This window comes from Ammospiza caudacuta, chromosome 7, assembly GCF_027887145.1.
Source record: "Ammospiza caudacuta isolate bAmmCau1 chromosome 7, bAmmCau1.pri, whole genome shotgun sequence".
NCBI classification, from domain to species: domain Eukaryota; kingdom Metazoa; phylum Chordata; class Aves; order Passeriformes; family Passerellidae; genus Ammospiza; species Ammospiza caudacuta.
This window is the reverse complement of record NC_080599.1, coordinates 1,595,851-2,744,977: the sequence shown is the minus strand read 5'-3', so window position 1 is coordinate 2,744,977 and position 1,149,127 is coordinate 1,595,851. Positions and strand designations below refer to the sequence as shown.

Below are 1,149,127 nucleotides of genomic sequence, written 5' to 3'. Positions count from 1 at the left end.
ATGGGGATTTTTGGGGAGGAAAATCTGAGGGAAATTTGGGAGAATTTGGGGCAAAATTGGGGAAATTTGGGAGAATTTGGGGGAAATTGGGGAAAAATTTCGGGGAATTTGGGAGATTTTGGAGGAATTTGAGGGCAATTTTGGGAAGAAAATGGGGAATTTGTGGGGTAAATTTGGGGGGAAAATTTGGGGGATTTTGGGGGAAATTTTGGGGATTTTTGGGGGCAAAATTGGGAAAATGGAAAAAATTGGGGAGAATTTGGGGGATTTTTTTTTTTAATGAGGAGTTTGAGAAATTTGAAGATATTTGAAGAAATTTGGGGCAATTTTGAGGAATTTGGGGCAATTTGGAGTAAAATGGGAAAATTTATGGATTTTGGGGAAAATTGGGGGAAATGGGAAAATTGGGGGAATTTTGGGAAAAAAACTGGGAGAATTTTGGGGGAATTTGGAGGGAAATGGGAAAATTGGGTGAAATTTGGAAAAATTTGGTAATTTTGGACAAATTTTGGGCAGAAATTGAGGGAAAATTGGGAGAATTTGGAGGGAAATGGGGAAAATTTGGGAATTTTTGGGGAAATTTTGGGGAAAATTGAAAAATTTGGAACTTTTGGGTGGAATTTTGGGGGAAAATGGGAAAAATGGGGGAATTTTGGGGAAGAATGGGGGAAATTTGGAGGGAAAGGGGGAAAATTTATGAAGTTTAGAAAATTTGGGGGAGAAATGGGGGAAATTTGGGGATTTTGGGGAATTTTAGGGGAAATTTGGGGGGAATTTGGGAAATTTGGGTATTTTTTTGGGAATTTGAGAGGGAAATTTGGGGAATTTTTTTTTTAATTTGGGGGAAAATGGGAAAATTGGGAAAAATGGGAGGGGAACTGGGACCAAACTGGTCCAAAGTGGTCTAAACTGGTTTAAACTGGGATCAAATTAGTCCAAACTGGTCCAAACTGGTTCCAGTTGCCCTCAGGCCGTGAAGGGGGTGGGGCCATAGGGGTGACGTCATTGGGGCGGGGCTGGAAGGAACCATTGGGGTTTGGGGTCCCAAATTTGGGGTTCAAGGGGGGATTTTGAGGTCCCGATTTTGGGGAATTTTGGGGGTTTGTGAGATACCAAATTTGGGGGAATTTTTGGATTTTGGCACCTCAAATTTGGGCAATTTTGGGATTTTGGGGAGTCCCAAATTTGGGGATTTTGTGGGGTCCCGGGGAGGTTTGGGGGTTTCAAATTTTGGGGGTCCCAAGAGGATTTTGGGGTCCCAAATTTGGGGTTCCAGGCAGTTTTTGGTGGGGGATTTTGGGGGTATTTGGGGTTTTGGGGTCCCAATTTTGGGGCGATTTTGGGGGGTCCGGGGGATGCCAAATTTGGGGTTCGGGGGGGTTTTGGGGGGTTCCAAATTTGGGGGTTTTGGGGTGTCCCAAAGGGGGATTTGGGCTCCCAAATTTTGGGGTTTTTGGGGTTCCCAGCGGGTCCTGAATTTGGGGGATTTTGGGGTTTTGTGGTCGCAAATTCGGGGATTTTGGGGTGGAGGGGTCTCAGTTTTGGGGGGATTTTGGGGGCGTTTAGGAAGTCCCAAATCTGGGGGATTTTTGGGGTCCCGGGGGGGCTTGGAATTCCCAGTTTCAGGGGATTTTGGGGTCCCAAATTTGGGTATTTTGGGGAATTTTGGGGTCCCAAATTTGGGGGAATTTTTGAGTTTTGGGGCCTGAAATTTAGGGGATTTTGGGTTTTTGGGGGGTCCCAAATTGGGGAAAGTTTGGGGGTTTTGAGTTCCAAAATTTGGGGGATTTTGGGGGGTCCTGGGGAGGATTTGGGGCCCAAATTTGGGGGATTTGGGGGATTTTGGGGTCCCAAATTTGGGGGATTTTGGGGGATCCCGGGGTGGTTTTGGGGGTCCCAAATTCGGGGATTTTAAAGGGTCCCAAAGGGGATTTTGGGGTCCGAAATTTGGGGAATTTTGGGGTGTTGGGGGGTCCCAAATTTGGGGCAATTTTGTGTTTTGGGGTCCCAAATTTGGGGAATCTTTAGGGGGTCCCAGGGAGGATTTGGGCCCTAAATTTGGGGTTTTTGGGTCCCAAATTTGGGGGATTTTGGGGTTTTTGGGGTCCCAAATTTGGGGTTGAAGGAGAGGTTTTAGGGTCCCAATTTTGGGGAATTTTGGGAGTCCCAGGAGGGTTTTGGGGATTTCTAATTTTGGGGCATTTTTGGGGGTTCCAGGGGGAATTTAAAGCCCCAAATTTGGGGGATTTGGGGGGTATTGGGGAAATTTGAGAGTTCCCAATTTTAGGGGATTTTGGGGTCCCAGATTTGGGCAATTATGGGGGGTCCCCAGGGGGTTTGGGGCTCCCATATTCGGGGATTTTGGGGGCTTTGGGATTCCCAAATTTGGGGCATTTTTGGGGATATTGGGGTGCCCAATTTGGGGTTCAAGGGGGGATTTTGGGGGGTCCCGGGGGTGTTTTGTGGTCCCAAATTTGGGGATTTTTGCTTTTTGGGGAGATCCAAAATTTGGGATTTGGGGGTTTTGGGGTCCCAAGTTCTGGGGATTTTGGGGGATCCAAATGTGGGGAAATTTTGGGTGCCAAATGTGGGGGATTTTTGGGGTTTTGGGGTCCCAAATTTGGCAGAATTTGGGGGTCCCAGGAGGGTTTTGGGGGGGTCCCAATTTTGGGGATTTTTGGAGTTTTTGGGGTCCCAAATTTGGGGGATTTTGGGGGATCCCAAATTTGGGGCATTTTGGGTTTTTGGGGGGATTCCAAATCTGGGGGATTTTGGGGTCCCAAATTTGGTGTTCAAAGAGGGGATTTGGGGTCCAAGATTTGGGGGGATTTGGGGTTTTGGGGTCCCAATTTTGGGGAATTTTGGGGTCTGAAATTTGGGGGATTTTGGGGTTTTGGGGTCCCAAATTTGGGGGATTTTGGGATTTTTGGGTCTCAAATTTGGGGATTTTGGGGGGTCGTAGGGGGCTTTTGGGGGGTCCCAAATCTGAGAGATTTGGGGGTTTTGGGGTCACAAAGTTTAAAAGATATCCCCCAAAAGGTCGGAAAATATAACCCAAAAAATAACCCAAAAATCTCAAGAAAAAGTAAAAAAAAGATCAAAACAATTGCCAATAATACCCCAAAATATCCGAAAAAATCCCCAAAAAATTGAAATAAAATATCCCCCAAAAATACGAAACTATAACCCCCAAAAAATCGGAACATATAACCTAAAAAAATCCCCAAAAAATAACCCAGAAAAATCTCAAAAAAATCGAGAAAAATACCCCAAAATATCCCAAAAGAATCCCAAAAATGTTTTTAAATCCCCTAAAAAAATTGGAAAATATAACCCAAAAAATCCCCCCCCAAAATAACCCAGAAAAATATTAAAAAATATTGCAAAAATACCCAAAATATCCTAAAAAATCCCCAAAAAATTAAAATAAAAAATCCCCCAAAAAAGTGAAATTATAACCCCCAAAAAATCGGAAAATATAACCAAAAAAATCTCAAAAAATAACCCAGAAAAATCTAAAAAAAACCCCCAAAAAATGGAGAAAAATACCCCAAAATCTCCTAAAAAGTCCCAAAAAATTAATATCGAATACACCCCAAAAAAGGGGAAATATAACCCCAAAAAATTCCCCAAAATGTCTTAAATAATCCAAAAAACAATCCGAAAAAATTCCAAAAAAATCCCCAAAATATAAAAAAAAAACTAAAAAATTCCCCAAAATTCCCCTCAAAATTCCAAAAAATAACTTTTAAAATCCCCGCCAAAACCTCAAAAGAATCCCAGAAAATAACCCAAAAGTTCTTTCAAAATCTCCCCCAAAAATAAAAAAAGAAATCCCAGAAAATCCCCTCAAAAATTCGCCAACAAATTCCCCAAAATATTAAATAAAAAATCTGGAAAAAATCCACAAAAAATCCCCCGAAATTCCTGGGAAATTAAAAACAATCTCCCCAAAAAATCCTAAAAATTTCCCAAAAATCGCTCAAAAATTCCCCCAAAATCCCCCAAAAAATCCAAAAAGTTTCACAAAAAACCCCAAATTTGGGGCTCCAACTCCCATTAAAAATCTAGAAAAATTCCCCTGAAAACCCCAAAAATTACAAAAAAAAAAATTAAAAATTAACCCTGAAAACTTCCCCAAAATGCCCAGAAAATTAAGAATTTAAAAATCAAAAAATTCTCACAAAACCCACAAAATACCCAAAAAATCCTAAATACAACCAAACAAAAAACGCCCAAAACCCACAAAAAATGCCCAAAAATCTCCACCAAAAACTCAAAAAAAACCCCAAAAATACAAAAAATCCCCTAAAACAGTGCAGAAAAAAAACCCAAAAACCCCAAAAAATTTAAAATAAAGAAAACCCCAAAGAACCCAAAGCCCCCTCAAAAAAAACCCCTAAAATAGCCTCCAAAAAATCCCCTAAAATAAACAGAAAAAAAACCCTAAAAGCTCCTGAAAAACACCTTTAAAAGGCCTTAAAAAAAGCCAAGCAAACCCCAAAAACGACCCAAAAACCTCAAAAATAATCCTAAAAAGAAACAGAAAAGAACCCTCTATAACACCTGGAAAAGTCCTAAAAAACCACAAAAACCCTAAAAAAAAAAAAAAAAAAAAAAAAAACCAAAAACCTCAAAAAACCCTAAAAAATAAATGGAAAAAACCCTGAAAAACCCCGCAAAAAATCCTAAAAAACCAATGGAAAAAAACTCTAAAAACCACCTTGAAAAGACCTAAAAAAACCCACCAAAAAAACCCCAAAAACCCCTAAAAATCGGAAAAGAAACCTAAAAAATGCCATAAAAGGCCTAAAAACAACCCCAATAACGCCTCATAAAAACCTTAAAAAACCCTAAAAATACCCCAAAACCCTCAAAAAAATCCTAAAAAAAAAAAAAAAGAAAAGAAGAAAAAAAACCCTAAAAAACCCTAAAAAGTCCTAAAAAAACCTAAAAAACCCTAAAAACAAATAGAAAAAAAAACCTAAAAAAGGGGATTTGGGGCTGAATTCAGGGACTCTGGAGCCGATTTTGGGGCTGATTTTGGGATTTTAGAGCTGATTTTGGGGCTGATTTTAGGGCTAAACCTGGAGGATTTGTGGCCAAATTTTGGTGATTTTGAGGCCGATTTTGGGGCTGATTTTGGGGATTTCAGAGCCAATTTTGGGGTCAAATTTGGGGCCAAACGTGGGGATTTTGGGGATGAATTCAGGGACTTTGGAGATGATTTTGGGGCCAAATTTTGGTATTTTTGGGGACCAATTTGGGGCTGATTTTGGGGCTGAATTTGGAGACAAACTTGGGGGTTTTGGGGCCAAATTTGGGGATTTTGGGACCCAATTTTGGGGATTTTCGAGCAGAATTTGGGGCCGGCTTTTGGGGTGGAATTTGAGGATTTTAGACCCAAATTTTGGGGTTTTGGGACAGACTCTTGGGGATTTTGGAGCCAAATTTTGGGGATTTTAGAGCCAAATTTGGGGATTTTGGAGTCAAATATTGGGCTGATTTGGGGGATGTTAGAGCGGATTTTGGGGGTTATTTTGGGATTTTAGAGCTGATTTTGAGGCTGATTTTGGGGATTTTAGAGCCAATTTTGGGGCTGATTTTGGGGGTTTTAGAGCCAATTTTGGGGCTGATTTTAGGGCTAAACCTGGAGAATTTGTGGTCAAATTTTGGGGATTTTGGGACCAGATTTTGGGGCCAAACTTGGGGATTTGGGGGCCAAATTTGGGGCCAATTTTGGGGCTGAATTTGGGAACAAACTTGGGGATTTTGGGATATTTTAGGATGGATTTGGGACATTTTAGGTTATTTTGGGATATTTTAGGGATATTTTAGGATGGATTTTGGATAATTTAAGATGGATTTGGGACATTTTAAGGATATTTTGAAAATATGTTAGGAAGGATTAAGGATATTTTAGGGTGGATTTTGGGGACTTTAGGATAATTTTGAATATTTTTGGCTCCTTCTATGGGGCGCTCTCTTCTCAGCGGCCGAGTGATCCACTCCCATTCTGTCATCCATTGCAGGACCCTGGGCACTGACTTGCTTGTCTCCACCTTTGCAGACGATGTCAATAATGCTTCCTGTAAGTCCATTGATTTAACCAGGTACCAGTCCAGCGTCTCTTTTTCCACGGGCAGCCTAATGGTGGCAGGTTCTTGACCGTCCACTTCAGTAACTCGGAGACGGCCTTTTTTGATCAACGCAGCCAATTGTTCGATTTTTGAGAATATTGTTCTTTTATGTTGTAGTGGTGGTGAAAGCCATTCCAATACCCGTATCTCCCCCGTTTTGTTTTCGCATTGGGAGAGAGCGCCAAGCAGGTGACAAGGGCTATTCCAAATGGTGAGGTCAATAGGGCAATCTAGCTGTCGACAGGACACATATCCTTGTTGTACACAATTACTGATTTGCTGTAGGGCGGTATGCTGTTCCTTCGTGAGGCACACAGGGGTAGAGGGATCAGTGCCCTTTAACAAGGGTCGTAGGGTCTCCAACAAGTGATTTGGTACTCCCACAATGGGTTTTAGCCACTGTAAGTCTCCTAGTAACTTTTGAGCATTATGTAAAGTCTTAATGTCCAAGTGCAGTTCTAATTTTTGGGGTACCACTGTTTGGTCCATTAGAGTCCATCCCAAATACTTCCATGGTTTCGTGGTTTGAATTTTCTCTGTGGCAATAACAAGTGAAGATGCTGCAAGAGTGTCTCTGATGCTGTCAACCTGTAAAGGGGAAAATGGCTGTTGCTGTGCAAACAAAATATCATCCATGTAATGATATATTATGGTAGCTGGCCACTGCTGACGCAATGGCTGTAATGCAGCATCAACATAAAGCTGGCACAACGTGGGGGAATTGTGCATGCCCTGCGGCAATGACGTCCACTCAAATCTTTTGTCTGGTTCCCCAAGATTTATTGCTGGTAGGGTAAAGGCAAACCCCTTCATGTCATCGGGATGCAAGCCAATAGTGAAAAAACAATCCTTTAAGTCGATGATTAGAAGTGGCCAATCTTGTGGGATCAGGGCTGGATTCGGAAGACCAGGCTGCAAGGCCCCCATCGGTTCCATCTGGTCATTCACAGCTCGTAGATCGTGTACCAGGCAGTATTTTCCTGATTTCTTCTCAATCACAAAAATGGGCGTGTTCCATGGACTCGTTGAGAGTCGTAAATGTCCTTGCTCGTATTGTTCCTTCACCAATTCATGGGCATGCATAAGACTCTCCCCTTTCAAGGGCCATTGCTTAACCATCACCGATGTATCTGTTTTCCAGGTGAGTGGAATGGGGAAAGTCCAAGCAATGGCAATTACCCCAAAGGGTGGTGATTGGTCAACGCCACCCCCAGCTGTGTTAAAATGTCCCTGCCTATGAGGCAAGAGACTGTAGGGGGCAACCGAACAACTGAAAACACAACAGATACCTGCTGCCCATTAATGCACACTGACACAGGCGGTGATCTGCTTGCCAAGGTAAGTCCTCCTACTCCTGTGAGCATGTTTGTTGATGGGAGCAGGGACCAATGCTGTGGCCATGCTTCTGGCGATATGATGATGGTGTCTGCTCCTGTATCCAATAGTCCATAAAGGGTTATACTCTGATGTCCATGGGTGATCTCATCTCTCTGTTTTGGCCTCTCCTGTAGATCTACAGTCAGGACTGTAATGCCGGTGGAGCCAAAACCCTTTCCATCACGCTTCTGTCCAGTAAGCGATGGAATACCCGATGTCATCCGTGGTAATGGTACCAATTGAGCAACGCGTTGACCTTTTGTTATCTTTAGTGGTGGATAAGGGGTGTAAGCCATGATTTGTATTTCTCCTGTATAGTCTGCATCTATGACCCCTGGCAATACAAATAGTCCCAACATGGATGTCGAGGAGCGTCCTAGTAATAATGCTCCACATTTTTGTCCTTGTAGCATGAGAGGACCGTTTACTCCAGTTGGTATCCTTTCAGGCCGGTTCGTCATTAACTTGACATCTACTGCTGCTGATATGTCCAAGCCGAGGCTCCCTGCTGTTGCTGGCTGCAGACAGGAGGTGGCGCTGATGTCACGGCGGCAACTTGTGTCTGGGCGCGGCCGGCAATCGTGCTCCGCCGCCCGTTTCCCGATCGGCGCCGGCAAGCCGTGGTGTTTTGGGAGCTGGATTGGCAGTTTTGGCACCACACACCAGTCGCTCTGCATTCTCGGCGCATGTGTCCCCCATTGCCGCATCGGTAGCACATGAGGTGTGATCTCGAGCCTCCCTGCGTGACTGCCATTGGGCCGTTTTGGAGAGGAGCAAGAGCAGCTAACACCTGATTTTCAGTGGATTCTGCTTGCTTTTGCAGCCCTAATCCTAATTCCTTTAAGGCATCTACTAAAAATGCCTGTGAGGCTGTTGGCTGTAATGCCATTCACTCTAGTGCTTCCTCAATGGTCCAATTTGCTCACAGAGTGGCTAGCACCCTTTGCGTGGCCAGATAGCTATTTTGTAAGGTGCACTGCTTTAATATTGCCCCCTTCATGTAATCTGCGACTCCCGCCTGGTCTATGGCCGCAGCTGCTTTGTCAATAAAACTCCCAAATGATTCCTCTCTGCCTTGTTTTATGCCCATGTACGCCGACAGCCCTCCTGGCTCTTTAACCCTCTCTACAGCAGCACATACCAACCACATGGCTTCTCTAAGCTTATCTGCTCCTGATATCATCTGTGCCTCCGTGCGCAAATATGCCCCTAAGCCCATGAGCTCATCTATCATCACTCCATGCAGCGGATCCCCCTGAGCTCGCTGTGTCGCAACCGACTCATAAACCAAGGCTTGCCAATGCGCATTAAACAACAATTGCTGATGCTGAGTAAATATTAACCGTACTATTCCCGTCAAATCATTTGGGCACACAATCTACATATTAAAGAGATAATCCAGCATCTGCCTAACAGGTTCGCTTTTTACACCAAACTGACTAACTGTGGACCACAACTGGGATAACAACTTCCAGTCTAAAGGGGTATACTCCGCCAGATCCTGTGTGTGGTTCCCCTGAGCATCCTACTGTGGCATGGATGTAACCGGACAGGCAAGAGCAGAAGCGGCCTCCATAGCATCACCATCTCCCATTTGCATTGCCTCTTTTGCCAGAGTAGCCCAAGCCTCCCTCCTCTGTTTAGCCATCTCCTCCCACAGGTCACTGAGTGCCCCGGGATAGGATCTGAATCTCCGAGAGTTCTGCGCTGTTGGCGCTTCTGCACAGGCCATTCGGGTGAGGGAGGCAACAGGCTCAGCTCGCCCTCTCTGCGGGGGGGCGGCGGGCTTAGCTCGCTCTCTCTGCCATCCTCCAACTCGTCCTCCTCCTCCGACAGAGGACGTGCAGATGGCCCCCCTACGCCTGTAACAAGATCCTCCATACCACACTGTTGTGAACCCTTTGGTATTAACACCTTGTTTACCGAAGTGGCAAGAGGATCGTCCTCACAACCATACCCTATATTTCTCTTATGAGCTTCTGTCGCCTTTTCTGCTGCCTTGCGCTCAGAGACATGTTGAAGCAGTGTATTGTGCACCACCCGCCATAGCTTGCCCAATTTCTTTGCTGTCTTATCATCTTCTAACACCGCTTCCCACAGTATATCCCCAAATTTTCTCCATTCCACGAGCTTATGGACCGTATGTGGGTTAAGGAAAACCCCCTTATCACAGCCATAGGCTAACTGTGCCCTGGTAGCTCCTTTTTTAGATCTATCCCCTTTACTCCTCGCCTTTCTAAATACGCGGTGAAAAGATCATATGCTGCTTGCCTATCCATACCGATTTGTATACGTCAGCACTGTTGCGGCTTTCCAGGCTCCAGCAGACACGTCTGGCCCAAGTCACCGATGTGAACTTCGAGGGTGCTTCAAAATTCTGGCACCATTCCGGCAGCGATCAGAAACCAACTCCAACTTCCCTCGACCATGGCGTGCCCTCCCCCGTTTTCTTTTTCAGCAAGACACGGAGGCAGATGTCGGGGTCACCATTTTTTGAAAGAAGGAGACCAGGATACTGGATGGTCATCAACAGGTCTAATTTATTGATTGATTTGGCAACCTAAATACAGTACATAATGAGCATCATACATATTGCAAAAGCTGAGCTCAGGGTTGGCTATTCAGCTACATGTCAACCCCGCCTAATTTAGCCTTTAGCTACATTCCTGTGGTTAGCAAGAATAGCAACTTCTGCATTCCACATCCCGTTCTTGTATAACTTCAGCATCTTCTTTGTGAACAAGGACACCCTGCCCGCAAAAGGGCCTCTGCCCTAGTTAGGACATCTTTACCAAATTGATTCGGCTGTGTCCCCTCCCCTTGAGCCACTCTTTGACAAAACTCTCCACAGGATTCCACCTCCAAAATTCTCTATATCCAAGGGTTGCTCCCAGGTAAATCTGTCAGTACCATCAAGTCTGGCTGGCCTCTGGTGGATGCCCCTGCAACACTGGGGTTGGGTTCTTTCCTTGGGAAAGAAGGAAGATCCCTGGGACACTGTGGGGACCTCATGGAACCAAGGGGATCATTGTGGCACCACTGGAGCCCATGGAACCAAGGGGCCATGGTGACACATCAAAGCTTCATGGAACCCAGAGACCATTATGACTCTGTGGGGCCTGATGGAACCATGGAGACCATTGTGACCCTTCAGGGCCTTGTGTCACCAAGGGGGCATTATGACACCTCAAGTCCTCATGGAAGCAAGGGACCACTGGGACACTGTGGGGCCCCATGGAACCAAGGGAACATGGAGCAGGTCTGGCTGCAAGCACTGAGCCCGGCCGGGGTCACGGAACCATCTGCAGGCCCTGGGTGAGATATGAACTTTTTCAGTGCTTCCATCCTCCCTCGAGTGAGAGAAAAGGACAAAGTGCAGGCACATAGAGGAGTAACATGAAGACACCGAGGGCAACGAAGAGGAAGTTGAGTCCCAGATGGGAGGGATGAGGAGATGTCCTGATCTTGGGGCTGCAATCCTCTAGTAAAACTATGGAGAAGGATATAACTGATACATCAGACTCTCTTTTTCCCTGTATCACATTGAAAATTTGGGGAGATGACTTGTTCAGCAAAGGCCTGCATGCTAAAGTTGCAAATGTCAAAGTAGCTGTGATCCCATGAGAAGTTTGAACATGGAAAAAGTATAGCATGATGAGATCCTGTGCCTTCACAAGGAGAATAAAAAGATGTCCTCAGAGATGAAGATGATTTCAGAAATAGATGAGGAGAACCTTTGCTCTTACACAGCTCATCTTTTAACTAATACTCCATAAGTTGATATGGCCCATAAACAAAACTGTAAAAGAGCTTTGAACATCTGGGAGGGATGTCACAGTTGCAGATTTTTCTGGGCAGTTGCTATTCATGGAAATTGAGAGCAACAAGAGAAGTGTCTCTTCTGGAAAAGTCTCCATAGCATGAAAGAGAGACTCTTCTCCTTAAGAGAACTCAAGAAAGACTATTCTAGTTGGGGTAAACTGACTGAAAATTCTAGGTTTGTCTCTTTATATTGTCAGTAAAAAAGAAAAGGTTGTAGGGAGAGGAGAAGTTTTCTGAAAGTTGTGTTCATATTACTCTGTAAGTTTTCTGTGCTGTCTAGGTGGCCTGGAAAGGCCCAGGGATGGCCTTGAAGAGCCCGGCGCTTCAAAGGACGAGGAGAGACTTCTGATCTTGTTTCGGTCTCGGTGTTTATTAATTGTTTATCTAAAAGATTTTCTTTCAGCCCGACAGAGGTCTGCACAGCAAGTCAGCCATGGGCACACTCCCGAAGCCCCCGGGCGGTCACTTATCTTTATACCCGAAGTTACGTGTACAATATTTATAATTTTTCCCCAATACCTTCTACCCTTATTAACCGGTGCACTTTTAGTGATAACCAATCCCAAAGTGCCACCATCACCACAGAAGATGGAGGCCAAGAAAAAGAAGAAGAAGAACAGGACACGCCCCAATTCCTCCATCTTACTTCTTTAGACCCCCCTGTACCAAAATCCTAAATCCTGTGTTTTACACTCTAATTAACTTATCCCTTCACCATACACCCAGTGAAACCTTCCCAGTCCTCATACAGGCGTCGTCTCCTGTGTCGGATCAAAGTCCAGCCACCAGACACTTCTGGCAACATTCCAGGACTCCCGAGCCCCCCAAGGGTGTTCTCGGCCACTCTGCACCTCCATCCTGAGGTGCTGAGATCCCACATCTCCCCCTTCTGTTTGCACCAAGAAAACCTCTTTTGCTACCCGATTCATAGCACGTTTTAAACATACGAAGATGCATGGGACGACAAGTATGAGGACTAGGAAAACTATTAAAACATAGAACCCTACTCTTAAAATTCCTCTCCAAATGGGAGAGATGTCAAAGAAGTCTACCAGCTGATCGATCCATGATCCTGTGATCTCGCCAAGTTTATTTATGCTGTCCTTTATATTTTTGATACTTTCATGAATTGACCTTGAATGATCTGAGAGATTCATGCAGCACATCCCTTCAAACTCTTCACACCCATGTCCATGAGCGAGCAATAGATAATCGATCGCCGCTCTGTTTTGAAGAGTTGCCTGCCTTATACCACTGATGTCTTTTAACATTTCATCCAATGCGACAGACACAGACCGTGCATGTTTGCTCAACCAACAACCCATGCGGTCGATTTGAGTCAAGGCTACCCCTGATGCTGTTTGAGGTGAGAAAATTGCTGTAGCAATACTTGCTTTCTTGTCCCAAAAAAATATTTTATCATTGCAATCTGCCGCATATTGTTCTATTGATCTTTTTTTCTGCGTTTTTTCTCCCTTAACATGTTCAAATCAGGCGATAGTATTGAAATTTCCCCAATGCTGCATGGACCTCCCGTGGCATTAGCAGGAATGCCGTGCCAAATTCTGTCTCCACAAATTAAAAACAAGCCCCGTGGCAATTGCACTGGGACTTGGACCGATCCTTTGGTAGTTTTCTCTGTACATTTACACCATGCTGACGCATTCTTATAGAATTCATGAATGGGAGTCAAATCGACAGTTTTTGCCTTTGTGACATTCGGAGCCTCAAACTGCATGCAGAGTTCCATTGTCATGGACCCAAAAATCTCCAATTCCTGAGGTTCTGTAGAAGCCACAGGAAGTAGACGTGTCCAAGCACACCACTCTTTCACAGGATCTTTAATGACCTGTGAAATGTTAACTGCGGAGTGCCCTGGAACTGGCCATTCGTCCATTGGCAATCCAACCATGCATGCTGAAAATGGTTTTCCTGGCCTCGAATGTGTCAGGCAAATACTATCTAAATTTGCTGCCTGAGCTAAAGTCTCCCATACATTTTGCCTTGGTTGAGTAATAGGTAAATTACCCCCATTGCTTACTGCAATGAATGAAAAGATGATGCACATAAGCATCATGAAACCCATAATTCCGTTTCTGCGTGAAATCATTATTCTGTTTTACATTCAAGACCCTAGAGAAGATTCCCCCAAAGTCTTTATCTTCTCTTTATTTTTCTTCTGAATCGTTCTGTGCAGTCTGAGTCTCGACTTCCGTTTGAGTACTCGTTTCTTTGTTTCTTGGATCAACGTTCTCGTGTTCTCACGTCCGGAATGGCTTCAAGTGCCGCGCCGACACCCACATCAGACCTCGATCTGTGGAGATACAAGCGAAACCCTTGCCCCAAGTGATTAGCTTGAAAGGACCTTCTATTTGTCCTGTCTCTGGGTTTCTGATCAAAACTAAAGGATTTTCCTTTAGCTTTGCCTGTGTGCTGTTTAAAAAATGTCTCACGATTGGTGGATTAGGTTCTGAGGATGAGCTATTTAGGAAATTCAACACATACAGCGCCTTATTTAATTTCATGTGAGGTGTTGCCTCTGGCTCACCCCTTCTCTGTCTGTCCAGAAGGGATTTCAGGGTGTGATGTGTTCTTTCAATGATTGCCTGACCTGTGGGTGAATGAGGAATACCAAACGTATGTCTGACACCCCACCTCTTCAGGAATCTGTCAAGCACCCTGCCTGTATACGTTGGCCCATTATCTGTTTTTATCTCCTGAGGCACACCTAACGCTGCAAATGCTTGCAGGAAATGTCGGCAAGCATGGTCGGCCGTTTCCCCTGCATGTGCTGAAGCAAAGACTGCCCCTGAGAATGTATCTACAGAAACATGAACATTTTTGAGCCTCCCAAAAGATGGATATTTTGTGACATCAGCCTGCCACAACTGAAGACTTTGCAGCCCCCGCGGATTGATGGCTCCGGTAGAGGAAGGTGGCTGCACAAGCTGGCAGTCTGGACAGGCACTAATGATTTCCCTCACCTGACTCTTTGTGAGGTGAAAGGATTCCATTAGCCCCTGCGCATTCTGGTGAAAGAACGCATGACTTAATCTTGCCTGCTCAAAAATGTCCGGCAGTGTTTGCGAAATGGGCATCGTCAACCTGTCCGCCCGAGCATTCCCTTCCGCTAAAAACCCCGGAAGTGTTGTGTGCGCTCTAAATGTGTGTGGTAAAATACTTTCTTTCCCTGCTCTCTAGCAGTATTTTCAAGCTTGTCAGATATGAGTATAAAACCTCATTACTGACTTCTTTCAAGAGCGAACCTTCCAATCTCCTGACCACACCCGCAACATATGCGGAGTCTGTCACCAGATTGAGAGGTTGTTCAAACAACTGAAATGCTCGGACAACGGCCGCCAACTCCACAATTTGTGGAGAGCCCTGAACCATCCTCACATCAGATTCCCAATCCCCTGTCGTTGAGTCTCTCCACGTGATCACTGACTTGTGTGTTTTTCCTGAGCCATCCGTGAACACTGTGATCCCGTCCAAAGGCTCTTCACTTATTTTTGGTTTTGCTCTATAGCATATCTGCGATTGCAGTATTCTATGTCGCGGAAAGTGGACTGTACAAGTTCCTGGGAACGCCAACAACGTGATTAACAGGTCTTTCGATTGTTGCATTGCCCAATCGAAATAGTCTCGCTTCAAAGGTAGTCTGATGACTGAGAATTCTCTTCCTGCCATCGTCAGCAACCTTGTTCTCGCCTTTATGATGATTTGTGCTGCCATTTCTAAATCTGTAAGAATTGTTTTTGCGGGCCTGTGTGGTAGGAAAATCCACTCTATGATTATCAAAGAGTCCTTTTGCGATTCGTCCCATTGGAAGATCAAACCATGGAACTGTGTTTTCTTCCCCAGCACTGCCAACTGAAAAGGCAACGTTGGAACAAATCGATGTGTCTGCCTTTTCTGTATCGCGTCTGCGACTCTCTCCAACTCCTTTTTCGCTTCTGGCGTGAGTGTCCTGGGAGACCGGATGTCTGTGTCTCCTCTCAAAAGATCGAGCAGCGCTGGGATGTTGCTGTTCGTGATTCCCAAGACTGGCCTCATCCAGTTGATTTCTCCTAAAAGCTGTTGCAGATCATGCAAATTGCTGACCTTGGTGCTGATCTCCATTTTTTGAGGTTTTATTGTTCTTTCTGAAATTTTCCACCCTAGATATTTCCAAGGTGCAACCTCTTGAATCTTTGAAATGCTGATTTCCAGACCTGCCTTTTGCACCTCTGCAATCACACAGTCACGAGCTTCTTGCAGCTCCTGCCGTGTTGATGCTGCAATGAGCAAATCATCCATGTAATGAATGATTTTCACCTTCGGAAATTTCTTCTGCGCTGGTGCCAAAGCTCGTGCCACGTACCATTGACAGATCATCGGAGAATTTTTTAGACCTTGCGGAAGAACGACCCAATGGTACCGCTGCAGAGGCGTTTCCCTGTTGATACTCAGAACTGAAAAGGCAAATCTCGGAGCATCATCTGGATGGAGTGGAATACTGAAAAAACAATCCTTGAGGTCAATGACCACAAGCTGCCAATCTCTGGGAATCATTGAGACAGATGGAAGTCCCAACTGAAGGGGTCCCATGTCTTCTATGACTTCATTGATCTTCCTGAGAGCATGTAACAATCTCCATTTGCCCGATAGTTTTTTCTTGATGACAAACACTGGAGAATTCCAAGGGCTGTCCGTTGGCTTGATGTGTCCCTTTCGCAATTGTTCTTGGACCAGGTCTTTCAAAGCACTCAATTTTCTTCGCTCAAGGGGCCACTGATCCACCCAAACTGGATCATCGGTTTTCCATGTCAGCTTCAGTGGCGAGTGCTGCAGTGACCCCTATTAAAAATCCACCTCGATCTTTGTGCCCCATTGTGCCAAAAGGTCCCGACCCCAGACTGGGATCGGCTTTTGGACAACAAAAGGACGAATGATCGCCGTCTTGTCTCCTGGTCCTGTGACAACGACAGAATTCTCACTTTGCAGACACAGAGATGCTCCCCCTATGCCTGAGAGAGAGCCCAATGGCGCGACCAAGCTCCAACTGCATGGCCAAAAGATGTACGATATTACCGTTACATCTGCCCCTGTGTCGAGCATACCTCTGATCGTTATTGTTCTGTCCCCATATGTCAATTGGCATGTGAGCGTGGGTCGGTCTCGACCTATGTGTTTCACCCATGTTGTATGTACTTCAACATGTCCTTTCATAGGGAAACCTTCTTCGTCGAAGATTGACATGACCTCTCCAACTGCGTGCGGTGGCAATGCGAAAGCTCTCGCAACCACAGTGTTTCTGGTACAGTCAATGGTGGACGAAGCGCTCTTGCCAAAACTGTTAATTCTGTATTTTTGTCCGCTGAGATGACTGTTGGATAGACAATAAGTCCAAGAATACTGCATTTATCTTGAATTATCAAGAAATCTTGTTTCTTACATGAGTCCCCGCGGATACCCGTTGGTATCTCCGCATGACTTTCATCTAAAAAGCATGCTAGTCTTGAAGCCGCCAGTGCACACTGTGCCCCTGGTGGGAGGAGGTCTGGGTCACTGTGGAACCGACTGAGGGTTTTGCTGAGGGCATCTGCTTGTCGCTCGCTGATGATTGCCCTGTCTGCTCTTGTGACACCGCCAGTACTTGTGTCTGAGCGCGCTGGCTTAGGGGTGCACTGCGCTTCCTGTTTCCCGGATGCGGTAACGGATTTCCATCCACGTCTGTCCGGGAATAACATTCTTTTGCTGAATGTCTGCCTCTTCCGCACCGCGCACAAACTGGCCTTTCCGCCTTCTGTGCTGGCACTGGCGTATGTGTCCGTGGACAATTCCTTTTCATGTGGCCAAACTCCCCACATTTGTAGCACTGTCCTCTCGGGGGATTGTTCTTTTTCTGCATCGTCGCAAGAACTTTGTTGATGTTCTCGTCCTGCTGTTGCAGTATTTTTTTTAACATCTTCTCCAGTGTCTTGTTCTCTGTTTGCCTTTCTGAATGTCCCTTTAACTGTTCTTCCCATTCCTCTCTTAATTCACTCTTCACGATCGATGCTGAGGTGTTCCCACCTTGCTGCATGCCTCCACCATCTCTGCCAAGGATGGCCGTCCTTGCATGGTGCTAATGACCCGTTGACAATCCGGGTTGGCATTGCCAAAAGCTAAACTCTTCAAGAGAGGCCTCTTCGCTTCTTCTTTCGTCACTTGTCGATCCACGGCTTGCGTGAGTCGATCGATGAATGACATGAATGGCTCTGTGGGACCTTGCCTGATGCAAGAGAACGGGACTTCTGGAGCTCCTGTTGGTGTAATTTGCATGATTGCCAATCGCGCTGCTTCTTTGATGTCACTCAACACTCTTCATGGAAGCCGCACTGCTTGCTCCCCTGGGTTGTCATCTGGAGGATCTCCTGCTAACTGCCCTTCTGTGAGGTTCGCGTTTGAGCCCACCTTGATATCTGTTCCGCAATTCAGCAAGATATTTTCTCCACCTTTTTTCCCAGAAAAGACTTTGCGTGTCAGTAAGAATCATTGCCACAATACATCGAATGTCATATGGTGTGAGGTCGTATGTAGTGAATGTCCCTCTTAATAGCTGTTTGAAGTATTGTGAATTCAGCCCAAAAGTTTGAGCCGCCTTCCCCAAGTCTTTAAGTGTCTCGTTACCCATCCTTTCCCACCTTGGGTTCTACCCCTGGGCATCATATGTCACTGGCATTGTCAAATCTCCTGATCCTGGAAATAAATGCTTTTCCTTTGCTAATGCTTTTCTAATTTGTTTCCAGTCCATCGTCTTCACTGGCTCTTGAAATTCTTCTTCTTGAGTTTCCATTGGGATTTGCATGAACAATGGTGCTGTGGATGTCATTGGTGATTCATTGTGCCTCATTTCTCACCTTGAGGTTTTTGGCCTCGCTCCTAAATCCGAAAAGGAAACTCGAGGATCCCATTGATATTTCTTTTTCGCTGCATCAACTGAATGCAAGAAGCTTTTTGCTGCTTCTGCTGCTGACAACATCCATGTCGGAACACCTTCCGATGCTGTGATACTAATGACATCTTCTCCTTGTAGCTGTTCTTCATCTGAGCTTTCATCATCTTCATGAAATCCCGAAGTCGATGGATAATCCCTTTGTTGTGTTAATATTGTTTTCTTTAAAGTGCTTTTCTTTTTATATAATGTTGGAAAAAATTGCTGCATTGTTGCAGTCTCGCCACGAGATGGCGCTGTGGCTCCGCCGAACCGGTCCGGCATGTCGTGCACTTCTGTCCTCCTGCCACTAGGTGGCGCTGTCACCGGCCTCCCCAGCTCGGATGACGGAATGAGCTCGACTGCCCCGGTTCCTCTTCCGGTCGGCTGCCGTGTCGGCGATCTCACTTGAGACCGTGTTTGCTTGGCTTTTAATTCAACTGAAAATGGAGCTTGAACACCAGAACGTCTCCCTTGAAGGGAAGGGACTGGGACTCCGAGGGTTTCATCCGAAGGTATAAACTCTGGGGAGGGTGTGGTGCCGGGGGACGTAGAGTCCCGAGCACGGCCCCTCCTCGCCCGAGACGTCACAGGGGATCGGGCCCGCCCCCGCCTGCGCTCTACTCTCTGCGCATGCGTGCTCTCCGAGCCGCTCCCTGTCTCTCCCGAGCTGACATCACTCTCCCCCCCTTGTTCCACCTCCGAGGTCTCCTCCCCTCGGTCTGTCCCTGACTCTGTCTCCTCCCCCTCTGACGTTGTGTCCCTGGCTCCCCCTGCCGGTATGTACAGCCCGCCCCCCGCCGGGCCCCGGGTCCTCTCCAAAATCCAAGCGGACCTCCGCACCGGGTCTGACGTCACAATCACGCGCCTCCCGCGTCTCACTACGGTGGCCCTTTGGGGCTGCGCAATTTCCCCCATTTCGCCGCCCGTGTTTACCGCCTCCGCGCTGGTTTGTGACTCTCCCCCCCGGTTCTTGCGAGTTTTACCCGCCGCATGCGTCTCCGCTACCCTGCCGGCCGGGGCAGCCGCCGCCCCTGGCGCTGTGCTGACAAAAGCCGCGTCTGCACTCGTATCTCCCTTCTCTGTCTCTTCACCCCCTCTCCCTGCTTGCTCCGCTGCTGCTGCGCCGTGCCCCCGGCGAGGAAGCGCCCCCCCCCCAATCCCTTCTCTCCCCCCTTCACCCCCCCTTCCGATCCTGACTCCCCTGTACTCTCCGGAGTTTCAGGACGCTTTAGGAGCTTCCTGGGGTTTCTGGGTTTTGGGACCGGGGCTTTAATATTATTTCCTGCTCTCTTTCCTCGAGAGCCCTTTCTGTCGACGGAAGGAGACCCAGACATCAATTTGATCATCACAGGCCCAATTTTATTGATCAGTACGGCGGGTTAAATACAGTTCATAATGAGCTTCATACATATTGCAAAAGTTGAGCTCAGGATTGGTCAGTTACATATCAGCACCTACGCCTACTTCTGCATTCCTATGGTTCTACTTTTGATACTTTTCACATATTCTCAGGATATATTCAGGACTAATCTCTACTCCCTCTCCTCATGTTGCAGCAAGGTCACTGCTGACCTTTCCTTTTAGCTTGCTGACTGCTGGCTTTTCTCCTTCAGCTTAACCAGCGGCATTATTTCAGTGTGGCCTTTCTCAGCTAACAAATTATTAATAATACTCTCCACATTTCCCCCGTTTTCTTCTTGCGCAATGAGATTAGTTTGCCATGTTTTTACTATTGTACGGCTGACCATGTTTTGAATACAGTTAAAGATACAAGGCAAAATAAGCAAAAACAGTAAAATTACACCCAGCAGGCCTATAGCATAGATCACAAGGTTCCTCAGCCATGGTCCAAGTCCTAAGCCTTTAAGCCATTCGTCAATTCCTAAACCATCTTCTTCCTTAAGTTTGTGAAGTCCCTGTTGCAGTTCTTTTATCTTAGTGTGAATGGACACCGAATGATCAGACAGATTCATGCAACACATTCCCTCGAACTCTTCACATCCATGCCCTTGTGCTAAGAGCAAAAAATCTACAGCAGCTCTATTCTGCAAAACAGCATGGTTAAAACTTTGCACATCTGCAGTTAACATGTCTAGAATTTGTCATGTCTTGTTCAGCTCATCCCTTGCCCAGCATCCTAATTGTTTTGCTAAATTTATGGCTTTATTGGCAGATCCTCCTGGCAAGATAGTTGAAACCCACCACCTGTTTGAATGTGCCCCAAAACCGTGGATCTCCTATCTTGCTGCAGTCTAAGTCATGTATGCTACGTTTTTTCCTGTTTGAATTTTGACTCAGCTGCATTAGCAAGGACACATTAGGGTGAAACAGTGACAATTTTCCCAAAAAGCAGGGTCCACCCTGTGGTTTAGCTGGTATACAATTCCACACCCTGTCTCCACAAATCAAAAATATTCCTGTGGGTAATTTCATTGGTGCTGTGATATTTGTGCTGTTACATTGATAAAAGTCTGTTTCTTCAACCCAATACAACCAATTCAATGGTGGTGATCGCAAAGCCTCTTCAGCTTTTTTACTACATGAGGCTAACAGCTCAAGGTCTTTCTTTAACACAAGGTGTATCTTATTTCGTAACCGTAGTTCTTGTTCGTTATCCTCCTCAACAACTATATCTTCCCGAGGGTCCCACAACTGTAAAAGTGTTCTAATCATAGAAAATTAATTAGCAATCACTGATACCCTTATTCAAATGAGACCCTTCCCTTTTTGCCTTCTTTTTCTTATCTGTCTTTAATCTTGCTGCTCCTGATTTCACTGATCCTGCCACTTGCAAACTCAATTTTTGCAACTTGTCAATGCAGCAATCTAATGCTCTATCAGGATCCCCTTTGAAGGGTCCTACAATTGAATGCTGTGTTAAAGGCACTAATTTCCTACACCTTATAGAAACTATACGTGATTTACTTTGAACCTTAATTCTATTCACAATACATTGTACTTCCCATCGATTATAAGCAAGAATTTTCTGTTCAGGAGACTGATAAAGATTTAAAGCTATATATGCATTTTGCCCTGTTTGTCTCCTTAATTCATCTTGCCAGCTTTTACCCCACGTGTGCTCGTGTTCACAAGTATGACACCACAAATCCCACAATAGTGATTGTTCTATCCAAAAAGTTCTTTCACAACCCCCACAACGTAGAGCTATCCAGGCAGCACAATGTGGATTGTGACAGTCAATGCAATGTAATTTCGCTGGATTTGTTAAGCGAAAAGTTGATAATGAGTCAATAAAACCAATCAACTCCTGGGCTGTCCGATAATGACGTGTCAGTGCTCTGTCCACCGCTTCCGAGTACCCCTTCAATTGTAACAGTAGTGGTCGTAGGACTAGAAGCAGTTTCTTCCCCAGTCGCTCCCTGTCCTCCTCCGTAAGGTGATCCACCAGAGGCTGCATCAAAAACAGGTTTAGTCCACTTAGCAGGCACCCACAAAGGTCCTGGTGGTGAGGAAACACAAAGATACCCCCGACCCCAATATAATACTTTTGCAGGTTTTTCCCATAATCCTGTACTCGGGTTCTTATACTTAACCCAGACCTCTGTTTCCTTAGTATTTTCCTGACCTGACCTCGGATGATGTTTCATTGCAGGAGGGGTATCATCTTCCCCAAAAATGCATAAATGGTTAATCACATACAAAACCTTAGCCAAACATGCTTGTGGATCTGCCAAATCTTGATGTTTTTCAATATACTGCTTAAGGGTACCGTTTGCTCTTTCCACTATTGCCTGTCCAGTAGGAGAGTGTGGAATACCTGTCACGTGCTTAACAGACCACTGATTCAAAAATTTCCGAACCCTAGCACTTACATAAGCTGGACCATTATCGGTTTTGATACTCTTTGGAACTCCCATAACAGCGAAACAACTTAACAGGTGTCTGATAACATGAATAGCTTTTTCTCCTGCCTGAGCCGTAGCCCATATGTAATGACTATATGTATCTATGGTGACGTGCACATGCTTGACTTTACCAAATCTAGCTATGTGTGTAACATCCATTTGCCATTTCTCATTTATTTCTAAACCTCGAGGATTAACCCCGATGCCTAGACCTATCCCACCATTATGATAACTACATGTTGGAAATGCTCTGACAATGGCCTTGGCTTCTGACAAACTCAGCTCAAAGTGTTTTGCTAAACCTCTTGCATTTTGATGATATCTACTATGTGCTTCTCTGGCCAATGTGTGCTTGTCAATAGGACAAGAATTATCAATGGGTAGAGTAACCAATTTATCTGCACGTTCATTCCCTTCTCCTAAACCTTCAGACCACTTATGACTCCTAATATGAATCACAGAATATGCTGCATTTCTTTCTCGTAAAGCCTTCCTTAACTGTATCAGTAACTCATACAATCGTTTATTATTCACTTCCTTAATTGCTGCTTCCTCTATTCGTTTGGCTACTCCTGCAACATACATAGAGTCTGTGACCACATTTAAAGGTTCCTGTAAGTTGGACACCGCCCATACTACTGCTAGCAATTCCAAAGTTTGTAAGCTATCTGCAGGGTCTGCTGTGAGGAGTTGATGCTTCCATTGTCCTTTTTCTTGCCAGGTAACAGCAGCACGCCTTGATTTCTTTCCTGCATCCGTAAAAGCTGTAATAGCTCCTTCTATGGGGTTTTCTTCTCTCAAAGGTCGAGTGATCCAGTTCCATTCTGTCATCCATTGCAAAACTCTAGGCACTAATTTACTAGTCTCTACTTTAGCAGGTGACATCAATAATGCTTCTTGTAAATTCTTTGAATTAATCAAGTACCAGTCCAAGGTTTCCTTTTCCATAGGCAATCTAATAGTAGCAGGTTCTCTACCATCCACTTCAAGAATTCTGAGACGCCCCTTTTTGATTAATGCAGCCAATTGTTCAATTTTTGAAGATATTGTTTTCTTATGCTGTAGTGGTGGTGATAACCATTCCAACACCCGTATCTCCCCCGTTTTCTTTTGGAACTGAGAGAGAGCACCAAGCAAGTGGCAAGGGCTATTCCAGATAGTAAGGTCAATGGGGTGGTCGAGTTGTCAACGAGACACATACCCTTGCTGTACACAGTTACTAATTTGCTGCAAGGCAAGATGATGCTCCTTTGTCAGGTGTATAGGAGTAGTAGGGTCCACGCCTCTTAACAAAGGCCGTAGGGTTTCTAATAAATGATTTGGTATTCCCACAATAGGCTTCAGCCACTGTAAGTCTCCCAGCAACTTCTGTGCATCATGTAGAGTTTTAATGTCCAATTGTAATTCCAATTTTTGTGGTATTATTATTTGATCCGTCAGAGTCCATCCCAAATATTTCCAGGGCTTTGTAGTCTGAATTTTCTCTGCAGCAATAACAAGTGAATATGCAAGGGCTTGTGGATAAACGTAGGTGTCCCTTTTGTATATTGTTCCTGTACCAATTCATGGGCATGCATAAGACTCTCCCCTTTTAATGGCCATTGCTTAACCATCACCGGTGTATCCGTTTTCCAGGTGAGTGGAATGGGGAAAGTCCAAGCAATGGCAATTACCCCAAAGGATGCTGATTAGTTAACACCACTCCCAATTGTGTTAAAATGTCCCTTCCAATTAAGCAGGAAACTGTAGGAGGCAGTTGAACAATTGAAAACACAGCAGATATTTGTTGATTCTCAATACACACAGACAAAGATGGCGATCTGCTTGCCAATGTAAATCCTCCCACTCCTGTGAGCATGTTTGATGAAGGAAATAGAGGCCAATGTTGTGGCCATGCTTCTGGAGAAATGATGCTAGTATCTGCTCCTGTATCCAATAATCCATAAAGGGTTATGCTTTGATGCCCATAAGTAATTTCATCTTTTTGCTTTGGTCTATTTTGTAAATCCACAGTTAAAAGTGTAACACCAGTAGAACCAAAACCTTTTTCATCCCGTGTTTGTCCAGTAAATGATTGTATTCCTGATGTCATTTGTGACAGTGGTACCAATTATGCAATGCGTTGTCCCTTTGTAATTTTAATCGGAGGATAAAGGTTGTAAGCCATGATTTGTATTTCCCTTGTAAAGTCCGCATCGATAACACCAGGCAAAACAAATAATCCCAACATAGTTGTAGAAGAACGTTCCAGCAATAATGCTCCACATGTTTGTCCATTTAATATAAGAGGGCCCTTTACTCCAGTGGGTATCCTCTCAGGCCGGTTTGTCATTAGTGTGACGTCTACTGCTGCTGCTAAGTCCAAGCCGAGGCTCCCTGTTGTTGCGGGTTGCAGACAGGAGGTAGCAACGATGTTATGGCAGCAGCTGGTGTCTCTGATGTCACGGCGGCAACTTGTGTCTGTCCCTCATTGCCGCATCGGTAACACTTGATGAATGGTCTCGAGCCTCCTTACATGACTGCCAGTGAGCCGCTTCGGAGAGGAGCAAGAGCAGCTAACACCTGATTTTGAGTAGACTATGCTTTTGCAACCCTAATCCTAATTCCTTTAAGGCTTCTACTATAAATGCCTGTGAAGCTGTTGGCATTAATGCCATTCACTCTAATGCTTCCTCAATAGCCCAATTTGCCCCTAAAGTAGCTAACACTCTTTGGGTTGCTGGATTGCTATTTTGCAAGGCACACTGCTTCAATAGCGCCCTGCAACACCAGCCCGATCTATAGCAGTAGCTGTTCTATCGATAAAATTTCCAAATGATTCTTCTCTACCTTGTTTAATGCCCATATAAACCGGTAACCCTCCTGGCTCTTTAACCATGTCTATTGCAGCACGCACTAACCACATAGACTCTCTAAGTTTATCTGCTCCGGATATCATCTGTGCCTCTGTACGCAAATATGCCTCTAAGCCCATCAGCTCCTTTACTGTTACTCCATGTAATGGGTCATGTGCATTAAGCAATAACTGCTGATGCTGAGTGAATATCAACCAAACTATTCCTCTTAAATCATTAGGACATAAAACCTGAGTATTAAAAAGATAATCTAGCATTTGCCTAACAGGTTCACTTTTTACTCCAAACTGACTAACCGTAGAACATAGCTGAGTTAACAGCTTCCAATCTAAGGGAGTATATTCCGCTATATTATGCGTAAGGTTCCCCTGTGCATCATACTGTGGTGTGTATGTGACCGGACATGCAAGACTAGAAGCTATTTCCACCGCTTCACCATCCCCCATTTGTATTACTTCTTTCGCCAAAGCAGCCCAAGCTTCCCTCCTCTGTTTAGCCATCTCCCCCCATGGATCACGGTGTGCCCCTGGGATGGGATCTGACTCTTTAAGGGTGCTATGCTGCTGGCGCTTCAGTGCAGACACCGAGGTTTCGCACGGGGAAGGCAGTGAAGCAGAGGCTGGCTCGTGCGGGGGAAGAAGGGGAAGCAGCCGCCCCGCTGGAACTGACAGTGAAACCGGAGCCGGCTCGAGCGGAGCCGGCCTGCGGGGGGCAATCAGCTCCCCCGCTGGAGCCAGCTCGGGCGGGGGAATGGGCCCCCCCCACCGAATCTGTAACCGAAGCCGGCTCACTGGGGGGAAGCGGTGGAGGCAAGGCTGGCAGCGGAGGCGAAGCTGGCTTGCTCCCACCCCCACCATCCGACTCGCCCTCCCCCTCTGACAGGAAAGGTGCAGACGGTTCCACTGCGCCTATAGGAAAATCCTCCACACCACTTTGATGGGGACCCTTAGGCATAAGTATCTTAGTTACAGAACGTGCCAGGGGATCATCCTCACGACCATACCCTATATTCCTCTTATGAGCTTCTGTCGCCCTTTCTGCTGCCTTTCTCTCAGATACCTGCTGAAGTAACGTGTTATACACCACCCGCCATAACTTTCCTAATTTCTTTGCTGACTTCTCATCATCTAACACTGTATCCCACAGTATTTCCCCAAACTTCTTCTACTCTGCTAGCTCATGAACTGTATGAGGATTAGAAAAGATACCCTTAGCATGGCCATAGGCTAATAACCCTGGTAACTCCTTTTTTAAATCTATCCCTTTTATTCCTCGCCTCTCTAAATATGGGGCGAATAAATCATATGCCGCTTGCCTATCCATACCTATTAATCAGCGCGCGCTGTTGCAGCTCTCCAGGCTCCGGCGGACACGTATTGGCTTAAGTCACCGTTGTGAACCTTAAGGGTGCTTCAAATTCCGGCACCGTCCCGGCTGCAAGGACCCAAACCCAATTTCCTCGACTGTGGCGTAATCCCTTTTCCTTTTAATCCGAGAAAAAGGGCAGAGATTCGGTTATGCCCGCATTCTCCACCATTTGTCGACGGAAGGAGACCCAGACATCAATTTGATCATCACAGGCCCAATTTTATTGATCAGTACGGCGGGTTAAATACAGTTCATAATGAGCTTCATACATATTGCAAAAGTTGAGCTCAGGATTGGTCAGTTACATATCAGCACCTACGCCTACTTCTGCATTCCTATGGTTCTACTTTTGATACTTTTCACATATTCTCAGGATATATTCAGGACTAATCTCTACTCCCTCTCCTCATGTTGCAGCAAGGTCACTGCTGACCTTTCCTTTTAGCTTGCTGACTGCTGGCTTTTCTCCTTCAGCTTAACCAGCGGCATTATTTCAGTGTGGCCTTTCTCAGCTAACCAATTATTAATAATACTCTCTCTCTGTCTCTTCACCCCCGCTCCCCACTTGCTCCGCCGCTGCCGCGCCGTGCCCCCGGCGAGGAAGCGCCCCCCCCGATCCCTTCTCTCCCCCTTCACCCCCCCTTCCGATCCTGACTCCCCTGTACTCTCCGGAGTTTCAGGACGCTTTAGGAGCTTCCTGGGGTTTCTGGGTTTTGGGACGGGGGACTTTAATATTATTTCCTGCTCTCTTTCCTCGAGAGCCCTTTCCCCCTGGCTTCTTGAGGCCAGAGCTAATTTTTTCCCAGAGCTTTGCTCCCCCTCTCTTTCCGAGGGTGCCGCAACTTTTCGTTGCTCTTCCAGTCTTTTCGACTGCTCTGATATGCCTTCCAGCATTATCCTTCCGGCGAGAGCAGCTTTCACGCTGTCTCGTCCTTTTTTGTTGCTAAGAAATATAAGTGCCTATTAATTTCCTGCCAAAACCCCACTTCGAATAGCAGGCATGTTTCGGCCAGTGGGTAATTAAGCCTTGCCCACAACAATAGCTGTTTTAATTCTTTTTTTGGGATCCCTTCTGTATATGCTTCAGCCACACCTTGTAAGGCGGACAAAATTTCCCTCTGCTCCTGGGAGAGTGTAGACCCCATATTCTTATTTTTTGACCTTCTCACCGAATCTGTCGTCAGAGCTCTCCGAAGGCTCCTGATCTCCGCCCAGCAGGTCACAGGAAAAGGATCCAGAGGCGCCTTCCGGTTCCGATCCGGGCTGCTCTGCTATGAACTGTCTTCGGCAGAAGCTGAGAGATGTAATTCTCAGTGACTGCTGGTTTTTTTGCAGACTCTTCTGGCCATTTTTTTTTTCTTCTTTCTTCTTTTCCTTTTTTCTTCAGGCTTCTCTCCTCATTAGTTGCCCTCTCGGCTCTTCAGCTCTTCAGCTCTTCAGGGCTGATCCCCCCCCGAAAGGGGTGGTGGGGGGTGCCCACGCAGCGAACGCCACTTGTAAGTTTTCTGTGCTGTCTAGGTGGCCTGGAAAGGCCCAGGGATGGCCTTGAAGAGCCCGGCGCTTCAAAGGACGAGGAGAGACTTCTGATCTTGTCTCGGTCTCGGTGTTTATTAATTGTTTATCTAAAAGATTTTCTTTCAGCCCGACAGAGGTCTGCACAGCAAGCCAGCCATGGGCACACTGCAAGCCCCTGGGGCGGTCACTTATCTTTATACCCGAAGTTACGTGTACAATATTTATAATTTTTCCCCAATACCTTCTACCCTTATTAACCGGTGCACTTTTAGTAATAACCAATCCCAAAGTGCCACCATCACCACAGAAGATGGAGGCCAAGAAGAAGAAGAAGAAGAACAGGACACGCCCCAATTCCTCCATCTTACTTCTTTAGACCCCCCTGTACCAAAATCCTAAACCCTGTGTTTTACACTCTAACTAACTTATCCCTTCACCATACACCCAGTGAAACCTTCCCAGTCCTCATACAGGCGTCGTCTCCTGTGTCGGATCAAAGTCCAGCCACCAGACACTTCTGGCAACATTCCAGGACTCCTGAGCCCCCCAAGGGTGTTCTCGGCCACTCTGCACCTCCATCCTGAGGTGCTGAGATCCCACATTGCTCTTTCTTTTAGTTGCTATTAATGAACTTTTCCTTATACACTCTTAAAGTTTGAGCCTGATTTGCCGTTCTCCTAATCTTATCACACAGGAGGAAATGAGTAAGTATATTCTAGTGAGTGCACTGGTAATTAGCCAACACTGAAGCCACCACAATAATTGCTGCATTCTCCAAGAAATCTCAAATTGTTGAACCAAAATCACTACAGAAATATTTCTGATGAACTGCACTAGAGCAGAGGGAAATCAAGGCAGAGCCATGGTTTGTCAGGACTTGTTTGATCCTAATGAGCCCTGTGGTGCATTTGGAGCTGAGCCCTGGAACCTCAGGGTCTGAGAGGAGATTGCAGAAACATTTCTAGGAGTCAAAGTCAGAAGAAAACCCCCAAGTGTCTCAAATCATGGATGCATCCCACTGAGGTCAATCCCCTAGACAGGCTCCTCGTGGACTCCTTGGAGGAGAGATCTGGAGGCCAGGATGGCACAAAAACTTCTCAGAGATTCAGTGTGGAAAGGAAAATCCAGAGTACCTTAAAAATCTTGAGTATCTCAAAGTATTAATGAGCCCCACTACATGTAAGTGCAAAGCTCTCAAGGGACTCGTTAAAGCAGATAATTAGGGCCATGATTGCAGAAACCTCTCTTAGAGTCTGTATCAAAAGGGAAACAACAAGTACCTTAAAATAACTGAAGTACCTTGAAGCATTAATGAGCCCACTGAATGTTGTTACTGACAAAGGCTCTCCAGGGACTCATTACAGCAAATAATTGGAGGCCATGATTGCCCAAATCTCTCAGAGACTCAAAGGCAAAAGTCAAACCCAAAGTCCTTTGAAAAACCTGCAGTCCCTACAGGGAGAATTAAGGAGCCCCCAAGGGCATTCCTGAGTAAGGCTCCCCAGGGACTCCTTCCAGCAGATCCTTGAGGCCTCTGGGATGTGGGCTAGGGGGGGATGCTGAGGGCAGGACAAGGGGCTGACAGTGCCCAGCCTGGCTGGGGCTGTGCCAGGAGGCCCCCAGGGCCTCAGGAAAACGTGTCTCCTAAAAGCCCTTGGTGGCACAGACCCTTCTGTGCCCCAGGGCACCAAGACTTGGCTTCTTTTTGTCCCCACCTGTCATCACTGCCTCCAGTTCTCTGCTCTGCTTGGGGCCTGGGGACACTTTCTCTCTCGTGTCCCTCAGTAGCACCCATTAAAAGTCCAAGAAATTTTTGAGTTGGATTCTGACTTGGAGTTCTGGAGAGGTTTCTTCAGCTCCCTCTCAGGGACTCATGTTCCGCGCCTGAACACAAAGCCCCAGAGGCTCATTAAAGTCTTTGTGCTGTGTCTGTGCTGCTGAACTGGGCTGGGCTCCTGGCACAGAGGCAGCTCCTGGTAACCAAGAAGAGCTTCAAAAGCACATTTCTCTTGATGAGTAGCTCTTCTGCCAGTCCAGCAGGTCTGGGGCACTGCCTGCAGCCACTCCGGGCACAGCACAGAGGCACAGAGAGCTTCAATCAGTCAGGGCTGGGAAGGTGCTGAGAAGTGCCTGGGGCAGAATCACTGCCAGCCCTTGGAACAGGAACCTCTGGCTGCAGGACAATGCAGCTGCAGCTCCTGGAGCCATCTCCTAAAGCTGGAACATCCCAGTGCCTACAGACTCTGTGAGTACAACTCTGAGTATTTCTGGTGCAGGGGAGGTGAAATGCTCATGAAACTCTGATATGCTGAGGGGTTCTAATCAGTCATAGAATATTTCCAAGTCAAGAATTTTAACAAAAATGAGAAAATTTCCTAAGACATTGAAATCAGTTTCCTGCTTTTGGAGAATGGCAGGGAGGGGGGATAAATATTAAAGGTAGGTTATGAATTATTAATTATGAATTTTGACAAGTGTCTGAGACATCTGAACTGTTACTTTTGGTGATTGTAGGGTCACAGGAGATCCCTAATGTGCATTCAGTCACTCTGCCCATGGACAGTAGCAGCATCACCTTTGCTGGAGCCAACAGACTCAGTCTGTGCTGTCGTTTCTCCCAGCTGAAAACAGAACCTGCCCCCAGCCAGTGCCCTGCAAACAGGCAGGGTTCTGTCAGGCCAAGGAGAGTGCACAGAGATTTGGGGTCTGCGAGTGTTGGCAGGGAGAGATCAGGCACAGGGAAACACCTGCAGGAGGAAAATCTGCAGGAAGCAGAGGGAAGATCAGGCAAGGAGAGAAAACAATATCCAGCAATGCTGTGGCAGGGAGAGTTTAGAGATGCCCACAGGACCCCCTCCAGTGCAGCCCCTCCCTCTGAACAAGCCCCCTCCCTCCTGTGCCCCCAGCCAAGCCTCTGCTCTCAGGGCTGGGGCTCCAAGGCGTGCAGCCCCTCCTGTGCAGGCAGAGCTGCAGCAGAGCCGTGGGGCAGCTCTGCAGCCCCGGGCCCAGTTCCCTCTGCAGAGCACAGGGCTGGGAGCAGCTGCCTGGCCCTGGAGGCTCTGGCAGTGTGCACAGCTGGCTCAGGGTGACGCTGTCCCCACTGCCCGACTCTGGGCAATGCTGTCAGTGCAGCCAGGGAAGGAGCTGCATCTCCCTTCATCCAATGCCATCATAAGGACACTTGGAAGTGTCCCTGAGATTTCAGTCCAAGCTGGGAGCTCCAATCCAGGGTGCAAACCTGTCCTAGAGCATCTCTAAGATTGATGAGGAGATTCAGAGGTGTTCTGACACTGAAAATGCTGCTGGGTTGGAGAAATGAGCAATATGAGATTTTGGCTTCAAATGTGGAGCTGGGCTGTGTTGGATCCATCTGCTCTCACCAGGACCTGGTGACATTATAGGGGAATCATTGGAATGTGACACGCCTCCACCTGAGAAAGGTTAAAGCCCAGAGAAACTCTGAACAGGTCAGAATGAGAGACCATCTACCCTCACTTTCCATTCATCACTTTGCCTCACAGAATGCACTCTGTTTCTCTGGGGGCAGCAGAAATTCTGAGGCTTTCTGATATCCAAGAACAGCAGCAGAGAAAGGGAGAAGCTTTTTAAGAGAACCTCAGAACGCCAAAAAAAGAAAAAAAACAGAGTGTGTGTGTCTATTCCAGAGGAGGGTATATGGGAAACGGCTTTTATTTTGGTGACAGGTATCTCCTCTAAATCTTTGCTGTCCTTTCTTCATGAACAGGTCCCCGTGCCCAGCCCCAGCAAATGTCCAACAGCAGCTCCATCAGGCATTTCCTCCTCCTGGCATTGGCAGACACGCAGCAGCTGCAGCTCCTGCACTTCTGCTTCTTGCTGGGCATCTCCCTGCCTGCCCTCCTGGGCAATGGCCTCATCATCAGCGCCGTAGCCTGCAGCCACCACCTGCACACGCCCATGATCTTCTTCCTGCTCAACCTGGCCCTCGGCGACCTCGGCATGATCTGCACCACTGTCCCCAAAGCCATGCACAATTCCCTCTGGTACACCAGGGACATCTCCTACACAGGATGTGCTGCCCAAGTCTTTCTGTTTTTTTTTTTCTTGCAACAGAGATTTGCCTCCTGACCATCATGTCCTATGACCGCTACGTTTCCATCTGCAAACCCCTGCACTACGGGACCCTCCTGGGCAGTAGAGCTTGTGCCCACATGGCAGCAGCTGCCTGGGCCAGTGCCTTTCTCAATGCTCTGCTGCACACAGCCAATACATTTTCCCTGCCCCTGTGCCGTGGCAATGCCCTGGGCCAGTCCTTCTGTGAAATCCCACAGATCCTCAAACTCTCCTGCTCCAAACCCTACCTCAGGGAACTTGGAGTTTCTGTTTTCACTGCCTCTTTAGCTTTTGGTTGTTTTGTGTTCATTTTTTTCTGCTATGTGCAGATCTTCAGGGTTGTGCTGAGGATCCCCTCTGAGCAGGGACGGCACAAAGCCTTTTCCACCTGCCTCCCTCACCTGGCCGTGGTCTCTCTTTTCTATAGCACTGGCACATTTGCCTACCTGAAGCCCCCATCCATCTCCTCCCCATCCCTGGATCTGGCCCTGTCAGTTCTGCACTCAGTGGTGCCTCCAGCCCTGAACCCCCTCATCTACAGCCTGAGGAACCAGGAGCTCAAGGCTGCAGTGTGGAGACTGAGGACTGGATGGTTTCAGGAACATTAACTGCTGGCCAGTATTTGCAAATCACTTGTAATAAAAGTAACCTTTAATACTTCTTGTTAGTTCCATTTTGGAGATTCTTTGTCCTTGTTTAAAATTTTAAATATTTTCTACAAAGTGATGTCATTGTTTCTGCCAACTTGGTGTTGCCAGTGCTGCTGCCGTGGCCCTGCCCCGCTGCCCTGGTGGCCCTGGTATTGCTGCAGGGCCTGAGTGCTCTCAGGGCTGGGCACAACCTTGGGGGTGGCAGTGCCGGGGCTGCTGCAGGGACAGGCCTGGGCACTGCTGGGGCAGCGCTGACGCCCCAGCGCTGACGCCTCAGCCCAGGCTCTGGGGGCTCCAGGCTCCTTGCCCATGCTCTCTCAAGAACATGGCCAGGCCAATGCTCAGCACAGAAAACCCCCGTGAGCAGCCCCAGGCTGACCGTGGGCAGCCCCAGGCTGGGGGCAAACAGCAAGGCTGGGGCTCTGCAAGGGCCCTGGGGCAGACGGGAAGGAGCAGCAGAGCAGGGGCTGATCCATTCCCAGTGCGCTGCACAGCCCAGGGCAGTGTCCCAGAGCGTCCTCATGGAGCTGCCAGCAACATCCACCCTCTGCAGCCCTGGCCTCTCCCCCAGCTCACACAGGTGCCCCATCCTTGCAGGCACACACACGGCAGCACTGGCTCAGCAGCCCCTGTTTGCATTGCACACTGCAGGGGGAACACCACCATGCTGTTGCTGTGGGGACATGAACCTGAGGGAGCACAAATGCCATCAGCCCCTGGGGCCAGCAAGGGCTGGGGGACACCAGGGAAACCACTCAGCTTTGTCCTGGCCACTGCAGTCAGCCAGAAAGTTTGTTCCCATCATCTGGGTGTTTCCTGTCCCACTGCAGACGCTGTTGCTCAGAGCCAGGGCAGCCTGGCAGCCCTCCCCAAACTGCCCTCAGCATTTCCTTGGCTTCACTTTCCTTTACTTTCTTTACTCTTTGCCTTCTTTACTCTTCCTGCTACAAATTTCTTTGCTTTCTTTATGCTTCCTGCTACACATTTCTTCTTATTTCCCACCCCTGTCCCCTCCCCTGCAGACAGCCCATCCCTGTGTGCCCTTTCCTCTCTGTCTTCACTCCCCATTGCAGTTCCTGACTTGGCACCATGGGAACGTCCCTTGGGCAGCAGGATCATCCTACAAGTGCTGCAGGAATTGTCTGCATGCTCCTGCAGTGCCTGGTGCTTCTCCCTTGCCAGAGGCACCCCAGGCCAGGGGGGCACATCTGGGCTGCTGTGTCTGGCTCTGGGGCTCCCTGTTCTGGGCAATGAGGAGGAGCTGCAGAGGCTCTGCAGGACTGACAGGATGGGCTTTGGGGCTGGCAGGAGAAGCTGAGGGACCTGGGCTGCTGGAGCTGCTGAAGAGGAGGTCCAGGGCTCCTCCTGCAACTGCTCCAAGGGTGTTTCCAGAAAATCACAGAAGCAGAAATGTTGGATAAGACCTGGGAGATCATCAAGTCCAACCTGTGCCGTGACGCTGCCTTTTCTCCCCTGAGCCTCCTCTTCTCCAGGGTAAACAACTGCAGGTCCCTCAGCTGCTCTTCACAGGAGTTGGTAGCTTGTGTTCCAGACCCCTTCCCAGCCTTGTTGTCCTTCTCTGGACACGCTCCAGCCCCTCCATAGCCTTCCTATATTGGGGGGCCCACGACTGGACACAGCACTCGAGGTGCTGCCCAAGCAGTGCTGAGCACAGGGGAACAATCACTGCCCTGCTCCTGCTGGCCACACCATTCCTGAGCCAGGCCAGGAGCCATTGGCCTTCTGGGCCCCCTAGGCACACTGTTGGCCCATGCCCAGCCTGCTGTCCATCAGTTCCTGCAGGTCACTTTCTCCCTGGCTGCTGTCCAGCCACTCTGTCCCCAGCCTGTAGCACTGCAGGGGTTGTTGTGGCCAACATGCAGGGCCCAGCACTTGGACTTGTTAAACCTCACCTTGTTGGATTTGGGCCCTGGATCCAGCCTTTCCTGTGCAGAGCCCTCCTACCCTCCAGCAGATCCACACTCACACCCAGCTTGGTGTCATCTGCCAATTTGCTGATGCTGGACTCAGTCCCCGCATGCAGATCATCAATGCAGATATTGAAATCCACACTGGCTGGCTCTGATCCCTCGGCCATCCTGTGGGTGCCCTGTGATGGCACTCCAGGTGATCTGTTCCATAACCTTGCCAGGCACCCAGGTCAGGCTGACACGCCTGGAGTTCCGCAGATCCTCCTTCCAGCCCTTCTTGGGGATGGGCTCACACTAGCACCTCCAGTCCTCTGGGCCCTCCCTGCTGAGCCAGCACTGATGGGAAATGATGGAGAGCAGCTTGGGAGCTCATCCACCAGCTCCCACATCCCCCTGGGACGGATCCCAACTGATCCCACACACCTGTGAGCATCTGAGTGGCTCAGCAGGTCACCAACTGCTCCCTCCTGGATTACAGGGGGCTGTTCTGCTCCCTGTGCCCATCCACCAGCTCAGCAGAGCACTTGTCCTGAGGACAGCCTGTCCTAATATCGAAAATTGAGAGAAACAAGATGTTAAGTAGCTCTGCCTTCTCCTTATCTTTAGTTTCTATATTCCCCACTGCATCCAATAAAAAGTAGAGGTTCTCCTTATCCCATATTTTGCTATTAATTTAATTGTGGAAACATTGTCTATTTTTTTTTCACAGAAGTGGTCAGGTTAAACTCTAATTGAGCTTTCACCTCTAAACTTTTTTTCTGCACGACTTCCCAACATACTGAAACATTTCCTAAGCTGCTTGACCTTCGGTCCAAAGTTGATGCACCTCTTGTTACCCTTGAGTTCCCACAAAATCTCCATGGCCAGCCAGGCCAGTCATTTTCCTCACTAGCTCATCTTTTGCCACACTGGGACAGGCTGCTCCTTTCCCCTTAAGATTACTTCCTTGAAATGTGTCCATCCTTCCTGGACCCCTTTGTTTTTAAGGGATGTTTTCCTTAAAAAAAATCAGTGCCTGATTCTGTACTCCCCAAATCTACATCCTAAATAGGCCAAAGCCTGCCCTTCCTAATTCCAGTGTAGAAGTTTTGTTGCTGTCCTTCCTTCTTTCACAGAACATTGAAAACTTGATTATTTCATGGTCACTGTGCTCCAGGCAACCTCCGAGCCCCACATCTGCCACCAGCCCTTCTCTGTTTGTGAACAGCAGCAGACAGAGCTTTCCTTGGCAGTGGGAGTGCTACCAAAAATTCGTTGAAACAGAAAACTCCTTAACGCCAATGTAGCATTAAGAAGCAGCATTCTTTATTTGGCCAGGTGCACAGGGGAGAGCTCCTCCCAAAGCCCTGCATGCTGACCACAGGAAAGTTTCTGTCTATTTTCTGTATTTTGCACACATATTCATTGATTTTCCTGGACTAAACATATTTTGATAATCGTTTCCCAAAATCATTAACATATTTCCCCTCCCCTTAACTCATGTGTTCTCCTGTCCTGGGGGTCTCTCTGGTGGTCCCTGGTGGTCATGGACCCCAGTGTTCCAGTGGGCCTGGCTGAGCTGGCAGGACACTGAGGCTGGTGAACTTGCTGTTCCCCTTCTCACAAAATGGGCATTGTGTGGTTTCCATACGCCTGGGGTTTTGGAGAACAAGCTCCAGGTGTCAGCTCACCTGGTGTAGACAATTTATCATCTGGTAGCATGAGGTCACAGAGTGGGCTATGACATCACAGAGTGCAGTATGTAAGGTTATTGAGCAGGTATGACATCACAGACATCATCACAGAGCCGACTGTGACACCATGACACCACAGGGCAGAGATCTGACATCACAGAGCAGAATATGACATCACAGAGTTGGCTGTGATATCAGAGACCAGTTGTGTGACATTAGGTAATGGGCTGTGACATCACAGAGCAGTCTGTGACATCCCAGAGGGGCAGTGTGACATCCCAGCAGGGCTCTGTCAGGTCACTGGGTTGGTCACTCCGCCCCAGCTCCCCCTCACAGTTTCTCCCAACAAGTCCAATGCTGTTCATGCCCAGCAGGGTCCTCCGGGATCCCCCCGGCCCAGCTGGAGCCACAGCCTCCACCAAAGGATGTTCCACAGGATCCACCCCAGAGCCTGACAGGTGACAAGGGGCCAGGGCTGTGTGACCAGGACATCAAGGACAGGGATTATCCAGTGACTGTGGCCTGGTTTTGCTTCCCAAAGGCAGGAAAGATGTCTGGCAGCTGGAGCAGGGTCTGGGAAGGGCCTCCAAGGTGGGGCTGGAGCCCTTGGGCTGTGAGCAGAGGCTGAGGGAGCTGGGCTGGTGCAGCCTGTAGCATGGAAGGCTGAGGGGCTCCTCATCCCAGCCTGGCAGTGCCAGCGAGGAGGGGATGGAGAACACAGAGCCAGGCTCTTCACCAGGGGGCTGGGGGGAGACAAAAGCCAATCGGTCGAAGAGGAAAGGAGAGATCAGCCAGGACAGGAGGAGATGAAATGAGTCAGGCTGGTTTCAGCATTTCCACAACACCAAAAGCAGCCTGACTTCCGTTCTCCATCTACCACTGACAGCTTTCCAAATCAGGAATTGTTGGAGCTGTTTTGCACCACACCAGGATGCGCATCCCGATGCAAGAACTGAATTGTGCTTTTATCTATAATAAAACCATGTTTGTCTGAAAGTAATTTTAGTATGGAAATCACCTGTGGATGGCAGAATCATCAGACACTGCTGGGATGTTGCCCCTAGCTCAGGGAAGAGCGTGATTGTTGTTAAACTGTGTCCTGTTCCACTATGGTCTGTTGGCCATGAATTGAAACTTTCTGTGCCTCTGAGTCTCATCACTTCCTGACCCCCAAAGGACACAAACCTGATGAGTTGTGGCTCCCATCCCAGCGGTGGCACTTGCATCTCCATCCATCCCCAGAGCAGAGCTCCCTTGTCCCACAAAGTCCCTGGCAAAGGAGGGATGAAGGAAACAGGACAGGCTGTGGGGATGAGGTGCAAGGCAGAGCCAGGGAGAAGTATGGCTTTTGCATCTGATTTAGCTGTGCCTTCCCTTGGCTTTGTTGGCTGACAACAAATGAACATCCCTCTGTCGAGAGAAGGAGACCCGGACACCAGATGGTTCATCACAGGTCCAGTTTATTGAAGAAAGCATCAAACACTTATACAGCAAATAATAAGCTCATGAATATTCTGTAAGCCAAGCAATCTATTGGTTAAACTATACCAATAACTCATCCACATTCCTTTGGGCCTACGTTCTCGACTTCTCACGTCTCGCTGTCCATTTCTTTATCATACTTCGCTAGGCCCAAGGACACCTTATCTTGCAGGTGCAAGATTTGGAATTAATCACGGTCTTGTACTTTATCATTTTCTAGTCAGCTACATTCCCAACAGACACCCTGCCTGCAAAAAGGCCTCTGCCCTAGTTAGGACATCTTTACCAAATTAATTCGGCTGTGTCCTCTCTCCTCAAGCCACTCTTTGACAAAACTCTCCACATCCCTCTGTGTCTCGGGCAGCTCCTTCTCCAAGGACAGCTGGTGAGAGTTGGAACCAAGGAGCTGAAAGCTGCAGGTGCAGCCTGGGCTGGAGGGAGCTCAGATTTGCACAAGGCTGCTCTGAGTGCCAGGGCTCGGATGGGGGAAATGGTGGGGTGGGGGTAGGAACAGAGTCTGATTGATGGTCTGATATAAAGGGTCTTGATTTTCATATCTATTCAAACTGCATGAGGAGGTACTTGGATTCGGTGTCAATTGGAGATTGCACATATCAATGAATTAACAGGAAAACAAAACTAAACTGGACCTAAAAAATCTTTTCTCACTGTCTTTTTAAATATCATGTCTTTGAATACACTTCTGAGATCTTCTTAACTCCAAATTATTAGGAAACTGAAATCAAATGATTCCCAGAGGCTTGGCTTGTTAAGGTGTTCTGAATGTCAATGAGTCCTGGACCACTGAATTCCTGCACTCAAGAGCTGAAGGCCAAACAAGCCTCTGGAGCAGGAAAATTCAGCAGCAGCCTCCAAGGTGCTGAGGATGTCAGCAGCCCCCACTGAGGCCATCCCTGCCCAGAGACCGTGGGGGAATGGGCAGACAAGGAGAGCGTCCCTGGGGCTGGGGCAGCACAACTCAGAGGCAGCAGCGGCTCCAGCTGGGAAATGGAGTGTGGAATGTGGCTGGGAAATCCCTGCCTGGGCTGTGCCAAGCAGGACACACAAGCCCTGACTCCCATCCCCAGATTACTCTCCCAAGGAGACATTTAAAAGGAATTACAATTGTTTGTTTCCACTGAGTTGGACTCCTTGGAAAATACCAACAAGAGGTTCTCAGGCACTCAAAACAACCAAACAGCCTTTACTGGGAACTTTAGAAAATCAGAGAAACTTTGGCAGAAGGTTTATTATGACATTGTAGTGGTTTTGATTTGTTAATTTAAGATTTTTCTAATTGTGAGATTTCCTAATTATTGTATTGATGAGTGTGGTGGGTTTTAGTGTCATTTAATTCTTTATGTATTTATTTCGTTGTGAGATTGGATTACGAGAAAGGTAAAGTATGCTGAAAAATTTAAAAGGGTTTAAAGGAAAATTTTATTAAAAATAAATTTAACAGCAAAAGGTAGTAAGAATTAAAATAAACTCTCTTGATCACTTTTTTATTCTCTACAACTTTTTCTTTTTACTGACAATGTAAAGAATGTAAACTTAAAATTTCTACTTAATTTACTGTTTGCAGAATACTCTTTTTTTTAGTTTAATTCTAAAATGTTGTAAAGATGAGTTGTTTAAAGGTAACAGTTTTTATTATTTACTTCTAAAATTTTTTTTTATCTTTGGGAATAGAGGTCTTCTCTTGGGGATACTGGATTACTTTTTTCCCTTGCTTAATCATCTGATGAAACTACAGTTATTTTAACATTTGTTTACTTTAGTATGGAAGTTTTTGTTTGATATTATTTTGAATTCTTGTTTTTAGTTTTATGTGTAATAAAAAAAAGAGTTTTTTCTTTAGAGTTTATAAGAGGGTTTTAGTTTTAAGATTAGGGTATTTTTTTCTTCTTTTTTATTTGAGTGTTAATTTCTTCTTTACTGATTTTCATAATTTAATATTTATTTTTATATGCTTGTATTTTGGGGTTTTCTTATACTTGATGGAGGATTGAAGTATTGAAAGGACTAATACCTCACCTGCCAGTAACTTATGGTGGAAGTTGTGTTTAAACTCTGTTAGGATTGGTTTTATGGTTTGTTTTTGGGTTTTTTTGTGTTTAATTTTAGTTGTAGGGGTATTTTGTATGGGTTGCAGGTAGTAGAGGTTTATGATTTGAAAGGTGTTGGGGGAAGGGGACTTGATAGTAAGATTTTAATAGGTGTGGCTACCTTTGTTGTGGTTAGGGTTTTGTAGAACCTTTCTTTTTCCTGTTTGGTAGTTGTTGGGGTTTAGTTTGGTTAGAATGGGGCCAATGGGGGGGCAGCCTGGGGGGTTGGGGGGAAGGGGCTCAGGCCACGGCAGGGTTAGTTTGGTTTGGTTGAGATGGGAGCCAGGGCCAGGCCCCGCTGCTTTTTTATTGACTAGAAAAGAAAGAGGAGGTTCCTGGGTTTTTTCCTCTTTAACAAATGTGTTTCCCAGAGCATGTTCAGTATCTTAGTAGTTTAACAGATTGTCAGTTGCACAAAATATTTTGAATTGCTTTTAAAACTTCTTCTCATGTCAAACTATGACAGACTTTCAATCAAAAAAAAAACACTTCTCAAAGCATTGACTTGGCCCATTCAACTTCACAAACTCTAAGCCTGTTCAATTCAATGTAATTCAAAATTTGCAGGAGCACAGAAACAGAAGACTCAGAAAGAGAGAAAGAAAAAAAAGATATAGAGAGGCACACACAGAGCTACCAGCTCCTGGATTTCAGTGGTGTTCAGATGGAAATTCCAAAAAGAGGTAGGGTCAAGATGTGTGCTTGTCTTGTGGTCAGCCTTCAATATCCCTTGGTCTTCATGAGCCCTTCCCCCAGGTGGGCCTTGGGCTCATTTGGTCCCTCAGGAGCTGGGCTGGGGGCTGCAGAGGTGGCCGTGGAGCATTGTCTGTGCTGTGCCAGGGACAACAGCCTGCAGGGACAGAAACGCAGGGCAGGGACACCGTGGGACAGCCTGGGCTGCACAGGGAACAGGGATGGGCAGCAGCTGCAAGACAGCCCTGACAGAGCCAACATGGGCAGCACTTTGGCCATGGCTGCTGGGCCTGGGCCTGAGGCAGGAGAAGGAGACAAGTGACCCTTGCAGGGCTGGGGCCTCATTGACTCCTTGTCCCTGCTCAGCAGCCTGGCAGGGGCCGCCCCATGCTCCTGCCCTTGCCATTGCACATCCCCACATGCCAGTGCCCATCCCGGAAAGAGCCCTGAGCAAGGAGGGAGGGACAGGATCTGCCTGGCCAGGGGCTGGGGCTCAGGCCTTGGCCCTTTGCATTCCTGAAACACATCCAGCTTTGCTCAGCACCAGAGACACCTTTGCCTTGTTTGTCCCCAGCTGCCATCACTGCCTCCAGTGTTCTGCTCTCCCTGGAACCTGGGGACACTTTCCCAGTCATGTCCCTGACAGCAATCTCTTCAAAGTGCAAGAAACTTCAGCATTTCAAAGTAACTGAGTTCTTGAGTGTTTTGTGACATCACTGAGGGAATTTTGACATCACAAAGCTGGCTGTGACATCACAGAGTAGGATGTGAGGCAATAGAGCTGACTCTGCCATCATAAAGTGTTAATCTGTGGCATCAAATATTGGTTTGTGACATCACCAGATGGGTATGCAACATCAGAGATCAGGCTGTGACCTCACAGAAAAGACAGTGACATCACATGGTGACTTTATGACATCACAGTGTCGTCTGTTACATCACAGAGATGGCTGTATCACATCACAGGGTGACGTCTCAGATGACTGTGTGACATCACAGGAAGGCTGTGTGACATCACAGGCTGTTGTATGACATCACAGAGGGTGTGTTCCATCAGAGATGGCTGTGTGACAGCACATGGGACTGTGTGACATCACAGGGGTCTTGTGTGAGGTCCCTGGGTAGGTCACTCTGCCCCGGCCCCCCTCACAGTTCCCCCCAGAGCAGTCCAACCCTGCTTGTGCACATCGGGGTCCCCTGTCCCCCCGGGTCCCCCCTCCCCCGGCCCTGCAGCCTCCCCCAGAGGATGTTCCACAAGATCGACCCCAGAGCCTGACACGAGGATGGGAGGCTGGCGCCCTGGGGGTGGGACAGGGGGACAGGGACCCCCTGGCAGCGTCCCAGTGTTCCCCAGGGCCAGAGCCTGGGCCAGGGCTCCTTCACCCTGTTATAAACGAGGGCTTGAGAGCGCTGAAAAAATCCCCGGCAAGGGAGCAGCAAAAACCAGATTTAATATTTAAGGACAGCAGCACAAAGTTCCTTGGCAAGAGTCACTTTGCTCCTGACTGGACACTTCAGGCACACCAAGGAAACAAAGCAACAACAACACCTAACATAAACCAGGCAATAAAGCCAGAATTTAACAGAGAACTGTCCCTCTGTGTGTGTGTGAGACACAACGACAATGAGGGCAAGGATAAAAGGAATATGGTCCAAAACCTAAACAGAGCTCAAACTTAACAGGACTTAACTTATTCCTAACTTTACCTGATCTTTTCTACTTCAAAATTTAGCAAAAGTGCAGCACTTAACAATATTTAACCCAAAATAAAACCTATTACTTAGAAATTAACAGAGGAATAACACTTAACAATCCTTAACTTAGCTAATAACTTAAACTTAACAACTTACAAACAGTACAACTCTTAGGAGCATTTAACTTAGTTTAGACCTTGTGACTTAACCTTACTTACTGATATCTGGATATCTGACTGACTCAGCTGTCCAAGGCACTCCAACCCCTCAGAGAGCAGCATTTCTGCCACATTTCCCCAGCACAGGCACTCCTGTGTGCACACAGACACAAAGAGTCAGTGCAAGGCACTGTGTGAAATTCCCCTGAGGGCAGGAAATGCTCCCTGTGGATCTTTGGCATCTCCCCAGTGGGTGAAGGGTTGAGCCTGGAGGAGTGGCGAGATCGGCCCAGGCTCTGTGGTTGCTCAGGATCCCCGAGTGCAGCAAACGGGAGAGTTCCCGGCTGGGAGAGGCCCCACTCAGAGGGAGTGGCTGGCCCAGGAGAGCTCCAAGGGCTCCTTTTGGAGCGCTGTGTGCAGAGCCCCAAGAGAGGGGCTTCAGTCCCAGCAATGGTTCATCCTGGCCGCACTTGGCATCAACAGCTTCCTTTGGCAGGGTGAGAACAGGGATGTTGTGCCACTGAGGGAACAGAAACAGTTCCCAGGGCTGCTCCTACACAAAGCAGGAGCTGTTTGGGCAGCAGCAGTGCCTGGAGCAGACAGTGTTTGTGATGAGCTGCAGAGGAGCTGAGCCCAGGGGCTGCTGGCCAAGGCCGAGCCCCAAGGAGCATTTCTCAGCTGGCAGGGCGGCCTGAGAAGGGGAGGGGGGAATGCAGCAGCGCAGGGCCCATGGAACCAAGGGATCATTGTGACACGGTGGGGCCCTGTGAGATCAAGGGACCATTGTGACACTCTGGGGTCTCATGGGACCAAGGGGGACGTACCGACATTGTGTGGCTCCATGGAATGTAGGGATCATTGTGACACTGTGAGGCCTCATGGAACTATGGAGACCATTGTGACACTTTGGAATGTCATGGTAATAAGGGGCTGTTGAGACACTGCAAGACCCCATGGAGCCAAAGGTACATTGTGACATCTCAAGGCCTCATGGAACCATGGAGACATCACTAAGAGACTTCACAGCCGCATGGTACAAAGGGGCCATTGTGACACTGAGGGGACTCAGGGAGTAATGGAGACCATTGTGACACTGTGAGGCCCCATGGAATAAGCAAACCATTGTGACACTGTGGGGCCTCATGGAACCAGTCATAAAATTGTGACCCTGGGGGTCCCCACAGAACCAAGAGGACCACTGTGATACTGTGGGGCCTTGTGAAACCAAGAGGCCTTTGTGACACTGCAGGACTGCACGGAACCAAAGGTCTCTTGTGACACAGAGGGGCTTCCTGTCATCAATGGTCCTTTGTGACACTGTGGAGCCAAAGGAGATCATTGTAACACTGCAAACCTCCAGGGTCCAAAGGTCCATTGTGACATTGCAGGCCTAATGTAACAGAGGAGCTGCATGACATTGTGGGGCCTGGGGCACAACAGAGACACCGTGACACTGCAAGGCCTCATGGAACCAAGGTGTCATTGTGACACTATAGGGCACCATAAAACTAAGGGAATGTGGAACAGGTCTGTCTGGTTTGGCCTCCTGGGCCCCCTCACTGGTCCAGCTGACCATGGCATGTTGAGGGTCTCTTCTCATCTGCTACTGAAACACTGGGGCTCTGTGCTTTCCTTGCTATGGAAAAGATCTGTCCTTGTCCTCCAGGCACCCATGGCCAGAATTGGGATTTCACCTCCAACATTGCCTTTTGTGAGAGACTGGAGGACACTGTTGGCTCAAAACATTTCATGTGTGGGGGATGAAAAGGCAGGTCCAGCCCTGTAGCCCCAATTCCCCCAGAGCCTTTATCCCAGCCCAGCAGTGGCTGCCAGTCCCTGGCACAGCACAGGCAATGCTCCACAGCCACCTCTGCAGCCCCAGCCCAGCTCTTGAGGGACCAAATGAGCCCAAGGCCCACCTGGAGGAAGGGCCCAGGGAGACCAAGGGGTATTTAAGGCTGACCACAAGGCAAGCACACCTCTGGATCCTAACTCCTCTTGGAATTTCCATCTGAACACTGCTGGAATCCAGGAGTTGGTAGCTGTGTGTACTTCCCTGTATCTTTTTTGGCTTTCTTGATTTCTATGTCTTTTTCTTCAGTTTTTGTGCTCCTGCAAATTTTGATTAACAATAAATTGAACAGACTTAGAGTTTGTGAGGTTGAATGGGCCAAGTCAGCACTTTGAGAAGTGTTTTTTGTTGACTGTCTGTCATCGTTTGACATGAGAAGAATTTTAAAAAGTAATACAAAATTTTTGTGTAACTGACAATTATTAAACCACTAAGATACTGAACACGCCTCTGTGAAACACAAATGTTAAAGATGAAAAAGCCCTGGAACCTCCTCTTTCTTTTCCAGTCAACAAAGAAGCAGCAAGCCCCAGCCTCCATTTCAACCAAACCAAACCAAACCAAACCAAACCAAACCAAACCAAACCAAACCAAACCAAACCAAACCAAGCAACCCTGCCATGGGCTGAGCCCCTTCCCTCCTCCCCAGGCTGCCCCGCTCCCCATCAGCTCCATTCTAACCAAACCAAACTCCAACAACTACCAAACAGGAAAACAAAAGAGGCTACAAAACCCCAACCAGAACAAAGCCAGGCACAGCTATTAAAATCTTACCACCAAGTCCCCTCCCCTCAAAACAACTAAAACACAAACCCCTACAACCTACAACCTGTAAAAAATAACCCAACAACTAAAATTAAACACAAAAAACCACCAAAACTATCAATAAAAGCAATTCTAACATAACCCAACCACAATTTCCACCAGAAGTTACTGGCAGGTCAGGTGTTAACCCTTTCTATACTTCAATCCTCTCTCAAGTAAAAGGAAAAGATAATACAAGCATTTCAAAAAGCAACATAAAATCATGAAAGTCAATAGAGGAGAAATGAACTCCCCCCCAAAAAAAATGAAGAAAAAATACCTTAATCTTAAAACTAAAATCCTCTTATAAACTATAAAGAAAAAACTCTTTTTCATTATAACACATAAAACTAATAAGATATAAAAAATTGAAATTAATATAATACAAAAACCTCCATACTGAAATAAACAAATGTTAAAATAACTGTAATTTCATCAAAAGTTCATACAGAAATTAAAATGTAATCCAGTACCGCCAAGAGAAGATCTCTATTCCCAGAGATAAAAAAAAAATTAAAATTATATAAAAAAGATTATTACCTTTAAAGAATGAATCTTTAAAACAATACCCCATAAGTCAACATGGCTCTTCAACAAGCTGTAAAAAAGCTTCTGGCAATAAAAACAACTTCACAGTGTTTTGTTTGCGCAATTATCCCATCATAAAAAAACCAAACAATATTAACAGTAGTAGCAATTTTAATTGAATAGTTAAAATTAAAAAAAAATAAAATTGGATACAATATAATTTGATTAAAATAAGGGGTAATTTGGTTCCAATAATAGCGCATAAGCAAAGGATAACCGCGGAGTACGGCGGACAGGGTTTTGGGACCCTTGCGACATCACGTACAAGCTTGCCAAGTGAAAATCACCCCTGATATGCCATGTGCCAATGCCATCTCCTCCTATTTTCCGTTTGTCATATCTCTATCTCCACCTTCATTACCACCTTTACCATGCATGCGCCACCACTCGGTTTGGTGGTCGCACAAGTCTCAGGGGGTCGTCACTGATGAAGGCCCTGTAGTCTTCTTCGTTGTCCTTTAGTTCACCTTTGGGTTACACATGCGCATCAAGCCAGTACAATGTAAGCCAAGACTAACATATCACTGAATCTACATATCAAGGCAATAAATCCCTTATAATTAGCATTTTCTAGGACCCAACCAGATTTTGCTTCCTTTCTGCTCATTTTTAGCAACTGTATCTTCAGCTTCTTTCCTCTTGTCCCTGTGAACATCTGCCGGGAGAGGGGGGTGGTGGGGCCCCTCCTCTCCCCCTCTTCTTTGGCATTACTACTTTTAAACTGTTTCATTATTCCCATATATTAATTACTGTATCAATATTGATTACTGTTTCAATTTTTATCAGCACGAATCATACCTATTAATCACAACAATGACGAAGTCCTCCAGACCACTGTTATCCATGACAAAATTAATAACCACAAAACCGCTATTTTTTCCTCTTGTAAAAGAATCTCCATAACCTTAAAGAGAAAAACTTCTCTCCCAAAGTAAACTAAAACAGGACTATTTCAAAAATAGTAAATAACTAGAAATTTTAGGTTTCGTTTCTTTACATTGCCAGTAAAAATAATGTTGTAAAAAACAGGTGTTCTAAGAGTTTATTTTAATTCTTACAACCTTTTTCCTTTTAGTTACTTTTAATAAAATTTTCTTCCTACCCTTTAAATATTTTAAGCCTACTGTACCTTTCTCGCACTCCTATCTCACAACAAAATAAGTACATAAATAATTAATTGACAGTAAAACCCACCACATTCATCAATACATTAATTAAGAAATCTCAAGATAAGAAAAATCTTGAATTAACAAACCAAAACCACAACAGTGTCATAATAAACCTTTTGCCAAAGTTTCTCTGATTTTCTAAAGTTGCCAGCAAATTCTGTTTTGTTGTTTTGAGCTCCTGAGAATCGCTTGCTGGTATTTCTCCAGTGAGTCGAACTCAGAGTACACAAGCAATTGTAACTCCTTTTAATGTCTCCTTGGGAGAGTTGTTTGGGGAATGGGAGTCAGGGCTTGTGTGTCCTGCTTGGCACAGCCCAGGCAGGGCTTTCCCAGTTACATTCCACACTCCATTTCCCAGCTGGAGCCGCTGGTGCCTCTGAGTTGTGCTGTCCCAGCCCCAGGGACGCTCTCCTTGTCTGCCCATTCCCCCATGGTCTCTGGGCAAGGATGGCCTCAGCGGGGGCTGCTGACATCCTCAGCAACTTGGAGGCTGCTGCTGAATTTTCCTGCTCCAGAGGCTTGTTCAGCCTTCAGCTCCTGAGTGCAGGAATTCAGTGTCCCAGGGCTCATTAACATTCAGAACAGCTGAACAAGCCAAGCCTTTGGGAATAATTTGATTTTAATTTTCAAATCTTTTGTGGTTAATTAGATGAATTCCAAGAGTCTATTCAAGTTGAATAGATTCTATTTAAAAAGACAGTGAGAAAAGATTACTTAGGCCAAATTTAGGAGTTTTTTCCCTGTCAATTTATTGATACGTGCTATCTCCAGCTGACACTGAATCCAAGGACCTCCTCATGCAGTTTGAATAGATATGATAGTCAAGACCCTTCATGGCTGACAATCAATCAGACTCTGTTCCTACCCCCACCCCACCATTTCCCCCATCCAAGCCCTGGCACTCAGAGCAGCCTTGTGCAAATCTGAGCTCCCTCCAGCCCAGGCTGCACCTGCAGCTTTCAGCTCCTTGGTTCCAACTCCCACCTGCTTTCCTTGGAGAAGGAGCTGCCCGAGACACAGAGGGCTGTTCATTTATTGTCAGCCAAACAAAGCCAAGGGAAGGCACAGCTCCATCAAATGCAGAGGTCATTCCTCTGCTGGATATTGAATCCACTTTCCACAGCAGACAGTCTTGGAGCAGTGGAAAACACCTGTGCCCAGCACAGATCTCAAGGTCCCCCCATACCCTCCCTGCCTAGATTCTGCCCAGATTTTCTCTTTGCACACACAAGTCACAGGCTGAAGTCAGGAGCTCCCTCCATGCCCAGAGGGAGGAAAAAAATGAAAGGGGATGAAGATTTCTCCTGTGCAGAGCCCCTGCAGTGGAAACCACAACTTATCAGGTTTGTGTCATTTGGGCTCAGGAACTGGTGACATTCAGAGGCACAGAAGGGTTTCTTGCCAAAAAACACAATTTGAACAGAATACAGTTTAACATTGCAGCAAACAGAGTTCTCCATGATGTCCCAGCAGAATCTGACATGTCCACCATCCCCAAGGGATTTCTGTACAGGAACAGTTTTAGACAAAGACATAAGAAAAGGCAGTTCTGTGATAGATATAAACACAATAAAGATGTTGATTATTGATATATTTATTTGCACTTCAGAATGATTGGGCAACTTCCTGCAGCTCAAAGCATGAAGCCAGTCAGTTGAGAGGCATGACCAGAGAGCATCTGGATGAGGAAATCTGGGAGCAATGGGAAGCATAAATATCTAGCTCGTCTAGTGAAGAGATGTCCTTGGACGTGGCCATTTCAATAGGAGAGCTTGAAACCCCAATTGGAAAAGATAGATTTATATAATAGAATGGATACTGGTGACACCAGTAGAAAGCAAGATCAGTATTTCTTCTCCTGCCATCTGTACACATCCAGGAAAACCCTGTTCCTGGTAGGAAAACTTTGCCATTTCTTAACAGTACTCAAATGACCCAGATGATAAAGTTTTGCCTGTATATGATGAAACTAACGGGTATTAAAACCTGTGCCCCTTTCCAGGCAGACATCAGCTGTGTGCCCGTGAAAAGGCAGGGCCACTTGTACCCTGAGGTACCCAGCTGGGATTGCATCTCTCCAAGAGCACCTGAGGGAGAGCAGAGCACCTTGCAAGCTTCAGGGCCCTGACAGCCCCACAGGGCTCCTGTCCCATCAACATCTGCTCTGCTCCAGTCTGAAACAGGGTCCAGCATGGTGACGGGATCATCAGAGAGCTGAGGTGTGTGCTGGAATTTAATGCCCTCCCCATCCCTCAGCAGCCCTGCATTTCCCCCCTGCAGCCTTGGTCTCCAGCACAGCCATGGAGGCTCTTTGGGCTCTGGACTGTTCCTGCAGTCCCCAAGGGCAGCTGAGCTCTGCCTTTGGCACAGTCAGGCCTGGCCAGCGCAGGCCATGCTCAGCAATTGCTTGTGTGTGCCTGGCCTTGCTGTCAGCCCCGGCAGCGGCTGCGTGGCCCCTTTGTGGCCCTGTGCTGGCCCAGCCATGGTGGCCCAGTCCCTGCGCAGGCCCAACCCAGGCCAGGAGCATTGCGGCTGGGAACGGCCCCTGTGCCGTGGTGCCCACAGCAGCCTTGGGGCTCTGTGCCCCATGGCCTCCCTGCTGGGCAGCCTCTGCCAGCTCCTGCAGAGCCCCTGGCACCTGTGGGGCTGCAAAGACAGCCCTGCCCCGGGCTCTGCCGGCCTCTGGGCCAGCAGAGAGGCAGCCAGGGCTGGCCACGGCCGGGAACAGGCCCTGAGCCCCGCAGGAGGATGGAGCTGGGCCACAGCCAAACTCAGCCAAGGCCATAGCTGGGCTCAGCAACCAGGGCTGCCAAGGGCTGGGAACAGAGGCTGGCACTGACAAATGTCCTGGGCCCCCTCCCTGCTCTGTCCATGCCACCCAGGGCACAGAGCAGCCTCCTCTCTGGGCCACATGCCTGTTTGCAATGCCTTGCACAGGCGCTGGCCCTGCCCCACAAGGCCTGGCCTGAGTCCTGCCCCTGCACGCTCAGCCAGGCTGAGATGGACACTGATGGTTTCTGGGCCAGGCTCTCAGAGCCCAGCCCAGCTCCCTGCAAGCTCTGCCAGCTGCCCTGAGCTCTGGGCAGCACTAAGGGCCTCTCCCCAGCCCAGCCCAGCCGGCTCTGGCCCCACAGCTCTGCTCAGGCCAGGCTGCTCTGGGCACTGCCCCATGGCCTCTGCCCCTGGCAAGGGCACAGCAGCAGCTGCAGCTGCCACAGGACTCAGCCCCAGCCATGGGGGAAGGTGCTGGGCCAAGGCCAAAGGAGGCTCCCTGGCTGCCCTGCTCCCCTCTGCCTGAGGTGCTGAGGGCTCTGCAGCCCCTGCTGCCATCCCATCTGCCCAGGGCAGCACAAGAGCCCCGGCCTTGGGGCCCTCAAGAGCTGCTCCTGCTCCAGGCCAAGGGCCCATGCCAAAGCTGGGACAGACACAAAGCTGTGCTCATTTCTGTTCATTGCTGCTCTGATGGGGATGGATCCTCAGCCACATGCAGGTTGCTAATGAATTTACTTACTCCAGAGGTTTCTTCTTTCTGGACCTCTTCATTCAGTTCAGGAATTCAGTGAGAAAAGCTCATAAACATTAGTGCAAAAACAGCCAAAAAAGAAAAGCCCCTGAGAATAATTCTAAGTTTTAAATTCTTCTGTGCCTATTTAGAGAGATTTCTGAAGTTTATTGAAAGTGAATATACTACATCAAAAAAAATGAAGAAAGAATTTTTTTGTCCTGTTTTCTTTTCTGGTTTATAGATTGATACCAGCAATGTCAAATTGATGTTGATCCTCTGAACCTTCTAATGCAGACTGAATAAATATGAAAATCAAGACCCTTCATGGCTGACAATCAATCAGACTTTGTCCCTACCCCATCCCCACCAGTTCCCTCATCCGTCCCCCGGAATTTAGAGAAGCTGATGAATGGAGTCACATCCAGAGGTGTCCCCAGGGCTCAGAATTGTGGCCCGGTCAGTGAAATCTATTTATTGCTGATCTGGATGAGGCCATCGAGGGCACCCTCAGTCAGTTCCCAGGTGAGCCCAAGCTGGGAGGGAGTGTGGCTGTGCTGGAGGGCAGGAAGCTCTGCAAAGGGATCTGCCAGGCTGGAGCCATGGGCCCACGACAATGGGATGAGGTTCACCAAGGCCAAGGGCCAGGTCCTGCCCTGGGCTCACAACGTGGTTCTGTGATAGATATAAATATAATTAAATTCTTGTATCAGGATGCTCAACCTGGAGTGGGGGCAAAATAGCTCAAACAATTTGTGATTTGGAAAGCTGCCATTGGTGGATGGAGAAGGGAGGTCAGGCTGCTCTTGGTGTTGAGGAAATGCTAAAACCAGCCTGACTCATTTCATCTCCTCCTGTCCTGGCTGATCTCCCCTCTTTCCCCTTCTACCCATTGGCTTTTGTCTCCCACCAGGCCCCGCTATGAAGAGCCTGGCTCTGTGTTCTCCATCCCCTCCTGGCTGGCACTGCCAGGTTGGCATGAGGAGCCCCTCAGCCTTCCCTGCTCCAGGCTGCACCAGCCCAGCTCCCTCAGCCTCTGCTCACAGCCCAAGGGCTCCAGCCCCACCTTGGAGGCTCTTCCCAGACCCTGCTCCAGCTGCCAGACATCTTTCCTGCCCTGGGGAACCAAAACCAGGCCACAGTGACCTGGCTAACCCACGTCCTTGATGTCCTGGTCACACAGCCCTGGCCCCTTGTCCCCATGTCAGGTTCTGGGGTGGATCCTGTGGAACATCCTTTGGTGGAGGCTGTGGCTCCAGGTGGGCCGGGGGGATCCCGGGGGACAGGGACCCTGCTGGGGTGAGGGGGAGCTGGGGTGGAGTGACCAACCCAGTGACCTGACACAGCCCTGCTGGGATGTCACACAGTCCCACTGGGATGTCACAGCCTGCTCTGTGATGTCACAGCCCATTGTCTAATGTCACACAACTGGTCTCTGATATCACAGCCAACTCTGTGATGTCATATTCTGCTCTGTGATGTCAGATCTCTGCCCTGTGGTCTCACAGTCTGCTCTGTGATGCTGTCTATGATGTCAAACCTGCTCAATAACCTTACATACTGCACTCTGTGATGTCATAGCCCACTTTGTGACCTCATGCTACCAGAGAATAAATTTGTCTACACCAGGTGAGCTGACACCTGGAGCTTGTTCTCCAAAATTCCAGGCCTATGGAAGCCACACAATGCCCATTGTGTGAGAAGGGGAACAGCAAGTTCACCAGCCTCAGTGTCCTGCTAGGTCTGCCAGGCCCCTGGGAACACTGGGGTCCATGACCACCAGGGACCACCAGAGAGCCCCCCAAGGACAGAAGAATGCATGCAAAAGGGGAGGGGAAATGTGTTAATGATTTTGGGGAAATTATATCATATGTATGTTTAGTCCGGGACAATCAATGAACATATGTGCAAAATATGGAATATAAACAGAAACTTTCCTGTACTCAGCCTGCAGGGCTTTAGGAGGAGCTATTTCCCATGCCTCCAGCTGAATAAAGAATGCTGCTTCTTAATGGTCCATTGCGGTTAAGGAGTTTTCTTTTTTACCAAATTTTTGGTAACACTCCCACTGCCAAGGAAAGCTCTGTCTGCTGCTGTTCACAAACAGAGAAGGGCTGGTGGCAGATGTGGGGCTCAGAGGTTGCCTGGAGTACAGTGACCATGAAATAATCAAGTTTTCAATGTTCTGGGAAAGAAGGAGGGGCAGCAACAAAACTTCTACACTGGAATTAGGAAGGGCAGACTTTGGCCTATTTAGGATGCAGATTTGGGGAGTACCAAATCAGGTCCTGATTATTTAAAGGGAAATAGCCTTAAAAACAAAGGGGTCCAGGAAGGATGGACACATTTCAAGGAAGTAATACTAAGGGGGAAAGAGCAGCCTGTCCCAGTATGGCAAAAGATGAGCTAGAGAGGAAAATGACTGGCCTGGCTGCCCATGGAGCTTTTGTGCAAACTCAATGGAAAAAAGGAGGTGCATAAATTTTTGACAGAAAGCCAAGCAACTTAGGAAGTGTTTAAGGATGTTGTTTGGTTATGCAGAAAGAAAAGTTGAGAGATGAAAGATCACTTAGAGATTAACCTGGCCACTTCTGCAAAAAATAATAGAAAATGTTTCTATAAAACAACTTCATAGCAAAACACGGGATAAGGAGAACCTCTCCTTTTTATTGGATGCAGTGGGAATATAGTAACTAGAGATAAAGAAAAGGCGGAGATACTTAACAGCTTGTTTGTCTCAATTTTCGATATTAGGACAGGCTGTCCTCAGGACAAGTGTTTTCCTGAGCTGGTAGATGGGCACAGGGAGCAGAACAGCCTCCTGTTCTCTAATCCAGAAGGAAGCAGCTGGTGACCTACTGAGCCACTCAGATGTTCACAGGTGTGTGGGGTCAGATGGGATCCATCCTAGGAGGATGAGGAAGCTGTGGATGAGCTCCCCAAGCTGCTCTCCATCATTTCCCATCAGTGCTGGCTCAGCAGGGAGGGCCCAGAGGACTGGAGGTGCCAGTGTGAGCCCATCCCCAAGAAGGGCTGGAAGGAGGAGCTGGGGAACTCCAGGCCTGTCAGCCTGACCTGGGTGCCCAGCAAGGTTATGGAACAGATCACCTTGAGTGCCATCACAGGGCACCCATGGGATGGTCGAGGGATCAGAGCCAGCCAGCGTGGATTTAGGGGTGGCAGGTCCTGCCTGACCAACCTGATCTCCTTTAATGACCTGGTGACTCACCTGTGGATGCAGGACAGTCTGTGGATACTGTGTTCCTGGACTTCAAAGCCTTTAAAACCATGAGCCACCGAATTGCCTGGAAAAGCTGCAGCCCATGGCTTGGGCAGGTTCTCTCCTTGCTGAGAGATTTAAGAGCTGGCTGGAGGCTGGGCCCAGAGAGTGGTGGGGATGGTGGTGCACCCAGCTGGTGTCCAGGCACTGGTGGTGTCCCCCAGGGATCTGTGCTGGGCCCAGTCCTGTTTAATATCTTCACTGATGATCTGGCTGAGGGGATTGAGTCCACCATTCACAAATTGCAGATGGCACCAAGCTGGGTGTGAGTGTGGATCTGCTGGAGGGCAGGACAAGAAGACACAGCCTTAAGCTGCACCAGGGGAGGCCCAGGCTGGGCAGTAGAAAGAAATTCTTCACAGAAAGGGGGAGTGGGCATTGGAATGGGCTGGCCGGGGGGGGAGGTGGCAGAGTCACTGTCCCTCTCCAGTCGCACTTAGTGCCATGATCTGGGTGACAAGGCAGTATTAGGGTATTGGTTGGACTTGATCATCTCAAAGGTCTTTTCCAGCCTATTTGATTCTGTCATTCTGTGATGATTGGGACACTCTGGGGCCATCGTGACACTGCAGGGCCTCGTGGAACTAAGAGGACCATGGTGACACCATGCAGCCCCATAGAACTAGGGGTACACTGTGATGCTTTGGAGCCAAATGGACCCAGGGAGTGCATCGTGACACTCTGGGTCCTCATGGAACCACAGAGACCATTGTGACACTGCAGGGCCTTGTGTAACCAAGGGGTTTCACCATTTTGGCACTGCAAAACCAAGGAGACCATTGGGAGACTCCAGGGCCCAGTAGAACAAGGGGACATTGTGACACTGCCAGATCCTGTGTAACCAATGGGTCACTGTGACACAATGGGGCCTCAAGGAATCTGGAAGAACGTTGTGACACTGTGTGGCCTTGTGGAAACAAGGGCCCACTGCAGCACCAACGAGGTGGAACTGCAGCACCAACGAGCACATTATGACACAGTGAAGTCCCACAGAACCAAGGGGTCAACTGCCAAATTTTGGGGCCTTATGGAACCAAGGAGACCAGTGTGACAGTGCAGGGCCATGTGTAACCAAGAGGCCATTGTGACACTGAGGGGCCCCATGGAACAAAGGACAGATGACTTTTCAGATGACACCAAACTGGATGTGAGTGTTGATCTCCTGGAGGGCAGGAGGGCTCTGCTCAGGGCCCTGGACAGGCTGGATCCAGGGCCATAATCCAACAAGGTGAGGTTAAACAAGTCCCAGTGCCGGGTCCTGCAATTTGGCCACAACCCCTGCAGTGCTACAGGCTGGGGACAGAGTGGCTGGAGAGCAGCCAGGCAGAAAGGGACCTGCAGGGACTGATGGACAGCAGGCTGGACATGAGGCAGCAGTGTGCCCAGGTCGGCAAGAAGGCCAATGGCTCCTGGCCTGGCTCAGGATTGGTGTGGCAAGCAGGAGCAGAGCTGCTGTACTCAGCACAGATCTGTCCCCAGCTCTGCACACAGACATTGCTGCTGCAGCTCCACAGAAGGCAACAAAAGGGCATGTCTACAGAAAACTCTGCTGGGACATCCTTTAGTTCTATTAAAGCCACCCACAGCGCAGCTCCTATTGACACAGTCAGTGGCTCCAGGGAAGGTGGAGAAAAACAAAATGAGAAATGGCAGAAACAATGGTTTTATATTATGGACAATACTGAAAAACTAAAACACGGGGAAAAAAGAGCAAAGCCAAAAGAACTATCAAAGATTATTTATATTACAAATTATTTATATTATGAATTAATTATATTACTTGGCCTGTCTCTGCTGCAGCCCTGGCACTGCCACCCCCAGGGCTGTGCCCGGCCCCGAGAGCACTCAGGCCCTGCAGCAACACCAGGGCCACCAGGGCAGCTGGGCAGGGCCATGGCAGCAGCACTGGCAACACCAAGTGCTGCTTCTGCTGCTGGGCACAGCTGCTGGGCCGGCACTGATCTGCCCCAGCTCTGCACACAGACATTGCTGCTGCAGCTCCAGAGAAGGCAACAAAAGGGCATCTCTGCAGAAATCTTTGCTGGGAGATTTTTTAGTTCATTTAAAGCCACCAAGAGTGCAGCCCCTCATTGACAGAGTCTGTGGCTACAGGGAAAGTGGAGAGAAACAAAATGAGAAATGGCACAAGGAATGGCTTTACTTCATTGACAATATGAGAAAATTAAAACAAAGAAAACAGATCTCCAAAATGAAACCAACAAGAAGTATCAAAAATGCGTTTTATTACAAGTGATTTGCAGAAATTGACCAACAGTTTAATGTTTCTGTAACTATCCAGTCATCAGTCTCCACATGTCAGTCTTGAGCTCCTTGTTCCTCAGGCTGTAGATGAGGGGGTTCAGGGCTGGAGGCACCACCGAGTACAGAACTGACAGGGCCAGATCCAGGGATGGGGAGAACATGGAGGGGGGCTTCAGGTAAGCAAATGCTGAAGTGCTGACAAACAGGGAAACCACAGCCAAGTGAGGGAGGCAGGTGGAAAAGGCTTTGTGTCTTCCCTGCTCAGACGGGATCCTCAGCACAGCCCTGAAAATCTGTAAATAGGTAACAACAATAAACACAAAACAGCCAAATACCAAACAGACACTAACTGCAATGATCTCAAGTTCCCTGAGGTAGGATTTGGAGCAGGAGAGCTTGAGGATCTGTGGGATTTCACAGAAGAACTGGCCCAGGGCATTGCCATGGCACAGGGGTAGGGAAAATGTATTGGCTGTGTGCAGCAGAGCATTGAGAAAGGCACTGGCCCAGGCAGCTGCTGCCATGTGGGCACAAGCTCTGCTGCCCAGGAGGGTCCCGTAGTGCAGGGGTTTGCAGATGGACACGTAGCGGTCGTAGCACATGATGGTCAGGAGGAAATACTCTGCTGACATGAAGAACATAAAGAAAAAGAGCTGAGCAGCACATCCAGTGTAGGAGATGTTCCTGGTGTCCCAGAGGGAATTGTGCATGGCTTTGGGGACAGTGGTGCAGATGGAGCCCAGGTCGCTGAGGGCCAGGTTGAGCAGGAAGAAGAACATGGGCGTGTGCAGGTGGTGGCCGCAGGCTACGGCGCTGATGATGAGGCCATTGCCCAGGAGGGCAGCCAGGGAGATGCCCAGCAAGAGGCAGAAGTGCAGGAGCTGCAGCTGCTGCGTGTCTGCCAATGCCAGCAGGAGGAAGTGCCTGATGGAGGTGTTGTTGGACATTTGCTGGGGCTGCACATGGGGACCTGTTCATGGAGAAAGGACAGTGACAAGTCAGGTGTCGCAGACATTTTTTTCACAGAAATCCTTTCTTTCAGATTTCTGCGTCTTCTGGAAGGCAGAGGCCTCAGAAGAGAATGTAAACAATTGTTATCAGCTGCTGTGGCATGCAATAGGATGCACCTATTTTGATTGGTGATTGGTTCATGTTCCCATGTTTTTAATTAAGGGCCAATCACAAGTGCAAGCTAGGGACAGAGTCCCTGGACACAACTTTGTTATAGATTCTTTCTTTCTATTCTTAGCTAGGAGCCTCTGCAACTTCTCTCTTTATTCTATTTAGTATAGTCATAATGTATTATATATCATATATCAATAAATCCAGCCTTCTGATCAAGAAACAAGATTTTCATCTTTCTCTCACCCCCAGCGACCCACTCAGGACCCTGTAATAGTCAGGAGAATCTGCTCTGAACCAAACCTGGGCCATTCCCTATAGCCTGTCCCACTGGCACTCACAGACCCTTGTTCCTGCTCTGGAAAACCTTCACCCAGGTCCCTGCCTGAGCTCCAGTTTTGCTGGCTGAGTGTGCCAGGAGACGCCGGGCCTGTGCATGGGGGCCCTCAAGGAGCCATCCCTGCCCTACTGTCCTGGGTTTGTGGCCATGTGGCAGAGGGGCAAGGATGGATATTCAGGATTTGACAGGGGAATTGCTTCTAATGCAGACAGGCTCAATAGCATCTGCATTCCAAGTTTTTAGGGCATGGATAGCAGGAGCTGGTTTAAGGAATTGTTTTCCTACCCATACATCATTCCTAGCTCTCTGAGGTCAGAAATCCCCAGCATTCCCGCTGCACTCAGAGTTTGCCACTTAGAGATGAGAGAGGCAAAGGATTCCCTGTGGCTCAGGGAAGATGAGGGGCTGGATGGGCTGGTTCCCAGCTGCTCTGGCTTTGCGCCTTTGGCTGAAATCAGAGCACAATCACACTCCTGGGTCACCCTGGGATAAACCAGACCCTGCCCAGAGCAGAGGGATCCCTGAATGTCTCACCCTCCCTAAAGGTCTCTAGGCAAGGTCTCAGCACCCCCTTGTGCCAAGGACACTCACAGCTCCCTGGGCAAACCCAGCAGCATTTCCTCAGCTCTGGCAGCTCTGCCCTTCCCCGTGGGACATTCAGGGAACTCCCAGAGGCTCTGGCACAGATTTGCACCCAGGAGGGCAGCTCAGAGCTTGGAAGGGCACAGCAAGGAGATCCCCGGCTGGGCCCATGATGGGATCTCAGGGAGGGGCTCAGCTCATTCCCCTTTCCCATGGACTGCTTTGCCCACAGCCCCACAGGTGCCAGGGAAGCTTGGACACCCCATTCCCATGGACAGCCCTGCCTGGCAGGAATGCCAAGGGCAGTGCCTGACTCAGCTGCTGCAAATGCCAGAGCCTCCCTGAGAGCAGCAGATAACAGTGACAATATCAGGGCAGGGCAGAACCAAGAGAAGATGTTGTGGTGCTGTGCCTGAGAGGGCAGGGCAGAGACAGCCGGGCACCCAGGACAGTGTTCCCCTGTCCAGCTGTGCCTGGCACCTCCCACACACCAACAGCGCCCTCCTGCCCCCAGCACTGCTCTCTTCAGCCCCCTCTCCTTCCCTGAGCATCTCCCTGGGCCAGGACATTCCCTCCTGAGAGGAGCCTTGTCCCTGCCCGTGCTCACAGAGCCCATCCCAGCCTGTGTGCCCTGTCTGGGCCCTACAGAAACCTGCCTGTGTGCAGGGCCCTGGCTGGGGCAGGCTCTGTGTGCAGCTGGGCGAGGGCAGCTCAGGAGAGCCCTGCTGGGCCCTGCAGAGGTGATGCTGCTGCTGTCCAGGGCTGAGGAGTGGCTGAGGGCCTTTGGGAGGCTGCCAGCAGAGAGACTGACCACCCAAAGTTACAGTTCTGGAGTCTGTGTAAATGTTCAACCATTCCTTTGATGATCCTGTGTGTCCCTTTCAACTCAGAATGTCCTGGGATTCTGGGATTACAATTCCTGTTCTGCTTCTCTCATCCCCCTGTTGTCTATAATCCAAAGAGAAAAAAAACAACCTTGCAGCAGTGTTAGAACAGTAAAAACGGGACATTAATTGGAAGCTTCCAGGTGTCCCAGTCAGGATGGGACTCATCCACCTCCTGATTTCAACAATTTATTAAGGTTGGTTAATTAGGATATTTAACAGGAAACTCCAAAAGCAGATTCAGTTTCCCTAGTTACACACCCCTGGGTCAACCCATTGGAGTAGGTCCAAAGGCTTCTTTGCCTTCACTTTTTATAATGACTGCTCATATTCTGCTCATTCTCAAAACCCAAAATGCTCCTATATGTCCAGTTCCTAGAAGACTATATAGTATTTCAGGACTATATAAAAGAATAGGACTATACAGCATTTTAGGAATATATTTAGACAGTCAGGTTATTAAGAGAAAGGTAAGGAAACATACTAGATTTAATTCAGAATTAAAGCTATATAAGAATATAATAGTGGTTTAATACAGTTAAGAGCTTAATAGAGTTAAGTAAGGATTACAGTATTGTAAATATATAATAGTAATTTAGAGAGCTACGAATATATAAAAATGTAAAAAGTACAAAAAACTTTTTGTCACCACCCCAACATTCCCATCTTTCTCTAAGTAGGAAATTGAAACACTCTCAGGAAAGCTCCTGACCTTTACAGCAATCCCTGGCTTACCTTCTTTGGGAAGTGTCCTCCGGAGCTGTGCCCAGGCAGGTCTGGAGCTGGGAGCAGCCCTGCCCCACCCAGCCCCTCTCAGCAGCAGCCCCTGCCCTGCACTGGGAGCAGCTCCCCGGGCCAGCTGAGAGCTGTCCCGGGCAGGCAGCAGAGTCCCTGCCCCAGCACAGCACTCTGGGCTGCAGGACCCTGCTCTGCAGGACAGCCCTGGGCACCCCTGGCTGCAGCCCCGGCTGCTCAGCCCTGCAGCAGAGCCTGGCAACAGGAGCTGCCTTGGGCTGTGCCTGGGCTGGGGCAGCAGGGAAAGCCAGCCCTGCCCTAGGGCCACAGCCCTGCCCTGGAGCAGCTCTGAGAGTCCTCCTGAAAGGTCCTAAAAGCTGTGGGATGTGCCAGCTCCAGGAAATTCCTGCAGGAATGGCAGCTCCTCTTCCCAAAGCCAGGGAATGACTGTTTCAAACCTGGGCTCATTTCTGCTCTAGTGAGCCCTGAGTGAGCTCTGCTCTGTGCTCCCAGCCCAGGCTGAGTTTAACCCCTCTGTGCCCCTGCGCTGTGCCTGGGGTGGCTGCAGGCAGTGCCCCAGCCCTGCTGGGCTGTGCACAGGAGCTGCTCCTGGGCAGAGCTGTCTCTCTGCTGCGCTGCCCTTGCCAGGAGCTGCCTCTGTGCCGGGAGCCTCTCTGCAGGTTTTTCAAAGGACTTTGTGTTTGGCGTTTAACTTGGAGTCTCTGGGAGGTTTGTGCAATCATGGCCTCCAACTATCCGCTGTAATTAGTCCCTGGAGAGGCTTTGTCGGTAACAACACTCATTGGGGCTCATTAATACTTCAGGGTACTTTAGTTTTTTCAAGGTATTTGGTGTTTCCCTTTTGATACAGGCTCTGTGAGAGCTTTGTACAATCATGGCCCCAATTATCTGCTTTAACGAGTCCCTTGAGAGCTTTGTACTGACACCCAGTAGTGCTCATTAATACTTTGAGATACTCAAGGTTTTTAAGGTACTTTGGATTTTCCTTTCTACATTGAGTCTCTGAGAAGATTTCATGCCATCCTGGCGTCCAATACTCTCCTCCAAGGAGTCATGAGGAGCCTGTGTTGGGGATGGACCTCAGAGGGACACATTCATGCCTCAAGACACTTTGGGTTTTTTGTCCGTCTTTCACTTGTGGAAAGGTTTGTGCAATCTCCTCTCAGGCCCTGAGGTTTCAGGGCTCAGCTCCAAATGCACCATGGGGCTCATTATGATCAAGTACATGCTTACAAACCATGGTTTTGCTTTGATTTCCCTCTACTGTAGTGCAGCTCACTAGGAAGTTCTTTTTCTATTGTTACAGAGAAATATTTCAAATAGCTTCCAATAAACCCATATTCCTGTTTTAAGGGTGTATGGTTCTCTTTAGAGAAAAAATGATAGCAGCATTCTGTGACTGATGGACCCAGGGGCTTTCCTAAGGAGGTCTGGCCTGCTCTGAGAAGCTGTGTCTTGAGATCTGACTCAGTGTGGAGAGCCTTGCTCCACATTTCCAAACCCATCCTGTCTCTCCTCACTCACGTGGGGTCAGCTTATCTTGGAGAACTTGCTGCACTCAAAGTGGGGTTTTTCTTCTTTTATTTTAGTAATCTAAAACTCCTAAGCTCCCTGTTGAAAACAGACACCCTCCTCAAGTGTGTGCCAAGCCCAAGCTGCCACCAAGACCACTCCAGACCTGCCCTGGGCCAGCTGTGAGGATGTGTGGAGGCTCAGAGCCCTGCCATCAGAGTCTCAATCCCCTAGACATGGAGGACTGGTTCCAGATAAGAGGAATAGGCTTTCAGGTTAGGGTGAGATGCTTTCTTCTCCCATTGATCTTTGCAGACACATGATTCATGTCACATTATGTTACCCCATTGGCCCATTGGCCTAATTATCCTAGTTCAACTCCTATTGCCCACGTTTGTTTAGCCCTAGAATGTTCTCCCTCTGTCCCTCCACTGGCCCTAGTTTGCTGCATTCCTCCACCCTTGTTTCCTATTGGCTGACCTGAGCTCTGACCCCTCCTCTGCACCATTTTCCCCCATATCCATTGGACTCTGACTCTCAGCTCCACCCTCACTACCCCATATAACACCCTGTTCCCTCAGCCTACACCCTGTCTTCATCCCTGGACCCTGTTCAGCTGTGTACCCTGTTCCTGTACCAATAAACCCAGTTTGCAGGAGATCATATGAAAACCCATCCTGCCTGTTCTGTCAGCTTTCTAAGATAGCAGTGAGCTTTGGGCTCATGAGTGCTGGATGCTACAAGGGCCTCAGTAGAGCAATGATGCTACACATGGCACCCAAACAGGGACATGATTTGTTAAGGTCCCCGGTAGCATCTCCAGCAGTGATCCTGCCAGCCAGATGTCACTGGAAGCTGTACCCCTTCAGGTCAACCACAACGCTGAAATGAGACTTGAGTTTTATTGAATCTCACTGAAGAAGAAGTCAACAATCCCCTCAACATCTGTGGGACCAGCTTTGCTGACAGCCCCACAGGCCCCACTTTGTCTGAAGATTGTGCCTGTGAGACTGAGAGTGAGTGACTGAGGGGCAGAGAGCTCCCAGGGGTTTGGGCTTTTGATTTTCTGTTCCTGTGGATGGGCATTTCCTCTTTCATTGGGTGCAGCTATGGAAAATAATCAGTTCCAAGCTGCAAAGGATGTTTTTGTTAAGTTTTGGAGAGTTTTAAATTTAGAGGGGAGTTAATTTTCTGAGGGGAGTTTAAAAGGTATTGTTCATGGTTATTTGAGGAGTTTCCTGATATCTCTGTTGATTCTATCTATCAGTTACTGTTTTGGGATGCTGTTGAGAAAAAGCTTTATATTTTACAAACACAAGGGGTTTTAAAAGTTGGGAAATTGTATCTGTTGTTTCATTCAATTTATGGGATCATGTAACGAGTTCATGGTTCCAACCCATTGTCCTGGTTTATTCAATCCTCCCACCACGTTCCCGAACCCATGTTCCCTGAGAACAGGATGGGAGATGGAGCCCGCCCTTTGGCACAGACAAGCCATCTGCTACCTGTCATCTCCCCTCCTTTTCTGTCCTCTCCTCAGGGTGGTAGTGTTAGCGTTCAAAAACACATAATCACGGAGCGATTATATGCGGTGCTTTTTATTAAGAGCTCTGGGAATCGGGGTATATTCAACCCAAATCTGACTCCAACCATACATCTGAAATGATCATGTTTTATACTCTATCGTTACATAACTTTCATGTTAATTATTAAACTTATATTGTTCTATTGTATACATAAATTTAGCCCCTCTCTGAATTTCCAACATAGTTTCTCACTATTCTTCTTATGGTTATATAATAATTACATTTAATTACTAAACAATCATCACATCTAACAATTATATAATTTATCATACTGCTTGTGCAGGTGCAGTTGGTCTGGGAAAGCACAAAGCCTAACATTTTAGATTCTATCTTTAACTTTTTCCAGGGTTCCACTATCAGTAGTGGCCATGCTGCCCTGACATTCCTTCATCTCCTGATCCTAATCCCCCTTCCTATAAATCACAAGATGGCAATGCTCCTGTTTGAGAGACCAGCATTTTAGATTCCCTTCGGCCTTCATCCCCATTTCCTGCCTTTGCTCCACGTACCTCCCCTGTGACAGGCCCCACCTTGATGTTGAGTTCCGACCCTGGAACTGGACATGGGACCAACTGGAAGGAAGCCATTTTGGCTACCAAAGGCCTTCAACGCAGTGTGTTGCCAGTTGGCTGAATGCCCTACGCCCCTCCCAGCAGACCTGCTTCCTCTACAGAGGAAGAGAGCGATAGCTTATCTGAGAGTGAGGATGAGCCCAAGCATTCTTGGCAGAGGATGCAGAGAAAAGCTGCAAAGGAGGGGGACTGGGAGGTGGTAACCAAGATTCAGGTGGCACCTGGGCAGTATAAGCGGGGGCCAAAACCTAAATCTATTCCCTACAGATTCCCATTTAGGTTTTGGCCCCTGCTTATACTGCACAGGTGCCATCTGAATCTTGGATTCTCTACCTCCATAGGGAAATTAAGGACTTAGTTAATGCTGCAAAGGACTATGGGAGGAGTTCTCCCTATTTTAAGAATTTGCTGGATGCACCATTTACTGCCCACACGATGGTACCATAAAATTTAATAGAGTGTATAAAAATTATATTGTCACCTGCTGAGTTTATTTTGTGGAAACAACTTTGGATAAATAAATTTAATGAATTGCCAAAAAGTTATGTTGAGGAAGAACGGTGACAACACCTCACAATGGACCGCGTTACCAGGGAAGGAGACTATACTAGACTGCAATATCAGGCTGAAGTCCTCCCCTGGTCAATACTGGAAGATCTCAAAGGGGCTGCATGGTGTACCCTCCTTCACCTGACACTTCTACATCCAAATTGACTTCACTGACATTTGCCAGGGCCCGGATGAGAGCTACATCAAGTTTTTCGATCACCTTAATAAAGTGCTGGAAAAACAGGTAGATGATCAAAAGGTCTGGGATTATCTTATTAGCAAATTAGCTTTCTGTAATGCCATTATTGAGTGCAGAAAGGTTCTGGACACCCTCCGCCTTGTCCATGAGCCGACCATCGCTCAGATGGTTGATGCTTGCATTTGCCCAGTGGTCTCAGGCCATGACTCCAGCTTAGCCAAGGCCACAGGCCAGGGTGCAATGGAAGCACTGGTTGCAGCAAATGTGCTTCCCCACAATACAGAATGTAATAAAGGCAGTGGAAACTGTTAAAACTGCGAGAAAACTGGACATATAGCAAGACTGTAAATACAAGACTAACAACCGTTCTCATTTTTCACCCAGCCCTCAGTCCTAGAGCCATTGCCCAAACTGTTCCTGAAGCCAACAGCACTACCAGACCTCGGGAAACTCCCAGCAGAGCTCAAAATGACCTCAAATATGAAGTTATTCCATCCCACCTGTGGTGGTTTGACCAGGAAGAAGTGGGAATTCTGGGATGTTGTGGTCAAACCAATGGGTGCTTGGATTTTAATATTGGCACCTGGGGTAGCCAGTGGGTTTTAGGACACATCTCCGAGAACACACAGGGGTTAAAAGCAGAGCTTCGGCGCTGGGAGGCTCTCTTGGGACTTCGAGGGACGGAGGTCGGAGCTCTCCCCCGTTCAGCCGCTGCCGCTGGGCGGGGGAGGGGCGGCCATGCGGTAGGCCTGGGCCTGGACAGACATGGGAGTGAGGAGGCCCTGGAGGATGGAAGGGTGGAGGAAGAGCCCCAAGAGACATCGGACAGCCTTTCCCCCCCCCCCCCCCCCCCCCCGGAGACAGATAGAGAGAGAGAGAGTGCAGTCTGTGTCGTTACCTTGAAATTCAGTAAAAAATTCAGTAAATATGTGCTGGCAGCAGACAGCCCAGCTGAGGAGATGGGGGGGGGGGGGTGCAGCCAGGAGTCCAGCCGCCTGGAGGAGTTTTTAACCCCTTTTGGACAATGAAAACCCTACAGAACATTAACCCTTCCTAGACGTGTGATAAGAGTGGAGAAGGACGAAGGAAATGAACGAGTGATGGAGGTCTGGACCAGAGAGAGAGAGAGTGAGAGATGTTGAAAGAATGGAGAAGATGGAGTGGCATTTTATGCTGGACTCTTTTGTGTAGCCATGGACAGAGCTATGTTTCCGTGAGATACAGAGACTGAGTCCAGGGGGAGAAATGTCCCAGTGCCAGAGAAGATTCAGTGTGGGTACCCCTCGGCCCCAGGGGGTATATAAAATATGGGGGGGATAGATGTCCCAAAGGTGAGAAGGTGAGATACTGTGCTTTTCTGGAACTGGACAAAGCATCCTTAAAAAAAGACAACCCTGGAAACAGCCCTGATCCCTGTTGGGTGGTGAGAGCACCGGAACAAGGACGGAAGAGGCCACCATGACACATGGAAGGACTCCTCTCCTCTTGGGGAGCTGAAAATCTGAGCAATCTGAAGGGTGGTGTTGGACCTAGAATTGGTGATTTTGGAGGATGTATTGTATTGGGAATTTAGGGGGGAGGAGGGGGGAGAGCGTTTTTTGTGAGGTTTTCATTTTCCTCGTGGTTTTTTTTCCCCTTTTTTTTTTCTTTTGTGTGTAGTTTAGTAATTGTTTGTGTGTAGCTTAGTTAATAAAATTTTCTTTATGTTTAAGTTTGGAGCCTGCTTTGCTTATTCCTGGTCACATCTCACAGCAGACACCGGAGAGAAGGTGTACCCATGGGGGCTCTGGCTTTGCCAGGCCCAAACCATAACACCACCCTTCCATCAGTGATAGATGTCCTAGGTTACAATGTAAAGATGTATTCTATTCCAATCCTCAAGAGCTGTTGAAAGCAGGAAGGGCATTATTTTTTCCTTATCTCCTGTAAATGGGCCAATCAATGCCTTGCCATGTGACTCAGAGATAACTCCCTCTGGGAGCCATTTCTTGACCCACCCCATGACTTATAGAATGATTTTAGCTCATTGTGAGATGCTCCGCCTAGTGGGGAGGAGCTAAGCATCCCCACCCGGATATAATCTGGGATTTGGGACAAAACAAGCTGCCTTTCCATTGGATTTCCCAGGGAACAGCTGCCATTTCCATTGGATCTTCAGAGGAAGACTACACCCTACTACAGGATCACTACTCCAACATAACCACATCTGCCACTCCAGGAGGACTGCAGCCACCATTCCAACTGGACTGCTAACAACACCCTGACCAACAGGGTGTCAAGTTGTATTCTGACTTTATCAATGATTTTCTTTTGTATTATTGAATGCATTTTCTTTTTTTTTTTTTCTTTTCCTAATAAATTGTAATTCTGACTTGGAGTCTCTCACTGGTTTTGCTTTTAAACCAGAAAAAATGGAAAAGCCTGAGCAGATTTCCTGAACAACAAACCCAACTCGGGAGCCACCTGCTCAGTCCAGGCTACCTGGAATGGTGTCACCTTTCTACGAGGGACAGTGTGAGGAGAAATGATCTCTGGGAGCAGAATTCTCTGAGTCTTGCAGCTGAATTCTCTGTCCCTGTCCTTTCCCTGGATCTCTGTTGCAGATGGAAGCTGCTGGTGCCACCGTCACCATTAACATCTCTCTTGAATGCAAACAGATGTTCCCAGTTTTATTAAGCAGGATTTACTCAATGTTTCTACAAAACTTCTGTATTCCTCATGGAATGAAGGGACCATTTTGACACTAAGACAGTGACATGGAAGCAAGGAGTCAATTGTGACCCTGGGGTCCCATGGAACCAAGGGCCCATAGTGACACAGCAGGGCCATGTGGATCCAGTGGTCCATTGTGACACTGTGGATCCAAGGAGACCATGGAGACACTCCCGGAACCTCATGGAACCAAGGAGTCCATGGTGTCCCAGTGGGGCTGCATGGGGCCAATGGTCCATGGTGACACTGCCCATCCAAGGAAGCCATTGTGGCACTGTGGAAGCTCATGGAGAGAGGGATGACATTGTGACACTGAAGAACTTCATGGCACCAAATATCCATGGTGACACAGCAGGGCATCATGGGAACCAAGGAACCTCTGTTTGCAGTATGGACACTCATGGAACCAGGGGCTGTTGTGGCACTGCAGAACCAACAGAGCTGCTGGACCTTGTCCCCTGGCCCTGCACAGCTCCTTGGGAGGCACAGGAGGAGCAGCACCCTGGGAGCCTCGGGAATGCCCCTCTGGGATCCATGGAACACACTCCCAGGGGCTGGTATTCCAGTTCCCAGCCAGGAAAAGATGTTCCTGCCCTCAAAGGCAAAGCTCTTAAGAAGGAGCCAAAAGCCAAGTGCAGCAAGATCTTACAATGACATTTCACTGCCAGCTTTCATAACTTCACCCATGGTTGTTGTAGCTCATGGATTGGGAAGTAAATCAGGGCAGGATCTTTGGTGGGAGCTGCCCTGGGTTAAGGGAGACACTGAGAGAGAAACAGAGCAGGCAAAGAGAGGCAGGAGAGAAAGGAGGACACCAATACAATCAGCTGAGAAGATGGCACTCTGAAAACAGAACTGGAACTGATGGAAAATGAATGGGACAGAAATCGATAGTTCTGAAAGTTTTATTTACTATCAAAATAGATCACACACACCCAGACTTACACAATCCCAATCCCACACCCTCAAATTTCGATCTCACTTGTCCCAATCTCCTTCCAACACCATCTCACCCTGGAGATTGTGGAATCAACTAGATATGGCATGGGACTGAGTTTTTCTGAGGTGGGAACAAGGCAATTTGACATGAATTGAGCCATTTTGGGGTAAAATTGAGGTGTTTTCAGTGGGATTGAATAATTTTGAGGTGACAGACCAATTTATCTTGAATTCTGGAGTGCAAGGATATGGAGAATACTTCCTGAAATCCCCCAAGAACACACAAATCTTCCAGAATACGTTCCCAAACCATAAATTCCACCTCAAACACCTGTTAAATAGTAGGATTTTAGATATCCTTGATCAATTACTTTCTTTTTTGTCATATTTCAGGTGTTTTTAAGTGATAAAGAAAAATCAGAAGAAAATTAGGGCCAAACCAAAAGGATAACCAGCCAGGTGTCCTCCCAACATGGATCACAGGAAATGTGGGTCACCAGGCCTCTGACCAATGTGGATCCTCCCATGGGGGATGAAGCTGGAGCGGTGCACGAAGCTCTTCGGCAGTTGGAGCACTTGCAGGACTTCCCTTACCGGCACCTCCATTGGTGTCTGGTCAAGTCAGAGCTGCCAAAGAAACTCTTCCCACACTGGGGACACTCGTAGGGCCTCTCCCCAGTGTGGATGCGCCGGTGCGTGACGGGGATGGAGTTGTCCTTGAAGCCCTTCCCACAGTCAGGGCAGCAGAAGGGCCTCCCTCAGTGTGAATCCACTGGTGGCCGAGGAGATTGGAGCTGGTCTGAAACCTCTTCTGACACTCGGGACACTCATAGGGCCTCTCCCCAGTGTGGATTATTTGGTTGATGATCAGCTGGGACCTACGACTGAAGCTCTCCTCACATTCCCCATACTTGTAGGGAGGGCATTCCCTGGTGTGGATCCTCTGGTGGCAGCTAAGGCTGAAGCCCCAGCTGAAGCTCATCTCACATTCCCCACACTCACAGGGCCTCTCCCCAGTGTGGATACGCTGGTGCATGATGAGGTGGAGGTTTTGCTAGATACTCTTCCCGCAGTCAGGGCAGCGGAAGGGCCTCTCCTCTGTGGGAATATGCTGGTGGCTGAGGAGGTGGGACCTAATGTGAAAACTCTTCTGACACTGGGGACACTCATAGGGCCTCTCCCTAGTGTGGATGCATTGGTGGGTCATGAGGGTGGATCTGTAGCTGAAGCTCTTCCCACATTCCCCATACTCATAGGGCCATTCCCCGGTGTGGATCCTCTGGTGGCTGATCAGGGTGCTGCTCTGCCTGAAGTTTTTCCCACACTCCAAGAACTTGTAGGGCTTCTCCCCATCATGAATCTGCTCATGGACCACCAGCTCCAAACTCTGTCTGAAGCTCTGTCCACCTTCCTGGCTCAGGGTGGGTCTTTCCTTCTCAGCCACCCTGGGCTGGCTTTGAAGCCCATCCTCCTGCAGGATCTCTGGGGATTTTCCTCCCCATTGGAATTCTGCACTGTGGAGTCACTCAAAATGACATTTTCAATGAGGTTCTGTGGGATCTCAGCACCTCAGGATGGAGGTGCAGAGTGGCCGAGATCACCCTTGGGGGGCTCGGGAGTCCTGGAATGATGCCAGAAGTGTCTGGTGGCTGGACTTTGATCCTACACAGGAGACGACACCTGTATGAGGATGGGAGGATTTCACTGGGTGAATGGTGAAGGGATAAGTTAATTAGAGTGTAAAACACAGGATTTAGGATTTTGGTACAGGGGGGTCTAAAGAAGTAAGATGGAGGAATTGGGGCGTGTCCTGTTCTTCTTCTTCTTGGCCTCCATCTTCTGTGGTGATGTTGGCACTTTGGGATTGGTTATTACTAGAAGTGCACTGGTTAATAAGGGTAAAAGGTATTGGGGAAAAATTATAAATACTGTATACGTAACTTCAAGTATAAAGATAAGTGACCGCCCCGGGGGCTCTCAGTATGCCCATGGCTGACATGCTGTGCAGACCTCTGTTGGGCCGGGAGAAAATCTTTTAGATAAACAATTAATAAACACCGAGACCGAGAAAAGATCAGAAGTCTCTTCTTGTCCTTTGAAGCGCCGGACTGTCCAATGCCACCCTGGGCCTTTCCAGGCCACCTAAACAGCCAAGAAAACAACAAGGTTCTGTCATGGAGATTTTTCCTCCACTGTCTCTGAGCTTTGGCTTAAACTCTGTCCACCTTCCTGGCACAGGGTGGTCTTTCATCCTCAGAGCACCCTGGGCTGTGTTTGCAGCCCTTCCTCCTGTTCTACCTCAGAGGCTTTTCCTCCCTGCTGGATTCCAGACCGTGGAGCTGCTCAAAATGGCCTTTTCTACCATGTCCTGCCATAGGGATTTGTCCTCCCTCCTCAGCTCCTTGTCTGGGGGAGGAAGGACAAGGAGAGGATGTGATTTCCCTCCGTGCCAGAGGGAAGGAGAAGGAGATCCCCTCAGTGCATCCCCAGCAGGACGTCACTGGCACCAGGGTTGTCCTGCAGCCGGGGGCCATGCTGGGCTGGGAGATGGAGCGGGAGAGAAGGGGAAAGGGGCACTGACTTTCTCCTCACCTGCCTGGGGGTCCTGGGGGATTCTCATTTTCCTTGCAGCATTGTGTTCCATCTGGTGAAGGTTTGGGGATGGGAAATTCTGTTGTGGGAGGAAAATAAGGGATAAGCACATTGAATTTTGTACTGGTTTGAAGGCAGACCTGGGGGAGAGTCTAAACCAAAACTGCAATGATACACAAACTGCAGTGAGGTGTATCTGGCCTGGGAGGTCAGTGTCTGGCTAGCAGAGGGTAGGCCGACACCCAGCTGCAATCCAAAGCGAGCACCCCTCAGCATCTGAGGGCCTCGGGCTGTGCTCACCTGCGGACTGGTCTCGCTGCACACACGATGGCAAATAAGGAGCTGGACTCTCGATGGGGTCAAGTCAGGTTTAATATGAAGCCCAAGACGACAACCAGGGAGACACCAGGAATGAAAGGTGGAACAAGGTTATAAAGGGAGTGGGTGTTTCAGGGAGGGGTTTACACAGAACCAATAGGGAAGGGTGAAGAGATGAACTTAACATAACGGGCATGAGGGAAAACCCAATCAATACAAAGTAAGGGAGGGGCCCCGGGACTACAGCCAATCATAACCCCCCTAGGGAAGAAGATTCTGGCAAAATAGGAGGAGTGGGGGTGATTGACTGGGCCTAGGGAGGAGAAACAAATGTACATATAAGGGTATTAGGGGGAGGAGGAATTATATAACTAAAAGGACTGACAACCCCAGTGGCAGGAGTTGCCATGGGAACAACATAATAGACAGTCGAGAAAAACAGGGAGGGCAGAACCATTATCAAATGGGCGGGGAGCAATACAGAAAATAGGGGAGCAAACAAATAAACTTAACACACTACAACAAGAAACAGTGCCTTAAACTGACAGAGTCAGGATATAATCTGACAAACTGTTAGTCAGGGTGGTGGCAGCAGTACCAATAAATGGTGGCTGCAGTCCTGTTGGAGTGATGAACGCGATTTTGTCAAAGCAGGGATCCTGTAGAAGCATCTGTTCTTCCTCTGAAGGTCCCGTGATGGTTATGGAGCTCTTGTCCTCTGGGAATCCAGTAGGCAAGCTGCTCCTGGTGTTGAAAGACTCAGCTTATATCCAGGTAGGAATGCTTGGATCCCCCCACCCCGGGCGGAGCATCCCACAATGGGATGATGGAATTTTATCAGTCCTGCAGTGACAATCAATGGCCCATTCACAGGAGATATCTCCCCTGGAGGGCGTTATCAGGGCTGAGTCATGGAAGAGATAAAGAACAATGCCTCACCTGTTTATAGCAGTTGATGAAGATGGGGATTGAAAACATGCATTTGGTTACATCTTACATTGCAGCCTGAAACAGTGGGGTAATCCCTGCTCAGGGGGTGAACATCACCCCCCTTACCAGAACTGGCTCAGGTGTAAAACCCCTACCCTGGGAAGGCTACACCCACAGGGGACAATGTCACACTTAGCCTGCTTCAGGGGAGGTCTCTGTCCCTGTCACTCCCTTGCTCTTCCCCCCTTTTCTCTTTCCATCTCTCTGTCTACCTCACATTTACTGTTCAATAAAATCCACTTTCGGTTTGGTCTTGTTAGCACCTTAATTGGGGCAGAGGCATCTTTCTAAGAATTTTCTTAACCAAATTGTGACATTATTTTGGCCAGTGAGTTCGGGGCACTGTTGTCTGACCCCAAGTGCCTTTGACAACAACATGGCTCCCTCCTCTGAGGAGGTTTTGGTTCTCTCTGGAGGAACTTTAAGAAACTTTGACACAGCTTCCTCAGAGAGACTTATGGGAGAACTGATGAGGAAAATGGCTGTTGTAGGTGGCCAGTGAAAAAGAAAATATTTTGTTGTCTTTCCTTGAAAACTTTACTAAAATCACTGCAGGAAAGGGATCATGTGATACAAGCGAGACTGACAAGGTTCATTCCCTCCAAGGTGAGGAACACAAGGGGCTGCTGGAAGTCCCACAAGAAGCCCAGCTCAAGTAGCTAAATTCCCAAATAACTCTTGAGTTCACACCCTTGGGGGCTTTGCCAAATGTGAGAGTCATTATTCTCTTCGTCCCTGTCACCTTTGTGACAGCTACACAGAATTCTCCTTCCTTTTAATAATTTGTATTGGGCCAAATTTGCACTTTTCTTTAACTGAAACCTGCAAGCAGCTGAGTTGGAGCTGTGCAAGAATTGATCTGACTTGTAATTGACACAGAATTACTTCTATTTTCAGTGTAATCATGTTTGGGATTTGTTTGCATTTACATCATATATGACTTGTGGGAAAATCAAATATTCATCAAGTGATTTATGCAGAGTAAAGTTTGATTGCTGCCAAGTTTATTTTGCCCAGTGCCCAGGGGATTCTCAAGGATCTCCGTGCCTCTCGCACTGGGGGATTCTTGGGAAGACTTTGGGGGGGTTGTCCCTGTCCCTGTCACTCCAGGCCATTCCCCAGGGGTGTCCCTGTCCCTGTCACCCCAGACCATTCCCCAGGGGTCCCCCATCATTCTCACCCCAGGGAATGCCTGGGGGGTCTCCCTCCCTCTCATCCTCCTGTCAGGGGGTGCTCGGGGCAATCTCTGCCCCTCTCAGGGGATGCTCGGGGGTCTCTGTCCCCTTGCCCTGGGGGATACTCGAGGGGTCTCCATCCCTCTGGCCTCAGGCAATGCCTGTGCAGGGCTGGGGACCAGGGGCTCTGTGTCCCTCTCACCACTGAGGGCTGGGGGGGCTCTCCGACCTTCTCACACCTGGGGAGGCTGGGGGGGTCTCTGTCCCTCTCAGCCCTGGTGTGACTGCACCCAAACATCATCGGGGTCAGAGGGACAGAGACACCCCCAAACCCCCAGAAGGGCTGAGCCTGGGATTTGGTTTGGGACTGAGGATTTAGGAAGGGACTGGAATTAGGGCTGGGGTTGGAGTTGGGGCTGAGATTTGGATTCGAGCTGGGATTGAGGTTAAGGCGAGACATGGGATTGGCTTTAGGGCTGGGATTTGGTCTGGGGCTAGTCGAGTCTGGGACGGGGATGAGGTTAAATACAGAACTGTGAGTGTGTCTCAACGTGGAGTGAGATTGAGACCAGGATCAGGGTCAGGTTTTGGACTGAGATCACCCAGAGCTGGACAGGGGGGATGTTACTGCAGGATGTCCCTGGCATCGTCCCAGCCCTCCTCAGGCACCTCCAAACATGGGGGGCAGCTGGGTGCTCCAAGATCCAGGTGCTCCCACACTGCCCCTCAATACCAGGTGAACATTCCCTAGGGCAGCCCTGACTCTGACCCTTGGGGCTGTGGGATCAGCCCTCACGTCCCTGTGGGAGTATCTAGAGGCAGGGCGAGAGATTTCTGCCCCCCCTCTTCCCTGTGGAAGGATGACGCCCAGCTGCCCTTTTCTTCTGGTGCATTCTCCTCTCCTTCAGCATGGATATCCAGCGACAGGAGTGGAGGGAACGGCTGCAGCTGAGTCGGGGCAGGCTCAGGTTGGATGTCAGGAAAAGGTTTTTGCCCAGAGGCTGCTGGGGCCCTGCCCAGGCTCCCCAGGGAAGGGTCCCAGCTTCAGGGCTCTCTGAGCTCCAGCAGCGTTTGGACAGCACTGCCAGGCCCAGGCTGGCATTGTTGGGGTGTCCTGTGCAGGGCCAGCAGTTGGACTGGAGGACCCTGATGGGTCCCTCCCAGCTCAGCCAATTCTGTGGTTCTGGGATCCCATGAGCCTGGGGATGGGGCTGCCAATGGTTGCCATGGCAATGGGCTGTGGCTGCAGGCCTGAGCTGGTGTCCATGGCAACCACCCTTGGCATGGGGTCTCCATGGAGCTGCTGAGGGACTGAGCCTAGCAACAGGGGGCTGGTGATGGTTGCCATGAAACTGACCATAGCAATAGGGGGCTGGTGATGGTTGCCATGGAAATTGACCATAGCAACAGGGGGGCTGGTGATCATTGCCTGCTAAGGATCAGATTTGTCACAGGACCTCAGAGGGGTTCCATGGGGACTTTCCAAGAGTCTCCAGGCTGTTCCACAGCTGGAATGTCACAGGCAGAGACAGGGGCTCCATGGACACCTCCCAGAGCTTTCTGGGGATGGTAAAGAGCCCTGTGGTCAGAGGCAGTGACAGCCATTCCATGGTGACATCCCAGGGGACCTTGGGCTGCAAAGGCACCAATCTGTCACAGGCACTCACTGGGGCTCTACGGTGACATCCCAGGAGTTCCCAGGCTGCCAAAGAGCCAGGATGTCCCAGACACTCACAGGGTTCCTGTCATGGGCACAGTGAGACCTTCAGGCAAAATCTATTAGGGAAACTCCTGTTGGGTCACAACATGCAGAAAGGATTCCCAATAGCCCCCACAGATGCCCAAACGTCACCATTGAATCAGAGATGACACAGACTCAGATCAGAAGGCTAAGGGCTAAAAGCCACCTGTATTTTCAATCCTCTTCTTTTATACCTCGGTTTGCTACAGGTGGACCTCACTGGTCCTTTAAACACATTTCACATGATTGACCAATTAAGACAACATCCTTCAGTAAACAACATTATGGAAAAACAACCTTTTATAAATATTGTCATGGTTCCAATTATTGATGTTTGTTTTATGCTGGGCCTTTCTGGGGGCTCTCTGGATGTGGGAAACCCTCCTGTAGCAATTTTGTGCCAGGTAAAAGAAGATACATAAGACTTTTTTGGTCTTCGGCTTCCTGTTTATTGTTATCTTCTCTAAAGTTTTGCATGCTGTGCATACCAGGCTCAGCATCCTGGACAAACACCTCAAAATGGCTCCAAAATATATGATTTCAAGGTCTTTTAAAGTTGTCTCACCCAATTAACTCTTAAAACGTACATTATTTCTACTTATCGACCAATAACTCATCTCTTGACTGTCCACATAAGCTCTGCACTGTGCTTCCCTTGACCAATCACCCTCTGCCACAAATACTGCAGAAAATGGAGTAGATGAAGAAGAAGACAGGGACTACATCCAAATTCCTCCATCTTTCTTCCTATCTACATCATATTAAAAATCCCAAAATCTAAATTTCGCACCCAAAAGGAAAATGCTATACTACCCTCTAATCTATTTCACACTTCGGTAAATTCTAATCTGTCTCAAAGTTCTGGAAGTCCTCTCCATGGGCGAAGATTAAAGGCAGTGTTTCTCTGGTGGTCAGAATGCCTCAGAGCAGACACAGAAATATTCCCTGTGCCCTGGATTCCCACATATTTAACCTAAAAACCTTTAACCCTCAACATGTGAAGTTACCAAAAATGTTCCAGGTAAGTAGGATTAGAAGGAGAAGAAATAGAGAACAACAGAAAGACAGAAGATCCAGAGAAAGACACACACATACATACCAGCTGCTGGGGTTACAGCATCGCTAACAGACAAACCCCAGGAGAAGGCAGGATCCAGATCATGGGCTGGCCTCGTGCTCTGGCTTTTAACCCCCTGGGCCTTCATGGGCCTGCCCCTGGGGTGGGACTGCCAGGTGCTTGTCCAATCAGAGCCAGGGTAGCACCAGATGCGAGTGTGTGATAGACTGACAGCTCAGCCAATCAGAGAGGGGTTAGCACAGCATTTGCTATGTGATTGACAGCTCTGCCAGGCCAGGGCTGGGGCAGGGTTCTGTCCCACCACAAACCAAGTCCTGACCCTCCCCTGGCCCCTGGCCCTACACGGGCATTCCGAGCATCCCAAGGTGTCTCAGGACATCGATCCCATCCAGCCTCTGACAGCGACCATGGTGACACTACGGAACCTCATGGAACCATGGGTCAGTTGTGACAAAGGAGGTCCAAGGAAATTATTTTGAGACTGTGGAATCCAGGAATCATAAAATCAAGGAGACCATTGTGCAAATAATGGGCCCTATGGAAGCAAGGATCAACGATCAAACTGAGATTTGATTGTGATTGATTTAAATAGAAACAAGGAGCCATTGTTTCACAGCGAGGCTGCATGGGGCCAACGGACCCTTGTGACTCTGTTGGGGCTCATGAAACCAAGAAGCCATTGTGACATTGCCAGACCTCATGGAATCAAGGAGAATATTGTGACAGTGTTAGGACCCATGAAGTCAATGGAAAATGGAACAGGTCTGCCTGGTTTGGACTCCTGGGGACTGTCTGACAGGTCCCACTGAATTTGACATGTCAAGGGGCACTTCCCATCTGACCGTGAAGCACTGGGGCTCTGTGCTTTTAGTCATATGTGAAAGAACTGTCATTCTTGTCTAGGCACCTATGGCCAAAATGGGAATTCTGCATCTAAAATTCTCTATATCCAAGGGTTACTCCCAGACAAAATCTGCCCATACAGTCAAGTCTGGCTAGACTTGGCCTCTGGTGACTGCCTCTCATCTGCCCCAGCATCACTGGGGCTCAATTGTTTCGTTCCTGTGGAGACCATTGTGACACTGCGGAGCATTGTGGAACCAATAGGCCATGGTAACACTGCAGGCCCTTGTGGAACCTGTAACACTGTAGGAACCTGTGGAACCAAGGGAAACATTGTGACACTGTGGATACCATGGATCCAAGGGGCCACTGTGACACTGTGGGGCCTTGTGGAACCAAGGACATCTTTTTGGCTCTGTTGGGCCGCATGGTCCCAAGGGGCCAGTGTGAAGCAGCAGGGCTTTGTGGAACCAAGAGGCCATTGCTGCATTTCAGGGCCTTGTGGAGCCAAAGGGCCATTGTGATCCTGGAGGGCACTGTGGATCTATGGAGAGCATTGTGGCATTGCAAGGCCCCGTGGAATCATGGAGAGTATTGTGACCCTGCGGGGCCTTATGGAAGTAAGGGGCCATTGTGACACTATGGGAAGTGTTGGAACCAAGGGAATCAAACATGCACTACTGGACCCCAATGGAACCAAGGGGCCATTGGACACAGTGAGGCTTCATAGAACCAACAGACCATTACGACACTGTGGGGCCTTGTGGAACCATGGAGACCATTAGGATACTTAAGGACTTTTGTAAGGGGCCATCATGACACCTGAGGAAGTCATGGAAGCAAGAGAACCATTGTGACACTGCAGGGCCCTGTGGAACCAAGGCAACATGAAATAGGTATGGCTACCTTGGTCTCCCAGGGGTCACCTGACAGATCTGGCAGAGCAGAACTTGGAATGTGGAAAGCCACTCCCATCTGCCCCTGAAACACTGGGGCTTTTGGCTTTTCTTTTTATGGAAAAGAACTGTTCATTTTTTCCAAGCATCCATTGACAAAATTAGGATTCCACCTCGAAATTTCTGTGTATCCAAGGATTGCTCCCAGACAAAAGTTGCATGGACAGAAAAGTCTGACTGGCCTTTGACTCCTGAGGGGCAGCACTCACCTGTTTTCCAAGCACTGCAAAGGGCTTTCTGCTTTTCTTTTTATGAAAAAAAGACCCCATCACTTTTGTCCAGGTACAAATGTTTTAAGTTAGGACTCCACATTCATCATTTCAAATATCCAAGGGTTGCTCCAAGCAAACCTGCCAGGACAGACAGGTCAGGCTTGCCTTGACCTCTGGTGGTTGCTGTTCATCAGCTCCTGAAACATGAGGGTTCCGTGGTTTCCTTCCTAATGAGACCAATGTGACACTTGGGAGACTTGTGAAATGAAGGTGCCATTGTGACACTGCAGAGCACCATGGATTCAAGGGACCATTGTGACACTGTGGGGCCTCATGGAACCAAGGACATCATTGTGGCTCTGTTGGGCTGCATGGTCCCAAGGGGCCATGCAAAGTAGTGGTGTGGGAGTTAGCCCAGCTGTAACTCAGTGTCAGCCAGATTTTACACGGAAAGAACTGGGCATTAGTGTCAAGCCCTGGGAATCATTAGTTTAACTTAGGTGAGCTTGAGAATTTCCCCATAAGCCTTTAGTGTTGTTATGCTAGCTTGTCCAAGTTCTATTCCCCTATTGGTTACTTGTTTCCCCTATACGTTTATTGTTCTAGAGTGTTCTACCCCGAAGTGTATATGCTGTTGCTTCCCCTTTGTCTCGGGTCTTTAGATTCTGCACCTTGTACCGTGCTTGACTTCTCCCTGTTTATTGTTTCTCACTCTGTTACTAAAATTCTTTTTGGGCAACTGCATCAAACCTGCTCCTTTTAATTTTCACCACCCTTGCCCTGAAGTCAGGGAACCAGAGAGGTTTGTCATAGCCACCTTCACTGTGACTTTTGGTGTCCAAACAGGGACCATGACATTTAGGGCTCCCTGTGTCAGTCACGTCAGCTGGGGTTAGCTGATGGATAGGCCAGTGCCCCCTGGGATTTTGGATTGTGCTGAGCCCAGTGGATTCATCGTTGCTTCAAGAGACCTTATCCAGGATCTGCAGGGACAACGATGGTTTCACCTGCATAGGATTGCAGGTGGGTTTGGGGACATGCAAGACATTTCTTGCCTATTTTGCCCCTGTGTTTTTACAATATGCACCCATGTCCCATAACTGATTTTGGGTGTTCCGGTGGCCCTCTCACATAAGGCAGAACAGGAGAAAAATGGGCAGCCAGATGTCCAAAGTAGAAAGGAGCGAATAGGGATGCTTTAATTCTCACTGATCATGACATAATATTTTCAAAGAACGAATTGAAATCAATCATGAGGTGGATCGTTAAAAATTTTCCAGACACCTCTCCTGATGAAATCCATACCACTGAATTTTGGGACTCAGAGGGAGTTAAATTGTGCAACGTTTTGATCAAAAGGGACCACATTGCACCCCACATTCTCTCCATCTTTCACACCATCCTTGAGACTCTTCACCAGAAAGCAGTGTGTCAAAAACTCAATGCGTTGGTCACTCCTAACTTGGGACCTCCCCTCAAACCTGCCTTTCTCAGACTTTCCACGATGGTCCAAAATGGCAATGCCAGGCTATCTTGGAGCATCATGCCCTGGAGACTCAAAATGGAAGGAGCCTGAATGTGGCTTGGGATCCCAATCACCCTCCCTCCATCTTGCTTCCTCCACTTCCTGCTAACACGACCTTGTCTTCCGCCCTGAAAGAATCTCCAGACTCCACCCCTAAAACTGCGGGTAATGCTGCCACTGTGAATCATCCTCTCCACCCTGGGCCATGCCTCGAGTTAAGTAAGAAGTCTGGCAAATAGCCTTGAAACTCCTTATTGCCCCGTTATGAAAGAAGGGGACAGACTCCCATGTGTCAGCCATTGGTTTACGAGGAAATCAAGGATCTGTGTAGGGCAGATATAGACCATAGAAGGGACTTACTTGTTTTAATGGCTTAATGAGGGCCATGTTTACAGCACATGTCTTACCTCCCTATGATTTAAAATGTATTAGAACCATGTTGTTGTCACCTAGAGAATATACCCTGTAGGAAAGTGGATGGAAGGGTTTACTAAATCAATTAATAGCAGACTATGCTAATAATGAGGGAAGGGCGGAATTGACAATCAACCATCTAGCTGGAGAAGGACAACACAGCCTACCAGATGATCAAGCAGCAGGTATCCCCAGAGAAGTATTTGATGATATCAAAGAGATGGCTTTGAAACATTTAATCCAGGTATTGGATGGTAGCATCCCAAATTTGGACTACCTTGGGTGGCTGCAGCTAAACCTTTAGGACAATTAGACCATCTTGGGTGCCTGTTAAGTAAGCAAACCAATGCTACTCCCTCACATTGAGTGGCCTGCTCTAAGACAGCGAGACCATCAGATATGCCACCTCTCAGAACAGTGATAGAGTTTTTACTCGGGGCACATGGGCATGGCTGTGTAGACTCTGAGGGCATGTGTTGCATGAACCTCTCCAGCCACAGCAAGTCAATCCACAAGAGCATTCAGGTACTGAAGGAAGGGTTCAAGAAGCTTCAAGTGGAAAACAAAGACTGCTTCAATAAACTCTTCCAATCCAAGGGACTAAAGGGTTGGATGATGTCTAGCTAAAACAGGACATTTAATTTTCTTAATTGTTGTTGTATTGTTAATTGCCTCATGTTTGTTTAGATGCTTTTAGAAAGTCTTACAAAATTCTTACAGTTCCATCTTTGTTGTAAAACAGAAAGTTGGAAGATACGCAGCACAGGATCCTCATGGACTCCTTGGAAGAGAGAACTGGAGGTGAGGATGGCACAAAAACCTTTCAGAGACTCAGTGTGGGAAGGAAAGTTCTTAAAAGTACTTAAAAGTATTCTTAAATCCATAAAATACCTTAAAACCTTGAGAACCTCAAAGTATTAATGAGCCCCCCTGTGTGTAAGTACAGAGCTCTCAAGGGACTCGTTAAAGCAGATAACTGGGGCCACGATTGCACAAACCTCTCACAGAGTCTGTATCCAAAGGGAAACACCAAGTACCTTAAAATAACTGAAGTACCTTGAAGCATTAATGAACCCCACTGAGTGTTGTTACTGAGAAAGCCTCTCCAGGGACTAATTACAGCAGATAATTGGAGGCCATGATGGCACAAGCCTCTCAGAGACTCCAACTCAAAAGCCAAACCCAAAGGCCTTTGAAAAATCTGCAGTCCCTGCAGGGAGAACTCAGGAGCCCCCAAGGGCCATTCCTGAGTAAGGCTCCCCAGGGACTCCTTCCAGCAGATCCTTGAGGCCACTGGGATGTGGGCTGGGGGGGAATTCTGAGGGCAGGACAAGGGGCTGACAGTGCCCAGCCTGGCTGGGGCTGTGCCAGGAGGCCCCAGGGCCTCAGGACAAGGTGCACAGACCCTGCTGCTGTGCTTCAGGGAAGCAAGACTTGGCTTCTCTTTGTCCCCACCTGTCAGCACTGCCTCCAGTTCTCTGCTCTGCCTGTATTGTTAATTGTCCCATGTTTGTTTGGATGCTTTTAGAAAGTCTTACAAAATTCTTTCAGTTCCATCTTTGTTGTAAAACAGAAGGGGGAAGATACCAACACAGGCTCCTCATGGGCACCTTGGACAACAGAACTGGAGGCCAGGATGGCACAAAAACCTCTCAGACACTCAATTTTGGAAGGAAATTCCTTAAAAGTACCTACAAGTATACTTAAATCCATAAAGTACATTAAAAACCTTGAGTATCTCAAAGTATTAATGAGCCCTTCTAAGTTTCAGTACAAAGCTCTCCAGGGACTCATTAAAGCAGATAATTGGGGCCATGATGGCACAAACCTTTCACACAGTGTGTATCAAAAGGGAAACACCAAGTACCTTAAAATAACTGAAGTACCCTGCAGTATTAATGAGCCCCACTGAGTGTTGTTACTGAGAAAGCCTCTCCAGGGAGTAATTACTGCAGAAAATTGGAGGCCATGATTGCACAAACCTCTCAGAGACTCCAAGGCAAAAGCCAAACCCAAAGTCCTTTGAAAAACTCTGTGAGCATGAAGGAGCCCCCAGGGCCATTCCTGAGCAAGGCTCCCCAGGGACTCCTTCCAGCAGATCCTTGAGGCCACTGGGATGTGGTCTAGGGGGGGATGCTGATGGCAGGACAAGGGGCTGACAGTGCCCAGCCTGGCTGGGGCTGTTCCAGGAGCCCCCAGGGCCTCAGGACAAGGTGTCTCCTCACAGCCCTTGGTGGCACAGACCCTGCTGCTGTGCCCCAGGGCACCAAGTCTTGGCTTCTCTTTGTCCCCACCTGCCATCACTGTCTCTAGTTCTCTGCTCTGCCTGGGGCCTGGGGCCACTTTCTCTGTCCTGTCCCTCAGTGGGACCCATTAAATGTCCAAGAAATTTTGGAGTTGGATTCTGACTTGGAGTTCTGGAGAGGTTTCCTCAGCTCCCTCTCAGGGACTGATGTTCAGGGCCTGAGCACAATGCCCCAGAGGCTCATTAAAGTCCTTGTGCTGTATCTGTGCTGCTGAGCTGGGCTGGGCTCCTGGCACAGAGGCAGCTCCTGGTAACCAAGAAGAGCTTCAAAAGCACATTTCTCTTGATGAGCAGCTCTTCTGGCAGCCCAGCAGGGCTGGGGCACTGCCTGCAGCCACCCTGGGCACAGCACAGAGGCACAGAGAGCTTCAATCAGTCAGGGCTGGGAAGGTGCTGAGAAGTGCCTGGGGCAGAATCAATGCCAGCCCTTGGCACAGGAACCTCTGGCTGCAGGACAATGCAGCTGCAGCTCCTGGAGTGATCTCCTAAAGCTGGAATATCCCAATGCCTACAGACTCTGTGAGTACATTCTCTGATTGTCTCTTGTGCAGAGCAGCCAGGAGTGCCCAGGGCTGTCCTGCAGATCAGGGTCCTGCAGCCCAGGGTGCTGTGCTGGGGCAGGGACTCTGCTGCCTGCCAGGGACAGCTCTCAGCCAGCCCTGGCAGCTGCTCCCAGCACTGGGGGACAAGATCTGGGTGGGAGGAGACAGCTGGTAAGGGTTGGAAGTGTTCTCCTTGTGGTGGTGAGGATGCTGCATTGTTCAGGTATGCTCCCAGCATGACATATACCTGCAGAACATTTCCAAGTGGATTATACAGGGAGCATAGCAAGGTAGGGGCTGTAGAAAAGGGAAAATCCTGCTTTTATATTCTACTGCCCTGGGTTGCCAGGATGGGAAATTGCAGATATATTAATCTCACAGTTCAGGTTGAGAAAGATAAATAATATTTATCTCATACTGGTTAATAAACCAGGCAGTGACAGAAATACCGTAGCGCCCCTCAAAGGCAGCATCAGTGTCTCTTTCCTCTGATGGTACCATCAGAGCCTGCAGAGCCAGAGCTGCCCCTTGGCAGTGCCAGAGCTGGGAGGGGTCTGCAGGGCAGAGCTGAGCCCCCAGAGCTGGGCTGGGCTCTGGCAGCACTGGCAGAGGGCACAGGGAAGCAGCACAGGGCACAGGGAAGCAGCTGCTGGCAGGGACAGCTCCAGGCAGCAGAGCCCTGGGCAGGCAGAGGGGGGAAAGTGCCCACAGGCTGTGCTGGGATATGTAAAGTCCTCTCCAAACCCAACTATTCCATGGTTACTTTTGTTACAGATCCCCATGCCAAGACACAGCAAATGTCCAACAGCAGCTCCATCAGCCACTTCCTCCTGCTGGCATTGGCAGACACACGGCAGCTGCAGCTCCTGCACTTCTGCCTCTTGCTGGGTATCTCCCTGGCTGCCATCCTGGGCAACAGCCTCATCATCAGCGCCGTAGCCTGCGGCCACCACCTGCACACACCCATGTTCTTCTTCTTGCTCAACCTGGCCCTCAGCGACCTGGGCTCCATCTGCAGCACTGTCCCCAAAGCCATGCACAATTCCCTCTGGGACACCAGGAACATCTCCTACTCAGGATGTGCTGCACAGCTCTTTTTCTTTGTGTTCTTCATCTCAGCACAGTTTTGCCTCCTGACCATCATGTGCTACGACCGCTACGTGTCCATCTGCAAACCCCTGCACTACGGGACCCTCCTGGGCAGCAGAGCTTGTGCCCACATGGCAGCAGCTGCCTGGGCCAGTGCCTTTCTCAATGCCCTCATGCACACGGCCAATACATTTTCCCTGCCCCTGTGCCATGGCAATGCCCTGGGCCAGTTCTTCTGTGAAATCCCACAGATCCTCAAGCTCTCCTGCTACAAATCCTACCTCAGGGAACTTGGGCTCATTGCATTTAGTTTCTGTTTGGTATTTGGTTGTTTTGTGTTCATTGTTTTCTCCTATGTGCAGATCTTCAGGGCTGTGCTGAGGATCCCCTCGAAGCAGGGACGGTACAAAGCTTTTTCCACCTGCCTCCCTCACTTGGCTGTTGTTTCCCTCTTTGTCAGCACTTCAGCATTTGCTTACCTGAAGCCCCCCTCCATGTCCTCCCCATCCCTGGATCTGGCAGTGTCAGTTCTGTACTCAGTGATGCCTCCAGCCCTGAACCCCCTCATCTACAGCCTGAGGAACCAGGAGCTCAAGGCTGCAGTGTGGACACTGATGACTGGATGGTTTCAGGAACATTTAACTGTTGGTCAATTTCTGCAAATCACTTGTAATAAAACTCATTTTTGATACTTCTTGTTGGTTTCATTTTGGAGATCTGTTTCCTTTGTTTTAATATTTTCATATGGTCAACAAAGTAAAGCCATTCCTTGTGCCATTTCTCATTTTGTTTCTCTCCACTTTCCCTGTGGCCACAGACTGTGTCAATGAGGGGCTGCACTGTTGGTGGCTTTAAATGAACTAAAGGATCTCCCAACAAAGTTTTCTGAAGAGATGCCCTTTTGTTGCCTTCTCTGGAGCTGCAGCAGCAATGTCTGTGTGCAGAGCTGGGGGCAGATCAGTGCTGGCCCAGCAGCTGTGCCCAGCAGCAGCAGCACTTGGTGTTGCCAGTGCTGCTGCCGTGGCCCTGCCCCACTGCCCTGGTGGCCCTGGTGTTGCTGCAGGGCCTGAGTGCTCTCGGGGCCGGGCACAGTCCTGGGGGTGGCAGTGCCGGGGCTGCAGCAGGGACAGGCCAAGTAATATAATTATTTCATAATATAAATAATTTGTAATATAAATAATTTTTGATAGGTCTTTTGGCTTTGTTCTTTTTTTCCCCTGTGTTTTAGTTTTTCAATATTGTCCATAAAATAAAAGCATTGTTTTTCCATGTCTCATTTTTTTTTCTCCACCTTCCCTCGAGCCACCGATTGTGTCAATGAGGAGCTGCTCTGTTGGTGGCTTTAATAGAACTAAAGGATCTCCCAGCAGAGTTTTCTGCAGAGATGCCCTTTTGTTGCCTTCTGTGGAGCTGCAGCAGCAATGTCTGTGTGCAGAGCTGGGGACAGATTAATGCTGAGTACAGCAGCCCTGCTCCTGCTGGCCGCACCATTCCTGATCCAGGCCAGGAGCCATTTGCCTTGTTGGCCACCTTGGCACACTGCTGCCTCATGTCCAGCTTGCTGTCCATCAGTCCCTGCAGGTCCCTTTCTGCCTGGCTGCTGTCCAGCCACTCTGTCCCCAGCCTGTAGAGCTGCAGGGGTTGTTGTGGCCAAAGTGCAGGACCCAGCACTTGGTCTTGTTCAACCTCACCTTGTTTGATTTGGGCCCTGGATCCAGCCTGTCCAGAGCCCTGTGCAGAGCCCTCCTACCCTCCAGCAGATCAACACTCACATCCAGCTTGGTGTAATCTGCAAAGATGTCCTTGGTTCCATGGGGCCCCTCATTGTCACAATGGCCTCTTGATTATCCCAGGCCCTGCACTGTAACACTGGTCTCCTTGGATCCATGAGACCATGCAGAGAAACAATGGTCTCCTTGGTTCCATGGCGGTCCAAAATGTGACAATGGACTCCTTGGTTCCATGGGGCTTCACAGTGTCACAATGTTCTCATTGGTGTTGCAATTTCACAGTGGCCCCTTGGTTCAATGGGGCCCCAGAGTGTCACAATGGTCCCATGGTCACATGAGGTCCCACGCTGTCACCATGGTCTCTGTGGTTCTACAACTCAGTGTCGCAATGGACTCCTTGTTTCCACGAGGCCACACAGTGTCACAACGTTCTTGCAGATTCCTTGAGGCTCCATCGTGTCACAGTGGCCCCTTGGTTGCATGAGGCCCTGCAGTGTCACAATGTCCCCTTGGTTCTGCTGGGCTTTGGAGTCCACCAATGCTCTCTTTGGTTTTGCAGTGTCAAAATGGTGAAACTCCTTGGCTACACAAGGCCCTGCAGTATCACAATGGTCTCTGTGGTTCCATGAGGACCCAGAGTGTCACAATGCACTCCCTGGTTCCATTTGGCCCTACAGCACCACAGTGGACCCCTGGTTCTGTGGGGCTGCACGGTGTCACCATGGTCCTATTAGTTCCACAAGGCCCTGCAGTGTCACAATGGCCCCAGTGTCCCCCAGTCATCACAGAATGACAGAATCAAATAGGCTGGAAAAGACCTTTGGGATCATTCAATCCAACCAATGCCATAATACTGCCTTGTCACCCAGACCATGCCACTAAGTGCCACTGGAGAGGGACAGTGACTCTGCCACCCCCTCCCCGGCCAGCCCATTCCAATGCCCACTCACCCTTTCTGTGAAGAACTTCTTATTGCCCAGCCTGAACCTCCCCAGGTGCAGCTTAAGGTTGTGTCTTCTTTACCTGCCCTCCAGCAGATCCACACTCACACCCAGCTTGGTGTCATCTGCAATTTGTGCACGGTGGACTCGATCCCCTCACCCAGATCATCAGTGAAGATATTAAACAGGACTGGGCCCAGCACAGATCCCTGGGGGACACCACCAGTGCCTGGATACCAGCTGGGTGCAGCACCATCCCCACCACTCTCTGGGCTCAGCCTCCAGCCAGCTCTTAAATCTCCCAGCGAGGACGGAACCTGCCCAAGCCGTGGGCTGCAGCTTTTCCAGGGAATGCTGTCAGAGATAGAGTCAAAGGCTCTGCTGGAGTCCAGATAGACACATCCACAGCCTTTCCTTCATCCACAGGTGGGTCAGCTGGTCATAAAAGGAGACCAGGTTGGTCAGGCAGGACCTGCCACCCCTAAATCCACTCTGGCTGGCTCTGATCCCTTGGCCATCCTGTGGGTGCCCTGGGATGACACTCAGGGTGATCTGTTCCATAACCTTGCCGGGCACCCAAGTCAGGCTGACAGTCCTGGAGTTGCCCAGATCCTCCTTCCAGCCCTGCTTGGGGATGGGCTCACATTGGCACCTCCAGTCCTCTGGGACCTCCCTGCTGAGCCAGGACTGACGCTAAATGATGGAGAGCAGCTTGGGGAACTCATCCACCGCTCCCTCATCCCCCTGGGATGGATCCCATCCAATCCCCATACCTGTGAGCATCTGAGTTGCTCAGCAGGTCACCAACTGCTTCCTCCTGGATTACAGGGGGGCTGTTCTGCTCCCTGTGCCCATTTACCAGCTCAGGAGAACACTTGTCCTGAGGACAACCTGTCCTAATATTGAAAATTGAGATAAACAAGGTGTTAAGTAGATCAGCCTTTACCTCATCTTTAGTTACTATCTTCTCCACTGTATGCAATAAAGAGTAGAGGTTCTCCTTATCCCATTGTTTGCTATTAATTTATTTATAGAAATATTTTCTATTATTTTTCACGGAAGTGTCCTACTTAAACTCTAATTTAGCTTTCACATCAAAACTTTTCTTTCTGCATGACCTTACGAAATCCTTAAACAATTCCTAGGTTGCCTGACTTTCTATCTAAAGGTGATGCTCACTCTTTTTTCCCCTGACTTCCCACAAAAGCTCCATGGGCAGCAGCCATGCCAGTCATTTTCCTTACCAGCTCATCTTTTGCCACACTGGGACAGGCAGCTCCTTCCCCCTTAAGATTACTTTCTTGAAATGTGCCCATCCTTCCTGGACCCCTTTGTTTTTAAGGGCTGTTTCTCTTAAAAAAATCATGACCTGATTTGGTACTCCCCAAATCTGCATCCTAAACAGGCCAAAGTCTGCCCTTCCTAATTCCAGTGTGGAAGTTTTGTTCCCGCCTCTCCTTCTTTCACAGAACTTGATTATTTCATGGTCACTGTGCCCCAGGCAGCCTCTGAGCTCCACATCTGCCACCAGCCCTTCTCTGTTTGTGAACAGCAGCAGACTGAGCTTTCCTTGGGAGCGGGAGTGTTACCAAAAATTCAGTAAACCAGAAAACTCCTTAACACCAATGTAGCATAAAGAAGCAGCATTCTTTATTCAGCTGGATGCACGGGGATAGCTTCTTCCAAAGCCATGCATGCTGAGTACAGGAAAGTTTCTGTTTATATTCTGTATCTTGCACACATATTCTTTGATTGTCCTGGACTAAACACACATATGATAATCATTTCCCCAAAATCATCCTCTCCCCTTTACCCATGTATTCTTCTGTCCTGGGGGTCTCTGGTGGTCCCTGGTGCTCATTAACCCCAATGTTCCAGTGGGCCTGGCTGAGCTGGCAGGACACTCAGGATGGTGAATTTCCAGTTCCCCTTCTCACACAATCGGCATTGTGTAGTTTCCACAGGCCTGGGGTTTTGGAGAACAAGCCCCAGGCGTCAGCTCACCTGGTGGAGACAATTGATCATCTGGTAACATGAGGTCACAGAGTGGGCTATGACATCACAGAGTGGGTTATGTGAGGTCATCAAAAATCCATTATAGACTGCCTCTGTGACATCACAGGACAGGTATCTGACATTCCAGAGCAGACTGACATAACAGAGTTGGTTGTGACATCACAGAGGGGCTGTGTGACATCCCAGCAGGCTGTGTCAGGTCACTGGGTTGGTCACTCTGCCCCAGCTCCCCCTCTCAGTTTCTCCCAACAAGTCCAATGCTGTTCATGCCCAGCAGGGTCCCCCGGGATCCCCCCGGCCCACCTGGAGCCACAGCCTCCACCAAAGGATGTTCCACAGGATCCACCCCAGAGCCTGACATGGGGACAAGGGGCCAGGGCTGTGTGACCAGGACATCAAGGATGGGGATTATCCAGGTCACTGGGGCCTGGTTTGGGTTCCCCAGGGCAGGAAAGATGTCTGGCAGCTGGAGCAGGGTCTGGGAAGGGCCTCCAAGGTGGGGCTGGAGCCCCTGGGCTGTGAGCAGAGGCTGATGGAGCTGGACTTGTCCAGCCCGGAGCAGGGAAGGCTGAGGGGCTCCTCATCCCAGCCTGGCAGTGCCAGCAAGGAGGGGATGGAGAACACAGAGCCAGGCTCTTCACCAGGGGGCCTGGTGGGAGAGAAAACCCAATTGGTGGAAGGAGAAAGAGGGTAGACCAGCCAGGACAGGAGGGCCCTGCCAGATGAGAAATGCTCCTTGGGCCTTGGCCTTAGCCAACAGCCCCTGGCCTCAGCTCCCCTGCAGCTCATCACAAACACTGTCTGCTCCAGGCACTGCTGCTGCCCAACCAGCCCCTGGTTTCTGTAGGAGCAGCCCTGGGAACTGTTTTTGTTCCCTCAGCGGCACAACATCCCTGTTCTCACACTGCCAAAGAAAGCTGCTGATGCCAAGTGCAGCCAGGATGAACCATTGCTGGGACTGAAGCCCCTCTCTTGGGGCCCCGCAAACAGCGCTCCAAAAGGAGCCCTTGGAGCTCTCCTGGCCCAGCCACTCCCTCTGAGTGGGGCCTCTCCCAGGTGGGAACTCTCCCGTTTGCTGCACTCGGGGATCCTGAACAACGACGGAGCCTGGGCCGATCCCCCCACTCCTCCAGGCTCAACCCTTCACCCGCTGGGGGGATGCCAAAGGACCCACAGTGAGCATTTCCTGCCCTCAGGGGAATTGCTCACAGGTGCCTTGCACCGACACTTTGTGTGCACACAGGACTGCCTGTGCTGGGGAAATGTGGCAGAAATGCTGCTCTCTGAGGGGTTTGAGTGCCTTGGATAGCTGAGTCTGTCAGGCCTGTAAGTGAAGTTTAAGCCACGAAGTCTAAGCTAACTGAAATGTTTCTAAGAATTGTTTTTTTTCCTAAGTCATTAAGTTTAATATTAGGTCTAAGGTAAGATGGCTATTGTTATGTGATATTCCACTGTTAAATCATGAAATCATAGGATATAAGTGAGGTTAAATACTGTTAAGTGCTGTTCTTTTGCTAAATTATGAAGTTGAAGGTATCAGTTAAGGTTAAGATATAAGTCAAGTCCTGTAAATTTGAACTCTGTTCAGCTCTTTGGCCATATTCCTTTTATCCTTGCCCTCAATGTCCTTGTGTCACACACACACACAGGGACAGTTCTCAGTTCATTTCGGATTTGATTGCCTGGATTTGGTTTGGTTTTGTTGTTCCTTTGTTTCCTTGGTGTGCCTGAAGTGTCCAGTCAGGAGCAGAGTGACTCTTGCCAAGGAACTTTGTGCTGCTGTCCCTTAATATTCAATCTGGTTTTGGCTGATCCCTTGCCAGGGGTTTTTCAGCGCTCTCAAGGCCTCGTTCGTAACAGGGTGAAGGAGCCCTGGCCCAGGCTCTGGCCCTGGGGGACATGGGGACACTGCCAGGGGGTCCCTGTCCCCCTGTGCCACCCCCATGGCCCCGGCCCCCCGTCCCCGTGTCAGGCTCTTGGGTCAATCTCGTGGAACATCCTCTGGGGGAGGCTGCGGGGCCGGGGGGACCTGGGGGGACAGGGGACCCCGCTGTGCACGGGCAGGGTTGGACTGCTCTGGGGGAGCTGTGAGGGGGCTGGGGCAGAGTGACCTCCCCAGTGCCTTCACACAATCCCTGTGATGTCACACAGCCATCTGTGATGTCACACAGCCCCTCTGATGTCACATAGCCACATGTGATGTCACACAGCACCCTTGTGATATCACAGAGCCAACTCTGGGATGTTAGCCTGGAATGTCAGGCAGTTGCACTGTGATGTCACAAAAGACTCTGTCATGTCAGAAAGCCACAATGTGATGTCAGAATCTGGTCTGTGATGTCACAGCCTGCTCTATGATGTTACACAGCCACCCAGCGATGTCACAACCCATTCTCTCATGTCACAGAGCCACCCTCTATGATGGCAGGATCTCCTCTATGGCCACACACCCTACTCTATGATGTCACAGAAGCTGTGTGACAGCACAACTCCCTCAGTGATGTCACAAAACCCTCTCTGTGATGTCATTCTGTTATGAGTAGAGAAGTTTCCCATTTTATTAAAAGGTTGCCGAGTTCACAGGTTGGGCCAGTTGCTGCCAGGGTGGAGTTCTAACTGTTTGTTGTTGTAATCACCTGTTGTTAATAGTTTTTTTTTTAACTACCTGTTGTTGATGGTTGGGAATTCCCCTTTTTGTCAAGTGGCACCCTGCTGCTTCCTGGAGGATGGCACCCGGGATGGTGAAGAGGAGGGGTGTCCTGGGTTGACTATATGATGCTTTTATCCCCAGTCGTCTCATTCTGTTTATGTTGAATAATAATAAGTTTTGTACCTTTAAGAGTGTTCCAGAGAGTGAAGGGGGGGAGAGAAGAAGCGCGCAGTTTGTTTTCAGACACTGCACTCACTTCTCCACATTCCTGCTCCTTGACTTTGTTGTCTGCGGACAGACAGCGGGATAGAGCTCTTCTTTTGCTTTTTAGTTAGTGTTAGCTAGCTGAGGCAAAGAGGTTCCCTGGACTGTTTTTTTTTTTCCTTTTTCTTTGGACCTCTTGAAACTGCTCTGGCCTGAACACCCAGGAGAGCACCAGCAGCTTCACCTGTGGCCCACCGGGCCGGGCCTGGCCTGCGACAATTCCAGCACCGGAGGGACTGATCAGAGACTGAGTGAGCTGTTGCTTGAACCCGGGGTTTTCTCAGTTTGTCATCTCTTTTAGAGTGGCAAGGGGTCTCATTGTTTGATATTGTTTTGGTCTTACTGTTTAATAAACAATACGTTTTTTTCCACCTTTCTCCAAGGAGGTATTTTTTCCTCCTGGACCAGTTGGGGGGAGGGGCCAATTGGATCTGCTTTTCCCACCAGAGCTCTTTTGGGGGATTCTTCCCCAAAGTTGCTCTAAACCTGGACAAGGGGATAATCAAGTTGCCATGCAAACGACATCAGGGTTAGCATGCAAATGAGAAATTATTGGTCATTGGTTCTAAGTAATACAATTCCCTTCATTCATTCATTAATATCCATTAGCTATTTATTTATTCCTCTTAATGGTAACTAGTAATATTTGAGTGATTTTGTCATCTTTTTTATCATGTTTTTCTCAGAAAGGGTCAAGGGAGGCACTTTGGGGTCCCTGGTGACATTTCTGGGGATCATTTGGGACAGTTTTGAGTCTGGGGAGAGAATTCAGAGAGAACTTGAGGGTCTGGAGGACACCTGGGGGAGCCGGGTGGGCACTTGGTGGGGCTCTCAGGGATTCTGAGGGACAGTTCTTGGTCGGAGCAGCACTTGGGGGTCCAGGGTGGCCGTTGGAGGACAGGGAGGGGAATTTGGGGCCCTTCGGGGTCCGGGCGGGCCCTTGGGGGGCTCTGACGGGGATCTCTGGGGCGCGGGGGTGATGGCAGTTGTAAGCGCGGGTCTAATGCAGTTTAACGGGGCCGCGCAGCATCACGGGAGTTCGAGACGCAGCTGCAATGGCTCTCAATGGAAGCGCGGGGCATGACGGGAGATGAAGTCCCGGCTGGAACAGTGCTGGACATACGCCGCAGAGCATGATGGGAGCCGTAGTCCCGGAAGTGGCTCCAACGCTTTGTTAGGGGTCCGGGAAGGCTCTTCGGGGAGACTCCTGCGTCTGAGCCGCGACTTGAGATCCTCGGGGGAACGTAAAGGTTTGAGAGAAGTTGTGAGGAGTTCGAGGACCTCTAACAAGGCTCTTTAGGGTGCGGGGCAAGGCAGTACTTTTAGGCACAGGACTTGTCATGAGGGGCTCTGCGGGGAAGGAGAGGAGATGAATTCCCAGAAGTGGCTGTATCGGGCATCTGTGGGGTCGGGAGCACTGAGGGGATCTAGGGACACTTTTCGGAGGTCCTGAAAGGCACTGAGGGGGCACTGAGGAATCCTGGAGGGTCTGGAGTATACTTAAGGGACAAAGGGGAGGCGGATCCTGGATGTTCTGTGGAGCGCGGGGCATGACGGGCGTTGTAGTCTCGGCTCCAATGGGGCTCAATTGGGCCGCGGAGCATGACGGGAGTTGTGGCTACCGTAGGCACCGGCCCCGAGTCTCCGATCTCTGGCGCTGATTGGCTTCGGGTGGTGATGGGCAGGAGTCTCGGCAATTGGGATGTGGCAAACGCGGGAACAGCCCATTAAACTTCTTCCCTCCCTCCAAGTACAGCCCAGTCTCTCCCAGTATACCTGAGTTTATTCCCAGTCCCTTCCAGTTTCCCCCCAGTGTCATGCACAGGATGCCCCACTGTCCCCAGTCTTCCCCGCAATGGCCCCAGTGTCCTCAGTTTGCACCTGTATCCCCTAGTATCACTCGCAGTATGTCCCAGTCCTCCCCAGTGTCACTCCCAGTGTGTCCCGGTGTCTCCCACAGCGCTCCCAGTGTTCCCCAGTATGTCCCAGTCCTCCCCAGTGTTTCCAAGGACAGTTTCATTTCTCACGGTGGCCGTGGCAGCCAAACCCAGCAGTGGGGTCAGTGCAGTGCCCATGGCCACAGCCCCTTGCAGGGGCCCAGTGCAGCTTGGGCTGATGATCCACCCTCACAGCTGGCCCAGGGCAGCTCTGCAGTGCCTTTGGTGGCACCTGGGGCTGGCACACACCTGAGCACTGTGTCTGTTTGCACTGGGGAAACTCAGGAGTTTCAGATTGCTTCAAAAAGCCCCCAAAAGTGAAAACCCCACTTAGGCTGGGTGCAGCCAGCTCTGCAAGCACAGCAGGGCCCAGGGCAGTGAGGACAGACAGGATGGGGCTGGGCAATGTGGAGCAAGGTTGTCCACACTGGGTCAGAGCTCCAAGCACAGCTCCTGTGAGCAGGCCAGAGCTGCTGAGGAGAGACCCTGGGTCAATATCAATCACAGAATGCTGCAACCACCTCTGCTCTAAAGAGAAATTTAATAAAAGACACCCTTTAAAATAGGAATGTATATTTTATTACTGCTCTCTGAAATCATTCTCCATAACTGGACTAGGAAAAGTTAAATCACCCTCTCAGGGCTTTGCTGTTGTTTACATCAGACTCAGTCCTTGAGAGTGTCTTGAAAAAACTTCTCAAGAACTCAAAGGTAAATTTAGACTCCAAATTTTCTTGATGTTTTAATGGCTCCCACTGAGGGACACGACTGCCTGCCTCTGCCTGCCCACACACAGGCTCCTGCTGGGGGACATGCTGCACCACAGCCCTGCCCTGGCAGGGAAATTCCTTTCTGTTTGTGTTCTGTCTGGCTCTCCCTATCTGCCCTTTGCATTAATTATTTCTCCCTCTGTCTGTTTTCTTTTATGCCAAAAGGATCCACCATCTCTGAAACCTCCCTTCAATCCCTCCCAGGTCTCCTCTGCTGTCCTCAGTCTCCACTCCACTGAGCACAGAGCTGATTTGTCCCTGTACATGAATTTGCCATTTCAGAGGGTGTCATTTATTCAGGCCTGAGCTCTAGTGAGGGATAACTCCCAACTTCACATGGACATGTAATTCTACCAGCGTGTTGCTTCTATACAGTCACTAAATGTGAATTAAAATTTATCCATTTCCATAAAACCCACCCCAAGTTCCCAGATTCAGTCCTTGTTTTCTCTATCCCTGCACCCTTGAGCTAGATGTCTTCATCTTCTCTTCCAACCATCCTTGCTGGGAAAGCAGCCCCTGCATGCCTTGTTCCTGCGCTGAAAGTTCACAGGCAGGGTAAAAATGGAATGAACCCTTTTGGTATCACCCCCAGGCTCTGTGTGGGCAGGCAGAGGCAGGCAGGAGGCAGAGCTGTCAGCAAAGGAAGGGCCCAGCCAGGTGGGGCAGCCGGGGGATGCCGACAGCCTGCAGGGACAGAGGCACAGGGCAGGGACACCGTGGGACAGCCTGGGCTGCACAGGGCACAGGGATGGGCAGCAGCTGCCAGACAGCCCTGCCAGAGCCAACTTGGGCAGCACTTTGGCCATGGCTGCTGGGCCTGGGCCTGAGGCAGCAGCAGGAGACAAGTGACCCTTGCAGGGCCGGGGCCTCATTGCCTCCTTGTCCCTGCTCAGCAGCCTGGCAGGGGCCACCCCATGCTCCTGTCCCTGGCATTGCACATGCCCACATGCCAGTGCCCATCCCGGGAAGAGCCCTGAGCAAGGAGGGAGGGACAGGATCTGCCTGGCCAGGCCCTGGGGCTCAGGTCTTGGCCCTTTGCGTTCCTCAAACACATCCAGGTGTGCTCAGCACCAGAGACACCTTGGCCTTGCTTGTCTTCAGCTGTCATCACTGCCTCCAGTGTTCTGCTCTAACTGGAACCTGGGGACATTTTTCCAGTCGTGTCTCTCAGTGGGACCCATTAAAAGTTCAAGAAAATTTGGAGTCTAAATTTAACTTTGTGTTCTTGAGAAGTTTTTTCAAAACACTCTCAAGGACTGAGTCTGAAGTAAACAACAGCAAAGCCCTGAGAGGGTCATTAAAGTGTTCCTAGTCCAGTCATGGAGAAAGATTTCAAAGAGCAGTAATAAAATACACATTCCTATTTTAAAGGGTGTCTTTTATTAAATTTCTCTTTAGAGCAGAGGTGATTGCAGCATTCTGTGATTGACATTGAGCCAGGGTCTCTCCTCAGCAGCTCTGGCCTGCTCACAGAAGCTGTGCTTGGAGCTCTGACCCAGTGTGGACAACCTTGCTCCACATTGCCCAGCCCCATCCTGTCTGTCCTCACTGCCCTGGGCCCTGCTGTGCTTGCAGAGCTGGCTGCACCCAGCCTGAGAGGGGTTTTCCCTTTTTGTACTTTTTGCAGCAATATCAAACCGCTGAGTTTCCCCAGTGCAAACAGACACAGTGCTCAGGTGTGTGCCAGCCCCAGGTGCCACCAAAGGCACTGCAGAGCTGCCCTGGGCCAGCTGTGAGGGTGGATCATCAGCCCAAGCTGCACTGGGCCCCTGCAAGGGGCTGTGGCCATGGGCACTGCACTGACCCCACTGCTGGGTTTGGCTGCCACGGCCACCGTGAGAAAGGAAACTGTCCTTGGAAGCACTGGGGATGACTGGGACATACTGGGGAAAACTGGGAACCCTGTGGGAGACACTGGGACACACTGAGAGTGACACTGGGGCAAACTGGGACATACTGGAGACACTGGGGCCATTGCGGGGAAGACTGGGGACACTGGGGCATCCTGTGGATGACACTGGAGGGAACTGGAAGGGACTGGGAATAAACTCAGGGTTATTGGGAGGGACGGGGCTGCACTGGGAGGGACTGGAGGGGCACTGAGATTGTACTGGCCTTTACTTGGGATGAACTGAGCTGTACTGGGGTTGTACTGGTCTGTACTTGGGATGAACTGGGCTGTAATGGGAGGGACTGGACAGGTTGAAGGGGCCGTTCCCGCCTTTGCCACATCCCATTTGCCGAGACTCCCGCCCGTCATCTCTCGAAGCCAATCAGCGCCAGAGATAGGAGACTCGGGGACGGTGCCTATGGTAGCCACAACTCCCGTCATGCTCCGCGGCCCAATTGAGCCCCATTGGAGCCGGGACTACAACGCCCGTCATGCCCTGCGCTCCACAGAACATCCAGGATCCGCCGCCTCTTTGTCCCTTAAGTATCCCCCAGACCCTCCAGGATCCCTCAGTGCCCCCTCAGCGCCCATTCGGGACCCCCAAAAAAGCCTCCTCGGATCCCGTCAGTGTTCCCGACCCCACAGATGCCCGATACAGCCACTTCTGGGAATTCATCTCCTCTCCACCCACGCGGCCCGAGCCCCTCAGAACACAGTCCTGCGCCTAAAACTCCTGCCGTGCCCCGCACCCTAAAGAGCCTTGTTAGAGGTCCTCGAACTCCTCGCAAGTTCTTTTGAACCGCTTACGTTTCCCCCAGGATCTCAAGTCGCGGCTCGGACGCAGGAGTCTCCCCGAAGAGCCTTCCCGGACCCCTAACAAAGCATTGGAGCCACTTCCGGGACTACGGCTCCCATCATGCTCTGCGGGGTATGTCCAGCCCTGTTCCAGCCGGGACTTCATCTCCCGTCATGCCCCGCGCCCCACTGAGAGCCATTGCAGCTGCGTCTGAACTCCCGTGATGCTCCGCGGCCCTGTTTAACCGTATTAGACCGTCGCCTACAACTCCCATCAACCCTTGCGCCCCAGAGATCCCAGTCAGAGCCCCCCAAGGGCCCACCCGGACCCTGAAGGGCCCCAAATTCCCCTCCCTGACCTCCAAGGGCCACCCTGGATCCCCGGGTGCTGCTCTGGACCCCGAACTGTCCCTCAGAATCCCTGAGTGCACCTCCAAGTACCCACCTGGCTCCTGCAAGTGTCCCCCAGACCCTCAAGTTCTCTCTGAATTCCCTCCCAGACCCTGAACTGCCCCAAATGATCCCCAGAAATGTCTCCATGGACCCCAAAGTGGCCTTTTTTACTCTGTCTGTGAAAATGATAAAAAAGATGACAAAAGGATTTAAAATGGTTGTAATTAGCATAAAGAAGAAATCGAGAGCCGCACAGGACAGTGAATTAATGAAGGTGGTATGTTTGTCCAATTATCCCATCATTAAAAAAAACCAAACAATATTAAAAGTAGTAACAATTTTAATGAAATAATTAAGATGAAAAATATAAAATTGGATACAATATAATTCGATTAAAATAAGGGATAACTTGGTTCCAAAATTAGCGCATAAGCAAAAACTACCGCGGGCTATGGAGGGCAGGGTTCAATGACCTTTGCCACTTCATGTACAAGCTTGCCAAGTAAAAGTAACCCCTATATGTCATGTGTCAATGCCATCTCCTCCTATTTTCGGTTCGTCACTTTTCTGTCTCCGCCTTCATTACCACCTTTACCACGCTTGTGCCACCACTCGGTTTGGTGGTCGCACAAGTCTTTGGGGGTCGTCACTGATGAAGGCCCTGTAGTCTTCTTCGTTGTCCTTTAATTCACCTTTGGGTTACACATGCGCACCAAGCCAGTACAATGTAAGCCAAGACTAACATATCACTGTGTTTACATATCAAAGCAATAAGTCCCTTATAATTAGCATTTTCTTGGACCCAACCAGGTTCTTGGTCATTTTTAGCAACTGTATCTTCAGCTTCTTTCCTGTGGTCCTTGAGAACATCTGCTGAGAAGGGGGGGTGGGTGGAACCCCTCCTTTCCCTCTCTTCTTTGGCATTACAACTTTTAACTATTACTGTTTTATTATTCTCAAATATTAATTATTGTATCAATATTGATTACTGTTTCAATTTCTATCAGCACGAATCATACCTATTTATCACAAAGGGAATCATGTTACTTAGAACCAGTGACCAATAAATTTTTTGCTTTCTAAAATGGTATGGGTTTTTTATTAAAAACATTCAAATTTGGTAATACAAATTTAGAATAATAATACTATAAATAAGAAAAATAATTATAATTTTATTAATTCAGTTAATTTTCTTTTAAGGGGAGATGAATAATTATTTTTATGTTTTGCAATGTCAGTCTGTAAGAGACGGTCCAAAGATCCCTCATCGGCCTCACAGCCGCTGTCAAGGACGGAGATTAAAGCTCTCCCCAAGGACTGACACTGAGACCCTTCAAATTCTAACCCAGGAGTGCTGGCCTGACCAGAGCTGGATGTCTGCCATGGGAAGCAGGAGGTTTCCCATAGGAACCAGTCCTGAAACAACGGGCCCCACTCACTGCTGGCACCGATTTGTGCTGTTCAGAACTGGACTGTCTGTACCTGTTCCCAATGGATTTATTCTCCACTGTTCCCTCCATGTGCCATCCTGGTCCCCTCCTGGCAGTAGATAATAAAAGAGCCCTGAGTTAACCAAAGGCTTTGAGACTCTCCCCGATATGACCAGACGGATCTATTGGCTGGACCACAAAGATTTAATCTCTCTGTTGGCAGCTATTTCCCCCCCCTTTTCTCTGTCTCTCTATCCTTTATCCCAATTCTAATCCTTGTGCTGCATCTGCTGTGGGCACTCAATAAAAGGTGTATTTGTTTTGGTTAATACTGAAAGTCCCCTGCTGTGTGTCTTTGCACCCTGAGATCAGTGAAACGAACCATTGTGACCCCCCTTGTACCAGGGGATGGTGACACGGCCTGATGGGGTTGCTGCCCACCGCATGTGAACGTGATCTTCTTGGTGGGGACTGCACTGGCTCATCTGCTCTTGCTTTCTGGTCTGCCTATCCCAGAATTACCTTTGCTCCCTGCTTTTCTTATATTGTGGTTCTCTGTAGTTCCTTCAATAGTCAGCCCTTCTTAAGTTCTCTCTTGGAATAGGGGATCATCACCTCCCCATCATAGTGAGTGCATTCGAATGCACTTGAATGCATTTTGCCTGCATTCCAAATATGGTCCCTGTTTTCAATTTACTGGGGAATCTCTGTTTGTATTTTCTGCCTCTGTCGAGGCTGGGATTGAAGGTACTTGAGATGATATTTGTTGTTCAGATTCAGGTGGTTTTTGTTTCTTATCAGTGACACAGCCTCACAACCATGAGTTCTGCAGCCTTTCATCTAAGGCACAGAATGTCTCCCGGTCTCTTGTTACAAGGCCTGGATGCTACCAAGGAGACCATGGTGATACTGGGGATCCAAGGAGACCATGGTGACACCATGGACACTCATGGAACCATGGGCATTGTGACACAGCAGGGCTTCATGGAACCAAGGAGTCAGTTGTGACACTGAAGAACTTCAGGGAACCAAGAGTCTCTTGTGACACAGGGGGTACTCATGAAGCCATGGAGACCATTTTGAAACTTCAAGGCCTGATGGAACCAAAGGGTCACTCTGTCACTTCTGAGCCTTGGAAGCAAAGAGACCACAGTGACACAGTGGGGCTCTGTGGAAGCAAGGGGCCGTGGTGACAGTGTGGAGTGTCATTGAACCAACTGTCCACGGTGACACTGCAGGGCCTGATGGAATCATGGACACCATTGTGACACTACAGGGTGTCATGGAAGCAAGGGGCCATTGTCACACTGTGGGGCCTCTTGGGATCCAAGGGCACTTGGAATACCATGGAAATTATGGCAAGTGTGGCACCATGAAACCAAGGAGACCATTGTGACCCTACAGGACCCCATGGAACTAAGGATTCATGGAACAGTGCAGGACACATGGAACTGAGAGGCCATTGTGAAGCTGAAGGACCAAAAGAGCCCATTGTGACACTGTGGGCCCCCATGGATCCAAAGGTCCATTTTGACATTGCAGGGCCTCATGGAATCCTGGAGACCACTGTGAAACTTTGGGGCCTTGTTGAATGAAGTGGCCCTGCAGGGCCTGATGGAACCAATGAGACCCCATAGAACCAAGGGTCCATTGTGACCCTGTGGTACCAAGGTGTTGTGGCTTGACCCAGGCCAAATGCCAGGCATCCATGGGGGCTGCTCACTCACTCCCCTCTGCAGCTGGACAAAGAGAATTTAATAAAGGGTTCATGGGTTGAGATAAGGATTGGGCAAGATCACTCATCAAATACTGTCCTGGGAAAAACAGGCTTAGCTTAGAGATGTGAAATTCATTTATTGCTAACAAAATCAGAGCAAGGAAAGGGGAAATAAAATAAGCCCCTCACCTCCCTCCTTACTGCTCTACCTCCCACCCCAGCAGTGCAGGGAGACAGGGAATGGGGGTTATGGTCAGTTCATCACCCATGGCTTCTGGCCCTGCTCAGGGAGAGGAGTGGTTCCCCTGCTGCACTGTGGGTCCCTCCCAAGGGAGACAGTTCTGCAGGAGCTTCTCCCATGTGAGTCCATTTCAGGGGCAGCAGCCCTCTGCAAACTGCTGCAGTGTGAGTCCATGCCAGAGACAACAGTCCTTCCCAAACTGCTGCAGCATGGGTCACTCTTCCAGGGGGTGCATTCCTCCAGGAACAGGCTGCTCCAGCCTGGGAGCAGGGCCCCTCTCTCCATGGCTCTCCTGCAAGGTGCCTGGGTCTCCAGTGCCTGGAGCACCTCCTGCCTCTCCTTCTGCACCGACCTGGATGTCTGCAGAGTTGTTCTTCTCACATGTTCTCCCTCTGCTCTCCTCTGACTGGAGTTAAAACTGCGCCACAATCTCTATTTTGATTTCTTTTTCAATCTGTTATCGCAGAGGCATTGCCACCATTTGTAACTGTCCCAGCCTTTGCCAGCAGCAGGTCCATCTTTGAAGCCACCAGGAATTGGTTGTGCCAGACATGGTGGAAGCTTCCAGCAGCTTCTCACAGGAGCCATCCCTGTGCCCCCTTGTGAAATACAAAGCTGTGTTTCATGTCAGGTACATACAGGCAACGTTTGTATTTGTGATTGTGGTATGTGTGGAAACTGACCATGGGACAGTTATAAAGACGAATTCTAACAATTACTGAGGAAAGTAAAGCATGGAAGAAGGCCTTTGAACCTATCTTTTGTTCATAATTAACCTTTATAAGTCTTAAGTTGATTTAGGAGCATTTGAATTAAAGTTTTAAGGATGTTACTCTTTGACATTAACTTTCTTCTTGTAGCTAAGCCTGAAAGAGTTTTGCAATAATAACCTTTTGAAGTATAATTTTAGAATATTGCTTGTAGTAAGGATCTTTGAAACTATAGCTTTATAATATATATAAAGGAAACATGCTTATCTCATGCCTTAACAAAACAGTGAAAAGCAGCTTAAGAAAGGAAGATGAACATCAACTCAAGATTTATAGTTTTGACCAAGGGAAGCTCGACATCATTGTTATGAGATTTATAGTCTCTGCAATAAAAGGTGGATCCACATCTGGAATCTGGACCACACCATCTGGGAGACTTCTTCCTTCTTTCAGAAACCGAACCACCACCATATGGGGACACTCCTTTCTGGGATATATCTTGATAAAAACTAATTCACAATAGGTATAGAATTGGGATGTAAAAATTTGGAATAGAAACTGCTGATGAGTAAAAATTCGGAATTGGAACTGCTGAGAAAGCTGATGCGTACCCCTATAAATACCTGTGAGCCTCAACTATCGGTGTGCAGTTGGAGAGAAAACTTCCCCCACTGTACCCAGTGCTGTATTGCTCATAATTTAGCATATTAATTAATAAATTAATTTCTGCTTGAATATTGGCCTAGTCAAGCTTCTTATTTATAACACAGTGCCCAGAGGATGCTTGAGGGGTCCCTGTACCTCATGCCCTGGGAATGCTTCGGAGCGGCTGGAGGGGTTGTTCCTGTCCCTGTCAGCCCAGGCCATTCCCCAGGGGGTCTCCATCATTTTCATCCAGGGAATGCCTGGGGGGTCTCCCTTCCTCTCATCCCTGTGCCAGGGGGTGCTCAGGGCAGTCTCTGTCCCTCTCAGCCCAGGGGATGCTCGGGGGTCTCTGTCCCCTTGCCCTGGGGGATGCTCAGGGGGTCTCCATCCCTCTGGCCTCAGGCAATGCCTATGCAGGGCTGGGGACCAGGGGCTCTGTGTCCCTCTCACCACTGAGGGTGCTCGGGGCTGGGGGGCTCTCCCACCTTCTCACACCTGGGGAGGCCGGGGGGTCTCTGTCCCTCTCAGCTCTGCTGTGACCTCACCCAAACATCATTGGGGTCAGAGGGACAGAGACACCCCCGAACCCCCAGAAGGGCTGAACCTGGGATTTGGTTTGGGGCTGAGGGTTTAGGAAGGGGCTGGAATTGGGGCTGGGGTTGGAGTTGGGGCTGAGATTTGGATTAGAGCTGGGACTGGGGTAAGGCTAGACATGGGATTGGCTTTAGGGCTGGGGTTGGGATTGGGTCTGGGGCTAGACGAGTTTGGGACTGGGATGAGATTAAATACAGAACTGTGAGTGTGTCTCAACATGGTCTGAGATTGAGACCAGGATCAGGGTCAGGTTTGGGACTGAGTTCACCCAGAGTGGGACAGGGGGGATATCACAGTGGGAAGGTTTGGGGAAAATCCTGGTTTGGGGAAAAAAAAGGTGTGAATGCCTTGTGTTGGGGATTCCTCCCACCGAAGTGCATCTCTAGAAGTCACCTGATGTCCAAAAATCAAGAGTGAATCAAAAAACCCACCCGGAGTTTCCCATTTCCGGTCTCATCATTCTCAGGTTCTGGTTAGTCCCCCATCTCAGGGCTGGTGGGGATCCCATGGGTCCTGGGGATGCCCCCTCTTCAGGGCTGCTTAGGGATTCTGGGGGATTTTGGGGTCCTGCTCTCCAGCCTCCCCTCAATCCAGCCACTTGGGGCTCCCCCCACTTCCCACCACCCTGTCCTGGTTTAAAGCAAATTTGGGAGAAAATCCCCAAAAGGGGTTTCTCTAGACAGGAGATTCAAGCAGATTCTTCCCTGGCTGATTCAGAAAAATATTTCCTTGGAGAAAATTGCAAAAAATCTCTTTATTTAGCAGGCAAAGCATTCACCAACAAAACAAATGAACAATATCAAACAATAAAACCTCTTGCTTCTCCAAAAGAGATGACAAACTCACAAAGTCCTTCCATGGGCAGTAGCTGGGCTCACTCAGTGTCTTATCAGTCTCTTATCAGTCCCTGCAGCACTGGAAATGCCCAGCCCAGGCCCAGCCTGGTGGGCCACAGGTGCGAGGTGCTGGTGGTGTTCTGGGTGTTCCATTTCAAGCAATTTTAAACTGCACCAAAGAAAAAGAAAAACAACAGTTGGGGGAACTTCTCTGCCTCAGAGAGCTAAAAATTAACTAAAAGCAAAGGAGAGCTCTGTCCGCCCTCTTTCCATCCAGGAGCTGGCATGTGGAGGATGAGTGCAGTATCTGAAAACAAACTGCTGATTCTTCCTCCTCCCCTTCACTCTCAGAACCAGCCTTAAAGGTGCAGAACTCATTTCTGGGCTAAACAGACCGATGGGGGTACGAGCATCATGAAGTCACCCCAGGGCATGCCCCTGTCAGGGTCAGGAGGTCCTGTCCCTGCCTCATCTCCACGCTGCCGGGGGTCTCCCCAGCTCCGGTATCGCCCCTTCCCCTCTCCCCACCCCGGGGATCCTTTGTTCCACAGCCCCACTTCTCACGGGGATCCCCAAAACCAATGTCCCGCCCCATCGGTACTGGGCCATCCCCACGTGGCCCCCCCAGGACCCTCCCAAGGGGCGATCATGGCTCCTCTCCCCCAGAAAAAGCTCCTCTTGGGGAGCCCGGAGATATCCGGGGCTCGAGTCCAGGATCTGCCGGCTCCGAACACTGTCCAAAAAAATCCTCCTGGAGACCCCTGGCTGGAGTTATTTGGGAATTTAGCTGCTTGAGCTGGGCTTCTTGTGGGACTTTCAGAAGCCTTGTGTTCCTCAGCGGGGGGTGAATGAACCTTTTCAGTCTCGCTGGTATCATTTGCTCCCTTTCCTCCAGTGATTTTAACAAACTTCTCAAGAAAGGACAACAAAATTTTCTTTACACATGGCACCCACAACAGCCATTTTCCTCATCAGTTCTCCCATAAGTTCCCCAGGAGGAAGGAGGGACTGTGTCCAAGTTTTCAAGACTTCTTCCAGAAAGAACCACAACCTCCTCAGTGGAGCGAACCATGCTGTTGTCAAAGGCACTTGGGGTCAGAGAACAGTGCTCTGAACTCACTGTGCCAAAATAATGTCACAGTCTGGTTAAGAAAATTGTTACAGAGATGCCTTTGCCCCAATTAAGGTGCTAACGAAACCAAATCCAAAGTGTACTTTATTGAACAGTAAATATGAGGTAGAGAGAGATCTGGAAAGAAAGAGAAAAGAGGAGGACAGTGTCCTGGGTTGACTATAAGATGCTTTTATCCCCAATCATCTCATTCTGTTTCTGTTGTATAATACATTTTGCACCTTTAAGAGTGTTCCAGAGAGTGAAGGGTGGGGGAGAGAAGAAGCGCACAGTTTGTTTTCAGACACTGCACTCCACTCCCCCACATTCCTCCTCCTGGACTGTTATTGTCTGCGGATGGGCAGACAGTGAGACAGAGCTCTTCTTTTGCTTTTTAGTTAGTGTTAGCTAGCTGAGGCAAAGAAGTTCCCTGGACTGTTTTTTTTCCCTTTTCTTTGGACCTCTTGAAACTGCTCTGGACTGAACACCCAGGAGAGCACCGGCAGCTGCACCTGTGGTCCACCGGGCCGGGCCTGGCCTGTGGCAATTCCAGCACCGGAGGGACTGATCAGAGACTGAGTGAGCTGAGCTTCAACCCGGGGTTTTCTCAGTTTGTCATCTCTTTTGGAGTGGCAAGGGGTCTCATTGTTTGATATTGTTTTGGTTTTATTTTTTAATAAGCAGGTTTTTTCCACCTTTCTCCAAGGAGGTATTTTTTCCTCCCGGGCCAGTTGGGGGGAGGGGCCAATTGGATCTGCTTTTCCCACCGGAGCTCCTTTGGGGGCTTCTTCCCCAGATTTGCTCTAAACCTGGACAAATACATGAATTGGCGCCCAACGCGTGGCTGGAAAAGGTGGAAAAAAGCTCTATTAATTGTGTGTTTTTTGTTGTTAAAGCAGTTAGTAGCCATGCTGCTTGAACCCCTGATGTCTCTGGGGGTGAAAGCCTTCATGGGGCTCTGGGCTATAGACCTTTTTGAGGTTCCATTCTGGTCACTAGGATTATTGTCCATAACAAGTAATTTTTTACGGTAGAGGGGTACGGATTGGAATAGCTGTTGTGCTGGCCTTGGTGATAATGATTTATAAAGCATTTACAAAGATACTGGCGTCTGTTTACGATATGTATGGTTTGTGGTTTCTTCATCCTACCCTTCATCCCAATTCCAGTAGTACGTTTTGGGAATTTATTAGTAATTACACTCAGTCTGCTAGAGGTGGAGCCAAGAATGAGACTTTCCAACCTTCCTTTTCCTTCTTCTCCTTTGGATAGGTTATGTCACTTTTTGAGAATGTTCAGTTTCCCCTGAATGTTAAAGAGACCATCTTTCTGGTATTTAATCTGGTAAGCTTCCTCTATATGGTCTGCAGCTTCTCTAGAATGAGGGCTGAGATATCCAGAGGAGCTGGTGAGACCCCTGACCCAGAAGTAGATGCAGGCGTGAAAAATCCTGAGTAGTGTGGACAGTGGGAAAATATAGGCCAAACCCTGAAAGAATTTTCTGAACCTGTAGACTGGGATTTTCCACGGGAACAAATTCAGAATGCAGCAGAAGTGGGGAAATACCTAAAAGAGAAGTGCCATGATGATTCTAAGGAGAAAAGGCTCATTGCAATAAGCTGGGCCCTGGCCTATGCTTATCGCACTTTGTTCGATAGTGTAGGGGAGCAGACAGAGGCAGGGGGGGCAGGGAGATAAATCAGCTATCCCAGTCACTCAAGCTGTAGCCAACAGCCCAGGCTCGAAGCCAGCAGCCAAGTCAGATAGTGAGCCTAAGCCAGCATCTAAACCCATGGCTGTTGCTACCAGTACTAGAAGTGGGAAATGGACGGAAAAAACTAATCGACCAGTGGATGATGATGATGATGGTGATACAGGAGAAGGAACCTCGATGTCTCCTGACATAAAATCAGGAGTCCAAGCAGCAGGTGCAAGAACAGATGCAAATATTGAGTCCTTTTCCCTGAAGGACCTTTGTGGCTTACGGAAGGATTACACCCGACGACCTGATGAATCCATAATTAGTTGGTTAGTCCATCTCTGGGATACTGCGGGCAAGGCTACAATTCTGGTTGGCACTGAAGTGAGGCATTTGGGATCCCTGTCATATGATCTTGTCATCAACCAAGGAATGATGAGCGGGGGCTAACACTCACAGCCTCTGGGCAGGGGTCATAGAAAGTATTGCACAAAGATATCTGTGTGCAGATGATCTTTATATGCAGCAAACACAATGGAAGACCATAGAACAAGGGATCCAAAGCCTGAGAGAAATGGCAGTGGCAGAGATTGTCTTCTCAGATGACGTAACAACTAGGAATCCAGACTTAGTACCATGCACATCTGTGATGTGGTGGAAACTTGTGTGCCAAGAAATGGGTCACATGAATATGCTTCTGCCTTAGCCATAATGAAGTGGGATGAGAGGGATGAGACTGTGCTGGATATGGCAAGGAAGCTCCGAGCATATGCAGATGCTGTACATGGCCCGACACATGCCAGAATCGCAGCGGTGGAAACACGTCTGCAGAACTTAGAGGGTAAGATAGAGGAGAATCATAAGAAGCTCAGAGAGGAGATTAAAGAAGACCTTCTCCAAATCTCAGCAGTACAGATAAGAGGTTCTGGTATCCAAGGCAGATGTTCCCCAGATGGCAAGAGAAGGTACACCCCATGAGCTGAGCTGTGGTTCTTCCTGTGTGATTGCAGAGAAGACATGAGAAGGTGGGATGGAAAAACTACTGCTATTCTGGCACCACGGGTGCGTGAACTGAAGGAAGTCACCAGGAGGAAAGCAGCTCCAGTTGCCTGTAGCCGAACTGCCAGGTATGATGATGATGACATGTCTGATCCCACTGAAGGAACATCCAAGATATATGCCCAGGGAAAGAAGGATAACCAGGCTTAGAGGGGCCCTGCCTCTAGCCAAATAGAGGCCAGGGAAAATCGTGTTTTCTGGTCTTTGTGGATTCGTTGGCCTGGCACATCGGAACCATAAGAGTACAAAGCTTTGGTTGATACTGGTGCGCAATGCACATTAATCCCATCAAGACATGTGGGGACAGAATCTCTTTCTATTGCTGGTGTGACAGGGGGATCACAGGATTTTAGTTTGGTGGAAGCTGATGGGAGCCTGACTGGGTTTCATTATCACCTTAATTGGGGCAGAGGAATCTCTCTAACAATTTTCCTAACCCGACTAACCAGACTGTGAAATTATTTTGGCACAGTGAGTTTAGGCACTGTTCTCTGACCCTAAGTGCCTTTGACAACAGCATGGTTCCCTCCTCTGAGGAGGTTGTGGCTGTCTCTGGAGGAACTCTTGGAAACTGGGCTACAGCTTCCTCTGAGTGACTTATGGGAGAACTGATAAGGAAAATCGTCGTTGTGGGTCCGGAGTGTAAAGAAAATATTTTGTTGTCCTTCCTTGAAAAGTTTTTTAAAATCACAGGAGGAAAGAAAGTAATGGTTACCAGTGAGACTGACAAGGTTCATTCACCCCACACTGAGGAACACAAGGCTGCTAAAAGTCCTACAAGAAGCCCAGCTGAAGTAGCCAAATTCCTAAATAACTCCCGAATTCCCAGGCTTGAATTCTTTGCAAAATGTAAGAACCATTATTGTCTTCATCCCTCTCGCCTTTGTGACAGCTACAAAGAGTTTCCTTTCCTTTTAATGATATCTGTATTGGGCGGAATTAACACTTTTATCAGAATGTGCTAGCAGCTGAGCTGGAGCTGTGCAGGAACCAGTGGAACTTGGAATTCCCACAAAATTGCTTGTACTGTCAGTTCATTAATATTTTTTTGCATTTTACTCACATGTGACTTGTGGGAAAATCAAATATTCATCAAAGTGATTTATACAGAATCAAGTTTTATTTCTGCTAAATTTATTTTGTCCAGTGCCCAGAGGATTCTCAAGGGGGCTCTGTGCCTCTTGCACTGGGGGATGCTTGGGAGGGGGTTTTCCTGTCCCTGTCACCCCAGGCCATTCCCCAGGGGAGTCTCCATCATTTCCACCCAGGAAATGCCTGGGGGGTCTCCCTACCTCTCACCCCTTTGCCAGGGGGTGCTTGGGGCAGTCTCTGTCCCTCTCAGCCCAGGGAATGCTTGGGGCTCTCTGTCCCCTCGCCCTGGGGGATACTTGGGGGGGGATCCCTTGGGATCTCCATCCCTCTGGCCTCAGGGAATGTCTGTGCAGGACTGGGGACCAGGGGCTCTGTGTCCCTCTCACCGCTGAGGGTGCTCGGGGCTGGGGGGGCTCTCCCACCTTCTCACACCAGGGGACGCCAGCGGGGTCTCTGTCCCTCTCAGCCCTGCTGTGACCCCACCCAAACATCATCGGGGTCAGAGGGACAGAGACACCCCCGAACCCCCAGAAGGGCTGAACCTGGGATTTGGTTTGGGGCTGAGGATTTAGGAAGGGGCTGGAATTGGGGCTGGGTTGGAGTTGGGGTTGAGATTTGGATTAGAGCTGGGATTGGGGTTAAGGCTAGACATGGGATTAACTTTAGGGCTGGGGTTGGGATAGATGAGTTTGGGACTGGGATGAGATTAAATACAGAACTGTGAGTGTGTCTAAACATGGAGTGAGACTGAGACCAGGATTGGGGTCAGGTTTGGGATTGAGCTCACCCAGAGAGGGACAGGGGGGATGTCACAGTGGGAAGGTTTGGGGAAAATCCTGGTTTGGGGAAAAACAAGGTGTGAATGCCTTGGGCTGTGGACTCCTCCAACCCATGTCCATTTCTAGAAGACACCTGATGTCCAAAAATCAAGAGTGAATAAAAAAAAGCCACCAGGAGTTTCCCATTTCCAGTCATCCCTCTTGGGTTATGGTTAGTCCCCCATCTCAGGGCTGGTGGAGATTCCATCGGTCCTTGGGATCCCTCCTCTCCAGGCTCCTGCTTTTGGATTCTGGGAGGTTCTGGGGTCCCAAGGTCCCCCTCTCCAGCCTCCCCTCAATCCAGCCACTTGGGGTTCCCTCTTCTTTCCACCACCCTGTCCTGGTTTAGGACAAATTTGGTTGAAACCCTCCAAAAGGAGTTTCCTCTAGAATGCCGATTCAGCAGCCCCACCCTCAGCCAGTCCGGGAAAATATTTCCTTAGAGAAAAGTGGAAAAAAACTTTATTTTACAGGCAAAGCATTCACCAGCACAAAAATGGAACAATATTAAGCAATAAAACTTCCTGCTGCTCCAAAATAGATGACAAACTCAGAAAGTCCCTCCTTTGGTTGTAGCTCCGCACACTCAGCGTCTTATCAGTGCCTTATCAGTGGCTTATCAGTCTCTTATCAGTCTATTATCAGTCTCTTATCAGTCTGTCCAGCGCTGGAAATGCCTAGGCCCAGGCTTATCCCGGTGGGCCTCAGGGAAGAGCTGCTGGTGGTATTCTGGTTGTTCAGTCCAGAGCAGGTTTAAACAGCTCCAAAGAAAAAGAAAAATCAAAGTCCAGGGAACTTCTCTGCCTCAGAGACCTAAAAACTGATTAAAAGCAAAGGAGAACCCTGTCCTGCTGTCTGTCCATCCAGAAGCCAGAATGTGGAGGACTGAGTGCAGTTTCTGAAAACAAACTGCAGCTTCTTCCTCCTCCCTTTGGCTCTCAGAACCAGCCTTAAAGGCACAGAACTCATTTCTGGGCTAAATAAACTGATGGGGGTACGAGCACTATGAAGTCACCCCAGGACACCCCTGTCAGGGTCAGGGGGTCCCGTCCCCGCCTCATCTCCACGCTGCCGGGGGTCCCCCAGCTCCGGTATCGCCCCTTCCCCTCTCCCCGCCCCGGGGGTCCCCCCGTTCCACAGCCCCGGCTCTCACGGGGATCCCCAAAACCAATATCCCACTCCGTTGGTACCTGGCCATCTCCACGTGGCCCCCCCGGGACCCTCCTGAGGGGCGATCGCAGCTCCTCTGCCCCTGAAAAAGCTCCTCTTAGGGAGCCTGGAGGTATCCGGGGCTGGAGTCCGGGATCTGCCAGCTCCAAACACTCCTCAAAAGAATCCTCCCAGAGACCCCTGGCTGGAGTTATTTGGGAATTTAGCTACTTGAGCTGGGCTTCTTGTAGGACTTTTAGCAGCCTTGTGTTCTTCACGTTGGAGTGAATGAACCTTTTCAGTCTCGCTGGTATCATTTGCTCCCTTTCCTCCAGTGATTTTAACAAACTTTTCAAGGAAGGACAACAAAATATTTTTTTTACAATCCAGACACACAACAGCCATTTTCCTCATCAGTTCTTCCATAAGTGACTCAGAGGAAGCTGCGTCCATGTTCCAAGACTTCTTCCAGAGAGAACCACAACCTCCTCAGAGGAGGGAACCATGCTGTTGTCAAAGGCACCTGGGGTCAGACAACAGTGCCCTGAACTCACTGCATAAAAATAATGTCTCAATCTGGTTAAGAAAATTACTAGAGAGATGCCTCTTCCCGAATTAAGGTGCTAATGAGACCAAATCCAAGGTGGATTTTATTGAACAGTAAATGTGATGTAGAGAGAGTTAAAAGAAAGAGGAAAGCAGGGCATAGCAAGGGAGTGACAGAGACAGAGACCTCCCCTGAAGCAGGCTAAGTGTGACATTGTCCCCTGTGTGTGTGCCCTTCCCAGGGTGGGGGTTTTGCACCTGAGCCAGTTTGGGTAAGGGGGGTGGTGTTCACCCCCTGAGCAAGGATTACCCCACTGTTTCAGGTTGCAATGCAAGCTGTAACCAAATGCATGTTTTCAATCACCATCTCCATAAACTGTTATAAACAGGTGGGGCAATGTTCTTTATCTCTTCCACGACTCAGCCCTGATAACGCCCTCCAGGGGAGATATCTTCTGTGAATGGGCCATTGAGTGTCACTGCAGGACTGATAAAATTCCATTATCCCATTGTGAGATGCTCTGCTCAGGGGGAGGATCCAAGCATTCCTACCTGGATATAAGTGGAGACTCCACACCATGAGCAGCTTGCCTACTGGATTCCCAGAGGACAAGAGCTCCACAACCAGAACTGGACCTTCAGAGAAAGGCCAGATACTTCTATAGGATCACTGCTCTGACAGAACCACGTTCACCTCTCCCACAGGACTGCAGCCACCATTTAATAGGACTGAAGCCACCAACCTTATCTACAGGGTGTCAGGTTATATCCTGACTGTCAGTTTAAGGCAGTTTTTCGGTATCATTGCCTTGATCTTAATTTTCTTATCAAATTGTAATTCTGGCTTAGACCCTTCCCCAGGTTTGCCTTCAAACCAGTAAAAAAACAATGTGCTCATCTGCTGTTTTCTGCCAAAAACAGGATTTCCCATTCCCAAACCATTGCCATGTGGAAGAGGAGGCTGTGAGGAAAATGAGGATGCCCCAGGACACCCAGGAAGGTGAGGAGGAATTCAGTGCCCCTTTCCCCCTCTCTCCTCTTCCCCCTGCTCCATCTCCCAGCCCAGCACAGCCCCTGGCTGCAGGACAAACCTGCTGCCAACACCATCCTACCGGGCTTGCACTGGGGGGATCTCCTTCCCCTTTCCTCTGGCACGGAGGCAAATCCCATCTTCTCCTTGTCTTTCCTCCCCCAGACAAGAAGCTGAGGATGGAGACCAGGGAGGAAAAATCCCCGTGGAAGAACCTGGAGGAAGAGGCCATTATGAGGGACTCCAGGGCACAGGTATTCAACGGGGAGGAAAATCCCCAGAGGTCCCACAGGAGGAGGGGCTGCAAACCCAGCCCAGTGTGCTCTGAGTAGGAAAGACCCAGCCTGAGCCAGGAAGGTGGACAGAGCTTCAGCCAGAGCTCAGAGCTGGTGGTCCATGAGCAGGTTAAGGATGGGGAGAATCCCCACAAGTTCTTGGAGTGTGGGAAGAGCTTCAGGCAGAGCAGCACCCTGATCAGCCACCAACGCATCCACACCGGGGAATGGGCCTATGAGTGTGGAGAGTATGGGAAGGGCTTCAGCTACAGGTCAGAACTCATCAGGCACCCACGCATCCACTCTGGGGAGAGGCCCTATGAGTGTCCCCAGTGTCAGAAGAGGTTTCGGACCAGCTCCAGTCTCCTCCAGCACCAGCAGATTCACAGAGAGGAGAGGCTCTTCCCCTGCCCTGAGTGTGGGAAGGGCTTCAAGCACAACTCCCACTTCATCAGGCACTGGCCCATCCACACTGGGGAGAGGCCCTACAAGTGCCCCTCCTGTGGGAAGAGGTGTCAGAGCAGCTCTAATCTTCTCCTGCATGAGTGCATTCACACAGAGGAGACGCCCTTCCGCTGCCCCAACTGCGGGAAGGGCTTCAAGGAAAGTCCACCCTCATCACCCACCAGCGCATCCACACTGGGGAAAGGGCCTATGAGTGTACCCAGTGGGAAGAGCTTCACCCAGAGCTCTCACTTGACCAGTCACCAATGGAGGCACCACTAAGGGAAGGCCTCCAATGCCCCAAGTGCAGGAGGATTTTGTGCACTGCCCCAACTCCAATAATTTGAGTATCCACGTTGGGAAGAGCCCTGATGATCCATGTTCCCCATGATCCATGCTGGGAAGACACCTGTCTCTTTTCCTGCCCTTGCCAAAGACATGATGTGGGATGGAAAAAACATGAAGGTCTGGCCATGGCCCTGTAATTACATTCACTCCCACCTCAGGTCATTGCCAGGGGCAGGTAATGGACTCTCTCTGTCCCTGAGGAGAAGGTTGTCCCTTCAAGGCAGGGAAAATACATCACCAGGAAGAGCCTGTTATTGATGTATTAGTTTTCCCTGTAAACAGTTTTATTTATCCCTTCTGTTATCAATATCATTTCTGTTTTTGTTTGTTCCTTATCTTGTTGCTGTTCCCAATAAATTGTTCTTATCCCAGCCTGGGATCTTTGCCTTCTGTTCTTTCCATGGGAGGCAGGAGGGCAGAGAGGGCAGCGCGGTTTTAGCAGGAGCAGGAAATTGGGGAATCCCATTCCTGAACCCCAGCCCGTGGAAACCGAGCATCCCAGCTGGTCCCAGCCCTGGTGGCCATGGCAACAGCCTTGGGAGTGTGTCCCTGGCTGGGGCTGTGGGAACCTCTTCCCTCTGATGCCCAGGGACAGGAGTGGAGGGAACGGCTGCTGCTGAGTCAGGGCAGACTCAGGTTGGATGTCAGGAAAAAGATTTGCCCAGAGGCTGCTGGGGCCCTGCCCAGGCTTCCCAGGGAAGGGTCCCAGCTCTAGGGCTCTCTGAGTTCCAGCAGCATTTGGACAGCGCTGCGAGGCCCAGGCTGGCATTGTTGGGGTGTCCTTTGCAGGGCCAGCAGTTGGACTGGAGGATCCTGATGGGTCCCTCCCAGCTCAGCCAATTCTTTGGTTCTGGGATCCCATGAGCCTGGGGATGGGACTGCCAATGGTTGCCATGGCAACGGGCTCTGGCTGCAGGCTTGAGCTGGTGTCCATGGCAACCACTCCGGCATGGGGTCTCCATGGAGCTGCCATGGGATTGACCATTGCAACAGGAGGCTGGTGATGGTTGCCATGGAAACTGACCATAGCAACAGGGGCCTGGTGATGGTTATCTGCTAAGGACCAGATTTGTCACAGGCCCTCAGAGGGGTTCCGTGGGGACATTCCAAGAGTCTCCAGGCTGTTCCAGAGCTGGAATGTCCCAGGCACAGACAGGGGCTCCATGGAGACCTCCCAGGGCTTTCTGAGGGTGGTAAAGGGCCCTGTGGTCAGAGGCAGTCACAGCCATTCCATGGTGACATCCCAGGGGACCTTGGGCTGCAAAGGCACAGATCTGTCACAGGCACTCATGGGGGTCCACGGTGACATCTCAGGAGTGCCCAGGCTGCCAAAGAGCCGGGATGTCCCAGACACTCACAGGGGTTCCTGTCATGGGCAGAGTGGGAGCTTCAGGAAAAAGCTTTATTTCTTTATTGGAGAAACTCATGAGGTGCATGAAGGTGCATGAGGTGCATGAGGTGCATGAGGTGCATGAGGTGCAGAAAGTACACCCAACAGCCACCATGGATCCTCAAACCCTTGCAGGGCTCCTAGACTACTAAAATTCCTTCTAAGAGAGGAGCCTGGGAACAGCTGGATCCAATCCCAGCCCAAGAATTTATCAAAGGTCAATGTGTAAAGGATTGGAGAGGTGGAATTGAACTTTACCCCAATTTGTCCCACAGGATTAATGATGGAATACCAGATATATTTATATAAATACATCTCTGATTGATTCTGATCATGATCGGACAGAAAGATTTTAACCCGGGTTATTTACTCCACAGTTCAGGAGCTTTATCAATTATTAAAATATAGTGCTCTAGGAAGCAATTTTGAAGTCAATAGATTGGTCTATGACATTAGAGAGTTTGTTGTGGAAGTCACTGAGCAGCTACAGCATCATAGAGGGTATTCTGTGACATCACAGAGCAGGCTGTGGCACCATGGCATGGCTGGATGACATCATAGAGCTGACTGTGAGGTTCAAAGTATGTGCTGTGACATTAAAGAATGCCAGTATGACATCACAGAAAAGGTCTTGTGACATCACTGAGGGGTTTGTGACATCACAAAGCTGTCTGTGACATCATAGTGTGAGGCAACAGAGCAGTCTCTGCCATCATCGAGGGTGGCTCTGTGACATCAGAGAGTGGGTTGTGACATCACTGGGTGGCTGTGTAACATCATAGAGCAGGTTGTGACATCACAGAGACCTCTGTGACATCACAAAGCAGATGTAGCACATCATAGGGTGACATCTCATAGTTAGCTGTGTGAGATCACAGGGGCTGTGTGACAACCCAGAGTGGGCTGTGACATCACTGGTGGCTGTGTGACATTGCAAAAGAGCTGTGTGGCATCATAGGGGCTGTGACATCACAGGAGCAGTGTGACAACACAGGGGCTGTGTGAGGTCCCTGGGGAGGTCACTCTGCCCCGGTCCCCTCACAGCTCCCCCCAGAGCAGTCCAACCCTGCTCGTGCACAGCAGGGTCCCCTGTCCCCCCGGGTCCCCCCGCCCCCGGCCCCGCAGCCTCCCCCAGAGGATGTTCCACGAGATCGACCCCAGAGCCTGACACGGGGCCGGGGGGCCGGGGCCCTGGGGGTGGCACAGGGGGACAGGGACCCCCCGGCAGCGTCCCCGTGTCCCCCAGGGCCAGAGCCTGGGCCAGGGCTCCTTCACCCTATTACCAGCAAGGGCTTGAGAGCGCTGAAAAAATCCCCAGCAAGGGATCAGCAAAAACCAGATTTAATATTAAGGGACAGCAGCACAAAGTTCTTTGGCAAGAGTCACTCTGCTCCTGACTGGACACTTCAGGCACACCAAAGAATCAAAGCAGCAACAAAACCAAACAGAATCCAGGCAATCAAACCAGAAATGAGCTGAGAACTGTACCAGTGTGTGTGAGACACAAGGACAGTGAGGGCAAGGATAAAATGAATAAAGAAATAAAAGCTTGACAAAGGTCAAACTTAACAGGACTTCACTGATACCTTAACCTTAACTGATACCTTCAACTTCACAATTTAGGAAAAGAACAGCACTTAACAGAATTTAACCTCACTTACAATCAATGACTTAAGGATTTATTAGTGGAATAACATTAAACAATATTCAACTTAGCTTATAACATAGTAAACTTTGCAAAAAAAAAAACCTCATAACTTATTTGTCATGATGTAACCTTACTTACAGGCCTGACTGACTCAGCTATCCAAGGCACTCCAAGCCCTCAGAGAGCAGCATTTCTGCCACATTTCCCTAGTACAGGCACTCCCATGTACACACAGACACAAAGAGTCAGTGCAAGACACCTGTAAGAAATTCCCCTGAGGGCAGGCAATGCTCACTGTGGATCCTTTGGCATCTCCCCAGCAAAGGGCAAACGGTTGAGCCTGGAGGATTGGGGGGATCAGCCCAGGCTCCATCATTGTTCAGGATCCCCGAGTGCAGCAAACGGGAGAGTTCCCAGCTGGGAGAGGCCCCACTCAGAGGGAGTTGCTGGCCCAGGAGAGCTCCAAGGGCTCTTTTTGGAGTGCTGTGTGCAGGGCCCCAAGAGAGGGGCTTCAGTCCCAGCAATGGCTCATCCTGGCCGCAATTGGCATCAACAGCTTTCTTTGGCAGTGTGAGAACAGGAATGTTGTGCCACTGAGGGAACAAAAACAGTTCCCAGGGCTGCTCCTACAGAAACCAGGAGCTGGTTGGGCAGCAGCAGTGCCTGGAGCAGACAATGTTTGTGATGAGCTGCAGAGGAGCTGAGTCCAGGGGCTGTTGGCCAAGGCTGAGGCCCAAGGAGCATTTCTCAGCTGGCAGGGCGGCCTGAGAAGGGGAGGGGGGAATGCAGCAGCACAGGGCCCATGGAACCAAGGGACCATTGTGACACTGTGGGGCTCTGTGAGACCAAGGGATCGTTGTGACACTGTGGGGCCCTGTGACACCAAGGGACCATTGTTATACTCTGGAGCCCTGTGAGACCATGGGACTATCTTGACACTGTGGGGCCCTGTGAGACCAAGGGACCATTGTGACACTGTGGGGCCTCATGGAATCATGGAGAACACTGTGACATTGCTGGGCCTCATGGAACCAAGGGGATCGTGCTGATTCTCTGTGGCTCTATGGAATGTAGGGATCATTGTGATATAGCAAGACCCCATGGAGCCAAAGGTCCATTGTGACATTGAAGTCCTTATGTAATCATGGAGAGGCCATTGTGACACTTCACAGCCTCATGAAACCAAGGGGCCATTGTGACACTCTGGGGCACCATGGAGCCAAGAAGATCATTGTTACACTGAGGGGACTCATGGAATCATGGAGATCATTGTGACACTATGAGGATCCATGGAATAAGCAAAGCATTGTGAAAACTGTGAGGCCTCATGGAACCAGTGAGACCATTGTGACCCTGGGGGTCACCACAGAACCAAGAGGACTATTTTCATACTATGGGGCCTGGTGAAACCAAGAGGCCTTTGTGACACTGCAGGGATGCATGGAGGCAAAGGTCCATTGTGACATTGTAGGTCCTCCTGTTATCAATGGACCATTGTGAGACTGTGGAGACAAAATGAGACCATTGTGACACTGCAAACCTCCAGGGTCTAAAGGTCCATTGTGACATTGCAGGGCTCATGGAACAGAGGAGTCCTGTGACATTGTGGGGCCTGGGGAACCATGGAGACCATTGTGACACTGCAAGGCCTCATGGAATCAGTGGGACCATTGTGAAACCTGGGAGCCACTGTGACACTGTGGGATCCCATCGAACAAGGGGTCCATTGTGATGTTTCAGGTCTTCTTGTAATCAAGGAGCCGTTGTGGCAGTGTGGAGCCCCACAGAACCAAGGCACTATTGTGACACTTCAGGGCCCCATAAAAACAAAGGAATACAGTACAGGTCTGGCTGGTTTGACCTCCCAAGAGGTCAGGCTAACCTTGGCATGTTGAGGGTCTCATCCACTATTGAAACAGTGGTGCTCCGTTCTTTCCTTCCTATGGAAAAGATCTGACATTCTGCTCCAGGCACGTATGGCCAGAATTGGAGTTTCACCTCCAAATTTCCTTATATCCAGGAGTTGTTCCCATAGGAATATTGCCAGGACAAGTCTGGATGGCAGTGGTTTCATGAGGGTCACCTCTCATCTGTTCCCAAAACACTTGGCAAGATGTCGAAGGAGGGAGACCAGGACACCAGATGGTCATCAACAGGTCCCCTTTATTGAAGAAAGCATCAAACACTTATACAGAAAGTAATAAGCTTATGAATATTCTGTAAGCCAAGCGATCTATTGGGTAAACTATACCATCAACTCTTCCTCATTCCTTTGGGCCTACTTTCTCTATTTCTTACGTCTCTCTGTCCACTCGTTATCATACTCAGCTAGGCCCAAGGACACGCTATCTTGCAGGTGCAGGACTTGGAATTAGCCACGGCCTTGTACTTTTCCATTCTCTAGTCGGCTAAATTCCCAACAGACACCCTGCCTGCAAAAAGGGCCTCTGCCCTAGTTAGGACAACTTTACCAAATTGATTCGGCTGTGTCCCCTCTCCTCAAACCACTCTTTGACAAAACTCTCCACACTTCCCCCGTTTTGTTCTTGGGCAAGGAGGCTAGTCTGCCAGGTTCTTTCTATCATTTGGCTGATCATGTTTTGAATACAATTAAAGATACAAGGCAAAATAAGCAAAAGCATCAAAATCACACCCAGTATCCCTATAGCATATGTCCAAAGTTTCTCAGCCACAGTCCAAGTCCTAAGCTTTTAAGCCATTTGTCGATTCCTAAACCCTCTTCTTCTTTAAGATTGTGAAGTCCCTGCTATAATTCTTTTATCTTCACATGAATAGATACAGAGTGATCGGACAAATTCATGCAACACATTCCCTCAAACTCTTCACATCCATGACCTTGTGCTAAAAGCAAAAAATCTATAGCGGCTCTATTTTGCAAAACAGCATGATTTAACACTTTGCACATCTGCGGTTAGCTTATCTAAAATTTGTGACATCTTGTTTAGCTCATCTTTGGCCCAGCATCCCAATTGCTTTGCTAAGTTCATAGCTTTATTTGCAGCTCCTCCTGGCAAGATAGTTGAAACTATCACTTGCTTTAACTCACTCCAAAACTGTGGGTCTCCTATCTGGCTGCAGTCTAAGTCATGCAGGCTGTGTCTCTTCCTGCTTGAATTTTGACTCAATTGCATTAATAAAGACACATTGGGGTGAAACAATGACAATTTTCCCAAATAGCAAGGTCCACCCTGTGGCCTGGCTGGTATACCATTCCAAGCTCTGTCTCCACAAATTAAAAATATCCCTGTGGGTAATTTCATCAGTGCCATGATGTTAGTGCCGTTACATTGGCTATAAAGCTGCTGAGACACTGTACCCAAATTCAGGGATGAATCTAGGGTAGCCCATGTTCCTCTATGCTGATTTAAATTCTGGGGATCTAAGGGATCGAAACTGAACCATCCACCATTTGAGGTGTTAGTCATACTGGCGTTTGCACTTCCGAAGAGATCCAACTCCTTTGGAGGAGAGTACAAAGTAGTATTAAGTGATAAGATTATTAAGCATTGGCGGTAACTGTCACTTTGACTTGTAGTGTACCCTTGTTGTGTGGGTAACCTAATGTTTGTCATATTCTGCATGCATACAGTTTGGTTATCAATCAGACTGCAAAATTCCTGAGGAGACCACACTGGAAGACCCACCAAGCATGTTCAAAATGGGTTAGTAACCCCTCCAAGGCTAAGACAAAGAGATGATTGGTTAGTTTGATTAGCAAGCGTTATCCATATGTTATCTCTTGGCTGATTAAAGCGCGTTACTCCTACTGCCCCATCTGTCACAGCACTGAGCAGTATAACAAAAATAAGCCTCATTTTTCTGTTTTTTTCTTGCTTTCTTTTTCTTATCTGTCTTTAACCTCATCGATCCTAACTCTTGCAATCTCCATCTCTGTAGGGCCTCGATGCAGGAGTCCAATGCCTGATCGGGATCTCCTCTGATGGGTCCTACAACCGAATGCTGTGTTAAAGGCACCAATTTTCTACACCTAGCAGAAGCTATGTATGACTTACTTTGAGCTTTAACTCTTTTCACAATATACTGTACCTCCCACTGGTAATAGGCCAAGATTTTCTGCTCGGGAGACTCATAAAGATTTAAAGCTAGAGCTGTACCTAGTCCCGTCTGTCTCCTTAGCTCCCTTTGCCAGTCTTCCCCCCATGTGTAGTCATGCTTGCAGGTGTTAGACCATAAACCCCAGATCCCGGACTGTTCTAACCAAAAGGTTTTACCACAACCCCCACAATACAAGCTACCCACGCAGCACAACAGGGGCTGCGACACTCAAGGCAGCACTCCCTCGCTAGTCCTTTTATGTGGAAGGTCGATAGTGCTTCAACAGTGTCAATCAGCTCCCTGGCCGTCCGGTAGCAGCGTGTCACTGCTCTGTCCAGTGCTTTCGAGTGTCCCTTCAGCTGCAGCAATAAGGGTTGTAAAATCAGCAGCAGCTTCTTCTTCAGGCACTCCTTGTCCCCCTCCTTAAGGTTGTTCACCAGATGCTGCATTAAAGACAGGTTTAGTCCACTTGGCAGACACCCACAAAGGCCCTGTTGGTGAGGAAACACAAAGATATCCCCAACCCCAATATAGCACTTTTGTGAGTTTTTCCCATATCCCTGTGCTTGGGTTCTTCACCCAGACCTCTGTTTCCTTAATAGTTTCCTGACCTGATCTCAGGTGATGTTTAACTGCAGGGGGGGGCATCGTCCTCCCCAAAAATACATAAATGATTGATCACATACAAAACCTTAGCCAGGCATGCTTGTGGGTCCTTTAAATCCTGGTGTTTGTCAATATATTGTTTGAGGGTACCATTTGCTCTTTCTACTATCGCCTGTCCTGTGGGGGAATGCGGAATACCTGTCACATGCTTGACAGACCATTGGTCCAAAAACTTTCGGACTCTAGCACTTGTGTAAGCCAGACCATTATCCGTTTTGATACCTTGTGGGACTCCCATAACAGCAAAGCAACTCAATAAATGCCTGATCACATGTATCGCTTTCTGTCCTCCCTGAGCTGTAGCCCATATATAATGGCTATATGTATCTATCGTAACATGCACATACTTAAGCCTGCCAAACCTAGCTACATGCGTGACATCCATTTACCATTTCTCATTCATTTCTAAACCTCGAGGATTAACTCCGCAGCCCAGACCTATTCCCCCATTATGATAACTGCATATTGGACATGCCCTGACAATGGCCTTAGCTTCTGATAAGTCCAAATCAAAGTTCCTCGCCAACCCTTTTGCATTTTGATGATATCTACTATGGGCTTCTCTTGCCAATGTATGCTTATCAACAGGACAAGAGTTATCAATGGGTAAGGTAACCAACTTCTCTGCACGTTCATTCCCTTCCCCCAGACCTTCAGACCACTTATGACTCCTCATATGGATTACAGAATACACTGCACTTCTATCCCGGAGAGCTTTCCTTAATTGAACCAGTAACTCATACACCTGTTTGTTATTCACTTCCTTAATTGCTGCTCCTTCTATACGTCTGGCTACTCCAGCGACATACATGGAGTCTGTGACCACATTCAAGGGCTCATGCAGGTTAGACATTGCCCATACTACTGCTAACAATCCTAAGGTTTGTAGGCTGTCTGCAGGGTCTGCTGTAAGAAGTTGATGCTTCCATTGTCCTTTTTCTTGGCAAGTGACAGCAGCACGTCTCGATTTCTTCCCTGCGTCTGTGAAGTCTGTGGTGGCTCCTTCTATGGGGCACCCTCTTCTCAGTGGCTGAGTGATCCAGTCCCATTCTGCCATCCATTGCAGGACCCTGGGCACTAACTTGCTTGTCTCCACCTTTGCAGATGATGTCAATAATGCTTCCTGTAAGTCCATTGAATTAACCAGGTACCAGTCCAGCGTCTCTTTTTCCATGGGTAACCTAATGGTGGCAGGTTCTCGACCGTCCACTTCTAATTCTGAGACGGCCTTTTTTTAATCAATGCAGCCAAGTGTTCAATTTTTGAAAATATTGTTCTTTTATGTTGTAATGGTGGTGACAGCCATTCCAATACCTGTATCTCCCCCGTTTTGTTCTCGTATTGGGAGACAGGGCCAAGCAGGCGACAAGGGCTATTCCAAATGGTGAGGTCAATAGGGCAATCTAGTTGTCGACGAGACACATATCCTTGTTGTACACAATTACTGATTTGCTGCAAGGCAAGATGGTGTTCCTTCATGAGGCACACAGGGGTAGTGGGGTCAGTGCCCTTTAACAAGGGTCGCAGGGTTTCCAACAAGCGATTTGGTATTCCCACAATGGGTTTAAGCCACTGTAAGTCTCCTAGCAACTTTTGAGCATCATGTAAAGTCTTAATGTCCAAGTGCAGTTCTAATTTTTGGGGTACCACTGTTTGGTCCATTAGAGTCCATCCCAAATACTTCCATGGTTTCGTGGTCTGAATTTTCTCTGTGGCAATAACAAGTGAAGACGCTGCAAGAGTGTCTCTGATGCTGTCAACCTGTAAAGGGGAAAATGGCTGTTGCTGCACAAACAAGATGTTATCCATGTAATGATATATTATGGTAGCTGGCCACTGCTGATGTAATGGCTGTAATGCAGTGTCAACATAAAGCTGGCACAATGTGGGGGAGTTCCACATGCCCTGCGGCAATGTCGTCCATTCAAACCTTTTGTCTGGTTCCCCACGATTTATTGCTGGTAGGGTAAAGGCAAACTTCTTCGTATCATCGGGATGCAGCCCAATAGTGAAAAAACAATCCTTTAAATCAATAATTAGAAGTGGCCAATCTTGTGGGATCATGGCTGGATTCGGAAGACTAGGCTGCAAGGCCCCCATCAGTTCCATCTGGTCATTCACAGCTCGTAGATCATGTACCAGGCGGTATTTCCCTGACTTCTTCTTGATCACAAAAATAGGCGTGTTCCACGGACTCGTTGAGAGTCGTAAATGTCCTTGCTCGTATTGTTCCTTCACCAATTCATGGGCATGCATAAGACTCTCCCCTTTCAAGGGCCATTGCTTAACCATCACCAGTGTGTCTGTTTTCCAGGTGAGTGGAATGGGGAAAGTCCAAGCAATGGCAATTACCCCAAAGGGTGGTGATTGGTCAACACCACCCCCAGCTGTGTTAAAACATCCCTGCCTATCAGGCAAGAGACTGTAGGGGGCAACTGAACGACTGAGAACACAATGGACACTTGTTGCCCATCAATGCACACCGACATAGGCGGTGTTTTGCTTGCCAAAGTAAGTCCTCCTACTCCTGTGAGCATATTAGTTGATGGGAGCAGGGGCCAATGCTGTGACCATGCTTCTGGCGATATAATGCTGGTGTCTGCTCCCGTATCCAATAATCCATAAAGGGTTATGCTCTGATGTCCATGGGTAATCTCAACTCTTTGTTTTTGCCTCTCTTGTAGATCTACAGTCAGGAGTGTAACACCGGTAGAGCCAAAACCCTTTCCATCAAGCTTCTGTCCAGTAAGGGATGGAAAACCCGATGTCATCTGCGGTAGCGGTACCAATTGTGCAACGCGTTGACCTTTTGTTATTTTAACCGGGGGATAAGGGGTGTAATGATTTGCATTTCTCCGGTATAGTCCGCATCTATGACCCTAGGCAATACAAATAGTCCCAGCATGGATGTCGAGGAACGTCCTAATAATAATGCTCCACATTTTTGTCCTTGTAGCATGAGAGGACCGTTTACTCCAGCTGGTATCCTTTCAGGCCGGTTCGTCATTAAAGTGACGTCTACTGCGGCTGCTATGTCCAAGCCGAGGCTCCCTGCTGTTGCTGGCTGCAGACAGGAGGTGGTGCTGATGTCACGGCGGCAATTTGTGTCTGGGCGCCGCCACTGAACGTGCTCCGCCGACCGTTTGCCGATCAGCGCTGGCAAGCCGTAGTGTTGTGGGAGCTGGATTGGCAGATTTGGCACCACACGCCGGCCGCTCTACATTCTCGGCGCGTGTGTCCCCCATTGCCGCATTGGTAACATTTGGGGTATGTTCTCAAGCCTCCCTGCGTGACTGCCATTGAGCTGTTTCGGAGAGGAGCAAGAGCAGCTAACACTTGATTTTGAGTGGATTCTGCTTGCTTTTGCAGCCCTAATCCTAATTCCTTTAAGGCACCCACTAAGAATGCTTGTGAGGCTGTTGACTGTAATGCCATTTGCTCTAGCACTTCCTCAATGGTCCAATTTGCTCCCTGAGTGGCTAGCACCCTTTGCGTGGCTAGATGGCTATTCTGTAATACACACTGCTTCAATAACGCCCCCTTCATGTATTTTGCAACTCCCGCCTGGTCTATAGCTGCAGCTCCTTTGTCAATAAAACTCCCAAACGATTCCTCTCTACCTTGTTTTATGGCCATGTACGCCGGCAGCCCTCCTGGCTCTTTAACCCTGTCTATTGCAGCACGTACCAACCGCATGGCTTCTACAAGCTTATCCGCTCCTGATATCAACTGGGCCCCCGTGCGCAAATATGCCCCTAAGCCCATGAGCTCATCCACTGTCACTCCATGCAGTGGGTCCCCCTGAGCTCGCTGTGTCGCAACCGACTCATTAGCCAAGGCTTGCCAATGCGCATTAAACAACAACTTCTGATCCTGAGTAAATATTAACCGCACTATTCCCCTCAAATCATTCGGGCACAAAATATGCATATTAAAGAGATAATCCAGCATCTGCCTAACAGGTTTGCTTTTCACACCGAACTGACTAACTGTGGATCACAACTGAGATAACAACTTCCAATCTAAAGGAGTATACTCTGCCAGATTCTGTGTCTGATTCCCCTGAGCATCATACTGTGGCGTGTGTGTAACTGGACAGGCAAGAGCAGAAGCGGCTTCCATTGTCTCATCATCCCCCACTTGCATTGCCTCTTTTGCCAGAGTAGCCCAAGCCTCTCTCCTCTGTTTAGCCATCTCCCCCCATAGGTCACTGAGTGCCTCTGGGATAGGATCTGAATCTCTGAGAGCTTTGCACTGTTGGCGCTTCTGTGCAGGCCGTTCGGGTGGGGGAGGCAGCAGGCTCGGCTCACTCTCTCTGCGGGGGGTGGCGGGCTTAGCTCGTGTTCCCTGCAGGGGGAGCGGCAGGCTCAGCTCGCGTTCCCTATGCGGGGGCGGCGGGCTCTGCTAGCGTTCCCCGCGATCCACCAACTCGTCCTTCTCCTCCGACAGAGGAGGTGCAGACGGCCCCCCCGCGCCTGTAACAAGATCCTCCATACCACACTGTTGTGAACCCATCAGTATTAACACCTTGTTTACCGAAGGAGAGGATTGTCCTCATGACCATACCCTACATTCCTCTTATGAGCTTCTGTCGCCCTTTCTGCCGCCTTACGCTCAGAAACATGTTGAAGCAGTGTATTGTGTACTACTCGCCATAGCTTGCCCAATTTCTTTGCTGTCTTATCAGCTTCTAACACCGCTTCCCATAGTATATCCCCAAATTTTCTCCATTCCGCAAGTTCATGAACCGTATGTGGATTAAGGAAAGCCCCCTTAGCATAGCCATAGGCTAACAACCCTGGTAGCTCCTTTTTTAAATCTATCCCCTTTACTTCTTGCCTTTCTAAATAAGCGGCAAAAAGATCATATGCTGCTTGCCTATCCATACCTATTCGTGAGCATGCTCTTTGCAGCTTTCCAGGCTCCGGCAGCACGTATGGCTTGAGTCACCGATGTGAACCCCAAGGGTGCTTCAAAATTCCAGCACCGTCCCGGTTGCAAACAGGACCCAACTCCAACTTCCTTGACCGTGGCGCGTCCTCCTCCTTTTTCTTTTAGTGTGAGACGAGGGGGTCAGCGTTTGGGGTCACCATTTATTGAAGGAAGGAGACCAGGACACCAGATAGTTCATCACAGGTTCAATTTATTGATTAGTTCAGCAACTTAAATACAGTGTCTAATGAGTCTCATACATATTGCAAAAGCTGAGCTCAGGATTGGCTATTCAGCTACATGTCAGCCTCGTCTAATCTAGCCTTTTAGTTACAGTCCTGTGGTAAGCAAGCACAGCAGCTTCTGTATTCTTCTTATCCACAAGGACACTCTAGCCTTGAAGAGGCCTCTGCTCTAGCTAAGACTTCTTTACCAAATTGAATTAGCTGTGTCCCCTTTCCTCAAGCCACTCTGCTACAAAACTCTCCACAGCCCACATCCCCTTGCTGGAAGGGTGCTGGGGAAAGATGAGAACTGGATGAGTCACGCCTGGGAGAGGTTTGCCTCACTAGCTCAGGCTCTTGTTTCCTTTTTCCCCTCTTCAGAGAAATTCACTGTTTAGCCATCCACTTTTGTTCCACGGTTGCATTCTACCTGCTCGCCCTGCTCGGCAAAGAGATGCCATACTGGGATTTCCCTGCCCTGGCATTCCTTGTGGAGGTGAGCCTCAAGGCCAGCGCTGCCTGGCTGAGCTGCCTCCCAGCCCTCTGCCCACTCGCAGCCACAGCTGCCAGGACAGTGCCTGTGCCCTGTGCTGCTGCCTGGGCCCGGCCCTGTGCGCTGCTGGGCTCCTGCCAGCCGGCTCCCCTGTCACTGCCCTGTGCCTTTCAGGTCCTCGAGTGCCTGGACTTGAGCGAATGCAGTGACAGCGTTCTGGAGATCCTGGCACAGAACCTGCAGAGCGAGCACATGGCCAGGCGTTACTTAGCAATCCGAGGCCTCGTAGTGCTGGGCAAGAATCCCTTGATGGTGAGAAGGGGGCAGTGGTTGAAGCTGTGCAGGTAGCATGGGGCTGGGCAAAGCAGTTGCTTGGCCTTGCCTGGGCTTTGGCCGCTGGGGCAGCTGCTCCCAGCTCTCCTGCCTCCCGCTTCAGCTACCCCAGAGCTTTGAGACAGGCCTTTGGCCTCTGGGCCCTGCGGCAGCAGGGCGGCCTTTCACAAACTTGTGTTCCGCACAAGCTGAAAAAATGCAGAGCCTGACTGAAAGTCTTGTGGAGCTCCTGGAGGAAAATGACAACGACATGATCAGGATGAGCATTCTTCTACTCAGATATTTCCTCCTGGATAATGGTGCCCCAATAGCCACCCCCATCACCCTGCAGCTGGCTGAGGTGCTCCTGCCACTCTTTGACAGCGTAAGGCTCTGTGCCCACAGCCACGGCCACTGGCTGCTGCCGGGACAGTTGGTGCCCTGTGCAGATGCAGGCCTGTGCCCTGGGGGGCCCGAAGCAGCTGATGCTCAGGTCTTTTGCCCTTTCCTTTCATCCAGGATGATATCCAGGTGCAGCTGAGCTGCATGGCTGTCTTTCAAGAGATGCTGGACCTGTGAACAGAAGAGGGAAGAAAGGCCCTCAAGTCCCACGTGCACCAGAGCCTGCTCCCTCTCTACTTCCACTGCCACAATGAGAATCAGATTGTTGCTGAGGTGAGCACTTGTGGCCAGCTGCTGTCCCCCTGGCAGGGGCTTGGGCTGCCTCCTGCCCTGGCACCTTGTGAACTGCAGCCTCCTCCAGCCTGTGCCATTGGGATGTTTTCCTGTGCCCTGGACTGTGGGGCCATCTGTGCATCTCTGCTGCTCTCCAGGCCTCCCGGGAAACGCTGCATTCCTCAGCCAGATTCCTGAAGAGGAGGGATATCGAACAAATGCTACACTTGGATCAGAGCTTTGGCGAATGCCTGGTAAGAGAAGCCAAGAACCCCCAGCCTCAGCATGGCCAAGGTCCCTGGGGGCGGTGCTCAGCGTGCGGGGCTGGAAGCTGTGCCCGCTGCTGCAGCCAGAGGCCGGGCGGGCGGGCTCTTCTCCAGGCTCCCGTGGGCCAGAGCCAGTTGCCCATGGAACCCCGGCCCGGCCTGGCTGCAGGGCGGCACCACGGTTCCCTGGGCAGCAGCCGGCCCTCTGCCCCCTGCCCCTGGGAATCCTTGGCCAGCGGCTGCTGGCCGCGCCTCAGGGCTGTGCGGGCAGGGGAGGCCGGCACTGGGTGCAGACAGCGCCCGACCCAGGGGCTCAGCCCGTGCCAACCCTTCCCTCCTGCCGCTCTCTGCAGCTGGCAGAGGACAGGAACCGAGCAGCCGAGCACCTGCACCGGGCCCTGCGCTACCTGCAGAGCCCACAGGAGTCCCTGCGAGAGGCGGCCGTCAGGTTCATGGGTGAGCCACGAGCCCGGGCTCCTTCCCCAGCCCGCCGCAGCTCGGCCCTGGCCCCGCCTGCTGCCCCAGCAGTGCCAGCCGGGCCCAGCACCGTGCAGCCCCGCCTGGCCTGGGCCTTGCTGCTGCCGCCCTCTGGCAGCCGTGCCCTGGGGCGACAGCGAGTGGCAAGGGCTGGGCTGAGCCCTGCCAGGCCAGCAGCCCGTGTGGCCACAGCGCCGGCAGCGCCACTGGCAGGGAGCTGTGCCGCTGTAGCCGTGACAGGCTCTATGTTCACAGGCATGGCCGGGCAGCACCTGAGGGGGCAGCAGAGAGCTCCAGCTGATCTGCAGTGGTGAGTGAGGGCAGCGGGCTGACCCAGGGGCTGGAGGGGGCAGCTGCAAGCCCTCCAGCGGCTGCAGAGGGCTCTGCTCCGGTGAGATTTCAGGGCCACGTGTGCCATTTGTGGCCAGCACCTTCAGGCTGATCCCCTTGCTCCCTGCTCCCTGTGGGCCATGGCAAGAGCCAGCTGGAATGGCCCTGGCAGGGGGCTCTCCTCGGCTTCCTGCACATGCGGGATCTGACCTTGCCTCTGTTCCTCTCTCTTGCAGCCCTTGAAGAAATGCCATATGACACCAGTCCTGCAATCAGAGATGCTGCCATTGAATCATGTATAGTTCTCCGGGCTGTACAGAGAGCTCCCTACTCCCCATGGCGCAGGCTGCGAGATCGATTCCGCAGCGCATGGGGGAAACGGCCTCGTCTGTGCGGCACTTCCTTGCTGTTCTGCTGGAGCTCCCCAGAGAGGTGATCTGAAAGACTGTCTGCTGGGGCCATTTGAGCCAGCAGAAATTTTCTCTTTCTTCTTCAAGATTTTTGTAGTTTTATTTTCGTTGGTTTTGAGTATGTAAATATAGAATATCTTTCAATAGACAGAGTCCCAGGATCTTTCTTTTCCTGCACCAGGTCTAGAAGGCATAGGGGAAGAGGGGGGAAAGGGTGCTTGTGCACAGCCAGCTGCCCAGGCATGCAGTGTCGCAGGGAAAATGGCCAGAAGCCCCTTGGCCTTTGGTGGTTCTGCTGAAGCCTTTGTGCTGCCCACAGAGCGGCTGGGCAGGGGCCAGAGCCACGGGGATCCCTGCCAGAATGATGCCTGGAGGTGGCCACAAGTCCTGTGCCAGGCAGGAAGGGCCATCGTGTCCTCCTGCCAGGGTGCTGCTGGCTGCCTTACTGAGGGCTCCCAGGTGCCTCTGGATGGGGCTGCTCTGGAGCTGCTGTGGGGCTGTGGCGCTGCTGCCGGGAAGCTTGGCCAGGCTGGGGGAGACCCTGAGGGGCTGAGGCACTGCTAATCCTTGAGCAATTAGCTGTCAGAGGCCACAAGCAGCCCCCTTGCAGCTGCCTTGATCCTGACAGCCGGCTGCTCTTGTGCTTCCAGGTCGGTGGCCCGTTGGAGGGACCCCCTGGAATCAGGCGTGGAACCTTGGTCCTGGCCTTTCAGGGCTCTGAGGCCAGCTGTTGTGGGGCTGGGCGTGTGCCCTCCCTGTGCTCCAGACTGCAGCCTCCCACCCCTCAGCCTTAGGCATTGAGCTCCACTGCCTGATTGCCAAGTCTTGCTCCTGTTGCTGTGGGGGAGGCCGAGCTCTGTGGCTTTAGCCCCATGGAGCCAGAAGAGCAGCAGCTTTGAGCCCACAGGGGCCACAGAAAGGCCCTCTTGGACCACGGGCATTCCTGTCCTTCCCAGGCCAGGGACACATGAGAGTGCAGTGGGCACCTTCAGAGTGCCATGCTGGCTTTGCACTGGGCCACCTTCCTGTGCTGTGCACAGCTGGCTCTTTGCTTTGCTGCTCTCGGCCCTGTGTCGTCGTACTCCTTTGGCTGCCTGCAGCCAGGGGTAGCCCTATCAGGAGGGTGAAAGGCCCCGTCTCCAACATCTCAAGGGGGAAATGGAGCTCTCCCGGCCCTCAGCCCACGCTGTAAGCAGAGCAGAGCCTTTTCCCCAGCCCCGATGGCTTTCTGCCTGCTTCTGGCCCCTGGCCACCATGACCCACTGCACTCGCTCTGAGTCACCTACAGCATGGCTGGTGCCTCTTGATTTGATGACCCTGGGATGTGAGGCTCAGTGAGGGAAAGGTGGCTGTCCCAATGCTGAGGGCACACGTGGCTCACTGAGCAGACTTGAGGCTTCCCCAGCAGCTTGCAGGTGCCTTATGTGTCATGTTACAGTGCTTGTGCTCCTGCCTCTTCCTGTCCCTCTTCTCACCCTCACCCAACCTGCACCCTCTGACCTACCTTCAATAAATCCTGTTGGATCAGACACGGTGTCAAGAGCCCTCCTTCGGCTGCCGGTTGAGCGCACATTACAACCTCCGGGCATGAGAGCAAGGTGGGCTGGGGGAGCTGGTCTCTCAGACCAAGAGGGAACGGCTCTCCACAGCACCTGCCCATGGATCTTCCCCGCACCAAATAAAATCATCTCCAAGCTTAGCTAGTAAGCTAGTAAGGTATAACTCATTAATTGTCTGGAAATCTGGCACTAGTCTCTAAGTTCCATTAGGTTTCTTTATTGCTAATCTAGCAGTATTAAATTTTGACTCCCATTCTTCCAATAGTCCTGATGTCAGGAATTTATTGATTGTTGGCTCTATTCCTTTCCTAGCTTCTAATCTTCAAGGGTATTGCTTTCTAAATACTGGCCTAACTCTTGTCTGTAGCTCAATTTTCATAGGGTCTGCTTGTTTTGATTTTCCTGGGCTATGAGTATCCCATACTCTTGGGTACACCTGATTCAATACTTGCTCTAAATAGTTCTTCTTGTTTGTTGGTCTTCTGTCAATTGTCAGTCCTACTGCTAAAACTGCTCATTTGTCTTCAGGTACCTTCTATTTAGGTTTTCTTTTTCTAAACAGAAGTGTTGCTGCCAAATTTTCAAGCAAATCCCTGCATAGAACAGATTTGGGTGAGTTGGGTAAATAAAGAAACTGATGTATTCCCAGTTTCTTCTTGATTTTACATTGAAGTGGTTTCAGGAAGAAAACTTTTTCTGGCTGGCCTATAGTGGCTCCTATTGCTTGAGATAGTTTTCACTTTTGGGTATCAGTGTTTGATTCAAGAGTGAAAACGTGTCTCCACAATTTCTTAAAAATTCAACTTCTTTATCATTCTTTAGCTGTATTTTAACCGGTGGCCTGCTAGGGTAAGAATTGCCAGTCTCAGTCATTTCTTATCGTCTAGAGTGGCTGCAAGAGTTTTGTGTACTTTGTCTGCTAACTCTGGGCACTGGAGTTATTTCCAGAGTCCTGATTTCTTACAAGATGCACATTGATTTGGCCCCAGCTTGGTCTGTGGCTGCTTTGAACCTCCTCTGCCTCTGATATTGTTGCCCCTGCCTCTGCTTCATCCAGAGGCATCCCACGTCCTCTCCCTGGTGCTGATCCAGAGCTGCCACCACGGCTGCAGGGAGCTCTTTTCCTTTTTCTCTCTCTTGATTATCATCCACTTTCTATGCTTTTCTCATTCATGCCTTTAAGTCTCTCTTGACAGGCTCTTTCAGTTTCTCAAGTTTCTGCCTGACGTCTGGGCTAGATTGCCCTGACATCAGGGAAACGCACTGCTGCTTTCCCATATCCGAGCAGGGATCCAGGGCTGTGCCTTTACGTGCAGCTGCTCACAGCCTGTCCACAAAGTCAGTGGGTGACTCGTGCTGTCCCTGTGTAACGTTATCTCTTACTGACCAAGTTATTGCTTTTGGAATGGCATTTTTTAATTCCAATGTGACTATGTCCTGGTATCTGGTTAACATTGCACAGCTGCCTGCATTGTTCGCGTCCCACAAAGGGCTTACAATAGGACACAGCTGGTCCACTGTACCTTGTAAGGCTCCACTAGCAATTTGTCCGTGCACACATGCTCTGGCTACCTTGATCACCAACTCTTCTGCTGGTTTTGTTAGCTCTGTCAACATTAAATCAGTATCACCTCAGTCTGGCTCTTGATTCTTGACTATGAACTCCAATCTTTTTGCTACTTTGCTAGGGTTTTCTCTATCCATTGTAACTTTTCCCCACCAACTGTTCAGGTCACTAGTAGAAAAGCAGATGTTCACCCTCATGGCTTCTCCTGGGAAACTCAACACTTCCCTTAAGGGGGTGACTAAAGGCAAAGCTTTCTTGGTTTTATTCCTTGGGTTGCTTGTCACTGGGGGTCTCTGAAATTGTCCCCTCACTTGGGGACAATTATTCATCTCATCCTCACTGCCATTTGGCTTTCATTCAGGGGGCGGAGTGGTTGCCTGAGGGGGAGTGTACCTGAGCTGGCCTGGACTAACTCGGCTCTAAGTTTTGGACACCTAGAACACAATCTTCCTGGTGCATTGGAGCCAATTTCAAACATCTCTGCCCTATGCTGAATGCTGAACGACATCTCTTTCTTTTCTGCCTCTTATCTGTTTCCAAAGTAAGGACTAAAGGTCCTGTGGGGCCAAATCAAAGCCACATTCTTTCTGACACTCAGGTTTATTCTTCAGTATTACAGTGACCTGATGAGGTCTTCAGGGTTGAGAGAAGTGGACGAGAATCTTGGTTGATGATCAGAAGGCTGGATTTATTGATATATGATATATAATACATTATAACTTTACTAAAAGATAAGGAGAGACGTTGCAGAGGCTGCTGAGCTAAGAATAGAATAGGAAAGAATGAATAACAAAGTTCTGTGTCCAGCAGAAAGCAAGGACAAACTCTCCTTGTGAGTGGTTAGCAAATCCAAACACTCACAGAAGCCCAATCACCGCTGCACCTGTTACATTCCACACCAGCCGATAACAATTGTTTACATTCTTCTTCTGGGACCTCAGCTTCCCAGAAGATGAACAAATCCCAAAGAAAGGATTTCTATGAAAAAATGTCTGCAACATTCTTCAGGGTAAAAAAACATGTCTGCACATATCACAGGATCTCATTTTTCTTCTTGTCTTAAAAATAACATCAACTGTAACAGTGTATTGTAAAGTTCCATTAGGGGGTGACTTCTCACCACTTTCTAATGGATACCAAGCCTACCACTGGGAAGAGTATTTCATCCGATTACCTTTCCTTGAAAAATTACCCTCTGGGATTCCTCCCAAATCTTTCTCATCTGCTAAATTACATTCTAGTGGACTCTTTTTAATACCATCTTTACTTCTTGTGTTATTCATTCTTCATGCTATCTAAATTTCCAAACTTGTCAGGATGTATTAGTACTTCTCTTTTCCTTCCCTTTGTCCCCTGTAGACTACACTTAACACACACAGGCTGTCTCTGAGTCATCCAGCACCAATGTTTTCTTTATAGTCTTAAAAATCAATGAAAACAAAAGCATTCCATGTGTGGTAAATAGGTATGATTCATGCTGATAAAATTTTAAAAGTAATCAATATTGATACAGCAATTTATATTTGGAAGTAATAAAACATTTAAAAGTTGTAATGCCAAAAAAGAAAGAGATAGGAGGGGTTCCACCCCCACTCCTTGGAGATGTTCAAGGAGAAGAGATAAAAGCAAGAGATAATAGTTACTAAAAATTAACAAAAAGAAGGGAAAATCTGATTGGGTCCCAAGAAAATGCCAGCTATAAGAGATTTATTGCTTTGATGCTTAAATGCAGTAATATGTTAGTTTTGGCTTACCTTGTACTGGCTTGGTGCTCTTGTGTAACCCAAAGGTGAATTAAAGTGCATAGAGGAACAGAAGAGGCCTTCATCAGTGACGACCTCCAAGGACTTGTGAGACCATCAAAACAAGTGGTGGAGCATGCACGGTAAAGGTGGTGATGAGGGCGGAGGTAGAGGTGTGATGAAATGAAAATGGGAGGAGTTGACATCGATACATGGCATATAAGGGGTAATCTTCACTTGGCAAGCTCCTATGTAAGGTGTCAAGGGTCCAAGAGCCCTGCACTCTGAACCCCGTGGTTATCTTTTTCTTACGGGCTATTATTGGAATGAAATTATCTCTTATTTTTAGTCCAATTTGATTGTTAATATTTCAAGTGTATCCAATTTTATATATTTTCTAAACTATTCAATTAAAATTGCTGCTACCTCTAATATTGTTTGGTTTTTTGATGATGGGATAATTGGGCAAATATAACAATATGGAAAAACAGGCCTGGGAGCCTCCCTCACGACTGCTTACCACACAGCTCATCTTTGAGACGGGTGCTTCACCTTTTATACCTCTGGGGGTTGCATCAGCAAACCCTGGCCCCTCCCAAAGTCTGTCAGTCAACTCTTCTTTGCCGTTTATTGGTGGAGATTGCTTTCCGGCAACTTGATTGGTGCGTCAGGTATTGTCATGCTGTGCCCTCCAGTAGCAACGAGCTTTTTCATTCTCAGCTGCCCTGTAGGAGGGGCACACGTACACGCCTTCCTTTTACCTGTCCTAAATAACACAGGCTGTCCGGTGGCGACAATACAGAGGATGGGGAAAGGGGACTGTGAGGAGAACAGAGGACATCTAAACAATAAACTACAATAACATAACTATACATCAATAAAATTCTCTTAATATTCACACAATATTAATTCCTTAATTGTTAGAGCAAATCATCTCATTATTCATCTATAACAATTTTTATTTTTATTTTTACATTTTCCTATTCCTACTCCCATATCTTTACCTGAGAGCCCCTTAATTCCAAAATTTTAATAATTCAGAGGGAAGGGGTTTATATTTTCCATTTCCAGAGAAGCTCCTTCCTTCCTTAACAGACACCTGTCTTTCAAACCAAGATAGAGCCCCAAAAATCCTGCAAATCCCACAAAGATTTGCACAAAAACCTGACTGGGTTCCTCCTTCCTGAGCCAAACAGGGCAGACGTGTGTCGCAGACATTTCTCCACAGAAATTCTTTCTTTCAGATTTCTGTGTCTTCTGGAGGCCAGAGGCCTCGGAAGACAAGGTAAACAATTATTATCAGATGCTGTGGAATGTAACAGGAGTTTCCTGATTGGCTCATTTTCTATGTTTATAATTAAGGGCCAATCACAAAGTGCAAGCCAGGGGACTGAGTCCTTGGCCACAGCTTTGTTGTAGATTCTTTCTATCTATTCCTAGCCTAGCCTAGCTGCTCTGCAAACCTCTCCCTTTATTCTATTAGTATAGTAATAATGTATTATATATAATATCTTAACAAATCCAGCCTTCTGATCAAAATGCAAGACTCACCGTCTCTCTCTCACCAGCTGCAACCCACTCAGGTGCGGTAATAGACCTGAACAAACAAAAACCATTTCTCCTGGTTTAATGAAAAAGCTGCATTTTGGGTCCCATAAGAGGGACAAGGGTCCTGTGCCCCCTGGTACTGGGGGAGGGAATGGGGAGCTCCTGGGGCTACTGGGAGCACTGGAACGGGGAGCTCTGGGCAGCCCCATATGGGACCTCCACACTCGTGGCCACACCCCCATGGCACGGTGGGCACCCACGGGAGCTGGGGGGCGGACACACAGTGGGAGATGCCCTCAGGCAGGGATCCCCAGTGCCCCCGGTGCCCCCAGTGTCACAGCATGTTCTCGTAGATGTCACTGGAGTCCTGCTGTTGCCCATGGGGTCCTGGCAGCTCTGCATTGGTCACCTGGGAGGATGTAGCACAGGAGAGCACTGCAAGAGACACCGGTTGGGGGAACTTGGATGGGAGGTGACACCCCTAGGGTGACATGTCCCTGTCCCCCCACCTGTACTCACCCCCTGCCTTCTTCTTTCGCACGACCTGGCTGTACAGCAGCTCCCCTGCCTTTGGAGGGACCGAGGGCACTTGCAGGATAAGGGGGTCTCTGCAAGGATAAGGGGGTCTCTGTGGGGGTGTAGGGGGTCATAATGAACATAAAATAGGGGTTCAGGGGTGGACCCAGCCCACTCACCTTTCCTGCTGTTTCCTGAGGGCTGCAAAGGAAAGTGGGGAGGGGTGACTGTGGAGTCCTAAGGGCCCCTGACACCGCTGAGACCTCCGACTGCCCCTGGGTGCCTCGTGCATCCCTGAAGCCCCTAATGAGCCTTGAATCACCCACCGAATCCACTGAGCCCCCAAACTCCTCCAAACCCCTGACAGAATGCCCAATGTCCCTGCACGACCCTGCAGGACCTCCCCAAATTCCCCAGGACCCCCAGGTGAGATCACTAGGCATTCAGCTTCACCCAAGTCAGGAGCTGTTGATGCTGCCTTCTGGACCTCAAACTCTGTGGGGGTTTCACCCCAATCCCTGGGACCCCCATTCCCCCTCATTGTCACCCACCCAGGTGGTGCCACCAGTGCCAGCCCCTGATGACAGCCAGGAGCAGAAGTAGGAACAGGAGGGACCCGCCGACCCCTGCGGCCACTGCTGGGGACAGAGAGAGACACATCAGGGTCACCCAGAACCCCGGGGGTCCTGCACCCCCCATGTGACTCTGTGTGACCCTACCTGTGTCCTGTTCCTGTGTTGTCACCTCCAGGGCCAGCTCAGGGCTGAGTGCCTGGTGCCCGTCCTGTCCCAGCTGGTTGGTGGCTGTGCACTGGTAGGTGCCTGAATGTCCCACATCGACAGCCCTGAGCTCCAGGAGGGGACCTTGGGCCACCTCCTGCCCATTGTGTTGCCAGGTGAAGGTGACAGGGGCTGAGCCCACCTACACCGAGCAGCACAGGGTCACAGGGTCACCTGCACACACCCGCTGTGACAGGGGACTGAGGGTGATGGTGGCATTGGCCACGGGCACTGTGAGGAGACAAACAGGGCTGGCACCTGGTGAGGTGGATGGCAGTGCCATGGTGGGGTCACCCCCAGCCTGACGGTCCCGCTCACAAAGGACAGTGACATTCAGGGGGACACTCACAGCCATGCTGTCCCTGCACTGGCAGTGGCCACTGCCCTTGTCCCTAGTGTGGTGCAGCTCCAGGCAGGGCCAGTGCCAAGCGGTGCCCCTGAGCCCTCCTGGGTACCAGGAAATGGACAGACGACCTCTCCCTGTGGCCACCGTGCAGCTCAGCACAAGGCTGCACTGACAGGGACACCGTCAAGGGCAGAACCCCTACGGGAGGGGGTGACACCAGGGACATTGAGGGACTTGGGGGCAGGTCAGGGAGGGGCAGGGAGATCCCAGTGAGGGAGAGGAGAGGAGGTGCAGAGCTGGGGCAGGGGAGGCTTGGATAGGTACCCCAAGGAAGGATGGGGAGTTTAATGAGGGGACACATGGAGCAGGAGATGGGAGGACCCCAGTGCAGATATGGAGACCCAGAGAGGGTATTGTGGGACTTGGAGACTGTGGGGAAACAGCAGAGGGGTGGGGTTGACTCAGAGACGGGTGAATGGACCCAGTGAGGGATGGGGGGAACGGGGCAGTAATGGAGGTACCCAGGCAGGGGGCCCAAGGAGGCTGTGGGGGCTCCCTGTGCCCATCTCTGCATTCACTGGGCACCGTGACACGGAGCAGGGCACTGCTCTTCTGCACGGCCCCCACCTCGGAGCGCACCTGGCAGCTGTAATTCCCTGAGTGGGAGACCCCCACGGCAGGCACCAGCAGCTGCGGGGACCCCTGTGGGCCCCCCAGCACCTGCCCATCCCAGTAGAACATGTGCAGGAGGGGGGCTCAGGGCCCCAGGGGCTGGGAGTGCTGAGGCAGCTGAGAGTCAGGGGGGACCCCTCGGTGGGCTCAGAGGGACCGTCCAGCACCGGCACTGAGAAGAGCTCTGGAAAGGAGAGGGGAGGGAGATTTGTGAGCCCAAGTCACTAGGGAGGGGCTGTGGGGGGGATTGGAGTGGCAGCTGTGGGGTGCTCACCGTGCTCTGTCACTGTCACTGATTCTGACTTCTCCCATCCCCATGATAGCCTGGATTTCACCATGCTCCCACAGCTGTAGCGGCCGCTGTGTTGCAGATGCAGAGGGGACAGGGACAGCTCGGTCCCATTGCAGAGCTCCTGCAGTTTCTTCTCCTCATGGTAGAAGGACACTCAGCTGACCGGGTTGTCCTGCCAGCACCGGCAGCGCAGTGTCACCGTGTCCCCCTCCAGCAGTGCCCGCACTGGCACCTGCAGCACCAATGGGGCTGTGGGACACAGGGGTCCTGTTACACCTGGCGGGTCCCAATGCCACCACGAACCCGTATTGGCTCACACACAGCACACCAGGGATCTCCAATTCCATAAACAGGGTCTGCCAGCACTGGGATGCTCTGGGATGTCCCCAGAGCAGGGGACAGGCTCTGGTCACACAGGAGGTGACCCATGGAGCTGAGCCCACCCAGAGCCCCAGGGTCACTGCGGGTGCCAGGATGGGGACACCCAAATCCTCCTCACCATCTAAGACTGTCACGGTGGGGCTGAGCCCAGTGCTGAGTCTCTCACATGTGTAGTTGCCTCTCTCAGTGACAGTGAGGTGGTTGTGTCCCCCCTGCCTCCAGCGCCGCCCGTTCTTGTACCAGGTGGTGACACCAGTGGTCCCCAAGTCCTGGCAGGTCAGTGTCACCCGGTCCCACAGCACCGCCGGCCTCCAGGGGGTCTCCATGAGGAGTTGGGTGGTCTGGGCACATGTGGGTGACAGAGGACACCAGCCTGCCAAGGCCAGCATGGGGCTGGGGACAGCAGGGTGGGGCCATGGCATCCCCCAGGACTCACCAGTGAGGCTGAGGGTCTGGGCTGGAAGGGAGAAGGGACAGGGATGGGTTGGGGTGGCACAATGGGGACAGTTGTGTACGTGGGGAATGGGTCATAGAGGCTGCCCCTGAACTATCCCCATGGTGACATTGGTGTGGCACAGATGTCTGGATGGGGACACTGTGCTAGCACAGGTCTCCCCTGCCAGCCCCATGGCCTCTGTCTCCATGGCCCATCCACATTGTGCTTGTCTTCTTTTCCCTGTCCCTGCATCCCTGCATCCCTGCATCCCTGTGTCCCTGTCCCCACAGCTGCCCCAGCCCCAGGATGCCTCTCCCCACATTCCTATCCGTCCAGTCCTGTTCACCCTCTCCTGTCCCCACGGCCACCCCATGACCCCGGTGACTTCAAGCTCTGGCTCTTCTGGCATTGGGAACCTCAGGGAGCCCTACAGCTCCCCTCTGCCCCCTCCCCACCACTCTGCCTCACCAGCGACCATCCCCGGGGTACTACCAGCCCGGCCCGTGCCCGGGGCACTCACCCCACAGGAGTAGCGCCACCTCCCCGGCCATCCTGGTGTCCCCAGCCATGTGCACTGGCTGTCACTCGCTGCTGTGGCCACCGCTCCCCTGGCTGGTGGCTCTTCAGATGAAGGGGAAGGAAGCGAGGTCATGTCCATCCCCATGTGCTGGTGGCACCTGGTGGGGGCAGGGTGGCCACAAGCTGGGGACAGGCTGTGGGCAGTGTGGGGACATGCTGGGGACAAGGAGGTTGCTAGGTCGGTGGGACATGGGCTTCCCAGGAGCAGGGGGGCTCAGGGGGTTTGGGGAGCCAGGGATGGGTGTGCAGGGGAATGGTGGGTGCAGGGAATGGGGGTCCAGGTAATGGGTCCATGGGGAATTGGGGTCCTGAGGACGAGGAGCTCTGCTGTGAGAGTCTTAGATGGTGAGGGGGGTTTGGGTGTACCCAGCCTGGCACACACAGGGACCCCGAGGGCTCTGAGTGTGCTCCGCTCAAGGGGTCACCTCCTGTGTGACCAGAGCCTGTCCCCTGCTCTGGGGACATCCCAGAGCATCTCAGTGTGGGGGGATCCCCATGTTGGATCTGGGTGCTCTGGGTGTGACCCAATGGGGGTCCTGGTGCCATCAGTTGTGACAGGACCCCTCTGTCCCCCAGACTCGCTGGTGCTGCAGGTGCCATTGGGGGTGCTGCTGGAGGGGGACACGGTGACACTGCGCTGCCGGTGCTGGCAGGACATGTCGGTCACTGGAGTGCGATTCTACTGTGGGAACAAAGAGGTGGAGAGGTCCCTCAATGGGACTTAGGTGTTGCTGTCCCCTCTGCAGCTGAACCACAGCAGCCACTACAGCTGCAGGGGCTTGGTGGATTCTGAAATGTCACCATGTGCACAGTCGGAACCAGTGACAGTGACAGTGCACGGTGAGCACCCCCATGGCTAGAACTTCAATCTCCTGACATCCCCAAAGCCACTTCCCAATGCACTAAGAGTCACAGTCCTCACCTTCCCTCTCCTTCCCAGAGCTCTTCTCGGTGCCGGTGCTGGAGGGTCCCCCAGAGCCCACCCTGGGGTCCCCCCTGACTCTCAGCTGCCTCAGCACCCCCAGCCCCCTGCGGCCCCGAGCCCCCTCCTGCACATGTTCCACCAGGACGGGCAGGTGGTGGGGGGCCTGCAGGGGTCCCTGCAGCTGCTGGTGCCTGCCGTGGGGGTCTCCCACTCAGGGAATTACAGCTGCCAGGTGCGCTCCGAGGTGGGGGCCATGCAGAAGAGCAGTGCCCTGCTCCGTGTCATGGTGCCCAGTGAATGCAGAGATGGGCACAGGCTCAACACCCACATTAGGGGCACTGAGTGGGCAAGGGGTGAGTACAGGGGGAGAACAGGGACACGTCACCCACGAGTGTCACCCCCATCCAGGTCTCCGGTGTCATTCTCCGTGCCCCCATGGGTGTCCCTCAGCCCTGCCCCACCTCAGGATCCACAAGTGACTAACGCAGAGCTGTCGGGACCCTACGAGGGACAGCAGGAACCCCGTGACTACGATGATGTGCTGTGACACTGGGGTGCACTGGGGGTGCTGGGTTTATTGATTCACCTCAGGGGTCTCTTTTTCCTCTTCACAGCACCCCACAGGGCTCCTCATTCCCCCCCCCCCCCCCCCCCCAGTGCTGGGGAAGCACACGACGTTTCTCCCTCTTATTGTATCCAAAATGCAGTTTTTGGTCAAACTGCGTGAAAAACAAGGTTCACTCTTTAAATTTTGTAAAAGTTTAATAAGGAATAAAAGGGACAGTAAACAGCATGCTGGGTGCTTGGCAACTGCCAGAGGCACATGGATAACTACAGCAATTCTCCTTACATACCCTTTCATTGTAGTGGTTAAATATATACTCAGGAGGGCTATACATATTCAAACAATCTTTCCAGTTTATGTATTCTGGGAATTCTTTTGCTTGGTTTGACCCTTCATTCATTTTGATCAAGTACATGCCATACTGCAGATTAAATTTACATATTTTATGTCCTCACAAGGTCTCCCTGTTCTGTGGTTTGACAGTTCTTGATAACTGAAGGGTCAGTGGTCCTCTTTGCATTCTGTCTTTTGATGTTTATTTATTTGCTACTTTTCAATGTGTTCTTCTCATTCAGATGAGATACTCCACCAGTGCATTAAACAAACATTGTCTATTTCACAAAATTATCTGAGTTATTCTCACCATTGTCACTTAGTTACACAAATAAAGGCATTAGCTACTTACACAACAGATAATGTTGTAATACACAGCACATCATCTCTATCTTGATCTTTTGGGAGAGCCTAAACTATAATGTATTTATCACACTAAAATATATATTCTACACAGGGATTAGGGTAAAAAGGCTGAAAAATTGTAGTGTATCAAAAGCAGTTAAAAAGTGATTACAAACAGTATTATATCAAAATAATTTGGAAAAACCAATATAATAGTGAAAGCCAATGACTACAAAGTTATTCATAACAGGGGGGAGGTATATTGAAGGGTTTATTTGACTTATCCTTTTCCTGCTCTGATTTTGACAGCAATAAATTCAATTCATATCTCTAATTCCAAGGCAGTTTTACCTGTGACAGTATTTGATGAGTGATCTCTCCCGGTCCTTGTCTCAATCCAGGAACCTTTTGCTCAATTTTCTCTCCCCAACCAGGTATGGAGGGCAGTGAGAGAGCAGCTGTGGTGGGTGCAGGGCATCTGGCCACCGTCCATCTACGGCAAGGCAGGGAGGAGGAGGAGGGTCCAGGTCAGGTTGTTGAGCAGATTGCTGTGGGATTTGCAGTAGTTTTGTGGTTCTCTCAGTCCCTTACCAAGAGGAACAAATGAACAATTGCTGCATTTCTGGACTGGTTCCCTCACAGCTGCCCCTGCAGGGTGGGTTTCCAGCCAGCCCTGCTCTGAAAACCACCAAAGGCCCTCACAGAGCCACTGCTTGGGCTCCCTTTGTGGTTTGTTCTTCTTGCAGGGCTGAGCAAACCACAGGCAGTTCTTTTTCCCCCATAGAATTCTCACCTCTGCAGCAGCTCCACACACCCAGAGCCCCTCAGAATCTGTCTGCGGTGACCCCTGGGCCACCAGCACCTGGTGGGGTCTGTGTTAGGCTCTGGGTCACCCCAAAATCTGAGGCACTCAGGGAAGGAGCTGGGACCTATGGGTCCGCCCAGCCACTGCCTGTCCCTGGCACTCCCTTTCTGCTGGAAATCAAATCATGAGTACCCCATTTCTTATCTCCCCACTCTCCCAGGGACCCATATCCCAGTACTGACATTCCCCAAGATATCCATGTCCCAGGACCCCTCCTTCCCAAGGAACCCTCTCCTACTCATTCCATCCCCTGAAATCATCCTTTCCCCAGGACCTTGATTTTCCCAGGACCTCCCATTCCCACGGGAACTCCCAATCCCCAAGCATCCCCATCCCATGACCCCACATCCCTGGAGCCCATGTTCCTCTGGGACTCTCATCCCTGAGCCCCTGAGGCATGGGACCCCCATTCCCATGGCAACACCATCCTCAGTGACTCCTCCTCCTCAGCACCCCCATTCCCAGGGACGCCAATTCCCCAGGGACCTTCCATTCCTCTGGACACTCATTCCTGGGACCCCAAACCCTCTGAGCCCCACACTCCTGGGAACCCCATGTGCCACTGTGTCACACCCAGCATTGTCCTCATCCTGTCCCCACCCTGCCCACAGCCTGTGCTCAGCTTGTGGCCACCCTGCCCCACCAAGGGCCACCTACACATAACGTGACCTTGCTTCCTTCCCCTTTGCCCAAAGAGCCACCACCCAGGAGACAGCCACCGCTGGCAGTTGTGACAGCCAGTCCACGTGGCTGGGGACACCGGGATGGCCGGGAAGGTGGTGCTGCTCCTCTGAGGTGAGTGCCCCGGGCACGGGCCTGAAGTGCCAGGGATGGGGAGGGAGGGGGCACAGGAAGCCTGCCAGGTCCCCTGAGGTCCCCAATGCCAGCAGTTCCAGTCCATGTTACCCACAGTGGACCTGAGTGGGAACGGGTATGGAGGGTGGCTTTGGGGACCGGAACAGGAGCAGGAATTTGGGGATGGGGATGTGGGGACAGGAATGTGGGTGCTGGCACCTTTGGGCTCAGGTAGCTCTGGGCATAGGGACAAGGGAACTGGGATGCAGGGACTGGAGGGGACAAGAACAGTGATGATGTGGCCATGGGGATGGGATCATGAACTGGTGGGGGTGACCTGGGCCAGCATGGGCTGTGTCGGTGGTGTCCTCATGCCAAGGGTGTCCAAACTGTCCCCATGTTCTGCCTCAGCCCAGGGTGGCCTCGGTGTCCCTGTTCCCAAGGCATCTGTGCCACAGGGATGTGATGCATGGGTGCCTGTGACACAGACATCTCCCCCTGCCTCTCCAAATCTTTTGGTGGCCATACCCATGCACTTACCCACAAGAACTGCTCTTCCCACGGGGAGAGTTTGGGGACAATCCTCACACCCTGTACCCCTGTGTCTCTGTTCCCACACTGCCACCCTGTCCCTTCTCCCTTCCAGCCCAGACCCTCGGCCTCACTGGTGAGTCCTCAGGAGATGCCATGGCCCCACCCTGCTGTCCCCAGCCCTGCAATGGCCCTGGCAGGCTGGTGTCCCCTGTCACCCACAGGTGCCCAGACCACCCAGCTCCTGGTGGAGCCCCCTGGAGGCCGGTGGTGCCGTGGGACCGGGTGACACTGACCTGCCAGGGCTCGGGGACTGCTGGTGCCACCACGAGGTACAAGGACAGGCAGCACTGTTGGCAGGGACACAGCACTGTCCGTGTCACCAAGAGTGGCATCTACACGTTTGACAGACCCGGCAGTGGGCTCAGCCCCACCGTGAGACTCCTAGACGGTGAGGAGGATTTGGGTGTCCCCAGCCTGGCAGCTGCGGGGACCTCGAGGGCTCTGGGTGGGCTTTGCTCCATGGGTCACCTCCTGTGTGACCAGAGCCTGTCCCCTGCTCTGGGGACATTCCAAAGTACCCAGTGTTGGTGGAACTTGTGTTGGAATCGGGGAGCCCTGTGCACAGGGTGTGACCAGACGGCGGTGTGCCAGTGCTCTCCCCCAGACTGGCTGGTGCTGCAGGTGCTGGCACAGGTACTACTGGAGGGGGACACAGTGACACTGTGCTACCAGGGCTGACGGGACAGCATGGTCACCTTGGTGTCCTTCTACCAAGAGGAGACAGAACTGGGGAGGCTCCGTGGTGGCACCGAGCTGTCCCTGTCCCCTCTGCAGCTGCACCACAGTGGCCACTACAGGTGCAGGCGCTGGGTGGGATCCTGGGCGTGGCAGGATTCAGTGCCAGTGCCAGTGCACGGTGAGCACCCTACAGCCCCCCCACCCAACACCCCCACAGGCCCTCCCCAAAGACTCGGGCTCTCAAATCCCCCTCCCCTCTCCTTCCCAGAGCTCTTCTCGGTGCCGGTGCTGGAGGGTCCCCCAGAGCCCACCGTAGGGTCCCCCCTGACTCTCAGCTGCCTCAGCACCCCCAGCCCCTGCGGCCCCGAGCCCCCCTCCTGCACGTGTTCAACCGGGACAGGCAGGTGGTGGGGGGCCCGCATGGGTCCCCGCAGTTGCTGGTGCCCGCCATGGGGGGCTTGTCCTCGAGGAATTATAGATGTGAGGTGCGTCCCGAGGGCGGGACCATGAGGAACAGCAGCGCCCGGCTCCGGGTCACGGTGCGCAGTGAGTGTGGGGATGGGCACGGGGAGCCCCCAGAGACCCCCCCTGATCCCCTGGTTGGGCACCTCCATGTCCCCCAGAAACCTTTCTTGGGTCCCTCTACCTCTGCCCTGGGTCCTCTCACTCCTCCGTGATGTGACCCCATCCCCAACATCCCCCACAACACCCATCACCCTGTCCCTATCCCCCCCACACATGCTGCCCTCCCTGTGCCCTCAGCCCTGTCTGTGTCCCCGCAGTGCCTGTGGACAATGCCACCATCACCCCCAGTGTCCTGGAGGTGACACCACCAGAGACAGGGACACACAGCGACACAGGTGGGGTCACACAGGGTCACCAGGGAGTGCAGGACCCTTGGGGTGATGGGTGACCCTGATGTGTCCCCCTCTGTTTGTTGCAGTGGCTGCAGGCGTCAGTGGGGCCCTTTTGTTCCTGCTCCTGCTTGTGGGTGTCATGGTGGCCTGGCACTGGTGGCACCGTGTGGGTGGGTGACAATGAGAGGACAGGGGTCGTGGAGAGGGGTGGGAAGGCCCCCAGAGAAGGGGGGCCCTGGGGCAGCACCCACAGCCCCTGACTTGGGCAGGGCTCAGCCCCCAGTGGCCATGGCTCAGAACCCTGGAAGCTGTTGGAGGGTCCTGCAGGGATGTTGGGGGTTCTTTCAGGGGTCCCCCTCCCTGCCGCGCTCGGGGTTCTGGGGCCTCAGGGTGTTGGTGCAAGTGGGGTGGTTCAGGGATACTGGGGGGGCCTGGGGAGAATTGTGTGTCTGGTGGTGGTTCAGCATTGCCAAGGGTAGATGGGGGACCCTGGGTCTCCAAGGTCACCCCTCCAGTTTTCCTTTGCAGATGCCAGGAAGCACCAGGAAAGGTGAGTGCAGCCTCCAGCCATGATACACCTTTTACTCAAACCCCCAGCACCTCCCATCCCCTTCCACACACCCCCTTATTCCCACAGAGCCCCCCGAGACCCCCTGGCACCCCCAGTGGAGGATCCTCAGGCGATGTACATGGAGCTGCAAAGGCAACCGTGGGAACCCAGTGACATCTATGACAATCTACACCAAAAGTTGTGATGCTCTGGGAAGCAGGAGGCACTGGGTGACACTGGGGGTGCTCCCTCCATGGCTCCTGTGGTTGCCCATCCTTCCAAGGGAGGTGGTCATGGCCCAGGGGGAGGCTACACAGGGCACCCTATGCTCCCCATTTCCTCTCCCAGTACCCTTAAGGGCTCCCCCATCCCTTTGCTGGTTCCTGCAGGGGTTCCGCAGCCCCATCCAAGTGCCCAAGTACCCTCAGGGACTGCCCCATTCTCTCCTCACAGTGCTTGCAGTACACCCAGGGCTTCCCCATTCCCCCTCCCACTACCCCTGTCCTATCCCACTGTAAAAGGTGGAGTCGGGGAGGATTCTTGCTGAAAGGTTTCTTAGATGAAAATGAAGAACAAAAGTGGCAATATTATATCTGAGAACTGTCTTTTGATAAAGGAGGATAAGCATTCGTACCGAAGGGGGAGAGAAGGGAGTAGAACGGGAAAAGGATAGAGAAAGAAACAGAAGACAGGGAAAGCATTACCACAAGGAGCCCGGGCACTCTGTGGGCATCAGCTCGGCAGATGGAGTGTGTGTGCTGCAAGCCAGGGCGAGCCCACATGGCGTTTATGAGTGGCTGGGCATGATTTCCAAGGATGGCACCTGCGTGTCACTGGCATGGGCAAGCAATGGCTGCAGGCTGGCTGCTGCGGGCTGGCTGCGGGCTGGTGCTGCCGCACTGATGGCTCTGGGCTGGCTGCGGGGGCTGGGGCTGCAGTGGGCAGGTGCAGCAGGCTCGGTGCTGTGGGCAGCATGGGAAACATGGCAGAGGAGGCGGGTGGGTGCAGGCAGCATCTGCTCCATCAGGGAAAGCAATGAAGGAATGTCCAGGATGAGCAGGACTGAGCTGCCTCGGGGAAGCAGCTAAGCAGGGAAGAACGGATACGGAGAGGGAAGAAGGACCAGAGAGGAAAAGGCAGCGGGGAAGTATTGGTGATATTTTTTTCCAATGTCCGGGAGAGATGATGCGTCTGACTCCATCCTATCAGAAGGCTAATAAATTACTTTATTGTACTATATTAATCTATATTATATTACATTACATCTAAACTGAATCTGCCAAGCACTTAACTTCACTCCACTGCACACAATCTGATAACTTTCAGCCGACAGTCCCCACAAACACACACACACCTGGATTCAACTGGTCAGTGAATCAAAACACAGTGAATCAAAACACCAGAATCCAATGACAAATTCCCTTCAGGTAAATAATCTTCCACAATGCATTCCATTTGTGAACAACACAGGAGCAGTAAATGAGAATTGTTTGGATCATTCTTTGCTTCTCCCAGGTTCAGAGAATGTGAATCCCATGGGGAGGAGGGCGAATCTGACCCTCCGAGCAAGCCCCTGATCTCTCCAAGAAACCCAAAGCAAAACGCTCCTGTTGTGTCACAGTTTGATGCTTTTATTTGCAAAGAGTCCTTCCAGAGCCCGATTTTCCCGGGCATTTTTTCCCAGGCATCTGTCCCACCAGCCAGTAGGGGTCTCTCTCAGCCCAATCACTGCAGCTTTTTCTCCCGATTCTCTGTTGTTTGAAGCCTCAGCAGGGACAGGGTTCCCAGCACATGAACAACCCACAGAGTCATTTTTCACCTCATGAGTAACATATGTTGAGACATAAATGCAAATCAGATTTGTTCCTCTTAACCCCTATGTGCTTAGTAGCTCTGCAATGGGTCCTCCTCCTGGTGCACCCATTAAAGTGGCTTACTGGTGCCTGTCCCAGTTCCAAGGGGGCACAGGACCTGGTTCCCTGCTCCTGGGACAAAAATGCAGCTCTTTGGTTAAACTGGCGGAAATGGTGTTTCTTTGTTCAGCTCTATCAAGGAAGCTGAACAAGGTGGGAACCTCCCTTGCAATGGAAAATACGACCCCCTTCTCCCTGAACTATTATAACTTTGAAATTACAGGGCTTTTAGGCAAAGATGTGGGAACAGGAATAGCAGTTCTTCACTGGTATATATGGTGAGAAATAAGTTAATGGAAGTTGACTTTCGCTGGATATTATACGAATTGATATTACATTATTATTATATTGTTGATTAAATATTGTGATGTTGTTGGGACAGTGATGTGTATTGTGGAGTGGCTGATGTTGTTGGGGTGGCCATCCAAGGGTGGGGCCCAGCCATGGCCTAGCCCCACTGCACAGGGATGGCCATTGCCCAGCCCTGCTCTGGCCAGCCCCAGGTGGCAGCCAGCACCTGAGGGTCCCCCCCGACCCCTTGGCTTTGATTCTGGCAGCTTTAGGGCTGGATGGGAAATTGAGGAGAGCCATTCCCAGCAGCATTCCAGGAGCAACTTCCTCTGATAAATCCCTTTTTTTGGGAACGTGGAAGGGGTTTCACCCGGAGAAGGAGGTTGTTGCATTTCCCACTACAGGATGGAAGAGCCTCTTTTTCCTTCATTCCATGGGAAATTACCATGTGAAAAGCTTTGGATTCAATGGGTGGAAGCTGGAGGTTGGATTTCTCATGGAATTCCTCTCCCACCCCTTTTCCAGGGAGCTGGGAAGAAACTCCCCAGCTCAGTGCAACATTCCCTGGATATAATGGAGGCAGTGTGGAAAACATCTCATCCACCAGCTGGGCCGGGATCTGGAATTCTTCTATTGGGAAAAACAGAGCTGTTGGCAAAGGCTGGGAGATTCTGGAATCTGGCAATCTTCCACTGAGAAGAGCAGAGCTGCTGGCAAAGTGCGAGGATGAAGCAGAATTCCCATCAGGCCAACATGGATAAGCAAGGGCCCCATGACACGAAAAACATTCCGGGGTTCCTGTTCTGACAGGGATTGAGTCATTTTCCACCAGGATTTGGGAAAATTCCCGTGACTTGGGGTCTGTCAGGGGAATTCACTATGAGGAACTGGGCAAGGAGCATCCTGGAGATGGAGACCCCTGGGTTACAGATGGGGTGCATGAAGGATCCGAGAAATTCCAGAGGAAAGGGAAGGAGAGGGGAGCGAAAAGAGGGGGAAAAGGGGTGGAAAAGGGGAGGAAAAGGGGAGGAAAAGGGGAAAAGGGCAAAGAAAAGAATGGGAAATCAGCTGGTGATCAAAGGGATTTAGCTCCCACTTCCAATCAATTTCTTAAATTTTCTAAGGTTAAAGACCCCTCAAAGCCTCTGGACAAGGAAATTCCCACTGCCTGTTCCTGGGGTGAATTCCCAGCAGCGCCTTTGGTGAGCAGAACACTGGAAATGCGCCGAGCCAGCAGCTCCCACTGCAGTGCAGAGACCTTTCCAAGGCAGAGCTGGCTTCTCCCATCCCATAAAATGGAAATTGAGCCCACGGAGAGAGAGACAGTCCAACGTCCTGAGGGAAAAGCCTTTGGCCTCACCCATGAATGTTGGAAAGATGCTGATTCTGGAGTTTATTCCATCAAAACCTGACACCTTCCCAGTGCTGCGCCTGTTCCAGAGGTTTCCCTGCAGCAGGAATGAGTCTGGTGGGATCCAGGATGCCCCAGCCCTGCCCACCCCACCTAAATCCGGCCATTTTCCCACTCAGTGTCAGGGATAAATCCCTTTTTCCTCCATTCTGTCCTTCCTCAAACAGCTCCAGAGCTTCTCTTCCTGGTGGATTGGTGATGATCGACATTCTGGGCGTTGCTCAACAGCTCAATTAGCTCCCATTGTCTGTCCCTGCACATTCCAGACCATTCCAGAGCCTGGGAAGGCACAGGGAGGAGCTGGATGCTGGATCTGGGAGGGAAGGATGGAAAAAGGACCTGGAGCATCCGTTGGTGTTGGATAAGGATGGGAAAGAGTGGGCTTTTCATGGAAAACACACTTGGATGGGTGATCTCCAGGGTTTTCCAGGATAGGGATTGTTGGGCAGGATGAAACAAGAAAGCCTTTTAAATATGACTGCCTAGCAAAAGATTTTGAGAGTATAGAAGAGAGATTGAAACGAAAGCAATCTTTGAGATACCTTAGTTGTGACCAGTTGAATGTAATCCCCCCTGGAGGGAACAATTCCCTCTGCAAGCAGGCAGACCTAAGATTCAGAGCAGGCCTTGCAGCTTGGCAGATAAGGCCCAAAGAAGAAGATTTAGGGTTTAACACGTAAACTTAGTATGGTAATGTAGTGATTCTTATAGGTTGTGTGGAAATGTTATAAGATATGCATGCTGTAGTAGATTGGTTAATGAGAATCTGCATATTCAACACTGAAGACGATTTATTGTGTTGTAACGGGAGCTTCGCTCTCTTTTTGCTCTCTTTTTGCCCTCTTTTTGTGCTCTCTTATCTCTCTTCTTCCTTATCTCTTTGCCCGCTCTCGCGCTCCTCTTCGCGCCCTTTTCTTTGTCTCTTTGTCTTCCCTCTGCACTCCTTCACCCCCTCCTTTTACATGCTCTCTGCGCTTAAACTTTTGTCTTTAACTCTCTTACACTTTAGGCCTCTTTTCTCTTGGCCCTGCTCCGAGCTGCGGCTGGCAGCTCGCAACAGGGCCCTTCACCCATGCCCTTTGTAATAAACCGATAGTTTCATGACTTGGCTTCAAAGAGATCTCGTTTCCGTCCATCCCTACCGTGCGTGACCCCCATTGCCTACATACTGGCGCTCCAACGTGGTCAAAAGGCCAGCTCAGCTTTTCTACCTGTGGGAGACTTCATGCACAGTAACTAAAGACCAGTTATAGCCCCCCTAAAGGTGTTGTGAGCATAGCATACTGTTGCAGAGCAGCGAGAAAGCCGGAGCTCTTAAAATTGTGCTGAGGCAAACCCCTAGCACAGGCAGTCGCTACGACTCCCTGGGGTCTCGGAGGAAACTGCCTTGGGGTCCTCGAGCCTGGCTGGCCACTGCAGAGCGGTGGCTGCCTGGAGCTCTCGGAGGACCGTGGCCGCAGCACCGGACACGCTGCCAAGCAGCGCCGACCGGAGCTCTGAGGAGAGAGCCTGCTGCGAGCCATGAGCTCGAGCGATCGCGTTGCAAAGCAGCGCCCACTCTGGAGCTATGAGTGCAGATCGGGAAGGTATCTGCAAGGTCCAGAGCACGGAAAGCCGTTGCCAAGAAACGCCCAAAGCCGGCGCTCCAAGAGGGACCTGAGTGCAGCGTCCTGAGCACCGAACCGGAGAGCCTTGCCAGCCCGAGACGGAGCTCTGAGAGAGGACACTGCTTCTGTGACACCGAGGTTCGTAACCCCCTGGTCTAAAAATGGGTCAAACTCATTCTGCCCACGACAGAGATCTCTATAAGCAACTAAAGCATTTATTAAGTTTTATGCCAAGTCAATTACTGAAACAGGAGTTAAAAAATCTCTTAGAATGGACTTTAATTAATTTCCCAAATGCTGACCATTCAGCCATCTTTACCAGAGACTTATGGGACACAGTTGGAGTTAGACTTTTTAATAGTATATCTCGGCGGGATATGTCTGCCGCAGAGTTAGTCCCAGCTTGTAGAGTGCTGGTTGAGCTTTTTGCCGCACGGGAGATGCAGACAGCAGCTGCCCCACCGAGCCTTGCCCCCGCTCCGAGTTCGCCCCTTGCCACGGCGAGTCCAGTACAGGGCACGACCCCCCTCCCCCCACTGGAATCCGCGACCCCTGTGCCAGCGGCGCCGCTCACCCCTGCTGCCCCTCCCTTGTGGTCCCGACATCTGTCCCCCCAGCCCCAGCCCCCGCGATGGAATCCGTGACCCCTATGCCCACGGTGCTGCTCGCCACTCCCGCCCCTACCCCCTCCCCCGTGGTGCCGACATCCATCCCCCCGACCCCAGCCCCCCCACCGGATCCCGCAGCCCCTTCCATGGCCCCTCCCGCTGTCCCTGCCCTTGCTATCCCATTGATTCCTGCTGCCGCTTTCCCGGCCCCTGGTTTCGCCCTCCTGGCGGCCCTGCCCCCCAATCCCGCCTCTGCCAGCCCGCCCGCCAGCGTCGCCGCGGCCCAATCCCCCCCTGCCCACACGGGAGCCGCTCCCCCTGCGGTGCCCGCGAGTGCGGCCGCTCCCCCCATCCGTCCCACCCCCACCGTCCCGGCGCCGGCCCAAGCCCCGTCCGCGTCTGTCACTGCCACCTTGCCGTCCCCAGCGCCCCATCTGCGGCATGCAGCACACCCTGACCTGCCCACGGGCCCTGCAGCTCGGCAGGGGCTCGCGGGAGAACCCGCCCCTGCCGGCGTTTCGGCGCAACCCCCCGGTCCCGGCATGGGACCGCTTACGCTGGGACCGGGGCGTTCCAGCCCCCCAGGCCACCCCGTGCCGGCGCCGTGCCGCCTGGACAGGGGGCCGCAGCCTTTCCGGCCCCTGCCCGCTGGGGCGGCCGCCACTCCAGCCCAGCTTACGAGCCCGCAGCAGCTGCATGCCACGGGGGAGCCGCTGCCCCCCCCGCGGCGGGCTCCTGCCATCTCCACGCATCTTCCCTTGTCTCTCGCCACCCCGGAATCATCCCCTGCTGCCGAGGCTGCCCCGCCGCCACCCATGGTCGCTCCCCTGTGGCCACCGCTAGCTGCCGTGGCCCCGGGCCGAGCTGTGCCCCCGCTGCAGCACCCTCCTGTTCCCGAGCTGCTGGATGGCGCAGCTCCGCCGCCTCCTGCGACCGCGGACGTTCCTTCGCTCCCTCCTGCGAGTGCAGCCATGGCCCCGGCTCCAGTTTCTGTGGGCCCCCAACCCCCCGCGGTCCCCAGACCGCCTGACATGCCGAACGCCATTACTATTTCCCATGCTAACCTAGCAGCGCAGACCACACATGCGCAGTTGTTACAACTCCCGCGCCAGCCATATCTGTCCACGCCGCCACCAGATCTACCCACGGCACTACATCAGCGTGAATCTGAAGCACCTTGGATGTATCCTTCCGCGTCTCTCCCTCTGCCGGAGCCTGAGGACGCAGGCACAGCCACATCCCTGAGAGATCCCGCCGCAGCGCGCCACCCTACACATCCGATGCCGAATATGCCTCCACTGCCACATCCTGCACCTCTGCCCCCTGCAATGAGGAGGGGGAGGGTGGAATATGACAGCTCCTTTAATAAATCCAGGACAGCCAGAGAACTATTTTGCCCCAGCAAATGTCAACCCTATGATTCCAGCCCAAAAGAATTTCGAAAAATAACTGTTCCCAAATAGCTCCAAAGTCCCCCCAGTGTTTGGGACTGATTTCTCAACCCAAAATGAATTTACATTAAACCCTGTAAATTCACCAGCATTAATCCAAAAATTTGAAAACTCACAAAATTATTTTGATAATTTTCAATTGACAGACTGACATGAAGTCAGATGCCAGATTTGCAAAGAAGAAAACTTAAACCCTTTAGCCATGCCTGTGCTATTCAGCCAGCAAGCCAGTGGTCCCAGAACATGGGCGGCTATCCCACCTCATGAGATTAAAGAATTGTAAAAAGCAATAAGGGATAGTGGTATCTGCTCCCCATATTTTAAGCAGCTGCTGAAAAGTACCCTGGAAGGGCATACACTCACACCAAATGATTGTAAAAATCTTGCTAGTATAATTCTCACAGACTCACAATATATGCTATGGGAACTCAAATGGAAAAGATTGCTTACAGGGGTACTAGCCACTTATAGACAAAGTACTGATGCAGACCTTCGTATCCTTGTCATGTCTAAGTTGACTGGTGACCCTCCTGATGATCAGAATGATAATCAAGTGAATTTACCCAGAACAGCGTTAGATGACATTAAGAAGATGGCTCGGAGAGCCTTTTTGCAAATTCAGCCTGCAGGAAGTTTTGAAAAAGCCTATAATCTGATTAGCCAAGAGCCGTCTGAACCATTTACCACATTTGTGGACCGGGTAATACAAGCAGCAGAAAGACAATGTGGTGATGATATAGCTCATCCAGTAATGATATGGGACATTATTGAAAATAATGCCAATGCAGAATGTAAAAGAGTCATCAGAGCCCTAGGAAAAGAAAAACCCACAGTGCCTGAAATGATTGATGCCTGTAACAAAATTGGGAGTCCACAGCAAGTGGCAACTATCCAGGCAAATGAACTTGGAAAAACTCTAGGAGAAAAAATTGAAAGGGCTCTTAAAGCTCAAACAGCAAAAGCAGAAGCACAAGACCAAAAACGTACTGAAATCCTAGCTGCCTCGCATCTCAACTCCAAGCAACAAGGCAACACTATGGCTGTTATGCAAGCTGCTATAACTTCAGAACCTTGCTACTTCTGTAAACAGCCTGGCCATATTAGGAGGAATTGCCCAGAAATCAGAAGGGGTGCACAAGCGCTGGGTTACCGTTCTGCCGGCAGGAGAGGAAATCATCCCACCTGGCAGTATTGTTCTGGATATGACATGAGTGGAAGACACAGTCCAAAAAACTTCAAGGGGAAAGCACAGTGCTATCGCGTGATGAAACAAGTAGTGGCGCCTCAAACACCCAAAGTGGGATTTACCAATACGCCGACTCAAATGCACTTTGCTTCATTGCCAGCACAATCCCAAGTAATGACCCAGGCCTACTACCCCCAGGGTCCTGGTGCACTTTGGCAACCTCCAAGCCAACAATCTTTTTAAAGGATGAGGGGTATGACTGTATTTCAACAGCGGTCACTGGGACTTCTCAAAATAGACAAGACTTTTTAGTTGTCGGTAAAGAAAGGAATAGCATCCTGGGACTGCTTGTATTGCCTTGTGTAATATCTGTTAACTGCAATGAAGAATTACTAGTGCTAGCCAAGGCCTACCGTCCTCCAGTGCATATTCCATCTAGCACCCCTATAGCTATCGCTATAGCACTGCCCATGGGGACTGTAGATCAAATGCCACCACGCTGTTTACCAATTGCTCCTGAAAATCCTGAAGTTCTGTGGGTTCAACATATAAGTCAACAGTGACCAGTGCTAACTTGTGAGTTGTCAAATAGTGGAGTTCATGTTAGTATCAAAGGGATGATTGATAGAGGAGCAGATGTTTCCGTGATCTCTTTTTATCATTGGCCAACAAATTGGAAATTAATAACTCCCCCAGGTACTCTCACAGGCATCGGAGGTGTCACTCCATGTTTGCAAAGTGAATCTGTAATCAGTATTACAGGACCTCAAGGGAAGAAAGCATGGATCCGTCCCTGTGTAGTGCAGAAACCCATCACAGTGTGGGGGAGAGACTTGCTTTCTGAATGGGGAGCCAAAATTGAACTGGATTTTTTGTAAGGGCTACTAAAGCACTCAGCCCTTTAAAATTGACCTGGAAAACTGACACCCCTGTCTGGGTCAGCCAGTGGCCCCTGCCAGATGATAAGCTGAGTGCTCTTAAAACACTTGTGGCTGAACAACTGCAAAAAGGCCACATTACACCCTCTGACAGTCCTTGGAACTCACCTGTGTTTGTAATACATAAGAAAACCTCTGACACTTGGCGATTGTTACATGGTCTCAGAAAGATCAATGCAGTGATTGAGGATATGGGCCCTCTCCAACCTGGCCTGCCCAACCTTTCCATGATCCCAAGATATTGGCCACTTGTAATAATTGATCTAAAAGACTGTTTCTTCAACATCCCCCTGCACCCAGATGATGCTCCTCGTTTTGCTTTCTCCGTTCCAGTACAAACTTGCAAGAGCCACTTCAAAGGTATCATTGGCTTGTTTTGCCCCAGGGCATGAAAAACTTGCCGACTATTTGTCAATATTTTGTAGCCCATGCATTGTCCCCAGTTCGTGAGCAATTCCTGCAATCAGTTATTCTCCACTACATGGATGATCTGCTCATCGCAGCACCAACACAGAAACAAATGGAAGAGACTCGTAACAGTGTTATCGCTGAAATCAAAAAGGCTAGACTGGTGATCTCCAAATCAAAAATACAAGAGACTGCTCCCTGGAAATATTTGGGTTGGAAAATAAGAGAACAGTCTATTCTACCACAGAAGATACAAATCCAGACTGATGTTCACACTTTGCAGGATTTACAACAGCTTTTAGGGGAAATTAATTGGGTTAGGTCTGTGTTAGGTATCACTGCTGATGAACTTGCTCCACTTTTTGATTTGCTGAGAGGAGACAATGACATTAAATCCCCTAGATCTCTCACTCCTGAAGCCTGCAAGGCCTTAGAAAAAATTACTGATGCTCTGCAGAACAGGCAGGCACATCGCTGTATTCCTGATCAACCCTTTTTCCTTGCAGTTTTAGGAGAAAAGATGAGACTGTGCAGTCTCATTTTTCAATGGGATTCCTCCCAAAAAGATCCGTTGTTAATAATTGAATGGGTTTTCCTTCCTTACAGGTCGCCAAAGACAATCCTCACATCTTTAGAAATGATGTCTCAAATCATCATCAAAAGCAGGGCAAGGCTTCTTTTAATAGCAGGTCACGAATTTGCAATTATTTATTTGCCCATGAAGCAGAACTATTTTGATTGGGCAATGCAAAAATCAGAGGATTTGCTGTACACCTTGCTCACTTTCCCAGGCGCTTGCTCTATTCATTATCTGGCACACAAAATAATCAAAGCTATGTTATGCTACAAAGAGAAACCCCTCATCAGTGAAGAGCCTTTAGATGCAGTCACTGTCTTCCCTGATGGGTCAGGGCAAACACGCAATTCAGTAGTTACATGGTAGAATAAAGATACCAAAGTCTGGGAACAGGATGTTCAAAAAGTTGAAGGTTCTCCTCAGATTGTTGAATTGGCTGCAGATTGTAAGAGCATTTCAGCTCTTCCCAGAACCCTTCAACCTAATCACTGATTTTGCATATGTTGCTAATATTATTAAGAGAATTGAAGAATCTGTTTTAAAGGATGGGAACAACGACAAGTTGTGTCTTTGGCTTACCTGTCTTTATCAAATCCTATCACACAGAACTAATCCTTATTTTATTTCTCACATTAGATCTCACTCTGGTCTTCCAGGATTCATGGCAGAGGGGAATGCACGAGCCAATGCATTGGCATCAGCAACATCTGATGAGGAAGATGCAACAGGCATTGAAAATTCTAATTCGGTGCTTGCTGCAACCACCTTGCCCAACACTATTGAACAGGCCAAACTGAGTCATGCATTTTTTCACCAAAATGCACAGGCAATCAAACGAGATTTTCACCTTACTTTAGAGCAAGCACAAAATATTTTACGAGCTTGCCCAGATTGTCAGCTTGTTCAACCTGTCCCCTCTTCAGAAGCCACCAACCCACGAGGGTTGGAGAGCTTGCAGAAACGGCAGACAGATGTTACTAAGTACCCCTCTTTTGTGAAACTTAAAAATATCCATGTCTCTGTTGATACGTTCTCAAATGCAATTTTTGCTTCTGTACATACAGGAGAAACGGCTATGCATGTCTGCCAGCATTTTTCACAAGCTTTTTCCTACCTGGGTGTCCCCCAGGAAGTTAAAACTGATAATGGTCCTTCATATGTTTCACAAGAATTAGCTGCGTTTTTAAATGACTGGGGTGTTCGTCATACATTTGGCATTCCCTACTCCCCCACAAGTCAGGGAATGACAGTAAGAACACTAACTCTAACTCAAGAGAACTCAACCTCTAAAACGCATTTTAGATCAACAAAAAGGAGGAGGAGTCCAGGCTACACCTCAAAGGAGGTTGAATAAGGCTTTGTATGTTTACAATTTTTTGAATAGCTCTGCAGAAGAGCCTGATCTCCCCATTTACAGGCACTTCTTGAACAACAAAAAGGCAAAACTGAAAGAGCACCCCCCAGTTTTGATTAAAAATTTAGATTCAGGACAAGTAGAAGGACCACACAATCTTATAACATGGGGAAAGGGATTTGCGTGTGTTTCCACAGGTGGAGGGCTCAAGTGGGTTCCAGCGAAGAACGTGAAGCCCTACCATGCATCGAAGCCTGCTGATGCCCCCACATCAGCCAGAGACTCCGCAAGGGGAAACCAGGAAGCAAGCACCCAGACCTGAACTGCGCAGAGTCATCAGGAGAAAATGATCTGCCGGAAACAGCTCAAGAAAAGAATGGAGTTTTATCATTTGTGCAAATGCATGTTGCTTTTATTCTTTTGTTTTAGTTTTTGTAGTGAAGCTTTACCTGTAAATCAACCAAAGACAAATGTCTGGGTTGCTTTAGCCAGGTCTGCAGGCTCCGATACCATCTGTCTATCTGACACAAGCCCTGACAAACCTTTCTTAACCTGTCTAGTTGGAGTACCTTTCCCAGAAGGTTTTGATAATGTTACATTTGAGAAATATTGGCCATATGATGATCATCATGTATCTCCAACTCCCAGCCAGAAACACCAAACTTATATTGATAATTCTAAAGTTGATAAATCTGACCTCCAAGAGCTAGAAATCCTAGGCTCATTAACTATGGGTACCTGTTATTTCTTTCATTTCCTAGGAGAAGATGGCCCTCGCTTAAATGTTACCCCGCATCACCCAGCTTATAGCAATATGACTTCTTGATGTAATCAAACCAAGTTTCTTACGTATGATGAACCTCATGCAGATCATCTTAACAAACTTCCAATTCGATTCCCTAGAGGAATCTGGCTCATCTGTGGTGACAGGGCCTGGCAAGGTATACCCTCAAAAATAGATGGAGGCCCTTGTGTCTTGGGACAACTTACGATAATTGATCCCAGTGTCAAAGAGGTAGTCAGAAGGAAAAACAGAAAGATTAGGTCCTCCTGGGGACATCAATATGAAAGCAACTGTGATAGTGATTTTCACCCATGGAACTCTGGAAAGTCAATTGTTGCAAGCATTTTTCTATCTCTGTGGGGTACCTCAACTGCACTGACACAATTAAACAAGTTAGGGTGTTGGCTCAGCAAAGAGGTAAATGCCACCTCTATTGCAATCAGTGATTTGCTGACACATGAAGAAGCGGTTAGACATGCCACTTTACAAAACAGAGCTGCCACTGATTTTCTTTTACTATCACATGGGCATGGTTGTGAAGATTTTGAAGGATTATGTTCTATGAACTTATCTGATCACTCTGTTTCCATTCATAAACAGCTACAAAACCTGAAGGATTTGGCTAATCAAATTACAGTAGATGACTCATCTTGGCTGGACAGTTTGTTTGAGGATTGGAGCTTTGCACCTTGGCTAAAGGAACTCTGTAAAATAGGCTTGATTATTCTAGTAGTAATAACTGTAGTTTTACTAGCACTAGTACTCTGTATACTTCAGTGTGTGCAAAGAATTACAAGTAAGACAGTGTCTAATATTTTAGCTGTTCATCGAAACGGGGGAGATGTTGGGGAGGATGAAACAAGAAAGCCTTATAAATATGACTGCCTGGCAAAAGATTTTGAGAGTATAGAAACTATAAGAGAGATTGAAATGAAAGCAACCTTTGAGATACCTTAGTTGCTGAAAAACAATGATGTGACCAGCTGAATGTGATCCCCCCTGGAGGAAACAATTCCCCCTGCAAGCAGGCAGGCCTAAGAGTCAGAGCAGGCCTTGCAGCTTGGCAGATGGGGCCCAAAGAATAAGATTTAGGGTTTAAAATGTAAACGTAGTCTGGTAATGTAGTGATTCTTATAGGTTGTATGGAAATGTTATAGGATATGCATGCTGTAGCAGATTGGTTAATGAGAATCTGAATATTAACACTGAAGATGATTTATTGTATTGTAACGGGAACTTCGCTCTCTTTTCGCGCTCTCTTATCTCTCTTCTCGCTTATCTCTCTTCGCTTTGTCTCGCTCTAGCGCTCTTCTTCACGCCCTTTTCTCTCTTTGTCTCTTTGTCTTCTCCTCTGCACTTCTTCACCCCCTCTTTTCTACATGCTCTCCACTCTTAAACCATTGCCTTTAACTCTCTTACACTTTAAGCCTCTCTTCTCTCGGGCCTGCTCCGAGCTGCGGCTGGCAGCTCGCAGCAGGGCCCTTCACCCACGCCCTTTGCAATAAACTGCAAGTTGTATGACTTGGCTTCAAAGCGATGTTTTCTCCGTCCATCCCAACCATGCAACCCCCCCAGCAGCTCCTACACGAAATGGTGTCTTGTTTCCTGGAACTCCTGCTCTGGAGCGAAAACCCAAAAAACCACCTGGAGCTCACGCCTGTGGCCCACTGAGGCCTACAACACATTTTCTAGCCAGGGAAGGAGTGATTGGAACCAAGCTGAAAAGGACTCTCTCTCTCTCTGAATTTGCCATCTCTTCAGAACAACGAGAGGCTCCATTGTTTAATATTATTCATTTTTCTGAATGCTTTGCTTATTGAATAACCTTTTTTTTCCACTTTTCTCAAAAGAAATTTTTGTCTCCCAAACCAGGTAGGGGAGGGACCATTTCGATCTGCTTTCTAAAAGAGGGCCTTCAGAAATCTCCTCCCTAAATTTGCCCTAAACCAAAACATGTACTCAGCAAGACTTTTCTTCTGCCTAGATAGCCTATTGATATATCACCAAAGAGTGAGCAGAGAAAAAAAAATCCACTTTTGGATGTCTCTTGGATTCTTAATCTATTTATGAGCCTGAAACACTACAGCTCTTTGCATCATGGAAATTTCAAAAGATCCTGAAACAACATTTTTCCTCTTCCTGTGTCTGTTCTAAACCCAAAGTTTTCCTTTCCATGAATATTTTTAACCAGTAAGAGCCTTTTTAGGCTTTTTCTTACATCTCCCCTTTGTCAGGGAAGACAGAAGAATTCCTGTCACTCAGGAACTGAGTGCATCTGTAAAGAGCATGTGGGTCAAACCCTGCTGTCTTGGGAATGCTGATCTGTAAAACTGATGCTGTCTGGACCCAAAACATTGGGCTCCTGTTACAAGCCATGTCCCTGCCCAGCTGCCCAGCAGGGCTGTGGGGATATGGGGGTGGCAGAGCAAGTGCCAAGGCCAGCAGGGAGCTGGGATGGGGCAGAGCCAGGGAAGGGCTCTCCCACAGCCCATGGAATGTTTGGGATTTGGACTCTGCAGCTGTCAACGGCTCTTTGGCCTTGGGGTTTGGACCTTGCAGAGGCCAATGGCACTTTGATATTGGGCTATTGGCCCTGCAAAGGCCAACAGCCCTTGGACATCAGGGTTTGGGCAACAAAGGCCAACAACCCTTGGACATCAAGGTTTGGACCAGCAAAGGCCAACAACTCCAGGACATCAGGGTTTAGACCCAGCCAAGGCCAATGGCCTTTGGATATTGACTTTTAGCCTTGCTAGTGCCGACATCCCCCAGATACTGGCATTTGCCATGGCCCACGTTGCTCATGCCAACAGGCAGATGGAGACCCAACGGGTGAGAAAGCTGCTGCTCTCCCTGTGCCAAGCCCAATGGGGGCTGTGTGGGCCTGGACCGTCCCACAGGGGAAGGTTTCCTTGGGAAATAACAAGGGAGTCACAGTTGGCTGCTCCAGAGCTGGTGACAGCTTTGGTCCTGGCTCTGGGGACAAGCCTGGGAGGGAGCAGGGAGAGCTCCTGGCTTGGAAGGGCGACTCCCTCAGGGCCAGCCCTGCCCTGCACTCTGAGTGGGCTCTCACCTGTGCTCCTCCAGGAACCTCGAGGGCTCAGAATGAGCCAGCAGTTCACTTCCCAAACACCTTCTCACCAGTTACTCTCCCCAAGAGCCCCTGAGGTGAGTATAACTGTGCTGAGCTGGCTCAGAACCCTTTTGCAATGGCATTGAGGGAAGGCAAGTGCAGGAAGCCTGGAAGAGAGAAGTTTCCCTGTCATGGGTCTCCTGCTCGGAAGAGGTACTTGTGTCTCTGTGCCCTGTTTTTCCCCAGAGGAGACTTCTCTCCTCCATTGGCTCCACAAGGTCTGTGACAGTAACACTGCAGAATGGAGTAGGAAGACCTCGGAGGGCCCTATTTAATTTCAGTGTAACCCCAGGAATAAATGCACTAAGCACAAACCGTGCTCAATGCATAAGCAGATTTTGTATATTTAGCTGAATTTTGGAACTGGTTCTCCATGAATGGACACTCATTCTTGTTGGGATCAGAAGAGATGTCTCAGGGGTTCTTTGGAATAGGAGGAGAATTCCTGACTAACAGCTGGGTGTGGGCTTTCAGGTGCCTTTAGACAGCAGGGACAGCATGGCCAGTTCCCGTGTCTGCACTGACAGTTCCCAGCATGCAGACTCTGGGAACATCCCCCCAACCCCAAGGTCCGCTGATGCACAGCATTCCTTTGGGTTGGCTTGGGAAGCACTGGCAAGGAGACAAGGCGCAACTCATGTGAGAATTTCTGCTTGTCCTCCCCGCTAGCCACAGGCTCAGCTGCTGAGTCCTCACTCAGCTCAACACCTTTCCGTTCACTCAGCCACCTGAAGTCCTTTCTTTCTCCCTTGGCACTTGTGGTCCTGCACTGCCTTGCTGGTGTCCCCAGCTCTGTCTTCTACTGCTTTTGTGTCCTTCATGTCCACCCCCTCAGCACAGCTTTTGCCTTCAGGGAAGCTGTCTCTCTCCCTGCTGCTTTTCCCAGCTCCATGGAGCCATCTTCCCTGCTCCCTATTGGTCATTTGTGCTCTTTTCCTGCCTGTTCCTGTCCCTGAGAGAAGAGCTTTCTGCCACAAAGGACTCAAACAATTTCCTGCTAGTAGGCATCAAAGAGGAGATTAATCTCCTCCTTGAGCAGAGGGAGGGTGTGCAAAAGCAGGTGAGTGAAACAGCAGTGGCACTGCAGTCATCCACCAGGTGTTCTGTGCCCTTCTTACCTTTCCATGGCAGAGCAGCAGCTTAGGGGGTGACCCCTGGGGCTGCCTCATGCTGTGGGCTCCATGGCAGCTGCTCTGAAGGACACTTAGGGCTCTGCTGAATCTCCGCTGCTGCCCTGGACAGCAGGGTTAGTCCTCTGGGCTCCTAACCAGCAACCATCAACATGGATTTCTGCTGGCTTCTTCCTGCTAGCCTTGCTTTTGAGGTGCTTTTCCACATACCCCGGTGACCCAATGAGAGTTGGAAACAAGTTGTCCATATTCATTGTGAATATGGCCCTTTCAGGACAGGGACAAATGGAAGTTGTCCTTTGCCTTTCCTCACAGTGCCTGCTGTGGCTGACAGGGACAGGCTGTAGCCTCTGACTGCTTTGTTCTGTTTGACTGGAGGTGGGAGAGTTGAGATCTCAGCTGGCAGCCTCCAGAAAATACCAGGAACTGCCCGTCCACAAAGCTCAGCAGGATGGGAGTGAGGCCCTAGAGAGGGAAAAAGCCAGGTAAATGAAAGCCTGTGGGACCCTGCATTGTGCGAATGGATTCCCTCTTTCTGATCTTTGCATCTGCCAGCATTTCCTAAGTGGTAGAATTCTGAACTGTCCATGCAGATGTGTTTCATTCTCTGGATGTTGCACTTCATCTCTTTTGAGCTTACAGTTACAATTTTTCTGAAGACAAAGGCTTTGGGAGTAGCTCTTTCCCTCTAGAGGAGTGTTCTGTTGCTAGGTCAGTGTCTTAACCCTGCCCAAGCTGCAGTGTGAGGAGCTGGATACTCCATCAGCTCCACCTTTGGTCTGGTAACTTCAACCCTTTGGGAGCTGGATCAGCCTGGCATCCTGATTCCTTTGCTTGGCAGAACAATCTTAAACCAACGATTTTTGATCTAAGCCAGGTTCCCCTCTGAGGAACCCGAGGGACACGAATGTCTCTCATGGCCATCTGCTGCCCTGTTCCACAGGCCACTCTGGAAGAGAAGGAACTGAGCCTCAGAAGCCTGGAAGAAAACAACCTGGCCTGGATGAAACAGGTGTCTCAGCTTCATTCTGCTCTTCACCAGGGCGAGCAGCTCCTCTCAGAGCGCATAGGAGAGCTGCAGGAGCTCAACATCCAGGTAACCCGTGAACTGGCCCCCTCTTCTCCAGGGACACACAACACCACCTTCAGCTTCAGCTTGGAAGTCCCAACTGCTTCCCTCTCCCAGTAGCATCGCATGCTGCCATGTTCTGCCTGGGGCTGCTGCTGCACCTGGGGGCCAAGGCTGGCTCTGGTGTCTGTGGATGCAGCTCTCTTCACAGAGAGCTGCAGGCACAACTTTCCCAAAGACTTTTCTTGGGGAAGGCAGTGAGAAGCTCAGAGAAGAAGAGAAAACAATTCTTATCTCTAATCACTGCTCCTGTTGCTTGGCACATGTGGAATGTGTTATGGAGATTGTTTACCAAGCATGATTTGTTAATTGGACACCAGTGAGGGTTGTTTGGATTGATTGGCCAATTGGGTAAAAGCTGTGTCGTGGCTGTCTCCAGACAGTCACAGGTTTTTCTATAGTATCGTATCTTTTTAGTATAGTTTTAATATAGTATTAGTGTAATATAACCTAGCTTAATGAAGCATTTTTTCAGCCTTCTGAAATCATGGTGTCAGAGCACACAATTCCCTACATTGGGGGCTCCCTTCATCAATACAGTGTCTCCTGATGAAGTTTTGCCCTGTTCTCTCCTAGGTCCTAGCAGGAACTCTCAGAGGAGAAGCAAGAGCAGACTCCTTCGGAGCCCCTCCCTCCTTCTGTTAGCATTGTTGTCCCAGGCGGAGTTTGTGCCTGGGCTGGGCACTGAGCAATGTGGGGACACAGGTGTGGTTATGGCAGGCTGGGGAGGGCTCTTCCAGCACAGCCAGTTCATCTGGTGTTTAGAGCTGCCCCCGCCCAAGGATGCCCCTTGCCTCCCTTTCTCTGTTTTGACTTTGTCTCTATTGGAATCCTCGGCTTTGCCCCTTCTCTGCCCAGTGTGGTTTTTGCTTGAAGTTGTTTCTCCTTCGTTCCTCACCCTCCTGCCCACTCTGCTGCCCCAAGAGCACTCCTGCCCCTGAGGCTGTGTGTATCCCTGCTCCAGATCCGCCCCCTGCAGGAAGCAGTGCAGGAGAAGGATGCTGCCCAGGCAACTTGAGAGGAGCAGCTGCTGCAGGAGCTGGAGGAGTCCCGAGCAGGCGAGCGGTGCTTGAGGGACTCAGTGCAGCTGCTGGAGGCTGAGATCTCTGAGCTGCGTTTGAGGCTCCGCAGCTCAGAGGACAGAGCAGAGGCCTTGGCCACACAGTGCCAGCAGGCCAGTGGTGCCCACTGCGAAGCTCAGTCCCAGCTGGATAAACTGCTCTTGCTTGTCCACCACATGACCAGGGACAGCAGCCACTCGGTCACTTGGAGCTCAGGCAAGCGTGGCAGGCTGGGCTAGCACGTGTGCAGGGCAGGGGAATTGACGAGGGGCTCAGGGTCACCCTGGCATGACAGGCTCAGCCTTTCAGTTTAGGCTGACTCCAGCCCTGGGAAGTCCTGGCAGCTTGACATCCCTGCAGAGCCACAAGTCTATGTTTGTACAGGGAGAAATAATCAGCACCAAAAGGGAAAAGGGCCCGAGTCCTGTCAGGCCACAGGGCCCGTGCAGTCGTCCTTGGGGCAGTGCTGCCATCATTGGTCATCAAATTAATGGCAGCCTGTGACACAGCTCCTGCTGCAAGGGGAGCTCTAGGACAGTGACAAAGGCACTGCCACCATCTGGCTAGAAAGAGGCCCTGTTTGTTGGAGACCCTGGGATTAAATCCTGAACCAGAATATCTTCTCTTTTCAGAAAAGGGTCATGATGTGAGCCTAACTGCTTCTCAGGCCAGTGATGTCCCCACAGAGCTCATGGTGGACAGAGTGGTAGCAGCCCTGCAAAACCACCTGGAGCATTCCCGGAAAGAGCTGGTAATGTGTGCCCAGTGCACCCAGAAATCCTGTCCTGCTGCTGGGCAAGCAGAGTGACAATGCCAGGCTGGGTGGCAGCCCCTGTAGGGGGGTTGGCTCACTGCTGGGGGGAAAGAGGATCCAATCACATCTGCCCCTTCTGCCCAGCTGCCCTCTCCCACCTGGGCTATTTCTGCCTTAGTGTTTGTAGCCTTGGTCTCCTGCCAGCAGTGGCCCTGCGAGGTGATTCTGCTCCTCTTGCCTCTTCCAGAATGATGTGAGGAAAAAGATTCAGGCCTTGAAGCTGCAGCTGAGCACGACGCAGGCTCAGAGGGACTATTTCAGTGCCCGCAATCAGGAGCTGCAGAAACAGCTAGCCAAAAGCTAGGAAGGTATAGCTTCTCCTCTCCCACCCACTGCCCCATCCTGTCTCACCAGAGGGGATCTCTGATGCCACGTAGAGCAAAACTGCAGTGCCCAGAGATGGGAGAGAAGAAAAACTATCAGCAGGAGACTTCTCAATAGCAGTTCCAGGGAAAGTTTCTTTATGGAGACAGATCCTGTGGCTGGCAGCGCATGTGGCTGTGCTGTGAGTGATCACTTGCAGAGGTGGTGCCTTTCCAGTGCTGTGTCTCTGCCAAGGAGCTGTAGCTGGATGCCTGGGCTTGATTCCTCCAAACTCCAGGCCATCCCAGAGTCTCCAGGCTTGTGGCCTCTCTGTAGCAGGGCTGGATGGGCTCTTCTCCACTCCTCTCTGTCTGACTGAACACTCTGCACAAGCCTAAAAGCAAACACACTTTCATATTCCCCTAAACCTTGCTCTTTTCATGCTTTTTTTTTTCCCTCTGCCCTGAAGTTTCCCTCATTTCTGTCAGCTTTGGAAGGCCTTTGTGGGCTTAGGGCCTGGCAACCACAGCCTGGCAGAGATGCAGGATGCACATCAGTTTGCCCTTGCTTTGCTTTTCCCCTTCTCCCCCTTCCCTGGTGCAGTGATGTGGAGGGCAGAACACAAGAACTCTAAAGAAAATGTGCTGAAGGAAGAGGCCACTGCAAGAAAGGAAGAGGCTGTGAGTCTTCATCAGGAGGTGGAGTCTCTGCAGAGCAAAGTGGAGAACACGGAGAAGGAAAGAAAGGATGTGCTGGTAAGAATGGGAGATGCCAGGAAGGGCCATTTCTTTGCTGTTTTGGGTCCTTCTCTTGCCATATCTAAGGCACACCTTTCTCCATTTTAACTTTTCTTATTGCATTATTCTGAATAAGGAGGAAAAGAAGTCATAGTTGTGTCAAACCCAGGTAGGCCTGAGGCTGCTGATTTTCCTGCCTGCTGGAGCTTTCTGCCCTTGAAGCTGTAGTTCTCAGTGTCCACACTCGCAGCTCTATTCGTCCCCAAAGGAACACCTGAGCAGGGCTCCAAGAGGTCAGGGAAGGGCAGAAAGGAACCTGGGACAGGCTGAGGGAGCTGGGAAAGATGCATCAGCAAGGGGGTCCCAGGAAAGATCTTCAGCATGCCGAGAGGCCGGGAGAGAGGGGCTGCCCGTGCCTGCCCCTGCGGCAGGTGGTCAGGTCTGGTATGAAAAGCAAACAGAGGGGGAATCATTGACTCTTTTTCTCCCTTTTGGAGTATGAACCGGACAGTCTGCAGGCAAATAAAGAAGAACTGGAGTGTCAGATCAAACTTCTGGAAGAATCAGTCACAGCCTCTGAAACGCAAGCAAATACAGCCATAGACAGGAATAGTTCCCTTCAAGAAGAACTCCAGATTGTAACGTCCATCTTTCAAATTAAAAAGGAAAAACTCAAAACACAGGAAAAGCAAATGGAGATGCTCCAGCAAGAAGCAGCAGACATGCAGGGGCATCTCACTTGCATGACTGCTGACCTGTCAGAGCAGGAGAGGGAAATCCAGTCGTACCAGAAGCAGATGAGAATGCTGGAAAAGAAGGATTTAATGCACACAACTACCTTGAAAAGGAAGGAACTAAGCCAAATGAGAAGGGAAGCTGAGAGAGAAGCCATGAGGGAAGAGCTGGAGTGTGTGGCTGCTGCTTTGAAGCAGAGAGAAAATGGAGAACTGAAATGGAGAAAGAAGGCTCAAGCCCTGAGTGCTGCCCTTGCCAAGAGTGAAATCTCCAAAGGGACTCTAAGGAAAAAATTAACCATCCTGCAGAGAACAGCTCCCGGCAGGGACACGGACTGGCCTTTTGTGCCGGTAGGCACTGGCACTGATCTTCAGTCCAATCAAATGTCCCTGAGGGATTCCAGTGCTGTTTCTCATCAAGAGGTGGGAATATACATCCCTGTCAGCCCATGGCCTGCTTGGGCAAAGCAGTCAGGACTGCAGCAGGCAGTCTTGTCTGGCTGACTGACTCCAGCCAGGGACCACTGGCCTGTGGGAAGGATTCCTGGCACACCCAAAATGACTGACACAGCTCTGGAGCTTGCTGTTCAAATCAGCTCTGGTCCAAAAGCTCGGCATGGGGAGCTGCTTCTGCCGTGCCTAGGCAAGGGTAGGCAACATGTAGGGGTTTGGATTTGGTGTGGAAAGGAACGGAGCAGCTGACCCCAGTGATGGACTAAGCTGAGCAGAGTTTTGTACCGAGGGCTGAACAGCAGCTGCACTGCTGGTGCTCAGAGGATGTTTCCAGAGATGGAGAGTTCTGAGGGACAGCTTTCCTGATGCTTTAAAAGAATGGAATCATCTCCTCTCTGAATACACAGCAGGCTGCTGGAGCAGCAGGGAAGCAGCTGTCACGGCACCCAAGGAAAGGTCTGGAATGTGTGCTGGGTCTGGCTGCATCATCAGAACAGAACACAGAGAGGAGGGAGCTCAACGCTGTGCCAGCAGGAAACTTGGGCAGGTAAAATGGGCTTTCACTGCCTCTGCAAAGCCTCAGGCTCCTTTGGAACAGGACACATTTCCCCAGGCAGTGCTTTGGAGTCTTCTGCTTGTTTCCTTCCTTCTCCTTCTCCTCACTGTGGGCACACACTTGTATTTTCTCTCTCTTGAGGCACCTCATGGCCTTCACAAATGCACCTTCACTCCAGTGCCCAGACACACACTTGACTCTCTTCCAGAGCCCACAAGTCCTTTTATACCCTCAGTGTTCTCTGGTGCAGTTCAGGTTTGTTGAAGAGACATCTCCTTGCCTTGTCATCCAGAGATCTTTTTGTTCCATGTGGCCCTTCCTCCCACCCTCTGTGCAGGTGGAACATCAATGGAGGAGCCAGAAGGGACGTTGTAGGCATCAGGAGAGGGAGAATTTGCTCCCAATGCTTGGGGCTTCCAAGGAGCTCAAGTAGAAGAGTTCTTCAGTGCCTTGGGTGAGCAGCAGCCCTCCTGCTGAGGCACAGCCTATGGAAAAGGGCTCAGTGCCCTGAGCTCTGTTCAGGGGCAGTCTGGGAGCCTCTTCCTTCTCCTTGTACAAGGACAAAGTGTTTGTCAGGGCTGGAGTTGGGGGCTGTGTCTGCCCTGACAGCCGGTACTGTGGGGTGCAGATGCTCCTGGAGTATGGGCTGGGCTGAGCTGGGCCTTGTGCCTCTTTCAGGTGTGCCTGCCACAGTTGCAGCTGGTCCAAGACCAACAGCACTGGCAGGATGACAAGGTGAACTGTGCAGGCACCAGCCAGGAGCTATCCTGTTCCTTAGCAACTGCCAGCCATTATTTTGTAATAAAGAGTTTTTGCAGGAAAAGATTAGTTTCAATTTTTCACTGGCAGAACGAGGCTCTTGTGAGCTGTTGTGCAATCTCCCCGCTTGAGGCCGGGGCTGTCCCTGAGATAAGAATGGGAATTTGAGGTGTTACCAAACTGTTTCTGGTCCAAGAGCTCCTGCTGGGACCAGAGAGAATAGGGGAAAACCTCATCAGGAGACACCAGAGCCAGCCTTGGCCCCAGGGTGCAGCAGCACTGTGTCCCCAGGCAGAACACAGCAGCAGTGGATGCTGCTGGGAGAGAGAAGCAGTTGGGACCTCCAAGCTGAAGCTGAAGGTGGTGTTGTGTGTCCCTGGAGAAGAGGATGACACAGGTTACCTGGGTGCACAGGTTACCTGGGTGTTGAACTCCTGCAGTTCTGTGCTCTGAGTGGAGCTGCTCAGCCTGCTGAGGAGCAGAACAAAGCTGAGATGCCTGATTGATCTGGCACAGTGTCCCTCCAGCTGTTGAGGGTGCTGGAGCTCCAAAGCACCCACTCATGGGACCGATGGGCTGCTGGGACACTGTGGGGTCTTGTGGAAGAAAGGGGCCATAGTGACACAGCAGGGCCTCATGGGAAAAAAGGTCCCCTGTAACACTGCAGAACCTGTGTCACCCATTGTGACACGGTGGGGCCTTGTGGAACCAAGGGTCTGTTTTAACACAGCAGGGCTGCATGGAACCCATGGGGCACTGTGATCCTGTGGGGCCCAGGAGACCCTGCTGTGGAACTGCATGGAACCAAGGGGCTGTTGTAACACAGTGGAGCTTTTTCAAACCAAGGAGATCATTGTGGATGGAGATAAAGTCCCAGTGGGATATGTCAGTGGTGTGTTAAGGAAGACAGTGTGGATCAATTCTCAAGTACAGACAAACCCATTCATAGGATTTTCGTTGCTCAGGGACCATATAACACATGATGGATAATGCAAAGAGATAGAACAACACAATGTGTACCTCAGCGTCCTGGTTTAGGACAGATTAGGGGAAATCTCCAAAAGGGAGCCCCCCAAAACAAAACAAACCTCCAACCACCCCTCCCCCAATACCGGGTTCGGGAAGGAATTTCTCAGAGGAGCAAAGTGGAAAACAAAACCTATTTATTTACAAGTAACAAAAGAACACTCCCCAACACAAGAAAAGAAAAGAAACCAGGCTGTGTTGTGAAGGGCACTGAGCTTCTCTTGCAAACTCCGGGTGTCCTGGACGTCTCAGGTCAGGTCCGGAGCCGGTCCAGTATCTTCAGGGGAGGGTAAGAAAGAGGGAACAAAAGAAAAGGAAACAAACAGCGCAAAAAGCAGAAAGCAAGCAAGCAAGCGGCTAGCCAAGCCAAGCAGCCAAAAGCCAAAAGTGAAAGTGCCCGGTCACACTCCCTCCTCTCTTCCCCGCCCCGCCGCAGCAAGACAGCTGGGGGGGTGGAAGAGAGAAAAGGCACAGCTGCCAGACACAACACATGATATTGGGATAAAGGCTGTCACCCCACGACACTCCACCCCTTATCCCATATCGTGAACATACAATAAAAAACTTTCATTTCACTTACTCACACCTTTGACACTTATGCATTCCTCTAATCTTACTTGCTCAGACCTTTGACACTTACAGTTTCCTTCTGTCTCACATTCAACAAACAATGACATTCATATATGAGTCTCATCCCACAATCAGGTCTCCCTGAGGTACACACCGTGTTGTTCCATCTTTCTGCATTATCCACCATGTATAACCTGGTCCTTGAGCAAAGACAATCCCACAGATGGGTTTGTCTGTACTCAAGGCAGGGTTGATCCATACTGTCTTTCCCAACAAACCTCTGACATGGGCCACTGCGGCTTTATCCCCATCTACTATATTAAGGAGCTCAGACTGAGCAGGACCCGCTCGGTTGGTGGAACCTCGAGTGTTAACTAACCAGGTAGCCTTTGCCAAATGCTGCTCCCAGTTTTTTAAAGACCCCCCCCACCCAATGCTGTTAAGGTGGTTTTTAACAATCCATTGTACCTTTCCACTTTCCCTGCAGCTGGTGCATGATAGGGGATATGGTATACCCACTTGATGCCATGTTCCCTAGCCCAAGTATTAATAAGATTGTTTTTAAAATTAGTCCCATTATCCGACTCAATTCTCTCGGGAGTACCGTGCCTCCAAAGGACCTGCTTTTCAAGGCTCAAGATAGTGTTACGGGCTGTACCATGAGACACAGGGTAGGTTTCCAACCATCCCGTGGTGGCTTCTACCATGGTTAGTACATAGCGCTTGCCTTGGCGGGTTTGAGGCAGTGTGATGTAATCAATCTGCCAGGCCTCCCTGTATTTGTACTTAGACCACCGCCCCCCATACCAGAGGGGCTTCACCCGCTTGGCCTGCTTGATGGCAGCGCATGTTTCACAGTCACGAATAACCTGAGAGATACTGTCCATGGTTAGATCCACCCCTCGGTCTCGTGCCCACTTATAGGTGGCATCTCTACCCTGGTGGCCTGAGGCATCATGGGCCCATCGTGCTAAGAATAACTCTCCCTTATGCTCCCAGTCGAGATCTATCTTCAACTCCCCTATCTTTGCAGCCTGATGGACTTGCTGGTTGTTTTGCTGCTCTTCATTAGCTCTACTTCTGGGGACATGGGTATCTACATGGCGAACCTTCACAGGTAACTTCTCTACCCGAGTAGCGATATCTTTCCACTCTTCCGCAGCCCAAATTGGCTTTCCTCTGCGCTGCCAGTTGGCCTCTTTCCATCTCTTCAGCCATCCCCATAGAGCGTTGGCTGCCATCCAAGAATCTGTATACAAATAGAGCCTTGGCCACTTCTCTCTCTCTGCAATACCTAGGGCCAGTTGAATAGCTTTGATTTCACCAAATTGACTGGATTCACCCTCTCCTTCAGTAGCCTCTGCCACCCGTCGAGTGGGACTCCATACAGCTGCTTTCCATCTCCGTTTCATCCCTATGACGCAACAAGAACCATCAGTGAATAGAGCGTAATGTGTTTCTTCTATTGGCAACTGATTGTATGGCGGAGCTTCCTCAACCCGGGTCACTGGCTCTTGTTCCTCATCCGCGACACTAAAGCTTTCACCTTCGGGCCAATTTGTAATTATTTCCAGAATCCCAGGGCAATTTAACTTCCCAATTCGAGCGCGCTGCGTAATGAGGGCAATCCACTTACTCCAAGTAGCATTGGTGGCATGGTGGGTAGAGGGAACCTTTCCTCTGAACATCCATCCCAGCACCGGTAGTCGGGGTGCCAGAAGGAGTTGTGCCTCTGTACCAATCACCTCCGAGGCGGCTTGGACTCCTTCACAGGCGGCCAAGATTTCCTTCTCTGTTGGAGTATAGTGTTCTTCAGACCCCCTGTAGCTCCGACTCCAAAATCCCAATGGTCGGCCTCGGGTCTCGCCAGGTAGCTTTTGCCAAAGGCTCCAGGACAGACCATGGCTCCCAGCTGCAGAGTAGAGCACGTTCTTCACATCTGGTCCCGTCCTGACTGGACCAAGGGCTACAGCATGAGCGATCTCCTGCTTCATCTGGACGAAAGCTTGCTGCTGCTCAGGGCCCCAGTGGAAGTCGTTCTTCTTGCGGGTAACCAGATAAAGGGGTCTCACAATCTGACTATACTCAGGGATATGCATCCTCCAGAAACCTATAGCACCTAAGAAAGCTTGTGTTTCCTTTTTATCAGTTGGTGGGGACATAGCAGTGATTTGGTTAATAACATCCGCAGGAATCTGACGCCATCCATCTTGCCACTTCACCCCCAAGAACTGAATTTCTCGGGCAGGTCCCTTGACTTTGCTCTTCTTAATGGCAAATCCGGCTTCCAGGAGAATATGAATTATCTTCTCTCCTTTCTCGAACACTTCTATTGCCGTGTTCCCCCAAACAATGATGTCATCAATATATTGTAAATGTTCTGGAGCCTCACCCTCTTCTAGTGCAGCCTGGATCAGTCCATGACAGATGGTAGGACTGTGTTTCCACCCCTGGGGCAGTCGGTTCCAGGTATACTGCACTCCCCTCCATGTAAAAGCAAACTGAGGCCTGCATTCTGCTGCCAGAGGGATGGAGAAAAACGCGTTAGCAATATCGATGGTCGCGTACCACTTTGCTGCCTTGGACTCCAGCTCGTACTGCAGTTTCAGTATGTCCGGTACAGCCGCACTCAGTGGTGGAGTCACTTCATTCAAGGCACGATAGTCCACAGTCAATCTCCATTCTCCATCAGATTTTCGCACAGGCCAGATAGGGCTGTTAAAGGGTGAGGAGTGGGTTTTACTGACCACCCCCTGGCTCTCCAGCTCTCGGATCATCTTGTGGATGGGGATCACGGCATCTTGATTCATCCAGTACTGCCTGCGGTGCACTGTTGAGGTGGCAATTGGCACTCGTTGCTCCTCTACTTTCAAGAGTCCTACTGCAGATGGGTTCTCTGATAGTCCAGACAAGGTATTCAATTGTTTAATACCCTCTATCTCCACTGCAGCTATTCCAAAAGCCCACCTGAATCCCTTGGGATCTTTGTAATAGCCATTCCAGAGGAAGTCTATGCCCAAAATACACGGAGCCTCTGGACCAGTCAAAATCGGATGTTCCTGCCACTCCTTCCCAGTCAAGCTCACCTCAGCTTCCAACAAAGTCAACTGTTGTGATCCCCCGTCACTCCAGCAATGGAAACAGGTTCTGTCCCCACGTGTTCCGATGGCATTAAGGTGATCCAGTGTCAACCAATGCTTCATAGTCTTGTGGCTCTGATGTGCCAGGCCATCTGATCCACACCTTCCAAAAAACTCAGTTTTCCCGTGCCTCTTCCTGGCTGGAGGCAGGGCCCCTCTAAGCCAGATTGTCCTTCTTTCCTTGGGCATATGCCTTAGAAGTTCCTTCAAGGGGATCGGACATGTCATCATCATCATCATACTTAACATCTCGGCTACGAGCGACCGGAGCTGCTATCTTTTTGGTGATACCTCCTCTTTTCTTCAGATCACGCACCTGTTTTGCCAAAGCAGCGGTGGGTTTTCCATCCCATCTCCTCATGTCTTCTCCAGACTCATGCAGAAGAACCCATAACTCAGCCCGTGGGATGTACCTTCTCTCCCCATCAAAGGAGCACCAGCGTTGGATACCAGGGCCTCTAATTTGTACAGCTGAGATTTGAATAAGGTCCTCCTTAATCTCTTCCTGGAGTTTCTTATGATTCTCCTCTATTTTGTCCTCTAGTTTCTGCAGTCGGGTTTCCACCGCTGCAATTCTGGCATGAATTGGGCCATGCACAGCATCTGCATATGCTCGAAGCTTCTTTGCCATATCGAGCACAGTCTCATATGTATCATCCAGCTTCATTATTGCTAGGGCAGAAGCGTATTCAGGTGGCCCAAGTCGCACAAGTTTCCTCCACATTACAGGCGTGCATGGTACCAGGTCCGGATTCCTAGTTGTTGTATCATCTGAGAAAATGAGCTCTGCCACCGCCATCTCTCTCAGGCGTTGGATCCCCTGTTCTATGGTCTTCCACCGTGTCTGCTGTATATAGAGATCATCCGCACACAGGTATCGTTCTGCTACGCTTCTTAGGACCCGCTCCCAGAGGCTGTGAGGGTTAGCCCCCCTCATCATACCTTGATCGATGACAGGATCATGTGACAGGGATCCCAAATGCCTCGCTTCGTCAGGTTGTCATCTGTAATCCTTTCTTAGGCCTCTGAGGTCCTTCAGAGAAAAGGAGTCAATATTAGCTCCAGATTCTGTGCCCCTTGATGTGGCCTCTGATTTTGGTGAGGGTCCTTCTCCTGCATCATCATCCTCATCATCCTCCACCTTTCGATCGGTCTTGCCTTTACACTTTCCACCTCTTGTATTAGCTGCAACAGCCATGGGTTGGGGCCTATTGTCTGATGCAGCTGCTAGCCTGGAGCCTGGGAGGTTAGCTGCAGCCTGGGTCACTGGGATAGTAACTAACTTATCTCCCTGTTCCCTTTCTGCTATCTGCTGGTCCACAGTATCTAGCAGAGTATGGTAAACAAACGCCAAGGCCCAGCTCACTGCAGTAACCCTTTCTTCCTTAGTATTACCGTGGCACTTCTCCCTCAAATACTTTGCCACCTCGACTGGGTTCTGAATTTGATCAGATGGAAAGTCCCAGTCTATAGGATCAGAAAATTCCTTTAAAGTCTGGCCCATATCCTCCCATTTCCCACTCTAGTCAAGATTTTTCCTGCTTTGTTTTACTCCTGAATCAGGAGTGTCTCTAACCCCTCTAGAAATCTCAGCTTTCATTTTATATACACTCCAGACAGTATAGAAAAGGCTTAATAAATTAAATGCCAGAAAGATGGTTTCTTTTAAACTCAGGGGAAATTCAGTATTTTCTAATAGAGATGTCAACAGTTTGGAGGAGAAGAAGGAAGACAAAGGCTGAAAAGCCCCTTCCCCTTCTTCTTCCCAAACAAACTGAGTACACAGCCATAACAACAATCCATACATTCCTGAAACAAAGTCCAGCATTTTTATCCGACACATCATCACACAGAGGACCAGCACAATGACTATTCTGGTTAGTGCCCCCTGCTTACAAAAGCTACTTATTAGGGAAAACACCAGAGCTATTTTTGGGTAAGGAAATAACCCTAGGGACCACAAAAGTATTAAAACTTCAAAAACCCCTAGGGACCAGAAATACCGGCAAGCTTCCACTCCAAATGACATTATGAATTACCAATATGCCCACAAAACAACCAAAACCAAAATATTATTGTTATAGGGTTTTTTTTCCACTGTCTTTGGCCTCCGTTTCCCGGCCAACGCACCAAAAAATATACTGTCCTGGTTTAGGACAGATTAGGGGAAATCTCCAAAAGGGAGCCCCCCAAAACAAAACAAACCTCCAACCACCCCTCCCCCAATACCGGGTTCGGGAAGGAATTTCTCAGAGGAGCAAAGTGGAAAACAAAACCTATTTATTTACAAGTAACAAAAGAACACTCCCCAACACAAGAAAAGAAAAGAAACCAGGCTGTGTTGTGAAGGGCACTGAGCTTCTCTTGCAAACTCCGGGTGTCCTGGACGTCTCAGGTCAGGTCCGGAGCCGGTCCAGTATCTTCAGGGGAGGGTAAGAAAGAGGGAACAAAAGAAAAGGAAACAAACAGCGCAAAAAGCAGAAAGCAAGCAAGCAAGCGGCTAGCCAAGCCAAGCAGCCAAAAGCCAAAAGTGAAAGTGCCCGGTCACACTCCCTCCTCTCTTCCCCGCCCCGCCGCAGCAAGACGGCTGGGGGGGTGGAAGAGAGAAAAGGCACAGCTGCCAGACACAACACACGATATTGGGATAAAGGCTGTCACCCCACGACACTCAGGGAGATCTGATTGTGGCGTGAAAATTGTAGGAAAGACATTTTTGTGCTGTTCTTGTGAGCCAGTGAAGGCTTCCTGAAGATAAGGAAAGCCTTGTATCTCTTTCAAGGAAGGTACCAAGGCTATTCCATGACAACGTGAAGAAAGAGATAAAGTCAAAAGATATGGACTTTAGTCAACTTACAGAGTGACGTGGCTCCTTTTCACCTACTGAGAATTTTGTTTCTTTTTCATGACCAGTGGGCAGTGTATGTGTTTGTTAAGCAAATGTAAATATCCTGTGAAACTATAAAGGCAACATGTTGCTTTAATAAATAGCCTATACAGCCTTCTGATCTGAGTCCTAGTGCCTGCGCCATGTCGTGCTCTATAGCAACATAAAATCATATGCAAATATCACTGTTTGCTGGGTGTTACTGCCATTGTCTATACATTAAATCACACAGATGCGAAATAGAAGGAAATGTGCAAGTGTTGAAGGTCTGAGCAAGTGAAGGATGGAGTTTTGAGTGAGTAAAATGAAAGTGGGGAATCCCACAGTTCTGTAGTCAGGGGCCTGGGTTCAGTTGTCCAGAGTGGGGACGCACTGGGGACATGATGGGTATTGCTTGTAATTTGTTAAAGAAAATCAAGCATATGTAATGGACATAACCATCAGATATGAGCAGCACAACAATTCCCTATAAAAGACAGCAGACAAAAAAGTCAAGAAATATGAACACCTCTAGAGTGAGATATAAGAAGCGACCAATGCCACAGATATAAAAATCATTGGATTCCCATAGGAGTGAGGGGAAAGTGGTACTCTGGAAACTGTGCTCCTAAGGGCTCTGGGTCTCTCCAAGATGAGGCAGGAAAAGACCTCCCAGATCTTAGCATCCAGAGCGTTCTTTTCCTCTGTGGAAATCATCCACGTTTGTGAACAAAGCTTGTCAGGTTGTTTAGTGAGTCCCTGGAGCATGGGCATAGATGGTGGGAATGACACGATTCTTCCTGATGTAGCATAGTGCCCCCTCTTTGAGACAAAATTTTCTGACCTTGACTGAGGTGGATGGGCCACCTTAACCCGCAGTTCAGACACTCAATCCTCATATGACTCAGAGGGATGGTCCACCTTTATTTAACCTGGAAAAGGGACATATATGTAGGTATATATGTCCCTTAAATAGCCAAATGCCTTGTCATCTAATTAGTGACTGTTATGGTTTGGGCCTGGCAAAGTCAGAGCCCCCATGAGTACACCTCCTCCCTGAGGTCTGCTGTGAGATGTGACCAGGAATAAGCAAAGCAGGCTCCAACTTAAAGAAAAAGGAAAAAAAACTTTATTAACTAAACTACAGAAGACTAAACTACAAAAGAAAAAGGAAAAAAAAAACACAAGGAAAATGAAAACTACACAGAAACACTTCCCCCTCCTCCTCCAGATCCCAGTACAATTCATTTCCCAAAATTATCCACACTCGGTCTGGCACCACCCTTTAGAAAATCAAATCTTCAGCTCATGAAGAGTAGACGGAGTCCTTCCTTGTACCACGGACTTCTTGCCGCAATTAGCACTGCCCAGAGTTCTGCTATTTTGTGACATCTCCTTTCCATGCCAAGGTGCTCTCACCACCAGGCATGGGATGGGGCAGAGGCCTGCTTTCAGGGTGGACCTTTTTAAGGATGCCTCGTCTCGTTCCAAGCAGAGCACAGTTTCACCTCTGGGACCTTTGTCTCCCCCATTTCTTCTATACCCCCTGGGGCCGAGGAGTCTCAACACCAAACTCTCCTGGCTCCGAGCCTCCACTTCCCCCTGCAATGCAGCCTCTGTATCACCAGGAAACAGTCCATGGATCTACAACAAAAGAGTCCAGCAAAGTTGCCACTCCATCTTCCCCCATTCCTTCAACATCTCTCTTTCTCTTTGCCAGACCCCCTTACTGGCCTGTTTCTTCCTTCATCTTCCACTGCCGGCACATGATATCAAGTTTCAAGGTAACAGCACAGGCTGCATTCTCTCCGTCTCCAAAAAAAGGGGGGGGGGGGGGGAATAAACAGGTCGCTCGATGCTCCCCCCCCTTCCACCGAATCCGGGCCTACCGTAGATGGGCCACGTGGCTTTCCCCTCCCCCAGCCCAGCCAGCAACTGGAGGCCCAACCCTTCACGCCAGAAATCCCAAGAGGGCTCTGGAGGACAAGAGCCCTGCTTTTAACTCCTTGGGTTTGTAGTCTCAAGAGGTGGATACAATACCCCACTGGTCAAACCAGGTGCTCATCTTAAAATCCGACCACCCATTGGTGACTACAGCAAAAACCACATATCCCAGATGTCCCATTTCCGGTCAAACCACGACAGTGACAAGTATGAATGGACGAACGAGATTCCCACTACCCCTACCTGCTATCCAGCCCAACCACAGCCAACAGGCTTGGTGGAATCAGCAGGGAAGGAAGAACCTATGCAGCTTGCCTTTGGTGTGGCACTGTGAGGAGACATGAGTGTTGTCTTCTGATACAAGGCAAGGCGACCTGGTTTCGAGGAACAGCACAGCGACCCAACCTCACCAGGGTCGCTCGGGCCAAAGAGCATGCAGACACCAATGTGGTAGACGGTCAAAGGCCTTTATCATCTCATCTCGTGGGGTTTTATAGTCTAAGGGGCTTCTCTACATCAGAGGGGGTCTGCAGTACTATCTATGGTTAGTAAGGAGTGGAAAGTTACCAGGAGTGGAAAGTTACTAGCATTACTATCGTTAGAGGGGCTACATTCCTAGTTACATTCCTAGGGTGATCTCTTATCTCAAGGGATTAGGGGAAAAGGAGTCCTGCCGCTTTCCGTCACATCACGTGATCTTCTGATTGTCTGTCCCTATCTACCACATCTCCCCCCTCCTTTTTCACAAATGAATGAGGTAGTCATATACATAGGCACTGAAATGAGGTATAAGGTTGTAGTTCGACAAGGGAAAGGGGTTTGGTAAACCTGAGTAAGTTTTTGCCAGGCAAGTTTAGAAAACCTTGTGACTGGCAGTGTTCCCTGGTTGAATTCACAGCATTTGTTGCCGGCCTATGAACAGGATGTTGGCCCGTTCTAGGCGGGTCTGAACAAACGAGACTAGCCTGTTCAGCAGGCATGGTCCGAAGGTAACTGCTAAAAGTAGCATTGCCAATGGACCTATTAGGGTAGAAATTAGGGTGGTCAGCAATGGTGATTGTTTGAACGAGGACTCGAACCAACCTTGTTGGGCTTCCCTGTCTTTCTGTCTTTGAGCCAGTCTGTTTCGGAGTTCCGCCAGGGAGTCTCTAATGACTCCCGTGTGGTCCGCGTAGAAGCAGCACTCCTCTTTCAAGGCGGCACACAGGCCTCCTTGCTGCATGAACAGGAGGTCCAGTCCTCGCCTGTTCTGGAGGACCACTTCTGAGAGTGAGGAGACTGACTTCTCTAGAAAGGAAATGGATTTCTCGATCCTTTGCAGGTCGTCATCGATGGTCATTGCAGCTGGGACAGTCCTTGGTGTTGGGTCGCTAGGGCTGAGACACCTGTTGCCGTTCCTGCTGCTCCTAGGCCTAGCAGCATTGCGATAGTTATACCTGTTATTACTTCTCTTTTGTGGAGCCGGCTAGGTTCCTCAAAAAGGTGGTACACTTCTTCGTCTGAGTGGCACAGAACCCTAGGGACAATCAGAACTTGGACACAAAAGTCATTAGAGTCATTGAATTTGGCAAGGAACACACAGGGACTCACTCCAGATCACTGGCAAACCCACATCCCAGATGCGGATGGGACTAACCACTTATTGTCTTTCCTGTCGGGCTTGACAACTTTGGTGCAGACGTTGCCTTTCCGCCTAGCTAGGGTTGTATTGTCAAAGCATCTGCCCTGGCCTGTGACTTGACTCAGGGTGATTCCTTTACGGGGGGTATCCCATCTGCACTGGTGAGGGGCATCGGCTGTGGAGTAACTGAAGGGAGTATTTAAAGCGACTCCTTCGTAAAAGGGGGGTTTAACATCGTAACAAAGCCAGCAGGATTTGGTTAGGTTAGGGTTAGATTCGTTCAGGGATAGAAAGGTAGCTTCTAACATGCGAAGGACTGGGTCTGAGCAGCCTATCTGAAAGGCTTCCGCATGGCCAGTCGGGATATTGGTGACCTTTGTGGGCAAGGCTTTGGGGTAGGTTGTGTTTCTCCCTTTCTGTGCACTTTTAATCACTTCGTTGGGTCCGACCGCTCGGGGTGCCGATGGTTGGAGCCTGATAATTCGCACATTCACCCTCTCTTTCAACCCTTGAAGGACTACTGTCCACGTTCTGCCTATGGCCCAACTAGGGTGATCTGGCTGCAAAACCGTCATGTTATAGCCAGTGCATTTCCAAATTTTAGGGATTTTATAGCGGTTTTGACAGAAACTTCCCTGGAGGAAGACGGGTGTTTTGCAGCCGGTGGGTGCCCAGGTGAACTGTAGGAATTTGTTGGGCTCTTGTGGCTCCGACCCAGACCCCGATGGTCTGGCATCTGTAACAATGGTTTCACAGCTCCAGTGCCCACAATATCCCCACCCTGGGTGACTGCAGTAGCTTTTTCCTGGGTTTGAAGCTGGGCACCAATAGGATAGGTACATGTGCGTGGCGTGTGGGGAATAGGGGTCTACCTTTGGTAGTCCTGGAAACAGGTCAGTAATGTGGAGCACGAAGGATGGGGCGTTCGGTGTGGTGATTTCTTTGAGCACCTTGTCACTACTAAGGTGTCGCATGACCCACCTGAATGGCCGATGGGGGTAGTGGTCTGGGCTGACCTGCCCTCTGGCGACAAGCCCCAACAGCAAAATCACACAGAAACACCATTGATGCTTGGGTCTCACCCGTGCAGGTCTCTCGGGCGCTGCCTGGCGGCTTGGTGGTCTGTCACTTTCCTCTGGAATGGGGATGTACGCATCACAAGGACGCCCCAAGACATGTCCTGTAAACAGAAACTCGCAGCTCTTGTCAGTCTCATTCTGCTCAATGTGAAGGTCGGGCTTGATTGATTTAAGTGGACACCACCTGATTTTGCCGTCCTTTTTGACAGCTGCGTACCCTTGCCCCATGAACATCAGCCTCCAGCCCCGTTCCCATTCGCCTAGCTCATTTCTAATTACAACCTGCGGGCCCTCCTCTAGCGCTCGGATGGCCCAGTGTTTTTGAACGGGACTGTTTGTTTCATCTCCCCTAGGGAATTGATTCAGTGCTAGCAAAGCGGTTGCCAGTATACGCACCTGATCTCCTGGGGGAATGGAACTGGCAAAGCCCTCTGCTTTCGCCAACACTTCTAGCTTGGTTTTCAGGGTCTGATTTGCTCTCTCAACTATGGCCTGCCCGGTACTGTTATACGGGATACCTTGCACTAATGTGATGCCCCATTTTGAGGCGAATTCTTGCACTGGTTTGGAGGTGAAATTGGAACCGTTGTCAGTTTTGATCTGCTTGGGGATACCAAGCCAAGCCATGGCTGTCAGCCAGTGCTGAATTGTGGCCTTGGAGTTAGTTTTGGAGTGCTGTGTGGCTATGATCGTTCTGCTATAAGTGTCCACTGTCACTGCAAGCCATGCTTGGGGCTTCAGCAGTTGACACAAGGTGAAGTCCGACTGCCAGATCTCTGAAGGGTTGAGACCTCTCGGGTTGACCCCACAGGTCCATAGGGGTGACTTCTGGCAATGAGGGCAGGTGGCTTACCACATGTTTCGCGTCCACTGTCGGGATTCCACATCTCTTCGCCAGTGCTTTGGCTCCGATGTGGAGCGACTCGTGCAGTTGACAAGCTTCCTGCAACGTCCATACACCTTTTCCTGTGGTGTCCACTTTGTCGTTGCCGATCTGGAAGTAACCTTTGACTGGGTTGTGGCTGTTGATGTGAATGACTGACACGGTGCCCTGTCACAAGGAGAGTGCTTCTTCCAGCATTAGGGCTGCTGCAGATGTTGACACACCTGGTCCTGCCATGGCTAGGCAGAGCCTTGCCACGAATATAGAGTCCGTTACAATGTTGAGGTGTTCATCTTGGAAGAGTCCGCACGCCAAGACCACTGCTGCTGCCTCCAGTTGTTGCACGGACAGTGTGGGGTCACATGCTTTGACGCAATGCCATTGTTCTCCTGCCTGCCACACTGCTGTTGCAGTTGAAGTCGTGGAGGAAGCATCTGTGAAGACCGTTGGTCCTGGCTGCGGTCGGTCCATGATCTTTGGCGGCATGTCCATGTTGACAATGGTCAGCAGCTGAGTCCAGGGTGGTCTGGCGGTGTAGGAGATTTCTCCTCCGAAACAGGTGAGAGCAAGGGCTAGGTGCTCTGATATTGTGGCTGACTCCATGGTCGGCTGCTTGCGGAAGGGAAGGTGGATTCTTGTCAGCTCTGTTCCTAGGTGTTTCAAGGTGAGTTTCCTGCCTTTCATTATGAGGTTAGCGATGCATTCGATTCCCGGGTAAAATGGATGAGCAGGTCTTCCTAGGACCACCCATTGGATTGGTTGGGACTTTTTGGAAGGTCCTTGGGCCAGTGCTCCCACTCCCCCCTTCGGTGTAAAGTGGACGTATAGGTCCAGGGGCATGGCTGGGTTCCACCTGGCAAGTGTGCCAGCGGACATCTGGCTTTTGATGAAGTCGAGGGAGCTCGTTGCTTGCGGTGTCAGCTCCTTGGGTTCCCAGGGGTGCTTTCCTTTCAGGAGGTCATATAGAGGGTCCATGACCTCAGGAGGAATTAGGACAATGTTGCGAAGCCACTGCAGTGATCCCACCAGGCGTTGCACGTCATGGAGTGTCTTGATGTCTCGACGGACCTTCACCTTGGGGGGGGGTCACATAGGAGCTTGTGATCCCCACTCCCAAGAAGGTCACACAGGGTCCTCTCTTGATCTTTGCGCTCGCGATCTCAAAGCCGTTGGCCTGAAGGGTTTCCGTGATTGTGGACACCAGGTGACCTACTTGGCTTGCCGATGGTGCAGCGACTAGGATGTCGTCCATGTATTGAATGATGGTCGAAGTGGGGTAGGAGTGTCAGACTGGCATTAGTGCTTTGTCCATGGTGATTTGGCATATAGTCAGGCTGTCTACTAGGCCTTGTGGCAATACTCTCCATTGAAAGCGGAGGTTGGGCCACTCACTGTTTGGAAACACAATGGAAAAGGCGAATCGTTCTCTGTCCTCAGGGTGCAGGGGTATCGAAAAGAAACAGTCTTTGATGTCCAGCACTGCGCATGGCTGCCCTGCGGGGATGGCTGAGTTCATGGGTAGCAGTATCTGAACTGGACCCATGAGTTGGATTGTCTTGTTCACTTCTCTCAGGTCGTGGATGAGGCGATAACCTTCTCCAGACCTTTTGGGGATCACAAATACAGGGGTGTTACATAGGCTGATGGAGGGTTCTATGTGAACCTTTTGCAGTTCGTGGTCGACCAGTTCCAGCAAGGCTGCTGCTTGAGGCTCTGACAGGGGCCACTGCTCGACCCATACGGGGTCTGATGATTTCCAGGTCAATTTGACTGGCAGCGGAGGGTGTACAGCAGTGGCCCTCATGATAAATTTGTAATCCTGACTCCTAACATAGCAAGGACATCCCTTCCTATCAGGGGTGGAGAATTTTGCAAAATGTAGGGGTAGATTGCTACTGTCTCTTCTGGTCCCTTTTTCGTGTGAAGTGTTATAGCCACCAGCTGGGTACTTTTCCATGCCCGGGACTGCCCTCCCACTCTGTTCACTGGTGGTACTTCTTTGAATTGCCAATGTCCGGGCCAATACGCTGGGGGAAAAATCATGCAGTCTGATCCCGTGTTCGCCCAAAACTGAAACCCTATGATGTGTGGATCTTGACTGCCATAAAGGTGGCATGTCCCCCACACCATCAGGGGCTCCTTCCCTATTTTCATGGCCAGGGCCACCCAGGGGTCCCCCTCTGGGGCATCCCCTGCTGGTCCTGTGGCACCGGTGCGGCTTGTGGCGGTGGGGGGTGCGCAAGTATTACTGGCAGTGCTGCACAACTCTGCCATTGCGCTGCTGGCGGGGTTGCGGAACTGACTGCTCCCTGTGGGGGCATGGGGTATGAGGGTCCCCTGCCCCACTGGGGGTTGCTGTATCTGGGCTGCTTCATATTCCAGGTGGGAGGAGGCTGGATACGGCCTGGCTGCCCCCTCCCTCTCCCGTTTCCCTGAGGTCTGGATCTGCATTCTTTAGCTAAATGCCCCTTCCTTCCACATACCCAGCATGGTCCCCTAAGTCCCCCCTGGCATGGTGGAGCAGCTGCTGATAGGCGTCTTGGCTGGGGGCAGTTTATTGCCAAGTGTCCTGCCTGGCCACACTTAAGGCATGCCATTACACTGGCTATTGCAGTGTGGACTGCTGCTTGGATGGGAGCTAGATGTTCTTCCTTTGCAACGTGTCTGATCATGGCAGCTCTATTAGACTCCTGCGGCAGTGACCTTAAAATGTCCTTGGTGGCTGAGTTGCATTGCTGGCATAGGCATTCTGCCAGCACAGGACCCTTCGCCTCTGAGGGTAATGCAGAGGAATCTAATGCTGCCTGAAGACGGTCCACAAACTGAGTGAAGCTCTCACTCTCACTCTGTTTTATGGAGGACCATGGAGAGGGTTTGGCTATTACTTTGGAAGCAACACGGATGGCTTCTCGAGCAGCACGGGTTGTTGTCATAACCTCATGGGCCCACAAGCCCTCAGCCTGTGCCTGAGGGGTGATCATAGTGGGGTCTGTTCCCATTAGCCTCTGTATGCTGGAGCCGTGCAGTGGATGGTCAGCTCCCGTTACCAAGGCTAGCTGCTTTATACAGTTGTCCTCCCACTCCTGTTTAAAAACAATCATCCCTGCCCCATCGAAAATCATCCTGCACGTCTGCTTAATATCAAAAGGTAGCATGTCATCCCCTCCAAAAATGCCATCAATGAGTGTGGAAACCATGGCAGAATTAATTCCCTTGTCTGCAATCGCTTTAATAATTGCCTGTACATCTTTCGGATTTACTGGGGAATAGGTTCTTTGGTTTCCACCTGCCCCCCCCACACGGACCGGGAACACCAGTGTGGCAGACGGAGCCCACTCCGTGCACGCTATTTTTATTTTCCGTCAGTCTGTAAGTCGGGTTCAGTCTTTCTCTGATAACCCCTTCACCCACGCGGGAGCGCTGTGGCTAGTGACCTTATATGCCGCTGCTCTCTTTCTGTTAAAACTAGAATCTGAGTCGGAATCCTCTGATCCCCTCTCGAGCTCAGGCCTTGAGTCAGAGTCCGAGCCGGAAGTCGACTGGCCAGACGTTTCCAGGCTGCTCTGCCATTTCCTCGGGCTCCGACCCCGCCCCTTCCTGCGGGGGTCAAGCCGTCCCCTCTCCCTGGGGTCCCCCCACCTCCTGCTGGGGGAGGTCCTTGCCCTATAAGGACCTAATTTGAATTGAGCACTCTGATTGGTCTTACGCTCCTCCGCAGGGGCCGCCCCTTCTCCCTGCTCGCCCGCGCATGCGTTGTTAAGCAGGCTGACTGCATTTCCGCCCTCCGCATCTTCCTTTCCGCCCTGAACACGCTGTTCGGCACCATTTTCAAATGCATAGGGTGGCGGGGCATTTTTATTGAGCCCTACAGCGTCCAACAATACGGCCGCGTTCCACACCTCCTCCGTGAGCCCCTGCCAAAACGCCCGTGCGTGCTCCCCCCCTACAATGGTAAGTCTGCTCGCTGAGGGGGTTCCGGCAATCACGCCTCCGCGCACTCGCCTGGGTCAAAATCCTCCACGGTTTGCGTTGCCGCGCCCACCCCCAAATGCGGCATGGCTAATAAACAAGTTCACGCAGCTTTCCAGGTTTCTTGCTCTTGTCGAGCGTTTTGCAGAGCCTGGATAACTCTGCCCCACGATTTTAGGGCTTTCCCTGAGCCTGATGACATGGCTTCCTCGGCCAGAGCCTTTGTACAATTATCCTAAACCCCCAGATGGAGGATATCCACTGGGCTTTCTATAGCCCCAAGCTTAATCAGTCTCGTTAATGCAAGACATAGATCTTTAAGCTTACAATCAATACCCCATTGTGCATGCATCTGAGTTACAACCTTCGCTATGGCCTCCATGGTCCACGCTGGTCCGGGGGCGTCCCCCCCTGCTGCAGGTGGTCCTGCCGCTGAAGCCACCGTGCTCTGTCCAGGTGAATTCCTGTTACCCGAGCTTCTTCCTGGGTGTCGGCACCAGTTGTTGCCTTCTGATACAAGGCAAGGCGACCTGGTTTCGAGGAACAGCACGGCGACCCAACCTCACCAGGGTCGCTCGGGCCAAAGAGCACGCAGACACCAATGTGGTAGACGGTCAAAGGCCTTTATCATCTCATCTCGTGGGGTTTTATAGTCTAAGGGGCTTCTCTACGTCAGAGGGGGTCTGCAGTACCATCTACGGTTGTAAGGAGTGGAAAGTTACCAGGAGTGGAAAGTTACTAGCATTACTATCGTTAGGGGGCTACACATTCCTAGGGTGATCTCTTATCTCAAGGGATTAGGGGAAAAGGAGTCCTGCCGCTTTCCGTCACATCGCGTGATCTTCTGATCGCCTGTCCCTATCTACCACACATGAGAGGTGTAAAAAAAGTGGGAGGCCAGACAAGGCACCATGCATGGGTGACTGAGCTCCACATGGTCCACCTGGGTGCTAGGGCACACGCACGGTGCTGACTCCAGACGTGCACCGAGCCCTTCCCATGGATCGCCTTAGTTGTGGCTGGTACCACCTCCCACCCCCTCTTCCCCCACTCCTTGCTGTGGCCAGCACCCCAGCAACATCTGTTGCTCCGGTCATTGTGGTCACCACATGCTCTGACTCTGTCAGTTCCTGCCAGCAGGGTTCCTGTGTCATGTGGTGTGTGGCCAGCATGCACACATGGCCACAAGTGGCACCAACTGAGCAGTTTGCCCATGAGAGGGCCCCTGAGGGTCCCCAGGCTGGTGCCTGATGCAGCCAGTGCCTAGCAAATGGCTTAGAATTGGTGGACAGCAGGGGACTGTAAAATTACAACAAAGCATCATGAACGCATGAGGCAGGTGTTGACACAATGTGATTTGAGCCCAATGCGCTGAATGCCAAAGTGAAGAAATAAAATTACTCTCTTAAAAGTGGGAGAGTCATTGTTTTTTTAACATAGGGCATAGTTACTAACTGGGCACAGCTGTGGAAGTCACACTTCCTCGTGGCCATGATGGATACCCTTTGTGGTAACTAAGTCATTTTCTGCCCCAGTGTGAGAGGGCGAAAATCTGTCCTCATCATTGGACTTGCCACCCAGCAGTAGTTTCATGATCTTGTTGAAACAAAATTATTGGCACGGTTATTTTGCTGTCACCCAGGGCCTTGCCCATGGGCTTGAGTTGGACACAGTTGGCAGTTTGGCAGAGGGACAGTTGCTGACTTTTACTGCCCTCACTTGGATGTGAGCTGTCGTTATTCCTCCAGTTATTGCAATTGTGCAATCAATGGTTTTGGGATTAATGTCAACAGCCACTCAGACTGACCCCTTGGATTTGAGGGTCAGATGTGCCGAAGTTCCATCTTTACCCTCTGTGCCCAGGGAAGAGGGCTTCAATCGGGTACATTCGGGATTTTTAAACTCCAGAGTTGCTTGTGTGTTTGGAGTCCACCTGGGAGTTTTTTGGGAGGGTTTGGCAGAGCTTCCTGAGCCATATGAGATCTCTCCTTTTTGGCTGGCTCAGGATAATTCTGAGTGTGCAGCCAGAGGCAGTGAAGATACTAAAACACCTGAGGCTCTTCCCAGGACCAGTGAGGGCAGAACACTGGTCAGGACTCCTGTTGTGTCTGTCCCTGACAAAAATCCATCTTGTCCATGCTGTGCTACCCGATTTACTCGGATGTTTGGGCTGATTGACCATCTTAAGAGGTCCCACAGGCAGAAAATTATCATCTTTAAATGCTCAAAATGTGGTAAACAAAATCTTTAATACCACAGTATTGCTTGTCACGTCCCATGATGCAAAGGGATGGTGCAGGTGGCTCCAATGGGTCTGTGAGGTGTGCCAAGGAGGTTTTTCTACCAAGACTGGCCTGGGCCAGCATAAGAGGTTAATGCATCCTCTTGTGAGAAATTTGGAATGTATTGTTGCCTCCCATCCCAAGGACTCATTAGCAAGGGAAGCCCACAAGAAGGTATGGACTGAGGAGGGGGAGGAGGCTCTTCTGGTGCAATTGGTGTAGAGGTTTGCCGGTAGCAGAAATATAACCAGTTAACTGCGGAGCATATTCCATTTAAGACGGCAAAGCAGATCAGTGATAAGAGGTGCCTTCTGGGGAGAGGTCCCTCAAAGGAAGTTTGATCCAGACCAGAAGGAGGTGTGGGGAAAGAAAATCATTCCAAGTCTGCTAGATTGCCAAAAGAGAGACAATTGAAGCTCCAGTATATGATGCCATCAAGACGGGGTTATCAGCAGGCAGATTCACCAGGTATCAGGAGGCCTTTGAGAAAATTTTGGATGGGCAAAATCCACAAGCGATGATGAATGATGTTTTTGAGGAGTTTCGTGGTAGCCTGAGTGGGCTTGGCTACAGTACAAAGGCAACCAGGGGTCAGAAGTCACAAACATTCCACAGAGAGCATCAAAAGTGAAAACTAGTTGGATGCGAAAAAGAGCTATAAGAAGAGGGAAATCTCTTTAATTTAAGATGTTGTTTCAGTTGCATAGGAGGAGGCTGGCACAGATTATTTTGGATAGGATGCAAGCCCTGCAGTGCCAAGTACCTTCAGGTGTTGACCATGTGTCATTTAGGTCTAGATGGGAAACATCTGCTGATTTTGGCGGCTTTGAAAATTTTCCTCCATGTGCAAGGGCTGATAACATTGTGTTTTGGGTCTTGATTACTGAGAAAGAAATTGAGAAGAATGTGAATGAGATGTGTAAAACCTCCACTCCTGGGCCGGATGGGATTACTTTGGGTCATCTTGTTAAAAGAGACCCTAAGTTTTCTGTGTTGATGGAGATCTTCAACCTCTGGCTAGTTACTGGTTCTGCTCCAGATGCCCTGTGGGACTGACAGACAGTTTTGATTCTCAAGTCTACCAATGTGGACAGACATGGTGACATCAGTAACTGGAGGCCTATCACCATTGGCTCAACAGTGATTAGGCTGTTCTCCAGGATTGCTACAGCAAGGATGACCTGGGCATGTCCCTTCAGCCCTCAACAATGGGGCTTTATTTGCACTTCTAGTTTGTTTGTACAACTCACAGCAAGTTGAAAACCTTGTTGCAATTGAGAGCTAATGTCTACCCCAAAAGAGAGTTCCTGGCCAGGGGTAGGCATGATAACTGCATTAGATCATGCAGACATTGCGGCGCTGATTACAAGACAACAGCCCATATGATTGGGAACTGCCCAATCATTCAAAACACCAGGATTAAAAGACATAATTCCATCTGTGAGACTCTCAGCTGTGAAGCTAAGAGAGAGGATTGGACTGTGTTCTAGGAACCACGTATAAGGGACAATGCAAATGAACTGTGTAAGCCTGATTTGATCTTTGTGAAGGCGAATAAGGCATTAGTGGTTAACATGACAGTTAGTTATGAGCACAGTAACTGCTCATTGAGGCATGTCACTGAAGAGAAGGCCAAGAAATATCAGCACCTTCTTACACAGATTCAAGACCTTACAAACACAGTAGATATTGAGTTGTGCGTTTTCTCACAGAAGCACGGGGAAAGTGGCATGATGAAAACTCTGAGTTGATATTGGCCCTAGGTCTCTCTAAAATGAAGCTAGGGAAGATTGCTCAGGCCCTACCACCCAGAGCGCTTCTCTCTTCTGTTGATATTGTACATATGTTTGTGAACAAAGTCCATTCCATTGTACCTGTTAAATAAAGTATGCCTGACTTTGCTGTTGACATCGCTTGGACAGTGGGCCGACATTGAATTAATATGTTGCTTTTGTTCATACTGTGTTGCCCACTGTTCATATTTGGATCTCAAATTCCAATTTGGATTAGGTGGGCAGGCCACCTTCACTTAACCTGGAAAAGAAACATAATTTTATATATTTATTAAGTAGCCAAATGCCTTGTCATCTAACTAGTGATGCACATGAATGGATGAATTATGACTCTGTTAAGACAGAGAGTTGCTAACTGGGCTTGGGTGCAGAGGTCACACCTCCACGTGGTCCTGCCAGGTGCTCCTGAGGGTAACAGAGTCTACCTCTGCCCCAGTGTGGGAGCATAGGATGCTCCTGCCCTACCAAGTGACCTGACCACCCACTCGGTAGTATCCACTCTGGTTAAACGAACTCATGCAACTCGTAACTCTCTTGCCAGTGGAGCATGAGACATGAGCCACCAGGCCCTCTAGCCATGGGGATGGTGACGCTGGGTAAAATCCGCCAGTGCTTGGGGGCTAGTGGTGTCACACCTTGAAATGAGGTATGCCTCGCCTATCAGAGCCACTTGGCTGCCCTCTGTGTTTTGAGGGGAACATTTGTCGGTCAAGCAACCGTGCGATTGAGCTATGACCCTCTGATTAAATCTGTGGTTATATGTTGGATGTTCCTTGTCTATGTGGGGCAAGCCTGGACCTGCTGTCACCTAGGGGCTCCATGCTGGTCACAATCCAGTGGCATCCAGCAGTGGAGACGTGGCCTGGTACCAGACCCCACCGAGCGCTTGGCTGTAGCCTGGGCTGTCAGAAAAGGCATATGCATTCATGCTATATAGGGCCATGTCTCTGGTAGTGCAGGTTATACTCGAGTCCGTGACGGGCCAGAGTCCTCTTGTGGGACATCTTGTTTGCCACATGCCGCATGGTGTTCCTCATGACGATGTCCATTTACCATCTAATATTTTGGATGAAATTACCAATTTTGACCCAGGTAGATAGGTCACTTTAACTTAACCCAAAAAAGGCGCATATCTCTTGATGTGCCCAGAAAATGAGGGCATAGTTACTAACTAGACTTAGCTGCAGAAGTCACACCTCCTCATGGCCCCACCACGTTAGTTACTTAGTAGTAACAAAGTTGGCTTCCACCCCGGTGCGAGAGTGTAATAGCTACCCCTCCCTATTGCTTGGACTTGTCACCTAGCAGTAGTTTCATGATCCTGCTGAAACAAATTATTGGCACAGTTATCCTGCAGTTGCCCAGAACTTTGTCCATGGGCTTAAGCTGGACACAGGTAGGAGCTTGACCTGAGGGCCAGCTGCCAACTCCAACTACCCTCACTTGAATTCTCATTTGTTGTTTGCCTGATCTTCACGATGGTTCAGTCAATGACTTTGCAGTACATGTCAACGGCCACTGAAACTGACCCATTAGATCTGAGGATCAGATTGGCTGATGATGTTCCATCATCCCCCCCTGTGTTGGAAGGTGAGGGTTAAATCTGGTATGTTTGGAGTTTCTAAACTCCACTTTTGGTCATGAGGTTGGAATCCGCCTGGGAAGCGTCTGCGAGGGTCTGGCCAAGTTTCCTGAGCCATATGAGACCTTGCCATCCTGGCCTGCTCAGGATGATGAATTTGAGTGTGATCAAAGACATACTGAAGAGTCTAAAACACCTGAGGCTCTCCCCAGGACCCATGAGGGTGGGAGACCAGTCAGAGGTCCTTTAGTGTTTGTCCATGCTGTTCTACCCGTTTGAACCAGATACTGGGGCTGACTGACCATCTAAATTAATTAAGGGGAAGGCCAACAAGGCTGACATCCTACTGGAAGTCTGTTAACATCCACTCAACAAGGAAGAAGAGGTAGACAACTTATTCTATAAACAGCTAGAGAATGTTTCAAGATCATCAGCTCTTGTTCTTGTAGGCCACTTCAACTTGCCAGACACCTGCTGGGAACTTAACACAGCAGAAAAAAGCAGATGCAGAAATTTGCAGTGTGTGTGGAGTACAACTTCTTGTTGCAGTTGGTGGATGAGCCCACCAGGAGAGGGACTAGGTTAGATCTGTAGTTTGCAAATAGAGATGGGCTGGTGGGAGATGCGGTGGTTGGAGGCCGCTTGGGGCCTCATGAAATTACAGAATTCTTGATATTTGGTGAAATCAGGAGGAGCATCAATAAGACTTTTACATTGGACTTCTGGAGGGCAGAATTTGGCCTATTTAGAAGACTTATTCAGAGACTTCCATGGGAAGCAGCCCTTAAAAACAAAGGAGTTCAGGAAAGATAGGCGTGCTTCAAAACAGAGATCTTGAAGGCACAGGAACAGACTGTCCATGTGCCCAAAGACGAGTCAACGAAGCAAACATTCAGCCTGCATGGGCAAGGAGGTTTGGGAGGAACTTAGGAATAAAAAAGAGGATGTATCATCTCTGGAAGGAGGGTCAGGTCTCTCAGGAAGTATTTAAGGGGGCTGCTAAAGCATGTAGGAAAAAAATTAGGGAGACAAAAGCTCAGTTTGAACTTTAAGTGGTGACTTCTGTTAAAGATAATAAAAATGTTTTTGCAAATATATTAATGGTAAAAGGAAGGGGAAGAGAAACTTTTGTGCTTTATTAGAGGTGGGAGGGAACTTAGTCACTTCAGATGAGGAGAAGGCAGAGGTGCTTAATGCCTTCTTTGCCTCAGTTTTTAGTGGGAAGACACCTTGCTTTCAGGAAAACTGTCCTCTTGAGTTGGTTGATGGTTTCAGGGAGCAGAATGATCCACCTGTCATCCAAGAGGAGGCAGTAAGAGAATTGCTGAGCCTCTTGGATATTCATAAATCCATGGGACCAGAGGGCATCTAACCCAGGGCGATGAAGGAACTGGTAGATGAGCTTGTGAAGCCGCTCTTCATTATTTACCAACAGTTCTGGCTCACTGGTGAGGTTCCAGATGACTGGAAGCTGGCCAATGTGACACCCATTCAGAACAAGGGTAGGAAGGAGGATCCTGATAATTATAGACCAGTCAGTCTGACATCAGTACAAGGTAAGGCTATGGAACAGTTTATACTAAGTGTCATCATACAGAACTAACAGGATGGCCAGGGTATCAGACCCAGCCAGCACAGGTTTAGGAGGAGTAAATCGTGTTTGACAAAGCTGGTCTCCTTTTATGAAAGAGTGACCTGCCTGGTGCATGCAGGAAAAGCTGCGGATTTTGTCTATTTAGACTTCAGCAAGGCCTTTGGCACTATCTCCCACAGCACACTCCTGGAGAAGCTGCAGCCCAGGGCTGGGACAGGAGCACTCTGTGCTGGGCTCAGAGCTGGCTGGATGCGCCCAGAGAGTGGTGGTGAATGGTGCTGCATCCAGCTGGCAGCCAGGCACCAGAGCTGTCCCTCAGGGGTCTGTACTGGGGCCAGTTCTGTTCAATATCTTTATTGATGACATGGATGAGGGTGTTAAGTCTACCATTAGCCAGTTAGAAGATGACACTAAGGGGGGAGTGTGTGTCAAGCTATTGGAAGGTGGGAGGGCCGTGCAAAGAGACCTGGAATGGTTGGATGGATGGGCAGAGTCCAAGAAAGTGATGTTTAACCAGTCCAAGTGCCAAGTCCTGCATTTTGGCCACAATAACCCCCCTACAATGTTCCAAGCTGGGCACGGTGTGGCTGGACAGTGCTCAGGCAGAAAGGGCCCTGGGGGTGCTGGTGACAGCCGGCTGAACATAAGCCAGCAGTGTGCCCTGGTGGCCAAGAAGGCCAATGGCATCCTGGCCTGGGTCAGGAATGGTGTGGCCAGCAGGAGCAGGGAGCTCATTCTGCCCCTGTACTGGGCACTGCTAAGACTGCAGCTTGAGTGCTGTGTCCAGTTCTGGGCCCTCAGTTTAGGAAGAACATTGAGATGCTGGAGCACATCCAGAGAAGGGCAACAAGGCTGGTGAGGGGTTTGGAACAGAAGCCCTGTGAAGAACGACTGAGGGAGATGGGGTTGTTTAGCCTGGAGAAAAAGGAGACTCAGAGGTGACCTTACCACTCTCACCAGCTACCTGAAAAGGTAGTTGTAGTCATGTAGGCGTTGGCCTCTTTCTCCAAGCAACAACTCACAGAATGGGAGGACACAGTCTCAAGATGCACCAAGGGAAATTTAGGTTGGACAAAATTTAGGTTGGTTACAAAAAGTTTTTTCCTGAAAGAGTGATAAAGTACTGGAGTTGTCTGCCCAGGGAGGTGGTAGAGTCACCATCTCTGGATATGTTTAAAAATTACTGGATGTAGCACTCAGTGCCGTGGATTTAGTTGAGGTAGTGTTAGGGTATGGGTTGGACTTCATGATCATAAAAGTCTCTTCCAACCTAGTGATTCTGTCTGCGAAAGTATTGTTGGAATCACCAGCCAATGATGTCCAGATATAAAGTGAAACAAATTTAAGGTAAGAGCTGCATGGCTTCTGTCCAAAAACCTGGCCCACAGGTTTGTACTGGGCAAAGACCATCAAGTGGTCAGGGGCTCCACTAGCAATCTAATACTTCCTCTCCTTAATTTGCGACAAACTAAAATTCTAGACCTGCAAAATGGGGCCGTTGGTACGCTTATTCCAGGTATCAACCTGCACCCAGGCAAGCCTTTCTGACTGGGTAGACCTGGGATCCAGAAATTTGAAATTAGACCCCTTGTACACCTGTTGTCTGCAAATTTACCATCTGCCCCCTTAGATTTGGTGGAAAATGAAATCAAACTGGTGACATAGGAATTTTATAACTAGGGAGTGTTTGAAACGAATGAATGTGTTCACTTGTCCACAGGTTGGGAAAATTTGACCAGGCTGCCAGAGGTGTATGAACATCTTACACCTCATCGAAGTGTAGGAAAAGACAGCTGTCTCCAGAGGACCAATGAGCTGTTGGTACTTAACCACAGGGAAAAAAGTGGTGAGCATGAGAGAGAAAGCACAATGGAAACATCACCTCCTCAGCTGGAGAACAACATGCTGGCAATATCTCCACCCACACCAGGAACCATGTTAATCAGATGCATTAGGGCATTCCAACAGTGATGATTTCTGACAAAAATCCACCATGTCCGGGCTGTGGAACCCGTATGGACTGTGTGTTGGGCTTAACTGAACACCTGAAAAGAGCCTACAGCAAAAGGAGGATTTGTTTTCGATCTGCTAAGCACAGGAGGAAAAACAGTAACTATCACAGTATTGCATGTCATCTTCTAAATGCAGGACAATGGCTGAAATAGCTGCAACTGGGTAGTGGATGTGCGAGCCATGGGGATGGTACTTACAAACAAAAATCAGTCTGGAACAACACAAAAGATTGGTACATCCAATTGTCAGAAATCGGGAGAGGATTGTTGCTTCCGATGCAAAGGAGACCTCCACCTGCTTGAGGAGCTCACAAAAGGTGTTGGACCAAGGAGGAAAAACATCTACTGATCAGGTTAGAAGCTCTGTTTCAGAGAAACAAAAACATCCATAAACTCATAACCGAACACATTCCATCCAAGACAGCAAAGCAAATTCCTGACAAAAGGAGACTGTTGCCCAGAGAACCAGCGGTGGGTATGAAAACAGAACCTGGCATGAGTCATTGTCCAGAAAATCAGGAGGAACAGCTGGGGAACATCAACTAGCAAAAGGAGAGGTAGCTCAGGCCCATTATCAGAGAACTCCTGGTGAATGGCTTTCAGCTGGAAAACTCAACCCCTTCCCGAGGGCATTCAAGCAGTTACTTAATGGCCAGGAGATGACATCACTGGTCAATGAGTCAGTGCAGGACTGCTTCTGATGCCTGCACATGGTAAGCCAGATAAGAACAGATAAGAACAAAATAGGGACCCAAGAAAGAAACTTGAGGTCCCCAGAAGTGGATCATGAAGAGAGCAATCAAGAGAGGTAATTAGCTGTGCTTCTAGTACCTATTCCATCTAAATAGCGGGAAATAAGCCAAGATTATTCTGGATGATGTTGAATGTTTGTCCAGGGACATTCCACCCAGCAAAGTTTATTCAGAAGTTAAAGCCTGATGGAAAACACTAAGAGCCTTGGGAATTTCCAAATTAAAGGGAAAGCCAACAACTGCACTTTCAGGGACTTAATTACAGCTAAAGAAATTGAGAAGAATGTGTGAGAAATCAGCCAAAACTCAGCTCCTGGTCCAGATGCCATCACCCTAAAGGACATCAAGAAGATGGATGATCCCTGAATTCTCCTGGATCATGGAGATATTCAACCTTTGGTTAACATCAGGTAAAATCCCAGGTATGGTGAGGGGATGCAGGACTGTTAATGCCAAGGTCAACCAAATCAGAACATTTAAAGGACATTAATAACTGGAGACCCATCAAGATTGGTTCTGTCTTGTTACAACTGTTCTCCAGAATAACGACAGCAAGGCTGACTAAGGTATGCCCCCTCAATCCAAGCCAAAGAGGCTTTATAAGAGCAGGGGGATGCTCTGAGAAATTGATACTCCTGCAAACAATAATTTGACCTGCCAAAAGAGAACACAGACTGCTGGGTGTCGTACTTGTGGACACCGCTAAGGCTTTTGACACCGTGAACCACCAGCACATTTTCTACATGGTCTGCAGCAAAGGGAAGTGGACTCCCATGTAGTTAGCTTGGTGAGTAATACGGATGAGAATATATATCATCATGTTAAAACCTCTTCAGAAAACTGACACTCCAAAAAAACATTCATCATCCCCAGACTAATGTACTTGGCAGACCACATGGATGCAAAATTAGGGCTCCTTGAATCCCCTGACCTACAGATTCGATCAACTGTCAAGAAATGGCTACACTTAACACCATGCATGTGTAATGTCAAAATGCATCACACAAACATGGTGTTAAGTGTAGCCAAGGATGGAGGTTTGGGTATCACGAAGTTGATGGGACTCAATCCAAGTACACAGGCTTGAAAATTACATGGACTTGTCCAATGTTTGGATGATGCCTTAAGATTGATCCTGAAAGAAGAATGCTTAGGTCAAGTATGTAGGAAATTATGGATGAGAGCTGCAGGAGATCAAGAAAAGATCCTGTCAATATGGAAGCCTAAACCTAGATAGAACTGCTGGATGGTGCTGGTGATGATACAATGTCAGAATGGAAAGCAGCTACTCCAAAAACTCAGTATCCACAAGCATGTAACTGGAGGAAACAGGAACTTAAGAAATGGAAACAGCTGGTATCCCAAGGCTGTGCTATTACAGACTTTAAGAAGGATAACATCAGCAATTTCTAGATCTCAAGATACAGAGGCACACCTCACAGAAAACTAGTAACAGCACTGTAGCTGTGGGCCAATGTCTACACAAGGAAATTCCTGGCAAGAGGAAGATAAGATCAATGCGTCAAAAGCTGCAGACACTGCAAGCCTGAAAATGAAACATGCTCCCACATCATTAGAAACTGTCCAATAACACAAAAGGCTAGGATTAAAAGACACAACTACATCTGTGACATATTAATCAACAAAGCTAAAAAGGACACTGCTTCAAGAACCACATTGTGAGGGAACACAACAGTGAACTACATAGCAGATCTGATCTTTGTAAGAGAAAAACAGGCATTCTGGTGGATGTGACAATTGGATATGAATGCACTGACACATCGTTACAAGAAGATGTAACCCAAAAGGTGAGTTTTGCACAGCCTGGTTTTTGGCAGCAGGGGGGCCACAAAGATGGCTCCTGTAGGAAGCTGCTGAAAGTGTTGACCATGTCCAGCAGAGATAATCCTTAATGGCTCGGAGGAGGGACATGCTCCTGGCCAAAACTGGGCCAATGAGAGAGGCTGGGAATGCCTCTGTGATGACATATCATGACAAGAGAGAAATCAAAACAAAGTCACAGGTTTTTGCATCTAGTTAAAGAAGAGAAGGAGGTAAGAACATGCGAGGGAATACAAGGTCAGTGGAGAAGGAGGGGGAGGTGGTGCTCCAGGCTCCAGAGCCAAGACTCCTCTGTAGGCCTACCAAAACCCCTGTCTGTGTGGATTCCATGGCCTGGCACATCAGATCCACAGAACTACAAAGCTTTAGTAGATACCAGTGCACAGTGTACACTGACGCCACCAAGGCACAAGAGTGCAGAACCTATTGGATCTCTGGAGTGACAGGGGGATGCCAGGAGTTGTCTGTAATAGAGACTGAGGTGAGCTTAACAGGAGACAGATGGCAAAAGCACCCCACTGTGACTGGCCCAGAGGCCCCGTGTATCCTAGGCATCAACTACCTCAGGAAAAGGTACTTCAAGATTTGAAAGGGTGTCAATGGGCTTTTGGTGTAGCTACAGTGAATGCAGAGAAGATCAAACAGTTATCCACCCTGCCTGGCCTCTCAGAAGATCCCTTCATTGTAGGATTGCTGCAGGTGCAAGACCTGTAAGTACCAATTGCTACCAGGACAGTGCACTGGTGGCAGTATCACACAAACCAAGACTCTGTAACTCCTATCCAAGAACTAACTCGACAACTGGAGAGCCAAGGAGTAATCAGCAGAACCTGCTCACCCTTCAACAGACCCATCATGGCCAGTGAGGTGTTACAGTACAAGCTGGCTTGTACTGGGCAATTAATTTGGCTATAAGTAAGAAACTCAGCTTGGTTCCATAAACAAGTCCCTGGCTGAGCTATGATTCTCCACTGAGGAGGATCAAAACAATGGACCAATAGGTAAGGCCGTCAAAATTGCAATAGCTCAGATAGACCTAGACTGAGAAAGAAAGGGTGAGCTATTTACAGCCCAATGGGCCCATGAAACATCAGGGCATCTTGGAAGGGATGCAACACATAGATGGGGTCTTGATCAAGGGGTGGATCTGACCATGGAGTCCATCAGTGTGAAACAATGCACTGCCATCAAGCAAGCCACACGAGTGAAGCATCTTTGGAGTGGAGGGCAGTGGCTGGGTTTCCAGAATGGTGAAGCCTGGCAAACTGATTACATTGGGTCATTGCCACCAACATGCCAAGGCAAGAGTTATATCCTCATCAGGACAGAGACTACAACTGGCTGGCTGGAAACATACCCAGTAAACCATCCCACTGCCCAAAACAATTTCAGGTCTTGAAAGACGCATTTTGTGGTGACATGGAACCCCAGCTAGAATTCAGTCAGGCAGTAGGACTCATTTTCACAACAATCTTACAAACTCCTGGGCAAAGATGCATGGCTCTAAGTGGATATATCACATTCCCTACCACCCACAGGCCTCTGGGAAGATTAAAAGATAAAATGGGCTGCTAAAAACTATGTTCAGGGTATTAGGTAATGAGACATGGAAGCACTGGGATGCAAACTTGGCAGAAGCCACTTGGCTAGTCAATACTAGGGGATCTGCTTACCACCCTGGTCCCACCTAAACCAAGCCCTTAGACACTGTGGAAGGAGACAAGGTTCCTGCATTACACATAGGGAAGTGGCTGGGGAAGCCAGTGTGGATTTCTTCCTCCATGGGAAAAGGCAAACCCATTTGTGGGATCGTCTTTGCCCGAGGACCTGGGTGTACTTGGTGGGTGATTCGGGAGGATGGGGAGACCTGGTGTGTACTTCAAGGAGATTTAACCCTGGAGTAAGAATAACCTACAGCATAAGTTGTATGTTACGGGAGGCAAAGTAGCAGGAGGGAAGAATGGACATGGAAGAATGAATTTTGGCAAGGAGCAAGAAAAAGATTATGATGAACAGAGACGATGCCAGTGCCCAATAGTACACCATCAGGTGTACTATTTCTCCTGTCCTGACCTCACCCTCTGGTGGAATGGAGATCATCGGGAAGGATATGAAAGGACAGGTGATAGTAGCTAATAAAATGTATGTCTGGTATAGAGAAGGCTTAAGGATTCCAGCAATGAGAGTATATAGACTATATGGGATCCAAGCATGACACAAATTGTACGGAATTGGGGTGGAGATTGTACGGGGTCTGACCAAGGTCAAGATCACTGGCCTTACAGTGCCGTGCTTTGCACTGGCAGCTGGATGGGTGTTGATAACAGACCAGTGTTTTGGCTACTGCCGAGCAGCGCTGCCCCTCTGACATTCCTTCCCCCACCAAAGGGGATGGGAGTGGGCAAGATCCTGGGAGGGGACACAACCAGTCCAGCTGGCCCAAATTAGCCAAAAGGATATTCCATACCACATGATATCAGCTCAGGAGAGAGAGATCCTAAGCTAAGGGAGGGAGAAGGAAGGGGGGTACTTGTGAGTTTTCAACATCTGCTGTCCAGAGGAACTCTTACGTGTGCTGAATGCCTGCTTCCCAGGAAGTGTCCAAACATCACTGCTGATGGGAAGTAGAGACTGACTTTTTATTCTCTTTGGCTGCTGCAAGCACAAATCTCTGCTTATTTCTTTCTTTTACTGTAATAAAACGGCCTTAGTTCACCCTGCTGGTTTTGCTCCATCTTATTCTCTGCCCTGTCCCATTGGGAAAGGGAGTGACAGACCGACTGAGTGCACACTTGCCACCCAGCCAGGGTCAACCCAACACAGTCAGGAAATATCAACATCTTCCCGAACAAATACAGGACCTCACCAATGCAGCATGTATCAGGTTTGCAGACTTTCCCACTGGACTTTCCCAAGTGGTTCTATGGAAACAGTGAGCTCCTACAGGACCTACGTCTCTCCAAAAGAAGGCAGGGGAAGACTGCTGTGCTGCTGGTCTCCAAAATGCTCTTTACCTCAGTAGATATTGTTCAGATGTTTGGAAGCAAGGCTAGCTTGGCTGCGTAGAGTTATTATCGTTTATGCAAATTTTAAAAAACCACAAAAAGTTAAAAGCTGGATGGCACATAAGGACAGTGGGAAAAGACACAATTCTTCCAAGGATGCAGCATTGTGTTTCACCCACATTGGAGGCTAAATTCTACTGATTTGGACCAAGGTGGATGGGACACCGATACTTAACCCAGAAAAAGAACATATAAAAATAAATGCTCAATAAATAGCCAAATGCCTCATCATCTAATTAGTGACGTGAATAAATAAATGAATGAACAAGATTCCCACAGTCCCTACCTACTCTCCAGTGAAACCACAGCCAAGGGAACAGGTTTAGCAGAATCAGCGGGGGAAGAAGACCTTGTTGAGCCTGGTGCACTCTCAACAGTGTGGGATGACCCCCTGCTGGCGTCTCAGCTGCCAGTGAAATAGCACTACTCTGATCGTTTTGGTGAGCAGACCTGGTCTCCCGGGTAGAGGAGGGAAGGCCTCCCATGCTGGCAGCAGGCAGACCATGTCTGAGACCCCAGTGGGTAGACCTGGCCTTCCGTGCCCAGACTCAGCATGCTGGGGACACAGGGTACACCTGGTCCCCTTCTCCAGTGGGGTGACACAGCCTCCCATCCCAGCGGAGGGCAGACCTGCTCCCTGTGACAGGACTTGGCCAGTGGGGACACGAGTGTTTCCCAGGCCTGGGTTCGGGTGCTGTCTCTGATGACTCAGTGCCTGAGCAGCTCCCACTGAGCCCTGCCACACGTTCCTCCCCCCACCCTCACCTCCCTGAACCACCACCACCGCTCTCCACTCCCTGGTGATATCAGAGTTGTCTCCAGCCTGCTCGGAAGGAGAGAGATCACAAACAGGCACAGGACATCCACGGTGACATCCCAGAGCTCTTTCATCTTCCAAAGACTTGCAAGGTCACAGGCAGTCACTGGTGTCCATGAGGACAACAGAGGTGTCTTGACATGCTAAGGGACCCATTTGGCACAGGCACTCGCTGAGGTTCTGTGGTGACATCCCAGAGGTCTCCAAGCTCCTAAAGAACACTGAGGTCATGTCCAATCCCAAGGGCTCCATGGGGACATCCCAGGAGTCCCCTGTTTGCTAAACTGCACTGACCTCACACGCTTCACAGGGTCTCAGTGGCAACATCCCGAGTGTCTCCATGCTGCTAAAGAGCTGTAATGTCACAGGCACTCACAGGCTCTGCAGTGACATTCCAATGTCTCCAAGGTTGCAAAAGAACCATAAGGTCACACGCTGTTAGAGGAACTCCACAGGGACATCCCAGAGGGCTCCAGGCTGCTAAAGAAGTGCTCTGTCACAGCCACTCAGAGGGGCTCCATTGTGACAAGCCAATGGCCGCTGTGCTCCTAAAGAGCAGTCAGGTCACAGGCAATGACAGCAGCCCTGTGCTGACATCCCCTGTGTTTCTGCACTGCTAAAGAACTCTGATGTCACCCGCACTGACAATGGTTCCACAGTGACATCCCAGGTTTCTCTAAACTGCTAAAGAGCACTCAGCTCAAAGGTCCTCCTAAGGCTTCCATCCTCACATCCTAGAGGGATCCAGGTTTCTAAAGAGCCCTGAGCTCACTTGCACTCACACGGCTTCCATGGTGACATTGCAGGGTTCTCTGGGCCTTCTAGGAAGCCAGGAGGTCACTGGCAGAGACAGGCACTCCATGCTCACATTCTAGAAGACTGGGCTGCTAAAGAGACGGCAGGAGCAGTCACAGGCCCTCCGTGGTGACACCCCAAGGCTCTTCAATCTTCGTCCTCTCTCAGTCACCCTCAGCCCCACCACTGCCCCTCCCCTGCGCCTCCCCACGCCCCACCGCTCCCGGGGAGGGAAGGAGGGAGGGAGCCTTTAGGAGCCGCCGGGCTTCCTGACCCGGCCCCGTCCCCAGACTGGCAGCAGCGAGAGATCTCTCAGCCCGGGGCTTGCGTCTCTAACACCGCCGTGCCCCCACCCCGTCTCCCGCCTTCGTTTCTGAATCGCTCCCTCGACCCGCTGCGCTCCTGCTCGGCCCCGCCGCGGGTGAAGGAGAAGCGGGAGAGCCGTGGGACAAACGCCATAAAAAAAGACTCCGAGCGACCCACCCAAAAGTCTCCTTGGCCAAGACACCGCGCAGCCGCCGGCAGCACCCGCAGCCCGTGCCCAGCCTGGTCCGTGTCCGGCTCCCCTGCCTGCCCCACACGCTCGCTGCCCCGCGCAGCCGCCTCCTCTCCGGCCGCCGCCAGCCGCGCCTGAGGGCGCGGGCGGCGGCGGGAAAAGCCTTTCCCGTGGTGCTCCGCGCCACCGCCCGGCCGAGCGGGGACGGCCCTGAGGAGCGGCGCGGGGAGCGACGTGACAACCTCTCCCAGCGAAAAGGGAGAAAAGGAATCGAAAGGAAAACGCGGCGTGGGGGCGGTGGGAAAGGGAAACGAACAATTACCGCACTCCCCTCTGCACTCCTGCCCGTACCCGCACCTCCGCCTGCCGCGCCGAAAAATAAAACAGCCCGGCATGGCAACACAGAATTCCCTCAGAGCGCAGAAGCGAAGCCGAAAGCCGCCAAGGACGCCCGGCCCCGCGATCTGGCGGCGGGCGGGGCCCTCGGGCCGGGCCGGTGGCTGCGGGCCGGGCTGTGCCGCGTCGCCACGCTCCCCTCAGCCGGGCCGTGTGCGGGACTGGGCGGGCTCGGGGGGCAGCGGGGCCCCGAGGGGCGGCGCAGGCGGAGCGAGGGGAGGCGGCTCGCTGGGAGCGCGGCGGGGAGAACAGAAAAAAAAAAAAAATCTTAAAAAAAATACTGCGGTAGGGCGTGATGGTGAAAATAAAGGAGTACGATTTAGGGGTCTGGTAGCTCTCCGGATCAAAGGAGCTGTCCAGCGTCCAGTGCGAGCCGCCTGCTGCCAGTTTCCTGAGGGCCCAGAGGTGGCCACTTTTGCCCCCACTTTCCTTCCCACGATTGCAAAGCAAGATCACACCATGCAGCTCAGATTCAGTCATCAGCACTTATCAAATATCCCTGTCACCGCCTTCCATCGGGCAGAAAACCAGTTTAACATGTTTTATGTTCATACTGTCACTTATGTCCACCTGGGTCGTGCAAGTCGAGAGGGGAGAAAGAGGCCAAGAGTCACGTGAGAGGCCACATAGGCTCAGATAACACCTGTAATTTTTACTGTCTTCCACTGCCAGCTCATCTGGGAAAGCCTGGGAGTTTCAGCAAGGCTGAGGCAAGTAATTCCCTGCCAATTTGTGGCACACACACTGGATGATAATGAATATGAGGAGACAATACTTCTCAAAGTAATTTTAAATCTGTGATGCTAAATATCCCCCCCCCCCCCTCCCTTTCAGGCCTCACCGTAATCTATCTGAGATATGCTGGTTGGGCCTTGGCCTTGACGAACCCTACCTGGGCTGAGCTGCTCTGGAGCTTCTCAGAAACACTGTGTACTCCCATGAACTGCTATGTTTTACTGTGCTTCTGGTTTTGTTGTTGTTGAATAGACTTTGAAATTTGTTTTTGCCCAAATGGCATCACATTCTAATTCTCACACTTTGAAAGAAAGCTGCTGATGGAAAGTTGGGGCCAGGATGAAAGCTTGTTGTGATAAAGGCCATCCCTCTAAGCAGGGGTGCCCAAGGAGCCCCTTGGAGCTGTGCGGGGCCACAGCAGCCGTGAGCAGCAAAGTCCCTGTGAGTGGGGCCTCTGCCAGCCGGGAGCTCTCCTGTTTGCTGCCCTCAGGGCATCCCTGCAGATGGAACAATCTCACTGAAACTCCCCTAAAACTGCTCCGGTGGGGACCCTGTGGGGACAAGAATGTCACTGGGGACCCCCAACACCCACACACCCCCCATCCACTCTGATGGGGATCCTGCAGGGACAGGAGTGTCACCAGGACAACCCAGACACCCACCCACCCCTCCTTCCACCTGGAAGGTGGTTGTAATCAGCTGGGGGCTGGTGTCTTCTCCCAGGCAAACACTGACAGAAGGAGAGGACACAGTCTTAAGCTGTGCCAGGGGAAGTTTAAGCTGGACATTAGGAAAAAATTCTTTACTGAGTGATTGGGCATTGGCAGGGGGTACCCAGGGGGGTGGTAGAATCACCGCACCTGGAGGTGTATAAAAAAAGACTGGATGTGGCACTCAGTGCCAGGGTTTAGTTGATAAGGTGGTATTGGGTTACAGGTTGGACTTGATGATCCCAAAGGTCTTTTCCTCTTTTCCAACCCAGTTAGTTCTATGATTCTGTGAACTTTGGTGCTACTGCGACTTTTCCTCTCCTGGAGGAGCCTCTTCCACAACAGCCCCTGGAGGAGGGAACACAGACAGCTCTGCGTCACCCCCGAGGCCCTTGGAGGGGGTGGGATCAGGGGTAGGGGGTGCCCACGTTGAGATTGATGAACTGGGAGGTTAGGGGGCAGTCTCTTTTTAGGCCTTCTCGCAGCCCCCCAGGAGGTCCTCCCATCTCGGTCTGGGAGGGACCAGAGTCAGCACACGTAGTACGCCCAGACCACCCCTCTTTCCCTGGGAAACATCCCCCAAAGGTGCCAGATCCTGCTGGTATCTGGTGCAGCCAAGCTTTGGGTAGGCAAAGGGGAGCTCAGGGGGGCAAAGGAGAAGGGACAGAGGGGTTTATCCTGCTCCTGGTTCAGTGCCCAGTGCTAATGCCCAGTGCCAGTGTCCAGCCTCAGTGGCCATCCCTGCTGTCCAGTCCAACTGTCCAGTGCCCAGTGTCAATGCCCAGTGCCAGTGTCCAGCCTCAGTGGCCATCCCTGCTGTCCAGTGCCCAGTGTCAATGCCCAGTACTGGTGGCCAGTCCCACTGCCCAGCCTCAGTGTCCAGCCCCACTCCTCAGCCCCAGTCCCAGTTCCCAGCCTCATTTCCCAGGCCTGGTACCATGATGCCACTGATCTAGGACAGTGCCCACCCCAGTCCCAGATGGGTGCCAGCCCTGCTGCCAGCCCCAATACCACGTGTGTGCAGATGCGTGCCAGTGTCACCCCCCATCCTGGGGGGCACAGGACAGCCACCAGTGGGCCCTGGGCCAGGCAAAGCCACACCGATCCTGGAGGAAGCTGATCCCTTTAACCCAGGGATCAGCTGGTGCAGCAGCAAGAAGGAAGCAGTGATGGGGACAGTGATGGAGATGGTGGGAGTGACAGAACAAGGCAGCCATGCACAGCTTGGTGTGGGGCCTGGGGCACGGCATGGGGCATGGTGTGAAGTATGGCGGTGGGACACAGCACAGGACACATGGCACAGGGCATGCTGTGGGTAGGAACATGACCCTGGAGCACGGCACAGGACACAGGACATGGAACATGGCTGGAGAGCACAGGGACATGGGAATGACTGTGGAGCGTGGCATGGGACACAGAGCACGGGACATGGGACATGGCATGGGACATGACCATGGAGGACAACACAGGGTTCAGTCAGTCCCAGCATCATCACCCCAAACCTCCTCCCACCAACCCCACTGGGACAGCCACCCCAAGCCCTGTGGACACCAGTGTCACCTGGAAGCTGGGCCAGCTCTGGATCTCCTGGAAGAGGGCATTGCCAGGGCAGTTGGTGGGGCTGAGCTGGCCACACAGGATGAAGTCTGGCTGGACACAGCCAGAGGCTGGAGATCATCCTGCATCAGGGCCAGAGTGTTGGGGTCCAGCAGTGTGGCCAAGAAGTCCTGGGAGATGCCAGTGCTGAAGCCCTTGGTATTGTAGTCCTTGGTGTGGGCACTGACCCAGTGCCACCCCCGACCCTCGTACAGGTACCCATCCGAGCCCACCACGAAGCTACAAGGACCTGACAGTCGGGACCCAGTGGCGGGAACCATGGGGGCATAGTGGTGGGGACTGCAAAGGGACAGGGATGGGGACCATGGGGAGCAAAAGGGACCACACAGAGTGATAGGTACCATGGTGGGACTGTGTTAGGGACAGTAGGGGGGACAGTGGTGGGGACTTACAAGGGAAAAGTGATGGGAACCTTGGAGGGCAACAGGTCCTTCAGGTGGTGACAGGGCCCACCAGGGTACAATGACAGCTCCCTTGGGGGTGCCAACTCCCTCAGAGGGTGCCAGCTCCCTACAGCCAATGTTGTCCCAACTGTGGGTATCCTGGTGGAAGCTCTGCATGTCCCTCATGGCATGGGAACAGGTGCAGCAGCTCTAGCGTGGCTCTAGGGTGTGGTGCAGGAACATGGAGCCCAGCAGGAGCCACAGCAATTACAGGGTGCCCCAGTAGGGACCAGCCCCCACATGCAGTGGGACAAGGGGCTCCACGTATCCCTTAAGCCCTTAGGAACACGTCAGAGTCCATGTGGGGACGAGGGGCTCAGTGAGTCCTTGGAGACATGGCAGAGTCCATGTGGAGACAAGGAGCTTGATAGGTCTTTGGGGACACATGAGAACATCTGAGGGACCCTCAGCCTGGGTGTGGGAGGGTTCTCCTGGGAGTTACTGAGGAGATGGGAAGGGGCTACTCAGGGTGTCCATTGGTGGGGACATGAGGGGGCCAGTGTCCAAGGGACACAACAGTGTTGGCCATGGGGACATGGTGGTGGCCACCTGTGAAGGTCCGCCCGAAATGAACGGGTGACGAATGATTTTTGGGTGCAAAAATAACCAATACAAGGCACAGGGGTTTTGCAGTAACAAATCAACAAGGTGCAATTTTATTGATTATAACCACAGCTAAATATGCGTTTGGTTAAGGGATCCGGGGAAGAGAAGGGTAAGACAAGGAAAAAAGGAAGGAAAGGAGGTTAGGGAATGGGGTATAGCTACCAAAACGTGATGTCTTCAGGGTCCCGCCGCCGAAACTTGCCGGTACACGTCTTGGGGAGATCTCAAAGGACAGTCAGACCGAACCCCAATATATATACTGTTCTTGGTTCGGGGAACGTGACTGAAATTAAGTTTCCATGGAGGGGAGAAGTCCATTGTTTTCATGGCCGAATGCTCACATGTACGTTAAGTTTTCCCCCTCCCTGATTTGGGAGGGAGTGCAGTCCCAGTCTCTGGAAGGAGGTTGCCAGGGGGGTGCCATGGGGGTGACAATAGGGTGCTAGAGGGGTTCTTGGTTCCTTGATGAGGGGATTCTCATCTCAGTTGGTCTGTCACGGTGGTTGAAGACAGGCAAGAGGGGTTTTCTCATGGAGCGGGGGGGAGCCACCCCAGAGCTCAGTCCAGCCAGCTCAGGAGTTTGGAAGAAAGTCCAGTTCAATTGTCCAGAAAAGGGCAGCATGCCCCCTTCGAGTACAGCATGGCGTGTTCTGCAAACATCACTTGTGAACACACTAGATAAGCAGGAGACTTTCTTTCCCAACCGGCTCAGCAGTTTTAACCCTTCGGTAGTCTTTTCTCATGACAATTGTGAGGCAAAAAATGAGGGATTTTCGGATGGACTTCTACACAACCCCGTGACTCACGATTGTCTTGAGGAATCTTCATCAGCAGAGCTCTAGAGTGTCTTCGAAACTCGTTGCACGTCGGTAGCATAACCCCAGAAATGTAGGGATGACAGGGGAGAGGGGATAAAAGGGGAAGAGAAGGAAAAGAAAGAGGGAAAAGGGGAACCAATAAACATAAACATAATTAATATTGATCATCATAACAACTTCACACGTGGTTATTTGTTATAACAATTTCAAAAAATTATGATTAATTTTAACAATTTCAAAAAATATTCATCAATTAAAGCAATATCATTTGTTTAACAATTTCAAAATGAATAAAACAAATCACAAATAATCAAAATAAACAAATCATAATATAATCATCATCTTTTAAAATTATTTTCTAAAAATTAAAGTAACTTTTCTGTAAATCATACTTGATATTTAAAAAGTTGTTCTAAGGCACATATGCTTGATTCATAACTGTTTCGTATTAAGTGTTCTGGGGACATCTATTGTATCGAGTACATCAGCTAAGCGGTGTGCATTGACTACACTTGACAATCTCTTAAGCTTTTTCATCATTCTCCAATTCAAAATGAATAGGGCTGCTGACAAGATATAGCCAAGCGTAACTAGGATCAAAAGAACAACAATTGGATGGCACACACTGTTCAGAACACCTGTGGCAGTAGGTGACCACCCAAAAAGAGTATCCCACCACCTATGCTCAGCATCCTGCTTTACCCTCTCCATAACCCGGTGTATTTGTTTCACGTTGTGATGAACAGTCACCAGCGTCTTCTGTCCGCTCTCCTTGATTTTCTTGAGGATGTCAATCAGGTCTTGATGGAGCAATAGTTGTCTCACGAGGGTGAGGTTCATTCCGATAGGAGTGGGCATCAGCTTCTGGATCAGTGTGTAGTTGGACTGCAGTAGGTGGTGAGAAGTGACTGGAGCTTCATAAGAGAAATCGCATCCTACTATCTTAGTAAAGTTACAAGCACAAAAATTTGAATGATTCTTTGCATCTACCACAACATCTTCTACAAAGACAGAATCACATGTCGTTCTAAAGCATGCACAGCCATTGCCTATGTATATAAGAACTGTCTGGGTATCCTCATGTGGACGAATCTCGAAATGACAGATGTTCTGCTCTGTGTCCAAACAGATATCCTGAGCTACAATTGCATTGCTTTCACAGATAAACCCTTGCTGTTCTCGGACAATACAAGTTTCCAGGTTAACAGTTTGCCATTTGTCATCGACCTGACGGGCCCATCCCCTATGTTCAGTAGGATAGGGAACAGCTCCGTCATGGTTTAATCTTAATGCAATAACAGGGAAGACCAAATGTACAGAGGCATTGCATATGGTTAGGACAAAAGCAGTGGCTGTGTTTGAAATGGGATCATAGGTAAAGTTCACCAGGTTCCACCAGGATTGGAATTCTCTTTCCAATTCAGTGGCACTGTCCCAAATTATTTTCCGAATTTCTGTGGGGAAGGTGCCTTCCTCGCCCTCTCTTATGATTGCAGCAGAGACAGATTGCATCCACAATTGTGCCTGGATACAGCTGAGGGCTAAGGAAACATTGTTCTGTGTAGCACTAAGTGCATCAATTACCAATTTGTGATCATCCACATTCACTCTTTCCCAATTTGGTAATATGCTTGATAGCAGCCACTGGTGTGTTCACAAAAGCCAATAAGAATGACTGCAGTAGTTGCTGTAATTTGGTCAAATCTCTAATTGTGACAGCCAATTTATTCAAGTTCAATAATTTACATGTTATGTATAATATCATCACCTGGTGTTACTGTAAGGGGAAGGGAAAACATTATTTCTGTTGTCCATCACTAGTATTATCATGGTTTATCAGGTCTTCATGTCCCTCGGAGTTCACCTGAAAAAGTAAACAAAACAGACTCTGCCACAAAGAGGCAGAAAAGGTTAGAACAATGGAATTGTCAGAGAGATTTTGAACAGCAGTGGTACTTCCCCTACAGCAGCATGGGGTCCACCAAAAACAGGTTGTCCAGGGTAATGCCCTGGGTTCTTGAAATCATCTGCTCCCTGTAGTGAAGGAATTGTGCTTGGAGCTGTCTGGCAAAAAGCAGTGATTTTGGAACACTCATTTAGCCCCCATCTATAGTAAGAGGTATGAGAAGTCCATTTAATCTTTTCACCTTCTGCCCTATCCTGCACACTTTTGACAGTAAAGTGAGAAACATTACCAGATTGAATTTCCTGTGGGTTTAGGAAAATCCCAAACCATCCCTGCATTGCTTTAACAGTATTATCTCCTGTAGCTCTTTTAAAAGCATCAGCCTGGAGCAACCCAAATATAAACATAGCACAGGACTTGGTGTTAATACAGACAAGAAAGTAATTCTGTCCCTCACTTTGGAAAATACTCCAAACAGTTAAAAGTTCCCCAACCTGGGCATTGTCCTGTTCCTCTCTGTTAGCAGAAGTGGGGGAGAGAGGAGGGGTTGCTCTAGTCACAGAGGCAGGTTTATTTTGGCTGCTGCCCAAGCTCCCAGTTTCTTGGATTGCCCAGTTCTCCTCCACCTCTCTGGGAGCCAAGCCAACCACAAACACCCCTTCCCAGGAAGTGTACCTTTTCTTTTCATGAATCAATTGCAGGCAGCCGGCTTTGTGAATGTTTTCCAGGAGTTGGTCAAGGGTACCAACCAAAGGGTCTCTCCTTTCCAAGGGGTTAAGCCCCCCTGTCCAATGAGCTGTGTGCTGATTTAGGGACCATGGGATGCGTCTGTCTGCTGTTGTTAGGAACACCCCATGTCTCCAGCACCTGCCGGCTCCTTGTTCTGACAAAAGAATCTGATCTCCCCCAGTGAGAGACACTTGACAAATGTGTTCTGTTTCAGATTTTTGGGGGAGAAGTCTGTACTGCTTTGCAAGTTTTGTTAATGCAGTAGCAGTGCACGGGATTTCTTTAGTGGTTTTGTGCGGGCTAAAATCTTCATTATTGATATAGTTGCATTCTGTTTTAATTAGAGGTTTTATGTTGTTACAGCAGTGTTTCCCGCAATTTTTCATTAGGGTTAATTCTGTTTGAGAACAATTTTGACTAGTGTGAGGAGTTTCTTTCTCCTCTGTTTCTTTTGAGGAATCAGAGTTCTGTGAATTTTTAACATGTTCCTCTCTCAGGGCAGTCCGTAACAAGTTATTTACATTTCTTTCTATTATGTGAAGGTCTGCCCGAAATGAATGGGTGACGAATGATTTTTGGGTGCAAAAATAACCAACACAAGGCACAGGGGTTTTGCAGATTTTATTGATTATAACCACAGCTAAATATGCGTTTGGTTAAGGGATCCGGGGAAGAGAAGGGTAAGACAAGAAAAAAGGAAGGAAAGGAGGTCAGGGAATGGGGTATAGCTACCAAAACGTGATGTCTTCGGGGTCCCGCCGCCGAAACTCGCCGGTACATGTCTTGGGGAGATCTCAAAGGACAGTCAGACCGAACCCCAATATATATACTGTTCTTGGTTCGGGGAACGTGACTGAAATTAAGTTTCCATGGAGGGGAGAAGTCCATTGTTTTCATGGCCGAATGCTCACATGTACGTTAAGTTTTCCCCCTCCCTGATTTGGGAGGGAGTGCAGTCCCAGTCTCTGGACGGAGGTTGCCAGGGGGGTGCCATGGGGGTGACAATAGGGTGCCAGAGGGGTTCTTGGTTCCTTGATGAGGGGATTCTCATCTCAGTTGGTCTGTCACGGTGGTTGAAGACAGGCAAGAGGGGTCTTCTCATGGAGCGGGGGGGAGCCACCCCAGAGCTCAGTCCAGCCAGCTCAGGAGTTTGGAAGAAAGTCCAGTTCAATTGTCCAGAAAAGGGCAGCATGCCCCCTTCGAGTACAGCATGGCGTGTTCTGCAAACATCACTTGTGAACACACTAGATAAGCAGGAGACTTTCTTTCCCAACCGGCTCAGCAGTTTTAACCCTTCGGTAGTCTTTTCTCATGACAATTGTGAGGCAAAAAATGAGGGATTTTCGGATGGACTTCTACACCACCTAGGGACACCCACTCAGAGACCACCACCCAGGGGAGAGAGTGGTGGCCATCCAGGGGACAGAATTGTGTCCATACAGAGGACACGGTGGTGGTCATCAAGGAAAAACCGTGGTGTCCCCCCAGGCAGCATAGTGGTGGCCATCCACAGGACATGGTGGTGACCACCCAGGGGACAAAATGGTGCCCACCCAGGAGACCCAAAGATGTCCCACCACACCAAGCCACCTGTCCCTACCATCATCTCTCAGTGCCCACCCATGAGAGTGACCCCACCCCACTGACCTAGGGTCCCCTCTCACTCCTTCCTACCCCATTTGTGCAGTGACAACCCCCACTTGTGTGGTGACAAGCCCCCTTTGTGTGGTAACAACTCCTGTCTAGGGGGTGATAACCCCCACTTGTGTGGTGACAACCCCGTTTAGGGGTGACATCCCCTGCCTATACCCATATAGCACTCATTTAACTCCTGTGACACCCAACAGGCCAAGACCTCCACCTACTGTGTCCTCACATCCCTAAGGGGCTGCCAGGTGTGTGACAGCACCCACAGCATCCCCAAAACCTTCTTTTGCCTCCTTCTCCTGCTGTCCTGGCCACACCAGCACCCCAAAATTCCGGTGCCCTAACTGCTGGGGTGGGCGGGGGGGTGGTCTCCCCATTTCCAAGCCATTGCTGGTCCTGTAGTAGCCCTGGAGCAGCTTGGCCAGCACCAAGTCGTGCACCCAGGACCACCCCATCCATGGCCCTGATGACCTCAGCATCGGGGCCAGGGGATGGGAGGCCCTGCAAGGTGTAATTTTAGTTTTCCACGTCTTCTCAGCAGCTGCTGGGTTCCAGCATGGTCCCAGTGTTGTCACCTGGAAAGATGCTCCCAAAGCCTCCAGTGATGGTGACAGTAAAGAGAGGATCAGCAGGGGGTTGAGGCTGGGGAGGGGTCGCCCAAGTTGTCTAGACATCAGCCGGATCTGGGTGCTGGCAAAGAGGGGACTGAGGGCCACCATGGAGCTGTTGGGGGCCAGCATAGCCCCATAGTCCAGGGTTGCAGTGTCACAGCGCAGGAGCTCAGTCAGGAGCTGCCACTGCCCAGGAGTGAGACCCAGGAGGGGGTCCCAGGGGTGCTCACCCAGCCCTGCGTGGCATTCCAAGATTGACCCTCAGCCCCTGCCCCAGTGCCGGGGCGGTGGTAGGGGACCTGCCCCGGCCCAGGGACTCGAGGGTGTCCATGATGTCAGTCACAGAGAACACATGGCATGCGGGACACCCTCGGGGACATGCGGGTGGGCAGGGAGCGGGCGCATGTGGGGGGAAGGGTGGGGACACGGTTGAGATGGGGAAGGCACCCAAAAATGCATCAAAAGCAAGGGGAGGGCAGCCAAAATTAAGAGGAAGGACCAAAATCCGAAGAATGCATCTAAAACTGGGGAAAGGACCCTAAACAGAGGGGAAAGACCCAAAAGAAGGGGAAAGAACCCAAAATGGGGTTAAAGGACCCTAGAGAGGGGGAAAGGACCCAAACCAAGGAGAAAAGACACAAAACTAGAGATCAAAGTGTTGTTGGTGCTGTGGGGTGTCATGGGGTGTCCCTATCTGTGCCGGGACAGGTACAGACGCTCAGTGCAACGAACAGACACGGGAACATGCTACGGGAAACGGGGACACCCTGCAGGACACGTGAATATCCTGAAGGACACGGCCCCGGGACCTCGGGGACTTTGGTCCCACTGGGGGCGGGGGGTAGGGGACACACAGAGAGGGACAGAGACACACAAAAAGGAATAGGGGCACACGGGGGAGATGGGGATGGGGATATTCCGAGGGGACAGGGACACACGACCGTGGATAGGGACACGTGCAGAGGGATAGGGACACACGGGTGGGGGACAGTGATTCACAGAATGAAGGGGGGACAGGGACACACACAGGGAGAAGGGAACACGATGCCACCAGGATACACATGTGGGGACATTGCCATCAGGACATGTCAGCACAAGTCACCAGGACATGTCAGAGGACGCTGCCACCAGAATGTGTATTAGGACAAAAGGCGGATCCGGTGACACCCAGCGCTGCACCACGTGACCCCGCAGGTGACACCGCCCACACCCGACCCTTGCCCTGTCCCCTGCCTGTCCCCAGGAGCGGTTCCATGGCGGTGGCCACGGCGCTAGGTTCCCTGGGTGCGGTGGCCCTGGGCACCTTCGTGGTGGCCCTGCTGCTGCGGTGGCTCTGGGATGCGCTGGTGGCTGTCACCCGATTCCGAGCCACTTGTCGCCAGCTGAACAAGTTTCCCATCCCGCCCTGGCGTAATTGGTTGCTGGGACACACCGGCATGGTGAGAGGACAGGGGGTGACACCTGCGGGGACAGGGTGGAGGCACCTGCAAAGGAACAATTGGGTGGTGGCACCTGTGAGGGGACCGAAGGAATGGGGTGGTGGCACTTGGGGAGATGGTGAGGACGGTGTGGGGGCACCTGCAAGGGGAAAGTGAGGACAGGGTGTTGGCACCTGCAAGAGGAAAGTGGGGCAGACACAAGTGTCCCCAAGGCTGACAGTGTCCTGAGGACACACATGTCCCTGAGCCTATCTGTGCCCCCAATGGCACACATGTCCTGTTGTCCCCAGGGCCAGAGCACAGAGGAAGGCCTACAGCAGGTGGACACCTTGGTGGCCCAGTACTGTCATGGCTGCCTCTGGTGGGGACTTCCCTGGCTGCCTGTGCTGCGCCTCTTCCACCCCAGCACCCTCCGGCCAATCCTCAGTGCCTCAGGTAGGACATGGGACATCAGACGGGTCCCCAGGGCCACCCATGGGGGTCACCGCACCTGGCACAGAGACCTGGCAGTGCCCAGGCAGTGGCCACCAACCCAAGCCCACAGGTCCCCAGAGATGTCACCATTGGCAGGCCAAATGCCGCCCCATAGTGGCCACCAACCTGTCCTTGAGGTTCCCCAAGGCCACCCAAACATGTCACCATGTTCAGCCTCTGGTTGTCCCCCAACCCTCATCCTTTGGTGGCCATGGGTGCTGGGAGAAGGTCCCCACCTGATGGTTAATGGGTGCAGACAGGGTGGGGCCACCCCCAGTGTCCCCACGCAAGGAACCTGAAGGCACCCCAGTGAATCCCTGCCCACCCCATCCTTGTATCCTGCAGCTTTCGTGGCCCCCAAGGACAAAATTTTCTACGGCTTCCTCAAGCCCTGGCTGGGTGAGTGGGGGAGGTTAGGATGGGGACAGCACCCTGGGGTGCTCCATGAATGGAGTTGGGTGTCACAGGGGTGGGGAGAGCACCCCTGGGTGGCCCCCCAGGATGGATCCTGGTGTGTCGCATGGGACAGGGGCGGTGGAGGACAGGGACATCATCCTTGGGTGTCCCCAGATGGATCTGTGTGTGTCACAGGGGACAGGGGTGGTGAGGGACAGGGACAACCCCCTGAGTGCCCTCAGCGGACCCCGGTGTTCCCTCCTCAGGAGAGGGGCTGCTGCTGAGTGATGGGCAGCGCTGGGCGCGGCACCGGCGACTCCTGATGCCCGCCTTCCATGGGGATGTGCTCCGGAATTACCTGGGAATCTTCAACCAGAGCACCCGCGTGCTGCTCGTGAGAGATCCCAGATGGGCATGAGTCTCCACCTGCACCCCAAATCCTGAGTGCTGCACCCCAAATTCTGACCTGCATCCCAAACCCTGAGTCCTGCACCCAAAATTCTGTCCTGCACCCACTGCTGCATCCTGAGTCCTGTCCTGTACCTAAATTCTGTACTGTCCCATACCCCAAACCCAAAGCTGCCCCCAAACCTCAACTCCATCCCTCATTCATCACCACATTCCTGTTCTACACCCTCTCCCCAACTCCTCCCCCTCTCCCACCCCTGTCCCACCCCCCAATTTATCCCCTGGCCCCTGTCCCCTGTCCCTGATTCCCTCCCCAACCCAGCCCTTCCCTGCAGGCCAAGTGGGCGGCAGCAGCAGAGGCAGCTGGTGGGGGGCCAGTGGAGTTGGAGGTGCTGCAGCCCCTGAGCCTCCTCACCCTGGACACACTCCAGAAGTGCATCTTCAGCCACGAGAGCCACTGCCAGGAGTGAGTGTCGCCTGTCCCCACTGACCATCCTAGAGTGCCCTGGTGACCCTACCATTGTCCCTGCTGGCCATCCTGGTGGCTGTGCTGGCCCTGCCATGGTCCCCACTGGCCATCCTGTCCAATCACTCTCCCTGTTGATCATTCTAGTGGCCCCAATGGTCCTGCTATCATCCATGCTGGTGGCCACAGTGTCCCCCCATTGTCCCTGGTACAGGCAGCCCAGTGAGTACATCCAGGCCATCCTGGAGCTGAGCTCGTTGGTGGTCCGGCGCCAATTCCAGCCACTTCTCCACCCCTGGTGGCTCTACAGCCTCTCCTCTGATGGCCGGCGCTTTGCCCGTGCCTGTGCCACTGTCCACGCCTTCACTGCTGATGTGGTGCAGCGCCGGCGCCAGGCACTCGCCTGCCTGGGCCACCAGGCCTGGCTGGATGGCCACCAGGGACGCAGCAGGGACTTCATCGACCTCCTGCTGCTCACCAAGGTGGGGCTGGGGTGGTGGCCATGGGGACATGGAAGTGGTCAAGAGGGTGTTGGTGGCCATGGAAGGGTTGGCCATAGAGGCCAGCAGGATGCTGGTGGCCATGGGGGGCTTGGGCATAGACTGGTGGCCACAGGAGAACAGTGGTGGCCATGGGCAGCATTGACCATAGAGCTAGTGGCCAGTGGGATGGTGGTGCCATAGGGTGGTGGCCATGGATGGGATTTGGCCCCAGGTGGCCCACAGACTGGTGGCCCCAGTGGCCCATGGCTCATCTTGCCTCTGCAGGACGAGAATGGCCACACCCTGTCGGATGAGGACATCGCGGCTGAGGCTGACACCTTCATGTTTGAGGGTAAGCACGAGCTCCCAGGTGCCATTGGGGAGGAGCCACTCCAGTGTCCCCTCACTCACCCAGTGTCCCCACAGGCCATGACACCACGGCCAGTGGCCTGGCATGGCTCTTCTACAACCTGGCCAGCCATCCTGAGCACCAGGAGCGATGCCGCCAGGAGGTACAGGAGCTCCTGGCTGGCCGGGACACTGCAGACATTGAATGGTGAGATGTCCCCAGGGCCACCCCGGTCATGTGGCTTGGGAGCATGGTGCCACCCCTGCTTGTCCCCAGGGAGGATCTGTCCCAGCTGCCCTTCATCACCATGTGCATCAAGGAGAGCCTGCGGCTGCACCCTCCTGTCACTGCTGTGTCCCGGCGCTGCACCGAGGACATCCCCCTGCGCGATGGCCGTGTCATCCCCAAGGGTATGGCATGGCCAGGGTGCCCTCAGTGTCACCACCCACCCTCATCTGCTGTCCCTAAAGTGGCCATTCCCATCCCACCAGGGGTCATCTGCCTGATGAGCATCTACGGGACCCACCACAACCCAGACCTCTGGCCCGAGCCTGAGGTAGGGCCACGCTCTGAGGTGTCCCTGTCACCATGGTGGTGACAGCTGTGTTCCCTCGGTGTGACTGTGTCAGTGTCACCCCAGGTGTTCAATCCTCTGAGGTTCAGTCCGGAGAACAGCAAGGAACGGTCTCCGTCATCCTTCATCCCCTTCTCTGCTGGGCCCAGGTATGTGCTGGAGTGGGGACAGGAGTGTCCCCAAGTGTCACCCCTGTCCCTGGCTGGGTTCACAGTGGGGTGACAGTGACAGTGGGGATGTGGTGGCAGGAACTGCATCGGGCAGAGCTTTGCCATGGCTGAGATGAAGGTGGTAGTGGCATTGACACTGTCCCGGTTCATGCTGCGGAGAGACAACGCGAGGCCGCCCCCACGCCGCAAGCCCGAGCTGATCCTGCGTGCCGAGGACGGGCTCTGGCTGCTGCTGGAGCCACTGGTGGGAGGGCCTGAATGACAAAGGTCACCAGGACATGGGGACATCCTGTAAGGCAGGTGTCACAGCCAGGGGAGGAGCAGGGAATAAATGGTAGCATGAAAGGGACAGTATCATGGTGGTGGTGGGGATGTGTTGTCCTTGGCCATGGGACACTCCATCGCATGGACATGTCAACCCATGGACTTGTCCTCTAGGCCACTTGTGTCGCCATCCATGGCCATGTCCCCATGCCCTCATCCATGGCCATATAGCCCCATGTCACCATCTCTATCTGTGACAACCCCCCTCCATGCCCTATATCGCCATCCACAGCCATGTCCGCACCCATGTCCTTGTCGCTGTCCCCATCCCTACCATGTCCCCCCAATGTCACTATCCATGTCTTAGCTGAATGTCTTTATTTTACCCCAATGTTTGGGTGAAGGGATGAAGAAAAATGAAGGAAAATCAAAGCCAAAATAAAAGGATTTACATGTCCATGCTGCTGAGTATCCGTGTGCCTGGGCGGGTAGAAAGGACCTTTTCTAGAGGGATTTCCACTCCATTGTCTCCAAAATCCTGGGTTTTTTGCCCCAGTCCATCACCATCTGGATGTGGAAGATGCCTGTGGGCCAGAGAGAATTACAATCATGGAATGATTCAGGTTGGAAAAGACCTCCAACACAATCCAGTATTCCTTGATGCCACTCAAAGAAATGATAGGATGCAAAAGGTGAGACTTTTTTGGGGTTGAAAGTAAAAAACTGTGCTGTCCACTATGAAATTCTGATGTCTGTTTGCATCCTCATTGATTTTTCTCTGGCTGTGTCGAAGTGCTCAAGGGGAGCCAGGAGGATGTGGAGACCACCAGCCAGGTGTCTTCCCAACATGGATCACCAGGACCATGGATGACCAAGTCTCTGCACAGCGAGGGTCACTGTGGACCATCCAATGGTGGTCCTCCAATAGCAGATGGAGTTGAAGCAGCACTCAAAGCTCTTCCTGCACACAGGGCACTTGTAGGGCATCCCTTACTGCTGTCTCTCTTGGTGTTGGGTCACGGCAGAGTTCTGGGAGAAGCTCTTCCCACACTTGGGAGGCTGTCAGGGCCTCTCCCCCATGTGGATCCGCCAGTGGGTGAGGAGGGTGGAGTTTTTCTTAAAGCCCTTCCTGCAGTCAGGGCAGCAGAACGGCCTCTATTCTGTGTGAATCTGCTGATGCTTGAGGAGACGGTATCGACTCTGAAACCTCTCCTCACACTCAGAACACTCATAGGGCCTCTCCCCAGCGTGGATCCTCTGGTGGGCAATCAGGTTGGAGTTCTGGCTGAAGCATTTCCCACATTCTGAGCACGTGTAGGGGCATTCCCCAGTGTGCACTGTCTGGTGGATGATCAGGTCAGAGCTGTCACGGAAGCCCTTCCCACATTCCCCACACACAAAGGGTCGTATCCCAGTGTGGATCATCTGGTGGCGGTTCAGATGGCAGCTCTTCCTGAAGCCTTTCCCACATTCTCCACATTTATAGGGCCGTTCATCAGCGTGGATCCTCTGGTGGAGTTTCAGGCTGGAGCTGATCCTGAAGCTCTTCCCACATTCCCCACACTCGTGGGGCCGTTCCCCGGTGTGGATCCGCTGGTGGGCAATCAGGTGGGAGCTGACGTTGAAGCTCTGTCCACACTCCCCACACTGATAGGGTCGTTCCCCGGTGTGAATCCTCTGGTGGACCATCAGGTCAGAGGTGTCTCTGAAGCTCTTCCCACATTTCCCACATTCATAGGGCCTTTCTCCAGTGTGGATCTTCTGGTGGCGGTACAGGTGGGAGCTGATCCTGAAGCTCTTCCCACATTCCCCACACTCGTGGGGCCGTTCCCCAGTGTGCATCCTCTGGTGGATGAGCAGGTTGTAACTCCTGCGGAAACTCTTCCCACATTCCAAGCACTGGTGGGGCTTCTTGCCATCATCAAGCTGCTCATTGACCACCACTTTAGAGCTCTGGCCAGATCTCTGGCTGCTTTCCAGGCACAGGCTGGGTCTTTCCACCTCAGAGCATCCTGAGCTGGGTTTGCAGCCCCTCCTCGTGCGGCATCTCCGGGGCTTTTCCTCCCCATTGGCTTCCTGCGCCGTGGAGCCACTCAAAACGGCCTCTGCCACCAGGTTCTGCCGCGGGCATTTGTCCTCCCTGCTCTCCATGCTCAGCTCCTGCTCTGGGGGAGGAAGGACAAGGACACGATGGGATTTGCCTCCGTGCCACAGGCAAGGGCAAGGAGATCCCCCCAGGGCTGTGCTGCAGCTGGGGCCGTGCTGGGCTGGGAGAAGGAGAAGCACAGAGGGGAAAGGGGCACTGACTTCCTCCTCACCTGCCAGGCTGTCCCAAGGCATCTTCCTCTTCCTTGCAGACTTCTCCTCTATCCAGATAAGGTTTGGAAATGCGCAGTCCTAATTTGGGGGGAAAACAAGATGTGAGTGCATTGCCTTCGGAGGTCCCACTGGCCAAGTCCATCTCTAGAAGTCACCGGGTGTCTGGTGGCCAGAAATACCTCCAAAAAGCAAGAAGTCCAAAAACCTCTCCCAGGAGTTCCCTATTTCCAGTGTCCTCACTTTGGGGTTAAGGAGGTCCCTCTTCTCAGAGCTGCTGGGGGGCCGTGGGTCCTGGGCATTCTCCCTCCCCTGGGTTCTGCTTACACAGGCTGAGGGGTCTTTTGGGGGTCCCAGGGATGAATTTATGATGCTCGTATCCCCATTTGTCTGAAATAAATTTTGCATCTTTATAGCACTGGTTCCGAGAACAAAGAGGGAGGAAGAAGAAGCATGGAGTTTGTTTTCAGAACCCCTTTCACTCCTCCACATTCCTGCTCTTCTGCTGTCTGCAGATAGACAGACAGCAGGGCAGAGCCCTCCTTTGCTTTTGGTTAGTTTTAGCTAGCGGAGGAAGAGAAGTTCCCTGGACTGTGGTTTTTGGTTTTCCTTTTCTTTGGACCTGTCTAAACCTGCTCTGGACTGAACACCGAGAAGAGCACCAGGTGCTCACACCCGAGCCCCACTGGGGCTGGGCCGTGGCATTTCCAGCACCAGAGAGACTGAGCAAGCCAAACTACAGCCCACGGAGGGACTTCGTGAGTTTGTCATCTCTTTTGGAGCAGCAAGAGGTTGTATTGTTGAATATTGTTCATTTTTGGGGCTGGTGAGTGCTTTGCCTGTTAAAGAAAGTTTTTCCACTTCTCTCCAAGGAAATCTTTTTCCAGAACCAGATTGAGAGAGGGGCCACTTGAATTTGCTCTTCTAGAGGAAACACCTTTAGAGGTTTTTCTCCCAAAATTGCCCTAAACCAGGAAATTGGCGTGGGCTTTGAAGGTCCCGCTGGCCAAGTCCATTTCTAGAAGTCACTGAGTGCCTGGTGGCCAGAAAAACTTCCAAAAATCAAGAAGGAGAAAAAAAAAAAACCCTCTCCCAGGCGTTCCCTGTTCCCAGTGTCCTTATTTGGGGTTTGGGGGTCCCTCTTCTCAGAGCTGCTGGGGGCCCGTGGGTCCTGGGCATCCCCCCTCTCCCGGGTCCTGCTCAGGCATGCTGAGGGTCTTTTGGGGATCTCGGGGCTCATCCTCTCCTCATTCGAACGTGGCTCCCAGGTGTTCCAGGGTGCCCTTTCTCCAGCATCCCTGCACTCCAGGCACTCAGCGCTTCCCCTGCTCCCCGACAATACTTTCAGGGTCGGGGAGCCCTGCCCCACTCTTCTCCCGGCTCCACCACCCATCCAGCCTGCCGGAGCTCCCCCGGCTCTGCCATCGCCCCTCTCCCCACGCCGGGGCTCCCCCCTTTCATCCCCCGGCTCTCCCGGGGATCCCTAAAACCCGTGTCGTGTCCCGCCCCGCCGGCACCGGGCGACCTCCACGTGGGCCCCGCAAAATCCCCCCAGGGCCATTTACTGCTCAGCTCTGCACTCCTGCGAGATCCAAAAATATCTCCTCATCAAATAAATACAAAATACCTCTCCCAGCGACACCGAAATATATTTGGGACTCGACTCCGGAATCGGCAGGGCCTAAACCACAGCAAAATCCCCTTCTCCCCGCCAAAATAACCCTCCCGGAGCTGCCACGATCGACTCGGGGCGAGCTTCCCCTCGGCGCTCACCTGCGGGATGCGGAGCAATGCGATGCTGCCGGGCCCAGCCGAGCTGCGGGCTCGCCGTGGAACCCCGCAATGCTCCCTCCACTGCTGCCGCCCCTGCTCGGACTGCTCGCCTTCGTGCTCCTCCTGTTCGTGCTCCTCCTGTTCGTGCTCCTCCCCTTCCCGTCTCCCTCCCCATCCTCCCGCTCCTCCTCCGCTCCCGCCCCGGACCTTCCTTTCGCACCGCCTCTGTCCCACGGCCGCAGCAGCCTCGGCTCTGGGGCAGGGGGAGGAATACCCAGAGCTCCCAGCGTTGGGCAGGGGGCTTGGGACTCCCCAGTGCAGATCCGCCCGTCCCGTCCCCCTCCCCCCGAGCCAAAATTCCGTTCCCGGGGCTCGGTAGATACGAGCGGTGGCGCAGGTGGGGTGGAAGTGGGGAGCGCTGGGCGCTGCGGCTCTGCCCGGGAACTGCGGAGTCACCGCTAAGGAAATCGGTCAGAGTTCCTCTGGAATTCCTCTGCCTGGAACTAAGGAGAGGCCCTGACAGCGTCCTGAGTGTGGGAAGGGCTTCTCCCAGAACTCCACCGGGACCCGACGCCAAGGGAGGCAGCACCAAGGGAATCCCTGCCGGTGCCCCCGGTGCGGGAAGAGCTTCGTGCTCTTCGAGCTCCAGCTCTATCTCCCATGGGAGGATCCGCGCTGGATAACCCACAGTGACTCTCATTGGACAGAGACTCTGCGATCCGTGGTCCTGGTGATCACGGATCACCGAGGAGCCGAGCCCCCGCCCATCGCTGAGGGCTCCTGGGGGTTTCTCCCCCTGCCCCAGAGCCGGTGCTGCAGCGGCCGTGGGACAGAGGCGGTGCGAAAGGAGGGTCCGGGGCGGGAGCGGAGGAGAAGCGGGAGGAAGGGGAGGAGCAAAAACAGGAGGAGCACGACTGGGAACAGGCTGAACAGGAGCGGCAGCAGTGGAGGGAGCATTGCGGGGTTCCACGGCGAGCCCGCAGCTCGGCTGGGCCCGGCAGCATCGCATTGCCCCGCATCCCGCAGGTGAGCGCCGAGGGGAAGCTCGCCCCGAGCCGATCGTGGCAGCTCCGGGAGGGTTATTTTGGCGGGGAGAAGGGGATTTTGCTGTGGTTTAGGCCCTGCCGATTCCGGAGTCGAGTCCCAAATATATTTCGGTGTCGCTGGGAGAGGTATTTTGTATTTATTTGATGAGGAGATATTTTTGGATCTCGCAGGAGTGCAGAGCTGAGCAGTAAATGGCCCTGGGGGGATTTTGCAGGGCCCACGTAGCGATCGCCCGGTGCCGGCGGGGCGGGACACGACACGGGTTTTGGGGATCCCCGGGAGAGCCGGGGGATGAAAGGGGGGAGCCCCGGCGTGGGGAGAGGGGCGATGGCAGAGCCGGGGGAGCTCCGGCAGGCTGGATGGGTGGTGGAGCCGGGAGAAGAGTGGGGCAGGGCTCCCCGACCCTGAAAGTATTGTCGGGGAGCAGGGGAAGCGCTGAGTGCCTGGAGTGCAGGGATGCTGGAGAAAGGGCACCCTGGAACACTTGGGAGCCACGTTTGAATTGATATAAAATTTCAATAGCCAATCCGAATTTTACTTCTATACCTTTTATTTTAAAGCAAGCAAGCAAGCAGCGCTGGGTGGCCGGGGAGTCGCTGCTCCGCTCATGGCACGCACCACTTAAAAGTTTGGTAAAGTATATATACTGTTTTTAAACCCACAAAGCATTTTCTAATATGCTTGGTTAGTCCAAATCAGCAAATAACAATAAGCTAGGATCAGGCATTTCATAATCTTTCCAGGTGGTCGTTGATTCCTATCCTTCTTGTGTTCGTCTGGAGGGAGACCTTGCACTGGTGTCTGCTACATGATTTTGTCAAGTGCATCAAGCTTTTTATTATACATAACTATTTAATTGCTTTGTTGCAATATCTCTTAGCTTTACCCCAACTTCCTCCGTTTTATTCGAAGTATCAGTCGTCTTGCTACCTCATCTCTTTTACTCTACTACACTTCTTTGATTTTGATGCTTTATTTGGCTATTTGGTCAGAAAGTTTCACAACTTTTCTTTGTGTCTATTTTGGACACAGCAGATAGAAGCATTTGCTGATTCCATTGCCAATTGACACAAATCACAAAAACATTTTTCACAATCCTTCCCCTTTGTGTTATTGATTCATGTCTTTGCTTCAAATTGAGCTAATACTTTTTGGGTTGCAGTTTTTCGGTTCTGCTTTGCCTTGACTATCATAAGGGAGTGAGTTTCTTCTCCCGTGGTTGTTATTTTAGGGTTTATGGGCGTTGCTGAAATCTGCATTCCCTGGATCACTGAGTATATTAGCCTAATAAAGCATGGAACCATACATGGTATAAACAATACACCTAATGCAGAACAAAGCAACATGAACCCTCATTTTTCCACCAGGCTCCTTCAAACAAATTATTCCACCAATTGCCAGTTAATATGGAATTCCATTTTTGCACTGGAACACGCGCAACTTGTTTAATTTTGCCTGCCAAATTTGTAATAGCTTCTCCATTATCATCAGTCTCTAAACAGCACTCAGACGTACTAAATTTTCCACAAAATGCCCTTCTTCAGCTAATAAATAATCTAGGACTAGCCTATTCTGATATACTGCCACTCTGGTCTGGGTTAGTTGTCTAGCTACAAGCTTCAGTGCCTCTGATGTTTGATTAGAAGTAATTTCTACAATGGCCTGTAATCTAATGATTCGGTTAAGCATATACATAGGGATTTTATAACCCCAGCTGCCGTCCTGAGCCCAGGAGGCAGGATTGTAGTAATCTGTGATCTGTTGGGAAGTCCATTCTTCATTTCTCTAGGTCTGTTTTCCTCCTATTTCAGTTTGTTTTCTTCTGCGCAGAGTTTCATAAAGAGGTAGTCCTGAACATTCACCTTTGCTCTTTGGTAGCAAAAAGAATGCAGGTTGTATAATTCCAACTGTACAGGTACCTCTCCACCTCTTTGATATTCATTATACGCCCTTTTACCAGTGATCCAAAATAATCCATTTGAAGCTGTCCAATTTGCAGCCATCTAACCCAGATTTTCCCAATATCCCCTAAGATCTTTTACCTCATCAAAAGGATTAGCATGTGTTACACTTTTCCAGAAAACAGTACCCTTGGTACAGTTGATAGACCAATAACCTGTTGGTGGTTTCGGCCACCATGTTGTAAAAGTGGAGTTGGTGGTATATATTATCTTGCAGTGCATTTGTCCTACGTTTGTAATAAAATTGGTTCCTTTCCTAGAAATACAAATTTGATCTACTACTTCATGACTCAGTGTTTACCCGTCCGGTTGAATTTCATTAAATCTTTGTGTCCTGTTCCATAATATAAACTGATCAGGCCCAACCCCTTCTCCTCTCCATGCCATTGCTCGGTCATTTAGGATCCCCATAAACCCAACAGTTAGTCACATTTAATTCCTTAACTACTTTTTGCATCAGATCAATACACAAATTTTTTTCCTAACATAGGGAGGTCCCCATCACTGAGTCTTTTCTGTATTTTTTTATACAGGTCACTTCCTGCTCTTGTTCTTTTTTGTTTTGAATATCCCCTAAATTCTTTGTGACTTTTTTCACTAATTCTTCCTTGAATTTATCTTGTACTCCCCCTTTATCTGAGTATCCCCACATTCCACCTTTGGTAAAACAGAGGAATGGTTCTCCTCGGGGACAAAATTGGTAGTTTCGAGGTGACCATCCTCCCATTCCTGAATTTGTTGCTATCCAGTAACTCTTTTCTCCTATTGTACAGGTTTCAAGTTTTCCTGGCTCATAACATTGTGCATTAATATGAGTGTTTGGTGCAAACGCTCGGGCTGTGGTCCGGCCATACTTTACATTTTGGTAGCCCTTCAAGCAGGGACTGGTTATCCCATCCTGTGGAAGACTCAGCAGTACCAGAAGGCCCCACAGTTTTATTATCCCTCTTCCTTCTCTGCCTACTGGGGTGCTCCCAGCAGTGAGGGATATCATCTTCTCGGCAGCAAGGATATTCTTCATGGGTTCTGTATGAGCTTTCCTGGGTTTTGTGCCATTTCTTAAATACTTCCCAGTTTTTTGCTTTGACTGGCTCAGATCTGCAAGGGACTCAATTACGTTTGAGATGCTCAATCTTTTTATTATTTGCCTCACTTGATTGTCCCTGTCTTAATCCATATTTCCACAACATCCGCCACTCATAAGAATCTAGTTCTAATGTTCCTTCCTCTATTCTCTTTTTTTTTACAATATATTCAGTTAAAATCTGTTCAGTTCAATGTGTTTACACTCTGGACACAATCCACTTGGAGGATAACCCCTGCGACAATGATAATACCACCTCTCCTTACAATAGTTTCATTCAGTGCTTCCAAAGGATAGCAATTACAATCCTGTTCAGTACAGGTTATTGTATCTTCCAGCATCTCTTGAGAATATGGCATCCCGTATAACGCCTTACACGGGGAGATCCCATGCTCTGAGTTTGGCATTGTTCGAATATTTAACAATGCCAATGGTAAGCACTTAATTCAAGATAGTTTTGTTTCAATCATTAGTTTTGCTAGCTGATGCTTTAGGGCCTGGTTCATTCTTTCTACTCTCCCCAAACTGTGAGGTTGCCAAGGGGTATATTATTCCCAAGAGACCCCTAGAGCTTTCATTACTTCTTTTAACACTTTTGAGGTAAAGTGGGAACCCTGATCCAAATCAATCACTCCAGTCATCCCAAATCGTGGAATTATTTCTTCTAAACTAATCTTTGTAACAAAATGTGCTGTTGTTTGTGTCACCGGGTAGGTCTCTATCCAATGAGTTAATTGGTCTACTATTACTAACAAATACTTATCTCTTCCCGCTTTCAGTAATTTGGTAAAATCCGCTTGTATCTTTTCAAAAGGCCTATATGCAGTTTTTTCTGCCTCCCTGTGGGGTCTGTCTAGATGTCTTCTTGGTAATTTTCTGGCGAATAATGCATCCTTGCGTCTTCTATTTTGCTATATCAAATATTCCTAGACACCCTAAAAACTTTAACAAGTGGTCACTTAGTGCTTGTGTTCCCCAATGAGTTCATTAGTGTAACTGGTGAATTATTCTTTTAACATAACTTTTAGATAGCATTTCTCTACCATCTGGTAAAATCACTTATCCTCTTCTAGCTTAGCCCCTAGCTTCTCCATCTCTTCTATTTCCTTTGAGATATAGCATTTTTGATACTTTGTATCATCTTCACGTTTATTCAAATTATTTAAGAACACAGCTAAGCATACTGCTGCCCTTTGTGCTTCTGCATCAGCCAAATTATTCCCATGAGTCCGATAATCTGTTCCCCTCTGGTGTCCTCTTACATGGACAACAGTTGTCCCTGATGGACCCCTCAAAGCTTCTAATACTCTTACTCTTATGGAAACAATTGGATTACTTATTTCTATCTTAATGGGTCCAATCTTGAACTTTCCTATTATGGTGCCACACTTTGGGATTAATTTTCTCTTCCTCTTGTGACGTTAGGGTACTGCCCCCCCCCAGCAGTTAGGGCACCGGAATTTTGGGGTGCTGGTGTGGCCAGGACAGCAGGAGAAGGAGGCAAAAGAAGGTTTTGGGGATGCTGTGGGTGCTGTCACACACCTGGCAGCCCCTTAGGGATGTGAGGACACAGTAGGTGGAGGTCTTGGCCTGTTGGGTGTCACAGGAGTTAAATGAGTGCTATATGGGTATAGGCAGGGGATGTCACCCCTAAATGGGGTTGTCACCACACAAGTGGGGGTTGTCACTGCACAAATGGGGTAGGAAGGAGTGAGAGGGGACCCTAGGTCAGTGGGGTGGGGTCACTCTCATGGGTGGGCACTGAGAGATGATGGTAGGGACAGGTGGCTTGGTGTGGTGGGACATCTTTGGGTCTCCTGGGTGGGCACCATTTTGTCCCCTGGGTGGTCACCACCATGTCCTGTGGATGGCCACCACTATGCTGCCTGGGGGGACACCACGGTTTTTCCTTGATGACCACCACCGTGTCCTCTGTATGGACACAATTCTGTACCCTGGATGGCCACCACTCTCTCCCCTGGGTGGTGGTCTCTGAGTGGGTGTCCCTAGGTGGCCACCACCATGTCCCCATGGCCAACACTATTGTGTCCCTTGGACACTGGCCCCCTCATGTCCCCGCCAATGGACACCCTGAGTAGCCCCTTCCCATCTCCTCAGTAACCCCCAGGAGAACCCTCCCACACCCAGGCTGAGGGTCCCTCAGATGTTCTCATGTGTCCCCAAAGACCTATCAAGCTCCTTGTCTCCACATGGACTCTGCCATGTCTCCAAGGACTCACTGAGCCCCTCGTCCCCACATGGACTCTGACGTGTTCCTAAGGGCTTAAGGGATACGTGGAGCCCCTTGTCCCACTGCATGTGGGGGCTGGTCCCTACTGGGGCACCCTGTAATTGCTGTGGCTCCTGCTGGGCTCCATGTTCCTGCACCACACCCTAGAGCCACGCTAGAGCTGCTGCACCTGTTCCCATGCCATGAGGGACATGCAGAGCTTCCACCAGGATACCCACAGTTGGGACAACATTGGCTGTAGGGAGCTGGCACCCTCTGAGGGAGTTGGCACCCCCAAGGGAGCTGTCATTGTACCCTGGTGGGCCCTGTCACCACCTGAAGGACCTGTTGCCCTCCAAGGTCCCCATCACTTTTCCCTTGTAAGTCCCCACCACTGTCCCCCCTACTGTCCCTATCACTGTCCCACCATGGTACCTATCACTCTCTGTGGTCCCTTTTGCTCCCCATGGTCCCCATCCCTGTCCCTTTGCAGTTCCCGCCACTGGGTCCCGACTGTCAGGTCCTTGTAGCTTCGTGGTGGGCTCGGATGGGTACCTGTACGAGGGTCGGGGGTGGCACTGGGTCAGTGCCCACACCAAGGACTACAATACCAAGGGCTTCAGCACTGGCATCTCCCAGGACTTCTTGGCCACACTGCTGGACCCCAACACTCTGGCCCTGATGCAGGATGAACTCCAGCCTCTGGCTGTGTCCAGCCAGACTTCATCCTGTGTGGCCAGCTCAGCCCCACCAACTGCCCTGGCAATGCCCTCTTCCAGGAGATCCAGAGCTGGCCCAGCTTCCAGGTGACACTGGTGTCCACAGGGCTTGGGGTGGCTGTCCCAGTGGGGTTGGTGGGAGGAGGTTTGGGGTGATGATGCTGGGACTGACTGAACCCTGTGTTGTCCTCCATGGTCATGTCCCATGCCATGTCCCATGTCCCGTGCTCTGTGTCCCATGCCACGCTCCACAGTCATTCCCATGTCCCTGTGCTCTCCAGCCATGTTCCATGTCCTGTGTCCTGTGCCGTGCTCCAGGGTCATGTTCCTACCCACAGCATGCCCTGTGCCATGTGTCCTGTGCTGTGTCCCACCGCCATACTTCACACCATGCCCCATGCCGTGCCCCAGGCCCCACACCAAGCTGTGCATGGCTGCCTTGTTCTGTCACTCCCACCATCTCCATCACTGTCCCCATCACTGCTTCCTTCTTGCTGCTGCACCAGCTGATCCCTGGGTTAAAGGGATCAGCTTCCTCCAGGATCGGTGTGGCTTTGCCTGGCCCAGGGCCCACTGGTGGCTGTCCTGTGCCCCCCAGGATGGGGGGTGACACTGGCACGCATCTGCACACACGTGGTATTGGGGCTGGCAGCAGGGCTGGCACCCATCTGGGACTGGGGTGGGCACTGTCCTAGATCAGTGGCATCATGGTACCAGGCCTGGGAAATGAGGCTGGGAACTGGGACTGGGGCTGAGGAGTGGGGCTGGACACTGAGGCTGGGCAGTGGGACTGGCCACCAGTACTGGGCATTGACACTGGGCACTGGACAGCAGGGATGGCCACTGAGGCTGGACACTGGCACTGGGCATTGACACTGGGCACTGGACAGTTGGACTGGACAGCAGGGATGGCCACTGAGGCTGGACACTGGCACTGGGCATTAGCACTGGGCACTGAACCAGGAGCAGGATAAACCCCTCTGTCCCTTCTCCTTTGCCCCCCTGAGCTCCCCTTTGCCTACCCAAAGCTTGGCTGCACCAGATACCAGCAGGATCTGGCACCTTTGGGGGATGTTTCCCAGGGAAAGAGGGGTGGTCTGGGCGTACTACGTGTGCTGACTCTGGTCCCTCCCAGACCGAGATGGGAGGACCTCCTGGGGGGCTGCGAGAAGGCCTAAAAAGAGACTGCCCCCTAACCTCCCAGTTCATCAATCTCAACGTGGGCACCCCCTACCCCTGATCCCACCCCCTCCAAGGGCCTCGGGGGTGACGCAGAGCTGTCTGTGTTCCCTCCTCCAGGGGCTGTTGTGGAAGAGGCTCCTCCAGGAGAGGAAAAGTCGCAGTAGCACCAAAGTTCACAGAATCATAGAACTAACTGGGTTGGAAAAGAGGAAAAGACCTTTGGGATCATCAAGTCCAACCTGTAACCCAATACCACCTTATCAACTAAACCCTGGCACTGAGTGCCACATCCAGTCTTTTTTTATACACCTCCAGGTGCGGTGATTCTACCACCCCCCTGGGTACCCCCTGCCAATGCCCAATCACTCAGTAAAGAATTTTTTCCTAATGTCCAGCTTAAACTTCCCCTGGCACAGCTTAAGACTGTGTCCTCTCCTTCTGTCAGTGTTTGCCTGGGAGAAGACACCAGCCCCCAGCTGATTACAACCACCTTCCAGGTGGAAGGAGGGGTGGGTGGGTGTCTGGGTTGTCCTGGTGACACTCCTGTCCCTGCAGGATCCCCATCAGAGTGGATGGGGGGTGTGTGGGTGTTGGGGGTCCCCAGTGACATTCTTGTCCCCACAGGGTCCCCACCGGAGCAGTTTTAGGGGAGTTTCAGTGAGATTGTTCCATCTGCAGGGATGCCCTGAGGGCAGCAAACAGGAGAGCTCCCGGCTGGCAGAGGCCCCACTCACAGGGACTTTGCTGCTCACGGCTGCTGTGGCCCCGCACAGCTCCAAGGGGCTCCTTGGGCACCCCTGCTTAGAGGGATGGCCTTTATCACAAGCTTTCATCCTGGCCCCAACTTTCCATCAGCAGCTTTCTTTCAAAGTGTGAGAATTAGAATGTGATGCCATTTGGGCAAAAACAAATTTCAAAGTCTATTCAACAACAACAAAACCAGAAGCACAGTAAAACATAGCAGTTCATGGGAGTACACAGTGTTTCTGAGAAGCTCCAGAGCAGCTCAGCCCAGGTAGGGTTCGTCAAGGCCAAGGCCCAACCAGCATATCTCAGATAGATTACGGTGAGGCCTGAAAGGGAGGGGGGGGGGGGGATATTTAGCATCACAGATTTAAAATTACTTTGAGAAGTATTGTCTCCTCATATTCATTATCATCCAGTGTGTGTGCCACAAATTGGCAGGGAATTACTTGCCTCAGCCTTGCTGAAACTCCCAGGCTTTCCCAGATGAGCTGGCAGTGGAAGACAGTAAAAATTACAGGTGTTATCTGAGCCTATGTGGCCTCTCACGTGACTCTTGGCCTCTTTCTCCCCTCTCGACTTGCACGACCCAGGTGGACATAAGTGACAGTATGAACATAAAACATGTTAAACTGGTTTTCTGCCCGATGGAAGGCGGTGACAGGGATATTTGATAAGTGCTGATGACTGAATCTGAGCTGCATGGTGTGATCTTGCTTTGCAATCGTGGGAAGGAAAGTGGGGGCAAAAGTGGCCACCTCTGGGCCCTCAGGAAACTGGCAGCAGGCGGCTCGCACTGGACGCTGGACAGCTCCTTTGATCCGGAGAGCTACCAGACCCCTAAATCGTACTCCTTTATTTTCACCATCACGCCCTACCGCAGTATTTTTTTTAAGATTTTTTTTTTTTTTCTGTTCTCCCCGCCGCGCTCCCAGCGAGCCGCCTCCCCTCGCTCCGCCTGCGCCGCCCCTCGGGGCCCCGCTGCCCCCCGAGCCCGCCCAGTCCCGCACACGGCCCGGCTGAGGGGAGCGTGGCGACGCGGCACAGCCCGGCCCGCAGCCACCGGCCCGGCCCGAGGGCCCCGCCCGCCGCCAGATCGCGGGGCCGGGCGTCCTTGGCGGCTTTCGGCTTCGCTTCTGCGCTCTGAGGGAATTCTGTGTTGCCATGCCGGGCTGTTTTATTTTTCGGCGCGGCAGGCGGAGGTGCGGGTACGGGCAGGAGTGCAGAGGGGAGTGCGGTAATTGTTCGTTTCCCTTTCCCACCGCCCCCACGCCGCGTTTTCCTTTCGATTCCTTTTCTCCCTTTTCGCTGGGAGAGGTTGTCACGTCGCTCCCCGCGCCGCTCCTCAGGGCCGTCCCCGCTCGGCCGGGCGGTGGCGCGGAGCACCACGGGAAAGGCTTTTCCCGCCGCCGCCCGCGCCCTCAGGCGCGGCTGGCGGCGGCCGGAGAGGAGGCGGCTGCGCGGGGCAGCGAGCGTGTGGGGCAGGCAGGGGAGCCGGACACGGACCAGGCTGGGCACGGGCTGCGGGTGCTGCCGGCGGCTGCGCGGTGTCTTGGCCAAGGAGACTTTTGGGTGGGTCGCTCGGAGTCTTTTTTTATGGCGTTTGTCCCACGGCTCTCCCGCTTCTCCTTCACCCGCGGCGGGGCCGAGCAGGAGCGCAGCGGGTCGAGGGAGCGATTCAGAAACGAAGGCGGGAGACGGGGTGGGGGCACGGCGGTGTTAGAGACGCAAGCCCCGGGCTGAGAGATCTCTCGCTGCTGCCAGTCTGGGGACGGGGCCGGGTCAGGAAGCCCGGCGGCTCCTAAAGGCTCCCTCCCTCCTTCCCTCCCCGGGAGCGGTGGGGCGTGGGGAGGCGCAGGGGAGGGGCAGTGGTGGGGCTGAGGGTGACTGAGAGAGGACGAAGATTGAAGAGCCTTGGGGTGTCACCACGGAGGGCCTGTGACTGCTCCTGCCGTCTCTTTAGCAGCCCAGTCTTCTAGAATGTGAGCATGGAGTGCCTGTCTCTGCCAGTGACCTCCTGGCTTCCTAGAAGGCCCAGAGAACCCTGCAATGTCACCATGGAAGCCGTGTGAGTGCAAGTGAGCTCAGGGCTCTTTAGAAACCTGGATCCCTCTAGGATGTGAGGATGGAAGCCTTAGGAGGACCTTTGAGCTGAGTGCTCTTTAGCAGTTTAGAGAAACCTGGGATGTCACTGTGGAACCATTGTCAGTGCGGGTGACATCAGAGTTCTTTAGCAGTGCAGAAACACAGGGGATGTCAGCACAGGGCTGCTGTCATTGCCTGTGACCTGACTGCTCTTTAGGAGCACAGCGGCCATTGGCTTGTCACAATGGAGCCCCTCTGAGTGGCTGTGACAGAGCACTTCTTTAGCAGCCTGGAGCCCTCTGGGATGTCCCTGTGGAGTTCCTCTAACAGCGTGTGACCTTATGGTTCTTTTGCAACCTTGGAGACATTGGAATGTCACTGCAGAGCCTGTGAGTGCCTGTGACATTACAGCTCTTTAGCAGCATGGAGACACTCGGGATGTTGCCACTGAGACCCTGTGAAGCGTGTGAGGTCAGTGCAGTTTAGCAAACAGGGGACTCCTGGGATGTCCCCATGGAGCCCTTGGGATTGGACATGACCTCAGTGTTCTTTAGGAGCTTGGAGACCTCTGGGATGTCACCACAGAACCTCAGCGAGTGCCTGTGCCAAATGGGTCCCTTAGCATGTCAAGACACCTCTGTTGTCCTCATGGACACCAGTGACTGCCTGTGACCTTGCAAGTCTTTGGAAGATGAAAGAGCTCTGGGATGTCACCGTGGATGTCCTGTGCCTGTTTGTGATCTCTCTCCTTCCGAGCAGGCTGGAGACAACTCTGATATCACCAGGGAGTGGAGAGCGGTGGTGGTGGTTCAGGGAGGTGAGGGTGGGGGGAGGAACGTGTGGCAGGGCTCAGTGGGAGCTGCTCAGGCACTGAGTCATCAGAGACAGCACCCGAACCCAGGCCTGGGAAACACTCGTGTCCCCACTGGCCAAGTCCTGTCACAGGGAGCAGGTCTGCCCTCCGCTGGGATGGGAGGCTGTGTCACCCCACTGGAGAAGGGGACCAGGTGTACCCTGTGTCCCCAGCATGCTGAGTCTGGGCACGGAAGGCCAGGTCTACCCACTGGGGTCTCAGACATGGTCTGCCTGCTGCCAGCATGGGAGGCCTTCCCTCCTCTACCCGGGAGACCAGGTCTGCTCACCAAAACGATCAGAGTAGTGCTATTTCACTGGCAGCTGAGACGCCAGCAGGGGGTCATCCCACACTGTTGAGAGTGCACCAGGCTCAACAAGGTCTTCTTCCCCCGCTGATTCTGCTAAACCTGTTCCCTTGGCTGTGGTTTCACTGGAGAGTAGGTAGGGACTGTGGGAATCTTGTTCATTCATTTATTTATTCACGTCACTAATTAGATGATGAGGCATTTGGCTATTTATTGAGCATTTATTTTTATATGTTCTTTTTCTGGGTTAAGTATCGGTGTCCCATCCACCTTGGTCCAAATCAGTAGAATTTAGCCTCCAATGTGGGTGAAACACAATGCTGCATCCTTGGAAGAATTGTGTCTTTTCCCACTGTCCTTATGTGCCATCCAGCTTTTAACTTTTTGTGGTTTTTTAAAATTTGCATAAACGATAATAACTCTACGCAGCCAAGCTAGCCTTGCTTCCAAACATCTGAACAATATCTACTGAGGTAAAGAGCATTTTGGAGACCAGCAGCACAGCAGTCTTCCCCTGCCTTCTTTTGGAGAGACGTAGGTCCTGTAGGAGCTCACTGTTTCCATAGAACCACTTGGGAAAGTCCAGTGGGAAAGTCTGCAAACCTGATACATGCTGCATTGGTGAGGTCCTGTATTTGTTCGGGAAGATGTTGATATTTCCTGACTGTGTTGGGTTGACCCTGGCTGGGTGGCAAGTGTGCACTCAGTCGGTCTGTCACTCCCTTTCCCAATGGGACAGGGCAGAGAATAAGATGGAGCAAAACCAGCAGGGTGAACTAAGGCCGTTTTATTACAGTAAAAGAAAGAAATAAGCAGAGATTTGTGCTTGCAGCAGCCAAAGAGAATAAAAAGTCAGTCTCTACTTCCCATCAGCAGTGATGTTTGGACACTTCCTGGGAAGCAGGCATTCAGCACACGTAAGAGTTCCTCTGGACAGCAGATGTTGAAAACTCACAAGTACCCCCCTTCCTTCTCCCTCCCTTAGCTTAGGATCTCTCTCTCCTGAGCTGATATCATGTGGTATGGAATATCCTTTTGGCTAATTTGGGCCAGCTGGACTGGTTGTGTCCCCTCCCAGGATCTTGCCCACTCCCATCCCCTTTGGTGGGGGAAGGAATGTCAGAGGGGCAGCGCTGCTCGGCAGTAGCCAAAACACTGGTCTGTTATCAACACCCATCCAGCTGCCAGTGCAAAGCACGGCACTGTAAGGCCAGTGATCTTGACCTTGGTCAGACCCCGTACAATCTCCACCCCAATTCCGTACAATTTGTGTCATGCTTGGATCCCATATAGTCTATATACTCTCATTGCTGGAATCCTTAAGCCTTCTCTATACCAGACATACATTTTATTAGCTACTATCACCTGTCCTTTCATATCCTTCCCGATGATCTCCATTTCACCGGAGAGTGAGGTCAGGACAGGAGAAATAGTACACCTGATGGTGTACTATTGGGCACTGGCATCGTCTCTGTTCATCATAATCTTTTTCTTGCTCCTTGCCAAAATTCATTCTTCCATGTCCATTCTTCCCTCCTGCTACTTTGCCTCCCGTAACATACAACTTATGCTGTAGGTTATTCTTACTCCAGGGTTAAATCTCCTTGAAGTACACACCAGGTCTCCCCATCCTCCCGAATCACCCACCAAGTACACCCAGGTCCTCGGGCAAAGACGATCCCACAAATGGGTTTGCCTTTTCCCATGGAGGAAGAAATCCACACTGGCTTCCCCAGCCACTTCCCTATGTGTAATGCAGGAACCTTGTCTCCTTCCACAGTGTCTAAGGGCTTGGTTTAGGTGGGACCAGGGTGGTAAGCAGATCCCCTAGTATTGACTAGCCAAGTGGCTTCTGCCAAGTTTGCATCCCAGTGCTTCCATGTCTCATTACCTAATACCCTGAACATAGTTTTTAGCAGCCCATTTTATCTTTTAATCTTCCCAGAGGCCTGTGGGTGGTAGGGAATGTGATATATCCACTTAGAGCCATGCATCTTTGCCCAGGAGTTTGTAAGATTGTTGTGAAAATGAGTCCTACTGCCTGACTGAATTCTAGCTGGGGTTCCATGTCACCACAAAATGCGTCTTTCAAGACCTGAAATTGTTTTGGGCAGTGGGATGGTTTACTGGGTATGTTTCCAGCCAGCCAGTTGTAGTCTCTGTCCTGATGAGGATATAACTCTTGCCTTGGCATGTTGGTGGCAATGACCCAATGTAATCAGTTTGCCAGGCTTCACCATTCTGGAAACCCAGCCACTGCCCTCCACTCCAAAGATGCTTCACTCGTGTGGCTTGCTTGATGGCAGTGCATTGTTTCACACTGATGGACTCCATGGTCAGATCCACCCCTTGATCAAGACCCCATCTATGTGTTGCATCCCTTCCAAGATGCCCTGATGTTTCATGGGCCCATTGGGCTGTAAATAGCTCACCCTTTCTTTCTCAGTCTAGGTCTATCTGAGCTATTGCAATTTTGACGGCCTTACCTATTGGTCCATTGTTTTGATCCTCCTCAGTGGAGAATCATAGCTCAGCCAGGGACTTGTTTATGGAACCAAGCTGAGTTTCTTACTTATAGCCAAATTAATTGCCCAGTACAAGCCAGCTTGTACTGTAACACCTCACTGGCCATGATGGGTCTGTTGAAGGGTGAGCAGGTTCTGCTGATTACTCCTTGGCTCTCCAGTTGTCGAGTTAGTTCTTGGATAGGAGTTACAGAGTCTTGGTTTGTGTGATACTGCCACCAGTGCACTGTCCTGGTAGCAATTGGTACTTACAGGTCTTGCACCTGCAGCAATCCTACAATGAAGGGATCTTCTGAGAGGCCAGGCAGGGTGGATAACTGTTTGATCTTCTCTGCATTCACTGTAGCTACACCAAAAGCCCATTGACACCCTTTCAAATCTTGAAGTACCTTTTCCTGAGGTAGTTGATGCCTAGGATACACGGGGCCTCTGGGCCAGTCACAGTGGGGTGCTTTTGCCATCTGTCTCCTGTTAAGCTCACCTCAGTCTCTATTACAGACAACTCCTGGCATCCCCCTGTCACTCCAGAGATCCAATAGGTTCTGCACTCTTGTGCCTTGGTGGCGTCAGTGTACACTGTGCACTGGTATCTACTAAAGCTTTGTAGTTCTGTGGATCTGATGTGCCAGGCCATGGAATCCACACAGACAGGGGTTTTGGTAGGCCTACAGAGGAGTCTTGGCTCTGGAGCCTGGAGCACCACCTCCCCCTCCTTCTCCACTGACCTTGTATTCCCTCGCATGTTCTTACCTCCTTCTCTTCTTTAACTAGATGCAAAAACCTGTGACTTTGTTTTGATTTCTCTCTTGTCATGATATGTCATCACAGAGGCATTCCCAGCCTCTCTCATTGGCCCAGTTTTGGCCAGGAGCATGTCCCTCCTCCGAGCCATTAAGGATTATCTCTGCTGGACATGGTCAACACTTTCAGCAGCTTCCTACAGGAGCCATCTTTGTGGCCCCCCTGCTGCCAAAAACCAGGCTGTGCAAAACTCACCTTTTGGGTTACATCTTCTTGTAACGATGTGTCAGTGCATTCATATCCAATTGTCACATCCACCAGAATGCCTGTTTTTCTCTTACAAAGATCAGATCTGCTATGTAGTTCACTGTTGTGTTCCCTCACAATGTGGTTCTTGAAGCAGTGTCCTTTTTAGCTTTGTTGATTAATATGTCACAGATGTAGTTTTGTCTTTTAATCCTAGCCTTTTGTGTTGTTAGACAGTTTCTAATGATGTGGGAGCATGTTTCATTTTCAGGCTTGCAGTGTCTGCAGCTTTTGACGCATTGATCTTATCTTCCTCTTGCCAGGAATTTCCTTGTGTAGACATTGGCCCACAGCTGCAGTGCTGTTACTAGTTTTCTGTGAGGTGTGCCTCTGTATCTCGAGATCTAGAAATTGCTGATGTTATCCTTCTTAAAGTCTGTAATAGCACAGCCTTGGGATACCAGCTGTTTCCATTTCTTAAGTTCCTGTTTCCTCCAGTTACATGCTTGTAGGTACTGAGTTTTTGGAGTAGCTGCTTTCCATTCTGATGTTGTATCATCACCAGCACCATCCAGCAGTTCTATCTAGGTTTAGGCTTCCATATTGACAGGATCTTTTCTTGATCTCCTGCAGCTCTCATCCATAATTTCCTACATACTTGACCTAAGCATTCTTCTTTCAGGATCAATCTTAAGGCATCATCCGAACATTGGACAAGTCCATGTAATTTTCAAGCCTGTGTACTTGGATTGAGTCCCATCAACTTCGTGATACCCAAACCTCCATCCTTGGCTACACTTAACACCATGTTTGTGTGATGCATTTTGACATTACACATGCATGGTGTTAAGTGTAGCCATTCCTTGATAGTTGATCGAATCTGTAGGTCAGGGGATTCAAGGAGCCCTGATTTTGCATCCATGTGGTCTGCCAAGTACATTAGTCTGGGGATGATGAATGTTTTTTTGGAGTGTCAGTTTTCTGAAGAGGTTTTAACATGATGATATATATTCTCATCCGTATTACTCACCAAGCTAACTACATGGGAGTCCACTTCCCTTTGCTGCAGACCATGTAGAAAATGTGCTGGTGGTTCACGGTGTCAAAAGCCTTAGCGGTGTCCACAAGTACGACACCCAGCAGTCTGTGTTCTCTTTTGGCAGGTCAAATTATTGTTTGCAGGAGTATCAATTTCTCAGAGCATCCCCCTGCTCTTATAAAGCCTCTTTGGCTTGGATTGAGGGGGCATACCTTAGTCTGCCTTGCTGTCGTTATTCTGGAGAACAGTTGTAACAAGACAGAACCAATCTTGATGGGTCTCCAGTTATTAATGTCCTTTAAATGTTCTGATTTGGTTGACCTTGGCATTAACAGTCCTGCATCCCCTCACCATACCTAGGATTTTACCTGATGTTAACCAAAGGTTGAATATCTCCATGATCCAGGAGAATTCAGGGATCATCCATCTTCTTGATGTCCTTTAGGGTGATGGCATCTGGACCAGGAGCTGAGTTTTGGCTGATTTCTCACACATTCTTCTCAATTTCTTTAGCTGTAATTAAGTCCCTGAAAGTGCAGTTGTTGGCTTTCCCTTTAATTTGGAAATTCCCAAGGCTCTTAGTGTTTTCCATCAGGCTTTAACTTCTGAATAAACTTTGCTGGGTGGAATGCCACTGGACAAACATTCAACATCATCCAGAATAATTTACCCTATTTAGATGGAATAGGTGCTAGAAGCACAGCTAATTAACTCTCTTGATTGCTTTCTTCATGATCCACTTCTGGTGACCTCAAGTTTCTTTCTTGGGTCCCTATTTTGTTCTTATCTGTGGTTGATGTTCTTATCTGGCTTACCATGTGCAGGCATCAGAAGCAGTCCTGCACTGACTCATTGACCAGTGATGTCATCCCCTGGCCATTAAGTAACTGCTTGAATGCCCTCGGGAAGGGGTTGAGTTTCCCAGCTGAAAGCCATTCACCAGGAGTTCTCTGATAATGGGCCTGAGCTACCCCTCCTTTTGCTAGTTGATGTTCCCCAGCTGTTCCTCCTGATTTTCTGGACAATGACTCATGCCAGGTTCTGTTTTCATACCCACCGCTGGTTCTCTGGGGAACAGTCTCCTTTTGTCAGGAATTTGCTTTGCTGTCTTGGATGGAATGTGTTCAGCTATGAGTTTATGGATGTTTTTGTTTCTCTGAAACAGAGCTTCTAACCTGATCAGTAGATGTTCTTCCTCCTTGGTCCAACACCTTTTGTGAGCTCCTCAAGCAGGTGGAGGTCTCCTTTGCATCGGAAGCAACAATCCTCTCCCGATTTCTGACAATTGGATGTACCAATCTTTTGTGTTGTTCCAGACTGATTTTTGTTTGTAAGTACCATCCCCATGGCTCGCACATCCACTACCCAGTTGCAGCTATTTCAGCCATTGTCCTGCATTTAGAAGATGACATGCAATACTGTGATAGTTACTGTTTTTCCTCCTGTGCTTAGCAGATCGAAAACAAATCCTCCTTTTGCTGTAGGCTCTTTTCAGGTGTTCAGTTAAGCCCAACACACAGTCCATACAGGTTCCACAGCCTGGACATGGTGGATTTTTGTCAGAAATCATCACTGTTGGAATGCCCTAAGGCATCTGATTAACATGTTCCTGGCATGGGTGGGGATATTGCCAGCATGTTGTTCTCCAGCTGAGGAGGCGATGTTTCCATTGTGCTTTCTCTCTCATGCTCACCACTTTTTTCCCTGTGGTTAAGTACCAACAGCTCATTGGTCCTCTGGAGACAGCTGTCTTTTCCCACACTTCGATGATGTGTAAGATGTTCATGCACCTCTGGCAGCCTGGTCAAATTCTCCCAACTTGTGGACAAGTGAACACATTCATTCATTTCAAACACTCCCTAGTTATAAAATTCCTATGTCACCAGTTTGATTTCATTTTCCACCAAATCTAAGGGGGCAGATGGTAAATTTGCAGACAACAGGTGTACAAGGGGTCTAATTTCAAATTTCTGGATCCCAGGTCTACCCAGTCAGAAAGGCTGGCCTGGGTGCAGGTTGATTCCTGGAATAAGCGTACCAACGGCCCCATTTTACAGATCTAGAATTTTAGTTTGTCGCAAATTAAGGAGAGGAAGTATTAGATTGCTAGTGGAGCCCCTGACCACTTGATGATCTTTGCCCAGTACAAACCCATGGGCCAGGTTTTGGGACAGAAGCTATGCAGCTCTTACCTTAAATTTGTTTCACTTTATATCTGGACGTCATTGGCTGGTGATTCCAAAAATACTTTCACAGACAGAATCACTAGGTTGGAAGAGACTTTTAGGATAATGAAGTCCAACCCGTGCCCTAACACTACCTCAACTAAATCCACGGCACTGAGTGCTACATCCAGTCATTTTTAAACATATCCAGAGATGGTGACTCCACCACCTCCCTGGGCAGACAACTCCAGTACTTTATCACTCTTTCAGGAAAAAACTTTTTGTACCCAACCTAAATTTTGTCCAACCTAAATTTCCCTTGGTGCATCTTGAGACTGTGTCCTCCCATTCTGTGAGTTGTTGCTTGGAGAAAGAGACCAACTCCCACATGACTACAACCACCTTGTCAGGTAGCTGGTGAGAGTGGTAAGGTCACCTCTGAGTCTCCTTTTTCTCCAGGCTAAACAACCCCATCTCCCTCAGTCGTTCCTCACAGGGCTTGTGTTCCAAACCCCTCACCAGCCTTGTTGCCCTCCTCTGGATGTGCTCAAGCGTCTCAATGTTCTTCCTAAACTGAGGGCCCAGAACTGGACACAGCACTCAAGCTGCAGTCTTAGCAGTGCCCAGTACAGGGGCAGAATGAGCTCCCTGCTCCTGCTGGCCACACCATTCCTGACCCAGGCCAGGAGCCATTGGCCTTCTTGGCCACCAGGGCACACTGCTGGCTCATGTTCAACTGGCTGTCATCAGCACCCCCAGGGCCCTTTCTGCCTGAGCACTGTCCAGCCACACCGTCCCCAGCTTGGAACATTGTAGGGGGGTTATTGTGGCCAAAATGCAGGACTTGGCACTTGGACTGGTTAAACATCACTTTCTTGGACTCTGCCCATCCATCCAACCATTCCAGGTCTCTTTGCACGGCCCTCCCACCTTCCAATAGCTTGACACACACTCCCCCCTTAGTGTCATCTTCTAACTGGCTAATGGTAGACTTAACACCCTCATCCATGTCATCAATAAAGATATTGAACAGAACTGGCCCCAGTACGGACCCCTGAGGGACAGCTCTGGTGCCTGGCTGCCAGCTGGATGCAGCACCATTCACCACCACTCTCTGGGCCCATCCAGCCAGCTCTGAGCCCAGCACAGAGTGCTCCTGTCCCAGCCGTGGGCAACAGCTTTTCCAGGAGCGTGCTGTGGGAATGTCTCAGTTTTAAAAGACAGGTGTCTGCTGAGGAAAGCAGGAGCCTCTCTTGAAATGGAAAATGCAAACCCCCCTCTCTCTGAATTACTATATTTTTGAATTTAAAGGACTCTCAGGCAAAGATATGGCAATAGGAATAACAGCTGTTTATTAGGAAAAATAAAAATAAAAATGCAGTAATACAAAACAACACTGCCAGAGCCAGAATACGACCTGACACCCTCTTGGGTCACAGTATTGGTAGCAGTCCTATTAAATGGTGGCTGCAGTCCTCCTGAAGTGACAGATGTGGTTCTGTTGGAGCAGTGATCCTGTAGAAGGGTGTAGTTTTCCTCTGAAGATCCAGTGGTAGTGTAGATGGGCCTGGTCTTCCTCTGGGAATCCAGTGGAAAAGGCTGCCTGTTGTGTTCCAAATTTCAGATTATATCCAGATAGGAATTCTTGGCTCCTCCTCCTGGGCAGAGCATCTCCCAATGGGATGATGTAATTTTTATCAGTCATGCAGTGAGACTCTGTGGCCCATTAACAGAAGATACCTCCCTGGGGGGAGGATTGGGTCGGGAAGAGATAAAGAAAACTGCCTCACCTGATTTTAGCAGGTGGCCCATTAACAGAGAATATCCCTTCCAGAGTTATGAGAGATGGGTCTGGAAGAGATAAAGAACACTGGCTCACCTGATTTCAACCGATGATGATAGAAAAATACTTCTGGTTACATCTTGCATTTCAGCCTAAGACACTCCGGGACACCAGGGATATCTCCTAAGGGAAATGGGCTGCTCAGGTAATTTTCCTCTTCCTCTGCCTTGGAGCAGAATATTCTCTTCTCCCCATCATGACCTATGTCTGCTCTGTCTCCATCTGCAAAGCCTTGTGGTCACTCTGGTACCCTCCTGGGCAGCAGAGCTTGTGCCCACATAGCAGCAGCTGCCTGGGCCAGTGGGTTTCTCTCTGCTCTGCTGCTCATAGCCAGGACATTTTCCCTGCCCCTCTGCCAGGGCAATGCCCTGTGCCAGTTCTGCTGTGAGGCTTCCCCAGGGCAGTGCCAGCGGCAGCGGCTCCCTCAATGGAGTAACTGGAGGCAGAGAAACCCAGCAAGCCCTTGGTTAGCATCTGTGACAGCCGGTCTCCTTGCTCACTCTCAAACTGGTCCTAGTCCAACCAGAGCTGGGCAGAGCAGTTCTCATTAGGTCTGGGCACCAGAGTGTTGCCACCCTCACATCTCTGGGTATTGCTGCAGCCGCACCTGGCTCAGGGACTGGGCAGACCTTGCAGCCGGCCAGTACCACCCTCCCGAGCTGCACACAGCTGGGCCCCAAGGAACATCCGGATCAAGTAGACCTGGCATCCTTCTTCCACCCCAGACATGGGGAAACCCCAGAGTCCCTTTCCACCACAGAACTGGGTAGACCCAGCAGCCCCATCCAACCCAGAAACCAAATTTCAACATCAAAAAATATATTTTTGACAAAAATAAACTGTTTTAGTTTTTTTTTTTTAAATAGACGCATTTCTACATTGAAGAAAGAAACTCCTTCGGAAATACATTTTTTAAACTGTTTTTGGATCGGACCCACAACACCACAGTGGTGATCACAGCCAGCATCTGCTCTTGGCTCTGCCTGCACACCCACCCATCCACCCACTCAAATTGCCACCACCAGACCCCACACAACCCACAGCAAACAACCTGGGTGGGGGGATGGTGTAGGGGCAGCAGAGCCTGGCATGAAGTGACCAGAACCTAGGCCGAGCTCCCCTGCACACCGGGAGAGAGCAGGAGAGCGGAAATCCAGACACAAGCACAAACGCACGGAGGGAGACATAGAGACATAAATACAGAACACAGCTTTGCTGACAGGGTTTTTTATTATTCAGGGGAAATGGCCCTGGGCTCAGAGGGATCCTCCAGGATCGATCATCTCCTCTTGCCACCGGAGGAGGACAGGACACAGATGTCAGCACCACTTAGAATCCTAAAACACAAAGCCCAAAACGTCACCCTTCTGTTTCCATTGGGATGTGAGAGGGCCCACTCCTGTCCCTACAGGCACAGCTCACCTCCTCATGGGTCAGGCGGGTCCTGCTGCCCCAGAAAACAACACCCCTGCTTCAATACCTAACACAGAGTGGACTGGGAATAAAGACAGCGTTAGAGACACACTCAGGGCATAGGCCTGGACTGGGTGGCAGGGGAGAGCAGGGGGCCTTGGGGAAGGGGCTGTGGCAGCAATGGGGTGCAGGAGCCGCTGTGCTGCTGCCCAGAAGAACTGGGCTCCTGGCCATGAGCCACAGCTGGGGCAGGGGTGTGCCCTGGCTCATCCAGGGGGTCCTGGGGTGACAGGGATGGAATGCAGCAGGGCCCTGGGCAAAGGCTTCACTGGGGAGGAGCCCTGGGGGAGGGCATTGTCTGGGCTGTCAGGAGGGGTGCACTGGGCTGTGCTGGGACAGACTGGGATGGCCTGGGCTGTGGTGGCCATGCAAGGGGAGGGTCTGACACCGGCAGAACTCGTGGTACCCACCAGAGGCGTCTCCAGGACCACAACATTGTCTAAATCCAACTGCAGAGAGACCAGGAGATGTCCCCAGTGCCAGCAAGGGATGGGGGGAACCCTCTGCCCCCCAGTTCCCTGAGGGGATGCCCTCCAATGCCAGCAGACCACTCACCTCCCAGAGATCATCTTGGGTTCCTTCCAGGAGTGCCTGGAAAGGAGAACAAAGGCTGGGTCTGAACTGGACCTCGTGGCACTGTGGGGGGACATGGGTGCAGGGAGAAGGGTGCGGGCAGAGGGATGGGAATTCAGGGCCTCCAAGGAGATCTGTTTGAGGTGGGGGGAGATCCAGAGACACTGATCTGGGGTCACTTGAGGGCTCAGAGGACAGGGCTGGGAGTGTGGAAGGAGCAGGGTGTGAGGTACAGGGGAGGAGAAAGGAATTGAGGTGTAGGGACATGGGAGTGCAAGGGAGGGGCTTGGTGGGGACAGAAGAATGAGGATGGGTGGGGACAAAACCAACAGTACTGGGAGATGGTGTGGGAGTGGAGGGTGAGTCAGGGAATTTACAGGGGGACCCCTCTGCAGTGGCCAGGAAGAAAGACAAAGGATTGAGGGGGGACATGGAAGGAAAGGCCTCAGGAAGGGTCAGTGGGAGGGCAGCTGGGGACCCTGAATGGGACACAGAGGAGGGACCAAAAGGGTGGGATGGGAGGCCAGAAAGGGCAGGATGTGGCGACAGCATTTGGCTGGTGCCTCACCTTGGCCTGTGCCGGGGGGCACAGCAGGATGGAGAAGAGCAGGGCCACGCTGAGCACAGCCACCTTCATCTTCCTCTGGCTCTGGGCAGCGCTGCCTGAGGCTCCAGCAGGTGAGGAGCACCTTTATCCCTGCCGGGACTCCTCCCTGCACCCTCCCTGCCAGCCCCCAGGCCAAAGCCCGGCTTGGCACAGCCCCAGCCCTGGCCACAAGCCCAGCCCTGGCACAGAGTCCATCCCACCCACCTGTGGCACGGATCCAGCCCTCTTGCCTGGCATCCCTCCAGCTTCCTGCACAGGGCAGCTGCCGCTGGAAGGGCCCGGGCACCTGTGGGGCTAAGGGGGGCAGCCAGGGAGCCAAAGGCACCTGGGGACCCTGTGAAGACAACCCCCAGTCCAACACAATCCATCCTCCAACAGCCCCAGTGCCAGATCCCCCATCTCCTGCTGCCCCTCCCCTCCCAGAGCTTTCCCTGTGGGACACCCCAGAGCGGAGCCCGGCCCCAAACCCAACATGTGGGAGAACAAGGGGAACAAGGGACGTGTGATCAGGTGGCTGATTGGCATCTCAGACACCGCAGACACTGGGGAGCACTGGGCAATGCTGATCACCTGCAGACAAGGCTGAGGGCTGGGGAATGGCTCAGCAGTGACAATTCCCACATCCACACAACTCGATATCCCTTTCCCCGCAGATGCCAAACCCGACCAAGCTCCATGCCCAGAGCACTGTCCAGAGGGGAATATGCCCTGCCCTGCCCCTCATCCGTTCACACCTGCAGCCACGGAGCCCTCCCAGAGCACCTGGGTCATGGCCCTGGCTCTGGGCCCAGGCCAGCACTGGCCCTGAGCAGGATGTGCCCATCCCAGGGACATGGGGAAGTGGGCACCTGTCCCCAGGCAGCCACTCGGAGCTAATTGGGGTAACAGAGGTGCCCTGTGAGGAGGAGGGGTGTTGGTGCCCTGCCAGCATCTCTGACAAGCCCTGTTTACCCAAGCCCTGAGGCACCAGGAGGACATTCAGACATCTTGGGCTTCCAGGAAGGAAAATCCACAGTGAGGTGGTTCCTGAGAACTGTCCAAGGCTGTGATTCCTGTTTGACATTCCGGGGCATTAGTGAAGGGTTCTGCACCTCTCTTTTTCCAGGGACATTTTCGATCCATGGAATGGAATTGAGGATGTGTCCACGGGATTCTAATTGCAGAATAATGGCCAAGGTGAGATCCAGACCTCCTTGGAGATCAGTGCCAGTCAGGGGGGTGGCTCTGGACAGCCACTGACCATGTGCCACCAGCCCAGGCAGAAGGAGCTGGACAAGCTCAGAGGGTCCCAGTGTAGGCAGATTGGCCCTGCAGCTTCAGGGACCCCATGGGAATGTCCCTGCCCCCCTCAGGGCTGTGCATGAGCTGTGCAGAGTCTCTCCCTCCAGCTCTCAGCAGCATTTCAGCAATGAGCTTTTTCCCCTCTTTGACTGACTGGTGCTTTTGCACAAACAATTTACATCGGGGTCCTCGGCACAGGAAAGGCTCAGACTTCATGGAGCAGCGCCAGAGCAGGCTGAGATGCTCCAAAGGGTTGGAGCACCTCTGTGACAGAGACAGGCTGGGGGAGTTGAGGTGGTTCAGTCTAGATCAGAAAAGGCCATGGAAAGACCCAGTTCAGACCTTGCAGGACTTCAAGGAACCTCCCAAGAAATGTGGGGAGAATTGTTTTAGTAGGGCTTGTCTCACTGGGGAAGGGGAAATGGTTTTAAAGCAGAAGAGAATAAGTTCAGACTGGAGATAAGGTAGAAATCTTTGATGCTGTGGTGGTGAAACACTGGCACAGGTTTCCCAGGCACCTGGTGGATGCCTCATCCTTGGAAATATTCCCGGTTGGATGGGCTCTGAGCAGCAGGATGGTGCAAAAGATGTCTCTGCTCCCACCCCACAGGAGGCCCTGTGGTGTCAGCTTCCAGCATGGTCGGTGTCTCTTGTAGGATTCGATTCCCCAGGAGAGCAGAGGGAACACACAGAAGCACAGATGGCAGGAACATCCTCCCATGGAGGTGGGAATATTCTGGATCCACAGGCTCAGGCTGCACTGTTTTGTGTCTGTAGATGGACACCAGTGTCAGAAGAGACTGAGAACCAGGAGGCCCCACAGTGTCTCTGAGTTCCCTTGGTTCCGGGAGGCCACACAGAGTCCCAAGGTGTGGCAGTAAGTTCCTTTGTTATGAAACTGTGCTGTTATAAAAAAAAGTAGTTTGTTCCAGTTGCCCCCCATGCATGTTGGTTTGTCCCAGAGATCCCATCCCCCTGTCCATCTCCCTCAAGAGCTCCCCCTAATTCCAGATCCTTCCCTGCCACTGAGGGAAACCCTGCCCTCCTCCCTTGTCCATTACAGAAACCCCACCTTTCTCTCTAGAAACTTCTGTGTCCATCTTGTATCCCTCGAATGCCAATTGCTATGCTCAGTCCACTCTCCTCCCCTGTTGTTCCCCACTGGCTGCCATAATGTGTGCCCTGCCCTGTGCTCCTCCCCAGGTTTCTGCCATTGCTTCTGGTTTGCATCCTCCCCATGTTCCCTGTCCCGTACTGAAGCTATTGGAACCCTGGATTTGCTGTCACTTGTCCCTGCACCCTCTCAGAGATTAAATCCTCTTGGGAACCTGCACAAGTGATCTCTCTCTTTCCTTGGCTCTGGGTTTCTCAGCTCAGGACAACATCAGTGGCTGCACAGAGCAGCTGCTGCTTCTGGGAGAGAGCGGCCCTGCTTGTACCACCAGCCAAACCGGCCCCAAGGGCAGACAGGGAGTGGCCACTCCTGGCACAGGCCAGGAGACAGGGCTGGCTGCAGACATCTCCGAGTGGCCGCCGTGTTACCAGGGCCCCTTTGGCTCCATGAGGCCCCACAGACTCCCAGGGTCCCTTTGGCTCCATGAGGCCCCACAGACTCCCAGGGTCCCTTTGGCTCCATGAGGCCCCACTGAATTCCAGGGCCCCTTTGGCTCCATGAGGCCCCACTGAATTCCAGGGCCCCTTTGGCTCCATGAGGCCCCACAGAATCCCAGGGCCCCTTTGGCTCCATGAGGCCCCACAGACTCCCAGGGTCCCTTTGGCTCCATGAGGCCCCACTGAATTCCAGGGCCCCTTTGGCTCCATGAGGCCCCACTGAATTCCAGGGCCCCTTTGGCTCCATGAGGCCCCACAGAATCCCAGGGCCCCTTTGGCTGTACGAGGCCCCACAGAATTCCAGGGCCCCTTTGGCTCCGTGAGGCCCCACAGAATCCCAGGGCCCCTTTGGCTCCATGAGGCCTCACAATGTCACAAGGACCCCTGGACACCACAAGGCCCTGAGGTATCCCAGTGGATCCTTGGTTCCAACTGGCCTTGCTTTGTCACAAGGGCCTCTGGATTCCCTGAGACCCCACAGTGTCACAGTGTCCCCTTGTTTCCACAAGCCACAGGGTCACAATGAACATCTTTAGGCACCAGAGTGTCACAGCATCCCCTTAGTTCCATGAACTCCACAGTGTCACAATGTCCCCTTGGTGCCACTTAGTCCTGCAGTGTCACAATGGTTCCTGGGAACCATGAGGCCCTGAGGGATCACAGTGGATGGTTCCATGAGGCCCCACAGGTTGGCATCTCCTCTTGGTTCCACAAGGGCCCATGGCCACAAAGGGGCTTCTGGATTCTACAAGGGCCCAGAGTGTAACAGAGCCCCTGTGATCCCATGAGTCCCGGCAGTGTCACCATGTCCCCATGAGTCCCTGCAGTGTCACAATGTCCCCATGAATCCTAGCAGTGTCACAATGTCCCCAGGAGGCTCTGCAGTGTCACAGAGGAGCAGCACTGGAGTGGGCACAGCCCCAGGGGAGGTTTGGCAGCGTTCCCCTCTCTGTGACACCACAGCGGTGGCAGCCACAATGCTCCCCACTCTGTGACACTACAGGTGTGGCAGTACTATGTCCCGTCTCTGTGACACCACAAGGGTGGCAGCCCCAAAATTCCACTCTTTATGACCCCACAGCAATGGCTGCCCCAACATTCCCTTCTCTGTCACACCAGAGCAGTAGCAGCACCAACATTCCCCTCTCTGTGACACCATAGTGGTGGGAATCCTGACCGTCCCCTCTCTGTGACACTTCAGTTAGGGCAGCCCTAAGTCCCTTATCTGTGACACCACAGCTGTGACACCCCCAGTCCCCCCTCTCTGTGACACCAGAGGTGGCACCCCCAGCATTCCCCTCTGTCTGACACCAACACAGTGGCAAACCAAAGATTCCCCTCTCTATGAGAAAGCAGTGGTGGCAGCCCCAACATTCCAACATCACATCGGTGGCAGCCCCAACGTTCCCCTGTCTATGACAACACAGAAGTAGCAGCCCCAACATTCCCCTCTCTGTGACACTGCAGCAGTAGCAGCCCCAGTGTTCCCCAGGCTGTGACACTGCAGCGGTGGCAGCCCAAAATTTCTCTCAGTGACACCATTGCTTTGGCAGCCCCAGTGTCCCCCTCTCTGTGGCACCGCAGTGGTGGAAGCCCCCAAGTTCCCCTCTCTATGACACTGCAGGAGTGGCTGTCTAAAGTTCTACTTTCTATGACAGCACCACAGTGGCAGTTCCAACATTCCCCTCTTTGTGATATTTCAACATTTGCAGACGCAGTGTTGCCCTGTCAGTGACACCACAGTGGTGGCAACCTCAGTGTTCCCCTCTCTGTGACATGACAGCGGTGGCATTACCAGTGTCCCCTTGTTTATGACACCAAAGCGATTGCAACCCCTGTGTTCCTCCGTCTGTGACACCACAGAGGTGGCACCCCCAGCGTTCTCCTGTCAATGACAGCATTGCAGGGGCAGGCCCAACCTTCCCCTCTCTATGACACTGCAGGGATGGCAGCCCCAAATGTTCTCCTGTTTGTGACACCACTGCGGTGGCAGCCCCAGTGTTCCCTTCCATGACAGCACAGCAGCAGCTGCCCCAACCTTCCCCTCTCTGTGACCCCACAGCCCTGGCAGCCCCAGTGTTCCCCTCTCTGTGACACCACAGCTGTGGCAGTCCTGTTTTCCCGGTCTCTGTGACACCACAGCTGTGGCAGTCCTGTTTTCCCGGTCTCTGTGACACCACAGCTTTGGCAGTCCCGTTGTCCCAGTCTCTGTGAGACCACAGTGGTTGCTGCCCAAACGTTCCCCTCTCTGTGACACTGCAGCTGTGGCAGCAGCACTTGAACAGAAGCAGCAGCTGTGGAACAACAGGGGAGCAGGGGAGGAGCAGAGACAGAGCTCTGGAACAGCGGGGGATGAGCAGTGGTAGAGCAGTGTTGGAGCAGTGGTGGAGCAATGGTGGACGAGCAGAGGAAGTGTGCTGGAACATCCCCAGAGCAGCAGTGGAGCAGCTTTTGAGGAGCAATGGAGTGACCATGGAAAAGGTGGAACAGTGGTGGCACAGGAAACACAGCCATGAACAGTGGTGGCACATTGGTGACACAGTGGTAGCACATACGTGGCACACTGGTGGCATTTTGGTGGCAAATTGGAGACATGTTGGTGGCACACTGGTGGAACTTTGGTGGCATATTTGAGACATGTTGGTGGCACGGTGGCACACTGGTGGCACACTGGTGCACATTAGTAGCACATTGGTGGCACATTGGAGGCATGTTGGTGACATGTTGGTGGCATGTTGGTGGCACGTTTGTGGCATGTTGGTGGCACAGGCCCCACAGCCATGGAGCAGCGCCGGAGATGCCGAAGCTGCGGGACACGGAGCAGCTCCAAGCGCTGTGTCCTGCAGGAGCCGGCCCCTCACACCAGAGCAATCCCATCAGGCTGACCCAGAGCGGGGGCAGCAGCAGGAATTGCTGCTGGGCTCTGGAAGACATGGATGGAGAACACTTAATGGTGCCCTGGGGGTTTGATCCTGCTCATTGTGGCCTCTTTAGTGATGCTGGGACAGTTCCAGTCCACCTGAAGTCATGAACTCAGGAGATACTCAGGACAAAAGCAATCAACTGCCTTCTTTACTGCAGGGAAACACAGCTTGGGAGAAGTTTAATGATTCCTGATTTAGGAACCAAACTGGGTCAGTTATTGGCCTGTGGTTTGTTCTAGTCCAGGGAGCAATTTCCAAAGTGCTGCGCTTTGGCATTAAAACTGAGCAACGTGCCTCATCACCTGGATATTGCACTTGGAGTACAGAGCTATTTGTGGTTGTTATGATTGAGAAAATCACTGGAATTCTTTTCTCGATTTCACTCTTTCTTCTTCTCTCTGGGATGAAGCCTCCAACACTCCCTGCAGGTCTGCTTTCCAGAATCTGCTCCTCTGGAGTTGGGATGGGACAAATGAGCAGTGGGAAGAGGGAGGAAAATGAACCATTCAAACTGCAAACTTTATTTTTGTAACCTCTGGGTTTCAGTGTTTAGAAGCCGGCATTGATAGTTTTCTCTGACCAAATCCCTCATTTCTCACTTTTGCCCTGGCAGAAAACCTTCCTTTGGCCCCATTTAGGAACTGACCCTTGGAAACACCTCACTGAAGATGCTTTTTTGGTTGGTTTTGCTAACAGATGACAAGAAAATCAATGCAAAGGGAGGGATGAGGGAGAGGGCAGAAACAATTCCTTTCTTTTGTCTTCCTGGTGGAAAATCTCCTGTGGAGCTTGTGCTGCAGCCGGAGATGGCCAAGGCCAAGGGCTGAGGGAAGCAATTCAGCTGAGGCAGCTGAGACATCTCTTCCCTGGTTTGCAGCCCTGGGGCTGGCAGGGGACACAGCTGCCCCCCATGCACCCCACACCCCCTGGAATGGGGGATTCTTCCTGCCTCTGCCAGATGCTCCTTCTCTATCCCTGGCCTGGGTGCTCCTGGTCTGAGCTCCCTGCCATGGTCACTGCTGGGGGTGGGGAGCAGGAGGGAGGAGTTCAGCACCAACCTGGGAGGTGCCAGCGGGGTCAGAGATGTGTGGAGATGACAGTGACAGAGTGACAGGATGTGCAGATGGACACAGGGACAAGAAACACCTCTGGGGGAAACTTGCCTCTTTGAGATTTAGGGAAATTTCCTTTGGGACACACACATGGACACAGACACACAAACACAGAGTGTAGCTTTGCTGAAAGGATTTATTTCTCATTTGAGGAAAAAGGCCCAGGGCTCACAGGGGATCAGGTGATTTCTCCAGAGGTGATCATCTCCTCATGCAACTGGAGGGGGACAGGACATGGTTTTCACCAACAGTTCCTAAGACAGAGAGCCCAAAATGTGATCCCCTGTATCCCCTGGGACAGGTGAGGGGCCGTGTGCCCACCCCTGTTTCTGGAGGGTGAAAAGAATTGACGTCTGGATAAACCCAGGACAGGATTTGGCCCCTCAGATCCACAGGGTTCCCAGACCCCCTAAGCCCTGGGATGCTCCAAAACTGGCCTAAGAAATGCCCCCAGGGGGACTGTGGGGTTCCCAGAGCTGCCCAAGTGCAAGGAAAGACTTGGGGTCTGCTTGGAGCAGCACCCCCAAGAAACAATCAGTGAAAGCTCCTTTCTGTCCCTCTGCTGGCCCCAAACTCTGCCCACCCAGGACACCCCAGGGTCCCCACAGGATCATGTGGGAGCCAAAGGAGCACCAAGTGATGCTCACCTATCCATGGAGAGCGGCAGCCAGGCGCTTCTGCCGCAGGAGAGCCCGCAGCTCTTTAGCCACAGGGGGCTGGGGACAAAGGCAGCATTAGAGACACACTGGGGGCACCGGGCTGCACTGGGAGGCAGGGGAGAGCAGGGGGGCCTTGGGGAAGGGGCTGTGGCAGCAGTGGGGTGCAGGAGCTGCTGTGCTGCCGCCCAGAAGCACTGGGCTCCTGGCCAAGAGCCACAGCTGGGGCAGGGGTGTGCCCTGGCTCATCCAGGGGGTCCTGGGGTGACAGGGATGGAATGCAGCAGGGCCCTGGGCAAAGGCTTCACTGGGGAGGAGCCCTGGGGGAGGGCATTGTCTGGGCTGTCAGGAGGGGTGCACTGGGCTGTGCTGGGACAGACTGGGATGGCCTGGGCTGTGGTGGCCATGCAAGGGGAGGGTCTGACACCGGCAGAACTCGTGGTACCCACCAGAGGCGTCTCCAGGACCACAACATTGTCTAAATCCAACTGCAGAGAGACCAGGAGACCTTGCTGGTCACTGGGATGTCCCCAGTGCCAGCAAGGGATGGAGGGGACACCACTTCCCCCCAGTTCGCTGAGGGGATGCCCTCCAATGCCAGCAGCCCACTCACCTCCCGCAGATCATCTTGGGTTCCTTCCAGGAGTGCCTGGAAAGGAGAACAAAGGCTGGGTCTGAACTGGACCTCGTGGGGCTGGAGTGACACACAGGTGCAGGGAGCAGGGCGCAGGCAGAGGGATGGGAATTCAGGGCTTCCAAGGAGATCTGTTTGAGGTGGGGGGAGACCCAGAGACACTGATCTGGGGTCAATTGAGGGCCCAGGGGACAGGGCTGTGGGTGTGGAAGGAGCAGGGTGTGAGGTACAGGGTAGGAGAAAGGAATTGAGGTGTAGGGACATGGGAGTGCAAGGGAGGGGCTTGGTGGGGACAAAAAAAACGAGGATGGGTGGGGACAGTGGGAGGGCAGCTGGGGACCCTGAATGGGACACAGAGGAGGGACCAAAAGGGTGGGATGGGAGGCCAGAAAGGGCAGGATGTGGGGACAGCGTTTGGCTGGTGCCTCACCTTGGCCTGTGCTGGCGGGCACAGCAGGATGGAGAAGAGCAGGGCCACGCTGAGCACAGCCACCTTCATCTTCCTCTGGCTCTGGGCAGCGCTGCCTGAGGCTGCAGCAGGTGAGGAGCACCTTTATCCCTGCTGGGACTCCTCCCTGCACCCTCCCTGCCAGCCCCCAGGCCAAAGCCCGGCTTGGCACAGCCCCAGCCCTGGCCACAAGCCCAGCCCTGGCACAGAGTCCATCCCACCCACCTGTGGCACGGATCCAGCCCCCTTGCCCGGCATCCCTCCAGCTTCCTGCACAGGGCAGCTGCCCCTGGAAGGGCCCAGGCACCTTGGGGGCCAAGGGGGGCAGCCAGGGAGCCAAAGGCACCTGGGGACCCTGTGAGGACAACCCCCAGTCCAACACAATCCATCCTCCAACAGCCCCCAGTGCCAGATCCCCCATCTCCTGCTGCCCCTCCCCTCCCAGAGCTTTCCCTGTGGGACACCCCAGAGCAGAGCCCGGCCCCAAACCCAACATTGTGGGAGAACAAGGGGAACAAGGGACGTGTGATCAGGTGGCTGATTGGCATCTCAGACACCGCAGACACTGGGGAGCACTGGGCAATGCTGATCACCTGCAGACAAGGCTGAGGGCTGGGGAATGGCTCAGCAGTGACAATTCCCACATCCACACAACTCGATATCCCTTTCCCTGCAGATGCCAAACCCAACCAAGCTCCATGCCCAGAGCACTGTCCAGAGGGGAATATGCCCTGCCCTGCCCCTCATCCTGTCACACCTGCAGCCACGGAGCCCTCCCAGAGCACCTGGGTCATGGCCCTGGCTCTGGGTCCAGGCCAGCACTGGCCCTGAGCAGGATGTGCCCATCCCAGGGCACATGGGGAAGTGGGCACCTGTCCCCAGGCAGCCACTCGGAGCTAACTGGGGTAACAGAGGTGCCCTGTGAGGAGGAGGGGTGTTGGTGCCCTGCCAGCATCTCTGACAAGCCCTGTTTACCCAAGCCCTGAGGCACCAGGAGGACGTTCTGACATCTTGGGCTTTCCAGAAGGAAAATCCACAGTGAAGTGGTTCCTGAGGGCTGTCCAAAGCCGTGATTCCTGTTTGACATTCCAGGGCATTAGTGAAGGATTCTGCACATCTCTTTCCCCAGGCACAATGTGGATCCATCAGAGAAGTGTTATGACTCAGGTGGAAAAACATTTCAGGCCACTGCCCTGACTGTTTGCTCTGGAACTCACCCAAGGAGGCGCAGGGCCCAAGGGGGAAGATTTTCCTTGCGGGTTTTGCTGCTTTGTGCCCTTGGAGGAGAGATCAGAGTGTCCTCCTAGGGGATTCTTGACCAGATGGACAAGAGCTGTGACACCTTGGAGAGAAATTGAGGCTAAGTTCACCTTTGAGAGAAACTGAGGAAGTGTCTGCAGGACCCTAAATAGCGAATGAATGGATGAAAGAGATTCTCACTGTCCTGACCCACTATCCAGCAAAACCACAGCCAAGGGAAGAGGCCTGGTGGAATCAGGGGGGAAGCAGACCTTGTTGAGCCTGGCGCACACTGGGCAGTGTGGGGTGATCCCCTGCTGGTGTCCCAGCTGTCAGTGCAATACCACTGCTCTGGTGGACTAGATCCTTAAGAAACAAAAGAAGTGATCAAGCTCAGGGGAGGAGGGGATTTGGTCACACTTCTCTTCTCTGGGAGTTTCTTTCCGAGGGGGGACATTCCATGAGAATTGGGATGCGGTAAAGGACAGGGCTGAGGACAGCTGCTCCCTCTTTCTCTGGGCTTTGGATGAGGACGCTGGGAGCTGCTGCTTGGGAAAAGGAATTGGTTGCTGCGGGTGGCCAGAGCAGCTTCCCCAGGCAGGTGCTGTCAGGTGCCTGCAGCACCGAAAGCGTCTCCACTTGGGGCTGCCTTGACAACTCCCCCAGCCCAGCAGACCCTGAGCCCGGATGGTGCAATCAAAGCTTCACCAGAGGGACGAGAGGACTCCTCACATAGCAGATCCAGCCGGGTTTATTAAGGGAATATCTAAGGGTCCAGTGAAGTGAGGGTGAAGAGGGAAACAGGAACAAACAGGAACTCAACATGTGTCAAAGGGAACCAGAGGCGAAGAGCCAGGAGCCGGGCTGGGGCCAGGGTATATTACTGGAGGAAGGCAGGAGGGGTCAGGGTACAAATTATCCAATGGGGAAGGGAGCCAGGGGTGGAGTTAAGGTGGGGTGACACGGGACGCACCAATGGGGGGGGGCAGAGTGGGAGGGGTCTCTAAGGGATAGCCAATGGAGGAACGGGGAGTACAGAACTTTCTGGAACTGGGGGACGAACAGCAGTCGATTGACAACAGCACATTAACATTAACAAGCAAAGAACCATGGGGAATTGTGGCAGTCTCTCACCTTAACTTAAACAGTGGTGTCCTCCCATGGCATTCCAGGTTCCTCTTCTCCATGGCTGTCTCCAACATCTCCCTCTTTTTTATTTATTAAATAAACATTTCCCAGTGTTTTGTCAATTATTTTCTTAAAACACATCAGTGCTGCTGAAACGATAACAGCTATAAGAAGGACCCACAATAAACTTTTAAGAATGGGGGCCACCCCCCACAGGAACAATCCTCTGCATGAGCTTTTTGTCCATCATGTCCACAACTTTTTTTTCAGTAAGAAGAGTCTTCATTTGCTCTTGCATTGGTTTGATGTTGGCCTGGATCAATGTGCTTTTCGATAGCAGGTTAAAACAACAAAGCCCTTTGAAATCTTCACAACCATGGCCATGGGAGAGCAGCAGGAAGGCGATGGCTGCTCTGTTCTGAAGGGTGGCATGTCTGGTGGTTTCCTCGTCCGCTAGAAGGTCTGATAAGGCAGCGGACGTAGCATTGGTCTGCTTACTAAGCCAGCACTCCAGGTGAAAAAGCTCACCGAGGGCCTTCGCAGCTGCAACCCATGGTAGAAAGATGGAAACAATGATGGTGGCAGCAGCTGTTAAGGTATTTTGGGGTGTCCTGGGAGTGGCCATCTGGTCCTCAAGTGAATCAGTTATCGACTGTTCGAGCACTGATAGAAACATGAATGTTCAAGTTAGTTGTCACTGTAATTTTCTTCATTTTGTCCCTATGGAAGGGAGGGCGAGGGATTGGCAATTGGGGTGGGTGGAGACAGTTGCCTTGGCTTGGTCTCTGGAAATCTTAAATTGACGTACTAAAGCTGGAGCATTCTTATGGAAGAATGCATGGCTTAGACAAGCCTGTTGAAAGACATGTGGTGCAGCAGGGTAAATGTGGGTGGCACTTGCTGCCATTGCTAACAAGTCTGCTCTCCGGTTGCCCTCAGTGATGTATCTTGGCAGCTCTGTGTGCGACCGGACGTGCAGGATGTGATAAGGTTGCTCTCTGTTGGAGATGAACCAAATTAATTCAGAGAGCAAGGTGTATAATTTTTTATTTTGGACTTTCTTGAGCAGGGCACGCTCTGCCTGCTCTGCTATCCCGGTGACAAATGCAGAATCTGTGATTAAATTGAAGGGTTGTTGGAATGTTCAAAATGCTCTCACTGCTGCAGTAAGTTCTGCAGTCTGGGGGGAACCTTCAACAACCCGGATATCAGACTCCTCCTTCTGAGTGTGCGGGTCCCTCCAGTGAACACTGACTTGTGAGAATTGCCTGAACCGTCAATGAACTCTGTGATAGCATTTTTGAGTGGAGTTTTACTTTTATATGATTTTGGGGACAAATGCAGTGAATCTTTACAAAGTCTGTGTTTAGGATAATGAATGGAAATTTTTCTGGGATAGCTGTCTAATGAAATTTGCGGGTGTTCATTTCTTTGTAATAGAGAATCCAATTGTTCCAAAGTATAAAAGAGATTAAATGCACACCAGATCGCAAGCTGTGAGGGTCCAGAGGTGATGTTGGCCTTTAATAATAAGTTTGGCTCTAAGTTCTGGTGGGGTGGTAACTGTTTTATGTGGTTGGTGCGGCAGAAAAAGCCACTCGATGATGATGAGTGGGTTTTTTGCAGTATCATCCGACTGAAAGAGCAATGCATGGGAGTTTGGGCACTTACCAAAAATACCGAGGCTGAGGGGAAGGGACCAGTCTGTCCGATGTGCCTGGTGGTGTTTGATGGCGTTGGTGACTCTCTCCAAAGCCTCACAGGCTTCTGGTCTTAACGAGCGTGGGGAAGCCAGGTTGCCGTCTCCTCGTAGAAGGTTGAAGAGTGGTGTCAGTTCTTCTGTGGTGAGGCCCAGGAGAGGTCAGATGCACGTGATGACTGCACAGCTGCACAGCTGTTGCATGTCTCTTAATGTGTGGGCGTGCTCGTTGATGGATAGAGTTTGAGGCACCATGGTCCTTCGTGTGAATAAAAACCCGAGGTGCTTCCATGGGCTCAATAGCTGGATTTTTTCCTGAGCTATCTGAAACCCCGCACTTTCGACAGCTGCGACACTCTTGGAAAGTGCTGCGTCTAAGTGAGACTTGGTGGAAGCACAGATTTGTACATCGTCCATATAATGTAGGTGTGAGACTCTGTCCAAAGTTTCTCTCATCTGCCTCACGGTCGTCATTGGGGACCACTGAAGAAAAGACCCGTGTCTGAGGTTTCTGGCCCTGTTGGAGAAAGTTACATGCCAAGGGCCCCGAGACCTGAGCACAGCTCCCGGTATTGCTAAGCTATTGTTCACAGGTATGTTTGCTGTATGCTACACTGAACCCAATGAAAGGAAGAAGGGGGCACCTTGCCTTTGTGCAACAATAGCCTTGGAAGTTGTCCCACCTCTCGACCTGGCTGGACTTCTGAGTTTTGGGTGGTCCCCACAGAAAACCCCTCACTTGTCTTACAACGGCCGTGACAGACAGACTGAGATGTAAGAAGCCTCTCCATCAAAGACCGAGACATGAAATCCCTACGTGAAAAGGCCCCCCACACTCTTTCCAAGGACTGGGACTGAGGGCCCCTAACCTGGGTGAGGTGTGTGGGGGAGGCAAGCTGACCAAAGGAAGATGGATGTTTCAGGTGCGAGCAGTGGACCAAGAAGATAATGGCTCTCGCCCACTGCTGAGAACATGGACTGTGTGTACCCTTCTCTAAATACCACTTTTTCCCCCCAAAATACAATAGACTACCTTTGATTCAGTTTCAAGTTTTACCCCTTCCCCCATCAAAAAAAAGAGTATAATAAGAGTTTGGATGAACTGCAACCCTGAGATCTCCCCAGACGTGACCTGGTGAACTCCATTGGCTGGACATTGAAGGACTTTGCCGTTCTATGTTTGGTAGCTTTGTACCTTCCTTTCTCTTCCTCCCTCGTTTTCTCTTTTCCCCAATTCCTCCCCAATGCATTTTGTTGTGGTTATTCAATAATGGTACATTTGTTTTGATTATCATTGCAACCCCCTGTACCGTGTCGGTGTTTTTTGCACTCTGAGATCAACCCATGAACCATCACGAAACCCGTTCATAAGGATGGATCGTGACAGTTGCATACATAATATATAAACCTTCTATCAAGCCTTAAAAATTCTCTACAAATTCATTTCCAACATTACTGGGTCTGGCACTGCCAAGATCTGGTGCTTGCTGCCACCACCAGTGCCCAGATCTGGAAATTCCCTTGTTCTGGCAGAGCCAAATCCAGCAATTTTCTGGTAAAGAAAGCCAAAATCTGGCAATTTCCCACTGCCGGCACCAGCAATGCCAAGATCTGGTGTTTGCTGCCACTGCCCATACCCCAATCTGGACATTTCTCGGTTCCAACACAGCCCAAGTGCACCAATTTTTTGGAAAAAGAAGACAAAAGGCAGCAATTTCCTGGTGCCAAGACTGTCACCACCCAGACCTGGTGTTTGATGGCACCGCCCATGCCCAGATCTGGATATTTCCCTGTGCCACCACAGCCCAAGTGCAGTAATTTGCTGGCAAAGAAAGCCCAAACCAGGCAAATACCTGGTGCCTACACTACTCTGATCTCATGTTTGCTGACACCGCCAGTGCCCACATCCGGAATTTTTCAGATGCCTGCACAGCATAATTCCAGCAGTTTGCTGACACGGAAAGTTCACATTTGGCAATTTTCTGGTGCCTGCACATTCCCCACCCAGATCTGGTGTGTGCTGGCACTGCCAGTGCCCAGATCTGGCAATTTCCTCGTGCCAGCAAAACCCAAATGCAGCGGTTTTCTGCAAAGAAAGCCAAAACCAGGCACCACCCAGATCTGCTGTGCTGGGGTTGGTTTAAAAGAAGAGGGAGACCTCAGCTTAAGGCCATGGGAAAACCCTCTTTAGTTGGGGTGAGCAGGAGTTCCCGCCCATGATCTCCTCGTTCAGTTATGCAGATTGTCACTGGCAAGTTCTAAGTTCTCTTTGCTACCATTGGTTACATTTTACTGCAAAAATTGTAATATTCTTAATCCTTCCTTCCTCTTGGATCTTTCCCTCAGATCCCAACTTAACCTCTTGTGAAGGTCCGCCCAAAATGAACGGGTGACGGATGATTTTTTCGTGCAAAAAATAACCAACAAAGGCACAGGGATTTTGCAGTAACAAATCAACAAATTGCAATTTTATTGATGATAACCACAGCTGAATATGCGTTTGGTTAGGGAACCTGGGGAAGAGAAGGGTAGGACAAGGGAAAAAGGGAGGAAAGTTGGTTAGGGAAGGGGTATAGCTACCAAAACGTGATGTCTTCGGGGTCCCGCCGCCGAAACTCGCTGGTGCACACTTTGGGGAGATCTAAACAAACAGTCGAAGTGAACCCCAAATATACTGTTCTTGGTTGGGGGAAGGGTGGCTGAAATTAGGTTTCCATGGAGGGGAAAAGAATAGGAACAGGAGGAGGGGGAGAGGTTATTCCATTGTTTTCATGGCCGAATGCTCGCAGGTACGTTTACTCTGGGCAGGTTTCTCCCCCTCCCCAAGTTGGGAAGGAGTACAGTCCCAGTCTCTGGAAGGAGGTTGCCATGGGGGTGCCAAGGAGGTACCATGGGGGTGCCAGTAGGGTGCCAGGGGGGTTCCTTGTCTTGTCTTGGTTCCTTGATGAGGGGATTCGCATCTCTGTTTGTCTGTCACAGTGGTTGAAGGCAGACAAGAGGGGTCTTCTCTTGGAGGGGGGAGCCACCCCAGAGATCAGTCCAGCCAAGTCAGGAGGTAGAGAGCCATTGTTCAGAAAAGGGCAGCATGCCCCTTTGAGTTCAGCATGGCATGTTCTGCAAACACCACCTGTGAACACACTGAATAAGCATGAGACTTTCTTTCCCAACTGGCTTAACAGTTTTTTATCATGACAATTGTGAGGCAAAAATGAAGGATTTTTGGATGGACTTCCAAACCCCTCCCCATATATAAATGTATAAATATCCCTGCTAGACCCTGGACCCATGCTTTTTTCTGCTTCACTCTCCATACCGTGCACGCCGTCCTGTTTGTTGTGTTTGCCTTCATTAAAGTTCTCTTTCCAGAGCACCAGATGAAAGCAGTCTCTGTCTGTAAAGTGGCCAGAGCCGGTTCTCAGGGAAACCACTGGTCACCAGTCCGGATGAGGACCAGAAGGTTTCACTGGTGTTTGCGGGCACTGCCAGTGCCCAGATCTGGAAACGTCCCTGTTCTGGCACAGCCCAAGTGCAGCAATTTCCTGGCACAGAAATCCAAAACCCGGCAACTTTCTGCTACTGGCTCTGGCACCGCCCACATCTTGTGTTTGCTACGCCAGTGCCCAGATTTGGAAATTTCCTGGTGCCAGCAGAGCCCAAATCCGGCAGATTTCTGTCGCTGGCAATGACACCACCCAGATCTGGTGTTTGCTGGCAGCCAGTGCCCAGATCTGAAAACTTCCTGGTGCTGGCACAGCCCAAGTCCAGTGATTTGCTGGCACAGAAAAGTCCAGGCATAGCCATGGAGCAGAGAGCCCCGAGAGTGCCCAAGCTGCTCTGGCTGGAGGAGGAGGAGGAGGAAGAAGGCCCTGGAGCTGCCCCAGCACAGGAGACTGAGGAGGTGGTGCCGTTGAATCCACCGCAGGAGGGTGAGTGGCAGGGTGAGTGGCAGGCTGGAGCCTGCAGCCAACTTGGCCCCACACCATGCCATGCCATGCCATGCCATGCCATGCCATGCCATGCCATGCCATGCCATGCCATGCCATGCCATGCCATGCCATTCCCTGGGGAAATGCCCATGGACAGGACAGAAAAGAGGCTGGGCAGATACCCCACAATGGCCGTGCTCCATCCCCTGGGGCATCACGGGGCTCTCCCTTCCTGGGAGCACAGGGTTGGCCTGTGTTCTCCAGCCTCTCCCACAGCCCCTCAGCTCTGGCTGCACTCGCTCTTTGCCAGATGCAGCCAAGGACCGGACTCAAGAGCAGGAATCCAGCCGTGGCCTCTTCCGCAGAGCAGCGCAGGTACCTGCGGCCATCCCCACCTGGGCCGGGCCTGCTGGCACTGCTCGGCCGGGCCCGCGCTTGGAGCAGGCCATGGAAGGTCCCTCTCTTCCAGCCCTTCCTTCTGCTGCAGACACTGCGGAGGCTCCTGCGCCTTGGCCGCACAAAGACCGGCGGCACCGGCACTGAGGGCACGGCCCAGCCCGACTCCAGGCCCGGCCACCTGCGGGCAGAGCCTGCTGCCAGCTCAGCATCCTCAGAGCTCGCAGCAGCCTCTGAGCAGGACAGGGCCCAGGGCAGGGCGAAGGCTGGCATGGCCCTCACTGAGGGCATGGCCACCATCCACACCCAGGCTCAGGGCAGGCTAGACACTCAGGCCATGCCCACACTGACCGGGACTCCTGTACCCACTCTGGAGGTTTTCCAGAAGGGTGCTGCTCCTCCACAGCAGGTAAGCAGCCTGGGGCCAGGGCTGAAGGCCTCCCAGGATCATGTGGCCCCTAAAGCTACATCTGCTGGACCCCCTCAGCCTTTGAGGCCATCACAGTGGCTGGGAAGGCAAGCACTTCTTGGGGGAAGCTGGGCAAGTTGCTCCCTTGGACAGCACTCCAAGTCTTCCCCATGCCGCCTCCTCCAGGTGCAAGCCACGGTCAGGGACATTCTCCAGAGACTGGTGTCCTGTGTCACCATGGACGCCGGGCTGCAAATGGAGATTCTGAGCCTGACGGAGGAACACCCTGCTCAAGTGGTGATGAGCCTCCTATGCTGTGCCCCAACGTTTGACAGGTATGGAGCATAAGTGCCTCAAGAGCTCACCGGCTCCTAGGGCCCCATGCCTTGTCCAGCAGGCTCTGCCAGACAGGCAGAGAGCTGTGGGAGCCTCGGGCCCTTCTGTTTCCTGAGGCTCTGCCATGCTCCCTCCCTGCCCCTCAGGGCACCGGGGCTCTGTCCCCCGGCCCCATGCAGCTGCACGGGGCACGGTGCTGACGCACAGCTCTGGTCCCACAGAGCTGCCGCGCTGATGTGGAAAGCCATGGACATGTCCGGAGTGTCCGCCCAGGAGGTGCTTCCAGCACTGCTCTCTGCCATGGAGGAGCAGCCACCCTACGGCAGCTTCTCCTGCAGGCACAACGAGGCCGTCCTTGCCCTGGCTGTGAGTTTCTGGAGCTTTCCTTTGCTCGCCCTCTCAGTCACCTCTCTAGCAGCTCTCCCTGCTCTCCCCAGCCTGGGCTGAGAGCTGGCCTAGGGGCAGGCTCAAGGGCAGCAGGCTGCGTACTCCCACTGCGTCTCCACTCGGGCCCTGCCTCATGGACACCTCGGCACTGATCACTGCCTTGGGGTAGGCAAGTGCTGCTTGTCTTGCCAAAGGGCTGCTTTGTCTCTTGCAGGAAACTCTGGTGCTGTGGAGGATTGCCCCCATGTGCGAGTGGCACTGCGCCATTCTGCTTCATTCTCCCCAACTGTTTGTGTCTCTGTTCTTGCAAATTGTCACTGCCACAGAGCAGATGCCAGGGGACATTGAAATCTGGAGATTCTGGAGAGCGTGCCGGGAGGAGCACGGCCTTCCCGGCCACCCCCACAGGTGCCAGTCACCCTGTCCTTCCCACGCCCTCGTGGCCAGGGCCAGCGCTCCCAGAGTGACCTGGCCTTTGCTCGGCACACAGGTTTGCAGTGCAGACCATGAGGACTCTGCTCTCCCGACTGGGCTTTGGCAAGAATCTGCTGGCTCTGGAGCACAAGCAGCTCTGGGGCACCCTGCTCTGTGCTGACACCCAGCACTATGCAGCAGGTCTGCTGGCCAGGGGGGATCCCCTACTCCTGCCACCACCGCCAGCATTTGTGCCCCCTGCCCAGAGTGCCCCACACAGTCCCTGGGGCTATAAGCGAGAGGGCCTTGTCAGCGAGGGAGGGCCGAGCAGACTGGGAAAGGCTGGGAGAGGAGGATGCCCAGCAGCAGCCGCCTCCCAAGGGGCCCATGTGTCCTTGCAGAGTGCTGGGGAAAGATCAGACCTCTGTGAGACCCTGCCTGGGAGAGGTCTGCCCACCCGGCTCAGGGCCTTGGTGCCTTTTTCCCCTGGCAGGGAGATGCGCTGTGGCTTGAGCCCCTTGTGTGCCCACATGGCCTCACACCTGCTCAGCCTGCTCGTCGGGAAGCAGCCCCGCTGGCATCTGCCTGCCCTGGCCTTCTTTGTGGCGATGAGCCTGATGGCCAGCGCTGCCTGGCTGAGCTGCCTCCCAGCTCTCTGGCCTCTCGTAGCTGCAGCCGCCTGGGACGGTGCCCGCGCCCTGTGCTGCTGCCTGTGCCCAACCCTGTGTGGCTCCGGGCTCCTGCCAGCTGACTCCTCTGGCACTGCCCTCCTGTGCCTGACACTCACCTCCTGGAGTGTCTGGACCTGAGCAAACACGGTCCCAGTGCCCTGCTGGTGGTATCCTGGCACCTGCCCAGCCAGTGCAGGGACAGGCTGTGCCTGGCACTCAGAGGCCTCGTGGTGCTCAGCAAGGAGCCCTCGCTGGTGAGAACGGGGCAGTGGCTGAAGCCACGCTGGCAGTGTGGGGCTGGGCAACGCAGACCTCTGGGCTTGGCTGGGCTTTGGCAGCAGAGGCAGCTGCTCCCAGCTCTCCTGCCTCCTGCTTCAGCTATCCCAGTGCCCCAAGCAGCTGTTAGTGCTGCGGCCGTTCACAGCTTCACAGCACAGCCTGGTCTTACACACAGGGAGGAGGAATACGCGGCCTGTATCAACACCTGGTGCAGCAGCTGGCTGATCCAGATGCAGAGGTGGTCCAGATGAGCCTCTGTGTGCTCACACGTATGCTCCAGGACAAAGACCTCCTGCTACCCAGCGTCACCGCCCTGAAGCTGGCTGAGTCCCTCCTGCCACACTTTGAGAACTGTGCTCTGTAAGGCTCTGTGCCCCCAGCCAAGGGCACTGGACATTGCCTGGAAACTTTGTGCTCTGTGCAGTTCTGAGCCTTTGCCCCAGTGGGCCCAGAGTAGTTGGTGCTTAGGACTTTTCCTTTCCTTCCAGGACAACAGCCATGTGCAGCTGCTCTCCATTCAGCTCTTCTGCAAGGTGATGGAGCTGGTAGTGGAAGAGGGGGAAGAGCTTCTCACAACAATCGTGAACCAGAGCCTGCTCCCTCTATTCTTGCGCTGACACAATGAGAACCTGCATGTGGCCGAGGTGAGGTTTTGTGCGATGCTGCCGCATCCCTGGCAGGGGGCTCAGCCGCCTCCTGCCCTGGCACCTGCCGGACTCCAGCCTCCCCTGGCCGTGGCGCAGGGACACAGGTCCTGTGCCCTGGGCTCTGGTACCACCTGCAGCTCTCTGCCGCTCTCCAGGCCTCTTTCCAAGCCCTGCTTTGTGCGGCACACTTCCTGAGGAGGAGGGACCTTGAAGAACTGTTGACAAAGGCGCGGCGGATTAAGTTCGCTGAGAGCCTGGTAAGGACAGCCCAGGAGCCCGAGCCCTGCCCCTGGAGCTCGGTGTGGGGGCCTGGCAGCTGTGTGCCTGCCCAGCGCCGCAGCCGGGCCCGCCAGCCTGCTCCCCCCACGCTACTCCCTGCCCTGGGCCGTGCGGGCCGGCCCGGCCGGTGCTGGGCGCAGGGAGCGCCCGGCCGAGGGGCAGAGCCCGCGCCGAGCCTTCTGTGTCGGTGCTCCCCGCAGCTGCTGCAGGACGAGAGCCGAGTGGCCGAGCACCTGCGCTGGGCCCTGCCGCACCTGCAGAGCCCACAGAGGCCCCTGCGAGAGGTGGCCGTCAGGTCCATGGGTGAGCCAGCAGCCCCGCGCCACTACCTGCCCCCGGCCCGGCTGCTGCCCCAGCTACAGTGAGAGCCGCGTCCGGGCCACTGCAGCCGGCTGGGATGGCCCTGGCAGGAGGCTTTCCTTGCATTCCCTCAATCTGGCCTCTGACCTTGGCTCTGTTCCTCTCTCTTCCAGCTCTTCAAGCCCTGAAAGAAGAGGAAAGTCCATCGTGCATGAGCAAACTTCTTCAGATGACCTTTGAAAGAAGATCTTCAGGACTTTGTCTGATGGATCAGATGTACCAGTGTCCATCAGCGATTTCCAGTGCCCATTGAGAATGGGACCGCCTGCAAAGCAGGATGGACCAGCTGGAGCTCCAGGCACAGCTCTGGCTGCTCACAGCTGAGCCTGTGCGAAGCTCCAGGAGCTCCTGCCATCTCTCTCCCTGTTGGCAGCTCTCTCCCTGCAGCCCTCAGGCCCTGCCCATCCCCTTTTTCTGCCTCTCAGCTCACCCCTTTGCTTCGTTTTTCTCTTAATAAACTGTTTGGGTTTTTCACTTTACCCACGTCTCTGTGGAGCTGAAGCAGTGCAAAACCTGAGCCCGGGGACACGCAGGGCCCTGCTGCCATTCCCCTCCGCGCTGTGTTCCGTGCACAGACAGAGAGGAACAAGGGCAGCTCAGGCTGCAAAGGTGCCTGTCCTGCTGCTCCAGCTGCACAGCACCATGGAGTTAAAGGTCGTGCTGAGCACGCTGAAGGGAGCAAGGACCCTGGGTTTTAGAAGAGCCAGCTCAAGTATGCTGTGAACCCAGCTGTGCGGGATTCCATGGCAAGCATCCACTGAGGGCAAAGGAGCTTGCAATGCCGGAAGGTTTCACAAAGAGGTTCCTGAAAGAACAGCAGTGCTCCATCCCTACACAGGGACAGGAAGAAGGCAGAAGCAGAGACCGTCATGGCCTAACAGTGAGCTCTGGGTGTGCCTAAAAGCAAATGGAGCAGCAGCAGCAGCAGCAGCAGCAGGGAGTGGCTGAGACTGGGAGGCGCGACCGTCCCAGTGGCTGCAGCACTGTCAGTCAGTGCCTGCAGGCTCGGTGTGGTTCTGGCATCTCTGGTCTCCCCACAATGAGGAATGGCAGCCCCTGCCTCAGGCCCAGTCAGAAATGCAACCAAGTGAGACCAGAGGGAGGAGACCCTTCCCACCTCTCTTGGGCAGGGCTGCAAAAGAGCTGCTGCGTCTTCCTGCCCCTCTGTTTTGGCTGTGCTTAGCCCAGAGCCGACCAGCTTGTGCTCTGCTGTCCCAGGAGCGTTCTGGGCGGGCAGGAGAAGGGCTGCGAGCACGGCACAGCGTCCTGCAAGGGGCTCACCAGAGCCTCCTGCGGGAACAGGCTGTGGGGTGCGGAGGTTCTGGTACCTCACACCATAACCAATATGATCTAGTGAAGCCAAATTTATTATCCTTTAAAAGAGTATATTTAAAATAAATCTCTGCTGTCCACGCGTCTCTACCTAATACATGATTGGTTAATCCTAGGTGTTCACGCATCTAAAATAGAATGCTGATTGGATCATCTAATTTTTTACGCATCTTGCTGGGGTTGTCTGGCCTACCCATGGCTCACTTTCCCAAGCTTGCTGACAAACGTGCTGAGTCCCGATGACTCTTCTTCTTGTGTCTTTTTCCAAGACATACCGAGCCCAATTCTGAATATGTCCATAATTCATTCTTTGTGAACGTGTTCATTGTCCATTATTACAAGCAGGCTGGATTGTGCATCGTCTGAATATGGCCACTCTCTTGCAAAAACTCCTCCATTCTGTCTCTGAGCCAGCATTTGAGCCGGTTAAACAAAATCCTCCCTCTCACACTGTAAAGAATGTGGAATTAGAGTTGGAATGTGACCCCAAAATAGAAGCAGCTAAGCAACTAAAGTAGAAAAAACTTAGTCCAGAAGCTATTGTAGAAGGGACTTTTCTCTCCAATGATGTAGAAGCTTTTCCTGTAGTAACTAATGCTGCAAGTAGAGTTTGAAAACCTTTCGATTGGAAGATTTTAGAAAAGATGAGAGCTGCAATTTCACAATTTGGTTGAAAATGCCAACTTGCACAGTGACTTCTGCAGTATATTTTTCCATCTAACACATCCAGCTGATGTGCATACCCTAATAAGACTTAGAATGCCACCCCATCAGCAGGTGATGTTTCATAAAAGCTGGGAGGAAAAGTGTGCTCAAGAAGCTGTTAAGACCTAGAGTGCAGGGTGATCCTCTGTATGGTTCAACAGCACAACAGTTACTTGGCAAGGGGCCCTGGACTACTGCCACTGCCCAGGCTAGGAGCATTGATCAAGTCTTACAGATGAGCCAACAACTAGCATGTAATGCATTTCTTGCACTTCCAGATAAGTTACACACTATGTCTTTTACACAGATTTGTCAAAGAAAGAATGAAGACTTTGATAAATTTGTAGACAAATTGCATGAAGCTATCTATAATCATTCTGATTTAGATTCAGACACAAAGATACAATTGGATGGACTTTGGGATCATTACTCCATTCCAAATGGCTTTCCCTTCAGTCACAAGAGGCTTCCATCTCTTCCAAAAATTGCCTGCTGAAACTCTTCTGCTCCCTTGCAAATCAGTTCACTACTCCAGCATAACCCTTGAAGCATGGACAGATGACTCTTCAACTAATTATAGTTAAAAAGAAGGGTATTTATTGCAGCCCTGGTCACCTGTGAACTAGTTTCCAAAGACACGTGCAAGGAGTTGCAGACTCCTGCTCTCTATTTCTACAGAAAAGGTTTTACATTAGGTTTCTAAGGACCCATAATACATAATTATTCCCTGCCTGCTTCACATTTTTATCAGCTGAATATCTATTACAGCTGCGCAATTGTATTCCCTTAACTGGGTTGGTGGGATTTTGAAATGAGGGAGTGGTTGTATGGGAGGAAGAAAGCAGTCTTCCTCATGGTGAACTCTTCCCTCATGGCCAGTTGACAAGACCTTTGGACCTGCTTCTCATGGTCCAAGTCTCTCCTAACTGTTCAATTATTCTTAAGGCAAGGTCTTTCTATGGTCTCAGCTTCTTCAAATTTGCTTCCTCTATCCCTGTCACTCCTAGCTTTATGTTCCTAATATATTTGGTACTCTTTAACTAAGGGACATGATTGCTGCTAGCTGTATTACTAACTTAGCTTCTTACCTCATTTTAAAATCTTAACTAAAATATGCAATCTTCTACTATCCCAATTCTATTCCCAGCTGGACCCTCGACTCATCCTCAATTTTCAATTATCCTCATTACATTTTCAGCTAACCCCTTGACTCACCTCAGGCACATCCCCGACTGCCTCTCTCCCAGCAGCTTAGAGCTGCATTGCACAGCGCTTGCTGTGCACCACAGAGAACAAAGCAGACTGCCTAGTGGACCTGAATATTTCTGCCAAACACTCTGCATCTCACACCTTTGCTCTGGCTCAGTGCAGAACTGCAGGGTTGCAGGCGCTTCCTCCCAGAGCTGCGTGAGGCGCTGGCTCCTGCAGATGGGCCCTGCCAAGCTGTCCCTGCCTCACGCTGACCTCGCTTCCCTGGCACAAGTGCCGGGCCTGAAGGAGCTGCCCTGTGCTCCAGCCAGCCAAGCAGCCCGGCTCCCTGCCCCGGTGCCCAGAGTGCTGCACACACTGCTGGCCTTTGCCAGGAGTTGCAGGGCAGCCGGCAGAAGAGGAGGAATCCTCAGCCAGCCCAGCAGCCCACAGCTGCCCTTGGCCTTTCTCTGCTCCTGGGCACACTCCAGATGGCCATGGCCTCCAGGCCGGGCTGTGCCCAGCACGGCTGCGCTTCCCCTCGGCAGCAGCCAGCTGCCACCTGGGCTCTGAGAGCAGAGGATTCGCCCGCTCCCAGCAAGAGGCACCCAGGGCCCGGCTGCTGCCTCTTGCAGCTCCAAGGGCCTCCTTCCAGCCTGCCTCTGCCGGGGCTCAGGCTGCTCCAGCCTCTGCCGGGGCTCTGCAGGGGCTCCAGCCCGGGCAAGGCCGGGCCCGCTCTCCCCTCACAGGCGCTGACAGCTCTGCGCCACAGGAGACCTTCCCGAGCACCCTCTCTGATCTTTCTGCTTTCTCACTTGAGCAAGGCTCTCCTCCAGCCAAAGAGATTATTGCATTTAGGGATACAAATCCAAGTGGCAGGAACCCCATTGCTCTCCAGTCACAGCTGAAGGCCTGCATCTGCACAGGGTGTTTGGGCTGCCTCATTCTTCCTTTGGTTTTGCCTTCAAATGCCATTGCCCTTTCTGCCTCAACTAGAAATACCACAGCTGCGCCATAACCAGCCAGTGGGTCATTTTCCAAAGGTAGTGCTGTCTGGAGAGGATGAATGAAGAAGAGCCCTCCTCACTTATGAAACCATACAAAAAAAGTCATATGTGTGACTTAACACCAATAAAAAACAATTGGTAATTCAGAAGGAAATGTTGAATTTTCTGAAGGGGTCAGAAGGAGGAGAATCTTCCAAGTGAGTTGATGTTTCAGAAACTTTATTAATTACAACTCTAATCTATAATTCTATGCTTCAAATCTCTTTAGCAACCCTACTCTACAATCCTACTCTAAATTGGTAACAGAGATAACATCTTGACATGATTGCTATGTTCTCGTCTCCCAGGGTTAGGGTTAGGGTTAGGCTTAGACTTAGGCTTAGGCTTAGGTTTAGGCTTAGGCTTAGCTTTAGGTTTAGGCTTAGGCTTAGGCTTAGATTTAGGTTCAGGTTTGGGTTTAGGTTTAGGCTTTGGCTTAGGCTTAGGGTTGGGGTTAGGGAAAGGGTAAGGGAAAGGGTAAGGGATAGAGATAGGGATAGGGTTAGGGTTTGGGTTAGCATTTAAGGTTAGGGTTAGGTTTTAGGTTTAAAGTTTAGGGTTAGGGTTATTCGTCTTCTTCACTAAGTTGATGACTTGTGCCAGGATGAATGGTGGCTTGGCTGAAGTTACAAATGGATGCTGTCCACCGGAAAAAAAAATACAACAAAGAACAGTGAACCATTACTTTCCAAGCTCATTGCTTCAGGGACTCAATCAGGATACATCAAGTTCCTGGAAAGACCCAGAAAGAGGAGCAATGGGACCATCTGCTCCCCAGTCATCCCCAGTGTGCAAGACCTTGCCATCACAGGCAAACCTGGCCCAGAATCCCACTCATCTGTTTATTGTGATGTCTTCATCATGCTGGGATTTTTGCCCTGCCAGTGATCTAGAAATGGTGCTTTCTTTCCCTGGGTTTTCTTCCTTTCAGGAAACTCCAATGACTCACATAGGTCCCTGCCTTTGAAAGACAGGCACTGTGCTGATTCCCACAGGGACAGAAAGCAGTGTCTGCCTTTCCATGCCCTGCCCGTCATGTGCTGGATGGCAACTTCCTAACCAGCAGGGCCAGCCCAGTGGCACTGGGCCCTGCAGTTCCCTCTCTGCCACACAACCTGGCAGTAACCCTGGCACAGTTCCCGTCTGCTTGAGCATGCCAGGCAGCAGATGGGGCTGGGACAAGTCCCTCCCGGCTGTCCCTGTTTGCGTGGCAGAAACCTCTGAGGGTGGGCTGGGGGGCACCAACCAGGGCCCCTCAGAGGCTCACAGTGAGCCCCCCACAGCCCCTCCTGCCCACAGCCAAATCTCTGACCCCTAGGCTGGGACTGGCTTCCTTGGGTTCCTCCACCACCATTTCATGTCTCTGTACCCTGCATTGCTCTACTTCAATTCTTTTGCCATTAGATAAAACTGAACACTCCACCAAATCACAAAAGAAGGCAACAGACATAGTCAGAGGACAGAGCACCTCTCCTCACAGGAAATGCAGAGGGAGCTGGAGTTATTTAGTTCATGAAGGACAGGCCCCGGGGAGACTTTATTGCCACTTTCCAAGACTTCAGAGTGGCTTTGAAGCAAGTGGGGGACATCTTTTTTAACAGGGCCAGTTACAATAGGATATGGACAAATATTTTTAAACACTAAGGACATCTAATCAGAGTAGGTCTAAGGAAGAACTTGTTTACTCAGAGCATGGTGCCACCCTGGCACAGCTTGCTCCAAGAGCTTGTAGGAGCCCCATCCGTGCAACCATTCCGGTCCCAGTGGCAAAGGGCTCTGAGCAACCCGATCTCTTTAAAGATGTCCCTGCTCATTGCAGGACACTTGCACCAGAGGACATTTACAGGGCCCTGCCAGCCCAGCCCAGTCTAGGATTCCTCACCATTTTCATTTGAAGAGCAGCAAGAGTGGAGGTGAGGAGGAAGGGGGTTCATCTGCTGCCTTGTGCTTGAGTGGAGGAGGAGCCCATCCCTCAGAGCCTGTTTCACCTGCAGCCCCTTCACATTTTACCTGCAGGAGCTCCTTGGCAGACCAGCGCTGCTCCTCGTCTGTCTGCAGGCAGCAGCTCAGGAAGTCACGCAGCAAAGCCGAGAGGAGCTTGGGCTGCCGCAGCTGTGGAGTCCCTACTGTGGCTATCAGGTATGTAGCCTGGAGAAAAAGGAGACACCAGGTTCCACCTCCTGCTTTCACATCTCTAAGGCTCTCCCAGCTCCCTTTGTTTAACCTCTGTTCTTCAGTGGCAGTTTCTGCCCTGGCACAGACCCAGAGATGACTTTACTTTACCAACCAAAAACCCAAACCCCGATGCAGCCACAGCTTTTCCACCATCCTGCAGATCTTGCCTTGGCAGCTGATTTCATTGCCTGACCTAGTTAGTGGGAACTACATCAGCAAAAGGACATTTGCTTCTCTGAGGATTCATGCCAGCTTGAGATGGTTTTTGGAAGAGGGACTTTGCTATACTAACTGATTTCAAGGGTTAGTACATGAAAGGCATCTCTGCAGTGCTTGTTGGTCCTTTAAGCGCACGTGCCCTAGAACAAAACTCATCAAGCTTTTTGTGCTGTTCTTGAAAACAATGGGAATTGGAAGAAAAGAAAGGAAATCCATCAGTTAATAGCCAGGTAGGGAAACAAACATTTACAATCTCCTCTTCATCACAGACACATTAAGATGCCTGCACAAATGTATTGGGATGAAAATGCCTGCTTGGGCACACAGGAGCCACCTGCAGCTCTGTCTCTCAGCAGTCTGAAAATTTCAGCTTCCCATTTCTGCAGCAAAAGAAAAATTGTCTAGGTCAGAAGAAGGAGAGGTTCCATCCATATGGACACCCTCTAGTCATTTGGCTGCTCAAGTCAATGCATTAATGGTAGGCCCATGCCAGAAAGTGCCAGGAAAAAACCAGGAGGTTTTGGCAGGCTCTCCACATCACCAGGCTCTGGCTTGTGACGTGCAGAATGTTGCTTGGGCTAGGAGAGAAACACGGTCACTGACTGTTTCAGCAGCACTGCACAAGAAGCAGAAGAGACTCTGTGCATTACACCCTCATGCCCATGTTTCCCAGTGAGAAGAAACTGCACACAGGATTAGGTTCCTCTCTAAAGACCACGGTTTTAGAAACTTTGTTGGGTTTGTGTTTCCTTCCTTCATTTCTGGAAAGATAACAACACTTTTAAGATGCTTTTTTCCTGTTATTAAGGCCATCTACACAGACAAAAGAACTGGAACCACTAACCCAAAGGAAAGTGTTGAGTGAGAATGGAGTTTGTTTGGAGTTTGTTTGCATGTGGTAAGGCTTGAGTTCCCCCACTGATGCAACCAAAAGTCCAGCAGATGCTGATGTGTTGCAGGGACATTTGTAGGAGGGGACCTTGGTGGAAGTAGTTCCAGCAGATGGCAATGGGATTTTGTCCAGTGGCACACAGGATATGGGACAGGTGAGAAAGTCAGTGGGATCAGTTAGTATTTGCTCCTTACCGTGCCAGAACTTTCGCTCAAGTAAGGAGGTTCTTGTTCTATCATTTCAATTCCCACAATTCCAAAAGACCATATGTCCACTTTGGGGCCATATGGTTGACCTGTCACCACTTCAGGCGCCATCCACCAAGGAGTCCCGGTTACCGAGCGCCGTCTGCTCTGCTCAGGGGTGAGCTGAGTAGCGAGGCCAAAATCAGCTGAGGAGAAAACAAAATACTGGTTTTATCTCAATTCTGTGCAATTAGGAAAGCAAGCAAAAGAATTCCCCACCAGAAGTTTGAAATTGCTCTGTTGAATCTCCTGGCATTGTCGATTTTAAAAATCCCCCCATGTTTTACACTGCCTCTAGCAGTGGCTTTTGTTCTTTGGAAACTTTAGACTTGTAACTCCCTCCCTCTTGAAGGGACCCACACAGAGCAAGGCCACTCTTGACTGCTTGTGGCTCCTTCTACCTCTGTGCACGTTGCAACTGTGCCCTCAGCTCGCAGCAGGGGTCCCTGCACTGCCACCAGCACCATTTTTGGGGAGCTGGCAGTCACGCCAAGCAGCCCCACACCCACATCCCTGGAACGCTGCACCTGACCAAGAATATACTGACCCAGTTTGACAGAACCATCGGTTCTGAGAAGGATGTTGTCACTCTTCACGTCTCGATGGATCACATCGTTTGCATGAAGAAAATCCAGTCCTTGCAGGCACTGAGCGAGAAAACAGAAACAGAAGGGCAAAAATGAGTGATGTGATTTCATCACACAAGAAAGGAAACAAAAAATCTAAAAGATTCCCTCTCCAGGGGAATGGGGAGTAATGGCAGAACAGTAATGGCCACTGAGAGGAAGAGCTTGCTGCTACAACACTTGCAGAGCAGGACCTTTCTGAGGAAAGGCACGTCAGCTTTTGAAAGAGCAACATCACCTGCTGTTGTAGGCTGTCCCCTGCCAACCAGCCAGGATGACTCCTGCTGCAGCGCATGTGCTCAGAAGCAAAGAGCATTCTGGCTGCACTCCTATCCTTTTTAGCTGAGCACTGAGAGAAACGAGTCTCTCTTTTCTTTCTTTGCTGTTTGTTTCAAATCCTGCCACCAGCACCTTTGCTTTTACAGGCAAGGAATGCAGTGAAGACAGACTCCAGGCAAACATTTAGAGAGGCAAGGTGGAGAACAGCAAATACAAATACAAGAGACAGAGCGAGAATACAACAGCAGGAGATAGTACTGGCACTGAGTACAGGGAGTGCAGGGGCACTGGCAGGCCTTTCACTTGAGATGCTTTTACTTGCCCATAGCATACCAGCAACACAGAAACAAAGCTTGGCACAGGAAACCTCTCCTGTTCTGAGCCCCTGTTTCCCAGACAATCCTGTCCAAACCCTTGGAAACACAGCTGGGATTGCTGACCTCCCGACTGATGGCTGCCATCTCATCTTCAGACAGGCAGGTCTGGCTGACGATGTCGCTCAGGACACCTCCATCCATGTACTCTATAACCAGCAAGAGTTCCTCGCCCAGAAGGTAGCTGAAAGAAGGGAACAAGGGGGTAGAGATGAACATGCATGGCTACGTTGATTTTTTGCTTCCAGGTTTCTTATTTCCAGGTGCCTTTGTGACAAGGACAGAATCAAAGGAATAGACATTCCCTCTTGGCTGTGCATTATTTGCAATCTGTGCAGTCTCATAGAGAAAGACACATCTGTGAAAAAGGAGATGTCTTAGATGGGCAGCAAATGAAAAGTGCAGTTTAGAAACAGCCCAGATAAAAAACATGTCAGGCATGGTGTTTCTGGAAATAAGCACCTAGTCTTCCTGGCATGCATAGCAATGGCAAAGAGGGGCAACAATCCAAGGGAAATCCACTTTAGGATGGTTCATCTGCACTTAAGAAACTTTAAAAAATCAATCCCAAATAAATGTGGAGGCAGTGAACTTTGAGGCTATTGAGTTGGGAAGATACAGCTGATCCAGGTTTTGAATAATTTTGGAGTAATTATCAAACTAGGTGTGCCAGGAAAGACTCACGCAGACAAGATGCACTCTCTTCTCATCCATTGGAGATGAGTAGAGAAATACGAATAAATAAAAATTAACAGCTTTACTTGCTGCCACTGACCAAAGTGGGTTTTTAACCTCTCATGTTTGCTTTATATAAACACACATCCATGGGATAAGACCGTGACCTCTCACCTGTCTAAATAATTCACAACGTTGGGACTCCTATACCTCTTCATGATCATTATTTCATTAAAGGTTAGCTCCTTCCTCCTCACTCCTTGAAGATTTATTTTTTTTATTGCCACCTAAAATGACATTGAAAATCATGAACTTGAGAGGTTGGTGGCACGAGACCACAAGGCACGTGGAGCGAGTGATTTTGCAATGACACAGCTGAGCTGTGCCAAACTGCCTTGTGATTAGGCACTGCAGTAATCAGGAACTGACATTCCAACAGCCCATTTCTCTGCTCCCTTGGGAGCCAGTTACAGGACATGTGGGGCCACTGACATTTGGCCTTGACCACTTGGTAACAGCGGTGTCTCAGTTATCACCCACAAACCTCTGACCGCACTCTCTGCTGCTTTGTTTGGGACTCAGAAGAAGGAATCCATGCCTTAATACTCTGTGGATACATCTTGTGATATGGGCAGGGCTTAGGGCTTTCAGGGAGGCCTTGCAGGTCTCTCCCTACCTGCAGTTCCCAAGTGCAGCACTGCAGGTGGCCAAGGAACTACCAGTAACTTTCAGATGGATTTGCTGGCAGCCAGAAATGAGAATTCAGGACTCTGAAGCTGCAGCCCCAAAGAGCAGTGAGGTGCTCGCAGGCACCACCTTTGTTTTAGCAATGGAGAGCGAGTGAGCGCGTCCTTCTCTGAAAGGAACCGCTGCCCTCTGTGCCTTCCTTCCGGCAGCTGAGGAAGACAAAGTCCCAAATGTGTTTTGTGGGCTGGGACCAGTCTGTGTTTCTTGTGCCTTTTCAGCACAGCTCTGCCCAAAGCTCCAGCCACGGCTCACACCAGAGGGGAAAGCCCTCGAGTGCAGCAGAGTCTGCAGGGGCTGTTGACATTTACCTCTCCTCCTGTGGCACTGTCGAGTGCTCTATAAACATCTCCAAAAGTCCTAGAAACAAAACAGAAGCAGAGAAAGGAGAAGCTGTTTAGATCTTGCAGTGAAAGCCAGCCCACACAGGAGATCTCTGCTGGAAGTGTCAAAACCTGCAGGATGCAGGAGGGCTCTGCCAGAAGGGAGATGATGCATTTTCCTCTCAAGTGCATGGACACTGGGCCTGTTCCTGAAGCACTGGGGTTCAATTTCTCAAGGGAGTTTAGTCTTTCCTCTTGGGTTTCACTGTCTAAACAGTGTGGTTCCTTTCCTGACCACAGAGTGTTTCCCTCTTCAAACCAGGGGAAAGAATTGTTTCTAGGAACTGTTATCTCACAGCTTTGATAGGGCATAGGTTGCTCTTTCAGGCTAGCAAGTTTCTTCTCTTTTCATTAGTGTGCCAGTATGATTTTGAGATATACAAAAAATTCTAAAGATATTAACACAGAGCTGTCCCACACTTGAGAGACAAGGAGACCTTCCAGGTCCTGTTCCTTGATGCAGGCATGACCTCGGTAGCAAGGCATCTCTGACAATGCCTTCTGAGCCCACTCACAAATTCTGAGCAGCATTGAGAGATGGGACAATCTATCCCCAGTGTGTGATCATCTTTGCAGCTGGCCTGACTTCACGCTGGATAGACATTCCACCCCAAAAACACCTGGCCCACGGTTGTGCAGGAGTAACTGCTGTTGGACTCACCCGCTGCCAATATAATTCAGATGCATGTATTTCATCAGGGGATTTTCAGTGGTGTTCACCATTCTCCCTGAGGGAAACAAAATGCAAGATGCTGACTTTAAAGCAGAGATCCCAGCTTCCAGGAGATACAAAAGGCAGCCCCAGCACCTGGAGCTCTGAGCCCTTTGTGGTCGGCTGGGTAACAACAACCACAACCAGGCAGACAGCCCTGCAGCACAGGTGGCCAGCACAGAGACTGATTTGTACAGTCTTTTGAAGAGTTCTCTTGACAGGAAACAAAGCACAGGGACATACAATCCCAGGAGAGGAGGACATCTTCCCCACCTTTCAGCAGTTTGCCAAAGGAATGCCTTCCCATTTGTAAACCAGAGCAGCTCCAGCTGTAACCGATCCTGACGGGGCTTTCAGCATCAGGACCCTGACCTGTTTGTGAGCAGGCTGAGCTCAAAGCTGCCCCTCTCCCAGCTAAGGAAGGCTCCAGCCTCTGCAGTCCCTCCAGCCCTCAGGGACAGGGCAGCAACCACAACAAGGCTGGCAAAGACCAAGCATGAGCACTGACAGGCACTGATGGGAAGAAGCCAGAGTGAGCCTGAGCCCCAGACAAGCTGTTGCCCCCATTCAGGACACAACAGGATGGGCTTTGAGATCAGCCACACCAAGGCACAGATCAGTGCCCTTTTTGTCCCAACAGGTGATGGCAGACACAGAATCCACTGGGCTCTGGTCTCAGCCCCACCAGGTCTCTTATCTGAGAGCACAGCACTGGCAGCTGTTACGGGCAAGAAGCAGATTCATTGGGTTGTGCTGCAGAATCACAAAGGGCTTGATGTGTTTTCCTAGAGACTGATCTGAGCAGGGCCTGGGCCAATGGGTAGGATTCTAACAGTCATGGGAAAGAGTGGGAATCAGGTATGGAAAAGTGCCATGGATCTGAGGGATATACCATGGCTGGGCTGGAGGCTCTCTCCTGAGAAATGCCTGCAGTACAGTTTTATCTGATCACGCCACTTGGATGTGTCTCCTGGAAACATCTTGATAAGCATAAAACTAGAAGATTAAATAAAGTTTGTTATCAAAGTCTCTGTTTTTTCTTTGAGGGCACATGGGAAATACCTTGTGCTCTCTATTTGTCCTGTAACCTGATGTTCTTTCAAAGTAGTTCTAATTGACAAAAAGATAGCATTCTCTTCTTGACAAAAATATAGCATTCTCATGAAAATAAACTGCAGATGTAGTAGTGGTAACAGGAACAGTCATAAAAATGACATCAGTAAAACGTGGGGTAGAAGGGCTCCTTCAGGATGGAGAAAAACACAACAAAAAACCCCCACCAAAAATGAACAGAAAAGCAATCCCACCCCACCCCCCCAAAAAAAAATCTCCAACCAAAAAGACAAAACTCCAAAGTCAGTCCATTTCTGTGAAGTTTTTTTGCTGTGATGACTGGTTGAAAGTCAAGAGTCTAAGGAGAATTTAGGAAGCTAAAAATTCTGTTCAGTTTGGCCACTGGCACACAGGACTTGCCTAGATCATTTGCTAGGTCACAGCCTTCTGCTGATCCAAGAACAATCCCTGCTTCAGCCTTTAGCAGAGAGCGAAGCTCAGGCAAACCCAAGCCAGTCCCAGGTGCCCTCAGAGGCAGCAGGAACACCCAGAGCTCTCTCGCTGCCTCGGAGCACAGCACTGCCTCTGGGGAGTCCTAAATGGCCCTGTGACACCGAGCTCAGGAGGAGCATTTGGTACAGCTCTGCTGACACCTGCACACAACACACTGTCCCTCAGATAAGAAACACCCCAGACGTACCCAGCAGCTCCAGGTACTCCTCCTCAATCTCCTGTTCCCGGGATTTGCCCGAGCCTGAGTTCCCAGGTTTCACAGAAGGACTTCCTCGAGGTGATGCTGCTGCAGCAGCAGGTTCAGAGCCCATGATGTGCTGGACCTGGAGCATTTCTGGTGGGCACTGCTCCTGTGCCTCACTCCTAACTTGGGGTCCTTCATTGCCACACATTCCCTGCAAGTCTTCGCAGGCTGCCCGGTGAGATGTCAACACTTGCACCTCAAGTCAAACAGAACAAAGCAGTCAGACACTACAGCTTGTCCCTGTCAGCCAGGAGTCATCGACTGTGAGGAAAGGCAAAGAACAGATTGACAGGGGATACAACAGCTTGTTTCAATCCTCCATCCTGGGTCACCAAGTTCCACTGTAAAAACACCTCAAGAAAAAAGGAGAGCAGGAACAGGCCAGCAGGAATCAATTTGGATGACTGCTGGCCAAAAGGCCAAAGGACAAGTTTCACTGTCCAGGGCAGATGTTGAGATTCAGCACACCAGGAAATGTCCTTCAGAGTGACTGTGATACACACACTACAGCAGCATGGCACTCAGAGGCATGGCCCCACTCCCTGCTGCTGTGCACTGGAAAGGCAAGAAGGGCAGAAACCACCAGACTGGTGACTGCAGTGGCTGCATCCCTCTTTCACTCACTTGGTTTTGCAGAGACTGACGGAAACTATTAAGTTTCTCTCTGATGATTTTCATTTCTTCCTCCAGCTGCTTATGCCTTGCCTTGATCATACTGTGAGCTGTCTGAAGCTCTGCATCCAGCTGTTCCTTCATGTTCTCTAACAAACAAAAGAGAGGACATTTCATGAGTGGAGTGGCTGACACTCTTTCATTCACCTGGTTTTGTTGATCGCCCCTCTGCTGGTGGAGATTCTCCTCTTGAATTCTTCCCATGTCTTCCTTGTTCTTTCTCTTCACTGCCATGATGTCACTCTGAGCTTCAGGCAGCTCTGCTTGTGGCTCTGCCTTGATGTTCTGTACACACAAAAGCAGAGCAAGGGACTGAGAGCTGCCGTCAGGCTCACCTTTTTTCCTCTTGCAGCCTCCAAATCACATTTATTCAGCCCCTTCTTTCTGCTTCCCTCCCCACATCTGCCTCCATTGCAAACCTCCTGTCCCAGGGCTGATCTCTGCAGATTGCAAGGCTCTGTGCTTCCATTGCCTGTGGGACTCCTGGCCTCCTCAGTTCCAAGAGCTCTGGTTTATGCCCCTCTTCCTACCCTTCCCTCTGTGCCCTGGCCAGTCAGGCTCACCTGGCCATTCTCCTGTGGCTCTTCCACCTGCTGCCTGAGCTGCTCTTCCTGCCCTCGGGCAGGGAACAGCTCTCCCTGAGTCTGGCATGGCAGCTCAGATGAGGCAGTGTGCTCCTGCTCTTTCTCTAGAAGCACCTGCACAGAAAGCAAGAGAAGATGGGTTTCAACTTCCCATACGCCCTTTGTGGGCCAAGACTCAAAGGCTGCTGGGCTCACACATTCCCAAAGCACTGTGCTGCTGCTCTCCTGGGTCGTTCTCTGCCCGAGGGGAGGCACAGATTCCAAAGTGACCCTGGCCCTACAATCAGGGGCCATCTGGGACTGAAGCTCCAGCAGCCTCTCAGGCAGCTGACAGGGAAGGGGTGGCATTTCTCAAGGGTCTGGTGAGGGCCTCTCTCTGCTTCTGCCGTGTCCTGTTTGTCTTTCAGTAGTGACTGACTCCCCGCCCTGTCCCTCAGCTCCATCCTGGCTCTGCAGAGGCTTCCTGGGTGAGCTCACTCCTTGTGAGAGACACTTCTGGAGTTCACCTTCTCTTCAGGCCTGCACCAGCATTCCTCCCTCCTGACATCCACACTCTTGTTAGAAAACCGGGTCATTCAGGAGATAAGGATGCATGCAAAGATCTCTGATGGAAGTCAGAGAACCTCTATGGCCACCTCAGTATATGGAGGAGGACCAAGGTGTTTCTTCTCCCTCTTTTGTCAACGGAGAATTCTGACCAGCAGTAACAGAGTTTCTCATAAGGCCCCATTGACGAATGCACTTACACAGCCCTGGGGATGCCAGTGAAGGAAACCATGTGTCATGTATGGCATGGCATGTATGACCACAGTCACCAGACCCCAGCTACAGCATGGGATAGTTCCACTCCCTTAAGACATGCAAAAATTTAAAGGACAAATGAAGGCTTCAGGTCAGAAAAGGCTGGAGTAGGAAAACATGAGGGGAAAAAACAACCATCTCTGGAGGGGGAAACATCTCTGCCTGCTCAGGATCAGTCAATGGAACTTGTCTCTACTTCTCTCGTGAAGGGATGCCTTTAGGTGAGCTTTGCATCTTCCACTGGTTTAGAGCAGAGTCAGGAAGATTAAAATAGATAGATAGACAGATCTCACTTTTATCATCTCTCTTTACTGTGCTGTAGTATTTACATTCTTTGAATGGAGAGAGATATAATTCTCTCTCCTAGGTTTTTTTTAAGGGAAGGTAGTGAGAAACTCATAGAAGGAGAGAAAGCAATTATTATCTCTACTTGCTGTTCTTGTTTTTTAGTACATGAATAATGTGTTATAGTGATTGTTTACTGAAAGTGATTTGTTAATTGGATTTTAGTGATAGTTGTTTAGACTGATTAGATAATTAGATAAAAGGCTGTTTGGAGACAGTCACGAGTATTTCTTTAGTATGTTTTTAGTATAATATCTCTTTAGTATAGTTTTAATATAGTACTAGTGTAATATAACATAGCTTAATAAAGCATTTGTTTAAACTTCTAAATCATAGAGTGAAAGCACATTTTTTGCCACGTCGGGGTCACCCTGAATCAATCCTGTCCTTTCTGTCGCTACACACATCAGCACTCGGCAGCAGTGCCCCAACCAGCAGCCATCCTGAACTTGCTCTCCTGTTGCTTCAGTAACCCACACTCTTGGGGAATCTGGAGCATGTAGGTCTTTATGGAATGCAACCAGACCCAGAGAATTGCACTGGGAACTGCTCTCTTTGTGCATCTGTGCTCGGGCAAGTTCTTCGCTTGGACTCGACCACACTGATGGTGCTAAAGTGGCTGGAATCAGAAATGCAGCCCAGCCCCTCCCAGCTCCTCTAATCTCTGAGCACCAGCTGGAATGCAAGGGCATTGATTTCCTACTCAGTTCCCAAACACAACACACACTGATTCCCTGGACAGCCAAAAGACACGGGAGCCGTTAACTTGAAAAGGATGGGCAAGCCCTACTGGCTGGTCTGGCACCAGAGCAGCTCGTTCTGCACCAACATCCCTGCCCCAACCTATGTGTTCTTGTGCAAAAATACTGCATTGTCCAGAACTGCCCCCTTGAAAACTAAAATTCTAGCAGAATTTCTGCCAGTGCTGTAAAAGGGTAGGAAAGACTAAGAAAAAAGCTCCCTTGCTCTCTGGAGAAGGAGAAATTGCACAAGGCTTCTCCTTCTAGCAAACAAACAAATCAACAAAATATGAAAGTGTTACCCACACCAGTGTCTAAAGCACTTGGATGCAGTGAAGGGATGTTTGGCAGGGAAACAGCCCTCGTGCTGAGCATTGGCTCTATGGATCCAAGGCAGGGATCAATGGCAGTCTGCCTGAAGGTCCCTCATGAGCCCCCATTGTCCAGGCTAAAGCTCCCTCAGCCCCTCCTCCCTGGCCTTGTGCTGCAGCCCTTGCCCAGCTCCCCTGTCCCTCTGTGCCCACGCTGCAGCCCCTCCATGACTTTCTGCTTCCCAGGGCCCACAGCTGCACACAGCACTCCAGCTGTGGCCGCAGCGCTGCCCAGCACAGGGCCACGCTCCCTGCCCTGCTCCTGCTGCCCCACTGCTGCTGGCACAGCCACCGTGCCCTTGGCCTTCTTGGCCCCCTGGCCCCACGCTGCCTCATCTCCAGCTGCTCACGGCCGCCAGCCCTGCGTCCTTTGGGCCCACGCAGCTCCCCAGCCACAAAGGTGCCCATTGCACTTCAGATACAGCAGGCACCATTGCAAGATGGCCTTCCTGTTCTACCACCTCATGTTCCAAGTGGATATCATAAAGTTTGATAGGAATAGGATTCTAAGTCACTCTGTTTAAATTAAAATGATCTAATTCAACTGTAAATAAAATTGCTCTTAATTAAATTTTCCCTATCTGCTGTGTGCAAGCATCGTTCTCTTTTCAAAACTAGGTTTTAAGTTCTTCAAACTCGGAGAAGGAAATTTAAAAATATCTATCGCTGCCTTTGTTACTTTTGTTTCAGGCATGAATATGGCTTTTCTTTCGGCCTTCCTAGCTGGCCCTCTTCAGTCTACTGCTACTGGCCAAGCTCACATCTTCCTCTACAATTCTTAAACACCAGGAACATGAAATGTTCCTTTCTCACTCACCTCAGGATCTTCAGCGCTGCTGAATACACGCTTCAGGTGACCTGTAGTGGGAAGGGAAAATGAACCAGATGCTGTCAGAAAACTGCCTGGGCTGCTGAATCCCACAGAACAAGTCAACCCAAACAGAGATGATTTCCTGTTTCACAACATCCCTCCAGGAGACGCATTTCATTCACACAGCCAGCAAGAGATCAAGACAATATTCATGGTTGTGCCAACACTTTGGCCTGTTTAGCTAGTAAATGAATACAAATATGATCAAGAAAATGCAAATTGTTCTTCAACACTCAATGCTCCTCTTCTACCAAACACATAAAACAGCTTCTGAAATCCTCTCCTTCAGGTACTCTTTTTTTCCCCCAATCAGTTACATGCACTAATTCTCATTAACTTGCAGGAAATAGTTGCCCAGAAAAGCTTCCAAAAATTCCCCCAGAGGTGGCGCAGTTCTATTGTGGAAAAGCACAGCAGCACTTCCTTTCAAAGGGAACAACTATTTTAGCACTCAGTAAAAGGTCAAGTTAGTCAAATCCTTTCATGACAAAATTTAAAAAGAAAGAAGTTTTCTCTGAATTCTGGGAACAGCTGCAGAGTTTTTGGAAAGCCTTAAAGAAGCTCTGCCAGTCTACATTTTCAAAGGTGTCTTGCTTCTCCCAGCAACCTGAGGAAATGACAGACTCTCCTGCCACAGACTCTCCCGGGGAGGGAACGGAAGCCCTGCAGGTTCCCCTGCAAATGCTGCCCCTGTGGCTACAGACACCCCCTTTTAGCTGAACCTCTTGACAGGAGCTTTAGCAAACCACTGGCATCCTAATGCTCTTTCTCTTTCAAAATCAGAAACTCAGCCCCCAAGAAAGAGCAGGAAGACATACAAAAGCCAGGTTAGGATACACCCTAACCTAAGCAGAAGGGAAGCCTCTACTTACGTGCGAAATTCGTGAAATAATAAATGGAATAAGTAATGCCATATGCAGCAAAAGCTGCAGTGGCCAGATGGTTAATTATTGGCATTTCTGCAATTTTTCTAAACGCTAAAAAAACAAGCCTCTTGTCAGTGGGCATCTGCCTACTGAAAGATGCTTTGACCAGGAAGGTTCTCCTGATCTGAGCAAGGTCTAGGGCTGCTCTGACACTCAGGCCTTCCGTGCACCAAGGCAACCTTCTGATGCCACTATGACGACGGGGCAACCATGCCCTGACATCACAAAGGGACAGCTCTGTGTTGGTCTGTGAGTTTATGCAAAGCAATAACCAACCTTCCCTACAGAAAACACAAAAGAGCCTGGGAAATTCTCATCTGTCACAAAGCACCAAAAATTCCCCTCATGGGCCAAACCCTGTTGTTGAGGGGATCCAAGAGGAACTCCAGGAGTGCCCCAAGCACCTACAGCCTGTACCCCAACTGAGCACTCAGATGGGAAACAAGCAAAGGAAATCAGACCAAGAAAATGGCCCACAGCATTGCACGTGTGAGAAAAGACTCTCACTTTTAAAATTTTAAAGGTTTAGTAAACCTTAACAAAGGACTGAATAAGGAAAAGTTGCAGCATTGGGAGTCTCTGTGATTAGCAGCCACGTGCTCATCTACAAAAAGGATGCTCTGCCTTTTATACCCTCAGCCCCTCCAAAAGTTTTGTCAGTCAACTCTTTCTCTGCTGTCCATTGGTGGAGATTACTTTCCTGCATCCCGACTGGAGGTCAGGTGTTGTTACACCCTGCCTGCTGGTCACAAGCCAGCCCTCCCCAAATGCCCTGACTACCCAGGCTGTTACAAGGGGGACGGGAAAGAGGACTATGGGAGGATATATTACAATATAATCACTACTCATTTGAACATCCACATAACATCTGCTTCTTAATTGTCAGACCCAACCATTGCATTACTTGTCCAGAACACACAGAACCAGGAGAGAAGCCACTGTTGGCATCACAGCTGAAATGTTTCCTAACAAATCTCCCCACATATTTGCACTTTTATTGGACATGCCCAGGGCTCTGGTGCGTGTACATCTCTGCCTGTCTTCCCCTTTGGCAGCAGTGGAACTGGCAGCATCTGCCCGCCAGCAGCAGCTGCTCCCAGCTGGGAACGCCGCTGGCGGTGCTGATTTCCAGAAGCTTCTGTGTGCCAGGGGAAGCCAAGGCAGGAGCGGGTTGAACGGCGCTGGCGCTGCTGCTGCTCTGTGCCAGAGAGCCCCGGCTGGGCAGGGCACGGTGCCCACTGCGCTGCGGGCTCCTTCTCCTGCCACAGCTGGGCACACCTGGCAGCAAGGCATGACAACCTGTGGGCAAGCCAAGGGGTTTCTGGGGCTGCACTGCTCTGCACACACCCAGCACACCTGCAGCACACAATTTTAACCCTCAAACTGGTAAACCAAAGAAAAACAGCTGGAAAAGATTTCATTTTCACCATTCTTACCTGCTCAACAGAAGTCTTCAAAATGAACGTTACCAAGCAGGGCCCGATCCCTGCTGCCAGCTCAGGGTTAGAAGAGAGGCAATCCTTGATCTCAGCACTGGGTGTGTGGGGAATCACTTCCCTAACACGTGCACACCCAGCAATCTCACTTACTAGTTTGTATCCATGGATCTAAGACATATTCAATACTTTGCTGAAACTCACAAGCTAAATATTCCCCCAAATTATTTGATTTACTGATTGATACTTTTTCACTTCTTGATACTTAAATCACTTCTCTGAATTTACTGACAAGAGAATAGGAGTGTCCTGTAGGTCCCTACTGTTCATTGTCCCAGGTTCAGGAGGAGACCCATGCAGAAAATAACCCAGGACAAAACTGGGCTTGCAAAGCAAATTCATTCTATTTGTTGTAGTAGCAAATAATACATACCAAGCCCTGGATTCCTAAAAATCTGCTGAGCGGGAGAAGGAGGTGGAGCGTGGTGCTCGGCAGCAGGGGCAGGTAGGCAGTGCACTTTCAGGACATCCCCTGGATCAAAACACTGTGCATCTCATCCTTCTCACCCTTCCAGCTCAGAACCAGGCCTGGTATCTCCTGCTCAGGAGTGGAATTTCCCAGTTACAGCATTGGCTCACACATGCCTGGTGTGTGAGATGAGGCCAATGAATCCAGGATTTAAAAGAACTGGAAGAGTTAAAATTTTAGCAAGATTTAGTTAGGGGGAAAGAGTATAGCAAGAAGAGTAGAAATAATAGGGGATAGTTAATTTTTAGCAGATAAGGTAGTTAAGGCTAGGGTAATATATCACTTGCCTGTCTTTACTATGTTTAAAGAAGCGGGATGGGATGCGGATTTCTTTGTGACAAAGAAGAGGACCGTAGCCTGCACCTGGGCCCCAAAACTACAACTATAGCCAAGGGGTGTGAAAGCCTGCCAACAGATCATAAGGAAAGAGGTCAAATTGAGGAAGACATCTTGGCCTTCATCAGAAGGACACCATTCCCCACTTTAAAACCCACCAACCCATTTTAAGTGAAAGACTGAAGAAATGTGAAGGAACTTTGGACTCAATTATAATACATTTTAATTCAAAGGAGGGTAAGCAGTGTTATCTAATGAATAAGTGTTAGGTTTTTTGGGATTTATATGAATGTGTAAGATATTTTAGATGAGTAGAGATGAGAGAGAGAGCCAGTGATTCTTCACACATGTCTTTAGGAGACAACTCCTCCTGTGCCTGGCTGTAATAAACACACCACCTCCTACCTTTAACTGTGGGGAGTTCTATTCCACACCTCATTTGGTGACCGCAGCAGGAACGCTTCCCTGCTCCAGCGAGAACATCCGGGCTCTGGACGTCTCTGGGCGCTGCCAGGACATTCCTTTCCTGGAGGCACCTCCGCTCTCGGCTGCTCCTCGTGGGGGACAGACAAGACTGCTGGCACTGTGGAGAAAGGAACGTTTAACTCTGTATAAAGTAACCCGTAAGGCGTATGCAGGGGAAGGGCTGTTCACAAGTCACACAGAGATGTCCTGTGCACAACGTACGCCTGTGCAGTTTGGGCTTGGGTCTGGCTGATGGCAGAAAGGATTTGCTGTGTCAATAAGGACCTGCTAGTAATTCTGGGGGTGAATTGAGCAAATCCTGTTTTATTGCTGCTGTTTTTCCTGTGTGTTGTAATTGTGGTTGTATTTTCAGTGTGTGAATGTTTGAGGAAGATGATGTGGGTGGATGCCGATGTGGTGTATGGTGTGTGTTGTGTTGAGAAGAGTGAGCTCTCTGTCCCCTCATAAAGAGATATTCCCTTCCCGGTAAGCCTGTGTGTGTGGACTTTCTAGTTGCAGGGATTGGTACCTGGTGCTTGGGTATACAGGGGGGTTGAGTGGTTTTTCTCCCACATTGTGGTCATTTGGGACTGCACGGTTGTGTTTGGGGAGATTTCAGGATTTTGTTTGCAACAAGTGCAGCAATTTATGCAGAAAACTACAGTGTGGTGATTTATTATGCTGAACTATGGCAGTTCCTTTCTACTGCCCCCCTCTCCGAGCATTTACAGTCTCCTGCCACGAGAAGGACACTCTCTTTCCTCCCCTGGACATCCTCTTTCCTTTCCTGGAAACTCCCTTTCTCTCCTGGAGCTTTTCTCCATTAAAGCTGTGGGACTTGGTCCCGGGAAGAGAGAGCGCCTCTCGTCTTTTGCTTTTGTCCTTGTCAGTGTCACTGGGCCCAGAGCTCGCCAAACTGATCCCCCACAAGATGAAAACTGACAAATGGTCCCATATACACAGCTCAAAAATTGGCCACATTTTTGATGGACTGGGGTGTTCGCCACATTTTGGAATTCCCTATTCCTACATAGGTCAGGCAATTGTTGAAAGGACGCAACACACTCTAAAACCATTCTACATCAAGAAAACGGGGAGTGGCCCAAGCAACACCCCTGATGAGGTTGAGCAAAGCTTTATATGTCTTTATGTTTTTAGTAGCTCATTTGCAGGAACTAATCCTCCAATTTTTAGGCACTTTTCAAACAGCACACAGGAAAAATTGAAAGAAAATCCTTCAGTTTTGATCAGAAACCTTGAGTTAGGACAAACTGAAGGACCATTTTCACTAATCACTTGGGACAAAGGGTATGCTTGTATTTGCACAGGTGCCGGACCTAAGTGGGTCCTGGTGAAGGATGTGAAACTGTCTCATACACAAGAGCGCACCGACAATTCCACCAGCAGGGAAATGAGCACGCAGATGTGAGCTGCACGAGAAGCTACGGTGCATGCCAGGCGTTCCCCGTTCAACCTGTGAAAGCTACAATTCTGGAGTTTGATGTTGATTTTTGGACTGGGAAAATGGTTTGTATCGTAGAGCTCTTTCAGCAAAAGCATGGTGTCCATTGTGTTCTAAAGAATTCTAAGATATCCAAATTTGTAAAAATTGAAGGTTAGAGGGACAGTTTAGTGCCCTGTAGTTGGCCAGTCCCTGAACAAGCGCTAAAAGATTTGCTTGAGAACTGAAATAGATGGGGAAGCTTTTGCCAAAAAACAGCTGACCAGGAACATGGAGCTTGATCAAATGATATACTGGCACTTGTTGGTTTTGCTTGCTTGCTTTTGCATGCATACATGCCTGTAGATCAACCAAAAATGAATGTTTGCCTTGCTTTAGCCAAGTCAGCAGGCTCAGACACCATGTGTTTGACCCATTTCAGCCCAGACAAATCCTTTGCAACCCGTCTGGCCGGTGTGCCTGTGCCAGCCAAGGAGCAGCCAATACCCAATCATGACAAATATTGGTGTGAGGCTGCCAACAAGACCAATCCCATAACCAGCTGACATCACTGGGCCCATGATTTTCTTAAAGCACCTTCTGAACCTCAAGAATTGGGATTCTTGGTTCATTGGTGATGGAATTTTGTGCTGAGTTTCAGTACCAGGGAGATCCACAGTTGAATGTTACTCCCCATCATCCTGAGGACACATACTCCAGTTTGTGGTGCAATTGTAGTACCCCAGTGCCCCCTAAGGGTGAAACTGCTGACGAGTAGATGACCTAGATGAGTCCCCACATCAATTAGCAACAGAATATTGGCTCATTTGTGGAGATAGAGCCTGGCAGGACATTCCCTCAAAAATTAAAGTGGCCCATGTAGCATCAGACAACTCACTGTGATAGCACCTATCGTTAAAAAAGCCATCAAGAGAAAACACAGAAAAAAAGATTTGCCCATCATTATCAAGAAAACTGTAATAGCAATTTCAGACCCTAGGGCCCTGCAAAATGAGGTACATTGAATTTATTTCTACATCAACTTGCCTTGGGTGAGGCATTGAAACCATTACACCGATTGGGGTGTTGGCTGAAGAAAGGAGACAGTGCTACTTCCATTGCAATTAGTGACATGAGGACTGATGTTAGTGCTGTCAGACATGCAACCTTACAGAACAGAGCAGCAATTGATTTCCTTAGCAGCCATTCCATGTGTTCAGTGTCACCCCCATGTTCAACACTGTCACTGTCAGCTTTGACAGCTTTTGGACTGTGTTTGAGAAGTCAATTTTTTCTGACTGTTGAAGGGCTTTGGGGCCCAGAGTTCTTGTTAGGAACAAGGGATTAAGCGTGTGAGCCATGGAGTTGTTGGACCAGGTGTTTTGTGTAAGTGGTGAGAAGGGTTTCTTCCTTTCTGTTTCCCTTTCAAGGGGAATATTAATGTTGCCCCTGAGTCCTCAGGAGGGGAGCCTGTGGACAGAGCTGCAGCAGAGGGAGCTTTGCCTGGCACTGAGAGCTGTGGGAACAATCCCCAGGAGCCCGAGGAGCCTGGTAAGGACAGAGCCCCCACTGGTTTAGAGAGGGGTGAGATGGCTGCTCTGAGCCTGCCTCTGGCAGGGAGGGAGATGAGAAGGGTTGAGTTCCTGTCTGCAGCCTTGGTGCTTCCTGGTGCCTTGAGTTCAAATCCTGCACTGGCACAGCCTGCCTGAGCCCTGCCCTCCACGCTTCTCCAGAGGCTCTGACACTGAGTCCTCTGAGGGAATCCACAAAATTAGAGAGTTTTGGGAAAGCTGCAAAAGGCAGGTCTCAGATACAGCAGAACTGTGATTAGAGCCAAGCAGCAGCCGTGAGATAGGTCAGCAGAAAAATTATTTAAACTGCAGAAAAGCAAGGACAAATAGAACAATGGTCTGTGTATTAATGCTGGTCTAGAATAAATCTCCAAGCTACAGAAAAGTTTATCTAGCAAGATATTGGGAAGTTTGAAGCTTAATAATGGAGCTCAGTGCACTGTGTTTTAAGGCTTACTAGTAGGTATTGTCTTTGAAATAAACAAGCACTGTTTTAACCAAAGGTACCTGTGCTTAGAGTGATTGGATAGAACTACTGTCAATATGCTTTTGCTTTGTGTGATTGGTCAAAAAACTTTTCAAGTAAGTTTTAACATTAGGTTCTTTGTCTGCTGCCTGGGATGTGAGCTGCTGGCATCTTCCCATTGTCATAACCATGTAATGAGACTGATGCTGGAAAACAAACAGCTCGAGGTGCGTTCCTCAGCAGCCCCGGCCCGCTCGTGATTTCTACATAGCCCCTGCCAGCGCCAAATGGCACGGCTTGATTTGCAGGGCAGACAGTCTTAAACATCTGCAATATCCTGTCAGAGTCCTAGTTTGGCTTCATTCAAAGAAAGAGGAGAGTGCACCTAACACTGACCACTTGATAGGCAATATCTTCCACCTTGCCTTTGTACCCCTACAGAGAGGCTGTCTGCAAAATGCCCAGAACACCCTCCAAATCTGCAGCAAGGACAGGAAAAGCAGGCAGAGAATCTTTCTGTTTTCAAGGTCCCCCTTCCTAGGCGACTTGACCCTTTCTACCTGATTCTCACTTGAGATCTACCCATGATAGAGCACTGCAGGAAAACACTTTAAAGGGTCATTAACCAGGACCTGCTTGGAAAGCAAGGGTAGAAACTCTTTCCCTCCCTGATGGGATGCGGGCCGGCAACTGCTGCTCTGAAGATGTGCAGCTGCTCCTCTCTGGAGAGGCCATAGAAGGGCTGTGATGGACTACGGGAACCAGAGGAATGATGAGCTCAGGTTGGCATTTGAGCTTCATGGGAACAAGCAGAATGAAGAGCTCACAGTGGAGATGAAATTTGCCTGTGCCTGGCTCCTCCGAGGAAACCCCAAGAATTCCAGATGAAGCAAACACCTTCTCCCAAGAAGCTAGGAAACCTCAGAGTCCTGAGCACCTGCACTTAGCCTGGAAAGGCCGGGAGGCAGCTCTAAATCCTCAGGTGAGGCAGCACTGAGGTCCTGGAATGAGAGCGCTGTGTAGCAGTGTTGTCCAGAGCCACTGCCAGGAAGTTCTGGGAGCTCCAGTCTATGAGATTCAGTTCTACAATTTGAAAGAGCAATGCAGGTCACACCATGATGGCTAGAGAGCCCTGCCCTTCACCCGTGCTGCTGCAGCAGGTGTGGGTGCACATGTGCACACACACATATGCAGGTGAGGGGCAGCCTTCTGAGTGTCACTATGCCCAGCTGCTGGGGCCAGGTACCCTGCTCCAAGGCATCTACACTGTGCCCTAGACCACTGTCCCGCTAAGGCCACACAGGGACACTCCAGAAGGGGTCTGTGCTAGCCTGGGTACACCAAATAATACAGATAGCCCAGTTACACTGTCCTAGGAACAGCAATCCAGTGCAGAATGTTCTGGATGCCCAGCACTCAACCCTGCAGCCTACTTACAGTAGTCGTTGAACATCTCTGGTGCATCCAAGACCCGTTCTGGCTTTGAGGGAATATTTCTGCTATTCTTCCTGCTGGATCCAGGTGCCATTTTCTGACTGTAGAGCACTTTCAGGTTATTCTGACAGCCTGTGTGCAGGGGAACAGGTTTGTTAACCTGAGTTAGTTTCCTCCCAGCTGAGTGCTGCTCACCCAACTAGGAATCCCTTGGAGTGAAAAGAAAGTCCTAAGAGAAACACTCACAAGCCTGCAGCGCACTAAAATCACGGGCAGTATGAACTGCTGAACAGGGGTGAGCTACAATTTCCTCATTCATGGAAACAAATTTGACAAACACTTGGGTTTTTGAATCCCATTATATTTAGTTGCAGTTTAAGCTAGAAAGTGCACAGCAGAGGGTTTGATGCTCTTACAGACTTCAGGAAGGTTTGGAACCTGCAGTATAGGTGAAATGTCACCGACATCTTTTCATAAAAATCCTTTCTTTAGGATTTTTCCCCCTTCTGAGAAGCTGTGGCCTCAGCAACAAAAGGTAAACAATGGTTATCTGCTGCTGGGGAATGCAACAGGTGGATGTGTGATTGGTCTCAGTTGGATGTTTGGATTTACTGACCACTCAAGGCAGAGCTAGGTCTCACTCTCTGCTGAGACACAGCCCTTTGTTTATTCATTCTTTTTCTATTCTTAGCTTAGCTAGCTTCTGAGAACTTTCCTTCTATTTCTTTTAGTATAGTAATAATGTAATATATATCATAAAATATTAAATCAAGCCTTCTGAACATGAGGTCAAGATTCTCATCTCTCTCTCCACTCTGAAGACCCTTGCAAGCCCTGTAACAGGTGACCAACTGGCAGTCATAGCAACTCTCCTAAATAAATTCACTGTAAATGTTATGCCCTCCCTCCACCTCAGGAACCTTAAGAAAGGAGACTCCAGCCTGTACAGCTCTCAGAAACCAGTTGATTTCTCCTGTGACCACACACAGAGCCTCTGTGTTGCTGTTCCCCTGACCTGATCTCTCCTGCTGATTCAGCTCACACAGAGCCTGTATCACACCTTCTGGAGCATTCTGTGGTTTTCCTCTGAGGTGGAGGATTTTTGCCTCTTCTACATCAAAACCATTCAGATTCACTGCCCAGGCTTTCTGTTGCTCCAACAGAGACAAATCACCCTCAGTGCAATGCATTTAAAACAATTCCCACGCTGCAATTTAAACAGACACCTAAGTCCCCTTCTCTTAGAATCTGAAGATGTTTGACTGTGCTGCAAGGGTCAGTCACACAGAGGCAGGTCAAAGCAGTTTTTCCTCACACTTTCATACATCGTCCTGCTCACATTTTCACACAATGGCAAATTCAGTGTCATTGCCAGTGGGAAAAGCCACAGCCACAAAGCGATCAAATGCTTCACAAACAGATTTCAGAACACAGTGTAAAACATTCCAGAAGTGTTCCCTGTGGAGACATTGTCCTAGAATAGCTACCACCAGCAGTTTCACTTTGCATAGGCTCACAGCTTTGTGTTTGTGTTGCCTGCTACATTTTAAAGCCTCATTAGTCAAAAGCTAAATTTTGCTACCAGAAGCAGCATAGGCTTAGAGTGCATGGCAGTGTCTACAGCTTCAATCTCATCCTAAGCTCCTGAAGCCCAGAGCTGCAAGTAGTGATGGCTGGGACTTGTCACTCCTGTGTGCCCACTTGATAGAACCTATTGTTCACTTCTCTGTAAAGGGGCAGGAAGGAGTAGCGGTTGTTGAAGCAATTGTAACTTAGCAACATGCTCACCTTCTTGGTAGGGGAATCCTCAGCAGGGTCATTCTCTTTGGTTCGGAGGAAATTTGCCATCTCCATCTGCATAGTGCTGTGATTGGGAATGTAGCGATCCCCCCCGGCCTTTGTGGGTAGCTTTGAATTTTGGATCCAGATTTACCTGCATTCACATATGAAAATATTGTCTTGCAGCTATTTAACAGCCTGTATTACAGCTTTCACGGGAGCAAACCCAACACTCTTCCACATCACACCCACCAGACCAGTAGGACTCTGAGGTCTCATGCCACACAGTCACAACTAACTTATATTTTCCTCCCTGCCACCAAGTTGGTTAGGGACAGTGTGGTGCAACTCCTTGGGTCTAGTGCAACAATTCCAGAGTTCAGAGATAAGGGGAAGATACAAAAATGCTCACAGGATGTAAAGCTGTCAGCTGACAGTCCTGCCCACACTCGTCCTAGCATACAGCTGTGCCAGCAAGGCTCAGCTGGGTGAACAGCAGCTGGCCAGCCCCAGTGCTCCGAGCTCTGCCCCTCATGCTGGCAAGGAGGTGGGTGGCTGTCAGGAGCACAGCCCACCTCCTCCTGCCTGAGCAGCAGCCGGTAGGGCAGCGTGGCAGGGAGCCCAGAGCCCCATGGCTACGGACAAGCAGCCTGGGCGAGGCTCCTGCACTCAACCTCTGCCACCGGTGGCCGGCGCTCACCGGCTGTCGTGGACGGCATCTTGCTGGAGCTGTGGGGGCGATTGGCCGGCTTCACGGGCGACACGCCGATGGGGCTGGGCCCGGGGCCGCTCTCCTTGACCTTGTGCTGCCATCGCGCAGGCAGCGCGTTCGGGATCAGCGTGTCCAGCTTCAGCAGCCCGTGCAGGTCCGCCTCCAACAGGAACTGCGCCGTGGTCCTGCGGGCGGGCGGGGTTAGCCGTGCCCACCGGCCGGGCTGAGCCTACTCCGACAGCCCCGCCGGCCTCCCCACCACCGGACCGTGCAAGTGCTCCGGCCGCTCCTCCCCGCCAACGCACACCCCCACTCTCCCCAGCCGCTCCTCGGGACACTCCGTCAGCCGATACGCCCTCCCTCCACTCCTCGGAGCTCCTTGATCAGCCGGCACCTCTTCCAGCTGCTCTTTGGGGCTCCCTCCAATAAGCGACATTCTCCCTTCCCCTGCCCGCCTCACCACAGCCTCCCCGCTCGGGACTGCACCTCCAGGCCGCCTCTCCGGCCCTGTGGCACGCTCACCTCCGCGGCGCCGCCGCCGCTCGCCAGCCCCGCAGCATTTGAAACGCCGGGCGGACGGGGCCGCGCTTGGCCGCTTTACACCCAACGGCCGCGCACTGCCCGGCGATGGCCGCGCGATGCAACGCGATTGGCTGAGCCGCGGGACGGGGCGGAGCGCTCCGCGCGTGAAGTGAGGCGGCGGGAACAGGGGCGGGACCAGGAACGGGGGCGGGACCAGGAGCGGGGGCGGGACCAGAGCGGGGCGTTCTTGCTAAGGCGGGGCGATCCGGGCCGGGGGTGCGGCGGCGCAGGAGGGACCAGGCGGGGGCTCAGGGGGAAACAGCAGTTTATGGCGGGGTGGGGCGGTCGTGGCTGCCCGCGGCTCCCAGCCGCTCATGAGCAGGTAGGACTGGTTGGCGATGTCGGTGCTGGACAGGCGGCCCCCAGCGTGCTCCGGCGGCGGGCCCGCCTCACACTGCGGGCCGGGCAGCACCTCCAGCAGGCAGGGCAGGACGGTCTCCTCCGGTGGCTGCTTGTCGAAGGCATGTCCTGGGGCGACATGGAGTGGACGGGGTAGGGGCTGCCCTTCGAGCTGCCCCCAGGAGCAGCTGAGTCACCCTGCCCACCCACTCACCTGGCCGTGCTTGCTGCTTTCCTGGAGGAAGCTGCCCAGAGCACGGTGCAGCTCAGGAACGGGGGGCCAGAGTTTCTGCTTCATGTTGCTGGGTACACAGGAAGGGGCATCGAATTGACCCTCAGACTTGAGGTGCCCTAATGCCCCATGCAAGGTGCCCAGGCTTGCTGCTGGACCCCCCCGCCTGCCCCCGGCACAGCCCTTACCTGTAGAGGGAGGGGAAGGTGCAGCGCAGCCCCAGGAGCGCTGCTGAGAAGAGCAGCGGCACCACCGTAACACTGGGGATGAGCCAGCCTGCATCGGCGGAGGAATGCCGGAACTGTAGCCTTTCCCAGAGCCACCATCTTTGAGCCCCTCGCAGCCCCCAGCCCCGTGCCCCCCTCCCCATTTCCAGCACTGTCCGCCTCTTGCCGTCAGCCGTGTGGCTCCTGCGGCCGCCGCCTCCAGCCCTGCCCCTTACCCGCATCGGCCATGGCATCAACCACAACGGGTTTGGGCCCGGCGCTCCAGCTGCCCCGGTACCACGGCCCGCTGGGCTGGGCCCGCACCTGCGCGGGGTAGCGGGAGCCTGGGCGCAGGTCCAGGACCTCTTTCCTCGCTGCTCGCGGAACCTGCAGGACCTGCAGGGCAGAGCCGAGCTGGAGGCAGGGCTGCTGTGGGCTGGCACCAAGGGGCGGGTCCCGCTTGGCCCGACCCCGCACCTGCCGTGTGTCAGCAGCGGAGGGGGGTAGCGCTGCCCGGGGTACCCTGGGCAGGCCTTGCCTTCCAGTCATGGCTGTTCTCCATGGCATAGCGGACCTGGTAGTCCAGCTGCTCTGCAGGCAGCTCCAGGGGCGGCAGCCACTGCAGGCTCAGCCGGCCCTGCGACGCTGTTGCCTGCACAAGCTGTGGGGCATCTGTGAGCACTGCTGGTGTTGGGGATAGGCATTTGTCGCTCCTGTGAAACGGGACATGGGACACTGTGTCCCCTGTGAGCCAAGCAGGGGCTGCGGTGGCACTGGGACTCACCAGCTTGGTGCAGCCAAAAGGGCTCCTTGAAGCAACTGAGTGTGGGCAGCATGTGGGTCCTGGTGACATTCACCAGGACAGAGATGGCACTGCCAGCCTTGGGCTGAAAGGTGCAGGCATAGGTGCCCTGTGCCCCCCTGCTTACCTCCTCGCACTGTTGCCATGCATCTTCCCTGTGGGAGGAGTGGGGGGCCAGTCAGTCTCACCAAAGCATACCCACAGCCATCATTCCTCCTGCTCTTCCCCAGGAAAGCTACTGCTGCTTGTAGTTGGAGGTGCAATGTGGTGAGGGGGTATGAGATTGGTGGTGGAAGGGCAGGACAGAGCAGGGCATGGGCAAGGGGCCCAGTGTGGGATATTGGGACACAGCAGGACCAGTGGTCTCTGGGATGTGCCTGCATGGGTGCCGCCTGCCTGCCATGCCCCTTACCTTGTGCCAGCCCCGCTCGGAGGTGGCCGGTAGAGGAGCTGGTGGGAGCTGTGGGGCTCTGCAGGGTCCCAGCCCCACTCGCAGCGCTCGTGCCGCAGGTCAGGGGTTCTGCAGCACAGCCCGATGTCTCCTGGGCAGGGAGAGCCAGGACAGGGAGGGGGCTGCTTCCCCTTGGCCCCCCAAAACTTGGGAGTCACACCTTGCTACAACAGGACCCCCACCCCTGCAGCCCCAGGCGTGGGTGCCTCCCTGCTGTTGCTCCAGCACCCTGCAGAGGGGATGGCTGCTCACCGGAGGAGTGGGGGGTCTCTGCAGCCAGAGCCTGCGACCAGGGCCCCCAGACGCCGTCCATGGAGGTACCATCGGGCTTGCTGCGCAGCTGGTACAGATGTGGTACCTCACCCCTGGCTCCAGGCCCCGGAGCACCACCCAAGTGTTGGCCTGGACCAGCCTCTGCAGGAGAGGGGCCAAGCTGAGGAGCAACTGCAGGCTCCAAACGCTCCTGCCCATCCCTGACACCTCTATGTACCTGTCCCAGTGCTGCTCATTTCAGAGGGTGCTGCCTTGGTGGAGAGAAAAATCAATCTTCTGCCTTTCAGGGAGCTGAACGAGAAGGGACTCTTCACCATCCAGCACCTGGCTGGGTCCCATTCAGAGGTCCTGCTTTGAAGCCTCTGTGAGGTTTGCTTGGCAGTTACCAGCGAGGTGAGAACATTGTTCTGAATTGTCCCCCATACTTCATACACGGTGTGTAGAGTAGGTATGTGCTTGTTCATCTCCATGTGTGCTAAGGGTCTGCCTTCATTTCTGGTTTAGACCTGAGATTTCTAATGTCTGTCAGCTGTCTGTAGGATCTGTGGGCACATGCAGCTGTATTTACTGGCAGGTCGGGAATCTGACACTCATCTTTGAGTGCAAATGCAGAAACTGAGACGCTAATGATGTTATTTCCCAGAGTCCCAGTTTCTGCCCAAGCTGTAATTCAACACTGCAAATTATTCTGTAGACCTGAGCCTGTGTTTTCTGTTTCCTGGCTGAGTGCTTCAACTGCTGGTGTTGCTTTTTGGAACAGGAGCACCTGACTCTTTTATCTTTATGACGTGTGCCTTGATGATTTGAAAGCAGACCTTGCTTTAATTTTCTAGTAAAAAGGCCTAAAATGAAAGCTGTGGACATTTTAGAAGTGTTAAGTAGAACACTGAATGAAATTTTTACTTTAGGCCCACAGTGAGCAGGTCTGATCCCAGAAATTGGTGCCAGAGTAAGTGCCTTTCTGTGCTTGTGCTCTCCAGCTCTTCCTGTACTTGTATGTTCCTCTGGACACAGTGGGATGTGTTGTCATTTCCTGGGACTTCTCCTGAAGGCAACTGGTTTTCTTTTCAAGGTGATTCTTATGTTTCCCCTCATGACTTCCCCAGGTGACCAAGCTCCGTTCCAAGGTGTCCTGCTCTGCCATTGTCACTCTGGGAGAGCTCTCTGCAACCTTGAAGAAGGACATGGACTCTGAGGTGGATGAGGTTGCTCGGGTCCTTCTCCAGATGGTGTCCAGCTCCCCAGAATTTGTTCAGAAAGCAGCCAGTGAGACCCTGGGGATCCTGGTGGAGAATGTGACTCCTGCACGAGCAATGACTGCTCTCATGGACATGGGAGTCAAGTAGGTTCTTCTTCTTTTAGTGATATTCTTCACCTTTGTGTGTGTGGGAGGGAGAAGGGATGAGACAGAGAATGGGAATGGTGGGAGGGAAGGGTCCTGTATCCTGCATCTTCTATGAACTCAGTGACTTGATTCTCCAACCAACCTCACTTCTCCTCTCTTGTCTCCTCTGACTCAGCTTCCTGCTGCTTCCTGGAGTTCTCCCAGTCTGTCAGATTTTCCTAGATGTGGTGACTGATGGGGAAGTGAAAGTGCCTGCAAAGGCCGAGGATAGAGCCTTGTGCTTTTGTGGGCAGAGGGACAATTGCAATTGCAGCTGTGAGCAGTGTTTGGTATTTCACAGTTCTAACCACAGAGGCCCTGGGAAAACCATGTCTCCTCATGATGCCACTAACTTGCGAAATGAGGAGGGTCCTTGCTGGGGCGTGGAGCACATGGGGGACAATCTGCTGGGTGTGGCACAGCCTGCACAGCAGGTGCAGCTCCTGCCAAAGGAGTCTTGTATGACTGTCATGGCCTTAGAATTCTACTTTCTATTCAAAGTGATGTTTCATGTTAATCTTGAGAAGATGAATCACTTTACAGGCTCCTCCACAGGCTGACAGCCATGGGACAGTTGAAGCAAATGCTGCCTTAAATGTTGGTGCTGGGCCTGATAGTTCCCAATAGACACTCTCTAGAGCAGGACAGCCTGGCTAAACTGCCTGCCACCCTTTCCTCAGCTTTGCAATGGGGTAAAACATTCAGATGGATCCATTGCCAAGCCCCACAGAAGAAACAGGCTGCATTGCTGGATATTCTGCAACTTCACAGCCCACAATGTGTTTTCCCTGCATTTGTTGTTTTCCAAAGTTCTGCAGATTTGGGGATAAATGGGTGGAAAGAGCCTCAGTCCTGCTGTAGCTCTGTGTGCTGGGTGCCCTCTGATGGGTCAGCATCAATTGTCCTTAATTTCTAAATTATTCATATGTCATCTATTTCTTTAATCTTTCTCCGAGTAAATACTGTGGAAGAAACTGAGTATCAGACAGTGCAGGGAGACTGAATTCCTCCCTCTTCCTTGCAGGCAGGCCTAGTGTGCAATGCTACCTTTGTGTTTAGCTGAGGACAGAGCCTTGTGCAGGTGTCTGAAGGTGCAGGCAGAGCCCGGGCTCCTTCCCCCAGCAAGGGCAGGGAGCAGCTCTGGCCAAGGCCGGCGCTGCCGCTGCTCCTTGTCCCTGTGCCCAGGGTTTGCTCTCTCCTCCCCAGCAGCCGCCCCGCCCCGGTGCGCGAGTGTGCGGCCCAACTCCTCCTGTCCCTGGTGGAGAGAATTGGAGTCACCCAGCTTGCAGGCACCCCCAGGGCTGAGAGGCTGCCACACGTGGCAGGGAAGCTTGCTCAGGACTGCCACAAGGACACAAGGAATGATCTTCATTTCACCTCCCAAAACAGGAAAGCCCTTTTGTGTCTGGCTGTAAAGGTGAAACCACACAAGAGTGGAAACTAAAGGGAATATGAAGTTACCTCATGGTGTGAGTAAGGGCCATAGAATCATGGAATATGCTGAGTTGGAAGGGCCCATCAGCATCATCAAGTCCATCCCCTGGCCATGTGCAGTGACCCCAAGAGTCACTCCATGTGCTTGAGAGCATTGTCGAAACTCTTCTTGAGCTCTGTCAGCCTTGGCACTGTGACCACTGCTCTGGGCTGCCTGGGCAAATGGCTGTGCTGGGAAACCTGAGGCTGGCCAGCAAAAAGGAGCATTGCTAACTTTTTCCTGTGGCTTGAAGGATTCTTTACTGAGATCAAAAGAACTCAGATCAGCCAGTCCAACACTTTTGTTTGGCCTTAGGTGCACAAGAAAAAGACAAAGTGTTGGCTGATGTTCATCACTGAAGGATCCCAAACATCCATTTCTCATTAACTTCAGACTTGCCTAGAAATATATCAGGGGTCTTTAGCCAACATATTCAGTCTTTCTAAACCTGTTCTGCAGATTTCTAAAACGCTGTTATCTGTGGCTCAGTGAGCTCCACATTTCTTCTTGAAGAAAACTGTCGTTTCCTAGTAGCAAAATCAACCCAAACCACAAAAATCCCCTTCCTTTGGTGATGAAATTCCAATTAATAGCTGCCAAGAGCAACTAGCAGAGCAACTAGCTGTCCCTGTGCATACACATAATATAGAATAATAAATAGGATGCATGAGGGGTTTTTTCCTGGCTTCCCTGCCAGGTAAAGAAAGGCAAATTACTGTGCAATGGCAGCAAGACACTGCTAATAGGCTCTGACAACAAAGCAGATGTGTTTTGCTTGTTCCCTGGGATCCTTTGATGCCACAGAAGCACATCCCCAGTTTCAGAGTGAAATGGTATTTTTCTGTTGCCCCATATTCTCCTCTTGCCTCTTGTGTTCAGCTGACAGCACTGTGCAGTGTCCAGTGAGGTAAATCTCCCTCTTTGCTGAGTAGGCAATGCCTTCTCGTGCAGGGATTGCACCTGATGAGTTTAAGGGATCAGTCTCTTCTGTTAACACTCTTCCTTTGTTTGTTCACTTTTCTTTTGTTTCCTTCCTTCCTGCCTTCCTTCCTTAGGCATTATGGACAGGAGATGGTGAAGATGTTGCTCAATCATCAACAATTTAAAATGCTTCTGGAACAATCTCTTTCCCCCCGTGACCCGGAAGATATTCTGACAAGAAATAAGAAGAAAGTAAGTGATTGGCAGGAGAAATGTCTCCTTTCTGCAAGTATTGCCTCTGCTAATATGAAATCAAAGATACCCAATCTGTCTTTAGCTCATTCCTCTTCTGCTGAATCATTTTGCTCCTGGGAATGAGCTGTTAATCCTCAGCCTGTTCATCTGCAGACCACAAAAGAACTGATATTATTAGGGAAAAAGTGGGGTTTTGCATATTTTCAATACTGGTCACAAAGAGGAAAGGGAAAGAGGAGAAAATGGGTTTACATTTAAGTGTAAGCCCCCACCATGCTCTCCCTACTCTGCCCCCTGTAAAGCAATTAGGTGAGAATTGTGCTTCTGAAGATAACAGAGTCTTTGCAAAGGACACTGGAAGTAGTAGTGCCAAGAAAATTTCCAAATTTACAAAAGATATCCAAGTCAATCCTAGTTACTACAATGACTGTCTGTCTTTTGGGAATACTGCCCTGCTGTCCAGCCATGTGGGGCTGGAAGAAGCTTGGTGAATTCAGCAGCATCCAGTGGAAAATCCTTTGTTTGTTTGGGGGAGGATTTTATATTTTGGTATCGACATTACAGAAGGGAGCCTGCCTTTGTGCAGGAGCAAGGAGAGTGAGTGTTGAACCAAATTGACTTCCAACACAATGGGCCAACCCCCCCAAAAGAGTCCAATTTATTCTGTTGATTGCTTTACAAACACTTGTTGCCTACCAGTTTGCATTACTCCCATTTATGGTCAAGACTAAGGAATTTGGGATTTTAGACTGCTGCTCAGTCTGGTAGCACCCATAACCTGCCTTGGGCTATTGAAAACAAAGAGCTGGCATCACTGAATCTCTGGTCTGTTTCCATCTCTAAGTTAGGAAATGTTTCCCTAAGCCTTGGTAGCAGTGATCCTGGTTCTAACTTGTGTTTTCAACAGAGAATTTCCTATTTTATATTCTAAAGATTGAGAAGGTTTCTCTATGTCATTGTAGGGGATGGAAAACCAGAAGGCTGAAGGCCCATCTGTCAAGGAGCCAGTGAAGGAGAGGAACGATGGCTCAAAGGAGCCCCAGGCCACATTGTCTGCTGGCAAACGGTACTGAGCACTTTTGTCAGATGTGACAAAGCACATGACAGGCTTTACATGCCTCTTCCTCAGGAAAAACTGTCTGGCAGAGATGACCAGTGCCACAGATTGTTTCCTTTCCCTACAAATGCTCTAGGATAAAAAATGTCTACTTGTGCATTGTGCTGAACACAACTTCTCTGGAGGGGTTTCCACAAAAATGGAGAGACAAACAGACACCCATTGGTGGCAGCTCAGACAATCCAGTGCAGTGGCAAGGGCAGTGCTGTGGAGGCTGGGAGAGAGCCAAGTTTCTGCTGCCTGACTTGGGACAAGTAAATTCAAACAGGGCTTTTTTTCACCTGAGTGGAGTAGTTTTCAGATGGGTGTTTTGATGAGAAATCTCAGTCTGGAAGCAAGACGCCCTTCCACAAAGATGCAGTTCTCATCCGTGTGGTTTGGCCTGGCGGAATCAAGGTTTCCTTACCCTCAAACAGTGCCAAGTTTGAGTAGTAAGGAGCAAGGCAATTCCTGAACAACTTCAGTCAACAGGTGTCTCAATGTGGACTTTTTGACTTGATATTCCTGTCCTTCATGTAATTTGCTTGATGGACAGCATGTTTGGTTTATTACCCCCCTGTGCTGCAATCAGCATTTAAGACAGGAATTTGCTCCTTGCTGTCTCTTCATGGCAGTTGCAGAGCTGCTTGTACCTGTTCTCCTCTGATAGCAGAGGGGATTTATTTAGCTCTGTCCTGCTCAGCAGTGGCAGGAAAGTGACCACATGCCTCAGTAGCACAGCTGGCATCTTCCTGTGCTCATGGAAGAGACAGGTTGATCAGGAGAATTGTTCCCAGTGGGGTTGTGAAGCTGTGCATCTGGTCTCCAGGGAAGCAAATGAAATGTGAGTGTAGTTCTGGGATGTCTGGCTTCTGTTTTTATCTCTCTTACTGATTTTCTGAATCTTTCAAATATGGCCCTGTTTATCTGTTCAGAATGCATCTGAGCTACTTTTCCAGATTGTCATGTCTGGTTGCAGAGACACTTCTCCAGAGTGATGAGTTTCCTTATTCTAAGACACACATGTCCCATATGAGGAGGCATTTAAACTTGGCAGTGGTGTCTCTCTTTCTCCACAAAGCAAAGTGACCTGTGTGCCCTGGCAGCCATCTGAAGATAGATCAGATGCATCTCATCCTTGGCTTTCCTGAGTGAGCAGTGGTGAGAATGTCACTTGCAGATTGTCTCCTGTAATGATTGTCATGAGGTCCATGTTGTTCTTCAGAGCCCCATGACTTTGCAGCTTGAAATCACATAATTAGGAAAGCTGCTCAAGATGTTTTGCTCACAATTAACTGCAGGTATTGTCTGTGGCTGCAACTGTCTCCATAGAGAACAGCAGGCACAACTTTCCTGTGGGATCTCAGCACCTCAGGATGGAGGTGCAGAGAGGCCGAGACCACCCTTGGGGGGCTCGGGAATCCTGGAATGTTGCCAGAAGTGTCTGGTGGCAGGATTTTGGTCCTACACAGGAGATGAGACCTGTATGAGGACTGGGAGGATTCCACTGGGTGAATGGTGAAGGGATAAGTTAGTTAAAGTGTAGAACACAGGGTTTAGGATTTTGGTACAGGGGGGTCTAAAGAAGTAAGATGGAGGAATTGGGGCGTGTCCTGTTCTTCTTCTTCTTCTTCTTGGCCTCCATCTTCTGTGGTGGTGGTGGCACTTTGGGATTGGTCATTACTAAAAGTGCACCGGTTAATAAGGGTAGAAAGTATTGGAGAAAAATGATAAATATTGTACACGTAACTTAGGGTATAAAGATAAGTGACCGCCCGGGGGCTTGGGGAGTGTGCCCATGGCTGACTTGCTGTGCAGACCTCTGTCGGGCTGAAAGAAAATCTTTTAGATAAACAATTAATAAACACCAAGACCGAGACAAGATCAGAAGTCTCTCCTCGTCCTTTGAAGCGTCGGCTCTCCAAGGCCATCCCTGGGCCTTTCCAGGCCACCAGAACAGCAACACGGAAAATCTACACTTTCCCAGGCATTTTTCTGGAGAAGGCTGTGAGAAGATCAGAGAAAAGAATGAGAAACAATTCTTATCCTCACTTGCTGCACCTGTTGTTGTGAACACGTGGAATGTGTTATGGAGATTTGTTTACCAAAGGGTGATTTCTTAATTGGCCACTGGTGATGGTGTTTTGGATTCAATTGCCCAGTCTGGTCTGTCTGTATCAGACTGTCTGTGAGGGCAATGAGTTTCAGTATAGTATAGTATAGTATAGTATAGTATAGTATAGTATAGTATAGTATAATAGAGTGATTGATCAGCCTTCTGGAATCATGGAGTCAATGCTAATTATTTCCACTATGCGGATGCCATGCTATGATAATTATCACCACCATGTCCTCATTTAATTTTATTTCCCAGGGTGAAATCTCCCTCTGATGAACACCTCCTACCCCATGCAAAAGCCCAGGTCACGTCACGTCCAGCTGTGGAAGAAACGGAGCTGCTCCAGAAGCTTCACCATCTCCTGGAAGCCAAGGGGTTTCAGGCACGGATGGAAGGAGTGGAACTCCTCCTAGACCTGTGCAAAACCAGCCCCCAGCTCATCTCCACTAACATTGCCCAAGTATGTAGGGTATCTTCGCTGCTCCTTTCCTTTAGCTCCTTTTCTCAGCCTGTAGCAGCAAAGTTAATTCAGTGTGTCTTGGCACTCTGTCCTGGCTGTTTGGGACACTCTGGTCCCTCTCACCCAGACAAATGTAATTCAGGTCCAGGCTTCAGGACAAGTTATTTCAGTCCAGCTGTATTTGTCTGGCAGGTGCCTATTGATGCTGTTCATCAGATGATGGCAGAATTTTCTGCTGGTGTAAGTGCTGCTCTCTCCTACTCCAAGCTGGGTGAAGTGAAGGGAATCCAGCCCCTGAAAGCATGGCAATTGTTCTCTAGACCAGAAATGGGTTTGCACAGGGAAGAGAAGTATCAGGCTGGGTTGGTTTAAACCCAGTTGTTTTATTTAAGAATACTTCTATATACTCCATCTTGTCTTACACAGGCACAGCTCTGGCTACTCATTTCCATCCTTGTTCCTATTCCTCTTGGTAAAGACAGTGCTCACCCTTCTTGGGGGGGGGGGGTCTTTTTTTCTCTTTGGAAAAGGAGGAAAACAGCTAAGGACTCATCTCTGCCTTCTCCTCCTTGTAGCCACTTTTTCCCTTTTTCCAGGAAAAGCTGCCTGATAATGAGGCTGTCAAGGGACTGAACCTGCTCTAATGAGAGCTGTACAGCACATTACATTTCAGAAGTCCACCTGTTACTTAGAGAAATGGTCTGGATCCTGGAAGAGTTGATCAGGGCCCTGCTCTTCTCCAGACACTGGCTCTGAGACAAACTAAAGAAAACTTAGATCTCCTCCAGCCTTAGTTTTGGCAAAATCATAATTGCCCTCCGTACTTGAGGCAACTGTATAGAAAACCAGGCATTGTAAACATCTGCTTCCATTCAAAGCAAAGGTACTCTTTAGCATTAATAAATGGAATTGATTTAATGATTTATAGATGGAGAGAAATACCATAGGAACCATTCAGTCCCCAGCCAAACCTCCTAAAAACAGAAGAAAATCTTTCAACCAGCATGAGGTTGTGCCACCATTCCAGTGAGTGGCCCACAGGAAAACAGTGACATTGTGCAAGCGAGTGCTGCCCTGACAGAAAGGATCACTTTCATCTTTGACATTGCTGACTGCTACATCCGCTCTTCAAACAAGGACATTTGAATCCAGCCTTCACGTTGCTTGTTCTCTTCACAGATTTTTGAATATTTTGTCCTGAGAATACCTGACAGCCACAAGAAAGTGAAGCAGAGGGCACTGGATGTGCTGGCTGAAATCACAGGAGCCCTGAAAGATGCCTTGAACCCGGTGATCATTGGTTTGGTGGAAGGAATAACAAAGAACCTGAACTCAAAGGATCCCAGGGTTCGTGGGGCAACTGTGAAAGCACTGGGAGAATCCATTGCTCATTTGGGTAAGGCTGAGCCCTGGCAGGGACTCTCCTCAGCTTCGTCTCTGTCTCTCCTGCACAAGAGAGCGCTGAGTGCCTTGGCAGCTGCTCTTGTCTGTGGAACACTGCAGCTGACACCCACCAGAGGCTGTGCAGGTGCAGTCCTTATGCACCATCCCCAACAGGCTGGAATGGGATCAGCATTTCCCAACAGTCCCAGGAGCCCTTGGCTCTGTGCTGCTTGTCTGAAGAGCAAGTCCTGGGCTACAGCTCTGCTACAGTTCAGGGGCAAAGGGGGTTTGGAGTTTGCTTGGGCCCCGTCTGACTTCCCAAATGAACAGCTTTGCTGTTGGCATGAAGGGACACTGACCCATCAGAGCTTCTGCAGAGCAGCCACCTGCAAGGCTCTACATTAGAGGCATTAGCTGCCTATTTTCCACTTTTCTTCTTTGTCTTCTATGTTCAAAGGGGTACTGATGATTCACCAAGTCCATTTCTTTAGAACAAACAGGTATAAACCCAGCTGTCAATGATGCCTTGTTCCACCTGTTGTTTTGCATGGGGCAAGATGGCCACAGCAATTAACTACATAGGCAAGGGCTGCTCTAAACTCCTTTGCCACACAGATTTATGTCAGCTCTGAGAATGCTGCACTGGGGAAATATGCCTGAAAAAGGAGTGTTGAAGAGGCAGGTCTTCAAGGGGAGTTTCCACTTTCTCCTCCCCAGCTGCTCTCTGAACTCAGGAACTGCCTGACACAGTGCCTTTCTGTGTCCCAAGTATGGGGCTCTTCCTTTGTGCTCTGGGATGCAAAACCTTTTCACTGCTTCCATGTGACTGAACTCCTGAGGTCCCTCATGTGAAATGTTTTAACACAGCTCCTGCTACAGCAGACAACATTGGATTTACAAATGTGAAAGGAGAGCTTTTCTTTTGGAATTTAAAACCCTGCCAAGTATGCTGGAAGGAAAGAAGAAAAGGATTCAAAAATCCACAGAAATGTACTTTATTTTATAAAATGGGGTTGGCGCTGCCCTTTCTCCTATGACCTGAGAAAAGTGAGCAGATACGTGTGTTTCCCTTGTAGATAAAGTGTCACTGCTGAAAGAGTGGAATCACCTGAGTGGCCAAGCCCTGCTGGATGTCACCGAGCGTATCACAGGTAAGGCCTCCCCTTCTGAGCCCAGAGCTCTTCCCAGGGAGCATTTACAGGGAATGCCTGTGAGCAGACAGCAGAACAGCTCCTCCAAACCAGGAGGTGCTGAGCGTGTCCCTGCTGCCCCATGGCCAAGGCAGGTGGGTTTGGCAGGTTTTCCCTGGCTGCTGCAGAGCTGGGCAGCACCTGAGATGGGGGCGGTGCTCGGCCTGGGGTTGAGCTCTCACTGGGGCATCTCAGAACCACCTCCAGCAAAGGGAGGGCTAAAAATGCCCCAGCTGGCTCCTCTCTGGGGAGCTCAGCGACATCTGTGATCTTAGAGGGGAAATGGTGGCCAATGCTGTTTCAGGGCATCAGTTTGTTTTGTCCTCACAGAATTCTTGTTTTTCTCTTGGAAAGTTTTGAGGCTGAACCGTGCAGGGCCTGGGGGTCACAGCTTAGGCCAGAACTCAACAGAGGTATCAGAGGCACGGGTTTAGTGCAAGGCACCTCTGGGGCACAGGGACAGAAGCAGAGTGCTGAGGCTCCCTGCCTGTGCTGTCAGAGGGGCCTTGGACTGAGCCTTTCAGGGTGTGCAAACAGTGTCTGCCTGTGTCAGTGCTGCCCAAAATGCTACACATGCAGCTGATATTTGATTCCTCAGAGGAGCTTGCTGTGTCAGCAAGGGCCAAGGAATGGAAAAAGGATAATCTCAATATATAGCAGAGAAGATGATTGATAGCCTTGCTTTAACTGGGGCTAAAGCCACTGCTAATTATGCCAACATCTTTGAATGCAAGGTTTAATACACTTTGTGTCTTCATTAGGAATCTCAAAAGGGCATGTTCTGAGATTGGGAATGTCAAAGGCCTTTTAAAGAGCATTTGAATAAAGTAGATTCCCAGCAACAGGGCATTTAGTTTAGCAGTTCTTTTGATCTCTTTTTCAAATAAAGGAATTAACCATAAATTAGGACTTCTTTAGAAAGAGCAGATGTTCTCGCTGAGATTTAGCAGGACCGGACAGGTGTTCCTCACATTCAGTAGTCACCGATGTCTTAATTGCATTTAAACTGAAATTAATTCCCATTTTAAAATGGGTACCATAACCCTTTCCTGCTTAGCAGAATTGGTTTGGGGTACTTGCAGGAGCTCTTTCAATGTTGATGACTGCTGATGGATTAACAGCATAGAGGAAATGAAGTCTCTTCCACCACAGAATATTAAATGGCTGCTAGATAACATTTTGTCTGATCAGAAAATAAGAATGGTCTCCAGAGCATTTCAGGTTTGATCTCTATGCCAAATCGGCCATGCAAGAAGCCTGTTGGTAGTAAATATTTGTCTGTGTTTGATACAGTTCAGTTCAGAAAATGGGCAGAGAGATTTCAGAGACAATGTGAGAAAACACTCGTGTTTTGGTTACATTTCAGTCCCCTGTGTAGCATTTTTCTTTCTCTATGCCCCTATTTGAGTGGACATTATAAGAAAAAGTGCCATTAACATTGAGAGGGGAAGTGGCATTAAAATGTGGAGATGCCCAAATGCCAAGGCAATGGGGTCTGGGTAATTGTCTAAGACACCCTGAGGTTTGAAACAGCTCTTTGTTGGAAGCCCCAAAAGCATTCTGCCAAAGACACCAGCTGGCCACAGATGTTTCTCATCCAGCTGTCAGGCAGCAGCCATCTCTGGTGGGCTGGAGTTTTGAGGTGTGTTCTAATCCTGCCCTTTGCTGTGTGCCACTGAGCACAGGGAAGAGCCAGATTAGACATTTGGCACTTGACAACAAAGTTACAAAAATGGAATCATTCCTTTTAGTAGAAATCTCTCCATTTCCTCTCTATGGTGCATTTCCAAATCTTCAGTGTGGGTTTGGACAACTTCTTAATGGAAATCAAAGGCAATTGGACATGTCATTCATTGTTCATGCAGAGATTGTGAAATAATTTAGTAAAGGTAGGGAGTCTGCTGCAGGGACAAGGCTCTGGTTGGAGCAATTAGTGCTGAGGGGTGGGTGGTTCTGTTTCCAGGATGATCAGCTGCTTTGCCCGTTTCTGGACCAAGGGGCTCTGGGTGCTGTTTTGCTGCTCTTGGCCAGAGAGGCTGGCAAGAAGCAGAAGCAGAGGCAGATCCTTGTTGCAGTGAGGCTGGTGGGTAAGGAGCTGTGTCTCTGTCCCGGCAGTGCTTGTGCAGGGGGTTCATGCCAGGAGCCCTGAAGTCGCCCAGCGCGACGCCCTGCCCGTGCTCTGGTCCTGCCTGGAGAACAAGGCGCTGCCTGTGCGGAGCGCCAACGTCCGCACCGTGGCCACCAAGCTGGCCTCTGCCCTCTGCAAGGTGATGGGCACCCAGCTGAAGGAATGTGCTGCCAGCAAGCCTCCACATGTGCGGGAAAACCTCCCCAAAATGCTGGGCTGGTGAAGGCGAGATGTTCTCCAGAAAGCTGAGGAAGCGCTGAGTTGGAAACCTCTGGATTTGCCTTTTGAGCTGCGCCAAAAATGACAAAATCCTAAGGAAGGGTGTGCATCTGCCCCCACTCTCTCCATCACATTTCCTAGTCATGGCATGCGGGGCCTGAAGCAGCTCCAGATTGAAGACAAGATGAAGGGCAATCATGGCTCAGCCTCACACAGAGGTGAGGGGGGAGCTGGGCCAGTCTCTGCTGGGAGGAAGGGTCTGGTGGCAGCCCAGAGAGGCCGTGCACATTGCCAGGGAACAGCTGTGCCCTGCACGTGCCCCTGCAAGGAGCTGTGCTGCTGCCAGTGCCCCTGGAGCTGTGGGGCTGCTGAGCTGTGGGGCAGGCAGAGGAGCAAGAGGGTGCATGTGCAGCTGAGTCATTCCTGGGGAGCACAGGGCTCTGGGCTCCCTGCTGCCCCAGGGCAGCCCAGAGGCCAGGCTGGGCCTGTGCCAGCTCTGGGCAAGTGGCTCAGGGTTTGCCCTGGCCTGCCTCAGTGTCTGTCAGCAGGAGCATGTTTCCCTGTGCAGCTGTTTAGACATTTCCAGGAAATGTGTCCCAGGAATTATGTAGCTTCAGATGCTTTAGGTTTACATGGTGGCCTCTGTTAAAGTTTGCCTCTCTGTTAAACTTTTTGTCTCCATTTTGCAGATCTGGCTGGTTACAGTCCTACCGAGAAGTTTTCTCCGGTCACTTCCGATGTTCCCTCACCCACAAAGTCCTTGCCTCCCATCCAGAAGAGCTCTCTTTCCTCCCAGCTCAGGAAGAAGCTGCCGCCTGTGTGAAGAGTGTTTGAAGAATAGGATTGATGCATTAGGCTTGATAGTTACAGCTGTACATACGTTCTGATCTTTAGATGTAGTTTTGAATTAATGTCTTTTGATTTTGTCTTTAAGTTTTGATGACATATTTTTAATTGTATATATTTTATTTTGATGATGAAAAACAAAAATAAATAAATAACATTTAAATAAACCAGGAGGAGAATGTGAGACCATGACCTGCTAGCCTAGAGATTATGGGAGTGCAGCTCATTCAGTGTGCCAGTGTCTCACCACATTCTTTCCTCATTGGGCCTCTCCTATTCCTCTTTGGCCATGTTTTCTTTGTGTCATTTGTGCTGCTGTTTTCAACTTCTCATTGTAACAGGGCCACACCTTGACATGTTTGGGGGACAGTGGATCCAAAAGATCCTGTATAGTCAAAGGTTTTCTACCTAGGTGTGTTCTGTGCTCACCAAAGGCCTGAGCAAAGAAATCAAGAGAAGTGTGCCCAAATCCCAAAGCTTTGCTCCTTTGCCATCTCCCACAGATCTGGCTCACAGGTGTCTTCAATCACAATTCCATAGGTAAGAAGAAGTCATGGATTTCACTGGGAAATGATGCACTGCTTTGGCAAAGTCACCTGTATGTATATTTACCTGGGACAGCACTCCAGCTGTGTTTGCACCTTGTTTGCAGAAGGATGAGTGCCCTGGGAGGCCAATAACAAGTGACAAGGGCTCCTCAAATCTACACTGCAGCCTGGGTGCCATTCAGCCCAGAGCTAGGAGATCATTTGTTGCCATGGACCAGTGCTTGCCAGTGGAATGAATTCCTGCCCAGCTGGAAGAAGCAATTCTGGATTCAGCTCCAGCTGTTGGTGGTCTGCATGATCATTGACAATGATGCCCTTCCAGAAATTATTCTGCAGTTTCCTTTCATAGTCATTTGAAGCTTTTAAACTTCACATTTCAATTTGCTTTGCCTTAGGGAAAAAGACTTCTGGGCCCAGTGCAAACTGTAACCTTTTGGCAGCCAAGTCCTCAAGGTTGCCAGCTTCTGATGTTACAGAATGTCACCTGGCTGAATGAGTTTGCTTAGCTCTGGGTCTAGTCCTGGCCTAGTAAAACAGTTGGTAGCTCTATACCTTCCTTTCTCTTCCTCCCTCTTTTTCCTTATTTTTCCCTTTCCCCCCAGTTCCTCCTCAATGCATTTTGCTGTGGTTATTCAATAAAGGTACATTTGTTTTGGTTATAGCAGCAACTCCCTGTACCGTGTCGGTGTTTTTTGCACTCTGAGATCAACCCACAAACTACCACAAAACCCGTTTGTAAGGACAGATCGTGACACTTGTATACATACTATAGAAACCTTCTATCAAACCTTAAAAATTCTCTACAAATTCATTTCCAACATTACTGGGCCTGGCACCGCCCAGATCTGGTGTTGCTGCCACCACCAGTGCCCAGATCTGGAAATTCCCTTGTTCTGGCAGAGCCAAGTCCAGCAATTTTCTGGTAAAGAAAGTCAAAATCTGGCAATTTCCCAGTGCTGGCACCAGCAATGCCAAGATCTGGTGTTTGCTGCCACTGCCCGTACCCCAGTCTGGACATTTCTTATTCCAACACAGCCAAGTGCAGCAATTTTTTGGAAAAAGAAGACAGAAGGCAGCAATTTCCTGGTGCCAAGACTGTCACCACCCAGACCTGGTGTTTGATGGCACTGCCCATGCCCAGATCTGGATATTTCCCTGTGCCAGCACAGCCCAAGTGCAGCAATTTGCTGGCAAAGAAAGCAAAACCAGGCAAATACCTGGTGCCTACACTACTCCGATCTTGTGTTTGCTGACACCATCAGTGCCCAGATCCGGAATTTTTCAGATGCCTGCACAGCATAATTCCAGCAATTTCCTGGCACAGAAAGTTAATATTTGGCAATTTCTCAGTGCCAGCAAAACCCAAATGCAGCAATTTTCTGGCAAAGAAAGCCAGAACTCGGCAACTTGCTGCTACTGGGTCTGGCACCGACCACATCTTGTGTTTGCTGCCCCAGTACCCAGATTTGGAAAATACCTGGTGCCAGCACAGCCCAAGTCCAGTGACTTGCTGGCACAGAAAGCCATAATTTTGATATTTGCAGGTTCTGGCTCCAGCACCATCCAGCTCTGGTGTTTGCTGGGACCGCCAGTGCCCAGATTTGGAAATTTCCCGATGCCTTCACAGCCCAGGTCCAGCAATTTGGTTTTAGCTAGCTTAGGCAGAGAAGTTCCTCAGACTGTGGCTTTCCTTTTTCTTGGAATTGTTTAAACCTGCTCTGGAATGAAAACCCAGAAAAACACCGGCAGCAGCTCACACTTCTGGCCCACTGAGCTCTGGGACGCTGCATTCCAGAACCAGAGGGACTTAGAAGAGACCAAGTGAGCCAACTACAACCCACAAACAGGACTTTCTGAATTTGCCATCTCTTCAGCACTGTCAGAGGTTTTATTTAATATTATTCATTTTTCATGCTTGTGATTACTTTACTTGTGAAATAAAGTGGGGATTTTTCACTTTTCTCAAGGGAGGTCTTTTCCTGAACTAGTAGGGGGAGGGGCCGCTTGAACTTGCTTTCTAGATGGACCCCTTTTGGAGGTTTCCTCCCAAAATTTGCCCTAAACCAGCACAGTCACAATGAAAATTTCATCAGTGGCGGAATTTCCTGGTGGAAAGTCTTGTGACAGAAGCTTGACCTTGCTCTCCATGAGAGATTCTTGGGAAGAGCAGACAGGAGAAGATTCCTGGAAAACTGAAACAGCTTTCCAGAAGGGAAATGAAAATGAAAGAAACAATCCAAGATGTTTCCCTCTATTTCTATGCTCCCCTTTTCCATGTTGCATCCCAGTAATTCCAGGTGCACCTCACCTCTGAGATCATTGACTTAGTGATTTTTAGATGGTCTAAAATCCCATGAGCCACACACAGTTTTCCTTCCCCTGTTTTTACTGGAAAGCAACACTGGAGATGTCAGTGCAGTGCTGGGCTCAGGTAGGAATCCTACCCCAAGGGAAGGTGCCCCGACAGTGTTTGCCCCTCAGCAAGGACAATGCACAGCAGCGAGCGAGGGGATCGCTGTGCCAGTGCGCAGGAGTCAGGGCTCTGCATCCGGGCTCAAGGCTGCAAAGTTCCCGTGTTTGGGCAGACGGAGGGGCTGTCCCCGGGGCGCGCGGGGCTCGAACGTGGGGCTCGTGGGGCGAGCGGGGAACAGACACGGGGACGAACGGCCCCGGTGCTTCAGTTGCAGCGGCGGCAGCGGCAGCAGCAGCAGCAGCGGCAGCAGCAGCGGCGAGAGCAGCTAAGCAGACAGTTTAAAACACGCTTTCTCCTATTTTTCTTCCTCTTTCTCTTTGTCCCTTTCTTTCTCTCTCTCTCCCTTTCCCGCTGTCGGGCACCCTTCTCCCGGGGTCCCGAGTCCGGCGTCCCTCTCCTCTCCCCGCCTCCCTCTCCCCTTCCGGGCCGGGCCATGCCCCCGGCCCGCCCCCGGCCCCGGGCGGGGCTGCCCCGTGCCCGGCCCCGGCCGTCCCGCCGCGGTCTCGCCTCCGCCTGGCTCTGGCCGTACTGGCGGTGGCGCTGCTGGGCGGGCATCAGTGCCTGGTGCGGGGGCGGCATCGCCGCCCTTCGGCTCCGCCTGGCCCGAGCCCGGCCCCGGGCCCGAGGCAGGGTCCAGTCCCGGCCCCGGCCCCGGCTCTTCCCGGGGCTCGCGGAGGACACACGCGGCGCGGCCGCTCCCGCCGCCTCCGCTGCGGCTTCCCCGGCTCGAGCTCCGTCGCTCGGCAGCGCGGCCGCCGGCCCCGAGCCTCCCGTGCCGCGTTCCCGGGATCGAACACCCGGGCATGGCCGGCCCGGGACGGGTGAGGGGCGCTCGGGGGCCGTCGCTGGCCCCGGGCCGAGCGCTGACCGCCGCGTCCCGCCCGCAGGGACGGCGCAGGAGGCCCTGCAGGAGCGGCACCGGCTGCGTTCGGTGCTGGGGCGCCAGAGAGCCTCGAGAGTGCCCAAGCTGGCCACTGTGGAGGAGGAGGAGGAGGAGGAAGAAGGCCCTGGAGCTGCTCCAGCACAGGAGAATGAAGAGGCGGTGCCGTTCCATCCACCGCAGGAGGGTGAGTGGCAGAGCTGGGCTGCAGGACTGGAGCCTGCAGCCACCTTGGCCCCATGCCATGCCATCCCATCCCATCCCATCCCCTGGGAAAATGCCCATGGACAGGATGGAAGAGGGGCTGGGCAGACACCCTGCAGGGGCCATGCTCCATCCCCTGGGGCGTCCCGGGGCTCTCCCTGCCTGGGGAGTGCAGGTCTGGGCTGTGTTCTCTGGCCTCTCCCGCAGCCCCTCAGCTCTGGCTGCGCTCGCTCTTTGCCAGATGCAGCCCTGGAGCGCACACAGGAGCAGGAGCGCAGACGTGGCCGCTTCTGCAGCACAGCGCAGGTACCTGCAGCCACCCCCACCTGGGCTGGGCCTGCTGTCCATGCTCAGCCCAGCACCGTGTGTGCAGCACTCCATGCAACATCCCCGGCTTCTTGCCCTTCTCCTACAGCTCGTTTGCGATTTCATCAGGAGCATTTGGCAGGAAGAGACCAGCACCATGGGCACTGGGCTCAGAGCTCGCTCAGAGCTCCTCAATCATGAGACCAGTGCCGCCATGCTGGATTTGCTCCTGGAGAAGGGTGTTGCCAGGCCAGAACAAGTAAGCAGCTGGGGCCAGGCTTCAATTCCCCCATGAGTCCTGTGCATTCCCCAGCAACGCCTGGTGGTCCCTGGGAGCCTTTGAGGCCATGGCAGTGCGCTGGGAAGGGAAGGACTTCTCTGGGGACCCTGGGGACATTGTTCCCTCTAGCAGCTTTCCAAGTCTCCCCGTGCCTTCTCCAGGTGCCCGCCATGGTGAGGTACATTCACCGCTGGCTCATGGCCAATGATTCTGCCGAGCACAGGCTGGACAAGGCCCTGCTGGATCTCACCGCAGCACACCCGGGTGACGCAGTCGTGACGCTCCTGCGTGTGGCCCCGTCCTGTGACAGGTATGGGGCCCAGCTGCCCAGAAGGCTCAGGCCTTCCCAGCCCATCAGCCTGTACCACCTGTCCCAGGTGTCTGAGTTCCAGGGCCCTCTGGCTGCTGTCTTTCCCAGCCCTGGCACGTCAGCCCCCGAGCCTGCTGCCATGCTGCCTTGCTGCCCCTAAGGGCCCTGTCCCCACAGGGCAGTGGGCAGAGGCAGAGCCTGTGGTCAGCTGGGCCCCTGGGGATGCCCAGGCCACGGTGCTGTGTCTGAGACCGCCCCTGAGACAGAGCTCTAACCCTACAGAGCTGCTTTGACCATGTGGAAGACCATCATGGGCTCGCTCAGGACTGCAGAGCCAGTGCAGCTGATACTCCTGGATGTGCTGGGGAGCTGGCCAGAGCACAGCATGTGCACCTCTGATAGGGACAAAACGGGTGTCTTTGGCCTGGCTGTGAGTTTCTGACACTGGCCTTTGCTGGCCCCAAGGCTCCCTCTCCAGCAGCTCTCCTTCCTCCTTCCCCCACTGCATCTCCCTGCCTCAGGCGCTGGCCTGAAACCTGGCCCAGGGGCAGCTTCAGGCCCACCAGGCCCTGTGCTCTGCCTGCCAAGGTCTCTCGGGGCCTCTCCCTGCTAAGCTTGGGCCCCACCACACGGACACCTCGGCACTGAGTGCTGTCTCGGGGGGCTTTGTCCCTTGCAGGCAACCGTGGTGATGTGGAAGATCCTTCAGGAGGCCCCTGTCCCAAGAATAGTGGCTCCGCATTTCCCCCACCTGTTTGTGCATCTGCTCTTCCAAGTGTTCTTCAGCACAGAAGAGATGCCAGAGGAGGTTGATACCTTCTGGAAGCAATGCCAGGAAGAGCACGGCCTTGCCACCAGCCCCAACAGGTGCTCCATGCCACTCCTCCTGTCCCTGCCACATGGCCTGCGAAGGAGCCAGTGCTCCCAGTGTGACTTGGGCTTTGCTGTGCACACAGGTTTGCAGTGCAGACCCTGAAGTCCCTGCTCTGCCTTCTCCAGTGTGAGCAGGTGGTGGTGTCAATGGAAGGCAAGCGTGGCTGGGACACGCTGCTCTGTGTTGATACCCATCACTCTGCCGTGGCTCTGCTGGCCGGGTGAGACACCCCCTTCTCCTCATTGCTCCTGGCATTTGTGCCCTGTGCCCGGGCTGTCCCACATAGTCCCCGTGGCTGTGGGCCAAAGGGATGAGCGACAGCAAAGCAGACTGGAAAAGGCTGGGAAAGGGGGTGCCCAGGAGCGGCCACACCTCAAAGGGCCCAGGTCCCCTGGCAGTGGGTGGTGGGGAAGGACAAGAACCATGTGAGTCAGTGCTGGGAGAGGCTTCCCCCCCCCCCGCCCCGGCTCAAGGTCTTAGTGACACTTTCCACCTTCCAGGGAGATGCGCCATGCATCCAGGCCCTTGTGTAAAAGGATCTTATGCTGCCTCCTTGAGATGCTCAGCAAAGAGATGCCATACTGGGATTTCCCTGCCCTGGCATTCCTTGTGGAGGTGAGCCTCAAGGCCAGCATGACCTGGCTGAGCTGCCTCCCAGCTCTCTGCCCTCTTGTTGCCGCAGCCACCTGGGACGGTGCCCGTGCTCTGTGCTGCTGCCTGGGCCCAGCCCCGTGCGGCTCCAGGCTCCTGCCGGCCGGCTCCCCCGTCACTGCCCTGTGTCTTGCAGGTCCTCGAGTGCCTGGACTTGAGGGAATGCAGGGACAGCATCATGGATCTTGTCTTGTCATGGCACCTGCAGAGAGACCGCGCAGACATTGGCAGCCAGCTGCTCAGGGCCCTTCTCCCGCTCAGGGACCATTCCCTGCTGGTGAGAAGGGGGCAGTGGCTGAAGCCGTGCAGGCAGCGTGGGGCTGGGCAACGCAGTCGCTTGGCCTTGCCTGGCCTTCGGGCGCTGTGGCAGTTGCTCCCAGCTCTCCTGCCTCCCGCTTCAGCTGCCCCAGTGCTTCAGGACAGGCCTTTGGCCTCTGGGCCCTGCGGCAGCAGGGTGGCCTTTCACAAAGTCGTGTTCCACACAGGCCGAAAGAATGTGGAGCCTGACCGAAAGGCTCGTGGAGCTCCTGCGGCTCAGGATGACCACCATGCTACTGGGCTATCTGTTCCTGGATAACGGTGCCCGCATACCCAGTCCCATTGCCCTGCATTTGGCTAAGGTGTTCCTGCCACTCTTTGACCACGTAAGGCTCTGTGCCCCCAGCCACAGCCACTGGCTGCTGCCCGGACACTTGGTGCCCCGTGCAGATGCAGGCCTGTGCCAATGTGGGCCAGAACCAGCTGATGCTGAGCTCTTGCTGCCTTCCTGTTCTACAGGGTGATAGCCAGGTGCAGCAGTTCTCCATGATTGTCTTTCACACCTTGATTTCTGCTGTAGAAGAAGAAGGAAAAAAGCCCCTGATGACACAAGTGTGGCAGAGCCTGCTCCCACTGCTCTTCCACTGCCATGATGAGAATCTGCGTGTGGCACAGGTGAGGACTCGCGGGCTGCTGCTGTCCCCCTGGCAGGGGGCTCGGCTGCTTCCTGCCCTGCACCTGCTGGACCGCAGCCTCCTCCAGGCTGCGGCTCCTGTGCCCTGGGCTCTGGGGCCATGTCCGCATCTCTGCTGCTCTCCAGACTTCTCGGGAAACGCTGCTTTGTGCAGTCAAGTTCCTGAAAAGGAAAGCTCTTGAAAAAACTGTGAAGAAAGAGAAACTCTCCAAGTTCACTGAGCTCCTGGTAAGGAGGGCCGGCATGCCCCAGCCTCACCCTGGAGAAGGCCCTGAGGGCGGTGCTCAGTGTGCAGGGCTGTCAGCTGTGCCCCTGCCCGCTGCTGCAGCCAGAGGCCCCGCGGGCTCTTCTCCAGGCTCCCGTGGGCCCGAGCCGGGTGCCCATGGAGCCCCGGCCCGGCGGGGCTGCGGGGCGGGCCGGCACTGCGGCTCCCCGGGCAGCAGGCGGCCCTCTGCCCCCTCCTCTCGGGAGTCCTGGCCGAGCCTCAGGGCTGTGCGGGCAGGGGAGGCCGGGGCTGGGCGCAGGCAGCACCCGGCCCAGGGGCTGAGCCCGCGCCAACCCTTCCCTCCTGCCGCTCTCTGCAGCTGGCAGAGGACAGGAGCCGAGCGGCCGAGCACCTGCGCCGGGCCCTGCGCTACGTTGAGAGCCCACAGGAGCCCCTGCGAGAGGCGGCCATCAGGTTCATGGGTGAGTCCCGAGCCCGGGCTGCCCCTCCCCTCCCCGGCCCGGCCCGCCGCAGCTCGGCCCCAGCCCCGCCTGCTGCCCCGGCAGCGCCAGCCGTGCCCTGGGGCGCCGTGGAGCCCCGCCTGGCCTGGGCATTGCTGCTGCCGCCCTCTGGCAGCCGTGCCCTGGGCCGGCAGCGTGCGGCAAGGGCCGGGCTGAGCCCTGCTGGGCCAGCAGCCCGCGTGGCCACGGCGCCGGCAGCGCCGCTGGCAGGGAGCTGTGCCGCTGGGGCCGTGACAGGCTCTGTGTTCACAGGCATGGCCGGGCGGCGCCTGAGGGGGCAGCAGCAAGAGCTGCAGCTGATCTGCACTGGTGAGTGAGGGCAGCGGGCTGACAGCGGGGGCTGCCGGGGGAGCTGCAATCCCTGCCCCGGCTGCGGAGGGCTCTGCTCCCGTGGGCAGAGCACACGGAGCTTTCAGGGCCCCGTGGGCCATTGGTGGCCAGCAGCTTCGGGCTGATCCCCTTGCTCCCTGCTCCCTCCTGGCCATGGCAAGAGCTGGCTGGGATAGCCCTTGCAGGGGGCTCTCCTGGGCTCCCCGCAGATCTGGCTCTGACCGTGCCTCTGTTCCTCTCTCTTGCAGCCCTGGAACGCCTGACGGAGGACAGGACCAGTGCCGTGTCACAGCTGGCACTTGAAACACTGCATGTGCTGGGGGAAATACAGCGTGGGCGATATTCCACCATCCAGAGGCTGCAAGATCAGCTGCACAGGGCATGGAGGGCCCGGCCTCGTCTGTCGGGGCTCGGCTGGCTGTGCTGCCAGAAGACTTAGGAGAAGAGCTGATCCTGGAGGCTGTCTTTGCTGGGGCAACCTGAGCCAGGGGTAATTTTCTTTTCTTTAATATTTTTCTGTTCTTCTTTTCATTGTTTTATCTATATTGAAAATAAATAAATTATAGGGTATATATAATTATATATATTATTATAGATTATAGATTACTGTAAATAATTATAGAATGTATTATGATACACAGACTGCCAGGAGCTTTTCTTTGCTGCCCAGGGTCTGCAGGGCAAGAGGCAGGAAAGGGTGGAAAGGGTGCTTGTGCTCAGCAGCACAGCAGGCTGAGGGGTCCTGAGGCCCTGAAAGGGGGAAAAGGGTGCTTGTGCTCAGGCAGCTGCCCAGGCGTGCAGCGGCCCAGGGGAAATGGCCAGAAGCCCCTTGTCCTGTGGTGGTTCTGCTGAAGCCTTTGTGCTGCCCACCGAGCGGCTGGGCAGGGGCTGGGGCTGCGGGGATCCCTGTGAGAGCGGTGCCTGGAGATGGCCACAAGCCCTGTGCCAGGCAGGAAGCGCCATCCGTGTCCTCCTGCCCGTGTGCTGCTGGCTGCCTTGCTGAGGGCTCCCAGGTGCCTCTGGATGGGGCTGCTCTGGAGCTGCTGTGGGGCTGCGGCGCTGCTGCCGGGCAGCTTGGCCGGGCTGGGGCAGCCCCTGAGGGGCTGGGGCGCTGGCAAGCCCTGGGCAATGGGCTGTCAGAGGCCACAAGCAGCCCCCCGGCAGCCGCCTTGGTCCTGACAGAGTTGACTTGCAAGAGGGATCCCGGGCACTCTGGAACTAACATCATCGGTGTTGTGGGAAACCCAAATGCAGGGAAATCTCAGACCTTTGGTCTTGTCAGCAAAGCTTAGAATTAAACACAGGATTTGATCTGAGACCTTGGAAAGGGCTTCCAAACTTAGGTGCTAGAAGCGAGAATGCAGATTTCTAGTTTCTAGCAGAGACACGGGGAGGAATGTTGAAGTGGAGGAAAGTTCAGAGTTTTAGAGTCCAAGATCTAGAAAAAATAAAAGTAGTTACAATGGAAAACAAGAACCTTAGGATGCAGTGCTGTAGGTTTGTGTGTCATAGCATGATTGGCTAAGGAAGCTTACACTGTAGCATGAGTCCCTAAGATGAAATATTGAAGGGTTGGCTCCAAACCACAAATATCTTTGTTGGCCGTGTCTTCTTGGCCAAGAAATCCTTCAAAGCTCTTGTAACTACAAGTCTTGTGGCCCTGTGAGCCATGCGGTGGAGATGTGAGCCAAACTCACCCTTCCTGTCTGTGTAGAAGTGAAGAAAATGCAATTGCATCATGTAAAAAACTGAGAGGTGTGCTCTCTAGCTTGTTCCAAACTCCTTCAACTCCTGCAGAGTGGGATTTAGCTACAAAGAGATGACAAGGACCCTTAGTGCTGCCTCTTTGACTCCAGAGCAGTTGTAGAATCTTTCACATAAGCCTGTGTAGTTATGTGCCAGAAATGGATCATTGGAAGAAACTTTCCCAAGTGACTTGCATGGAGGTTTGTTTGAAGGATATTTGAGGAGAAAGCCTCCCAGCTAGGGTCTGGGCTTTGGCCTAGCTGTGTCCCCTGCTGATTGTCAAGTGTGCCATCAGCAGCAGGGCTTTCTGGGCTAAAAATATCATCAAGTCACTTGGACTTGCTCTTTATTGCCTCTAAAAGCTGGACACAATTTTGGGGCAAATTTGGAGACCGCATCTATGGGTGGATGGAGCTCCTAGGATTTTCCCAGTTGCTGGGAATGGTTCTCCAGGTCCCTGGAGTATCCATCCCATCTGGTTTTGCGTGTCGTGGTTCCCTGACAGCTGGGGCCCTGGGCAGAGCCCTGAGAGCCTGGTCTTCCCCCAGGGAAGGAGAAGAAGCCCCTGGAGAAGCTGTACCGGGTGGGGATGCTGCTGCTGCTGCTGCTGCTGCTGCTGCTGCTGCTGCTGGAGACAGCCAGGGAGACATCATCATGGATGACAAGCTCTTCTTCAGCCTGGCCACGGGAGGCTGAAGGTGATGCACTTTGATTCTGGCACCTTCTTCAAAGCCAAAGTCCACAGAGAATTTGCAGATGAGTCCCCAGCCAGGGAAATTCTGCCAGATTTGGGCATGGCCCAGCCTGGCTGGGAACCAAAGGCTCCCCCTTTGCTGGGGCAGATGCAACTCATTCTTCAGTGGCTGCCCAGCTGCTTTTGGCAGGGCTGGGGCATGGGCTGGGGTGCGTACGAAATGGGAGTGGGCTCCTGGCCCTGCCAACAGCCCCCAGCACCCCCCATGCCCTGGGCTGGGGCTGGGGCAGCCAGCCCGACACAAACAAACCCCCATGGTGGGAGCAGAGGTGGGGCTCCAGAACCCATGCTGGGGCTGCTTTGCTGTGCAGGCAAGGAAGGGCTTGGGCTGCTCCACTGCCCTTGTTTGCTTTGGGGTCACTGTGATTTTGGGGGACAGTGCAGGGGGGAAGAGAGAAAGTGTGGGCTTCCCACAGCCATGGCTGGGTTTTTCCCTGGCATGCAGGGGTTGGGCCTTCCTCAAGGCCCTTACAGAGACAAGAGTTTTTACCATTTTACTTGTTTTCCCTTTTTGCATCTAATCTCTTTTCAATAATGTGTTGTTTGTTTTAGCAGAGGAAATGTTCCAGGTGATCCAGTGTGGATGGGGAAGTGCTGGGGAGCACCTGTGGCGTGGATGGGCCGTGCCCTTGGAGAAGGCTGAGGCCATGGTTTGGGAGCAGCTTTTCTTCCAGCCGTGGCTGGCGTGAGGTGGGTCCCTGTGTGCTTGGCAGGGTGGGATCAGAGCTTTTGGGAGATGGCAGCGAGCACAGGAGCATCCTGCTCTGGGCAGCTGCTGAGGGCTGGATGTGCCCTGGCTGGCTGCAGGCTGGGCACATGTGCTGCCCTCCTGCTCTGCTGCCAAAGGCAGCAGGGATGGGCAGCTCTGGGCACAGCTCTGGGCACAGCCAGCATGACCTGGGCACCGCAGGCCTTGGCACAAGGGCACAGGAGCCCTCAGCTGACGGGCACTTTCTGCTTTCTCTCCTTGCAGCCGGGCTCTGCGGGTGCTGAGGCTGCTCTGGGCTCTGCCAGGGCTCTGCTGGGCTCAGCCCTGGGCCCAGCTGGGCTGGCTCTGCCCTCACATTGCTCTGACAGCTCTGCATCGGACAAGCCCCTTCCGAGCACAGCGCCTGAGCTTTCTGCTTTGGCAGGTGAGTGAGACACTGCTGCAGGGCCCAGAGATTGCAGCTGGGGACACACATGCAACTAGCAAGGACCCAAACTCTCCACAGTCCCGGCTGAACGCCTGGATCTGCACAGGGTGTTCTGTCTGTCCCATTCTTCCTTCTTGATTGGCTGGAATTGTGCAATTGCACTTTCTTCCTCCTCTAGAAGTGCCACGAGTGGGCCAAAGCTGGCGAGTGGGCCGTGCTCCTGAGGCAGTGCAGTCTGGAGCTGGTGGATGGAGAATTGCCCTTCTGCACTGCCAAACCAGAGCAAAAACCTGTCAGTGGGACTTTGTGTCTCTAAGAGATCCCTGACAGTTTCAAAGGGAATGTGCAGCTCATTCCCAGGCTGAGAAGGAAGGTAATCTTCTAAAGGATTTGGGCTTTGACAGAGTTTCCATTCCCAGTCCTGCTTGGAGCTGGAAGGGCACAAAGCAATTTCCTCTTGCTTCAACCACAATTTCAAATACAAATTTCAAATGTTTGGAAACAAAGCCCAAAATCTTTTAAAAGGCTGCTGAGGTCAGTAAGATGGATGCACGCCATCGGCACATTTACAATGTAAATAACTGAGTTGTCTTTTTAAAAAGATCATTTACCTCTTAATGCAAAGAATGTAACTTGGCATTTATGTTTTGATTTTTTCAGTAACTGTATGTTATGTTTTTTCTCTTACACTTGGATTTTACTCTTATCTTTTACAATTTACCTATTTTTCTTTTTTCCTTTTTTTTCCTTTCAATAGAAAACATGTCCTATCAAAGGAATGTCCGTTGCTCCTGGTTCCCGTGTGGAGCAGCTCCCTTCCTGCTGGCTGAGCTGCTCAGGCAGAGCCCGGCAGCTCCTGGCCCTGCAGGGCTGAGGCTTTTCCCCATTGCTGGGCACAGACTGATGGGGCAGCACTGCTGAACACGGGCACACAGAGGGACCAGCAGCAGCTGCCTTTGGCCACCTGAGGCTCCAAGGCCCAAACTCTGAGCAGCCAGGGCTGGAAGAGACTGGCAGGATCTGATCCCTGATTCTGGGCCAGGGCTGCACAAATGACCCCACAGCAGCAGCAGCAGCAGCAGCAGCACATGGAGCTGACTTTGAGCACAGCCCCTGCCCCTCTTCCCTCCAGTGTGCAGCGGTGTCACAGCAGCCTGAGGCACCTGGGAGCCCCCAGTGCCAGCAGGGACTGGAGATGGCAGCCCTGGGCTCCTGGAGGCTGTGCAAGGAACGGAGCTGGGCACTCCCTGTCCATGGGGAGCTTCCAGATGGAAAAGGCTGCTGTGCCCAGGCAGCTGCAAGGGCACAGAAAGGAGGCTCTGGAGCACTGGATCTGTGCCAGTGCCACAGTCCTGGGCAGCAGCCAGCGAGCCCTGGGGGAACACAGGGCACAGCAAGAGGGACAGAAGCAGGCAAGGGCAGAGACTGGAGAGAGCCAGGCCCGGGAGCAGGAACAGCTGCTCCATTGCACTCTTGGAGAAAGCTCTTGGCTGGTTCAAAGCACTGAAAGGCGTGAAGGGCAGAGAGAGGCCACAGCAAACAATGCTCCTGTTTGCACAGCCTCCCCTCTCCGTGTCCCAGAAGGAATTGCATGGACTGTGTTCTTCTCTCCGAGTCGTCTCATTCAGCATGAGCAGCTCAGCACCAGGAGCTGAAGGAGCTGAAGCCTCAGGCCACAGGAGCTGGGCAAGAGGGAACTTTTGGAACAAAGTAATGCTGCTAAAATAGCCCCAGCTGAATGCAGTGGATAGAATCATGGAATCACAGAATCCTTTCTGTTGGAAAAGCCCTCTGAGCTCACCCAGTACAGCCGCTCACCCATCAGTGCCAAGCCCAGCACTAAACCACTTCCCTGAAGTGCCAAGGCCTGGACACGAGCCCTGAGTGAGGCCTGGACAGTAGGTCCTGAGCCAAAGGTGGCCTCTGGATGAACCTTCCATCCAAAGGTTATCTTTGTATCTGCTCCCTGATGAAATATGCATGGTCATTAGCCCTGTGATAGATGTAGCCACTCATTAGTGAAACATGTATTGACCTTTGTGTATTTAGAAGCCAGACAAGGCCATGAAATCTGACATCTGGCTTTGTTTGGGGCTGAAGGATCAAAGTCAGCTCCCTTGGTTCCTCCTTGAGCCCTGGCCAGGCTTTGGGAGGCACCCAAGAGCAGGATGAAAGCAGATGTTGCCACACGAGCAGTGCTGTCAGTTTGTTCATTCAGCACTGTCAGAGCTGGGCCCTCTCCCAGCGGGGTTGGAGCCTCACCTGGGGCTGGAGGCACCTGCAGGAGTTCCCAGTGTCCAGGAGTGGCTCTGCAGCCCTTGGCTGTGACAGCTTCCCCAGCTGCTGTGTGGGTCTGGGGGATGGTAAAGGCTGAGGGTAAATGCTGCTGGATCTTTCTTAATCACTGCAGGCAATCTTTGGTGGGGATGGTTGGGTGCATTGCTGAGCTGCTCCTTTTGTGATTCTTTGCTGCTTTGAGCTGCAGTGAATGACACTGATTCCTTCAGTTGGAGTCTGTGTCTTTGGTGCTGACTCTGCCCACCGGTAAAACAAAACTGGCACAGTCTGGCCAGATCCAAACAAAATGTCACTTTTTAAATGTAAATGTGAATAATCAGTCCCATCAGAAATTCCCAGCTGGGAAGCCCTTCCCTGGAGTTCCCTGGCTCTGGAGTGGGCTGAGGTCAGAGCCCCGTGGGAGCAGTGGGGCAGTCGGGTAAAAGAAGCTGAACCCCTGGATGACTTCAAATGCACATGAAAAAGGAAAAGACCTTGTGGGTTTGGGCAGACGAGGGTGAATTTTATTAAACAGCACCAACAGAAGGAAAAACTGTTGTTGAAATACTCCCACACAGAGTGACAAAAGGTTCCAATCTTGAGCTCAGGTTCATTTGTGCAAGTTAAATAATGACAATAACAATAATAATAACAATAACAATAATTGATTTTAATAGTTATATATAAGACAGTAATTTATATTTTTATCTATGTAATTGAAATTGACCCAGTGAAATATGGCTGACAATTATAATATGTCAGCTTTAGCCGCTCACTGTGACACTGAATACCCCACAGAAAAGGTCTGGCCAAGACCCAAATGTCAGTGGTAAGCTTAGTGAGATTGTATACAAGGAATAAAGGAGGAAGGGATGAAATTGGCTATTTTTATAGGATTTGCTGATGCTGTGATGTGCAATGCTTTGTCTGTTACTGTGAAAAATGCAGTGATTAAGACTGCTGGGTTTTTCATATCCCAGACAATCCACAAGCTGCAGGACTGGTTGAACAGGTGAAGGGGTTGTTAAAGGAGCAGTTGAAAAAATGAGGAGATGGGAACCTGTCCCAGATTTGCTCCATGCCCTTAACAATGGCCCATGGGGAAATGGAAACCCCCTGCATGGCTGCACCCAATTTACATTAATGAGCTAAATCAATTATTAGAAGAAATAATAAGTGATGCTGTTAAGATATCCAGTAGCACATGCTGTGTGCTCCAACAAACACAAATGGGGCTCTGCAGAACCTCACGGCCTTGGATTATCTGCTTGCTGGCCAGGCAGGAACCTGGGCTGTTCCAGGACCGGAATGTGGCAGGAATGTCTATCAGTGCTCGGTTTGAGGTCCAACAACCAGGAATCACCTCAATAGGAAGATGAGGAGAACAGTGGCAGAAAGAAGAAAATTCTTCCTGGTGGGATTGGGTCCCAAATTAGAGGCTGCTGTGAAATAAATTTGTGGCAGTCACTGTGATCATTGCAGTGTGAGCACTTGGTGTGTTATGATTTAATGTTAGAGTTGTTGTGACACCTTGTGCTGGAAATGGAGTACTGAGACTTGTCTAAAGAGAGACACAGTCTCAAGAAAAAACAGAAGCATTTGATAAAGAACAGAGAATAGCAACTAATTAGGCATGTTTTAAAAGGAATGCAAATTATAGCTCTGAGTAATGAACTTGAACAGCACTTAATTGAAGAACAAGAGGCAATGCCTTTATACCTAATACCTAAATCTAAACTGTGTTATTGAAATTGTTCTGAAGGTTGCAGTTCATCTGTAGGTCAAAGCACTGATTGAAGCACTGAGGCCTCACCAGGCCCTGACCGAGGCCTGAACAATGGGCCCTGAGGCAAAGCTGAGCTCCAGATGAACCTTCCAAGCAAAGGTTATATTTGTATCTGCTCATTAATGAATTTATCTTAATGAATTTATCTTAATGAATTTATATTTATATTGCTAATATTATTAGCAATGTGATCTCTGTATGTGTTCATGGGTGAAATGTGGATTTACCTTTCTGTATTTAAAAATCAGACAAGGCCCCATCTGGCTTTGTTTGGGGCTGAAGGATCAAAGTCAGCTCCCTTGGTTCCTCCTGAGCCCTGGCCAGGCTTTGGGAGGGACCCCACAGGAGGATGAAAGCAGATGTTGCCCCACTAGCAGTGCTGTCAGTTTGTTCATTCAGCACTGTCAGAGCTGGGCCCTCTCCCAGCGGGGCTGGAGCCTCACCTGGGGCTGGAGGCACCTGCAGGAATTCCCAGTGCCCAGGAGTGGCTCTGCAGCCCTTGGCTGTGACAGCTTCCCCAGCTGCTGTGTGGGTCTGGGGGATGGTAAAGGCTGAGGGAAAATGCTGCTGGATCTTTGTTAATCACTGCTGCAATCTTTGGTGGGGATGGTTGGGTGCATTGCTGAGCTTCTGCTTTTGTAATTATTTTCTAATAAGTATGTGTCTTTGCTGAGCTTATGCTTTTGTAACTTTTGCACACATACATCATATAAATTACACAATTTCTTCAGCTGGAGTCTGTGTCTTTGGTGCTGACTCTGCCCACTGGCAAAACTGACCCTGTGCGGCTCCACAGAACCAAGGGGCCCTTGTGACCCCGCTGTGCCTTGTGTAACCAGGGGATCATGGTGACCCTGTGGGACTCCATAGAACCAAGGGGCCATTGTGACACTGTGAGCCCTCATGGATCCATGGAGACCATTCTGACACTGTGGGGACTTGTGGGGACAGGCTCCATTGTTTTCCTCTCCCTGGCACTGCCCAGTTCAGCCTTTCCCTGCCCCAGCCCCAGCCCAGCAGAGCAGCAGAGTCAGGTCTGGCCCGGCAGCAGGAACTGGCGGCCCTGGAGGTCAGGGACAGCCACTCTGTGTCTGGAATGCTCAGCAGATGCTCAGCTCGGGCAGCTCCTGCAGCCCCAGGGACAGCCCTGCTGCCCAGCACAGCAGCAGAGTTGGCCCCGGGGCTCCTCAGGCAGCTCCTGCTGGCCCAGGGACAGGGCAGCCTCTTGCCAGGGCTCCTCTGCACCCCCACGGGCTCCTGCTCTGCTCCTGGCCCGTGCCAGCTGCCCCCAGAGCCCTTCCCAGGGGAACGCGTCTGCGCTGGCCCGAGCAGCCACTGCTGCAGCCCCTGCCCTGCACCCCAGAGCCTGAGCTGGGGCTGCTGCTCTGCAGAGCACGGGGGCTGTGCTGCCCGGGGCCCTGGGTGCCTCTGCTGGGCTCTGCTGCTCAGCCTGGCACACAGAGGCAGCTGATGGTGCTCCCTGCACTGACCCCCTCCCACACAGGCTCTGCGCAGCCATGGAGGGGCTCAGAGGTGCCTGCCTTGTTCCAGGGCTGCCAGAGGGGCTCGGGGCTGCCCTGGATCCTCCTGGGGGAGCTCCCTGAGGGTCAGAGGAGTCAGTGCCCAGACCCCTTTCCCTGTGCCTGCTGTGTCCCTGGGCTGCAGAGCTCTCCTGGCTCACTGCAGACATTCAGTCCCTGATCTCAGGGTGACCCCACCCTGGCCAGGCCTGTGCCCAGTGAGCTCCACTCCCTGCTGGTCCCTGGCACACACACTGTCCCTGCCAATACTAACCAATAAGTGACCCTAAGGCATGGGGACTGGGGGACAGACATTTAGGACAGCATATGGGGCAAGGCTTGGGGCGCTGACCCCCGGCCGCTGGCTAATCACTCAACATCCTGGAGCGAAGCTTCTAGATGGAGGGGATGGGATGCTGAGTGATTGACAGAGAGCCAGGGTGAGGATTTGGGGATGATCTCAGCAAGGGAAAGGGATTACACAGGTAAAGGGAGGGAGGTACCATCTGGGATGAACCATTTGGGAAAAAGACGGGGATTCAAAAACAAAACTATTGCAAAGTATTGCAAAGTATAAAAACACACTAGGAGACACCACCCAGATCTGGTGTTTGCTGGCACTGCCAGTGCTCAGATCCAGCAGTTTCCCAGTGGCAGCACAGCCCAAGTCCAGCAGTCTGCTGGCACAGAAAGACAAAACCTTGCAATTTTCTGGTGATAGCACCGGCAGCACCCAGATCTGCGGTTAGCTGGCACCGCCAGTGCCCAGATCTGGCAATTTCCTGGTGCTGGCACTACCCAAATGCAGCAATTGTTTGGAAAAGAAAGCCAAAACCCGGCACTGCCCAGATCTGGTGTGTTGGGGTTTGTTTAAAAGAGGGAGACCTCGGCTTAAGGCCGTGGGAAAACCCTCTTCAGTTGGGGTCAGCAGGAGCTCCCGCCCATGATCCTCTTGTTCAGTTATGCAATTGTTACTAGAAAGTTCTGAGTTCTTTTTGCTACCATTGGTTACTTTATACTGCAAAAACTGTAATATTCTTAATCCTTCCTTCCTCTTGGGTCCTTCCCTCAGATCCCACCTTAACCCCTCCCCATAAATAAATGTATAAATATTCCTGCTAGACCCTGGACCCAGGCCTTTTTCTGCTTCTCTCTCTGTACTGTGTACGCCGTCCTGTTTGTCGTGTTTGCCTTCAGTAAAATTCTGTTTCCAGACAACAAGATTAAAGCAGTCGCTGTCTGTAAAGTTGCCAGAGCTGGTTCTCAGGGAAACCACTGGTCAACAGTGCAGACGAGGACCAGAAGGTTTCACTGGTGTTTGCTGGCACTGCCAGTGCCCAGATCTGGAAATTTCCCTATTCTGACACAGCCCAAGTGCAGCAATTTGCTGGCACAGAAATCCAAAACCTTTCACCTTTCTGCTACTGGGTCTGGCAATGCCCACATCTTGTGTTTCCTGCACCAGAACCCAGATTTGGAAATTTCCCGATACCAGCCCAAATCTGGCAGATTTCTGTCACTGGCAACGACACCACCCAGATCAGGTGTTTGCTGGCAGTGCCAGCGCCCAGATCTGAAAACTGCCTGGTGCTGGCACAGCCCAAGCCCAGTGATTTGCTGGCACAGAAAGCCATAATTTTGATATTTGCAGGTTCTGGCTCCAGCACCATTCAGCTCTGGTGTTTGCTGGGACCGCCAGTGCCCAGATTTGGAAATTTCCCGATGCATTCACAGCCAAGGTCCAGCAATTTGATTTTAGCCACCTTAGGAAGAGAAGTTCCTCGGACTGTGACTTTCCTTTTTCTTGGAACTGTTTACACCTGCTCTGGACTGAAAACCCAGACAAACACCGGCAGCTCACACCTGTGGCCCCTGAGCTCTGGGATGCTGCATTCCAGCGCCAGAGGGACTTAGAAGAGACCGAGGGAGCCAACTACAACCCACAAAAAGGACTTTTTGAATTGCATCTCTTCAGCACTGTCCGAGACTTTATTTATTATTATTAATTTTTCATGCTTGTGAATACTTTACTTGTTAAATAAACTGGGGTTTTTTCACTTTTCTCAAGGGAAGTCTTTTCCTGAACTAGAACGGGCAGAGGCTTTCTAGGCGGACCCCTTTTGGAGGTTTCCTCCCAAAATTAGCCCTAAGCAAGCACAAACAGTAACCATGAAAACTTCACCAGTGGCATCATTTCCTGGTGGCAAATCTTGCGACAGAAGCTTGACCTTGTTCTCCATGAGAGATTCTTGGGAAGAGCAGACAGGAGAAGATTCCTGGAAAACTGAAACAGCTTTCCAGAAGTGAAATGAAAACGAAAGAAACAATCCAAGATGTTTTCCTCTATTTATTTCTGCGCTCCCCTTTTCCATGTTGGGGCAGAAGCAGGGGCCGTCCCGGGGGCGCGTGGGGCTCGCACGTGGGGCTTGTGGGGCCAGCGGGGAACGGGCGCAGGGACCGGCGGCCGAAATATCAGGAACTTGGGGGTAAAGATTGGGAAAAGCAACTCGGGACCCCCACAATGGCCCAATTCCCCCCCAAGATTCACCTGCCAGCCCCCAAATCCCCCGCATTCACCCCCAAATCCCTCCCATCTCCCCAAATCCCATCCAGGACCCCCACGACCCCTCACGGACCCCCCCAAAACCTCACCCGGGAGCCCCAAAACCCCCCCAGTTCCCCCCAAAACCCCCCAAAAAGCCTCAACTACCCCCAAAATCGCCTCAGGACCCTTCCAGCCTCGGCTACCATCCCCAAATCCCCCCCCGGATGCCTCCACCCTGGCCCGGCTGCTCCCGCTGCTGCGCCCCCCCTCCCCTGCCTCTGCCGCGCTTGGCTCGGCGCCGCTTATGAGAGCCCAGAAACCACCCAAATCCCCCCCAAAACCGGCCTCGGAGCCCCAAAATCCCCCCCAATTGCCCCAGAGTCCCCGCAAATACCCCCAAAATCCCCCCCGGACACCTCCGCCCCGGCCCGGCCGCTCCCGCCACCGCTGCCCCCCCGCCCCCTTCCCGCCGCCGCCTATGCCGCGCTCGGTTCGGCCGCGCTCGATGCGAGTCCAGAAACGGCCCCGATTCACCCCAAAACCGGCCTGGCAGCCCCCCGATCCCCCCAGCAGCCCCAAAATCCCCCCGATTCCCCCCAACCCCCCCCGCGGACACCCCCAACCTGAGCCGGGCCGATCCCGCCGCCACCATTGCCGCGCCCGGAAGCCCTGAGCATTTTGGCGGGAAACATCCGGGGCATTTTGGCGGGAAATTCCCGGAACTCCGGCCCGAAAAGTCGGGGCTTTTGGGCTTCAATCCCCCCCGTTCTGGGCATGGATTTGGGTGGGGATTTTGGGGGTGAAAACCCGGGAATGTTGGGCTTGAAAATCGCGACTCTGGGCGTTCCAGACCGGGACCTTTGGGTCCTGGAAGGGGAAAAAATCGGGGAAGATTTGGGGTTCAAAATCGGATTGTTTGGGGTTGAAGCCCGGCATTTCTGGGCTTCAAAACCCGAATCTTTTAGGGATGGATCTCCAGATTTTTGGGGTAAAATCCTGCATTTGTAGGGCCTGAGAAAGGGGGGAAATGGGAATTTTGGGTCCTTGCAGGGAGAAAATCTTGGAGTGTTTAGGGCTCCAACCGGCATTTTTGGGGTTAAAAATTGGGAATTTCTTTCTGCCTGGCTTTCAGGCTTTCTGTTTTAGCTTTTCTTTCCTTGCTGAGCTGCGATGGCCACAAGTTCAGCTCAGCATCCCTCCGGGACTGTCCAAATGCCTCCAAGTGCCCCGAAAACCCACTCGGGAGCCCCAAAATGCCCCCAGGTCATCCCAGCATTCATCTTGGAGCCCCCAAAATGCCCCCGTTTCCCCCAAAACCAGCTCAGCTGCCCCCAAATCCCCTGCGGACTCCTCCGACCGGGCCCGGCTCCTCTGTCGACGGGAGCCCCGAACTGGCCCCAGCTGACCCGAAACCCCACCCGGGAGGGAGCCCCAGGTGCCACCCGCACGCCCCAAATCCCAGCTGTGCACCCCAAACCCCACCGAGGCCCCGCACGGTTGGATTGGGTTTTGTTCCATTTTATTGGATTTTCTCTCTCCCGCACCTGCCCGGGGCCAGCAAGGGAGAGCCCCAGGGCCGGCCCGGGCACGGGGACCGGCGAGGGCCGTGAACGGCCGGGCGGGATCGGGGAAAAGAACCGGGCACAGCCGGGCGGGATCGGGGTAAAGAACCGGGCATGGCCGGGCGGGATCGGGGTAAAGAACCGGGAACGGCCGGGCGGGATCGGGGAAAAGATCCGGGCACGGCCGGGCGGGATCGGGGTAAAGAACCGGACATGACCGGACGAGATCGGGAAAAAGAACCGGGCACGGCTGGGTGGGATCGGGGTAAAGAACCAGGCACGGCCGGGTGGGATCGGGGAAAAGAACCGGGCACAGCCGGGCGAGATCGGGGTAAAGAACCGGGCACGGCCGGGGATCCCCGGGGGGAATATCGGGGTGGAATCCGAGACACAGTGAGGAAACATTGGGGAAAAATGGGGAAAATTAGGGACACACGGCCCCAGTCAGAGTTAGGGTAAGGGTTGGGGTTAGGGTTAGGGTTGGGGTTAGGGTTGGGGTTAGGGTTAGGGTTGGGGTTAGGGTTAGGGTTGGGGTTAGGGTTGGGGTTAGGGTTAGGGTTGGGGTTAGGGTTGGGGTTAGGGTTAGGGTTAGGGGTTAGGGTTAGGGTTAGGGTTAGGGTTAGGGTTAGGGTTAGGATTAGGGTTAGGGTTAGTTTTGAATTAATGTGTTTTGATTCTGTCTTTAAGTTTTGATGACATTCTTTTTAATTCTATATATTTTATTTTGATGATGAAAAAAAGTAAATAAATAAACACAATTGAAAAAATCAAAAGGAGAATGTGAGACCAGGACCTGCTAGCCTAGAGATTATGGGAGTGCAGCTCACTCGATGTGCCAGTGTCTCACTACATCCTTTCCTCATTGGGCCTCTCTCTTCCTCTTTGGCCATGTTTTCTTTGTGTCATCTGTGCTGCTCTTTGTTACTTGGCATTACAACAGGGCCACACATTGACATGTTTGGGGGACAATGGATCCAAAAGATCCTGTCTAGTCAAAGGTTTTCTACCTAGGTGTGTTCTGTGCTCACCAAAGGCCTGAGCGAAGAAACCAAGAGAAGTGTGCCCAAATCCCAAAGCTTTGCTCCTTTGCAATCTCCCACAGATCTGTCTCACAGGGGTCTTCAATCACACTTCCATAGGTAAGAAGAGGTCATGTATTTCACTGGGAAATGATGCACTGCTTTGGCAAAGTTCACCTGTACGTATATTTACCCGGGACAGCAGTGCAGCTGTGTTGTTTGCACCTTGTTTGCAGAAGATCATTTGGGATCTCCTTTTTGTGTCTCATGCAGAAAAGGAGCTCTTAATAATACCACGCTACTTAAACCACATTGGGACGCAGCTCTGTAGTGGTTCACAATGAAGCAGACGACCTGCTTTGTCACTGCCAGCCCTGCTGAGCCTGCGAGGGACTGTAGTGTATCCCATGTCTGTTTTGCCTCAGGGCAAAGCTTGGTTTTCCTTATTAGTGTGGAGTAAATACAAGAGTAACAAAATGGACAATTAAACCGGCCACTTTGGAGGATATGCTCATGCTTTGGCATGTCAGTCCTGTACCTCATGCACCCAAGGCTTGTTACTCATCATGAAATATTTTAACAAAAAAACCTCAGCTCTCATGTTACATCTGAAGAAAACTGCATCAGATCATCAAGAATTCTGCTGTCAGGAACAAGACAGGAGCCTTCCGACACTCACTTGCAGCTGTCCCGGATTGCTGCAGCCCTTTGTGCAAAGCTGCTGCAGACAGAGTGTTTGGAGTTGGTTTGGGCCTTTATGAAAGATATGTGGAGCAGTGTGCAGGGCTCTCCTGGCAGGAAACTGTTTGTCCAAGCCCAGGGACACGGTGCCGGCAGGAGCGGAGCGGCCCCGCTCCCAGCCCGAGAGTCTGTGAGCTGAGCCACGCCGGGGAGACAAGGCAGCGAGGGGCTCCAGCCCAGCTGCTTCACTGCCCTGCCCGCCCCATGGAGCTCTGCCGTGGGAGAAAGCCGACACCGGATGAGTCCCCGAGCTTCCATCAGCTGCTGGAACTGCCCCGTGACAGCTCCTGTTCTTCCGAGAGAGACCCCGGCGCCTTCTTGGAACGCGTGTCATGGGGCGATTCTGTTTGATAATAAACTGTTGGGGGTTTGCCACTTTCATCCATTAGTAATAATTTCCTATTGCTGGAAAGGGATTGTTGGCACACTTTAGAGGAGACGACTTCTTGCACAATATCCTGTTGGAAGTTGTCTCAAACTGTGTGAGACAGATGGCTTCACACAGGAGCATCCCCAAGGCTGCTGAGGGGAAGGCACAGAGGAAGACAAACCCAGTATTTCTGAGGGAACTCCTTGACACAAACCCAACCTGAGTTGTCAAACAGCAGACCTGATGTTTCGAGACATGGGCCAAAGGGGAAACCTTTCAGTGTGTTTGGTCCAGGCTGGGCTATGCTCGAGGCAAAGGTGTGTCAGTGTGTTGGATAATACTCTTTTCTTGACCTAGAGATGGGGACACTGAGAGGTGTTTTAAAAGCTTTTATTCAATCTTCAGTCTTATGAGAAGGGTGAGACAATACAGATGTTATAATTCATGCCATCACAATCAGAAGCCAACTACTTCCTAATTATAATACACTATAAGCGTTTCTTGGTCTTTCAGCCTTTTGCCATGCCATGTTGTAGATGCCTTAAAGCCAATGATTTAAAAACACTCTTTGTGGGTCCCACTACAATGCATCTTTCATAGCTCTGTTTTTCCAAAATCTTATTTGCAAGGCCATCTTTTGAAACTTTTTTCCAGCTGCATTCCTCTCTCAACAATATCTGTCCTATTCCATGGAAATGTTTAAGTTACCATTACTTGTCTCAAGATTTATATACTGATTCATACTTTCTGGGCCTTCTATTAGGCCCTAAAAACTTTCTACAAACCCATTTCCCACATCAGTGCACTTGGCTCCTTCTCTCCTCATTGTGCCTGGCAAGCACAGGAGCCCAGAGCTGCTGCAGAACCCATCCCAGCACTCAGTGGGAGCAAACTTGTGTCCAGTCCTCACCCAGAGCTGCGGTGCCCAGCATTCCACCACTCTGGAATGAGGAACTGTTCCTGCTCTTTCAGAAGGAGCTAAGGAGGTTTGGTCTTCAGATCAATTGTCTGCAGGCTCCTGCAGTGCCTGGTGCTGCTCCCTTGCCAGAGGCACCCCAGGCCAGGGGGGCACATCTGGGCTGCTGTGTCTGGCTCTGGGGCTCCCTGTTCTGGGCAGTGAGGAGGAGCTGCAGAGGCTCTGCAGGACTGACAGGATGGGCTTTGGGGCTGGCAGGAGAAGCTGAGGGACCTGGGCTGCTGGAGCTTCTGAACAGGAGGCCCAGGGCTCATCCTGCAACTGCTCCAAGGGTGCTTTCAGAGAACCCCAGAATCAGCAAGGGTGGAACAGACCATGGAGATCATCAAGTCCAACCTATGCCCTGACACTGTCTCCCCTGGGCCTCCTCTCCTCCAGGATAAACAACCCCAGCAGCTCCCTCAGCCACTCCTCAAAGCTCTTGTGCTCCAGACCCCTCCCCAGCCTTGTTGCCTTTCTCTGGACACGCTCCAGCCCCTCCATGTCCTTCCTAAATTGGGGGGCCCAGAAGTGGACACAGCACTCGAGGTGCTGCCCAAGCTGTGCTGAGCACAGGGGAACAATCCCTGCCCTGCTCCTGCTGGCCACACCATTCCTGAGCCAGGCCAGGAGCCATTGGCCTCCTTGGCCACCTGGGCACTCTGCTGCCTCATGTCCAGCCTGCTCTCCATCAGTCCCTGCAGGTTCCCTTTCTGCCTGGTTGCTCTCCAGCCACTCTGGCACCTTGTTGAGGGAGGGAGGCAGGGAGGGAACGGGTCCAGATCCAATCCTTCCTGAAATGTGGTGTTTGCTGGCACTGCCAGTTCCCAGATCTTGATATTTCCCTATTCTGGCACAGCCCAAGTGCAGCAATTTGCTGGCAAAGAAAGCCAAAACCAAGCAAAGACCTGGTACCTACAGCAACCCGATCTCGGGTTTGCTGACACTGCCAGTACCCAGATCCGGAATTTTTCAGATGCCTGCACAGCCTAATTCCAGCAGTTTGCTGGCACAGAAAATAGGCATCTGGAAATTTCTCAGTGCCAGCACATTCCCCACCCAGATCTGGTGTGCGCTGGCACTGCCAGTGCCCACATCTGGCAATTTCCCTCTTCTGGCACCACCCATATCCAGAATTTGCAGGCAAAGAAAGCTAAAACCTGGCAATTTCCTCTTGCCAACACCGCCCAATCTGGAGTTTGTTGGCAGCAGGATCCCAAGAAAGATGGAAGGAAAGAAGGAAAGAAAAGAGGAAGGCATCCAGATCCAGTCCTTCCTGGAGCCTGGAGCCTGAAATGGGCTGTTTGCTGGCACTGCCAGTGCCCAGATCTGGAAATTTCCCTATTCTGACACAGCCCAAGTGCAGCAATTTGCTGGCACAGAAATCCAAAACCTGTGGCAGCTTCCTGCTGCTGGGTCTGGCACCACCCACATCTTGTGTTTCCTGCACCAGAACCCAGATTTGGAAATTTCTCAGTGCCAGCAGAACCCAAATCTGGCAGATTCCTGTCGCTGGCAATGACACCACCCAGATCTGGTGCTGGCTGGCAGTGCCAGCGCCCAGATCTGAAAACTTCCTGGTGCTGGCACGGCCCAAGTCCAGGGATTTGCTGGCACAGAAAGCCAAAATTTGTAAATCTGCAGGTTCTGGCACCAGCACCATCCAGATCTGGTGTTTGCTGGGACCGCCAGTGCCCAGATTTGGAAATTTCCCGATGCATTCACAGCCAAGGTCCAGCAATTTGATTTTAGCCACCTTAGGAAGAAAAGTTCCTTGGACTGTGGCTTTCCTTTTTTTTGGAACTGTTTACACCTGCTCTGGACTGAAAACCCAGAAAAACACCAGCAGCAGCTCACACCTGTGGCCCACCAAGCTCTGGGACGCTGCATTCCAGAACCAGAGGGACTTAGATGGGACCGAGTGAGCCAACTACAACCCACAAAAAGGACTTTCTGAATTTGCCATCTCTTCACCACTGTCAGAGGTTTGATTTAATATTATTCATTTTTCATGCTTGTGAATACTTTACTTGTTAAATAAACTGGGGTTTTTTCACTTTTCTCAAGTGAAGTCTTTTCCTGACCTAGTAGGGGGAGGGGCCGCTTCAATTCGCTTTCTAGGCGGACCCCTTTTGGAGGCTTCCTACCAAAATTAGCCCTAAGCAAGCACAAACAGTTACAATGAAAATTTCACCAGTGGCATCATTTCCTGGTGGCAAATCTTGTGACAGAAAATTGACCCTATTCTCCATGAGTGATTATTGGGAAGAGCAGACAGGAGAAGATTCCTGGAAAATTGAAACAGCTTTCCAGAAGTGAAATGAAAATGAAAGAAACAATCCAAGATGTTTTCCTCTATTTATTTCTATGCTCCCCTTTTCCATGTTGCACTACTTCTTCATCCCAGTAATTCCAGATGCATCTCTAAGATCGGTGACTTAGTGATTTTTAGACACTCTAAAATACCATGAGCCACACACAGTTTTCCTTCCCCTGTTTTTACTGGAAAGCAACACTGGAGATGTAAGTGCAGTGCTGGGCTCAGGTAGGAATCCTACCCCAAGGGAAGGTGGCCCGACAGTGTTTGACGCTCAGCAAGGACAATGCACAGCAGCAAGCGAGGGGATCGCTGTGCCAGTGCGCAGGAGTCAGGGCTCTGCACCTGTGCTCAGCGCTGCAAAGTTCCCGTGTTTGGGCAGACGGAGGGGCTGTCCCCGGGGCGCGCGGGGCTCGAACGTGGGGCTCGTGGGGCGAGCGGGGAACGGACACGGGGACGAACGGCCCCGGTGCTTCAGTTGTAGCGGCGGCAGCGGCAGCAGCAGCAGCGGCGGCAGCAGCAGCGGCGACAGCAGCAAAAGCAGATAGACTAGAAAAATCGTTCTTTCTCTTTCTCTCTTTCTTTCTCTCTCTCTCCCTTTCCCGCTGTCGGGAACCCTTCTCTCGGGGTCCCTTGCCCGGCGTTCCTTTCCTCTCCCCGCTTCTCTCTCCCCTGCAGGGCCGGGCCATGCCCCCGGCCCGCCCCCGGCCCCGGGCGGGGCTGCCCCGTGCCCGGCCCCGGCCGTCCCGCCGCGGTCTCGCCTCCGCCCGGCTCTGGCTGTACTGGCGGTGGCGCTGCTGGGCGGGCATCAGTGCCTGGTGCGGGGACGGCCTCGCCGCCCTTTGCCTCCGCCTGGCCCGAGCCCGGCCCCAGACCCGACCCCGGCCCCGGCCCCGGCCCCGGCCCCGGCCCCGGCCCCGCCCCCGACCCCGGCCCCCGCCCTGGCCCCGGCTCCTCCCGGGCCCCGCGGAGCACACACGTGGCGCGGCCGCTCCCGCCGCCTCCGGTGCGGCTTCCCCGGCCCAAGCTCCGCCGCTCGGCAGCGCGGCCGCCGGCCCCGAGCCTCCCGTGCCGCGTTCCCGGGAGCGAACGCCTGGGCATGGCCGGCCCGGGACGGGTGAGGGGCGCTCGGGGGCCGTTGCTGGCCCCGGGCCGAGCGCTGACCGCCGCGTCCCGCCCGCAGGGACGGCGCAGGAGGCCCTGCAGGAGCGGTACCGGCTGGGATCGCTGCTGGGGCGCGGCGGCTTCGGAAGAGTCTTCGCGGCCACGCGGCTCTCGGACGGCGCCCCGGTGAGCGGCGGGGCCGGCGGCGGGCGCAGGAGGAGGGGATGGAGGAGGAGGAGGGCGGAGGGCGGAGGATGGGGCTCGCAGTGCGGGCGGCGAGCTCACCCCGCTGCTGCCCTTGGCTTGCAGGTGGCCATCAAAAGGGTGCCACGGAACCGCGTCCGGCACTGGGGCGAGCTGGTGAGTGAGCCGGGCCAGCAGCCGGGGCTGCCGGCCGGGAATGAGCCGAGGCCCGGCACGGTGGAAGCCGCCAGGACGCCCCAAGGGAGAGCGGGCGTGGGGCCAGCGCAGGGCGCAGAGCATCCCGGGCTGGCTGAGGGCTTCCCCAGGCCTGGCACGGCATCGGCCCCACTGACGGCATCGTGCTCCTCCCGCAGCCCGACGGCACCAGCGCACCCCTGGAGATCGTGCTGCTGGCCAAGGTGTCCACTGGCTTCCCCGGTGTGGTCCAGCTGCTGGAGTGGCTCGAGCTCCCCAACTGCATCGTGATGGTGCTGGAGCGGCCAGAACAGTGTCAGGACCTGCAGCGTTTCATTCGGGCACAGCAGTTCCTGCCCGAGGAGGTGGCGCGGGAGCTGTTCCGCCAGGTGCTGGAGGCCGTGTGGCACTGCACCAGCTGCGGGGTCCTGCACCGTGACATCAAGCCAGAGCACATCCTGGTTGACCTGGACACCGGGCAGGCCAAACTGATTGACTTTGGCTGTGGCACCTACCTGCAGGACACTGTCTACACTCACTTTGCAGGTGAGCCTACACAGGGCTGTGCTCCTGCTGCTAACATCTCATGGCCCAACATCTCCCAGCCCAAGCTGGCTGTGGCAGTGGGGATTCTCCCTTTTGCTGCCAGTCAGGGCACTGAGTCTTCAGCTGAGTTGCTTTAGAGCAGGGCTGGGTGGGAAGCCATCTTCCAGCCCTGCTGGCAGCCTTTGCCAGCCACTCTGCCCAGAACTGGGGCTGGGCTGGGGCAGCCAGCCCGACCAAAACCCCCATGGGTGGGGGTAGCAGAGAGGGAGGGCGGAACCTGTGCCCCAGCCACTTTGGTGTGCAGACGAGAGGAAGGGCTTGGGCTGCTCCACTCACCCTGTTTGCCTTGGCTTCATAATATTTTTGGGGCAATGCAGGCAGGGAGGATAAGGGCAGGTTTTTTCCCCAGCATGGAGTGGGTTTTTCCTTTGCATGTCATGGTCGGGCCTAGCCAGGGCTGCCCTCTTCCAACACCAGAGGCTTCTTTTCCAACCCTAACGTTGTGCACAAGTCCCAGGTGCTGGCGAGAGGGCAGTGGTCACCCTGTGTGCCCCTGATGCAGCCCCCGCAGGCGCAGGGATGCTGGGGCCAGGCTCGGGGAGCAGCAGCATCCCCCTGATGAACTCCATCTGTATTCCATAGGAACACTGTTGTACAGCCCCCCGGAATGGAACGACTTTGGCTGGTACCATGGCGAGGCAGCAACAGTCTGGTCCCTGGGCATCCTGCTGCACCAGATGGTCTGCGGGGAGCACCCTTTCAGGAGGGGCCAGAACCTCAGCTGGGGCCAGCTCCCGCTGCCACAACGGCTCTCTCAAGGTGGATCCTCTTCTCTGGGCACGGGGGGAATCCCAGTGCTGGGAGACAGCAGCAGGGTCGTGGGCATCCCGCTCTGGCAGCTGCTGAGGAGGTGGCACATGTCCTGCTCTCCTCCAAAACAGGGAATTGATGGGAAAGTTTAGGCCCAGCTCTGAGCACATCCAGCATGGCCTGGGCACGGGAATAGTGGGGTAAAGCAGACAGGAGCCTTCTCTGGCTGACCGTCAGTTTCTGCTTTCTCTCCCCAGAGTGCAAAGACCTGATCAGGTGGTGTTTATCCGTGAACTCCTTGGACAGACCCACACTGGAAGACCTGTTCTGTGATCCTTGGATGTGGGATATTCCTCTGCCATAGAAGAAGGGAGAGAGCCACAGGCACACTTTGATCCAGAGCCCTGGTAAGTTCCTGCTCCACACATGCTGTGGCAATGAGAAGCAAAGGAACCCAGAGCTTTTTGTGCTGCCTGTGTCACTGCACCGGGGTCATGGGATGGGAACACACAGCCCTTGGGCTGGAGCTGAGCTGCTCTACCCAGTACTGGTGGCCGCCATCCCAGCTGGTTTTGCTTGTCCTGGTTCCCTGACAGCTGGGGCCCTGGGCAGAGCCCTGAGAGCCTGGTCTGCCCCCAGGGAAGGAGAAGGAGCCCCTGGAGAAGCTGTACCGGGTGGGGATGCTACTGCTGCTGCTGCTGCTGCTGCTGCTGCTGCTGGAGACAGTGAGGGTGACATCAGGGATGACAAGCTCTTCCTCAGCCTGGCCACTGGAGGCTGAAGGTGATGCACTTTGATTCTGGCACCTTCTTCAAAGCCAAACTCCACAGGGAATTTGCGGGTGAGTCCCCACCCGGGGAAATTCTGCCAGATTTGGGCATGGCCCAGCCTGGCTGGGAACCAAAGGCTCCCCCTTTGCTGGGGCAGATGCAACTCATTCTTCAGTCGGCTGCCCAGCTGCTTTTGGCAGGGCTGGGAGGAGGGGCTGGGGTGGGTACGAAATGGGAGTGGGCTCCTGGCCCTGCCAACAGCCCCCAGCACCCACTGTGCCCAGGGCTGGGGCTGGGGCTGGGGCAGCCAGCCCGACACAAACCAACCCCCATGGTGGGAGCAGAGGTGGGGCTCCAGAACCTGTGCACAGCTGCTTTGCTGTGCAGGCAAGGAAGGGCTTGGGCTGCTCCACTGCCCTTGTTTGCTTTGGGGTCACCATGATTTTGGGGAGCAGTGCAGGGGGGAAGAGAGAAAGTGTGGGCTTCCCTCGCCAGTGGGTGGGTTTTTCCTTGGCATGCAGGGGTTGGGCTTTCCTCAAGGCTCTGACAGACATAGGAGTTTTTAGCGTTTTTCTTGTTTTCCCTTTTTGAATCTAATCTCTTTTCAATAATGTGTTGTTTCTTTTCCCGAGGAAGCGTTGCAGGTGGTCCAGTGTGGATGGGGAAGTGCTTGGGAGCAGCTGTGGCGTGGATGGGCCGTGCCCTTGGAGAAGGCTGAGGCCATGGTTTGGGAGCAGCTTTTCTTGCAGCCGTGGCTGGCGTGAGGTGGGTCCCTGTGTGCTTGGCAGGGTGGGATCAGAGCTTTTGGGAGCTGGCAGCGAGCACAGGAGCATCCTGCTCTGGGCAGCTGCTGAGGGCTGGATGTGCCGTGGCTGGCTGCAGGCTGGGCACATGTGCTGCCCTCCTGCTCTGCTGCCAAAGGCAGCAGGGATGGGCAGCTCTGGGCACAGCTCTGGGCACAGCCAGCATGGCCTGGGCACCGCAGGCCTTGGCACAAGGGCACAGGAGCCCTCAGCTGACGGGCGGTTTCTGCTTTCTCTCCTTGCAGCCGGGCTCTGCGGGTGCTGAGGCTGCTCTGGGCTCTGCCAGGGCTCTGCTGGGCTCAGCCCTGGGCCCAGCTGGGCTGGCTCTGCCCTCACATTGCTCTGACAGCTCTGCATCAGACGAGCCCGTTGCGAGCACAGCGCCTGAGCTTTCTGCTTTGGTAGGTGAGTGAGACTGTGCTGCAGGCCCAGAGATTGCAGCTGGGGACACACATCCAATTGGCAAGGACCCAAACTCTCCACAGTCCCGGTTGAACACCTGGATCTGCACAGGGTGTTTTGTCTGTCCCATTATTCCTTCTTTATTGTCTGGAATTGTGCAATTGCACTTTGTTCATCCTCTGGCAGTGCCACGAGTGGGCCAAAGCTGGCGAGTGGGCCGTGCTCCTGAGGCAGTGCAGTCTGGAGCTGGTGGATGGAGAATTGCCCTTCTGCACTTCCAAACCAGAGCAAAAAGCTGTCAGTGGGACTTTGTATCTCTAAGAAATCCCTGACAGTTTCAAAGGAAATGTGCAGCTCATTCCCAAGCGTAGAAGGAAGGTCATCTTCTAAAGGATTTGGGCTTTGACAGAGTTTCCATTCCCAATCCTGCTTGGAGCTGGAAGGGCACAAAGCAATTTCCTCTTGCTTCGACCACAATTTCAAATACCAATGTTGGAAACAAAGCCCAAAATCTTTTAAAAGGCTACTGAGGTCAGTAAGATGGATCCATGCCATCAGCACATTTACAATGTAAATGACTTTTTAAAAAGATCATTTACCTCTTAATGCAAATAATGTAACTTTGCATTTATGTTTTGGTTTTTTCACTGGCATGTTATGTTTTTTCACTAACACTTGGATTTTATTCTTATCTTTTACAATTTACCTAGTTTTTTTTTTTTCTTTTTTTTCCCTTTCAGTAGAAAACATGTCCTACAGAAGAAATGTCCTTTGCTCCTGATTCCCGTGTGGAGCAGCTCCCTTCCTGCTGGCTGAGCTGCTCAGGCAGAGCCCGGCAGCTCCTGGCCCTGCAGGGCTGAGGCTTTTCCCCGTTGCTGGGCACAGACTGATGGAGCAGCACTGCTGAACACAGGCACACAGAGGGAGCAGCAGCAGCTGCCTTTGGCCACCTGAGGCTCCAAGGCCCAAATTCTGAGCAGCCAGGGCTGGAAGAGACTGGCAGGATCTGATCCCTGACTCTGGGCAGACAGGGCTGCACAAATGACTCCGCAGCAGCAGCAGCAGATGGAGTTGACTTTGAGCACAGCCCCTGCCCCTCTTCCCTCCCGTGTCACAGCAGCCTGAGGCACCTGGGAGCCCCCAGTGCCAGCAGGGACTGGAGATGGCAGCCCTGGGCTCCTGGAGGCTGTGCAAGGAACGGAGCTGGGCACTCCCTGTCCATGGGGAGCTTCCAGATGGAAAAGGCTGCTGTACCCAGGCAGCTGCAAGGGCACAGAAAGGAGGCTCTGGAGCACTGGATCTGTGCCAGTGCCACAGTCCTGGGCAGCAGCCAGCGAGCCCTGGGGGAACAGAGGGCACAGCAAGAGGGACAGAAGCAGGCAAGGGCAGAGACTGGAGAGAGCCAGGCCCAGGAGCAGGAACAGCTGCTGCATTGCACTCTTGGAGAAAGCTCTTGGCTGGTTCAAAGCAGTGAAAGGCGTGAAGGGCAGAGAGGAGGCCACAGCAAACAATGCTCGTGTTTGCACAGCCTCCCCTCTCCGTGTCCCAGAAGGAATTGCATGGACTGTGTTCTTCTCTCCGAGCCGTCTCGTTCAGCATAAGCAGCTCAGCACCAGGAGCTGAAGGAGCTGAAGCCTCAGGCCACAGGAGCTGGGCAAGAGGGAACTTTTGGAGCAAAGGAATGCTGCTAAAATAGCCCCAGCTGAATGCTGTGGATAGAATCATGGAATCACAGAATCCTTTCTGTTGGAAAAGCCCTCTGAGCTCACCCAGTGCAGCCACTCACCCATCAGTGCCAAGCCCAGCAGTAAACCACGTCCCTGAAGTGCCAAGGCCTGGACACCAGCCCTGAGTGAGGCCTGGACAGCAGGCCCTGAGCCAAAGGTGGCCTCTGGATGAACCTTCCAAGCAAAGGTTCTCTTTGTATCTGCTCCCTGATGAAAGATGCATGGTCATTAGCAGTGTGATAGATGTAGCCACTCATTAGTGAAACATGTATTGACCTTTGTGTATTTAGAAGCCAGACAAGGCCATGAAATCTGACATCTGGCCTTGTTTGGGGCTGTATGGTCAAAGTCAGCTCCCTTGGTTCCTCCTTGAGCTGAGGCTGAGGGTAAATGCTGCTGGATCTTTCTTAATCACTGCAGGCAATCTTTGGTGGGGATGGTTGGGTGCATTGCTGAGCTGCTCCTTTTGTGATTCTTTGCTGCTCTGAACTGCAGGAAATGACACTGATTCCTTAAGTTGGAGTCTGTGTCTTTGGTGCTGACCCTGCCCACTGGTAAAACAAAACTGGCACAGTCTGGCCAGATCCCAACAAAATGTCACTTGTTCAATGTAAATGTGAGGAATCAGTCCCATCAGAAATTCCCAGATGGGAAGCCCTTCCCTGGAGTTCCCTGGCTCTGGAGTGGGCTGAGGTTGGATCCCTGTGTGGGCAGTGGGCAGTCAGGTAAAAGAAGCTGCACCCCTGGATGTCTTCAAATGCATCCAAAAATTGCACATGGAAAAGGAAAAGACCTTGTGGGTTTGGGCAGACAAAGATGAATTTGTTGTGAGTACATAGGAAACAGTATCTTCAGAAGAAACAATTATGGTTGGAATGCTCCCACATGGAGCAAGAGAAGAAGGTTTTAATCTTGAGCTCAGACGCATTTGTGCAAGTGAAATATCTATATACGTAATAATTATATATGTATTTATAGTATAATAATACCTCAATATATCTATTTTTATATATTTATTTATGTCTGTATCTATCTATATTTCTATATCACTATCTATGTATAAAATTATATAATAATGTGAAATAGTGCTGACAATACTAATTTGGTAGCTTTGGCTGCTCAGGGATGAAACACTAAATACCCTACAAAACAGGATTGGCCAGGACCCTAATGTCAGCGGTCAACCTTTTGAGATTGTATACAATGAAAAAGGGAGAAAGGGAGGAAATTGGCTGTTTTTACAGGGTTTGCTGATACTGTAATGCAGAGTGCTTTGTCTGTTCCTGTGAAAAATACAGTGATTTTGCCTGCAGGGTTTTTCATGTACCAGATTATGCACAAGCTGCAGGATTGGTTAAAAGGGTGAAGGGGTTGTTAAAAGAGCAGTTGAAAAAATGAGGAGATGGGAACCTTTGCCCATGGAGAACCCATCTCCCAGATGTGCTCCATGCCCTTCACAATGGCCCACTGGGGAAATGGAAACCCCCTGGCTGTGCACGGCTGCCCCCAATTTGCAAATCCAGCCATGGGCAGTGAGACTTGGGCTGCCTGGGAAATTGTTCTGGCTGTGATGGCCCCTGGCAGGGCCAGCCCAGAGGCTGCAGGGCTGGGCCTTCATGCATTGGAATTCATTAGGAAAAAATTAAAGCAAATGAGAGCTGTCAATTCTGAAACAGGAATTCAGATTCCTCCAGGACACTTTGCTTTGGTAACTGCTCCCTTGGAGCTTGGCCTTGCAAAGTGTTCCTGTTATGGCAGGAGGAATTGCGGCAGAATATCAAGGAGAAATTACATTAATTCTGTAAACAATACCAAACAAGATTGGATTATTCAACCCCATGACGGGGTAGCACAATTATTGATCTTGCAATTTTAAGAACGATTGTGAAAAAAGGAGATCCAGCTCCAGTCACCACCGTTTGTGGAGATAAAGGGTTTGGATCCAGCAGCCCTAATAATGGAGCCAGAGTGTGGGTCCTGAGGCCAAATGGCCCTCCCAAGGCAGCTGAAGGAGCAGCTCCTAGGAAAGACAACTCTGAGTCCTGAAACCTGGGCAGGAACAAAGGGAATGTGTCCCTGCAGCCAAGGATTCTATGTGAGAACAAGTAGATCTGCCAGGAGATTGTTTTACACATCCTGCCAGACCAGATCTCCCTGTTTGCCCCAAGGGCCCCTTTGGAAAATGCTCTGATCCACCCGGCTCAGTGTGAAGGCTGCTGTGACACTGAGGGACTTGCACAGGAATTCCATCCAGGAGCCTAGGTGCCCCTCAGGGACTGGGACCCGGCCCCTTCCAGCCAAAGGGGAAAGGGCCCCCCAGGCCTTGTTAGCCACAGACAGCATGGTAAAGCTGAACAGCAAAGGGCCTGGGGGCATTATTCTGGAATTAAAAAGGTGCCAGCTCCATGGACAACAGAATTCTTGTTCCTAACTCGAATGAGATTGAAAAAAAAGAATGAAGAATGGTGTCACTAAAGTACTCCTGATGTCTGTAAGGTGTACATTGATAGTCAGCCAGAATCTTTGTCTGCCACAAACACCTCTGGTGTTTCACCAAGGGATTGGTCATCAAAATGTAATGATGGCTTATGATGGATTGCTGAGCTTCTTTTGTAATTCTTTGCTAATGATGATGTGCTTTGCTGAGCTTATCCTTTTGTAAATCTCTGCAGCTGTGCATGATATAAATGACACAATTCCTTAAGTTGGTGTCTGTGTCTTTGGTAGTGTCCCTGCCCACTGGTGATACAGGGCCCCTTCTTGCCTAAGTGTTACCTGGGAAGGCAAAAGCCCTCACTCCAAAATTCCCCCCTTCCTCCCTGTTCCCCCCTTCACACCCTGAGCATGATGTGCTCTGGTCTGGGGTATGCCCAGGGTCAGTTGGGGTCCCCTGTCCTGGCTGTGTCCCCTGCCCAGCTCCCCCGCAGCTCCAGCCCCTCCCCAGCGTGGCTGGACGAGGGGCAGGACAGGCCTTGGCTGTGCTGCAGCTCAGCAAGAACAAAACCATCTCTGCGTGCTCAGCCCTGCGCTCAGCACCCGGCCCAGCAGTGTCTCAGTGCCAGGGGCTGTGCCCTCAGTCCCTGCCAGGGGTTTCCATGGCAACTGCCAGACCAGGTGACCCAGGTGTCCCCCCAGTGCCGGTTGCCATGGAAACAGTGCCCAGCCCTGCCCCTTTCTGTCTGGCTGACCTGGCCTTTGGCCCTGGCAGTGCCGGTGGCTGCTGGTTCCTGGTGCCTTAGCAGCCAGCGCGGCACAGGGCAGGTGGCCATGGCACAGCCCCCAGCAAGGGATCCCCTCTGGCTCTGGGCACTGACACCAGCCAGCCCTGAGCAAGAGCCCAGGGCAGCTTTCCATGGCCACCAACCACCACAACGGGGCCGGGCATTGGTTGCCATGGCACCAAACCAAGGAATGGGTCCCCATGGCCGTTGCCATGGCACCTGGTGGCACCAATTCCAGGTACAATTGTCACTGTAATTGTACCTGGAACAGCCCTGGCACCGCTTTGTCCCAGGGTTGCCATGGCAGCCGAGGACAGCAACAGCTCTGCAGGCGAGTGGCCATGGAACCTGGCTTCAGAAATGGCTCCTTGGGCTGGTTTCCAAGGAAACCTGAACTGATGGGGGTTGCCATGGGACCCAAACCCAGCAGTGGGGTCATTGCAGTGTCCATGACAACAGTCCCTTGCAATGGCACCACTGCGTGTTGGGATGATGATCCACCCTCAGAGCTGGCCCAGGGCAGGTCTGGAGAGCTCCTGGTGGCAGCTTGGGCTTGGCACACACTTGAGGAGGATGTCTGTTTGCAATGGGGAAACTGAGGAGTTTTAGATTGCTTCAAAAATCAAAGAAGGAAAATCCCTCTTTGGCTGTGTGCAGCCACTTCTCCAAGCAAAGCAGGTTCCAGGTGAGTGAGGAGAGACACAATGGGCGTGGGGAAAGTGGAGCAAGGTTGTCCACACTGGCTCAGAGCTCAAGGCACCGCTTCTCTGAGCAGACCAGACCTCCTTAGGAGAGTCCCTGGATCAATATCAGTCACTGAATGCTGCAATCACCTCTTGTGTAATAGGAACAGCAATAAAAGACACCCTTTAAAATAGGGCTACATATTTCCTGGAAGCTCTTTGAACTATTAGTCCATAACTGTAAAAGGAAAACTTCCTAATGAACTACACTGGAGCAGAGGGAAATCAAGGCAGAGCCAGGGTTTGTCAGGACGTGCTTGATCCTCATGAGCCTCACTGTGCATTTGGAGTGAGCCATTGAACCTCAGGGCCTGGGAGGAGATTGCACAAACCTTGCCAGGAGTCAAAGGCAGAGGAAACACCCAAAGTGTCTCCAGGCATTCATGGCTCCCACTGAGGTTCCTCCCACAGGCTCCTCATGGACTCCTTGGAGGAGAGAATTGGTGGCCAGGATGGCACAAAAACCTCTCAGACAGTGTGGAAAGGAAAATCCAAAGCACCTTCAACACCTTGAGTCTCAAAGCATTAATGAGCCCCACTGAGTGTCAGTACAAAGCTCTCCAGGGACTAATTAACGCAGATATTTGGGGCCATGATTGTACAAACCTCTCCCAGAGTCTGAATCCAAAGGGAAACACCAAGTACATTAAAAGAACTGAAGTAACTTGAAGCATTAATGAGCCCCACTGAGTGGTGTTACTGAGAAAGCCTCTGCAGGGACTAATTACAACACATAATTGGAGGCCATGGCTGCACAAAGCTCTCAGAGTTTCCAAGGCAAAAGCAAAACCCAAAGCCCTTTCAAAAACCGGCAGGCCCTGCAGGGAGCATTAAGGAGCCCCCAGAGCCATTCCTGAGCAAGGCTCCCCAGGGACTCCTTCCAGCAGATCCTTGAGGCCACTGGGATGTGGGCTGGGGGGGGATGCTAAGTGCAGGACAAGGGGCTGTCAGTGCCCAGCCTGGCTGGGGCTGTGCCAGGAGGCCCCAATGCCTCAGGACAAGGTGTCTCCTCACAGCCCTTGGTGGCACAGACCCTGCTGCTGCTGTGCTCCAGGGCACCAAGAACTGGCTTCTCTTTGTCCCCACCTGTCAGCACTGCCTGCAGATCTCTGATCTGCCTGGGGCCTGGGGACACTTTCTCTGTCCTGTCTCTGTACACGACAGTACAAGAAACTTCAGTGTTTCAATAGAACTGAGTTCTTGAAGGTTCTTGAGGGTTCTGTGACATCACATAGCTGGCTGTGACATCACAGAGCAGGGTGTGGGGCCATAGAGCAGTGTCTGCCATCATAGAGGGTGGCTCTGAGGCATCAGAGAATGGGTTGTGACATCACCTGGTGGCTGTGTAACATCATAGAGGAGGCTGTGACATCACAGAACAGATTGTGACATCACAGGGTGACTTTGTGACATCAGTCTTCTGCGATGTCACAGCACTGCTGTAATCACAGGGTGACATAGAGTTGGCTCTGTGACGTCACAGGGTCAGTGTGATATCACAGGGTCAGTGTGACATCACAGGGGCTGTGTGACATCATGGGGGCAGTGTGACATCACAGGTGCTGTATGACATCACAGGGGCTGTGTGAGGTCACTGGGGAGGTCACTGTGCCGTGGCCCCCCTCACAGTTCCCCCAGAGCAGTCCAACCCTGCTCGTGCACAGCGGGGTCCCCTGTCCCCCCGGGTCCCCCTGCCCCCGGCCCCGCAGCCTCCCCCAGAGGATGTTCCACGAGATCGACCCCAGAGCCTGAATCGGGGCCGGGGGGCCGGGCCCTGGGGGTGGCACAGGGACACCTGGGCAGCATCTCCGTGTCCCCCAGGCCAGAGCCTGGGCCAGGGCTCCTTCACCCTGGTACCAACGAGGCCTTGGGAGCGCTGAAAAAATCCCCAGCAAGGGAGCAGCAAAAAAACAGATTTAATATTAACCAACAGCAGCACAAAGTTCCTTGGCAAGAGTCACTCTGCTCCTGACTGGGCACTTCAGGCACACCAAGGAAACAAAGGAACAACAAAACCAAACAGAATCCAGGCAATCAAACCAGAAATTAACCTAGAAGTGTCCCTGTGTGTGTGTGTGTGACACAAGGACAGCAAGGGCAAGGATAAAAGGAACACGGCCTGAAAGCTTAACAGACCTCAAACTTAACAGGACTTTACTAATACATTAACCTTAACTGATACTTTCAACCTCACAGTTTAGCAAAAGAGCAGAGTATAACAGCATGTAACCTAACTTAAACCTATGACTTCGCAATTTAACAGAGGAATAACACTTAACAATATTGAACTTAACATATAACTTAGACTAAAGGTAACCGCTTAGCAAAAGCAAACTTCTCAGCAGCATTTAACTTCATTTAGGCCTTGTGATTTTACCTTCCCTACAGGCCTGACTGGCTCAGCTATCCAAGGCACTCAAACCCCTCACAGAGCAGCATTTCTGCCACATTTTCCCAGCACAGGCACTCCTGTGTACACACAGACACCAAGAGTCAGTGCAAGGCACCTGTGAGAAATTTCCCTGAGGGCAGGAAATGCTCACTGTGGATCTTTGGTATCTCCCCAGCAGGCAAAGGGCTGAGCCTGGAGGAGTGGAGGGATCGGCCCAGGCTCCATCGTTGTTCAGGATCCCCGAGTGCAGCAAACGGGAGAGCTCCTGGCTAGGAGAGGCCCCACTCAGAGGGAGTCGCTGGCCCAGGAGAGCTCCAAGGGCTCCTTTTGGAGCGCTGTTTGCAGGGCCCCAAGGAGGAGCTTCAGTCCCAGCAATGGCTCATCCTGGCTGCACTTGGCACCAACAGCTTTCTTTGGCAGTGTGAGAACAGGGATGTTGTGCCACTGAGGGAACAAAAACAGTTCCCAAGGCTGCTCCTACAGAAACCAGGAGCTGGTTGGGCAGCAGCAGTGCCTGGAGCAGACAGTGTTTGTGATGAGCTGCAGAGGAGCTGAGCCCAGGGGCTGTTGGCCAAGGCCGAGGCCCAAGGAGCATTTCTGAGCTGGCAGGGCGGCCTGAGAAGGGGAGGGGGAATGCAGCAGCACAGGGCCCATGGAACCAAAGGACCATTGTGACATGGTGGGGCCCTGTAAGACCAAGGGACTATTGTGACACTGTGGGGCCCTGTGAGACCAAGGGACCACTGTGACACTGTGGGGCCCTGTGAGACCAAGGGACCATTGTGACACTGTGGGGCCCTGTGAGACAAAGGGACCATTGTGACACTGTGGGGCCTCATGGAATCATGGAGACCACTGTGACATTGCTGGGCCTCATGGAACCAAGGGAATTGTAGTGATACTTTGTGATCCATGAATGTAGGGATCATTGTGACACTGGCAGGCCCCATCAAACCAAGGGTCCACTGTGACTCTGTGGAGCCTCATGGAACCAGTGAGACCATTGTGACCCTGGGGTTCCTTACAGAACCAAGAGGACCATTGTGATACTGTGGGGCCTTGTGAAACCAAGAGGCCTTTGTGACACTGCAGGGCTGCATGGAACCAACCATTGTGACATTGTGGGGCCTTGTGTCATAATTGGTCCCTTGTGACACTGTTGACCCAAAGGAGAACATTGTGACACTAGAAACTCCCAGGGTCCAAAGGGCCGTTGTGACATTTCAGGGCTCATGGAACAGAGGAGTCACCTGATATTGTGGGGCCTGGAGAGCTACTGAGACCGTTGTGACACTGCAAAGCCTCATGGATTCGTTGGGACCATTGTGACACCACTGGGCCTTATGAAGCATAGGGACAACTGTGACAATGCTGGACTTCATTGAACCAAGGGTCCATTGTGACACTGCAGGTCTTCTTGTAATCAACAGGCGATTGTGCCTGACTGGTCCAGATGACCTTGGCACATTAAGAGTCTCCTCATTTGCTATGGAAATACTGGGGCTCTGTGCTTTCCTTCTCATGGAAAAGAACTGGCCTTCTCCTCCAGACACCCATGGCCAGAATTGGGATTTCACCTCCAAAATTCCATTTATCCAGAGATTGTTCCAATAGGAAGATTGTCAGGACAAATCTGGCTGGTAATGGTTTCACAAGGGTCACCTTTCATCTCTCCCCAAAACTCTGGGGAAGGCTCTGTGCTTTCCTTCCTTTGGGAAAGAACTGTCCTTCTAGTCCAGGTGTCCATGTCCAAGATTGGGATTTCACCTCCAACATTCCCTGTTGTAAGAGACTGGAGATTGTTGGCTGAAAACATTTTGTCAGGGGTGGGGGGGAGGAAGGGGCAGGTCCAGCCCTGCCTGGCCCTGGAACCCCAGCCCTGCCCTGCCCTGGAACCCCAATCCCCCCAGAGCCTCTATCCCATCCCAGGCAGGGCTTTCCCAGCCACATTCCACACTCCATTTCCCAGCTGGAGCCACTGGTGCCTCTGAGTTGTGCTGCCCCAGCCCCAGGGATGCTCTTCTTGTCTGCCCATTCCCCCACGGTCTCTGGGCCGGGATGGCCTCAGTGGGGGCTGCTGACATCCTCAGCACCTTGGAGGCTGCTGCTGAATTTCACTGCTCCAGAGGCTTGTTCAGCCTTCAGCTCTTCAGTGCAGGAATTCAGTGTCCCAGGGCTCATTAACATTCAGAACACCTTAACAAGCCAAGCCTCTGGGAATAATTTGATTTTAATTTTCAAATCTTTTGTGGTTAATTAGATGAATTCCAGGAGTCTATTCAAGGTGAATAGATTCTATTTTAAAAGACAGTGAGAAAAGATTACTTAGGCCAAATTTAGGGGGTTTTCCCTGTCAATTTATTGGTATGTGCTATCTCCAGCTGACACTGAATCCAAGTACCTCCTCATGCAATTTGAATAGATATGAAAATCAAGACCCTTGGTGGCTGACAGTGAATCAGACTCTGTCCCTACACCCACCCCACCATTTCCCCATCCAAGCCCTGGCACTCAGAGCAGCCTTGTGCAAATCTGAGCTCCCTCCAGCCCAGGCTGCACCTGCAGCTTTCAGCTCCTTGGCTCCAGCTCCCACCTGCTTTCCTTGGAGAAGGAGCTGCCCGAGACACAGAGGGCTGTTCATTTATTGTCAGCCAACAAAGCCAAGGGAAGGCACAGCTCCATCAAATGCAAAAGTCATTTCTCTGCTGGATATTAAATCCACTTTCCACAGCAGACATTCTCAGAGCAGTGGAAAACACCTTCTGTGCCCAGCACAGATCTCAAGGTCCCCCCATACCCTCCCTGCCTAGATTCTGCCCAGATTTTCTCTTTGCACACACAAGTCACAGGCTGAAGTCAGGAGCTCCCTCCATGCCCAGAGGGAGGAAAAAAATGAAAGGGGATGAAGATTTCTCCTGTGCAGAGCCCCTGCAGTGGGAACCACAACTTATCAGGTTTGTGTCCTTTGGGCTCAGGAACTGGTGACATTCAGGGGCACAGAAGGGTTTCTTGCCAAAAAAACACAATTTGAACAGGATACAGTTTAACATTGCAGCAAACAGAGTTCTCCATGATGTCCCAGCAGCATCTGACCTGTCCACCATCCCCAGGGGATTTCTGTACAGGAACAGTTTTAGACAAAGACATAAGAAAAGGCAGTTCTGTGATAGATATAAACACAATAAAGATGTTGATTATTGATATATTTATTTGCACTTCAGAATGATTGGGCAACTTCCTGCAGCTCAAAGCATGAAGCCAGTCAGTTGAGAGGCACTTGAATGACCAGAGAGCATCTGGAGGAGGAAATCTGGGAGCAGTGGGAAGCATAAATATCCAGCTTGTCTAGTGAAGAGATGTCCTTAGACATGGCCATTTCAATAGGAGAGCTTGAAACCCCAAATGGAAAAGAGAGATTTATATAATAGAATGAATACTGGTGACACCAGTAGAAGGCAAGATCAGTATTTCTTCTCCTGCTATCTGTACACCTCCAGAAAAACCCTGTTCCTGGTGGGAAAACTTTGCCAATTCTTAACAGTACTCAAATGACCCAGATGATAAAGTTTTGCCTGTATATGATGAAACTAACAGGTATTAAAAGCTGTGCCCCTTTCCAGGCAGACATCAGCTATGTGCCCGTGAAAAGGCAGGGCCACTTGTACCCTGTGGTACCCAGCTGGGATTGCATCACTCCAAGAGCACCTGAGGGAAAGCAGAGCACGTTGTAAGCTGCAGGTCCCTGACAACCCCACAGGGCTCCTCACCCATCAACATCTGCTCTGTTCCAGTCTGAAACAGGGCTCAGCACGGTGCCGGGATCATCAGAGAGCTGAGGTGTGTGCTGGAATTCAATGCCCTCCCCATCTCTCAGCAGCCCTGCATTTCCCTCCTGCAGCCTTGGTCTCCAGCACAGCCATGGAGGCTCTTTGGGCTCTGGACTGTTGCTGCAGCACTCAAGGGCAGCTGAGCTCTGCCTTTGGCACAGTCAGGCCTGGCCAGCACAGGCCATGCTCAGCAATTGCTTGTGTGTGCCTGGCCTTGCTGTCAGCCCCGGCAGCGGCTGCGTGGCCCCTTTGTGGCCCTGTGCTGGCCCAGCCATGGTGGCTCAGCCCCTGTGCAGGCCCAGCCCAGGCCAGGAGTGTTGCGGCTGGGAACGGCCCCTGTGCCATGGTGCCCACAGCAGCCTTTGGGCTCTGTGCCCCATGGCCTCCCTGCTGGGCAGCCTCTGCCAGCTCCTGCAGAGCCCCTGGCACCTGTGGGGCTGCACAGACAGCCCTGCCCCGGGCTCTGCCGGCCTCTGGGCCAGCAGAGAGGCAGCCAGGTCTGGCCATGGCTGGGAACAGGCCCTGAGCCCCACAGGAGGATGGAGCTGGGCCACAGCCAAACTCAGCCCAGGCCAAAGCTGGGCTCAGCAGCCAGGGCTGCCAATGCATGGGCACAGAGGCTGGTGCTGGCAAATGTCCTTGGCCCCCTCCCTGCTCTGTCCATGCCACCAAGGGCACAGAACAGCCTCCTCTCTGGGCCACTTGCCTGTTTGCAATTCCTTGCACAGGCACTGGCCCTGCCCCACAAGGCCTGGCCTGAGTCCTGCCCCTGCACGCTCAGCCAGGCTGAGATGGACACTGATGGTTTCTGGGCCAGGCTCTCTGAGTCCAGCCCAGCTCCCTTCAAACTCTGCCAGCTGCCCTGAGCTCTGGTCAGCACAAGAGCCTCTCCCCAGCCCAGCCCATCCAGCTCTGGCCCCACAGCTCTGCTCAGGCCAGGCTGCTCTGGCCACTGCCCCACGGCCTCAGGCCCTGGCAAGGGCACAGCAGCAGCTGCAGTTGCCACAGGACTCAGCCTCAGCCATGGGGGAAGGTTCTTGGCCAAGGCCAAAGGAAGCTCCCTGGCTGCCCTGCTCCCCTTTGCCTGAGGTGCTGAGAGCTCTGCATCCCCTGCTGCCATCCCATCTGCCCAGGGCAGCACAAGAGCTGCGGCCTTGGGGCCCTCAAGAGCTGCTCCTGCTCCAGGCCCAGGGCCCATGCCAAAGCTGGGGCAGCCAAAAAGCTGTGCCCATTTCTGTTCATTTCTGCCCTGATGGGGATGGGTTCTCAGCCACTTGGAGGTTGATGATGAATTTTATTTCTCCAGAGGCCTCTTTTTTCTTGAGGTCTTCCGTTCAGAAATTCAATGTAAAAGGCTAATAAATATTTGTTCCAAACACACCTGAACAAGAAAAGCCCTTGGAAATAATAAAAGTGGTTTTTGGTTAATTAGACAGATTTCAGAAGTCTATTTAATGTGAATATACTGTATTTAAAACAATGCAGAGAGAATTGTTTTTTCCTGTTTTCTTATTTTGTTCATAGATTGATATCAGCAATGTCCAATTGATATTGATCCCCAGCACCTCTTCATGCAGTTTGAACAGATATGAAAATCCAGACCCTTCATGGCTGACAATCAATCACACTTTGTCTCTATCTCCTCCCCACCATTTCCCTCATCCAACCCCTGGCACTCAGAGCAGCTGAGGAATGGAGTCACATCCAGGGCTGTCCCCAGGGCTCAGAACTGGGACTAGGTCAGTTCAATCTCTTTATTGCTGATATGGATGAGGCCATCGAGAGTACCCTCCGTCAGTTCCCAGGTGAGCCCAAGCTGGGTGGGAGTGTGGCTTTGCTGGAGGGCAGGAAGCTCTGCAGATAGATCTGGACAGGATGGAGCCATAGGCCCAGGACAATTGGATGAGGTTCACCACAGCCAAGGGCCGGGTCCTACCCTGGGCTTACAACCACCCCAAATCCCTGGCCCTACCCTGCCCCTGATCCCCACAGCCTGTCCGGTTTCCTTCATCCCTGCATTGCCAGGGACTTTGTGGGATAAGGGAGCTCTGCTCTGGCTATGGAGGGAGGTCCAAGTGATACCACTGGAGTGGGAACCACAACTCATCACTTTTGTGTCTTTTGGGGGGTTTGGAACTGGTGACACTTTGAGGCACAGAAAATTTCTCTTCATGGCAAACAGGCCCCAGTTGAACAGGACACCATTTCATAACAATCACAATCCTCCCTGAGATATGTGCAATGTTCCAGCAGCATCTGATGAGTCCACCATTCACAGGTGATTTCCATACTAAAATTAATTTCAGACAAAAGAACAATTAAGTTCTTGTATCAGGATGCTCGTCCTGGAGTGGGTGCCAAACAGCTCCAACAATTCCTGATTTGAAAAGCTGTCAGTGGTGGATGGAGATGGGAGGTCAGGCTGCTCTTGGTGTTGAGGAAATGCTGAAAGCAGCCTGACTCATTTCATCTCCTCATGCCCTGGCTGATCTCCCCTCTTTCCCCTTCCACCCATTGGCTTTTTTCTCCCACCAGCCCCCCTGTGAAGAGCCTGCCTCTGTGTTCTCCATCCCCTCCTCGCTGGCACTGCCAGGCTGGGATGAGGAGCCCCTCGGCCTTCCCTGCTCTGGGCTGGACAAGCCCAGCTCCCTCAGCCTCTGCTCACAGCCCAATGGCTCCAGCCCCACCTTGGAGGCCCTTCCCAGACCCCGCTCCAGCTGCCAGACATCTTTCCTAGCCTGGGGAACCCAAACCAGGCCACAGTGACCTGGATAATCCCTGTCCTTTATGTCCTGGTCACACAGCCCTGGCCCCTTGTCCCCATGTCAGGCTCTGGGGTGGGTCCTATGGAACATCCTTTGGTGGAGGCTGTGGCTCCAGGTGGGCCGGAGGGATCCTGGGGGACAGGGACCCAGCTGGGCATGAACAGCATTGGACTTGTTGGGAGAAACTGTGAGGGGGAGCTGGAGTGGAGTGACCAACCCAGTGACCTGACACAGCCCTGCTGGGATGTCACACAGCGCCTCTGTGATGTCACAACCAGCTCTGTGATGTCACAGCCCATTCTCTAATGTCACACAGCTGGTCTCTGATGTTACAGCCAAATCTGTGATGTCACAGTCGGCTCTGGAATGTCAGACCTCTGCCCTGTCACAGCTGGCTCTGTGATGTCACAGAGGCAGTATATGATGTCATAGCTGCTCAAACACCTTACCTAACCCACTTTGTGATGTCATAGCCTCATCTGTGACCTCATGTTACCATATGATATATTGTCTACGCCAGGTGAGTTGACACCTGGAGCTTGTTCTCCAAAGCCCCAGGCCTATGGAAACCACACAATGCCCATTGTGTGAGAAGGGGAACTGGATGTCCACCAGCCTCAGTTTTCTGCTAGCTCAGCAAGGCCTGCCAGAACATTGGGGTCCACAACCACCAGAGACCACCCCAGGACAGAAGAACACATGGGTAAGGGGAGGGGAAATATGTGAATGATTTTGGGGAAATGATTATCATATATAGGTTTAGTTTAGGACAATGAATGAATAAATGTGCAAAATACAGAAAATAAACAGAAACTTTCCTGCACTCAGCATGCACAGCTTTGGGAGGAGCTATCCCCCATGCATCCAGCTGAATAAAGAATGCTGCTTCTTAATGCTGCATTGGTGTTAAGGAGTTTTCTGTTTTACCAAATTTTTGGTGACACTCACACTGCCAAGGAAAGCTCTGTCTGCTGCTGTTCACAAACAGAGAAGGGCTGGTGGCAGATGTGGGGCTCGGAGGCTGCCTGGGGCAGTGACCATGAAATAATCAAGTTTTCAATGTTCTGTGAAAGAAGGAGGGACAGCAACAAAACTTCTACACGGGAATTAGGAAGGGCAGACTTTGGCCTGTTTAGGATGCAGATTTGGGGAGTACCAAATCAGGTACCGGTTCTTTTAAAGAGAAAGAGCCCTTAAAATCAAAAAGGTTCAGGAAGGACCGACACAGTTCAAGAAAACAATTTTAAAGGGGAAGGAACAGCCTGTAGCAGGGAGCCAAAAAATGATCCTAGTGAGGATAATTACTGGCCTTGCTGCCCATGGAGCTTTTGTGAGAACTCAGGGGTAAAAAGGACTGGCAATGCAGGAAGTGTTTAAGGATGTCCAATGATTATCTGAAAGAAAATTAGAGAGGTGAAAGTTCAATGAGAACTTAACCTGACCCATCCTTTAAAAAAAAAGTTTGTGAAAAAGCACATAAAGCAAAAGGAGGGAGAAGGAGAACCTCTACTCTTTATTGATTGTAGTGGGCAATATAGTAACTAAAGATAAGGGAAAAGCAGAGCTACTTAACAGAATGTTTGTCTCAGTTTACAATATTAGGACAGGTTGTCCTGAGGAGAAGTGTTCTTCTGAGCTGGTAGATGGGTACAGGGCAGAGAACAGACCCCTAGAATCCAAGAGGAAGCAGCTGGTGACCTGCTGAGCAACTCAGATGCTCACAGGTGTCTCTGGGAGCAGATGGGATCCATCCTAGGGGGATGAGGGAGCTGGTGGATGAGCTCCCCAAGTTGCTCTCCATCATTCACCATCAGTGCTGGCTCACCAGGGAGGTCCCAGGGGACTGGAGGTGCCAATGTGAGCCCATCCCCAAGAAGGGCTGGAAGGAGGAGCTGGGGAACTCCAGGCCTGTCAGCCTGACCTGGGTGCCCAGCAAGGTTATGGAACAGATCACCTTGAGTGCCATCACAAGGCACCCATGGGATGGCCGAGGGATCACAGCCAGCCAGCGTGGATTTCAATGCCTGCATGGAATGGTCTGGATGAGGGGATTGTGTCCAAGATCAGCAAATTTGCAGATGACACCAAACTGGGTGTGAGTGTGGATCTGCTGGTGGGTAGGAGGGCTCTGCAGAGGGCGCTGGACAGGCTGGATCCAGGGCCCAAATTCAACAAGGTGAGGTTGAACAAGACCAAGTGCTGGGTCCTGCACTTTGGCCACAACAACCCCTGCAGCTCTACAGGCTGGGGACAGAGGGGCTGGAGAGTGGCTAGGCAGAAAGGGACCTGCAGGGAGTGAGGGACAGCAGGCTGGACATGAGCCAGCAGTGTGTCCAGGTGGGAAAGAAGGCCAATGGCTCCTGGCCTGGATCAGGAATGGTGTGGCCAGCAGGAGCAGGGCAGGGATTCTTCCCCTGTGCTCAGAAATGGTGAGGCCACACCTCGAGTGCTTGTCCAGTTCTGGGCCCCCAATTTAGGAAAGCCATGGAGGGGCTGGAGCGTGTCCAGAGAAGGGCAACAAGGCTGGGGAGGGGTCTGGAACACAAGTCCTGTGAGGAGCAGCTGAGGGAGCTGGGGTTGTTTATCCTGGAGAAGAGGAGGCTCAGGGGAAACGAGGTGCTGTCATGACACAGGTTGGATCTCATGATCTCCAATGAGATGATCCTGGAGATGATCTCCAGGATGACCTGGAGATCAGCCAGCCTGGCCTGACTGATTCTGTGATTCTCTGAAAGCACCCTTGTAGCAGTTGCAGGATGAGCCCTGGGCCTCCTCTTCAGAAGCTGCAGCAGCCCAGGTCCCTCAGCTTCTCCTGCCAGCCCCAAAGCCCATCCTGTCAGTCCTGCAGAGCCTCTGCAGCCCTTCCTCACTGCCCAGAACAGGGAGCCCCAGAGCCAGACACAGCAGCCCAGATGTGCCCCCCTGGCCTGGGGTGCCTCTGGCAAGTGTTGGGAAATTTAGGTGACTAGAGACTGCAAAAATACAAAGCCGTGGCTAATTCCAAGTTTTGCACCTGCTAGACAGTGTGTCCTTGGGCCTAGCTGTAGTAGGATAACAAAGAGTAAAAGAGACATGAGAAAAGAGAGATGTAACCCCTAAGGAATGAGGAAGAGTTCATGGTATAGTTTAACCAATAGATTGCTTGGCTTACAGAATATTCATAAGATTATTATTTACTCTCTAAGTGTTTGATGCTTTCTTTAATAAACTGGACCTGTGATGAACCATCTGGTGTCCTGATCCCCTTCCTACGACAGGCAAGGGAGCAGCACCAGGCACTGCAGGAGCCTGCAGACAAATCCTGAAGTCACACCAGGACAAAAGACAAAGGTGAAGCCAAGGAAATGCTCTGGGCTGCTTGGGGGTGGCTGCCAGGCAGCCCTGGCTCTGAGCAACAGCAGCTGCAGTGGGACAGGAAACTCCCAGCTGATGGGAACAAACTTTCTGGTGGTGTCCTCCAGCCCTTGCTGGCCCCAGGGGCTGATGGCATTTGTGCTCCCTCAGGTTCATGTCCCCACACCAACAGCATGGGGGTGCTCCCCCTGCTCTGTGCAATGCAAACAGGGGCTGCTGAGCCAGTGCTGCTGTGTCTGTGCCTGAAAGGATGGGGCACCTGTGTGAGCTGGGAGAGAGGCCAGGGCTGCAGAGGGGGGATGTTGTTGGCAGCTCCATCAGGACGCTCTGGGGCCCTGCCCTGGGCTGTGCAGTGCACTGGGGATGGATCAGCCCCTGCTCTGCTGCTCCTTCCCGTCTCCCCCAGGGCCCTTGCAGAGCCCCAGCCATGCTGTTTGCCCTCAGCCTGCCCACGGCCAGCCTGGGGCTGCTCATGGGGATTTCTGTGCTGAGCATTGGACTGGGTGTGTTCTTAAGAGAGCCTGAAAAAGGAGCCTGGAGCCCCCAGGCCCTCGGTTGAGGCGTTAGCGCTGCCCCAGCAATGCCCATGGCCTGTCCCTGCTGCAGCCCCGGCACTGCCACCCCCAGGGCTGTGCCCGGCCCCGAGAGCACTCAGGCCCTGCAGCAACACCAGGGCCACCAGGGCAGCGGGGCAGGGCCACGGCAGCAGCACTGGCAACACCAATTGCTGCTGCTGCTGCTGGGCACAGCTGCTGTGCCAGCACTGATCTGCCCCCAGCTCTGCACACAGACATTGCTGCTGCAGCTCCCAAGAGGCAACTAAAGGGCATCTCTGCAGAAAACTTTACTGGGAGATCCTTTAGTTAATTTAAAGCCACCTAGAGTGCAGCCCCTCATTGACAGTCTGTGTCCACAGGGAAGGTGGAGAGAAACAAAATGAGAATTGGTACAAACAATGACATTTCTTTGTGAACAATATGAATACCTAAAACAAGGGAAAAAATATCACCACAACCAAACCAACAAGAAGTATCAAAGATCACTTTTATTACAAGTGTTATGCAGAAATTGGCCAGCAGTTTAATGTTTCTGAAACCATCCAGTCAACAGTCTCCACACTGCAGCCTTGAGCTCCTGGTTCCTCAGGCTATAGATGAGGGGGTTCAGGGCTGGAGGCACCACCGAGTACAGAACAGACAGGGCCAGATCCAGGGATGGGGAGGACATGGAGGGGGGCTTCAGGTGAGCAAACAATGCAGTGCTGAGGAATAGGGAGACCACAGCCAGGTGAGGGAAGCAGGTGGAAAAGGCTTTGTGCCTTCCCTGCTCAGAGGGGATCCTCAGCACAGCCCTGAAAATCTGAGTGTAGGAGAAAACAATGAACACAAAACAGCCAAATACTAAACAGGCACTTACTGCAATGGGACCAAATTCCCTGAGGTAGGATTTGGCGCAGGAGAGCTTGAGGATCTGCGGTATTTCACAGAAGAACTGGCCCAGGGCATTGCCATGGCACAGGGGCAGTGAAAATGTATTGGCTGTGTGCATCAGTGAATAGAGAAAGGCACTGGCCCAGGCAGCTGCTGCCATGTGGGCACAAGCTCTGCTGCCCAGGAGGGTCCCGTAGTGCAGGGGATTGCAGATGGACACGTAGCGGTCGTAGCACATGACAGTCAGGAGGGAAAGCTCTGTTGTTCCACAGAAAACAAAAAAAAATAGCTGTGCAGCACATTTTGCATAAGAGATGGTTTTAATGCCCCAGAGGGAATTGTGCATGGCTTTGGGGACAGTGGTGCAGATGGAGCCCAGGTCAGTGAGGGCCAGGTTGAGCAGGAAGAAGAACATGGGTGTGTGCAGGTGGTGGCCGCAGGCTACGGCGCTGATGATGAGGCCGTTGCCCAGGAGGGCAGCCAGGGAGATGCCCAGCAAGAGGCAGAAGTGCAGGAGCTGCAGCTGCCGCGTGTCTGCCAATGCCAGCAGGAGGAAATGGCTGATGGAGCTGCTGTTGGACATTTGCTGTGGCTGCACATGGGGACCTGTTCATGGATAAAGGACAGTGAAGAGTTATAAGAGATACCTGTAAGCAAAATCAAAGCCATTTCCCATACACCCTCCTCTGTAACCCACACGTACATGCTTCTCTGTTTCAGAGTTCTGAGGTTTTCTTTTTAAGCTGCCCCCATGTCTCTCCTGCTATTCTAGGATATCAGAAACCCTTAGCATGCCCTTGGTATAACAGAGTGAGTTCCCTGAGGCACGATAATGAGTGGAGACTGGAGGGAGATGGTCACACTTGATTGTGTTTTGAGTTTATCTCGGCTTTCTCTTTTCCTAAATGGAGGATATGCTCATTCCTAAGTTTTTTGTAAAGATAACGTGATCTTTGCTGAGAGCAGATGGATCCACCAAAGCCCAGTTCCACATTTTTAGCCAAGGACTCACGATGCTCATTTCACCAACCCAACAGCATTTTCAGTGTCACAACACCTCTGCCTTTCCACATCAATCTTACAACTCAGAGATGCTCTAGGACAGGTTTGCACCCTGGATTGGAGCTCCCAGCTTGGACTGAAATCTCAGGGAGTCTTCCAAGTGTCCTTATGATGGCCTTGGATGGAGGAAGATGCAGCTCTTTCCCTGGCTGCACTGACAGCATTGCCCAGAGCCGGGTGCTGGGGACAGCATCACCCTGAGCCAGCTGTGCCCCCTGCCAGAGCCCCCAGTGCCAGGCAGCTGCTCCCAGCCCTGTGCTCTGCAGAAGGAACTGGGCCCGGGGCTGCAGAGCTGCCCCACGGCTCTGCTGCAGCTCTGCCTGCACAGGAGGGGCTGCACGCCTTGGAGTCCCAGCCCTGAGGGCAGAGGCTTGGCTGGGGCACAGGAGGGAGGGGGCTTGTTCCGAGGGAAGGGCTGCACTGGAGGGGGTCCTGTGGGCATCTCTAAACTCTCCCTGCCACAGCATTTCTGGGTTTTGTTTTCTCTCCTTTCCTGATATACTCTCTGCTTCCTGGAGATTTTCTTCCTGCAGGTGTTTCCCTATGCCTGATCTCTCCATACCAGCACTCACAGACCCCAAATCTCTGTGCACTCTCCTTGGCCTGACAGAACCCTGCCTGTTTGCAGGGCACTGGCTGGGGGCAGGTTCTGTTTCTAGCTTAGAGAAAAGATTGCTCAGACTGAGCCTGATGGGTCCAGTAAAGGTGATGCTGGTGCTTTCCATGGGCAGAGTGGCTGAAAGCATATTAGGGATTGCCTGTGAAACTATTGATCACTAAAAGGAACAGTTTAGATCTCTCGGGAAATTGTGAAAATTCATAATTAATAATAAACCACTAATATTTATCCCTCCCTCCCTGCCATGCCCCAATAGTTGGAAACTTAATACCTAGCCTTTGTAAATTTCTTCATTTTTTTATCAAAATCATTGTCTTGGAAATATTCTATGACTGTTTAGAACACCTCAGCATGTCAGAACTTCATGAGCATTTCACCTCCCCTGCCCCAGAAATACCCAGAGTTGTACTCACAGGGTCTGTAGGCACTGGGATGTTCCAGCTTTAGGGGATGGCTCCAAAATCTGAAACTGCATTGTCCTGCAGCCCGAGGTTCCTGTGCCAAGGGCTGGCAGTGATTCTGCCCCAGGCACTTCTCAGCACCTTCCCAGCCCTGACTGATTGAAGCTCTCTGTGCCTCTCTGCTGTGCCCAGCGTGGCTGCAGGCAGTGCCCCAGCCCTACTGCGCTGGCAGAAGAGCTGCTCATCAACAGAAATGTGCTTTTGAAGCTCTGCTTGGTTTCCAGGAGCTGCCTCTGTGCCAGGAGCCCAGCCCAGCTCAGCAGCACAGTCAAGGACATTAATGAGCCTCTGGGGCTTTGTGCTCAGGCCCTGAACATCAGTCCCTGAGAGGGAGCTGAAGAAACCTCTCAAGAACTCCAAGTCAGAATCCAACTCCGAAGTTTCTTGGACTTTTAATGGGTCCCAGTGAGGGACACAACTGAGAAAGTGTCCCCAGGCCCCAGGCAGAGCAGAGAACGGGAGGCAGTGATGACAGGAGGGCACAAAGAGAAGCCAAGTCTTGGTGCCCTGGGGCACAGCAGGGTCTGTGCCACCAAGAGCTGAGAGGAGACACCATGTCCTGAGGCCCTGGGGCCTCCTGTCACAGCCCCAGCCAGGCTGGGCACTGTCAGCCCCTTGTCCTGCCCTCAGCATCCCCCCCTAGCCCACATCCCAGTGGCCTCAAGGATCTGCTGGAAGGAGTCCCCGGGGAGCCTTGCTCAGGAATGGCCTTGGGGGCTCCTTAATGCTCCCTGCAGGGACTGCAGGTTTTTGAAAGTACTTTGGGTTTGGCTTTTGCCTTGGAGTCTCTGAGAGGTTTGTGCAATCATGGCTCCAATTATCAGCTGTACTTCGTTCCTTGAGATTCTTAGTCACTAGCAACATTCAGTGGGGCTCATTAATGCTTCAAGGTACTTCAGTTATTTTAAGGTACTTGGTGTTTCCCTTTTGATACAGACTCTGTGTGAAGTTTGTGCAATCATAGTCCCAATTTTCTGCTTTAACGAGTCCCTTGTGAGCTTTGTACTGACACTCAGTGGGGCTCATTAATGCTTTGAGATACTCAAGATTTTTAAGGTACTTTATGGATTTAAGAATACTTTTAGGTACTTTCAAGGATTTTCTTGCCCACACTGAGTCTCTGAGAGGTTTTTGTGCCATTCTGACCTCCAGTTCTCTCCTCCAAGGAGTCCATGAGGATCCTGTGTTGGGTATCTTCCCGCTTCCTGTTTTACAACAAAGACAGAACTGAAGAATTTTGTAAGACTTTCTAAAAGCATCTAAACAAACATGAGACAATGAACAATACAACAACAACTAAGAAAATTAAATGTCCTGTTTTAGCTAGACATCATCCAACCCTTTAGTCCCTTGGATTGGAAGAGTTTATTGCACCAGCCTTTGTTTTCCACTTGTAGGTTCTTGAACCCTTCCTTCAGTACCTGAATGCTCTTGTGGATTGACTCACTGTGGATGGAGAGGTGTATGCAACACATGCCCTCAGAGTCTACACTGCCCATGTGCCCAGAGTAAAAACTCTATTGCTGTTCTGCAGGGTGGCATGTCTGATGGTCTCTATGTCTGAGAGCAGGCCACTCAATGTGAGGGAGGTAGCATTGGCTTGCTTACTTAACAGGCACCCAAGATGGTCTGATTGTCCTAAAGCTTTAGCTGCAGCCACCCAAGGTAGTCCAAATTGAGGGTGCTGCGATCCGATACCTGGATTAAAGCTTTCAAAGCCATCTCTTTGATATCATCCCATACTTCTCTGAGGATACTTGCTGCTTGGTCATCTGGTAGGCTATGTTGTCCTTCTCCAGCTAGATGGTTGATTGTCAGTTCCGCTCTTGCCTCATTATTAGCATAGTCATTGCTATTAATTGATTTAGTAAATACTTCCATCCCCCTTCCCACAGGGTGTATTCTGTAGGTGACAACAACATGGTCATAATATATTTTAAATCATAGGGGGTTAAGATACATGCTGTAAACATGGCCCTCATTAGGCCATTAAAACAAGCTTAAGTTCTTCCTCTGGTCTTTAGCTGCCCTAACAGATCCATGATATCCCCGTAAACCAATGGCTGATAGCTGGGATTCTGCCCCCTTCTTTCATAACATACCAGGGCAATGAGAAGTTTTGAGAATATTTTCCATTCTCCTTCATTAACTGCTTCTTTCCAGATCCTTTCCTAGGGATCTTCTGGGGTTGAGGGGTGAGGTTGCTGTGAGGAGTCCAAACTGTCTTCTGGGGAGGAAGAATAACTTGGAGGAGAAACATTTGGATTAGATATAGTGCGACTGTTGGGCTTAGTATCTGTGACCATGGAGGTTACATTTTTGCTGGAGGGTGAGGCAAAGGGCACTGTCATTTTGTCAGGTTTTGGGGAGGAAGGGCCTTGATTTAGGATGGCGTACTTCCAGGCTGGCCTTCTGGAGGCATGGCCCAGGGTGGAGGTGGAATGATTGACAGTGGGGGCATGACCCGCAGTTGTGGGAATAGAATCTGGAGGTTCGTTCAGGGTGGAAGAGAAGGTTGTGTAGCAGGAAGTGGAGAAGCCAAGATGGAGGGAGAATGGTTGGGCTCCCAAGCCACATTCAGGCTCCTTCCATCTTGAGTCTCAAGGGCATGATGCTCCAAGACCGCATGGCCATTGCCATCTTGGATCATCGTGGAAGGTCTGAGAAAGGCAGGTTTGAGGGGAGGTCCTGAGTTTGGAGTGACTCAGGGTGGTGTGGAAGATGGGGAGCATGTGGGATACAATGGGGTCACTTTTGATCAAAAATTGTACAGTTTAACTTCCATTGAGTCCCAAAATTAAGTGGTATGGATATCATCAGCAGAGGCATCTGGAAAATTTTTAATGATCCACCTCATAATTTATTTTTATTTGTTCTTTGAAAATATTATGTCCTGATCAGTGAGAATTAAAGCATCCATATCTACTAAAGCATCCTTTCTACTTTGGACATCTGGCTACCCATTTTTCTCTTTCCCTGCCCTATGGGGAAGAGCCACCAGAACACCCCAAATCAATTATGGGAAGTGGGTGCATATTGTAAAAACACAGTGGCAAAATGGGCAATAAATGTCTTGCATTTCCCCAAACCCACTTGCAATCCTATGCAGGTGAAACCATCGCTGTCCCTGCTGATCCTGGGCAAGGTCCCTTGAAGTAACGATGAATCTGCCAGGCCTGGCACAATTCAAAATTCTGGGGAGCACTGGCCTATCCATCAGCTAACCCCAGCTGATGTGACTGACACAGGGAGCCCTGTATGTCATGGTCTCAGTTCAGGCACCAAATGTCCCAATGAGGGTAGCTGTGACAAACCTCTGTGGTCCCTGATTTCAGGGCAAGGGTGGTGAAAATGAAAAGGAGCAGGATCAATGGAGTTGCTTAAAAGGAACTTTAATAACACAGGGTGAAAAACAATACACATGGAGAAGTCGAGAACAGTACAAGGGGCAGAATCCTAAGACCCGAGACAAAGGAAAAGCAACAACATATAAACTTGGGGTTAGAACACTCTAGAACAATAACCACATAGGAAAAAACAAGTAACCAGTAAGGGAGTAAAACTTGGACAAGTTAGTATAGCAACACTTAAGGCTTATGGGGGAACACTCAAGCTCACCCTAAGTTAAACAAATGATTCTCAGGGCTTGAAACTCATGCCCAATTCTTTTGGGGTAAAATCTGGCTGACTCTGAGTTACTGCTGGGCTAACTACCGCATCACTACTTTGCACTAGCCCCTTGGGACCAGGTGTCCAGGTTTAGAGCAAATTCGGAGGAGTGTTGGTTTCTCGGTTGTTTTAATGACCTGGAAAGGCTCGGGGATGGCCTTGGGCAGCCCGCGCTCCAAAGGACGAAAAGAGGCTTCAGGTGTTTTCTTGGTCTTCAGTGTTTATTAGTTTTTTATCTAAAAGATTTTCTCTCGGCCCGACAGAGGTCCGCACAGCAAGCCAGCCATGAGCACACTGCGAGCCCCCAGGGCGATCACTTATCTTTATACTCAAAACTACGTATACAATATTTACCTATTTTCCCCAATACCTTTCACCCTTATTGACCAGTGCACTTTTAGTAATAACCAATCCCAAAGTGCCACCATCACCACAGAAGATGGAGGCTAAGAAGAAGAAGAAGAAGGACAGGACACGCCCCAATTCCTCCATCTTACTTCTCTAGACCCCCCTGTACAGAAATCCTAAACCCTGTGTTTCACACTCTGATTAACTTATCCCTTCACCATTTATCCCAGTGAAATCCTCCCATCCTCATACAGGTGTCGTCTCCCGTGCAGGATCAAAGTCCAGCCACCAGACACTTCTGGCAACATTCCAGGACCTCCGAGCCCCCCAAGGGTGGTCTTGTTGACTCGGCATATCAGTCCTGAGGTGCTGAGATCCCACATCTCCCCCTTCTGTTTGCACTAAAAAGACCTCTTTTGCTACCTGACTCATGGCACGTCTTAAACATGCAAAGATGCATGGGACAACAAGTATGAGGACTAGGAGAATTATTAAGATATAGAATCCTATCTTTAAAATTCCTCTCCATATGGGAGAGATGTCAAAGAATTCTACCAGATCATCGATCCATGATCCTGTGATCTCGCCAAGCTTATTTATGCTTGCTGTCCTTTATGTTTTGAATACTTTCATGAATTGATCTTGAATGATCGGAGAGATTCATGCAGCACATCCCTTCAAATTCTTCACACCCATGTCCATGAGTGAGCAATAGATAATCAATTGCCGCTCTGTTTTGAAGAGTCGCCTGTCTTACACCACTGATGTCTTTTAACATGTCATCCAACGCGACAGACACAGACTGCGCATGTTTGCTCAACCAACAACCCATGCGGTCAATTTGAGTCAAGGCTACCCCTGATGCTGTTTGAGGTGAGAAGATTGCTGTAGCAATTCTCGCTGCCTTGTCCCAAGAAAATATTTCGTCATTGCAATCTGCCGCATAATGTTGTATTGATCTTTTTTCTTTGCGCTTTTTCTCTCTTAGCATGTTCAAATCAGGCGATAACATTGAAATTTCCCCAATGCTGCATGGACCTCCCGTGGCATTAGCAGGAATGCCATGCCAAATTCTGTCCCCGCAAATTAAAAACAAACCCCGTGGCAATTGCACTGGGACTTGGATCGATCCTCTGGCAGTTTTCTCTGTGTATTTACACCATGATGATGCATTCTTATAGAATTCAGGATTGGGAGTCAAATCGATAGTTTTTGCCTTTGTGACCTTCGGAGTTTCAAACTGCATGCAGAGTTCCATTGTCATGGACCCAAAAATCTCCAATTCCTGAGGTTCTGTAGAAGCCACAGGAAGTAGATGTGTCCAAGCACACCACTCTTTCACAGGATCTTTAATGACCTGCGAAATGTTAACTGCGGAGTGCCCTGGAATTGGCCATTCATCCACTGGCAATCCAACCATGCATGCTGAAAATGGTTTCCCTGGCCTCCAGTGTGTCAGGCAAATACTATCCAGATTCGCTGCTTGAGCTAAAGTCTCCCATACATTTTGCTTTGGTTGACTAATAGGTAAATTTTCCCCATTGCTTATTGCAATGAATGAAAAAATGATGGACATAAGCATCATGAAAGTCATGACTTCACTTCTGTGTGAAATCATTGTTTTGTTTTCCACTCAAGACCTTAAAGAAAAATCTCCAAAGTCCTTAGTTTCTTTTTATTTCTCTTCTGAGTCGCCTTTTGCAGTCTGAGTCTCGACTTCTGAGTACTCATCTCTTTGTTTCTCGGATCAGCATTCTCGTGTTCGGAATGGCTTCACGTGTCGTGCCGACACCCACTTCAGACCTCGATCTGTGGAAACACAAGCGAAACCCTTGCCCCAAGTGATTAGTTTGAAAGGACCCTCTATTTGTCCTGTCTCTGGGTTTCTGATCAAAACTAAAGGATTTTCCCTTAGCTTTGCCTGTGTGCTGTTTAGAAAATGCCTCACGATTGGTGGATTAGGTTCTGAGGATGAGCTATTTAGAAAATTCAACACATACAATGCCTTATTTAATTTCATGTGAGGTGTTGCCTCTGGTTCACCCCTTCTTTGTCTGTCCAGAAGGGATTTCAGGGTGTGATGTGTTCTTTCAATGATTGCCTGACCTGTGGGCGAATGTGGAATACGAAACGTATGTTTGACACCCCATCTTTTCAGGAATCTGTCAAGCACCCTGCCTGTATACATTGGACAATTGTCTGTTTTTATCTCCTGAGGCACACCTAATGATGCGAATACTTGCAGAAAATGTCAACAAGCATGGTCTGCTGTTTCCCCTGCATGTGCTGAAGCAAAGACTGCACCTGAGAATGTATCTACAGAAACATGAACATTTTTGAGCCTCCCAAAGGATGGATACTTCGTGACATCAGCTTGTCACGAATTGAAGACTTTGCAGTCCCCGCGGATTGATTGCTCCGGTAGAAGAAGGTGGCTGCACAAGCTGACAGTCTGGACAAGCACTAATGATCTCCCTCGCCTGACTCTTTGTGAGACAAAAGGACTCCATCAGCACTTGTGCATTCTGATGAAAGAACACATGACTTAATCTTGCCTGCTCAAAAATGTCTGGCAGTGTTTGCAAAATGGTCATTGTCAACCTGTCCACCCGAGCATTCCCTTCCGCTAAAAACCCCAGAAGTGTTGTGTGCGCTCTAATGTGCATGATAAAATATCCTTTTTCCCTGCTTTCTAGCAGTGTTTTCAAGCTCTCAGATATGAGTATAAAACCTCATTACTGACTTCTTTCAAGAGCGAACCCTCCAATCTCTTGACCACACCCGCAACATATGCAGAGTCTGTCACCAGATTGAGAGGTTGTTCAAACAACTGAAATGCTCGGACAACGGCTGCCAACTCCACAATTTGTGGAGAGCCCTGAACCATCCTCATGTCTGATTCCCAATCCCCTGTCGTTGAGTGTCTCCACGTGATCACTGACTTGTGTGTCTTCCCTGAGCCATCTGTGAACACTGTGATCCCGTCCAAAGGTTCTTCACTTATTCTTGGTTTCGCTCTGTAGCATATTTGTGATTGTAGTATTCTATGTTGTGGAAAATGGACTGTGCAAGTTCCTGGGAATGCTAACAACGTGATTAACAAGTCTTTCGATTGTTGCATTGCCCAATCGAAATAGTCTTGCTTCAGAGGTAATCTGATGACTGAGAATTCTCTTCCTGCCATTGTCAGCAACCTTGTTCTCGCCTTTATGATGATTTGTGCTGCCATCTCCAAATCTGTGAGAATTGTTTTTGCGGGCCTGTGTGGTAGGAAAATCCACTCTATGATTATCAAAGAGTCCTTTTGCGATTTGTCCCATTGGAAGATCAAACCATGGAACTGTGTTTTCTTCCCCAGCACTGCCAACTTAAAAGGCAACGTTGGAACAAATCGATGTGCCTGCCTTTTCTGTATCGCGTCTGTGACTTTTTCCAACTCTTTCTTCGCTTCTGGCATGAGTGTCCTGGGAGATCGAATGTCTGTGTCTCCTCTCAAAAGATCGAGCAACGCTGGAATGTCGCTGTTTGTGATTCCCAAAACTGGCCTCATCCAGTTGATTTCTCCCAAAAGCTGTTGCAAATCATGCAAATTGCTGATCTTAGTGCTGATCTCCATTTTTTGAGGTTTTATTGTTCTCTCTGAAATTTTCCACCCTAGATATTTCCAAGGCGCAACCTCCTGAATCTTCGAAATGCTGATTTCCAGACCTGCCTTTTGCACCTCTGTGATCACACAGTCACGAGCTTCTTGCAGCTCCTGTCGTGTTGACGCTGCAATGAGCAAATCATCCATGTAATGAATGATCTTCACCTTTGGAAATTTCTTCCGCGTTGTTGCCACAGCTTTTGCCACGTACCATTGACAGATCGTCGGAGAATTTTTTAGGTCTTGTGGAAGAACGACCCAATGGTGCCGCTGCAGAGGCGTTTCCTTGTTGATACTCGGAACTGAAAAGGCAAATCTCGGAGCATCATCTGGATGGAGTGGAATACTGAAAAAACAATCCTTGAGGTCAATGACCACAAGCGGCCATTCTCTGGGAATCATTGAGACAGATGGAAGTCCCAACTGAAGTGGTCCCATGTCTTCTATGACTTCGTTGATCTTCCTGAGATCGTGTAACAATCTCCATTTGCCCGATAGCTTTTCCTTGATGACAAACACTGGAGAATTCCAAGGGCTGTCTGTTAGCCTGATGTGTCCCTTCTGCAATTGTTCTTGGACCAGGTCTTTCAAAGCACTCAACTTTTTCCGCTCAAGGGGCCACTGATCCACCCAAACTGGATCATCTGTTTTCCATGTCAGCTTCAGTGTGGCGAGTGCCACAGTGACCCCTATTAAAAATCCACTTCGATCTTCGAGCCCCCTTGTGCCAAAAGGTCCCGACCCCAGACTGTGATCGGCTTTTGATGACAAAAGGACGAATGATCGCCGTCTTGTCTCCTGGTCCCGTGACAACGACAGAATTCTCACTTTGCAGACACAGAGATGCTCCCCCTATGCCTGAGAGAGAACCCAAGGGCGCGACCAAGCTCCAGCTGCGTGGCCAAAAGATGTACGATATTACCGTTACATCCGCCCCTGTGTCGAGCATACCTCTGATTGCTATCGTCCTGTCCCCACATGTCAATTGGCACGTGAGCGTGGGTCGATCTCGACCTATGTGCTTCACCCATGTTGTATGTACTTCAACATGTTCCTTCATAGGGAAACCTTCTTTGTCGAAGATTGACATGACCTCTCCAAGGTGGCGGCAAGGCGAAAGCTCTCGCAACCACAGTATTTTCCGGTACAGTCAATGGTGGACGAAGCGCTCTTGCCAAAACTGTCAATTCTGTATTTTTGTCCGCTGAGACAACGGTTGGATAAACTATGAGCCCAAGGATACTGCATTTATCTTGCCCAACTATCAAGATATCTTGTTTTTTGTATGAATCCCCGCGGATACCCGTTGGTATCTCTGCATGATTTTCATCTAGAAAGCATACTAGTTTTGAAGCTGCCAATGCACACTGTGCCCCTGGTGGGAGGAGGTCTGGGTCGCTATGGAATCGACTGAGGGTTTTGCTGAGGGCATCTGCTTGTCGCTCACTGATGATTGCCCTGTCTGTTCTTGTCACACCGCCAGTACTTGTGTCTGAGCGCGCTGGCAATTTCCTGCTCTGATTCTGCCGTTTCCCGGATGCCGTAATGGATTTCCTTCCACGTCTGTCTGGGAATAACATTCTTTCACAGAGTGTCTTCCTTTTCTGCACCGTGCACAAATTGGCCTTTCCGCTTTCTGTGCTGGCGTTGGCGTATGTGTTCGTGGACAATTCTTTCTCATGTGCCCAAACTCCCTACATTTGTAGCACTGTCCTCCTGGGGGGATTGCTCTTCTTCTGCATCAATGCAAGAACTTTGTTGATGTTCTTGTCCTGTTGATGGAGTATTTTTTATAGTATTTTTTCTAATGTCTTATCCTCTGATTGCCTCTCTGAATGTCCCTTTATCTGTTCTTCCCATTCCTCTCTTAATTCATTCTTCACAATCGATGCGACATGCTGAGGTGTCCCCACCTTGCTGCATGCCTCCACCATCTCTGCCAAGGATGGCCGTCCTGGCATGGCGCTAATCACCCGTTGACAATCCGGGTTGGCATTGCTGAAAGCTAAGCTCTCCAAGAGAGGCCTCTTCGCTTCTTCGATCGTCACTTGTCGATCCACGGCTTGCGTGAGTCGATCGATGAACGACATGAATGGTTCTGCGGGACCTTGCCTGATGCAAGAGAACGGAACATCTGGAGCTCCTGTTGGTGTAATCTGCATGATTGCCATTCGTGCTGCTTCTTTGATGTCGCTTAACACTCTTCGTGGAAGCCACACGGCTTGTTCCCCTGGGTTGTCATCTGGAGGATCCCCTGCTAACTGCCCTTCTGTGAGGTTCGCGTTTGGCCCACCTTGATATCTATTCCACAATTCAGCAAGATATTTTCTCCACCTTTTTTCCCAGATGAGACTCTGTGTGTCAGTGAGAATCATTGCCACAATACTTCGAATATCATATGGCGTGAGGTCATACGTGGTGAATGTCCCTCTTAGTAATTGTTTGAAGTATTGTGAGTTCAGCCCAAAAGTTTGAGCCACCTTCCCTAAGTCTTTAAGTGTCTCATGACCCATCCTTTCCTATCTTGGATTCTGTCCCTGGGCATCATATGTCACCAACATTGTCAGATCTCCTGAACCCGGAAATAATCCTGTTGATATTTCTTTTTCGCTGTATCAAATGAATGCAAGAAGCTTTTTGCTGCTTCTGCTGCTGACAGCATCCATGCCGGAACACCTTCCGATGCTGTGATCCTTATGACATCTTCTCCTTGTTGCTGTGCTTCATCTGAACTTTCATCGTCTTCGCGAAATCCCGAAGTTGACGAATAATCCATTTGTTGTGTTATCATTGTCTTCTTAGAAGTACTTTCCCTTTTGTATAATGTTGGGAAAAATTGCTGCATTGTTGCAGTCTCGCCACGAGATGGCGCTGTGGCTCCACCGAACAGATCTGACATGTCGTGCACTTCTGTCATCCCCCTACAAGGTGGCGCTGTCACCAGCCTCCCTGGCTCGGATGATGGAATGAAATCAACTGCTTCTCTTCCAGTTGACTGCCGTGTCTGCGATCTCGTTTGACACCGAGTCTGCCTGGCTTTTAATTCAGCTGAAAATGGAGCTCGAACACCAGAACGTCTCCCTTGAAGGGAAGAGACTTGGACTCCGAGGGTTGTGATTAAAGGCACTGAGTCTGGAGAGGGTGTGGAGCCCTGGGACATAGAACCCCTAGCACGGCCCCTCCTCACCCAAGACGTCACAGGGGACCTGGCCGGCCCCCGCCCGCGCTCTGCTCACTGCGCATGCGTGCTTTCTGAGCCGCTCCCTGTCTCTCCCGAGCTAACGTCACTCTCTCCCCCTCGTTCCACCTCCGAAATCTCCTCCCCTCGGTCTGTCCCCGACTCACTCTCCTCCCCCTCTGACGCTGTGTCCACACCCCCCACCAGTGTGCGCAGCCCGCCTCCCGCCAGCACCCGGGCCCCCTCTGTGATCCGAGCCGACCTCCGCACCGGGTCTGACGTCACAACTGTGCGCCTCCTGCGTCTCTCTATGGTGGCCCTTTGGGGCTGTACCACTTCCCCCAATTCGCCACCTGTGTCTAAAGCTCCTGCGCTGGTTTGTGACTCCCCCCCCCCCCCGGGTCTTTGCGAGACCTGCTCCTCGCGCGCGTTTCTGGCACCGCGCCGGCTGGAGCAGCTGCCGCTCCCGGCGTTGTGCTGACAAAAGCCGCAGCGGAACTCGCGTGTCCGGTTACCTCCTTACCCGCGCCCCCCGCCTGCACCGCCGCAGTCTGGCCGCCCTGCTCTGCCGCCGCCGCGCCGCCGTGCCCATCGCGAGAAAGCGCCCCTTCCAACCCCTTCTGTTCTCCCCCCTGCATCCCCCCTTCTGATCTCACGTCTGAGTCGGACCCTGACTCCCCCTTACTCTCCAGTGTTTCAGGATGTTTTAGGGATTTCCTGGGGTTTCTGGGTCTTGGAATCGGAGGCTTTGATACTATTTCCTGCTCCCGTTCCTAGAGAGCCTTTTCCCCCTGGCTACCTGAGGCCAGAGCTAAATTTTGCTGAGAGCTTTGCTCTCCCTCTCCTTCTTCTGAGGGTCCCGCAACTTCTCGTTGCTTTTCCAGTCTTTTTGACTGCACTGAAATGCCTTCTAGCATTATTCTTGCTGGCGAGAGCAGCTTTAACACTGTCTCATCTTTTTTCTGTTGCTAAGAGATATAAATGTCTGTTAATTTCCTGTGAAAAACCTACTTTGAATAGCAAACATGTCTCTGAAAATGGATAATTGAGCCTCACCCATAATAATAACTGTTTTAACTCCTTCTTTGGGATTCCTTCCGTGTATGATTCAGCCACGCCTTGTAAGGCGGACAATATTCCCAGCTGTTCCTGGGCGAGTGTGCCCCCCATGTTCTTATTTTTGACCTTCTCACCGAATTTGTCATCAGAGCGGTCCGAAGGCTCCCGATCTCCGTCCAGCAGGTCACAGGAGATGGATCCAGAGGCGCCTTTCTGGTTCCGATCTGGGCTGCTCTGCTACGAACTTTCTTCGGCAGAAGTTGAGAGATGTAATTCTCAGTGACTGCTGTTTTTTGCAGACTCTCTTGGCTTTTTTTTTTTTTTTTTTTTTTTCTTTCTTCTGGCTTCTCTCCTCAGGAGTTATCAGTGCTCTCCTGGGAATTCGTCCAAGGCCGGAGCTGCCCTCTCGGCTCTTCAGCTCTTCAGCTCTTCAGGGCTGACACCCCCCTGTCTGGTGGGAGTAGCCCACGCAGCGGACGCCACTTCTTGGTTTCTTGGCTGTTTTAATGACCTGGAAAGGCTCGGGGATGGTCTTGGGCAGCCTGTGCTCCAAAGGACGAAAAGAGGCTTCAGGCGTTTTCTCGGTCTTCAGTGTTTATTATTTTTTTATCTAAAAGATTTTCTCTCGGCCCGACAGAGGTCCGCACAGCAAGCCAGCCATGAGCACACTGCGAGCCCCCAGGGCGATCACTTATCTTTATACTCAAAACTACGTATACAATATTTACCTATTTTACCCAATACCTTTCACCCTTATTGACCAGTGCACTTTTAGTAATAACCAATCCCAAAGTGCCACCATCACCACAGAAGATGGAGGCTAAGAAGAAGAAGAAGAAGGACAGGACACGCCCCAATTCCTCCATCTTACTTCTCTAGACCCCCCTGTACAGAAATCCTAAACCCTGTGTTTCACACTCTGATTAACTTATCCCTTCACCATTTATCCCAGTGAAATCCTCCCATCCTCATACAGGTGTCGTCTCCCGTGCAGGATCAAAGTCCAGCCACCAGACACTTCTGGCAACATTCCAGGACCTCCGAGCCCCCCAAGGGTGGTCTTGTTGACTCGGCACATCAGTCCTGAGGTGCTGAGATCCCACAGAGGAGGATCCCCCAAAGGAGCTCCGGTGGGAAAAGCAGATCCAATCAGTCCCTCCCCCCAGCTCATCCGGGAGGAAAAAAAAATACCTCCTTGGAGAAAGGTGGAAAAAACCTGTTTATTAAACAATAAAACCAAAACAACATCAAATAATGAGACCCCTTGCCACTCTAAAAGAGATGACAAACAGAAAACCACAGGTTGTAGCTCATCTCACTCAGTCTCTGATCAGTCCCTCCAGTGCTGGAATTGTTGCAAGCCAGGCCCAGCCCGGTGGGCCACAGCTGCAGCTGCCAGTGCTCCCCTGGGTGTTCAGTCCAGAGCAGTTTCAAGAGATCCAAAGAAAAAGGAAAAAAAAAAATTGGTCCAGGGAACTTCTTTGCCTCAGATATCTAAAAACTAACTAAAAGCAAAAGAAGAGCTCTCTGTCCCGCTGTCTGTCCGCAGACAACACAGTCAGGAGCAGGAATGTGGAGGAGCGTGTGCAGTGTCTGAAAACAAACTGTGCGCTTCTTCTCTCCCCCCCTTCAGTCTCTGGAACACTCTTAAAGGTACAAAACTTATTACTCAACATAAACAGAATGAGACGATTGGGGATAGAAGCATCATATAGTCAACCCAGGACATTCTACCCCTTATCCCCATATCGTCTTCTTACTACTAAAACTAATATAAATTCTAACTCTACAAGTACATACATGATGCATCCATTTTACAGCTATACACAGACAATGGTAATAACATTCAGCAAACAGTGATATTTACACAGATTTTATCCAACAATCAGATCTCCCTGAGGCACACAATGTGTTCCTCCATCTTTTTGCATTATCCACCATGTGCAACCTGGTCCCTGAGCAAAAACAACCCCACGAATGGGTTTGACTGTATTTTAAGCAGGATTTATCCAAAGTGTCTTCCCTAATAAACCTCTGACATGTACCACTGGGACTTTGTCTCCATCTACTCTCTGCAAAGGCTCAGATTGGGCAGGGCCCACTCGGTTAGTAGAGCCTTGGGTGTTAACTACCCAGGTGGCTTTTGCCAGTTGCTGCTCCCAGTTCTTGAAAGATCCCCCACCTAAGGCTTTCAACTGGGTTTTTAGTAGTCCTTTATACCTCTCTACCTTTCCTGCAGCTGGTGCATGGTAGTGGGTACACTCACTCAATGCCATGTTCCCCAGCCCAGGTGTTGATAAGGCTGTTCTTGAAATGAGTCCCATTGTCTGACTCAATCCTCTCAGGGGTGCCATTTCTCCACAGAACTTGCTTTTCCAGGCCCAGGATGGTGTTCCGGGCTGTAGCATGAGACACAGGGTAGGTTTCCAACCATCCAGTGGTGGCCTCCACCATGGTCAGCACGTAGCACTTGCCCTGGTGTGTCTGGGGCAGTGTGATGTAGTCAATCTGCCAGGCCTCCCCATACTTGTACTTGGACCACCGCCCACCGTACCAGAGGGGCTTCACTCGCTTGGCCTGCTTGATGGCAGCACACGTCTCACAGTCATGGATAACCTGAGAAATACTGTCCATGGTTAAATCCACCCCTCGGTCTCGCGCCTTCTTATAGGTGGCATCACTGCCCTGATGGCCTGAGGCATCATGGGCCCATCGAGCTAGGAATAACTCTCCCTTATGTTCCCAAACTAGGTCTGTTTTGGACACCCCTATCTTTGCAGCCTGATCTACTTGCTCATTGTTTTGGTGCTCCTCATCAGCTCTACTCTTGGGTACATGGGCATCTACATGGCGGACCTTCACAGGCAGTTTCCCTACCCTGTTAGCAATGTCTTTCCACTCTTCAGCAGCCCAAATTGGTTTTCGTCTACGCTGCCAGTTAGCCTCTTTCCACCTTTCCAGCCATCCCCACAGAGCATTGGCTACCATCCATGAATCAGTATAAAGGTAGAGCTTTGGCCACTTCTCTCTCTCAGCAATGTCCAGGGCCAGTTGAACAGCTTTGAGTTCAGCAAGTTGGCTTGATCCACCTTCTCCTTCAGTGGCCTCTGCCACCTGTCATGTGGGGCTCCATATGGCTGCTTTCCACTTCTGGTTCATTCCCACAATAAGGCACGAACCATCAGTAAAGAGAGCGTAGCGTGTATCTTCTGCTGGCAGTTGGTTGTATGGTGGAGCTTCTTCAGCCCGTGTCACTTCTGTTCCCCTTCATCAGCGAGACCAAAGTTTTCACCTTCCGGCCAGATTGTAATTATTTCCAGAATCCCAGGGCGATTCAGTTTTCCAATACGGGTGCACTGCGTGATAACAGCAATCCATTTGCTCCATGTAGCACTGGTGGCATGGTGCATAGAGGGAACTTCTGCTTTGAACATCCACCCCAATACTGGTAGTTGGGGTGCCAGGAGGAGTTGTGCTTCAATGCCTATTACCTCTGAGGCAGCCTGGACTCCTTCATAGGCAGCCAAGATTTCTTTCTCTGTGGGAGTATAGTTGGCTTCAGACCCTCAGTAGCTTTGACTCCAAAATCCCATTGGTTGACCCCGAGTCTCCTCAGGCACCTTCTGCCAAAGGCTCCAGGACAAGCCATGGTTCCTGGCTGCAGAGTAGAGCATGTTCTTCACCTCTGGTGCTGTCCTGACTGGGCCAAGGGTTGCTCCATGAGCTATCTCCTGCTTGATCTGTGCAAAGGCTTGTTGCTTCTCCGGGCCCCAGTGGAAAGTGTTCTTCTTACGGGTGACCAGGTAGAGAGGGCTCACGATGTGACTGTATTCGGGAATATGCATCCTCCAAAAACCTATGGCACCTAGGAAAGCTTGTGTTTCTTTCTTGCTGGATGGTGGTGACATTAGTGTGATCTTGTTGATGACATCGGTGGGAATCTGACGCTGTCCATCTTGCCACTTCACTCCCAGAAACTAGATCTCTTGAGCAGGTCCCTTGACTTTGCTCTTCTTGATGGCGAAGCCAGCTTTTAAGAGAATCTGGATGATTTCCTTCCCTTTCTCGAACACCTCTGCTGCTGTCTTCCCCCACACAATTATGTCATCAATATATTGCAGGTGTTCTGGAGCCTCACCCTTTTCCAGTGCAGCCTGGATCAGTGAGGAAGCGAAGGGAGCCAACCACATCCTTATTGATCAGCGTCGAACTCTGGTTTATTGATCCAGCTTGCACACTTTTATAGTAGTGTTAATTAAGTTCATACATATTGCAAATCCCGAGCTCATCATTGGTTACAGATTACACACCAACCCCTCCTTTGTTGCCGAAAACTGTGGTTTTCTTGTTGAGACTAATACTTGTTTTTCTCATCCTGTTATTGACTTGTTATTTATTATTCTCAAGGCCTCCATGTTTTCCACAATGCTTTTCTCATCACTTTACTGAAGGACATGGTGTTTACTGTTGTTAGGGAAAAAGCCTGAGAACTTGCTGCTTACAGCTGCCTTTTACTTTTTAACCAGCTGTATGTAATCACAGCCCCTTCTATAAGCCATGTCTGAATAAAATTCTGCAACAGATCAGTCCATGGCAGATGGTGGGGCTGTGCTTCCACCCCTGGGGCAGTCGGTTCCAGATGTACTGCACGCCTCTCCAGGTGAAAGCAAACTGAGGCCTGCATTCTGCTGCCAGAGGAATGGAGAAAAATGCATTGGGAATGTCTATAGTGGCATACTACTTTGCTGCCTTGGACTCCAGCTCGTACTGGAGTTCCAGCCTGTCCGGCACAGCAGCGCTCAGCGGTGGAGTCCCTTCATTCAATGCACAATAGTCCACTGTCAATCTCCATTCTCCTTCAGATTTTCGCACAGGCCAAATGGGGCTGTTGAAGGGTGAGTGGGTCTTGCTGACCACCCCTTGGCTCTCCAGCTCACGGATCATTTTGTGGATGGGGATCACAGCATCTTGATTCGTTCGGTACTGTCAGTGGTGCACTGTTGAGGTGGCAATTGGTACTCGTTGCTCTTCCACCTTCAGGAGACCTACTGCAGATGGGCTTTCTGACAGTCCAGGCAAGCTGTTCAACTGCTTGACACCCTCTGTCTCTACAGCAGCTATTCCAAATGCCCATCTGAGTCCCTTTGGGTCTTTGAAATACCCACTTTGGAGCAAGTCTATGCCCAAAATACATGGGGCCTCTGGGCCAGTCACAATAGAGTGTTTCTTCCACTCATTTCCAGTCAGGCTCACCTCAGCTTCCACCAAAGAAATATTCCTGTGATCCCCCTGTCACACCAGAAATAGAAAGAGACTCTGTCCCTACATGTCTCGATGGGATTAATGTACATTGCGCACCAGTGTCAACCAAGCTTTGTATACTTGCGGTTCAGATGTGCCGGGCCAACGAATCCACACAGTCCAAAAAACACGGTTTTCCCCAGCCTCTACCTGGCTAGAGGCAGGGCCCCTCTAAGCCTGGTTATCCTTCTTTCCCTGGGCATATGCCTTGGAGGTTCCTTCAAGGGGATCAAAAATATTTTCATTATCATCATATGTGACAGTTCAGTTACTGGCCACTGGAGCTGCTTCCCTTTTGGAACTTCCTCTCTGAGTCTTCAGTTCACACACCCGTTGTGCCAGAGTAGTGGTAGGTTTTCTATGCCATCTCCCCATGTCTTCTCCACAATCACGCAGGTAGAACCACAGCTCAGCTCGTGGGATGTACCTTCTCTCTCCATCTGGGGAACGTCTGTGTTGGGTACCAGAACCTCTGATCTGCCATGATGAGATTTGGAGAAAGCTCTCTTTCATCTCCTCCCTCAGTTTCTTGTGACCCTCCTCCATCTTGTCCTCTAATTTTTGCAGACATGTTTCCACTGCTGCAATTCTGGCATGTGTTGGGCCATTCACAGTGTCTGCATATGCTCGGAGCTTCTTTGCCATATCCAGCACAGTCTCCTCACCATCATCCCACTTCATTATTGCTAAAGCAGAAGCATATTCTGGTGGCCCAAGTCGTACAAGTTTTCTCCACATCACAGATGTGCATGGTACCAAGTCTGGATTTACAATGTTTCCATCATCTGAGAAGACAATCTCAGCCACTGCCATTTCCCTCAAGCGTTGAATCCCTTGTTCTATGGTTTTCCACTGGGTTTGCTGCATATAGAGATCGTCTGCACACAGGTATCTTTGTCCGACATTTCTTAGGACCCGTTCCCAGAGGCTGTGAGGGTTAGCCCCCCTTATCATTTCTTGGTCGATGACAGGATCCTGTGACAGAGATCCCAAATGCCTCGCTTCAGTGCCATCCAGAATTGTAGCCTTGCCTGCAGCATCCCAGAGACAGACCAGCCAACAAATTATGGATTCATCGGGTCGTCGGGTGTAATCCTTCCTTAGGCCACGAAGGTCCTTCAGGGAATAAGACTCAATATTTGCGTCTGATCTTGCACCTGCTGCTTTGACTCCTGATTTTATGTCAGGAGGCATTGAGGTTCCTTCTTCTGTATCACCATCATCATCATCATCATCCACTGGTCGATTAGTTTTTTCCGTGCATTTCCTACTTCTCGTACAGGCAGCAACAGCCATGGGTTTAGATGCTGGCTTAGGCTCACTATCTGGTTTGTCTGCTGGCTTCGAGCCTGGGCTGTTTGCTACCGCTTGAGTGACTGAGATAGCTGATTTATCTCCCTGCCCCCCTGCCTCTGTCTGCTGCTCTACAATATCTAACAAAGTGCAATAAGCATAGACCAGAGCCTAGCTTATTGCAATGAGCCTTTTCTCCTTAGAATGGTCATGGCACTTCTCTTTTAGGTATTTCCCCACTTCTGCTGGGTTCTGAATTGGGTCCCATGGAAAATCCCAGTCTACAGGATCAGAAAATTCCTTCAGGGTTTGGCCTATATTTTCCCATTCTCCACACCACTCAGGATTTTTCATGCCTGCATCTGCTTCTGGGCCAGGGGTCTCACCAGCTCCTCTGGATATCTCAACCCTCATTCTAGAGGAGCTGCAGACCACATAGAGGAAGCTTACCAGATTAAATACCAGAAAGATGGTCTCTTTAGCATTCAGGGGAAACTGAACATTCTCAAAAAGTGACATAACAGATCCAAAGGAGAAGAAGGAAAGGGAAGGGTGGAAAGTCTCATTCTTGGCTCCTCCTCTAACAGACTGAGTGTAATTACTAATAAATTCCCAAAACAGACTACTGGAATTGGGATGCAGGGTAGGATGAAGAAACCATAAACCATACATATCGTAAACAAAGGTCAGTTTGTAAACGCTTTATAAATCATTATCACCAAGGCCAGCACAACAGCTATTCCAATCCATACCCCTCTACCGTAAAAATTACTTGTTAAGGACAACAATCCTAGTGACCAGAAAGGTATTGAAACCTCAAAAAGGTCTAGAGCCCAAAGCCACATGAAGGCTTTCACAACCAGAGACATCAGGGATTCAAGCAGCATGGCTACTAACTGCTTTAACAACAACAAACACACAATTAATAGAGCTTTGTTTCCACATTTTCCAGTCCCACATTGGGCACTAATTCATGTATTTTTTCAGGTTTAGAGCAAATTTGGGGAAGAATCCCCCAAAGGAGCTCCAGTGGGAAAAAAGCAGATCGAATCGGCCCCTCCCCCCAACTGGTCCGGGAGGGAAAAAATATACCTCCTTGGAGAAAGGTGGATAAAACCTGTTTATTAAACAATAAAACCAAAACAATATCAAACAATGAGACCCCTTGCCACTCTAAAAGAGATGACAAACTGAGAAAACCCCGGGTTCAAGCAACAGCTCACTCAGTCTCTGATCAGTCCCTCCGGTGCTGGAATTGTCACAGGCCAGGCCCGGCCCGGTGGGCCACAGCTGCAGCTGCCGGTGCTCTCCTGGGTGTTCAGTCCAGAGCAGTTTCAAGAGATCCAAAGATAAAGGAAAAAACACAGTCCAGGGAACTTTGCCTCAGCTAGCTAAAAACTAACTAAAAAGCAAAAGAAGAGCTCTGTCCCGCTGTCTGTTCATCCACAGACAACACAATCCAGGAGCAGGAATGTGGAGGAGGTGTGCAGTGTCTGAAAACAAACTGTGCGCTTCTTCTCTCCCCCCTTCACCCTCTGGAACACTCTTAAAGGTACAAAACTTATTATTCAACATAAACAGAATAAGATGATTTGGGATAAAAGCATCATATAGTCAACCCAGGACACCTTCCCATTTCTTTTTAAAAGCCCTTACATGATCGGTGTTCAGAGGTGCTGACACATGCCCAATGACTGGTCTCCCTTGATTTCCTAATAATGGTACTTCCCTCAATGGGTACAGCTGTCCCCCCTTCCCTTCTTTATTGCTATCCCTACTGCTTTCTGCTCGTGCCCTTTCCTGGCTTCTCATTCTGTGTGCTGGTGGTGAATCAAGTACTGGGAGCTATTACAGTGTCCTGATGAGGTCTTCAGGGTGAGAGAAGTGAACGAGAACCTTGGTTCATGATTAGAAGGCTGGATTTATTGATATATGATATATAATATATTATAACATATGATATATTATACATTATAACTATACTAAAAGGAATAAAGAGCGAAGTTGCAGAGGCTGCTAAGCTAAGAATAGCATAGAAAAGAGTGAATAACAAAGTTCTGTGTCCAGCAGAAAGCAAGGACAAACTCTCCTGTGAATGGTCAGCAAATCCAAACACTCACAGAAGACCAATCACCGCTGCACCTGTTGCATTCCACACCAGCCGATAAACATTGTTTACATTCTTCTTCTGGGGCCTCAGCTTCCCGGAAGATGAACAAATCCCAAAGAAAGGGTTTCTATGAAAAAATGTCTGCGACAATGTGAAATTCATTTATTACTTACAAAGAGCAGGAAAAGGGGAAATAAAATAAGCCCCTCAGCTCCTTCCTTCCAGCTCTGCCTCCCACCCCAGCAGTGCAGGGAGACAGGAAATGGGGGTTATGGTCAGTTCATCACCCATGGCTTCTGCCCCTGCTCAGGGAGAGGAGTGGTTCCCCTGCTGCACCGTGGGTCCCTCCCAAGGGAGACAGTTCTGCAGGAGCTTCTCCCATGTGAGTCCACTTCAGGGGCAGCAGCCCTCTGCAAACTGCTGCAGTGTGAGTCCATGCCAGGGACAACAGTCCTTCCCAAACTGCTGCAGCATGGGTCACTCTTCCAGGAGGTGCATTCCTCCAGGGACAGGCTGCTCCAGCCTGGGAGCAGGGCCCCTCTCTCCATGGCTCTCCTGCAGGGTGCCTGGGTCTCCAGTGCCTGGAGAACCTCCTGCCCCTCCTTCAGTACTGACCTTGATGTCTGCACAGTTGTTCCTCTCACATGTTCTCCCTCTGACTGGAGTTAAAACTGTGCCACAATCTCTGTTTTCATTTCTTTTTAAATCTGTTATCTCAGAGGCATTGCCACCATTTGTAACTGGCCCACCCTTTGCCAGCAGCAGGTCCATCTTTAAAGCTACCAGGAATTGGCTGTGCCAGACACGGTGGAAGCTTCCAGCAGCTTCTCACAGGAGCCATCCCTATCCCCCCCTGTGAAATACAAAGCTGTGTTTCGTGTCAGGTACATACAGGTAATGTGTGTATTTGTGATTGTAATATGTGTGGAAACCAACCATGGGACACTTATAAAGACAAATTCTAATATTACTGAGGAAAGTAAAGCATGGAAGAAGGCCTTTGAGCCTATTCTTTGTTTGTAATTAATTTTGATAAGTCTTAAGTTGATTTAGGAGCATTTGAATTAAAGCTTTAAGGATGTTGCTTTCTGACAGGAACTTTCTGCTTGTAGCTAAGCCTGAAAGAGTTTTGCAATAATAACCTTTTGAAGCATAATTTTGGAATATTGCTTGTAGTAAGGATCTTTGAAACTATACATTTAGAATATATATAAAGGAAACCTGCTTATCTCACACCTTAACAAAACAGTGAAAAGCAGCTTGAGAAAGGAAGATGAACCTCAACTCAAGGATTTGTATTTTCAATCTAGGGAAGTTGGACATCACTGTTATGAGATTTATAGTCCTTGCAATTAAAAGATGGACACACATCTGGAGAGCTGGACCTCAACTTCTGCCAGACTTTTTCCTTCTTTTAGAAACTGAACCACCTCCATCTGGTGATACTCCTTTCTGGGATACATCCTGAGAAAAACTAAATCACAATAGGTATAGAATTGTGATGTAAAACTTGGGAACAGAAAGTGCTGATGAGTAAAAATTGGGAATAGAAACTGCTGAGAAAGCTTATGAGTACCCCTATAAATACCTGTAAGCCTCAACTATGGGTGTGCAGTTGGAGGGAAAACTTCCCCCACTGTACCCAGTGCTGTATTGCTCATGCTTTACCATATTAATTAATAAATTGATTGCTGCTTGAATATTGGCCTAGTCAAGCTTCTTATTTATAAAACAGTGCTCAGTGGATGCTCGAGGGGCCTCTGTGCCTCATGCCCTGGGAATGCTTCAGAGCAGCTGGAGGGGGTGTCCCTGTCCCTGTCATCATAGACCATTCCCCAGGGGGTGTCCCTGTCACCCCAGGACATTCCCCAGGGGATGTCCCTGTCCCTGTCACCCCAGGCCATTCCCCAGGGAGTGTCCATCATTCTCACCCCAGGAAATGCCTGGGGGGTCTCCCTCTCTCTCACCCCTGTGCCAGGGGGTGCTCAGGGCAGTCTCTGTCCCTCTCAGCTCAGGGGATGCTCAGGGGTCTCTGTCCCCTTGCCCTGGGGCATGCTTGGGGGGTCTCCATCCCTCTGGCCTCAGGGAATGCCGGTGCAGGGCTGGGGACCAAGGGGTCTGTTTCCCTCTCACCTCTGAGGGTGCTCGGGGCTGGGGGTCTCTCCAACCTTCTCATGCCTGCAGAGGCTGGGGGGGTCTCTGTCCCTCTCAGCCCTGGTGTGACCCCACCCAAGCATCATTAGGGTCAGAGGGACAGAGACAACTCCAAAGCTCCAGAGGGGCTGAACCTGGGATTTGGCTTGGGGCTGAGGATTTAAGAAGAGGCTGGAATTGGTGCTGGGGTTGGAGCTGGGGCTGAGATTTGGATTAGAGCTGGGATTGGGTTAAGGGTAGACATGGGATTGGCTTTAGGGCTGGAGTTGGGATTGGGTCTGGGGCTAGATGAATCTGGCACTTAGATGAGATAAAATACAGAACTGTGAGTGTGCCTAAACATGGAGTGAGATTGAGACCAGGATAAAGGTCAGGTTTGGGACTGAGCTCACCCAGAGCAGGACAGGGGGGATGTCACTGCAAGATGTCCCTGGCATTGTCCCAGCCCTCCTCAGGCACCTCCAAACATGGGGGGCAGCTGGGTGCCCCAAGATCCAGGTCCTCGCACACTGCCCCTCCATACCAGGCAAGCATTCCCTGAGGGCAGCCCTGACTGTGACCCCTGGAGCTCTGGAATCAGCCCTCACATCCCTGTGGGAGCGGCTACAGACAGGATGGGAGAGTCCCCCCCACGCTAATTCCTGAGAAACAGTGAAGCCCAGCTGCCGTTTTCTTCTGGTGCCTCCTCCTCTCCTCACCTGAGGATGTCAAACTCCCCAGGAGCAGCAAAATCCTGGAACATCCACTCAGAATGAAGGACTTTCTGACAGCCCTGCTCAATGACACGGGGAGGAGGTTTGTGAGAAGGGGAAGAAATTGTATTTTGATAGGAAATAAAAGGTGCAAAATTATTTCTTTCTGTCCCATTCATTTTCAGTCAGTTGCAGTTCTGTTTTCAGAGTTACACCTTCTCAGCTGATTGTGTTTGTGCCCTCCTTTCTCTACTTCCTTTCTTTGCCTTCTCTGTCCCTCTCTGCTCTTGACCTAGGGCCACTCCCACCAAACACCTTGCCCTGATTTAATTCCCAGTCCATGAACTACAACATGTAACATGTGTGAAGTTATGAAGGCTGGCAGTGAAATGTCACTGTAGCATCTTGCTCCACTTGGCTTTTGGCTCCTTCTTGAGAGCTTTGCCTTCCAGGGCAGGAATATCTTTTCCTGGCTGAGAAATGGAATTCCAGCCCCTGCGAGTGTGTGCTGTGCATTCCCAAGGGGCATTCCTGAGGCTCCCAGGGTGCTGCTCCTGCTATGCCTCCCAAGGACCTGTGCAGGGCCAGGGTACAAGGTCCAGCAGCTCTGCTGGTTCTGCAGTACCACAAGGACCTCTGGGTCCATGAGTTTCCCTACTGCCAACAGCGGTTCCTTGGTTGCCATGATGCCCTGCTGTGTCACCATGGATATTTGGTGCCATGAAGTTCTTCAGTGTCACAATGGCCTCCCTTGCTCCATGAGCTTCCACAGTATTAGAATGGCCTCCTTGGATGGGCAGTGTCACCATGGACCATTGGCTCCATGCAGCCCCGCTGGGTCACCATGGACTCCTTGGTTCCATGAGGTTCTGGAGGTGCCTCCATGGTCTCCTTGGATCCACAGTGTCACAACGGACCACTGGATCCACGTGGCCCTGCTGTGTCACCATGGCCCCTTGGGTCCATGGCACCCCAGGGTCACAATTGGCTTCTTGCTTCCATACCACCCCCTCAGTGCTAAAATGGCCTCTTCATTCCATGAGGAACAACAAAAGTTTTGTAGAAACATTGAGCAAATCCTGCTTAACACACCTGGGAACATCTGTTTGCATTCAAGAGAGAGGTTAAAGGTGAGGATGGCACTGGCAGCTTCCATCTGCAACAGAGATCCAGGGAAAGGACAAGGACAGAGAATTCAGCTGCAAGACTCAGAGAATTCTGCTTCCAGAGATCATTTCTGCTCACACTGTCCCTTGGAGAATGGTGACACCATTCAAGGCAGCCTGTACTGAGCAGGTGGCTCCTGAGTGGGGTTTTTAGTGTAGGAAACCTGCTCTGGCTTTTCCATGCTTTCCTTACCAACAGGAAAACTTTTCCTGGGCATGTGTGCAGGCAGAGCCCTGAGGAGAGCAAGTGGTACATGGTGCAGTGGGCTGGACATGGAGCTGCAGAGCTCAGGGGACGAGGTTCTGCTGCAGAGCACAGGGATGTCAGTCCCAGATGGGCAATGTCAGACATGGTGAGGCTGGGGGTGAGGAGCAGCTGATTCAAATAGGGTCAGCCCTCAAGGGGCTCATTCTTCTCTGTGCCCAGAGCTCCTAAGGAGACATTCAGCATCAAGATCACCTGGGGGATGCTTCTAGCAGCTCTTCTCTGAACTGGAAAATAAAAAAAATATCACTTGATTAAAAAAAAGGTCCTAAGGTGCACTCTTAATTCTCCATTCTTAAAAGAACTCCAAACTGACTCCAAACTGATTTAAGGGCCTGTACACCTGTACAGGCCCTGAAATCCTGTAGACAATTGCAGGAAGAGGAAGAACCCCCGAGGTCTTTCGGTATTTTAATGATCCTGATGGTGGATTTGGGGCTGAGTCCAGGACCCTCAGGCACTGAGAGAAGGCTGAGGAAGATGCTCAAGGAGTCAGAAGCAAAACTCTGAGTTCCTTGGAGCATCACTGGGCCCCACTGAGGGCAGGGAGTGCCAAAGGCTCCTCAGGGACTGTTGAGAGCAGATCCTTGAGGCCAGGATTCCAGGGAGCCAAAGGCTCTGAGCAGGGAACTGCAATGCTGAGCAAGGCCTGGGCTGCCTGGGGGAAGGAATGTCTCGGTCCCTCTGTGAACCTCTCAGGAACCCTTGGCCAGTCCCGAGTCGGCAGACACCGGGGGGCCGCTCCAACAGTGGGGAGATGCTCTCTGTGCCCCGAGGGTACTGAGGGCACATGGGCTGGTCGCCTTTGCAGCAGAAGGGACACCAGAGACATCGGTAGGAGATAAAGGGCCGACTCTTAGCAGGGGTTAATCCAAGGTTTTATTCCAGGAGTCCAAAAGGAGCCCCTGCACCTCAGGGGCCTCCTGCTGAGAGCCCCGGGAGATGTGCCAAGGTTACATTTAAAGGGAGGTGGAAACCGAAAGTAGCTAACATTTTACTAACCAATGAGTGACCCTAAGGGATGGGTGCTGGGGGATAGACATTAAGGACAGCATAAGGGGCAAGGCTTGGGGGGCTGACCCCTGGCCTCTGGCTAATCACTTGACGACTTGGACTGAAGCTTCTAGATGGAGGGGATGGGATGCTGAGTGATTGACAGAGGGCCAGGGTGGGGGTTTGGGGATGATCTCATCCAGGGAGAGGAATAACACAGGTAAGGGGAGGGGGGCATAGTCTGGGATAAACCATTTGGGAAAAATATAGGGATACAAAACAAAACTACTTCAAAGTATAAAAACACACTACAACAAAGGCAGAAAGGCCAAGCCCTGAGTCCAGCCTGGGACAGCAGGGCCTGTCCCTCACGAGTGGCTTGGGGCTGTTTGTGGGGCACTGGGATGTGAGGGGCAGCAACAACAAATGTCATAAACCTGTGTCACCCTCCAGATCCTCATGGAACCGAGGCCCAGTGTGACACAGTGGGGCCTCTGGCCTCAGAGCTATGTGATTGACAGCTCTGCCAGGCCAGGGCTGGGGGCGAGGCTCTGTCCCACCACAAACCAAGGCCTGACCCGGCCCTGGCCCCACACGGGCATTCCGAGCATCCCAAGGTGTCTCAGGACATCGATCTCATCCAGCCTCTGACAGCGACCATGGTGACACTACGGAACCTCATGAAACAAGGAGACCTTTGTGCAGCTCGATGTACTATGAATGCAAGGGTCAATGATTGAACTGTGGGCCCATAGAAACAAGGAGCCATTGTGACACAGCGGGGCCGCACAAGGGACCCTTGTGACTCTGTTGAAGCTCCTAAAACCAAGAAGCCTTTGTGACAAATCAAGACCTCATGGAATCAAGGAGAACACTGTGACAGTGTGGAGACCTGTCGCAGACATTTCTTCACAGAAATCCTTTCTTTCAGATTTCTGCGTCTTCAGGAGGCCAGAGGCCCCCGAAGAGAAGGTAAACAATTGTTATCAGCTGCTGTGGAATGCAATAGGATTCACCTTGATTGGCTCATTTTCTATGTTTATAATTAAGGGCCAATCATCAGTGCAAGCTAGGGGACTGAGTCCCTGGACACAACTTTGTTGTGGATTCTTTTCTATCTATTCTTAGCTTAGCTAGCAGCTCTGCAAACCTCTCTCTATATTCTATTTAGTATAACTATAATGTATTATATCATATCTTAATAAATCAAGCCTTCTGATTCAAGAAACAAGATTCACCGTCTCTCTCTCACCAGCAGCGACCCACTCAGGTCGCTGTAATAGAGACCCATGAAATCAAGGGAACATGGAACAGGTCTGCCTGGTTTGGCCTCTTGGGGGCGATCTGACAGGACCCACTGAATTTGATATGTCAACGACCACTTACCATCTGACCATGAAGCACTGGGACTCCATGCTTTTATTCCTATGGGAAAGAACTATCTGTCTTGTCTAGGCTCACACGGCTGAAATTAGGATTCCCCCTCTAAATATCCCTATATCCAAGGGTTGCTCCCACATAAAATCTACTAATACAGTCAAGTCTAGCTAGACATGGCCTCTGGAGACTGCCCCTGCACCACTGGGACTCACTTGTTTCCTTCCTAGGGAGACCATTGTGACACTGCGGAGCATTACGGAACCAATAGGCCATGGTGACACTGCAGACCCCTGTGGAACCTATTACACTGTAGGAACTTGTGGAACCAAGGGGAACATTGTGACGCTGCAGGGTACCATGGATCCCAGGGGCCACTGTGACACTGGGGGGCCTCATGGAACCAAAGACATCACTGTGGTTCTGTTGGGCCACATAGTCCCAAGGGGCCAGTGTGAAGCCGCAGGGCTTTGTGGAGCCAAGAGGCCATTGTTGCATTTCAGGGCCTTGTGGAGCCAAAGGGTCATTGTGATCCTGCGGGGCATCGTGGATCCATGGAGACCATTGTGACATTGCAAGGCCCTATGGAATCACAGAGAGTATTGTGACACTGTGGGGCCCCATGGAACCAAAGGGCCATTGTGACCCTGCAGGGTCTCATGGAAGGAAGAGGCCATTATGACACTGTGGGAAGTTGTGCAAACAAGGGGATCATTGCATCATTACTGGGCTCCAATGGAACCAAGGGGCCATGGTGACACAGAGGGGGTTCATGGAACCAATAGACCATTAGGACACTGTGGGGCCTTGTGGAACCATGGAGACCATTAAGATCCTTAAGGACTTGTCTAACCAAGGGGCCATTATGACACCTGAGGACATCATGGAAGTAAGAGAACCATTGTGGCACTGCAGGGCCCTGTGGAAGTAAGGGAACATGAAACAGGTGTGGCTGCCTTGGCCTCTCAGGGGTCACCTGACACGTCTGGCTGACCTTGGAATGTGGAAGCCACTCCCATCTGCCCCTGAAACCTTGGGGCTCTGGGCTTTCCTTTGTATGGAAAACAAATGTCCATCTTTTCCAGGTATCCATGGCCGAAATTAGGATTCCACCTCCAAATTTCTGTGTATCCAAGGATTGCTGCCAGACAAAAGCTGCCAGGACAGACAGGTCTGGCTGGTCTTTGACTCCTGAGTGCTAGCACTCAACTATTTTCCAAACACTGGAAAGGGCTCCCTGTTTTTCTTTTTGTGGAAGAAAAACATCCCTCTTCTTGAGGCACAAATGTGTGAAATTAGGACTCCACATTCATATTTCAAATATCTAAGGGTTGCTCCAAGCAAACCTGCCAGGACAGACATATCAGGCTTGCCTTGGCCTCTGGTGGCAGCCGTTAATCAGCTCCTGAAACATGGGGGCTCCGTGGTTTCCTTCCTATGGAGACCAATGTGACATTGGGAGCCTTGTGAAATGGAGGGGCCATTGTGACACTGCAGAGCACCATGGATCCAAGGGACCATTGTGACACTTTGGAGCCTTGTGGATCCAAGGACATAATCGTGGCTCTATTTGGCCGCATGGTGCCAAGGGGCCAGAGCAAAGCAGCGGTGTGGGAGTTAGCCCAGCTGTAACTCAGAGTTAGCCAGATTTTATCCCAAAAGCATTGGACATGAGTTTCAAACCCTGGGAATCATTTGTTTAACTTAGGGTGCACCTGATAGTTCCCCCATAAGCCTTTAGTGTTGCTATGCTAATTTGTCCAAGTTCTACTCCCCTATTAGTTACTTGTTTCCCCTATAGGGTTATTGTTCTAGAGTATTCTACCCCTAAGTGTCTATGTTGTTGCTTCCCCTTTGTCTCAGGTCTTTGGATCCTGCCCCTCATACTGTTCTTGACTTCTCCATGTTTATTGTTTCTCACCCTGTAATTAAAGTTCTTTAACAACTCCAATGATCCTGCTTCTTTTCATTTTTGCCTCCCTTGCCCTGAAGTCAGGGAACCAGAGAGGTTTCTCATAGCCATCTTCATTGTGATATCTAGCACCCGAACAGGGACCATGGCATTCAGGGATCCCTGTGTCAGTCACGTCAGCTGGGGTTAGCTGATGGATAGGCCAGTGCTCCCTGGGATTTTGGATTGTGCCAGGCCCTGCTGATTCATCGTTGCTTAAAGGGACCTTGCCCAGGATCGGCAGGAACAACAACGGTTTCACATGCATAGGATTGCAGGTGGGTTTGGGGTAATGCAAGACATTTATTGCCCATTTTGCCACTGCATTTTTACAATATGCACTCAAGTCCCATAATTGAGTTGGGGTGTTCTGGTGCCTCCTCCCCATAAGGCAGAGAAAAAGAAAAATGGGCCGCCAGATGTCCAAAGTAGAAAGCAGCATATATGGATGCTTTCATTCTCACTGATCATGACCAAATAGTTTCAAATAATGAATTAAAATCAATCAATGATCAGGTGGATCATTAAAAATTTTCCAGATGCCTCTGCTGACGAAATCCATACCACTGAATTTTGGGACTCAGTGGGAGTTAAATTTTGCAACCTTTCGATCAAAAGGGACCCCATTGCACCCAGAGCCACTCTGAATCTACATATTCCCCATCTTCCACACCATCCTTGAGACCCTTCACCAGCAAGCAGTGTGTTGAAAACTCAACCCGTTGGTCACTCCTAACTCAGGACCTCCCCTCAAACCTGACTTTCTCAGACCTTCCATGATGGTCCAAGATGGCAATGGAGCATCATGCGCTGGAGACTCAAGATGGAAGGAGCCCAAATGTGGCTCAGGAGCCCCACCATCCTACCTCCATCATGGCTCCTCCACTTCCTGCAACCACAACCTTCTCTTCTGCCCTGAATGAACCTCCAGACTCCACCCCCATGACTGCGGGTAAGGCCCAATTGTCAATAATTCCACCTTCACCCTGGACCATGCCTACAGAACTGCATCCCAGAAGCCTACCATACCAAATCAAGGCCCTTCCTCCCCAACACCTGACAAAATGGCAGTGCCCTTTGCCTCACCCTCCGGCAACAATATAACCCCATGATCAAAGATACTAAGCCCAACTTTCACACTATTTCTAAACCAAATGTTCCTGTTCAAAGTTACCCTTCCTCCTCAGAAGACAGTTTGGATTCCCCAGAGCCACCTCACACCTCAACCCTGAAGATCCCTAGGAAAAGATCTGGAAAGAAGCAGTTAAGGAAGGAGACTGGCAAATAGTCATGAAACTCCTCATTGCCCCGGGATGTTACAAAAGAAGGGGGCAGAATCCCAGGTATCAGCCATTGGTTTACAGGGAAATCAAGGATCTGTGTAGGGCAGCTAAAGACCATAGGAAGGACTTACTTTGTTTTAATGGCCTAATGAGGGCCATGTTTACAGCACATGTCTTAACCTCCTATGATTGAAAATGTAATATGACCATGTTTCTGTCACTTACAGAACACACTCTGTGGGAAGGGGGATGGAAGTATTTACTAAATCAATTCATAGCAATGACTATGCTAATAATGAGGCAAGGGCAGAAGTGACAATCAACCATCTAGCTGGAGAAGGACAACACAGCCTACCAGATGACCAAGCAACAGGTATCCCCAGAGATGTATTGGATGATATCAAAGAGATGGCTTTGCAAGCTTTAATCCAGGTATCGGATGGTAGCACTCCCAATTTGGACTACCTTGGGTGGCGGTGGCTGCAGCTAAAGCTTTAGGACAATTAGACCATCTTGGGTGCCTGTTAAGTAAGCAAGCCAATGCTACATTGAGTGGCCTGCTCTCAGACATAGAGACCATCAGACATGTCACCTTGCAGAACAGTGATAGAGTTTTTACTCTGGACACATAGGCATGGCAGTGTAGACTCTGAGAGCTGTGTTGTAAGAACCTTTCCAGCCAAAGCACGTCAATCCACGAGAGCAGTCAGGTACTGAAGGAAGGGTTCAAGAAGTTTCAAGTGGAAAACAAAGACTGGGTGAATAACTCTTCCAATCCAAGGGACTAAAGGGTTGGATGATTTCTAGCTAAAACAGGACTATTAATTCTCTTAGTGATTGTTGTATTGTTATTTGTCCCATGTTTGTTTGAATGCTTTTAGAAAGTCTTACAAAATTCTTTCAGTTCTATCATTGTTGTAAAGCAGAACAGAGAAAGATACCCAACACGGGCTCCTCATGGACTCCATGGAGGAGGGAACTGGAGGCCAGGATGGCACAAAAAACTCTCAGAGACTCAGTGTAGGAAGGAAAATTATTAAAAGTACCTAAAACTGTTCTTAAATCCATAAATATCTTAAAAACCCTGAGTATCTCAAAACATTAATGAGCCCCACTGAGTGTCAGTACCAAGTTCTCAAGGGACTCATTAAAGCAGATAATTGGGGCCATGATTGCACAAACCTCTCACAGAGTCTGTATCAAAAGGGAAACACCAAGTACCTTAAAATAAGTGAAGTACCTTGAAGCATTAATGAGCCCCACTGACTGTTGTTACTGACAAAGTGTCTCCAGGGATTAATTAAAACAGATAATTGGAGGCCATGATTGCACAAACCTCTCAGACACTCCGAGGTAAAAGCCAAACCCAAAGTCCTTTGAAAAATCTGCAGTCCCTGGGACTATTCAGGAGCCCCCAGGGCCATTCCTGAGCAAGGCTCCCCAGGGACTCCTTCCAGAAGATACTTGAGGCCACTGGGATGTGGGCTAGGGGGGGATGCTGAGGGCAGGACAAGGGGCTGACAGTGCCCAGCCTGGCTGGGGCTGTGACAGGAGGCCCCAGGGCCTCATGACAAGGTGTCTCCTCACAGCCCTTGGTGGCACAGACCCTGCTGCTGTGCCCCAGGGCACCAAGACTTGGCTTCTCTTTGTCCCCACCTGTCATCACTGCCTCCACATCTCTGCTCTGCCTGAGGCCTGGGGCACTTTCTCTGTCCTGTCCCTCAGTGGGACCCATTAAAACTTCAAGAAACTTTGGAGTTGGATTCTGACTTGGAGCTCTGGAGAGGTTTCTTCAGCTCCCTCTCAGGGACTGATGTTCAGGGTCTGAGCACAAAGCCCCAGAGGCTCATTTAAGTCCTTGTGCTGTGTCTGTGCTGCTGAGCTGGGCTGGGCTCCTGGCACAGAGACAGCTCCTGGTAACCAAGAAAAGCTTCAAAAGCACATTTATCTTGATGAGCAGCTCTTTTGCCAGCCCAGCAGAGCTGGGGCCCTGCCTGCAGCCACCCCAGGCACAGCTCAGAGGCACAGGAGGCTTCAATCAGTCAGGGGTGGAAAGTTGCTGAGAAGTGTCTGGGGTAGAATCACTGCCAGCCCTTGGCACAGGAACCTCTGGCTGCAGGACAATGCAGCTGCAGCTCCTGGAGTGATCTCCTACAGCTGGAACATCCCAATGCCTACAGACTCTGTGAGTACAACTCTGAGTATTTCTGGTGCAGGGGATGTGAAATGCTCATGAAACTCTGACATGCTCAGGGCTTCTCATCAGTCACAGAATATTTCCAAAACAACGAATTTTACAAAAATGAGGAAATTTCCAAAGACTAGGTAGGTATTAAGTTTCCTACAATGGAGAATGGTAGAGAGTGGGGAAAAATATTACATGTTGCTTATGAAATACCATTATTAGTTTTCACAAGTGCCAGAGACATCTGAACTGTTACTTTCAGTGATCAATAGGTTCACAGGAGATCCCTCATGTGCTTGCAGCCATTCTGCCAGCGGAGAGTACCAGCACCACCTTTGCTGGAGCTATCAGGCTCAGTCTGATCTGTCCTTTCACCAAGCTGCAAACAGAACTTGCTCCCACGCAGTGCCCTGGAAACAGGCAGGGTTCTGTCAGGCCAAGGAGAGTGCACAGAGATTTGGGGTCTGTCAGTGCTGGCAGGGACAGATCAGGCACAGGGAAACACCTGCAGGAGGAAAATCTGCAGGAGGAAGAGAAAAGACCAAGCAATGAGAGAAAACAAAACCCAGCAATGCTGTAGCAGGGAGAGCTTAAAGATGCCCACAGGATCCCCTTCAGTGCAGCCCCTCCCTCGGAACAAGCCCCCTCCCTCCTGTGCCCCAGCCAAGCCTCTGCCCTCAGGGCCGGGGCTCCAAGGCGTGCAGCCCCTCCTGTGCAGGCAGAGCTGCAGCAGAGCCGTGGGGCAGCTCTGCAGCCCCGGGCCCAGTTCCCTCTGCAGAGCACAGGGCTGGGAGCAGCTGCCCGGCTCTGGGGGCTCTGGCAGGGGGCACAGCTGGCTCAGGGTGATGCTGTCCCCAGTGCCAGGCTCTGGGCAATACTGTCAGTGCAGCCAGGGAAGGAGCTGCATCTCCCTCAATCCAATGCCATCATAAGGACACTTGGAAGTCTCTCTGAGATTTCAGTCCAAGCTCAGAGCTTCAATGCAGGGTGCAAACCTGTCCAAGAACATCTCTGGGTTATAAGATTAATGGGGAAAGGCAGAGCTGTTCTGACACTGAAAATGATGCTGGGTTGGTGAAATGAGCAATGTGAGTCCTTGGCTACAAATGTGGTGCTGGGGTATGGTGCACCCATCTGCTCGCAGCAGTACCTGAGGAATTTTAAGGAAAACGTGGGAGTGTGAACATCCTCCATTTGCGAACAGTGGAAGCCCAGACAAACTCCAAACAGAATGAAGTGACAGACCATCTCCCCTCAATCTCCACTTTGCATCACAGATCTTTCTCCCTGAGTGCACCAGAAATGCTGAGGGTTTCTGATTGCAGGAGCACCAGCAGACATATGGGGCAGCTTATAGAGAAAACCTCCTAACTAAAAAAACCGAAGACCATGTCTGTGTGTTACAGAGGAGGGTGTATGGGAATTGGCTTTGATTTTGGATACAGGTATTTCCTCTAACTCTTCACTGTCCTTTTCTCCATGAACAGATCCCCATATGCAGCCCCAGTAAATGTCCAACAGCAGCTCAATCAGGCACTTCCTCCTGCTGGCATTGGCAGACACGTGGCAGCTGCAGCTCCTGCACTTCTCCCTCTTGCTGGGCATCTCCCTGGCTGCCCTCCTGGGCAACGGCCTCATCATCAGCGCTGTAGCCTGCAGCCACCACCTGCACACACCCATGTTCTTCTTCCTGCTCAACCTGGCCCTCAGCGACCTGGGCTCCATCTGCACCACTGTCCCCAAAGCCATGCACAATTCCCTCTGGGACACCAGGACAATCTCCTACACAGGATGCGCTGCTCAGCTCTTTTTCTTTATGCTCTTCATGTCAGCTGAGTACTACCTCCTGACCATCATGTGCTATGATCGCTACGTGTCCATCTGCAAACCCCTGCACTACAGGACCCTCCTGGGCAGCAGAGCTTGTGCCCAAATGGCAGCAGCTGCCTGGGCCAGTGGCTTTCTCTATTCACTGCTGCACACAGCCAATACATTTTCCCTGCCCCTGTGCCATGGCAATGCCCTGGGACAATTCTTCTGTGAAATCCCCCCGATCCTCAAGCTCTCCTGCGCAAATTCCTACCTCAGGGAACTTGGTCTACTCATAGGTAGTGCTTTTCTGTTTTTTGGTTGTTTTGTGTTTGTAGTTTTCTCCTATGTGCAGATCTTCAGGGCCGTGCTGAGGATCCCCTGTGAGCAGGGACGGCACAAAGCCTTTTCCTCCTGCCTCCCTCACCTGGCTGTGCTCTCCCTGTTCCTCAGCACTGGCACATTTGCTTACCTGAAGCCCCGCTCCATCTCCTCCCCACCCCTGGATCTGGCCCTATCAGTTCTGTACTCAGTGATGCCTCCAGCCCTGAACCCCCTCATCTACAGCCTGAGGAACAAAGAGCTCAAGGCTGCAGTGTGGACACTCATGACTCGATGGTTTCGGAAACATTAAACTGCTGGCCAGTTTCTGCAAATCACTTGTAATAAAAGTCATCTTTATACTTCTTGTTGGTTTGGTTTTGGTGGGATTTTCTCCTTTGTTTTAGGTATTCATGCAGTCCACAAATAAATGTCAATGTTTGTGCCATTTCTCATTTTGTTTCTCTCCACATTCACTCTGCCCACAGACTGTGTCAATGAGGGACTGCACTCTTGGTGGCTTTAAAGTAACTAAAGGATCTCCCGGCAAAGTTTTCTGCAGAGATGCCCTTTTGTTGCCTTCTCTGGAGCTGCAGCAGCGATGTCTGTGTGCAGAGCTGGGGGCAGATCAGTGCTGGCCCAGCAGATGTGCCAAGAAGCAGCAGCACTTGGTGTTGCCAGTGCTGCTGCTGTGGCCCTGCCCTGCTGCCCTGGTGGCCCTGGGGTTGCTGTAGGGCCTGAGTGCTCTCGGGGCCGGGCACAGCCCTGGGGGTGGCAGTGCCGGGGCTGCAGCGGGGACAGGCCATGGGCACTGCTGGGGCAGCGCTGACGCCTCAGGCCAGGCCCTGGGGGCTCCAGGCTCCTTGCCCAGGCTATCTCAAGAACACACCCAGGCCAATGCTCAGCACAGAAAAGCCCCGTGAGCAGCCCCAGGCTGGCCGTGGGCAGGCTGGGGGCAAACAGCATGGCTGGGGCTCTGCAAGGGCCCTGGGGGAGACGGGAAGGAGCAGCAGAGGAGGGGCTGATCCATCCCCAGTGCGCTGGACAGTCCAGGGCAGGGCCCCAGAGCGTCCTCATGGAGCTGCCAACAACATCCCCCCTCTGCAGCCCTGGCCTCTCCCCCAGATCACACAGCTGCCCCATCCTTGCAGGCACAGACATAGCAGCACTGGCTCAGCAGCCCCTGTTTACATTGCACACAGCAGGCAGGAGCACCCCCATGCTGTTGGTGTGGGGACATAAACCTGAGGGAGCACAAATGCCATCAGCCCCTGGGGCCAGCAAGGGCTGGGGGACACCAGGGAAACCACTCAGCTTTGTCCTGGCCTCTGCAGTCAGCCAGAAAGTTTGTTCCCATCAGCTGGGAGTTTCTTGTCCCACTGCAGCTGCTGTTGCTCAGAGCCAGGGCTGCCTGGCAGCCACCCCCAAACTGCCCTGAGCATTTCCTTTGCTTCACCTTTGCTTTCTTTCCTCTTCCTGCTACACATTCCTTCTTCTTGCCCACCCCTGTTCTCTTCCCTGCAAACAGCCCATCCCTGTTTACCCTTTCCTCTCTGGCCCCACTCCCCTTTGCAGTTCCTGACTTGGCCCCATGGGAACATCCCCTGGGCAACAGGATCATCATACAAGTGCTGGAGCAATTGTCTGCAGGCTCCTGCAGTGCCTGGTGCTGCTTCCTTGCCAGAGGCACCCCAGGCCAGGGGGGCACATCTGGGCTGCTCTGTCTGGCTCTGGGGCTCCCTGTTCTGGGCAGTGAGGAGGAGCTGCAGAGGCTCTGCAGGACTGACAGGATGGGCTTTGGGGCTGGCAGGAGAAGCTGAGGGACCTGGGCTGCTGGAGCTCCTGAAGAGGAGGCCCAGGGCTCCTCCTGCAGCTGCTCCAAGGGTGCTTCGAGGGAATCCCAGAATCAGCAAGGTTGGAAAAGACCTTGGAGATCATCAAGTCCAACCTGAGCCCTGGCACTGCCTTGTCTCCCTTAGCCTCCTCTTCTGCAGAATAAACAACCCCAGCTCCTTCAGCCACTCCTCACAGGACTTGTGCTCCAGACCCCTCCTTAGCCTTGTTGTCCTTCTCTGGACACGCTCCAGCCCCTCCATGTCCTTCCTAAATTTGGGGCCCAGAACTGGACACAGCACTTGAGGTGCTGCCCAAGCAGTGCTGAGCACAGGGGAACAATCACTGCCCTGCTCCTTCTGGCCACACCATTCCTGATCCAGGCCAGGAGCCATTGGCCTTCTTGCCCACCTGGGCACACTGCTGGCTCATGTCCAGCCTGCTGTCCATCACTCCCTGCACGTCCCTTTCTGCCTGGCTGCTGTCCAGCCACTCTGTCCCCAGCATGTAGCGCTGCAGGGGTTGTTGTGGCCAAAGTGCAGGACCTGGCACTTGGACTTGTGACATCTCACCTTGTTGGGTTTAGCCCCTGCATCCATCCTGTCCAGGAGCCCTGCTCCCAGCATGAGCCCAGTGTCTGCCCCTGTGTGCTTCCAGTTTCCTTGTCACTCCCAGGATGATCCTGGTCACTTCCCCTTACTCCTAGCAGGATCCTTCTTCTTCCCAGTATGAGCCCAGGCACTCCCACTCATTCCCCGTTATGACGCAATTTGTCCCCATCATGGTCCCAGTTGCTCCCACTTTCATCCAGTGTGTTTCCAGTTCTATCAGTTTCCCCTAGTATAGTCCCAGTAACTCCCAGTATGATGCCAGTCTCTCCCAGCAGGGCCCCAGTCACTCACACTTGCCCCCAGTGTCCCCCAGCATGGTTCTAGTTCCCCCAGCACATTCCCAGTGGCTCCCAGTGTGGTCCCAGTCACCACCTGCATGGTCTCAGGCACTCCCAGCATATCCCAGTTGCCCTGAACATTCTCGTAGCCATTGCCAGGCACTCCCAGTTACCTCAGTGGGGTTCAGCTGCCCCCAGTTTTATCCCAGTCACTGCAAGCACATCCCAGTTGTCATTAGCATGCATCCTGTCATTCCTAATTGCTCCCATTGTGTGCACAGTTGTCTCCCAGCATGGGCCTGGTAGCTCCCAATAACACCCAGTCAGGGCCTACTGACACTCACTGTAATCCCAGTATGATCCCAGTCACTTCCAGTATGATCCCAGTGACCTCCAGTGTGATCCCAGTTTCTCCCTGTCAATGCCAGCAGGACCCCAGTAGCCTCCAGCATGATCCCTGTGACTCCCAGCCTCTCCCTGTTACCTCCAGTATGTCCCCAGTCACTCCCACTTCCTCCCAGTTGCTTTCAGCATGATTCCAGTTGCTCACAGCCCCTCCCAGTGAATCCCAGTATGATTCCAGTCACCCTCAGTGAGATCCCAGTCAATGCCAGCATGGACTCGGCTGCTCCCACTGTGATCCTAGTATGATCCCAGTTGCTGCCAGAACTGTTCCAGTTGTTCCCAGTTCCTGCCAGTATGATCCCAGATGTCCCTAGAATAGCCCCAGTCCCTCTCAGCGTGGTCCCACTCACTCCCAGTTGCCCCCTGTGTGGTCCCCCTCAGTATGGTCACAGACACTCCCAGTATGACCCAGTGTGCCCAGAAAGGTTCTGGTTCCCTCAGAATAGTCCCAGTCTTTCCTGGTTATTTCCAGTTGCTCCAGCCTGATCCCAGTTTCTGGCTTGCCCAAAGCATGGTCCCAGTTGCTCCCAGTTGCTCCAGTTGTGATGTCAGTCCCCTCAGCATGGTTCCAGTACTTCCCAGTTGATCCCAGTTCCTCCCAGTGTGTCCACATTTTCCTCCCAACATGGGCCCAGTATCTCCCAGTAACCCCCAGTCAGGATGCATTCTCATCTGCAGTAATCTCAGTGGTTCCCAGGACGATCCCAGTTGCACCCAGTCACTCCCAGTATGGTTACAACCACCCCCAGTATGATCCCAGTCACTCCCGGTTCCTCCCAGTTTCTCCTTGCATGATCCCAGTTGCTCACAGCTGCTCCTGGTCACCCTCAGCATAATCCCACTCATTCCCAGTATATCCCAGAATGATCCCAGTCTCTCTCAGTGTGATTATAGTCTCCCCAGGCATGGACCCAGCTGCTCCCAGTATGATCTCAGTACAAACCAGTCCCTCCCAGTGATTCCACTCCCCACCCGTCTCTGTGTTTCCCCCTCCTGCATCTCCCAAGAGGAGCCCCAAAGGCTGGCAGTCCCATGCAGGGTCCCCAGCAAGGCCCAGTCTGGATGTGCAGCCCCCAGTTTGCCCAGTTTGCCTCTCCTTTTGCCCAGGCCGGGTTCCCCCCGCCCAGGGTTGTGAGGGTTTTTGTGTGTTGGCAGAGCTGCATGTTATGGAGAGAATTTAGGTGGGTCTTAGGGAAGATGGAAAGGGGTTTTGTGATTTTTGGGGACATTTATGTTGCAGGGAGTGTTTGGGGATGTCCTAGCCAGGAGCTGTGGGGTGGTTTGAGGGGTGCAGGAGTGGCTGTGGGGGTGGGAGGGGGTTTCTGGGTGGTCGTGGTCCCCCAGAACCCCAAAGCTGCCACCAGACCCCACCCCACAAGATACTGCCAGGGGTCAGGGGCTCCATGTTGGGGTTCATCCTCCTGGTGCTGCAGGAGAAGGTGAGGGGGGGTTCCCAGGGACTGTGTGTGTCCCCCCCAGAGCGTGTGTGATCCCCCCATCCCAGTGTCACCCCCTTGTCCCCCCCCACAAGGCTCCTCCCCAGCTCCTGCTCCCCCAAAGGGAATTTGGGGAGGGGGCAGAGGGGGTGAGCAGCCCCTGCCAGGGGATGACCTCGGCCCAGCCCCTTTGTTCAGCACCAGGCTAGGCTCGGGGCCACAAGAGGAAGAGGCCAACGGGAAGCAGATCCTGCAGCTGGGACAGTGCTTGGGGTCAGGGCAAGTTCCCACCCTGCACACCTGGCTCACGTGTGACCCTGCCCCAGCAAGAGAGCGGGACATTCCCATCCCCACGGATCAGGGCTGGGAGCAGCACTTGAACCACAGACATGGAAATACTGGGAGTGACTGGGAGCACACTGAGGGCTACTGGGAACTACTGAGAATGATGGGTGCATACTGGGGGCAACTGGGGTGACTGGGAATGAATGAGGTCATCCTGGGGGCAACTGGAACCATGCTGGGGCAACTGGAGTGATTGGGAATGAGCATGCTGGGGGCAACTGGGATATACTGGTAGTGTCTGGAACGATACTGGACGGGACAACACTGGGAACAGCTGGGACCATGTTGAGGGGGAAACTGGGAGAAACTGGGAGTGACTGTGTCTATACTGGGGGGACTGAGATCTTACTGGCAGTGACTGGGACTATACTGGGGCAAGTGGGTGCAACTGGGATCATACTGGAAGGAATTTGGGAGCAACTGGAACCATGGTGGAGGCAACTGGGACAATACAGATGGGGACTAGAATCCCACTGGGAGTGAGTAGGAGCATGCTGAGGGCAGTTTACACCGTGTTGGGAACTCCTGGATACACTGGGATACACTGGGAGCAACTGGAACCATACTGAGACTGACTGGAATCATGCTGGAATCAACTGGGAGGAAGTGGGAGTGACTGGGAGCATGCTGGGGACAACTGGGATATACTGGGACAGACTGGGAGTCGCTGGGATCATACTGGGACTGACTGGAACCCCGGCAATGGCCTGGGCTGGGTGATGTGGTGCCTCAGGGAGCGCAGGGAGCACTGTGACACTGCGGAGCCTGATGGAACCAAGGGGACATGGTGACACTCGGGGCCTGCCCTGGCCGTGGGGTGTTTTGGGAGCCCTGTGGTGCCCAGGGCAGCAGAGCAGAGCCCCTGGCTCAGGGCAGCAGCTCCCCGGGACACCCTGGGCGGGCGGGCAGCAGGGGATGCCCAGGGAGAAGAGGAAGCCAAGGCCCAGCAACCCAAGGGCAGCACCGGCTGAGGGATGGGGCAGGAGGGAGAGACCATAGCTGGGATGGGGATGAGGCTGCCCAGCACTGAGCCAAGGTTGTGTGACATCACAGGGGCCGTGTGACATCATAAGGGCTGTGTGACATCACAGGGGGCTGTGTGACAGGTCACAGATGGCTGTGTGACATCAGTGATTGGGGAGTGACATCACAGGGTGTGTGTGACATCACAGGGAGCTGAGTGACATCACAGGGACTGTGTGAGGTCACTGGGGAGGTCACTCTGCCCTGGCCCCCCTCACAGTTCCCCCCAGAGCAGTCCAACCCTGCTCGTGCACAGCGGGGTCCCCTGTCCCCCCGGGTCCCCCCGCCCCCAGCCCCGCAGCCTCCCCCAGAGGATGTTCCACGAGATCGACCCCAGAGCCTGACATGGGGATGGGGGGACGGGGCCCTGGGGGTGGCACAGGGGGACAGGGACACCCCTGGCAGCATCCCCGTGTCCTCCAGGGCCAGAGCCTTGGCCAGGGCTCCTTCACCCTGTTACAAACAAGGGCTTGAGAGCGCTGAAGAAATCCCCAGCAAGGGATCAGCAAAAACCAGATTTAATATTAAGGGACAGCAGCACAAAGTTCCTTGGCAAGAGTCACTCTGCTCCTGACTGGACACTTCAGGCACACTAAGGAAACAAAGCAACAGCAAAACCAAACAAAATCCAGGCAATCAAACCAGAAATGAACTGAGAACTGTCCCTGTGTGTGTGTGTGTGTGTGTGTGTTTGTGTGTGTGTGTGTGTGTGTGTGTGACACAAGGACAGTGATGGCAAGGATGAAAGGAATATGGCCCAAAAGCTTAACAGAGCTCAAACTTAACAGGACTCAACTTATACCTTAACCTTAACTGATACCTTCAATTTCACAATTTAGCAAAAACCAGCATTTAGCAGGATTTAATCTTAGTTATAACCTATGACTTTGCAATTTAACAGAGGATTCACATTTAACAGTATTTAACTCAGCTTTTAACTTATATTAAACATAACAACTTGGGAAAACAACAACTCTTAGCAGTGATTAACTTCACTTAGACCTTGTGACTTAACCTTACCTACAGGCAATGTAGGTAAGGTTAAGTCATCCTGGCGCCGCCCTTGGCATCAACAGCTTTCTTTGGCAGTGTGAGAACAGGAATGTTGTGCCACTGAGGGAACAGAAACAGTTCCCAGGGCTACTCCTACAGAAACCAGGAGCTGGTTGGGCAGCAGCAGTGCCTGGAGCAGACAGTGTTTGTGATGAGCTACAGAGGAGCTGAGCCCAGGGGCTGTTGGCCAAGGCCGAGGCCCAAGGAGCATTTCTCAGCTGGCAGGGCTGCCTGAAAAGGGGAGGGGGAATGCAGCAGCACAGGGCCCATGGAACCAAGGGACCATTGTGACACTGAGGAGGCCATGCTGACGCTGTGTGGCTCCATGGAATGTAGGGATCATTGTGACACTAAGAAGCCCCATACAACCAAGGGTTCATTGTGACACTGTGGGGCCTCATGGAACTGTGGAGACCATTATGACACTTTGGGGTGTCACGGGAGAAAGGGGCCATTGTGACACTGCGAGACCACATGGAGCCATAGGTCCACTGTGATATTGCAAGGCCTCATGAAACCATGGAGAGACCATTAGGACACTTCACAGCCTCATGGAACCAAGGGGCCATTGTGACACTCTAGGGCACAATGGAATAAGCAAAGCATTGTGACACTATGTGGCCTCATGGAACCAGTGAGACCATTGTGACCTTGGGGGTCCTCACAGAATCAAAAGCACTGTTGAGATACTCTGGGGCCTTGGGAAACCAAGGGGGACCATTGTGACACTGCAGGGCTGCATGGAACCAAAGCTCCAGGGTGACACAGAGGGGCCTCCTGTCATCAATGGTCCATTGTGACACTGTGGAGCCAAAGGAGACCATTGTGACACTGCAAACTCCCAGGGCCCAAAGGACAATTGTGACATTGCAGGGCTCATGGAACAGAGGAGTCACGTGACACTGTGGGGCCTGGGGAACCATGGAGACCATTGTGATACTGCAGGGCCTCATGGAAATGTTGAGACCATTGTGAAACCATGGGGCCTTATGGAACCTAGGGGACATTGTGACACTGTGGGACCCCATTGAAGCAAGGGTCTATTGTGACACTGCAGGTCTTGTAATCAAGGGGCCATTGTGGCCCTGTGGGGCCCCATAGAACCAAGGGGCCATTGTGACATTTCAGGGTCCCGTAAATGCAAGGGAACACCAAACAGATCTGGCTAGTTTGGCCTCCCAGGAGCCACCTGACTGGTCAGGCTGACTTTGGTATGTTGAGGATCACTTCTCATCCGCTACTGAAACAACGGGGCTCCGTCCTTTCCTTCCTATGGAAAATAACTACCTTTCTCAGCCAGGTGCCCATGGCTAGAATAGGAATTTCACGTCCAAAATTCCCTGTTGTGAGACACTGGAGGAGATTGTTGGCTGGAAACATTTCATGTGTGGGGGAGGAAGGGAAAGGTCCAGCCTTTCTCTGCCCTGGAACCCCAGCACTGCCCTGCCCTGGAACCCCAATCCCCCCAGAGCCTCTATCCCAGCCCAGCAGTGTCTGCCAGTCCCTGGCACAGCACAGGCAATGCTCCACAGCCACCTCTGCAGCCCCAGCCCAGCTCCTGAGGCACCAAATGAGCCCAAGTCCCACCTGGGGGAAGAGCCCAGGGAGACCAAGGGGTATTGAAGGCTGACCACAAGGCAAGCACACATCTTGACCCTTCCTCCTCTTGGAATTTCCATCTGAACAGTGCTGGAATCCAGGAGTGGTAGCTGTTTGTGTGCCTCTCTGTATCTTTTTTGTCTTTCTCTCTTTCTGGGTTTTCTGCTATTTCTGTGCTCCTGCAAATTTTGAGTAACATTATGTGTAACAGGCTGAGAGTTTGTGAAACTGAATGGACCAAGTCAATGCTTTGAGAAGAGTTTTTTGTTGATTGAATGTCTGTCATAGTTTGACATGAGAAAAATTTTAAAAAGTAATACAAAACTTTTTGTGTAACTGACAATCTGTTAAACCACTGAGATACTGAACACGCCTCAGTGAAACACATATATTAAAGATGAAAAAACCCAGGAACCTCCTCTTTCTTTTCCAGTCAACAAGAAAGTAGTGGGCCCTGGCTCCAGCCCCCATTTAAACCAAACCAAACCAAACCAAACCAAACCAAACCAAACCAAACCAAACCAAACCAAACCAAACCAAACCAAACCAAACCAAACCAAACCAAACCAAACCAAACCAAGCAACCCTGCCCTGGGCTGAGCCCCTTCCCCTCTCTCCAGGCTGCCCTCCTCCATCGGCCCCATTCTAACAAAACCAAACCCCAACAGCTACCAAACAGGAAAACAAAAAAAGGTACAAAACCCCAACCAGAACAAAGCTAGCCATAGCTATTAAAATCTTATCATCAAGTTGTTGTCCTCCCGCTCCCAACACAACTCAAACCAAAAACCCCTACAACTCATAACCTATAAAAAATAACCCTATAACTAAAGTTAAACACAAAATAAACCCACAAACCAACCATAAAACCAATCCTACACAGCCCAAAACCAACTCCCACCACAAGTTACTGTCAGGTCAGGTGTTAATCCTTTCAATACATCAATCCTCCATTGAGTAAAAGAAAAAAACAAAATGCAAACATATTAAAAAACACCCATCAAAGTCAGTAAAAAATAAATGCAATCTCAAATAAAAAAGAAGAAAAAATACCTTAATCTTAAATCTTAAATCCTCCTATAAACTATAAAGAAAAAACTCTTTTATAGCACATAAAATTATAAAAAATATTCAAATTATTATAAAACAAAAACCTGAATACTAAAATAAACAAATGTTAAAATCACTGTAATTTCATAAAAAGTTTAAAAAGGAAAAGAAAAAAACAATAATCCAATACCCCCAAGAGAAGAACTCTATTCCAGAAGATAAAAATAATTGTAAAAGTAAATAATAAAATCTTTTAACTTTAAACAACTCATCTTTAAAATAATACCTCATAAGTCAGTATGGCCCATCAACAAGCTGTACAAAAGCTTGTAGCAATAAAAACAACTTCACAGTATCTAAGTTCCCCAGACAACTGTATTCATGACAAAATTAAGAACCACAAAAAAAATACTTTTTTCCTCTTGTAAAAAATCTCCATAGGTTTAACACAAGAAACTTCTCTCCCAAAGTGATCTAAAAAAAAAAGACTATTCTGGAAATAGTAAGGTAACTATAAATTTTAAATTTAGTTTCTTCACATTGTCAGAAAAAGTTGTAAAGAAAAAAAAGTGTACTAAGGAGTTTATATTAATTCTTACTACTTTCTACTTTTCTAATGTATTTTTCATAAAATTTTCTTTATACCCTTTTAAAATTTTAAGCCTACTTTATGTTTCTTGTAATCCTATCTCACAACAAAATAAATACATAAATAATTAATCGACACTAAGACCCACCACACTCATCAATATATTAATTAAGAAATCTCAAGATTAGAAAAATCTGAAATTAACAAAAAAACCAAACTACAATGTTACAATAAACGTTTGACAAAGTTTCTCTGATTTTCTGAAGTTGCCAGTAAAGGCTGTTTGGTTGTTTTGAGCTCCTGAGAATCTCCTGTTGATATTTCTCCAGTGAGTTTAACTCAGAAGATGCAAACTATTGTAATTCCTTTAAAATGTCTCTGAGTGAGCTTTTTGGGGGGAGTCAGGGCTGGTCTGTCCTGCTTGGCACAGCCCAGGCAGGGCTTTCCCAGCCACATTCCACACTCCATTTCCCAGCTGGAGCCGCTGGTGCCTCTGAGTTGTGCTGCCCCAGCCCCAGGGACGCTCTCCTTGTCTGCCCATTCCCCCATGGTCTCTGGGCAGGGATGGCCTCAGTGGGGGCTGCTGACATCCTCAGCACCTTGGAGGCTGCTGCTGAATTTGACTGCTCCAGAGGCTTGTTCAGCCTTCAGCTCTTCAGAGCAGGAATTCAGTGTCCCAGGGCTCATTAACATTCAGAACACCTGAACAAGCCAAAGCCTTAGGGAATAATTTGATTTTAATTTTCCAAATCCTTCGTGGTTGATCAGACAGATTTAAGAAATGTATTAAAACTGAATATATTCTATTTAAAAAGACAGTGAGAAAAGTTTTTTTAGGTCCTGTTTAGTTTTTTTTTTCGCTGTTAATACATTGATATGCGCAATCTCCAAGTTAAATTGAATCCCAGTACCTCCTCATGCAGTTTGATTAGATATGAAAAACAAGACCGTTCATGGCTGACAATCAATCAGACTCTGTCCCTACCCCCACCCCACCATTTCCCCCATCCAAGCCCTGGCACTCAGAGCAGCCTTGTGCAAATCTGAGCTCCCTCCAGCCCAGGCTGCACGTACAGCTTTCAGCTCCTTGGCTCCAACTCCCACCTGCTTTCCTTGGAGAAGGAGCTGCCCGAGACACAGAGGGATGTTCATTTCTTGTCGGCCAACAAAGCCAAGGGAGGGCACAGCTTCATCAAACGCAAAAGTCATTCTTCTGCTGGATATTAAATCTACTTTCCACAGGAGACAGTCTCAGAGCAATGGAAAACACCTTCTGTGCCCAGAAAAGATCCCAAGGTCTCCCCAAACCCTGCCTGCCACAATTCTGCCCAGATTTGTTCTTTGCACACACAAGTCACACACTGAAGTCAGGAGCTCCCTCCATGCCCAGAGGAGGAAAAGAGAGAAAGAGGATGAAGAGCTCTCCTGTGCAGAGCCAAGGTCCAAGTGCCTCTGGCATAGGAACCACAACTCATCAGGTTTGTGTCCTTTGGGCTCAGGGACTGGTGACACTCAGAGGCACAGAAAGGTTTCTTGCCAGCAAAAAAAAAATTGAACATTTGAAAAGTTTAATCACCATCACTGAACTCTTCCCTTAACTCTCTGGGATGTCCCTGCAGCATCTGACATGTCCCCTGTCGTCAAAGAATTTCCATACAGGAGCTGTTTTAGACAAAGATGAAGGAAAATTTTGTGATAGATATAAACACAATTTAGATGTTGACTAATGTGATATTTATTTGGACTTCAAAAAGACTGGTCAACTCCCAGAAACTCAAAACATGGAACCAGTCAGTTGAGAGATACTGGAATGACCAGAAAGCATCTGCAGGAGGATATCTGAAAGCAGCAGGAGGAACATAGATCCAGCTGGTGTAGTGAGGAGATGTCCGTAGACATGGTCATTTAACCCGGAGAGCTGGAAACACCTTGTCCCTGTTTAGGGCACATTTGGTAGACAATCTCCAAAGGAGGGCCCCTCCAGAAAGCAAATGCACACAGCCCCTCCCCACAACGGTTCAGGAAGAATTCCTCAGAGAGAAGTGGAAAGAACCTGTTTATTTAACAGGCCCAGCACCCCCCAGCACACAAAATGAACAATACCAGATGACACCGCTGTGAAAAAGGTCACAAAATCAGAAAGTCTCTTTCTGGGCTGGTTGCTCTGTTCTCAGTCTCTCCAGCGCTGGGGCAGTTGCTGCAGGCCAAACAGTGCAAACCCTTGGTGTTCCCAGGTCCCAGTCTGGAGCAGGTTCACGATCGTCGCAGAAAAAGGAGAGGAGAAACAGTTCAGGAAGGAATTTGGACTGTTTAGCTAGAACTAGCAGAAGCAAAAGCAAGCAGAAGCGAGAGCAGAGGGGAGAGAGAGAGAGAGAGAGAGCAAAGCAGAAAGCCAAAAAGCAAAAAGCGAAAACAGCCCTATGTACTGCCTGTCCCTGTGTCCCTGATAAGAGAAACCCAAACAAAACTTTCACTCTTCAAAGACAGTCTTAAAGGCACAGAACATGAATGGGGATACAAGCATCACGTCACCCCAGGATACTGTGGAACTCAGATTATTGTTGATAGTGCAAAAAGCTCATGGAACCAAGGGTCCATTGTGGCTCTGTAGGGTTTCACAGAACCAAGGAAACCATTTGGACAGTGTGGGGCTGCATGGAGCCAAGGGCCCACTGAGACACTGAAGAATCTCATGGAACCAAAGGTCCGTTGTTACACTACAGGGCCCTGTGGATCTAATGGGACCATGGTGACACTGTGGTGCTCCATGGAACCAAGGGGCCATTCTGATTCTGCTTTTCTTCATGGAACCAAGGGGCCACTACAGCACTGCAGGGCCTTGTCGAACTAAGGCAGCCTTGTGACACTGCGGGCCCCCTTGGAACCAAGGGTCCATTGGGATATTGTGGGGCGTCATGGAACCACAGAGACCATTATGAGCTTTGGAACCTGACAGTTTCTCGGCTGTTTAGGTGACCTGGAAAGGCCCAGGGTGGCCTTGGACAACCCATGCTTCAAAGGACGAGAAGAGGCTCCAGATCTTTTCTCGGTCTTGGTGTTTATTAATTGTTTATCTAAAAGATTTTCTCTTGGCCCGACAGAGGTCTGCACAGCAGTCAGCCATGAGCACACTGCGAGCCCCCGGGGCGGTCACCTATCTTTATACTCAAAGTTACGTATACAATATTTATCATTTTTCCCCAATACCTTTTACCCTTATTAACCAGTGCACTTTTAGTAATAACCAATCCCAAAGTGCCAACATCACCACAGAAGATGGAGGCCGAGAAGAAGAAGAAGAAGAAGAACAGGACACGCCCCAATTCCTCCATCTTACTTCTTTAGACCCCCCTGTACAGAAATCCTAAACCCTGTGTTTCACACTAATTAACTTATCCCTTCACCATTTACCCCAGTGAAAGCCTCCTATCCTCATACAGGTGTCGTCTCCTGTGTAGGATCAAAGTCCAGCCACCAGACACTCCTGGCAACATTCCAGGACTCCCAAGCCCCCCAAGGGTGGTCTTGGTCCCTCTGCACCTCAGTCCTGAGGTGCTGAGATCCCACAGGAACCCATTGTGACCAAGGGGCCATTGTAGCACGGCAGGGCCTCATGGAATCAAGGGGACCACAGTGATATTGTGGGTTTCCATGGAACAAAGGGGCCATTGTGATACTGTGGAATCAAGGAGAACATTGCTGTGCTACGGGGCATCATGGAACCAAGCAGGCCATTGTGACCCATAGGGCTTCGTGGAACCAAAGGACCAGTGTGGCACTGCAGGGCCTCATGGAACCAAGGGCACAAAATAGTGACACTGTAGTGTCACTACAATAGTGACACTGTGGGGCTCCAAGGGACCAAGGGGACATTCTTAAAGGGCAGAACCAAGGAGGCCATTGTGACACTATGGGACATCATGGAGTGATAGGTCCATTGTGAAACAGCACACACTTGGGAGACAATGGAGGCCATTTTTACTCTTTGAGGCCTTGTGAAACAAAGGTTCATCACGGCACTTGGCATCCCCATGGAACCAAGGAGTCCATTGTGACACTATGAGGCCCTGTTGGGCCAAAGGTCAATTCTGGCACTGTGTGGCACCATGGAACCAAGGAGGCCATTTTGACACTGCCGGGGCTCATTGAACCAAGGGTCCATTGTGATACTGCGGTACCAAGGAGAACCCTGTGACACTCTAAGGCCTCATGGAAACAAGGGGCCAGTGTGACACAGCCTCGTGGTACCAAGGATACAATTTGACTCCATCAGTGTGACACTGTGTGGCCTTAGAGGTCCAAGAAAACAGGTAGCAGGTCGGATTGACTTGGCCTCCCAGAGTCCACCTGACAGGTCCAGTTGATCTTGGAATATTGAGGGCTGCCTCTCATCAGCCCTTGGCGAACTGGGACCCCGTGCTTTCCTTCCTATGGAAAACCATCTGTCCTTCCAGGTGCCCACAGCCAAAATTGATGCTCCCCCTGAAAAATTCCCTATATGCATGTGTTCTCACAGACAAAAGCTGCCAGAACAGAGAGCTCTGGCTGGCTTTGGCCTCTTGTGGTCAACTCTCATCTCAGTGAAGCCCTGAGGAAAATATTTGAACAGGCTTGACTGCTGGAACATCAATAAGTCTCTTGTCCTCTGACAAACACAGATGCTCTTCTGATCATAATTGTCTTTTTTCCCTTATTGTGTATTATACCTGAAATATTATATTCAGCTAAAAAATATTATTCTTATCTCTCTCACAGTGTTATCTGAAAAAAAACACCTCGTGTACATGTGGATCCAGGTCACCTGTATAAGCAAACCCAATAAAGAATCCAGCAGGAATTCTTTGTCTCTGCTCCTATTTGTCACATCTCCTTGGAAGCTGGAGGTACAGCCCCAGCACTTGGGAGGGCTCAGGGCTCACAAGCTCAGCTCCCACACAGAGAATGTGCAGACCCTGGCTGCGCTTCTTGGCCCCTGCGTGCTCAGCCAGGCTGAGATGGACACTGATGGTTTCTTGGCCAGGCTCTCGGAGCCCAGCCCAGCTCCCTGCAAGCTCTGCCAGCTGCCCTGAGCTCTGGGCAGCACCAAGGGCCTCTCCCCAGCCCAGCCCAGCCAGCTCTGGCCCCACAGCTCTGCTCAGGCCAGGCTGCTCTGGGCACTGCCCCACGGCCTCCGCCCCTGGCAAGGGCACAGCAGCAGCTGCAGCTGCCACAGGACTCAGCCCCAGCCATAGGGGAAGGTGCTGGGCCAAGGCCAAAGGAGGCTCCCTGGCTGCCCTGCTCCCCTCGGGCTGAGGCGCTGAGAGCTCTGCAGCCCCTGCTGCCATCCCATCTGCCCAGGGCAGCACAAGAGCCCCAGCCTTGGGGCCCTCAAGAGCTGCTCCTGCTCCAGGCCCAGGGCCCATCCCAGAGCTGGGGCAGCCACAAAGCTATGCCCATTTCTGTTCATTCCTGCTCTGATCAGGATGGATCTTCAGCACCTTGGAGTTTCCCATACGAATTTTACTTCTCCAGAGGCTTGTTCTGGCTTCAGCTTTTCAGTTCAGGAATTCAGAGCTGAAGGGCTCATTAACATTTTAAAACACTCTGACAAGACAAGCCCTTGGGAATAATTTCATTTAAGGTCTACAGATTTTTGTGGTTAATTAGATGGATTTAAGAGTTGTATTTGAACTGAATCTACTATATTGAAAACCATGAAACAAAGATAGTATTTTTTCCTGTTAATTTTCTTTTCCTGCTTGTAGATTGATACCAGCAATTTCCTGTTGATATTGATCTTAGCACATCCTAATGCAGTGTGAGTAGACATGAACATCTTTGTGGCTGACAATCAATGAGACTTTTTCCCGACCCCCTCCCCACCATTTCCCTCATCCAACCCCTGGGGCCCTGAGCAGCCTTGTGTAATACTGAGCTTCCTCCACTGCAGGCTGCACCTGCAGCTTTCAGCTCCTTGGCATCAACCACCACCTGCTTTTTTTGCAGAAGAAACTGCCTGAGACAAACAGGGGGTCTGTGCTGTCCATCCCCTCCTCGCCGGCACTGCCAGGCTGGCATGAGGAGCCCCTCAGCCTTCCCTGCTCCAGGCTGGACAAGCCCAGCTCCCTCAGCCTCTGCTCACAGCCCAAGGGCTCCAGCCCCACCTTGAAGGCCCTTCCCAGACCCTGCTCCAGCTGCCACATCTTTCCGGCCCTGGGGAACCCAGACCAGGCCCCAGTGACCTGGATAATCCCCGTCCTTGATGTCCTGGTCACACAGCCCAGCCCCCTGTCCCTGTGTCAGGTTTTGGGGTTGATTTTGTGGAACATCCTTTGATGGAGGCTGTGGCTCCAGGTGGGCCGGGGGGATCCCAGGGGACAGGGACCCTGCTGGGCATGAACAGCTTTGGACTTCTGGGGGGAAACTGAGAGGGGGAGCTGGGGCAGAGTGACCAACCCAGTGACCTCACACAGCATTCCTGTGATGTCACACAGTCACCCGCCCCCTCCTCGATGTCACAGTCTGCTCTGTGATGTCACAACCCATTATCTAATGTCACACAGCTGGTCTCTGATGTCACAGCCAACTCTGTGATGTCATAGTCTGCTCTGTGATGTCAGTCCTCTGCCCTGTGATTTCACAGGTGGTTCTGTGATGTCACAGAGACAGTCCATGATGCCATAGCTGCTCGATGACCTCACATAACCCACTCTGTGATGTGATAGCCCACTCTGTGACCTCATGTCACCAAATGATAAATTGTCTACACCAGGTGAGCACACACAATGCTGATTCTCCAAAACCCCAGGCCTATGGGAACCACACAATGCCCATTTTGTGAGAAGGGAACTGAAATTCACCAGCCTCAGTGTCCTGCCAGCTCAGCCAGGCCCACAGGAACACTGGGGTCCACGAGCACCAGGGACCATCAGAGAGACCCCCAGGACAGCAGAATGCATGGGTAAAGGGGAGGGGAAATATGTTAATGATTTTGAGGAAATGATTATCAGATGTGTGTTTAGTCCAGGACAATCAATGAATATGTGTGCAAAATACAGAAAAGAAACAGAAACTTTCCTGTACTCACCATGCACGGCTTTGGGAGGAGCTATATGCCGTGCATCCAGCTGAATCAAGAATGGTGCTTCTAATGCTACTTTGAGGTTAAGTAATTTTCTGTTTTACTGAATTTTGTAACACTCCCACTGCCAAGGAAAGCTCTGTCTGCTGCTGTTCACAAACAGAGAAGGGCTGGTGGCAGATGTGGGGCTCGGAGGCAGTCTGGGGCACAGTGACCATGAAATAATCAAGTTTTCAATGTTCTGTGAAAGAAGGAGGGGCAGCAACAAAACTTCTACACTGGAATTAGGAAGGGCAGACTTTGGCCTGTTCAGGATGCAGATTTGGGGAGTACCAAATCAGATGCTGATTTTTAAAAGGAAAACAGCCCTTAAAAACAAAGGGATCCAGGAAGGATGGACACATTTCAAGAAAGTAATCTTAAGGGGGAAGGAGCAGCCTGTCCCAGTGTGGCAAAAGATGAGCTGGTGAGGAAAATGACTGGCCTGGCTGTCCATGGAGCTTTTGTGGGAACTCAGGGAAAAAAGAGGGAACATCACATTTGGACAGAAGGCCAGGCAACTTAGGAAATGTTTAAGGATGTAGTTAAGTCATACACAAAGAAAAGGAAAGAGGTGAAAGCTCATTTAGAACTTAATCTGGCCATTTCTATAAAAAATAATACTGAATGTTTCTCCAAATAAATTACTAGAAAAACATGGGATTAGGACAACCTCTACTCTTTTTTAGGTACAGTGGAGAATATAGTAACTAAAGATGAGGAAAAGCCTGCGCTACTTAACACCTTGTTTGTCACAATTTTAAAATTTAAGATAGGTTGTCCTTAGTACAAGTTTTCTCCTGATCTGGTAGATGGGCACAGGGAGCAGAACAGCCCCCCTGTAATCCAGGAGGAAGCAGTGGGTGACCTGCTGAGCTACTCAGATGCTCTCAGGTGCATGGGATCAGACGGGATCCATCCCAGGGGGATGAACGAGCTGGTGGATGAGCTCCCCAAGCTGCTCTCCATCATTTAGCATCAGTCCTGGCTCAGCAGGGAGGTCCCAGAGGACTTGAGGTGCCAATGTGAGCCCATCCCCAAGAAGGGCTGGAGGAGGATCTGGGGAACTCCAGGCGTGTCAGCCTGACCTGGGTGCCAGGTAAGGTTATGGAACAGATCACCCTGACTGCCATCCCAGGGCACCCGCAGAATGCCTGAGGGATCAGAGCCAGCCAGCGTGGGTTTCAATATCTGCATTGATGATCTGGATGAGGGGATTGACTCCATCATGAGCAAATTTGCAGATGACACCAAGCTGAGTATGAGTGTTGATCTGCTGGAGAGTAGGAGGGCTCTGCAGAGCCCTGGACTGGCTGGATCCAGGGGCCAAATCCAACAAGGTGAGGTTGAACAAGTCCAAATGTCGGGTCCTGCACTTTGGCCACAACAACCCCTGCAGCACTACAGGCTGGGGACAGAGTGGCTGGACAGCAGTCAGGCAGAAAGGGACCCGGGGGCACTGATGGACAGCAGGTTGGACATGAGGCAGCAGTGTGCCCAGGTGGGCAAGAAGGCCAATGGCTCCTGGCATAGATCAGGAATGGTGGGGCCAGCAGGACCAGGGCAGTGATTCTTCCCCTGAGCTCAGCACTGGTTGGTCAGCACCTCAAGGGCTTTGTCCAGTTCTGGGCCCACTGGAGTGGGCAATAGGAAGAAATTTGCATCAGAAAGAGTAAAGAAAGCAAAGGTGAAGCAAAGGAAATGTTCAGGGCAGTTTGGGGGTGGCTGCCAGGCAGCCCTGGCTCTGAGCAACAGCGTCTGCAGTGGGAAAGAAAAGTCCCAGCTGATGGGAACAAACTTTCTGGCTCAGTGCAGAGGCCAGGAATAAGCTGAGTGGTTTCCCTGGTGTCCCCCAGCCCTTGCTGGCCCCAGGGGCTGATGGCATTTGTGCTCCCTCAGGTTCATGTCCCCACAGCAACAGCATGGGGGTGCTCTCCCTGCTCTGTGCAATGCAAACGGGCTGCTGAGCCAGTGCTGCTGTGTCTGTACCTGCAAGGATGGGGCACCTGTGTGAGCTGGGGGAGAGGCCAGGGTTGCAGAGGGGGGATGTTGTTGGCAGCTGCATCAGGACGCTCTGGGACGCTGCCCTGGGCTGTCCAGCACACTGGGGATGGATCAGCCCCTGCTCTGCTGCTCCTTTCCATCTGCCCCAGCGCCCTTGCAGAGCCCCAGCCATGCTGTTTGCCCCCAGCCTGCCCACGGCCAGCCTGGGGCTGCTCACAGGGGTTTCTGTGCTGAGCATTGGCCTGGGTGTGTTCTTGAGAGAGCTTGGGCAAGGAGCCTGGAGCCCCCAGGGCCTGGCCTGAGGCGTCAGCGCTGCCCCAGCAGTGCCCATGGCCTGTCCCTGCTGCAGCCCCGGCACTGCCACCCCCAGGGCTGTGCTTGGCCCCGAGAGCACTCAGGCCCTACAGCAACACCAGGGCCACCAGGGCAGCGGGGCAGAGCCACGGCAGCAGCACTGGCAACACCAAGTGCTGCTGTAGCTGGGCACAGCTGCTGTGCCAGCACTGATCTGCCCCAGCTCTGCACACAGACGTTGCTGCTGCAGCTCCAGAGAAGGCAACAAAAGGGCATCTCTGCAGAAAACTTTGCTGGATGAGCATTTAGCTCCTTTAAAACACTGAGGGTGCAACCCCACATTGACACAGTCTGTGGCCACAGTGATTGTGGAGAGAAACAAAATGGGAAATGGCATTATCAGTGACATTTCTCTGTGGAAAATACAGAAGGGCTTGACAGCTAGCTTACAAGCAAAGCTGAGTTAATGGATTAAAAACCAGTTGATGATTTTAAAATGTTTGCATAGCCAGGAAGAAGACAAGGCATCAACATGGAAACACATTTGAAAAGATAGATGCAAATATTTGCAAGCTAGGCTAGGTGCATACGTAAATGTGCCTTATTAAATTTCTGTAAAACTTTTGCTAATTACATTGATACAAAGATCTTTGCTCTAATTAATATAATATTTTATTGTGATGTAATTAATGACTTTAAGATGATGCTTTCTTAAAAGTATATAAACTAGAGAACACATGTTGGTCACGTCCAATCTAAGAGTATCAGACAAGATTAAAAAAGTAAAACAAAGAAAAGAAACCTCCAAAATGAAACCAACAGAAGGTATCAAAACCGAGTTTTATTACAAGTGATTTCCAGAAACTGGCCAGCAGTTTAATGTTTTTGAAAGCCTCCAGTCATCAGTCTCCACACTGCAGCATTGAGCTCCTGGTTCCTCAGGCTGTAGATGAGGGGATTCAGGGCTGGAGGTACCATCGAGTATAGAACTGACAGGGCCAGATCCAGGGATGGGGAGGACATGGAGGAGGGTTTCAGATGAGCAAACGCTGCAGTGCTGAGGAACAGGGAGAGCACAGCCAGGTGAGGGAGGCAGGTGGAAAAGGCTTTGTGCCGTCCCTGCTCAGAGGGGATCCTCAGCACAGCCCTGAAGATCTCCACATAGGAGAAAACAATGAACACAAAACAACCAAAATTTAAACACACACTTACAGCAATTAGGACAAATTCCCTGAGATAATGTTTGGAGCAGGAGAGCTTGAGGATTGCGGGTATTTCACAGAAGAACTGGCCCAGGGCACTGCCATGGCACAGGGGCAGGGAAAATATATTGGCTGTGTGGATCAGCGAAAAGAGAAGGGCACTGGCCCAGGCAGCTGCTGCCATGTGGGCACAAGCTCTGCTGCCCAGGAGGGTCCCATAGTGCAGGGGTTTGCAGATGGACACGTAGCGGTCATAGCACATGACAGTCAGGAGATAAAACTCTGTTGCTGCGTAGAAAACAAAAAAAAAAACTTGGGCAACACATCCTGTGTAGGAGATGTCCCTGGTGTCCCAGAGGGAATTGTGCATGGCTTTGGGGACCGTGGTGCAGATGGAGCCCAGGTCAGTGAGGGCCAGGTTGAGCAGGAAGAAGAACATGGGCGTGTGCAGGTGGTGGCTGTAGGCTACGGCGCTGATGATGAGGCCGTTGCCCAGGAGGGCAGCCAGGGAGATGCCCAGCAAGAGGCAGAAGTGCAGGAGCTGCAGCTGCCGCGTGTCTGCCAATGCCAGCAGGAGGAAGTGCCTGATGGAGCTGCTGTTGGACATTTGCAATGTCTTGGCAGGAGGATCTGTAAAAAAAGTAATCATGGAATAGTAGGGTTTGGAGAGGATTTTAAATATCCCAGCAGAGCTTTGGGGCACTTTCCCCCCACTGCCTGTCCAGGGCTCTGCTGCCTGGAGCTGTCCCTGCCAGCAGCTGCTTCTCTGTGCCCAGGGCTGAGCCCTGCCAGTTCTGCCAGAGCCCAGCCCAGCCTTGGGGGCTCAGCTCTGCCCTGCAGTCCCCTCCCAGCTCTGGCACTGCCCAGAGGCCTCTCTGGCTCTGCAGGCTCTGATGGCAATGTCAGAGCAACCTTGAGGAGGCTGGAAAAGCAACACTGATGCCACCTGTGAGGGGTCCTGAGCTGATTTCTGTGACTGCATGGTTTATTCAGATCTGAGAAAAAATGTTTTTGTTTTTCTCAGCCAGAATTAGGAGATGAATATCTATGGGCAATTGCCCATCCAGGCAACCGAGACCAGTAGGTTAAAAAAACAGGAATTCCTCTTTTATGCAGCCCCTGCCTTGCTGTGCTCCCTGTATAAAATACTTCGAAATGTGCAGCAGTTATATATCATGCATGATCAATTCTGAACAATGCAGCATCCTCACCACCACAAAGAGAACACTTCCAAGCCTTACCAGCTGTCTCCTCCTACCCAGATCTTGTCCCCCAGTGCTGGGAGAAGCTGCCAGGGCTGGCTGAGAGCTGTCCCTGGAAGGCAGCAGAGTCCCTGCCCCAGCACAGCACCCTGGACTGCAGGACCCTGCTCTGCAGGACAGCCCTGGGCACCCCTGGCTGCTCTGCACAAGAGACAATCAGAGAATGTACTCACAGGGTCTGTAGGCATTGGGATGTTCCAGCTTTAGGAGATGGCTCCAGGAGCTGCAGCTGCATTGTCCTGCAGCCAGAGGTTCCTGTGCCAAGGGCTGGCAGTGATTCTGCCCCAGGCACTTCTCAGCACCTTCCCAGCCCTGACTGATTGAAGCTCTCTGTGCCTCTGTGCTGTGCCCAGGGTGGCTGCAGGCAGTGCCCCAGCCCTGCTGAGCTGAGAGAAGAGCTGCTCATCAAGAGAAATGTGCTTTTGAAGCTCTTCTTGGTTACCAGGAGCTGCCTCTGTGCCAGGAGCCCGGCCCAGCTCATCAGCACAGACACAGCACAAGGACTTTAATGAGCCTCTGGGGCTTTGTGCTCAGGCCCTGAACATCAGTCCCTGAGAGGGAGCTGACTCAACCTCTTCAGAACTCCAAGTCAGAATCCAACTCCAAATTTTCTTGGACTTTTAATGGGTCCCACTGAGAGAAATGACTGAGAAAGTGTCCCCAGGCCCCAGGCAGAGCAGAGAACTGGAGGCAGTGATGACAGGTGGGGACAAAGAGAAGCCAAGTCTTGGTGCCCTTGGGCACAGCAGCAGGGTCTGTGCCACCAAGGGCTGGGAGGAGACACCTTGTCTTGAGGAACTGGGGCCTCCTGGCACAGCCCCAGCCAGGCTGGGCACTGTCAGCCCCTTGTCCTGCCCTCAGCATCCCCCCTAGCCCACCTCCCAGTGGCCTCAAGGATCTGCTGGAAGGAGTCCCTGGGGAGCCTTGCTCAGCAATGGCCTGGGGGCTCCTGAATGCTCCCTTCAGGGACTCCAGGTTTTTCAAAGGACTTTGGGTTTGGCTTTTTTATTAGAGTCTCTGAGAGGTTTGTGCAATCATGTCCTCCAATTATCTGCTGGAATTAGTCCCTGGAGAGGCTTTGTCAGTAACAACACTCAGTGGGGCTCATTAATACTTCAGGGTACTTCAGTTATTTTAAGGTGCCTGGTGTTTCTCTCTTGATACAGACTCTGTGAGAGTTTTGTGCAATCATGGCCCCAATTATCTGCTTTAATGAGTCCCTTGAGAACTTTGTACTGACACTCAGTGGTGCCCATTTAATGCTTTGAGATACTCAAGGTTTTTAAGGTACTTTATGCATTTAAGAATACTTCTAGGTACTTTTAAGGGGTTTCCTTCCCACACTGAGTCTCTGAGAAGTTTTTGTGCCATCCTGGCCTCCAGTTCTCTCCTCCAAGGTGTCCATGAGGATCCTGTGTTGTGTATCTTCCTCCGTTTTGTTTTACAACAAAGATGAAACTGAAAGAATTTCGTAAGATTTTCTAAAAGCATCCAAACAAACATGGGACAACTAATAATACAACAACAACTAAGAGAATTAATAGTCCTGTTTTAGCTAGATATTATCCATCCCTTTAGTCCCTTGGATTGGAAGAGTTTATTGAACCAGTCTTTGTTTTTCACTTGAATATTCTTGAACCCTTCAGTACCTGAATGCTCTTGTGGATTGAGTCACTGTGCCTGGAGAGGTTCATGCAATACATGCCCTCAGAGTCTACACCGCCATGCCCAGGTGCCCAGAGTAAAACCTCTATTGCTGTTCTGCAAGGTGGCATGTCTGATGGTCTCTATGTCTGAGAGCAGGCCACTCAATGCAAGGGAGATAGCATTGGCTTGCTTACTTAACAGGCACCCCAGATGGTCAAATTGTCCTAAAGCTTTAGCTGCAGCCACCCAAGGTAGTCCAAATTGGGGGTGCTACCATCCGATACCTGGATTAAAGCTTGCAAAGCCATTTCTTTAAGGGCTTTCTTTAATCATCCAATACTTCTCTGAGGATACCTGCTGCTTGATCATCTTATAGGCTGTGTTGTCCTTCTCCAGCTAGATGGTTGATTGTCAATTCTGCCCTTGCCTCATTATTAGCATAGTCTGCTATTAATTGATTTAGTAAACACTTCTATCCCCCTTCCCACAGGGTGTATTCTGTAGGAGATAACAACATGGTCCTAATATATTTTAACTCATAGAGGGTTAAGACATGTGCTGTAAACATGGCCCTAATTAGGCCATTAAAACAAGCTCAGTCCTTCCTATGGTCTTTAGCTGCCCTACACAGCTCCTTGATTTCCTCCAATGGCTAGGAATGAAACCAATTAAACCAATGGCTGATACCTGGGGTTCTGCCTCCTTCTTTCATAACATCCTGGGGCAATGAGGAATTTCAAGACCATTTGCCAGTCTTGTTCCTTTCCTAGGGATCTTCTGGGAGTGAGGGGTGAGGTGGATCTGAGGAGTCCTAACTGTCTTCTGGGGAGGAAGAATAACTTGGAGCAGAAACATTTGGATTAGAATTATGTGACAGTTGGGCTTTGTATCTTTGATCATGGGGGTATATTGTTGCCGGAGGGTGAGGCAAAGGGCACTGCCATTTTGTCAGGTGTTGAGGAGGAAGGCCCTTGATTTAGGATGGCAGACTTCCAGGGTGGAGTTCTGGAGGCATGGCCCAGGATGGAGGTGGAATGATTAAGAGTGGGGCATGACCCACAATTGTGAGGGTGGAGTCTGGAGGTTCATTCAGGGTGGAAGAGAAGGTTGTGGTAGCAGGAAGTGGAGGAGCCAGAATGGAGGGAGGATGGTCAGTCTCCCAAGCCACATTCGGGCTCCTTCCGTCTTGAGTCTCCAGGGCATGATGCTCCAAGACCGTGTGACTGTCTCCATCTTGGACTGCCGTGGAAGGTCTGAGAAAGGCAGGTTTGAGGGGAGGTCCTGAGGTAGGAGTGACCAATGGATTGAGTTTTCAACACACTGCTTCCTGGTGAAGGTGGTGTTGATGATGGGGAGTATGTGGGGTGCAATGGGGTCCCTTTTGATCAAAAGTTGTACAGTTTAACTCCCACTGAGTCCCAAAATTCAGTGGTATGGATTTCATTAGCAGAGGCGTCTGGAAAATTTTTAATGGTCCACCTTGTGATTGATTTCAATTCGTTCTTTGAAAATACTTTGTCATGATCAGTGAGAATTAAAGCATCCATATATGCTCCTTTCTACTTTGGAAATCTGGCTGCCCATTTTTCTCTTTCTCTGCCTGTGAAGGTCCGCCCGAAATGAACGGGTGACGAATGATTTTTGGGTGCAAAAATAACCAACAAAAGGCACAGGGGTTTTGCAGTAACAAATCAACAAGGTGCAATTTTATTGATTATAACCACAGCTAAATATGTGTTTGGTTAAGGGATCTGGGGAAGAGAAGGGTAAGACAAGGAAAAAAGGGAGGAAAGAAGGTCAGGAAATGGGGTATAGCTACCAAAATGTGATGTCTTCGGGGTCCCGCCACCGAAACTCACTGGTACACGTCTTGGGGAGTACTCAAAAGGCAGTCGAACCGAACCCCAATATATATCTTGGTTGGGGGAAGGGTGGCTGAAATTAGGTTTCCATGGAGGGGAGAAGAATAGGAACAGAAGGAGGGGGTGAGACAGTTCCATTGTTTTCATGGCCAAATGCTCACAGGTACGTTAGGTTTTTCCCACTCCCTGAGTTGGGAGGGAGTACGGTCCCAGTCTCTGAAAGGAGGTTGCCAGGGGGGTGCCATGGGGGTGCCATGGGGGTACCAATAGGGTACCAGAGGGATTCTTGGTTCCTTGATGAGGGGATTTGCATCTCTGTTGGTCCATCATGGTGGTTGAAGACAGGCAAGAAGGGTCCTCTCACGGAGCAGGGAGGAGCCACCCCAGAGCACAGTCCAGCCAGGTCAGGAGTTTGGAAGAAAGTCCAGTTCAATTGTCCAGAAAAGGGCAGCATGCCCCCTTCGAGTACAGCATGGCGTGTTCTGCAAACATCACTTGTGAACACACTAGATAAGCAGGAGACTTTCTTTCCCAACTGGCTCAGCAGTTTTAACCCTTCGGTAGTCTTTTCTCATGACAATTGTGAGGCAAAAAATGAAGGATTTTTGGATGGACTTCTACACTGCCTTATGAAGAAGAGCCACCAGAACAGCCCAAATCAATTATGGGACTTGGGTGCATATTGTAAAAACACAATGGCACAATGGCAAAATGGGCACTAAATGTCTTGCATTTCCCTAAACCCACCTGCAAACCTATGCAGGTGAAATCGTCATTGTCCCTGCATATCCTGGGAAAGGTCCCTTGAAACAATGATGAATCCAAAATCCCAGGGAGCACTGGCCTATCCACCAGCTAACCCCAGCTGATGTGACTGACACAGGGATTCCTGAGTGTCAGGTCCCTGTTCGGGAGCCAAATGTCACAATGAAGGTGGCTGTGACAAACCTCTCTCATTCCCTGACTTCAGGGTGAGGGTGGCAAAAATGAACAGGAGCAGGATCAATGGAGTTGTTTAAAAGGAACTTTAATAACGGGGTGAAAAACAATAAACATGGAGAAGTTGAGAACAGTATGAGGGGCAGGATCCAAAGACCTGAGACAAAGGGGAAGCAACAACATGTACATTTGGGAGTAGAAAACTAGAACAACAACCATATAGGGGAAACAAGTAACCAATAGGGGAGTAGACACTTGGACAAGTTAGCACAGCAACACTAAAGGCTTATGGGGGAACTCTCAAACTCACCCTGTGTTAAACAAATGATTCCTAGGGCTTGAAACTCATGCCCAATTCTTTTAGGGTAAAATCTGACTGACTCTGAGTTACAGCTGGGCTAACTACCACACTGCTGATTTGCACTGGCACCTTGGGATCATGTGGCCCAACAGAGCCACAATGATGTCCTTGGTTCCACGAGGCTCCACAGTGTCACAATGGTCCCTTGGATCCATGGTGCTCTGCAGTGTCACAATGGCCTCTTCATTTCACAAGGCTCCCAATGTCACATTTGTCTCCATAGGAAGGAAGCCACGGAGGCCCCATGTTTCAGGAGCTGATGAACGGCAGCCACCAGAGGCCAAGGCAAGCCTGACTTGTCTGTCCTGCAGGTTTGCTTGGAGCAACCCTTGGATATTCAAAATTATGAATGTGGAATCCTAATTTCAGAATTTTATGTCTGGAGAAGCATGATTTTTTCCATACAAAGCAAAGCACAGAGCCCTTTCCAGTGTTTGGAAAACAGGTGAGTTCTGGCACTCAGGAATCAAAGACCAGCCAGACTTGTCTCTCCTGGCAGCTTTTGTCTGGCAGCAATTCTTGGATAGAGAGATATTTGGAGATGGAATCCAAATTTTGGCCATGGCTGCCTGTAAAAAGAGAAAAGAAGAGCCCAGAGCCCCAGTGTTTCAGGGGCAGATGGGAGCAGCCTTCCACATTCCAAGGTCAGACAGACCTGTCAGGTGGCCCCTGGGAGACCAAGGCAGCCACACCTATTTCATGTTCTGTTGCTTCCACAGGGCCCTGCAGTGTCACAATGGCTCCTTGCTTCCATTATGCCCTCAGGTGTCATAATGGCCCTTTGATTACACAAGTCCGTAAGGATCCTAATGGTCTCCATGGTTCCACAAGGTCCCACAGTGTCATAATGGTCTATTGGTTCCTTGAAGCCTTGCTGTGTCCAATGGCCCCTTGGTTCCATTGGGGCCCAGTAGTGCAACAATGATTCCCTTGGTTCCACAAGTTCCCACAGTGTCACAATGGACCCTTCTTCCATGAGGCCCTGCAGAGTCACAATGGTCTCCATGATTTCACGGGGTCTTGCAATGTCACAATGCTCTCCATGGATCCACGGTGCCTCGCAGGATCACAACTGCCCTTTGGCTCCACGAGGCCCTGAAATGCAGCAATGGCCTCTTGGTTCCACAAAGCCCTGCTGCTTCACACTGGCTCCTTAGGACCATGCAGCCCAACAGAGCCACAAAGATGTCCTTGGTTCCCTGAGGCCCCACAGTGTCACAGTGGCCCCTTGGATCCATGGTACCCTGCAGGGTCACAATGTTCCCCTTGGTTCCAAAAGTTCCTACAGTGTAACAGGTTCCACAAGGGCCTGCAGTGTCACAATGGCCTCCATAGGAAGGAAACAAGTGAGCCCCAGTGGTGCAGGGGCAGATGAGAGGCAGTCACCAGAGGCCAAGTCTAGCCAGACTTGACTGTATGGGCAGCTTTCATCCAGGAGTAACCCTTGGATATAGAGAATTTTAGACACGGAATCACAGTTTTGGCCATGGGTGCCTAGACAAGAAAGACAGTTCTTTTCCATAGGAATAAAAGCACAGAGCCCCAGTGCTGCACGGTCAGATGGGAAGTGGCCCTTGACATGTCAAATTCAGTGGGACGTCTCAGACAGCCTCCAGGAGTCCAAACCAGGAAGACCTGTTCCATGGTCCATTGACTTTATGGGTGCTAACACTGTCACAATGCTCTCCTTGATTCCATGAGGTCTGGAAATGTCACAATGGCTTCTTGGTTTCATGAGCCCCAACAGAGTCACAAGGGTCCATTGGCCCCACGCAGCCCCGCTGTGAAACAATGGCTCCTTGTTTCTATTTTAAATCAATCACAATCAAACCACAGGTTGATCCTTGATCCTTGCTTCCATGGGGCCCATGATTTGCACAATGATCTCCTTGATTCCATGATTCCTGGATTCCACAGTCTCACCATCGTTTCCTTGGATCTCCATTGTCACAACTGACCCATGGTTCCATGAGGTTCCGTAGTGTCACCGTGGTCGCTGTCAGAGGCTGGATGAGATCGATGTCCTGAGACACCTTGGGATGCTTGGAATGCCCGTGTGGGGCCAGGGCTGGGTCAGGCCTTGGTTTGTGGTGGGACAGAGCCCCGCCCCCAGCCCTGGCCTGGAAGAGCTGTCAATCACATAGCAAATGCTGGGCTAACCCCACCCTGATTGGCTGAGCTGTCAATCAATCACACACCAGCAGCTGGTGCTACTCTGGCTCATACTGGACAAGCAATTGGCAGTCCCACCCCAGGAGCAGGCCCATGAAGGCCCAGGGGGTTAAAAGCCAGATCATGAGGCCAGCCCATGGTCTGGATTCTGCCTTCTCCTGGGGTTTCTCTGTTAGTGACGCTGGAACCCCAGCAGTTGGTACTTATGTGTGTGTCTTTCTATGGATCTTCTGTCTTTCTGTTGTTCTCTATTTCTTCTCCTTCTAATCCTACTTACCTGGAACATTTTTGGTAACTTCACATGTTAAGGGTTAAAGGTTTTTAGATTAAATGTGTGGGAATCCAGGGCAAAGGGAATATTTCTCTGTCTGCTCTGAGGGGTTCTGACCCCCACAGAAACACTGCCTTTAACCTTCCCCCATGGAGAGGACTTCCAGGAGTTTGAGACAGATTACAATTTACCAAAGTCTGAAATAGATTATAGGGTAGTATAGCATGTCCCTTGGGTGAGAAATTTAGATTTTGGGATTTTTAATATGATGTAGATAGGAAGCAAGATGGAGGCATTTGGATGTAGTCCCTGTCTTCTTCTTCATCCACTCCATTTTCTGCAGTGTTGGTGGCACAGGGTGATTGGTCAAGGAAAGCACAGTGCAGAGGTTACCTGGACAGTCAAGGGATGAGTTATTGGTCGATAAGTAGAAATAATGTAAGTTTTAAGAGTTAATTGGGTAAGACAACTTTAAAAGACCTTGAAACCGTACATTTTAGAGCCATTTTGAGGTGTTTGTCCAGCTTGCTGAACCTGGTATACACAGCATGCAAAACTTTAGAGAAGATAACAATAAACAAGAAGCTGAAGACAAAAAAAGTCGTGTGCATTTCCTTTTACCTGGCACAGAACTGCTACAGGAGGGTTTCCCACATCCAGAGAGCCCCCAGAAAGGCCCAGCATAAAACAAACATCAATAACTGGCACCATGACAATATTTGTAATAGGTTGTTTTTTCCATAAAATTTTTAATGAAGAGTGTTGTCTTAATTAGCCAATCATGTGAAATATGTTGATTAAATGACCAATGATGTCCACCTCTAGGAAATTAAGGTATAAAAGAAGAGGATTGAAAAAAGGGTGGCTTTGAGCCCTTAGACTTGTGATCGGAGTCTGTGTTATCTCTGATTGAATGGTGACATTTTGGTATCTGTGGGGGCTGTTGGGGCTCCTTTCTGAACCTCAAGACCCAAGAGGATCTTCTCTAATAAACTCTGCCTGAAGATCCCACTGTGCCCATGACAGGAACCCCTGTGAGTGTCTGGAACGTCCTGGCTCTTTGGCAGCCTGGGGACTCCTGGGATGTAACTTTGGAGTCCCCATGAGTGCCTGTGACAGATCAGTGCCTTTGCAGCCCAAGGTGCCCTGGGATGTCACCATGGAATGGCTGTGACTGCCTCTGACCACAGGGCTCTTTACCATCCCCAGAAAGCCCTGGCAGGTCTCCATGGAGCCCCTGTCTCTGCCTGTGACATTCCAGCTCTGGAACAGCCTGGAGACTCTTGGAAAGTCCCTATGGAACACCTTTGAGGGCCTGTGACAAATCTGATCCTTAGCAGGCAACCATCACCAGTGCCCTCTTGCTATGGTCTGTTTCCATGGCAACCATCACCACCTCCCTTTTGCTATGGTCAGTTTCCATGGCAACCATCACAAACCCCCTGTTGCTATGGTCAGTCCCTTGGCAGCTCCATGGAGACCCCATGATGGGGTGGTTGCCATGGACACCAGCTCAGGCCTGCAGCCAGAGCCCGTTGCCATGGCAATGATTTTCAGCCCCCCATCCCCAGGCTCATGGGATCCCAGAAGCACAGAATTGGCTGAGCTGGGAGGGACCCATCAGGATCCTCCAGTCCAACTGCGGGCCCTGCACAGGACACCCCAACAATGCCAGCCTGGGCCTGGCAGTGCTATCCAAACGCTGCTGGAGCTCAGAGAGCCCTGGAGCTGGGACCCTTCCCTGGGGAGCCTGGGCAGGGCCCCAGCAGCCTCTGGGCCAAAACCTTTTCCTGACATCCAACCTGAGCCTGACCCGACTCAGCTGCAGCCGTTCCCTCCACTCCTGTCCCTGGGCACCAGAGGGAAGAGGTTCCCACAGCCCCAGCCAGGGACCCGCTCCCAAGGCTGCTGCTATGGCCACCAGGGCTGGGATCAGCTGGGATGCTTGGTTTTCATGGGCCGGGGTTCAGGAATGGGATTCCCCAATTTCCTGCTCCTGCTAAAACCACACTGCCCTCGCTGCCCTCCCGCCTCCCATGGAAAGCACAAACAGCAAAGATCCTGGGCTGGGATAAGAACAATTTACTGGTAACAGCAACGAGATAAGGAACAAACAGGAACAGCAACACTGATAACAGTAGAGATCAGAAAAACTATTTTCAGGGAATACTGCAACACCACCGACTGTCTCTTCCCGGCCACATATTCACTCGTGCCTGGAAAGGACACCCTTCTCCTTGGGGAAGAGAGAATCCCTTTCCTACCCCTAGCAATGATCTGATTTGGGAGAGAATATAATGACGCAACCATGGCCAGACCCTCATGTTCTTGGACCCACATCATGTCATTGGCAGGGGCAGGAAAAGGGACAGGACTCTTTCAAGCATTAATGACAGGGAACATGGATCACCAGGGTTCTTCCAAATGTGGCTACTCCAATGGGGGATGAAGCTGGAGCAGTGCACAAAGCATTTCCTGCAGTTGGGGCATTTGCAGAGTTTCCCTTACCAGTGCCTCCATTGGTGTTTGATCAAGTGAGAGCTCTGGGTGAAGTTCTTCCCACACTGGAGACACTCGTAGGGCCTCTCCCTAGTGTGGATGCGCCGGTGGGTGATGAGGTGGGAGTTGCGGGTGAAGCCCTTCCTGCAGTTGGGGCAGCAGAAGGGCCTCTCCTCGGTGTGAATCTACTGGTGCCTGAGGAGAGTGGAGGTGGTGTGAAACTTTTTTGGACACTCAAGACACTCATAGGGCTGTTCCCTGGTGTGGATGCGTTGGTGGGTGACGAGCTTAGAGCTGCACCTGAAGCCCTTCCCACATCCCCCACATTTGTAGGGCCATTCCCCAGTGTGGATCATCTGGTGGTGGATCAGGAAATTGCTCTGGCAAAAGCTTTTCCCACACTCCAAGCACTTGTAGGGCTTCTCCCCATTGTGAAACTGCTCATGCACCACCAGCTCCGAGTTCTAGCTGAAGCTCTTTCCACCTTCCTGGCACAGGGTGGGTCTTTGCTCCTCAGAACACCCTGGGCTGGATTTGGAGCCCCTCCTCCTATGGGATCTCGAGTGCTTTTTGTCTCTGTTGGAGTCCTGTGCTTCGGAGCTGCTCAAAACAGCCTTTTCCACAAGGTTCTGATGTGGGGATTTGTCCTCCCAGGTCTCCATCCTCAGCTTCTTGCCTGTAGGAGAAAGGACAAGGACAGGATGCGATTTGTCTCTGTGCCACAGGGAAGGAGAAGGAGATTCCCCGCCATTGCATCCCTGGCAGGACGGGGTTTGCAGCGGCATTGTCCTGCAGCTGGGAGCCGTGCTGGGCTGGGAGATGGAGCAGGAGAGAGGGGGAAAGGGGCACTGACTTCCTCCAAAACTGCCTGGGAGTCCTGAGGCGTTGTCTCAGTTTGAATAGACAGGTGTATGCTAAGGAAGGCAAGAGCCTCCCTTGAAATGGAAAAGGTAAACACTCTCCCCCCGAATTGTTATAATTTTGAAATTATGTGGCTCTAAGGCAAAAGATATGGGAATAGGAATAAAAGTTATTTAGCAGTAAAATTAAAATATAAATGCAATAGTACAAAGAAAAAGTGCTAACAGATTCAGAATACGACCTGATACCCTGTGGGGCGCAGTGGCGGTAGCAGTCCCAGTAAACAGTGGCTGTATTCCTCCTGCAGTGACAGGTGTGGCTCTGTTGAAGCAGGGATCCTGTAGGAGGGTGGAGTTTTCCTCTGAAGGTCCAGTGGTGGTGTTTTTGGGCCTGCTCTTCCTCTGGAAATCCAGTGGAAAAGGCTGACTCTGGTCTTCCAGCTCTCTGATTATATCCAGGTAGGAATGCTTGGCTCCTCCCTCTGGGCGGAGCTTCTCGCAATGGGATGATGGAATTTTATCAGTCATGCAGTGGCACTCAATGGCCCATTAACAGAAGATATCTCCTGGGAGGGAGGATGGGTTGTGGAAGAGATAAAGAAAACTGCTCAATTAACAGAAGATAACTGCCCCATCAGATAGGAATAGAATACACCCCCCATGTCCAACCTAAGACAGCTGGGAAATGCTTTGCAGTATTCTGTGTCTGTGTGTCCGTGTTCGTGTGTATTTTACACTCCAAGTCCCCCAAATTTCCAAGAGGTTTTCCCAGAGGCGTTGTCTTGTCCCTGTGTCCATCTGCACCTCCCGTCACTGTGTCACTGTCACCTGCAGCCATCTCTGAGCCCACTGGCACCTCCCAGGTTTGCACTGAATCCCTCCCTGCTGCCCTCCAGCACTAGCAATGCCCATGGCAGGGAGCTCAGAGCAGGAGCAGCCAGGCCAGGGCTAATGCCAGGATCATGAGCGCCTGGCAGAGGCAGGAGGAATTCCCCATTCCAGGGGGTGCAAGGGCTGCAAGGGGGGCACCCGTGTCCCCTGCTAGCCCCAGGGCTACAGACCAGGGAGGAGATGTCTCAACTGCCTCAGCTGAATTGCTTCCCTCAGCCCTTGGCCTAGGAAGTCTCTGGCTGAAGCACAACCTCTAGAGGAGAGTTTCTACAAGGAAGAGAAAAGAAAGGAATTGTTTCTTCCCTTTCCCTCATCCCTGCCCCTTGTGCTGATTTTCTTGTCATCTCTTAGCAAAACCAACAGAAAAGCATCTGCAATGAGGTGTTTCCCAGGGTCAGTTCCTAAATAGCACAAAGGAAGGTTTTCTGCAAGGGAAAAAGTGCAAAATGTGGAATTTGTTCAGACAGTTTAAAACATAACAATTTCTAAGCACTGGAAATCCAGAGGCCATAAAAACAGAGTCTGCAGTTGTGACGGTCCATTGTCCTCCCTCTTCCCACTGCTGATTTGTTACATCCCAACTCCAGAGGAGCAGATCATGGAAAGAAGACCTGCAGGGAGTGTTGGAGGCCTAATCCCAGAGACAGGAAGAAAGAGTGAAATCAGGAAAAGATTTCCAGTTTTTTTCCTATCCTAATGACCACAAATAGCTCTGTAGTCCATGTGCAATATCCAGATGAAGAGGAACGTTCCTGGTTTTTAATGCCAAATTGCAGTACTTTGGAACATCTTTCTGGATGAGAACAAACCACAGGCCAATAACTGACCCACTTCGGTTCCCAAATCAGAAATCATTAAACTTCTACCAAGATATCTTTCTCTGCAGGTGTCCCAGATTGCAGGCAAGATGGATTCTATTTGCCATCTGTATGGCAGTTTTCCTTATCTCTTCCACAAACAGTCCTCCCTCTGGGGGGCACATCTGCTGATAACAGACTATTGAATGTCACTGCATGGCTGATGAGAACTACAGCATCCCATTGGGAGATGCTCCGCCCAGAGGGAAGAGCCAATCATTCTAGCCAGATAGAATCTGGAGATTCTGGAACAGCAGCTTCTCTACTGGATTTCCCAGAGGAACAGCAGCTGCCTCTTCTTCCATTGGATCCTCTGAGCAACACTACACCCTTTTCTGCAGGAGCCCTGCTCCAACAGAACCACACCTGCCACTCCAGGAGGACTGCAGCCACATTTCCACTTGGATTGCTACCAACAGCCTGACCAACAGGATGTCAGGTTGTGTTCTGACTCTGTAAGTGCTTTTTTAGTTTACTGCATTGTTGATTTTATCCTTTTATTTTCTTCCCTATTACAGAAATGTTATTTCCTGCTCCCATATTTTTTACCTGAGACCCCATTAATTTAAAATTTATAGCAATTCCCAGGGGGAGGGTTCACATTCTCCATTTCAGGAGAGGCTCCTGCCTTCCTTAGCAGGCACCTGTCTTTCCAAACCAAGACAGCAGGACAGAAGGCACTTTGATTCCTTTTGTCCCAAGTTTCCCCTGAGTTCATGACTTCAGATGAACTGGAATGGTCCCAACAGCACAAAAGCAGCCACAATGAGCAGGATCGAACCCCCAGGCCACCATTAAATGCACTCGATCCACACCTTGCACAGCCCAGCAGCAATTCCTGTCTGTGCCCCAGCTCTGGGTCAGCCTGAGGGGCATCGCTCCGATGTGTGCGGGGCCGGCTCCTGCAGGACACAGCGCTGGGAGCCGCTCTGTGTCCCGCAGCTTCGGCATCTCAGGCGCTGCTCCACAGCTGCGGGGCCATGCCACCACTTTTCCATGGCTGTAGTCCCTGTGCCACCACTGTTCCATGGCTGTAGTTCCTGTGCCACCACCATTCCATGGCTGTAGTTCCTGTGTCACCACTGTTCTGCCTTTTCCATGCTCACTCCACTGCTGCTCAAAAGCTGTGCTGTGCTTTTCAGCACGGTTCGTCTGCTCTTCCACTGCTGCTCCTCTGCTGCTCCAACACCGCTCATCTCCCACTGTTCCACTGCTCCTTCTCTGCTCCTCCCTTGCTCCCCTGGTGTTCCACGGCTGCTGCTTCTGTTCTAGTGCTGCTGCCACAGCTGTGGTGTCACAGAGAGGGGAACATTTGGGCAGCAACCACTGTGGTGTCACGGAGACCGGGACAATGGGGCTGCCACAGCTGTGGTGTCACAGAGAGGGGAATGTTGGGGTGGCTGCTGCTGTAGTGTCATAGAAGGGAACACTGGGACTGCCATCACTGGGGTGTCACAGAGAGGGGACTGTTGGGGCTGCCACCACAGTGGTATCATACACATGGGAATGCTGGGGCCACCAGTTCTGTATTGTCATAGAGAGGAGAATATTGGGGCTGCCTCTACCATGGAGTCATAGAGAGAGAAATGTTGGGGCTCCCAAAGCTGTGGTGTCACAGACAGGGCACTCTGGGGCTTCTACTGCTGTGGTGTCACAGAGAGGGGGACTTGATGCTGCCACATCTATGGTGTCACAGAGAAGGAAATGTTGGGGCTGACTCTGGTCTGATTCCTCAGACAAGGGAATGCTGAGGCTGCCACTGTTGTGGTATCACAGAGAGGGGAATGTTGGGGCTGCCATCCTTGTGGGCTCGAAGACAGGAGAACCTTGGGGCTGCTACCCCTGTTTTGTCATACAGAAGTCAATGTTTGGACTGCAATCTCAGTGGTATCACAGAGAGTGGAATGCTGGGGGAGTCACCCCTGTGGTGTCACAGACAGGGAAGCATTTGGGACTGTCACCCCTGTGGTGTCACAGAGAGGAGAACACTGGGGTTGCAATCGCTTTGGTGTCATAGACAGGGGGGACATTGGTATTGCCACTGCTGTCATGTCACTGACAGGGAAACACTGGGGCTGCAAATGCTGAGGTGTCACAGAGAGGGGAATGTTGGAACTGCCACTGTGGTGCTGCCATAGAGAGTAGAACTTTGGACAGCCAACCCTGCAGTGTCATAGAGAGGGGAACTTTGGGGCTTCCACTGCTGTGGTGTCACAGAGAGGGGAACATTGGGGCTGCTACTACTGTTTTCTCATGAAGAGGGGAATCTTTGTTCTGCCATTGTGTTGGTGTCATACAGAGGGGAACGCTGCGGGTGCCACCTCTGTGGTGGCACAGAGAGGGGGATGAGGGGTGGCACAGCTGTGTTGTCACAGAGACGGGAACACTGGGGCTGTAACCACTGTGGTGTCAAAGAGAGGAGAACATTGTGACTTCCACTATGGTGGTGTCACAGAGAAGGGATTTAGGGCTGCCACTGCTGTGGTGTCACAGAGAGAGGAATGCTCAGTTTGGAACCGCTGTGGTATCATAGACAGGGGAACATTGGTGTTGCCACCATTGTTGTCTCACACACATGGGAACACTGCCAAACCTTCCCTGGTGCTGTGCCCACTCCAGTGCTGCTCCTCTGTGACACTGCAGTGCCTCTGGGGACATTGTCACACTGCAGTGCTTCCTGGGCACATTGTGACTCTCTGGAGACTCATGGGACTATAGGGGCCCTGTCACACTCCAGGGTCTTGTAGAATCCATGTAACCAAGAGGACAGTGTGAAGCTCTGTGGCTTCATGGAACCATCCATTGTGATACCTCAGGGCCTCATGCTTCCCACATTTCTGTAAACAGCAGAGTTCTCAGGCTTGTTTTTTAATAACAAGTAAATATCTTGTCCTTGGATAAGTTTTGGGAAAGCAAAAGTGACAAACATGAAGGCCTTGAGAACCATTCATATCAGGCTGAGAAAACAAATCTTGGTTTCAATAACAAACCACAAATATTGAAAACAAAAGGAGGGGTTGGTGTTTAATCTGTAACCAGTGATGAGCTTGGGTTTTGCAATATGTATGAACTTAATTAACACGGTTATAAAATGTGCATGCTGGATCAATAAATTGGAGTTCGATGCTGATCAGAGGATGGTTCGTCTCCCCTCGCTTTCTACACAGGAGCACAGGTTGCTTTTGAGATTTTGAAATGGGAAGCTGTGGGTTGGATGTTGTGGGACTGTACTGCATCTGGCTGGAGTGAGGCAAAAGAGGTGTCTAAATATGCTACTTTGTGGAAAATTATCATGGAGGTGTTTCAAGCCCTGAAGGCAGAGAGGAAAGCTGCTGCTGCGGCATGTGCAGCCCTTGCCTCTGAGTCAGAACAGCCTCAGGCATTTCCAGTAACTTCAGTTCAGCAACTGCTTTCTACCACCTTAGACATTCTCTCACGCAGCAAACAACCCCTCAGCTCAGAATGGAGCATTACACCGACTGCTCCTCCAGCTCAGAGCGAGAATGAGGAAGCTGCTGCCTCTTCGGGGGCTTAGGCTGCAGACCAAAGGACAGTTGTACTCAGAGTGAAGAAACTATTGATAACAGTAACTTAGAAACTAAACATGCTGAAAGTGAAAAGGATAAGGAGATGTTATTATGAGTAATACTTCTATGGAACAGGATTAAAAGTCTTTAGTGGACAGTTTGCAAAAATTGGTAATTCAACAAAAGGATTCAGTTGTCCCCAAAAGAGACTATTCTTTTGAGAAAATGGACTTGCCAATGATAGCAGGTTCAGACAGACAACCAGGAAACCAGTTACCACCCTCTCAGTTTGTCTCTGAGGCAGCATTCGAGCTGATTAGACAAAATCCTCCCTCTCATGCGGTAAAGAATGTGGAATTAGAGTTGGAATGTGACCCTGGAATAGAAGAAGCTCAGAAACAAAAGTGGAAGGGAGTTATTCCAGAAGCTATTGTAGAAGGGACTTTTCTCTGCAATGATGTAGAAGCTTTTCCTGTAGTAACTAATGCTGCAAGTAGAGTTTGAAAACCCTTCAACTAGGAGATTTTAGAGAGGTTAAGAGCTGCAATTTCACAATTTGGTTTAAAATCCCAACTTGCACAGTCACTTTTGCAGTATATTTTTACATCTAACATATTAATTCCAGCTGATGTGTATACCCTAATAAGACTCATAATGCCACCCCATCGGCAGGTGATGCTTCATAAAAGCTAGGAGGAGAAGTGTGCTCAGGAAGCACCTAGAGTGCAGGGTGATCCTCTGTATGGTTCAACAGCACAACAGTTACTTGGCAAAGGGCCCTGGGCTACTGCCACTGCCCAGGCTAGGAGCATTGATCAAGTCTTGCAGATGAATCAACAACTAGCATATAATGCTATCCTTGCACTTCCAGATGGATTACACACTAAGTCTTTTACACAGATTCACCAAGGAATGAATGAGGACTTTGATAAATTTTTAGACAGATTGCAAAAAGCTATCTATGATCATCCTTGTTTGGATTCAGACACAAAGGTACAATTGTTTAATATGTTTGTTTTTGACAATGCTAATGATAAAACTCAACAGATTTTGGGAAAAATAAAGAAGGGAGCTGATGTTACAGAAATGCTGGAACTCATGGCTAGAACTACAGAGAGACAAAAAGCAGCTTATGTAGTTGCTGCAGTACAGGATGCAGTAAAACCATTGCTTTCTAATGGTTCTAAATGGTTCTAATGGTTCTAAAACCATTGCTCCCTTTACTGCAAAAGGGAGCCAAAGGAAAGAACATTAACTGCTTTGGATGTGGTAAAATCAGACATGTTAGGAGTCAGTGTCACTCTGCAACTATGAAAAAATTTTGTTCTATCTGAAAAAAAGATAACCACAATACTAAAGAATGTCGGTTCCAGGGAAACGGGTCTCGGAACGCCTTCTCTCCGGGCATCACACAACAAGTACAGAGAGCTGCCTGGAGAGCTCAGCCTCCCACGGAGGAGGAGGAGGACTTTACTCACTCAGATCATCAACTTCTGGAAGCGCCGGAGTGGATGTAGAAACCGCAATAGACGTGACCATCACGGACTCTGCTGTGCACCTGATAGATAGTAATGTAAAAGGATCCGTGGGGAATGGGCTTAGTGCTTTTCTGTTAGGGAGATCATCTGCCAGTAAAAAGGGATTGGATGTAATTCCTGGGGTTATTGATGCAGACTATCAAGGGGTTGTTAAAATTATGGTCAGAACATTTTTCCCTCCTGTATCTATTACCAAAGGTTCACGAATTGCTCAGCTTGTTCCTTTTAAGCCTTGTGTCCCCTGTACAGGCTACAAGGAATGGGGAACAGGAAGTTTTGTTTCCACAGGTAAACCAGAAGTATATTGGGCCATGGACATCACAAGAGGTAAACCAGACAAACAGGTAACCCTGACACATCCTAATGGTGATTCTATTACAAAGAAACTCATAATTGACACTGGAGCAGATGTAACCATAATTTCAAACAAAATATGGCCAAAAACTTGGGCATTGGTCAATCCTACTTTAGGCATTGCAGGTACTGGAGGGACTCAGGCAACTCAGATGAGCAGGGAAATAATTACTTTTACTTTCCCAGATGGAGTGAATGTGTCTACAAGGCCTTATGTCATGCAAACTCCTGGTTCTTTACTAGGTCTTCTTGGTGGGGATCTGTTAAGTCAATTAAAAGCTACCATTGTCACACAGCCTTTCTAGCAGCGGCCACTGGGGAGCAGCCAATCCTCAAAATTAGCTTAGCCACTAATACACCTGTGTGGATTGATCAGGGGCCGCTGTCAAAGGAAAAATTCCCCATAATCCAACAATTAGTGCAAGAACAGCTTGAGGAAGGACACATAAAGCCATCCACTAGCCCTTGGAACACTCCAACTTTTACCACCCTGAAAAAGAGTGGGAAATGGAGGTTGCTACATGACTTACGTGCTGTTAATGCAGTAATTCTAAGTATGGGTGCCTTGCAACCTAGTCTTCCATCTCCTACTATGATACCTGAGTCATAGAATCTATTGATCATTGATCTCAAAGATTGTCTTTTCACCATCCCCTTGCATCCAGAAGACACTAGTAATTTTGCCTTTTCTGTTCCATCTATCAATAAGGCAGAACCCTACAAAAGGTATGAATGGATTTGTTTCCCCGAAGGCATGCAAAATTCCCCTACAATGTACCAAAATTATGTGGCTTAGGCATTAGAACCTGTTTGGCAGCAATTCCCTGAGTATATCATCTATCACTACATGGATGATATATTAATGGCTGGAAAATAATTAGACTCTGTAACTCTTCTAAAAACTGTGACAGTTTTGCTAGAAGAAAGGAGTATAAAAATTGCTCCTGATAAGGAGCAATCTTCTGCTCCTTAGAAATATTTCAAGTAGCAGATTGATCAGTCTGTAGTGAAGCCACAAAAACTCACCATTACCATTGAAATTAAAACTGTACATGATATCCAGAAGTTAGTAGAAGATATTTAATAGATTAGAACTATATGTAAGATAATTTAGAAAGAACTTGAACCATTAATACAGTTTTTAAGTACTTCGTCTCAAGCAGATGAACGCCGGACCCAAGATTAAGAAACAACAGCAAGCCTTAGATCACATTGCCACAAAGGTTGCTACCTCACATGCACATCATCTGATTGAAGATGTTCCAGTTCAATTGATGATCATCAACCAGAGCAAAGAAGATGGCAATTATGCCAAGCATCCTTTCGCCTTGATTTATCAATAGGTTAAAACTCAAGCTAATCCTTTTGTTATTTTAGAATGAGTATTTTTACCTGTAAAACAATCTAGAACTACTACCACTCAACTGGAACTTTTTGCTCATTTGATTATGAAAGGTAGTGAGAGAATATTAGAATTCTAGAGACATGAACCATATTCAATTGTAGTACCATTAGCTAACTAATATCTTAAATAGAGAATTAAGCATTCTGTTTCTTTACAGATAGCTTTAACTAAATATGATGGTAAAGTTCACAATACTTATCCACAGCACCAGCTGTTATCTTTAGTGGAGCATCATTTAGAGGTGATTCCCTCCTGAAGGGAACTGAGGGCCCCATATGTCGACCAGACCCATCCCACAGGGAAGTCTGTTGCCTCCCTGGGGCCTGGGTACAAAATATCACTGAGAGACTTCCTGGGCTGATTCAGCCCTCTGATTATTACCCACTGCTGATACTCCAGGCTGGTAGTGATGAGATTGAGAAGAGGAGTGTCAAGGCAATTAGAAAGGACTTCAAGGTACTGGGTCAGGTAGTTGATAGGGCAGGAGCACAGGTAGTGTTCTGCTCAGTCCCATTGGTGGCGGAGGAAAATTATGAAAGAAACAGAAGAATCTGCATCATCAACAAGTGGCTTAAGGGTTGGTGTCACCGGCAAAATTTTGGATTCTTTGATCATGGGGAAAATTTTACAACATCTTCTCTGCTGGAACCAGATGGGGTACACCTCTCTGTTAAGGGCAAAAGGTTTTTAGCTCATGAACTGGCAGACCTCATTGAGAGAGCTTTAAACTAAGTTTGAAGGGGGAAGGAGAACCAGCTGAGCTATCTGGAAACAGGCCCAAGAATTGCAAGGCTAAGATAGGGGTGAACTCAGTAGCCCAGATGAGGTGCATGTATACCAATGCACGCAGTTTGGGCAATAAACAAGAAGAGCTGGAGGCCATGGTGCAACTGCAGAGCTATGTTGTAGTTGCCATCATGGAAATGTGGTGGGATGACTCACATAACTGGAGTGCTACACTGGATGGATACAAGCTCTTCAGAAGAGATAGGAAAGGAAGAAGAGGAGGTGGGGTGGCCCTTTATATTAGGCAAACTTTTGATGCCATCAAAATTGAAACAAAGGAAGATGGAGTTGAATGTCTATGGATAAGAATTAAGGGGAAGGCCAACAAGGCTGACACCATATTGAGAGTCTGTTATCATCCACCCAACCAGGAAGAAGAAGTAGATGACTTATTTTATAAGCAGTTAGGCAATGTCTCAAGATCATCAGCCCTTGTTCTTGTGGGTGACTTCAACCTACCAGACATCTGCTGGGAACTTAATATAGCAGTAAAAAAGGCAGTCCAGGAAATTCTTAGAATGTATGGAGGACAACTTTTTGTTGCAGCTGGTGGATGAACCCACCAGGGAAGGGACTATGTTAGATCTGCTGTTTGCAAATAGAGATGGGCTGGTAGAAGATGTGGTGGTTGGAGGTCGTTTGGGGCAGAGTGATCATGAAATAATAGAGTTCTCAATATTTGGTGAAGTCAGAAAGAGCACCAGTAAAACTCTTGCACTGGACTTCCGGAGGGCAGACTTTGGCCTGTTCAGGGGACTTATTCAGAGCGTCCCTTGGGAAGCAGCCCTTAAAAACAAAGGAGTTCAGGAAGGGTGGGCATACTTCAAAACAGAGATCTTGAGGGTGCAGGAACAGACCATCCCTGTGTCCTGAAAGATCAGTCAACGGGGTAAACGTCCAGCCTGGCTGGGCAAGGAAGTTTTGGAGGAACTTAAAAATAAAAAGAGGATGTATCAGCGTTGGAAGAAGGGTCAGGTCTCTAAGGAAGTATTCAAGAGGGCTGCTAGAGTATGCAGAAAAAAAATTAGGGAGGCCAAAGCTCAGTTCGAACTCAGAATGGCGACTACTGTTAAGGATAATAAAAAATGTTTTTATAAATATATTAATGGTAGGAAGAAAGGTAAGACCAGCCTTTGTTCTTTATTGGACAAAGGTGGGAACTTAGTATCTGCAGATGAGGAGAAGGCAGAAGTGTTTAATGCCTATTTTGCCTCAGTTTTTAATGGGAAGATGACTTGCCCTCAAGACACCCACCCGTCTGGGCTGGTTGATGGTGTCAGGGAGCAGAATGGTCCCCACATTATCCAAGAGGAGGCTGTCATAGAACTACTGAAATGCTTGGATGTTCATAAATCTATGGGACCAGACGGGATCCACCCCAGGGTAATGAGAGAGCTGGCAAATGAGTTTGCAAAGCCACTCTCCATCATTTACCAACAGTCATGGCTTACTGGTGAGGTTCCAGATGACTGGAAGCTGGCCAATGTGATACCCATTCACAAAAAAGGTGCAAAGGAGGATCCTGGCAATTATAGACCAGTCAGCCTGACCTCTGTACCTGGCAAAATAATGGAACAGTTTATATTATGCGCCATCATGCAAAATTTGCAGGATGGCCAGGGTATCAGACCCAGCCAGCATGGATTTAGGAGGGGCAGATAATGTTTGACCAACCTGGTCACCTTTTATGACCAGGTAACCCAGCTAGTGGATGCAGGGAAGGCTGTAGATGTTGTTTACTTGGATTTCAGCAAGGCCTTTGACACTGTCTCCCATAGCTTACTCCTAGACAAACTCGCAGGCCGTGGTCTGGACAGGAATACTCTTTGCTGGGTTCAGAACTGGTTGGATGGCCGGGCCCAGAGAGTGGTGGTGAATGGTGCTGCATCCAGCTGGCGACCAGTCACCAGTGGTGTCCCTCAGGGGTCTGTGCTGAGGCGAGTTCTGTTCAATATTTTTATTGACGACATGGATGAGGGTTTAGAGTCTTTCATTAGCAAATTTGCAGATGACACTAAATTGGGAACGTGTGTAGATCTGTTAGAGGGACGTAGGGCTCTGCAGAGAGATTTGGAACGGTTGGATGGATGGGCAGAATCAAATGGGATGAACTTCAATAAGTCCAAGTGCCAAGTACTGCACTTCGGCCACAATAACCCCCTGCACCGATATAAGCTGGGGACGGTGTTGCTGGACAGTGCTCAGGTGGAAAGGGACCTGGGGGTGCTGGTTGACAGTTAATTGAATATGAGCCAGCAGTGTGCCCAGGTGGCCAAGAGGGCCAACGGCATCCTGGCCAGTATCAGGAATGGTGTGGCCAGCAGGAGCAGGGAGGTCATTCTTCCCCTGTACTCGGCACTGGTGAGGCCTCACCTGGAGTATTGCGTCCAGTTCTGGGCCCCTCACTTTAGGAGGGACGTTGAGATGCTTGAGCGTGTCCAGAGGAGAGCAATGAGGCTGGTGAGGGACTTGGAGCACAAGCCGTATGAAGAACGACTGAGGGAGCTGGGGTTGTTCAGCCTGGAGAAAAGGAGACTCAGGGATGACCTTATCACTCTCTTCAACTTCCTGAAGGGTGGCTGTGGTGAGCTGGGGGTCGGTCTCTTTCTCCGGGCGACAACAGATAGAACAAGAGGACACAGTCTCAAGCTGCGTCAAGGGAGATGCAAGCTAGAATTAAGAAGGAAGTATTTTACAGAAAGAGTGGTCAGATACTGGAATCATCTACCCAGTGAGGTGGTGGAGTCATCATCCCTCGAAGAGTTCAAAAAAAGACTGGATGTGGCACTTGCTGCCATGATCTAGTTGAATTGTTAGAACATGAGGTTGGACTTGATGATCGTACAGGTCTCTTCCAGCCTTGAATTTCTGTGATTCTGTGATCAGCGTCTGGAGGACAGACCCTAGAGATCTGACTGTGTCCAAGTGTCTAATGTCATGGTTTGATGCTGGCACAATGCTAATGCTCTCATGAAAATACATTATTTTTGGTGTCTGCTGTGAGATGTGACTAGGAATAGAGCAAAGCAGGCTCTCTCTAGAAATAAAGAAGAGACAACTTTATTAATTAACTTACAACTATATGTAAAAAGAAATACACAGAAAGAATGAAAACTTTCTAAAAACATTTCCCCCACCCCCCACCAAATTTCAAATTCATCTGTTTCTCAGATCACCAACTCTCAGTCCATCACCATCCTTTAGATAATCAATTCTCAGTTCATTAAGGAGTGAGGAGTCTTTCTTGTGCCATAGGCTTCCCCTGGAAACACAGTTGAAACGTGTTGTGTTTCCTGTCACACGTGGCACTGCCTGGAGATCATCTGCTATCGTGACATCTTCCTTCCATGTCCATGTATACCATTGCAGGCAGCATGGGTAACAAACAAGAAGAGCTGGAGGCCATGGTCCAACTGCAGAGCTGTGATGTAATTGCCATCAGGGAAACATCATGAGATGACTCACATGGCTGGAGTGCTGTGCTGGATGGCTACAAGCTCTTCAGCAGAGACAGGAAAGTGAGAAGAGGTGGAGGGGTGGCCCTTTATATTAGAGAGGTTTGGACAACAGGTATTGAAATTAATGATGATGAAATTACATGTTCTATGGGTAAGACTTAAGGGGAAGGCCAACGAGGCTGACATCCTCCTGGGAGTCTGTTATCGTCCACTGAACCAGGAAAAAGAGGTGGACAATTTATTCTATAAGGAGCTAGAGAATGTTTCAGGTTCATCAGCTCTTGTTCTTGTAGGTGATTTCAACCTGCCAGACATTTGCTGGGAACTCAGTACAGCTGAAAAAAGCCAGTCCAGGAAATTTCTAGAGTTTGTGGAGGATAACTTTTTTCATAGCTGGTGAGTGAGCCCAGCAGGGGAGGGACTATGTTAGATCTGTTGTTTGTAAATAAAGATGGTCTGGTGGGAGATGTGGTGGTTGGAGGCTGCCTGGGGAACATTGATCATGAAATTAGAGAGTTCTCAATATTTGGTGAAGTCAAGAGCAACATTTAGAAGATTTTTACATTGGACTTCTATAGGGCAGACTTTGGCCTGTTTAGGAGACTTATTCAGAGCGTCCCTTGGGAAGCAGCCCTTAAAAACAAAGGAGTTCAGGAAAAGTGGACATGCTACAAAACAGAGATCTTGAGGGCACAGGAACCAACTGTCCCTGTGTGCCAAAAGGTGAATCAACAAGGCAAACATCCAGCCTGGATGGGCAAGGAGGTTTTGGAGGAACTCGGGAATAAAAAAAGGATGTATCATCTTTGGAAGGAGGGTCAGATCTCTCAGGAAGTATTTAAGAGGGCTGCTAGAGTATGTAGGAAAAAATTAGGGTGGCTAAAGCTCAATTTGAACTTAGAATGGTGACTTTTATAAGGGATAATAAAAAATGTTTTTATAAATATACTACTGGTAAAAGGAAGAGTAAGGCCAGCCTTTGTTCTCTGTTGGATGAGGGAGGGAACTTAGTAACTGCAGATGAGGAGAAGGCAGCGGTGCTTAACGCCTTCTTTTTCTCAGTCTTTAGTGGGAAGATGGCTCAGGACAGCTGTCCTCCTGGGCTGGAAGATGGGGTCAGGGAGCAGAATGGGCCCCCTGTTATCCAGGAGGAGGCAGTCAGAGAACTGCTGAGCTGCTTGGATGTTCATAAATCCATGGGACCAGATGGGATCCAGCCCAGAGTGATGAGGGAGCTGGCAGATGAGCTTGCCAAGCTGCTCTCCATCATTTACCAGCAGTCCTGGCTCACTGGTGAGGTTGCAGATGACTGGAAGCTGGCCAATGTGATACCCATTCACAACAGAGGTGGGGAGCAGGATCCTGGTAATTATAGGCCAGTCAGTCTGACCTCAGTACCCAGTGAGGAAATTGAACAGTTTATACTGAGTGCTATCACACAGCACTTACAGGATGGCCGAGGGTATCAGAGACAGCCAGCAGGGGTTTAGGAGGGGAAGGTCGTGTTTGACCAACCTGACCTCCTTTTATGACCAGGTCACCCTCCTGGTGGATGCAGGGAAGGCTGTGGATGTGTCTGTCTGGGCTCCAGCAAGGCCTTTGGCATTCTGTCCCACAGCACACTCCTGGAAAAGCTGCAGCCCATGGCTGGGACAGGAGCACTCTGTGCTGGGCTCAGAACTGGCTGGATGGGCCCAGAGAGTGGTGGAGAGCAGTGCTGCATCCAGCTGGCAGCCAGGCACCAGAGGTGTCCCCAGGGCTCTGTGCTGGGGCCAGCTCTGTTCAATATTTTTATTGACCACATGGATGAGGGGAGTGAGCCTTTCATTAGTAAATCTGCAGATGACATTCAGCTGGGAGTGTGTGTCCATCTGTTGGAAGGTAGGAGGGCTCTGCAGAGAGACCTGGAATGGTTGGGGGGATGGGCAGGGTCAATGAGAGGAAATTTAATAAATCCACGTGCCAAACCCTTCATTTTTGGCCACAATAACCCCCTGCAGCGCTATAGGTTGGGGCCTGTGTGGCTGGACAGTGGCCAGGCAGAAAGGGACCTGGGGGAACTGGTCAACAGCAGCTGAACATGAGGCAGCAGTGTGCCCTGGTGTCCAAGAGGGCCAATGGCTCCTGGCCTGGATCAGGGACAGTGTGGCCAGCAGGAGCAGGGAGGTCATTCTTCCCTTGCACTTGGAACTGGTGTACCTGGCATTCTTCCCCTGTACTGTATCTTGAGTGCTGTGTACAGTTCTGGGCCCCCCAATTTGGGAAGAACACTGAGGGGCTGGAGCGTGTCCAGAGAAGAGCAACAAAGCTGGTGAGGGGTCTGGAGCACAAGTCCTGTGAGGAGTGGCTGGGGGAGCTGGGGTTAATTAGCCTGGAGAAAAGGAGACTCAGAGGTGACCTTATCCCTCTCTACAACTTCCTGAAAGGTGGTTGTAGCCAGGTGGTGGTCGGTCTCTTTCTCCAGGTAACAACTGACAGAACAAGAGGACAGAATTTTAAGTTGTGCCAAAGGAAATTTAGGTTGTACATTAGGAAAAAGTTTTCAACACAAAGGGTGATAAAGTATTAGATTGGTTTGCCTGGGGAGATGGTAGAGTCACCATCCCTGGATGTGTTTAAAAAAAGACAGGATGTGGCACTGGGTGCCATGGTCTAGTTGAGCTGGTGTTGGGGCTGGGTTGGACTTGATCATCTTGAAGGTCTCTTCTAACCCAGTAATTCTGTGATTCTGTGACTCAATGATTGTAATGGGTCCCTCCCAGCTCAGCCCCTCCTGCAATTCTCACCCTTTGGATCAGCCTTTGTGTCCCCTCGAGGTGCTGGCAGAGCTGTTGGGGACACGGCAGGAGCGAGGCAGCCCCAGAGTTCCCCTGTGTGTGACACCCCAGTGGTGACAGCCCCAGTGTCCCCTGTGTGTGACACCCCAGCGGTGACAGCCCCAGTGTCCCCTGTGTGTGACACCCCAGCGGTGACAGCCCCAGTGTCCCCTGTGTGTGACACCCCAGCGGTGACAGCCCCAGCGTTGCCCTGTGTGTGACACCCCAGCGGTGACAGCCCCAGTGTCTCCTGTGTGTGACACCCCAGCGGTGACAGCCCCAGCGTTCTCTCCCTGCAGTTGCTCCAAGGGAAGTGTCCAGAGCTGCGTCCAGTCCATGGAACAGAGTGGCCACTGTCCACCCTGCCTGGGCGGATGTGAATTCTGTTATAAATGAGACTAGGCCAATATTCAAGCAGCAATCAATTCATTAATTAATATGGTAAAGTATGAGCAATACAGTGCTGGGTACAGTGGGGGAAGTTTTCCCTCCAACTGCACACTGATAGTTGAGGCTTACAGGTATTTATAGGGGTACTCATCAGCTTTCTCAGCAGTTTCTATTCACAATTTTTACTCATCAGCAGTTTCTATTCACAATTTTGATGTCACAATTCTATACACTACTGTGATTTAGTTTTTCTCAGGATGTATCCCAGAAATGAGTATCCCCAGATGCCGATGTTTTGGTTTCTAAAAGAAGGAAGAAATCTCCCAGATGGTGTGGTCCAGAATCCAGATGTGGGTCCACCTTTTAATTGCAGAGACTATAAATCTCATAACAGTGATGTCCAGCTTCCCTTGGTCAAAACTAATAATCCTTGAGTTGATGTTCCTCTTCCTTTCTCAAGCTGCTTTTCACTGTTTTGTTAAAGTGTGAGATAAGCATGTTTCCATTATATATATTCTAAAGCTATAGTTTCAAAGACCCTTACTACAAGCAATATTCTAAAATTATACTTCAAAAGGTTATTATTGCAAAACTCTTTAAGGCTTAGCTACAAGCAGAAAGTTCCTGTCAAACAGCAACATCCTTAAGGCTTTAATTCAAATGCTCCTAAATCAACTTAAGACTTATAAAGATTAATTACGAACAAAAGATAGGCTCAAAGGCCTTCTTCCATGCTTTACATTCCTCAATAATTATTAGAATTTGTCTTTCTAACTGTCCCATGGTCGGTTTCCAAACATATTGCAATCACAAATACACACGTTGCCTGTATGTACCTGACACGAAACACAGCTTTGTATTTCACAGGGGGCCACAGGGATGGCTCCTGTGGGAAGCTGCTGGAAGCTTCCACCATCTCTGGCACAGCCAATTCCTGGTGGCTTCAAAGATGGACCTGCTGCTGGCAAAGGCTGGGCCAGTTACAAATGTTGGCAATGCCTCTGCGATAACAGATTTAAAAAGAAATCAAAATAGAGATTGTGGTGCAGTTTTAACTCCACTAAGGAGAGCAGAGGGAGAACATGTGAGAAGAAAAACTCTGCACACATCAAGGTCAGTGCAGAAGGAGGGGCAGGAGGTGCTCCAGGCACTGCAGACCCAGGCACCCTGCAGGAGAGCCATGGAGAGAGGGGCCCTGCTCCCAGGCTGGCGCAGCCTGTCCCTGCAGGAATGCACCCCCTGGAAGAGTGACCCATGCTGCAGCAGTTTGGGAAGGACTGTTGTCCCTGGCATGGACTCACACTGCAGCAGTTTGCAGAGGGCTGCTGCCCCTGAAATGGACTCACATGGGAGAAGCTCCTGCAGAACTGTCTCCCTTGGGAGGGACCCACGGGGCAGCAGGGGAACCACTCCTCTCCCTGAGCAGGGGCAGAAGCCATGGGTGATGAACTGACCATAACCCCCATTCCCTGTCTCCCTGCACTGCTGGGGTAGGAGGCAGAGCTGGAAGGAGGGAGGTGAGGGGCTTATTTTATTTCCCCTTTTCCTGCTCTGACTTTGTTAGTAATAAATGAATTTCACATCTCTAAGCTAAGCCTGTTTCTCCAGGACAATATTCGATGAGTAATCTCGCCCAGTCCTTATCTCAACCCATGAACCCTTTATTAAATTCTCTTTGTCCAGCTGCAGAGGGGAGTGAGTGAGCAGCCCACATGGATGCCTGGCATTTGGCCTGGGTCAACCCACGACACCTTGGTACCACAGGGTCACAATGGACCCTTGGCTCTATGGGGTCTCATTGGTTCCATCAGGCCCTGCAGGGCCACTTCATTCAACAAGGCCCCAAATTTCACCGTGGTCTCCAGGATTCCATGAGGCCCTGCAATGTCAAAATGGACCTTTGGATCCATGGGGGCCCACAGTGTCACAATGGGCTCTTCTGGTTCTACAGCTTCACAACGGCCCCTTGGTTCCATGTGTCCTGCACTGTTCCATGAATCCTTAGTTCCATGGGGTCCTGTAGTGTCACAATGGTCTCCTTGGTTTTGTGGTGCCACAGTTGCCATAATTTCCATGGTATCACAACGCCCTTGGATCCCAAGAGGCCTCACAGTGTGACAATGGCCCCTTGCTTCCATGACGCCCTGTTGTGTCACAATGGTGCCCATGATTCCATCAGGCCCTGCAGTGTCACCGTGGACAGTTGGTTCAGTGACACTCCACAATGTCACCACGGCCCCTTGGTTCCACAGAGCCCCACTGTGTCACTGTGGTCCCTTTGCTTCCAGGGCTCAGAAGTGCCAGAATGACCCTTTGGTTCCATCAGGCCTTGAGGTTTCAAAATGGTTTCTATGGTTTCATGAGCACCTTCCCCTGTGTCACAAGAGACTCTTGGTTCCCTGAAGTTCTTCAGTGTCACAATGGGCCCTTGGTGCCATGAGATTTGGTAGAATCACAATTGACTCCTTGGTTCCATGAAGCCCTGCTGTGTCACAATGCCCATGGTTCCATGAGTGTCCATGGTGTCACCACGGTCTCCTTGGATCCCCAGTGTCGACATGGTCTCCTTGGCACCATCCAGACCTTGTAACAAGAGACAGGGAGCCATTTTGTGCCTTAGATGAAAGGCTGCAGAACTCATGGTTCTGAGGCTGTGTCACTGATAAGAAACAAAAACCACCTGAATCTGAACGTGAAATATCATCTCATGTACCTTCAATCCCAGCCTCAACAGAGGTAGAAAATACAGAGATTCCACAGTAAATCAAAAACAGGAACCACATTTTGAATGCAGGCAAAATGCATTCAAGTGCATTCAAATGCACTTGATATGCTGGGGAGGTGATAATCCCCTATTCCAAGAGTGAACTTAAGAAGGGCTGACTATTGAAGGAACTACAGAGAACCACAATATAAGAAAAGCAGGTGGCACAGGTGATTCTGGGATAGGCAGACCAGAAAGCAAGAGCAGATGAACCAGTGCAGCCGCCACCAAGAAGATCACGTTCACACGCTGTGGGCAGCAACCCCATCAGACCATGCCACCATCCCCTGGTACAAGGGGGGTCACGATGGTTCGTTTCACTGATCTCAGGGTGCAAAGACACACAGGAGGGGACTTTCCGTATTAACCAAAACAAATGCACCTTTTATTGAGTGTCCACAGCAGATGCAGCACAAGGATTAGAATGGGGATAAAGGATAGAGAGACAGAGAAAAGGAGAGGGGAATAGCTACCAACAAATCCTCATTCTCTGGCCAATAGATCCGTCTGGTCACGTTGGGGAGAGTCTCAAAGCCTTTGGTTAACTCAGGGCTCTTTTATAATCTACCGCCGGGAGGGGAGCAGGACGGCACATGGAGGGAACAGTGGAGAATAAATCCATTGGGAACAGGTACAGACAGCCCAGTTCTAAACAGCTCAAACCAGGGCCAGCAGTGAGTGGGGCCCGTTGTTTCAGGACTGGTTCCTATGGGAAACCTCCTGCTTCCCATGGCAGACATCCAGCTCCAGTCAGGCCAGGACCCCTGGGTTAGAATTTGAAGGGTCTCAGTCTCAGTCCTTGGGGAGAGCTTTAATCTCCGTCCTTGACAGCGGCTGTGAGGCAGATGAGGGATCTTTGTACCATCTCTTACAGACTGACATCGCAAAACATAAAAATAATTATTCATCTCCCCTTAAAAGAAAATTAACTGCATTAATAAAATTATAATTATTTTTCTTATTTAGAGTATTATTATTCTATATTTGTATTACCAAATTTGAATGTTTATATTAAAAAACCCATACAATGTTAGCAAGCAAAAAATGTATTGGTCATTAATTCTTAGTAACACGATTCCCTTCATTAATTCACTGTCCAGTGCGGCTCTTGATTTCTCCTTTATGCTTATTAGTCCCATTTTAAATCCTTTTGTCATCTTTTTTATCATTTTCACAGACAGGGTAAAAAAGGCCACTTTGGGGTCCATGGAGACATTTCTGGGGATCATTTGGGGCAGTTCAGGGTCTGGAGAGGGAATTCAGAGAGAACTTGAGGGTCTGGAGGACACCTGGGGGAGCCGGGTGGGCACTTGGAGGGGCTCTCAGGGATTCTGAGGGACAGTTCGGGGTCTGGGGCAGCACTTGGGGGTCCAGGGTGGCCCTTGGAGGTCAGGGAGGGGAATTTGGGGCCCTTCGAGGTCCAGGCGGGCCCTTGGGGGGCTCTGACTGGGATCTCTGGGGCGCGAGGGTTGATGGGAGTTGTAGGCGACGGTCTAATACGGTTAAACAGGGCCGCGGAGCATCACGGGAGTTCGAGACGCAGCTGCAATGGCTCTCAGTGGAAGCGCGGGGCATGACGGGAGATGAAGTTCCGGCTGGAATAGTGCTGGACATGCGCCGCAGAGCATTATGGGAGCCGTAGTCCCGGAAGTGGCTCCAACGCTTTGTTTGGAAGTCCGGGAAGGCTCTTCGGGGAGACTCCTGCGTCCGAGCCGCGACTTGAGATCCTCGGGGGAAAGTAGGCGGTTCGAGAGAACTTGCGGGGAGTTCGAGGACCTCTAATAAGGCTCTTTAGGGTGCGGGCACGGCAGGAGTTTTAGGCACAGGACTGTGTTCTGAGGGGCTCTGGGGCCGCGGGAGAGGAGGGAAGATGAATTCCCAGAAGTGGCTGTACCTGGCATCTGTGGGGTCGGGAGCACTCAGACGATCCGGGGACGCTTTTGGGGGGTCCCGAATGGGCGCTGAGGGGGCACTGAGGGATCCTGGAGGGTGTGGGGGATACTTAAGGGACAAAGGGGAGGCGGATCCCGGATGTTCTGTGGAGCGCGGGGCATGACGGGTATTGTAGTCCCGGCTCCAATGGGGCTCAATGAGGCTGCGGGGCATGACGGGAGTTGTGGATACCGTAGGCACCATCCCCGAGTCTCCGATCTCTGGCACTGATTGGCTTTGGGCGGTGATGGGCCGAAATCTCGGCAAATGGGATGCGGTGGAGGCAGGAGCAGCCCATTTAACTTCTCCACTCCCTCCAAGTACAGCCCAGTCTCTCCCAGTATACCTTAGTTTATTCCCAGTCCCTTCCAGTATCCCCCCAGTTTCATGCACAGGATGCCCGAGTGTCCCCAGTCTTCCCCGCAATGGCCCCAGTGTCCTCAGTTTGCAACCGTATCCCCTAGTATCACTCTCAGTATGTCCGAGTCCTCCCCAGTGTCACTCCCAGTATGTCCCAGTGTCTCCCACAGCGTTCCCAGTGTTCCCCAGTATGTCCCAGTCCTCCCCAGTGTTTCCAAGGACAGTTTCATTTCTCTTGGTGGCCGTGGCAGCCAAACCCAGCAGTGGGGTCAGTGCGGTGCCCATGGCCACAGCCCCTTGCAGGGGCCCAGTCCAGCTTGGGCTGATGATCCACCCTCACAGCTGGCCCAGGGCAGCTCTGCAGTGCCTTTGGTGGCACCTGGGGCTGGCACACACCTGAGCAGTGTGTCTGTTTGCACTGGGGAAACTCAGCAGTTTGAGATTGCTGCAAAAAGTACAAAAAGGGAAAACCCCTCTCAGGCTGGGTGCAGCCAGCTCTGCAAGCACAGCAGGGCCCAGGGCAGTGAGGACAGACAGGATGGGGCTGGGCAATGTGGAGCAAGGTTGTCCACACTGGGTCAGAGCTCCAGGCACAGCTTCTGTGAGCAGGCCAGAGCTGCTGAGGAGAGACCCTGGGTCAATATCAATCACAGAATGCTGCAATCACCTCTGATCCAAAGAGAAATGTAATAAAAGACACGCTTTAAAACAGAAATGTATATTTTATTACTGCTCTTTGATATCTTTCTCCATGACTGGACTAGGAAAACTTTAATGACCCTCTCAGGGCTTTGCTGTTGTTTACATCAGACTCAGTCCTTGAGAGTGTCTTGAAATAACTTCTCAAGAACACAAAGTTAAATTTAGACTCCAAATTTTCTTGGAGTTTTAATGGCTCCCACTGAGGGACACAACTGCCTGCCTCTGCCTGCCCACACAAAGGCTCCTTCTATGGAGGTGCTGCACTACAGCCCTGCCCTGGCAGGGAAATTCCTTTCTGTTTGTGTGCTGTCTGGCTCTCCCTATCTGCCCCTTGCATAAATTCTTTCTTTCTCTGGCTTTTCTCTATTGTGCCAAAAGGATCCACCATCTCTGCAACCTCCCTTCAGTCCCTCCCAGGGCTCCTCTGCTGTCCTCAGTCTCCACCCCACTGAGCACAGAGCTGCTTTGTCCCTGTACACGAATTTGCAGTTTCAGAGGGTGTCATTCACTCAGGCCAGAGCTCTAGTGAGGGATAACTCCCAACCTCACATGGACATGTAATTCTACCAGCGTGTTGCTTCTATACAGTCACTAAATGTAAATTACAATTTATCCATTTCCATAAAACCCACCCCACATTCCCAGATTCAGTCCTTGTTTTCTCTATCCCTGAACCCTTGAGCCAGATGTCTTCATCTTCTCTTCCCACCATCCTTGCTGGGAAAGCAGCCCCTGCATGCCTTGTTCCTGTGCTGAAAGTTCCCAGGCACAGTAAAAATGGAATGAACCCTTTTGGTATCAGCTCAAGGCTCTGTGTGGGCAGGCAGGGGCAGGCAGGAGGCAGAGCTGTCAGCAAAGGAAGGGCCCAGCCAGGTGGGGCAGCTGGGGGATGCCGACAGCCTGCAGGGACAGAGGCGCAGGGCAGGGACACCGTGGGACAGCCTGGGCTGCACAGGGCACAGGGATGGGCAGCAGCTGCAAGACAGCCCTGCCAGAGCCAACCTGGGCAGCACTTTGGCCGTGGCTGCTGGGCCTCGGCCTGAGGCCATGAGGGGACAACTGACCCTTGCAGGCCTGAGGCCTCATTGCCTCCTTGTCCCTGCTCAGCAGCCTGGCAGGGGCCACCCCATGCTCCTGCCCTTGGCACTGCACATCCCCACATGCCAGTGCCCATCCCGGGAAGAGCCCTGAGCAAGGAGGGAGGGACAGGATCTGCCTGGCCAGGGGCTGGGGCTCAGGCCTTGGCCCTTTGCATTCCTCAAACACATCCAGGTTTGCTCAGCACCAGAGACACCTTTGCCTTCTTTGTCCCCAGCTGTCATCACTGCCTCCAGTGTTCTGCTCTAACTGGAACCTGGGGACACTTGCTCAGTCGTGTCCCTCAAAGGGAGCCATTAAAACTCCAAGAAAATTTGGAGTCTAAATTTAACTTTGTGTTCTTGAAAAGTTTTTTTCAAGACACTCTCAAGGACTGAGTCTGATGTAAACAACAGCAAAGCCCTGAGAGGGTCATTAAAGTTTTCCTAGTCCAGTCATGGAGAAAGATATCAAAGAGCAGTAATAAAATATACATTTCTGTTTTAAAGCGTGTCTTTTATTACATTTCTCTTTGGATCAGAGGTGATTGCAGCATTCTGTGATTGATATTGACCCAGGGTCTCTCCTCAGCAGCTCTGGCCTGCTCACAGAAGCTGTGCCTGGAGCTCTGACCCAGTGTGGACAACCTTGCTCCACATTGCCCAGCCCCATCCTGTCTGTCCTCACTGCCCTGGGCCCTGCTGTGCTTGCAGAGCTGGCTGCACCCAGCCTGAGAGGGGTTTTCCCTTTTTGTACTTTTTGCAGCAATCTCAAACTGCTGAGTTTCCCCAGTGCAAACAGACACACTGCTCAGGTGTGTGCCAGCCCCAGGTGCCACCAAAGGCACTGCAGAGCTGCCCTGGGCCAGCGGTGAGGGTGGATTGTGGAGAGATTTATTAATAATTGGTTAGCTGAGAAAGGCCACGCTGAAATAATGCCGCTGGTTAAGCTGAAGGAGAAAAGCCAGCAGTCAGCAAGCTAAAAGGAAAAGTCAGCAGTGACCTTGCTGCAACATGAGGAGAGGGAGTAGAGATTAGTCCTGAATATATCCTGAGAATATGTGAAAAGTATCAAAAGTAGAACCATAAGGAATGCAGAAGTAGGCGTAGGTGCTGATATGTAACTAACCAATCCTGAGCTCAACTTTTGCAATATATATGAAGCTCATTATGATCTGTATTTAACCCGCCGTACTGATCAATAAAATCGGGCCTGTGATGATCAAATTGATGTCTGGGTCTCCTTCCGTCGACAAATGGTGGAGAATGAGGGCATAACCGAATCTCTGCCCTTTTTCTCGGATTAAAAGAAAAAGGGATTAACGCCACGGTCGAGGAAGTTGGGTTTGGGTCCTTGCAGCCGGGACGGTGCCAGAATTTGAAGCACCCTTGAGGTTCACAACAGCGACTCAAGCCAATACGTGTCGCGGGTACCTGGAGAGCTGCAACAGCGCGCGCTGATTAATAGGTATGGATAGGCAAGCGGCATATGATTTATTTACCGCCTATTTAGAGCGGCGTGGGATAAAAGGGATAGATTTAAAAAAGGAGTTACCAGGGTTATTAGCCTATGGCCATGCTAAGGGTATCTTTTCTAACCCTCATACAGTTCATGAGCTAGCAGAGTGGAAGAAGTTTGGGGAAATATTGTGGGATACAGTGATAGACGATGATAAGTCAGCAAAGAAATTCGGGAAGTTATGGCGGGTGGTGTATAACACGTTACTTCAGCAAGTCTCTGAGAGAAAGGCAGCAGAAAGGGCAACAGAAGCTCATAAGAGGAATATAGGGTATGGTCGTGAGGATGATCCCCTGGCACCTTCTGTAACTAAGATACTTATGCCTAAGGGTCCCCTTCAAAGTGGTGTGGAGAATTTTCCTATAGGCGCAGTGGAACCGTCTGCACCTTTCCTGTCAGAGGGGGAGGGCGAGTCGGATGGTGGGGGTAAGAGTAAACCAGCTTTGCCTCCGCCACCAGCTTCAGGCGGGTTGGATGGTGGGGGTGGGAGCAAGCCAGCTTCGCCTCCGCCGCCATCTTTGCCTCCGCCGCTTCCCCTCAGCGAGCCGGCTCCGGTTACAGCTTCGGCGGGGGGGCGGCCCATTCCCCCGCCCGAGCCGGCTCCAGCGGGAAGGCTGATTGCCCCCCGCAGGCCGGCTCCGCTTGAGCCGGCTCCGGTTTCACTGTCAGCTCCAGCGGGGGGGCCCCTGATTCCCCCACGCGAGCCAGCTTTTGCTTCGCTGCCTTCCCCGTGCGAAAACTCGGTGTCTGCACCGAAGCGCCAGCAGCATAGCACCCTTAAAGAGCCAGATCCCATCCCAGGGGCACACCGTGATCCATGGGGGGAGATGGCTAAACAGAGGAGGGAAGCTTGGGCTGCTTTGGCGAAAGAAGTAATGCAAATGGGGGATGGTGAAGCGGTGGAAATAGCTTCTAGTCTTGCATGTCCAGTAACATACACACCACAGTATGATGCACAGGGGAACCTTACACATAATATAGCAGAATATACTCCCTTAGATTGGAAGCTGTTAACTCAGCTACGTTCTACGGTTAGTCAGTTTGGAGTAAAAAGTGAACCTGTTAGGCAAATGCTAGATTATCTTTTTAATACTCAGGTTTTATGTCCTAATGATTTAAGAGGAATAGTTCGATTGATATTTACTCAGCATCAGCAGTTATTATTTAACGCCCATTGGCAAGCGTTGGTGAATGAATCGGTTGCTGTACAACGAGCCCAGGGAGACCCATTACATGGGGTGACAGTAGAGGAGCTGATGGGCTTAGGGGCATATTTACGTACAGAGGCACAGATGATATCGGGAGCAGATAAACTTAGAGAGGCTATGAGGTTACTGCGTGCTGCAATAGACATGGTTAAAGAGCCAGGAGGGTTACCGGCTTATGTGGGTATTAAGCAAGGAAGGGAAGAATCATTTGGGAATTTTATTGATAGAGCAGCTACTGCCATAGATCGGGCTGGTGTCGCAGACTACATGAAGGGGACGCTATTGAAGAAGTGTGACCTGCAAAATAGCAATCCAGCAACCCAGAGAGAGTTAGCTACTTTAGGGGCGAATTGGACTATTGAGGAAGCATTAGAACGAATGGCATTAATGCCAACAGCTTCACAGGCATTTATAGTAGAAGCCTTAAAGGAATTAGGATTAGGGTTACAAAAGCAAGCAGAATCCGCTCAAAATCAGGTGTTAGCTGCTCTTGCTCCTCTCCGAAGCAGCTCCACGCAAGGAGGTTCAAAGCCATTCCTTAAGTGTTACCGATGCGGCAACGAAGGACACACACGCCGAGCGTGCCGAGCGACTGGCATATGGTGTCAACACTGCCGTTCCAGCTCCCACAACACTACGGCTTGTAGGCGCCGGTCGGGAAACCATCAGCAGAGCGCGCATCTCGGGGGCCGTGCCCAGACACAAGTTGCCGCCGTGACATCCGGGACACCAGCAGCTGCCGTGACATCGCTGCCACCTCCTGTCTGCAACCCGCAACAACAGGGAGCCTCGGCTTGGACTTATCAGCAGCAGTAGACGTCACACTAATGACGAATCAGCCTGAGAGGATACCCACTGGAGTAAAGGGCCCTCTTATATTAAATGGACAAACATGTGGAGCATTATTGCTGGGACATTCCTCTACAACTATGTTGGGATTATTTGTTTTGCCTGGTGTTATCGATGCAGACTTTACAGGGGAAATACAAATTATGGCTTACACCCTTTATCCTCCGATTAAAATTACAAAAGGACAACGCATTGCACAATTGGTACCACTGTCACAAATGACATCAGGAATACAATCATTTACTGGACAAACACGGGATGAAAAAGGTTTTGGCTCTACTGGTGTTACACTTTTAACTGTGGATTTACAAAATAGACCAAAGCAAAAGGTTGAAATTACTTATGGGCATCAAAGCATAACCCTTTATGGATTATTGGATACAGGAGCAGATACTAGCATCATTTCTCCAGAAGCATGGCCACAACATTGGCCTCTATTTCCTTCATCAAACATGCTCACAGGAGTGGGAGGATTTACATTGGCAAGCAGATCGCCGTCTTTGTCTGTGTGCATTGAGAATCAACAAATATCTGCTGTGTTTTCAATTGTTCAATTGCCTCCTACAGTTTCCTGCTTAATTGGAAGGGACATTTTAACACAATTGGGAGTGGTGTTGACTAATCAGCACCCTTTGGGGTAATTGCCATTGCTTGGACTTTCCCCATTCCACTCACCTGGAAAACGGATACACCGGTGATGGTTAAGCAATGGCCATTAAAAGGGGAGAGTCTTATGCATGCCCATGAACTGGTACAGGAACAATATACAAAGGGACACCTACAACTATCCACAAGCCGTTGGAATACACCTATTTTTGTAATCAAAAAGAAATCAGGGAAATATCGTCTAATACATGATTTGAGGGCTGTAAATGACCAAATGGAACCAATGGGGGCCTTACAGCCTGGTCTTCCAAATCCAGCTATGATTCCAGAACACTGGCCACTTTTAATTATTGACCTAAAGGATTGTTTTTTCACTATTGGCCTGCATCCTGATGATATGAAGAGATTTGCTTTTACTTTACCAGCAATAAATCGTGGAGAACCAGATAAAAGATTTGAATGGACGTCTCTTCCGCAGGGCATGCGCAACTCCCCCGCTTTATGTTGGCTTTATGTTGATGCTGCATTACAGCCACTACGTCGCAAATGGCCAGCAACTATAATATATCATTACATAGACGATATTTTGTTTGCACAGCAACAGCCATTCTCCTCTTTACAGATTACACCATTAAAAATACTCTTGCTGGATATTCACTTGTTATTGCTACAGAGAAAATTCAGACTACAAGGCCCTGGAAATATTTGGGATGGACTCTGACGGATCAAATAGTAACACCACAAAAATTGGAATTACAATTGGACATTAAAACTCTACATGATGCACAGAAGTTGCTGGGAGACTTACAGTGGCTGAAGCCTATTGTGGGAATACCAAATCATTTATTAGAAACCCTACGGCCTTTGTTAAAAGGCGTGGACCCTACTACTCCTGTACACCTGACAAAGGAGCATCATCTTGCTTTGCAGCAAATTAGTAACTGTGTACAGCAAGGGTATGTGTCTCGTCGACAACTCGACCACCCCATTGACCTTACTATCTGGAATAGCCCGTGCCACTTGCTTGGTGCTCTCTCTCAGTTGCAAAAGAAAACGGGGCAGATACGGGTGTTGGAATGGTTATCACCACCACTACAGAATAAGAAAACAATATCTTCAAAAATTGAACAAGTGGCTGCATTAATCAAAAAGGGGCGTCTCAGAATTCTTGAAGTGGATGGTAGAGAACCTGCTACTATTAGACTGGGGGCGTCTCAGAATTCTTGAAGTGGATGGTAGAGAACCTGCTACTATTAGATTGCCTATGAAAAAGGAAACCTTGGACTGGTACTTGATTAATTTGAAGAATTTACAAGAAGCATTATTGATGTCACCTGCTAAAGTAGAGACTAGTAAATTAGTGCCTAGAGTTTTGCAATGGATGACAGAATGGAACTGGATCACTCGACCTTTGAAAGAAGAACGCCCCATAGAAGGAGCTATTACAGCTTTTACAGATGTAGGAAAGAAATCAAGGTGTGCTGCTGTTACCTGGCAAGAAAAGGGACAATGGAAGCATCAACTCCTCACAGCAGACCCTGCAGATAGCTTACAAACTATGGAATTGTTAGCAGTAGTATGGGCGGTGTCCAACTTACAGGAGCCTTTAAATGTGGTCACAGACTTTATGTATGTTGCAGGAGTAGTCAAACGAATAGAGGAAGCAGCAATTAAGGAAGTGAATAATAAACGATTGTATGAGTTACTGATACAGTTAAGGAAGGCTTTACGAGAAAGAAATGCAGCATATTCTGTGATTCATATTAGGAGTCATAAGTGGTCTGAAGGTTTAGGAGAAGGGAATGAACGTGCAGATAAATTGGTTACCCTACCCATTAATAATTCTTGTCCTATTGACAAGCTCACATTGGCCAGAGAAGCACATAGTAGATATCATCAAAATGCAAGAGGTTTAGCAAAACACTTTGAGCTGAGTTTGTCAGAAGCCAAGGCCATTGTCAGAGCATGTCCAACATGTAGTTATCATAATGGTGGGATAGGTCTAGGTATCGGGGATAATCCTCGAGGTTTAGAAATAAATGAGAAATGGCAAATGGATGTTACACACATAGCCAGATTTGGTAAAGTCAAGCATGTGCACGTCACCATAGATACATATAGTCATTACATATGGGCTACGGCTCAGGCAGGAGAAAAGGCTATACATGTTATCAGACACCTGTTAAGTTGTTTCGCTGTTATGGGAGTTCCAAAGAGTATCAAAACCGATAATGGTCCAGCTTATGTAAGTGCTAGGGTTTGGAAATTTTTGAATCAGTGGTCTGTTAAGCACGTGACAGGTATTCCACACTCTCCTACTGGACAGGCAATAGTGGAAAGAGCAAACGGTACCCTTAAGCAGTATATTGAAAAACATCAAGATTTGGCAGATCCACAAGCATGTTTGGCTAAGGTTTTGTATGTGATTAACCATTTATGCATTTTTGGGGAAGATGATACCCCTCCTGCAATGAAACATCATCCGAGGTCAGGTCAGGAAAATACTAAGGAAACAGAGGTCTGGGTTAAGTATAAGAACCCGAGTACAGGACTATGGGAAAAACCTGCAAAAGTATTATATTGGGGTCGGGGGTATCTTTGTGTTTCCTCACCTACAGGGCCTTTGTGGGTGCCTGCTAAGTGGACTAAACCTGTTTTTGATGCAGCCTCCGGTGGATCGCCTTACGGGGGAGGACAGGGAGCGACTGGGGAAGAAACTGCTTCTAGTCCTACAACCACTACTGTTACAATTGAAGGGGTACTCGGAAGCGGTGGACAGAGCACTGACACGTCACTATCGGACGACCCAGGAGTTGATTGGTTTTATTGACTCATTATCAACTTTTCGCTTAACAAATCCAGCGAAATTACATTGCCTTGACTGTCACAATCCACATTGTGCTGCCTGGATAGCTCTACGTTGTGGGGGTTGTGAAAGAACTTTTTGGATAGAACAATCATTATTATGGGATTTATGGTGTCACACTTGTGAACACGAGCACACGTGGGGTAAAAGCTGGCAAGATGAATTAAGGAGACAAACAGGGCAAAACGCATATATAGCTTTAAATCTTTATGAGTCTCTTGAACAGAAAATTCTTGCTTATTATTGATGGGAGGTACAATGTATTGTGAATAGAATTAAGGTTCAAAGTAAATCACGTATAGTTTCTATAAGGTGTAGGAAATTAGTGCCTTTAGCACAGCATTCAATTGTAGGACCCTTCAAAGGGGATCCTGATAGAGCATTAGATTGCTGCATTGACAAGTTGCAAAAATTGAGTTTGCAAGTGGCAGGACCAGTAAAATCAGGAGCAGTAAGATTGAAGACAGATAAGAAAAAGAAGGCAAAAAGGGAACGGTCTCATTTGAATAAGGGTATCAGTGATTGCTAATTAATTTTCTATGATTAGAACAATTTTACAGTTGTGGGACCCTCGGGAAGATATAGTTGTTGAGGAAGATAACGAACAAGAACTACGGTTACGAAATAAGATACACCTTGTATTAAAGAAAGAGCTTGAACCATTAGCCTCATATAGTAAAAAACCTGAAGAGGCTTTGCGATCACCACCATTGAATTGGTTGCTTTGGATTGAAGAACCAGACTTTTATACTGGTCCTTACTTACATTCACTTCCTTGTTATGTTTGCAAAAGGGATAAAGATAAGTGCTATGCATGGGTAGCTTTGCATTGTGCAGATTGTAATCAGGTTTATTGGTATTAACAGAGGTCATTGGGATATTTATGGTGTGCACCTTGTTTTGGAAGGTGGATTCGAAATTTTATCTGGGTTAGAGCTCTTGAACAAAGTACTGGCCTGCCAGGACGGACAGGATTACAGCTTTTTGAGAGTGCAGAACAAGTGGTTATAGCATATCTTAGGTGGAAGTTGCAGGAAAACCTTAGAATATTTGAAATTAATAAAGCCTCACGCATCATAGCAGCTCGCTGTAAAGCTGATTTGCCTTCAAACTTATCTCATGCTATACTTGTGAGCAAGGATGCTGATTTAGAATTAGATCAGTATATTCAAAAATTGACTCAGCCTTACAATAGACAATCTAGCAAACCAGGGAAAAGACAGCGAAGAAAGGAAAAACAAAGCAAGCAGAAGGAAAGAAAGGAGAAGCAAAGCAAGCAGAAAGAAAAATGAGGTTTGTTCTTGTTATACTGCCCAATGCTGTAGCAAGTGAAGCAGTAGGAATAACACACTTTAGTCAACCAAGGGAAAATTTATGGGTGACACTTGCTAATCAAACTAACCAATCATGGCTTTGTCTTAGTCTTGGAGGAGTCACTAATCCATTTCGAACATGCCTGGTGGGACTTCCGGTGTGGTCTCCTGGAGAATTTTGCAGTTTGATAAACAACCAAACCTTATGTATGTCTAACATGTCAAACATCACATTGCCAGTGCAACAAGGGTATACTGCAGGTCAGAGTGATGGCTATCGTCAATGCTTACTAATCCAATCACTTAACACCTCTTTGCATTCTCCTCCTGAGGAATTAGATATTTTTGGAAGTTCAAACGCCAGTATATCTAACACTACAGATGGCGGATGGTTTAGCTTCAAATTTTCGGGTGCTCAGAATTTAAACCAACCTAAAGAATCATGGGCCACCCTAGATTCATCCCTGAATGTGAGTGAATTCTCTCCACAGCATTACAGTCAATGTAACAGCACAAATATCACAGCACCAATGAAATTACCCACAGGAATATTTTTGATTTGTGGAGACAGGGCGTGGAATGGTATACCAGCTAAACCTCAGGGTGGACCCAGTTTTTTGGGAAAATTGTCATTGTTTCACCCTAATGTATCCTTGCTAATGCAGCTGAGTCAAAATTCAAACAGGAAAAAACATAGCATACATGAATTAGACTGCAGCCAGATAGGAGATCCACGGTTTTGGGGCACATTCAAACAGGTGGTGGTTTCAACTATCTTGCCAGGAGGATCTGCCAATAAAGCCATGAATTTAGCAAAACAATTAGGATGCTGGGCAAGGGATGAGCTGAACAAGACATCACAAATTCTAGACATGCTAACTGCAGATGTGCAAAGTGTTAACCATGCTGTTTTGCAAAATAGAGCTGCTATAGATTTTTTGCTCTTAGCACAAGGGCATGGATGTGAAGAGTTCGAGGGAATGTGTTGCATGAATCTGTCTGATCATTCGGTGTCCATTCACACTAAGATAAAAGAATTGCAACAGGGACTTCACAAACTTAAGGAAGAAGACGGTTTAGGAATTGACGAATGGCTTAGAGGCTTAGGACTTGGACCGTGGCTGAGGAACCTTATGATCTATGCTACAGGACTTCTGGGTGTAATTTTACAGTTTTTGCTTATTTTGCCTTGTATCTTTAACTGTATTCAAAACATGGTAAGCCGTACAATAGCAAAAACATGGCAAACTAATCTCCTTGCTCATGAAGAAACGGGGGAAATGTGGAGAGATTTATAAATAATTGGTTAGCTGAGAAAGGCCATACTGACATAATGCCGCTGGTCAAGCTGAGAAAGGGAAGTCAGAAGTCAGCAAGCTGAAAGAAAAGGTCAGCAGTGACCTTGCTGCAACATGAGGATAGGGAGTAGCGATTATTCCTGAATATATCCTGAGAATATGTAGAAAGTATCAAAAGTAGAACCATAGGAATGCAGAAGTAGGCGTAGGTGCTGATATGTAACTGACCAATCCTGAGCTCAACTTTTGCAAAATGTATGAAGCTCATTATGAACTGTATTGAACCCGCCGTACTGATCAATAAAATTGGGCCTGTGATGATCAAATTGATGTCTGGGTCTCCTTCCGTCAACAGTTAACTTTGCATTCTAATTGCCCTGCCAAACTCAGCAATGGATGGTGCTCTGGTGTTACTGCCAATGCCTTCCATGAGAAAAATTCATTTCAGGAAGGAGCAACATCATCTGACAGAGACCAAGTGTGCCAGCAGTTGCTCCAGGTGCTCCTGCCATCAGCCCCTGCAGGAAAGAGGCACAGCCCCCAAGGCACGTGGCCTTTGGCTCCTTCTGGCACAGAAGCCCCCCGGGGGCACAGGTCTCTGGGGCAGGAGACAGGCACCAGCGCTGCCAGGGCTCGGGGGGTGGCAGGTCTGCTTGGCCGGGCACTCTGCCACACCTGCTGATGTCAGCGCTCCCCGGGCCCCAGGCCTCAGAGCAGCATTCGTGCCCGGGCCCACACGTTCCTTGTGCGTGTCACACCGGCAGCTTTAGGATGGCCACCAGCCGGGACGACGTCTCCCAAGGAGGCCGTGCCAGCTTCCCTGCAAGGCCCCGTGCCCTTCCCAGAACGGCTGCGTCGGCAGCCCTGGGGGCTCCTTCTGCTGCCCTGAGCCCACAGAGCATGGCAGCGTTTGCTGATGCTCTGAGCCCTTCTTAAAGATCCTGTCGGCCTTGCTTAGACTCCTGGGGCCAGCCATTCCTTCCAAACTGGGCCACTTTGGGTGGGCTGGGCGTGGCCCCAGGGCAGGCGGCAGTGTGTGCAAGGGCCCTTGGTGACACGGTGCCGCACAGTCACTGTGACATGGAACGGGTGTCCAAGGGCCCTCTGTGACACGGGGTGACATAGGAGCTGGAGGTGACAAGAGCACGCCACAGTGCTCAGAGCACGCGACGGGACAGGACGGGACAGAGCGGTGCCGTGAGGAGCCCCCGCACAGCGTGCCCGTTCGCGTCCCACCCGGAGCTTTTCTGAAGCCTTGTTCCTGCAGCTGAGCTCGAGGCCGGACCACAGGACTTGCTGACCCGTGGTCTCCCTGAGGCTTCTCTTCTGCAAGTGCCCTTGAGGCCATATCATAGTCCTTGTCAGGAGTCCCCTGTCCTTGTGGCAGGGGCCCTTGAGACCGAGTGCAGGACTTGCTGTCCTGTAGGCTTCCTGAGGCTTCTTACTTGAAGGTGCCTTCCAGGCACCACTGCAGGACTTGGTGCCTTGGAGCTTTTCCAAGGCAACTCTCCTGCAAATAGCCACAAATCCAGGCAGAGACATGGAGCAGAGACACCCGGCAGTGCCTGAGCTGGCCTGGGTGGAGGAGGAGGAAGAAGGCCCTGGAGCTGCCCCGGCACAGCAGACTGAAGAGGTGGTGCCACTCCAGCCACCGCAGGAGGGTGAGTGGCAGAGCTGGGCCACAGGACTGGTGCCTGCTGCCAGCTTGGACCCCATGCCGTGCCGTGCCGTGCCATGCTATCCCCTGGGGACATGCCCACGGACAGGATGGAAGAAGGGCCGGGCAGACACCCCGCAGTTGCCGTGCTCCATCCCCTGGGGCATCCCGGGGCTCTCTCGGCCTGCGGATCGCAGGGCTGGCCCGTGTTCTCCGGCCTCTCCCGCAGCCCCTCATCTCTGGCTGCGCTCGCTCTTTGCCAGATGCAGCCCTGGAGCGCACACAAGAGCAGGAGTCCAGCCGTGGCCGCTTCCGCAGAACAGCGCAGGTACCTGCAGCCACCCCCACCTGGGCTGGGCCTGCTGTCCATGCTCAGCCCAGCACCGTGTGTGCGGCACTCCATGCAACATCCTCGGCTTCTTGCCCTTCTCCTACAGTTTGTTTGCCACTTCCTCAAGAGAATTGAGGAGGAAGAAACCATCGCCACAGGCGTAGGCCTCAGACCATACTCGCCCATCTTCCTAAGCAAGACCAGTGCTGCCCTGCTGTCTATGCTTGTAGAGGAAGATTTTTACACTCCAAAGCAAGTAAGCAGCCTGTGGCCAGGCTTTGATCCTCCCAGCAATTGCTTGGCCTCCCAATCCACGCATGCTGCTTGCTGTGAGTCTTTCAGGCCACATGGCAGTGGGGTGGGAAGGGAAGCACTCCTCTGGGGAAGCTGGGAACATTGCTCCCTCTGGCAGCTTTCCAAGTCTCCCCGTGCCTTCTCCAGGTGCCTGCCATGGTGAGCTACATCCACCAGTGGCTCGTGGCCAATGATTCTGCTGAGCACAGGCTGGACAAGACCCTGCTGGATCTCACCGAAGCACAGCCAAATGACGCAGTCATGACGCTCCTGCGTGTGGCCCCGTCCTGTGACAGGTATGGGGCCCACCTGCCCACAGGGCTCAGGCCTCTCCAGCCCATCACCCTGCACAGCCTGCCCCAGGTGTCAGAGCAACAGAGAGTTCCAGGGCCCTCTGGCTGCTCCCTTTCCCAGCCCTGCCATGTCAGCCCCCGAGCCTGCTGCCATGCTCCCTTGCCGCCTCTCAGGGCTCTGTCCCCACAGGGCTGGGCTGCCTGGCTGCTGCTGGCCGGGGGGCAGTGGGCAGAGGCAGAACTGGCAGCCGGCTCAGCTGCCCCCGCTGCTGTGTCTGAGACCCGCCCTGAGACACAGCTCTAACCCCACAGAGCTGCCATGGCCATGTGGAAGACCATCATGGGCTCAGCCAGGACTGCGGAGCTGGCGCAGCTGATCCTCCTGGATGTGCTGGGGAGCTGGCCAGAGTACAGCACCTGCACCTCCGACGGGGACGAAACGGCTGTCTTTGCCCTGGCTGTGAGTTTCTGCAAGTGGCCTTTGCAGGCCCCAAGGCTGCCTCTCCAGCAGCTCTCCATCCTCCTTCCCCCACTGCATCTCCCTGCCTCAGGCGCTGGCCTGAAACCTGGCCCAGGGGCAGCTTCAGGCCCACCAGGCCCCGTGCTCCGCCTGCCAAGGTCTCTCCGGGTCTCTCCCTGCCACGCTCGGGCCCTGCCCCACGCACACCTCGGCACTGAGCGCTGTCTCGGGGGGCTTTGTCCCTTGCAGGCAACTGTGGTGATGTGGAAGATCCTCCAGGTGCCCTGTCTCCCACGGATCTTGAAGGTGTATTTCCCCCGCCTATTTGTGCATCTGCTATTCCAAGTGTTCTTCAGCACTCTGGATATGCCAGAGGAGGTCGACACGTTCTGGAAGCGATGCCAGGAAGAGCACGGCCTTGCCACCAGCCCCAACAGGTGCTCCATCCCACTCCTCCTGTCGCTGCCACGTGGCCTGCCAAGGAGCCAGTGCTGCCAGTGTGACCTGGGCTTTGCTGTGCACACAGGTTTGCTGTGCGCACCCTGAAGTCCCTGCTCTGCCTTCTCCGCTGCGAAGATGTGGTGGTGGCAATGGAGCGCAGGTGTGCCTGGGACACGCTCCTCTCTCTTGACACTCACCACTTTGCCGTGGCTCTGCTTGCCAGGTGAGACCCCCTTCTCCCCACTGCCTCTGACATTGCTGCTCTGTGCCCAGGTGCCCCACAAAGTGTCCATGGTGGCCATGGGTCAGAGGGCCTTGTCACTGAGGGACGGCCAAGCAGACTGGAAAAGGCTGGCACAGGAGGGTGCCCATGAGCAACCAACTCCCAAATGGCCCACGTCCCCTTGCTGGAAGGGTGCTGGGGAAAGATGAGAACTGGGTGAGTCATGCCTGGGAGAGGTTTGCCACACTGCATCAGGGTCTTGTTTCCTTTTTCCGCTCTTCAGAGAAATTCGCCGCTTAGCCATCCACTTTTGTTCCGCAATTGCATTCTACCTGCTCGCCCTGCTCGGCAAAGAGATGCCATACTGGGATTTCCCTGCCCTGGCATTCCTTGTGGAGGTGAGCCTCAAGGCCAGCGCTGCCTGGCTGAGCTGCCTCCCAGCCCTCTGGCCTCTCGCAGCCACAGCTGCCAGGACAGTGCCCGTGCCCTGTGCTGCTGCCTGGGCCCGGCCCTGTGCGCTTCTGGGCCCCTGCCGGCTGGCTCCCCTGTCACTGCCCTGTGCCTTTCAGGTCCTCGAGTGCCTGGACTTGAGCGAATGCAGTGACAGCGTTCTGGAGATCCTGGCACAGAACCTGCAGAGCGAGCACATGGCCAGGCGTTACTTGGCACTCCGAGGCCTCGTAGTGCTGGGCAAGAATCCCTTGATGGTGAGAAGGGGGCAGTGGCTGAAGCCGTGCAGGCAGCGTGGGGCTGGGCAACGCAGTCACTTGGCCTTGTCTGGGCTTCGGCCGCTGGGGCAGCTGTTCCCATCTCTCCTGCTTCCCGCTTCAGCTGCCCCAGTGCTTTGGGACAGGCCTTTGGCCTCTGGGCCCTGCGGCAGCAGGGCGGCCTTTCACAAAGTCGTGTTCCGCACAGGCTGAAAAAATGCGGAGCCTGACTAGAAGTCTTGTGGAGCTCCTGGAGGAAAATGACAGCGACATGATCAGGATGAGCATTCTTCTCCTCAGATATTTGCTCCTGGATAATGGTGCTCCAATAGCCACCCCCATCGCCCTGCAGCTGCCTGAGGCGCTCCTGCCACTCTTTGACAGCGTAAGGCTCTGTGCCCACAGCCACAGCCACTGGCTGCTGCACGGACCCTTGCTGCCCCGTGCAGATGCACGCCTGTGCCCTGGGGGGCCTGAAGCAGCTGATGCTCAGGTCTTTTGCCCTTTCCTTTCATCCAGGATGATATCCAGGTGCAGCTGAGCTCCATGGCTCTATTTCAAGAGATGCTGGACTTATTAACAGAAGAGGGAAGAAAGGCCCTCAAGTGCCACGTGCGCCAGAGCCTGCTCCCTCTCTGCTTCCACTGCCATGATGAGAATCAGATTGTTGCTGAGGTGAGCACTTGTGGCCAGCTGCGGTCCCCCTGGCAGGGGCTTGGGCTGCCTCCTGCCCTGGCACCTTGTGGGCTGCAGCCTCCTCCAGCCTGTGCCATTGGGATGCTGCTGTGCCCAGGACTGTGGGGCCATCTGTGCATCTCTGTCCCTCTCCAGGCCTCCCGGGAAACGCTGCATTCCTCAGCCAGATTCCTGAAGAGGAGAGATATAGAACAAATGCTACACATGGATCAGAGCTTTGGGGAGTGCCTGGTAAGAACAGCAGAGACCCTCCAGCCTCAGCATGGCCAAGGTCCCTGAGGGCGGTGCTCAGCGTGCGGGGCTGGCAGCTGTGCCCGCTGCTGCAGCCAGAGGCCGCGCGGGCTCTTCTCCAGGCTCCCGTGGGCCTGAGTCGGGTGCCCATGGAGCCCCGGCCCGGCGGGGCTGCGGGGCGGCATCACGGCTCCCCGGGCAGCAGCCGGCCCTCCGCCCCCTCCCCTCGGAAGCCCTTGGCCAGGGGCTGCTGCCCGCGCCTCAGGGCTGTGCGGGCAGGCGAGGCCGGCGATGGGCGCAGGCAGCGCCCGGCCCAGGAGCTGAGCCCGCGCCAACCCTTCCCTCCTGCCGCTCTCTGCAGCTGGCAGAGGACAGGAGCCGAGCGGCCGAGCACCTGCGCCGGGCGCTGCACTACCTGCAGAGCCCACAGGAGTCCCTGCGAGAGGCGGCCGTCAGGTTCATGGGTGAGTCCCGAGCCCGGGCTCCTCCCCGGCCCGGCCCGCCGCAGCTCGGCTGCGGCCCCGCCTGCTGCCCCGGCAGCGCCAGCCGGGCCCGGCGCCGTGGAGCCCCGCCTGGCCTGGGCGTTGCTGCCGCCCTCTGGCAGCCGTGCCCTGGGGCGGCAGCGTGCGGCAAGGGCCCGGGCTGAGCCCTGCCTGGCCAGCAGCCCGTGTGGCCACAGCGCCGGCAGCGCCGCTGGCAGGGAGCTGTGCTGCTGGCGCCGTGACAGGCTCTGTGTTCACAGGCATGGCCGGGCGGCACCTGAGAGGGCAGCAGCAAGAGCTCCAGCTGATCTGCACTGGTGAGTGATTGAGGGCAGCGGACTGACCGTGGGGGCTGGAGGGGGCAGCTGCAAGCCCTGCCCCGGCTGCGGAGGGATCTGCACCCGTGGGCAGAGCACACAGACATACCAGGGCTACGTGTGGCATTCGTGGCCAGCAACTTCAGGCTGTTCCCCTTGCTCCCTGCTCCCTGCGGGCCATGGCAAGAGACGACCGGGATGGCCCTGGCAGGGGGCTCTCCTTGGCTCCCTGCACATGCAGGATCTGACCTTGCCTCTGTTCCTCTCTCTTGCAGCCCTTGAAGAAATGGCATATGACAGCAGTCCTGCAATCAGAAATGCTGCCATTGAATCTTGTTTAGTTGTCCGAGCCATACAGAGAGCTCCCTACTCCCCATGGCGTCAGCTGCGAGATCGCTTCCGCAGTGCATGGAGGAAACGGCCTCGTCTGTGTGGCACTGCCTTGCTGTCCTGCTGGAGCTCTGCAGAGAGATGATCTGGGGCCATTTAAGCCAGCAGGAATTTTCTTTTTCCTCTTTAACTTTTTTGTGTTTGCATTTTCATTGTTGAGTATGTAAATATAAAATACGTTACAATACACAGAGTCCCAGGTTCTTTCTTTTCCTACGCAAGGTCTGTAGGGCAAAAGAGAAGAGGGGGAAAAGGTTGCTTGTACTCAGCCAGCTGCCCAGGCGTGCAGTGTTGCAGGGAAAATGGCCAGAAGCCTTTTGGCCTTTGGTGGTTCTGCTGAAGCGTTTGTGCTGCCCACAGAGCGGCTGGGCAGGGGCTGGAGCTGCGGGGATCCCTGCCAGAGCGGTGCCTGGAGATGGCCACAAGCCCTGTGCTGGACAGGAAGGGCCATCCGTGTCCTCCTGCCCTTCTGCTGCTGGCTGCAGTGCTGAGGGCTCCCAGGTGCCCCTGTATGGGGCTCCTCTGCAGCTGCTCTGGGGCTGCGGCGCTGCTGCCGGGAAGCTTGGCCAGGCTGGTGGAGACCCTGAGGGGCTGAGGCACTGCTAAGCCCTGAGCAATTGGCTGGCAGAGGCCATAGGCAGCCCCCTGGCAGCCACCTTGATCCCCACAGCCGGCTGCTCTGGCACTTCCAGGTTGGTGGCCGGTTGGAGGGACGCCCTGGAATCAGACGTGGAACCCTGGTCCTGGCCTTTCAGGGCTGTGAGGCCAGCTGTTGTGGGGCTGGGGGGGTGCCCTCCCTGTGCTCCAGACTGGAGCCCCTCGCCCCTCAGCCTTAGGCATTGAGCTCCACTGCCTGATATCCAAGTCTTGTTCCTCCTGCTGTGGGGGAGGCCGAGCTCTGTGGCTTTAGGCCCCATTGAGCCAGAAGAGCAGCAGCTTTGAGCCCACAGGGGCCACAGAAGGGCCCTCTTGGACCACGGACATTCCTGTCCTGCCCAGGCCAGGGACACATGAGAGTGCAGCGGGCACCTTCAGGGTGCCACGCTGGCTTTGCACTGGGCCACCTCCCTGTGCTGTGCACGGCTGGCTCTTTGCTTTGCTGCTCTCGGCCTTGTGTTGTTGTACTCCTCTGGCTGTCTGCAGCCAGGGACAGCCCTATTAGGAGGGTGAGAGGCCCCATCTCCAACATCTCAAGGGGGAAATGGAGCTCTCCCAGCCCTCAGCCTACGCTGTAAGAAGAGCAGAGCCTTTTCCAAGCCCCGTTGGCTTTCTGCCTGCTTCTGGCCCCTGGCCACCATGACCCACTGCACTCGCTCTGAGTCACCTACAGCATGCCTGGTGCCTCTTGATTTGCTGACCCTGGGATGTGAGGCTCACTGAGGGAAAGGTGGCTGTCCCAATGCTGAGGGCACACGTGGCTCACTGAGCAGACTTGAGGCTTCCCCAGCAGCTTGCAGGTGCCTTATGTGTCATGTTACAGTGCTTGTGCTCCTGCCTCTTCCTGTCCCTCTTCTCACCCTCACCCAACCTGCACCCTCTGACCTACCTTCAATAAACCCTGTTGCATCAGACACGGTGTCAAGAGCCCTCCTTCGGCTGCCGGTCGAGGGCACGTTACAACCTCCGGGCCTGGGAGCAAGGAGGGCTGGGGGAGCTGGTCTCTCAGACCAGGAGGGAACGGCTCTCGACAGCACCTGCCCATGGACATTCCCCGCACCAAATAAAATCATCTCCAAGTTTAGCTAGTAAGCTAGTAAGGTATAAACCATTAATTGCCTGGAAATCTGGCACTAGTCTCTGAGTTCCGTTAGGTTTCTTTATTGCTGATCTAGCAGTATTAAATTTTGACTGCCATTCTTCCAATAGTCCTGATGTCAGGGATTTAATTGATTGTTGGCTCTATTCCTTTCCTAGCTTCTAATCTTCAAGGGTATTGCTTTCTGACTACTGCCCTAACTCTTGTCTGTAGCTCAATTTTCATAGGGTCTGCTCGTTTTGATTTTCCTGGGCTACCAGTATCCCATACTCTTGGGTACACCTGATTCAATACTTGCTCTAACTAGCTCTTCTTGTTTGTTGGTCTGGTGTCAATTGTCAGTCCTACTGCTAAAACCGCTCACTTGTCTTCAGGTACCTTCCATTGAAGTTTTCTTTTTCTAAACGGAACTGTTGCTTCTAAATTTTCAAGCAAATCCCTGCATAGGACAGATTTGGCTGAGTTTGGTAAAGAAAGAAACTGATGTATTCCCATTTTCTTCTTGATTTTACATCAAAGTGGTTTCAGGAAGAATGCATTTTCTGGCTGCCCTATAGTTGCTCCTATTGCTTGAAGATAGTTTTCACTTTTGGGTATCAGTTCTTGATTCAAGAGTGAAAATGTGTCTCCACTATTTCTTAAAATTTCAACTTCTTCATCATTCTTTAGCTGTATTTTAAACAGTGGCCTGCTAGGGTAAGAATTGCCAGTCTCGGTCATTTCTTATCATCTAGAGTGGCTGCAAGAGTTTTGTGTACTTTGTCTGCTTACTCTGGGCACTGGCCCTATTTCCAGTGTCCTGATTTATTACATGATGCACATTAATTTGGCCCCAGCTTGGTCTGTGGCTGCTTTGAACCTCCTCTGCCTCTGCTATTTTTGCCCCTGCCTCTGCTTCAACCACGCCTACATCCGTCCTCTCCCTGGTGCCGATCCAGAGCTGCCACCATGGCTGCAGGGAGCTCTTTTTCTTTTTCCCTCTCTTGACTATCGTACACTTTCTACTTCTGATGTAGTGTCTAAAAGCTTGCGTGACTGCTCAATGTTCTTTGAACACTTCTCAAACTCAGATGGGCTTGGTGCTGTGACCATTTCCCTGGGGTGTTCCAGTTCGTGTTTATTTATCAGTTATCGTAGAATGGTTTGTTTTCATGTACCCCGTATTTTCCCCAAGTTGGTTTACCCCTAGGCTCTGCCCTCCCTCAAAGCTGTCTCCCTCATGCCATTCCCCACTCTTTGTTCCAGCTCCTTCCCTGCCTCCCAAGATAATCCAGCTCTTTATTCCTGAACCTTCCCTGTCACTTTTGCCTTGGACCAACCCCTGACTGCACCACCCCTTTGGAATCCCTCTATTGCTGGAAGCCCCACTGGCGCATGTGACCTACCCTCTCTTCCCATCTGTCCTAATTAGTCCCAAGCAACTGATGGAATCCCCTCGCTCCTCCCCTGCAGATTCCTTATTGCTCAATCGTTTGTATCCACCCCCTGAGTTGTACCCCGATAAAATCCCGTGCACAGAAGTGTTGCCGGCTCTTTGCTGCTGAATCCTTCCCTTGGAATAAGCCTTGGCCTGTGGAACCTCACAATCGAGGAGCCTCCTCCTTCTCTTTGGCCTGCTCTGTGCTGCAGTTAGTGCATCCCGAACCACTGAGCAGTGGCTCACCAGGGTCAGCTGCGGGCAGGACCCAAGCCTTGGCCATTCCCCGCTCCTGGCGCAGCGCCGCAGTTTTCCCAAGAGCCAGCCCGGGCTCCACTGGGCTGCGTCAATGGGGAACCCGTCCCAGTGCCAGACCGTGCTCTGGGTGAAAAACCTTGATCTGATACGGAAATGAAACTTCTCCTTTGTCCCCGCTCCCTGCCCTTTTCTCCAGTCCTATCACTGGTCCCAACAGTGACGAGAGCTGCAGCTGCCCCTCTGATTCCTCTCAGGAGGATGTTGAAGACCACAATGACGCCCTTTACCCTCCTCCAGGCTGAACAAAGTGGCTTCAGCTGCACCTGGATGGCTTCCCCTCCAGGCCACACTCCATCCTTGCAGTCCTCCTTTGCATTCTGGCTAATGGTTTCATATCTTTTGATATTGTACTGCCCAAAAGTGCGCCCGTCTGCTTCCAGCGCTTCTCTTGGCTGCTGCTTCAGGGTGTGGGCACCATCATCAGAGACACAGAAGAGCTTCTCCTCCCAGAGTTGTCCTTATTCTCCGCACTTCCATGTCTCTGCCTTGATCTTCACTGGGGAACTTGCCACTTTGTGGCCGCTCATTGCTGTGCTCAGCAGGGACACAGTTTTGTTTGGACATGAGCTGCCAGAGCAAGACATGCAGCAACTGAAGCTGAGAATAGCAGAGGCTGGGCAGATGCCGTTTTTTCCAGAATGTGGGAAAGAGGGTGAGAAAAGCACAAGGAAATTTCAGACTGGTAACTTTGCATTATTATTGCCCTGCCAAACTCAGCAATGGATGGTGCTCTGGTGCTACTGCCAATGCCTTCCATGAGAAAAATTCATTTCAGGAAGGAGCAACATCATCTGACAGAGACCAAGTGTGCCAGCAGTTGCTCCAGGTGCTCCTGCCATCAGCCCCTGCAGGAAAGAGGCACAGCCCCCCATGCACGAGGCCTTTGGCTCCTTCTGGCACAGAAGCCCCCCGGGGGCACAGGTCTCTGGGGCAGGAGACAGGCACCAGCGCTGCCAGGGCTCGGGGGGTGGCAGGTCTGCTTGGCCGGGCACTCTGCCACACCTGCTGATGTCAGCGCTCCCCGGGCCCCAGGCCTCAGAGCAGCATTCGTGCCCGGGCCCACACGTTCCTTGTGCGTGTCACACCGGCAGCTTTAGGATGGCCACCAGCCGGGACGACGTCTCCCAAGGAGGCCGTGCCAGCTTCCCTGCAAGGCCCCGTGCCCTTCCCAGAACGGCTGCGTCGGCAGCCCTGGGGGCTCCTTCTGCTGCCCTGAGCCCACAGAGCATGGCAGCGTTTGCTGATGCTCTGAGCCCTTCTTAAAGATCCTGTCGGCCTTGCTTAGACTCCTGGGGCCAGCCATTCCTTCCAAACTGGGCCACTTTGGGTGGGCTGGGCGTGGCCCCAGGGCAGGCGGCAGTGTGTGCAAGGGCCCTTGGTGACACGGTGCCGCACAGTCACTGTGACATGGAACGGGTGTCCAAGGGCCCTCTGTGACACGGGGTGACATAGGAGCTGGAGGTGACAAGAGCACGCCACAGTGCTCAGAGCACGCGACGGGACAGGACGGGACAGAGCGGTGCCGTGAGGAGCCCCCGCACAGCGTGCCCGTTCGCGTCCCACCCGGAGCTTTTCTGAAGCCTTGTTCCTGCAGCTGAGCTCGAGGCCGGACCACAGGACTTGCTGACCCGTGGTCTCCCTGAGGCTTCTCTTCTGCAAGTGCCCTTGAGGCCATATCATAGTCCTTGTCAGGAGTCCCCTGTCCTTGTGGCAGGGGCCCTTGAGACCGAGTGCAGGACTTGCTGTCCTGTAGGCTTCCTGAGGCTTCTTACTTGAAGGTGCCTTCCAGGCACCACTGCAGGACTTGGTGCCTTGGAGCTTTTCCAAGGCAACTCTCCTGCAAATAGCCACAAATCCAGGCAGAGACATGGAGCAGAGACACCCGGCAGTGCCTGAGCTGGCCTGGGTGGAGGAGGAGGAAGAAGGCCCTGGAGCTGCCCCGGCACAGCAGACTGAAGAGGTGGTGCCACTCCAGCCACCGCAGGAGGGTGAGTGGCAGAGCTGGGCCACAGGACTGGTGCCTGCTGCCAGCTTGGACCCCATGCCGTGCCGTGCCGTGCCATGCTATCCCCTGGGGACATGCCCACGGACAGGATGGAAGAAGGGCCGGGCAGACACCCCGCAGTTGCCGTGCTCCATCCCCTGGGGCATCCCGGGGCTCTCTCGGCCTGCGGATCGCAGGGCTGGCCCGTGTTCTCCGGCCTCTCCCGCAGCCCCTCATCTCTGGCTGCGCTCGCTCTTTGCCAGATGCAGCCCTGGAGCGCACACAAGAGCAGGAGTCCAGCCGTGGCCGCTTCCGCAGAACAGCGCAGGTACCTGCAGCCACCCCCACCTGGGCTGGGCCTGCTGTCCATGCTCAGCCCAGCACCGTGTGTGCAGCACTCCATGCAACATCCTCGGCTTCTTGCCCTTCTCCTACAGTTTGTTTGCCACTTCCTCAAGAGAATTGAGGAGGAAGAAACCATCGCCACAGGCGTAGGCCTCAGACCATACTCGCCCATCTTCCTAAGCAAGACCAGTGCTGCCCTGCTGTCTATGCTTGTAGAGGAAGATTTTTACACTCCAAAGCAAGTAAGCAGCCTGTGGCCAGGCTTTGATCCTCCCAGCAATTGCTTGGCCTCCCAATCCACGCATGCTGCTTGCTGTGAGTCTTTCAGGCCACATGGCAGTGGGGTGGGAAGGGAAGAACTCCTCTGGGGAAGCTGGGAACATTGCTCCCTCTGGCAGCTTTCCAAGTCTCCCCGTGCCTTCTCCAGGTGCCTGCCATGGTGAGCTACATCCACCAGTGGCTCGTGGCCAATGATTCTGCTGAGCACAGGCTGGACAAGACCCTGCTGGATCTCACCGAAGCACAGCCAAATGACGCAGTCATGACGCTCCTGCGTGTGGCCCCGTCCTGTGACAGGTATGGGGCCCACCTGCCCACAGGGCTCAGGCCTCTCCAGCCCATCACCCTGCACAGCCTGCCCCAGGTGTCGGAGCAACAGAGAGTTCCAGGGCCCTCTGGCTGTTCCCTTTCCCAGCCCTGCCATGTCAGCCCCTGAGCCTGCTGCCATGCTCCCTTGCCGCCTCTCAGGGCTCTGTCCCCACAGGGCTGGGCTGCCTGGCTGCTGCCTGCTGGGGGGCAGTGGGCAGAGGCAGAACTGGCAGCCGGCTCAGCTGCCCGCGCTGCTGTGTCTGAGACCCCCCCTGAGACACAGCTCTAACCCCACAGAGCTGCCATGGCCATGTGGAAGACCATCATGGGCTCAGCCAGGACTGCGGAGCTGGCGCAGCTGATCCTCCTGGATGTGCTGGGGAGCTGGCCAGAGCACAGCACCTGCACCTCCGACGGGGACGAAACGGCTGTCTTTGCCCTGGCTGTGAGTTTCTGCAAGTGGCCTTTGCAGGCCCCAAGGCTGCCTCTCCAGAAGCTCTCAATCCTCCTTTGCTGCCATTGAATCTTGTTTAGTTCTCCGAGCCATACAGGGAGCTCCCTACTCCCCATGGCGTCAGCTGCGAGATGGATTCCACAGTGCATGGAGGAAACGGCCTCATCTGTGCAGCACTGCTTTGGTTTTCTGCTGGAGCTCCGCAGAGAGATGATGTGAAGACTGTGTCTGCTGGGGCCATTTGGGCAAGCAGGGATTTTCTTTTTGTTCTTGAATATTTTTCTGTTTGTATTTTCGTTTTTGTTTTGTCTGGAATATCTTAGAGTAGAATAGAATAGAATATCTTACAATATACGGAGTCCCAGGATCTTTCTTTTCCTGCACAGGGTCTGTAGGGCATAAGAGAAGATGGGGAAAAGGGTGCTTGTTCTCAGCCAGCTGCCCAGGCATGCAGTGTCGCAGGGAAAATGGCCAGAAGCCTTTTGGCCTTTGTTGGTTCTGCTGAAGCCTTTGTGCTGCCCACAGAGCAGCTGGGCAGGGGCTGGAGCTGCGGGGATCCCTGCCAGAGCGGTGCCTGGAGATGGCCACAAGCCCTGTGCCAGCCAGGAAGCGCCATCCGTGTCCTCCTGCCCGTCAGCTGCTGGCTGCAGTGCTGAGGGCTCCCAGGTGCCTCTGGATGGGGCTCCTCTGGAGCTGCTCTGGGGCTGTGGCTCTGCTGCCGGGAAGCTTGGCCAGGCTGTGGCAAAGCCTGAGGGGACAGGGCCATGAAGGGATGAGGGTCTCGGAAGCCCTGACAGGACATGGCAGTGGGAAGGCACGAGGGGGATGTGTGAGGGAGTGGGTGGCTTTAACTTTGGTTTCGGGGAGTGGGTTCGAGACAGAGAGAGTATTCACCCCTATGTTCATGTGGCAAACAGAGAGCGTTCATTCTCAAGCCCTTCCTTCTAAAGGGCCTTTGAAAAACCCTGTCTGGAAACTTTCTTTGCTCTGATCTTTATGCCTTGTCAGATTCTGGCCAGTAAGATGCTGCAGCCCTGGGAGAGATGTGACTGGGCGAGGCCCCTGGCAATCAAACCAGGGCTGGTACATTCACACAGCCCGAGCCAGCCTGCACTGTCACACACGGCAACAGAGTGCAAGGCACAGCTCCGGGTGCTCCCCAGGAACCTCAGCTCTGGGAGCACTGTCTGCCCCAAGCTCCAGGGGCTGCAGTGGGAGCCCGGCTGGGCTCTGCCCTGGGGCCATCCTGCAGGGACAGCTGGAAACAGGGAGCATTCCCTTGCCACAAACAGCCAAGCCAGGGCTGCAGGGCAGCTGCTCCAGCCCGGGCTGCACTGTTGTGTGCTGTGCTCTGGGGCTGGGGCTCCCCGCACAGGGAACTGGACTGGTGTGCCAGAGGAGACAGAGAAGCTTCAGCTTCAGCCTAACTGAGGGGGGTGCATGGGCTGGGAAGGGTGGGGAGGCTCAAGGGGATTCACAGAGCTCATCCTGCTGCAAGGATGAGGAAAAGGGAGTGGGAGCTCAGCAGTGAGGAGAGCTGAGGGCTGGAGAGTGGCTCTGAATGACACTAAAATCCCACTGGACCTCTGAGACATTGCTGCTCCTCAGCCAGTGACAGGATGAGTCCCTAAGCCTGGGGCTCAGCCTTCCTTGTGGTGAGGGGCACCAAGGAAGGCAACAGTGTGATGGAGACTGCAATGGACTGGGAACTCACTGAGGGAAAAGAGGGAGCAGTTGGGAAGTAAAAGGAGGGTGGGAGAGAGAACTGTTCAGAGAAGGGCTGAGCTACAGCTTGAGCAAACTGAGAAATGTCATTTGGGGTCATGCCAGATTGATTTCATTTCAGAAGTTACTGAACAAGTTTATTTTTTCAGGGGTGTTATGTTTTCCCTTGGAGGGGCACGCTCTGCAAACTTGAGCTGTGCTGCCAAAATGCTCAAGCAAATGCTGCAGGTCAGACCATTTCTTCTTTGGCTGATTCCAGCCCGGTGCTGAGCTCCAGCAGAGCCCTGGCAGAGCGCAGAGCAGCCTCAGCACCCGCAGAGCCCGGCTGCAAGGAGAGAAAGCAGAAACCGCCTGTCAGCTGAGGGTTCCTGTGCCCTTGTGCCAAGGCCTGCGGTGCCCAGGCCATGCTGGCCGTGCCTAGAGCTCTGCCCAGAGCTGCCCATCCCTGCTGCCTTTGGCAGCAGAGCAGGAGGGCAGCACATGTGCCCAGCCTGCAGCCAGCCAGGGCACATGTGACGGTGGTCAAAGGGGTCTTTGCATGTGGGAAGAGATGAGGATTTGACTCCATATTTCAGAAGGCTTGATTTATTATTTTATTATATATATATTTCATGGTTTGACATTGGCACAAAGCCAGTGCCCCCATGAAAATACACTCTCCCTGGTTTCTGCTGTGAGATGTGACAGGAATAAGCAAAGCAGGCCCCCACTTAGAAATAAAGAAAAGAAAACTTTATTAACGACACTACAAGTAGAAAGAAACACACAGGGAAAATGAAAACCTTCCAGAAACATTTCCTCCTCCCCCCACCAAATTTCCAATACATCCATCCCTCAGATCACCAGCTCTTGGTCCATCACCACCCTTTAGATAATCAATTCTTTGTTCATCAAGAGGACAGGAGTCCTTCCTGTGCCATAGGTTTCCCCAGGAAACACTGTCAAAACCTCATGTTTGGTATGCTGCCAGTTTATATACAGATGCAAACAGGATGGGGCTGCTTTGATCAGCGTCTAGAGCTTTTTATGTTTTCAGCATCAATCTCATTACATGGTTATGACAATGGAAAGATGCGTACAGCTCGCTGACCAGGCAGCAGGCCAAAGAAACTTAATGTTACAACATACCATAAATGCATCTCAGCGAATTACATAGAGCAAAAGCATACCGACAGTAGTTCTATCCAATCATCTTAAACACACGTAGCTTTGGTTAAAACATGAGCAGCCGATTCTCCAACACAATGGCTCGTTTATAAGAGACAACGAATAAAGCTGCATTCATAAGCATAACCTTCTAGATATATACTAAATAAACTTTTTGCAAATTAACAGGCCCATTACACAGCCCTGTTGTCTTCACTACAGCTTATATATCTTTTTTTGCTGCTTTAGCACTTCACAATTCTTGCTGTTTCTGCGGCCTGTCCTTTTTACAACCTTCCTAAAACTCTCTGATTTTTATGGATTCCCACATATGTGTTTCCATGTCACTCGTGGCACCGCCCGGAGAACATCTGCCATCGTGATGGCAGATCCATCTTCCACTCTTCCTTCCATGTCCAGCGCTCTCACCACTGCACATGGACCAGAGCTGCTTCTAGGGTTTTCCTTTTAAGGATGCTTTGTCCCGTTCCAAAAAGAGCACAGTCTCTCACTTTTGGGACACCTGTCCCTCCCAAATTTCACCCCTTGGGCCAAGGTATGTCATCACTTAACCCTCTTGGCTTTGAGCCATTGCCTCCCCCTGGATGCAGTCTCTGTGTCACAGGAAACATGGTTCTGTCCAGGGCTATACAAGAAAAGTCCAGCTAAGCCCACTGCATCATCTCTTCTCACCTAAGATTCTTCCCCGCTCTTCTGACATCTTTCACTTACAGGAACTTTCATCACACTTGCCCATTTCTTCCCTTGTTACATCTGCATCTCTCTTCCAGGAAGGTTACTGTTCTGCAAAGTTTTCATTGTCCAAAATAAGGGTTAAAATCTTGGGCTCAGCCCGCCCAGAACTCCCACAGCGGCTGGACACCTTCTTGCTGCAGCCCTCCTCCCTCCCTTCTCCTTCTCATCCGTGCTGCGGGCACACGTTATCAAGTTTCAAGGTAGCACAGTCACAGACGCAGGCTGGCTCGCTCTCTCTCTCTCTATCTCTCTCTCTCTCCTGGGAGTGGGTGGCTGCCCGATGCCTCTCGGTGCTCTTCCACTCTTCCATCCTTCCATCCTTGGGGCCAGACCTTCCTCACCTGGCTGCATGGCTTCGCTTCCCCCACCCAGATGGCATGGGAGCTCTGACCTTTTTTCCCTGCCAGAACCCAAGAGAGCTTCCCCTGGGAGTTCTCTGCTTTTAACCCCTGTATTCGCAGAGGGGTATCCATGTCCCCAGTGGCCACACCAGGTGCCAATATTCAAATCTGAACACCCATTGGTGTGACCACACCATCCCAAAAAACTCACTTCCTCTCAAACCACGACCACGATGTATGACTTAAAGTTTGTAAAAACTATATTTTAGCATTGATATATGATTCTTCTAATAAGCTGTGTCCACACCCTTGGCTTACAGAAGAGAGAGTTTAGTGGGACCAGAACTTACGTTTCACCTTCTCTTTATCTGTTTACTTTTAGGCCACCCAAGCCTCCAGATAGTACATGAGCTAAAGTCAGAGAATGCTGCCGTTTGTTGCTGCTGCAGCAGGAATCTGCATGCTCCTCACTGAGCCGCATGCCTTCACCTGGGTGCTTCCACAGTCAAGCCACAATTTCTTGTCCATGGCCATGGCTGTCAGGCATTTAAAGGCATGTTTTTTTTCAACCTGCTGTCACATAGGGATTCAGTATATCAGAGCATCCAGCTGCTAAAGGATCAAGGAAACGAGATCCAGACAGAAGGCGACAACGACTGGTTCAGTGGACTTTTCAAACACTGGGGGATGAAAGGCTGGCTTTCATCTCTAGTAAAGACTGTTTTGTGGACTTTGTTTATTGTATTCATTGTGTTGGTTATATTATCCTTTTTTTGCTAAATTCCTGCAAACCTCTATGGCAGAAGCCTTCTTTATAGAAAACAAAAAGGAGGGAGTTGTGAAGGCCCAGAAGCCTACCATTGGAACTGTAATACCTCAGGGTAAAGTGATGAAGAGAGGCATGCCTCTGAATGCAATGGTGTCACCCATGGGCATTTGCAGGCTCATGGTGATGCAGCATGTTTTGCTGGTATCACCCAGTTCAATTGCTGTTTTTTCCTTATATGTACTCCCTCTAGAATGTTCTCCTCTCTCTAGTCCCCTATGGGTCCTGGCTTACTGCAATGCTACCCTGCTTTCCCACCCCATCTAAAACCCTGTGTCCCCAGACCCATTTTATCTCCCTCCCTGGACCCTCTTCAGTGAAAACCACAGTGTTTTGAGTTCCACACAAAGATCCCTTTAGAGCCTCATCCACCAGCAGTTTAAGCAAGCGTGCTCCCAGCTCTGGGAGTGCAGGTCACTCACCGAGGTTGGCAGTGGGCAGGCTGCAACACAGGAACTGAGTGCACCAGGGAACCTGGCCTCTAATAAAAGGCATGAATCCCACAGCACACCCAAACCAATGCCTTGCATGTCTCTACTTTTTCCTCCTGCTCTCATCTCTCTTGTCACTTTCCCCATTTTCTCTGAGTGGGTACATGTGGGATCTCAGCACCTCAGGATGGAGGTGCAGAGAGGCCGAGACCACCCTTGGGGGGCTCGGGAGTCCTGGAATGTTGCCAGAAGTGTCTGGTGGCTGGACTTTGATCCTACACAGGAGACGACACCTGTATGAAGATGGGAGGATGTCACTGGGTCAATGGTGAAGGGATAAGTTAATTAGAGTGTAAGACACAGGGTTTAGGATTTCTGTAAAGGGGGGTCTAAAGAAGTAAGATGGAGGAATTGGGGCGTGTCCTGTTCTTCTCCTTCTTCTTCTTGGCCTCCATCTTCTGTGGTGATGTTGGCACTTTGGGATTGGTTATTACTAGAAGTGCACCGGTTAATAAGGGTAAAAGGTATTGGGGAAAAATAATAAATATTGTGTACCTAACTTCGAGTATAAAGATAGGTGACCGCCCCGGGGGCTCGCAGTGTGCCCATGGCTGACATGCTGTGCAGACCTCTGTTGGGCCGAAAGAAAATCTTTTAAATAAACAATTAATAAACACCGAGACCGAGAAAAGATCTGAAGTCTCTTCTCGTCCTTTGAAGCGCGAGCTCTTCAAGGCCATCCCTGGGCCTTTCCAGGCCACCTAAACAGCCGAGAAACTGTCAGGTACATGGCTTGTCTCTCTCCTGTCTGCAGGTTCAGCCACACATGTGACCCTGCAGGAACAGCCTGATCCACAGGGAAGTGGGAGAGGACTCTTGGTCAGGAACTGTTGAGACAGGATAAGGGGGAATGGGATCAAACTGCAAGAGGTGGAAGAGATTTGATGATGGGAAGAAGTTCTTTACTCTCAGGGTGCTTGTCCCTGAAACAGGGACCAGTGCAGCGAGGCTGTGGATGCCCCATCCTCAGCAACATCCAAGGCCAGGTGGGACAGAGGCCACAGCAACCTGGTGTGCTGGGAGGTTGCTCAGCTTGCAACCAGATGAGCTTTAGGGTCCCTTCCAAGCCAAACCATTCAAGGATTTGATCATTCTGCCATCCCAATCTCCCACTGCACAGTTGCCATGAAATTTCAGTTACATCACATCTCCCTGAGGGTTCCAGGTGGAACATCCAGGACCTGGAAAGGAGCAGAGCAGGCACTGCCAAGGGTCAGTTGCCGCTCGCTCTGCGCTCTGCCACTGACTGCTGAGCTGTTGCTGCTGCCTGGGGTTTTCCTGCCGCCTGCTCTGGAGCGCCAATCCCAGCAGGATGTGCACTGCTGTGCCAGTGGAGGTACAGTGCCATGCCTGGCAGGGGGGCACCTGGGATAAGCAGGCTGCAGCCATGTGGGAATGGATGATGTGGGACAGGAAGCCAAAAGGGAGATTGTGCTGCCCCATGCAGACTGACAGAGACACTGTGGAGGAGATAGAAGTGGACATGGAGCTGGAGAGGGAGGAGATGATGGGGGTGGACGAGGAAGATCCTGTTGAGGACATGGAAGTAGAGGAGGAGGACAACATCGAAGGGGGATGGAGGTTGATGAGGAGGATGACATCGAGGAAATGGAAGTGGATGAGAAGGATGAGGAGGAGCCCATGGTCCTTGGATGAAGATGGAGCCCCACAGGTAAGACAGGCAGCTGCTTCCCACGCCCTGGCCACACACACTGGGTCCCCTGACGCCAGGCTGGGGCTGGGCTGATGGCCCCACTCAGGGACACGGTGCCCGCAGGGGGCCTGGATTGTGCCGCCACAAGCACCAGCCCCGGCCTACCCTGCGCTTGCCTGGGGCCACGCCAGCCCTGCCAGCCCCGGCCCAGCCCCTGGGGCCCAGCTGCCAGCCCTGCTGGGCCCAGTGCTGGCAGCTGAATCCAGCTCTGCTGCTTCCTTTCTTCCAGGACTCATGCACATGATGGCACAGATGTGATGACCTTGTAAATACGTTTCAAAGTCTAGAAGTTGCTTGTAAATACGTTCAGTACGTTAGAAGTTTTCTGTAAATATGTTTTGAAGATTGTTATTCCATTGGGTCCCATGTAAATATGTTCTGTACATTATTGTTGTTGTTGTTGTTATAAGGATGGCTTTAATGAAATGTGTTCTGTAAATACTACTTTTTGCCAATCTTTGGCAAATAAATACTGTTTCTTTTTAAAATCTCACTTCTCTTGGCCATTCTTTTGGGCACAGACAGCGTTTGCACACTTGTGGGTTCCTCTTGATCCGGGTTCCCAGGGCTGGAGGTCCCTGGGGGTGCTGGCACAGCCACCCTGGGGCTGGGGGTCCCTGTGCACAGGGGCTCCCACTGACACCACTCCTGGCACCGGGCACTGCTGCTCTTCCTGGCCTGGGGCGCAGCGCTGTCCCCAAGAGCTCAGCTGTCACCAGCACTCACCCAGGGGGCTCTCACAGCACTGGCCCCTGCAGCCATGCCACCAAAGCAGGCAGCAAACCTTCAGCCACCCTTCCTGCTGCAGCCACAGGGAATCCTGGGCCCAGAGCTGGCAGCAGGCCACAGGCATGCAAAATCCACCTGCATGCACAGAAGGCCACCACAGCCTTGGCAACTGGGCCACCTGCACCTGGGCTGTGCAGGAGCTGATCTTTAAGGCTTGTAGCCTCCAAAGGATTCGGCCTCTGCTTCCCAGCCTGCTCTGCACTGCCCTGAGCCCGCTTTGTTCAAGAGACAAAAGCCAAGCCAGGGCATCCTCACCCTGCCCGCATTCCTGCTGCTGGCAGTGGCCACTGGACCCTGGGCCCCACTCGGGTGACAGCTGCAGGGACAGGGCAGCCTGTGCTGGGCAGGGGCCACGGGGCTTTGGGCCCTGGGGCTGCTGCTGCTGCTGCTGCTGCTGCTGCTGGGGGCCATGGGCCCAACAGGGCCCCGAGCTCAGCCCCTGCCTGGGCAGCTGCCCCCAAAGCCCCACACTCCCTGAGCATCCTCATCACACCTGCCAGGGGAAATCCCACAGACTTCAGGAATGAAATTCCCCATTGGAAATAGACCAAGGGTCCAAGGAGAAAGTCAGCACCAGCTGGTGTTTACAGCACACTTACAAAGGTGGCTGCAGGGCAGGTGAGATCTCCAGGGCCTCTGGCAGTGCCTGCTCTGCACGTGAGCCTGTGCAGCTGCTCCCAGTGGGACACAGCACCGGGCTCAGGCCAGCCCTCAGCCCTTCACAGCTGATCCCAAGGAGCAGGCTCAGAAAGTAGTTTCAGACCGCTTGCTGCAGATATTTCAAAGGACTAAACATCATTCAAAGAAGCCACCTTGCGCATTTAGTTTTTTGTGTTTTGGCATGAGAAGCCATGAAGGTTCCTCTGAATGAGCACTCAGGGCACTTCCACTGCCATCTCAAAGGGAACACAAAGGACAGGCCTCTGCTTTCACCACTACTGAGCTCCTCACCCAGTAATGAAATCTCAGGAAGTAGTAGTTTTGTGGAGGCCCAGGGGCCTACCACTGGAACTGCAATATCTCAGGGCAAAGATAATGAATTAAAGTGAGACACTCCTCTAAATGCAATGATCTTGCCCAATGGTTTTTGCAGGCTTATGGGGATTCAACAGGGTTTCTTGGTATCATTAACTTCTTTTTTTCCTTATATGTACTCCACCTAGGATGTTCTCACCTCTCTTTTCCCCTGTTGGTCCTGGGTTACTGCATATAAGACCCTTTTATCCCCCATATAAAACCTTGTGTCCCCAGCCCCATTTTGTCTCTGGCCCTGGACCCTCTTCAGCACAATCCACAGTGTTTGGAGTTCCACACAAAGACCCCTCTCTTGCCTCATTCATCAGCAGTTTAAGGAAACCTGCATCCAACTCTGGGAGTGCAGGTCTCTCACAGAGGCTGGATGTGGACATGCCACAACAAGGGGTGCCCAAACAGAGACCTTCTTTCAGAATTCCTTGAAAGCGACTCCAGTGACGATCCAGCTGTGCCACCGTCACCGGAGAGAAGATGCCTCAGGTCAGCCTCCGCCCTGGAATGGGACCTGAGTTTTATCAGGGCTTGCTGAAGGCAGCATTGGCATCCTCCAGCAGCAGGAGGGCCGGCTCAGCTGGTGAAGCCCATGGGACATTTTGAAACACCTGCATCCAGAGCCGCCAGAGCAGTGAGTTGGGGGACAGCCACTTGGAGTGCAGGGTCCTTGGGTGATATTTTAGTCCTGTGGGTGGGCGACCCTTTACATCAGGGGCAGCTATGGGTAACCAATTATCCAAAGCTGAGAGGGGCATATATGTTCAAGTTAGGGAGGTTCTCCATTCAGAGGGGAAGACTTCTACTACGGGAAGTTTGAAGCCTTTTGTTCATTGGCTCTTTAAGGAGTTCCCAGACATTTCTGTTGATTCAGTTTGTCATGGAGCATTTTGGGACTCAGTTAGGGGAAGACTCTGTCTTTTGCAAACTCAGGGGGTGGTAAGATTCACAAAATTTTACCCAGTTTTTCACATGATTTATAGTTTTCTCGAGGGTTCAAAGTTCTAGTAGTACAGGGGTAAGGTTTTGAGATTGCAGCAGATAAATTCCAAAAGACAGCCCCCTGGAAGTACCTCGGCCTAAAAACCACAGAGAGAACCATCACACCCCAAACACTGCAAATCAAGGGCAACTCAAAGACTCTGCAAGAACTCCATCAACGCTGTGGAAGCAGTTTTGGTGTCGTGGCATGGGAAGCCATGAAGATGCCTCTGAATGTGCACTCAGGACACTTCCACTGCCATCCCAAAGGGAACACAAAGGACAGGCCTCTGCTTTCAGCACTGCTGAGCTCCTCACTCAGCAATGGAGTCTCAGGAATAGGCAGGAATTGAGAGCACCCCTAAAGTGCTGCTTTTTCCTCCCAGAAATGCCACCCTGAGCTACCAAAGGTGTCCCCTTGCTGCCAGGCTGGCTCTGATCCACAGTGGAGGTGGAACCCTGAGCCCAGCAGACACTGGTTCCTTCCTCCCTTCTTGCCCAGGTCCTAGCAGAGCACTAAAACTCCACACCAGGAGTGGATTTGGAGGCTACATGGAGAAAGGGGAATTGCTGTTGATCGGGGCAGACAGAATAAAATGCAGCTGCCAAAGGGAAATCAAAACATCGCACAGGGTACAGCCAGGTACCCTGCACATCAAGGCTGTGCTGGTGCGGAAATATTGTATTAAAGGAATTTATGATCACTACTATCTGCCAACAAAAATACACAGAATACATTAAGCTTCAGTTTTAAATGCAGAAAAGATACGAAATTCAGAGTGGTTTTCATCAGTTCACCACAAACACATCTCAATGGCCAGCCCAGCACTGGGGTGAAGGGGAGGCAATATTTTGTTGCAACCTCTTGATGGCATTTCTTCTTCTCCTAATGCAGGAATTCTGCCCAGGACAGTGAGGCTGCAGGTGAGCAGTCACAGAGCTGCTCACAGATGGACGGACAGACCAAAGCTGCTCGCCCTCCCCCCTTATGAGGAGGATTTCTTATTCAGCCTTTCCTTTCTCTCTTACCTAAAAAGATACCTGGTTCATGGCACAGCAGGGCAAATGTGCTGCTTTAATAAATAAACCATGAAAAACATCTCTGTTTTCAACAAAAAGATTGACGTTGACACTTAAAAATGTTACGTCTGTTCAAGGAAGGTCTTCTGTTGTATTTAGTTTGGGGTATTTTGAAGTCAAAAGTGTGTTTGAGGGTGGGTTGGCTTGAATAATGTGATTAAAATTGCTGATTTAGAGGAGTAAGCTGGAAATCTTGAATTTTATTCATGTTTCAGTATGTGGCTTCTAGACATTTCCCTTAAAAATAGTTGATTCTCTTTGATTCCTATAATTTTATAGTATTCAACAACTGGGAGCATACACTGGAGCAATACATGTGTAAGCAATTACACAACTTCACATGCTGCTAAAACAGAACCATTCTGTTAATAGCTCTTTCCCGAGAGGAAATAATTTTTTACTTATTGTTTGCATTAAGTTTCATTTAGGAAATGAAACTCAATTAAAAAATACAAAACCAAGTTTTCATTTAAGCCATTTTGTAACATTTTTTCTCCTTGACACCTCAGGCAAATAAAATATGTGTATCCACAGGTAGGCACTGCATAGATGTGTTACTGAATCATCCCTCTTCCCTGAGAGCTGCAAATCCTACAGCTGCAAGACCTCATCCCTTGCTCCTCATAAAGGGAAAGAAGAGTTTCCATTCTAGTTAATTTTCCAGCTCTAAATCAACTACCCAGTGAGTAGAAATAGCTGTGAAATCCCCTCCAAAAACCTGCCAGAAGGGTTCCAGCTGTGGAGGGGGAAGCAGCAAATTCCTGCTTCCACAATTGGTTTGGAACCCTTACCAATTAAAAAATATCCCACTCTTGGGATTTTTTTAACCACAACTAAAATAAACTAAAATCAATTAAAAAAAAGATCACAGAATCACAGAATGACTTGGGTGGAAAGGAACCTTAAAGCTCATCCAGTGCCACCCCCTGCCATGGCAGGGACACCTCCCACTGTCCCAATGTCCAGCCTGGCCTTGGGCACTGCCAGGGATCCAGGGGCAGCCACAGCTGCTCTGGGCACCCTGTGCCATGGCCTGCCCACCCTCACAGGGAAGAATTCCTCCCTAATACCCAATCTGAACCTGCTCTCAGATGGAATAGGTGTTTTTGCATTGCCTTGGGATGATGGATCAGGAGAAAGCCCCAGGGTGTGAGCAGAGCTCCCAATGCCGCTGCTGGGGACGTGCCACCCACCTGCTCCCCAGTCACTCAGCTGCCTCACAGCCAAAAAGACAGTGTCCAACAGGAAAAGTACTCCCAGAGGATGAAACCCTTGTCACTGCACAAATGACAAGGCCTTCATTGGGAATAAATGTCAAAGCAGAGCGACAGCGTTTATTTTCCAGGCAGGAGACACTGATCCTGCAGCGACACTGCAGGGATGACGTTATTCCTATTCCTGATTTAATCTCTTTATCAGCTGCAGAAGCACCAGGACAGCTCTGACTGACACTGCTGTCCCCACAAGCTGTCCCCACCCCTGGGTGCTGCCTCTGCAGCCCAAAGCACCTGGAGGTCCCTCTGAGCACTGGCACTCCTTCATTTGGATGCACTCTGTCCATAAAGATGCTTAAAGAGACGCCGAGGAAGACTTTAATTTATAGCCCCATTCTTTTAATCTTGGTCAGCCAGATTTTTTCAGACATCTCTTTATATCTCCTTATAATATATTGGCGGGAGCAGCAGTACCAGGCAGCAGCTCCCTCGCAGGGGCTCTGCTGACATTTATAAACCAAAGCGATTTCTCTCGTGTGCTTTATGTTACCAGCTAAACCTGTCCACTTAAATTATTGCCTTGTAACCAAATCACAACTATCTGTTACTCTGCTCTGTGCACGTTTCCCAGGCTCTATACCAATATCAAGCTTTGCAGAGGCTAAAAACAAGATTATAAATTAATAAACAAATGGAAAACAGGACATGCTTCCACCAGGCTCACAACTGAGGGAGGATCAGGCACGTTGTGCACCACATTAGTAAAAGCAGAGGGCTGCTGTGTGGAGTATGCAGCACGCAGTGATAACCAAAGAACCCCATCTCTCTTCTTCTAGAGTAACCAAATGACCAGTTGTGTTCCCTCACTAAAGGAGAAAGGTCTCATCCTGGGCTCCTTTCCAGCACATCATTCCACATTCCACAGGTGGGTTTGTGTTCCAGCACGGGGACAGGGCTGAGCCCCAACTCACTGCACAGCTACAGGCTGGCAAGTTGTACATCACACACTGACCTGCAAACCTCCCACCAAGGTTGTGCAGTAACTCACTGCACTCCTGAGAGTGGCTTCCCATCCCATCCCATCCCATCCCATCCCATCCCATCCCATCCCATCCCATCCCATCCCATCCCATCCCATCCCACCCCATCCCCACCCCTTGGACAAAGCTGACAGCCACTGACTGCCCATCAAGAGGAGCCCAAGAGGGACAGGAGACTCTCCCCCTGCAGCACCACCCTGCCCCCTTGGCACAGGAATGTCCCCTGGGAAGGCTGGAGCAAGCAGAACAAAGGTGATCCAGCTCACTGAGGCAGATTCCTGGCTTGTCCCCAAGTGAGCATCCTTGTTTGCCATTGTAAGAGAATTCAAAAATCTATCAAGGGTTTGAAAACAAGCCCCAGTTATGAGTCAGTAAGTGGCTCTGCAGCTCTCAAAAATTACCTTGGTGTGTGAGCAAGCCTCAGATAACATCTACCTTCCTTTACTCTTTGTTTCTCTCCACGCAGGGAGTGAGGGAAAAGGGACTTTCTTTCTAGTACAGGCAACAAATTGGAATCAATATGTGAATGTTCCAGCAAACCACACCGGCAGTGCCGCAGTACTGAAATAATCACACTGCCAGAGCATCCATAATAAGTTATCTGATGGCACCACACCTTCTCCCTTAATAAAATAATGATTAAAAACCACCAAGAGACAAATCCCAGCAAACAGCAGAGCTCCCCACAGCTGCGTCCCCAGCTCCAGGAGCCACCAGTGCCAGGGCTGGGGACCCGGCTGGGATTGGGGCATCCCGTGCTGGTGGCACATGGGGACACTGTGCCTGACTCCAGCTGTGCCTGGGTGGATGGGATGGCCCACACCAGCGTGCTCAGAGGAAAACAGAGGAGCCAGACTCAGTCTGGGGGCTCAGCTCACACCCTGACCCCAGACTCTGGTTAGAGCTGCTGAGCAACGAAGCAGCAAAGCCTGCCTCCATTTTTCTTTCCTTTCTTTCCTACAAAGGCAAGTCTACCACTCTCCAGATTGTTTGTTACTTCAAAAGAAAACATTTTTACATGCAAAAGGAAGACATGTAAAAGGCACAGGTAAGGATGAGATGGATTACTGATGGGAAGAAGAGGCTCAGAGCCTGAATCTCATTTTATTTCTGTCTGTCCCTTCTTCACTCAGCATTAGTTCACTGTCTGGCATTTACTGCTCCTCCCAAATAAGCGCCACTAGAAAATGTCATTAATATGCTCTGTGTCACCTCCTCCTGAGAGCTAGTGGGGAGGTTTCACAGCACCAGGCCTGGAAGCTCCCCCAGCAGCTGCCCCAGCACTCCCAGCATTCCCCACCTCAGGCAGGGAGGAAGCTCAGACACCTGTGTGCACATCCCAAGTACATACAAACTCCTGTGACAAACTCCTCTTCCTGGGGAAGAAATGCTTTACAAATGCACTCCATGGGCAGCTCCTCCTCCCACGGTACTGCTGGGGAGCCAGAGCTGCCTGCTGAGTGCAGCATCTCCTCAGAGCAGCACCAGCCTGGGCACTGCCTCCCCATTGCTCAGGTAACCAGGGACAGCAGGGGCTCTGCAGGGGATGGGATGCAGGAGGAACCCCTGGGGTGATGCACCATGCCCAGTGCCATGGTGCCACCTCTCCCAGGCACTGCCCAGCTCGGGCTGGAGGAGCTGGGCTGCCTCTGCCTGCAAGCAACCAGTCCTGGTGCTGCCAGCCTGGTTTCATCACTGTTCTGTCTGATCATTGCCCAGAGGGCTGACAAGGACAGAGATGTCCTTCTCTTCCTGGGATTGCAGAGGAAACCCTAAGAGAGGAGTTCTGTTCTTACAGCATGAGCAAACAATTGGCACTGCTGCTTCCTTCTGCCTCCCAGGGCACCCCGATGGAGCAACACAGGGGTTTGGATGGTGGATGCTCCTGCCTATTTCCCAATAAGCATCTCCTTGGAAAAGCTGCTTGGGTAAACATTCAGGGAGAGCAGCCAAGTCCACACACCACACTCACCATGGCCAGTTCAGCCACGAGACGCAGAAGGGCCTTTTGTATGACAAATTCCAGCAAAGGCTTATTCCAGCACGCCAAAGGGGAATCAGAGACAAAAGAGCTGGACATGTGGTGTGCACAGGGTTAATTAGGGGTCAGTGGCCAATGGTCCAAAGGCACTGGGGTGGCACAAATGGCAGGGCAAAGAGCACTGCCCTACAGGGAAGACACAGAGCCAGCCACCAGGGATACCACAACCAATGAGGCAACAGGGAAAGGAGAAACTACCAGAGTTTGGGACCTATGGGGAAAGGAACTGGGGTGGTTCATAGTGTTGTGCAAGGCTCCATGGGGAAATTTTCCCTTTCAGCCTAGGTGGAGACTCTACAGCATATTCTTCCAGGGCAAGGCCCTGGGGATTGCCCTGAGGGATTCAAAGGATTCCACACCCAGACACACAGGGAGCAGGCAGGGCCTGATCCCCCAGCCACAGACCTTGCAGAGGCTCTTCCAGAAAGGCCTGAATGGGATGAATTGTTGAGAGACTAAATGAAGACTTCAAAGCACCTGAATAAAACCAAGGAAGTCTCATGTAAGAACTTCAGTTGGCTAGTTTATCTGACAAACCTTTCTGTGACATTCCAAGCTATGTTAATAAACATCCTGGAAATCAACATGTCAGATGGTGATGTCTAAGTATGACATCTTCTCCAACATCTGATTTTGTTCTGTGCTGCATGGATCAGGGACAGAAGCCATCTGAAATGCTTTCAACCTTGCCAAGGGTGAATCTGTCCCCTGTTCAACATCCAGCACAGCTGCTGGCAGCAAAGGCATTCCTGAGAAAGCCCCAAAGCCACCCTGTTCTGGTACATCCCAACAGCAGGTGTGCTCCTGCCCAGGCTCCTCACAGGTCCCAAAGCAGCAGCTCTGCTTTCTGCTTGAACCCCACTTGAACAGGGGCAGGGAACGAATTATGGAATGGTTTGGTTGGAAGGGACCTTAAAGATCATCCAGTTCCAGCCCTCCTGCCACAGTGATGCCACCCCAAAAGGGCTGATCCCATTGCAGTTTCTCATTTAGCAAGAGACAAGTGACCCACTGGTGCTTGCTGTGCTGCTGCTCTCCCATGGCTGATGCCACAGAGCTCACTGGTGGACTCAGGGTGTTAAGGGCTGCTCACACCAGGATTACAGGGAGACAACCTCCACAGTAACCCCTGGGAGAACTTTCTTGCACCCAGTGATTTTTAATGCCAACCTTGCTGCAGTAACCACATCTTTAAGCACCATCTATCAGGCCTTCAGCTCAAACACTTGTTTGGCTGAAAAGGGTTTTAGAGCCACTCTTTTGTCACAGTGCTGAGAGGTCTTCTGTGTAATTTGTTCCCCTCAGCAAACAGAATGAAAACATTTTTAAAATGATGCCAGAATCCGATCCCTCCTCCCGTGATTCAATCCACAGCTAGCAGAGAACAAAGCCTCACAAGGAAGGGGCTCTCCACTAAGTAACCCTTGATAAGAGATGTGAAAGCACCATTCCATTTGGACACTGGGCTGGACAGCGCTCACAACTGGCCTTTTTCCCTGAGCCAGGATGTGGAGAGTTTAGTTCAAGCATGGCTTAAAGAAAAAGGCCATGAACGCATACAGTTGAGAGAGCAGTAAAAGGTAGTTGTGAAGCAGTTCCAAAAGCAGTTCCCAGGCTGATTTCTATAAAAAATTAGACTTTCTCAGGCATCACTTTATAAACAATAAGGTTCTCAGACAGTCTTCCCATAATAAGCAAAACACCCTCTCTGGGAAAAGATGGCACCCTGGGAACAGATATGGAAGTTTTGGGAACCTTTCATATCACAGTGGGAACACTGGTTTTGTTTTTAATAAACAATTATAGGCATTGTAAAACAAAAGGAGTGGTTAGAGTTTTCTCTGTTAGCCTATCGTGAACCTGGATTTTGGAATATGCATGAAGTTAATTAGCACTGTTATTTAAAGTGACTGATCGATCAATAAATCGGAGTTTGATGCATTAAAGGATGGTCGTTTCCCCTTCACTTCAATAAATGGTGACACCCGGACGTGATAGCAAACACCACAAGGATTGCGAACACCACGGGGATTGCGAACACCACGGGAAGTGAGGACTGGTTCGGGTTCCAAAGCAGCCGGAACGGCAAATAGGCGCGAAGAAAAAAGCGGAGGAAAACCCGCCGAGACGCGCCGTGCCCTGGGCGACTGTATAGATGGGCCTGGCTGCAAAGTGCGCACTTATATAGGTATGGAAAGGCAAGCCCCATATGAACTTTTTATTACTTTCTTGCAAAAAAGGCAAATTAAGGGAATAGACTTACAGAAAGAATTACCGGGTGTTTTGGCTTATGGTCTGGAAAGGGGAATCTTTGTAGATCCCCACACGGTTCACGAATTGTCGGAATGGCATAAATTTGGTGATATATTATGGCAGGCTACGTTAGACAATGATAAAACTGCTAAAAAGTGGGGTGAATTATGGCGGGTCGTTAATACCGAACTGTTGCAGTTTCAGGCTGAAAAAAGGGCTACCCACCAGGCTACTGCCGCTCATGATCGTAACAAAGAGTACGATGAAGACAGGGAGTTTGATAAGGAGTCGGGAACTCCTCTCGGCCCCGCTACGAGGACGGTTTTATTACCAGCCTCACCACCTCCCTCGGCGAGTCAGGCTGCGAGCCCGACTGCGAGCCAGGTTGCGAGTCAGGCTGTGTGTCAGGCTGCGAGCCAGGCTGCGAGCCAGGCTACAAGCCAGGCTCCACAGAGCGTTGTATTACCTGCTTCGCCGCCTCCCTTAACGAGCCAGCCCCCCTTAACAAGCCAAGCTCTGATGGGTGCTTTATTGCCCGCTTTGCCGCAGGCTACACGGAGCACCTCTGAGTCTCCCGTATCTGCTGTATCGCAGCAGCCGGGGCCACAAACGCATACTCCGTTCCCGAAAAGCAATCAGTCGATCCCTGGGGCGGATGACCTAGCGGCGACGATTGCGAAGGATAGACGAGATGCGTGGGCTGCCCTGGCCAAAGATGCCATGGAAAAGGGAGATCAAGAGCTGATAAGCAAGGCTAGCGAGCTGGCTTGTCCGGTTGTTTTCACTGCTCAGGCCAGGGGGGGCATACAGGCGACAATCACTGCTCTTGACTGGAAAATGTTATCTCAATTGCGAGCTACTGTTAGTCAGTTTGGCTTTAAAAGTGAACCAGCCAAACAAATGCTCGACTATATTTTTGACACCAGCATCCTTCTCGTTAATGATTGTCGTGGCATTGTTAAATTAATCTTTACCCAACATCAACAATTGCTGTTTAATGCTCATTGGCAAGCGCTCATTAGCGAGTGTGTGACAGTACAAAGGCAGCAGGGTGACCCCCTCCATGGCGTCACTGTTAATGAGCTTATGGGTCTGGGACCTTTCTTTCGTACTGAGGCACAAGCCTTAATAGGCCAGGAGAAGTGCCGGGAGGCAATGAGGTTAGTCAGACTCGTGATGGAAAGGGTAAAGGAACCAGAAGGGATACCTGTATATATAGGAATCAAGCAAGGCAGAAAGGAATCATTTGGCTCTTTTATTGATAAGGTTGCTGCAGCAACTGAAAGAGCTGAGGTGCCAAAATATCTTAGGGGGGTATTACTCAAGGAATGTGCTCTCCAAAATTGTAATTCTACTACTAGGAGAGTACTTAACACCCTAGGTACCAATTGGACTATAGAAGAGGCATTAGAGAGGATGGCCCTCTAAGGCCACAGAACAGCAGGCTTTTGTGGTAGATGTGATGAAACAGTCAGGAATAGGCTTGCAAGAGCAGGCAAAATCCTCTCAGAGTCAGGTATTAGCCGCTCTTGCACCTCTCCAAGCATCAGCTGCATTTGCAACACCAAATAATTGGGGCCAAAAATGCCGCTCAGACAACCAGACACCAACAGAAGTCATTGCTGCAGCATCGGCACCCTCTCCTGTCTCCAACCCGACACCACAGAGAGCCGCCGCGGGGGGAGTGGGACCGCCGCAGAGGGAATGATCCGCAGCGCGGAGCGGGGGGGGGCCCATCCGCTCCGGCACAAGCGGCGACCAGAGTGCTTTTCCAGCGCCAGAACTTGTTTCTCCGCCCCGCAGCTGGCAAAGACCCTCGGTTTTGGACCTAACAGCCTAATGGATGTGACCCTTTGTCAACAAGGGAGGGGATCCCTGCTGAAATTGAGAAACCAGTGATGGTAAACAAGTGAAGTTAAAGGAACTTTTGTTCTTCCTGGCAGAGACTGTGAAACAGGAATCAGCGTAAATGAATGTGGGAGTCAAATTTCGGCCGATTTGGCTCGGCATTGGTTATGCTGTCAGAATCACCTGCATTGACATAGACTTTAACATCAGAAGCCCGGATGGCTCAGTCGGTGGAACATCAAACTCTAAAATTATATTTTGAAAAATTTAAAAATGTTAAGATGTGTTGGACTGATTGTATGAGTGAGATGTTGTGAGTGTGCTTTTTGATATAGAAATGCTATAGCAAACACGTGAAGAAAGTTATTTTGGCTTAATATTTTGGAATCAGGCCTGTAAGTAAGTTATAGTAAATGCTATATATTATTCCTATGGTAAGTTTATCTGTTGTTAAGTGGTTTAAGTTAAATTATCTATTGAGTGCCGTTAAATGCTAAATACTATTAAGGTTAAGTTTATTAAATTTATTTTCTGTTAAGTTCAAGGTCTGTTAAGTTTAAATTGTATTTGGGTTTAAATTATGTAGGATTTGAATCCAGTTAAGTTCTGTTGATTTGAAAATAAGTCTGCTAAGTTAAGTATTTTAAGTGCTTCAAGTGCATACTACTTTCTCACCACTCCAAATCAACAAAGGACTGAGAATCACCCAGCTGATGCCATTTGAGCCAAATGACTAAAGGATTACAGACTGTAAAACTGATTTTGAACTTTTCTGGGAAACCCAAGAAAAGGGTGGATGTGAAAATCTCAAGGACCGTCTGGAGAAGAAGCTGCTCCTGATCCTGCGACCACTACTGCTACAACTGAAGGGACACTCGAAAGCAATTGACAGGGCCATAACATGCCGTTGCCAGATGACCAGGGAACTGATTGACATTATTGAATCATTATCATCTTTCCATATAAAAGGACCGGCAAAAGAGAACTGCCTTGAATGTCACAGCCCAAATTGTGCTGCTTGGGTTGCACTGTGTTGTGGGGGTTGTGATAAGACCTTTTGGGTGGATCAGTTGTCACTTTTTCATTTATGGTGTAACACCTGTAATTATAGACATACCTGGGAACATAATTGGGAGTGGGCACTGCAGAATGAAAAAGGGCTAAACACTGCCTCAGCTTTAGATCTTTATGAATCGTATGAGCAGAAAATCTTGGTTTATTATCAGTGGGAGGTACAGTGCATTTTGAAAAGGGTTAAAGCTCAAAGTACATCATATATAGCCTCTGTAAGGTGTAGAAAACTGGTGCCTTTAACACAACATTCTGTTGTAGGGCCTATAAAAGGAGATCCCAATCAGGCATTAGCTAACTGCATTAGAAGGTTGCAAAGGTGTGGTCTTCAAGTACCGGGAACAGTAAGGTTAAAAACTGATAAGAAAAAGAAGGTCAAAGTAAAAACAGAAAAATGAGGTTCATTTTTGTTATATTGCTAGTTGTAGTAGTAGCTGAAGAATTAAGGGTAATACAGTTTAATCAAACTAGAGATAATGTATGGATAACACTTGCTAGACAGATTAACCAATCATCTCTTTGTCTCAGCATTGGAGGAGTTACTAACCCTTTTCGAACATGTTTGGTAGGGCTTCCAGTATGGTCTCCTCAAGAATTCTGCAGTCTTATTAATAATCGTGCCTTATGTATGCGCAATATGGTAAATATTAAGTTGCCTGCACAAAAAGGGTATACTGCCAGTCAGAGTGACGGCTATCACCAATGCCTGTTAATTCAATCACTTAGTACTCCTTTGCATTCCCCACCTGAGGAGTCAGTTCTTTTTGGAAGTGCAAATGCTAGCGTGACCAGCCCTTCCAACGGTGGGTGGTTTAGCTGTGATTACTCTAATTCTCAAAAGATGAATCAACATAAACAGACATGGGCTACTCTGGATTCATCTCTAAGCCCAGACATAGTGTCCAAACAGCTTTATAACCAATGTAAAGGCTCTAGTATCATGACACCTAAGAAATTACCTACAGGGATATTTCTAATTTGCGGAGATAGAGCCTGGAATGGAATACCAGCCCAACCTCAGGGTGGACCTTGTTATTCGGCCAAGTTATCATTATTCCACCCTAATATATCTGTGTTAATGCAACTAAGTCATAAGACAAGCAGGCAAAGGCGCAGCTTACATGATTTAGACTGTAGTCAAATGGTTTCAGCTCTCCTACCATGGGGTGCTGCAAGCAAAGCAATGACTTTAGCAAAGCAAATAGGGTGTTGGACTGTCATGGGTTGACAGCCTTTATCCCAATATCGTGTGTTGTGTCTGGCAGCTGTGCCTTTTCCCTCTTCCCCCCCCCCAGCCGTCTTGCTGCGGCGGGGTGGGGAAGAGAGGAGGGAGTGTTTGACCAGGCCTTTTTTGCTTTTGGCTTTTGGCTGTTTGGCTTGGCTAGCCGCTTGCTTTCTTGCTTTCTGCTTTTTGCACTGTTTCTTTTTTTTCCTTTTCTTTTGTTCCCTCTTTCTTACCCTCCCCTGAAGATACTGGACCGGCTCCGGACCTGACCTGGACGTCCAGGACACCTGGAGCTTGTGAGAGAAGCTCAGCGCCCTTCACAACACAGTCTGTTTTCTTTTCTTCTGTTGGGGAGTGTTCTTTTGCTACTTGTAAATAAATAGGTTTTGTTTTCCACTTTGCTCCTCTGAGAAATTCCTTCCCGAACCCGGTGTTGGGGGAGGGGTGGTTGGAGGTTTGTTTTGTTTTGGGGGGCTCCCTTTTGAAGATTTCCCCTAATTTGTCCTAAACCAGGATATGGTCTAAGGGTGAATTAAATAAGACATCACAGATATTAGATATGTTACCTGCATATGTATAGAATGTTAATCGCGCTGTTTTACAAAATAGAGCTGCCATAGATTTTTTACTACTAGCACAAAGCCATGGGTGTGAAGAGTTTGAAGGGATGTGTTGCATGAATTTATCTGATCATTCTGTATCTATTCATGCTAAGATAAAAGAGCTACAGCTAGGGCTTAACAGCCTTAAGGAAGAAGAAGTATTGGGAATTGATGAGTGGCTTAAAAGTTTAGGATTGGGACCATGGCTAAGAAACCTTGTAATATATGCTATAGGGATATTAGGTGTACTCTTATTGCTTTTATTTATCTTAGCTTGTTTCTGTAGCTGTATTCAAAAAATGGTTAGTAGGATGATAGAGAAAACGTGGCAAACTAACCTCCTTTCTCAAAAAGAAAAAGATGGGGGAAATGTTGGGAGTTTAGTTCAAGCATGGCTTAAAGAAAAAGGCCATGAAGATATACAATTGAGAGAAAAGTAAAAGGTAGTTGCAAAGCAGTTCCCAGCCTGATTTCTATAAACAATTAGACTTTCTCAGGCATCATTTTATAAACAATAAGGTTCTCAGGCAGTCTTCCCATAATAAGCAAAACACCCTGGGAACAGATATGGAAGTTTTGGGAACCTCTCATATCACAGTGGGAACACTGGTTTTGTTTTGTGTAAACAATTATAGGTATTGTAAAACAAAAGGAGTGGTTAGAGTTTTCTCTGTTAGCCTATCATGAACGTGGATTTTGGAATATGCATGAAGTTCGTTAACACTGTTATTTAAAGTGACTGATCGATCAATAAACCTCAGTTCAATGCATTAAAGGATGGTCGTTCTCCCTTCATCTCAACATGAGACCTAGGGGTGGATCTAACCATGGACAGTATTTCTCAGGTTATCCATGACTGTGAGATGTGTGCTGCCATCAAGCAGGCCAAGCGAGTGAAGCCCCTGTGGTACGGTGGGTGGTGGTGCAAGTAAAAGTATGGGGAGGCCTGGAAGATTGACTGCAAAACACTGCCCCAGACACGCCAGGGCAAGACCTACGTGCTGACCATGGTGGAAGCCACCACTGGATGGTTGGAAACCTACTCTGTGTCTCATGCTACGGCCCAGAACACCATCCTGGGCCTTGAAAAGCAAGTTCTGTGGAGACATGGTACCCCTGAGAGGACTGAATCAGACCACAGGACCCATTTCAAGAACAGCCTTATCAACACCTGGGCTAGGGAACATGGCACTGAGTGGGTGTACCATATCCCCTACCATGCACCAGCTGCAGGAAAAGTGGAGAGGTACAACAGACTGTTGAAAACCACATTGAAAGCATTAGGTGGGGGATCTTTTAAGAACTGGGAGCAGCATCTGGCAAAAGCCACCTGGGTAGTTAACACCCGAGGCTCTACTAACCGAGTGGGCCCTGCCCAATCTGAGCCTTTGCAGAGAGTAGATGGAGACAAAGTCCCAGTGGTACATGTCAGAGGTTTATTAGAGAAGACAGTTTGGATTAATCCTGCCTCAAATACAGACAAACCCATTCGTGGGGTTGCTTTTGCTCAGAGACCAGGTTGCACATGGTGGATAATGCAAAAAGATGGAAGAACACGATGTGTACCTCAGGGATATCTGATTGTTGGATAAAATCTGTGTAAATATTACTGTTTGCTGAATGTTATTACCATTGTCCGTGTATAGCTGTATAATGGATGTATCATGTATGTACTTGTAGAGTTAGAATTTATATTAGTTTTAGTAGTAAGCAGAAGATATGGGGATAAGGGGTGGAATGTCCTGGGTTGACTATATGATGCTTTTATCCCCAATCGTCTCATTCTGTTCATGTTGAATAATAAGTTTTGTACCTTTAAGAGTGTTCCAGAGAGTGAAGGAGGGGAGAGAAGAAGCGCGCAGTTTGTTTTCAGACACTGCACTTCACATCCACATTCCTGCTCCTGGACTGTGTTGTCTGTGGATGGACAGACAGCAGGACAGAGCTCTTCCTTTGCTTTTTAGTTAGTGTTAGCTAGCTGAGGCAAAGAAGTTCCCTGTACTGTTTTTTTTCCTTTTTTTTTGGACCTCTTGAAACTGCTCTGGACTGAACACCCAGGAGAGCACCGGAAGCTGCAGCTGTGGCCCACCGGGCCGGGCCTGGCCTGTGACAATTCCAGCACCGGAGGGACTGATCAGAGACTGAGTGAGATGAGCTACAACCCGGGGTTTTCTCAGTTTGTCATCTCTTTTAGAGTGGCAAGGGGTCTCATTGTTTGATATTGTGTTGGTTTTATTGTTTAATAAACCGTTTTTTCTACCTTTCTCCAAGGAGGTATTTTTTCCCTCCCAGACCAGTTGGGGGGAAGGGCCGATTTGGTCTGCTTTTCCCACCAGAGTCCTTTGGGGTATTTTCCCCCAAATTTGATCTAAACCTGGACACCAGCCCCATTCTCTGCCCTCCTCCTCTTCCTTGTCCGCCCCCTCCTCCTGTGCCCGCCGCCGGCCCCGCTGCTCACCGGGCCGCCGTCCGAGAGCACTGTGGCCAGGAAGATGCTGCTGAAGCCGCTGCGCCCCAGCAGCGAGCCCAGCCTGTCCCGCTCCTTCAGGCCTTGCTGCGCCTTCCCTGACGGCGGGACGCGGCTGTCAGCACTCGGCCCGGGGCCAGCAACGCCCCCGAGCACCCCTCAAGCGCCCCGGGCTGGCCATGCCCAGGCGTTCGCTCCTGGGAACGGGACAGCGGCGGCTTGGGGCCGGCAGCTGCGCTGCCGAGCGGAGGAGCTCGGGCCGGGCAAGCTGCACTGGAGGCGGCGGGAGCGGCTGCGCTGCGTGTGTCCTCAGCGAGCCCCGGCAGGAGCCAGGAACGGGGCTGGCAATGGGGCCGGGGCTGGGCTCGGGCCAGGCGGAGCCAAAGGGAGGCGATGCCACCCCAGCCCCAGGCACTGATGCCCGCCCAGCAGCGCCACCTCTAGCACGGCCAGAGCCAGCCGGAGGCGAGACTGTGGCGGGACGCCCGGGGCCGGGCACGGGGCAGCCCCGCCCGGGGCTGCGGGTGGGCCGGGGCCATGGCCCGGCCGGGCATGGGGAGAGAGAGACTGGGAGAGGAGGAGACACCAGGAAAGGGAGACCGAGACAGGTGCGGGACTGAGGGAGAGGGAGGGCAGAAGCGAGAGGGAGTCACCAAAGTCGCTGCTTTCGCTGCCGCTGGTGCCACTGCAACTGAAGCACCTGGGCCGTTTGTCCCCGTGTCCGTTTGTCCGTTGTCCGCTCGCCCCCGGGCCGAGCCCCGCGCTCCCCGGGGGCAGCCCCTGAGCCTGTCCAAACACGGGAACTTTGCCGTGTTCAGCCAAGACCCAGAATCTGGACTCTGGGCAGTGGCACAGGAATCCCCTTGGTCACTGCATTGTCCCTACTGAGGGTCAAACACTATTGGAGCCCATTTCCTGAATGCAGAATTTGTACCTGACCCATGCACTGCATTTACCTCTCCAGGATTACTTTCCAAGAAAAAAAAAAGAGCAGGGGAAGGCAAACTGTGTATAGCTCATGGAATTTTAGTGTCTAAAACATGCCAAGTCATGGATCTTAGAGGTGAAATCCATTTGGAATTCATGGGATGGAGAAGCAGTGCAAAGGGGAGCATGAAAATAAATAGAGTAAAACATCTCAGATTGTTTCTTTCTGTTTTCATTTCATTTCCTAAAAGCTGTTTCAGTTCTTCCAGAATCTTGTCCACAGTCCTGTTTGCTCTTTCCAACAACATTTCCTGGAGAACGAGGTGCAGCTTCTGTCACAAGATGTGCCACCAACTGCAGCTTCTCATGGCTTTCCACACCATGTGTGCAGCACGACTCTTGCAGCAAAGCAGGACAAATGTTTGAAGAACTTTACAGCTTGTTCTTTCTTTTCCTTGTGGGCTGGGCACTTGTGCCATTGGTAAGGTTTTCATTGTTCCTGTTCTACACTAAGAAAACATGACTGGCTACCAGGAATTGTTAGGGAATGCAAGCCTGACTGAATCCAGAGAAAGAATCTCCAGAGCCTGCAGCCAGAAAAAGACAGCAGTGGGATAATCATTCCAACATCCCCATGGACATTTTGAAAATGATCTAGAAGATGAAAATGGGCTGACAGAGAGAATTTGTTTCAGTGTTCAGTTCAGATGTTGCTACATCTCATGCATTGATATAAATCAAGAATACAATCTGTTCATGAAGGGCACCAGAACAAGCTGGACCTCTCAGGAGATGACTGAAAGAATGTGAAAAGGAGAAATGCAGGGAATGACTTAGTGAGCTTTGCCTGTACAAAGGATCATTTTTCCTAATAATTTCCAATCCATTCCCTCTGCTTTTGTCCTTCTTAACAAGGCCATTTTCATCCCAGATTCTGCATGAAATGGGAAAGCTGAGATTGTGGAAGTTCCTGAAAGGTGCCCTGTTCCTCTGCAGGGACACTGAGGCTGAGGCAGGAGCCTGAGCCCTCTCTGGGGCCACCACCCCCGAGCTGGAATTTGTGCCGTGCTGGGAGAGGAGGAGGAGGGGGAGAGCGCTGGTGCTGTGTGGCAGGAGCAGGAGGTTTGGGCCGCAGGACATTCCGTCTGCGCCGCTGCCCCGCAATGGGCGGCCATGCCCAAGGCTCTGGGCCTGGGCCCGCGTGTGCTGAGCTCCTGACACTGCAGGAGCTCCCTGGGCTGGGCTCAGCTTCCCACTGGGCCTGGGCAGCAGGCTGGGCTCCAGCTGGGATCAGCAGCAGCTGGAAATACCTCTGCATATCTCCATTTGCTGCTGCTGCTGCTCGGGAGAAACAATGGATGGAGTCAAGAGGTTCTGCGTTCTCTTTCTCCTGGTGGATTTTTTCATTTGATTTGACTCTCAAGAGGCAATTTCTGTGATGGCCTCTGTCAGTTGATTCTATTTCAGCAGCAGCAACAGGGCTGTGTTTGAGCACTGCAAATGTCACCTGTGTGGCTGCTTTATTCTCCTTGACTCTGTGCTCAGGGATTTGTGAGAATTTCAAGATCTGCTAAGCATGATGCCTGGGACCAAAAGCTTGAGTTCACCTATTGCCAGCCAGGGGCTATGTACAAATCACCAACAGGATGGGACTGCTGAGGAACGTGTCTGGAGCTGTTTATTTTCCAGCATCAGTCTCATTACATGGGTATGACAATGGGAAGATGCCAGCAGCTCGTGTCCTCGGCAGCAGACAAAGAACTTAATGTTACAACTTACTTTAAAAGTTTTTTGACCAATCACACAATGAAAAAGCATATTGACAGTAGTTCTATGCAACCACTATAAGCACAGGTTCCTTTGGTTAAAACAATGCTTGCTTGTTTTGAATACAATACCTGCTTGTGAGCCTTTAATCCCAACGCATAGAGCTCCATTATTAAGCTTAGAACTTCCTAATATCCCTGGGCTTAGGGATTTATTCTAGACAAGCGTTAATACACCAACCGTTGTTCTATTTGTCCTTACTTTCTACTTCTAATATAACTTTTCTGCTGACAAATCTCATGGCTACCGCTTAGCTCTAATCACAGTCCTGCTGGCTCTGAGGCCTGCCTTTTGCAGCTTTCCCAAAACCCTCTAATTTTATGGATTCCCACATTCACCATTACAAAACTGATCAAAAAAGGCAATTGCAGTTCTACAGATAAATTTAAAGTGGCAAGCAGAAGAGTGGCAAAAGCAGCCAGGATCTCCAATTCCCAAGGCAAAGGCAACAGCAGTCTCCTGCTGTCAGCTCAGGGTGAGTGAAACAGTGCTAAAAACAGTGCTGGAACCCAATCCTTTCTTTCTCTGAGAGTTTGCTGAAGGCAGCACAGGCGAGCCCTGAGCAGTCAGGGCTGTGTGTGGGTGATGGCTGCTCTAATCCAGAATTGAACTGGAAAAAGCCCTTGGGAGCCGAGGCAGGAGCAGGCAGGAAGGGGCCGGCGCTGCTGCTGCTCCTGGCCGGGAGCCCCGGCTGGGCCGGGCCGGCGCCCCCTGCCCTGCGGCTGCTGCTGCTGCCAGAGCCGGGCGGGACTCGGGGACAGGGAACGGACATGGGGGGACAGCAAAGGCCTGGCGGCTGCAGGGATGGTCACGCTGGGGCCAGCGCCAGCACAGAGCTTCAGCCTGCAGTTAACCCTGAGGGAAACGCTGGGGAAAGGCTCCATTTCAGCCTTGCTTTACTCGTGGCTGTGAAGGGTCCAAAATAAAAGGAGAACAAGCTGGGCCCGACCCCTTCTCCTTTGGGAGGAGCCCCAGGCCTGGGGCTGTGAGGGGCCATGATGGAACCGTGAGGGGTTGTAAGCGGCTATGAGGAAATTTGACTGGCCATGGGGTTCTCTGAGAAGCCATGAAAGGCTGTTGGGGACCTTGAGGGGGAGAAGGCTCTCTGAGAGGCTGGGGGAGGCCAGGCACCTCATGGAACAAAGGATTCATTATGACACTGTGGAGACAAAGAGACTGTTGTTTGCAGTATGGAAACTTATGGAGTCAAAAGTCCATAGTGACATTCTGGGGCCTCATGGAACCATGGAGACCATTATGACACTTCAGGACCCTCTGGAACCAAGGGGCCATCGTGACACTGCAGGGCCGTGTTTAACCAAGGGGTCATTGTAGCACGGCAGGGCCTCATGGAATCAAGGGGATTACACTGGGGCTCCATGAGACTAAAGGAACTTTCTGACTCTGTGGAACAAAAGAGACCATTGTGATACTACGAGGCTTGGTGGAACCAGGAACTCATGTAACAGTGAGGAGCCCAATGGAATCAAGGGGCCATTCCGTACTTCAGGACTTAGTGGAGCCAAGGTGCCCGTGTGACACTGCAGGACCTCATGGAATCCTGGAGACCATTATGGCACTTTGAGGCCTTGTTGAGTCTATGGGCTCTGCAAGGCCTTGTGGAGCCAAGGAACTCTTTATGACAGTGCAGAGCCTCACAATGAGACCATTCTGGCACTCTGAGTCCCCATGGCACCAAGAGGCCATTGTGCCAAAGCCATGCTCTGAGGAACCACGGGTCCATTGTGATTCTGGAGAGCCAAATAGAACCAAGGAGCCGTTGTGCCATTGTGCTATTCCATGGAACGAAATAAATAATTTTGACTGCAAGGCTTCATGGAAGCAAGGGGTCATTGTGCCACTGCAGAGCCAAGGCGACCATTGTGGTATTGCTGGGCCTTGTGGAAACAAAGATCTGTTGTGATACTGTGGGGCCTCCGAGGGGCAATTGTGATGCTGCAGGGCCCCAGGGATCCAAGAACATGGAAAAGTTCTGGTTGGTTTGGCCTGACTGGTCCAGCTGAGCTTGGAATGTTGAGGGTTGCTTCTCATCTAGCCCTGGAGTTCTGTGCTTTTCTTCCTGTGGGAAAGAACTCTCCTTCTCCAGGGGTTCATGACTGAAATTGGGATTCTACCTCCATATTTGATTATATCCAAAGATTGTCCCACATGAAACCTGCCAGAATAGACAGCTCTGGATGGTCTTGGCATCTTGGGGGCCACCTCTCATCTGCCTTCAAAATGCTGAGCGGCCAAGCTCTTCTTTCCATGCAAAAAAAAATCTTTCAAGTCCAGATGTCCATAGCCAAAATTGGGAATCCGCCTCAAAAATTCTTTATATCCAAGGACAGCTCCCAGACAAAAGCTGCCAGGACTGTCTAGGTTCCCTTGGCTTCCTGAGGGCCAGCTCTCATCTGCCTTTGAAACACTGGGGCTCTGTACTTTCCTTCCAATGGAAAAGAACTGTCCTCCTTTTGCCCAGAAGCCCATTGACAAAACTGGGATTTGGCCTCCCAAACTCTGTCTACCCAAGGATTGCTCCCAGACAAATATTCCCAAGGGAAACAGGTCTGGCTGGCCTTGGCCTCCTTGGGGCTGCCTCTAATCAGCCTTTGAAACACTGGGGCTCTGCCCTTTCATTCGTGTGGAGAAGAACTGGTGCAGGTGGAGATTCTGGTGCAGGCACCCATGGCTGAAATGGAATTCCACCTCCAAAACTCCCCAAATATCCAAAGGCTCATTTCAGACAAAAGCTGCAAGGACCGACAGGTCTGGCTGGCCTTGGCCTCTGGTGACTGCCTCTAATCTGCCTTCAAAACCCTGGGGCTCTGTGGGATCCTTCCTGTAGAAAAGAACCATCCTTCTTGTGCAGGCACCCATGGCCTCAAGCACATGAGCACTGTACAGGGACAGAGGAGCTCTGTGCTCAGTGGGGTGGAGACTGAGGACAGCAGAGGAGAGCCCTGGGAGGGACTGAAGGGTGGTTTCAGAGATGGTGGATCCTTTTGACATAATAGAAAAAAGATAGAAAAAGAAAGAATTAATAAAAATGGCAGCTGGGGAGGTCCAGACTGGACAGCTGGAGAACAAAATTTCCCTCCCAGGGCAGGGCTCTGGTCCAACACCAGAAGGAGTCTGGGTCAGCCCAAGGCTTTGTGTGGGCAGGCAGAGGCAGGCAGGAGGCAGAGCTGTCAGCAAAGGAAGGGGCCAGCCAGGTGGGGTAGCCAGGGGATGAGTTTTACAACATGGCTTATGTGGTCTAAGACCTGTTCCACATTGCCAAAAGATGGCTACATCCTTGGGGATATTTAGTTGACCAACACCCCTGTCAATCACTGTAACATAAGGTGACCAGGAGAGATTGACATCAGACCTCTGTCATTAGTTTGGTTCCACTGACGGACAGAAATTTATTTATTATTGTCTTCATTTTGAAAGTAAGAGCAGTGATACTGGAGTCTTCTGTAGCAGGGGACATGGTATACCATATGGAACATGTGGACCATGGTAAAAGATGTTAAATAAATAAAGAAATAAAATACATTAAATTAAAAAATATATTTATAAATACATAAATACAAACATTCCCAGATGTTCCAGGAGAGCCTCAGCCTCATGATCTGGGAAGAAAACTTATCACCATGAGTCAGCAGAGTGGCTCTCCAGATGGCTTTGCAGAATGGCTGGTATTACTGCCTAGTGTTACAGGGTTAATATTGGGGTGCAAGGAAGCAGCATTTTGAATTTCACTAGGCTTAATGTGGAATGTTAGGGGAAGAGCCAAAGAAGGAAAAGGGAGGGATCAAGGTAGTTTGGAGAGAAATAGACCTAGGAAAATAAAGGAATAATACAGTAAGTGGGGTCAGTCATGCTGACAGATGCTGACAAATGCTGATCAGTGGGCTTGTAAGGCCCTGCCTTGCACCTGGTCCCTGCACTGTTCCACAGTACCCTGTTTCGTCATTGGACTCTATGTGTGTTTTCTGACTGCTCTGCAGAGCCACTGGGATCTGGTGAAGTCAGATGAGAAACCTTTTTGCACTCTTGTCTGTGTGTATGAACATGTCTGTATGAGGTAGCTGAAAAGTTGAGTGTCCAAAAGCCAGATAAGCAGTGATCCATATGGTGTTGATAAAGGCACCCTTTGTTTTGCGGAGAAAAGAAGAAACCTCACAACTTTGTAAAAGTTGTAAAGCCTGCTATGCTTTTATTATGACGCGCGCCGGACGGAAGTCCCTCAAAAAGGCAAGCGTACCTCTGAAGACCTCGGGTCCTCTTTTATCCCCCTTCCAAATGCATATGCATACAGTTTCACAATAAGTTCATACATATTCATTCCGCGTGACATTTAGCACCAGTTCTTCTTTATCAAAGGAATTTCTAAGTCGGGGGCAAATCGACCTTGTGGTCTTTTCTGTTTTTCTTTCTCTGTCTCCTTGCTGTCTCAGCATGCGAGTTTTTCCTTCAGCTTTGGCCTCACAGACTTTTCACCTTTCTTAGACACTTCACCTAATTCAGGATGGATCTTTACTCTGTCTCATTCCCCCCTTTCTTAGGAAATAAGTAAATTCTTTTACTTAATGAAAACCTTCACGACAGTAAGTGTCTTTTAGTGCTTCACCATGTACGTTTGACAAAGATGTTAGTACAGCTATTCGTTGTAGCATTCTCCAGTTCCAAATTAACAATATAACAGAGAATCCTAAGCTTATCCCAACTAATATTAGTAAAACTACAATGGGGTGGCACAACTTATTAAAGATTCCATTTGCAGTTGGTGACCACCCAAAGATCACATCTCACCAGTGATGATCCATATTTTGTTTTATTCTTTGTAGAACTCTGGTTATCTCCTTTGTAACATGTTGGACAGTAATTAAGGTTTTCTTTCCGCTTCCTTGGATTCCTTTCAAGCCTTCCAATAGGTCTTGGTGCTTAATTAATTGTTTTACCAATGTAAGGTTCATCCCACTAGGGGTAGGTGGTAGTCTGTGATACATTGTGTAATTGGCTTAAATCAGCTGGTGGGATGTTACTGGTACCAAATACCAAAAATCACACCCAATAATCTTAACAAAATTACAAATCAGAGATTAGAATGGTTTCTACTAGACAGAATAACATCATTGCTATCAATTTGTACAGCAGCACAAGCAGTTCTCAAGCATACACCCTTTTCCAGTATATACAAGCACAGTTTTCTGGTCAGTGACTGGATGAATTTCAAAGTGACAAATACTCTGTTCAGTGTCCAAACACACATCCTGAACATTAATAGTATTGCTTTCACAAATGAATCCCATCTGTTCTCTAGCAGTGCAGGATTCCAAGTTTACTGTCTGCCACTTTCCATTCATCTTTCGTGCCCACACTCTATGTTCTGAAAGATAGAGTATTGTTTTTTCATGGTTTAATCCTAGAGCAACGATGGGATGGATAACATAAACAGTGGCATTATGTATGATAAGCACAAAGGCAGTTGCCACATTAGAAACAGGATCATAGGTGAAATTCACCATAGTCCGCCAGGATTGAAACTTCCTTTCAATATCAATTGCATTATTCCACACAATCTCTTGAATTTCAGCTGGAAAATTACCTTCACCCCTTTCCCATATGATCAGAGCTGCTGTTGCTTGTATCCATAACTGTGCTTATATACAACTGAAAGCTAAAGACACATTATCTTGAACTATACTAAGTGCTTCTACTATCAACTTGTGGTCTTGGTCCCCGGCCTTTTCATACTTCCTTACTTTGGCAGTACTTTTGAAATCTGTCACTGGCTAGTTCCTAATGCCAATAGAGATTACTATAAAGGCTGCTTCAATTTTGTTAGGCTACCTGCTGCAGTGGCCAGTTTATTCACCAGTATTTCTGAATCAATTCCATTTAAAACTCCTTATCTTGTCCCTAATATGCCAGTTAGATGTTTGGTATGGGGAACAGGAACTGCTTTCTGTCCATGACTATCCCTCCCTGCCAGAGGGATGTGCTGGGCTCACACTGCAAATTCAGACACACTTCACAAGTGTATCTGACAGAGGTTTAGGTCATATTTGAGGCAGATGTTTGTTCTGAAATGTAGAGACCTCAGGGAATCTCCTTCCCCCTCCAAAGCACCTGATTTCCCAGATGTGTGGCAAGCAGGAATGTCTCTCCTGGTCTACAAAACTTCACCCACCTTGCCCCTAGCTTCAGGTCCAAGCCTCAAGTAAATAATGAAGGGGAAGTATGGAGAGATTTATTAATAGTTGGTTAGCTGAGAAAGGCCATACTGACATAATGCCGCTGGTTAAGCTGAAGGAAGAAAGTCAGCAGTCAGCAAGCTGAAAGGAAAGGTCAGCAGTGACCTTGCTGCAACATGAGGAGAGGGAGTAGAGATTAGTCCTGAATATATCCTGAGAATATGTGAAAAGTATCAAAAGTAGAACCATAGGAATGCAGAAGTAGGCGTAGTTGCTGATATGTAACTGACCAATCCTGAGCTCAACTTTTGCAATATGTATGAAGCTCATTATTAACTGTATTTAACCTGCTGTACTGATCAATAAAATTGGGCCTGTGATGATCTAATTGATGTCCTGGTTCCCTTCCGTCGACAAATGGTGGAGAATGCGGGCAACGCCGAATCTCTGCCCTTTTTTCTCAGATTAAAAGAAAAAGGGGATTACGCCACGATCGAGGAAGTTGGGTTTGGGTCCTTGCAGCCGGGACGGTGCCAGAATTTGAAGCACCCTTGATGTTCACAACGGTGAATCAAGACAATACGTGTCGCGGGAGCCTGGAGAGCTGCAACAGCGCGCGCTGATTAATAGGTGTGGATAGGCAAGCGGCATATGATTTATTCGCCACGTATTTAGAATGGCGAGGAATAAAAGGGATAGATTTAAAAAAGGAATTACCAGGGTTATTAGCCTATGGCCATACTAATGGTATCTTTTCTAACCCACATACAGTTCATGAGCTAGCAGAGTGGAAGAAGTTTGGGGAAATACTGTGGGATACAGTGTTAGATGATGATAAGTCAGCAAAGAAATTAGGGAAGTTATGGCGGGTGGTCTATAACACGTTACTTCAGCAGGTATCTGAGAGAAAGGCAGCAGAAAGGGCGACAGAAGCTCATAAGAGGAATATAGGGTATGGTCGTGAGGATGATCCCCTGGCACCTTCTGTAACTAAGGTACTTATGCCTAAGGGTCCCCAGCAAAGTGGTGTGGAGGATTTTCCTATGGGCACAGTGGAACCGTCTGCATCCTTCCTGTCAGAGGGGGAGGGCGAGTCGGATGGTGGGGGTAAGAGCAAACCAGCTTTGCCTCCGCCACCAACTTCAGGCGGGTCGGACAGTGGGGGTGGGAGCAAGCCAGCTTCGCCTCCGCCGCCAGCTTTGCCTCCGCCGCTTCCCCTGAGCGAGCCGGCTCTGGTTACGGCTGCAGCGGGGGGGCCGATTCCCCCGCGCGAGCTGGCTGCAGCGGGGGGGCCGCTTGCCCTGCGCGAGCCAGCCTCTGCTTCACTGCCTTCCCCATGCGAAAGTTCGGTGTCTGTACCGAAGTGCCAGCAGCATAGCACCCTTAAAGAGTCAGATCCCATCCCAGGGGCACACCATGGGGGGAGATGGCTAAACAGAGGAGGGAAGCTTGGGCTGCTTTGGCGAAAGAAGTAAGGCAAATGGGGGATGGTGAGGTGGTGGAAATAGCTTCTAGTCTTGCATGTCTGGTCACATACACACCACAGTATGATGCACAGGGGAACCTTACGCATAATATAGCAGAATATACTCCCTTAGATTGGAAGCTGTTAACTCAGCTATGTTCTATGGTTAGTCAGTTTGGAGTAAAAAGTGAACCTGTTAGGCAAATGCTAGATTATCTTTTTAATACTCAGGTTTTATGTCCTAATGATTTAAGAGGAATAGTTCGGTTGATATTCACTCAGCATCAGCAGTTATTGTTTAACGCACATTGGCACGCGTTGGTAAATGAGTCGGTTGCTGTACAACGAGCCCAGGGAGACCCATTACATGGAGTAACAGTAGAGGAGCTGATGGGCTTAGGGGCATTTTTGCGTACAGAGGCACAGATGATATCGGGAGCAGATAAACTTAGAGAGTCTATGCGGTTAGTGCGTGCTGCCATAGATATGGTTAAAGAGCCAGGAGGGCTACCGGCTTATATGGGCATTAAACAAGGTAGAGAAGAATCATTTGGAAATTTTATCGATAGAGCAGCTACTGTTATAGATCGGGCTGGTGTTGCAGGGGGCTATTGAAGTAGTGTGCTTTGCAAAATAGCAATCCAGCAACACAAGGAGTGTTAGCTACTTTAGGGGCAAATTGGACTATTGAGGAAGTATTAGAGCGAATGGCATTAATGCCAACAGCTTCACAGGCATTTATAGTAGAAGCCTTAAAGGAATTAGGATTAGGGTTACAAAAGCAAGCAGAGTCCACTCAGAGTCAGGTGTTGGCTGCTCTTGCTCCTCTCCCAAGCGGCTCACTGGCAGTCACGCAAGGAGGTTCGAAACCATTCATCAAGTGTTACCGATGCGGCAATGAGGGACAGACACAAGTTGCCGCCGTAACATCGGAGACACCAGCTGCTGCCGTAACATCGCTGCCACCTCCTGTCTGCAACCAGCAACAACAGGGAGCCTCGGCTTGGACTTATCAGCAGCAGTAGACATCACACTAATGACGAACCAGCCTGAGAGGATACCCACTGGAGTAAAGGGTCCTCTTATATTAAATGGACAAACATGTGGAGCATTATTGCTGGGACGTTCCTCCACAACCATGTTGGGATTATTTGTTCTGACTGGTGTTATTGATGCGGATTATAAAGGGGAAATACAAATCATGGTTTACACCCTTTATCCTCCAATTAAAATTACAAAAGGACAACGCATCGCACAATTGGTACCACTATCACAAATGACATTGGGAATACAATCATTTACTGGTCAAACACGGAATGAAAAAGGTTTTGGCTCTACTGGTGTTACACTTTTGACTGTGGATTTACAAAAGAGACCAAAGCAAAAAGTTGAAATTACTTATGGGCATCAAAGCATAACCCTTTATGGATTATTGGATACAGGAGCAAATACCAGCATCATTTCTCCAGAAGCGTGGCCACAACATTGGCCTCCATTTCCATCATCAAACACAAGCATGTTTGGCTAAGGTTTTGTATGTGATTAATCATTTATGCATTTTTGGGGAAGACGATACCTCTCCTGCAATGAAACATCATCTGAGGTCAGATCAGGAAAATACTAAGGAAACAGAGGTCTGGGTTAAGTATAAGAACCCAAGTACAGGATTATGGGAAAAACCTGCAAAAGTATTATATTGGGGTTGGGGGTATCTTTGTGTTTCCTCACCTACAGGGCCTTTGTGGGTGCCTGCTAAGTGGACTAAACCTGTTTTTGATGCAGCCTCTGGTGGATCGCCTTACGGAGGAGGACAGGGAGTGACTGGGGAAGAAACTGCTTCTAGTCCTACAACCACTACTGTTACAATTGAAGGGGTACTCGGAAGCGGTGGACAGAGCACTGACACGTCACTATCGGACAGCCCAGAAGTTGATTGGTTTTATTGACTCATTATCAACTTTTCGCTTAACAAATCCAGCAAAAGAACATTGTCTTGACTGTCACAATCCACATTGTGCTGCCTGGATAGCTCTACGTTGTGGGGGTTGTGAAAGAACTTTTTGGATAGAACAATCATTATTGTGGGATTTGTGGTGTCACACTTGTGAGCACGAGCACACGTGGGGTAAAAGCTGGCAAGATGAATTAAGGAGACAAACAGGGCAAAATACATATATAGCTTTAAATCTTTATGAGTCTCCTGAACAGAAAATTCTTGCTTATTATTGATGGGAGGTACAATGTATTGTGAATAGAATTAAGGTTCAAAATAAATCATGTTTAGTTTCTATAAGGTGTAGGAAATTAGTGCCTTTAACACAGCATTCAATTGTAGGACCCTTCCAAGGGAATCCTGATAGAGCATTAGATTGCTGCATTGACAAGTTGCAAAAATTGAGTTTGCAAGTGGCAGGACCAGTAAAATCAGGAGCAGCAAGATTGAAGACAGATAAGAAAAAGAAGGTAAAAAGGGAACGGTCTCATTTGAATAAGGGTATCAGTGATTGCTAATTAATTTTCTATGAATAGAACAATTTTACAGTTGTGGGACCCTCGGGAGGATATAGATGTTGAGGAGGATAACGAACAAGAACTACGATTACGAAATAAAATACGCCTTGTATTAAAGAAAGAGCTTGAACTATTAGCCTCATATAGTAAAAAAGCTGAAGAGGCTTTGCAATCACCACCACTGAATTGGTTGCATTGGGTTGAAGAACCAGACTTTTATACTGGTCCTTACTTACATTCACTTCCTTGTTATGTTTGCAAAAAGGATAAAGATAAGTGCTATGCATGGGTAGCTTTGCATTGTGCAGATTGTAATCAGGTTTATTGGTATTCACAGAGGTCATTGGGATATTTATGGTGTGCACCTTGTTCTGGAAGGTGGATTCAAAATTTTTTCTGGGTTAGAGCTCTTGAACCAAGTACTGGCCTGCCAGGACGGACAGGCTTACAGCTTTTTGAGAGTGCAGAACAAGTGGTTATAGCATATCTTAGGTGGAAGTTGCAGGAAAACCTTAGAATATTTGAAATTAATAAAGCCTCACGCATCATAGCAGCTCGCTGTAAAGCTGAATTGCCTTCAAACTTATCTCATGCTATACTTGTGAGCAAGGATGCTGATTTAGATTTAGATCAGTACATTCAAAAATTGACTCAGCCTTACAATAGACAATCTAGCAAACCAGGGAAAAGACAGCGAAGAAAGGAAAAACAAAGCAAGCAGAAGGAAAGAAAGAAGAAGCAAAGAAAGCAGAAAGAAAAATGAGGTTTGTTCTTATACTGCTCAATGCTGTAGCAAGTGAAGCAGTAGGAATAACACACTTTAGTCAACCAAGGGAAAATTTATGGGTGACACTTGCTAATCAAACTAACCAATCATCGCTTTGTCTTAGTCTTGGAGGAGTCACTAACATATTTCGAACATGCCTGGTGGGACTTTCGGTGTGGTCTCCTGGAGAATTTTGCAGTTTGATAAACAATCAAACCTTATGTATGTCTAACATGTCAAACATCACATTGCCAGTGCAACAAGGGTATACTGCAGGTCAGAGTGGTGGCTATCGTCAATGCTTACTAATCCAATCACTTAACACCTCTTTGCATTCTCCTCCTGAGGAATTGGATCTTTTTGGAAGTACAAACGCCAGTATATCTAACACTACAGCTGGCGGATGGTTTAGCTTCAAATTTTCGGATGCTCAGAATTTAAACCAACCTAAAGAAACATGGGCCACCTTAGATTCATCCCTGAATGTGAGTGAATTCTCTCCACAGCATTACAGTCAATGTAACGGCACAAATATCACAGCACCAATTAAATTACCCACAGGAATATTTTTGATTTGTGGAGACAGGGCGTGGAATGGTATACCAGCTAAACCACAGGGTGGACCCTGTTTTTTGGGAAAATTGTCACTGTTTCACCCTAATATGTCCTTGCTAATGCAGCTGAGTCAAAATTCAAACAGGAAAAGACGTAGCATACATGACTTAGACTGCAGCCAGATAGGAGATCCACGGTTTTGGGGCACATGCAAACAGGTGGTGGTTTCAACTATCTTGCCAGGAGGATCTGCCAATAAAGTAATGAATTTAGCAAAACAATTAGGATGCTGGGCAAGGGATGAGCTGAACAAGACATCACAAATTCTAGACATGCTAACTGCAGATGTGCAAAGTGTTAACCATGCTGTTTTGCAAAATAGAGCTGCTGTAGATTTTTTGCTCTTAGCACAAGGGCATGGATGTGAAGAGTTCGAGGGAATGTGTTGCATGAATCTGTCTGATCATTCAGTGTCCATTCACACTAAGATAAAAGAATTACAACAGGGACTTCACAAACTTAAGGAAGAAGACGGTTTAGGAATTGACAAATGGCTTAAAGGGTTAGGACTTGGACCGTGGCTGAGGAACCTTGTGATCTATGCTATAGGCCTACTGGGTGTAATTTTACTGTTTTTGCTTATTTTGCCTTGTATCCTTTACTGTATTAAAAACATGGTCAGCCGTGCAATAGCAAAAACATGGCAAACTAATCTCCTTGCTCAAGAAGAAAACGGGGGAAATGTGGAGAGATTTATTAATAATTGGTTAGCTGAGAAAGGCCATACTGACATAATGCCGCTGGTTAAGCTGAAGGAAGAAAGTCAGCAGTCAGCAAGCTGAAAGGAAAGGTCAGCAGTGACCTTGCTGCAACATGAGGAGAGGGAGTAGAGATTAGTCCTGAATATATCCTGAGAATATGTGAAAAGTATCAAAAGTAGAACCATAGGAATGCAGAAGTAGGCGTAGTTGCTGATATGTAACTAACCAATCCTGAGCTCAACTTTTGCAATATGTATGAAGCTCATTATGAACTGTATTTAACCCGCCGTACTGATCAATAAAATTGGGCCTGTGATGATCAAATTGATGTCCTGGTTCCCTTCCATCGACAGGGAAGTCTGAGAGAAGAGCCTAAATTCATTGCAGTGCCTCAGAAGAAACTGGGATCAGGTTTCTGCTACTTGAAACACTCAGCACAAAAGTGATGCTCAAAATCCTACAGCCTGCTGCTGAGCTCTGAGGGGGGGGTCTCTCTCTACCTCTTTTAAGCAGAATCCAACCGCCTCAGACTGGGACAATCACTGATCCAGATCTCAGTAGGAAAAGGGATAGCTATAAGTAAAGAAAATCACCTTCCTTGCTTGGGTTAATTTACCACCTGCAGTTCAGCACCCTTTACCAGCCATTGCCTGAGTGTTCAGCCAACCAGCTTGGAAAATGACCTAAGGAAACTGATTTCTTGGTGTTCCTGGTTTTAGGCACCAGGAGAGCTGGTTCCTTCCTTTCTTGTTCTGCTCCTGAGATATGCCTGTTTTTATAACCATGTTGTCCAGCCCTCAAAGGAAGTTTTAAGGAAGGAGGAGCAGGCTGGTTGGATTTTTGAGATGTTAATTTGCATTATCAACTCCACACATTTGAGAGACCATTCTGGATTGAATAATAGCTGTTGTTCAGTCACATTCTTTACTATGTAAGGTTCAAGTTTGGAGTTTGGGTAGAGTCTGAACTAGTAGGGGGTGTATAAGGCCCTGCTGTGGTAAAAAGTGCAGTGTCCACTTTGAATTCAAATGAAAGTCTGATAGTAATTCGAGCTCAAAGGCAGGTAACTTCTACAGGCTATATCAAGGTGAAATTACACCAACAGTCTGATTCACTTAGGTTATCACAGACTTCTGGTGTTCATATACACCAGGGGAGGTTCAGACACTAATTACATCTGGTCTCTCATAAGCTACCCTATTGATGACCTGGCACCCTACTTTGATTTCTTCTCCTCAGATTCCTTGAAGTGTCCACAGTTCCTGTTCCTGCCATTCTTGCTCCTCACATACCTGATTCTCGTGGATTACTACAGTAGATACGTTTAAATCTTTTATCTCAGAAGGTTTTCTTACGGATCCAGTATACTGATTAAATGCCAGGGACCAAGGCCATTCAGCATTGCTTTGAATAGAGGTACTCTCAAGTTCTAAAACTTCAGTTATGATTACACACAAAACAATTCTACAAACTAAAATATGAGCTACTCCCGACCGAAATGTACTCGTTTTGCCCGAGTAAGTTTTAATCTCAGTTCATTGTTTCCTGGCGTCACTCCTCAAGGGGTTTCTGGGCCTTCTTCGCCTGAGAGTGATGAATCCAGGCGTCCTGCTCCTTGATTTTGATTGCAGTGAAGGTAGTGAGAAGTACTTGCAGTGGTCTCTGCCACTGTGGTTCGGAAGTCTTCTCTGAAAGTGACTTAACATATACATCATCCCCAGGCTATCTAACTCCCTGCTCTGAGTTCCAGCCACATGTACTCTGATCTGTTTGCTTAATGCCACCATGTAGGTGGACATTCTGGACATTCCCTTTGTATTCTATATGGTCTTCTATAAGGCATTCCAAAAGGACTCAGCATTCCTTTAGCTCAAGGTTTAGTTTGAATTTGCAATAGTGCTAGTGGAAGAGCTTGGGCTAGGGTAGATTAACTTCTTGCCCCAGTCTTATTCATTCTCTCCACCTGGTCGCTTGATCGGGGGTGGTATGGGGTGTGAAGTTCCTAATCTATGCCCAGATGGCTACTAATCTGTTGCACTATTTTGGAAATGAAATGTGATTCTTTATCTGAGGATATCGTGGCTGGAACTCTGAAGCGTGGTATTATTTCTTGTAAAAATAATCTGGTCACCTCTTGAGCTTTGACAGTTCTGGTGGGGAATGTTTCTGGCCACCCTGAAAATGTTTCTATTAATACCAGTAAATACTGATACCCCTCTTTCCTTGGGAGTTCTGAAAAGTTGATTTGCCACTGCTGTACAGGCCCATGGCCTCTCCCAGTCTGACCGAGTTTTGGCCCGGGGGTATTTTGGGGTTAGTCTGGAGGCAAGGATCACATTGTCGGCTCACCTGAGTGATAGTGGCATATAAATTCCTGACAACGATACAACAATTCTTTCAATCAGATGTGTGTTCTAGAAAGCCTGTGGAAATTACTACTTCAAAGTCAACACTTCATTTCAATGCACTCTGTATCACTCGCAGCCTTGGTCATTTTGAGAAAGGAGCCACACTCTATAAAAGGCTTTTAAGTAGTTAGGCCCTAGTGTGTTTTCTAGTGCCCTTCCTTCAGTAGTAACCACGAAAATGGGAAGAGATTGCTAGCTCTCTTTCAATGGTAGCCCACCCCTTGCAGTTGTACGTCTCTTTTGATTAGCATTATTGTATTATGGCTTACCTTCGAGGAAAATCTGTACCTCACCCTTTGCTGCTTTCTTTGCCTCTCCATCCGCCAGCTCATTTCTTTCCTCCATTTTTAAGCTCACTCTCTGGTGTGCCTTAATATGCTTTTTCAGGTAGCTGAACTGCTTCCAGCAGCTGGATTGTCTCTTCCTTCCCTGTGAGGTCAGCAGTCCCCTCTCCTTCCAGATGGCTCCATGTGCATACCTTGAGTCTGTGTAGATGGTTATTCTCCTCCCTTTTGCCCTTTCCAGGGCACGGGTCAGGGCAATTATCTCAGCCTTCTGCGCAGAGGTACCTGTTGGTAAGGGTCCAGACTCTATTACCTCTCTGCAGGTAGTCACTGTGAACTTTGCAATGTCGCTTTCCTGTCAGTGAACTAGGTCTCTGCATCATCCGGAGGAGTGTCCCTTAATTCTGGGCCGCTGGAGTAGGTAGCTTCAATGGTCTCTAGGCAACTATGGTGTACTGCTTCTCCTTGATTCCACTGAGAAAAGAAGCTGGGTTGACAATATTAGTCACCACTATCTCTACATCGTCTTGCTCTACCATGATGGCCTGGCATTTCAGAAACCTCTGTGGTGAAAGCCAGTGGCCACCCTTTACTTCCAGTGCTGCGGACACTGTGTGGGACACTAGCACAGTCATTTTTGTCCCAGGGTAACCTTGCGTGCCTCTTGAATATTCAGCACAACTGCTGCTACAGCTCTGAGGCAACCTGGCCATCCTTTGGCTGTTGCATCTAGTTGCTTAGAGAAGTAAGCAACTGCCCTTCAGTATGGGCCCAAGTCCTGAGCCAATATTCCCTGGGCAATTCCTTGCATGGAAAAATAGAAAGAATGGTTTACTTACATCTGGAAGTTTCAAAGCTGGAGCTGACATGAGGGCACTCTCTAGCTGGCGAAAGGCCCGTGTGGCGTCTTTTGTCCACTGGAGATCTCAGTTTCCATTGGCAATAAGAGCATAGAGGGGTCTGGTGAACAGTCCATAATTATAAACCCACAGCTGGCACTACCCTACCATGCCTAAGAAGGTTCAGAGTTCCTTCGTTGTCTGGGGTTTCAGGGTTTGGCATATGGCTTCCCTGCCTTAAAGTCTGCTGCTCAGCACTCACTTCTTACCCCAGGTAGATTACCTTCTGTTTCACTACGTGTGCCTTTTTCTTTGAGACTCTGCGTCCTTGGAGTCCTAGGAAATTCAAAAGGCTTACCGTCCAGGCTTCTCCTGCTTCCCTTATCCGAGTGGCTACTAGAAGATCGTCCACGTACTGCAACAGCCTCCTTTCCTCTTGTGAGCTTCCCGGGACTCTGGGTCTTTGCAAGCTGTTCTCCAATCAGAGTGGGGAATCTTGAAGCCTTCAGGCACATGGAGTATTTGAGCTGTGTTTGAATGCAAAAATTTTCTGGCTGGCTTCGTGGATAGGGAGGCAAAAGAAGGCATCTCTTAGGCCTAAAACAGTGAACCAGGTTAGCTCAGGTGTTAAACAAGTTAGTAAAGTATATGGATTTGCTACCACAGGGTATAAATTCTGTGTCATCTTATTAACAGCCCTTAATCCAGTTCTATCACTTATTGGGCTGATTCCTTCCTTACCTTCTTTTTGAGGGTACTACTCAGTTCTCACTAGTTGCGTTCTTTCCTTAAGCTTGATGCTCATGGGGGAGCATCTTTCACTCTCCCTGGTACAGCAGAGGCCCATACCCTTGAAAACACTTATTTACTTATTCTAATATCTTCTTACTAATGTCTTTAATTTCGGTGTCTGTTAATGTTAAGCCTAACATCTTTTTATCATTTGCCTCCAGAGTAACCTTTCTCATTTGAGAATGTTTAGAAAATTGAGCAAATTGTACAAAAGCTTTTAGGTACAAATAGTACACATATTACTTTAAAGGTTTGCACAAGTATGCCTTCTCAGACTGGCCAGTTGTTGTTCATTCCCACACTACAACATAAACATTCTCCACAGGTACTAAAGCTTTATTAAAACTGAATATATGACCCTTGTGTCGACAAAAATTCTTCCCTTTTGGGGAGGTCATCTTTACCCTTCCTCCCTTTGGGAGGAGCCTTTAGTAAATCATATGTACTCATTTTGTGAACTGTGATTGCTTTGCATTTCAGCATGATAATCCTTGCCCGATTTCATATGTTGCTGTCTTATGCTGCACGCTGAACAACATGTTTGATTTGCTTTCTCTTTGCCTTGTTTTCCTTTTTCAAGGGCCAAGACCAGAGGGCGGTCTGATCTTACAGTCTCTTTGCCATTCTGGGTGATTTCTTAAAACAAAAAGACATTTCAGCATACAAAAACTCTATCCCATTTATCCTCCTATTTTTAAACAGTACTAACAGCAATGAAGTATTATAAATCTTTTTATTTTCTGAGCTGCTACTACTGGCAGCCTTCTCCCAGTGAGCCCCTCCTAAAAGGGGCTAATTTAGGAACATCTTTGCTCTGGTCAGTTCTCATTATCTCTTTCTCCCTGCCCTATCTCACTTCCACACAAACCTCTTTTCACAGACCTTCACAGTAGTTTCTCAGTTTTCCTCCTACACACACACAGCTCCAGGTGGCAGATATCAGATGTGATTCCCACACACAAGCTCTAAGACCTTAGGTTCTGATCAGAAACCTCTAATTTGCACTCGGGGCTTGTGCCCTGACACTTATTATAACAGCAATACCTGCGTTTCTCACAAACACTGCGCTGCAATAATACTTGCACATCCAGCTTTTGCCCACAGGTCATTCCCGTGTTCCCTGGGGAGACAGGGCAGCCAGAGCTGTCCCTGTGCCCAGGGGACAGCCACCGTCACCTCATGCAGCGTGCCAGCCTCTCGATGCACCAAAGGCTCCCCAAAATTGCCCTCAAAGGCAGGCTATCCTATTTGTTACAGAGAACTTTAAATTCCTACAGCAGATTGTTTCCAGTCCAGACTTACTGCAGTACCAGCTGAAGTCTCATAAATCTCATAAGTCTCATTAACTAATTCATTTCATTCATCTCTTCTATATAAACTCTGTTTTACAAAATATCAGTCTTTTCTAGTTCTCTTCTTGCACAATCTAATTAAGCACCGTGCCTACTTACACTTGTTTTACTGCTTTGCAAAAAGGCTGTGCTAGTCACAGCCGAAACTCTGATATGCCCACAGATGCACGCACCCCCCCGCCCCTTTATCTCAAATTCACTAGAGCCAAGGCTTGAATTGCTGTGAGGGGGAGAATTCTTGGAATTCCTTTAACTCGCTTTATCGTAGTTAAGCATAAATCACTGTACTATAGTTCTCCTATGTAAAATGCTACTCTTGTTGCAAACAAAATCTTAAAATCTCCACAAACACTACTATACAATCTGAGAATCAAATTACCACAATGCAGCGGAAGAAAATCACCACACAAAATCACTGGGAAAGGGCATATTTCTCAAAGTGCTCACTTTTCTCAACACAACACAGCATACCATAATTCGGCATTTACTCACATCAATTTTCCTGGACACAATCAGAATAACAGCACACAGTCTAGAGAACAAGTCCAAACATCCAAGGCAAAGGAACTCTCTGAGCTCATACTCACGGTTAGAATGTACCAAATCTACACAAATCACTACATTTAAACACAATCACTGTCGTTCCTCCACTCGCTTCTCTGCGGGGGCACTTCTCTCCCTGCCCCCACAACCTGCTGCAGCCGGCGCCTCAGGCCTCACTCGGCTGCTTCAAACACGGGTAGTACTGACTCCCCCCCCGCCCCACACTGTACGGCCCTGTAGATCTACTCTCTTTTATATACCATACACTTATACACTTGCACAATTAGAAACACAGTGCACTGACCACACAATGCATTGACCATACAGCGCCACAGTGTCCGGACATTACACACGCACACAAACAAAACACACACGGGCTCAGCAGTTCTGCTCTATCAGAACGATGAACCCCCAACACACACATACACAGGTTCACCCAGCTCACCCCAGAGCTGCTGGCGGTTCCGCTCCATCAGAACAATGAACCCCGTCTCAAATACAGCTGCTCCATCAGCTGAACCCAGACGTCTCTGGGTGGTTTACTCCCCTGCTCTCCTTTCCCTCCCCCAGGGGCCCCTCAGTACATACCGTATCTTCCTCCGCAGGCCAGCAGGTCCTTGTCTGTCCTCGCAGGTGGCAAGTTGAGACGAGTGGAGCCCCACCAGGAAAAAAAATCCTAGGGCGTGCCTTGGAGGTCTGTCTATCCCCCCTGCCCCTGTGGGGACAGAGATCTCCTGGCTGGCTCGCCATAATGTTTTGCAGAGACAAGAAGAAACCTCACAACTTTGTAAAAGTTGTAAAGCCCGCTATGCTTTTATTACGACACGCGCCGGACGCAAGTCCCCCAAAAAGGCAAGCGTACCTCTGAAGACCTCGGGTCTTCTTTTATCCCCCTTCCAAATGCATATGCATACAGTTTCACAATAAGTTCATACATATTCATTCCGCGTGACATTTAGCACCAGTTCTTCTTTATCAAAGAAATTTCTAAGTCGGGGGCAAATCGACCTTGTGGTCTTTTCTGTTTTTCTTTCTCTGTCTCCTTGCTGTCTCAGCATGCGAGTTTTTCCTTCAGCTTTGGCCTCACAGACTTTTCACCTTTCTTAGACACTTCACCTAATTCAGAATGGATCTTTACTCTGTCTTACCTTTATCATGGTATACCATGATAACTTATCCTTTGGGGCTCAGTAATCTGAAGATTTATGGAATGTCTTATGGATACGCCTTAGTTACCCTTAATGATCCCTTTTTTCCTCTAAAAATAAAAATTACATCAGGTTAGTTATAATTTCACGCATGAATTTCTTAAAAAAGAAGCACCATAAGACTGCAGGACAAAGTCACTTCCCAGTTGTCCTCTTCAGTTATGTTTCAAGCTTCCAGAACAATAGTTGTATTGAAAAACACATGTATTCTAAATTCGCCTTCCTGGAGTGCTATGGTCAAGAATTCCAATGCCTAAAATGATTCCTAATTATTTTTACCTTTGTATTAGATATTACACACAAAGAAGGGCAGTCTTCTATTCAGAAAGGTAAGTTTCATTATAAAGAAAACCACCAAAGCATAGTATACGGACTTATGATCCTATATATTCAGAAAAAAAGGACGAGAATTTATGTTTTGGTGTTCTGTAGCCATCCATATGGACAACATTTCAATCTGCCAAGGTATGTGGCCAAAATGTAGAGGGGCACCTGTTCCCAGAGCCTGCAGGGACAGAGGCACAGGGCAGGGACACGGTGGGACAGCCTGGGCTGCACAGGGCACAGGCATGTGCAGCAGCTGCAAGACAACCCTGCCAGAGCCAACTTGGGCAGCACTTTGGCCATGGCTGCTGGCCCCGGGCCTGAGGCAGGAGTGGGAGACAAGTGACCCTTGCAGGCCTGGGGCCTCATTGCCTCCTTGTCCCTGCTCAGCAGCCTGGCAGGGCCCACCCCATGCTCCTGCCCTTGCCATTGCACAGCCCCACATGCCAGTGCCCATCCCGGGAAGAGCCCTGAGCAAGGAGGGAGGGACAGCATCTGCCTGGCCAGGGGCTGGGGCTCAGGCGTTGGACATTGGCATTCCTCAAACACATCCAGGTTTGCTCAGCACCAGAGACATCTTTGCCTTGTTTGTCCCCAGCTGTCATCACTGCCTCCAGCGTTCTGCTCTAACTGGAACGTGGGGACACTTTCTCAGTCGGGTCTCTCAGTGAGACCCATTAAAACTTCAAGAAACTTCAGAGTTTCAATTTAATTTTGAGTTCTTGAGAAGTTTTATGAACACCCTCTTAGGCACTGAGTCTGATGTAAACAACACCAAATCCCCTAGAGGCTCATTAAAGTCCTTGTGCTGTGTCTGTGCTGCTGAGCTTTAAAGGAACAGCTCTTCCCAGGGCCAGCTCCTCTCCCAGTCCAGCAGGGCTGAGGGCTCTGTCTGCAGGCACTGAGGGGACAGGAGCCAGACAGAGACAGGCTGAAGGCAATCAGGATTAGGAAGACATTGAGCTGAGACTTCACTTGGGGAAACATCTCCACAATCCTCTACGTGGTGAGTTTTCTGTGGCAGAGGAGGAGGAGGAGGAGGATGTGTTGCAGAGCGGGGCTGCCAGGGGCACCGTCAGAGGGACAGGGCAAGATGGCTCCTGCTGCCAGAGACGGCTGCAGGGGGTGAAGCTGGGGCTGCAGCCAGGGCTGCTCTGAGATGCAGCTCATGCCCAGCTCATTTCTGAGGGGACTTTTCATGAACTCATTTAGGGCAGGAGTTTCCTGCTTGGGTCTCTGCTTTCCAGAATCTGTGCTCCCATTTTTGCCTGGCTCAGTTTGGGGGCAATAGAAACTCAGCTGTGCAGGGCACAGCAGGGGCTGAGACTCCTAAACCATCACAGTGAGGATTCCTGGGAACCTCAGCAAGTGTCTGCATCTGCCCAGCCTCCAGATCCATGCAGCATCACCTTTCCATGGTGCCCAGGCTGGGGGAGCTGTTCTTTAATCCCTGCAGGGCCCAGCAGCTGCAGGGCAGAGCTGGCCCAGGGGCTGGGCTGGGCTCTGGCAGCTCTGGCAGAGAAGGAGCCTGGGGCCACAGGAGCAGCTGGGGCTGGGACAGCTCCAGCAGCAGAGCTGTGGGCAGGGAGGGAGGGCGGCAGTGCTGAGGGAAGCCCTGCTGCAGGGCAGATGTGGCACCTGCTGGGCCTGCCCTGCAGGGCAGACACTGCCCTGAGCAGCACAGCTCTTGTGTCCCCTTGCAGACAGCACAGCCCTCAGCCCGGGGGCTCAGGGCCCTCAGTCCCTCCTGGGCGGGCAGAGCAGCCCCAGAGATGAAGGGCATCTCTGCGGCCATGTGCCCATTCCCTGCTGACCAGGGCCTGAGGGCCACTGTCCTGCCCTGCTGCTGCCTGGCAGGGGCTGGGCAGGGCTGGCCAGGGAACGGCTTTTCCTCAGGCCCGGCTCTCTCTCTCTCCTTGCCTTGCCCAGGTGCTGCTGGCATTGCTGAGGGGCTCTCTGCAATGGCAGTTCCAGCTGCAGGGCCAGGCCCAGCCCTTGGGCTCCTCCTGTGCAGGCTGAGCACAGCAATGGGGTGTCCCAGCTCCCTGTGCCCGGGCAGCTCTGGGCAGGGCAGCCTGGGAGGCTGGCAATGAGCCCACTGTCCTGACTCTGGGAAAGGCAGGAGCCACTTTGTGTGCCAGGGATCCCTCTGCTCTCAGCTGTGTCTCCTGGCTGTCCAGGGTAACAGAGGAGTGGATCTCAGAAAGGTGCAAGTCCAGGGCAGCTGGAACAGGAGAGAGGGACAGAGCAGCTCCCCTCATTCTGCACTAAGCCTCAGACAATCCTCCTGCCTCTTTGGACTCTGTTCTTCCACAGTGCCGCAGAATCTCGCGTTCTGCCTCTTGCATTCCCCATCCCATCACCCAAGCAGCTCCTCTGCCATAGGAGAATATTCTTTATCCAAGTCCTAACACAGGACTGGCCTCTGCCCTCACTGTTCTCCTGCACTGACTGGGAGTCAGGGCTGATTCCCAGGTGTCCTGCAGGTCAAGGTCCAGCTCCTCACACAACATTGGCCAGCAGCAATCAGGGCTCTAGCAACAAAAGTTGAAGGAAGATCTCCTAGACATAGACAGGGGGAGGTGTTTAGTGGCAGGAAAGGGTCTATGAGAAACAACTTTGATTTTCTGTGAGAAATCTCCCCTCAATTACCACTCTAATTCCTTCTTCAAAAGGTTCCAATGTCTGGAGACAGAAAATGTCCAACAGCAGCTCCATCAGGCACTTCCTCCTGCTGGCATTGGCAGACACACGGCAGCTGCAGCTCCTGCACTTCTGCCTCTTGCTGGGCATCTCCCTGGCTGCCCTCCTGGGCAACGGCCTCATCATCAGTGCCATAGCCTGCGGCCACCACCTGCACACACCCATGTTCTTCTTCCTGCTCAACCTGGCCCTCAGCGACCTGGGCTCCATCTGCACCACTGTCCCCAAAGCCATGCACAATTCCCTCTGGGACACCAGGGACATCTCCTACTCAGGATGTGCTGCTCAGGTGTTTCTGTTTGTCTTTTTCTTTTCAGCAGAGGTTTCCCTCCTGACCGTCATGTGCTACGACCGCTACGTATCCATCTGCAAACCCCTGCACTACGGGACCCTCCTGGGCAGCAGAGCTTGTGCCCACATGGCAGCAGCTGCCTGGGCCAGTGGCTTTCTCATTGCTCTGCTGCACACAGCCAATACATTTTCCCTGCCCCTGTGCCATGGCAATGCCTTGGGCCAGTTCTTCTGTGAAATGCCCCACATCCTCAAGCTCTCCTGCTCCAAGTCTTACCTCAGGAAAATTGGGCTCATTGTGGTTACTGCCAGTTTATCATTGTGTTGTTTTGTGTTCATGGTTTTCTCCTATGTTCAGATCTTCAGAGCTGTGCTGAGGATCCCCTCTGAGCAAGGACGGCACAAAGCCTTTTCTACCTGCCTCCCTCACCTGTCTGTGGTCTCCCTGTTTTTCAGTACTGGCACATTTGCCTACTTGAAGCCGCCCTCCATCTCCTCTCCTTCCCTGGATCTTGCCCTATCAGTTCTGTACTCGGTGGTGCCTCCAGCCCTGAACCCCCTCATCTACAGCCTGAGGAACCAGGAGCTCAAGGCTGCAGTGTGGACACTGATGACTGGATGGTTTAAGAAACCCTAAACTGCTGGTCATGTTCTGCAATACGCTTGCAATTCAAGTTGTCTTTGATAGTAGTTAGGTTTGGTGCTTTATGTGTTGTCTTTTTCTTTTGTTTTAGTTTTTTAAGATTGTCCAGAAATAAATGCCATTGTTTGTGCCATTTCTATATTTGTTTCTTTCCACCTTTGCTGTGGTCATAGACTGTGTCAATGAGGTGCTGCACTCTCGGTGGCTTCAAGTGAACTAAAGTATCTCCCAGCAGTTTTCAAGGGAGATCCCCTTTTTTTCCTTCTCTGGAGCTGCAGCAGCAATGTCTGTGTGCAGAGCTGGGGGCAGATCAGTGCTGGCCCAGCAGCTGTGCCCAGCTGCACTTGGTGTTGCCAGTGCTGCTGCCGTGGCCCTGCCCCACTGCCCTGGTGGCCCTGGTGTTGCTGCAGGGCCTGAGTGCTCTCGGGGCCGGACACAGCCCTGGGGGTGGCAGTGCCGGGGCTGCAGCAGGGACAGGCCATGGGCACTGCTGGGGCAGCACTGACACCTCAGGCCAGGGCCTGGGGGCTCCAGGCTCCTTGCCCAGGCTCTCTCAAGAACACGCCCAGGCCAATGCTCAGCACAGAAAACCCCCGTGAGCAGCCCCAGGATGACCGTGGGCAGGCTGGGGGCAAACAGCATGGCTGGGGCTCTGCAAGGGCCCTGGGGCAGACGGGAAGGAGCAGCAGAGCAGGGGCTGATCCATCCCCAGTGTGCTGGACAGCCCAGGGCAGCGTCCCAGAGCATCCTGATGGAGCTGCCAACAACAGCCCCCCTCTGCAGCTCTGGCCTCTCCCCCAGCTCACACAGGTGCCCCATCCTTGCAGACACAGACACAGCAGCACTGGCTCAGGAGCCCCTGTTTGCATTGAACAGAGCAGGGGGAGACCCCCATGCTGTTGCTGTGGGGACATGAACCTGAGGGAGCACAAATGCCATCAGCCCCTGGGGCCAGCAAGGGCTGGGGGACACCAGGGAAACTACTCAGCTTTGTCCTGGCCTCTGCAGTCAGCCAGAAAGTTTGCTCCCATCAGCTGGGAGTTTTCTGTCCCACTGCAGATGCTGTTGCTCAGAGCCAGGGCTGCCTGGCAGCCACCCCCAAACTGCCCCGAGCATTTCCTTTCCTTCAGCTGTGCTTTCGTTTTTTTTTCCTGATCCAGATTTCTTCCTCTTGCCCACCCCTGTTCCCTCCCCTGCAAACAGCCCATCCCTGTTTGCCCTTTCCTCTCTGGCCCCACTCCCCATTGCAGTTCCTGACTTGGCACCATGGGAATGTCCCTTGGGGAGCAGGATCATCCTACAAGTGCTGCAGGAATTGTCTGCAGGTTCCTGCAGTGTCTGGTGCTGCTCCCTTGCCAGAGTCACCCCAGGCCAGGGGGGCACATCTGGGCTGCTGTGTCTGGCTCTGGGGCTCCCTGTTCTGGGCAGTGAGGAGGAGCTGCAGAGGCTCTGCAGGACTGACAGGATGGGCTTTGGGGCTGGCAGGAGAAGCTGAGGGACCTGGGCTGCTGGAGCTGCTGAAGAGGAGGCCCAGGGCTCATCCTGCAACTGCTCCAAGGGTGGTTTCAGAGAATCGCAGAATCAACAAGGTCTTAAAAGACCTTAGAGATCATCAAGTCCAATCTGTGCCCTGATACCACCTTGTGTCCCCTGAACCTCCTCTTCTCCAGGATAAACAACCTGAGCTCCCTCAGCCACTCCTCACAGGACTTGTTTTGCAGACCCCTCACCAGCCTTGTTGCCCTTCTCTTGACACACTCCAGCCCCTCCATGTCCTTCCTACACTGGGGGCCCAGAACTGGACACAGCACTCAAGATGCTGCCCAAGCAGTGCTGAGCACAGGGGAAGAATCCCTGCCCTGCTCCTGCTGGCCACACCATTCCTGATCCATAGGAGTGTCAGGAGTCTGATGAGAGAAATGGTGGGGAGGGAGTGGGGATAAGGTCTAATTGATTGTCAGCCATGAAGGGTCTTGATTTTCATATATGTTCAAACTGCATTAAAAGGTGCAGGGGGTCAAAATCAATTGCTCATTGCTGAAAATCTATCTATAAACAGGAAAAAAAAACAGGACAAAACAATTTTTTCCGTTTTGTTTTCAATACCATATATTGACTCTCAATATACTTCTGGAATGTGCATAATTAACCATAAGAGAATTGAAAACAAATTATTCCTAGGGACTTTTCATGTTCAGGTGTTTCGAACAAATATTTATGTGCTTTTCTCACTGAATTCCTGAATTTAAGAGCTCAAGAAAGAAGCGGCCACTGGAGTAATTAAATTCATCAGCAACCTCCAAGTGGCTGAGGATCCATCCTCATCAGAGCAGAAATGAACAGAAATGGGCACAGCTTTGTGGCTGCCCCAGCTTTGGCATGGGCCCTGGGCCTGCAGCAGGAGCAGCTCTTGAGGGCCCCAAGGCCGGGGCTCTTGTGCTGCCCTGGGCAGATGGGATGGCAGCAGGGGCTGCAGAGCTCTCAGCACCTCAGCCCGAGGGGAGCAGGGCAGCCAGGGAGCCTCCTTTGGCCTTGGCCAAGCACCTTCCCCCATGGCTGGGACTGAGTCCTGTGGCAGCTGCAGCTGCTGCTGTGCCCTTGCCAGGGGCTGAGGCCATGGGGCAGTGCCCAGAGCAGCCTGGCCTGAGCAGAGCTGTGGGGCCAGAGCTGGCTGGGCTGGGCTGGGGAGAGGTCAGCCAGAAAAGGAGGGAAGTGAAAGAAAAATGAATGAGTGGGGACCCCGGGAGGGTTTGACCCAAGGGGAAGGAGGGGATCCCTGGTCCAGGCACCTGTAGGAAGGTCTTTGGGCAGGAGGGATTTACTCAGTAGGGAGACTGAGAAAGAGAGTGAATTAATAGGTTCAATTTCCTTGGAGGGGTTGGTAGCAGGCAATTTTGTATGTGATGAGATGGTGAGAGGACGGGGCTAATAGATTGAGAAAGAGGGAGAGATAGGAGTGGAACAAGTAGATTGCAGAGGGAGAGATAGGAGTGGAACAGGTAGATTGAAAAGGCAGTGTGACAGAGTAGTAAGTGAGGAAGTTGAGCCACGAGGTGAGTGTGGGAAACTAAGACTCTCCTGGTACCGGGGATTTTTTAGTTTGTTGCCGCCAGAAATGGTTCAGGGAAAGAGTAAGTTCCTTGACCCAGGGGCTGCGGATTGTGTGAAAAATTCGCAGTGGTTTGAGGGATCTGGGAACCGTGAGGAGGGTTCTCAGGGGGGGAGCATTCCTCAGGACAGCCCACGGGGGATGATAATACAGTTTTGGGATGAATGGGAATCCCGAAGGGAAGAAAATCAAGAAATTCAGAGGGCAGTGCCTAAGGGACATAATATAGGAAAAGCTTTGAGTGAGCATCAGAAAAAATATGAGTCCCCAGCAGAATGGTTAAAAAGATTAAAAAGAGACTTGCAATTATATTCAGGTATAGATACTGATACTGCAGTAGGGCAGGTTCTGTTAAAAATTCAGTTTGTGACCAGGTCTTGCAGTGACATCAGAAAAATCTGGAAAAATTAGAAGACTGGCAGGACAGGGGACTTCAAGAGTTACTGAGAGAAGCACAAAGGGTGTATGTGAACAGAGATGAGGAAAAGCAGAAAGCAGATGCCAGAATTTTGGTGGCAGCAGTTCACGAAATGCAGGCAGCTTTGAATACAGAAAAACAAACAGCCGATGTCAGGATCTATTTTTAGGAACACAGGACCTGTGCATTTTTCCCGCCACAAGAAAAGACACTTAAAAAATTCTTGACTCCCTTTGAATGGTGCGGGACACACCTGTTTTTATTGTCATAAAAAGGGGCAACTGCAAAAAAATTGCAGAAAGAAACAGCAAGATGAGAAAACTACTCAGGAGAATCAGAGAGGTCAGGAGTTTTGTTTAATGAAGAGGACCAAAATACAACCAAAAGAGCCCTTGATAATAAAGCTAAAAATAGGTCCTCAGAGTGAAGAAGTTATATTTTTAGTCAATACAGGAGTTTCTTGGTTGACAGTGACAAAATTACCCCAGGGAGATAAGTCGTGAGTGAGTTTCAGTAATTGGAATTATGGGAGAGGCTTTCCCTGTAATAAAAGGAGTGCAAATTGAAACAGATGACAAATTTGGAGTAAGTGATTTATTGTTGATACCGGAGGCTGAGAATAATTTTTTAGGCAGAGATCTAATAATAACCTTAAATTTGTGGATAAAACCCTGTGAAGGAAAACTTAAAATTTATTCTTTAACTGAAGAAGATAATCTAGAAATTAATGACATGGGTTGGCATTCAGGTGAAGTGGGAAAAAGTTTAGGCTAAAGGAGTCTGGTCCCCTTAGTCCCTCCTGGTCAGCACAAGCCTGTGAATTTTATGCATTTCTTTGTGCATTATTAATACTAAAAGGGCAAGAAGGGACTATTTATACAAGAAGACTTAGAAACACTCAAGGGAAAGGGTTAGTAAATGGGGAATTAATATTTCAGATACTTGAAGCTTTAAAAGGCTCAAAGAAAATAGCAGTAGTTCATGTAAAGGGACACCAGAGAGGGAGGGATATAAGAGTCCGAGAAATAATTTGGCTGATGAAGAAGCAAAAGAAGAACGACCTTAAGAAAGGGAGATACTGAAATCATCACCTAACAAAAAACAGAAATTCAGCAAGAGACACTTTCCCTTCCACTAGAAGAACTGGCAGCTATAAGGAAATTAGGAGTAACATTTAAGGAGGGAAAGTGAGTTTTTCCTGATGGCAAGATTATGATGCCAAAACCAGTGGCACATTAGATCTTAGATAACTTGCATAGACAGACACACTGGGGAACAAGAACCTTTTGTGATCACTTTTTAAAATTTATGGGTGTATAAGGATATTTGAAATTGGAGAGCAAATTACCCAGGGGTGTCTTATCTGTCAAAAAGTAAATAAGAAAGCGTTAAGAAGCCCTCCCTCTGGAGGATGCAAAACAGCCTTCAGGCTATTTGAAAAGATCCAGGTTGATTTTATAGAATTGCCTAAAGTGGGTTGGTGGAAATATTTGTTAGTTATAATAGATCAATTAACTCAGTGGGTTGAAGCATTTCCAGCAGCTCAGGCTACAGTTCAAACAGTAACTAAAATACTGTTAGAACATGTAATTCCAATAATATGATAATATGGTAGTGTTAGCATTCAAAAACACATAATCACGGGGGATTATATGCGGTGCTTTACATTGAAGAGCTCTGGGAATCGGGGTATATTCAACCCAAATCTGATTCCGACCATACATCCAAAATGATCATGTTTTTATACTCCATCGTTACATAACTTTCATGTTAATTATTAAACTTATATTGTTCTATTGTATCCATAAATTTAACCCCTCTCTGAATTTCCAACATAGTTTTTCATTATTTTTCCCATGGTTATATAATAATTACATTTAATTACTAAATAATCATCACATCTAACAATTATATAATTTATCATACTGCTTACGCAGGTGCAGTTGATCTGGGAAAGCACAAAGCCTAACATTTTAGATTCTATCTTTAACTTTTTCCAGGGCTCCACTGTCAGTAGGATTTAAGTTGCTTTTATTAACCCTGATTTATTAAGAATGAACTAGGCACTCTGGAGTGGCTGTGGACTGCAATTCCCTTGAGCTCAGACGCAGAAGAACACCGGTGGAAAAGAATAAAAAGACTTTCTGAATCGGTGGGAATGGCCTAAAAGGATCAAAGATCTCCTCCAGGGTCACCCACCAGCAACATTATTAGAATTGATTACAGAATTGCAATTTCAGAAACTGAGATTGATAACACCTGTTGTTAAAAGAGCTCAGAGCCAAGTAAAATGTTGGGAGTGCGGTAAACATGGTTTAAGGTGTCATCCCTGGATATGTATTGTTTGCACACTTTGCTTTAACTCATGCTGGAAAGTAAGAGGGAAGAGAAGGAGAGACAATTGATTTGCTTGTTTTGCTATGGTTATGTATTTAGCCGGCTAACTACAGAACGCATTGCTAGTGATTTTTTGTGGGATGCCTTTGAGACTGGGAGATGGGACCCTTCCAGCAGTAATTAGATTAATAGAGAACCCTCATCAATTGGTTTTTGCTATATTGGCTATAGCACAAATAAGAGAACGAGCAATTCATAACATTATAACCAGTGTCTCATTGATAGTCATTGTAGAGAAGAAGTCTATATACCATAACATAGGTGCATTCCAGGGGCACATTGGGACCGTGAGTGCGCCTATTGGAGGCGGCGACTTAATGAACTCCTTGCCCTGGAAGAAGAAAATAATTAGAAAAATCTTATTGTGGTTGGCACATCCCTGAAATTTTGGAAAATATAGGTTTATGGTATTCCAGCCTAATCTTTTCCCTTTTCTTTTTGTTTTAATTATTTCTTCTTAACCAGTTAGAACTGGGAAATGGCATTTAAAAGGAGACAAACAAACTCTGTGGGGCTATGGGTGCCAAGGAAACTAAAAGCACCAGTGACTAGATCCCAGGATATTACCTTTGCTACCGAGAAGTCTGGTATGTCGGCCCTTGGTTGCAACCCATGGGGCCTTGAGAAAGGTAGAAAGGTAGATTTTCAGAGGACTATTTTTGCTGTGATCATTCTGGTACCCTTGGCGGTTGCCAAAGCCAGAAGGCCACACTGAACAGAGTTTCGGCAATGAAAAAACAATCAGGGCAAAACCCAAGTCCCGGCAGTTTCAACATTTGTGACTGTTGCAATCACTCTGTGTGGATTAAGGACAAGATGGAATCTGTGTTTGTGACACACCCATATGTTAGTTCTGCCTGCTACAATCACAGCAGTGTTGCAGATGTTTGTATTAAGGAAGGAAAGATGTATTGGTAAGGGAAAACTTTGGGATATTATGGACGAGCTCCTTATCCCCATGGTAATAAGATTGGCCCTCAATACAAAAAGTTCTTTTGTTTTGAAAGAAATTATAATGGAGATGATCCAAGTATAGGAATAGGAGGCCTGGCACTAAGAAAAAAATTAAAAGAGAAAAAAAAGGAAGAAAACAAAGGGGAATAGAGAAAAGAACAGGAGAAAAGAGTCAAAAGAATTAGCTGAATTGTATAAACAGCTAAAACAGCACTGCAAAGATTGGGATCTGCCAGCCTTGAATAAGAATCTGTTTGTAGGATTGATGCAAAGGATCGCTACAGAATTGGAATTATCAAAATGTTGGATTTGTGGAGGTCTAAAAATGGCTCAAAGATGGCTGTGGAAAGGTGAGAGCTTAGCTCCAGAGCAATTTCTAAAGTGGAATCACACCCAAATTTCTGAAACATTGAAGAGACCTGAAGGATGGATTTTAAGCCATCAAGTAATTGGAATCATTTGTATAACTCGAGAAGGAAGGAAATTTAATAAAGTAGTAGGGCATAGTCCTTATAAATTCATATTAGTGGTTAATATGGATAATCCTTCAAAATTTTGGTGACCTGAAAACCCAATTAGATATTGGGGACCAATAAAAGGAATAAATTGTGAATAAGATGAACAGATAATTTATGCTAGTAAAAATCTCCTGGAGCTCACCCCTACCAATCCATTGACAGCCTGAGGTCTTATTGAGAACAACTGGAGAAAACTGATAAGAAGTGGAAAGCCTCAGGTAAGATATATTAGATTTGTGGGCAACGAGCATACAGTGAGTTACCTCAAAAACGGAGAGGAACCTGTACTTTGGGAATAATACAACCCTCCTTCTTTGTTCTACTGAGGTCTAGGAGCAATGTGCTAGGAACTCCACTGTATGAAACCCTGCAGTAGAATAAAGGAAATTTGAATTTAAATTTTCCAACAGCAGGAGGGAATCAAAAATGGGGAGAGGACGAATGGCCTGCAGAACAAATTATAGCATATTATGACCCAGCAACATGGGCTCAGGATGGATCACGGGGATACAGGACCCCAATTTACCTATTGAATAGATTAATAAGGCTCCAAGCAGTAGTGGAGATGGTGTCAAATCACACCTCCGGTGCCTTAAAAATGTTGGCCAGGCAGTATACACAAATGTGGGCATTTGTGTACCAAAACATGATCACCCTAGACTATCTGTTGGCAGAAGAAGGAGGAGTTTGTGCGAGATTTAATGAATTAAGGTGCTGTGTAGAAATTGATGATTATGGGGAAGCTATCACAGAACTTGCAGAAGAAATTAAGAGGGTGGCTCATGTGCTGGTACAAAAGTGGAATTCAATTTTGAAAGCAGATTGGTGGGATAACCTCTTTGGAGGTGTTTGGTGGAAAAAGTTAGGGTTCATGTTGTTGTGTTCAGTTCTGGGACTTCTGTTTCTGCCTTGTATGATTCCAGGTTTTATTAGGTTAATTCATTCAGTGATTCAGGGGGTGCATATTACAACTATGTCTCAAGATTCAGAATCCCCAGAAAAAGGAAAACCAAAATATATAATGGTCCTAACAGCTAAATCAACCCAGGTAAAAGAACAAGGACCTAGAGAGATTGAAATGTTAACTTAATTTGAAAAAGAGTGTGAAAAATTACACCCAGAAGCAGAAATGCTGGAAAAGATTGAAGCTGAAAGGAGACAACGAGAGAATCAAAATTTTGAAGAATATAAAGGTTATCAGGGCACAGCCTTTTAAATACAGCACAAATCAATGATCAAAAAGAGAAATGGGGGATTTGTGGTAAATAGGTATGATTCATGCTGATAAAAATTGAAACAGTAATCAATATTGATACAGTAACTAATATCTGGAAAATAATAAAATAAGTTAAAAATAGTAATGCCAAAGAAGAGAGGGAGAGGAGGGCCTCCACCCCCCCTTTCCAGCAGATGTTTTTTTCAAGGACCACAGGAAAGAAGCTGAAGATACAGTTGCTAAAAATGACCAAGAACCCGGTTCGGTCCCAGAAAATGCTAATTATAAGGGATTTACTGCCTTCATATGTAGATGCAGTGATATGTTAGTCTTGGCTTACATTGTACTGGCTTGGTGCGCATGTGTAGCCCAAATGTGAATTAAAGGACAACGAAGAAGACTACAGGGCCTTCATCAGTGACGACCCCCAAAGACTTGTGTGACCACCAAACCAAGTGGTGGCGCATGCGTGGTAAAGGTGGTAATAAAGGCGGAGACAGAAAAGGGACGAACCGAAAATAGGAGAAGATGGACTTGACACATGGCATATAAGGGGTGACGTTTACTTGGCAAGCTTGTACGTGAAGTGGCAAGGGTCATTGAACCCTGCCCTCCGTACCCCGCGGTTGTTTTTGCTTATGCGCTATTATTGGAACCAAATTATCCCTTATTTTAATCGAATAATATTGTATCCAATTTTATATTTTTCATCTTAATTATTTCATTAAAATTGTTATTACTTTTAATATTGTTTGGGTTTTTTTTAATGATGGGATAATTGGGTAAAGATAACACTGCCATGGTATTTTCTGAAAAATCCCTTTGGCAGGAGTTTTCTCCTGAGAGGCTGAGAAGCCTCAGAGGAAAAGAAAAACAATAATTATCTGCTGCTGTGGAATGCAACAGGTGCATCTTTGATTGGTCCATGTTGGTTGTTTCTAATTAATGGCCAATCACAGTCAGCTGGCTCGGACTCTCTGAGAGTCACAAGCTTTTGTTATCATTCTTTTCTATTCCTTGCTGGCCTTCTAATGAAATCCTCTCTTCTATTCTTTGAGTATAGTTTTAATACATCATTTTCTTTTAATATATTATAAAATAATAAATCAGCCTTCTGAAACATGGAGTCAAGATTCTCATCTTTTCCCTCGTCCTGGGGCCCCTGCAAACACCACCACACTTTGGGTCTGAGAGCCAATGGGCAGAGGGAACAAGGGCGGTGCAAAGGCGGCACAAAAGGGCAACAACCAACTGGGATTCAGGGGAGGAGCTGCAGGGAACGGGAACCAATGGGAAAGCGGGAGTGGGGAACATTCTGGAACTGGGGAGGAGAACCAGGATGATGTAACTTGGGTCACCAACATATAATGGACATGATGCCAGCAGGACACACACCAGGGGACAATGTCACCACACCTGTGGGGACACTGCCACCAGGACGCCTCCAGTGACACCAGCATGGCCCTGCATGGCCCCTGTGGGTGAGACTGACCCTTGCCCTGTCCCCAGGGGCAGTTGGGGTCCCCTGAGCGCGGTGGCCCTGGGACACCCTGCTGGCTGTCACTCACTCCTGGGCCACTTGTCACCAGCTGAACAAGCTCCCATCCTGCCCTGCTGGGGGGTGACATTCGGCTGGGACACCACAATGGTGGCAGGGGGGACGTGGTGGCAGGAACTGCATCAGGCAGCGCCATGGCTGAGATGAAGGTGCTGGTGGCACTGTGGTGGCACAGGTGGTGGCACTGATGCTGTCCCAGTTCATGTCCCCATCCATGTTCATGTCTTCCCATGTCACCATCCATGGCTGTGTCCCCCCATGTCCCTGTCCATGGCCATTTCCAACCCAGGTCCCCACCAAAGGCTGTGTCCCCACACGTGTCCATCCAAGCACATTCAACGTCTTGATTTTTACCCCAATTTCAGGGCTTTCAAAGGGATGAACAGAAACCTTTGTGTTTGAAGGCCAAAACAAAAGGATTTCTGTGTCCCTGCCAGAAGAGCATCCACGTGCTTGGGTGGGTGGGAAGAACCTTTTTTGAAGGGGTTTCTACCCAACTGTCTCCAAAATCATGGGTTTTGCCCCAATCCGACCTGATTTGGTTGTGGAAGATGCCTGTGGGGCAGAGAGAATTAAAATGACGGATTTATGTTGGAGAAGACCTCCAAGGCCATCCAGTGGTACTTGATGCCACCAAAAGATGCAAAAAGTGAGATTTTTCTGGGGTCAGAAGTTAACAAATCTGCTCGATGTCTCTATAAGACACAAAACAACAGGAGCGCACATACCACTGTTGTCAAGGTGAAAAAAGGAAAGTTTATTTTCTGACTCCAACATTTATAGTTTTCCAAAAGTGACAGTGGATCAGAGGGGGAAAGTCCCACCTCTCCAATGACTCTGAAAAAACCAACAGTCCATCAAATTTCTCCTCCTCCATCAAAGAATGCAAAACAATAAGTTATTTACAGGAAGTGTGTGAGAAAGTTTGCTACAAGAATGTAAACATCAGAAGGCTTAGAAAATCTTAAAAAATCAGGGCGACAGCTCTCCACAATGGATTTCTGATGCTGGTCTGTGGATGTGTCCAGGTGCTCATGGGGAGCCAGAAGCCAGCCAGGTCTCTTCCTAACACAGGTCACTGGCACCAGAGGTCACCAGGGCTCTGCCCACCGGGGTCACTGGGGATCATCCAGTGCTGATCCTCCAATGAGGGATGGAGCTGTGGAGCTGGAGCAGCACATAAAGCTCTTCCTGCCCTGGGGGCACTCCCACAGCTTCCCTCAGTGCTGGCTGCGTTGGTGCTGGGTCAAGGCTGACCTCTGGGAGAAGCTCTTCCCACACTGGGGACACTCGTAGGGCCTCTCCCCGCTGTGGATGTGCTGGTGGGCAGTCAGGTGCGAGCTCGTCCTGAAGCTCTTCCCACACTCCCCACACCTGTAGGGCTGTTCCCCCATGTGGCTCCGCTGGTGGGCAGTCACTTCATAGCTGGTCTTGAAGCTCTTCCCACACTGGGAACACTCATAGGGCCTCTCTCCAGTGTGGATCAGCCAGTGTCTGATGAGGGTGGAGTTCACCCTGAAGCCCTTCCTACAGTTGGGGCAGCGGAAGGGCCTCTCCTCTGTGTTGAATGCGCTGGTGCTGGAGGAGATTGGAGGTGGTCTTAAACCTCTCCCTGCATTTATCACACTCGTACGGCCTCTCCCCTGTGTGAATCTTCTGGTGGCGGATCAGGCTGGAGTTGTAGGCAAAGCTCTTCCCACATTCCCCACACTCGTAGGGTCGTTCCTTCGTGTGGCTGCTCTGGTGGATAATCAGGCTGGACCTCAAACTGAAGCTCTTCCCACACCTGGGACACTCGTAGGGCCTCTCCCCGGAGTGGATGAGCTGGTGCCTGAGGAGGCTGTGCTTGTGCCTGAATCCCTTCCCACAGTGGGGGCAGTGGAAGGGCCTCTCCTCAGTGTGAGTGCACTGGTGCAGGAGGAGGCTGGAGCTGCTCTGAAAGCTCTTGCTGCATTTGTCACACTCATAGGGCTTTTCCCCTGTGTGGCTCCTCTGGTGGAAAATCAGGCTGGATCTGGCTCTGAAGCTCTTCCCACACTCAGGACATCCGTAAGGCCGCTTCCCCGGGTGGATGTGCTGGTGGCGGATCAGGCTGGAGTTGTGGCTGAAGCTCTTCCCACACTGCCCACACTCATAGGGCCGTTCCCCAGTGTGGATTCTATAATGGTAGGTCAGGTGGCATCTCTTGCTGAAGCTCTTCCCACATTCTGAGCACTTGTGGGGCTTCTCCCCATCCTGAAGCTGCTCAGGGACCCCCAGCTCCAAGCTCCAGCCGCCTCCCTGGCACAGGGTGGGTCTTTCCTCCTCAGATCCCTGTGATCCATGTTTGCAGCCCCTCCTTGTGTGGGATCTCTGGGACTTTTCCTCCCCATTGGATTCCTGTCCTGTGGAGCCGCTCAAAACAGCCTCTGCCAAGAGGTTCTGCTGTGGGGATTTGTCCACCCTGGTCTCCATCCTCAGCTCCTTCCCTGGGGGAGGAAGGACAAGGAGAGGATGGGATTTGCCTCCGTGCCACAGGGAGGGGAAGGAGATCCCCCCAGTGCATCCCTGGCTGCACAGCATCAGCAGTGGGGCTGTGCTGCAGCCGGGGGCCATGCTGGGCTGGGAGATGGAGCAGGAGAGAGGGGAAAAGGGGCACTGACTTCCTCCTCACCTGCCTGGGGGTCCTGGGGCATCTTCCTCCTCCTCGCAGCCTCCTCCTCCACCTGGCGAAGGTTTGGGAATGGGAAGTCCTGGTTTGGGGAGCAAAACAAGTGCTGAGCGTGTTGGGTTTGATAGTCCCGGTGCCCAAGGGCAGCTGGAGAAGCCAGCGCCCCTTTCAGGCTCGGGGGGCCCGGACCCCGCTCATCCCCAGCCTCCCGCACCCCTCCCGGCTGCCGGGGGTCCCTCTGCACCCGGAGCCCTCTCCGGGGCTCTTCCCGCTCCGGGGCTCCCGCATTCCCCCCGGCTCTCCCGGGGATCCCCAGAGCCGGGATCGCCCCCTCCCTGCCGGTACCGGGCCAGCGCCCCGTGGGACCCTCCGAGATCCCTGCAGGGCCATTTCCGGCTCGGCTTTGGGCTCCTGCACGATCCAAACATCCCCGCCCCGCCAAAAAACCCTCCCGGAGACCCCCCCGCCATGGGCTTGGGGCGACTCCCCCCCCCCCGCTCACCTGCGGGCTCCGGAGGGGCGGAACCGGGGCAGCCGCGGCCCGAGCGGGGGAACCGCGTGGGGTTGGTGCTGCGGCTGCTCCTCCGCTGCTCCTCTTCCTCCTGCTCTGGCCCTCCTCTTCCTCTGCTTCCCGCTCCTCTCTTTCCCTTTTCCTTTCCTTTTCCTCTTCCTCTGTCCCTCCTCTCCCTCCCGCTCCTGCTGCTGCTCCGCTCCCAGCCCGGCCTGGGCAGTGCCGGCACCCAAAAGCAGCCGCTCTCTGCCCTGGGGGGTTCCAAAGCGGCCCCGACCCGCGGGGCTGGGAGCGATACTGGGAGCACTGGGAGCGATGGTGAGAGCAGCGGGCAGGAACTGGGAGCGCTCTCCCTGCCAGTCTCGCTCTTACTGGGAGCGCTGGGAGGGAACTGGGAGCAAACAGCGCCCGGAGGCGGCTGCAGCCGGCGGAGGGCGGGGCCGGAGCAAGGGGCGTGGTTATGCTAATCCGGGAGCGATCGCGCGCTGGGATTGGTGGGCAGGAGCAGCGCGGGGTTTGCACGGTCACGTGAGGGCCGGGGGGGGCCGGAGCGGTGGCGGCGGCGTCCGGTGAGAGGGGACAGGGAGCGGGACCGGGACCGGGAATGGGAATGGGGAGTGGGGAGTGGGGAATGGGAATGGGGACAGGGAATGGGGACAGGGAGTGGGGACAGGGAACGGGGAATGGGAATGGGAATGGGGACCGGGAATGGGGAATGGGAAGAGAGAATGGTGATAGGGACAGGGACCTGGAATGAACTGGAAATACGGTACAGGGACCAGGAATACAGTACAGGGAGAGGAATGGGGTCCAGACTGGGATGAGACCAGGACGTGAACGACATAGGGGGGACATGGACACGGGCCGGGTGAGTGGGAGTGACAGCGGGAATGGGGCAGCCACTCCAGGGGACACCAGGCATTGGGATGGGGGCACAGGGGGACAGTTCCAGGGCAGGGGCTCCTTGATCAGCTGCCCCAGAACCTCTGCCAGGGTCTCCCAGCGCAGCCGGAGCTGCTCGGCCTGGGGTGCCCAAAGCCCTGAGCAACTCCCAAGTCTTCCCCGGAGCCCTCAACTCCCTCTGACCCAGCATCCCCCACATCCCCTGGTACAGCCCCCCATGTCTCCATCCTTGTCTTACCTCAATATCTTTGTTTTTACTCTGTTTTTAAGGGGTTTGAAAGGGCAAAGAGAAATGAAAAGAAAATCCAGGCCATGGGGAGCCAGGAGGATGTGGAGCCCCAGCCAGGTGTCTTCCCAACAGGGATCACCGGCACCACGGATCACCAGGGCTCTGCCCCCCGGGGTCACTGGGGGTCATCCAGCGCGGATCCTCCCGTGGGGATGGAGCTGGAGCAGCGCATGGAGCTCTTCCCACACTGGGGGCACTCCCAGGGCTTCCCTCAGTGCTGGCTGAGATGGTGTTGGGTCAGGGCTGAGCCGTATGAGGAGTTCTTCCCACACCTGGGACACTTGTAGGAGCTGTGACATCCCCAGGAGCAGCGCTGGGATGGGCTCTGGTGCCTGGGATGGGCTCTGGTGCCTGGGACATCCCCACCAGCGGGGTCGCTGTGATGCCCTCAAGTGCCTGGGCCATGCCCAGGGGTGCTGCTGGCTGGGTTTGGGTGGTGCCTGTGCAGTGTCCAGGGCAGGGTCACAGCAGGGCAGCTCTCAGTGTCCCCAGCAGGTCACACTGTCCAGGGCAGCCGTGCCAGCACTCTCTGCACACACGGGGCAGGCTGGGCTGAACAGGGCTCGGGGCACAAACGCCGCCCCGGGGCTGGACTCTGCCCCTGCCTCTGGGGCCCAGCCCCTGCTGGCAGCGCACTGGGCAGGGCACAGGGCTGCTGCTGGCCCAGGGGGGACAGGCCTTGCCCCCTGCCAGCTGCCCAGGCCCCTCGGGTGCCTGTCCCATGTCCCTGTGCCTTCTGTCCCCGCTGCTCCCCGACACCTCCACTGCCTCCAGCAAAGCCCCTCTCAACCTCTGCACTGAGACCTCTGGAATAAACAGAAGGACAGGAAAGAAAAAATGAGGGGAGGGGAGGGGAGGGGAGGGGAGGTGTAGCTGATTGACCCTGCCGGGATGCCAGACACCCACCAAAGCTGCTCTCTCACTCCCCTCCAGAGATGGACAGGAGAGAGAAAACAATGAAGGCTTCATGGGTTGAGATCAGGATGAGGATAGATCACTCAGCAAATGCCATCATGGGCAAAAATTAAGTTCAAAATTAGAGACATTAGTTGAATTTATTTCTATCCAGATCAGGGCAGGATAGTGAGAAGTAAAACAAAGCTTCTGCCCATCCTTCCCTCCTTCCCAGCTCTGCCTCCTCCCCCAGTGGTGCAGGCAGACAGGCACCGGGGGCTCTGCTCAGTTCATCTCCCATTGTTTCTCCTGCTGCTCTGGGAAAGGAGTCGTTCTCCTGCTGTGCCAGGGGTCCCTCCTGGAGACACTTCTCCATGAACTTCTCCGAGGTGAGTTCATCTCAGGGACAGCAGCTCTTCACAAACTGCTGCAGCTGCCTCTTTCTCCATGGGCTCCCAAGTCCTGCCAGGACCCTGCTCCAGCATGGGCTCCTCTCTGCAGGGTTTGCAGCTCCCTGTCAGGTCCCTGCTCCAGCACAGGTTTCTCATGGGCTCACAGCCCCTGCTCAGGCCCCCCCTGCTCCAGCACGGGCTCCTCCAGGTGCTGCAGGTGCATCTCTGCTCTCCGGGCCCTCCATGGGCTGCAGGGGCCCAGCTGCCTCCCCAGGGGCTGCCCAGGGAATCTCAGGGCAATCAGCTCCAGCCCCTGGAGCAGCTCCTGCCCCTCCTGCTGCCCATCCTGCCCTGGGCTGTGCAGAGTTGTTCCTCTCAGTGTTCTCACCCTGCTCTTCCCTGCTCACACTGACACCTACACCATCACCCATTTCCTGAAATCTCTCACCCCAAAGGTGTCACCACCATTTCCAACTGGCCCAGCCTTGGCCAGCGGCTGCTCCATCCTGGAGCCAGCTGGAATTGACTGTGGGATACAGAGGAGCAGCTGCTTCCAGCAGCCTCTCACAGAAGGCACTCCTGGAGCTCCGCTGTACCAAAACCTGGCCATGCGAACCACGTATAAGCATGGCAGGGTTTTTATTACCATTATTAATTCTTATTATTGCTATTATCACTATTATCGCTATTATTAAGTTATTATTTTTATTACTACTACTACTATTTTTACTATTTTTGACTCTATAAATACTGCCTATAGTAGAACTTGAAAGAAAAGTTCTTCATTGCAAGTAGAAGTTATAATTTTTTCAGCCTCTTGCCCTGCCCTGTTCGGTGTCATTGCTGTGTGTGAAGCTGCTGCTGCCAGGGCTCCCTATTTCCCTGGTTTGGGAAGTTCCATGGCATTGCTCACATGTCAGAAAGAGAGGGCTCATTCCAATCAAATGCATTGCCTGAACTCTTCTAGTCCCAGTGCTGGAAGCTTGTTTTCTAACGTTGTTGGCTTTCTCAGCTTCTGTTAACATTTGTGATTTTATAACAAAATGTTCTGGGATGTGATTTTGCAAGATTCTCTAATCAGATTTCAGCTTTGCTCTTGGATTCCTGGATGGTGTGTCAGAGCTGAAGGCAGCAGTTTGGGTGGGAAGCCTTCAGTGGGAGCTGGGATTGCCTCAGCAGTAGCTGGCTGTGCCCATGTGAGCAGAGACAGCAGAGATGCCGTGACCGGGATGTCGTGCCCATGTGAGCAGAGATAGCAGAGATGCCATGACCGGAATGTTGTGCCTGGCTGGAACCCTCAGTGCCCGGCTGGAGGGAGCTGCGCTGGAGCCGCAGGTTGTGCCGGGGATGGGCAGGGGCCGCAGCCCCGGGCAGGGCCCGGCCATGGACACTGGCCCGGGGCCGGGCAGGAGCTCGGGGCCCGCTCCCAGCGGGGCCGTGCGGGAGCCGGAGCAGCGAGAGAGCCCGGGCCGAGCATCAGCCCCGGGGCGGGCACGGCTGGGAGGGGGCCCGGCCCGGGGGTCCCGCCGAGCCCCCCTTGTCCGGAGCCGCGGCTGCGGCAGCACCGGGGGCAGCACCGGGAGCTTTGGGCCGCGGAGGAGCCGCGGGCGGGCATTCCAAGGGCTCCTTCGGGCAGGATTTTGTCCCAGTGCGGGGCAATGCCCGGGGCTGGGCGGGCTGGGGCCGCTGCCGAGCGCCGCTGCTTTTGCCCGGAGCCCCCGGGCAGAGCTCTCTGCTCGGGGCTGGGAGAAACACGGTCACTCTCCTGGGAAAATTCAAAGAGTTTAATAAAGGACAAGAGGAGCATGGAGCAAAGGTTATTACGGCCGGGTGCATCTTGGCACTGAACCAAGACCACCCTGTTATCTTCGGGATATCCCTTAAACACCTCTTCCTTCCATCAGCCTGTTGCATATTCATGGACACTCCTGTATAGTAAACTTTTTTCCCAAACTAGTTTCCATATTCCAAGAACTGTTTAGCATGGCTCCTCCTCGGTTCCACCTTTTTAGAGCATGCACATGCCTTGGTTGTGGTTTTGGTCCTTTTTTATCATCATCTTCAGTTTTGGCCACGGCCCACACTGCCTTCAGACAGTGAGTGCTGATGGCTGGCACATCTGTACCAGGTGTCTTCATCTCATGTTCATTGGATGTTATCCCATCCAAGCAGGCATTTTAACACAAGCATACTTATATCAGCTATTTCACTATTATGTCTAAGCTTATAATTAACAACAGAAATAAAAACTGTATCTTTATAACAAATGTTGTAGTACATTTTTATACTTTGTAATACTTGGAAGTAGTTTTGTTTTGTATCCCCATATTTTTCCCAAATGGTTTATTCTAGACTGTACCCCCCTCCCTTTACCTGTCTAACCCCTTTCCCTTGCTGAGATCATCTCCAAATCCCCACCCTGCCTCTCTGTCAATCACTCAGCATCCCATCCCCTCCATCTAGAAGCTTCAGTCCAGGATGTAGAGTGATTAGCCAGAGGCCAGGGGTCAGCACCCCAAAGCCTTGCCCCATATGCTTTCCTAAATGTCTGTCCCCCAGTACCCATCCCTTAAGGTCACTTATTGGTCAGTAAAATGTTATCTCCTTTGGGTTTCCACCTCCCTTTAAATGTAACCTTGGCACATCTCCCGGGGCTCTCCCCTGAGGTGTAGGGGCTCCTTTGGGACTCCTAGAATAAAACCTTGGAATAACCCCTGCTAAGAGTCGGCCCTTTATCTCCTACCGATGTCTCTGGTGTCTCTTGTGCTCCAAAGGCGCCCAGCCCATGTGTCCTCAGTACCCTTGGGGCACAGAGAGCGTCTCCCTGCTGTCGGCCGTGTCGGGGCTGCCCCCGGTGTCTGCCGACTCGGGACTGGCCGGGGATCCTGAGAGGCTCCCAGAGAGACACAGACAGTGCTGCTGGTGGCAGCACCAGGAAGCTGCCGGGTTTGGGCTTTCTTTGCCAGCAAATTGCAGCACTTGGGCTGTGGTGGCACAGGGAAATGTCCAGATCTGGGCATGGGCAGTGCCATCAAACACCAGGTCTGAGTGGTGACAGTCTTGGCACCAGGAAATTGCTGCATTTTGTCCTCTTTTTCAAAAAAATTGCTGCACTTGGCTGTGTTGGAACCGAGAAATGTCCAGATTGGGGTACGGGCAGTGGCAGCAAACACCAGACCTTGGCATTGCTGATGCCGGAAGCGGAAATTGTCAGATTTTGTCCTCCTTTACCAGAAAATTGCTGGACTTGGCTCTGCTGGAACAAGGGAATTTCCAGATCTGGGCACTGGTGGTGGCAGCAAGCACCAGATCTTGGCAGTGCCAGACCCAGTAATGTTGGAAATGAATTTGTAGAGAATTTTTAAGGCTTGATAGAAGATTTATATATTATGTATGCAAGTGTCACGATCCATCCTTATGAACAGGTTTCGTGATGGTTTGTGGATTGATCTCAGAGTGCAAAAAACACTGACACGGTACAGGGGGTTGCAGTGATAATCAAAACAAATGTATCATTATTGAATAACCACAACAAAATGCATTGGGGAGGAACTGGGGAAAAGGGAAAAAGAGGGAGGAAGAGAAAGGAAGGTATAGAGCTACCAAACGTAGAAACGGTGAGGTTCTTCGATGTCCAGCCAATGGAGTTCACCAGGTCACGTCCAGGGAGATCTCAGGGTTGCAGTTCATCTGAACTCTATTATACTCTCTTTTTTTTGATGGGGGAAGGGGTAAAACTTGAAACCAAATCAAAGGTAGTCTATTGTATTTTGGGGAGAAAATATAGTATTTAGAGAAAGGTACACACAGTCCATGTTCTCAGCAGTGGGCGAGAGCCATTGTCTTCTTGGTCCAATGCTCGCACCTGCAACATCCATCTCCCTTTGGTCAGCTTGCCTCCCCCACACACCTCCCCCAGGTTAGGGACCCTCAGTCCCAGTCCTTGGAAAGAGTGTGGGGGGGCCTTTTCACATAAGGGTTTCATGTCTCGGTCTTTGATGGAGAGGCTTCTTACATCTCAGTCTGTCTGTCACGGCAGTTGTAAGACAAGTGAGGGGTTTTCTGTGGGGGACCACCCAACACTCAGGAGAAGTCCAGCCAGGCCAAGAGGTGGGACAACTTCCAAGGCTAGTGTTGCAAAAAGACAAGCTGCGCCCTTCTTCCTTTCATTTGGTACAGCGTAGCATACAGCAAACACACCTGTGAACAATAGCTTAGCAATGCCAGGAGCTGTGCTCAGGTCTCGGGGCCCTTGGCATGTAACTTTCTCCAACAGGGCCAGAAACCTCAGACACGGGTCTTTTCTTCCGTGGTCCCCAATGACAAATGTGAGGCAGATGAGAGAAACTTCAGACAGAGTCTTACACCTGCATTACATGGATGATGTACTAATCTGTGCTTCCATCAACACTTATTAGACACAGCACTTTCCAAGACTGTCACAGCAGTCGGAAGTGTGGGGTTTCAGATAGCCCAGGAAAAAATCTAGCTATTGAGCCCATGGAAGTACCTCGAGTTTTTAATCACAGGAAGGACCATAGTGCCCTATACTCTATCCATCAACAAGCACTCCCAGACATTAAGAGACATGCAACAGCTGTGTGGCATCATCACCTGGATCTGACCTCTCCTGGGCCTCACCACAGAAGAACTGACACCGCTCTTCAACCTTCTACGAGGAGACGGTGACCTGGCTTCCCCACGCTCGTTAACGCCAGAAGCCTGTGAGACTTTGGAGAGAGTCGTCAACGCCATCAAACACCACCAGGCACATCAGACAGACCGGTCCCTTCCCCTCAGCCTCGGTATTTTTGGTAAGTGCCCACACTTCCATGCATTGCTCTATCAGTGGGATCATACTGCAAAAAACCCACTCATCACCATCAAGTGGCTTTTTCTGCCACACCAACCACATCAAACAGTCACCACCCCACCAGAACTTGTAGCCAAACTTATTATTATAGGCTGACATTGCCTCCAGACCCTCACAGCTTGCAATCTGGCATGCATTTCCCTCTTTTATACTTTGGAACAATTGGATTCTCTATTACAAACAAATGAACATCCGCAAATTTCATTAGACAGCTATCCCAGAAAAGTTTCAATTCATTATCCTAAACACAGGCTTTTTAAAGATTCACTGCATTTGGCCCCAAAATCGTATAAAAGTAAAACTCCACTCAAAAACGCTATCACCAAGTTCACTGACGATTCAGACAAATCTCACAAGTCAGTGTTCACCTTGAGGGACCCTGACACTCAGAAGGAGGAGTCTGATATCCGGGTTGTTGAAGGTTCCCCCCAGACTGCAGAACTTGCTGCAGCTGTGAGGGCATTTTGAACATTCCAACAACCCTTCAAATTAGTCACAGATTCTGCATTTGTCACGAGGATAGCAGAGCAGGCAGAGCGTGCCCTGCTCAAGAAAGTCCAAAATAAAAAATTATACAGCTTGCCCTCTAAATTAATTTGGTTCATCTCCCACAGAGAGCAACCTTATCACATCCTGCATGTCCGGTCGCACACAGAGCTGCCAAGATACATCACTGAGGGCAACCGGAGAGCAGACTTGTTAGCAATGGCAACAAGTGCCACCCACATTTCCCCCACTGCACCACACGTCTTTCAACAGGCTCGTCTAAGCCATGCAGTCTTCCATAAGAAGGCTCCAGCTTTAGTGCATCAATTTAAGATTTCCAGAGACCAAGCCAAGGCAATTGTCTCCACCTGCCCCAATTGCCAATCCCTCGCCCTCCCAACCATAGGGACAAAACGAAGAAAATTACAGTGACAACTAACTTGACCATTCATGTTTCTATCAGTGCTCAAACAGTTGATAACTGACTCATTTGAGGACCCGATGGCCACTCCCAGGACACCCCAAAATACCTTATCAGCTGCTGCCACTGTCATTGTGCTCCTGTGCATCCAAACAGTGGTTGGATGGGTCGTGCCACAACCAACAGAAAACGTATGGGTCACACTGGCGAAATCTCTCAAGCAAGACAACTTTTGCACGGCCATGGGATGTGCAAAAGCCCCACTGTCTACATGTAAGGTTGGAATCCCCCTGTCACCAAATGAATATACCTATGCAGGTAAGAAGTCCACCCCGGTAGACACCTGGGACGAGTGGATGAAGATCTTACCACATGCACCACAGGAGCCCAAAGAACTAGACCTACCAGGCTCCTCAAAGTGACTTATTGTGTAAACTTTTTCTATGAGCAACCCCAACAAAATTGGCATGAGAAATCCAAACCACAGATGATAGTAAGAAAAGATATATCACCAAATGATAAGAGATACAATGTCGTTGACTGGTAGAATTATACTGCCGAAACATTATCTAAGTCCTCTCCGTTTCCCAGAGTGCTTCCCAACTAAGTGTTTCCCATCTGTGGGGTGTCGGCAGGGATCCCCTCAAAGATCAAAGGGGGCCCCTGCAGCCTTGGTCAGCTTACTACCCTCACCCCAAACACTACCCAAATTAAAAACTGGAAACGAGAAACTCAATTGGCATGCCAGAAAAGATCATACTCCCAATTCAATCAAAATTGTGATAACCAAATTTATAATTGGGGCAAGACGAAGAGGGTCGCTGTTTCTATCTTTCTACCATGGGTTGCAGCTGCAAAGGCCCTCAGTGAGCTTTCTCACCTGCAGTGCTGGCTTAGTAAGCAGACCAACGCTACGTCCCCTGCATTATCAGAACTTCTAGCGGACGAGGAAACCACCAGACATGCCACCCTTCAGAACAGAGCAGCCATCGCCTTCCTGCTGCTCTCCCATGGCCATGGTTGTGAAGATTTCAAAGGGCTTTGTTGTTTTACCCTGCCATCGAAAAGCACATCGATCCAGGCCAACATCAAACAAATGCAAGAGCAAATGAAGTCCCTTCTTACTGAAAATAAAGTTGGGGACATGATGGACAAAATGATCAGGCAGTGATGCGTTCTTCTGTGGGTGGCCCCCATTCTTAAAAGGTTATTGTGGGTCCTTCTCATAGTTGTTATCGTTTCAGCAGCACTGATGTGTTCTAAGAAAAGAATTGACAAAACACTGGGAAATGTTTATTTAATAAATAAAAAAGGGGGAGATGTGGGAGACAGCCATGGAGAAGAGGAACCTGGAATGCCATGGGAGGACAGCACTGTTTAAGTTAAGGTGAGAGACTGCCACAATTCCCCATGGTTCTTTGCTTGTTAATGATAATGTGCTGTTGTCAATCGACTGCTGTTCATCCCCCAGTTCCAGAAAGTTCTGTACTCCCCGTTCCTCCATTGGCTTTCCCTGAGAGACCCCTCCCACTCTGCTCCCCCACTGGTGTATCCTGTGTCACCCCACCTTAACTCCAGCCCTGGCTCCCTTCCCCATTGGATAATTTGTACCCTGACCCCTCCTGTCTTCCTCCAGTTATATACCCTGGCTCCAGCCCTGTTCCTGGCTCTTTGCCTCTGGTTCCCTTCAGCAGAGGTTGTGTTCCTGCTTGCTCCTGTTTCCCTCTTCTCCCTCACTTCACCTGGACCCTGGGATTTTCCCTTAATAAACCCGGCTGGATCTGCTGTGCGAGGAGTCCTCTTGTCCCTCTGGTGAAGCTTTGATTGCACCATCCGGGCTCAGGTTCTGCTGGGCTGGGGGAGTTGTCAAGGCAGCCCCAAGTGGAGACGCTTTCGGTGCTGCAGGCACCTGACAGCACCTGCCTGGGGAAGCTGCTCTGGCCACCCGCAGCAATCAATTCCTTTTCCCAAGCAGCAGCTCCCAGCGTCCTCCTCCGAAGCCCAGAGAGAGAGGGAGCAGCTGCCCTCAGCCCTGTCCTTTAGCGCATCCCAATTCTCATGGAATGTCCCCCCTTGGAAAGAAACTCCCAGAGAAGAGAAGTGTGACCAAATCCCCTCCTCCCCTGAGCTTGATCACTTCTTTTGTTTCTTAAGGATCCAGTCCACCAGAGCAGTGGTATTGCACTGACAGCTGGGACACCAGCAGGGGATCACCCCACACTGCCCAGTGTGCGCCAGGCTCAACAAGGTCTGCTTCCCCACTGATTCCACCAGGCCTCTTCCCTTGGCTGTGCTTTTGCTGGATAGTGGGTCAGGACAGTGAGAATCTCTTTCATCCATTCATTCACTATTTAGGGTCCTGCAGACACTTCCTCAGTTTCTCTCAAAGGTGAACTTAGCCTCAATTTCTCTCCAAGATGTCACAGCTCTTGTCCATCTGGTCAAGAATCCCCTAGGAGGACACTCTGATCTCTCCTCCAAGGGCACAAAGCAGCAAAACCCGCAAGGAAAATCTTCCCCCTTGGGCCCTGCGCCTCCTTGGGTGAGTTCCAGAGCAAACAGTCAAGGCAGTGGCCTGAAATGTTTTTCCACCTGAGTCATAACACTTCTCTGATGGATCCACATTGTGCCTGGGGAAAGAGATGTGCAGAATCCTTCACTAATGCCCTGGAATGTCAAACAGGAATCACGGCTTTGGACAGCTCTCAGGAACCACTTCACTGTGGATTTTCCTTCTGGAAAGCCCAAGATGTCAGAACGTCCTCCTGGTGCCTCAGGGCTTGGGTAAACAGGGCTTGTCAGAGATGCTGGCAGGGCACCAACACCCCTCCTCCTCACAGGGCACCTCTGTCACCCCAATTAGCTCCGAGTGGCTGCCTGGGGACAGGTGCCCACTTCCCCATGTCCCTGGGATGGGCACATCCTGCTCAGGGCCAGTGCTGGCCTGGGCCCAGAGCCAGGGCCATGACCCAGGTGCTCTGGGAGGGCTCCGTGGCTGCAGGTGTGACAGGATAAGGGGCAGGGCAGGGCATATTCCCCTCTGGACAGTGCTCTGGGCATGGAGCTTGGTCGGGTTTGGCATCTGTGAGGAAAGGGATCTCAGGTGGTGTGGATGTGGGAATTGTCACTGCTGAGCCATTCCCCAGCCCTCAGCCTTGTCTGCAGGTGATCAGCATTGCCCAGTGCTCCCTAGTGTCTGCAGTGCCAGAGATGCCAATCAGCCACCTGATCACATGTCCCTTGTTCCCCTCGTTCTCCCACATGTTGGGTTTGGGGCCGGGCTCCGCTCTGGGGTGTCCCACAGGGAAAGCTCTGGGAGGGGAGGGGCAGCAGGAGATGGGGGATCTGGCACTGGGGGCTGTTGGAGGATGGATTGTGTTGGACTGGGGGTTGTCCCCACAGGGTCCCCAGGTGCCTTGGGCTCCCTGGCTGCCCCCCTTAGCCCCACAGGTGCCCGGGCCCTTCCAGGGGCAGCTGCCCTGTGCAGGAAGCTGGAGGGATGCCGGGCAAGGGGGCTGGATCCGTGCCACAGGTGGGGTGGGATGGACTCTGTGCCAGGGCTGGGCTTGTGGCCAGGGCTAGGGGCTGTGCCAAGCCGGGCTTTGGCCTGGGGGCTGGCAGGGAGGGTGCAGGGAGGAGTCCCAGCAGGGATAAAGGTGCTCCTCACCTGCTGCAGCCTCAGGCAGCGCTGCCCAGAGCCAGAGGAAGATGAAGGTGGCTGTGCTCAGCGTGGCCCTGCTCTTCTCCATCCTGCTGTGCCCCCCGGCACAGGCCAAGGTGAGGCACCGGCCAAACGCTGTCCCCACATCCTGCCTTTTCTGGCCTCCCATCCCACCCTTTTGGATCCTCCTCTGTGTCCCATTCAGGGTCCCCAGCTGCCCTCCCACTGACCATTCCTGAGGCCTTTCCTTTCATGTCCCCCCTCAATCCTTTGTCTTTCTTCCTGGCCACTGAAGAGGGGTCCCCCTGTACAATTCCCTGACTCACCCCCCACTCCCACACCATCTCCCAGTCCTGTTGGTTTTGTCCCCACCTGTCCTCATTCTTCTGTCCCCACCAAGCCCCTCCCTTGCACTCCCATGTCCCTACACCTCAATTCCTTTCTCCTCCCCTGTACCTCACACCCTGGTCCTTCCACACCCCCAGCCCTGTCCCCTGGGCCCTCAATTGACCCCAGATCAGTGTCTCTGGGTCTCCCCCCAGAGAGACCTCAAACAGATCTCCTTGGAAGCCCTGAATTCCCATCCCTCTGCCTGTGCCCTGCTCCCTGCACCTGTGTGTCACTCCAGCCCCACAAGGTCCAGTCCAGACCCAGCCTTTGTTCTCCTTTCCAGGCACTCCTGGAAGGAACCCAAGATGATCTGCGGGAGGTGAGTGGGCTGCTGGCATTGCAGGGCATCCCCTCAGGGAACTGGGGGGCAGTGGTGTCCCTCCATCCCTTGCTGGCACTGGGGACATCCCAGTGACCAGTGAGGTCTCCTGGTCTCTCTGCAGTTGGATTTAGACAATGTCGCGGTCCTGGAGACGCCTCTGGTAGGTACCACAAGTTCTGCCGGTGCCAGACCCTCCCATTGCATGGCCACCACAGCCCAGGCCATCCCAGTCTGTCCCAGCACAGCCCAGTGCACCCTTCCTGACAGCCCAGACAATGCCCTGCCCTAGGGCTCCTCCCCAGTGAAGCCTTTGCCCAGGGCCCTGCTGCATTCCATCCCTGTCACCCCAGGACCCCCTGGATGAGCCAGGACGCAGCCCCTGCCCCAGCTGTGCCTCTTGGCCCGGAGCCCAGTGCTTCTGGGTGGCAGCACAGCAGCTCCTGCACCCCATTGCTTCCACAGCCCCTTCCCCAAGGCCCCCCTGCTCTCCCCTGCCTCCCAGTGCAACCCGGTGCCCCCAGTGGGTCTCTAACGCTGCCTTTGTCCCCAGCCCCCTGTGGCTGAAGAGCTGCGGGCTCTCCTGCGGCAGAAGCGCCTGGCTGCCTCTCTGGATGCCTAGGTGAGCCGTGCCTGCAGGGACAGGGCTGGGGACAAAGCCCAGAGGGGCTCCAGAGGTCACCTTCTGGGGTTGGTCTTTTAGGGTTGGAAGGACCAGTGTCCTTTTTCCTCTCCAGTGGCATGAGGAGATGATCATCACTGCAGGAAACCCCTGAACCCCTGAACTCTTTGAGCCCTGGGCCATTTCCCCTGAAGAATCAATAAACCCTTTGAGCAAAGCTTTGCTCTGTGTCCATGTGTGTCCATGGATCTGGATTTCCTCCTTTCCAGTGGTCCAGGGAAGTCAGGCCAGGTCTGGGCTTTGCTGCTTTTACACAGTCTGTGCCTTCCCCCAGACAAATGGTGTGTTGGGAGTTGTGCAGAGTCCAGAGGGAGTGGGTTCACTGGGGGGTGGGTGTCCAAGTGGTGAGAAAGGCGGTGGTTCACTGTCAGCATGGTAGGAATGGCCTGGGTTTAAAAGAAAAAGGAATAATTTCAAAGAAACTTTCTTTTACAACTTTTTCTCCCTGTGAGAAATCACCCTTCTCAATATTTTGAAAGGTCTATTAAAAACTTAATAAAACTTACAACAAAAGGACTAAATAAGGAAAAAATTATGGTGCTGGGAGCCTCCCCCACTTCGCGGCTGGTAACCACATGGCTGGCTCATCCACACAATGGCTGCTCTCCCTTTTATATCCTTGCTGTTTTAACAGGCAGCCCTAGCTCCTCCCAAAGGCTGTCTGTTGACTCTTGGTCACTGTCCATTGGTGTAGACTGCTTTCTTGGAACTGGATTGGAGGACAGGTGGTGCTAAGCCCCTTAGGAACAATTTGCCCCTCCCCAAATGCCCGGACTACCAAGATCATCCCAGGATAACAATGCTGGGTGGGGGGGGAAACATTGCAGTAACATAACTATACATCTGTACAACTTCTCTTAACATACTTATCATGTTCACCCTTTAATTGGGAGAGCCAAACACCTCATTACTCATCTCTAACACTGTGGCGTTCACATTCTCTGAAAAAATCCCTTTGCCCAGGATTTTTCTCCTGGGAAGCTGAGACACCTCAGAGAAAAAGGAAAACAAATCTTATCTCATTTGCTTCTTCTTGTGTTGTGCTGATGTGCAGAATGCGTTTGGAGATTGTTTACCCACAGGTGATTTGTTTGATTGGATTCTGGTGGGAGTTATTTTGACTGATTGGCCAATTATGGCCCAGCTCTGTCGAGACTCTGGAAAGAGTCAGGAGTTTTCATTATTATCTTTTGAACGTTCATTAAGTATCATTTCTGCATTCTTTAGTATAGTATAGTACAGTATAGTATTGTAAAATAATAAATTAGCTTTCTGAGAACATAGAGTCAAATGCAACATTGCTGCCTTCGTTGGGCATCCCTGCAAATACAATATAACACCCCCAAAATTCTTGATTTACTCAAAAGAATTTAAATGCAAAAAAAAAAATCTTCATATGTGAAAAGTATGTTGAAATTATTTATTGGTCTTGAAATTTGGTACCCTGGCAGGATGGGGCTGCTGGGTCTACCTATCTGCAGGGCCCTGCGGGGCTGTGGGGTTTCCTGGGTGAGGGGCCCTACACGGTCGCCTGTAATGCCTGGCCACAGTGGGGTAGAGCCACCACAGTGTCCTGGGAGAGGGCGAATGGTTCTACCTGGCTCTGGGGTCATTCTTGGCCGCTGGATCCATCGGCTCCAGCAGGACTTGGGTGAATTTTGGGGTGGGCCAGGTGGACCAGTTGTCCCTGGCCATCCTGAGAGCTCACTAGGGCTCAGTCATATTCGCTGACTCCAGTTCCAATACTGAAGGAACCACTGGTGCCGGCAGCGCCCCAGGGAAGCCTCACAGCAGAGCTGGCACAAGGCATTGCCATGGCAGAAGGGCAGGGAAATTGTCTTGGCCATGAGCAGCAGAATGGCGAGAAAGCCGCTGGTGCAGGAGTTGCCCACCCCAGCAGGTTAAAGGCAGGTTTGGGTTGCATTCCTGCTGTCCTGGCAGTGAAATTCTGAGCAGACGGTATTACTGTGCCTGAGTGGGCGCAGCTGGTGAGAGAGAGACGGTGAATCTTGTTTCTTGAATCAGAAGGCTTGATTTATTAATATATGATATAATACATTATAGTTATACTTAAAGAATATAGAGAGAGGTTTTGCAGAGCAGCTAGGCTAGCTAGGAAGAGATAGAAAAGGATCCACAACAAAGCTGTGGCCAAGGACTCAGTCCCCTGGCTTGCACTGGTGATTGGCCCTTAATTATAAACATAAAACATGAACCAATCACCAATCAAAATAGGTGCCCCTGTTGCATTCCCCAGCAGCTGATAATAATTGTTTACCTTGTCTTCGGAGGCCTCTGGCCTCCCGAAGACACAGAAATCCGAAAGAAAGGATTTCTGTGGAGAAATGTCTTCGACATCTCACCTTTCTAAATTGTATAAAATAAAAGAAAAATGCTGATGTGGAATGAACAGGAAATTCCTTCACCTATAAAATATAGAATACTCACAAATCACGAAAACAATCCTACAGTATAAGAAAATTGCAAAATACAATGTAAAGAGAAGTTGAGTCCATGCAGCTGAGTTTCAGGAACAGTCCATCAGCTGAAGTTGTTTCTTTTGGACATCTGAGAGTCCTTTTTGTCCTGAAACAGCATAACACAATTTAAAGAATTTAAAATAATTTAAAACAATTTGAACAATTTTGAAATGTCCTTTCTGGCCTTTCAGTGCTTCAGCGCTTCAGAGCTGCTGCCTGCTATTTTCAATGTTTTTTTAATTTAATTTATTTTTTTTTTTTTTTGATCGAAAAGCAAAAGAGCAGCAGCCAGCTGAGCAGAGCAGTGCCAGAGAAGGAATGGCCCTGGGGGCCCTGGCCCATGCTGGACCAGGAACCCCAAAACTGGCTCACAAAGGGGGACCCGGACCGGTAGGACAAACCAGAATCCCCAAAAACATAAGGAGGCCAAGTGATGGCCCTGGCCCAGGAACCTCCTGAGCCAAACGGCCCAGGCCAAACTCATAAGGAAGGCTCTGCATATCCACAGGCCTGAACCCTCCTGCCAGCACAATGGCAGCACGGGTAGTGAGACGCTTCCTTTCCCCTAAACCACTGAGGCATGCCAGCAGCAGGGAAATAAAAGCCTTCCCCAGCAATCCCATCTGGGGTCTGGAGATGTTTGTTTCCCACAGCAAACCAGCTATGGTCTCCTCCAAGTGTGCCCTCTCCCTCTGCAATGCATCGGGACAGTAGGGGGACACGGGTCCCTAGGGGGGTTTAGGGTGCCCCGAGTACAACAGCAGCACTGAGTAGAGCCAAGAGGGCCCCAGTGCCCAGGGTGGGACGGTGGTGCTGGGGGTTCAGGGTGCCGTGTTCCCCTTGTTCTGCAGGGATTGTGCGCGACTCACACTGCCCCGATCCTCCACGCACCCGGAGCTCCGTTCGGGGCTTGCGTGCCAACTCACCAATTCATCTACCACCTTTACTCGAGTTTGGTGCACAGGAAAAACACCAGCCAGATATCTGCAAGAGGTCAGGAATTACACAAAATTTTACAGGCAAAGTACAAAAAACCAAGAAACTTTGGAAGAGGACTTCATGCAACATCCAATTACAAAGAAAATACTTATCATAGCAGTAACTTCTTTAACTTAGTTCATTTGACGTAGAAATCATTGAACACGTAAGCTGTTGAGGTACCCAGAAATGTTCCATATAAAGAGCATTAGAAGGAGAAGAAAGAGAGAGAGACAGAAAGACAAAAGCTCTATAGAAAGACACATATATGACTAACAGCTCCTAGGGTTCCAGTGTGGGTGAAACACAAACCCCAGGAGAGGGCAGAGTCCATACCAGGGGCTGACCTTGTGCTCTGTGTTTTTAAGCCTCTGGGCCTTTGTGGGCCTCCCCCCAAGTGGGATTTCTGATCACTCAGGCAATCACGGCTGGGTTAGCACTGTCCCCTCTGTGTGACTGATTGACATCTCATCCCACAGTGTCTCAGGACATTGATCTCATCCATCCTCTGATAGTGACTATGGTGATACTGGGGAACCTCATGGAACCATGGGTTAGTTGTGACCAGGTGGGTCCAAGGACACCACGGTGACATCAGGGAACCTCGTGGGAACAAGTGGCCATTTTGATGCTGTGGATCCCCATGGAACCAAGGGAACATGGAACAGGCTAATGCCTTGAGTTTTAGCTCCCATATTTCCTGATTCTCTACTGCATTAGTCTGTAACTGTGGACTTCATACACAGTGTTAGCAAGTTCTCTTCACAGTGTAGTAAGACAAAACAATCCTTTTCCAGTCCCAGAACCGGACACGATTGCAGCTTCAGGCACAAAAAGTGCAAACAACAGCGAATTGAGGAGAGCAAACTGGGAGGATGGGACTGCATAACCTGAGGCTGCAATTGGATAACTAAGCCCAATATTTAAACGGACCAAACCTTATGAAAGTGTGGAAACTCCTGACCAGTCATCCATTTTGAGGGTAGCCTCGGCTGGGCTCTTGACCTGCTCAAGTTGAATCCTTTGAAGGCCTTTTAATAAATCCCAGCAAGAGGCAGAAGCCATGAGAAAGATGACAACTCTTTGTGAGAACAGAGTTGTGGAGCAGTGAAAAACAACTTGTTTTTCCTGAGACAGAGCTCTAGGACTGTGGAAAACAACCTACTTTTTCTGAAAAAGAGCTGTAAGACTGTGATAAACACCAGCCACCCGTATAAACTGTTTTTTCCCTCTTAGATAGAAAAATGAAGACTATCTCTCACAAACAACTTTTCCTGCACATACACACCAGGGGTTTGAGTGACCAATCAATACAGGGTAACAACTTGTTGCTGACCAACTGGGGATAGACAGGGGATGTTCTTAAAAAACCCTACAAAAAGGCCTATAAAAAGACCGTATAAAAATAGCACTGGATTGATCCTTTCTTTTTGCACCATAGAATGTGTCCTGCATCCCTTTTTATTGGGCGCTGTTGCAGTGCCCTTTTATTTCATAGCTTTTTGGATGGTCTGTTCCAGTTCACCCCCTGTATGCTGTCTTTCCCCAAGCTAGATTATTCCCAGGTTATATCCCTCCCTTTTTACCCTTCAATCATTATAATCCCCACCCTGTATTCCAGTGCCTTCCCTATCCATCCCTGTAAACTCTGCCCCTGTTCTGGACCCTTCCCTGTCAGTCTCCTGTAAACCCCTTCCCTGCAGGTTCTGCCCCTCGGGAATTCCCCTCATGGATGATGCCCCATTGGCCCACGTGACCTGCCCTCTCCACCCCCCTTATCCCCATTGGTCCCTGAGATGTATTCCCCTCCTTTTGCTCCTCCCTCCCTGATTCCCTATTGGCTCAGCGATCGTGCCCACCCACAGTTCTAGTGCTGTATAAAATCCTGAGCACACTGGTGATTGGGGCTCTTTGGTGCCTGTTCCCTTTGACGAATAAATCTTCCTCAGAATCTCACGCTGAAGGCCTCCCTCTCCTCTTTAGTCTGCTCCCTGATGCTGACACCATTCCAGCTGTGGAGCAGGTGGCTCCAAGGTTCAGCTCTCCCTGTTTCAGGGGAAGCTGTTCCCCACTCATGGCACACAGCACCCCTTAGCCATCTGTGGACTCCAGTGCGGTGTCAGCCTGGGGCTCCTGCTGGGCAGAGTCTGCCCTCAGGCAGGGCTCAGCTCCCCTACAGCATCTCGGTGTCAGCCCGGGGCTCCTGCTGGGCTGAGTCTGCCCTCAGGCAGGGCTCAGCTCCCCCACAGCATCTCGGTGTCACCTGTGAGTCCCGTGGAGAAGACACCTCTGTGCCGTCTTGTCGCAGACATTTCTCCACAGAAATCCTTTCTTTCGGATTTCTGTGTCTTCGGGAGGCCAGAGGCCTCCGAAGACAAGGTAAACAATTATTATCAGCTGCTGGGGAATGCAACAGGGGCACCTATTTTGATTGGTGATTGGTTCATGTTTTATGTTTATAATTAAGGGCCAATCACCAGTGCAAGCCAGGGGACTGAGTCCTTGGCCACAGCTTTGTTGTGGATCCTTTTCTATCTCTTCCTAGCTAGCCTAGCTGCTCTGCAAAACCTCTCTCTATATTCTTTAAGTATAACTATAATGTATTATATCATATATTAATAAATCAAGCCTTCTGATTCAAGAAACAAGATTCACCGTCTCTCTCTCACCAGCTGCGCCCACTCAGGGCGGTAATATCTGGTGACCCGACGTGTGAGAGCAAAAATTAATTTGATAAGACCAGAGGAGCAAAATTGCTGCACTGGGTAAAATCCTGTATGTGTGGCATTTGATGGTTGCTTTGAAGTGACCACAAAAGTGGATTCAAGCCAGGAGCTGAAGAACTGAAGATCCTGATTTGGACAGAGTTCACAGCCAAGGCTGACCACAGGAAAAACCTTCAGGAAACATGGTAGACAAGAGCAGCATATCTGCAGAGCTGGCCAGAGCAAGATGGACTCTTTCAAAAGGTACTGTTCACTTTTCTATCCCTGAGGGTTCAGCCGCAAGAAAATTATGGCTGTTTATATGGGGAAGATACCCTTTGAAGTACATGGTTCGTTTTACTCCTTCAGAGAAGAAAGTCATAGCCCTCTGGAAACATTGGTGCAGGGAAGATGGTTTCCTTTTGTCAGAAACAGATATCTATGAATTCTTTCGATGGGCAAAGCTTTTTGGGTTCTTTGCTGATGTCTTGTATGCTTTAGATGTTTTTGTCTGGGAGTGCATGGACTCCATTATCCAGCGCGTCTACATTGAGGGACGCGTGTTGCCTTCTATCTACCCAGCATTTATAAAGCTTTTCCCACATCTGAAACGCAGAGCAGCTTGTTTTCAATGGATCTCTAATTGTTATGGCCAAGCTCCGTTTCCACCACCCTTGGCAGAAAACCCGGTGGGTGATGACTTTGGGCTTTTTTCCCCCCCCCTGCTTCACGGCGGGGGGGGCTGAAACTTCGCGGCGCGAAGTTTTTTTTACTCTTGCTCTGGAGCATGCTCAGATGGAGCGTTCTCCTTCCCCCCCTTCTCTCTCACCGGGGGGATGGGAGCGGCCGCTCAAGCCAGTGCCGGCCTCTCAGACTCCGCCTTCAGACATGGGGGCGGCACCGGTCTCTGAGGCTTCCTCCACGCCCCTGCAAGAGCCTGCGTCGGAGACTGAAGAAGCACTTCCGGTCCCTGAGCCGTTGCTAGGCGACGAGGATGCGTCTCCAGCTTCCGGCTCAGCGTCGGAGAAGGCAGAAGAGACAGCACTTCCAGCGATTGACCTGTTGCTAAGCAACAGCGATGCTCCGCCGCTTCTCCCGGCTCCGCTGCTGCCTGTTTGTGCTGCGACGGCGACTGCGACTGCACCTCCGCAGCAGACCCCGGAGTCAGCAGCAGAAAACGCCGCTGAACCTGCGGGACCCTCGGAGCAGCCCGCGGCGGATCCCATGATCAGCGCAGTTCCCTCCCCAGTTCCAGCTCCCTCCCCGCTGCTTCCACCGGACGTCCCAGCAGCTGCCCCGGCGGGGGGTCTCTCCTTCCGTGGAGCGGGGGCTGCCCGCCAGCTCACTGTTGCGGCAGTCCAGCTGCCTGTTTTTAAGATCAGCATTCTCGGCAGTTTGGGGGGTGGTTTTTCGGGGATTGTCCCATGGAGGCTGCCGCCTCTCTTGTGCCTTAGTGGCATGGGGGGGCAGGTGCATCCAGAGAGTTCTGCCTCTGATCCCCAGCCCGGAGGGGATGGGGATGATGCCACGGGGAGGATGAGAGACAAACCCGATGCATTGCAGAGGGAGAGGGCACACTTGGAGGAGACCATAGCTGGTTTGCTGTGGGAAACAAACATCTCCAGACCCCAGATGGGATTGCTGGGGAAGGCTTTTATTTCCCTGCTGCTGGCATGCCTCAGTGGTTTAGGGGAAAGGAAGCGTCTCACTACCCGTGCTGCCATTGTGCTGGCAGGAGGGTTCAGGCCTGTGGATATGCAGAGCCTTCCTTATGAGTTTGGCCTGGGCCGTTTGGCTCAGGAGGTTCCTGGGCCAGGGCCATCACTTGGCCTCCTTATGTTTTTGGGGATTCTGGTTTGTCCTACCGGTCCGGGTCCCCCTTTGTGAGCCAGTTTTGGGGTTCCTGGTCCAGCATGGGCCAGGGCCCCCAGGGCCATTCCTTCTCTGGCACTGCTCTGCTCAGCTGGCTGCTGCTCTTTTGCTTTTCGATCAAAAAAAAAAAAAAATAAATTAAATTAAAAAAACATTGAAAATAGCAGGCAGCAGCTCTGAAGCGCTGAAGCACTGAAAGGCCAGAAAGGACATTTCAAAATTGTTCAAATTGTTTTAAATTATTTTAAATTCTTTAAATTGTGTTATGCTGTTTCAGGACAAAAAGGACTCTCAGATGTCCAAAAGAAACAACTTCAGCTGATGGACTGTTCCTGAAACTCAGCTGCATGGACTCAACTTCTCTTTACATTGTATTTTGCAATTTTCTTATACTGTAGGATTGTTTTCGTGATTTGTGAGTATTCTATATTTTATAGGTGAAGGAATTTCCTGTTCATTCCACATCAGCATTTTTCTTTTATTTTATACAATTTAGAAAGGTGAGATGTCGAAGACATTTCTCCACAGAAATCCTTTCTTTCGGATTTCTGTGTCTTCGGGAGGCCAGAGGCCTCCGAAGACAAGGTAAACAATTATTATCAGCTGCTGGGGAATGCAACAGGGGCACCTATTTTGATTGGTGATTGGTTCATGTTTTATGTTTATAATTAAGGGCCAATCACCAGTGCAAGCCAGGGGACTGAGTCCTTGGCCACAGCTTTGTTGTGGATCCTTTTCTATCTCTTCCTAGCTAGCCTAGCTGCTCTGCAAAACCTCTCTCTATATTCTTTAAGTATAACTATAATGTATTATATCATATATTAATAAATCAAGCCTTCTGATTCAAGAAACAAGATTCACCGTCTCTCTCTCACCAGCTGCGCCCACTCAGGCACAGTAATACCGTCTGCTCAGAATTTCACTGCCAGGACAGCAGGAATGCAACCCAAACCTGCCTTTAACCTGCTGGGGTGGGCAACTCCTGCACCAGCGGCTTTCTCGCCATTCTGCTGCTCATGGCCAAGACAATTTCCCTGCCCTTCTGCCATGGCAATGCCTTGTGCCAGCTCTGCTGTGAGGCTTCCCTGGGGCGCTGCCGGCACCAGTGGTTCCTTCAGTATTGGAACTGGAGTCAGCGAATATGACTGAGCCCTAGTGAGCTCTCAGGATGGCCAGGGACAACTGGTCCACCTGGCCCACCCCAAAATTCACCCAAGTCCTGCTGGAGCCGATGGATCCAGCGGCCAAGAATGACCCCAGAGCCAGGTAGAACCATTCGCCCTCTCCCAGGACACTGTGGTGGCTCTACCCCACTGTGGCCAGGCATTACAGGCGACCGTGTAGGGCCCCTCACCCAGGAAACCCCACAGCCCCGCAGGGCCCTGCAGATAGGTAGACCCAGCAGCCCCATCCTGCCAGGGTACCAAATTTCAAGACCAATAAATAATTTCAACATACTTTTCACATATGAAGATTTTTTTTTTTGCATTTAAATTCTTTTGAGTAAATCAAGAATTTTGGGGGTGTTATATTGTATTTGCAGGGATGCCCAACGAAGGCAGCAATGTTGCATTTGACTCTATGTTCTCAGAAAGCTAATTTATTATTTTACAATACTATACTGTACTATACTATACTAAAGAATGCAGAAATGATACTTAATGAACGTTCAAAAGATAATAATGAAAACTCCTGACTCTTTCCAGAGTCTCGACAGAGCTGGGCCATAATTGGCCAATCAGTCAAAATAACTCCCACCAGAATCCAATCAAACAAATCACCTGTGGGTAAACAATCTCCAAACGCATTCTGCACATCAGCACAACACAAGAAGAAGCAAATGAGATAAGATTTGTTTTCCTTTTTCTCTGAGGTGTCTCAGCTTCCCAGGAGAAAAATCCTGGGCAAAGGGATTTTTTCAGAGAATGTGAACGCCACAGTGTTAGAGATGAGTAATGAGGTGTTTGGCTCTCCCAATTAAAGGGTGAACATGATAAGTATGTTAAGAGAAGTTGTACAGATGTATAGTTATGTTACTGCAATGTTTCCCCCCCCACCCAGCATTGTTATCCTGGGATGATCTTGGTAGTCCGGGCATTTGGGGAGGGGCAAATTGTTCCTAAGGGGCTTAGCACCACCTGTCCTCCAATCCAGTTCCAAGAAAGCAGTCTACACCAATGGACAGTGACCAAGAGTCAACAGACAGCCTTTGGGAGGAGCTAGGGCTGCCTGTTAAAACAGCAAGGATATAAAAGGGAGAGCAGCCATTGTGTGGATGAGCCAGCCATGTGGTTACCAGCCGCGAAGTGGGGGAGGCTCCCAGCACCATAATTTTTTCCTTATTTAGTCCTTTTGTTGTAAGTTTTATTAAGTTTTTAATAGACCTTTCAAAATATTGAGAAGGGTGATTTCTCACAGGGAGAAAAAGTTGTAAAAGAAAGTTTCTTTGAAATTATTCCTTTTTCTTTTAAACCCAGGCCATTCCTACCATGCTGACAGTGAACCACCGCCTTTCTCACCACTTGGACACCCACCCCCCAGTGAACCCACTCCCTCTGGACTCTGCACAACTCCCAACACACCATTTGTCTGGGGGAAGGCACAGACTGTGTAAAAGCAGCAAAGCCCAGACCTGGCCTGACTTCCCTGGACCACTGGAAAGGAGGAAATCCAGATCCATGGACACACATGGACACAGAGCAAAGCTTTGCTCAAAGGGTTTATTGATTCTTCAGGGGAAATGGCCCAGGGCTCAAAGAGTTCAGGGGTTCAGGGGTTTCCTGCAGTGATGATCATCTCCTCATGCCACTGGAGAGGAAAAAGGACACTGGTCCTTCCAACCCTAAAAGACCAACCCCAGAAGGTGACCTCTGGAGCCCCTCTGGGCTTTGTCCCCAGCCCTGTCCCTGCAGGCACGGCTCACCTAGGCATCCAGAGAGGCAGCCAGGCGCTTCTGCCGCAGGAGAGCCCGCAGCTCTTCAGCCACAGGGGGCTGGGGACAAAGGCAGCGTTAGAGACCCACTGGGGGCACCGGGTTGCACTGGGAGGCAGGGGAGAGCAGGGGGGCCTTGGGGAAGGGGCTGTGGAAGCAATGGGGTGCAGGAGCTGCTGTGCTGCCACCCAGAAGCACTGGGCTCCGGGCCAAGAGGCACAGCTGGGGCAGGGGCTGCGTCCTGGCTCATCCAGGGGGTCCTGGGGTGACAGGGATGGAATGCAGCAGGGCCCTGGGCAAAGGCTTCACTGGGGAGGAGCCCTAGGGCAGGGCATTGTCTGGGCTGTCAGGAAGGGTGCACTGGGCTGTGCTGGGACAGACTGGGATGGCCTGGGCTGTGGTGGCCATGCAATGGGAGGGTCTGGCACCGGCAGAACTTGTGGTACCTACCAGAGGCGTCTCCAGGACCGCGACATTGTCTAAATCCAACTGCAGAGAGACCAGGAGACCTCACTGGTCACTGGGATGTCCCCAGTGCCAGCAAGGGATGGAGGGACACCACTGCCCCCCAGTTCCCTGAGGGGATGCCCTGCAATGCCAGCAGCCCACTCACCTCCCGCAGATCATCTTGGGTTCCTTCCAGGAGTGCCTGGAAAGGAGAACAAAGGCTGGGTCTGGACTGGACCTTGTGGGGCTGGAGTGACACACAGGTGCAGGGAGCAGGGCACAGGCAGAGGGATGGGAATTCAGGGCTTCCAAGGAGATCTGTTTGAGGTCTCTCTGGGGGGAGACCCAGAGACACTGATCTGGGGTCAATTGAGGGCCCAGGGGACAGGGCTGGGGGTGTGGAAGGACCAGGGTGTGAGGTACAGGGGAGGAGAAAGGAATTGAGGTGTAGGGACATGGGAGTGCAAGGGAGGGGCTTGGTGGGGACAGAAGAATGAGGACAGGTGGGGACAAAACCAACAGGACTGGGAGATGGTGTGGGAGTGGGGGGTGAGTCAGGGAATTGTACAGGGGGACCCCTCTTCAGTGGCCAGGAAGAAAGACAAAGGATTGAGGGGGGGCATGGAAGGAAAGGTCTCAGGAATGGTCAGTGGGAGGGCAGCTGGGGACCCTGAATGGGACACAGAGGAGGGACCAAAAGGGTGGGATGGGAGGCCAGAAAAGGCAGGATGTGGGGACAGCGTTTGGCCGGTGCCTCACCTTGGCCTGTGCCGGGGGGCACAGCAGGATGGAGAAGAGCAGGGCCACGCTGATCACAGCCACCTTCATCTTCCTCTGGCTCTGGGCAGCGCTGCCTGAGGCTGCAGCAGGTGAGGAGCACCTTTATCCCTGCTGGGACTCCTCCCTGCACCCTCCCTGCCAGCCCCCAGGCCAAAGCCCGGCTTGGCACAGCCCCTAGCCCTGGCCACAAGCCCAGCCCTGGCACAGAGTCCATCCCACCCCACCTGTGGCACGGATCCAGCCCCCTTGCCCGGCATTCCTCCAGCTTCCTGCACAGGGCAGCTGCCCCTGGAAGGGCCCGGGCACCTGTGGGGCTAAGGGGGGCAGCCAGGGAGCCCAAGGCACCTGGGGACCCTGTGGGGACAACCCCCAGTCCAACACAATCCATCCTCCAACAGCCCCCAGTGCCAGATCCCCCATCTCCTGCTGCCCCTCCCCTCCCAGAGCTTTCCCTGTGGGACACCCCAGAGCGGAGCCCGGCCCCAAACCCAACATGTGGGAGAACGAGGGGAACAAGGGACATGTGATCAGGTGGCTGATTGGCATCTCTGGCACTGCAGACACTAGGGAGCACTGGGCAATGCTGATCACCTGCAGACAAGGCTGAGGGCTGGGGAATGGCTCAGCAGTGACAATTCCCACATCCACACCACCTGAGATCCCTTTCCTCACAGATGCCAAACCCGACCAAGCTCCATGCCCAGAGCACTGTCCAGAGGGGAATATGCCCTGCCCTGCCCCTTATCCTGTCACACCTGCAGCCACGGAGCCCTCCCAGAGCACCTGGGTCATGGCCCTGGCTCTGGGCCCAGGCCAGCACTGGCCCTGAGCAGGATGTGCCCATCCCAGGGACATGGGGAAGTGGGCACCTGTCCCCAGGCAGCCACTCGGAGCTAATTGGGGTGACAGAGGTGCCCTGTGAGGAGGAGGGGTGTTGGTGCCCTGCCAGCATCTCTGACAAGCCCTGTTTACCCAAGCCCTGAGGCACCAGGAGGACGTTCTGACATCTTGGGCTTTCCAGAAGGAAAATCCACAGTGAAGTGGTTCCTGAGAGCTGTCCAAAGCCGTGATTCCTGTTTGACATTCCAGGGCATTAGTGAAGGATTCTGCACATCTCTTTCCCCAGGCACAATGTGGATCCATCAGAGAAGTGTTATGACTCAGGTGGAAAAACATTTCAGGCCACTGCCTTGACTGTTTGCTCTGGAACTCACCCAAGGAGGCGCAGGGCCCAAGGGGGAAGATTTTCCTTGCGGGTTTTGCTGCTTTGTGCCCTTGGAGGAGAGATCAGAGTGTCCTCCTAGGGGATTCTTGACCAGATGGACAAGAGCTGTGACATCTTGGAGAGAAATTGAGGCTAAGTTCACCTTTGAGAGAAACTGAGGAAGTGTCTGCAGGACCCTAAATAGTGAATGAATGGATGAAAGAGATTCTCACTGTCCTGACCCACTATCCAGCAAAACCACAGCCAAGGGAAGAGGCCTGGTGGAATCAGGGGGGAAGCAGACCTTGTTGAGCCTGGTGTACACTGGGCAGTGTGGGGTGATCCCCTGCTGGTGTCCCAGCTGTCAGTGCAATACCACTGCTCTGGTGGACTGGATCCTTAAGAAACAAAAGAAGTGATCAAGCTCAGGGGAGGAGGGGATTTGGTCACACTTCTCTTCTCTGGGAGTTTCTTTCTGAGGGGGGACATTCCATGAGAATTGGGATGCGCTAAAGGACAGGGCTGAGGGCAGCTGCTCCCTCTCTCTCTGGGCTTCGGAGGAGGACGCTGGGAGCTGCTGCTTGGGAAAAGGAATTGATTGCTGCGGGTGGCCAGAGCAGCTTCCCCAGGCAGGTGCTGTCAGGTGCCTGCAGCACCGAAAGCGTCTCCACTTGGGGCTGCCTTGACAACTCCCCCAGCCCAGCAGACCCTGAGCCCGGATGGTGCAATCAAAGCTTCACCAGAGGGACAAGAGGACTCCTCGCACAGCAGATCCAGCCGGGTTTATTAAGGGAAAATCCCAGGGTCCAGGTGAAGTGAGGGTGAAGAGGGAAACAGAAGCAAGCAGGAACACAACCTCTGCTGAAGGGAACCAGAGGCAAAGAGCCAGGAACAGGGCTGGAGCCAGGGTATATAACTGGAGGAAGACAGGAGGGGTCAGGGTACAAATTATCCAATGGGGAAGGGAGCCAGGGCTGGAGTTAAGGTGGGGTGACACAGGATACACCAGTGGGGGAGCAGAGTGGGAGGGGTCTCTCAGGGAAAGCCAATGGAGGAACGGGGAGTACAGAACTTTCTGGAACTGGGGGATGAACAGCAGTCGATTGACAACAGCACATTATCATTAACAAGCAAAGAACCATGGGGAATTGTGGCAGTCTCTCACCTTAACTTAAACAGTGCTGTCCTCCCATGGCATTCCAGGTTCCTCTTCTCCATGGCTGTCTCCCACATCTCCCCCTTTTTTATTTATTAAATAAACATTTCCCAGTGTTTTGTCAATTCTTTTCTTAGAACACATCAGTGCTGCTGAAACGATAACAACTATGAGAAGGACCCACAATAACCTTTTAAGAATGGGGGCCACCCACAGAAGAACGCATCACTGCCTGATCATTTTGTCCATCATGTCCCCAACTTTATTTTCAGTAAGAAGGGACTTCATTTGCTCTTGCATTTGTTTGATGTTGGCCTGGATCGATGTGCTTTTCGATGGCAGGGTAAAACAACAAAGCCCTTTGAAATCTTCACAACCATGGCCATGGGAGAGCAGCAGGAAGGCGATGGCTGCTCTGTTCTGAAGGGTGGCATGTCTGGTGGTTTCCTCGTCCGCTAGAAGTTCTGATAATGCAGGGGACGTAGCGTTGGTCTGCTTACTAAGCCAGCACTGCAGGTGAGAAAGCTCACTGAGGGCCTTTGCAGCTGCAACCCATGGTAGAAAGATAGAAACAGCGACCCTCTTCGTCTTGCCCCAATTATAAATTTGGTTATCACAATTTTGATTGAATTGGGAGTATGATCTTTTCTGGCATGCCAATTGAGTTTCTCGTTTCCAGTTTTTAATTTGGGTAGTGTTTGGGGTGAGGGTAGTAAGCTGACCAAGGCTGCAGGGGCCCCCTTTGATCTTTGAGGGGATCCCTGCCGACACCCCACAGATGGGAAACACTTAGTTGGGAAGCACTCTGGGAAACGGAGAGGACTTAGATAATGTTTCGGCAGTATAATTCTACCAGTCAACGACATTGTATCTCTTATCATTTGGTGATATATCTTTTCTTACTATCATCTGTGGTTTGGATTTCTCATGCCAATTTTGTTGGGGTTGCTCATAGAAAAAGTTTACACAATAAGTCACTTTGAGGAGCCTGGTAGGTCTAGTTCTTTGGGCTCCTGTGGTGCATGTGGTAAGATCTTCATCCACTCGTCCCAGGTGTCTACCGGGGTGGACTTCTTACCTGCATAGGTATATTCATTTGGTGACAGGGGGATTCCAACCTTACATGTAGACAGTGGGGCTTTTGCACATCCCATGGCCGTGCAAAAGTTGTCTTGCTTGAGAGATTTCGCCAGTGTGACCCATACGTTTTCTGTTGGTTGTGGCACGACCCATCCAACCACTGTTTGGATGCACAGGAGCACAATGACAGTGGCAGCAGCTGATAAGGTATTTTGGGGTGTCCTGGGAGTGGCCATCGGGTCCTCAAATGAATCAGTTATCAACTGTTCGAGCACTGATAGAAACATGAATGGTCAAGTTAGTTGTCACTGTAATTTTCTTCGTTTTGTCCCTATGGTTGGGAGGGCGAGGGATTGGCAATTGGGGCAGGTGGAGACAATTGCCTTGGCTTGGTCTCTGGAAATCTTAAATTGATGCACTAAAGCTGGAGCCTTCTTATGGAAGACTGCATGGCTTAGACGAGCCTGTTGAAAGACGTGTGGTGCAGTGGGGGAAATGTGGGTGGCACTTGTTGCCATTGCTAACAAGTCTGCTCTCCGGTTGCCCTCAGTGATGTATCTTGGCAGCTCTGTGTGCGACCGGACATGCAGGATGTGATAAGGTTGCTCTCTGTGGGAGATGAACCAAATTAATTTAGAGGGCAAGCTGTATAATTTTTTATTTTGGACTTTCTTGAGCAGGGCACGCTCTGCCTGCTCTGCTATCCTCGTGACAAATGCAGAATCTGTGACTAATTTGAAGGGTTGTTGGAATGTTCAAAATGCCCTCACAGCTGCAGCAAGTTCTGCAGTCTGGGGGGAACCTTCAACAACCCGGATATCAGACTCCTCCTTCTGAGTGTCAGGGTCCCTCAAGGTGAACACTGACTTGTGAGATTTGTCTGAATCGTCAGTGAACTTGGTGATAGCGTTTTTGAGTGGAGTTTTACTTTTATACGATTTTGGGGCCAAATGCAGTGAATCTTTAAAAAGCCTGTGTTTAGGATAATGAATTGAAACTTTTCTGGGATAGCTGTCTAATGAAATTTGCGGATGTTCATTTGTTTGTAATAGAGAATCCAATTGTTCCAAAGTATAAAAGAGGGAAATGCATGCCAGATTGCAAGCTGCGAGGGTCCGGAGGCAATGTCACCCTATAATAATAAGTTTGGCTACAAGTTCTGGTGGGGTGGTGACTGTTTGATGTGGTTGGTGTGGCAGAAAAAGCCACTTGATGGTGATGAGTGGGTTTTTTGCAGTATGATCCCACTGATAGAGCAATGCATGGAAGTGTGGGCACTTACCAAAAATACCGAGGCTGAGGGGAAGGGACCGGTCTGTCTGATGTGCCTGGCAGTGTTTGATGGTGTTGACGACTCTCTCCAAAGCCTCACAGGCTTCTGGCATTAACGAGCGTGGGGAAGCCAGGTCACCGTCTCCTCGTAGAAGGTTGAAGAGCGGTGTCAGTTCTTCTGTGGTGAGGCCCAGGAGAGGTCAGATCCAGGTGATGACGCTGCACAGCTGTTGCATGTCTCTTAATGTGTGGGCGTGCTTGTTGATGGATAGAGTATGGGGCACTATGGTCCTTCCTGTGATTAAAAACTCGAGGTACTTCCATGGGCTTGATAGCTGGATTTTTTCCTGGGCTATCTGAAACCCCACACTTCTGACTGCTGTGACAGTCTTGGAAAGTGCTGTGTCTAATAAGTGTTGATGGAAGCACAGATTAGTACATCATCCATGTAATGCAGGTGTAAGACTCTGTCTGAAGTTTCTCTCATCTGCCTCACATTTGTCATTGGGGACCACGGAAAAAAAGACCCTTGTCTGAAGTTTCTGGCCCTGCTGGGGAAAGTTATATGCCAAGGGCCCCGAGACCTGAGCACAGCTCCTGGCATTGCTAAGCTATTGTTCACAGGTGTGTTTGCTGTATGCTACGCTGTACCCAATGAAAGAAAGAAGGGCGCAGCTTGTCTTTTTGCAACACTAGCCTTGGAAGTTGTCCCACCTCTCAGCCTGGCTGGACTTCTCCTGAGTGTTGGGTGGTCCCCCACAGAAAACCCCTCACTTGTCTTACAACTGCCGTGACAGACAGACTGAGATGTAAGAAGCCTCTCCATCAAAGACCGAGACATGAAACCCTTATGTGAAAAGGCCCCCCACACTCTTTCCAAGGACTGGGACTGAGGCCCCTAACCTGGGGGAGGTGTGTGGGGGAGGCAAGCTGACCAAAGCAAGATGGATGTTGCAGGTGTGAGCAGTGGACCAAGAAGACAATGGCTCTCGCCCACTGCTGAGAACATGGACTGTGTGTACCTTTCTCTAAATACTATATTTTCTCCCCAAAATACAATGGACTACCTTTGATTTGGTTTCAAGTTTTACCCCTTCCCCCATCAAAAAAAAGAGAGTATAATAGAGTTCAGATGAACTGCAACCCTGAGATCTCCCTGGACGTGACCTGGTGAACTCCATTGGCTGGACATCGAAGAACCTCACCGTTTCTACGTTTGGTAGCTCTATACCTTCCTTTCTCTTCCTCCCTCTTTTTCCCTTTTCCCCAGTTCCTCCCCAACGCATTTTGTTGTGGTTATTCAATAATGATACATTTGTTTTGATTATCACTGCAACCCCCTGTACCGTGTCAGTGTTTTTTGCACTCTGAGATCAACCCACAAACCATCACGAAACCTGTTCATAAGGACGGCTCGTGACACTTGCATACATAATATATAATTCTTCTATCAAGCCTTAAAAATTCTCTACAAATTCATTTCCAACATTACTGGGTCTGGCACTGCCAAGATCTGGTGCTTGCTGCCACCACCAGTGCCCAGATCTGGAAATTCCCTTGTTCCAGCAGAGCCAAGTCCAGCAATTTTCTGGTAAAGGAGGACAAAATCTGACAATTTCTGCTTCTGGCATTGGCAATGCCAAGGTCTGGTGTTTGCTGCCACTGCCCGTACCCCAATCTGGACATTTCTCGGTTCCAACACAGCCAAGTGCAGCAATTTTTTTGAAAAAGAGGACAAAAGGCAGCAATTTCCTGGTGCCAAGACTGTCACCACTCAGACCTGGTGTTTGATAGCACTGCCCATGCCCAGATCTGGACATTTCCCTGTGCCACCACAGCCCAAGTGCGGCAATTTGCTGGCAACGAAAGCCCAAACCCGGCAGCTTCCTGGTGCTGCCACCAGCAGCACTGTCTGTGTCTCTCTGGGAGCCCCTCAGGATCCCCGGCCAGTCCCGAGTCGGCAGACACCGGGGGCAGCCCCGACACGGCCGACAGCAGGGAGACGCTCTCTGTGCCCCGAGGGTACTGAGGACACATGGGCTGGGCGCCTTTGGAGCACAAGAGACACCAGAGACATCGGTAGGAGATAAAGGGCCGACTCTTAGCAGGGGTTATTCCAAGGTTTTATTCTAGGAGTCCCAAAGGAGCCCCTACACCTCAGGGGAGAGCCCTGGGAGATGTGCCAAGGTTACATTTAAAGGGAGGTAGAAACCCAAAGTAGATAACATTTTACTGACCAATAAATGACCTTAAGGGATGGGTACTGGGGGACAGACATTTAGGACAGCGTATAGGGCAAGGCTTTGGGGTGCTGACCACTGGCCTCTGGCTAATCACTCTACATCCTGGACTGAAGCTTCTAGATGGAGGGGATGGGATTCTGAGTGATTGACAGAGAGGCAGGGTGGGGATTTGGAGATTATCTCAGCAAGGGAAAGGAGTTAGACAGGTAAAGGGAGGGGGGTACAGTCTAGAATAAACCATTTGGGAAAAATATGGGGATACAAAACAAAACTACTTCCAAGTGTTACAAAGTATAAAAATGTACTACAACATTTGTTATAAAGATACAGTTTTTATTTCTGTTGCTAATTATAAGCTTAGACATAATAGTGAAATAGCTGATATAAGTATGCTTATGTTAAAATGCCTGCTTGGATAGGATAACAGCCAATGAACATGAGATGAAGACACCTGGTACAGATGTGCCAGCCATCAGCACTCACTGTCTGAAGGCAGTGTGAGCCGTGGCCAAAACTGAAGATGATGATAAAAAAGGACCAAAACCACAACCAAGGCATGTGCATGCTCTAAAAAGGTGGAACCGAGGAGGAGCCATGCTAAACAGTTCTTGGAATATGGAAACTAGTTTGGGAAAAAAGTTTACTATGCACGAGGGTCCATGAATATGCAAAAGGCTGATGGAAGGAAAAGGTATTTAAGGGATATCCCGAAGATAACAGGGTGGTCTTGGTTCAGTGCCAAGATGCACTCAGCCGTAATAACCTTTCCTCCATGCTCCCCTTGACCTTTATGAAACTCTGAATTTTCCCAGGAGAGTGACCGTGTTTCTCCCAGCCCCGAGCAGAGAGCTCTACGCGGGGGCTCCGGGCAAAGGCAGCGGCGCTCGGCAGCGGCCCCAGCCCGCCCAGCCGCGGGCATTGCCCCGCACCGGGACAAAATCCTGCCCGAAGGAGCCCTTGGAATGCCCGCCCGCGGCTCCTCCGCGCCCCAAAGCTCCCGGTGCTGCCCCCGGTGCTGCCGCAGCCGTGGCTCCGGACAAGGGGGGCTCGGCGGGACCCCCGGGCCGGGCCCCCTCCCAGCCGTGCCCGCCCCGGCTACCGCACGGCCCCGCTGGGAGCGGGCCCCGTGTCCCTGCCCGGCCCAGGGTCAGTGTCCTTGGCCGGCGTCTGCCCGCCCCCGGCACAACCTGCGGCTCCAGAGCAGCTCCCTCCAGCCGGGCACTGAGGATTCCAGCCAGGCACAACATTCCGGTCATGGCATCTCTGTTATCTCTGCTCACATGGGCACAACATCCTGGTCACAGCATCTCTGGTGTCCCTGCTCACATGGTGTGAAAAATGCATGTATTTTATGATTGGCTTTTTGCAAATATAAAAATCAATATTATATGTGTTGTGTTAGAAAGCAATGCTGAAATAATTTTCTTAAGTACTGTGTTAAATATAGTTTTAGGTTATAAAAATTGTTAAAATAGAAACTATGCTATGTGAGATACTTTTTTTAAAGAAAGGACTTGCAGCGAGATAGCAGCCACAGGACAACCGAAGTCTTTCAGAGAAAAAGAATTTATTGCCTTCCTATCAGAAGAAACAAACTTCTTCCCACCTCGAAGGCACGGTTAGGATTAGAGGGAAGAAGTTGACACTGACCAGACAGAATCCTGTGTTTGAATGGAATTTATGCATCATGTATGAATATGCAACCGGCTATTGTTTTTAAGGGTTAATCCTTTGTTAACAGGTGTCCTTTTTTGGGCTCCTGCTGCCCAGAAAAGGTACCCGGACATCCGTAACTCTTTGCTTTTATTATCTTATATTGTCCTAATTCAATTTGTCCAAATTGTTATTACTCTAATTGTGTCACTATTCTTTTTAACCATTTTATTACTATTAAACTTTTAAAATGTTTAAAAACAAGGGATTAGCGTTTTTCACAATTTGTTAGCAGAGGATGGTTTGCCGGCTAGGAGCGGGCTGGCTCTGTGGCAGAACTGCCGGGGGTGCTCCCAGACTGTCAGGGTCCTGAGTCCAGGATGGCAGCATCGGCCCAGGAAGTGGGCCGAGAGAGAGAAGAGAAAAGGAGAGAAGAGAGAGAGAGGGTAAAAGAAATCCAAGGCATGCCCCCAGGGTCCCCATGCCCGTGGCTGTTCTCCCCTGCTCCTGCTCTGCAGCGAAATGGCAGCAGCAGGGGAAGGGCCAAGGACAGCACTGATAGCAAGGCCGTGAAGAGAGGGGGAGGGGGACTAGCACTAAAAGATAAAATCAAAGCAGAGATTGATGACTCTCCAAACCTCACATAGCGGTTTGTTTTTCTTAAGTAAGAACGTTTTTTGTTTTGGTTTTTTTTTTTTCTTTTGTGGCTTTTTGTTTGTTGTTAACGAGAAGGATTTTTTCCTGAAGAAGAGGCTGCTGTAGAGAAAGCTTTTAGCTAAACCCAGAAAGCTTAGAAGGAAAGCGAATAGTAAAAGTTAATGCAGTATTATCTTTCTTTTATTACTATGCTATTAAGAAGTCCTTTCCACGTACTACTGAAGCAACAATCAAAATCATGGAAAGAGAGTGAATTCATGCCAGCAGAATCAAAGGACTTGTGAAGAAACCTGAGGAACGGACTATCACATTTAAACCGTGATATACCGAACTGAATTTCCAATGGGGACTGAGTGGCAATAGTTTGAGAAAACCCAAATGATCCAAGAAATGTAAAAAGAATAACACTGAATTAAGAAATAAGATAACGCTTATATCACTAGTTTTGAGCACTACCTGAATAAAACATCTCCTTGGGGGAGGAATACTTCAGATAGAAGGATCAAGAATGTTTTTGTATTCTGACCTTAGCCTGAGAATTGTACAGGGGAGAAGGGGAATTACCATTTCCATTAGTAAACTTTATTTGATTCATTCCGATACTAGACATGCTACCTGGGTTATAAGTAAAAATTGTGAGAGTAATTAGTGTTGTGATGCGCAAAATTTATGCTCTTATTGCAAAAAGTGTTAAAGTACTGACTTGGTTTTGTGGATGGGAATTATTAGTGCCTGTTGAATGAGAGATACCTGAAGAACAGTAAGAGACCATGTAATGAACAAAAATTCAGTTGATTTTTTTCTGTGAGAAAAAAAGTTACCACTACTGCTGGGCTGCTGCCTGTATTATGGTAATTACGGGTCGTTGTTGTTAATGGTTGTTTTTGTATTAGTAAAAGCCCTGGCTGGGGCGAGTTCATGGCCCTTCTCGGAGACAGTAATGGGTGGGGACCTTGCCAAACAGTGAGGAGAAGAGACCTGGGGGGGTGGTTTATGCAAAGTGACTCCAGGACCAGCATGCTGTGGGGGACTACGGCTCCAAACGCATAGAGAAAACCCCAAAAACAACGATCCAACTAAGAGTTGAGAGACTGGAGTGATGTCTGGACATGAGGAGCCGAGTGCTGAGCCTGCAGAGATGCTGAACACCTTCGGAGCCCCTCTTGCCCTGAGCATGGGAGTCGTGCCGAAACCGGGAGCAGGCAGGAAGGAACAGAGAAAACTAACATCGGATGGGATCACCACGCCTTAAATGCTCCCACGAGGACGTGATTCCCCAGCTCTGCCCCTAGTGGACAGAGCTGTGCTTATCGTCCTCCTCTGAGTTGCCCTGGGAGAGCCGACGGGAGACTGCAGCCCCGCCGAGCTGCCCAGTCCTGAGCTGATCACTTTTAATAAAGGCATTAAAAAGAAGAAGAAGGCTCCTGGCCCTGTTTATTTCAGACCACAGTTAAAGAGTGTCAAAAACAATTTGCCTAGAAATTAGTTAAGACAAAGTGACAAGGAAAGAGAGGGCAAAACCAGATTGGCCTCTGTATTTCACCACCGAGAAGATCAAATACACCTGCTGTGGGTTGCAACCTCACAGGCATGAGAGGTGGAAGTATAAGCCATACTGGACCTCTGTTATTCCTGTTTCTGGCACTCATCTGTTGCCTTTTCCCTTTTGGGATATGAGCAAGATTTTGTCAAAAATGCTACAGAAAGCATCACATAGAAAGAAACCAAAGTTCGTCTTTTATTACACACACCTATGTCAACAGCAACTGTTATAACCCATCCAAATTAGAAACCTGTAGGCAAAATGGAGTAAATTATTGGATTAGAATAAATTTAAGAGAAAGTGGTAATAGATTTAGAACTGAATGTCCAAAAGGAGAGAGATGGATTTGTTTTAAATTTAATCTTGAAGATACGGTTCAAGATTTGGTAAAAAAAAAAAAATAATAAACAAAAAGGTAAAACCAGCACAGCAATCTAACTCTGTATTGACTCCAAATTATGTGTTTAATCGTATTACAAGACTCCAAGCAGTTACAGAAATGGTAGCAAATAAGGCTGCCCAAACATTAGAGTTAATATTAAGTCAGCTAAGCCAAACAAAAATTGTAGGGTATCAAAATAGGTTGGCTTTGGACTATTTATTGGCCAAAGAAGGGGGTGTTTGTGGAAAGTTCAATATATCAGATTGTTGAAAATTGATGACCACAGAAAAGTCATTCTAGAAAAAGCAAAAGAAATCAAAGAAGAAAAATATATATGCATATAATAAACCAGGTACCAGTCCAAAAATTAGAAAACAATGTTAAAATCTAGCTGGTGGGGTAATGTATTAGAAGAAATTAAGATCTTTCATTTTGTGTTACAACTGTTTTTGTATTTCTTCCTTGTGTAATCCCCTGTTTTATTTTGCCAGCATAGTCCAGAAGATACAAATAGATAAGAAATATTGCTCAATCCAAATGATTTACAAAGAATAAGAGTGGGAATTGTGAAAAATGCATGTATTTTATGATTGGCTTTTTGCAAATATTAAAATGAATGTTATATGTGTTGTGTTAGAAAGCAATGCTGAATTAATTTTCTTAAGTACTGCGTTAAATATAGTTTTATGTTATAAAAATTGTTAAAATAGAAACTATGCTATGTAAGATGCTTTGTTTAAAAGAAAGGACTTGCAGCGAGATAGCAGCCACAGGGCACCTAGATCTTTCAGAGAAGAAGAATTTATTGCTCTCTTATCAGAAGAAACGAACTTCTTCTCACCTCAAAGGCGCTGTTAGGATTAGAAGGAAGAAGCTGACACTGACCAGACAGAATCCTGTGTTTGAATGGAATTTATGCATCATGTATGAATGTTATGAGTGTATGAAGTCTATGAATATGTAACAGGCTATTGTTCTTAAGGGTTAATCCTTTGTTAACGGGTGTCCTTTTTCGGGCTTGTGCTGCCCAGAAAAGGTACCCGGACGTCTGTAACTCTTTGCTTTTATTATCTCATATTGTCCTAATTCAATTTGTCCAAATTGTTATTACCCTAATTGTGTCACTATTCTTTATAACCATTTTATTACTATTAAACTTTTAAAAATTTTAAAAACAAGTGATTGGCGTTGTCCTGGGGTGAAATTATGATGCTTGTATCCCCATTCATCTGTTCTGTGCCTTTAAGACTGTCTCTGAGGAGTCAAAGTTTTGTTTGGGTTTCTCTTATCAGAGACACAGAGACAGGGAGTACATAGGGCTACTTTCGCTTTTTGTTTTTTGCTTTTGGCTTCTCTGCTTTGCTTGCTGTCTCTCTGCTCTCACTTTTGCTTCTGCTTATTAGCTAGTTCTAGCTAAACAGTCCACATTCCTTCCTGGACTGTTTCTCCTCTCCTGTTTCTGTGACCATCTCGAACCTGCTCCAGACTGGGACCTGGGAACACCGAGGGTTTGCACAGTTTGGCTGCAGCAGCTGCCCCACTGCCGGAGGGACTGAGAACAGAGCAACCACCCCCGAAAGAGACTTTCTGATTTTGCCATCTTTCTCAGAGCGGTGTCAGCTGGTATTGTTCATTTTGTGTGCTGGGGGTGCTGTGTCTGTCAATAAACAGGTTCTTTCCACTTCTCTCCGAGGAATTCTTCCCGAACCAGTTGGGGGGGAGGGGCCATGTGGGTTTGGTTTCTGGAGGGGCCCTCCTTTGCAGGTTCTTTAACAAATTTGCCCTACACCAGGACAGGTGTTTTTCACACATGGGCACAACCAGCTACTGCTGAGGCAACCCCAGCTCCCACTGAAGGCTTCCCACCCAAACTGCTGCCTTCAGCTCTGACACACCATCCAGGAATCCAAGAGCAAAGCTGAAATCTGATTAGAGAATCTTGCAAAATCACATCCCAGAACATTTTGCTATAAAATCACAAATGTTGACAGAAGCTGAGAAAGCCAACAACATTAGAAAACAAGCTTCCAGCACTGGGACTAGAAGAGCTCAGGCAATCCATTTGATTGGAATGAGCCCTCTCTTTCTGACATGTGAGCAATGCCATGGAATTTCCCAAACCAGGGAAATAGGGAACCCGGGCAGCAGCAGCTTCACACACAGCAATGACACAGAACAGGGCAGGGCAAGAGGCTGACAGAATTATAACTTCTACTTGCAATGAAGAACTTTTGTTTTGAGTTCTACTATAGCCACTATTTAAAGAGTCAAAAATACTAAAAAATATTAGTAGTAATAAAAATAATAGCTTAATGTTAATAGCAATAATAGTCACAATAGCAATAAGAATAATCAATAATGGTAATGAAAACCCTGCCATGCTATACTTGGTTTGCATGGCCAGGTTTTGGTAAGGGGAGCTCTAGGAGCGCCTTCTATGAGAGGCTGCTGGAAGCAGCTGCTCCTCTGTATCCCACAGTCAATTCCAGCCAGCTCCAGGATGGAGCAGCCGCTGGCCAAGGCTGGGCCAGTTGGAAATGGTGGTGACACCTTTGGGGTGAGAGATTTCAGGAAATGGGTGATGGTGTAGGTATGAGTGTGAGCAGGGAAGAGCGGGGTGAGAACACTGAGAGGAACAACTCTGCACAGCCCAGGGCAGGATGGGCAGCAGGAGGGGCAGGAGCTGCTCCAGGGGCTGGAGCTGATTGCCCTGAAATTCCCTGGGCAGCCCCTGGGGAGGCAGCTGGGCCCCTGCAGCCCATGGAGGGCCCAGAGAGCAGAGATGCACCTGCAGCACCTGGAGGAGCCTGTGTTGGAGCCAGGCGGGCCTGAGTAGGGGCTGGGAGCCCATGAGAAACCTGTGCTGGAGCAGGGACCTGACAGGGAGCTGCAAACCCTGCAGAGAGGAGCCCACGCTGGAGCAGGGTCCTGGCAGGACCTGTGAGCCCATGGAGGGTGAGGCAGCTGCAGCAGTTTGTGAAGAGCTGCTGTCCCTGAGATGAACTCACCTTGGAGAAGTTCATGGAGAAGTGTCCCCAGGAGGGGCACAGGAGGGGAACAACTCCTCTCCCCGAGCAGCAGGAGAACTGAGCAGAGCCCCCAGTGCCTGTCTGCCTGCCCCACTGGGGGAGGAGGCAGAGCTGGGAAGGAGGGAGGGATGGGCAGAAGGTGTTTGTGAAGCTTTATTTTACTTCTCACTATCCTGCCCTGATCTGGATAGAAACAAATTCAACTAATGTCTCTAATTTTGAACCTGTTTTGCCCATGATGGCATTTGCTGGGTGATCTGTCCCAGTCCTTATGTCCAGCCATGAAGCCTTCATTCTATTTTCCTTCCCTTTCCCCTCCCCTCCCCTCCCCTCCCCTCCCCTCCCCTCCCCTCCCCTCCCCTCCCCTCCCCTCCCCTCCCCTCCCCTCCCCAGCCCTGCTGCTCCGGGGGATGTCACAGCCCCTACAAGTGTCCCCAGTGTGGGAAGAGCTTCTCCCAGAGGTCAGCCCTGACCCAGCACCAATGCAGCCAGCACTGAGGGAAGCCCTGGGAGTGCGCCCAGTGTGGGCAGAGCTCCGTGCGCTGCTTGAGCTCCATCCCCACGGGAGGATCCGCGCTGGATGACCCCCAGTGACCCCGGTGGGCAGAGCCCCGGTGATCCGTGGTGCCAGTGATCCCTGTTGGGAAGACACCTGGCTGGGGCTCCACATCCTCCTGGCTCTCCGTGGCCTGGATTTTCTTTTCAGATCCCTTCATCCTTCCCAAACACCCAAAACCTGGGTAAAAACAAATACGTTGAACTAAGAGAAGGATGGGGACATGGGGGGCTGTTACAGGGGATGTGGGGGATGCTGGGTCCGAGGGAGCTGAGGGTTCCTGGGAAGGACTTGGGGGTTGCTCAGGGCTTTGAGCACCCCAGGCTGAGCAGCTCCGGCTGCGCTGGGAGACCCTGGCAGAGGTTCTGGGGCAGCTGATCAAGGAGCCCCTGCCCTGGAACTGCCCCCGTGTGCCCCTGTCCCGCTTCCTGGTGTCCCCTGGAGCGGATGCCCCATTCCTGCTGTCACTCCCATTCACCCAGCCCGTTCCCATGTCCCCCCTATCTCGTTCGTGTCCTGGTCTCTGCCCAGTCTGGACCCCATTCCTCTCCCTGTACTGTATTTCCAGTCCTTTCCAGGTCCCCGGCCATGTCCCCATTCCCAGTCCCGTTCCCGGTCCCTGTACCCATTCCCTCTCCCTATTCCCGGTCACTGTCCCCATTCCCATTCCCGGTCCCCATTCCCATTCCCATTCCCTGTCCCCATTCCCATTCCCGGTCCCCATTCCCATTCCCATTCCCTGTCCCCATTCCCATTCCCATTCCCATTCCCATTCCCATTCCCATTCCCATTCCCATTCCCTGTCCCCATTCCCATTCCCGGTCCCCATTCCCATTCCCAGTCCCCATTCCCATTCCCTGTCCCTGAAATAAACAAGGGCCAGGAGACTTCTTCTCCTTTTTAATGCCTTTATTAAAAGTGATCAGCTCAGGATTGGGCGGCTCGGCGGGTCTGCAGCGTCCCGTCGTCTCCCAGGGCAACTCAGAGGAGGAGGATATGCGCAGCTCTGTCCACCGGGGGCAGAGCTAGGGGAATTCGGTCCTCGTGGGAGCCTTTAGGGATGTCCCCGTCAGATGTTAGTTCGGTCCGGGTCTCCAGACCTCCCAGTCCTGGCCCGGGGGATCTCGAGAACAGGGTGAGGAACGACGAAGGTTTCCCGCATCTCTGCAGGCCCAGCGCCCTGCTCCTCACATCCAGACATCACTCCAGTCTCTCAACTCTTATTTGGCTCGTTGTTTTTGGGGTTTTCTCCGTGCAGTGGGGGACCCATGCTGCATTGTGGTCTTGGAGTCACTTTGCATAACCCGCCCCCACCTTCTCAGGTGTCTTCACTATGAGAAAGGTACAACTTAGCCTCGGGAATGTCCCCACCCGTTACAGTCTCAGGAGAAGGGCCATTAACTCGCCCCAGCCAGGGCTTTTACTAATACAAAAACAACCATCAACGACAACGACCCGTGATTACAATAACAAAACACGCAGAACTTCGGCAGCGACAGTGATCTGGCTGCCTTTTTGTAACCTTTTCTCACAAAAAAATATTAACCGAATTTTTGTTCATAACATGTGTTGTGTCAGAAAGTTATGCTGTATTAATTTTCTTAAGTAGTGTGTTAAATCTAGTTTTAGGGTATAACATAATGTTAAAATAAAAACTATGCTATGTGAGATATTTTTTTTAAAGAAAGGACTCACAACGAGATAGCGGCCACAGGACACCTAAATCTTTCAGAGAAAGAGAATTTATTGCTCTCTTATCAGAAGAAACGAACTTCTTCCTGCCTGCTCAGCCATGAAGATGCCGTCAGGATTTAGAGGAAGAAGCTGACATTAATCAGACAGAATCCTGTGTTTGAATGGAATTTATGCATCGTGTATGAGGGGTATGAATATGCAACAGGCTATTGTTTTTAAGGGTTAACCCTCTGTTAATGTGTGTCCTTTTTCAGGCTTATGCTGCCCAGAAGAAGTTACCCAGACGTCTGTAACTCTTTGTTTCTATTATCTCATATTGTCCTAATTGAAATTGTCCAAATTATTAATACTCTAATTATAAAAGTATCTTACGTAGCATAGTTTCTATTTTAACATTATGTTATAACCTAAAACTAGATTTAACAGACTACTTAAGAAAATTAGTACAACATAACTTTCTAACACAACACATATAATATTCATTTTAATATTTGTGAAAAGCCAGTCATACAATATGCATTTTTCACACAGGTAATGCAGGCCCTGGAGGCATCTCCTGAAGCTGGCACAGCCCAGCAGATGGCATCGGTGAGGAGGGGGCTGCCGGGGGTCAGTTTGGAATAACTGTGCTGTCCTAGGGTGACATTAGGACGCTTGAATCCCCAGCTGTCTGTTCTGTTTATGCTGGATATTATGTTCTGTGCCTTCAAGACTGGCTCTGAAGAGTGAAGTTTTGTTTTGGTTTTGCTATCAGCCGCTCCCCCATGGCTGGCAGGACACAGAGACAGGGCAGTACATGGTGCTGCTTTGGCTTTTTGCTTGGCGTTTTGCTTTGCTCTTGCTTTTGTTTCTGCTCATTAGTTAGTTTAGCTAAGCAGTCTGAATTTTTCCATGGACTGTTTTCCTTTCCCTTTTTTGGAACCACTCAAACTGCTCCAGACTGGGCCCTGGGAACACCGAGAGTTTGCACCTTGTGGCTGCAGCAGCTACTCCTGCACCGGAGGGACAGATAAGAGAGTGACCACTCCCAAGAAAGACTTTCTGAATTTGTCATCTTTTTCAGAGTGGTGAAAGAGTGTTGTCACCTGGTATTGTTCATTTTGTGTGCTGGGGGGTGCTTTGCCTGTTAAATAAACAGGTTCTTTCCACTTCTCCCCAAGGAATCCTTCCCGACCCGGTTGGGGAAAGGGGCTGTGTGGGTTTCCTTTCTGGAGGGGCCCCTTTGGAGGTTTTCTCCCAATTTGCCCTAAACCAGGACAAAATTTGGTGCCCAACGCATGGGGCTTGAGAGAGAGTGGAAAAACCCCTGGTCTTGTTTTGCGGAGAAACCTCACAACTTTATAAAAGTTGTAAAGCCCGGTATGTTTATTTTACGACGTGCGCCGGACGCAAGTCCCCCAACAAGGCATGCGTGCCTCTGAAGACCTCAGGTCACCTTTTATCCCCCTCCCAAATGCATATGCATACAGTTTCACAATAAGTTCATACATATTCATTCCGCGTGACATTTAGCACTAGTTCTTCTTTATCAGAGGAATTCCTAGGTCTGGGGCAGATCGACCTTGCGGTAATTTCTGTTTTTCTTTCTCTGTCTCCTTGCTGTCTCGGCATGCGGCCTTTTCTTCAGCTTTGGCCCTACAGACCTCTCACCTCTTCCAGGCACTTCACCTAATTCAGAATGGATCCCCACTTCGTCTCAGTCTGACTGCATTTTGGTTGCCATTACTCTGTGTTGGTATCAAGCAGTTAATGGCCATGTTTTCTGAATTCATTATGTCTCTTGGGGTGGAGGCTTGCATGCATTTCTGGTCCCCAGGTGCAGAGGATCATTAACGGGACATCACACAATGATCAATATGATCAAGTGAAGCCAATTTATTACAAAAAGCAAGCCATTTTTATACTGTTCTCTATTGTTCACACCTCAAGCTAATACGTGATTGGTTAAATCCTTTTTACACATGCATTTTGACATTTCAGTTAATTTTAGTTAGTCTTTCTTCTTCGTGCATCTTGCTGCAGGTTTTCTTGTGTGCCTTTGCATCTTGAACCGTCTGCTGCTGAGCATGTTCTTCTCCTTTTGTGTCCTTCAAGGGCATGGTGACCTTACTCAGTTTCTATGAAGGCTGCATTGTGCATATGTTGCATATGTCCATTGTCCTGCAAAAAACCCTCAGCACTCCTCCCAATGCTTTCTGGTCATTCAAGTACCCTTCAGCTGACTGGTTTCATGCTTCAAGCTTCAGGGAATTGCCTAATATTTCTGAAGCTCAAATAAATATCATCTTAGTCAACATCTTAATTGTGTTTATATCTCACAGAATTACCTTTTCTTTTGTCTTTGTCTGAAACTGTTGCTGTACGGAAATCTCTGGGGGATGGTGGACATATGGTTTTGGGACATCCCAGAGCACTTGGACCTTGGCTCTGCACAGGAGAGCTCTTCATCCCCTTTCTCTCTTTTCCTCCCTCTGGGCATGGAGGGAGCTCCTGACTTCAGCATGTGACTCGTGTGTGCAAAGAGCAAATCTGGGCAGAATCGGGGCAGGGAGGGTTTGGGGAGACCTTGGGATCTGTGCTGGGCAGAGAAGGTGTTTTCCATTGCTCTGAGGCTGTCTGCAGTGGAAAGTGGATTTAATATCCAGCAGAGGAATGACTTTTGCATTTGATGGAGCTGTGCCTTCCCTTGGCTTTGTTGGCTGGCAAGAAATGAACATCCCTCTGTGTCTCGGGCAGCTCCTTCTCCAAGGAAAGCAGGTGGGAGCTGGAGCCAAGGAGCTGAAAGCTGCAGGCGCAGCCTGGGCTGGAGGGAGCTCAGATTTGCACAAGGCTGCTCTGAGTGCCAGGGCTTGGATGGGGGAAATGGTGGGGTGGGGGTAGGGACAGAGTCTGATTGATTGTCAGCCATGAAGGGTCTTGATTTTCATATCTATTCAAACTGCATGAGGATGTACTTGGATTCAGTGTCAATTGAAGATTGCACATATCAATTTATTAACAGGGAATAAAACCTAAACGGGACCTAAGAAATCTTTTCTCACTGTTTTTTAAAATAGAATATATTCAGTTTGAATACACTTCTGAAATCTGCCTAATTAACCACACAAGATTTGAAAACTGAAATCAAATTATCCCCAGAGGCTTGGCTTGTTAAAGTGTTCTGAATGTTAATGAGCCCTGGGACACTGAATTCCTGCTCTGAAGAGCTGAAGGCTTAACAAGCCTTTGGAGCAGGAAAATTCAGCAGCAGCCTCGAAGTTGCTGAGAATGTCAGCAGTCCCCACTGAGGCCATCCCTGCCCAGAGACCGTGGGGGAATGGGCAGACAAGGAGAGCGTCCCTGGGGCTGGGGCAGCACAACTCAGAGGCACCAGCGGCTCCAGCTGGAAAATGGAGTGTGGAATGTGGCTGGGAGCTCAAAAGAACAAAACAGCCTTTACTGGGAACTTTAGAAAAATCAGAGAAACTTTGGCAAAAGGTTTAGTATGACATTCAATCAACAAAAACCAATTCTCAAAGCACTGACTTAGCCCATTCACCTTCACAAACTCTTAGCTTGATCAATTTTAAGTTACTCAAATTTTACAAGAAGTGTGAATTAAAAAGAGAGAAAGACAAAAAAGATACAGAGAAGCACACACATAGCTACCAACTCCTGGATTCCAGCAGTGTTCAGATAGAAATTCCAAGAGGAGGTAGGGTCAAGATGTGTGCTTGCCTTGTGGTCAGCCTTAAATACCCCTTGGTCTGCCTGGGCCCTTCCCACAGATGGGACTTGGGCTCATTTGGTCCCTCAGGAGCTGGGCTGCGGCTGCAGAGGTGGCTGTGGAGCATTGCCTGTGCTGTGCCAGGGACTGGCAGACACTGCTGGGCTGGGATAGAGGCTCTGGGGGGATTGGGGTTCCAGGGTAGGGCAGGGCTGGGCTTACAGGGCGGGGCAAGGCTGGACCTGCCCCTTCCTCCCCCTCACACTAAATGTTTCAAGCCAACAATCTCCTCCAGTCTGTCACTACAGGGAATGCTGGAAGTGAAATCCCATTTGTGGCCATGGGCACCTGGTTCAGAAGGACAGTTCTTTTCCATAGGAAGGAAAGCACAGAGCTCCAAGGTTTGGAAGGCAGGTGAGAACCTCAGTAGGCCAAGGCCATCCAGACGTGTCAGGAATGGCAGGTTTTTTTTGGGAGCAGTCTTTGAATTTAGGGAATTTTGGGGGTGGAAACCAAATCTCGGCCATGGGCACCTGGAGAGGCAGGACAGTTCTTTCCCATGGGAAGGAGAGCATGCACCCTCCCTCAGTGTTTTGGGGACAGATGAGAAGTGACTATTGTGAAACCACTGCCAGCCAGACTTGTCCTGGCAATATTCTTATGGAAACAATCTCGGGATATAAGGAAATTTGGAGGTGAAATCCCAATTCTGGCAATGGGTGCCTGGAGCAGGACAGTTCTTTTCCATTGGGAAGGAAAGCACAGAGCCCCAGTGTTTCAGCAGCAGATGAGAAGTAACCCTCAACATACACAGTTCAGCTAGTCCAGTCAGGCAGTCCATGGGAGGCCAAACCAGCCAGAGCTGTTCTGTGTTCCATTGGTTTTATGGGGCTCCATAATGTCACAATGGTGCCTTGGATCCATGGGGCCCCACAGTGTCATAATGGTGACTTGATTCCATGGTTTCCAGCAGTGTCACAATGGCCCCCTGATTACAAGAACACCTGCAGTGCCACAATGGCCCCTAGGTTCCATGGGGTCCCACAATGTCACAGTGGCCCTAGGTTCCGTAAGGCCCCACAGTGTCACAATGGTCCCAAGGATTCCATGAGCCCTTGCAGTGTCACAATGGTCTCCATGGTTCCACAGGCCCCAAATGTCATGAGACTCCTCTGTTCCATGAGGTCTGCAATGTCACAATGGACCTTTGTACCCTGAGGCTTTGCTGTGTCATAATGGTCTCCTCTGGTATTACCGCGCCTGAGTGGATCGCAGCTGGTGAGAGAGAGATGGTGAATCTTGTTTCTTGAATCAGAAGGCTTGATTTATTAATATAAGATATTATATATAATACATTATTACTATACTAATAGAATAAGGAGAGAGGTTTGCAGAGCAGCTAGGCTAGGCTAAGAATAGAAAGAAAGAATCTAAAACAAAGTTGTGGCCAAGGACTCAGTCCCTAGCTTGTTCCTTGTGATTGGCCCTTAATTATAAACATGGGAACATGAACCAATCACCAATCAAAATAGGTGCCCCTGTTGCATTCCCCAGCAGCTGATAATAATTGTTTACCTTGTCTTCTGAGGCCTCCAGAAGATGCAGAAATCCGAAAGAAAGGATTTCTGTGGAGAAATGTCTGCGACATCTCACCTTTCTAAATTGTATAAAATAAAAGAAAAATGCTGATGTGGAATGAACAGGAAATTCCTTCACCTATAAAATATAGAAGACTAATAAGTCACTAAAACAATCCTACAATACAAGAAAATTGCAAGAAACAATGCAAAGAAAATTCAAGTCCATGCAGCTGAGTTTCAGGAACAGTCCATCAGCTGAAGTTGTTTCTTTTGGACATTTGAGAGTCCTTTTTGTCCTGAAACTGCATAACACAATTTTAAACAATTTAAAACAATTGAAAACAATTTGAACAATTTTTAGAATGTCCTTTTCTGGCCCTTCAGTGCTTCAGCGCTTCAGAGCTGCTGCCCGCTATTTTCAATCTTTTTTATTGAATTTTAAATTTTTTTTTAATGTTTTCTTTTTTGATTGAAAAACAAAAGAGAAGCAGCCAAGCAGAGCAGTGCCAGAGAAGGAAAGGCCCTGGGGGCCCTGGCCCATGCTGGACCAGGAACCCCAAAAACTAGCTCACAAAGGGGGACCAGGTCCAGTAGGACAAACCAGAATTCCCAGAAACATAAGGAGGCCATGCAGTGGGGCCAGCCCAGGAATTTCCTGAGCCCAACGGCCCAGGCAAAACCGATGAAGCAGGCTCTGCATTTCAACAGGCCTGAACCCTGCTGCCAGCACAATGGCAGCACGGGTAGTGAGACGCTTCCTTTCCCCTAAACCACTGAGGCATGCCAGCAGTGAGGAGATAGAAGCTGCCCCAAGAATCTTCATCTCGGGTCTGGGAATGTTTGTTTCCCACAGCAACACGGCACCACCCCCACCGGGCTGGGGACCAGAGGCAGGGCTCTCGGGATCCACCTGCCCCCCCATGCCACTAGGACGCAGGAGAGGCGGCAGAGATGGGAGCCGCCATGGGACAGCAACCGAAACACCACCCCCCAAACCGTCGCTGATCTTGAAAGCCAGCAGCCGGGCTGCGCCCGCACTCAGCTGCCGAGCCACGCCTCCTCCACGGAAGGAGAGGCAGGCTGCTGGAGCCGCTGCCGCAAGGGCAAATGGCCTGGGACGGTTCGAGCTCGGCAAGCCGCCGGTGCCATGGCAGTCTCTGACAACGGCAAAGCCGCTGGGACGTCTGGTGGAAGCAGCAGGGGCGAAGCCGGAACTGGGGAGGGAATCATGGGGATCGTGGGATTAGCCGCGGGCTGCTCCGAGGGTCCCGCAGGTTCAGCGCCATTTTCTGCCGCTGACTCTGGGACTGTCTCGGCTTGAGGCAGCGGAGACGCGCGGGAAAACGCCGCTGCCGCGTGCCCTGGCCCTGAAAGCGGCGGCAGGCATGGCACAGGGCCGGTGCCATCCCCTGCCGCTGACTCCGGGGTCCGCTGCGGAGGCGCAGTCGCAGTCTCCGTCGCAGCGCAAACCGGCAGCAGCGGAGCCGGGAGAAGCGGCGGAGCATCGCTGTTGCTTAGCAACAGGTCAATCTCCGGAAGTGCTGTCTCTTTTGCCTTCTCCGACGCTGAGCCGGAAGCTGGAGACGTATCCTCGTTGTTGCCTAGCAACAGCTCAGGGGGCGGGGAGGCTGGTGAAACCGTGGGCAGGACTGCCTGGAGAGGCGGAGACGGGATCTCCTGGAGTGACGGCTCTGGCAGGGGCGTGGAGGAAACCTCAGAGACCGGTGCCGCCCCCATGTCTGAAGGCGGAGTCTGAGAGGCCAGCGCTGGCTTGAGCGGCCACTCCCATCCCCCTGGAGAGAGAAAAGGGGGGGAAGGAGTAGACTCCATCTGAGCATGCTCCGGAGCAAGAGTAAAAAAACTTCTTCACGCCGCGAAATTTCAGCCCCCCCCCACCACGAAGAAGTGGGGGCTGGGAAGGCCAAAGTCATCACCCACGGGGTCTTCTGCTAAGGGGGGTGAAACGGAGCCTGGCCATAACAATTAGAAATCCATTGAAAGGTAGCTGCTCTGCGTCTCAGAACTGGGAAAAGCTTTATAAATGCTGAGTAGATGGAAGGCAACACATGTCCCTGACTGTAGACGCACTGGATAATCGAGTCCATGCACTCCCAGACAAAAACATCTAAAGCGTACAGGACATCAGTAAAAAACCCAAAAAGCTTTGCCCATCTAAAGAATTTGTAGAGATCTGTTTCTGACAAAAAGAAACCATCTTCCCTACACCAGTATTTCCAGAGGGCAATAAGCTTCTCCTCTGAAGGAGTAAAAGGAACCTCTTCCGGCAAGGCATGTGTCTGCCATACGAACAGCCACAAACTACGAAGGGCTGAATCCTCAGGGATGGAAAATTGAACAGTACCTTTTTCAAAAGTTCAGCTTGCTCTGGCCAGCTCCACAGGTCTGCTGCTCTTTTCCATCATCTTTCCTGAAGGTTTTCCAGAAGAAGGTTCTGTTGTGGTCAGCCTTGGCTGTGAACTCTGTCCAAATCAGGATCTTCAGTTCTTCAGCTCCTGGGTTGAATCCACTTCTGTGGTCACTTCAAAGCAACCATCAAATGCTACACATACAGGATTTTAACCCAGTGCAGCAATTTGCTCCTCTGGTCTTATTAGATTAATTTCTGCTCTGACACGTCGGGTCACCAGATATTACAGCACCTGAGTGGGTCTCAGCTGGTGAGAGAGAGATGGTGAATCTTGTTTCTTGAATCAGAAGGCTTGATTTATTAATATAAGATATATAATACATTATTACTATACTAATAGAATAAGGAGAGAGGTTTGCAGAGCAGCTAGGCTAGGCTAAGAATAGAAAGAAAGAATCTAAAACAAAGTTGTGGCCAAGGACTCAGTCCCTAGCTTGTTCCTTGTGATTGGCCCTTGATTATAAACATGGGAACATGAACCAATCGCCAATCAAAATAGGTGCCCCTGTTGCATTCCCCAGCAGCTGATAATAATTGTTTACCTTGTCTTCTGAGGCCTCCAGAAGACGCAGAAATCCGAAAGAAAGGATTTCTGTGGAGAAATGTCTGCGACACTCTGGCTTCACAGTGTCACAATGGACCACTGATGACATGAGGCCACTCTGTGTTGCCCTGGAGCTTTAGTTCCATGCAGCCCTGCAGTGTCACAAAGGCCTCTTGATTTCATGAGGCCCCACAGTATCACAATGGTCCTCCCAGGGCCGCCATGAGAAGGTCCATAGTATCACAATGGACTTCCTCATGGTCTCACTGGTTCCATGAGGCCTCATTGTGTCCCAATGGTTTGCTAATTCCACGGGGCCTCATAGTGTCACAATGGTCTCCATGTTTCCATGAGGCCCAGCAATATCACAGTGCTCTCCATGATTCCATGGTGCCCCACAGTGTCACAATGGTCCCTTGATGTCACAGGGCTCCACAGTGTTACACTGGCTCTTTGGTCTGACAGGGCCCCACAGTGTCGCAATGGTCCCTTGGTCTCACAGGGCCCCAAAGTGTCACAGTGGCCCCTCGGTCTCACAGGGCCCCACAGTGTCACAGTGGTCCCTTGGTCTCACGGGGCCCCACAGTGTCACAATGGTCCCTTGGTTCCATGGCCCTGTGCTGCTGCATTCCCCCCTCCCCTTCTCAGGCCGCCCTGCCAGCTGAGAAATGCTCCTTGGGCCTGGGCCTTGGCCAACAGCTCCTGGGCTCAGCTCCTCTGCAGCTCATCACAAACACTGTCTGCTCCCGGCACTGCTGCTGCCCAACCAGCTCCTGGTTCCTGTAGGAGCAGCCCTGGGACCTGTTTGTGTTCCCTCAGTGGCACAACATCCCTGTTCTCACACTGCCTAAGAAAGCTGCTGATGCCAAGTGCGGCCAGGATGAGCCATTGCTGGGACTGCAGCCCCTCTCTTGGGGCCCTGCAAACAGCGCTCCAAAAGGAGCCCTTGGAGCTCTCCTGGGCCAGCGACTCCCTCTGAGTGGGGCCTCTCCCAGCTGGGAACTCTTCTGTTTGCTGCACTCGGGGATCCCGAACGACGGAGCCTGGGCCGATCCCCCCGCTCCTCCAGGCTCGACCCTTTGCCCTTTGCTGGGGAGATGCCAAAGGATCCACAGTGAGCATTTCCTGCCCTCAGGGGAATTTCTCACAGGTGCTTTGCCTTGACTCTTTGTGTCTGTGTGCACACAGGACTGCCTGTGCTGGGGAAATGTGGCAGAAATGCTGCTCTCTGAGGGGTTGGAGTGCTTTGGATAGCTGAGTCAGTCAGATATACAGGTATCAGTAAGTAAGGTTTTGTCACAAGCTCTAAGCTAAGTTAAATGCTGCTAAGAGCTGTTCTTTTGCTAAGATATAAAGTTTATTTTAAGTTATTACCTAATTTTTTAAAATGGTATTCCTGTTTTAAATTGTTAAGTCATAAGTTATAAGTTAGGTTAATACTGTTAAGTAGCATTCTTCGGCCAAATTGTGAAGTTGAAGGTATCACTTAAGGTTAAGGTGTAAGTTAAATTCTGTTAGGTTTGAGCTCTATTCAGCTTTTAGGCTGTATCCCTTTTATCCTTGCCTTCACTGTGCTTGTGTCATAGACACACACAGGGACAGTTCTCAGCTCATTTCTGGTTTGATTGCCTGGACTTGGTTTGGTTTTGTTGTTACTTTGTTTCCGTGCTGTGCCTGAACTGTCCAGTCAGGAGCAGAGTGACTCTTGCCAAGGAACTTTGCCATGATGTCCCTTAATATTAAATCTGATTTTTGCTGATCCCTTGCTGGGGATTTTTTTCAGCGCTCTCAAGCCCTTGTTCGTAACAGGGTGAAGGAGCCCTGGCCCAGGCTCTGGCCCTGGGGGACACGGGGACACTGCCGGAGGGTCCCTGTCCCCCTGTGCCACCCCCAGGGCCCCGGCCCCCGTCCCCGTGTCAGGATCTGGGGTCGATGTCGTGGAACACCCTCTGGGGGAGGCTGCAGGGCCGGGGGCAGGGGGACCTGGGGGGACAGGGGACCCAAATGTGCACGAGCAGGGTTGGACTGATCTTGGGGGGAACTGTGAGGGGGGCCGGGGCAGAGTGACCTCCCCAGTGACCTCACATAGCCCCTGTGATGTCACACAGCATCCTGTGATGTCACACAGCCCCTGTGATGTCACACTGTCCCTTTTGAGCCACAAAGCCATCTGTGATGTCACACGGCCCCTGTGATGTCACACAGCCCCTGTGACGTCACACTGCCCCTTATGATGCCACACACCTCTTCTGCAATGTCACATAGACACCAATGATGTCACAGTCCACTCTGGGATGTCACACATCACGCTTGTGATGCCACAGAACCAAATCTGGGATGTCACCCTGGAATGCAATGCAGTTGCACTGTGATGTCGCAGAAAACACTGTGATGTCAAAAAGGCACCGAGTGATGTCACTGTCTGTTCTGTGTTGTCACAGCCTGCTCTGTGATGTTACACAGCCACCCAGTGATGTCACAACCCACTCTCTGATGTCACAGAGTCACCCTCTATGATGGCAGGATCTGCTCTATGGCCTCACACCCTACTCTTTATTGTCACAGGCAGCTGTGTGATGTCAAAACAGTCTCAGTGATGTCAAAAAACCTTCTCTGCAATGTCATACTGCCACTCTGTAATGTCACAGCACACACTCTGACCTCACAGCCAGCTCTATGATGTCATACAGCCATGCCTTGATGTCACAGACTGCTCTGTGATGTCACACAGTCCCCTCTGTGATGCTGTAGCTGCTCAGTGACCTCACACAACAAGCTCTGTGATGTCATAGCCCAATCTGTGACCTCACACAGCCCACTCTGTGCTGTCACACAGCCTCTTGCTGACATCACAGCTGCTCTGTGCCTCTATGACACAGCCCCAGAGGTGCTGCTGTGACACAGCCCCCTCTGGGCCATCCCACAGCCCCTACCAGTGCTGAGCCCCTGTGAGCTCTGTCTGTGCCCTGCTGGTGTCCCTGAGGGGCCCTGGCAGCGTCCCAGCCCTGCTGGGCTGTGCACAGGAGCTGCTCCTGGCCAGAGCTGTCTCTGCAGCACTGCCCTTGCCAGGAGCTGCCTCTGGGCCAGGAGCCCGGCCCAGCTCAGCAGCACAGACACAGCACAGGGACTTTAATCACCCTCTGGGGCTTTGGTGTTCTTTGCTTCAAACCCATCCCCCAGAATGTGCTCAAAGAACTTCGCAGGGACTCAAAAAGAGGGGGAAACACTGAAGTTTCTCATACTATAAATAGATCCTTCTGAGGGACAGGACCGAGAAAATGTACCCAGGTTCCAGGTAGAGCAGAACACAGGTGGAAGTGATGACAGGTGGGGACGAGCGATGGAAAGGTGTCTCTGGTGCTGGACAAAGCTGCGTCTCTGTCCCTGCAGGCTGTCGGCATCCCCTGGCTGCCCCACCTGGCTGGACCCTTCCTTTGCTGACAGCTCTGCTTCCTGCCTGCCTCTGCCTGCCCACACAAAGCCTTGGGCTGCTCCAGGCTCCTGCTGGGGAAGTGCTGCACCACAGCCCTCCCCTGCCAGGGAAATTCCTTTCTCCTGGTGCACGTCTGGGCCTCCCCAGCTGCCATTGGTGCTATTATGTCTTCTTCAGGCCCATTCCCACTATGAAGAAAAAGCTCCAGACTCTCTGAAACCACCCTTCCATCCCTCCCAGGTTATTCCCGTTTACTCATCAATCTCTACCCCACTGACCCCAGAGCCCTCAGCCTCTCCACTCCTAGGAATGCTTGGATCCTCCCCCTGGGCAGAGCATCCCACAATGGAATGATGGAATATTATCAGTCCTGCAGTGACACTCAATGGCTCATTAGCAGAAGATATCTCCCCTGGAGGGCGTTATCAGGGCTGAGTCATGCAAGAGATAAAGAACACTGCCCCACCTGTTTATAGCAGTTGATGAAGATGGGGATTGAAAACATGCATTTGGTTACATCTTGCATTGCAACCTGACACAGTGGGGTAATCCCTGCTCAGGGGGTGAATAACCCCCACCCTGGGAAGGCCACAGACAGGGGACAATGTCACACTTTCCCTGCTCCATGGGAGGTCTCTGTCCCTGTCACTCCCTTGCTCTCTCCCCCTTTTCTCTTTCTTTCCATCTATCTCTCTACCTCACATTTACTGTTCAATAAAATGCATTTTGGATTTGGTCTCATTAGCACCTTCCTGGCTGCAGAGGCATCTCTCTAATAATTTTCTTAACCAGATTGTGACATTGTTTTGGCACAGTGAGTTTAGGCACTGTTCTCTGACTCCAAGTCATTTGACAACAGCATGGTTCCCTCCACTTAGGATGGTTGTGGTTCTTTCCGGAAGAACTCTTGGAAACTTGGATGCAGCTTCCCTGAACGACTTATGGGAGAATTGATGAAGAAAATAGGTGTTGTAGGTGGCCTGTGTAAAGAAAATATTTTGTTGTCCTTCCTTGAAAAGTTTGTTAAAATCGCTGGAGGAAAGGGAGCAAATGCTACCAGCCAGGCTGACAAGGTTCATTCACCCCATGATGAGGAACACAAGGCTGCGGAAAGTCCCACAAGAACCCCAGCTCAAGTAGCTAAATTCCAGAATAACTTCTGAATTCACAGGCTTGGGGGCTTTGCCAAATGGGAGAATAATTTTTCTCTTCATCCCTGTCAGCTTTGTGACAGCTACACAGAGCTTTCCCTTCCTTTTCATAATCTGTATTGGGCCGAATTTCTACTTTGCTTTTATTGGAACCTACCAGCAGCTGAGCTGGAGCTGTTCAGGAACTGATCAAACTTGGAATTGCCACAAAATGGCTTCTATTTTTGGTTTATTCATGTTTGCAATTTATTTGTGTTTTCATCACATATGACTTGTGGGAAAAACAAGTATTCATCAAAGCGATTTATGCAGAGTCAGGTTTGATTTCTACCAAGTTTATTTTGTCCAGTGCCCAGGGGAATCTCCCATCCTGTCTGCAGCTGCTCCCACAGGGATGTGAGGACTGATCCGAGAGCCCCAGGGGTCACAGTCAGGGCTGCCCTCAGGGAATGCTCGCCTGGTATTGAGGGACAGGGTGGGAGCACCTGGATCTTGGAGCACCCAGCTGCCCCTCATGTTTGGAGGTGCCTGAGGAGGGCTGGGACGATGCCAGGGACATCCTGCAGTGACATCCCTCTCTCCTGTTCTGGGTCAGCTCAGTCCCAAACCTGACCCTGACCCTGGTCTCAGTCTCACTCTCTGTTGAGACACACTCACAGTTCTGTATTTAATGTCATCCCAGTGCCAGACTTGTCTAGCCCCAGACCCAATCCCAACCCCAGCCATAAAGCCAATCCCATGTGTAGCCTTAACCCCAATCCCAGCTCTAATCCAAATCTCAGCCCCAACTCCAACCCAGCCCCAATTCCAGCCCCTTCCTTAATCCTCAGCCCCAAACCAAATCCCAGGTTCAGCCCTTCTGGGGGTTTGGGGGTGTCTCTGTCCCTCTGACCCCGATGATGTTTGGGTGGGGTCGCAGCAGGGCTGAGAGGGACAGAGACCCCCCGGCCTCCCCAGGTGTGAGAAGGTCAGAGAGCCCCCCCAGCCCCGAGCACCCTCAGCGGTGAGAGGGACACAGAGCCGCTGGTCCCCAGCCCGGCACAGGCATTGCCTGAGGCCAGAGGGATGGAGACCCCCCGAGCATCCCCCAGGGTGAGGGGACAGAGAGCCCCAAGCATTCCCTGGGCTGAGAGAGACAGAGACTGCCCCGAGCACCCTTTTCAAGGAAGGACAACAAAATATTTTCTTTTTCACTGGTCAGTCATAACAGCCATTTTCTTCATCATTTCTCCTATAAGTTCCCCAGGAGGAAGGAGGGACTGTTTCCAAGTCCTTCCAAGTTTCCAAGAGTTCTTCCAGAAAGAACCACAACCTCCTCAGAGAAGGGAACCATGCTGTTATCAAAGGCACTTGTAGTCAGAGAACAGCGCCCTGATCTCACTGTGCCCAAATAATATTGTAATATGGTTAAGAAAATTGTTACAGAGATTCCTCTGTCCCAATTAAGGTGCTAACGAGACCAAATCCAAAATGCACTTTATTGAACAGTAAATGTGAGGTAGAGAGAGAGATGGAAAGAAAGAGAAAAGGGGGAGAGAGAAAGGGACAGAGACCTCCTCTGGAGGGAGCCAAGTGTGACATTGTCCCCTGTGTGTGTGCCCTTCCCAGGGTGGGGGTTTTACACCTGAGCCAGTTTGGGAAAGGGGGGTGGTGTTCACCCCCTGAGCAGGGATTACCCCACTGTTTCAGGTTGCCATGCAAGATGTAACCAAATGCATGTTTTCAATCCCCATCTTCATCAACTGCTATAAACAGGTGGGGCAGTGTTCTTTATCTCTTGCATGACTCAGCCCTGATAACGCCCTCCAGGGGAGATATCTTCTGCTAATGGGCCATTGAGTGTCACTGCAGGACTGATAATATTCCATCATTCCATTGTGGGATGCTCTGCCCAGGGGGAGGATCCAAGCATTCCTACCTGGATATAAGCTGAGCCTTGCAACACCAGGAGCAGCTTGCCTTCTGGATCCCCAGAGGACAAGAGCTCCATAACCACCACTGGACCTTCAGAAGCAGACGAGACCCTTTTACAGGATCACTGCTCTGACAGAATCATGTTCATCACTCCAACAGGACTGAAGCCACCATTTAATGTGACTGCTGCCACCACCCTGACTACCAGGGTGTCAGGTTATATCCTGACTCTGTCAGTTTAAGGCAGTGTTTCTGTATCATTGCCCTGATCTAAATTTTCTTCTTAAATTGTAACTCCGACTTAGACTCTCCCCCAAGTTTGCCTTCAAACCAGAACAAAAGACAATGTGCGCACCGTTTGTTTTCTTCCCAGAACAGGACTTCCCATTCCCAAACCTTGATTGGATGGAGGAGGAGGCTGTGAGGAAGAAGAAGGAGCCCCGGGACACCCAGGCAGGTGAGGAGGAAGTCAGTGCTCCTTTCCCCCTCTCTCCTGCTCCATCTCCCAGCCCAGCACAGACCCCTGGATGCAGGACAACCCTGCTGCCAACACTGTCCTGCTGGGGATGCACTGGGGGAATCTCCTTCCCCTTCCCTCTGGCGTGGAGGCAAATCCCATCTTCTCCTTGTCCTTCCTCCCCCAGACAAGAGGCTGATGATGGACACCAGGGAGGAAAAATCTCCTTGGCAGAACCTCATGGAAGAGGCAGTTTTGAGTGACTCCACGGTGCAGAATTACAGTGGGGAGGAAAATCCACGGAGATTCCAAAGGAGGAGGGGCTTCAAACACAGCCCAGGGTGCTCTGAGGAGGAAAGACCCACTCTGTACCAGGAAGGTGAACAGAGCTTCAGCCAGAGCTCTAAGTTGGTGGTCCATGAGCAGCTTCATGATGGGGAGAAGCGCCACAATTGCTTGGAGTGTGAGAAGAGCTTCAGGCAGAGTAGCACCCTGATCTGCCATCAGATGATCCACACTGGGGAATGGCCCTATGAGTGTGGGGAATGTGGGAAAGGGTGAAGCTGCTGCTCTGCCCTCATCACCCACCTGCGCATCCACACTGGGGAGAGGCCCTACGAGTGTCCCAAGTGTGGGAAGAGGTTTCGGACCAGTTCCCATCTCCTCCAGCACCAGCGGATTCACACCAAGGAGAGGCCTTTCCTCTGCCCTGACTGTGGGAAGGGATTCAAGAACAACTCCCACCTTGTCACCCACCGGCGCATCCACACTGGGGAAAGGTCCTACGAGTGCCCAACCTGTGGGAAGAGGTTTCAGAGCAGCTCCAATCTCCTCCTGAATGAGTGGATTCACATGGATGAGAGGCCCTTCCACTGCCCAAACTGCGGGAAGGCCTTAAAGCAAAACTTCACCCTCATCACCCACTGGCGCATCCACACCAGGGAGTGTCCTATGAGTGTCCCCAGTGTGGGAAGAGCTTCACCCAGAGCTCTCACTTGACCAGACACCAACAGATTCATTGGTAAGGGAAGCCCTGCAAATGCTCCAACTGCAGGGGGAGCCTTATGCCCAGTTCCAGCTTCATCCCCCATTGGAGGTCCCACATTGGGAAGAGCCCTGGTGGTCCATGTTCCTCGTGATGCCATCTGGGAAGACACCTGTCCCTTTTCCTGCCCCTGCCAATGATGTGATGTGTGATTGAAGAACATGAGGGTCTGGCCACGGCCTTGTCATTACATTCACTCCCACCTCAGGTCATTTCCAGAGGCAGGAAACGGTCTCTCTCTCTCTCTCTTCCTGAGGAGAAGGGTGTTCTTTCCAGACAGGGGAAATTGTGGCCAGGCAGACCCAGTGAGTTGTGTTTAAGTTTTCCTTGTAAACAATTTTATTTATCACTTTTGTTACCATTATTGTTTCTGATCCATTTGTTTCTTATCTTGTTTCTGTTCCAAATAAATTGTTCTTATCCCAGCCTGGGATCTTTGCCTTTCGCGCTTTCCATGGGAGGCGGGAGGGCAGCGAGGGCAGTGCAGTTTTAGCAGGAGCAGGAAATTGGGGAATCCCATTCCTGAGCCCCGGCCCGTGGAAAGCGAGCATCCCAGCTGGTCGCAGCCCTGGTGGCCATGGCAACAGCCTTGGGAGCGGGTCCCTGGCTGGGGCTGTGGGAACCTCTTCCCTCTTGTGCCCAGCGACACGAGTGGAGGGAACGGCTGCAGCTGAGTCAGGGCAGGCTCAGGTTGGATGTCAGGAAAAGGTTTTTGCTCAGAAGCTGCTGGGGCCCTGCCCAGGCTCCCCAGGGAAGGGTCCCAGCTCCAGGGCTCTCTGAGCTTCAGCAGCGTTTGGACAGCACTGCCAGGCCCAGGCTGACATTGTTGGGGTGTCCTGTGCAGGGCAAGCAGTTGGACTGGAGGATCCTGATGGGTCCTTCCCAGCTCAGCCAATTCTGTGGTTCTGGGATCCCATGAGCCTGGGGATGGGGCTGCCAATGGTTGCCATGGCAACGGGCTGTGACTGCAGGCCTGAGCTGGTGACCATGGCAACTACCCCTGGCATGGGGTCTCCATGGAGCTGCCAAGGGACTGACCAGAGCAACAGGGGGCTGGTGATGGTTGCCATGGAAACTGACCATAGCAACAGGGTCCCGGTGATGGTTGCCTGCTAAGGATCAGATTTGTCACAGACCCTCAGAGGGATTCCGTGGGGACTTTCCAAGAGTCCCCAGGCTGTTCCAGGGCTGGAATGTCACAGGCACAGACAGGGGCTCCATGGACACCTCCCAGGTCTTTCTGGGATGGTAAAGAGCCCTGTGGTCAGAGGCAGTCACAGCCATTCCATGGTGACATCCCAGGGCACCTTGTGCTGCAAAGGCACCGATCTGTCACAGGCACTCACGGAGGCTCCACAGTGACATCCCAGGAGTCCCCAGGCTGCCAAAGAGCCGGGATGTCTCAGACACTCACAGGGGTTCCAGTCATGGGCACAATGGGAGCTTCAGGCAAAAGCTTTATTTCTTTATTGGAGAAACTCCTGCTGAGTCATGACATGGAGAAAATACACCCAACAGCCGCCATGGATCCTCAAAACCCTGCAGGGCCCCCAGACTTCTACAATTCCTTCTAAGAGAGGAGACTGGGAGCGGCTGGATCCAATCCTAGCCCCAGAATTTTTCAAAGGTTTATATGTAAAATATTTGACAGGTGGAATTCAACTTCAACCCAATTTGTCCCACAGGATTAATCATGGAATCCCAGATAAATTTATATAAATATAGCTCTAGCTGATTCTGATCATGATTGGACAGAAAGATCTTTACCAGAGTTATTTACTCCACAGTTCAGGAGCTATAACAATTATTATAATAAAGTACTCTCGGAAGCAGTTTTGAAGTCAACAGGGCCTTGCTGGAGTTGTTCGAGCCCATTGCAGGCAGAGCCTCCTGCTCCAGCAGGAACTGCCTTTCCTGTGCCATGAGCAGGGCAGGGCCCGCTGCAGGCAAAGCCCCAGGCCAGCCCCAGCACAGGGAAGGGCTCGGGCACAAGGGCAGAGTGCCGTGCTGGGAGCTGTGCCAGGGAGAGCCTGAGGCACCAAAGGCACCTTGGCAGCAGCAGCTGCTTGCAGGCCATGGCCAGAAGCCTCCCTTGGCAGCCCAGCCTGGTGCCACCACTGCAGAGCTGCTGCCTCAGGGCTCGTTCCTGGCTAGCCTCTGAAAAGCCACTTCTGCCCCAGGAGCCTGACTGGGAAGCCACTGGCCCCAGCACCTTGGGGACAAGATATTAATGACAAAACTCTTCATGCCAGCAGAGCCAAGGCAGGGGAAGAGGAAAGGGCAGAGCCAGGCCCAGGGGACAGGGCTGCCATGGCGATGGCTGTGAGGTCACTGCCCCTGCAGCAGCCTGGCTGCCCTCAGCAGACATTCTGGCAAGAAGCGCTGTGAGGGCACCCAGCACATCAGAGAACCCATACTACAGGAATTCTGTCCCTGAGGATGAGAGGGTTTCACTGGGTCAGGCTGCACAAACATCCTGATCTTGGACAATTCCTGGGATTGGGCATCCACTTCTCTGGAAATACTCTTGCAGCTTTGTGCCTTTCTCATAACTATAAAAGATTTCCTACTTCTATCAAATGTAAATCCACACTCATTCATTTTAAAGATATTGACCCTTGTTCTGTCACTGCAAGATTTAGGAGAAAAATCCTTTAATCACTATTTTTCCATTTTCACAGTCTTGGAGAGGACCCAAAAATCTCCCAAGATGGGGTTTGGAGGCCTCATCACATAAGCATCAGGGAGAGGCTGAGGGCTCTGGGTTCAGTGGTATGGAGACTGAGGACAAAACAGAGTAGCATGGGAGGGATGGAAGGGTGGTTCCACAGATTCTGGAGCTTTTCTTCATGGAGGATATAAGCATGACAAGGAAACAGTGGCACCAAGGGAACATAGGGAGGCCCAAACTGGACACCAGGAGAAAGGAATTTCCCTGCCAGGGGAGGGCTGTGGTGCCCCACATCCCCAGCAGGAATCTGGAGCAGCTCAAGTCTCTGCGTGGGCAGGCAGAGGCAGGCAGGAGGCAGAGCTGTCAGCAAAGGAAGGGCCCAGCCAGGTGGGGCAGCCGGGGGATGCCGACAGCCTGCAGGGACAGAATGCGCAGGGCAGCGACACCGTGGGACAGCCTGGGCTGCACAGGGCACAGGGATGGGCAGCGGCTGCAAGACAGCCCTGACAGAGCCAACTTGGGCGGCACTTTGGCCATGGCTGCTGGCCCTGGGGCTGAGGCAGGAGCAGGAGACAAGTGACCCTTGCAGGCCTGGGGCCTCATTGCCTCCTTGTCCCTGCTCAGCAGCCTGGCAGGGGCCGCCCCATGCTCCTGCCCTTGCCATTGCACATCCCCACATGCCAAGTGCCCATCCCGGGAATGGCCCTGAGCAAGGAGGGAGGGACAAGATGTGCCTGGCCAGGGGCTGGGGCTCAGGCCTTGGCCCTTTGCATTCCTGAAACACAGCCAAGTTTTGCTCAGCATCAGAGACCCCTTTGTCTTGCTTGTCCCCAGGTGCCGTCACTGCCTCCAGTGTTCTGCTCTAACTGGAATCTGGGGACACTTTCTCAGTTGTGTCCCTGACAGTGATCTCTTCAAAGTACAAGAAACTTCCGTGTTTCAATGTCACTGACTTCTTGAGTGTTCTATGAGATCACAGAACTGGCTGTGATGTCACAGAGTAGGGTGCAATGCCATAGAGCAGACTCTGCCATCATAGAGTGTGGCTCTGTGGCATCAGAGAGTGGGCTGTAACATCACCAGGTGGCTGTGTAATATCATAGAGGAGGCTGTGACATCATAGATCAGACTGTGACATCACAGTGTAACTTTGTGACATAGAAGTCTTCTGTGACATTGCAGCACTGCTGTATGACATCACAGGGTGACATCATAGAGTTGGCTCTGTGACATCACATTGGCATTGTGTCATCTCTGGAGGCTTTGTGACATGAAAGGGGCAGTATGACATAACAGAGATGTCCATGTGACATCAAAGTGGGCGTTGTGATGTCACAGGGGTAGTATGATATCACAGAGATAGCTATGTGACATCCCAGGAGGCTGTGCGACATGACAGGTGGTTCTATGACATAACAGGGGCTGTGTGACATCACAGAGGCAGTGTGACATCACAGGGGCTGTGTGACGTCACTGGGGAGGTCACTCTGCCCCGGCCCCCCTCACAGCTCCCCCCAGAGCAGTCCAACCCTGCTCGTGCACAGCGGGGTCCCCTGTCCCCCCGGGTCCCCCCGCCCCCGGCCCTGCAGCCTCCCCCAGAGGATGTTCCACGAGATCGACCCCAGAGCCTCACATGAGGACGGGGGGCCGGGGCGCTGGGGGTGGCACAGTGGGACAGGGACCCCCCGGCAGCGTCCCCGTGTCCCCCAGGGCCAGAGCCTGGGGCAAGACTCCTTCACCCTGTTACGAACAAGGGCTTGAGAGCGATGAAAAAATCCCCAGCAAGGGATCAGTAATAACCAGATTTAATATTAAGGGACACAGCACAAAGTTCCTTGGCAAGAGTCACTCTGCTCCTGACTGGACACTTCAGGCACAGCACGGAAAAAAGCAACAACAAAACCAAACCAAATCCAGGCAATCAAACCAGAAATGAACTGAGAACTGTCCCTGTCTGTGTGTGTGACACAGGGACAGTAAGGGCAAGGATAAAAGGAATATGGCTTAAAAGCTTAAAAAGCACTTCGCAGTATTTAACTAACTGAAAACCTATGTTAGAAATTTAACAGAGGAATAACACTTCACAATATTCAACTTAGCTTATAAGTTATATTAAACATAACAACTTAGCACAAGAACAACTCTTAGCAGCATTTCACTTAGCTGAGACTTCATGACTTTACCTTACCTACAGGCCGGACTCACAGCTATTCAAGGCACTCCAACCCCTCAGAGAGGAGCTTTTCTGCCACATTTCCCCAGCACAGGCACTCCTGTGTACACACAGACACCAATAGTCAGTGCAAGGCACCTGTGACAAATTCACCTGAGGGCAGGAAATGCTCACTGTGGATCCTTTGGCATCTCCCCAGTGAGTGAAGGGTTGAGCCTGGAGGAGTGGGGGGATCGGCCCAGGCTCCGTCGTTGTTCAGGATCCCCGAGTGCAGCAAACGGGAGGGTTCCCGGCTGGGAGAGGCCCCACTCAGAGGGAGTCGCTGGCCCAGGAGAGCTCCAAGGGCTCCTTTTGGAGCGCTGTTTGCAGGGCCCCAAGAGAGGGGCTTCAGGCCCAGCAATGGCTCATCCTGGCCGCACTTGGCACCAACAGCTTTCTTTGGCAGTGTGAGAACAGGGATGTTGTGCCACTGAGGGAACAAACACAGTTCCCAGGGCTGCTCCTAGAGAAAGGAGCTGTTTGGGCAGCAGAAGTGACTGGAGCAGGCAGTGTTTGTGATGAGCTGCAGAGGAGCTGAGCCCAGGGGCTGCTGGCCAAGGCCGAGGCCCAAGGAGCATTTCTCAGCTGGCAGGGCAGCCTGAGCAGGGGAGGGGGGAATGCAGCAGCACAGGGCCATGGAACTAAGGGACCATTGTGACACTGTGGGGCCCTGTGAGACCAAGGGACCATTGTGACACTGTAGGGCCCTGTGTGACCAAGGGACCATTGTGACACTGTGGGGCCCGGTGACACCCAGCGGCCACTGTGACACTGTGGGGCCCTGTGAGACCAAGGGACCATTGTGACATTGTGGGGCCTCATGGAACGAAGGAGACTATTGTGACACTGGGGGGGCCTCATGAAACCAAGAGGTCTTTGTGACACTGCAAGGCTGCATGTGTGAAATTGTGAGGCCTTCTGTCAGCAGTGGTCCATTGTGACACTAAGAAAGCAAGGGAGACCATAGTGACACTGCTGAGCTGCATGGAACCATACTCCAGGGTGACACAGAGTGGCCTCCTGTCATGAATAGTCCATTGTGACACTGTGGAGCCAAAGGAGACCATTGTGACACCACAAATGCCCAGGGCCCAAAGGTCCTTGGTGACATTGAAGGGCTCACGGAACACAGGAGTGATGTGACGTTGTGGGGCCTGGGGAACCACAGAGACCATTGTGACGCTGCAAGGCCTCATGGAATCATTGGGACCATTGTGATACTGCATGACCTTCAGGAACCTGGAAGCCATTGTGACACTGTGGGATCCCATGGAACCAAGACACCCTTGTGACACCTCAGGGCCCCATAAAACCAAGGGAACACAGAGAAGGTCTGGCTGGTTTGGCCTCCCAGGGGCCACCTGACTGGTCCAGCTGACCTTGGCATGTTGAGTGTCTCTTCTCATCTGCTGCTGAAACACTGGGGCTCTTTGCTTTCCTTCCTATGGAAAAGAACTGTCCTTTCCCTCCAGGCACCCATGGCAAGAACTGGGATTTCACCACCAAATTTTCTTATATCCAGGCATTATTCCCATAGCAATATTGCCAGGACAAATCTGTCTAGCAGTGGTTTCACTATAGTCACTTCTCATCTGTCCCCAAAATACTGGGGAAGGCTCTGTGCTTTCCTTCCTATGGAAAGGAACTGTCCTGCTTCTCCAGGTGTCCATGGCCAAATTTGGGTTCCACCTCCAACATTGCCTATTGTGACATACTGGAGGAGGTTGTTGGCTCAAAGTATTTTGTGTGGGGGAGGAAGGGGCAGGTCCAGCCTTGCCCTGCCCTAAAACCCCAATCCCCCCAGAGCCTCTATCCCAGCCCAGCAGTGGCTGCCAGTCCCTGACACAGCACAGGCAATGCTCCACAGCCACCTCTGCAGCCCCAGCCCAGCTCCTGAGGGACCAAATGAGACCAAGTCTCACCTGGGGGCAGGGCCCAGGAAGACCAAGGGGTATTGAAGGCTGACCACAAGGCAAGCACACATCTTGGCCCTACCTCCTCTTGGAATTTCCATCTGAACACTGCTGGAATCCAGGAGTTGGGAGCTGTGTATGTGCTTCTCTAAATATTGTATGTTTTTCTCACTTTCTGTGTCTTCTTCTTCTGTTTCTGTGCTCCTGCAAATTTGGATTAACATTAAATTGAACAGAGTCAGAGTTTGTGAAGTTGAATGGGACAAGTCAATATTTTGAGAAGTGTTTTTTGTTGATTGTATGTCTGTTGTAGTTTGACATGAGAAGAATTTAAAAAGTAATACAAAACTTTCTGTGTAACTGACAATCTGTTAAACCACTAAGATAGTGAACATGTCTCTGTGAAACACAAATGTTAAAGATGAAAAAACCCAGGAACCTCCTCTTTCTTTTCCAGTCAAAAAAGAAGCAGTGGACCCTGGCCCTGGCCCCCATCTCAACCAAACCAAACCAAACCAAACCAAACCAAACCAAACCAAACCAAACCAAACCAAACCAAACCAAACCAAACCACACCAAGCAACCCTGCTGTGGGCTGAGCCTCTTCCCCTCTCCCCAGGCTGCCCCCCCCCATCAGCCCCATTCTAACCAAACCAAACCAAACCAAACCAAACCAAACCAAACCAAACCAAACCAAACCAAACCCCAACATCTACCAAACAGGAAAACAAAAGAGGCTACAGAACCCCAAACAGAACAAAGCCAGCCACAGCTATTAAAATCTTACCATCAAGTCAACTCCCCCCAACACAATTCAAACCAAAAACTCCTACAACCTACAATCCATCCAAAATAACCCTACAACTAAAAAACACCAAAAAAGCCAAAACCAAACCATTAAACCAATCTTAACACAATCCAACCACAACTTACACCACAAGTTACTGGCAGGTCAGGTGTTAACTCTTTCAACACTTCAATCCCCCCTTGAGTATAAGAAAAAAACAAAATGCAAACCTATAAAAAATCAACATAAAACCATCAAAGTCAGTAAAGAAGAAATTAAATATTAATTTAAAAAAAAGAAAAAAAAATACCCTTATCTTAAAACTAAAATCCTCCTATAAACTATAAAGAAAAAACTCTTTTTCTTTTTAAAACTATTTTAAAAATTCAAATTTGTATAAAACAAAAACCTCCATGCCTAAATAAACAAATGTTAAAAAACCTGCCATTTCATAAGAAGTTTAAACAGGAAAAAAAAAGTAATCCAGAATCCCAAAGAGAAGATCTCTATTCCCAGTGATAAAAATAATTTAAAAAGTAAATAATAAAAACTTTTACCTTTAAATAACTCATCTTTAAAGCAACACCCCATAAGTCAACATGGCCCATCAACAAGCTGTAGAAAAGCTCGTAGCAATAAAAACAATTTCACAATAATGAAGTTCACCAGACAACTGTTATCCATGACAAAATTAAGTACCACAAAAAAAAAATTTCCTCCTGTAAAAAACCTCCATAATCCTAACTAGAAAAACTTATCACCCAAAAACTAAATAAAAGACAATTCCAGAAATAGTAAACCACTAGAAATTTTGAGTTTAGTTTCTTTATATTGTCAGGTTAAAATAAATTGTAAAGAAAAAAAGTATTCTAAAGAATTTATTTTAATTCTTACTACTTTTTTTCTTTTATTTGCTTTTAATAAAGTTTTTTTTATACTCTTTTAAAATTTTAAGTCTACTTTACCTTTCTCGTAATCCTATCTCCCAACAAAATAAATACATAAATAATTAACCGACACTAAAACCGACCACGCTCATCAATCCATTAATTAAGAAATCTCAAGATTGGAAAAATCTTAAATTAAGAAACCAAAACCACTACAGTGTTATCATTAATCCATTGCCAAAGTTTCTCTGATTTTCTAAAGTTGCCAGTACAGGCTGTTTTGTTGGTTTGGGTTCCTGAGAATCTCTTATTGGTATTTCTTCAGGGAGTCCAACTCAGACTACACAAACAATTGTAATTCCTTTTAAATGTCTCCTTGAGAGAGTTTTTTATTGAATGGGGGTCAGGGCTTGTCTGTCCTGCTTGGCACAGCCCAGGCAGGGATTTCCCAGCAACATTCCACACTCCATTTCCCAGCTGGAGCCGCTGGTGCCTCTGAGTTGTGCTGTCCCAGCCCCAGGGACGCTCTCCTTGTCTGCCCATTCCCCCACGGTCTCTGGGCAGGGATGGCCTCAGTGGGGGCTGCTGACATCCTCAGCAACTTGGAGGCTGCTGCTGAATTTTCCTGCTCCAGAGGCTTGTTCAGCCTTCAGCTCTTCAGTGCAGGAATTCAGTGTCCCAGGGCTCATTAACTTTCAGAACACCTTAACAAGCCAAGCCTCTGGGGGTAATTTGGTTTTAATTTTCAAATCTTTTGTGGTTAATTAGACGAATTCCAGTAGTGTATTCAAGTTGAATAGATTCTATTTAAAGAGACAGTGAGAAAAGATTTCTGAGGTCCAATTTAGGTTTCTTTTCCCTGTTAATTTATCGATACGTACAATCTCCAGCTGACAATGAATCCAAGTACCTCCTCATGCAGTCATGACAATCAATCAGACTTTGTCCCTACCCCCACCCCACCATTTCCCCCATCCAAGCCCTGGCACTCAGAGCAGCCTTGTGCAAATCCGAGCTCCCTCCAGCCCAGGCTGCACCTGCAGCTTTCAGCTCCTTGGCTCCAACTCCCACCTGCTTTCCTTGGAGAAGAAGCTGCCCGAGACACAGAGGGATGTTCATTTCTTGTCAGCAAACAAAGGCAAGGCAAGTCACAGCTCCATCAAATGCAAAAGTCATTTCTCTGCTAGAAAATAAATCCACTTTCCACAGCAGACAGTCTCAGAGCAATGGAAAACACCTTCTGTGCCCAGCAAAGATGCCAAGGTCCCTCCAAACCCTCCCTGCCCTGATTCTGCCCAGATTTGCTCTTTGCACACACGAGTCACAGGCTGAAGTCAGGAGCTCCCTCCATGCCCAGAGGGAGGAAAAGAGAGAAAGGGGATGAAGAGCGCTCCTGTGCAGAGCCAAGGTCCAAGTCCCCCTGTAGTGGGAACCACAATTCATCAGGTTTGTGTCCTTTGGGGTAAGGGATTGGTGACACTCAGAGGCACAGAAAGGTTTCTTGCCAACAAACACAAGTTGAACATTTGAACAGTTTAATAACCATCACAGCTCTTCCCTCGGCTCTCTGGGATGTACCAGTGCCACCTGACTTGTCCACCATTCCCCAGGGATTGTTGTATAGCAAGAGTTTTAGACAAAGACATCAGAAATGGTAATTTTGTGATAGATATAAACACAATTAGTATGCTGTCAAATGTGATATTTATTTAAAATTCAGAAACATTTGATGACTCCCTGATGTTCAAAGCATGAAACCAGTCAGTTGAGAGGCACTTCAATGACCAGAGAGCATCTGGATGAGAGAATCTGGGAGCAATGTAAAAGACATAGATGCAGCTGCTCTAAATGAAGAGATGTTCTTAGACAGGGCCATTTCAACAGGAGAGCTGGAAACACCTGAAGGGAAGGGGTCATTCAATATTAGTGTGAATGTTGGTGGAAAAGGCAGAAGGGAAGATGAGTATTTCTTCTCCTGCCATCAAAGAGAAGAATCCAGCACATCCAGGAAATTCCTGTTCCAGGAGAAAAAACCTTGCCATTTCTTAAAAGTTTTTAAATGACCCAGACAATAAAGATTTGCTTGTATATTATGAAACTAACAGGTATTAAACCCTGTGCCCCTTTCCAGGCAGACATCAGTTGTGTGCCCATGAACACGCAGCGCCACTTGTGCCCTGAGGTGCCCAGCTGGGATTACATCTCTCAGAAAACACCTGGGGCAGAGCAGAGCACCTTGCAAGCTGCAGGACCCTGAAAGCCCTGCAGGGCTCCTGTCCCATCAACATCTGCTCTGCTCCAGTCTGAAACAGGGCCCAGCATGGTGCCGGGATCATCAGAGAGCTGAGCTGTGTGCTGGAATTCAATGCCCTCACCATCCCACAGCAGCCCTGCATTTCCCTCCTGCAGCCTTGGTCTCCAGCACAGCCATGGAGGCTCTTTGGGCTCGGGACTGTTGCTGCAGCCCCCAAGGGCAGCTGAGCTCTGCCTTTGGCACAGTCAGGCCTGGCCAGCGCAGGCCATGCTCAGCAATTGCTTGTGTGTGCCTGGCCTTGCTGTCAGCCCCGGCAGCGGCTGCGTGGCTTTTTTGTGGCCTTGTGCTGGCCCAGCCATGGTGGCCCAGCCCCTGTGCAGGCCCAGCCCTGGCCAGGCCTGACTGTGCCGTGGTGCCCACAGCAGCCTTGGGGCTCTGTGCCCCATGGCCTCCCTGCTGGGCAGCCTCTGCCAGCTCCTGCAGAGCCTGTGGCACCTGTGGGACTGCACAGACAGCCCTGCCCTGGGCTCTGCCGGCCTCTGGGCCAGCAGAGAGGCAGCCAGGGCTAGCCATGGCTGGGAACAGGCCCTGAGCCCTGCAGGAGGATGGAGCTGGGCCACAGCCAAACTCAGCCCAGGCCAAAGCTGGGCTCAGCAGCCAGGGCTGCCAAGGGCTGGGCACAGAGGCTGGCGCTGACAAATGTCCTGGGCCCCCTCCCTGCTCTGTCCATGCCATCAAGGGCACAGAGCAGCCTCCTCTCTGGGCCACTTGCCTGTTTGCAATGCCTTGCACAGGCGCTGGCCCTGCCCCACAAGGCCTGGCCTGAGTCCTGCCCCTGCCTGCTCAGCCAGGCTGAGATGGACACTGATGGTTTCTGGGCCGGGCTCTCTGAGCCCAGCCCAGCTCCCTGCAAGCTCTGCCAGCTGCCCTGAGCTCTGGGCAGCACCAATGGCCTCTCCCCAGCCCAGCCCAGCTGGCTCTGGCCCCACATCTCTGCTCTGGCCAGTGGCCAGTGGCTGCTCTGGCCACTGGCCCCACGGCCTCAGCCCCTGGCAAGGGCACAGCAGCAGCTGCAGCTGCCACAGGACTCAGCCCCAGCCATGGGGGAAGGTGCTTGGCCAAGGCCAAAGGAGGCTCCCTGGCTGCCCTGCTCCCCTCAGACTGAGGTGCTGAAAGCTCTGCAGCCCCTGCTGCCATCCCATCTGCCCAGGGCAGCACAAGAGCCTTGGCCTTGGGGCCCTCAAGAGCTGCTCCTGCTCCAGGCCCAGGGCCCATGCCAAAGCTGGGGCAGCCACAAAGCTGTGCTCATTTCTGTTCATTGCTGCTCTGATGGGGATGGATCCTCAGTCACTTGGAGTTTGCTGATGAATTTTACTCCTCCAGAGGCCTCTTCTTTCTGGAGCTCCTCAGTTCAGGAATTCAGTGAGCAAAGCTCATAAATATTTGTTCAAATACCCAAACAGGAAAAAACCACTGGGAATAATCTATGTTTTCAATTCTTCTGTGGTTTATTAGACAGATTTCAGAAGAGTATTCAAAGTGAATCTGCTATATTGAAAATAATGCAAGTTTGGTTTTCTTTTCCTGTTAATATATTGATATCAGAAATGTCCAATTGATATTGACCCCCAGACTCTTCTAAAGCAGTCTGAATACACATGAAAATCAAGACTCTTCATGGCTGACAATCAATAACACTGTGTCCTCATCCCCTCCCCACCATTTCCCTCATCCAACTCCTGGCACTCCTATGGATCAGGAATGGTGTGGCCAGTAGGAGCGGGGCAGGGATTCTTCCCCTGTTCTCGACACTGGTTGGGCAGGACCTCGAGTGCTGTGTCCAGTTCTGGGCCCCCCAATTTAGGAAGGACATGGAGGGGCTGGAGCATGTCCAGAGAAGGGCAACAAGGCTGGGGAGGGGTCTGGAACACAAGTCCTGTGAGGAGCAGCTGAGGGAGCTGAGGTTGTTTATACTGGAGGAGAGGAGGCTCAGGGGAGACCTCATCACTCTCTACAATTCCCTGACAGGAGGGTGGAGCCAGGTGGGGCTCGGGCTCTTTTCCCAGGGAACAGTGACAGGACAAAAGGACATAGCCTGCAGCTGCACCAGGAAACATTTAGACTGGACATTAGGAAATATTCTCCACACAATTGGGCATTGGAATGGGCTGCCCAGGGCCATGGGTGAGTCACCATCCCTGGAAGTGTTTAAGGAAAGACTGGATGTGACACTCAATGCCATGGCCTGGGTGACAAGGTGGTGTTGGGTCCCAGGTTGGCCTTGATGCTCTCCAAGGTCTTTTGCAGCCTGGTTGATTCTCTGATGATTGTGACAGTGCAGGGCTCTGGGGAAGCAAGGGGCCATTGTGATACTGCGGGGCCTGGTGGCACTAAGAGGACCATAGTGACACTGTGTACGACATGGCAGCAGAGAGCCAAGGGGCCACTGTGACACTGTGGGGCTGAATGGAAGCAAGGAATCAGTCCATGGTGACAGTCTTGGTCCTGGTGGAACCACAGAGGCCAGTGTGAAACTGCAGGGCCTTGTGGGAAGCAAGGGGCCATTGTGACACTGCGGAACCAAGGAGACCTTGGGAGAGCCTGCAGACAATGGAATCAAGGGGGCATTGCTGCATTGCAAGGACTCTGGGAACTGAGGGAACAATTGTGATGCTGTGGTGCCCCATGGAACCAAGGGTCCCTGGTGACACTGAAGGATCTTGTGTCACCAGGGCTCCATTGTGACACTGCAGCACCAAGGAATTCAGTGTGGCACTCTGAGGCCTCACGGAGCCACAGAGGCCACTGTGACCCTGCAGGGCATGCAGATCATTGTGACAGAGCAGGACCTGGTGTCACGATGGGGCCATTGTGACACTGCAGGGCCCCATGGAACCAAGAGGCCAGTGGTGCTCTTCAGGGACTCCTGGAATGAATGAAACATTTTTGACACCATGGAGGCCCTTGGGACCAAGAAGACATTGTGACGCTGTGGAACACAGAAGAGCATTGTTTCACTGCCTGACCTCATGGAACCAAGGAACCATAGAGACACAGCAGGGCCTTGGGGGACCAAGGATCCATTGTGACATTGCAGGGCCCAAGGTCCAAAGAGACTTTGTGACACCAAGGAGTCCCATGGAACCAAAGGAACATTGTGGCACTGAGAGGACTCATGGAATCATGGAGACCATTGGGACACCGTGAGGCCTCATGGAACCGTGGTGACACCGAGTTTGCTGAGAGTATTGATCTCCTGGACAGTAGGAGGGCTCTGCACAGGGCCCTGGACAGGCTGGATCCAAGGCTCAGATCCAACAAGGTGAAGTTTAACAAGTCCAAGTGCTGGGTCCTGCACTTTGGCCACAACAACCCCTGCAGCACTACAGGCCAGGCACAGAATGCCTGGACAGAAGCCAGGCAGAAAGGGAACTGTGGGGACTGATGGACAGCAGACTGGACATGAGGCAGCAGTGTGCCCAGGTGAGCAAGAAGGCAAATGGCTCCTGGCCAGGATCAGGAATGGTGTGGCCAGCAGGAGCAGGGCAGGGATTCTTCCCCTGTGCTCATGTATGCTTGGGCAGCACCTGGAGTGCTGTTTGCAGTTCTGGGACCCCCAATTTAGGAAGGACATGGAGGGGCTGGAGCGTGTCCAGAGAAGGGCAACAAAGCTGGGGAGGGGTCTGAAACACAAGAGCTTTGAGGAGTGGCTGAGGGAGCTGGGGTTGTTAATCCTGGAGGAGGTTCAGGGGAGACAAGGCAGTGTCAGGGCACAGGTTGGACATGATGATCTCCATGGCCTGTTCCACCCTTGCTGATTCTGGGATTCTCTGAAAGCACCCTTGGAGCAGTCACAGGATGAGCCCTGGGCATCCTCTTCAGAAGCTCCAGCAGGCCAGGTCCCTCAGCTTCTCCTGCCAGCCCCAAAGCCCATCCTGTCACTCCTGCAGAGCCTCTGCAGCTCCTCCTCACTGCCCAGAACAGGGAGCCCCAGAGCCAGACACAGCAGCTCAGATGTGCCCCCCTGGCCTGGGGTGCCTCTGGCAAAGGGCACAGCACCAGGCACTGCAGGAGCCTGCAGACAATTCCTGCAGCACTTGCAGGATGATCCTGCTGCCCAAGGGATGTTCCTATGGGGGCAAGTCAGGAACTGCAAAGGAGAGTGGGGCCAGAGAGGAAAGGGCAAACAGGGATGGGATGTTTGCAGGGGAGGGAAGACGGATGGGAAACAGGAAGAAATTTGTAAAAGGGAAGAGTAAAGAAAGCAAAGGTGAAGCAGTAGAAATGCTCAGGGCAATTTGGGGGTGGCTGCCAGGCAGCCCTGGCTGTGAGCAACAGCATCTGCAGTGGGACAGGAAACTCCCATCTGATGGGAACAAACTTTCTGGCTGAGTGCAGAGGCCAGGACAAAGCTGAGCGGTTTCCCTGGTGTCCCCCAGCCCTTGCTGGCCCCAGGAGCTGATGGCATTTGTGCTCCCTCAGGTTCATGTCCCCACAGCAACAGCATGGGGATGCTTCTCCTGCTCTGTGCAATGCAAACAGGGGCTGCTGAGCCAGTGCTGCCGTGTCTGTGCCTGCAAGGATGGGGCACCTGTGTGAGCAGGGGGAGAGGCCAGGGCTGCAGAAGGGGGATGTTGTTGGCAGTTCCATGAGGATGCTCTGGGACGCTGCCCTGGGCTGTGCAGCGCACTGGGGATGGATCAGCCCCTGCTCTGCTGTTCCTTCACCTCTGCCCCAGGGCTCTTGAAGAGCCCCAGCCATGCTATTTGCCCCCAGCCTGCCCATGGCCAGCCTGGGGCTGCTCACGGGGCTTTTCTGTGCTGAGCGTTTGCCTGGGTGTGTTCTTGATAGAGCCTGGGCAAGGAGCCTGGAGCCCCCAGGCCCTGGGCTGTGGTGTCAGTGCTGTCCCAGCAGTGCCCATGGCCTGTCCCTGCTGCAGCCCCGGCACTGCCACCCCCAGGACTGTGCCCGGCCCCGAGAGCACTCAGACCCTACAGCAACACCAGGGCCACCAGGGCAGTGGGGCAGGGCCACAGCAGCAGCACTGGCACACAGACATTGCTGCTGCTGCTGGGAACAGCTGCTGGGCCAGCACTAATCTGCCCCCAGCTCTGCACACAGATATTGCTGCTTCAGCTCCATAGAAGGCAACACAAAGGCATCTCTGCAGACAACTTTGCTGGGAGATCTTTAGCTCCTTTAAAGCTGCTGAGAGCAAAGCTCCTCATTGACACAGTCTGTGGCCACAGGGAAGGTGGAGAGAAACAAAATGAAAATGAGGAATGACATCAATAATCACATTTCTCTGTGGATAATACAGAGGGACTTGAATGCTAGCTTACAAGGAAAGCTGAGTTAATAGATGAAATAACAATTGATTTTTTTAGTGTCTATCCATAGCAAAGAAGAAGACAATTGATCAGCATGGGAACGGATTCGAAAAGAAATATGTAAATTTTTGTAAGCTGGACTAGAGGCATATGTAAATGTGTATATGTACCTTATTAAATTTCTGTATAACTTTTGCCGCTTATATTGATACTAATAGCTTTGCTTCAATTAATATAAGAAGTTATTGTGATGTAAATAATGACTTAAGAGGATGCTTTGTTAAAAGTATGTAAACAAGAGAACAGGAAAAATAAAACCCTTTTTTTCTTTGTACCCTAATCACGTGTGTGTAGATCACATCCAATCTAACAGTATAAGACAAAATTTAAAAAGTAAAACAAAGAAAAAGAACCTCCAAAATGAAACCAACAGGAAGTATCATAAATTATTTTTATTACAAGTTATTTGCAGAAATTGGCCAGCAGTTAATGTTTCCGAAACCATCCAGACGTCAGTCTCCACACTGCAGCCTTGAGCTCCTGGTTCCTCAGGCTGTAGATGAGGGGGTTCAGGGCAGGAGGCACCACTGAGTACAGAACTGACAGGGCCAGATCCAGGAATGGGAGGACATGGAGGGGGGCTTCAGGTGAGAAAATATGCCAGTCACAATAAACAAGGACACCACGGCCAGGTGAGGGAGGCAGGCGGAAAAGGCTTTGTGCCGTCCCTGCTCAGAGGGGATCCTCAGCACAGCCCTGAAGATCTGCACATAGGAGAAAACAATGAACACAAAACAGCCAAGTGCTAAACAGGCACTAACAGCAAGAAAGCCAACTTCCCTGAGGTAGAATTTGGAGCAGGAGAGCTTGAGGATCTGTGGGATTTCACAGAAGAACTGGCCCAGGGCGTTGCCATGGCACAGGGGCAGGGAAAATGTATTGGCTGTGTGCAGCAGTGAATAGAGAAAGCCACAGGCCCAGGAAGTTGCTGCCATGTGGGCACAAGCTCTGCTGCCCAGGAGGGTCCCATAGTGCAGGGGTTTGCAGATGGACACGTAGCGGTCGTAGCACATGATGGTCAAAAGGAAAAATTCTGTGGTTGCACAGAAAACTAAAAAAAAGAGCTGAGCAGCACATCCAGTGTAGGAGATGTTCCTGGTGTCCCAGAGGGAATTGTGCATGGCTTTGGGGACAGTGGTGCAGATGGAGCCCAGGTCACTGAGGGCCAGGTTGAGGAGGAAGAAGAACATGGACATGTGCAGGTGGTGGCCACAGGCTATGGCACTGATGATGAGGCCATTGCCCAGGAGAGCAGCCAGGGAGATGCCCAGCAAGAGGCAGAATTGCAGGAGCTGCAGCTGCCGCGTGTCTGCCAATGCCAGCAGGAGGAAGTGGCTGATGGAGCTGCTGTTGGACATTTTTGGTATCTTGGCATGGAGATCTGTAAATAAGTAATCATGGAATAGTTGGGTTTGGAGAGGACTTTAAATATCCCAGCACAGCCTGGGGGCACTTTCCCCCACTCCCTGCCCAGGGGTCTGCTGCCTGGAGCTGTCCCTGCCAGAAGCTGCTTCCCTGTGCCCAGGCTTGGGCCCCGCCAGTGCTGCCAGAGCCCAGCCCAGCCCTGAGGGTTCAGCTCTGCGCTGCAGACCCCTCCCAGCTCTGGCACTGCCCAGGGGCAGCTCTGGCTCTGCAGGCTCTGATGGCAATGTTAGAGCAACCCTGAGGAGGCTGTAAAAGCAACAGTGATGCTGCCTGTGAGGGGCCCAGTGCTGATTTCTGTTGATGCCTTGTTTATAAACATCTGAGAAGAATTTTTTTCCTAAACCTATACTGAGAGATTAATATCTATGTGCAATTTCCCACTCAGACAACCCAGAGCGGTAGATTAATAAAGCAGGATTTCCCCTTGCATGCAGGTCCTGCCTCACTGTGCTCCCTGTATAATCTGCTTGGAAACATTCTGGAGTTAAATGCCATGCTGGGAGCAGTCCTGAACAATGCAGCATCTGCACCACACAAAGAGAACACTTCCAAGCCTTACCAGCTGTCTCCTCCCACCCAGATCTTGTCCCCCAGCGCTGGGAGCAGCTGCCAGGGCTGGCTGAGAGCTTTCCCTGGAAGGCAGCAGAGTCCCTAACCCAGCAAAGGGCCCTGGGCTGCAGGACCCTGCTCTGCAGGACAGCCCTGGGCACCCCTGGCTGCCCTGAACAAGAGACAATCAGAGAATGTACTCACAGGGTCTGTAGGCATTGGGATGTTCCAGCTTCAGGAGATGGCTCCAGGAGCTGGAGCTGCATTGTCCTGCAGCCAGAGGCTCCTGTGCCAAGGGCTGGCAGTGATTGTGTCCCAGGCACTTCTCAGCACCTTCCCGGTCCTGACTGATTGAAGCTCTCTGTGCTTCTGTGCTGTGCCCAGGGTGGCTGCAGGCAGTGCCCCGGCCGTGCTGGGCTGGCAGAAGAGCTGCTCATCAAGAGAAATGTGCTTTTGAAGCTCTTCTTGGTTACCAGGAGCTGCCTCTGTGCCAGGAACCCAGCCCAACTCAGCAGCACAGACACAGCACAAGGACTTTAATGAGCCTCTGGGGCTTTGTGCTGAGGGCATCAACTTCAGTCTCTGAGAGGGAGCTGAAGAAACCTCTCCAGAACTCCAAGTCAGAATCCAACTCCAAAGTTTCTTGGACTTTTAATGGGTCCCCCTGAGGGACACACGTGAGAAAATATCCCCAGGCCCCACGCATAGCAGAGAACTGGAGGCAGAGATGACAGCTGGGGACAAAGAGAAGCCAAGTCTTTGTGCCCTGGGGCACAGCAGGGTCTGTGCCACCAAGGGCTGTGAGGAGACACCTTGTCCTGAGGCCCTGGGGCTTCCTGGCACAGCTCCAGCCTGGCGGGGCACTGTCAGCCCCTTGTCCTGCCCTCAGCATCCCCCCCAGCCCACATCCCAGTGCCCTCAAGGATCTGCTGGAAGGAGTCCTTTGGGAGCCTTGCTCAGGAATGGCCCTGCGGGGCTCCTGAATGCTCCCTGCAGGGACTGCAGGTTTTTCAAAGGACTTTGGGTTTGGCTTTTGCCTTGGAGTCTCTGAGAGGTTTGGGCAATGATGGCCTCCAATTATCTGCTGTAATTAGTCCCTGGAGAGGCTTTGTCAGTAACAATATTCAGTGGGACTCATTAATACTTCAGGGTACTTCAGTTATTTTAAGGTACTTGGTGTTTCCCTTTTGATCCAGACTCTGTGAGAGGTTTGTGCAATCATGGCCCCAATTATCTGCTTTAATGAGTCCCTTGAGAGCTTTGTACTGACACTCAGTGGTGCCTATTAATACTTTGAAGTACTCAGGGTTTTTTAAGTACTTTGGATTTTCCTTTGCACTCTGAATCTCTGAGAGCTTTTTGTGCCATTCTGGCCTCCACTTCTCCAAGGAGTTCATGAGGAGCTTGTGTTGGAATGGACCTCAGTGGGACCCATTCATGCCTCGAGACACTTTGGGTGTTTCTTCTGACTTTGACTCCTGCAAAGCTTTGTGGAATCTACTCTCAGGCCCTGAGGTTCCAGGGCTCAGCTCTAAATGCACCACGGGGATCATTAGGATCAAGCAAGTCCTGACAAACCATGACTCTGCCTTGATTTCTCTGTTCTAGTGCAGTTCATCAGGTAGATTTCCTTTTACAGTTATGGAGAAATTTTTCAAAGACCTTCTAAGCATTAGTTATTCCTATCTTATAAGGTATATTTTTTTGCTGTTCCTATTATACAAGATGTGATTGCAGCATTCAGTGCTTGATATTGATCCAGGCTATCTCCTAAGGAGGTCTGGCCAGGTCAGAGAAGTTGTACCTTGAGAGGTGATCCATTGCGGACAATCTTGCCACACATTCCCCAACCCCATGTGTGAAATGATTTTCACTTCCAAAAATTTATGGTTTCTTATGGCCTTATCAAAATACAACAGAAGACTGAATAAAGAGAAGGATACAATGCCAGGAGCAAAGGATTCAGTCACTGTGTGCTCATCTACAAAATGAATATTCTGTCTTTTATACCTCTAACTTCCCCCAAAGTTTTTTCAATCAACTCCTTCTTCACTGTCCAGTCCTGGGGATCAATGTCTTACACCTTGATTGGAGGTCAGGTGCTGCTACAATAACAAGCCGACCCTCCCAAATGCCCCGACTACTGAGGCCATCCTGTGATAACAGTGCAAGGGAGAGGGGAAGGATAACTATACATCCACCAAACTTCTCTTAACATATATTTAATATATACCCCTTAATTGTGCTAGTCAACCAAAAGATTACTCATCTAAAACAAATCCCCTTTTCGTTTTCTAGAAGTCATTTTTCTTGAAAGATTAAGTAAAATATTTTCTCACTCTCTTGAATGAGTTGTACCAGCATCTGTTCATCTGGCTAAGGACAGTTGGAACAGGAGAAAAAAAATCTCAGATTTTCCTTAGACACACTTATTTGGAATAAACAAAAGGACATCCCAGAGGTCCATTATGGCTTTGACTCCCATCTACCATGCCTATGTGGCTGCTACCCATAGTCAGTGTATCTTAGGGGTGAGTACAGAGGCCAACTCGGTCCTGCCCTCCAGTCCCTGTTGACTTAAAAGAGGAATTACAGATGTCAGGTATGGCCTTTTGTCCCTACCTTACCATGCCTATGGGGTTGCTACCCACAACAGGGCTATGGAGCCTTCTTGGTAGCAAACAAAGGGCCAACCCGATCTTGCCCTCCTTCCTTTGTCTTTTTTTCTTAAAGAAGCTGTCCTATTACCTTTTACATTCCCTTGTGTACTTCCTCTCAACAGATGCTTGTAATTCTCAGGCAAGAAAACAGGAAGACAATTCTTGAGCTGGTTGATGGAAGTTTGACTCTACTTTTTGGGCATCGTGTTTTTTTTTCTAGATGTCTTTCAGTCTCTGCTTGAGAGTCAATCTTCTTTCACCCAGCCTGGATGTTAAAATCCACTCTTTGGGTTCTTGTACTGGGCCTTTGACTCTGTTGCCATGAGTCCACCCCCGCTCTGCAGTTTGCACGTCCGATTTGGTAGTGAGCACTACCTGAAAGGGACCTTCCGACTGGGGAGTTAGAGGCTGATCTCTCCATGACTTAATCATCACCCAATCCCTGAAATTAATATTATGGATTCTGAAATCCAGGGTGGTAGTTTGAGGAATTGCCCTTTTATGTCTTAGTCCTTCTAAGGTTTGTGCTATGGACAGCACTTATTTCTCAGCACTGGTTTCCCCTTCCTCATAGGTGGCAACCTTCTGGGGTGAGGTCTGGAAGGGTAACACAAACATTATTTCATAGGGTGACACCCCCAGATCTGACTGGGATTGGGTTCTAATTCTTAATAAGACCAAAGGGAGACATTTTATCATGACATTTGGGGTTCAATCATTAGCTTAACTAGAGCTCTTTTAAGAGTTTGATTCATCCTCTCTACACAACCGGAGCTCTGTGGATGCCATGGAGTGTGTAATTCCCATTTTACTCCCAGGGCCTGAACAACTTTCTGCAATATCTTTGATGTGATATGAGTTCCCCAATCTGAATCAATCCTGCTTGCCATCCCATATCAGGGAATGATTGATTCTAGAAGTGTTTTACTCACAACATTGGCATTGGCTTTCACAGCGGGTACCACCTGTACCCAAAGAGTCATATGATCTACTATCACTGGCAAAAATTTCCACCATTGTACCTGAGGAAGCTTGGTAAAGTCTACTTGGATGTTTTGGAAGGGCTGTAAGGCTAGTTCTCACTCTCCCCTGGGTGTTTTCCTTATAATTTTCTTATTTACTTGTTGACATATCACACACTCTTCAGTTACTTGCTTTGCTATTCTGAAAATTCCTATGCATCTCCAATCCCTTAGAAACTGATCGCTTAGCACTTGTGTATCCCCATGTTTTGTTCCATGTATGCCTTCTAGTATTTTCTTGGCAAGGGGTTTATTCAACATTTGCCTCCCATCTGCTAATCTCCACTTCCCTTCGTTATTTTTCTTGGCTCCTATTTTAATGACTTCTTCCTCTTCTGTCAAACTGAATATGGGGACTTTTTGCTCTCATGGGTGTTAATACTATTATTAGTTTTTCTGTCTCTGATTCAGTTGCATTTTTAACTTCTAAATTGGGTAAATTGTTCACTCACACCTCCTGCTTTACCTCTTTTTTATGCCCTTTAACATACACCACTGCTACTTCCTCTAGTAACTGTAAATGAGACAGAGTAAAGATCCATTCTGAATTAGGTGAAGTGTTTCTAACTCTTCTAAAACACGTTTTTCATGAATCAGTCCCTTTCCCTTTGAATTGAATAAACCCCTCTCTTCCCAAAGTTTTCCAAATGCATGCACTACTCCAAAAGCATATTTTCAGTCTGTATTTATTGTTCCCCTTTTCTGTGCTAATATTTCCAGATCTCGTTTTAGGGCATACAATGTTTGGGCTGACCAGCTGGAAGGTAACTTTCTCTTTTCTATGGTCACTAACCCTTCATGCACTATAGTATACCCCGGATGCCCTGTGCCCCTTTATTACCTGTGAAGATCCATTGATGTACAATTGTTTCCCACCTTGGAGTGGTTTATCTGTTAGGTCCTTTCTTACTTTAGTTTGATAGTTTATAACCTCTAGGCAATCATGTATTAGTGCCTCATCTGGTTCGCCATATAAGAACTCGGCAGGGCTGAGTTGGTTACTCACAATTAGCTCTAAATCATTATCTTTTAGGATCACTTCATCATTTAACATACAGAGATCTTTGAGCCATTTCTCATCCTTTTTGCTTAGGATGCTTCTAACTGAGTGTGGGGTATATATTTTCAATTTTCCTCTAAGGGTTAATGTCTAGGTTTTAAAAGACAGGTGTCTGCTAAGGAAGGCAGGAGCCTTCCTTGAAATGGAAAATGTAAACCTCCTCCCTCTGAATTATTATAATTTTGAAATTAAGAGGCTCTCAGGAAAGCAATATGGGAATAGGAATAACAGTTATTTACTAGGAAAACTAAAACTACAAATGTAATAGTACAAAGAAAAAGAACCAACCTATTGACAGAGTCAGAATACCTGTTGGTCAGGGTGTTTGGAGCAGTCCCACTGAATGGTGGCTGCCATGCTCCTCCATGACAGATGTGGTTCTGTTGGAGCAGGGATTCTCTAGAAGGGTGGAGTTTTCTTCTGAAGACCCAGTGGTGGTGTAGAGGCCTGGTCTTCCTCTGGGAATCCAGTGGGGAAAAGGCTGCTCCTCTGGGAGTCCAGTGGAAAGGCTGTACTGGTGTCCCAAATTCTCAGATTATACCCAGGACGGAATGCTTGGCTCCTCCTTCTGGGTGGAGCGTCTCACAATGGGATGATGTAATTTTGATCAGTCATGCAGTGATATTCAATAGCCCATTTACAGCAGATGTCTCCTCAGAGGGAGGATTGGTTTGTGGAAGAGATTAGGAAAACTGCCCAATTAACAGATGATAACTGCCACATCTCTAACAGATGGCAAATAGAATACACATATTGCCTTGCAAACCAGGACATTATCCACCCCTTATTCTATTTCCATCTACATCACAATGAAACCTTACACACTGTCCTCACTTAAGACTGGGTTTCCCTGTGGTACACAACGGCTTTTTCCATCTTTCTGCATTACCCACCAAGTGTAACCAGGTCCTTGAACACAAAAAATCCCATGGATGGGTTTGTCTTTGCCTGAGGTGGGAGTAATCCAAGCAGTCTTTCCTAAAATACCTTTCATGTGTACAACAGGGACTTTATCTCCATCCACTGTGTGCAGGGGTTCAGACTGGGCAGGACCAGCTCGATTGATGGACCTTCGGGAGTTGACCATTTATATGGCTTTTGCTAAGTTCATTTCCCAATTTCTAAAAGTTCCCCCTCCAAGTGCCTTAAGGGTAGTCTTAAGCAGTCCATTGCACCGTTCAACTTTCCTGGCAGCTGGTGCATGATAGGGGATATGATAAATCCATTCAATACCACGTTCCCGGGCCCAGGTGTTGATAAGGCTGTTCTTGAAATGGGTCCCATTGTCTGACTCAGTTCTCTCAGGGGTGCCATGTCTCCACAGGACTTGCTTTTCCAGGCCCAGGATGGTGGTCTAGGAAGTAGTGTGAGGCACAGGGTTGGTCTCCAACTATCTAGAAGTGGCTTCCACCATGGTCAGCACGTAGCGCTTGCCCTGGCGTGTCTGGGGCAGTGTGATGCAGTCAATCTGCCAGGTCTCCCCATACCTGTACTTGGACCACCGCCCACCGTACCACAGGGGCTTCACTCGCTCGGCCTGCTTGATGGCAGCACAATTCTCACAGTCATGGATAACCTGAGAAATACTGTCCATAGTTAGATCCACCCCTCTGTCTCGTGCCCACTTATAGGTGGCATCACTGGCCTGATGGCCTGAGGCATCATGGGCCCATCAAGCTAGGAACGACTCCCCCTTATGTTGCCAATCTAGGTCTATTTTGGACACCTCTATCTTTGCAGCCTTGTCTACCTGCTTGTTGTTTTGGTGCTCCTCATTAGCTCTACTCTTGGGGACATGGACATCTACATGGCAGACCTTCACAGGTAGCATCCCTACCCTGGTAGCGATGCCTTTCCACTCATCAGCAGCCCAAATTGGTTTTCCTCTACGCTGCCAGTTGGCCTCTTTGCACCTCTCCAGCCATCCCCACAGAGCACTGGCTACCATCCATGAATCAGTGTAGAGGTAGAGCTTTGGCCACTTCTCTCTTTCTGCAATGTCCAGGGCCAGTTGAATGGCTTTGAGTTCAGCAAGATTACTTGATCCACCTTCTCCTTCAGTGACCTCTGTGACCTCTCATGTGGGGCTCCATACGGCTGCTTTCCACTTCTAGTTCATCCCTACGATGCAACAGGAACCATCAGTGAAAAGAGCGTAGCCTGTTTCCTCTGGGGGCAGTTGGTTATATGGAGGAGCCTGAATTTAAAATCTCAATGGTTACCTTTATACAGGTTGCTCTTTCTTCTGTAGCTGTGAGTATATCATCAACATACTGCAACAATAAGTATTCGTCTCTTGGTACTTGCCCATTTTCAGTCCAAATCTCCAGTTCCTTTGCCAATTGGTTTCCGAATACGGTCGGCGAGTTCTTGTAGCCTTGTGGGAGTCGTGTCCATGTGAGCTGGGTGTTTCTTCCATTCCCTGGGTTTTCCCACACAAAGGCAAACAGTTTCCTACTTTCTTTGTCAAAGGGGATGCAGAAAAAGGCATCTTTTAAATCAATTACGGTAAACCATTTATATATCTCCTTTACGGATGTTAGCAATGTATAAGGATTTGTTACCACTGGATAAATGTCCTTTGTTATTTTATTTATTGCTCTCAAATCCTGCACTAATCTATATTCACCATTTAGCTTCTTTACTGGAAATATCGGTGTATTAAATTCTGATTCACATTCTTCTAAAATTCAGTATTTCAAGAATTTCTCAATAATCTTTACTATTCCTTGCCGTGCTTCTGGTTTTATGGGATATTGTTTGACTTGTACAGCCCTTGCCCCTTCTTTTAACTCTACGTGCACTGGTTGTGCCAATTTAGATTTCCCTGGTATATCTGTCTCCCATACAGAGGGAATCACTGCATCTTCTACCTCCCTAGGGATAGAGGGAACAGGTTTTTCTTTGATCATTAATATCTGTCCCATCTTTGATTCAGGTATTTTCATTATAAGCTGTCCATTTTCAAAGGTTATTACTGCATCAAGTTTTGCTAGCAAATCTCTCCCTAAAAACGGAATTGGACACTCAGGTACATATAAAAATTCATGTGTTATAATCTTGTTTCCAAAACACAAATCTAGGGGTTGCAGGAAAGGCCGTTTTTTCTCTTTCCCTGTAGTGCCGACTATTGTCGTTTCCTTGTCCCCAATTTGTCCTTGCAAATGATTCAATACAGAAAAAGTAGCTCCCGCATCTATTAGAAATCTGACCTCTTTATGCCCTAACTGTATATTTACAACAGGTTCCTTAACTTGTTCTACCGGTTCAACGTCTAGTCAGCTGGTATACTCCCCCAGGATAATCTCCTTGGTAGCCTGCTGGAACTGATTGCCCTGGTCAAACTGGTTATTCAAACTTGGGCAATTTCGCTTCCAATGTCCCACCCCATTGCAATATGCACATTGATTCAGGCTTAACCCCTGGGTAACTGGTCTCCTACCCCAACCATTCCTGTCACACCCCCTGAAATTTGGGTTCCCTCTCCCCTGTATTACTGCCAAAAGATTCTGCTGCTGCCTTTTACTAGCTTCTTTTACCTGATTGTTATATACCTTCCAAGCAACCTTGAGTAACTTATCCAAATTCCTTAATTCTTCCCCTTCTAATTTTTGCAATTTTCTACGAATGTCATCCTGTGATTGGCCCAAGAATATGAGAGCGAGCTGAACCTTTGCTTGCTCTGTATCCATTTGGAGGTCTGCATATTTCCTTGCTACCTCCTTAAGCCTCTCCAAAAACGCAGTGGGAGATTCCTTCTTTTCCTGTCAAACCTCATATAGTTTGGACCATTTGATAGTTTTGGGCACAGCATTCTGAACTCCTGTTTGGATCCACTCTTGATATTTCCATAATCTCCTCATATCGCACAATAAATTAGGGTCCCAATTTGGATCCTCAATTTGGAAATTCACATCTAAATTCCCTGTTACCAGCCCATTTCTAATATCTTCTCTTGGCTTCTCTTTGGCTGCCTTAAGTACCATTTCTTTTTCAATAGAATCCATCAGAGTATCTAATATTACTTGTATGTCATCCCAGTCAGGATTTTGACTTTTCATAACCATTTTTACTACACGTGCCACTTTATCAGGATTTTCTCTATAAGTTCCGGCTGACTGTTTCCAAATAATTACGTCTGCCGGGGAAAAAGGCTCTTTTACAAATATTGGCCCTTCCACTCCTACACCTTGTCGCAAGGGGGCAATCACAGTCCGTTTTTGTTTCCTTATGCCGTCTCTATGCACAACAGGAGCAAGCTTTGCCTGACCCCGGATTCTATGGGCCATTGGGGTCACTGATTCATTACCATTCCTATCTTTTTCACTCGCATACCTCTTTCCCCTTTCTATCACAGTTAGATTTTGCTCATTTTGCGAGGAGGAGGGATCGGGTGATAATGGGAGAGGAGGATAAAGAGGGAAAGGTGTACTAGACGAGACAGGTTCAGGGGTAGGTGGGTGAGGAGCAGGTAGTGGGATAGGGACAGATGAAACAGGTGGGATAGGGTTAGGTTCTCTTGTTCCTATTGGAGCTACTTGTAAATCAATATCTGTATAATTTTCCCTACTCAAGCTTTCTCTTAACGCCAAGTGTTCTAAACAACGTTCCTCACAAACCCCACACTTTGCAGGTGTTTTAACCATTAATAATCCACATTCATTCTGCCATTCTGGCTTTCCCCATAAGTAGAAAAACAGATCAACATATGGGACTTCATCCCATTTTCCTGCTTGTTTACAAAATGACATTAACTGCGAAATAGTGTTATATTGCAGAGTACCGTATTTTGGCCATTTTTAACCGTTCTCCAAGGCATATTCTGGCCACCATGAATTACAATAATCAATCAACTTAGTTTTATGTAATCCTTCCCCAAAGTTACCTTGTTTCCAATGTGTTAATAAGCACCCCAAAGGAGAATTTTGCGGGATAGGGGTGTTACTGCCCAAAATCCCTTTAAGTTTCTCCATTTCAAAAATGCCACAAATGCCGAACCTGCAACGCTTTTGCGATTGTCTTACGGAACGGCGCCTAGGCTTGTACCAACAGGAATTCCTTTAGCCCAACCAAGCGTAGCTTTTGCTGCGTCTTATTGGCAGGCATCCAAACCAAAGTAAAAAGCACCTTACCTTTCTCCCGGGGATTTTTGTGAGCGGCGGAAGCGGTCGCAGCCGATGGGCTCCCCAAGAATCCGTCGGTGCCGGCTGGAGCGTGATCGAGTCGCGAACTTGCTCAGCAGCACTCACAAGGGTCCCATCTGTGGGTCTCCAAAATGTTAGTGTTCAAAAACACATAATCACGGCCGATTTTATGTGGTGCTTTTTATTAAGAGCTCTGTGAATCGGGGTATATTTAACCCAAATCTGACTCCGACCATACATCCGAAATGATCATGTTTTATACTCTATCGTTACATAACTTTCATGTTAATTGTTAAACTTATATTGTTCTATTGTATACATAAATTTAGCCCCTCTCTGAATTTCCAACATAGTTTCTCACTATTCTTCTTATGGTTATATAATAATTACATTTAATTACTAAACAGTCATCACATCTAACAATTATATAATTTATCATACTGCTTGTGCAGGTGCAGTTGATCAGGGAAAGCACAAAGCCTAACATTTTAGTTTCTATCTTTAACTTTTTCCAGGGTTCCACTATCAGTATCACTTTCCTGCCTTGGACTCCAGCTCGTACTGGAGCTCTAATATGTCTGGCACGGCAGCACTCAGTGGTGGAGTCACTTCATTCAATGCACGGTAGTCCACAGTCAATCTCCATTCTCCTTCAGATTTACGCACAGGCCAGATGGGGCTGTTGAAGGGTGAGTGGGTCTTGCTGACAACCCCTTGGGTCTCCTGCTCTCGGATCATCTTATGGATGGGGATCACAGCATCTCGAGTGGTTCTATACTGTCATCAATGCACTGTGGAAGTGGCAATTGGCACCTGTTGCTCTTCTCTCGTCAGGCCTCCTACTGCAGATGAATTCTCAGACAGTCCAGGCAAGGTGTTCAATTGCTGCGCACCCTCTGTCATTACAGCCGCTATTCCAAATGCTCACTTGAGTCCTTTCAGGTCTTTGAAACATCCGCTTTGAAGGTAGTCTATGCCCAAAATACACGAGGCCTCTGTAACATCACGATAGGATGTTTCTTCCACTCATACCCAGTCAGGCTCCCATCAGCTTCCACCAAACTAAAATCCTGTGATCCCCCTGTCACTCCAGCAATAGAAACAGATTCTGTCCCCACGTCTTGATGGGATTAATGTGCATTGCGCACCAGTATCAACCAAAGCTTTGTACTCTTATCGTTCCGATGTGCCAGGCCAACGAATCCACAAAGACCAGAAAACACGATTTTCCCTGGCCTCTACTTGGCTAGAGGCAGGGCCCCTCTAAGCCTGGTTATCCTTCTTTCCCTGGGCATATGTCTTGGATGTTCCTTCAATGGGATCAGACATGTCATCATCATCATACCTGGCAGTTCGGCTACAGGCAACTGGAGCTGCTTTCCTCCTGGTGACTTCCTTCAGTTCACGCACCCGTTGTGCCAGAACAGCAGTAGTTTTTCCATCCCACCTTCCCATGTCTTCTCTGCAATCACACAGGAAGAACCACAGCTCAGCTCATGGGGTGTACCTTCTCTTGCCATCTGGGGAACATCTGCCTTGGATACCAGAACCTCTTATCTGTACTGCTGAGATTTGGAGAAGGTCTTCTTTAATCTCCTCTCTGAGCTTCCTTTGATTCTCCTCTATCTTACCCTCTAAGTTCTGCAGACGTGTTTCCACCGCTGCGATTCTGGCATGTGTCGGGCCATGTACAGCATCTGCATATGCTCGGAGCTTCCTTGCCATATCCAGCACAGTCTCATCCCTCTCATCCCACTTCATTATGGCTAAGGCAGAAGCATATTCATGTGACCCACTTCTTGTCACACAAGTTTCCACCACATCACAGATGTGCATGGTACTAAGTCTGGATTCCTAGTTGTTACGTCATCTGAGAAGACAATCTCTGCCACTGCCATTTCTCTCAGGCTTTGGATCCCTTGTTCCATGGTCTTCCATTGTGTTTGCTGCATATAAAGATCATCTGCACACAGATATCTTTGTGCAATACTTTCTAAGACCCCTGCCCAGAGGCTGTGAGTGTTAGCCCCCGCTCATCATTCCTTGGTTGATGACAAGATCATATGACAGGGATCCCAAATGCCTCACTTCAGTGCCATCCAGAATTGTAGCCTTGCCCGCAGCATCCCAGAGATGGACTAACCAACTAATTATGGATTCATCAGGTCGTCGGGTGTAATCCTTCCATAAGCCACAAAGGTCCTTCAGGGAAAAGGACTCAATATTTGCGTCTGATCTTGCACCTGCTGCTTGGACTCCTGATTTTATGTCAGGAGACATCGAGGTTCCTTCTCCTGTATCACCATCATCATCATCATCCACTGGTCGATTAGTTTTTTCCGTGCATTTCCCACTTCTAGTACTGGTAGCAACAGCCATGGGTTTAGATGCTGGCTTAGGCTCACTATCTGGCTTGGCTGCTGGCTTCGAGCCTGGGCTGGTGGCTATAGCTTGAGTGACTGGGATATCTGATTTATCTCCCTGCCCCCCTGCCTCTGTCTGCTCCCCTACACTATCGAACAAAGTGCGATAAGCATAGGCCAGGGCCCAGCTTATTGCAATTAGCCTTTTCTCCTTAGAATCATCATGGCACTTCTCTTTTAGGTATTTCCCCACTTCTGCTGCATTCTGAATTTGTTCCCATGGAAAATCCCAGTCTACAGGTTCAGAAAATTCTTTCAGGGTTTGGCCTATATTTTCCCACTGTCCACACTACTCAGGATTTTTCACACCTGCATCTACTTCTGGGTCAGGGGTCTCACCAGCTCCTCTGGATATCTCAGCCCTCATTCTAGAGAAGCTGCAGACCATATAGAGGAAGCTTACCAGATTAAATACCAGAAAGATGGTCTCTTTAACATTCAGGGGAAACTGAACATTCTCAAAAAGTGACATAACCTATTCAAAGGAGAAGAAGGAAAAGGAAGGTTGGAAAGTCTCATTCTTGGCTCCACCTCTAGCAGACTGAGTGTAATTACTAATAAATTCCCAAAACGTACTACTGGAATTGGGATGCAGGGTAGGATGAAGAAACCATAAACCATACATATTGTAAACAGACGCCAGTATCTTTGTAAACGCTTTATAAATCATTATCACCAAGGCCAGCACAACAGCTATTCCAATCCGTACCCCTCTACCGTAAAAAATTACTTGTTATGGACAATAATCCTAGTGACCAGAATGGAACCTCAAAAAGGTCTATAGCCCAGAGCCCCACAAAGGCTTTCACCCCCAGAGACATCAGGGGTTCAAGTAGCATGGCTACTAATTGCTTTAACAACAAAAAGCACACAATTAATAGAGCTTTTTTCCACCTTTTCCAGCCACGCGTTGGGCGCCAATTCATGTATTTGTCCAGGTTTAGAGCAAATCTGGGGAAGAATCCCCCAAAGGAGCTCCGGTGGGAAAAGCAGATCCAATTGGCCCCTCCCCCCAACTGGCCCGGGAGGAAAAAATACCTCCTTGGAGAAAGGTGGAAAAAACCTGTTTATTAAAAAATAAAACCAAAACAATATCAAACAATGAGACCCCTTGCCACTCCAAAAGAGATGACAAACTGAGAAAACCCCGGGTTGAAGCTCAGCTCACTCAGTCTCTGATCAGTCCCTCCGGTGCTGGAATTGTCGCAGGCCAGGCCCGGCCCGGTGGACCACAGGTGCAGCTGCCGGTGCTCTCCTGGGTGTTCAGTCCAGAGCACTTTCAAGAGGTCCAAAGAAAAGGGAAAAAAAAACAGTTCAGGGAACTTCTTTGCCTCAGCTAGCTAACACTAACTAAAAAGCAAAAGAAGAGCTCTGTCTCACTGTCTGCCTATCTGCAGACAACACAGTCCAGGAGGAGGAATGTGGGGGAGTGGAGTACAGTGTCTGAAAACAAACTGTGCGCTTCTTCTCTCCCCCACCCTTCACTCTCTGGAACACTCTTAAAGGTGCAAAATGTATTATTCAACAGAAACAGAATGAGATGATTGGGGATAAAAGCATCTTATAGTCAACCCAGGACACTGTCCTCCTCTTTTCTCTTTCTTTCCAGATCTCTCTCTACCTCATATTTACTGTTCAATAAAGTACACTTTGGATTTGGTCTCGTTAGCACCTTAATTGGGGCAAAGGCATCTCTGTAACAATTTTCTTAACCAGACTGTGACATTATTTTGGCACAGTGAGTTCAGGGCACTGTTCTCTGACCCCAAGTGCCTTTGACAGCAGCATGGTTCGCTCCACTGAGGAGGTTGTGGTTCTTTCTGGAAGAACTCTTGAAAACTTGGACACAGTCCCTCCTTCTTCCTGGGGAACTTATGGGAGAACTGATGAGGAAAATGGCTGTTGTGGGTGCCATGTGTAAAGAAAATATTTTGTTGTCCTTTCTTGAGAAGTTTGTTAAAATCACTGGAGGAAAGGGAGCAAATGATACCAGCGAGACTGAAAAGGTTCATTCACCCCCCGCTGAGGAACACAAGGCTGCTAAAAGTCCCATAAGAAGCCCAGCTCAAGTAGCTGAATTCCCAAATTACTCCAGCCAGAGGTCTCCAGGAGGATTTTTTTGGACAGTGTTCGGAGCCGGCAGATCCCGGACTCGAGCCCCGGATATCTCCGGGCTCCCCAAGAGGAGCTTTTTCGGGGCAAGAGGAGCCACGATCGCCCCTTGGGAGGGTCATGGGGGGGCCACGTGGGGATGGCCCAGTACCGATGGGGCAGGACGTTGGTTTTGGGGATCCCCGTGAGAACTGGGGCTGTGGAACGAAGGATCCCCGGCGCGGGGAGAGTGGAAGGGGCGATACCGGAGCTGGGGTGACCCCCGGCAGCCTGGAGATGAGGTGGGGACGGGACCTCCTGACCCTGACAGGGGCATGCCCTGGGGTGACTTCATGATGCTCGTACCCCATCGGTCTGTTTGGCCCAGAAATGAGTTCTGCACCTTTAAGGCTGGTTCTGAGAGTGAAGGGGAGGAGGAAGAAGCAGCAGTTTGTTTTCAGATACTGCACTCATCCTCCACATGCCAGCTCCTGGATGGAAAGAGGGCGGACAGAGCTCTCCTTTGCTTTTAGTTAATTTTTAGCTCTCTGAGGCAGAGAAGTTCCCCCAACTGTTGTTTTTCTTTTTCTTTGGTGCAGTTTAAAATTGCTTGAAACGGAACACCCAGAACACCACCAGCACCTTGCACCTGTGGCCCACCAGGCTGGGCCTGGGCTGGGCATTTCCAGTGCTGCAGGGACTGATAAGAGACTGATAAGACACTGAGTGAGCCCAGCTACTGCCTATGGAAGGACTTTGTGAGTTTGTCATCTCTTTTGGAGAAGCAAGAGGTTTTATTGTTTGATATTGTTCATTTGTTTTGTTGGTGAATGCTTTGCCTGCTAAATAAAGAGATTTTTTGCAATTTTCTCCAAGGAAATATTTTTCTGAATCAGCCAGGGAAGAATCTGCTTGAATCTCCTGTCTAGAGAAACCCCTTTTGGGGATTTTCTCCCAAATTTGCTTTAAACCAGGACAGGGTGGTGGCAAGTGGGGGGAGCCCCAAGTGGCTGGATTGAGGGGAGGCTGGAGAGCAGGACCCCAAAATCCCCCAGAATCCCTAAGCAGCCCTGAAGAGGGGGCATCCCCAGGACCCATGGGATCCCCACCAGCCCTGAGATGGGGGACTAACCAGAACCTGAGAATGATGAGACCGGAAATGGGAAACTCCGGGTGGCCTTTTTTTATTCACTCTTGATTTCTGGACATCAGGTGACTTCTAGAGATGCACTTCGGTGGGAGGAATCCCCAACACAAGGCATTCACACCTTTTTTTTCCCCAAACCAGGATTTTCCCCAAACCTTCCCACTGTGATATCCCCCCTGTCCCACTCTGGGTGAACTCAGTCCCAAACCTGACCCTGATCCTGGTCTCAATCTCAGACCATGTTGAGACACACTCACAGTTCTGTATTTAATCTCATCCCAGTCCCAAACTCGTCTAGCCCCAGACCCAATCCCAACCCCAGCCCTAAAGCCAATCCCATGTCTAGCCTTAGCCCAGTCCCAGCTCTAATCCAAATCTTAGCCCCAACTCCAACCCCAGCCCCAATTCCAGCCCCTTCCTTAATCCTCAGCCCCAAACCAAATCCCAGGTTCAGCCCTTCTGGGGGTTCGGGGGTGTCTCTGTCCCTCTGACCCCAATGATGTTTGGGTGAGGTCACAGCAGAGCAGAGAGGGACAGAGACCCCCCGGCCTCCCCAGGTGTGAGAAGGTGGGAGAGCCCCCCAGCCCTGAGCACCCTCAGCGGTGAGAAGGACACAGAGCCCCTGTTCCCCAGCCCTGCACAGGCATTGCCTGAGGCCAGAGGGATGGAGACCCCCTGAGCATCCCCCAGGGCAAAGGGGACAGAGACCCCCGAGCATCCCCAGGGCTGAGAGGGACTGAGACTGCCCTGAGCACCCCCTGGCACAGGGATGAGAGGGAGGGAGACCCCCCAGGCATTCCCTGGATGAAAATGATGGAGACCCCCTGGGGAATGGCCTGGGCTGACAGGGACAGGAACAACCCCTCCAGCCGCTCCGAAGCATTCCCAGGGCATGAGGTACAGGGACCCCTCGAGCATCCTCTGGGCACTGTGTTATAAATAAGAAGCTTGACTAGGCCAATATTCAAGCAGAAATCAATTTATTAATTAATATGCTAAATTATGAGCAATACAGCGCTGGGTACAGTGGGGGAAGTTTTCCCTCCAACTGCACACCGATAGTTGAGGCTCACAGGTATTTATAGGGGTACACATCAGCTTTCTCAGCAGTTCCAATTCCGAATTTTTACTCATCAGCAGTTTCTATTCCAAATTTTTACATCCCAATTCTATACCTATTGTGAATTAGTTTTTATCTGGATGTATCCCAGAAAGGAGTGTCCCCATATGGTGGTGGTTCGGTTTCTGAAAGAAGGAAGAAGTCTCCCAGATGGTGTGGTCCAGATTCCAGATGTGGATCCACCTTTTATTGCAGAGACTATAAATCTCATAACAATGATGTCCAGCTTCCCTTGGTCAAAACTATAAATCCTTGAGTTGATGTTCATCTTCCTTTCTTAAGCTGCTTTTCACTGTTTTGTAAAGGCATGAGATAAGCATGTTTCCTTTATATATATTCTAAAGGTATAGTTTCAAAGATCCTTACTACAAGCAATATTCTAAAATTATACTTCAACAGGTTATTATTGCAAAACTCTTTCAGACTTAGCTACAAGAAGAAAGTTCCTGTCAAAGAGTAACATCCTTTAAGCTTTAATTCAAATGCTCCTAAATCAACTTAAGACTAATAAAGGTTAATAACGAACAAAAGATAGGTTCAAAGGCCTTCTTCCATGCTTTACTTTCCTCAGTAATTGTTAGAATTCGTCTTTATAACTGTCCCACGGTCGGTTTCCACACATATCACAATCACAAATACAAATATTGCCTGTATGTACCTGACACGAAACACAGCTTTGTATTTCACAGGGGGGCACAGGGATGGCTCCTGTGAGAAGCTGCTGGAAGCTTTCACCGTGTCTGGCACAGCCAATTCCTGGTGGCTTCAAAGAGGGACCTGCTGCTGGCAAAGGCTGGGCCAGTTACAAATGGTGACAATGCCTCTGCGATAACAGATTTGAAAAGAAATCAAAATAGAGATTGTGGTGCAGTTTTAACTCCAGTCAGAGGAGAGCAGAGGGAGAACATGTGAGAAGAACAACTCTGCAGACATCCAGGTCAGTGCAGAAGGAGAGGCAGGAGGTGCTCCAGGCACTGGAGACCCAGGCACCTTGCAGGAGAGCCATGGAGAGAGGGGCCCTGCTCCCAGGCTGGAGCAGCCTGTCCCTGGAGGAATGCACCCCCTGGAAGAGTGACCCATGCTGCAGCAGTTTGGGAAGGACTGTTGTCCCTGGCATGGACTCACACTGCAGCAGTTTGCAGAGGGCTGTTGCCTCTGAAATGGACTCACATGGGAGAAGCTCCTGCAGAACTGTCTCCCTTGGGAGGGACCCACAGTGCAGCAGGGGAACCACTTCTCTCCCTGAGCAGGGGCAGAAGCCATGGGTGATGAACTGACCATAACCCCCATTCCCTGTCTCCCTGCACTGCTGGGGTGGGAGGTAGAGCAGTAAGGAGGGAGCTGAGGGGCATATTTTATTTCCCCTTTTCCTGCTCTGATTTTGTTAGCAATAAATGAATTTCACATCTCTAAGCTAAGCCTGTTTTTCCCAGGACAGTATTTGATGAGTGATCTTGCCCAGTCCTTATCTCAACCCATGAACCCTTTATTAAATTTTCTTTGTCCAGCTGCAGAGGGGAGTGAGTGAGCAGCCCACATGGATGCCTGGCATTGGGCCTGGGTCAACCCACAACACCTTGGTACCACAGGGTCACAATGGACCCTTGGTTCTATGGGGTCTCATTGGTTCCATCAGGCCCTCCAGGGCCACTTCATTCAACAAGGCCCCAAAGTTTCACCATGGTCTCCAGGATTCCATGAGGCCCTGCAATGTCAAAATGGACCTTTGGATCCATGGGGGCCCACAGTGTCAGAATCGGCTCTTTTGGGTCTACAGCTACACAATGGCCCCTCGGTTCCATGTGTCCTGCACTGTTCCATGAATCCTTAGTTCCATGGGGTCCTGTAGGGTCACAATGGTCTCCTTGGTTTCATGGTGCCACAGTTGCCATAATTTCCATGGTATCACAAATGCCTTTGGATCCCAAGAGGCCCCAGAGTTTGACAATGGCCCCTTGCTTGCATGACACCCTGTAGTGTCGCAATGGTGCCCATGATTCCATCAGGCCCTGCAGTGTCACCGTGGACAGTTGGTTCAATGACACTCCCTAACGTCACCACGGCCCCTTGGTTCCACAGAGCCCCACTGTGTCACTGTGGTCCCTTTGGTTCCAAGGCTCAGAAGTACCAGAATGACCCTTTGGTTCCATCAGGCCTTGAGGTTTCAAAATGGTCTCCATGGCTTCATGAGTACCCCCTGTGTCACAAGAGACTCTTGGTTCCCTGAAATTCTTCAGGGTCACAATGGGCTCTTGGTTCCATGAGGTTTGGTAGAGTCACAATTGACTCCTTGGTTCCATGAAGCCCTGCTGTGTCACAATGCCCATGGTTCCATGAATGTCCATGGTGTCACCACGGTCTCCTTGGACCCCCACTATCACCATGGTCTCCTTGGCACCATCCAGGCCTTGTAACAAGAGGCAGGGAGCCATTTTGTGCCTTAAATGAAAGGCTGCAGAACTCATGCTTGTGAGGCTGTGTCACTGATAAGAAACCAAAACCACCTGAATCTGAATGCCAAATATCATCTTAAGTACCTTCAATCTCAGCCTCAACAGAGGTAGAAAATACAGAGATTCCCCAGCAAATCAAAAACAGGGACCATATTTTGAATGCTGCATTCAAGTGCATTCAAATGCACTCGCTATGATGGGGAGGTGATGATCCTCTATTCCAAGAGTGAACTTAAGAAGGGCTGACTATTGAAGGAACTACAGAGAACCACAATATAAGAAAGGCAGGTGGCAAGGGTAATTCTGGGATACAGAGACCAGAAAGCAAGATCAGATGAACCAGTGCAGTTGCCACCAAGAAGATCATGTTCACATGCTGTGGGCAGCAACCCCATCAGGCCGTGCCACGATCCCCTGGTACAAGGGGGGTCACGATGGTTCATTTCACTGATCTCAGGATGCAAAGACACACAGCAGGGCACTTTCAGTATTAGGAAAACAAATGCACCTTTTATTGAGTGTCCACAGCAGATGCAGCACAAGGATTAGAAAGGAGATAAAGGACAGAGAGACAGAGAAAAGAAGCGGGGGGATAGCTGCCAAAAGAGATATGGAATCCTCGTGGTCCAGCCAATAGATCTGTCTGGTCACATCGGGGAGAGTTTCAAAGTCTTTGGTTAACTCAAGGCTCTTTTATAATCTGCCACTGGGAGGGGAGCAGGACAGCACATGGAGGGAAAAGTGGAGAATAAATCCATTGGGAACAGGTACAGACAGTTCAGTTCTGAACAGCACAAACCAGTGCCAGCAGTGAGCGGGGCCCCGTTGTTTCAGGACTGGTTCCTATGGGTAACATCCCACTTCCCATGGGAGACATCCTGCTCCAGTCAGGCCAGCACCCCTGGGTTAGAATTTGAAGGGTCTCAGTCTCACTTCTTGGGGAGGGCTTCAATCTCCATCCTTAATGGTGGCTGTGAGGCAGATGAGGAATCTTTGGACCGTCTCTAACAGACTGACATCCCAAAACATAAAAAATAATTATGCATTTCGCCTTAAAAAAAAAAAAATTACTGAATTGATAAAATTATAATTAGTTTTCTTATTTTAATAGTATAATTCTACATTTGTAATACCAAATTTTATAATTAATAATATAAAGCCCATACCATTTTAGCAAGCAAAAAATTTATTGGTCATTGTTTCTAAGTAACACAATTCCCTTCATTAATTAATTGAGCAGTGTGGCTATTGATTTTTCCTTCTTTATGCTAATCAGTCCTATTTTAAATCCTTTTGTCATCTATTATATCATTTTAACAGACAGGGTAAAAGAGGCCACGTTGTGGTCCCTGGTGACATTTCTGGGGCACATTTGGGGCAGTTCTGGGTCTGACACCAGTTTTAAGACACAGAAAAACTAAGATTAGTTTTAACACCCATGAGAGATATGCATAAAGTCCCCGTATTGAGTGGGGCAGAAGAGGAAGAGCTCCTCAAAACAGGAGAGAAGAAAGATAATGAAGGGAAGTGGAGATTAGCAGATGGGAGGCAAATGTTGAATAAATCCTTTGCCAGGAAAATGCTAGAAGGCATACATGGAACAACACATTGGAGTACAGAAGCGCTAAGTGATCGGTTTCTGAGGGACTGGAGATGCAGAGGAATTTTCAGAATAGCTAAGCAAGTAACTGATCAGTGTGTGATAAGTCAACAAGCGAATAAGAAAATCATGAGGAAAACACCCAGAGGAGGGTGAGAACTGCGTTACAGTCCTTACAAAACATCCAAGTAGACTTTACTGAGCTTTCCCAGGTACAACAGGGAAAGTTTTTGCCAGTGATAGTAGATCACGTGACTCATTGGGTAGAGGTGGTAGCCACTGTGAAAGCCAATGCCAGTGTTGTGAGGAAAACACTTCTAGAATGAATCATTCCCCAATATGGGATGGCAAACAGGATTGATTCAGACCGGGGAACTAATTTCATATCTACGATATTGCAGAAAGTTGTTCAGGCCTTGGAAGAAAATTAGGAATTACACACTCCACAGCATCCACAGAGCTCCGGTTGGGTTGAGAGAATGAATCAAACTCTTAAAAGAGCTCTAGTTAAGCTAATGACTGAAACGCAAATGTCATGGATAAAATGTCTCCCTTTGGGCTTATTAAGAATTAGATGCCAACCCCAGTCAGATCTGGGGGTGTCACCCTATGAAATGATGCTTTGGTTACCCTTCCAGACCTCACCCCAGAAGGTTGCCAACTATGAGGAAAGGGAAGCCAATGCCAAGAAATAAGTTATGTCTATAGCACAAACCTTAGAAGGGTGTCGTGGGTTGACAGCCTTTATCCCAATATCGTGTGTTGTGTCTGGCAGCTGTGCCTTTTCTCTCTTCCCCCCCCCCCCCGGCTGTCTTGCTGCGGCAGGGCGGGGAAGAGAGGGGGGAGTGTTTGACCAGGCCTTTTTGCTTTTGGCTTTTGCTGCTTGGCTTGGCTAGCCGCTTTGCTTGCTTGCTTTCTGCTTTTTGCGCTGTTTTTTTTCCTTTTCTTTTGTTCCCTCTTTCTTACCCTCCCCTGAAGATACTGGACCGGCTCCGGACCTGACCTGAGAGCTCCAGGACACCCGAAGCTTGCAAAGGAGCACCGCGCCCTCTCAACACACAGTCTGTTTTTTTTGTTTTCTTTTCTTTTCTTGTGTTGGGGAGTGTTCTTTTGTTACTTGTAAATAAATAGGTTTTGTTTTCCACTTTGCTCCTCCGAGAAATTCCTTCCTGAACCCGGTGTTGGGGGAGGGGTGCTTGGAGGTTTGTTTTGTTTTGGGGGCTCCCTTTTGGAGATTTCCCCTAATTTGTCCTAAACCAGGACAATATACTTTTTGGTGCGTTGGCCGGGAAACGGAGGCCAAAAAACAGTGGAAAAAAAACCTATAACAATAATATTTTGGTTTTGGTTGTTTTGTGGGCATATCGGTGATTCATAATGTCGTTTGGAGTGGAAGCTTGCCGGTCGTTCTGGTCCCTAGGGGTTTTTGAAGTTTTAATACTTTTGTGGTCCCTGGGGTTATTTCCTTACCCAAAAATAGCTCTGATGTTGGCCCTAATAAGTAGCTTTTGTAAGCGGGGGGCACTAACCAGAATAGTCATTGTGCTGGTCTTATGTGTGATGATGTGTCGGATAAAAATGCTGGACTTTATTTCAGGAATGTATGGACTGTTATTATAGTTGTTTACTCAGTTTGTTTGGGGAGAAGAAGGGGAAGGGGCTTTTCAGCCTTTGTCTTCCTTCTTGTCCTCCAAATTGTTGACATCTCTATTAGAAAATACTGAATTTCCCCTGAGTTTGAAAGAAACCATCTTTCTGGCATTTACTTTATTAAGCCTTTTCTATACTGTCTGGAGTGTGTATAAAATGAAGACTGAGATTTCTAGAGGGGTTAGAGACACTCCTGACTTAGGAGTAAAACAAAGCAGGAAAAATCTTGACTGGAGTGGGAAATGGGAGGACATGGGCCAGACTTTAAAGGAATTTTCTGATCCTATAGACTGGGACTTTCCATCTGATCAAATTCAGAATCCAGTCGAGGTGGCAAAGTATTTGAGGGAGAAGTGCCATGGTAATACTAAGGAAGAAAGGATTACTGCAGTGAGCTGGGCCTTGGCATTTGTTTACCGTACTCTGCTAGATACTGTGGAGCAGCAGATAGCAGAAAGGGAACAGGGAGATAAGTTAGTTACTACCCCAGTGACCCAGGCTGCAGCTAACATCCCAGGCTCCAGGCTAGGCCCCAAACCATGGCTGTTGCAGCTAATACAAGAGGTGGAAAGTGTAAAGGCAAGACCGATCGAAAGGTGGAGGATGATGAGGATGATGATGCAGGAGAAGGACCCTCACCAAAATCAGAGGCCACATCAAGGGGCACAGAATCTGGAGCTAATATTGACTCCTTTTCTCTGAAGGACCTCAGAGGCCTAAGAAAGGATTACAGACGACAACCTGACGAATCTATAATTAGTTGGTTAGTCCGCCTTTGGGATGCTGCAGGGGAGGTTACGATTTTGGATGGTACCGAAGCGAGGCATTTGGGATCCCTGTCACATGATCCTGTCATCGATCAAGGTATGATGAGGGGGGCTAACCCTCACAGCCTCTGGGAACGGGTCCTAAGAAGCATAGCAGAACGATACCTGTGTACAGATGATCTCTATATGCAGCAGACACGGTGGAAGACCATAGAACAGGGGATCCAACGCCTGAGAGAGATGGCGGTGGCAGAGCTCATTTTCTCAGATGATACAACAACTAGGAATCCGGACCTGGTACCATGCACACCTGTAATGTGGAGGAAACTTGTGCGACTTGGGCCACCTGAATACGCTTCTGCCCTAGCAATAATGAAGCGGGATGATACATATGAGACTGTGCTCGATATGGCAAAGAAGCTTCGAGCGTATGCAGATGCTGTGCATGGCCCAACTCATGCCAGAATTGCAGCAGTAGAAACCCGACTGCAGAAACTAGAGGATAAAATTGAGGAAAATCATAAGAAACTCCGGGAAGAGATTAAGGAGGACCTTATTCAAATCTCAGCTGTACAAATTAGAGGTCCTGGTGTCCAACGTTGGCGCTCCTTTGATGGGGAGAGAAGGTACACCCCACGGACTGAGTTATGGGCTTTTCTGCGTGAGTCTGGAGAAGACATGAGGAGATGGGATGGAAAACCCACCGCTGCTTTGGCACAACGGGTGCGTGATTTGAAGAAAAGAGAAAGTATCACCAAAAGGATAGCAGCTCCGGTCGCTCGTAGCCAAGATGTTAAGTATAATGATGACGATGACATGTCCGATCCCCTTGAAGGAACTTCTAAGGCATATGCCCAAGGAAAGAAGGACAATCTGGCTTAGAGGGGCCCTGCCTCCAGCCAGGAAGAGGTACGGGAGAACCAGGTTTTTTGGAAGGTGTGGATCAGATGGCCTGGCACATCAGAGCCACAAGACTATGAAGCATTGGTTGACACTGGATCACAGTGTACCTTAATGCCATCGGAACACGTGGGGACAGAACCTGTTTCCATTGCTGGAGTGACGGGGGGATCACAACAGTTGACTTTGTTGGAAGCTGAGGTGAGCTTGACTGGGAAGGAATGGCAGGAACACCCGATTGTGACTGGTCCAGAGGCTCCGTGTATTTTGGGCATAGACTTCCTCCGGAATGGCTATTACAAAGATCCTAAGGGATTCAGGTGGGCTTTTGGAATAGCTGCAGTGGAGATAGAGGGTATTAAACAATTGAACACCTTGTCTGGACTATCAGAGAACCCATCTGCAGTAGGACTCTTGAAGGTAGAGGAGCAGCGAGTGCCAATTGCCACCTCAACAGTGCACCGCAGGCAGTACCGGACGAATCGAGATGCCGTGATCCCCATCCACAAAATGATCCGAGAGCTGGAGAGCCAAGGGGTGGTCAGTAAAACCCACTCACCCTTTAACAGCCCTATCTGGCCTGTGCGAAAATCTGACGGAGAATGGAGACTGACTGTGGACTATCGTGCCTTGAATGAAGTGACTCCACCACTGAGTGCAGCTGTACCGGACATACTGGAACTGCAGTACGAGCTGGAGTCCAAGGCAGCAAAGTGGTACGCGACCATCAATATTGCTAATGCGTTTTTCTCCATCCCTCTGGCAGCAGAATGCAGGCCTCAGTTTGCTTTTACATGGAGGGGAGTGCAGTATACCTGGAACCGACTGCCCCAAGGGTGGAAACACAGTCCTACCATCTGTCATGGACTGATCCAGGCTGCACTAGAAGAGGGTGAGGCTCCAGAACATCTGCAATATATTGATGATATCATTGTTTGGGGGAGCACGGCAATAGAAGTGTTCGAGAAAGGAGAGAAGATAATTCATATTCTCTTGGAAGCTGGATTTGCCATTAAGAAGAGCAAAGTCAAGGGACCTGCCCGAGAAATTCAGTTCTTGGGGGTGAAGTGGCAAGATGGACGGCGTCAGATTCCTGTGGATGTTATTAATAAAATCACTGCCATGTCCCCACCAACTGATAAAAAGGAAACACAAGCTTTCTTAGGCGCTATAGGTTTCTGGAGGATGCACATCCCTGAGTATAGTCAGATTGTGAGACCCCTTTATCTGGTTACCCGCAAGAAGAACGACTTCCATTGGGGCCCTGAGCAGCAGCAAGCTTTTGTCCAAATCAAGCAGGAGATCGCTCATGCTGTAGCCCTTGGTCCAGTCAGGACGGGACCAGATGTGAAGAACGTGCTCTACTCTGCAGCCGGGAGCCATGGTCTGTCCTGGAACCTTTGGCAGAAGGTACCTGGCGAGACCCGAGGCCGACCATTGGGATTTTGGAGTCGGAGCTACAGGGGGTCTGAAGATAACTGTACTCCAACAGAAAAGGAAATATTGGCCGCCTATGAAGGAGTCCAAGCCGCCTCGGAGGTGATTGGTACAGAGGCACAACTCTTTTTGGCACCCCGACTACCGGTGTTGGGATGGATGTTCAAAGGAAAGGTTCCCTCTACCCACCATGCCACCAATGCTACTTGGAGTAAGTGGATTGCCCTCATTACGCAGCGCGCTCGAATTGGGAAGTTAAATCGCCCTGGGATCCTGGAGATAATTACAAATTGGCCTGAAGGTGAAAGCTTTAGTGTCGCAGATGAGGAACAAGAGCCAGTGACCCGGGTTGAGGAAGCTCCGCCATACAATCAGTTACCAGTAGAAGAAACACGTTATGCTCTATTCACTGATGGTTCTTGTCGTGTCATAGGGATGAAACGGAGGTGGAAAGCAGCTGTGTGGAGTCCCACTCGACGGGTTGCAGAGGCTACTGAAGGAGAGGGTGAATCCAGTCAATTTGCTGAAATCAAAGCTATTCAACTGGCCCTAGGTATTGCAGAGAGAGAGAGGTGGCCAAGGCTCTATTTGTATACCGATTCCTGGATGGTAGCCAATGCTCTATGGGGATGGCTGAAGAGATGGAAAGAGGCGAACTGGCAGCGAAGAGGAAAACCAATTTGGGCTGCGGAAGAGTGGAAAGATATCGCTACTCGGGTAGAGAAGTTACCTGTGAAGATTCGCCATGTAGATGCCCATGTCCCCAGAAGTAGAGCTAATGAAGAGCAGCAAAACAACCAGCAAGTACATCAGGCTGCAAAGATAGGGGAGTTGAAGATAGATCTCGACTGGGAGCATAAGGGAGAGTTATTCTTAGCACGATGGGCCCATGATGCCTCAGGTCACCAGGGTAGAGATGCCACCTATAAGTGGGCACGAGACCGAGGGGTGGATCTAACCATGGACAGTATCTCTCAGGTTATTCGTGACTGTGAGACGTGCACTGCCATCAAGCAGGCCAAGCGGGTGAAGCCCCTCTGGTATGGGGGGCGGTGGTCTAAGTACAAATACGGGGAGGCCTGGCAGATTGATTACATCACACTGCCTCAAACCCGCCAGGGCAAGCGCTATGTACTAACCATGGTAGAAGCCACCACGGGATGGTTGGAAACCTACCCTGTGTCTCATGCTACAGCCCGTAACACTATCTTGGGCCTTGAAAAGCAGGTCCTTTGGAGGCACGGTACTCCCGAGAGAATTGAGTCGGATAATGGAACTCATTTTAAAAACAATCTTATTAATACTTGGGCTAGGGAACATGGCATCGAGTGGATACACCATATCCCCTATCATGCACCAGCTGCAGGGAAAGTGGAAAGGTATAATGGATTGTTAAAAACCACCTTAAAAGCATTGGGTGGGGGGTTTTTAAAAAACTGGGAGCAGCATTTGGCAAAGGCTACCTGGTTAGTTAACACTCGAGGTTCCACCAACCAAGCGGGTCCTGCTCAGTCTGAGCTCCTTAATATAGTAGATGGGGATAAAGCCCCAGTGGCCCATGTCAGAGGTTTGTTGGGAAAGACAGTATGGATCAACCCTGCCTCGAGTACAGACAAACCCATCCGTGGGATTGTCTTTGCTCAAGAACCAGGTTATACATGGTGGATAATGCAGAAAGATGGAACAACACGGTGTGTGCCTCAGGGAGACCTGATTGTGGGATGAGACTCATATATGAATGTCATTGTTTGTTGAATGTGAGACAGAAGGAAACTGTAAGTGTCAAAGGTCTGAGCAAGTAAGATGAGAGAAATGCGTAAGTGTCAAAGGTGTGAGTAAGTGAAATGAAAGTTTTTATTGTATATTCACGATATGGGATAAGGGGTGGAGTGTCGTGGGTTGACAGCCTTTATCCCAATATCGTGTGTTGTGTCTGGCAGCTGTGCCTTTTCTCTCTTCCACCCCCCCAGCCGTCTTGGTGCGGCAGGGCGGGGAAGAGAGGGGGGAGTGTTTGACCAGGCCTTTTTGCTTTTGGCTTTTGCTGCTTGGCTTGGCTAGCCGCTTTGCTTGCTTGCTTTCTGCTTTTTGCGCTGTTTTTTTTCCTTTTCTTTTGCTCCCTCTTTCTTACCCTCCCCTGAAGATACTGGACTGGCTCCGGACCTGACCTGAGAGCTCCAGGACACCCGAAGCTTGCAAAGAAGCGCCGCGCCCTCTCAACACACAGTCTGTTTTTTTTGTTTTCTTTTCTTTTCTTGTGTTGGGGAGTGTTCTTTTGTTACTTGTAAATAAATAGGTTTTGTTTTCCACTTTGCTCCTCCGAGAAATTCCTTCCTGAACCCGGTGTTGGGGGAGGGGTGCTTGGAGGTTTGTTTTGTTTTGGGGGGCTCCCTTTTGGAGATTTCCCCTAATTTGTCCTAAACCAGGACAAAGGGCTAAGACATAAAGGGGCAATTCCTCAAACTACCACCCTGGATTTCAGAATCCATAATATTAATCCTGGGGATTGGGTGATAATTAATCCATGGAGAGATCAGCCTCTAACTCCTCAGTGGGAAGGTCCCTTTCAGGTACTGCTCACCACCGAATTGGCCGTGTGAACTGCAGAGTGGGGTGACTCATGCCAACAGAGTCAAAGGCCCTGTAGAAGAACTCAAAGAATGGAGTATAACATCCAGGCTGGGTGAAACAAGATTGACTTTCAAGCAGAGACTGAAAGACAACCAGAAAAAAACACCAAGACGCCCAAAAAGTAGAGTTAAGCTTCCACCAAACAGCTCGAGAACTGTCTTCCTGTTTTGGTGGGTGAGAACTACCAGCATCTGTTGAGGAGAAGTACACAAAGGACTGTAAAACATAATGGGGCAGCATCCTTAAGAAGTAAGACAAGGAATAGAGGGCAAGATCAGGTTGGCCCCTTTGTTCACTACCAAGAAGGCTCCATAGCCCTGCTGTGGGTAGCAACCCCTAAGACATGGTAAGGAAGGGACTAAAGGCCATACCAGACCTCTATCATTGCTCAGTTGCCTTTTAATTCAACAGGGACTGGAGGGCAGGACCGAATTGGCCTCTGTACTCACCCCTAAGATACACTGACTATGGCTAACAGCCACATAGGTACGGCAGATGGGAGTCAAAGCCATACTGGACCTCTGTGATGCCCTTTTGTCCATACCGAAGAAGTGTGTCTAAGAAAAAACCGAGATTTTTTCTCCTGTCCCACTGTCCTTGCCCACATCAACAGATGCTAGTATGACTCATTCAAGAGAGAGAGAAAGTTTTTACCTAATTGTTCAAGCAAAAGGACTTACAGAAAAAGAAAAGGGGAGCTTGTTATAGATGAGAAATTCTATGGTTGACTATCACAATTAAGGAGTGAATATTAAATATATGTTGAGAAAAGTTTTTTAGATGTATAGTTATCCTTCCCCTCCCCCTTGCATTGTTATCACAGGATGGCCTCAGTAGTTGGGGCATTTGGGAGGGTTGGCTTGTTACTATGGCAGCCCCTGACCTCCAATCAAGGTGTTAGACAGTGATCTCCACCCCTGGACAGTGAAGAAGGAGTCGATTGACAAGACTTTGGGAGGGGCAAGAGGTATAAAAGACAGAACATTCATTTTGTAGATGAGCACACAGTGACTGAATCCTTTGCTCCTGGTGCTGTATTCTTTTCTTTATTCAGTCTTCTGCTGTATTTTGATATGGCCTTAAAAAACCATTTAAAATATTTGAAATTAAAAATTGTTTCTCACATGGGGTTGGGGAATGTAGGGCAAGATTGTCCACACTGGGTCAGCTCCAAGGTACAACTTCCCTGACCTGGCCAGACCAACTTAGGAGAGACCCTGGATGAATATCAATCACAGAATGCTACAATCACCTCTTGTATAGTAAGAACAGCAATAAAAGACACCCTTGAAGACAGGAATACATATTTCTTAGAAGCTGTTTAAAATAATTCTCCATAACTGTAAAAGGAATACTTCCTAAAGAACTGCTCCAGACCAGAGAGAAATCAAGGCAGAGCCATAGTTTGTCAGGACAGGCTTGATCCTAATGAGCCCCGTGGTGCATTTGGAGCTGAGCCCTTGAACATCAGGGCTTGAGAGGAGATTGCACAAACCTTTCCAGGAGTCAAAGTCAGAGAAAAACCCCAAAGTGTCTCAAAGCATGAATGGGTCTCATTGAGGTCCATCCCCAACACAGGCTCCTCATGGACTCATTGGAGGAGAGAATTGGAGGCCAGGATGGCAAAAAAAATCTCTGAGAAATTCAGTGTAGAAAGGAAAAATCCATACTACCTTAAAAACCTTGAGTATCTCAAAGCATTAATGAGCCCCACTGAGTGTCAGTACAAATCTCTCAAGGGACTGGTTAAAGCAGATAATTGGGGCCATGATTGTACAAACCTCTCACAGAGTCTGTATCAAAAGGGAAACACCAAGTACCTTAAAATAACTGAAGTACCTTGAAGTATTAATGAGCCCTGCTCAGTGTTGTTACTGACAAAGCCTCTCAAGGGACTAATTACAGTAGATAATTGGAGGCCAGGATTGCACAAACCTCTCAGAGACTCCAAGGCAAAAGCCAAACCCAAAGTCCTTTGAAAAGCCTGCAGTCCCTGCAGGGAGCATTCAGGAGCCCCCAGGGCCATTGCTGAGCAAGGCTCCCCAGGGACTCCTTCCAGCAGAGCCTTGAGGCCACAGGGATGTGGCCTAGGGGGGGATGCTGAGGGCAGGACAAGGGGCTGACAGTGCCCAGACTGGCTGGGGCTGTGCCAGGAGGCCCCAGGGCCTCAGCACAAGGTGTCTCCTCACAGCCCTTGGTGGCACAGACCCTGCTGCTGTGCTCCAGGGCTCCAAGACTTGGCTTCTCTTTGTCCCCACCTCTCATCACTGCCTCCAGTTTTCTGCTCTGCCTGGGGCCTGGGGACACTTTCTCAGGCGTGTCCTTCAGTGGGACCCATTAAAAGTCCAAGAAACTTCAGAGCTGGATTCTGACTTGGAGTTCTGGAGAAGTTTCTTCAGCTCCCTCTCAGGGACTGATGTTCAGGGCCTGAGCACAAAGCCCCAGAGGCTCATTAATGTCCTTGTGCTGTGTCTCTGCTGCTGAGCTGGGCTGGGCTCCTGGCACAGAGGCAGCTTCTGGTAAGCAAGAAGAGATTCAAAAGCACATTTCTCTTGATGAGCAGCTCTTGTGCCAGCCCAGCAGGGCTGGGGCACTGCCTGCAGCCACTCCGGGCACAGCACAGAGGCACAGAGAGCTTCAGTCAGTGAGGATTGGGAAGGTGCTGAGAAGTGCCTGGGGCAGAATCACTGCCAGCCCTTGGCACAGGAACCTCTGGCTGCAGGACAATGCAGCTGCAGCTCCTGGAGCCATCTCCTCAAGCTGGAACATCCCAGTGCCTACAGACTCTGTGAGTACAACTCTGAATATTTCTGGTGTGGGGGAGGTGAAATGCTCTTGAAGGTCTGACATGCTGATGGTTTCTGATCAGTCATAGAATATTTCCAAGACAAGGACTTTGTAAAAAATGAGGTTATTTCCTAAGACATTGTATTCAGTTTCCTAATATTGGACAACGGCAGGGAGAGGGAGATAAATATTAAAGGTTGATTATTAATTATTTATTATTAATATTGACAAGTTCCTGAGACAATGCAAACTATACGTTTTAGTGATCAGTAGGAGATCTCTAATTTTCTTTCAGCCACTCTGCCCATGGACAGCACCAGCATCGCCTTTGCTTGACCCATCAGGCTCAGTCTGAGCTGTCCTTTCTCCAAGCTGCAAACAGAACCTGCCCCCAGCCAGTGCCCTGCAAAGAGGCAGGGTTCTGTCAGGCCAGGGAGAGTGCCCAGAGATTTGGGCTCTGTGAGTGCTGACAGGGAGAGATCAGGCACAGGGGAACACCTGCAGGAGGAAAATCTCCAGGAAGCAGAGAGAAGATCAGGCAATGACAGAAAACAAAACCCAAAAATGCTGTGGCAGGGAGAGTTTAGAGATGTCCACAGGATCCTCTCAAGTGCAGCCCCTCTCTCTGAACAAGCCCCCTCCCTCCTGTGCCCCACTCAAGCCTCTGCCCTCAGGGCCGGGGCTCCAAGGCGTGCAGCCCCTCCTGTGCAGGCAGAGCTGCAGCAGAGCCGTGGGGAAGCTCTGCAGCCCTGGGCCCAGTTCCCTCTGTAGAGCACAGGGCTGGGAGCAGCTGCCTGGCCCTGGGGGCTCTGGAGGGGGCACAGCTGGCTCAGGGTGACGCTGTCCCCTGTGCCCAGCTCTGGGCAATGCTGTCAGTGCAGCCAGGGAAGGAGCTGCATCTCCCTTCATCCAATGCCATCACAAGGACACTTGGAAGTCCCTCTGAGATTTCAGTCCAAGCTTGGAGCTTCAATGCTCCAAGCAGGGTGCAAACCTGTCCTGTAACATCTCTGGGTTATAAGATTGATGGGGAAAGGCAGAGGTGTTCTGACACTGAAATGATGCTGGGTTGTTGAAATGAGCAATGTGAGTCCTTGTCTACAAATGTGGAGCTGGGCTGTGGTGCATCCATCTGCTCTCTGCAGTACCTGAGGAATTTTAAGGAAAACGTGGGAGTGTGAATATCCTCCATTTGAGAACAGTGAAAGCCCAAAAAAATTCCAAACAGAATGAAGTGACAGACTATCTCCCCCCCGTCTCCAGTTTCTCTGCTCTCCCTGAGTCCCTCAGAAATGCTGAGGGTTTCTGATATGCAGGAGCAGCAGCAGAGATATGTGGGAGCATATATAGAAAACCTCCTAACTAAAAAAAAACTAAAGACACTGTCTGTGTATTACAGAGGAGGGTGTATGGGAATTGGCTTTGATTTTGGATACAGGGATCTTCTCTAACCCTTCACTATCCTTTTCTCCATGAACATGCCCCCATAGCCAGGCACAGCAAATGCCCAACAGCAGCTCCATCAGCCACTTCCTCCTGCTGGCATTGGCAGACACGCGGCAGCTGCAGCTCCTGCACTTCGGCCTCTTGCTGGGCATCTCCCTGGCTGCCCTCCTGGGCAACAGCCTCATCATCAGCACTGTATCCTGCGGCCACCACCTGCACACGCCCATGTTCTTCTTCCTGCTCAACCTGGCCCTCGCTGACCTGGGCTCCATCTGCACCACTGTCCCCAAAGCCATGCAAAATTCCCTCTGGAACATCAGCACCATCTCCTACACTGGATGTGCTTCTCAGCTCTTTCTTTTTGTGTTCTTCATCTCAGCAGAGCTATTCCTCCTGACCATCATGTGCTACGACCGTTACGTGTCCATCTGCAAACCCCTGCACTACGGGACCCTCCTGGGCAGCAGAGCTTGTGCCCACATGGCAGCAGCTGCCTGGGCCAGTGCCTTTCTCAATGCCCTGCTGCACACAGCCAATACATTTTCCCTGCCCCTGTGCCATGGCAATGCCCTGGGCCAGTTCTTCTGTGAAATCCCACAGATCCTCAAGCTCTCCTGCTCACACTCCTTCCTCAGGGAACTGAGGCTTCTTGTAGTTACTGGTTGTTTATCATCGTGTTGTTTTATGTTCATTATTTTCTCCTATGTGCAGATCTTCAGGGCAGTGCTGAGGATCCCCTCTGAGCAGGGATGGCACAAGGCCTTGTCCACCTGCCTCCCTCATCTGGCTGTGCTCTCACTGTTCCTCATCACTGGCATATTTGCATACCTGAAGCCCCCCTCCATGTCCTCCCCATCCCTGGATCTGGCCCTGTCAGTTCTGTACTCAGTGGTGACTCCAGCCCTGAACCCCCTCATCTACAGCTTCAGGAACCAGGAGCTTAAGGCTGCAGTGAGGAGACTGATGACTGGATAGTTTCAGGAACATTAAACTGCTGGACAATTTATACAAATCAACTGTAATAAAAATATTCTTTCAATTTTTGTTGGTTTAATTTTGGAGGTTCGTTTTCTTTGTTTACTTTTAAAATGTATTCCACAAAGAAATTTCATCATTTGTGCCATTTCTCATTTTGTTTCTCTCCAAATTGCCTGTTGCCTCAGACTGGGTAAATGAGGACCTGCACTCCCAGTGGCTTCAAAGGAACAAAAGGATCTCCCAGCAAAGTTTTCTGCAGAGATGCTCTTTTGTTGCCTTCTCTGGAGCTGCAGCTGCAATGTCTGTGTGCAGAGCTGGGGGCAGATCAGGGCTGGCCCAGCAGCTGTGCCCAGCAGCAGCAGCACTTGGTGTTGCCAGTGCTGCTGCTGTGGCCCTGCCCCGCTGCCCTGGTGGCCCTGGTGTTGCTGCAGGGCCTGAGTGCTCTCAGGGCCGGGCACAGTCCTGGGGGTGGCAGTGCCGGGGCTGCAGCAGGGACAGGCCATGGGCACTGCTGGGGCAGTGCTGACGCCTCAGGCCAGGCCCTGGGGGCTCCAGGCTCCTTGCCCAGGCTCTCTCAAGAACATGGCCAGGCCAATGCTCAGCACAGAAAACCCCCGTGAGCAGCCCATTGCTGTTGCTGTGCGGACATGAACCTGAGGGAGCACAAATGCCATCAGCCCCTGGGGCCAGCAAGGGCTGGGGGACACCAGGGAAACCACTCAGCTTTGTCCTGGCCTCTGCAGTCAGCCAGAAAGTTTGTTCCCATCAGCTGGGAGTTTCCTGTCCCACTGCAGACGCTGTTGCTCAGAGCCAGGGCTGCCTGGCAGCCACCCCCAAACTTCCCTCAGCATTTCCTTGGCTTCACCTTTGCTTTCTTTACTGTTCGCTCCCACAAATTTCTTCCCATTGCCCATCCCTGTTCCCTCCCCTGCTGACAGCCCATCCCTGGTTGCCCTTTCCTCTCTGGCCCCACTTCCCATTGCAGTTCCTGACTTGGCACCATGGGAACATCCCTTGGGCAGCAGGATCATCCTGCAAGTGCTGCAGGAATTGTCTGCAGGCTCCTGCATTGCCTGGTGCTGCTCCCTTGCCAGAGGCACCCCAGGGCAGGGGGGCACATCTGGGCTGTTGTGTCTGGCTCTGGGGCTCCCTGTTCTGGGCAGTGAGGAGGAGCTGCAGAGGCTCTGCAGGAGTGACAGGATGGGCTTTGGGGCTGGCAGGAGAAGCTGAGGGACCTGGGCTGCTGGAGCTGCTGAAGAGGAGGCCCAGGGCTCATCCTACAACTGCTCCAAGGGTGGTTCAGAGAATCCCAGAATCAGCAAGGTGGGAAAAGACCTTGGAGATCATCATGTCCAACCTGTGCCCTGACACTGCCTTGTCTCCCCTGAGCCTCCTCTTCTCCAGGATAAACAACCCCAGCTCCCTCTGCTACTCCTCACAGGAGTTGTGCTCCAGACCCCTCCCCAGCCTTGTTGCCCTTCTCTGGACACGCTCCAGCCCCTCCATGTCATTCCAAATTTGGGGCCCCAGAACTGCAAACAGTACTCGAGGTGCTGCCCAAGCATTGCTGAGCACAGGGGAAGAATCCCTGCTCTCCTCCTGCTGGCGACACCATTCCTGATCCAGGCCAGGAGCCATTGGCCTTCTTGGCCACCTGGGCACTCTGCTGGCTCATGTCCAGCCTGCTGTCCATCAGTCCCTGCAGGTCCCTTTCTTCCTGGCTGCTGGTGCAGCCACTGTGTCCCCAGCCTGTAGCACTGCTGGGGTTGTTGTGGCCAAAGTGCAGGACCTGGCACTTGGACTTTTAAACCTCCCTTGTTGGATTTTGGCTCCTGCCTCTATCCTGTCCTGGAGCCGTGGTCCCAGCATGAGCCCAGTTGCTGCTCCTGTGTGCTTCCAGTTTTCTTGTCACTCCCAGGATGTTCCTGGTCACTTCCTGTCAGTCCTGGCAGGATACCTCCTCTTCCCAGTATGAGCCCAGGCACTCACAGTCATTCCCAATTACGATGCAATTTGTTCCCAACATGATCCCAGTTGCTCCTAGTTGCTCCCAATTTCATCCAGTGTATTCCCAGTTCTCCCAGTTGCCCCTAGTATAGTCCCAGTATCTTACAGTATGATCCCAGTCTCTCCCAGCAGGGCCACAGTCACTCACACTTGCCCCCAGTTGCCCTCAGTTTTGTCCCAGTCACCACCTGCATGGTCTCAGGCACTCCCAGTATATCCCAGTTGCCCTGAACATTCTCGTAGTCATTGCCAGGCACTCTCCGTTACCTCAGCATGGTTCAGCTGCCCCCAGTTTCATTCCAGTCACTGCCAGGACATCCCAATTGTCACCAGCATCCATCCTGTCATTCCCAGTTTTTCCCAGTTCCTCCCAGTGTGTGCGCAGGCAGCTCCCAGCATGGGCCTGGTAGGTCCCAGTAACCCCAGTCAGGGTCTATTGACACCCACTATAATCCCAGTGTGATCCCAGTCACTCCCAGTATGATGCCAGTCACCCCCAGTGGGATCCCAGTTGTTCCCTGTCAATGCCAGCAGGACCCCAGTAGTGTCCAGTATGATCCTCATGACTCCCAGTCTCTCCCAGTATATCCCAGTCAACCCCAGCATGCTCCCAGTCACTCCCACTTCCTCCCAGTTCCTTTCAGAATGATTCCAGTTTCTCACAGCCCCTCCCAGTCAATCCCAGTATGATTCCAGTAACCCACAGTGTGATCCCAGTCTCAGCCAGCATGGACCCAGCTGCTCCCACTGTGATCCCAGTATGATCCCAGCTGCTGCCAGAATAGTCCCAGTTGTTCCCAGTTCCTCCCAGTATGATCCCAGTTGTCCCTCAAATAGTCCCAGTCCCTCTCAGCATGGTCCCACTCACTCCCAGTTGCTCCCGGCATGGTCCCAGCTGTTTGCAATGTGATTCCAGTCCACCCAGTATGGTCACAGACACTCCCAGTATATCCCAGTGTGCCCAGTAAATAATGTTCTGGTTAGCTCAGAATGATCCCTGTCTTTCCCAATTCCTCCCAGTTGCCTCCAGCATGATTTCAGTTTCTGGCAGTTGCCTGAAGTAATGTCTTAGTTGCTCCCAATATAATCCCAGTTATAGTCTCAGTCGCCTCAGCATGGTTCCAGTACCTTCCAGTTGATCCCAGTTGCTCCCACTCTGTCCATATTTTCCTCGCAGCATGGGCCCAGTAGCTCCCAGTAACCCCCAGTCAGGATCCATTCTCATCTGCTGTAATCCCAGTGGCCCCCAGGATGATCCCAGTTGCACCCAGTCCACACCAGTATGGTTACAACCACCCCCGGTATGATCCCAGTCACTCATAGATCCTCCCAGTATGATTCCAGTCATGCTCAGAGTGACTCCCTGTCACTCCCTGTGTGGGCCCAGTTGCTCCCAGTCACCTCCAGCATGGTTCCAGTCACAGTCAGCACCTTTCCAGTCACTCCCAGTCTGGTTCCAGTAGGATCCCGGTCACTCTCAGATACTCCTAATACTTTTCCAGTCACTGCCAGTATGATGCCTGTCAGTTCCAGTATGACCCCAGCAAGGGCACAGCTGCTCCCGTTATCATCTAGGGGGGTTCCAGTTGCTCCCATTTACCCCCACTGTGGTTTCAATCACTCCCAGCATATTCCAATTACTCCCAGCAGGTTCCCGGTTAGTCCCAGTTGTCCTCAGTTGCTTCCAGCCTGATCCCAGTTGCTCACAGCCACTCCTAGTCACCCTCAGAGCAGTCCCAGTTGCTCCAAGTATGACCCAGTATGATCCCAGTTGCCCGCAGCATGGGTCCAATTGCTCCCTGTTCCTCCCAGTGTGATCCCAGTTGAATGCTGTTGTCTCTTCTGTAGTCCCAGTTACTCCCCATGTGATCCCAGTCCTTGCCAGCATGATCCCAGTCATGCCCATTTTCCCCCAGTGTAGACCCACTCCCACTCACTCCCAGTTGCTCCTACCATGGTCGCAGTTCTCCCCAGCATGGTCCCTCTTGTTCCCAGTCATTTCCAGTATGATTACAAACACTCCCAGTACATCCCAGTTTCCCTCAGCATGTCCATGGTTCTTTCCAGACACTCACAGTGATCCCAGTAAGGTGCTTGTTATCCCAGTATGTTCTCAGTCATGCCCAGCACATCCCAGTTGCCTCCAGCCTGCATCCAGTCATTGCCAGTTCCTCTAGTTTGCTTGCAACATGATCCCAGTTTCTCTCAGTTGCTCCCAGTGGCCCAAAGTGTGATCCCAGTTGCTCCCTTTCAATACCAATAGGAGCCTAGGAAGCTCCAGTATGATCCTTGTCACATGCCAGCACTCCCAGTATGGTCCCAGTATAATCCCAGTAACTTCCAATCACTTCCAGTATGGTCCCAGTTGCCTCCAGCTAGATCAATCCAGTCAGTCCCAGTATGATGCCATTTGCTCCCAGCTGTTCCCAGTCGCTCCCAGTATGGGGGATGATGTGCATGGTGTGTTCCCAGTCACTCTCAGACACTCCCAGTATTAGTCCAGTCCCTACCACTATGATCCAAAGATGAGCCCAGAGTGCTCCCAGTCCCTGCCAGTGTGAACCAGTTGTGCCCCACATGGTTTGAGTTGCTCCCTTTCACCCTCACTTTCATTGCAGACACTCCCAGTATGTCCCAGTGTAGCCCAGTTCCTTCCAGCACATTCCCAGTCACTCCCAGTTCCTTCCAGCATGATCCCATTTGCTCACAACCACTCCCAGTCAGCCTCATGTAGTGGCACTCACTGCCAGTATGATCCCAGTCACCTCCAGCATGACCCCAGTTCATCCCAGTATAAGCCCAGTGGCTTCCAATCATGCCCATCATGCACCCAGTCACTCCCAGTTCCTCCCAGTTGCTCCTTGCATGATCCCAGTTGCTCAGAGCTGCTCCTGGTCACCCTCAGAATGATCCCAGTCACTCCCAGTATATCCCATCTGTCCCCAATATGGTATCAATATCCCCCTGCAGGCTCCTACTCCATCCCAGTGTGATCCCAGTATGATACCAGTCTTCCTCAGTGTGATCACAGTCCGCCCGGGCATGGGCCCAGCTGCTCCCAGTATGATCCCTGTAGCATCCCAGTACAATCCCAGTCATTGGAGATGTTGATCTTTGACATCCCTGAATGATCCCTTTTGATCCTGAAACAGACTTGCAGAATCCTGAAACAAAGAACTGCTAACGAAAAATCACTAATAACTATTTTAAAAAATACATTGATAATTGTCAAACAATATTGAGAAAATTTCTGGAATGCTCTTGCCACTGTCCTTAATTGAATCACTTGGGCTGAGTCTGACTCGTGGCTTTCCAGTACTCTGAGCTGGTAGCTCTGTGCACCTTCCACAGAGCAGTGCCCAGGGTCCAGGTAGGGGGCTCACAGCCCCCAAACCCGGCGGTGGGCACGTCAAACAGCCCAGACCTGGCCTGCAGGGCAGGGTCTTTGTTCTCACAGCCCAACCCCACCGTGCTGCCAGTGCCTCGGCAGCAGGAGTGACCGAACGCTTTTTCCCTCTCCCCACAGAACCACCAGTGCACACCGGCAGCTGGGAAGGAGAAGCTTTCCCAGAGACCTCCATTCCGGATCTGCGGGTCTTCTTTCCCCAGAAAAAGTCAGCGATGCTCGCTCTCCCACACCCCCCCCCCCCCCCTCACCTCCACCCCAACCCCATGATTCAAATTCCAATGTTCCTGTTTTCTGCTCCTCAACATCACCACCATCCCCTCCGGGCTTGTGGCCAGAGGCAGCGCCTCTGGGAGCCAAATCCTCCACGCCACTGGCGCACGTGAGGGGAGTCAGGCAGCCCAAATCCCAGTGAGAAGCCCCTGACCAAACGTGAATCAGCCTGTGAAAAATGTTGTGTCCCAGAAAAACACTGAGTTTGAAAGTTTTCACCTGGGAGGCCCCAGCTGTTAGCAAATGAGCCGCGCCTCCCCTGAGGGACAGGCCAGCGTCCCCTTCTTCTCTCCCAGCTCCCACCACAGGGGTGTTATACATGAGAAGCTTGACTGGGCCAATATTCAAGCAGCAGTCAAGTCATTAATTAATATGGTAAAGTATGAGCAATACAGCGCTGGGTACAGTGAGGGAAGTTTTCCCTCCAACTGCACACCAATAGTTGAGGCTTACAGGCATTTATAGGGGTACTCATCAGCTTTCTCAGCAGTTTGTATTCCCAATTTTTATGTCAAAATTCCATACCTATTGGGACTTAGTTTTTCTCAGGATGTATCTCAGAAAGGAGTATCTCCAGATGCTAGTGGTTCAGTTCCTGAAAGAAGGAAGAAATCTCCCAGATGGTGTGGTCCAGAATCCAGATGTGGGTCCACCTTTTAATTGCAGAGACTATAAATCTCATAGCAGTGATGTCCAGCTTCCCTTGGCAATTAATCCTTGGGTTGAGGTTCATCTTCCTTTCTCAAGCTGCTTTTCACTGTTTTGTTAAGGTGTGAGATAAGCATGTTTCCTTTTATATATTCTAAAGGTATAGTTTCAAAGATCCTTACTACAAGCAATATTCTAAATTATACTTCAAAAGGTTATTATTGCAAAACTCTTTAAGGCTTAGCTTCAAGAAGAAAGTTCCTGTCAAAAAGCAACATCCTTAACGTTTTAATTCAAATGCTCCTAAATAAACTTAACACTTATAAAGGTTAATTAAGAACAACGGATAGGTTCAAAGGCTTTGTTCCATGCTTTACTTTCCTTAGTAATTATTAGAATTTGTCTTTATAACTGCCTCATGGTCGGTTTCCACACATATTGCAATCACAAACACACACGTTGCCTGTATGTACCTGACACAAAACACAGCTTTGTATTTCACAGGGGGGCACAAGGATGGCTCCTGTGAGAAGCTGCTGGAAGCTTCCACCGTGTCTGGCACAGCCAATTCCTGGTGGCTTCAAAGATGGACCTGCTGCTGGCAAAGGCTGGGCCAGCTACAAATGGTGGCAATGCCTCTGTGATAACAGATTGAAAAAGAAATCAAAATAGAGATTGTTGTGCAGTTTTAACTCCAGTCAGAGGAGATCAGAGGGAGAACATGTGAGAAGAACAACTCTGCAGTCATCGAGGTCAGTGCAGAAGGAGGGGCAGGAGGTGCTCCAGGCCCTGGAGACCCAGGCACCCTGCAAGAGAGCCATGGAGAGAGGGGCCCTGCTCCCAGGCTGGAGCAGCCTGTTCCTGCAGGAATGCGCCCCCTGGAAGAGTGACCCATGCTGCAGCAGTTTGGGAAGGACTGTTGTCCCTGGCATGGACTCACACTGCAGCAGTTTGCAGAGGGCTGCTGCCCCTGAAATGGACTCACATGGGAGAAGCTCCTGCAGAACTGTCTCCCTTGGGAGGGACCCACGGTGCAGCAGGGGAACCACTCCTCTCCCTGAGCAGGGCCAGAAGCCATGGGTGATGAACTGGCCATAACCCCCATTCCCTGTCTCCCTGCACTGCTGGGGTGGGAGGTAGAGCTGGAAGGAGGGAGGTGAGGGGCTTATTTTATTTCCCTTTTTCCTGCTCTGACTTTGTTAGTAATAAGTGAATTTCACATCTCTAAGCTAAGCCTGTTTTTCCCAGGACAGTATTTGATGAGTGATCTCACCCAGTCCTTATCTCAACCCATGAACCCTTTATTAAATTCTCTTTGTCCAGCTGCAGAGGGGAGTGAGTGAGCAGCCCCCATGGATGCCTGGCATTTGGCCTGGGTCAAGCCACAACACCTTGGTACCACAGGGTCACAATGGACCCTTGGTTCTATGGGGTCTCACTGGTTCCATCAGGCCCTGCAGGGCCGCTTCATTCAACAAGGCCCCAAAGTTTCACAGTGGTCTCCAGGATTCCATGAGGCCCTGCAATGTCAAAATGGACCTTTGGATCCATGGGGGCCCACGGTGTCAGAATGGGCTCTTTTGGTCCTACAGCTTCACAATGGCCCCTCGGTTCCATGTGTCCTGCACTTTCCATGAATCCTTAGTTCCATGGGGTCCTGTTGTGTCACAATGGTCTCCTTGGTTTCATGGTGCCACAGTTGCCATAATTTTCATGGCATCACATCTGCCCTTGTATCCCAAGAGGCCCCAGAGTGTGACAATAGCCCCTTGCTTCCATGACGCCCTGCACTGTCACCATGGGCGGTTGGTTCAGTGACACTCCCTAACGTCACCACGGCCCCTTGGTTCCACAGAGCCCCACTGTGTCACTGTGGTCCCTTTGCTTCCAAGGCTTAAAAGTGCCAGAATGACTCTTTGGTTCCATCAGGCCTTGAAGTTTCAAAATGGTCTCCAGGGTTTCATGAGCACTCCCTGTGTCACAAGAGACTCTTGGTTCCCTGAAGTTCTTCAGTGTCACAATGGGCCCTTGGTTCCATGAGGTTTGGTAGTAGAGTCCCAATTGACTCCTTGGTTCCATGAAGCCCTGCTGTGTCACAATGCCCATGGTTCCATGAGTTTCCATGGGGTCACCACGGTCTCCTTGGATCCCCAGTATCACCATGGTCTCCTTGGTACCATCCAGGCCTGGCAACAAGAGATAGGGAGCCATTTTGTGCCTCAGATGAAAGGCTGCAGGACTCATGGTTTTGAGGCTATGTCACTGATAAGAAACAAAAACCACCTGAATCTGAACGCCAAATATCATCTCAAGTACCTTCAATCCCAGCCTCAACAGAGGTAGAAAATACAGAGATTCCCCAGTAAATCAAAAACAGGTACCATATTTTGAATGCAGGCAAAATGCATTCAGTGCATTCGAATGCACTTGCTATGATGGGAAGGTGATAATCCCCTATTCCAAGAGTGAATTTAAGAGGGCTGACTATTGAAGGAACTGCAGAGAACCACAATATAAGAAAAACAGGTGGCACAGGTAATTCTGGGATAGGCAGACCAGAAAGCAAGAGCAGATGAACCAGTGCAGTCCCCACCAAGAAGATCACAAGTTCACAAGCTGTGGGCAGCAACCCCATCAGGCCGTGTCACGATCCCCTGGTACAAGGGGGGGTCAGGATGGTTCATTTCAGTGATCTCAGGGTGCAAAGAAACACTGCAGGGGACTTTCAGTATTAACCAAAACAAATGCACCTTTTATTCAGTGTCCACAGCAGATGCAGCACAAGCATTAGAATGGGGATAAAGGACAGAGAGACAGAGAAAAGGAGGGGGGGAATAGCTACCAATAGAGAGATGAAATCCTCGTGGTCCAGCCAATAGATCCGTCTGGTCACATTGGGGAGAGTCTCAAAGCCTTTGGTTAACTCAGGGCTCTTTTATAATCTACCGCCAGGAGGGGAGGAGGACGGCACATGGAGGGAACAGTGGAGAATAAATCCATTGGGAACAGGTACAGACAGTCCAGTTCTGAGCAGCACAAACCGGTGCCAGCAGGGAGCGGGGCCCGTTGTTTCTGGACTGGTTCCTATGGGAAACCTCCTGCTTCCCATGGCAGACATCCAGCTCCGGTCAGGCCAGCACCCCGCGGTTAGAATTTGAAGGGTCTCAGTCTCAGTCCTTCGGGAGAGCTTTAATCTCCGTCCTTGACAGCGGCTGTAAGGCAGATGAGGGATCTTTGGACCGTCTCTTACAGACTGACTCCAAGTGCCCACCCGGCTCCTGCAAGTGTCCCCCAGACCCTCAAGTTCTCTCTGAATTCCCTCCCACACCCTGAACTGCCCAAAATGATCCCCAGAAATGTCTCCATGGACCCCAAAGTGGCCCTTTTTACCCTGTCTGTTAAAATGATAAAAAAGATGACAAAAGGATTTTAAATGGGACTAATAAGCATAAAGGAGAAATCAAGAGCCGCGCTGGACAGTGAATTAATGAAGGGAATCGTTTTACTTAGAACCAATGACCAATAAATTTTTTGCTTGCTAAAATGGTATGGGTTTTTTAATATAAACATTCAAACTTGGTAATACAAATATAGAATAATAATACTCTAAAAAAGAAAAATAATTATAATTTTATTAATTCAGTTAATTTTCTTTTAAGGGGAGATGAATAATTATTTTTATGCTTTGCGATGTCAGTCTGTAAGAGACGGTCCAAAGATCCCTCATCTGCCTCACAGCCGCTGTCAAGGACGGAGATTAAAGCTCTCCCGAAGGACTGAGACTGAGACCCTTCAAATTCTAACCGCGGGGTGCTGGCCTGACCGGAGCTGGATGTCTGCCATGGGAAGCAGGAGGTTTCCCATAGGAACCAGTCCAGAAACAACGGGCCCCGCTCCCTGCTGGCACCGGTTTGTGCTGCTCAGAACTGGACTGTCTGTACCTGTTCCCAATGGATTTATTCTCCACTGTTCCCTCCATGTGCCGTCCTCCTCCCCTCCCGGCGGTAGATTATAAAAGAGCCCTGAGTTAACCAAAGGCTTTGAGACTCTCCCCAACGTGACCGGACGGATCGATTGGCCTGACCACGAAGATTTCATCTCTCTGTTGGCAGCTATTGCCCCTCTCCTTTTCTCTGTCTCTCTGTCCTTTATCCCAATTCTAATGCTTGTGCTGCATCTGCTGTGGGCACTCAATAAAAGGTGCATTTGTTTTGGTTAATACTGAAAGTGCCCTGCTGTGTGTCTTTGCACCCTGAGATCACTGAAATGAGCCATTGTGACCCCCCTTGTACCAGGGGATTGTGACACGGCCTGATGGGGTTGCTGCCCACAGCGTGTGAACGTGATCTTCTTGGTGGCGGCTGCACTGGTTCATCTGCTCTTGCTTTCTGGTCTGCCTATCTCAGAATTACCTGTGCAATCTGCTTTTCTTATATTCTTGTTCTCTGTAGTTCCTTTTATAGTCAGCCCTTCTTAAGTTCACTCTTGGAATAGGGGATCATCACCTCCCCATCATAGCGAGTGCATTCGAATGCACTTGAATGCATTTTGCCTGCATTCAAAATATGGTCCCTGTTTTTGATTTATAGTGGAATCTCTGTTTGTATTTTCTACCTCTGTTGAGGCTGGGATTGAAGGTACTTGGGATGATATTTGGCGTTCAGATTCAGGTGGTTTTTGTTTCTTATCAGTGACATAGCCTCAAAACCATGAGTCCTGCAGCCTTTCATCTGAGGCACAAAATGGCTCCCTATCTCTTGTTACAAGGCCTGGATGGTACCAAGGAGACCATGGTGATACTGGGGATCCAAGGAGACCATGGTGTTACTGGGGATCCAAGGAGAGCGTGGTGACACCATGGACACTCATGGAACCATGGGCATTGTGACACAGCAGGGCTTCAAGGAACCAAGGAGTCAATTGTGAACCTGAAGAACTTCAGGGAACCAAGAGTCTCTTGTGACACAGGGGGTACTCATGAAACCATGGAGACCATTTTGAACCTTCAAGGCCTGATGGAACCAAAGGGTCATTGTGGCACTTCTGAGCCTTGGAAGCAAAGGGACCACAGTGACACAGTGGGGCTCTGTGGAACCAAGGGGCCGTGGTGACATTGTGGAGTGTCATTGAACCAACTGCCCATGGTGACACTGCAGGGCCTGAAGGAATCATGGGCACCATGGTGACAGTGCAGGGACTGTTATGAACAAAAATTCGGTTAATATTTCATGGAAGCAAGGGGCTATTGTCACACTCTGGGGCCTCTTGGGATACAAGGGCAGATGTGATGCCATGAAAATTATGGCAACTGTGGCACCATGAAACCAAGGAGACCATTGTGACACAACAGGACCCCATGGAACTAAGGATTCATGGAAAGTGCAGGACACATGGAACCGAGGGGCCATTGTGAAGCTGTAGGACCAAAAGAGCCCATTCTGACACCGTGGGCCCCCATGGATCCAAAGGTCCATTTTGACATTGCAGGGCCTCATGGAATCCTGGAGACCACTGTGAAACTTTGGGGCCTTGTTGAATGAAGTGGCCCTGCAGGGCCTGATGGAACCAGTGAGACCCCATAGAACCAAGGGTCCATTGTGACCCTGTGGTACCAAGGTGTTGTGGCTTGACCCAGGCCAAATGCCAGGCATCCATGGGGGCTGCTCACTCACTCCCCTCTGCAGCTGGACAAAGAGAATTTAATAAAGGGTTCATGGGTTGAGATAAGGACTGGGCAAGATCACTCATCAAATACTGTCCTGGGAAAAACAGGCTTAGCTTAGAGATGTGAAATTCATTTATTACTAACAAAGTCAGAGCAGGAAAAAGGGAAATAAAATAAGCCCCTCACCTCCCTCCTTCCAGCTCTACCTCCCACCCCAGCAGTGCAGGGAGACAGGGAATGGGGGTTATGGCCAGTTCATCACCCATGGCTTCTGGCCCTGCTCAGGGAGAGGAGTGGTTCCCCTGCTGCACCGTGGGTCCCTCCCAAGGGAGACAGTTCTGCAGGAGCTTCTCCCATGTGAGTCCATTTCAGGGGCAGCAGCCCTCTGCAAACTGCTGCAGTGTGAGTCCATGCCAGGGACAACAGTCCTTCCCAAACTGCTGCAGCATGGGTCACTCTTCCAGGGGGCGCATTCCTGCAGGAACAGGCTGCTCCAGCCTGGGAGCAGGGCCCCTCTCTCCATGGCTCTCTTGCAGGGTGCCTGGGTCTCCAGGGCCTGGAGCACCTCCTGCCCCTCCTTCTGCACCGACCTTGATGTTTGCAGAGTTGTTCTTCTCACATGTTCCCCCTCTGATCTCCTCTGGCTGGACTTAAATCTGTGCTACAATCTCTATTTTTATTTATTTTTCAATCTGTTATCACAGAGGCATTGCCACCATTTGTAACTGGCCCAGCCTTTGCCAGCAGCAGGTCCATCTTTGAAGCCACCAGGAATTGGCTGTGCCAGACATGATGGAGGCTTCCAGCAGCTTCTCACAGGAGCCATCCCTGTGCCCCCTTGTGAAATACAAAGCTGTGTTTCATGTCAGGTACATACAGGCAACGTTTGTATTTGTGATTGTGGTATGTGTGGAAACTGACCATGAGGCAGTTATAAAGATGAATTCTAATAATTACTGAGGAAAGTAAAGCATGGAAGAATGCCTTTGAACCTATCTTTTGTTCGTAATTAACCTTTATAAGTCTTAAGTTGATTTAGGAGCATTTGAATTAAAGCTTTAAGGATGTTGCTTTTTGACAAGAACTTTCTGCTTGTAGCTAAGCCTTATGGAGTTTGGCAATAATAACCTTTTGAAGTATAATTTTAGAATATTGCTTTTACTAAGGATCTTTGAAACGATAGCTTTAGAATGTATAAAAAGAAACATGCTTATCTCACACTTTAACAAAACAGTGAAAAGCAGCTTGAGAAAGGAAGATGAACATCAACTCAAGGATTAATAGTTTCAACCAAGGGAAGCTGGACATCACTGTTTTGAGATTTATAGTCTCTTCAATTAAAAGGTGGACCCACATCTGGAATCTGGACCACAGCATCTGGGAGATTTCTTCCTTCTTTCAGAAACCGAACCACCAGCATCTGGGGATACTCCTTTCTGGGATACATCCTGAGAAAAACTAAATCACAATAGGTATGGAATTAGGAATAGAAGACTTGAGAATAGAAACTTCTGAGAAAGCTGATGAGTACCCCTATAAATTCCTGTAAGCCTCAAATATCAGTGTGCAGTTGTAGGGAAAACTTCCCCCACTGTACCCATCGCTGTATTGCTCATACTTTACCATATTAATTAATGAATTGATTGCTGCTTGAATATTGGCCCAGTCAAGCTTCTCATGTATAACGCCCCTGTGGTGGGAGCTGGGAGAGAAGAAGGGGACGCTGGCCTGTCCCTCAGGGGAGGCGCGGCTCATTTGCTAACAGCTGGGGCCTCCCAGGTGAAAACTTTCAAACTTAGTGTTTTTCTGGGACACAACATTTTTCACAGGCTGATTCTCGTTTGGTCAGGCGCTTCTCGCTGGGATTTGGGGTGCCTGACTCCCCTCACGTGTGCCAGCGGCGTGGGGGATGTGGCTCCCAGAGCTGCTGCCTCTGGCTACAAGCCCAGAGGGGATGGGGGTGATGTTGAGGAACAGAAAACAGGAACATTGGAATTTGAATCGCAGGGTTGGGGGGGGGGGGGGGTTGGAGAGCCAGCATCGCTCACTTTTTCCGGGGAAAGAAGACCCGCAGATCCGGGATGGATATTCCTGGGAAAGCTTCTCCTTCCCATCACCAGTGTGCACTGGTGGTTCTGCGGGGAAAGGGAAAAAGCGTTCGGTCACTCCTGCTGCCAAGGCACTGGCAGCATGGTGGGGGTGGGCTGTGAGAACAAAGACCCTGCCCTGCAGGCCAGGTCTGGGCTGTTTGGCCTGCCCACCGCCGGGTTTGGGGGCTGTGATCCCCCTACCTGGACCCTGGGCACTGCTCTGTGGAAGGTGGACAGAGCTACCAGCTCAGAGTACTGGAAAGCCATGAGTCAGACTCAGCCCAAGTGATTCAATTAAGGACAGCGGCCAAGGCATTCCAGAAATTTTCTCAATATTGTTTTATAAATATCAATGGATTTCTTTTAATATTTATTAGTGATTTTTCTTCAGCAGTTCTTTGTTTCAGGATTCTGCAAGTCTGTTTCAGGACCAAAAGGGACCTTCAGAGATGTCAAAGATCAACATCTCTAATGACTGGGATTGTACTGGGATACTACGGGGATCATACTGGGAGCAGCTGGGCCCATGCTGGGGTAGACTGCGATCACACTGAGGGAGACTGGATCATACTGGGATCATAATGGGATGGAGTAGGAGCCTGCAGGGGGATATTGAGACCATATTGGGGACAGATGGGATATACTGGGAATGACTGGGATCATTCTGAGGGTGACCAGGAGCAGCTCTGAGCAACTGGGATCATGCAAGGAGCAACTGGGAGGAACTGGGAGTGACTGGGTGCATGATGGGCATGATTGGAAGCCACTGGGCTTATACTGGGATGAACTGGGGTCATGCTGGAGGTGACTGGGATCATACTGGCAGTGAGTGCCACTACATGAGGCTGACTGGGAGTGGTTGTGAGCAAATGGGATCATGCTGGAAGGAACTGGGAGTGACTGGGAATGTGCTGGAGGGAACTGGGGTACACTGGGAGAGACTGGGAGTGACTGGAACAAAAGTGAGGGTGAAAGGGAACAACTGGGACCACGTGGAGCACAACTGGTTCATACTGGCAGGGACTGGGAGCACACTGGGGTCATCTCTGGATCATACTGGGAGGGACTAATACTGGGAGTATCTGAGAGCGACTGGGAACCCTGCACATCATCCTCCACAGTGGGGGTGACTGGGAGCAACTGGGAGCATGCTGGGAGCAAATGGCATCATACTGGGACTGACTGGGCTGATCTAGTTGGAGGCAACTGGGACCATACTGGGAGTGATTGGAAGTTACTGGGATTATACTGGGACCATACTGGGAGTGCTGGCATGTGACAAGGATCAAACTGGAACTTCCTAGCTCCTATTGGTCTTGAAAGGGAGCAACTGGGTTCACACTTTGGGCAACTGGGATCATGCTGCAAGCAAACTGGAGGAACTGGGAATGACTGGATGCAGGCTGGAGGCAACTGGGATATACTGGGCATGACTGAGATCATACTGGGATGTAAATCAGCTTACTGGGGTGTCTGGGAATGACTTCAGGCATGCTGAGGGAGACTGGGATATACTGGGAGTGTCAGTAACCATACTGGGGATGACAGGGATCATATGGGGAGTGTGTGGGACTATACTGGGAGCAAATGGCATCACACTGGGAGCAACACGGAGCAACTGGAACCATCCTGGGGACAACTGGGTTCCTACTGGGATTACAGTGGGAGCAGCTGGGCCCATGCTGGGATTGACTGGGATCACACTGGGTCATTCTTGGAGCAACTGGGAGTGCACTGAGGGTGACTGGGAGTGGCTATGAGCAACTGGCATCAGGCTGGAAGCAACTGAGGGTTGATTGGGAGTGACTGGAAACATGCTGGGAGGAATTGGGACCACACTGGGAGCAGCTGGGACCATGCTGGGGGCAAGTGGGAGTGAGTGGGACTATGCCGAGAGGGACTGGGACTATTCGAGGGACAACTGGGATCATACTGGCAGGAACTGGGAACAACTGGGACTATTCTGGCGGCAGCTGGGATCATACTGGGATCACAGTGGGAGCAGCTGGGTCCATGCTGGCTGAGACTGGGATCACACTGTGGGTGGCTGGAATCATACTGGGATTGACTAGGAGGGGCTGTGGGCAACTGGAATCATGCTGAAAGGAACTGGGAGGAAGTGGGAGTGACTGGGAACATGCTGGGGGTGACTGAGATATACTGGGAGAGACTGGGAGTCATGAGGATCATACTGGACACTACTGGGGTCCTGCTGGCATTGACAGGGAACAACTGGGATCCCACTGGGGGTGACTGGCATCATACTGGGAGTGACTGGGATCACACTGGGATTATAGTGGGTGTCAATAGACCCTGACTGGGGTTCCTGAGAGCTACCAGGCCCATGCTGGGAGCTGACTGTGCACACACTGGGAGGAACTGGGAGAAACTTGGAATGACAGGATGCATGCTGGTGACAACTGGGATATCCTGGCAGTGACTGGGATGAAACTGGGGGCAGCTGAACCACGCTGAGGTAACTGGGAGTGCCTGGCAATGAATACAAGAATGTTCAGGCAACTGGGATATGCTGGGAGTGCCTGAGACCATGCAGGTGGTGACTGGAACCACACTGGGAGCCACTGGGAATGCGCTGGGGAAACTGGGACCATGCTGGAGGCAACTGGGGGCAAGTGTGAGTGACTGAGGCCCTGCTGGGAGAGACTGGGATCATACTGGGAGTTACTGGGACTATACTAGGGGCAACTGGGAGAATGGGGAACACAATGGATGAAAGTGGGAGCAACTGGGACCATGTTGGGGACAAATTGCATCATAACGGGGAATGACTGGGAGTGCCTGGGCTCATACTGGGAAGAAGAGGGATCCTGCCAGGAGTGAGGGGAAGTGTCCAGGATCATCATGGGAGTGACAAGAAAACTGGAAGCACACAGGGGCAGCAACTGGGCTCATGCTGGGACCACGGCTCCTGGACAGGATAGATGCAGAGGCCAAACCCAACAAGGTCAGGTTTAACAAGTCCAAGTGCCGGGTCCTGCACTTTGGCCACAACAACCCCTGCAGTGCTACAGGCTGGGGACAGAGTGGCTGGAGAGCAGCCAGGCAGAAAGGGACCTGCAGGGAGTGATGGACAGCAGGCTGGACATGAGGCAGCAGTGTGCCCAGGTGGCCAAGAAGGCCAATGGCTCCTGGCCTGGATCAGGAATGGTGTGGCCAGCAGGAGCAGGGCAGGGATTGTTCCCCTGTGCTCAGCAATGCTAGGGCAGCGCCTCGAGTGCTGTTTGCAGTTCTGGGTCCCTCTAATTAGGAAGGACATGGAGGAGCTGGAGCGTGTCCAGAGAAGGGCAACAAGGCTGGGGAGGGGTCTGGAACACAAGAGCTTTGAGGAGTGGCTGAAGGAGCTTCTGGGGTTTTTTATCCTGGAGGAGGCTCAGGTGAGACAAGGCAGTGTCAGGGAACAGGTTGGACTTGATGATCTCCATGGCCTGTTCCACCCTTGCTGATTCTGGGATTCTCTGAAAGCACCCTTGGAACAGTTGCAGGATGAGCCCCGGGACTCCTCTTCAGAAGCTCCAGCAGGCCAGGTCCCTCAGCTTCTCCTGCCAGCCCCAAAGCCCATCCTGTCAGTCCTGCAGAGCCTCTGCAGCTCCTCCTCACTGCCCAGAACAGGGAGCCCCAGAGCCAGACACAGCAGCCCAGATGTGCCCCCTTGGCCTGGGGTGCCTCTGGCAAGGCAGCAGCACCAGGCACTGCAGGAGCCTGCAGACAATTCCTGCAGCACTTGCAGGATGATCCTGCTGCCCAAGGGACGTTCCCATGGTGCCAAGTCAGGAACTGCAATGGGGAGTGGGGCCAGAGAGGAAAGGACAAACAGGGATTGGCTGTTTGCAGGAGAGGGAACAGGGATGGGCAGCAGGAAGAAATTTGTGCCAGACACAGTAAAGAAAGCCAAGGTGAAGCAAAGGAAATGCCCAGGGCAGTTTAGGGGTGGCTGCCAGGCAGCCCTGGCTCTGAGCAACAGCGTCTGCAGTGGGACAGGAAACTCTCAGCTGATGGGAACAAACTTTCTGGCTGACTGCAGAGGCCAGGACAAAGCTGAGTGGTTTCCCTGGTGTCCCCCAGCCCCTGCTGGCCCCAGGGGCTGATGGCATTTGTGCTCCCTCAGGTTCATGTCCCCACAGCAACAGCATGGGGGTGCTCCCCCTGCTCTGTGCAATGCAAACAGGGGGTGCTGAGCCAGTGCTGCCGTGTCTGTGCCTGCAAGGATGGGGCACCTGTGTGAGCTGGGGGAGAGGCCAGGGCTGCAGAGGGGGGATGTTGTTGGCAGCTCCATGAGGATGCTCTGGGACGCTGCCCTGGGCTGTGCAGCGCACTGGGGATGGATCAGCCCCTGCTCCGCTGCTCCTTCCTGTCTGCCCCAGGGACCTTGCAGAGCCCCAGCCATGCTGTTTGCCCCCAGCCTGCCCACAGCCAGCCTTGGGCTGCTCACGGGGCTTTTCTGTGCTGAGCATTGGCCTGGCCGTGTTCTTGGGAGAGCCTGGGAAAGGGGCCTGGAGCCCCCAGGCCTCGGCCTGAGGCGTCAGTGCTGCCCCAGCAGTGCCCATGGCCTGTCCCTGCTGCAGCCCCGGCACTGCCACCCCCAGGACTGTGCCCGGCCCTGAGAGCACTCAGGCCCTGCAGCAACACCAGGGCCACCAGGGCAGTGGGGCAGGGCCATGGCAGCAGCACTGGCAACACCAAGTGCTGCTGCTGCTGCTGGGCACAGTGGCTGGGCCAGCCCTGATCTGCCCCCAGCTCTGCACACAGACATTGCTGCTGCAGCTCCAGAGAAGGCAACAAAAGGGCATCTCTGCAGAAAACTTTGCTGGGAGATCCTTTAGTTCCTGTAAAGCCACAAAGAGCATAGCCCCTCATTGACACAGTCTGTGCCCACAGGGAAAATGGAGAGAAACAAAATGAAAAATGGCACAAGGAATGATATTTCTTTATGGACAAGATTAATAGATGTAGAACAAAGGAAACTAATTCCGAAAATGAAACCATCAAGAACTATCAAAAATGAGTTTCGTTACAAGTGATATGCAGAAGTTGGCCAGAAGTTTAATGTTTCTGAAACCATCCAGTCATCAGTCTCCACACTGCAGCCTTGAGCTCCTGGTTCCTCAGGCTGTAGATGAGGGGGTTCAGGGCTGGTGACACCACCGAGTACAGAACTGACAGGGCCAGATCCAGGGATGGGGAGGACATGGAGAGGGGCTTCAGATGAGCAAGTGCTGCAGTGCTGAGGAACATGGAGACCACGGCCAGGTGAGGGAGGCAGGTGGAAAAGGCTTTGTGCCGTCCATGCTCAGAGGGGATCCTCAGCACGGCCATGAAGATCTGCACATAGGAGAAAACAATGAACGCAAAACAGCTGAGTCCTAAACAAAGGCTAACCACAATGAACCCGAGTTCCCTGAGGTTGGAGTGTGAGCAGGAAAGCTTGAGAATGGCGGGGATTTCACAGAAGAACTGGCCCAGGGCATTGCTATGGCACAGGGGCAGGGAAAATGTATTGACCGTGTGCATGAGAGCATTGAGGAAGGCACTGGCCCAGGCAGCTGCTGCCATGTGGGCACAAGCTCTGCTGCCCAGCAAGGTCCCGTAGTGCAGGGGTTTGCAGATGGACACATAGCGGTCATAGCACATGATGGTCAGGAGGGTAAGCTCTGTTCCGAGGAAGCAGATGATCAGAAAAACCTGGGCTGCACATCCTGTGTAGGAGATATTCCTGGTGTCCCAGAGGCAATTGTGCATGGCTTTGGGGACAGTGGTGCAGATGGAGCCCAGGTCAGTGAGGGCCAGGTTGAGCAGGAAGAAGAACATGGGCGTGTGCAGGTGGTGGCTGCAGGCTACGGCGCTGATGATGAGGCCGTTGCCCAGGAGGGCAGCCAGGGAGATGCCCAGCAAGAGGCAGAAGTGCAGGAGCTGCAGCTGCCGCGTGTCTGCCAACGCCAGCAGGAGGAAGTGGCTGATGGAGCTGCTGTTGGACATTTGCTGTGGCTTCACATGGGAACCTGTTCATGGAGAAAGGAACAGTGAAGAGTTAGAGGAAATACCTGTAACCAAAATCAAAGCCATTTCCCATACACCCTCCTTTGTAACGCAGATGGACATGATGTTATTTTTCTGGGGGTTTTTTAAGCACTCTCATATCTCTGCTGGTGTTGTTGGATATTAGAAACCCTCAGGGAGAAAAGAGCAAATTCTGTGAGGCAAAGAGATGAGGGGAGATGATCTGTAATTCTGACCTGTTCAGAGTTTCTCTGGGCTTTAACCTTTTCAAGGGGAGAATTATCAGCTTCCCACGTTTTCCCTAAAAATCTCCCATGTACTACTGAGAGAAGATGGATACACCACAGCCCAGCTCCACAATTGTAGCCAAGGACTCACGTTGCTCATTTCACCAACCCAGCAACATTTTCTGTGTCACAACTCCTCTGCCTTTCCCTATCAATCTTAAAACTCGGAGATGCTCTAGGACAGGTTTGCACCCTGGATTAAGGCTCCCAGCTTGGACTGAAATCTCAGGGAGACTTCCAAGTGCCCTTATGATGGTGTTGGATTGAGGGAGATGCAGCTCCTTCCCTGGCTGCACTGACAGCATTGCCCAGAGCCGGGCACTGGGGACAGCGTCATCCTGAGCCAGCTGTGCCCCCTCCAGAGCCCCCAGTGCCGGGCAGCTGCTTCCAGCCCTGTGCTCTACAGAGGGAACTGGGCCCAGGGCTGCAGAGCTGCCCCATGGCTCTGCTGCAGCTCTGCCTGCACAGGAGGGGCTGCATGCCTTGGAGCCCCAGCCCGGAGGGCAGAGGCTTGGCTGGGGGCACAGGAGGGAGGGGGCTTGTTCAGATGGAGGGGCTGCACTGGAGGGGACCCTTTGGGCATCTCTAAACTCTCCCTGCCAGAGCATTGCTGGGGTTTGTTTTCTCTCGTTGCCTGATCTTCTCTCTGCCTCCTGCAGATTTTCCTCCTGCAGGTGTTTCCCTGTGCCTGATCTCTCCCTGCCAACACTCACAGAGCCCAAATCTCTGTGCACTCTCCTTGGCCTGACAGCACCCTGCCTGTTTGCAGGGCACTGGCTGGGAGCAGGTTCTGTTTGCAGCTTGGAGAAAGGACAGCTCAGACTGAGCCTGACGGGTCCAGCAAAGGCAATGCTGGTGCTGTCCATGGGCAGAGGGGCTGAAAGAAAATTAGAGATCTCCTACTGATCACTAAAACATATAGTTTGCATTGTCTCAGGCACTTGTCAACATTAATAATAAATAAGTAATAATCAACTTTTAATATTTATCTCCCCCTCCCTGCCGTTGTCCAATATTAGGAAACTGAATACAATGTCTTAGGAAATAACTTCATTTTTACAAAGTCCTTGTCATGGAAATATTCTATGACTGATCAGAAACCATCAGCATGTCAGACCTTCAAGAGCATTTCACCTCCCCCACACCAGAAATACTCAGAGTTGTACTCACAGAGTCTGTAGGCATTGGGATGTTCCAGCTTGAGGAGATGGCTCCAGGAGCTGCAGCTGCATTGTCCTGCAGCCAGAGGTTCCTGTGCCAAGGGCTGGCAGTGATTCTGCCCCAGGCACTTCTCAGCACCTTCCCAATCCTGACTGACTGAAGCTCTCTGTGCCTCTGTGCTGTGCCCGGAGTGGCTGCAGGCAGTGCCCCAGCCCTGCTGGTCTGGGAGTAAAGCTGCTCATCAAGAGAAATGTGCTTTTGAATCTCTTCTTGCTTACCAGAAGCTGCCTCTGTGCCAGGAGCCCAGCCCAGCTCAGCAGCACAGACACAGCACAAGGACTTTAATGAGCCTCTGAGGATTTGTGCTCAGGCCCTGAACATCAGTCCCTGAGAGGCAGCTGAAGAAACCTCTCCAGAACTCCAAGTCAGAATCCAACTCCAAACTTTCTTGGACTTTTAAGGGGTCCCAGTGAAGGACACGACTGAGAAAGTGTCCCCAGGCCCCAGGCATAGCAGAAAACTGGAGGCAGTGATGACAGCTGGGGACAAAGAGAAGCCAAGTCTTGGAGCCCTGGGGCACAGCAGGGTCTGTGCCACCAAGGGCTGTGAGGAGACACCTTGTGCTGAGGCCCTGGGGCCTCCTGGCACAGCCTCAGCCAGGCTGGGCACTGTCAGCCCCTTGTCCTGCCCTCAGCATCCCCCCCTAGCCCACATCCCAGTGGCCTCAAGGCTCTGCTGGAAGGAGTCCCTGGGGAGCCTTGCTCAGCAATGGCCCTGGGGGCTCCTGAATGCTCCCTTCAGGGACTGCAGGTTTTTCAAAGGACTTTGGGTTTGGCTTTTGCCTTGGAGTCTCTGAGGGGTTTGTGCAATCCTGGCCTCCAATTATCTACTGTAATTAGTCCCTTGAGAGGCTTTGTCAGTAACAACACTGAGCAGGGCTCATTAATACTGCAAGGTACTTCAGTTATTTTAAGGTACTTGGTGTTTCCCTTTTGATACAGACTCTGTGAGAGGTTTGTGCAATCATGGCCCCAATTATCTGCTTTAACCAGTCCCTTGAGGGCTTTGTACTGACACTCAGTGGGGCTCATTAATGCTTTGAGATACTCAAGGTTTTTAAGGTAGTATGGATTTTTCCTTTCTACACTGAATTTCTCAGAGATTTTTTTTTGCCATCCTGGCCTCCAGTTCTCTCCTCCAATGAGTCCATGAGGAGCCTGTGTTGGCGATGGACCTCAATGAGACCCATTCATGCTTTGAGACACTTTGGGGTTTTTCTCTGACTTTGACTCCTGGAAAGGTTTGTGCAATCTCCTCTCAAGCCCTGATGTTCAAGGGCTCAGCTCCAAATGCACCACGGGGCTCATTAGGATCAAGCCTGTCCTGACAAACTATGGCTCTGCCTTGATTTCTCTCTGGTCTGGAGCAGTTCTTTAGGAAGTATTCCTTTTACAGTTATGGAGAATTATTTTAAACAGCTTCTAAGAAATATGTATTCCTGTCTTAAAGGGTGTCTTTTATTGCTGTTCTTACTATACAAGAGGTGATTGCAGCATTCTGTGATTGATATTGATCCAGGGTCTCTCCTAAGGAGGTCTGGCCAGGTCAGGGAAGTTGTACCTTGGAGCTGACCCAGTGTGGACAACCTTGCCCTACATTCCCCAACCCCATGTGAGAAACAATTTTTAATTTCAAATATTTTAAATGGTTTTTTAAGGCCATATCAAAATACAGCAGAAGACTGAATAAAGAAAAGAATACAGCACCAGGAGCAAAGGATTCAGTCACTGTGTGCTCATCTACAAAATGGATGTTCTGTCTTTTACACCTCTTGCCCCTCCCAAAGTCTTGTCAATCGACTCCTTCTTCACTGTCCAGTGGTGGAGATCACTGTCTAACACCATGATTGGAGGTCAGGGGCTGCCATAGTAACAAGCCAACCCTCCCAAATGCCCCAACTACTGAGGCCATCCTGTGATAACAATGCAATGGGGAGGGGAAGGATAACTATACATCTAAAAAACTTTTCTCAACATATATTTAATATTCACCCCTTAATTGTGATAGTCAACCATAGAATTACTCATCTATAACAAGCTCCCCTTTTCTTTTTCTGTAAGTCCTTTTGCTTGAACAATTAGGTAAAAACTTTCTCTCTCTCTTGAATGAGTCATACTAGTATCTGTTGATGTGGGCATGGACAACGGGACAGGAGAAAAAATCTCAGTTTTTTCTTAGACACACTTAATTTGGTATGGACAAAAGGGCATCACAGAGGTCCAGTATGGCTTTGACTCCCATCTGCCGTGCCTATGTGGCTGCTACCCATAGTCAATGTATCTTAGGGGTGAGTACAGAGGCCAACTCGGTCCTGCCCTCCAGTCCCTGTTGAATTAAAAGGCAACTGAGCAATGATAGAGGTCCGGTATGGCCTTTAGTCCCTTCCTTACCATGCCTTAGGGATTGCTACCCACAGCAGGGCTATGGAGCCTTCTTGGTAGTGAACAAAGGGGCCAACCTGATCTTGCCCTCTAGTCCTTGTCTTACTTCTTAAGGATGCTGCCCCATTATGTTTTACAGTCCTTTGTGTACTTCTCCTCAACAGATGCTGGTAATTCTCACCCACTAAAACAGGAAGACAGTTCTCAAGCTGTTTGGTGGAAGCTTAACTCTACTTTTTGGGCGTCTTGGTATTTTTTTCTGGTTGTCTTTCAGTCTCTGCTTGAAAGTCAATCTTGTTTCACCCAGCCTGGATGTTATACTCCATTCTTTGAGTTCTTCTACTGGGCCTTTGACTCTGTTGGCATGAGTCATCCCCACTCTGCAGTTCACACGGCCAATTCAGTGGTGAGCAGTACCTGAAAGGGACCTTCCCACTGAGGAGTTAGAGGCTGATCTCTCCATGGATTAATTATCACCCAATCCCCAGGATTAATATTATGGATTCTGAAATCCAGGGTGGTAGTTTGAGGAATTGCCCCTTTATGCCTTAGCCCTTCTAAGGTTTGTGCTATAGACATAACTTATTTCTTGGCATTGGCTTCCCTTTCCTCATAGGTGGCAACCTTCTGGGGTGAGGTCTGGAAGGGTAACCAAAACATCATTTCATAGCGTGACACCCCCAGATCTGACTGGGGTTGGCATCTAATTCTTAATAAGGCCAAAGGGAGACATTTTATCCATGACATTTGGGGTTTCAGTCATTAGCTTAACTAGAGCTCTTTTAAGAATTTGATTCATTCTCCCAACCCAACCGGAGCTCTGTGGATGCCGTGGAGTGTGTAATTCCTAATTTTCTTCCAAGGCCTGAACAACTTTCTGCAATATCGTAGATATGAAATGAGTTCCCCGGTCTGAATCAATCCTGTTTGCCATCCCATATTGGGGAATGATTCATTCTAGAAGTGTTTTCCTCACAACACTGGCATTGGCTTTCACAGTGGCTACCACCCCATGAGTCGCGTGATCTACTATCACTGGCAAAAACTTTCCCTGTTGTACCTGAGGAAGCTCTGTAAAGTCTACTTGGATGTTTTGGAAGGGCTGTAAGGCAGTTCTCACCCTCCTCTGGGTGTTTTCCTCATGATTTTCTTATTCACTTGTTGACTTATCACACACTGATCAGTTACTTGCTTAGCTATTCTGAAAATTCCTCTGCATCTCCAGTCCCTCAGAAACCGATCACTTAGCGCTTCTGTACTCCAATGTGTTGTTCCATGTATGCCTTCTAGCATTTTCCTGGCAAAGGGTTTATTCAACATTTGCCTCCCATCTGCTAATCTCCACTTCCCTTCATTATCTTTCTTCTCTCCTGTTTTGAGGAGTTCTTCCTCTTCTGCCACACTCAATATGGGGACTTTTTGCATATCTCTCATGGGTGTTAATACTAATCTTAGTTTTTCTGTGTCTTAAAACTGGTGTCAGACCCAGAACTACCCCAAATGTGCCCCAGAAATGTCACCAGGGACCCCAAATTGGCCTCTTTTACCCTGTCTGTTAAAATTATATAAAAGATGACAAAAGGATTTAAAATAGGACTGATTAGCATAAAGAAGGAAAAATCAATAGCCACACTGCTCAATTAATTAATGAAGGGAATTGTGTTACTTAGAAACAATGACCAATAAATTTTTTGCTTGCTAAAAAGGTATGGACTTTATAATATTAATTATAAAATTTGGTATTACAAATATAGAATTATACTATTAAAATAAGAAAACTAATTATAATTTTATCAATTCAGTTTTTTTTTTTTTTTTTAAGGGGAAATGCATAATTATTTTTTATGTTTTGGGATGTCAGTCTGTTAGAGACGGTCCAAAGATCCCTCATCTGCCTCACAGCCACCATTAAGGATGGAGATTGAAGCCCTCCCCAAGAAGTGAGACTGAGACCCTTCAAATTCTAACCCAGGGGTGCTAGCCTGACTGGAGCAGGATGTCTCCCATGGGAAGTGGGATGTTACCCATAGGAACCAGTCCTGAAACAACGGGGCCCCGCTCACTGCTGGCACTGGTTTGTGCTGTTCAGAACTGAACTGTCTGTACCTGTTCCCAATGGATTTATTCTCCACTGTTCCCTCCATGTGCCGTCCTGCTCCCCTCCCGGCGGTAGATTATAAAAGAGCCTTGAGTTAACCAAAGACTTTGAGACTCTCCCCGACATGACCAGACAGATCTATTGGCTGGACCACGAGGATTTCATCTCTCTGTTGGCAGCTATCCCCCCGCTCCTTTTCTCTGTCTCTCTGTCCTTTATCTCCTTTCTAATCCTTGTGCTGCATCTGCTGTGGACACTCAATAAAAGGTGCATTTGTTTTGGTTAATACTGAAAGTCCCTTGCTGTGTGTCTTTGCGCCCTGAGATCAGTGAAATGAACCATCGTGACCCCCCTTGTACCAGGGGATTGTGACAGAGCCTGATGGGGTTGCTGCCCACAGCATGTGAACGTGATCTTCTTGGTGGCAACTGCACTGGTTCATCTGATCTTGCTTTCTGGTCTCTGTATCCCAGAATTACCTGTGCCACCTGCCTTTCTTATATTGTGGTTCTCTGTAGTTCCTTCAATAGTCAGCCCTTCTTAAGTTCACTCTTGGAATAGGGGATCATCACCTCCCCATATTAGCGAGTGCATTTGAATGCACTTGAATGCAGCATTCAAAATATGGTCCCTGTTTTTGATTTGCTGGGGAATCTCTGTATTTTCTACCTCTGTTGAGGCTGAGATTGAAGGTACTTGAGATGATATTTGGCATTCATATTCAGGTGGTGTTTGTTTCTTATCAGTGACACAGCCTCACAAGCATGAGTTCTGCAGCCTTTCATTTAAGGCACAAAATGGCTCCCTGTCTCTTGTTACAAGGCCTGGATGGTGCCAAGGAGACCATGGTGATAGTGGGGGTCCAAGGAGACCGTGGTGACACCATGGACATTCATGGAACCATGGGCATTGTGACACAGCAGGGCTTCATGGAACCCAGGAGTCAATTGTGACTCTACCAAACCTCATGGAACCAAGGGCCCATTGTGACCCTGAAGAATTTCAGGGAACCGAGAGTCTCTTGTGGCACAGGGGGTACTCATGAAACCATGGAGACCATTTTGAACCTTCAAGGCCTGATGGAACCAAAGGGTCATTCTGGCACTTCTGAGCCTTGGAACCAAAGAGACCACAGTGACACAGTGGGGCTCTGTGGAACCAAGGGGCCGTGGTGACGTTAGGGAGTGTCATTGAACCAACTGTCCCCGGTAACACTGCAGGGCCTGATGGAATCATGGGCACCATTGTGACACTACAGGGTGTCATGCAAGCAAGGGGCCATTGTCACACTCTGGGGCCTCTTGGGATCCAAAGGCAGTTGTGATACCATGGAAATTATGGCAAGTGTGGCACCATGAAACCAAGGAGACCATTGTGACCCTACAGGACCCCATGGAACTAAGGATTCATGGAACAGTGCAGGACACATGGAACCGAGGGGCCATTGTGTAGCTGTAGACCCAAAAGAGCCCATTCTGACACTGTGGGCCCCCATGGATCCAAAGGTCCATTTTGACATTGCAGGGCCTCATGGAATCCTGGAGACCATGGTGAAACTTTGGGGCCTTGTTGAATGAAGTGGCCCTGCAGGGCCTGATGGAACCAATGAGACCCCATAGAACCAAGGGTCCATTGTGACCCTGTGGTACCATGGTGTCGTGGGTTGACCCAGGCCAAATGCCAGGCATCCATGGGGGCTGCTCACTCACTCCCCTCTGCAGCTGGACAAAGAGAATTTAATAAAGGGTTCATGGGTTGAGATAAGGACTGGGCAAGATCACTCATCAAATACTGTCCTGGGAAAAACAGGCTTAGCTTAGAGATGTGAAATTCATTTATTGCTAACAAAATCAGAGCAAGAAAAGGGGAAATAAAATATGCCCCTCAGCTCCCTCCTTCCTGCTCTACCTCCCACCCCAGCAGTGCAGGGAGATAGGGAATGGGGGTTATGTTCAGTTCATCAGCCATGGCTTCTGGCCCGGCTCAGGGAGAGGAGTGGTTCCCCTGCTGCACTGTGGGTCCCTCCCAGGGGAGACAGTTCTGCAGGAGCTTCTCCAATGTGAGTCCATTTCAGGGGCAACAGCCCTCTGCAAACTGCTGCAGTGTGAGTCCATGCCAGGGACAACAGTCCTTCCCAAACTGCTGCAGCATGGGTCACTCTTCCAGGGGGTGCATTCCTCCAGGGACAGGCTGCTCCAGCCTGGGAGCAGGGCCCCTTCTCTCCATGGCTCTCCTGCAAGGTGCCTGGGTCTCCAGTGCCTGGAGCACCTCTTGCCTCTCCTTCTGCACCGACCTTGATGTCTGCAGAGTTGTTCTTCTCACATGTTCTCCCTCTGCTCTCCTCTGACTGCAGTTAAAACTGCGCCACAATCTCTATTTTGATTTCTTTTACAATCTGTTATCGCAGAGGCATTGCCACCATTTGTAACTGGCCCAGCCTTTGCCAGCAGCAGGTCCATCTTTGAAGCCACCAGGAATTGGCTGTGCCAGACACAGTGGAAGCTTCCAGCAGCTTCTCACAGGAGCCGTCCCTGTGCCCCCCTGTGAAATACAAAGCTGTGTTTTGTGTCAGGTACATACAGGCAACTTGTGTATTTGTGATTGTAATATGTCTGGAAAAGGACCATGGGACACTTATAAAGACGAATTCTAACAATTACTGAGGAAAGTAAAGCATGGAAGAAGGCCTTTGAACCTATCTTTTGTTCATAATTAACCTTTATAAGTCTTAAGTTGATTTAGGAGCATTTGAATTAAAGCTTTAAGGATGTTACTCTTTGACATTAACTTTCTTCTTGTAGCTAAGCCTGAAAGAGTTTTGCAATAATAACCTTTTGAAGTATAATTTTAGAATATTGCTTGTAGTAAGGATCTTTGAAACTATAGCTTTATAATATATATAAAGGAAACATGCTTATCTCATGCCTTAACAAAACAGTGAAAAGCAGCTTAAGAAAGGAAGATGAACATCAACTCAAGATTTATAGTTTTGACCAAGGGAAGCTGGACATCATTGTTATGAGATTTATAGTCTCTGCAATAAAAGGTGGATCCACATCTGGAATCTGGACCACACCATCTGGGAGACTTCTTCCTTCTTTCAGAAACCGAACCACCACCATATGGGGACACTCCTTTCTGGGATATATCTTGATAAAAACTAATTCACAATAGGTATAGAATTGGGATGTAAAAATTTGGAATAGAAACTGCTGATGAGTAAAAATTCGGAATTGGAACTGCTGAGAAAGCTGATGCGTACCCCTATAAATACCTGTGAGCCTCAACTATCGGTGTGCAGTTGGAGAGAAAACTTCCCCCACTGTACCCAGCGCTGTATTGCTCATAATTTAACATATTAATTTAATAAATTGATTTCTGCTTGAATATTGGCCTAGTCAAGCTTCTTATTTATAACACAGTGCCCAGAGGATGCTCGAGGGGTCCCTGTACCTCATGCCCTGGGAATGCTTTGGAGCGGCTGGAGGGGTTGTTCCAGTCCCTGTCACCCCAGGCCATTCCCCAGGGGGTCTCCATCATTTTCATTCAGGGAATGCCTGGGGGGTCTCCCTCCTTCTCATCCCTGTGCCAGGGGGTGCTCAGGGCAGTCTCCGTCCCTCTCAGCCCAGGGGATGCTCGGGGCTCTCTGTCCCCTCACCCTGGAGGATGCTCAGGGGGTCTCCATCCCTCTGGCCCCAGGGAATGCCTGTGCAGGGCTGGGGACCAGGGGCTCTGTGTCCTTCTCACCGTTGAGGGTGCTCAGGGCTGGGGGAGCTCTCCCACCTTCTCACACCTGGGGAGGCCGGGGGGTCTCTGTCCCTCTCTGCTCTGCTGTGACCTCACCCAAACATCATTGGGGTCAGAGGGAAAGAGACACCCCCGAACCCCCAGAAGGGCTGAACCTGGGATTTGGTTTGGGGCTGAGGATTTAGGAAGGGGCTGGAATTGGGACTGGGCTTGGAGTTGGGGCTAAGATTTGGATTAGAGCTGGGACTGGGGTTAAGGCTAGACATGGGATTGGCTTTAGGGCTGGGGTTGGGATTGGGTCTGGGGCTAGACGAGTTTGGGACTGGGATGAGATTAAATACAGAACTGTGAGTGTGTCTCAACATGGTCTGAGATTGAGACCAGGATCAGGGTCAGGTTTGGGACTGAGTTCACCCAGAGTGGGACAGGGGGGATATCACAGTGGGAAGGTTTGGGGAAAATCCTGGTTTGGGGAAAAAAAAGGTGTGAATGCCTTGTGTTGGGGATTCCTCCCACCCAAGTGCATGTCTAGAAGTCACCTGATGTCCAGAAATCAAGAGTGAATAAAAAAAGGCCACCCGGAGTTTCCCATTTCCGGTCTCGTCATTCTCAGGTTCTGGTTAGTCCCCCATCTCAGGGCTGGTGGGGATCCCATGGGTCCTGGGGATGCCCCCTCTTCAGGGCTGCTTAGGGATTCTGGGGCATTTTGGGGTCCTGCTCTCCAGCCTCCCCTCAATCCAGCCACTTGGGGCTCCCCCCACTTGCCACCACCCTGTCCTGGTTTAAAGCAAATTTGGGAGAAAATCCCCAAAAGGGGTTTCTCTAGACAGGAGATTCAAGCAGATTCTTCCCTGGCTGATTCAGAAAAATATTTCCTTGGAGAAAATTGCAAAAAATCTCTTTATTTAGCAGGCAAAGCATTCACCAACAAAACAAATGAACAATATCAAACAATAAAACCTCTTGCTTCTCCAAAAGAGATGACAAACTCACAAAGTCCTTCCATGGGCAGTAGCTGGGCTCACTCAGTGTCTTATCAGTGTCTTATCAGTCTCTTATCAGTCTCTGCAGCACTGGAAATGCCCAGCCCAGGCCCAGCCTGGTGGGCCACAGGTGCGAGGTGCTGGTGGTGTTCTGGGTGTTCCGTTTCAAGCAATTTTAAACTGCACCAAAGAAAAAGAAAAACAACAGTTGGGGGAACTTCTCTGCCTCAGAGAGCTAAAAATTAACTAAAAGCAAAGGAGAGCTCTGTCCGCCCTCTTTCCATCCAGGAGCTGGCATGTGGAGGATGAGTGCAGTATCTGAAAACAAACTGCTGCTTCTTCCTTCTCCCCTTCACTCTCAGAACCAGCCTTAAAGGTGCAGAACTCATTTCTGGGCTAAACAGACCATTGGGGGTACGAGCATCATGAAGTCACCCCAGGACACGCCCCTGTCAGGGTCAGGAGGTCCCGTCCCTGCCTCATCTCCGGGCTGCCGGGGGTCCCCCAGCTCCGGTATCGCCCTTTCCCCTCTCCCCACCCCGGGGATCCTTCGTTCCACAGCCCCACTTCTCACGGGGATCCCCAAAACCAATGTCCCGCCCCATCGGTACTGGGCAATCCCCACGTGGACCCCCGGGACCCTCCCAAGGGGCGATCGTGGCTCCTCTCCCCCCGAAAAAGCTCCTCTTGGGGAGCCCGGAGATATCCGGGGCTCGAGTCCGGGATCTGCCGGCTCCGAACACTGTCCAAAAAAATCCTCCTGGAGACCTCTGGCTGGAGTTATTTGGGAATTTAGCTGCTTGAGCTGGGCTTCTTGTGGGACTTTCAGAAGCCTTGTGTTCCTCAGTGGGGGGTGAATGAACCTTTTCAGTCTCGCTGGTATCATTTGCTCCCTTTCCTCCAGTGATTTTAACAAACTTCTCAATAAAGGACAACAAAATTTTCTTTACACATGGCACCCACAACAGCCATTTTCCTCATCAGTTCTCCCATAAGTTCCCCAGGAAGAAGGAGGGACTGTGTCCAAGTTTTCAAGAGTTCTTCCAGAAAGAACCACAACCTCCTCAGTGGAGCGAACCATGCGGTTTTCAAAGGCACTTGGGGTCAGAGAACAGTGCTCTGAACTCACTGTGCCAAAATAATGTCACAGTCTGGTTAAGAAAATTGTTACAGAGATGCCTTTGCCCCAATTAAGGTGCTAACGAGACCAAATCCAAAGTGTACTTTATTGAACAGTAAATATGAGATAGAGAGAGATCTGGAAAGAAAGAGAAAAGAGGAGGACAGTGTCCTGGGTTGACTATAAGATGCTTTTATCCCCAATCATCTCATTCTGTTTCTGTTGTATAATACATTTTGCACCTTTAAGAGTGTTCCAGAGAGTGAAAGGTGGGGGAGAGAAGAAGCGCACCGGAGGGACTGATCAGAGACTGAGTGAGCTGAGCTTCAACCCAGGGTTTTCTCAGTTTGTCATCTCTTTTAGAGTGGCAAGGGGTCTCATTGTTTGATATTGTTTTGGTTTTATTTTTTAATAAACAGGTTTTTCCCACCTTTCTCCAAGGAGGTATTTTTTCCCCCCGGGCCAGTTGGGGGGAGGGGCCGATTGGATCTGCTTTTCCCACCGGAGCTCCTTTGGGGGATTCTTCCCCAGATTTGCTCTAAACCTGGACAAATACATGAATTGGCGCCCAACGCGTGGCTGGAAAAGGTGGAAAAAAACTCTATTAATTGTGAGTTTTTTGTTGTTAAAGCAGTTAGTAGCCATGCTGCTTGAACCCCTGATGTCTCTGGGGATGAAAGCCTTCGTGGGGCTCTGGGCTATAGACCTTTTTGAGGTTCCATTTTGGTCACTAGGATTATTGTCCATAACAAGTAATTTTTTACGGTAGAGGGGTACGGATTGGAATAGCTGTTGTGCTGGCCTTGGTGATAATGATTTATAAAGCATTTACAAAGATACTGGCGTCTGTTTACAATATGTATGGTTTATGGTTTCTTCATCCTACCCTGCATCCCAATTCCAGTAGTACGTTTTGGGAATTTATTAGTAATTACACTCAGTCTGCTAGAGGTGGAGCCAAGAATGAGACTTTCCAACCTTCCTTTTCCTTCTTCTCCTTTGAATAGGTTATGTCACTTTTTGAGAATGTTCAGTTTCCCCTGAATGTTAAAGAGACCATCTTTCTGGTATTTAATCTGGTAAGCTTCCTCTATATGGTCTGCAGCTTCTCTAGAATGAGGGCTGAGATATCCAGAGGAGCTGGTGAGACCCCTGACCCAGAAGTAGATACAGGCGTGAAAAATCCTGAGTAGTGTGGACAGTGGGAAAATATAGGCCAAACCCTGAAAGAATTTTCTGAACCTGTAGACTGGGATTTTCCATGGGAACAAATTCAGAATGCAGCAGAAGTGGGGAAATACCTAAAAGAGAAGTGCCATGATGATTCTAAGGAGAAAAGGCTAATTGCAATAAGCTGGGCCCTGGCCTATGCTTATCGCACTTTGTTCGATAGTGTAGGGGAGCAGACAGAGGCAGGGGGGCAGGGAGATAAATCAGCTATCCCAGTCACTCAAGCTATAGCCACCAGCCCAGGCTCGAAGCCAGCAGCCAAGCCAGATAGTGAGCCTAAGCCAGCATCTAAACCCATGGCTGTTGCTACCAGTACTAGAAGTGGGAAATGCACGGAAAAAACTAATCGACCAGTGGATGATGATGATGATGGTGATACAGGAGAAGGAACCTCGATGTCTCCTGACATAAAATCAGGAGTCCAAGCAGCAGGTGCAAGATCAGACGCAAATATTGAGTCCTTTTCCCTGAAGGACCTTCGTGGCTTATGGAAGGATTACACCCGATGACCTGATGAATCCATAATTAGTTGGTTAGTCCATCTCTGGGATGCTGCGGGCAAGGCTACAATTCTGGATGGCACTGAAGTGAGGCATTTGGGATCCCTGTCATATGATCTTGTCATCAACCAAGGAATGATGAGCGGGGGCTAACACTCACAGCCTCTGGGCAGGGGTCTTAGAAAGTATTGCACAAAGATATCTGTGTGCAGATGATCTTTATATGCAGCAAACACAATGGAAGACCATGGAACAAGGGATCCAAAGCCTGAGAGAAATGGCAGTGGCAGAGATTGTCTTCTCAGATGACGTAACAACTAGGAATCCAGACTTAGTACCATGCACATCTGTGATGTGGTGGAAACTTGTGTGACAAGAAATGGGTCACATGAATATGCTTCTGCCTTAGCCATAATGAAGTGGGATGAGAGGGATGAGACTGTGCTGGATATGGCAAGGAAGCTCCGAGCATATGCAGATGCTGTACATGGCCCGACACATGCCAGAATCGCAGCGGTGGAAACACGTCTGCAGAACTTAGAGGGTAAGATAGAGGAGAATCAAAGGAAGCTCAGAGAGGAGATTAAAGAAGACCTCCAAATCTCAGCAGTACAGATAAGAGGTTCTGGTATCCAAGGCAGATGTTCCCCAGATGGCAAGAGAAGGTACACCCCATGAGCTGAGCTGTGGTTCTTCCTGTGTGATTGCAGAGAAGACATGGGAAGGTGGGATGGAAAAACTACTGCTGTTCTGGCACAACGGGTGCGTGAACTGAAGGAAGTCACCAGGAGGAAAGCAGCTCCAGTTGCCTGTAGCCGAACTGCCAGGTATGATGATGATGACATGTCTGATCCCATTGAAGGAACATCCAAGACATATGCCCAGGGAAAGAAGGATAACCAGGCTTAGAGGGGCCCTGCCTCTAGCCAAGTAGAGGCCAGGGAAAATCGTGTTTTCTGGTCTTTGTGGATTCGTTGGCCTGGCACATCGGAACGATAAGAGTACAAAGCTTTGGTTGATACTGGTGCGCAATGCACATTAATCCCATCAAGACATGTGGGGACAGAATCTGTTTCTATTGCTGGTGTGACAGGGGGATCACAGGATTTTAGTTTGGTGGAAGCTGATGGGAGCCTGACTGGGTATGAGTGGAAGAAACATCCTATCGTGATGTTACAGAGGCCTCGTGTATTTTGGGCATAGACTACCTTCAAAGCGGATGTTTCAAAGACCTGAAAGGACTCAAGTGGGCATTTGGAATAGCGGCTGTAATGACAGAGGGTGTGCAGCAATTGAACACCTTGCCTGGACTGTCTGAGAATTCATCTGCAGTAGGAGGCCTGACGAGAGAAGAGCAACAGGTGCCAATTGCTACTTCCACAGTGCATTGATGACAGTATAGAACCACTCGAGATGCTGTGATCCCCATCCATAAGATGATCCGAGAGCAGGAGACCCAAGGGGTTGTCAGCAAGACCCACTCACCCTTCAACAGCCCCATCTGGCCTGTGCGTAAATCTGAAGGAGAATGGAGATTGACTGTGGACTACCGTGCATTGAATGAAGTGACTCCACCACCGAGTGCTGCCGTGCCAGACATATTAGAGCTCCAGTACGAGCTGGAGTCCAAGGCAGGAAAGTGATACTGATAGTGGAACCCTGGAAAAAGTTAAAGATAGAAACTAAAATGTTAGGCTTTGTGCTTTCCCTGATCAACTGCACCTGCATAAGCAGTATGATAAATTATATAATTGTTAGATGTGATGACTGTTTAGTAATTAAATGTAATTATTATATAACCATAAGAAGAATAGTGAGAAACTATGTTGGAAATTCAGAGAGGGGCTAAATTTATGTATACAATAGAACAATATAAGTTTAACAATTAACATGAAAGTTATGTAACAATAGAGTATAAAACATGATCATTTCGGATGTAAGGTCGGAGTCAGATTTGGGTTAAATATACCCTGATTGCCAGAGCTCTTAATAAAAAGCACCACATAAAATCACCCGTGATTATGTGTTTTTGAACGCTAACATTTTGGAGACCCACAGATGGGACCCTTGTGAGTGCCGCTGAGCAAGTTCGCGACTCGATCACGCTCCAGCCGGCACCGACGGATTCTTGGGGAGCCCATCGGCTGCGACCACTTCCGCCGCTCACAAACGTCCCCGGGAGAAAGGTAAGGTGCTTTTTACTTTGGTTTGGATGCCTGCCAATAAGACGCAGCGAAAGCTACGCTTGGTTGGGCTAAAGGAATTCCTGTTGGTACAAGCCTAGGCGCCGTTCCGTAAGACAATTGCAAAAGCGTTGCAGGTTCGGCATTTGTGGCATTTTTGAAATGGAGAAACTTAAAGGGATTTTGGGCAGTAACACCGCTATCCCGCAAAATTCTCCTTTGGGGTGCTTATTAACACATTGGAAACAAGGTAACTTTGGGGAAGGATTACATAAAACTAAGTTGATTGATTATTGTAATTCATGGTGGCCAGAATATGCCTTGGAGAACGGTTAAAAATGGCCAAAATACGGTACTCTGCAATATAACACTATTTCGCAGTTAATGTCATTTTGTAAACAAGAAGGAAAATGGGATGAAGTCCCATATGTTGATCTGTTTTTCTACTTATGGGGAAAGCCAGAATGGCAGAATGAATGTGGATTATTAATGGTTAAAACATCTGCAAAGTGTGGGGTTTGTGAGGAACGTTGTTTAGAACACTTGGCGTTAAAAGAAAGCTCGAGTAGGGAAAATTATACAGATATTGATTTACAAGTAGCTCCAATAGGAACAAGAGAACCTAACCCTATCCCACCTGTTTCATCTGTCGCTATCCCACTACCTGCTCCTCACCCACCTACCCCTGAACCTGTCTCGTCTAGTACACCTTTCCCTCTTTATCCTCCTCTCCCATTATCACCCGATCCCTCCTCCTCGCAAAATGAGCAAAATCTAACTGTGATAGAAAGGGGAAAGAGGTATGCGAGTGAAAAAGATAGCAATGGTAATGAATCAGTGACCCCAATGGCCCATAGAATCCGGGGTCAGGCAAAGCTTGCTCCTGTTGTGCATAGAGACGGCATAAGGAAACAAAAACGGACTGTGATTGCCCCCTTGCGACAAGGTGTAGGAGTGGAAGGGCCAGTATTTGTAAAAGGGCCTTTTTCCCCGGCAGACGTAATTATTTGGAAACAGTCAGCCGGAACTTATAGAGAAAATCCTGATAAAGTGGCACGTGTAGTAAAAATGGTTATGAAAAGTCAAAATCCTGACTGGGATGACATACAAGTAATATTAGATACTCTGATGGATTCTATTGAAAAAGAAATGGTACTTAAGGCAGCCAAAGAGAGGCCAAGAGAAGATATTAGAAATGGGCTGGTAACAGGGAATTTAGATGTGAATTTCCCAATTGAGGATCCAAATTGGGACCCTAATTTATTGTGCGATATGAGGAGATTATGGAAATATCAAGAGTGGATCCAAACAGGAGTTCAGAATGCTGTGCCCAAAACTATCAAATGGTCCAAACTATATGAGGTTTGACAGGAAAAGAAGGAATCTCCCACTGCGTTTTTGGAGAGGCTTAAGGAGGTAGCAAGGAAATATGCAGACCTCCAAATGGATACAGAGCAAGCAAAGGTTCAGCTCGCTCTCATATTCTTGGGCCAATCACAGGATGACATTCGTAGAAAATTGCAAAAATTAGAAGGGGAAGAATTAAGGAATTTGGATAAGTTACTCAAGGTTGCTTGGAAGGTATATAACAATCAGGTAAAAGAAGCTAGTAAAAGGCAGCAGCAGAATCTTTTGGCAGTAATACAGGGGAGAGGGAACCCAAATTTCAGGGGGTGTGACAGGAATGGTTGGGGTAGGAGACCAGTTACCCAGGGGTTAAGCCTGAATCAATGTGCATATTGCAATGGGGTGGGACATTGGAAGCGAAATTGCCCAAGTTTGAATAACCAGTTTGACCAGGGCAATCAGTTCCAGCAGGCTACCAAGGAGATTATCCTGGGGGAGTATACCAGCTGACTAGACGTTGAACCGGTAGAACAAGTTAAGGAACCTGTTGTAAATATACAGTTAGGGCATAAAGAGGTCAGATTTCTAATAGATACGGGAGCTACTTTTTCTGTATTGAATCATTTGCAAGGACAAATTGGGGACAAGGAAACGACAATAGTCGGCGCTACAGGGAAAGAGGAAAAACGGCCTTTCCTGCAACCCCTAGATTTGTGTTTTGGAAACAAGATTATAACACATGAATTTTTATATGTACCTGAGTGTCCAATTCCGTTTTTAGGGAGAGATTTGCTAGCAAAACTTGATGCAGTAATAACCTTTGAAAATGGACAGCTTATAATGAAAATACCTGAATCAAAGATGGGACAGATATTAATGATCAAAGAAAAACCTGTTCCCTCTATCCCTAGGGAGGTAGAAGATGCAGTGATTCCCTCTGTATGGGAGACAGATATACCAGGGAAATCTAAATTGGCACAACCAGTGCACATAGAGTTAAAAGAAGGGGCAAGGGCTGTACAAGTCAAACAATATCCCATAAAACCAGAAGCATGGCAAGGAATAGTAAAGATTATTGAGAAATTCTTGAAATACTGAATTTTAGAAGAATGTGAATCAGAATTTAATACACCGATATTTCCAGTAAAGAAGCTAAATGGTGAATATAGATTAGTGCAGGATTTGAGAGCAATAAATAAAATAACAAAGGACATTTATCCAGTGGTAACAAATCCTTATACATTGCTAACATCCGAAAAGGAGATATATAAATGGTTTACCGTAATTGATTTAAAAGATGCCTTTTTCTGCATCCCCCTTGACAAAGAAAGTAGGAAACTGTTTGCCTTTGAGTGGGAAAACCCAGGGGATGGAAGAAACACCCAGCTCACATGGACACGACTCCCACAAGGCTACAAGAACTCGCTGACCGTATTCGGAAACCAATTGGCAAAGGAACTGGAGATTTGGACTGAAAATGGGCAAGTACCAAGAGACGAATACTTATTGTTGCAGTATGTTGATGATATACTAATAGCTACAGAAGAAAGAGCAACCTGTATAAAGGTAACCATTGAGATTTTAAATTCACTGGGAATGGGAGGCTATTAAGTATCCAGAGGAAAGGCACAAATTGCACAACATACTGTGATTTACCTGGGATGTGAAATTTCACAAGGGCAACAAAAACTAGGTACTAACCGTATCCAAGCTATTTGTGCGATTCCAGAGCCCCAGAATTCACATGAGCTGCGAGTCTTCCTTGGGATGGCAGGATGGTGTCGCTTTTAGATCATGGACTATGGACTGATTGCAAAACCCCTGTATGAAGCCTGGGGCAAACCACAGAAAGAAGCCTTCCTAAAATTAAAGGAAGCACTGACAACTGCTCCAGCATTAGAGTTACCTGATTTGTCTAAAGATTTTCAGCTGTTTGTACATGAAAGGCTGCGCCTAGCACTAGGAGTCCTGACCCAACGTCTGGGAAGCTGGAAAAGGCCAGTGGGCTACTTTTCCAAACAACTCGACAACATAAGTGCCGGGTGGCCCCCATGTCTGTGGGCAGTCTCAGCTACTGTGATCCTGATACAAGAAGCCAGGAAACTTACTATGGGAAGGCACATAGATGTCTATGTACCACACATGGTAACCACTGTCTTAGAACAAAAGGGGGGCCATTGGCTATCTCCCAGCAGGATGATGAAATTCCAGGTAGTTCTGACTGAACAGGATGATGTCACATTAAAAACAACTGACCTTTTGAATCCAGCTTTGTTCCTAGGTACCACAACTGAAGAAGGCCCATTAGAACACAACTGTTTAGAAGTAATAGAGTACACCTATTCAGCAAGAGAAGACATGAAAGACATCCCACTAGAGCAGCTGGAGTGGGAGCTGTTTACAGATGGGAGCAGCTTCATGGAAAACTGAACCAGATACGCTGGATATGCGGTAACAACAGTCAATACAGTAGTGGAGGCAAAGGCATTACCACCAAATACATCTGCCCAGAAGGCAGAACTGGTTGCTTTAACCAGGGCACTAGAATTAAGTGAAGGGAAAAAGGTAAATATCTGGACTGACTCAAAATATGCTTTTGGAGTGGTGCATGTACACGGAGCACTGTGGAAAGAAAGAGGACTGTTATCTTCTCGGGGTACGCACATTAAACATCAGGATGCAGTCCTGCAATTGATAAAGGCAGTACAAAAACCTGAACAAGTGGCAATCATACACTGCAAAGCACACCAATCAGGAAACTCCAAAATCTGTGAGGTAAATCGAAAGGCAGACTGGGCAGCCCGACAGGTTGCTCGAGAGGTACAAACAACAATGGTATTGATACCTTTGAAGCTTAATGTATCCCAATTCAATTTGCCTCAAAAACCAAAATATTCAGTAGAAGATGAGAGACTGGCACGTTTGCTAAATGCACAAAAGAATTCAGAAGGATGATATGTAACCGCACAAGGACAAATAGTGGTACCCCCCTTGATAATGAGAGAAGTTCTACAAATTAAACATAATGAATGTCACTGGGGATGCTCCCATTGGTAAAATTACTAAAGGCATTGGTAAAATTACTAAAGCAGAGTTTAATTTCAGTACGGATGTTAAAAATGGCAAAATTAGTAATGTCAAAATGTGATATCTGCTTGAAAACAACCCAGTGGCCTGGCAACAGGCACAGCTGGGAAGAATTTGGATAGGAATAGAGCCAGGAGACTATTGGCAGGTAGATTTTGTAGAGCTACGAAAAACTCGAGGATACAAATACCTGTTAGTGGGGATTGACACATTCTCTGGGTGGCCAGAAGCCCTTCCCTGTCGCACGAACCAAGCAAAGGAAACAGTTAAGTGGTTACTACAGGAGATTATTCCCAGATTCGGGGTACCCCTAGGGGTATCATCAGATAGGGGACCCCATTTCATAGCTACAGTAGTAAAAGAGGTAAGTAGCCTGCTGGGGATAAATTGGGACCTCCACACACTGTGGAGACCCCAGTCAAGTGGACAGGTAGAGAGGATCAATCAGACACTAAAAAGGCAAATCAGTAAAATATGCCAAGAAGTCAAATTGCAGTGGCCGCAGGCTTTGCCAATAGCACTGTTGAGGATTCGGATAAAGCCTAGGAGTGGGATGTCAGTCAGTCCTTATGAGATATTGTATGGGAAACCATATGAATCTCCTGAGCCTAACCCTAATGTACATATCACAGGAAAGCAGGAAGTATATAATTATGTTCTGTCTCTTGGGAAAACTTTAGCTCGGCTCCGGAGTATCCTCGTGTGGAATAAACCATTGAGAACCCAGTTCATAACATAGATCCAGGAGACAAGGTGTACATCAAGAACTGGAACGAGGAACCGCTGAAAGAAAAGTGGAGTGGACCCCATCAGGTACTACTGACCACCTTTACAGCAGTCAAAGTAGCCGGTGTGGAACCCTGGATCCACTATACCCAAGAGAAAAAAGTCCATCCTGGATCACAGACTGTATAAACTCTGGAATGAACAAAGGCTGCAGATAAGATGTGTTTAATTGCTTTCAGAATGCTATCAGTAATTGTGCTAACGTTATGGTTATTAATATCTTTGGGATGTGGAATGCAAAATGATCAACTAACCACTCTTCATTCTAGAATGAAGAGAGAGGTACAAACAGAAACACAGGTGATAAAGGTTTCTAATGCAGTTTGGGCTGAGAATGTAATGATTGGATTAGTCAAAGATTTTGCCAAAATGCAAAACACCAGCTGAATAACTGCCTGTCTGCCAACACCAAAGGCAGCAGGAGACCCAGTAAATTGGGGAATCATAACATCAAAACTACCTGAAATACAAAAGAACAAAATAATTACATGTAAACTGGTACCCGAATCGAGACAAGTTACAGAAACAACTCTGGTATGGGAATGTGAGGCCAAGGATAAGAAAGATCAGATGGAACCTTGGGACAGTGCGTGGTCTGTGAGTATTCTTCAAAGATTTCAATATATGGCAAACACCCCTTGGTGTATTAAGTGGGAAGGCCCCGAGAATGAAACAGATCCAGCAATAACGAACACTGACACTAGTAGCAGAACGAGGGCAGACAAAGTAAGTTGGTGGGCATGTAATAAAACTTACGACTGCACTTCAGATGATGAAGAGATAAAACAGATGCCACCCCTGGCAATAGCCCTACAATTTGGTTGTGCTTGCAGAGGGATCAAACATAAACCAGGCAGAGTGAATTATAAAGTAATTATAGGGCGTACCAGGATTACAATCCGAGGTCCAGGACAATTTGTATGGGCAGCAAGTGATGGTACCTGGACAACACATCTGCCTGTAGACAGGAAAGTAAAGGAGATTACTTTAGGCCTCCCAACCTTATGTCCAATTTGGAAATTTGGAAAAGGTCCCCATTTAATGGAAAACATGAACTTCTGCAGATAAGAGCAAGACGAGAAGTTCTAGATGATGAAAATCCACATGACACTTGGCAAGAACCCTCTAGTGGAGTGAAATTTGGATGGGCCCTAGAGTCATTGCTTGCTCCTATAGCAAACTATCAGAGTAGAGAGATGCTGTACAAACTTACAGGTCAGGTAGGTAGACTGGCAAGAGTTACTCGGGAAGGATTTAAAGAATTAAATATACAATTACAAGCCACCACAAAAATTACTTTACAAAATCGATTGGCCCTAGATATGTTACTCCTGAAAGAGCATGGAGTATGTGGATTTTTAAAGGGACAAGTTGATCATTGCTGCGTTCATATCCCAAATGTAACTGCAGATGTAGAATATGACATCAATCAGCTGAAACAAATAGACCATGAAGCACAAGAAGAACAAAAGGATTTGGCTACAACCTGGTTAGGAAAAATCTTTAAAGGATTAGGGTGGAATGTGAGTTCATGGATTAAATGTATCATTGAGAATGTGATAATCTTACCAACTGTATTCTTAGCAATTTGGTTAGTTTACAGCATCTAAAAGGGAGAGATACAGAAGAAAACATCCTGGAACATGAGGATAATAAAGGCACTAACACAAGATCCATGCCCACCATCTTCTGGTTCTCCAGTTTGTAACAGCATCCACGACAACGTTTACATCAACCCTGGATTTGAAGAACCAAATACGAACTGAGGAATAAAGGACTGTATCAAGTGAAAACATTTACACCTATAGTGAAGTGAAAATGCCTTCAAAGGGGGGAGAATGATAGTGGAACCCTGGAAAAAGTTAGAGATAGAATCTAAAATGTTAGGCTTTGTGGTTTCCCAGATCAACTACACCTGCGTAAGCAGTATGATAAATTATATAATTGTTAGATGTGATGATTGTTTAGTAATTAAATGTAATTATTATATAACCATAAGAAGAATAGTGAGAAACTATGTTGGAAATTCAAAGAGGGGCTAAATTTATGTATACAATAGAACAATATAAGTTTAATAATTAACATGAAAGTTATGTAACGATAGAGTATAAAACATGATCATTTCGGATGTATGGTCGGAGTCAGATTTGGGTTGAATATACCCCGATTCCCAGAGCTCTTAATAAAAAGCACCGCATATAACCCCCGGGATTATGTGTTTTTGAATGCTAACAGCCTCAGAGGAGGGAACCATGCTGTTTGTCAAAGGCACTTGGGGTCAGAGAACAGTGCCAAAACTCACTGTGCCAAAATAATTTCACAGTCTGGTGAGTCTGGTTAAGAAAATTGTTAGAGAGATTCCTCTCCCCAGTTAAGATGATAATGAAATCAAATTCAAAATGAATTTTATTGAACAGTAAATGGGAGAGAATAGGGGGGACAGGAAGGGAATGATAGGAAAAAGAGCCCACCCCTGGAGCAGGGTAAGTGTGACATTGTCCCCTATGTGCCTGGCCTTCCCGGAGTGGAGATTTTACACCGGAGCCAGTTTGGGTAAGCGGGGTGGTATTCACCCCCTGAGCAGAGATTACCCCACTGTTTCAGGTTGCAATGCAAGATGTAACCAAATGCATGTTTTTATGACCATCTTCATCAACTGTTATAAACAGGTGGGGCAGTGTTTTTTACCTCTTCCATGACTCAGCCCTGATAACGCCCTCCAGGGGAGATATCTTCTGATAATGGGCCATTGTGTGGCACTGCAAGACTGATAAAATTCCATCATCCTCTTGTGGGATGCTCTGCCCAAGGGGAGGATCCAAGCATTCCTACATGGATATAAGCTGAGACTTGCAACACCAGGAGCAGCTTGCCTACTGGACTGCCAGAGGACAAGAGCTCCATAACCTCCACTGGACCTTCAGAGGAAGACCAGACCCTTCTACAGGATCACTGCTTTGACAGAATCACGTTCATCTCTCCAACAGGACTGCAGCCACTATTTAATTAGACTGCAGTCACCACCCTGACCAGCAGGTTATATCCCGACCCTGTCAGTTTAAGGCAGTGTTTCTGTATCATTGCCTTGATCTTCATTTTCCTCTTAAATTGTAATTCCGGCTTAGACCCTTCCCCAGGTTTGCCTTCCAGTACAAAACTCAACGTGCTCATCTGTTGTTTTCCTCCAAAAACAGGATTTCCCATTTCCAAACCTTTGCCAGATGGAAGAGGAGGCTGCAAGGAAAAGGAACATGCCCAGGACACCGAGGCAGGTAAGGAGGAAGTCAGTGCCCCTTTCCCTCTCTCTCCTGCTCCATCTCCCAGCCCAGGTTGGCTCCCAGCTGCAGGACAACCCTGCTGCCAAGGCTGTCCTGCCGGAGATGGGCTAGGGGGATCTCCTTCCCCTTCCGTGTGGCAAGGAGGCAAATCCCATCCTCTCCTTGTCCTTCCTCCCCCAAGGAAGGAGCTCAGGATGGAGACCAGAGACGACAAATCCCCACAACAGAAGCTCATGGAAGCGGCTGTTTTGAGTGGCTCCATGGCACAGGAATCCAACGGGGAGGAAAATCCCCAGAGATTCCACAAGAGGAGGGGCTCCAAAGCCAGCCAAGGGTGCTCTGAGGAGGAAAGACCCACCCTGTGCCAGGAGGGTGGACAGAGGTTGATCCAGAGCTCGGAACTGGTGGTCCATGAGCAGCTTCATGATGGGGAGAAGCCACACAAGTGCTTGGAGTGTGGGAAGAGCTTCAGGCAGAGCAACCACATGATCAGCCACCAGATGATCCACACCGGGGAATGGGCCTATGAGTGTGGGGAGTGTGGGAAGGGCTTCAGCTACAGATCCGCCGTTGCCATCCACCAACACATCCATATTGGGGAGAGGCTCTATGAGAGACCCATTTGTCAGGAGAGGTTCAGATCAGCTCCCATCTCATCCACCACCAGCAGATTCACCGAGGAGAGGCCCTTCTGCTGCCCTGACTGCGGGAAGGGCTTCAAGCACAACTCCACCCTTGTCAACCATCGGCACATCCATACCAGCAAGAGGCCCTATGAGTTTGGGGAATGTGCGATAAGCTTCAGCTGCAGCTTCCACTTGATCCACCACCAGAGAATCCACACTGGGGAAAGTCCATACAGTGGTGGGGAATGTGGGATGACCTTCAGTCGGAGGTCCCAGCTGATCATCCACCAAATGATCCACAGTGGGAAGAGGCCATACAAGTGCTGTGAGTGTCAGAAGAGGTTTCAGACCAGCTCCAATCTCCTCAAGCACCAGTGGATTCACACAGAGGAGAGGCCCTTCCGCTGCCCCAGCTGTGGGAAGGGCTTCAAGGACAACTCCCACCTCATCACCCACTGGCGCATCCACACTCGGGAGAGGCCCTACAAGAGTCCCCAGTGTGGAGAAAGCATCTCCATGAGCTGTCACTTTACCAGACACCAATGGACGCACTGGTAAGGGAAACCCTGCAAATGCCCCAACTGCTGGAAGAGCTTCGTGCACCGCTCCAGCTTCAACACCCTGGGAGGATCCACGTTGGGCAGAGCCCTGGTAACTCACATTCAGTGATCTGTGCTGGAAGGACACTTGGCTTGTTATCCTTTTGGTTTGGTCCCAATTTCCTCATGATTTTTCTTTATCGCTTAAAAACATCTGAAATAGGATTAAAAAGAAAGAAATTTATCAAAGATGTCGAAAGTTCCATCAGTTAACAGTTACTTGAGAAGGCATTTATAGTTTGGGGACATATTCTGGAAGATTTGTGGGTTCTTGGGGCATTTCAGGAAGTGTTCTCCATATCTTTGCACTCCAAAAGTAAAGAGAAATTGATCTGTCACCTCAAAATTACTCAGTCCCACTGAAAACACCACAATCTGACCCCAAAGGGCTCAATCCAACCTCAAATTGCCTTGTTCCCACCTCAAAAAAGTCAATCCTATGCTAAAATTACTGAATTCCACAGCCTCCAGGGTGAGATGGGATTGGCTACAGACTGGGAGAAGTGGGATCCAAATTTGAGGGTGTGGGATCGGGATTGTGGGACCTGGGTGTGTGGGATGCATTTTGATAGTAAATAAAATTTTCAGAACTATTAGTTTCTGTCCCATTAATTTTCCATCATTTCCAGTTTGTTTTTCAGAGTGCCACCTTCTCAGCTGATTGTGTTTGTGCCCTCCTTTCCCTCCTGCCTCTCTTTGCCTGCTCTGTTTCTCTCTCAGTGGCTCCCTTGACCCAGGGCAGCTCCCACCACAGACCCTGCCCTGATTTAATTCCCAATCCACGAGCTACAACAACCATGGGTGAAGTTATGAACGCTGGCAGTGAAATGTCACTGTAGGATCTTGCTGCGCTTGGCTTTTATCTCCTTTTAAGGTCTTTGCATCCCAGGGCAGGAACACCTTTTCCTGGCTGGGAACTGGAATTCCAGCCCCTGGGAGTGTGTTCCACGGATCCCAGAGGGGCATTCCCAGGGTTCCCAGGGTGCTGCTCCTGCCGTGCCTCCCAAGGAGCTGTGCAGGGCCAGGGAACAAGGTCCAGCTGCTCTCTTGGTTCTGCAGTACCACAAGGGCCCCGGGTCCATGAGTTTCCCTACTGCCAGCAGCGGTTCCTTGGTTCCCATGATGCCCTGCTGTGTCACCATGGATATTTGGTTCCATGAGGTTCTTCTGTGTCACAATGGCCTCCCTTAGTCCATGAGCTTCCACAGTGTCACAATGGCCTCCTTGGATGGGCAGTGTCACAATGGCCTCCTTGGATGGGCAGTGTCACCATGGACTATTGGCTCCATGCAGCCCTGCTGGGTCACCATGGACTCCTTGGTTCCATGAGGTTCTGGGGGTGTCTCCATGGTCTCCTTGGATCCACAGTGTCACAATGGACCACTGGATCCACCTGGCCCTGCTGTGTCATCATGGCCCCTTGGTTCCATGGGACCCCAGGGTCACAATTGACTCCTTGCTTCCACATCAACCCCTCGGTCCCAAAATGGCCCCTTCATTCCATAAGGAAGACAAAACTTTTGTAGAAACATTGAGCAAATCCTGCTTAACACACCTGGGAACATCTGTTGTAATTCAAGAGAGAGGTTAAAGGTGAGGATGGCACCAGCAGCTTCCATCTGCAACAGAGATCCAGGGAAAAGACAGGGACAGAGAATTCAGCTGGGAGACTCAGAGAATTCTGCTTCCAGAGATCATTTCTCCTCACACTGTCCCTTGGAGAAAGGTGACACCTTTCCAGGGCAGCCTGGCCTGAGCAGGTGGTTCCTGAGTGGGGTTTTTTGTTTTGGAAACCTGCTCAGGCTTTTCCATTTTTTCCTTCCCAGAAGGAAAACTTCTCCTGGGCCTGTGTGCAGGCAGAGCCCTGAGGAGAGCAGGTGGGACATGGTGCAATGGGCTGGGATATGGAGCTGCAGAGCTCAGGGGACAAGGTTCTGCTGCAGGGCACAGGGATGTCAGTGCCAGGTGGGTCATGTCAGACATGGTGAGGCTGGTGGTGAGGAACAGCTTATCCAAACTGGGTCAGCCCTCAAGGGGCTCATTCTTCTCTGTGCCCAGACCTCCTAAGCATCAAGATCACCTGGGAATGCTTCTATCAGCTCTTTTTGTAACTGGAAAATAAAAAATTACTCACTTGATTAATGAAAATGTCATGAGGTGCACTTTGAAATCTTCCTCCTTAAAGATGCTCTAAACAGACTCCAGTGTGCTGCACAAGGCCTGGAGACATGAACACCACTGAAGGAAGGGAAAGAGCTTCTAGAGGGCTTTCTGCATTTTAATCAGCCCTTACATGGGTTGAGGCTGAGTCCAGGACCCTCAGGCACTGAGAGAAGGATGAAGAAGCTGCTGAAGGAGTCAGAAGCAAAACTCCAAGTCCCTTGGAGCATCACTGGGCCCCAACGAGGGTAGGAAGTGCCAAAGGCTCCCCAGGGACTGATGAGGGCAGATCCTTGAGGCCAGGATTGCAGGCAGCCAAAGGCTCTGAGCAGGGAACTGCAATGTTGAGCAAGGCCTGGGCTGGTTGGGGGAAGGAGAAAGGCCAAGCCCTGAGCCCAGCCTGGGCCAGCAGGGCCTGTCCCTCAAGGATGGCTCAGGGTTGTTTGTGGGGCAGGGGGATGTGAGGGCAAGAAAGGACAAATGTAATAAACCTCTGTGACACTGCAGATCCTCACGGAACCAAGGGGCCAGTGGGACACTGTGGGGACTCATGGAAACAAGAGGCCACTGTAAGCCTGCAGGGCTGGAACACCCTATAACACTGAAATGCTGGGAGTAACCAAAGGTTCATTTACTCGAGTTTTGGTGCACAGGAGAAACATCAAACAGACACTCTCAAAATGGACAGATACAAAGAGTATTATTGGTAGGAAGGGGCCACAAGGATCATCAAGTCCGGACCTTAAGTGAATGGCCCACACAGGGATTGAACCCACAGCCTCAGTGATGCCAGCACAATGCTCTAACCAACTGAGGTAAGATGTCAAAATGACACAAAATTGTACTGACAAAATATAGACAGTCGAGGAACTTTGGCAAATGTTTTAATACAACATCCACTTCAACATAAATCTCTCATCATAGCTTTAACTTCATTAAACTTAGCCCATTTAACCTCAAAACCTTTAACCCGTATGATATTAAGTTACCCAAAATAATTTCAGGTAAGTAGGATTAGAAGGAGAAAAAATAGAAAATAACAGAAAGACAGAAGATGTTTAGAAAGACATGCACATATAGAAAGGCACCAGCTACTCAGGTTCCAGCATCACCAACAGAGGAACCCCAGGACAAGACAGGATCCACACCATGAGCTGGCTTCGTGCTCCGGCTTTTAACCCCTGGGCCTTCATGGGCCTGCCCCTGGGGTGGGACTGCCAGTTGCTTGTCCAATCAGAGTCAGGGCAGGCACCAGCTGCTCCTGGTGTGTGATTGATTGACAGCTCAACCAATCAGAGCTGGGTTAGCATCACCCCCTGCTGTGTGATTGACAGCTCTGCCAGGCCAGAGCTGGGGGCGGGGCTCTGTCCCACCACAAACCAAGGCCTGACCTGGCCCTGGCCCCACATGGGCATTCTGAGCATCCCAAGGTGTCTCGGGACATCGATCTCATCCAGCCTCTGACAACAACCATGGTGACTCTACAGAACCTCATGGGGCCAAGGGGCTCTTGTGACACTGTGGTGCCTCATGGGATCAAGGAGACCATTGTGAAACTCGGAGGCCCCAAGAAACCAAGCGTCCATGGTGACCTTGTGCAGCCCATAGTGTAACAGATGAGCCTATGTGACATAGCAAGGGCGCATGGAGCCGAGGGGCCACGGTGACACATCAGGGCTTTGTGGAACCATGAAGCCATTGTGACATTTCAAGGTCCCATGGAAGCACGGGGCCATTGTGACACTACAGAAGCAAGGGGAACATTGTGACACTGCAGAGCCTCATGGAACCAAGGAGAGACCATTGTGACACTGTGGGGTCCCACCAAACCAAGGGAACATGGAACAGATCTGGCTCGCTGGGCCTCCTGGGGACCACCTGACAGGTCCAGCTGACCTTGGCATGTTGAGGGCTGCTTCTCATCTACCCCTGGAGCACTGGGGCTCTGGGCTTTACTTCCTATGGGAGAGAACTGTCCTTCTCCTCCAGTGGCCCATGGCCAAATTGTGATTCCTTCTCTAAATTTCCTTATATGCACAGATTGTTCCCAGATGAAATCTGCCAGGAGAGACAGATCTGCCTGCCTTGGCCACCCAGGGGCCACCTCTCATCTGCCTTTCAAAAGGTGAGACCAGGGGATTTTCTTTCTTATGGGAAAAAAACATCCATCTCAACCAGGCACTCATGGCCAAAATTGGGCAACTGCCTCTGGAATTCCCTATATCCAAGGATAGCTCCCAGACAAAAGCTGCCAGGACTGACAAGTCTGGCTGGCCTTGGCTTGCTGAGGGCTGGCCCTCATCTGCCTCTGAAACACTGGGGCTCTGTGCTTTCCTTCCTAATGAAAAGAACTCTTCTTCCTGTCCAGGCACCCACGGCCAAAACTGAGATTCCACCTCCAAAATGCCCTATCTCCAAGGATAGCCCCTAGACAAAAGGTGCCAGGAGAGACAGGTCTGGCTGGCTTGGCCTGAGGGTGGCCACCTCTCACCTGCTTCCAAAACACTTGGACTTTGTGCTTTTGTTTGCTGTGGGAAAAAAACACCCATCTTCACCAGGTGCCCATGGCCAAAACTGGGATTCCACCTCCAAAACTCCTCACATCCAAGGACTGCTCCCAGGTGAAAGCTTCCAGGACAGACAGGTCTGGCTGCTCTTGGCCTCTTGGGAGCTGCCTCTCACCTACTTTCCAGAAACTGGGGATTGGTGCTTTCCTTCCAATGGAAAAGAACCATCCTTCTTCTTATGTCACTTGGGTGAGAAATTGAGATTCCTCCTCCCAAATTCCATATATCCAAGGATTCTTCCATGAGAAAAGCTGCCAGGGCAAACAGGTCGGGCTGGCTTGGCATCCAAGGAGCCACCTCTCTCCTCATCTGCCTTTGAAACACTTGGGCTTGGTGCTTTCCTTCCTTTGGAGAAGAACCGTCCTTCTTATCTACACAGAAATGGCCAAAACTGGGGCTCCACCACACAAAATTCTGTATATCCAAGGGTTGCTTTCAGACAAAAGCTACCAGGACAGAAAGTCTGGCTGGCCTAGGCCTCTGATGACCACCTTTCATCTGCCTCTCAAACACCAGTGTTCCGTGCTTTCCTTCCTATGGAAAAAAACCATCCTTCTCCTCTGGGTGTCCATGTCTGAAATTGGGATTCCATCTCTAAAATTCTGAATATCCAAGGGTTGCTCCCAGGCAAAATCTGCCAGTACCATCAAGTCTGGCTGGCCTTGCCCTCTGGTAGCTGCCCCTGCAACACTGGGGCAGGGTTCTTTCCTCCCCATGGAGATCCCTGGGACACTGTAGGGCCTCATGGAACCAAGGGGATCATGGTGGCACCACTGGAGCCCATGGAACCAAGGGGATCATTGTGGCACCACTGGAGCCCATGGAACCAAGGGGAACATGGTGGCACCACTGGAGCCCATGGAACCAAGGGGATCATTGTGGCACCACTGGAGCCCATGGAACCAAGGGGAACATGGTGGCACCACTGGAGCCCATGGAACCAAGGGGCCATGGTGACACAGAAAGGCTCCATGGACCCAGAGACCATTATGACTCTTTGGGGCCTGATGGAACTATGGAGACCATTGTGACCCTTCAGGCCCTCGTGTCACCAAGGGGGCATTATGGCACCTCAGGGCCTCATGGAAGCAAGGGACCATTGGGACACTGTGGGGCCCCATGGAACCAAGGGAACATGGAGCAGGTCTGGCTGCAAGTACTGAGCCCAGCTGGGGTCACGAAACAATCTGCAGGCCCCAGGTGAGATATTAACTCATTCACTGCTTCCATCCTCCCTCAAGTGAGAGAAAAGGACAAAGTGCAGTCCTACAGAGGAGCAACATGAAGACACCAAGGTCAGTGAAGGGGAAGTTGAGTCCCAGATGGGAGGGATGAGGAGATGCCTTGATCTTGGGGCTGAAATCCTCTTGTAAAGCAATAGAGAAGGATGTAACTGATACATCAGACTCTCTTTTTCCCTGTATCGCATTGAAAATTATGGGGAACTGACTTGTTCAGCAAAGACCTCCATGCTAAAGTAAGCAAATGTTGAAGTAGCTGTGATCCCATGAGAAGTTAGAACATTGAAAAATGGAAGAGTGATGACATCCTGTGCCTTCACTGAGAGAAGAAAAGTATCTCTGTTCTCAGAGATGAAGATTATTTCAGAAATAGATGAGGAGAACGTTTGCTCTTAAACAGCTCATCTTTAAACTAATACCCCACCAAGTTGACATGGCTCATAAACACAACTGTAAAAGAGCTTTGAAAAACTGGGAGGGATGTCACAGTTGCAGATTTTTCTGGGCAGTTGCTATTCATGGAAATTGAGAGCCACAAGAGAAGTGTTTCTTCTGGAGAAGTCTCCATAGCATTAAAGAGAGACTCCTCTCCCTAAGTGAACTCAAGAAAGACTATTCTAGTTGAGGTAAACTGACTGAAAATTCTAAGTTTGTCTCTTTTTATTGTCAGTAAGAAAGAAAAGGTTGTAGGGAGAGGAGAAGTGTTCTGAAAGTTTTGTTCTTCTTACTCTTTCTTTTTAGTTGCTCTTAATGAACTTTTCCTTATACCCTCTTAAAGTTTTGAATCTGCTTTGCCGTTCTCCTAATCTTATCACACAGGAGGAAATGAGTAAGTATATTCTGGTGAGTGCACTGGTAATTAGCCAACACTGAACTCAAAACAATAATTGCTGCATTCTCCAAGAAATCTCAAATTGGTGAACGAAAACCACTACAGAAATATTTCTGAGGAGCTGCACTACAGCAGAGGGAAATCAAGGCAGAGCCATGGTTTGTCAAGACTTGTTTGATCCTAATGAGCCACGTGGTGCATTTGGAGCTGAGCCCTGGATTCTTACGGCCTGAGAGGAGATTCCACAAACCTTTCCAGGAGTCAAAGACAGACAAAAACCCCAAAGTGTCTCAGAGCATGGATGGGTCCCACTGAGGTCCATCCCCTACACAGGCTCCTCATGGACTCCTTGGAGGAGAGAACTGGAGGCCAGGATGGCACAAAAACTTCTAAGAGATTCAATGTGGAAAGGAAAATCCAAAGTACTTTAAAAACCTTGAGTATCTCAAAGTATTAATGAGCACCACTGAGTGTCAGTACAAAGCTCTCAAGGGATTCGTTAAAACAGATAATTGGGGCCATGATTGCACAAACCTCTCAGAGAGTCTGTATCAAGAGGGAAACACCAAGTACCAAATAACTGAAGTACCTTGAAGCATTAATGAGCCCCACTGAGTGTTGTTACTGACAAAGCCTCTCCAGGGACTAATTACAGCAGATAATTGGAGGCCATGATTGCAGAAACTTCTCAGCGACTGCCAGGCAAAAGCCAAACTCAAAATCCTTTGAAAAACCTGCAGTCCCTTCAGGGAGCATGAAGGAGCCCCCAGGGACATTCCTAAACAAGGCTCCCCAGGGACTGCTTCCAGCAGATCCTTGAGGCCACAGGGATGTGGGTTAGGGGGGATGCTGAGGGCGTGACAAGGGGCTGACAGTGCCCAGCCTGGCTGGGGCTGTGCCAGGAGGCCCCAGGGCCTCAGGACAAGGTGTCTCCTCACAGCCCTTGGTGGCACAGACCCTGCTGTGCCCCAGGGCACCAAGGCTTGGCTTCTCTTTGTCCTCACCTGTCATCACTGCCTGCAGTTCTCTGCTCTGCCTGGGGCCTGGGGACACTTTCTCAGTTGTGTCCTTCAGTGGGACCCATTAAAACTTCAAGAAACTTTGGAGTTGGATTCTGCCTTGTAGTTCTGGAGAGGTTTCTTCGGCTCCCTCTCAGGGACTGATGTTCAGAGCCTAAGCAAAAAGCCCCAGAGGCTCATTAAAGTCCTTGTGCTGTGTCTGTGCTGCTGAGCTCAGCTGGGCTCCTGGCACAGAGGCACCTCCTGGTAACCAAGAAGAGCTCCAAAAGCACATTTCTCCTGATGAGCAGCTCTTCTGCCAGCCCAGCAGGGCTGGGGCACTGCCTGCAGCCACCCCGGGCACAGCACAGAGGCACAGAGAGCTTCAATCAGTCAGGGCTGGGAAGGTGCTGAGAAGTGCCTGGGGCAGAATCACTGCCAATCCTTGGCACCGGATCCTCTGGCTACAGGACAATGCAGCTGCAGCTCCTGCAGCCATCTCCTAAACCTGGAACATCCCAGTGCCTACAGACCCTGTGAGTACATTCTCTGATTGTCTTTTGTGCAGAGCAGCCAGAGGTGCCCAGGGATGTCCTGCAGAGCAGGGTCCTGCAGCCCAGGGCGCTATGCTGGGGCAGGGACTCTGCTGCCTTCCAGGGACAGCTCTCAGTCAGCCCTGGCAGCTTCTCCCAGCGCTGGGGAGAAGCTGTGGGGGGAAGGAGCCACCCTGAGCAGGGCAGGGGCTGCTGCTGAGAGGGGCTGGATGGGGCAGGCTGCTCTCAGCTCCAGACCAGCATGCGTACAGCTCCAGAGCACACTTCCCAAAGAAGGAAAGCCTGGGATTGCTGTAAAGATCAGGAGCTTTCCTGAGAGTGTTTTCAATTTCTTGCTTGGAGAAGGATGGGAATGTTGGGGTGAGGACAAAAAGATTTTTTCATTTTATACATTTTTCATATATTTGTAGCTCTATAAATTACTTTTACATAGTTATAAATCTATAATCCTTATTTAAGTCTATTAATCTCTTAATGAACTTATTACTATTATATACTTCTATAACTATCATCCTGTATTTTCTATTATTTTCCCTAAGCTTTTTCTATGATTTTAGAAAAATAAGCTGATTGTCTAAATACATTCCTGAAATACATATAGTATACAATACATATAGTATCCTGTATAGTCTTATTATCAGGAAGAGGACCTACAAGAACATTTTGTTTTTTGACCAGAATGAGAGCAGTCATAACAAAAATAGAAGGCAAAGAAGCCCTTGGACTTACTTCAATGGATTGAGCCAGGGGTGTGCAACTGGGGTAAGTGAATCTCCTCTTGGATGTTCCTGTTAAATATCCTAATTAATCAACCTTAATAAATTGTGTAAATGAGGGCCCGGGTGTTCCCCATCCCCACTGGGACACCTGGAAGCTTCCAATAAGTGTCTGGTTTTTACTTTACTGTTCTAACACTGTTGCAAGGGTTTTTTGATTTTTTTTCTCTTTTGATTATAAAAAACAAGGGGATGAGAGAAAAAGAACAGGAATTGTAATCCCAGAATCCCAGGACATTCTGAGTTGAAAGGGACACACCGGATCGTCCAAGGAATGTTTGCACATTTACAGAGACTCCAGAACTGTAACTTTGGGTGGTCTGTCTCTCTGCTGGGAGCCTCCCAAAGGGCCCTCAGCCACTCCTCAGCCCTGGACAGCAGCAGCATCACCTCTGCAGGGCCCAGCAGGGCTCTCCTGAGTTGCCCTTGCCCAGCTGCACACAGAGCCTGCCCCAGCCAGGGCCCTGCACACAGACAGGTTTCTGTAGGGCCCCAGCCAGGGCACACAGGCAGGGATGGGCTCTGTGAGCACGGGCAGGGACAAGGCTCCTCTCAGGAGGGAATGTCCAGGCCCAGGGACATGCTCAGGGAGGGAGAGGGGGCTGAAGAGAGCAGTGCTGGGGGCAGGAGGGCACTGTTGGTGTGTGGGAGGTGCTGGACACAGCTGGGCAGAGGAACAGTGTCCTGAGTGCCTGGCTGTCTCTGCCCTGCCCTCTCAGGCACAGCACCACAACATCTCTTGGTTCTGCCCTGCCCTGATATTGTCACTATTATCTGCCATTCTCAGGGAGGCTCTGGCATTTGCAGCAGCTGAGTCAGGCACTGCCCTTGGCATTCCTGCAAGGCAGGGCTGTCCATGGGAGTGGGGTGTCCAAGCTTCCCTGGCACCTGTGGGGCTGTGGGCAAAGCAGTCCATGGGAAAGGGGAATGAGCTGAGCCCGCTCCCTGAGATCCCATTATGGGCACAGCTGGGGATCTCCTTGCTGTGTCCTTCCAAGCTCTGAGCTGCCCTCCTGGGTGCAAATCTGTGCCAGAGCCTCTGGGAGTTCCCTGAATGTCCCACGGGGAAGGGCAGAGCTGCCACAGCTGAGGAAATGCTGTTGGGTTTGCCAAGGGAGCCGTGAGTGTCCTTGGCACAAGGAGGTGCTGAGACCTTGCCCAGACACCTTTAGAGAGGGTGAGACATTCAGGGATCCCTCTGCTCTGGGCAGGGTCAGGTTTATCCCAGGGTGATCCGGGAGTGTGATTGTGCTCTGATTTCAGCCAAAGGTGCAAAGCCAGGGCAGCTGGGAACAAGCCCATCCAGCCCCGCATCTTCCCTCAGCCACAGGGAATCCTTTGCCTCTCTCGTCTCTCAGTGGCAAACTCTGAGTGCAGCAGGAATGCCGGGGATTTCTGACCTCAGAGAGCCAGAAATGATGTGTGGGTAGGAAAACAATTCCTTAAACCAGCTCCTGCCACCCATGTCCTAAAAAACTAGGAGTGCAGATGCTACCAAGCCTGTCTTCATTCTGAGTGATTCCCCTGACAAATCCTGAATATCCAGCCTTGTCCCTCTGCCACATGGCCACAAACCTAGGGCAGTAGGGCAGGGATGGCTCCTTGAGGGCCCCCATGCACAGACATGGCTGCTCCTGGCACACTCAGCCAGCACAACTGGAGCTCAGGCAGGGACCCGGGTGAAGGATTTCCCAGAGCAGGAACAAGGGTGGGTGAGTCCCAGTGGGACAGTGTCCTGGGGTGACGTTATGATGCTTGTACCCCATTCATATGTTCTGTGCCTTTAAGACCATCTCTGAAGAGTGAAAGTTTTGTTTGGGTTTCTCTTATCAGGGACACAGAAACGGGCAGTATATAGGGCTGTTTTCGCTTCTTGCTTTCGGCTTGCTGCTTTGCTTGTTCTCGTTTCTGCTCTCGCTTCTGCTCTGCTTTGGCCTCTGCTTATTAGCTAGTTTAGCTAAACAGTCCAAATTCCTTCCTGGACTGTTTCTCCTCTCCTGTTTCTGTGACCATCTCGAACCTGCTCCAGACTGGGACCTGGGAACACCGAGGGTTTGCACCGTTTGGATGCAGCAGCTGCCCCAGCACTGGAGGGACTGAGAACAGAGCAACCACCCCTGGAAGGGACTTTCTGATTTTGTCATCTTTCTCAGAGCAGTGTCATCTGGTATTGTGCATTTTGTGTGCTGAGGGGTGCTGTGCCAGTCAAATAAACAGGTTCTTTCCACTTCTCTCCGAGGAAATCTTCCTGAACCAGCTGAGGGGCTGTGTGGGTTTGCTTTCTGGAGGGGCCCTCCTTTGCAGATTCTCTAACAAATTTGCCCTAAACCAGGACAGACAGTCTGCAGGAAATGGCCCAGATTTGGCTCAAAGCAGCCTCTCCTGACTTGTCACTGTCCTTTATCCATGAACAGGTTCCCATGTGCAGCCCCAGCAAATGTCCAACAACAGCTCCATCAGCCACTACTTCCTGCTGGCACTGGCAGACACGCGGCAGCTGCAGCTCCTGCACTTCTGCCTCTTGCTGGGCATCTCCCTGGCTGCCCTCCTGGGCAACGGCCTCATCATCAGTGCCGTAGGCTGCGGCCACCACTTGCACACGCCCATGTTCTTCTTCCTGCTCAACCTGGCCCTCAGCGACCTGGGATTCATCTGCACCACTGTCCCTAAAGCCGTGCACAATTCCCTCTGGAACACCAGGACCATCTCTTACACAGGATGTGCTGCACAGGTCTTTTTTTTTGGATATTTCATCTCGGCAGAGTTTTCCCTCCTGACCATCATGTGCTACGACCGCTATGTGTCCATCTGCAAACCCCTGCACTACGGGACCCTCCTGGGCAGCAGAGCTTGTGCCCACATGGCAGCAGCTGCCTGGGCCACTGCCTTTCTCTATTCACTGCTGCACACAGCCAATACATTTTCCCTGCCCCTGTGCAATGGCAATGCCTTGGATCAGTTCTTCTGTGAAATCCCTCAGATCCTCAAGCTGTCCTGCTCTATATCATATCTCAGGGAACTCGGGGTCGTTGCAGTTAGTGTTTGTTTGGTATTTGGCTGTTTTGTGTTCATTGTTTTTTCCTATGTGCAGATCTTCAGGGCTGTGCTGAGGATCCCCTCTGAGCAGGGACGGCACAAAGCCTTTTCCACCTGCCTCCCTCACCTGGCTGTGGTCTCTCTGTTGGTCATCACTGTAGCAGTTGCCTACCTGAAGCCCCCCTCCATGTCCTCCCCATCCCTGGATCTGGCCCTATCAGTTCTGTACTCAGTGGTGCCTCCTGCCCTGAACCCCCTCATCTACAGCCTGAGGAACCAGGAGCTCAAGGCTGCAGTGTGGAGACTGATGACTGGATGCTTTCAGGAACATTAAACTGATGGCCCATTTCTGCAAATCACTTCTAATGAAATCATCTTTGATACTTCTTATTGGCTTCAGTGTGGAAGTTTGTTTTCTTTGCTTTATTTTTTTCATACTATCCACAAAGACGTGTCATTCTTTCTGCCATTTCGCATTTTGTTTCTCTCCATTTTCCCTGTGGCCACAGACTGTGTCAATGGGGGGCTATGCTCTTGGTGCCTTTAAATGAACTAAAGGATCTCCCAGGAGAGTTTTCTGCAGAGATGCCCTTTTGTTGCCTTCTCTGGAGCTGCAGCAGCAATGTCTGTGTGCAGAGCTGGGGGCAGAGCAGTGCTGGCCTAGCATCTGTGCCCAGCAGCAGCAGCACTTGGTGTTGCCAGTGCTGCTGCCGTGGCCCTGCCCCACTGCCCTGAAGGCCCTGGTGTTGCTGTAGGGCCTGAGTGCTCTCAGGGCTGGGCACAGCCCTGGGGGTGGCAGTGCCGGAGCTGCAGCAGGGACAGGCCATGGGCACTGCTGGGGGAGCGCTGATGCCTCAGGCCAGGCCCTGGGGGCTCCAGGCTCCTTGCCCAGACTCTCTCAAGAACACAGCCAGGCCAATGCTCAGCACAGAAAAGCCCCGTGAGCAGCCCCAGGCTGGCCGTGGGCAGGCTGGGGGCAAACAGCATGGCTGGGGCTCTGCAAGGGCCCTGGGGGAGAGGGGAAGGAGCAGCAGAGCAGGGGCTGATCCATCCCCATTGTGTGCTGCACAGCCCAGGGCAGTGTCCCAGAGTGTCCTCAGGGAGCTGCCAATAAGGTCCCCCCTCTGCAGCCCTGGCCATTCCCCCAGCTCACACAGGTGCCCCATCCTTGCAGGCACAGACATGGCAGCACTGCCTCAATAGCCCCCGTTTGCATTGCACAGAGCAGGTGGGAGCACCCCCAAGCTGTTGCTGTGGGGACATGAACCTGAGGGAGCACAAATGCCATCAGGCCCTGAGGCCAGCAAGGGCTGGGGGACACCAGGGAAACCACTCAGCTTTGTCCTGGCGTCTGCAGTCAGCCAGAAAGTTTGTTCCCATCAGCTGGGAGTTTCCTGTGCCACTGCAGACGCTGTTGGTCAGAGCCAGGGCTACCTGGCAGCCACCCCCAACTGCCCTGAGCATTTCCTTTGCCTCACCTTTGCTTTCTTTACTCTTCCTGTTACAAATTTCTTCCTATTACCCATGCCTGCTTCCTCTCCTGCAAACAGCCCATCCCTGTTTGCTCTTTCCTCTCTGGCCCCACTCCCCATTGCAGTTCCTGACTTGGCCCCATGGGAGCATTCCTTGGGCAGCAGGATCATCCTACAGGTGCTGCAGGAATTGTCTGCAGGCTCCTGCAGTGCCTGGTGCTGCTCCCTTGCCAGAGGCACCCCAGGCCAGGGGGGCACATCTGGGCTGCTGTGTCTGGCTCTGGGGCTCCCTGTTCTGGGCAGTGAGGAGGAGTTGCAGAGGCTCTGCAGAGCTGACAGGATGGGTTTTGAGGCTGGCAGGAGAAGCTGAGGGACCTGGGCTGCTGGAGGTCCTCAAGAGGAGGCCCAGGGCTCATCCTGCAACTGTTCCAAGGGTGCTTTCAGAGAATCCCAGAATCAGCAAGATTGGAAAAGTCCTTGGAGATCATCCAGTCCAACCTGTGCCCTGACACCACCTTGTCTCCCCTGAGCCTCCTTTTCTCCAGGATAAACAACCCCAGCTCCCTCAGCCACTCCTCCCAGGACCTGTGTTCCAGACCCCTCCGAAGTCTTGCTGACCTTCTCTGGACACGCTCCAGCCCCTCGATGTCCTTCCTAAATTGGGGGCCCCAGAACTGCAAAGAGCACTCGAGGTGCTGCCCAACCAGTGCCAAGCACAGAGGAAAATTGGGTGCTCTGCTCCTGCTGGCCACACCGTTTCTCATCCATACGTGTCCCAGGGCTTTAATGAGGGAAATGGTGGGGAGGAGGTAGGAACAAAGTAGGATTGGTTGTCAGCAGCCATGAAGGATCTTTATTTTCATCTCTGTCCAGACTGCATTAGAAGGTGCTGGGGGTCAATATCAATTGTAAATTGTAGATATGAACCTATAAAGAGGAAAAGGAAAGAGGAAAAAACATTTCTCTCTGATTTTATTTTTTAAGATAGCAGATAAACTTTGAATATATTTTAGAAATGTGTACACCACAGAAAAATTGAAAATCTAAATTATTCCCAAGACCTTTCCTTGTTCAGTTCGTTTGAGCAAATACTTATCAGTTTTTGTCACTGAATTCCTGAACTGAGGAGATCCAGAACGAAGAGGCCTCTGGAGTAGTAAAATTCATCAGCAACCTCCAAATGGCTGAGGATGCATCCCCATCAGAGCAGCAATGAATAGAATTTGGCACAGCTTTGTGGCTGCCCCAACTCTGGGATGGGCCCTGGGCCTGGAGCAAGAGCAGCTCTTGAGGGCCCCAAGGCCGAGGCTCTTGTGCTGCCCTGGGCAGATGGGATGGCAGCAGGGGCTGCAGAGCTCTCAGCACCTCAGCCCGAGGGGAGCAGGGCAGCCAGGGAGCCTCCTTTGGCCTTGGCCCAGCACCTTCCCCCATGGCTGGGGCTGAGTCCTGTGGCAGCTGCAGCTGCTGCTGTGCCCTTGCCAGGGGCTGAGGCCGTGGGGCAGTGCCCAGAGCAGCCTGGCCTGAGCAGAGCTGTGGGGCCAGAGCCGGCTGGGCTGGGCTGGGGAGAGGCCCTTGGTGCTGCCCAGAGCTCAGGGCAGCTGGCAGAGCTTGCAGGGAGCTGGGCTGGGCTCAGAGAGCCCGGCCCAGAAACCATCAGTGTCCATCTCAGCCTGGCTGAGCGTGCAGGGGCAGGACTCAGGCCAGGCCTTGTGGGGCAGGGCCAGTGCCTGTGCAAGGCACTGCAAACACGGAAGTTGCCCAGAGAGGAGGCTGCTCTGTGCCCTTGGTGGCATGGACAGAGCAGGGAGGGGGCCAAGGACATTTGTCAGTGCCAGCCTCTGTGCCCAGGCCTTGGCAGCCCTGGCTGCTGAGCCCAGCTTTGGCCTGGGCTAAGCTTGGCTGTGGCCCAGCTCCATCCTCCTGCGGGGCTCAGGGCCTGTTCCCAGCCATGGCCAGCCCTGGCTGCCTCTCTGCTGGCCCAGGGGCCGGCAGAGCCCAGGGCAGGGCTGTCTGTGCAGCCCCACAGGTGCCCCAGGCTCTGCAGGAGCTGGCAGAGGCTGCCCAGCAGGGAGGCCACAGGGCACAGAGCCCCAAGGCTGATGTGGGCACCACAGCACAGGGGCCGTTCCCAGCCGCAATGCTCCTGGCCTGGGCTGGGCCTGCACAGGGGCTGGGCCGCCATGGCTGGGCCAGCACAGGGCCACAAAGGGGCCACGCAGGTGCTCTGGGGCTGACAGCAAGGCCAGGCACACACAGGCAATTGCTGAGCATGGCCTGTGCTGGCCAGGCCTGACTGTGCCAAAGGCAGAGCTCAGCTGCCCTTGGGGGCTGCAGCAACAGTCCAGAGCCCAAAGAGCCTCCATGGCTGTGCTGGAGACCAAGGTTGCAGGAGGGAAATGCAGAGCTGCTGCGGAATGGGGAGGGCATTGAATTCCAGCACACACCTCAGCTCTCTGATGATCCCGACACCATGCTGGGCCCTGTTTCAGATGGGAGCAGAGCAGATGTTGATGGGACAGGAGCCCTGTGAAGCTGTCATGGACCTGCAGCTTGCAAGGTGCTCTGCTCTCCCTCAGTTGCTCTTGGAGAGATCCAATCCCAGCTGGGCACCTCAGGGTACGAGTGGCACTGCCTGTTCATGGACACACAGCATAAGTCTGCCAGGAAAGGGGCACAGGTTTTAATACCTGTTAGTTTCATCATATACAAACAAATCTTTATTATCTGGGTCATTTCAGTACTTTTAAGAAATGGCACAATTTTCCCACCAGGAACAGGAATTTCCTGGAAGTGTACTGATGGCAGGAGGAGAAATACTGATCTTCCCTTCTACTGGTGTCACCAATATTCTGTTTATTACTTCTTTTCCCTTTTCCTTCAGGTATTTTCAGCTCCTCTGTTGAAATGGCAATATCTAAGGACATCTCTTCTATTACAGCAGGTGGATCTATGTACTTCTACTGCTCTCTGATTTCCTCCTCTAGATGCTCTCTGGTCATTCAAGTGCCTCTCAACTGGCTGGCTTCATAGTTTGAGCTGGAAAAAATTGCCCAATATTTCTGAAGTTCAAATAAATATATAATAAATATCCTTTTAATTGTGTTTTTATCTATCACAGAATTACCTTATGTCTTTGTCTAAAACTGTTCATGTACAGAAATCCCTGGGGGACGGGGCACATGTCAGATGCTGCTGGGACAACACAGAGAGCTAAGGGAAGAGCTGTGATGGTTATTAAACTGTTCAAATGTACAAATTGTGTCTGTTGGCAAGAAACCTTTCCGTGCCTCTGAGTGTCACCAGTCCCTGAGCCCAAAGGACACAAACATGATGAGTTGTGGTTCCCACTGCAGGGGCTGCACTTGGACCTTGGCTCTGCACAGGAGACCTCATCATCCCCTTTCTCTCTTTTCCTTCCTCTGGGCATGGAGGGAGCTCCTGACTTCAGCCTGTGACTCGTGTGCAAAGAGCAAATCTGGGCAGAATCGGGGCAGGGAGGGTTTGGGGAAACATTGGGATCTGTGCTGGGCACAGAAGGTGTTTTCCATTGCTCTGAGACTGTCAGCTGTGGAAAGTAGATTTAATATCCAGCAGAGAAATGACTTTTGCCTTTGATGGAGCTGTACCTTCCCCTGACTTTGTTGGCTGACAAGAAATGAACATCCCTCTGTCTTGGACAGCTCCTTCTCCAAGGAAAGCAGGTGGGAGTTGGAGCCAAGGAGCTGAAAGCTGCAGGTGCAGCCTGGGCTGGAGGGAGCTCAGATTTGCACAAGGCTGCTCTGAGTGCCAGGGCTTGGATGGGGAAATGGTGGAGTGGGGATAGGGACAGAGTCTGATTGATTGTCAGCCATGGAGGGTCTTGATTTTCATATCCATTCAAACTGCATGAGGAGGTACTTGGATTCAGTGACAATTGGAGATTGCACATATCAATTTGTGAACAGGAAAAAATGCTATACAGGATGAAAAAAATATTTTCTCACTGTATTTTTAAATATAATGCATTCACTTTGAACACACTACTGAAATCTGTCAAATTAACCGCAAATGATTTGAACATTAAATCGAATTTTCCCCTGAGGCTTGGCTTGTTAAGGTGTTCTGAATGTCAATGAGCCCTTGGACACTGAATTCCTGCACTGAAGAGCTGAATGCTGAACAAGCCTCTGCAGCAGGAAAATTCAGCAGCAGCCTCCAAGGTGCTGAGGATGTCAGCAGCCCCCGCTGAGGCCATCCCTGCCCAGAGACCGTGGGGGAATGGGCAGACAAGGAGAGCGTCCCTGGGGCTGGGGCAGCACAACTCAGAGGCAGCAGCGGCTCCAGCTGGAAAATGGAGTGTGGAATGTGGCTAGGAAAGCCCTGCCTGGGCTGTGCCAAGCAGGACAGACAAGCCCTTACTGCCATTCCCCAAAAAACTCCCTCAATGAGACATTTAAAAGGAATTACAGTTGTTTCTGTACTCTTAGTTGGATGTACCAGAGAAATGCCAACAAGAAATTCTTAGGAGCTCAAAACAACTAAACAGTCTTTATTGCAAACTTTAGAAAAGCAGAAAAACTTTGGCAAAGGTTTATTACAACATCCAATCAACAAAAAACACTTCTGAAAGCATTACCTTGGCCCATTCAACTTCACAAACTACAAGACTGTTCAATGTAATGTTAATCAAAATTTGCAAGAGGGTATTATAAAGAGAGAAAGACAAAAAAGATACATAGGAGTACACACAGAACTACAAACTCCTGGATTCCAACACTGTTCAGATGGAAATTCCAGGAGGAGGTAGGGTCAAGATGTGTGCTTGCCTTGTGGTCAGCCTTAAATACCCTTTTGTCTTCCTGGGCCCTTCCCCCAGGTGGGACTTGGGGTCATTTGGTCCCTCAGGAGCTGGGCTGGGGGCTGCAGAGGTGGCTGTGGAGCATTGCATGTGCTGTGCCAGGGACTGACAGAAACTCCTGGGCTGGGATAGAGGCTCTGGGGGGATTGGGGTTCCAGGCCAGGGAGGGGCTGGTGTTCCAGGGCAGGGCAGTGCTGGGCTTACAGAGCAGGTCAAGGCTGGACCTCGTCCTTCCTCCCCTGTGACCCCCCTCCCAAGAAAATGTTTTGAGCCAGCAATCTCCTCCAGTCTCTCACAACAGGGAATGTTGTAGGTGATATCCCTACAACAATCTTGGCCATGGGCACCTGGACTAGAAGGACAGTTCTTTCCCATAGGAAGGAAAGCACAGAGCCTTCGCCAGTTTTTTGGGGACAGATGAAAGGTGACCCTTGTGAAACCATTGCCAGCCAGACTTGTCCTGGAAATCTTCCTATTGGAACAATCCCTGGAAATATGGAATTTTTGGAGGTGAAATCCCAATTCTGGCCATGGGGGCCTGGAGGACAAATCCAGTTATTTTCCATGGGAAGAAAAGCACGGAGGCCCAGTGTTTCAACAGCAGATGAGGAGACTCTCAATGTGCCAAGGAAAGCTGGACCAGTCAGCCAGACTTGTGGTGAAGCCAGACCTGTTCTATGTTCTCCTAGTTTTATGGGACCCCACAGTGTCACAATGGCCTGTTAATTACAAGAAGACCTACAGTGTCACAACAGACCCTTGGTTCAACGGGTCCAACAGTGTCACAATGATCCCAATGATTCCATGAAACCTTGATGTGTCACAATGGTCTCCGTGGTTCCCCAGGCCCCACAATATCACGTAACTCCGCTATTCCATGATCCTGCAATGCCACAATGGACCTTGCACCCTGGGGCTTTGCGTTGTCACAATGGTCTCCATTGGCTCCACAGTGTCACAATGGACCATTGTGACAGAGGGGCCCTGTGTCACCCTGGAGCTTTGGTTCCATGCAGCCTTGCAGTGTCACAATGAACTCTTGGTTTCACAAGGCCCCAGAGTATCACAATGGTCCTCTTGGTTCTGTAGGGAGCCCCAGGGTCACAATGAGGCCTCATGAGGCCTCACAGTGTCACAATGCTTTGCTTATTCCCTGAGGCCTCATAGTGTCACAATGTTGTCCGTGATTCCATGAGTCTCCTCAGTATCACAATGGTGTCCTTTGTGCCATGGTGCCCTACAGTGTAACAATGGCCCCTTGGTTCCATGAGGCTGTGAAGTGTCCTAATGGTCTCTCCTTTAGGTTCCATGAGGCTTCTCAGTGTCACAATGGTCCTTGGTTTGATGGGGGCTCTCAGGGTCACAATGTTCCCTACCTTACATGGAAGCACACAGTGTTAGTACGGTCCCCTTGGTTCCATGAAGCCCCACAATGTCACACTGGTCTCCATGATTCCATGATGCCCCAGAGTGTCACAATGGTCCCTTGGTCTCACAGGGCGCACACTGTCACAATGGTCCCTTGGTCTCACAGGGCACACAGTGTCACAATCGTCCCTTGGTGTCACAGGGCCCCACAGTGTCACAATGGTCCCTTGGTTCCATGGCCCTGTGCTGCTGCATTCCGTCCTCCCCTTCTAAGGCCGCCCTGCCAGCTGAGAAATGCTCCTTGGGCCTCGGCCTTGGCCAACAGCCTCTGGGCTCAGCTCCTCTGCAGCTCATCACAAACACTGTCTGCACCAGGCACTGCTGCTGCCCAAACAGCTCCTGGTTCCTTTAGCAGCAGCCCTGGGAACTGGTTTTGTTCTCTCCGTAGCACAACATCCCTGTTCTCACACTGCCAAAGAAAGCTGCTGATGCCAAGTGTGGCCAGGATGAACCATTGCTGGGACTGCAGTCCCTCTCTTGGGCCCTGCAAACAGCGCTCCAAAAGGAGCCCTCGGAGCTCTCCTGGGCCAGCCACTCCCTCTGAGTGGGGCCTCTCCCAGCTGGGAACTCTCCCATTTGCTGCACTCAGGGATCCTGAACAACGACGGAGCCTGGGCCGATCCCCCCACTCCTCCAGACTCAACCCTTTGCCCTTTGCTGGGGAGATGCCAAAGCATCAGCAGTGAGCATTGCCTGCCCTCAGGGGAATTGCTCCCGGGTGCCTTGCACTGACTCTTTGTGTCTGTGTGCACACCGGAGTGCCTGTGCTGGGGAAATGTGGCAGAAATGCTGCTCTCTGAGCCGTCTGAGTGCCTTGGATAGCTGAGTCAGTCAGATATCCAGATATCAGCAAGAAAGGTTAAGTCACAAGGTCTAAGCTAAATTAAATGCTGCTAAGAGTTGTTCTTTTGCTAAATTGTTCCATTTTATTTAAGTTATTGGTTAAGTTAAATATTGTTAAGTGTTATTCCTCTGTTAAATTGCTAAGTCATAGGTCATAAGTTCGGTTAAATAGTGTTAAATGCTGTTGTTTTGCTAAACTTTGATGTTTAAGGTATCGGTCACATTTAAGGTGGAAGTCCTGTTAAGTTTGAGGCCTGTTAAGCCTTTGGGCCGTATTCCTTTTATCCTTACCCTCACTTGTATCACACACACAGAGGGATATTTCTCGGTTAATTTCTGGTTTGATTGCCTGGATTCTGTTTGGTTTTGTTGTTGCTTTGTTTCCTTGTTGTGCCTGAAGTGTCCAGTCAGGAGCAGAGTGACTCTTGCCAAGGAACTTTGTGCTGCTGTCCCGTAATATTCAGTCTGGTTTTTGCTGCTCCCTTGCTGGGGATTTTTTCAGCGCTCTCAAGGCCTCGTTGGCAGCAGGGTGAAGGAGCCCTGGCCCAGGCTCTGGCCCTGGGGGACACAGGGATGCTGCCGGGGGGTCCCTGTCCCCCTGTGCCACCCCCAGGGCCCCGGCCCCCTGTCCCCATGTCAGGCTCTGGGGTCGATCTCATGGAACATCCTCTGGGGGAGGCTGCGGAGCCGGGGGAGGGGGGACCCGGGGGGACAGGGGACCCCGCTGTGCACGAGCAGGGTTGGACTGCCCTGGGGGGAGCTGTGAGGGGGGCTGGGGCAGAGTGACCTCCCCAGTGACCTCACACAGCCCCTGTGATGTCACACAGCTGCCTCTATGATGTCACACTGCCCCTGTGATATCACACTGCCCCTGTGGTGTCCCAGAGCCAACTCTGAGACGCCACGCTATGATGTGATACAGCTGCTCTGTGAGGGCACAGAAGTCTCTGTGATGTCAGAAAGTCACTCTATGATTTCACAATCTCTCCTGTGATGTCACAGCCTGCTCTATGATGTTACACAGCTACCCAGTGTTGTCACAGCCCACTCCCTGATGTCACAGAGCCACCTTCTGTGATGTCAGGATCTGCTCTATGGCCTCACACCCTACTCTATGATGTCACAGCCAGCTCTGTGATGTAACAACCCCCTCAGTGATGTCACAAAACCCTCTCTGTGATGTCATACTGACACTCTGTAAGGTCACAGCACATACTCTGACCTCACAGTCTGCTCTATGATGCCATACAGCCACGCCATGATCTCACAGCCTGCTCTGTGATGTCACAAAGTCCCCTCTATGACGCTGTAGCTGCTCAGTGACCTCACACAACAAACTCTGTGATGTCACAGCCCAATCTGTGACCTCACACAGCCCACTCTGTGCTGTCACACAGCCCCTTGCTGACATCCCAGCTGCTCTGTGCCTCTGTGACACAGCCCCAGAGGTGCTGCTGTGACACAGCCCCCTCAGGGCCATCCCACAGCCCCTGCCAGTGCTGAGCCCCTGTGTGTTCTGTCTGTGCCCTGCTGGTGTCCCTGAGGGGCCCTGGCAGTGCCCCAGCCCTGCTGGGCTGTGCACAGGAGCTGCTCCTGCCCAGAGCTGTCTCTCTGCAGCGCTGCCCTTGCCAGGAGCTGCCTCTGGGCCAGGAGCCCGGCCCAGCTCAGCAGCACAGACACAGCACAGGGACTTAATGACCCTCTGGGGCTTTGGTGCTCTTTGCATCAGACCCAGTCCCTCGGAGTGTGCTCAAAAAACCTCCTCAGGGACTCAAAAAGAGGGTGAAACACTGAAGTTTCTCATACTTTAAATAGATCCATCTGAGGGACAGGACTGAGAAAATGTCCCCAGGTTCCAGGTAGAGCAGAACACTGGTGGCAGTGATGACAGCTGGGGACAAGCAAGGGAAAGGTGTTTCTGCTGTTAAGGAAACCTGCACCTCTGTCCCTGCAGGCTGTTGGCATCCCCGGCTGTCCCACGTGGCTGGGCCCTTCCTTTGCTGACAGCTCTGCCTCCTGCCTGCCCCTGCCTGCCCACACAGAGCCTTGGGCTGCTCCCGGCTCCTGCTGGGGACCTGCTGCACCACAGCCCTGCCCTGACAGGGAAATTCCCTTCTCCTGGTGTTCAGTCTGGACCTCCCAAGCTCCACTTGGTGCTATTAGGTCTTCTTCAGGCTTATTCCTACTATGAAGAAAAGCTCCAGCCTCTCTGAAACCACCCTTCCATCCCTCCCAGGCTATTCCCTTTCAGTCCTCAGTCTCTACACCACTGACAACAGAGGCCACAGACTCTGCCTGGTGTTTTGTGATGAGGCCTCCAAACCCCATTCTGGGAGATTTTTGAGTCCTCTCCAAGGTCTGTGAAAAGGGAAAAATAGCATTCGAAGTTATTTTCTCCTAAATCCTACAGTGACAGAAAATGGGTCAGTATCTTTAAACTGAATGGGGACAAATTAACATTTGTTAGGAGGAGGAAATATTTTACAATTAATGAAGTGGCAGAAAACTGCAGCTGTTTTTCCAGAGAAGTGGATTCCCCATCCCTGGAATTGTCCAAGAGCAGGAGATTTGTGTAGCCTTGCCCAGTGAAACCCTCTCATCTCCAGTGACAGAATTCCTGCATTGTGGGTTCTCTGAGGTGCTGGGTGCCCTCACAACGCTTCTGGCCAGAATGTCTGCTGAGGGCAGCCAGGCTGCTGCTGGAGCAGTGACCTCACAGCCATCACCATGGCACCCCTGTCCCCTGGGCCTGGCTCTGCCCTTTCCTCTGCCCCTGCCTTGGCTCTGCTGCCATGAAGAGTTTTGTCATTAATATCTTGTCCCCAAGGTGCTGAGGCCAATGGCTTCCCAGTCAGGCTCCTGGAGCAGAAGTGGTTTTTCAGAGCCCAGCCAGGAATGAGCCCTGAGGCAGCAGCTCTGCAGTGGTGGCCACCAGGCCGGGCTGCCAAGGGAGGCTTCTGGCCATGGCCTGCAAGCAGCTGCTGCTGCCAAGGTGCCTTTGGTGCCTCAGGCTCTCCCTGGCACAGCTCCCAGCACGGCACTCTGCCCTTGTGCCCAAGCCCTTCCCTGTGCTGGGGCTGGTCTGAGGCTTTTCCTGCAGCGGGACCTGCCCTGCTGATGGCACAGGAAAGGCAGTTCCTGCTGGAGCAGGAGGCTCTGCCTGCAATGGGCTCCAACAACTCCAACAAGGTCCTGTTTGCAAAGCCCCCAGTGGGAAATGAAGGAGGGGTGTCACACTGCTTTGGGGGTGAATAGTGCTGAAACCAGCCTGACTCCTCCATCTCAAAGTTCAACATCCTCAGAGGGAGCTGAAGCTGTGGCAGAGCTGGAAAAATCCCCAGAGAAAGGAACAACCAAGTGACACCACTGAGAGCTTCTGCAGAGCTGCTGAGCTGGCCCAGCCTGGGCACATCTGACTGACAGGGCAGCACCTCAGATGAGAAAAACCCATCCCAAATTTTAATGGCAGCATCTCCTGACATTTCCCTTCTTGAGGGGTGTGGGGATTCCTCCCAGTGGTGGGGAAACCCTCAAGGTCAGTGCTCCAGGCTGAGCCAAAGGGAATTGCCCATGGTCATTGGTCGGGGGGAGTGACATCTCTGCTTAATTACAGGTTTTGCTTAATACAGTTGCTTTGAAATAATTTCCTAGTGCTCTGTATAATATATTTTACGTCTCTTACATCCTGGCATAAATATTTCTGATTAAGGCAATTTTGTCTAATCATTACCATAATAGAGAATACATATTTATATAAATATATCTGCCCATGACAGGAACCCTGTGAGTGTCTGGGACATCCTGGGTCTTTGGCAGCCTGGGGACTCCTGGGATGTCACCATGGAGCCCCCGTGAGTGCCTGTGACAGATCGGTGCCTTTGCAGCACAAGGTCTCCTGGGATGTCACCATGGAATGGCTGAGACTGCCTCTGACCACAAGGCTCTTTACCATCCCCAGAAAGTCCTGGGAGGTCTCCATGGAGCCCCTGTCTCTTCCTATGACATTCCAGCTCTGGAACAGCCTGGAGACTGTTGGAAAGTCCCTAAGGAACCCCTCTGAGGGCCTGTGACAAACCTGATCCTTAGCAGGCAACCATCACCAGCCCCCTGTTGCTATGGTCAGTCCCTTGGCAGCTCCATGGTGACTCCATGCCGGGATGGTTTCCATGGACACCAGCTCAAGCCTGCAGCCACAGCCAGTTGCCATGGCAACCATTGGCAGCCCCATCCCCAGGCTCATGGGATCCCAGAACCACAGAATTGGCTGAGCTGGGAGGGACCCATCAGGATCCTCCAGTCCAACTGCTGGCGGCCCTGCACAGGACACCCCAACAATGCCAGCCTGGGCCTGGCAGCGCTGTCCAAACACTGCTGGAGCTCAGAGAGCCCTGGAGCTGGGACCCTTCCCTGGGGAGCCTGGGCAGGGCCCCCGCAGCATCTGGGCAAAAACCTTTTCCTGACATCCAACCTGAGCCTGCCCCGACTCAGCTGCAGCCGTTCCCTCCACTCCTGTCCCTGGGCACCAGAGGGAAGAGGTTCCCACAGCCCCAGCCAGGGACCCACTCCAAAGGCTGCTGCCATGGCCACCAGGGCTGGCACCAGCTGGGATTCTCGGTTTCCATGCGCCGGGGTTCAGGAATGGGATTCCCCAATTTCCTGCCCCCGCTAAAACCGCGCTGCCCTCACTGCCCTCCCGCCTCCCATGGAAAGCACAAAAGGCAAAGGTCCCAGGCTGGGATAAGAACAATTTATTGGGAACAACAATGAGATAAGGAACAAACAGAAACAGAAATGATACTGATAACAGAAGGGATAAATGAAACAGTTTACTGGGAAAACTAATACATCAACAACAGGCTCTTCCTGGCCACAATTTCCCCTGTCTGGAAATTTCACCCGTCTCCTCAGGGAGAGAGAGAGAGAGTCCCTTTCCTGCCCCTGGCAATGTTCTGAGGTGCGAGTGAATGTAATGACACGGCCATGGCCAGACCCTCATGTTCTTCCGTCCCACATCATGTCTTTGGCAAGGGCATAAAAAGGGACAGGTGTCTTCCCAGCATAGACTACAGGGAAACTGGATCACCAGCGTTCTTTCCAATGTGGGCCCTCTAATGGGGGATGAAGCTGGAGTGGTGCATGAAGCTGTTCCTGCATTTTTGGCATTTGCAGGGCTTCCCTTACTGGTGGCTCCGTTGGTGTCTTGTAAAGTGAGAGCTGCTGGTGAAGCTTTTCTCACACTGGGGACACTCGCAGGGCCGCTCCCCTGTGTGGATGCGTCGGTGGGTGATGAGGGTGGAGTTGTGCTTGAAACCCTTCCCACAGTCGGGGCAGTGGAAGGGCCTCTCATCCGTGTGAATCGGCTCATGCAGGAGGAGATGGGAGCTTGTCTGAAACCTCTTCCCACATGTGGCGCACTGGCAGGGCCTCTCCCCAGTGTGGATGCGCCGGTGCTTGATGAGCTTGGAGTTGTGCTTGAAGCCCTTCCCGCACTCAGGGCAGAGGAAGGGCCTCTCCTTGGTGTGAATCCGCTGGTGCTGGAGGAGATTGGAGCTGCTCTGAAACCTCTTCTGACACTGGGGACACTCGTAGGGCCTCTCTCCAGTGTGGAGACGTTGGTGGGTCACAAGGTTGGATCTGTAGCTGAAGCCCTTCCCACACTCCGCACACTCGTAGGGCCATTCCCTGGTGTGGATCATCTGGTGGCTGATCAGGTGGCAGCTCCACCTAAAGATCTTCCCACACTGCAAGCACTTGTGGGGCTTCTCCCCATCATGAAGCTTCTTATGGACCACCAGCTCTGAACTCTGGCTGAAGGTCTGCCCACCTTCCTGGTTCAGGGTGGCTCTTTCTTCTTCAGAGCACCCTGGGCTGGGTTTGGAGCCCCTCCTCATGCGGGATTCCTGAGTGTTTTCTTCCCTGTTGGATTCCTGTGCGCTAGAATCACTCAAAACGGCCTCTTTCATGAGGTTCTGGCATGCAGATTTTTCCTCCCTGGTCTCCATCCTCAGTTCCTTCCCTGGGGAAGGAAGGACAAGGACAGGATGGGATTTGGCTCCATGCCAGAGGGAAGGGGAAGGAGATTCCCCCAGTGCATCCCCGGCAGGATGGCGTTGGCAGCAGGGTTGTCCTGCAGCCAGGGGCTGTGCTGGGCTGGGAGATGGAGCAGGAGAGAGGGGGAAATAGGAAATGACTTCCTCCTCACCTATCTGGGTGTCCTGGGGATCCTTCCTCTTCCTCACAGCCTCCTTCTCCATCCAATCAAGGTTTGGGAATGGGAAATCCTGTTCTGGGAAGAAAACAAAGGGTGCGCACATTGTCTTTTTTACTGATTTGAAGGCAAACCTGGGGAGGGTCTAAACCAGAATTACAATTTAAAAGAAAATGAAGATCAAGGCAATGATACAGAAACACTGCCTTAAACTGACAGAGTCAGGATATAACCTGACACCCTGTTGGTCAGGGTGGTGGCAACAGTCCCAGTAGATGGTGGTGCAGTCCTGTTGGAGAGATGAACATGATTCTGTCGAAGCAGTGATCCTGTAGAAGGGTCTGGTCTTCCTCTGGATGTCCAGTGGTTGCTAGGGAGTTCTCATCCTCTGGGAATTCAGTAGGCAAGGTGCTGCTGGTGTAGCAAAGTGTCAGCTTATATCCAGGTAGGAATGCTTGGATCCTCCCCCTGGGTGGAGCATCCCACAATGGGAGGATGGAATTTTATCAGTTCTGCAGTGACACTCAATGGCCCATTCACAGGAGATATCTCCCCTGGAGGGCATTATCAGGGCTGAGTCATGGAAGAGATAAAGAACACTGCCCCACCTGTTTATAGCAGTTGATGAAGATGGGGATTGAAAACATGCATTTGGTTACATCTTGCATGGCAACCTGAAACAGTGGGGTAATCCCTGCTCAGGGGGTGAACACCACCCCCCTTACCCAAACTGGCTAAGGTGTAAAACCCCCACTCTAGGAAGGCCACACACACGAGACAATGTCACACTTACCCTGCCCCAGGGGAGGGCTCTTTTTCCTGTCCCCCCTTTTCTATCCCATTTACTGTTCAATAAAATTCATTTTGGGTTTGGTCTCATTATCACCTTAATTGGGGCAGAGGAATCTCTCTAACACTTTTCTTAACCAGACTCACCAGACTGAAATTATTTTGGCACAGTGAGTTTAGGCACTGTTCTCTGACCCCAAGTGCCTTTGACAACAGCATGGTTCCCTCCTCTGAGGAGGTTGTGGTTCTCTCTGGAGGAACTCTTTGAAACTGGGCTGCAGCTTCCTCTGAGTGACTTATGGGAGAACCGATGAGGTAAATCGCCTTTGTGGGCCTGGAGTGTAAAGAAAATATTTTGTTGTCCTTCTATTACAGCGACCTGATGAAGGTCTTAAGGGTGAGAGAAGTGGACGAGAATCTTGGTTCATGATCAGAAGGCTGGATTTATTGATATATGATATATAATACATTATAACTATACTAAAAGGAATAAAGAGAAAAGTTGCAGAGGCTTGCTAAGCTAAGAATAGAAAGAAGAGAATGAATAACAAAGTTCTGTGTCCAGCAGAAAGCAAGGACCAACTCTCCCATGAGTGGTCAGCAAATCCAAACACTCACAGAAGACCAATCACACATGCTCCTGTTACATTCCACATCAGCAGATAATTATTGTTTGCATTTTTCTTCTGGGGCCCCAGCTTCCCAGAAAGGACAAATCCTAAAAGAGAGGATTTTATGAAAAAATGTCTGTGACATCCTTCCTTGAAATGTTTTTTAAAATCACAGGAGGAAAGGGAGCAAATGATACCAGCAAGACTGACAAGGTTCATTCACCCCATGGTGAGGAACACAAGGCTGCTAAAAGTCCTACAAGAAGCTCAGCTCAAGTAGCTAAATTCCCAAATAACTCCTGAATTCCCAGGCTTGAGTGCTTTGCGAAATGTGAGAATCATTTTTCTCTTCATCCCTGTCGCCTTTGTGACAGCTACAAAGAGTTTACTTTCCTTTTAATGATATCTGTATTGGGCTGAATTTACACTTTTATCAGAATGTGCCAGCAGCTGAGCTGGAGCTGTGCAGGAACCAGTGGAACTTCAATTGTCACAAAATTGCTTGTACTGTCAGTTTATTAATGTTTGGGATATGTTTGCATTTTCATCACATCTGACTTGTGGGAAAATCAAATATTCATCAAAGTGATTTATGCAGAGTCAAGTTTGATTTCTGCCAAATTATTTTGTCCAGTGCCCAGGAGATGCTTGAGGGGTCTCTGTGCCTCTCGCCCTGGGGGATGCTTGGCAGGGGTTTGGGGGGCTTGTCCCTGTCCCTGTCACCCCAGGGCATTCCCCAGGGGGTCTCCATCATTCTCACCCCAGAGAATGCCTGGAGGGTCTCCCTCCCTCTCACCCCTGTGCCAGGGGGTGCTCAGGGCAGTCTCTGTCCCTCTCAGCCCAGGGGATGCTCGGGGGTCTCTGTCCCCTCACCCTGGGGGATGCTCGGGGGGTCTCCATCCCTCTGGCCTCAGGCAATGCCTGTGCAGGGCTGGGGACCAGGGGCTCTGTGTCCCTCTCACCGCTGAGGGTGCTCGGGGCTGGGGGGGCTCTCCGACCTTCTCACACCTGTGGAGGTCGGGGGGGTCTCTGTCCCTCTCAGCCCTGCTGTGACCCCACCCAAACATCATCGGGGTCAGAGGGACAGAGACACCCTCAAACCCCCAGAAGGGCTGAACCTGGGATTTGGTTTGGGGCTGAGGATTTAGGAAGGGGCTGGAATTGGGGCTGGGCTTGGAGTTGGGGCTGAGATTTGGATTAGCGCTGGGATTGGGGTTAAGGCTAGACATGGGATTGGCTTTAGGGCTGGGGTTGGATTTGGGTCTAGGGCTAGACAAGTCTGGTACTGGGATGAGATTAAATACAGAACTGTGAGTGTGTCTAAACATGGAGTGAGAATGAGACCAGGATCTGGGTCAGGTTTGGGACTGAGCTCACCCAGGGCAGGACAGAGGGGATGTCACTGCAGGATGTCCCTGGCATCGTCCCAGCCCTCCTCAGGCACCTCCAAACATGAGGGGCAGCTGGGTGCCCCAAGATCCAGGTGCTCCCACGCTGCCCCTCAGTACCAGGCAAGCATTCCCTGAGGGCAGCCCTGACTGTGACCCTTAGGGCTCTGGGATCAGCCCTCACATCCCTGTGGGAACAGCAGCAGACAGGATGAGAGATTCCCCCACCCCGTTTTTCCTGTGGAAGGGTGAAGCCCAGCTGCCCTTTTCTTTTGGTGCCTCCTCCTCTCCTCAGATGAGGATGTCAAACTCCCCAGGAGCAGGAAAATCCCCATTCCCTGTTTCCTTGTGGCTGCAGCCTGGAACATCCACCCAGAATGATGGACTTTCTGACAGCCCTGCTGAATGACACTGGCAAGATGTTTGTGAGAAGGGGAAGAAATTGTATTTTGATAGTAAATAAAAGGTGCAAAATTATTCCTTTCTGTTATATTCCTTTTCAGTCAGTTCTGGTCTGTTTTCAGAGTGCCACCTTCTCAGCTGACTGTGTTTGTGCCCTCTTTTCTCTCCTGCCTCTCTTTGTCTGCTCTGTTTCTCTCTCAGTGTCTCCCTTGACCCAGGGATGCTCACACCAAAGACCGTGCCCGGATTTAATTCCCAATTCAGGAGCTACAACAACCATGGGGGAAGTTATGAAGGCTTGCAGTGAAATGCCACTGTAAGATCTTGTTCCACTTGGCTTTTGGCTCCTTCTTGACAGCTTTGCCCTCAAGGGCAGGAACATCTTTTCATAGCTGAGAACTGGAATTCCAGACCCTGGCAGTGTGTGCCGTGGATCCCAGAGGGGCATTCCCGAGGCTCCCTGCTGCTCCTGCCGTGCCTCCCAAGGAACTTCTCTCCCAAGGGGAGAAGATCCAGCAGCTCTGTGGGCCCCCAGACCACACAGCAAAGGTGGCATTGATGGACATTTTCCAGGGACTGGGGTGGGAAGGGACCCTGTCCATGGATTACGACCCCGCGAGGGAGAGACGCCTCTGCCGCACTGAAGGAGCGAATGAGAGCGTGGGACAGCAACCGACGATTATTGAGCGTGGACTGAACGGAACAAGAAATGGGGAGGAGAAAGGGAGAGAAAGAAAGAGGGAAGAGGTCTCAAAGAGAGAAAGAAATAGGAAAGAGGTCTCAGAGAACAGAAATAAACAGGAAAAGGCTCCCGCCCGGCCTCCGCAGCTCCCAGCAACACCCGCAGGGCGTAGCGCCTTTTACAATTCCAGCCAATCAGAGGACGCAGTAAACAATTTCCAGCCAACCAGAGCTTTTCTCGCCGATGACTCACCCGTTGCCAGGCGGACCCGCAGAGCCCGGCGGCCCCGGAGCGGAATTTGGGGCTCGGGCCGGGGGACGGATCCGCCCCGGGGGGGTCCCCGAGCCCCTGCCCAGCCCTGGGGCCGATCGGGGGCTCCCTCACCCAGCAGCCGGTGCTGCGGGGCCGCGGGGCAGAGCGCTGGGAAAGGGGGTCCGGGCTGGCAGCGGAGGAAATGCGGGAGGAAGAGGAGGGAGAGGAGGAGCAGGAACGGGAGAATCGCGGCGCTCGCAGTGCCCGCACGCCGAGCCTGCAGCACCCCCTGCCCCGGGAGCATCGCCCCCAGCCCCGAGCCGCAGGGGAGGGCGGAGGCCGAGCTCGCCCCGGCTCCAGCCAGGGGTCTCCAGGAGGATTTTTTGGAGAGTGTTCGGAGCCAGCAGATCCCTGACTCGAGCCCCGGGTATCTCCGGGCTCCCTAAGAGGAGCTTTTTCGGGGGCAGAGGAGCCGCGATCGCCCCTCGGAAGGGTCCCAGGGGTCCACGTGGGGATGGCCCGGTACCGACAGGGCGGGACATTGGTTTTGGGGATCCCCGTGAGAGCCGGGGCTGTGGAACGGGGGACCCCCGGGGCGGAGAGAGGGGAAGGGGCGATACCGGAGCTGGGGGACCCCCGGCAGCCCGGAGATGAGGCGGGGACGGGACCCCTGACCCTGACAGGGGCGTGTCCTGGGGTGACTTCATGATGCTCGTACCCCCATCGGTCTGTTTAGCCCAGAAATGAGTTCTGCACCTTTAAAGCTGTTTCTGAGAGCGAAGGGAGGAGGAAGAAGCTGCAGTTTGTTTTCAGAAACTGCACTCACTCCTCCACATTCCGGCACCTGGACTATTGTGATGACTTAAGGAGCTGGAACAGAGGCCAGACAGAGCTATGAGGAACAAAGTGGATTTTTACTGAAATGCCTTCAAAGGCCACACCCCGGCAGTACTGGAGCCACAGCTGTGGCTCTGCCTGGATGAGCAAAAGAGGGCTTGATCACGAGATCTCACATTTTTATAAGTTTTAGTCCATTTGCACATAACTGTCCAATTAATAACTTCAAATTATGAAGTTTCATCCTCCTTGCTTGCCTGCCCTCCTCTTTTCACATTGTTTATGCTTTGGGCCTGAAGTTTGAAGAGATTGTCCTTGAGTCTCCAGCTAGAACAGGATTGTTTTGTCTTCACCACCCTGAGAAAAGATCCCAGTAACATTTAATATAAAGCTAAAGCTGCACATCAAAACAGAACAGAAGAACTTAAAACCTAAGCTATCAGTTGTCTGCTGAAAAGATCCCAGTAACATTTAATATAAAGCTAAAGCTGCACATCAAAACAGAACAGAAGAACTTAAAACCTAAGCTATCAGTTGTCTGCTGACAGACAGACAGCAGGACAGAGCTCTCCTTTGCTTTTAGTTCATTTTTAGCTCGCTGGGGCAGAGAAGTTCCATGGACTGTGATTTTTCTTTTTCTTTGGTGCTGTTTAAACCTGCTCTGGACAGAACAACCAGAACACCACAGGCACCTCACACCTGTGGCCCACCTGGCCGAGCCTGGGCCATGGCATTTCCAGTGCTGGAGGGACTGATAAGAGACCGATAAGAGACTGAGTGAGCCCAACTACAGCCCATGGAAGGAATTTGTGAGTTTGTCATCTCTTTTGGAGCAGCAACAATTTTATTGTTTAATATTGTTCATTTGTTTTGCTGGTGAATTCTTTGCCTGCTAAATAAACAGGTTTTTTTGCAATTTTCTCCAAGGAAATATTTTTCTGAATCAGCTGGGAAAGAATCTGCTTGAATCTCCTGTCTAGAGGAAACCCCTTTTGGGGATTTTCTCCCAAATTTGCCCTAAACCAGAGTAGGATGGTGGGAAGTGGGGGGACCCCCAAGTGGCTAGATTGTGGGGAGGCTGAGAGCAGGACCCCTAAACCCCCCAGAATCCAAAAGCAGGACCCTGGAGAGAGGGAATCCCCAGGACACATGGCATCCCCAGCAGCCCTGAGATGAGGTACTAAGCAGAACCCGAGAGCGATGAGACTGGAAATGGGAAAATCCGGGTGGCATTTTTTTTTATTCACTCTTGATTTCTGAATATCAGGTGGCTTCCAGGAGTGGACTTGGGTGGGAGGAATCCCCAACCGAAGGCATTCACACCTTTTTTTTCCCTAAACCAGGATTTTCCCCAAACCTTCCCACTGTGATATCCCCCCTGTCCCGCTCTGGGTGAGCTCAATCCCAAACCTGACCCTGATCCTGTCTCAGTCTCACTCCATGTTTAGACACACTCATAGTTCTGTATTTAATCTCATCCGAGTGCCAGACTTGTCTAGCACCAGACCCAGTCCCAACCCCAGCCCTAAAGCCAATCCCATGTCTCGGCTTAACCCCAATCCCAGCTCTAATCCAAATCTCAGCCCCAACTCCAAGGCCAGCCCCAATTCCAGCCCCTTCCTAAATCCTCAGCCCCAAACCAAAAATCCCAGGTTCAGCCCTTCTGGGGGTTTGGGGTTGTCTCTGTCCCTCTGACCCCAATGATGTTTGGGTGGGGTCACAGCAGGGCTGAGAGGGACAGAGACCCCCCCGGCCTCCCCAGGTGTGAGAAGGTTGGAGAGCCCCCCCAGCCCCGAGCACCCTCAGCGGTGAGAGCGACACAGAGCCCCTGGTCCCCAGCCCTGCACAGGCATTGCCTGAGGCCAGAGGGATGGAGACCCCCCGAGCATCCCCTGGGCTGAGAGGGACAGAGACCCCCGAGCATCCCCTGGGCTGAGAGGGACAGAGACTGCCCTGAGCACCCCCTGGCACAGGGTATGAGAGGGAGGGAGACCCCCCAGGCATTCTCTGGGGTGAGAATGATGGAGACCCCCTGGGGAAGGGGCTGGGGTGACAGGGACAGGGACAATCCCTGGGGAATGGCCTGGAGTGACAGGGACAGGGACAACTCCCTCCAGCCCCTCCCAAGCATCTCCCAGTGTGAGAGGCTCAGAGACCCCTTGAGCATCCTCTGGGCACTGGAGAAAGTAAAGTTGTTTCTGGTCAGAAATCAAACGTAACCCTCTAAAAAATGACTTGAATTTGCTTTTCCCAAAAGATACTTTTGATGGAAATGCAAAAAAACCCCAAACTTTAATAAACTGACAAAAGAAGCAAATTTGTGGCAATTCCAAGTTCCATTAGTCCTGCACAGCTCCAGCTCAGCTGCTGGCACATTCTGAGAAAAGAAATGTGGAAATTTGGCCGAATTCAGATTTTGAAAAGGAAGGTAAAGCTCTGTGTAGGTGTTAACAAGGTTGATAGGGAAAAAAAGACAAAATATTCTTAGATTTGGCAAAGCCCCCCAGTCTGTGAAAGAGAAAAGGGGGGCAGGCAAGAGAGAGACAGAGACAGAGACAGGGCAAGTGTGACATTGTCCCCTGTGTCTGTGGCCTTCCCAGGGTGGGGGTTTTACACCTGAGCCAGTTTGGGTAAGGGGGTGGTGTTCACCCCCTGATCAGGGATTACCCCACTGTTTCAGGTTGCCATGCAAGATGTAACCAAATGCACGTTTTCAATCCCCATCTTCATCAACTGCTATAAACAGGTGGGGCAGTGTTCTTTATCTCTTCCATGGCTCACCCCTGATAACGCCCTCCAGGGGAGATATCTCCTGTGAATGGGCCATTGAGTGTCAGTGCAGGACTGATCAAATTCCATCATCCCATTGTGGGATGCTCCGCCCAAGGGGAGGATCCAAGCATTCCTACCTGGATATAAGCTGAGGCTTGCAATACCAGGAGCAGCTTGCCTACTGAATTCCCAGAGGACAAGAGCTCCATAACCACCACAGGACCTTCAGAGGAAGGCCAGACACTTCTATAGGATCACTGCTTCGACAGAATCACCTTTGTCACTCCAACAGGACTGTAGCCACCATTTAATGGGACTGCTGCAACCACCCTGACCAAAAGGGTGTCATGTTATATCCTGACTCTGTCAGTTCAAGGCAGGGTTTCTGTATCATTGCCTTGATCTTAATTTTCTTATTAAATTGTAGTTCTAGCTTATACTGTCTCCCAGGTTTGCCTTCAAACCAGAAAAAATTTCAATGTGCTCATCCCTTGTTATTCTCCCAAAACAGGATTTCCCATCCCGAAACCTTTGTCAGATGGAGAAGGAGGCTGCGAGGAAGAGGAACATGCCCCGGGATACCCAGGCAGGTGAGGAGGAAGTCAGTGCCCCTTTCCTCCTCTTTCCTGCTCCATCTCCCAGCCCAGCATGGCCCCCGGCTGCAGGACAACCCTGCCGCCAACTCTGTCCTGCCGGGGATGCACTGGGGGAATCTCCTTCCCCTTCCCTCTGGCACAGAGGCAAATCCCATCCTCTCCTTGTCCTTCCTCCCCCAGGGAAGGAGCTGAGGATGGAGACCAGGGAGGACAAATCCCCACAGCAGAACCTCGTGGAAGAGGCCGTTATGAGTGACTCCAGGGCACAGGAATCAAACAGGGAGGAAAATCTCCAGAGACTCCACGGGAAGAGGGGCTCCAAACCCAGCTCAGCGTGCTCTGAGTAGGAAAGACCCAGCCTGAGCCAGGAAGGTGGGCAGAGCTTCAGCCAGGGCTCGGAGCTGGTGGTCCATGAGCAGCTTCATGATAGGGAGAAGCCCTACAAGTACTCGGAGTGTGGGAAGAGCTTCAGGCAGAGCAGCACCCTGATCCGTCATCACATGATCCACACTGGGGAATGGCCCTACGAATGTGGGGAGTGTGGGAAGGGCTTCAGCTACAGGTCAGAACTCATCAGGCACCAACGTATCCACACTGGGGAAAGGCCCTACGAGTGTCCCCAGTGTCAGAAGAGGTTTCACACCAGCTTCAATCTCCTCCAGCACCAGCAGATTCACACAGAAGAGAGGCCCTTCTGCTGCCCTGAGTGTGGGAAGGGCTTCAAGTACAACTCCAACCTCATCAGGCATCAGTGCATCCATAGTGGGGAGAGGCCCTACGAGTGCGCCACATGTGGGAAGAGGTTTCAGACAAGCTCCCATCTCCTCCTGCATGAGCGGATTCACACAGATGAGAGGCCCAACTGCGGGAAGGGCTTCAAGCAAAACTCCCACCTTGTCACCCACCTACACATCCACACTGGGGAGAGGCCCTACCAGTGCGCCCCATGTGGGAAGAGGTTCACCAGCAGCTCTGACTGCGGGAAGGGCTTCAAGCAAAACTCCCACCTTGTCACCCACCTACACATCCACACTGGGGAGAGGCCCTACCAGTGCGCCCCATGTGGGAAGAGGTTCACCAGCAGCTCTGACTTGACCAGACACCAACACAGGCACAAGTAAGGGAAGCTGGAAATGCTCCAATTGCAGGAGGAGCTTTGTGCACTGCTCCAGCTTCATCCCCCATGAGAAAACCATGTTGGGAAGAGCTTGGGTGATCCATGTTCCCTGTGATCCATGCTGGGAAGACACCTGTCCCTATTCCTTCCCCTGTCAATGACATCGTGTGGAACTGACGAACATGAGGGTCTGGCCATTGGCATGTCATTACATTCACTCGCACCTCAGAACATTGCCAGGGGCAGGAAAGGGATTCTCTCCCTGAGGAGAAGGGTGACCTTTCCAGGTGGGGGATATATGTTGCTGGGAAGAGCCAGGCAGCTGTGTGGTAGCTTTCCCTGTAAACAGTTTCATTTATCCCTTCTGTTAGAAATATTGTTTCTGTTCTGCTTCTTCCTTATCTTGTTGCTGTTCCCAATGAATTGTTCTTACCCCAGCCTGGGATCTTTGCCTTTTGTGCTTTTGTGCTTTCCATGGGAGGCAGGAGGGCAGTGAGGGCAGTGTGGTTTTAGCGAAAGCAGGAAATTGGGGAATCCCATTCCTGAACCCCGGCCCATTGAAACCGAGCATCCCAGCTGGTCCCAGCCCTGGTGGCCATGGAAACAGCCTTGGGAGCGGGTCCCTGGCTGGGGCTGTGGGAACCTCTTCCCTCTGGGGCCCAGGGACAGGAGTGGAGGGAACGGCTGCAGCTGAGTCGGGGCAGGCTCAGGTTGGATGTCAGGAAAAGGATTTTGCTCAGAGGCTGCTGGGGCCCTGCCCAGGCTCCCCAGGGAAGGGTCCCAGCTCCAAGGCTCTCGGAGCTCCAGCAGCGTTTGGACAGCGCTGCCAGGCCCAGGCTGACATTGTTGGGGCGTCCGGTGCAGGGCCAGCAGTTGGACTGGAGGATCCTGATGGGTCCCCGCCCAGCTCAGCCAATTCTGTGGTTCTGGGATCCCATGAGCCTGGGGATGGGGCTGCCAATGGTTGCCATGGCAACGGGCTGTGGCTGCAGGCCTGCGCTGGTGTCCATGGCAACCAGCCTGGCATGGGGTCTCCATGGAGCTGCCATGGAAACTGACCATAGCAACAGGGGGCTGGTGATGGTTGCCATGGAAACTGACCATAGCAACAGGGGCTGGTGATGGTTGGCTGCTAAGGATCAGATTTGTCACAGGCCCTCAGAGGGGTTCAATGGGAACTTTCCAGGAGTCCCCAGGCTGTTCCAGAGCTGGAATGTCACAGGCAGAGACAGGGGCTCCATGGAGACCTCCCAGGGCTTTCTGGGGATGGTAATGAGCCGTGTGGTCAGAGGCAGTCACAGCCATTCCATGGTGACATTCCAGGGGACCTTGGGCTGCAAAAGCACCGATCTGTCACAGGCACTCACGGGGGCTCCACGGTGACATCCCAGGAGTCCCCAGGCTGGCAAAGAGCCGGGATGTCCCAGACACTCACAGGGGTTCCTGTCATGGGCACAGTGGGAGCTTCAGGCAAAAGCTTTATTTCTTTGCCACAGAATCTCCTGCTGAGACATGAGATGGAGAAATGAAACCCAACAGCCACCATGGATCCTTAAACCCCTGCAGGACCCCTCAACTTCTACAATTCCTTCTAAGAGAGGAGAATGGGAGTGACTGGATCCAATCCCAGCCCCAGACTTTGTCAAAGGTGTAAAAGATTGGACAGGTAGAATTGAACTTTAACTCAAATTGTCCCACAGGATTAATGATAGAATACCAGATACATTTATACAAATACCGCTCTGATTGATTGTGATCATGATTTTACAGAAAGATCTTAACCAGAGTTATTTACTCCACAGTACAGGTGCTATAAAATTATTAGAATATAATGTTCTATGAAGCAATTTTGAGGTCAACAGGGCCTTGCTAGAGTTGCTAGAGCCCATTGCAGGCCTCCAGCAGGATCTGCCTTTCCTGTGCCATCAGCGGGGCAGGTCCTGCTGCAGGAAAAGCCCCAGGTCAGCCCCAGCACAGGGAAGGGCTCGGGCACAAGGGTAGAGTGCCGTGCTGGGAGCTGTGCCTGGGAGAGCCTGAGGCACCAAAGGCACCTTGGCAGCAGCAGCTGCTTGCAGGCCATGGCCAGAAGCCTCCCTTGGCAGCCCGGCCTGGTGGCCACCACTGCGGAGCTGCTGCCTCAGGGCTCATTCCTGGCTGGGCTCTGAAAAGCCACTTCTGCCCCAGGAGCCCGACTGGGAAGCCATTGGCCCCAGCAGCTTGGGGACAAGATATTAATGACAAAACTCTTCATGGCAGCAGAGCCAAGGCAGGGGCGGAGGAAAGGGGAGAGCCAGGCCCAGGGGACAGGGCTGCCATGGCGATGGCTGTGAGGTCACAGCCCCTGCAGCAGCCTGGCTGCCCTCAGCAGACATTCTGGCCAGAAGTGTTGTGAGGGCACCCAGCACATCAGAGAACACAGAGAACGGGAATTCTGTCCCTGGGGATGAGAAGGTTTCACTGGGGCAGGTTGCACAAAAGTCCTGATCTTGGAGTATTCCTGGGATTGGGCATCTACTTCTCTGGAAATGCACTTGCACTTTTATGCCTTTCTCATAACTGTAAAATATTTCCTCCTTCTTACAAATGTAAATCCACCCTCATTTAAAGATATTGTTTAAAGATATTGACCCTTTTTCTGTCTTGGCAAGATGTGGGAGAAAATAACTTTGACCACTATTTTTCCATTTTCACAGACCTTGGAGAGGACACAAAAATCTCCCCAGATGGGGTTTAGAGGCCTCATCACATAAGCATCAGAGAGAGGCTGAGGGGTGGAGACTGAGGACAGAACAGGAATAGCCTGGGAGGGATTGAAGGGTGGTTCCACAGATGCTGGAGCTTTTTTTCATTGAGGATATAAGCATGAGAAGGAAACAATGGCACCAAGGGCAGCTGGGGAGGCCCAGAGTCTACACCAGAAGAAAGGAATTTCCCTGCCAGGGCAGGGCTGTGGTGCAGCATGTCCTCCAGATGGAGCCTGGAGCAGCCCAGGCTTTGTGTGGGCAGGCAGGGGCAGGCAGGAGGCAGAGCTGTCAGCAAAGGAAGGGCCCAGCCAGGTGGGGCAGCCGGGGGATGCTGACAGCCTGCAGGGACAGAGGCACAGGGCAGGGACACGGTGGGACAGCCTGGGCTGCACAGGGCACAGGGATGGGCAGCAGCTGCAAGACAGCCCTGCCAGAGCCAACCTGGGCAGCACTTTGGCCATGGCTGCTGGGCCTGGGCCTGAGGCCATGAGGGGACAAGTGACCCTTGCAGGCCTGGGGCCTCATTGCCTCCTTGTCCCTGCTGAGCAGCCTGGCAGGGGCCGCCCCATGCTCCTGCCCTTGGCATTGCACATCCCCATATGCCAGTGCCCATCCCGGGAAGAGCCCTGAGCAAGGAGGGCGGGACAGGATCTGCCTGGCCAGGGGCTGGAGCTCAGGCCTTGGCCCTTTGCATTCCTCAAACACATTCAGGTTTTGCTCAGCATCAGAGACACCTTTCCCTTGCTTGTCCCCAGCTGCCATCACTTCCTCCAATGTTCTGTTCTGACTGGAAGCTGGCGACATTTTGTCAGTTGTGTCCCTGACAGAAATTTCTTCAAATACAAGAAACTTCAGGGTTTCAATAGAACTGCATTCTTGAGGATTTTGTGACATCAACGAGGCGGTGGTGACATCACAGAGCTGGCTGTGCCATCACAGATTAGGGTGTGAGGCCATAGAGCAGATCCTGTCAACATAGAGGGTGGCTCTGTGGCATCAGAGAGTGGGTTGTGACATCACCTGGTGGCTGTGGAACATCTTAGAGCTGGCTGTGATATCACAGAACAGATTGTGACATCACATGGGCAGTGTGACATCACAAAGATAGCTGTGTGACATCACAGGTGTAGTGTGACATCACAGATATGATTATGTGATATCACAGGGCCTATGTGACATCATAAAGGCTGTGTGGCATCACAGGGGCAGTGTGACATCACAGGGGCAGTGTGATATCACAGGGGCTGTGTGACATCACAGGGTCTGTGTGAGAGCACTGGGGAGGTCACTCTGCCCTGGCCCCCCTCACAGCTCCCCCCAGAGCAGTCCAACCCTGCTCGTGCACAGCGGGGTCCCCTGTCCCCCCGGGTCCCCCCGCCCCCGGCCCCGCAGCCTCCCCCAGAGGATGTTTCACGAGATCGATCCCAGAACCTGACACGGGGACGGGGGGCCGGGGCCCTGGGGGTGGCACAGGGGGACAGGGACCCCCCGGCAGCGTCCCCGTGTCCCCCAGGGCCAGAGCCTGGGCCAGGGCTCCTTCACCCTGTTACGAACGAGGCCTTGAGAGTGCTGAAAAAATCCCCAGCAAGGGATCAGTAAAAACCAGATTTAATATTAAGGGACAACAGCACAAAGTTCCTTGCCAAGAGTCAGTCTGCTCCTGACTGGACACTTCAGGCACACCAAGGAAACAAAGCAACAACAAAACCAAACCAAATCCAGGCAATCAAACCAGTAATTACCCGAGAACTGTCCCTGTGTGTCTGTGTGTGACACAAGGACAGCGAGGGCAAGGATGAAAGGAATACTGCCTGAAAGCCTAACAGAGCTCAAACTTAACAGGACTTAACTTATACATTAACCTTAACTGATACTTTCAACTTCACAATTTAGCAAAAGAGCAGAGTGTAACAGCATTTAATCTAACTCAAACCTATGAATTTGCAAGTTAACAGCGGAATAACACTTTACAATATTTTGCTTAACAGATAACTTATATTAAAGGTAACAGCTTAGCAAAAGAACAACTCTTAGCAGCATTTATCTTCACTTAGGCCTTGTGACTTAACCTGACCTACAGGCCTGACTGACTCAGCTATCCAAGGCACTCCAACCCCTCAGAGAGCAGCATTTCTGCCACATTTCCTCAGCACAGGCAGTCCTGTGTGCACACAAAGTGTAGGTGCAAGGCCCCTGTGAGTAATTCCCCTGAGGGCAGGAAATGCTCACTGTGGGATCCTTTGGCATTTGCCCAGCAGGTGAAGGGCTGAGCCTGGAGGAGTGGGGGTATCGGCCCAGGCTCTGTGGTTGTTGGGGATCCCTGAATGCAGCAAACGGGAGAGTTCCCGGCTGGGAGAGGCCCCACTCAGAGGGAGTGGCTGGCCCAGGAGAGCTCCAAGGGCTCCTTTTGGAGTGCTGTGTGCAGGGCCTCAAGAGAGGGGCTTCAGTCCCTGCAATGGCTCATCCTGGCCGCACTTGGCACCAACAGCTTTCTTTGGCAGTGTGAGAACAGGGATGTTGTGCCACTGAGGGAACAGAAACAGTTCCCAGAGCTGCTCCTACAGAAAGCAGGAGCTGGTTGGGCAGCAGCAGTGCCTGGAGCAGACAGTGTTTGTGATGAGCTGCAGAGGAGCTGAGCCCAGGGGCTGTTGGCCAAGGCCGAGCCCCAGGGAGCATTTCTCAGCTGGCAGGGCAGCCTGAGGGGGGAATGCAGCAGCACAGGGCCATGGAACCAAGGGACCATTGTGACACTGTGGGGCCCTGTGAGACCAAGGGAACATTGTGACACTGTGGGGGCTCATGGAACCATGGAGACCACGGTGACATTGCTGGGCCCCATAGAACCAAGGGAACAGTGCTGACACTGTGTGACTCCATTGAATGTAGTGGTCATTGTGACACTGAGAGACCCCATCAAACCAAGGATCCATTGGCACACCGTGAGGCCTCATGGAACCAAGGGGCCATTGTGACACTGTGGGGCACCATGGCACTGAGGGCTCCATTGTGATACTGAGGGGACTCATGGGATCATTGAGACTCTTGTGATGCTATGAGGTACCATGGAATAAGCAAAGCATTGTGACACTGTGAGGCCTCATGGAACTAGAGAGACCATTGTGACCATGGGGGTACCTACAGAACCAAGAGGAATATTGTGATACTGTGGGTCCTCATGAAACCAAGAGGCCTTTGTGACACTGCAGGGCTGCATGGAACCAAAGGTCCATTGTGACATTTCAGGGCTCATGGAACAGAGGAGTCACATGACACTGTGGGGCCTGGGGAGCCACGGAGACCATTGTGACACTTCAGGGCCTTATCAAATGTAGGGGCCACTGTGACACTGCTGGACCCCATACACCCAAGGGTCCATTGTGACACCGCAGGTCTTCTCAAGGGACCATTGTGGGACCATTGTGACCATTGTGACTGCTGGACCCCATGGAATCAAGGCACTGTTGTGACACTGTTAGACCCCATAGGTCTGGCTGGTTTGGCCTCCTTTTGACTTCCTGACTGATCCAACTGACCTTGGCATGTTGGGGGTCTCTTCTTATTAGCTGCTGAAACACTGGGGCTCCATGCTTTCCTTCCTATGGAAAAGAACTGTCCTTCTTAGCCAGGTGCCCATGGCCAGAATTGGGATTTCCACCTCCAACATTGCCTGTTGTGAAAGACTGGAGGAGATTTTTGACTGGAAAAATTTTGTGTGTTGGGAAGGAAGGGGCAGGTCCAGCCTTGCACTGCCCTGTAAGCCCAGCCCTGCCCTGCCCTGGAACCCCAATCCCCCCAGAGCCTCTATCCCAGCCCAGCAGTGGCTGCCAGTCCCTGGCACAGCACAGGCAATGCTCCACAGCCACCTCTGCAGCCCCAGCCCAGCTCCTGAGGGACCAAATGAGCCCAAGTCCCACCTGGGGGAAGGGCCCAGGAAGACCAAGAGGTATTGAAGGCTGACAACAAGGCAAGCACACATCTTGACCCTCCCTCCTCTTGGAATTTCCATCTGAGCACTGCTGGAATCCAGGAGTTGGTAGTTCTGTGTGTTTGTTTGTGTGTATGCTTCTCTGTATCTTTTTTGTCTGTCTCTCTTTGTGTGTCTACTTCTTGTATATATGTCCTCTTCCAAATTTTGAGTGACTTAAAATTGAACAGGCTTAGAGCTTATGAAGTTGAATAGCACAAGGTAATGCTTTGAGTTGTGTTTTTTGTTGATTTAATGTCATATTAAACATTTGCAAAAGTTTCTCTGATTTTCTAAAGTTGACAATAAAGGTTGTTTTGCTCTTTTGAACTTTTTAGAGTCTCTTGTTGCTATTTCTTCAGCACATAAAACTCAGAGGACACAAACAATTGAGTTTCCTTTTAAATGTCTCTTTGAGAGAGTTGTTTGGGGGATGGGAGTCAGGGCTTGTCTGTCCTGCTTGGCACAGCCCAGGCAGGGCTTTCCCAGCCACATACCACACTCCATTTCCCAGCTGGAGCCGCTGGTGCCTCTGAGTTGTGCTGCCCCAGCCCCAGGGCAGTTCTCCTTGTCTACCCATTCCCCCACGGTCTCTGGGCAGGGATGGCCTCGGTGGGGGCTGCTGACATCCTCAGCAACTTGGAGGCTGCTGCTGAATTTTCCTGCTGCAGAGGCTTGTTCAGCCTTCAGCTCTTCAGTTCAGGAATTCAGTGTCCCAGGACTCATTAACATTGAGAACACCTCAACAAGCCAAGCCTTTGGGAACAATTTGTATTTCAGTTTCCAAATAATTTGTAGTTAAGTAAATCTCAGTAGTGTATTCAAAGTGAACACATGATATTTAAAAAGACAGTGAGAAAATACTTTTTAGGTCCTGGTAATTTTGTTTTGCTGTTAATTCATTGATGTGTGCAATCTCCAATTGACACTGAATCCAAGTACCTCCTCATGCAGTTGGAATAGATATGAAAATCAAGACCCTTCATGGCTGACAATCAATCAGACTCTGTCCCTACCCCCACCCCACCATTTCCCCCATCCAAGCCCTGGCACTCAGAGCAGCCTTGTGCAAATCTGAGCTCCCTCCAGCCCAGGCTGCACCTGCAGCTTTCAGCTCCTTGGCTCCAACTCCCACCTGCTTTCCTTGGAGAAGGAGCTGCCCAAGACACAGAGGGATGTTCATTTCTTGTCAGCCAACAAAGCCAAGGGAAGGCACAGCTCCATCAAATGCAAAAGTCATTCCTCTGCTTGATATTAAATCCACTTTTCACAGCAGACAGTCTCAGAGCAATGGAAAACACCTTCTGTGCCCAGCACAGATCCCAAGTTCCCCCCAAACCCTCCCTGCCCTGATTCTGCCCAGATTTGCTCTTTGCACACACGAGTCACAGGCTGAAGTCAGGAGCTCCCTCTATGCCCAGTGGGAGGAAAAGAGAGAAAGGGGATGAAGAGCTCTCCTGTGCAGAGCCAAAGTCCAAGCGCCCCTGCAGTGGGAACAACTACTCATCAGGTTTGTGTCCTTTGGGTTCAGGGACTGGTGACACTCAGAGGCACAGAAACATTTCTTGCCTACAAACACAACGGAATATTTGAAGAATTTAATAACCATCACAGCTCTTCCCTCGGTTTCCTGTCGTGTCCCAGCAGCATTTCACATGTCCACCATCCCGAAGGGATTTCTATACAGAAACAGTTCAAGACAAAGACATAGAAAAAGGTAATTCTGAGATAGGTATAACCAGAACGACATATTTAATTAATATTTATTTGAACTTCTTAAAGATTGGGCCACTCCTTGAGATTCAAAGCATGAAACCAGTCAGCTGAGAGGCACTTGAATGGCCAGAGAGCATATGGAAGAAGAAATGTGAGAGCAGCAGGAAGGACACGGATCCAGCTGGTCTAGTGAAGAGATGTAGTCAAACATGGCTATTTCAACAGGAGAGGTAGAAACACCAGATGGAAAAGGGAGATTAAATAATAGAATGAGTATTGGTTATACAAGTAGAGTGGGAACCACTGTTTCTGGTGGGAAAATATTGGTATTTCTTAAAAGTACTCAAATGACCCACATAATAAAGATTCGCTTGTATATTATCAGATAAACACGTATTAAAACCTGTGCCCCTATCCAGGCTGACATCAGTTGTGTGCCCATGAACAGGCAGTTCCACCTGTGCCCTGAGGTGCCCAGCTGGGATTGGATCTCTCTGAGTGCACCTGAGGGAGAGCAGAGCACCTTGAGAGCTGCAGGTCCCTGGCAGACCCGCAAGGCTCCTGTCCCATCAACATCTGCTCTGCTCCAGGCTGAAACAGGGCCCAGCATGGTGCCGGGATCATCAGAGAGCTGAGGTGTGTGCTGGAATTCAATGCCCTCCCCATCCCGCAGCAGCCCTGCATTTCCCTGCTGCAGCCTTGGTCTCCAGCACAGCCATGGAGGCTCTTTGGGCTATGGACTGTTGCTGCAGGCCCCAAGGGCAGCAGAGCTCTGCCTTTGGCACAGTCAGGCCTGGCCAGTGCAGGTGATGCTCAGCAATTGCTTGTGTGTGCCTGGCCTTGCTGTCAGCCCTGGCAGTGGCTGCGTGGCCCCTTTGTGGCCCTGTGCTGGCCCAGCCATGGTGGCCCAGCCCCTGTGCAGGCCCAGCCCAGGCCAGGAGCATTGCGGCTGGGAACGGCCCCTGTACTGTGGTACCCACAGCAGCCTTGGGGCTCCGTGCCCCATGGCCTCCCTGCTGGGCAGCCTCTGCCAGCTCCTGCAAAGCCCATGGCACCTGTGGGGCTGCACAGACAGCCCTGCCCCGGGCTCTGCCAGCCTCTGGGCCAGCAGAGAGGCAGCCAGGGCTGGCCATGGCCGGGAACAGGCCCTGAGCCCCGCAGGAGGATGGAGCTGGGCCACAGCCAAACTCAGCCCAGGCCAAAGCTGGGCTCAGCAGCCAGGGCTGCCAAGGGCTGGGCACAGAGGCTGGTGCTGACAAATGTCCTGGGCCCTCTCCCTGCTCTTTCCATGCCACCCAGGGCATAGAACAACCTTCTTTCTGGGCCACTTGCCTGTTTGCAATGCCTTGCACAGGCGCTGGCCCTGCCCCACAAGGCCTGGCCTGAGTCCTGCCCCTGCACGCTCAGCCAGGCTGAGATGGACACTGACGGTTTCTGGGCCAGGCTCTCTGAGCCAGCCCAGCTCCCTGCAAGCTCTGCCAGCTGCCCTGAGCTCTGGGCAGCACCAAGGGCCTCTCCCCAGCCCAGTCCAGCCGGCTCTGGCCCCACAGCTCTGTTCAGGCCAGGCTGCTCTGGCCACTGGTCCCACGGCCTCAGCCCCTGGCAAGGGCACAGCAGCAGCTGCAGCTGCCACAGGACTCAGCCCCAGCCATGGGGGAAGGTGCTGGGCCAAGGCCAGAGGAGGCTCCCTGGCTGCCCTGCTCCCCTCGGGCTGAGGTGCTGAGAGCTCTGCAGCCCCTGCTGCCATCCCATCTGCCCAGGGCAGCACAAGAGCCATGGCCTTGGGGCCCTCAAGAGCTGCTCCTGCTCCAGGCCCAGGGCCCATGCCAAAGCTGGGGCAGCCACAAAGCTGTGCCCATTTCTGTCCATTGCTGCTCGTATGGGGATGGATCCTCAGCCACTTGGAGGTTGCTGATGAACTTTATTACTCCAGATGTCTCTTCTTTCTTCAGCTGTTTCGTTCAGGAATTCAATGGAAAAGACTCAGAAATAATAGTTCAAAACAATCAAACAAGAAAAGCCAATGGGAATAATTGAAGCTTCAAATTCTTCTGTGATTAATTAGACAAATTTCAAAAGTGTATTCAAAGTGAATCTGCTATATTAAAAAAAAAAAAAAAAAAGCAGAGGAAATTGTTTTGACAGCTATTCTTTCCTGTTCATAGACTGCTATCAGCAATGTCCAGCTGATAGTGACCCCCAGTACTTTCTAATGCAGTCTGAACAGATATGAAGATAAAGACCTTTTATGGCTGACAATCAATAATACTTTGTCCCCACTCCCTCCCCATCATTTCCCTCATCCAACCCCCAGCCCTCCTATGGATCAGGAATGGTGTGGCCAGCAGGACCAGAGCAGTGATTCTTCCCCTGTGCTCAGCACTGGTTGGGCAGCAGCTCACGTGCTGTGTCCAGTTCTGGGCCCTCAATTTAGGAAGGACATGGAGGGGCTGGAGCGTGTCCAGAGAGAGCCAACAAGGCTGGTGAGGGGTCTGGAGCACAAGTGATATGAGGAGCAGCTGAGGGAGCTGGGGTTGTTTATCCTGGAGAAGAGGAGGCTCAGGGGAGACCTCATCACTCTATACAACCCCCAGACAGGAGGGTGCAGCCAGGTGGGGTTCAGACTCTTTTCCCAGGGAACAGTGACAGGACAAGAGAACACAGCCTTCAGCTGCATGAGGGGATGTTTAGGCTGGACATTAGGAAATATTCTCCTCACAAAGAGTGATTGGGCACTGGAATGGGCTGTCCAGAGAGATGTGTGAGTCACTGTCCCTGGAAGTGTTTAAGCAAAGACTGGATGTGGCACTGAGTGCCATAGTCTGGGTGATAGGGTGGTGTTGGGTCCCAGGTTGGACTTGATGCTCTCCAAGGTCTTTCCCAGTATGGTTGTTTCTCTGATGATTGTGACACTGCAGGACCCTGGGGAAGCAAGGGGCCATTGTGACACTGCGGGGCCTGGTGGCACTGAGAGGATCATGGTGACACTGTGTACGACATGGCAGCAAAAAGCCAAGAGGCCATTGTGACACTGTGGGGTTGGATGGAAGCAAGGAGTCCATAGTGACAGTCTGGGTCTTGGAGGAGCCACAGAGGCCACTGTGACCCTGCAGGGACTTGTGGAGCCAAGGGGCCATTGTGCTACTGCGAAACCAAGGAGACCCTTGGGAGAGCCTGGGGACAATGGAATCAAGGGGCCATTGCTCCATTGCAAGGACTCTGGGAGCTGAGGGAACAATTGTGACACTGTGGCGCCCCATGTGTGAGAGTCTGTCCCAATTTTCCCTCATCTGCCTCATGATCGTGCTTGAGAGACCACTGAAGAGAAGACACCCCCCCTCTATATCTGGCTCTGAAGGAGAAAAGTCACACGCCACAGGCTCCGAGATCTGAAAGCTCAGTGTTAAGCTGTTGTTTTTCACAAGTGTGTTTGCTGTATGCTAAGAAGAGGGCACCATGCCCCATTTGCAACAATAGCAGCTCTGGAAGCTGTCCCACCTCTCAGCCTGGCTGGACTTCTCCTGAGTTCCAGGTGGTCTCCCACCAAAGACCCTCACCTATTTTACAATCACCGTGACAGACAGACGGAGATGTGAGAAGCTTTTCCATCAAGGACTGAGACATGAAACTCCTAAAAAGGCTCCTCTGCTCCTTCCAAGGACTGGGACTGAAACCCCCAGCCCGGGGGAGGTGTGTGGGGAGGCAAGCTGACCGAAGCGAGATGTTTGCCTGCAGATTGTGACCACTGGACCGAGACTACATTGGCTCTCATTTACTGCTGAGAACATAACTACCTGTTACATCTATCAAGATCATTTACTGCTGAGAACATGGACTACCTGTTACATCTGTTCCCTCTTGTATCTGTTCCCCCCCACACACAATTTTCAGTAATAAAATCCTCTGAGTTAGCTAGAGCCGTCGAGATCTCCCCAGCGTAGCAGGCGGACCCTCGGCTGGACTGGACCAAAGGACTTCGTCTCTGCGTTGGTAGCTATATCCCCTCTCCTTCTCTCTCTCTCTCCTCTCTCTTTCTCTCTCTTTTTCTCTCCCTTAATCCCTCTATTGCATTTTTGCTGTGGTTATTTCAATAAAACTGCATTTGATTTGATCATCACTGCAAACCCCCTTGTAGTGTGTTGGTGTTTTGCACTCTGAGATCATTCCTACGAACCATCAGGTCATCTGTCCACTAGGACGGACCCTGACACCAAGGGTCCCTGGAGACACTGCAGGATCTTGTGTCACCAGGGCTCCATTGTGACACTGCAGCACCAAGGAATTAATTGTGGCACTCTGAGGCCTCAGGGAACCAACAGGCCACTGTGACCCTGCAGGGCCTTTAAGAACGATGCAGAGCATTGTGACAGAGCAGGACCTGGTGTCAGGATGGGGCCATTATGACACTGCAGGGCCCCATGGAACCAAGGGTCCAGGGCTGCTCCTCAGGGACTCCTGAAATGAAGGAAACATGTTTGACCTCATGGTGGCCCCTGGGACCAAGAGGCCATTGTGACACTGGGTAAGCAAGGAGAGCATTTCTGCACTGACAGACCTCATGGAACCAATGATCCATTATAACACTGCAGGGCCCAAGGATCCAAGGGACTTTGTGACACCGAAGGGGCCCCATGGAACGAAAGGGACATTGTGATACTGAGAGGTCTCATGGAATCATGAAGACCATTGCGACACTCTGGGGCCTCATGGAACCCTCATGACACCAAGCTGGCTGGGAGTTTTGATCTGCTGGATGGTAGGAGGGCTCTGCACAGGGCCCTGGACAGGCTGGATCCAGGGCCCAAATCCAACAAGGTGAGGTTTAACAAGTCCAAGTGCCAGGTTCTGCACTTTGGCCACAACAACCCCTGCAGCACTACAGGCTGAGGACAGAGGGGCTGGACAGCAGCCAGGCAGAAAGGGACCTGCAGGGAGTGATGGACAGCAGGCTGGACATGAGCCAGCAGTGTGCCCAGGTGGGCAAGAAGGGCCAATAGCTCCTGGCCTGGATCAAGAATGGTGTGGCCAGCAGGAGCAGGGCAGTGATTCTTCCCCTGGGCTCAGCACTGGTTGGGCAGTGCTGTGTCCAGTTCTGGGCCTCCCAATTCAGGAAGGACATGGAAGGGCTGGAGCATGTCAAGAGAAGGGCAAAAAGGCTGAGGAGTGGTCTGGAACATAAGTGGTGTGAGGAGTGGCTGAGGGAGCTGGGGTGGTTTATCCTGGAGAATAGGAGGCTCAGGGGAGACAAGGCAGTCTCCGGGCACAGGTTGGACTTGATGATCCCCAAAGCCTTTTCCAGCCTTGCTGATTCTGGGATTCTCTAAAACCACCCTTGGAGCAGTTGCAGAACGAGCCCTGGGCCTCCTCTTCAGAAGCTCCAGCAGCCCAGGTCCCTCAGCTTCTCCTGCCAGCCCCAAAGCCCATCCTGTCAGTCCTGCAGAGCCTCTGCAGCTCCTCCTCACTGCCCAGAACAGGGAGCCCCAGAGCCAGACACAGCAGCCAAGATGTGCCCCCCTGGCCTGGGGTGCCTCTGGCAAGGGAGCAGCACCAGGCACTGCAGGAGCCTGCAGACAATTCCTGCAGCACTTCTAGGATGATCCTGGTCCCCAAGGAATGGTCACCATGGTGCCAAGTTAGGAACTGCAATGGGGAGTGGGGTCAGAGAGGAAAGGGCAAACAGGGAGGGGCTGTTCGCAGGGCAGGGAACCGGGGAGGGAAATAGGAAGAAATTTAAAGCAGGCAAAGAGTAGAGAAAGCAAAGGTGAAGCCAAGGAAATGCTCAGGGCAGTTTGGGGGTGGCTGCCAGGCAGCTCTGGCTCTGAGCAAACAGCATCTGCAGCGGGACAGGAAAGTCCCATCTGATGGGAACAAACTTTCTGGCTGACTGCAGAGGCCAGGACAAAGCTGAGTGGTTTCCCTGGTGTCCCCCAGCCCTTGCTGGCCCCAGGGGCTGATGGCATTTGTGCTCCCTCAGGTTCATGTCCCCACACCAACAGCATGGGGGTGCTCCCGCCTGCTGTGTGCAATGCAAACAGGGGCTGCTGAGCCAGTGCTGCCGTGTGTGTGCCTGCAAGGATGGGGCACCTGTGTGAGCTGGGGGAGAGGCTAGGGCTGCAGAGGGGGGTTGTTGTTTGCAGCTCCATGAGGACGCTCTGGGACACTGCCCTGGGCTGTGCAGTGCACTGGGGATGGATCAGCCCCTGCTCTGTTGCTCCTTCCCATCTGCCCCAGGGCCCTTGCAGAGCCCCAGCCATGCTGTTTGTTCCCAGCCTGCCCATGGCCAGCCTGGTTCTACTAACGGGGCTTTTCTGTGCTGAGCATTGGCCTGGATGTGTTCTTGCGAGACCCTGGGCAAAGAGCCCGGAGCCCCCAGGGCCTGGGCTGAGGCGTCAGCGCTGTCCCAGCAGTGCCCATGGCCCGTCCCTGCTGCAGCCCCGGCACTGCCACCCCCAGGGCTGTGCCCAGCCCCGAGAGCACTCAGGCCCTACAGCAACACCAGGGCCACCAGGTTAGCGGGGCAGGGCCATGGCAGCAGCACTGGCAACACCAAGTGCTGCTTCTGCTGGGCACAGCTGCTCAGCCAGCACTGATCTGCCCCCAGCTCTGCACACAGACATTGCTGCTGCAGCTCCAGAAAAGGCAACAAAAGGGCGTCTCTGCAGAAAGCTTTGCTTGGAGATTCTTTAAATCCTTTAAAGCCACTGAGAGTGCAGCCCCTCATTGACACAGTCTGTGGGCACAGGGAAGGTGGAGACAAACAAAATGAGAGATGGCACAAAGAATGACATTTCTTTGTGGACAATATGATAAAACTAATATAAAGGGGAAAAAAAAGCCTCTATCAAGCCATCAATAACCTTACTTTTATTTCACGTCATTTGTAGAATTTGGCCAGCCGTTTAATGTCTCTGAAACCATCCAGTCATCAGTCTTCTCACTGCAGCCTTGAGCTCCTGGTTCCTCAGGCTATAGATGAGGGGGTTCAGGGCTGCAGGTACTACTGAGTACAGAACTGACAGGGCCAGATCCAGGGATGGGGAGGACATGGAGGAGGGCTTCATGTAGGCAAATATGGCTGTGCTGATGAACACAGACACCACAGCAAGGTGAGGGAGGCAGGTGGAAAAAGCTTTGTGTCGTCCCTGCTCAGAGGGGATCCTCAGCACAGCCCTGAAGATCTGCACATAGGAGAAAACAATGAACACAAAACAGCAAAGTGCTAAACAGCAAGTAACAACAAGATAACCAAGTTCCCTGTAAGAGTTAGAGTGTGAGCAGGAGACCTTGAGGATTGGGGGCACATCACAGAAGAACTGGCCCAGGGCATTGCCATGGCACAGGGGCAGGGAAAATGTATTGGCTGTGTGCAGCAGAGCATTGAGAAAGCCACTGGCCCAGGCAGCTGCTGCCATGTGGGCACAAGCTCTGCTGCCCAGGAGGGTCCCGTAGTGCAGGGGTTTGCAGATGGACACATAGCGGTCGTAGCACATGATGGTCAGGAGGAAATACTCTGCTGAGATGAAGAACAGAAAGAAAAAGAGCTGTGCAGCACATCCTGTGTAGGAGATGTTCCTGGTGTCCCAGAGGGAATTGTGCATGGCTTTGGGGACAGTGGTGCAGAGGGAGCCCAGGTCAGTGAGGGCCAGGTTGAGCAGGAAGAAGAACATGGGCGTGTGCAGGTGGTGGCCGCAGGCTACGGCGCTGATGATGAGGCCGTTGCCCAGGAGGGCAGCCAGGGAGATGCCCAGCAAGAGGCAGAAGTGCAGGAGCTGCAGCTGCCGTGTGTCTGCCAATGCCAGCAGGAGGAAGTGGCTGATGGAGCTGCTGTTGGACATTTGCTGTGCCTTGGCATTTGGATCTGTAAAAAAAGTAATCATGGAATATTTTTGCTTGGAGAGGACCTTAAATATCCCAGCACAGCTTGGGGGCACATTCCACACACTCCCTACCCAGGGCTCTACTGCCTGGAGCTGTCCCTGCCAGCAGCTGCTTCCCTGTGCCCAGGGCTGGGCCCTGCCAGTGCTGCCAGAACTCAGCCCAATCCTGGGGGCTCATGTCTGCCCTGCAGCCCCCTCCCAGCTCTGGTACTGTCCAGGGGCAGCTCTGGACCTGCAGGCTCTGATGGCAACGTCAAAGCAACCCTGAGGCGGCTGGATAAACAAGACAAAATGCAGCTTCTAAGGGGCCCTGTGCTGATTTCTGTCACTGCCTGGTTTAGCAACATCTGAGAAATTTTTTTTTCTCATCCTGGACTGCCAGATGAATATCTGTTTGCAATTTCCCATCAAGACAACCCAGAGCAGTACTTTAAAAAAGCAGGATTTTCCCTTTTATGCAGTCCCTGCCTCGCTCCGCTCCCTGCATAATCTACTTGGAAATGTTCTGCAGTTAAGTGTTATGCTGGGAGCAATCCTGAACAATGCAGCATCCTCACAACACCATTAGAGCCCTCCCAAGCCTTACAAGCTGTCTCTTTTCACCCAGATCTTGTCCCCCAGTGCTGGGAGCAGCTGCCAGGGCTGGCTGAGAGCTGTCCCTGGCAGCCAGCAGAGTCCCTGCCCCAGCACAGTGTCCTGGAATGCAGGACCCTGCTCTGCAGGAGAGCCCTGGGCACCCCTGGCTGCTCTGCACAAGAGACAATCAGAGAATGTACTCACAGGGTCTGAAGGCATTGGGATGTTCCAGCTTGAGGAGATCCCTGTAGGAGCTGCAGCTGCATTGTCCTACAGCCAGAGGTTCCTGTTCCAAGGGCTGGCAGTGATTCCGCCCCAGGCACTTCTCAGCACCTTCCCAGCCCTGACTGATTGAAGATCTCTGTGCCTCTGTGCTGTGCCCGGGGTGGCTGCGGGCAGTGCCCCAGCCCTGCTGGGCTGGTAGAAGAGCTGCTCATCAAGAGAAATGTGCTTTTGAATCTCTTCTTGCTTACCAGGAGCTGCCTCTGTGCCAGGAGCCCAGCCCAGCTCATCAGCACAGACACAGCACCAGGACTTTAATGAGCCTCTGGGGCTTTGTGCCCAGGTCCTGAACATCAGTCCCTGAGAGGGAGCTGAAGAAACCTCTCCAGAACTCCAAGTCAGAATCACACTCCAAACTTTCTTGGACTTTTAATGGGTCCCAGAGAGGGACATGACTGAGAAAGTGTCCCCAGGCCCCAGGCAGAGCAGAGAACTGGAGGCAGTGATGACAGGTGGGGACAAAGAGAAGCCAAATCTTGGTGCCCTGGGGCACAGCAGGGTCTGTGCCACCAAGGGCTGTGAGGAGACACCTTGTCCTGAGGCCCTGGGGCCTCCTGGCACAGCCCCAGCCAGGCTGGGCACTGTCAGCCCTTTGTCCTGCCCTCAGCATCCCCCCGTAGACCACATCCCAGTGGCTTCAAGGATCTGCTGGAAGGAGTCCCTGGGGAGCCTTGCTCAGCAATGGCCCTGGAGCCTCCTTAATGCTCCCTGCAGGGACTGCAGGTTTTTCAAAGCACTTTGGGTTTTGCTTTTGCCTTGAAGTCTCTGAGAGGTTTATGCAATCCTGGCCTGCAATTATCTGGTGTAATTAGTCCCTGGAGAGGCTTTGTCAGTAACAACACTCATTGTGGCTCATTAATGCTTCAAGGTACTTCAGTTGTTTGAAGGTACTTGGTGTTTCCCTTTTGATACAGACTCTGTGAAAGGTTTGTGCACTCAAGGCCCCAGTTATCTGCTTTAGTGAATCCCTTGAGAGCTTTGTACTGACACTCAGTGGGGCTCATTAATGCCTTGAGAAACTCAAGGTTTTTGAGATACTTTATGGATTTAAGAATACTTTTAGGTACTTTTAAGAATTTTCCTTCCTACGCTGAGTCTCTGAGAGGTTTTTGTGCCATCCTGGTCTCCAATTCTCTCCTCCAAGGGGTCCATGAGGAGCTTGTGTTGGGTATCTTCCCCTTTCTGTTTTACAACAAAGATGGAACTGAAATAATTTTGTAAGACTTTCTAAAAGCATCCAAACAAGCATGGGACAATTAACAATACAGCAACAATCAGTAAGAAAATTAATAGTCCTGTTTTAGCTAGACATCATCCAATACTTTAGTCCCTTGGATTGGAAGAGTTTATTGACCCAGTCTTTGTTTTCTACTTAAAGCTTCTTGAACCCTTCCTTCAGTACCTGAATGCTCTTGTGGATTGACTCGCTGTGGATGGAGAGGTTCATGCAACACATGCCCTCAGAGTCTACACGGCCATGCCCATGTGCCCAGAGTAAAAACTCTGTTGCTGTTCTGCAAGGTGGCATGTCTGATGGTCTCTATGTCTGAGAGCAGGCCACTCAATATGAGGGAGGCAGCATTGTTTTGCTTACTTAACAGGCACCCAAGATGGTCTAATTGTCCTAAAGCTTTAGCTGCAGCTACCCAAGGTAGTCCATATTGAGGGTGCTACCATCCGATACCTGGATTAAAGCTTTCAAAGCCATCTCTTTGATATCATCCAACACTTCTCAGGGGATACCTGCTGCTTGATCAGCTGGTAGGCTGTGTTGTCCTTCTCCAGCTAGATGGTTGATTGTCAATTCAGATCTTGCCTCATTATTAGCATTGTCTGCTATTAATTGATTTAGTAAACACTTCCATCCCCCTTCCCACAGGGTGTATTCTGTAGGTGACAGCAACATGGTCATAATACATTTTAAATCATAGGGGGTTAAGACATGTGCTGTAAACATGGCCCTAATTAGGCCATTAAAAGACAGTAAGTCCTTCCTATGGTCTTTAGCTGCCCTACACAGATCCTTGATTTCCCCGTAAACCAATGGCTGATACCTGGGATTCTGCCCCCTTCTTTTATAACATACGGGGGCAATGAGGAATTTTGAGACTATATGCCAGTCTTCTTACTTTCCCAGGGATCTTCTGGGGTTGAGGGGCAAGGCAGCTCTGAGGAGTCCAAACTGTCTTCTGGGGAGGAAGAATGACTTGGAGGAGAAACATTTGGATTAGAAATAGTGTGACAGTTGGGTTAGTACCTTGAACATAGGGTTATATTGTTGCCAGAGGGTGATGCAAAAGGTGTCAGGTGTTGGGGAGGAAGGGCCTTGACCTAGGATGGCAGACTTCCAGGCTGGCCTTTTGGAGGCATGGCCCAGGGTAGTGGGGGAATGACTGACTGGAGGCATAACCTGTGGTTTTGGGGGTGGAGTCTGGAGGTTCATTCAGGGTGGAAGAGAAGGTTGTGGTAGCAGGAAGTGGAGCAGCCAAGATGGAGGGAAGACGGTCAGGGTCAGGGGCATCTGGAAAATTTTTAATGATCCACTTCATGATTGATTTTAATTTGTTCTTTGAAGATATTTAGTCATGATCAGTGAGAATTAACTTAAAGCATCCATATACGCACCTTTCTACTTTGGACATCCGACTACCCATTTTTCTCTTTCTCTGCCTTAGGTGGAACAGCCACTGGAACAGCCTAAATCAGTTATGGGATGTGGATGCGTATTGTAAAACCACAGGAGCAAAATGGGCATTAATTGTCCTGTATTTCCCCAAACCCACCTGCAATCCTACGCAGGTGAAACTGTCATTGTCCCTGTGGATCCTGGCTGAGGTCACTCGAAGCAATGATGAATCTGCTGGCCTGGCACAATCCAAAATCCCGGGGAGCACTGGCCTATCCATCAGCTCACCCCAGCTGACATGACTGAATGTCAGGGTCCCTGTTTGTGCACCAAATGTCACAATGAGGGTGGCTCTGACAAACCTTTCTGGTTCCCCAACTTCAGGGCAAGGGTGGTGAAAATGAAAAGGAGCAGATGCTGGGGAAGATGAAACAGGAAAGCCTTATAAATATGATTGCCTGGCAAAAGATTTTGAGAATATAGAAACTGTAAGTGAGATTGAAATGAAAGCAAGCTTTTAGATACCAAGCCTTAGTTACTGAACAACTGGAAAACAATGGTATGGCCGGCTAAAGGTAGTCTTCTTTTGATGAAACAATTCCCTCTGCTTGCAGACAGATCCAAGGGTCAGAGCAGACCCTACTAGCTTGGCAGAAGGGGTCCAAAGATTACTTTTTAGGGTTTAAAATATAACACAGTATGGCAATGTAAAGTTTCTTATAGGCTGTATGTAAATGCCATAAGATTTGTGTCTTATACTAGAGTGGTTAGTGAAAATTAGAATATGCATCACAGAAGATTTATTGTATTGTAATGGGAACTCCTCTTCTCTTTTGGACATCCATTTTGGGTGCCTCTTTTGAGCTCCTCTTTTGGGCCTGCTCCAAGCTGTGGCTGGCAGCTCCAAACAAGGCCCCTGCACCCACACCTGTTGGGATCTCTAGCTGGTCAGACTGACCCTGAGAAAAGTTCAAAAGTTTCTTTTCCTAGCCCAGCGCTTGAAGAAGGAGTCAGGGCTCTTCATTTCTCTATCTTAAGGTTGTTTATTTTATGTTATCTGTAAAAACTTTTCTCCTGCCCTGCCGAGGTCAGCTCAGCAAGACAGTCTGAGGCATTCTGCCTGCCCCCAGGGCAGTGTTATGTCTTTATACTAAAAACTACATGTACAATGTTTACAATTACTTTCCAAAACCTATCACCTATGTTAGACAGTGAGCTTCTACTCTAAAGCAATCTCTAAGTGCCAACATCACAGCAGAAGACGGAGGCCAAGAAGAAGAAAGAGAAAGGCTGGATACACCCAGTTCCCTCCATCCTGCCTCCTGAACCCCCATACCAAAAATTCTAAAATCTACTTTTCTCCCCTGTGCTAACTTCACTGATATTCTACTTAACCTCTTGTGCCCTGCTGACCTTCATACAATGTTGGTAATTTGCTCCTCCATGGGTCATAATCAAAACCACAGGCATTTTGGACTCTGTGCCAGGGTCTTTGAGACCCCTGGCAGTGGTCTTGGTGCTCAGGACAGCCAGAGGGATGTCCTGGGTCCTGACACACACCCTTTGCAATAAACCACAATTCAAGACCTGGCTTTAGAGATCTATCATCTCCATCCCTCCCAACTGTCCTACCCCCTGATGCTCCTACAAGCAGGATCAATGGAGTTACCAAAAAAAACTTTAGTAACAGGGTGAAAAACAATAAACATGGAGAAGTCGAGCACAGCATGAGGGGTGTGGGAACCAAATATCTGAGATAAAGGCGAAGCAACAATGTATACACTTGGGGGTAGAACACTCTAGAACAAAAACCAAAGAGGGGAAACAAGTAACAATTAGGGGAGGAGAACTTGGACAACTTAGCATAACAACACTAAAGGCATATGAGGGAACCCTCAAGCTCACCCTAGGTTAAACAAATGATTCCCAGGGCTTCAAACTTGCGCCCAGGTCTTCTAGGGTAAAATCTGGCTGACTCTGAGTTACAGCCAGGCTAACTCCCACACCGCTGCTTTGCTCTGGCCCCTTGGGACCATGTGGCCCAACAGAGCCACAATGATGTCCTTGGTTCCACGAGGCTCTGCAGTGCCACAATGGCTCCTTCATTTCACAAGGCTAACAAATGTCACTTTGGTCCCCATGCAAAGGAAACCACAGAGCCCCCATGTTTCAGGAGTTGATGAACAGCAACCACCAGAGGCCAAGGCAAGCCTGACCTGTCTGTCCAGGCAGGTTTGCTTGGAGCAACCCTTGGATATTTGAAATTATGGATGTGGAGTCCTAATTTAAAACATTTGTGCATGGAGAAGAGGGATGGGTTTTTTTCATAAAAAGAAAAGCACAGAGCTCTTTCCAATGTTTGGGAAACAGGTGAGTGGTGCCCTTCAGGAGTCAAAGACCAGCCAGACTTGTCTGTCCTGGCAACTTTAGTCTGGCAGCAATCCTTGGATACACAGAAATTTGGAAGTGGAATCCAAATTTTGGCCATGCATGCCTGGAAAAAATGGACAGTTCTTTTCCATAAAAAGAAGAGCCCAGAGCCCCAGTGTTTCAGGGGCAGATGGGAGCGGCCTTCCACATTCCAAGGTCAGCCAGACCATTAAGTTGACCCCTGAGAGACCAAGGCAGCCACACATATTTCATGTTCCCTTGCTTCCTCAGGGCCCTGCACTGTCACAATGGCTCCTTGCTTCCATGAGGCTCTAAGGTGTCATAATGGCCCCTTGGCTACACAAGTCCTTAAAGGATCTTAATGGTCTCCATGGTTCCACAAACCCAAGGCCCCACAGTGCCATAATGGACTTTGGGTGTCCAATGGCCCCTTGGTTCCATTGGGGCCCAGTAGTGCAACAATGATTCCCTTGTTTCCACAACTTCCCATAGTGTCACAATGGCCCCTACCCTCCTTGAGGTCCTGCAGGGTCACAATGGTCTCCATGATTCCATGGGGCCTTGTAATGCCACAATGCTCTGCATTGATCCACAGTGCCCTGCAGGATCACAATGGCCCTTTGGCTCCACGAGGCCCTGAAATGCAGCAATGGCCTTTTGGTTCCACAAAGCCCTGCTGCTTCACATTGGTCCCTTGGGACCATGGGGCCCAACAGAGCCACAAAGATATTCTTGGTTCCACAAGGCCCCACAGTGTCACAGTGCCCCCTTGGATCCGTGGTACCCTGCAGGGTCACAATGTTCCTCTTGGTTCCTTAAGGCCCAACAGTGTAACAGGTTCCAAAAGGGCTTGGCTTGCAGTGTCACCATGGCCCATTGGATCCACAATGCTCCGCAGTGTCACAATGGTCTCCATAGGAAGGAAACAAGTGAGCCCCAGTGGTGCAGGGGCAGTCACCAGAGAGGCAGTCACCAGAGACCACGTCTAGCCAGACTTGTGTCACCCTGATTTTTAAGATTTTCTAAGTCTTCTGATGTTGACATTCTTGTAGCGAACTTTCTCAACCACTTTCTGTAAATAACTCATTATTTTGCATTCCTTTATGGAGGAGGAGAGCGTTGAAGGGCTGTTATTTTGATCAGTGTCATTGGAGAGGTGGCACTGTCACCTTCCAATCCGCTGTCACTTTTGTAAAACTATAAATGTTGGAGTCAGAAAATAAAATATCCCTTTTTCCTTCACCTTGAGAACAGTGGTGTGTGCTTCTGTTCTTTTGTGTTCTACAGTGAGATCTGGTGACTGCCTAAGTGTACTGCAGCCCAGGCTGAGACAGAGTGCAGATTGTCAGTGAGGTTGTATTGTTCCCCCTCTTTGGTGCTTTGCCTGCTGTTCTTGGGGTAATGGCAACCGCTGTGGGTTTCAAGGAGGATTCCCTCATTTTGGATGTCTGGACAGGGGTCCTGGAGTGGAAACAGGTTTCTGTTTCCTGGGATGATTTTGAGAGGTTGTTTCTGTGGGCCTGAGAGCGAGAGCTCTTTTCGGACCCTGCGAAGGTGTTCTCCAGGGAGGCGCGGTTTCTCATGGGGGTCCGCCTCATGCAGGCCCTCTTTGATGATTGCACTGTAGAAGTGGGATCGCTGCTGATGTAGTGGAAGAAGTGTGAGGAGCTTTGGCAGGGGTCTGGTTCTTGCACCTCTCAGATTTCCCAGGGATGCGCTCCTGTCTCGGACGTGGACGAGGGAGAGTTTGAGTTTCTGTGTGATGTGGAGCCCTCCCCCTGGACCTAGGATGGTGTTTTGGGGAACAGGTCCAACTGGGGGATGGCTCTGTGGATTCGGCAGGTCATCCTTGCCTCGCCCTGTGTGGGCAGCAGGGCGGAGGCGTGCTGTCCTCTCTTTGTGCCTTCCCGGCCTTTGAGGATCAGCCTCTGCCTCGGATTGAGTCTGATTCGGTGACAACTCTTTGTCCAAACTGCGGTGTTTCCACAACGTTCCCCCTGAGCACGGCAGGAGCAGGTCCAACCGCCTTCGAGTTGGGCTCATTGGTGGGGAGGGTGGCTTAACCCATCTCTGAGTCTGTGCAGTCTGCCAGGGATGCGCAGTCAGTGGAAGCCTTGGGGGTGTGGGGCCATGGACAGTGTTCCCTCTGGCCCCACTCTGGTAGGCAGGCAGCCCACCCCACTCCACTCGGCCGGGGCAGTGCCCACTGTGGAGTCTTGCGGTTCAGGATGGACGCTCATAGGGGCTGTGCCAGTCTCCCTTGTGCTGCTCTGCAGTGATGTGGCTCCGCGGGTCCCGCCTCTTACGGCATCCCCCTCCTCCCCCATGTTGGGGGCTGGGGGCCCCGCACTGGTCTCATCCCAGTCCACACTGGGTTGGCAGGCCGTGCTGGCACCTGTGCCTGCCAAGGCACCCCCTGCTGCGTCTGCAGTGCGACAGGGTGCTGAGGTATTTACCTTTAGTGCGAATGCCGACACGGCCAGTGGGAGGCTGGTGGGTTCCTGGGGCCGTGGCGCCTCCTCGTTGAATTTGTGGATGTTTCCCTCATGCCAGGTGACTGTGTGTCTGAGGAACCCTGTGTGTTTCTGGTGAGAAGCCAATACTAAAACCGATGAGATGTCTGAGCCTGCCTCCTCGTGGCATCCGCAGGGTTGCAGAGTGGGGTCCTCTGGTTCTGCCGGTGCTGCAGGGGGTGCAGGGGTGAGTGGTGTTGACCTGCCTCCCAGTCAATCATCTACCCTTGTCCCTCTGGGGCCCAAGGACCGGGACACAGCAGGTGCTGTGGCTTTGCCAGGGGCTTCCCAGGCTTTCCCTGTGCTCAGGGGTGTTACTCATAACACCCATCAACCCCTTTCGTATAAGCTGGAGGGGGAAGTCCGTGATGCGGTTGCTCAGCATGGTTTGGGGTCTGCTGAGGTTATGCAGACTCTCTGGAGGGTTGCTATGGACATGCTGACGCCTCATGACCTCTGTCATGTGGCGTCCTGTCTCTTTGACCCTGTGCAGTTTGATGTTTTTGAGACCAAGTGGTCTCATTTGGCATCCAATGCGGTGGTGCAAAATGTTGTGCTGGGGCCACAGGACCCCAGGCGTGTGGATGTCGCTGACATGCTGTTGGGAACAGGGATTTATGAAAATACTCAGGGGCAGAGTGGATTCGATCCCCTTGTGCTTGACCAGTGCCACACACTGGGCATGGCAGCGATTGTTCAGACCCTGGAAATGGCTGCTCCGAGGTAGCCATTTGCGACCATTATCCAGGGGGATGATTTGATGAGCCTTTCATGGCATTTGTGGCAAGGCTGGCTGCCTCTGTGGAGAGGCAGGTGCCTGATCCTGTGGCAAGGAGGATTGTGATTGCAAACCTTGCGAGGTGTAATTGCAGTGATGCTTGTAGGAGGGTCATAGTGGCTGTGCCTGGTTTTCCTGCTGTCTCCCAGATGGCAGAGGCCTGTGCGGACATCATCCCCTCGGGTTGGAAGTTGGCTGCTGTGGCAGCTGCTGTGCAGCCAGTCTGGGCGGCACCGCAGGGCAGGCGGCCACAGCAGGGCACTGCGCAGGCTGGCAAGAAGCAGGGGAAGAAAGCACAGAAGATCAAATTCCCCATGTTCTTCCACGGTCAGTGTGGTAGGCCGAATGACATGTCCATTATCTGCAAGGTGACTGTTCATGTTAATGGCCAGGGTTTACCGGACTCGGGAAACGTGAAGTGGAGCGTGCAGCAGGGACATGCCCAGACACAAGCTTCTCTCCATACCCAGGAGCCAATGGAGGTCTCCTTTGCCAGCTTGCAGCCAGCACCCATGGATCAGCAGGTGTGGATGTCTGCACCGCAGCAACAGTTGTCTTAGAATCTTGTAAAATACACAAGGCTCTCCTGGATGCCTTTGATCCCTTAGGTGGGGGCATGAGTGCTCTCCTTATGGGGAGGTCTAGTGCCACCCTTCAGGGCATCATTGTGCACTTGGGGCTCATTGATGCAGATTTCACAGGGCAGATTTGTGCCACACCCACCCCCTCCCGTCATGATCCCGAAAGGGACACAACTTGCTCAGCTTGTGCCTTTTAAGTCCTCTGTTCGCAGGACAGCTGACCAGTTGTGTGGAGCTGGTGGCTTTGGATCCACTGGGCTGACTCAAGTTCACTGGACTGCGGTCCTGACCAAGGACTGTTCCGAGATGCTGTGTACCCTGTCCATTCCTGGTGTGACGCCGTTGGAGATCCACCTCTGCAGGCTTCTTGACAGCGGTGCTGACATCCTGATTCTCTCACTTGCTGCCTGGCCCTCGGAGTGGCCCCTGGATCTGGTGGAGACATCTGTTGTGGGCCTGGGAGGGACGGCACAATGCTACGTGAGCCTGCAGCCCGTGCTGCTCATGAACCCAGAGGGACAGATGGCCTGGGTTAGGCCTCATGTTACTTCAACTCCTCCCAACCTCTGGGGGAGGGATGTTCTGTCTGTCTGGGGGGTGCGCATCGAGACAGATTTTTGATGTGGGCCACTGCGATGAAGGACGCAGAGTGTCCTGCACCTCCTATACGGTGGCTGCTGGACAAGCCTGTCTGGGAGAAGCAGTGGCCCCTCCCTCAAGATAAATTGATCGCTCTTCAGAATCTGGTGCAGGAACAGTTGGACCAGGGTCATCTGGAGCCTTCTACCATTCCCTGGAACACTCCGTTCTTCTGCATCAAAAGGAAATCTGGGAAATGGAGGTTGTTGCAAGACCTCCAGAAGGTTAATGCCGTGATGGAAAGCATGGGAACATTGCAGGCGGGCATGCCATCGCCTACCATGCTTACTGCAGACTGGCCAGTCCTCATTGTGGATCTGAAGGATTGTTTCTTTACGATTCCTTTGCATCCCGATGACAGATCGAAGTTTGCCTTCTCAGTGACAGCGATTAACAAGGCTGAACCTGCACAGAGATACCAATGGAGGACATTGCCCCAGGGCACACAAAATTCTCCTGCATATGCCAGTGGTATGTGGCCCGTGCCTTGTGTGGAGTTGGCAAGCAGTTTCCTGATGCGTGTCTGTATCATTATATGGACGACATTTTGGTGGCCGTGTCCACCCAGGATGAGCTGCTGAGGATTCAGCCTCGGTTGCTCGATGCTTTGCATGCTCATGGACTGCAGATGGCTCCAGAAAAGGTTCAAAAACAACCACCTTGGAAGAACTTGGAGGTCAAAATTCTGGAATGGATGATCTGTCACCAGGAGGTGCAATTTGTGCATTCTATGAAGACACTGAATGATACTCAGAAATTGGTAGGTGTCATCACTTGGTTACGTCCGTACTTGGGGCTAACCGACGCACAGCTGTCTCCTGTGTATGATTTGTTGAAAGGAGACTCTGATCTAAAGTCACCTCGCACACTGACCCCTGAGGCACTTAAGGCGTTGGAGGTGGTTCAGCAAGCTGTTTCAATGCTTGCCAAGGTTATCGCATTGATCCCTCCGTTGCTGTCACTGTGTTCATCACCACTCCAGATTCATATCCCACGGGCATCATTGGCCAATGGAGTGACAAATGGTCTGATTCCTTGCATGTGTTGGAATGGGTTTTCCTGTCCCATCAGCCGCAGAAGACGGCAGCTGCATTGTTTGAGCTGATTGCTCGCTTGATAATCAAATGCCGGCAATGGTGTTTGCAATTGATGGGTGTGGATCCTGCAAAGATCATACTCCCGGTGCAATGGGAGGATTTTGACTGGAGCTTTGCATACATTGCGTCCCTGCAGAGTGCTCTGGAAAATTTTTCAGGGCAGGTCATTTATCATCTGCCCAGTCATAGGCTACTGCATATGGCGAAATCCACACAAATTTCTTCGTGGCCCAAGAATAGTCAGGAGCCTGTGCAAGGACCCACCGTCTTCACTGACGGTTCAGAGAAAACAGGAAAAGCCATTGTTACCTGGAGGGACGGATCTGAGTGGCAGGTTCTGGAAGGCCATGAGGATGGGTCAGCCCAATTGGTTGTAACTTAGGGCTGCTGTTATGGCATTTGAGAAATTTTCCCAGGAACCTTTCAACTTGGTCACGGATTCCGCCCATGTGGCTGATATTGCACAGCAGTTGGGTCATTCGGTTTTGAAGGAGGTCGGTAATCCTGCCTTGTTTCATTTACTGAAGACCTTGTGGTGTGCCATTCAGGCCTGAGTTCATTCATTCTATGTTCTGCATGTGAGTAGTCACACCAGTTTGCCAGGCTTTATAGTGGAAGGTAATGTGAGGGCTGACAAGTTGGCTAACCCAGTGTGGGTAGCACCTCAGCGTGATACACTCACGCAGGCCAAGGCATCCCATGGGTTTTTCCACCAGAACACAGTGCAGAAGCAGTTTCAGCTGACGCCAGCTGAGGCTTGTGACATTGTCGAGTCATGTGATGACTGCCATGCACTTGCTTCGCCTTTGCCGGCAGGGGTAAATTCCAGAGGCCTTAGGGCCTTGGAGCTTTGGTGGACCGATGTCACCCAGGTTGCCGAGTTTGGCCGGCTCAAGTATGTGCATGTCACTGTGGACAGGTTCTCCTCTGCGATGTGGGCTTTGGCTCACACTGGGGAGAAGGCCCGTGATGTCCTTGCCCACTGGAGGCAGACCTTTGCCGTTCTGGGCGTACCTTCTGCTGTGAAAACCAACAATGGTCCTGCTTGCGCATCGCAAATGGTGCGGCAGTTCCTGCAGTTGTGGGGTGTCTCGCAAAAGTTTGGTATCCCTCATTCTCCGACTGGTCAAGCTATTGTAGAAGGCACTCATGGTACTCTGAAGTGAGTTCTTCAAAAACAAAAATGGGGAATGCAGGGTGAAACCCCGCACAGTTGGTTGGCAAAAGTTTTGTGCGCAGTCAATCATCTCACAGTGCCACAGAACTCAAATAATCCTGTCACTTTGAATCACCATCTCTCGTGGCAGGCTGCGGACGAGGCACATCAGCATCGAGCAAAGGTTCGGGTGTGGAATTTATTCACCAAACAGTGGGAAGGTCCCTATGACCTTATTGCTTTGGGGCGCAGGTATGTTTGTGTATCCACAGATACTGGGGTATGCTGGGTACCTTCAAAGTGTGTTTGCCCTGACCTGCGACCGCAGAGACAGAATCCAGCCGACGAGCAAGATGGAAACCGTGACCAACCTGAAAGGCATCAAGCGGGTGAATTGTCAGATGCAGATGATGAGAGTGATCACTCTGATGATTCCTCCGCAAGTGGGCACTGAACATTGTTCATGTTTTCTTTTTCATATTGTTCATTTTCTCTTTTTCTTTTTTAAATGGAAAAGGATGAGATGTCACCCTGGTATTTTCAGATTTTCTAAGCCTTCTGATGTTGACATTCTTGTAGTGAACTTTCTCACACACTTTCTGTAAATAACTCATTGTTTTGCATTCCTTTATGAAGGAGGAGAGAGTTGATGCACTGTTGGTTTCTCCAGTGTCATTGAAGAGATGGGACAGTGACCCTCCAATCCACTGTCACTTTTGGAAAACTGTAAATGTTGGAGTCAGAAAATAAACTTCCCCTTTTTACTTCACCTGGAGAACAACGAGGTGAGCTTGTGTTCTTTCGTGTCCTATAGTGACACTCCTGGGCTAGCGACTCCCTCTGAGTGGGGCCTCTCCCAGCCAGGAACTCTCCCGTTTGCTGCACTCAGGGATCCTGAACAAGGACAGAGCCTGGGCCAGTCCCCCCATTCCTCCAGGCTCAACTCTTTGCCCACTGGGTAGATGCCAAAGCATCCACAGGGAACATTTCCTGCCTTCAGGGGAATTTCTCACGGGTGCCTTGCACTGAAGGTGAGGGTCTGTCCGAAAATCTTTCATTTTTGCCTCACAACTGTCATGAAGAGAAAAGACACTGAAAGGTTAAAAACTGTTGAGCCAGTTGGGAAAGAAAGTCTTATGCTTATTCAGTGTGTTCACAGGTGGTGTTTGCAGAACATGCCATGCTGTACTCGAAAGGGGCATGCTGCCCTTTCTGAACAATGGATCTGGACTTTCTCCCTACCTCCTGACCTGGCTGGTCTGAGCTCTGGAGTGGTTCCCCCTCTCCAAGGGAAGACCCCTTTTGCCTGTCTTCAACCACCGTGACAGACAAATAGAGAGGTGAGCCTCTTCATCAAGGAACCAAGACAAGACAAGTGTCTACCCCCTTGGCACCCCCCTGGCACCCCCTTTGCACCCCCTGGGACTGAACCCCCCCCAGCGCGGGGGGGGGGGTGTGTGTGCATGAAGGGGGAAAACTGCCCAGAATAAATGCACCTGCGAAGCATTCGGCCATGAAAACAATGGAATAAGCACCCCCTCCTTTTGTTCCTATTCTTTTCCCCTCCTTGGAAACCTTATTTCGGCCACCCTTCCCCCAATGAAAAACGGTATATTTTGGGGTGCAATCTGACTGTGCTTTGAGATCTCCCTGGGACATGCACGAGTGAGCTTCGACGGCTGGACCCCCAAAGGACAATGACACGTTTCGGTAGCTATACCCCACCTGACCTTCTTTCCTCCCTCTTCCCTTGTCTTACCCTTTTCTTCCCTAGATTCCCTAATCAAATGCTTATTCAGCTGAGGTTATTATCAATAAAATTGCATTTTGTTGATTTGTTACTGCAAACCCCCTGTGCCTTGTTGGTTATTTTGCACCAAAAATTCATCTGTCACCCGTTCACTCGGGCGGATCTCGACAACTGACTCTTAGTGTCTGTGTGCACAGAGGAGTGCCTGTGCTGGGGAAATATGGCAGAAATGCTGCTCTCTGAGAGGTCTGAGTGCCTTGGATAGCTGAGTCAGTCATGCCTGTAAGGAAGGTAAAGTCACAAGGTCTAAGCCAAGTTAAATGCTGCTAAGAGTTGCTCTTTTGCTAAGTTGTTAAGTTTAAGTTATTAGCTAAGTTAAATACTGTTAAATGTCATTTCTCTGTTGAATTGCAAAGCCACAAGTTAAAAGTTAGGTTAAATACTGTTAAGTGCTGTTCTTTTGTTAAATTGTCAAGTTTAGAGTATCAGTCAAGGTTATGTTAAGTCCTGTTAAGTTTGAGCTCTGTTAAGCTTTAAGGCCGTATTCCTTTTATCCATGCCCTCACTTTCCTTGTGTCACACACACACACACACACACACACACACACACACGGGCAGTTCTCGGGTAATTTCTGGTTTGATTGCCTGGATTTGGTTTGGTTTTGTTGTTCCTTTGTTTCCTTGGTGTGCCTGAACTGTCCAGTCAGGAGTAGAGTGATTCTTACCGAGAAACTTTGCCATGCTGTCCCTTAATATTAAATCTGGCTTTTGCTGATACATTGCTGGGGACTTTTTCAGCGCTCTCAAGCCCTCGTTCATACCAGGGTGAAGGAGCCCTGGCCCAGGCTCTGGCCCTGGGGGACACGGGGACGCTGCCGGGGGGTCCCTGTCCCCCTGTGCCACCCCCAGGGCCCCGTCCCCCCGTCCCCGTGTCAGGCTCTGGGGTCGATCTCGTGGAACATCCTCTGGGGGAGGCTGCGGGGCCGGGGGCAGGGGGACCCGGGGGGACAGGGGACCCCGCTGTGCACAGGCAGGGTTGGACTGCTCTGGGGGGAGCTGTGAGGGGGGCCAGGGCAGAGTGACCTCCCCAGTGACGTCACACAGCCCCCGTGATGTCACACAGCATCCTGTGATGTAACACAGCCCCTGTGACATCACACTGCCCCTTATGATGCCACAAAGCCACCTGTGATGTCACACGTCCCCTTTGATGTCATACGGCCCCTGTGATGTCACACTGCCCCTTATGATGCCACACACCTCTTTTGCAATGTCACATAGACACCAATGATGTCACAGCCCACTCTGGGATGCCACACATCACGCTTGTGATGCCACAGAACCAAATCTGGGATGTCACCCTGGAATGTCATGCAGCTGCACTGTGATGTCACAGAAAACACTGTGATGTCAAAAAGGCACCCTGTGATGTCACTGTCTGTTCTGTGTTGTCACAGCCTGCTCTGTGATGTTACACAGCCACCCAGTGATGTCACAACCCACTCTCTGATGTCACAGAGTCACCCTCTATGATGGCAGGATCTGCTCTATGGCCTCACACCCTACTCTTTATTGTCACAGGCAGCTGTGTGATGTTACAACAGTCTCAGTGATGTCACAAAACCCTCTCTGCAATGTCATACTGCCACTCTGTAATGTCACAGCACACACTCTGACCTCACAGCCAGCTCCATGATGTCATACAGCCATGCCTTGATGTCACAGACTGCTCTGTGATGTCACACAGTCCCCTCTATGATGCTGTAGCTGCTCAGTGACCTCACACAACAAACTCTGTGATGTCATAGCCCAATCTGTGACCTCACACAATGCACTCTGTGCTGTCACACAGCCCCTTGCTGACATCCCAGCTGCTCCGTGCCTCTATGACACAGCCACAGAGCTGCTGCTGTGACACAGCCCCCTCGGGGCCATCTCACAGCCCCTGCCAGTGCTGAGCCCCTGTGAGCTCTGTCTGTGCCCTGCTGGGGTCCCTGAGGGGCCCTGGCAGCGTCCCAGCCCTGCTGGGCTGTGCACAGGAGCTGCTCCTGCCCAGAGCTGTCTCTCTGCAGCGCTGCCCTTGCCAGGAGCAGCCTCTGGGCCAGGAGCCCGGCCCAGCTCAGCAGCACAGACACAGCACAGGGACTTCAATGACCCTCTGGGGCTTTGGTGCTCTTTGCATCACACTCAGTCCCTCACCTTTGAGTGTGCTCAAAGAACTTCACAGGGACTCAAAAAGAGGGTGAAACACTGAAGTTTCTCATACTTTAAATAGATCCTTCTGAGGGACAGGACCGAGAAAATGTACCCAGGTTCCAGGTAGAGCAGAACACAGGTGGCAGTGATGACAGGTGGGGACAAGCAAGGGAAAGGTGTCTCTGGTGCTGAGCAAAGCTGCGCCTCTGTCCCTGCAGGCTGTCGGCATCCCCCGGCTGCCCCACCTGGCTGGGCCTTTCCTTTGCTGACAGCTCTGCCTCCTGCCTGCCTCTGCCTGCCCACACAGAGCCTTGGGCTGCTCCAGGCTCCTTTTGGGGACATGCTGCACCACAGCCATGCCCTGCCAGGGAAATTCCTTTCTCCTGGTCATAATAGCACCAATGGCAGCCTCCCCAGCTGCCATTGGTGCTATTATGTCTTCTTCAGGCCCATTCCCACTATGAAGAAAAAGCTCCAGACTCTCTGAAACCACCCTTCCATCCCTCCCAGGCTATTCCCATTTAGTCCTCAATCTCTACCCCACTGACCCCAGAGCTATCAGCCTCTCCCTGGTGCTTATCTGATGAGGCCTCCAAACCCCATCTTGGGAGATTTTTGGGTCCTCTCCCAGGTCTGTGAAAATGGAAAAATAGTGATAAAAGGATTTTTTTCCTAAATCTTGCAGTGACAGAACAAGGGTCAACATCTTTAAAATGAATGAGCGTGGATTTACATTTGATAGAAGGAGGAAATCTTTTATAGTTATGAGAAAGGCACAAAGCTGCAAGTGTATTTGAGAGAAAGGGATGCCCCGTCACAGGAACTGTCAAAGATCAGGATGTTTGTGCAGCCTGACCCAGTGACAGAATTCCTGTAGTGTGGGTTCTCTGATGTGCTGGGTGCCCTCACAGCGCTTCTGGCCAGAATGTCTGCTGAGGGCAGCCAGGCTGCTGCTGGGGCAGTGACCTCACAGCCATCACCATGGCAGCCCTGTCCCCTGGGCCTGGCTCTGCCCTTTCCTCTGCCCCTGCCTTGGCTCTGCTGCCATGAAGAATTTTGTCATTAATATCTTGTCCCCAAGGTGCTGGGGCCAATGGCTTCCCAGTCAGGCTCCTGGAGCAGAAGTGGCTTTTCAGAGCCCAGCCAGGAATGAGCCCTGAGGCAGCAGCTCTGCAGTGGTGGCACCAGGCCGGGCTGCCAAGGGAGGCTTCTGGCCATGGCCTGCAAGCAGCTGCTGCTGCCAAGGTGCCCTTGGTGCCTCAGGCTCTCCCGGGCACAGCTCCCAGCACGGCACTCTGCCCTTGTGCCCGAGCCCTTCCCTGTGCTAGGGCTGGCCTGGGGCTTTTCCTGCAGTGGGACTTGCCCTGCTGATGGCACAGGAAAGGCAGTTCCTGCTGCAGCAGGAGGCTCTGCCTGCAATGGGCTCGAACAACTCCAGCAAGGCCCTGCTGACTTCAAAACTGCTTCCTAGAGCACTATATTCTAATAATGGTTATAGCTCCTGAACTGTGGAGTAAATAACTGCTAGTGATCTTTCCATCTGACCATGATCAGAATAAGCCAGAGACATATTCATATAAATGTATCTGGTATTCTGTCATTAATCCGGCAGGACAAATTGTGTTGAAGTTGAATTCCACCTGTTCAATCTTTTACACCTTTGACAAAGTCTGGGGCTGGGATTGGATCCAGCCACTCCCAGTCTCCTCTCTTAGAAGGAATTGTAGAAGTATACAGGCCCTGCAGGGGTTTGAGGGTCCATGGTGACTGTTCAGTGTCATTTCTCCACCTCATGATTTAGCAGGAGCTTTTCCAATAAAGAAATAAAGCTCTGGCCTGAAGCTCCCTCTGTGCCCGTGACAGGAACCCCTGTGAGTGTCTGGGACATCCTGGCTCTTTGGCAGCCTGGGGACTCCTGGGATGTCACCGTGGAGCCCCCATGAGTGCCTGTGACAGATCAGTGCCTTTGAAGCCCAAGGTCCCCTGGGATGTCACCATGGAATGGCTGAGACTGCCTCTGACCACAGGGCTCTTTACCATCCCAGAAACCCCTGGGAGGTGTCCATGGAGCCCCTGTCTCTGCCTGTGACATTCCAGCTCTGGAACAGCCTGGAGATTCCTGGAAAGTTCCCATGGAACCCCTCTGAGGGCCTGTGAGAAATCTGATCCTTTGCAGACAACCATCACTGGGACCCTGTTGCTATGGTTAGTTTCCATGGCAACCATCACCAGACATCTGTTGCTATGGTCAGTATCCATGGCAATCATCACCGGGACCCTGTTGCTATGGTCAGTTTCCATGGCAACCATCACCAGTCCCCTGTTGCTATGGTCAGTCCCTTGGCAGCTCCATGGAGACCCCATTCCAGGAGTGGTTGCCATAGACACCAGCTCAGGCTTGCAGGCAGAGACCATTGCCATGGCAACCATTGGCATCCCCAGGCTCATGGGATCCCAGAACCACAGAATTGGCTGAGCTGGGAGGGACCCATCAGGATCCTCCAGTCCAACTGCTGGCCCTGCACAGGACACCCCAACAATGCCAGCCTGGGCCTGGCAGCGCTGTCCAAATGCTGCTGGAGCTCAGAGAGCCCTGGAGCTGGGACCCTTCCCTGGGGAGCCTGGGCAGGGCCTCAGCAGCCTCTGGCCAAAAATCTTTTCCTGACATCCAACCTGAGCCTGCCCCCACTCAGCTGCAGCCCTTCCCTCCCCTCCTGTCCCTGAGCACCAGAGGGAAGAGGTTCCCACAGCCCCAGCCAGGGACCCGCTCCCAAGGCTGTTGCCATGGCTACCAGGGCTGGCACCAGCTGGGATGCTCGGTTTCCATGGGCTGGGCTTCAGGAATGGGATTCCCCAATTTCCTGCTCCCGCTAAAATTGCACTGCCCTCGCTGTCCTCCCGCCTCCCATGGAAAGCACAAAAGGCAAAGATCCCAGGCTGGGATAAGAACAATTTATTGGGAACAGCAATGAGATAAGGAACAAACAGAAACAGTAATAATATTGATAGCAGAAGGGATAAGAAAAACTGTTTACAGGGAAAACCAATACATCAACAACAGGCTCTTCCTGGCCATGCATTTCCCCTGCCCGGAAATTTCACCCTTCTCCTCAGAGGGAGAGAGAGACAGTCCCTTTCCTGCTCCTGCAAATGACCTGAGGTAGGAGCAAATGTAATGACAAGGCCATGGCCAGACGCTCATGTTCTTCAATCCCACATCATGTCTTTGGCAAGGACAGGAAAAGGGACAGGTGTCTTCCCAGATGGATCACAGGGAAAATGGATCACCAGGGATCTTCCCAATGTGGGCCCTCCAATGGGGGATGAAGCTGGAGTGGTGCATGAAGCTGTTCCTGTGTTTCTGGAATTTGTAGGGCTTCCCTTACTGGTGCCTCCGTTGGTGTCTGGTCAAGGCAGAGCTCTGGGTGAAGCTCTTCCCACACTGGGGACACTCGAAGGGCCTCTCCCCAGTATGGATGCGCCGGTGGGTGATGAGGGTGGACTTTTGCTTGAAGCCCTTCCCACAGTCAGGGCAGTGGAAGGGCCTCTCATCTGTGTGAATCCGCTCATGCAGACGGAGATTTGAGCTGGTCTGAAACCTCTTCCCACAGGCTGGGCACTCGTAGGGCCTCTCCCCAGTGTGGATGCGCCGGTGGATAATGAGGTCGGAGCTGCGCTTGAAGCCCTTCCCACAATCAGGGCAGCAGAAAGGCCTCTCCCCAGTGTGAATGAGCTGGTGCCTGAGGAGATCAGGGCTTGTCCAAAAGCTCTTCTGACAATGGGGACACTTGTGAGGCCTCTCCCCAGTGTGGATACGCAGATGGGTGACAAGGGCAGAGCTGCAGCTGAAGCCCTTCCCACATTCCCCACACTCATAGGGCCATTCCCCAGTGTGGATCATCTGGTGGCAGAGCAGGGTGCTGATCTTCCTGAAGCTCTTCCCACACTCCAAGCACTTGTGGCGCTTCTCCCCATCATGAAGCTGCTCATGGACAACCAGCTCTGAGCTCTGGCTGAAGGCCTGTCCACCGTCCTGGCTCAGGGAGGGTCTTTCCTCCTCAGAGCACCCTAGGCTGGGTTTGGAGCCCCTCTTCCTGCAGGATCTCTGGGGATTTTCCTCCCCATTAGAATTCTGCACTGTGGAGTCAATCAATACAGCCTCTTCAATGAGGTTCTGCCAAGGAGATTTTTCCTCCCTGGTCTCCATCATCACCTTTTTGTCCGGGGAAGGAAGGGCAAGGAGAAGATGGGATTTGCCTCCATTCCAGAAGGAAGGGGAAGGAGATTCCCCCAGTGCATTCCCAGCAGGACGGTCTTGGCAGCAAGGTTGTCCTGCAGCCGGGGGCTCTGCTGGGCTGGGAGATGGAGCAGGAGAGAGGGGGAAAGGGGCACTGATTTCCTCCTCACCTGCCTGGGTATCCCAGGGCTCCTTCCTCTTCCTCTCAGCCTCCTCCTCTATCCAATCAAAGTTTGGGAATGGGAAATCCTGTTCTGGGAAGAAAACAAATGGTGCGCACATTGTCTTTTGTTCCGGGATCTGTGCTGGGCTGGGAGATGGAGCAGGAGAGAGGATGAAAGGAGCACTGACTTCCTCCTCACCTGCCTGGGTGTCCCGGGGCTCCTTCCTCTTCCTCGCAGCCTCCTCCTCCATCCAATCAAGGTTTGGGAATGGGAAATCCTGTTCTGGGAAGAAAACAAAGGGTGCGCACATTGTCTTTTGTTCTGGTTTGAAGCCAAACTTGGGGGAGAGTCTAAGTCGGAGTTACAATTTAAGAAGAAAATTTAGATCAGGGCAATGATACAGAAACACTGCCTTAAACTGACAGAGTCAGGATATAACCTGACACCCTGGTAGTCAGGGTGGTGGCAGCAGTCACATTAAATGGTGGCTTCAGTCCTGTTGGAGTGATCAACGTGATTCTGTCAGAGCAGTGATCCCTTAAAAGGGTCTGGTCTTCCTCTGAAGGTCCAGTGGTGGTTATGGAGATCTTGTCTTCTGGCAATCCAGTACACAAGCTGCTCCTGGTGTAGCAAGGCTCAGCTTATATCCAGGTAGGAATGCTTGGATCCTCCCCCTGGGCGGAGCATGCCAAAATGGGATGATGGAATTTTATAAGTCCTGCAGTGACACTCAATGGCCCATTAGCAGAAGGTATCTCCCCTGGAGGGCGTTATCAGGGGTGAGTCATGCAAGAGATAAAGAACACTGCCCTGCCTTTTTATAGCAGTTGATGAAGATGGGGATTGAAAACCTGCATTTGTTTACATCTTGCATGGCAACCTGAAACAGTGGGGTAATCCCTGCTCAGGGGGTGAATAACCCCCACCCTGGGAAGGCAACAGACAGGGGACAATGTCACACTTGCCCTGCTCCAGGGGAGGTCTCTGTCCCTGTCCCTCCCTCTCTCCCCCTTTTTTCTTTCTTTCCATTTCTCTCTCTACCTCACATTTACTGTTCAATAAAATGCATTTTGGATTTGGTCTCATTAGCACCTTCCTGGCTGCAGAGGCATCTCTCTAATAATTTTCTTAACCAGATTGTGACATTGTTTTGGCACAGTGAGTTTAGGCACTGTTCTCTGACTCCAAGTGCATTTGACAACAGCATGGTTCCCTCCAATTAGGATGGTTGTGGTTCTCTCTGGAAGAACTCTTGGAAACTTGGATGCAGCTTCCTCTGAACGACTTATGGGAGAATTGATGAAGAAAATAGGTGTTGTGGGTGGCCCATGTAAAGAAAATATTTTGTTGTCCTTCCTTGAAAAGTTTGTTAAAATCGCTGGAGGAAAGGGAGCAAATGCTACCAGCCAGACTGACAAGGTTCATTCACCCCACAATGAGGAACACAAGGCTGCGGAAAGTCTCACAAGAACCCCAGCTCAAGTAGCTAAATTCCTGAATAACTTCTGAATTCACAGGCTTGGGGGCTTTGCCAAATGGGAGAATATTTTTTCTCTTTATCCCTGTCAGCTTTGTGACAGCTACACAGAGTTTTCCCTTCCTTTTCATAATCTGTATTGGGCCGAATTTCTACTTTGCTCTTATTGGAACCTACCAGCAGCTGAGCTGGAGCTGTTCAGGAACTGATCAAACTTGGAATTGCCACAAATGGCTTCTATTTTTGGTTTATTCATGTTTGCAATTTATTTGTGTTTCATCACATATGACTTGTGGGAAAAACAAGTATTCATCAAAGCGATTTATGCAGAGTCAGGTTTGATTTCTACCAAATTTATTTTGTCCAGTGCCCAGGGGAATCTCCCATCCTGTCTGCAGCTGCTCCCACAGGGATGTGAGGGCTGATCCCAGAGCCCTAAGGGTCACAGTCAGGGCTGCCCTCAGGGAATGCTTGCCTGGTATTGAGGGACAGGGTGGGAGCACCTGGATCTTGGAGCACCCAGCTGCCCCTCATGTTTGGAGGTGCCTGAGGAGGGCTGGGACGATGCCAGGGACATCCTGCAGTGACATCCCCCCTGTTCTTTTCTGGGTGAGCTCAGTCACAAACCTGACCCTGACCCTGGTCTCAATCTCACTCCCTGTTGAGACACACTCACAGTTCTGTATTTAATCTCATCCCAGTGCCAGACTTGTCTAGCCCCAGACCCAATCCCAACCCCAGCCCAAAGCCAATCCCATGTGTAGCCTTCCAGCCCCTTCCTAAATCCTCAGCCCCAAACCAAATCCCATGCTCTTCTGAGGGTTTGGAGGGGTGTCTCTGTCCCTCTGACCCCGCTGATGTTTGGATGGGGTCACACCAGGGCTGAGAGGGACAGAGACCACCCCGACCTCCCCAGGTGTGAGAAGGTGTGAGAGACCCCCCAGCCCCGAGCACCCTCAGTGGTGAGAGGGACACAGAGCTCCTGGTCCCCAGCCCTGCACAGGCATTGCGTGAGGCCAGAGGGATAGAGACCCCCCAAGTATCCCCCAGGGCGAGGGGACAGAGAGCCCCAAGCATTCCCTGGGCTGAGAGAGACAGAGACTGCCCCGAGCACCCTTTTCAAGGAAGGACAACAAAATATTTTCTTTTTCACTGGTCAGTCATAACAGCCATTTTCTTCATCATTTCTCCCATAAGTTCCCCAGGAGGAAGGAGGGACTGTTTCCAAGACCTTCCAAGTTTCCAAGAGTTCTTCCAGAAAGAACCACAACCTCCTCAGAGAAGGGAACCATGCTGTTATCAAAGGCACTTGGAGTCAGAGAACAGCGCCCTGATCTCACTGTGCCCAAATAATATTGCAATATTGTTAAGAAAATTGTTACAGAGTTTCCTCTGCCCCAATTAAGGTGCTAACGAGACCAAATCCAAAATGCATTTTATTGAACAGTAAATGTGAGGTAGAGAGAGAGATGGAAAGAAAGAGAAAAGGGGGAGAGAGCAAGGGACAGAGGCCTCCTCTGGAGGGAGCCAAGTGTGACATTGCGCCCTCTGTGTGTGTGCCCTTCCCAGGGTGGGGGTTTTTCACCTGAGCCAGTTTGGGTAAGGGGGGTGGTGTTCACTCCCTGAGCAGGGATTACCCCACTGTTACAGGTTGCAATGTAAGATGTAACCAAATGCAGGTTTTCAATCCCCATCTTCATCAACTGCTATAAAAAGGCAGGGCAGTGTTCTTTATCTCTTGCATGACTCACCCCTGATAACGCCCTCCAGGGGAGATATCTTCTGCTAATGGGCCATTGACTGTTGTCCAAGACATTTCTCCACAGAAATCCTTTCTTTCGGATTTCTGTGTCTTCTGGAGGCCAGAGGCCTCAGAAGACAAGGTAAACAATTATTATCAGATGCTGTGGAATGTAACAGGAGTTTCCTGATTGTCTCATTTTCTATGTTTATAATTAAGGGCCAATCACAAAGTGTAAGGCAGGGGACTGAGCCCTTGGCCACAGCTTTGTTGTGGATTCTTTCTATCTACCTAGCCTAGCCTAGCTGCTCTGCAAACCTCTCTCTATATTCTTTTTAGCATAGTTATAAGGTATTCTATATAATATATAATAAATAAGCCTTCTGAATCAAGAAACAAGATTCACCGTCTCTCTCTCACCAGCTGCGACCCACTCAGGTGCAGTAATAGAGTGTCACTGCAGGACTTATAAAATTCCATCATCCCATTGTGGCATGCTCCGCCCAGGGGGAGGAACCAAGCATTCCTACCTGGATATAAGCTGAGCCTTGCTACACCAGGAGCAGCTTGTGTACTGGATTGCCAGAAGACAAGATCTCCATAACCACCACTGGACCTTCAGAGGAAGACCAGACCCTTTTAAGGGATCACTGCTCTGACAGAATCACGTTGATCACTCCAACAGGACTGAAGCCACCATTTAATGTGACTGCTGCCACCACCCTGACTACCAGGGTGTCAGGTTATATCCTGACTCTGTCAGTTTAAGGCAGTGTTTCTGTATCATTGCCCTGATCTAAATTTTCTTCTTAAATTGTAACTCCGACTTAGACTCTCCCCCAAGTTTGGCTTCAAACCAGAACAAAAGACAATGTGCGCACCCTTTGTTTTCTTCCCAGAACAGGATTTCCCATTCCCAAACCTTGATTGGATGGAGGAGGAGGCTGCGAGGAAGAGGAAGGAGCCCCGGGACACCCAGGCAGGTGAGGAGGAAGTCAGTGCTCCTTTCACCCTCTCTCCTGCTCCATCTTCCAGCCCAGCACAGACCCCTGGATGCAGGACAACCCTGCTGCCAACACTGTCCTGCTGGGGATGCACTGGGGGAATCTCATTCCCCTTCCCTTGGGCACACAGGCAAATCCCATCTTCTCCTTGTCCTTCCTCCCCCACACAAGAGGCTGAGGATGGAGACCACAGAGGACAAATCTCCTTGGAAGAACCTCGTGGAAGAGGCAGTTTTGAGTGACTCCACAGTGCAGAATTACAGTGGGGAGGAAAATCCACGGAGATTCCAAAGGAGGAGGGGCTTCAAACACAGCCCAGATTGCTCTGAGGAGGAAAGACCCATTCTGTACCAGGAAGGTGGACAGACCTTCAGCCAGAGCTCAGAGTTGGTGGTCCATGAGCAGCTTCAGGATGGAGAGAAGCTCCACAAGTGCTTGGAGTGTGAGAAGAGCTTCAGGCAGAGCAGCACCCTGATCTGCCATCAGATGATCCACACTGGGGAATGGCCCTATGAGTGTGGGGAATGTGGGAAAGGGTTATGCTGCTGCTCTGCCCTCACCACCCACCTGCGTATCCACACTGGGGAGAGACCCTACGAGTGTCCCAAGTGTGGGAAGAGGTTTCGGACCAGCTCCCATCTCCTCCAGCACCAGCGGATTCACACCAAGGAGAGGCCATTCCTCTGCCCTGACTGTGGGAAGGGCTTCAAACAAAACTCCCACCTTGTCACCCACCGGCGCATCCACACTGGGGAGAGGCCCTACGAGTGCCCAGCCTGTGGGAAGAGGTTTCAGAGCAGCTCCAATCTCCTCCTGCATGAGTAGATTCACATGGATGAGAGGCCCTTCCACTGCCCAAACTGCGGGAAGGGCTTAAAGCAAAACTTCACCCTCATCATCCACTGGCACATCCACACCAGGGAGTGTCCTATGTGTGTCCCCAGTGTGGGAAGAGCTTCACCCAGAGCTCTCACTTGACCAGACACCAACAGATTCACTGGTAAGGGAAGCCCTGCAAATGCTGCAACTGCAGGGGGAGCTTTATGCCCAGTTCCAGCTTCATCCCCCATTGGAGGTACCACATTGGGAAGAGCCCTGGTGGTCCATGTTCTTCATGATGCCATCTGGGAAGACACCTGTCCCTTTTCCTGCCCCTGCCAATGACGTGATGTGTGATTGAAGAACATGAGGGTCTGGCCATGGCCTTGTCATTACATTCACTCCCACCTCAGGTCATTGCCAGAGGCAGGAAACGGTCTCTCTCTCTCTCTCTCTTCCTGAGGAGAAGGGTATTCTTTCCAGACAGGGGAAATTGCGGCCAGGCAGACCCAGTGAGTTGTGTTTAAGTTTTCCTTTTAAACAATTTTATTTATCACTTTTGTTATCAATATTGTTTCCGATCCATTTATTTCTTATCTCGTTGCTGTTCCAAAGAAATTGTTCTTATCCCAACCCGGGATCTTTGCCTTTCGTGCTTTCCATGGGAGGCAAGAGGGCAGCGAGGGCAGTGCAATTTTAGCAGGAGCAGGAAATTGGGGAATCCCATTCCTGAAGCCCGGCCCATGGAAACCGAGCATCCCAGCTGGTGCCAGCCCTGGTGGCCATGGCAACAGCCTTGGGAGCAGGTCCCTGGCTGTGGCTGTGGGAACCTCTTCCCTCTGGTGCCCAGGGACAGGAGGGGAGGGAATGGCTGCAGATGAGTCAGCGCAGGCTCAGGTTGGATGTCAGGAAAAGGTTTTTGGCCAGAGGCTGCTGAGGCCCTGCCCAGGCTCCCCAGGGAAGGGTCCCAGCTCCAGGGCTCTCTGAGCTCCAGCAGCGTTTGGACAGCGCTGCCAGGCCCAGGCTGGCATTGTTGGGGTGTCCTGTGCAGGGCCAGCAGTTGGACTGGAGGATCCTGATGGGTCCCTCCCAGCTCAGCCAATTCTGTGGTTCTGTAATCCCACAGATGAGCCTGGGGATGGGGCTGCAAATGGTTGCCATGGCAACGGCTCTCGCTGCAGGCCTGAGCTGGTGTCCATGGCAACCCCCCCTGGCATGGGATCTCCATGGAGCTGCCAAGGGACTGACCATAGCAACAGATGTCTGGTGATGGTTGCCATGGAAACTAACCATAGCAACATGATGGGTCCCAGTGATGGTTGCCTGCAAAGGATCAGATTTGTCACAGGCCCTCAGAGGGATTCCATGGGAACTTTCCAGGAATCTCCAGGCTCTTCCAGAGCTGGAATGTCACAGGCAGAGACAGGGGCTCCATGGACACCTCCCAGGGGTTTCTGGGATGGTAAAGAGCCCTGTGGTCAGAGCCAGTCACAGCCATTCCATGGTGACATCCCAGGGGACCTTGGGCTGCAAAGGCGCCGATCTGTCACAGGCACTCACGGGTGCTCCACAGTGACATCCCAGGAGTCCCCAGGCTGGCAAAGAGCTGGGATGTCTCAGACACTCACAGGGGTTCTTGTCATGGGCACAATGGGAGCTTCAGGCAAAAGCTTTGTTTCTTTATTGGAGAAACTCCTGCTGAGTCATGACATGGAGAAAATACCCCCAACAGCCGCCATGGATCCTCAAACCCCTGCAGGGCCCCCAGACTTCTACAATTCCTTCTAAGAGAGGAGACTGGGAGTGTCTGGATCCAATCCCAGCCCCAGAATTTTTCAAAGGTTTATATGCAAAATATTTAACAGGTGGAATTCAACTTTAACCCAATTTGTCCCACAGGATTAATAATGGAATGCCAGATAAATTTATATAAATATGGCTCTAGCTGATTCTGATCATGATTGGACAGAAAGATCTTTACCAGAGTTATTTACTCCACAGTTCAGGAGCTATAACAATTATTATAATAAAGTACTCTCGGAAGCAGTTTTGAAGTCAACAGGGCCTGTCTGGAGTTGTTGGAGCCCATTGCAGGCAGACCCTTCTGCGCCAGCAGGAACTGCCTTTCCTGTGCCATGAGCAGGGCAAGTCCCACTGCAGGAGAAGCCCCAGGACAGCCCCAGCACAGGGAAGGCCTCGGGCACAAGGGCAGAGTGCCGTGCTGGGAGCTGTGCCCGGGAGAGCCTGAGGCACCAAAGGCACCTTGGCAGCAGCAGCTGCTTGCAGGCCATGGCCAGAAGCCTCCCTTGGCAGCCCGGCCTGTTGGCCACCACTGCAGAGCTGCTGCCTCAGGGCTCATTCCTGGCTGGGCTCTGAAAAGCCACTTCTGCTCCAGGAGCCTGACTGGGAAGCCATTGGCCCCAGCACCTTGGGGACAAGATATTAATGACCAAACTCTTCATGGCAGCAGCCCCAAGGCAGGGGCAGAGGAAAGGGCAGAGCCAGGCCCAGGGGACAGGGCTGCCATGGTGATGGCTGTGAGGTCACTGCCCCTGCAGCAGCCTGGCTGCCCTCAGCAGACATTCTGGGCAGAAGCGTTGTGAGGGCACCCAGCACATCAGAGAACACCAAGCACGGGAATTCTGTCCTTAGGGATGAGAGGGTTTCACTGGGTCAGGTTGCACAAAAGTCCTGCTCTTGCACAATTCCTGGGATTGGGCATCCACTTCTCTGGAAATACACTTTCTCATAATTGTAAAATATTTCCTCCTTCTAACAAATGTAAATCCATACTCATTCAGTTTAAAGATATTGACCCTTTTTCTGTCTTGGCAAGATTTGAGAGAAAATACCTTTAACCACTGCTTCTCCATTTTCACAGACCTGGGAGAGGACACAAAAATCTGTCAAGATGGGGTGTGGAGACCTCTTCACGTAAGCATCAGGGAGAGGCTGAGGGCTCTGGGCTCAGTGGTATGGAGACTGAGGACAGAACAGGAGTAGCATGGGAGGGATGGAAGGGTGGTTCCACAGATTCTGGAGCTTTTCTTCATGGAAGATATAAGCATGAGAAGGAAACAGTGGCACCAAGGGAACATAGGGAGGCCCAAACTGGACACCAGGAGAAAGGAATTTCCCTGCCAGGGCAGGGCTGTGGTACCCCACATCCCCAGCAGGAATCTGGAGCAGCTCAAGGCTCTGTGTGGGCAGGCAGAGGCAGGCAGGAAGCAGAGCTGTCAGCAAAGGAAGGGCCCAGCCTGGTGGGGCAGCCGGGGAATGCCGACAGCCTACAGGGACAGAGGCGCAGGGCAGGGACACCGTGGGACAGCCTGGGCTGCACAGGGCACAGGGATGGGGAGCAGCTGCAACACAGCCCTGCCAGAGCCAACTTGGGCAGCACTTTGGCCATGGCTGCTGGCCCTGGGCCTGAGGCAGGAGCAGGAGACAAGTGACCCTTGCAGGCCTGGGGCCTCATTGCCTCCTTGTCCCTGCTCAGCAGCCTGGCAGGGGCTGCCCCACGCTCCTGCCCTTGCCATTGCACATCCCCACATGCCAGTGCCCATCCCGGGAAGAGCCCTGAGCAAGGAGGGAGGGACAGGATCTGCCTGGCCAGGGGCTGGGGCTCAGGCCTTGGCCCTTTGCATTCCTGAAACACAACCAGGTTTTGCTCAGCACCAGAGGCCCCTTTGTCTTGCTTGTCCCCAGGTGCCGTCACTGCCTCCAGTGTTCTGCTCTAACTGGAACCTGGGGACACTTTCTCAGTTGTGTCCCTGACAGCGATCACTTCAAAGTACAAGAAACTTCAGTGTTTCAATGTCACTGACTTCTTGAGTGTTCTATGAGATCACAGAACTGGCTGTGATGTCACGGAGTAGGGTGTAATGCCATAGAGCAGACTCTGCCATCATAGAGTGTGGCTTTAAGGCATCAGAGAGTGGACTGTAACATCACCAGGTGGCTGTGTAACATCATAGAGGAGGCTGTGACATCACAGTGTAACTTTGTGACATAGAAGTCTTCTGTGACATTACAGCACTGTTGTATGACATCACAGGGTGACATCATAGAGTTGGCTCTGTGACATCACATTGGCATTGTGTCATCTCTGGAGGCTTTGTGACATGAAAGGGGCAGTATGACATAACAGAGATATCCATGTGACATCAAGGTGGGAGTTGTGATGTCACAGGTGTTGTATGATATCACAGAGATAGCTATGTGACATCCCAGGAGGCTGTGCAACATGACAGGTGGTTCTATGACATCACAGGGGCTGTGTGACATCACTGAAGAGGTCACTCTGCCCAAGCCCCCCTCACAGCTCCCCCCAGAGCAGTCCAACCCTGCTCGTGCACAGTGGGGTCCCCTGTCCTCCCGGGTCCCCCTGCCCCCAGCCCCACAGCCTCCCCCAGAGGATGTTCCACGAGATCGACCCCAGAGCCTGACACGGGGACAGGGGGCCGGGGCCCTGGGGGTGGCACAGGGGGACAGGGACCCCCCCGCCATGTCCCTGTGTCCCCCAGGGCCAGAGCCTGGGCCAGGGCTCCTTTACCCTGGTATGAATGAGAGCTTGAGAGCGCTGAAAAAGTCCCCAGCAAGGGATCAGCAATAACCAGATTTAATATTAAGGGACACGGAACAAAGTTCATTGGCAAGAGTCACTCTGCGCCTGACTGGACAGTTCAGGCACAGAAAGGAAACAAAGCAACAACAAAACCAAACCAAATCCAGGCAATCAAACCAGAAATGAACTGAGAACTGTCCCTGTCTGTGTGCGTGACACAAGGACAGTAAGGGCAAGGATAAAAGGAATATGGCTTAAAAGCTTAACAGACCTCAAACTTAAAAGGACTTATCTTATAGTTTATATTTAACTGATACAGTCAAGTTCACAATTTAGCAAAAGAAAAGCACTTAACAGTATTTAACCTAACTGAAAACCTATGTTAGAAATTTAACAGAGGAATAACACTTCACAATATTCAACTTAGCCTATAAGTTACATTAAACATAACAACTTAGCAAAAGAACAACTCTTAGCAACATTTCACTTAGCTGAGACTTCATGACTTTACCTTACCTACAGGCCGGACTCACAGCTATTCAAGGCACCCCAACCCCTCAGAGAGGAGCATTTCTGCCACATTTCCCCAGCACAGGCACTCCTGTGTGCACAAAGACACCAACAGTCAGTGAAAGGCACCTGTGAGAAATTCACCTGAGGGCAGGAAATGCTCACTGTGGATCGTTTGGCATCTCCCCAGTGGGTGAAGGGTTGAGCCTGGAGGAGTGGGGGCATTGACCCAGGCTCCAACGTTGTTCAGGATCCCCGAGTGCAGCAAACGGGAGAGTTCCTGGCTGGGAGAGGCCCCACTCAGAGGGAGTCGCTGGCCCAGGAGAGCTCCAAGGGCTCCTTTTGGAACGCTGTTTGCAGGGCCCCAAGAGAGGGGCTGCAGTCCCAGCAATGGCTCATCCTGGCCACACTTGGCACCAACAGCTTTCTTTGGCAGTGTGAGAACAGCAATGTTGTGCCACGGAGGGAACAGAAACAGTTCCCAGGGCTGCTCCTAGAGAAACCAGGAGCTGGTTGGGCAGCAGCAGTGCCTGGAGCAGACAGTGTTTGTGATGAGCTACAGAGGAGCTGAGCCCAGGGGCTGCTGGCCAAGGCTGAGGCCCAAGGAGCATTTCTCAGCTGGCAGGGTGGCCTGAGAAGGGGAGGGGGGAATGCAGCAGCACAGGGCCCATGGAACCAAGGGACCATTGTGACACTGCGGGGTCCTGTGAGACTAAGGGACCAATCTGACAATGTGGGATCTCATGGAATCATGGAGACCACTGTGACATTTCTGGGCTTCATGGAACTGAGGGGGCTGTACTGACACTGTGTGGCTCCATGGAGTGTAGGAATCATTGTGACACTGAGAGGCCCCATCAAACCAGGGGTCCATTGTGACACCACGGGGACTCATGGAGACATGGAGACCATTGTGACACTTTGGGGTGTCATGGAACCAAGGGGCTATTGTGACACTGCAAGACTCAATGGAGTCAAAGGTCCATTGTGATGTTTCAAAGCCTCATGGAACCATGGAGAGACCATTAAGACACTTCACAGCCTCATGGAACCAAGGGGCCATTGTGGTCCTGGGGGTCCCCACAGAACCAAGAGGACCATGGTGATACTGTGGGGCCTCGTGAAACCAAGAGGCTTTTGTGACACTGCAGGGCTGCATGGAACCAAAGCTCCAGGGTGACACAGAAGGGCCTCCTGTCATCAATGGTCCATTGAGACATTGTGGAGCCAAAGGAGACCATTGTGACACTGCAAACACCCAGGGTCCAAAGGTCCATTGTGACATTGCAGGGCTCAAAGAACAGAGGAGTCACATGACATTGTGGGCCTGGGGAACCACGGAGACCATTGTGACACTGCAAGGCCTCATGGAATTGCTGGGACCCCTAGGATCGCTGAGGGGCTGTAAGGAATCAAGTGGCCATTGTGAAAATACGGGGCACCATAAAACCAAGGGAATGCAGAACAGGTCTGGCTGGTTTGACCTCCCATGGACTGCCTGACTGGTCCAGCTCACCTTGGCATGTTGAGGGTCTCTTCTCATCTGCTGCTGTAACACTGGGGCTCCATTCTTTCCTTCCTATGGAAAAGATCTGTCGTTCTCCTCCAGGCATCCATGTCCAGAATTGGGATTTCACCTACGAATATCCTTATTTCCATCGATTGTTCCCATAGAAATATTGCCAGGACAAGTCTTTCTGGAAGTGGTTTCTCAAGGATCACCTCCCATCTGCCCCCGAAACACTGGGGAAGGCTCCATGCTTTCCTTTCTATGGGAAAGAATTGTGCTGCTTCTCCAGGTGCCAATGGCTGAGATTGAGATTCTACTTCCAAAATTCCTTAAATCCTAAGACTGCTCCCAGACAAAATTTGCCATTCCTGATAAGTCTGGCTGGCCTTGGACTAGTGAGGCTCTCACCTGCCTTCCAAACACTGGGGCTCTGTGCTATGGAAAAGAACTGTCCTTCTCATCCAGGTGCCCATGGCCAAATTTGGGTTCCACCTCCAACATTCCCTGTTGTAACAGACTGGAGGAGATTGTTGGCTCTAAACATTTCATGTGTCAGGCAGTAAGGGGCGGGTCCAGCCTTGCCCTGCCCTGGAACGTCAGCCCTGCCCTACCCTGGAACCCCAATCCCCCCAGAGCCTCTATCCCAGCCCAGCAATGGCTTCCAGTCCCTGGCACAGCACAGGCAATGCTCCACAGCCACCTCTGCAGCCCCCAGCCCAGCTCTTGAGGGACAAAATGAGCCCAAGTTCCACCTGGGGGAAGGGCCCAGGGAGACCAAGGGGTATTTCAGGCTGACCCCAAGGCAAGCACACATCTTGGCCCTACCTTCTCTTGGAATTTCCATCTGAACCGTGCTGGAATCCAGGAGTTGGTAGCTCTGTCTGTGCTTCTCTAAATCTTATTTTTATTTTCCTCTTTCTAATTACCTCTTCTCGCAAATTTTTATTAACTTAAAATGCAACAGGCTTGGAGTTTGTAAAGTTGAATGGGCCAAGGTAATGTTATGAGAAGTGTTTCTTGTTGATTTAATGTTATATTAAATCTTTTGCCAAAATTTCTCTGATTTTTAAAGTTCCCAGTAAAGGCTGTTTTCCTCTTTTGAGCTCTTGAGAATCTCTTGTTGGTATTTCTCCAGTGAGTCCAAATCAGAAGACACAGACAATTGTAATTTCTTTTAAATGTCTCCTTGAGTGAGTTGTTTTGGGAGATGGCAGTCAGGGCTTGTCTGTCCTGCTTGGCACAGCCCAGGCAGGTCTTTCCCAGCCACATTCCGAACTCCATTTCCCAGTTGGAGCTGCTGGTGCCTCTGAGTTGTGCTGCCCCCACCCCAGGGACGCTCTCCTTGTCTGCCCATTCCCCCACGGTCTCTGGGCAGGGATAGCCTCAGTGGGGGCTGCTGACATCCTCAGCAACTTGGAGGCTGCTGCTGAATTTTCCTGCTCCAGAGGCTTGTTCGGCCTTCAGCTCTTCAGAGCAGGAATTCAGTGTCCCAGGGCTCATTAACATTCAGAACACCTTACAAGCCAAGCCTCTGGGAGTCATTTGATTTAAGTGTTCTAATCTTTTGTGGTTGATTAGTCAGATTTCAGAGGCCTATTCAATGTGAATACTTCAGGCACACCAAGGAAAAAAAGCAACAACAAAACCAAACAGAATCCAGGCAATCAAACCAGAAATGAACTGAGAACAGTCCCTGTCTGTGTGTGTGACACAAGGACAGTAAGGGCAAGGATAAAAGTAATACGGCCTAAAAGCTTAACAGAGCTCAAACTTAACAGGACTGAACTTAGACCCTAATTTTAACTGATACAGTCAACTTCACAGTTTAGCAAAAGACCAGCACTTAACAGTATTTAACGTAACTTAAAACCTGATTTTGCAATTTAACAGAGGAATAACACTTAACAATTTTTAACTTAGCTAATAAATTAAACTTAACATCTTAGCAAAAGAAAAACTCTTAGCAGCATTTAACTTAGCTTAGATCTCCTGACTTACCCTTCTTTACTGATATCTGGATATCTGCCTAACTCAGCTATCCAAGGCACTCAAGCCCCTCAGAGAGCAGCATTTCTGCCACATTTCCCCAGCACAGGCACTCCTGTGTGCACACAGACACAAAGAGTCAATGCCAGGCACCTGTGAGAAATTCCCCTGAGGCAGGAAATGCTCTCTGTGGATCCTTTGGCATCTCCCCAGCAAAGGGCAAAGGGTTGAGCCTGGAGGAGTGGGGGGATTGGCCCAGGCTCCATCATTGTTGGGGATCCCGAGTGCAGCAAACGGGAGAGTTCCCGGCTGGGAGAGTCGCTGGCCCAGGAGAGCTCCAAGGACTCCTTTTGGAGCGCTGTTTGCAGGGCCCCAAGAGAGGGGCTTCAGTCCCAGCAATGGCTCATCCTGGCCACACTTGGCACCAACAGCTTTCTTTGGCAGTGTGAGAACAGGGATGTTGTGCCATAGAAGGAACAGAAATAGCTCCCAGGGCTGCTCCTACAGAAACCAGGAGCTGGTTGGGCAGCAGCAGTGCCTGGAGCAGACAGTGTGATGAGCTGCAGAGGAGCTAAGCCCAGGGGCTGTTGGCCAAGGCTGAGGCCCAAGGAGCATTTCTCAGCTGGCAGGGAAGCCTGAGCAGGGGAGGGGGGAATGCAGCAGCACAGGGCCATGGAACTAAGGGACCATTGTGACACTGTGGGGCCCTGTGAGACCAAACAACCATTGTGACACTTTGGGGCCCTGTGAGACCAAGGGGCCATTGTGACACTGTGGGGCCCTGTGTGACCAAGGGACCATTGTGACACTGTGGGGCCCGGTGACACCCAGCGGCCACTGTGACACTGTGGGGCCCTGTGAGACCAAGGGACCATTGTGACATTGTGGGGCCTCATGGAACGAAGGAGACTATTGTGACACTGGGGGGGCCTCATGAAACCAAGAGGTCTTTGTGACACTGCAAGGCTGCATGTGTGAAATTGTGAGGCCTTCTGTCAGCAGTGGTCCATTGTGACACTAAGAAAGCAAGGGAGACCATAGTGACACTGCTGAGCTGCATGGAACCATACTCCAGGGTGACACAGAGTGGCCTCCTGTCATGAATGGTCCATTGTGACACTGTGGAGCCAAAGGAGACCATTGTGACACCACAAATGCCCAGGGCCCAAAGGTCCTTGGTGACATTGAAGGGCTCACGGAACACAGGAGTGATGTGACGTTGTGGGGCCTGGGGAACCACAGAGACCATTGTGACACTGCAAGGCCTCATGGAATCATTGGGACCATTGTGATACTGCATGACCTTCAGGAACCTGGAAGCCATTGTGACACTGTGGGATCCCATGGAACCAAGACACCCTTGTGACACCTCGGGGCCCCATAAAACCAAGGGAACACAGAGAAGGTCTGGCTGGTTTGGCCTCCCAGGGGCCACCTGACTGGTCCAGCTGACCTTGGCATGTTGAGTGTCTCTTCTCATCTGCTGCTGAAACACTGGGGCTCTTTGCTTTCCTTCCTATGGAAAAGAACTGTCCTTTCCCTCCAGGCACCCATGGCCAGAACTGGGATTTCACCACCAAATTTCCTTATATCCAGGCATTATTCCCATAGCAATATTGCCAGGACAAATCTGTCTAGCAGTGGTTTCACTATAGTCACTTCTCATCTGTCCCCAAAACACTGGGGAAGGCTCTGTGCTTTCCTTCCTGTGGAAAGGAACTGTCCTGCTTCTCCAGGTGTCCATGGCCAAATTTGGGTTCCACCTCCAACATTGCCTATTGTGACATACTGGAGGAGGTTGTTGGCTCAAAGTATTTTGTGTGGGGGAGGAAGGGGCAGGTCCAGCCTTGCCCTGCCCTAAAACCCCAATCCCTCCAGAGCCTCTATCCCAGGCCAGCAGTGGCTGCCAGTCCCTGACACAGCACAGGCAATGCTCCACAGCCACCTCTGCAGCCCCAGCCCAGCTCCTGAGGGACCAAATAAGACCAAGTCTCACCTGGGGGCAGGGCCCAGGAAGACCAAGGGGTATTGAAGGCTGACCACAAGGCAAGCACACATCTTGGCCCTACCTCCTCTTGGAATTTCCATCTGAACACTGCTGGAATCCAGGAGTTGGCAGCTGTGTGTGTGCTTCTCTAAATATTGTATGTTTTTCTCACTTTCTGTGTCTTCTTCTTCTGTTTCTGTGCTCATGCAAATTCGGATTAACATTAAATTGAACAGAGTCAGAGTTTGTGAAGTTGAATGGGACAAGTCAATATTTTGAGAAGTGTTTTTTGTTGATTGTATGTCTGTTGTAGTTTGACATAAGAATTTAAAAAAGTAATACAAAACTTTCTGTGTAACTGACAATCTGTTAAACCACTAAGATAGTGAACATGTCTCTGTGAAACACAAATATTAAAGATGAAAAAACCCAGGAACCTCCTCTTTCTTTTCCAGTCAAAAAAGAAGCAGTGGACCCTGGCCCTGGCCCCCATCTCAACCAAACCAAACCAAACCAAACCAAACCAAACCAAACCAAACCAAACCAAACCAAACCAAACCAAACCACACCAAGCAACCCTGCTGTGGGCTGAGCCTCTTCCCCTCTCCCCAGGCTGCCCCCCCCCATCAGCCCCATTCTAACCAAACCAAACCAAACCAAACCAAACCAAACCAAACCAAACCAAACCAAACCAAACCCCAACATCTACCAAACAGGAAAACAAAAGAGGCTACAGAACCCCAAACAGAACAAAGCCAGCCATAGCTATTAAAATCTTACCATCAAGTCAACTCCCCCCAACACAATTCAAACCAAAAACTCCTACAACCTACAATCCATCCAAAATAACCCTACAACTAAAAAACACCAAAAAAGCCAAAACCAAACCATTAAACCAATCTTAACACAATCCAACCACAACTTACACCACAAGTTACTGGCAGGTCAAGTGTTAACTCTTTCAACACTTCAATCCCCCCTTGAGTATAAGAAAAAAACAAAATGCAAACCTATAAAAAATCAACATAAAACCATCAAAGTCACTAAAGAAGAAATGAAATATTAATTAAAAAAAAAAAGAAAAAAAATACCCTTATCTTAAAACTAAAATCCTCCTATAAAGTATAAAGAAAAAACTCTTTTTTTTTTTAAAACTATTTTAAAAATTCAAATTTGTATAAAACAAAAACCTCCATGCTTAAATAAACAAATGTTAAAAAACCTGCCATTTCATAAGAAGTTTAAACAGGAAAAAAAAAGTAATCCAGTATCCCAAAGAGAAGATCTCTATTCCCAGTGATAAAAATAATTTAAAAAGTAAATAATAAAAACTTTTACCTTTAAATAACTCATCTTTAAAGCAACACCCCATAAGTCAACATGGCCCATCAACAAGCTGTAGAAAAGCTCGTAGCAATAAAAACAATTTCACAATAATGAAGTTCACCAGACAACTGTTATCCATGACAAAATTAAGTACCACCAAAAAAAAATTTCCTCCTGTAAAAAACCTCCATAATCCTAACTAGAAAAACTTATCACCCAAAAACTAAATAAAAGACAATTCCAGAAATAGTAAACCACTAGAAATTTTGAGTTTAGTTTCTTTATATTGTCAGGTTAAAATAAATTGTAAAGAAAAAAGTATTCTAAAGAATTTATTTTAATTCTTACTACCTTTTTTCTTTTATTTGCTTTTAATAAATTTTTTTTATACTCTTTTAAAATTTTAAGTCTACTTTACCTTTCTCGTAATCCTATCTCCCAACAAAATAAATACATAAATAATTAACCGACACTAAAACCGACCACGCTCATCAATCCATTAATTAAGAAATCTCAAGATTGGAAAAATCTTAAATTAAGAAACCAAAACCACTACAGTGTTATCATTAACCCATTGCCAAAGTTTCTCTGATTTTCTAAAGTTGCCAGTACAGGCTGTTTTGTTGGTTTGGGTTCCTGAGAATCTCTTATTGGTATTTCTCCAGGGAGTCCAACTCAGACTACACAAACAATTGTAATTCCTTTTAAATGTCTCCTTGAGAGAGTTTTTTATTGAATGGGGGTCAGGGCTTGTCTGTCCTGCTTGGCCCAGCCCAGGCAGGGCTTTCCCAGCAACATTCCACACTCCATTTCCCAGCTGGAGCCGCTGCTGCCTCTGAGTTGCGCTGCCCCAGCCCCAGGGACGCCCTCCTTGTCTGCCCATTCCCCCACGGTCTCTGGGCAGGGATGGCCTCAGTGGGGGCTGCTGACATCCTCAGCAACTTGGAGGCTGCTGCTGAATTTTCCTGCTCCAGAGGCTTGTTCAGCCTTCAGCTCTTCAGAGCAGGAATTCAGTGTCCCAGGGCTCATTAACTTTCAGAACACCTTAACAAGCCAAGCCTCTGGGGGTAATTTGGTTTTAATTTTCAAATCTTTTGTGGTTAATTAGACGAATTCCAGTAGTGTATTCAAGTTGAATAGATTCTATTTAAAGAGATAGTGAGAAAAGATTTCTGAGGTCCAATTTAGGTTTCTTTTCCCTGTTAATAAATCGATTCGTACAATCTCCAGCTGACAATGAATCCAAGTACCTCCTCATGCAGTCATGACAATCAATCAGACTTTGTCCCTACCCCCACCCCACCATTTCCCCCATCCAAGCCCTGGCACTCAGAGCAGCCTTGTGCAAATCCGAGCTCCCTCCAGCCCAGGCTGCACCTGCAGCTTTCAGCTCCTCGGCTCCAACTCCCACCTGCTTTCCTTGGAGAAGGAGCTGCCCGAGACACAGAGGGATGTTCATTTCTTGTCAGCAAACAAAGCCAAGGCAAGTCACAGCTCCATCAAATGCAAAAGTCATTTCTCTGCTAGAAAATAAATCCACTTTCCACAGCAGACAGTCTCAGAGCAATGGAAAACACCTTCTGTGCCCAGCAAAGATGCTAAGGTCCCTCCAAACCCTCCCCGCCCTGTTTCTGCCCAGATTTGCTCTTTGCACACACGAGTCACAGGCTGAAGTCAGGAGCTCCCTCCATGCCCAGAGGGAGGAAAAGAGAGAAAGGGGATGAAGAGCGCTCCTGTGCAGAGCCAAGGTCCAAGTCCCCCTGTAGTGGGAACCACAATTCATCAGGTTTGTGTCCTTTGGGGTAAGGGATTGGTGACACTCAGAGGCACAGAAAGGTTTCTTGCCAACAAACACAAGTTGAACATTTGAACAGTTTAATAACCATCGCAGCTCTTCCCTCGGCTCTCTGGGATGTACCAGTGCCACCTGACTTGTCCACCATTCCCCAGGGATTGTTGTATAGCAAGAGTTTTAGACAAAGACATCAGAAATGGTAATTTTGTGATAGATATAAACACAATTAGGATGCTGTCAAATGTGATATTTATTTAAAATTCAGAAACATTTGATGACTCCCTGATGTTCAAAGCATGAAACCAGTCAGTTGAGAGGCACTTCAATGACCAGAGAGCATCTGGATGAGAGAATCTGGGAGCAATGTAAAAGACATAGATGCAGCTGCTCTAAATGAAGAGATGTTCTTAGACAGGGCCATTTCAACAGGAGAGCTGGAAACACCTGAAGGGAAGGGGTCATTCAATATTAGTGTGAATGTTGGTGGAAAAGGCAGAAGGGAAGATGAGTATTTCTTCTCCTGCCATCAAAGAGAAGAATCCAGCACATCCAGGAAATTCCTGTTTTTTCTCCTGTACCAGGAGAAAAAACCTTGCCATTTCTTAAAAGTTTTTAAATGACCCAGACAATAAAGATTTGCTTGTATATTATGAAACTAACAGGTGTTAAAACCTGTGCCCCTTTCCAGGCAGACATCAGTTGTGTGCCCATGAACAGGCAGTGCCACTAGTGCCCTGAGGCGCCCAGCTGGGACTGGATCTCTCAGAAAACACCTGGGGCAGAGCAGAGCACCTTGCAAGCTGCAGGACCCTGACAGCCCTGCAGGGCTCCTGTCCCATCAACATCTGCTCTGCTCCAGTCTGAAACAGGGCCCAGCATGGTGCCGGGATCATCAGAGAGCTGAGCTGTGTGCTGGAATTCAATGCCCTCCCCATCCCGCAGCAGCCCTGCATTTCCCTGCTGCAGCCTTGGTCTCCAGCACAGCCATGGAGGCTCTTTGGGCTCTGGACTGTTGCTGCAGCCCCCAAGGGCAGCTGAGCTCTGCCTTTGGCACAGTCAGGCCTGGCCAGCGCAGGCCATGCTCAGCAATTGCTTGTGTGTGCCTGGCCTTGCTGTCAGCCCTGGCAGCGGCTGCGTGGCTTTTTTGTGGCCTTGTGCTGGCCCAGCCATGGTGGCCCAGCCCCTGTGCAGCCCAGCCCTGGCCAGGCCTGACTGTGCCGTGGTGCCCACAGCAGCCTTGGGGCTCTGTGCCCCATGGCCTCCCTGCTGGGCAGCCTCTGCCAGCTCCTGCAGAGCCCGTGGCACCTGTGGGACTGCACAGACAGCCCTGCCCTGGGCTCTGCCGGCCTCTGGGCCAGCAGAGAGGCAGCCAGGGCTGGCCATGGCCGGGAACAGGCCCTGAGCCCTGCAGGAGGATGGAGCTGGGCCACAGCCAAACTCAGCCCAGGCCAAAGCTGGGCTCAGCAGCCAGGGCTGCCAAGGGCTGGGCACAGAGGCTGGCGCTGACAAATGTCCTGGGCCCTCTCCCTGCTCTGTCCATGCCATCAAGGGCACAGAGCAGCCTCCTCTCTGGGCCACTTGCCTGTTTGCAATGCCTTGCACAGGCGCTGGCCCTGCCCCACAAGGCCTGGCCTGAGTCCTGCCCCTGCCTGCTCAGCCAGGCTGAGATGGACACTGATGGTTTCTGGGCCGGGCTCTCTGAGCCCAGCCCAATTCCCTGCAAGCTCTGCCAGCTGCCCTGAGCTCTGGGCAGCACCAAGGGCCTCTCCCCAGCCCAGCCCAGCTGGCTCTGGCCCCACAGCTCTGCTCTGGCCAGTGGCCAGTGGCTGCTCTGGCCACTGGCCCCACGGCCTCAGCCCCTGGCAAGGGCACAGCAGCAGCTGCAGCTGCCACAGGACTCAGCCCCAGCCATGGGGGAAGGTGCTTGGCCAAGGCCAAAGGAGGCTCCCTGGCTGCCCTGCTCCCCTCAGACTGAGGTGCTGAAAGCTCTGCAGCCCCTGCTGCCATCCCATCTGCCCAGGGCAGCACAAGAGCCTTGGCCTTGGGGCCCTCAAGAGCTGCTCCTGCTCCAGGCCCAGGGCCCATGCCAAAACTGGGGCAGCCACAAAGCTGTGCCCATTTCTGTTCATTGCTGCTCTGATGGGGATGGATCCTCAGTCACTTGGAGTTTGCTGATGAATTTTACTCCTCCAGAGGCCTCTTCTTTCTGGAGCTCCTCAGTTCAGGAATTCAGTGAGCAAAGCTCATAAATATTTGTTCAAATACCCAAACAGGAAAAAACACTGGGAATAATCTATGTTTTCAATTCTTCTGTGGTTTATTAGACAGATTTCAGAAGAGTATTCAAAGTGAATCTGCTATATTGAAAATAATGCAAGTTTGGTTTTCTTTTCCTGTTAATAGATTGATATCAGAAATGTCCAATTGATATTGACCCCCAGACTCTTCTAAAGCAGTCTGAATACACATGAAAATCAAGACTCTTCATGGCTGACAATCAATAACACTGTGTCCTCATCCCCTCCCCACCATTTCCCTCATCCAACTCCTGGCACTCCTATGAATCAGGAATGGTGTGGCCAGTAGGAGCAGGGCAGGGATTCTTCCCCTGTTCTCGACACTGGTTGGGCAGGACCTCGAGTGCTGTGTCCAGTTCTGGGCCCCCCAATTTAGGAAGGACATGGTGGGGCTGGAGCATGTCCAGAGAAGGGCAACAAGGCTGGGGAGGGGTCTGGAACACAAGTCCTGTGAGGAGCAGCTGAGGGAGCTGAGGTTGTTTATACTGGAGGAGAGGAGGCTCAGGGGAGACCTCATCACTCTATACAATTCCCTGACAGGAGGGTGGAGCCAGGTGGGGCTCGGGCTCTTTTCCCAGGGAACAGTGACAGGACAAAAGGACATAGCCTGCAGCTGCACCAGGAAACATTTAGACTGGACATTAGGAAATATTCTCCACACAACTGGGCATTGGAATGGGCTGCCCAGGGCCATGGGTGAGTCACCATCCCTGGAAGTGTTTAAGGAAAGACTGGATGTGACACTCAATGCCATGGCCTGGGTGACAAGGTGGTGTTGGGTCCCAGGTTGGCCTTGATGCTCTCCAAGGTCTTAGCCAGCCTGGTTGATTCTCTGATGATTGTGACAGTGCAGGGCTCTGGGGAAGCAAGGGGCCATTGTGATACTGCGGGGCCTGGTGGCACTAAGAGGACCATAGTGACACTGTGTACGACATGGCAGCAGAGAGCCAAGGGGCCACTGTGACACTGTGGGGCTGAATGGAAGCAAGGAATCAGTCCATGGTGACAGTCTGGGTTCTGGTGGAACCACAGAGGCCAGTGTGAAACTGCAGGGCCTTGTGGGAAGCAAGGGGCCATTGTGACACTGCGGAACCAAGGAGACCTTGGGAGAGCCTGCGGACAATGGAATCAAGGGGGCATTGCTGCATTGCAAGGACTCTGGGAACTGAGGGAACAATTGTGATGCTGTGGTGCCCCATGGAACCAAGGGTCCCTGGTGACACTGAAGGATCTTGTGTCACCAGGGCTCCATTGTGACACTGCAGCACCAAGGAATTCAATGTGGCACTCTGAGGCCTCACGGAGCCACAGAGGCCACTGTGACCCTGCAGGGCATGCAGATCATTGTGACAGAGCAGGACCTGGTGTCACGATGGGGCCATTGTGACACTGCAGGGCCCCATGGAACCAAGAGGCCAGTGGTGCTCTTCAGGGACTCCTGGAATGAATGAAACATTTTTGACACCATGGAGGCCCTTGGGACCAAGAAGACATTGTGACGCTGTGGAACACAGAAGAGCATTGTTTCACTGCCTGACCTCATGGAACCAAGGAACCATTGAGACACAGCAGGACCTTGGGGGACCAAAGATCCATTGTGACATAGCAGGGCCCAAGGTCCAAAGAGACTTTGTGACACCAAAGAGTCCCATGGAACCAAAGGAACATTGTGGCACTGAAAGGACTCATGGAATCATGGAGACCACTGGGACACCGTGAGGCCTCATGGAACCGTGGTGACACCGAGTTTGCTGAGAGTATTGATCTCCTGGACAGTAGGAGGGCTCTGCACAGGGCCCTGGACAGGCTGGATCCAAGGCTCAGATCCAACAAGGTGAAGTTTAACAAGTCCAAGTGCTGGGTCCTGCACTTTGGCCACAACAACCCCTGAAGCACTACAGGCCAGCCACAGAATGGCTGGACAGAAGCCAGGCAGAAAGGGAACTGTGGGGACTGATGGACAGCAGACTGGACATGAGGCAGCAGTGTGCCCAGGTGAGCAAGAAGGCAAATGGCTCCTGGCCTGGATCAGGAATGGTGTGGCCAGCAGGAGCAGGGCAGGGATTCTTCCCCTGTGCTCATGAATGCTTGGGCAGCACCTGGAGTGCTGTTTGCAGTTCTGGGACCCCCAATTTAGGAAGGACATGGAGGGGCTGGAGCGTGTCCAGAGAAGGGCAACAAAGCTGGGGAGGGGTCTGAAACACAAGAGCTTTGAGAAGTGGCTGAGGGAGCTGGGGTTGTTAATTCTGGAGGAGGCTCAGGGGAGACAAGGCAGTGTCAGGGCACAGGTTGGACATGATGATCTCCATGGCCTGTTCCACCCTTGCTGATTCTGGGATTCTCTGAAAGCACCCTTGGAGCAGTCACAGGATGAGCCCTGGGCATCCTCTTCAGAAGCTCCAGCAGCCCAGGTCCCTCAGCTTCTTCTGCCAGCCCCAAAGCCCATCCTGTCAGTCCTGCAGAGCCTCTGCAGCTCCTCCTCACTGCCCAGAACAGGGAGCCCCAGAGCCAGACACAGCAGCTCAGATGTGCCCCCCTGGCTTGGGGTGCCTCTGGCAAGGGCGCAGCACCAGGCACTGCAGGAGCCTGCAGACAATTCCTGCAGCACTTGCAGGATGATCCTGCTGCCCAAGGGATGTTCCTATGGGGGCAAGTCAGGAACTGCAATGGAGAGTGGGGCCAGAGAGGAAAGGGCAAACAGGGATGGGATGTTTGCAGGGGAGGGAAGACAGATGGGAAACAGGAAGAAATTTGTAAAAGGGAAGAGTAAAGAAAGCAAAGGTGAAGGAGTAGAAATGCTCAGGGCAATTTGGGGGTGGCTGCCAGGCAGCCCTGGCTGTGAGAAACAGCATCTGCAGTGGGACAGGAAACTCCCATCTGATGGGAACAAACTTTCTGGCTGACTGCAGAGGCCAGGACAAAGCTGAGCGGTTTCCCTGGTGTCCCCCAGCCCTTGCTGGCCCCAGGGGCTGATGGCATTTGTGCTCCCTCAGGTTCATGTCCCCACACCAACAGCATGGGGATGCTTCTCCTGCTCTGTGCAATGCAAACAGGGGCTGCTGAGCCAGTGCTGCTGTGTCTGTGCCTGCAAGGATGGGGCACCTGTGTGAGCAGGGGGAGAGGCCAGGGCTGCAGAAGGGGGATGTTGTTGGCAGTTCCATGAGGATGCTCTGGGACGCTGCCCTGGGCTGTGCAGCGCACTGGGGATGGATCAGCCCCTGCTCTGCTGTTCCTTCACCTCTGCCCCCGGGCTCTTGAAGAGCCCCAGCCATGCTATTTGCCCCCAGCCTGCCCATGGCCAGCCTGGGGCTGCTCACGGGGCTTTTCTGTGCTGAGCGTTTGCCTGGGTGTGTTCTTGATAGAGCCTGGGCAAGGAGCCTGGAGCCCCCAGGCCCTGGGCTGTGGTGTCAGTGCTGTCCCAGCAGTGCCCATGGCCTGTCCCTGCTGCAGCCCTGGCACTGCCACCCCCAGGACTGTGCCCAGCCCCGAGAGCACTCAGGCCCTACAGCAACACCAGGGCCACCAGGGCAGTGGGGCAGGGCCACGGCAGCAGCACTGGCACACAGACATTGCTGCTGCTGCTGGGAACAGCTGCTGGGCCAGCACTAATCTGCCCCCAGCTCTGCACACAGATATTGCTGCTTCAGCTCCATAGAAGGCAACACAAAGGCATCTCTGCAGACAACTTTGCTGGGAGATCTTTAGCTCCTTTAAAGCTGCTGAGAACAAAGCTCCTCATTGACACAGTCTGTGGCCACAGGGAAGGTGGAGAGAAACAAAATGAGGAATGACATCAATAATCACATTTCTCTGTGGATAATACAGAGGGACTTGAATGCTAGCTTACAAGGAAAGCTGAGTTAATAGATGAAATAACAATTGATTTTTTTAGTGTCTATCCATAGCAAAGAAGAAGACAATTGATCAGCATGGGAACGGATTCGAAAAGAAATATGTAAATTTTTGTAAGCTGGACTAGAGGCATATGTAAATGTGTATATGTACCTTATTAAATTTCTGTATAACTTTTGCCGCTTATATTGATACTAATAGCTTTGCTTCAATTAATATAAGAAGTTATTGTGATGTAAATAATGACTTAAGAGGATGCTTTGTTAAAAGTATGTAAACAAGAGAACAGGCAAAATAAAACCCTTTTTTTCTTTGTACCCTAATCACGTGTGTGTAGATCACATCCAATCTAACAGTATAAGACAAAATTTAAAAAGTAAAACAAAGAAAAAGAACCTCCAAAATGAAACCAACAGGAAGTATCATAAATTATTTTTATTACAAGTTATTTGCAGAAATTGGCCAGCAGTTAATGTTTCCGAAACCATCCAGACGTCAGTCTCCACACTGCAGCCTTGAGCTCCTGGTTCCTCAGGCTGTAGATGAGGGGGTTCAGGGCAGGAGGCACCACTGAGTACAGAACTGACAGGGCCAGATCCAGGAATGGGGAGGACATGGAGGGGGGCTTCAGGTGAGCAAATATGCCAGTCACAATAAACAAGGACACCACGGCCAGGTGAGGGAGGCAGGCGGAAAAGGCTTTGTGCCGTCCCTGCTCAGAGGGGATCCTCAGCACAGCCCTGAAGATCTGCACATAGGAGAAAACAATGAACACAAAACAGCCAAGCGCTAAACAGGCACTAACAGCAAGAAAGCCAACTTCCCTGAGGTAGAATTTGGAGCAGGAGAGCTTGAGGATCTGTGGGATTTCACAGAAGAACTGGCCCAGGGCGTTGCCATGGCACAGGGGCAGGGAAAATGTATTGGCTGTGTGCAGCAGTGAATAGAGAAAGCCACAGGCCCAGGAAGTTGCTGCCATGTGGGCACAAGCTCTGCTGCCCAGGAGGGTCCCATAGTGCAGTGGTTTGCAGATGGACACGTAGTGGTCGTAGCACATGATGGTCAAAAGGAAAAATTCTGTGGTCGCACAGAAAACTAAAAAAAAGAGCTGAGCAGCACATCCAGTGTAGGAGATGTTCCTGGTGTCCCAGAGGGAATTGTGCATGGCTTTGGGGACAGTGGTGCAGATGGAGCCCAGGTCACTGAGGGCCAGGTTGAGGAGGAAGAAGAACATGGGCATGTGCAGGTGGTGGCCGCAGGCTACGGCGCTGATGATGAGGCCATTGCCCAGGTGGGCAGCCAGGGAAATGCCCAGCAAGAGGCAGAAGTGCAGGAGCTGCAGCTGCCGCGTGTCTGCCAATGCCAGCAGGAGGAAGTGCCTGATGGAGCTGCTGTTGGACATTTTTGGTATCTTGGCATGAAGATCTGTAAATAAGTAATCATGGAAAAGTTGGGTTTGGAGAGGACTTTAAATATCCCAGCACAGCCTGGGGGCACTTTCCCCCACTCCCTACCCAGGGTTCTGCTGCCTGGAGATGTCCCTGCCAGCAGCTGCTTCCCCGTGCCCAGGCTTGGGCCCCGCCAGTGCTGCCAGAGCCCAGCCCAGCCCTGAGGGTTCAGCTCTGCGCTGCAGACCCCTCCCAGCTCTGGCACTGCCCAGGGGCAGCTCTGGCTCTGCAGGCTCTGATGGCAATGTTAGAGCAACCCTGAGGAGGCTGTAAAAGCAACAGTGATGCTGCCTGTGAGGGGCCCAGTGCTGATTTCTGTTGATGCCTTGTTTATAAACATCTGAGAAGAATTTTTTTCCTAAACCTATACTGAGAGATTAATATCTATGTGCAATTTCCCACTCAGACAACCCAGAGCCGTAGATTAATAAAGCAGGATTTCCCCTTGCATGCAGGTCCTGCCTCACTGTGCTCCCTGTATAATCTGCTTGGAAACATTCTGGAGTTAAATGCCATGCTGGGAGCAGTCCTGAACAATGCAGCATCCGCACCACACAAAGAGAACACTTCCAAGCCTTACCAGCTGTCTCCTCCCACCCAGATCTTGTCCCCCAGCGCTGGGAGCAGCTGCCAGGGCTGGCTGAGAGCTGTCCCTGGAAGGCAGCAGAGTCCCTGCCCCAGCAAAGGGCCCTGGGCTGCAGGACCCTGCTCTGCAGGACAGCCCTGGGCACCCCTGGCTGCCCTGAACAAGAGACAATCAGAGAATGTACTCACAGGGTCTGTAGGCATTGGGATGTTCCAGCTTCAGGAGATGGCTCCAGGAGCTGCAGCTGCATTGTCCTACAGCCAGAGGTTCCTGTGCCAAGGGCTGGCAGTGATTGTGTCCCAGGCACTTCTCAGCACCTTCCCGGTCCTGACTGATTGAAGCTCTCTGTGTTTCTGTGCTGTGCCCAGGGTGGCTGCAGGCAGTGCCCTGGCCGTGCTGGGCTGGCAGAAGATCTGCTCATCAAGAGAAATGTGCTTTTGAAGCTCTTCTTGGTTACCAGGAGCTGCCTCTGTGCCAGGAACCCAGCCCAGCTCATCAGCACAGACACAGCACAAGGACTTTAATGAGCCTCTGGGGCTTTGTGCTGAGGGCATCAACCTCAGTCTCTGAGAGGGAGCTGAAGAAACCTCTCCAGAACTCCAAGTCAGAATCCAACTCCAAAGTTTCTTGGACTTTTAATGGGTCCCACTGAGGGACACACCTGAGAAAATATCCCCAGGCTCCAGGCAGAGAACTGGAGGCAGTGATGACAGCTGGGGACAAAGAGAAGCCAAGTCTTAGTGCCCTGGGGCACAGCAGGGTCTGTGCCACCAAGGGCTGTGAGGAGACACCTTGTCCTGAGGCCCTGGGACTTCCTGGCACAGCTCCAGCCTGGCGGGGCACTGTCAGCCCCTTGTCCTGCCCTCAGCATCCCCCCCAGCCCACATCCCAGTGCCCTCAAGGATCTGCTGGAAGGAGTCCTTTGGGAGCCTTGCTCAGGAATGGCCCTGGGGGCTCCTGAATGCTCCCTTCAGGGACTGCAGGTTTTTCAAAGGACTTTGGGTTTGGCTTTTGCCTTGGAGTCTCTGAGAGGTTTGGGCAATGATGGCCTCCAATTATCTGCTGTAATTAGTCCCTGGAGAGGCTTTGTCAGTAACAATATTCAGTGGGACTCATTAATACTTCAGGGTACTTCAGTTATTTTAAGGTACTTGGTGTTTCCCTTTTGATCCAGACTCTGTGAGAGGTTTGTGCAATCATGGCCCCAATTATCTGCTTTAATGAGTCCCTTGAGAGCTTTGTACTGACACTCAGTGGTGCCTATTAATACTTTGAAGTACTCAGGGTTTTTTAAGTACTTTGGATTTTCCTTTCCTTTCTGAATCTCTGAGAGCTTTTTGTGCCATTCTGGCCTCCACTTCTCCAAGGAGTTCATGAGGAGCTTGTGTTGGAATGGACCTCAGTGGGACCCATTCATGCCTCGAGACACTTTTAGTGTTTCTTTTGACTTTGACTCCTGCAAAGCTTTGTGGAATCTACTCTCAGGCCCTGAGGTTCCAGGGCTCAGCTCTAAATGCACCACGGGGATCATTAGGATCAAGCAAGTCCTGACAAACCATGACTCTGCCTTGATTTCTCTGTTCTAGTGCAGTTCATCAGGTAGATTTCCTTTTACAGTTATGGAGAAATTTTTCAAAGACCTTCTAAGCATTAGTTATTCCTATCTTATAGGGTATATTTTTTTGCTGTTCCTATTATACAAGATGTGATTGCAGCATTCAGTGCTTGATATTGATCCAGGCTATCTCCTAAGGAGGTCTGGCCAGGTCAGAGAAGTTGTACCTTGAGAGGTGATCCATTGCGGACAATCTTGCCACACATTCCCCAACCCCATGTAAGAAATGATTTTCACTTCCAAAAATTTATGGTTTCTTATGGCCTTATCAAAATACAACAGAAGACTGAATAAAGAGAAGGATACAATGCCAGGAGCAAAGGATTCAGTCACTGTGTGCTCATCTACAAAATGAATATTCTGTCTTTTATACCTCTAACCTCCCCCAAAGTTTTTTCAATCAACTCCTTCTTCACTGTCCAGTCCTGGGGATCAATGTCTTACACCTTGATTGGAGGTCAGGTGCTGCCACAATAACAAGCCGACCCTCCCAAATGCCCCGACTACTGAGGCCATCCTGTGATAACAGTGCAAGGGAGAGGGAAAGGATAACTATACATCCACCAAACTTCTCTTAACATATATTTAATATATACCCCTTAATTGTGCTAGTCAACCAAAAGATTACTCATCTAAAACAAATCCCCTTTTCATTTTCTAGAAGTCATTTTTCTTGAAAGATTAAGTAAAATATTTTCTCACTCTCTTGAATGAGTTGTACCAGCATCTGTTCATCTGGCTAAGGACAGTTGGAACAGGAGAAAAAAAATCTCAGATTTTCCTTAGACACACTTATTTGGAATAAACAAAAGGACATCCCAGAGGTCCATTATGGCTTTGACTCCCATCTACCATGCCTATGTGGCTGCTACCCATAGTCAGTGTATCTTAGGGGTGAGTACAGAGGCCAACTCGGTCCTGCCCTCCAGTCCCTGTTGACTTAAAAGAGGAATTACAGATGTCAGGTATGGCCTTTTGTCCCTACCTTACCATGCCTATGGGGTTGCTACCCACAACAGGGCTATGGAGCCTTCTTGGTAGCAAACAAAGGGCCAACCCGATCTTGCCCTCCTTCCTTTGTCTTTTTTTCTTAAAGAAGCTGTCCTATTACCTTTTACATTCCCTTGTGTACTTCCTTTCAACAGATGCTTGTAATTCTCAGGCAAGAAAACAGGAAGACAATTCTTGAGCTGGTTGATGGAAGTTTGACTCTACTTTTTGGGCATCGTGTTTTTTTTCTGGATGTCTTTCAGTCTCTGCTTGAGAGTCAATCTTCTTTCACCCAGCCTGGATGTTAAAATCCACTCTTTGGGTTCTTGTACTGGGCCTTTGACTCTGTTGCCATGAGTCCACCCCCGCTCTGCAGTTTGCACGTCCGATTTGGTAGTGAGCACTACCTGAAAGGGACCTTCCGACTGGGGAGTTAGAGGCTGATCTCTCCATGACTTAATCATCACCCAATCCCTGAAATTAATATTATGGATTCTGAAATCCAGGGTGGTAGTTTGAGGAATTGCCCTTTTATGTCTTAGTCCTTCTAAGGTTTGTGCTATGGACAGCACTTATTTCTTGGCACTGGTTTCCCCTTCCTCATAGGTGGCAACCTTCTGGGGTGAGGTCAGGAAGGGTAACACAAACATTATTTCATAGGGTGACACCCCCAGATCTGACTGGGATTGGGTTCTAATTCTTAATAAGGCCAAAGGGAGACATTTTATCATGACATTTGGGGTTCAATCATTAGCTTAACTAGAGCTCTTTTAAGAGTTTGATTCATCCTCTCTACACAACCGGAGCTCTGTGGATGCCATGGAGTGTGTAATTCCCATTTTACTCCCAGGGCCTGAACAACTTTCTGCAATATCTTTGATGTGATATGAGTTCCCCAATCTGAATCAATCCTGCTTGCCATCCCATATCAGGGAATGATTGATTCTAGAAGTGTTTTACTCACAACATTGGCATTGGCTTTCACAGCGGGTACCACCTCTACCCAAAGAGTCATATGATCTACTATCACTGGCAAAAATTTCCACCATTGTACCTGAGGAAGCTTGGTAAAGTCTACTTGGATGTTTTGGAAGGGCTGTAAGGCTAGTTCTCACCCTCCCCTGGGTGTTTTCCTTATAATTTTCTTTTTTACTTGTTGACATATCACACACTCTTCAGTTACTTGCTTTGCTATTCTGAAAATTCCTATGCATCTCCAATCCCTTAGAAATTGATCGCTTAGCACTTGTGTATCCCCATGTTTTGTTCCATGTATGCCTTCTAGTATTTTCTTGGCAAGGGGTTTATTCAACATTTGCCTCCCATCTGCTAATCTCCACTTCCCTTCGTTATTTTTCTTGGCTCCTATTTTAATGACTTCTTCCTCTTCTGTCAAACTGAATATGGGGACTTTTTGCTCTCATGGGTGTTAATACTATTATTAGTTTTTCTGTCTCTGATTCAGTTGCATTTTTAACTTCTAAATTGGGTAAATTGTTCACTCACACCTCCTGCTTCACCTCTTTTTTATGCCCTTTAACATACACCACTGCTACTTCCTCTAGTAACTGTAAATGAGACAGAGTAAAGATCCATTCTGAATTAGGTGAAGTGTTTCTAACTCTTCTAAAACACGTTTTTCATGAATCAGTCCCTTTCCCTTTGAATTGAATAAACCCCTCTCTTCCCAAAGTTTTCCAAATGCATGCACTACTCCAAAAGCATATTTTCAATCTGTATTTATTGTTCCCCTTTTCTGTGCTAATATTTCCAGATCTCGTTTTAGGGCATACAATGTTTGGGCTGACCAGCTGGAAGGTAACTTTCTCTTTTCTATGGCCACTAACCCTTCATGCACTATAGTATACCCCGGATGCCCTGTGCCCCTTTATTACCTGTGAAGATCCATTGATGTACAATTGTTTCCCACCTTGGAGTGGTTTATCTGTTAGGTCCTTTCTTACTTTAGTTTGATAGTTTATAACCTCTAGGCAATCATGTATTAGTGCCTCATCTGGTTTGCCATATAAGAACTGGGCAGGGCTGAGTTGGTTACTCACAATTAGCTCTAAATCATTATATTTTAGGATCACTTCATCATTTAACATACAGAGATCTTTGAGCCATTTCTCATCCTTTTTGCTTAGGATGCTTCTAACTGAGTGTGGGGTATATATTTTCAATTTTCCTCTAAGGGTTAATGTCTAGGTTTTAAAAGACAGGTGTCTGCTAAGGAAGGCAGGAGCCTTCCTTGAAATGGAAAATGTAAACCCCCTCCCTCTGAATTATTATAATTTTGAAATTAAGAGGCTCTCAGGAAAGCAATATGGGAATAGGAATAACAGTTATTTACTAGGAAAACTAAAAATACAAATGTAATAGTACAAAGAAAAAGAACCAACCTATTGACAGAGTCAGAATACCTGTTGGTCAGGGTGTTTGGAGCAGTCCCACTGAATGGTGGCTGCCATGCTCCTCCATGACAGATGTGGTTCTGTTGGAGCAGGGATTCTCTAGAAGGGTGGAGTTTTCTTCTGAAGACCCAGTGGTGGTGTAGAGGCCTGGTCTTCCTCTGGGAATCCAGTGGGGAAAAGGCTGCTCCTCTGGGAGTCCAGTGGAAAGGCTGTACTGGTGTCCCAAATTCTCAGATTATACCCAGGACGGAATGCTTGGCTCCTCCCTCTGGGTGGAGCATCTCACAATGGGATGATGTAATTTTGATCAGTCATGCAGTGATATTCAATAGCCCATTTACAGCAGATGTCTCCCCAGAGGGAGGATTGGTTTGTGGAAGAGATTAGGAAAACTGCCCAATTAACAGATGATAACTGCCACATCTCTAACAGATGGCAAATAGAATACACATATTGCCTTGCAAACCAGGACATTATCCACCCCTTATTCTATTTCCATCTACATCACAATGAAACCTTACACACTGTCCTCACTTAAGACTGGGTTTCCCTGTGGTACACAACGGCTTTTTCCATCTTTCTGCATTACCCACCAAGTGTAACCAGGTCCTTGAACACAAAAAATCCCATGGATGGGTTTGTCTTTGCCTGAGGTGGGAGTAATCCAAGCAGTCTTTCCTAAAATACCTTTCATGTGTACAACAGGGACTTTATCTCCATCCACTGTGTGCAGGGGTTCAGACTGGGCAGGACCAGCTCGATTGATGGACCTTCGGGAGTTGACCATTTAGATGGCTTTTGCTAAGTTCATTTCCCAATTTCTAAAAGTTCCCCCTCCAAGTGCCTTAAGGGTAGTCTTAAGCAGTCCATTGCACCGTTCAACTTTCCTGGCAGCTGGTGCATGATAGGGGATATGATAAATCCATTCAATACCACGTTCCCTGGCCCAGGTGTTGATAAGGCTGTTCTTGAAATGGGTCCCATTGTCTGACTCAGTTCTCTCAGGGGTGCCATGTCTCCACAGGACTTGCTTTTCCAGGCCCAGGATGGTGGTCTAGGAAGTAGTGTGAGGCACAGGGTTGGTCTCCAACTATCTAGAAGTGGCTTCCACCATGGTCAGCACATAGCGCTTGCCCTGGCGTGTCTGGGGCAGTGTGATGCAGTCAATCTGCCAGGTCTCCCCATACCTGTACTTGGACCACCGCCCACCGTACCACAGGGGCTTCACTCGCTCGGCCTGCTTGATGGCAGCACAATTCTCACAGTCATGGATAACCTGAGAAATACTGTCCATAGTTAGATCCACCCCTCTGTCTTGTGCCCACTTATAGGTGGCATCACTGGCCTGATGGCCTGAGGCATCATAGGCCCATCAAGCTAGGAACGACTCCCCCTTATGTTGCCAATCTAGGTCTATTTTGGACACCTCTATCTTTGCAGCCTCGTCTACCTGCTTGTTGTTTTGGTGCTCCTCATTAGCTCTACTCTTGGGGACATGGACATCTACATGGCAGACCTTCACAGGTAGCATCCCTACCCCGGTAGTGATGCCTTTCCACTCATCAGCAGCCTAAATTGGTTTTCCTCTATGCTGCCAGTTGGCCTCTTTCCACCTCTCCAGCCATCCCCACAGAGCACTGGCTACCATCCATGAATCAGTGTAGAGGTAGAGCTTTGGCCACTTCTCTCTTTCTGCAATGTCCAGGGCCAGTTGAATGGCTTTGAGTTCAGCAAGATTACTTGATCCACCTTCTCCTTCAGTGACCTCTGTGACCTGTCATGTGGGGCTCCATACAGCTGCTTTCCACTTCTAGTTCATCCCTACGATGCAACAGGAACCATCAGTGAAAAGAGCGTAGCCTGTTTCCTCTGGGGGCAGTTGGTTATATGGAGGAGCCTCTTCAGCCCGTGTCATTGGTTCTTGTTCTTCATCTATGACACCAAAATTTTCACCTTCGGGCCAATTTGTAATTACCTCTAAAATCCCAGGGCGATTCAGTTTACCTATACGGGTGCGCTGAGTGATAACAGCAATCCACTTTCTCCATGTTGCACTGGTGCCATAGTGAGTGGAAGGAACCTTGCCTTTGAACATCTACCCCAGCATGGGTAGTCGGGGTGCCAGGAGGAGTTGCGCTTCTTACCAATCACGTCTGAGGCAGCTTGGACTCCTTCATAAGCAGCCAAGATTTCCTTCTCTGTGGGAGTGTATTTGGCTTCAGAGCCTATGTGGCTTCGACTCCAAAATCCCAGTCGTCGGCCCCAAGTCTCCTCAGGCACCTTCTGCCAAAGGCTCCAGGACAAGCCATGGTTCCCGGCTGCAGAGTAGAGCACGTTCTTCTGATCCTGTCCTGACCAGGCCAAGGACTACTGCATGAACAATCTCCTGCTTAATCTGGACAAGGCTTGTTGCCGCTCAGGGCCCCAGTGGAAAGTGTTCTTCCTGCGGGTGACCAGGTAAAGAGGGCTCACGATCTGACTGTACTCAGGAATATGCATCCTCCAAAAACCTATGGCACCCAGGAAAGCCTGCATCTCTTTCTTATTGGTGGGTGGAGACATTGCTGTGATCTTGTTGATGACGTCTGTAGGAATCCGTCGCCGTCCATCTTGCCACTTCATTCCCAGGAACTGAATCTCACGAGCTGGTCCCTTTGCTCTTTATAATGGCGAAACAGCTCCCCGGATGATTTGGATGATTTCCTTTCCTTTCTCAAACACTTCTGCAGCTGTGTTCCCCCACAAAATGTTGTTATAAATATATTGCAGATGTTCTGCAGATGTTCTCACCCCTTTCTAGTGCAGTCTGGATCAGTCCATGGCAGATGGTAGGACTGTGCTTCCACCCCTGGGGCAGTCGGTTCCAGGTGTACTGCACGCCCCTCCATGTGATAGCAAACAGAGGCCTGCATTCTGCTGCCAGAGGAATGGAAAAAAATGCATTGGCAATGTCTATAGTGTTCAAAAACACATAATCACGGGGGATTATATGTGGTGCTTTTTATTAAGAGCTCTGGCAATCGGGGTATATTCAACCCAAATCTGTCTCCGACCATACATCCAAAATGATCATGTTTTATACTCTATCGTTACATAACTTTCATGTTAATTATTAAACTTATATTGTTCTATTGTATACATAAATTTAGCCCCCTCTGAATTTCCAACATAGTTTCTCACTATTCTTCTTATGGTTATATAATAATTACATTTAATTACTAAACAATCATCACATCTAACAATTATATAATTTATCATACTGCTTACGCAGGTGCAGTTGATCAGGGACAGCACAAAGCCTTACATTTTAGATTCTATCTTTAACTTTTTCCAAGGTTCCACTATCATTCTTCCCTCTTTGAAAGCATTTTTACTTCACTATAGGTGTAAATGTTTTCACTTGATACAGTCCTTTATTCCTCAGTTCATACTTGGTTCTTCAAATCCAGGGTTGATGTAAACATTGTCGTGGATGCTGTTACGAACTGAAGAACCAGAAGATGGTGGGCGTGGATCTTGTGTTAGTGCCTTTATTATCCTCTGGTTCCAGGATGTTTTCTTCTGTATCTCTCCCTTTAAGATGCTGTAAACTAACCAAGTTGCTAAGAATACAATTAGTAAGATTATCACACTTTCAATGATAGATTTAATCCATGAACTCACATTCCACCCTAATCCTTTAAAGATTTTTCTTAATCAGCTTGTAGCCAAATCCTTTTGCTCTTCTTGTGCTTCATGATCTATTTGTTTCAACTGATTGATGTCATATTCTACATCTGCAGTTACATTTGGGATATGAACGCAGCAATGATCAACTTGTCCCTTTAAAAATCCACATACTCCATGCTCTTTCAGGAGTAACATATCTAGGGCAAATCGATTTTGTAAAGTCATTTTTGTGGTGACTTGTAATTGTATATTCAATTCTTTAAATCTTTCCCGGGTGACTCTTGCCTACCTACCTGACCTGTAAGTTTGTACAGCATCTCTCTGCTCTTATAGTTTGCTATAGGACCAAGCAATGACTCTAGGGCCCATCCAAATTTCACTCCACTAAAGGGTTCTTGCCAAGTGTCATCTGGATTTTCATTGTCTAGAACTTCTCGTCTTGCTCTTATCTGCAGAAGTTCATGTTTTCCATTAAATGGGGACTTTTTCCAAATTGGACATAAGGTTGGGAGGCCTAAAGTAATCTCCTTTACTTTCCTGTCTACAGGCAGATGTATTGTCCAGGTACCATCACTTGCTTCCCATACAAATTGTCCTGGACCTCGGATTGTAATCCTGGTACACCCTATAATTACTTTATAATTCACTCTGCCTTGTTTATGCTTGATCCCTTTGCAAGCACAACCAATTTGTAGGGCTATTGCCAGGGGTGGCATCTGTTTTATTTCTTCATCATCTGAAGTGCAGTCGTAAGTTTTATTACATGCCCACCAACTTACTTTGTCTGCCCTCGTTCTGCTACTAGTGTCAGTGTTCGTTATTGCTGGATCTGTTTCATTCTCGGGGCCTTCCCACCTAATAGACCAAGGGGTGATTGCCATATATTGGAATCTTTGAAGAATACTCACAGACTGCACACTGTCCCAAGGTTCTATCTGATCTTTCTTATCCTTGGCCTCACATTCCCATACCAGAGTTGTTTCTGTAACTTGCCTTGATTCGGGTACCAGTTTACATGTAATTGTTTTGTTTTTTTGTATTTCAGGTAGTTTTGATGTTATGATTCCCCAATTTGCTGGGTCTCCTGCTGCCTTTGGTATTGGCAGACAGGCAGTTATTCGGCTGGTGTTTTGCATTATGGCAAAATCTTTGACTAATCCAATCATTACATTCTCAGCCCGAACTGCATTAGAAACCTTTATCACCTGTGTTTCTGTTTGTACCTCTCTCTTCATTCTAGAATGAAGAGTGGTTAGTTGATCATTTTGCATTCCACATGCCAAAGATATTAATAACCATAACGTTAGCACAATTACTGATAGCATTCTGAAAGCAATTAAACACGTCTTATCTGCAGCCTTTGCTCATTCCAGAGTTTATACAGTCCGTGATCCAGGATGGACTTTCTTCACTCGGGTATAGTGGATCCAGGGTTCCACGCCGGCTACTTTGACTGCTGTAAAGGTTGTCAGTAGTACCTGATGGGGTCCACTCCACTTTTCTTTCAGCAGTTCCTCGTTCCAGTTCTTGATGTACACCTCGTCTCCTAGATGTATGTTATGGACTGGGTTCTCAAGAGTCACTGGTCTATTCCACACGAGGATACTCCGGAGCTGAGCTAAAGTTTTCCCGAGAGACAGAACATAATTATACACTTCCTGCTTTCCTGTGACGTGTACATTAGGGTTAGGCTCAGGAGATTCATATGGTTTCCCATACAATATCTCATGAGGACTGACTGACATCCCACTCCTAGGCTTTATCCGAATCCTCAACAGTGCTATTGGCAAAGCCTGGGGCCACTGCAATCTGGCTTCTTGGCATATTTTACTGATTTGCCTTTTTAGTGTCTGATTCATCCTCTCTACCTGTCCACTTGACTGGGGTCTCCACGGTGTGTGGAGGTCCCAATTTATCCCCAGCAATCTACTTACCTCTCTTACTATTGTAGCTATGAAATGGGGTCCCCTATCTGATGATACCCCTAGGGGTACTCCAAATCTGGGAATAATCTCCTGTAGTAACCACTTAACTGTTTCCTTTGCTTGGTTCGTGCAACAGGGAAGGGCTTCTGGCCACCCAGAGAATGTGTCAACCCCCTCTAACAGGTATTTGTATCCTCGAGTCCTTGGTAGCTCTACAAAATCTACCTGCCAATAGTCTCCTGGCTCTATTCCTATCCGAATTCTTCCTAACTGTTCCTGTCGCCTGGCCACTGGGTTGTTTTTCAAGCAGATACCACATTTTGCCATTACTGATTTTGCCATTGTTAACATCCGTACTGAAATTAAACTCTGCTTTAGTAATTTTACCAATGCCTCTGCTCCCCAGTGACATTTGTTATGTTTAATTTGTAGAACCTCTCTCATTATCAAGGGGGGTACCACTATTTGTCCTTGTGTGGTTACATACCATCCTTCTGAATTCTTTTGTGCATTTAACAAATGTGTCAGTCTCTCATTTTCTACTGAATATTTTGGTTTTGGAGGCAAATTGAATTGGGATACATTAAGCTTCAAAGGTATCAATGCTATTGTTGTTTGTACCTCCCAAGCAACCTGTCGGGCTGCCCAGTCTGCCTTTCAATTTCCCTCACGGATTTTGGAGTTTCCTGATTGGTGTGCTTTGCAGTGTATGATTGCCCCTTGTTCAGGTTTTTGTACTGCCTTTATCAATTGCAGGACTGCATCCTGATGTTTAATGTGCATAGCCCGAGAAGATAACAGTCCTCTTTCTTTCCACAGTTCTCCGTGTACATGCACCACTCCAAAAGCATATTTTGAGTCAGTCCAGATATTTACCTTTTTCCCTTCACTTAATTCTAGTGCCCTGGTTAAAGCAACCAGTTCTGCCTTCTGGGCAGATGTATTTGGTGGTAATGCCTTTGCCTCCACTACTGTATTGACTGTTGTTACCGCATATCCAGCGTATCTGGTTCAGTTTTCCATGAAGCTGCTCCCATCTGTAAACAGCTCCCACTCCAGCTGCTCTAGTGGGATGTCTTTCATGTCTTCTCTTGCTGAATAGGTGTACTCTATTACTTCTAAACAGTTGTGTTCTAATGGGCCTTCTTCAGTTGTGGTACCTAGGAACAAAGCTGGATTCAAAAGGTCAGTTGTTTTTAATGTGACATCATCCTGTTCAGTCAGAACTACCTGGAATTTCATCATCCTGCTGGGAGATAGCCAATGGCCCCCCTTTTGTTCTAAGACAGTGGTTACCATGTGTGGTACATAGACATCTATGTGCCTTCCCATAGTAAGTTTCCTGGCTTCTTGTATCAGGATCACAGTAGCTGAGACTGCCCACAGACATGGGGGCCACCCGGCACTTATGTTGTCGAGTTGTTTGGAAAAGTAGCCCACTGGCCTTTTCCAGCTTCCCAGACGTTGGGTCAGGACTCCTAGTGCTAGGCGCAGCCTTTCATGTACAAACAGCTGAAAATCTTTAGACAAATCAGGTAACTCTAATGCTGGAGCAGTTGTCAGTGCTTCCTTTAATTTTAGGAAGGCTTCTTTCTGTGGTTTGCCCCAGGCTTCATACAGGGGTTTTGCAATCAGTCCATAGTCCATGATCTAAAAGCGACACCATCCTGCCATCCCAAGGAAGACTCGCAGCTCATGTGAATTCTGGGGCTCTGGAATAGCACAAATAGCTTGGATACGGTTAGTACCTAGTTTTTGTTGCCCTTGTGAAATTTCACATCCCAGGTAAATCACAGTATGTTGTGCAATTTGTGCCTTTCCTCTGGATACTTAATAGCCTCCCATTCCCAGTGAATTTAAAATCTCAATGGTTACCTTTATACAGGTTGCTCTTTCTTCTGTAGCTATTAGTATATCATCAACATACTGCAACAATAAGTATTCGTCTCTTGGTACTTGCCCATTTTCAGTCCAAATCTCCAGTTCCTTTGCCAATTGGTTTCCGAATACGGTCAGCGAGTTCTTGTAGCCTTGTGGGAGTCGTGTCCATGTGAGCTGGGTGTTTCTTCCATCCCCTGGGTTTTCCCACTCAAAGGCAAACAGTTTCCTACTTTCTTTGTCAAGGGGGATGCAGAAAAAGACATCTTTTAAATCAATTACGGTAAACCATTTATATATCTCCTTTTCGGATGTTAGCAATGTATAAGGATTTGTTACCACTGGATAAATGTCCTTTGTTATTTTATTTATTGCTCTCAAATCCTGCACTAATCTATATTCACCATTTAGCTTCTTTACTGGAAATATCGGTGTATTAAATTCTGATTCACATTCTTCTAAAATTCAGTATTTCAAGAATTTCTCAATAATCTTTACTATTCCTTGCCGTGCTTCTGGTTTTATGGGATATTGTTTGACTTGTACAGCCCTTGGCCCTTCTTTTAACTCTATGTGCACTGGTTGTGCCAATTTAGATTTCCCTGGTATATCTGTCTCCCATACAGAGGGAATCACTGCATCTTCTACCTCCCTAGGGATAGAGGGAACAGGTTTTTCTTTGATCATTAATATCTGTCCCATCTTTGATTCAGGTATTTTCATTATAAGCTGTCCATTTTCAAAGGTTATTACTGCATCAAGTTTTGCTAGCAAATCTCTCCCTAAAAACGGAATTGGACACTCAGGTACATATAAAAATTCATGTGTTATAATCTTGTTTCCAAAACACAAATCTAGGGGTTGCAGGAAAGGCCGTTTTTCCTCTTTCCCTGTAGCGCCGACTATTGTCGTTTCCTTGTCCCCAATTTGTCCTTGCAAATGATTCAATACAGAAAAAGTAGCTCCCGTATCTATTAGAAATCTGACCTCTTTATGCCCTAACTGTATATTTACAACAGGTTCCTTAACTTGTTCTACCGGTTCAACGTCTAGTCAGCTGGTATACTCCCCCAGGATAATCTCCTTGGTAGCCTGCTGGAACTGATTGCCCTGGTCAAACTGGTTATTCAAACTTGGGCAATTTCGCTTCCAATGTCCCACCCCATTGCAATATGCACATTGATTCAGGCTTAACCCCTGGGTAACTGGTCTCCTACCCCAACCATTCCTGTCACACCCCCTGAAATTTGGGTTCCCTCTCCCCTGTATTACTGCCAAAAGATTCTGCTGCTGCCTTTTACTAGCTTCTTTTACCTGATTGTTATATACCTTCCAAGCAACCTCGAGTAACTTATCCAAATTCCTTAATTCTTCCCCTTCTAATTTTTGCAATTTTCTACGAATGTCATCCTGTGATTGGCCCAAGAATATGAGAGCGAGCTGAACCTTTGCTTGCTCTGTATCCATTTGGAGGTCTGCATATTTCCTTGCTACCTCCTTAAGCCTCTCCAAAAACGCAGTGGGAGATTCCTTCTTTTCCTGTCAAACCTCATATAGTTTGGACCATTTGATAGTTTTGGGCACAGCATTCTGAACTCCTGTTTGGATCCACTCTTGATATTTCCATAATCTCCTCATATCGCACAATAAATTAGGGTCCCAATTTGGATCCTCAATTGGGAAATTCACATCTAAATTCCCTGTTACCAGCCCATTTCTAATATCTTCTCTTGGCCTCTCTTTGGCTGCCTTAAGTACCATTTCTTTTTCAATAGAATCCATCAGAGTATCTAATATTACTTGTATGTCATCCCAGTCAGGATTTTGAGTTTTCATAACCATTTTTACTACACGTGCCACTTTATCAGGATTTTCTCTATAAGTTCCGGCTGACTGTTTCCAAATAATTACGTCTGCCGGGGAAAAAGGCCCTTTTACAAATACTGGCCCTTCCACTCCTACACCTTGTCGCAAGGGGGCAATCACAGTCCGTTTTTGTTTCCTTATGCCGTCTCTATGCACAACAGGAGCAAGCTTTGCCTGACCCCGGATTCTATGGGCCATTGGGGTCACTGATTCATTACCATTGCTATCTTTTTCACTCGCATACCTCTTTCCCCTTTCTATCACAGTTAGATTTTGCTTATTTTGCGAGGAGGAGGGATCGGGTGATAATGGGAGAGGAGGATAAAGAGGGAAAGGTGTACTAGACGAGACAGGTTCAGGGGTAGGTGGGTGAGGAGCAGGTAGTGGGATAGCGACAGATGAAACAGGTGGGATAGGGTTAGGTTCTCTTGTTCCTATTGGAGCTACTTGTAAATCAATATCTGTATAATTTTCCCTACTCGAGCTTTCTTTTAACGCCAAGTGTTCTAAACAACGTTCCTCACAAACCCCACACTTTGCAGATGTTTTAACCATTAATAATCCACATTCATTCTGCCATTCTGGCTTTCCCCATAAGTAGAAAAAGAGATCAACATATGGGACTTCATCCCATTTTCCTTCTTGTTTACAAAATGACATTAACTGCGAAATAGTGTTATATTGCAGAGTACCGTATTTTGGCCATTTTTAACCGTTCTCCAAGGCATATTCTGGCCACCATGAATTACAATAATCAATCAACTTAGTTTTATGTAATCCTTCCCCAAAGTTACCTTGTTTCCAATGTGTTAATAAGCACCCCAAAGGAGAATTTTGCGGGATAGCGGTGTTACTGCCCAAAATCCCTTTAAGTTTCTCCATTTCAAAAATGCCACAAATGCCGAACCTGCAACGCTTTTGCAATTGTCTTACGGAACGGCGCCTAGGCTTGTACCAACAGGAATTCCTTTAGCCCAACCAAGCGTAGCTTTCGCTGCGTCTTATTGGCAGGCATCCAAACCAAAGTAAAAAGCACCTTACCTTTCTCCCGGGGACGTTTGTGAGCGGCGGAAGTGGTCGCGGCCGATGGGCTCCCCAAGAATCCGTCGGTGCCGGCTGGAGCGTGATCGAGTCGCGAACTTGCTCAGCGGCACTCACAAGGGTCCCATCTGTGGGTCTCCAAAATGTTAGTGTTCAAAAACACATAATCACGGGTGATTTTATGTGGTGCTTTTTATTAAGAGCTCTGGCAATCAGGGTATATTTAACCCAAATCTGACTCCGACCTTACATCCGAAATGATCATGTTTTATACTCTATTGTTACATAACTTTCATGTTAATTGTTAAACTTATATTGTTCTATTGTATACATAAATTTAGCCCCTCTCTGAATTTCCAACATAGTTTCTCACTATTCTTCTTATGGTTATATAATAATTACATTTAATTACTAAACAGTCATCACATCTAACAATTATATAATTTATCATACTGCTTATGCAGGTGCAGTTGATCAGGGAAAGCACAAAGCCTAACATTTTAGTTTCTATCTTTAACTTTTTCCAGGGTTCCACTATCAGTATCACTTTCCTGCCTTGGACTCCAGCTCGTACTGGAGCTCTAATATGTCTGGCATGGCAGCACTCGGTGGTGGAGTCACTTCATTCAATGCATGGTAGTCCACAGTCAATCTCCATTCTCCTTCAGATTTACGCACAGGCCAGATGGGGCTGTTGAAGGGTGAGTGGGTCTTGCTGACAACCCCTTGGGTCTCCTGCTCTCGGATCATCTTATGGATGGGGATCACAGCATCTCGAGTGGTTCTATACTGTCATCAATGCACTGTGGAAGTGGCAATTGGCACCTGTTGCTCTTCTCTCGTCAGGCCTCCTACTGCAGATGAATTCTCAGACAGTCCAGGCAAGGTGTTCAATTGCTGCGCACCCTCTGTCATTACAGCCGCTATTCCAAATGCCCACTTGAGTCCTTTCAGGTCTTTGAAACATCCGCTTTGAAGGTAGTCTATGCCCAAAATACACGAGGCCTCTGTAACATCACGATAGGATGTTTCTTCCACTCATACCCAGTCAGGCTCCCATCAGCTTCCACCAAACTAAAATCCTGTGATCCCCCTGTCACACCAGCAATAGAAACAGATTCTGTCCCCACATGTCTTGATGGGATTAATGTGCATTGCGCACCAGTATCAACCAAAGCTTTGTACTCTTATCGTTCCGATGTGCCAGGCCAACGAATCCACAAAGACCAGAAAACACGATTTTCCCTGGCCTCTACTTGGCTAGAGGCAGGGCCCCTCTAAGCCTGGTTATCCTTCTTTCCCTGGGCATATGTCTTGGATGTTCCTTCAATGGGATCAGACATGTCATCATCATCATACCTGGCAGTTCGGCTACAGGCAACTGGAGCTGCTTTCCTCCTGGTGACTTCCTTCAGTTCATGCACCCGTTGTGCCAGAACAGCAGTAGTTTTTCCATCCCACCTTCCCATGTCTTCTCTGCAATCACTCAGGAAGAACCACAGCTCAGCTCATGGGGTGTACCTTCTCTTGCCATCTGGGAAACATCTGCCTTGGATACCAGAACCTCTTATCTGTACTGCTGAGATTTGGAGGTCTTCTTTAATCTCCTCTCTGAGCTTCCTTTGATTCTCCTCTATCTTACCCTCTAAGTTCTGCAGACGTGTTTCCACCGCTGCGATTCTGGCATGTGTCGGGCCATGTACAGCATCTGCATATGCTCGGAGCTTCCTTGCCATATCCAGCACAGTCTCATCCCTCTCATCCCACTTCATTATGGCTAAGGCAGAAGCATATTCATGTGACCCATTTCTTGTCACACAAGTTTCCACCACATCACAGATGTGCATGGTACTAAGTCTGGATTCCTAGTTGTTACGTCATCTGAGAAGACAATCTCTGCCACTGCCATTTCTCTCAGGCTTTGGATCCCTTGTTCCATGGTCTTCCATTGTGTTTGCTGCATATAAAGATCATCTGCACACAGATATCTTTGTGCAATACTTTCTAAGACCCCTGCCCAGAGGCTGTGAGTGTTAGCCCCCGCTCATCATTCCTTGGTTGATGACAAGATCATATGACAGGGATCCCAAATGCCTCACTTCAGTGCCATCCAGAATTGTAGCCTTGCCCGCAGCATCCCAGAGATGGACTAACCAACTAATTATGGATTCATCAGGTCATCGGGTGTAATCCTTCCATAAGCCACGAAGGTCCTTCAGGGAAAAGGACTCAATATTTGCGTCTGATCTTGCACCTGCTGCTTGGACTCCTGATTTTATGTCAGGAGACATCGAGGTTCCTTCTCCTGTATCACCATCATCATCATCATCCACTGGTCGATTAGTTTTTTCCGTGCATTTCCCACTTCTAGTACTGGTAGCAACAGCCATGGGTTTAGATGCTGGCTTAGGCTCACTATCTGGCTTGGCTGCTGGCTTCGAGCCTGGGCTGGTGGCTATAGCTTGAGTGACTGGGATAGCTGATTTATCTCCCTGCCCCCCTGCCTCTGTCTGCTGCCCTACACTATCGAACAAAGTGCGATAAGCATAGGCCAGGGCCCAGCTTATTGCAATTAGCCTTTTCTCCTTAGAATCATCATGGCACTTCTCTTTTAGGTATTTCCCCACTTCTGCTGCATTCTGAATTTGTTCCCATGGAAAATCCCAGTCTACAGGTTCAGAAAATTCTTTCAGGGTTTGGCCTATATTTTCCCACTGTCCACACTACTCAGGATTTTTCACGCCTGCATCTACTTCTGGGTCAGGCGTCTCACCAGCTCCTCTGGATATCTCAGCCCTCATTCTAGAGAAGCTGCAGACCATATAGAGGAAGCTTACCAGATTAAATACCAGAAAGATGGTCTCTTTAACATTCAGGGGAAACTGAACATTCTCAAAAAGTGACATAACCTATTCAAAGGAGAAGAAGGAAAAGGAAGGTTGGAAAGTCTCATTCTTGGCTCCACCTCTAGCAGACTGAGTGTAATTACTAATAAATTCCCAAAACGTACTACTGGAATTGGGATGCAGGGTAGGATGAAGAAACCATAAACCATACATATTGTAAACAGACGCCAGTATCTTTGTAAATGCTTTATAAATCATTATCACCAAGGCCAGCACAACAGCTATTCCAATCCGTACCCCTCTACCGTAAAAAATTACTTGTTATGGACAATAATCCTAGTGACCAGAATGGAACCTCAAAAAGGTCTATAGCCCAGAGCCCCACGAAGGCTTTCATCCCCAGAGACATCAGGGGTTCAAGCAGCATGGCTACTAACTGCTTTAACAACAAAAAACACACAATTAATAGAGTTTTTTTCCACCTTTTCCAGCCACGCGTTGGGCGCCAATTCATGTATTTGTCCAGGTTTAGAGCAAATCTGGGGAAGAATCCCCCAAAGGAGCTCCGGTGGGAAAAGCAGATCCAATCGGCCCCTCCCCCCAACTGGCCCGGGGGGAAAAAATACCTCCTTGGAGAAAGGTGGGAAAAACCTGTTTATTAAAAAATAAAACCAAAACAATATCAAACAATGAGACCCCTTGCCACTCTAAAAGAGATGACAAACTGAGAAAACCCTGGGTTGAAGCTCAGCTCACTCAGTCTCTGATCAGTCCCTCCGGTGCGCTTCTTCTCTCCCCCACCTTTCACTCTCTGGAACACTCTTAAAGGTGCAAAATGTATTATACAACAGAAACAGAATGAGATGATTGGGGATAAAAGCATCTTATAGTCAACCCAGGACACTGTCCTCCTCTTTTCTCTTTCTTTCCAGATCTCTCTCTATCTCATATTTACTGTTCAATAAAGTACACTTTGGATTTGGTCTCGTTAGCACCTTAATTGGGGCAAAGGCATCTCTGTAACAATTTTCTTAACCAGACTGTGACATTATTTTGGCACAGTGAGTTCAGAGCACTGTTCTCTGACCCCAAGTGCCTTTGAAAACCGCATGGTTCGCTCCACTGAGGAGGTTGTGGTTCTTTCTGGAAGAACTCTTGAAAACTTGGACACAGTCCCTCCTTCTTCCTGGGGAACTTATGGGAGAACTGATGAGGAAAATGGCTGTTGTGGGTGCCATGTGTAAAGAAAATTTTGTTGTCCTTTATTGAGAAGTTTGTTAAAATCACTGGAGGAAAGGGAGCAAATGATACCAGCGAGACTGAAAAGGTTCATTCACCCCCCACTGAGGAACACAAGGCTTCTGAAAGTCCCACAAGAAGCCCAGCTCAAGCAGCTAAATTCCCAAATAACTCCAGCCAGAGGTCTCCAGGAGGATTTTTTTGGACAGTGTTCGGAGCCGGCAGATCCCGGACTCGAGCCCCGGATATCTCCGGGCTCCCCAAGAGGAGCTTTTTCGGGGGGAGAAGAGCCACGATCGCCCCTTGGGAGGGTCCCGGGGGTCCACGTGGGGATTGCCCAGTACCGATGGGGCGGGACCTCCTGACCCTGCCTCATGCATGCCCTGGGGTGACTTCATGATGCTCGTACCCCCAATGGTCTGTTTAGCCCAGAAATGAGTTCTGCACCTTTAAGGCTGGTTCTGAGAGTGAAGGGGAGAAGGAAGAAGCAGCAGTTTGTTTTCAGATACTGCACTCATCCTCCACATGCCAGCTCCTGGATGGAAAGAGGGCGGACAGAGCTCTCCTTTGCTTTTAGTTAATTTTTAGCTCTCTGAGGCAGAGAAGTTCCCCTAACTGTTGTTTTTCTTTTTCTTTGGTGCAGTTTAAAATTGCTTGAAACGGAACACCCAGAACACCACCAGCACCTCGCACCTGTGGCCCACCAGGCTGGGCCTGGGCTGGGCATTTCCAGTGCTGCAGAGACTGATAAGAGACTGATAAGACACTGATAAGACACTGAGTGAGCCCAGCTACTGCCCATGGAAGGACTTTGTGAGTTTGTCATCTCTTTTGGAGAAGCAAGAGGTTTTATTGTTTGATATTGTTCATTTGTTTTGTTGGTGAATGCTTTGCCTGCTAAATAAAGAGATTTTTTGCAATTTTCTCCAAGGAAATATTTTTCTGAATCAGCCAGGGAAGAATCTGCTTGAATCTCCTGTCTAGAGAAACCTCTTTTGGGGATTTTCTCCCAAATTTGCTTTAAACCAGGACAGGGTGGTGGCAAGTGGGGGGAGCCCCAAGTGGCTGGATTGAGGGGAGGCTGGAGAGCAGGACCCCAAAATGCCCCAGAATCCCTAAGCAGCCCTGAAGAGGGGGCATCCCCAGGACCCATGGGATTCCCACCAGCCCTGAGATGGGGGACTAACCAGAACCTGAGAATGACGAGACCGGAAATGGGAAACTCCGGGTGGCCTTTTTTTATTCACTCTTGATTTCTGGACATCAGGTGACTTCTAGACATGCACTTGGGTGGGAGGAATCCCCAACACAAGGCATTCACACCTTTTTTTTCCCCAAACCAGGATTTTCCCCAAACCTTCCCACTGTGATATCCCCCCTGTCCCACTCTGGGTGAACTCAGTCCCAAACCTGACCCTGATCCTGGTCTCAATCTCAGACCATGTTGAGACACACTCACAGTTCTGTATTTAATCTCATCCCAGTCCCAAACTCGTCTAGCCCCAGACCCAATCCCAACCCCAGCCCTAAAGCCAATCCCATGTCTAGCCTTAACCCCAGTCCCAGCGCTAATCCAAATCTCAGCCCCAACTCCAAGCCCAGTCCCAATTCCAGCCCCTTCCTAAATCCTCAGCCCCAAACCAAATCCCAGGTTCAGCCCTTCTGGGGGTTCGGGGGTGTCTCTTTCCCTCTGACCCCAATGATGTTTGGGTGAGGTCACAGCAGAGCAGAGAGGGACAGAGACCCCCCGGCCTCCCCAGGTGTGAGAAGGTGGGAGAGCTCCCCCAGCCCTGAGCACCCTCAACGGTGAGAAGGACACAGAGCCCCTGGTCCCCAGCCCTGCACAGGCATTCCCTGGGGCCAGAGGGATGGAGACCCCCTGAGCATCCTCCAGGGTGAGGGGACAGAGAGCCCCGAGCATCCCCTGGGCTGAGAGGGACGGAGACTGCCCTGAGCACCCCCTGGCACAGGGATGAGAAGGAGGGAGACCCCCCAGGCATTCCCTGAATGAAAATGATGGAGACCCCCTGGGGAATGGCCTGGGGTGTCAGGGACTGGAACAACCCCTCCAGCCGCTCCAAAGCATTCCCAGGGCATGAGGTACAGGGACCCCTTGAGCATCCTCTGGGCACTGTGTTATAAATAAGAAGCTTGACTAGGCCAATATTCAAGCAGAAATCAATTTATTAATTAATATGTTAAATTATGAGCAATACAGCGCTGGGTACAGTGGGGGAAGTTTTCTCTCCAACTGCACACCGATAGTTGAGGCTCACAGGTATTTATAGGGGTACGCATCAGCTTTCTCAGCAGTTCCAATTCCGAATTTTTACTCATCAGCAGTTTCTATTCCAAATTTTTACATCCCAATTCTATACCTATTGTGAATTAGTTTTTATCAAGATATATCCCAGAAAGGAGTGTCCCCATATGGTGGTGGTTCGGTTTCTGAAAGAAGGAAGAAGTCTCCCAGATGGTGTGGTCCAGATTCCAGATGTGGATCCACCTTTTATTGCAGAGACTATAAATCTCATAACAATGATGTCCAGCTTCCCTTGGTCAAAACTATAAATCTTGAGTTGATGTTCATCTTCCTTTCTTAAGCTGCTTTTCACTGTTTTGTTAAGGCATGAGATAAGCATGTTTCCTTTATATATATTATAAAGCTATAGTTTCAAAGATCCTTACTACAAGCAATATTCTAAAATTATACTTCAAAAGGTTATTATTGCAAAACTCTTTCAGGCTTAGCTACAAGAAGAAAGTTAATGTCAAAGAGTAACATCCTTAAAGCTTTAATTCAAATGCTCCTAAATCAACTTAAGACTTATAAAGGTTAATTATGAACAAAAGATAGGTTCAAAGGCCTTCTTCCATGCTTTACTTTCCTCAGTAATTGTTAGAATTCGTCTTTATAAGTGTCCCATGGTCCTTTTCCAGACATATTACAATCACAAATACACAAGTTGCCTGTATGTACCTGACACAAAACACAGCTTTGTATTTCACAGGGGGGCACAGGGACGGCTCCTGTGAGAAGCTGCTGGAAGCTTCCACTGTGTCTGGCACAGCCAATTCCTGGTGGCTTCAAAGATGGACCTGCTGCTAGCAAAGGCTGGGCCAGTTACAAATGGTGGCAATGCCTCTGCGATAACAGATTGTAAAAGAAATCAAAATAGAGATTGTGGCGCAGTTTTAACTGCAGTCAGAGGAGAGCAGAGGGAGAACATGTGAGAAGAACAACTCTGCAGACATCAAGGTCGGTGCAGAAGGAGAGGCAGGAGGTGCTCCAGGCACTGGAGACCCAGGCACCTTGCAGGAGAGCCATGGAGAGAGGGGCCCTGCTCCCAGGCTGGAGCAGCCTGTCCCTGGAGGAATGCACCCCCTGGAAGAGTGACCCATGCTGCAGCAGTTTGGGAAGGACTGTTGTCCCTGGCATGGACTCACACTGCAGCAGTTTGCAGAGGGCTGTTGCCCCTGAAATGGACTCACATTGGAGAAGCTCCTGCACAACTGTCTCCCCTGGGAGGGACCCACAGTGCAGCAGGGGAACCACTCCTCTCCCTGAGCCGGGCCAGAAGCCATGGGTGATGAACTGACCATAACCCCCATTCCCTATCTCCCTGCACTGCTGGGGTGGGAGGTAGAGCAGTAAGGAGGGAGCTGAGGGGCATATTTTATTTCCCCTTTTCTTGCTCTGATTTTGTTAGCAATAAATGAATTTCACATCTCTAAGCTAAGCCTGTTTTTCCCAGGACAGTATTTGATGAGTGATCTCACCCAGTCCTTATCTCAACCCATGAACCCTTTATTAAATTCTCTTTGTCCAGCTGCAGAGGGGAGTGAGTGAGCAGCCCCCATGGATGCCTGGCATTTGGCCTGGGTCAACCCACGACACCATGGTACCACAGGGTCACAATGGACCCTTGGTTCTATGGGGTCTCATTGGTTCCATCAGGCCCTGCAGGGCCACTTCATTCAACAAGGCCCCAAAGTTTCACCATGGTCTCCAGGATTCCATGAGGCCCTGCAATGTCAAAATGGACCTTTGGATCCATGGGGGCCCACAGTGTCAGAATGGGCTCTTTTGGGTCTACAGCTACACAATGGCCCCTCGGTTCCATGTGTCCTGCACTGTTCCATGAATCCTTAGTTCCATGGGGTCCTGTAGGGTCACAATGGTCTCCTTGGTTTCATGGTGCCACACTTGCCATAATTTCCATGGTATCACAACTGCCTTTGGATCCCAAGAGGCCCCAGAGTGTGACAATGGCCCCTTGCTTGCATGACACCCTGTAGTGTCACAATGGTGCCCATGATTCCATCAGGCCCTGCAGTGTCACCGGGGACAGTTGGTTCAATGACACTCCCTAACGTCACCACGGCCCCTTGGTTCCACAGAGCCCCACTGTGTCACTGTGGTCTCTTTGGTTCCAAGGCTCAGAAGTGCCAGAATGACCCTTTGGTTCCATCAGGCCTTGAAGGTTCAAAATGGTCTCCATGGTTTCATGAGTACCCCCTGTGCCACAAGAGACTCTCGGTTCCCTGAAATTCTTCAGGGTCACAATGGGCCCTTGGTTCCATGAGGTTTGGTAGAGTCACAATTGACTCCTGGGTTCCATGAAGCCCTGCTGTGTCACAATACCCATGGTTCCATGAATGTCCATGGTGTCACCACGGTCTCCTTGGACCCCCAGTATCACCATGGTCTCCTTGGCACCATCCAGGCCTTGTAACAAGAGACAGGGAGCCATTTTGTGCCTTAAATGAAAGGCTGCAGAACTCATGCTTGTGAGGCTGTGTCACTGATAAGAAACAAACACCACCTGAATATGAATGCCAAATATCATCTCAAGTACCTTCAATCTCAGCCTCAACAGAGGTAGAAAATACAGAGATTCCCCAGCAAATTAAAAACAGGGACCATATTTTGAATGCTGCATTCAAGTGCATTCAAATGCACTCGCTAATATGGGGAGGTGATGATCCCCTATTCCAAGAGTGAACTTAAGAAGGGCTGACTATTGAAGGAACTACAGAGAACCACAATATAAGAAAGGCAGGTGGCACAGGTAATTCTGGGATACAGAGACCAGAAAGCAAGATCAGATGAACCAGTGCAGTTGCCACCAAGAAGATCACGTTCACATGCTGTGGGCAGCAACCCCATCAGGCTGTGTCACAATCCCCTGGTACAAGGGGGGTCACGATGGTTCATTTCACTGATCTCAGGGCACAAAGACACACAGCAAGGGACTTTCAGTATTAACCAAAACAAATGCACCTTTTATTGAGTGTCCACAGCAGATGCAGCACAAGGATTAGAAAGGAGATAAAGGACAGAGAGACAGAGAAAAGGAGCGGGGGGATAGCTGCCAACAGAGAGATGAAATCCTCGTGGTCCAGCCAATAGATCTGTCTGGTCATGTCGGGGAGAGTCTCAAAGTCTTTGGTTAACTCAAGGCTCTTTTATAATCTACCGCCGGGAGGGGAGCAGGACGGCACATGGAGGGAACAGTGGAGAATAAATCCATTGGGAACAGGTACAGACAGTTCAGTTCTGAACAGCACAAACCAGTGCCAGCAGTGAGCGGGGCCCGTTGTTTCAGGACTGGTTCCTAAGGGAAACATCCCGCTTCCCATGGCAGACATCCTGCTCCAGTCAGGCTAGCACCCCTGGGTTAGAATTTGAAGGGTCTCAGTCTCACTTCTTGGGGAGGGCTTCAATCTCCATCCTTAATGGTGGCTGTGAGGCAGATGAGGGATCTTTGGACCGTCTCTAACAGACTGACATCCCAAAACATAAAAAATAATTATGCATTTCCCCTTAAAAAAAAACAAAAACTGAATTGATAAAATTATAATTAGTTTTCTTATTTTAATAGTATAATTCTATATTTGTAATACCAAATTTTATAATTAATATTATAAAGTCCATACCTTTTTAGCAAGCAAAAAATTTATTGGTCATTGTTTCTAAGTAACACAATTCCCTTCATTAATTAATTGAGCAGTGTGGCTATTGATTTTTCCTTCTTTATGCTAATCAGTCCTATTTTAAATCCTTTTGTCATCTTTTATATAATTTTAACAGACAGGGTAAAAGAGGCCAATTTGGGGTCCCTGGTGACATTTCTGGGGCACATTTGGGGTAGTTCTGGGTCTGACACCAGTTTTAAGACACAGAAAAACTAAGATTAGTATTAACACCCATGAGACATATGCAAAAAGTCCCCGTATTGAGTGGGACAGAAGAGGAAGAGCTCCTCAAAACAGGAGAGAAGAAAGATAATGAAGGGAAGTGGAGATTAGCAGATGGGAGGCAAATGTTGAATAAACTCTTTGCCAGGAAAATGCTAGAAGGCATAGATGGAACAACACATTGGAGTACAGAAGCGCTAAGTGATCAGTTTCTGAGAGACTGGGGATGCATAGGAATTTTCAGAATAGCTAAGCAAGTAACAGATCAGTGTGTGATAAGTCAACAAGTGAATAAGAAAATCATGAGGAAAACCCCCAGAGGAGGGTGAGAACTGCCTTACAGCCCTTACAAAATATCCAAGTAGACTTTACTGAGCTTCCCCAGGTACAACAGGGAAAGTTTTTGCCAGTGATAGTAGATCACGCGACTCATTGGGTAGAGGTGGTAGCCACTGTGAAAGCCAATGCCAGTGTTGTGAGGAAAACACTTCTAGAATGAATCATTTCCCAGTATGGGATGGCAAACAGGATTGATTCAGACCAGGGAACTAATTTCATATCTACGATATTGCAAAAAGTTGTTCAGGCCTTGGAAGAAAATTAGGAATTACACACTCCACAGCATCCACAGAGCTCCGGTTGGGTTGAGAGAATGAATCAAACTCTTAAAAGAGCTCTAGTTAAGCTAATGACTGAAACCCAAATGTCATGGATAAAATGTCTCCCTTTGGCCTTATTAAGAATTAGAAGCAAAACCCAGTCAGATCTGGGGGTGTCACCCTATGAAATGATGTTTGGGTTACCCTTCCTGACCTCACCCCAGAAGGTTGCCATCTATGAGGAAAGGGAAGCCAATGCCAAGAAATAAGTTATGTCTATAGCACAAACCTTAGAAGAGCTAAGACATAAAGGGACAATTCTTCAAACTCCCACCCTGGATTTCAGAATCCATAATATTAATCCTGGGGATAGGGTGATGATTAAGCCATGGAGAGATCAGCCTCTAACTCCTCAGTGGGAAGGTCCCTTTCAGGTACTGCTCACCACCAAATCGGCCACGCAAACTGCAGAGCGGGGATGGACTCGTGCCAACAGAGTCAAAGGCCCCATAGAAGAACTCAAAGAATGGAGTATAACATCCAGGCTGGGTGAAACAAGATTGACTTTCAAGCAGAGACTGAAAGACAACCCAGAAAGCACCAAGACACCCAAAAAGTAGAGTTAAGCTTCCACCAAACAGCTCGAGAACTGTCTTCCTGTTTTAGTGGGTGAGAATTACCAGCATCTGTTGAGAAGTACACAAAGGACTGTAAAACATAATGGGGCAGCATCCGTAAGAAGTAAGACAAGGAATAGAGGGCAAGATCAGGTTGGCCCCTTTGTTCACTACTAAGAAGGCTCCATAGCCCTGCTGTGGGTAGGAACCCCTAAGGCATGGTAAGGAAGGGACTAAAGGCCATACGAGACCTCTATCATTGCTCAGTTGCCTTTTAATTCAACAGGGACTGGAGGGCAGGACCGAGTTGCCCTCTGTACTCACCCCTAAGATACACTGACTATGGCTAGCAGCCACATAGGCACGGCAGATGGGACTCAAAGCCATACTGGACCTCTGTGATGCCCTTTTGTCCATTCCAAATAAGTGTGTCTAAGGAAAACCTGAGTTTTTTTCTCCTGTCGCACTGTCCTTGCCCACATCAACAGATGCTGGTATGACTCATTCAAGAGAGAGAGAAAGTTTTTACCTAATTGTTCATGCAAAAGGACTTACAGAAAAAGAAAAGGGGAGCTTGTTATAGATGAGTAATTCTATGGTTGACTATCATAATTAAGGAGTGAATATTAAATATATGTTGAGAAAAGTTTTTTAGATGTATAGTTATCCTTCCCCTCCCCCTTGCATTGTTATCACAGGATGGCCTCAGTAGTTGGGGCATTTGGGAAGGTTGGCTTGTTACTATGGCAGCCCCTGACCTCCAATCAAGATGTTAGACAGTGATTTCCACCACTGGACAGTGAAGAAGGAGTCGATTGAAAAGACCTTGGGAGGGGCTAGAGGTGTAAAAGACAGAACATCCATTTTGTAGATGAGCACACAGTGACTGAATCCTTTGCTCCTGGTGCTGTATTCTTTTCTTTATTCAGTCTTCTGTTGTATTTTGATATGGCCTTAATAAACCATTTAAAATATTTGAAATTAAAAATTGTTTCTCACATGGGGTTGGGGAATGTAGGGCAAGGTTGTCCACACCGGGTCAGCTCCAAGGTACAACTTCCCTGACATGGCCAGACCAACTTAGGAGAGACCCTGGATCAATATCAATCACAGAATGCTGCAGTCACCTCTTGTATAGTAAGAACAGCAATAAAAGACACCCTTTAAACAGGAATACATATTTCTTAGAAGCTGTTTAAAATAATTCTCCATAACTGTAAAAGGAATACTTCCTAAAGAACTGCTCCAGACCAGAGAGAAATCAAGGCAGAGCCATGGTTTGTCAGCACAGGCTCGATTCTAATGAGCCCCATGGTGCATTTGGAGCTGAGCCCTTGAACATCAGGGCTTGAGAGGAGATTGCACGAACCTTTCCAGGAGTCAAAGTCAGAGAAAAACCCCAAAGTGTCTCAAAGCATGAATGGGTCTCATTGAGGTCCATCCCCAACACAGGCTCCTCATGGACTCATTGGAGGAGAGAATTGGAGGCCAGGATGGCAAAAAAATTCTCTGAGAAATTCAGTGTAGAAAGGAAAAATCCATACTACCTTAAAAACCTTGAGTATCTCAAAGCATTAATGAGCCCCACTGAGTGTCAGTACAAAGCCCTCAAGGGACTGGTTAAAGCAGATAATTGGGGCCATGATTGCACAAACCTCTCACAGAGTTTGTATCAAAAGGGAAACACCAAGTACCTTAAAATAACTGAAGTACCTTGAAGTATTAATGAGCCCCGCTCAGTGTTGTTACTGACAAAGCCTCTCCAGGGACTAATTGCAGCAGATAATTGGAGGCCAGGATTGCACAAACCTCTCAGAGACTCTAAGGCAAAAGCAAAACCCAAAGTCCTTTGAAAAATCTGCAGTCCCTGTAGGGAGCATGAAGGAGCCCCCAGGGCCATTGCTGAGCAAGGCTCCCCAGGGACTCCTTCCAGCAGATCCTTGAGGCCACTGGGATGTGGGCTGGGGGGGGGTGATGCTGAGGGCAGGACAAGGGGCTGACAGTGTCCAGCCTGGCTGGAGCTGTGCCAGAAGACCCCAGGACAAGTTGTCTCTTCACAGCCCTTGGTAGCACAGACCCTGCTGTGCCCCAGGGCCCCAAGACTTGACTTCTCTTTGTCCCCACCTGTCATCACTGCCTCAAGTTTTCTGCTCTGCCTGGGGCCTGGGGGCACTTTCTCCGTTGTGTCCCTCAGAGGAACCCATTAAATGTCCAAGAAACTTCGGAGTTGGATTCTGACTTGGAGCTCTGGAGAAGTTTCTTCATCTCCCTCTCAGGGACTGATGTTCAGGGCCTGAGCACAAAGCCCCAGAGGCTCATTAAATTCCTTGTGCTGTGTCTGTGCTGCTGAGCTGGGCTGGGCTCCTGGCACAGAGGCAGTTCCTGGTAACCAAGAAGAGATTCAAAAGCACATTTCTCTTGATGAGCAGCTCTTCTGCCAGCCCAGCAGGGCTGGGGCACTGCCTGCAGCCACTCCGGGCAAGCACAGAGGCACAGAGAGCTTCAGTCTGTCAGGGCTGGGAAGGTGCTGAGAAGTGCCTGGTGCAGAATCACTGCCAGCCCTTGGCACAGGAACCTCTGCCTGCAGGACAATGCAGCTGCAGCTCCTGGAGCCGTCTCCTCATGCTGGAACATCCCAATGCCTACAGACTCTGTGAGTACAACTCTGGGTATTTTTGGTACAGGGGAGGTGAAATGCTCTTGAATCTCTTGACATGCTGACGGTTTCTGATCCGTCATAGAATATTTCCAAGACAAGGACTTTGTAAAAAATGAGGTAATTTCCTAAGACATTTTATTCAGTTTCCTAATATTGGACAATGGCAGGGAGGGGGAGATAAATATTAAAGTTTGATTATTAATTATTTATTATTTATTTTGACAAGTGCCTGAGACAATGCAAACCATACTTTTTAGTGATCAGTGGGAGATATCTAATTTTCTTTCAGCCACTCTGCCCATGGACAGCACCAGCATCGCCTTTGCTGGACCCATCAGGCTCAGTCTGAGCTGTCCTTTCTCCAAGCTGCAAACAGAACCTGATCCACGCCAGTGCCCTGCAAAGAGGCAGGGTTCTGTCAGGCCAGGGAGAGTGCCCAGAGATTTGGGGTCTGTGAGTGCTGACAGGGAGAGATTGGGCACAAGGGAACACCTGCAGGAGGAAAATCCCCAGGAAGCAGAGAGAAGAGCAGGCAAGGAGAGAAAATAAAACCCAGAAATGCTGTGGCAGGGAGAGTTTAGAGATGTCCACAGGATCCCCTCCAGTGCAGCCCCTCCCTCTGAACAAGCTCCCTCCCTCCTGTGCCCTAGTCAAGCCTCTGCCCTTAGGGCCAGGGCTCCAAGGCGTGCAGCCCTTCCTGTGCAGGCAGAGACGCAGCAGAGCCGTGGAGCAGCTCTGCTGCCCTGGGCCCAGTTCCCTCTGCAGAGCACAGGGCTGGGAGCAGCTGCCCCCCCCTGGGGGTTCTGGCAGGGGCACAGCTGGCTCAGGATGATGCTGTCCCGAGTGCCCAGCTCTGGGCTATGCTGTCAGTGCAGCCAGGGAAGGAGCGGCATCTTCCTCATCCGATGCCATCATAAGGACACTTGGAAGTCCCTCTGAGATTTCAGTCCAAGCTTGGAGCTTCAAAGCAGGGTGCAAACCTGTCCTGTAACATCTCTGGGTTATAGGATTGATGGGGAAAGGCAGAGGTGTTCTGATAATGAAATGATGCTGGGTTGTTGAAATGAGCAATGTGAGCCCTTGTCTACAAATGTGGAGCTGGGTTGTGGTGCATCCATCTGCTCTCCGGAGTACCTGAGGAATTTTAAGGAAAACGTGGGAGTGTGAACATTCTCCATTTGAGAACAGTGAAAGCCCCGACAAACTCCAAACAGAATGAAGTGACAGACCATCTCTCCTCCCCGTCTCCACTTTCTCTGCTCTCCCAGAGTGCCTCAGAAATGCTGAGGGTTTCTGATATGCAGGAGCAGCAGCAGAGATATGGGGGAGCATATATAGAAAACCTCCTAACTAAAAAAACTAAAGACACTGTCTGTGTATTACAGAGGATGGTGTATGGGAATTGGCTTTGATTTTGAATACAGGGATCTCCTCTAACCCTTCACTATCCTTTTCCCATGAACAGGTCCCCATGGCCAGGCACAGCAAATGTCCAACAGCAGCTCCATCAGGCACTTCCTCCTGCTGGCATTAGCAGACACGCGGCAGCTGCAGCTCCTGCACTTCTGCCTCTTGCTGGGCATCTCCCTGGCTGCCCTCCTGGGCAACGGCCTCATCATCAGCGCCGTAGCCTGCGGCCACCACCTGCACACACCCATGTTCTTCTTCCTGCTCAACCTGGCCCTCAGCGACCTGGGCTCCATCTGCACCACTGTCCCCAAAGCCATGCACAATTCCCTCTGGGACACCAGGAACATCTCCTATACAGGATGTGCTGCTCAGCTCTTTTTCTTTCTGTTCTTCATCTCAGCAGAGCTTTTCCTCCTGATCATCATGTGCTATGACCGCTACGTGTCCATCTGCAAACCCCTGCACTATGGGACACTCCTGGGCAGCAGAGCTTGTGCCCACATGGCAGCAGCTGCCTGGGCCAGTGCCTTTCTCTATGCTCTCATGCACACAGCCAATACATTTTCCCTGCCCCTGTGCCATGGCAATGCCCTGGGCCAGTTCTTCTGTGAAATCCCCCAGATCCTCAAGCTCTCCTGCTCAAATTCCTACCTCAGGGAACTTAAGGTTATTGTTTTTTCCATCTCTTTAGCATTTGTCTGTTTTGTGTTCATTGTTTTCTCCTATGTGCAGATTTTCAGGGCTGTGCTGAGGATCCCCTCTGAGCAGGGACGGCACAAAGCCTTTTCCACCTGCCTCCCTCACCTGGCTGTGGTCTCTCTGTTCATCAGCACTGCAGCATTTGCCTACTTGAAGCCCCTCTCCATCTCCTCCCCATCCCTGGATCTGGCCCTTTCAGTTCTGTACTCAGTGGTGCCTCCGGCCCTGAACCCCCTCATCTACAGCCTGAGGAACCAGGAGCTCAAGGCTGCTGTGAGGAGACTGATGACTGGATTGTTTTGGAAACATTAAACTTCTGGCCCATTTCTTCCAATCACTTGTAATAAAAGTCATTTTAGATACTTCTTGTTGGTTTCATTTGGAGGTTCTTTTTCTTTGTTTTACTTTTTTAATCATGTCTGATATTGTTGGATTGGATGTGACCTACGCACGCGTGATTTGCATCAAAGAAGAAAATGTTTTTATATTGTGTGTTCTCTAGTTTATATGCTTTTAACAAAGCATCATTTTAAGTCCTTAATTACATCACAAAATCTTCTTATATTCATTCGAGTAAAGCTATTAGTATCAATATAATTCGCAAAAGTTTTACAGAAATTTAATAAGGCTCATATACACATTTACGTATGCACCTAGTCTAGCTTACAAAAATTTGCATGTATCTTTTATAATCTGTTCTCATGCAGATGCCTTGTTTTCTTCCTTGCTATGGATAGACTCTTAAATCATCAATTGTTATTTCATCTATGAATTCAGCTTTCATTGTAAGCTAGCTGTCAAGCCCCACTATATTGTTCACAGAGAAATGTCATTATTAAAGCCATTTCTCATTTTGTTTCTATCCATCTTCCCTGTGGTCACAGACTGTGTCAATGAGGGGCTGCACTCTCAGTGGCTATAAATGAACTAAAGGATCTCCCAGCAGAGTTTTCTGCAGAGATGCCCTTTTGTTGCCTTCTCTGGAGCTGCAGCAGCAATGTCTGTGTGCAGAGCTGGGGGCAGATCAGTGTTGGCCCAGCAGCTGTGCCCAGCAGCAGCAGCAGCACTTGGTGTTGCCAGTGCTGCTGCCGTGGCCCTGCCCCGCTGCCCTGGTGGCCCTGGTGTTGCTGCAGGGCCTGAGTGCTCTCGGGGTCAGGCACAGCCCTGGGGGTGGCAGTGCCAGGGCTGCAGCAGGGACAGGCCATGGGAACTGCTGGCGCAGCGCTGACACTTCAGGACAGGCCCTGGGGGCTCCAGGCTCCTTGCCCAGGCTCTCTCAAGAACACACCCAGGCCAATGCTCAGCACAGCAAAGCCCCGTGAGCAGCCCCAGGCTGGCTGTGGGCAGGCTGGGGGCAAACAGCATGGCTGGGGCTCTGCAAGGGCCCTGGGGCAGAAGGGAAGGAGCAGCAGAGCAGGGGCTGACCCATCCCCAGTGTGCTGGACAGCCCAGGGCAGTGTGCCAGAGTCCTCATGGAGCTGCCAACAACATCCCCCCTCTGCAGCCCTGGCCTCTCCCCCAGCTCACACAGGTGCCCCATCCTTGCAGGCACAGACACGGCAGCAATGGCTCAGCAGCCCCTGTTTGCATTGCACAGAGCAGGGGGAGCACCCCCATGCTGTTGCTGTGAGGACATGAACCTGAGGGAGCACAAATGCCATCAGCCCCTGGGGCCCAAAACGGCTGGGGGACACCAGGGAAACCACTCAGCTTTGTCCTGGCCTCTGCACTCAGCCAGAAAGTTTGTTTCCACCAGCTGGGAGTTTCCTGTCCCACTGCAGATGCTGTTGCTCAGAGCCAGGGCTGCCTGGCAGCCACCCCCAAACTGCCCTCAGTATTTCCTTTTCTTCCCCTTTGCTTTCTTTACTCTTCTGGTATAAATTTCTTCCTCCTGTTTGCCCAGCCTGGTTCCCTCCCCTGCAAACAGCCCATCCCTGTTTGCCCTTTCCTGTCTGGCCCAACTCCCCATTGCAGTTCCTCACTTGGCAGCATGGGAATGTCCCTTGGGCAGCAGGATCATCCTACAAGTGCTGCAGGAATTTTCTGCAGGCTCCTGCAGTGCCTGGTGCTGCTCCCTTGCCAGAGGCACCCCAGGCCAGGGGGTCACATCTGGGCTGCTGTGTCTGGCTCTGGGGATCCCTGTTCTGGGCAGTGAGGAGGAGCTGCAGAGGCTCTGTAGGACTGACAGGATGGGCTTTGGAGCTGACAGGAGAAGCTGAGGGACCTGGGCTGCTGGAGCTCCTGAAGAGGAAGCCGTGGGCTCATCATGCAACTGCTGCAAGGGTGGTTCCAGAGAATTTCAGAATCAGCAAGTCTGGAAAAGGCTTTGGAGATCAAGTCCAACCTGTGCCCTGATACTGCCTTGTCTCTCCTGAGCCTCCTCTTCTCCAGGATAAACAGCCCAGCTCCCTCAGCTGCTCCTCATAGCACTTGTGCTCCAGACCCCTCCCCAGCCTTTTTGCCTTTCTCTGGACATGCTCCAGCCCCTCCATGTCCTTCCTAAATCGGGGGGCCCAGAAGTGGACACTGCACTTGAGGTGCTGCTCAACCATTGCCCAACACAGGGGAAGAGTCCCTGCCCTCGTCCTGCTGGCCACACCATTCCTGATCCATAGGAGTGCCAGGGGTTGGAGGGAAATGTTGCGGAGGTGGGACAAAAGGATTTTGTTTGTCAGCCTGTTGGAGAGCCTTGATTTTCATATCTGTTCAGACTGAATTTGAAGGTGCTGGGGGTCAATATCAATTGGACTTTGCTGATATCAATTTATAAACGGGAAAAGAAAGCAGGACAAAACAGTTCTGTCTGTATTGAGTTTGTGAGGGTCCCCAGGATGAGGTGAGAGATGAGAATCTGACTTCATGTTCTCAGAAGGCTGATATTATGTTATGTTATGTTATGCTATGCTATGCTATGCTATGCTATGCTATGCTATGTTATGTTCTGTTAGTCATGTCATGTCATATTATATAACATTACATTACCGAATGCTATACTAAAACCATACTAAAAGATAGGACAGGATACAGACAGAAGGCTTAACAAGAATGATAATCAAAAAATCATGACAGACTCCTCAGAGGCCACCACACCTGATGGTGATTGGTCATTAAGTAAAAATAATTCACAGGAAACCAATCAAACATGCACCTGTTGGTTAACAGCCTCCTGGCCACATTCCAAAGCAGCAAACACAGCAGAAGCAATCTGATAATTATTGTTTTCATTCTTTTCTGAGGCTTCATAGCTTCCCAGGAGAAGAAATCCTGGCAAAAATATTTTTCAAAAAATATGACAGTGGAAAGTCTGCATTGTTTTCAAAATAGTATATTAAATTTGAATACAATTGAAATATTTCTAAATAACTACAGAAGAATTGAACAATTAAAATATACCCTGGGCATTTTCTTGTTCGGGTATTTTGAACAGATGTTTATCAGCCTTGGTAATTGGATTCCTGAACTGAAGAGCTCAAGAAAGAAGAGGTCTCTGGAGGAGTAAAATTCATTAGCAACCTCCAAGTGGCTGAGGATCCATCGCAAACAGAGCAGCAATGAACAGAAATGGGCACAGCTTTTTGGCTGCCACAGCTTTGGCATGGGCCCTGGGCCTGGAGCAGGAGCAGCTCTTGAGGGCCCCAAGGCTGGGGCTCTTGTGCTGCCCTGGGCAGATGGGATGGCAGCAGGGGCTGCAGAGCTCTCAGCACCTCAGCCCGAGGGGAGCAGGGCAGCCAGGGAGCCTCCTTTGGCCTTGGCCAAGCACCTTCCCCCATGGCTGGGGCTGAGTCCTGTGGCAGCTGCAGCTGCTGCTGTGCCCTTGCCAGGGGCTGAGGCCGTGGGGCAGTGCCCAGAGCAGCCTGGCCTGAGCAGAGCTGTGGGGCCAGAGCCGGCTGGGCTGGGCTGGGGAGAGGCCCTTGGTGCTGCCCAGAGCTCAGGGCAGCTGGCAGAGCTTGCAGGGAGCTGGGCTGGGCTCAGAGAGCCTGGCCCAGAAACCATCAGTGTCCATCTCAGCCTGGCTGAGCGTGCAGGGGCAGTTCTCAGGCCAGGCCTTGTGGGGCAGGGCCAGCGCCTGTGCAAGGCATTGCAAACAGGCAAGTGGCCCAGAGAGGAGGCTGCTGTGTGCCCTTGGTGGCATGGACAGAGCAGGGAGGGGGCCCAGGACATTTGCCAGCACCAGCCTCTGTGCCCATGCATTGGCAGGCCTGGCTGCTGAGGCCAGCTTTGGTCTAGGCTGAGTTTGGCTGTGGCCCAGTTCCATCCTCCTTCAGGGCTCAGGGCCTGTTCCTGGCCATGGCCAGCCCTGGCTGCCTCTCTGCTGGCCCAGAGGCCAGCAGAGCCCGGGGCAGGGCTGTCTGTGCAGCCCCACAGGTGCCACGGGCTCTGCAGGAGCTGGCAGAGGCTGCCCAGCAGGGAGGCCATGGGGCACAGAGCCCCAAGGCTGCTGTGGGTACCACAGTACAGGGGCCGTTCCCAGCCGCAATGCTCCTGGCCTGGGCTGGGCCTGCACAGGGGCTGGGCCTCCATGGCTGGGCCAGCACAGGGCCACAAAGGGGCCACGCAGCCGCTGCCGGGGCTGACAGCAAGGCCAGGCACACACAAGCAATTGCTGAGCATGGCCTGCGCTGGCCAGGCCTGACTGTGCCAAAGGCAGAGCTCAGCTGCCCTTGGGGGCTGCAGCAACAGTCCAGAGACCAAAGAGCCTCCATGGCTGTGCTGGAGATCAAGGCTGCAGGAGGGAAATGCAGGGCTGCTGCGGGATGGGGACGGCATTGAATTCCAGCACACACCTCAGCTCTCTGGCAATCCCGGCACCATTCTGGGCCCTCTTTCAGACTGGAGCAGAGCAGATGTTGATGGGACAGGAGCCCTGCGGGGCTGTCAGGGACCTGCAGCCTGCAAGGTGCTCTGCTCTCCCTCAGGTGCTCTCAGAGAGATCCAGTTCCAGCTGGGCACCTCAGGGCACAAGTGGCACTGCCTGTTCATGGGCACACAGCTGATGTCTGTCTGGAAAGTGGCACAGGTTTTAATACCTGTTAGTTTCCTAATATACAAATGGATCTTTGTTACCTGGGTCATTTGAGTACTTTTAAGCCATGACAAATTTTTCCCACCAAGAACAGGAACTTCCTGGAAGTGTAATGATGGCATGAGAAGAAATACTGATCTTCCCATCTACTGTGTAACCAATATTCAGTCTATTATTTGATTTCTCTTTCCATCTGATTTTTCCAGCTCTCCTGGTCAAATGGCCATGTCTAAGGACATCTCTTCACTAGACCAGATAGATCTTTATTCTTCCCATTCCTCCCAGATTTCCACCTCCAGATGCTCTCTGGTCATTCAAGTGCCTCTCATCTGACTGGCTGCATGCTTTCAGCTGGAAGAAATTGCCCAATATTTCTGAAGTTCAAATAAATATATAATAAATATAATTTAAATTGTGTTTTTATCTATCAAAGAATTACCTCATGTCTTTGTCTAAAACTGTTCATGTACAGAAATCCCTTGGGGATGGTGGACATGTCAGATGCTCCTGGGACATCACAGAGAGCTGATGGAAGAGCTGTGATGGTTGTTAAACTGTTCAAATATACAACTTGTGTTTGTTGGCAAGAAACCTTTCTGTGCCTCTGAGTGTCACCACTCCCGGAGCCCAAAGGACAAAAACCTGATGAGTTGTGGCTCCCACGCCAGGGACGCTTGGACCTTGACTCTCCACAGGACAGCTCTTCATCCCCTTTTTCTCTTTTCCTCCCTCTGGACATAGAGGAAGCTCCTGACTTCAGCATGTGACTCGTGTGTGCAAAGAGCAAATCTGGGCAGAATCGGGGCAGGGAGGGTTTGGAGGGACCTTGGGATCTGTGCTGGCCACAGAAGGTGTTCTCCATTGCTCTGAAAATGTCTGCTGTGGAAAGCAGATTTAATATCCAACAGAGTAATGACTTTTGCATTTGATGGAGCTGTGCTTTCCCTTGGCATTGTTGCTGGACAATGAATGAACATCCCTCTGTGTCTCGGGCAGCTCCTTCTTCAAGGAAAGCAGGTGGGAGTTGGAGCCAAGGAGCTGTAAGCTGCAGGTGCAGCCCGGGCTGGAGGGAGCTTATTACCGCGACAGGAGCTCAGATGTGCTCTGAGTGCCAGGGCTTGGATGGGGGAAATGGTGGGGTGGGGGTAGGGACAGAGTCTGATTGATTGTCAGCCATGGAGGGTCTTGATTTTCAAGTCCATTAAAACTGCATGAGGAGGTACTTGGATTCAGTGTCAATTGGAGATTGCACATATCAATTTATTAACAGGGAAAAAAACCTAAAGAGGACCTAAAATATCTTTTCTCATTGTCTTTTTAAATAGAATATTTTCAGTTTGGATACACTACTGAATTAACCACAAAGGATTTGAAAATTAAAATGAAATTATTCCCAGGGCTTGGCTTGTTCAGGTGTTCAGAATGTTGATGAGCCCTGGGACGCTTAATTCCTGCACTCAATAGCTGAAGGCTGAACAAGCCTCTGCAGCAGGAAAATTCAGCAGCAGCCTCCAAGGTGCTGAGGATGTCAGCAGCCCCCACTGAGGCCATCCCTGCCCAGAGACCGTGGGGGAATGGGCAGACAAGGAGAGCGTCCCTGGGGCTGGGGCAGCACAACTCAGAGGCACCAGCGGCTCCAGCTGGGAAATGGAGTGTGGAATGTGGCTGGGAAAGCCCTGCCTGGGCTGTGCCAAGCAGGACACACAAGCCCTGACCCCCATCCACTAAACAACTCTCTCAAGGAGCAATTTAAACTTAATTACAATTCTTTGCGTACTCTGAGTTGGACTCGCTGGAGAAATACCAACAAAAGATTCTTAGGAGCTCAAAACAACAAAACAGCTTTTACTGGGTACTTTAGAAAATCAGAGAAACTTTGGCAAAAGTTTTAATATCAACACAAAACACTTCTCAAAGCATTAACTTGGCCCCTTCACCTTCAGAAACTCTAAGCATGTTCAATTTTAAGTTACTCAAAATTGGCAAGAAGAAGGAATTAGAAGAAGGAAAAGAAAACACAGAAAGAGAGAAAGTAATACAAGAAAATACAGAGGAGCACACACACAGCTACCAACTCCTGGATTCCAGCAGTGTTCAGACAGAAATTCCAAGAGGAGGTAGGGTCAAGATGTGTGCATGCCTTGTGGTCAGCCTCAAATTCCCCTTGGTCTTCCTGGGCCCTTCCCCCAGGTGGAACTTCGGGTCATTTGGTCCCTCAGGAGCTAGGCTGGGGGCTGCAGAGGTGGCTGTGGAGCATTGCCTGTGCTGTGCCAGGGACTGGCAGACACTGCTGGGCTGGGACAGAGGCGCAGTTTTGCTCAGCACCAGAGACACCTTTCCCTTGCTTGTCCCCATCTGTCATCCCTGCCACCAGTGTTCTGCTGTACCTGGAACCTGGGGACACTTTCCCAGGCCTGTCCCTCAGATAGATCTATTTAAAGTATGAGAAACTTAAGTTTCACTCCCTTTTGAGTCCCTGAGAATTTTTTGGCACACTCTGTGGGACTGAGTCTGATACAAAGAGCACCAAGTCCCCAGAAGGTCATTAAAGTCCTTGTGCGGTGTCTGTGCTGCTGAACTGGGCCTGGCTCCTTGCCCAGATTCAGCTCCTGGCAAGGGCAGCGCTGCAGAGAGACATGGCCATCTAACCAGGAGAGCTGGAAACACATGAAGGAAGATTGAGAGGAAGTAATACACTGGATATTGGTGACACAAGTCCACAGGAAGATCAGTACTTGTTCTTCTGCCATCATTACACTTCCAGGAAGTTCCTGTTCTTGGTGGGAAAAATTTGTCATGGCTTAAAAGTACTCAAATGACCCAGGTAACAAAGATCCATTTGTATATTAGGAAACTAACAGGTATTAAAACCTGTGCCACTTTCCAGACAGACATCAGCTGTGTGCCCATGAACAGGCAGTGCCACTTGTGCCCTGAGGTGCCCAGCTGGAACTGGATCTCTCTGAGAGCACCTGAGGGAGAGCAGAGCACCTTGCAGGCTGCAGGTCCCTGACAGCCCCGCAGGGCTCCTGTCCCATCAACATCTGCTCTGCTCCAGTCTGAAAGAGGGCCCAGAATGGTGCCGGGATTGCCAGAGAGCTGAGGTGTGTGCTGGAATTCAATGCCGTCCCCATCCCGCAGCAGCCCTGCATTTCCCTCCTGCAGCCTTGGTCTCCAGCACAGCCATGGAGGCTCTTTGGGCTCTGGACTGTTGCTGCAGCCCCCAAGGGCAGCTGAGCTCTGCCTTTGGCACAGTCAGGCCTGGCCAGCGCAGGCCATGCTCAGCAATTGCTTGTGTGTGCCTGGCCTTGCTGTCAGCCCCGGCAGCGGCTGTGTGGCCCCTTTGTGGCCCTGTGCTGGCCCAGCCATGGTGGCCCAGCCCCTGTGCAGGCCCAGCCCAGGCCAGGAGCATTGCGGCTGGGAACGGCCCCTGTACTGTGGTACCCACAGCAGCCTTGGGGCTCTGTGCCCCATGGCCTCCCTGCTGGGCAGCCTCTGCCAGCTCCTGCAGAGCCCGTGGCACCTGTGGGGCTGCACAGACAGCCCTGCCCCGGGCTCTGCTGGCCTCTGGGCCAGCAGAGAGGCAGCCAGGGCTGGCCATGGCCAGGAACAGGCCCTGAGCCCTGAAGGAGGATGGAACTGGGCCACAGCCAAACTCAGCCTAGACCAAAGCTGGCCTCAGCAGCCAGGCCTGCCAATGCATGGGCACAGAGGCTGGTGCTGGCAAATGTCCTGGGCCCCCTCCCTGCTCTGTCCATGCCACCAAGGGCACACAGCAGCCTCCTCTCTGGGCCACTTGCCTGTTTGCAATGCCTTGCACAGGCGCTGGCCCTGCCCCACAAGGCCTGGCCTGAGAACTGCCCCTGCACGCTCAGCCAGGCTGAGATGGACACTGATGGTTTCTGGGCCAGGCTCTCTGAGCCCAGCCCAGCTCCCTGCAAGCTCTGCCAGCTGCCCTGAGCTCTGGGCAGCACCAAGGGCCTCTCCCCAGCCCAGCCCAGCCGGCTCTGGCCCCACAGCTCTGCTCAGGCCAGGCTGCTCTGGGCACTGCCCCACGGCCTCAGCCCCTGGCAAGGGCACAGCAGCAGCTGCAGCTGCCACAGGACTCAGCCCCAGCCATGGGGGAAGGTGCTTGGCCAAGGCCAAAGGAGGCTCCCTGGCTGCCCTGCTCCCCTCGGGCTGAGGTGCTGAGAGCTCTGCAGCCCCTGCTGCCATCCCATCTGCCCAGGGCATCACAAGAGCCCCAGCCTTGGGGCCCTCAAGAGCTGCTCCTGCTCCAGGCCCAGGGCCCATGCCAAAGCTGTGGCAGCCAAAAAGCTGTGCCCATTTCTGTTCATTGCTGCTCTGTTTGCGATGGGTTCTCAGCCACTTGGGGTTTGCTGATGAATTTTATTTCTCCAGAGGCCTCTTTTTTCTTGAGGTCTTCCGTTCAGAAATTCAATGTAAAAGGTAATAAATATTTGTTCCAAACACACCTGAACAAGAAAAACCCTTGGGAATAATCTAAGTTTTCAAGTGTTCTTTGGGTAATTAGACAGATTTCAGAAGTCTATTTAAAGTGAATATACTGTATTTAAAACAATGCAGAGAGAATTGTTTTTTCCTGTTTTCTTATTTTGTTCATAGATTGATAACAGCAATGTCCAATTGATATTGAACCCCAGCACCTCTTCATGCAGTCTGAACAGATATGAAAATCCAGACCCTTCATGGCTGACAATCAATCTCACTTTGTCTCTATCTCCTCCCCACCCTTTCCCTCACCCAACCCCCAGCACTCAGAGCAGCTGAGGAATGGAGTCACATCCAGGGGTGTCCCAAGGGCTCAGAACTGGGGCTAGGTCAGTTCAATCTCTTTATTGCTGATCTGGATGAGCCCACCGAGAGTACTCTCAGTCAGTTCCCAGGTGAGCCCAAGTTGGGTGGGAGTGTGGCTGTGCTGGAGGGCAGGAAGCTCTGCAGATAGATCTGGACAGGATGGAGCCATGGGCCCAGGACAATTGGATGAGGTTCACCAAGGCCAATGGCCGGGTCCTACCCTGGGCTTACAACCACCCCAAATCCCTGGCCCTACCCTGTCCCTGATCCCCACAGCCTGTCCTGTTTTCTTCACCCCTGCATTGCCAGGGACTTTGTGGGATAAGGGAGCTCTGCTCTGGCTATGGAGGAGGTCCAAGTGCGACCACTGGAGTGGGAACCACAACTCACCATGTTTGTGTCTTTTGGGGGGTGTGGAACTGGTGTCACTCAGAGGCACAGAAAATTTCTCTTCATGGCAAACAGGCCCCAGTTGAACAGGACACCATTTCATAACAATCACAATCCTCCCTCAGATATGTGCAACATCCCAGCAGCATCTGATGAGTCCACCATTCACAGGTGATTTCCATACTAAAATTAATTTCAAACTAAAGAACAATTAAGTTATTGTATCAGGATGCTTGTCCTGGAGTGGGTGCAAAACAGCTCCAACAATTCCTGATTTGCTAAGCTGTCAGTGGTGGATGGAGATGGGAGGTCATGCTGCTCTTGGTGTTGAGGAAATGCTGAAACCAGCCTGACTCATTTCATCTCCTCATGCCCTGGATGCAGTGGGGAATATAGTAACTAAAGATAAGGAGAAGGCAGAGCTACTTAACATCTTGTTTCTCTCCATTTTCGATATTAGAGCAGGCTGTCCTCAGGACAAGAGTTCTCCTGAGCTGGTGGATGGGCACATGGAGCAGAACAGCCCCTGTAATCCAGGAGGAAGCAGTTGGTGACCTGCTGAGCCACTCAGATGCTCACAGGTGTGTGGGATCAGATGGGATCCATCCCAGGGGGATGAGGGAGCTGGTGGATGAGCTCCCCAAGCTGCTCTCCATCATTTACCATCAGTGCTGGCTCACCAGGGAGGTCCCAGAGCACTGGAGGTGCCAGTGTGAGCCCATCCCCAAGAAGGGCTGGAAGGAGGAGCTGGGGAACTCCAGGCCTGTCTGCCTGACCTGGGTGCCTGGCAAGGTTATGGAACAGATCACCCTGAGTGCCATCCCAGGGCACCCACAGGATGGCCGAGGGGTCAGAGCCAGCCAGCGTGGATTCCAATGTCTGCATGGAATGGTCTGGATGAGGGGATTGTGTCCAATATCAGCAAATCTGCAGATGACACCAAACTGGGTGTGAGTTTGGATCTGATAGAGGATGGAAGTAAGAGGGCTCTGCACAGGGCCCTGGACAGGCTGGATCCAGGGCCGAAATCCAACAAGGTGAGGTTTAACAAGTCCAAGTGCTGGGTCCTGCAATTTGGCCACAACAACCCCTGCAGCACTACAGGCTGGGGACAGAGTGGCTGGAGAGCAGGCAGGCAGAAAAGGACCTGCAGGGATTGATGGACAGCAGACTGGACATGAGCCAGCAGTGTGCCCAGGTGGGCAAGAAGGCCAATGGCTCCTGGCCTGGATCAGGAATGGTGTGGCCAGCAGGAGCAGGGCAGGGATTCTTCTCCTGTGCTGGGCACTGGTTGGGCAGCACCTCGAGTGCTGGGTCTAGTTCTGGGTCCCCTGGGGTGGGGAATTAGAAGAAATTTGTATCAGGAAGAGTAAAGAAAGCAAAGGTGAAGCCAAGGAAATGCTCAGGGCAGTTGGGGGTTGGCTGCCAGGCAGTCCTGGCTCTGAGCAACAGCGTCTGCAGTGGGACAGGAAACTCCCAGCTGATGGGAACAAACTTTCTGGCTGACTGCAGAGGCCAGGACAAAGCTGGCCTTTGTTTCCCGGGCGTCCCCCAGCCGTTTTGGGCCCCAGGGGCTGATGGCATATGAGCTCCCTCAGGTTCATGTCCCCACACCAACAGCATGGGGGTGCTCCCGCTGCTGTGTGCAATGCAAACAGGGGCTGCTGAGCCAGTGCTGCCATGTCTGTGCCTGCAAGGATGGGGCACCTGTGTGAGCTGGAGAGAGGCCAGGGCTGCAGAGGGGGGATGTTGTTGGCAGCTCCATCAGGACGCTCTGGGACGCTGCCCTGGGCTGTGCAGCGCACTGGGGATGGATCAGCCCCTGCTCTGCTGCTCCTTCCCGTCTGCCCCAGGGCCCTTGCAGAGCACCAGCTGTGTCTGTCCTCCACTGCCATGGCAACCCTCAGGACAAAGAGGTGCCAGGGTTGTTCCAGGTACATCTGCAGGGACACTCGTTCGTGCCACCAGGTGCCATGGCAACGTCCACGGGGACCGGTCCTTGGTTTGGTGCCATGGCAACCAATGCCTGGCCCCTATGTGATGGTTGATGGCCATGGGAAGCTGCCCTGGGCCCTTGCTCAGGCCTGGTGTCAGTGCCCAGAGCCAGAGGGGATCCCTTGCCCCTCTGTGCCATGGCCACCTGCCCTGTGCCGCGCTGGCCGCTCTGGCACCAGGAACCAGCAGCCACCGGCACTGCCAGGGCCAAAGGCCAGGTCAGCCAGACAGAAAGGGGCAGGGCTGGGCACTGTTTCCATGGCAACCGGCACTGGGGGGACACCTGGGTCACCTGGCCTGGCAGTTGCCATGGAAACCCCTGGCAGGGACTGAGGGCACAGCCCCTGGCACTGAGACGCTGCTGGGCCGGGTGCTGAGCACAGGGCTGAGCACGCAGAGATGGTTTTGTTCTTGCTGAGCTGCAGCACAGCCAAGGCCTGTCCTGCCCCTCGTCCAGCCACGCTGGGGAGGGGCTGGGGCTGTGGGGGAGCTGGGTAGGGGACACAGCCAGGACAGGGGACCCCAACTGACCCCGAGCATAGCCCAGACCAGAGCACATCATGCTCAGGGTATGAAGGGGGGAACAGGGAGGAAGGGGGGAATTTTGGAGGGAGGGCTTTTGCCTTCCCAGGGAACATGACCAAGAGGGGGCCCTGTTTCACCAGTGGGCAGGGTCACTATCAAAGACACAGACACCAGCTTAAGGAATTGTGTCATTTTTATCATGAACAGCTGCAAAGATTTACAAAAGGATAAGCTCAGCAAAGCATATCATCATTAGCAAAGAATTACAAAAGAAGCTCAGCAATCCATCATAAGCCATCATTACATTTTGATGACCAATCCCTTGGTGAAACACCAGAGGTGTTTGTGGCAGACGAAGATTCTGGCTGACTATCAAGGTACACCTTACAGACATCAGTAGTACTTTAGTGACACCGTTCTTCATTCTTTTTTCTCAATCTCATTCCAATTAGGAACAAGAAATCTGTTGTGCATGGAGCTGGTACCTTTTTAATTCCAGAATAATGCCCCGAGGCCCTTTGCTGTTCAGCATTACCATGCTGTCTGCGGCTAACAAGGCTTGGGGGGCCCTTTCCCCTCTGGCTGGAAGGGGCCGGGTCCCAGTCCCTGAGGGGCACCCAGGCTCCTGGGTGGAATTCCTGTGCAAGTCCCTCAGTGTCACAGCAGCCTTCACACGGAGCCCCGTGGATCAGAGCATTTTCCAAAGGGGCCCTTGGGGCAAACAGGGAGATCTGGTCTGGCAGGATGTGTAAAACAATATCCTGGCAGATCTACTTGTTCTCACACAGAATCCTTGGCTGCAGGGACACATTCCCATTGTTCCTGCCCAGGTTTCAGGACTCAGAGTTGTCTTTCCTAGCAGCTGTTCCTTCAGCTGCCTCGAGAGGGCCTTTTGGCCTTGGGACCCACACTCTGGCTCCATTATTAGGGCTGCTGGATCCAAACCCTTTATCTCCCCAAATGGTGGTGACTGTAACTGGATCTCCTTTTTTCACAATCGTTCTTAAAATTGCAAGATCAATAATTGTGCTACCCTGTCACGGGGTTGAATAATCCAATCCTGGTCACTACTGTTTATCAGAATTACTGTAATTTCTCCTGGATATTCTGCATCAATTCCTCCTGCCATGACAGGAACACTTTGCAAGGCCAAGCTCCAAGGGAGCAGTTACCAAAGCAAAGTGTCCTGGAGGAATCTGAATTCCTGTTTCAGAATTGATAGCTCTCATTTGCTTTGAATTTATCCTAATGAATTCCAATGCATGAAGGCCCAGTCCTGCAGCCTCTGGGCTGGCCCTGCCAGGGGCCATCACAGCCAGAACAATTTCCCAGGCAGCCCAAGTCTCACTGCCCAGGGTTGGATTTGCAAATTGGGGGCAGCCATGCACAGCCAGGGGGTTTCCATTTCCCCTGTGGCCATTGTGAAGGGCATGGAGCACATCTGGGAGATGGGTTCTCCATGGACAAAGGTTCCCATCTCCTCATTTTTTCAACTGCTCTTTTAACAACCCCTTCACCCTTTCAACCAATCCTGCAACTTGTGCATTGTCTGGTACATGAAAAACCCTGCAGGCTTAATCACTGTATTTTTCACAGGAACAGACAAAGCACACTGCATCACAGTATCAGCAAACCCTGCAAAAATGGCCAATTTCTTCCCTTCCTCCTTTTTTCATTGTATACAATCTCACAAAGTTGACCACTGACATTAGGGTCCTGGCCAATCCTGTTCTGTAGAGTATTTAGTGTTACATCCCTGAGCAGCCAAAGATACCAAATTAGTATTTTCAGCACTATTTCACATTATTATTATATATGTACATATTGATATGAAAATATAATTATAGACATATCTACATAAATCTATAAATATGAAGGTCTTATTATCCTATAAATATGTATATAGTTATTTATTATATTGATATTTCATTTGCACAAGTGCATCTGAGCTCCAGATTAGAACCTTCTTCTGTTGCTCCATGTGGGAGCATTCCAACAATCATTGTTCCTTCTGAAGGTGCTGTTTCCTATGTACTCTGATCAAATTCATCTTTGTCTGCCCAAACCCACAAGGTCTTTTCCTTTTCCCTGTGCAATTTTTGGATGCATTTGAAGCCATCCAGGGGTGCAGCTTCTTTTACCCAACTGCCCCACTACTCCCACAGGGCTCCAACCTCAGCCCACTCCAGAGCCAGGGAACTCCAGGGAAGGGCTTCCCAGCTGGGAATTTCTGATGGGACTGATTCCTCACATTTACACTGACAAGTGACATTTTGTTGGGATCTGGCCAGACTGTGCCAGTTTTGTTTTACCAGTGGGCAGGGTCAGCACCACAGACACAGACTCCAACTGAAGGAATCAGTGTCATTTCCTGCATTTCAGAGCAGCAAAGAATCACAAAAGGAGCAGCTCAGCAATGCACCCAACCATCCCCACCAAAGATTGCCTGCAGTGATTAACAAAGATCCAGCAGCATTTACCCTCAGCCTTTACCATCCCCCAGACCCACACAGCAGCTGGGGAAGCTGTCACAGCCAAGGGCTGCAGAGCCACTCCTGGCACTGGGAATTCCTGCAGGTGCCTCCAGCCCCAGGAGAGGCTCCAACCCCGCTGGGAGAGGGCCCAGCTCTGACAGTGCTGAATGAACAAACTGACAGCACTGCTAGTGTGGCAACATCTGGTTTCATCCTCCTCTTGGGTCCCTCCCAAAGCCTGGCCAGGGCTCAAGGAGGAACCAAGGGAGCTGACTTTGACCATACAGCCCCAAACAAGGCCAGATGTCTAATTTCATGGCCTTGTCTGGCTTCTAAATACACAAAGGTCAATACATGTTTCACTAATGAGTGGCTACATCTATCACAGTGCTAATGACCATGCATATTTCATCAGGGAGCAGATACAAAGATAACGTTTGCTAGGAAGGTTCATCCAGAGGCCACCTTTGGCTCAGGGCCTGCTGTCCAGGCCTCACTCAGGGCTGGTGTCCAGGCCTTGGCACTTCAGGGACGTGGTTTAGTGCTGGGCTTGGCACTGTTGGGTGACCAGCTGCACTGGGTGAGCTCAGAGGGCTTTTCCAACAGAAAGGATTCTGTGATTCCATGATTATATCCACTGCATTCAGCTGGGGCTATTTTAGCAGCATTACTTTGCTCCAAAAGCTCCCTCTTGCCCAGCTCCTGTGGCCTGAGGCTTCAGCTCCTTCAGCTTCTGGTGCTGAGCTGCTCATGCTGAACGCGATGACTCGGAGAGAAGAACACAGTCCATGCAATTCCTTCTGGGACACGGAGAGGGGAGGCTGTGCAAACAGGAGCATTGTTTGCTGTGGCCTCTCTCTGCCCTTCACGCCTTTCAGCGCTTTGAACCAGCCAAGAGCTTTCTCCAAGAGTGCAATGGAGCAGCTGTTCCTGCTCCCGGGCCTGGCTCTCTCCAGTCTCTGCCCTTGCCTGGTTCTGTCCCTCTTGCTGTGCCCTCTGTTCCCCCAGGGCTCACTGGCTGCTGCCCAGGACTGTGGCACTGGCACAGATCCAGTGCTCCAGAGCCTCCTTTCTGTGCCCTTGCAGCTGCCTGGGCACAGCAGCCTTTTCCATCTGGAAGCTCCCCATGCACAGGGAGTGCCCAGCTCCGTTCCTTGCACAGCCTCCAGGAGCCCAGGGCTGCCATCTCCAGTCCCTGCTGGCACTGGGGGCTCCCAGGTGCCTCAGGCTGCTGTGACACCGCTGCACACGGGAGGGAAGAGGGGCAGGGGCTGTGCTCAAAGTCAGCTCCATGTGCTGCTGCTGCTGCTGCTGCTGCTGCTGCTACTGCTGTGGGGTCATTTGTGCAGCCCTGTCTGCCCAGAGTCAGGGATCAGATCCTGCCAGTCTCTTCCAGCCCTGGCTGCTCACAGTTTGGGCCTTGGAGCCTCAGGTGGCCAAAGGCAGCTGCTGCTGGTCCCTCTGTGTGCCCGAGTTCAGCAGTGCTGCTCCATCAGTCTGTGCCCAGCAACGGGGAAAAGCCTCAGCCCTGCAGGGCCAGGAGCTGCCGGGCTCTGCCTGAGCAGCTCAGCCAGCAGGAAGGGAGCTGCTCCACATGGGAATCAGGAACAAAGGACATTCCTTTTATAGGACATGTTTTCTATTGAAAGGAGAAAAAAGGAAAACGGAAAAAAATAAGTAAATTTTAAAAGATAGGAATAAAATCCAGGTGTCAGTGAAAAAACATAATGTTAGTGAAAAAACAAAACATAAATGCAAAGTTAAATTCTTTGCATTAAGAGGTAAATTATCTTTTTAAAAAGAGAACTCAGTTATTTACATTGTAAATGTGCCGATGGCGTGCATCCATCTTACTGACCTCAGCAGCCTTTTAAAAGATTTTGGGCTTTGTTTCCAAACATTTGAAATTTGTATTTGAAATTGTGGTTGAAGCAAGAGGAAATTGCTTTGTGCCCTTCCAGCTCCAAGCAGGACTGGGAATGGAAACTCTGTCAAAGCCCAAATCCATTAGAAGATTACCTTCCTTCTCAGCCTGGGAATGAGCTGCACATTCCCTTTGAAACTGTCAGGGATCTCTTAGAGACACAAAGTCCCACTGACAGCTTTTTGCTCTGGTTTGGCAGTGCAGAAGGGCAATTCTCCATCCACCAGCTCCAGACTGCACTGCCCACTCGCCAGCTTTGGCCCACTCGTGGCACTTCTAGAGGAGGAAGAAAGTGCAATTGCACAATTCCAGCCAATCAAGAAGGAAGAATGGGACAATCAGAACACCCTGTGCAGATCCAGGTGTTCAGCCGGGACTGTGGAGAGTTTGGGTCCTTGCCAATTGGATGTGTGTCCCCAGCTGCAATCTCTGGGCCTGCAGCAGAGTCTCACTCACCTGCCAAAGCAGAAAGCTCAGGCGCTGTGCTCGCAACGGGCTCGTCTGATGCAGAGCTGTCAGAGCAATGTGAGGGCAGAGCCAGCCCAGCTGGGCCCAGGGCTGAGCCCAGCAGAGCCCTGGCAGAGCCCAGAGCAGCCTCAGCACCCGCAGAGCCCGGCTGCAAGGAGAGAAAGCAGAAACCGCCCGTCAGCTGAGGGCTCCTGTGCCCTTGTGCCAAGGCCTGCGGTGCCCAGGCCATGCTGGCTGTGCCCAGAGCTGTGCCCAGAGCTGCCCATCCCTGCTGCCTTTGGCAGCAGAGCAGGAGGGTAGGACATGTGCCCAGCCTGCAGCCAGCCAGGGCACATCCAGCCCTCAGCAGCTGCCCAGAGCAGGATGCTCCTGTGCTCGCTGCCATCTCCCAAAAGCTCTGATCCCACCCTGCCAAGCACACAGGGACCCACCTCATGCCACCCACGGCTGCAAGAAAAGCTGCTCCCAAACCATGGCCTCAGCCTTCTCCAAGGGCATGGCCCATCCACGCCACAGCTGCTCCCCAGCACTTCCCCATCCACACTGGATCACTTGGAACATTTCCTCTGCTAAAACAAACAACACATTATTGAAAAGAGATTAGATGCAAAAAGGGAAAACAAGTAAAACGGTAAAAACTCTTGTCTCTGTAAGGGCCTTGAGGAAGGCCCAACCCCTGCATGCCAGGGAAAAACCCAGCCATGGCTGTGGGAAGCCCACAATTTCTCTCTTCCCCCCTGCACTGTCCCCCAAAATCACAGTGACCCCAAAGCAAACAAGGGCAGTGGAGCAGCCCAAGCCCTTCCTTGCCTGCACAGCAAAGCAGCCCAAGCATGGGTTCTGGAGCCCCACCTCTGCTCCCACCATGGGGTTTGTTTGTGTCGGGCTGGCTGCCCCAGCCCCAGCCCCAGCCCGGGGCACGGTGGGTGCTGGGGGCTGTTGGCAGGGCCAGGAGCCCACTCCCATTTCGTACCCAGTCTAGCCCATGCCCCAGCGCTGAGAAAAGCAGCTGGGCAGCCACTGAAGAAGGGGAGCCTTTGGTTCCCAGCCAGGCTGGGCCATGCCCAAATCTGGCAGAATTTCCCTGAGTGGGGACTCATCTGCAAATTCCCTGTGGACTTTGGCTTTGAAGAAGGTGCCAGAATCAAAGTGCATCACCTTCAGCCTCCTGTGGCCAGGCTGAGGAAGAGCTTGTCATCCTTGGTGTCATCCTCGCTGTCTCCAGCAGCAGCAGCAGCAGCAGCAGCATCCCCACCCGGTACAGCTTCTCCAGGGGCTTCTTCTCCTCCCCTGGGGGAAGACCAGGCTCTCAGGGCTCTGCCCAGGGCCCCAGCTGTCAGGGAACAACGACAAGCAAAACCAGATGGGATGGATACTCCAGGGACCTGGAGAACCATTCCCAGCAACTGGGAAAATCCTAGGTGCTCCATCCACCCATAGATGCGGTCTCCAAATTTGCCCCAAAATTGGGTCCAGCTTTTAGAGGCAATAAAGAGCAAGTCCAAGTGACTTGATGACATTTTTAGCCCAGAAAGCCCTGCTGCTGATGGCACACTTCACAGTCAGCAGGGGACACAGCTAGGCCAAAGCCCAGACCTCTGCTGGGAGCCTTTCTCCTCAAATACCCTTCAAACAAACCTCCATGCAACTCGCTTGGGAAAGTTTCTTCCAATGATCCATTTCTGGCACATAACTATACAGGCTTATGTGAAAGATTCTAAAGCAACTGCTCTGGAGTCAAAGAGGCAGCACTAAGGGTCCTTGTCATCTCTTTGTAGCTAAATCCCACTCTGCAGGAGTTGAAGGAGTTTGGAACGAGCTAGAGAGCACACCTCTCAGTTTTTTACATGATGCCATTGCATTTTCTTCACTTCTACACAGACAGGAAGGGTGAGTTTGGCTCACATCTCCACCGCATGGCTCACAGGGCCACAAGACTTGTAGTTACAAGAGCTTTGAAGGATTTCTTGGCCAAGAAGACACGGCCAACAAAGATATTTGTGGTTTGGAGCCAACCCTTCAATATTTCGTCTTAGGGACTCCTGCTACAGTGTAAGCTTCCTTAGCCAATCATGCTATGACACACAAACCTACAGCACTGCATCCTAAGGTTCTTGTTTTCCATTGTAACTACTTTTATTTTTTCTAGATCTTGGACTCTAAAACTCTGAACTTTCCTCCACTTCAACATTCCTCCCCATGTCTCTGCTATAAACAAGAAATCTGCATTCTCGCTTCTAGCACCTAAGTTTGGAAGCCCTTTCCAAGGTCTCAGATCAAATCCTGTGCTTAATTCTAAGCTTTGCTGACAAGACCAAAGGTCTGAGATTTCCCTGCATTTGGGTTTCCCACAACACCGATGCTGTTAGTTCCACAGTGCCCGGGATCCCTCTTGCAAGTCAACTCTGTCAGGATCAAGGCAGCTGCCAGGGGGCTGCTTGTGGCCTCTGACAGCCCATTGCTCAGGGCTTGCCAGTGCCCCAGCCCCTCAGGGGCTGCCCCAGCCCGGCCAAGCTGCCCGGCAGCAGCCCCGCAGCCCCACAGCAGCTCCAGAGCAGCCCCATCCAGAGGCACCTGGGAGCCCTCAGCAAGGCAGCCAGCAGCACATGGGCAGGAGGACACGGATGGCGCTTCCTGCCTGGCACAGGGCTTGTGGCCATCTCCAGGCACCGCTCTGGCAGCGATCCCCGCAGCCCCAGCCCCTGCCCAGCTGCTCTGTGGGCAGCACAAAGGCTTCAGCAGAACCACCAAAGGCCAAGGGGCTTCTGGCCATTTCCCCTGGCCCGCTGCACGCCTGGGCAGCTGGCTGAGCACAAGCACCCTTCTCCCCCTTCAGGGCCTCAGGACCCCTCAGCCTGCTGTGCTGCTGAGCACAAGCTTCCTTTTCACCCTGTCCTGCCTCTTGCCCTGAAGACCCTGGGCAGCACAGAAAAGCTCCTGGCAGTCTGTGTATCATAATACATTCTATAATTATTTACAGTAATCTATAATCTATAATAATATATATAATTATATATACCCTATAATTTATTTATTTTCAATATAGATAAAACAATGAAAAGAAGAATAGAAAAATATTAAAGAAAAGGAAAATTACCCCTGGCTCAGGTTGCCCCAGCAAAGACAGCCTCCAGGATCAGCTCTTCTCCTAAGTCTTCCGGCAGCACAGCCAGCCGAGCCCCGACAGACGAGGCCGGGTCCTCCATGCCCTGTGCATCTGATCTTGCAGCCTCTGGATGGTGGAATATCGCCCACGCTGTATTTCCCCCAGGACATGCAGTGTTTCAAGTGCCAGCTGCGACACGGCACTGGTCCTGTCCTCCGTCAGGCGTTCCAGGGCTGCAAGAGAGAGGAACAGAGGCACGGTCAGAGCCAGATCTGCGGGGAGCTGAGGAGAGCCCCCTGCAAGGGCCATCCCAGCCGGCTCTTGCCATGGCCAGGAGGGAGCAGGGAGCAAGGGCATCAGCCCGAAGCTGCTGGCCACCAATGGCCCATGGGGCCCTGAAAGCTCCGTGTGCTCTGCCCACGGGAGCAGAGCCCTCTGCAGCCGGGGCAGGGCTTGCAGCTCCCCTCGGCAGCCCGCGCTGTCAGCCCGCTGCCCTCACTCACCAGTGCAGATCAGCTGCAGCTCTTGCTGCTGCCCCCTCAGGCGCCGCCCGGCCATGCCTGTGAACACAGAGCCTGTCACGGCCCCAGCGGCACAGCTCCCTGCCAGCGGCGCTGCCGACGCTGTGGCCACATGGGCTGCTGGCCCAGCAGGGCTCAGCCCGGCCCTTGCTGCACGCTGCCGGCCCAGGGCACGGCTGCCAGAGGGCGGCAGCAGCAATGCCCTGGCCAGGCGGGGCTCCACAGCGCCCCAGGGCACGGCTGGCGCTGCCGGGGCAGCAGGCGGGGCTGGGGCCGAGCTGCGGCGGGCCGGGGAGGGGAGGGGCAGCCCGGGCTCGGGACTCACCCATGAACCTGATGGCCGCCTCTCGCAGGGACTCCTGTGGGCTCTCCAGGTAGGGCATGGCCCGGCGCAGGTGCTCGGCCGCTCTGCTCCTGTCCTCTGCCAGCTGGAGAGAGCGACAGGAGGGAAGGGTTGGCGCGGGCTCAGCCCCTGGGCCGGGCGCTGCCTGCGCCCAGCCCCGGCCTCCCCTGCCCGCACAGCCCTGAGGCTCGGCCAGGGCTCCCGAGGGGAGGGGGCAGAGGGCCGCCTGCTGCCCGGGGAGCCGTGGTGCCGGCCCGCCCCGCAGCCCCGGCGGGCCGGGGCTCCATGGGCACCCGGCTCGGGCCCACGGGAGCCTGGAGAAGAGCCCGCGGGGCCTCTGGCTGCAGCAGCGGGCCGGGGCACAGCTGCCAGCCCCGCACACTGAGCACCGCCCTCAGGGCCTTCTCCAGGGTGAGGCTGGGGCATGCCGGCCCTCCTTACCAGGAGCTCAGTGAACTTGGAGAGTTTCTCTTTCTTCACAGTTTTTTCAAGATCTTTCCTTTTCAGGAACTTGACTGCACAAAGCAGCGTTTCCCGAGAAGTCTGGAGAGCAGCAGAGATGCGGACATGGCCCCAGAGCCCAGGGCACAGGAGCTGCAGCCTGGAGGAGGCTGCGGTCCATCAGGTGCAGGGCAGGAAGCAGCCGAGCCCCCTGCCAGGGGGACAGCAGCAGCCCACGAGTCCTCACCTGTGCCACACGCAGATTCTCATCATGGCAGTGGAAGAGCAGTGGGAGCAGGCTCTGCCACACTTGTGTCATCAGGGGCTTTTTTCTTTCTTCTTCTACAGCAGAAATCAAGGTGTGAAAGACAATCATGGAGAACTGCTGCACCTGGCTATCACCCTGTAGAACAGGAAGGCAGCAAGAGCTCAGCATCAGCTGGTTCTGGCCCACATTGGCACAGGCCTGCATCTGCACGGGGCACCAAGTGTCCGGGCAGCAGCCAGTGGCCGTGGCTGGGGGCACAGAGCCTTACGTGGTCAAAGAGTGGCAGGAACACCTTAGCCAAATGCAGGGCAATGGGACTGGGTATGCGGGCACCGTTATCCAGGAACAGATAGCCCAGTAGCATGGTGGTCATCCTGAGCCGCAGGAGCTCCACGAGCCTTTTGGTCAGGCTCCACATTCTTTCGGCCTGTGTGGAACACGACTTTGTGAAAGGCCACCCTGCTGCCGCAGGGCCCAGAGGCCTAAGGCCTGTCCTGAAGCACTGGGGCAGCTGAAGCGGGAGGCAGGAGAGCTGGGAGCAACTGCCACAGCGCCCGAAGGCCAGGCAAGGCCAAGCGACTGCGTTGCCCAGCCCCACGCTGCCTGCACGGCTTCAGCCACTGCCCCCTTCTCACCAGCGGGGAATGGTCCCTGAGCGGGAGAAGGGCCCTGAGCAGCTGGCTGCCAATGTCTGCGCGGTCTCTCTGCAGGTGCCATGACAAGACAAGATCCATGATGCTGTCCCTGCATTCCCTCAAGTCCAGGCACTCGAGGACCTGCAAGACACAGGGCAGTGACGGGAGAGCCGGCCGGCAGGAGCCCGGAGCCGCACGGGGCTGGGCCCAGGCAGCAGCACAGAGCACGGGCACCGTCCCAGGCGGCTGCGGCAACAAGAGGGCAGAGAGCTGGGAGGCAGCTCAGCCAGGTCATGCTGGCCTTGAGGCTCACCTCCACAAGGAATGCCAGGGCAGGGAAATCCCAGTATGGCATCTCTTTGCTGAGCATCTCAAGGAGGCAGCATAAGATCCTTTTACACAAGGGCCTGGATGCATGGCGCATCTCCCTGGAAGGTGGAAAGTGTCACTAAGACCTTGAGCTGGGGGGGGGGGGGGGGGGAAGCCTCTCCCAGCACTGACTCACATGGTTCTTGTCCTTCCCCACCACCCTGCCAGAGGACCTGGGCCCTTTGAGGTGTGGCCGCTCCTGGGCACCCCCTTTCCCAGCCTTTTCCAGTCTGCTTGGCTGTCGCTCATCCCTTTGGCCCACAGCCACGGGGACCGTGTGGGACAGCCCAGGCACGGGGCACAAATGCCAGGAGCAATGAGGAGAAGGGGGGGTCTCACCTGGCCAGCAGAGCCACGGCATAGTGGTGGGTATCAACGCAGGACAGCATGTCCCAGCCACGCTTGCCTTCCATTGACACCACCACCTGCTCACACTGGAGAAGGCAGAGCAGGGACTGCAGGGTCTGCACTGCAAACCTGTGTGCACAGCAAAGCCCAAGTCACACTGGGAGCACTGGCTCCTTCGCAGGCCATGTGGCAGGGACAGGAGGAGTGGCATGGAGCACCTGTTGGGGCTGGTGGCAAGGCCGTGCTCTTCCTGGCATTGCTTCCAGAAGGTATCAACCTCCTCTGGCATCTCTTCTGTGCTGAAGAACACTTGGAAGAGCAGATGCACAAACAGGTGGGGGAAATGCGGAGCCACTATTCTTGGGACAGGGGCCTCCTGAAGGATCTTCCACATCACCACGGTTGCCTGCAAGGGACAAAGCCCCCCGAGACAGCACTCAGTGCCGAGGTGTCCGTGTGGTGGGGCCCAAGCTTAGCAGGGAGAGGCCCCGAGAGACCTTGGCACGGGGAGCACAGGGCCTGGTGGGCCTGAAGCTGCCCCTGGGGCAGGTTTCAGGCCAGCGCCTGAGGCAGGGAGATGCAGTGGGGGAAGGAGGATGGAGAGCTGCTGGAGAGGCAGTCTTGGGGCCAGCAAAGGCCAGTGTCAGAAACTCACAGCCAGGGCAAAGACACCCGTTTTGTCCCTATCAGAGGTGCACATGCTGTGCTCTGGCCAGCTCCCCAGCACATCCAGGAGTATCAGCTGCACTGGCTCTGCAGTCCTGAGCGAGCCCATGATGGTCTTCCACATGGTCAAAGCAGCTCTGTAGGGTTAGAGCTCTGTCTCAGGGGTGGTCTCAGACACAGCACCGTGGCCTGGGCATCCCCAGAGGCCCGGCTGACCACAGGCTCTGCCTCTGCCCACTGGCCCTTGCCAGCAGCAGCCAGGCAGCCCAGCCCTGTGGGGACAGGGCCCTTAGGGGCAGCAAGGCAGCATGGCAGCAGGCTCGGGGGCTGACGTGCCAGGGCTGGGAAAGACAGCAGCCAGAGGGCCCTGGAACTCAGACACCTGGGACAGGTGGTACAGGCTGATGGGCTGGGAAGGCCTGAGCCTTCTGGGCAGGTGGGCCCCATACCTGTCACAGGACGGGGCCACACGCAGGAGCGTCACGACTGCATCACCCGGGTGTGCTGCGGTGAGATCCAGCAGGGCCTTGTCCAGCCTGTGCTCGGCAGAATCATTGGCCATGAGCCAGCGGTGAATGTACCTCACCATGGCGGGCACCTGGAGAAGGCACGGGGAGACTTGGAAAGCTGCTAGAGGGAACAATGTCCCCAGGGTCCCCAGAGAAGTCCTTCCCTTCCCAGCGCACTGCCATGGCCTCAAAGGCTCCCAGGGACCACCAGGCGTGGCTGGGGAACGCACGGGACTCATGGGGGAATTGAAGACTGGCCCCAGGCTGCTTACTTGTTCTGGCCTGGCAACACCCTTCTCCAGGAGCAAATCCAGCATGGCGGCAATGGTCTCATGATTGAGGAGCTCTGAGCGAGCTCTGAGCCCAGTGCCCATGGTGCTGGTCTCTTCCTGCCAAATGCTCCTGATGAAATCGCAAACGATCTGTAGGAGAAGGGCAAGAAGCCGGGGATGTTGCATGGAGTGCTGCACACACGGTGCTGGGCTGAGCAGAGACAGCAGGCCCAGCCCAGGTGGGGGTGGCTGCAGGTACCTGCGCTGTGCTGCAGAAGCGGCCACGTCTGCGCTCCTGCTCCTGTGTGCGCTCCAGGGCTGCATCTGGCAAAGAGCGAGCGCAGCCAGAGCTGAGGGGCTGCGGGAGAGGCCAGAGAACACAGCCCAGCCCTGCACTCCCCAGGCAGGGAGAGCCCCGGGACGCCCCAGGAGATGGAGCACGGCCCCTGCGGGGTATCTGCCCAGCCCCTCTTCCATCCTGTCCATGGGCATTTTCCCAGGGGATGGGATGGGATGGCATGGGGCCAAGTTGGCTGCAGTCTCCAGTCCTGCAGCCCAGCTCTGCCACTCACCCTCCTGCGGTGGATGGAACGGCACCGCCTCTTCATTCTCCTGTGATGGAGCAGCTCCAGGGCCTTCTTCCTCCTCCTCCTCCTCCTCCACAGTGGCCAGCTTGGGCACTCTCGAGGCTCTCTGGCGCCCCAGCAGTGAACGCAGCCGGTGCCGCTCCTGCAGGGCCTCCTGCGCCTTCCCTGCGGGCGGGACGCGGCGGTCAGCGCTCGGCCCGGGGCCAGCAACGGCCCCCGAGCGCCCCTCACCCGCCCCGGGCCGGCCATGCCCCGGCGTTCGCTCCCGGGAACGCGGCACGGGAGGCTCGGGGCCGGCGGCCGCGCTGCCGAGCGGCGGAGCTCGGGCCGGGGAAGCCGCAGCGGAGGCGGCGGGAGCGGCTGAGCCGCGTGCGTCCTCCGCGGGCGCCGGGAGGAGCTGGGGCCGGGACCAGGGCCGGGACTGGACCCTACCTCGGGGCCGGGGCCGGGCTCGGGCCAGGCGGAGCCGAAGGGCGGCGGTGCCGCCCCGGCCCCAGGCACCGATGCCCGCCCGGCAGCGCCACCGCCAGTAGGGCCAGAGCCGGGCGGAGGCGAGACCGTGGCGGGACGGCCGGGGCCGGGCTCGGGGCAGCCCCGCCCGGGGCCGGGGGCGGGCCGGGGGCATGGCCCGGCCCGGAAGGGGAGAGGGAGGCGGGGAGAGGAGAGGGACGCCGGGCAAGGACCCCGAGAGAAGGGTGCCCGACAGAGGGAAAGGGAGAGAGAGAGAAAGAGAATAAGAGAAAGAAAGAGAGAAAACGAATCTGGTTTTGCTGCTTTTAGCGCTGCTGCTGCCGCCGCTGCTGCTGCCGCTGCTGCCGCTGCTGCTGCTGCCGCTGCAACTGAAGCACCGGGGCCGTTCGTCCCCGTGTCCGTTCCCCGCTCGCCCCACGAGCCCCACGTTCGAGCCCCGCGCGCCCCGGGGACAGCCCCTCCGTCTGCCCAAACACGGGAACTTTGCAGCCTTGAGCCCGGATGCAGAGCCCTGACTCCTGCACGCTGGCATAGCGATCCCCTCGCTTGCTGCTGGGCATTGTCCTTGCTGAGGGTCAAACACTGCCGGGCCACCTTCCCTTGGGGTAGGATTCCTACCTGCACTTACACCTCCAGTGTTGCTTTCCAGTCAAAACAGGGGAAAGAAAACTCTGTGTGGCTCATGGTATTTTAGACCATCTAAAATCACTAAGTCACAGATCTTAGAGGTGCTATGCATCTTGAATTATGGGGATGGAGAAGTAGTGCAACATGGAAAAGGGGAGCATAGAAATAAATAGAAGAAAACATCTTGGATTGTTTCTTTCATTTTCATTTCCCTTCTGGAAAGCTGTTTCAGTTTTCCAGGAATCTTCTCCTGTCTGCTCTTCCCAAGAATCTCTCATGGAGAGCAAGGTGGAGCTTCGTTCACAAGACTTTCCATCAGGAAATTATGTTACTGGTGAAATTTTCATTGTGACTTTGTGCTGGTTTAGGGCAAATTTTGGGAGGAAATCTCCAAAAGGGGTCCGTCTAGAAAGCAAGTTCAAGCGGCCTCTCCCCCTACTAGTTCAGGAAAAGACTTCCCTTGAGAAAAGTTAAAAAACCCAAGTTTATTTCACAAGTGAAGTATTCACAAGCATGAAAAATGAATAATATTAAATAAAACCTCTGACAGTGCTGAAGAGATGGCAAATTCAAAAAGTCCTTTTTGTGGGTTGTAGTTGGCTCACTCGGTCTCTCCTGAGTCCCTCTGGTGCTGGAATGCAGCGTCCCAGAGCTCGGTGGGCCACAAGTGTGAGCTGCTGCCGGTGTTTGTCTGGGTTTTCAGTCCAGAGCAGGTTTAAACAATTCCAAGAGAAAGACAAGTCACAGTCCAAAGGAACTTCTCTGCCTAAGCTAGCTAAAACCAAATTGCTAGACGTGGGCTGTGAAGGCATCAGAATATTTCCAAATCTGGGCACTGGCAGTCCCAGCAACCACCAGAGCTGGATGGTGCTGGAGCCAGAACCTGCAAATTTCAAAATTATGGCTTTCTGTGCCAGCAAATCACTGGACTTGGGCTGTGCTGGCACCAGGTATTTTCCAAATCTGGGTACTGGGGCAGCAAACACAAGATGTGGTCGGTGCCAGAGCCAGTAGCAGCAAGTTGCCGGGTTTTGGCTTTCTGTGCCAGCAAATTGCTGCACTTGGGCAATTTCCCAGCACTGGGAAATTTCCAGATCTGGGCACTTGCGCAGCAAACACCCCATCTGGGTGGTGCTGGTGGCAGCACTGGGAAGCTGCTGGGTTCTGGCTTTCTTTGCCAGAAAATTGCTGCATTTGGGTTGTGCTGGCACTGAGAAATTGCCAAATATTAACTTTCTGTGCCAGGAAATTGCTGGAATTATGCTGTGCAGGCATCTGAAAAATTCCGGATCTGGGCACTGACGGTGTCAGCAAACACAAGATCGGAGTAGTGTAGGCACCAGGTATTTGCCTGGTTTTGCTTTCTTTGCCAGCAAATTGCTGCACTTGGGCTGTGCTGGCACAGGGAAATATCCAGATCTGGGCATGGGCGGTGCCATCAAACACCAGGTCTGGGTGGTGACAGTCTTGGCACCAGGAAATTGCTGCCTTCTGTCTTCTTTTTCCAAAAAATTGCTGCACTTGGCTGTGTTGGAATAAGAAATGTCCAGACTGGGGTACGGGCAGTGGCAGCAAACACCAGATCTTGGCATTGCTGGTGCCGGCAGTGGGAAATTGCCAGATTTTGGCTTTCTTTACCAGAAAATTGCTGGACTTGGCTCTGCCAGAACAAGGGAATTTCCAGATCTGGGCACTGGTGGTGGCAGCAAACACCAGAGCTGGGCAGTGCCAGGCCCAGTAATGTTGGAAATGAATTTGTAGAGAATTTTTAAGGTTTGATAGAAGGTTTCTATAGTATGTATACAAGTGTCACGATCTGTCCTTACAAACGGGTTTTGTGGTAGTTTGTGGGTTGATCTCAGAGTGCAAAAAACACCGACACGGTACAGGGAGTTGCTGCTATAACCAAAACAAATGTACCTTTATTGAATAACCACAGCAAAATGCATTGAGGAGGAACTGGGGGAAAAGCGAAAAATAAGGAAAAAGAGGGAGGAAGAGAAAGGAAGGTATAGAGCTACCAACTGTTTCACTAGGCCAGGACTAGACCCAGAGCTAAGCAAACTCATTCAGCCAGGTGACATTCTGTAACATCAGAAGCTGGCAACCATGAGGACTTGGCTGCCAAAGGTTACAGTTTGCACTGGGCCCAGAAGTGTTTTTCCCTAAGGCAATGCAAATTGAAATGTGAAGTTTAAAAGCTTCAAATGACTATGAAAGGAAACTGCAGAATAATTTCTGGAAGGGCATCATTGTCAATGATCATGCAGCCCACCAACAGCTGGAGCTGTATCCAGAATTGCTTCTTCCAGCTGGGCAGGAATTCATTCCACTGGCAAGCACTGGTCCATGGGAACAAATGATCCCCTAGCTCTGGGCTGAATTGTGCCCAGGCTGCAGTGCAGATTTGAGGAGCCCTTGTAACTTGTTATTGGCCTCCCAGTGCACTCATCCTTCTGCAAACAAGGTGCAAACAACACAGCTGCACTGCTGTCCCGGATAAATATACATACAGGTGACTTTGCCAAAGCAGTGCATCATTTCCCAGTGAAATACATGACCTCTTCTTACCTATGGAATTGTGATTGAAGACACCTGTGAGCCAGATCTGTGGGAGATTGCAAAGGAGCAAAGCTTTGGGATTTGGGCACACTTCTCTTGGTTTCTTTACTCAGGCCTTTGGTGAGCACAGAACACACCTAGGTAGAAAACCTTTGACTAGATAGGATCTTTTGGATCCATTGTCCCCCAAACATGTCAATGTGTGGCCCCGTTGTAATGCCAAGTAACAAAGAGCAGCACAAATGACACAAAGAAAACATGGCCAAAGAGGAAGAGGAGAGGCCCAATGAGGAAAGGATGTGGTGAGACACTGGCACACTGAATGAGCTGCACTCCCACAATCTCTAGGCTAGCAGGTGCTGGTCTCGCATTCTCCTCTTTATTTAAATTTTATGTTTTTAATTTACTTTTTTTTCATCATCAAAATAAAATATATCCAATTAAAAATATGTCACCGAATTTTAAAGATACAATCAAAACACAGTAATTCAAAACTACATCTAAAGATCAGAACATATGTACAGCTGTAACTATCAAGCCTAATGCATCAATCCTATTCTTCAAACACTCTTCACACAGACGGCAGCTTCTTCCTGAGCTTGGAGGAAAGAGAGCTCTTCTGGAGGGGAGGCGAGGACTTTGTGGGTGAGGGAACATGGGAAGTGTCCGGAGAAAACTTCTCGGTAGGACTGTAACCAGCCAGATCTGCAAAATGGAGACACAAAGTTTAACAGAGAGGCAAAATTTAACAGAGGACACCATGCAAACCTAAAGCATCTGAAGCTCCATATTTCATGGGACACATTTCCTGGAAATGTCCAAACAGCTGCACAGGGAAACATGCTCCTGCTGGCAGACACTGAGGCAGGCCAGGGCAAAACCCTGAGCCACTTGCCCAGAGCTGGCACAGGCCCAGCCTGGCCTCTGGGCTGCCCTGGGACAGCAGGGAGCCCAGAGCCCTGTGCTCTCCAGGAATGGCTCAGCTGCACATGCACCCTCTTGCTCCTCTGCCTGCCCCACAGCTCAGCAGCCCCACAGCTCCAGGGGCACTGGCAGCAGCACAGCTCCTTGCAGGGGCACGTGCAGGGCACAGCTGTTCCCTGGCAATGTGCACAGCCTCTCTGGGCTGCCACAAGATCCTTCCTGCCAGCAGAGATTGGCCCAGCTCCCCCCTCACCTCTGCGTGAGGCTGAGCCATGACTGCCCTTGACCTTGTCCTCCATCTGGAGTTGCTTCAGGCCCCCCATGCCATGACTAGGAAGGGCAATGGAGAGAGCAGAGGCAGATGCACACCCTTCCTTAGGATTCTGTCATTTTTGGCACAGCTCAAAAGGCAAATCCAGAGGTGTCCAACTCAGCGCTTCCTCAGCCTTCTGGAGAACATCTCGCCTTCACCAGCCCAGCATTTTGGAGAGGTTTTCCCGCACATGTGGAGGTTTGCTGGCAGCACATTCCTTCAGCTGGGTGCCCATCACCTTGCAGAGGGCAGAGGCCAGCTTGGTGGCCACGGTGCGGACGCTGGCGCTCCGCACAGGCAGCGCCTTGTTCTCCAGGCAGGACCAGAGCACGGGCAGGGCGTCGCGCTGGGCGACTTCAGGGCTCCTGGCATGAACCCCCTGCACAAGCACTGCCGGGACAGAGACACAGCTCCTTACCCACCAGCCTCACTACAACAAGGATCTGCCTCTGCTTCTGCTTCTTGCCAGCCTCTCTGGCCAAGATCAGCAAAGCACCCAGAGCCCCTTGGTCCAGAAACGGGCAAAGCAGCTGATCATCCTGGAAACAGAACCACCAACCCCTCAGCACTAATTGCTCCAACCAGAGCCCTTGTCCCTGTGGCATACTTCCTACCTTTACTAAATTATTTCACAATCTCTGCATAAACAATGAATGAAATGTCCAATTGCCTTTGATTTCCATTAAGAAGTTGTCTAAACCCACACTGAAGATTTGGAAATGCACCATAGAGAGGAAAGATGGAGAGATTTCTAATAAAAGGGATGATTCCATTTTTGTAACTTTGATGTCAAGTGCCAGATGCCTAATACAGCTCTTCCCTTTGCTGAGTGGCACACAGCAAAGGGCATGATTAGAACACACCTCAAAACTCCAGCCCACCAGAGATGGCTGCTGCCTGACAGCTGGATGAGAAACATCAGTGGCCAGCTGGGGTCTTTGGCAGAATGCTTTTGGGGCTTCCAACAAAGAGCTGTTTCAAACCTCAGAGTGTCTGAGAGAAGTACCCAGATCCCATTGCCTTGGCATTTGGGCATCTCCACATTTTAATGGCACTTCCCCTCCCAATGTTAATGGCATTTTTTCTTTTAATGTTCACTGAAATAGGGGCATAGAGAAAGAAAAATGCTACACAGGGGACTGAAATGTAACCAAAACACAAGTGTTTTCTCACATTGTCTCTGAAATCTCTCTGCCCATTTTCCTAACTGAACTGTATCAAACATAGACAAAAGCTTACTACCAACAGGCTTCTTGCAACAGGCAGATTTGGCTAAGAGATGAAAACCTGAAATGCTCTGGAGACCATTCTTATTTTCTGATCAGACAAAATGTTATCTAGCAGCAATTTAGTATTCTGTGGCGGAAGAGACTTCATTTTCTCTATGCTGTTAATCCACCAGCAGACATCAACATTGAAAGAGCTCCTGAAAGTACCCAAAACCAATTCTGCTAAGCAGGAAAGGGTAATGGTGCCCATTTTAAACTGGGAATTCATTTGAATTTAAATGCAATTAAAGACATCGGTGACTACTGAATGTGAGGAACAGGTGTCTGTTCCTGCTAAATCTCAGAGAGAACATCTGCTTTTTCTAAAGTAGTCCTAATTTATGGTTAATTCCTTTATTTGAAAAATAGATCAAAAGAACTGCTAAACTAAATGCCCTATTGCTGGAGACCTATATTGTTCAAATGCTCTTTAAAGGGCCTTTGACATTCCCAATCGCTGAACATGCCCTTTTGAGATTCCTAATGAAGACACAAAGTGTATTAAACCTTGCATTCAAAGATGTTGGCATAATTAGCAGTGGATTTAGCCCCAGTTAAAGCAAGGCTATCAACCATCTTCTCTACTATATATTGAGATTATCCTTTTTCCATTCCTTGGCTATTGCTGACACAGCAAGCTCCTCTGAGGAATCAATTATCAGCTGCATTTGTAGCATTTTGGGCAGCGCTGACACAGGCAGACACTGTTTGCACACCCTGAAAGGCTCAGTCCAAGGCCCCTCTGACAGCACAGGCAGGGAGCCTCAGCACTCTGCTTCTGTCCCTGTGCCCCAGAGGCTGCCTTGCACTAAACCCTTGCCTCTGGTACCTCTGTTGAGTTCTGGCCTAAGCTGTGACCCCCAGGCTCTGCACGGTTCAGCCTCAAAACTTTCCAAGAGAACAACAAGAATTCTGTGAGGACAAAACAAACTGATGCCCTGAAACAGCATTTGCCACCATTTCCCCTCAAAGATCACAGATGTCCCCAAGCTCCCCAGAGAGGAGCCAGCTGGGGCATTTTTAGCCCTCCCTTTGCTGGAGGTGGTTCTGGGATGCCCCAGTGAGAGCTCAGCCCCAGGCCGAGCGCCGCCCCCATCTCAGGTGCTGCCCAGCTCTGCAGCAGCCAGGGAAAACGTGCCAAACCCACCTGCCTTGGCTATGGGGCAGCAGGGACAAGCTCAGCACCTCCTGGTTTGGAGGAGCTGCTCTGCTGTCTGCTCACAGGCATTCCCTGTAAATGCTCCCTGGGAAGAGCTCTGGGCTCAGAAGGGGAGGCCAAACCTGTGATACGCTCGGTGACATCCAGCAGGGCTTGGCCACTCAGGTGATTCCATTGGTAGCTGAACTCTTTCAGCAGTGACACTTTATCTACAAGGGAAACACACGTTTCTGCTCACTTTTCTCAGGTCATAGGAGAAAGGACAGGGCCAACCCCATTTTATAAAATTAAGCACATTTCTGCAGATGTTTGAATCCTATTCTTCTTTCCTTCCAGCATACTTGGCAGGGTTTTAAATTCCAAAAGAAAAGCTCTCCTTTCACATTTGTAAATCCAAACTTGTCTGGTGTAGCAGGAGCTGTGTTAAAACATTTCACTTCAGGGACCTCAAGAGTTCAGTCACATGGAAGCAGTGGAAAGGTTTTGCATCCCAGAGCACAAAGGAAGAGCCCCATACTTGGGACACAGAAAGGCACTGAGTCAGGCAGTTCCTGACTTCACAGAGCAGCTGGGGAGGAGAAAGTGGAAGCTCCCCTTGAAGACCTGCCTCTTCAACACTCCTTTTTTCAGCCCTATTTTCCCAGTGCAGCATTCTCAGAGCTGACATAAATCTGTGTGGCAAAGGAATTTACAGCAGCCCTTGCCTATGTAGTTAATTGCTGTGGCCATCTTGCCCCACGCAAAACAACATTTTGAACAAGGCATCATTGACAGCTGGTTTTATACCTGTTTGTTCTAAAGAAATGAACTTGGTGAATCACAAGTTCCCCTTTGAACATAGAAGACAAAGAAGAAAAGTGGAAAATAGGCAGCTAATGCCTCTAATGTAGAGCCTCCCAGGTGGCTGCTCTGCAGAGCTCTGATGGGTCAGTGTCCCTTCATGCCAACAGCAAAGCTGTTCACTTGGGAAGTCAGACGGGGCCCAAGCAAACTCCAAACCCCCTTTGCCTCTGAACTGTAGCAGAGCTGCAGCCCAGGACTTGCTCTTCAGACAAGCAGCACAGAGCCAAGGGCTCCTGGGACTGTTGGGAAATGCTGATCCCATTCCAGCCTGTTGGGGATGGTGCATAAGGACTGCACCTGCACAGCCTCTGGTGGGTGTCAGCTGCAGTGTTCCACAGACAAGAGCAGCTGTCAAGGCACTCAGTGCTCTCTTGTGCAGGAGAGACAGAGACGAAGCTGAGGAGAGTCCCTGCCAGGGCTCAGCCTTACCCAAATGAGCAGTGGATTCTCCCAGTGCTTTCACAGCTGCCCCACGAACCCTGGGACCCTTTGAGTTCAGGTTCTTTGTTATTCCCTCCACCAAACCAATGATCACCGGGTTGAAGGCATCTTTCAGGGCTCCTGTGATTTCAGCCAGCACATCCAGCACCCTCTGCTTCACTTTCTTGTGGCTGTCAGATATTCTCAGGACAAAATAATCAAAAATCTGTGAAGAGAACAAGCAAGGTGAAAGCTGGATTCAAATGTCCTTGTTTGAAGAGTGGCTGTAGCAGTCAGCAATGTCAAAGATGAAAGTGATTCTTTCTGTCAGGTCAGCACTCGATTGCACAATGTCACTGTTTCCTGGGGGCAACTCACTGGAATGGTGGCAAAACCTCATGCTGGTTGAAAGATTTTCTTCTGTTTTTAAGAGGTTTGGCTAGGGACAGAATAGTTCCTATGGTATTTCTCTCCATCTATAAATCATTAAATTAATTCCATTTATTAATGCTAAAGAGTACATTGGCTTTGAATGGAAGCAGATGTTTACAATGTCCGGTTTTCTATACAGTTGCCTCAAGTACTGAGGGCAATTATGATTTTGCCAAAACTATGGCTGGAGGAGATCTAAGTTTTCTTTTGTTTGTCTCAGAGCCAGTGTCTGGAGAAGTGCAGGGCTCTGATCAACTCTTCCAGGATCCAGACCATTTCTCTAAGTAACAGGTGGACTTCTGAAATGTAATGTGCTGTACAGCTCTCATTAGAGCAGGTTCAGTCCCTTGACAGCCACATTATCAGGCACCTTTTGCTGGAAAAAGGGAAAAAGCAGTTACTGGGAGGAGAAGGCAGAGATGAGTCCTTAGCTGTTTTCCTCCTTTTCCAAAGAGAAAAACAGACCCCCAAGAAGGGTGAGCACTGTCTTTACCAAGAGGAATAGGAACAAGGAATGAGTAGCCAGAGCTGTGCCTGTGTAAGACAAGATGGAGTATATAGAAGTGTTCTCATAAAAAGCAACTGGGTTTAAACCAACCCAGCCTGATACTTCTCTTCCCTGTGCAAACCCATTTTTGGTCTAGAGAACAATTGCCATGCTTTCAGGGGCTGGATTCCCTTCACTTCAGCAGCTGGGAGTAGGAGAGAGCAGCAGTTACACCAGCAGAAAATTCTGCCATCATCTGATGAACAGCATCAATAGGCACCTGCCAGACAAATACAGCCGGACTGAAATAACTTGTCCTGAAGCCTGGACCTGAATTACATTTGTCTGGCTAAGAGGGACCAGAGTGTCCCAAACAGCCAGGACAGAGTGCCAAGACACACTGAATTAACTTTGCTGCTACAGGCTGAGGAAAGGAGCTAAAGGAAAGGAGAAGTGAAGATACCCTACATACTTGGGCAATGTTAGTGGAGATGAGCTGGGGGCTGTTTTGCACAGGTCTAGGAGGAGTTCCACTCCTTCCATCCGTGCCTGAAACCCCTTGGCTTCCAGGAGATGGTAAAGCTTCTGGAGCAGCTCTGTTTCTTCCACAGCTGGAGGTGATGTGACCTGGGCTTTTGCACAGTGTAGGAGGTGTCCATCAGAGGGAGATTTCACCCTGGAAAATAAAACCAAATGAGGACCTGTTGGTTATAATTATCGTAGCATGGCATCCCCGTCGAGGAAATAATTAGCATGGGCTCCATGATTCCAGAAGGCTGATCAATTGCTATGCTATGCTATGATAGAGACAGACCAGACTGGTCAATTGAATCCAAAACACCATCACCAGTGGCCAATTAAGAAATTACCCTTTGGTAAACAAATCTCCATATCACATTCCACATGTTCACAACAACGGGTGCAGCAAGTGAAGATAAGAATTGTTTCTCACTCTTTTCTCTGATCTTCTAATATCCTTCCCCAGGACAATGCCTGGCAAAGTTGTGCCTGCTGCTCTCTATGGAGAGAGCTGCAGCCACAGACAATACCTTCAGTTAATTGTGAGCAAAACATCTTGAGCAGCTTTCCTAATCATGTGATTTCAAGCTGGAAAATCATGAGGCTCTGAAGAACAACCTGGACCTCAAGATAATCATTACGGCAGACAATCTGCAAGTGACATTCTCACCACTGCTCACTCAGGAAAACCAAGGATGAGATGCATCTGATCTATCTTCAGATGGCTGCCAGGGCACACAGGTCACATTGCTTTGTGGAGAAAGAGAGACACTACTGCCAAGTTTAAATGCCTCCTCATGTGGGACGTGTGTGTCTTAGAATAAGGGAACTCATCACTCTGGAGAAGTGTCTCTACAACCAGGCATGACAATCTGGAAAAGTAGCTCAGATGCATCTGAACAGATAAACAGGGCCATATTTGAAGGATTCAGAAAATCAGTAAGAGAGATAAAAACAAAAGCCAGACATCCCAGAACTACACTCACATTTCATTTGCTTCCCTGGAGACCAGATGCACAGCTTCACAACCCCACTGGGAACAATTCTCCTGATCAACCTGTCTCTTCCATGAGCACAGGAAGATGCCAGCTGTGCTACTGAGGCATGTGGTCACTTTCCTGCCACTGCTGAGCAGGACAGAGCTAAATAAACCCCCTCTGCTATCAGAGGAGAACAGGTACAAGTAGCTCTGCAACTGCCATGAAGAGACAGCAAGGAGCAAATTCCTGTCTTAAATGCTGATTGCAGCACAGGGGGCAATAAACCAAACATGCTGTCCATCAAGCAAATTACATGAAGGACAAGAATACCAAGGCATAAAGTCCACATTCAGACACCCGTTGACTGAAGTTGTTCAGGAATTGCCTTGCTACTTACTACCCAAACTTGGTACCGTTTAAAGGAAAGAACCATGATTCAGCCAGGCCAAACCTCACAGATGAGAACTGCATCTTTGTGGAAGGGCATCTTGCTTCCAGACTGAGATTTCTCATCAAAACACCCATCTGAAAATGACTCCACTCATATGAAAAAAAGCCCTGTTTTATAGGGGCCTGAGTAAATATATGTATGGCAGTAAAAGATCTCTGTATTGCATAAGTGACCCTGCCCTGATTCTAGTTATTGTAAATGGGCTGCAGCTGTGATGTCCTTAATTGGGCAGCAGCTTTGGCCCGTGGAGGTAGCTGGGATAAAAGGGGGTGAGGCATTCATGGAGGGATGCAGAGGAGCCCTGGCTGGGAAGCAACAACAACACTGCTGTGAAGAGCTGCTGTGAGAAAACCACCCAGAAGGTATGAGACTCTGGAAATATGATATACAACACTCTGATTAGAACACTGCTTGAATTTACTTGTCCCAAGTCAGGCAGCAGAAACTTGGCCTTCTCCCAGCCTCCACAACACTGCCCTTGCCACTGCACTGGATCGTCTGAGCTGAAGCCAATGGGTATCTTTTTGTCTCTCCATTTTTGTGGACACCCCTCCAGAGAAGTTGTGTTCAGCACAATGCACAAGTAGACATTTTTTATCCTAGAGCATTTGTAGGGAAAGGAAACAATCTGTGGCATTGGTCATCTCTGCCAGACAGTTTTTCCTGAGGAAGAGGCATGTAAAGCTTGTCATGTGCTTTGTCACATCTGACAAAAGTGCTCAGTACCGTTTGCCAGCAGACAATGTGGCCTGGGGCTCCTTTGAGCCATTGTTCCTCTCCTTCACCGGCTCCTTGACAGATGGGCCTTCAGCCTTCTGGTTTTCCATGCCCTACAAAGAAACAGAGAAACCCCATCAATCTTTAGAGTATGAAACAGGAAATTCCCTGTTGAAAACACAAGTTAGAACCAGGATCACTGCTACCAAGGCTTAGGGAAACATTTCCTAACTTAGAGATGGAAACAGACCAGAGATTCAGTGATGCCAGCTCTTTGTTTTCAATAGCCCAAGGCAGGTTATGGGTGCTACCAGACTGAGCAGCAGTCTAAAATCCCAAATTCCTTAGTCTTGACCATAAATGGGAGTAATGCAAACTGGTAGGCAACAAGTGTTTGTAAAGCAATCAACAGAATAAATTGGACTCTTTTGGGGGGGTTGGCCCATTGTGTTGGAAGTCAATTTGGTTCAACACTCACTCTCCTTGCTCCTGCACAAAGGCAGGCTCCCTTCTGTAATGTCGATACCAAAATATAAAATCCTCCCCCAAACAAACAAAGGATTTTCCACTCGATGCTGCTGAATTCACCAAGCTTCTTCCAGCTCCACATGGCTTGACAGCAGGGCAGTATTCCCAAAAGACAGACAGTCATTGTAGTAACTAGGATTGACTTGGATATCTTTCGTAAATTTGGGAATTTTCTTGGCACTACTACTTCCAGTGGCCTTTGCAAAGACTCTGTTATCTACAGAAGCACAATTCTCACTTAATTGCTTTACAGGGAGCAGAGTAGGGAGAGCATGGTGGGGGCTTACACTTAAATGTAAACCCATTTTCTCCTCTTTCCCTTTCCTCTTTGTGACCGATATTGAAAATATTCAAAACCCCAATTTTTCCCTAATAATATCAGTTCCTTTTTTGTCTGCAGATGAACAGGCTGAGGATTAACAGCTCATTCCCAGGAGCAAAATGATTCAGCAGAAGAGGAATGAGCTAAAGACAGATTTGGTATGTTTGATTTCATATTAGCAGAGGCAATACTTGCAGAAAGGAGACATTTCTCCTGCCAATCACTTACTTTCTTCTTATTTCTTGTCAGAATATCTTCCAGGTCACGGGGGGAAAGAGATTGTTCCAAAACTGTTTTAAATTGTTGATGATTGAGCAACATCTTCACCATCTCCTGTCCATAATGCCTAAGGAAGGAAGGAATGAAGGAAGGAAACAAAAGAAAAGTGAACAAACACAGGAAGAGCGTTACCAGAAGAGACTGATACCTTAAACTCATCAGGTGCAATCCCTGCATAAGAAGGCATTGCCTACTCAGCAAAGAGGGAGATTTACCTCACTGGACACTGCACAGTGCTGTCAGCTGAACACAAGAGGCAAGAGGAGAATGTGGGGCCACAGAAAAATACCATTTCACTCTGAAACTGGGGGTGTGCTTCTGTGGCATCAAAGGATCCCAGGGAACAAGCAAAACACATCTGCTTTGTTGTCAAAGCTTATTAGCAGTGTCTTGCTGCCATTGCACAGTAATTTGCCTTTCTTTAACTGGCAGGGAAGCCAGGACAAAACACCTCATGCATCCTATTGATTATTCTACATTATGTGTATGCACAGGGACAGCTAGTTGCTCTGCTAGTTGCTCTTGGCAGCTATTAATTGGAATTTCATCACCAAAGGGGTTTTTTGTGGTTTGGGTTGATTTTGCTACTAGGAAACCACAGTTTTCTTCAAGAAGAAATGTGGAGCTCACTGAGCCACAGATAACAGCATTTTAGAAATCTGCAGAACAGGTTTAGAAAGACTGAATATGTTGGCTAAAGACCCCTGATATATTTCTAGGCAAGTCTGAAGTTAATGAGAAATGGATGTTTGGGATCCTTCAGTGATGAACATCAGCCAACACTTTGTCTTTTTCTTGTGCACCTAAGGCCAAACAAAAGTGTTGGACTGGCTGATCTGAGATCTTTTGATCTCAGTAAAGAATCCTTCAAGCCACAGGAAAAAGGTGGCAATGCTCCTTTTTGCTGGCCAACCTCAGGTTTCCCAGCACAGCCATTTGCCCAGGCAGCCCAGAGCAGTGGTCACAGTGCCAAGGCTGACAGAGCTCAAGAAGAGTTTGGACAATGCTCTCAAGCACATGGAGTGACTCTTGGGGTCACTGCACATGGCCAGGAGATGGACTCGATGACCCTGATGGGCCCTTCCAACTCAGCATATTCCATGATTCTATGGCCCTTATTCACACGATGAGGTAACTTCATATTCCCTTTAGTTTCCACTCTTGTGTGGTTTCACCTTTACAGCCAGACACAAAACGGTTTTCTTGTTTTGGGAGGTGAAATGAAGATCATTACTTGTGTCCTTGTGGCAGTCCTGAGCAAGCTTCCCTGCCACGTGTGGCAGCCTCTCAGCCCTGGGGGTGCCTGCGAGCTGGGTGACTCCAATTCTCTCCACCAGGGACAGGAGGAGTTGGGCCGCACACTCGCGCACCGGGGCGGGGCGGCTGCTGGGGAGGAGAGAGCAAACCCTGGGCACAGGGACAAGGAGCAGCGGCAGCGCCGGCCTTGGCCAGAGCTGCTCCCTGCCCTTGCTGGGGGAAGGAGCCCGGGCTCTCCCTGCACCTTCAGACACCTGCACAAGGCTCTGTCCTCAGCTAAACACAAAGGTAGCATTGCACACTAGGCCTGCCTGCACGGAAGAGGGAGGAATTCAGTCTCGCTGCACTGTCTGATACTCAGTTTCTTTCACAGTATTTACTCGGAGAAAGATTAAAGAAATAGATGACATATGAATAATTTAGAAATTAAGGACAATTGATGCTGACCCATCAGAGGGCACCCAGTACACAGAGCTACAGCAGGACTGAGGCTCTTTCCAGCCATTTATCCCCAAATCTGCAGACCTTTGGAAAACAACAAATGCAGGGAAAACACATGGTGGGCTGTGAAGTTGCAGAATATCCAGCAATGCAGCCTGTTTCTTCTGTGGGGCTTGGCAATGGATCCATCTGAATGTTTTACCCTATTGCAAAGCTGAGGAAAGGGTGGCAGGCAGTTTAGCCAGGCTGTCCTGCTCTAGAGAGTGTCTCTTGGGAACTATCAGGCCCAGCACCAACATTTAAGGCAGCATTTGCTCCAACTGTCCCATGGCAGTCAGCCTGTGAAGGTGCCTGTAAAGTGATTCATCTTCTCAAGGCTAACATGAAACATCAGTTGGCGTAGAAAGTAGAGCTCTAAGCCAGGACAGTCATACAAGACTCCCTTGGCAGGAGCTGCACCTGCTGTGCAGGCTGTGCCACACCCAGCAGATTGTCCCCCATGTGCTCCACGCCCCAGCAAGTACCCTCCTCATTTCCCAAGTTAGTGGCATCATGAGGAGACATGGTTTTCCCAGGGCCTCTGTGGTTAGCACTGTGAAATACCAAACACTGCCCACAGCTGCAATTGCAATTGTCCCTCTGCCCACAAAAGCACAAGGCTCTATCCTCTGCCTTTGCAGGCACTTTCCCTTCCCCATCAGTCACCACATCTAGGAAAATCTGACAGACTGGGAGAACTCCAGGGAGCAGCAGGAAGCTGAGTCAGAGGAGCTTTAGTTTGGATATCAGGAAAAAGGGTTTTTCACCCAGAGGGTGGTTGGGCACTGGAACAGGTTCCCCAGGGCAGTGGTCACAGCACCAAGCCTGACAGGGCTGAAGGAGCATTTGGACAGCAATCTCAGGCACTTGGTGCGACCCTTGGGCTGTTCTGGGCAAGGCCAGGAGCTGGACTCCATGGTCCTGATGGGCCCCTTCCAACTCCCCATATTCTACACTTCTGTGATTCTGAGAACTGATGGGCTGCAGGAGGGCAGAAATAGGTGACGAGAGGACAGAAGTGAGGTTGGTTGGAGAATCAAGTCACTGAGTTCATAGAAGATGCAGGATACAGGACCCTTCCCTCCAACCATTCCCATTCTCTGTCTCATCCCTTCTCCCTCCCACACACACAAAGGTGAAGAATATCACTAAAAGAAGAACCTACTTGACTCCCATGTCCATGAGAGCAGTCATTGCTCGTGCAGGAGTCACATTCTCCACCAGGATCCCCAGGGTCTGACTGGCTGCATTCTGAACAAATTCTGGGGAGCTGGAAACCATCTGGAGAAGGACCTGAGCGCCCTCATCCACCTCAGAGTCCATGTCCTTCTTCAAGGTCACAGAGAGCTCTCCCAGAGTGACAATGGCAGAGCAGGACACCTTGGAATGGAGGTTGGTCACCTGGGGAAGCCATGAGGGGAAACATAAGAATCACCTTGGAAAGAAAACCAGTTGCCTTCAGGAGAAGTCCCAGGAAATGACAACACATCCCATTGTGTCCAGGGGAACATACAAGTACAGGAAGAGCTGGAGAGCACAAGCACAGAAAGGCACTTACTCTGGCACCAATTTTTCTGGCCTCAGACCTGCTCACTGTGGGCCTAAAATAAAAATTTCATTCAGTGTTCTACTTAACACTTCTAAAATGTCCACAGCTTTCATTTTAGGCCCTTTTACTCTAAAATTAAAGCAAGGGCTGCTTTCAAATCATCAAGGCACACGTCATAAAGATAAAAGAGTCAGGTGCTCCTGTTCCAAAAAGCAACACCAGCAGTTGAAGCACTCAGCCAGGAAACAGAAAACACAGGCTCAGGTCTACAGAATAATTTGCAGTGTTGAATTACAGCTTGGGCAGAAACTGGCACTCTGGGAAATAACATCATTAGTGTCTCAGTTTCTGCATTTGCACTCAAAGATGAGTGTCAGATACCCGACCTGCCAGTAAATACAGCTGCATGTGCCCACAGATCCTACAGATAGCTGACAGAAATTGGAAATCTCAGGTCTAAAACCAGAAATGAAGGCAGACCCTGAGCACACATGGAGATGAACAAGCACATACCTACTCTACCCACCGTGTATGAAGTATGGGGGACAACTCAGAACAATGTTCTCACCTCGCTGGTAACTGCCAAGCAAACCTCACAGAGGCTTCAAAGCAGGACCTCTGAATGGGACCCAGCCAGGTGTTGGATGGTGAAGAGTCCCTTCTTGTTCAGCTCCCTGAAAGGCAGAAGATTGATTTTTCTCTCCACCAAGGCAGCACCCTCTGAAATGAGCAGCACTGGGACAGGTACATAGAGGTGTCAGGGATGGGCATGGGCGTTTGGAGCCTGCAGTTGCTCCTCAGCTTGGCCCCTCTCCTGCAGAGGCTGGTCCAGGCCAACACTTGGGTGGTGCTCCGGGGCCTGGAGCCAGGGGTGAGGTACCACATCTGTACCAGCTTTGCAGCAAGCCCGACGGTACCTCCATGGACGGCGTCTGGGGGCCCTGGTCGCAGGCTCTGGCTGCAGAGACCCCCCACTCCTCCGGTGAGCAGCCATCCCCTCTGCAGGGTGCTGGCAGCAACAGCAGGGAGGCACCCACGCCTGGGGCTGCAGGGGTGGGGGTCCTGTTGTAGCAAGGTGTGACTACCAAGTTTTGGGGGGCCAAGGGGAAGCAGCCCCCTCCCTATTCTGGCTCTCCCTGCCCAGGAGACATCGGGCTGTGCTGCAGAACCCCTGACCTGCGGCACATGCGCTGCAAGTGGAGCTGGGACCCTGCAGAGCCCCACAGCTCCCACCAGCTCCTCTACCGGCCACCTCCGAGCGGGGCTGGCACAAGGTAAGGGGCATGGCAGGCAGGTGGCACCCATGCAGGCACATCCCAGAGACCACTGGTCCTGCTGTGTCCCAATATCCCACACTGGGGCCCTTGCCCATGCCCTGCTCTGTCCTGCCCTTCCACCACCAATCTCATACCCCCTCACCACATTGCACCTCCAACTACAAGCAGCAGTAGCTTTCCTGGGGAAGAGCAGGAGGAATGCTGGCTGTGGGTATGCTTTGGTGAGACTGACTGGCTCCCCACTCCTCCCACAGGGAAGATGCATGGCAACAGTGCGAGGAGGTAAGCAGGGGGGCACAGGGCACCTATGCCTGCACCTTCCAGCCCAAGGCTGGCAGTGCCATCTGTGTCCTGGTGAATGTCACCAGGACCCACATGCTGCCCACACTCAGCTACTTCAAGGAGCCCTTTTGGCTGCACCAGGCTGGTGAGTGCCAGTGCCACCGCAGCCCCTGCTTGGCTCACAGGGGACACAGTGTCCCATGTCCCGTTTCACAGGAGCGACAAATGCCTATCCCCAACACCAGCAGTGCTCACAGATGCCCCACAGCTTGTGCAGGCAACAGCGTCACAGGGCCGGCTGAGCCTGCAGTGGCTGCCGCCCCTGGAGCTGCCTGCAGAGCAGCTGGACTACCAGGTCCGCTATGCCATGGAGAACAGCCATGACTGGAAGGCAAGGCCTGCCCAGGAAACCCCGAGCAGCGCTGCCCCCCTCCGCTGCTGACACACGGCAGGCGCGGGGTCGGGCCAAGCGGGACCCGCCCCTTGGTGCCAGCCCACAGCAGCCCTGCCTCCAGCTCGGCTCTGCCCCGCAGGTCCTGCAGGTTCCGCGAGCAGCGAGGAAAGAGGTCCTGGACCTGCGGCCAGGCTCCCGCTACCCCGCGCAGGTGCGGGCCCAGCCCAGCGGGCCGTGGTACCGGGGCAGCTGGAGCGCCGGGCCCAAACCCGTTGTGGTCGATGCCATGGCTGATGCGGGTAAGGGGCAGGGCTGGAGGCTGCGGCCACAGGAGCCACACGGCTGACGGCAAGAGGCGGACAGTGCTGGAAATGGGGAGGGGGGCACGGGGCAGGGGGCTGCGAGGGGCTCAGAGATGGTGGCTCTGGGAAAGGCTACAGTTCCGGCATTCCTCCTCTGATGCAGGCTGGCTCATCCCCAGTGTTACGGTGGTGCCGCTGCTCTTCTCAGCAGCGCTCCTGGGGCTGCGCTGCACCTTCCCCTCCCTCTACAGGTAAGGGCTGTGCCGGGGGCAGGCGGGGGGGTCCAGCACCAAGCCTGGGCACCTTGCATGGGGCATTAGGGCACCTCAAGTCTGAGGGTCAATTCGATGCCCCTTCCTGCGTACCCAGCAACATGAAGTAGAAACTCTGGCCGTCCGTTCCTGAGCTGCACCGTGCTCTGGGCAGCTTCCTCCAGGAAAGCAGCAAGCATGGCCAGGTGAGTGGGTGGGCAGAGCGGCTCAGCTGCTCCCAGGGGCAGCTTGAAGGGCAGCCCCTACCCCGTCCACTCCATGTCCCCCCAGGCCAGCGCCTTCGACAAGCAGCTGCCGGAGGAGGCCACCCTGCCTTGCCTGCTGGAGGTGCTGCCCGGCCCGCGGCGTGAGGCGGGCCCGCCGCCGGAGCACGCTGGGGGCTGCCTGTCTAGCACCGACATCGCCAACCAGTCCTACCTGCTTATGGGTGGCTGGGAGCCGCAGGCAGCCACGACCGCCCCCATCCCGCCATAAACTCCTGTTCCCCCCAAGCCCCCGCCTGGTCCCTCCTGCACCGCCGCGCCCCCAGCCCGGATCGCCCCGCCTTAACAAGAACGCCCCGCTCTGGTCCCGCCCCCGTTCCTGCCGCCTCACTTCACGCGCGGAGCGCTCCGCCCCGTCCCGCGGCTCAGCCAATTGCTTTGCATCGCGCCGCCGTCACCGGGCAGTGCACGGCCGGTGGGTGTGAAGCGGCCAAGCGCGGCCCCGTCCGCCCGTCATTTGAAATGCTGCGGGGCGGGCGAGCGGCGGCGGCGCCGTGGAGGTGAGCGTGCCACAGGGCCGGAGAGGCGGCCTGGAGGTGCAGTCCCGAGCGGGGAGGCTGTGGTGAGGCGGGCAGGGGAAGGGAGAATGTCGCTTATTGGAGGGAGCCCCAAAGAGCAGCTGGAAGAGGTGCCGGCTGATCAAGGAGCCCCGAGGAGCGGAGGGAGGGCGTATCGGCTGACGGAGTGTCCCGAGGAGCAGCTGGGGAGAGTGGGGGTGTGCGTTGGCGGGGAGGAGCGGCCGGAGCGCTTGCACGGTCCGGTGGTGGGGAGGCCGGCGGGGCTGTCGGAGTAGGCTCAGCCCGGCCGGTGGGCACGGCTAACCCCGCCCGCCCACAGGACCACGGCGCAGTTCCTGTTGGAGGCGGACCTGCACGGGCTGCTGAAGCTGGACACGCTGATCCCGAACGTGCCGCCTGCGCGATGGCAGCACAAGGCCAAGGAGAGCGGCCCCGGGCCCAGCCCCGTTGGCGTGTCGCCCGTGAAGCCGGCCAATCGCTCCCACAGCTCCAGCAAGACGCCGTCCATGACAGCTGGTGAGCGCTGGCCACCGACGGCAGAGGTTGAGTGGGGGAGCCTTGCCCAGGCTGCTTGTCCGTAGCCATGGGGCTCTGGGCTCCCTGCCACGCTGCCCTACCGGCTGCTGCTCAGGCAGGAGGAGGTGGGCTGTGCTCCTGACAGCCACCCACCTCCTTGCCAGCATGAGGGGAAGAGCTCTGAGCACTGGGGCTGGCGAGCTGCTGTTCGCCCAGCTGAGCCTTGCTGGCACAGCTGTATGCTAGGACGAGTGTGGGCAGGACTGTCAGCTGACAGCTTTACATCCTGTGAGTGTTTTTGTATCTTCCCCTTATCTCTGGACTCTGGAATTGTTACACTAGACCCAAGGAGTTGCACCACACTGTCCCTAACCAACTTGGTGGCAGGGAGGAAAATATAAGTTAGTTGTGACTGTGTGGCATGAGACCTCAGAGTCCTACTGGTCTGGTGGGTGTGATGTGGAAGAGTGTTGGGTTTGCTCCCGTGAAAGCTCTAATACAGGCTGTTAAATAGCTGTAAGACAATATTTTCATATGTGAATGCAGGTAAATCTGGATCCAAAATTCAAAGCTATGCCACAAAGGCCGGGGGGGATCGCTACATTCCCAACCGCAGCACTATGCAGATGGAGATGGCAAATTTCCTCCTAACCAAAGAGAATGACCCTGCTGAGGATTCCCCTACCAAGAAGGTGAGCATGTTGCTAAGTTACAATTGCTTCAACAACCGCTACTCCTTCCTGCCCCTTTACAGAGCAGTGAACAATAGGTTCTATCAAGTGGGCACACGGGACTGACAAGTCCCAGCCATCACTACTTGCAGCTCTGGGCTTCAGGAGCCTAGGATGAGACTGAAGCTGTAGAGACTGCCATGCACTCTAAGCCTATGCTGCTTCTGGTAGCAAAATTTAGCTTTTGACTAATGAGGCTTTAAAATGTAGCAGGCAACACAAACACAAAGCTGTGAGCCTATGCAAAGTGAAACTACTGGTGGTAGCTATTCTAAGACAATGTCTGCACAGGGAACACTTCTGGAATGTTTTACACTGTCTTCTGAAATCTGTTTGTTAAGCATTTGGTCGCTTTGTGGCTGTGGCTTTTCCCACTGACAATGACACTGAATTTGCCATTGTGTGAAAATGTGAGCAGGACGATGTATGAAAGTGTGAGGAAAAACTGCTTTGACCTGCCTCTGTGTGACTGACCCTTGCAGCACAGGCAAACATCTTCAGATTCTAAGAGAAGGGGACTTAGGTGTCTGTTTAAATTGCAGTGTGGGAATTGTTTTCAATGCATTGCACTGAGGGTGATTTGTCTCTGTAGCAGCAACAGAAAGCCTGGGCAGTGAATCTGAATGGTTTTGATGTAGAAGAGGCAAAAATCCTCCACCTCAGAGGAAAACCACAGAATGCTCCAGAAGGTATGATACAGGCTCTGTGTGAGCTGAATCAGCAGGAGAGATCAGGTCAGGGGAACAGCAACACAGAGGCTCTGTGTGTGGTCACAGGAGAAATCAACTGGTTTCTGAGAGCTGTACAGGCTGGAGTCTCCTTTCTTAAGGTTCCTGAGGTCGAGGGAGGGCATAACAGTTACAGTGAATTTATTTAGGAGAGTTGCTATGACTGCCAGTTGGTCACCTGTTACAGGGCTTGCAAGGGTCTTCAGGGTGAAGAGAGAGACGAGAGTCTTGACCTCATGTTCAGAAGGCTTGATTTATTATTTTATGATATATATTACATTATTACTATACTAAAAGAAATGGAAGGAAAGTTCTCAGAAGCTAGCTTAGCTAAGAATAGAAGAAGAATGAATAAACAAAGGGCTGTGTCTCAGCAGAGGGTGAGACCCAGCTCTGCCTTGAGTGGTCAGTAAATCCAAACATCCACCCGAGACCAATCACACATCCACCTGTTGCATTCCCCAGCAGCAGATAACCATTGTTTACCTTTGGTTGCTGAGGCCACAGCTTCTCAGAAGGGGGAAAAATCCTAAAGAAAGGATTTTTATGAAAAGATGTCGGTGACAGTCACCTATACTGCAGGTTCCAAACCTTCATGAAGTCTGTAAGAGCATCAAACCCTCTGCTGTGCACTTTCTAGCTTAAACTGCAACTAAATATAATGGGATTCAAAAACCCAAGTGTTTGTCAAATTTGTTTCCATGAATGAGGAAATTGTAGCTCACCCCTGTGCAGCCATTCATACTGCCAGTGATTTTAGTGCACTACAGGCTTGTGAGTGTTTCTCTTAGGACTTTATTTTCACTCCAAGGGATTCCTAGTCGGGTGAGCAGCACTCAGCTGGGAGGAAACTAACTCAGGTTAACAAACCTGTTCCCCTGCACACAGGCTGTCAGAATAACCTGAAAGTGCTCTACAGTCAGAAAATGGCACCTGGATCCAGCAGGAAGAATAGCAGAAATATTCCCTCAAAGCCAGAACGGGTCTTGGATGCACCAGAGATGTTCAACGACTACTGTAAGTAGGCTGCAGGGTTGAGTGCTGGGCATCCAGAACATTCTGCACTGGATTGCTGTTCCTAGGACAGTGTAACTGGGCTATCTGTATTATTTGGTGTACCCAGGCTAGCACAGACCCCTTCTGGAGTGTCCCTGTGTGGCCTTAGCGGGACAGTGGTCTAGGGCACAGTGTAGATGCCTTGGAGCAGGGTACCTGGCCCCAGCAGCTGGGCATAGTGACACTCAGAAGGCTGCCCCTCACCTGTACGTGTGTGTGTGCACATGTGCACCCACACCTGCTGCAGCAGCACGGGTGAAGGGCAGGGCTCTCTAGCCATCATGGTGTGACCTGCATTGCTCTTTCAAATTGTAGAACTGAATATCATAGACTGGAGCTCCCAGAACTTCCTGGCAGTGGCTCTGGACAACACTGCTACACAGCGCTCTCATACCAGGACCTCAGTGCTGCCTCACCTGAGGATTTAGAGCTGCCTCCCAGCCTTTCCAGGCTAAGTGCAGGTGCTCAGGACTCTGAGGTTTCCTAGCTTCTTGGGAGAAGGTGTTTGCTTCATTTGGACTTCTTGGGGTTTCCTCGGAGGAGCCAGGCACAGGCAAATTTCATCTCCACTGTGAGCTCTTCATTCTGCTTGTTCCCATGAAGCTCAAATGCCAACTTGAGCTCATCGTTCCTCTGGTTCCCGTAGACCATCACAGCCCTTCCATGGCCTCCCCAGAGAGGAGCAGCTGCATATCTTCAGAGCAGCAGTTGCTGGCCCGCATCACATCAGGGAGGGAAAGAGTTTCTCCCCTTGCTTTCCAAGCAGGCTCTGGTTAATGACCCTTTAAAGTGTTTTCCTGCAGTGCTCTATCATGGGTAGATCTCAAGTGAGAATCAGGTAGAAAGGGTCAAGTCGCCTAGGAAGGGGGACCTTGAAAACAGAAAGATTCTCTGCCTGCTTTTCCTGTCCTTGCTGCAGATTTGGAGGGTGTTCTGGGCATTTTGCAGACAGCCTCTCTGTAGGGGTACAAGGGCAAGGTGGAAGATATTGCCTAACAAGTGGTCAGTGTTAGGTGCACTCTCCTCTTTCTTTGAATGAAGCCAAACTAGGAGTCTGATAGGATATTGCAGATGTTTAAGACTGTCTGCCCTGCAAATCAAGCCGTGCCATTTGACGCTGGCAGGGGCTATGTAGAAATCACAAGCGGGCCGGGGCTGCTGAGGAACGCGCCTCGAGCTGTTTGTTTTCCAGCATCAGTCTTGTTACATGGTTATGACAATGGGAAGATGCCAGCAGCTCTCATCCCAGGCAGCAGACAAAGAACTTAATGTTAAAACTTATAAAGTAAGTTTTTTGACCAATCACACAAAGCAAAAGCATATTGACAGTAGTTCTATCCAATCACTATAAGCACAGGTACCTTTGGTTAAAACAGTGCTTGTTTATTTCAAAGACAATACCTACTAGTAAGCCTTAAAACACAATGCACTGAGCTCCACTATTAAGCTTCAACCTTCCCAATATCTTGCTAGATCAACTTTTCTGTAGCTTGGAGATTTATTCTAGACCAGCGTTAATACACAGACCATTGTTCTATTTGTCCTTGCTTTTCTGCAGTTTAAATAATTTTTCTGCTGACCTATCTCACGGCTGCTGCTTGGCTCTAATCACAGTTCTGCTGTATCTGAGACCTGCCTTTTGCAGCTTTCCCAAAACTCTCTAATTTTGTGGATTCCCTCAGAGGACTCTGTGTCAGAGCCTCTGGAGAAGCATGGAGGGCAGGGCTCAGGCAGGCTGTGCCAGCGCAGGATTTGAACTCAAGGCACCAGGAAGCACCAAGGCTGCAGACAGGAACTCAACCCTTCTCATCTCCCTCCCTGCCAGAGGCAGGCTCAGAGCAGCCATCTCACACATCTCTAAACCAGTGGGGGCTCTGTCCTTACCAGGCTCCTCGGGCTCCTGGGGATTGTTCCCACAGCTCTCGGTGCCAGGCAAAGCTCCCTCTGCTGCAGCTCTGTCCACAGACTCCCCTCCTGAGGACTCAGGGGCAACATTAATATTCCCCTTGAAAGAGAAACAGAAAGGAAGAAACCCTTCCCACCACTTACACAAAACACCTGGTCCAACAACTCCATGGCTCACACGCTTAATCCCTTGTTCCTAACAAGAACTCTGGGCCCCAAAGCCCTTCAACAGTCAGAAAAAATTGACTTCTCAAACACAGTCCAAAAGCTGTCAAAGCTGACAGTGACAGTGTTGAACATGGGGGTGACACTGAACACATGGAATGGCTGCTAAGGAAATCAATTGCTGCTCTGTTCTGTAAGGTTGCATGTCTGACAGCACTAACATCAGTCCTCATGTCACTAATTGCAATGGAAGTAGCACTGTCTCCTTTCTTCAGCCAACACCCCAATCGGTGTAATGGTTTCAATGCCTCACCCAAGGCAAGTTGATGTAGAAATAAATTCAATGTACCTCATTTTGCAGGGCCCTAGGGTCTGAAATTGCTATTACAGTTTTCTTGATAATGATGGGCAAATCTTTTTTTCTGTGTTTTCTCTTGATGGCTTTTTTAACGCTAGGTGCTATCACAGTGAGTTGTCTGATGCTACATGGGCCACTTTAATTTTTGAGGGAATGTCCTGCCAGGCTCTATCTCCACAAATGAGCCAATATTCTGTTGCTAATTGATGTGGGGACTCATCTAGGTCATCTACTCGTCAGCAGTTTCACCCTTAGGGGGCACTGGGGTACTACAATTGCACCACAAACTGGAGTATCTGTCCTCAGGATGATGGGGAGTAACATTCAACTGTGGATCTCCCTGGTACTGAAACTCAGCACAAAATTCCATCACCAATGAACCAAGAATCCCAATTCTTGAGGTTCAGAAGGTGCTTTAAGAAAATCATGGGCCCAGTGATGTCAGCTGGTTATGGGATTGGTCTTGTTGGCAGCCTCACACCAATATTTGTCATGATTGGGTATTGGCTGCTCCTTGGCTGGCACAGGCACACCGGCCAGACGGGTTGCAAAGGATTTGTCTGGGCTGAAATGGGTCAAACACATGGTGACTGAGCCTGCTGACTTGGCTAAAGCAAGGCAAACATTCATTTTTGGTTGATCTACAGGCATGTATGCATGCAAAAGCAAGCAAGCAAAACCAACAAGTGCCAATATATCATTTGATCAAGCTCCATGTTCCTGTTCAGCTGTTTTTTGGCAAAAGCTTCCCCATCTATTTCAGTTCTCAAGCAAATCTTTTAGCGCTTGTTCAGGGACTGGCCAACTACAGGGCACTAAACTGTCCCTCTAACCTTCAATTTTTACAAATTTGGATATCTTAGAATTCTTTAGAACACAATGGACACCATGCTTTTGCTGAAAGAGCTCTACGATACAAACCATTTTCCCAGTCCAAAAATCAACATCAAACTCCAGAATTGTAGCTTTCACAGGTTGAACGGGGAACGCCTGGCATGCACCGTAGCTTCTCGTGCAGCTCACATCTGCGTGCTCATTTCCCTGCTGGTGGAATTGTCGGTGCGCTCTTGTGTATGAGACAGTTTCACATCCTTCACCAGGACCCACTTAGGTCCGGCACCTGTGCAAATACAAGCATACCCTTTGTCCCAAGTGATTAGTGAAAATGGTCCTTCAGTTTGTCCTAACTCAAGGTTTCTGATCAAAACTGAAGGATTTTCTTTCAATTTTTCCTGTGTGCTGTTTGAAAAGTGCCTAAAAATTGGAGGATTAGTTCCTGCAAATGAGCTACTAAAAACATAAAGACATATAAAGCTTTGCTCAACCTCATCAGGGGTGTTGCTTGGGCCACTCCCCGTTTTCTTGATGTAGAATGGTTTTAGAGTGTGTTGCGCCCTTTCAACAATTGCCTGACCTGTGTAGGAATAGGGAATTCCAAAATGTGGCGAACACCCCAGTCCATCAAAAATGTGGCCAATTTTTGAGCTGTGTATATGGGACCATTTGTCAGTATTCATCTTGTGGGGGATCAGTTTGGCAAGCTCTGGGCCCAGTGACACTGACAAGGACAAAAGCAAAAGACGAGAGGCGCTCTCTCTTCCCGGGACCAAGTCCCACAGCTTTAATGGAGAAAAGCTCCAGGAGAGAAAGGGAGTGTCCAGGAAAGGAAAGAGGATGTCCAGGGGAGGAAAGAGAGTGTCCTCCTCGTGGCAGGAGACTGTAAATGCTCGGAGAGGGGGGCAGTAGAAAGGAACTGCCATAGTTCAGCATAATAAATCACCACACTGTAGTTTTCTGCATAAATTGCTGCACTTGTTGCAAACAAAATCCTGAAATCTCCCCAAACACAACCGTGCAGTCCCAAATGACCACAATGTGGGAGAAAAACCACTCAACCCCCCTGTATACCCAAGCACCAGGTGTCACAGGGAGTACCAATCCCTGCAACTAGAAAGTCCACACACACAGGCTTACCGGGAAGGGAATATCTCTTTATGAGGGGACAGAGAGCTCACTCTTCTCAACACAACACACACCATACACCACATCGGCATCCACCCACATCATCTTCCTCAAACATTCACACACTGAAAATACAACCACAATTACAACACACAGGAAAAACAGCAGCAATAAAACAGGATTTGCTCAATTCACCCCCAGAATTACTAGCAGGTCCTTATTGACACAGCAAATCCTTTCTGCCATCAGCCAGACCCAAGCCCAAACTGTACAGGTGTACGTTGTGCACAGGACATCTCTGTGTGACTTGTGAACAGCCCTTCCCCTGCATACGCCTTACGGGTTACTTTATACAGAGTTAAACGTTCCTTTCTCCACAGTGCCAGCAGTCTTGTCTGTCCCCCACGAGGAGCAGCCGAGAGCGGAGGTGCCTCCAGGAAAGGAATGTCCTGGCAGCGCCCAGAGACGTCCAGAGCCCGGATGTTCTCGCTGGAGCAGGGAAGCGTTCCTGCTGCGGTCACCAAATGAGGTGTGGAATAGAACTCCCCACAGTTAAAGGTAGGAGATGGTGTGTTTATTACAGCCAGGCACAGGAGGAGTTGTCTCCTAAAGACATGTGTGAAGAATCACTGGCTCTCTCTCTCATCTCTACTCATCTAAAATATCTTACACATTCATATAAATCCCAAAAAACCTAACACTTATTCATTAGATAACACTGCTTACCCTCCTTTGAATTAAAATGTATTATAATTGAGTCCAAAGTTCCTTCACATTTCTTCAGTCTTTCACTTCAAATGGGTTGGTGGGTTTTAAAGTGGGGAATGGTGTCCTTCTGATGAAGGCCAAGATGTCTTCCTCAATTTGACCTCTTTCCTTATGATCTGTTGGCAGGCTTTCACACCCCTTGGCTATAGTTGTAGTTTTGGGGCCCAGGTGCAGGCTACGGTCCTCTTCTTTGTCACAAAGAAATCCGCACCCCATCCCGCTTCTTTAAACATAGTAAAGACAGGCAAGTGATATATTACCCTAGCCTTAACTACCTTATCTGATAAAAATTAATTATCCCTTATTATTTCTACTCTTCTTGCTATACTCTTTCCCCCTAACTAAATCTTGCTAAAATTTTAACTCTTCCAGTTCTTTTAAATCCTGGATTCATGGCCTCATCTCACACACCAGCCATGTGTGAGCTGATGCTGTAACTGGGAAATTCTACTCCTGAGCAGGAGATCCCAGGCCTGGTTCTGAGCTGGAAGGGTGAGAAGGATGAGATGCACAGCGTTTTGCTCCTGTGGATGTCCTGAAAGTGCACTGCCTACCTGCTCCTGCTGCCCAGCACCACGCTCCACCTCCTTCTCCCGCTCAGCAGATTTTTAGGAATCCAGGGCTTGGTATGTACTATTTACTACTGCAGCAAATAGAATGAATTTGCTTTGCAAGCCCAGTTTTGTCCTGGGTTATTTTCTGCATGGGTCTCCTCCTGAACCTGGGACAATGACCAGTAGGGCCCTACAGGACACTCCTATTCTCTTGTCAGTAAATTCGGAGAAGTGATTTAAGTATCAAGAAGTCAATAGGTATCAATCAGTAAATCAAATAATTTGGGGGAATATTTAGCCTGTGAGTTTCAGCAAAGTATTGAATATGTCTTAAATCCATGGATACAAACTAGTAAGTGAGATTGCTGGGTGTGCACGTGTTAGGGAAGTGATTCCCCACACACCCAGTGCTGAGATCAAGGATTGCCTCTCTTCTAACCCTGAGCTGGCAGCAGGAATTGGGCCCTGCTTGGTAACGTTCATTTTGAAGACTTCTGTTGAGCAGGTAAGAATGGCCAAAATGAAATCTTTTCCTGCTGTTTCCCTTTGGTTTACCTGTTTGAGGGTTAAAATTGTGTGCTGCAGGTGTGCTGGGCGTGTGCAGAGCAGTGCAGCCCCAGAAACCCCTTGGCTTGCCCACAGGTTGTCATGCCTTGCTGCCAGGTGTGCCCAGCTGTGGCAGGAGAAGGAGCCCGCAGCGCAGTGGGCACCGTGTCCTGCCCAGCCGGGGCTCTCTGGCACAGAGCAGCAGCAGCGCCAGCGCCGTTCAACCCGCTCCTGCCTTGGCTTCCCCTGGCACACAGAAGCCTCTGGAAATCAGCACCGCCAGCGGCGTTCCCAGCTGCGAGCAGCTGCTGCTGGCGGGCAGATGCTGCCAGTTCGACTGCTGCCAAAGGGGAAGAAAGGCAGAGATGTACCCGCACCGGAGCCCTGGGCATGTCCAATAAAGGTGCAAATATATGGGGAGATTTGTTAGGAAGCATTTCAGCTGTGATGCCAACAGTGGCTTCTCTCTTGGTTCTGTGTGTTCTAGACAAGTAATGCAATGGTTGGCTCTGACAATTAAGAAGCAGATGTTACGTGGATGTTCAAATGTGTAGTGATGGTATTGTAATATATCCTCTCATAGTCCTCTTTCCCATCCCCCTTGTAACAGCCTGGGTAGTCAGGGCATTTGGGGAGGGCTGGCTTGTGACCAGCAGGCAGGGTGTAACAACACCTGACCTCCAGTCAGGATGCAAGAATGTAATATCCTCCAATGGATAGCAGAGAAAGAGTTGACTGACAAAACTTTGGCAGGGGCTAAGGGTATAAAAGGCAGAGCATCATTATTGTAGATGAGCACATGGCTGCTAGTCACAGAGACTCCCAATGCTGCAATTTTTCCTTATTCAGTCCTTTGTTAAGGTTTAGTAAACCTTTAAAATTTTAAAAGTGATAGTCATTTCTCACATGTGCAATGCTGTGGGGCATTGTCTTGGTCTGGTTTCCTTTGCTTGTGTCCCATCTGAGTGCTCAGCTGGGGTACAGGCTATAGGTGCTTGTGGCTCTCTTTGAGTTCCTCTTGGATCCCCTGAACAACAAGGTTTGGCCCATGTGGGGATTTTGTGCTGCTTTGTGACAGAGAAGAACTTCCCAGGCTCTTTTGTGTTTGCTGTAGGGAAGGTTGGTTATTGCTTGGCATAAATTCACAGAGAAACATGGAGCATTTGCTTTGTGATGTCAGGGCATGGTTTCCACCTTGTCTTAGTGACATCAGAAGGTTGCCTTGGTGCATGGAAGGCCTGAGCGCCAGAGCAGCCCTAGGCCTTGCTCACATCAGGAGAGCCCTCCTAGTTGGGGAATTTGTCAGTGGGTAGCTACCCACTGACAAGAGCCTTCTTTTTTCTATATTTACTTAACTTTCAAAAATGACAATGTTTCACCATCTGGCCACAGCAGCTTTTGCTGCGTACGGCATTTCTTTTTCCATGTATTATGTGACACACTTCACCCGTAAGTAGAGATTTCTCTTCTACTTAGGCTAGGGTGTATCCTAACCTGGCTTTTTTATGTCTTCCTGCTCTTTCTTGGGCGCTCAGTTGATTTTGAAAGAGAAAGAGCATTAGGATGCCAGTGGTTTGGTAAAGCTCCTGTCAAGAGGTTCAGCTAAAAAGGGGGTGTCTGTAGCCACAGGGGCAGCATTTGCAAGGGAACCTGCAGGGCTTCCGTTCCCTCCACAGGAGAGACTGTGGCAGCAGAGTCTGTCATTTCCTTAATTTGCTGAGACAAGCAGGACAACTTCCAAAATGCCGACCAGGAGGCCTTCTCAGAAGGCCTTCTAAGGACTTTGTAGTTCTTCCCAGAACTCAGGGAAAGCTTCTTTTATTCTCAATTTTGTAATGAAAGGATTTGACTGTCTATTTTGACCCTTGACTGAGTGCTAGAAGAGTGATTCCCTTTGCAGTGAAGTGCAAACGCCAAAGCAGTGAGTGTCTGCTCCTGAGGCCTGGAGCTGCTGCTGTGCTCTTTCACAGCAGAACTGCCACAGCTCAGGGGGATTTGGGGCAAGCTTTTCTGTTTTCAGCAACTTAATGGGAATTAGTGCATGCAACTTCTTTTTTTAAAAAAGTACCTGAAAGACAAGAGAACAAAAGCTGCTTTATCTGCTGGACAGAACAGAAGCATTGAGTGTTGAAGAAGAATTTGTATTTTCTTGATCATGTTTGTATTCATTTACTGGCTCAACAGGCCAAAGTGTAGGCACAACCAAGATTATTGTCCTGATCTCTTGCTGGCTGTGTGAAGGAACTATGTCATGTGGAGGGATGTTGATAAAGAAAAATGCTCTCTGTTTGGGTTGACTTCTTCTCTTCTGTGGGATTCAGCAGCCCAGGCAGTTTTCTCACAGCACTTGTTCATTTTCCGTTGCCCAGTACAGGTCACCTGAAGCGTGTATTCAGAGGTGTTGATCCTGAGGTGAGTGAGAAAGGAACATTTCATGTTCCTGGTGCTTAAGAATTGTAGAGCAAGCGGTGAGCTTGGCCTGTGGCAGTAGAGTGTAGAGGGCCAGCTGTGCAGGCTGAAAGAAAATCCATTTCCATGTCTGCAGCAGCAATAACAAAAGCATTGCTGGCTATTTCCTAATTTTCCATTTCAGAACTTTCAAGGCATGAAAAGCTCATTTTGCAGAGAGAATGTTGCTTCTTGATAGTAGCCAGGGCGAAATGTCTAATTCAGAACTATTAGCAATTCTGTTGAATTAGCCCATTTAAATTTAGTTGCAGTGACTTAGAATCCCATTGTTATCAAAGTTTCTGATTTGTCCTTAGCAGAGCTGGTTGTAGAAATAGAGCTGAATAGCATAAAGTGCTGAATAGAAAAAAGGTTATAAATTATAGGTAACTTTCTTTTTTATAGGTAACAGTCCCTCACACTGCTGTCTCTCCACAGATCACAGAACCAACAGCAGTCTCTCCTCTGGCTCCCTCTGCTCATGGAGAGGAGGCCGAAGAGGAGGCAAATGAGATGGATGAGCGCCAGCCTCCAGCTGTGCTCACACCACAGCCTGAACATTCTGGGCCAGTAAATGCCAGCTGTGTGTGCTGCTGTCTTTAGTGCAGGACAGAGCTGCAAGTTTCTGACCAGCCAGCACTTACTGTTGCTGGCTGAGGATGCTGAGTGCTGGAGTCCTGCCAGGGCTTGGTGATTGCCCCCAGCCTGTGACAGCTGGACAATGGGCTTTGGTCTGTCACGTTTAGGCACCAGCTTCCTGGCATTTTGATAGAGGCCAGCCTGAAGCACGAAGGCTCCCTGTTCCCAGAGCAGGAGCATGTCAAAGACACTGTGCTCAGCCTTGTTGGATACACAGGGGACACTGTGGCGTGGAGAGACCTGTCCCCCTGCACAGACTGGCCAAGTAGCTGCAGTCACAAAAAAATGTTGATCTGACCACACAAGTTCTTTCTGGTGCTTTGTCTCCACAAACTTCTTAGGTGTGCTTACTTGGGACTATTTCAGAGACACACTGGGGATGTAGAGTTGCTGCTTGAAGTCAGGGATTTTGGTGCCTTTGTTGCCAGGTTGCTCTTTTGCCTCTTCAAGCAGAGCAGCCAGTAGCAGAGCAGATAGGTGCTCTGAGTCTGCCTGTTTCTTGGTCTTTGATAAGCTGCAAGGAGATGACTATGTTGTCCATGAATCTGTGGGGATCCATTCTTGTCTAGTGTGGCCAAAGAAACAAAGTGAGTAGTTCTGAACCTTTCTTCTGAGGCACAAACCAGATGCTGACTGTGTCTGTTGATACCTTCTATTGTGTAGTGTGCTTTGAAAACTGCATTTGAAAACTGCGTTGGAGCCTAGAGTGGGAGCAAAGCTGCAAGTCCTTGACTGCTGTCTTGTAATGTTAAACCCAGGATGTACACCTTGCAATGATGCCTGCAGTATCTGAAGTGCAATGGGCACCTTTGTGGCTGGGGAGCTGCGTGGGCCCAAAGGACGCAGGGCTGGCGGTTGTGAGCAGCTGGAGATGAGGCAGCGTGGGGCCAGGGGGCCAAGAAGGCCAAGGGCACGGTGGCTGTGCCAGCAGCAGTGGGGCAGCAGGAGCAGGGCAGGGAGCGTGGCCCTGTGCTGGGCAGCGCTGCGGCCACAGCTGGAGTGCTGTGTGCAGCTGTGGGCCCTGGGAAGCAGAAAGTCATGGAGGGGCTGCAGCGCGGGCACAGAGGGACAGGGGAGCTGGGCAAGGGGTGCAGCACAAGGCCAGGGAGGGGGTGCTGAGGGAGCTTCAGCCTGGACAATGGGAGCCTCATTAGGGACCTTCAGGCAGACTTCCATAGATCCCTGCCTTAGATCCATAGAGCCAATGCTCAGCACAAGGGCTGTTTCCCTGCCAAACATCCCCTCACTGCATCCAAGTGGTTTAGACACTGGAGTAGGTAAAACTTTCATATTTTGTTTATTTGTTTGTTTGTTTGTTTGCTAGAAGAAGCCTTGTGTAATTTCTCCTTCTCCAGGGAGCTTTTTCTCAATCTTTCCTGCCCTTTTCCAGCACTGTCAGAAACACATCACTTTCAAGTTAATGACTCCCGTGTCTTTTGGCACCCTAGGGAATGAGTGTGTGTTGTGTTTGGGAATTGAGCAGGAAATCAATGCCCTTGCATTCCAGCTGGTGCTCAGAGATTAGAGGAGCTGGAGGGGCTGGGTTGCATTTCTGATTCCAGCCACTTCAGCACCATCAGTGTGGTCGAGTCCAGAAAAAGAACTTGCCTGAGCACACATGCACAAAGAGTGCAGTTCCCAGCAATGCTCTGGGTCTGATTGCATTCCATAAGGACCCAAACGCTCCAGATTCCCCAAGAGTGTGGGTTACTGAAGCAAAAGGAGAGCAAGTTCAGGATTGTAGTTGAGCGGGACACTGGCTACCAAGTTCTGATGTGTGTAGCAACAGAGAGCACAGTAAAGAGGGATTGCAGTAATGAGATCTGCCTGTCTATCTATCTATTTATCTATCTATCTATCTATCTATCTATCTATCTATCTATCTATGTAACATTTACATAATTGAATCTTCCTGGCTCTGGTCCAAGGCAGTTGGAGGTGCAGAGCTCACCTAAAGCATCCCTTTCTGGAGAGAATTAGAGACATGTTCCCTCAACCAATTCTGAGCAGGCAGAGATGTTTTCCCCTCCAGATATGGTGGTTTGTTTCCCCTCAGAGTTGTTTTCCTCATCTGGACTCTTCTGCCCTCAAGTGCCCAGTAAATTCTTTAAATTTCTGCCTGTCCTAGAGAGGTGCAACAATTCCATGTTTAGGTGGTGTTTGGTGACTCTGGTCACACATGCATTATGTGACACATGGTTTCCTTCACTGGCATTCCCAGGGCTGTGTAAGTGCATTTGTTCATGGGGCCTTAGGAGAGTCTTCTCTTTCCCTCAGCAGCAGCAGCAGCAGCAGGGAGCGGTGGCAGGGTCAGGACGAGGAGGAGGTGCCTGCCCTGTCCCTTTGCTCCCGGGCCCCAGCAATACCCTAGCTCCTCTTCACAAGGAAAAAACTCCAGCAATCTAAAAAGAGATCATTCAAGTACAGTTCTACCTGCCTTTGTATTGTAGTTCAGGGCATATCTTTTTTGTCTATAATTTCATGATTTTTATGAAAACATGCATTCATATCTGCACATTTTTGTAGTTTTAATTATTCATATACCTAAACATTCCGTTTTAAACTATTGATTTATTGCAGTTGGTAATTTTGAGGTAGTATATTTTAAAATGTCAAAGAACAACATCTTTTGGGTAGTTTTCCTCACTCTTAAAAAAAAACCCCATAAGCCATTTTAGTCTCTGTCTCTCCAAGTTGGTTCATATCGGCCTATTTTAAATCAGGGCTACAATACTTTTATAGGATTTAGAGAGGTCCAATGAAATGCACACCAGTGATTCCTCTTGTGGAATAGCATGGCCCTGCCATAACGCCTCTATTTACTTTTTTTCCTCTCATTAGCTCAACTGCAAACTCACATTTAGTTGCAAACTTACACAAGATGAGCAAAATCAAAACTATATGATGGGCCTTTGGGAGCTCCTTGCTGATCTTTCTGCTTCTTCAGCTGAGCAAGGCTCTGATCCAGGTAAAGAGATTGCACTTAGTACTACACAACCATTTGGCTGGAACTCTGCTGATTTCTAGGAACAGCTGGAGGCCTCTATCTCCCCAGGATGTTTTGGCTGAGCCAAGCTTTGCTGGGTTTTGGCTGCAAACACCATTGCCCTTGCTTTCTTATATCCACAAGTACCATGGCTGGGCAAAAACTGCCACGTGGGCCATCTTCCAAAGGCACTTTGGTCTGGAGTTTGTGAATGAACGAGAGCCTCATCCACTTCCAAACCACATGAAAATAATCATGAAAGAGAACTTCCCATCTTTAACAAACAACTGAAAATTCACAAGTGGATCTAGAACTTCTTTACGCAATGAAAAGGAAGGCAATCTTCCAATGGAGTTGTGCTTTCGAGAGCTTTTCTTCTGACTCGCATTCCCAGCTGGCACTGGAAAAAGTCATGTCTCTGCAAGTGTCAGTGTCTTCTGTCTGCCATCAGTTGTTTTGCTGCAACAATCAGAACAGGCATCAGACTGGAGAGAGGCTCAGCTGATCTTAGGAACAGGAGCTGCCCCAAGTGTGGAGAGTCAGGGATCTGTGTGCGGAAGATCTCGGGCTTTACGGTAGATAGGAAGCCCCCCTCACCCTGCAGTCAGACCTCTGCTCCGTGCCTGGCCACACCCAGCCGGACGTGAGCAGAAGGAAATGACACTGACTGCCCAAGGCATAAAAACCCCTGAGAGCCCTCAATAAACGCCATTTTCTGTCCACACATTGGTGTCTGTAGCATGTGAACCGAGTGAGCCTGGGCTTTGGGTCACCGTGCTGGACTCCGAACCAGGTCGCCACGCCGTAACAGCGATATCTGGTGACGAAACCCGGGACTGAGCAGCGCCCGGGGTTCGGGGATCGCCTGGATGAGGGACCGAAGGCTGCACAGCTGGCCTAGTGCAGCAGGGGGGGTGCCCCCGGACCAGCGTGGACCATGGAAGCCATAGCGAAGGTCGTAACTCAGATGCATGCGCAATGGAGTATTGGGGGTAAGCTTAAAGATCTATGTCTTGCATTACCAAGACTGATTAAGCTTGGGGCTATAGAAAGCCCAGTAGACATCCTCCATCCGGAGGTTTGGGATAATTGTACAAAGGCTCTGGCCGAGGAAACCATGTCCTCAGGCTCAGGGAAAGCCCTAAAATCGTGGGGCAGAGTTATCCAGGCTCGGCAAAAAGCTCGGCAAGAGCAGGAAACCTGGAAAGCCGCGCAAACTTGTTTATTAGCCACGCCGCAGCTGGGGGTAGGGGCAGCAACGCAAACCGCGGAGGATTTTTACCAGGGCGAGCGCGCGGAGGCGCGAACGCCGGAACCCCCTCAGTGAGCAGACTCACCATTGGAGCGGGGGGAGTACGCGCGGGCGTTATGGCAGGGGCTAGCAGAGGAGGCGCGGAACGCGGCCATAATATCGGACCCCGAAGCGGTTGATATAAAAGCACCCCCGCTATATCCATTTGAAAATGGCGCCGAACCACGTGTTCAGGGAGGAAAGGAAGACGCGGGGGGTGGAAATGCAGTCAGCCTGCTGAACAAGGCATGCGCAGGCAAGCGGGGAGAAGGGGTGGCCCCCACGGAGGAGTGTAAGACCAATCAGAGCGCTCGATTCACATTAGGTCCTTATAGGGCAAGGACCTCCCCCAGCAGGAGGCGGGGGGACCCCAGGAGGAGGGAACGGCCCGACCTTCGCAGGAAGGGGCGGGGTCGGAGCCCGATAAAATGGCTGAGCAGCCAGGAAATGTCCGGCCAGTCGACTTCTGGCTCGGACTCGGGCTCCAAGCTCGAGAGGGGCTTGGGGGGTTCCGACTCGGATTCTAGTTTTAACAGAAAGAGAGCAGCGGCATATAAGGTCACTAGCCCAGCGCTCCTGCGTGGGTGAAGGGGTTATCAGAGAAAGATCGAACCCCGCTTACAGACTCGTGGAAAATAAAAATAGCGTGTGTAGAATGGGCTCCGTTGGCAACACTGGTGTTTCCAGTCCGTGTGGGGGGAGCAGGCGGAAACCAAAGGACCTATTCCCCGGTAAACCCGAAAGACGTCCAGGCAATTATTAAAGCGATTGCAGACAGGGGAATTAATTCTGCCATGGTTTCCACACTCATTGACAGTGTTTTTGGAGGTGATGACATGCTACCTTTTGATATTAAGCAGACTTGCAGGATGATTTTTGATGGGGCAGGGATGATCGTTTTTAAACAGGAATGGGAGGACAACTGTGTAAAGCAGCTAGCCTTGGTAACCGGAGCAGACCATCCACTGCATGGCTCCAGCATACAGAGGCTAATGGGCACAGACCCCACCATGATCAGCCCCCAGGCGCAGGCTGAGGGCTTGCGGGCCCATGAGGTTATGACAACAACCCATGCTGCCCGAGAAGCCATCCAGGTTGCTTCCAAAGTAATAGCCAAACCATCCCCATGGTCAACTATAAAGCAGAGTGAGAGTGAGAGCTTCACTCAGTTTGTGGACCGCTTTCAGGCAGCATTAGATTCCTCTGCATTACCCTCAGAGGCGAAGGGTCCTGTGCTGGCAGAGTGCCTACACCAGCAATGCAACTCAGCCACCAAGGACATTTTAAGATCACTGCCGCAGGGGTCTAATATAGCTGCCATGATCAGACACGTTGCAAAGCAAGAACACCTAGCTCCCATCCAAGCAGCAGTTCACACTGCAATAACCAGTGTGATGGCATGCCTTAAGTGTGGCCAGGCAGGCCACTTGGCAGTAAACTGCCCTCAGCCAGGATGCCCACCAGCAGCTGCTCCACTACGCCAGGGGAGACTGAGGGGACCATGCTGGGCATGTGGAAGGAAGGGGCATTTAGCTAAGGAATGCAGATCCAGGCCTCAGGGAAACAGGAAGGGGAGGGGGCAGCTCGGCCGTACACAGCCTCCTCCTACCTGCAACATGCAGCGGCCCAGCTACAGCAACCCCCAATGGGGCCCAGGGCTCTCATGCCCACCACCACCACCCCCTCAGGGAATGACCAACTTCGTCGCCCAGCCAATGGCTCAATCAAACCCACCTGCACCTCAGGAATACCAAGAACAGCCTCCTGGGGGCGAAGCCCCTGGGTGGCTTTGGCCATGAAAGCATGGGAACGAGACCCATGGGTGGCCTTCGCCGCGAAGGTGGGCAAGCACCCACTGATCGTGTGGGCAGTATGTCGTCTCCACAACAGCTCTGATGACTTGGCCATCTGCCTTCCCTTTTGGGTGGACACAGGATCAGATGTCACCGTCATCCCAGACATACACTGACCTCAACCATGGAAACTAGAAGTAGCCCCCATGGTGGGCAGAGTTGGAGTGCTGTCCTGAGCCCACAAAAGCACCCAACCAGTAGCAATAAACCTCTGCACTGAGAGAGGACCAGGAAGAACTATCACCCTCACTACATACGTTATGTTGGATTGCCCACCCTTGTTGGGGAGGGATGCCCTAGCCTTGCTGGACGTTAGGGTGACAAATTTATTCTAAGGGCCACTGTCGCATACCTGCCATTGCCCATCAAACTAACTTGGAAATAAGTCGATCCGGTGTGGATCGAGCAGTGGCCCTTGTCAACGCCTCGAATGACTGCTCTCCTTGAGCTAGTTAGCTGTGAATTACACAAGAATCATATAGAGCCCTCCACCAGCCTATGGAATACCCCGATCTTTGTAATACCTAAACAGTCTGGTGAAGGCTTTCATCTCCTGCACGACCTGTGGGAAGTGAACAAAAGAATCCAGCCTATGGGCCCCGTGCAAACTTCGCTGCCCATGAACTCGATGATACCTAGAGGACAACCCTGTGCAGTGCTCGACATCAAAGACTGCTTCTTTTCTATTCCCCTGCACGAAGATGACAAGGAGCGTTTCACTTTCTCCATCGTCTTCCCAAATAGCCAGTCGCCCAACCTACGTTTCCAATGGAGGATGCTTCCACAAGGGATGGTCAACTCTCCCACCATCTGCCAGATCACAGTGGACCGAGCGCTAGCACCAGTCTGGCAGAACAATCCGACTGTGACCATCATGCAGTACATGGACGACATCCTGATCGCCGCGCCATCAACAAGACAAGTAGACCAGCTGATATCAACCATCTCCGAGACCATAAAGACAAATGGCTTCGAGGTAGCGAGTGCGAAAATAAAAAGGGACCATGCGTGACCTTCCTAGGAGTGGGAATCACAAGGTCCTACATAACTCCTCCCCGAATGAAAATCCGCCAGGACATCAAGACGCTCCACGATGTGCAACAGCTGGTAGGGTCCTTACAGTGGCTCCGCAACATCGTCCTGATTCCTCCCAAGGTCATGGACCCTCTAAATGACCTCTTGAAAGGGAAGAACCCATGGGAACAGAAAACCCTGACACTGGAAACGATAAGCTCACTCAACTTCATCGACGGTCAGGTGTCAGAGAGCGTGCTCACCAGATGGGATTCAAGTGCTCCAGTCGATCTGTATGTCCACTTTACACAAAAGGGGGGAGTGGGAGCCTTAGCCCAAGGACCCCCTGACAAAGCCCAACCGATACTATGGGTTGTCTTGGGGAAACCGTCACATGCCTTTTCTCCGAGAGTCGAGTGCCTCAGCAGCCTCATCATGAAAGGCAGGAAACTCGCCTTAAGACATCTAGGCATCGAGCCTTCCAACATATACTTGCCCTTCCGCAAACAGCTCTCTGCGCAGTCAACAACAACCACATCTGAATATCTAGCCATGGCCCTTGCAGTCTTTGGAGGAGAGATTCGCTATGCAGAAAAACCCCCTTGGACTTGGCTGCTCACGGTCATCAATATCAACCTCCCACCAAAAGTAATCGACCGACCGCAAGCAGGACCAGCCATCTTCACAGACGCATCATCGCTGACCTCCACCGCGGTGGCATTATGGCAGTCAGGAGAGGAGTGGCAACGTGTCAAGGCAACCGACCCCACGCTTTCAGTCCAACAGCTTGAAGCAGCAGCCGTAGTGCTAGCATGCAGACTGTTCCCAGAAGAACACCTTAACATTGTGACTGACTCCATATTTGTGGTCAAGCTCTGCCTAGCCATGTCCGGACCAGGTGTGTCAGTGTCCACAGTGGCAACGATGCTGGAGGAAGCACTCTGTTCACGGAAAGGCACCATATCAGTCATCCGCATCAACAGCCATGACCCGATCAAAGGATTCTACCAAATAGGCAACGACAAGGCTGACGCCGCCGCAAAAGGTGTATGGACACTGAAAGAAGCTCGTCAGTTGCACTAATCCCTTCACATTGGAGCTAAAGCGCTTGCGAAAAGGTGCAGGATTTCTACCGCAGATGCAAAGCACGTCGTCGCCACGTGCCCCCACTGCCAGAAGTCACCACTGTGGTCGAGTGGCGTGAACCTCAGAGGCCTCAAAGCCTCAGAAATATGGCAGACAGACTTTACACAATGCCAGCTGTTGAGACCCCGAACGTAGCTTGCAGTTACCGTAGATACGTACAGCGGCATGACTGTGGCCACACAGCATCTCAAGACCAATTCCAAAGCGACCATCCAACATTGGCTGACAGCCATGGCATGGCTTGGAGTGCCAAAACAAATCAAAACAGACAACAGCTCAAACTTCATTTCAAAGGTGGTACAAGCATTCGTCTCAAGATGGAACATCGCCTTGGTGCATGGCATCCCATACAACAGCACCAGACAAGCTATTGTCGAAAGAACAAACCAGACTCTGAAAACTAAACTGGAAGTATTAGCAAAGGCAGAAGGCTTCACCAATGCCATTCCCCCGGGTGACCAGATGCGCATACTGGCAACTGCGCTGGTAGCATTAAATCAATTCCCTAGGGGGGATGAAACAAACAGTCCAGCCCAGAGACACTGGGCCACTTGAGCACTAGAGAAAGGCCCACGGGTGGTGATCAAAAATGAACTAGGGGAGTGGGAACAAGGTTGGAGACTAGTGCTCATGGGGCGGGGATATGTGGCCGTTAAAAAAGACGAGGACATTAAATGGTGTCCACTCAAATCTATTAAACCAGACCTTCAAAGAGAAACTCATGAGAATTGTGAGACTCTGTTTGCAGGACTGGATCTTTGGATGCCCCCGCAACCCATATGCCCCACTATTGGGAAAGAGAGAGAGACCACCGAGCAACCAGACATCACCTGAGAAGCTCGCACCATCAAAATCAAAGCAGCAACGGTATCTCTGTGTGATCTTGTTTCTAGGGTTAGTAGGCGGAGGACAGGCAGACACAAAATATTACCCTCACCAGCCATTCAGGCGGGTTCTAAGCCATCTCTCAGGTGAGGGGGCCATCAAAGAAATGGTTACAGCTGACACCCCATCTTTCGAGTTCAGGTTGAAAGACATTTTTCCCATGCATACAGGGAACCCCAAGGGATTTCAGGAGACAACAGTATTTGGGATCTACTGGTGCCCTGCTTCCAACCCAGGGAAAAGTGATTGTAATTATCCAGGGTATGGATATTGTGGATATTGGGGGTGTGAAACTATTGTGGTGAGCAATAGATGGACACCACAACAGCCTGATAAGTTCCTGCAAATTAAGTATACTCCGCATGGCTGTATCGAACCAAAATATGATAGGGAGAGGTATGCGCTTGCGCCCGAAGGCTTGAAACAGCACACCTGCACAGGCTATATAATGACAATCTTGCAGCCGACCCATGATGGCTGGGCCACGGGCAAAGTGTGGACAGCGTATGTTCATCTCACTCGTTGCTACATCTGGGTGAACATACAAATTATAAGACTCTCAGCTCCAATATCCCAATCAGTCGGACCCAATCCAGTTCTAGCAATGAGTAGACCCAGAAAGGGGATTGCAGCTAAGGGCAGTTCTAGCCACAAAACACAGATGTCGAAACTAGCCTCCCCATCCAATCTCTTAGCCAAACCGACCCTCTCCAATCCATTCTTAAGCATGTTAAATGCGACCTTCTTATCGTTAAACCAATCCAACCAAACTTCACAGAATCATGCTGGTTATGCTATGATGCACAACCCCCTTTTTATGAAGGTGTTGCCTTCAATCTCCCATCCATCTTCTCAAAGTCAGACAATCCATGTCAATGCAGATGGGACACCCCCCGGAGAGGCATTACCCTAAGTCAGGTTACGGGCCAAGGCAAATGCTTTGGAAATGCAACCTTGGTAAAGCAGATGGGCAATGTCTGCCGGGAATTCGTCAGACTTAATGGAGGGAAGTTCCAGTGGGTGATCCCAGCTGCATCGGGAATGTGGGTCTGTCAACGGTCTGGGGTAAGCCCATGTGTACTCCTTGACAAATTCGATCATTCTACCGACTTTTGTGTCCAAGTTCTAATTGTCCCCAGAGTCCTGTATCTCCAGGAAGAAGAGGTGTACCGCTTGTTTGAGGAACCTGACTGGCTCCACAAATGAGAAGTGATAACAGGCGTCACCATCGCAATGCTCCTCGGTTTAGGAGCTACCGGCGTTGCCACAGGCATCTTGGCTCTTTCAACACAACATCAGGGACTGGCACAACTGCAGATGACTGTCGACGAGGACTTGCAAAGGATGGAGAAATCCATCTCTTCCCTAGAAAAATCCCTTTCCTCGCTCTCAGAGGTTGTCCTCCAAAACAGGAGAGGACTGGACCTCTTCTACATGCAGCAAGGGGGCCTGTGTGCCACCTTGAAAGAGGAATGCTGCTTTTATGCAGACCACACCGGAGTCGTGAGAGACTCCACGGCCGAACTGAGAAATTGACTAAACCTAAGAAAAGTGGATAGAGAAGCTCAACAGGGCTGGTTCGAGTCGTGGTTCAACCAGTCCCCATGGCTCACCACCCTGATTTCTACCCTAATAGGCCCACTCACTATAATCTTACTAACCCTAATCTTTGGGCGTTGCATATTAAACAAACTGGTGCTATTCATTAAAAGGCGTTTAGAAACGGCTAACATATTGTTTCTCGAGCGCCGACAATTACTTTAAGGCGTGCCAGTTACTAACACACTTGCAATTTTACACTAATCCTACTAACCCATGAAATTTTGTAACCTCTACATTTTATAGCTTTGTAAGATTTTTACTAATCATGGGGGGGGGGGGGGGGGGGGAATATGTGGAGAGTCAGGGATCTGTGTGCGGAAGATCTCGGGCTGTACGGTTAGATAGGAAGCCCCCCTCACCCTGCAGTCAGACCTCTGCTCCGTGCCTGGCCGCACCCAGCCGGACGTGAGCAGAAGGAAATGACACTGACTGCCCAAGGCCCAGCCATAAAAACCCCTGAGACTCCTCAATAAACGCCATTTGCTGTCCACACATTGGTGTCTGTAGCATGTAGACCGAGTGACCCTGGCCTTTGGGTCACCGTGCCGGACTCCGAACCAGGTCGCCACGCTGTAACGGCGACACCCAAGGAGAAAAAAAGACACGAACTTTTACCTCCCAAACCCATCTCCCCAGAGGCTCAAGCAAAATTCCTCTGGTTCCCAGAAATACAAAGAAATAGGGCTGAGAAGACCCTTTGCAGCTATGTGTTCATGCCCAAGACTTTGCTGATGTCATTTTGATTTTGCCTTTTTTTCTTTTTAAGTTTTTCTGTATTCCTTGCACATCAATTTAGAGCTCTGTAGGCTACTCGATTTGTGACTACTTTTCCCAGTCCTTTTCCATGGCCTTTGCCTAAGCAGAAAGACAAACTTCCAGAGCTCCAAGCGCCAGGGGGTAAAAGGCCCCAGTGTTATCTTGGTTCTTCCTGGGACAGACCCCTCCAGGGAGCTGGTGGACTCACCATCCCTGCAAGCCTTTAAAACACGACTGGGTGTGGTACTCGGTGCCGTGCTTTAGTTGAGGTATTAGGCCATAGGTTGGACTCAACCATCTTGAAAGTGTCTTCCATGCCAGTGATTCTGTGATTCTGTGCCTGAGGCAGCTTTTCCTGCAGCCCTGGAAAGGGCTGCGGGGGCCCTTGGCCAAGGATAGCGATCAGGGCTCATGGAAAAGAAGCAAAGGGCTCAAGGCAAAGGCTGACAGGGCAGAGCTGCTCCAGCGTGGCCCAGAGCGAGCCTCATGTCCTCCTCCTCAGCCTGCACCTTCTGCGCTGCCCTTTGCGGCGCCGGCGGCTCCTCTCGCTGCGGGGCTCCAGGGCGTGCTGGAGGCCAGGCCCCTCGTCTTCGGGAAGCACCGGAGCCTCGGAGGCGAGCGGCTGCTGCTGTGGCCGGCAGGGGAGAGCTGTGGCTGCGGCCCCGGGCACGGCGAGCTCCCGCTATGGCCGGCTCCTGCTGCGGCTCCTGCCTCTGCTCTGGGCTCTGCTCCTGCCCTGTGCGGAGGGCTGCCCGGCAGCTCCATGCTGCTCCACAGTGGGCCCGGCTGGGCTGCTGCTCTCTGCGGCCTCTGCCCGCCGCTGCCGGCCTGCCTCTGCCGCAGCCAGGCCCACACGGGAGGCAGCACATTGCGGCCGGCTCAGAAAAGCCCTGCCCGCAAAGTGCCCACCATGGCCTTGGCCTCAGTGCACAGGCTGCCGGCATCCTCGCAGCTGTGAGCCGGCCCGGGCCGCCTGCCGGCCTCGGCCACAGCTCCCGCCTGTGTCTCCACAGCCGCGGCTGCTCGGCACAGCGGGCTGAGCACAGCCAGGGCCAGCAGCAGCTCCTCACGGGCCCAGGCTCCGGGCGCTCCGAGCCTGCCCAACCCCGAATTCCAGCCCTGAGGGGCTTGGCATCCCAATGCATCCCCTGGGGACAGCAGGGTCGGCCGCTGAGCTCAGCCCATGGTGACACCACCAAGTGACCAGTGGAAAATTCACCAAATCCTCATCAGAGACAAGAGAAAACTCCCATAGTACCTGACAGCCTGAACCAACTGCCAAAATTCCAGATTATTCCACCCATGTAGGAAAAGAGGCTTTTGCATTAAAGCAGAAAAGAGTTATCTAAAAGGAGGGCAGGAACAAACAACGAAGTTATTTGGACTCATGCTTCTTGTGTCTGTTAAAAAGGCCAAGAAAATGCACTCCTTGATCTCCTGACACAGCTCTCTCTGTTCATGATGTGGGGCAGCAAGTGCTGATGATGTGCAGGAGCTGATGCAAGGGATAGGGACGAGGATGTAGCAGGCACAGTGCCAAGCTGACAGAGGGATGATCTCTGGCAGTGGCACTGAAGGAGAAGAGTTTGCAGTCAGGACAGAAAATGGCTCTGTTATGAATAACAGCTTGACTAGGCCAATGTTCAAGCAGCAATCAATTTATTATTTAATATGGTAAAGTATGAGCAATGCAGCGCTGGGTACAGTGGGGGAAGTTTTCTCTCCAACTGCACACCAATAATTGAGAGTTACAGGTATTTATAGGGGTACTCATCAGCTTTTTCAGCAGTTTCTATTTCCAATTTTTTTACTCATCAGCAATTTTTATTCCAAATTATTACATCATGATTCTATACACTATTGTGATCTTAGTTTCTCAGGATGTATCTCAAAGGAGTATCCCCAGATGGTGATGGTCCAGTTTCCAAAAGAAGAAAGACGAATCCCATCTGGTGGGGTCCAGCTCCCCAGATGTGTGTCCACCTTTTAATTGCAGAGACTATAAATCTCATAACAGTGATATCCAGCTTCCCTTTGGTCGAAACCATAAACCCTTGAGGTGATGTTCATCTTCCTTTCTCAAGCTGTTTTTCTCTGCTTCAATAATGTGTGAGATAAGCATATTTCCTTTATATATATTCCAAAGCTATAGTTTCAAGGATACAAGTAATATTCTAAAATTATACTTCAAAAGGTTATTATTGCAGAGCTTTTTATGGATTAAATGCAAGGAAAAAGCAACATCTTTAATACCTTAATTCCAATGCTCCTAAATCAACCAGGGTTAATTGCAAACAAAAGATAGGTTCAAAGGCCTTTTTCCATGCTTTATTTTCCTCAGTTATTATTAGAATTCACAGCTCTCCCATTGTCGGGGTCCACAAATTTCGCATTCACAAATACACACGTCGCCTGTTTGTACCTGACACGAAACACAGCTTTGCATCTCACACCAGGGACCCCACCAGGCCCCATCGGCTGCTGGGCTGGGCAGGGGAGGCTGCAGGGCCGAGGCCGTGCCAGGCCATGGCTGCAGTTGGCAACATCTGGGCTCTGCTGAGCCCTGCCCTGCTGCCAGCCCGGCCCCAGCCAGGATCTGCTGGGCCCCAGGAGCAGCCCCGGGCCAGGCCGGCTTGGCCAAGATTCTGCCACCGTTGGGGTTCACCAGCAAGCCCTGGGCAGGGGGATGAGAAGTCGTCGGCCCTGGGCCGTGCTGCTGCTGTGCTCTGGCCTGGATGCTGAGATCCTGGCCCTGCCCCAGCACGGCCCATCCTGACACAGCCCCAGTGAAGCCGCTGCAGAAACCTCCATTGTAAAACAGCTCCAGCCCAAGCACCAAGCCTGGCCGGGGTCACAGAACCATCTGCAGGCCCTGGGTGAGATATGAACTCTTTCAGTGCTTCCATCCTCCCTCGAGTGAGAGAAAAGGACTAAGTGCAGGCTCATAGAGGAGCAATATGAAGACACCAAGGTCATTGAAGATGAAGTTGAGTCCCAGATGGGAGGGATGAGGAGATATCCTGATCTTGGGGCTGAAATCCTCTTGTAAAGCTATGGAGAAGGATGTAATTGATACATCAGACTCTTTTTCCCTATAACGCACTAAAAGGTATGAGGAAATTTCTTGTTCACCAAAGCCTTCTATGGCAGCAGCTCTCTGGCCACAGAGAGAAACACAACTTTCCAAGCATTATTTTGGAAAAGCCTTTGGAGAAGATAAGAAAAAAGTAAAAATTCTTAGCTTAACTTGCTGCACTTGGTATTTTAATCAAGTTGAATGTGTTATGGAGATTTGTTTATCAAAGGGTGGGTTCTTATTTAGCCAATGGTGATGATGTTTGGATTGGAGGACCATTTAAGTCCACATGTATCAAACTGGGGTATAAAAGTATGAGTTTCTTAATAAAGATTATTGATCAGCCTTCTGTGAATCATTGAGTCAATGTCTATTATTACCTGGCTGGGAGCCTTTAACATGACAGGCCTCCATGCTAAAGTAAGCAAATGTTGAAGTAGCTGTGATCGCATGAGAAGTCTGAACAGAGAAAGAGAGAAGATTGTTGAGACCCTGTGTCCTCATGAAGGGAAGAAGATCTCTGTATTCAGAGATGAAGATAATTTCAGAAATACATGAAGAGGACCTTTGCTCTTCAACAGCTCATCTTTAAACTAATACCCCATAAGCAGACATGGCCTATGAACACAGCTGTGGGAAAAGTTGTGGAAAAAATAGGAGGGACTTCACAATTGCAGATTTGCCAGGCAGCTGCTATTCACTGAAATTGAAAGCAATGAGAGAACTATTTTCTTATGGAGAAGTCTCCATAGAAGGAAAGAGAGACTCCTCTCCCCAAGAGAACTGAAGAAAGGCTCTTATAGAAGTGGTAAACTGACTGAAACCTTTAGGTTTTGTCTCATTACATTGTCAGTAACAAAGAAAAGGTTTTAGAGAGAGGAGAAGTATTCTAAAAGTTTTGTTCTGATTCTTATTTCTCTTTCTTTGAGTTACTATTAATAATCTTTTCTTTATACCCTTTTAAAGTTTTGAGCCCACTTTGCCTTTCTCCTAATTCGATCTCACAGCAGAAAATCAGTAAGAATATTCTAGTGAGTGCACAGGTAATTAGCCAACACTGAATCCACCACACTAATTGATGCATTGGCTAAGAAATCTCATATTGGTGAACTAAAACCACTACAGAGAACTTCCTGATGAACTGCATGAGAACAGAGGGAAATCAAGGCAGAGCCATGGTTTGTCAGGACTTGTTTGATCCTAATGAGCCCTGTGGTGCATTTGGAGGTGAGCCCTGGAACCTCAGGGCATGAGAGGAGATTGCACAAACCTTTCCAGATCTCAAAGTCAGAGGAAACACTCAAAGTGTCTCAAAGCATGAATGGGTCCCACTGAGGTCCATCCCCAATGCAGGCTCCTCCTGGACTCCTTGGAGGAGTGAATTGGAGGCCAGGATGGCACTAAATGCTCTCAGAGATTCAGTGTGGAAAGGAAATTCCAAAGTACCTTAAAAACCTTGAGTATTTCAAATCATTGATGAGGCCCACTGAATGTCAGTACAGAGTTCTCAAGGGACTCATTAAAGCAGAAAACTGGGGCCATGATTGAAGAAACTTCTCATTGAGTTTGTATTAAGAGTGAAACACCAAGTACCTTAAAATACTTGAAGTACCTTGAGGCATTAATGAGCCCACTGAGTGTTGTTACTGACAAAGGCTCTCAGGGGACTCATTAAAGCAGATAATTGGAGGCCATGTTTGCAATAAACCTCTCAGAGACTCCAAGGCAAAAGCCCAACCTTAAGTCCTTTGAAACACTCTGTGACCATTAAGGAGCCCCTAGGGCCATTTCTGACCAAGACTCCCCAGGGACTCCTTCCAGCAGATCCTTGAGGCCACTGGGATGTGGGCTGAGGGGAATTCTGATGGCAGGACAAGGGGCTGACAGTACCCAGCCTGGCTGGGGCTGTGCCAGGAGGCCCCAGAGCCTCAGGACAAAGTGTCTCCTCCCAGCCCTTGGTGGCACAGACCCTGCTGCTGTGCCCCAGGGCACCAAGACTTGGCTTCTCTTTGTCCCCACCTGTCATCAGTGCTTCCAGTTCTCTGCTCTGCCTGGGGCCTGGAGACACATTCTCTGTCTTCTCACTCAGTAGGACCCATTAAAACTTCAAGAAACTTTGGAGTTGGATTCTGACTTGGAGTTCTGGAGAGGTTTATTCTGCTCCCTCTCAGGGACTGATATTCAGGGCCTGAGCACAAAGCCCCAGAGGCTCATTAAAGTCCTTGTGCTGTTTATGCTGCTGAGCTGGGCTAGGCTCCTGGCACAGAGGCAGCTCCTGTAGAGCTGCACAACCAAGCAGAGCTTCAAAAGCACATTTCTCTTGATGAGCAGCTCTTCTGCCAGCCCAGCAGGGCTGGGGCACTGCCTGCAGCCACCCTGGGCACAGCACAGAGGCACAGAGAGCTTCAATCAGTCAGGGCTGGGAAGGTGCTGAGAAGTGCCTGGGGCAGAATCTCTGCCAGCCCTTGGCACAGGAACCTCTGGCTGCAGGACAATGCAACTGCAGCTCCTGGAGCCATCTCCTGCAGCTGGAACATCCCAATGCCTACAGACTCTGTGAGTACAACTCTTGAGTATTTCTGGTGCAGGGGAGGTGAAATTCTCATGAAGCTCTGACATGCTTTGGGGTTCAGATCAGTCATGGAATATTTCCAAGACAAGAATTTTGATAAGAACGTGGAAATTTCCAAAGATTTTGTATTCCATTTCATATTACTGGTTGATGGCAGGGATGGGGGTATAAATATTAACGGCTGATTATGAATTTTGACTAGTGTCTGAGACATTTGAACTGTTCCTATTAGTGATCAATAGGTTCACGGGAGATCCCTAATGTGCTTGCAGCCACTCTGCCCATGGACAGCAGAAGCATCACTTTTGCTCTTAACCATCAGGCTCAGTCTGAGCTGTCCTTTCTCCAAGCTGCAAACAGAACCTGCCCCCAGCCAGCACCCTGCAAACAGGCAGGGTTCTGTCAGTCCAAGGAGAGTGCACAGAGATTTGGGGTCTGTGAGTGCTGGCAGGGAGAGATCAGGCACAGGGAAACACCTGCAGGAAGGAAAATCTCCTGGAAGCAGAGAGAAGATCAGGCAATAAGAGAAAACAAAACCCAGCAATGCTGTGGCAAGGAGAGTTTGGAGATGTCCACAGGAGCCCCTGCAGTGCAGCCCCTCTCTCTGAACAAGCCCCCTCCCTCCTGTGCCCCAGCCAAGCCTCTGCCCTCAGGGCCGGGGCTCCAAGGCGTGCAGCCCCTCCTGTGCAGGCAGAGCTGCAGCAGAGCCGTGGGGCAGCTCTGCAGCCCCGGGCCCAGTTCCCTCTGCAGTGCACAGGGCTGGGAGCTGCTGCCGGGCACTGGGGGCTCTGGAGGGGGCACAGCTGGCTCAGGGTGACGCTGTCCCCAGTGCCTGGCTCTGGGCGATGCTGTCAGTGCAGCCAGAGAAGGAGCTGCATCTCCCTTCATCCAATGCCATCATAAGGACACTTGGAAGTCTCCCTGAGATTTCAGTCCAAGCTGGGAGCTTCAATCCCAGATGCAAACCTGTCCGAGAGCATCTCTGAGTTATAGGATTAATGGGGAAAGGCAGAGGTGTTGTGACATGGAAAATGCTGCTGGGTTGGTGAAATGAGCAACATGAGTCCTTGGCTATAAGTATGAAGCTGGGCTGTGATGGATCCATCTGCTCTCAGCAGTACCTGGTGATATTTTATGGGCAGCATAAGAAAGTTATTATCCTTCACCTGAGGATGGTTAAAGACCAGAGAAACTCCAAAGAGAATAACATGACAGACCATCTCCCATCACGCTCCACTCATCATCTTGCCTCAGGGAACTCACTCTGTTCTACCAGAGGGCAGCAGAAATACGGAGAGTTTGATATCCAAGAATACCAGGAGAAACATGGGGGAAGCTCAAAAAGAAAACCACAGAACTCCTAAATACAGAAGTGTTTCTGTGTGTATTTCAGGGGAGGGTATATGGGAGATTTGATTTTGGTTACAGATATCTCTTCTAACTCTTCACTGTCCTTTTCTCCATGAACAGGTCCCCATGTCCAGCCCCAGCAAATGTCCAACAGCAGCTCCATCAGCCACTTCCTCCTGCTGGCATTGGCAGACACGCGGCAGCTGCAGCTCCTGCACTTCTGCCTCTTGCTGGGCATCTCCCTGGCTGCCCTCCTGGGCAACGGCCTCATCATCAGCGCTGTAGCCTGCGGCCACCACCTGCACATGCCCATGTTCTTCTTCCTGCTCAACCTGGCCCTCAGCGACCTGGGCTCCATCTGCACCACTGTCCCCAAAGCCATGCACAATTCCCTCTGGGACACCAGGAACATCTCCTACACTGGATGTGCTGCTCAGCTCTTTTTTTTTGCCTTTTTCATGTCAGCAGAGCTTTCCCTCCTGACCATCATGTGCTATGACCGCTATGTGTCCATCTGCAAACCCCTGCACTATAGGACCCTCCTGGGCAGCAGAGCTTGTGCCCACATGGCAGCAGCTGCCTGGGCCAGTGGTTTTCTCTTTTCACTGCTGCACACAGTCAATACATTTTCCCTGCCCCTGTGCCATGGCAATGTCCTGGGCCAATTCTTCTGTGAAATCCCACAGATCCTCAAGCTCTCCTGTGCTAAAACCTTTCTCAGAGAACTTGGGCTTCTTGCAGTGTGTGCCTTTTTAGGAATTGGCTGTTTTGTGTTCATTGTTTTCTCCTATGTGCAGATCTTCAGGGCCGTGCAGAGGATTCTCTCGGAGCAGGAACGGCACAAAGCCTTTTCCACCTGCCTCCCTCACCTGGCCGTGATCTCTCTATTCATCAGCACCTCATTTTTTACTTACCTAAAGCCCCCCTCCAAGTCCTCTCCATCCTTGGATCTGGCCCTGTCAGTTCTGTACTCAGTGGTACCTCCAGCCCTGAACCCCCTCATCTACAGCCTGAGGAACCAGGAGCTCAAGGCTGCAGTGTGGACAATGATGACTGGATGGTTTCAGAAACATTAAACTCCTGGCCAATTGCTGCAAATCACTTGTAATAAAAGTAATCTTTGATACTTCTGCTTGGTTTCATTTTGGAGGTTCTTTCTCTTTTTATTTTACTTTTTTCACCTTGTCCACTAATAAATATGATTGTTTGTGCCATTTCTAATTTTGTTTCTCTCCACCTTCCTTGTGGCAACAGCCTGTGTCAATGAGGGGCTGTGCTCTTGGTTGGTTTAAAGGAACTAAATAATCTCCCAGCAGAGTTTCCTGCAGAGATGCCCTTTTGTTGCCTTCTCTGGATCTGCAGCAGCAATGTCTGTGTGCAGAGCTGGGGCAGATCAGCGCTGGCCCAGCAGCTGTGCCCAGCTGCAGCAGCACTTGGTGTTGCCAGTGCTGCTGCCATGGCCCTGCCCCACTGCCCTGGTGGCCCTGGTGTTGCTGCAGGGCCTGAGTGCACTCGGGGCCGGGCACAGCCCTGGGGGTGGCAGTGCCGGGGCTGCAGCAGGGACAGGGCATGGGCACTGCTGGGGCAGCGCTGACGCCTCAGCCCAGGCCCTGGGGGCTCCAGGCTCCTTGCCCAGGATCTCTCAAGAACACGCCCAGGCCAATGCTCAGCACAGAAAACTGCTGTGAGCAGCCCCAGGCTGGCTGTGGGCAGGCTGGGGGCAAACAGCATGGCTGGGGCTCTGCAAGGGCCCTGGGGCAGATGGGAAGGAGTAGCAGAGTAGGGGCTGATCCATCCCCAGTGCTCTGGACAGCCCAGGGCAGCGTCCCAAAGCGTCTTCATGGAGCTTCCAACAACATCCCCCCTCTGCAGCCCTGGCTTCTCCTCCAGCTCACACAGGTGCCCCATCCTTGCAGGCACAGACACGGCAGCAATGGCTCAGCAGCCCCTGTTTGCATTGCACAGAGCAGGGTTAGCACCCCCATGCCGTTGGTGTGGGGACATGAACCTGAGGGAGCACAAATGCCATCAGCCCCTGGGGCCAGCAAGGGCTGGGGGACACCAGGGAAACCACTCAGCTTTGTCCTGGCCTCTGCAGTCAGCCAGAAAGTTTGTTCCTATCAGCTGGGAGTTTCCTGTCCCACTGCAGACGCTGTTGCTCAGAGCCAGGGCTGCCTAGCAGCCACCCCCAAAGTGCCCTGAGCATTTCCTATGCTTCCCCTTTGCTTTCTTTACTCTTCCCTTATACAAATTTCTTCCTCTTGCCCACCCCTGTTCCCTCCCCTGCAAACAGGCCATCCCTGGTTGCCCTTTCCTCTCTGGCCCTACTCCCCATTGCAGTTCCTGACTTGGCACCATGGGAACGTCCACTGGGGAGAAGGATCATCCTACAAGTGCTGCAGGAATTGTCTGCAGGCTCCTGCAGTGCCTGGTGCTGCTCCCTTGCCAGAGGCACTCCAGGCCAGGGGGGCACATCTGGGCTGCTGTGTCTGCCTCTGGGGCTCCCTGTTCTGGGCAATGAGGAGGAGCTGCATCTCCCTGGCTGCCCTCCTGGGCAACGGTCTCATCATCAGCGCCGTAGCCTGCAGCCACCACCTGCACACGCCCATGTTCTTCTTCCTGCTCAACCTGGCCCTCACTGACCTGGGCTCCATCTGCACCACTGTCCCCAAAGCCATGCACAATTCCCTCTAGGACACCAGGGACATCTCCTACACAGGATGTGCTGCTCAGCTCTTTTTATTTGCCTTTTTCATGTCAGCAGAGCTTTCCCTCCTGACCATCATGTGCTACGACCGCTACGTGTCCATCTGCAAACCCCTGCACTACGGGACCCTCCTGGGCAGCAGAGCTTGTGCCCACATGGCAGCAGCTGCCTGGGCCAGTGCCTTTCTCTATTCACTGCTGCACACAGCCAATACATTTTCATTGCCCCTGTGCCATGGCAATGCCCTGGGCCAGTTCTTCTGTGAAGTTCCCCAGATCCTCAAACTCTCCTGCTCCAAATCCTGCCACAGGGAATTTAGGCTTCTTGCTGTCAGTGTCTGTTTAGCATTTGGCTGTTTTGTGTTCATTGTTTTCTCCTATGTGCAGATCTTCAGGGCTGTGCTGAGGATCCCCTCTGAGCAGGGACGGCACAAAGCCTTTTCCACCTGCCTCCCTCACCTGGCCGTGGTCTCACTGTTTCTTAGCACTGCAGCATTTGCCCACCTGAAGCCCCCCTCCATCTCTTCCCCATCCCTGGATCTGTCAGTGTCAGTTATGTACTCGGTGGTGTCTCCAGCCCTTAATCCCATCATCTACAGCCTGAGGAACAAGGAGCTCAAGGCTGCAGTGTGGAGACTTATGACTGGATGCTTTTCAGAAACATTAAACTGCTGGCCAATTTCCAATTTCTTAAATAAAAGACTTATAATAAAAATCATCTTTGATACTTGTTGTTGGTTTGGTTGTGGGTGTTTTTTCCTTTGTTTTGTTTTTTTTTTTTCTATTGTCCACAAAGGACTGTCATTCCTTGTGCCATTTCTCCTTTTGTTTCCCTCCACTTTAACTGTGGCCCCAGACTGCGTCAATGAGGAGCTGGTCTCTTGGTGCCTTTGAAGGAACTAAATGATCTCCCAGCATTGTTTTCACCAGAGATGCCCCTTCTATTCTCTTCTCTGGAGCTGCAGCAGCAATGTCTGTGTGCAGAGCTGGGGGCAGATCAGCGCTGGCCCAGCAGCTGTGCCCAGCAGCAGCAGCACTTGGTGTTGCCAGTGCTGCTGCCGTGGCCCTGCCCCGCTGCCCTGGTGGCCCTGGTGTTGCTGCAGGGCCTGAGTGCTCTCGGGGTTGGCACAGCCCTGGGGGTGGCAGTGCTGGGGCTGCAGCAGGGACAGCCCATGGGCACTGCTGGGCCAGAGCTGACGCCTCAGGCCAGGGCCTGGGGGCTCCAGGCTCCTTGCCCAGGCTCTCTCAAGAACACACCCAGGCCAATGCTCAGTAAAGAAAAGCCCCGTGAGCAGCCCCATGCTGGCTGTGGGCAGGCTGGGGGCAAACAGCATGGCTGGGGCTCTGCAAGGGCCCTGGGGGAGATGGGAAGGAGCAGCAGAGCAAGGGCTGATCCATCCCCAGTGCGCTGGACAGCCCAGGGCAGCGTCCCAGAGCGTCCTCATGGAGCTTCCAACAACATCCCCCCTCTGCAGCCCTGGCTTCTCCTCCAGCTCACACAGGTGCCCCATCCTTGCAGGCACAGACACGGCAGCAATGGCTCAGCAGCCCCTGTTTGCATTGCACAGAGCAGGGTTAGCACCCCCATGCTGTTGGTGTGGGGACATGAACCTGAGGGAGCACAAATGCCATCAGCCCCTGGGGCCAGCAAGGGCTGGGGGACACCAGGGAAACCACTCAGCTTTGTCCTGGCCTCTGCTGTCAGCCAGAAAGTTTGTTCCCATCAACTGGGAGTTTTCTGTAGCACTGCAGATACTGTTGCTCAGAGCCAGGGCTGCCTGGCAGCCACCCCCAAACTGCCCTGAGCATTTCATTTGCTTCACCTCTGCTTTCTTTACTCTTTCTGCTACAAATTTCTTCCTGTTGCCTGCCCCTGTTCCTTCCCCTGCAAACAGCCCATCTCTGCCCTGGTACACCATTGCAGAGATTTGTATTGCCTGCAATGCTGGCACTGGCTACACCATTCCTGATCCAGCCAGGAGCCATTGCCCTTCTTGGCCACCTGGGCACACTGCTGGCTCATGTCCAGCCTGCTGTCCAGCAGTGCCTCCAGGTCCCTTTCTGCCTGGCCGCTGTCCAGCCACTCTGTGTCCAGCCTGTAGTGCTGCAGGGGTTGTTGTGGCCAAAGTGCAGGATCCAATACTTGGACTGATTAAACCTCACCTTGTTGGATTTGGGCCCTGGATCCAGCCTGTCCAAGTCCTGTGCAGAGCCCTCCTACCCTCGAGCAGATCAGCACTCCCAGACAACTTGGTGTCATCTGCAAATTTGCCAATGGTTGACTCAATCCCGCCATCCAGATCATCAGTGCAGACATTGAAATCCACGCTGGCTGGCTCTGATCCATCGGCCATCCTGTGGGTGTCCTGGGATGGCACTCAAGGTGATCTGTTCCATAACCTTGCCGGGCACCCAGGTCAGGCTGACAGGCCTGGAGTTCCCCAGATCCTCCTTCCAGCCCTTGTTTGAGTGGGGTGTCAAGGTTTGACACTGGCACAAGGCCAAATGCCCCCATGAAAATACACCTTCTCTGGTGTCTGCTGTGAGATGTGACCAGGAATAAGCAAAGCAGGCTCCAGCTTAAACATAAAGAAAAGTTTATTAACTAAACTACACAAACAATTACTAAACTACACACAAAAGAAAAAAAGAAAACACAAGGAAAATGAAAACCTCACAAAAACACTCTCCTCCTCCTCTCCCCCTAAATTCCCAATACAATACATCTTCCAAAATCACCAGTTCTGGGTCCAGCACCACCCTTTAGAATGCTCAACTTTCAATTCCTCAAGAGGAGAGGGAGTCCTTCCGTGTGTCGTGGTGGCCTTTTCCGTCCTTGTTCCGGTGCTCTCACCACCGAACAAGAATCAGGGCTGCTTCCAGGGTTGTCTTTTTAAGGATGCTTTGTCCAGTTCCAGAAAAGCACAGTATCTCACCTTTGGGACATCTATCCCCCCCATATTTTATATACCCCCTGGGGCCGAGGGATACCCACACTGAATCTTCTTTGGCTCTGGGACATTTCTCCCCCTGGGCTCAGTCTCTGTATCACACGGAAACATGGCTCTGTCCATGGCTACACAAAAGAGTCCAGCATAAAATGCCACTCCCTCTTCTCCATTCTTTCAACATCCCTCACTCTCTCTCTCTCTGGTCCAGACCTTCATCACTCGTCTAGGAAGGGTTAATGTTCTGTGAAGTTTTCATTGTCCAAGAAGGGTTAAAAACTTCTCCAAGCGGCTGGACTCCTGGCTGCACCCCCCCCCCCCCCCCATCTCCTCAGCCGGGCTGCCTGCTGCCAGCACATGTTTACTAAATTTCAAGGTAACGGCCACAAACACAGGCTGCACTCTCTCTCTGTCTGTCTCCAAGGGGGGGGGGGTGGAACAGGCTGCCCATTGCTTCCCGGCATTTCTTTACTTCTTCCTTCCACCCTTGGGGAGGGCCAGGCCTACCTCTCTCGGGCCGGGCCGCATGGCTTTTCCCCCCCCCCGCCCAGCCAGCAACTGGCCGGGGGAGAGACCCAACTCCTTCCCGCCAGAAACCCAAAGAGAAACTGCCAGGGGGAGAGCCCTGCTTTTACCCTGTGTTCTCAGAGGTGGATCCAATGCCCAGTGGTTGGGCCAGATGGCAATATTCAAATCTGAGCACTCATTGGCCCCATCCACAGCATCCCAGAAATCCTGTTTCCGGGTCAAACCATGACATGGGGTCACACTGGCACCTCCAGTTCTCTGGGTGGGAGTGTTACCCAAAATTTGTTAAAATAGAAAACTCCTTAACACCAATGTAGCATTAAGAAGCAACATTCTTTATTCAGCCAGATACACGGGGGACAGCTCCTCCCAAAGCCGTGCATGCTGAGTACAGGAAAGTTTCTGTTTATTTTCTGTATTTTGCACACATATGCATTGATTGTCCTGGACTAAACACACGTATGAATATAATTTCCCCAAAATCATTAACGTATTTCCCCTCCCCTTTACCCACGTGTTCTTCTGTCCTGGGGGTCTCTCTGGTGAGCCCTGGTGCTCGTGAACCCCAATGTTTCAGTGGGCCTGGCTGAGCTGGCAGGACACTCAGGCTGGTGACCTTCCAGTTCCCCTTCTCACACAATGGGTATTGTGTGGTTTCCACAGGCCTGGGGTTTTGGAGAACAAGCTCCAGGTGTCAGCTCACCTGGTGGAGACAATTGATCATCTGGTAACATGAGGTCACAGAGCAGGCTGTGACATCCCAGCAGGGCTGTGTCAGGTCACTGGGTTCGTCACTCTGCCCCAGCTCCCCCTCACAGTTTCTCCCAACAACTCCAATGCTGTTCATGCCCAGAAGGGTCCCTGTCCCCTGGGATTCCCCCGGCCCACCTGGAGCCACAGCCTCCACCAAAGGATGTTCCACAGGATCCACCCCAGAGCCTGACAGGGGACAAGGGGCCAGGGCTGTGTGACCAGGACATCAAGGATGTGGATTATCCAGGTCACTGTGGCCTGGGTTGGGTTGCCCAGGGCAGGAAAGATGTCTGGCAGCTGGAGCAGGTCTGGGAAGGGCCTCCAAGGTGGGGCTGGAGCCCTTGGGCTATGTAGGGCAGAGGCTGAGGGAGCTGGGCTGGTCCAGCCTGGAGCAGGGAAGGCTGAAGGGCTCCTCATGCCAGCCTGGCAGTGCCAGCGAGGAGGGGATGGAGAACACAGAGCCAGGCTCTTCACAGGGGGCTGGGGGGAGACAAAAGCCAATGGGTGGAAGGGGAAAGAGGGGAGATCAGTCAGGGCATGAGGAGATGAAATGAGTCAGGCTGCTTTCAGCATTTCCTCAACACCAAGAGCAGCCTAACCTCCCTTCTTCATCAACCACTGACAGCTTTGCAAATCAGGAATTGTTCAGGCTGTTTTGCACCACACCAGGATAAGCACCCTGATACAATAACTAATTGTGTTTGTATCTATTACAGAACCACATTGTGTGAAATTAATTTTAGTATGGAAATCACTTGTGGATGGTGGACTCATCAGATGATGCAGGGACCATGCACATAGCTCAGGGAAGAGCGTGATTGTTATTAAATTGTGTCCTGTTCCACTATAGTCTGTTGGCACTGAAGAGAAACTTTCTGTGCCTCTGAGTCTCATCAGTTCCTGACCCCCAAAGGACACAAACCTGATGAGTTGTGGTTCCCACCCCAGTGGTGGCACTTGCATCTCCCTTCATCCCCAGAGCAGAGCTCCCTTGTCCCACAAAGTCTCTGGCAATGCAGGGATGAAGGAAACAGGACAGGCTGTGGGGAATCAAGTGCAGGGCAGTGCCCAGGAGAAGAATGACTTTTGCATTTGATGGAGCTGTGCCTTCCCTTGGCTTTGTTGGCCGACAAGAAATGAACATCCCTCTGTGTCTCAGGCAGCTCCTTCTCCAAGGAAAGCAGGTGGGAGTTGGAGCCAAGGAGCTGAAAGCTGCAGGTGCAGCCTGGGCTGGAGGGAGCTCAGATTTGCACAAGGCTGCTCTGAGTGCCAGGGCTTGGATGGGTGAAATGGTGGGGTGGGGGTAGGGAGAGAGTCTGATTGATTGTCAGCCATGAAGGGTCTTGATTTTCATATCTACTCAAACTGCATGAGGAGCTACTTGCATTCATTGTCAATTGGAGATTGCTATTAACATTCCCCTGTTAATAAAATAAATATAAAAAAAAAAACTGAAGCAGGACCTAAGAAATGTTTTCTCACAGTGTTTTTAAATAGAACATATTCAGTTGAATGCACTTATGAATTCTCTCTTATTAACCACACAAGATTTGGAAACTGAAATCAAATTATTCCCAGAGGCTTGGCTTGTTAAGGTGTTCTGAATGTTAATGAGCCCTGGGACACTGAATTCCTGCACTGAAGAGCTGAAGGCTGAACAAGCCTGTGGAGCAGGAAAATCCAGCAGCAGCCTCCAAGTTGCTGAGGACGTCAGCAGCCCCCACTGAGGCCATCCCTGCCCAGAGACCATGGGGGAATGGGCAGACAAGGAGAGCGTCCCTGGGGCTGGGGCAGCACAACTCAGAGGCACCAGCGGCTCCAGCTGGGAAATGGAGTGTGGAATGGGGCTGGGAAAGCCCTGCCTGGGCTGTGCCAAGCAGGACACACAAGCCCTGACTGCCATCCTCCAAACAACTCTCTCAAGGAGACATTTAAAAGGAATTACAATTGTTTGTGTACTCTGAGTTGGACTCCCTGGAAAATACCAACAGGAGATTCTCAGGGGCTCAAAACAACCAAACAGGCTTTACTGGCAACTTTAGAAAATCAGAGAAACTTTGGCAAAAGGTTTATTTCGACATTGTAGTGGTTTTGGTTTGTTAATTTAAGATTTTTCTAATTGTGAGATTTCCTAATTAATGTACTGATGAGTGTGGTGGATTTTAGTGTCGGTTAATTATTTATGTATATATTTTGTTGTGAGATTGGATTACGAGAAAGGTAAAGTAAGCCAAAAAATTTAAAAGGGTTTAAAGGAAAATTTTATTAAAAATAAATTTAAAAGAGAAAGGTAGTAAGAATTAAATTAAATTCTTTAGAACATTTTTTTTCTCTGCAACTTTTTCTTTTTACTGACAATGTAAAGAAAGTAAACTTAAAATTTCTACTTAGTTTATGATTTGTAGAATACTCTTTTTTTCAGTTTAATTCTAAAATGTTTTAAAGATGAGTTGTTTAAAGGTAACAATTTTTATTATTTTCTTCTAAAATTATTTTTATCTCTGGGAATAGAGATCTTCTCTTGGGGATACTGGATTACTTCTTTTCCCCTGCCTAATCTTTTGATGAAATTACAGTTATTTAAATGTTTGTTTACTTTAGTATGGAAGTTTTTGTTTGATATTATTTTGAATTTTGGTTTTTAGTTTTATGTGTAATAAAGGAAAAGAGTTTTTTCTTTAAAGTTTATAAGAAGATTTTAGTTTTAAGATGAAGATATTTTTTCTTCTTTTTTATTTGGGATTTAATTTCTTCTTTACTGACTTTGATGGTTTTATATTGTTTTTTTATATGCTTGTATTTTGGGGTTTTTTTATACTTGAGGGAGGATTGAAGTATTTAAAGGATTAACACCTGACCTGTAAATAACTTGTGGTGGAAGTTGTGGTTGGACTCTGTTGGGATTGGTTTTATGGTTTGTTTTTGGGGTGTTTTGTGTTTAATTTTAGTTGTAGGGTTATTTTGTATGAGTTGCAGGTTGTAGAGGTTTATGGTTTGAGTGGTGTTGGGGGAAGGGGACTTGATCGTAAGTTTTAATAGGTGTGTCTAGCTTTGTTCTGGTTAGGGTTTTGTAGAACCTTTTTTTTTCCTGTTTGGTAGTTTTTGGGGTATGGTTTGGTTAGAATGGGGCCAATGGGGGGGGCATCCTGGGCGAGGTGGGGGAAAGGGGCTCAGCCCACGGCAGGGTTCTTTGGTTTGGTTTGGTTTGGTTTGGTTTGGTTTGGTTTGGTTTGGTTTGGTTTGGTTTGGTTTGGTTTGGTTTGGTTGAGATGGCAGCCAGGGCCAGGGCCTGCTGCTGCTTTGTTGATTGGAAAAGAAAGAGGAGGTTCCTGGGTTTTTTCATCTTTAACATATGTGTTTCACAGAGGTGTGTTCAGTATCTTAAGAGTTTAACAGATTGTCAGTTACACAAAAAGTTTTGAATTGCTTTTGAAAATTCTTCTCATGTAAAACAATGACAGACATTCAATCAACAAAAAACCCTTCTCAAAGCATTGAAAAGGCCCATTCGACTTGACAAACTCTAAGCCTGTTCAATTTAATGTTAATCAAAAGTTGCAGGAGCACAGAAACAGAAAACACAGAAAGACAGAAAGACAAAAAAGGTATAGAGAGGCGCACACAGAGCTGCCAGCTCCTGGATTTCAGTGGTGTTCAGATGGAAATTCCAAGAGGAGGTAGGGTCAAGATATGTGCTTGGATTGTGGTCAGCCTTTAATACCCCTTGATCTGCCTGAGCCCTTCCGCCAGGTCAGACTTGGTGGCATTTAGTCTCTCAGGAGCTGGGCTGGGGGCTGCAGAGGTGGCTGTGGAGCATTGCCTGTTCTGTGCCAGGGACGACAGCCTGCAAGGACAGAGGAACAGGGCAGGGACACCGTGGGACAGCCTGGGCTGCACAGGGCACAGGGATGGGCAGCAGCTGCAAGACAGCCTGGCCAGAGCCAACTAGGGCAGCACTTTGGCCATGGCTGCTGGCCCTGGGCCTGAGGCCACGAGGGGACAAGTGACCCTTGCAGGGCTGGGGCCTCATTGCCTCCTTGTCCCTGCTCAGCAGCCTGGCAGGGGCCGCCCCATGCTCCTGTCCCTGGCATTGCACATGCCCACATGCCAGTGCCCATCCCAGGAAGAGCCCTGAGCAAGGAGGGAGGGACAGGATCTGCCTGGCCAGGGGCTGGGGCTCAGGCCTTGGCCCTTTGCATTCCTCAAACACATCCAGGTGTGCTCAGCACCAGAGACACCTTTGCCTTGTTTGTCCCCAGCTGTCTCACTGCCTCCAGTGTTCTGCTCAGACTGGAACCTGGGGACACTTTCTCAGTCCTGTCCCTGACTGGGATCTCTTCAAAGTACAAGAAACTTCAGCATTTCAATGTAACTGAGTTTTTGAGTGTTTTGTGTCATCACTGAGGGAGTTGTGATATCACAGAGCTGGCTGTTGCATCACAGAGTAGGATGTGAGGCGATAGAGCAGACTCTGCCATCATAAAGTGTGAATCTGTGGCATCAAAGATTGGTTTGTGACATCACCAGGTGGCTGCGTAACATCATAGAGCAGGCTGTGACCTCACAGAACAGACTGTGACATCACAAAAAGACAGTGACATCACATGGTGACTTTTTTGACATCACAGTGTCTTCTGTGGCATCACAGAGATGGCTGTATCACATCACAGTCTCAGATGACTGTGTGACATCACAGGAAGGCTGTGTGACATCACAGGGGCAGTGTGAGGTCCCTGGGGAGGTCACTCTGCCCCGGCCCCCCTCACAGTTCCCCCGCAGAGCAGTCCAACCCTGCTTGTGCACAGCGGGGTCCCCTGTCCCCTCGGGTCCCCCCGCCCCCGGCCCCGCAGCCTCCCCCAGAGGATGTTCCACGAGATCGACCCCAGAGCCTGACACGGGGACGGGGGGCCGGGGCCCTGGGGGTGGCACAGGGACCCCTCGGCAGCGTCCCTGTGTCCCCCAGGGCCAGAGCCTGGGCCAGGGCTCCTTCACCCTGTTATGAACAAGGCCTTGAGAGCACTGAAAAACCCCTGGCAAGGGATCAGCCAAAACCAGATTGAATATTAAGGGAGAGAAGCACAAAGTTCCTTGGTAAGAGTCACTCTGTTCCTGACTGGGCACTTCAGGCACACCAAGGAAACAAAGCAACAACAAAACCAAACACAATCCAGGCAGTCATACCAGAAATGAACCAAGAACTTTCCCTGTGTGTGTGTAACACAAGGACAGAGGGAGTAAGGATAAAAGGAATATGGCCCAACAGCTTACAGAGCTCAAATTTAACAGGAGTTAACTTACACCTTAACTGGTACCTAAAAACTTCACAATTTAGCAAAATAACAGCACTTAAGACTATTTAACCTCACTTAAAAACTATGACAATTGAACAAAGGAATAACACTTAACAATATTTAACTTAGCTAATAACTCAAATTAAACTTAACAACATAGCAAAAGAACAACTCTTAGCAGCATTTAACTTTGTTTAGACCTTGTGACTTACTTACTGATACCTGGATATCTGACTGACTCAGCTATGCAAGGCACTCAAGTCCCTCAGAGAGCAGCATTTCTTCCACATTTCCCCAGCACAGGCACTCCTGTGTGCACACAGACACAAAGAGTCAGTGCAAGGCACCTGTGAGAAATTCCCGAGGGCAGAAAATGCTCCCTGTGGATCCTTTGGCATCTCCCCAGCGGGTGAAGGGTTGAGCCTGGAGGAGTGGGGGGATCGGCCCAGGCTCTGTAGTTGTTCAGGATCCCCGAGTGCAGCAAACAGGAGAGTTCCCGGCTGGGAGAGGCCCCACTCAGAGGGAGTGGCTGGCCCAGGAGAGCTCCAAGGGCTCCTTTTAGAGCGCTGTTTGCAGGGCCCCAAGAGAGGGGCTTCAGTCCCAGCAGTGGTTCATCCTGGCCGCACTTGGCATCAACTGCTTTCTTTGGTAGGGTGAGAACAGGGATGTTGTGCCACTGGGGGAACAAAAACACTTCGCAGGTATTGCAGTGTGTTGCAATTTCCTGTTTTAGACTTCCTAGTCACCTCCCCTCTCCTTTCCCCCTTGCCCCCTTGCTGAGTGAGTTCTGTCAATCAGGCTTAACATTCCAGCAAGGCCTCGTGTTGTCGGTCAAGTTCAAAGGATGCCCTTCAGGCCTGGGATCATTGGCCTGTCTGGGTGTCATCGTTCCCTGAGACCCTGCCCCTCCCACCTAGTTGGTGGCTCACCTGTCCCTTCCCCTCCCCCTGTCCCTGGGCTTAAATTGACCAAGGACCATGTGCTTGCCATTCTGTTGGAGCTGTTACCTGAGATTCACACCTCTGTGACCATGCAATAAACTCTGGATATTAACCCTCTGGCAGAATCCATCTCCTTTCTATTCACCATCGCCTGAAGCCTTCCCACCTGAGGTAAACTGAGTTTCTACAAGCCTGGACTTGTTTCAGCCCCTAGCTGCAACCTCCAGCCAGCCAAAAGTGTCTCTGGGGTGAAACACCACAGTTGCCGCCTTTGGCCTAGCAGCAGGGGTCAGACGGGCCCAGGCACAATCTATCTGGTAATATTGGAATTCATATTCCAATACCCCGGGATCCTCCTAAAGGAATCAGGAACTGGTTGGGCAGCAGAAGTGACTGGAGCAGACAGTGTTTGTGATGAGCTGCAGAGGAGCTGAGCCCAGGAGCTGTTGGCCAAGGCCGAGGCCCAAGGAGCATTTCTCAGCTGGCAGGGCAGCCTGAGAAGGGGAGGGGGGAATGCAGCAGCACAGGACCCATGGAACCAAGGGACCATTGTGACACTGTGAGGGCCCTGTGAGACCAAGGGACCATTGTGACACTGTGGAGCCCTGTGACACCAAGGGAGGGACCATTATGACACTGTGAGGCCCTGTGACACCAAGGGACCATGGTGACACTGTGGGGCCTCATGGAATCATGGAGAGCACTGTGACATTGCTGGGCCTCATAGAACCAAGGGGGGCATACTGACGCTGTGTGCCTCCATGGAATGTAGGGATCATTGTGACACTGAGAGGCCCCATCAAACCAAGGGTCCATTGTGACACTGCAGGGCCTCATTTAACCATGGAGGCCATTGTGACACTTTGGGGTGTCATGGAACTAAGGGGCCATTTTGACACCATGAGACCCAATGGAGCCAAAGGTCTATTATGACATTGCAAGGCCTGATGGAATCATGGAGACACCATTAAGACACTTGACAGCCTCAAGGAACAAAGGGGCCATTGTGACACTGAGGGGCCTTGGGGAAGCATGGAGACCATTGTGACACTATAAGGCCCCATGGAATAAGCAAAGCATTGTGATACTGTGAGGCTTCATCAAACCATTGTGATCCTGGGGGTCCCCATAGAACCAAGAGGACCATTGTGATACTCTGGGGCTTCATGAAACCAAGAGACATTTGTGACACTGCAGGGCTGCATGGAACCAAAGCTCCAGGGTGACACAGAGGGGCCTCCTGTCATCAATGGTCCATTGTGACACTGCAGAGCCAAAAAAGACCATTGGGACACTGAAAACCCTGAGGTCCAAAGGTCCATTGTGACATTGCAGGGCTTATGGTACAGAAGCATCACGTGACATTGTGGGGCCTGGGGAACCACAGAGACCATTGTGACACTGCAAGGCCTCATGGAGTCATTGGTACCATTGTGACACTGAGGGGCATTATGACACTGCAGGGCCCCATGGGTCCAAGGCACTATTGTGACATTATGGGGCATCGTAAAAACAAAAGAACATGGAACAGGTCTGGCTGGCTTGGCCTCCCAGGGACCACCAAACTGGTCCAGCTAACGTTTGCAGGTTGAGGGTCTCTTCTCATCTGCTGCTGAAACAATGGGGCTCTGTGCTTTCCTTGCCATGGAAAAGAACTGTCCCTCTCCTCCAGGCACCCATGGCTGGCAGTGGGAGTTCCACCTCCAACATTGCCTGTTCTGACAGACTGGAGGAGATTGTTGGTGGAAACATTTAGTGTGTGGGGGAGGAAGGGGCAGGTCCAGCCTTGCCCTGCCCTGGAACCCCAGCCCTGCCCTGCCCTGGAACCCCAATCCCCCCAGAGCCTTTATTCCAGCCCTACAGTGTCTGCCAGCCCCTGGCACAGCACAGGCAATGCTCCACAGCCACCACTGTAGCCGCCAGCCCAGCTCCTGAGGGACAAAATGAGCCCAAGTCCCACCTGGGGGATAGGCCCAGGGAGACCAAGGAGTATTTAAGGATGACAACAAGGCAAGCACATATCTTGACCCTACATCCTCTTGGAATTTCAATCTGAACACTGCTGGAATCCAGGAGTTGGTACCTCTCTTTGTGCTCCTCTGTATTTTTTTGCCTTTCTCTCTTTCTGTCCTCTCCTTCTAGTTCTGTACTTTTGACAATTTGAGTAATGTAAAATTCAAATAGCTTAGAGTTTGTGAAGTTGGCCAAGTCAGTGCTTTAAGAAGTGTTCTGTGTTGATTGCATGTTGTATTAAACCTGTTGCTAAAATTTCTCCAATTATCTAAAGTTCCCAGTAAAGGCTGTTTGGTTGTTTGGAGCTCCTGAGAAGCTCTTGTTGGTATTTCGCCAGTGCATCCAACTCAGAGGACACAAACAATTTTAATTCCTTTTAAATGTCTCATTAAGAGAATTGTTTGGGAGATGGGGTTTCAGGGCTTTTGTGTTCGGCTTGGCACAGCCCAGGCAGGGCTTTCCCAGCCACATTCCACACTCCATTTCCCAGTTGGAACCACTGGTGCCTCTGAGTTGTGCTGCCCCAGCCCCAGGGACGCTCTCCTTGTCTGCGCATTCCCCCACGGTCTCTGGGCAGGGATGGCTTCAGTGGGGGCTGCTGACATCCTCAGCACCTTGGAGGCTGCTGCTGAATTTTCCTAATGCAGAGGCTTGTTCAGCCTTCAGCTCTTCAGTGCAGGAATTCAGTGTCCCAGGGCTCATTAACATTAAGAACACCTTGAAAAGCCAAGCTTGTGGGAGTAATTTGATTTTCATTTTCAAATCTTTTGTGATTAATTAGATGAATTCCAGTAGTGTATTCAAACTAAATAGATTCTTTTTAAAAACACACTGAGAAAACATTTCTTACCTCAAATTTAGGGTTTTTTTCCCTGTCAATTTATTGATGTATGCAGTCTCCAGCTGACACTGAATCCAAGTACCTCCTCATGCAGTTTGAATGGATATGAAAATCAAGACCCTTCATGGCTGACAATCAGTCAGACTCTGTCCCTACCCCCACCCCACCATTTTCCCCATCCAAGCCCTGGCACTCAGAGCAGCCTTGTGCAAATCTGAGCTCCCTCAAGCCAAGGCTGCACTTGCAGCTTTCAGCTCCTTGGCTCTAACTCCCACCTGCTTTCCTTGGAGAAGGAACTGCCTGAAGCACAGAGGGATGTTCATTTATTGTCAGCCAACAAACCCATGGGAACCGAGATGTGTGCTGGAATTCAATGCCCTCCCCATCCCACAGCAGCCCTGCATTTCCCTCCTGCAGCCTTGGTCTCCAGCACAGCCATGGAGGCTCTTTGGGCTCTGGACTGTTGCTGCAGCCCCCAAGGACAGCTGAGCTCTGCCTTTGGCACAGTCAGGCCTGGCCAGTGCAGGCCATGCTCAGCAATTGCCTGTGTGTGCCTGGCCTTGCTGTCAGCCCCAGCAGTGGCTGCGTGACCCCTTTGTGGGCCTGTGCAGGCCCAGCCCAGGCCAGGAGCATTGCGGCTGGGAACGGCCCCTGTGCCGTGGTGCCCACAGCAGCCTTGGGGCTCTGTGCCCCATGGCCTCCCTGCTGGGCAAACTCTGCCAGCTCCTGCAGAGCCTGTGGCACCTGTGGGGCTGCACAGACCGCCCTGCCCCGGGCTCTGCCGGCCCCTGGGCCAGCAGAGAGGCAGCCAGGGCTGGCCATGGCTGGGAACAGGCCGTGAGCCCCGCAGGAGGATGGAGTTGGGCCACAGCCAAACTCAGCCCAGGCCAAAGCTGGGCTCATCAGCCAGGGCTGCCAAGGGCTGGGCACAGAGGCTGGCGCTGACAAATGTCCTGACCCCCTCCCTGCTCTGTCCATGCCACCAAGGGCACAGAGCAGCCTCCTCTCTGGGCCACTTGCCTGTTTGCAATGCCTTGCACAGGCTCTGGCCCTGTCCCACAAGGCCTGGCCTGAGTCCTGTCCCTGCACGCTCAGCCAGGCTGAGATGGACACTGATGGTTTCTGGGCCAGGCTCTCTGAGCCCAGTCCAGCTCTCTGCAAGCTCTGCCAGCTGCCCTGAGCTCTGGGCAGCACCAAGGGCCTCTCCCCAGCCCAGCCCAGCCAGCTCTGGCCTCACAGCTCTGCTCAGGCCAGGCTGCTCTGGGCACTGCCCCACAGCCTCAGCCCCTGGCAAGGGCACAGCAGCAGCTGCAGCTGCCACAGGACTCAGCCCCAGCCATGGGGGAAGGTGCTTGGCCAAGGCCAAAGGAGGCTCCCTGGCTGCCCTGCTGCCCTCTGCCTGAGGTGCTGAGAGCTCTGCAGCCCCTGCTGCCATCCCATCTGCCCAAGGCAACAGAAGATCCCCGGCCCTGGAGCCCTCAAGAGCTGCTCCTGCTCCAGGCCCAGGGCCCATCCCAGGGCAGGGGCAGCCACAAAGCTGTGACCATTTCTGTTCATTGCTGCTCTGAAGGGGATGGATCCTCAGCCACTTGGAGAGTGCTGATGAATTTTACTCCTCTAGAGGCCTCTTCTTTCTTGAGCTCTTCATTTCAGGAATTTAGTGAAAAATGCTCTAAAATATTTTTGCAAAATGCTTGAAAAAGAAAAGCCCCTTGGAATAATTGAAGTTTTCAATTCTTCTGTGGTTAATTAGATAGATTACAGAAGTGTATTCAAAGTGAATATACTATGTTGAAAAAAATGCAGAGAGAACTGTTTTTTTCCTGTTTAGTGTTCATTTCCTGACTATAAATTTTTATCAGCTATGTCCAATTTGTATTGATCTCTAGCACCTTCTAATGCAGTCTGAATAGATATGAAAATCAAGATTCTTCATGGCTGACAATCAATGACACTTTGCCCTCACCCTCTCCCCACCATTTCCCTTATCCAACCCCTGGCACTCCTATGGATCAGGAATGGTGTGGCTGGGAGGACCAGGACAGTGATGTTTCCGCTGTTCTTGGCATTGGTTGGGCAGCACAATGTTAGGTCACAGGCTGCCCAGGGAGGTGGGTGAGTCACCAACCCTGGAATTGTTTAAGGAAAGACTGGATGTGGCGCTCACCGCCATGGTCTGGGTGGCAAGGTGGCCTTGGATCCCAGGTTGGACTTTTTGCTCTCCGAGGTCTTTTGCAGTCTGGTTGATTCTCTGATGATTGTGACAGTGCAGGGCCCTGGGGAAGCAAGGGGCCATTGTGACACTGGGGGCCTGGTGGCACTAAGAGGACCATGGTGACACTGTGTAAGACATGGCAGCAGAGCCAAGGGGCCATTGTGACACTGTGGAATCAAGAAGAGCATTGCTGTGTGGTGTTTGTGAGGTGCTCAGGACGAGGTGAGAGATGAGAATCTGAGTCCATGCTCTCAGAAAGCTGATTGATATGATATGATATGATATGATATGATATGATATGATATGATATGATATTATGCTTTTCATAAATTGTACTTTAGAAAAAGAAGAATACAGACAGAAGGCTTAACAAGAATAATAATGAAAACTCACTACTGACTCCTCAGGGTCCAATACAGTTGGTGGTGATTGGTCATTAGTTAAAACAATTCATATGTTTGGATAAACAATCTCCAGACCACATTCCAGAGAAGCAAAACACGGAGAAGCTGAGGCTTCTCATCTTCCCAGGAGAAGATATCCTGGTGAAGGGAATTTTCAGAAAATATCACATTGACATTGCTGCACTGCCAGATCTCATGGAACAAACGGTCCATTGTGACAATGCAGGGCCTTGGGGGACCAAGGGACATTGTGACACTGCAGCGGCCTAAGGATCCAAGAGACTTTGTGACAGCAACGGGGTCCCATGGAACCAAAGGAACATTGTGACACTGGGAGGCCTCATGGAAGCCTAGTAACACAAAGTTGTCTGGGAGTGTGGATCTGCTGGAGGGTAGGAGGGCTCTGCACAGGGCCCTGAACAGCCAGGATCCAGGGCCCAAATCCAACAATGTGAGGGTTAACAAGTCCAAGTGCCGGGTCCTACACTTTGGTCACAACAACCCCTGCAGCACTACAGGCTGAGGACAGAGTGGCTGGAGAGCAGCCAGGCAGAAAGGGACCTGCAGGGACTGATGGACAGCAGGCTGGACATGAGCCAGCAGTGTGCCCGGGTGGCCAAGAAGGCCAATGGCTCCTGGCCTGGCTCAGGAATGGTGTGGCCAGCAGGAGCAGGGCAGGGATTCTTCCCCTGTGCTCAGCATTGCTTGGGCAGCGCCTTGAGCACTGTGTCCAGTTCTGGGCCCCACAATTTAGGAACGACATGGAGGGGCTGGAGCACGTCCGAAGAAGGGCAGCAAGGCTGGGGAGGGGTCTGGAACACAAGTCCTGTGAGGAGTGGCTGAGAGAGCTGGGGTTGTTTATCCTGGAGAAGAGGAGGCACAGGGGAGACAAGAAAGTGTCAGGGCACAGGTTGGACTTGATGATCTCCAAGGACTTGTCCAAACTCGCTGATTCTGGGATTTTCTGAAACCACCCTTGGAACAGTTGCACGATGAGCCCTGGGCCTCTTCTTCAGGAGCTCCAGCAGCCCAGGTCCCTCAGCTTCTCCTGCCAGCCCCAAAGCCCATCCTGTCACTCCTGCAGAGCCTCTGCAGCTCCTCCTCACTGCCCAGAACAGGGAGCCCCAGAGTCAGACACAGCAGCCCAGATGTGCCCCCCTGGCCTGGGGTGCCTCTGGCAAGGGAGAAGCACCAGGCAATGCAGGAGCCTGCAGACAATTCCTGCAGCACTTGTAGGATGATCCTGCTGCCCAATGGATGTTCTCATGGTGCCAAGTCAGGAACTGCAATGGGGAGTAGGGCCAGAGAGGAAAGGGCAACCAGGGATGGGCTGTTTGCAGGGGAGGGAACAGGGGTGGGCAACAGGAAGAAATTTGTATAAGGGAAGAGTAAAGAAAGCAAAGGGGAAGCATAGGAAATGCTCAGGGCAGTTTGGGGGTGGCTGCCAGGCAGCCCTGGCTCTGAGCAACAGCGTCTGCAGTGGCACAGGAAACTCCCAGCTGATGGGAACAAACTTTCTGGCTGAGTGCAGAGGCCAGGACAAAGCTGAGTGCTTTCCCTGGTGTCCCCCAGCCCTTGCTGGCCCCAGGGGCTGATGGCATTTGTGCTCCCTCAGGTTCATGTCCCCACAGCAACGGCATGGGGGTGCTCCCCCTGCTCTGTGCAATGCAAACAGGGGCTGCTGAGCCAGTGCTGTCGTGTCTGTGCCTGCAAGGATGGGGCACCTGTGTGAGCTGGGGGAGAAGCCAGGGCTGCAGAGGGGGGATGATGTTGGCAGCTCCATCAGGATGCTCTGGGACGCTGCCCTGGGCTGTCCAGTGCACTGGGGATGGATCAGCCCCTGCTCTGCTGCCTTTTCTCATCTGCCCCAGGGCCCTTGCAGAGCCCCAGCCATGCTGTTTGCCCCCAGCCTGCCCACAGCCAGCCTGGGGCTGCTCACAGGGCTTTTCTGTGCTGAGCATCAGCCTGGGCCTGTTCCTGAGAGAGCCTGGGCAAAGAGCCTGGAGCCCCCAGGGCCTGGCCTGAGGCGTCCGCACTGCCACAGCAGTGCCCATGGCCTGTCCCTGCTGCAGCCCCGGCACTGCCACCCCCAGGGCTGTGCCAGGCCCCAAGAGCACTCAGGCCCTGCAGCAACACCAGGGCCACCAGGGCAGCGGGGCAGGGCCACAGCAGCAGCACTGGCAACACCAAGTGCTGCTGCTGCTGCTGTGCCAGCACTGATCTGCCCCCAGCTCTGCACACAGACATTGCTGCTGCAGCTCCAGAGAAGGCAACAAAAGGGTATTTTTGCAGAAAACTTTGCTGGGAATACCTTTAGTTCCTTTAAACCCACCAAGGGAATAGCTCCTCATTGACACAGTCTGTGGCCACAGGGAAGGTGGAGAGAAACAAAATGAGAAATAGCACAAAAAGTGACATTTCTCTGTGGACAATATGAAAAAATAAAACAACAGTAATAAACCTCCAAAATGACTCCAACAAGGAGTATCAAATATGGCTTTTATTACAAGTGAGTTGCACAAATTGGCCAGCAGTTTAATGTTTGTGAAACCACCCAGTCATCAGTCTCCACACTGCAGCCTTGAGCTCCTGGTTCCTCAGGCTGTAGATGAGGGGGTTCAGGGCTGGAGGAACCACCGAGTACAGAACTGACAGGGCCAGATCCAGGGATGGGGAGGACATGGAGGGGGTCTTCAGGTAAGCACATACTGCAGTGCTGATGAACAGAGAGATGACGGCCAGGTGAGGGAGGCACGTGGAGAAGACTTTGTGGCGTCTCTGCTCAGAGGGGATCCTCAGCACAGCCCTGATGATCTGCACATAGGAGAAAACCATGAACACAAAACAACCAAAACCTAAACTACCAGTAACTACAAGAAGCCCAAATTCCCTGAGGTTAGAATTTGAGCAGGAGAGCTTGAGGATCTGTGGGATTTCACAGAAGAAGTGGCCCAAGGCATTGCCATGGCACAGGGGCAGAGAAAATGTATTGGCTGTGTGCATGACAGCAGTGAGAAAGGCACTGGCCCAGGCAGCTGCTGCCATATGGGCACAAGCTCTGCAGCCCAGGAGGGTCCCGTAGTGCAGGGGTTTGCAGATGGACACGTAGCGGTCGTAGCACATGATGGTCAGCAGATAAAACTCTGATGCAAGGAAGAAGATGAGAATAAATAACTGTGCAGCACATCCAGTGTAGGAGATGCTCCTGGTGTCCCAGAGGGAATTGTGCATGGCTTTGGGGACAGTGGTGCAGATGGTCCCCAGGTCAGAGAGGGCCAGGTTGAGCAGGAAGAAGAACATGGGCATGTGCAGGTGGTGGCCGCAGGCTACGGTGCTGATGATGAGGCCGTTGCCCAGGAGGGCAGCCAGGGTGATGACCAGCAAGAGGCAGAAGTGCAGGAGCTGCAGCTGCCGTGTGTCTGCCAATGCCAGCAGGAGGAAGTGGCTGATGGAGCTGCTGTTGGACATTTGCTAGGGCTGCACATGGAGAACTGTAAGAACGTAATAATGGAATAGTTGGGTTTGGAGAGGACTTTAAATATCCCAGCACAGCCTGGGGGCACTTTCCCCCCACTGCCTGTCCAGGGCTCTGCTGCCTGGAGCTGTCCCTGCCAGCAGCTGCTTCCCTGTGCCCAGGGCTGGGCCCTGCCAGTGCTGCCAGAGCCCAGCCCTGCCCAGGGGGCTTATCTCTGCCCTGCAGACACCTTTCAGCTCTGCTTCTGTAGGCTCTGATGGAAAAAGCAGAGAAACACTGAGGAGGCTGGAAAGGCGACACTGATACTGCCTCTAAGGGGCCCTGTGCTGATTTCTATCACTGCCCTGTTTGTTCAGATCAGAAAGAAAAATTTTTAAATTTTTCTTGACCTTAACTGAGAGATGAAAATCTACATGCAATTTTCCATCCAGGCAACCCAGAACAGTAGATTAAAAAGCAGGATTTTCCCTTATATGCAGCCCCTGCCTGCCTGTGCTCCCTGTATAATCTACTTGGAAATGTTCTGCAGTTAAATGCCATGCTGGGAGCAGTCCTGAACAACGCAGAATCCTCTCCAAACAAGCAGAACACTTCCGAGCCTTACCAGCTGTCTCCTCCCACCCGGATCTCGTCCCCCAGTGCTGGGAGCAGCTGCCAGAGCTGGCTGAGAGCTGTCCCTGGCAGGGAGCAGAGTCTCTGCCCCAGCACAGCACCCTGGGCTGCAGGACCCTGGGCTCCCCTGGCTGCTCTGCACAAGAGACAATCAGAGAATGTACTCACAGGGTCCGTAGGCATTGGGATGTTCCAGCTGTAGGAGATCACTGCAGGAGCTGCAGCTGCATTGTCCTGCAGCCAGAGGTTCCTGTGCCAAGGGCTGGCAGTGATTGTGCCCCAGGCACTTCTCAGCACCTTCCCAGCCCTGACTGATTGAAGCTCTCTGTGCCTCTGTGCTGTGCCCGGAGTGGCTGCAGGCAGTGCCCCAGCCCTGCTGGGCTGGCAGAAGAGCTGCTCATCAAGAGAAATGTGCTTTTGAAGCTCTTCTTGGTTACCAGGAGCTGCCTCTGTGCCAGGAGCCCAGCCCAGCTCAGCAGCACAGACACAGCACAAGGACATTAATGAGCCTCTCGGGGCTTTCTGCTCAGGCCCTGAAGACCAGTCCCTGAGAGGGAGCTGAAGAAACCTCTCCGGAACTTCAAGTCAGAATCCAACTCCAAAGTTTCTTGGAATTTTAATGGGTCCCACTGAGGGACACCACTGAGAGAGTGTCCCCAGGCCCCAGGCAGAGCAGAGAACTGCAGGCAGTGATGACAGGTGGGGACAAAGAAAAGCCAAGTCTTTGTGCCCTGGGGCACAGCAGGGTCTGTGCCACCAAGGGCTGTGAGGAGACACCTTGTGCTGAGGCCCTGGGGCCTCCTGGCACAGCCCCAGCCAGGCTGGGCACTGTCAACCCCTTGTCCTGCTCTCAGCATCCCCCCCTAGCCCACATTCCAGTGGCCTCAAGGATATGCTGGAAGGAGTCCCTGGGGAGCCCTGGTCAGGAATGGCCCTGGGGGCTCCTGAATGCTCCCTGCAGGGACTGCAGGTTTTCAAAGGACTTTGGGTTTGGCTTTTGCCTTGGAGTCACTGAGAGATTTGTGCAATCACGGCCTTGAATTATCTGCTGTAATTAGTCCCGGGAGAGGCTTTGTAACAACACTCAGTGGGGCTCATTGCTACTTCAAGGTACTTCAGTTATTTTTGGGTACTTGTTGTTTCCCTTTTGATACATACTCTGTGAGAGGTTTGTGCAATCATGGCCCAATTATCTGCTTTAATGAGCCCCTGGAGAGCTTTGTACTGACACTCAGCGGGGCTCATTAATGCCTTTAGATGATCAAGGTTTTTAAGGTACTTTATGGATTTAAGAATACTTTTAGGTACCTTTAAGGTGTTTCCTTCCCACACTGAGTCTCTGAGAGGTTTTTGTGCCATCCTGGCCTCCAGTTCTCTCCTCCAAGGAGTCCATGAGGATCCTGTGTTGGGTATCTTCCCCCTTTCTATTTTACAACAAAGATAGAACTGAAAGAATTTTGTAAGACTTTCTAGGATCATTGAAACAAACATGGGACAACTAACAATACAACAACAATCAGAAAGAGAATTAATAGTCCTGTTTTAGCTTGACATCATCCAACCCTTTAATCTCTAGGATTGGAAGTGTTTATTGAACCAGTCTTTGTTTTCCATGTGAAGCTTCTTGAAGCTTTCTTCCCTCAGGACCTGAGTGCTCTTGTGGATTTACTTGCTGCGGCTGGAGAGGTTCATGCAACACATGCCCTCAGAGTCTACACACCCATGCCCAGGTACCCAGAGTAAAAACTCTATCACATTTCTTCAAGGTGGCATGTCCGATGGTCTTTATGTCTCAGAGCAGGCTCTCCCTCAATGAGAGAGAGGTAACATTGGTTTGCTTATTTAACAGTGTTTTGCGGAGAAAAGAAGAAACCTCACAACTTTATAAAAGTTGTAAAGCCTGGTATGCTTTTATTACAACGCGTGCCAGACGCAAACCTTCCCAAAAAAGCATGTGTACCCCTGAAGACCTCAGGTCTCCTTTTATCCCCCTTCCAAATACATATGCATACAGTTTCACAATAAGTTCATACATATTCATTCCGCGTGACATTTAGCACCAGTTCTTCTTTATTAAAGGAATTTCTAGGTTGGGGGCAAATTGACCTTGTGGTCATTTCTGTTTTTCTTTCTCTGTCTCCTTGTTGTCTCTGGAATGCGGCTTTTCCTTCAGCTTTGGCCTCACAGACTTTTCACCTCTCTTAGACACTTCACCTAATTCAGAATGGATCTCTAATCTGTCTCATTCCCCCCTTTCCTAGGAAATAAGTAAATTCTTTTACTTAATAAAAACCTTCACGACAATAAGTGTCTTTTAATGCTTCACCATGTACGTTTGACAAAGAGGTTAGTACAGCTATTCGTTGTAGCATTCTACAGTTCCAAATTAACAATATCATAGATAATCTTACCTCAACTAATATTAGTAAAACTACAATGGGGTGGCACAACTTATTAAAGATTCCATTTGCAGTTGGTGACCACTCAAAGATCACATCTCACCAGTGATGATCCATATTTTGTTTTATTCTTTGTAGAACCCTGGTTATCTCCTTTGTATCATGTTGGACAGTAATTAAGGTTTTCTTTCCACTTTCTTGGATTTCCTTCAAGATCTCAAATAGGTCTTGGTGCTTAATTAATTGTTTTACTAATGTAAGGTTCATCTCAATAGGGGTAGGTGGTAGTCTGTGATACATCGTGCAGTTAGCTTTAATCAGCTGGTGGGATGTCACTGGGGCCAAGTACGAAAAATCACACCCGATAATCTTAACAAAATTACAAATACAGAAATTAGAATGATTTCTACTAGACAGAATAACATCATTGCTATCAATTTTTACAGCAGCACAGGCAGTCTTCAGACACACGCACCCTTTTCCAGTATATACGAGCACAGTTTTCTGGTCAGTGACTGGATGAATTTCAAAGTGACAAATACTTTGTTCAGTGTCCAAACACACATCTTGAGCATTAATAGTATTGCTTTCACAAATGAATCCCATCTGTTCTCTAGTAATGCAGGATTCTAAGTTTACTGTCTGCCACTTTCCATTCATCTTTCGTGCCCACACTCTATGTTCTAAAGGATAGAGTATTGTTTTTTCATGGTTTAATCCTAGGGCAATGATGGGATGGATAACATAAACAGTGGCATTACGTATGGTAAGCACAAAGGCAGTTGCCACGTTAGAAACAGGATCATAGGTGAAATTCACCATAGTCCACCAGGATTGAAATTTCCTTTCAACATCAATTGCATTATCCCACACAATTTTCTGAATTTCAGCTGGAAAATTACTTTCACTCCCTTCTCGTATGATCAGAGCTGCTGTTGTCTGCACCTATAACTCTGCTTGTATACAACTGAAAGCTAAAGACACATTATCTTGAACTGTACTAAGTGCTTCTACAATTAGCTTGTGGTCTTGGTCTCCAGCTGTTTCTCACTTTGACAGTACTTTTGAAATCTGTCACTGGCTAGTTCCTAATGCCAATCGAGATGACTGTAAGGGTTGCTTCAATTTTGTTAGGCTACCTGCTGCAGTGGCCAGTTTATTCATCAGTATTTCTGAATCAATTCCATTTAAAACTCCTAATCTTGTCCCTAATATGCCAGTTAGATCTTTTCTTGTTCTGCTCTTGAGGTATGCCTGTTTTTGTAACCATGTTGTCCAGCCCTCAAAGGAAGTTTTTAGGAAGGAGGAGCAGGCTGGTTGGATTTTTGAGATGTTCATTTGCATTATCAATTCCACATGTTTGAGAGACCATTCTGGATTGAATAATAGTTGTTGCTCGCTCATATTCCTTACTACGCAGGGGCCTATCCCATACACCTCAGGTTTAAGTTTGGGTTGAGTCTGAACTATTTGAGTCTTGGTGTGGGCTGTAAAGGGTCCTGCTGTGGTAAAAGGTGTAGTGTCTACTTTGAATTTAAATGAAAGCCCGATATCATCTTGTGCCCAAAGGCAAGTTATTTCTACAGGCTGTATTAAGGTGAAATTACACCAGCAGTCTGATTCATTTAGGCTATCACAGATTTCTTGGTGTTCATATACGCCAGGAGAGGTTGAGACACTAATTTCATTTGGTCTCTCATAAGCCGTCTCATTTATCATCCAGCACCCTACCTTGATTTCTTCTCCTCTGATCCCTTGAAGTGTCCACAGATTCTGTTCTTGCCATTCCTGCTCTTCATATACTCGATCTCCATGAATTCCTACAGTGGATAGGTTTAAATCCTTTATTTCAGAAGGTTTTCCCATGGATCCAGTATACTGATTAAACGCCTGGGACCAAGGCCATTCAGCATTGCTCTGAATAGAGGTACTTTCAAGTTGTAAAACTTCAGTTATGATTACACACAAAACAATTCTACAAATTAAAGTATTAACTACTCCCGACCGCAATATACTCATTTTGCCCAAGTAAGTTTTAATCTTAGTTCATTGTCTCCTGGCGTCACTCCTCAAAGGGTTTCTGGGCCTTCTTCACCCGAGAGTGATGAATCTAGGCATTCTGCTCCTTGATTTTGATTGCAGTGAAGGTGGTGAGAAGCACTTGGAACAGTCCCTCCCACTGTGGTTCCAAGGTCTTTTCTGTAAGAGATTTAACATATACATAATCTCCACGTTGTATGTTATGTACTGGCCCATCTAATTCCCGGCTCCGAGTTCCAGCCACATGTTTCTCAATTTCCTTGAGCTGTTGGTTTAAGGCCACATGTAGGTGGCTAGTGTTACCTCTCCAATATGGGTGGCCACTCCCTTTTGTATTCCATATGGTCTTCCATAGAGTATTTCAAAAGGGCTCAACTTTTCTTTAGCTCGAGGTTTCGTTCGAATTCGCAATAGTGCTAGTGGAAGAGCTTGGGGCCAGGGTAGGTTAGCTTCCTGCCCCAGTCTTATGATTTGCTGTTTAATCAAATGATTCATTTTCTCCACCTGGCCACTTGATTGGGGGCTGTATGGGGTGTGAAGTTCCCAGTCTATTCCCAGGTGGCTACTAATCTGTTGCACTATCTTGGAAATGAAATGTGATCCTCTATCTGAGGATATTGTGGCTGGAACTCCGAAGCGCGGTATTATTTCTTGTAATAATACTCTGGTCACTTCTCTAGCTTTGACAGTTCTGGTGGGGAACGCTTCTGGCCACCCTGAAAATGTATCTGTCAATACCAGCAAATATCGATACCCCCCCTTTCCTTGGGAGTTCTGAAAAGTCAATTTGCCACTGTTGTCCAGGCCCATGGCCTCTCCCAATCTGACCGAGTTTCGGTCTGGGGGTATTTTTGGGGTTAGTCTGGAGGCAAAGATCACACTGTTGGGTCACCTGAGTAATAGTGGCATATAAATTCCTAGTAACAATTCTTTCAATCAGGTATGTGTATAGGGCATTTATTCCCCAGTGCGTTTTCTGGTGTTCTTCCCTTACTGGTGACCACAATAGATGGGAAGTGATTACCAGTTTCTTTTCAATGGTAGCCCACCCTTCTTGGTTATACGTCCCTTTTTGATCTTCAATAATTTCCTATCTCTCTTGTTGTATTCTGGCTTACCTTCAAGGGAGATTTGTCCATCTGGAATAAGGACTCCTTCAGTAGCTACCTCACCTTTTGCTGCTTCTTTTGCCTCTCTATCCACCAGCTCATTTCCTTCTTCCAATTCTGAGCTCACTTTTTGGTGTGCCTTAATGTGCATAATTGCTACCTTTTCAGGCAGCTGAACTGCTTCCAGCAGCTGGATTATCTCTTGTGCATGTTTGATGTTCTTTCCCTGTGAGGTAAGCAGTCCCCTCTCCTTCCAGATGGCCCCATGTGCATGCACAACTTCGAATGCATACCTCGAGTCTGTGTAGATGTTTATTCTCCTCCCTTTTGCCCTTTTCAAGGCATGGGTCAGGGCAATTATCTCAGCCTTCTGCACAGAGGTCCCTGTTGGTAAGGGTCCAGACTCGATTACCTCTCTGTAGGTGGTCACTGCATACCCAGCATGTCGCTTCCCATTGGTAGCTGCTCCCGTCACTGAACCAGGACTCTGCATCATCCAGAGGGGTATCCTTTAAGTCTGGGCAGCTGGAGTAGGTAGCTTCAATGGTCTCCAGGCAGTCATGGTGTACTGCTTCTCCTTGATTTCCACTGAGAAGCTGGGTTGACAATATTAGTCACCACTATCTCTACATCATCTTGCTCTACCATGATGGCCTGGTATTTCAGAAATCTGTGTGGTGAAAGCCAGTGGCCACCCTTTATTTCCAGTACTGCAGATGCTGTGTGGGACACTAGCACAGTCAATTTTTGTCCCAGGGTAAACTTGCGTGCCTCTTGAATGTTCAGCACCACTGCTGCTACAGCTCTGAGGCAACCTGGCCATCCTTTGGCTGTTGCATCTAGCTGCTTAGAGAGGTGAGCAACTGCCCTCCAGTATGGACCCAAGTCCCAAGCCAGTATTCCCAGGGCAATTCCCTGTTTCTCATGGGAAAATAGGAAGAATGGTTTACTCACATCTGGAAGTCCCAAAGCTGGAGTTGACATGAGAGCATCCTTTAGCTGGTGAAAGGCCCGTGTTGCTTCTTTTGTCCACTGGAGATCTCTGCTTCCATCAGCAATAAGAGCATAGAGGGGTCTGACAAGCAGTCCATAATTATAAACCCACAGCCGGCACCATCCTGCCATGCCTAAGAAGGTTCGGAGCTCTTTTATTGTCTGGGGTTTTGGGGTTTGGCATATGGCTTCCTTGCAAGCCTGCCCTAAAGTCCATTGCCCAGCACTCACCTCGTACCCCAGGTAGATAACTTTCTGTTTCACTGTCTGCGCCTTTTTCTTTGATACTCTGTATCCTTGGAGTCCTAGAAAATTCAAAAGGCTTACCGTCCAGGCCACACATGCTTCCCTCGTCCGAGTGGCCACTAGAAGGTCATCCATATACTGCAAAAGCCTTCCTTCTTCCTGTGGAGCTTCCCAGGACTCCAGATCCTTTGCAAGTTGCTCCCCGAACAAAGTGGGGGAATTTTTCCAGCCTTGGGGTAGTCTGGTCCATGTGAGCTGGGTTTTGCGCCCACTTTTAGGGCTTTCCCATTCAAATGCAAAAATTTTTTGGCTGGCTTCATAGATGGGGAGGCAAAAGAAGGTCCCCTTTAAATCTAAAACAGTAAACCAGGTTAGCTCAGGTGTTAGGCAAGTTAATAAAGTATGGATTGGCTACCACCGGATACAGATCTTCTGTTATTTTATTGACAGCCCTCAAATCCTGTACTATCCTGTATGATCCATCAGATTCCCGAACAGGTAAAATGGGAGTATTGAAATCAGATTGGCATTCTTTCAGTAATCCTAACCACAGAAAATTTTCGATTATTGGGCTGATTCCTTCCCTATCCTCTTTCTTTAGGGGGTACTGCTTGATTCTTACTGGTTGCATTCCCTCCTTGAGTTTGATTACTATGGGGGAGGCATTTTTCGCCCTCCCTGGCACATCAGAGGCCCACACCCCAGGAAATACCTGACCTAGTATTTCTTCATCAATTTCTTCCTTAATGCCAATAGCTGTCAGAGTTAAACTTAATACCTCTATGTACTTTTGATCATTCACCTCCAGAGTAATTTCCCCATTTTTGAATGTAATGGTTGCTTGTAATTGTTCCAATAAATCTCTCCCTAGAAGTGCCCTTGGTGAATTAGGCATGAACAAGAATTTATGAATACCCCAAAGTTTTCCCAATTTATACCTCAAAGGTTTACAAAAATATGCCCTTTCAGACTGGCCAGTTGCCCCCTGCACTACAACATAATCATTTTCCACAGGTACTAAAGCTTAATTTAAGACTGAATATGTAGCTCCTGTGTCAACTAAGAATTCCACCCTTTTCCCTTCTTCCCTCAGCCTCATTGTTATAACCAGTGGATTCTGCTGGGGCAGAATCCCCCGGTCCTCCTCAGTTGTTTTGTACGTGTGCAGTCATCTGTTGGTCACTCCTTCTTCGTTCTGGACATTGGCATTCCAGTGACCAATTCTTTTGCAGATTGCACACTGGTTCCTGCCCAGCTGAGGTGGTCCTTGTCTCGGCAGTCCCTGGTTGTATTTCCTCTGCCTTTCCTCCTGTACCACTGCCACCAACCTTTTCATTCCTTGTTTATATCCTTCCTCCCGGTTACTAAATACTCTCCAGGCTTCCTCTAACAAGGCTTCAAGATTCCTCCCATCTGGGCCCCGAATTTTCTGAAGTTTACGCCTGATATCTCCAGCAGACAGCCCCAAAAATGAATTAACTAGTTGATTTGTCCCTATCTCAGACTCCAGATCTAATGATGACAACGCATAGTATCCCTTTAACACTCTAGAAATTCAGATGGAGTCTCAGAAGGCCCCTGCTTAAGAGAATATAAGGCAGACCAGTTTATGGTTTTTGGAATAGCTCTTTCTACCCCTGTTGCTATCCACTCTTGATACTCTGCTAATTTCTTTACCTCTGCCGACACATTAGGATCCCATTCTGGGTCTTGGAGGGGGAAATGTTCTTTTACATCCAGCTGTGTGGCCTTACAGTAATCCTCTGCCAAATTCCCTGCTGTCTTTAAGATCAGCTGTTTCTCTGTTTCAGTGAAAGCATCTAGTAGTAGCTGGATGTCAGCCCAGTCTGGATTGTGTTGTTTGATAACATATTGTAGGCGTTTGGCAGTGAGTATCAGGTCAACACGATAATTCTTTGCAATCCTTTCCCATGCTTCTAAATCAAGGGTGGTAAATGGCACTTTAATCATTAATTTGGCCCCTTCTGGTCCCACTGCCTGTCGCAGAGGGGCCTGTAGCACTACTTGCCTCCTAGTTCTAGATGCAACTGGACTCCCACAGGTGGGGTGGGTTCTAGTAGATGTGCCTTCCCTACCTGAGTCCTCCTCCTTTTTGGGGAAGTTCCCTTCCTCCTCATCCTCAGTTTCAGCCTCAACCTCCCTAACCTCCCCCCCCAGGGAGGAACTGGAGGAGCTTTCACCCACTCAAATGTGTCCCGTTCTTGCTCTTCAGAATGATAGACCTTATCTGATCTCATACACCGTTGTCCTATACTGCATGCTGAACAACAGCGTTTGATTTACCCTCTCTTTGCCTTGTTATCTTTTTCAAGGACCAAAACTAGTGGGTCCTTGAAAAGGTGATTTAATCCCACAGTCCTTTTGCCACTCTTGGTGATTTCTTAAAACAAAATACATATCAGCATATGAGACCTCATCCCATTTACCTTCCCGTCTTAAAAACAACATTAACTGCAGTAAAGTATTATAGTCTAGGGTTCCAGTGGGTGGCCACCTTGCTCCATCCTCTAACCTGTATAAGGGCCACCAGCATGTGCAATACTGGATTAGATCCTTTTTATTCTCAGAGCCCCCCCGGCTAGTGACTTCCTTCCAGTGGGCCAAGATGCACCCTAAGGGGCTGGCCCGTGGAACTTCCTTGCTCTGGTTAGTTCCCATTATTTCTTTCTTGCCCTATCTCGCTTCCACCCAAACCTCTTTTCACAGGACTTCACAGTAGCTTCCCAGTCCTCCTCCCACACACTCCAAGTGGCAGGTATCAGATGCGATTTCCCACACACAAGTTTTAAGATCTTAGACTCTGAATCAGTTTGATCAGAAACCTCTAATCTACACTTGGGGCACGTGCCCTGTTGCTTGTTAGAACAGCAATACCAGCATTTCCCACAAACTATGCACTGTAATAATACCCACGCAGCGTGCCAGCCTCTTGATGCACCAAAGGCTACTCGAAATTTCCTGCAAAGGCAAGCTATTCCATTTATTACAGGGAGCTCTAAATCCTCTATGGCAAGCTGTTCCCAGTCCAGACTTACAAGAGTGCCAGCTGAAGTCCGGTAGAGCCCCTCTAAATGAACTCTTTCATCTCCCCTGTCTATCCAATAATCCACCGGATTCACCAACTCCCAAGGGTCGAGTCCAAACCACTGAGGCAGAGGAACCCCTCAGGTTCGTCTAGCCACGGTGAAAGCATGCACAACCTACACCACAATTTACCACCTTTACTCAATAAACGTCCTCACCCACGCTTTTCCACTGTTTACTCTATTTTATCTGTCGGGCGCTCCCCGCCCCTACTGCCTGCCTTGGCTGGTGTTTACTCAGCCTCTCCAGTGGCGGGTAGGAACTCCCCCCCCCTGCATAATAGAGCACTATGGATCTACTCTCTTTTATATATCATACACTTTATACACTTGCACGATTACAAACACAGCGTGCTGATCACACAATGCAACATACAGCAACACAGTGTCCGGACACCACTCACACACACAAACAAAGAAAACACACGCGGGTTCAGCTCTGCCCTATCAGAACAATGAACCCCAATACACGCATATACGTGTTCACCCAGCTCACCCCCAGAGCCACTAGCGGTTCTGCTCTATCGGAATGATGAACCCCGTCTCTAATACAGCTGCTCTATCAGCTGAACCCAGATGTCTCTGGGTGTTTACTCCCTTGCTCTCCTTTCCCCACCCCCCCGGGGGCCCCTCAGTACATACCGTATCTTCCTCCGCAGGCCAGCAGGTCCTTGTCTGTCCCAGCAGGAGGCAAGTCGAGGCGAGTGGAGCCTCCTCCAGGAAAATCCTGGGGCGCGCCTAGGAGTCCATTGGTTCCCCCCCTGCCCCTGCGGGGACAGAGAGGGAGACGAAAGGTATCTCTCTCTCCTGGCTGGCTCACCAAGAATGTTTTGTGGAGAAAACAAGAAACCTCACAACTTTATAAAAGTTGTAAAGCCTGGTATGCTTTTATTACGACGCGCGCCAGACGCAAGCCTCCCCAAAAGGCATGCGTACCCCTGAAGACCTCAGGTCTCCTTTTATCCTCCTTCCAAATGCATATGCATACAGTTTCACAATAAGTTCATACAGATTCATTCCGCGCGACATTTAGCACCAGTTCTTCTTTATTAAAGGAATTTTTAGGTCAGGGGCAAATTGGCCTTGTGGTCATTTCTGTTTTTCTTTCTCTGTCTCCTTGTTGTCTCTGGAATGCGGCTTTTCCTTCATCTTTGGCCTCACAGACTTTTCACCTCTCCTAGACACTTCACCTAATTCAGAATGGATCTCTACTCTGTCTCATTCAGTTGCCCTGAACATTCTCGTAGTCATTGCCAGGCACTCCCAGTTACCTCAGTGGGGTTCAGCTGCCCCCAGTTTTATCCTAGTCACTGCCAGGACATCCTAGTTGTCACTAGCATGCATCCTGTCATTCCTAGTTGCTCCCAGTATGTGCGCAGTTGTCTCCCAGCACGGGCCTGGTAGCTCCCAGTAACACCCAGTCAGGGTATACTGACACTCACTATAATCCCAGTATGATCCCAGTCACTCCCAGTATGATCCCAGTGGCCCCCAGTGTGATCCCAGTTGCTCCCTGTCAATGCCAGCAGGACTCTAGTAGCCTCCAGTATGATTCCTGTGACTCCCAGCCTCTTCCTCTTACCTCCAGCATGCTCCCAGTCACTCCCACTTCCTCCCAGTTGCTTTCAGCATGATTCCAGTTGCTCACAGCCACTCCCAGTGAATCCCAGTATGATTCCAGTCACCCTCATTGTGATCCCAGTCAATGCCAGCATGGACTCAGCTGCTCCCACTGTGATCCCAGTATGATCCCAGTTGCTGCCAGAATTGTTCCAGTTGCTCCCAGTTCCTGCCAGTATGATCCCAGTTGTCCCTAGAATAGCCCCAGTCCCTCTCAGCACGGTCCCACTCACTCCCAGTTGCTGCCTGTGTGGTCCCAGTCCCCCCAGTATGGTCACGGACACTCCCAGTATGTCCCAGTGTGTCCAGAAAGGCTCTGGTTCCCTCAGAATGGTCCTAGTCTTTCCCGGTGATTTCCAGTTGCCTCCAGCATGATTCCAGTAATCCCTCTTCCACCCAGTGTGATTCCAGTTGCCTCCAGTATTGTCCCAGTCACTCCTACTCACTCCCATTAGCCTCCAGCATGCTCCCAGTTGTTTCCAGTCACCCCAGTAAGGTCAAAGGCATTCCCAGTATATCCCACTTGCCCTCAGCATGTCCCAATCCTCAGCCCTTCCCAATCACTCCCAGTGGTCCTAGTAAGGTTCCAGTTACCCCAGTACAGCCCAGTCCCTCCCAGGGACACCACTCCTGGGATCCCCCAGCCCTCTCTGCATTTCCCCCTCCTGGATCTCCCGAGAGGAGCCCCAAGGGCTGGCAGCAGCCAGGCAGGGTCCCCAGCAAGGCCCAGTTGGGATGTGCAGCCCCCAGTTTGGCCAGTTTGCCTCTCCTTTGGCCCGGGCCAGGTTCTCCCCACCTGCAGTGGCTGGGAGCAGTCGAGAGCCCCGCGCTGCCCATCCCGACCTGTCCTGGCTCCATCCCCGCTCCTGCCGCAGGCTGCGAGGGCTGCGGGAATGGGGCACCAAGGGTGTGGCTGCTGCTGGGGGAGAAGGAGGAGGGAGGGAAGGGCAGGGATGAAGGAGGAGGAGGAGGTGGGGTTAGGAGGGAGGAGGAGGAGAAGGGATGGAAGGGGAGGGATGGAAGAGGAGAAGAAGGTGGAGAAAACACAGAGGAGCGGGAGGGGGAATGGAAGAGGAGAAGGAAGTGGAGAAAACACAGAGGAGCGGGAGGGGGGATGGAAGAGGAGGAGTGGGAGGAAGAGGAGGGACAAAGGCGGATGAAGGCTGAGCTGAGGGAACCATGCGGTCGCTCGGAACCCGGCCTGAATTCACAGCCCCCACCTGTGGGATCATGGCTACCCCCCCCCATCGCGCAAGTTGGGGGGGGGAGGGAGCTTGGCCCAGATATCCCGGGGGGTCCCTGGGTTGGGTTTTTGGGGGGATGTTTGGAGAATGAAGCAGTCCAAGGCTGAGTGGAAAAGGCCCCTCGGGGGGCCATCGGGGGTGCCAGTGGCGGCTGCCTGCACAGGCAGCCTGGAGGAGCAGAGCCCTGTGTCCCCCAGGAGCCCAACGTGGGGAGCCCAGAGAGGGGGAGCGCCGCCATTGGCGGGAGCCTCAAGAGCCTGGAGAGGGGCAGGGGGGACTTCTTGGAGCCGCTGCAGCCCCGAGCAGAGAATGAGGGGAGAAGGGAGCCCGGGAGCCCAAACAGCCCCAGCATCCCGAAATGGGGAGAGCCAAGAGGGGGGAACTTTTGGCATTGCTGGGACTGCCAGCAGCCTGGGCAGGGCGGGCACCGAGGAGAAGGGGGACCCCCAATCCCAGCGACACCCAGCAGCTGGGACAGGGGGGTACCTCTGAACACCAAAGGGTAGGGACCAGGGACGGGGAACTCCTGGGAGGCTTTTTCAGGGCTGAATCCTGGTGTTTGGGAGGTTTTATGCAGCCCACCTCTCCGGTGACTTGTAGAGATGGACTCGGGCAGAGGGACCTTCAAACTCATTGTGTCTTGGGGAAGAAGAAACAGGAAAGCCTTATAAATATGATTGTCTAGCAAAAGATTTTGAGAATATAGAAACTATAAGCAAGATTGAGATGAAAGCAAGCTTTTAGATACCTTAGTTACTGAACAACTGGAAAACAATGGTGTGGCCTAACTGAAGGTAATCCCCTTTTGATGATACAATTCCCTCTGCTTGCAGACAGGTCCAGGGGTCAGAGCAGACCCTACTAGCTCAGCAGAAGGTGTCCAAAGAGTAGTTTATAGGGTTTAAATTGTAACACAGTATGGTGATGTCATGATTTTTATAGGCTGTATGTAAATGCTCTAGGATTTGTATCTTGTACTAGATTGGTTAGTGAGAAATAGAATATTCAACTCAGAAGAAGATTTATTGTATTGCAACAGGAACCTCACTCTCTTATGCTCTCCCCCTCTTACTCTCTTACCCTCTCGTCCTCTCTACCCCTCTCTTCTCTTGGTCCTGCTCTGAGCTGTGGCTGCAGCTCCAAGCAGAGCCCTGAACCCAGGCCCTTTGCAATAAACCTCAAGTTCTAGTTCCACAACCTGGCTTCAGAGATCTCTCATCTCCGTCCGTCCTGACTGTCCTACTCCTCGATGCTCCTACAAACGTGCTCATCCCTTGTTTTCCCCAATCCACAATTTCCCACTGCGAGGAAGGCTGTGAGGAAGAGGAAGATGCCCCAGGACACTGAGGCATGTGAGGAGGAAGTCAGTGTCCCTTTCCTCTCTCCCAGCCCAGCAAGGCCCCGGCTGCAGCACAGCCCTGGGGGGATCTCCTTGCCCTTGCCTGTGGCACGGAGGCAAATCCCATCCTGTCCTTGTCCTTCTTCCCCCAGAGCAGGAGCTGAGCATGGAGAGCAGGGAGGACAAATGCCCACGGCAGAACCTGGTGGAAGAGGCCGTTTTGAGCAGCTCCACAGCCCAGGAAGACAACGGGGAGGAAAAGGCCTGGAGATGCCACACGAGGAGGAGCTGCAAACGCAGCTGGCGGGGATCTGAAGGGGAAAGAGCCAGCCTGGGCCGGGAAGGCGGCTGGAGATGGAGCCAGAGTTCGGAGCTGGTGCTCCATGAGCAGCTCCATGATGGGGAGAAGTCCCACATGTGCATGGAGTGTGGGAAGAGCTTCAGCCTGAGGTCCAACCTGATCAGGCACCAGAGGACCCAAACTGGGGAGAGGCCCCACGAGTGTGGGGAGTGTGGGAAGAGCTTCAGCCTGAGCTCTCACCTGATCCACCACCAAAAGCTCCACACAGGGGAGAGGCCCTACGAGTGTCCCCAGTGTGGGAAGAGCTTCTCCAGCAGCTCTGACTTGACCCAACACCAACGGAGGCACCAGTAAGGGAAGGCCTGCGAGTGTCCCAAGTGTGGGAAGAGTTTCATGCGCTGCTCCAGCTCCATCCCCCACTGGATGGATGCACTTTGGGCACAGCCCTGGTCACTCACATTCCCTGTGATCCATGTTGGGAACACACCTGGCTCCTTCTCCTTTTGGTTTGGCTTAAATTTTTTTTTCTCTTCTCCATGTTGTTTTGCGGAGAACAGAAGAAACCTCACAACTTCATAAAAGTTGTAAAGCCCGGTATGTTTATTTACGACACGTGCCGGACACCAGTCCCCCAACAAGGCATGCGTGCCTCTGAAGACCTTGGGTCTTCTTTTATCCCCCTTTTAACTGCATATGCATACAGTTTCACAATAAGTTCATACATATTCATTCCGTGTGACATTTAGCACCAGTTCTTCTTTATCAAAGGAATTTCTAAGTCAGGGGCAAATCGACCTTGTGGTCATTTCTGTTTTTCTTTCTCTGTCTCCTTGCTGTCTTGGCATGCGAGTTTTTTCTTCAGCTTTGGCCTCACAGACTTTTCACCTCTCTTAGACACTTCACCTAATTCAGAATGGATCTTTACTCTGTCTCATTCCCCCCTTTCCTAGGAAATAAGTAAATTCTTTTACTTAATGAAAACCTTCACAACAGTAAGTGTCTTTTAGTGCTTCACCATGTGCTTTTGACAAAGATGTTAGTACAGCTATTCGTTGTAGCATACAGCAGCACAAGCAGTTCTCAAGCATACACCCTTTTCCAGTATATACGAGCACAGTTTTCTGGTCAGTGACTGGATGAATTTCGAAGCGACAAATACTCTGCTCAGTGTCCAAACACACATCCTGAGCATTAATAGTATTGCTTTCACAAATGAATCCCATCCGTTCTCTAGCAGTGCAGGATTCTAAGTTTCATGGTTTAATCCTAGAGCAACGATGGGATGGATAACATAATCAGTGGCATTATGTATGATAAGCACAAAGGCAGTTGCCACATTAGAAACAGGATCATAGGTGAAATTCACCATAGTCCGCCAGGTTTGAAACTTCCTTTCAACATCAATTGCATTATCCCACACAATTTCTTGAATTGGAAAATTACCTTCACCCCTTTCCCATATGATCAGAGCTGCTGTTGCTTGTATCCATAACTGTGCTTGTATACAACTGAAAGCTAAAGACACGTTATCTTGTACTATACTAAGTGTTTCTACTATAAACTTGTGGTCTTGGTCCCCGGCCTTTTCATACTTCCTTACTTTGGCAGTACTTTTGAAATCTGTCACTGGCTAGTTCCTAATGCCAATAGAGATTACTATAAAGGCTGCTTCAATTTTGTTAGGCTACCTGCTGCAGTGGCCAGTTTATTCACCAGTATTTCTGAATCAATTCCATTTAAAACTCCTAATCTTGTCCCTAATATGCCAGTTAGATGTTTGTTATGGGGAACAGGAACTGCTTTCTGTTTATGACCATCCCTCCCTGCCAGAGGGATGTGCTGGGCTCACACTGCAAATTCAGACACACTTCACAAGTGTATCTGACAGAGGTTTAGGTCATATTTGAGGCAGATGTTTGTTCTGAAATGTAGAGACCTCAGGAATCTCCTTCCCCCTCCAGAGCACCTGATTTCCCAGATGTGTGGCAAGCAGGAATGTCTCTCCTGGTCTACGAAACTTCACCCACCTTGCCCCTAGCTTCAGGTTCAAGCCTCAAGTAAATAATGAAGGGGAAATCTAAGAGAAGAGCCTAAATTCGTTTGCAGTGCCTCAGAAGAAACTGGGACCAGGTTTCTGCTACTTGAAACACTCAGCACAAAAGTGATGCTCAAAATCCTACAGCCTGCTGCTGAGCTCTGAGGGGGAGTCTCTCTCTACCTCTTTTAAGCAGAATCCAACTGCCTCAGACTGGGACAATCACTGATCCAAATCTCAGTAGGAAAAGGGATAGCTATAAATAAAGAAAATCACCTTTCTTGCTTGGGTTAATTTACCACCTGCAGTTCAGCACCCTTTACCAGTCATTGCCTGAGTGTTCAGCCAACCGGCTTGGAAAATGACCTAAGGAGCTGTTGTTCAGTCACATTCTTTACTACGTTAGGTTCAAGTTTGGAGTTTGGGTAGAGTCTGAACTAGTATGGGGTGTATAAGGCCCTGCTGTGGCAAAAAGTGCAGAGTCCACTTTGAATTCAAATGAAAATCTGATAATAATTCGAGCTCAAAGGCAGGTCACTTCTACAGGCTGTATCAAGGTGAAATTACACCAACAGTCTGATTCACTTAGGTTATCACAGACTTCCTGGTGTTCATATACACCAGGAGAGGTTCAGACACTAATTACATCTGGTCTCTCATAAGCTACCCTATTGATGACCTGGCACCCTACTTTGATTTCCTGTTCTTGCCATTCTTGCTCCTCACATATCTGATTCTCGTGGATGACTACAGTAGATATGTTTAAATCTTTTATCTCAGAAGGTTTTCCTATGGATCCAGTATACTGATTAAATGCCAGGGACCAAGGCCATTTAGCATTACTTTGAACAGAGGTACTCTCAAGTTCTGAAAGTTCAGTTATGATTACACACAATACAATTCTACAAACTAAAATATGAGCTACTCCCGACCGCAATATACTCATTTTGCCCGAGTAAGTTTTAATCTCAGTTCATTGTTTCCTGGCGTCACTCCTTAAGGGGTTTCTGGGCCTTCTTCACCCGAGAGTGATGGATCCAGGCATTCTGCTCCTTGATTTTGATTGCAGTGAAGGTGGTGAGAAGTACTCGCAGTGGTCTGTCCCACTGTGGTTCCGAAGTCTTCTCTGTAAGAGACTTAACATATACATCATCCCCAGGCTATCTAACTCCCTGCTCCAAGTTCCAGCCACATGTTTCTCAATTACTCTGAGCTGTTTGCTTAATGCCACCATGTAGGTGGACATTCTGGACATTCCCTTTGTATTCTATATGGTCTTCTATAAGGCATTCCAAAAGGACTCAGCATTCCTTTAGCTCAAGGTTTAGTTTGAATTTGCAATATTGCTAGTGGAAGAGCTTGGGCTAGGGTAGATTAACTTCTTGCCCCAGTCTTATTCATTCTCTTCACCTGGTCGCTTGATTGGGGGTGGTATGGGGTGTGAAGTTCCTGATCTGTGCCCAGATGGCTACTAATCTGTTGCACTATTTTGGAAATGAAATGTGATTCTTTATTTGAGGATATAGTGGCTGGAACTCTGAATTGTGGTATTATTTCTTGTAAAAATAATCTAGTCACCTCTTGAGCTTTGACAGTTCTGGTGGGGAATGTTTCTGGCCACCCTGAAAATGTATCTATCAATACCAGTAAATACTGATACCCCCCTTTCCTTGGGAGTTCTGAAAAGTTAATTTGCCACTGCTGTACAGGCCTATGGCCTCTACCACTCTGACCGAGTTTTGGCCGGGGGGTATTTTGGGGTTAGTCTGGAGGCAAGGATCACATTGTCGGCTTACCTGAGTGATAGTGGCATATAAATTCCTGACAACGATACAATGATTGTTTCAATCAGATGTGTGTTCTAGAAAGCCTGTGGAAATTACTGCTTCAAAGTCAACACTTCATTTCAATGCACTCTGTATCACTCGCAGCCTTGGTCATTTCGAAAAGGAGCCACACTCTATAAAAGGCTTCTAAGTAGTTAGGCCCTAGTGTGTTTTCTAGTGCTCTTCCTTCACTAGTAACCATGAAAATGGGAAGGAATTACTAGCTCTCTTTCAATGGTAGCCCACCCCTTGCAGTTGTACGTCTCTTTTGGTTAGTATTATTGTATTATGGCTTACCTTCGAGGAAAATCTCTACCTCACCCTTTGCTGCTTTCTTTGCCTCTCCATCCGCCAGCTCATTTCTTTCCTCCAATTTTAAGCTCACTCTCTAGTGTGCCTTAATATGCCTTTTCAGGTAGCTGAATTGCTTCTAGCAGCTGGATTGTCTCTTCTTTCCCTGTGAGGTCAGCAGTCCCCTCTCTTTCCAGATGGCTCCATGTGCATGTGTGAATCCAAATGCATTCCTTGGGTCTGTGTAGATGGTTATTCTCCTCCCTTTTGCCCTTTCCAGGGCACGGGTCAGGGCAATTATCTCAGCCTTCTGCGCAGAGGTACCTGTTGGTAAGGGTCCAGACTCGATTACCTCTCTGCAGGTAGTCACTGTGAACTTTGTAATGTCGCTTTCGTAAACCTCTGTGTCCCCTGCCGATTGTGAAGTGTGCCATCAGCTGCAGGGCTTTCTGGGCTAAAAATATCATCAAGTCACATGGGCTTGCTCTTTTTGGCCTCTAAAAGCTGTACCCAATTTCGGGGCAATTTTGGAGACCTCATCTATGGGTGGATGGAGCACCTAGGATTTTCCCTATTGCTGGGAATGGTTCTCCAGGACCCTGGAGTATCCAGGGCCCTGGTAAGTTCCAGCTGCACACATGCCTTGGCAATGAGAAGCAAAGGACACAGACCTTTTTGTGCTGCCTGTGTCACTGCACCGGGGTCATGGGATGGGAACACACAGCCCTTGTGCTGGAGCTGAGCTGCTCTGCCCAGCACTGGTGGCCACCATCCAAGCTGGTTTTGCTTGTCCTGGTTCCCTGACAGCTGGAGCCCTGGGCAGAGCCCTGAGAGCCTGGTCTGCCCCCAGGGAAGGAGAAGGAGCCCCTGGAGAAGCTGTACCAGGTGAGGATGCTGCTGCTGCTGTTGCTGCTGCTGCTGGAGACAGCGAGGGTGACATCAAGGATGACAAGCTCTTCCTCAACCTGGCCACTGGAGGCTGAAGGTGATGGACTTTGATTCTGGCACTTTCTACAAAGCCAAACTCTCCAGAGAATTTGCAGATGAGTCCCCACCTGGGGAAATGCTGCCAGATTTGGGCATTGCCCAGCCTCGCTGGGAACCAAAGGCTCCCCCTTTGCTGGGGCAGATGCAACTCATTCTTCAGTCACTGCCCAGCTGCTTTTGGCAGGGTGGGGCATGGTCTGGGGTGGGTACGAAATGGGAGTGGGCTCCTGGCCCTGCCAACAGCCCCCAGCACCCACCGTGCCCCGGGCTGGGGCTGGGACAGCCAGCCTGGCACAAGCAAAGCCCCATGGTGGGAGCAGAGGTGGGGCTCCAGAACCTGTGCTGGGGCTGCTTTGCTGTGCAGGTAAGGAAGGGCTTGGGCTGCTCCACTGCCCTTGTTTGCTTTGGGATCACCGTGATTTTGGGGGGCAGTGCAGGGGGGGAAGAGAGAAAGTGTGGGTTTCCCTCACCAATGGCTGGGTTTTTCCCTACCATCTAGGAGTTGGCCCTGACAGAGATAAGAGTTTTTACTGTTTTTCTTGTTTTCCCTTTTTGCATCTAATCTCTTTTCAAGAATGTGTTGTTTGTTTCTCCAGAGGAAGCATTCCAGGTGGTCCAGTGTGGATGGGGAAGTACTGGGGAGCAGTTGTGGCATGGATGGGCGTGCCCTTGGAGAAGGCTGAGGCCATGGTTTGGGAGCAGCTTTTCTTCCAGCCGTGGCTGGTGTGAGGTAGGTCCCTGTGTGCTTGGCAGGGTGGGATCAGAGCTTTTGGGAGCTGGCAGCGAGCACAGGAGCATCCTGCTCTGGGCAGCTGCTGAGGGCTGGATGTGCCCTGGCTGGCTGCAGGCTGGGCACATGTCCTGCCCTCCTGCTCTGCTGCCAAAGGCAGCGGGGATGGGCAGCTCTGGGCACAGCTCTGGGCACAGCCAGCATGGCCTGGGCACCGCAGGCCTTGGCACAAGGGCACAGGAGCCCTCAGCTGACGGGCGGTTTCTGCTTTCTCTCCTTGCAGCCGGGCTCTGCGGGTGCTGAGGCTGCTCTGGGCTCTGCCAGGGCTCTGCTGGGCTCAGCCCTGGGCCCAGCTGAGCTGGCTCTGCCCTCACATTGCTCTGAGAGCTCTGCATCAGACGAGCCCGTTGTGAGCACAGCGCCTGAGCTTTCTGCTTTGGCAGGTGAGTGAGACTCTGCTGCAGGGCCCAGAGATTGCAGCTGGGGACACACATCCAATTGGCAAGGACTCAAACTCTCCACAGTCCCAGCTGAATGCCTGGATCTGTACAGGGTGTTTTGTGTGTCCCATTCTTCCTTCTTGATTGGCTGGAATTGTGCAATTGCACTTTCTTCCTCCTCTAGAAGTGCCATGAGTGGGCCAAAGCTGGCAAGTGGGCCGTGTTCCTGAGGCAGTGCAGTCTGGAACTGGTGGATGGAGAATTGCCCTACTGCACTGCCAAACAAGAGCAAAAAGCCGTAAGTGGGACTTTGTGTCTTTTAAGAAATCCCTGGCAGTTTCAAAGGAAATGTGCAGCTCATTCCCAGGCTGAGAAGGAAGGTCATCTTCTAAAGGATTTGGGGTTTGACAGAATTTCCACTCCCAGTCCTGCTTGGAGCTGGAAGGGCACAAAGCAGTTTCCTCTTGCTTCAACCTCAATTTCAAATACCAGTGTTGGAAACAAAGCCCAAAATCTTTCAAAAGGCTGCTGAGGTCAGTAAGATGGATCCATGCCATCAGCACATTTACAATGTAAAGAACTAAATTATCTTTTTAAAAAGATCATTTACCTCTTAATGCACAGAATTTAACTTTGCCTTTATATTTTGGTTTTTTTCACTAACATAATGTTACGTTTTTTCACTAACACTTGGGTTTTATTCCTATCTTTTACAATTTACCTATGTTTTTCCTTTTTCCTTTTTTTTCCTTTCAACAGAAAACTTGTCCTATAAAAGCAATGTCCTTTGCTCCTGATTCCCGTGTGGAGCAGCTCCCTTCCTGCTGGCTGAGCTGCTCAGGGAGAGCCCGGCAGCTCCTGGCCCTGCAGGGCTGAGGCTTTTCCCCATTGCTGGGCACAGACTGATGGAACAGCACTGCTGAACTCGGGCACACAGAGGGACCAGCAGCAGCTGCCTTTGGCCACCTGAGGCTCCAAGGCCCAAACGCTGAGCAGCCAGGGCTGGAAGAGACTGGCAGGATCTGATCCCTGACTCTGGGCCAGGGCTGCACAAATGACCCCACAGAAGCAGCAGCAGCAGCAGCAGCAGATGGAGCTGACTTTGAGCACAGCCCCTGCCCCTCTTCCCTCCCATGTGCAGCAGTGTCACAGCAGCCTGAGGCACCTGGGAGCCCCCAGTGCCAGCAGGGACTGGAGATGGCAGCCCTGGGCTCCTGGAGGCTGTGCAAGGAACGGAGCTGGGCACTCCCTGTCCATGGGGAGCTTCCAGATGGAAAAGGCTGCTGTGCCCAGGCAGCCCCAAGGGCACAGAAAGGAGGCTCTGGAGCACTGGATCTGTGCCAGTGCCACAGTCCTGGGCAGCAGCCAGTGAGCCCTGGGGGAACAGAGGGCACAGCACGAGGGACAGAACCAGGCAAGGGCAGAGACTGGAGAGAGCCAGGCCCGGGAGCAGGAACAGCTGCTCCATGGCACTCTTGGAGAAAGCTCTTGGCTGGTTCAAAGTGCTGAAAGGTGTGAAGGGCAGAGAGGAGGCCACAGCAAACAATGCTCCTGTTTGCACAGCCTCCCCTCTCCGTGTCCCAGAAGGAATTGCATGGACTGTGTTCTTCTCTCCGAGCCGTCTCGTTCAGCATGAGCAGCTCAGCACCAGGAGCTGAAGGAGCTGAAGCCTCAGGCCACAGGAGCTGGGCAAGAGGGAACTTTTGGAGCAAAGTAATGCTGCTAAAATAGCCCCAGCTGAATGCAGTAGATAGAATCATGGAATCACAGAATCCTTTCTGTTGGAAAAGCCCTCTGAGCTCACCCAGTGCAGGCGGTCACCCAGCAGTGCCAAGCCCAGCACTAAACCACGTCCCTGAAGTGCCAAGGCCTGGACACCAGCCCTGAGTGAGGCCTGGACAGCAGGCCCTGAGCCAAAGGTGGCCTCTGGATGAACCTTCCAAGCAAAGGTTCTCTTTGTATCTGCTCCCTAATGAAATATGCATGGTCATTAGCCCTGTGATAGATGTAGCCACTCATTAGTGAAACATGGATTGACCTTTGTGTATTTAGAAGCCAGACAAGGCCATGAAATCTGACATCTGGCCTTGTTTGGGGCTGTATGGTCAAAGTCACCTCCCTTGGTTCCTCCTTGAGCCCTGGCCAGGCTTTGGGAGGGACCCAAGAGGAGGATGAAAGCAGATGTTGCCACACTAGCAGTGCTGTCAGTTTGTTCATTCAGCACTGTCAGAGCTGGGCCCTCTCCCAGCGGGGTTGGAGCCTCACCTGGGGCTGGAGGCACCTGCAGGAATTCCCAGTGCCCAGGAGTGGCTCTGCAGCCCTTGGCTGTGACAGCTTCCCCAGCTGCTGTGTGGGTCTGGGGGATGGTAAAGGCTGAGGGAAAATGCTGCTGGATCTTTGCTAATCACTGCAGGCAATCTTTGGTGGGGATGGTTGGGTGCATTGCTGAGCTGCTCCTTTTGTGATTCTTTGCTGCTCTGAACTGCAGGAAATGACACTGATTCCTTCAGCTGGAGTCTGTGGCTTTGGTGCTGACCCTGCCCACTGGTAAAACAAAACTGGCACAGTCTGGCCAGATTCCAACAAAATGTCACTTGTTCAATGTAAATGTGACGAATCAGTCCCATCAGAAATTCCCAGATGGGAAGCCCTTCCCTGGAGTTCCCTGGCTCTGGAGTGGGCTGAGGTTGGAGCCCTGTGTGAGCAGTGGGGCAGTTGGGTAAAAGAAGCTGCACCCCTGGATGGCTTTAAATGCATCCAAAAATTGCATATGGAATAGGAAAAGACCTTGTGGGTTTGGGCAGAAAAGATGAATTTGTTAAGAGTACATAGGAAACACCACCTTCAGAAGGAACAATTATTGTTGGAATGCTCCCACATGGAGCAACAGAGAAGGTTTTAATCTTGAACTCAGATGCACTTGTGCAAGTGAAATGTCAATACAATAAATAACTATATACATATTTATAGGATAATAAGACCTTTATATTTATAGATTTATGTGGATATGTCTATATCTATCTATATCTATCTATATCTATATTTTCATATCAATATGTACATATAAAATAATAATAATGTGAAATAGTGCTGACAATACTAACTTGGTATCTTTGGCTGCTCAGGGATGAAACACTAATTACCCTACAGAACAGGATTGGCCAGGACCCTAATGTCAGTGGTCAACTTTGTGAGATTGTATACAATGGAAAAAGGAGGAAGGGAGGAAATTGGCTATTTTTGCAGGGTTTGCTGATACTGTGTTGCAGAGTGCTTTGTCTGTTCCTGTGAAAAATACAGTGATTTTGCCTGCAGGGTTTTTCATGTACCAGACTATGCTCAAGCTGCAGGATTGGTTGCATGGGTGAAGGGGTTGTTAAAAGAGCAGTTGGAAAAATGAGGAGATGGGAACCTTTGTCCATGGAGAACCCATCTCCCAGATGTGCTCCATGCCCTTCACAATGGCCCACGGGGGAAATGGAAACCCCCTGGCTGTGCACGGCTGCCCCCAGTTTGCAAATTCAGCCATGGGCAGTGAGACTTGGGCTGCCTTGGAAATTGTTCTGGCTGTGATGGCCCCTGGCAGGGCCAGCCCAGAGGCTGCAGGGCTGGGCCTTCATGCTTTGGAATTAATGAGGAAAAATTCAAAGCAAATGAGAGCTGTCAATACCGAAACAGGAATTCAGATTCCTCCAGGACACTTTGCTTTGGTAACTGCTCCCTTGGAGCTTGGCCTTGCAAAGTGTTCCTGTCATGGCAGGAGGAACTGATGCAGAATATCAAGGACAAATTACAGTAATTCTGTAAACAATAATGAACAAGATTGGATTATTCAACCCCATGACAGGGTAGCACAATGATTGATACTGCAATTTTAAGAACGATTGTGAAAACAGGAGATCCAGGTCCAGTCACCACCTTTTGTGGAGATAAAGGGTTTGGATCCAGCAGCCCTAATAATGGAGCCAGAGTGTGGGTCTGGAGGCCAAATGGCCCTCCCAAGGCAGCTGAAGGAGCAGCTCCTAGGAAAGACAACTCTGATTCCTGAAACCTGGGCAGGAACAATGGGAATGTGTCCCTGCAGCCAAGGATTCTGTTTGAACAAGTAGATCTGACAGGAGATTGTTTTACACATCCTGCCAGACCAGATCTCCCTGTTTGCCCCAAGGGCCCCAGTGGAACACGCTCTGATCCACGGGGCTCCATGTGAAGGCTGCTGTGGCACTGAGGGACTTGCACAGCAATTCCTTCCAGGAGCCTGGGTGCCCCTCAAGGACTGGGACCCGGCCCCTTCCAGCCAGAGGGGAAAGGGCCCCCCAAGCCTTGTTAGCCACAGACAGCATGGTAAAGCTGAACAGCAAAGGGCCTTGAGGCATTATTCTGGAATTAAAAAGGTTCCAGCTCCATGGACATCAGAATTCTTGTTCCTAATTTGAATGAGATTGAGAAAAAAGAATGAAGAACGGTGTCACTAAAGTACTGCTGATGTCTGTAAGGTGTACCTTGACAGTCAGCCAGAATCTTTGACTGCCGCAAACACCTCTAGTGTTTCACCAAGGGATTGGTCATCAAAATGTAATGATGGGTTATGCTGGATTGCTGAGCTTCTTTTGTAATTCTCTGCTAATGATGATGTGCTTTGCTGAGCTTATCCTTTTGTAAATCTTTGCAGCTGTGCATGATATAAATGACTCAATTGCTTCAGTTGGTGTCTGTGTCTTTGGTAGCATCCCTGCCCACTGGTGAAACAGGGCCTAGGTGTTTCCTGGGAAGGCAAAAGGCCTCCCTCCAAAATTTCCCCCCTTCACACACTGAGCATGATGTCCTGGCTGTGTCCCCTGCCCAGCTCCCCCGCAGCCCCAGTCCCTCCCCAGCATGGCTGGACGAGGGGCAGGACAGGCCTTTACTGTGCTGCAGCTCAGCCAGAACAAAACCATCTCTGCGTGCTCAGCCCTGTGCTCAGCACCCGGCCCAGCAGTGTCTGGGCACTGACACCAGCCCTGAGCAAGGGCCAGGGCAGCTTTCCATGGCCACCAACCATCACAACGGGGCCAGGCATTGGTTGCCATGGCACCAAACCAAGGAACGGGTAGCTGTGGCCGTTGCCATGGCATCTGGTGGCACCAACAAGTGTCACTGCAATTGTACCTGGAACAGCCCAGGCACTGCTTTGTCCTGAGGGTTGCCATGGCAGCTGAGGGCAGCAACAGCTGGTGCTCTGCAAGGGCCCTGGGGCAGACGGGAAGGAGCAGCAGAGCAGGGGCTGATCCATCCCCAGTGCGCTGGACAGCCCAGGGCAGCGTCCCAGAGTGTCCTCATGGAGCTGCCAACCACATCACCCCTCTGCAGCCCTGGCTTCTCCCCCAGCTCACACAGGTGCCCCATCCTTGCAGGCACACACATGGCAGCACTGGCTCAGGAGCCCCTGTTTGCATTGCACACAGCAGGCGGGAGCACCCCCATGCTGTTGGTGTGGGGACATGAACCTGAGGGAGCACAAATGTCATCAGCCCCTGGGGCCAGCAAGGGCTGGGGGACACCAGGGAAAGCACTCAGCTTTGTCCTGGCCTCTGCAGTCAGCCAGAAAGTTTGTTCCCATCAGCTGGGAGTTTCCTGTCCCACTGCAGACGCTGTTGCTCAGAGCCAGGGCTGCCTGACAGACAACCCCAGACTGCCCTGAGCATTTTCTGGGCTTCACCTTTGGTTTCTTTCCTCTTCCTGATGCAAATGTCTTCCCATTGCCCAGCCCTGTTCCCTGCCCTGCAAACAGCCCATCCCTGCTTGCCCTTTCCTCTCTGGCCCCACTTCACATTGCAGTTTCTGACTTGGACCCATGGGTGTTGTTTTTATATTTCTAGAGTCCCATACTGTTGTTATCATATTTCTAAAGTTCCATACCTCCTCAGTGTTTACTTATGGCTAAAGATCTTCAAAGCACAGACTCCTTCCTCAGCATGTCATTCCTTCTTAGTCAGGGCACCTTCAATGCTCTCCCTGACTTGCCAACTCACCCCCTTTTATCCCAGTTACCTTCACTAAGCCACAGCTGCAGCCCAGTGAAGGACATCGCAGCTGCAGCCCAGGAACAACTGGGACATACCGGGGCAAGGCCTATATACAGATATTCAAGTACAATACAGATATTTTACTAGGACTCAAAGGCCACCTATACTGTACATGGGAACGTCCCTTGGGGAGAAGGATCATACTACAAGTGCTGCAGGAATTGTCTGCAGGCTCCTGCAGTTCCTCCTGCTGCTCCCTTGCCAGAGGCACCCCAGGCCAGGGGGGCACACCTGGGCTGCTGTGTCTGGCTCTGGGGCTCCCTGTTCTGGGCAATGAGGAGGAGCTGCAGAGGCTCTGCAGGACTGACAGGATGGGCTTTGGGGCTGGCAGGAGAAGCTGAGGGACTTGGGCTGCTGGAGCTTCTGAAGAGGAGGCCCAGGGCTCATCCTGCAACTTCTCCAAGGGTGCTTTCAGAGAATCCCAGAATCAGCGAGGTTGGAACAGGCCATGGAGATCATCAATTCCAACCTGTGCCCTGACACTGCCTTGTGTCTCCTGGGCCTCCTCTCCTCCAGGATAAACAACCCCAGCTCCCTCAGCTACTGCTCACAGGACTTGTGCTCCAGACCTCTCACCAGCCTTGTTGCTCTTCTCTGGACATGCTCCAGCCCCTCCATGCCCTTCCTGAATTGGGGGGCCCAGAACTGGACACAGCACTCGAGTTGCTGCCCAAGCAGTGCTGAGCACAGGAGAAGAATCCCTGCCCTGGTCCTGTATTACCGCGCCTGAGTGGGCGCAGCTGGTGAGAGAGAGACGGTGAATCTTGTATCTTGATCAGAAGGCATATTTATTAAGATATTATATATAATACCTTATTACTATACTAAATAGAATATAGAGAGAGGTTTGCAGAGCTGCTAGCTAAGCTAAGAATAGATAGAAAAGAATCTACAACAAAGTTGTGCTCAAGGACTCAGTCCCCTAGCTTGCACTGGTGATTGGCCCTTAATTATAAACATAGAAAATGAGCCAATCAAGGTGTTCCTGTTGCATTCCACAGCATCTGATAATAATTGTTTACCTTGTCTTCGGAGGCCTCTGGCCTCCCGAAGACACAGAAATCCGAAAGAAAGGATTTCTGTGGAGAAATGTCTGCGACATCTCACCTTTCTAAATTGTATAAAAATAAAAGAAAAATGCTGATGTGGAATGAACAGGAAATTCCTTCACCTATAAAATATAGAATACTCACAAATCACTAAAACAATCCTACAATATAAGAAAATTGCAAAATACAATGTAAAGAGAATTCAAGTCCATGCAGCTGAGTTTCAGGAACAGTCCAAGAGCTGAAGTTGTTTCCCTTGGAATATCTGAGAGTCCTTTTGGTCCTGAAACAGACTTCTGCAAAAGAGTTCCAGCAATAGTTATCAAAAACCATTGACAGTCTTAATACAATTTTAAACAATTTGTACAATTTTGAAATGTCCTTTCTGCTGGAATTTCAGTGCTTCAGCACTTCAGAGCTGCTGCCTACTATTTTCAATCTTTTTTTATTTAATTTTTAAACTTTTTTTTTTTTTTTTTTGATCGAAAAGCAAAAGAGCAGCAGCCAGCTGAGCAGAGCAGTGCCAGAGAAGGAAAGGCCCTGGGGGCCCTGGCCCATACTGGACCAGGAACCCCAAAACTGGCTCACACAGGGGGACCCGGACCGGTAGGACAAACCAGAATCCCCAAAAACGTCAGGAGCCCTCGCAGTGGGCGTGGCCCAGAAATTTCCTGAGCCAAACAGCCCAGGCCAAACCCATAAGGAAGGCTCTGCATTCCCGCAGGCCTGAACCCTGCTGCTAGCACAATGGCAGCACGGGTAGTGAGACGCTTCCTTTCCCCTAAACCACTGAGGCATGCCAGCAGCAGGGAAATAGAAGCCTTCCCCAGCAATCCCATCTGGGGTCTGGAGATGTTTGTTTCCCACAGCAAACCAGCTATGGTCTCCTCCAACTGTGCCCTCTCCCTCTGCAATGCATCGGGTTTGTCTCTTATCCGCCCCGTGGCATCATCCCCATCCCCTCTGGGCTGGGGATCAAAGGCAGAACTCTCTGGATGCACCTGCCCCCACATGCCACTAGGGCACAAGAGAGGCGGCGGCCTCCATGGGACACTCCCTGAAAAACCACCCCCTAAACCGCCGAGAATGCTGATCTTAAAAACAGGCAGCTGGACTGCCACAACAGTCAGCTGGCGGGCAGCCCCCGCTCCACGGAAGGAGAGACCCCCCTCCAGGGCGGCTGCTGGGGCAGTCTCTGACAACGGCAGAGCTGCTGGGACGTCCGGTGGAAGCAGCGGGGGGGAAACTGGAACTGGGGAGGGAACCGCTCTGAGCGTGGGATCCGGCGCGGGCTGCTCCGAGGGTGCTGCAGGTTCAGCGGCGTTTTCAGCCCCATCCTGAACTGGAACTGTCTCGACTGGAGGAGGCGGGGATGCGCGGGAACACGCTGTTGCTGCGTCCCTTGGCTCTGAAAGTGGCGGTAGGCACGGCACAGGCAGCAGCGGAGCAGGGAGAAGCGGCGGAGCGTCGCTGTTGCTTAGCAACAGGTCAATCGCCGGAAGTGCTGTCTCTTCTGCCTTCTCCGACACAGGCTCTTGCGGGGGCAGGGAGGCCGGTGAAACCGCGGGCCGGACCGCCTGGAGAGGCGGAGACGGGATCTCCTGGAGTGACGGCTCTAGCAGGGGCGTGGAGGAAACCTCAGAGACTGGTGCCGCCCCCATGTCTGAAGGCGGAGTCTGAGAGGCCGGCGCTGGCTTGAGCGGCCGCTCCCATCCCCCCGGAGAGAGAGAAGGGGGGGGGAAGGAGAAGGCTCCATCTGAGCATGCTCCGGAGAAAGAGTAAAAAAAACTTCTTCACACCCACACCGCGAAGTTTCAGCCCCCCCCGCCACGAAGCAGGGGAGGGAAAAAAGCCCAAAGTCATCACCCACCAGGTCTTCTGCCAAGGGTGGTGGAAACGGAGCTTGGCCATAACAGTTAGAGATCCATTGAAAACAAGCTGCTCTGCGTTTCAGAACTGGGAAAAGCTTTATAAATGCTGGGTAGATAGAAGGCAACACGCATCCATCAATGTAGACGTGCTGGATAATGGAGTCCATGCACTCCCAGACAAAAACATCTAAAGCATATATGATATCAGCAAAGAACCCAAAAAGCTTTGCCCATCGAAAGAATTCATAGATATCTGTTTCTGACAAAAGGAAACTGTCTTCTCTGCACCAATATTTCCAGAGGGCTCAGATTTTCTCCTCTGAAGGGGAGAATTGAATCTCTTCTGGCAAGGCATGTGTCTGCCATACGAAAAGCCACAAGCTACGAAGGGCTGGTTCATCAGGGATAGAAAAGTGAACAGTACCTTTTGAAAGAGTCCAGCTTGCTCTGGCCAGCTCCACAGGTCTGCTGCTCTTTTCCATCATCTTTCCTGATGGTTTTCCAGAAGAAAGGTTCTCTTGTGGTCAGCCTTGGCTGTGAACTCTGTCCAAATCAGGATCTTCAGTTCTTCAGCTCCTGGCCTGAATCCACTTCTGTGGTCGCTTCAAAGCAACCAACAAATGCCACACATACAGGATTTTACCCAGTGCATCAATTTTGCTCCTCTGGTCTTATCAAATTAATTTTTGCTCTGACACGAGAGGTCACCAGACATTACCGCGCCTGAGTGGGCGCAGCTGGTGAGAGAGAGACGGTGAATCTTGTATCTTGATCAGAAGGCATATTTATTAAGATATTATATATAATACATTATTACTATACTAAATAGAATATAGAGAGAGGTTTGCAGAGCTGCTAGCTAAGCTAAGAATGGATAGAAAAGAATCTACAACAAAGTTGTGCTCAAGGACTCAGTCCCCTAGCTTGCACTGGTGATTGGCCCTTAATTATAAACATAGAAAATGAGCCAATCAAGGTGTTCCTGTTGCATTCCACAGCATCTGATAATAATTGTTTACCTTGTCTTCGGAGGCCTCTGGCCTCCCGAAGACACAGAAATCCGAAAGAAAGGATTTCTGTGGAGAAATGTCTGCGACACTCCTGCAGGCCACACCATTCCTGATCCAGGCCAGGAGCCATTGGCCTTCTTGGCCACCTGGGCACACTGCTGCCTCATGTCCAGCCTGCTGTCCATCAGTGCCCCCAGGTCCCTTTCTGCCTGGCTGCTGTCCAGCCACTCTGTCCCCAGCCTGTAGTGCTGCAGGGGTTTTTGTGGCAAAATGCAGGACCCAGCACTTGGACTTGTTAAATCTCACCTTGCTGGATTTGGACCCTGGATTCAGCCTATCCAGGGCCCTCTGCAGAGCCCTCCTACCTCCAGCAGATCCACACTCACACCCAGCTTGGTGTCATCAATGCAGATATTGAAATCCACGCTGGCTGGCTCTGACCCCTCGGCCATCCTGTGGGTGCCCTGTGATGGCACTCAAAGTGATCTCTTCCATAACCTTGCTGGGCACCCAGGTCAGGCTGACAGGCCTGGAGTTCCCCAGATCCTCCTTCCAGCCCTTCTTGGGGATGGGCTCACACTGGCACCTCCAGTGCTCTGGGACCTCCTTGCTGAGCCAGCACTGATGTTGAATGATGGAGAGCAGCCTGGGGAGCTCATCCACAGCTCTCTCATCCCCCTAGGATGGATCCCATCCAATCCCAAATGCCTGTGAGCATATGAGTGGCTTAGCAGGACACCAGCTGCTTCCTCCTGGATTACAGGGGCTGTTCTGGTCCCTGTGCCCATCTACCAGCTCAGCAGAGCACTTGTCCTGAGGAAAACCTGTCTTATTCTTGAAAATTGGGGTACAGACGGTGTTAAGTAGCTCAGCCTTTTCCTTTAGTTAAAATATTCCCCACTGCATCCAATAAGGAGTAGAGGTTCTCCTTCTTCCTCCTTTTCAAAAAAAAATTTTTATAAAAACATTTTTTTTTTTACAGAACGGGCCAAGTAAAGTTCTGATTTAGCTTTCACCTCTCTAATTTTCTTTCTGCATAACCTAACAACATTTTCAAACACATCCTGCATTGCCAGTCCATTTTTCCCCTGAGTTCCCACTAAAGCTCCATGGGCAGCCAGGACAGTCATTTTCCGCACCAACTCATCTCTTGCCACACTGGGACAGGCTGCTCCTTTCCCCTTAAGATTACTTTCTTGGAATATGTCCATCTTTCCTTGCCCCCTTTGTTTTTAAGGGCTATTTCTCTTAAAAAATCAGGACCTGATTTGATACTCCCCAAATCAGCATCCTAAACAGGCCAAAATCTGCCCTAATTCCATTGTAGAAGTTTTGTTGCTGCCCCTCCTTCTTTCACAGAACATTGAAAACTTGATTATTTCATGGTCACTGTGCCCCAGGCAGCCTCTGAGCCCCACATCTGCCACCAACCCTTCTCTGTTCGTGAACAGCAGGAGACAGAGTGGGAGTGGGAGTGTTACCAAAAATTTGGTGAAACAGAAAACTCCTTAACCCCAGTGTAGCATAAGGAAGCAGCATTCTTTGTTCAGCTGGATGCATGGGGGAGAGCTCCTCCCAAAACTGTGCATGCTGAGCACAGGAAAGTTTCTGTTTATATTCTGTATTTTGCACACATATTCATTGATTGTCCTGGACTAAACCTATATATGAATATCATTTTCCTGAAATCAATAACATATTTCCCCTCCGCTTTTGCATCTGTTCTTCTGTCCTGGGGTCTCTCTGGTGGTCCGTGGTGATCAGGACCCCAATGTTCCAGTGGGCCTGGCTGAGCTGGCAGGACACTGAGGCTGCTGAACTTCCAGTTCCCCTTCTCACACAATGGGCATTGTGTGGTTTCCATAGGCCTGGGGTTGTTGAGAACAAGCTCCAGGTGTCAGCTCAGCTGGTGCAGACAGTTTATCATCTGGTAACATGTGGTCACAGTGTTGGAAAAGAAATGAAATTTAGCAAAATATTTAATTATAGTGAGTTGTGTGTGAACTGGTTTGTTAAAAAGTAGTTTTGTAGCCGTTGAAAGTGTGTTGGGTTTTGTGTGTTACCTAGCAGGTAGTCTTAGAGATTTAATAAATAATTAAACTAGTGCAAGAAGGTAAGAATGCTAACCTGTCTAGAGGCAGCATACAATGCTCTTAGAATAAGATAAGCAGAAGATTAATGATCTTGGTTGTGAACCAAGGAATGTATCACAAGGGGTCTGTGACCAGGCAAGGGGAACGGGGAACTGTTCCTTAGAGACTTTGTTGTGAATCGCATGTATAAGAGGGAAGCACCGATACGCGAATTCGGGGGCTCGGACTTTGGGACGTGAGTCTCCCAGTTCCCCGGGCCCTTAATAAAGCACCCACAAAACTTATCCAAATTTTGTGTCATTTATCAATCGGGCAACAGTTTTCTGGCGACCGCGGCAGGACTCCAAGGGCTGCTGGGGCGGTTCGCGTCCCGATCCACTCCAAGCCGGCACCGAGCACTTCTCGGGGAGTGATCAGTCGTGACCGACACCCCGCGCCTGTTGGACAACTGCCAAGGTAAGCCCGAAGGTGCTTTATATTGGAAAAAGGTGATAATTGGATTTGGATTTGGTGGTTGGTAAAAAAGCCTAGGCTCCGGCCATAAGACGTCTAAGGACGCAGGACTGGAACTCGCCTCCTGTTTGTTTTAGGGAAGGACGGCGAGAAGGTATATTGGTTTAAGGTATATTGGTTTATTTGGATTAATAGTGGAATTAAAGGTTGTAATATGATGTCTTTTAAAACTTTTAAAACCTTAGTGCAAGCCAATGGTAAAATACCTGGAAATACACCACTAGGTTGTATATTGAAACAGTGGAAAACTGAGGGGTATTATAAAGAATTGGATAAAAGCAAAATTATAGATTATTGTAATCATTGGTGGCCTGAATATGAGATTGGGGAAGCGGGATGGCCGGTGAATGGTACACTGGAATTGGGGATAATGGAATCTTTGATGCAATTTTTAAGGAGGAATGAGAAATGGGATGAAATACCATATTTGGATTTGTTTTTTGTTTTATATCGGAAAGAGGAATGGCAAAAGGAATGTGGTATTTTGGTTTTAGAAGTGAATGATGAAAGGGAGTGTGTGGGATGTAAAGAAAGAAAGGAGCGTAATTTGTATCCTTCAATCGAGGAAGATTTGTCTTATTGTATAGCACCTCCAAGGGTTCCGGTTGCTCCTAATGTGCCCCCTGCTCCCCCTGCGGATATAGCTATAAAAACGGGATCTAGTGAGAGTGATAGTGATGGTGGTGATGGTGAAAAGAATGAGAGTGTTAAAAGAACTCCGTTAGCAGGGCGGACTCGCAAGGGAAGGAAGGGGCAGAAGGGGCCACAGTTAATTGTGCCGTTGAGGGAAGCTGTGGGACCACAGGGAGAAAGGATACTTATAAAGGTGCCTTTCTCCCCCGGGGATTTGGTAATATGGAAGCAATCAGCGGGGAGTTATCGGGAGGATCCTGAAAGGGTGGCAAGGGTGGTTAAGATGGTAATAAAGACTCAGAATCCGGACTGGAATGATTTACAGGTATTATTAGATACTATAATGGATTCCACGAAAAAGGAAATGGTTGTTAGAGCCACTCGAAAAAAATGCTGGAGGTAGCGTGGAAGGTATACAACAACAGGGAAAAAGAAACTGCAAAAAGACAACAAGCTAGTATTCTGGCTGTAATGCAACAGACAGGGGCAGGAGGAAGACCCATTAGGGGTCGAGGTCGGGGAGGAGCTAATCACGGACAGAGGGGGTTGCCAAGAGGTCGGGGAGGATTTGGGTTTGCACCTAACATGGGGAGGTTGGATCCAAACCAGTGTGCATTTTGCCAACAATTGGGACACTGGAAAAATGAATGCCTGGTTAGAGGAGGTATGGGCATGGGAAACATGGGATTAAGGACAGCCCCAATGGGAAATGCCCCTGTGGGAGGATTCACAGGAGGACCAGCAGAAGTCGCTCAAGCACTAGTTTTGGGAAACTATCAGAATCAAAGCTGACTAGAAAAGGATTTAAGGATAGTTTTAGAAATAGATGGAAAGGATCAAGAATTTATGGTAGACACTGGAGCTACTTATTCTGTACTCAATAGACGATTGGGACCTTTGAGTGACACAACGGTACAGGTGGTGGGGGCAACAGGGAAGCTAGAGGAACAACCATTTTTACAACCTTTAAATCTTAGGTTTGGGGGGAAGGAATTAGATCACCAATTTTTGTATATGCCAAACTGCCCCACACCCCTTCTTGGCAGAGACCTGTTGTCCCGACTTAATGTGAAAATAATATTTGAAGGGGGAAGGGTGAAATTGGAAATACCTGAGGAACAAATAGCAGGCATTTTTGTGATCAAGGAAGTGGATGCCTCTCCTATTCCAGAAGAAATTGAGCAGGCTGTAGTACCCTGGGTATGGGAGTCAGGGGTCCCCGGAAAATCTAAAGCTGCACAGCCAGTAAAGGTGGAACTAAAGGAAGGGGCCCGACCAGTGAGGATAAAGCAATACCCCTTGAAGCTTGAGGCAAGGAGGGGAGTAGCCCCGTTAATTAAACAATTTTTGGCTCAAGGAATATTACAGGAATGTGAATCGGAGTATAATACTCCAATTTTTCCAGTAAAGAAACCTAATGGTAAGTACCGTTTGGTACAGGACTTAAGGGCTATTAATGAAATAGTGAAAGACATACATCCAGTTGTTGCTAATCCTTATACCTTGTTAACATCTGTATCAGAGGAGTTTAAATGGTTCTCAGTGATTGACCTTAAAGATGCCTTCTTCTGCATCCCACTGGCAGTAGAGAGTAGGAAATATTTTGCCTTCGAGTGGGAGAGTCCTGATTTTGGGAGAAAGAAGCAGCTTATGTGGACGAGACTCCCACAGGGATTTAAATGCTCCCCTACTATTTTTGGAAACCAACTGGCCAAGGAGCTGGAGGAATGGAAGATAACCCAGGTAACAATATCCCCATCCTTGTATGTAGTCCTGCAGTACGTGGACGACATTTTTCTGGCTACTAAGGAAAGGGAAATGTGCGTGGAATTAACAATTAAATTACTCAACATGCTTGGCCTAGCAGGGTATCGGGTTTCTAAGGAAAAAGCTCAATTGGTCAAAAATAGCGTTATTTACCTTGGTTGTGAGATCACACAAGGGCAGAGGCGTTTGGGAGTAAACCGAATAGAGGCAATATGTGCTATTCCTTTGCCTCGTAACCATCACGAATTGAGATCTTTTCTAGGAATGGTGGGATGGTGTCAACTGTGGATCATGAATTTCGGTCTCCTAGCCAAGCCACTATATGAGGCCTTGAAGCAGCATCAGTTGGAGTGGACGACACAGCAAAAGAAGGCCTTCCAGGAATTGAAGCAGGCACTAAAGGAGGCCCCAGCCCTAGGACTCCCTGACGTGACCAAGGAATTCCAGTTGTACGTGAATGAGAGGCAAAAACTGGCATTGGGGGTCCTCACTCAGAAGGTTGGATCCTGGAAGAGGCCAGTGGGATACTTCTCTAAACAACTGGATTCGGTAAGTTCCGGGTGGCCCTCGTGTTTACGAGCCGTGGCGGCAACAATAATTCTTATTCAAGAGGCCCGGAAATTGACTTTGGGGGCAAAAATGAAAGTGTTTGTTCCCCATATGGTCATGGCCGTTTTGGAGCAAAAGGGGGGTCACTGGCTATCATCCAGTCGAATGTTGCAATACCAGGCCATCCTGAGAGAACAGGATGATATTGAAATAAGGACTACTAATCATGTTAATCCAGCAGAGTTTTTACGCAGTGACCAGGAAGCTGGGGGACTGGTGCATGATTGCGTAGAGGTAATTGAACAAGTATATGCCAGCAGACCCGACCTAAAGGATGAACCATTGGAAGAACCTGAATGGGAACTATACACTGATGGATCCAGTTTTGTCGAGAATGGGACTCGCTATGCCGGGTATCCAGTGGTAACATTGGATCAGGTAATAGAGGCAAAGGCTTTGTTACCTGGAACTTCGGCCCAGAAGGCAGAGGTGATTGGACTCACCAGAGCCCTGTATTTGAGCAAGGACAAAAGGGTTAATATCTGGACAGATTCTAAATATGCCTGTGGTTCATGTACATGGGGTGTTATGGAAGGAAAGGGGGCTTTTGAATTCACAGGGAACCAACATCAAGCACCGGGAAGAAGTGCTACAGCTACTGGATGCGGTACACAGTCCCAAAGCAGTTGCAGTAATGCATGTTAGAGGACATCAGACTGCGGAAGGAGACATTTACAGAGGAAATCGATTTGCTGATGTTACAGCACGGCAAGTGGCACGGGAAGTATGGACTCAAATGGCATTGGTACCGGTAAGAACAAACCCGGCTACCCCATACCTGAATCAGGAGCCCAAATATTCAATAGAAGATGGAAAACTAATAAACTTGCTAGGGGCACAGAAGAATCAACTTGGGTGGTACGTTACACCAATGGGACAAATAGTGGTACCTACCCGCATAATGAAATTTATTTTGGAATCAGAACATAATAAATGTCATTGGGGGGGCAGAAGTATTGGTAAAATTTTTGAAGAATGAGATAATCTCTAATCAGATGTTAACAATGGCAAAAAGAGTTAATGTAATGTGCCCAGTATGTTTGAAAAATAATCCAGTAGTTAGGAGACAAATACAAATGGGAAAGTTGCAAGTCGGGCCACAACCAGGAGATTACTGGCAAGTTGATTTTTCTGAATTGCCTAGGGCACAGGGATACAGATACTTGTTAGTGTATGTATGTACATTCTTAGGGTGGCCGGAAGCTTTTCCATGTAGAACTAATCAGGCTAAGGAGGTGGTAAAAACCTTGTTAAAAGAAATAATACCAAGATTTGGAGTACCTTTAGGATTGTCATCAGATAGGGGTCCGCATTTTATAGCCGGGGTAGTGCAGGAATTAGCACGAATGTTAGATACAACCTGGAATTTGCATACCCCCTGGAGACCTCAGTCTAGTGGGCAGGTGGAAAGGATGAATCAAACCCTGAAAGGACAAATCAAAAAGATTTGCCAGGAAGCTAAACTGCACTGGCCTCAAGCTTTGCCTTTGGCCCTACTCAGGATTCGAATTAAACCAAGGGAAAAGGTAGGCGTAAGTCCATATGAGATATTATATGGCAAACCATATCATGCAACTGTATTAAAAGGGGAGGTACATGTGAGTGGGGACCAGGCGATTGCAGAGTATGTTATGTCACTTAATAAGATCTTGAATTCTTTAAGAAATACGTTACAGTGGAATAGACCGCTCACGCTGGAGAATTCTGTCCACGACATCCAGCCTGGGGACCAGGTGTACGTCAAGAAGTGGATCACGGATCCGCTACGGGAATCATGGAGCGGACCCCACCAGGTGATGATGACGACCTACACGGCAGTGAAGGTCCAGGGGATGGATGCTTGGATCCATTACACCAGGGTAAAGAAGGCACCGTTCCAGTGGGAAACCCAGATAGTGTCTCCAACCCGGATGATCTTCTGCGCAAAGCCGCCTTCTTAATTATATTACTACTAGTGATCATGAGACTATTACCCGTTCAAGGGTCTACTCTTGTACAGGTTGAAGAAACAAAGGTTACAGTCATGGAAAGGATGGATGTTCAATTAACTTGTGTTATCTTTGACAGCCAGAAAGTTGAGGCCGGTGAAGTTATTGCAATATGGCAACGGGGGGCTGAAAGAAGCCGAGGCAAGATAGGAGTCGGTTGGGATCAGGATAAACAACAAGGAAACACGGTACTGAATCTTACCAAGGTAACCACAAACGATACGGGAGAATATACATGTTTGGTCAAAATACGGGATAGTTTTGATTACAAAAGAGTGAGTATGAGGGTTTTGCCATGGACAGGGGATCGTGCTGAAAACATAAAGGTTAATCCAGTATCAAGGGCAGTGGACATGTGGGATGGGCCACCTCTCAGAATAAATTGTTCCTTCCTAGTAAGATCAAGATATCAAAGGAACCTTTGGGTCAAATGGTGGAAGCAAAATAGGGAACTGACCTGGGACAGAATAGAGGACGGGACCAATTGGTGGGGGAAGGAAGGCAAAGGTTGTGGGTGGTCGAGTGTCACTAATCCTAGAATAGGAAATGCATGGTGGAGGCATGACAGAATGATGTTATCCTTACAGAGACACGGTAGGAGTAGACGGGAGGTTAATGATACAATAGAATGAAATACTGAGCAGGAAAATTTAGTGGTAGGATTAATCAGAGATTTTGGGATCATGCAGAATGTGACTAAAATAACAGCTTGCCTGCCGTTACCACAGGCTGCAGGTGAACCAATTCCCTGGGGAATAATACCGGTAACCAAAATGCCTGAAACATTCAAGAATGTTTCATGGTCCTGCCAGTCAGTTCCCAAACCAGTAGATGTATGGAGGGATTTGTGTATGACCACTCGGGCTATGACTAAAGAGGAATGTGAAAAGAAATCCAATCATTATGGTTGGATTCAAAATACCAGGAGGTGTTTAATTGCAACCCCAATAGATGAGCCATGCAATACAGTACGAATAAGAACGAAATCCCAACAAAACGAGATGAGTTGTCAGAATGTCACACAGAATTTTGACACCTGGAATAGTTGGAAGACATTATGGGGACCTAGTGTTTTGGAACACTATAATTACCTTGGGGAAGTACAATGGTGCATCCAATGGTCAGGAGTAAAGAATCAGTCACATTATAGGGCCCTTATCACGTCTACATCTTCCCGAGAGTTCAGACCGCAGAAAGAGGATTGGAATTGTACTGAGGTTTTTACATGTGATACACCAGAAGACCGAATCGGATTGGTACCGGTGAAAATGGCATTAAAGTGGGGATGCGAGTGTAGGGGGTATGATCACATGGTTAGCAGAGAGTCCATGGATGGGCCTATAGATTGCAGATATACTACTGTGCATAGCCCTGGAAATCTAGTCTGGGTGTTGGGACACAGACAGTGGACCACACATTTACCTCTAGATGGATCAGTAACACAAATCACCCTAGGGGTTCCCACATTGTGTCCATACTGGAAACAGAATAGATTGATCTAAAGGAAAGGACTCAGAAAGAGGGAAGAATCCCTAGAGGAGCAGTGGCATGAACCTGGCTCAGGAGTGCAATTTGGATGGATATTAGAGTCATTATTCCCTCTGGTAGCAACATATCGAAACAGGGAAATGCTCAACAATTTGTTAGGACAGACAGAAAGGTTGGCAGCAGCTACTAAGAAGGGATTTAAAGATCTAAATTTGCAATTGCAAGCTACATCAAGAATGACCCTACAAAACAGAATGGCATTGGATTTGCTACTGTTAAAGGAACATGGAGTTTGTGGTTACCTGAGTAGGAGAATAGATCATTGCTGTGCACACATTCCAAATGTTACACTTGAAGTTGAGAAAGATATTTCTCAACTGGCAGAAGTGGAAACAAAAACCAAGGAAATTGAAAGGGAAGCACAGCATAATTGGATAGGAGCAGTATTTGATTCTTTGGGACTTCACCTGTCTGGCTGGATTACGTCTGCTATACAGTATGTACTAATATTTTTAGTATTTTTAGTGACTATATGGATTGTATATAGATGCCTCTTAGGTGTGATCGAAAAGGAAAAGAGGCGATCTCTCCGGTTGCTGAAGGCGATGACCCGCGGGCGGCAGAATGAAGAACACTCCCCACCTCGTTATGAAGATGTTACTGTTGATTGAGCATCCTTGCAGCAGGACTGAAGGATGCTCAAAAGGGGGGAAATGTTGGAAAAGAAATGAAATTTAGCAAAATATTTAATTATAGTGAGTTGTGTGTGAACTGGTTTGTTAAAAAGTAGTTTTGTAGCCGTTGAAAGTGTGTTGGGTTTTGTGTGTTACCTAGCAGGTAGTCTTAGAGATTTAATAAATAAATAAACTAGTGCAAGAAGGTAAGAATGCTAACCTGTCTAGAGGCAGCATACAATGCTCTTAGAATAAGATAAGCAGAAGATTAATGATCTTGGTTGTGAACCAAGGAATGTATCACAAGGGGTCTGTGACCAGGCAAGGGGAACGGGGAACTGTTCCTTAGAGACTTTGTTGTGAATCGCATGTATAAGAGGGAAGCACCGATACGCGAATTCGGGGGCTCGGACTTTGGGACGTGAGTCCCCCAGTTCCCCGGGCCCTTAATAAAGCACCCACAAAACTTATCCAAGTTTTGTGTCATTTATCAATCGGGCAACAACAGAGTGGGCTATGACATCAGAGAGTGGGTTATGTGGGATCATTGAGCAATTCTGACATCATAGACTTCCTCTGTGACATCACAGAGCCAGCTGTGACAGGGCAGAGGTCTGACATTCCAGAGCAGACTGTGACATCACAGAGTTGGTTGTGAAATCATAGACCAGCTGTGTGACATTAGAGACTGGGCTGTGACATCCCCGAGCAGGCTGTGGCATCCCAGAGGGGCTGTGTGACATCCCAGCAGTGCTGTGTGTGGTCACTGAGTTGGTCACTTCGCCCCAGCTCCCCCTCACAGTTTCTCCCAACAAGTCCAATGCTGTTCATGCCCAGCAGGGTCCCTGTCCCCTGGGATCCCCCCGGCCCACCTGGAGCCATAGCCTCCACCAAAGGATGTTCCACAGGATCCACCCCAGAGCCTGACATGGGGACAAGGGGCTGGGCTGTGTGACCAGGACATCAAGGATGGGGATTATCCAGGTCACTGTGGCCTGGGTGGGGTTCCCCAGGGCAGGAAAGATGTCTGGCAGTAGGAGCAGGGTCTGGGAAGGGCCTTCAAGGTGGGGCTGGAGCCCTTGGGCTGTGAGCAGAGGCTGAGGGAGCTGGGCTTGTCCAGCCTGGAGCAGGGAAGGCTGAGGGGCTCCTCATCCCAGCCTGGCAGTGCCAGCAAGGAGGGGATGGAGAACACAGAGCCAGGCTCTTCACAGGGGGTCTGCGGGGAGACAAAAGCCGATGGGTGGGAGGGGAAAGAGGGGAGATCAACCAGTTGGAGATTACACATTTCAATAAATTAACAGGAAAATAAAACTAAATAGGATCTAAATAAACCACTTCTTGTTGTGTTTTTAAATATCATGTATTCACTTTGAATACACTACTGAGATCTACCTAACCACAAAAGACTTGAAAATTAAAATTCAATTATTCCCAGAGGCTTGGCTTGTTAAGGTGTTCTTAATGTTAATGAGCCCTGGGACACTGAATTCCTGCACTGAAGAACTGAAGGCTGAACAAGTGATTTGGAAAATTAAATCAAATTATTCCCATAGACTTGGCTTGTTTTGGTGTTCTGAATGTTAATGACCCCTGGGACACTGATTTCCTGCACTGAAGAGCTGAAGGCTGAACAAGCCTCTGGAGCAGTCCAATCCAGCAGCAGCCTCCAAGTTGCCGAGGATGTCAGCAGCCCCCACTGAGGCCATCCCTGCCCATAGACCGTGGGGGAATGGGCAGACAAGGAGAGCGTCCCTGGGGCTGGGGCAGCACAACTCAGAGGCAGCAACGGCTCCAGCTGGGAGCAGGACAGACAAGCCCTGACTCTCATTCCCCAGACAACACTCTCAATGAGACATTTAAAAGGAATTACAATTGTTTCTTTACCCTGAGTTGGACTCACTGGAGAGATACCAACAAGAGATTCTCAGGAGCTCAAAACAACAAAACAGCCTTTACTGGGAACTTTAGAAAATCAGAGAAACTTTGGCAAACTGTTTATTATGACATTGTAGTGGTTTGTTAATTTAAGATTTTTCTAGTCTTGAGATTTCTTAATTAATGTATTGATGAGTGTGATGTGTTTTAATGTCCGTTAATTATTTATCTATTTATTTTGTTGTGAGATAGGATTACGGGAAAGGTAAAGTAAGCCTAACATTTTTAAAGGGTATAAAGAAATTTTTATTAAAAGTAAATTGAAAAATAAAAAAGTAGTAAGAATTAAAATAAACCCTTTTTTAACACCTTTTTTTTCTTTATAACCTTTTATTTTCATTGACAATGTAAAGAAAGTAAATTTAAAATTTCTAGTTAGTTTACTGTTTCTAGAAAAGTCTTGTTTAAGTTTACATAGGGAGGAAGCTTTTTCTTGTCAAGCTTTTTTTACAAGAGGTAAAAATAGGTTTTTTGCGGTTCCTAATTTTTTCATGCATAACAGTTCCTGGGAATCTTTGTTACTGTGAAGATGTTTTTATTGCTACAAGCTTTTTTACAGATTGTTGATGGGCCATGTCGACTTATGGGGTATTGTTTTAAAGATTAATTGTTTAAAGGTAAAAGATTTTATTGTTTAAAGGTAAAAGTTTTTAATATTTACTTTTAAAATTATTTTTAACTCTGGGAATAGAGATCTTCTCTTAGGGATAGTGGATTACTTTTTTTTTCTTGTTTAAACTTCTTATGAATTCATACTTCTTTTAGCATTTGTTTATTTTAATATGGAAGGTTTTTTTTTATATTATTTTGTGGGGTAAATAGGTATGATTCATGCTGACAAATATGAAACAGTAATCTATATTGATGCAGTAATTAATATTTGGAAATAATAAACCAATAAAAGGTGTAATGCCAAGAAAGAAAGGGAGAGGAGGGGTCCCACCCCCCCCTTTCTCACAGGTGTTCAAGGACAGGTAAAAGCAAGGGATAACAGTTACTAAAAATTAACAGAAAGAAGGGAAAATCTGGTTTGGTCCCAGGAAAATGCCAGTTATAAGAGATTTATTGCTCTGATGCTTAAATATAATATTGTGTTAGTCTTGGCTAACATTATACTAGTTTGTTGCGCATGTGTAACCCAAGGGTGAGTTGAAGGACATTGAAGAAGACGAGAGGCCTTCATCAAAAACGACCCCCAAAGACTTGTGTGACCACCAGAACAAGTGGTGGTGACCGGTCCGGCCTTTAGTCTCTGCCCTGTCACGCGTAGGATGCTCTTGGCACAGCCTGCGCCTTAAAGGAAGAAAGCACTCTTCAGATTTTTCGGTCTTCAATATTGTTTATTATCTCTTATCTACAAAGTTTTCTCTCAGCCTGACAGAGGTCTGACCAGCAAGGCAGCCATGGGCACACTGACCTCCCACTGGGCGGTCATCTATTTTTATACTAAAAACTACGTACAATATATTTACCTTTACCTTCAAATACCTTTTACCCATACTAACAAGTACACATTTGACATGAACCAATCCCAAAGTGCCAACATCAACACCAAAGGTGGATGACAAGAAGAAGAAAGAAGGACAAGACACGCCCTAATTCCTCCATCTTGTCTCCTACAACGCCCCTGTACCAAAATCCTAAAACCTGTATTTTCACCCTGTGAATAATTAATTCTTACACCTCTTATCCCCAAGTGATTCTCTTGTCCGCATACAGGTGGTGGCACATCCCGTGCAGGGTCAAAATCCAACCACCAAGCACTTCTGGCAACATTCCAGGATTTCTGAGCCCACTAAGGGTTATCTCGGCAACTCTGGACATCAGGAGTGATGTGCTGAGTTCCCACATGGTGGAGCATGCACGGTAAAGGTGGTGATGAGGGCGGAGGTAGAAGTGTGATGAATCGAAAACGGGAAGAGATGGCATCAACACATGACATATAAGGGGGGAATCTTCACTTGGCAAGCTTGTACGTGAGGTGGCAATGGTCCCAAAACCCTGCACTCCATACCCCGCAATGAACTTTTTCTTATGCTCTATTATTGGAACCAAATTATCCCATATTTTGATTCAAATTATATTGTCAATATTTCAAGTGTATCTGATTTTATATATTTTCTTAACTATTCAATTAAAATTGCTGCTACCTCAAATATTGTTTGATTTTTTTAATGATGGGATAATTGGGCAAACATAACATTTTGAATATTTAATTTTTTATAGTTTTATGTGTTAACAAGAAAAAGAGTTTTTCTTTGTAGTTTATAAGAGGATTTTAGTTTTAAGATAAAGGATTTTTTTCTTCTGTTTCTATTTGGGATTTAATTTCTTCTTTACTGATTTTGATGGTTTCCTGTTGTTTTTTATGTGCTTACATTCAGTTCTTTCTTTTACTTAAGGGAGGATTGAAGTACTGAAAGGATTAATACCTGACCCACGGGTAACTTGTGGTGGAAATTGTGGTTGGGTTGTGTTAGGATTGGTTTTATGATTGGTTTCTGGTTTTTTTTGTGTTTAATTTTAGCTGTAGGGTTATGTTGTGTGGGTTGTAGGTTGTAGGGGTTTTTAGTTTGAGTTGTGTTGGGGGGAGGGAACTTGACAGTATGATTTTAATAGATGTGTCTAGCTTTGTTCTGGTTGAGGTTTTGTAGTCTCTTTTGTTTTCCTGTTTGGGAGTTGTTGGGGTTTGGTTTGGTTAGAATGGGACTGATGGGGAGGGGGGCAGCCTGGGGAGAGGGGAGGGGGCTCAGCCCATGGTAGGGTTGCTTGCTTTGCTTTGGTTTGGTTTGGTTTGGTTTGGTTTGGTTTGGTTTAGTTTGGTTTAGTTACATTTTGTTTGGTTTGGTTGAGATAGGGGCCAGGGCAGCTGCTTCTTTGTCGACTGGAAAAGAAAGAGGAGGTTCCTGGGTTTTTTCATCTTTAACATATGTGTTTCACAGAGGCGTGTTCAGTATCTTAGTGGTTTAACAAATTGTCAGTTACACAAAAAGTTCTGTATTAATTTTTAAAATTCTTCTCATGTCAAACTATGACAGACATTCAATCAACAAAATACACTTCTCAAAGCACTGACTTGGCCCATTCAACTTTACAAACTCTAAGCCAGTTCCATTTAATGTTAATCAAAATTTACATGAGCACAGAAACAGAAGCAGACACAGAAAGAGAGAAAGACAAAAAAGATACAGAGAGGTGCACACACAGAGCTACCAACTCCTGCATTTCAGCACTGTTCAGATGGAAATTCCAAGAGGAGGTGGGGTCAAGATGCGTGCTTGACTTGTGGTGAACCTTCAATACCCCTTGGTCCTTCTGGGCCCTTCCCCAGGTGGGACTTGGGCTCATTTGGTCCCTCAGGAGCTGGGCTGGGGCTGCAGAGGTGGCTGTGGAGCATTGTCTGTGCTGTGCCAGGGACTGGCAGCCACTGCTGGGCTGGGATAGAGGCTCTGGGGGGATTGGGGTTCCAGGGCAGGGCAAGGCTGGACCTTTGCGTTCCTCCCCCACACATGAAATGTTTCCAGCCAACAATCTCCTCCAGTGTCTCACAACAGGAAATTTTGGACGTGAAATTCCTATTCTAGCCATGGGCACCTGGCTGAGAAAGGTAGTTATTTTCCATAGGAAGGAAAGCACAGAGCTCCATTGTTTCAGTAGCGGATGAGAAGTGATCCTCAACATACCAAAGTCAGCCTGACCAGTCAGGTGGCTCCTGGGAGGCCAAACTATCCAGATGTGTTTTGTGTTCCCTTGCATTTATGGGGCCCTGAAATGTCACAATGGCCCCTTGGTTCTATGGGGCCCCACAGGGCCACAATGGCCCCTTGATTACAAGACCTGCAGTGTCACAATAGACCCTTGCTTCAATGGGGTCCCACAGTGTCACAATGTCCCCTAGGTTCCATATGGCCCCATGGTTTCACAATGGTCTCAACATTTCCATGTGGCCCTGCAGTGTCACAATGGTCTCCGTGGTTCCCCAGGCCCCACAATGTCACGTGACTCCTCTGTTCCATGAACCCTGCAATGTCACAATTGACCTTTGAGCCCTGGGGGTTTGCAGTGTCACAATGGTCTCCTTTGGCTCCACAGTGTCACAATGGACCATTGATGACAGGAGGCCCCTCTGTGTCACCCTGGAGCTTTGGTTCCATGCAGCCCTGCAGTGTCACAATAGTGTCCTTTGGTTGCCCAGTGTCACAATGGACCACTGATGACATGAGACCCTGCAGTGTCACAATGGTCCCCCTTGGTTTCCCAAGGCCCCAGAGTATCTCAACGGTGCTTTTAATTCTGTGAGGATCCCCAAGGTCACAATGGTCTCACTGGTTCCATGAGGCCACATAGTGTCACAATGCTTTGCTTATTCCATTGTGCCCCAGAGTGTCACAATGGCCCCTTGGTTCCATGAGGCTGTGAAGTGTCCTAATGGTCTCTCCATGGTTTCATGAGGCCTTGCAATATCACAGTGGACCTATGGCTCCATGTGGTCTCGCAGTGTCACAATGGCCCCTTTCTCCCGTGACACCCCAAAGTGTCATAATGGTCTCCACAGTTCCATGAGGCCCCACAGTGTCACAATGAACCCTTGGTTGTATGGGGCTTCTTAGTGTCACAATGATCCCTACATTCCATGGAGCCACACAGCGTCAGCATGGCCTCCTCAGTGTAACAATGATCCCTTGGTTCCATGGGCCCTGTGCTGCTGCATTCCCCCTCCCCTTCTCAGGCAGCCCTGCCAGCTGAGAAATGCTCCTTGGGCCTCGGCCTTGGCCAACAGCCCCTGGGCTCAGCTCCTCTGTAGCTCATCACAAACACTGTCTGCTCCAGGCACTGCTGCTGCCCAACCAGCTCCTGGTTTCTGTAGGAGTAGCCCTGGGAACTGTTTCTGTTCCCTCAGTGGCACAACATTCCTGTTCTCACACTGCCAAAGAAAGCTGTTGATGCCAAGGGCGGCGCCAGGATGACTTAACCTTACCTACATTGCCTGTAGGTAAGGTTAAGTCACAAGGTCTAAGTGAAGTTAATCACTGCTAAGAGTTGTTGTTTTCCCAAGTTGTTATGTTTAATATAAGTTAAAAGCTGAGTTAAATACTGTTAAATGTGAATCCTCTGTTAAATTGCAAAGTCATAGGTTATAACTAAGATTAAATCCTGCTAAATGCTGGTTTTTGCTAAATTGTGAAATTGAAGGTATCAGTTAAGGTTAAGGTATAAGTTGAGTCCTGTTAAGTTTGAGCTCTGTTAAGCTTTTGGGCCATATTCCTTTCATCCTTGCCCTCACTGTCCTTGTGTCACACACAAACACACACACAAACACACACACACACACACACACACACAGGGACAGTTCTCAGTTCATTTCTGGTTTGATTGCCTGGATTTTGTTTGGTTTTGCTGTTGCTTTGTTTCCTTAGTGTGCCTGAAGTGTCCAGTCAGGAGCAGAGTGACTCTTGCCAAGGAACTTTGTGCTGCTGTCCCTTAATATTAAATCTGGTTTTTGCTGATCCCTTGCTGGGGATTTCTTCAGCGCTCTCAAGCCCTTGTTTGTAACAGGGTGAAGGAGCCCTGGCCAAGGCTCTGGCCCTGGAGGACACGGGGATGCTGCCAGGGGTGTCCCTGTCCCCCTGTGCCACCCCCAGGGCCCCGTCCCCCCATCCCCATGTCAGGCTCTGGGGTCGATCTCGTGGAACATCCTCTGGGGGAGGCTGCGGGGCTGGGGGCGGGGGGACCCGGGGGGACAGGGGACCCCGCTGTGCACGAGCAGGGTTGGACTGCTCTGGGGGGAACTGTAAGGGGGGCCAGGGCAGAGTGACCTCCCCAGTGACCTCACACAGTCCCTGTGATGTCACTCAGCTCCCTGTGATGTCACACACACCCTGTGATGTCACTCCCCAATCACTGATGTCACACAGCCATTTGTGACCTGTCACACAGCCCCCTGTGATGTCACACGGCCCTTATGATGTCACACGGCCCCTGTGATGTCACACAACCTTGGCTCAGTGCTGGGCAGCCTCATCCCCATCCCAGCATTGGTCTCTCCCTCCTGCCCCATCCCTCAGCCGGTGCTGCCCTTGGGTCGCTGGGCCTTGGCTTCCTCTTCTCCCTGGGCATCCCCTGCTGCCCGCCCGCCCAGGGTGTCCCGGGGAGCTGCTGCCCTGAGCCAGGGGCTCTGCTCTGCTGCCCTGGGCACCACAGGGCTCCCAAAACACCCCACGGCCAGGGCTGGCCCCGAGTGTCACCATGTCCCCTTGGTTCCATCAGGTTCCGCAGTGTCACAGTGCTCCCTGCGCTCCCTGAGGCACCACATCACCCAGCCCAGGCCATTGCCGGGGTTCCAGTCAGTCCCAGTATGATCCCAGTGACTCCCACTCTCTCCCAGTATATCCCAGTTGTCCCCAGCATGCTCCCAGTCACTCCCACTTCCTCCCAGTTGATTCCAGCATGATTCCAGTCAGTCTCAGTATGGTTCCAGTTGCTCCCAGTGTATCCCAGTGTATCCAGGAGTTCCCAACACAGTGTAAACTGCCCTCAGCATGCTCCTACTCACTCCCAGTGGGATTCTAGTCCCCATCTGTATTGTCCCAGTTGCCTCCACCATGGTTCCAGTTGCTCCCAAATTCCTTCCAGTATGATCCCAGTTGCACCCACTTGCCCCAGTATAGTCCCAGTCACTGCCAGTAAGATCTCAGTCCCCCCAGTATAGACACAGTCACTCCCAGTTTCTCCCAGTTTCCCCCTCAACATGGTCCCAGCTGTTCCCAGTGTTGTCCCGTCCAGTATCGTTCCAGACACTACCAGTATATCCCAGTTGCCCCCAGCGTGCTCATTCCCAATCACTCCAGTTGCCCCAGCATGGTTCCAGTTGCCCCCAGGATGACCTCATTCATTCCCAGTCACCCCAGTTGCCCCCAGTATGCACCCATCATTCTCAGTAGTTCCCAGTAGCCCTCAGTGTGCTCCCAGTCACTCCCAGTATTTCCATGTCTGTGGTTCAAGTGCTGCTCCCAGCCCTGATCCGTGGGGATGGGAATGTCCCGCTCTCTTGCTGGGGCAGGGTCACACGTGAGCCAGGTGTGCAGGGTGGGACCTTGCCCTGACCCCAAGCACTGTCCCAGCTGCAGGATCTGCTTCCCGTTGGCCTCTTCCTCTTGTGGCCCCGAGCCCAGCCTGGTGCTGAACAAAGGGGCTGGGCCAAGGTCATCCCCTGGCAGGGGCTGCTCACCCCCTCTGCCCCCTCCCCAAATTCCTGCTGGGGGAGCAGGAGCTGGGGAGGAGCCTTGTGGGGGGGGACAAGGGGGTGACACTGGGATGGGGGGATCACACACGCTCTGGGGGGGACACACACAGTCCCTGGGAACCCCCCCTCACCTTCTCCTGCAGCACCAGGAGGATGAACCCCAACATGGAGCCCCTGACCGCTGGCAGTATCTTGTGGGGTGGGATCTGCTGGCAGCTTTGGGGTTCTGGGGGATCACGACCACCCAAAAACCCCCTCCCACCCCCACAGCCACTCCTGCACCCCTCAAACCACCCCACAGCTCCTGGCTAGGGCATCCCCAAACACTCCCTGCAACATAAATGTCCCCAAAAATCACAAAACCCCTTTCCATCTTCCCCAAGATCCACCTAAATTCTCTCCATAACATGCAGCTCTGCCAACACACAAAAACCCTCACACCCTGGGTGGGGAGAACCCGGCCTGGGCAAAAGGAGAGGCAAACTGGGCAAACTGGGGGCTGCACATCCAAACTGGGCCTTGCTGGGGACCCTGCATGGGATTGCCAGCCTTTGGGGCTCCTCTTGGGAGATCCAGGAGGGGGAAACACAGAGACGGGTGGGGAGTGGAATCACTGGGAGGGACTGGTTTGTACTGAGATCATACTGGGAGCAGCTGGGTCCATGCCTGGGGAGACTATAATCACACTGAGAGAGACTGGGATCATTCTGGGATATACTGGGAATGAGTGGGATTATGCTGAGGGTGACCAGGAGCAGCTGTGAGCAACTGGGATCATGCAAGGAGCAACTGGGAGGAACTGGGAGTGACTGGGTGCATAATGGGGGTGTTTGGAAGCAACTGGGCTCATACTGAGATGAACTGGGATCATGCTAGTGATGACCGGGATTGGACTCACTGGCAGGGAGTGCCACTACACTGAGGCTGACTGGGAGTGGTTGGGAGCAACTGGGATCATGCTGGAAGGAACTGGGAGTGACCTGGACTATGCTGGAAGGAACTGGAGTACGCTGGGAGAGACTGGGAGTGACTGGAACAAAAGTGAGGGTGAAAGGGAGCAACTGGAACCGTGTGGAGCACAACTGGTTCATACTGGCAGGGACTGGGAGCACACTGGGGTCATCTCTGGATCCTACTGGGAGGGACTGGACTAATACTGGGAGAGTCTGAGAGTGACTAGGAACATACCCTGCACATCATCCTCCATACTGGGGGGGACTGGGAGCAACTGGGAAGAACACGCTGGGAACAAATGGCATCATACTGGTACTGACTGGGTTGATCTAGCTGGAGGCAACTGGGACCATACTGGGAGTGATTGGAAGTTACTGGGATTATACTGGGACCACACTGTGACTGCTGGCATGTGACAAGGATCCTACTGGAGCTTACTGGGCTCATATTGGTGTTGAAAGGGAGCAACCGAGATCACACTTTGGGTTACTGGGAGCAACTGAGAGAAACTGGGATCATGCTACAAGCAAACTGGAGGAACTGAGAATGACTGGATGCATGCTGGAGGCAACTGGGATATACTGGGTGTGACTGGGATCATACTGGAGTAACAAGCACCTTACTAGGATCACTGGGAGTGTCTGGGAATGACCACGGACATGCTGAGGGCAACTGGTGTATACTAGGATGTTGATTTCATGTTTCTCTTTGCTGATTTATGTCCGGAGATAGCTCAGGGACGCCACTTGTAAGTTTTCTCGGCTGTCTAGGTGGCCTGGAAAGGCCCAGGGATGGCCTTGAAGAGCCCGGCACTTCAAAGGACGAGGAGAGACTTCTAATCTTGTCTCGGTCTCGGTGTTTATTAATTGTTTATCTAAAAGATTTTCTTTCAGCCCGACAGAGGTCTGCACAGCAAGTCAGCCATGGGCACACTCCACAAGCCCCTGGGGAGGTCACTTATCTTTATACCCGAAGTTACGTGTACAATATTTATAATTTTTCCCCAATACCTTCTACCCTTATTAACCGGTGCACTTCTAGTAATAACCAATCCCAAAGTGCCACCATCACCACAGAAGTTGGAGGCCAGGAAGAAGAAGAAGGAGGACAGGACACGCCCCAATTCCTCCATCTTACTTCTTTAGACCCCCCTGTACCAAAATCCTAAACCCTGTGTTTTACACTCTAATTAACTTATCCCTTCACCATTCACCCAGTGAATTCCTCCTATCCTCATACAGGTGTCGTCTCCTGTGTAGGATCAAAGTCCTGCCACCAGACACTTCTGGCAACATTCCAGGACTCCCGAGCCCCCCAAGGGTGGTCTCGGCCACTCTGCACCTCCATCCTGAGGTGCTGAGATCCCACACTAGGAATGTCTGTAACCACACTGGGGATGACTGGGAACACACTGGGAACAATGGGGACTGTGCTGGGGAGAACTGGGACCACAAACAGGGAGAAACTGGGAGTGAGTGGGAGTGACTGGGTCTACACTGGGGACAACTGGGCATGATTTGCACCATGCTGGGAGCAACTGGGATCATATGGGGAGTGACTGGGACCATACTGGGGGCAAATAGGATCACATTGGGAGGAACAGGAATGGCAACTGGAACCATGCTGGGGGCAACTGGTGTCCTAGTGGGATCACAGTGGAAGAGGCTGGGCCCATGCTGGGATTGACTGGGATCATACTGGATCTTACTTGGAGCAACTGGGACTGCACTGAGGGTGACTGGGAGTGGCTGTGAGCAACTGGGATCAGGCTGGAAGCAACTGAGGACAACTGAGACTGACTGGGAACATAGTGGGGACAACTGGGATACATTGGGAGAGACTGAAACCACACTGGGGTAAATGGGAGCAACTGGAACTACACTGGATGATAATGGGAGCAGCTGTGCCCATGCTGGGGTGATATTGGAACTGACTGCCATCATACTGGGATTGACAGGAATAGTACTGGGAGTATCTGAGAGTGGCTGGGTTCATACTGGAACCAAACTGGGAGTGACTGGAAAGGTGCTGGCTGTGACTGGAACCATGCTGGAGGTGACTGGGAGCGACTGGGCCCACACTGGGAGTGACAGAGAGTCACTCTGGGCATGACTGGAATCATACTGGGAGGATCTGGGAGTGACTGGGATCATACTGGGGGTGGTTGTAACCATACTGGAAGTGGCTGGGTGCAGCTGGGATCATCCTGGGAACCACTGAGATTACAGCAGATAAGAATGGATCCTGACTGGGGGGTACTGGGAGCTACTGGGCCCATGCTGGGAGGAAAATGTGGCACAGTGGGAGCAACTGGGATCATCTGGAAGGTACTGAAACCATGCTGAGGCAACTGAGACTATAACTGGGATTATATTTGGAGCAACTAGGACCTTACTTCAGGAAACTGCCAGAAACTGAAATCATACTGGAAGAAACTGGGAGGGACTGGGAAAGACAGGGATAATTCTGAGCTAACCAGAACATTACTGGGCACACTGGGATATACTGGGAGTGTCTGTGACCATACCGGGTGGACTGGAACCACACTGCAAACAGCTGGGACCAACTGGCAGTGAGTGGGACCATGCTGAGAGGGACTGGGACTATTCGAGGGACAACTGGGATCATACTGGGAGGAACTGGGAACAACTGGGACTATTCTGGCAGCAGCTGGGATCATACTGGGATCACAGTGGGAGCAGCTGGGTCCATGTTGGCTGAGACTGGGATCACAATGAGGGTGACTGGAATCATACTGGGATTGACTGGGAGGGGCTGTGAGCAACTGGAATGATGCTGAAAGCCACTGGGAGGAAGTGGCAGTGACTGGGAGCATGCTGGGTGTGACTGGGATATACTGGGAGAGACTGAGAGTCACGAGGATCACACTGGAGGCTACTGGGATCTAGCTGGCAGTGACAGGGAGCAACTGGGATCACACTGGGGGCCACTGGCATCATACTGGGAGTGACTGGGATCACACTGGGATTATAGTGGGTGTCAATAGACCCTGACTGGGGTTACTGGGAGCTACCAGGCCCATGCTGGGAGCTGCCTGCGCACACACTGGAAGGAACTGGGAAAAACTGGGAATGACAGGATGCATGCTGGTGACAACTGGGATATCCTGGCAGTGACTGGGATGAAACTGGGGGCAGCTGAACCACGCTGAGGTAACTGGGAGTGCCTGGCAATGACTACAAGAATGTTCAGGGCAACTGGGAATGTGCTGGGAGTGCCTGAGACTATGCAGGTGGTGACTGGGACAACACTGGGAGCCACTGGGAATGTGCTGGGGGTGACTGGGATCATACTGGGGGAACTGGGGGCAAGTGTGAGTGAGTGGGGCCCTGCTGGGAGAGACTGGGATCATACTGGGAGTTTCTGGGACTATACTAGGGGCAACTGGGAGAATGGGGAACACACTGGATGAAAGCGGGAGCAACTGGGAGCAAATGGGACCGTGTTGGGTACAAATTGCATCATAATGAGGAATGGCTGGGAGTGCCTGGGCTCATACTGGGAAGAAGAGGGATCCTGCCAGGAGTGAGGGGAAGTGAGCAGGATCATCCTGGGAGTGATAAGTAAACTGGAAGCACACAGGGGCGACAACTGGGCTCATGCTGGGAGCAGGGCTCCTGGAAAGGATGGAGGCAGGGGCCAAACCCAACAAGGTGAGGTTTAACAAGTCCAAGTGCCGGGTCCTGCACTTTGGCCACAATAATCCCTGCAGCACTACAGGCTGGGGACAGAGTGGCTGGACAGAGGGGGAACTGTAGGGATTGATGGACAGCAGGCTGGACATGAGGCAGCAGTGTGCCCAGGTGGGCAAGAAGGCCAATGGCTCCTGGCCTGGATCAGGAATGGTGTGGCCAGCAGGAGCAGGACAGGGATTGTTCCCCTGTGCTCAGCACTGCTTGGGAGCACCTTGAGTGCTGTCTGCAGTTCTGGGGCCCCCAATTTAGGATGGACATGGAGGGGCTGGAGCGTGTCCACAGAAGGGACACAATGCTGGGAGGGGTCTGGAGCACAGCTGAGGGAGCTGAGGTTGTCTTTCCTGGAGAAGAGGAGGCTCAGAGGACACAAGGCAGGGGAAAGATTGGATTGATGATCTCCAAGATCTTTTCCAACCTTGCTGATTCTGGGATCCTCTGCAAACACCCTTGGAGAAGTTGCAGGATGAGCCCTGGGCCTCCTCTTCAGAAGCTCGAGCAGCCCAGGTTCCTCAGCTTCTCCTGCCAGCCCCAAAGCCCATCCTGTCAGTCCTGCAGAGCCTCTGCAGCTCCTCCTCACTGCCCAGAACAGGGAGCCCCAGAGCCAGACACAGCAGCTCAGATGTGCCCCCCTGGCCTGGGGTGCCTCTGGCAAGGGAGCAGCAGGAGGAACTGCAGGAGCCTGCAGACAATTCCTGCAGCACTTGTAGTATGATCCTGCTCCAAAAGGGATGCTCCCATGGGGGCAAGTCAGGAACTGCAATGGAGAGTGGGGCCAAAGAGGAAAGGGAAAACAGGGATAGGCTGTTTGCAGGGGAGGGAACAGCAATGGGCAATTGGAAGAAATCTGGATCAGCAAAGAGGAAGGAAAGCAAAGGTGAAGGCAGGGAAATGCTCGGGGCAGTTTGGGAGTGGCAGCCAGGCAGCCCTGGCTCTGAGCAACAGAGTCTGCAGTGGGACAGGAAACTCCCAGCTGATAGGAACAAACTTTCTGGCTGACTGCAGAGGCCAGGACAAAGCTGAGCGGTTTCCCTGGTGTCCCCCAGCCCTTGCTGGCCCCAGGGGCTGATGGCATTTGTGCTCCCTCAGGTTCATGTCCCCACAGCAACAGCATGGGGGTGCTCCCGCTGCTCTGTGCAATGCAAACAGGGGCTGCTGAGCCAGTGCTGCTGTGTCTGTGCCTGCAAGGATGGGGCCCCTATGTGAGCTGGAGAGAGGCCAGGCTGAAGAGGGGGGATGTTGTTGGCAGCTCCATCAGGACGCTCTGGGACACTGCCCTGGGCTCTCCAGCGCACTGGGGATGGATCAGCCCCTGCTCTGCTGTTCCTTCCCGTCTGCCCCAGGGCCCTTGCAGAGCACCAGCCATGCTGTTTGCCTCCAGCCTGCCCACGGCCAGCCTGGGGCTGCTCACGGGGGTTTTCTGTACTGAGCATTGGCCTGAGTGTGCTCTTGAGAGAGCCTGGGCAAGGAGCCTGGAGCCCCCAGGCCCTGGGCTGAGGCGTCAGCACTGCCCCAGCAGTGCCCATGGCCTGTCCCTGCTGCAGCCCCAGCACTGCCACCCCCAGGGCTGAGCCCGGCCCTGAGAGCACTCAGGACCTGCAGCAACACCAGGGCCACCAGGGCAGCGGGGCAGGGCCACGGCAGCAGCACTGGCAACACCAAGTGCTGCTGCTGCTGGGCACAGCTGCTGGGCCAGCACTGATCTGCCCCCAGCTCTGCACACAGACATTGCTGCTGCAGCTCCAGAAAAGGCAACAAGAGGGGGAACTCTGGTTAAAACTTTGCTTGGAGATCCTTTAGCTCCTTTAGAGCCACTGAGAGCACAGCTCCTCATTGACACAGTCTGGAGCCACAGCAAAGGTGGAGAGAAATGAAATGAGAAATGGCAAAACCAGTAGCATTTCATTTGGACAATACTAAAAAAAAAAATAAAAATAATGAGAATAATAAACCAACCACCATACCCAACAAGAACAATGAAAGATTACATTGATTTCAAGTGATTTGCAGAAATTGGCCAGCAGTTTAATGTTTCTGATATTGTCCAGTCACCAATCTCCACACTGCAGCCTTGAGCTCTTGGTTTCTCAAGCTGTAGATGAGGGGGTTCAGGGCTGGAGGCACCACTGAGTAAAGAACTGACAGGGCCAGATCCATGGATGGGGAGGAGATGGAGGAGGGCTTCAGGTAGGCAAAAAAGCTAGTGCTGAGAAACAGGGAGAGAACAGCCAGGTGAGGGAGGCAGGTGGAAAAGGCTTTGTGCCGTCCCTGCTCAGAGGGGATCCTCAGCACAGCCCTGAAGATCTGCACATAGGAGAAAACAATGAACACAAAGCAGCTTGAGGCTACAAAGACACTTACAGCAAGAAGCCCAAGTTCCCTGAGGTAGGAATTGGAGCAGGAGAGCTTGAGAATCTGAGGGATTTCACAAAAGAACTGGTCCAGGGCATTGCCATGGCACAGGGGCAGGGAAAATGTATTGGCTGTGTGCAGCAGTGAATAGAGAAAGGCACTGGCCCAGGCAGCTGCTGCCATGTGGGCACAAGCTCTGCTGCCCAGGAGGGTCCCATAGTGCAGGGGTTTGCAGATGGACACGTAGCGGTCGTAGCACATGATGGTCAGTAGGGAAACCTCTAATGACATGAAAAACACAAAAAAAAAGAGCTGTGCAGCACATCCTGAGTAGGAGATGGTGCTGGTGTCCCAGAGGGAATTGTGCATGGCTTTGGGGACAGTGGTGCAGATCATGCCCAGGTCGCTGAGGGCCAGGTTGAGCAGGAAGAAGAACATGGGCGTGTGCAGGTGGTGGCCGCAGGCTATGGCGCTGATGATGAGGCCGTTGCCCAGGAGGGCAGCCAGGGAGATGCCCAGCAAGAGGCAGAAGTGCAGGAGCTGCAGCTGCCGTGTGTCTGCCAATGCCAGCAGGAGGAAGTGCCTGATGGAGCTGCTGTTGGACATTTGATTTCTCTGGCCATTGGGAGCTGTTCATGAAGAAAAGTCAGTGACCGGTTGGGAGTAACTCCTTCCAGCAAAATCAAAGCCTTTTTCCATAGACCCTTCTCCTGTAACACTCTGACACCCTTTTCAATTTCCAGAAGATTTTTCTTCAGCTCCAAGTTTGGAGCCCTGGCTGGTGCTGCCTGAGTGGGACTTCAGGTTTAGGGCAGGTACACACAGAGGTTTTTATAGTTCAGCCTTGCTGTGCAGACATAGGAGAGGCACAGGGACCTGTCCTCGTGTTCTTCTTTGAATCTCTGTTAACACAGACAGCCCTGTCAGCATCTGCCCTCTCACTGCCAGAGAACAGGAATGGTAAAGTCTGTTTAAACATACTAGTGTTATTTACAGCTTTTCTTCATCTCCCCTGCTGATTATTTTTGGATGTCAGAAACCCTCTGCATTTCTGCTGCCCTCAGGGAGAACAGTGAGTTCTCTGAGACAAGGTGGTGAGTGGAGAAGAAGGGGAGGACGTCTGTCACCCTGTCCTGTTCCAGGATTCTCTGGGCTTTCACCTTTCCCAGACAGAGGATGATCACCCTCCCATGTTTCCCTTAAAAACCATCCTGACATTGCTGAGAGCAGATGGATCCCCACAGTCCACCAAATGCCCATCCCCTTCTCAAGGTCTCAGCCCCACATTTGTACCCAGGGACAGACAGAGCTCATTTCACCAACCCAACAGCATTTTCTCATCATACACCTTCTGTGTCTCACTGTGGGGCTTTTAGATAACACAGAGATGCTACAGAAAGGTTTGTATCCTGGAGGGAAGCTCAAAGTTTGGACGGAAATCTCAGGGAGATTCCAGGTGTCCCTATGATGGCATTGGATGAAGGGAGATGCAGCTCCTTCCCTGGATGCACTGACAGCATTGCCCAGAGCCGGGCACTGGGGACAGCGTCACCCTGAGCCAGCTGTGCCCCCTGTCAGAGCCCCCATTGCCGGGCAGCTGCTCCCAGCCCTGTGCTATGCAGAGGGAACTGCACCCAGGGCTGCAGAGCTGCCCCACGGCTCTGCTGCAGCTCTGCCTGCACAGGAGGGGCTGCACACCTTGGAGCCCCGGCCCTGAGAGCACAGGCTTGGCTGGGGCACAGGAGGGAGGGGGCTTGTTCAGAGGGAGGGGCTGCACTGGAGGGGATCCTGTGCACATCTCTAAACTCTCCCTGCCACAGCATTGCTGGGGTTTGTTTTCTCTCATTGCCTGATCTTCTCTCTGCTTCCTGCAGATTTCCCTCCAGCAGGTGTTTCCCAGTGCCTGATCTCTCCCTGCCAGCACTCACAGACCCCCAATCTCTGTGCACTCTCCTTGGCCCTACAGCACCCTGCCTGTTTTGCAGGGCACTGGCTGGGGGCAGGTTCTGTTTGCAGATGGGACAAAAGACAGCCCAGACTGAGCCTGATAGGTTCAGCAAAGGGGATGCTGGTGCTGTTCATGGGCAGAGTGGCTGAAAGAACATTAGGGATCTCCTGTGAATCCACAGAACACAAAAATAACAGTTCCAATCTCTCAGGAACTTTTAAAATTTTGTAATTAATAATTCATAATCAATCTTTAATATTAATGCCCCCACTCCCTGCCATTCTCCAATATTAGGAATCCGAAGTCTTTGGAAATGTCCTAATTTTTAAGGAAATCCTTGTATTGGAAATATTTTATGACTGACCAGCATTCCTCAGCATGTCAAAGCTTCATGAGCATTTCACCTCCCCTGCACCAGAAATATTCAGAGTTTTACTCACAGAGTCTGTAGGCATTGGGATGTTCCAGCTGCAGGAGATCACTCCAGGAGCTGCAGCTGCATTGTCTTGCAGCCAGAGGTTCCTGTGCCAAGGGCTGGCAGTGATTCTGCCCCAGGCACTTCTCAGCACTTCCCAGCCCTGACTGATTGAAGCTCTCTGTGCCTCTCTGCTGTGCCCAGGGTGGCTGCAGGTAGTGCCCCAGCCCTGTTGGGCTGGGAGAGGAGCTGCTCCTCAGGAGAAATTTCTTTTTGAAGGTCTTCTTGGTTTGCCAGGAGCTGCTTCTGTGCCAGGAGCCCAGTCCAACTCAGCAGCACAGACAGAGCACAAGGACATTAATGAGCATCTGGGGCTTTGGTGTTGTTTACATCAAACTCAGTCCCTGAGAGAGTGTTCAAAAAACTTCTCAAGAACTCAAACTTAAATTGAAAGTCTGAAGTTTCTTGAAGTTTTAATAGGTCACACAGAGGGGACACCAGTGGGAAAGTGTCCCCAGGTTCCAGGGACAGCAGAACACTGGAGGCAGTGATGACAGCTGGGGACAAAGAAGGCAAAGGTGTCTCTGGTGCTGAGAAAACCTGGATGTGTTTGAGGAATGCAAAAGGGCAAAGGCCTGAGCCCCAGCCCCTGGCCAGGCAGATCCTGTCCCTCCCTCCTTGCTCAGGGCTCTTCCCGGGATGGGCACTGGCATGTGGGGATGTGCAATTCCAGGGGCAGGAGCATGGGGCGGCCCCTGCCAGGCTGCTGAGCAGGGACAAGGAGGCAATGAGGCCCCAGCCCTGCAAGGGTCACTTGTCCCCTCGTGGCCTCATGCCCAGGGCCAGCAGCCATGGCCAAAGTACTGCCCAAGTTGGCTCTGGCAGGGCTGTCTGGCAGCTGCTGCCCATCCCTGTGCCCTGTGCAGCCCAGGCTGTCCCACGGTGTCCCTGCCCTGCGCCTCTGTCCCTGCAGGCTGTCGGCATTCCCCAGCTACCCCACCTGGCTGGGCCCTTCCTTTGCTGACAGCTCTGCCTCCTGCCTGCCCCTGCCTGCCCACACAAAGCCTAGGGATGACCCAGACTCCTTCTGGGGCCATGTTGCACCACAGTCCTGCTCTGAGAGGGAAATTCCTTTCTCTTTGGGTCCTGTCTGGCCCTCCCTATCTGTCCTTTGCATTAATTCTTTCTTTCTCTGTCTGTTCTCTACTACGTAAAAAAGATCCACCACCTCTGAAACCACCGTTCAGTCCCTTCCAGGGCTCACCTCTGCTGTCCTCAGTCGCCACTTGACTGAGCACAGAGCTCCTCTGTCTCTGTAGAGTGCTCATGTTCTTGAGGCCTCCAAACCCCACCTTGGGAGATATCTGGGCCCTGTCCAAGGTATTGGCAAATGAAAACATTCTGCTCATAGTCTAAGAAAATCACCTCAGGACAAGACCAGTCAGACCTGTGTGTCCTGGCTACTTTTGTCTTGGAGCAGTCCTTGAATAGATAGAATTTTTTAGGCTGAATTTCAGTTTTTGCCCATGGGCACTTTGATGTGAACAACGATTCTCTTCCATTGGAAGGAAAGCTGAGGCCCAGTGTTTCAGGGGCAGATGAGCAGCAGCCACCAAGGGCCAAGGTGAGCCAGACCTTTCTGGAATTGCAGCTTGTGCCTGAGAGAAATCCTTGGATACACATAATTTGGGAGGTAGAATACAAGTTTTGGCCACTGGTCCCTTGATGAAAATGCCATTTCTTTTCCATCTGAAGGAAAGCAGAGAGCCTCAGGGTTTGATGGTAGATGAGAAGCAGCCCCTGGGAGGCCAAGCCAGCCAAACTCGTCTCTCCTGGCAGCTTTTGCTTGGGACCTATCCTTGGATATATGAAATTTAGGGCCCAAATCTCAAATTTGGCCACGGCCCCTGGACAAGGAGACTGCTGTATTTCCATCACAAGGAAGGCAGAGAGCCCCAGTGTTTCCGGGGTAGATGACAGGTGGCCATCAGAGCCCACAGTGCCAGAGAGAGCTGGCAGGTTTTGTCTGGGAGAAACCCTTCATATCGTGACTATTTTAGGAGGAGTAGCAATTTTGGCTGGTGAGGAATAAGAAGATTCTTTTCCATAGGAAGGAAAGCACAGAACCCCAGTGCTTCAGGGGCTGATGAACTGCAGGCACCAGAGACCAAGGCCAGCCAGACCTTTCTGTAATGACAGCTTTTGTGTAGGAGCAATCATTGGATATAGGACTTTTGAAGGTGGAATCCCAATTTCGACCATGGGCACCTGGAGAAGAAGGATGGTTCTTTTCCCTTAGGATGGAAAGGGCAGAGCCCCAGTGTTTCAGGGCAGAATTCAGGCAACCACCAGAAGCCAAGGCCAGCACAAACTGTCTGTACTGGAAGATCTTGTCTGGGAGAAAAAAACCCTTGAATGTAGGAATTTGGGAGGACAAGTACCAGTTTTGGCCATGGGTGCCTGTGCAGGAGGGACAGTTCTTTTCCATAGGAAGGAAAGCACAGAGCCTCACTGTTTGAAGGCAGGTGAGAGCCAGTTCTCAGGACAGCCAGAGGCAAGACAAGGGCAGCCAGACGTGTTGGTTATGGAAGCTTTTATGTGGGAGAAATCCCTGGATATTGGGAAATTTGGAGGGGGAATCCCATTTTGGCCATAGATGCTTGAATGAGAAAGGCAGCTCTTTTCCAATTGAAGGAAAGCCCAGACCCCAGGGTTTCAGGGGTACATGAGAAGAGACACTCGACATGCCAAGGGCAGTTGGACAAGTCAGGCCAAGCCAACCAGGCCTGTTCCCTGTTCCCTGGGATCCGTGGGGCCCTGCAGGGTCACAGTGGTGGTGTCATATTGGATCCTTGGTTTCATCAGGCCCAGATGTGTCACTCTGGCCTCTTGTTTCCATGGGGCTCCAGTGTCACATGGTCCCTTGCTTCCATGAGGCCTGGCGGTGTCACAGGGGTCTCCTTGGTGCTTCAGTGTCACAATGGACATTTGGTTCCATGGGGACTCACAATGTCAGAAGGGTCTCCTTGACTCCGTGAGGCCCTGCAGAGCCCCTTGATCCAACATGGCCTCCAAGTGTCATCATAGCCTCCAGGATTCCATGAGGCCCCGCAATGTCACAATGGACCTTTGGTGCCATGGGGTCCTGTACTGTTCATGGATCCTTAGTTCCATGGGGCCCTGCAGTGTCACAATGGTCTCCATGATCCCATAAGGCCTTGCAGTGTCACAACAGGCCATTGGTTTCATGGAGCCTCACAGTGTCACAGTGTTCCCTTGGCTCCACAAGGCTCTGAAGTGCCACAAAGGCCCTTTGGTTTCTCAAGGCCTCCAATTTTAATAATGGCCTCCAGGTTCTATGAGGTCCTGCTGTGTCACAATGGCTCATGGTTCCATGAGGCCATACAGTTTAACAAGGGACCCTTGGTGTACATCAGGCCGTCCTGTGTCACAATGGACTTCTGGTTCCATGAGCTCTCACGCTGCCAGCAGCAGTCTCCTTGGTTCTGCAGTGTGTGCTGGTTTGACCAGGAAGAAGTGGGAATTCTGGGATGCTGTGGTCAAACCAATGGGTGCTCAGATTTTGATACTTGTACCTGATGTGGCCAGTGGGGTTTGGACACATCCCTGAGATCACACAGGGGTTAAAAACCAGAGCTTTGGCCGTGGGAGTTCTCTTTTGGGACTTCGAGGCAAAGAGGTCAGATCTCCCTCCCCCATCCTGCTACTGCTCCTGGGCGGGGGAGGGGCAGCCATGCTGTAGGCCTGGGCCTGGACAGAGGTGGGGGGTGAGGAGGCCTTTGAGGATGGAAGGGTGGAAGCACTAAGAGACATCGAGCCACCCCACCCCCCTCCCAAGAGAGAGAGAGGGAGAGCCGGCGACAGAATGTGATAGCAGCCAGCCAAGGAGGAGAAGGGGGGAGTGCGGCAAGAAAGTGCCCGGCCAGAGCAGGGGCCAGAGCAGCGTGGGAGTGCCGGAGCTCTGGGACAGGCAGAGACTGAAATTTTTAACCCTTTTCTTACATGATTGGGACCTTGCAAAAATGCTGATCCTCCTCGGAGCTGAATAAGAAGAGAGATAAGAGATGAGATAACGAGGACTAGGCCTGAGGAAAGTGGAGAAGATTGGCTGAGTAGGGGAAGAGATGGAGTGGCCTTTCGGCTGGACTTTCCTTGTGTGGCCATAGACTGAACCATTTTTTATTCCTGTGACACAGAGACTGCATTTAGGGGGAGGCAGTGCCTCAGAACCGGGAGGGTTCATTGTGGGCACGCCTCAGCCCCAGGGGGTGAAAAAATGGGGGGGACAGAAGGAGAGACTGTGCCTCTTTTGGAGTGAGACAAGGCATCCTTAAAAGACAACCCTAAAAGCAGCTCTGGTCCATGCACAGTGGTGAGAGCACTGGGCATGGAAGGAAAGATGTCATAATGGCAAAGGACTTTCCGGGCAGTGCTGAGTGACATGGAAGCACACGAGGTTTCAGTGTATTTCCAGGGGAAGCCTATGGTGCAAGAAGGACTCCTCTCCTCTTCATGAACTGAAGATTGAGTATTCTGAAGGGTGCTGGACTGAGAGTTGGTGATTTGGGGGAATGTATTACATTGGGAAATTTGGTGGGGAGGAGGTGGAAAGTGCTTTTTGTAAGGTTTTCAATTTTCCCCTTATAGTTTTTCCCTTCTTTTCTTTTAGTTTAGTTAATAAAGTTTTCTTTATTTCCAAGCTGAAGCCTTCTTTGCTTATTCCTGGTCACATCTCAGAGCAGACACCAGGGAAGAGGGTATTCTTATGGGGGCACTGGCTCTGTGCCAGGCTTAAACCATGACACAGTGTCACCATGGTCCCTTTGTTCCATGAGGTTTCGCGGTAGAACACGGTCACCTTGGTTCCGTGAGGTTCTGTAGTGTCACAAGGGACCCATGGTTCCAAGAGGTTTCTCAGGGTCACAATGGTCTCCTTGGATCCGCAGTATCACAATGGACCATTGGTTCAATGTGGCCCCAATGTGCCAAAATGGATTTTGGTTCCATGGGGTTCTGTTGTGTCACCATGGACCCTTTGTTCCATGAGTTTGCACAGTGTCACAGCTGAGTCCTGGGTTCTGTGAGGAACCACTGTCACCAAATCTCTGAAATATCAGAATAAGGCTCCTGAACATTAATTTGCTATTTCAGAGGGTATCATTTATTCAGGAGAGAGATCCAACATGGGATAACTCCCAACCTCACATGAACGTGTAATTCTACCAGTGTGTTACCTATATAAAGTCCCTAAATGTGAATTACAATTTACCCACTTCCATAGAACCCACCCCAAGTTCCCAGATTCACTTTTTGTTTTCTCTATCCCTGTACCCTTGAGCCAGATGTCTTCTTCTTCTTCTCTTCCACCCATCCTTGCAGGGACAGCAGCCCCTGCATGTCTTGTTCCTGTGCTGAAAGATCACAGGCACGTAAACATGGAATAAACCCTTTTGGTATCAGCCCCAGGCTTTGTGTGGGCAGGCAGAGGCAGGCAGGAGGCAGAGCTGTCAGCAAAGGAAGGGGCCCAGCCAGGTGGGGCAGCCGGGGGATGCCGACAGCCTGCAGGGACAGAGGCGCAGGGCAGGGACACCGTGGGACAGCCTGGGCTGCACAGGGCACAGGGATGGGCAGCAGCTGCCAGACAGCCCTGCCAGAGCCAACATGGGCAGCACTTTGGCCATGGCTGCTGGCCCTGGGCCTGAGGCCACGAGGGGACAAGTGACCCTTGCAGGGCTGGGGCCTCATTGCCTCCTTGTCCCTGCTCAGCAGCCTGGCAGGGGCCGCCCCATGCTCCTGCCCCTGGAATTGCACATCCCCACATGCCAGTGCCCATCCCGGGAAGAGCCCTGAGCAAGGAGGGAGGGACAGGATCTGCCTGGCCAGGGGCTGGGGCTCAGGCCTTTGCCCTTTTGCATTCCTCAAACACATCCAGGTTTTCTCAGCACCAGAGACACCTTTGCCTTCTTTGTCCCCAGCTGTCATCACTGCCTCCAGTGTTCTGCTGTCCCTGGAACCTGGGGACACTTTCCCACTGGTGTCCCCTCTGTGTGACCTATTAAAACTTCAAGAAAATTTGGAGTTTAAATTTAACTCTGTGCTATTGAGAAGTTATTTCAAGAAAGTCTCAAGGACTGAGTCTGATGTAAACAACAGGAAAGCCCTGAGAGGCTCATTAAAGTTTTCCTAGTCCAGTTATGCAGAAAGATTTCAAAGAGCAGTAATAAAATACACATTCCTGTTTTAAAGGGTGTCTTTTATTAAATTTCTCTTTAGAGCAGAGGTGATTGCAGCATTCTGTGATTGATATTGACCCAGAGTCTCTCATCCGCAGCTCCGGCCTGCTCACAGAAGCTGTGCCTGGAGCTCTGACCAAGTGTGGACAGCCTTGCTCCACATTGCCCAGCCCCATCTTATCTGTCCTCACTGCCCTGGGCCCTGCTGTGCTTGCAGAGCTGGCTGCACCCAGCCTGAGAGGGGTTTTCCCTTTTTGTACTTTTTGCAGCAATCTGAAACTGCTGAGTTTCCCCAGTGCAAACAGACACACTGCTCAGGTGTGTGCCAGCCCCAGATGCCACCAAAGGCACTGCAGAGCTGCCCTGGGCCAGCTGTGAGGGTGGATCATCAGCCCAAGCTGCACTGGGCCCCTGCAAGGGGCTGTGGCCATGGGCACTGCACTGACCCCACTGCTGAGTTTGGCTGTCACGGCCACCGAGAGAAATGAAACTGTCCTTGGAAACACTGGGGAGGACTGGGACATACTGGGGAACACTGGGAATGCTGCGGGAGACACTGGGACATACTGGGAGTGACACTGGGGGATACTGGGACATACTGGGGACACTGGGGCCAATCTGAGAAGACTGGGGACACTGGGTGTGAGAGTCTGTCAGAATTTTCCCTCATCTGCCTCACGATTGTCCTTGGGAGACCACTGAAGAGAAGACCCTCCCTCCCTTCTATATCTGGCTCTGGAGGAGAAAAGTCACACACCACGGCCCTGAGACCTGAAAGCTCAGTTTTGAGCTATTGTTTTCACAGGAGTGTTTTCTGTATGCTAAGAAGAGGGCACCATGCCCTGTTTGCAACAATAGCAGCTTTGGAAGCTGTCCCACCTTTCGGCCTGGCTGGACTTCTCCTGAGTTCCAGGTGGTCTCCCACAGAAGACCCTCACCTGTTTTACAACCACCGTGACAGACAGACAGAGATGTGAGAAGCTTTTCCATCAAGGACTGAGACATGAAACTCCTAAAAAGGCTCCTCTGCTCCTTCCAAGGACTGGGACTGAAACCCCCAGCCCGGGGGAGGTGTGTGGGGAGGCAAGCTGACCGAAGCGAGATGCATGCCTGCAGATTGTGACCACTGGACCAAGAATACAATGGCTCTCGCTTACTGCTAAGAACATAGACTACCTGTTACATCTATCAATCTCATTTACTGCTGAGAACATACACTACCTGTTACATCTGTTCCCTATTGTATCTGTTTCCCCCCCCCCCCCCCCAATTTTCAGTAATAAAATTTTCAGTAATAAAATCCTCTGAGTTAGCTAGAGCCTTTGAGATCTCCCCAGCGTAGCAGACGGACCCTTGGCTGGACTGCACCAAAGGACTTCGTCTCTGCGTTGGTAGCTATATCCCCTCTCTCTGCTGTAGTTATTTCAATAAAACTGCATTTGTTTTGATTATCACTGCAAACCCCCTTGTACCGTGTTGGTGTTTTGCATTCTGAGATCATTCATACGAACCACCAGGTCATCTGTCCACTAGGAAGGACCCTGACACTGGGGCATCCTGTGGATGACATTGGGATGAACTGGGAGGGACTGGGAATAAACTCAGGTGTATTGGGAGGGACTGGGATGTACTGGGAGGAATTGGAGGGGCACTGGGGTTGTACTGGGTTCTACTTGGGATGAACTGAGCTGTACTGGGGTTTTACTAGTCTGTACTGGGCATGAACTGGGCTGTACTGGGAAGGACTGGAGAAGTTGAATGGGCTGTTCCCGCCTCCACTGCATCCCATTTGCCAAGACTTCTGCCTATCACCACCCGAAGCCAATCAGCTCCAGAGATCGGAGACTCGGGGACGGTGCCTACGGTAGCCACAACTCCTGTCATGCCCCGCGTCCTGATTGAGCCCCATTGGAGCCGGGGCTACAATGCCCATCATGCCCCGCGCTCCACAGAACCCCGGGATCTGCCACCCCTTTGTCCTTTAGGTGTCCCCCAGACCCTCCAGGATCCCTCAGTGCCCCTTCAATGCCCGTTTGGGACCCCCCCAAAAGCGTCCCTGGACCCCCTGAGTGCTCCCAATCCCACAGATGCCTGGTACAGCTGCTTCTGGGAATTCATCTCCTTTCCTCCCCCGCAGCCCCAGAGCCCCTCAGAACAGTCGCATGCCTTAAACTCCCACCGCGCCCCGCGCCCTAAAGAGTCCGGTTAGAGCTCCCCGAGCTCTCCGTAAGTTCTCCCGAACCATTTACGTTCCCCCGAGGACCTCAAGTCACGGCTCAGATGCAGAAGTGTCCCCCAGGAGCCTTCCCCGACCCCCAAACACTACGTTCGAGCCACTTCCGGGACTACGGCTCCCATCATGCTCCTCGGCGTACATCCAGTGCTGTTCCAGCCAGGACTTCATCTCCTCTCATGCCCCGCGCTTCCACCGAGAGCCATTGCAGCTGTGCCTTGAATTCCCCTGATGCTCCGCGAGCCCGTTAAACCGTATGATACCCGAGCCTACAACTCCCATCACCGCTCACCCTGTCAGAGCCCCCTAAGAGTCCGCCCGGACCCCAAAGGGCCCCAAATTCCCCTCCCTGACCTCCAAGGGCCCCCCTGGACCCCCAAATGCTGCCCCGGACCCCAAACTGTCCCTCAGAATCCCTGAGTGTTATGAACAAAAATTCGGTTAATATTTTTTTCTGTGAGAAAAAGTTACCACTACTGCTGGGCTGCTGCCTTTGTTATTGTAATCACGGGTTGTTGTCGTTAATGGTTGTTTTTTTATTAGTAAAAGCCCTGGCTGGGGCAAGGTAATGGCCCTTCTCCTGGGTGGGGACCTTGCCCGAGGCTAAGTTTTACCTTTCTCAGAATAGGGAAGACACCTGAGAAGGTGGGGGGGTTATGCAAAGTAACTCCCAAGACCAGAATGCTTTGTGGGACCCCCATCTCCAAACTCATGGAGAAACCCCAAAAACAACGAGCCACCTAAGAGTTGAGAGACTGGAGTGATGTCTGGACGTGAGGAACCAAGTGCTGAGCCTGCAGAGACGCGGAACACCTTTGGACCCTCTCGCCCTGACCATGAGAGTTGACCCCGGCGGTGAGACCAAGCTGACAGAGTGGGAGGGGTACCATCTGATGGGATCAGCAGGCCCTAAAAGGCTCCCAAGAGGATCTGATCCCCAGCTCTGCCCCTGGTGGACAGAGCTGTGCATATCCTCCTCCTCTGAGTCACCTTGGGAGAGACGACGGACGCTGCAGACCCGTCGAGCCACCCAATCCTGCGCTGATCACTTTTAATAAAGGCATTAAAAAGGAGAAGAATTCTCCTGGCCTTTGTTTATTTCAGCTGGGGCCTCGTCCGGGATAGCCACGCCGCAAGAGGACTCAGGACTGGCCATCTTGGATCTTCAGAGGACAGCTGGCTACCAGGACCAAGAGGGACCGGCTCAGGACAGCGACGCAGAGGAGCACCGGAGCACTGGACTGGTGAGAAATCTGGTGGCGGGAGTGGGAGACGTGCGCATATGTGTGTGAGTGAGACGAGGGCCGGCAGCCGGACCTTCGAAGTGAGAATGGACCGCCCAGTACTGCGGTTCCGGCTTTTCGCGAGAAAAGCGGCCAGGAACAGGGGGAAGCGAGTGGAATTAGTGTGAGTGAGTCGTCTCCCAAGGGGGAATAAAGGGCCCCCCCACTCCGGGCGTGTGGAGTGAATTACTGTGTATGAGTGGCACGCACCCCAGAGTCCTGACAAAGGGAGGTCAGGCACTTTTGTAAGTCTTGAGAAGGATTCGAGTAAGATTTGTCAGTCCCGAGAAGGATTCGGGTGTTTCACAAGCCCTGCAGGCAAAGTAAGTCCTGACAAAGGGAGTCAGGCACAAACCCCAGCGAAGGAGGCTGCGGTTTGCTTTTAAGTTCTGATACGGTGAAGCCTAAAAATTGGCGGGTTAGGCGAACTAAAAAATCAGGCAGTTGTTTTTCCTGACTGAGGGAGTCAGGCACGACCCAGATTCTTGGCCGAGGCTTTGTGTGTTCAAGTCCCGATAGATGTAAGATCTGACGCTGGGAAGTTGGGCAATCAAGAGATTGGGCAGTTGTTTCAGTATAAAGTCCTGAGCATCAGGCAGAAATTTGAAGTTCAGTGGAGGAGGCTGGAGCTCCTCAAAGAAGGGTTTTTTTTAAATTCCCGGTCAGTAGAGGCACCTTCGGGATTTTTTTATTGAGACCTGAAAAATGGGAGGTTGTAATAGTAAAAAGACCGGCAAGATACTGAGGGATATACCTCCCAGTAGTCCCTTAGGAGAACTGTTAGTAAAATGGGATTCTATAGAGGCCACGGAGGGATTAGATAAAGTGAAAATGATCCATTATTGTATGGAAGCGTGGCCAGAATTAGAGTTGCAAGGAGGATGGCCTTGGTGTGGGACAAAGGATACGTGGATGTGCCAACAATTAAATAATTATCTGACAGCTCCAAGAGATACTGATCCTGAGCAATTATTGTATGTGGCTTGCTGGTTAAAGAGTGCTGTTGAGGATGAAGGGGTGCGAATATGTAAGGTACAGAGGAAGAAAGAGGGGAATGAAGGAGGGGATGATAGAACTAGTAAAAGATGGGACCCCCTGGATTATTTGCCTCCTTCTGCCCCTCCACCTTATAATCCTCTTCTTCAAGCACCTCAAATGGCAGGTCCAGTTCCTCCCCCGGCTGCCATCTCATTACCACCTGCTCAAACTCCTCCTTCTACCTCTTCAGCTTCCGCTATGATGAACCCAGTATCTCCTCCAGTCCCTTCTGCACCACCACAAGTGCCTACTCCACCTGCTGCATTCTCCACCCCTTCTCCAGCTCCGCTTAATATCTACTAAGGCCCTTCTCCCCCTCCTATTGCTGTCCCTTTACCTCCTCCTAGTTGGGATACAAATACCTCCTCGCCCGATAAACAGCTATCAGCAAATACACCTGCTGATGTGCAGAACGTTCAGGGTAACCCAGATATCCCTCAAAGTAGTTTGGCACCTGAAGATGGGCCATACTGTAGCACCAGATCCAAGACCTCCAAGGCAGAGAGACTCTTTCCCCTCAGAGAGGTTCCTATGGGAGGAGTAGCGGGAGGTATTGGCTTTGTGAATGCTCCCTTAACTGCTTCTGAGGTGAGAGGATTCAAGAAAGAGTTGGGGCATTTAGTTGAGGACCCAGTGGGCATAGCCAACCAAGTGGATCAATTTCTAGGTCCAAATATCTACACTTGGGGGGAGATGAATTCCATCCTGAGTATATTATTTTCCCCAGAGGAGGTTCAGATGATAATGCTGGCTGGCATAAGAATATGGGAGAAAGATAACAGTCCAGGACCCCAGGTGCCAACAGGTGAACAGAAATGGCCATTAACGGAGCCCAGCTGGAACCCTAACCAGGAGGAGGGGAGGAAGGCCATGAGGGAATATAGGTCTTTGATAATACGAGGGATCAAAGAGTCAGTTCCCAAAGGAACTAATACCCAATTGGCATTTGAGGGTACACAGGAGAAGGATGAAGCTCCTGCTGCCTGGCTTAATCGCCTAAGGCGGAACTTCCAGTTGTACTCTAGAATAGACCCAGACACCCCAGAAGGTCAAATGCTGCTAAAAGTCCAATTTGTTACCAAATCTTGGCCTGATATAAGGAGAAAACTGGAAAAGATGGAAGATTGGCAAGAGAAGGACATTAATGAGTTATTAAAGGAGGCATTGAAGGTGTATTTAAGGAGGGAGGAAGAAAAAGTAAAGGCCAAGGCTAAGATCATGGTTGCAGTAGCTAGAGAAAGTGCAGGGGGGGTGAGTCCACCATCAGGGGGAGGCAGAGGTAGGCCAGTACTGACCAGTGCACGAAGGACGGAGAGACTTCAAGAAGTCCCTTTGAGAGGACGACAGTGTTATTACTGTGGGGAGGCAGGACACATCAGGAGGTTTTGTAAAAAGCTCAGTCTCGATGAGGCAATAGCCAAGGAACAGGACAATTTAGGAAGGATTCTTAAGGGGGAGGACTAGGGGTGTCAAGGGCTTTTTACTATAGGGGACCCGATGAAACATCTAGAAGAGTCCTTGGTAAACTTTGAAGTGGGACCCCTAAATGAGGAATTTGAATTTTTGGTTGATACAGGGGCAGATAAGTCCTGTCTCAACAAAATACCACAAGGTATGGAAATTGGGAGACAATTTTGTGAAGTATTGGGTGCAGAGGGGAGACCATTTAGAGCATCGGTGATTGAAGAAGTGAAAATAATTGGAAACTCAAGGCAATGTAAAGCTAATTTTCTTTATCTGCCTAACTTAGAAAAAAGTTTGTTAGGAAGGGATCTGGGGGTTGGGATTGTTCCAAGGGAAGGGAGGATGGTAGTACAAGTGATGAAGCTGTCTCAAGGAGATGTTGCAGAGATAAATCCTGAGGTATGGGCTGAGGGGGGAAAGAGAGGCTTATTAGACATTCCACCAATAACAATAAAAATGCAGGATGATACCTCACCCATACGGGTTAAACAGTATCCGATTTCCCGAAAAGGAAAGAAGGGGCTTGCTATAGTCATGGAGCAACTGTTGCAGGAGGGAATTTTAGAACCCTGCATGTCACCACATAATACCCCTATACTGGCAGTTAAAAAGGCTGAAGGGAAATATAGGCTGGTAAAAGATTTGAGGGAAGTCAACAAAAGAACCATTGCCAGACATCCAGTTGTGCCCAACCCATATAGTCTCCTAAGCAGAATTCCAAGAGAACATGCTTGGTTCACTGTCATAGATTTGAAGGATGCTTTCTGGGCGTGTCCTCTGGCAACAGAATGTAGAGATTGGTTTGCCTTTGAATGGGAGGACTTGAGTACGAAAAGGAGACAACAGTTAAGGTGGACCCGATTACCACAGGGGTTCACTGAATCCCCCAATCTCTTTGGACAAGCTTTAGAGAGTTTGTTGGAACAATTTGTCCCTGAACAAGAAGTGCAGATCTTGCAGTATGTTGATGACCTGATGGTATCAGGAAAGGAAAAAGATCAGGTCAGACAAACTAGTATTAAACTTTTGAATTTTCTGGGGGAGAAAGGACTAAAAGTTTCCCAAGGGAAACTACAATTTGTGCAATCAGAAGTAACATACTTGGGGCACATAATAGGGGGAGGGTATAAGAAACTGAGCCCTGACAGAATTTCAGGTATTTTAGCTCTCCCGGCCCCAAAAACGAAAAGAGATGTGAGAAAACTCCTGGGCTTGTTTGGGTATTGTAAGTTATGGTTGGATCAATACACACAGAGTGTGAAATTTCTGTACAATAAACTAGTGGATCCAGAACCCCTAATTTGGACAGCTGAAGATGATCAACATTTGGAAAACTTAAAAAACAAATTGTCCTCTGCCCTGGTCCTAAGCTTACCAGATCTCAGAAAGGGCTTTGACCTGTTTGTGAGTGCAGAAGGAGGTATAGCCTATGGAGTATTAACTCAAGAGTGGGGAGGGTGCAGGAAACCCGTGGCATACATCTCCAAATTGTTAGATCCAGTGGCTAGAGGCTGGCCTGTTTGTATCCAGACAGTAGCAGCAACCGCAATCCTGATAGAGGAGACTCAAAAATTGACCTTACAGGGAAAAATTAAAGTGCATACTCCTCATGATCTTAAGGCAGTACTGAGACAGAGAGCTCCACAGTGGTTAACCGATGCTAGAATATTAAAATATGAGATAATACTAATGAATACAGAGGACTTAGAATTTATCACATCAAATGCCCTCAATCCAGCACAATTCCTAATGGGAGAGCCTATAGAGAATTTAGAACATGATTGTCTAGAATTGGTTTATCTCCAAACAAAAGTAAGAGAAGATTTGGAAGATCAGCCTCTAGCAACTGGAAGAAGCTTATTCATAGATGGATCTTCAAGAGTAGTAAATAAAAAAGAGCTTCAGGTTATGCCATTATAGATGGAGAAACATTACAAATTGCAGAAAAAGGGAAACTATCCCCAAGCTGGTCAGCCCAAAGTTGTGAAATATATGCCCTGAAAAGGGGACTGGACTTACTGGAGGGGGACTGGGGAACCATTTCTACGGACTCCCAGTATGCGTATGGGACAGTTCACACATTTGGAAAAATATGGGAGGAACGTGGGTATTTAAGTTCAAAGGGAAAGAGCTTAGCCCATGAGAACCTAGTCCGATCAGTACTAGAAGCCCTACAAAAACCTACAGAAATAGCAGTGGCCCATATAAAGGGGCACCAAAGAGGAGACAGTTTAGAAGTTAAAGGAAACCGACTGGCTGATCAGATAGCCAAAGAAGCAGCTCTAGAACCAGGGGATCCAGTAAAAATTTTGAAGACAAAAATGACACCTGAAAAAGGGGAAGAACCTATATTTAGTGAAGAAGAATTAGAAGCAATAAAAGATTTAAAGTTACATCAAAGACAACAGGAAGAGTGGTTAACCTCAGATGGACGGGTGTTTTTGAATAAAACACTGGCTCAGACAGTGCTAACAGAACTACATAAATTAACTCACTGGGGAGTCCAAGGACTATGTGATCATTTCCTAAGAAATAACCTATGCATTGGTGTATATAGCCTGGCTAAAGCTGTTACCAGAGGGTGTGTCATTTGTCAAAAAGTGAACCAGAAAGTTATGAGAAAAGTAGCACCTGGAGGAAGGGAATTAGCCTTGAGACCCTTCCAAAGCATACAGATAGATTTCACTGAAATGCCCCCAGTGCAAGGATACAGATATTTACTGGTTATAGTTGATCATCTCACACACTGGGTAGAAGCCTTCCCGACCAGGAGGGAAACAGCTCAAGTCGTGGCAAAAGCAATCCTAGAGAATATTATCCTCAGATATGGTATTGTGAACACCATAGACTCAGACCGAGGTCCACATTTTGTGTCCCAAACATTACAAAATATAATTGAGGCTTTAGGAATGAAATGGAGGTTGCATACTCCATGGCACCCCCAGAGTTCTGGGAGGGTCGAGCGAATGAACAAAACTCTCAAAAATGTATTAACTAAATTGATTGAGGAAACAAAGATGAATTGGCTGAAGTGTTTGCCCCTAGCGCTATTGTGCATCAGAACAAGACCTCGGGCTGATATAAGAATTTCACCTTATGAAATGATGTTTGGCCTGCCATTCTTGTTAACACCTTATAGCACAGGAGACTATCTGGACAGGGAAGAAGCTACCAGAAAGTATTTAGAAATAATTGGAAGAACTCTGGAAGGACTTAGAAAGAAAGGATACCTTCCTCAAACTTCCCCTCCCGACACAAAAGTTCACAACATTAGTCCAGGAGATTGGGTTTTGATAAAATCATGGACTACGGGAACATTAATGCCTAAATTTGAAGGCCCCTTCCAGGTGCTCCTGATCACAAATTCAGCTGTGCGGACCAAAGAAAAAGGTTGGACTCATCTCACAAGAATAAAAGGGCCAGTCTCACCCCCAGGTACGGGACCGGATCCAACATCAGCTTCCCCCTCTAGCATTGGACCAGAGTCCACACCACTCTCACCCCCCGGCGCTGGACAAGATTCATCTGCTTCACAAGCTAAATCACCTGAGTACACTGTGGTAAAAGGACCAAAAGATTTAAAGTTGACTCTCAGAAGGAAGAGTCAAAAAGACTGAACTGTGTGGAAAAAATTGTTTGTTAAGAGTTCTAATATTGCTTAAAATGTTTTAAGACTGTTCTGTGTAAACTATGTTGGTAAAAAGTTTAAGACTGTAAATAAGTAATTCTGGTTAAGTTCCCCAATTTATTTCTAAAGACTCCACGTTAATCCTCTACGGAACACTCCCCTGGGAGGGGAAACCAAAATTGGCAGGGAACAGACCAAGAGAGGTTTAACCAGAGAAACGGGTAGAAGGGACTCTAAAGAGCTCGGAAGCTTTTCCTCAGTAAAATTCCCCAAGAGGCAAGGCCAGGTGGGCAGGCTGTGCAAGATGGCCCATACCGGACTCTTGGGAAGGGTAGTAATGATGGCTCTGATGGCTGGTGGTGCTCTGGGAAGCCCAGCTGAGCCGCGCAATGAATCCTACCAACCCCTCTATGAGGACGAAGTGAGCTCCTTGTCGAGAGTCCACATCAGTTCTAACCCTGATTGTGTTAACCTCTCCCAATTGGTCCTTTATCAGAAAAATAAAAGAGTGTATTGGATAGCATACAATACTGCCACTTTAAGGCAGCCACTCCTAGGAGAGTGCCCTATAGGGGAAGCCTGGTTGTGCTTTGAATGGGATACTGCTGAAACAAGCTCAGCAGATCTAGTAAAAAGCAAAGAAATGGTGAAAATGGTAAGAAAAATTGTTTGTTACAAGTATTTATATGAGTGTACTGGAAAAGAGATAAACCCCTTTGGGAACACATTTCAGGGGAGCCTTAAACCCCTAGATTTAATCTCGTCTGGCAGCTGCACCGTTAGAGTGAAAAAACCAATTTTATATTACCCAAAGAAACTGGATCAAGTTTGGGAGTTCCTATATATAATAATTATCTATGTTAAACAAAGTTATCTGGCTCCAGGCAGTATTAAAAATAAAGAATTCAATTATTAGGAACATTTCAAACGAAATAAAAAGGTTAGCATGTGTAAATAATGAGGAACAAACTCCTACACTTGATCCCAGTGGGTGGGAGAACCTGGAGATTTTCAAAAAGGATGTATGGGAAAAGGCAGTTTTTCTCACTGTGTGTGTACTTGGAGGATTGCTCTTTTTACTATGCTTATTTATCTGTTTTAATAGAATAGTACTTGCCGTGCAGACCAACCAGAAGAAACCAAGGAAAGTAACAAGGTTAAGTAACCATGATTACCAACATGCACAAGAGATTTATAGTAGATTCAAAACAAAAATTGGGAGTTGATGCGAGCTTAGAATTTAAGCTCGATCAAAGAAAAAGAGGGGGGACTGTTATGAACAAAAATTCGGTTAATATTTTTTTCTGTGAGAAAAAGTTACCACTACTGCTGGGCTGCTGCCTTTGTTATTGTAATCACGGGTTGTTGTCGTTAATGGTTGTTTTTTTATTAGTAAAAACCCTGGCTGGGGCGAGGTAATGGCCCTTCTCCTGGGTGGGGACCTTGCCCGAGGCTAAGTTTTACCTTTCTCAGAATAGGGAAGACACCTGAGAAGGTGGGGGGGTTATGCAAAGTAACTCCCAAGACCAGAATGCTTTGTGGGACCCCCATCTCCAAACTCATGGAGAAACCCCAAAAACAACGAGCCACCTAAGAGTTGAGAGACTGGAGTGATGTCTGGACGTGAGGAACCAAGTGCTGAGCCTGCAGAGACGCGGAACACCTTTGGACCCTCTCGCCCTGACCATGAGAGTTGACCCCGGCGGTGAGACCAAGCTGACAGAGTGGGAGGGGTACCATCTGACGGGATCAGCAGGCCCTAAAAGGCTCCCAAGAGGATCTGATCCCCAGCTCTGCCCCTGGTGGACAGAGCTGTGCATATCCTCCTCCTCTGAGTCGCCGTGGGAGAGACGATGGATGCTGCAGACCCGTCAAGCCACCCAATCCTGCGCTGATCACTTTTAATAAAGGCATTAAAAAGGAGAAGAATTTTCCTGGCCCTTGTTTATTTCACTGAGTGCCCCTCCAAGTGCCCAGCCAGCTCCCCCAAGTGTCCTCCAGACCCTCAAGTTCTCTCTGAATTCCCTCCCCAGACCCAAAACTGCCCCAAATCTGCCTCAGAGATGTCTCCAGAGACCACAATGTACCCCCAGTTGACACTCTATTGTAAAAAGATTATAAAAAAGATGACAAAAAGACTACAAATATAACTAATTATAAGAAAGAGGAATAAATAAATAGCTAATAGAGCTCAATTAATTAATGAAGGGAATTGTGTTACTTAGAAATACTGAGCATTAATTTTCTTGGCTGCTAAAGCTGTATTGTTTTTTTATATAAATATAAAACCTAGGTTATAAAAATGAATACTGTTGTTATAAATATAAATAAATATAATTAATATATAAATAATGAAATATTTACACTAAATAATGTGTTACACAAAAAAACCCCAAAATAATAGATTCCATTAACATTTTTGGATGTTTTGGGATGTCAGTCCCAGGTGCATGATATCAGACATGGTGAGGCTGGGGGTGAGGAGCAGGTTGTCCAAACAGGCTCAACCTGCAAGGGGCTCATTCTTCTCCCTGCCCAGGCCTCCTAAGGAGACATTCAGCATCAAGATCACCTGGGGAATTCTTCCATCCCTTCTTCTCTGAAATGAAAAGTAAAAAAATATTTCCTTGACTAAGACCAAAAATCCTGATGTGCATTTTGGAATCTCCCTCCTGAAGACAACTCCAAACTGACTCCAATCACTGCACAAGCCCTGGATACTGAATGACAGTGGAAGGGAGACAAAGAGCTCCTGAGGGCTTTCTGTATTTTAATCAGCCCCACGCTGGATTTGGGGCTGGGTCCAGGAGCCTTAGGCACACAGAAAGATGAAGAAGCTGCTCAAGGAGTCAGCAGCAAAACTCCAAGTCCCCTAGAGCATGGCTGGGCCCCAATGAGGGCAGGGAGTGCCAAAGGCTGCCCAGGGCCTGGTGAGGGCAGATCCTTGAGGCCAGGATTGCAGGGAGCCAAAGGCTCTGGGCAGGGAACTGCAATGCTGAGCAAGGCCTGGCTTGGCTGCAGGAAGCAGAAAGGCCAAGCCCTGAGCCCAGCCTGGGCCAGCAGGGCCTGTCCCTCACGGCTGCCTCGGGGCTCTTGGTGGGCCAGGGGGATTTGAGGGGCAGCAAGGACAAATGCCACAAACCTGTGTGACACTCCAGGTCCTCAGGGAACGGAGGGCCAGTGTGACACAGCGGGGCCTCATGGAAACAAGAGGCCATTGTGAGCCTGCGGGGCTGGGACACCCCAGAATACTCAAATAGTGGGGGCAACCAAAGGCTCCTTTACTTGACTGCTGCACAGGAGAAACACCAACCAGATATTCTCAAGAGGTCAAAATGACACAGTTTTACTTGCAAAGTACAAAAATCTAAGAAACTTTGGAACAGGATTCAATGTAACATCCAATTCAACATAAAACACTTATCATAGCAGTAACTTCATTAACTTGGCCCATTTAACCTGGAAACCTTTAAACACTTCAATTGTTGAGTACCCAAAAATGTTCCATAGGAAGAGCATTAGAAGGAGAGGGAAGAGAGAGACAGAAAGACAGAAGCCCTATAGAAGGACACACATATGGCTCCCAGCTCCTGGGGTTCCAGCGTGGGTGAGACACAAACCCAGGGGAAGGAGAGTTCATACTAGGGGCTGACCTTGTCCTCTTTTTTTTTAAGCCCCTGGGCCCTTGTGAGGCTCCCCCCAGGTGGGATTTCTGATTGTTCGGGCAATCGGGGCTGGGTTAACGCTGTCCCCACTGTGTGACTGAGTGACAGCTCATCCCAAGGTGTCTCAGGACATTGATCTCATCCAGCCTCTGACAGCGACCATGATGATACCAGGGAACCTCACTGAACCAAGGGTCAGATGTGATAATATGGGTCCAAGGACACCATGGTGACACTGGGGAACCTCACGGAACCAATGGGCCCTTGTGACACAATGGGGCCTCATGGAAATGAGGAGTCCATTGTGAATGATGAGGAAGATTCATTACAGGCAATTTGATGGGTGAAGGTTTTGGTGTTAACATCTTTGAAATGGTCTTAATATCTCCATTAACTTTATTACAGAGCCCAGACAGCTTGGCTCCTGAAACAGACATGTGGGTCTGCATGAGCTTGAGTTTATGAACTTTGGGGTAAAATGACAGGTTTGAGTTTATGAACTTTGGGGTAAAATGACAGGTTTGAGAGGGTAATATGTGACAGGTGGTTTGGGAAAGCTGAACCTTCCTAGTACCTCAGCCAATGGGGACAGGAATGGGGCAACGTGCAGCCGGAAGCTTAGGATAAAAGGAGGCTGCACCCTCTGAAACCTTGAGAGAGAAAACCCTGTGAGTATGTGTCCTGGTGGACTCTTTCCCTTTATTCAAATAAAGTTGCAGGACTCCTCTGTCTCCTTTATGCACACTGGCTTTCCCTAGTTATTTTCCATACATGACACTGTGGAATGTCACCGAACCAAGCAGCCATTGAGGCACATCAACGCCTCACTGGAACAAAGTGACCATTGCTGAGAGTACAGAAACTCATGGAACCAAGGGGCCATTGTGGCAATGCAGATCCAAGGACACCATGGAGACACTCTGGAACCATGGAATCAAGGAGACTGTTGTGAAACTCAGGGACCCTATGGAACCAAGGGTCAAGGATGAAGTTGTTGGGCCATAGAACCAAGGAGCCATTGTGACACAGTGGGGCCACATGGAGTCGAAGGGACATTGTGACACCTCAGGGCTTTGTGGAACCAAGAAACCATTGTGATAATGCAAGACTTCATGGAAGCAAAGATCCATTGTGACTCTACAGAAGCAAGGAGAACATTGTCACACTACAGGGACTCAGGGAACTAAAGAGACCATTGTGATACTGTGGGGCCCCATGGAATCCAGGGAACATGGAACAGATCTTGACTGTTTGACTGGCTTGGCCTTTTGGGGGCCACCTGACAGGTCTGGCTGACCTTGGCATGTCAGGGGCTGCTTCTCATTAGCCCCTGAAGCACTGGGGCTCTGGGTTCTCCTTCCTATGGGAGAGAACTGTCCCTCTTTCCAGGTGTCCATTGCCAAAATTGGGATTCTTTTCCATATTTCCTTATATGCAAAGATTGTTCCCAGATGAAATCTGCCAGGACTGACAGATCTTTCTGGCTTGGCCACTCCAAGTCCACCTCTCATCTGCCTTTGAAACACTGGGGCCATGTGCTTTTCTGTCTTATGGGAAAAAAGCACCTTTCACATCCAGGCACCCACGGCCAAAGTTGGGAATCTGTCGCAGACATTTCTCCACAGAAATCCTTTCTTTCGGATTTCTGTGTCTTCGGGAGGCCAGAGGCCTCCGAAGACAAGGTAAACAATTATTATCAGCTGCTGGAGAATGTAACAGGGGCACCTATTTTGATTGGTGATTGGTTCATGTTTTATGTTTATAATTAAGGTCCAATCACCAGTGCAAGCCAGGAGACTGAGTCCTTGACCACAGCTTTGTTGTGGATTTCTTTCTATCTCTTCCTAGCTAGCCTAGCTGCAAAACCTCTCTCCTTATTCTTTCTAGTATAACTATAATGTATTATATCTTATATTAATAAATTCAGCCTTCTGATTCAAGAAACAAGATTCACTGTCTCTCTCTCACCAGCTGCGCCCACTCAGTCGCGGTAATTGGAATCCACCTTCAGGATTCCCTGTATCAACAGATTTCTCACAGACAAAAACTGCCAGGAGAAACAGGTCTGGCTGGCCTTGGCTTCCTGAGGGCCGGCTCTCATCTGCCTTTTGAAACACTGGGGCTCTTTTCTTTCCATCCTAATGAAAAGAACTCTTCTTCCTTTCCAGGTGCCCACAGCCAAAACTGAGATTCCACCTCCAAAATTCCCTACATCCAAGTATTTCCCCCAGATGAAAGGTGCCAAGAGAGAAAGGTCTGGCTGGCTTGGCCTATGGTGGCCATCTTTCATCTTCTTCCAAAACACTTGGAGTTTGTGCTTTTTTTTTCCTATAGAAAAACCATCCATTTCAACCAGGTGCCCATGGTCGAAACTGGGACTCCACCTCCAAAACTCCGTCCATCCAAGGATTGTTCCCAAGTGAAAGCTGCCAGGACAGACAGGTTTGGCTGCCCTTGGCCTCTTGGGGCCTACCTCTCACCAGTTTTTGAAACACTGGGGCTTGGTGCTTTCCTTCCAATGGAAAAGAGCTGTCCTTTTCATCAGGATATCCAGGGCTGAAACTGAAACTCAGCCTCCCAAATTCTGTATATCCAAGGATTTCTGGGTGACAAAAGCTGCCTAGAAAACAGGTCTGGCTGGATTGGCCTCCCAGGAGCCACCTGTCTCCTCTTCTGCCTTAGAAGCACTTGGGCTCTGTGCTCTCCTTCCTGTGTGTGTGTGTGTGGAAAAGAACTGTCCTTCTTATCTATGCAGAAATGGCTGAAATTAGGATTTCACCTGCAGAATTCCCTATATTCAAGGGCTGCTTTCAGACAAAAGCTGCCAGGACAGAGAGCTCTGGCTGGCCTTGGCCTCTGATTGCTGTCTTTCATCTGGTCCTGAAACACCAGTGTTCCATGCTTTCCTTCCTGTAGAAAAGAACCGTCCTTCACCTCCAGGCATCCATGGCCAAAATTTGTATTCTGCCTCTACAATTCTGTGTATTCATTTGTCGTGGTTTGAAAAGACAGGTGTCTGCTAAGGATGGCAGAAGCCTCCTCTGAAATGGAAAATGTAAACTCCCTCCCTCCAAATTATTATCATTTTAAAATCATTAGGCTCTCAGGTAAACATATGGGAATAGGAATAACAGCTCTTTACTAGGAAAACTAAAAATACGAATGCAATCCTATAAACAACAAAAAAAATGACTGACAGAGTCAGAATACAACCTGACACCCTGTGGGTCAGGGTGTTCGCAGCAATCCCAGTAAATGGTGGCTGCCACCCTCCTGCAGTGACAGGTGTGGTTCTGTTGGAGCAGGGATTCTGTAGAAGGATGGAGTTTTCCTCTGAAAGTCCAGGGGTGGTGTAGATGGGCCTGGTCTTCCTCTGGGAATGCAGTGGAGAAGAAAGCTGCTCCTCTGGGAATCCAGTGAGAAAAGACTGCCCTGATATCCCAAAATCTCAGATTATATCCAGGTGGGAATGCTTGGCTCCTCCCCCTGGGCAGAGCGTCTCACATTGGGATGATGTAATTTTATCAGCCATGCAGTGACACTCAATGGCCCATTAACAGCAAATGTCTCCCTGGAGGGAGGATTGGTTTGTGGAAGAGATAAACTGCCCAGTTAACAGAAGATAACTGCCTCACCTCTAACAGATGGCAAATAGAATGCACACATTATCTTTCAATCCAGGACATTATCCATCCCTTATTCTATTTCCATCTGCATCACAATGAAACCTGGCACACAGGTCTCACTTAAGACTGGGTTTCCCTGTGGTGCACAACAGCTTTCTCCTTCTTCCTGCATTTCCCACCAAGTGTAACCAGGTCATTGAGCAAAAACAATTACACAGATGGGGGTTTTTTTGCCTGAGGTGCGATTAATCCAAACAGTCTTTCTTGAAATACCTTTCATATGTACCACAGGGACTTTATCTCCTGTTGCAGAGCTTTCTTCAAACGTGGCTTATAGAAAAAGGCCATTAAAATATACAGCTGATTGAAAAGTAAAAGGTAGCTGTAAGCAGCAAGTTCTCAGGCTTGTTCCTGTAAGCAGCAAGTTCTCAGGCTTGTTTCTCAACAACAGTAAACACCATGTCCTTGAGTAGTGATGAGAAAGCATGGTGGAAAACATGGAGGCCTTGAGAACAGTTAATAACAAGTCAACAACAGGATGAGAAAAACATATGTTAGTCTCAATAAGAAACCACAGGTATTGACAACAAAAGGATGGGTTGGTGTATAATCTGTAGCCAATAATGAGCTCGGGTTTTACAATATGTATGAACTTAATTAACACTACTATAAAAGTGTGTAAGTGGGATCAATAAATCGGAGTTCGATGCTGATCAGTAAGGATGTGGTCGCCTCCCTTCACTTCATCAAATGGTGACACCCGATTGTGATACAGCAACGCACCACGGAGGAGTGAAGACATGGCTCAAGTCCTGAAGAGGTGGGATGGCAGAAAACGCGGAGAAAAGAAAAAAAAAAAGGGATAAAAAAGAAGCTGAGACGCGTCGTGCCTCGGGTGATCGTAAAGGCGAGCCCGACCAATACGTGCTGCACGGACCTTGAAGAGGCTGCAACAGCGCTGACAATTTAGGTATGGAAAGGCAAGCAGCATATGATTTTTTTACTGCCTTTTTACAAAAAAGGCAGGTTAAGGGGTTAGATTTGCAGAAGGATTTACCAGGGCTTTTGACTTACGGCTATGATAGGGGAGTTTTTTTTAACCCCCATACGGTTCACTAGTTAACAGAGTGGCGTAAATTCGGTGATTTATTATGGGAGGCGACTTTAGAGGGTGATAAAACTGCCAAGAAGTTAGGTAAATTATGGCGGGTCTTTCACAATGAATTACTGCAGTTTCAGGCTGAGAAAAAGGCTGCCCAGCAGGCTACCACTGCTCATGGACGTAATAAAGATTACGATCAGGACAGGGGATACAATCAGGACAGGGGAATACCATTAGCCCCTGCAGTGAGGATGGTTTCATTGCCTGCTTTGCCCCCCTCCTCTGCTTCAGCCAGCCAGGCTAAACACTGCACTTCTGAGGCTTCCATACCCCCTGAACAACAGGACCCATGGCCGAGAACACCTGATAATCTCCTGCAAATAAATGAGCCGAGACCTGGGGCAGAAAACGACCTAGCGGGGGCTATTGCGAGGGAGCGGAGGTTGGCTTGGGCTAACCTTGCCAGAGACGCTATGAAAAAGGGTGATAAGGAAGTTATCAGCGCTGCTACCAAGCTGGCTTGTCCTGTTGTATTCAATCCGCAGCAGGGAGGGGGCATGCAGGCTACTATTACAGCCCTTGATTGGAGATTGCTATCTCAACTGAGGTCTACGGTTAGTCAGTTTGGAGTAAAAAGTGAACCAGCCAAATGGATGTTAGATTATATTTTTGATACCAGCCTCCTTCTTGTGAATGATTGTAGTGGATTAGCTAAATTGATTTTTACTCAACATCAGCAGTTGTTATTTAATGCTCATTGGCAAGGGCTTGTGAACGAGTGTGTGGCACTCCAGAGGCAGCCGGGGGACCCTCTCCATGGCATAACTGTTAATGAGCTTATGGGCCTGGGACCTTTTCTTCGTACCGAGGCACAAGCTTTGCTGGGCCAGGAGAAGTGCCGGGAAGCTATGAGGTTGGTCAGGCTTGCTATAGAGAGGGTAAACGAGCCGGGAGGGATACCCATGTATATAGGAATTAAGCAAGGGGCAGAAGAGTCATTTGGGTCATTTACTGATAAGGCTGCTGCCGCAATTGAAAGGGCTGGGATGCCAGAATATCTTAGGGAGGCATTACTCAAGGTGTGTGCTCTCCAAAATTGTAATTCTACTACTAGGAGAGTGCTTAATACTCTGGGTGCCAATTGGACTATAGAGGAGGCATTAGAGAGAATGGCTTTAATGCCAACAGGAGCACAAGCCTTTGTGGTAGATGCACTCAATTAGGGCTAGACTTACAAGAACAAGCAAAGACCTCTCAAAATCAGTTAGCTGCTCTTGCACCACTTCAAGCGTTGGCAGCACTACCTCCAATGGCTAGTTGGTGCCAAAAATGCCATTCAGACACCCACAATATGGGCGCTTGCAGGTGGGGACTGGGAGGCACGAACCGCAGTGACCGTGCACCGACACAAGTCGTCACTGCAGCTTCACCACCCTCTCCTGTCTCCAACCCGCCAGCACAGGGAGCCTCGGCTTGGAACCGGCAGCCGCCGTAGGAGTTACGCTGACGACCCCGCACCTATGTAAATTCCGACAGGGATTCATGGACCTGTTATCCAGGGTCATGCGGTGGGTGCTCTGCTGTTCGGAAGATCATTTGCGTTGGGATTATTTGTTTTGCCTGGCGTCATTGATGCAGACTATATGGTTATGGTGCATACCCCTTTTCCACCACTCCAAATTAACAAAGGACTGAGAATTGCTCAGCTGGTGCGACTTGAGCCAAATGACTAAGGGATTACAGACTATAAAAGGACAAGAGAGGGGAGAAAATAGTTTTGAATCCACCAGAGGACTTACCTTACTGACTTTAAACCTTTCTGAGAGACCCAAGAAAAGGGTGGAAGTAGAATTTCAAGGACAGAAAGGATCATTTTCAGGCTTGCTCGACACTGGAGCAGATTCCAGCATTATTAGCCCTAGCCGTTTGTCTCCTCTCCGGGTTGGCATGAATGAAAACAGCTAACAGCTTTCTTTTTCAGTAGTCCAATTACCACCTACCGTGCAATGCCTGATAAGGCAGGACATTATGGCTCAGTTGGGGGTGGTTTTAACCCTTTGGGGTAAAAGCCATTGCTTGGACCATGGCTGGGGAACCTTGTGACATTTGCTATAGGGATACTAGGTATGCTTTTAATGCTTTTGCTTATTTTGCCTTGCATTTTTAATTGTAATCAAGATATGATCAGTAGAATGATAGAAAAAACCTTGCAGACTAACCTCCTTGCGCAAAAAGAAAAACGGGGAATATGTTGGAGAGTTTTGTTCAGACATGGCTTATAGAAAGGCCATGAGCACATACAGCTGGTTAAAAAGTAAAAGGCAGCTGTAAGCAGCAAGTTCTCAGGCTTTTTCCTTAACAACAATAAACACTGTGTCCTTGGCTAAGTAATGAGAAAAACATGGTGGAAAACATGGAGTCCTTGAGAATGGTCAATAACAAGTCAACAGCAGGATGAGAAAAACAAGTATTAGCCTCAACAAGGAACCGCAGGTATTGGCAACAAAGGAGGGGTTGGTGTGTAATCTGTAACTACTGATGAGCTCGGGTTTTGCAATATGTGTGAGCTTAATTAACACTACTCTAAAAGTGTGTAAGCTGGATCAATAAATCGGAGATCGATGCTCATCAATCGGATGTGTGCTCGTCTCCCCTCACTTTCCTCAGCTCTGTACTGGGAGGGACTGGGACAGAGCGGCTTTGTACTGGGATATACTGGGAGGGACTGGGGGGAGTCACTGGGATGGACTGGGATTAACTGGGACAAACTGGGACCGACTGGGATGTACTGGGAGCACTGGCATGAACTGGGATGCAGTGGGAGCACTGGGATGAACTGGGATGCACTGGTTTGTACTGGGATGCACTGGTTTGAACTGGGATGCACTGGTTTGAACTGGGATGCACTGGCTTGTACTGGGATGCACTGGTTTGAACTGGGAGCACTGGGATTGAACTGGGATGCACTGGCTTGTACTGGGATGCACTGGTTTGAACTGGGATGCACTGGGAGCACCGGGGCGCCCCCTGCTGGTGTCCCCTGACGTGGATGAGGCAGGGCCACCCTGGGGACACCTCAGGGACACCTTGAGGCACTTTGGAGCCACCTTGGGGACACCTCAGGAACTCCTGGGGTCATTTCAGGGACACCTCGGGGACACCCTGAGAGCACCCTGGGGACATCTGGGAGTGACCCTGGGGAGACCTTGGGGACATCATGGCGGCCATCGTGGGGTCACTTTGGTACCCCCCTGGGAACACTTTGGGGACACTTCTCCCCTGGGAACCCCCCCCTGGGGATATCTTGGGGACAGCCTGAGAGCAGCTTGGGGACACCTTGGGGACACCTTGGGGACATCTTGGAGACACCTTGGGGACATCTTGGGGACACTTTGGGGACATCTTGAGGACACCTTGGGGATACCTTGGGGACACTTTGAGGACATCTTAGGGTGACCCTGGGGACATCCCTGAGACACCTCAGGGACACTTTGGGACATTGTGGGGACATTCTGGGAACCCCAGACACTGGGGTCACTTTGGGAGCTGTCATGGGGACACCAATGGGCCACATCAGGAGGCTCCTGGGGACACTTTGGGGACACCCTAAGGCCACCTTGGGGACACTTTTGGGGACACTTCAGAGCCACCACTCTGGGGAAACTTTGAGGAGACCTTGAGGACGTTTTGAGAAACCCAGGGGGACACTGTCAGAACCCCCCTGGGGACACTTTGGGGACACCTCAGGATGCCCCGTGGGGACCCCTGGGGGACACCTTGCGGACACTTCAGGGTCACCATCATGGGGACACCCTGAGAGCACTTTGGGGACACCCTGGGGACATCTTGGGGACACCTTGGGGACATCTTGGGGACACTTTGGGGACACTCTTGGGACACCTTGGGGACATCTTGGGGACACTTTGAGGACATCTTAGGGTGACCCTGGGGACATCCCTGAGACACCTCAGGGACACTTTGGGACATTGTGGGGACATTCTGGGAACCCCAGACACTGGGGTCACTTTGGGAGCTGTCATGGGGACACCAATGGGCCACATCAGGAGGCTCCTGGGGACACTTTGGGGACACCCTAAGGCCACCTTGGGGACACTTTTGGGGACACTTCAGAGCCACCACTCTGGGGAAACTTTGAGGAGACCTTGAGGACGTTTTGAGAAACCCAGGGGGACACTGTCAGAACCCCCCTGGGGACACTTTGGGGACACCTCAGGATGCCCCGTGGGGACCCCTGGGGGACACCTTGCGGACACTTCAGGGTCACCATCATGGGGACACCCTGAGAGCACTTTGGGGACACCCTGGGGACATCTTGGGGACACCTTGGGGACATCTTGGGGACATCTTGGGGACACTTTGGGGACACTCTTGGGACACCTTGGGGACATCTTGGGGACACTTTGAGGACATCTTAGGGTGACCCTGGGGACATCCCTGAGACACCTCAGGGACACTTTGGGACATTGTGGGGACATTCTGGGAACCCCAGACACTGGGGTCACTTTGGGAGCTGTCATGGGGACACCAATGGGCCACATCAGGAGGCTCCTGGGGACACTTTGGGGACACCCTAAGGCCACCTTGGGGACACTTTTGGGGACACTTCAGAGCCACCACTCTGGGGAAACTTTGAGGAGACCTTGAGGACGTTTTGAGAAACCCAGGGGGACACTGTCAGAACCCCCCTGGGGACACTTTGGGGACACCTCAGGATGCCCCGTGGGGACCCCTGGGGGACACCTTGCGGACACTTCAGGGTCACCATCATGGGGACACCCTGAGAGCACTTTGGGGACACCCTGGGGACATCTTGGGGACACCTTGGGGACATCTTGGGGACACTTTGGGGACACTCTTGGGACACCTTGGGGACATCTTGGGGACACTTTGAGGACATCTTAGGGTGACCCTGGGGACATCCCTGAGACACCTCAGGGACACTTTGGGACATTGTGGGGACATTCTGGGAACCCCAGACACTGGGGTCACTTTTGGGAGCTGTCATGGGGACACCAATGGGCCACATCAGGAGGCTCCTGGGGACACTTTGGGGACATCCTAAGGCCACCTTGGGGACACTTTTGGGGACATTTCAGAGCCACCACTCTGGGGACACTCTGGGGACACCTTGAGGAGACCTTGGGGACGTTCTGAGAACCCCAGGGGGACACTGTCAGAACCCCCCTGGGGACACTTTCGGGACACCTCAGGATGCCCTGTGGGGACCCCTGGGGGACACCTTGCGGACACTTCAGGGTCACCATCATGGGGACACCCTGAGAGCACTTTGGGGAGACCCTGGGGACACCTTGGGGACACTTTGGGGACATCTCAGGAGCCATCGCAGGGGCACTTTAGGACCTGCAGGGGACACCTTGGGGACACTTTGGGACACCTGAGGGACATCTTGGGGACAGTTTAGGGGGACACCTTGAGGACACTTTGGGGGGACATCTTGAAGCCACCCCGGGGACACCTTGGGGACATCTCAGGGTCACTTCAGGGACACTTTGAGGACACCTGAAGAACTCTTGGGGACACTTTGGGGACATCTCAGTGGCCATCGCAGGGACACCTTGGGGACACCTGAAGGACACTGTGAGGATACCCTGAGGATACCTCAGGACCCCCCCAGGGACCCTTTGTGGCTATTTTGGGGCCATCTGGGGACACTTTGGGGACATTTGGGGCAATTTTTGGGCCATTTGGGACATTCTGGGGCCATTTGGGGACATTTGGGGACATTTTGGGTCCCCCCAATGAGCACAGACTCAGGCCACGCCCCTTTCCCCACACCATTTTATTCCCAACCAATCAGAACCTCCAGAGTGCTTCAAATGGGTGGAGCTTCCTCTGCTCACTCCCCCCTTCCATACGGGGCGGAGCCTCCTCGAGGGTGGGTGGGGCCTCCTCGGGGGTGGGCGTGCCCTGCAGGGCGTGGGTGGCGGCTCTCCAGCGCTGCAGCCAATGGGAGAAGGGGGTGCAGCCAGGGGGTGTGGCCAGGACCCACTGAGCCAGCTGGGCCCACCTGGGGAGAGGAGCGGGGTTAGGAAAAGGGGGTGGGGCTTGGGCTGGGAGGAGCCACGCCCCCATTCCAGACCTCTCCCCCTCCAGGCCCCGCCCCCTCCCTCACCATTAGCTGACGAGCTCCTGGAGGCGGGGCCAGTCCCTGATTCTCTGCTTGCAGCCTTCTCTGACCAATCGCAGCCGGGGCAGCAGCTCGGCCACGTCCACGTTGAGGGGGGGCGGGGCCAGCGGCTTTGGCTCCACCCCCAGGGCAGGCCCCGCCCCCCAGCACAGGCACAGAGCCCCCTGGTGGAGCTGCTGACACAAGATGGCCGCCTGGGACAGCAGCAAGCCCTGACGGACACAAGGGGGCAGGGGCGGGCTTAGCCACGCCCCCCAACCCCCGCAGGACACACCAACAATTGGCGGAACCTGCCCCCACCTTTTCAGCCCCATTTAAGCCCCACCCCAAACCCCTCCCACTCCCTCCAAGCCCCTCCCCCACTCTTTAAGCTCCTCCCCTTTCCCTCCAGCCCCTCTCCCAAATTTCAAGCTCCTCCCCCAATCCTGCTCCCAAGCCCCTCCCCCTAAATTTAAGTCCCTCCCCCATCTTTTGGCTCCTCCCCTATTCCCCTCCCCCATCCCTTAGCTCTCTAAACCCCTCCCTCCGAGGCCCCTCCCCCACTCAAGCCCCTCCCCCACCCTTCCAGCCCCTCCCCTCCCCATCTTTAAGCCCCTCCCTCTCTTTAGATGCCATCTGTTTAAACCCCTCCCCCTCTGAGCCCCTTCCCACTCTTAAATCTCCTCCCTCCCTTTCAAGCCCCTCCCCCTCTTTAAGTCCCACCCCTCAAGCCTTTGCCCCACCCTTTAGGCCCCTCCCACTTTAAGACCCTCTCCCACTTTATCCAATCCCCTGGTTTAAGCCCCTTCCCCATTTAAGCACTCTGGGTTAGGCCCCTCCTCCTGGTATAGGCCCCTCCCCCTGGTATAGGCCCCTCCCTCATTTAAGCCCCCCCATCCCTCTTTAAGCTCTGCCCCACCCCCTTAGCCCCTCCCCCACCTGTGCCACGCCCATGTCCCGTGCCAGTCCCCGCAGAGGGGGCGTGGCCTGTGCTGGGGGGCGGGGCTCCTCTTCCAGTGCTCCCAGTGCCAGCTGCTGCCACCGCAGCCACGCCCCCTCCAGAAGGGGAAGGGCCGAGCCCGGCCCCGCCCGCGCCACGCCCACAACCTGTGGCCAATCAGAGATGTCAGGAACTGGGATCAAACTGGGAGGGACTGGTAGGGACTGGGAGGGAACTGGGTTATACTGGGAGGGGACTGGAGGGAATTGGGAGATACTGGTTTATACTGGGATGGACTGGGAGGGAACTGGGTTATACTGGGAGGGCACTGGGATCAAACTGGGAGTTACTGGGATCTCAGCTGGAGTCAAACTGGGAGCACTGGGATCAGAGCTGGAGTCAAACTGGGATGAACTGGGAGTGACTGGGAGGGGACTGGGTTGTACTGGGAGGGACTGGGGGATACTGGGTTATACTGGGAGGGGACTGGGATGGAACTGGGAGGGAAGTGCAGGATACCTGGGATGGACTGGGTTATACTGGGATATACTGGGATGGAACTGGGAGAGTGCTGGGAGAGACTGGGTTATACTGGGAGGGACTGGGATCAAACTGGGAGTTACTGGGAGCACAGGTGGAGTCAAACTGGGAGCACTGGGAGGGACTGGGGGATACTGAGACAGACTGGGAGGGAACTGGGATATACTGGGATCTCAACTGGATTCAAACTGGGAGCATTGGGATGAACTGGGATTGAACTGGGATGGACTAGGAGGGAACTGGGAGTTACTGGGAGCACTGGGAGGGACTGGGAGGGAAATGAGGGATACTGGGATATACTGGGAGGGAACTGGGATCGTACTGGGAGTTACTGGGAGCACTAGGATCAGAGCTAGACTCAAACTGGGAGCTCTGGGATGGACTGGGATGGAACTGGGGGACACTAGTTTATACTGGGAGGGACTGGGATGGACTGGGAGGGAACTGCGATATACTGGGATATACTGGGATGGACTGGGGAGGAACTGGGGGATACTGGGATGGACTGGGGTTACTGTGAACACTGGGAGGGGACTGGGATCAAACTGGGAGTTACTGGGATCAGAGCTGGAGTCAAACTGGGATGAACTGGGACAGACTGGGAGGGGACTGGGTTATACTGGGAGGGACTGGGAGCACTGAGATCACAGCTAGTGTCAAACTGGGATGAACTGGGAGGGACAGGGAAAGAACTGGGATAAACTGGGATGGACTGGAGGATACTGGGATATACTGGGAGGGGACTGGGGGGCTTAGCGGTCTATACTGGTCCATACTGGTCCATACTGGTTTGCTCCCCACCTGCTCCTGCAGCAGTTTCAGCGCCGCTCGGCGCCCCCTGGTGGCAGCGCTTAGGAACCGCAGGCGCTGCTGCAAATGGAGCTGGGGAGGGAAACGGCAAAAATCAACAGAATTCACCCAAAAATAAACCCAAAATTCACCCAAAATGAACCTAAAATACACCAAAATGAAACCAAAATTAACCCAAAATGAATCCAAAATCACCTAAATTACCCAAAAATCATCAGAATTCACCCAAAATTCATCCAAAATCCCCCCAAACCATCCAAATTAACACAATAATCAACAAAATTCACCTAAAATTAACAGAAAATGCACAAAAATTCACCCCAAAATCACCCAAATTAACAAAAAATCTCCCTGAAATCACCCAAATTAACCCAAAAATCACCAAAATCCCCCCAAAATCCCCCTAATTAACCGAAAATTAACCCAAAAATCACCAAAATTTACCCAAAAATATCCCCGAAATCATCCAGATTAACACAAAAAATCACCAAACATCACCCCAAAATCAGACAAATTAACCCCAAAATCAGACAAATTAACCCAAAAATCCACCCAAAATTACGGAAATTAACCCAAAAATCACTGAGATTAACCCAAAAATTTCCCAAAATCACTAAAATTAACCCAGAATCACCCAAATATCCCCCTGAAATCTCCTAAATTTATTCAAAATCACCAAAATTCACCCCAAAATCCCCCCAAAACCACCCAAATTAACCTAAAAACAACAAAATTAACCCAAAAAATCTCCCCAGATCACCCAAATTAACCCAAGAATAACCATTATTAACTCAAAAAACCCCCTGAGATCACCCAAATTAACCCAAAATTAACCCAAAATACACTAAAATTAACCCAAAAATCCCACAAATCACCCCACAATCACCCAAATTAACCCCAAATCAGCAAAATTTACCTAAAAGAATCCCAAATTAACTCACAATTAGCTCACATTTTACCCCAAGTCACGAAAATTAACCGAAAAATCTCCCTGAAACCACCCAAATTGACCCCAAATCGGCCAAAATTAACCCTGAAATCCCCCAAAATTCACCCAAAAATCACCAAAATTAACCTAAAATATGGCAAAATTAACCCTGAAATCCCCCCAATTAACCCAAAATTAACCCAAGAATCCACCAAAATTAACCCCAAATCACCAAAATTAACCCAAAATCACCCCAATCACCAAAATTAACCCAAAAAAATACCCCAGTCAACCAAAATACCCCAAAAATCTCTCCCAAATCACCCAAAATACCCCATAATCACCAAAATTGCCCGAAGTTCCCCATTTCCCCCAAAATTCCCTTTTCCCCCCTAAATTACAAAAAAAACCCCAAATCACCCCCAAATCCCAAACCCGAATTCCCAAAATCCCAAATCCCCCAAAATCCCCCAAACCCCAAAAATGTCCAAACCCCCAAATCCCAAAAATCCCCCAAACCCCCAAACTCCCCCCAAATCCCCAAGCCCCAAACATTCAAAAAACCCCAACATCCCTCAAAACCCCCCAAAATCTCCAAAATTTCCCATTTTACCCCCTCAAAAACCCCAAATCCCAAAACCCCAAAAAACTTCAAAACTTCAAAAACCTCAAAATTCCCCAAATCCCCCAAAGTGCCACAAACTCCCAAATCCCCCAATCCCAAAAAAACCTCAAATCCCAAATTCCCCAATTTCAGCTCAAAATTCCCCATTTTACCCCCAAAAATCCCAAACTCCCCAAAACCCCAAAATGTCCTCAAATCCCCCCAAAAACCTCCGAATCCCCCAAAATTCTCCCCCCAAATCTCCCAAAAACCCAAATCCCAAGTACCCCAAAAATCCAAACCCCCAAGACGCCAAAAATTCCCCCAGATCCCTCCCAAAATCACAAACCCCAAAATCTCCAAAACCCCCAAATCTTAAATCCCTAAAATTCCCAAAAACCCCAAAAGCCCCATAAGCCCCAACCCCCCCCCAAACCCCCAAAATTCCCCCAAATCTTAAACCCTTAAAAACGCCAATAAATCCCAAAAACCCCAAAATCCACAAAACTCCCCAAAACCCCAAAATCCCCAAAAAACCCCCCAAAACCCCAAACCCCCAAATCCCAAAATCCCCTCAAATACTTCCCCAAAATTCCCTATTTTATGCCCCAAAAACCCCAAATCCCAAATATCCCAAATTCTCAAATCCCAAAATCCCAACCCCCAAAATCCCCAAATTCCAAATCCCCCAAACTCTAAACCCCAAAAACCCCCAAATCCGAAACACCAAAAAAAACCCAAAAACCGCCAACCTCAAAATCCCCCAAAATCCCCAAATTTCCAATTTTATCCCCCCAAAACCCAAATCCCCCAAAACCGCCCCCCAAAAAACCCCAAAATCCCAAATCCAAAATGTTCAAAATCTCAAATCCTCAAAATCCCAAATCCCAAAACCCCAAAATCCCCCAAACCCCAAAACTCCCCAAAAAACTCCAAGGCCCAGAACCGCCAAAAAAAAACCCCAAAACACCCCAAAAATCTCAAATTCCAGACTCCAAAATTCCCCATTTTACCCCCAAAAATCCCATAAACCCCAAAAAGTCCAAAAACCCCCAAAACTCCAAATCCGAAACCCCAAAAAAACCCAAAAACCCCAAAATTCTCAAATCCCAAGCCCCCAAAATTTCCCCATTTTACCTCCCAAAACCCCATAAAAACCCCAAAAACCCCAAAATTCCCCCCAAAATTCCCGCACTCACCACTCGGCCCCTCCCCCTCCACAGCTGCTGCCGGAGCTGCTCCAGGGCCGAGTTTGGGCTCAAATCCGGGGATTTTGGGGCCAGATTTGGGCATTTAGGATCCAAATTCTGGGATTTTGGGGCCAGATCCAAATTTTGGGGTTTTAGAGCCGATTTTGGAGCTGATTTTGAGGCCAAATCTGAGGATTTTGGGTCCAAATTTTGGGATTTTGGGGCTGAATTTTGTGGATTTTGAAGTTTTGGGGCCGAATTTTGGGGCTCCTGGGGTGGATTTTGGGGATTTTGGAGCTCCTGCTGGAGCTGGGTCAGCGCCCGGCCCAGGGAACCCCGGTAGGCCAAGAGCCCCTCCCGGAGCAGGAACAGCCTGGGGAGGAAATTGGGGTGAGACATGGGGAAAAACAGGGATTGGGGGGAGAAAATGGGGATTTTGGGGAAAACGGGGAAAAATGGGAATTTTGAGAGAAAAATAGGGGGAGAAATGGGGGGAAAATGGGAATAAAAATTGGGATTTTGGGGTCAAATTTGGTGATTTTGGAGCCAATTTTTGGGATTTCAGAACAGGTTTTTGGGCTGAATTTGGGAATTTTGGGGCAGAATTTGGAGATTTAGAGCCAAATTTTGGAGTTTTGGGGCTGAACTTTCTGGTTTTGGGACCAAATTTGGGGCCAATTTTGGAAATCTTGGGGCTGATTTGGGGCTGAATTTTGGGATTTTAGAGCTGAGTTTGGGGCCAAATGTTGGGGATTTTTGAAGCCAAATTTGGGGATTTTGGGGCCGATTCTGGGGAATTTGGGGCTGAATTTGGGGCTGAATTTGGGGCTGAATTTGAGGATTTTGGGGCTGAGTTTGGGCATTTTAGAGCAAATTTTTGCGATTTTATGGATAATTATGGGGCCAAATTTGGGAATTTTGGGGCGAATTTGGAGCAGACTTTTGGTGGTTTCAGGCAAAATTTTGGGGATTTTTCTGGGGGTTTGGAGCCAAACTTGGGGATTTGGGGGCAAAGTTTGGAGCCATATTTTAGGGATTTTGGGGCCAATTGTGGGGATTTTAGAGCCAGTTTTGGGGCTGGTTTTGGGGCTGGATGTTGGGATTTTGGGGTGGAATATTGGGAGTTTCGTATCGATTCTGGGGCTGATTTTAGGGCAAATCTGGAGGATCTGGGGCCAAATTTTGGGGCCAAACTTGAGACCAAATCTGGGAACGTTGGGGCTGATCTTAGGGCTGAATTGTGGGGATTTTGGGGTTGAATTTGGGGGTTTTAGTGCTGAATTTTGGGATTTTAGACCCAAATTTTGGGGCTGATTTTAGGGCTAAACCCAGAGGACTGGTGGCTAAATTTTGGCGATTTTGGACCGGATTTTGGGGCCAAATTTGGGGATTTGAGAGCCAATTTTGGGGTCAAATTTGGGGCCAATCTTGGGGATTTTGAGGCTGAATTCAGGGACTTTAGAGCCGATTTTGGGACTAATTTTGGGGCAAAATTTTGGGGATTTTGGGGCAAAATTTTGGGGTGATTTTGGGGCCCAGGGAGCCCCAGAAGGCCGAGAGCCCCACCCAGAGCAGGAACAGCCTTGGGGGGGGGAGCGCAGGGAAATTTGGGGTGAAAAATGGGGAAATTGAAAAAATGGGGAAAAAATGGGGAAAAATAGGCGGGGGGAAATGGGGATTTTGGGAGGAAAATCGGTAGAAAAATGGGAATAAAAATGGGAGTTTGGATGGGAATAGAAATGGGGATTTTGGGGGATAAAATTTGGGAAACAGAAGAAGAAAAATGGAGATTTTCAGGTGAAAAATGGGGATTTTGGAGAAAAGGAAATAAAAATTGGAAATTTTGGGTCCATTAGGACAAATTTGGGATAATTTTGGGTATTTTAGGACCAATTTCAGGGAGTTTGGGGTGGATTTGGGAATTTTTTTGGTACATTTTGGGCTGGATTTCAGACATTTGGGGATAATTTGAAGTATTTTAGGATGGATTTGGGATATTTTAGGATATTTTAGGGATATTTCAGGGGATTTTGGTCTCACCTGGTGACTCCATCGTTACCCATCCCCCGCTCCAGGTGTGTCCCAGGGGATTTTTGGGAGCATTTGAGATTTTTGGGGTATTTTGGGCCGGATTTCAGGGATCTTGGGATATTTGAGGGTAATTTAGAATATTTTAGGATAATTGAGGATATTTTAGGGATAATTCAGGACATTTTGGTGTTACCTGACGACTTCATTTTTGCCCGTCCCCTGCTCCAGGTGCGTCCCCAGCTGCCCCCTCAGGTGGGACAGGTGGGACAGGAGGGGGGGCAGCGCCCCCCACACCCCCCCCACGGCCCCCCAGCGCTCCTGGGGACCCCAAAAGCACATCAGGGCCCCCAAAATGGCCTGGGGACCCAAAAATCCCAAAAATCCACCCCAAAAATGAACTCAGAAACCCCCAAAAGCCCCAAGTCCACCCCAAAAACGACCCTGGGATCCTGAAAATGGACTTGGAAACCCCAAAACCCCCAAATTGCCCCAAAACCAGCTAAGAAACGCCAAAAATGAACTCGGGAAGCCCAAAAATCCCAGAATCTGCCCCAACACCCCAATACCTCAAAATCCACCCCAAAAATCCCCAATCCACCCCAAATACACCTCAGGGGCACAAAAAATCGATTCAGGGAACCCAAAAACCCCAAATTCACCCAAAATCCCAAATCCCAACCCTAAAAATTCCCAAAATCCCTCAAGTCCCCAAAAAATTCCCCAAAATGCAAATTTCTGACCCAAAAAATCCCCAAATCCCCCCCCAAATCCCCAATTTCAAAATCTTGACCCCAAAAAGCCCCAAATCCCCCATCTGAAATTACGACCCCCAAAAAGGCCCAAAATCTGAAGTTTTGACCACAAGAAGCCCCAAATTCCCCAATTTTGACGCTAACCCCGTTCCCCTCCCCCCTCACCTGCAGGAGGCTCTTCAGTGTGGGCGGGGCGTCGCCTGAGGGGGTGGGGCCAGCCAGGAGAGCTGTGTGATTGACAGGTGTGAGGCCACACCCCCAACAGCACCAGAAATCCCCTCAGGGACCCCAAAATGTCCTAAAAACCCCCAAAATTCCCTCCCACCCCATTAAGCCCCACCCACCCACTTAGGCCACACCCACTTCTTTTGGCCACATCCACTCCTTTAAGCCCCACCCATTGCTTTTGGCCACACCCACCCCTTTAGGCTGCACCAACCCCCTTAAGCCCTGCCCATCCCTTTAAGCCGCACCCACTGTTTAAGCCCCTTCCACCCCCTGTTTAAGGCCTGCCTGCCCCTTTAACTCCCATCCATCCCTTTAAGCCCCACCCACCTATTTAGGCCACACCCACCCCTTTAGGCCGCACCCACCCACGTAAGCTCCACCCACCCCTTTCAGCTCCACTCATCCCCTTAAGCTTCACACGCCCCCTTTAAGCCCCTCCCTTCCTTTAGACCCCACCCACCTATTAAAGCACCACACACCATTTGAAAACCCACCCAATCCTTTAATCCCCACCCACCACTAATTGCCACCCACCCTTAAAGCCCCACCCACCCCTTTAAGCCCCGCCCACGTATTTAAGCCACACCCATGCCTTTTAAACCATACCCTCCCCTTAAACCCTGCCCACCCTTTTAAAGCCCCACCCACCCCTCTAAGCCCCACCTACATCCTAAAGGTCCACCTACCCCTTTAATCCCCACCTCCCTATTAAGCCCCACCCACCCATCAAGCCCTGCCACCCTTTTAAGCCCCACCCATCCCTTTAAGCCCCACCCACCCACTTAAGTCACACCCCTCTAATCCCCACCCAACATTTAGTCCACCTAATCCCTTTAGGCCCCACCCACCCACTTAAGCTCCACCCACATCTTTAAGCTCTACACATGCCCTTGAGCTCCACCCTCCCCTTTTATGCCCCGCTCTTCCTTTTTGCCACACCCACCTTTTAAAGCCCCACCCACAATTTTAAGCCCCACCCACTCCTTTAAGCCCCACCTACCTCTAATTCCCACCCACCCTTTAAGCCCCACCCCTCTTTAAGCTCCACCCACCTTTTAAGCCTCACCCACCCATTGAAGCCACACCCCTCTGTTTAGGCCACACCCATCATTTAACCCACCCAATCCCTTCAAGCCCGAACCCGCATCTGAAAACCCCGCCCACATCTTTAGGCCACACCCATGCAATTAAGCCCAACCCAACTTTTAAAGCTCCACCCACCTCTTTAAAACCCACCCACCCCATTAAGTCCCACCCACCACTTTAAGCGCAACCCACCCCTGTAAGCCCCACCCATTTAAGCCCTACCCAGTCATTTTGGCCACACCCACCTCTTCAGCCCCACACACTCCATTTAAGCCCAGCCTATTCCTTTAAGCCCCACCCATTCATTTAAGCCCCACCAATTCCTTTAAGCCCTGCTCGCTCCTTTAAGCTCCACCCATGTCTGTAAGCCCCACCCACCTCTTAAGCCCCACCCACATTTGTTTATGCCCCACCCATCCCTTTAAGCCACACCTACCCATTTAAGCCACATCCCTCTGTTTAAGCACAACCCAACATTTAATGCACCTAATCTCTTTAAGCCCCACCACATATTTAAGCCCTACCCATTCATTTTGGCCCCACCCACCCCTTTAAGCCCTGACTATTCCTTTAAGCCCCACCCACCATTTAAAGCCCCACCCACATCTTTAAGCCCCACCCACCCCATTAAGCCACACCTATTCTCATTAAGCCACACCCATCCCTTTAAGCCCCACACACCTTTTAAAGCCCCCACCCACCTCTTTAGGACCCACCCATTCCTTTAAGCCCACCCCACCACCCTAAGCTCCACCCATTCTTTTAAGCCTCACCCACTCCTTAAAGCCACACCTATTCCCTTAAAGCCACACCTACCTATTTAAGCCCCACCCATGCTTTTGGCCCCACCCACCCATCTCTATAATCCCCACCTACCCTTTAAGCTCCACCCACTTATGCCACACCCACCCCTTTTAAGCCCACTCATCCCTTTAAGCTCCACTAACAATTTAAGCCCCACCCACATATTTAAGCCCCACCCACTCATTGAAGTCCCACTCACTCATTGAAGCCTCACCCCCCATTAAATCCAGCTAATCCCTTTGAGACCCACCCACCCCTTTAAGCCCCCCTCACACAGTAAAGCCCCACCCACCCTCTTAGGCCACATCCACACTTTAAGCCCCACCCATCTCTTTAAGCCACACCCACCCCTTTGAGATCCTCCCATTCTTTTGGCCATTCCCTCCCCTTTAAGCCCCACCCACTCCTTCAGGCCCCACCCACATTGTGCTCTGATTGGCCAGGACCTCCAGCACCCAAAGCAACGCCTCTGGGCTGTGGCCAATCAGTACAGCCTGTAGGGGGCGCCATGTGTCAGAGCAGAGGGCGTGGCCTGAGCAGAGCCACGCCCCCTCCCCAGCCAGCCACGCCCACCTCAGCCTGTTCCGACCAATCTGGAGCCTCCTGAGCCTTCCCGGGGTGATTGGCAGCTCTGGGGTTCATTAATTAATTGATTAATTGAGGGATAATTTAGGGGTTAAGGAGAAAGGGGTGTGGCTTACCTGTGTGGGCGTGGCCTCTGGAGCTCTGCTTCCATGGCCTTGCACAGGGCCTTGATTGACACCTGCGGAGGGGGAGGGGTTGGGGGAATTTGGGGATTTTTGGGGGGCCCTGGGCTGATTTTGGGGGGTCCTGGGCTGATTTTGGGGTCCCTGAATGGTCTCCAGGCCCCGCCCACCATGTCAGGCCCCACTCACTCACCAGCACTTCCGGCTCCGCCCCTGCGGCCAAGATGGCCGACAGCTCCACCCGGGATTGGCCCGGCCTGAGGGGACCCAAAAGTCTTTTAAAATACCCAAAATCTCCTCTAAATGCCCCAAAATCCCACAAATTTACCCATAATCCACTCAGGAACTCCAAAAATCCCATCAAGAACACCAAAGTCTTCTCAAAATCAACCAAAACCCCTCAAAATTTCTCCAAAATCCCCCCAGATCTCCTTAGGAACACAAAATCCCCCCAAATCCCTCAAGTCCCCCCAAAATCCCTCAGAGACCCCAAAATCTCCCCAAATCCCAAAAAAATCCCCTCAGAAACCCCAAAATCCACTCAGGAACCCCAAAAATCCCCCCAGAAAGCAAAAATTGTCTCACAATCCCCCAAAATCACCTCAGCGACCCAAAAATCTTATCAAAATTTCCTCATAATCCTCCAAAATCTGAAAATTCCCACCAGGGACCCCAAAATCCCCTCAGGAACCACAAAATTCTTCCAAAATCCCCTCATGGACCCCAAAACCTCCTCAAAACCCTTCAAAATTACCCAAAATCCCATTAGGAACACAAAATCCCCTCAAAATCCTTCAAATTGTCTCAAAATTCCCTCAGGAACCCAAAATCCTCAAGAACGCTTCAGGGACCCCAAATTCTCCGCAAAATGCCCCAAAATCTCCTCACAATCCCCGAGAGACACAAAAAATTTCTTGAAAACCCTTCAAAATCCTCCCAAGTCCCAGAGAATCCTCCAAAATCCCCTCAAAAATCACCCAAAATCCCCTGAAGGGCCCCAAAATTCAGTCAGGGACCAAAAAAATCCAAAACTCCCCCAAATTCCCCCATTGCCCATATAAGGAAACACTGCAAGGCCCCGCCCCTTCCACCCTGCCCCTTCAGGCCCCGCCCCTTTTACCTTTTATGGATTTCCCTCAGTGCCCCCTTGTGGCCATCCCGCAGCCCAGCCGGGCCCGGCTCCGCCCCCAGCAGCCGAAGCTCCGCCCCTCGCTGAAGCTCCGCCCACCGCCAGCTCTGCGCCTCCTCCAGCAAGGCCTCAGGGGGGGAAAGGGGGACCCCAAAGGTTTGGGGTGAGAACCCCCAAATTTGGGGTTTGGGGGGTCTGGGACCCCAAAATTAAGGGTAGAGACCCCGAAATTGGGGTGAGGATCCCAAATTTGGGGTTTAGGGGGATCCTGGGACCCAAAATATTGGGGAAGGGGACCCCAAAATTGGGGTTTGGGGGGTTTCAGGGACCCCAAAATTGGGGTTTTGGGGGGGTCTCGGATCCTAAAAATGGGGAAGGAACCCCAAAATTTGGGAGTAGGGACCCCAAAATTGGGATTTAGGGGGATCAGGGACCCCAAAATTGAAGAAGGGGACCCCAAAATTGGGGTCTAGGAGGACATGGAACCCCAAAATTGGGGTTTGAGTTCATCAGGGATCCCAGAATTGGGGTTTGGCCTCGATCAGAGACCCTAAAAATGGGGAAGGGACCCCAAAATTTGGGTTTGGGGAGTTCAGGGACCCCAAATTTGGGGTTTTGGTGATCCTGGAAGCTCAAAAAGGGGCAAGAAGACCCCAAATTTAGGGCTTGGAGAAAAATTGGGATTTGGGGGTTTCTGGGACCCCAAAATTGGGGATGGGGACTCGAAAACTGGGGCTTGGGGGGTCAGGAACACCAAAATCGGAATTATGGGAGTTCTGGGACACTAGAAATCAGAGGGACCCCAAAATTTGGGGGTAGAGACCCCAAAATACAGTAAGGACCCAAAAATTGGGGTTGGGGGGGGTCCAAGGACTCCAAAATGGGGAAAGGGGACCCCAAAATTTGGGGTGAAGATGCCAAACTGGGGCTTTAGTGGCTCAGGGACCCCGAAATTCAGGTCTAGGAGGACATGGGACCACAAAGTTGGGGTTTTGGGGGTGCTGGGACCCTAAAATCGGGGAAAAGGACACCAAATTTGGGGTTGGGGTGTTCAGGGACCCCAAATTTGGGGTTCAGAGGTTCTGGGACCATAAAAATTGGGAGAATCTCAAAGTTTAGGGGTGGAGACCCCAAATTTGGTGTCTGGGGTGTTCAGGGACCCCACAATTGGGATTTGGGAGCATCAGGGACCCCAAACTTGGGGTTAGGGGTGGGTGAGGGACCACAAAATTGGGGTTTTGAGTGGGCAAGGAATTCCAAATTTGTGGTGAGGACCCCAAAATTGGGACTTAGGGGCATCATGAGACCCCAAAATGGCGCGGACCCCAAAATATGGGGGTGGGCAGCCCCAGAAATGGAGGTTTTGAGGGTAGGAACCTTTGTGCGGGGCCCGCGTTTCCGGCCGGACTCACCGAGGCGCTGCGTCGTTTCCTGTGCGTCCGCAATGGCGTCGCCCACGTCCCGAACCTCATTCCGGAGCCGCTCCCCAGCCGCGCGCAGCGCCCCCTGCTGGCCCGGCGGAGCCGGAGCGGCCTGCGCCAAAACGGCCCAAAAGCGCCAGAATTCAGCCAAAATTCACCCAAATGTACCTGGGAGTGTGCCCAGGGTTCTCGCGATACCCAAAACTCTCAAAATATTGAGAAACTCCCACAAAAACCTCAAAATTCCACAAAATCGAGGATTAAAATTGGCCCAAATCTGCCCGAATTCACCTCAAAATTCACCCCAATATCCCTGAGATTGTGCCCAGGGTTCTCACAACACTCAAAACTCACAAAAAACCGAGAAAAATCCCACAAAACCCCCCCAAAATACCACAAAAATGAGGCTCAAAATTGACCCCAAAACTCCCTGAAAAAAATCCCCAAAAACTCTCCAAAATTCCCCCCAACCCCCTCCCCAAAATCCCCAAAAATCTTATAAAAACGAGGCTCAAAAAAATTCCCAAGATTCCCCCAAAAATCCCCCCCAAAACCCCAAAATTTTACAAAAACGAGGCTCAAAATGGACCCAAATCCACCCGAATTCAGCCCAAAATGCACCCAAAATTCACCCTAATATCCCTGAGGTTGGGCCCAGGGTTTTCATGATACCCAAAACTCCCAAAGTTTGGGGAAATTCCACAAAAAAAACCAAAACAAGGCTCAAAATTGACACCCAAATCTGCCCAAATTCACCCAAAATTCCCCCCCAAAATAATCCCCACAATTCCCCTAAAAAATCGCAAAATTCCCCCCCAAAAACTCCCTGAATATATCTCCCAAAAATTGCCCCCCAACAAACCCAAAAATTGTCCCCCAAAAAATCCCCCCCAAAATCCCCAAAATTTAATAAAAACGAGGCTCAAAATGGACCCAAATCTGCCCAAAATTCACCCCAAAATCCCTGAGATTGTGCCCAGCGTCCTCATGATACCCAATGCTCCCAAACAAACGGGAAAACTCCACAAAAGAACCCCAAAATTCCACAAAAATGAGGGTTAAAATGGCCCCAAATCCTCAAAAAAATCTCCAAAATTGCCCCCCCAAAAAATCCTTAAAATTCCCCCAAAAATTCCACCAAAATTCCCCCCAAAAAAATCCACAAAATTCCCCCAAAAAACCCAAAATGCCACAAAAATGAGGCTCAAAATTGACCCTAAATCCTCCCAAATTCACCCCAAAATTCCCTCAAGTAGCCCTGAAATTGTAAAAAAATCCCAAAATCTTTTTCAAAATTCCCAAAAACCCTGAAAATTCCCAAATATCCAAAAATCTCCAAAAATTCCCCAAAAACATTCCCAAAAAATTCCCAAAGAAGTCAACAAAATTCCCCTAAAAATCCTAAAAAAACCCCAAAATTCCCCCAAAAAATCACCCAAAATTCTCCCCAAAAATCCCCCAAAAATTTTCCAAAAAATTCCCAATACCCCCCAAAATCCCACAAAAATGAGGCTCAAAATGGACCCCAAATCCACCTGAATTCCCCCCAAAATTCACCCAGATATCCCTGAGATTGTCAAAAAATCCCAACAACTCCCCAAAGTCTTTTCCAAAACTCCCCAAAAATCCCACAAAAAATCCTCAAAATTCCCAAAAAAATCCCCCGAAAAATCATTTTAAATGCCCCAAACCCCCCAAATCCCTCCCAAAATTCCCACAAAACCCCAAAAAATTCTCCTAAAATTTTGCATCTCGCCCACAAAAATAATCCCATTTCAGGCTCCAAATCTCCCCTGGACCCTCCAAAATTCCCTCAAATCCCCTCCAAAAATCCCAAAAAATCCCCCAAAATCCAAAAAAATCCCCTAAAATTCCTGAAAATTCCCCAAAAATCCCAAGATTTCCCCAAAATGTCCCCAAATCTGAGGGACCCCCCCAAAATTTTGGGTTCCCCACCCCCAATCTGACCCCAATTCCCCCTCAGGTTTTGGGGTCCCGCTCACCTCCAGCTCCTGCAGGTGCCCGTACATGAACCCCGAGTTAAGGAACAATTTGGGGATCACCCAAAAATCTCCCCTTCAATTGAAGGTTGAACCCCCAAATTTGGGCACCCCCACCCCAAATTTTGTGGTTTCCAGAATTTTCTATCCCGGGGACCCCCAAATTTTTGAGGATCCCCCAAAATTTGGGATACAAGCGCAGATTTCCTCGGATCTTCTTCACGTTCCTGTGGGGACACCCCAAAAATTCTGTGATGGGAGAACCAGGAAAAAGAGCGAGAAAAACGGCGCGGGGCATGATGGGAGCTGTAGTTCAGGGGGGGTGGGGACTGCAATAATGCTCCATGGGCGGCGCGGGGTGCGATGGGAACTGTAAGCCCGGCTACAATGAAGCGCTGTAGGCGCGGAGGATGATGGGAAATGTAGGCCCGGCTATAATCGAGCTCAGTGGGGCACGGGGGATGATTGGAGCTCTAGGCTTGGCTATAATGGAACTCAGTGGGGCGCGGGGGATGATGGGAGCTGTAGTCCCGGAAAGCATCTCCCCCTCCCTCCCCTTAAATTTTGGGGTCCCCTTTCAATTTTTGGGGTTTTTCACCCTCCCCAATGTTGGGGTCCCCCCTCACCGTTGGTTCCGGACGTGGTGGATGACGTAATCCCAAATGGGGGCTGTGGGGCCGGAGAAGAGCCTACAGGGGAGGGAACTGGGGCACCCCAAACTTTGGGAGTGACCATAAAATTCAGCCAGGAACCTGAAAATCACCCCCAAGAACCCCCAAATCCACTCAGGATGCCCTAAAAGGGACCCCAAAAGGACCCCTCAGGACCCCCAAAACCATCCCAGGACCCTCCAAGGGGACTCCAAAACCTCCTCAGGACACTCTAAAAGCCCCCAGGATCCCCCAAAGTCCCTCAGGATTCTCCAAGGGGACCCCAAAACCTCCCCAGTACTCTGCAAAGGGACCCCAAAATACCCTCAGGACTGTCAAAACCCCCCAGGACCCTCCAAAGGGACCCAAAAATTCCCCCAGGACCCCCTAAAACCCCTCAGGACCCTCCAAAGAGACCCCAAAATCCCCTCAGGACCCCCCAAAACCTCCCAGGACCCTCCAAAGGGACCCCAAAACCCCCCAGAACTCTCCAAAAGATCCCAAAATCTCCTCAGGACATCCCCAAACCTTGCCAGGACCCACCAAGGGGATCCCAAAATACCCCCAGGACCCCACAAAACACCTCAGGACCCTCCAAAGAGACCCCAAAACCACTTCAGGACCCCCCAAACCCACCCACGACCATCTAAAGGGACCCCAAAACCCCCTCAGGACTCTCCAGGAGGACCCCAAAACCCCCCAGAACCCCTCAAAGGGACCCCAAAACTCCCATAGGACCACCCAAAAGGACCCCAAAATCCCCCCAGGACCCCTAAACCCCCTAAGGACCCTCCAAGAGGACCCAAAATTCACTCAGGATCCCTAAAACCCCCTTAGAACCCTCCAAGGGGACCCAAACCCCCCACCCCAGGACCCTCCAAAAGGACGCCAAAACTCTATCAGGACCCCCAAAACCCAGCCAATACCCTCCAAGGGGCCCCCAAAATGCCCCAGGATGTTTCAAAGGGACCCCAAAATCCCTTCAGAACCCTCAAAATTCCCCCAGGACCCTCCAAGGGGACCTCCAAACCCTTCCAGGACCTTCTAAAGGAACCCCAAAACCTCCCCAGTACCAAAATGGCGCGGCCTTTAGATACCGCCTGCAAGGCCGATGATTGGTTGCAAGCTGTGATTGACAGGCAGGTCGACCAGTGGGAGGTGGCGCCGGCGGAAGGCGGGAAGCGGCAGCTCCTGAGGGCGGTGGTGAGGGGGGAGCGCGGATTTTGGGGGGATTTGAGGCGTTTTTGGGGGCATTTTGGGGGATTTTTGGGAGCCTCTCACCCCTGCCCCAGGGACGCGTCCGGAGCCGTGATGGCCGCCAACGTGAAGGTGGAGAAACCAGGCGAGCTCGGCTGGGAGCCTCAAAAACCCCAAAAATCGCCGAAAAACCCCCAAAATTCCACAAAAATCCCACTCGGGACCCCCCCCAAAATCCCTCAAATCCCCTCAGAAATCGCCGAAATCACAAAAGATTTCCCGAATATATCTCAAGACAACACAAATCCTCCCCAAAATTCCCAAAATATTCCCAAAATTCCACCCCGAATTCCCCAAATTCCTCTCAGATTCCTCCAGGACCCCCAAATTCCCCACAATTCTCAAAATTTTCTCCCAAATTTCTTAAAAACTCTTCACAGGACCCTCAAGATTCACCAGATTCCCAGAGCTGGACCCAAAAATGCCCAAAAATTCCCCAAAATTCCGAATTTTTTCCAGTGCTGAACACCAAAATTCCTTAAAATTCCCGCAAAATCCCAATTAAAACCCAAAGTACCCTCAAGATTCTCATTTGAATCCCCCAAAATCCCAATGAAAACCCAAAAATTCCATTTAAACCCCAAAAATCCTTTTAAGACCCCAAAATTGCCCCAAAAATTCCCCATATCCCCTCAAAATTCCCATTTCAATCCCTCAACATTCATTTTAAACCCTAAAATTTCTTCTTTAAACCCCCAAATCCCCTCCAGGATCCCCCAAATTTAAAAGAATCCCTCAAAAATCCCAAATTTCCCTGAACTTGTCCCCCAAATTCCCCTCAAATTCCAAAAAATCCCCAAAATTCTCCCAAAAATTCTCTAAAAATTGCCCAAATGCCCTCCAGAATCCCCCAAGTCTAAAAATAATTCTCAAAAATCCTCAAAATTTCTGAATTTCCCAGAACTGGACCCCCAAATTCTTCCCAAATTCCCAAAAATTCTCCCCAAAATTCCCAGTTATTCCCCAGATTTCCCCAAAACTGCCCCAAATCCATTCCAGGACCCCCAAATTCCCAAAAATTCCCCCAAAATTCCAAAAGTCTTCAATATTCCCAGAGCTTGACACCCCAAAGCCCCAAGACTCCACAAAATCCCCCAAAACTCCCCCCAAATGCCTTCCAGTATTCCTAAAAATTCCCCAAAAAATCCCAAATCTCCACCAATTTCCCCAATATTACCCAAAAAATGCCCAATATCCCATTTCAGTCCCTCAAAATTCCTATTTTAACCCCAAAATTCCCGCAAATCCCCTCCAGGACCCCCAAATATCCCCCCAAATTCCCCAAAATCTCTTCCACCATTCTGAAAACATCAAACAAAGTCCCCAAAATTTTCCCATTTCAACCCCAAAAAATCTCCCACAAACCCCAAAATTCCCCAAAAGTCCCAAAAATTACCCCAAATTCCCATTTCAACCCCCATAAATCCCCAAAATTCCCGGAGCTGGAGCCCAAATTCCCAAAAATTCCCCCAAATTCCTTTCCTAATTCCCAAAAATCCTGCAAAATTCCCAAAAATCAACAAAATTCCCCCCAAATTTCTTCTAAAAATCCCCGAAATCCCTTCCAACATTCCCAAAACATCCCCAAAATTCCCATTTCAATCCCAAAACCCCCCTAAAAATTCCCAGAATCTTCCCAAATTCCCCCAAAATTTTTCAAATCTCCCCAAATTCCCCCAATGTACCCAAAAAATCCCCCAAATTCCCGCAAAAATTTCCATTTCAACCCCAAAAAATTCCCATTTCAACTCACAACCCACCATTCCCCCAAAATCCCCCAAAATTCCCAAAAATTCCCCTCAAAACCCCCAAACCCCCTCAGCATTTCCCCAAATCCCCCCTAAGTCCCACAAAATTCCCAAAAATTCCCATTGCAACCTCAAAAATGCCCCAAAAGTTCCTGAAAATCTTCAAAATGTCCCCAAAACTCTTCAAGCTTTCCACAAATCTCCCTGAAATGCCTTCCAATATTAAAAAAAATCCCCAAAACTCCCAAAAAATCCCCAAAATTCCCCAAGAAATCCCAACATTTCCTCAAAAATCCCCTTGTTCCCTGAGCTGGGGCCGCTTGGAGGCCCCAGAATCCCCCAAAACTGCCCCAAAATTCCTTCCAAAATGTCAAAAAAACCTCCACAAATTTTCCCCAAAGTCCTATAAGAATTGCAATTTACACCCCAAAAGTTCCTATTTCAACACCAAAAAAACCCTTAAAATCCCAAAACCTCCCCTAAAACTCCCCCAAATCCCAAAAAATCCCCAAATTTCCCCAAAAAAATTTGAATTTCCCAGAGCTGTGCCCTGGAGCTGCTCAGCATCACCTGGAGCCCCCAAATCTCCTCAAAATTCCTCAAAATCTCCTCAAAATTCCCCCAAATCCCATCCAACATTCCCAGATAATCCCAAAATCCCTAAAAAAATTTCTTCCAAAATTCAAACAAAATCCCAAAACATCCCAAATTTTCCCCCCAAAATTCCCATTTCAAGCCACAAAATTTTCAAAAACTCTGCAAAATTTCCCCCAAAAATCCCATTTAAAACCCAAAAACTCCCCATAAAAATCACCCAAACGCCCAAATTCCCCCCAAAGTGTCCAAAATCTCAAAAAAAAATTCCCAAAAATCCCCCAAAATCCCAGAAATTCTCCATATTTTCCCCAAATTCCCCCCAATTTCCCCAGTTTCCTAGAGCTGTCCCCCAGCGCCGCCTGGAGGCCCCAAATATCCTAAAAATTCCCCCAATTTTCCAAAAATGCCCCAAATGGCCCCAAAATCCCCCCAAAATTTCTTCCAAAAATCCCCCAATTCCTTTCAACATTCCCCAAAATTCCCATTTCAAACCCCAAAATCCCCAAAAATTCTGTGGAGAGTCAGGGCTGTCTGTGCGGCAGGAATGGGGCTGTACGGTCAGTCAGGGATCTGTGTGCGGCAGGAATGGGGCTGTACGGTCAGTCAGGGATCTGTGTGTGCAGCAGGAATGGGGCTGTACGGTCAGTCAGGGATCTGTGTGTGCAGCAGGAATGGGGCTGTACGGTCAGTCAGGGATCTGTCTGTGCGGCAGGAATGGGGCTGTACGGTCAGTCAGGGCTGTGTGTGCAGCAGGAATGGGGCTGTACGGTCAGTCAGGGATCTGTGTGTGCAGCAGGAATGGGGCTGTACGGTCAGTCAGGGATCTGTGTGTGCAGCAGGAATGGGGCTGTACGGTCAGTCAGGGATCTGTGTGTGCGGCAGGAATGGGGCTGTACGGTCAGTCAGGGATCTGTCTGTGCGGCAGGAATGGGGCTGTACGGTCAGTCAGGGATCTGTGTGCGGCAGGAATGGGGCTGTACGGTCAGTCAGGGCTGTCTGTGCGGCAGGAATGGGGCTGTACGGTCAGTCAGGGATCTGTGTGTGCAGCAGGAATGGGGCTGTACGGTCAGTCAGGGATCTGTGTGTGCGGCAGGAATGGGGCTGTACGGTCAGTCAGGGATCTGTGTGTGCAGCAGGAATGGGGCTGTACGGTCAGTCAGGGATCTGTGTGTGCGGCAGGAATGGGGCTGTACGGTCAGTCAGGGATCTGTGTGTGCAGCAGGAATGGGGCTGTACGGTCAGTCAGGGCTGTGTGTGCAGCAGGAATGGGGCTGTACGGTCAGTCAGGGATCTGTGTGTGCAGCAGGAATGGGGCTGTACGGTCAGTCAGGGCTGTGTGTGCAGCAGGAATGGGGCTGTACGGTCAGTCAGGGATCTGTGTGTGCAGCAGGAATGGGGCTGTACGGTCAGTCAGGGATCTGTGTGTGCAGCAGGAATGGGGCTGTACGGTCAGTCAGGGATCTGTGTGTGCAGCAGGAATGGGGCTGTACGGTCAGTCAGGACTGTGTGTGCGGCAGGAATGGGGCTGTACGGTCAGTCAGGGATCTGTGTGTGCAGCAGGAATGGGGCTGTACGGTCAGTCAGGGCTGTGTGTGCAGCAGGAATGGGGCTGTACGGTCAGTCAGGGATCTGTGTGCAGCAGGAATGGGGCTGTACGGTCAGTCAGGACATCTTCCCCCCCTGCAGTCAGACCTTTGCTCCGTACCCGACCGCACCCAGCCGGGTGTGAGCAGAAGGAAATGACACTGCCCAAGCCATAAAAACCCCCGTGACCCCTCAATAAACGCCATTTGCTGTCCGCCATGTTGGAGTCAGGAGCATATTGACCAAGTGACCCTGGGCTTTGGGCCACCATGCCAGACTGAGAACCAGGTCGCCTTGAGAAGGCAACAGTCATGCATGATACACAATGAGAAAAAAAGGCATATATTATCAGAAGAGCATCTCAGTTTTTCAGAGGAGGAGAGATTCATTGATGTCCCAGCAGTCGAACCTGTTCAAATACTTTCCTCAGGGCTTCCTTGAGATGAGAGGTGACCAGCAGAGGCCAAGGCCAGCCAGAGCTCTCTGTCTTGGCAGCTTTTGCCTGGGACAACCCTTGCAGATAGGGAATTTTTCAGGGGGAGTATCAGTTTTGGCTGTGGGCACATGGAAAGAGGGACGGTTCTTTTCCATAGGAAGGAAAGCACAGAGCCCTAGTTCTCCAGGGGCTGATGAGAAGCAGCCTTCAGCATTCCAAGTTCAGCTGGACCTGTCAGGTGGCCCCTGAGAGGCCAAACCAGCCAGACCTGTTCCATGTTCCCTTGGTTCCATGAGGCCCTGCAGTGTCACAATGTTCTCCTTGCTTCTGCAGTGTCACAGTGGCCCCGTGCTTCCATGAGGCCCTGCAGGGTCACAGTGGCCCTTTGGTTCCATGGGGCCCCACAGTGTCATAATGGCCTCCATGATTCCATGGGGCCTTGCAATGCCACAATGCTCTCCATGGATCCACGGTGCCCTGCAGGATCACAACGGCCCTTTGGCTCCAAGGGGCCCTGAAATGCAGCAATGGCCTCTTGGTTCCACAAAGCCCCGCTGCTTCACACTGGCCCCTTGGGACCGTGTGGCCCAACAGAGCCACAGTGATTGCCTTGGTGCAGCAGCGTCCTCCCAGTGTCACAATGACCCCTTCATTTCAGAAGGCCCCACAGTGTCACAGTGATCCCCACAGGAAGGAAAGCACGGAGCCCCAGTGTTTCAGGGACTGATGACCTGCAGTCACCAGAGGCCAAGGCCAGGCCTGTCTCTCTGTATTGGCAGGTTTGTCTGGGAGCAACTCTTGGATATTGGAAATTTTGAATGTTGGATTTCATTTTCAGCCAGTTTCGGCCTGGAGGAGAAGGCTAATTCTTCTCCACAGAAAGGAAAGCACTGAGACCCAGTGTTTGGAAGGCAGGTGAGAGCTGGCCCTCAGGAGGCCAAGGCCAGCCAGACCTGTCTGTAATGGCAGCTTTTCTGCAGGAGAAATCATTGGATATAGGACTTTTGGAGGTGGAGTTCCAATTTCAGCCATGAGCGGAGAAGATGGTTACATTCTATAGGAAGGAAGGGGTGCAGCCCCAGGGTTTCAGGGCAGAATAGAAGCAACCTCCAAGGTCAGCCGGAGCTGTCTGTCCTGGGAGCTTTTGTCTGGGAGCAAAACCCCTTGAACATAGGAATTTTGGAGGAAAAATACCAAATTCAGATATGGCCACCTGGGCAGGAGAGACAGTTCTTTTCCATAGGAAGGAAAGCACTGAGCCCCAGTGTTTGAAGGCAGGTGAGAGCCAGCTCTCAGGAAGACAAGGGCAGCCAGACCTGTCTGTAATGGCAGCTTTTGTCTGGCAGCAATCCCTGGATATTGGGAATTTTGGAGGGGGAATTCCATTTCGGCCATGGATGCTTGAATGAGAAGAGCAGTTCTTTTCCATTTGAAGGAAAGCCCAGAGCCCCAGGGTTTCAGGGGTACATGAGAAGAGACCCTTGACATGCCAAGGGCAGTTGGACCAGTCAGGCCAAGCCAACCAGAGCAGTTCCCTGTTCCCTTGTTTCCATGGGGCCCTGCAGTGTCACAGTGATGGTGTCATATTGGATCCTTGGTTCCATGAGGCCCAGATGTGTCACACTGGCCTCTGGTTTCCATGGGGCTCCAGACTGTTACAATGGTCCCTGGCTTCCATGAGGCCTGGCAGTGTCACAGGGGTCTCCTTGGTGCCGCAGTGTCACAATGGACCCTTGGTTCCATGGGGACTCACAGTGTCAGAAGGGTCTCCTTGGTTCCATGAGACCCTGCAAGGCCCCTTGATTCAACGAGGCCTCCAAGTGTCATCATGGCCCCCAGGATTCCATGAGGCCCCACAGTGTCACAATGGACCTTTGGTTCCATGGGATCCTGCACTGTTCATGGATCCTTAGTTCCAGGGGCCCAGGAGTGTCACAATGGCCTCCTTGGTTCCATGGTGCCACACAATGTGACAACTGCCCCTTGGCCTGCCAAGATCGCACAGTGTCCCAGTGCTTCCTTGCTTCCATGGGGCCTCCAAGTGTCCTAACAGTCTCCATGATCCCATAAGGCCTTGCAGTGTCACAACAGACCATTGGTTTCATGGAGCCCCACAGTGTCACTGTGGTCCCCTTGGCTCCACAAGGCTCTGAAGTGCCACAATGATCCTTTGGTTCCACAAGGCCTCCAAGTGGAAAAATGGCCTCCACGGTTCCATGAGACCCTGCTGTGTCACAATGGGCCTTCGGTTCCATGATGCCCCAGAGTGTCACAATGGTATCCTTGGTCCCACAGAGTCAGAATGGACCCTTCATCCCATGGCCACCCACAGTGTTCACTGCAGTCCCCTTGCTTCCACCAGGCCCTGCCATGCTCTAATGGCCCCTTGGTTCCAGTGGGTCCCAAAGTGTCAGAACAGTCTCCATTGTTCCATGAGGCTCTGCAATGTCATTGTGCTCCCCTTGGTTCCGCAGGGCCCCACAGGGGGACAATGGACTCTTGGTTCCATGAGGCTCCTCAGTCCCAATGGTCTCCTTGGGGCTGCAGTGTCACAGTGGCCCCTTGGCTCCATGTGGCCACGCTGTGTCACAATGGCTCATGGTTCCATGAGGCCACACAGTTTAACAAGGGACCCTTGGTCCCACGAAGCCTTGCTGTGTCACAATGGACTTCTGGTTCCATGCGCTCTCACACTGCCAGCAGCAGTCTCCTTGGTTCTGCAGTGTCACCATGGACCCTTTGTTCCATGAGGTTCCACAGTGTAACACGGTCACCTTGGCTCTGTGAGGTTCTGCAGTGTCACAATGGACCTACGATTCCACCAGGCCTTGCTGTGTCACAATGGCCCCTTGGTTCCAAGAGGTTTCTCAGGGTCACAATGGTCTCCTTGGATCCGCAGTATCACAATGGACCATTGGTTCAATGAGGCCCCAATGGCCAAAATGGATTTTGGTTCCATGGGGTTCTGCTGTGTCACCATGGACCCTTTGTTCCATGAGTTTTCACAGTGTCACAGCTGACTCCTTGGTTCTGTGAGGCCCTGCTGTCACCAAATCTCTGAAATATCAGAATAAGGCTCCCAAACACTAATTTGCTATTTCAGAGAGAACCATTTATTCAGGCTTAAGGTACAACATGGGATAACTCCTAACCCTATGTGGACATGGAATTCTACCAGTGTGTTACCTATATAAAGTCCCTAAATGTGAATTATAATTTACCCACTTCCATAGAACCCACCCCAAGTTCCCAGATTCACTCCTTGTTTTCTCTATCCCTGCCCTCTTGAGCCACATGTCTTCTTTTCCTCTTCCAACCATCCTTGCTGGGAAAGCAGTCCCTGCATGCCTTGTTCCTGAGCTGAAAGTTCACAGGCAGGGTAAAAATGGAATGAACACTTTTGGTATCAGCCCCAGGCTCTGTGTGGGCAGGCAGAGGCAGGCAGGAGGCAGAGCTGTCAGCAAAGGAAGGGGCCAGCCAGGTGGGGCAGCCGGGGGATGCCGACAGCCTGCAGGGACAGAGGCACAGGGCAGGGACACCGTGGGACAGCCTGGGCTGCACAGGGCACAGGGATGGGCAGCAGCTGCAAGACAGCCCGGCCAGAGACAACTTGGGCAGCACTTTGGCCGTGGCTGCTGGGCCTGGGCCTGAGGCAGGAGCAGGAGACAAGTGACCCTTGCAGGCCTGGGGCCTCATTGCCTCCTTGTCCCTGCTCAGCAGCCTGGCAGGGGCCGCCCCATGCTCCTGCCCTTGCCATTGCACATCCCCACATGCCAGTGCCCATCCCAGCAAGAGCCCTGAGCAAGGAGGGAGGGACAGGATCTGCCTGGCCAGGCCCTGGGGCTCAGGCTTCGGCCCTTTGCCTCAAACACATCCAGCTTTGCTCAGCACCAGAGACACCTTTGCCTTGTTTGTCCCCAGCTGTCATCACTGCCTCCAGTGTTCTGCTCAGACTGGAACTTTCTCAGTCGTGTCCCTCAGTGGGACCCATTAAAACTTCAAGAATGTTCAGAGTTACAATTTAATTTTGAGTTCTTGAGAAATTTACTGAAGACACTCTCAGGGACTGAGTCTGATGTAAACAACATCAATGCCCTGTGAGAATCATTAAATTTATCCTAGTCCAGTTATGGAGAAAGATTTCAAAGAACTTGTATGAAATACATATTCCTATTTTAAATAAAGTATTTTATTTTATTTCTCTTTAGAGCAGAGTTGATTGCATAATTCTGTTATTGATATTGACCCAGGGTCTCTCCTCAGCAGCTCTGGCCTGCTCACAGGAGCTGTGCCTGGAGCTCTGACCCAGTGTGGACAACCTTGCTCCACACAGCCCAGCCCCATCCTGTCTGTCCTCACTGCCCTGGGCCCTGCTGTGCTTGGAGAGCTGGCTGCACCCAGCCTGAGAGGGGTTTTCCCTTTGGGGGGATTTTTGAAGCAATCTGAACCTCCTGAGTTTCCCCAGTGCAAACAGACACAGTGCTCAGGTGTGTGCCAGCCCCAGGTGCCACCAAAGGCACTGCAGAGCTGCCCTGGGCCAGCTGTGAGGGTGGATCATCAGCCCAAGCTGCACTGGGCCCCTGCAAGGGGCTGTGGCCATGGGCACCGCACTGACCCCACTGCTGGGTTTGGCTGCCACGGCCACCGAGAGAAATGAAACTGTCCTTGGAAACACTGGGGAGGACTGGGACATACTGGGGAACACTGGGAACGCTGTGGGAGACACTGGGACATACTGGGAGTGACACTGGGGGGTACTGGGACAGACTAGGAACACTGGGGTTATTGCAGAGAAAACTGGGGACACTGGGACATACTGTGGATGACATTGGGAGGAACTGGGAACGACTGGGAATGAGCTCAGGTGCATTGGGAGGGACTGGGCTGCACTGGGAGGGATCGGAGAGGCACTGGGGTTGTACTGGGTTCTACTTGGGATGAATTAGGCTTTACTGAGGTTATACTGGTCTGTACTGGGAATGGACTGGACTGTCCTGGAGGGACTGTAGGAGGGTGATTCGGCTGTTCCCGCCTCCACCGCATCCCATTTGCCGAGGCTCCCGCCCATCACCGTTCGCAGCCAATCAGCACCAGAGATCCGGGACTCGGGCAGTGCCTAGATTGGCGCCATCTTTTCTTTTTGCATACAACTCCCATCACGCCCCACGGCCCGATTGAGTCCAATTGGAGCCGGAATTACATCTCCCGTCATGCCCCCTCCTCCACAGAACCCCAGGATCCGCCCCCATCTGTCCCATAAGTGTCCCCCAGACCCTCCGGGATCCTTCAGTGCCCCCTTAGCACCCATTCGGGACCACCCAAAGTGTCCCCGGGCCCCCTGAGTACTCCCAGCCCCACAGATACCCGGCACAACCACTTTTGGGAATTCATCTCCTCTCATCTCCGCGGCCCCAGAGCCCCTCAGAACACATCCCGCGCCTAAAACTACTGCCGTGCCCTGTTCCCTAAAGAGCCTGGTTAGAGCTCCTCGAGCTCCCCCCAAGCGCTCCCGAACTGTTTAAGTTCCCCCGAGGACTTGAAGTCACGGCTCGGATGCAAAAGTGTCTTCCAAGAGCCTTCCCGTACCACCAAACATCGTGTTTGAGCCATTTCTGGGACTACAGCTCCCATCACGCTCCGCAGCTCTCATCCAGCGCTATTTCCAGCCGGGACTTCATCTCCCATCATGCTCCGGGCCCCACTGAGAGCCATTGCAGCTGCGCCTAGAACTCCCGTGATGCTCCGCGGCCCCGTTAATCCGTGTGATACCCGCGCCTACAACTCCCATCACCCCCTGTACCCCAGAGAGCCCCATTCGAGTCCCCCAAGGGCCCGCCCAGACCCCGAAGGGCCCCAAATTCTCCTCCCTGACCTCCAAGGGCCCCCCTGGACCCCCATGTGCTGCCCCGGACCCCGAACTGTCCCTCAGAATCCCTGAGAGCCCCTCCAAGTGCCCACCCGGCTCCTCCAAGTGTCCCCCAGACCCTCAAGTTCTCTCTGAATTCCCTCCCCAGATGTAAAACTGCCCCAAATGTGCCCCAGAAATTTCTCTGTGGAACCCGAATTTCCTCTCTTGACCCTGTCTGAGAAAAAGATTTTAAAAAGATGACAAAAAGACTACAAATATAACTAATTTCCATGAAGAGGAAGAAATAGGTAGCCAATAGATATTAATTAATTGATGTAATGAATTCTGTTTCTTAGCATGAGTGGCAAATAATTTTTTTAGTTGCTGAAATTGTATAGATTTTTAAAGAAAAATATAAAAATAATGTAATGAAAATAATGACGTATAATATATATTTTAAAAGTATTTATTATTTTATTTATCAATAAACTTTAATAAAGAAAAATGCTTCAATTTTTTTTTATGTTTTGGAATGTCAGTCCCAGGTGGGTGATGTCAGACATGGTGAGGCTGGGGGTGAGGAGCAGCTTGTCCAAGTAGGCTCAACCTGCAAGGGGCTCATTCTTCTCCTTGCCCAGACCTCATAAGGAGACATTCAGCATCAAGATCTCTTGGTGAGTGCTTCTATCCCCTCTTCTCTGAAATGAAAAGGAAAACATTATTTTCTTGATTAAAACCAAAAATCATGATGTGCGCTTTGCAATCTTTCTCCTGAAGAGAACTCCAAACTGACTCCAATCACTGCACAAGTCCTGGAGACTGAATGACAGTGGAAGGGAGACAAAGGGCTCCTGAGGACTTTCTGTATTTTAATCAGCCCCACGCTGGATTTCGGGCTGGCTCCAGGAGCCTCAGGCACGCAGAGAAGGATGGAGAAGCTGCTCAAAGAGTCAGCAGCAAAACTCCAAGTGCCTTGGAGCATGGCTGGGCCCCACTGAGGGCAGGGAGTGCCAAAGGCTGCCAGGGACTGCTGAGAGCAGATCCTTGAGGCCAGGATTGCAGGGAGCCAAAGGGTAGGAGGAAGTGAGTGGTCAAGGAGGTCCCAGTTTTTGTTAGTCTTCCCAGCCTCTTCTTTTACTTTACTAGCTTGCTTTCCCTCTTTTAAATTATAGACTTTTGTATTTTCCTCCTCTGAGGCGTACTTCAGCCAACAGGTGACGTTCTGTATGTGATGGGCCTTCTGCTGGAACTTGGGGCAAAAAAAAAGTTCCATCACCTTTAGACAGAGAAGTAGGTAACTCACGAAATGTTTAAGGATGTTTTTAGGTCATGCAGAAAGAAAATTAGAGAGGTGAAAGCTTACAATTTACCCAGGCCACTTCTGTGAAGGATAATAGAAATATTTCTATAAATACATTAATGGCAAAAGGAGGTACAATGACAACCTCTATTCATTATTACGAGAGATAGGGTTACCAGATATGAGGGAAAGACTGAGGTACTTAACCCCTTCTGAGCTCAGTTTTCAAGAATAAGGACAGTTGTCCTCAGGACAAGTGTTCTCCTGAGCTAGTAGATGGGCACAGGGACCAGAACAGCCCCCTGTAATCCAGGAGGAAGCAGCTGGGGACCTGCTGAGCCACTCAGATGCTCACAGATGTGTGGGATCAGATGGGATCCATCCCAGGGGGATGAGGGAGCTGGTGGATGAGCTCCCCAAGCTGCTCTCCATCATTCACCATCAGTGCTCGCTCAGCAGGGAGGTCCCAGGGGACTGGAGGTGCCAATGTGAGCCCATCCCCAAGAAGGGCTGGAAGGAGGATCTGGGGAACTCCAGGCCTGTCAGCCTGACCTGGGTGCCCGGCAAGGTTATGGAACAGATCACCTTGAGTGCCATCCCAGGGCACCCAAAGGATGGCCGAGGGATCAGAGCCAGCCAGCGTGGATTTCAATATCTGCACTGATGATCTGCATGAGGGGATTGAGTCAGACATCAGCAAATTTACAGATGACACCAAGCTGGGTGAGAGTGTGGATGCACTGGAGGGTAGGAGGGCACTGCAGAGGGACCTGGACAGGCTGGATCCAGGGCCCAAATCCAACAAGGTGAGGTTTAACAAGACCAAGTGCCGGGTCCTGCACTTTGGCCACAACAACCCCTGCAGTGCTACAGGCTGGGGACAGAGTGGCTGGAGAGCAGCCAGGCAGAAAGGGACCTGGGGGCACTGATGGACAGGAGGCTGGACAGGAGCCAGCAGTGTGCCCAGGTGGGCAAGGAGGCCAATGGCTCCTGGCCTGGAACAGGAATGGTGTGGCCAGGAGGAGCATGGCAGTGATTCTTCCCCTATGCTCAGCACTGGTGAGGGCACACCTCGAGTGCTGTGTCCAGTTCTGGGCCCTCAATTGCAAAAGGTGCAAATTGCACAATGCAAAAGGTGCACCTGTGATTGGCCCATGTTGGATGTGTATAGTTAATGGCCAATCAAGGACCAAGCTCTCTCTGGGACAGAGTCAGAGAGAGCTCCTTTGTTATTCATGCCTTTTCTATTCTTAGCTTAGCTAGCCTTCTGAGAACTTTCTTTCTATTTCTTTTTAGTATAGTCATAATGTAATATATATCATAATTTAATAAATCAGGTCTTCTGAACATGAGGTCAACATTCTCATCTCTCTCTTCATTCTGCAACCCTTGTGACTATTGTGACACATGTCTGACTGGTTTGGCCTCCCATGGACTGCCTCACTGGTCCAACTGACCTTGGCATCTTGAGGGTCGCTTCTCATCTGCCAATGAAACACTGAGGATCTGTGCTTTCCTTCCTATGGAAAGGAACTGCCTTCCTCCTCCAGGCACCCATGGCCAGAATTGTGCATTCACCACCAAATTTCCTTATATACAGGGATTTTTCCCATAGGAATATTGCCAGGACAAGTCTGGCTGGCAGTGGTTTCACAAGGGTCACCTCTCATCTCTCTCCAAAACCCTGGCAAAGGCTTTCTGGTTTCCTTCCTATGGAAAAGAACTGTCCTTCTTCTCCAGGTGCTCATGGTCAAATTTGGGTTCCACCTCAAACATTCTTATTGTGACAAACTGGAGGAGATTGTTGGCTCAAAATATTTTGTGTGGGGGAGGAAGGGGCAGGTCCAGCCTTGCCCCACCCTGGAACCCCAGCCCTGCCCTGCCCTGGAACCCCAATCCCCCCAGAGCCTCTATCCCAGCCCAGCAGTGTCTGCCAGTCCCTGGCACAGCACAGGCAATGCTCCACAGCCACCTCTGCAGCCCCCAGCCCAGCTCCTGAGGGACCAAATGACCCCAAGTTCCACCTGGGGGAGGGATCCAGGAAGACCAAGGGGTATTGAAGTCTGGCCACAAGGCAAGCACACATCTTGTCCCTACCTCCTCCTGGAATTTCCATCTGAACAACACTGGAATCCAGGTGTGGGTACTTCTCTGTATCTTTTTTGTGTTTTTCTCTTTCTGTGTCTTCTGTTTCTGTGCTCCTGCAAATTTTGATTAACTTAAAATATAATTGGCTTGAAGTTTGTGAAGTTGAAAGGGCCAAGTTAATGCTTTCAGATATGTGTTTTGTTGATTGACTGCCATTTTAAACCATTTGCCAAAGATTCCCTGATTTTCTAAAGTTCCCAGTAAAGGCTGTTTGGTTGTTTTGAGCTCCTGAGAATCTCTTGTCAGTATTTCTCCAGTACATCCAACTCAGATGACACAAATAATTGTAATTCCTTTAAAATGGCTCACTGAGAGAGTTGTTTGTGGATGGCAGTCAGGGCTTGTCTGTCCTGCTTGGCACAGCCCAGGCAGGGCTTTCCCAGCCACATTCCGCACTCCATTTCCCAGCTGGAGCCGCTGGTGCCTCTGAGTTGTGCTGCCCCAGCCCCAGGGACGCTCTCCTTGTCTGCCCATTCCCCCACGGTCTCTGGGCAGGGATGGCCTCAGTGGGGGCTGCTGACATCCTCGGCAACTTGGAGGCTGCTGCTGGATTGGACTGCTCCAGAGGCTTGTTCAGCCTTCAGCTCTTGAGTGCAGGAATTCAGTGTCCCAGGGCTCATTAACATTCAGAATGCCTTAACAAGCCAAGCCTCTGGGGATAATTTGATTTCAGTTTTCAAATAATCTGTGATTAATTTGACCCATTTCAGTAGTGTGTTCAAACGGAATATATTCTATTTACAAAGATAATGAGAAAACTTTTTTTAGGTCCTGCTTAGGTTTTTTTCCTGTTCATAAATCAGTATGTGTAGTCTCCAATTGACACTGAATCCAAGTACCTCCTCACGCAGTTGGAATAGATATAAAAATCAAGACCCTTCATGGCTGACAATCAAACAGACTCTGTCCCTACCCCCACCCCACCATTTCCCCCATCCAAGCCCTGCCACTCAGAGCAGCCGTGTGCAAATCTGAGCTCCCTCCAGCCCAGGCTGCACCTGCAGCTTTCAGCTCCTTGGCTCCAACTCCCACCTGCTTTCCTTGGAGAAGGAGCTGCCCGAGACACAGAGGGATGTTCATTTATTGCCAGCCAACAAAGCCAAGGGAAGGCACAGCTCCAGCAAATGCAAAAGTCATTCTTCCCCTTGGCTTTGCCCTGCCCCTGATCCCCACAGCCTGTCCTGTTTCCTTCATCCGTCCAGTACCAGGAACATTCTGGGACAAGGGAGCTCTGTTCTGAGTATGGAGGGAGGTCCAAGTGCCACCACTGGAGGGGGAACCACAGCTCATCAGGTTTGTGTCCTTTGACTTTCAGGAAATGGTGAGACTCAATGGCACCGAAAGTTTCTCTTCACTGCCAACAGACCATAGTTGGACAAGGGGCACAATTTCATAACAATCACGCTCTTCCCTGACCTATGTGCAACTTCCAAGCAGGATCTCATGAGTCCACCATCCACAGGTGATTTCCATACTAAAATTAATTTCAGACAAACGTGGTTCTGTGATAGATATAAATACAATTAAGTTCTTGTACTAGGATGCTCATCCTGGAGTGGGGGCAAAACAGCTCAAACAATTCCTGATTTGCAAAGCTGTCAGTGGTGGATGGAGAAGAGAGGTCAGGCTGCTCTTGGTGTTGAGGAAATGCTGAAACCAGCCTGACTCATTTAATCTCCTCATGCCCAGGCTGATCCCCCCTCTTTCCCGTTCCACCCATTGGCTTTTGTCTCCCCCCAGCCCCCTGTGAAGAGCCTGGCTCTGTGTTCTCCATCCCCTCCTGGCTGGCACTGCCAGGCTGGGATGAGGAGCCCCTCAGCATTCCCTGCTCCAGGCTGGACCAGCCCAGCTCCCTCAGCCTCTGCTCACAATCCAACGGCTCCAGCCCCACCTTGGAGGCCCTTCCCAGACCCTGCTCCAGCTGCCAGACATCTTTCCTGCCCTGGGGAACCCAACCCAGGCCACAGTGACCTGGATAATCCCCATCCTTGATGTCCTGGTCACACAGCCCTGGCCCCTTGTCCCCTGTCAGGCTCTGGGGTGGATCCTGTGGAACATCCTTTGGTGGAGGCTGTGGCTCCAGGTGGGTCGGGGGAATCCCAGGGGACAGGGACCCTGCTGGGCATGAACAGCATTGGAGTTGTTGGGAGAAACTGTGAGGGGGAGCTGGGGCAGAGTGACCAACCCAGTGACCTGACAGGGCCCTGCTGGGATGTCACACAGCCCCTCTGGGATGTCACAGCCTGCTCTGTGATATCGCAGCCTATTCTGTAATGTCACACTACTGGTCTCTGATGTTACAGCCAACTCCATGATGTCATAGTTGCTCTGTGATGTCAGACTGCTGCCCTGTGCTGTCACAGCTTGCTCTGTGATGTCATAAATGCAATCTATGATGCTGTAGCTTCTCCATGACCTCCAATCCTCCACTCTGTGATGTCATAGCCCACTCTATGATTTCATGTTACCAGATGATCAATTGTCTCCACCATGCGAGCTCACACCTGGAGCTTGTTCTCCAAAACCCCAGGCCTATGGAAACCACACAGTGCCCATTGTGTGAGAAGGGGAACTGGAAGTTCAGCAGCCTCAGTGTGAGAAGGGGAACTGCCAGCTCAGCCAGGCCCACTGGAACATTGGGGTCCACAACCACCGGGGTCCACAACCACCAGGGACCACCAGAGAGACCCCAGGACAGAAGAACACTGGAACATGGGAAAAAGGGAGGGAAAATATGTTAATGATTATGGGGAAATTATTATCATATTTATGTTTAGTCTGGGAAAATCAATGAATATGTGTGCAAAATACAGAAAATTAACAGAAACTTTCCTGCACTCAGCCTGTACAGCTTTGGGAGGAGCTCTCCCCCATGCATCCAGCTGAATAAAGAATGCTGCTTCTTTATGCTGCATTGGTGTTAAGGAGTTTTCTGTTTTACCAAATTTTTGGTGACACTCCCACTGCCAAGGAAAGCTCTGTCTCCTACTGTTCACAAACAGAGAAGGGCTGGTGGCAGATGTGGGGCTCGGAGGCTGCCTGGGGCACAGTGACCATGAAATAATCAACTTTTCAATGTTCTGTTGTCAAGAAGGAAGGGCAGCAACAAAACTTCTACACTGGAATTAGGAAGGGCAGACTCTGGTCTATTCGGGATGCTGATTTGGGGAGTACAAAATTGGGTCCTGATTTTTTTAAGAGACACAGCCCTTAAAAACAAAGGGGTCCAGGCAGGATGGACATGATTCAAGAAAGTAATCTTAAGGAGAAAGGAGCCGCCTGTCCCAGTGTGGCAAGAGATGAGCTATAGAGGAAAATGACTGGCCTGGCTGCCCATGGAGATTTTGTGGGAACTCAGGGGAAAAAGGATCAGCAACTCAGGAAGTGTTTAAGGATGTCCTTAGGTTATGCAAAAGAAAATTAGAAAGGTGTAAGCTCAATCAAAACATAAAATAGCCCATTCTGTCAAAAAAAAAAAAAAAGTTTTTTTAAAAAGTATATAGCAAAAGGAGGGAGGAGAATGTCTACTCTTTATTGGATGCAGTGGAGAATATAGAAACTAAAGACAAGGAAAATGCTGAGCTACTTAATACCTTGTTTGTCTCAATTTTCAATATAAAGAGAGGTTGTCCTCAGGACAAGTGCTCTGCTGAGCTGGTAGATGGGCACAGGGAGCAGAACAGCCCCCTGGAATCCAGGAGGAAGCAGTTGCTGACCTGCTGAGACACTCAGATGCTCACAGGTGTATGGGATCGGATGGGATCCATCCTGGGGGGATGAACGAGCTGGTGGATGAGCTCCCCAAGCTGCTCTCCATCATTTACCATCAGTGCTGGCTCAGCAGGGAGCTCCCAGAGCACTGGAGGTGCCAGTGTGAGCCCATCCCCAAGAAGGGCTGGAAGGAGGATCTGGGGAACTCCAGGCCTGTCAGCCTGACCTGGATGCCCAGCAAGGTTATGGAACAGATCACCTTGAGTGCCATCACAGGGTGCCCACAGGATGGCCGAGGGGTCAGAGCCAGCCAGCGTGGATTTAGGCGTGGCAGGTCCTGCCTGACCAACCTGGTCTCCTTTTATGACCAGGTGATCCACCTGTGGATGCAGGAAATGCTGTGGATGTTGTGTACCTGGACTCCATCAGAGCCTTTGACTCTGTCTCTGACAGCATTCCCTGGAAAAGCTGCAGCCCACAGCTTGGGCATGTTCTCTCCTCACTGGGAGATTTAAGAGCTGTCTGGAGGCTGGGCCCAGAGAGTGGTGGGGATGGTGCTGCACCCAGCTGGTGTCCAGGCACTGGTGCTGTCCCCCAGGGATCTGTGTTGGGCCCAGTCCTGTTTAATATCTTCACTGATGATCTGGGTGAGGGGATCGAGTCCACCATTCACAAATTTCAGATGGCACCAAGCTGGGTGTGAGTGTGGATCTGCTGGAGGGCAGGACAAGAAGACACAGCCTTAAGCTGCACCAGGGGAGGTTCAGGCTGGACAATAGGAGGAAGTTCTTCACAGGAAGGGTGAGTGGGAACTGGCATGGGCTGGCCAGGGGGGAGGTGGCAGAGTCCCTGTCCATCTCCAGAGGCACTTAGTGGCATGGTCTGGGTGACAAGGCAGTATTAGGGAATTGGTTGGACTTGATGATCCCAAAGGTCTTTTCCAGTCTATTTGATTCTGTCTTTCTGTAATGATTGGGACACTCTGGGGCCATTTTGACACTGCAGGGCCTTGTGGAACTGAGAGGACCATGGTGACACCGTGCAGCCCCACAGAATCAGGGGTGCATGGTGGTGCTCTGTTATAAATGAGAAGCTTGACTAGGCCAATATTCAAGCAGCACACAATTTATTTATTAATATGGTAAAGTATGAGCAAAACAGCGCTGGGTACAGTGGGGGAAGTTTTCCCTCCAGCTGCACACTGATAGTTAAAATTTACAGGTATTTATAGGGATATTAATCAGCTTTCTCAGCAGTTTGTATTCCCAATTTTTATGTCAAAATTCTGTACACTATTGTGATTTAGTTTTTCTCAGGACTTATCCCAGAAAGGAGTATCCCCAGATGGTGTGGTCCAGCTTCCAAAAGAAGAAAGACGGATCCCATCTGGTGAGGTCCAGCTCTCCAGATGTGGGTCCACCTTTTAATTGCAAGGACTATAAATCTCATAACAGTGATGTCCAGCTTCCCTTGGTAGAAACTATAAATCCTGGAGTTGATGTTCATCTTCCTTTCTCAAGCTGCTTTTCACTGTTTTGTTAAGACGTGACATAAGCATGTTTCCTTTTATATATTCTAAAGCTATAGTTTCAAAGATCCTTACTACAAGAAATATTCTACAATTATACTTCAAACGGTTATTATTGCAAAACTCTTTAAGGCTAAGCTACAAGCAGAAAACACTTGTCAAAAAGCAATATATAAAATTTTAAATCAAATGCTCCTAAATCAACTTAAGACATATAAAAGTTAATTACAAAATAAGGATAGATTCAAAGGCCTTCTGCAATACTTTAATTTCCTCAGTTATTTATTAGAATTTGTCTTTATAAATGTCCCAAGTTTGGTTTTCACACATAATACAATCACAAATACACACTTTGCCTGTATGTATTGGACAAGAAACAGAGCTTTGTATTTCACAAAAGCTGTGCCCATTTCTGTTCATTGCTGCTCTGATGGGGATCAGCCACTTGCAGGTTCCTCAGCCATATGAAGGGCGATGATGAATTTTCTTACTCCAGAGGCCTCTTCTTTCCTGAGCTTTTCAGCTCAGGAATTCAGTGAGAAAGACTCATAAACATTAATCCAAAACACCTGAACGAGAAAAGCCCCTGGGAATAATTTAGGTTTTCAATTGTTCTGTGATTAATTGGAAAAATTTAAGATGTGTATTCAAAGTCAGTCTGCTATACTGAAAAATAAAAAGCAGAGATAACTGTTTTTTCCTGTTGTCTTTTCCTCCTTATAGTTTAGTATCAGCAATGTCCAATTGATATTGACCCCCTGCGCCTTCTAATATGCTCTGATCAGATATGAAGATCCACACCCTTCACGTCTTAAAATCAATAACACTTTGTCCCCACCCCCTCCCCACAATTTCACTCATCCAACCCTGGGACAGGAGTAGGGATGTCAATCTTCCCCTGTGCTCAGCACTGCTTGGGCAGCACCTCAAGTGCTGTTTGCAGTTCTGGGCCCCCCAATTTAGGAAGGAAATGGAGGGGCTGGAGCGTGTCCAGAAAAGGGCAACAAGGCTGGGGAGGGGTCTGGAACACAAGTCCCGTGAGGAGTGGCTGTGGTTGTTTATCCTGGAGAAGAGGAGGCTCAGGGGAGACAAGGTAGTGTCAGGGCACAGGTTGGACTTGATGATCTCCATGGCCTGTTCCACCCTTGCTGATTCTGGGATTCTCTGAAAGCACCCTTGGAGCAGTGGCAGGAGGAGCCCTGGGCCTCCTCTTCAGGAGCTCCAGCAGCCCAGGTCCCTCAGCTTCTCCTGCCAGCCCCAAAGCCCATCCTGTCAGTCCTGCAGAGCCTTTGCAGCTCCTCCTCACTGCCCAGAACAGGGAGCCCCAGAGCCAGACACAGCAGCCCAGATGTGCCCCCCTGGCCTGGGGAGCCTCTGGCAAGGGAGCAGCACCAGGCACTGCAGGAGCCTGCAGACAATTCCTGCAGCCTTTGCAGGATGATCCTGCTGCCCAAGGGACGTTCCCATGGTGCCAAGTCAGGAACTGCAATGGGGAGTGGGGCCAGAGAGGAAAGGGCAAACAGGGATGGACTGCTTGCAGGGGAGGGAACAGGGCTGTGCAAGAGGAAGAAATTTGTTACTAGTGAAGAGTAAAGAAAGCAAAGGTGAAGCAAGGGAAATGCTCAGGGCAGTTTGGGGGTGGCTGCCAGGGTAGCCCTGGCTCTGAGCAACAGCACCTGCAGTGGGACAGGAAACTCCCAGCTGATGGGAACAAACTTTCTGGCTGATTGCAGAGGCCAGGCCGAAGCTGAGTGGTTTCCCTGGTGTCCCCCAGCCCTTGCTGGCCCCAGGGGCTGATGGCATTTGTGCTCCCTCAGGTTCATGTCCCACACCAACAGCATGGGGGTGCTCCTGCCTGCTGTGTGCAATGCAAACAGGGGCTCCTGAGCCAGTGCTGCCGTGTCTGTGCCTGCAAGGATGGGGCACCTGTGTGAGCTGGGGGAGAGGCCAGGGCTGCAGAGGGGGGATGTTGTTGGCAGCTCCATGAGGACACTCTGGAACGCTGCCCTGGGCTGTCCAGCGCACTGGGGATGGATCAGCCCCTGCTCTGCTGCTCCTTCCCGTCTGCCCCAGGCCCTTGCAGAGCCCCAGCCATGCTGTTTGCCCCCAGCCTGCCCACAGCCTGCCTGGGGCTGCTCACGGGGCATTTCTGTGCTGAGCATTGGCCTGGGCGTGTTCTTGAGAGAGCTTGGGCAAGGAGCCTGGAGCCCCCAGGGCCTGGCCTGAGGCATCAGCGCTGCCCCAGCAGTGCCCATGGCCTGTCCCTGCTGCAGCCCCGGCACTGCCACCCCCAGGGCCGTGCCCAGCCCCAATAGCACTCAGGCCCTACAGCAACACCAGGGCCACCAGGGCAGTGGGGCAGGGCCACGGCAGCAGCACTGGCAACACCAAGTGCTGCTGCTGCTGCTGGGCACAGCTGCTGTGCCAGCCCTGATCTGCCCCCAGCTCTGCACACAGACATTGCTGCTGCAGCTCCAGAGAAGGCAACAAAAGGGCATCTCTGCAGAAAACTCTAGTGGGAGATCCTTTAGTTCCTTTACCTACACCAAGAGTGCAGCCCCTCATTGCCACAGTCTGTGGCCACAGGGAAGGTGAAGAGAAACAAAATGAGAAATGGTACAAACAATGACATTTATTTGTGGACAATAGGAAAAAGGTAAAACAAAGGGAAAGAACCTTCAAAATGAAACCAAGAAGTATCAAAAATTGCTTTATTAGAAGTGATTTGCAAAAATTGGCCACAGTTTAATGTTCTTGAAACCATCCAGTCATCAGTCTCCATACTACAGCCTTGAGCTCCTTGTTCCTCAGGCTGTAGATGAGGGGGTTCAGGGCTGGAGGCACCACCGAGTACAGAACTGACAGAGTCAGATCCAGGGATTGGGAGGACAGGGAGGGGGGCTTCATGTGAGCAAAAATAACAGTGGTGATGAACAGGGAGACCACAGCAAGGTGAGGGAGGCAGGTGGAAAAAGCTTTGTGCCGTCCCTGCTCAGAGGGGATCCTCATCACAGCCCTGAAGATCTGCACAAAGGAGAAAACAATGAACACAAAACAGCCTAATGCTGAAGAGGAACTAATAGCAATTAGCCCATGTTCTTTGAGGTTTGAGTGTGAACAGGAGAGCTTGAGAATCTCTGGGATTTCAGAGAAAAACTGGCCCAGGGCATTGCCATGGCACAGGGGAAGTGAAAATGTATTGGCAGTGTGCATGAGAGCATTGAAAAAGGCACTGGCCCAGGCAGCTGCTGCCATGTGGGCACAAGCTCTGCTGCCCAGGAGGTTCCCGTAGTGCAGGGGTTTGCAGATGGACACGTAGCGGTCGTAGCACATGACGGTCAGGAGATAAAACTCTGCTGAGATGAAGAACATAAAGAAAAAGAGCTGAGCTGCACATCCTGTGTAGGAGATGTTCCTGGTGTCCCAGAGGGAATTGTGCATGGCTTTGGGGACAGTGGTGCAGATCATGCCCAGGTCGCTGAGGGCCAGGTTGAGCAGGAAGAAGAACATGGGTTTGTGCAGGTGGTGGCTGCAGGCTACGGTGCTGATGATGAGGCCGTTGCCCAGGAGGGCAGCCAGGGAGATGCCCAGCAAGAGGCAGAAGTGCAGGGGCTGCAGCTGCCGTGTGTCTGCCAATGCCAGCAGGAGGAAGTGCCTGATGGAGCTGCTGTTGGACATTTGCTGTGCCTTGGCATGCTGATCTGTAAAAAAAGTAATCATGGAATAGTTGGGTTTGGAGAGGACCTTAAATATCCCAGCACAGCCTGGGGGCATGTTCCTCCCACTGCCTGCCCAGGGCTCTGCTGCCTGGAGCTGTCCCTGCCAACAGCTGCTTCCCTGTGCCCAGGCCTGGGCCCCGCCAGTGCTGCCAGAGCCCAGCCCAGCCCTGGGGTCTCAGCTCTGCTCTGCAGACCCTTCCCAGCTCAGGCACTGCCCAGGGGCAGCTCTGACTCTGCAGGCTCTGATGTCAACATCAGAGTAACCCTGAGGAGGCTAGAAAAACAACACGGATGCTGTCTCTAAAAATGGTGCTTGGCTGATTTCTGTACTGCCTGGTTTATTCAGATCTGGGGGACTTTGTTTTTTTTTTAGTATCATTCTGATATTAAGAATATCTATGTGCTATTTCACATCCAGGCAACCTAGAGAAGTAGATTAATAAAGCAGGTCTTTCCATTTTGTGCAACTCCTTCCTCAATGTTCTCCCTGAATAATCTACTTGGAAATGTTCTGCAGTTAAAAGCCATGCTGGGAGCAGTCCTGAACAATGCAGCATCCTAACCACTTCCAAGCCTTACCTGCTGTCTCCTCCCACCCAGATCTTGTCCCCCAGTGCTCGGAGCAGCTGCCAGAGCTGGCTGAGAGCTGTCCCTGGAAGGCAGCAGAGTCCCTGCCCCAGCACAGCGCCCTGGGCTGCAGGACCCTGCTCTGCAGGACAGCCCTGGGCACCCAGGCTGCTCTGCACAAGAGACAATCAGAGAATGTACTCACAGGGTCTGTAGGCATTCGGATGTTCCAGCTTCAGGAGATGGCTCCAGAGGTTCCTGTGCCAAGGGCTGGCAGTGATTCTGCCCCTGGCACTTCTCAGCACATTCCCAGCCCTGAATGATTGAAGCTCTCTGTGCCTCTGCGCTGTGCCCAGGGTGGCTGCAGGCAGTGTCCCAGCCCTGCTGGGCTGGCAGAAGAGCTGCTCATCAAGAGAAATGTGCTTTTGAAGCTATTCTTGGATACCAGGAGCTACCTCTGTGCCAGGAGCCCAGCCCAGCTCAGCAGCACAGACACAGCACAAGGACTTTAATGAGCCTCTGGGGCTTTGTGCTCAGGCCCTGAACATCAGTCCCTGAGCAGGAGCTGAAGAAACCTCTCCAGAACTCCAAGTCAGAATCCAACTCCAAACTTTCTTGGACTTTTAATGGGTCCCACTGAGGGACACGACTGAGAAAGTGTCCCCAGGCCCCAGGCAGAGCAGAGAACTGGAGGCAGTGATGACAGGTGGGGACAAAGAGAAGCCAAGTCTTGGTGCCCTGGGGCACAGTAGCAGGGTCTGTGCCACCAAGGGCTGTGAGGAGACACCTTGTCCTGAGGCTCTGGGGCCTCCTGGCACAGCCCCAGCCAGGCTGGGCACTGTCAGCCCCTTGTCCTGCCCTCAGCATCCCCCCCTAGCCCACATCCCAGTGGCCTCAAGGATCTGCTGGAAGGAGTCCCTGGGGAGCCTTGGCCAGTAATGGCCCTGGGGGCTCCTCAATTCTCCCAGTGACTTCACGCTTTTCAAAGGACTTGGGGTTTGGCTTTTGCCTTGGAGTCTCTGAGAGGTTTGTGCAATCATGGCCTCCAAATATCTGCTGTAATGAGTCCCTAGAGAGGCTTTGTCAGTAACAACACTCAGTGGGGTCCAATACTTGAGGGTACTTCAGTTATTTGAAGGTACTTGGTGTTTCCCTTTTGATACAGACTCTGTGAGAGGTTTGTGCAATCATGGCCCCAATTACCTGCTTTAATGAGTCCCTTGAGAGCTTTGTACTGACACTCAGTGGGGCTCATTAATACTTTGAGATACTCAAGGTTTTAAGGTACTCTATGTATTCAGGAATACTTTTAGGTACTTTTAAGTATTTTCCTTCCTGCACTCAGTCTCTGAGAGGTTTTTGTTCCATCCTGGCCTCCAATTCTCTCTTCCAAGGAGTCCATGAGGATTCTGTGTTGGGTATCTTCCCCCTTTGTGTTGTACAACAAAGATGGCACTGAAAGAATGTTGTAAGTCTTTCTAAAAGCATCCAAACAAACATGGGACAATTAACAATGAACAACAACCACTAAGATAATTAATAGTCTTATTTTAACTAGACATCATCCAACCCTTTTTTCCCCTGGATTGGAAGAGTTTATTGAACCAGTCTTTTTTTCCACTTGAAGCTTCTTGAACCCTTCCTTAAATACCTGAATGCTCTTGTGGATTGACTCACTGTGCCTGGAGAGGTTCATGCAACATATCCCTCAGAGTCTACACAGCCATGCCCATGTGCCCAGAGTAAAAACTGTATCACTGTTCTGCAAGGTGGCATGTCTGATGGACTCTATGTCTGAGAGCAGGCCACTCAATGTGAGGGAGGTAGCATTGGTTTGCTTACTTAACAGGCACCCAAGATGGTCTGATTGTCCTAAAGCTTTAGCTGCAGCCACCAAAGGTAGTCCAAATTGGAGGTGCTACCATCTGATACCTGGATTAAAGCTTTCAAAGCCATCTCTTTGATATCAACCCATACTTCTCTGGGGATACCTGCTGCTTGATCATCTGGTAGGCTGTGTTGTCCTTCTCCAGCTAGATGGTTGATTGTCAATTCAGATCTTGCCTCATTATTAGCATTGTCTGCTATTATTGATTTAGTAAACACTTCCATCCCCCTTCCCACAGGGTGTATTCTGTAGGTGACAACAACATGGTCATAATACATTTTAAATCATAAGGGGTTAAGACGTGCTGTAAACATGGCCCTAATTAGGCCATTAAAACAAGGTAAGTCCTTCCTATGGTCTTTAGCTGCCCTACACAGATCCTTGATTTCCCCGTAAACCAATGGCTGATACCTGAGATTTTGCCCCCTTCTTTCATATGGGGCCAACAAGGACTTTCGAGAGTATTTGCAAGTCTCCTTCCTTAAGTGCTTCTTTCTGGATCCTTTCCTAGGGATCTTCTGGGGTTGAGGGGCAAGGTGGATCTGGGGAATCCTAACTGAGGAGGAAGACTAACTTGGAGCAGAAACATTTTGATTACAAATAGTGTGACAATATAACCCCTTGATCAAAAATACTAAGCCCAAATATTTGGGCTTAATATCTTTGATCATGGGGTTATATTGTTGCCAGAGGGTGAGGCAAAGGGCACTGCCATTTTGTCAGGTGTTGGGGAGGAAGTGCCTTGATTTAGGACGGCAGACTTGTGGGCTGGAGTTCTGGAGGCATGGCCAAGGATGAGAGTGGAATGATTGACAGTGGGGCATGACCCGCAGTTGTGGGGGTAGAGTCTGGGGATTCATTCAGGGTGGAAGAAAAAGTTGTGGTAGCCAGAACTGGAGGAGCCAAGATGGAGGGAGGATGGTCAGGCTCAGGGGCATCTGGAAAATTTTTAATGATCCCCCTCATGATTGATTTTAATTTGTTCTTTGAAGATATTTGGTCATGATCAGTGAGAATTAACTTAAAGCATCCATATACACAATTTTCTACTCTGGACATCCAGCTGCCCATTTTTCTCTTTCTCCCCCTTATGTGGAACAGCCACTGGAACACCCCAAATCAATTATGGGACGTGGGTGCATATTGTAAAAACACAGTAGCAGAATGGGCAATAATTGTCCTGCGTTTCCCCAAACCCACCTGCAATCCTATGCAGGTGAAACTGTCGTTGTCCCTGTGGATCCTGGCCGAGGTTCCTCGAAGCAATGATGAATCTGCCAGCCCGGCACAATCCAAAATACCAGGGAACACTGGCTTATCCATCAGCTAACCCCAGCTGACATGACCGAATGTCAGGGTCCGTGTTAGGGGGCAAAGGTTACAGTGAGGGTGGCTGTGACAAACCTTTCTGGTTTCCCAACTTCAGGGCAAGGTTGGTGAAAATGAAAAGGAGCAGATTCTGGGGAAGATGAAACAGGAAAGCCTTATAAATATGATTGCCTGGCGAAAGATTTTGAGAATATAGAAATTAATAAGTGAGATTTATAAGTGAAATTAATAAGTGAAATTTATAAGTGAATTAATAAGTGAAATTAATATAAGTGAGATTTAAATGAAAGCAAGCTTTGAGACACCAAGCCTTAGTTACTGAACAACTGGAAAACAATGGTATGGCCAGCTGAAGGTAATCTTCTTTTGATGAAACATTACCCTCTGCTTGCAGACAGGTCCAAGGGTCAAAGCAGACCACACTAGCTTGGCAGAAGGGGTTCAAAGAAAAGTTTTTAGGGTTTAAAATGCAACACAGTATGGTAATGTAATGATTCCTATAGGCTGTATGTGAATGCTATAGGGCTTGAATCTTGTATTAGATTGGTTAGTGAAAATTAGAATATGCAGCACAGAAGAAGATTTATTGTATTGTAATGGGGACTCCCCTCCTCTTTCGAGCATTCATTTTGGGCGCTTCTTTCAAGCTCCTCTTCTGCACCTGCTCTAAGCTGTGGCTGGCAGCTCCAAACAAGGCCCCTACACCCACACCCTTTGCAATAAACTACAAGACTTGGCTTCAAAAAACTGTCGTCTCTGCCCATCCCAACTGTCCTACTCCCCGATGCTCCTACAAGCAGGATCATTAGAGCTGCACAAAAAGAACTTAAGTAACAGGGTGAAAAGCAATAAACATGGAGAAGTCGAGCACAGTACAAGGGGTGGGATTCAAAGACCTGAGATAAAGGTGAAACAACAATATATACACTTGAGGGTAGAACACTCTGAAAGAATACCCACATAGGGGAAACAAGTAACCAATAGGGAAGGAGAACTTGGACAACTTAGCATAACAGCACTAAAGGCTTGTGAGGGAACTCTCAAACTTACCCTAAGTTAAACAAATCATTCCCAGGGCTTGAAACTCACACCCAGTTCTTCTGGGGTAAAATCTGGCTGACTCTGAGTTACAGCTGGACTAACTCCCACACTGCTGCTTTGCACTGGCCCCTTGGGACCATGTGGCCCAACAGAGCCACAATGATGTCCTTGGCTCAATGAGGCTCCACAGTGTCACAATGGTGCCTTGGATCCATGGTGCTCTGCAGAGTCATAATGTTCTGCTTGGTTCCACAAGTTCCTACAATGTAGCAGGTTCCACAAGGGCCTGCAGTGTCATCGTGGCCCATTGGTTCCACAATGCCCTGGTGTCCTGCCCTGGTGTCACAATGGTCTCCATAAGAAAGGAAACAAGCACGCCCCAGTGGTGCAGGAGCAGATGAAAGGCAGTCACCAGAGGCCAAGTCTAGCCAGACTTGACTGTACGGGCAGATTTTGTCTGGGAGTAACCCTTGAGTATAGAGAATTTTAGATGCAGAATCCTAATTTTGGCCATGGGGAACTAGACAAGAAAGACAGTTCTTTCCCATAGGAATAAAAGCACAGAGCCCCAGTGCTTCACGATCAGATGGGAAGTGGCCCTTGACATGACAAATTCAGGGGGACCTGTCAGACAGCCCCAAGGAGGCCAAACCAGGCAGACCTGTTCCATGTTCCATTGACTTCATGGGTCCTAACACTGTCACAATGGTCTCCTTGATTCCATCAGGTCTGGCAATGTCACAATGGCTTCTTGGTTTCATGAGCCCCAACAGAGGGTCCATTGGCCCGATGCATGCCCACTGTGAAACAATGGCTCCTTGTTTCTATTTTAAATCAATCACAATCAAACCACAGTTTGATCATTGATCCTTGCTTCCATAGGGCCCATGATTTGCACAATGGTCTCCTTGATTCCATGATTCCTAGATTCCACAGTCTCACCATCGTTTCCTTGGATCTCCATTGTCACAACTGACCCATGTTTCCATGAGGTTCCGTAGTGCCACCGTGGTTGCTGTCAGAGGCTGGATGAGATCAATGTCCCAAGACACCTTGGGATGCTCGGAATGCCAGTGTGGGGCCAGGACCAGGTCAGGCCTTGGTTTGTGGTGGGACAGAGCCCCGCCCCCAGCCCTGGCCTGGCAGAGCTGTCAGTCATACAGCAGGGCGTGATGTTAACCCAGCTCTGATTAGCCTGGCTATTAATCAATCAATCATACACTAGCAGCTGGTGCTGCTCTAGCTCTGATTGGACAAGCAACTGGCAGTCCCACCCCAGGCGCGTGCCCATGAGTGCCCAGGGGGTTAAAAGCCGGAGCACGAGGCCAGCCCAGTGTGGGTCCTGCCTTCTACTGGGGTTCCTCTGTTGGCAGCGCTGGGAAAGGAGCAGTTGTGTACCCATGTGTGTGTCCTTCTATGGATCTTCTGTCTTTCTGTTGTTCTCTATTTCTTCTCCTTCGAATCCTATTTACCTGGAACATTTTTGGGTAACTTCACTTGTTAAGGGTTAAAGGATTTTAGGTTGAAAATGTTGGAACCCAGGGCACAGAGAATATTTCTCTGTCTGCTCTGAGGGGGCCTGACCCCTGGAGAAACACTGCCTTTAACCTTTGCCCATTGAGAGGGCTTCCAGGACTTTCAGATAGATTAGAATTTAGCAAAGTGTGAAACAGGTAATAGAGAGTACTATATTATGTCCCTTGGGTGAGAAATTTAGGTTTTGGGATTTTTAGTATGGTGTAGATAGGAAGCAAGATGGAGGAATTTGTGTGTAGTCCCTGTCTTCTTCATCTACTCCATTTTCTGCGGTGTTGGTAGCACAGGGTGATTGGTCAAGGAAAGCACAGTGCAGAGGTTATGTGGACAGTCAAAGGATGAGTTAGTGGTAGATAAGTAGTAGAAATAATGTATGTTTTAAGAGTTTATTGGATGAGACAACTTTAAAAGACCTTGAAACCGTACATTTTAGGGCCATTTTGCAGTGCTTTTCCAGCGCGCTGAGCCTGGGGTGCACAGCAATGCAAAACTTCAGATAAGATAACAATAAACAAGAAGCTGAAGACTGAACAAGTCCCGTGCATCTCCTTTTACCTGGCGCAGAACTGCTACAGGAAGGTTTCCCCATCCAGGGAGCCCCCAGAAGGGCTCAAAATAAAACAAACATCAATAACTGGTGCCCTGACAATGTTTGTAATAAGTTGGCTCTTTTCTATAAAGTTATTTACTGAAGGGTGTTGTCTTAATTAGCCAATCATGTGAAATGTGTTGATTAAATGACCAATGAGGTCCACCTGTAGCAAACCAAGATATAAAAGAAAAGGATTGAAAAAACAGGTGGCTTTTAGCCCTTAACCTTTTGATCGGAGCCTGTGTCATTTCTGATTCAACAGTGACATTTGGGGATCTGTGCGGGCTATTGAGGCTCCTTTCTGCACCTCGTGACCCAAGAGGAGCTTCTGTAATAAACTTGTCCTGAAGCTCCCACTGTGCCCATGACAGAAACCCCTGTAAGTGTCTGGGAAATCAGGCTCTTTGGCAGCCTGGGAACTCCTGGGATGTCACCGTGGAGCCCCCGTTAGTGCCTGTGACAGATCGGTGCCTTTGCAGCCCAACATCCCCTGGGATGTCACCATGGAATGGCTGTGACTGCCTCTGACAACAGGGCTCTTTACCATCCCCAGAAAGCCCTGGGAGGTCTCCATGGAGCCCCTGTCTCTGCCTGTGACATTCCAGCTCTTGAAAAGCCTGGAGACTCTTGGAAAGTCGCCATGGAATCCCTCTGAGCACCGGTGACAAATCTGATCCATAGCAGACAACCATCGCAGGCCTCTATGTTGCTATGGTCAGTATCCATGGCAACCATCACTAGGACCCTGTTGCTATGGTCAGTTTCCATGGCAACAATCACCAGCCCCCTGTTGCTATGGTCAGTTTCCATGGCAGCTCCATGGAGACACCATGCCAGGGGTGGTTGCCATGGACACCATCTCAGGCCTGCAGCCACAGCCTGTTGCCATGGCAACCATTGGCAGCCCCATCCCCAGGCTCATGGGATCCCAGAACCACAGAATTGGCTGAGCTGGGAGGGACCCATCAGGATCCTCCAGTCCAACTGCTGGCCCTGCACAGGACACCCCAACAATGCCAGCCTGGGCCTGGCAGCGCTGTCCAAACGCTGCTGGAGCTCAGAGAGCCCTAGAGCTGGGACCCTTCCCTGGGGAGCCTGGGCAGGGCCCCAGCAGCCTCTGGGCAAAAACCTTTTCCTGACATCCAACCGGAGCCTGCCCTGACTCAGCTGCAGCCGTTCCCTCCACTCCTGTGACTGGGCACCAGAGGGAAGAGGTTCCCTAAGGCCCAGCCAGGGACCCGCTCCCAAGGCTGCTGCCATGGCCACCAGGGCTGGGACCAGCTGGGATGCTCGGTTTCCAGGGACTGGGCTTCAGGAATGGGTTTCCCCAATTTCCTGCTCCCAATAAAACCGCACTGCCCTCGCTGCCCTCCCGCCTCCCCTGGAAAGAACAGAAGGCAAAGATTCTGGGCTGGGATAAGAACAATTTACTGGAAACAGCAATGAGATAAGGAACAAACAAAAACAGAAACAATATTGATAACAGAAGGGACTGTTTACAGGAAAAACTCAACAAAAGTCACTGGGTCTTCCTGGCCACAATTTCCCCTTCCTGGAAATTTCACCCTTCTCCTCAGGGAGAGAGAGAGTCCATTTCCTGCCCCTGGCAATGACCTGAGGTGGGAGTGAATGTAATGACAGGGCAATGGCCAGACCTTCATGTTTTTCCATCCCACATCATGTCACAGGCAGAATCTGGGGCTCCATGGAGACCTCCCAGGGCTTTCTGGGGATGGTAAAGAGCCCTGTTGTCAGAGGCAGTCACAGCCATTCCATGGTGACATCCCAGGGCACCTTGGGCTGCAAAGGCACCGATCTGTCACAGGCACTCACGGGGGCTCCACAGTGACATCCCAGGAGTACCCAGGCTGCCAAAGAGCCGGGATGTCCCAGACACTCACAGGGGATCCTCTCATGGGCACAAAGGGAGCTTCAGGCAAAAACTTTATTTCTTTATTCGAGAAACTCCTCCTGATACATGAGGTGCAGATATTACACCAAATATCCACCATGGATCCTCAAACTCATGCAGGGCCCCTAGACTTCTAAAATTCCTTCTAAGAGAGGGGACTGGTAACAGCTGTATCCAATCCTAGCCCCAGTCTTTGTCAAAGGTGTAAAAGATTGGACATTGGAATTGAACATAAGCACTATTGGTTCCACAGGAATAATCAGAGAATACCCAATAAATTTCTATAAATACAGCTCTGATTTTTTTCTGATCATGATTAGACAGAATGGTTCATTTACACCACAGAGTAAATGAAAAAAAATTAGTTATTGCTGCAGTCTTAGGTGGTCTGGATACAATCTTCCCGGAGAGTGTCTTGTGCCAATGGGTAGGAACCATGAGAGCACCAGCACACAGACACACACACAGACATACAGTCACACAGATGCATACACACACACACACACACACAGAGAGAAACGCTGAAAGTGTCCAGAGGCCAAAGAGAAAGGATTGTCCAGGGTATAAATGGAGGGAAAGAGGGTGCAATGGAGAGCACCAGGGATCCAATGGTCTGAGGGCTCAGGGGTGGTACACTGGTAAGGGACCAGTAGGGAATGCCAGGGTAGATGGACAGGGTTACACACCAATGGGAAGGGAGAACTCACCAGAACATGAACATGTAAGTGTAAAAGGGGTAGAGAAGGCCAATGGAGAGGACAGAACTGGGACAAATTAACATAGTGCTGCAGAACACCATGGGGAAGTCTCTTTTCTCACCCTGAGCTGTGAGGAGTGCCCAGAGCCTGTGGTGTGTCTTTCCAGGGCATTGCTACTGCCTTTTCCCTGGTAGGCTCACAGGTTTGCACAGTTGTGCAGTGTCACAACGATCTCCTTGGTTCTGCAGCCCTGCTGTGGCTGCTGCGTAACAATGGACCTGTGATACCATGAGGCTCCATAGTGTCACCATGGTCCCTTTGGTTCCACAAGGCCCTGCTGGGACATGATGGATCCTTGGTTGCATGAGGTGCCTGGCTTCCCACAGGCCCTCACAGACCCCTATGGCCTCTCAGAGTTCCCCATGGCTCCTCATGGCCTCTCAAGGCCCTTCATGGTGCCTCATAACTGATGGCCCCTCAGAGCCCCTCATGGCCCCTCAGAGCCCCTCATGGCCCCTCTCAGCCTCAGGCCCGGGGCTCCACCCAAGGCAGGAGAACAGGTTGGGCCCTACTTGTTCTGCTTTCCTTTCAGTCCCTTCACAGCCACGAGTGCAGAAGGGCTGACATGGAGCCTTTCCCCAGCGTGTCCCTCGGGGTTTACTGCGGGCTGAAGCTCTGTGCTGGCACTGGCCCGAGCGCCAGCATCCCTGCAGCCGCCAGGCCTTTGCTGTCCCCCCCCGTGTCCGTTCCCTGTCCCCGAGTCCCGCCCGGCTCTGGCAGCAGCAGCAGCCGCAGCGCAGGGGGCGCCGTCCCGGCCCAGCTGGGGCTCCCGGCCAGGAGCAGCAGCAGCACCGGCCCCTTCCCGCCTGCTCCTGCCTCGGCTCCCAAGGGCTTTTTCCAGCTCAATTCTGGAGCAGAGCAACCAGCACCCACACACAGCCCTGACTGCTCAGGACCTGCCTGTGCTGCCCTGAGCCAGCCCTCAGAGGAAGAAAGGATCGGGTTCCAGCGCTGTTTTCAAAGCTCTTTTACTCACCCTGAGGTAGCAGCAGGAGGCTGCTGGTGCCTTTCCCTTGGGAATTGCAGATCATGGCTGCTCTTGGCCCTCTTCTGCTTGCAACCTGAATTTTATCCATAAAAATGCAAGTGCCTCTTTCAGTTGGTGCTACCCACGGTGCTTTCATGACAGTGAAGTCAGTATTTTTGTCACAGGCATAAAGATCAGCAGATACTGGAATGCCCACCAGCCCCTGAACACTAAAGTGAGGGGAATTAAAGCTTCACAGGCCACATTTGCAGTGCTCAAACACAGCCCTGTTGCTGGCACTGATGAAATAGAATAAGCTGACAGAGGCTGTCACAGAATTTGCCTCCTCAATGTGGAATTAAATCAAAAAATCCACCAGGAGAAACAGAAACCAGAACTTCTCAACTCGCTTCATTGCTCCTTCCCAGCAGCAGGAAATGCAGGTGCCCAGAGGTGTTTTGCACTGCTGCTGCCCCCAGCTTGAGCCCAGGCTCTGCCCAGTCCCAGCGGGAACCTGAGCCCAGCCCAGGGAGCTCAGCACACACAGGGCCAGGCCCAGAGCCCCGGGCACAGCCGCCCATTGCCAGGCAGCAGCGCAGATGGAATGTCCTGCGGCCCAGACCTCCTGCTCCTGCCACACAGCGCCAGCCTTCTCCCCCTCCTCCTCCTCTCCCAGCACGGCACAAATTCCAGCTCAGAGGAGGCTTCCCCAGACAGGGCTCCGGCTCCTGTTCCAGTTGAATGTCCCTGCAGAGAAACAGGGCATCTTTCAACCACTTCCACAAGCTCAGGCTTCTCACTTCATAGGGAATCTGGGATGCAAATGGCCTTGCTAAGAAAGCCAAAAGATGAGAGAATGGATTAGTAATGATTAGAAAAATTCACCCTTCTTCCAGGCAAGGTTCACCCGGTCATTCCCTGCATTTCTCCTTTTCAGATTGTTTCAGTCAGCTACTCTGAGAGGTCCATCTTGTTCTGGTGCTTATCATGAACTGATTATGCTCTTGATTTATGCACCAAGGCACCAGATGTGGAATCATCCACACTGAATTCAGAAACAAGCTCCCTCTGTTTTATGGTTTGGGCCTGGCAAAGCCAGAGCCCCCATGAGTGTACCCTCTACCTGATATCCGCTGTGAGATGTGAGCAGGAATAAGCAAAGCAGGCTCCAGCTTAAACATAAAGAAAAGTTTATTAACTAAACTACACACAATTACTAAACTACACACACACAAAAAAAAAAAAAAAAAATCACAAGGAGAATGAAATCTACACAGAAACACTTTCCCCTCCTCCTCCAGATCCCAGTACAATTCATTTCCCAAAATTATCCACACTCGGTCTGGCACCACCCTTTAGAAAATCAAATCTGCAGCTTATGAAGAGTAGACAGAGTCCTTCCTTGTACCACGGACTTCTTATCACAATTAGCACCGCCCGGAGTCCTGCTATCTTGTGACATCTCCTTTCCATGCCAAGGTGCTCTCACCACCAGGCATGGGATGAGGCAGAGGCCTGCTTTCAGGGTGGACCGTTTTAAGGATGCCTCGTCTCGTTCCAAGCAGAGCACACTCTCATCTCTGGGACCTTTGTCCCCCCCATTTCTTCTACACCCCCTGGGGCCGAGGGGTCTCAACACCGAACTCTCCTGGCTCCGAGCCTCCGCTTCCCCCTGCAATGCAGCCTCTGTATCACCAGGAAACAGTCCATGGATCTACAACAAAAGAGTCCAGCAAAGTTGCCACTCCATCTTCCCCCATTCCTTCAACATTTCTCTTTCTCTTTGCCAGACCCCCTTACTGGCCTGTTTCTTCCTTCATCTTCCACCCTTATCCCTTTCCTAGGAAAGGTAATGTTCCGTGAAGTTCTCACTATCCACAAGGGTTAAAGGCTCTCTCAGGCCGCTGGGCTGCTCGCTGCCCCCCCACTTCTCCTCTCAGCTGTGCTGCCGGCACATGATATCAAGTTTCAAGATAACAGCACAGGCTGCATTCTCTTCGTCTCCAAAAAAAGGGGGGGGGGGTAAACAGGTCGCTCGATGCTCCCGCACCCTTCCACCGAATCCAGGCTTACCGTAGATGGGCCACGTGGCTTTCCCCTCCCCCAGCCCAGCCAGCAACTGGGCCAGGGCAGGGAGGCCCAACCCTTCACGTCGGAAATCCCAAGAGGGCTCTGAAGGACAAGAGCCCTGCTTTTAACTCCTTGGGTTTGTAGTCTCAAGAGGCAGATCCAGTGCCCCGCTGGTCAAACCAGGTGCCCATCTTAAAATCCGAACACCCATTGGTAACCACAGAAAAACAATATATCCCAGATGTCCCATTTCCGGTCAAACCAGGACACCCAGTTGCCCCCAGTGTAGACCCAGTCACTCCGACTCACTCCCAGTTGCCCCTACCATGGTCCCAGTTCTCCCTAGCATGGTCCCTCTTGTTCCCAGTCATTCCCAGTATGATTACAAACACTCCCAGTACATCCCAGTTTCCCTCATCATGTCCATGGTTCTTCCCAGACACTCACGTGATCCCAGTAAGGTGCTTGTTATCCCAGTATGTTCTCAGTCATGCCCAGCATATCCCCGTTGCATCCAGTCATTGCCAGTTCCTCCAGTTTGCTTGCAGCATGATCCCAGTTTCTCTCAGTGGCTCCCAGTGGCCCAAAGTGTGATCCCAGTTGCTCCCTTTCAATACCAATAGGAGGCTAGGAAGCTCCAGTATGATCTTTGTCACATGACAGCACTCCCAGTATGGTCCGAGTATAATCCCAGTTACTTCCAGTCTCTCCCAGTATGGTCCCAGTTGCCTCCAGCTAGATCAATCCAGTCAGTCCCAGTATGATGCCATTTGCTCCCAGCGTGCTCCCAGTCGCCCCCAGTATGGGGGATGATGTGCATGGTGTGTTCCCAGTCACTCTCAGTCACTCCCAGTATTAGTCCAGTCCCTCCCAGTATGATCCAAAGGTGAGCCCAGAGTGCTCCCAGTCCCTGCCAGTATGAACCAGTTGTGCTCCACATGGTTCGAGTTGCTCTCTTTCACCCTCACTTTCATTGCAGACACTCCCAGTATGTCCCAGTGTAGCCCAGTTCCTTCCAGCCCATTCTCCAGTCACTCCCAGTTCCTTCCAGCATGATCCCATTTGCTCACAACCACTCCCAGTCAGCCTCAGTGTAGTTGCTCTCACTGCCAGTATGATCCCAGTCACCTCCAGCATGACCCCAGTTCATCCCAGTATAAGCCCAGTGGCTTCCAATCATGCCCATCATGCACCCAGTCACTCCCAGTTCCTCCCAGTTGCTCCTTGCATGGTCCCAGTTGCTCAGAACTGCTCCTGGTCACCCTCAGAATGATCCCAGTCATTCCCAGTATATCCCATCTGTCCCCGATATGGTCTCAATTGACCCCTGCAGGCTCCTACTCCATTCCAGTGTGATCCCAGTATGATCCAGTCTTCCTCAGTGTGATCGCAGTCTGCCCTGGCATAGGCCCAGCTGCTCCCAGTATGAACCCTGTAGCATCCCAGTACGATCCCAGTCATTGGAGATGTTGATCTTTGACATCCCTGAATGATCCCTTTTGGTCCTGAAACAGACTTGCAGAATCCTGAAACAAAGAGCTGCTGAAGAAAAATCACTAATAACTATTTTAAAAAATCCATTGATAATTATCAAACAATATTGAGAAAATTTCTGGAATGCCTTGGGCACTGTCCTTAACTGAATCACTTGGGCTGAGTCTGACTCGTGGCTTTCCAGTACTCTGAGCTGGTAGCTCTGTCCACCTTCCACAGAACAGTGCCCCGGCTCCAGGTAGGGGGATCGAAGCCCCCAAACCTGGTGGTGGGGAGGCCAAACAGCCCAGACCTGGCCTGCAGGGTGGGGTCTTTGTTCTCACAGCCCACCCCCACCGTGCTGCCAATGCCTCGGCAGCAGGAGTGACTGAACGCTTTTTCCCTCTCCCCACAGAACCACCAGTGCACGCTGGCAGCTGGGAAGGAGAAGCTTTCCCAGGGATCTCCAACCTGGATCTGCAGGTCTTCTTTCCCCAGAAAAAGTGAGCAATGCTCGCTCTCCAACCCACCCACCCCCCCCCCCCCCCCGTCCCTCCACCCCAACCCTGCGATTCAAATTCCAATGTTCCTGTTTTCTGCTCCTCAACATCATCCCCATCCCCTCCGGGCTTGTGGCCAGAGGCAGCACCTCTGGGAGCCAAATCCCCCACGCCACTGGTGCACGTGAGGGGAGTCAGGCACCCCAAATCCCAGCGGGAAGCCCCTGACCAAACGTGAATCAGCCTGTGAAAAATGTTGTGTCCCAGAAAAACACTGATTTTGAAAGTTTTCCGCTGGGAGGCACCGGCTGTCAGCAAATGAGCCGCGCCTCCCCTGAGGGACAGGCCAGCGTCCCCTTCTCTCCCAGCTCCCACCACAGGGGTGTTATAAATGAGAAGCTTGACTAGGCCAATATTCAAGCAGCAATCAAGTCATTAAATACTATGGTAAAGTATGAGCAATTCAGCGCTGGGTACAGTGGGGGAAGTTTTCCCTCCAACTGCACACTGATAGTTGAGGCAAACAGGTATTTATAGGGGTACTCATCAGCTTTCTCAGCAGTTTCTATTCCCAATTTTTATGTGACAATTCTATACCTATTGTGATGTATTTTTTCTCAGGATGTATCCCAGAAAGGAGTATCCCCAGATGGTGATGGTCCGGTTTCCGAAAGAAGGAAGAAATCTCCCAGATGGTGAGGTCCAGCTCTCCAGAAGTGGGCCCACCTTTTAATTGCAGAGACTATAAATCTCAAAACAGTGATGTCCAGCTTCCCTTGATTGAAACTATTAATCCTTGAGTTGATGTTCATCTTCCTTTCTCAAGCTGCTTTTCACTGTTTTGTTAAAGTGTGAGATAAGCATGTTTTTTTTAATATATTCTAAAGCTATAGTTTCAAAGATTCTTACTACAAGCAATATTCTAAAATTATACTTCAACAGGTTATTATTGCCAAACTCCTTAAGGCTTAGCTACAAGTGGAAAGTTCCTGTCAAAAAGCAACATCCTTAACGCTTTAATTCAAATGCTCCTAAATCAACTTAACACTTAAAAAGGTTAATTAAGAAAAAAGGATAGGTTCAAAGGCCTTCTTCCATGCTTTACTTTCCTCAGTAATTATTAGAATTTGTCTTTATACCTGACCCATAGTCGGTTTCCACCCATATTACAATCACAAATACCATGTTGCCTGTATGTACCTGACACAAAACACAGCTTTGTATTTCACAGGGGGGCACAGGGACGGCTCCTGTGAGAAGGTGCTGGAAGCTTCCACCATGTCTGGCACAGCCAATTCCTGGTGGCTTCAAAGATGGACCTGCTGCTGGCAAAGGCTGGGCCAGTTACAAATGTTGGCAATGCCTCTGCGATAACAGATTTAAAAAGAAATCAAAATAGAGATTGTGGCGCAGTTTAAAATCCAGTCAGAGGAGAGCAGAGGGAGAACATGTGAGAAGAGCAACTCTGCAGACATCAAGGACAGTGCAGAAAGAGGGGCAGGAGGTGCTCCAGGCCCTGGAGACCCAGGCACCCTGCAGGAGAGCCATGGAGAGAGGGGCCCTGCTCCCAGGCTGGAGCAGCCTGTCCCTGGAGGAATGCACCCCCTGGAAGAGTGACCCATGCTGCAGCAGTTTGGGAAGGACTGGTGTCCCTGGCATGGACTCACACTGCAGCAGTTTGCAGAGGGCTGCAGCCCCTGGGATGGACTCACATGGGAGAAGCTCCTGCAGAACTGTCTCCCTTGGGAGGGACCCACGGTGCAGCAGGGGAACCACTCCTCTCCCTGAGCAGGGCCAGAAGCCATGGGTGATGAACTGACCATAACCCCCATTCCCTGTCTCCCTGCACTGCTGGGGTAGGAGGCAGAGCTGGAAGGAGGGAGGTGAGGGGCTTATTTTATTTCCCCTTTTCCTGCTCTGACTTTGTTAGTAATAACTGAATTTCACATCTCTAAGTTGAGCCTGTTTTTCCCAGGACAGTATTTGATGAGTGATCTTGCCCAGTCCTTATCTCAGCCCATGAACCCTTTATTAAATTCTCTTTGTCCAGCTGCAGAGGGGAGTGAGTGAACAGCCCACATGGATGCCTGGCACTTGGCCTGGGTCAACCCACGACACCTTGGTACCACAGGGTCACAATGGACCCTTGGTTCTATGGGGTCTCATTGGTTCCATCAGGCCCTGCAGGGCCACTTCATTCAACAAGGCCCCAAAGTTTCACAGTGGTCTCCAGGATTCCATGAGGCCCTGCAATGTCAAAATGGACCTTAGGATCCATGGGGGCCCACAGTGTCACAATGGGCTCTTTTGGTTCTACAGCTTCACAACGGCACCTCGGTTCCATGTGTCCTGCACTGTTCCGTGAATCCTTAGTTCCACGTGTAGGGTCACAATGGTCTCCTTGGTTTCGTGGTGCCACAGCTGCCATAATTTCCATGGTCTCACAACTGCCCTTGGATCCCAAGAGGCCCTAGAGTGTGACAATGGCCCCTTGCTTCCATCAGGCCCTGCAGTGTCACAATGGTGCCCATGATTCCATCAGGCCCTGCAGTGTCACCATGGACAGTTGGTTCAATGACACTCCACAATGTCACCATGGCCCCTTGGTTCCACAGAGCCCCACTGTGTCACCGTGGTCCCTTTGCTTCCAAGGCTCAGAAGTGACAGAGTGACCCTTTGGTTCCATCAGGCCTTGAAGTTTCAAAATGGTCTCCATGGTTTCATGAGTACCCCCTGTGTCACAAGAGACTCTTGGTTCCCTGAAGTTCCTCAGTGCCACAATGGGCCCTTGGTTCCAAGAGGTTTGGTAGAGTCACAATTGACTCCCTGGTTCCATGAATCCCTGCTGTGTCACAATGCCCATGGTTCCATGAGTGTCCATGGTGTCACCACGGTCTCCTTGGATCCCCAGTATCACCACGGTCTCCTTGGTACCATCCAGGCCTTGTAACAAGAGACCGGGAGCCATTTTGTGCTTTAGATGAAAGGCTGCAGTACTCATGGTGGTGAGGCTGTGTCACTGATAAGAAACAAAAACCACCTGAATCTGAACGCCAAATATTATCTCAAGTACCTTCAATCCCAGCCTCGGCAGAGGTAGAAAATACAAACAGACATTCCCCAGTAAATCAAAAACAGGGACCATATTTTGAATGCAGGCAAAATGCATTCAAGTGCATTCAAATACACTCACTATGATGGGGAGGTGATGATCCCCTTGTCGGGAGTTTAGTTCAGGCATGGCTTAAAGAAAAAGGCCACGAAGCCATGCAGCTGAGAGAAAAGTAACAGGTAGCTGTGAAGCAGTTTCAAAGCAGTTTCCAGCCTGACTTCTATAAACAATTAGTCTCTCTCAGGCATCCTTGCATAAACAATAAAGTTCTCAGGCAGTCTTCCCATAACAAAGGTAACATCCTCTCTGGGAAAAGATGGCACCCTGGGAACAGTTATGGAAGTTTTGAGAACCATTCGTATCACAGTGAGAACACTGATTTTGTTTGATGTAAACAATCAACGGTATTGTAAAACAAAAGGAGTGGTTAGAGTTTTCTCTGTTAGCCTATCATAAAGCTGTATTTTGGAATATGCATGAAGTTAATTAACACTGTTATTTAAAGTGACTGATCGATCAATAAAGTTGGAGTTTGATGCATTATAGGATGGTCGTTCTCCCCCTCACTTCAACAAATTGGTGACCCCGACGTGATAGCGGACACCACGACGATCGCGGTCATCACGGGGATTGCGAACACCAAAGGATAAGTGAGGAATGGTTCAGGCTCCGAAGCAGCGGGAGCGGCAATAAGCGCGAAATTAAAGCGGAGGAAAAAAGAAAACCGCCGATACGCGCCGTGCCCTGGCGACCATAATTAGATGGGCCAGCTGATACGTGCAGCATAGAAGTCTTGGAATACGCTGCTAGGTGAAAGTGCGCACTTAAAAAGAGGTATGGAAAGACAAGCCGCATATGAACTTTTTATTACATTTTTGCAAAAAAGGCAAATTAAGGGTATAGACTTACAGAAAGAATTGCAAGGTCTTTTGGCTTATGGTCTGGAAAGGGGAGTCTTTGTGAATCCCCACACGGTTCACGAGTTGTCGGAGTGGCGTAAATTTGGTGATATATTATGGCAGGCTACGTTAGACGATGATAAAACTGCTAGGAAAATGGGTAAATTATGGCGGGTTATTAACAACGAACTGTTGCAGTTTCAGGCGGAAAAGAGGGCTGCCTATCAGGCTACTGCTGCTCACGATCGTAATAAAGAATACGATCAAGAGAGGGAGTTTGATAAAGAGTCGGGGACTCCTCTCGGCCCTGCAATGAGGACGGTTTCATTACCGACCTCGCCTCCTCCCTCGGCAAGCCAGGCGCCGAGCCAGGCTGTGAGTCCGGCTACATGCCAGGCTCCGAGCCAAGCTCCACAGGGCGCTTTACTACCCTCCGCGCCGCTTCTACCGCCTCCTTTAACGAGCCAGCCCCCCCTAACGAGCCAAGCTCCGCAGGGTGCTCCGCAGGGTGCTTTATTGCCCGCTTTGCCGCAGGCTATGCATAGCGCTTCTGAGTCTCCCGTATTGCTTGCATCGCAGCAGCCAGGGCCACAAACGTGTGTCCCGTTCCCGAAAAGTAGTCAGAGCCCTGGGTTGGAAAACGATCGAGCGGTGATGATTGCACGGGAAAGACGGGATGCGTGGGCAGCTCTTGCCAAAGATGCAATGGAGAAGGGAGACCAGGAGTTGATAAGCTTAGCGAGCGAACTGGCTTGTCCGGTTATTTTCACCCCCCAGGCTGGCGGAGGTATGCAAGCGACAATTAGTGCTTTAGATTGGAAGATGTTATCTCAGTTGCGAGCTACTGTTAGCCAGTTTGGCTTTAAAAGCGAACCAGCCAAGCAAATGCTCGACTATATTTTTGACACCAGCATCCTTCTCGTTAATGATTGTCGTGGCATAGTTAAATTAATCTTTACCCAACATCAACAGTTGCTGTTTAATGCTCATTGGCAAGCGCTCGTTAGCGAGTGCGTGGCAGTACAAAGGCAGCAGGGTGACCCCCTCCATGGCGTCACTGTTAGTGAGCTTATGGGTCTGGGACCTTTCTTTCGTCCTGAGGCACAAGCCTTAATAGGTCAAGAGAAGTGCCGGGAGGCAATGAGGTTAGTCAGACTCGCGATGGAAAGGGTAAAGGAACCAGAAGAGAGACCTGTATATATAGGAATCAAGCAAGGCAGAGAGGAATCATTTAGCTCTTTTATTGACAAGGTTGCTGCAGAAATTGAAAGAGCTGAGGTGCCAAAATATCTTAGGGGAGTATTGCTCAGGGAGTGTGCTCTCCGAAATTGTAATTCTACTAATAGGAGAGTACTTAACACCCTAGGTACTAATTGGACTATAGAAGAGGCATTAGAGAAGATGGCCCTCATATCTACGGGACAGCAGGCTTTTGTGGTAGATGCGATCAAACAGAAATCAACGTCAGGAATAGGCTTGCAAGAACAGGCAAAGTCCTCTCAGAGTCAGGTATTAGCTGCTCTTGCACCTCACCAAGCGTCAGCTGCATTTGCAAGTCAAATAATATGGGCCCAAAAATGCCGCTCGGACGACCAGGCACCAACAGAAGTCATCGCTGCAGCATCGGCACCTTCTTCTGTCTCCAACCCGACACCACACGAAGCCGCCGCGGGGGGAGAGCGAAGCCGCCGCGGGGGGAGCCACGGGTGCAGCGGTGCCTGCAGCGGAGTCAGCCTGCCGGCGAGTAAACAAAGAGCCCAGCGCAGGGGGGGGGTTTCGCCCGCTCCGACACACGCACCGCGGGACTGGAGCGCTTTTTGCAGCGGGAGCGTTTCTCCCTCCCCCCCACAGCCGGCAAAAGCTTCAGTTTAAGACCTAACAGCCTAATGGATGTAACTTTTGTCAACAAAAGGAAAAGATCCCTGTTGAAATTAAGAAACAAGTGATGGTAAACAAGGAAAGTTAAAGGCACTTTAGTTCTTCCTGGCAGAGACTGAAACAGGAATCAGCGTACTGTATGCATGGGTCAAATTTCGGCCGGTTTGGCTCGGCATTGGTTGCTGTCTTGAAATCACCTGTATTGGCAGAGACTTTAACATCAGAAGCCCAGATGGCTCAGTCAGTGGAACATCAGACTCTAGAATTATATTTTGAAAAGTTTAAAAATGTTAAGATATGTTAGACTGATTGTATGAGTGAGATGTTGTGAGTGTGCTTTTTGATATAGAAATGCTATAGCAAACACGTGAACAAAGTTATTTTAGCTTAATATTTTAGAATCAGGCCTGTAAGTAAGTTATAGTAAATGCTATATTTTATGTCTATAGTAAGTTTTATCTGTTATTAAGTAGTTTAAGTTAAATTAAATGCTAAATACTATTAAGGTTAAGTTTGTTAAGTTTATTTTCTGTTAAGTTCGAGGTCTGTTAAGGTTAAATCATATTAGGTTTAAGATAAGTTAGATTCTGTTAAGTTTGATCTTACATTATTTACAAATAAGTCTAAAATCAGTTAAATTTTGTTATAGTTTTGTTAGAATTAAGAGATTTTACATGTAAGTTCTGTTGATTTAAAATTCTATTAAGTTTAAGTAAAGATAAGTTTAAGTAATGTTAAGTTCTATTAAGTTTAAATATTTTAAGTTTAAGTATTTTAAGTATAAGTGCTATTAAGTTTAAGTGATGTTAGATAGATTTATGCTTTTACGATAGGTGTTTGTTTTATGACTTGTGTTCAAAGTGTTGTTGTAAACATCAGAGAAACCTTGCTAGCTGAAAATACTATTTAGTTATTAGAATTGCCTATTCTTATGTTGCAAAGAGTGTAGCACAGTTAGCCCATAGAATTTTGAAGCCAGTTAAGTTCTATTAATTTGAAAATAAGTCTGCTAAGTTAAGTATTTTAAGTGCTTCAAGTGCATACTACTTTCTCACCACTCCAAATCAACAAAAGACTGAGAATCGCCCAGCTGATGCCATTTCAGCCAAATGACTAAAGGATTACAGACTATAAAACTGATTTTGAACATTTTTGAGAAACCCAGGGAAGAGGTGGATGTGAAAATCTCATGGACAGAAAGGATCGTTTTCAGACTTGCCATTCACCTCCTCTGCAGGTTCACATAAATGAAAACAGCTAACAGCTTTCTTTTCTTAGTCCAATTACCACCTACCGTGCAATGCCTGATAAGGCCGGACATTGTGGCTCAGCTGAGGGTGGTTTTAACCCTTTGGGATAAAACGCTGTTGCCGGACGACCGGGGAACTGATTGACATTATTGAATCATTATCATCTTTCCATATAAAAGGATAGGCAAAAGAGAACTGCCTTGAATGTCACAGCCCACATTGTGCTGCTTGGGTTGCACTGTGTTGTGGAGGTTGTGATGAGACCTTTTGGGTGGATCGGTTGTCACTTTTTCGTTTATGGTGTGATACCTGTAATTATAGACATACCTGGGAACATAATTGGGAGTGGGCACTGCGGAATGCAACAGGACTAAACACTGCCTCAGCTTTAGATCTTTATGAATCACATGAGCAGAAAATCTTGGCTTATTATCGGTGGGAGGTACAGTGTATTTTGAAAAGGGTTAAAGGTTAAAAACTGATAAGAAAAAAAAAAGGTCAAAGTAAAAACAGAAAAATGAGGTTTACTTTTGTTATATTGCTAGGTGTAGTAGTAGCTGAAGAATTAAGGGTAATACAGTTTAATCAACCTAGAGATAATGTATGAATAACACTTGCTAGACAGATTAATCAGTCGTCGCTTTGTCTCAGCATTGCCAGTATCGTCTCCTCAAGAATTCTGCAGTCTTATTAATAATCGTGCTTTATGTATGCACAATATGGTAAATATTAAATTGCCTGCACAGAAAGGGTATACTGCCAGTCAGAGTGATGGCTACCGACAATGTCTGTTAATTCAATCACTTAATACTCCTTTGCATTCTCCACCTGAGGAGTTGGAGCTTTTTGGAAGTGCAAATGCTAGCATGACCAGCACTTCCAACAGTGGATGGTTTAGCTTTGATTATTTTAATCCTCAAAAGATGAATCCATATAAACAAACATGGGCAACTCTGGATTCAGCTCTAAAGCCAAACATAGTGTCTAAACAACTCTACAGCCATTGTAAAGGCTCTAGCATCATGACACCTAAGAAATTACCTACAGGAATATTTCTAATTTGCGGAGATAGAGCCTGGAATGGTATACCTGCTCAACCTCAGGGTGGACCTTGTTATTTAGGCAAGTTATCACTATTTCACCCTAATATATCTGTGCTGATGCAATTAAGTCATCAGGTAAGCAGGCAAAAGCGTAGCTTACACAATTTGGACTGTAGTCAAATAGGAGATCCGTGGTTCTGGAGTAAATTTAAACAAGTGATGGTTTCAGCTTTCCTACCCTGGGGTGCTGCAAGCAAAGCATTGACTCTAGCAAAACAAATAGGGTGTTGGGCTAAGGGTGAACTAAATAAAACTTCACAGATATTAGATATGTTAACTTCAGATGTACAAAGTGTTAATCACGCTGTTCTACAAAATAGAGCTGCTATAGATTTCTTATTATTAGCTCAAGGCCATGGGTGTGAAGAGTTTGAAGGAATGTGTTGCATGAATTTATCTGACCATTCTGTATCTATTCATGCTAAGATAAAAGAGCTACGGCTAGGACTTAATAAGCTTAAGGAAGAAGAAGGATTAGGTATTGATGGGTGGCTTAAAAGTTTCGGATTGGGACCCTGGCTAAGAAACCTTATAACATATGCTATAGGGATATTAGGAGTACTCTTATTGCTTTTACTTATATTACCTTGTTTCTGTAGCTGTATCCAAAAGATGGTTAGTAGGATGATAGAGAAAATGTGGCAAACTAACCTCCTTTCTTTTAAAGAAAAAGACGGGGGAAATGTCGGGAGTTTAGTTCAAGCATGGCTTAAAGAAAAAGGCCACGAAGCCATGCAGCTGAGAGAAAAGTAACAGGTAGCTGTGAAGCAGTTTCAAAGCAGCTTCCAGCCTGACTTCTATAAACAATTAGTCTCTCTCAGGCATCCTTGTATAAGCAATAAAGTTCTCAGGCAGTCTTCCCATAACAAAGGTAACATCCTCTCTGGGAAAAGATGGCACCCTGGGAACAGTTATGGAAGTTTTGGGAACCGTTCGTATCACAGTGAGAACACTGATTTTGTTTGATGTAAACAATCTACGGTATTGTAAAACAAAAGGAGTGGTTAGAGTTTTCTCTGTTAGCCTATCATAAAGCTGTATTTTGGAATATGCATGAAGTTCGTTAACACTATTATTTAAGGTGACGGATCGATCAATAAAGTTGGAGTTCGATGCATTATAGGATGGTCGTTCTCCCCCTCACTTCAACAAGACTGGCCCCTTGCAAGCTGATGAGTCGGCTGGAATTCCATCCCGTCCCATCCCTCAGCATCCCTGCATTTCCCTCCTGCAGCCCTGGTCTCCAGCACAGCCATGGAGGCTCTTTGGGCTCTGGAATATCCCTGCAGGCCCCAAGGACAGCTGAGCTCTGCCTTTGGCACAGTCAGGCCTGGCCAGCACAGGCCATGCTCAGCAATTGCTTGTGTGTGCCTGGCATTGTTGTCAGCCCCAGCAGCAGCTGCGTGGCCCCTTTGTGGCCCTGTGCTGGCCCAGCCATGGTGGCTCAGCCCCTGTGCAGGCCCAGCCCAGGCCAGGAACATTGCGGCTGGGAACGGCCCCTATGCCGTGGTGCCCACAGCAGCCTTGGGGCTCTGTGCCCGATGGCCTCCCTGCTGGGCAGCCTCTGCCAGCTCCTGCAGAGCCCATGGCACCTGTGGGGCTGCACAGACAGCCCTGCCCCGGGCTCTGCCGGCCTCTGGGCCAGCAAAGAGGCTGGACCAGGCTGGCCATGGCTGGGAAAAGGCCCTGAGCCCCACAGGAGGATGGAGCTGGGCCACAGCCAAACTCAGCCCAGGCCAAAGCTGGGCTCAGCAGCCAGGGCTGCCAAGGGCTGGGCACAGAGGCTGGCGCTGACAAATGTCCTGGGCCCCCTCCCTGCCCTGTCCATGCCCCCAAGGGCACAGAACAGCCTCCTCTGTGGGGCACTTGCCTGTTTGCAATGCCTTCCACAGGCGCTGGCCCTGCCCCACGAGGCCTGGCCTGAGTCCTGCCCCTGCACGCTCAGCCAGGCTGAGATGGACACTGATGGTTTCTGGGCCAGGCTCTCTGAGCCCAGCCCAGCTCCCTGCAAGCTCTGCCAGCTGCCCTGAGCTCTGGGCATCACCAAGGGCCACTCCCCAGCTCAGCCCAGCTGGCTCTGGCCCCACAGCTCTGCTCAGGCCAGGCTGCTCTGGGCACTGTCCCACAGCCTCAGCCCCTGGCAAGGGCACAGCAGCAGCTGCAGCTGCCACAGGACTCAGCCCCAGCCATGGGGGAAGGTGCTTGGCCAAGGCCAAAGGAGGCTCCCTGGCTGCCCTGCTCCCCTCGGGCTGAGGTGCTGAGAGCTCTGCAGCCCCTGCTGCCATCCCATCTGCCCAGGGCATCACAAGAGCCCCGGCCCTGGGGCCCTCAAGAGCAGTTCCTGATCCAGGCCCAGGGCCCATGCCAAAGCTGGGGCAGCCATGAAGCTGTGCCCATTTCTGTTCATTGCTGCTCTGATGGCGATGGATCCTCAGCCACTTGAAGGTTGCTGATGAATTTTATTACTCCACAGGCCACTTCTTTCTTGGGCTCTTCAGTTCAGGAATTCAGTGAGAAAAGCTCATAAGCATTTGTTCTAAACACCCAAATAAGACAAGTCCTTGGGAACATTTCAAGTCCTTAATCCTTCTGTGGTTAACTACACAGCTTTCACAACTGTATTCAATGTGAATCTACTATATTGAAAACAATGAAGAGAGAATTGCTTTGTCCTGTTCAGTTTTGTTTTCCTGTTCATAGGTTCAGATCAGCAATGTCCAATTGATATCGACCCCCAGCACCCCCTAATGCAGTTTGAACAGATATGAAAATCAAGACCTTTCATGGCTGAAAATCACTCAGATGTTGTCCCTACCCCGACCCCAATATTTCTCCCATCCAAGCCCTGGGACTCAGAGCAGCTGAGGAATGGAGTCACATCCAGGGATGTCCCCAGGGCTCAGGATTGGGACTAGGTCAGGTAAATCTCTTTATTGCTGATCTTGAAAGCTGCCCTGGGCCCTTGCTCAGGGCTGGTGTCAGTGCCCAGAGCCAGAGGGGATCCCTTGCTGGGGGCTGTGCCATGGCCACCTGCCCTGTGCCGCGCTGGCCGCTCAGGCACCAGGAACCAGCAGCCACCGGCACTGCCAGGGCCAAAGGCCAGGTCAGCCAGACAGAAAGGGGCAGGGCTGGGCACTGTTTCCATGGCAACCGGCACTGGGGGGACACCTGGGTCACCTGGCCTGGCAGTTGCCATGGAAACCCCTGGCAGGGACTGAGGGCACAGCCCCTGGCACTGAGACACTGCTGGGCCGGGTGCTGAGCACAGGGCTGGGCACGCAGAGATGGTTTTGTTCTTGCTGAGCTGCAGCACAGCCAAGGCCTGTCCTGCCCCTCGTCCAGCCACGCTGGGGAGGGGCTGGGGCTGCGGGGGAGCTGGGCAGGGGACACAGCCAGGACAGGGGACCCCAACTGACCCCGAGCATAGCCCAGACCAGAGCACATCATGCTCAGGGTATGAAGGGGGGAACAGGGAGGAAGGGGGGAATTTTGGAGGGAGGGCTTTTGCCTTCCCAGGGAACATGACCAAGAGGGGGCCCTGTTTCACCAGTGGGCAGGGTCACTATCAAAGACACAGACACCAGCTTAAGGAATTGTGTCATTTTTATCATGAACAGCTGCAAAGATTTACAAAAGGATAAGCTCAGCAAAGCATATCATCATTAGCAAAGAATTACAAAAGAAGCTCAGCAATCCATCATAAGCCATCATTACATTTTGATGACCAATCCCTTGGTGAAACACCAGAGGTGTTTGTGGCAGACGAAGATTCTGGCTGACTATCAAGGTACACCTTACAGACATCAGTAGTACTTTAGTGACACCGTTCTTCATTCTTTTTTCTCAATCTCATTCCAATTAGGAACAAGAAATCTGTTGTGCATGGAGCTGGTACCTTTTTAATTCCAGAATAATGCCCCGAGGCCCTTTGCTGTTCAGCATTACCATGCTGTCTGCGGCTAACAAGGCTTGGGGGGCCCTTTCCCCTCTGGCTGGAAGGGGCCGGGTCCCAGTCCCTGAGGGGCACCCAGGCTCCTGGATGGAATTCCTGTGCAAGTCCCTCAGTGTCACAGCAGCCTTCACACGGAGCCCCGTGGATCAGAGCATTTTCCAAAGGGGCCCTTGGGGCAAACAGGGAGATCTGGTCTGGCAGGATGTGTAAAACAATATCCTGGCAGATCTACTTGTTCTCACACAGAATCCTTGGCTGCAGGGACACATTCCCATTGTTCCTGCCCAGGTTTCAGGACTCAGAGTTGTCTTTCCTAGCAGCTGTTCCTTCAGCTGCCTCGAGAGGGCCTTTTGGCCTTGGGACCCACACTCTGGCTCCATTATTAGGGCTGCTGGATCCAAACCCTTTATCTCCCCAAATGGTGGTGACTGTAACTGGATCTCCTTTTTTCACAATCGTTCTTAAAATTGCAAGATCAATAATTGTGCTACCCTGTCACGGGGTTGAATAATCCAATCCTGGTCACTACTGTTTAACAGAATTACTGTAATTTCTCCTGGATATTCTGCATCAATTCCTCCTGCCATGACAGGAACACTTTGCAAGGCCAAGCTCCAAGGGAGCAGTTACCAAAGCAAAGTGTCCTGGAGGAATCTGAATTCCTGTTTCAGAATTGATAGCTCTCATTTGCTTTGAATTTATCCTAATGAATTCCAATGCATGAAGGCCCAGTCCTGCAGCCTCTGGGCTGGCCCTGCCAGGGGCCATCACAGCCAGAACAATTTCCCAGGCAGCCCAAGTCTCACTGCCCAGGGTTGGATTTGCAAATTGGGGGCAGCCATGCACAGCCAGGGGGTTTCCATTTCCCCTGTGGCCATTGTGAAGGGCATGGAGCACATCTGGGAGATGGGTTCTCCATGGACAAAGGTTCCCATCTCCTCATTTTTTCAACTGCTCTTTTAACAACCCCTTCACCCTTTCAACCAATCCTGCAACTTGTGCATTGTCTGGTACATGAAAAACCCTGCAGGCTTAATCACTGTATTTTTCACAGGAACAGACAAAGCACACTGCATCACAGTATCAGCAAACCCTGCAAAAATGGCCAATTTCTTCCCTTCCTCCTTTTTTCATTGTATACAATCTCACAAAGTTGACCACTGACATTAGGGTCCTGGCCAATCCTGTTCTGTAGAGTATTTAGTGTTACATCCCTGAGCAGCCAAAGATACCAAATTAGTATTTTCAGCACTATTTCACATTATTATTATATATGTACATATTGATATGAAAATATAATTATAGACATATCTACATAAATCTATAAATATGAAGGTCTTATTATCCTATAAATATGTATATAGTTATTTATTATATTGATATTTCATTTGCACAAGTGCATCTGAGCTCCAGATTAGAACCTTCTTCTGTTGCTCCATGTGGGAGCATTCCAACAATCATTGTTCCTTCTGAAGGTGCTGTTTCCTATGTACTCTGATCAAATTCATCTTTGTCTGCCCAAACCCACAAGGTCTTTTCCTTTTCCCTGTGCAATTTTTGGATGCATTTGAAGCCATCCAGGGGTGCAGCTTCTTTTACCCAACTGCCCCACTACTCCCACAGGGCTCCAACCTCAGCCCACTCCAGAGCCAGGGAACTCCAGGGAAGGGCTTCCCAGCTGGGAATTTCTGATGGGACTGATTCCTCACATTTACACTGACAAGTGACATTTTGTTGGGATCTGGCCAGACTGTGCCAGTTTTGTTTTACCAGTGGGCAGGGTCAGCACCACAGACACAGACTCCAACTGAAGGAATCAGTGTCATTTCCTGCATTTCAGAGCAGCAAAGAATCACAAAAGGAGCAGCTCAGCAATGCACCCAACCATCCCCACCAAAGATTGCCTGCAGTGATTAACAAAGATCCAGCAGCATTTACCCTCAGCCTTTACCATCCCCCAGACCCACACAGCAGCTGGGGAAGCTGTCACAGCCAAGGGCTGCAGAGCCACTCCTGGCACTGGAAATTCCTGCAGGTGCCTCCAGCCCCAGGTGAGGCTCCAACCCTGCTGGGAGAGGGCCCAGCTCTGACAGTGCTGAATGAACAAACTGACAGCACTGCTAGTGTGGCAACATCTGCTTTCATCCTCCTCTTGGGTCCCTCCCAAAGCCTGGCCAGGGCTCAAGGAGGAACCAAGGGAGCTGACTTTGATCCTTCAGCCCCAAACAAGGCCAGATGACAGATTTCATGGCCTTGTCTGGCTTCTAAATACACAAAGGTCAATCCACGTTTTACTAATGAGTGGCTACACCTATCTCAGTGCTAATGACCATGCATATTTCATCAGGGAGCAGATACAAAGACAATCTTTGCTTGGAAGGTTCATCCAGAGGCCACCTTTGGCTCAGGGCCTGCTGTCCAGGCCTCACTCAGGGCTGGTGTCCAGGCCTTGGCACTTCAGGGACGTGCTTTAGTGCTGGGCTTGGCACTGCTGGGTGAGTGGCTGCACTGGGTGAGCTCAGAGGGCTTTTCCAACAGAAAGGATTCTGTGATTCCATGATTCTATCCACTGCATTCAGCTGGGGCTATTTTAGCAGCATTCCTTTGCTCCAAAAGTTCCCTCTTGCCCAGCTCCTGTGGCCTGAGGCTTCAGCTCCTTCAGCTCCTGGTGCTGAGCTGCTCATGCTGAACGAGACGGCTCGGAGAGAAGAACACAGTCCATGCAATTCCTTCTGGGACACGGAGAGGGGAGGCTGTGCAAACAGGAGCATTGTTTGCTGTGGCCTCCTCTCTGCCCTTCACGCCTTTCAGTGCTTTGAACCAGCCAAGAGCTTTCTCCAAGAGTGCAATGGAGCAGCTGTTCCTGCTCCCGGGCCTGGCTCTCTCCAGTCTCTGCCCTTGCCTGCTTCTGTCCCTCTTGCTGTGCCCTCTGTTCCCCCAGGGCTCGCTGGCTGCTGCCCAGGACTGTGGCACTGGCACAGATCCAGTGCTCCAGAGCCTCCTTTCTGTGCCCTTGGAGCTGCCTGGGCACAGCAGCCTTTTCCATCTGGAAGCTCCCCATGGACAGGGAGTGCCCAGCTCCATTCCTTGCACAGCCTCCAGGAGCCCAGGGCTGCCATCTCCAGTCCCTGCTGGCACTGGGGGCTCCCAGGTGCCTCAGGCTGCTGTGACACCGCTGCACACGGGAGGGAAGAGGGGCAGGGGCTGTGCTCAAAGTCAGCTCCATGTGCTGCTGCTGCTGCTGTGGGGTCATTTGTGCAGCCCTGGCCCAGAGTCAGGGATCAGATCCTGCCAGTCTCTTCCAGCCCTGGCTGCTCAGAGTTTGGGCCTTGGAGCCTCAGGTGGCCAAAGGCAGCTGCTGCTGGTCCCTCTGTGTGCCCATGTTCAGCAGTGCTGCTCCATCAGTCTGTGCCCAGCAACGGGGAAAAGCCTCAGCCCTGCAGGGCCAGGAGCTGCCGGGCTCTGCCTGAGCAGCTCAGCCAGCAGGAAGGGAGCTGCTCCACACGGGAACCAGGAGCAAAGGACATTTCTTCTGTAGGACATGTTTTCTATTTAGAGGGGAAAAAAAAGGAAAAAGAAAAAAAATAGGTAAATTGTAAAAGATAAGAATAAAATCCAAGTGTTAGTGAAAAAACATAACACAATGTTAGTGAAAAAACCAAAACATAAATGCAAAGATACATTCTTTGCATTAAGAGGTAAATGATCTTTTTCAAAAGAGAAGTCAGTTCTTTACATTGTAAATGTGCTGATGGCATGGATCCATCTTACTGACCTCAGCAGCCTCTTAAAAGATTTTGGGCTTTGTTCCCAACACTGGTATTTGAAATTGTGCTCGAAGCAAGAGGAAATTGCTTTGTGCCCTTCCAGCTCCAAGCAGGACTGGGAATGGAAACTCTGTCAAAGCCCAAATCCTTTAGAAGATGACCTTCCTTCTCAGCCTGGGAATGAGCTGCACATTCACTTTGAAACTGCCAGGAGTTTCTTAGAAATACAAAGTCCCACTTACGGCTTTTTGCTCTGGTTTGGAAGTACAGAAGGGCAATTCTCCATCCACCAGCTCCAGGCTGCACTGCCTCAGGAGCACGGCCCACTCGCCAGCCTTTGGCCCACTAGTGGCACTGCTAGAGGAGGAACAAAGTGCAATTGCACAATTTCAGCCAATCAAGAAGGAAGAATGGGACAGACAAAACACCCTGTGCAGATCCAGGTGTTCAGCCGGGACTGTGGAGAGTTTGGGTCCTTGCCAGTTGGATGTGTGTCCCCAGCTGCAATCTCTGGGCCCTGCAGCAGTGTCTCACTCACCTGCCAAAGCAGAAAGCTCATGCGCTGTGCTCGTAACGGGCTTGTCTGATGCAAAGCTGTCAGAGCAATGTGAGGGCAGAGCCAGCCCAGCTGGGCCCAGGGCTGAGCCCAGCAGAGCCCTGGCAGAGCCCAGAGCAGCCTCACCACCCGCAGAGCCCAGCTGCAAGGAGAGAAAGCAGAAACCGCCCGTCAGCTGAGGGCTCCTGTGCCCTTGTGCCAAGGCCTGTGGTGCCCAGGCCATGCTGGCTGTGCCCAGAGCTGCCCATCCCTGCTGCCTTTGGCAGCAGAGCAGGAGGGCAGCACATGTGCCCAGCCTGCAGCCAGCCAGGGCACATCCAGCCCTCAGCAGCTGCCCAGAGCAGGATGCTCCTGTGCTCGCTTCCAGCTCCCAAAAGCTCTGATCCCACCCTGCCCAAGCACACAGGGACCCACCTCACGCCAGCCACGGCTGGAAGAAAAGCTGCTCCCAAACCATGGCCTCAGCCTTGTCCAAGGGCACGGCCCATCCACGCCACAGCTGTTCCCAAGCACTTCCCCATCCACACTGGACCACCTCGAATGCTTCCTCTGGAATAACAAACAACACATTATTGAAAAGAGCTTAGATTCAAAAAGGGAAAACAAGAAAAATGGTAAAAACTTTTATCTCTGTCAGGGCATTGAGGGAGGCCCAACCCCTGCATGCCAGGGAAAAACCCAGCCATGGCTGTGAGAAACCCAAACTTTCTCTCTTCCCCCCTGCACTGCCCCCCAAAATCAGGGTGACCCCAAAGCAAACAAGGGCAGTGGAGCAGCCCAGCTCTTCCTTGCCTGCACAGCAAAGCAGCTGTGCACAGGTTCTGGAGCCCCACCTCTGCTCCCACCATGGGGTTTGTTTGTGTCAGGCTGGCTGCCCCAGCCCCAGCCCCAGCCCGGGGCACGGTAGGTGCTGGGGGCTGCTGGCAGGGCCAGGAGCCCACTCCCATTTCGTAACAACCCCAGCCCATGCCCCAGCCCTGCCAAAAGCAGCTGGGCAGCCACTGAAGAATGAGTTGCATCTGCCCCAGCAAAGGGGGAGCCTTTGGTTCCCCGCCATGCTGGGCAATGCCCAAATCTGGCAGAATTTCCCCGGGTGGGACTCATCTGCAAATTCCCTGTGGAGTTTGGCTTTGAAGAAGGTGCCAGAATCAAAGTGCATCACCTTCAGCCTCCCGTGGCCAGGCTGAGGAAGAGCTTGTCATCCTTGATGTCACCCTCGCTGTCTCCAGCAGCAGCAGCAGCAGCAGCAGCATCCCCACCCGGTACAGCTTCTCCAGGGGCTCCTTCTCCTTCCCTGGGGGCAGACCAGGCTCTCAGGGCTCTGCCCAGGGCCCCAGCTGTCAGGGAACCAGGACAAGCAAAACCAGCTGGGATGGCGGCCACCAGTGCTGGGCAGAGCAGCTCAGCTCCAGCCCAAGGGCTGTGTGTTCCCATCCCATGACCCCGGTGCAGTGACACAGGCAGCACAAAAAGCTCTGGGTTCCTTTGCTTCTGACTGCCAAGGCATATGTGGAGTAGGAACTTACCAGGGCTCTGGATCAAAGTGTGCCTGTGGCTCTCTCCCTTCTTCTATGGCAGAGGAATATCCCACATCCAAGGATCACAGAACAGGTCTTCCAATGCGGGTCTGTCCAAGGAGTTCACGGATAAACACCACCTGATCAGGTCTTTGCACTCTGGGGAGAGAAAGCAGAAACTGAAGGTCAGCCAGAGAAGGCTCCTGTCTGCTTTACCCCACTATTCCCGTGCCCAGGCCATGCTGGATGTGCTCAGAGCTGGGCCTAAACTTTCCCATCCATTCCCTGTTTTGGAGGAGAGCAGGACATGTGCCACCTCCTCAGCAGCTGCCAGAGCGGGATGCCCACGACCCCGCTGCTGGCTCCCAGCACTGGCATTCCCCCCGTGCCCAGACAAGAGGATCCACCTTGAGAGAGCCTTTGTGGCAGCGGGAGCTGGCCCCAGCTGAGGTTCTGGCCCCTCCTGAAAGGGTGCTCCCCGCAGACCATCTGGTGCAGCAGGATGCCCAGGGACCAGACCGTTGCTGCCTCGCCATGGTACCAGCCAAAGTCGTTCCATTCCGGGGGGCTGTACGACAGTGTTCCTATGGAATACAGATGGAGTTCATCAGGGGGATGCAGCTGCTCCCAGAGCCTGGCCCCAGCATCCCTGCGCCTGCGGGGGCTGCATCAGGGGCACACAGGGTGACCACTGCCCTCTCGCCAGCATCTGGGACTTGTGCACAAAGTTAGGGTTGGAAAAGAAGCCTCTGGTGCTGGAAGAGGGCAGCCCTGGCTAGGCCCGACCATGACATGCAAAGGAAAAACCCACTCCATGCTGGGGAAAAAACCTGCCCTTATCCTCCCTGCCTGCATTGCCCCAAAAATATTATGAATCCAAGGCAAACAGGGCGAGTGGAGCAGTCCAAGCCCTTCCTCTCATCTGCACACCAAAGTGGCTGGGGCACAGGTTCCGCCCTCCCTCTCTGCTACCCCACCCACGGGGGTTTTGGTCGGGCTGGCTGCCCCAGCCCAGTCCCAGTCCTGGGCAGAGTGGCTGGCAGAGGCTGTCAGCAGGGCTGGAAGATGGCTGCCCACCCAGCCCCGCTCTAAAGCAACTCAGCTGAAGATTCAGTGCCCTGACTGGCAGCAAAAGGGAGAACTCCCGCTGCCACAGCCAGCTTGGGCTGGGAGATGTTGGGCCATGAGATGTCAGCAGCGGGAGCACAGCCCTGGGTAGGCTCACCTGCAAAGTGAGTGTAGACTGTGTCCTGCAGGTAGGTGCCACAGCCAAAGTCGATGAGTTTGGCCTGCCCGGTGTCCAGGTCAACCAGGATGTTCTCTGGCTTGATGTCCCTGTGCAGGACCCCGCAGCTGGTGCAGTGCCGCACGGCCTCCAGCACCTGGCGGAACAGCTCCCGCGCCTCCTCCTCGGGCAGGAACCGCCGTGCCCGAATGAAACGCTGCAGGTCCTGACACTGCTCTGGCCGCTCCAGCACCATCACGATGCAGTTGGGGAGCTCGAGCCACTCCAGCAGCTGGACCACACCAGGGAAGCCAGTGGACACCTTGGCCAGCAGCACAATCTCCAGGGGTGCGCTGGTGCCGTCGGGCTGCGGGAGGAGCACGATGCCGTCAGTGGGGCCGATGCCGTGCCAGGCCTGGGGAAGCCCTCAGCCAGCCCGGGATGCCCTGCGCCCTGCACTGGCCCCACGCCCGCTCTCCCTCGGGGCGTCCTGGCGGCTCCCACCCTGCCGGGCCTCGGTTCATCCCCGGCCGGCAGCCCCGGCTGCTGGCCCCGCTCACTCACCAGCTCGCCCCAGTGCCGGACGCGGTTCCGTGGCACCCTTTTGATGGCCACCTGCAAGCCAAGGGCAGCAGCGGGGTGAGCTCGCCGCCCGCACTGCGAGCCCCATCCTCCGCCCTCCGCCCTCCTCCTCCTGCATCCCCTCCTCCTGCGCCCGCCGCCGGCCCCGCCGCTCACCGGGGCGCCGTCCGAGAGCCGCGTGGCCGCGAAGACTCTTCCGAAGCCGCCGCGCCCCAGCAGCGATCCCAGCCGGTACCGCTCCTGCAGGGCCTCCTGCGCCGTCCCTGCGGGCGGGACGCGGCTGTCAGCGCTCGGCCCGGGGCCAGCAACGGCCCCCGAGCGCCCCTCACCCGCCCCGGGCCGGCCATGCCCCGGCGTTCGCTCCCGGGAACGCGGCACGGGAGGCTCGGGGCCGGCGGCCGCGCTGCCGAGCGGCAGAGCTCGGGCCGGGGAAGCCGCAGCGGAGGCGGCGGGAGCGGCCGCGCCGCCTGTGTGCTCCGCGGGCCCCGGGAGGAGCCGGGGCCGGGGCCGGGGCTGGAGCCGGGGCTGGAGCCGGGACCGAGGCTGTGGCCGGGGGCGGGGTCGGGTCCGGGGCCGGGCTCGGGCCAGGCGGATCCGAAGGGCGGCGATGCCGCCCCCGCCCCAGGCACTGATGCCCGCCCAGCAGCGCCACCGCCAGCACAGCCAGAGCCGGGCGGAGGCGAGACCGCGGCGGGACGGCCGGGGCCGGGCACGGGACAGCCCCGCCCGGGGCCGGGGGCGGGCCGGGGACATGGCCCTGCCCTGCAGGGGAGGGGGAGGCGGGGAGAGGAGAGGGACGCCGGGCAAGGGACCGCGGGAGAAGGGTGCCCGACAGCGGGAAAGAGAGAGAAAGAGAAAGAAAGAGAGAAGAGAAAGAAAGAGAGTATTCAAAATATCTCTTTTTTCTGCCGCCGCTACTGCTGCCGCCGCTGCTGCTGCCGCCGCTGCCGCCGCTGCAACTGAAGCACCGGGGCCGTTCGTCCCCGTGTCCGTTCCCCGCTCGCCCCACGAGCCCCACGTTCGAGCCCCGCGCGCCCCGGGGACAGCCCCTCCGTCTGTCCAAACACGGGAACTTTGCAGCCTTGAGCCCGGATGCAGAGCCCTGACTCCTGCACACTGGCACAGCGATCCCCTCGCTTGCTGCTGTGCATTGTCCTTGCTGAGGGTCAAACACTGTCGGGGCACCTTCCCTTGGGGTAGGATTCCTACCTGACCCCAGCACGGCACTGACACCTCCAGTGTTGCTTTCCTGTAAAAACAGGGGAAGGAAAACTGTGTGTGGCTCATGGTATTTTAGTGTCTAAAAATCACTAAGGCACTGATCTTAGAGGTGAGGTACATCTGGAATTACTGGGATGCAACATAGAAAAGGGAAGCATAGAAATAAATAGAGGAAAACATCTTGGATTGTTTCTCTCATTTTCATTTCCCTTCTGGAAAGCTGTTTCAGTTTTCCAGGAATCTTCTCCTGTCTGCTCTTCCCAAGAATCTCTCATGGAGAACAAGGTCAAGCTTCTGTCACAAGATTTGCTACTGGGAAATAATGCCACTGGTGAAATTTTCATGGTGACTGTTTGTGCTGGCTTAGGGCAAATTTTGGGAGGAAATCTCCAAAAGGGGTCTGTCTAGAAAGCAAGTTCAAATGGCCCGTCCCCCTACTAGTTCAGGAAAAGACTTCCCTCGAGAAAAGTGGAAAAACCCCCAGTTTATTTAACAAGTAAAGTATTCACAAGCATGAAAAATGAATAATATTAAATAAAACCTCTGACAGTGCTGAAGAGATGGCAAATTCAGAAAGTCCTTTTTGTGGGTTGTAGTTGGCTCACTTGGTCTCTTCTAAGTCCCTCTGGTGCTGGAATGCAGTGTCCCAGAGCTCAGTGGGCCACAGGTGTGAGCTGCTGCCGGTGTTTGCCTGGGTTTTCAGTCCAGAGCAGGTTTAAACAGTTCCAAGAAAAAGGAAAGCCACAGTCCGAGGAACTTCTCTTCCTAAGCTAGCTAAAACCAAATTGCTAGACCTGGGCTGTGAAGGCATTGGGAAATTTCCAAATCTGGGCCCTGGCGGTCCCAGCAAACACCAGAGCTGGATGATGCTGGTGCCAGAACCTGCAGATTTCCAAATTTTGGCTTTCTGTGCCAGCAAATCCCCGGACTTGGGCAGTGCCGGCACCAGGAAGTTTTCAGATCTGGGTGCTGGCGCTGCCAGCAAACACCAGATCTGGGTGGTGTCATTGCAGCGACAGAAATCTGCCAGATTTGGTCTCTGCTGGCACCGGGAAATTTCCAAATCTGGGTTCTGGTTACATGAAATACAAGATGTGGGTGGTGCCAGAGCCAGTAGCAGGAAGCTGCCACAGGTTTTGGGTTTCTGTGCCAGCAAATTGCTGCACTTGGGCTGTGCCAGAATAGGGAAATTTCCGGATCTGGGCACTGGCAGTGCCAGCAAACAGCCCAGTTCAGGCTCCAGGCTCCAGGAAGGACTGGGTCTGGATGCCTTCCTCTTTTCTTTCCTTCTTTCCTTCCATCTTTCTTGGGATCCTGCTGCCAAAAAACTCCCGATTGGGCAGTGCTGGCAAAGGGAAACTGCCAGGTTTTAGCTTTCTTTGCCTGCAAATTCTGGATATGGGTGGTGCCAGAAGAGGGAAATTGCCAGATGTGGGCACTGGCATTGCCAGTGTACACCAGATCTGGGTGAGGGAAGAGCCGGCACTGAGAAATTTCCTGAGGCTCATTTTCTGTGCCAGCAAATTGCTGGAATTGTGCTGTGCAGGCATCTGAAACATTCCCGATCTGGGTACTGGGGGTGTCAGCAAATCCGAGATCGGGTTGCTGTAGGTACCAGGTCTTTGCTTGGTTTTGGCTTTCTTTGCCAGCAAGTTGCTGCACTTGGGCTGTGCCAGAATAGGGAAATATCAAAATCTGGGAACTGGCAGTGCCAGCAAACACCACATTTCAGGACTGGATCTGGACCCGTTCCCTCCCTGCCTCCCTCCCTCAACAAGGTGCCAGAGGGGCTGGAGAGCAGCCAGGCAGAAAGGGACCTGGGGGCACTGATGGAGAGCAGGCTGGACAGGAGCCAGCAGTGTGCCCAGGTGGCCAAGAAGGCCAATAGCACCTGGCCTGCCTTAGGAATGGTGTGGCCAGCAGGAGCAGGGCAGGGATTCTTCCCCTGTGCTCAGCACTGCTTGGGCAGCACCTCGAGTGCTGTTTACAGTTCTGGTGCCCCCAATTCAGGAAGGACATGGAGGGGCTGGAGCGTGTCCAGAGAAGGGCAACAAGGCTGGAGAGGGGTCTGGAGCACAAGAGCTGTGAGGAGTGGCTGAGGGAGCTGCTGGGGTTGTTTATCCTGGAGAAGAGGAGGCTCAGGGGAGACAAGGCAGTGTCAGGGCACAGGCTGGACTTGATGATCTCCATGGCCTGTTCCACCCTTGCTGTTCCTGGGATTCTCGGAAACCACCCTTGGAGCAGTTGCAGGAGGAGCCCTGGGCCTCCTCTTCAGCAGCTCCAGCAGCCCAGGTCCCTCAGCTTCTCCTGCCAGCCCCAAAGCCCATCCTGTCAGTCCTGCAGAGCCTCTGCAGCTCCTCCTCACTGCCCAGAACAGGGAGCCCCAGAGCCAGACACAGCAGCCCAGATGTGCCCCCCTGGCCTGGGGTGCCGCTGGCAAGGGAGCAGCACCAGGCACTGCAGGAGCCTGCAGACAATTGATCTGAAGGCCAAAGCTCCTTAGCTCCTTCTGAAAGAGCAGGAACAGTTCCTCATTCCAGTGTGGTGGAATGCTGGGCACCGCAGCTCCAGGTGAGGACTGGACACAAGTTTGCTCCCACTGAGTGCTGTGATGGGTTCTGCAGGAGCTCTGGGCTCCTGTGCTTGCCAGGCACAATGAGGAGAGAAGGAGCCAAGTGCACTGATGTGGGAAATGGATTTGTAGAAAGTTTTTAGAGCCTAATAGAAGGCCCACAAAGTATGAATATGTATATAAATCTTGAGACAAGGAATGGTAACTTAAAAATTTCCATGGAATAGGACAGATATTGTTGAGAGAGAAATGGAACTACATAAAATTTTCTAAAGATGGCCTTGCAAATAAGACTTTGGAAAAACAGAGCTATGAAAGATGCATTGTAGTGGGACCCACTAGGAGTAATTTCAAATAATTGGCTTTAAGGCATCTACAACATGGCATGGCAAAAAGGCTGATAGACCAAGAAACGCTTATAATGTATTATAATTAGGAAGTAGTTGGTTTCTGATTGTGATGGCGTGAATTAGAACATCTGTATTGTCTCACCCTTCTCATAAGACTGAAAATGGAATAAAAGTTTTTAAAACACCTCTCAGTGTCCCAATCTCTAGGTCAAGAAAAGAGTATTATCCAACACACTGACACACCTTTGCATCGAGCATAACCCAGCCTGGACCAAACACACTGCAAGGTTTCCCCTGTGGCCCATGTCTCGAAACATCAGGTCTGCTGTTTGACAGCTCAGCTTGGTTTGGTGTCAAGGAGTTCCCTCAGAAATACTGGGTTTGTCTTCCTCTGTGCCTTCCCCTCAGCAGCCTTGGGGATGCATCTGTGTGAAGCAATCTGTCTCACACAGTTTGAGACAACTTCAAACAGGATATTGTGCAATAAATTGTTTCCTCTAAAGTGTTGCAACAATCCCTTTCCAGCAATAGGAAATTATTACTGATATATGAAAGTGGAAACCCCCAACAGTTTATTACCAAACAGAATCCCACCATGACACGCGTTCCAAGAAGGCGCCGGGGTCTCTCTCGGAAGAACAGGAGCTGTCACGGAGCAGTTCCAGCAGCTGATGGAAGCTCGGGGACTCATCCGGCGTCGGCTTTCTCCCACGGCAGAGCTCCATGGAGCGGGCAGGGCAGTGAAGCAGCTGGGCTGGAGCCCCTCGCTGCCTTTTCTCCCCGGCGTGGCTCAGCTCACAGACTCTCGGGCTGGGAGCGGGGCCGCTCCGCTCCTGCCGGCACCGTGTCCCTGGGCTTGGACAAACAGTTTCCTGCCAGGAGAGCCCTGCACACTGCTCCACAGATCTTTCATAAAGGCCCAAACCAACTCCAAACACTCTGTCTGCAGCAGCTTTGCACAAAGGTCTGCAGCAATCCAGGACAGCTGCACGTGAGTGTCGGAAGGCTCTTGTCTTGTTCCTGACAGCAGAATTCTGGATGATCTTGTGCAATTTTCTTCAGATGTAACATGAGAGCTGAGGTTTTTTTGTTAAAATACTTTATGATGAGTAACAAGCCTTGGGAGCATGAGGTATAGGACTGACATGCCAAAGCATGAGCATATCCTCCAAAGCGGCCAGTCTAATTGTCCATTTTATTAATCTTGTAATTATTCCACACTAATGAGGAAAACCAAGCTCTGCTTGGAGGCAAAACAGGCATGGGATACACTACAGTCCCTCGCAGGCTCAGCAGGGCTGGCAGTGACAAAGCAGGCCGTCTGCTTCATTGTGAACCACTACAGAGCTGCATCCCAATCTGGTTTAGGTAGCGTGGTATTATTAAGAGCTCCTTTTCTGCATGAGACACAAAAAGGAGATTCCAAATGATCTTCATGCAAGCATGCAGTAAAGAACTTCTCCTGCTATCCTAAGGAAGCGTTTGCTTTGGCCATTACACTCTTCCCATTCATCTTTTGATGCAGACACCTCAGGTTTTCTCTCACACCCCTGCAAGGCTGGCAGTCGCTGTTTCCCATTTCCTGTTCTTCCCTAGAGATGGTGCAGTGGCTGCTTTGAAACAAAAAGCCCTGGGATCTGGACAGCTTGAAGGAGCATGAAATGCTAATTAAGTGCTCATATTGGTAACACCCAGGTCTGCACTGCCCAGAGCTCTGCAGCAGCATCAGCAGGACCATGCATCATTCCTGTTGGTGGATGTTCATGTTTCTCATGTGCAAGAGCAATGACTTTGAGGAGGGACAAAAACGCCCCTCTCCAAACAGTGGGTGTGCAAGGAGATGTGAAGTTTCACAGCCTTTTCTAGGATATTTTAGAAAGATCTAAGAGAATATTGTGGCATGGGGTAGGTCTCTAATTTTGTCTCCAGAGGAATCCCCACAGGGCACATTCACTCTGCTGCTGATGGCAACCCCATAAGCTCATGGACCAGTTTTCCCTGCAATGTGCCACCCTGCCTGGGCTTTACTAGGCCGGGACTAGACCCAGAGCTAGGCAGGGACAAACACAGGCAGCCAGGTGACATTGTGTAACATCAGAAGCGGGCAACCATGAGGACTTTGCTGCCAAAAGGTTACAGTTTGCACTGGGCCCAGAAGTGTTTTTCCCTAAGGCAAAGCAAACTGAAATGTGAAGTTTAAAAGCTTCAAATGACTATGAAAGGAAACTGCAGAATAATTTCTGGAAGGGCAGCATTGTCAATGATTATGCAGCCCACCAACAGCTGGAGCTGAAACCAGAATTGCTTCTTCCAGCTGTGCAGGAATTCATGCCACTGGCAAGCACTGGTCCATGGGAACAAATGATCCCCTAGCTCTGGGCTGAATGGCACCCAGGCTGCAGTGCAGATTGGAGGAACCCTTGTCACTTGTTATTGGCCTCCCAGTGCACTCATCCTTCTGCAAACAAGGGGCAAACAACACAGCTGGAATGCTGTCCCGGGTAAATATACATACAGGTGACTTTGCCAAAGCAGTGCATCATTTCCCAGTGAAATACATGACCTCTTCTTACCTATGGAATTGTGATTGAAGACACCTGTGAGCCAGATCTGTGGGAGATTGCAAAGGAGCAAAGCTTTGGGATTTGGGCACACTTCTCTTGGTTTCTTTGCTCAGGCCTTTGGTGAGCACGGAACACACATAGGTAGAAAACCTTTGACTAGACAGGATCTTTTGGATCCATTGTCCCCCAGACAGGTCAATGGTGGCCCTGTTGTAATGCCAAGTAACAAAGAGCAGCACAAATGACACAAAGAAAACATGGCCAAAGAGGAATAGGAGAGGCCCAATGAGGAAAGGATGTGGTGAGACACTGGCACACTGAGTGAGCTGCACTCTCATAATCTCTAGGCTGGCAGGTCCTGGTCTCACATTGTCCTCTTGGTTTTTTCAATTTTGTTTATTTATTTACTTTTTTTCATCATCAAAATGAAATATATAGAATTAAAAACATGTCATCAAAACTTAAAGACAGAATCAAAACACATTAGTTCAAAACTACATCGAAAGATCAGAACATATGTACATCTGTAACTATCAAGCCTAACGCATCAATCCTATTCTTCAAACACTCTTCATACAGGCGGCAGCTTCTTCCTGAGCTTGGAGGACAGAGAGCTCTTCTGGATGGGAGGCGAGGACTTTGTGGGTGAGGGAACATTGCAAGTGTCCCGAGAAAACTTCTCAGTAAGACTGTAACCAGTCAGATCTGCAAAGTGGAGACACAAAGTTTAACAGAGGCCACAATGCAAACCTAAAGCATCTGAAGCTCCATAATTCCTGGGACACATTTCCTGGAGATGTGTAAACAGCTGCACAGGGAAACATGCTCCTGCTGGCAGACACTGAGGCAGGCCGGGGCAAACCCTGAGCCACTTGCCCAGAGCTGGCACAGGCCCAGCCAGGCCTCTGGGCTGCCCTGGGACAGCAGGGAGCCCAGAGCCCTGTGCTCCCCAGGAATGGCTCAGCTGCACACGCACCCTCCTGCTCCTCTGCCTGCCCCACAGCTCAGCAGCCCCACAGCTCCAGGGGCACTGGCAGCAGCACAGCTCATTGCAGGGGCACATGCAGGGCACAGCTGTTCCCTGGCAATGTGCACAGCCTCTCTGGGCTGCCACAAGACCCTTCCTCCCACCAGAGACTGGCCCAGCTCCCCCCTCACCTCTGTGTCAGGCTTAGCCATGACTGCCCTTCATCTTGTCCTCCATCTGGAGCTGCTTCAGGCCCCCCATTCCATGAGTAGGAAGAACAATGGAGAGAGCAGGGGCAGATGCACACCACAGAGACCTGCAGCAGGATTGAGGCTCTTTTCACCCATGTATCCCAAAATCTGCAGAACTTTGGAAAACAACAAATGCAGGGAAAACACATTGTGGGCTATGAAATTGCAGAATATCCAGCAATGCAGCCTATTTCTTCTGTGGGGCTTGGCAACGGATCCATCTGAATATTTTACCCTTTTGCAAAGCTGAGGAAAGGGTGGCAGGCAGTTTAGCCAGGCTGTCCTGTTCTAGAGAGTGTCTCTTGGGAACTATCAGGCCCAGCACCAACATTTAAGGCAACATTTGCTTCAACTGTCCTATGGCAGTCAGCCTGTGGAGGTGCCTGTAAAGTGATTCATCATCTCAAGCCTAACATGAAACATCACTTTGAATTGAAAGTAGAGCTCTAAGGCCATGACAGTCATACAAGGCTCCTTTGGCAGGAGCTGCACCTGCTGTGCAGGCTGTGCCATACCCAGCAGATTGTCCCCCATGTGCTCCATGGGGGCAAGGACCCTCCTCATTTCTCAAGTTAATGGCATCATGAGGAGACATGGTTTTCCCAGGGCCTCTGTGGTTAGCACTGTGAAATACCAAACACTGCTCACAGCTGCAATTGCAATTGTCCCTCTGCCCACAAAAGCACAAGGCTCTATCCTTGGCCTTTGCAGGCACTTTCCCTTTCCCATCAGTCACCACATTAGGAAAATCTGACAGACTGGGAGAACTCCAGGGAGCAGCAGGAAGCTGAGTCAGAGGAGCTTTAGTTTGGATATCAGGAAAAAGGGTTTTTCACCCAGAGGGTGGCTGGGCACTGAAAGAGGCTCCCCAGGGCAGTGGTCACAGCACCAAGCCTGACAGGGCTGAAGGAGCATTTGGACAGCAATCTCAGGCACTTGGTGTGACCCTTGGGCTGTTCTGGGCAAGGCCAGGAGCTGGACTCAATGGTCCTGATGGGCCCCTTCCAGCTCCCCATATTCTACACTTCTGTGATTCTGAGAACTGATGGGCTGCAGGAGGGCAGAAATAGGTGATGAGAGGAAAGAAGTGAGGTTGGTTGGAGAATCAAGTCATTGAGTCCACAGAAGATGCAGGATACAGGACCCTTCCCTCCCAGCATTCCCATTCTCTATCTCATCCCTTCTCCCTCCCACACACACGAAGGTGAAGAACATCACTAAAAGAAGAAGAACCTACTTGACTCCCATGTCCATGAGAGCAGTCATTGCTCGTGCAGGAGTCACATTCTGCACCATGATCCCCAGGGTCTGACTGGCTGCTTTCTGAACAAATTCTGGGGAGCTGGACACCATCTGGAGAAGGACCTGAGCACCCTCAGAGTCCATCTCAGAGTCCATGTCCTTCTTCAAGGTCACAGAGAGCTCTCCCAGAGTGACAATGGCAGAGCAGGACACCTTGGAACGGAGGTTGGTCATCTGGGGAAGCCATGAGGGGAAACATAAGAATCACCTTGAAAAGAAAACCACTTGCCTTCAACAGAAGTCCTAGGAAATGACAACACATCCCAGTGTGTCCAGAGGAGCATACAAGTACAGGAAGAGCTGGAGAGCACAAGCACAGAAAGGCGCTTACTCTGGCACCAATTTCTGGCTTCTATTCCAGGAAACAGAAAACACAGGCTCAGGTCTACAGAATAATTTGCAGCGTTGAATTATAGCTTGGGCAGAGACTGGGACTCTGGCAAATAACATCATTAGTGTCTCAGTTTCTTCATTTGCACATTGCATTATAAAGGCATCACACTCAAAGATGAGTGTCAGATACCCGACCTGCCAGTAAATACAGCTGCATGTGCCCACAGATCCTACAGACAGCTGACAGACATTAGAAATCTCAGGTCTAATCCAGAAATGAAGGCAGACCCTGAGCACACATGGAGATGAACAAGCACATACCTACTCTACACACTGTGTATGAAGAATGGGGGACAATTCAGAACAATGTTCTCACCTCGCTGGTAACTGCCAAGCAAACCTCACCAAGTCTACAAAGCAGGACCTCTGAATGGGACCCAGCCAGGTGTCTGATGGTGAAGAGTCCCTTCTCCTTCAGCTCCCTGAAAGGCTGAAGATTGATTTTTCTCTCCACCGAGGCAGCACCCTCTGAAATGACCAGGCTGGCAGCTCAGATGAACAATGGGAGGTGCTTTTCAAGGAGCGCTTAATGAAATCGTGGAACGTGTTGCCCCAGGATGCTGTGGCTGTCAAAAGCATTCACAAACCCAAGAGGCAAAGAGAGGAGTTTAAGAGTGGCCATTTGAGAAGACAGCCTTTCTGAAATCTCTGGCACATGAGGCCCCTCTGTCACTGCTTCCTAGGAGCTGTGAGACCGGGCCATGCTGCTGTTTGTTGTCACCTCCCTGTACCTGTCCCTGAGACACAGTGCAACTGGCTGTTATTGGGGCATTTTCCTTCTTTGCCAGCCCCAGCAGGCATTCAGCAGGGAGAGTCTGCACTGCCACTCTGGAGCTGAGTTTCCACTCTATGATCTCGGCCTCTCTGTCACCCCCTCCCTTCCCCTCAAACATTCCCCAAAAAAGCAGCAGGATGTCTGCTGGGACCACCTCAGCCTGCAGGAAGGCCAAGTGGGTCCTGGCCTCTCCTGACCCACAGCACAGCTTTCTTTCATCACAGCATGGAAATATAAAAACTGTATTATCACATCACACAGAGGGCAAGGAGCTTTTTATTTTGGCCGCAAGTGTCCACAGGGCATTGGGGAAGAGAAGAAAAAGAGTGTTTTGCAGCAAGCAACCCGGCTACTCAGGCAGGGTGGTAGGAAAAGAGTCTGGGAGCTGCTTTTTAGGACTTTGGTTGTTCTGCTGAAGCTTCTGACAGAGCTGATGGGCAGATCCCAGAGCTGGGGAGAGGTCCTGGGAAATTGGTCCTTGGATATGCCTACGAATGCTCTCCCAGCCATGAACTGTTATCTGTGTCCTGTCCATATGTTACTGCCTTGACTGTTGAGTCTCTGAGGTGCCTCTTGAGGCTGCTATGGACCTCCTTCACCAAGGAATGGATTGTGATACAGCATCCCTTTCTGCTTCTATTTGGGCACTGACAGAGCCTGGGCCACTCTGGCTGGAGCTTGGGCTCTGGCCAAGCAAGATTGCCAATGAGAGCAGCTCATGGTCCTCAGCTCTTCCCTGCTGCTGGGACAGACAGACATGGCCATGGGGACAGAATGGAGCTGCCCCATCTGCCAGGTCACTAAGAAGGATGTGAATTTTTCTCTGCCCTGTCACCATCAGTTCTGCCTGGGCTGCATCCTGCAGTGGGCAAAGAGAAATCCAGCGTGCCCACTCTGCAGAAGAATGATAGAAGCTGTCAGGTTTTCTGAGTAGGATGAACAGGACTACATACAATGTGCCATCAGCTCCTCCAAACAATTGCTAGAGTCCAGCAGGGAGAGAGCCTGGCCACCTTGCTGAAAGCAGCCCCCAGACCCTGTGATGTCTGCTCCATCTTCCCCACAGGGAACACTGTCCCCAGCTGAGCAGGGGCTGCAGGACCAGAGCCTGTGGATGGCCTCCTGCCCAAGGAGTGGGCCGAATTTTTCAAATAACAATGTCATCTGCTGGACCAAAGGTGGTCCTGGCTGCACCAGAAGCTGGAGGGAATATGCCAGCACCAGAGATGGCTGGTTAAGGAATTCATAGAGCAGCATCCTGCACGCCCTCTGTGCCTATGGTCAAGTTGCCAAAATCTTGGTGCCAGTACTGCAGCTTCTCCTCTGGAGCAGTCTGAATTGCTGCTAGCATAGTCCAGGGTAAAGAAGCAAAAAGGACCTTTGCATAATCTCCACAGATGTTTTATTCAGCTGTGCAGGGAGATGTTCAGGTGCCAGCATCCACACAGAGAGGGTCTCACTTTGTCTCCACGGGGGCCTGGGGGCTGACCCTGATCTCGGGGCAGTACAAACATTAGGAGGGCAATCAGGGAATAGGGAAGGTGTGGCTCAGGAACTCAGGAACAGACACAGGAACAGGGGAAGGAGCCAATGGGGTCTAACAGCTTTTTGAGGGGAGCTTCTTGTGTCTCCCTAGAACAGGGAATGGCCCCCCAGGGTCTCCACAGTTCCCTGTGTTTTATATTATTAGGAAAGATTCTGTGAAAGATCAACTGAATCAACACAAAATGACAAAAACAATCAAAAGCATTCATAAGACAATTTTTCAAAATGCAAACAGTCCTTAGTTCCCAATGTGCCAACAGATTTCTTGGAGTGTCTTAGATCTGGCAGGAGGGATGCAGGGTTTTCTTAGCACAGTTTATCAGGAAACTGAGTCACACACACTGAACCTCTGGTCCATGGCCTCCTCAGTGCCATCGTGCAGCAAGGAGGCCCAGAGGCTGCTGTGCTCTGGTCCTGTCAGGGATGAACACAGCGGCTCTGTGGCCAGTGCCAGCTCCTGCAGCTCACAAGAGGAGACTCCTTCCAGAAGCTCTGCTGGCTCCAGTGTGGCAGACCAGCAGAGCCCACTGGAAGCCCCCCTCCATTGCAGCCACCCCCAGCTGCGCCCATCATCACTGCAGAGCAGGAGCTGCCCCACAGGAGCCGCGGCAGGAGCTCATGGCAGTGGCAGGTCCCTGTGCCCAGGGCAGAGCCACAGAACCTCTGCTCCTGGCTGGGACAGGGGCTGCTCACCCTGGTGTCCCACCAAGAGGAGGGATCCTGGGCCCCAAACTCTGCCCAGCCCTGCAAAAGGCCACCCCGCCAGCAGTGCCAGCAAGGTTCCTGCAGCCATTCAGTCAAATCAGAGGAAACAAATGTCTCTTCAGCTGACACAGTCTCTGCACACAGCTTTCTCCCCCTTCTCCTGGTGCCTTTCCCTGACTCCAGCAAGAGCTGCAGGAAATGCTGTGTGAGCCATGATGATGGAAGAGCTACTGATAAAAACACTGGGGTGATGCTTTCAGGGGAGTCATGAATGGAAGATTGACCAACCTTCCAGCCAATGGTATGCCCAAAGTTTCCATTCTTTAAATAATTGACTGCAATAAATTAGTAAAGAGAATGATATGGAAACAAATTAAATCTCCCACAGCTGCTGGCTTTCCTCAGGCTCCATGGTCTATGTATTGCTAGACTTACTTCATTTAGGCAGAATATTAACTGCCCTGACTTGCTGGAGACTGACCACAAGGTCTCATCTGTGGTGAGCAGTCACTAAAATTAGCTCAGCAGAGGCATCTTCAGCTGTCCAAGTGCAGCAGAAATACATATTCTCTGCTTCATGAGTGTGTGGCAGCAGCTGCTGGTGTGGATTTGTCAGTGTTGCTTCATGGATTACTCCTGGGAAGGAATTGTGTGCACAGGCACAGTGTGATGGCTTCGATCTCCTCTAATTACTCCAATCGGATGATGGCCAGAACTTTTAGGCAAAAAGCATCATGACAGAATAATTTACAATACTCTCCAAACTACTCCTGTGGTTTTGATTTTCTTACTGATTAACCTCAAGAAATCAGTCCAGAAAGAACAGGCAAAGCTCAGCTTGCAAGTTAGAGTGCAAGTCTTAAATCTGCCGTTTTTGCAGCATCTACAAACTGCTTTTCAACATATTTGCAAAAAAAATCTCTTAGTTCTTGCTATACCTATCCAGAACCTGAGTCTCTCCTCGTTTTATTTTGATTTGAGATCTCAGCATGATTTTTTTTCTGGACAGGGAAGTAAGAACCAGCTGCAAATACAGACTACAAGTGTGAATCTGTACTGCAGGAACTGAGCTGTAGCTTGGAATTAAAGGCAAGAAGTGATGCCATAGTAAATGTGAACGTTTAGTGCTGGCATAGGAGCCTTCTGCAATGCTCCACCAGCCCATGGTTCACAGTGCTACAAACTCTTTCTGGTGTTACAAAGAATGTTGAAGACCTGAGTGTAAGTAAAAAAAATAGCCAGAATGATAATTTTTGTTAATATGGCGAACAATGACTATGTAATAATTCAGAGCTCATAGAAGTGAGTATTCAGATTTCCACTTAGTACGTGCTGGCAGTTTTAATTTGAAATCAACAGGTTTATCCAAATCAAGTTATCCATAGGAATTAATTTTCTCTATGATCTACCTAAAAATGCCTCATTTTCTGATAAGTTTAGTAGAAATTTGCAAAGTCAACAGTCCACAGATTTGAATTTCTTGTTTAGTGGCTATTCTGCAGGACAGCTTTTACACACTAATCAGTTTGGATGCAATTAAAATGCCAGTACATTTCATCTAGCCATTTTGGTATTAGAACAAAACCATATGACTGCACAGCCTTTTAAAAAATATTTTAAAATAAATTTTCAAATCAACACTCTGAGTAGGACTCAGAATAAAAACTCTACCAAACTTCAACTCCATTGGAAGATTCCCTTGTCACCCTTTGAATCAACTCTACATTCACAAGATTAAAAGTCCCAATGATGGTGGTTTTGGTATGGTTAGGAATTGGGGAAGGGCCTTCTTCCTTCTCAGCTCCATGCTGCAGTGCCTTTGGGATGTGGCCTGCTGGCCGTTGTTTGTGCAGCCCTGGTGTTTCTCCATGAGGCAGAAAGTGCAATTGCATTTCCAGCCCAAAGCCCGTGAGGAGTGGGGCATGCAGAGCTGTGCCAGACACAGGCCAGCAGCTGTGCCGCCAGAGGGTTTTGGTTCCTGCCCAGGGCAGCTGGTGCATCTCTGCTGTGAGTGCCTCCCCTTCCAGGTGCCCATGGACAGCAGGTGCAGGGTTCTGCACGGGGCATGGAACAGGGTGGGGGTGTCTGCTGGCAACAGAGTGCAGCGGAGAGCAGCCAGTCCAGGATGGTCCTGGAGTGTGTGACAGAGAACTCCTGACACAGCTGGGGACTGAGCCAGTGAGGGAAGGCACTGATGGGCCTGCTGTTTGTGAGGAGAGAAGGGCTGCTGGGTGACAGGAGGGCTGGAGGCGGCCTTGGGCTCAGTGATCACAAAATGCTTGTGTTTGATTCCCAGAGAAGGAATGAGAGGTGTTGGGGAAGTGTTGACATGCAACAAATTGTGAATTTGTTAAACTTTACCAGGCAGTGCTTAGTCGTACCTTCCCTCACAGCAGTGGTTGGTGTGTGCAAGTGGATGTCTTAGCTTTGAGAATAAAGAAAGTGGGCCTACTGAGGAGGTAGCTGCAATGCATTCAAGCAGAAGAAGGCTCCTAACCGTGGGAGGAGAATTTGAGGAATGGGTTGTTCACCACATGGCCAGCAGAGACCCTCAAGAGACCCCTACTCTAAATGTCAGTAATTTTGGGGAAGTGATTTAAACATGTCAAATACTTTGTGAGAATGTTTAGCCTGTAAGTTTGAGCAAAGTAATGAATAAAAGTAATGAAAGTAATGTCTTAGTTCCATGGATACTAACACGTGGGTGTGCATGTTTCAGGGCAGTGATTCCTCACACACCCAGCACTGAAATAAAGTAATTTCTCTTTTCTCACACTGAGCTGGCAGTGTGGATTGGGCCCTGCTCGGTAACTTTCATTTTGGTCATTTCTATTGAAGCATAAAGAATGGTTGAAATGAAATCTTTTCCAGCTGTTTCCCTTTGGTTTACCTGTTTGAGGGTTAAAATTGTGTGCTGCAGGTGTGCTGGGTGTGTGCAGAGCAGTGCAGCCCCAGAAACCCCTTGGCTTGCCCACAGGTTGTCATGCCTTGCTGCCAGGTGTGCCCAGCTGTGGCAGGAGAAGGAGCCCGCAGCGCAGTGGGCACCGTGCCCTGCCCAGCCGGGGCTCTCTGGCACAGAGCAGCAGCAGCGCCAGCACTGTTCAACCCGCTCCTGCCTCGGCTTCCCCCGGCACACAGAAGCCTCTGGAAATCAGCACCGCCAGTGGCGTTCCCAGCTTGGAGCAGCTGCTGCTGGCGGGCAGATGCTGCCAGTTCGACTACTGCCAAAGGAGAAGAAAGAGCAGAGGAAGAGATGTACATACACAGCAGCCATGGAAACATCCTGTAAACATGCAGGTATATGGGGTGATTTGTTAGGAATAACTTCATCAGCTATGCCAATAGTGCTTTCTCTCCTGGTTCTGTACAATGCTTTGGGCCATTTTCTTGGTCTGGTTTCCTTTTCTTGTGTCCCATCTGAGTGCTCAGCTGGGGTACAGACTGTAGGTGCTTGGGGCACTCTTGGAGTTCCTCTTGGATCCCTGAACAACAGGGTTTGGCCCATGGGGGGAGTTTGTGCTGCTTTGTGTCAGAGGAGAACTTCCGAGGCCATTTTGTGTTTGCTGTAGGAAAGGCTGGTGATTGCTTTGCATAAATTCACAGACTAACATGCTTTGTGATGCTTTGCTTTGTCATACTTTGCTTTGTGATATCAGGGCATGGTTGCCACATCGTCATGGTGACATCAGAAGGTTGCCTTGGTGCACGGAAGGCCTCAGTGCCAGAGCAGCCCTAGGGGTTGCTCAGATCAGGAGCATCCTCCTGATTGTGGCATTTGTCAGCGTGTAGCTGCACACTGACAGGAGTCTTGGTTGGAGTAAACTTGAAGCACAGTGCTACAATGATTGAGCAACTCGCTGCTGCAGTTTGCACCATGTATGGCACTGTTTATTCCGCCTATTTCATTACCAGCCTGGCAAGTAAGTAGAGGTTTCAACTCTATTTAGGCTAGGGTGTAATCTAACCCGGCTTTTGCATGTCTTCTTGCTCTTTCTTAGTGACTGAGTTGATTTTGAAAGAGAAAGAGCATTAGGATGCCTCTGGTTTGGTAAAGCTCCTGTCAAGAGGTTCAGCTAAAAGGGGGTGTCTGTAGCCACAGGGGCAGCATTTGCAGGGGAACCTGCAGGACTCCGTTCCCTCCACGGGAGAGTCTGTGGCAGCAGAGTCTATCATTTCCTCAGGTTGCTGGGACAAGCAGGACAACTTCCAAAATGCAGACTGGGAGGCCTTCTCAGAAGGCCTTCTAAAGACTTTGTAGTTCTCCCCAGAACTCAGGGAAAGCTTCTTTTATTCTAAATTTTGTAATGAAAGGATTTGACTGTCTATTTTGACCCTTGACAGAGTGCTAAAAGAGTGATTCCCTTTGCAGTGAAGTGCAAGTGCCAAAGCAGTGAGTGTCTGCTCCTGAGCCTGGAGCTGCTGCTGTGCTGTTTCACAATAGAACTGCCATGGCTCAGGGGGATTTGGGGCAAGCTTTTCTGGGTGACTGTTTTCAGCAACTTAATGGGAATTAGTGCATGCAACTTCTTTTTTGAAAGAAGTACCTGAAAGACAAAAGAACAAAAACTGCTTTATCTGTTGGACAGAACAGAAGCATTGAGTGTTGAAGAACAATTTGCATTTTCTTGATCATGTTTGTATTCATTTACTGGCTAAACTGGCCAAAGTGTAGGCACAACCAAGATTATTGTCCTGATTTCTTGCTGGCTGTGTGAAAGAACTATGTCATGTGGAGGGATGCTGATAAAGAAAAATACTCTCTGTTTGGGTTGACCTCTTCTGTTGGATTCAGCAGCCCAGGCAGTTTTCTCACAGCACTTGTTCATTTTCCCTTGCCCACTCCAGGTCACCTGAAGCGTGTATTCAGAGGTGCTGATCCTGAGGTGAGTGAGAAAGGAACATTTCATGTTCCTGGTGCTTAAGAATTGTAGAGCAAGCTGTGAGCTTGGCCTGTGGCAGTAGAGTGTAGAGGGCCAGCTGGGCAGGCTGAAAGAAAATCCATTTCCATGTCTGCAGCAGCAATAACAAAAGCATTGCTGGCTATTTCCTAATTTTCCATTTCAGAACTTTCAAGGAATGAAAAGCTCATTTTGCAGAGAGAATGTTGCTTCTTGATAGTAGCCAGGGTGGAATGTCTAATTCAGAACTATTAGCAATTCTGTTGAATTAGCCCATTTAAATTTAGTTGCAGTGACTCAGAATCCCATTGTTACCAAAGTTTCTGATTTGTCCTTAGCAGAGCTGGTTGTAAAAATAGAGCTGAATAGCATAAAGTGCTGAATAGAAATAAGGTTATAAATTATAGGTAACTTTGTGTCCCTCACACTGCTGTCTGTCCACAGATCACAGAACCAACAGCAGTCTCTCCCCTGGCTCCCTCTGCTAATGGAGAGGAGGCCGAAGAGGAGGCAGAAGGGGTGGATGAGCGCCAGCCTCCATCAGTGCTCACACCACAGCCTGAACGTTCTGAGCCAGTAAGTGCCAGCTGTGTGTGCTGCTGTCTTTAGTGCAGGGCAGAGCTGCAAGTTTCTGACCAGCCAGCACTTGCTGTTGCTGGCTGAGGATGCTGAGTGCTGGAGTCCTGCCAGGACCCAGTGATTGCCCCCAGTCTGTGAGAGATGGACAATAGGCTTTGGTCTGTCATGTTTAGGGACCAGTTTCCTGGCATTTTGATAGGGGCCAGCCTGAAGCACAAAGGCTCCCTGTTCCCAGAGCGGGGAGCATGTCAAAGACACTGTGCTCAGCCTTGTTGGATACACAGGGGACACTGTGGCATGGAGAGACCTGTCCCCCTGCACAGACTGGCCAAGTAGCTGCAGGCACAAAAAAATGTTGATCTCACCACAAAAGCTCTTGATGGTGCTTTGTCCCCACAAACTTCTTGGGTGTGCTTACTTGGGAGTATTTCAGAGACACACTGGGGATGTAGAGTTGCTGCTTGAAGTCAGGGATTTTGGTGCCTTCGTTGCCAGGTTGCTCTTTTGCCCCTTCAGGCAGAGCAGCCGGTAGCAGAGCAGATAGGTGCTCTGAGTCTGCCTGTTTCTTGGTCTTTGATAAGCTGCAAGGAGATGACTGTGTTGTCCATGAAGCTGTGGGGGGCCATTCTTGTCAGGCGTGGCAAAAGAAACAAAGGGAGTAGTTCTGAACCCTTCTTCTGAGGCAAAAGCCAGACACTGCATGTTGATACCTTCTGTTGTGTAGTCTGCTTTGAAAACCGCATTTGAAAACTGCATTGGAGCCTAGAGTGGGAGCAAAGCTGCAAGTCCTTGACTGCTGTCTTGTAATGCTAAACCCAGGATGTACACCTTGCAATGGTGCCTGCAGTATCTGAAGTGCAATGGGCACCTTTGTGGCTGGGGAGCTGCGTGGGCCCAAAGGACGCAGGGCTGGCGGCCGTGAGCAGCTGGAGATGAGGCAGCGTGGGGCCAGGGGGCCAAGAAGGCCAAGGGCACGGTGGCTGTGCCAGCAGCAGTGGGGCAGCAGGAGCAGGGCAGGGAGCGTGGCCCTGTGCTGGGCAGCGCTGCAGCCACAGCTGGAGTGCTGTGTGCAGCTGTGGGCCCTGGGAAGCAGAAAGTCATGGAGGGGCTGCAGCGTGGGCACAGAGGGACAGGGGAGCTGGGCAAGGGGTGCAGCACAAGGCCAAGGAGGAGGGGCTGAGGGAGCTTTAGCCTGGACAATGGGAGCCTCATTAGGGACCTTTAGGCAGACTTCCATAGATCCCTGCCTTAGATCCATAGAGCCAATGCTCAGCACAAGGGCTGTTTCCCTGCCAAACATCCCTTCACTGCATCCAAGTGCTTTAGACACTGGTGTGGGTAACACTTTCATATTTTGTTGATTTGTTTGTTTGCTAGAAGGAGAAGCCTTGTGCAATTTCTCCTTCTCCAAGGAGCTTTTTCTCAATCTTTCCTGCCCTTTTCCAGCACTGTCAGAAACACATCACTTTCAAGTTAATGACTCCCGTGTCTTTTGGCAGCCCAGGGAATGAGTGTGTGTTGTGTTTGGGAACTGAGCAGGAAATCAATGCCCTTGCATTCCAGCTGGTGCTCAGAGATTAGAGGTGCTGGAGTGGCTGGGCTGCGTTTCTGATCCCAGCCACTTCAGCACCATCAGTGTGGTCGAGTCCAGGAGAAGAACTTGCCTGAGCACAGATGCACAAAGAGTGCAGTTCCCAGCAATGCTCTGGGTCTGGTTGCATTCCATAAGGACCTACATGCTCCAGATTCCCCAAGAGTGTGGGTTACTGAAGCAACAGGAGAGCAATCTCAGGATTGTAGTTGAGCGAGGCATTGGCTACCAAGTTCTGATGTGTGTAGAAACAGAGAGCACAGTAAAGAGGGATTTCAGTAATGAGATCTGTCTGTCTGTCTATCTATCTATCTATCTATCTATCTATCTATCTATCTATCTATCTAACATTTACATAATTGAATCTTCCTGGCTCTGCTCCAAGGCAGTTGGAGGTGCAGAGCTCACCTAAAGCATCCCTTTCTGGAGAGGATTAGAGACATGTTCCCTCGACCAATTCTGAGCAGGCAGAGATGTTTCCCCCTCCAGAGATGGTGATTTGTTTCCCCTCAGAGTTGTTTTCCTCCTCTGGCCTCTTCTGCCCTCAAGTCCCCAGTTAATTCTTTAAATTTCTGCCTGTCGTAGAGAGGTGCAACAATTCCATGTTTAGGTGGTGTTTGGTGACTCTGGTCACACATGCATTATGTGACACATGGTTTCCTTCACTGGCATCCCCAGGGCTGTGTAAGTGCATTTGTTCATGGGCCTTAGGAGAGTCTTCTCTTTCCCTCAGCAGCAGCAGGGAGCGGTGGCAGGGTCAGGACGAGGAGGAGGTGGCTGCCCTGTCCCTTTGCTCCCGGGCCCCAGCAATACCCTAGCTCCTCTTCACAAGGAAAAAACTCCAGCAATCTAAAAAGAGATCATTCAAGTACAGTTCTACCTGCCTTTGTATTGTAGTTCCTGGCATATCTTTTTTGTCTATAATTTAATGATTTTTATGAAAATATGCATTCATATCTGCACATTTTTGTGGTTTTAATTATTCATATACCTAAACATTCCATTTTAAACTATTGATTTATTGCAGTTGGTAATTTTGAGGTAGTATATTTTAAAATGTCAAAGAACAACATCTTTTGGGCAGTTTTTCTCACTCTTAAAAAAAAAACCCACACGCCATTTTAGTCTCTGTCTCTCCAAGTTGGTTCATATCGGCCTATTTTAAATCAGGGCTACAATACTTTTATAGAATTTAGAGAGGTCCAATGAAAGGCACACCAGTGATTCCTCTTGTGGAATAGCATGGCCCTGCCATAACGCCTCCATTTACTTTTTTTCCTCTCATTAGCTCAACTGCAAACACACGTTTAGTTGCAAACTTACACAGGATGAGCAAAATCAAAATGATATGATGGGCCTTTGGGAGCTCCTTGCTGATCTTTCTGCTTCTTCAGCTGAGCAAGGCTCTGATCCAGGGAAAGAGATTGCACTTAGTACTGCACAACCATTTGGCTGGAACTCTGCTGATTTCTAGGAACAGCTGGAGGCCTCTATCTCCCCAGGATGTTTTGGCTGAGCCAAGCTTTGCTGGGTTTTGGCTGCAAATACCATTGCCCTTGCTTTCTTATATCCACAAGTACCATGGCTGGGCAAAAACTGCCACTTGGGCCATCTTCCAAAGGCACTTTGGTCTGGAGTTTGTGAATGAACGAGAGCCTCATCCACTTCCAAACCACATGAAAAAAATCATGAAAGAGAACTTCCCATCCTTAACAAACAACTGATATTCACAAGTGGATCTAGAGCTTCTTTACGCAATGAAAAGGAAGGCAATCTTCCAATGGAGTTTTGCTTTCGAGAGTTTTTCTTCTGACTCCCATTCCCAGCTGGCACTGGAAAAAGTCACGTCTCTGCAAGTGTCAGTGTCTTCTGTCTGCCATCAGTTGTTTTGCAGCAACAATCAGAACAGGCATCAGACTGGAGAGAGGCTCAGCTGATGCTAGGAACAGGAGCTGCCCCAAGTGTGGAGAGTCAGGGATCTGTGTGCGGAAGATCTCGGGCTTTACGGGTAGATAGGAAGCACCCCTCACCCTGCAGTCAGACCTCTGCTCCGTGCTTGGCCTCACCCAGCCGGACGTGAGCAGAAGGAAATGACACTGACTGCCTAAGGCATAAAAACCCCTTAGAGCCCTCAATAAACGCCATTTGCTGTCCACACATTGGTGTCTGTAGCATGTGAACCGAGTGAGCCTGGGCTTTGGGTCACTGTGCTGGACTCCGAACCAGGTCGCCACGCCGTAACAGCGATATCTGGTGCCGAAACCCGAGACTGAGCAGCGCCCGGGGTTCAGGGATCGCCTGAACAAGGGACCGGAGGCTGCACAGCCCGCCCCCGGACCAGCGTGGACCGTGGAAGCCATAGCGAAGATCGTAACTCAGATGCATGCGCAACGGGGTATTGGGGGTAAGCTTAAAGATCTATGTCTTGCATTACCAAGACTGATTAAGCTTGGGGCTATAGAAAGCCCGGTAGACATCCTCCATCCAGAGGTTTGGGATAATTGTACAAAGGCTCTGGCCGAGGAAACCATGTCCTCAGGCTCAGGGAAAGCCCTAAAATCATGGGGCAGAGTTATCCAGGCTCTGCAAAAATCTCGGCAAGAGCAGGAAACCTGGAAAGCCATGCAAACTTGTTTATTAGCACGCCGCAGCTGGGGGTTGGGGCAGCAACGCAAACCGCGGAGGATTTTTACCAGGGCGAGCGCGCGGAGGCGCGAACGCCGGAACCCCCTCAGCGATCAGACTCACCATCGGGGGGGGGGAGTACGCGCAGGCGTTTTGGCAGGGGCTAGCAGAGGAGGCGCGGAACGCGGCCATAATATCGGACCCCAAAGCAGTTGATAAAAAAGCACCCCCGCTATATCCATTTGAAAATGGCACCGAACCACGTGTTCAGGGTGGAAAGGAAGACGTGGAGGGTGGAAATGCAGTCAGCCTGCTTAACAATGCATGCGCGGGCGAGCGGAGAGAAGGGGTGGCCCCCGCGGAGGAGCGTAAGACCAATCAGAGCGCTCGATTCACATTAGGTCCTTATAGGGCAAGGACCTCCCCCAGCAGGAGGCGGGGGGACCCCAGGGGGAGGGAACGGCCCGACCCCCGCAAGAAGGGGTGGGGTCAGAGCCCAATAAAATGGCTGAGCAGCCAGGAAACGTCCGGCCAGTCGACTTCTGGCTCAGACTCGGACTCGAACTCCGAGCTCGAGAGGGGCTTGGGGGGTTCTGACTCGGATTCTAGTTTTAACAGAAAGAGAGCAGTGGCATATAAGGTCACTAGCTGTGGGATCTCAGCACCTCAGGATGGAGGTGCAGAGTGGTCGAGAACACCCTTGGGGGGCTCGGGAGTCCTGGAATGCTGCCAGAAGTGTCTGGTGGCAGGATTTTGATCCTACACAGGAAATGACACCTGTATGAGGACTGGGAGGATTCCACTGGGTGAATGGTGAAGGGATAAGTTAGTTAAAGTGTAAAACACAGGGTTTAGGATTTTGGTACAGGGGGGTCTAAAGAAGTAAGATGGAGGAATTGGGGCGTGTCCTGTTCTTCTTCTTCTTCTTCTTGGCCTCCATCTTCTGTGGTGGTGGTGGCACTTTGGGATTGGTTATTACTAGAAGTGCACCGGTTAATAAGGGTAGAAGGTATTGGGGAGAAATGATAAATATTGTACACGTAACTTCGGGTATAAAGATAAGTGACCGCCCCGGGGGCTCGCAGTGTGCCCATGGCTGACTTGCTGTGCAGACCTCTGTCGGGCTGAAAGAAAATCTTTTAGATAAACAATTAATAAACACCAAGACTGAGACAAGATCAGAAGTCTCTCCTCATCCTTTGAAGCGTCGGCTCTTCAAGGCCATCCCTGGGCCTTTCCAGGCCACCTAAACAGCTCACAGAAAACCTTACAAACCTAAACAGCCAGAAAACCTTACAAGTGGCGTCCCTGGACCTAAACAGCCTAAAACAGCAGCAGAAAACTTAGAAGCCTAAACAGCCGAGAAACCGAGCAAGTGGCATTCCCTGAGCTATCACCAGGACATAAATCAGCCGAGCAAAGAGAAAAGAGAAACGCCGAAAATCTACAAGCGGCGTCCCTGAAATATCTCAGGACGTAAATCAGCAAAGAAAAACATGAAATCTACAACTAGCCACAGCGCTCCTGCGTGTGTGAAGGGGTTATCAGAGAAAGATCGAACCCCGCTTACAGACTGGTGGAAAATAAAAATAGCGTGTGCAGAATGGGCTCCGTCGGCGACACTGGTGTTTTCAGTCCGGGTGGGGGGAGCAGGTGGAAACCAAAGGACCTATTCCCCGGTAAACCCGAAAGACGTACAGGCAATTATTCAAGCGATTGCAGACAGGGAAATTAATTCTGCCATGGTTTCCACATTCATTGACAGTGTTTTTGGAGGGGATGACATGCTACCTTTTGATATTAAGCAGACTTGCAGGATGATTTTCAATGGGGCAGGGATGATTGTTTTTAAACAGGAATGGGAGGACAATTGTGTAAAGCAGCTAGCCTTGGTAACCGGAACAGACCATCCACTGCATGGCTCCAGCATACAGAGGCTAATGGGCACAGACCCCACTATGATCACCCCCTAGGTGCAGGCTGAGGGCTTGCGGGCCCATGAGGTTATGACAACAATCTGTGCTGCCCGAGAAGCCATCCGGGTTGCTTCCAAAGTAATAGCCAAACCATCCCCATGGTCAACTATAAAGCAGAGTGAGAGTGAGAGCTTCACTCAGTTTGTGGACCGCTTTCAGGCAGCATTAGATTCCTCTGCATTATCCTCAGAGGCGAAGGGTCCTGTGCTGGCAGAGTGCCTACGCCAGCAATGCAACTCAGCCACCAAGGACATTTTAAGGTCACTGCTGTAGGGGTCTAATATATCTGCCATGATCAGACACGTTGCAAAGGAGGAACACCTAGCTCCCATCCAAGTAGCAGTTCACACCACAATAACCAGTGTGATGGCGTGCCTTAAGTGTGGCCAGGCAGGCCACTTGGCAATAAACTGCCCTCAGCCAGGATGCCAACCAGCAGCTGCTCCACCACGCCAGGGGAGACTTAGGGGACCGTATTGGGCATGTGGAAGGAAGGGGCATTTAGCTAAGGAATGCAGACCCAGGCCTCAGGGAAACAGGAAGGGGAGGGGGCAGCTGGGCCCTACCCAGCCTCCTCCCACCTGGAACATGCAGTGGCCCAGCTACAGCAACCCCCAATGGGGCACAGGGCTCTCATGCCCACCACCATCACCCCCTCAGGGAATGACCAACTTTGTCGCCCAGTGAATGGCTCAACCAAACCCACCTGCACCTCAGGAATACCAAGACCAGCCCCCTGGGGGTGAAGCCCCTGGGTGGCTTTGGCCATGAAAGCATGGGAACGAGACCCATGAGTGGCCTTCACCGTGAAGGTGGGCAAGCACCCACTGATCGTGTGGGCAGTGTGTCGTCTCCACAACAGCTCTGATGACTTGGCCATCTGCCTTCCCTTTTGGGTGGACACAGGATCAGATGTCACCGTCATCCCAGACATACACTGGCCTTGACCATGGAAGCTAGAAGTAGCCCCCATGGTGGGAGGAGTTGGAGGGCTGTCCTGAGCCCACAAAAGCACCCAACCAGTAGCAATAAACCTCTGCACCGAGAGAGGACCAGGAAGAACTATCACCCTCACTACATACGTTATGTCGGATTGCCCACCCTTGTTGGGGAGGGATGCCCTAGCCTTGCTGGACGTTAGGGTGACAAATTTATTCTAAGGGCCACTGTCGTATACCCGCCATTGCCCATCAAACTAACTTGGAAATAAGTCGATCCGGTGTGGATCGAGCAGTGGCCCTTGTCAACGCCTCGAATGACTGCTCTCCTTGAGCTAGTTAGCCGTGAATTACACAAGAATGATATAGAACCCTCCACCAGCCTATGGAATACCTCGATCTTCGTAATACCTAAATGGTCTGGTGAAGGCTTTCATCTCCTGCACGACCTGTGGGAAGTGAACAAAAGAATCCAGCCTATGGGCCCCGTGCAAACTTCGCTTCCCATGAACTCGATGATACCGAGAGGACAACCCTGTGCAGTGCTCGACATCAAAGACTGCTTCTTTTCTATTCCCCTGCACGAAGATGACAAGGAGCGTTTCACCTTCTCCATCGTCTTCCCAAATAGCCAATGGCCCAACCTACGTTTCCAATGGAGGATGCTTCCACAAGGGATGGTCAACTCTCCCACCATCTGCCAGATCACAGTGGACCGAGCGCTAGCACCAGTCTGGCAGAGCAATCCGACTGTGACCATCATGCAGTACATGGATGACATCCTGATCGCCGCGCCATCAACAAGACAAGTAGACCAGCTGGTATCAACCATCTCCGAGACCTTAAAGACAAATGGCTTCAAGGTAGCGAGTGCGAAAATAAAAAGGGACTGTGCGTGACCTTCCTAGGAGTGGGAATCACAAGGTCCTACATAACTCCTCCCCAAATGAAAATCCGCCAGGACATCAAGACACTCCATGACGTGCAACAGCTGGTAGGGTCCTTAGAGTGGCTCCGCAACATCGTCCTGATTCCTCCCAAGGTCATGGACCCTCTAAATGACCTCTTGAAAGGGAAGAACCCATGGGAGCAGAAAACCCTGACACTGGAAGCGATTAGCTCGCTCAACTTCATCGAACGTCAGATGTCAGAGAGCGTGCTCACCAGATGGGATTCAAGTGCTCCAGTCAATCTGTATGTCCACTTTACAAAAAAGGGGGGAGTGGGAGCCTTAGCCCAAGGACCCCCCGACAAAGCCCAACCGATACTATGGGTGATCTTGGGGAAACCGTCACGTGCCTTTTCCCCGGGAGTCGAGTGCCTCAGCAGCCTCATCATGAAAGGCAGGAAACTCGCCCTAAGACATCTGGGCATCGAGCCTTCCAAGATATACTTGCCCCTCCGCAAACAGCTCTCTGTGCAGTCAACAACAACATCTGAATATCTAGCCATGGCCCTTGCAGGCTTTGGAGGAGAGATTCGCTATGCAGAAAAACCCCCTTGGACTCGGCTGCTCACGGTTATCGATATCGACCTCCCACCAAAAGTAATCGACCGACCGCAAGCAGGACCAACCATCTTCACGGACGCATCATCGCAGACCTCCACCGCGGTGGCAGTATGGCAGTCAGGAGAACAGTGGCAATGTGTCAAGGCAATCGACCCCACACTTTCAGTCCAACAGCTTGAAGCAGCAACCGTAGTGCTAGCGTGCAGATTGTTCCCAGAAGAACACCTAACATTGTGACTTACTCCATATTTGTGGCCAAGCTCTGCCTAGCCATGTCCAGACCAGGTGTGTCAGTGTCCACAGTGGCAACGATGCTCGAGGAAGCAGTCTATTCACAGAAAGGCACCATATCAGTCATGCACGTCAACAGCCATGACCCGATCAAAGGATTCTACCAAATAGGCAACGACAAGGCTGACGCCGCCGCAAAAGGTGTATGGACACTGAAAGAAGCTCGTCAGTTGCACGAATCCCTTCACATTGGAGCTAAAGCGCTTGCAAAAAGGTGCGGGATTTCTACCACAGATGCAAAGCACGTCGTCGCCACATGCCCCCACTGCCAGAAATCGCCACTGTGGTCGAGTGGCGTGAACCGCAGAGGCCTCAAAGCCTCAGAAATATGGCAGACAGACTTTACACAACGCCAGCTGTTGAAACCCCGAGCGTGGCTTGCAGTTACCGTAGATACGTACAGCAGCATGATTGTGGCCACACAGCATCTCAAGACCGATTCCAAAGTGACCATCCAACATTGGCTGACTGCCATGGCATGGCTTGGAGTGCCAAAACAAATCAAAACAGTAAACAGCTCAAACTTCATTTCAAAGGTGGTCCAAGCATTCGTCTCGAGATGGAACATCGCCTTGGTGCATGGCATCCCATACAACAGCACTGGACAAGCTATTGTCGAAAGAGCAAACCAGACTCTGAAAATTAAACTGGAAGTATTAGCAAAGGCAGAAGGCTTCACCAATGCCATTCCCCCAGCTGACCAGGTTCGCATACTGGCAACTGTGCTGCTAGCGTTAAATCAATTCCCTAGGGGGGATGAAACAAACAGTCCAGCCCAGAGACACTGGGCCACTCGAGCACTAGAGAAAGGCCCACGGGTGGTGATCAAAAATGAACTAGGGGAGTGGGAACAAGGTTGGAGACTAGTGCTCACGGGGTGGGGATATGCGGCCGTTAAAAAAGACGGGGACATTAAATGGTGTCCACTCAAATCTATTAAACCAGACCTTCAAAGAGAAACTCATGAGAATTGTGAGACTGTTTGCAGGACTGGATCTTTGGACGCCCCCGCAACCCATATGCCCCACTACCGGGAAAGAGAGAGAGACCACCGAGCGACCAGACATCACCTGAGAAGCTTGCACCATCAAAATCAAAGCAGCAACAGTATCTGTGTGATCTTGTTTCTAGGGTTAGTAGGCAGAGGACAGGCAGACACAAAATATTACCCTCACCAGCCATTCAGGTGGGTTCTATGCCATCTCTCAGGTGAGGGGGCCATTAAAGAAATGGTTACAGCTGACACCCCATCTTTCGAGTTCAGGTTGAAAGACATTTTTCCCATGCATACAGGGAACCCCAGATTTCAGGAGACAACAGTATTTGGGATCTACTGGTGCCCTGCTTCCAACCCAGGGAAAAGTTATTGTAATTATCCAGGGTATGGATATTGTGGATATTGGGGGTGTGAAAATACTGTGGTAAGCAATACATGGACACCACAACAGCCTGATAAGTTCCTGCAAATTAAGTATACTCCGCATGGCTGTATCGAACCAAAATATGATAGGGAGGGGTATGCGCTTGCGCCCGAAGGCTTGAAACAGCACACCTGCACAGGCTATATAATGACAATCTTGCAGCCGACCCATGATGGCTGGGCCATGGGCAAAGTGTGGACAGCGTATGTTCATCTCACTCGTCGCTACATCTGGGCGAACATACAAATTATCAGACTCCCAGCTCCAATATCCCAATCAGTCGGACCTAATCCGGTTCTAGCAATGAGTAGACCCAGGAAGGGGATCGCAGCTAAGGGCAGTTCTAGCCAAAAAACACAGATGTCGAAACTAGCCTCCCCATCCAATCTCTTAGCCAAACCAACCCTCTCCAATCCATTCTTAAGCATGTTAAATGCGACCTTCTTATCGTTAAACCAATCCAACCCAAACTTCACAGAATCATGCTGGTTATGCTATGATGCACAACCCCCTTTTTACGAAGGTGTTGCCTTAAATCTCCCATTCATCTTCTCAAAGTCAGAGAATCCATGCCAATGCAGATGGGACACCCCCCGGAGAGGCATTACCCTGTCAGGTTACGGGCCAAGGCAAATGCTTTGGAAATGCAACCTTGGCAAAGCAGATGGGCAACGTCTGCAAGGAATTCGTCAGACTTAAGGGAGGGAAGTTCCAGTGGGTGATCCCAGCTGCATCGGGAATGTGGGTCTGTCAATGATCCAGGGTAAGCCCATGTGTACTCCTTGACAAATTCGATCATTCTACCGACTTTTGTGTCCAAGTTCTAATTGTCCCCAGAGTCCTGTATCTCCAGGAAGAAGAGGTGTACCGCTTGTTCGAGGAACCCGACCGGCTCCACAAATGAGAAGTGATAACAGGCATCACCATCACAATGCTCCTCGGTTTAGGAGCTACCGGTGCTGCCACAGGCATTTTGGCCCTTGCAACACAACATCAGGGACTGGCACAACTGCAGATGACAGTCGACGAGGACTTGCAAAGGATCAAGAAACCCATCTCTTCCCTAGAAAAATCCCTTTCCTCGCTCTCAGAGGTTGTCCTCCAAAACAGGAGAGGACTGGACCTCTTGTACATGCAGCAAGGGGGCCTGTGTGCCACCTTGAAAGAGGAATGCTGCTTTTATGCAGACCACACCGGAGTCGTGAGAGACTCCACGGCCAAACGGAGAAATTGACTAAACCTAAGAAAAGTGGATAGAGAAGCTCAACAGGGCTGGTTCGAGTCGTGGTTCAACCAGTCCCCATGGCTCACCACCCTGATTTCTACCCTAATAGGCCCACTCACTATAATCTTACTAACCCTAATCTTTGGGCGTTGCATATTAAACAAACTGGTGCTATTCGTTAAAAGGTATTTAAAAACGGCTAGCATTTTGTTTCTCAAGTGCTGACAATTACTTTAAGGCGTGCCAGTTACTAACACACTTGCAATTTTACACTAATCCTACTAACCCATGAAATTTTGTAACCTCTACATTTTATAGCTTTGTAAGATTTTTACTAATCATGAGGATGGGGGGGAAATGTGGAGAGTCAGGGATCTGTGTGCGGAAGATCTCGGTCTGTACGGTTAGATAGGAAGCCTCCCTCACCCTGCAGTCAGACCTCTGCTCCGTGCCTGGCCGCACCCAGCTGGATGTGAGCAGAAGGAAATGACACTGACTGCCCAAGGCATAAAAACCTCTGAGAGCCCTCAATAAACGCCATTTGCTCTCCACCACATTGGTGTCTGTAGCATGTAGATCGAGTGACCGTGGCCTTTGGGTCATCATGCTGGACTCCGAACCAGGTCGCCACGCCGTAACGGCAACACCCAAGGAGAAAAAAAGACATGAACTTTTACCTCCCAAACCCATCTCCCCAGAGGCTCAAGCAGAATTCCTCTGGTTCCCAGAAATACAAAGAAATAGGGCTGAGAAAACCCTTTGCAGCTATGTGTTCATGCCCAAGACTTTGCTGATGCCATTTTGATTTTGCCTTTTTTTCTTTTCGAGTTTTTCTGTATTCCTTGCACATCAATTTAGAGCTCTGTAGGCTACTCGATTTGTGACTACTTTTCCCAGTCCTTTTGCATGGCCTTTGCCTAAGCAGAAAGACAAACTTCCAGAGCTCCAAGCACCAGGGGGTAAAAGGCCCCAGTGTTATCTTGGTTCTTCCTGGGACAGACCCCTCCCGGGAGCTGGTGGAATCACCATCTCTGCAAGCCTTTAAAAGAAGACTGGATGTGGCACTCAGTGCCGTGCTTAAGTTGAGGTATTAGGCCATAGGTTGGACTCAACCATCTTGAAAGTGTCTTCCAAGCCAGTGATTCTGTGATTCTGTGCCTGAGGCAGCTTTTCCTGCAGCCCTGGAAAGGGCGGCGGGGGCCCTTGGCCAAGGACAGCGATCAGGGCTCATGGAAAAGCAGCAAAGGGCTCAAGGCGAAGGCTGACAGGGCAGAGCTGCCCGAGCGTGGCCCAGAGCAAGCCTCATCTCCTCCTCCTCACCCTGCGCCCTCTGCGCTGCCCTTTGCGGTGCCGGTGGCTCCTCTTGCTGTGGGGCTCCAGGGAGTGCTGGGGGCCGGGTCCCTCATCTTCGGGAAGCGCCGGAGCCTCGGAGGCGAGTGACTGCTGCTGTGGCCGGCAGGGGAGAGCTGCGGCTGTGGCCCTGGGCACGGCGAGCTGCCGCTATGGCCGGCTCCTGCCGCGGCTCCTGCCTCTGCTGCGGGCTCTGCTCCTGCCCTGTGCGCACAGGCACGGCCGAGGGCTGCCCCGCAGCTCCCTGCCGCTCCGCAGCGTGCCCGGCCGGGCTGCTGCTCTCTGCGGCCTCTGCCAGCTGCTGCCGGCCCCGCCGTGCTCCCGCCTGCCTCTGCCGCAGCCGGGCCCACACAGGAGGCAGCACACTGCGGCCGGCCCGGAAAAGCCCTGCCCGCTAAGCGCCCGCCGCTGCCATGGCCGCAGGGCACAGGCTGCCGGTGTCCTCAAAGCTGCGAGCTAGCCCGGGCCGCCTGCCGGCCTTGGCCACAGCTCCCGCCTGTGTCTCCATGGCTGCAGCTGCTCGGCACAGCGGGCTAAGCACAGCCAGCGCCAGCAGCAGCTCCTCATGGGCCTAGGCTCCAAGCACTCTGAGCCCGCCCAACCCCGAATTCCAGCCGTGAGGGGCTTGGCATCCCAGTGCATCCCCTGGGGACAGCAGAGTCGGCCGCTGAGCTCATCCCATGGTGACACCACCAAGTGACCAATGGAAAATTCACCAAATTCTCCTCAGAGACAAGAGAAAATTCCATGGTGCCTGACAGCCTGAGGCAACTGCCAATTCCAGATAATTCCATCCATGTCGGAAAAGAGGCTTTTGCATTAAAGCAGAAAAGAGTTATCTAAAAGGAGGGCAGGAACAAACAACAAAGTTATTTGGACTCATGCTTCTTGTGTCTGTTAAAAAGGCCAAGAAAATGCACTCCTTGCTCTCCTGACACAGCTCTCTCTGTTCATGATGTGGGGCAGCGAGTGCTGATGAGGTGCAGGAGCTGATGCAAGGGATAGGGACGAGGATGCAGCAGGCACAGTGCCAAGCTGACAGAGGTATGATTTCTGGCAGTGGCACTGAAGGAGAAGAGTTTGCAGTCAGGACAGAAAATGGCTCTGTTATGAATAAGAAGCTTGACTAGGCCAATGTTCAAGCAGCAATCAATTTATTATTTAATATGGTAAAGTATGAGCAATACAGCGCTGGGTACAGTGGGGGAAGTTTTCTCTCCAACTGCACACTGATAATTGAGGGTTACAGGTATTTATGGGGTACTCATCAGCTTTTTCAGCAGTTTCTATTTCCAATTTTTTTAATCATCAGCAATTTTTATTCCAAATTATTACATCATGATTCTGTACACTATTGTGATCTTAGTTTCTCAGGATGTATCTCAAAGGAGTATCCCCAGATGGTGATGGTCCAATTTCTGAAAGAATAAAGATGAATCCCATCTGGTGGGGTCCAGCTCCCCAGATGTGTGTCCACCTTTTAACTGCAGAGACTATAAATCTCATAACAGTGATGTCCAGCTTCCCTTTGGTCGAAACCATAAACCCTTGAGGTGATGTTCATCTTCCTTTCTCAAGCTGTTTTTCTCTGCTTCAATAAGGCATGAGATAAGCATATTTCCTTTACATATATTCCAAAGCTATAGTTTCAAGGATACAAGTAATACTCTAAAATTATCCTTCAAAATGTTATTATTGCAGAGCTTTTTATGGATTAAATGCAAGGAAAATGCAACATCTTTAACACCTTAATTCCAATGCTCCTAAATCAACCAGGGTTAATTGCAAACAAAAGATAGGTTCAAAGGCCTTTTTCCATGCTTTATTTTCCTCAGTTATTATTAGAATTCACAACTCTCCCATTGTCAGGGTCCACAAATTTCGCATTCACAAATACACACGTCACCTGTTTGTACCTGAAACGAAACACAGCTTTGCATCTCATACCAGGGACCCCACCAGGCCCCATCGGCTGCTGGGCAGGGCAGGGGAGGCTGCGGGGCCAAGGCCGGGCCGGGTCATGGCTGCAGTTGGCAACATCTGGGCACTGCTGAGCCCTGCACTGCTGCCAGCCCAGCCCCAGTAAGGATCTGCTGGGCCCCAGGAGCAGCCCCGGGCCAGGCCGGCTTGGCCAAGATTCTGCCACCGTTGGGGTTCACCCGCAAGCCCCGGGCAGGGGGATGAGAAGCCATCGGCCCTGGGCCGTGCTGCTGCTGTGCTCTGGCCTGGATGCTGAGATCCTGGCCTTGCCCCAGCGCAGCCCATCCTCACACAGCCCTGTCGCAGACATTTCTCCACAGAAATCCTTTTTTTCACATTTCTGCATCTTCAGGAGAGCAGGGGCCCCCGAAGAGAAGGTAAACAATTATTATCAGCTGCTGTGGAATGCAATAGGATTCACCTTGATTGGCTCATTTTCTATGTTTATAATTAAGGGCCAATCACCAGTTCAAGCCAGGGGACTGAGTCCTTGGCCACAACTTTGTTGTGGGTTCTTTTCTATCTCTTCTTAGCTTAGCTAGCTGCTCTGCAAAACCTCTCTCTATATTCTATTTAGTATAACTATAATGTATTATATCATATATTAATAAATTCAGCCTTCTGATCAAGAAACAAGATTCACCGTCTCTCTCTCACCACCAGAGAGCAACACAGGTCGCTGTAATACAGCCCCAGCACAGCCGCTGCAGAAACCTCCATTGTAAAACAGCTCCAGCTGCAAGCACTGAGCCCGGCCGGGGTCACGGAACCATCTGCAGGCCCCGGGTGAGATATGAACTCTTTCAGTGCTTCCATCCTCCCTCGAGTGAGAGAAAAGGACAAAGTGCAGGCTCATTGAGGAGCAATATGAAGACACCAAGGTCATTGAAGACAAAGTTGAGTCCCAGATGGGAGGGATGAGGAGATGTCCTGATCTTGGGGCTGAAATCCTCTTGTAAAGCTATGGAGAAGGATGTAATTGATAGATCAGACTCTTTTTTTCCCTATAACGCACTAAAAGGTATGAGGAAATTACTTATTCAGCAAAGCCTTCTATGGCAGCAGCTCTCTGGCCACAGAGAGAAACACAACTTTCCAGGCATTATTTTGGAAAAGCCTTTGGAGAAGATAAGAAAAAAGAAAAAATTCTTAGCTTAACTTGCTGCACTTGGTATTTTAAACAAGTTGAATGTGTTATGGAGATTTGTTTACCAAAGGGTGGGTTCTCATTTAGCCAATGGTGATTATGTTTGGATTGGAGGACCATTTAAGTCCACATGTATCAAACTGGGGTATAAAAGTATGGGTTTCTTAATAAAGATTATTGATCAGCCTTCTGTGAATCATTGAGTCAATGTCTATTATTACCTGGCCGGGAGGCCTTAATGTGACAGGCCTCAATGCTAAAGTAAGCAAATGTTGAAGTAGCTGTGATCGCATGAGAAGTTTGAACAGAGAAAGAGAGAAGAGTGTTGAGACCCTGTGCCCTCATGAAGAGAAGAAAATCTCTGTATTCAGAGATGAAGATAATTTCAGAAATACATGAAGAGGACCTTTGCTCTTCAACAGCTCATCTTTAAACTAATACCCCATAAGCAGACATGGCCTATGAACACAGCTGTGGGAAAAGTTGTGGAAAAAATAGGAGGGACTTCACAATTGCAGATTTGCCGGGCAGCTGCTATTCACTGAAATTGAGAGCAATGAGAGAATTATTTTCTTATGGAGAAGTCTCCATAGAATGAAAGAGAGACTCCTCTACCCAAGAGAACTGAAGAAAGGCTCTTATAGAAGTGGTAAACTGACTGAAACCTTTAGGTTTTGTCTCATTACATTGTCAGTAACAAAGAAAAGGTTTTAGAGAGAGGAGAAGTATTCTAAAAGTTTTGTTCTGATTCTTATTTCTCTTTCTTTGAGTTACTATTAATAATCTTTTCTTTATACTCTTTTAAAGTTTTGAGCCCACTTTACCTTTCTCCTAATTTGATCTCACAGCAGAAAATCAGTAAGAATATTCTAGTGAGTGCACAGGTAATTAGCCAACACTGAATCCACCACACTAATTGATGCATTGGCCAAGAAATCTCATATTGGTGAACTAAAACCACTACAGAGAACTTCCTGATGAACTGCACTAGAGCAGAGGGAAATCAAGGAAGAGCCATGGTTTGTCAGGACTTGTTTGATCCTAATGAGCCCTGTGGTGCATTTGGAGCTGAGTCCTGGAACCTCAGGGCATGAGAGGAGACTGCACAAACCTTTCCAGATGTCAAAGTCAGAGGAAACACTCAAAGTGTCTCAAAGCATGAATGGGTCCCACTGAGGTCCATCCCCAATGCAGGCTCCTCCTGGACTCCTTGGAGGAGTGAATTGGAGGCCAGGATGGCACTAAATGCTCTCAGAGATTCAGTGTGGAAAGGAAATTCCAAAGTACCTTAAAAACCTTGAGTATTTCAAATCATTGATAAGGCCCACTGAATGTCAGTACAGAGTTCTCAAGGGACTCATTAAAGCAGAAAACTGGGGCCATGATTGCAGAAACTTCTCATTGAGTTTGTATTAAGAGTGAAACACCAAGTACCTTAAAATACCTGAAGTACCTTGAGGCATTAATGAGCCCACTGAGTGTTGTTACTGACAAAAGCTCTCAGGGGACTCATTAAAGCAGATAATTGGAGGCCATGTTTGCAATAAACCTCTCAGAGACTCCAAGGCAAAAGCCAAATCTTAAGTCCTTTGAAAAACTCTGTGACCATTAAGGAGCCCCTAGGGCCATTTCTGACCAAGACTCCCCAGGGACTCCTTCCAGCAGATCCTTGAAGCCACTGGGATGTGGGCTAGGAGGGGATACTGAGGGCAGGACAATGGGCTGACAGTGCCCAGCCTGGCTGGGGCTGTGCCAGGAGGCCCCAGGGCCTCAGCACAAGGTGTCTCCTCACAGCCCTTGGTGGCACAGACCCTGCTACTGTGCCCCAGGGCACCAAGACTTGGCTTCTCTTTGTCCCCACCTGTCATCACTGCCTCCAGTTCTCTGCTCTGCCTGGGGCCTGGGGACACTTTCTCTGTCGTCTCACTCAGTGGGACCCATTAAAACTTCAAGAAACTTTGGAGTTGGATTCTGACTTTGAGTTCTGGACAGGTTTATTCTGCTCCTTCTCAGGGACTGATATTCAGGGCCTGAGCACAAAGCCCCAGAGGCTCATTAAAGTCCTTGTGCTGTGTTTGTGCTGCTGAGCTGGGCTGGGCTCCTGGCACAGAGGCAGCTCCTGTAGAGCTGCAGAACCAAGCAGAGCTTCAAAAGCACATTTCTCTTGATGAGCAGCTCTTCTGCCACCCCAGCAGGGCTGGGGCACTGCCTGCAGCCACCCTGGGCACAGCAGAGAGGCACAGAGAGCTTCAATCAGTCAGGGCTGGGAAGGTGCTGAGAAGTGCCTGGGGCACAATCACTGCCAGCCCTTGGCACAGGAACCTCTGGCTGCAGGACAATGCAGCTGCAGCTCCTGGAGCCATCTCCTGCAGCTGGAACATCCCAATGCCTACAGACTCTGTGAGTACAACTCTTGAGTATTTCTGGTGCAGGGGAGGTGAAATGCTCATGAAGCTCTGACATGCTTAGGGGTTCAGATCAGTCATGGAATATTTCCAAGACAAGAATTTTGATAAGAACGTGGAAATTTCCAAAGATTTTGTATTCCATTTCATACTACTGGTTGATGGCAGGGAAGGGGGTATAAATATTAACGGCTCATGAATTTTGACTAGTGTCTGAGATATTTGAACTATTCCTATTAGTGATCAATAGGTTCACGAGAGATCCCTAATGTGCTTGCAGCCACTCTGCCCATGGACAGCACCAGCATCACTTTTACTCTTAACCATCAGGCTCACTCTGAGCTATCCTTTCTCCAAGCTGCAAACAGAACCTGCCCCCAGCCAGTTCCCTGCAAACAGGCAGGGTTCTGTCAGTCCAAGGAGAGGGCACAGAGATTTGGGGTCTGTGAGTGCTGGCAGGGAGAGATCAGGAAGAGGGAAACACCTGCGGGAAGGAAAATCTCCTGGAAGCAGAGAGAAGATCAGGCAATAAGAGAAAACAAAACCCAGAAATGCTGTGGCAGGGAGAGTTTAAAGATATTCACAGGAGCCCCTGCAGTGCAGACCCCCCCTCTGAACAAGCCCCCTCCCTCCTGTGCCCCAGTCAAGCCTCTGCCCTCAGGGCTGGGGCTCCAAGGCGTGCAGCCCCTCCTGTGCCGGCAGAGCTGCAGCAGAGCCGTGGTGCAGCTCTGCAGCCCCGGCCCCAGTTCCCTCTGCAGAGCACAGGGCTGGGAGCAGCTGCCGGGCACGGGGGGTTCTGGCAGGGGGCACAGCTGGCTCAGGATGACGCTGTCCCAAGTGCCTGGCTCTGGGCAATGCTGTCAGTGCAGCCAGGGAAGGAGCTGCATCTCCCTCAATCCAATGCCATCATAAGGACACTTGGGAGTCTCCCTGAGATTTCAGTCCAAGCTGGGAGCTTCAATCCAGGGTGCAAACCTGTCCTGGAGCATTTCTGAGTTATAAGATTGATGGGGAAAGGAAGAGGTGTTGTGACACAGAAAATGCTGCTGGGTTGGTAAAATGAGCAAAGTGAGTCCTTGGCTTCAAATGTGGAGCTGGGCTGTGGTGGATGCATCTGCTCTCAGCAGTAGGTGGTGGCATTTTAAGGGAAGCATAAGAAGGTGGTCACCTTCCACCTGAGAAAGTTTAAAGCCCAAAGAAACTCTGAACGGGTCAGAATTACAGGCCATCTCTCCTCAGTCTGCATTCATCATCTTGAACCAGGGAACTCACTCTGTTCTCCCTGAGGGCATCAGACATGCTTATGTTTTTATATCCAAAACAACCAGCAGAGACATGGGCGGAGCTTATAAAGAAAACCTCAGAATCTTAAATATTAAAGACCATGTCTGTGTGTTACAGAGGAGGATGTATGGGAAATGGCCTTGATTTTGTTTACAGGTACCGCCCCGAAGTCTTTACTGTCCTTTCTCCATGAACAGGTCCCCATGTGCAGCCCCAGCAAATGTCCAACAGCAGCTCCATCAGCCACTTCCTCCTGCTGGCATTGGCAGACACGCGGCAGCTGCAGCTCCTGCACTTCTGCCTCTTGCTGGGCATCTCCCTGGCTGCCCTCCTGGGCAACGGCCTCATCATCAGTGCCATAGCCTGCGGCCACCACCTGCACACGCCCATGTTCTTCTTCCTGCTCAACCTGGCCCTCAGCGACCTGGGCTCCATCTGCATCACTGTCCCCAAAGCCATGCACAATTCCCTCTAGGACACCAGGGACATCTCCTACACTGATGTGCTGCTCAGCTCTTTTTCTTTATGTTCTTCATTGGATCAGAGCTTTCCCTCCTGACCATCATGTGCTATGACCGCTACGTGTCCATCTGCAAACCCCTGCACTATGGGACCCTCCTGGGCAGCAGAGCTTGTGCCCACATGGCAGCAGCTGCCTGGGCCAGTGCCTTTCTCTATTCACTGCTGCACACAGCCAATACATTTTCCCTGCCCCTGTGCCATGGCAATTCCCTGGGCCAGTTCTTCTGTGAAACCCCGCAGATCCTCTGTCGACGGAAGGGAACCAGGACATCAATTTGATCATCACAGGCCCAATTTTATTGATCAGTACGGCAAGTTAAATACAGTTAATAATGAGCTTCATACATATTGCAAACGTTGAGCTCAGGATTGGTCAGTTACATATCAGCACCTACGCCTACGTCTGCATTCCTATGGTTCTACTTTTGATACTTTTCACATATTCTCAGGATATATTCAGGAATAATCTCTACTCCCTCTCCTCATGTTGCAGCAAGGTCACTGCTGACCTTTCCTTTCAGCTTGCTGACTGCTGACTTTCTTCCTTCAGCTTAACCAGCGGCATTATGTCAGTATGGCCTTTCTCAGCTAACCAACTATTAATAAATCTCTCCACGTTTCCCCTGTTTTCTTCTTGAGCAAGGAGATTAGTTTGCCATGTTTTTGCTATTGTTCGGCTGACCATGTTTTGAATACAGTTAAAGATACAAGGCAAAATAAGCAAAACCAGTAAGATAACACCCAGCAGGCCTATAGCATAGATCACAAGGTTCCTCAGCCATGGTCCAAGTCCTAAGCTTTTAAGCCATTCGTCAATTCCTAAACCGTCTTCTTCCTTAAGTTTGTGAAGTCCCTGTTGTAATTCTTTTATCTTAGTGTGAATGGACACCGAATGATCAGACAGATTGATGCAACACATTCCCTCGAACTCTTCACATCCATGCCCTTGTGCTAAGAGCAAAAAATCTACAGCAGCTCTATTTTGCAAAACAGCATGGTTAACACTTTGCACATCTGCGGTTAGCATGTCTAGAATTTGTGATGTCTTGTTCAGCTCATCCCTTGCCCAGCATCCTAATTGTTTTGCTAAATTCATGGCTTTATTGGCAGATCCTCCTGGCAAGATAGTTGAAACCACCACTTGTTTGAATGTTCCCCAAAACCATGGATCTCCTATCTGGCTGCAGTCTAAGTCATGTATGCTATGTCTTTTCCTGTTTGAATTTTGACTCAGCTGCATTAACAAGGACATATTAGGGTGAAACAGTGACAATTTTCCCAAAAAACAGGGTCCACCCTGTGGTTTAGCTGGTATACCATTCCACGCCCTGTCTCCACAAATCAAAAATATTCCTGTGGGTAATTTCATTGGTGCCATGATATTTGTGCCGTTACATTGACTATAATGCTGTGGAGAGAATTCACTCACATTCAGGGATGAATCTAGGGTGGCCCATGTTTCTTTAGGTTGGTTTAAATCCTGAGCACCCGAAAATTTGAAGCTAAACCATCCACCAGCTGTAGTGTTAGACATACTGGCATTTGTACTTCCAAAAAATCCAATTCCTCAGGAGGAGAATGCAAAGAAGTGTTAAGTGATTGGATTAGTAAGCATTGACGATAGCCATCACTCTGACTTGCAGTATACCCTTGTTGCACTGGCAATGTGATGTTTGACATGTTAGACATACATAAGGTTTGATTGTTTATCAAACTGCAAAATTCTCCAGGAGACCACACCGGAAGTCCCACCAGGCATGTTCGAAATGGGTTAGTGACTCCTCCAAGACTAAGACAAAGTGATGATTGGTTAGTTTGATTAGCAAGTGTCACCCATAAATTTTCCCTTGGTTGACTAAAGTGTGTTATTCCTACTGCTTCACTTGCTACAGCATTGAGCAGTATAACAAGAACAAACCTCATTTTTCTTTCCGCTTGCTTTGCTTCTCCTTCCTTTCCTTCTGCTTGCTTTGTTTTTCCTTTCTTTGCTGTCTTTTCCCTGGTTTGCTAGATTGTCTATTGTAAGGCTGAGTCAATTTTTGAATATACTGATCTAACTCTAAATCAGCATCCTTGCTCACAAGTATAGCATGAGATAAGTTTGAAGGCAATTCAACTTTACAGCGAGCTGCTATGATGCGTGAGGCTTTATTAATTTCAAATACTCTAAGGTTTTCCTGCAACTTCCACCTAAGATATGCTATAACCACTTATTCTGCACTCTCAAAAAGCTGTAATCCTGTCCGTCCTGGCAGGCCAGTACTTTGTTCAAGAGCTCTAACCCAGATAAAATTTCGAATCCACCTTCCAGAACAAGGTGCACACCATAAATATCCCAATGACCTCTGTGAATACCAATAAACCTGATTACAATCTGCACAATGCAAAGCTACCCATGCATAGCACTTATCTTTATCCCTTTTGCAAACATAACAAGGAAGTGAATGTAAGTAAGGACCAGTATAAAAGTCTGGTTCTTCAATCCAAAGCAACCAATTCAATGGTGGTGATCGCAAAGCCTCTTCAGGTTTTTTACTATATGAGGCTAATAGTTCAAGCTCTTTCTTTAATACAAGGTATATCTTATTTTGTAATCGTAGTTCTTGTTCGTTATCCTCCTCAACAACTATATCTTCCCGAGGGTCCCACAACTGTAAAATTGTTCTAATCATAGAAAATTAATTAGCAATCACTGATACCCTTATTCAAATGAGACCGTTCCCTTTTTGCCTTCTTTTTCTTATCTGTCTTCAATCTTACTGCTCCTGATTTTACTGGTCCTGCCACTTGCAAACTCAATTTTTGCAACTTGTCAATGCAGCAATCTAATGCTCTATCAGGATCCCCTTTGAAGGGTCCTACAATTGAATGCTGTGCTAAAGGCACTAATTTCCTACACCTTATAGAAACTATACGTGATTTACTTTGAACCTTAATTCTATTCACAATACATTGTACCTCCCATCAATAATAAGCAAGAATTTTCTGTTCAAGAGACTCATAAAGATTTAAAGCTATATATGCGTTTTGCCCTGTTTGTCTCCTTAATTCATCTTGCCAGCTTTTACCCCACGTGTGCTTGTGTTCACAAGTGTGACACCACAAATCCCATAATAATGATTGTTCTATCCAAAAAGTTCTTTCACAACCCCCACAACGTAGAGCTATCCAGGCAGCACAATGTGGATTGTGACAGTCAAGGCAATGTAATTTCGCTGGATTTGTTAAGTGAAAAGTTGATAATGAGTCAATAAAACCAATCAACTCCTGGGCCGTCTGATAGTGACGTGTCAGTGCTCTGTCCACCGCTTCCGAGTACCCCTTCAATTGTAACAGTAGTGGTTGTAGGACTAGAAGCAGTTTCTTCCCCAGTCGCTCCCTGTCCTCCCCCGTAAGGCGATCCACCAGAGGCTGCATCAAAAACAGGTTTAGTCCACTTAGCAGGCACCCACAAAGGCCCTGTAGATGAGGAAACACAAAGATACCCCCGACCCCAAGATAATACTTTTGCAGGTTTTTCCCATAATCCTGTACTTGGGTTCTTATACTTAACCCAGACCTCTGTTTCCTTAGTATTTTCCTGACCTGACCTCGGATGATGTTTCATTGCAGGAGGGGTATCATCTTCCCCAAAAATGCATAAATGGTTAATCACATACAAAACCTTAGCCAAACATGCTTGTGGATCTGCCAAATCTTGATGTTTTTCAATATACTGCTTAAGGGTACCGTTTGCTCTTTCCACTATTGCCTGTCCAGTAGGAGAGTGTGGAATACCTGTCACGTGCTTAACAGACCACTGATTCAAAAATTTCCAAACCCTAGGACTTACATAAGCTGGACCATTATCGGTTTTAATACTCTTTGGAACTCCCATAACAGCGAAACAACTTAACAGGTGTCTGATAACATGTATAGCCTTTTCTCCTGCTTGAGCCGTAGCCCATATGTAATGACTATATGTATCTATGGTGACGTGCACATGCTTGACTTTACCAAATCTGGCTATGTGTGTAACATCCATTTGCCATTTCTCATTTATTTCTAAACCTCGAGGATTAACCCCGATGCCTAGACCTATCCCACCATTATGATAACTACATGTTGGACATGCTCTGACAATGGCCTTGGCTTCTGACAAACTCAGCTCAAAGTGTTTTGCTAAACCTCTTGCATTTTGATGATATCTACTATGTGCTTCTCTGGCCAATGTGAGCTTGTCAATAGGACAAGAATTATCAATGGGTAGAGTAACCAATTTATCTGCACGTTCATTCCCTTCTCCTAAACCTTCAGACCACTTATGACTCCTAATATGAATCACAGAATATGCTGCATTTCTTTCTCGTAAAGCCTTCCTTAACTGTATCAGTAACTCATACAATCGTTTATTATTCACTTCCTTAATTGCTGCTTCCTCTATTCGTTTGACTACTCCTGCAACATACATAGAGTCTGTGACCACATTTAAAGGCTCCTGTAAGTTGGACACCACCCATACTACTGCTAACAATTCCAAAGTTTGTAAGCTATCTGCAGGGTCTGCTGTGAGGAGTTGATGCTTCCATTGTCCCTTTTCTTGCCAGGTAACAGCAGCACACCTTGATTTCTTTCCTACATCTGTAAAAGCTGTAATAGCTCCTTCTATGGGGCGTTCTTCTTTCAAAGGTCGAGTGATCCAGTTCCATTCTGTCATCCATTGCAAAACTCTAGGCACTAATTTACTAGTCTCTACTTTAGCAGGTGACATCAATAATGCTTCTTGTAAATTCTTCGAATTAATCAAGTACCAGTCCAAGGTTTCCTTTTCCATAGGCAATCTAATAGTAGCAGGTTCTCTACCATCCACTTCAAGAATTCTGAGACGCCCCCAGTCTAATAGTAGCAGGTTCTCTACCATCCACTTCAAGAATTCTGAGACGGCCCTTTTTGATTAATGCAGCCACTTGTTCAATTTTTGAAGATATTTTTTTCTTATTCTGTAGTGGTGGTGATAACCATTCCAACACCCGTATCTGCCCTGTTTTCTTTTGCAACTGAGAGAGAGCACCAAGCAAGTGGCAAGGGCTATTCCAGATAGTAAGGTCAATGGGGTGGTCGAGTTGTCGACGAGACACATACCCTTGCTGTACACAGTTACTAATTTGCTGCAAAGCAAGATGATGCTCCTTTGTCAGGTGTACAGGAGTAGTAGGGTCCACACCTTTTAACAAAGGCCGTAGGGCTTCTAATACATGATTTGGTATTCCCACAATAGGCTTCAGCCACTGTAAGTCTCCCAGCAACTTCTGTGCATCATGTAGAGTTTTAATGTCCAATTGTAATTCCAATTTTTGTGGTGTTACTATTTGATCCGTCAGAGTCCATCCCAAATATTTCCAGGGCTTTGTAGTCTGAATTTTCTCTGCAGCAATAACAAGTGAATATGCAGCAAGAGTATTTTTAATGGTGTAATCTGTAAAGAGGAGAATGGCTGTTGCTGTGCAAACAAAATATCGTCTATGTAATGATATATTATAGTTGCTGGCCATTTGCGACGTAGTGGCTGTAATGCAGCATCAACATAAAGCCAACATAAAGTGGGGGAGTTGCGCATGCCCTGCGGAAGAGACGTCCATTCAAATCTTTTATCCGGTTCTCCACGATTTATTGCTGGTAAAGTAAAAGCAAATCTCTTCATATCATCAGGATGCAGGCCAATAGTGAAAAAACAATCCTTTAGGTCAATAATTAAAAGTGGCCAGTGTTCTGGAATCATAGCTGGATTTGGAAGACCAGGCTGTAAGGCCCCCATTGGTTCCATTTGGTCATTTACAGCCCTCAAATCATGTATTAGACGATATTTCCCTGATTTCTTTTTGATTACAAAAATAGGTGTATTCCAACGGCTTGTGGATAGTCGTAGGTGTCCCTTTGTATATTGTTCCTGTACCAGTTCATGGGCATGCATAAGACTCTCCCCTTTTAATGGCCATTGCTTAACCATCACCGGTGTATCCGTTTTCCAGGTGAGTGGAATGGGGAAAGTCCAAGCAATGGCAATTACCCCAAAGGGTGCTGATTAGACAACACCACTCCCAATTGTGTTAAAATGTCCCTTCCAATTAAGCAGGAAACTGTAGGAGGAAATTGAACAATTGAAAACACAGCAGATATTTGTTGATTCTCAATGCACACAAAGACGGCGATCTGCTTGCCAATGTAAATCCTCCCACTCCTGTGAGCATGTTTGATGAAGGAAATAGAGGCCAATGTTGTGGCCATGCTTCTGGAGAAATGATGCTAGTATCTGCTCCTGTATCCAATAATCCATAAAGGGTTATGCTTTGATGCCCATAAGTAATTTCAACCTTTTGCTTTGGTCTATTTTGTAAATCCACAGTTAAAAGTGTAACACCAGTAGAGCCAAAACCTTTTTCATCCCGTGTTTGTCCAGTAAATGATTGTATTCCTGATGTCATTTGTGACAGTGGTACCAATTGTGCAATGCGTTGTCCTTTTGTAATTTTAATCGGAGGATAAAGGGTGTAAGCCATAATTTGTATTTCCCCTGTAAAGTCTGCATCGACAACACCAGGCAAAGCAAATAATCCCAACATAGTTGTAGAGGAATGTCCCAGCAATAATGCTCCACATGTTTGTCCATTTAATATAAGAGGGCCCTTTACTCCAGTGGGTATCCTCTCAGGCCGATTCGTCATTAGTGTGACGTCTACTGCTGCTGATAAGTCCAAGCCGAGGCTCCCTGTTGTTGCGGGTTGCAGACAGGAGGTGGCAGCGATATCACGGCAGCTGCTGGTGTTCCCGATGTCACGGTGGCAACTTGTGTCTGGGCGCGGCCCCCGAGATGCGCGCTCCGCTGATGGTTTCCCGACCGGCGCCTACAAGCCGTAGTGTTGTGGGAGCTGGAACGGCAGTGTTGACACCATATGCCAGTCGCTCGGCACGCTCGGCGTGTGTGTCCTTCGTTGCCGCATCGGTAACACTTAAGGAATGGCTTTGAACCTCCTTGCGTGGAGCCGCTTCGGAGAGGAGCAAGAGCAGCTAACACCTGATTTTGAGCGGATTCTGCTTGCTTTTGTAACCCTAATCCTAATTCCTTTAAGGCTTCTACTATAAATGCCTGTGAAGCTGTTGGCATTAATGCCATTCGTTCTAATGCTTCCTCAATAGTCCAATTCGCCCCTAAAGTAGCTAACTCTCTCTGGGTTGCTGGATTGCTATTTTGCAGGTCACACTTCTTCAATAGCGTCCCCTTCATGTAGTCTGTGACACCAGCCCGATCTATGGCAGTAGCTGCTCTATCAATAAAATTCCCAAATGATTCTTCCCTTCCTTGCTTAATACCCACATAAGCCGGTAACCCTCCTGGCTCTTTAACCATGTCTATTGCAGCATGCAGTAACCTCATAGCCTCTCTAAGTTTATCTGCTCCCGATATCATCTGTGCCTCTGTACGTAAATATGCCCCTAAGCCCATCAGCTCCTCTACTGTCACCCCATGTAATGGGTCTCCCTGGGCTCGTTGTACAGCAACCGATTCATTCACCAATGCTTGCCAATGGGCGTTAAATAATAACTGCTGATGCTGAGTAAATATCAATCGAACTATTCCTCTTAAATCATTAGGACATAAAACCTGAGTATTAAAAAGATAATCTAGCATTTGCCTAACAGGTTCACTTTTTACTCCAAACTGACTAACCGTAGAACGTAGCTGAGTTAACAGCTTCCAATCTAAGGGAGTATATTCTGCTATATTATGTGTAAGGTTCCCCTGTGCATCATACTGTGGTGTGTATGTTACTGGACATGCAAGACTAGAAGCTATTTCCACCGCTTCACCATCCCCCATTTGCATTACTTCTTTCGCCAAAGCAGCCCAAGCTTCCCTCCTCTGTTTAGCCATCTCCCCCCATGGATCACGGTGTGCCCCTGGGATGGGATCTGGCTCTTTAAGGGTGCTATGCTGCTGGCGCTTCGGTGCAGACACCGAGTTTTCGCACGGGGAAGGCAGCGAAGCAAAAGCTGGCTCGCGCGGGGGAATCAGGGGCCCCCCCGCTGGAGCTGACAGTGAAACCGGAGCCGGCTCAAGCGGAGCCGGCCTGCGGGGGGCAATCAGCCCCCCCGCTGGAGCCGGCTCGGGCGGGGGAATGGGCCGCCCCCCCGCCGAAGCTGTAACCGGAGCCGGCTCGCTGAGGGGAAGCGGCGGAGGCAAAGATGGCGGCGGAGGCGAAGCTGGCTTGCTCCCACCCCCACCATCCAACCTGCCTGAAGCTGGTGGCGGAGGCAAAGCTGGTTTACTCTTACCCCCACCATCCGACTCGCCCTCCCCCTCTGACAGGAAAGGTGCAGACGGTTCCACTGCGCCTATAGGAAAATTCTCCACACCACTTTGAAGGGGACCCTTAGGCATAAGTATCTTAGTTACAGAAGGTGCCAGGGGATCATCCTCACGACCATACCCTATATTCCTCTTATGAGCTTCTGTTGCCATTTCTGCTGCCTTTCTCTCAGAGACTTGCTGAAGTAACGTGTTATACACCACCCGCCATAACTTCCCGAATTTCTTTGCTGACTTATCATCGTCTATCACTGTATCCCACAATATTTCCCCAAACTTCTTCCACTCTGCTAGCTCATGAACTGTATGAGGGTTAGAAAAGATACCCTTAGCATGGCCATAGGCTAATAACCCTGGTAACTCCTTTTTTAAATCTATCCCTTTTATCCCACGCCGCTCTAAATAGGCGGTAAATAAATCATATGCCGCTTGCCTATCCATACCTATTAATCAGCACGCGCTGTTGCAGCTCTCCAGGTACCCGCGACACGTATTGGCTTGAGTCGCTGTTGTGAACCTCAAGGGTGCTTCAAATTCAGGCACCGTCCCGGCTGCAAGGACCCAAACCCAACTTCCTCGACTGTGGCGTTAATCCCTTTTTCTTTTAATCCGAGAAAAAGGGCAGAGATTCGGTTATGCCCTCATTCTCCACCATTTGTCGACGGAAGGAGACCCAGACATCAATTTGATCATCACAGGCCCGATTTTATTGATCAGTACGGCGGGTTAAATACAGATCATAATGAGCTTCATATATATTGCAAAAGTTGAGCTCAGGATTGATTAGTTACATATCAGCACCTACGCCTACTTCTGCATTCCTTATGGTTCTACTTTTGATACTTTTCACATATTCTCAGGATATATTCAGGACTAATCTCTACTCCCTCTCCTCATGTTGCAGCAAGGTCACTGCTGACTTTTCCTTTTAGCTTGCTGACTGCTGGCTTTTCTCCTTCAGCTTAACCAGCGGCATTATTTCAGCGTGGCCTTTCTCAGCTAACCAATTATTAATAAATCTCTCCACAATCCACCCTCACCGCTGGCCCAGGGCAGCTCTGCAGTGCCTTTGGTGGCACCTGGGGCTGGCACACACCTGAGCAGTGTGTCTGTTTGCACTGGGGAAACTCAGCAGTTTGAGATTGCTGCAAAAAGTACAAAAAGGGAAAACCCCTCTCAGGCTGGGTGCAGCCAGCTCTGCAAGCACAGCAGGGCCCAGGGCAGTGAGGACAGACAGGATGGGGCTGGGCAATGTGGAGCAAGGTTGTCCACACTGGGTCAGAGCTCCAGGCACAGCTTCTGTGAGCAGGCCAGAGCTGCTGAGGAGAGACCCTGGGTCAATATCAATCACAGAATGCTGCAATCACCTCTGATCCAAAGAGAAATGTAATAAAAGACACGCTTTAAAACAGAAATGTATATTTTATTACTGCTCTTTGATATCTTTCTCCATGACTGGACTAGGAAAACTTTAATGACCCTCTCAGGGCTTTGCTGTTGTTTACATCAGACTCAGTCCCTGAGAGTGTCTTGAAAAAAACTTTTCAAGAACACAAAGTTAAATTTAGACTCCAAATTTTCTTGGAGTTTTAATGGCTCCCTTTGAGGGACACGACTGAGCAAGTGTCCCCAGGTTCCAGTTAGAGCAGAACACTGGAGGCAGTGATGACAGCTGGGGACAAAGAAGGCAAAGGTGTCTCTGGTGCTGAGAAAACCTGGATGTGTTTGAGGAATGCAAAGGGCCAAGGCCTGAGCCCCAGCCCCTGGCCAGGCAGATCCTGTCCCTCCCTCCTTGCTCAGGGCTCTTCCTGGGATGGGCACTGGCATGTGGGGATGTGCAGTGCCAAGGGCAGGAGCATGGGGTGGCCCCTGCCAGGCTGCTGAGCAGGGACAAGGAGGCAATGAGGCCTCAGGCCTGCAAGGGTCAGTTGTCCCCTCATGGCCTCAGGCCCAGGCCCAGCAGCCATGGCCAAAGTGCTGCCCAGGTTGGCTCTGGCAGGGCTGTCTTGCAGCTGCTGCCCATCCCTGTGCCCTGTGCAGCCCAGGCTGTCCCACGGTGTCCCTGCCCTGCGCCTCTGTCCCTGCAGGCTGTCGGCATCCCCCAGCTGCCCCACCTGGCTGGGCCCTTCCTTTGCTGACAGCTCTGCCTCCTGCCTGCCCCTGCCTGCCCACACAGAGCCTTGAGCTGATACCAAAAGGGTTCATTCCATTTTTACTGTGCCTGGGAACTTTCAGCACAGGAACAAGGCATGCAGGGGCTGCTTTCCCAGCAAGGATGGTGGGAAGAGAAGATGAAGACATCTGGCTCAAGGGTTCAGGGATAGAGAAAACAAGGACTGAATCTGGGAATGTGGGGTGGGTTTTATGGAAATGGATAAATTGTAATTTACATTTAGTGACTGTATAGAAGCAACACGCTGGTAGAATTACATGTCCATGTGAGGTTGGGAGTTATCCCTCACTAGAGCTCTGGCCTGAGTGAATGACACCCTCTGAAACAGCAAATTCGTGTACAGGGACAAAGCAGCTCTGTGCTCAGTGGGGTGGAGACTGAGGACAGCAGAGGAGCCCTGGGAGGGACTGAAGGGAGGTTTCAGAGATGGTGGATCCTTTTGGCACAATAGAGAAAAGCCAGAGAAAGAAAGAATTTATGCAAGGGGCAGATAGGGAGAGCCAGACAGCACACAAACAGAAAGGAATTTCCCTGCCAGGGCAGGGCTGTAGTGCAGCACCTCCATAGAAGGAGCCTTTGTGTGGGCAGGCAGAGGCAGGCAGTTGTGTCCCTCAGTGGGAGCCATTAAAACTCCAAGAAAATTTGGAGTCTAAATTTAACTTTGTGTTCTTGAAAAGTTTTTTTCAAGACACTCTCAAGGACTGAGTCTGATGTAAACAACAGCAAAGCCCTGAGAGGGTCATTAAAGTTTTCCTAGTCCAGTCATGGAGAAAGATATCAAAGAGCAGTAATAAAATATACATTTCTGTTTTAAAGCGTGTCTTTTATTACATTTCTCTTTGGATCAGAGGTGATTGCAGCATTCTGTGATTGATATTGACCCAGGGTCTCTCCTCAGCAGCTCTGGCCTGCTCACAGAAGCTGTGCCTGGAGCTCTGACCCAGTGTGGACAACCTTGCTCCACATTGCCCAGCCCCATCCTGTCTGTCCTCACTGCCCTGGGCCCTGCTGTGCTTGCAGAGCTGGCTGCACCCAGCCTGAGAGGGGTTTTCCCTTTTTGTACTTTTTGCAGCAATCTCAAACTGCTGAGTTTCCCCAGTGCAAACAGACACACTGCTCAGGTGTGTGCCAGCCCCAGGTGCCACCAAAGGCACTGCAGAGCTGCCCTGGGCCAGCTGTGAGGGTGGATCATCAGCCCAAGCTGCACTGGGCCCTGCAAGGGGCTGTGGCCATGGGCACTGCACTGACCCCACTGCTGGGTTTGGCTGCCACGGCCACCAAGAGAAATGAAACTGTCCTTGGAAACACTGGGGAGGACTGGGACATACTGGGGAACACTGGGAACGCTGTGGGAGACACCGGGACATACTGGGAGTGACATTGGGGAGGTCTGGGACATACTGGGAGTGATACTAGGGAATACGGGTGCAAACTGAGGACACTGGGGCCATTGCGGGGAAGACTGGGGACACTCGGGCATCCTGTGCATGAAACTGGGGGGATACTGGAAGGGACTGGGAATAAACTAAGGTATACTGGGAGAGACTGGGCTGTACTTGGAGGGAGTGGAGAAGTTAAATGGGCTGCTCCTGCCTCCACCGCATCCCATTTGCCAAGATTTCGGCCCATCACCGCCCAAAGCCAATCAGTGCCAGAGATCGGAGACTCGGGGATGGTGCCTACGGTATCCACAACTCCCGTCATGCCCCGCAGCCTCATTGAGCCCCATTGGAGCCGGGACTACAATACCCGTCATGCCCCGCGCTCCACAGAACATCCGGGATCCGCCTCCCCTTTGTCCCTTAAGTATCCCCCACACCCTCCAGGATCCCTCAGTGCCCCCTCAGCGCCCATTCGGGACCCCCCAAAAGCGTCCCCGGATCGTCTGAGTGCTCCCGACCCCACAGATGCCAGGTACAGCCACTTCTGGGAATTCATCTTCCCTCCTCTCCCGCGGCCCCAGAGCCCCTCAGAACACAGTCCTGCGCCTAAAACTCCTGCCGTGCCCGCACCCTAAAGAGCCTTATTAGAGGTCCTCGAACTCCCCGCAAGTTCTCTCGAACCGCCTACTTTCCCCCGAGGATCTCAAGTCGCGGCTCGGACGCAGGAGTCTCCCCGAAGAGCCTTCCCGGACTTCCAAACAAAGCGTTGGGGCCACTTCCGGGACTACGGCTCCCATCATGCTCTGCGGCGCATGTCCAGCACTATTCCAGCCGGAACTTCATCTCCCGTCATGCCCCGCGCTTCCACTGAGAGCCATTGCAGCTGCGTCTCGAACTCCCGTGATGCTCCGCGGCCCTGTTTAACCGTATTAGACCGTCGCCTACAACTCCCATCAACCCTCGCGCCCCAGAGATCCCCGTCAGAGCCCCCCAAGGGCCCGCCTGGACCTCGAAGGGCCCCAAATTCCCCTCCCTGACCTCCAAGGGCCACCCTGGACCCCCAAGTGCTGCTCCGACCAAGAACTGTCCCTCAGAATCCCTGAGAGCCCCTCCAAGTGCCCACCCGGCTCCCCCAGGTGTCCTCCAGACCCTCAAGTTCTCTCTGAATTCCCTCTCCAGACCCTGAACTGCCCCAAATGATCCCCAGAAATGTCTCCATGGACCCCAAAGTGGCCTTTTTTACCCTGTCTGTGAAAATGATAAAAAAGATGACAAAAGGATTTAAAATGGGACTAATAAGCATAAAGGAGAAATCAAGAGCCGCACTGGACAGTGAATTAATGAAGGGAATCGTGTTACTAAGAATTAATGACCAATACATTTTTTGCTTGCTAACATTGTATGGGTTTTCTAATATAAACATTCAAATTTGGTAATACAAATATAGAATAATAATACTCTAAATAAGAAAAATAATTATAATTTTATTAATGCAGTTGATTTTCTTTTAAGGGGAGATGAATAATTATTTTTATGTTTTGCGATGTCAGTCTGTAAGAGACGGTACAAAGATCCCTCATCTGCCTTACAGCTGCTGTCAAGGACGGAGATTAAAGCTCTCCCCAAGGACTGAGACTGAGACCCTTCAAATTCTAACCCAGGGGTCCTGGCCTGACTGGAGCTGGATGTCTGCCATGGGAAGCAGGAGGTTTCCCATAGGAACCAGTCCTGAAACAACGGGCCCCACTCACTGCTGGCCCTGGTTTGAGCTGTTTAGAACTGGGCTGTCTGTACCTGTTCCCAATGGATTTATTCTCCACTGTTCCCTCCATGTGCCGTCCTGCTCCCCTCCCGGCGGTAGATTATAAAAGAGCCTTGAGTTAACCAAAGGCTTTGAGACTCTCCCCAACGTGACCAGACGGATCTATTGGCCAGAGAATGAGGATTTGTTGGTAGCTATTCCCCTCTCCTTTTCTCTGTCTCTCTATCCTTTATCCCCATTCTAATCCTTGTGCTGCATCTGCTGTGGGCACTCAATAAAAGGTGCATTTGTTTTGGTTAATACGGAAAGTCCCCTCCTGTGTGTCTTTGCACCCTGAGATCAGTGAAACGAACCATCGTGACCCCCCTTGTACCAGGGGATGGTGGCATGGTCTGATGGGGTTGCTGCCCAGAGCGTGTGAACGTGATCTTCTTGGTGGCGACTGCACTGGTTCATCTGCTCTTGCTTTCTGGTCTGCCTATCCCAGAATTACCCATGCCACCTGCTTTTCTTATATTGTGGTTCTCTGTAGTTCCTTCAATAGTCAGCCCTTCTTAAGTTCACTCTTGGAATAGGGGATTATCACCTCCCCAGCATATCAAGTGCATTTGAATGCACTTGAATGCATTTTGCTTGCATTCAAAATGTGGTTCCTGTTTTTGATTTACTGTGGAATCTCTGTATTTTCTACCTCTGTTGAGGCTGGGATTGAAGGTACATGAGATGATATTTCACGTTCAGATTCAGGTGGTTTTTGTTTCTTATCAGTGACACAGCCTCAGAACCATGAGTTCTGCAGCCTTTCATCTAAGGCACAAAATGGCTCCCTGTCTCTTGTTACAAGGTCTGGATGGTGCCAAGGAGACCATGTCGACACTGGGGATCCAAGGAGACCGTGGTGACACCATGGACACTCATGGAACCATGGGCATTGTGACACAGCAGGGCTTCATGGAACCAAGGAGTCAATTGTGATTCTACCAAATCTCATGGCACCAAGGGCCCATTGTGACACTGAAGAACTTCAGGGAACCAAGAGTCTCTTGTGACACAGGGGAAGGTGCTCATGAAACCATAGAAACCATTTTGAAACCTCAAGGCCTGATGGAACCAAAGGGTCATTCTGGCACTTCTGAGCCCTGGAAGCAAAGGGACCACAGTGACACAGTGGGGCTCTGTGGAACCAAGGGGCCGTGGTGACATTGTGGAGTGTCACTGAACCAACTGTCCACGGTGACACTGCAGGGCCTGATGGAATCATGGGCACCATTGTGACACAACAGGGCGTCATGGAAGCAAGGGGCCATTGTCACACTGTGAGGCCTCTTGGGATCCAAGGGCAGTTGTGATACCATGGAAATTATGGTAACTGTGGCACCACAAAACCAAGGAGACCATTGTGACACTACAGGACCCCATGGAACTAAGGATTCATGGAACAGTGCAGGACACATGGAACCGAGGGGCCGTTGTGAAGCTGTAGAACCAGAAGAGCCCATTGTGACACTGTGGGCCCCCATGGATCCAAAGGTCCATTTTGACATTGCAGGGCCTCATGGAATCCTGGAGACCACTGTGAAACTTTGGGGCCTTGTTGAATTAAGTGGCCCTGCAGGGCCTGATGGAACCAATGGGACCCCATAGAACCAAGGGTCCATTGTGACCCTGTGGTACCAAGGTGTCGTGGGTTGACCCAGGCCAAATGCCAGGCATCCATGGGGGCTGCTCACTCACTCCCCTCTGCAGCTGGACAAAGAGAATTTAATAAAGGGTTCATGGGTTGAGATAAGGACTGGGCGAGATTACTCATCGAATATTGTCCTGGAGAAACAGGCTTAGCTTAGAGATGTGAAATTCATTTATTACTAACAAAGTCAGAGCAGGAAAAGGGGAAATAAAATAAGCCCCTCACCTCCCTCCTTCCAGCTCTGCCTCCTACCCCAGCAGTGCAGGGAGACAGGGAATGGGGGTTATGGTCAGTTCATCACCCATGGCTTCTGGCCCTGCTCAGGGAGAGGAGTGGTTCCCCTGCTGCCCCGTGGGTCCCTCCCAAGGGAGACAGTTCTGCAGGAGCTTCTCCCATGTGAGTCCATTTCAGGGGCAGCAGCCCTCTGCAAACTGCTGCAGTGTGAGTCCATGCCAGGGACAACAGTCCTTCCCAAACTGCTGCAGCATGGGTCACTCTTCCAGGGGGTGCATTCCTGCAGGGACAGGCTGCTCCAGCCTGGGAGCAGGGCCCCTCTCTCCATGGCTCTCCTGCAAGGTGCCTGGGTCTGCAGTGCCTGGAGCACCTCCTGCCCCTCCTTCTGCACTGACCTTGATGTGTGCAGAGTTTTTCTTCTCACATGTTCTCCCTCTGCTCTCCTGAGTGGAGTTAAAACTGCACCACAATCTCTATTTTGATTTCTTTTTAAATCTGTTATCGCAGAGGCATTGCCAACATTTGTAACTGGCCCAGCCTTTGCCAGCAGCAGGTCCATCTTTGAAGCCACCAGGAATTGGCTGTGCCAGAGATGGTGGAAGCTTCCAGCAGCTTCCCACAGGAGCCATCCCTGTGGCCCCCTGTGAAATACAAAGCTGTGTTTCGTGTCAGGTACATACAGGCAACGTGTGTATTTGTGATTGCAATATGTTTGGAAACCGACCATGGGACAGTTAGAAAGACAAATTCTAATAATTATTGAGGAATGTAAAGCATGGAAGAAGGCCTTTGAGCCTATCTTTTGTTCGTAATTAATCTTTATAAGTCTTAAGTTGATTTAGGAGCATTTGAATTAAAGCCTTAAGGATGTTGCTGTTTGACAGGAACTTTCTGCTTGTAGCTAAGCCTTAAAGAGTTTTGCAATAATAACCTTTTGAAGTATAATTTTAGAATATTGCTTGTAGTAAGGGTCTTTGAAACTATAGCTTTAGAATATATATAATGGAAACATGCTTATCTCACACTTTAACAAAACAGTGAAAAGCAGCTTGAGAAAGGAAGAGGAACATCAACTCAAGGATTATTAGTTTTGACCAAGGGAAGCTGGACATCACTGTTATATGATTTATAGTCTCTGCAATTAAAAGGTGGACCCACATCTGGATTCTGGACCACACCATCTGGGAGATTTCTTCCTTCTTTTAGAAACCAAACCATCGGCATCTGGGGATACTCATTTCTGGGATACATCCTGAGAAAAACTAAATCACAGTAGTGTATAGAATTGTGACATCAAAATTGTGAATAGAAACTGCTGATGAGTAAAAATTGTGAATAGAAACTGCTGAGAAAGCTGATGAGTACCCCTATAAATACCTGTAAGCCTCAACTATCAGTGTGCAGTTGGAGGGAAAACTTCCCCCACTGTACCCAGCACTGTATTGCTCATACTTTACCATATTAATTAATGAATTGATTGCTGCTTGAATATTGGCCTAGTCTCATTTATAACAGAATTCACATCCGCCCAGGCCAGGGTGGACAGTGGCCGCTCTGTTCCGTGGACTGGACGCAGCTCTGGACACTTCCCTTGGAGCAACTGCAGGGAGAGAACGCTGGGGCTGTCACCGCTGGGGTGTCACACACAGGAGACACTGGGGCTGTCACCGCTGGGGTGTCACACACAGGGCAACGCTGGGGCTGTCACCGCTGGGGTGTCACACACAGGGGACACTGGGGCTGTCACCGCTGGGGTGTCACACACAGGGGACACTGGGGCTGTCACCACTGGGG

At 50.4% G+C, this 1,149,127-nt stretch overlaps 12 protein-coding genes, 3 long non-coding RNA genes and 4 pseudogenes across 16 annotated transcripts; 11 read left to right on the top strand and 8 right to left on the bottom strand.

Moving 5' to 3' along the window:
• The first annotated feature begins 19,078 nt into the window (after positions 1-19,078).
• On the top strand, positions 19,079-34,732 carry LOC131560163 (olfactory receptor 14J1-like). Its single transcript, XM_058808825.1, has 5 exons — positions 19,079-19,143; positions 19,278-19,366; positions 31,997-32,514; positions 34,039-34,140; positions 34,640-34,732. Exons 1-5 carry the CDS (start codon positions 19,079-19,081, stop codon positions 34,730-34,732), a joined length of 867 nt encoding a protein of 288 aa, XP_058664808.1.
• A 21,140-nt stretch (positions 34,733-55,872) lies between these two features.
• LOC131559711 (olfactory receptor 14I1-like) lies at positions 55,873-56,790 on the bottom strand. The gene has a single exon (XM_058808145.1). The coding sequence runs from the start codon at positions 56,788-56,790 to the stop codon at positions 55,873-55,875; it is 918 nt and encodes a 305-aa protein (XP_058664128.1).
• A 26,279-nt stretch (positions 56,791-83,069) lies between these two features.
• Positions 83,070-84,065, top strand: LOC131560162 (olfactory receptor 14J1-like). Its single transcript, XM_058808824.1, has one exon. The coding sequence runs from the start codon at positions 83,085-83,087 to the stop codon at positions 84,063-84,065; it is 981 nt and encodes a 326-aa protein (XP_058664807.1). The 5' UTR covers positions 83,070-83,084.
• A 27,557-nt stretch (positions 84,066-111,622) lies between these two features.
• On the top strand, positions 111,623-112,444 carry LOC131560160 (zinc finger protein 22-like). The gene is made up of 3 exons (XM_058808823.1): positions 111,623-111,697; positions 111,848-111,990; positions 112,174-112,444. The coding sequence occupies exons 1-3, from the start codon at positions 111,623-111,625 to the stop codon at positions 112,442-112,444; spliced, it is 489 nt and encodes a 162-aa protein (XP_058664806.1).
• A 22,716-nt stretch (positions 112,445-135,160) lies between these two features.
• On the bottom strand, positions 135,161-138,726 carry LOC131560159 (Fc receptor-like protein 3; annotated as a pseudogene).
• A 75,539-nt stretch (positions 138,727-214,265) lies between these two features.
• LOC131559697 (cytochrome P450 4F3-like) lies at positions 214,266-218,480 on the top strand. The gene is made up of 12 exons (XM_058808133.1): positions 214,266-214,453; positions 214,744-214,888; positions 215,273-215,326; positions 215,590-215,717; positions 216,067-216,197; positions 216,412-216,679; positions 216,965-217,031; positions 217,106-217,235; positions 217,305-217,438; positions 217,520-217,584; positions 217,669-217,751; positions 217,851-218,480. Exons 1-12 carry the CDS (start codon positions 214,268-214,270, stop codon positions 218,032-218,034), a joined length of 1,575 nt encoding a protein of 524 aa, XP_058664116.1. The 5' UTR covers positions 214,266-214,267; the 3' UTR covers positions 218,035-218,480.
• Positions 218,418-814,997, bottom strand: LOC131560158 (zinc finger protein 850-like; annotated as a pseudogene).
• Positions 252,598-254,289, bottom strand: LOC131559727 (uncharacterized). 2 transcript variants are annotated; one of them, XR_009274915.1, is made up of 5 exons: positions 254,198-254,289; positions 253,747-253,782; positions 253,583-253,621; positions 253,125-253,193; positions 252,598-252,731 (listed from the first exon to the last, which is right to left on the bottom strand). It is a non-coding gene; the product is annotated as an uncharacterized LOC131559727 (long non-coding RNA). The 2 variants fall into 2 exon arrangements; XR_009274914.1 differs by having other exon boundaries at positions 252,598-252,694.
• LOC131560132 (olfactory receptor 14A16-like) lies at positions 528,783-529,715 on the top strand. The gene has a single exon (XM_058808802.1). It carries the CDS (start codon positions 528,783-528,785, stop codon positions 529,713-529,715), a length of 933 nt encoding a protein of 310 aa, XP_058664785.1.
• Positions 554,996-556,519, top strand: LOC131559726 (uncharacterized). The gene is made up of 5 exons (XR_009274913.1): positions 554,996-555,087; positions 555,645-555,680; positions 555,805-555,843; positions 556,234-556,302; positions 556,418-556,519. It is a non-coding gene; the product is annotated as an uncharacterized LOC131559726 (long non-coding RNA).
• On the bottom strand, positions 567,104-568,631 carry LOC131559723 (uncharacterized). Its single transcript, XR_009274911.1, has 5 exons — positions 568,536-568,631; positions 567,943-567,978; positions 567,780-567,818; positions 567,321-567,389; positions 567,104-567,205 (listed from the first exon to the last, which is right to left on the bottom strand). It is a non-coding gene; the product is annotated as an uncharacterized LOC131559723 (long non-coding RNA).
• On the top strand, positions 733,486-734,664 carry LOC131560131 (zinc finger protein 154-like). The gene is made up of 2 exons (XM_058808801.1): positions 733,486-733,548; positions 733,891-734,664. The coding sequence occupies exons 1-2, from the start codon at positions 733,486-733,488 to the stop codon at positions 734,662-734,664; spliced, it is 837 nt and encodes a 278-aa protein (XP_058664784.1).
• LOC131559720 (olfactory receptor 14A16-like) lies at positions 749,984-750,934 on the bottom strand. Its single transcript, XM_058808153.1, has one exon. It carries the CDS (start codon positions 750,917-750,919, stop codon positions 749,984-749,986), a length of 936 nt encoding a protein of 311 aa, XP_058664136.1. The 5' UTR covers positions 750,920-750,934.
• A 15,067-nt stretch (positions 814,998-830,064) lies between the features above and the next one.
• Positions 830,065-830,829, top strand: LOC131560157 (olfactory receptor 14J1-like; the record flags this gene model as incomplete). The annotated part of the gene is made up of 1 exon (XM_058808822.1): positions 830,065-830,829. A coding segment is annotated over one exon (765 nt), but the record flags the coding sequence as incomplete, so codon positions are not given.
• Positions 830,830-873,284: 42,455 nt separating this feature from the next.
• LOC131560156 (thrombopoietin receptor-like) lies at positions 873,285-875,788 on the top strand (annotated as a pseudogene).
• A 31,756-nt stretch (positions 875,789-907,544) lies between these two features.
• LOC131559722 (olfactory receptor 14A2-like) lies at positions 907,545-908,027 on the top strand (the record flags this gene model as incomplete). Its single annotated transcript, XM_058808155.1, has 1 exon — positions 907,545-908,027. A coding segment is annotated over one exon (483 nt), but the record flags the coding sequence as incomplete, so codon positions are not given.
• Positions 908,028-909,609: 1,582 nt separating this feature from the next.
• LOC131560155 (olfactory receptor 14C36-like) lies at positions 909,610-910,602 on the top strand (annotated as a pseudogene).
• A 75,461-nt stretch (positions 910,603-986,063) lies between these two features.
• LOC131560154 (olfactory receptor 14J1-like) lies at positions 986,064-987,011 on the bottom strand. Its single transcript, XM_058808821.1, has one exon. It carries the CDS (start codon positions 986,994-986,996, stop codon positions 986,064-986,066), a length of 933 nt encoding a protein of 310 aa, XP_058664804.1. The 5' UTR covers positions 986,997-987,011.
• Positions 987,012-1,091,609: 104,598 nt separating this feature from the next.
• Positions 1,091,610-1,109,687, bottom strand: LOC131560149 (serine/threonine-protein kinase pim-1-like). Its single transcript, XM_058808815.1, has 7 exons — positions 1,109,648-1,109,687; positions 1,100,649-1,100,776; positions 1,093,521-1,094,126; positions 1,093,347-1,093,397; positions 1,092,783-1,093,149; positions 1,091,965-1,092,141; positions 1,091,610-1,091,716 (listed from the first exon to the last, which is right to left on the bottom strand). Exons 1-7 carry the CDS (start codon positions 1,109,685-1,109,687, stop codon positions 1,091,610-1,091,612), a joined length of 1,476 nt encoding a protein of 491 aa, XP_058664798.1.
• Between the last annotated feature and the right edge of the window lie 39,440 nt (positions 1,109,688-1,149,127).

Bases quoted from the DNA above. Each gene is read 5' to 3' on its own strand.
- LOC131560154 (XM_058808821.1), bottom strand. From the start codon at position 986,996: ATGTCCAACAGCAGCTCCATCAGGCACTTCCTCCTGCTGGCATTGGCA.
- LOC131559711 (XM_058808145.1), bottom strand. From the start codon at position 56,790: ATGTCCAACAACACCTCCATCAGGCACTTCCTCCTGCTGGCATTGGCA.
- LOC131560131 (XM_058808801.1), top strand. From the start codon at position 733,486: ATGGAGAAGGAGGCTGCGAGGAAGAGGAACATGCCCCGGGATACCCAG. The intron at 733,549-733,890 runs GTCAGTGCCCCT...TGCTCTGAGTAG, and splicing joins CCCAGGCAGGTGAGGAGGAA to GAAAGACCCAGCCTGAGCCA.
- LOC131560149 (XM_058808815.1), bottom strand. From the start codon at position 1,109,687: ATGACGATGTGGCAACCATGCCCTGATATCACAAAGCAAA. The intron at 1,100,777-1,109,647 runs GTATGACAAAGC...TCCACTTTGCAG, and splicing joins CCCTGATATCACAAAGCAAA to ATCTGACTGGTTACAGTCTT. The intron at 1,093,398-1,093,520 runs GTGAGCGGCGGG...CTTGGCTTGCAG, and splicing joins GGCTCTCGGACGGCGCCCCG to GTGGCCATCAAAAGGGTGCC.
- LOC131560132 (XM_058808802.1), top strand. From the start codon at position 528,783: ATGTCCAACAGCAGCTCCATCAGGCACTTCCTCCTGCTGGCATTGGCA.
- LOC131560160 (XM_058808823.1), top strand. From the start codon at position 111,623: ATGGAGACCAGGGAGGAAAAATCCCCGTGGAAGAACCTGGAGGAAGAG. The intron at 111,698-111,847 runs GTATTCAACGGG...GTCCATGAGCAG, and splicing joins TGAGGGACTCCAGGGCACAG to GTTAAGGATGGGGAGAATCC. The intron at 111,991-112,173 runs GTCAGAACTCAT...CCACTTCATCAG, and splicing joins GGGAAGGGCTTCAGCTACAG to GCACTGGCCCATCCACACTG.
- LOC131559720 (XM_058808153.1), bottom strand. From the start codon at position 750,919: ATGTCCAACAGCAGCTCCATCAGCCACTTCCTCCTGCTGGCATTGGCA.
- LOC131560163 (XM_058808825.1), top strand. From the start codon at position 19,079: ATGTACAGCCCGCCCCCCGCCGGGCCCCGGGTCCTCTCCAAAATCCAA. The intron at 19,144-19,277 runs GTCTGACGTCAC...GGTTCTTGCGAG, and splicing joins CAAGCGGACCTCCGCACCGG to TTTTACCCGCCGCATGCGTC. The intron at 34,141-34,639 runs GTAAACAACTGC...ACTCACACCCAG, and splicing joins TGAGCCTCCTCTTCTCCAGG to CTTGGTGTCATCTGCCAATT.
- LOC131559697 (XM_058808133.1), top strand. From the start codon at position 214,268: ATGGCGGTGGCCACGGCGCTAGGTTCCCTGGGTGCGGTGGCCCTGGGC. The intron at 215,718-216,066 runs GTGAGAGATCCC...CCTTCCCTGCAG, and splicing joins AGAGCACCCGCGTGCTGCTC to GCCAAGTGGGCGGCAGCAGC. The intron at 217,439-217,519 runs GTATGGCATGGC...CCATCCCACCAG, and splicing joins TGGCCGTGTCATCCCCAAGG to GGGTCATCTGCCTGATGAGC.
- LOC131560162 (XM_058808824.1), top strand. From the start codon at position 83,085: ATGTCCAACAGCAGCTCCATCAGCCACTTCCTCCTGCTGGCATTGGCA.